Source organism: Plecotus auritus (genome assembly GCF_963455305.1).
Source record: "Plecotus auritus genome assembly, chromosome: 4".
Classification (NCBI taxonomy): domain Eukaryota; kingdom Metazoa; phylum Chordata; class Mammalia; order Chiroptera; family Vespertilionidae; genus Plecotus; species Plecotus auritus.
Window position 1 is genome coordinate 120,587,456 of NC_137775.1, and position 1,146,804 is coordinate 121,734,259.

Sequence of the window (1,146,804 nt, forward strand, 5' to 3'; positions counted from 1 at the left end):
CCTTACTGCCCCCCCAGCCATCCTGGTCACCCCCAACTGCCCCCCTGATGGCCTGGTTGCCCCACGCAGCCTGCTGCTCAGTTGTTTGGTCGTCCCTCACTAACCCCCCTGCTGGCCTTGTCGCCCCACACAGCCTGCTATTCAGTCATTACTGTGACAGAGTCCTGAACAATTTGCATATTCTATTATTAGTATAGATTTTTGCTCTCCATATAGTATTTGTGATAGGTAGGACCAGGCCTTAAATCAACTTTGATCCTTTCAAATAGCATAGATGCTTCCTCGACTTTCATATACTATGCATCTAATATCTGCTGTTTCAAGGGTAGAATTAGTTTTATGTGCCAGGATATGAGCAGTCAGTGAAAGTCAAACAGGTATTTGGTTCATATGAATAACTATAAAATTTTTATTAGTTATATATGATGGTTTTCCCAAGGAGCCAAAAAATGTTATATTTGTAATTGAATCTCTTTTATAACAACTTGAGATCTAATTCACATCTCATACAATGTATATTCAAAGTATATCACTCAGTGATTTTTTAGGATATTCAGAATTGCCCACCATTATCACAATCAACTGTACAATATTCTCATCACCCCAAAAAGGAACCCCCAACTCATCAGTAGTCACTCCCACTCACCTCCAGCTCTAAGTAACCTCTAATCTAGTTTCTCTATATACGGATTTGACTACTCTGGACATTTTATATAAATGAAATCATATATGTGGCCTTTTCTTTCACTTAGCACAATGCTTTCAAGGTCCATTCATCTTGTAGCTTGTATCAGTAATTCATGTCTTTTTTGTCAAATATTCCATTGTATGAATAAACACACCACATTTTGTTTATGCATTTATTGGTTGACTGACATTTGGATTGTTTTCATTTTTGGCTATTAAGGATAATGCTGTTACAAACATTTATTTACAAGTTTGGATGGACATGTGTTTTCATTTCTCTTGTGTATATACCTAAGAGTGGAATTGCTGAGTCATATGGCAACTAGGTTTAGCCTTTGTGCTAAACTGTTTTCCAAAGCAACTGCACCATTTTGCATTTCCACCAGCCCTTTATGATGGCTCCAATGTCTCTACATCCTCACCAGTATGCTTTTATTATAACTATCTTGGTGAGTATGAAGTGATATCTCGTTGTAAGTTTGATTTGAATTTCTCTGATAGCTAATGATGTTGAGCATCTTTTTATGTGCTTATAGCCTTTTGTTTATCTTCTTTGGAGAACTGTCAATTCAGATCCTTTGTCCATTTCTTTACTTTGGGATCTTTGTCTTTTTATTGGGTTACAGTAGTTCTTTATATATATATATATATATATATATATATATATATATATATATATATATATTTTATTGATATTTTTACAGAGAGGAAGGGAGAGGGATAGAAAGCTAGAAACATCGATGAGAGAGAAACATCGATCAGCTGCCTCCTGCACACCCCCCACTGGGGATGTGCCCACAGCCAAGGTACATGCCCTTGACCGGAATCGAACCCAGGACCCTTCAGTCCACAGGCCGACGCTCTATCCACTGAGCCAAACCGGTTTCGGCACAGTAGTTCTTTATGTATTCTAAATATATATAAGTTCCTCTCTTACCTGATATATGATTTGCAAACATTTTCTCTCATTCTGTGGACTATCGTTTTGCTTTTTCGATGGTACCCTTGGAAGCACAAAGGTTTTTTATTCTGATGATGTCCAATTTTTTCCTCCTTTTGTTGCTTGTGCTTTTGGTTTCATTTAAGAAATTATTGCCATAAAACCAAGGTCATGAAGATTTATGCCTATAATTTTCCTAATAGTTTTATTGTGTTTGCTCTTATATTTAGGCCTTTGGTTCACTTTGACTTAATTTTTATATGTACTGTGAGGTAAGGGTCCAACTTCATTCCTAAGCATTCAGTTGTTCCAGCACCAATAGATAAAAACACTATTTTCCTCTAGTAAATTGTCTTAGCAACCTTTTCAATAATCTATTGACCATAAATGTGAGAGTTATTTCTGGACTCTCAATCTATTCCTATGAGTTTGGAAGTGTTCCTTCCTCTCTAATTTCTTGGAATGATTTGAGAAAGATAAGTGTTAACTCTTCTTAAATGTTTGGTAGAATTCACCTGGGAAGCCATCAGATACTGGACTTTGTTTGGGGGGAGTTTTTAATTTACTGATTCAATTTTATTACCTATAATTGGTCTGCTCAGATTTTCTATTTCTTCATGATTCAGTCTTGGAAGGTGTATGTTTCTAAAAATGTATCCATTTCTTCTAGGTTTTTCAATTTGTTGGCATATCATTGTAGTAGTCTCTTATGATCCTTTGCATTTCTGTGATGTTAAGGAAATATTTTCTATCTAAAAAGATGAAACTTCGTCTGCTGAATATAGGAAAATATATTCTTGTAGGAAAACAGTTGCACAATAAATTAACAAAAAATACAATCATTATCACTTTTAAACACACGTGAAAAAATACATGATAGAATTATTAAAGTTCTCTGGTAATTACTGGCATATCCTGTTCCAAATATTTGCATAAGAAAATAGAGATTTATATTTCAAAAACCATTGTAGTGACAATCAAAATATACGCTTTATACTTTAAAATAGTACTGTAGCAAACATGTTTGTTGCACAAATGTTCAGAGCTGTATTGCTTGGGAAGATAAAAATAAAATATAATTCTCAATTAAGGTGTGATTGTGCTCTGTGTTGTATAGATAATGCCTTCTGCTTTAATTCGCTCCAATATTGGTCCATAGATCTCCTTTGAAAAGGGTCCCATTAGGCCTTTAGCGTGAATTTCACCTGAAAGAAAGTTAATTTGTAGTTATCATTTTAAAGGTGGTATTAAATGCTAATTTCTGCAGCAAGGATCTCCATATAGCAGTCAAGTCAGAGTCAATGAATTATTGGAGACCTAAATATTTTTTTAAATAGCTGCTTAAATGTCCCCTACTAAATTATTACTTAATCAATTTTCGATTAAAAACACAACTAGACTTAGGGATAGTGTCAGAATTTATACACTTGACTGCATTAACTCCTGCCAAGACAATCAGAGAATAAAGTAAAATAAGAAAGTAAAGTAAATCTAACTGGCTGCTTCATTTGCTGATTTCATTTTATTTAAAAGCATAATACCCAACAGAATGAATGAAAGCCCATCTGGTTATTTGGGCATGGGTGTCTGTCTGATTGCTGAAACAGTAAGTCTGGACACATTCCTTAAAGGCCATTATTATCTCATCCTTCACACTTCATCACCCTTGTTCCGCAATAACTAAGTACATGGTTTAACTTGATATTAGCTGATATGCTATTGTAGATACATTTTCTCATTATTTGACATTGATAAGCTTTGATGTTTGAAGAGTTAAAATTTGAATTCATTCTGTTTAAAATATTTATTAGTACTGATAATATACTGAGACATGAAGATTAATAAAACATGGTCTCAATAAAGCGAGTGCTTCACAGCAAAAAACAAAATAAAATAAAATAACCTGGTCTCTATGTTGGAAGACCTGGAAGTGATTGCCTTTTACTATTTCAGTGTTACAGCCTCCCAAATATTAAAAAAAAAAAGAAAAGAAAGAAAGGGAGTTCACATTGCTTGGAGGCCCCTCCATGAGGTAGGAGTTTTACATATTATTTCACTTTAGCGTCACAACAACCCTATGAATTGGCGATGACAATCCCCAGTTTGAAGATGAGGGAACTCTGGCTCAGAGATGCTGAGTAACTTGCACCTGATTGCTCAGCCATCTGTGACTGAGCTGGGAGAGAAGGCAGTGCTAACTCCAAAGCCCATGTTTGTCACTCCCACGGAGTCACTCCCAGTCAGCCAGCACCTGGAACTTCTGAGATGGCTCACTTTTAGTGAATGCAGTGTCTTATTCAAGAATAGTTATTGGATGTCCAGGCACCGAATGACTTGAAGATGATAAGGAGATGAAAGAACTTACCATCAAGCAACATCTTGGCTGCCATAGCGGTAGGGAACCCTACAGTTTTAGCCATGGCTGAAAAGCCATTGATGTCTCCATAAACCACAAGATCAATGGTCTTATTTTCTAAATGTCCAGAAGGATGTCTGATTCCAAAGCTGTCTCTCATGACAATCATATCTTTCTCTCCAGGACCTTGAAGTAAGTAAGCAGACATTATAAAATGCCACTGTCATTACAACCCCAATATTGTATTTCCTCTCCTGCTGCTGCACTCTTGCTCTCACACGTCTCCCTCCCCTTGGATATGGTTCTTAGACAACTAGCCATACTGCTCTGTAGCTCAAAGACCCATGGAAAACTCAAAGAAATTATGACTCAAATCACAGTCTGCCATCCAGGTTTGTTATCACTATAGCCTGATATAGGCATGAGGGCTCTGCTACAGAGGCCATCCACTTTTCTCTCAAAAATGCTCCTGTAGTTTTTCCAAATGAACTAAAAATTAAAAGTAAAACTAATAATATTTTCCTTTTACATATTACCCAAGTTCATTCTTTTTTTAAAAAAAATGTTATTATTTATTTTAGAGAAAGAGGAAGGAAGAGGGAGGGAGAGAGAGAAACATCAACAATGAAGGATGCTTGGGTCATTCACTGAGATGGTCAGATTGGACAGGAACAGGTTTTGGGTGAGGATGTGTGTGTGGAAATGAAGAGTTCTGCATTAGCAATGATCATTAGACAGGTACCACTTCAATAGCTCAACTATGTATGGGTCTATAACTCTAGTTGGGTGCAGACTAGAGACTTGAATCCAGAATTCTTTAACCTACAGCACAGCGCTGTGCAACAGAAATAGAATGTGAGCCAAGTATGTAATTTAAAATTCCCCAGTAGCCGAATTCAAAAATAAAAAGAGTCAGCAGGTGTGGCTTAGTGGCTAAGAGTTGACCCATGAACCAGGAGGTCATGGTTGATCCCCTCTCCAGGCACAGGTGGGGTTGTGGGCTCTGTCCCCGGTAGAGGGCCTGCAGGAGGCAGCCCATGGATGATTCTCTCTCATCATGGTTGTTTCTCTCCCTCCCTCTTCCTTCTCTCTCTGAAATTAATAAAAACATTAGGAAAAAGGAAGGAAGGAAGGAAGGAAGGAAGGAAGGAAGGAAGGAAGGAAGGAAGGAAGGAAGGAAGGAAGGAAGGGGAAGGAAGGAAGGAAGGAAGGAAGGAAGGAAGGAAGGAAGGAAGGAAGGAAGGAAGGGGAAGGAAGGAAGGAAGGAAGGAAGGAAGGAAGGAAGGAAGGAAGGAAGGAAGAAAAAGAAAGAAAGAAAGAAAGAAAGAAAGAAAGAAAGAAAGAAAGAAAGAAAGAAAGAAAGAAAGAAGAAAGAAAGAAAGAGAGAGAGAAAGAAAGAAAGGGAAAGAAAGAAGCATCAACAATGAGAGAGAATCACTGATCGGCTGCCTCCTGCATGCCCCTCACTGGGGATCGAGCACACAACCCAGGCAAGTGCCCTGACTGGGAAATAGAACTGTGAACTCCTGGTTCATAGGTTGATGCTCAACCACTGAGCGACACTGGCCGGGCCCAAATTCATTCTTACTTTATAGTTCTCTCATTTTTCCCTCTGAAAAAAAGTCAAGTGCTCTTTCCCTCATATCATACTACCCCACTCTTACTGCTTAGCTCCAGCCCTCTGATATAACTTGCTGGTTATACTGACTACATCGTATGTTTCTTCTGAGATGTCCAGCTAATATCCAATGGCTTACCATAGGAAAGTTTCACGGCCAAATACTTGGAAAGTGCATCAACAACAGACTCTGCCCGAGGGACTTGTTCATCCCCAAGTAAGCCCAACCTGAGAAGCACAAGAGATGGCTGCATTAGTACAAGTCCTGGACATATTCTCACTTGGGAAGCGGAAGGGAGCACTCTTTGGATTTCATCTTGAAGGGAAGAATCACAAAATGACAGTTCAAGGTATAGGACTCTCCTAAATTGTAAAATAATAATAACAGCAATGTTACAGCCTTTAGAATCATCCCCAGACTCTCCTGGGCAGCACTCTCTGGAGCAGAACTAACACACTGGAAATCCACGCTATTGCAAAGCTTTTTATGAGATTCTCTCGCAGGTTCGTTCTCCCACATTAAGGATGACAGCAGAATGTGCCACCGCTGTGTGAACAAATGTTTTAAAACAGTTGGAAAATGGCTGGGTGATTCTCCAGAGGAGAAAAAAAAAATCCCACCTGTCTTGAGTACTGAGTAGTAAAGTGTCTCAAAATAAGTATTTCCCAAGTTATAATTGCCATTGAATTTCCCTCTTAATCTACATTTCATCCCCACATGAACATGGTATCTGATAATCTCTCTAAAACAGGCCAACACTAGAGCAGCAAATTAACCAAAGACAATGTGAAACATTTGATATTATTCTGACCTTTCTTTGATGGAAAAGGGCTAAGGGAGCATCTATCCAATAGTTAGCTCTACGTTGACTGGTGGGTGCCTACCGTTCAGCAGCCTCCAGCTGGGTACTGTCTCCACCTAGTTTCTTAAAGACAGCTTCCTTAAGCACGTCCTGCGTGGAGGAGGGCGGAATCCCAACTAGATCACACAGGAGCTCTTTCTGGTTAGAAAAACAAAAATTAAAACTATAAGTTCCTAATAGAATAAATAAGTTGAGAAAGTATTTTGATAAGACATTGGACCTCAAATGCACCTTGAATTAAATTAGAAATATTAAACTGTAATGCATACATGTGCATACACATGTGTCTGCACACCCACACATCAATAAATGCATGGTATTCCAGAATGATATTTCAGCAATAAAAATGAGCCATAACATTAAATCAATACTAAACAGATGGTATCATAATGACATCACATGTCCTGCCTTTGCATATCCTCTCCATCACTTTTTCACCCATCCCCCCATCACCCTCCAGCCATCCATTTTGGCCAGGATGAAGTTATTTTGTAGGTTCTAGAGATGAAAAAGACCTCGCAGATAATAAAATCTCAAAGAAGAAAACTTAAACAGCGGCCATAGCTTTTTCTACTTTCTAAACAAGAGTTTTTTTTCAGGCTCCCAAGGGAAAAGTTATGCTTTAGGTTGCAGGGGTGGGGAATGTCCGGCCCATGGGCCATAGAAGGCCCCTAAATCCTTTGGTCTGGCCCTGCGAAGGCATTAGGGGTGAGTTAATTAAATGTTGGACCAAATATAGCAAGCTAATTTTTAAGTTGATAGTTTTGTATGGCCCACGAATGATATTGTAAATATTCAAGTGGCCCTTGGCAGAAAAATGGTTCCCACCCCTGGTTAAGGAAAAACAAACTGGTTCACAGGTCAAATTTGGCTCACCACCTGGCTTTGCAAGTAAAAAGTTTTATTAAAACTTGCTCATGTGTTGACCTATTGTCTATAGCAGAATTGAGTAGTCTGACAGACATCGCTGGTCCATAAAGCCAAATATATTTTTAATTTGGTCTTTAAAGCTTGGACCAACTCTAAGAATACCTGTACCAACCTTCCCAATGCAGCTGCCTCACCCCCATGTTCACCCTAGATACTTATTCACTCCTGTCCAACAAGTACACTTATGGATGGCAAAACTTGAATTGGAAAGACTCTCAGCATATAAAATAACTGAATTGAAAAGCAATTGACCAACAAGAATACCAAAGTTTCTTTGGAGAGACTTATAAGGATTGGCAATATTGATCCTTTTCTCCCTGCGATACATTTCTGGCATTTCTATTGGAATATGGGCACATTAAGTTGGATGACCAGCTAGTAACAAGCTAATTCCTAGGCTAGAGTGGAAGCTCTACTCTACATTTAGTTCCAAGCTTCCAAAGTCCCTTCCAACACTAAACCTTTTTTTAATTGATTTTTTTAGAGAGTGGAAGGGAGAGGGAGAGAGAGAGAGAAACATCGATGTGAGAGAGAAACATTGACTGGCTGCCTCCTGCATGACCCCTACAGGGGATGGAGCCTGAAACCATGTGCCCTGACACAGAATCAAACTGGCAACCTTTTCGTGCACGCGACAACACCCAACCAACTGAGCCACAAGGGGGGAAATCTTCCAATTTCTATTGATTTTAATACAACACAGATATGGGGTGAACTCGGGAACTGAAAACTCAAATTACGCTTGATTACAAATGGCCGAATGAAAGAACTGCTGGGATTCGCAGGTTAGGAATCAGTTCTGATATGAGCAGCCCTCCTGTGCTATTAGTTGCAGGAGGCCCAGACTTAATTCCTCAAACTGGGCCACCATGTAGGCCAGTGGCAGAGCCCAGAGCCCAGTGCCCAGTGCAGAGGGCAAGTCCATCTCTTCCTGGAGTGAGGGAGCCCTCAAGTGGTAGAAGTTACTGAGGAAATAGGCCCGGAGTCAGCCTCCAAGCTCTCTCCATCCTCCCGTAACAGTGAAGGGAAAGGGGACTTTGGGGCTAGCCCAGGGGTGGGCAAACTTTTTGACTCGAGGGCCACAATGGGTTCTTAAACTGGACCGGAGGGCCGGAACAAAAGCATGGATGGAGTGTTTGTGTGAACTAATATAAATTCAAAGTAAACATCATTACATTAAAGGGTACGGTCTTTTTTTTTTATTTCAATAGTTTTATTCATTTCAAACATTTTAACAAGAAGAATGTAAACACTAATTATTATAATTTGAAACTTCAAAAAATGAAGGAATCATAGCACAATAATATACCTTATATTGAAGATGGCAAAGGCAAAATAAAATTGCCTAACAAAGGAAAGGTACAAAAGCCTTTCAAATTAAACTTAAATATAATAAAATAATTTAAAACTAAAACAAATAGAAAAGAACAAAATGTGTAAACAGTAAATTAAACATTTTCTTTAGTGCAACTTCCAAATTATGCCCGGGACGTAGATGTAGATGGCAATGTAGACTGGGTTGAAAGGTTTTTGGTCTTTAAAACATCAACTTCAGTGGGAACAGTGTTGTTGGTCTCCTTTTTAGCTAATGCTCTGATACTGTGCTCTCCAGGGGCGTGTCTCCCTACATCACCACGATAACGTGTCTACGCATTCCCAGGGTGATGTCGGGAGACGTGTCCACGGGCATTACAAGGAGCCTCTGGAAGATTGAGAGGTTGTTCCTTCTACTGAATGGGCGGATATAAATCCGCTCACTCAGAAGAAGGAGCTGCGGCCGTGTTTCCTGATGTTGCCATGTTAACACTGCTGCTGGTGAAGGAGCGGAGGGGAGAGCAAGAGAATCCTCCGCTCTTTCAGCTCCGCGAGCCGGATAGAACAGCCGAACGGGCCGGATCCGGCCCACGGGCCGTAGTTTGCCCACGGCTGGGCTAGGGTTTACCTTGCTGCGGGTAAGCCACACAATGGGCTCGTTAGCTGGTCCAAACCAAGTTCAAACCTAACCAGCCAGAACGCATGTCACTGTGGAATTACTCACCCAGGTGAGCGGCTTGGCCTCAGGTCGAAGCGCGGGAAATGCATCTCTGTTTATAAGACCCAATTTCACAAGTCCATTCAAGGCTTTGGCATATCCCTGCAAGGATAATTATTAAACAGTATATGAAAATTTTCTCTTCAAAAAAATTTTTATGTGTTTTTGGAAAGAGGGCTCTATCTTTACTTGTTTAGAACACAGGCTGAAAGAGTCATCTGCGTGGCTTCTGTGGATGCAGCCTCCTTCAGGTTCAAAACAAAATCAATAGTGTCAACAACAATCCCACTGGTTTACATAAGCAGCCTTGAGAAACTGGGGTACTGACTGCTGTTTCTGGGGCCATTGAGTGGTATTCTCTGGCAGCAGGAAGGCAAATTTCCTTCTGCGTCAAATTTCAGTTCAGCAAACAGTATTCAATAGAACAGTTGTTCTCTCTCCTAATGGAAGAAGGACGTTTTAAGAATAGCTCCCCAAAGCAGGTAATCCATTCTAATGATTAACAGCCACCATTCTAATGCCTATAGAGAGCAGGGGGGAAAGTAGACCAGAAAGATTTTTCTAAAATGTCATAACTCTGAAAAAAATTCCTCGTGTGTTCTTCATTATCTACAGGAGAAGCCTGAAGTCCTTGGCCTATTACATAAAATCCATCCTAATATGCCCCTCTAGCCGACTCACTATCATCGCCTCCACCACTCACCATTCCCCAAACACGTGCTCTTCAGAGACCTGGGCCTCTGTGCATGCTGCCCCTGCGCCTGGAATGGGGGAGCCCCCTTCTCCACCAGTGAAATGTGTACTCCTCCCTTAAGGTCCAGCTCAGCAAACCTACTGAGCCCCTAGGTGAACGGGCACTCCCTTCTCCTCTGTAGCATTTTGTATATATCTCTGTTATGGCACTTGACACATATTGTAATTCTCTATTCAGCTGCTGAACAGTAAGTATAGTGTGTGTGTGTGTGTGTGTGTGTGTGTGTGTGTGTGCGCCCTCGCCCTTTATCCATCATTCCAGCAAGCTGAGAGAACAAGTGACTGCATGAATAGATTCTGAATGATGATGAAGTGATTGAAGACCATAACTGTATGTTATGCTGTGAGCAAATATGGGGGGTGGGGGTAAGGAGCTTTGTATCAGAGACAGAGGCAGAGAGAGAGGAAAAGAGCAGAGGAGGAAGAGGAAGAGGAGGAGGAGGAGGAGGAGGAGGAGGAGGAGGAGGAGGAGGAGGAGGAGGAGGAGAAAAATGTAAAATTATTTTAAGAAGCAATAAAATGTTAACGTATCAAAGTGTCTGGAGCCATCAAATAGTTCACCGTTTAATGTGTGGCCAACTAGTAATTTTCACATTTCAGAGAGGTTGTATTATTCAAACTATTCAAAGGTTACTAATTAAAGAATTCACATTTATTTGATCCTATCCAATGCAAATATATTTCAAACAGGAGAAACAAAAAAAGCAGTTTCCCAGCTTGCTTCTAGAATCCCTTCATCCAATTTCTCAAATACTGAGATATTTCTTAATCTCAGAAATGTATTTAAATGGCGATCTCTAGAAGTAAATGTATCGTATGTATTCATTCACCAGGAAGCATTTAGCAAATTGCTACCATGTGTCAGACTTGTGCTAGAGGCTGAGGCCACAGAGATGATCAATGTAGTCCTTACCCACAAAGAAACCGAAATCCAATAGAAATTCAAACCAAAAAAAAATGCCCGGTACATAGTGAGCAAAGCTACATGATCGCTGTTGACTACACGGCAGTAGAATATTCTAGGTGCTATGACAGAGGTAAACAGAGCTGTGGGAGCTCAGTGGGGGGGACCTCACGTAGGTGTGGGGCGGGGAGTCCAGGAGAAGGAGTTAAGATCCCAGGGGAAGGTGATATCAAGCTGAGTCTGCAAGGACAGCAGGTGCCTAATACCCGAGGTGTCCCTGTCACTCTGGGATGGCAGTGTCTCATCTCTAACACCCAAAAGAATGGTCAGGCTATGGAAGGGTCGCTGACACTGCTCAGGACGGTGGCCCTCGTGGACATGAACACCTTGACGTCTTCCATCCTCCAGGGCTCGCTCGCCTGGCTCCCAGCCATGCACTCGAGAGCTGGGTTCAGTTCTTAAATCTTTCAAAACCCTGTTTCTGGGTCTACACGATTGGCAAGCGACTCTACCTAAAGCTAACAGAAAACCCTAATTCCTGCACCTCCCCCAAGAAGTCACTACTTTCAAAATAGGAATCAAGAAATGTGCCGGAGCTAGGGCTGGTCTGGCTTTCACTCAGACTGGAGTTTCTGTTGTGCTTCAAGGCACAGGGAACATGAGGTGCCTAGATCCCCTCGGGATGTCACCACAGGCATCTCAGCTGATTCCTGCCCAGTGAGGACATCCCATTCATGACAGTACGTGTACCTGCCCTCTAGGGGCTTAAAGTCTATTTCAGGAGACAAGAAAAATATACATAAAATGGAACTAGAAATGCTAAGTGCCAACAAATGCCACAGACGCTCCAAAGAGCAAGCGATGTGGTGGTTTTCTTCTCTTTAAGGAAGGATACACAGGGCTTGAGGAGAAACGAGGCAAACCAGAAGGCAGTCTTCATGAGCCGGCACCGTGGGGATAGCCTCTGCCCTCACAGTCACTTTCTCAGTGATTCCCTTCACACACACATGCCACCAGCACCCACCGCACACAGGGAAGGGGACCAAAAGCATCCTGGATGATAGAGTTCTGATTTTACTTATTTATTTTTAAGAACATAATTCAGTTTAGTCTTTTTAAAAATATATATATTTTTATTGATTTCAGAGAGGAAGGGAGAGGGAGGGAGGGAGAGAGAAACATCAATGATGAGAATCATTGATTGGCTGCCTCTTGCACGCCCCCTACTGGGGATCGAGTCCACAACCTGGGCATGTGCCCTTGACTCGAATGGAACCCAGGACCCTTCAGTCCACAGGCTGACGCTCTATCCACTGAGCCAGAATGGCGAGGGCCAGAGTTGTGATGTTAAATATCAAGGTATGGAAAGCTGCACAGGCATGGGACAGTTTCTTTCTCAAAGCCTTCAGAAGGTACCCACCCTGCCCACACTTTGATTTCAGACTTCTGGCCTCCTGAATGGTGAGAAAAGAAATTTCTGTTGTTTTAAGGCACCCAGTTAGTAGTAACTTGTTATAATAGTCCTAGGAAACTATTTCAATAAAATTGTCTTAATCTGGTCATTCTTGTAACTATTCTTTTGTGATTAATAAATGTGTAGTGGACATTGTGTTTATGCTTCTAGAAGCTACACCTCATTTTGTGGTAAAAAGATGTTGCTTTGGTCCAGCCAGCGTGGCTCAGTGGTTGACCTATGAACCAGGAGGTCACAGTTGGATTCCGGTCAGGGCACATGCCCGGGTTGCAGGTTTGATCCCCAGTGGGAAGGGGGTCGGCGGGGAGAGTGAGTGCAAGAGGCAGTGGATCAATGGTTCTCTTTCATCCTTGATGTTTCTATCTCTCTCTCCCTCTCCCTTCCTCTCTGAAATCAATAACAATATATTATATTTAAAAAAAAGATGTTGCTTTAGGAAAAGTGATGCTGACTACATCTTTAGCTTAAGGGACATAAAACAGAGGGCAAAGCTGATTGGCACATTTTATCCCACTGGCCTCAGGCACTAATGAAACCAAAATTACATTTTTAGATATTAAAAGATGCACTTTTCGTTCTCACTGAACCTAAGAGGGTGGAGATGCTACCACCATCCGGCCGCCGTGGAAGCCTGGGGCTGCAGCCAAAACCTGAAGTCGGAGCTGAGAGGTGAAGAGAGAGCAAGTCCCAGCAAGGTCACCTGACTCCCCAAAACTCATTACCCCTGAAGCTAGTCCTCTGCCTGCCTCCACTTCTCCTGGGTCTGAAGTTCCCTTTTTGCTCACCTCATTTTGAGCTGTCTCCTAATATCTCTCAATCGAGAGTCCTGAGGACACAGACTCCAGCGTGGCGCAGCATCCTAATTATTTTGATTCTAGTAACAATGACCTGTACACATCACTCACATCAAAACAGGCAACGTGCTTCATCTGAAACACAGCCGCTTACCTTATATCTCAGTGTCCCCCGCAACAAAGTGTGAGCAGATGAAATGCCATAAATTTCAGCATATTTGGTGCTGTCTCTGTTAGGATAGCCTTCCAAATTTAACCCAGGGTAGTAATCCATGGGAGTCACCGCGTCGAGAAAGGAGACGCCCCCTGCAATGTGCACAACCTGAGGAAAAGGCACACTGGTTACACAGTGTTCCCCTGGCATCTATCCCCTGGTTGTCATTTGCATAATAAAGAAATCAAAGTTTTAAAGGAAAGCAAATAGGTTACTGAAACTATCATAATCAACATTCCATATTCAAGCTGTTTCACTAGTATAAGAATTCACAAGGCCATATGCTCCCAACCTTTACTTTAATCGTTTTTTATTAAATTTATTGAAGTAATAATGGGTTAGTATCATATTATAAATTTCAGACTTACACCATTATAGTTTGATATTTGTGTCCTCTGTGGCATGCTCACCAGTAAAAGTCCAGTTTTATTCCACTACCATATATTTGACTTCCTTTACCCAATTCACCCTCCCCCCATCTCGTTCTCCTCTCTTTCAAACTTGAAAATCTGACTGAAGCATTTCATTTTTCACTAAGATCCTGTTTTCTCTATTTTTTCATGCCCCTAGTTTAATGGCACTGAATAATGTCCCCTGGAAGTTTTGTTTTTAAGCAAACAATAAGCTAAAAGCAACAGATACTCATTTAAATGGCTTCTAAGCTCAGAGCATCGGCGATGTTCTCACTGTTCTTTGACTTTACCATTGTCCCCTTTAGGAATCCACTCGAGGCACCAGCCTTGTACATTTCACTCCCACAGCTAGCGCTTGCCGAGCACCTACTCCGTGGGCCTGGATCCCACTCATTGCGGAGGGAATATGATGGATAAGGCACAATTCCTGCCTCCATTCACTCCTTTATTCATTGAACAAACACTTCCTGAATGTCCACCAAGTGCCAGGAGCTGTGCTAGAGAAATTATAAAGAGCTCATAGCCTCCACTAGTCAACCTACAGTGTGTGTTGGGGACAGGGAGCAGGGGAGATGTTCCCTCACAAGAAAGACAACCAAATGAACATACAGTGAAACTCAAAAAAGGGCTGCCCCCACTATTACTGCTGGTGAGAAGTTAAATAGCCAGTGCCTAAGCCAGCTGTGGGCAAACTACGGCCCACGGGCCGAATCCGGCCCGTTCGGCTGTTCTATCCGGCCCGCGGAGCCGAAAGAGCGGAGGGTTCTCTTGCTCTCCCCTCCGCTCCTTTACTTTGAATGTATATTAGTTCACACAAACACTCCATCCATGCTTTTGTTCCAGCCCTCTGGTCCAGTTTAAGAACCCATTGTGGCCCTCGAGTCAAAAAGTTTGCCCACAGAGAGAAACCAAGATGGCGGCATAGGTAAGCACCTAAACTGCTGCCTCGCACAACAATTTCAAAACTACAACTAAAAGACAGAATGGACACCATCCAGAACCACAGGAAAGCTGGCTGAGTGAAAATTCTACAACTAGAAGGAAAGAGAAAAGCTCACAGAGAATTGGAGGTACAGCAAAGGGTCTTTGTGCGTGCAGAGAGGAAGGGTGGCTGAAAGCCTGGCTGACTTTCTCTGGCAGAAGGGGGAAGGAAGCCCCTGACCGCACTGAACCCCAGTTCTGACTGCACTGAACCCCAGTCCCGGGCGAAACCCCATGGACCCAGGCTCATACAGGGGGAGTCTGGACTGTCAGGTAGAGAGAAAGGCACCCGGAGACTCGGAGACCAGGGGGAGCTCCGGCAGGCAAGGTTCTGGAAGCGCGCGCGCCAGTGTGCACAAAGGCTGCGGAGGTTGCCACAGGCTTTCCCTAGCAGAAGGGAGTCTGAAGCTCCTGACTGCACTGAACCCCAATTCTGACTGCACTGAACCCCAGTTCCAGGCGAGCCCCTGGGGACCCATGCTCTTACGGGGGGGAATCTGGACTCTCAGGCAGAGACTCGGGAGCCGGGGAAGGCAGAGGTCTGCAGGCGCGCGCATGCCAGTGCGCACAAAGGCTGCGGAGGTTGCCACAGGCTTTCCCTAGTGGAAGGGACTCAGAAGCTCCTGACTGCACTGAACCCCAGTTCCAGGAGAGCCCCTGGGGACCCACACGCTCTTGTGGGGGGAATCTGGACTCTCGGGCGGAGACTTGGGAGCCAGGGAAGGCAGAGGTCTGTGCTAGAAACCGATCATTGTCTCACTAATTAGAAAGGTGTAGACAAGGAACCTTGGAAGGTTGGTCAACCTTGAAGCTCTGAAAGGTCAGAGCCAACCACTCCCTATCTAATTGAGACAATGGTAGCTGAAGCAACTTCCCCACCAAATAATCAGATAATCTGCCTGTTACTGGAATTACCTGCCTAAGAGCAATGGGTGCATCCCAAACCTGAATAAAAGGGATGGCAAGGCCAAAGCAAAGGGTAGTCCTCCCACTAGAGGTGGGCTCCCGCCTGGCCCCCCATATTCCCAAATTAACTCTTTTCTAGTCTCTCTCTTCATTTTTGTGTGTGGCCTTCTCCAGAACCTGAACCCTGAACTGGAACCCTGAACCACGCGGGACGTGAAAGGGGTTCTCCCGGGTCTGCAGGCGCGCACGCACACAAGGGCAAGGCTGACTGGAAACCAAGACTGTCTGCTCCGCCCTGAGACTCCACCCCATCCAAGCTGAGCACAGAGGCTATTGCAATTTGGCAAGTCTAATCCTATAAGGCTGTCTCCAGCACCGAACTTCTCCCAGTGTAGACACAGCTGATCCTTACAGCCAACTGGCCTGGAGGTCAATTCCTCCCAGTGGTACCAACAACAATCAAGACTTAACTACAACAAGGCTGTACACACAGTCCACAAAGGGGTGCACCAAGAGTGTCCACCTCAGGTTAACTGAGGAGGCCGACCCACTGGGCCATATAGGAAACCTAGCACACAAATCTATCCTACCAACTCAGGGAAGCAGTGAAAAATGGGGAGACGAAACAGATCACAAACGAAAGAAATGGAGGAAAACAAATGACTGGATATAAATTCAAAACTACGGTTATAAGGCTTTTCAAGAATATCCTAGAAAAGGCCGATAAATATAACGAGACCCTCGAAGATATGAAAAAGGACCAACTAGAAATTAAACATACACTGACTGAAATAAAAAATATTATACAGAGACCCAACAACAGACTAGAGGAACACAAGAATCAAGTCAAAGAATTGAAATACAAAGAAGCAAAAAACACTCAACCGAAAAAGCAAAAAGCAAAAAAAATCCAAAAAGTTGAAGATAGTGTAAGAAGACTCTGGGACAACTTCAAGCGTATCAACATCAGAATTATGGGGGTGCCAGAAGAAGAGAGAGAGCAAGATACTGAAAACCTATTTGAAGAAATAATGACCGAAAACTTCCCCCACCTGGTGAAAGAAATAGACTTACAAGTCCAGGAAGCGCACAGAACCCCAAACAAAAGGAATCCAAAGAGGACCACACCAAGACACATCATAATTAAAATGCCAAGAGCAAAAGACAAAGAGAGAATATTAAAAGCAGCAAGAGAAAAACAGTTAATTACCTACAAGGGAGCACCCATACGATTGTCAGCTGATTTCTCAACAGAAACTATGCAGGCCAGACTGGAGTGGCAAGAAATTTTCAAAGTGATGAATAGCAAGAACCTACAACCAAGATTACTCTACCCAGCAAAGCTATCATTCAGAATTGAAGGGCAGATAAAGAGCTTCACAGATAAGAAAAAGCTAAAGGAGTTCATCACCACCAAACCAGTATTATATGAAATGCTGAAAGGTATTCTTAAAGAAGAGGAAGAAGAAAAAAGTCAAGATAAAAATTATGAACAACAAATACATATCTATCAACAAGTGAACCTAAAAAATCAAGTGAATTAAAAACCTGAGGAACAGAATAATCTGGTGAATATAATAGAATCAGGGGCATAGAAAGGGAGAGGACTGATAATTCTCAGGGGGAAAGGGGTATGGGGGCGTTCAGGAAGAGACTGGACAAAAATCATACACCCATGGATGAGGACAGTGGGAGGGAGGTAAGGGCAGAAGGTGGGGTGGGAACCGGGTGGAGGGGAGCTATGGGGGGAAAAGGAGAAACAATTGTAATAATCTGAATAAAGATTTATTAAATAAATAAATAAATAAATAAATAAATAAATAAATAAATAAATAAAAAGTGAAAAAAAAAAAAAAGTTTGCCCACCCCTGGCTAAGCTCTTTCAACTTCTCAGTAGTCCTAGTACCCAAACTCCGCCCCCCAGCACACACTCAAAATGCAGTGAAGCATTTTTTTTCCTTTAACTTTGATTAAAGGACTAAGTTTTTCTTTCAGCTGGTGAGGTTTATGATCATCCTTGAGATAACGGAAAACATCCTGGAATGATAAAGCCAGGGCTGATATTCCCAGGGAGGGGGTGTGGCTGCTGGTGGAACTGGATCTTTTCCTGTTTGCACCAAGTGAAACAACTGCTGATCACATGAGTAAAGCTGCAAAGAACAACCCTGCATGAGAGAGTCCTCAATGTATCTTCAGGGGGATTCTGATGAATTTGCCCAAAGAAGTCTCGGCTAAACCTAATGATTCCCAGAGCTTATCTGTAAGTAGGTACTGCATGTGTCTTGGTATGAGAGACAAAATGGAAATGTATGTCTCTCTACAATGGAAGCCCAGAAGGAAACATACTCTGCTGACCAAGGTCAAGCCTGGTAGAGTCTCTCCACTTAAAGGGCTCACTTTGCAGAATGCTAAGCACCATCTAAAACTCCAGGACTGGCCCTAGCCGGTTTGGCTCAGTGGATAGAGCATCAGCCTGTAGACTGAAGGGTCCCAGGTTCGATTCCAGTCAAGGGCACATGCTGGGTTGTGGGCTCGATCCCCAGTAGGGGACGTGCAGGAGGCAGCTGATCAAGGATTCTCTCTCATCATTGATGTTTCTATCTCTCTTTCTCTCCCTTACCCTCTGAAATCAATGAAAATACATTTTTTAAAATAATGAAAAATAGAACTGCAGGACTGAGAATCTAAAAGTGAGAAATGCTTATTTCATTTTCCTATAAAATCCTTCTGGATTGCACAGAAACCATTTCCAGGGAGACCATTTCTGTGCTATTTCTTTATAACAAATTTATTCTACCAGAATTCTAAATTTTAATAGAAAAATTTATTAAGAAAGCAAGTGTTAAACTTCAGCGTCTCCACACCTATGTCATTTCTATAACCTATAGCAATTCTAAATCTTGTTTACTTGCTTGAAGGTTAGAAAAAAATTAAGAAAAATTCAATAAAGATGACTAAATTTCAGCAACTTAGTAATCAAAAAGAAATCAGCTAGTTCATAAGTCTACCATAAGACCCTTGTGAAGAAAACATGGAAATGTAAGGTGAATGATAATGATTCCTTTAGAGATTGGCAGATGCTGAAGCAACTTGACCCTAAAATTACTGGGTAATCATTATCATTTGATATCAACTGAGAATTGTATGTCTAGTGGCATATTATAGAATTCATTAATAAATTCTGTCTTGTTTAATAATTTATTAATGACTTGAATGAAGACAGAAAGAATGATTTATCTATTTGACAGAGAATATGCTTTTTTTTCTGACTCAACAATACTCAGATGCAAGACCCACTCCCAGCAGAAACAGTGGCTCATTACTCACTGCTATTGCTCTATGTCCAACTCTTTTACACACACACACACACATCTCCCAACCAATGAGAATCGATAATAAGCTCATCTCTTGAACTAACAAGAAATAAAACACAGGAAATATACAATCATTTAGGACCCACTGTGCTAGGTGCCTCATAGATATTACCTTTAACCCATGAATAATCCATTTTTCAGGGGCGAGAACTGAGGCCAAGTCACCCAAAGGCACATTTGAACCCAGGTTTACCTGGGTCCTTCCTCCTATGCCATGTCTATACCCTTAATAGTGCTTATTTCTGGACATCTTAAGAGGGGTACGAACGACGAGGTGCAGCATTCCAGATTGTGCCAGTTCCTTGCCTGAAAATTGCACTAAGCATGGTTGCAGACAAAGAGAACAACAGGAGCTCTTTTTAAACATGTGTTTTATTTCACAAATACTTTCTGACATTTATATAAATAGAATTTCCTACAAAGGAGGGGCTGGGTGCGGCCGTCAAGGTAAACTTGACTTGCAGGCTGACTCGAGGATTAGAAAACCTACCTCAAAGCTGTGTGTGCGGAGCAAGCACGGCCCTGATGCAGTGTGTAGCTGGGGGTAGCTTGGGAGAGGAGGCTGACGGAGGGGATGGTGAAGCTCTGCATGTCATTCCCAGGTGCCCCTATTATAGAAACTGTCCCTCTCCCCACGGAGGGAACAGAACTAAGAGCAGATACAACCACCATCTCCAGTGATGTAGAAGGAAATCAAGCGTCATTAGAAATAGGATTAGCTGGGAATTGTACCAGTGGCTGGAAATCACTGCAACGAGACACATCCTAATTCATGGGCCACTGCCTAAGTCGCTGGGAAAGTTTGAGGCTTCAACTTTAAGCAGAAGCCAGAGGTCCCCTGGGTCCCCCTTTATGATCCTGTGAATAACGTAAGGCCTCCTCCACGGTCTCAGAGGGATTGGAGGGACAAGAACACAAGAGAGGCTTCTGGGTTGCGAGACAGGCTGATGCACTTAAGTTACTGAGTGAGTGACACAGCATCCGAAAGATTCTTAGACACAGACAAAGTGTGGGAGTGCAGACAAAAGAATAGTGAGTAAGGGCTGGAGTGGTCAGGGAAAGAGGCACAGCAAGAGGAAACTTGAGCAGGACCTTGAAAAGAGTATCCATTTTAGCAAAGAAAAGCATCGAGTTTTCTCTCAGTGTCCTCCACAGAGGCAGAGCGATGCAAAAAGCACTTTTTACAAAAGGAGCTCAGACTCGAAGGGAAAAACTTCAAATTCAACAAATACAACTTCTGCTGCCTGAAATCTCCTCTTGCTTTCCCCCCAACTTTCCTCACCATTGAACTCTACGGCAGGAACCCTGCAGACGGGTGTTATGTTTATCTCCCAACAGGGAGCCCAAAGCTCAGAGGGATGAAGTGATTGTTCTAGTGCCCCAGCCGGGCCAGAGCACGAAGCCAGGCCAACTGACATCAAAGTCCTTGTTCTTTTTTTCTTTTTTTAAAATATATTTTATTGATTTCAGAGAGGAAGGGAGAGGGAGATGGAGATAAAAATATCAACTATGAGAAAGAATCATTGATTAGCTGCCTCCTGCACGCCCCCTATTGGGGATCGAGCCACAACCCGGGCATGTGCCTTTGACTGGAATCGAACGCAGGACCCTTTAGTCAGCAGGCCAACGCTCTGTCCACTGAGCCAAACCAGCTCAAGCAAAGCCCTTGTTCTTTATGTAGCACTCTCCTGACCCCCTCATTGCAATCACTTATATGGCCTCCTGAAGCATTTTACCCAAATGAAGCAAGACGTTTTCCTGCACTCACAGGTTAGGCCAGTCTCTTTTCCAGGACTGCAGAGGTGACAGACAGGGGCATCGGGAGACAGGCTCCGGCAGAAAGAAGACATGTCGTTGGGAGAATGTCAGGATGAGTTTCTTGCCCAAGCCTTCATGATTCACAGACTCGGAGAACTCGATGGAGCACTGGTGCTCACATCACGCATCAGGAGACAGACAGAGTTTCAGCGGACCTTTGCAATTGCCTGGCCTTTGGGGACATTGTCAGGGCTACCACCACCTGGACCAGAACCCAGGGGTCTGTTTCATATCCTGCAACTTGTGAGTGTATCTTTCCAGCATCAAATTTAAGTGTCCCAATTGTTTAGTAGAGTCTTATGTGCAGCTCTGGTCACTGAATTGGTCCTTCTCAAATCCAGCTGCACATTAGAATCACTTTGGGAGTTTTCAATCATCCCCACACCATGGGGAATCAGAAGCGCTGAGAACGGGGCCCAGGCATCAGGGTTTTGTAAACTGCCCCGTGATTCCAATGTGCAGCAAGGCTGTGAGCCAAACTGTCCACCATAGGCTCAGAAGACTGTGGCTGGTAACAACTTTCACCTCGTTTCTAAAGAAACTATTTAAGCCGTAGCCGGTTTGGCTCAGTGGATAGAGTGTCGGCCTGTGGACTAAAGGGTCCTGGGTTCAATTACGATCAAGGGTACATGCCCAGGTTGCAGGCTCAATCCCCAGTACAGGGCGTGCAGGAGGTGAATCAATGATGATTCTCATCATTGATGTTTCTCTCTCTCCCTCTCCCTTCCACTCGGAAATTAATAAAAGTATTTTTTCTTTAAAAAAATAAATTAGTTAACTTTCCTCTTTTGTTTGTATACAAAACACACTTAGATTCACAGGTACACTGGGAATTTGTAATACTGCTGCCAGATGAATCTTTTTAAGGTGCACATCTGATCACATAAGTCATCACTCCCTGCAGAGCCAGGACGAGGGGAGGGGAGGGCGGTGCAAGGTCACAGCATGTAAAGAGGAGCCCTTAGTCTAGCCACATTTCTTCCCAAATCTGAGTCTTTCCTTCTGGTAAGAGAATAACCTCTGAAGGCAGCCCGTTGTGACTTGGAGATTGGCTGTGCCAGTTGCAACTTCTTGAACTGTGGCTGTTAGCTAAGCTTCTTATGCTTGCTTTCTGCCTTATGAACCTGGTAAGGTTGTTGTAAGAAATGAGTGGCAGCAATCCAGCCTGCCTGGCAGCTTCTTATCCTTCAAGGCCAAGCACATCTTCTCTTCTCCACTAATTTTCTCCTCCCCACCCCCTCACCAAGTTCAACTCAACCCCGTGGCACTTCAGCATACTTTGGAACTGCTCTCCCTGGATAGCAGCTATCATTCCAGGGTCTGTCTTGCCCACCACAAGGAGGAAAGAAACCACTCGGGAGTTAGTGAGACATACATTTTCAAACCAGGCTGAATGATCTTAACATTCTCTTTAAGCCACAGTCTCATTACCAAACTCAGAAAGCACTTACATTCTGGTACACAGCAGCTGGGGGGAAATTTGTCTTTCTCTGACCCACCAAACCCTCTATTTCAAGAACCACCCCATTCCAGCTGTAGGTTCTCTGAGGTCAGGAACTTCATGCATTGTGACAACCTTGGGAGTCGTGCCCACTGGCCAGCACACAGTAGGGACTCTAATCATTTGTCATGCTGAAGTAAATCACAAGATGACCAGCATTCGCACATGCAGAGAAGTCCAGAAGTGAGTTTTCCAAATGCAGAAACAACTTGCAAGAAGAGGAAAGAATGAGCACAGGCCATCCTGGGAACAGGGAGGAGACTAAAGGGAACAGAAAATACACTCTGGGAAACATCAAAGGAGGAGGGGATGGAACACAAGCAGCTCAGCCAGCATGAAAGGGCCTCGGTATCAGGGAGAAAGAGTGTGGACTTTCTCAGGCAGTTGCTACAGGTTTGTATCTAAAGCTATCATGAGCATCCTTCACCTTTCCATTGAGCAGGTAGGTGGCGGGCTGCATTATGTTCATCAGAACTCCCACTGGACTCCAGCTGAACTTGTACCTCAAAGGATTGTCTGAGTGTTCAGGGGCTGGAAGCCCACCACAGTAGGAAATGTAAGATTCAATCTGTAAAATGAAGGCTCAACAAATTAGGAAGAATTAGCAATAAGTTAGGGAGTATGACATGCATGAGGTAGACTTGCTACAGTTTTTCCTTTCTTAAAGTTACTAAGTCTTTCCAAAAGACATCCTTAAAGGCAGATATCATTTGATTAAGTCACAGTTATATTTTATGCATACTTAATTTTTAAAAAACCCTCTAGAGATTGTGACTAACACTTTGTTTATTTAAAAAGCTAACTATTAATTCAATTTGGCTTGGTATTAAATTGTATGCTTGATGATAATTTGATTATATACATTATAATATGCAACTTTAAATACACTAATCGGTATATGACATAATTAATATATATACAGTTAAACCTTGTTTCTTGAACATCTCCCATCTCTAACAATTTGCTTCTCAACCAGATAACCCTTTCATGCTGACACCTGTATGACCAGTCACACATCTCTCAGGTGACAAATAAAGGAGAGAATGTGTGAGTACGAGTCAGTTTATTGCTGTTACCTCAGGATATTGTGCTGTGGATATTTTCGGGTTTGGTTATATTTTTACTTTTGTTACTACTTATTATCATTAAATTTTCATTTTTTTTTACTGTATATTTCCTTTTTGTTAAATTTTCATTTATATTTCATGTCCTTTTTATTTTTAAAGTATTTATTTATAGATTAAACAGTACATTATTCATGTACTGAAAATAAGAAAGGTTAAAACAGGGAATCATTTTGGAGTCTGGAAATTCAATTTACATTATTCTAATGGGGAAAAATGCTTCGATTTTCATACATCCGTCCCGAATGAAGTTCGAGAACCAAGGTTCCACTGTAATTATAATTCATTTGAATCTATATTTGATTACATATATTGCATACATAAAACCTAAAACATTTCATCTGATTCATCACATTTGATGTCCAATAGTTCTTTCTCCTGTATAAAAGATACTTCATGTACCAATAAATGGATAACACTGTAAAGAATTTTTCCCACTTTTAAAAGTCAAACCTTATTAAAGAATCTTTAAGGAAGTCTAAAATATTTTATTAAGCCAAAATATTATAGTAGCATCTATTTCTCTAAAAATTGATTGCTCAGAGGTGGACACTGTTTTACCATGCAGATATTTCTGCCATTACAGAATTTTACCTCAAATTTCTGGTCAAAGTGTTATCTAGAATATAGCAACACCTTTAATCAAAATTATAGAAAGATACTTGCAAACACAGAAACCTGGACTTTTGAATGTTTTCCCATATGAACTTTTGGGTGTAAATGAGACTCACTGTGGCTCCCACTTCTTTGGCTTTATCTATCGTTTCCATTGCCAGCATGTGATCAAGACCAGGGTCCAATCCCAATTCACCAATGACTGTGATGCCAGCATCATCCACACTACAATAGGTGAAAACAGGAGGAAGAAAAAGTTGAATGTGAAATAAAAATAATGCGACCAGCTGGCATGGTTCACTGGTTGAGCGTCAACCTATGAACCTGGAGGTCACAGTTCAATTTCCAGTCAGGGCACATGCCCGTGTTGTGGACTTGATCCCCAGTAGGGGGCGTGCAGGAGGCAGCCAATCAATGATTCTCCACCGTTGATATTTCTATCTCTCCGTCCCTCTCTGACGTCAATAAAAAAAATTAAAAATAAAATAAGAATAATGCCAGGGAGCTCCTTTCTTAAAAATGACTGAACTTACCTCTTTTCTAATTCCTTTAGTGCTGGTGTGATGTAGCTTGCTGTGATCATGTTAACTTTGCTTGTGATGCATGCCTTGGCCACAAGAGGATGCAATACATAAGGCAACAAGCTTAAAAACAAAGGGAGGAGCCAATCAGAAACTTGTCCAACCCTATCTTCCAGCGTACCTTGAAGCACTAAAGCGAAGACATTGCTCTGATTAATTTATTCTCTAAGAGATGATCAATGACTCCTTAAGGACTATAGAACACATGCATCCTGTTATCACATTTAAAACTCTCCACAATATGACCTTAACCTAACTTCACTATTTTTCTCCCTCCATCTTCTTTAGAGACCACATGTGGGAACCAAAGAAGCCATTATAACTCTCAACTCCCAGTCTTTACTTTGCCATCTCTGAACCTTTACTCACTGTGTCTTCCACATGGAATGCTCCCTTCACCCTCCCCCCACCCCCTACCCAGGCCATACCCTCTTTAAAGAAATGTCTAAACAGTTATCTCCTCCAAGAAGCTTTCCCAGATTCCCCCAAATCCAAATGTCCTTCCTCTTCAGGTATCCAGCTATTTTTTATAACATTAAGTGGAATTTATTTTATCCATCCTTATATTTCTATTATATCCTGTTTAGAGCCCCCTACTAAAAGGTAAGGCTGCTGTTCTTTTCACTTTCACATTTCTCAAATGACGATCAGGAAGGGGTGAAACTTAGTCTAGGTGGCTTGTGTGTTACGTTAAAGAGTAGAGTCTATGAAGGGCCAGGATGGAAGATAGGTTTTAATGGTATTGCCTGGTGTAAAGCCTATCGGGATGGCTAAAAGGCTATATACTGAGTGAAAAATGAAGATGTAATTAAAACTCAATTTAAAGTGGGTTTTCTAAAAAAAAACTTCTGGTTTTGGTGTTTTAATTTGGTGCTGGGAATACACAATCACAAAAAAATGAATTTCTATAAATGTTTATATAAATGAGTATATTCATATTCTAGCCAAGAAACAATAAAACATTTTGCAACTCACTTACCACTACTTAAGTTCCACTAGCTTATTGCCTATTTGATAAAGCATTCTACATAGTAACCATGAAAATGTAAGTACAAACTTATAAACACATTCACACTGTGTCCATGTATATGTCAATGTCACCCTGCATACTTGAGATTTTCTCTCTTTCACATAAAACAAAATTTCTTAGACTCTACTCCTGCTCAGGTCAATAGAATAACTATTGTTAAATAGATTTATTATCATGTAGAATAAAATTATGTACATATTTTGCCAGTATCAATAGGAAAGCCCTTGATCTCTATTTCCTGGCTTTTTCAATTCAAAGGAGTTATTACTGAAAGTAAAGAGATGGAAAAAGTATTTCATGCAAATAAAAAAAGCTGGAATAGCAATACTTATATCAGACAAAATAAAATTCAAAACAAAGGCCATAATGAGATACAAAGAAGGTCACCACATAATATTAAAGGATTGATCCAACAAGAGGATATAACCTCTGTAAACATATATGCAACCAATATAGGAGCAATTAAATATATAAAGAAATTACTGGTAGACATTAAGTGAAAGATCAATAGCAATACAGTCATTGTAGAGGCTTTAAACACCCCACTGACATCAATGGATAGATCTTCTAGAAAAAAATCAACAAAGCAACAGCGACCTTAAACAACACACTGGATTGGATGAATTTAATAGATATTTACAGAACATTTTATCTCAAAGCAACAGAAATTACATTCTTCTGAAGTGCACATGGAAATTTCTCAAAGATAGACCACATGTTAGGACACAAAATAAATCTTAACAAATCAAAAAAGATTAAAATTATATCAGGCATCTTCTCTAACCACAATGATATAAAACTAGAAATTAATTACAATAAAAAAAACTGGAAAATATTCAAACACATGGCTAAATAGCTAAATAGCATGTTATTAAACAGTGAATGGGTTACCAATGAGATCAAAGAAGAAATCAAAAGCTGCCTGGAAATGAACTAAACTGAACACACAACAACCCAAAATCTCTGGGACACAGCAAAAGCTGTCCTGAGAGTGAAGTTCATAGCAATATAGGCCAACCTTAAGAAGCAATAAAAAAAATCAAACAATCTAATCCTATACCTAAAAGAAGTAAAAAACAAACAAACAAACAAAAAAACCAACAATAAACAAACCCCAAAGTAAGAAGGAAATAATTAAGATTAGAGTGGAAATAAATGACATAGAGACTAAAAAGGCATTACAAAGGATCAATGAAACCAAGAGCTGGTTCTTTGAAAAAATAAACAAGATTGATGAACCTTCAAAAAAAAAGAGAGGTCCCAAATAAATAAAATCAGAAATCAAAGAGGAGAAGTAACAACTGATACAACAGAAATACAAAGGATTGTAAAAAAAAAAAAACACAATAATATGAATAACTATATGCCAACAAATTGGACAACCTGGGCAAAATGGAACATACAATCTTCCAAAACTGATTCAGGAAGAATCAGAAAATTTGAATAGACCAATTACAACTAAAGAAATTGAGGCAATAATAAAAAACTCTTTTTATGAGTCCAGCATTATCCTAATTCCAAATCCAGATAAAGACACTACAAAGAAAGAGAATTACAGGCCAATATCTCTGATGAACATAGATGCTAAAGTCCTCAACAAAATATTAGCAAATCTGATCCAGCAACATATTAAAAAGATCATACACCATGACCAAGTGGGATTTATTCCAGGGATACAAGGCTGGTACAATATTCATAAATCAATAAACGTGATACGTCACATAAGGTGAAAGTAAAAAAATCACATGATCATATCAATAGACGCAGAAAAAGCATTTGACAAAATCCAACACCCATTTTTGATAAAAACTCTCAGCATAATGGGAATAGAGGGAGTATATCTCAACGTGATAAAAGCTATATATGACAAGCCTACAGCAAACATCACACTCAATGGGAAAAAAACTAAAACGATTTCCCTTAAGAATAGGCACAAGATAGGGTTGTCCACTCTCACCACTCTTATTCAAATAGCACTAGAAGTCCTAGCCACAGCAATCAGTCAAGAAGAAGAAACAAACGGCATCCAAATGGAAAAGGAGGAAGTAAAACTCTCATTATTCGCAGATGACATGATATCATACATAGAAAATCCTAAAGACTCCACCAAAAAACTACTAGATTTAATAAATGAATTTGTCAATGTAGCAGGATACAAAATCAACACTCAAAAATCAATGGCTTTTTTATACACCAATAAAGAATTCTCAGAAAGAGAAACTAAACAATATATCCCATTTACCATTGCAACAACAACAAAAAAGTAAGATACTTAGGAATAAACTTAACCAAGGAGGTAAAAGAATTATACTCAGAAAACTACAGGACGTTGAAAAAAGAGATAGAGGAAGATACTAAAAAGTGGAAGAATATACTGTGTTCATGGATTGGTAGAATTAACATCATTAAAATGTCCATACTACCCAATGCAATATACAGATTCAATACAATCCCTCTTAAAATACCTACAGCATATTTCACAGATCTAGAACAAATACTCTAAAAATTTATATGGAACCAAAAAAGACCCCAAATAGCTGCAGCAATCTTGAGAAAGAAGAACAAAGTTTGAAGAATCACAATAGCAGATATCAAGTTATACTCCAAAGCCACTGCTCAAAACAGCCTGGTACTGGAACAAGAACAGGTGTATAAACCCATGGAACAGAACAGAGACCCCAGAATTGGCCTCTTACGCCATTACATTCAGTTAATATTTGACAAAGGAGGCAAGAGGATACAATGGAGTCAAGACAGTCTCTTCAATAAATGGTGCTGGGAAAATTGGACAGATACATGCCAAAAAAATGAAACTAGACCACCAACTTACACCATACACAAGAATAAACTCAAAATGGATAAAAGATTTAAATGTAGGTCAGGAAACCATAAAAATCCTAGGAGAAACCATAGGCAGCAAAATCTCAGATATCTCTGGTAGCAATATGTTTATGGATACATCTCCTAGGGCAAAGGAAACTAAGGAGAAAATAAACAAATGGGACTACATCAAAATAAAAAGCTTCTGCACAGCAAAAGAAACCATCAACAAAACGAAAAGGGAGCCCACAGTATGGGAGAACATATTTGGCAATGATACATCTGATAAAGGGTTAATATCCAAAATATACTAATATAAGGAGCTCATACATTTTAACAAAAGGAAGACAAACAATCCAATTTAAAAATGGGCAAAGGATCTAAATAGTGGACATATGCAAAAATGCTCAAAGTCACTGATCATCAGAGAAATGCAAATTAAAACTATAATGGGGTTTCACCTCACACCTGTCAGAATGGCTACCATCAACAAATCAACAAATGACAAGAGTTGGCGAGAATGTGGAGAAATAGGAACCCTAGTACACTGTTGGTGGGAATGCAGACTGGTGCAGCCATTATGGAAAACAGTTTGGAGTTTCCTCAAAAAGTTAAATATGGAATTGCCATTTGACCCAGTGATCCCACCTCTAGGAATATATCCTAAGAAACCTGAAGCACCAATCAGAATGAATATATGCACCCCTATGTTCATAGCAGCACAATTTACAATAGCTAAGTCTGGAAACAGCCCAAGTGCCCATCAGTAGATGAGTGGATAAAAACACTGTGGTACATTTATACCATGGAATACTATGCAGCTGTAAAAAAGAAGAATCTCTTCCCCTTTGAGACAGCATGGAGGGACCTGAAGAGTATCATGCTAAGTGAAATAAGTCAGTCAGAGAAAGACAAGTATCACATGATCTCACTCATATGTGGAATCTAATTAACAAAATAAACTGATGAACGGAGTGGATCCAGAGACATGGAAGCATGGAAAAGAGTGTGAAATCTCAGAGGGAAGGCGGGGGAGGGTGGGTGGGAGGTAATCAAGCAAAGACCTTGTGTTCATATAAGCATAACCCATGGGCACAGACAATAGGATGGTGAAGGCCTGGTCTGGGGGATGGGGGTGAACAGAGGGGGTCATTGGAAGAAAAAGGGAGACATATGTGATACTTTCAACAATAAAGTTTTTTTAAAAAAAATTTAAAAGCTAAAAAAAAAAAAAATACCACTGGGACTTAAAAAAAAAAAAAAGGAAATCTTATGTTTTGCAACAGTATGGATGGACCTGGAGATTATAATACTAAGTGAAATAAGCCAGTCAGAGAAAGATAAATACCCTATGATCTCACTTATCTGTGGAATCTAATGAACAAAATAAACTGGCGAGCAAAATAGAAACGGAGGCATGCATATATGGAACAGACTGACAGCTGAAGGAGGGGAAGGTGTTGGAGGGCTAGATGAAAGATAGTGAAAGAATTAAGCAAAACAAACAAACAGAAACCAACACTGTATGTCTAATAACTCAGACAACACTGTGGTGATAGCCAGAGGGAAAAGGTGGTGGGAGGTAGCTGGGTAAAGGTGGGGAGAATTGTGACAGAAAGATACTTTGCTTGGGGTGATGGGTGCACAAGCAGTGTGCAGATGATGTTTGGTTGAGTTGTACACTTGAAACCTATATGGTTTTGTGAAGCAATGCCATCCCAATAAATTCAATTAAAAAAAAAAAGTTAACATGGATAAATTAATAGCTATTTATTTAACCCCAAGAAAATTAAATGTAAGTGAAACCCATTAACTTTTTGTGTTGTAATATATTTTTGGAAGATTAAGAATACTTCGCCCTGGCCGGTTTGGCTCAGTAGGTAGAGCGTCGGCCTTTGGACTGAAGGGTCCCCGGTTCGATTCCGGCCAAGGGCATATGCCCAGGTTGCGGGCTCGATCCCCAGTGTGGGGAGTGCAGGAGGCAGCCCATCAATGATTTCTCTCATCATTGATGTTTCTGTCTCTCTTTCCCTTTCCCTTCCTCTCTGAAATCAATAAAAAATATATATATATATTAAAAAGAATACTTCAATAATGTTCATTATTTAATCCTTTTGGATACTTAGAAAAATCATATTAAATTTTCAACACTCCTTAAAAATTCTCTATAAATAAAAGTAAAATTTAAAAAATAAATAATAAAAGAATTGTCTAACCACTATTCTGTACACCTGAAACCAATACAAAATAATACTGAAAACAAACTGTAATTGAGAATAAAAACATAAAAGAATTATTACTAAATATGGAAATAATTTAAAAGCCAATGAGCAAAATACTTGCAAAATGCTTTGTTGAAAAAGTATTAATAGAAAGTGTAGAATTACATCATCTGAAAGGTTAAGTGGAGACTTTTTGTCACCTTCTGATCACTGAAAGCTTGCCTACTAAAAGTGTTATCTAAAGCTAATATTTTTTTATTTGGCATTAATTACACTAACCTAATATGTTGAGAACTAGAATGATAGAACTTTGATTGATGGTGCTTTTTTAGACAAAGGGATTAGAGTTCATAACTGATTGTTTATGTGATATAGTAACTAGCCAAGGGCCATAACTATAAGTCAATTAATTCAAACACTTGGAAATACCACTTGTAAAAACATATACAAAAAACAAATGTAATTTCCAAAGCAACATATCAAACTTGATTAATATTTACATTAAATCATCAAAAACTAAAATTGAAACATTCAAACCAAAAAGATTTGATATATCATTATAGAACTTTTTGTGAAACATATCCCATATTTTATTTTGGTAGTCACTGTGCTTACCTCAAAACATTCTTTCTGCAACTTAAAAATAAGTTATTTGAGGAACATTACAGGATAACCCTGTTCCACAGCATTATCACTATTCAGCAGGGAAACTCAACCAAGAAAAATTAAATATAAAACAGATATGCTAATGCTAACTTTCATGAAAGGCCACCAGTTTACTAAATTTTAAAATTTTTAAATTAAGGAAAGAGAAATAACACCAACAAAATATGCAGCGATCATTTCTTGCTAAATACTAACCTGATGACAAGATCCTGTTTTGCCACCAAGGAGGCCAACTTCTCTTCCTGTTTACTGATGTCCATGATAACAGGATTAATATTATATTTCTTGCCTAACTGCTCAATTTGATTCCTTAGGTCAGAGCCTATTTCAAGAATAAAGAAGCCCAAATTTTAGATTTCCCTCTACTAGTCAGAGAGCAAACACACTTTAATATCTCCAAAGTAATTTTTCAAAGTTTAGAAACAAAATAGTCATTTAAAATTCACAAGGGAAACATGAAATTAGTTTTTCTCCTTCTTCTTTTTCAAATACTAGGGCTTATTTACCTACTGTTATTGATATGTTGTTATCTCTTGACAGGTATTCCAATACAGGCTCAGATACATAACCAGTTCCAAGGACTAAGACCTTTTTCTTGGTGCCCACTGAAAGTGACTGAGCACGTTCCCTATAGAAATCAATAAAAAGGCAGGGTAGGGGGAATCATTTAACAACGACAAAAATTAAATAATAGAATCTTGCTGGCAACAAAAAATAAAAGTTAACACTATAAAGCAATAATTTTCCCACATTATTCATAAAAAGAACCTCAACAGGAGTTCCCTAGGGGCTTAATCAAAAGGAACAACAACAGCTTGTAATTATTGGAATCGAGAGTCTAGGACAGTGGTCGGCAAACTCACTAGTCAACAGAGTGGCAAACCGCGGCTCGCGAGCCGCAGTTTGCCGACCACTGCCCTACACCAACATTTTTCATTGATTATTTTAGATTTTGGACAATGGACAATGGACCCTGACATCTCTGAGGTGTATGTTCACAGACTTTCATGAATTTGACTAGTGAGGCACAGATGCTGGGCCATTGACTGTCTTACTCACGATTGAGTAACTTGGTCTCACACTTTGTCCTTCCAGGGGACGTGATTCAAAATCCTGCTAGCAGCTTTACCATGAAACCTGATTCACTCCACACAAAATCCGAGGAAATTATTATTATCCATATTAGACATTTGTTTGGTTGTTTATCTTTAGGATCACTTGAGAACAGTTGAAACCATAACTTTGAAATCACAAATGTCAGGGGTCAAATATAGAAACCTAAGAGAAGTTACCAGGCAGGAATTTAATTCTTGAACAGTTTATTCTGTTAAGAATTTGTACCTTCCTGACAGATAACTCTTTGTCTTTCCAACAAACTATGCCCTCCAAGACAGTGATTAAGTCTTACTCATCTTTATAAGCCCACTGATTCTCAGTTTAGTTTGTCTTAAATATAATAGGTACTCATTAAAGGCCTGAATCAAATTCCCATCTATCAATGTAAATCCATGGAAATGGCCTGGCGCCAGGAACTTAAGCAGCAAGCTCTGTTGTTTAGACCTTTTAGAACAGGATATCTCTCAAACTTGAACTTTTTCATTAATTATGATGATTGAATAAAAACAACGATAAATGTCAAATGTCCCTGTCTCTCATCACCTCAACACTTATATTACTGATGAGGGAAGGTCTTTAACTTCCACCCCATTCCATGCCACCTCCCGGAGAATATCACTATTATTTGATTATTGGATATGTTTCCTAATAATACTTCCTACAGTATATATAATTGAAACATTATTTTGATGTCTAAATGTGGTGTGTTCAAAATAATTTTTTAAAAAATCACACCTAGATTCTAATACAGTTCGTCTCATCAGCACCCCCAAACACTACAGGTTAATAACCATCATGTTAAGTGATAAAGATAACATCAGAATAAGGCAGGGTGCAAGATCATTAAATTTCCTTTCAAAATTCAATCTTCGTATTACTCTCTTGGCACAAGATTCCGCTAGGGAAGGAAGGCAGGAAACGCTGGTGACTGGAGCCGAGTAGACCTGCTGCCACATGAAATAAGGTGTGTAAGAGTGAAGATGCCATCGTCACAGGTCACGTTAGAGAGGACTTTGGGATTAGTCAGGTGATGAGATCATCAGGTGATGAGAATCGAAAGACACAGGGAGTATAAAAAACAAATACACATGACGTTTCCCCAATTATTAACTCTCCTAAGGGGTTATAGAGTTAGCTCTTTTTTTTTTTTTTTTTTTTTGAAAAACAAATTACACACGCTTGCTGTCTTATGCCAAAATAGTTCATTGAAGCATACAAAGTAACTATAAGCAAATACATGGAAAAAGCATAACAGTAGTATACTTGATCTGTGCCGCTCTCCTCATTTACCTCTTGTAGAGACAACAACTGAGAAAGAAGATAAGGCAATTTGTTTGCTTGTTTATTTGTTATTAATTTCCCCACTCAGCTTTTTCCTGAGCATTCAGTGCATGGGTTATTTTGTTAGATGGGAATAGACCAGTGGGGAGCAGAGATAAACACAAACCAAGTGCACTCAGCTGAAGTGGACTAGAATATTCCAAAGAAATGTCAACGTTTTCAAACTTTGAGTAGGAAAAGGGCCTTAGCTAAGTACCTTTCTGTGGGAACTATTCTCTTGGGTAGATTTGTCACGGTACTTTTTGGCACCTTCCTCCTAGGAAGAATCCCCGGGAAAACTGACTTCTGATCATTTTATTTCTTCACGGCTTCTAATCTCTAACCAAGAGCCTTCTTTCCTACATATTACACTACACAAAAGAGAGCCCAAATCTCAGCTAAAAACCAGACTGAAAACACCACAGAAAGAGTTCGTTTGCTCACTGTCCTTCAAGCAAGTAACAGAGGCCTGACAATAGGCAAAGTGCTAGAGAGGGGGGTTCCCAGAAAGGATAGTCTTTTGGACTCACGTTGGTTTGCATACAAAGCTACACAGGATAGGATACAGCCCAACACTGTCCCAGAGAAAATAATTCACACTGGTTTCAACCAGTCACTTAGTTTGGATGTCCTATATTTATAGGCATTTTCAAATTTTTCCTGTTGTATAAACCTAGTTCTTCTGAACTCACATTGAAACATTAAAAAATACTCATCAGATCCAAGATAAGAACAATGCTTACCTGCTCTCTCGGAGTTTCTGGATATATTTATACTTATCAGTCAATATACCGTTGGATGTAATCACTGCCTAAATGTATATGACACAAGACATTTCTTTAATATGCACATATTAGTCCCACAAACATGGGCTCATGATAGATAGAGAAGAGACAGAGAGATAAAGAAAGATGGGGAGGGAGGGAGGGAAGGGAGAGAGGGGAGGGAGGATGGTAGTGGGGGAAAGGTACATTCATAGAAAAAAAATATTTTTATAACTTACATCTCGCACTACAGGAGAAAAATTCTGACTTTCAAGAGGTTGTGTTGCATCTGATAATATCTGAAAGGAAAATGAGATTGGTAAGAGATAAATGACACTGCAAGGAAGGCTTCTTGGCATTTCTATTGATATTACAATATTAGTCAAAAGAAAAAGGAATTTAGTAAAGTTTCTTAAGATCAATAAATAATTGGTAATGAAGACTTCCGCAAGCAGTGAAGTCTGCCCCCAAACACATGCCATTTCACAATTTTACAAGTAAAATTTGATTAAATTCATCTTCAATTACTGGAAATGTGAAAAACTCAGACCCCCTTTCCCCCCGCCCACACACACCAGTTAGATGTGACATATTGAGCATGCTGGCAAATATCACCACAAGGTCTATAGCCTCGCTCTGGGGGCTTCCTTCACATTTCAAAGGTTCGGGCAACAAGCCGCCAAGTCCCCAATAGGGAATCTCCCTCAGGTCAATATGAGTTCTGAATATAGACACATTAGCTTTTCAAAAGTGTTAAGGAAAATGACTTCAAGAAGTAGATTTCAAAAAGTCATCTACACTCTTCCCTTTATTTTGCAAGAATGATTCAGATGGCCAACAACAAAAACAACGTCGCTCATTTTAACATCCTAGCATCTTTCTCGGTTTCCTCTTTTCTTGCAAAAAAAAAATTAAAAAAAAATCCTACTCTAGAATAGACTGCCAAGGGGTAAAGATCATATAAATCAGTAATGTTGCTTCTGGTGGTCAGAATATTAGGGTTAATGAGATAATCCATAGGTTAAATCTAGAGCACTCACCCAACTAAGAAAGAGCAAACTGAGCAGATGCTGGCATTGGAGTATTTATTTTCTGCATTAAAATACACATAAAACTACTTTCTTGTATCTAAAACACAAGACACCTAGGCTATCTATTCATAGGACAAGGGGATATATATATATATATATATATATATATATATTAGAGGCCTGGGGCACAAAATTCGTGCATGGGGAGGGTCCCCTCAGCCCAGCCTGCACCCTCTCCAATCTGGGACCCCTTGGGGGTTTAAACCAGCAGTCGGACATCCCTCTTACAATCTGGGACCGCTGGCTCCTAACTGCTCACCTGCCTGCCTGCCTGCCTGATCACCCAAACTACCCCCCGCCCCCGCCAGCCTGATCACCCCTAACTGCCTCTGCCTGCCGGCCTGATCGCCCCCAACTGCCCCCCAACTTGCCTGGTCACTCCCAATTGCCCCCACTTCTGGCCTGGTTGCCCCACGCAGCCTGCTGTTGAGTCGTTTGGCCGTCCCCCACTAACTCCCCTTGCCGGCCTGGTCACCCCACGCAGCCTGCTGTTAAGTCATTTGGTCATCCCTCACTAACTGCCCTGCTGGCCTGGTCACCCCACACAGCCTGCTGTTGAGTTGTTTGTTCATCCCTCATTAACCCCCCTGCCGACCTTGTCACCCCAGGCAGCCTGCTGGTCATTACTGTTACTGTGACAGCATCCTGGACAATTTGCATATTTCTCTATTATTAGATAGACTAGAGGCCTGGTGCATGAAATTGGTGCATGGGGGGGGGGGGGAGGGGGTGTCCCTCAGCCCAGCCTGCACCCTCTCCAATCTGGGACCCATCAAGGAATATCCAACTGCCCATTTAGGCCCGATCCTGGTGGGATCAGGCCTAAACGGGCAATCGGACATCCCTCTCACAATCCAGGACTGCTGGCTCCCAACTGCTCTCCTGCCTGCCTTCCTGATTGCCCCTAACTGCTTCTGCCTGCCAGCCTGATCAACCCCTAACCACTCCCCTGACAGCCTGATTGATGCCTCACTGCTCCCCTGCCAACCTGTTTGCCCCTAACTGCCCTCCCCTGCAGGCCTGATCCCCTCAACTGCTCTCCCCTGAAGGCCTGGGACCTCCACAACTGCCCTTCCCTGCAGGCCCGGTCACCCCCAACTTCCCTCCTCTGCCGGCCTGGTCACCCATAACTGCCCTCCCCTACAGGCTTGATTGCCCCCAACTGCCCTTCCTTGCAGGCCTGGTCCCTCCCAACTGCCCTCCCCTGCTGGCCTGATCGCCCACAACTGCCCTTGCTTGCAGGCCTGGTCCCTCCCAACTACCCTCCCCTGCTGGCCATCTTGTGGTGGCCATCTTGTGTCCACATGGGGGCAGCCATCTTTGACCACATGGGGGCAGCAATCTTGTGTGTTGGAGTGATGGTCAATCTGCATATTACTCTTTTATTAGATAGGATAGAGGCCTGGTGCATGGGTGGGGGCCAGCTGGTTTGCCCTGAAGGGTGTCCCGGACCAGGGTGAGGGTTCCCTTGGGGCGTGGGGTGGCCTGGGCAAGAGGCCTGTGGTGGTTTAGAGGCTGGCCACGCCCCCTGGTGACCCAAGTGGAGGCCCTGGTATCTGGGATTTATTTATCTTCTACAATTGAAATTTTGTAGCCTGGAGCAGAGTCAAGCCTTCTGCTCACTCCATGGGTGCAGCCATTTCTGTTGGGATTTACTTATCTTCTATAATTGAAACTTTGCAGTCTTAAGTGGAGGCCAAGGCAGGCCAGGGCTTCAGAAGCTTGGCTTCCTCCATCGCCGGGAGCAACCCTAGCCTCCTGCTCTCTCCAGCTCCGTGGCTGCTGCCATTTTTGTTGGGATTTATTTATCTTCTATATTTGAAACTTTGTAGCCTGGAGTGCAGGCCTGGGCCGGCCAGGGTGTGCAGAAAGCGTGGCTTCCTCCATCTCCGGGGAAACCCAAGCTTCCTTCCTGCTCTCTCCGTGGCTGTCACCATCTTGGTTGGGTTAATTTGCATACTCACTCCTGATTGGCTTGTGGGCATGGGTTGTGGGTGTAGCGGAGTGGTGGTTAATTTGCATATTACTCTTTTATTAGATAGGATATATAGCATAAGCCAGGACATACTTTGGGAAGCTCATGGAATTAACACACCAAGGGTCCTCCCACTGCCCCTTTCTCCCAGGCACCCTTGGAGTGTTCCCTTCTTAGCTGACTCCTCTACCTACCAACCCTGTCTACAGGCTGGAAACCATTAGTAGATAATAAAATGAGGCTTGAATTTCACATTGCATATGATCAAACCACTGAACACTTGTGTATCTTTCCCTTATCTGGGCTCTTTCTCTATATTTCTACAGTCTTACTTAGGCCTTACTGGGAACATGGGAACTACCTCTCACCTTTTTTCCTTACATTTAAATCATAAAACTGATTGTTTCCCTGTGCCTATTTAAACTAACTCAGTATCTTTCCCTTGCCTCCAAGACAAAGTCTCTTGAAGTGTCCCTAAGTGTCCTACAACATTCTCTACAGGCTGGTTCTGCCTCTCTACCTCAGCTCTCCCTTTTGCCTCACACCCAACTCTTTAGACCCATTAACAGCATGGAGTTCCTGCTCTGGGTCATGCTTTTATATGCTTCTGTGCTATGCCAGGTAAATGCCTCCCTCACATGCTGTTCCTCTACCTGGAGCTCCCACTTCTCCTCCACCAAGGTGCAGCTGAAGAACTGTCTCAGCTATGAAGTCTTTACCAAAATCTGCCCCTGAGCACACCTGGAAGGGAGGAACTGTATTTGACATCCTACCATATACCTGCTACATTATAAAATGGTAAATATTCAGTGAATATATTAGTAGATACACGCAATAATTATTTAAAGTTCAACGGACTTTTCCCCAAGAAAACTAATAGTTGTCATGAGTTCACTTAAAGAAAGGCACGCATGCAAGACAACCAAAGGCTGCTCAATTCACCCATTACACAAGGGTCCTGAAGCATATGGGATGCCTTATCACTTTCACCTAGAGCTTTGAGAGCTCATCACTCTTTTTTTTTCTTTTTTTGTTTTGTTAATCCTCACCCGAAAGTATTTTTCCATAGAGTTTTAGAGAGAGTGCAAGGGAGGGGGGGAGACGGAGAGAGATAAACATCATCAATGTGAGAGAGACACATTGATTGATTACCTCCCACACGAACCCAGCCTGTAACCTAGGTACATATCCTTCACCAGAATCAAAGCCGGGACCCTTCAGTTTGTGGGCTGATGGAGACCTCATCACTCTTGCCCAAATTAATTTCAAGCTGTTTCTTCTGATGTTAAGACCCTTTCCAATATGGAACAAACATATTTAACCTTTACTTCAATCAGAATCCCTAGATTAAATTAACCCCCTCATTTGCTCTCCTGTCTCCATCACATATTGTACCTCCCACTACCATGCAAAGGAACAGATACTATACATCTATCAAGAGCCAGCTCAAATGTCGCCTCTTTCATAAAAGCTTTCCTAACTTTACCCAACGGGACAGAGCCTCTCCCTCCACAACTTCACTACCATCTTTCTAATGATTGTCACATTCTACCTAATGGCTGGTTTGCATATCTCATCCCCTTCTGGACCTCATGCTTCTATAGGTCAAAGCCTGTGTTTTCATTCTAGCCATCCATGTGTGTGCCTTGTTCCAATAGATAGTAAATATCTAATGAACTCAACTAAAACAAAAATTCTATGTTGGTACAAAATAATAGTATGTACCCTGCAATGCTACAAAAGCTATCTGGACCTTAAGTCAAGAAGGAAAATCTGTAGGGGAAAGGACAATGTATATACTTCAGATACAGTTCACATACAATTACGAGAAGAGATCACAGACAATATACTTAATATTTTAGTGGTAAACTGACACATATATATCAACACTACAAAATACAGACAGTCATAAACTTTCACAAAAGTTCAGTGCTTCAAGATAGCACAGACATAAATGCCTCCAAGGCAAGCCTACCAAGCTATTTAGAGGGATAACCTATATAATAAAAGCCTAATATGCTAAGTGTCTGACCGTTCGTTCGACTGTTCGACCAGTCACTGTGACGCACACTGACTACCAGGGGGCAGACACTCCAACCGGTAGATTAGCATGCTGCTGGGGTCCGGCTGATCAGGACTGGGCGAGATGGGCCAGACACACCCTGGAGCCCTCCTGCAGTCCCTCCCGGGCCGGCCAACCTCCCGTGGTCCCTCACCAGCTGGCCAGCCCCAATCAGCCCCGATTGGGACTGGGTGAGACAGCCCCAATCAGCCCCAATTGGGACTGGGTGAGATGAGCCAGACACACCCTGGAGTCAACCTCCTGCAGTCCTTCCCAGGCTGGCCAATCTCCCACAGCCCCTCCCCAGCCTCTAAAATATTTCTTCTAATTAATTTCCTCTCAATGTGCATGAATCCATGCACTGGGCCTCTAGTCTATATATATAAAAGTCTAAGCGACCGAATGACCAATCAACCAGTCGCTCATCGTAAGAGCTTCCCCCTCTAGTCTATATATATAAAAGTTTAAGCGACCGAACTACCAGTCGACCAGTCGCTCAACGTAGGTGATCAGTGTGCTCCCACAGCAAGAGCACCGCTCAGCTGACCGACGGGAGCCAGAGGCAGGGCTCATGGCTGGCAAGAGCCTCTATGGTGGCACGAGCCTCTCCCGATCGGGACTGACTGGGCACGAGCCTGTGGTAGGCTCAGTGGGGCCAGGATGAGTGGGAGCGGCAGGCAGGAGTGGCAGGTGGCATTGGACTGCTGGTTTGGGCCTGATCCCCACAGGCCACACTGAGGGACCCCACCAGTGCACAAATTCATGCCCTGGACCTCTAATTGTGATATATAAACAAAAATAGTGTGACAGGAGATTCAAAATGGTGGCAGAGTAAATGGAAGCTACACTGACAATCTGCTAGGACCAAACTGGAAATACTACTAAATTACAGAAAAAGCACCTTGATAAATCAACTGAAGGCTAGCTGGAGAGACACCTGATAACCAAGGACAGAAAGTGGAGACTGCATAGAGACTGGTAGGAAGAGCAGAGGCACGAAAAGGCTGGCTGGACTCCCACAGGCAGTAGCTGAAGTTCCAGAGGGATATCTCAGCTGGGGGGGTGGGGGGGAGCACGGTTTCCCACTGAGAACTCTGGGGTCTAAACCCCAAGCTTGGCTCCCCAGCCCAGAGAACCAGAACTGAGAAGGGAGTCCACAGAGTATCTGGCTGTAAAAAGCATCAGGGTTGCTCTCTGCCAGCCAGAGACAGATAGAAATACAGGCACCCATTTAAAGAGCCAACACACAAAATTTTGTGTGCAGCCACTCACCTTGGGCTCTGGCAGAGGGAGGGCAGAGTGGACTGGAGCTGTGTGAGCAGAAGCCAGGGTTGGGGGCTCTGGGGTTGGAGCTCAGAGGGCAGACACCCAAGTTTCCTGTGCTGAGTCATTCCGTCATGCTGTGGGCCTTTGGTATCCAGGCAGTTTTTGCCTGGAGGGAAGGCAGTTACCCGACCCTCTTGGAAGACCTCTTGCCCTACCCAGTGGTCTATAGCCTGAGGCAAACTAAGACTCTGAGAATAACAATCAGACTGCAGTCAGAGGTGGATCTTTGGAGGTTTTGAGTCTTTGTCTGATTTCCTTCTGGGCCCAGGGCTAAGAAAAGCAGTCTGGTACACAATTTGGTCCATTGCAAAGATACCCAGCCCCAGCAGAGGGAGCCACAAGCTGTGGATTGCTCATAGCTCCAAACAGAGAACTCAAGGCCAGACAGAAACAGCATCTGACATTGTCCTGCACTGGAGACTGGGAGTCATAGCAGATCTACCTAATACATAGACACAAACCCAAACAGGCAGCCAAAATGGGGAGATCAAAAAAACAAGCCCCAAATGAAAGAAAAAGAGAATTCCCCAGAAAAAGAGCTAAACAAAATTAAAGTAAGAAATTTATCAGATATAAAGTTTAGAATAATGAAGGTGAAGATGCTCAACAGCATGAGAAACCATACAGTAACTATGAATAAAGGCTAGTTGGAAATAAAAAAAGACATAGCACTAATAAAGAACACATTGGAAGGAAGACAGAGTAGATTATGGGAAGCCAAGGATCAGCTCAGTGAATTAGAAGACAGAGTAGAAAAAAAATCAGAGAACAACAAAAAAAAAAAAACCCACAAAAAACAAACACACAATTAGAAAACAGAACAGCTTCAGGGAACTATGGGACAATGTGAAACATAACAATATTCAAATAGCAGGTGTGCCAGAAGGTGAAGAAAGTGAGCAAGGGACAGAGAATGTGTTTGAAAAAATAATGGCAGAAAACTTCCCTAATCTGGTGAAGGAAAAAGTCACACAAATACAGGAAGCATAGAGAGTCCCAATTAAGAAGAATCCAAACAGATCTACACCCAGACATATCATAATTAAAATGACAAAAATTAAAGACAAAGAGAGAATCTTAAAGGCAGCAAGAGAAAAGCAATTTGTTACCTACAAAGGAACTCTGATATGGCTGTAAGCTGGTTTCTCATCAAAAAGTCTACAGGCCAGCCCTAACTGGTTTGGCTCAGTGGATAGAGTGTCGGCCTGCGGACTCACGGGTCCCAGGTTCGATTCTGGTCAAAGGCATGTACCTGGGTTGTGGGCACATCCCCAGTAGGGAGTGTGCAGGAGGCAGCTGATCGATGTTTCTCTCTCATCTATGTTTCTACCTCTCTATCCCTCTTCCTTGCACTCTGTAAAAAAAAATCAATAAAATATATTTTTTTAAGAGTCTACAGGCCAGAAGAGAATGGCATGAAGTATTCAAGGTAATGAAAAGCAAGGATCTGAAACCAAGATTACTCTATCCAGCAAGGCTATCATTCAAAATAGATGGTCAAATAAAGAGCTTTCCAGACAAAAAAAAAAAAAAAAGGCTAAAGGAGTTTATTACCACCAAACTAGCACTGAAAGAAATGCTAAAGGGACTGCTGCGAAGAAGAAGGAGGAGGAGGAGGAGGAGGAGGAGGAGGAGGAGGAGGAGGAGGAGGAGGAGAAGAAAGAGAGAGAGAGAGAGAGAGAGAGAGAGAGAGAGAGAGAAACATACAGAATTTAAAAGGCAATAAAAAAGTACCTATTAATAATAACCTTAAATGCAAATGGATTAAATACTCCAATCAAGAAACATAGGGTAGCTGAATGGATACAAAAACATGACCCAATTATATGCTGTTTCAGAATTTTGGAAATGTGAGGCAGACACTGTAAAGCAGCTTTTATAACTATACTCTATGTGACAAAGAAAAGTATATTCAAAATAAATTAGAAAAATAGAAATTCTCAGCAGAGAAAAAGAAAGAAAAGGACTGAATGGAAACTTTACAACTGGAAAGAGAATATCTGAAATATTTTAATTCACCGAACAGGAGAGAACTAAGATGGCGGCAGAGGTAAACACCTGTACTCGCTACCTCCTACAACCATATCAAGATTACATCTCATATATAGACCAACCATCATTCTGAACTGCCTGGAATCTGGTTGAATGGAAGTCCTTCAACTAGAGAAGTGAAGAAGAAAGTACATCCAGACTGGTAGGAGGGACAGAAGTGCAGAATGGGATAGTCCATCACCCATGTGTGGCGTGTTTTTAATTGAGAGGGCTATCTCCACTGCAGAGGCCTCCTTTGAGAAGCAAGGGGTCCCAGCCCCACACAATACCCCTATCCCAGTGTTCCAGTGCTGGGAGAAGTCCCCATAACTTCAGGCTGTAAAAACCAGCAGGTATTGTGTCTGAGTGATATGGAGGCTGCTGGAGAACCAGGCAGTCCCTTTTAAAGGGCCAACACATGAACTTAGACTTGATTCCTCTGAGCTCTAGCATGGGGTGGTGGTATTGGGGGAACCAGAGACATATATGGAGGAACTGGAGTGTCTAGCATCGATGTAAGAACTTGGGGGCAGCTTTCTCCCAGACAGAGTTGCTCACAGGAGTCATTGTCCCTCTGCTGGGACCTCCCTATCACAGAGCTGGCTGGCAGCCATATCTGAGTTTCTATCAGCCTGCCTCACATTGTTGGGTCCATCCTGGTGATTCCCTGAGACCTGGCCCCATCCAACTTGCAGCCCCACCCAAGCTGTTTGCATCAGCTTTTCCATATGATGGCTCATCCTGGCTCAGGCTTCAGACTTTCCTAAAATCTCTTAAACAAGCAGCGGCTGGCAACAGTGTATCCCCTACCTAGTAATAAGAGGGCCAAGACCTAGCACTAGTTCCAGCCTGCCTTGCTTCACAACTTGGCCTCTCCTGAGCACTTTCAAGCCCAGTACAAATAGCAGTCATCTGCAGATTGTTTGGTAGCTCCTATTGCATGGCCCCAGGCAGTGGCTGACTTTGCACCTCCCGGAGGCCCCAGAGCCAGTGCACCTAGTGGACAACTTCAGACCATACCAGATTACAACTCTACAGATCCACAAGTGAAACACTCAAGGGTCAGACTCAGTGAGCACAAAAGCCCCACTGAAGCAAGCCCTGCTCCATAGGGGTATTTCCTGCACAGCAGCTCTTCCACTGTAGTCACAGCTGGTCTTCACAGCCAATTGGCCTGGAAGTTAACTCCTCCCAGTGATGCCAACAGCAATCAAGGCTCAACTACAAGAAGTCTGTGCACACCACCCACACAAGAGAACACCTAGAGTGCCCAGCTCAGGTGACTGGGGAGGCTGAGCCACTGGGTCCTACAGGACACCTACTACAAAAGGCTACTCTACAAATTCTAGGAGACATTGCAGTTCTACCTAATACATAGAAACAAACACAGGGAAGCAGCCAAAATGTGGAGACAAAGAAACATATGACAAATGAAAGAACAGAAGAAATCTCCAGGGGAAAAAATGAACAAAACAAAAAAACTAAATGAAATGGAAGCAAGCAAATGACTAGAGGCAGAGTTCAAAATAATGGTTATAAAAATACAAACAGAATATTTCACAGACCTAGAACGAACTCTCCAAAAATTTATCTAGAATAAAAAAAGACCCCGAAGAGCTGCAGCAATCCTGAAAAGAAAAACAAAGTAGGAAGGATCTCAATACCAGGTATCAAGCTGTATTACAAAGCCACTGTTCTCAAAACAGCCTGGTACTGACACAAGAACAGACATATAGACCAATGGAATAGAATAGAAAACCCAGAAATCGACCCAAACCACTATGCTCAACTAATATTTGACAAAGGAGACATGAACATACAATGGAGTCAAGACAGTCTCTTCAATAAATGGTGTTGGGAAAATTGGACAGATACATGCAAATATATGAAACTAGACCACCAACTTATACCATACACAAAAATAAACTCAAAATGGGTAAAGGACTTAAACGTAATAAGGGAAACCATAAAAATCTTAGAGGAATCCACAGGCAGTAAAATCTCAGACATATGCCAAAGCAATATCTTCACCAATACAGTTCCTAGGGCAATGGAAACTAAAGAGAAAATAAACAAATGGGACTACATCAAAATAAAAAGCTTCTGTACAGCAAAAGAAACCATCAACAAAACAAAAAGAAAGCCCAGTGCTTGGGAGAACATATTTGCCAATGTTATCACCAATAAGGGTTTAATCTCCAACATTTATAGGGAACTCATACAACTTAAAAGGAAGATAAACAACCCAATCAAAACATGAGCAACGGACCTAAATACACACTTTTTGATAGAGGACATAAGTAAGGCCAAGAAACATATGAAAACCTGCTCAAAGTCACTAATCATCCGAGAAATGCAAATCAAAACGACAATGCGGTACCATCTCACACCTGTCAGAATGGCTATTATCAACAAATCAACAAACGACAAGTGCTGGTGAGGATGCGGAGAAAAAGGAACCCTCATGCACTGCTGGTGGGAATGCAGACTGGTGCAGCCACTATGGAGAACAGTATGGAGTTTCCTCAAAAAACTAAAAATGGAACTCCCATTTGACCCAGTGATCCCACTTCTAGGAATATATCCCAAGAAACTAGAAACACCAGTCAGAAAGGATATATGCACCCCTATGTTCATAGCAGCACAATTTACCATAGCTAAGATTTGGAAACAGCTTAAGTGCCCATCAGCAGATGAGTGGATTAAAAAACTGTGGTACATCTACACAATATAATACTATGCTGCTGTAAAAAATAAGGAATTCTTACCATTTGCAATAGCATGGATGGAACTGGAGAGCATTATGCTAAGAGAAATAAGCCAGTCAGAGAAAGATAAGTATCACATGATCTCACTCATTTGTGGAATATGAACAACATAAATTGATGAACAAAAACAGATCCAAAGAAGCATCAATCAGACCATCAAACCTCAGAGGGAAGGTAGGGGAGGGTGGGGGTAAGGGGGAGAGATCAACCAAAGGACTTGTATGTATGCATATAAGCCTAACCAATAGACACAGACACCAGGGGGGTGAGGGCATGAGTGGGAGTTTGGGGGGGGGGGGGTGGCAATGGGGGGATAAGGACACATATGTAATACCTTAGTCAATAAAGAAAAAAAATAAATAAATAAAGGTTATATGGTTGCTCAAGGAGCTTAATGAGAGCTTCAAGTGACTTAGTGAGACTTTCAAGGATCTTAGTGAGAATTTCAAGGAAATTAGAACATCAATGACATGACAGAGTACCATTCAGAAATTAAGCATACACTAACTGAAATAAAGAATAATTTACAGGGAGTCAACAGTAGAGTAGAGGATTCCGAGAATGAAATCAATGACTTGGAATATGAGGAAGCAAAACCACACCAAATCAGAAGAGCAAAAAGAAAAAATAATCCAAAAATATGAACACAGTGTAAGGAGCCTCTGGGACAACTTCAAGTGTACCAACATTCATATTATAGGAATGCCAGAAGGAGAAGAGAGAGAGCAAGATATTAAAAACCTATTGGAAGAAATAATGACAGAAAACTTCTCCTACCTGGTGAAAGAAATAGACTTACAAGTTCAGGAAGTACAGAGAGCCCCAAACAAGAGGAACCCAAAGAGGCCCATATCAAGACACAACATAATTAAAATGCTAAGGGTTAAAGACAAAGAAATAATCTTAAAAGCATCAAGAGAAAAGCAGTTAGTTACCTACAAGGGAGTGCCCATATAACTGTGAGCTGACTTCTCAACACAAACTTTGCAGGCCAGAAGGGAGTGGGAAGAAATATTCAAAGTGATGAATAGCAAGGATCTACAACCAAGATTACTCTACCCAGCAAAGCTATAATTTAGAATTGAAGGTCAGATAAAGAGCTTCACAGACAAGAAAAAGCTAAAGGAGTTCATCACCACCAAACCAGTATTACAATATTACATGAAATGTTGAAGGGCATTCTTTAAGAAGAGAAGGAAGAAAGAAGAGGAGGAGGAGGAGGAGGAGGAGGAGGAGGAGGAGGAGGAGGAGGAGGAGGAGGAGGAGAAAAAATATGAAAAATAAAATGGCAATAAATATATATCTATCAACAATTGTATCGCCTGGCTGGTGTGGCTCAGTGATTAAACATCGACCTATGAACCAAAAGATCATGGTTCAATTCCTGGTCAGGGCACATGCCCAGGTTTCAGGCTCAATCCCCAGTAGGGAGCCTGCAGGAGGCAGCCGACTAATGATTCTCTCTCATCATTGATGTTTCTCTCTCTCTCCCTCTCCCTTCCTCTCTGTAATCAATAAAAATATATTTTTTAAAAAACACAATTGTATCTAAAAATCAACATAAATGAACAAGGAATCTAATGAACAAAATAAACTGATGAATAAAATAGAACCAGAAGCATGGAAACATAGAACAGACTGACAAATCTCAGAGGGAAGTGGGGGTGGGGGGAGAGGCAGGGAGAGATTAATCAAAGATCCTATATGCACAGATGCATTGCCTATGGGCACAGACAATAGGGCGGTGAAGGTCTGGGGTGGGGTGGGAAGCAGGTAGAGGGGGACAATGGGGGTAAAAAGGAGGACATCGGTAATACTTTGAACCAGCTAAAGGAAATTATCAAGTCTACAGGGAAATGATGCCAGAGGGAAATGAATGAAGATCATTGAAAATGGTAAACATCTGGGTAAACTTATTGTTTTATATACATGCCTTTCAGCCACTCAGACATCCACAATACAGAACGTTACAACTGGAGGGGCCATTAAGATTCTAAATTGCAACCAACTCAGGTGAAACATCTGAGGCTCAGAAAGTGAGTACCCAGCTCAAGGCCAGAAAGTAAGATGATGTCTCCAGTAAAGCCTGGGAGGTGTACTCTGCTTATTATGCTACTTCACATGCTAATCCCTCAGCACTGATTCCAAGCACATCCAGCACAGCGGCAGCAACCCTTTTCAGTCTTAAGTTCTTTATGCCTCAACTTTCTAATCTATAATTTGGGTTTATTTATGGTACCTACCTAATAGGGCTGTCATGAGCAATTAAAAATTAAAATATATAAAGTAATTTAAACACTGCCTGGCATATAGTAGATGCACTATAATATTGTGCCAACTATGGCAGTGCCTGCTGCCTGCATTTTCTAAAGCCTGTTACATCTTCCTGCTGACATATTACAGGAGAAAAAACAAAGGTTCAAAATGGAATAATATGTGAAGGAAAAGAAGTTCACAAAGTTTCATTTACTCATGCCCCACAACTACTGTCCCATTGTAGTGTGAGAGCTCCAGAGTGAAGCCATGGATGAAAAAGGATAACAGCCACTGATTCATACCTTGGGACTCATTGCTAGAGGCAGTCAGCCATCAGCAGTAGACATAAAGCAGGTTGAGCATGAAGGCTTAAGATAAGTACTGAAATAAGAAAGCTTATCTTTGGCAAAAAAAAAAAACCACACACACACACAAAAAAATGTGGTAAATTTACACATTGGAATAGTACTCAGCTGTAAAAAGAAGGAAATTTTACCCTCTGTAACAGCATGGATGGACCTGGAGAGTATTATGCTGAGTGAAATAAGCCAGTCAGAGAAAGACAAGTACCATACAATTTCACTCATATGTGGAATCCAATGAATAAAATGAACTATCAAGCAAAACAGAGACAGACTCATAGATAGAGAGCAGGCTGACAACTGTCTGGGGTGGGGGACTGGATGGGGAGATGGGAGGATTGAGCCAAAAAGAAAAAAAAAGAGAGAGAGAGAGAGAGAGAGAATTCGTGAATTCCTGGACAGGGACAACAGTGTGGTGATGGGGCGGGGGGGCAGTGGAAAAGGGTATAGGTGGGATAAATGGTCATGGACTGAGACTTGACTTGAGGTGGTGAACACACAATACAGTGTACAGATAAAACCTGTATAATTTTGTTAACCAATGTCACCCCAATAAATTCAATAAAAAGGAAAAAAAAAGAAAATGGAATTTAGATAACATAGTATTTCATTAATCAATTACTGACCACAGTGAAAAATACAAGACCTCAAGAAAAGCTGTTACTTAACTAAGCATTAGTGACTAAAATCCAATAAAATTTCCTTTATAACTGATTTTTCAAATCTGCTAATCACAGCACACTAAGAATACCCCAATATGAATTGACGTAGAAAGCAGGAAAATTGAAAATAAATCTAATCTTATCTTCCATGTCATGAACATTCTTATTAAAACATGCATAAGGAGAGGCAAGAGCAAATTGTAATTAAGCATGAAGACAGTTATACAACCATATTTCCCATGAGACAAGGAAGCAGAATATGTAAAGTGTCAACAAGGGCTTCAGGGAAGGGCTGGCATTTCACTTTGCAACAGATTTCTTAATACCAGAGACCAGAACATCGATAAGATCACACCACAGTTCTATTTCCAACCATGGAATTGTTACAAGGCTCTAGGTTTGCTTACCATTTCTTCAACATAAGGATAAAGCATGTCGCCAAAGTATTCTGTAGCTTCTTTTGGAAGCTGCGCGGGCAAATTGTCAATGGAACACATCAGAATCCCAGAACCTTCAACACTAGGAGAAGCAATATGCTTTATTTGGATGTACAAAATGTTACTTGTGAGCTCTAACTTTTCCAGATGTCTACTCCATTATATTTGCTTCATATCATTTGTAATATGGTACTAGAATATGTAACAAAATATGCAAGAATTTTTAAACCAAGTTTTTCCCTTCTTCAGCAACCTATTTCCCATTTAAACATTGTGTATATGGATTTAAGTGTTCTAATTTGCATGTGGGTTTTCTACCAAATGTTTAAATATGTTTCAGTATATCTCTGGAAATTTGCGTAGTCTTCATAATGATGTAAAATATTGAGTATTTTAGGACTAGTATACAAAGTTAAGTAAATGACGTGTTTTTATGTCTTTCTCACCATCTAACAGCTTTAGCAAACTCACCTGTCATGAATAATATGCTGGTCTGCATCATACATGCAGAAGGGATGCTCTATTGTCGTGCACTCCGTCATAAACTCTATAGATCCCCCTGTGTCTGCAGAAATGTCACATATTGCTACGAGTCTGAAAAGAACATCAACACGTAGGTCAGAGCACGGAACTCTAAAGTCTCCAATAAGATTACAAATGATTCAAGATGAAAGGTGCTTGGAACAATTTTTAAGGTGGCTGCCTAGGCTCTTAGCTTTTTCCCTACAGCTCCCTGTGTTCTTCTGGGATACACCACATCTTCTCACTATGAGTTTCAGGCTTCACAAGGAAGAAAAAGAGGGGGAGGGGAAGGGAGAAGGAAATAAAAGTGGAAAATCCCTCCCCTACATAAGTCATTGACAACAGCCTGAATTTAACCTACTTGGCCAACTCCCTCCACCCTGCTTTGTACTACATAATTTTACATGTTATTACATGGAAATCTCTAGACTTATGAACAAATGTCTCAGTCCACCACTTGAAATCCTTTAGCGTTTGACCCCGTATTCTTACCCAATCCCCAATTACCACTTGCCTACATAAACCCTGAGCTAGACTGACCCACACACTGTCTTAAACTGTGCTTCGGTGACTCCGTATTTATCAAGCAGCAATCCTGTCACTTGCAATTCTCATTCTCCTCACTCATCCCTCTTAAGGTATTGCTGAGGCTAGGCTCCCACTTTCTCCTAAACTCTGGTCATAGCGATTGCTCCTAGCATTCCCTTGGCACCTACTTGCTGCCAGCGACATGCCTGAGGGGAGCAACCACAGTTTTATTCTCCTTTATCTTTTAGCTCAGCAGAGTGCCAGACAGATCTGGTGTTCCATAAATATTGATTGATTGATTGATTGATTGATTGATTAATTGGACATTTAATCATTATTTGAATGTATATGATTTGTCAGGCAATGTCCTGGGTACTTGTAGCCAAGAGAAATGGGGGCCCTCTCCTTAAGAAAACTAAGTTCAAGGAGGAGAGGGAAAATCATAAACACTGGAAAATAAATGACGGTGAGTTTCAGTAAAAGAAGCAGAGGAGCAGACTAGAGAGAGAGGGGGGAATGGGGAAGCAGGAAAGGACCTCACTGAGGAGGAGACTTCTGAGCTACATATGGAGCCACAGAACTTCAGAAATTCAAGAAGGAGGGAAGTTTAATTGTCAAATGTTCTCAAGAGCTCAGCAAAGATAAGGCAACTACTCAGTAACAGTCCAGTCCTGTGACACATGAATCCCCTATGTGTGATACCCTAACAGTGGGCCCTGCTAAAAACTGCCGTCATTGCTGAAGTAAGGTCCTTACTTGTGTGACAATGCAGGGCAGCCTTCCACACCAACAACAGGGGACTTGCCTGGAGCCAGGAGACTCCGAAGATCTTGGCGGGTTAGTAGACGCGGGCTGTTTTGTTCCCAATAGATTCCATTAACAAGACAAGTTGTGTAGGGTGCAATCTGTAAAGCAAGTTTCAGGTTCAACAAACCAGGAAACAGTGTATTTCAATACAGTGTGCTGAAAGAGAGCTATCCGTAAATTCCACGAGAAATAATTTAATGTTATTTCAAGTTGACTTTATTTCCTAGGTCAGTGGACTTCTTTTGAGCCCGAGACAATAAATAACCACCCAGATTCAGTGTAAAATTTCCCATGATAAGTATATGAACATAAATATATTAATACATTTGCTCTATCATATATTACATAGCTAAGAAAAAGGAAGGGACCGAGAATCAGATGACGTAACACTCTATACCTATATCAGGCTACCTCAACTTCTCCGAGCTGTTTTCTTTATCTGCCAGATGGGGATAATACATACCCCATCCTCAAAGGAAAGCTGTAAAGACTAAAGCATCTGTAGGCTCCATAGACAAATGTACTACCTACATGCATACACGGTAACTAGGTCATCATAAGTTTTAGGATGCAGCCAATAACCAATACTTCTGTGATCGGGAAAGACAGAAGGAATGGAAATTTATTAGATGCAAAATTTTTCAGTTTGAGTCTAGTTTCATAATATTTCTTTCTCAGGTGTCTCAAGAATTTGCAAGTTACAGGTAAGATGCTCTTCCTATAACATGCTTTACATGCTATCCATTACATTTCACTCCAGAATATAAAAATGCTATGTTGTTGAAACATATTCAAAGTTATTTAAAATACAATATTCCTTCTCACCATATATGCCTGCGTTTTTGTTTTATTTTTTGTTGATTTCTTTTGAAGAGGATGGTTGCATGACCAATGACTACAGAACATACAAACATGTTCTTATGAGTCTGGTATGCTTTCATCAGAAGGATTTTAATTGAAAGTAATTTTTTTTGTCCACTGGGGATGGGTTTATGCTTCTATAGCCTCACTGTTTCACCCTGGAGCGCTATAATCAATGGCATGCATTTCAAGACAGCTGGCTGAGGTTATGACTGAAATTCATGGCCTGGAAGGAATAAACCTATGTTGAAATCAAACCTCATAGACACTGTGCTTTGCCAACAGTACAAGCTAGTCCAGGATAAACACCAAAAATAACAATCTGCAGGAAATGTTTTAGAGCTATTGGGCACATGCAGACCTGAAGAAGAAACAGAGACAGTGAAATAAAGGGCACAGCCACGGAAACCACCAAAACCACTCAGCAAAGGCCCCTGCGAATTTCAATAAAAGCCAACAGCGCCTTAGGCCAACTCATAACATCCAAGGGACTCACCACAAGTCAATCTGATGAACTAAAAAACAATGTACGCATCTATAATTTCTCCCTTGAAAACAGCCTGGCTATAATGTATCATGAGCAACCAACTCAAAGCTGAGTGTGCTACTCACATCAGTATTAAAACGACTTATGTAGCGCTCAGGATATTTGTCATATTCCACAGGATCATATACACCATCTGTTTTCCTGACAAGGTGATGATGGCGACTTATCACCGTTCCATACACTTTCCTCAGGTCTTGCAGAGGAGAAAGAAATTAGTAAAGTGGGTGACAAATGATAAAGATTGATAGTGATAAAATACTGTAACACAGACACTGTTAAAAAACAGTAAAAAATACACACAGCTACCTTCCCCCTCTTACCTCCTGTTTGGGAAACTTCTTTTAATTCATGTGGTTCTACATATTCACAGGGCAGTTCATTGAAGATTTCTTGGGCCCCCTGTAAATAATACATGAGTAAAAATCTAAAACTCAATAGGAAAAGAGCCAACACGATGTCATGCAAAGATTCGAATTCATCTTCCCCACGATTATACAGCTCCACTTGTCCCGCCCTGCGACCAGGACTGCGACAAGGAGTACAGATGAGGTTCTTGCTCACAGCAAGCAGTGTGAACACCATGCATTTAATTTAAGATATTCAGCATAGAAACAAGAGTATTTAGAAATGAGAGCACCATAAAGTATTTCTATTTACTTTTTGCTCCGTTGCAGAAATTATTTCAAGTGGGGAAACTATATTTCCTACCAAAAAATTAGATACCTATCTCACAGCATAATACAAATAGTGATGTCCTCTTTGTAAAATATTTTCATTAAAGAAAGATCTATTTTATAAGTTTCTTGGGGAGAGGGGAGGTCTACAAATGCATCCTCAAAACCATCCCAGAAGGAAGAAAGTACTAATTCCAGTCTTGAATGCATCTGATTAGCAAAACTCCAAGTCATCTTGAAAAATTTACAGCCTAGGGCAGTGTTTGGCAAACTGCAGCTCGCGAGCCACATGCGGCTCTTTGGCCCCTTGAGTGTGGCTCTTCCACAAGATACCACGGCCTGGGCGAGTCTATTTTGAAGAAGTGGCGTTAGAAGAAGTTTAAGTTTAAAAAATTAGGCTCTCAAAAGAAATTTCAATCGTTGTACTGTTGATATTTGGCTCTGTTGACTGATGAGTTTGCCGACCACTGGCCTAGGGTAACGTCCAAACTTCTGGACATCTCCGTGATGGAGGTAAAACAGATCACCCAAAGAACAGAGCTTTACACCATTAAAAATGCATTTTCCCTCTAAAAAGGGGGAAAAAGCATTCAAAACCTCTCACAGCTTGGAATCAACTAAAAGCATAGAATATAAGTTTAGACTATGACTGCTCTTTACTATTGTAAAGGTACATACATAGGTAAGGAAAGCACCCAAAACAGAATGCCCATTTATGAAAAAGCAGGGCTCTGAAATGCTCACAAAATGCCCACATCCTCTTAGAGTTTCAGGCTGCTTTACAGAAACAAGACAGGTGGGATTTACCTTAGATACATTACCAGTCCCTGTGAACACAAATGTTAAGGGCCCTATCGACTTGGGCATCAAACCCAGAGATATTTCATAGCCAGCATCACGGACAGCTTGCACAGCCTGACTGCTGTTCCTATAGTTATGAGCCATGCCAATGTGCTGAAAGCAAGCACACAATTCAAGTTAGTCTACCACTTGAGACATTTTCTTACTCCAAAAGTGTAATATGTATTTAAAAAAATAAAATAAACATCTCACCATAAAAGGTGTGTGATGTCCCAAAGCAAGGAGCCTTAAACCCATTCCATGCAAAATGTTGATCATCCCTATTGTAGAATCAGACCAATAGAAAGACCATTAGTTGGGAGAAGTAGGACCTGTTCTCTCTGCCCGTTCTCCAACCTGCTCAGGGCTCTCAGGAAGCACCGACCACAGCATCTCAGCTTTGAAAGAGGCCATCATCTTATCCATCCCCTCAACTTGCTGCAATCCAAGGCACTAAGCCAGCTTCATTCCCACCCTCCCTTCCACTTTCAACCCTGCTACAATGGGATGAGTGTCCCTCTTCTTCTCTACGGGTAATCGCTCCACCTTTGCTCCAGATCCCATGCCTTCCTGCCTCTCGAAGGAATCCACTCCACTCTTGAATAATTCTTTTCATTATCGCTGTCTATGGGTTTATTCCTATCAACATTTAAACACTCTTCCATTCCTGCCATACCAAAAAGAAAGAACAAATGAAAACAGTCACCATTGACCCCATGACCCCCTTAGCAATTTTAGTAACCTAAATAACTAAACTCAGTGGACACTTCAGATCTTGACTTACTTGTCAGAGGTATCTGGCAATGACGAGCCCCTTTGTTGGAGACTCTTCCCTCTTTATCCCATGCCCATTCCTTTTACATCAGTCTCCTCTGCCTTTGCCTTAAAGACTAATCAGCTAGCTTCAGGATTCCGTCCCGGGCCCTATTCTCTTCAATCTCTCATTTTTTCCCTTAGCTAATTTCATCCAGTCCTAAATTCCAAGTACTCTCTGTATACAGATGACACCAAATCTGGATCTCTAACACAGATATTTTATATCAAGACCTAACCATCCACTGATTTCTCAGTTTGGATGTCCACCCCAAAAAATAAAAACTCAGCATGCCTGTAGCAAAGTCCTCAGCATCCATTCTTTTCTTCTTTATTGGAACACACTTTTCCTGTCCTACAAAATGTTCTTTTATCTTTCTTTTCTGAAATCAACTTTTAAATGGATAATTTATACACAATAAAACACAGCAACAAATGTATCCACCCACATTACCACTAACATAATCAAGATAAGAATATTTCCATCACCCCAGTCAATCCTCCCCAAACCTTAGCCAAAAACTACTGATCTATTTCTGTCTGTATAGATTAGTTCCTTCTACAGTTTCATATAAATGTATGAAGTATATTTTTGTGTGTGTGTCAGCTTTCACTTAGCTGAATGTTTTTGAGATCCATACATACTTTGTGTGTATCGGCAGTTTGCTTCCCTCTATTGCTGAATTTTCCATTTTATAGATACACCATAATTTATTTATCCATTCCTGTGCTGATGGACATTTGGATTGTTTCTAGCCTATTATGAATGAAGATACTATAAATAAGTCTCTACAAGAAATAATTCATTTCCCTTAAGTGTTTATGTATGTTATTTATTTTGTACATTGATACTCAAGTTTTTTATTTCTCCTTGAGTTAGAATTGGTAATTTGTGACTTTCAAGAATTTGTCTATTTTATTGCCATTGTCAAATTTCTTGGCCTATTTATAATATCCTCTTATCCTTTTAATGTTTGTAAGATATATAGTGTGTCCCCTCTTGGGTTCCTAATATTGGTAAATAGTGTCCTCTCTTTTTTAAATAACCTAACTAAGGATTTATCAATTTTATTAACTTTTTAACAAAAGAATCAGCTTTTGATTTCATTGATGTTCTCTATTGTTTTCCTGCTTTGGTTTCATTGATTTTTCTCTCTTACTTTTATTATGTCCTTTCTTCTATTTGTTTTTGGTTTAATTTCTTCTTCATTTTCTAACTTCTTAAGATGGAAGTTTAGATAGATCATTAACTTCAGAACTTTCTTCTTTTCTAATAAAAGCATTAAATGCTGTAGATTGCCTTCTAAGCACCACTCTATCCACATCCCAAAAATTTTGGCATGCTGTTTTTAAACTTTTATTCAATTAAAAATATTTTCTAATTTGTCCTGTGATTTCTTCTTGACTCTTGAATGGATTATCCGATAATACATCGTTTCTTTTTCAAATATTTGGAAAATCTCTAGTTTTCTTTCAATTATAATTTCTAAGTCAGTTTTATTATAGAGCACATACTCCATGATTTCAAATCTTTTAAATTAATTAAGAATTGTTTTGTGGACCATCTGGATGAATGTTCCACGTGATGTGGAAAGAATATGTATTCTGCAGTTGTTGGGAGAAGTGCTTAGTAACTGTTGCTTTTATCAGGGAGGATGGTAGTGTGTTGGTATCCTATGTCCCTACAAATTTCTGTCTACGTGTCCTGACAATAACAGACCTTCAGGTAGTCTAATCTGATACAGTTATACCACACGGTGTTTCTTGACTAAACAAGGTTCAAAGTACTAACTGAAAAATCAGGTAGAGTTTTTACCCAAACTCCAGCTTCTATCCCTTCAGGATTTCTCCTTTGTTGCTCCTGCCCTGCACCTTTTTCCTCTTTGTCTCTTTCTTCCACTCCCCAGGTTCTCATCATCAAACTGACCTCTCCGCCTAGACCTCCAAACAGAACTACTGAGAAAGTCAGAGCCTATCTACAGTTGCTTTCCTTCTCCTTGCCCTCTTTTTCATTTTAATTTTTATAATAAACATATTTTCATGACTTACTTTGTTATTCTAGCCCCCTGATAGTCATCACCCTCAGATACACCCTCACGTTTATTTTTATTGGTGAAAATGGACACTTTTGCCACAAAAAAGAAAAGCACACACAGTCCCTCCACAGTCAAATGTAGAGCGTGGGTGGTGTCAATGCCCACACACCTACCTGCCACACCGGCCCACTGTCCAAATGCCACGACCCGGATTCCTCTATGATCCACCATTTTCTCATAATCAATAAGTCGGATTTCCTGACGAAAGAATAAAAGATTTCTCAACCAGACCCACCAAGCTTAATTTCAAGGATTAAAGCACATACATAAGCAAGTCAATATTGCGCATTTTTACCACCTATGAAATACAACTTCACTGGCCAACATAAGTTACCCTAAGGGGCACCCTGAAACATTTAGAAATATTTAGAAAATATCATGGGTCACAAGCCAATGACAGGTTTATGATTAGAGATGAAAAAAATGGTCCTAGACCTGTTCGTGCTAAATGCCCCTTGAAGGTAGTCAATCAAATAATAGTCATTATTTCTTTTAAATTTTAGCCCAGCAGCATCTACAAATATATCTACAACCCCATGTCTCCTCACATTCTTCCTCCTAGTTTCAAAGAAAACAAGCCCCTCTGGTGACTAAGCCCTGTGAGCTAGATCCCAGCTTTCTTCATGTCCTCCAAGACCATTATTCTTGAGATTTTTCTCTGTCCTGCATTATTCCTCTCTGCACAGCTCCTTCCCCTCAGCCATTCTAAGTGACATTCACCCAGGTCCCTTCTACCTTAAAAATAATAACACCACTTCCTCTCAAGTCTATATGCTCAAATATCTCCTTCCTTCTCCCTCCCTCCCTCCCACCTCCCTCTTTCTCTCTCTTCCTCTATCTGTCTCTTCTTCTCTCTCTTCTTTTTCTCTCTCTCTATCCCTTCACAAGGAAGCTTCATTTAAAAAGTGGCACAGTCTGCTTGTCTTTTATTTCCTTGCCTCCACTAAAACCAGCCCTCCTCTTTCCTTGGGAATCTCCCCTCTCTTGGGAATGTCTAATTAACTCGTGGTTAAAAGCTACTGACATGTTGTAATTATGCAATGTTTTAAACAGTCCTTTTATTTCCTCAAAGATCATATGATTTTACCAGATGCACGAATGTAAGAATGTTTACTGTTTATCCAACTCCAAGTAATTGGTTACAAACTGCTGCCAAAAAGCAGCCCTGCTGGGTCTGTTTCATTAATTTACTTGTAATGAATGAAAGTTCATATAACAACAACAAAAATGTTTCTAAAGTACTTTTTAAAGGAGTTTATTTGCTTAAGGTGAAACATTCTTCTTATAATATTACTTCAATTAATTACTTTCTGAATTTGTTCTTCAGCAACACTGCACATTCACTGCAGCCTGGGTCTAGCATATTTCAAATTGCTAAGAACATGTTTTAGCCCAGCTGGCGTAGCTCAGTGGTTGAGCATCGACCTGTGAGCCAGGATGTCATGGTTTGATTCCAGGTCAGGGCACATACCCTGGTTGTGGGTTCGATCCCCAGTGGGGGGTGGTCAGGGGGCAGCCGAAGTAATTTTCTCTTATCATTGATGTTTCTATCTCTCTTTCCCTTTCCTTTCCTTTCTGAAATCAATAAAAAAAAATTTTTTTTAAAGAATGTGTTTTATCACCTATATAAAATACTTCCCCTGCTTTTACTGTTTGCAAACTCTCCTGTCCTCTGCCTATTCTCAGGTTCTAGTCTAGTTCCTAATGCTCTAACATCCTTACCCCAGGGCTTTGTAAAATTTCTAATTGTCTCTCTATTATAACAGACCTCAGGCTTCTCTAGCTACACTCATTCCCTATGCTCATCCACTCTCGTGGCTTTACATACCATCTAGTCTCTGACAACCACAAAATGTGTGTCAGAAGGAGCTGCCCTCCTGAGCTACAAATTCATATCCAACGGCCCACACAGCATCTCCTCTTAAATATCTAATGGACAAATTAATCTCGACAGGCCCTAAACTCAACTCCCGATCCTCCATCCAAGCCTGCTCCTCTTACAGTAGCATCATCTCAATTTATGGCAACTCCTTTAAAATCTTGGAGTCATCACTGTCTCTTCTCTTTCCCTCATATTCCACATTCATTTCATCAGGGAATCCTTTGGAATCAGACCTCTAAAGTACATCCAGTATTTGTCCATGCATCACAAACTCCATTGTAGCCTAGCATCTGGACTGGTCTAGACTTACAATCTTCTTTGCTCTCTCCCATTTCCACAAAGCAGAAAGAATAAGCTTCTTAGAACATCATGATTTACTCTCACCCTCCACCCAAAAAGACCAGCAGGCTTTGTGTTACTATTGTCTCTGCTTGGAAGACACCCAGATGGACAGTTTGATCCTTCATCGCCTTCAAATTTTTGCTCAATGAGGCTCTCCCTGATAATCCTATTTAAACTAGCATTGTCCCTTTCCCCAGGGCCCAACACTCCTTTTCTCCTTCTAGATTCTATCTCCATTACACATATCACCAAGTGACCTATGAGAGGTCATTTATTTATCTGTCTTCTCCCACTAGAATGGAAGCTCCATGTCAGACACACTATAGGCACTCAGCAAATATCTGTGGAATGAATACTCTGTATTTTAAATAGCTGCTAGTCATTCCAATAGTATTTATATCTCAAAAATGCTTTTCTCCCCTTTTAATGTTAATGAAGGTAAAATCGTCTACACTCCAGTTCTGGCACTGCAGAGCTGTGCAACCGCAGGCAAGTCACTTCACCTTTCTGGCTCCATCTGAAAAATTAGGACGATGGATTATATGGTTCCTGAGGTTCTTTTCAGCTCAAAAATTCTCCTTGCTAATATCTGACCAAGTGGCCTTATAAACCGGGGATCATGTTGGGGGAACGCTTCTCTCATTCCTTCCATTTCAGAATACAAAAGGAACAAAACGTGTTGTTTTCTCTTATAACGAAACCCAAACTCATGCCGCAGAGGAGCCTCAAGAACAGCGGAGCTATCCGAGCACTAGCTCACAGATACCCTTCCCGCTGAGGTGAATCAGAAGATGTATTTCCTAGATGCTAAAAAAAGTTAAAACTCTGCTTGATAATTCCAAGTAATTTCTATGACATTTGTGAGTGTTGTTTACCAATTACCTGTTTTAGAATCTCATCCAATAGGCCCATATTGGCCTCCTGGGCCTTTATTGTGTGGGAGAAGAATGCGTACGTCTTCTTGGACATTAACTTTTCCTCTGGGGGTCTTTTAACTCCCAAAATAAGACAAGCTTCAGAAATATCCTCCTGAAGAATGCCCCCAGCTTTGACATATTCCTGGGAATGGAATTTTGGTTAAAAGTTATTCCCCTGAGTTGTATTCATGTTTTCTTTCATAACTAAGTATAGCGATTAAAGGCACAACTTTTTGAAGGAATACAATCTCTATGAATAAGAGCAAATAATAGAACAACTACTAATATTTTTACTTGCTGGCTAAAGATCAAATCTAACATGTTTGACTTTTATAGCAAAAAATTTAGAAAATTCAGCACATACTCCTATTTTAAGAACAGTTAATAGTTTGATCATAACCACTAGCACATGTGATTTAAATATCATTGTGAAATATATATTTTATACCAACAATGCACTGAAATATTAAATGCTAAGGACTAATTTATTACTCAGGTTCATTTTTTTAAAGGAAGACATATCTGCAATATTTACTTTTCTGTGTTTAATTACTATTTATTACTGTCCTATTCTATACACAGACTGTGTTAGAGATGAGATGATAAGACACAAAGAAAGCCAGGTAAATCCCTCCTGTAAAGGAGTCCACAAAATACAGTAAGAAAGAAGTCAGGCCCGGGACTGGCATGGCTCAGTGGTTGAGCGTCAACCTATGAACCAGGAGATCACGGTTCAAGTCCCAGTCAGGGCACATGCCTGGGTTGCGGGCTTAATCCCAGTAGGGGGCCTCCAGGAAGCAGCTGATCAATGATTTTCTCCAATCATTGATGTTTATATCTTTCTTCCTCTCCCTCTCTGAAATCAATAAAAATGTATTTTTTAAAAAAAGAAGTCAGGAGTACAGTAAATGAGGCTGAATTCAAAATACATTATGATCTGCAGAATCTAAGTGATTATTAGTTTAATCAATACTGAGATAATTCCCAGGTGAGATGATGAAGGGAGTAGAAAATTTTAAACTAATCTAAAAGGTTGGGTAGGATTTGAAGAGATGGCAATATCAGTAACAGGCTTTAAAGGAATAGATATAAATATGGAGGCAGGAAAGTAAAGATGTTTAGGGCATAAAGGATAAATCAATTTGGAAAAGGAGACTAACTATTATCATGGTAAAGATGCCCTTTATTGTATAAAATAATCATCAACATTTATTAATAAGTTACTATGTGCTTTGCCAAGTTCTTTGCATGGATCGTTCTATTTAATTCTCATAAAACTCCATGAGGTAGGTACAATTATCATCCCCATTTTATCAATGGGAAACCTGAGACTTGAACACGTAACTGAGATTGGACAGCTGGTACATGGAGGCAATAGACAGTCATTTCAGAATTTTAAATAAGATGTAGCATGGTCGAAGCAGAATTAAAAGAGCATCAAAGGTGGCAACTGAATAAAATGAAGATAAATCCACTTAGCAATCTACTTCAAAAGAAAATAAAAATGGGTAGAAAAGATAGTACAAGAATGAATATATGGTTCATACCTAGTTTCTTTGAAAATAGTCTATTTGCCCAGTGATAGCAGAATGGTTAAAGAAATCACAACAAACCATGGAGTAAGCACAACTGAGTAATTCCTATACCACCATGAATTAACCTGGAGGATTTCCTGGATATGTTGTTGACTAAACAAAGCAAGGTGCAAGAGGGTATATATAGTACACAACCTTCTGTATAAGAGTGAAGGGGAAATAAGAACATGTACACACACACTCACATGCTTATTTTTGCAAAAAGAAACATAGGAATGATAGGTCAGAAACTAATGAAAATAGCAGCCTATAGGGTGGGTGAGAATAGATGTCGGAAGATTAAGATCACAGCAAGACCTCTCTGCATTACCACTTTTTTACATAGTTTTAATCTTTGAAACTCATAAATGTTTAAGTTATTTGAAAAATAGAATTAAATCAAAAGGATATAAAAGCAAACATAAAATGTAATAAAATAAAAAATTAATCCAACTGGATATCATATTGACAATGTAACCATAAAGAAAAAATAATTCAAGTAACTTTTAAACATAGCATTCTGAATATTCCTTGTGAGATCTATTATGAAGAAAAAAGTCAAAGAAATATTAAAGTATATTTAATATTTTTGAGATCTGATTAGCATACATTACATTAGTTTCAAGTGTACAACATAATTACTCAATATTTGTATATATTGTGAAATGATAACCATACTAAGTCTAGTTAACATCTATCCACAGACATAGTTACAGAATTTTCTTTATTGTGATGAGAACTATAAAAGTCTATTCTCTTAGCATTAGCAGATTTATTGTTAACTGTAATATTTGCATTGTAATTCCAAAATTATTTTATGTATATTTTGGGGTAGAGCAAAAATGTGCATTCATGTCATAAGAAATTAAAATTTTCACTGCTAGAGAAACAAATGCAAATATGAAATTTTAAAGGTAAGAAATACCTGCAATGTTAAATTTATTTGGAAATATCAGTATTAGCTCATGATTAAATTATATACAATTAATATAGACAGTCATTACATACAATTAATTATATATATAACTTCTGTGTGTGTGTGTGTGTGTGTGTGTGTGTCTTTCTTTGCTCTGTCACTGAAAGGGCTAAGAGCAACAATATCTCAGTAACATAAGCACACCTAACATCAAATACCAGGTCTCAGTTTCTATAAACTAAAAAAATCAGGATTCCTTGAGGTAATGGCTGATCCCAGCTGTGGGGCAGAAAAAACCAAGGTGAGACTAGGACAATTTGCTGTTTAAGGCAACCGGAAAGTTCAGAGATAAATGGATTCATGTACAAATGGCATAGAAGCACCGTTGAGGGGATTCTTGCTATCTCAAATTTGGGATCATTAGGACATCATATACCCATAGTGATACTCAAAAGAGCAAGAGAGAAACTAGGGTCAATCTCTTTTCTACAGAAGAATATCAGGAAATAGAAGAGTGATAAAATCAGAAAATCATCTTTTTTTTTTTAATAAGCCTCCATGTAAAAATTGATTCAGGCAAAAATTACCAATGAATGCTAACATCATTAGTTGAAAGGCTGTTGAGAAACAGGAAATTCACAGGTCTCAAAACAGCATCCCACAGATGACTCAGTAAGTACAAAGGGAGAAAGGTATTTTTGCAATGGAGAGATCTGGTAGCAAAGTGATCATGCATTTTCTCATCGTGCGATGACTGATTTTTTGTGTGTGTCTGATGTGATACAATGGGGAAAAATATGTATCACTTATGGAATATTTATATATAACTTGAATTATAACGAGGCAAAAAACAAACAAGTTACACCCAAAACCGGAACATTCTACAAGTGACCTGGCTGGACTCTTCAAAAAGAGTCAATATCATTGAAACAAACAAAAATCAAAAGGGCGAAGGATGTGCTGTTTTAGATTAAAAGAACTAAAGAGACGTAGCAATAAATGAAAGAAACTTTATGCCTCAGTTGAAATAAAAGACATTTGGGACAATGGAGGATTTGAAATGAACTATATGAGATAATACTATGGAATAATTAATTTCTTAGGTGTGAAAATGATATGATGACTTTGCAGGAAAATGATACTGAAATGCATACTGAGCATTTAGTAGTAAAGTGTCAACATGTGTGCCACATACTCTCAAATATTTCAGGGGAAAAAAGCATATGCCTATCTTTAAAATGAAAATAAAAGTCAAACCTATATCACAAGATTATTGTGAAGAGAATGATGAATGTAAAGAGCATCACACTATGGCTGGCAAGGCAAATTCTCATGAACAAAGTCTACTACTCAATGAAGCATTTCCTATAGGCAAGTCTTAAAGTCAAAAGATAGTAGTATCTCATTGGCCTTGTCCCCCGGTGCCAGAACAAGGGTCCACCATGAAGGACAGAGTGATAGGAGGATATCATCTCCTTCTAAAAGCAATCCCTCATCTTGGAATAAATTTAATCAAGGAGGTAAAAGACCTGTATTCAGAAAGTTATAAGACACTGAAGAAGATACAAATAAGTGGAAGCATATACTTTGTGTACAGATTGGAAGAATTAACATCATTAAAATTTCCATACTACCCAATGCAATCTACAAATTCAATGCAATTCTTATCAAGATATCACCAATGGCGTGATTTGGAAGCAGCCCAAGTGCCCATCAGTAGATGAGTGGATAAAAAAGTTGTGGTACATTTACACAATGGAACACTACTAGGCTGTAAAAAAGAAGGAAATCTTACCTTTTGGGACAGCATGGATGGAGCTGGAGAATATTATGCTAAGTGAATAAGCCAGTCAAAGAAAGACAAATACCACATGATTTCACTTATATGTGGAATCTAATGAACAAAATAAACTGACAAAATAGAAACAGACTCAGAGAATAGATACAGAGAACAGACTGACAGCTGTCAGAAAGGAGTGGGTTGGCAGGCTGGGTGAAAAAGGTGAAGGGATTAAACAAAACCAAAATTCATAGACAACAGTATGGTAATTACGAGAAGGAAAAGGGGGGGTTGGTGGGGGAGGCAGAAGAGAGTAAAGGGGCGATAAATGGTGACAAAGGGAGACTTGCCTTTGGTCGGTGAACAGACAATACAACATACAGATGATGAAATGCAGAACTGTACACCTGAGACCTATATAATTTCATTAACCAATTTCACCCCAATAAATTCAATTAAAACATTTTTAAAACCTTGAAAAAATAGAAAGGTCAAAAATGTTTTAAAAATTAAAGCAATCCCTTTACCCCTCAGCTGGAGAAAGCATGAAATGGAATGAAAAGCATATTTATTGGTTGAATTCTGGACTCAGGTAAGGATTCTAACTAGCCATCTCACGATAACCAAAGTAAAGAAATATTGCCATGTGGTTGTTCAAGTGACACAAGCCTCATTTTCTTTCACTCAGGTGCTCCCTCATTTCCATTGACAGGGTCATTTTACTCTCACAGATTTAAAACATTGGCAATATTTACCTCATCGTGAATGGCTCGCCGATTGGAGGGCTGGATTAAGACCTTGTATCCCAGGTTGGTGATCCCTTTGATGTGCCGGGGAGCCAGCGGCGCCCTCCTCTCCCAGGCGTTCACATCCTCCCGCCGCAGGGCCATCACAGGCTTGTGGTGAAGCCCCCTGCGGAGGCTGAGCCCCAGCCGGCACAGTCTGGGGCTACATGTGCGCAGCATCTTGAAGCCTGGTGACTGCAAAGACATCATAAGAGCGCGGGACCACAAGAGGCAGGCGGGCTCACGGGTCAGTTCTGGTCTCCTAAGAAATCTGCTGTAAAAGCCAACCCGCTCAGATGGTAGCAGATACAGGATAGAGCAAACAGGAGGGGAAACCTGGACGGTATAGTGTTCCTTCACCCAGACAAATGCAAGTTGCCACAAACGACGTTATTTCTTTCCAAAAATAAAAAAAGTACAGAGCGCCCTGGCCAGGTGGCTCAGTTGGTTGGAAGGTCGTCCGAGCACCAAAAGGTTTCAGGTTTGATCCCCCATCAGGGCACATACCTAAGTTGCAGGTTCCATCCCACATCCAGGTGTGTACAGGAGGCAACCAACTGATGTTTCTCTCTCACATCTTGCTCTCTCTGTTTCTCAAAATCAATAAAAAACATATCCTTGGGTGAGGATTAAAAAAAAAGTACAGAGCAACTTATGGGACACTAACCCATATCTGGGAAGCTGAAGTCGATTTTTAAATATATGTTTTTATCAAACAACTATTCAGCACAAAAGTTTTAAGCAAGTTAACCTGCAGTGCAAATATAGGAAGATAAAGTATGTCAATTTTGAGAGCATGGAGTTTGGAATTCTTTAATCATGTACAAAGATTCTTGGCTCCAACATGTTTCAAGTTTCATCTCTGACCATTTTCTAGCAAGTGCTGCTCAGTGTTGAGCCGCCTGTTTCCCAGTGAACTGCTTTTCACTTTCACTGGTCGGTGATGAGATATGCACAGAAATAGAAAGTTAGCACTTAGACACCTTTGTATCACATGATCACTTTTCTAGTAATTCACTGTTACTGAATTGTATAAAAGTATTGGTCCTGGGCAGGTTGGAAATTTAAGAAAACAAAACAAACACACATGTTCGTCCACTGCACGTGTTAAGAGTTTTAAGAAGCAGAGCCCTGAACACAACCCCCACCTCCACCTGGGACTCCCAGCCTCACCCTCACTGGCCCTTTTGTTGCTCTAAACATGCTGTTCCCTTTCCCTGGGTTTCCTTTCCAGAACAACCCTCCTTTCATATTAAACCTGGGCCTGTCTCAACCAGCTTTCTAACTGTTATTCCAGACTGCAAAATTCCACTCATTGATTCAATCCTGTAATGTTTACAAGAGGCTCACTATAAATTTTACATAAAGTTTTAGAGCATAATTATCAAACAGTATCCTATCCCTCTTCAAATAGCTAAATACAGTTGGTAGTCAAATGTCATTTCAGATGATAATTTGCTGGATCATTTGGATGCTAATGTTTAGATTCTTATGTTTAAGGTTGGCATCAAAATATAGGGACTATGGGCCTAACAGGTTTGGCTCAGTGGATAGAGCATCGGCCTGCGGACTGAAAGGTCCCAGGTTCGATTCTGGTCCAGAGCACATGCGGGCTTGATTCCCCAGCAAGGGGCAGGCAGGAGGCAGCCGATCAATGATTCTCATCACTGATGTTTCTATCTCTCTGCCTCTCCCTTTCTTTCTGAAATCAATATATATATATATATATATATATATATATATATATATATATATGGACTACATGATTTCACACCTCCCAGAAATGTTCTACCAATTACTACTAGCATTTAGCCAAATTGGTCCATAATACATTACTGTTACATCAGACTGCAACCTCTAAATCAGACCCACCACACAGATGGGGAATGTTTATCCAAACCTGGGGGCATACAAATACTTGCCACCCGAGAAGGCAACTCACAGCACCACAGACCACAAGAGCACAGGGACCAGCAAGGAGCTCCTCTAAGAAGGCTTTGGGAAGGAGAGGGCATGGACAGAAAGGGTGCACACAGCAAGTGAGCACGCAGATGGTTAGCGCCCACATCGATGATCAGCATCTCAGGAAGAGACTGCTGTGTACCCTCTCTAAATTGTGGTTTCTTTAACATACTTTTGTTTTTAAAAGAGACAACATTGAGGCCAAACTCAAGCCAAAGCACATAGCAGTTATTGTCTCCCAAGACAGAGGAAAAAATGGCAGCACCCCATGAAACCTGAATCCCTATGTTCTCCAATAAAACCCACTCCAAAGACATGCAATTCTTTTGAACACACAGGTAAGCCCAGAAATGGCCCCATCCTCCCAGCAGGAGCTGTATTTCATATTCCATAGGAGGTGGAGGGATGCCACATCCTCTGTTCTTTGCAGCAATTCTTGGTGTTAACATGAGGGAACACTTTTAGATAATATAGCCTCTCTCTCCCCTCAACCTGATTCATAACCATAGCCGCCCCTCCCTCGGAGACCATCCCTCTTCCTCCTCCCTCCTCCTCCGTCTGGGGTGGAGGAGCACGATGTGGTAGGAGAGACACAGACACACGTATGTCATAAGACAGAGACGTTGGCAAAGGCAGGCTTTCCATGGGGGACAGGAACAGAAAGCAGCAGCGGTGGAGCCTCTGCAGTTTATTTGGGAAGCTGCTTTCACTTCCCCTTTTTGTAGGCAAGTCTCAAATCACATGTTAACCATTGTTAACATTTTCAAACAAATGTTAACAATGGTTATCACTGACTCAACATAATATGCCAAGCACCAGGCTGAGCACCTTACAGATATTATTTTATTTTCTCCTTGCAAACAGTCTTATTAAGTAGATAATATTGTTACCCCGTTTTACAGGTGAAGAAACTGACCTGGAGTCTTAGAACTGACGCTTTGAAGCAGAAGCAGGATTTCTGTTACTATTTAACACTCGGGATTTTCTCTTCTTTGCTGAAGCCTACAGATCCACACCATGTAGATCTGACACAGGTTGTTTCTGCTGCCAGCTTGTTTCAGAAATCGATCAGGTCCATATGGCATCGGCTTTAACAGTTTTAGTGAATGATCAATTCTGCCCCAAGCATGGGCTGCCTCTATCCACCCCTTTCCCACCTGCCACCAAAAACCCTTCCTGCGTCCCTGCCAAGATAAAGTCCAGTTCTCTGGGAGCTTAGGAAAACATGAATGCTGGTATTATTGCATTACTAACGGAAACTTGGTCTCAGCCTAGAACTTTCCGGGCCCACCATTCATTTCACTGTAAGGTTATCCTGAACTATCTAACAGTGAAGATTTCTCCAATGCTTTTAGGTGAGGCACGGCAGGTGTCTGGTATTTCATGGAAATGCCCAGGTTGGCTGTTCTGGGTGTCCTATCCTGGAATTTGTGTGTTTTTCCGAGGAGATCAGGAAATAAACAACATGTATATTTCTGGCAATGCCTCCAGTGAGACAAAGCAGGAAGGCCACTGGCTTACCACGGGCGCTGGCCAGGTCACTTCACGGTGACAGGTGCTGAAAACAGCCTGTAGCATGAGCAAAGAGGATGTGGAAGAGCAAGAGGAGAAGAAAAAGGAAGATCTGGGGAGAATAAGGAGCAAGAGAAGAGGACTAGTGGGGGAAAGAGAAGTGTCACCCGGTCAGGGGAGGGGAACAAGGCCCTTCCCCTGACAATTGCCCAAGTCTTCCCTTCAACACAGGAAGGGCTAATGTTTCAACAGCATAAAAATGAAATTTAAAAGATTCTATCCCATGTTTTTGTAAAACAAGAAGAGCACTAAGGTACACATTTTACTGCCCTAGAATTGATCGGGAATTTGAAATATCTGAAAGTCGTGGAAGTACCCTATGAACTAAATGCTCAGACCTGCACAGAGACAGGGGGCCAATCAGTGGATGGGCTCTAGCAATAGGATAGAGTATGTGATATCACAGTACCTCTCTTTCCATCTCTTAGTGGGGGGAAGATTTAAGAATTTCTTTCAACTTACAAATTATCGATCTTTGCAATGTACACATGAGAATCAGGGGAATAAGGAGAACATGCTTAAATGTTCTTGGTATTTTCTATTCTTTTCGAGAGAAACGAAAAGGAAAATGGTAATTAAAATAGAAATAGAGGGGACCCTTTCTCACTCCCCATGTGGGAGTTCATTCTGTGGGACTCTATCCCCCTCCCCACATGGGAGTCTGCACTTGTTCTTCAATAAATCTCCACCTTTGAAAAAAAATAGAAATACATAGATAGAGCGTGGCACTCCATACATATCCCACAATTCTCTTTCAGTGACCATGATATAAACTATGGTGATTAAGTATATCATCACCCCAAATCACATGAAGGAAACAAAGAAAATTTTGTGAGGTGTACTGGTATTTATAAAAGATTCTATCTGAGGAAAAGCCACGTTCATAAGCAGAGGAACTGATACGTATTTGGGAAGGTCCTTTCAAATGATGAGCAGATTGGTCTTTGTACAATTACATATGTTAATATGGTAGTACCTGATCATTTGGATATTTAAATAACAATATAATAAAAGCCCAAAATTTTCTTGATGGCGTTAGATTTTTCCCATTGATTATAGAAGAGGTGTTTTGATTTCTTTCTTTAATTCAAAAAAATCTAGTGAATCCCTAAGGTGTGCATAGCATGATGTTAGGTACTTCTAAAGAAGCAGAAATCCTATTTCTGCTCATTTTCATGGGATCCAACAGGAGCAGCGTGGGACAATTTCATTTAACTAAATGGCCCCCATTAAAATCTGATGTGGCTCAGCTGGTTGGAGCATCGTCCTGTACACTAAAAGGTGGCAGGTTCGATTCCCGGTCAGGGCACATGTGGGACGCAGCTCATTGATGTTTTTCATCTCTCTCTACCCCCACCTTTCTCTCTCTCTCTCAAATGAATTTCTAAAAAATTTTAAAAATCTGATGGTGAAGTATCAATTAGATTCTAACTGAATATTAGAGTCAGAATGACCCTGAAGGTAGTGAGCCCCATAAAAATCAGGAATTTTCTGTGGTTTATAAAAATCATTTTCCAAGTATCTATGGGTGAATCACAATAAAAACTGTACTGTTCTGGTAGGCATAACTTTTAAATGTCACTGGATTAACCATCTGTACGCCATAAGTGTCTATAGACGCAAGCAGCGGACCTTTTTTAATTAAATTCAAAATATCGTGGCAGTTAACTGGTTAAGTTACATCTGTCTGCTACTGTTTAGTAGTACTTATGCCATATAACATTGTATTTGATTTGTGCTGATTTTCATGAGTAAGCGTGGTAGGTAGTTTAATAGAGCTGAGGTCTACATAGAACTTTTTATTCTTTCATCTAGCATTAAAAAAATCCTTGAAGTCTCTTCAGTCCTTTTCATAGCATCAACCTAACCAGGAATCTTTTTAAATTCACAAACCACCCACCTAAACCAGGACAATTTGTGAGCTAAATACAAGAACTTAAGTACAAAAATGGCCTCCTAATTTCTGTTGTTTCCAGTGGGACATGTATAAAGGATTACAAATTCCTAATTAACAAATTAAGTCCAAATCTCCCATCTCTAGCCCCAGTAGTCAGAGATGTGCTCTTTGTCCTTATGTTTTAGAGTTTTAAAATAATGCCTCTAGACCAGCCGTGGGCAAACTACGGCCCGCGGGCCGGATCCGGCTGTTCTATCTGGTTCTCTTGCTCTCCCCTCCGCTCCTTTACTTTGAATTTATATTAGTTCACACAAACACTCCATCCATGCTTTTGTTCCGGCCCTCCGGTCCAGTTTAAGAACCCATTGTGGCCTTTGAGTCAAAAAGTTTGCCCACCCCTGCTCTAGACTATAATTCAATAACTCAAACTAAAACTAAATCACATGGAGAGATTTCTCAATGCCAATTATTTGTTGTACCAATCAGACACACATCTTGATTAAATATTGAGAGACTAACGAATGGAGTAGCCTTGAGTTGAACAAAATAAGGAAATGGATGAGAAATGAAAATGTTTTATACCTACCCTTCCAAGTCACTCAAAAACCACAAGTGTCTTTTAAAAACCATGGTTTCCCAGGAAGCCCTGGTACTGTAGCTAAGGGAAGGCAGCTCCATGACCATGCGCCTTGGCCCACACTACACAGTATTTGGTATTCAGACCATAATAATCCTGGAGAGGTCCAAAAAAGTTACAAATTAACAGAACACCTGATGATGGCCTAGAACTTATTCAAATACCTTCCAACCCCAAGGCTTGCTAGAACTAGGCTTGGGCATGCAGTAACACCGTCCTTCCTCCATACCTGTACTTCCTGTTGCACGGTACATCCTTTAATGCTTCCACATTAAACTCCTTATAGTCGGCCAGAAATTTAAAAACAAAAAAAAAGTAGACTTGGGTGGGTGGACTCTATTAATATTAACTAACCTGGTCTAAGAATACTCATAAATTTTCAAGCCCATGAACTAGGCATAGTTATCCAAGGATATGAGACCCAAGATTCTCCTGGTCTCTAGCCCACAGATTTTGTTTCACTGAGATGGAATGCAAAGTTTGTTCTGAATTGGAGACTCATCCAAAATGTCTCTCTGCGTATTTGTCTGTCTCTTTGCTAAACTGTAAATGCTCTGAGGGAATAAACAGTGTTTTATTCATCTTTTGTTACTGGTGCATAGGAGAACTCAAATGTTTTAAGAAAAAAAAAATTAATGAATCAATGACCAAGTTTAAGTGAACATCATAAAGACCTATGCTGCAGAAAAAAACAAAATAGACACACCAAATAGGGACTCATATTCCCCTCCCCACCTCCACTCCCAGCCACAACATTCAACAATAACAAAAAAGGTCTTATAGACCAATAAATGTTATGAAATGCAATATAATATGGTAGGAAAATACACACCTGGGAGCTGAAACTAATAACTAGTTGTGGGTTCCTTCTCTTGACCTCAGTTTCCTCTTCCAGACTAGATTGTAGTACAAAAGTCCTTTTCAGCTCTCATAGTCTATTAAGGACTAGTGCCCAAGCACTGTGGATTATAAAATCATTAGAATTTTAGAACATAAATAGACACTCTGACTCAGGGAGACCCAGCTAAAGTATACTAAACAAGGAAGCAAAAACACAAAAAAGACTATGGGAGGCAGACATTCTCCTGTTACCTGCATTAACTAACTGCAGTCATCGGGAGCCCAGAGCTTGCAACAGGAAGGGCACACCTCAAAGGTACACCAACTCCCTGCCTCCACAGATGGCCTGGGCAACTGGCCTCCACTTACTCTGTGACCTCGGTGCCTAACAATCTGTCTATATTTTATCTGCAACATTGAGTCAGGTCTGCTGTGACGTTTATTTGAACTAATACATATGAAGTGCTGAGCACTGCCTTGCATGCTGTAAACACTCCGTAAATGTTAACAAACGAAGTCTCAGCCTGCCCGCTCCTCAAAGATGAGCACAGCGACACCACCAGCAGAAGACACTACCTTCCTCTCCTCTTACTCAGACCTTGTAGGCAAGCATGTCAAACTCGCCCCAGGCGGCCCACAACAAATATTTTTGTGGCCCAGCCAATATAACGGTATGTAAGAAACGTTTTAATAAAAATTTTGTAACTTAATTTTTACAATATCCTGTTATACATAATTATTAATAACGAACTACAACGTTTGCTAATGACTGATTACTATAATCGTGTTGCTTTCATTTCCCTTACGAGTCCTACACACAGGCGCACCATTTCCCTCCACTAACACCAGCAGCAAATGTTTTAGCAGCCCACGGCCACGTCATTACTCTTGGACTGACTTGTTTGGTGTGGGCAACAGGAAATATTTTGCTTTCGGAGAACAAGAAAAATAGGTTTATTTGTGTTACGCTTATTAATTGGTGCAGTTATTCAGTGTCTGGTAAGTTCATATTCAAGAAAAAATATTAATTTTTATTAAAATGTTCTATTATTTTATGTTAACAATGACTCATTTATTTCAGCCCTTTGTATTCAGCATGTCTATCGAAATAAACCTACGTTTCTATGAAAATTGAAACTTTGTTTTTTGCGGCCCACATAAACTTAAACCTTGTTTATTTGGCCCGTGTGAGCCTTTGAGTTTGACATGCTTGTTGTAAGGCCTTCACAATAGCTTCATGTTGACTCCCTCCCAGTCTTACATCCAAAAATGGAGCCCAGGAAGCCCTCTTTTCAACATCACCCTTTAGGCATGGGCATTCAAGATAAATAACTTACCATTTTGATGATGCATTTCATCAAATTTAAGACTTTTTATTTTTTCACATTTTAGCATCCCTGAAATAGGAATGCATCTTAAATGATTTCATCTGATATTAACATGGTGATAATGTTGTTGGTTATTTCCCATTCAAAATGCACAGTGTTTCTGTGATTCCATGAATTTCAGGAATTTGTTGTTGTGGCCTCACCAAGGAAATTTGCCACTATTTATAGTTTTATTTCTATAAAAAAACACTAAAGAATATTTGCAAAAATGAAAACTTTTTGTTAAATGGACACTACCTACACTCGAAAGACCACTTCCAAACTCCCACGCCAAGTTTGGTTAAGGCTTAAAGGTTTAAAGTCCGTTAGGGGAAAATTTTTCAATTGTAAATAATTCAAATTAAAGTGCTTGATGATGCTGCCACCAATAACAAATGAGACTAATAACAAATACGAATTTCTGGAGAGTGGGAGAGTGACTTAGGAACGTTGGTTTAAACCTCTGTCCTCCTAACTCACTTTGCAGAAAAGCCACTAGTGTACATCACCAGGTCAGGAAGCCCTGGGTTCACTAGTCTTTATGGGGAAAAGGCGGGAAAGGTAGTGCAAGTGGCAAAATCAAAATACATACACACATAGACAATAACACGTCCACACAAAGCGCTATGAGTGATTTCTTTTTTAAATAAAGTGTGAAAGCCACTGCCCGGGTCAGCGGCTTGTGTACAGCTAGCGACACCTGCATAATCACAGCTACATCTTCTCCACATTCCGATACCTGATGACCCACAATATCAAAACATGTTCATCGCTGTTCAAGTTACTGAACTCGCTCTCCTTCCCTCTCTCCAGCCCCCACCCCACTTCCACTCCCCTAAAATCGGTGCCTGAAAAGCACATCTCTTCTGGAAGTTGTGAGGACATTGGAGTCCTCTTCGATCAAGCAGGGCAGGCAAACCAACAGCTTCTACCCGCACTCACTCGCCGGGCGAGCTCCTCACTGGCCCACACAGACCCTGCAGGTGTCGGGGGGGGGGGGGGAATGGGGGGGTCCATGTCAAAGCCAGCCCGAGATGGACAGGGTGAGAAGTTTGTGATCAGAGTTGGGCTAAGCAGGCCAGAACTGGAAAACAAGTGCACAGAAAGATGGCGGGGGTGGGGGTTGCCCCCCACAATCTCCATCAACCACCCCCCGCAGCCAGCCAATCTAAATAAGCACTCAGTCCTAGGATCCACAGAGAGTTCGCCCCTCGGCTTCAACACCAATCCTCTACTCCTCGGCAGCCCCACCCGCTTCCGCCGCCAAAAAAGAAATCTGAATTGCATCCCTCCCCCTTCCAGTTCAGCAAGTTCGGAGCTGCGCCAGCTGCCCCCCTTGCCGGGCTTAAACCTTAGTCCTCACTCTCCCAGCCCCTGCGCGCAGCGGCGAGCCGGGAGTCTGCGGGTGGCGGGCGGCGCAGGAGCCGGACGCAGAGCTCCGCCTGGGCTCCCGGCCGCACCCTCGTCCCGCCGGCGACCTCCCAGCGCATCCCGTCGGCGGAGCCCGCCGCACCCCTCCTCACCTCGTCCTCCCGGGCGCTGATCGGTCCCCGCCGCCTCCAAGCTCCAGGTCCCGGCAGGGTAGGCCCCGAAGTCCCAGCAACAATTGGGATGCGAGCCGGGAGGAGGAGGTGTTTGCTCAACTTCTGAGGACGTCATGCCTCCCCCCCCTCCCCGCAGCCAATCAGCGGCCACCCTGAGGGAACAACCTTCTCCTCCGCCAATCGGCGGCGCTCCCAGGTGCTGGGTCATGCCCGCCCCCGCTCCTCCCCGAAAATCCTCAGCCTTTTAGATCGCTGACCTGCGTCCTTAGCTGGGCCATCAGGTCCTCTCAGGACAGTTATTGACCAAGTTCATAACTGTCCGCAGCAGAGGACAGGCAGAGACAGGGAAGGACGAAAATAGCCTGGGCCACACACGCTACATAGATGCGTGTATTTCCCGGAAAAAGTTGTGAGCTCATGGTCCATTGCGTTTGTTTAGCAATATACTTTTTTTTCAAAGCATGTTCACAGCCCCATAGCAAGCCTCTGAAGGCAGATAACAGTTCGTAGAACAGTTTTTGAGCCCAGCAAACTGACACTGAAAAAAATTAGTATATCCATGTCCAATGATTCTTATGAATCATGCGTATCTGACAAAGCCCAATGTTCTTTACAAGTCCTAAGTGGCCCCAGAGGAACTGGGGGAAATGCATTTCATAAACACTGGCCTCAGCACTAGAGGCTGAGGAGCATCTGAAGCCCATCCGTGGCCCTGCTAAGGAGTCAATGGCCAGAAGGTACTCTTCCCTCCTGTTTTTATAACTTTCTCCAACATTCACACTTTTCTCATACCTGCCACAGAGGTGTTAAACTATCAAACTCTCATGTCAATATATTCTTATAAACTCCTCTACTCCTCTCACGCCTCTAATTGCCGAGTAGATTAGAATCTTCTCTGGAAGTAGGAATTTCCCTCTGTATCTTTACTTCTCATATCCAAAGTGATCTTCCTGATGACCCCTTAAGCCTTCTCTTCTTGCTCTGTTTCCCAGCTCAGACCTTGATATCGCCAACTTCCTAATCAGCACCTCGCCAGACCTGAAACCCCAAGTTCGCTTTAGTTCTTCCTCTGGCCTGTCAACCTTAACCTGTCCTCTCAAATCCCTCTACTATCACCCGCATTCAAACCCCTTTGTACACTACCTGGACTGTATTCTCTTAAGCACACAACTCTGACCATCTCATTGGCCTGAGCAAAAAACCTCTGGGCTTCTCGGTAACCCTAGAACGCGGCCGAAAGTCCTTCACACAATGTTGCTTCATGGGGTCATTGTGAGGATAAAATGAAATGATGTCCAAAGTGTTCTGCCAAGTGTCTATATAAAGAAACTGGTGATTATCATTTATTTTTCTGTGTTGTCCACCTACCTGTAATTCTCATCTACAAAAATGTCTCATCCTTTAGGGTGCAGTTCAAACACCACTTCATCCATGAAGCCTTCCCTGAGTATTTCAACCAGCTATGATATCTCCCTTCTGTCTTATGTGTCTGTCTCTCTTGTTCTTACTGCAGTCTTCCCTATATAATAGTCATTTGTATTTATCTTACCTCCATCCCTTACCGGTCGTCATCATAAAAACCTCAATAAAAGCAAGTATATGTATTTGGCCTTGCCTTTTATCCCTACTGCTCCTAGCACAATACAATGCATGTGGCATGTCTTAGGTAGGTCGGGGTCTCAGAAGGAAATAGATGGCACAGTCCAGCTGGAGACATGAAGGGCATAGCGTGTACAGGGATAAAGGAGGGCAACAAAAGACAGGGCTGCGCCCTGTGCCTGGCAGCAATGAGAACTGCCTATAGGCCTTAACCAGGCCAGAGGAAGGGATGGTCACCAGAATTCAGAAAGAGCTCTAGCGATGGTGTAGCTGAAGCTATAGGCAGTGCCACCTGACAGAAGGGGCTTTGGAATCAATCAAGAATGGAGCTGCCTAAGGAATCAATAACTCATTCCATCTAAAGCAGGGGTCGCACAGCCGGTCTGGCTCAGTTGTTGAGCATTGATCTATGAACCAGGAGGTCATGGTTCAATTCCCAGTCAGGACACATGTCCAGGTCTTGGGCTCGATCCCCAGTGGGGGGAATGCATGAGGAAGCTGATCAATGATTGTGTCTCATCATTGATGTTTCTATCTCTCTTTCCCTCTCCCTTCCTCTCTGAAATCAATATATATATATATATATATATATATATATATATATATATATATATATATAAATCAGAGGGTGAACAAACCTTTTTCAGTAAAAAGCCAGAAAATAAATATTCCAGGCTCTAAGGTCTCTGTCACAATTATCCAAATAGAGAAAATTGCAAGTCCCTTGGCATTTTCAGGGTCAGTCTCTGTTGGTTTCTAATGTTTCACATTGTCCCCAAGGGCCCATGGCATCCCTGGAGAGTCCGTTCCCTGTGCAGGGCATAACTCACGGAGCAAGTTGACTGCCCCTCATCTCCTGCTTAGTTACTGTGATAAGTCTGCCACGACTTAGAAATTTTCAGTTACACATCATTGTATTTTATATATTGGATGAGAGTTATATGCTATAATATAAGCACATTTGGGGAATGCAAATTTTGTCATATACTTCACTGACGCATGGCAAATTTAATATAGTCAAATAAATGGGAAAAATCTAGTGCTCCTCCTTTCAGCGTCCCTTGAATGAAAGTCTCAAAAAAAAAATATCTTGAAGGACTGAGAAAAGATTGGAGACAGGAGGGAGAAAGTAATTAAAATGAAAATGAAACACAAGTGTAATTTTTCTGGAATAATTGTAAGTGTCATTGAGCTGGAGACAGCTAACAGCCAGGTGTAGGAGGTAAGACGCAGGACTTTCTTTTTGTAGTCCCAGTCTGGGTCAGGTACTGAATGAAACCCATCTTTTACAGTAGTTGTCTCACTATAGAGAAAGGAAGGATAAAAGAATATAAAAGTTGTTTTTGCAATATAAGAAGTAGCAACCAGGAAGAATAATCACAACATAGGCAAGGTCGCAGCAAGCGCAGAAAATAAGATAAAGTGGCCCTCACATTGAAATGACTCTCATAACGATTGCTATCTGTACAGCTCCGCAGAAACAAATGAAATAGAATTTGAAAGGAATGGGAAAACAGCATCAAAGGAAGATGTTCCCGCTGGATAGTATAGTGTTGACATTGCCCGTGTAGGCACAAACCTTTCTGTCCTTGTCATTTATTATTACTGAACAACCCCAAACCCTGAAAACAAAACAAACGCAAAAAACCTAAAAGACCAGAATTTAATAAATAGAGTACTTTGTGGGCCTGTATGCACAAGTTAACTCCAAATTTGTTAGCTATTTTGTAAATATCCTATATAATAAAGAGGTAATATGCAAATTGACTCTCACACCCTCATGTCATAAGATGGCTGTCCCACGTTGTCACAAGATGGCCGGCAGAGGAGGGCAGTTGGGGTGATCAGGTCAGCAGGGGAGCAGTTAGGTGTCAATCAGGCTGGCAGGGAGTGGTTAGGGGGCTATCAAGCTGGCAGGCAGAAGTGATTAGGGGTAATCAGGCAGGCAGGCAGGCAGGCAAGTTGTTAGGAACCAGCAGTCCCAGATTGTGAGAGGGGCTAAACCGGCAGTTGGACATCCCTCAAGGGGTCCCATATTGGAGAGGGTGCAGGCTGGGCTGAGGGACAACCCCCTAGTGCATGAATTTCATGCACCAGGCCTCTGTAGTTTAAATAAACATTTTCCTAAAACTAAATGCCTAAAATGATAAAGGTGTTGCCCTAGCCAGTTTGGCTAAGTGGATAGAGCATTGGCCTGCAGACTGAAGAGTCCCAGGTTTGATTCTGCTCAAGGGCACATGCCCAGGTTGTGGGCTCAATCTCCAGTAGGAGGCATGCAGGAGGCAGCCAATCAATGATTCTCTCTCATCATTGATGTTTCCATCTTTCTCTCCCTTCCTCTCAAAAATCAATAACAATATTTTTAAAAAATAAAAATAAATAAATAAATAAAATGACAAAGGTGTGTCAAGACAATGACCACACCAACATACAAACACCTGGGAGACAGAGCTGTGCACTGTGTTTTTGGAATCCACCAGTGTCTACTGCCTGTCCTATACGCACTGGGGTCTGAGGGACCTAGGTCATTATGTGAAAGAAATAGATTTGGACACTGATAAAACAGGGGAACAAAAAAGGAATAAAATGAGAGAGAGTAGAGAAAACGAGGGTAAAGAATGAAGTGGAGGGTGAGAAACCGATAGCAGGAGGATTAAGGCAAAGTTTACACATTGTGTTCAAATCTGGAGCAAGGGAAACAAGGAGAATGAGCCGCCATGGAGAACAGAAACATAAATGCTTCAGAAAGAGAAAGAAATCAAAGTTTTTGTGAAAACACCCAAATCTTAGAAGGCCTCTGTTGACTTTTCAGAAGGAAATTAAGCTGGAGGAGGTTTTCACAGCTAAAAAAACTTCTGCTTCCCACCTCTCTCTTTCTTTGGCAGAGGTGACCCTTGCCTTTTGAATTCAGCTTTTTCTCAGCTTCCTGGCAGCTGCAAAAGCTCCATGGCTAGTGGGAGCATGGATGGACTATGTCTGCTGAGCTCGCAACCATGAAGTACCATCTCCCAGACAGGAAAGGAACTGTCTCTAGCACCTAATGCAGTTCAGTTGAAGTGGGTTGAATAATGTCCTCCAAAATTCATGTCCACCCAGAACCTCAGAATGTGACCTTATTTGAAAACTAGAGGCCTGGTGCATGAAATTCGTGTACGGGTGTGGTCCTTAGGCCTGGCCGGCAATCAAAGAGCGAGCATCTGGTGTGGAAGGCCAGGTCCCAGCTGACCTCTTGGCCCTGGGCAGCACCTGGGCCCCAGGCCTCTGCATGCCCCCCTCCGCCTGAGTCACGGTGCCTGATTCCCCACACGGAGATGTGGTAAGCGCAGCCGGACACTCCGAGCTGGGGCACAGCGTGGGCCTCTGGGCCACCCAGCGGCAATGCACAGAAGCCAGGCAGGCAGCGTGCTCTCTTCTGGCTGGCCTCACAGACCAGCTCCTGCGTGAACCCACTGGAGCCCAACCAGCCACTGCAGTTCCGGTGGCTGCAGCCTGGCTCACCCAGAAGAGGCTGCACAGGTGTGGGGCGGGCTCCTCATGGGCTCCTCGCAGGTGGCCTGGCACCTGAGCTCGAGGGGGCTTCCCTGGCACGAGCCCTAGCATCCTGGAGGAGGGTAGCAGGGGGAGTGAGACCAAGCTCGGAGAATGCCCCGCATTCTCACCACACATCCGTCCCCATCACCCCTGCCCCCAGGTAGCCAGCGAGAGTTCGCAGCGTGTCGCAGACGCCCACCATGTTCAGCACTGCCCCCTGGTGGTCAGTGCACATCATAGCGAGCGGTCAAACTCCTGGTCCCCTCCCCTCCTGTCAAACTTTCTATAGAACAACTGCCTGAGGGTACAATTTGCATGTTAGGCTTTTATTATATAGGATAGAGTATTTGCAGATACAATTAAGGTAAGAATCAAGATGAGATCATACTGGATTCAGATGGGTTCTAAATCCATTGAAAATGTCCTTAGAAGAGACAGAAAAGGACACAGAGGCACCTGGAGGAAGGCCATGTGAAAACAGAAGCAGAGCTCTAGCTGATTTGGCTCAGTGGATAGAGCATTGGCCTGTGGAGTGAAGAGTCCCAGGTTCGATTCTGGTCAAAGGTACATGCCTGGGTTTTGGGCTCAATCCCCAGTAGGGGGTGTGCAGGAGACAGCCAATCAATGATTCTTTCTCATCATTGATGTTTCTGTCTATCTCTCCTCTCCCTTCCTTTCTGAAATCAATAAAAATATTAGAACAAAACAAAACAAAACACAGAAACAGAGACTGAAATTATGCTGCCACAAGCCAAGGACACCCAGAAACTACGGGACAAAGCAGGATTCTCCCCTAGACCTACAGAGAGTGCATGGTCCTACCAATACCTTCACATTGGACCTCTGAATCCCAGAACTATGAAACAATAAATTTTCTTCTCATTCTTAGCCACTTTGTGGTACTTCTTTATGGCAACCCTAGGAAATGTATACAGCCTTAAGTCACCAAAGATCTAGGTTGCCCTCCAATGTTGGGTAATTACCATGTATCACTGTCTGAGGACACAAAACAAAATAAAATCACACAATAAACAAAGAAGGTGGAAACATACAGTTACTGCACAGAAAGAAATTTAAAGGCCAGATCACTACTCTAAAGATTGTTTGCTCTGAATATCTAGAGAAGTTGAAGCTGTGAGCTCTGAAATCAATGTGAAGCTGTTTGAGTCTACCTTTAACAGAGCTATGCCTCTGGATTATGGAGAAACAGCCTTTTACCTCCAATTTCTACAGGCCCATTTAGCAAGGTGTTTCCCTTTTAAAAATATGTGAAGAGAAAATAATGGAAACAAACTTGTTTTTAATCACTTCATCCCTGACAAGTCTTCTGTAACTCATTCTCCTTCATTAGGTAGGCTGACAAAAAGCACATCAGAGAATTGGTGAAAATTACTTGAAAATGGCCTCATTGTTATTATTATACAGGGTACACTGGGCACCATAACTCCCAGAATATGAGAAAAAAAAGACCGAAAAGTATCACCTTCAAATGAAACAGATGAACAGCAACAAAATGGAGAGAAGAGTGACCAACTTTAGAAATTGTTTTTCAATGAAGCACTGAAGGCCCTGGCCGGTTTGGCTCAGTAGATAGAGCATTGGCCTGTGGACTGAAGGGTCCTGGGTTCAGTTCCAGTCAAGGGCATGGATTTGGGTTACAGACTCAATCCCCAGCCCTGCTCAGGGCATGTGCTGGAGTCAACTGATCGATGTGTCTCTCTCACATTGATGTTTCTCTTTCTATTTCTCCCCTTCTCTTTCACTCTCTTTAAAAATCAATGGAAGAATAGCCTCAGATGAGTCTTAACAATTAATTAATTAATATATAAACAATAAATGAATCGCTGAAGGTACTAAGAAACTTTTCAGATCTGCTTCAGGAGTCCCCAACATCTTCTCAAAAATACCTCTATGGGATACAGGGTGTCAACTCTAACTTAACTGATTCTTTTCTGTCTGAAGCAATGATGTGGTAACAGAAGAATTGTGAGATGCATGGAAATCTAAGAAAAGGTAAACAGTGTCTTGTCCATGAAAGAGGGTTCCCTGGTCATGCCAGCAGAGTGTCTATATCCCTCCATTAAAGATTAAGGGGCAGGCCCTAACCGGTTTGGCTCAGTGGATAGAGCGTCGGCCTGCAGACTCAAGGGTCCCAGGTTCGATTCCAGTCAAGGACATGTACCTTGGTTGGGGGCACATCCCCAGTGAGGGGTGTGCAGGAGGCAGCTGATTGATGTTTCTAACTCTATCCCTCTCCCTTCCTCTCTGTAAAAAATCAATAAAATATTTAAAAAAAAAAAAAGATTAAGGGGCAGGATATACCCACAGTTAACATCATACTCAATGGGCAAAAACTAAAACCATTTCCCCTAAGAACAGGAACAAGACAGGGATGCCCACTATCAACACTCCTGTTTGACATAGTACTAGAAGTATTAGCCATTGCAATTAGACAAGAAGAAGAAATAAAAGGCATCCAAATTGGAAAAGAAGAAGTAAAGCTGTCCTTATTTGCAGATGACATGATATTGTACATAAAAAACCCGAAAGACTCCATCAAAAAACTAACAGACTTAATAAATGAATTCGGCAATGTAGCAGGATACAAAATTAACACCAAGAAATCTATGGCATTTCTATACATCAAGAGTGAACTTACAGAAAGAGAGACTATAAAAGCAATTTAATTTACCATCGCACCAAAAAAATTAAGATACCTAGGAATAAACTTAACTAAGGAGATAAAAGACCTATACGCAGAAAACTACAGGACACTGAAAAAAGAGATAGAGGAAGACATAAACAGATGGAAGAACATACCATATTCATGGATTGGTAGAATCAACATCATTAAAATGTCCATACTACCCAAAGCAATCTATAGATTCAATGCACTCCCCATTAAAACACCAATGGCATATTTCACAGACCTAGAACAAACTCTCCAAAAATTCATCTGGAATAAAAAAAGACCCCGAATAGCCACAGCAATCCTGAGAAAGAAGAACAAAGTAGGTGGGATCTTAAGACCAGATTTCAAGCTGTATTACAAAGCCACTGTTCTCAAAACTGCCTGGTACTGGCACAAGAACAGACATATAGATCAATGGAATAGAATAGAGAACCCGGAAATCGACCCAAATCACTATGCGCAATTAATATTTGACAAAGGAGGCATGAACATACAATGGAGTCAAGACAGTCTCTTCAGTTAATGGTGTTGGGAAAATTGGACAGATACATGCAAAAAAAAAAAAAAAAATGAAACTAGACCACCAACTTACACCATACACAAAAATAAACTCAAAATGGATCAAGGACTTAAACATACGACGAGAAACCATAAAAATACTAGAGCAATCCACAGCCAGAAAAATCTCTGACATATGCCAAAGCAATTTCTTCACTGATACTGCTCCTAGGGCAATGGAGACTAAAGAGAAAATAAACAAATGGAACTACATCAAAATAAAAAGCTTTTGCACAGCAAAGGAGACCATCAATAAAACAACAAGAAAGCCCAATGCATGAGAGAACGTATTTGCCAATGATATAAACGATAAGCGTTTAATCTCCAACATTTAAGGGAACTCATGCAGCTTAACAAAAAGAAGAGACGAGAGAACCAAGATGGCGGCATAGGTAAACACCTAAACTGCTGCCTCGCACAACAATTTCAAAACTACAACTAAAAGACAAAACGTCTATCACCCAGAACCATAGGAAAGCTGGCTGAGTGGAAGTTCTACAACTAGAAGGAAAGAGAAAAGAGCATTGAAACGTGCACAAGCGCTGAAAAGCTGAGGTACGGAGGCGTGTGAATTAGGCTGGCGGAGGGCGACTTGGTGCGGTGCTTTTTTCAACCCAAAGGCAGACAAGCTCCCGATTACTCTGAAATCCAGTTTCTGGGGAGATGCTGGGGACCCAAACTCCTATGGGGAGAAGCTGGACTGTCTGCCATCGGGTCAGAAAGTGAGGGTGGCTTTTTTGCAGAGGTGCATGCAGCAATCATTGTTTACTGTGCTGGGGCACAGGACATGGGGACTTGGAAATGCGGAGACGCAGAGAAGACTGACTGGTAGCCATCGCTGTTCACCATGCCCTAGCCTAGTGACTCCCTGAGACCTCGCCCCGCACAATCTACAAACCCACCCAAGCTCCATGCAGCGGCTTTTGCATATAAATAGTCTGCCCTACCGCAGCTTAACCTAACAAACTGCAGCTCTGGTCAGATAGCTCCAAAACCTCCAAACCCCAAGCAAAGAGGAGAAAACTGTAGTTCTCGCTGTAGCTCCTGCTGGTTGGCCTCAGACAGTAGCTGACCTGCACCCCAGTGGAGATCCAGAAGCTAGTGTATCTAGTGGTCAGTGTGAGATGACACCAGAGTTCAACTACTCACATCCATAAGTGACACATTCAATAGGCAGACTCAGTGAGCACCAAAGCCCCACTGAAGCAAGTCCTGCCCCATAAGGGTGTCTCCAGCACAGCAGGTCATCCATTATAGACACAGCGGGTCCTCACAGCCAATTGGCCTGGAGGTCAATTCCTCCCAGTGTACCAATAGCAATCAAGGCTTAACTACACCAAGACTTTGCACTGAGCCCACAAAGGGGTGCACCAAGAGTGTCTACCTCAGGTGATAGGCTGAACCACTGGTCACCTACCACAGAAAACCACTCCATCAACGGGGGGAACAGCAAAATGCGGAGACAAAGAAACATGTCACGAATGAAAGAAATGGAGGAAAGCAAACTACTGGACATAGAGTTCAAAACCACATTTATAAGGTTACTCAAGAATCTTCTAAAAACCACGGAGAAACTTGATGAGACCTCCGAGGAGCTTAGTGAGACCTTCAAGGACCTTAATGAGAATGCCAAAAAAATGGAAAAGGACCAGTCAGAAATTAAGCATACACTGTCTGAAATAAAGAATATACAGAAATTCAACTGTAGATCAAAGGACCCCAAGAATCAAACCAAAGATCTGAAATATGAAGAAACAAAAAACACCCAACCAGAAAAACAAAAAGAAAAAAGAATCCCAAAATATGAAGATAGTGTAAGGAGCCTCTGGGACAATTTTAAGCGTACCAGCAACCAAATTATTGGGGTGCCAGCAAAAGAGAGAGAGCAAAATATTGAAAACCTATTAGAAAAAAATAATGACAGAAAACTTTCCCTACCTGGTGAAAGAAATAGACTTACAAGTCCAGGAAGCGCAGAGAACCCCAAACAAGAGGAATCCAAAGAGGACCACACCAAGACACATCATAATTAAAATGCCAAGGGCAAAAGACAAAGAGAGAATATTAAAAGCAGCAAGAGAAAAACAGTTAGTTACCTACAAGGGAGTACCCATAGGACTGTCAGCTGATTTCTCAACAGAAACTATGCAGCCAGAAGGGAGTGGCAAGAAATATTCAAAGTGATGAACAGCAGGAACCGACAACCAAGATTACTCTACCCAGTAAAGCTATCATTCAGAATTGAAGGTCACATAAAGAGCTTCACAGACAAGAAAAAGATAAAGGAGTTCATCACCACCAAACCAGGATTACATGAAATGCTGAAGGGTATTCTTTAAGAAGAGGAAGAAGAAGAAAAAAGTAAAGATAAAAATTATGAACAATAAAATGACAACAAATACATACCTACCAACAAGTGAATCTAAAAATCAAGTGAATAAAAAATCTGATGAACAGAATGGACTGGTGAATATAATAGAATCAGGGACATAGAAAGGGAGGGGACTGACAATTCTCAGGGGGAAGGGGGTGTGAGGGGTGTGGGAAGAGATTGGACAAAAATCTTACACCTATGGATGAAGACAGTGGTGGGGGATAAGGGCATGGGGTGGGGTGGGGAATCAGGTGGAGGGGAGCTATGGGGGAAAAAAAAGAGGAACACCTGTAATAATCTGAACAATAAAGATTTATTTTAAAAAAAATAAAAAATAAAAAATAAAAAAAGGAGAAGATAAACAACCCAATCAAAAAATGGGCAACTGATCTAAATAGACACTTTTCGAAAGAAGACAGAAGGAAAGCCAAGAGACACATGAAAACATGCTCAAAGTCACTAATCATCAGAGAGATGCAAATCAAAACAACAATGCGGTACCATCTCACACCTGTCAGAATGGCTATTATCAACAAATCAACAAACGACATGTGCTGGCGAGGATGCGGAGAAAAAGGAACCCTCGTGAACTGCTGGTGGGAATGCAGACTGATGCAGCCACTGTGGAGAACAGTATGGAGCTTCCTCAAAAAACTAAAAATGGAACTCCCATTTGACCCAGTGATCCCACTTTTAGGAATATATCCCAAGAAACTAGAAACACGAATCAGAAAGGATATATGCACCCCTATGTTCATAGCAGCACAATTCACCATAGCTAAGATTTGGAAACAGCCTAAGTGCCCATCGGCAGATGAGTGGATTAGAAAACTGTGGTACATCTGCACAATGGAATACTACGCTGCAGTAAAAAAGAAGGTGTTCTTACCATTTGCAACAACATGGATGGAGATGGAGAGCATTATGCTAAGTGAAATAAGCCAGGCAGAGAAAGATAAGAATCACATGACCTCACTCATTTGTGGAATATAATGAACAACATAAACTGATGAACAAAAATAGATCCAGAGACAGAGAAACATCAATCAGAACATCAACCTCTGGGAAGGTAGGGGAGGGTGGGGGTACGGGGGAGAGATCAACCAAAGGACTTAAATGCATGCATATAAGCCTAATCAATGGACACAGACCACAGGGGGGTGGGGTCATGAATGGGAGGTGGGGGGTAATGGGGGAATGAGGACACATATGTAATACCTTAATCAATAAAGAAATTAAACAAAAAGATTAAGGAGCAGATTCACACTTGCGGGGAGGGGCGGAAATTCTAACAGATGGACCTTCTTTAATTAAAAAAAAATCAAAATTATAAATTAAAAATTAAGTACAAAAATAAATATTTCTATTGAAAAAATAATTTAGCAGGAATTATTAGAGGCTTGAAAATTCAGATCCCATTTTTATGAGATCTCTTAGTCAATTTACTAAAAATGCTTACACAGAAATGCTTCCTGGTTGCAGTTCTGGCTTCTCATCTCTACCTAAGACACTCTGTAGCTCCCAGCCACTCCCAACACTCACGGGACTCATGAAAGCGAGGGGCCGAGGCTGAAGCCTTTTTACTTGATGCTACATCTACCTCTGTAGAAAGGGTTGCATCCAGCTGTACAGAGACTTCCCTGTACTGGAAAGAATGAGCTGCCAAGCAGTGACATGTATTTCTTATCGCAAATGAATAACAAACTGACATTTTGGCTTCTCAGTCTCCTTTGAGTTCAATTAGCATGAATCAGTCCCTAAGAAGTGAAAGTGCTAGAATCAATGAAGAAACTTAGATGTGGGGATGCCAGCATCCTGAGATGCCAGCCTGAGAATCCCAGGTTGAACAACCAGCTACACTACATCTTTAACATCTCCAACAGGGATGACCAGGCTTCCAGATAGAGCTACTTATACTCTTCCCCTTCACACACACACACACATTCACCTAGCTAAAATATTAAGACTCTTCTTCTCAGTCACTCACGCACATAATATACAGATCACCTTGTTGTCTAAGGACCAATTATGACCTCAGTTTAGGGTGAATTTATATCTGAACTTTGGCTGTGCATCAGAATCATAGGTAGGAAAAGCACTCTAATAAAGATATGCACAATAAATTTTTTAAAAAGAGGAATGACCAACTCCATTGGATGAAGGGGTTAAACTCATGCGTTAGTTAAAAAGAGTGACGTTGTGTTTTCCTGAGATGATGTCATTGCAGTGCTGTTCATGCAAGGGAGAGTGAATGAGGAGAAATGTGGTTTTAGAAGACAATGAGTTAAGTTTCTTATATATGTACTTTGAGGTACATGCAGAATATATATCCATGCTTGGTAACCATTTACTACAATTGCATTCATACATGTCGTTATCTCCTGAGGTTGTGAGCCCCATGAAGTCAGTTTTCTAAAATATATATTTTTATTGATTTTAGAGAGGAAGGGAGAGGGAGAGATAAAAACATCAATGATGAGAGATAATCATTGATTGGCTGCCTCCTGCATGCCCCCAACTGGGGATGGAGCCTAGAACCCAGGCGTGTGCCCAGACTGGGAACTGAACTCTGACCTCCTGATTCATAGGTCAATGCTCAGCTCAACAACTGAGTCATGCCAGCCAGGCTCTTATTCTTTTTTATATCCTTAGTGTTCAAGTTGGGGCCTACAATGTAGAAGAGACTCAATAAATATTTGATGAATGGATATGGAGTCACTGGACCACTGTTTGATAATCTGTTCAGAAATGGAATCATCCAGATTGAAGCTTTTACGTGCACTTGCAAAGTCCCAAGCAGAGACAAGAATGCTAGTGGCTGAACCACTGACGCCTGGAAACCCCAATTATCTCATTCTGTCTACTTGCCTACCAGATTCTCCCAGAGTTCCTACTCTTAGACTCTTGATTCCCTATTCCACGTGCCAGACAATTCATGCCACCACTCCTTGCTATTAACTCTGTAATGCAGATTGCTCACCTAGGATGCCAACTGTTGTCTGTGCCCATATTCTCAGTATTCTGTGTTCTGCATTCCTAGCTGCATTTTCCCCATCACGTGTAGTGGCATTCCAATGGCTGTCTTCACCTGGTTCCTCCCAATTTATCCTTTCCTCCATCGTGGAGCAATGTATCAGTAGGAAAGACATGTCAAGCACAAAGGCTGTAACTGAGAGAGTTCAATGAAAGTATCATCTAAAGAGGTACGGGCGAGGTTAAGAGAACCAAAGGCTTGGTAAAGCACCCAGGGATCAGCAATGGTGGGCAATTATTGCCATCCCGAAACAAAGGAGCCAGAGTGAGCAATCGTGTTTTTAGAGCCTAGAAAAAGGGTGGAGCCTTAGAAAAAGAACTGCTGGACAAACGCTGTAACCACAGAACAAAACCACTGTCAAAGGTGTGACCAAGCAGCCCTAGCCGGTTTGACTCAGTGGATAGAGCATCGACCTGGAACTGAAAGATCCTGGGTTTGATTCTGGTCAAGGACACGTGCCTGGGTTGCAGGCTTCATACCCAGTAGGGGCATGCAGGAGGCAGCCGATGATTCCCTCTCATCATTGATGTTTCTCTCTCTCTCTCCCTCTCCCTTCCTCTCTAAAATCAATAAAAATATAATTTAAAAATAAATAAAAAATAAAAAGTGTGACCAAGCAAAGGTGTTCATCTTCCAATACTCTGCTGCTGCCTCCCTTTGGCCAAAACCATCTGGAAGTTAAGGGAAGGGAAGCTTGGCAATGGAATTCTTAAAGGTCAGTGTCCTGGGACACACAGGGTAAGGGGCATGGTTCGGATCAAGGTAGGGGTTAGGTGAAGCAAACAGAGAATAACTAGCACAGTCCATCCCTCTTGCTACTTAGCTTCAACTCTGACCTTTGCCTGGATGAAGAACTTCTGACCCCAACACAGGAGAAACACAAAGTCTGATCAGCCACAGTAGCATTGCTGAGTGATATCAGTTCTGTCATAATTCCTACTAAAACCTAAATTGTGATGTTAGTCACCACTAGCACTCTTTATAAAAAGTTACGTAAACAAAAGTCTAGAGGTACCTTTAAAAAAAAAAGAAATTTAAAGAGAGTTTATTCAGATCATTATTTGCAAACTGGGAAACCCAGTCCTCAGTATGAACTAAGAAAACATTCCACTATGGAGGGAGTGGGCAGGGTTTATAAAGGCAAATGATGCAGAGTTATTGATCAAAGAGATGGGTTGCTAAGGGATACAAGACCATAAACGTACAACTGGAATTTCAATGATTGGCCAACTTAGTGATCAAGCAAGTGGGGCTGTGAGGTAAGAACATTGGGTAATATATTATTAGACATTTGTCAAGTCCTACTTTCAGCTCTGGCCTATAGAATAAAAAGACTGTCTTTGAGCACACAACCATAATACAAGGAAAATTATTTAAAACAATGCAAGGAGTACAATTCATCAAACAGTACAATCAGCACAGCAGGAGATGCGGTGGGGGCTGCTGGCTCTGCAGGCAGTTCCGGAGCCCCAAAGGGCAAAGTTATCCTCTGCAAGCAGCTTCAGAGCTCAAGCTGTGAATTGAAATCAAAGTTCTCATAAGTCCTCAATAAGAAGGAAAAGGCAAAAAACAGCTTAAGACTAGAGGCTGTAATGCTCTATAGCTGGCCACATGACCTGAACTGATAACAATAGCTTTCATATTTTACTACTCATTCCATTACCCGCTAACAGAATTCTTTATCTAGTGAAGTTATCAAAACCTCCTTTTCTGAAAAATCTGAGCCCTTGGAGTTTCTGACTTTATGAAGCTATTGGAATTCCTCATTGACTAGTGCTTTGAGCTGGAAATTCTAGACTTTAAGTTTATCCTTTATGTACGCTCTCCAGAGCAGCCAGAAATGCTCAGTCCATTCCACAATCCACCTCATGGTTGCCATAGCAACTAAGTACTACAGATATTTGATTTCTCACTACTTTGTTCTCTCCCTATGCTCTATCACATGCCACCTTTCATGATTACTTCAGTAATGTGATGTTATCTCATGATACCTCATATTTCATTTCCTAACAACAATGAGGTTATCCATGCCCTCAAGTATGTGAGCATCACAATCCTAAAATCCCATTTTGAGCATCAACCCTCTGGGGTCACTTCTGGGACCAATATTAGCCAGAGTCTCAGCAGGAAAAAGATAGGTCACTCGAAGAGTCCCTTGGCATCCTTTTTTTCACATACTCCAAACTTTAATCAGAGTATCTCACCAACCCAACTCAACAAAAAATCCTAGGCCAAACTCTGGGCTGAAGTCAGCCTCCTGGAGCACAGAACACGTCAGAGAAACCTGGAAAATGGAAATGGTGGAGCACTTATGTTATAGAATAGTAAGAAGCTAGGAAAATTCCAGGACAAGTGGAATTGGGAAACTAAGACAGAGAGTTAAACAGCAGTTGGCAGCCACCTAGTAAATCCTATCTTCCCTAAACCAAGGATACTTAAGAGTAAATGGTTTGTACTTCTCCCCAACCAGAGGATAGACAGCTTAAATCACCCTACTCTGGGAGACAGATAACATAAATCCAAGTAGTGCCAACCATACCCAAGGATAGACAATTAAGAGAATAAATCTCACTTTGGTACATCAGCATAAAGCTGATGAATATTTTATTGATTCACCCCCAAGGCCTTCTCTAAATACCCAGCCTTTGAAATCCCTGAAAATGAAGGTCCCAGTTCACTCTCCCTCCAGGGAGCACAGCTGTGCCATTTTCTTTCCCTTCTCCTTCCGCCACAGGCACATATCCCCTAACCTCTAAGGGACCCCATGAGACTTATAACCAGGGGAGCAATGGGTAGTGGCAGCTCACCCTGGACTAACCCCCTAAATCTGTTTTCAAGCCCCCTTTTCTCTGACTTACCAGTGAGCCAGAGCAGCCCAGCCCAGGCACTTTTATTGCTTCTTCTATGCCCTTCCTGTTTCACTGTCCTAAGTATGTTTGTGCTGCAGTCAATAAATTCTTGCTTGCTTTTCTACACTTTGTCTCTTGATTTAAATCTTTCCTTCTAGAAGACACGAACCAGGTCTCCTTGTCTCTCTGGAAACACTTAGATAATAATCAGCATACTTGGTCACAGTGACATTTAAAAACCTACTTGTTTTTGAAGTTGTAACACCTATAATCAATAATAAGAGATTATATGGACATGGGCATGTAAGACGACTCTCTGTTCTAGAGACCTGAGACCTCATTATCTAAATCTCCTTCCAAATGGAAAGATTACTCAGCAAATGTCAACATGCTTTATAATTATTTTACTTTGGTTATATTTTCCTTTCAAGGTTTAATGAGTTTGAATAATTTGCTGATGCAATTTTATTAAAATGAAATTTATCAATTTCAAATATCATTCATTACAAATTATATTTTATATAATTATAACTAGAAATATCCTTCAATAATAATGTAAATGTTTGCTAATGTCATTTGGAGCAAACAAAATTACCAGACCATGTATTTTTTTTTCTTGGCACAAATGAATATTCAAGTCTTATCCTTATAGTGGTAGCAGTCCTCCGAACTGATGTTTTTCTCTTTTTTGAATTTTTTTTTCTGCAAAAAGCTTTATTGTTTCATTTGGTCCAATGCAGGGGAGAGGGTGGTTTCAGGGTAGTTAAAAGAATGGCTAGTAGTTCCAGGAAGAGGCTCAGGTAAAAGCCAGACACCAGGGGAAGGCAGGGGGACCTCTCAAAGGCCTCTGGGCTCCAAAGGCTCCTAGTCCTGCTTGAGGATGAGTCCTTCAAAGAGATACTTGCCCAGCCCAGCCGGGGGGCCAGCCAGCCTGCTGAGGTTAGTCAGGTGGTCGCCCATCTTCTTGATGAGTTTCACCTCCTCACCCAAGAAGTAGTTCTCCAGGAAGTCACAGAGCTGAGGGTCTGCATGGGTAGAACCCAGGGCCTGCAGCTCCAAAAGGGCCTGGCTCAGGTTCCTCTCTGAGGTCAGGGCGGCTGCCATGGGAGGCTTCAGCACATCCTGGAAGAGAATGAGGCCACTGCGCTGGTTTTGCAACTTTGAGAGATGCTCAGCGACCTCTCTCTTCTCCTCCAACTCGCTGAAGAAGTAGCCCATGCTCTTCAAAGCCATATCATCTCAGACAAAATAGAAGCCCAGAGAGAAGCAGGTGTGGGAGGCCTGCAGGTGCAAGTTGGCCAGGCAGTTGACTGCAGCCTCCACCTCAGTGGAATAATTCTGACGGATTTGGGAGCTTATGGTTGTTCAGCTTTAAGGAGATAAGGCAGAAAAAAACAAAACAGTGTGTTGGCTGGTCTCAAAGGTGGTTTTGAAGGTAATAACTGGATAAGATGCAGGAGAGCGGCCCAAGAATGGAAGAAGGTGAACAACCTGAAGGCAAGAGACAGATCCAGGACCGCCAAGGGCACGCCTCTTTTTTTTTATTTTTTTATTTTTGTGACCTGACATCATGGCATGCACAACTGGAAACCATAGGTGTGGGGTATTCATATAAATAATATTAAAATTCAGTGTAATGTACTCAGTAAGGGATATTTATGGATGCTAATGTATTTCAATTGGAGAACTTACAGAGTTCTGCAAATGATGGATGGAAATTAAGTTTAAGAGCACTGATTACATTTAGTATTACAATTGCGTGGAGGAATGGGGAAGTGGAGGTCTTATGGAAGGGGAACTTTGGGAGAGAGATACTCTGATTGTAGTATCTCATACTCATCTTTCTAATGACCAAAATAAGATCTTATTGAGGCTCAGCATTCTGGCTGAAGAGTCACAATTTCCATATAAAAAGTTTTATTTGGACAATTGCAAGTGGGCTTTAACTTGAAGATATGCTTCTCTAGACTCAGATATGATGGAATACATGAAGTAGTATAATAGCATTTGAGGGATGATTGTGATAAGTTGAAGATGTATATAGTGAGCTCTAGAGCACTAATATAATGGGATATAGCTGATAAGAAAAAAGGAGGGAAAATTAATTGTAAACAATCTATCCAAAGGGACAAAAAAGGGAATAAAATGGAACAAAGACCAGATGGGCTGAATATAAAACAAATGACCTGGTGGTAAATTATAATCCAACAGTATTGATAATTATGTTGTGGGTGGTGAGTACCGCACAGGTGTTAGATCCATGGGGTTGTTAGGGGCAGAAATAGAATATTGGGGACTAGCCATAGTTATAAGAAATATTAATCATGCTCTGTTAACCATGATTGCTTTGTTCTGATTAAAGAAAGCAATTTCTAACCTGGCTGGGAGTTGTAGGCACACCCCCTCCCGCCCCACCCCCAACCTGGGAATCAATCTTGGACCTGGGAGTCAACCTAGGAATGCAGTCCATTATCATGGAAAGATGAACAACCTTGTTTCCCAAACAATGGGGTCCCATCTGCATTATCTGTAACCTAGAACCATTATACCTATTATTCCTTTTGCATACTTTCCCAAGTAATCTTTGTCCTACTCAATATAAGCAGCTGGCTTATGGGGGCTGCAGAGCACATTTTCATGGATGACCTGCTGCTCTCCTGTACTACCGGCAGTATTGGAATAAACACTCATATATGATTCAACCCTGTCTCTGCTTAATTGGCTCAAGTAGTGACAGGCAACCTGGACCCATTGGTTGTCCAGTTTCAGGGTCAGACCAGACCTGGGTTCAGCAATCTCGGTGCTTGAGTTCTGGCTAGGAAATAATTCAGAGCCAATACTCAAACTGTAAGAGAACATTTATTTGGAAAATCACAGAGGTAAAAGAAGTCATCTGTAGAATAAATGGGCTTAAAAAACAAGTTATAGAGGTAAAGGAAGGGCCTTTGGAGCTTGGGAGTGAGGAAGGTAATAGTAATGTGGCTGAGGGGAAGAGTAGGAGGGGGGGGAAGGGAAAGGGAAAGGCCAGGGTGTGCTCCTGGGAGGGAGAGGGCGCACTGGGTCCTCTTAAGGTTTGAGATTTTAGGGGCGGTCCCAGGGGCAGATCTCAATACAATATTCAGCAGTTTTCCAGGTATATCCTTTCAGGGACCAGTCTCCACTGATTGATTGATTGGCTCCAGGGCAGGGGTTCATAGTCTAATACAGCTGGTTCTGATGTCAGCTATGGGTCACTTGTCTGGTTTTGCTACTTTTCTGGGCCTGCAGCTGAAATACAACAGAGGCCTGGATGTTATCTCTAGGGAGGAAAGGTCAGGGGTCCAAACCACATGACCAGTGGATATGTTAGGGGAGGAAAGATCCCTGGCAGTGAAGTCCTACCCTACAATTGTCCACAATTGTTCCTCGCTAGGCACCTGGAGCTTTCCACCCTGGTGACCTTCTGTACCTGGCCCATTGTCCTTGCTCAGCTCAAGTCTGTCCAACTGCCTACCACAGAGATAAAAACTGCCTTTTATAGTGGCCACTGCTGTTATAACTTCCATATAACTTTGAGTTCTCTGTTATCCCTTTTAGTAAATGATTATTTTTTACTAGAACAAATTTTTTTTTTAATCCTCACTGGAGGATATTTTTCCATTGATTTTCAGAGAGAGTGGAAGAGAGAGGGAAAGACAGAGAGAAATATTAATGTAAGAGAAACACATCTATTGGTTGCCTCCTGCTGATGCCCCCACCAGGACCCGGACTGTGGAGGAGCCTGCCACCAAGGTACATGCCCTTGACCGTAATCAAACCTGGAACCCTTAGGTCCACAGACTGACGCTCTGTTCACTGAGCCAAACTGGCTAGGGCTAGAACACAATTCTTTATATTAAATGTTTCCTTAAAATCAGAATGTAGTATCTGTTTTCTGATTGAATCCTGACTGATACAAAACACATCATTTATCCATTAGTCCTATAAAAAAAATGCAGACCTGAATATATAATGAAGAAACATCAGACAAACCCCAAATAAGAGACTTTCTACAAAATAAGTACTTGTACTTTTCAAAATTTCAAGGTCAAATAAAATTTTTTGAAATAACAATTAATTGCAGTGTATGATTCTGGGTTGGCTTCTGTAGTTGGGAAATGGAAAGTAATTGTAAAGAATATTTATTGGAACAATTGCGGAAATTTTGAGTATGGACAATGTATTAGATAATAATACTATATCAATATTATAGTTCCTAGTTCACATAATTATACTGTGGTAATGTAAGAGAATGTCCTTATTCTTAGGAAAAACACACTGATGTACTTAGTGGTAACATAGAACTTTCAAACTGTTCAAAATAATCATGTGCATGTGTGTGTGTGTGTGCGTGTGTGTGTGCGTGCGTGTGTGCACACATGCCTACCACAATTATATTAAACTAGAGGTCTATTGCACCAGTGGGGTCCCTTGGGATTGGGCCCAAACCAGCTCTCCAACATTCCCCAAGAGGTCCCAGAATGTGAGAAGGCACAGGCCAGGCGGAGGGACCCCACCAGTGCATGATCGGGGCCAGGGAGGGACGCAGGAGGTTGGCCAGCAGGGGAGGGACCATGGGAGAGCTCTAGGGCATGTCCGGCCTGTCTTGCTCAGTCCCAATCAGCTGGACCCCAGGAGCAAACTAACGTACCAGTCAGAACATCTGCCCCTGGTGTTCAGTGCATGTCATAGTGACTGGTTGACTGGTCAACTGTCTGCCCCCTGGTGGTCAGTTGCACGTCATAGTGAACAGTTGAGTGGCCTTAGCATATCATTAGCATATTATGCTTTGATTGGTTGAATGGCCAACAGGACAACTGGACACTTAGTATATTAGGCTTTTATTATATAGGATGTTAATGATTACGGCATTCCAACAAAATGGCAGAGATTATCACATAGGATAAAAAAGCAAAATTGGCCAATATGTTTGTTATCAGCCAGATGAGGAGAACCTCAGTTCTTGTCTTCTTGAAGGGAAGATTTCAATCAAGAGACAAAGTGCAGAAACGCAAGCAAGAATTTGTTGACTTCAGCAAACACATACTTAGGACAGTGAAACAAGGACCATTGCTCCCCTGGTTGCAAGTCCATGGAGTCCCTTAGAGATTAGGGGATATGTGCCTGTGGAGGAAGGAGAAAGGGGTGGAAATGGCACAGCTGTGCTCCCTGAAGGAAGAGCATGCTGGGACCTTCATTTTCAGGGGTTTTAAAAGCTGGGTGTTTAGGGAAGGTCTTAGGAGAGAATCAATAGAATATTCATCAGCTTTATGCTGATGTACCAATATGGGATCAATTCTCTTAATTTGTCTGTGCTTGGATGTGGTTGGCAAGTGGCACTAATTGGTTTATGTCATCTGTCTCCCAGAGTAGGGTGGTTTAAGCTATCTACCCTCTGGTTGGGGAGAAGTGCAACTCACTTTCTCTTAAATATCCTTGGTTTAGGGAAGATAGGATTTACTAGGTGGCTGCCAACTGCTGTTTAACTCTCTGTCTTAGTTTCCCTATTCCACTTGTCCTGGAACTTTCCCAGCTTCTACTATGCTATAACATGCTGCCTAAAAAGAAACCAATTTAAAAATAAAAATACAGCTTTAAAAATAATGAACATGAAAATACATACTATATAAATAGTAATCAAAAGAGGACCTATAAATTGGGAAATTTCAAAATATAAAGAGGCCAGAGATAAAATACCTAAATATAAGAGATAAAACTAGAAAACTAGAAAAAAAAAAGTAAGAGAAAAATTTGTGACATTCGTTAGTCACAGATTTCTTAGATAGGATACAAAAGAAAAATGGATGAATTAAACTTCATCAAAATTAAGACTTTTTCTTTTATAAAGCTTTTAAGAAAATGAAAAGGCAATTCACAGACTTGAAGAAAATAAATATTTGCAGATTGTTAAATATTTAGGAGTTTTGAGATCCAGTCATTGCTAGCTGGAAAGTCAGAATGGTAAGATTATTTATACCTTGGAAATCAGCAAACACTATGAAATCAGGACTTTTTTTTTAGGAAAGTGGGTGGTTGGTTTACCAGCATATCACTGCCTATTGCTGCCACTTCCTTTCATCTAATCTTTTCACCTTGGGGGCATCTATCTTCCTGGTGATTCTAACCTAGGTTTAATAAGCTCTGAGAGTTGGCAGAAGAGGCAAATAGTGCCTTCTCTGTCTATCTGGGGTATTTTGGTTGGTCACAATGTAAGAAAGGATTGCAATCTGGATGTCTTAAGAGATCTTAAACTGGACTTAGAGTTATATGTGTGGGTGTTTTCTCCTCAAACCGTTTTAATTACATACTCATATAGACTTAAGAAAAGCCTGATATTTAAAAGTTAGCAGGTCAAGAGAGTCCAAGGCAAAAGCTAAACAAACTCTAGCAAACTAAAAAAAATGATGATATTACAAATGCACATAAAATTCACAGACATTCTGTACAAAACAGTGAAGCTGTTCTGTCTTGTGGAGTAGCAGCCTTGGAACCTGGACAAAAGGCACAAAGATGAATCCTTCAAACAATTTTACCAACATTTCAAAGCCAAGGTCCAAATATATTAAGCACCGCCACTTGTAAGCATCCCCATGGCTCTTACAAAACATCACTCTGACTAGACTACCAAAAAAACCCAACAGCAAACATATTAAGTGCCTCATCCCCAGTACACAGTGTTTCAAAACCATTATTCATGCCTCTGTTATTTACTCTAAACACTTTTTTTTCTAATTCAATGAGAAAACACAGTCAGATGGGTCTTGAAAGAATGTTATTTAAAAAAACCTGGTAATTATTATTGCCTTCACAATATTGAAAGTCCTTTTTAAAAACTAGACCTAAGTAGATGAACTTGGTGAGCATTTGGAACTAACAGAATTTCTCATAAGTTAGCTGCTTGTGGGCATTGACCTTATTATACTTTGATACACAGTAATCAAAGAACTCTATATTTCTATTGTGTGATGTGCTGCTTAGTATAATCATGAATTTCCCGTTCTTCAGGGATCAAACCCTGGATCATCCTGAGGAATTCAATGTAGTTTCATCCATAAATTTAAACTAGAGAAGTCCCTGAAGACTTAGAAATCTGTGAAATGAATAGTCCAGGATAAATTAATGGTGTTATAATGAGAGAACTTAGCTTGAAATGCAAGCACACAGGCAGGGGTCCAGTGGAAAACAAAGGCAGGTGGAACATAGGCAGGGGCAGACAAGGCAGTTTGAGCAGCCTAACCACAGGAACCAACCAAGCAGAAATAATAAAATGTTTCTGGACTCAAAGCAGGAGGCATGGGAAATCAAGGGAGGTCCTGCACCAATAAGGTGTACTGACACACAGAAACAGAGAAAGTTCAGCATAGGAACAGAGAAAGAACACATAGAAAGAGGGAAAGTTCTGGTTCATTACTGGGCAAGAACAATTGAGGGAATCAATAAGGTGATGACAAAGATAGATATAGAAGCAGGCTTGTAGCAAATATATACGCAGGACTACAAGGTTTCATGGGGCAGCCCATTAATAGGCCACCATCCCCACGAGGGGAGTCTGAATCTGCTTGTAATACATTTTATACACTTTTACTTAAATCTTCTGGTTCACAGAGCTCATTTTTCGGTGTCTTGAGACACAACCCCTGAGGGGGAAAACCCTCAGCTCACCATTCCAGTTATCAATAAGACCTATCTGTTCCAGACAAAGAGTCATGAGAGAAGGGAGGAAGATGGCTGCTGACAGGAAAGCAGACTGCAAGATAGTGTGTGAGTGAGAAAACAAAGAGAGAGTGTGTGGTCGCATGGGGAGTGTTTGTTGGTGAGTTGAGGGACAGGTATACTCCAGGAGACTGTGGGGGACTGCTGGATGGGGGTCCCCTGACCAGGCAGCCCCCATTGATGCTGGGTTCCCTCCCAGAGCGACTGGCTCAGACACGGAGACCACGCCATCTTGAAGGGGAAAGTGGATGTTATTGGATGCCTGAAAAGCCTGGGGAATCTACAAATATGGCACCCACCAAACAGCTGTGAACCCGAGAACACCGGTCCCCAATTGGCGCAAGCACGTGGATTCAGAGGAGCTCTACACTCCCTCACAGAAAGGAGAGAGAGAACTACATAACCAGACACCCGGAGAGAGATCATGGGGAGACAAAGTAACAGCCTGCATAAGAAAGAAAAGCAGGCATCACCAGAAAAGGAAGTAAATGAAATGGAGGCAAACAACCTGTCAGAGAAAGAATGCAGAGAAATGGTCATAAGGCGGATGAAAAGAATGAAAGACAAATTCGACAATATGTGTAAGAACCAAGAGGAAATGAAGAAGAACCAAGAAGAAATGAAAAATAACATCGCTGCTGTAAAGAACTCAATAGAAAGCATCAACAGTAGACTAGAAGAAGCAGAGGACTGCATCAGTGAGCTAGAAGACAAGGTAGGAAAAAAATACCCAAGTAGAGCAGCTTCTAGAAAAAAAAATTAAAAAGCAGGAGGAGAGCCTAAGGGAACTTTGGGAAAGCACGAAACAAAACAACATCCGCTTAATAGGGGTTCTAGAAGGAGAGGAAACTGAGCAAGAAAACTTCCCTGATATAGGGAAGAAAAAACCCACACAAATCCAAGAAGCTCACAGAGTCCCAAGCAAAATGAACCCCAAAGACCAACATTATAATTAAATTGGCAAACACCAATGACAAAGTAAGAATCTTAAAAGCGGCAAGGGAGAGACAGAAAGTTACATACAAAGGATCCCCCATCAGACTAGCAACTGAATTCTCAACAGAAACACATCAGGCCAGAAGGGAATGGGATGAAATATGCAAAGTCATGCAAAGCAAGGGTCTGAATCCAAGAATACTGTACCCAGCAAGGCTATCAATCAAAATTGAAGGTGAAATCAGGAGCTTCACAGACAAAAAAGGACTAGGAACTTATTACCACCAAACCAGCAAAGCAAGAAATGCTAAAGGGTCTGCTGTGAAGAAGAAGAAGAAGAAGAAGAAGAAGAAGAAGAAGAAGAAGAAGAAGAAGAAGAAGAAGAAGAAGAAAGAAAGGAAGAAAGAAAGAAAAGAAATAGGAAGTGAAAAAGGAACACAGGGGTAAAGAATAAAAATGGTGACAAACAAGTACCTATCAATAATAACTTTAAATGTAAATGGATTAAATGCCCCAATCAAAAGACATAGGGTAACAGATTGGATAAGAAAACATGACCCATATATTTGCTGTCTACAAGAAACCCACCTCAGAAAAAAAGATGCACACAGACTGAGGGTGAAGGGATGGAAAAAGGTTTTTCAGGTGAATGGAAATGAATAAAAAAGCTGGGGTAGCAATACTTATATCTGACAAATTAGATCTCAAAGTGAAGGACATAACAAGAGATAAGGAAGGCCACTTCATAATACTAAAGGGAGCAACCCAACAAGAAGAAATAACTCTGGTAAACATATATGCACCCAATACATGAGCACTCAAATACATAAAAAAAACTCCTGGAGGATATCAAGGGAGAGATTGACAGAAATACAATCATAGTAGGAGACTTTAATACTCCACTATCACCATTGGACAAATCCTCTAAACAAAAAAATCAACAAAGAAACATCAATCCTAAATGACTCACTAGACCAGATGGAATTCATTGACATCTTCAGAACATTTCACCCCAAAGCCACAGAATATACATTCTTCTCAAGTGCACATGGGTAATTTCCAAAGATAGACCATATATTGGGTCAAAGGAAAAGTCTCTTCAAATTCAAGAAGATAGAAATCGTATCAAGCATCTTCTCAGATCACAGTGGCATAAAACTGGAAATCAACTACAATAAAAACAATCCAAAAAAATCAAACACATGGAGACTAAACAGCATGCTATTAAACAATGACTGGGTTACCAGAGAGATCAAAGAAGAAATAAAAAACATCATGGCAACAAACAACAATGAAAACACAGCAATCCAAAATCTATGGGACACAGCTAAAGCAGTCTTGAGAGGGAAGTTCATAGCTCTACAAGCCTACTGCAACAATGGTAATACATTACCTAACCCTACAACTCAAAGAGTTAGAAAATGAGCAACAAGAAAAGCCCAGTGTAAGCAGAAGAAAGGAAATAATAAAGATCAGAGCAGAGATAAACGACATAGAGACAAAAAAACAAACAAACAAACAAACAAAAACAATACAAAAGATCAACAAAACCAAGAGCTGGTTCTTTGAAAGGATAAACAAGATTGATGAACCTCTAGCCAGGCTCACCAAGAAGCAAAGAGAAAGGACCCAAATAAATAAAATCAGAAATGAAAGAGGAGAAATAACAACAGACCCCACAGAAATACAAAGGATTGTTAAAAAATTCTATGAACAACTCTTCTCCAACAAACTGGACAACCTGGAGGAAATGGTCATATTCCTAGAAAAATACAACCTTCCAAAACTCAATCAGGAAGAATCTAAACACCTCAATAGGCCAATAACTATGGAAGAAATTGAAGCAGTCATCAAAAAGCTTCCAGCAAACAAAAGCCTGGGCCAGATGGCTTCACAGGGGAGGTTTACCAAACATTCAAGGAAGAACTAAAACCTATCCTCCTCAGACTATTCCAGAAAATTCAAGAGGAAGGAACACTTCCAAGCTCTTTCTATGAAGCCAGCATCACCCTAATACCAAAACCAGATAAAGACAACACAATGAAAGAGAATTACAGACCAATATGCCTCATGAACATAGATGCCAAAATCCTCAACAAAATTCTAGCAAATCAGATCCAGCAGTACATCAGAAAGATCATACACCATGACCAAGTAGGATTTATCCCAGGAATGTAAGGATGGTATAATATCCACAAATCAATATTGATTTGTGGATATTATACCATCACATAAACAAATTGAGAGATAAAAAGCACATAGTCATATCAATTGATGCAGAAAAAGCATTCAACAAAATTCAACACCCATTTTTGATAAAAACTCTCAGCAAGGTGGGAATAGAAAGATCATACCTCAATACAATAAAAGCCATATATGACAAACCCACAGCCAACATCATACTCAATAGGCAAAAACTAAAACCATTTCCCCTAAGAACAGGAACAAGACAGGGATGCCCACTATCAACACTCCTGTTTGACATAGTACTGGAAGTATTAGCCATTGCGATTAGACAAGAAGAAGAAATAAAAGGCATCCAAATTGGAAAAGAAGAAGTAAAGCTGTCCTTATTTGCAGATGACATGATATTGTACATAAAAAACCCGAAAGACTCCATCAAAAAACTATTAAACTTAATAAATGAATTTGGCAATGTAGCAGGATACAAAATTAACACCAAGAAATCTATGGCATTTCTATACATCAAGAGTGAACTTACAGAAAGAGAGACTATAAAAGCAATTTAATTTACCATCGCACCAAAAAAATTAAGATACCTAGGAATAAACTTAACTAAGGAGATAAAAGACCTATATGTAGAAAACTACAGGACACTGAAAAAAGAGATAGAGGAAGATGTAAACAGATGGAAGAACATACCATGTTCATGGATTGGTAGAATCAACATCATTAAAATGTCCATACTACCCAAAGCAATCTATAGATTCAATGCACTCCCCATTAAAACACCAATGGCATATTTCACAGACCTAGAAAGAACTCTCCAAAAATTCATCTGGAATAAAAAAAGACCCCAAATAGCCTCAGCAATCCTGAGAAAGAAGAACAAAGTAGGTGGGATCTCAATACCAGATTTAAAGCTGTATTACAAAGCCACTGTTCTCAAAACTGCCTGGTACTGGCACAAGAACAGACATATAGACCAATGGAATAGAATAGAGAACCCAGATATCGACCCAAACCACTATGCTCAATTAATATTTGACAAAGGACGCATGAACATACAATGGAGTTAAGACAGTCTCTTCAATAAATGGTGTTGGGAAAATTGGACAGATACATGCAAAAAAATGAAACTAGAACACCAGCTTACACCATACACAAAAATAAACTCAAAATGGATCAAGGACTTAAACATAAGACGGGAAACCATAAAAATACTAGAGGAATCCACAGGCAGAGAAATCTCTGACATATGCCCAAGCAAATTCTTCACCAATACCGCTCCTAGGGCAATGGAAACTAAAGAGAAAATAAATAAATGGGACTACATCAAAATAAAAAGCTTTTTCACAGCAAAAGAAACCATCAACAAAACAACAAGAAAGCCCACTGTATGGGAGAACATATTTGCAAATGTTTTCACTGATAAAAGTTTAATCTCCAACATCTACAGGAAATTTATACAACTTTATAAAAGGAAGACTGAACCAAGATGGTGGCATAGGTAAACACCTAAACTGCTGCCTCGCACAACAATTTCAAAACTACAACTAAAAGACAAAACGTCTATCACCCAGAACCATAGGAAAGCTGGCTGAGTGGAAGTTCTACAACTAGAAGGAAAGAGAAAAGAGCATTGAGACATGCACAAGCGCTGAAAAGCTGAGGTATGGAGGCACGCGAATTGGTCTGGCAGCGGGCGACTGGGTGCGCTTCTTTTTTCAACCCAAAGGGACACAAGCTCCCAATTACTCTGAAATCCAATTTCTGGGGAGACGCTGGGGACCCAAACTCCTATGGGGAGAAGCTGGCCTGTCTGCCATTGGGTCAGAAAGTGAGGGTGGCTCTCTTGCAGAGGTGCGTACAGCAATCATTGTTTACTGTGCTGGGGCACGGGACATGGGAACTGGCAGCCATCGCTGTTTGCCACGCCCTAGCCTAGTGACTCCCTGAGACCCCGCCCCGCACAATCTACAAACCCACCCAAGCTCCACGCAGCGGCTTTTGCATATAAATAGTCTGCCCTACCGCAGCTTAACCTAACAAACTGCAGCTCTGGTCAGACAGCTCCAAAACCTCCAAACCCCAAGCAAAGAGGAGAAAACTGTAGTTCTTGCTGTAGCTCCTGCTGGGTGGCCTCAGACAGTAGCTGACCTGCACCCCAGTGGAGATCCAGAAGCTAGTGTATCTAGTGGTCAGTGTGAGATGACACCAGAGTTCAACTACTCACATCCATAAGTGACACATTCAATAAGCAGACTCAGTGAGCACCAAAGCCCCACTGAAGCAAGTCCTGCCCCATAAGGGTGTCTCCAGCACAGCAGGTCTTCCATTATAGACACAGCGGGTCCTCACAGCCAATTGGCCTGGAGGTCAATTCCTCCCAGTGTACCAATAGCAATCAAGGCTTAACTACACCAAGACTTTGCACTGAGCCCACAAAGGGGTGCACCAAGAGTGTCTACCTCAGGTGATAGGCTGAACCACTGGTCACCTACCACAGAAAACCACTCCATCAACGGGGGGAGCAACAAAATGCAGAGACAAAGAAACATGTCACGAATGAAAGAAATGGAGGAAAGCAAACTACTGGACATAGAGTTCAAAACCACATTTATAAGGTTACTCAAGAATCTTCTAAAAACCACGGAGAAACTTGATGAGACCTCCGAGGAGCTTAGTGAGACCTTCAAGGACCTTAATGAGAATGCCAAAAAAATGGAAAAGGACCAGTCAGAAATTAAGCATACACTGTCTGAAATAAAGAATATACAGAAATTCAACTGTAGATCAAAGGACCCCAAGAATCAAACCAAAGATCTGAAATATGAGGAAACAAAAAACACCCAACCAGAAAAACAAAAAGAAAAAAGAATCCCAAAATATGAAGATAGTGTAAGGAGCCTCTGGGACAATTTTTTTTTTTTAAATATATTTTATTGATTTTTTACAGAGAGGAAAGGCGAGAGAGATAGAGAGTTAGAAACATCGATGAGAGAGAAACATCAATCAGCTGCCTCCTGCACACCTCCTACTGGGGATGTGCCCGCAACCAAGGTACATGCCCTTGACCGGAATCGAACCTGGGACCCTTGAGTCCACAGACCGACGCTCTATCCACTGAGCCAAACCGGTTAGGGCACCTCTGGGACAATTTTAAGCGTACCAGCATCCAAATTATTGGGGTGCCAGAAAAAGAGAGAGAGCAAAATATTGAAAACCTATTAGAAAAAAATAATGACAGAAAACTTTCCCTACCTGGTGAAAGAAATAGACTTACAAGTCCAGGAAGCGCAGAGAACCCCAAACAAGAGGAATCCAAAGAGGACCACACCAAGACACATCATAATTAAAATGCCAAGGGCAAAAGACAAAGAGCGAATATTAAAAGCAGCAAGAGAAAAAGGTAGTTAGTTACCTACAAGGGAGTACCCATATGACTGTCAGCTGATTTCTCAACAGAAACTATGCAGGCCAGAAGGGAGTGGCAAGAAATATTCAAAGTGATGAACAGCAAGAACCTACAACCAAGATTACTCTACCCAGCAATGCTATCATTTAGAATTGAAGGTCAGATAAAGAACTTCACAGACAAGAAAAAGCTAAAGGAGTTCATCACCACCAAACCAGGATTATATGAAATGCTGAAGGGTATTCTTTAAGAAGAGGAAGAAGAAGAAAAAGGTAAAGATAAAAATTGTGAACAACAAAATGACAACAAATACATACCTACCAACAAGTGAATCTAAAAATCAAGTGAATAAAAAATCTGATGAACAGAATGGACTGGTGAATATAATAGAATTAGGGACATAGAAAGGGAGTGGACTGACAATTCTCAGGGGGAAAGGGGTGTGAGGGGTGTGGGAAGAGATTGGACAAAAATCTTACACCTATGGATGAAGACAGTGGCGGCGGGGAAGGGCAAGGGGTGGGGTGGAGGGAATGAGGTGGATTGGAGCTATGGGAGGGGGGGAAGAGGAACACCTGTAATAATCTGAACAATAAAGATTTATTTTAAATAAATAAATAAATAAATAAATAAATAAATAAATAAATGGAAGATAAATGATCCAATAAAAAAATGGGCAACTGACCTAAATAGAATATTTTCGAAAGAAGACAGAAGGAAGGCCAAGAGACATATGAAAACATGCTCAAAGTCACTAATTATCCGAGAGATGCAAATCAAAATGACAATGCAGTACCATCTTATACCTGTCAGAATGGCAATCATCAACAAATGAACAAACAACATGCGCTGGCGAGGATGCGGAGAAAAAGGAACCCTCGTGCACTGCTGGTGGGAATGCAGACTGGTGTTTCCACTGTGGAGAACAGTATGGAGTTTCCTCAAAAAACTAAAAATGGAACTCCTATTTGACCCAGTGATCCCACTTCTAGGAATATATCCCAAGAAACTAGAAACACCAATCAGAAAAAATATGCACCCCTATGTTCATAGCAGCACAATTCACCACAGCTAAGATTTGGAAACAGTTCAAATGCCCATCAGCAGATGAGTGGATTAGAAAACTATGGTACATCTGCACAATGGAATAGTATGCTGCTATAAAAAAGTAGGAATTCTTACCATTTGCAGCAGCATGGATGGACCTGGAGAGCATTATGTTAAGTGAAATAATCCAGTCAATGAAAGAAAAATACCACATGATCTTAGTCATTTATGGAAAATAGAGAACATTATAACCTGATGAATAAAAAGATAGATACAGAGGCAGTAAAGCACCGAACAGACTGTCAAATTACAGTGGGAATGCAGGGTAGTGTTGGGGAGGCAGAAATAGATCAACCAAAGGACTTGTTTTCGTGCATATAAGCACAACAAATGGACACAAGACACTGTGGGGGTGGGATAAGGGCACGCAATAGGGGCTAAGGGAGGCTGGGGGGAGGTCAATGGGGAAAAAAAAGGAGATATATGTACTACTACATGTAATACTTTCAACAACAACAAAAAGAAATTGAAAAAAAAAGACCTATCTGTTCCAAAATTGTGAAGCAGTTCTAGATAAAATGTCTCTACCCCCTTTTTTCCTTCTCTGTGTCCTCTCAGGCACAGATTTATCTAAAGTGAGAGTTTAATCCTAGAGACATCCCTGTGATGGGTAGTATTATTTAACAATTTGGCCAGTCTACAATCCCCAGTAGTTCAAACACTAATCTAGGGCAGCCCTGAAGATATTTTGTAGATGTGACTAAGGTCCTTAATCACTTGACTTTAAGGAAAAGAGATTATCCTAAATAATCTGGGCAGGCCTGATTTTATCAGATGAGGGGCTTTGAAAGTACTGCTAAAACTTTCCTGATGAAGAAATTTCACCCGGAGACAGCAGTTTCTGCCCAGCCTGAGAGTTCCAGTCTACCTTAAAGAATTTAGGCTTGCCATAATCATGTATATCAGTTCCTCGTAATAAATCTTTATATCTCCTACAGGTTCTGCTTCTATGGCTGAAGCCATTGAACAGTATGTGCATGTTTTTTCTTAATTCACAAAAATGAAATATTTTCATTGTAATGATTTGGAACAACTCTCTTTCCACTCTGCTTAGACCCCTGCCACTCCATTTGCCTAGACCCCTGCCACACTGGTGGAGTCATGTTGCAATAGCCACAAGCATTTTGGAGGTACATACAAAAAAAAAAAAAAATTAAACTGGACCACCAAGTAACACCATACACAAGAATAAACTCAAAATGGATAAAAGACTTAAATGTAAATCATGAAATCAAAAAATCCTAGAAGAAAATGTAGGCAGCAGAATCTCAGACATCTCCACGTAGCAGGATTTTCACTGATACATCTCCTAGGGCAAGGGAAACAAAGGAAAAAATAAACAAAGGGGAATACATCAAACTAAAAAGCTTCTGCTCAACAAAAGTATCTATCATCAAAATGAAATGGAACCCACTGTATGGGAGAACATATTTGCCAGTGATACATCTGTAAGGGGTTAATTTCCAAAATATATAAAGAACACATACAATTCAACAACAGGAAGACAAACAATCCAATTAAGAAATGGACCCTAACCGGTTTGGCTCAGTGGATAGAGCGTTGGCCTGCAGACCGAAGGGTCCCAGGTTCGATTCCGGTCAAGGGCATGTACCTTGGTTGTGGGCACATCCCCAGTAGGGGCTGTGCAGGAGGTAGCTCATTGATGTTTCTCTCTCATCGATGTTTCTAACTCTCTATCCCTCTCCCTTCCTCTCTGTAAAAAACATCAATAATATATATATATATATATATATATATATATATATATATATATATATATATATATATATTTTTTTTTTTTTTAAATGGGCAAAGGACCAGAATAGACACTTCTCCAAAGAGGACATAGGGATGACCTTTAGACATATGGAAAACTGCTCAGTGTCACTAGTCATCAGAGAAATGCAAATTAAAACCATGATGAGATATTACCTCACATCTGACAGAATGGCTGTATAATCACATTTCTTTATACCTTCATCCATCAATGGTCACCAAATCTGTTTCTATATCTTGGCAATTGTAAATAATGCTGCAATGAACATGAGGTTGTATATATATCTTTTTTGAGTTAGCGTTTTCATTTTCTTTGCATAAATGCCCAGCAGTGAAATTTCTAGATGATATGGTAGTTCTATTTTTAATGTTTTGAGAGCCCTCTATATTATTTTCTATAGTGGCTGCACCAATTTACATTCTCACCAACAGTGCATAGGGTCCCCTTTTCTCCACATCCTCACCAACACTTATTTCTCATCTTTTTTATAACAGCCATTCTGACATGTGTTCGGTGAAATCTCATTGTGGCTTTAATTTACATTGTCCTGATAATTGGTAATTTTAAACATCTTTTTATTTAGCTGTTGGCCATCTGTATGTCTTCTTTGGAAAAGTGTCTATTCAAGTACTCTGTCCATTTTTTAATTGGATTGTTTGTTAATGAAGGTCTGTTCTATGCCCAGGCTTTCTCCCCCTCCCTAATCCGATCCCTTTTAATGGTCCTTCTCTAAGCCATCAGAGGTGTTAGGAAAGACCAAAATTCCTCACTAAGGGTTTTTTCTCCATTTTATCCACAATTCCTCTTAGAAACGTTGCATTTTTATTTGCTCTATAACAAGCTGAGTCAAAACAGTGTGTTGGCCATGCATGTGTAACTTCTCTAGTTTTCCAGCCCCAGCTTTCCCACCCTCTAGCCACTCCCGTGCTTTTCCATGTAGAAATTCTAAAGCTACACAAGCTAAAAGTTGAATTCCACAATTTTGCTCAATAGAGAGAACCAAAAGGGCTCTTCAGAACCTGAAGGTAAGACCTGAGATTTGTAGTGAGATTGGTTTGAAAAGCAAGTGTGGACGAAAGGGGCCACATGCTGACCTGTCAAGCTCAGGCGAGGCCTGCGTGGTGGTCTTGCAAACTCAGAGACCTAAAGTAACCACAAAGGATGGTCTGAAATTAAACTTTAACAAAACACAGTTATGGTGGGTAGTTATATCCTAGGCCAGTATCTTCACTGACAAGGTCAACCTTTACCTTAACTGAGCCTCTCTGTCTTTTTGCATCTATGATAACATACCTTTGAAATGTCTGGGTAACTTGTAACTTCCCTTTTTCTGGAGCCCCTGGGCACAACCAAATGTGGTGGTTGTGCCACAGATTCCTTCATTATCATGGTTAATTGTTCCTGCACCCACCTAAGTATGTGTCCATCAATTCACTTTTTATCCAATCCCAGGGGTTTTCCCAGCTTTGCTTTATCCCACCTCCTTAACTATCACCAATGAATTTCATGTAACCCACCTATCTCCCTCCTTTGATGGCAATGTATAAATACAAATGTAACCCGCCATTCTCCAGAGCATTATCTCAATTCGTTGAGGTTCTGCTTCCCGGCATATGTCAACAGTTTGGCTCAAATAAACTCACAAAAATTCTTTACAGGTTTCAATGTGTTTTTTTTTTTTTTTTTTTTTTACGTTAACACAAGGACCAGGACTACATGAGATAACAAAGACAGGGTTAGAAGGAGTGAATGGGATGTATCTGAATTGTTTTGGAGACAGACACTAATGAGATCAATGAGGCTCTTAAGGGATCTTTGTGATAGGTCTCATTTATTGCCTCAATCCATTTGAAGGGCCCAGGAAATGACCAAATGGAGGGCTTGGATCATTCACTTTAAGTTCATAAACACAAGGACCAGGTTCTATTCATATCAACATTGCCAAACCAAACACCCAAACTTTCCACCTTTTTGTTTCCTTGCCTCCCCATGCGGGAGACTGAAACCATATGGGGGCATTAACAGGCAGTATAGTCCTGGTTCAACTCCCCCAGACTCTGCTTAATGAACTACCTCCAACTACCATCTTGTATTCTCACAGATCAGTTTCAGACAATTGAGAAAGATATGAATAGAGACTTGCTGTAGTTGCAGTGTAGGGGGTCACAAGTTCATATTCCATTTATGCCTCCAATAATTCTATTCGTTTCCTTTGCATTAGGTGTTCTGAGATAATGAATACTTCCATTGCAACAAAAACCTGACAATAAATCGTTACCTTGATTTTCACATTTTCAAAGAGAAATTCTTCAATGGCAACCAAACCAGAAGTCTCAGCAATGAATGTGAAATAATGGCTACAAGGTGAACAGTTTTTCTATTTTATTTTCTTAGCAACATCATTGATTGATTCACTTAGAAAGGAATTTAGATGGGATTAGATGATTTCTCCCCACTTGTATAGTGTGATATTAACAATTAAAATACTCAATTGCTTTTGAACAACATAGGTATTTAGTGAATTTGGTAGAGATTTATTATATTCTGATACAAATGATTTATAAGTGCAAATTTATTTTAAAATCCTGTCTCTCTGGTTACAATTGTCAAAGGATTCTGAAAGCAGAAAGTATGTGCATAACTGAAAAAAATATATAAAGTATTTCAGATATAGTAAATATTTTACAGGTTGAATTCAAAGGTCTGCTGCTGCTGTATTTTTTTTTTTAATCAACCACCTTTCTTATATGCTCAACACACTTCAGGGACAACCTTCCTAACGTGGAAAACAAGAAAACATTCTGTAATGATTTAGAATCAAGAGAAGACTTACTTATCAGCCATGAGGAAATTGAGTTCTGGAAATTTTTTTTTAATTTTTAAAAATAATTCTTTATTGTTGAAAGTATTACATATGTCCCCCTTTTTCCCCTCCAGACCACCCCTGCCCCCTCTCCCCCACCGCAGGCCCCATTGTCTGTGTCCATGGGTCATGCATATATGCATACAAGGTCCTTGGTTGATTACTTCCCACCCTCCCACAATTTTGAGAGTTTCAGACCCAAGTGCAGCAGCTACATCTTTGTAAGGACTTAACTGGAACACAGGCATGTGCAAAGGGATCCCTGAAAATTCAGAACTTCAGTGAACTCAGCCTAAGTCCTGGAAGGGCAAATATCTAATGTCTACTCTAAACATTTCTAAACTGACATGGTTGGGTATAACTTTTTAAATGATATACTTACATTTATTTCATTTTTCTGGACCTTGTGATTGTGGATTTACAGAGCCAATAAATAGCACTCCTCTCTACCCTAATAGATGAGGAATCTGATAGAGATCAAATAATGAACTTAATTATTGCTAAAAGTTAGATGGAGCATATGGCTTAAATGTTCAACCTCAATAAATTTCCTAACACTTTGTCACTGTATTAAATTTACCATTAGGGGACATAACAGTGAATCCATTGTACTAAGAGTAGAGACTGGCACCTGACCACTTTGAGCTCCTCCTGACACTGAAACAACAGGCAAAAGAGGGGATGACTGTACTGCTAGGGGTTGATTGATCTTTTTTTAAAGATATATTTTATTGATTTTTTAACAGAGAGGAAGGGAGATGAATAGGGAGTTAGAAACATCGATCAGCTGCCTCCAGCACACCCCCTACTGGAGATGTGCCCGCAACCGAGGTACATGCCCTTGGCCGGAATCGAACCTGGGACACTTCAGCCCACAGACTGACGCTCTATCCACTGAGCCAAACCGGTTAGGACTGATTGATCTTGAGTGAAAAGGGGGAATTGAGGTTGCTAGTACATAATGGGAAAAAAAGGCGTTTCTGTGAAAAACAGGAGCTTCTCTAGGACACCTCTGAGTGCCATCATGTCTTCTGAGTAAAGTCCATGAAAAATAACAATGATCCAATTTAAGCAAAACTGCTAATGGCTCAGATCCCTTCGGAATGAAAGCTAGGGTCACCTCATCAGGTAAAGAACCATGATTAGTTGAGGTCAATGCTCAGGACAGAGGACATATGGAACGGGTAGTAGAAGAAGATAATTATAAATAGTAGCTACAAGCCTCTATTTATAAAATATGACCTATTGCAAAAATGAGGACTGTAATAGTTATGAGTCGATTTACTTACTTTTATATTAATGTTTTTCTTCCTTCTTTCACAACTTTTTATCTAACATAAAATGCAGTAATAGTAGTTAATTCAGTATTTAAGTTAACAGAATATCAAAGGAGAGTGTGAGTCAGCTGGGAGAAGAATTAATACCTAAAGATAAAAAAGATACTTGCAATTTCTCCTGAAGAAAAGCATGTTTTTCAGTTGTATGTGATACGGTTGTAGAAGTTAGGTAGAAGTATGACTATTTTATTATAATAATTTGAGATTAAGAATAGTTTTACAAGATGTATATAGATGTCAAGTTAACAGGGATTTGATTGTGGTGGCTTGTCAAATTGTGGGAGGGTGAGAAGTAATCAACCAAGGACCTTATATGCATATATGCATGACCCATGGACACAGACAATGGGGAGGTGAGGGCCTGCGGTGGGGGGGCAGGGGCGGGCTGGAGGGGAAAAAAGGGGACATATGTAATTGAATTCCATTTTTTAGAATTTCCTTCCATGCTGATTAGGGTGGGACAGATCTAGAAGCAGAAATATATAGATATAGATACATAATATCTAAGTGTGCATATTTGTAAATATATCCATAAACATTTATATAGCTATTTATAAGTATATCTACATCTATACATATTTATATCATCCATCTACCCTTCCTGACTACCTAGGCTGTGGACTGCAAGATCCAGTATCAGATGTGATAACAACAGTTTTATGGAGACAGCTTAACCCACAATTGTCCCCTGAAATCAAATCCCTAAAACAAATCTTTTTAGAGAGAGATATAGATGGTTCTGCTTCTCTAATTAAATCCTGACACAATATATTTCAAAGATGGAACCAACAGAATTTGCTAACATGTTGAGCTTAAGAGTACAAGATAAAGAGGGGCCATAAATGGCTACAGGTTTTTGGCCCCAGAAGCTGGGAGAATGGAGCTGCCATATACTATGAAGGAGAATGCTGAGACAGAACAGATCTAAGGGAGAAAGTCAAGAATATGTTTGTAACTATGTTATATGTGAAATGCCTACTAGATATCCAAATGGAAGTGTCAGGTAACCATCTGAATTTATAAGTCTGAAGTCCAGGTGAGCTGGCCTAACTGCAGATAAAAATTTGGCATCCATCCCCAATATTAAGTACTTCAAAGTTAAGTGCATACTTTGTATGGTACTGAAGTATCCCAACTACCATAGATAGAACATGAGCCAGGCACATGAATTAAGTCACCTCAGGAGTAAATGTAGAAGGAGGAAAAAAGTGAGTTGAGAATGGAAAACTGAAAGAGGAAAAAGAATTGGAAAAATAAAAAGGATTCACCAAAAGACATTAGGAAGGGGTGGAAAGATAAGTCTTCCCCTCACATGCAGTATCATTTAATGGTACCCAGTGGGATACACATTCCGCACAGTGTATTATAGGATTTCTTTGAAATACTTCTTAAAGAATCTGTCTGATTTTATGCAAATATCCTATTGGGATTCATTTTTATTACCATACAGAAAAAAAACCAACAAAAAAACCTTTGGCCCCAAAGAGGAAATCTGAAGCACGAAGAAATTATAGTCTCCAGTAGGTGTTTTGCACATATATTTCTGAATTTCTAGATTTTAAAAAATTTATTAACTTTATTGAGGTAACATTGTTTAATAACATTATGTAAATTTTAGACTGTTCCTTTAAAAATTGAGAATAGTAGTACCATATGATCCAACAATTCCTCTTCTGGGTATTTACCCCCAAAAATATGAAAACACCAATTCATAAACATATATGTACACCTATGTTCATTGCAGAACTAATTACAATAGCCAAGACATGGAAGCAACCCAAGTGTCTACCGATGAATGAATGGGTAAAGAAGATGTGGATACAATGGAACAGGATTCAACCATAAAAAAGATGAAATACTGCCATTTGCAGCAGCATGAATGGATATTCAGAGTATTATGCTAAGTGAAATCTGTCAGATGGAAAAGGACAAAAACTATTTGAATTCCTGTTTTTTACTTCAATTTCCCTGACACATCAGTCAGCAGCAGTGACTCTTCACTGGTGCCCCTCCAGTTTGCAGAGCCCTGCTCTCACGCATTTTGTGAGTCAGACTTCCCTATTTGAGGTTATCACTCAGAGCTGCAGCTGGAGGTGAAGGGGACTTAGACAGGCAAGCCTATGAGTGAAAGCTCCCAAACTGAAAATGCTCCGCGTGAGTTAGCTTGCTTCTAAGATTGGGAAGCACACCTTGTAAGTCAGTCCTACGTGGAACACAAAGATGACATTAGTCAGCGACTTCATGGCATCAAGATTCTGAGGTTCCCAGTATAACGGGCTTTGCAATAGCCAGGCTAACCTATCTAACAAAGTGTAATATGCAAATTAACCCTCACTCCACTACACCCACCAGCCACGCCCACCAGCCAATCAGAGCAAATATGCAAATAAACCCAACCAAGATGGCTACAGCCACAGAGAGCAGGAGGGAAGCTTGGGTTTCCCTGGCAATGGAGGAAGCCAAGCTTTCCGCCTGCCCTTGCCGGTATAGGCCTCCACTCAAGGCTACAAAGTTTCAATGATAGAAGATACATAAATCCAAACATAAATGGCGGCAGCCACGGAGCTGGAAAGAGCAGGAGGCTAGGGTTGCCCCTGGTGATGGAGGAAGCCAAGCTTTCCGCACACCCTGGCTGGCCCAGGCCTCGATTAAGGCTACAAAGTTTCATTTATAGAAGATACATAAATCCCCCCAAAAAAAGGCTGCTGCCAGGGAGCAAGCAGGAGGCTTGGCTCTGCTCCAGGCTACAAAGTTTCAATTGTAGAAGATAAATAAACCCCAGATCCCAGGGCCTTTGCTTGGGTCGCCAGGGGGCATGGCCAGTCTGCAAACCACCACAGGCCCCTTAGCCAGGCCACCCCATGTCCCAAGGGAACCCCCACCCTGATCCGGGACACCCTTCAGGGCAAACCAGCTGGCCCCCACCCATGCACCAGGCCTCTATCCTATCTAATAAAAGAGTAATATGCAGATTGACCATCACTCCAACACACAAGATGGCTGCCCCCATGTGGACACAAGATGGCCACCACAAGATGGCCAGCAAGGGAGGGCAGTTGGGAGGGACCAGGCCTGCAAGGGAGGGCAGTTGTGGGCCATCAGGCCAGCAGGGGAGGGCAGTTGGGAGGGACCAGGCCTGCAAGGGAGGGCAGTTGGGGGCGATCAAGCCTGCAGGGGAGGGCAGTTAGGGGTGACCAAGCCGGCAGGGGAGAGCAGTTGGGGGCGACCAGGCCTGCAGGGAAAGGCAGTTAGAAGGGACCCAGGCCTGCAGGGGAGAGCAGTTAGGGGTGACCAGGCTGGCAGGGGAGCAGTTAGGCATCAATCAGGCCTGCAGGGGAGGGCAGTTAGGGGTGACCAAGCCGGCAGGGGAGAGCAGTTGGGGGCGACCAGGCCTGCAGGGAAAGGCAGTTAGGAGGGACCCAGGCCTGCAGGGGAGAGCAGTTAGGGGTGACCAGGCTGGCAGGGGAGCAGTTCAGCATCAATCAGGCTGGCAGGGGAGTGGTTAGGGGGTGATCAGGCAGGCAGGCAGAAGCAGTTAGGAGCAATCAGGAAGGTATGCAGGTGAGTAGTTGGGAGCCAGCAGTCCTGCATTGTGAGAGGGATGTCCAACTGTCCGTTTAGGCCCGATCCTACTGGGATCGGGCCTAAACGGGCAGTCGGACATCCCTCGAGGGGTCCCAGATTGGAGAGGGTGCAGGCTTTGCTGAAGGACACACACACACCCGTGCACGAATTTCATGCACCAGGCCTCTGGTCCAGTATATAAAAAAGTGTAAAGAGGAAATGTGAGTGGCAGAAAGAATTCCTTTGGAAAGATAAGGAACTTCCAGCCCAATCCAGAGTATCCTGAGTGTTGGCATCAGTAGAAATAGTTATATAGTTTCTGAAGAATCATTCCAATAATAAAATCATTTTGTGCTGAGAGCTTCAAAAGCAAAGTTTTAGCCATTGACATGGAATCAAATTATGTACAGACTAGAGGCCCAATGCATGAAATTTGTGCAAGAGTAGGCCTTCCTTCCCCTGGCTGCCGGCACCGGCTTCCCTCTGGCACCCTGAACTGGGGCTTCCCTCCAGCTGCTGGCAGGCATCCAGAACCCGGGCTTCTCTTGCAGCCCCGGCTTCGTCCGGAAGGTCATCCGGAAGGATGTCTGGAAGGATGTCCAGTCTAATTAGCATATTACACTTTTATTATTATAGATACTTAACAGTTGAAGAAGTTTGGAAATAGTATATAAACACAGGTGTGTAAAATGGTAGTTAATTGTTGCTGTTACCACTTCAGCATTTCAGTTAAACTAGGAGGAAATTTGAGTTTTTAATAAGGTGCTCATATATGGAATGCTAAATTTACAGTATGGTTGTATTTTCCTATCCCAGAAATTGATCATTTAACTGAACTTTGCAAACTCAAGTATGAATCAGTACATAGAATGGCAATAAATAAATAAATAAATAAATAAATAAATAAATAAAAAAAATCATGAAAAAACTCTCATCTATAGCAGAGGTTCTTGGCCCAGACTTCTGTTAGAATCACTTCAGGAGCTTTTTTAAAAACTCCAGCTGTCTGAGCCTCACTCCAGATTAACTGCAGCATGATAAAATGAGAGGTGAGGGAGGGAAGGGCACAGGTGTGCTTTTGGAAGCTCCTTGGTGATTCTGCACTGAGAAGGTTCTCCGTGCTGCTGCACTTAGAATCGCCTGGGAAGGTCTTAAAACTTGTTGATGGCCAAACCACACCTTAGACAAATTAAATCAGAATTTTGAATTCCTGGATCCAAAGATCAGAATTTTTAAAGTTCCCCAAGTGATTACAACACATAGCTAAGATTAAGAACCACTCTTTTAGAACCACTGGTATAATGGGGCCAATTGCATTGGTTTACTTTCCTTGTTCCTTTTGGCATAAGTAAATGTATGTATGTATGTATGTATGTATGTATGTATGTATGTTCCACTGATAGAAGACTATATTGATGTTGTTTTCATACCAAATATTCCATTAAAAAAGAACTTTCCATAAAAAAGAGACAAAAATCTATGGGGCAGAGTAAGACTTGGACCATTCAACCAAGTCTGAGAACTCAAGCAGCCATCACAGACCATTAGATGAAGCTGCATGTTCAAGGCCACAGATAGAAGGAGCTTGGCGAGGTCCTGGGTGAGTGTAGGGCTACAGCTCCACCATCCTAAATTTAAAATCTAATGTAGATTTGCCACAATCCTAAGTTTAAAATCTAATGTAGCATTGCCAGAGTATTATGTGTAGTTGACATTTAGATCTTGAAGAATATACATGTTCCAGGCGTTGGCCATGTAAATAACATTTCTATTTTACAAAGCAACTTTAGAACATCTGTCTCCAGTCTCTAATTCCACATTTCATTTTCTATATTATATTATCTCAGGTTACAGGTCAATATCATTCCAAACTTATGATATTTTTAATAATTAATAATACCTCTGTGAATTGCAGGGTATACTAAGGAACACTTTCAATTTGGAATTCTTTCCTCACAGTTGTGCTTATGCTGCAATTCATAGTGTCGACACTGGATGGCACCAAATTTTCCCTTACAAAGTCAATTTTCCATTGCAATGGAGACTGGTGCACAGCAGTAAAGTAAATATTTAAGTTACAAGAGTTACTCAAGAGCTAAACACTTTCATCAGGTAAAACTCACACCCTAACCCCCAAGTCAATGCTAAAAATCAACATTTTTGCACCACGTATTTGTAACTGAAGAAGCAAAAATATGTGTATAAGTAAACAATACAACTCAAAAGTGCTGACTCAGAGTAAATCGCATGTAACAACACCATGAATGTTTAATCTTGAAATTAAATCAATTCAAAGGAAAATTGCTCAAATTCATAAGGCACAATAAACTCTAAGAAACTTGCAGTACAAAGACACAGAACGTAATGCAGATACGCTCCAGCTGTGTGAATTCTGCTTGGACAATATCTAAAGCTAACAATGATCATCTGTTTTCTTGAACAATCTACCCTGAGAATTCACTCCAATATGTTATGCTTTTGGTGGGTTTTCTTAGTCTTGCTGTGGTCACTGAAGTCATATATATATATACTAGAGGCCCGGTGCATGAAATTCGTGCATGGGGGCGGGGGGGGGTGGTCCCTCAGGCCAGCCTGCACCCTCTCCAATCTGGGACCCCTTGAAGTATGTCCAACTGCCAGTTTAGGCCCGATCCCACCTAAAGAGGCAGTCGGACATCCCTCTCACAATCCAGGACTGCTGGCTCCCAACTGCTCGCCTGCCTGCCTTCCTGATTGCCCCAACCGCTTCTGCCTGCCAGCCTGATCACCCCCTAACCACTCCCCTGCCAGCCTGATTGATGTCTAACTGCTCCTCTGCCAGCCTGTTTGCCCCCAACTTCCCTCCTCTGCCGGCCTGGTCACCCCTAACTGCCCTCCCCTGCAGGCCTGGTCCCTCCCAACTGCTCTCCCCTGCTGGCCATCTTGTGTCAACAAGGGGGCAGGATCTTTAACCACATGGGGGCAGCCATCTTGTGTGTTGAAGTGATGATAATCTGCATATTACTCTTTTATTAGATAGGATAGAGGCCTGGTGCTTGGGTGGGGGCCAGCTGGTTTGCCCTGAAGGGTGTCCCAGATCAGGGTGGGGGTTCCCTTGGGGTGTGGGGCGGCCTGGGTGAGGGGCCTGTGGTGGTTTGCAGGCTGGCCATGACCCCCGGCGACCCAAGCAGAGGCCCTGGTATCTGGGATTTATTTATCTTCTACAATTGAAACTTTGTAGCCTGGAGCGGAGCCAAGCCTTCTGCTCGCTCAGTGGCAGCAGCCATTTCTGTTGGGATTTATTTATCTCCTATAATTGAAACTTTGTAGCCTTAAGCGGAGGCCTGGGCCGGCCAGGGTGTGTGGAAAGCTTGGCTTCCTCCATCACCGGGGAAACCCAAGCCTCCCTCCTGCTCTCTCCATGGCTGCAGCCATCTTGGTTGGGTTAATTTGCATACTTGCTCCTGATTGGCTTGTGGGCATGGCTTGTGGGTATAGCAGAGTGATGGTTAATTTGCATATTACTCTTTTATTAGATAGAATATGTGTATATATGTGTGTGTGTGTGTGTGTGTGTGTGTATATATATATATATACATATATATATATATATATATATATATATATATATATATATATATATATATACTGAGTAGCCAGATTATTATGATCTCTGAATGCATAATAATCTGGCCACTCAGTGTATATCCTATATATACACACACACACTGAGTGGCCAGATTATTATGACCACCTGACGTTTGTAGGCAAATTAGCTGTATACTGCATCGTATGGGATATGGAAGCCTGTTCGAACACCTTTGCTCTCTGTAGTTACCAAGATAAAACGTCTCCAATTCACACAGGAACACAAGGATTGGACAGTCGAGCATTGGAAAAAAGTCATGTGGTCCAATGAATTACGTTTCCAGTTGCATCATGCAGAGGGCAGAGTGAGAATTTCGTGGAAACAGCATGAAAGCATGCACCCTACATGCATGAGTACAATCCTTCAAGCTGGTGAGGGCAGTGTTACGGTTTGGGGCATGTTTTCCTGGCATGATTTGGGCCCTTTAATTCATGTGGAACAACATCTGAATAGCACAACATACCTAAGTATCCTTGCTGGTCAAGTTCATCCTATCATGTTGATGGTGTATCCCAATGGAGATGGCTTCTTCCAACAAGACAATGCGCCATGCCACGGTGCTCGTATTGTGCAGGAGTGGTTTTAAGAACATGAGGGAGACTTTACCTTGCTTAGGTGGCTCTCACAATCACCAGATTTCAATCCAATTGAGCATTTGTGGGATGAAGTTAAAAGAGCCATCAGGCAGCTGGTTCCACAACCATCAAATCTCACAGAACTGGACAGTGCTATTTATCAGGCATGGTGTCAGATTCCTTGCATCACCTTTCAACATCTCGTGGAGTCAATGCCAAGAAGAATCGCCACAGTATTAAAGGCAAAAGGTGGCCCAATGAAGTACTGATGGGGTGGTCATAATAATCTGGCCACTCAGTGTATATACTTATATAAATAATTATATAAATATAATAATAAATACAAGGTGTCCCCAAAACTTGTATACACATTTTAACAGCTGATAGCGCAATTGATGTTACTTTTTTAGCCAGACTAAGCTTGGAACAAAGGAAACATCCTAAAATGCTACTGGAAGTTTAAAAATGCAGTTGAAATACAAACACTGCTTTTATAATTATTCTAGGTGTATATACATTTTGGGGGGGACATCCTGCGTCCCCCCAAAAAATGTATACTAGTACACACTTTAACAGCTGATAACTCAATTTTCACTCCTTTTCAGGTTTAAATGATTTGAAATAATGGGTGAAGCCAGACTAAGCTTTGAACAAAGAAAATTTATCCACTAGATTTTTTCTTTTTTAATAGATAACTAATACAATATTTTGCTAATAGAAATTTTTCTTTCTTTGTTTGTTTTTAAATTTGTCTTTATTGTTGAAAATATTACAAATGTCCCCTTTGTTTTTTTCCCATTGACCCCCTCCACCCTACACCTGCTCTTCCCAGGCCTTCACTACTCTATTGTCTGTGTCTATGGGCTATGCATATAAGTTACCCAGTTAATCTAGACTTTTTTATGGGGATACATAAAACATAAAGTTTACAATACAAAACCGGCAACAGTTCATGAATTGAGGGCACACAAATACCGAACAAAATGATTCTTGATGCTTGTGATTCCATTGCTTCACCGCTACCAGCAATGTCTGGACCAGAACAGCAATCAGTTTGAAAATAGGCATTGGCAAAAAAATTATTCATTTCTGTAGATTATTTAAAAATTTTTAAAATATATTTTTATTGATTTCAGAGAGGAAGGGAGAGACAGACAGATAGAGAGAGGGAAAGAGAGAGAGAGATGATCAATGATGAGAGAGAACCATTGATGGGCTGCCTCCTACAAGCCCTTTACTGGGGTGGGGATGGAGCCTGCAACCGAGGCATGTGCCCCGACCTGGAATCTAACTTTGATCTCCTGGTTCATAGGTTGACTGAACCATGCCAACCAGGCTAGATTTCTTTAAATTTTGAAAATGAATTTTATGTTAATAAGCACTGACTTTATAATCATTCAAAGTGTGAATACATTTTTGGGACACCCTCTACATACTATATTAAATTAGATTAAATAATAAGTATTCAATACTTACTATTTAGTTATAATTATGTCAGTTATAATTAAATTTATATTCATTCATATTTAAATATATTGTCCATATTGCAATACCTCACGATTTGGAATTTTGTCATAGTTCTAAACCTGATACAAGTATAAAATAAGTTATGAGAGCTATTTCAACCTCATTTTTGTACTAGAAAATAATTTATGAAATCTTGCATAGGAAACCATTGGAGCTTTAATTTTCTTCACTCTCTATTTCTCAGCATGCTGGAAAGTGTATTACGCTATTGGTTATTTAGTTTTGGAATTTTGTGCACGCTGTTCTCAGGAAGTGTTACCAAGGAGCACAGATGGAAATCAGAATTGTGAATATTTTTTATCCAAATCTTATTGCTAACTCTATCTCTGATGGCTGGTCATATTAAAGGCTAAAGTGAGTCATTATAATATGACCTTTAAATTGCACAATCTCTTTATTTAAAAAGCATTATTTACTCAAATGGCAACTGAGAACCCAGAGCCCATGGCTACTTACAGCATTTTCTAACACAGGCAATTTTCTGTCCTAAAGACAAAATATGAATGAACCAATTAATAGGGTATGACTTAAACAGAAAATTAAATAAAGGATAAAGACAGAATTAAATGTCACAGACCAGTCTCATTATCATCAAGACATTGGGATAGGAGAGAGAGAAGGGGGTCATAATATACAGTGACAGAAGATTTGACTTTGGGTGGTGGGCACACAGTGCAATATAAAGATCTTATAACATAGAAACCCACACCTGAAACCTATATGTTCATGTTTACCAATAAATTTAATTTTAAAAAAGACATCAGATTTTCTGGAAGCATTGTTTCACAGTTAAGCTGATTGGATGAAGATGATCACCATTAAGTGAAAGTGGACCTAAGAAAAATTTAGGAAATTTAAAATTCTTCTTCTATGTCAACCAGTTCATCAGTCCAATCTGTTTTAAAACTAAAATTTTAGCCATGGCCAGTGTTATTCGTTCTGTGGTTAGAGCATTGGCCTGCACACCAAATGGTTCGATCCCAGACCAAGTCAGGACACATGCAGCAGGCAACTAATCAGTGTGTCTCTCTCACATTGATGTTTCTTGCTATCCCTCTCTCTCTCTCCCCCTCCCTTACACTCTCTCTAAAAATGAACAGAAAAAATAACCGCAGGTGAGGATCAACACACACACACACACACACACACACACACACACACACACACACACACTACTAACATTTTAAAAAATTATAGTTAGAAATTCTATTTTATTTAAAACTTCATATAGGAATTTTTTAAAATTAAGAAGATTTGAAGTCAAGTAGCAGTCAAAAAATATATTCTAGGTACTGTGAGACAGAATTTTAAAAGCTCGTGTCAGGAATACCAGGACAATCTAACTAAAAGGATGAATTTCATGATGTGTCAAAAAGGACAATTTACCTTGAGAAATGTGGCTTGCAAAAATGTTCAAGGAGCAGCTCTCTTCCAATGAAAGACAGAAGTTGCAATGGCTTAGTTCTAATATCAATTATCCTAGCATTCTGGCATTTGGACTTGCTGAATCTGATTTGTGAAAATTAAAACACAAAATAAAATCTGATTTGCCTAAACTGACCAGCATGTTATGGTTTTATTAAGGATCCAAACCTGGCCTGTTTGATTTCACACAGCCCTTATAGTTAAGCTGCCTTAACTGTTACGGTTAAGTCTCAAACATTATTATTATAAATATTAGATTCTAACAATTGATATATAAGTACATATATTTTATTATATTATATTTTGTTATATTTTACATAATTATTTATATAACTATGTATAATTATAGTAATTATATTCATTATAATTATAGTGTCTGAGATATTTTAAATACCCAATAAATATTAATTTTTTAAAAGTTGAACACCTTTTTAGTTCTGTTTAGCACTCTCCTGCCCCCTTCATCTGGTTGGGCACGTGATACCTGCACATGATTTGGGCACAGCCCATCAGAATATCCTTACCCTGATACCGTGATTAGTTCAGGCTGGGCAAGTGACTGAGTTTGGTTAATTACTCTAGATCTTTTTGTCCCCTTTAACCAATGCAGTTGCTTAACACAGTTTTAATTATTGAGTTTACTTAAAATATGCCTTAACAATATGTAATTAGTCCATATGTTTATGGAAAATTCTAGTAAATAATAATTAAGTAATATCACATTTTATTTATTTACTTATTAAATTTGTTGGGGTGACATTGGTCAACCTGAACATGTAAGTTTCAAGTGTGGGTTTCTATGTTACAAGATCAGTATATTGCATCATGTACCCACCACCCAAAGTCAAATCTTCTCCTGTCACCATAAATTAGGAACCCCTTTCCCCCACCACTTTCTCTCCAGCAACCACCACACTGCTGTTTGTGTTCGATTTTCAGTTTTTTATATCCCATATATGAGTGAAATCATATGGTTCTTAGCTTTTTCTGATAGACTCATTTCACTTAGCATAATGTTATTGAGGTCCATCTATGTTGTTGCAAAAGGCTATTTTCTTCCATTCTTATGGCTAAGTAGTATTCCATTGTGTATGTATACCACATCTTCTTTATCCAGTCCTCTATCACAGGACACTTTGGTTGTTTCCATGTCTTGGCCATCATGAATAATGCTGCAATAAACATAGGAGTGCATATATATTTGTGAATACATGATTTCAAGTTTTTCCAGTATATACCCAGGAGTGGGATTGCTGGGTCATATGGTAGCTCTATTCTTAATTGTTTGAGGAATTGCCATACTGCTTCCCACAGTGGTTGTATCAGTCTACTAGTACATTCCCTTATGTGTCCCCTTTTTTCTATAACCTCTCCAATACTTGTTATTGCTTGTCTTGTTGATAATGGCCACTCTAACACATAAGATGGTATCCCATTGTAGTTTTGATTTGTATTTCCCTAACTGCCAGTGAGATTGAATATCTTTTCATGTATCTATTGGCTGTCCATATGTCTTCTTGAGAGAGGTATATTTTCAGGTTATGTTTTCTTGATGTAGTGTTCTCTTTATCATTATAAAATGTCCATCTCTGTCTCTTGTTGTCTTTGTTACCTTGAAATCTATTTTGTCAGATATACTAGTAAGTATGGCTACCCCTGCTTTTTTGTGGATGTTATTTGCTTGGAGAATCATTTTCCACCCTTTTACTTAGAATCTACCTTTGTCTTTGCTGCTTAGATGTGTCTCTTGTAGGCAGCATATCTTTGGGCTTTGGTTTTTGATCCACTCTGCTACTCTGTACCTCTTTATTGGTGAATTCAGACCATTTACATTTAGGGTAACTATTTATGTATGAGGGTTTCCTTTAGCCATTTTATCTTTTGTTTTCTGGTAGCTCTGTGCCTCCATTGGGTCTTTTCCTTTATGTTTCTTCCTGTTGCTTTTGTTTGGTGGAATGCCATACATCTTTCCTCTTTTTTTAAGTGATATGTCCTGGTTTGGGGAGTTTTGTGTGTGGTTACCATTAGATTTATAAGAAATGAAGTTGCATATATACCATAGTTTGTGTGTGTGTGTGTGTGTGTGTGTGTGTGTTTAGTGCATCTGACCTTCATATTCCTTTACCAGTTCAGACCTTTCCTCCTTCCCCTTGTATGTTTTTGTTGTCACAAATTATCCCTGTTTATGTTGTAAGTTTTTTTGATGATCTTACTCATAGTGATGTGACCTTATGTTCTTTGTTTCAGGTAGAAAAACTCCCTTGAATATTTCCAGCAATGGTGGTTTTCTGGTGATAGAATCCCTCAGCTTCTCTATGTCTGGGAATGTCTTTATTTCTCCTTCATATTTAAAGGATAATTTTGCTGGATAAATTATTTGTGACTGGTAATTTCTCTCTTTCAGACACTTGAATATTTGGTTCCACTTCCTTTTTGTAAAATAAATCTTTATTGTTGAAAGTATTACATATGTCCTCTTTTTCCCCCCATTGAACACACCCTCCAGCCTGCCCTTGTCCTCCGCCCCAGGCCTTCACCACCCTATTGTCTGTTTCCATGGGTTATACATATATGCATACAAGGTCTTTGGTTGATTACCTCCCACCCACCCACCTTCTCCTGCCTTCCCTCTGAGATTCTGCACTCTATCCACTTATTCCACCTGGTTCCACTTTCTTCTGGTTTGAAGAGTTTCTACTGAGAAGTTGATTGAAATTCAAGTCCTTTGTAGGTCACTTCCTTCTTTTCCCTAGCAGCTTTGAGAATTTCTTCTTTGTCATTAATTTTTGACAGCTTCAATATAAGTGCCTTGAAGAGGTCCTCTTTGGATTGAGGTAATTGTGTGTTCTGTTTGCTTCTTGAACTTGAGGATCTAATTCTTTCCATAGGTTTTGGAAGTTCTCATCCACTATTTTTTTAATAGACTTTTCATTCCATACCTCCTCTCTTCTTTCTCCTCAATGCCTATAATTTTAATATTGCTTTTTTTAATGGAGTCAGATAGGTCTCTTAGAACTCTTTCATTTTTCTTTATTTTCTGGTCTCTCTCTTCTTCCTTTTGCACCATTTCCTGATTCCTATCTTCGATATCACTAGTTCTTTCCTCTAACTAGTTGTTTCTGTTTTCTATGCTCAGTAGTTCACTCTTGATCTCCTTAATTGCATACATTTTCAGGATTTCTGATTGGTTCTTTTTTAAAAGTTCAATTTCCTTGGTAAAATATTCATTTTGTTCATTGATTTATTTTCTGAGTGCTCTAAATTGTCTGTCAGCATTTTCTAGCATCTTGTTGAGTATTTCAGAACTGCAATCTTGAAATCTTTGTCATTTATGTCACATATTTTCATGTGTCCCAGCCTGGTTTCTAGGGATTTTTCATTTTCTTTCTGGTCATCATAATTACTGTGGTTCTTCATGGTATTTGCTGTCTTCCTTTGTTTTTGTTTTTGTCTTCAGTTATCTCTGAAGAGGTCTTTCTACTATATTTCAGTAGATGATGCTGAATCACAAGATTTTTACCTCGCCCTGGCCGGTTTGGCTCAGTGGATAGAGCGTCGGCCTGCGGACTGAAGGGTCCCAGGTTTGATTCCAGCCAAGGGCACATGCCTGGGTTGCGGGCTCGATCCCCAGTGAAGGGCATGCAGGAGACAGCCAATCAGTGATTCTCTCTCATCACTGATGTTTCTATCTCTCGCTTCCTCTCCCTTCCTCTCTAAAATCAATAAAAATATATATATTTATTTTTTTTAAAAAAAAGATTTTTACCTCTGTGGTCTCCCAGAGTTGAACCTCCACAGCTTCCATATGACAGTATAACCACGTTGTTTGGGCATGGGGTTTGTTTTGCCCTCACCGTAATGGTGACCCCTGACCTCTGAGGGGTCCCACCCCAACCACTCCTCCTGGGGATCAGTCACAGAGGGAGACAGCAATTCTATTGCAACAGCTCTTGGTTTACAGATGATATGCTCCTGGACCCTACTCCAAGGGCAACCAACAGGGAGTGAATTTGGGGAGTCCAAGCAGCAGCAGGGCTCTGTGGTTCCATTTCTTTGACTGAAAAATCACCACTCAGCCCAATAGTGGGGAGCTGCATGGCAGAACCCCGTGCTCTGTCAGTCATCTGCTGACTCAGACACTATTTACTCTCTTGGTGCTTCCAGCTCACCCTGCTAGGCTGTCCCCTGCAGCTCTCTGTTCCTCCTGCCCAGCCAAGAGAAGTGCCTGCTACCACTGGCTTTCCCCTCTCTCCTAGCCACCAGAGCCACGAGCTCCCAGCTGCAGGGCTGTGTCTGCAGGCCGTCTGGGCTTTCCTCCTTTCTCATTTCCCCGTATATTCCCGGATGCTCACCTTTAGGTGTTTCAGTGTGTGAGCCTCTCAGTCATGCGTCTGTTGAGCAGGGATTTCTTTGTTGAATTATAGATGGTTAACTTGTGAAACGTCAGGGGAAGAGGAAAAACTGCACCCTTATGACACCATTCTCTGACATCACGCTCCACATTTTATATTTTAAAGAGGGAAAGAATGGGAAAGCTAGTCCAGGATTAAGTGACCATTAGTTTGTAATGGAACTAATGGTTATATAAGCCCATATATTTCCTTTTCTTGTGTTCTGTAAGCTGCTTTGAGTAAGAGTCCTGTCACAATCAGGAGAGTCCTGACCATTACTAAGAAATAGCAGGTACAGTCCATGTCCAGTGGCATTGTCCTGTGTGCTCTGGGAGCAGTGTGCTCAGTGTCCAGGGCAGCTTAACAGAAGAGCTGTGTGAGATCACACTGAGGCCAGATTTGGACCCTTAATAAAACCATAACATGCTGGTCAGTTTGGGCAAATCAGATTTTATTTGGGGTTTTAACAATTTTCACAAATCAGATTCAACAAGTCTCAAACATTATTATAAACTAGAGGCCCGGTGCATGAAAATTCATGCACTGGAGAGGGGGGTCCCTCAGGCCGGCCTGCCCCTCTCACAGTCCGGGAGCCCTCAGGGGCAGGCGGCGACCCGGCGATCAGGGGAAGGCAGCGCCCCCATCACACCTCTGCTGCTTTCACTGCCAGCAGCGCAAGCCTCAGCCAGCCCTGCTTACCTGAGCCTCGGGCCGGCCCTGGGCAACTGGGCAGCTGACATCCGAGGCTTGCCTGTGCCTTGAGCCAGCCCTGGGTGGCTTGGGGGCTAAGGGAATTGGGGGACTCTGGAGGCAGGCGTGCAGAGCAGCCAGGCCAGTCTGGGGGCGGGCCTGGCCTTGCCGCGCACCTGCCGCCCCAGCAGGGCTGAGGGGACTGGGCACTACCATCTTGTGGCTGTGGGTGCCGCCATCTTCGAGGGCATGGCAGTCAATTAGCATATTCCCTCCTTATTGGCTGTGGGCTCTGCCATCTTTGCGTCGGTGTGAGGGTCAATTAGCATATTCCCTCTTTATTATATATAAACATATAACATGATATATTATAATACAAATATAAATAATATAAGATATAATAATTAATATAATAAATATATAATTGTTTACATATATTTATATAAATGCTATAATTTTCATCAGTATAGTTAGTAAGTATTATACCTATAGGATTGCTTCTCATCCTTACATCACCCCCAAGAATTAGGTGTTATTCTTTTTGTTTTGTTTTTTGTTAATCCTCACCCAAGGACATTTTCCCCATTGTTTTCTAGAGAGAGAGGAAGGAAAGGAGGGAGGGGGAGAGAGAGAAACATCCATGTGTCAATTGATTGCTTTCCACACAGGCCCCGAATGGACTGAAGATTGACCTGCAACCCAGGTTCATGCCCTTGACCAGGAATGAACCCATGACCCTTTGGTGTGTGGGCCCTACACTCTAACCACTGAGTCACAGTGGCCAGGGCAGTTATTCTTATACCTAATAGACATGACACTGAGAATTTGAGAAGTTAAGTAGCTTCCTAAAGTCTCTGCCAGTGAATCTAAGCAGTCAAAGTCCCTCTTCCCTGTTAACACCCTGCTGCTGGCAGCAAAGTCACAGCCCCCTTTATCTTCTGCTGTTCCCTTATTTAGTAAACATCGGCAGTCCCCACGGTCTTCAAATATTTGTCCTTCACTTTTTCCTATGAAATATTGTTGAGTCCGAGCTCCTCTGCTAGGGACTGGACCTCCTTGGATGCTGGGAATTGGAAAAAGACATGAGCAGCTGCAGGTGTATGGAATTCGCTTTATTGCAGACAAAGCAGCCAATCAACGGCTGGTCGGTAGCACCTTTTACACTAACTCAAATAAAAGAGGTTTCGTGCCAGTTAGTGACATCTGTGTCACATGAGCATACATGGTTATATAAGGGTGCACCTGCGCAGTAGGTAAGGTGGTACTGCTGAGTCATTGCCTTCGTGCATGCGTATGGCAACTGGACTTTAACATCCAGTGTACTTTGGTCAGGGTCCCCACAAATATCCAAATAGTTTTGAAAGTCTGATCTATTGGTTCAGAGTATCATGGAAAGGAGGGGTACAATTTACACGAGTATGGAAGCTAAGACACTAAGATATCTAGTGAAGGTTGAATTCTTCTGTCCTTCAAGTAGAGACCAACACAAAGCCGAGGGCTCACAAAGGGTGGAGGGCAAGCTCCGGAGGAGCCTCCCATCAGCAAGTGCCAGGTAGGGGTGGAACAGTCCACAGCAAGATGGCAGATTGGGTTCCACTTGCTGATATAGTTATTTGCCAAGCACATCCATTCTGGGCTAAGGTGAATATGTACGTACGTGCTGGTTTGCACTGGCATCAGTACTATTGCTCATATTCTGCAAGGGATATCAGCTTTAGTCTTCTTTTTAAGTTATCTGAGCTCCCCAATTTCATGACAACCACTGAAAATGAAGGCAGGTACTGATAACAGCTTGCATTTTGTGAATCAAAGAAGAGAAGCTGAGAGCATCATAAACAGCACAGGGAAAAGATAAATGCCACCAGATGTTCGTTTTTCTAAGTCTTTGATCAGAACACTGATAAAAATAGTCTCTAAAATGACTTGAAGAAATTATATGAAATTCTTACTGAAATTTTCCTTGCTTTCCTTTACTAACCATTTCTAAATTGGTATTCCAGAAATAGTAGTATATTTATTTTATTAGCTTATATAGACGTATAAATATTATCCAAGGTATATATGTTTAGTAAGGTGATAAATGACTTCCCCCAGAAGTGCATGCAAATTAAATTAACATTGAGAGGGAGGTTCTTTATCAAAAGAATCCCACACAATCTAGGCCTTATTCCCTGCTGAGAGCGCTAATTTATATTTTCTTATCTAGAAAACTATGAGAAGGCCTCTCTTAAGATTCGGTTTTCTATTTATTAATTTCTTTCATTGATTCTAAGAATACTTTAAAAACAACTGTGCATTATGGTTACAGTATGTTCAAGCTGTTTAATGTAATATCAGACAATATGTGTCACAGTAGAAAGAGAATCCCTTTCTAGTGTTAGGCATTGCCTCCCTAGGTAAGGCATCAAAGAACAAACAGTAGCAAGTATTTATTGCAGGCTCAGAGGCTGTGATTGGATAGAATTCTTTGGTCAGCAACAGATACAGAGAATTATTAGTATTTTTTCAAAAATTTTAGTTAGAAAGCATTTTGGGTGAACATGGTCAAGAAAAAAATACTTAATATTAACCATAGCTGTTTATGACTTTTCCCTCGATTCACATGAGCTCAAAAACTCAGGACAAAAGTAACAGCACTACTCTGCTGTCAAATGTAATTTATATTATAGCTAGTAAGTAAAGACACTCACGTTAAATGACTTATCGATGTCTCCAGGCCCACAACTCCAATTTGTAAACTGCTTTTCTTCTAAAAATTAATTTGTAGCTTTAAATATTGTCAGGGTAGGGTAGCACAGCTGTACTACTAGTTGTGTTATCTTGGACAAAAACTTCGTTTCCCTGAGTTTAATTCTTCATATACAAAATAGAGCTAATTTCTAACTTACAGGGTTATTTTAATGATTTAATAAGATAGTGAATGCAAAATATTTAGCACACTTTCTGGCAAACAATAGATGTTAAATGGAATGTACCTGACAAAAGCCAATTTGAGCCATTTTAAAAATTGAAAACCAGTTTTAAATGTATTAATATCAAGCTCTGGAATCAAGAATATGCAGGTTATTTTTTCAAGTAAGCTTCTTATTGAAGTATCAATACATAGCAGAGTACACAAGTAATAAGTGTATTGCTCAGTTAAGTGTTTAAAATATAAGTAGACCAAGTAGCCAAATTGAGAAATATAACATTACCAGTATTTTAAAAGCCCATTCCTCTGTTTTCTCCCAGTCACTACCTCATTCTCAAAGGTTTTCAATATTTTGACTTCTAACACCATAGACTCATTTTCCCCATTCTTTAACTTTCTATAGGTGAAATATACAGTATGTATTCTTGTGTCTGCCTTCTTGCACTTCAAAATTGTCTTGAGATTAATCTCTGTTGTGTGTGTCACAGTATCTCATTTTTTATTGCACCACTGTATAAATGTATCACAATTTATTTTTCATTTTACTGTTGATGGGTTTTTGACACTTTACTGGATAATGCTACTATAAAAATTCCTAACAAAGTAATAGTATAGAATAATTCTACTATGAAGATTCCCTGTACAGACTTTTTAGTTCATATATGTATACATTTCCATTGGGTGTAAGTTCTGTTGTAAATGGAACTGCTGGGTCATAGGGTATACATATGTTTATTTTCAATTCTATACCAGGAAAAAGTAAGCAAAGACAGCTAGGATAGCTATTTTAATATCAAACAAAATAGACCTTACAACTAAAAAACTTTATTTGTAATTTTTTAAAAGATCATTATGTAAAGATAAAGAGTCCAATTAGTAAATGTGGCTTAAAATTTTTAAATTTGTACACAAATAAATGGAATATATTCTGGATTTATGGTTGTAAAATTTATGGTTGTAATATAAAAATGCAAGATTCATGGATTGGAAGAATTATTATTATTAAAATGTTCATACAATCAAAAGCAATCTATGAAGATAATGTAATCTCTATCAGAATGCCACTGTCGGAGAAACCAAGATGGCGGCATAGGTAAACACCTAAACTGCTGCCTAGCACAACAATTTCAAAACTACAACTAAAAGACAGAACGGACACCATCCAGAACCACAGGAAAGCAGGCTGAGTGAAAATTCTACAACTAGAAGGAAGGAGAAAAGCTCACAGAGAATTGGAGGTACGGCAAAGGGGCTTTGTGCGCGCAGAGAGGAAGGGCGGCTGAGAGCCTGGCTGACTTTCTCTGGCGGAAGGGGGAAGGAAGCCTCCGACCGCACTGAACCCCAGTTCTGACTGCACTGAACCCCAGTTCCAGGCGAGCCCCTGGGGACCCACACTCTTGTGGGGGGAGTCTGGACTCTCGGGCGGAGACTCGGGAGCCGGGGAAGGCGGAGGACTGAAAGTGCGCACGCGCGCACGCGCTGGTGCGCACAAAGGCTGCGGGGGTTGCCACAGGCTTTCCCTAGTGGAGGGGAGTCAGAGGATTCTGACTGCACTGAGCCCCAGTTCTGACTGCAGTGAACCCCAGTTCCAGGCGAGCCCCTGGGGACCCACGCTCTTGTGGGGGGAGTCTGGACTCTCAGGCGGAGACTCCAGCTGGGGAAGGCGGAGGACTGAAAGCGCACATGCGCGCAAGGGCAAGGCTGACAGGAAGCCAAGACTGAGGCTCCACCCCATCCAAGCTGAGCACAGAGGCTATTGCAGTTTGGCAAGTCTAATCCTATAGGGCTGTCTCCAGCACCGGGCTTCTCCCAGCATAGACACAGCTGATCCTTACAGCCAACTGACCCGGAGGTCAATTCTTCCCAGTGATACCAACAACAATAAAGACTTAATTACAACAAGGCTGTACACACAGTCCACAAAGGGGTGCACCAAGAGTGTCCACCTCAGGTTAACTGGGGAAGCAGACCCACTGGGCCATATTGGAAACCTAGCACAAATATCTACCTTACCAACTCAGGGAATCAGTAAAAATGCGGGGTCAAAGAATCAGATCACAAACGAAAGAAATGGAGGAAAACAAACGACTAGATATAGAATTCAAAACCACCGTTATAAGACTTTTTAAGAATATCCTAGAAAAGGCCAATAAATATAACGAGACCCTCGAAGATATGAAAAAGGACCAACTAGAAATTAAACATACACTGACTGAAATAAAAAATATTATACAGAGACCCAGAAACAGAATAGAGGAACACAAGAATCAAGTCAAAGAAGTGAAATACAAAGAAGCAAAAAACACTCAACCGAAAAAGCAAAAAGCAAAAAAAAAAAATCCAAAAAGTTGAAGATAATGTAAGAAGACTCTGGGACAACTTCAAGCGTACCAACATCAGAATTATGGGGGTGCCAGAAGAAGAGAGAGAGCAAGATACTGAAAACCTATTTGAAGAAATAATGACCGAAAACTTCCCCCACCTGGTGAAAGAAATAGACTTACAAGTCCAGGAAGCCCACAGAACCCCAAACAAAAGGAATCCAAAGAGGACCACACCAAGACATATCATAATTAAAATGCCAAGAGCAAAAGACAAAGAGAGAATATTAAAAGCAGCAAGAGAAAAACAGTTAATTACCTACAAGGGAGCACCCATACGACTGTCAGCTGACTTCTCAACAGAAACTATGCAGGCCAGACGGGAGTGGCAAGAAATTTTCAAAGTGATGAATAGCAAGAACCTACAACCAAGATTACTCTACCCAGCAAAGCTATCATTCAGAATTGAAGGGCAGATAAAGAGCTTCACAGATAAGAAAAAGCTGAAGGAGTTCATCACCACCAAACCAGTATTATATGAAATGCTGAAAGGTATTCTTAAAGAAGAGGAAGAAGAAAAAAGTAAAGAGAAAAATTATGAACAACAAATACATATCTATCAACAAGCGAACCTAAAAATCAAGTGAATTAAAAACCTGAGGAGCAGAATAATCTGGTGAATATAATAGAATCAGGGGCATAGAAAGGGAGTGGACTGATAATTCTCAGGGGGAAAGGGGTATGGGGGGTTCATGAAGAGAATGGACAAAAATCATACACCTTTGGATGAGGACAGTGGGGGGGAGGTAAGGGCAGAAGGTGGGGTGGGAAAGGGGTGGAGGGGAGCTATGGGGGGGAAAAGGAGAAATAATTGTAATAATCTGAATAAAGATTTATTTAAAAAAATAAAATAAAATAAAAGTTAAGGATTAAAAAAAATAATAAAAAATAAAAATATAAAAAAAAGAATGCCACTGTCATTTTTCACAGAAATGAAAAAACAGTAGTAACATTTGTGTGGAATCACTAAAGACTCCATAATAGTCAAAGCAGTCTTGTGAAATAAGAACGAAGCTGGAAGTATCACACTTCCTGATTTCAAACTATATTGAAAGCTATAGTAATTAAAAGAGTATGGTATTGTCATAAAGACAGACACATAGATCAAAGGAAGAGCATAAAGAGCACAGAAATAAATCCATGCATATATGATCAATTACTTTTCTTTCTTTTTATGTGTATTTTTTATTGTTGACAGTATTAGATATACCCATTTTCCCCTCCTTGGCCCAACCACTACACACCTCCAGGATTTCACCACACTGTTGTCTGTGTCCATGGGCTATCCATATACTAGTAAGTATGTATGTAAGTTCTTTATACGTAAGTATGTAAGTTCTTTATATCTCCAGGTCCATGCCTGCTGTCTCAAAGGTTAAGAGATCCTTCTTTTGTACTGCTGCATAGTATTCCACTGTGTACCTAGTAAATATATCATAGATTTTTTTATACACTCATCTATTGATGGACACTTGGGCTTTTTCCACATCTTAGCTATTGTAATTAATGCTGCTATGAACATAGGGATGCATATATTCTTTCTGATTGGTATTTTGGGATTTTTAGGATATATTCCTAGAAATGGGATCACTGGATCCGTATTTAATTTTTTGAGGAAACTTCATACTGTGTTCCATAATGGCTGCACCAGTCTGCATTCCCACCAGCAGTGTACTAGGGTTCCCTTTTCTCCACATCCTTGCCAGCACTTGTCATTTGTTGATTTGTTGATGGTAGCCATTCTGATAGGTGTGAGGTGATACCCCATTGTGGTTTTAATTTGCATCTCTCGGATGATCAGTGACTTTGACATTTTTTCATATGTCTGTTGGCCATCTGTATGTTCCCTTTGGAGAAGTGTGCATTTAGTTCCTTTGCCAATTTTTTAATTGGATTGCTTGTCCTCCATTGGTTAAGATGTATGAGTTCCTTATATAGTTTGGATATTAAACCTTTATCTGATGCATCATTGCCAATTTGTTCTCTCATATAGTGGGCTCCCTTTTCATTTTGTTGGTGGTTTCTTTTGCTGTGAAGAAGCTTTTTATTTAATGTAGTCCCATTTGTTTATTTTCTCCTTGGTTTCCTTTGCCCTAGGAGATATATCCACAAACATATTACTAGGGGAGATGTCTCAGATATTGCTGCCTGTGGTTTCTTCTAGAATTTTTATGATTTCACATCTTACATTTAAGTCTTTTATTCATTTTGAGTTTATTCTGGAGTATGGGGTAAGTTGGTAGTCTAGTTTAATTTTTTTTGCATGTATCTGTCTAGTTTTCCCAACACCATTTATTGAATAGACTGTCTTGACTCCATTGTATATTCTTGCCTCCTTGGTCAAATATTAATTGAGCATAATGGCTTAGGTCAATTTCTGGAGTCTCCATTCTATTCCACAGATCTATATGCCTGTTCTTGTGCCAGTACCAAGGATGTTTGGAGTACAGTGGCTTTGTAATAATAACTTAATATCTGGTATTGTAATCCCTCAAACTTAATTCTTTTTTCTCAAGATTGCTGTGGCTATTCAGGGTCCTTTTTGGTTCCATATAAATTTTTGGAGTATTTGTTCTAGATCTGTGAAATACATTGTTGGTATTTTAATAGGGATTTCATTGAATCTGCAGATTGCTTTGAGTAGTATAGACATTTTAATGATGTTGATTCTACCAGACCATGAACATGGTATACTCTTCCACTTGTTTATATCTTCCTCTATATCTTTTTTCAAAGTCGTGTAGTTTTCTGAGTACAAGCTTATTAGTTAAGTTTATTCCTAGGTATCTTAATGTTTTTGTTGCTATGGTAAATGGAATTGTTTGTTTAGTTTCTCATTCTGAGAATTCATTGTTGATATATAAAAAAGCCATCAATTGTTGGGTATTGATTTTGTATCCTGCTATATTGCCAAATTCTTTTATTAAATCCAGTGTTTTGGTGGAGTCTTTAGGGTTTTCTATATACAATATCATGTCATCTGTGAATAATGAGGGTTTTACTTCCTCCTTTCATTTCTGCTTTTTATCTAATTGCTGTGGCTAGGACTCCCAGTACTATCTATATATATAAAAAGCCAGCAACCAGAATGCCGTAATGACCGGAATGACTGGTCTCTATGACGCCCACTGTGGCCAGTGTTCTGGCCCGATTGGGGGGTAGGGGCAGCCAGCCAACCTTCTGCAGCCCCTCCCCCTGGCTGGCCCCACCCCAGATGGGCCCCCACCATCCCAACAGGGGCAGAGCTGGCTGGCCAACCGCCTGTAACCCCTCCCCCAGCCAGCCTGGCCCTGAAGGTCTTTATCTGACCTTCAATTCTGAATGATAGCTTTGCTGGGTAGAGTAATCTTGGTTGTAGGTTCTTGATGTTCATCACTTTGAATATTTCTTGCCACTCCCTTCTGGCCTGCATAGTTTCTGCCGAGAAATCAGCTGACAGTCATATGAGTACTCCCTTGTAGGTAACTAACCGTTTTTCTCTTGCTGCTTTCAAGATTCTCTCTTTGTCTTTTGCCCTTGGCATTTTAATTATGATGTGGCTTGGTGGGGTGCTCTTTGGATTCCTCTTGTTTGGGGTTCTCTGTGCTTCCTGGACTTGTAAGTCTATTTCTTTCACCAGGTAGGGGAAGTTTTCTGTCATTATTTCTTCTAATAGGTTTTCAATATTTTGCTCTCTGTCTTCTTCTGGCACCCCAAAAATTCAGATGTTGGTACGCTTAAAGTTGTCCCAGAGGCTCCTTACATTATCTTCATATTTTTGGATTCTTTTTCCTTTTTGTTTTTCTGGTTGGGTGTTTTTTGTTTCCTCATATTTCAGATCTTTGGTTTGATTCTTGGGGTACATTGATCTACAGTTGAGTTTCTGTATATTCTTTAATTTAGACAGTGTATGCTTAATTTCTGACTGGTCCTTTTCCATATTTTTGGCATTCTCATTAAGATCCTTAAAGATCTCACCATGTTCCTCAGCAGTTTTTAGAAGATCCTTGAGTAACCTTATAAATGTGGTTTGGAATTCTATGTCGTCCAGTAGTTTGCTTTCCTCCATTTCTTTCATTCGTGACATGTTTCTTTGTCTCTGCATTTTGCTGCTTCCCTGTGTTGATGGAGTGGTTTTGTGTGGTAGGTGACCAGTGGTTCAGCCTATCACCTGAGTTGGACACTCTTGGTGCACCCCTTTGTGGGCTGAGTGCAAAGTCTTGGTGTAGTTAAGCCTTGATTGCTGTTGGTATGCTGGGAGGAATTGACCTCCAAGCCAATTGGCTGTGAGGACCTGCTGTGTCTATAATGGAAGTCCTGCTGCACTGGAGACACACTTATTGGGCAGGACTTGCTTCAGTGGGGCTTTGGTGCTCACTGAGTCTGCCTCTTGAATGTGTCACTTATAGATGTGAGTAGTTGAACTCTGCTGTCATCTCACACTGACCAATAGATACACTAGCTACAAGATACAAGAGCTACAGCGAGAACTGCAGTTTTCTCCTCTTTACTTGGGGTCTGGGGGTTTTGGAGCTGTCTGACCAGAGCTGCAGTTTGTTAGGTTAAGCTGCAGTAGGGCAGACCATTTATATGCAAAAGCTGCTGCGTGGAGCTTGGGTGGGTTTGTAGGTTGTGCGGGGTGGGGTCTCAGGGAGTCACTAGGTTAGGACATGGCAAACAGTGATGGCTGCCAGTCAGCCATCTCTGCGTCTCTGCATTTCCAAGTCCCCGCGTCCTGCGCCCCAGTGCAATAAACAATGATTGCTGCATGCACCTCTGCAAAAAAGCCACCCTCACTTTCTGACCCGATGGCAGACAGTCCATTTTCTCCCCCTAGGAGTTTGGGTCCCCAGCGTCTCCCCAGAAACTAGAGTTCAGAGTAATCGGGAGCTTGTCTGCCTTTGGGTTGAAAAAAGCAGCGCACCCAGTCGCCCGCCGCCAGCCCAATTCACGCGCCTCCGTACCTCAGCTTTTCAGCGCTTGTGCACATCTCAATGCTCTTTTCTCTTTCCTTCTAGTTGTAGAACTTCCACTCAGCCAGCTTTCCTGTGGTTCTGGGTGATAGACGTTTTGTCTTTTAGTTGTAGTTTTGAAATTGTTGTGCGAGGCAGCAGTTTAGGTGTTTACCTATGCTGCCATCTTGGTTCTCTCATATCATGTTTATTGATTTGTGAATATTGTACCAACCTTGCATCCTTAGAATAAATCCCACTTGGTCATGGTGTATGATCTTTTTAATATGTTGTTAGATCAGATTTGCTAATATTTTGTTGAGGATCTTGTCATCCATGTTCATTAGGGATATTGGCCTATAATTCTCTTTCTTTGTAGTGTCTTTATACCATTTTGGAATTAGAATAATGCTGGCCTCATAAAAAGGGAGTGTTCCTTCCTCTTGGATTTTTTGGAATAGTTTGAGGAGTATAGGTGTTAGTTCTTTGAATGTTTAGTAAAACTCCCCTGTGAAGCCATCCAGACCTGGGCTTTTGCATATTGAGAGGTTTTTTTTATTATTATTACTGCTTCAATTTCATCAGTTATTGGCCTATTCAGGTTTTCTGATTCTTCCTGATTCAGTTTTGGAAGATTGTATGTTTCTAGGAATTTGTCCATTTCTCTCAAGGTTGTCCCGTTTGTTGTCAGATACTTGTTCATAGTACTTTCTTACAATCCTTTATATTTCTGTGGTGCCATTGTTATATCACCACCAGGGTGCAGTGAATGCCTTTCTCCCAAAACCACCTGGATAGCAAAGGTCTGCAGGAAAAAAATGTCCTCTGCAGCATGAAGGAATGACTCAGCACAAGAAACCAGGGTGGCTGCCCTCTGAGCTCCAGCCCCAGAGCCCCCAATCCTGGACACTCCTCACACAGCTCCAGTCCACTCTACCCTCCCTCTGCCAGAGCCCAAGGTGAATGGTTGCACACAAAATTTTGTGCATTGGCCTTTTAAGAGGGTGCCTGCATTTCCAGCGGTCTCTTTCTGGCAGACAGCAACCCTGCTGCTTTTCGCAGCCATATGTTATGTGGGCACCTTTCTCAGTTCTGGTGCTCTGGGCTGGGGAGCCCAGGATGGGGTTTAAACCCCACAGTTCTCAGTGGGACCCGCCCCTCCAGCTGAGAAGTCCCTCTGGACCTTCAGCTGCTTCCTGTGTGAGCCTGGCCAGTCCTTTCGCATCTTTGCACTTCCTACCAGACTCTATGCAGTCTCCGTTTCCTGTCCTTGGCTCTCCAGATTCTCTCCAGCTAGTCCTCAGTTGATTTTCCAGGGTGGTTTTTCTGTATTTTAGTTGTATTTCCAGTTTGGTCCTGGGAGAGTGTCAGTGTAGCTTCCACTTACTCCACCGCCAGTTTTAAAACACACACACCCTGTATTTTGAGCTTAGCTATAAAATGAATCCCTATGAATCACTCATCTTAAAACATTACCAATACATGTAGAGCGCTATAGTAACTTTCTAATCATGTCAATATAGCCCTAGCTGGCTTGGCTCGGTGGATAGAGCGTCAGCCTGCAGACTGAAGGGTCCCAGGTTTGATTCTGGCCAAGGGCACACGCCTGGGTTGCAGGCTCGATCCCCAGTGGGGGGCGTGCAGGAGGCAGTTGATTAATGATTCTCTCTCATCATTGATGTTTCATCTCTCTCTTCTTCTCCCTTCCTCTCTGAAATCAATAAAGAAATATATTTAAAAAATATATAGTACTTAAATTAAAAGTTCAACTGAAGGTATTGGGATGGCATAACTATACCATGTTTGCCTTCTTTACACATTTCCAAATATTTTTTAGGGAACCATAAAATAGTAGAGGTGCTCTCTCTTTTCCGCGTCAGCACGGAAAAGGAACAGGTCTGGTTCCTGAGTGGAGGAGCTGGGGATTAAGAAATAAAAGAAAAAGAGAGACCAGATAGAAAGATAGAAACAAAGCTGGGAACCAGGTGGGACGCCATCCTCTCTGATGGAGAGGCAGGGACCCCGGAGCCCACGCAGCACATTTATTTTATACCCCCAGATACCAGGAAGTATCACCAAAACTTAGGATCAAAGGAGCTTATTTGCATTCTTGAGTAGGCCCTAGCATTCCTGGATTTACATATCAAAGTCTGCTAGGCCGACACCTGGACAAAGGTAAAAAGTCAATACTGATAACGCCCCTGGCCTTCTTGGGGAGGGCATACCGAGACCCAAGACGCGGCTCTGCCAGTCCCCTCAGGCTCAGCTGACAACAATTTAAATAAATGCCCATGTGCCTTCCCAGGCGGCCCTCTACATAACATAATGTGCGGAGGCAGGTAAAACGTTACATTCTCAAAAATGCAGTGACTGAGTTCCAGTCACATGCAGAGATATGACAGCACAGTAAGCCTAATAAAGCCCTTGGTTAAACCCATGTGTACGTCACCCGTGGCAATATGAGTGACAATTGAAATATCCATTGTAAGTTTATATAACAGGTTATTTTAAAACCTCTCAAAAGGTAAGTAAATTCTAAAGCGGAAAGTTATTTTAGTCAAGTACTTTGCTTAAAAATAACAAGTGTATGAAAAAATTACCTATGACTAGAGACTATTATCCCTTTTAATGATAACATGAGAACTTATCTCCTGCAGGTACCATTGGCTTTTGTTACTCTACTCATTGTCTTTGCCAGCATCTTTTGGTTTAACAAAAATAAAGAAAGAAAAGAAAAAAGAAAAAGCACCTGCAAACCTTGAAACCCAGTGATCTTTCCTACATGATTCTAGGACAAACATTGTTCAATGTTCTGTAATAATGGTAAGGACCTTTAATAATAATGTCAGTGCATTGGCAACATTGTCAGATGGTTTGTTCTAGTTCTGAACACACAGGAAGAGTACACGATGTCATTGGTGCTTTTAGGTGCTCTTTTAAAAACTTTTAAAAACCCAGTGCCATGTGAAATCTTTAGCACTTCATGGAAAAGTTTCACTTCTTGAGAAACTGACCTACATGAACTATTTTTTTTTTTTTTTTTAGCAAATGGATCACCCACAAATTTTTTTAAATGAAGTCAAGTTTCTTAGAACTACATTTTATATAATAATTCTTTGACAGTGATGAGTTATGTATTTCACTGCAAACTGTTGAAATGACAGTTCTGGAAATTGGATGGGAAGATGCTATTTGAAACAGTACACACACACACACACAAACTCTCATGAGCATAACCTTGGTACTGCTGACACAGAGATGCTTTCAGCAGAACGATCATAAAAGCATGAGCCAATAGAAGCCATAGTTTCTAGAATAATCTCTAAATTATTACATTCATATTTTAGAATACATTTTAAATACATATAGGAGCCACTTGAAATAATTTGTTATTCTATTTCCAAATAAAGTCACTATTGTTATTATTATTATTTGCATACACTTTATCGAGGGTCTAGTATGAGCTAGGAATCCACTAAGTGCCTTATATAGGCTTTCTTCAATCTGCACAGTAGTCATGCGATTCTCTGATGAGGAAATGAAAGTCAGAGAAATTAACTGACCTGCCCAAGGTCACATTGCTGGAAAGTGGCAGCGCTGGCCTCTAAACCCCGAGTCCAACCACTCCAAAAGTCTCTTTAATGACCTATGCATCCTCCCATGGTTCTGATGTGTAAACCTTAGCTTCTTGTCTGGATTGGAAATCAGGATAAACCGTAATTTTTAAAACAATCTTCAGAGGAAAGGATGGCTTCATATCACTGGTTGACATTATTTAAAAATGGGGCAGCTAATCAATATGTAACAAACTAGCATTTTAATTTTTTACCATCATGCTCCCCAGCAGTCTTCCTTTCCTCTCTTCATACAATGTATTTTTTGTTTGTTAATCCTCACTAGACGGTATTTTTTTCCATTGTTTCTTTTTTAGAGAGAGTGGAAGGGAGGACGGAAGGGTGGAGAGAGAGAGGGACATCAGTGTGCAAGAGACACATCTACTGGTTGCCTCCTGCATGCACCGCAACTGGGTAGGGGATGGAACCTGCAACTCAGGTACGTGCCCTTGACTGGGAATTGTACCAGTGACCCTCCGGTGCCTGGGTCAATGCTCTAACCACTGAAGACACCACCCAGGCTATTTTTAATACACTATCCACCTTTTGATAAAAACCAAATTCTATGAAATGCATTAGGGATTTCCAAGAAAGTAGAGACATTCAGCAATTTGAAAGGTTGTAGAAAAAATTATCTGCAGTCTAGGCCAGTTTTATACCTACCTATAATAATAAAAGCATAATATACTAATTAGACTGGATGTCCTTCCGAATGAAGCTGGGGCTGCGAGGGAAACCCGGGTCCCAGATGCTAGAGGGAAGCCCGTGCTGGCAGCTGGGGGAAGGAAGGCCCACTCTTGCACGAATTTCGTGCATCGAGCCTCTAGTGTTCAGATAATGACTGATGAACAGAATTCTCTGAAATTTTACTTTTGATAAATACTACCTTGTGTCACAGACTGGACGCTGACTCTGAGACCCTGATTAGCCTGTGGGAGGTTTACTAAAAAGCGCTGTTAGGATCGCCACCTGTGGACAGAAGTTGGACTGGGATGCAGGCCTAGTGAGGCCTCACCTGACCCCATAGGGAACTCTGGAGCTGGGATGGCCCTTCAGAGTTGTCCAACTTGTGGCAAAGGGGCTGGAAAATTCAGCGCCTGGATTCAGCCATTTAGGGCAGGCTTCCTTAGAAGGAGGCCAGATCTCCCAGAGGCAGTTTTCCTCAACTGAAGACCAACTGTCCTGGCCAGTGCAGCTCAGTTGGTTGGGCGTCGTCCCATGCACCGACCGGTGGCCGATTCCATTTCTGGTCAGGGCACATGCCCAGGTTTCAGGCTCGATCCCTGGTGGGGGTCGTGCAAGGGGCAGACAATGCTTACATCTATGTTTTTCACTCTCCCTCTCCCTTCCTCTCTCTAAAAATTGATAAATTATCCTGAAAAGACAAACCCAAAGAGGTTTGACAGCTATGGATCCTCTTCAGGCAGGACCCCAAGCAGCTGCGGAGGGTCTGAGCAGCACATTGCATGTTCATCACATGTTTATCACATGTTCATTGCATGCTCATCACATGTGTGGGCTGACTAGTGTCCCATCCCCAAATTTATATATTGAAATCCTAATCCCCTAGTAACTGTAGTACCTGAGAATGTGGCTTTATTTGAAATAGGGTCATGGCAGATGTAATTAGTTCAGATGAGGGCATACTGGAATAGATGGGCCTCCTGTCCTGTGTCCTCCTACCAAAGGGGAATTAGGAGACAGATGCACACAGGGGGGAACCAGATCTCACCCAAGACCCACACACCCACAGACAGCTCTGAGATTCATCCCGGAGTCAAACCCACATGCAGAGAGACAGGCTGTGAAAGTGACAGGGTGCTTGTCCAGGCCCCATCTATGATTTTTTTTAAATATATTTTTATTGCTTTCAGAGAGAAAGGGAAAGGGAGGGAGAGAGAGAAACATCAATGATGAGAGAGACAACCTGATTGGTTGCCTCCTGCATGCACCCCAACCAGGCTTGGGATCGAGCCTGCAACTGAGGTATATGCCCTTGACCGGAATCAAACTCAGGACCCTTCTGTCCTCAGGCTAACACTCTACCCACTGAGCAAAACCGGTTATGGCTCCACAATCTTTTTTTTTTTTAATAAATCTTTATTGTTCAGATTATTACAGGTGTTCCTTCCCCCCCCCCCATAGCTCCCCTCCACCTGATTCCCCACCCCACCCCATGCCCTTACCCCCCACCACTGTCTTCATCCATAGGTGTAAGATTTTTGTCCAATCTCTTCCCGCACCCCTCACACTCCCTTCCCCCTGAGAATTGTCAGTCCCCTCCCTTTCTATGCCCCTGATTCTATTATATTCACCAGTCCATTCTGTTCATCAGATTTTTTATTCACTTGATTTTTAGATTCACTTGTTGGTAGGTATGTATTTGTTGTCATTTTGTTGTTCACAATTTTTATCTTTACCTTTTTCTTCTTCTTCCTCTTCTTAAAGAATACCCTTCAGCATTTCATGTAATCCTGGTTTGGTGGTGATGAACTCTTTTAGCTTTTTCTTGTCTGTGACGCTCTTTATCTGACCTTCAACTCTGAATGATAGCTTTGCTGGGTAGAGTAATCTTGGTTGTAGGTTCTTGCTGTTCATCACTTTGAATATTTCTTGCCACTCCCTTCTGGCCTGCATAGTTTCTGCCGAGAAATCAGCTGACAGTCATATGAGTACTCCCTTATAGGTAACTAACCGTTTTTCTCTTGCTGCTTTCAAGATTCTCTCTTTGTCTTTTGCCCTTGGCGTTTTAATTATGATGTGGCTTGGTGGGGTGCTCTTTGGATTCCTCTTGTTTGGGGTTCTCTGTGCTTCCTGGACTTGTAAGTCTATTTCTTTCACCAGGTAGGGGAAGTTTTCTGTCATTATTTCTTCTAATAGGTTTTCAATATTTTGCTCTCTGTCTTCTTCTGGCACCCCAAAAATTCAGATGTTGGTACGCTTAAAGTTGTCCCAGAGGCTCCTTACATTATCTTCATATTTTTGGATTCTTTTTCCTTTTTGTTTTTCTGGTTGGGTGTTTTTTGTTTCCTCATATTTCAGATCTTTGGTTTGATTCTTGGGGTACATTGATCTACAGTTGAGTTTCTGTATATTCTTTAATTTAGACAGTGTATGCTTAATTTCTGACTGGTCCTTTTCCATATTTTTGGCATTCTCATTAAGATCCTTAAAGATCTCACCATGTTCCTCAGCAGTTTTTAGAAGATCCTTGAGTAACCTTATAAATGTGGTTTGGAATTCTATGTCGTCCAGTAGTTTGCTTTCCTCCATTTCTTTCATTCGTGACATGTTTCTTTGTCTCCGCATTTTGTTGCTTCCCTGTGTTGATGGAGTGGCTTTGTGTGATAGGTGACCTATAGGGGCCAGTAGCTCAGCCTCCCCAATCACCTGAGGTGGACACTCTTGGTGCACCCCTTTGTGGGCTGAGTGCAAAGTCTGTCTTGGTGTAGTTAAGCCTTGATTGCTGTTGGTACACTGGGAGGAATTGACCTCCAGGCCAATTGGCTGTGAGGACCTGCTGTGTCTATAATGGAAGAACTGCTGTGCTGGAGACACACTTATGGTGCAGGACTTGTTTCAGTGGAACTTTGGTGCTCACTGAGTCTGCCTCTTGAATGTGTCATTTATGGATGTGAGGAGTTGAAATCTGGTGTCTAACACTGACCACTAGGTACACTGGCTTCTGGATCTCCAATGGGGTGCAGATCAGCTACTGTCTGAGGCCACCCAGCAGGAGCTACAGCGAGAACTACAGTTTTCTCCTCTTTGCTTGGGGTTTGGAGGTTTTGGAGCTGACTGACCCGGGCTGCAAGTTTGCTAGGTTAAGCTGCGATAGGGCAGGCCATTCATATGCTAAAGCCGCTGCTTGGAGCTTGCGTGGGTTTGTAGGTTGTGCGGGGTGGGGTCTCAGGGAGTCACTAGGCTAGGGCATGGCAAACAGCAATGGCTGCCAATAAGTCGGCTCTGCATCTCCGACCGTGTCCCCGCACCCCGTGCCCCAGCGCTGTAAACAATTATTTCTGCACTCAGCCCTGCAAGCAAGCCACCCTCACTTTCCAACCCGATGGCAGACAGTCCAGCTTCTCCCCGTAGGAGTTTGGGTCCCCAGTGTCTCCCCAGAAACTGGAGTTTGGAGTAATCGGGAGCTTGTCTGCCTTCGGGTTGAAAAAAGCAGCGCTCCCAGTAGCCTGCCACCAGCCTGATTCGCGCACCTCCGTACCTCAGCTTTTCAGTGCTTGTGCACGTCTCAATGCTCTTTTCTCTTTCCTTCTAGTTGTAGAACTTCCACTTCTAGTTGTAGAACTTGGCTTTCCTGTGGTTCTGGGTCAGGGGTGGGCAAACTTTTTGACTTGAGGGCCACAATGGGTTCTTAAACTGGACCGGAGGGCCGGAACAAAAGCATGGATGGAGTGTTTGTGTGAACTAATATAAATTCAAAGTAAACATCATTACATAAAAGGGTATGGTCTTTTTTTTTATTTCAATAGTTTTATTCATTTCAAACATTTTAACAAGAAGAATGTAAACACTAATTATTATAATTTGAAACTTCAAAAAATGGAGGAATCATAGCACAATAACATACCTTATACTGAAGATGGCAAAGGCAAAATAAAATTGCCTAACAAAGGAAAGGTACAAAAGCCTTTCAAATTAAACTTAAATATAATAAAATAATTTAAAACTAAAACAAATAGAAAAGAACAAAATGTGTAAACAGTAAATTAAACATTTTCTTTAGTGCAACTTCCAAATTATGCCCGGGACATAGATGTAGATGGCAATGTAGACTGGGTTGAAAGGTTTTTGGTCTTTAAAACATCAGCTTCAGTGGGAACAGTGTTGTTGGTCTCCTTTTTTAGCTAATGCATCAAAGTCTGGAGTTAGTTTTGTTGTGGCTATTCTCAGGATAGATCTGAGGTGTTCGTCAGTTAAGCTGGATCTGTGAGGGGCTTTGTTGATGTTCATGACACTAAATGTCTGCTCACAAACATAGGTTGACCCAAACAGCACCAGTATCTTCTGTGCCATCCTCCAGATGTTTGGAAAAGTGGCTTCATTAAGTGAAGCATAAAAGTCTCTTAGTTCAAGAGAGCTGAATTTCTCCTTTAGGACAAAGTCAGACTGAAGACCGATCAGTTCCAGTTGCACCTCTTCTGGTGCTGTTTCAGGGTTTTGTGACAAAGGACAGGCCACCAGTTGAAGTGATTGGTCAATTTCTTCAACATCAGAAAACCGACGACAGAATTCTGCATGCAGGTCATCCAGTGATTTGCTGTATTTCTTCACGTTTTGGATGGTCTCCTTCTGTGTGGCTAGTGTGGCAAAATGAGTGAAGACTTTGTCTGAAATTTGTCTGGAAAAGGAAATCAGCTTCGATTTAAAGGCTTTCACATTAGTGTACATGTCATGTACATACTGATCTTTTCCCTGTAGCTTCACATTTAGCTCATTCAAATGTGAAAATATATCTACAGCAAATGCAAAGTCACACAGCCAATTCTTATCACTCAGCTCAGTAAATTCGTCAGACTTCCCCTTTAATTTAAAAAATGCACCAATCTCTTCTTTGAGCTCCCACACTCGTTGAAAAACTTTGCCCAAATTCAACCAGCGGACACGAGAGTGGTAAAGTAAGTCGTGGTGATCCGCATCAGTTTCCTCCAGAAACTTAATAAACTGACGGTGCTGAAGTCCCTTTGCTCGAATGAAATTAACAAGCTTTACGACTGGATTAACAACATGATTAAGTTGTAATACAGACTTGCACAATGATTCCTGGTGAATAATACAGTGAAGAAAAATAACATCTTGGTTAGGGTTCTCCTCTTTCACTTTATCCTGAATTCTTTTTAGCAGTCCAACATTTTTTTCCAGTTAAATTTGGAGATCCATCTGTTGTGACATTAGCAAGTTTACTCCATGGTAGCTTCATTTTCTCGATGACAGTAGACACCCAGTCATACAAGTTCTCTCCCTGTGTTTTTCCTTTCAGTGGCTCCATGGCTAAAAACTCCTCCGTAATTTCAAAATTGTCACTAATCCCTTGGATAAAAATTAAGAGCTGAGCAGTGTCCTTTACATCATTACTTTCATCCAATGCTAGTGAATAAAACTTAAAGTACTCTGCCTTACTATTTAACTTGCTTGCCAAGTCTTCATCAATCAGTTCCACTTGACGAGTCACTGTCTTGTGCGATAAGCTGAGTTTTTCAAACTTGCCTTTGCTCTCTGGACACAAAAGACCTGCTGTCTCTATCATACACTCTTTCAAAAACTCACCTTCAGAGAGGTTTGCTAGCTTTTGCTAATTTGAATGATAGCATAAAACTTGCTTTGGTAGTTGTCTCTTGAATTGCAGTTTGTCTGTGAAAGACATTTTGCTGAGCCTGTAATTTAGCCATCAACCTCTGTGCAGTAGCCTCCCGTTCTTGAGGTGACTGCTTGCTAGCATAGTTGCCATGCTTTGTGGCAAAGTGATGGCTGAGATTGTACTCTTTGAAGACTGCAAGTGTTTCCTAGCATATCAGACATACTGGCTTTGATTGGACTTCGGTGAAAAAATATTTTGTTGTCCACTCCCTCTTAAACACTCAGAATTCACTGTCCACTTTCCTTTTCTTTGGTCCACTCATGTTTAATATTGGGCTAAAACCAACAGTACCGTTCTCTTATTAAATTCTTTACTAAAATAAGACAGTAAAGCATAAAAATAAGTGATTAAATTTGCTCTACTATAACATTTTTGGTCTTCTAAAAAATATATATATAACAAAATCATCTGAAAAAGTTCAGACATGGGACAGAGGCACACCCTGACCATAGAGAACAACCCCTTTCCTCCATAAAAAACCTTTGTATCTTTCATACAGGCCCTTTGTTTATGGTAACACACATAGCTGCACATTGCTGTGTCTTCCAGACACACTTGTATGGGAGGTGCTAGGGCAGTGCAAAACATGGGTAACCAGTAGTTACCACTAGCACTTCCGTTACTGGCAAAAAACAGCCGCAGTGCACATAGTGTGAAAGAGCCCATTATCAATGTCAGATTGCATCCACTGGACTCTATAAAAACAACCAAGTGCCACTTTTAAATGCCCATTGCAACAGTTTTTCTTATTAAAAGCTGGACATGGAAGGATATTTATATATATACCCCTACTGTGACAGCCTGGCAGAGCATTACAAAGGAGAAAACCCAGCATCTGGTGATGTCCATAAGTACAAGACTTCAGGCTGTCATTACCAGGAAAGGGTTTCATCCAAGTATTGGATATGAACATTTGATTTTCAGTTTTTCATTTGTCCAATTACTTCTGAAACCCTGAAATTAAGCGATTTTGTAATAAAATCTTTAGTTCATCACATTTCTATACAATCTTTTTGTTCAACCCACTGAATTAAGGTTCGTTCACACTAGCCGTGCTGCCATTGCAGTGTGGTGCAGTACTGCAATGCAGCACAGTTAGGGTTAATGCAGGGTACACAGGTTTCCATCATGTTTGCGTTGATGCTAATGTGCAGTGGTGCATGTTAACACAAATGCCCTGTAGCACACATTTTTACAGGCGCAAGGGGGAGAAGCAAACGCAGCGCAAAATGCATTTGTTTTGCCGCTAACACATGTGTTTAGTGGCCACGGTAGCGTTACTGATACCGCATCCGTATCAGCAAAAAAATGCAGCCGCAACATGGCTAGTGTGACATGTCCTCTGTGTGTCCTTTCCCTGCTGCGCGCGTCCGCAGTGGGAAAAAAAAACTGCAGTGGATACAAGCCCTAAAAGCTGAAAGTCTTTGTTGTTTTATTAACAAGTCATTGTGATGTACAGAATGTGGGAACAGGAAAAAATTGTGTTTGAGTAGAGCTCTTAATCTTATCTCAGAAAGGCTCTGATACTGTGCTCTCCAGGGGCGTGTCTCCCTACATCACCACGATAACGTGTCTACGCATTCCCAGGGTGATGTCGGGGGGACGCGTCCGGGGGCATTACAAGGAGCCTCTGGAAGATTGAGAGGTTGTTCCTTCTACTGAATGGGCGGATATAAATCCGCCCACTCAGAAGAAGGAGCTGCGGCCGTGTTTCCCGACGTTGCCATGTTAACACTGCTGCTGGTGAAGGAGCGGAGGGGAGAGCAAGAGAACCCTCCGCTCTTTCGGCTCCGCGGGCCAGATAGAACAGCCGATCGGACCGGATCCGGCCCGCGGGCCGTAGTTTGCCCACGGCTGTTCTGGGTGATAGACGTTTTGTCTTTTAGTTGTAGTTTTGAAATTGTTGTGCGAGGCAGCAGTTTAGGTGTTTACCTATGCCGCCATCTTGGATCCTCCTCCACAATCTTTTTAGCTAAAATTCAGGACAGCTGCTTGTCCTGACTGGTAGATTGCTGTATCATTTAGGAGAGAGAAGGAAAACTGCCTGTGATGAAAGTCACCAAGGGTCAGGCCACAAGGCTCTGACTTGCCTTTTCACCAGTTATTTTAATAATTTAGACAAGGAGATTGATGCCAAGTTAGCCAAACCTTGAATAAAACTGACCAGGAGTACTTGTGAGTGACAGAACCAGTATCCCAGCAGACGAAACAATGGGAGAAGCCTGAATGATGAAATAAATCCAACAAAAATGTAATGCCATTAAGCTTATTAAAAGTAAGTTAAGTATCAGTGAGAAATACATGATTAAAAACGACTGGTGTTTTCACTGACCATACGCTCACTCTGAGCCACCTGGAAAGGGACTGTGCAGGAGTGGATGAGGCAGCAGCTTCGTTAATGAAGTCTGAACGTGCAGCAGAGAGCAGGCCTCGCTCTCCTTGCTCTACTCGCGCTGGTCGAATGCCGAGAGGGTTGTTTCATTCAGACACCACATCCCTGGGCTCCTGCCAAACTGGAGACTTCTCAGGAGAAAACTACCAGGATGCCGAATGACCTTACATCATTTCACACTGGGAAACACCTGAAGAAACTGCAAGGATTAACCAGGAAAAACAAAAAAGCAAGATTGAAAGCCCACCCTAGAAAAGGGACGAACTGCGTTCTGAAGGGTTCTGAGAGATATGGCACAGCCAGCACGTGGAGGTTTCAGAGACGCTCACTCCCTTAAAATCCAGGAGGGACTAGGAAGCATCAGAGTTGTGCAGAGAGAAATGAGAAACGGGAGCAGAGAGCCACGGTTCTCTCTGAAGCTGTCAGTTCCTGGCAGGCCCCTGACCCCTTGCCGGCGTGCTAGAGAAAAGGTCTGTGCACCAGGTAGAGCGGGCAGAGCAGGCAGATGTTTCCTGTGAGTAGAAATTCTGATTCACCCCTTCCTGACCAAAACCTCTGCCTGACACCTCAGTGCACACTTCCCACCCACTCATCAGACCCTTTTCACTTCACCTTTTGTTCAGTTATCTACAAGGTCACAAAAGAGACCTGGGAGGCCTTTTGAAGCAATTTGCTGGCAGAATACCCTGTATATTACATCCTGAGAGCCAGGCGTCCCGCGCATCCTTGCTAAGTTCCCCACTGACACATCCCCCAGGGCCCATCTCCCAGGATGTATCCATTGCCTTAGCCCTCTCACCCCACACCTGTACCTGCCCTTGGTAGCAATGTAGTGTAGTGACCAAGAGCTTGGCCTTTGGAATCACCCTTAGCTGGCATCTAATCCTGGCTCTGCCACTCATTAGCTAGGTGACTGTGAGCAGGTTGCATAGCCTCTCTGCTTTGTCTTAGGGAAAACAGAAATTGTAATGGTATATAAATGATAGCGTTAGTGTATAATAAATTAAATGGGTTATTATGTTCAAACACTTAGGATAGCATGGCAGATAAGTGCTTAGTAAATGTTAGCAAGTATTATCTTATAGACACTCTCTTCTCTGTCCTAGGTTTCTAATCTTCTCCATAACTTCTACCTGCTTTTAGCCTCCTTTCTTTCTCCCAACAATATGCCCACTCAGGACCTTAACCAAGGTGCTACTGTGAGTGTGTGAAGATGGGAAGGAGACTCAAAATATGCTTCAGAGAGTTATTCTTCCATCTGGGCAATTTCCCTGCTGTGTTTTAAATAATACATGCAAAGACAGTTTCCAAGGCCCACTTCTTCACCAAAAACATGTCATAATGCAAGCAAGTAACATTCCATAGAGAATTAGTGATGGAAAACATGTGCAGGCCTCTCCCTCTGCCGATGTCACCTTTTCACAGGTGACAACACTCTCTCCTGAAACCATATACATGTGGTCCACAAACCCCCAATTTATTTAGTTGTGTAGAATCATTACTCTGGGAGTCTGTACAAATATATATATATATATATTTCAATTGTTTTCAGAGAGCAAGGGAGAGAGAGATAGATACATCAATGATGAGAGAAAATCATTGATTGGCTGCCTCCTGCACGCCCCTTACTGGGCATGTGCTTTGACCCAGAATCGAACTGTGACCTCCTAGTTCATAGGTCAATGCTCAACCACTGAGCCACGCCAACTGGGCTACAGATCTTTTTCTATCCCAACCTTTATCCAGCCATCCCAGAAAAATCTAAACATGGGAGATAAAGAGGAGCTTGTCCGGTTTTCTTGCTACCATTCTGATCACAAGTTTACTGGGCACAAAAGGTTTTCTTTACAAGAAAATACAGATAACAACATCAACTAAGTCATTGCCAACAGAAACTAAAACTCTCCATGCTGTTACTATTTCTGTCTCCCGGATGCCCTTCACGGTGGGCCTGTGGCCATGGCTCAGCTTCTCGGCTCTTCTCTGGCTCACCTCCATTTGCCCCAGGTGGCTACAGCACCATTCCTTTCAATCCCTCATCTGGGTGCTTGTTCCTCGGATTACTAGAAACCCACCACTTACTCTCTGAGGCTAAACCAAGGTTCTCTCTTTGCTGCGATACCATAGCCCTGTCCTATGTCTACTACACCTTCCCATTCTAAGCATTTGGGTGGGAAGGTGGAGGTGGGGGTCAGAGAGACTTGCTAGGCATCACTAATAACGTTTGGCAATAATTTTGATGTCTTTTCCCAACCAATTCACATACCACACCTCTAACACCACCATAATGAAATACTTTTTTTTCCAATTCATATCACATTTTCAGCTGGCATGCCACAGCTGAACTTGTATATTACAACTTGTCAAATACATGACTTAATTCTATTTTTAACCAGGCCATCTCCCTCTACTCTCTCAGCAGAGAGAGTGACTCCAAGGTGCAGGCCAAAAGAATCCTTTATTATCATACACCATGGTTCATTGAGACAACCTGAGGAGTGATGGCATTGACCTTTCTGATTACCTACAAATCCTAAGCTCATTGAGAGTTAGAATAAACCTAATCTTGGCATGGTGCCTGACTCCATGAAGCATAGACAAGTCTTTCCCACAGAGGAATCTGTTCTGAAGGCAATAAGAAGCTACCGCTCATGTGACCTGTTGTAGAGTCTCTTAAAACAAATTAAATGAAGTTTCCAATAAAAATCCAACAATACTGTACCTAATTTTAATTGACAGTTCTAGATATTTAAAACCTTTAAGTATTAAATAATCAATTAATTCAAACTCCAAAAAGCAGGCTTTTAATAACATTTCAATAATAGGAAAACCTAATAGACCATGAATATCTCATAATTAAGAAATATGTGATATGGGAAAGTTGTACATATATGTTCCTCTGTGTGAGAGAGAGAGAGAGAGAGAGAGAGAGAGAGAGATCCCTTCAGTAGGAGGGACCATGGGGTTCATTATATGTTAATTGAAAAAAAAAAATAAACAGTCCAGCCAGTGTGGCTCAATGGTTGAGCATTGACCTATGAACCAGGAGGTAGCGGTTTGCTTCCTGGACAAGGCACATACCCAGGTTGCAGGCTTGATCCCCAGTGTGGGGTGTGTAGGAGGCAGCCAATCAATGATTCTCTCTCATCATTGATGTTTCTATCTCTCTCTCCCTCTCCCTTCCTCTCTGAAATCAATAAAGATCTATTTAAAAAATAAACACAAAATCAGGGATAAGATGAAATTTGAAACTCAAAATATTAAACTCTTATTACCTTTCAGCTCTAAGTAACTTAAAATACAGCCGTCACTGTTTTCTCTTGTAATTCCTATAAAACAGGATGAAAGAGGAAATGTTTAAATGTGCACTAAAACTTGAACTGTTGTAAATATATGTTTTCTTTAAAACTGAGGGAAAAAGGAAAGCCAAACAAATAAATTAAAAAAAAAAAACTGAGACAGTAATTTTCAAGGTATCAAAGACAAATGCTAGAACATCTTATTTATAAATTCATGACAGATCTTAGTGGGGAAGGGCTTGGGGGAATTGGAAGAGATTAACCAAAGAACTATACACATGTGTGCATGGACACAGACAATAGTGTAATGAAAGCTGGGGTGAGGCAGGGGATGGGTGAATGGGGCAAAGCGGGGGGGGGGGGGCGGAAATGGGGGACATCTGTAACACTGTCAACAATAATATATACATTTACATATCTTGTTATATATATTTTAAAGCTGAGGTCACTGAAGGTCAGCATCCCTCTGTGTCCAGGTAGAGCCACCTCTATACATACTAAAACTTGAGAGAATGCTGCTCTGCGGGTGCTGAATGAAGGTGTACCCAAAGACCTACATGATTCAAAGGTATTTTGAGTTTATTTTAATTTACTTGTTACACTAATAAAAATAGTTATCAAATGTCAAAATAAATAAATGAAACAAGTACTTGCTTTCCTGAACATAATGACAGCTTTACTTCTGCCGTCCGATTAGATGAGTCACGGTGCCTGATAGAAATTCTCCCTCTGCTAGATCTAATTGGTAATAATTAAATTTCACCAGTAGGCCTGTTCCATATTATTTTTAAATGTAGCATACCAACTTAACCACAGGTAACGGATGCGTAAAGGACTCTCTGTAAAGGACTCTCAAAGGTAAGGTAGTGACTTTCAATTACAGACAGCGTGAAACTTCCATCTGTCTGCCCTTCTGTATTCAACGTCCCCAGTCCTTGGGTGTCAGCCAGCTAACAAAAGACAGTATATCGCCATCTTGCTTATTAGATTATACTGTTGACAGTATGATAATCCACATGTGAGAGAAAGGCTGATAAGATAAGTGAGCAGAATTCTCTTTCTGCACAGCAAGCCCATGAAGAACATCATTTAGATTCTGGCAAAAGACACTGTCCTAAGAGCACCCTTGGTGGTTCTGCCCTGTACAGGTTGTGTCTTCAAAACATCTGTTTGATTGGCTTGTGCTTGCCCCCACCCCGTGTTGTCACCTTCTTGGAGGCAGGAATTCCAGTGTGTGTTCCTCTGAGGTCCTGAGGGAACTGGCGATCTTCTCTGAACAGTAGGTAATCAATAAGGACTTGTTAGGCTAATTTGCTTGCCACTTCTGTTTGCCAACAGTTCACAGCGACTCCACATTGCTTGATATTGTGCTTTAGTGAAACCCCTATGAGTCCTTATAACAGTGTCACACAACAGAGAAGGTAGGGAGCAGGAGATCCGAATGCCTGGATTTTGGTCCCAATGTGCTGCTAACTTAGATGTTGTGGGGCATGTTAAGAAAAAAACAAAAAAAAAACCCTCATTGGACCTTTAGACTCCTTGAGACCCTCCCACAGAGAATCCTTAATGTCACCTTCTAGTGAGATCTTTCCTAACTATCTTAGTTAAAATTACAGCCACGACCAGCTCTAATCCAGAAGACCTCTCCCCTATTCTTGCTTTATTTTTTCTTCATACTCCTTAACGCCATCTCACATATTAACTTACTGACTGTCTCCCCTCACCGGAATGTAATCTTCATGAGGGCAGAGACTTGGTCTCTTTTCCCCCTTACCCAAGGATATGCTTTTTATGATTTTAGAGCAAGTTAGGGAGAGAGGGTAGGAGGGAGGGAAAAGAAGGAAGGGAGGGAGGGGAGAGAGACATTGATGTAAGAGATACATCAATCAATTGCCTCCAGTATGTGCCCCAATGGGGATCAAACCTGAAACGTAGGCATGTGCCCCAATCGAACCTGCCACCTTTCCTTGTATGGGATGATGCTCCAACTAACTGAGCCACACTGGCCAGGGCTACACTTTGTCTCTTTTAACAAAAGTATCTTTGATAAATGCAAGGGAGATTTAAATTTTTTTTTATATTTTTATTGATTTCAGAGAGTAAGGGAGAAGGAGAGAGAGAGAGAGAAACATCAATGATGAGAGAGAATCATCAATCGGCTGCCTCCTGCATGCCCTTTACTGCGGATCAAACCCACAACCCAGGCATGTGCCCTTGACCGAAATTGAACCTGAAACCCTTCAGTTCGCAGGCCAGCCCTCTGTCTACTGACCCAAACCAGCTAGGGCTGCATTGGAAATATTAGATGCTCAATGAATACTGTTAATGAGAAATATATAACTGACATTCCACTCATGAGAAGAAAATAAAATTAATAGATTAAGACTGGACTAGGGTCCATTGCTTTAAGATTTGAGGACTCTTTTCCCAGAAAATAGGATACCTATTGTGACTAAGGAAGAGAACATATAATATTTGCAAATTTCTTATTACAAGTCCCTCTTTGTTCAGAAAGTATGCAAACCTAGTTTTTGTATTTCTTCTGGAGAATAAGGAGAAACTTTCGCTCCAGTTTCCTATTTCATAGAAATTGTCAAGAGAAAATGAGTGATGACTAGATTCCAAGTTACATAAAGCATTTGCTGGAATTTGTAACTTCAGAGGGGGTGAGAATCTCTCTTTTGGGAGATAGCAGTTCAATATAACAGAGCCTTCATTTGAAGGTTCAAGAGCCTCTGCTTGTAGTCCATCCTCAATTCTGAGAGCATAATGTCATCTGATGGCTCAGATAATTGAAGAATCTCACCCTCAGGCAAAGGATGGGAAGCAGCAATGAAACATCTCAGTACTACTTAGGATTCTATTTGACAGTGAATAAGTGGATTGAAAAGCTCTGTCCCATGTTCTGTCTCTCAGTGTCCTGCAGTTTTCCATTTTATTGTCATTTTTTAAATTTGGAGAATAACTTAGCCATACAAACCCTGGCAAATCTACATGGTAATATTTCTTCCAAGTCTTCTCCAAAGGGTCCTAAGGCCAGTTACATGGGTAGCTGTGTTCACTGGGGGCACAGAATGTAAATTTGATTTTTTGTTGCTGTTTTGCTTTCTCTGGTCTTATTGCAGGGTTCTTGGACAAATGGTCTGAGTTCAAATGGATACCCAGGGACATGAAGTGCCATTAGAGCCCAATGGTTAGAGTAGAAGCATATGGGAAGCAAGTAATAAGTCCTGTTCTGGACTAGATTTGACTCATGGTAGGTCTACTGGATTTACTGGGTTCATGAACTCACCCAGTAGTTATCTCTCTGGTCCCTGAAGGTATGTACATAGTACTGGGCAGAATTAACATATTAATTCTTTGACATGTGAGGTAAGAGCAGTTGCAGTGAAAGCTTTTGAATCTTCCTTTACTCTAACTGAGCTAGTCAATAAAAAGCACGAGACTTCCACTCCTAGTTATGATATAAAAAGTAACAAGAGCCCAGCCGGAGTGGTCAGTGGTTGAGTGTTGATCCACGAACCAGGAGATCACAGTTTGATTCCTGGTCAGGGAACATGCCCAAGTTGTGGGCTCAATCCTCAGTGGGAGGTGTGCAGGAGGCAGCCGATGGATGATTCTCTCTCATCGGTGATGTTTCTATCTCTCTCTCTCTCTCTCTTTTTCTCTCTAAAATCAATAAAAATGTATTTTAAAAATATTATATACTTTAAAATTGCTATAATTATGAAGATTCTTCCATCCCCATTCATGGATTAAAAAACTAAAAATTGGCCCAGCCAGTGTGTCTTAGTAGTTGGGCATCAACCCATGAACCAAGAGGTCACCAGTTTGATTCCCAGTCAGGGCACATGCCGAGGTTGTGGACTCAGTCCCCAGTAGGGGCCATGCAGGAGGTATGGTTCTCTCTCATCCATTTTCTATCTCTCTATCCATCTCCCTTGCTTTCTCTCTCAAATCAATTTTTTAAAAACCATATAGAAAAAGACTCAAAATTATACATACTTCATGTCTCTCCAAATGCAATGCAATTCCAGTCACATTTTATAGATATTTACAAGCTGTTTCTAAAATTTATATGAGAATGCAAAGAACCTAGAATATCCAAACCAAAATTGAAAAAGAAGGATAAAATAAAAGACTTACATTGTCTGACTTAATTACTTTACAGCTACAATAATTAAGAGAATGTGAGTGGCCTAAGCACAGATGAATAGGTCAATGGAACAGAATAGAGTCCAGAAATAGACCAACACACATATGGTCAACTCAGTGGCAAAAGGAAAGTCTTTTTTAACAAATAATTCTGGAACTGGATAAACATATGGAAAAAAATGGATCTCTACCTCCATGCAACCATACAAAAAAAATTAAATTAAGATGGACCATAGAATTAAACATAAAAGTAAGATTCATAAAGCTTTTAGCAGAAAATACAGATGTAATATATATATATATATATATATATATATATATATATATTCATGACTTAGATGTAGAAAAGTTTTCTTAAATCAAAACAAAAAGCAGTAACCATAAAGAGAAAAAAATGATAATTTAGATTTTATTAGAAGATAATTTTCTGCTTATCAGAGGCAGCTTTGAAAATGAATAGTCAATCCACAGGCTGGGAAAACAGTTACAATATAACCTTAAGAAAGAACTGATAGCTCCAATATATTCTTAAAAATTACTACAAACCTACAATAAAAAGAAAAACAACCCCATTTTTCTAAATGGGCAAAGACTTGAGCAGACAATAAGAGAAGATATAGGTATAGCCAGTATAACGTGAAAAGGTGCTCAAAATCATTAAGCATTAGGGAAAAGTAAATTAAAATCACAACAAGGTGCCATTTCACACCTCTTAGAGTGGCTAAAATCAAAACAGTATGCCAATAGTACCAAATATTGACGAGGATGTGGAGCTATCATACCCTCATATACATATTGCCAGTGAAAATGAAAATTAGATAAATGAAACATTTGTCCACAGGCACAAAAAAAACTTGTACATCAATGTTAAAAGCGGATTTACTAGTACTGCCCAGCCAGTGTGGCTCAGTGCTTGAGTGTCGACCCAGGAACCAAGAGGTTGCCATTCAGTTCCTGGTCAGGGCACATGACCAGGTTTTGGGCTCAATCCTCAGTGCGGGGCATGCAGGTGGCAACTGATAGATTATATTCTCTCTTATCGATGTTTCTAGGTCTCTGTCCCGCTCCCTTTCTCTTTCTAAAAATCAATAAAAACATATATATATATATATATATATATATATATATATATATATATTTTTTTTTTTTAAGCAGCCCTAGCCAGTTTTGCTCAGTGGTTAGAGCACCAGCATGCAGACTGAAGGGTCATGGATTAGATTCCATCAAGGGCACATACCTCAGTTGCAGGCTCAATACCCAGCCCTGGTCGGGGCATGTGCAGGAGGCAACAGATCAATGCGTCTCTCACTTCTAGGTTTTTCTCTTTCTGTCTCTCCCCTTCCCTTACTCTCTCTTTCTAAAAATCAATGGGAAATATATGTCCTCAGGTGAGGATTAACAGAAAAAAAAAAAGGGAGCTTTACTTATAAAAGTCAAATCTTGGAGATAATTCAAGTATCATCAACAAGAGATTAGATGAACAAGTTATGATAAATCTAATTATTGGAATACTACTGAGTAGTAAAAGGAACTAACAACTGGTACTAGGAACAATGGGGATGGATCTCAAAACATTGTGGTGAGAGAAAAGCCAAAAGAAAAAAATTCAGACTGTATGATTCTGTTTATTTTTTAAAATATATTTGTATTGATTTCAGAGAGGAATGGAGAGGGAGAGAGAGATAGAAACATCCATGATGAGAGAGAATCATCCATTGGCTGCCTCCTGCACACCCCCACTAGGGATGGAGCCTGCAATCCAGGCCTGTGCCCTGACTGGGAATTGAACTGTGACCTCCTGGTTCATACGTTGACTCTCAACCACTGAACCACTCTGGCTGGGCTGATTCTGTTTATATAAAACCCCTACAATACTGATAAATCCTGAAAATGGCAGTAGCTGCCTTCAGATCCAATCCAGTCATAGCCCCAATCGCAGATATGAAATATTTGCTCCAGCAGATTAACTTATTTTCAGATGCGTAATATGTAGCCAGTGGTCTGGCAAATGCATTCTTTCCATTGCTCTCAAGGAGGACCAGACAATTCATGTCCATGTGAGACGGACGACAGTATACATTCCTGGGCTTTCCCCAAGGCTGCATTAATCCCCCTGATCTCTGCCATGACATATTCCAAAGAGGCCTAGACCACCTGGACGTTCAGTGTGACCTGGCATTGGCCCACTATACCAACAATATCATGGTAGCTGGGCCAGAGGAGCAAAGGGAGCTAGTATGTTGGAGGCTTTAGTAAAGCACCTGTGTTCCAGAGAGCTTGAGATAAACCTTATGAAGACTCAGCAGTTGACCATGTCAGTAAAGTATTTTAGGATTTCCATGGTCTATGCCAGGATTATCACAAAACCAGGTTCTGGAGACAGCACATCCCACACTTGCCAATACTGCTCCAACCCAGTACTGAGGGTCATGGAAGGTGACATAGATGACATTCTCATCAATGTTTCTATTATGTCTCTCGCTCTCTCCCTTCCTCTGTCTCTAAAAATCAATAAAAACAAAAAAGCAGCCCGAGCTGGGCTGCTCACTGGTTAGAGCATTGGCCTGCGGACTGAAGGGTCACGGCTTTGAGAGAAACAACAATCAGATGCTTCCCATGCACTTCCCCAACCTGGGATCAAACAGGAAACATAGGTATGTGCCCTGACCAGGAATTGAATCTACAACCTTTTGGTGTACGGGGCGATGCTCCAACCAACTGAGCCACGCAGCCAGGGCAATGCCATATGAAGTTTATGGCAAGTTCCTGTAGGAGAATCACAGTGTTAGACATCTAGAGTTCACAACCGTGGCATATACAGGAGAGAATTATAACTACGCTAAACACGGAAGTGGTACAGGCCGGTAACCCAGATGTCTACAACATCCAGGACTATTACAGTGATGTCTCCCCATCAGCTCACACCTAGAGTGCATGCCACCCTAGGCCCAGAAATGAAAAAGGGCGAAGCTAAGTTCACAGGAGTGTTGGCTCAGTGTGGAGGTACAAGCTAAACTTGGCTGCTGTTGCATTATATCCTCATTCAGAGGGAGGGGAGGTTCTGAAAGAAAGTGGTGATGGGAAAATCCTCCCCAAAGACAGCCTTGCATGTGGGCTGCCCTGAGGAAGTGGTGTTCAATGGCCCAGCAACTGTGCCTTAGTTCAGGACACTCTGAAGAGCTATCCCAGCCTCCTAGCACTCTGCAGGGTGGGGAGGCCTCTGTGATGACTGCATCACAATCCATCTCTCCCTCTGCCCAATCCTATTTCCCTCATATCCTTTATTCTCAAAAGCACATCTCATAATCTCCATAACCTGTGAACCAGGAAACGCAGCCTGCAGCAATCAATGAAGAGAATCAGTATAATAAGTAAGGATTAACAGTTCTACAGTTTGCCCTGCTGGTGTGGCTCAGGTGGTTGAGCAGCATCCTCTAGGTGAGCGTCATCCCATGCACCGAAGGTTGCAGGATGATTCCCAGTCAGGGCACCTATCCAGGTATCAGGTTCGATCCCTGGTCACAGTGCAACAGGAGGCAACCTATCCATGTTTCTCTCACTTAGATGTTTCTCTCTCTGCCCCCCCCCCTTCCTCTCTCTCTAAAATCAATAAAAACATATTTTTTTTAAAAAGTTCTAGAAAGTTTTTCTACAGTTTAGAAAGTTTGTGGGAGGCAGGGAGGAATGTTAGTTCTGTTTGGAAATTCAAGTTATCCGTTTTAAAACGTATCTTGTTAGCTCTCTTGTTTCTGACAGTGGAGACATAAGACCTAGCGAGTCGGAGTAAGACTGCCACTCCACTACCTGACAGCAGAGAGCACTTCTGCCTGGACCCTGTCTGAAAAAATTACTTTCTCTTTTTTGGTAGGAAAGGGAGGCTAGCTCCCAAAAGGCTAATGCTTCCTGGTGAAATTGAGAGTTCTCTAGAGATCCACTTATAACTACACATCCGTGTTTAAAGGCAAAGATGGAAATTAATGTCCAATATTGTGGGGAAAGGCATATACAGTGTAGGAACTGCCAGGCTTGGAATATGTTAAACAAAGGGCACATATTTCTTCCTCCCTTCCCTTTGTTTTTATTGGACCTCAGGTGCACAGAATTGCATTACTCATAATCCTCTATTCATAACAACTTTTCATCATTTCTACATAAAAGCTCTTTTATTTATCTATTGTTCATTTGTTGGCTTGTTTGTTTTAATAATATAGGAAACAGTTTAAAAACACCACACAACAGAAAACTAAAATGACAACAATAACTTACACCCATCCTACCCCTCATCTCCCACCTTGCCACTTAAGTTCATTGTTACTTTGCTTTCCTTTTAATACAATTTTATTGCACTTATATGTATTTATTAGTAGCATATACCTTTGTTTGGGTTGTTTTTTAATTTATTTTTGAAAGGGTGACTTAATCCACTTTGACTGTGTTATATTTCACAATAAAAATATATTTTTTAAACGTATCATGCAGGATGTAATCTCTGGGAACTTTTCACTTACAACTATAATCCTAAAATATATTTATCTACTTTGTTTATTGACTTTTTCCCTCTATTTCCATGATAATGTGTTAACTCTGAGTATTATTCATTTTAAAATATTTTTAATTTTTTTCTTTATTTCCTTTCTCTTTCTTACACAATATTTTTTTTCTCAGTATCATCTGCATGCCTTGCTTTTTGTCCAACATAGTTCCAAGGAACCCTGGATTCTCTTGTTTAGCCTCAGGATGAGGGATGCTTGTTTTTCCAGAAAACCAGAACAGAGAAATTCAAAATGCCTTAAATATAATGCCACATGTGAATACCCCCGTGCCTACACCAAAACCTTGTTCTTGTGGGTCCCCGGAGCCCACCTGAGGCCTTACACCAGTTGAGCTGTTTGTAAAGATGCATGTGGTTGGGGATAAAGAAATCTCCTGTGGCATTGAAAACACATCCCTCGGAGAATAAAGGGCCAAGCTGTTGGACATAATGAAAATCAAGTATTAACCCTACGTCATCCAGGCACTTCACACACCTGGAACAACAGCCTGATGCTTCGGGGAGACAATGGCAGAAAACGAATCTCATGTGTATTCCAGATGGTTCTGAAGGATCCCAGACAAAAAGCGTTCTGTCCCTGCCCTCTTTTCAGAGCAACTCCAATTAAAATGTCCTCCTATCCTCAATCTGAAAAGTGAAGTGGTTGAATAAACCCCTGAGATGTGACCGATTATCCTTATCCTCCCAACTTGCATGTGAATGGGAAGTTGTCCTGCAGGAAGAAACTGCCAACACCCCAGCTATTAAGACTACACTGACTTCTTAGCAGATGAAATGACCAACACAACACACGGATCTTCACAGAGGTCAGGCGGAAGCTGAGCTCCACAGAGCTGGGCGGCCTGGAGAGCACATAAACCCAGCTCTGAGGGGCAGCAAGCAGTGCACGGTGCTGCCACATTCCTGTGGAGGCGTAAAGAACACAGTCCCACCATTCACAACAGCTTTTAAAAGAGCAAATATTTTCTATTAAATTGAAAGAAAATTATGTTTGTGAGACTAGAAAATTGTGTGGATGCAAATTCTCCAACCTAGTAATCATCTCTGATTCATTTCAATAAGCAAAGGTTTGGGGAAATTATTCACGTATGAATCATTTTCACTGCTTCTTATTTGCAGAATAGATTGGAACTGTATGAATAAGAGACCTTCAACTCCTATTAACATTTTTGTATGCAATTGAGGCTCTCCAGAAATTAAAAGACAAACGTGGGCAAATCAATAAAAGAAAACATTATTTTACTTCACCTTGGGCTCAGCCACCCACTGCCTACCTTGTCTCCATCCTTGGAAAATTTTTTTTGAGCTGACCCAGCTAGAACGGAGACAGTAGTGAGGAGGTGGTGCAGGCATTGCAGCTGCAGGGAGCTGCCTGAGCAAAGATGAGACTTTGTGGAGCTGGAAAAACACAAGTCACTCCTTTACTGTATTGAGGGGCTCATGTGGGGAACTGGTTGTAGAGGAAGCGGCAGTTTGTGGAGGAATTTGAGGATTAGGATAATTGAAAGCCACAGAGTACACTGGATTAAATGTGTGTGTGTGTGTGTGTGTGTGTGTGTGTGTGTGTGTGTGTGTGTACACACATGCGCACGTGCATGTGCATGTGCATGTGTGTGTTGGGGATGAGTACTGACCAATGACTTAGGCTAACAAGGACAGCCAATACATGGCAGGAGATCATTCATTAGATACCAAACTGAAGGACTGGTATCAAACCAACAACAGTTGAAATGCTGGCTCAGCTACTTACTGCTTGCTGCCCTGGGCAATCTACTTACCTCTTCTCTGAAATGGAGATGATATTAACAATTTCTAACTCAAGGCGTGGCTGAGAGGATTAAATAAAATCATCTATATAAAGCACTAGACACGTTGTAAGATTAAGTATAAATATTAACACTGATATTATCATCTTCATTATTATAATTGTCATTTCAGAAAAATTAATTCTCTATATGAGATGAGGAGAAATACCTATGTGCTATTGCACATGGCTAAGATAAAAAGAACCAAATTATCAGCAATAATACAAAGCAACTAGGACATATGCTCTTTTCATTTTGAACAGCCTTGAAAAGTGTCCCTTACCTGGAATAAGCCATCGCAAATTATCTTAAATGTCTTTAAGGCAAAGTGAACTTTACCTCTTTAAATTGCAAAGAAAAAACACATATGAATTTAAGTTTCTCTGTAAATTTTCTGTGGAAAAAAAATAACTGGCCCAAGTCTAGAAAAAAAGCTAACTCACATGTTAAAGGTGAGTTCACACAGAGAACATACAGTGATGGCTGTCTCAGCCGCGAACCGCCTCCCTCGGGAAGGAGAGGGTAGCTATAGATTGTGGCAGATGGGGATTATGTTTTCTTTGTTTGGCTCTACAGGTCTGAAGCACAAGAACGCGATGGTGTTACTCAATTGCAGAATTACACAATTCTAGACCCACCTAGGTCTTCCAGTTTTCTTTTTATTGAAAGAATGAGGAAATTCAAAGGAACAGCCATGTTTATTTTCTAAATAAGTTACTTAAAAGTCAAGATTCATGTTACCTATTTAAGTGGGTGGCTGTGTGAGGCAAAGAAAAGCTTACTGACATGAGGATGGGGTAACTGAGATCAGATATCAGTTCCTTGTTTCAGGAAAGATGGACTGTGCAACTACCTAATTTATAGACAAGGGAAGGGTTTGGGTTCAATGATGTAAATCCTGATTCCATATTAGCCACATTTTACATAGTAGTGTCACCTAACTCCTCCAAACCAGATATAATTGTTTTCCTCCATTAAAAGCTTGTAGGATTTTCCCCTATTTTACACTTGCTTTGTTCCACCTTGGATTATAGTTGAGTGTGTGTCTATCTCTTGATTTCCTTCCGACTATAAAATCCTTCAAGGCAGACATATTGGTATGATGCAACAATGTGTAGAAAGAATTGTACACTGCAAACAAGTGAGATTTATTCCAAGTATCCAAGTCTGGTTCAACATTCAAAAATCAATTAATGTAATCTACCATATCAATAGCTTAAAGAAGAAAAATCATATAAATTAATGAATTTTTTTTGCAGAAAAAGCATTTGACCCATGAACGATAAATACTCTCAGCAAATTAGAAATAGAGGAGAACTTCCTGCACTTGATAAATAGCATCTACAAAAAATCCACAGCTAGCATCCAAGTTACTGGTGGGAGACAGGATGATTTCCCCCTAAGATTGGGGTAAGGTGAGGATATTCTCTCTTATCCCTCCTATTTAACATTATACTAAAAGTCCTAGCAATGCACTAAGACAAGAAAAATAAATAAAAATGTATACAGATTGATATGCGAGAAATAAAACTATATTTAATGATAGATGGCACAGTTGTTTACAGAGAAGTTCTCAAAGAATCTACAAAGAACTTCTGAAACTAATAAGCTAGTCCAGCAAGATTGCAAGAGTGTCCACCTCAGGTGATTGGGGAGGCTGAGTCACTGGGCACTATAGGTCACCAACCACACAAAGCCATTCCATCAACACAGGGAAGCAACCAAAATGCAGAGACAAAGAAACATGTCACGAATGAAAGAAATAGAGGAAAGCAAACTACTGGATATAGAGTTTAAAACCACAGTTATAAGGTTACTCAAGAATCTTCTAGAAACCTCCAAGAAACTTAGTGAGACCTTCAAGGATCTTAATGAGAATGCCAAAAAAAATGGAAAAGGACCAATTATAAATTAAGCATACACTGTCTGAAATAAAGAATAATATACAGAAATTCAACAGTAGACTAGAGGACCCCAAATAACAAACCAAAGATTTGAAATATGAGGAAGCAAAAAACACCCAACCAGAAAAACAAAAAGAAAAAATAATCCAAAAATATGAAGATAATGTAAGGAGCCTCTGGGACAATTTCAAGCATACCAACATCTGAATTATGGGGGTGCCAGAAGAGAGAGAGCAAAATATTGAAAACCTATTAGAAGAAATAATGACAGAAAACTTCCCCTACCTGGTGAAAGAAATAGACTTACAAGTCCAGGAAGCGCAGAGAACCCCAAACAAGAGGAATCCAAAGAGGACCACACCAAGACACATCATAATTAAAATGCCAAGGGCAAAAGACAAAGAGAGAATCTTGAAAGCAGCAAGAGAAAAACAGATAGTTACCTACAAGGGAGCACCCATATGACTGTCAGCTGATTTCTCAACAGAAACTATGCAGGCCAGAAGGGAGTGGCAAGAAATATTCAAAGTGATGAACAGCAAGAACCTACAACCAAGATTATTCTACCCAGCAAAGCTAGCATTCAGAGTTGAAGGTCAGATAAAGAGCTTCACAGACAAGAAAAAGCTAAAGGAGTTCATCACCACCAAACCAGGATTATATGAAATGCTGAAGGGTATTCTTTAAGAAGAGGAAGAAGAAAAAAAAAGGTAAAGATAAAAAATATGAACAACAAAGTGACAACAAATATATATCTATCAACAAGCGAATCTAAAAATCAAGTGAATAAAAAATCTGATGAACACAATAAACTGGTGAATATAATAGAATCAGGGGCATAGAAAGGGAGTGGACTGACAGTTCTCGGGGGGAAGTGGGTGTGAGGGGTGCGGGAAGAGATTGGACAAAAATCTTACACCTATGGATGAGGACAGAGGCGGGGGTAAGGGCATAGGGTGTGGGGGGGCAGAATTGGGTGGAGGGAAGCTATGGGGGGAAAAAAGAGGAACACCTGTAATCTGAACAATAAAGATTTATTAATAAATAAATAAATAAAATGCTATTTACAATAACACCAAAAATTATACACTGTGTTATAAATCAAGCATAATATATAAAGAATCTATATGTGGAGATCTATAGAACATTGATTAAAGAATTTTTAAAAAATCTAAGTAAATGGATAGTTTATAGTTTGTGTCCATGGATTTAAAATCAGTTAATGTTTGCCAGGGGCTCAAGGGGAAAGGGAGTTGAATAGGTGAGGCACGGGAGATTTTGATGGGTGTCAAAATGATTCTGTATGGTATGCTAATGGTGGATATATAATATTATGCACTTGTCATAACCCATTTAACTTTATAGCACAAGGAGTAAAATTTAATGTGTATAAATTATAAAAACTCACTTAGGAAGTCTTGGAATCCCAGGAAGGAAGAAAGAAGGAAGAGACTCTAACTGTATTGCAACTATATGAAGCAACCTCACCTAATGGGACAGGAAAAAGGTGCTGACCTAAGTAACATTGGACATAAGTGATCACCGTAAGACAAAAGGAACTAACCACAATTACTATACTCTAACTGATAAAGCTTTTCCCCACTAGTGTACAAGTGACTAACTCAGAAACCACTATACATGAACAAATAAATAAATGGATAGTGGAAACCAGATTTCTCACTGCTGAAATGGGAAATTGCACTTAAGAAAGAAGAGGGGGCAAGAATGAACCATGTGGTATTTGACTCAAGTTCAAGACGTCATTATGAACTCATGTTTAGCTTAATACAGATACATACAGGAATATTTATAAGTATGTGTAGATACACCAGTACACACACACACATACACACACATATCCTGGCTCTGAGAGTTTAGAGGGCCTGGAAGCACTGACAGAACTATAGCAGAGAACATACTTGGTATCCACATCTTGATTTCTAATATCATTCTCTAATAAAAGGAACCAAGGATGCTTGGGGAAATGGTTGATTCTATGACTAGGGCAGGAAATATACAGGTGAACTTGCACGCGTGCGCACACACACACACACACACACACACACACTGATGCTGGACATACTGACAATAATAAGAGTTTGTCAAAGGGACAGAGGAAAGAGCTCTCAATAGCCAAATCTGAAACAATTTGAGCAAATGATAAAGTAGTATTATATTATAACCCAAGTACAAAATAAACAACTATGAGTCCATACTGATATAAATAAGTGACTAAATAAAGGAATGAAGGAAAAACAAATGTCCCACGCAGAAGAAATCCAAATAATTTATGCTGCTAATCAGCTGGGCAGTTCTGCCTCCCTGATGGCTGAGGTTGAAACCAGGCATATGGAGTGGCATAGCTCCACTCACTCATGCTGTTTCTCCAGCAGCACTTTAGCAACCTGTGTGTAGTAAGAAAGAAAGCAGACACACGAATTGATTCAAGATCGAGGTTTGAGGTGAGACTGCAGTAGAAAAAGGAGATTAGGATGCTGAAAATGCCAGCAAACAAGGGGCTGACAACATGCACAGTGAAGTGTAGGCTGAGGAAGGGCGAGGACATTCGCGTGACAATGTCCTCATGACAAAGAAAGATAAAGAGGTCTCAGAGGAATGCACTGAAGAGAGGTAGCCATGGAACTGATGAATTGTTACTTGGTGTAAGCACAGTTGACCAGGGGACTTGCATCTTGAGTGTGGCAGGGAATGAGGGGGGAGAGCAGGATTGAATGGTCTTAAGTCTGAGCTTCTAAGCAGGCTCTGCGGGAGGCCTTGCCAGGTGTCCGCCACAGTACTCTCCCTCCCCTGCCTCCTCACCAAGAAGCTTGCCACTGGTGGTTAGCGGCACAAATGAAAGGGTGGTGAGAAACGACCTGGCTGCTTGAGAGGCTGCCTATTTTCCATCCACCCCTGAGAAGCTGGTTATTTCTCAAAAGCACCGGTGATGCCCTTCATTAACTGAGTACTTTTCATTCAGCTTTACTGAGGTGTGATTGACAAATAAAATTGTATACATTTAGTTTGTACAACGTGATGCTTTAATAAATATATGCATTGTGTAATGATTACCGCAACCAAGCTAATTAATATACCATCATCTCATATAGTTACCCTTTTTTTTTTGCCTTTTTTGGTTTTATTTATTTATTATTAAATTTTTTAAATTGAATTTATTGGGGAGACACTGGTTAACAAAATTATACAGGTTTTGGGTGCACTTCTACAACACATCATCTGTACACTGTATTGGGTGTTCACCACCACAGTCACACCATTTATCCGCCCTACATTCTCCTCCACCTCTCGCACACACCCTGCCCCCAGCAGTCATCACACTGTTGTCCATGTCCATGATTTTTTTCTCTTTTTTTTTCTTTTTTGTTCAATCTCTCCCCCCACCACACACACACCTAGGCCCCCTCCCAACCAACAGCAGTCAGTCTGCTCTCTATCTATGAGTCTGTCTCTATTTTGCTTTTTAGTTCATTTTGTTCATTAGATTCCACATATGAGTGAAATCATATGGTACTTGACTTTCTCTGACTGGCTTATTTCACTCAGCTCCAGGTCCATCCATGCTGTCACAAAGGGTTAGATTTTCTTCTTTTTTATGGCTGAGTTTTATCCACTCATCTACTGATGGGCACTTGGGCTGCTTCCAAATCTTAGCTATTGTAAATAATGGTGCAATGAACATAGAGGTCTTTCAAATTACTGTTTTGGATTTCTTTGGATAAATCCCCAGAAATGGAAACACTGGGTCATAAGGCAGTTCCAGTCTTAATTTTTTTGAGGACCATCTATACTCTTTTCCATAGTGGCTATACCAGTTTGCATTCTCATCAACAGTATATGAGAGTTTCCTTTTCTCCACATCTTTGCCAGTCTTGATATTTGTGGACTAATTGATGATAGCCTTCCTGGCAGGTGTGAGGTGTAAGCTCATTGTGGTCTTAATATACATTTCTTTGAAGACTAGTGAAGTTGAGTATTTTTTCATATGTCTGTTGGCCATCTGTATGTCCTCTTTGGAGAAGTGTCTATTCAGGTCCTTCACCCATTTTTTAATTGGATTTTTTTGGTGTTGAATTTTATACATTCTTATTTTTTGGGTTGTTTTATTTTATTTATTTTTAAAAAATATTTATTGTTGAAAGTATTACATAGGTCCTTCTTTTTTCCCCATTAACCTCTTTCAGCCTGCTCCCATCCCCTACCCCCAGGCCCTCACCACCCCATTGTCTATGTCCATGGGTTATGCATAGAAGTTCATTGGTTGACCTCTTCCCACCCACCCTTCCCTGCTTTCCCTCAGAGGATCAACAGTCTGTTCATGCTTCTATGACTCTGGGTATATCTTTAATCATCAGTTTATTTGGTTCATTAGATTCCACATATGAGTGAGATCATGTGACATTTATCTTTCTCTGACTGGCTTATCTAGCTCAACATAATACTCTCCAGGTCCCTCCATGCTATTGCAAATGGTAAGAGTTCTTTATTTTTTATTGCTTCATAGTATTCCATTGTTTAAATGTACCATAGTGGGGTGTTTTTATCTTTATTGTTGAAAGTATTACATATGTTCCCTTTTTCCCTCATTGACATCTCTCACCCCCTTTCCCCCAGATCTTCACCATCCTATTGTCCATGTCTATAGATTATGCATATATGCATATGAGTTCATTGGTTGATCTTTTCCCCCCATCCCCTGCCTTCCCTCTGAGGTTTGACAATCTATTTGATGTTTTTATGTCTCTGGGTCTATTTTTATCCATCAGTTTATGTTGTTCATTACATTCTGCATATGAGTGAGATCATGTGATACTTATCTTTCTCTGGCTGGCTTATTTCGCTTAGCATAATTCTCTCTAGGCCCACCAGTGTTTATCTTTGGGAAGTTCTCCAATAAGCAAAGTTACATCGCTCAATGTTGTACATTACAGGATAACTTGAGATTTTTTTTTTTTATGGTGAGATGCATATTTGGTTACAACTGCTTTGAAAATTCTTTAGGTTAAACTCATTGCAGCCCTGCCCTATCACATAGAAAATTAGATTTTTAAAAATATATGTATATTTTATTTCAGAGAGGAAGGGAGAGGGAGAGAGAGATAGAAACATCAATGATGAGAGAGAATCATTGATCGGCTGCCTCTTGCATGCCCTCTACCGGGGACTGAGCTGACAACTCGGTCATGTGCCCTTGGCCGGAACTGAACCTCAGACCCTTCAGTTCTCAGGCAGATGTTCTATCCACTGAACCAAACCAGCTAGGGCAGAAAATGAGATTTTGATGACTCATCATAGGTAAAGACAAGGTCAAAATTATATCTTACACGGATGCTGGCTCATATAAAGTTATCTCTCAGCCCTCCTCTATGCTATTGTCACGTACCAATCTATTCCGGTACATTATCTAATCTGATTCCTCAATTTTCATAATAACATTTTAATTCTATCCTCCATCTCTATTGATTTTTTTCAAATACTGTTCATTGATTTAATTAGCAATATACTGTATATTATGTTATGTTACCTTAACTCACTGATGCTCAAAGTTTTTTAAACCTCCATTAGGGGAAACACAATATTCATAAAAAAATGTCTGAAATACAGTTTAACTATACCTGTAGAATCTCTCTCTCTCTCTCTCTCTCTCTCTCTCTCTCTCTCTCTCTCTCTCAAATGGAGAATTGCATTCCTGAATCAGACTGCTAAACCCCTTATCTATTATTTTTATTACATTGTACTTTGATATTTTGCCAATAGCTGAGCAAAACTATATGAAACAATTTTTGAGAGTTGGGTGTTTACTTGAAGGAAATTTTTGAGGATGAAATTCCCTGCATCCTCTCAATGTCTTCTCCAGGAAGACCTACCATGGAAATTTCCACTCTGCCTCACGACTAGTGTTATTTCACTTCTTCCCAGCGAATCTTCCGCTCAGCGCTGTCCCTCACAGCAGTGATGATTTCCCCCTTTCCATGTTTGCTTTCTGAAAGCAGAAAACAAAATTTATGTCTCTGTGCCAATAAACCGACAAGATCTGGCAGCACAGTTTTGTGTAATCAACCAATTCAAGTGTGATTTTATCATTCCTGCCTTCATTTTCTCACCTGCTAAGTTTAAACTTTATTTTCTTATTATATTGATATCTTTTAATAATCTATTTTAAATTCTTCCTGGAACAAAGAAAATACTGTTTAAGGCCCTTAAGGAAACCTTTCTCTGAATGTGTTTCCTGCTAAATCAAATAAATTCAGAGGGCATTCAGTAGCCAAGTAGAAAAAAAAATGTGATTAATCGCAGGGTCCTCCTTTAAACGCTACTCTTCAACCCACTCAACCAGCCTTATAGAATGTTGCTGCAGGGCAAGAGAGAATAGTTCTTTTGTAACCCATTTTTTAAAAAATATATTTTATTAATTTTTTACAGAGAGGAAGAGAGAGGAGAGGGATAGAGAGCTAGAAACATCGATGAGAGAGAAACATCAATCAGCTGCCTCCTGCACACCTCCTACTGGGGATGTGCCCACAACCAAGGTACGTGCCCTTGACTGGAATCGAACCCGGGACCTTTCAGTCCGCAGGCTGACGCTCTATCCACTGAGCCAAACCGGTTTCGGCTGTAACCCATTTTTGAAGGCTTCTTAATCAGCCTTGAATCTATGATCTGGGGAAGCTCAGGTAGATGAGTGGAGTAAACATGAACATGTCCTCTGAGAGGTCAGTTTGGTGTATCTGCCCAGGAGTCTTCGCCCTGAGATATTAGCCTCAGGAACCATGGCTGTGATGGATTCACTCATCAGCAGCAATGGTGCCTGTGCAGCATCCTAGGCAGGACCTTGGCGACTCCTTATCTCATTGTGTCTGTCCTAGTCCAGCTCACAATTCTTTGCTCCAAATGGTGAGCAATTGGCTCTAGGAGCCCCATGCTTTCCACTCAGTCCATTCCTTTTCTGTTTCAGGTACAGATCCTGTTCAGTGGGTTGTCTTCAGAAGTCTTGATTTCTACACGGGGCCACTCTTACTTTCTCAAGAGGAGAGGCTGCCACTCTGGGATTCTGGGAGGTCTCACTTTCAGATTCAGAAAATAACTACTATGAGGCTGATATCTGGCAAGTGGTCCCAGTCTTGAGATACATGCTGACAGAGCGGGGAGTTTGTTTTCTGTCAGAAGATGCTGAAGAACACAAATGCTATTTTTTCTCTTTATTTCTAAAGATGCTTTTAGCTTCAAATAACAGAAATTACAACTCAAAATGGTTTAAACAACAGCACTATAAGAACTGAAACTTACATAATTTCTGTGGCCCTCTTCAGGCAAAATTATAAATTTCATAGCCCTAGCTTGTTTGGCTCAGGAGCTAGAGTGTCAGCCTGTGGACCAAAGGGTCCCTGGTTTGATTCTGGTCAAGGGCACATACCTTGGTTGCAGGCTCCTCCCAGCCTGGGCCCTGGTCAGGGCTCATGCAGGAAGCAACCAATCAATGTGTTCTCTCACATTGATGTTTCTCTCTATCATTCCCTCTCTCTAAAAATCAATGGAAAAATATCCTCAAGTGAGGATTAACTAAAAATAAATAAATTTCAAACTGCTAGGCCAGCCAAAACCGGTTTGGCTCAGTGGATAGAGCGTCAGCCTGCGGACTGAAAGGTCCCAGGTTCGATTCCGGTCAAGGGCATGTAACTTGGTTGCGGGCACATCCCCAGTAGGAGGTGTGCAGGAGGCAGCTGATCGATGTTTCTCTCTCATCGATGTTTCTGACTATCTATCCCTCTTCCTTCCTCTCTGTAAAAAATCAATAAAATATATTTTAAAAAAAAAAAAAGAAACTTAAAAAAAAAAAAAAAACTGCTAGGCCACTCTGTGGGTCTTATACAATAGAAACACCCTGATTTTTAAGCTTCATGTTAAATCTACCTCAAAAAATTATTTATACCTCCCATCACTAGAAATCTAGAAGTAAATTCATAATAGACAAAGAATTCAGCAGCTTAATGATATCCTCCACAATAAAAAACCATGTGTTGTGATTTTTTTTTAGGGTAGAAGGTGTGAGAGGCAACATTTTCATTTTGGAGATGTTATCTCAACATGCCTTAGACAACTAGAGCCCTAAAAGCATCACTGAAGTGAGAGGCTGTTAATTTTCACTGAGTTTATCTCTAAACTTCTGACACACCTGTGTCATCTAGTAGATGGCATCCAATGAACTTGAAACTTCCTGTACAACAAAGTCGATCAGTCTGATGTAACCAATCAGTGTTTCAACGTGAGTTCCTGAGGGACAGTGAGGCTGTCACCTTTCCTGGGATTGAGACTGTGCAGAGAGCACAAGAAATCACAGAGCTCAGAGGTAACACTGTGAAAGCATGTGCTGACCTTCCCAAATGAAAACAAAGGCTTCAGGGAGTCTTCCCTCATCATTACAGAGGAAAGATGTTGTTTGTGGATAAACAACAGTATGCCAGGCCCAAGGGGTGTTGTTCATTCACTCCAGAAAAGAGACTATCAATAAAATAGCAGCTATCATTAGAATCATCCCCCATTTAAGTCTTACAATCCAAGTGTCATTCTCCAAAATCAACTGATCTTTGGTCCAGGCCAACCAGGTGAGTGTTATAGAAATAATTATATTTATACTAGAGGCCCGGTGCACAAATTCATGCACAGGTGGGGTCTGGCTGGCTTGGAGGAGGGGTCGTCTCCAATCAGGGGGTGGGGGCCCAATTGGGGGTGGGGCCAGCTGGGAAGGAGCAGGGGGAGGTTGGCTGGCCAGCCCCACCCCCACCACATCATAGCGACTGGTTGTTCCAGTTGTTTGGTCATTCCAGTTGTTCCAGTCATTTTGGTCGTTCAGCTTTTATATATGTTATATGTTACAAATATGTTATATTTTATATATATGTTATATGTTTGGCACTAATATTTGAAACTCCCCCAAGATATCTAGCTGGGATAAATAAGGCTTTTGAAATTAAGAAAAATTATTTGTCTCTTGACAAAGCCTAGGTTTTAAGATTTGTCTCACCATGAATTCTAAAGGTCAACTGAGAGTTCAGAACAGGTAGCCGACAGGACTGGAGTGAGGGAGAGAGTGTGAGGGAGTGAAAGAGTGAGAGGGTGAGTGTGTGGGTGAGCGTGAGTGTGTGTGTGTGTGTGTGTGTGTGTGTGTGTGTGTGTGTGTGTGTGTCTGTATGGGACAGTAGCTTGGAGCCTGGAGGAGGGCAGTTGGTGCTCTCCTGGCCAAAGAGCCCCTGCTACCACCGCAGCACTCCCCAGGCTCACCTCTGGCTTGGAGACTGCACCATCTTGAAGGGTTTACAAAGTCCTCCTTGGGAGGAGGCAGTGGGGAACAGCAGCAGCTAGGCACCAACATAATACTCCATGAGCAAAAACTAAAAGCATTTCCCTTAAGAACAGAAACAAGGCAAGGATGTCCTCTTTCACCACTCTTATTCAGCATAGTACTTCCAAATTGGCAAGGAGGAAGTAAAACTGTCATTATTCTCAGATGACAAGATATTGTACATAGAAAACACTAAAGACTCCATCAAGAAACTACTTGACTTAATAAATGAATCTGGCAAGGTTGCAGGATACAAAATCAACATCCAGAAATTGATGGCATTTTAACACACTAATAATGAACTCTCCAAAACAGAAACTAAAAAAAAAAATTCCCATTTACCATTGCTGCTGGAGGCTAAGTTCAGCAGGTCATATAAATGGGAGAAGTCCTCAAAAGGTTGAATGGACATATTCAGCAGGGCTGAAAATCTGCATATTATTACCTGCTGGCAGAATAGCTGAAGGAATTTCCCCAAACCTGATAATCTTTTCCTGTTTACCAAACCTTACCTTTGATATTATATTTGCTGTGCTAAAGGGCAAAATGTGTGAATAAAAAGCTGTGGGTCCAGAGATTCAAAGAGGCTAGTCACTAGAGTTAAGTTTCCACCTGGTTTTCCCTCATGCCTTCCAAATTTATATTTCATGTCTAGTATTCATTTACGTGCAGCCCTTCTCCAGATGCCTGAACCCTCTCCACATTGCAACAACAACAAAAAATAAGATACCTAGGAATAAACTTAACCAAAGAGGTAAACGATCTGTACTTGGAAAATTATAGGACACTGAAGAAAGAAATAGAGGAAGATGCCAAAAAAAAAGGAAAAGTATACAATGTTCCTGGATTGGAAGAATTAACATCATTAAAATGTCTATACTACCCAAAGCAATCTATAGGTTCATGCAATCCCTGTTAAAACACCAATGGCATACTTCATAGAACTAGAACAAATACTCCAAAAATTTATATGGAACCATAAAAGATCCCAAAAAGCTGCAGCAATCTTGAGGAAGAAGAATGAAGCAGGACGGATTACAATACTGAATAACAAACTATATTACAAAGCCATTATAACCAAAATAGCCTGGCACTGGCACAGGAACAGGCATATATACCAACAGAATAGAACAGAAACCCCAGAAATTGACCTACACCATTGCACTCAATTAATATTTGACAAAGGAGATAAGAACATACAATGGAGTAAAGACAGCCTATGCAACAAATGGTGCTGAAAAAACTGGACAGACACATGCAAAAAGATGAAACTAGACCACTAATTTATACCATACACTAGAATAAACTTAAAATGGATAAAAGACTTAAATGTAAGGCATGAAACCATAAAAATCTTAGAAAAAAACATAGGCAGTAAAATCTCAGACATTTCACATGGTATAACTTTTGCTGATACATCTTGTAGAGCAAAGGGAATAAAGGATAAAATAATGGGACTACATCAAAATAAAAAAGCACAGCAAAAGAAACAACCATCAAAATGAAAAGGGAACCCACTGTATGATAGAACGTATTTGCCAGTGATACATCTGATAAGAGGTTAATTTCCAAAATATATAAAGCACTCATACAACTCAAAAGACAAACAATCCAATTAAAAAATGGGCAGAAGACCTGAATAGACATTTATCCAAAGAGGACATACAAATGGCCAAGAGACATATGAAAAAAAATGCTCAAAGTCACTAATCATCAGAGAGATGCAAATTAAAACCACAATGAGCTATCACCTCACACCTGTCAGAATGGCTATCATGAAAAAAATCAACAAACAACAAGTGCTGGCAAGAATGTGGGGAAAATGGAACACTTGTTCATTGCTGGTAGGAATGCAGATTGGTGCAGCCACTATGGAAAACAGTATTGAGTTTCCTCAAAAAATTAAAAATGGAACTTCCATTTCACCCAGCAATACCACTTCTGGAAATACATTCTAAAAATCCTGAAACACCAATCATAAATAATATGTGCATGCCTATGTTTATAGTAACATTATTTACAATGGCTAAGATTTGGAAACAGCCAAAATGCTCATCAGTTGATGAATGGATAAAAAAAGCTGTGGGACATTTACACAATGGAATACTATGCAGCTGTTAAAAAGAGGGATCTCTTACTCTTTGGGACAGCATGGAGAGACCTGGAGAATATTATACTAAGTGAAAATGCCAATCTGAGAAAGACAAATATCACATGATTTCACTTATTTGGGAAATGAATTGACCAGTAAAATAAGACCCAAAGCATTGAGGCATAGAACGGATTAACATACCTTGATGTGGGGTTAGGGGGAGGTGGAGGGGTGAGAGGAGATAAACCAAAGTATATATGCATATTATATACTTATATGCATAGCCCATGGACACAGGCAATAGGGTGTTGATAACCTGGGGTAGGGGTGGGGGCGGGGAGGACAGAGGTAAAAGGGGGTAAATGGGAGACATCTGTAATACTATCAACAATAAAAATATGCATAAAAAATAAAGGTCAACTGAGAGTCAAAGTAGAATCATAATCTTTTTTGTTCTAGAATTATATTTTCCTCTCTTCCCTAACATTTAAATCTCTTTTTGAACGAGCGTGGCTTATAGACAAGGAAGATAAAGAAAGTGGTAAAAAATACTCCCATTAAAATCACTTTCTCAGGAAAGCCTTCCCAAATATCATCTCTCCCACTCCAAGATTCATTAGATCCTTCTTTGAGAGACTCTCACCACTCTTCCATTATACTTATAATTATTGATTAGTTATTTCTAATGATATATATTATGACTGAGATTCATCAAAGCATGAACAACGTCTCTTTATTTTATTCCTGTTGCCATAGCATTTGGTGCAAGATTTGTCTCACTGTAGACACACAATAAATTTTGATTGTCTGATTGAATTACCTTTCATATTTTCCAAATTTTTCTCTCAAGTTTCCATTCCAGAATTCCTGTAGGTTCTGGCATAAAGTCTGAAAAAGCTTATATATTTAAAACCTGATTTCTCATATTATATTTTAAATTCACTCTATTATAAAACATTTGTGCATAATTAAACAGCGATATATACAGTATACGTGTGTGTGTGTAATCTCTACTGTATAAATATGTATGAAGATGCACCATGATTATCCAACATCATGCAGCATTTTCTGCCCATTTGTGTGAGACTGAGAATTGTCCTGACTTCTATTCTAATTCTTATCCTACTTCTTCACAATACTACTTTTATAACTTTTTATATATCACATTAAATATTTTGATTATGTAAATGACAAGATTAAATTGTCTCAGAGTTAAAAAAAAAAAAAAAGTACCCAACCAACCAAATCACATGGTATTCCATCTTCTACTTTAGGAATTGAGACTGTATAACTTCCCTGACCATTTAAAAGTAGAATAATTTTTCACAATCCAGAAGTTCTTCCTCATAGCTAATTAAATTGTAAGCTTTGTGAATGTAATTTTATCTCCAATTATAGGGATTTTTTTTAAAAAAATATATTTTATTGATTTTTTACAGAGAGGAAGAGAGAGGGATAGAAAGTCAGAAACATCGATGAGAGAGAGACATCGATCAGCTGCCTCCTGCACGCCCCCTACTGGGGATGTGCCCGCAACCCAGGTACATGCCCTTGACCGGAATCGAACCCGGGACCCTTCAGTCCGCAGGCCGACGCTCTATCCACTGAGCCAAACCGGTTTCGGCCAATTATAGGGATTTTTAAAAAGAGCTGGTCCTCATTGATCAATAATTATTTTCAAGGTTGAACTTCATTTCTTAACATTTCTACAAAGTGTTTGAAGCTTTATATTGTGATTATATTAGTCCTGGAATAAGACTAAAAAGAACAATGTAAAAAAAAATACAATTACTGCCCTGGCAGGTGTGGCTCAATTGGTTGGTGTCACCCCAGGCACCAAAAGGTTGCCAGTTCAATTCTGGGTCAGGGCACATGCCCAGGTTGCAGGTCCCATCCCTGGTAGAGGATGTGCAGGGAGCAGCCCATCAGTGTATCTCTTCTTCCCTCTCCCTTCGTCTTTCTCAAAAATCAATAAGAAATACAATTATTGTTTTAAGATGATAAGATTATGAGTGTTTTGTAAAGTGATACAATTTACTGTAAAAGATTGTTTAAAAACTTTTTATGTTAAAACTAGAAGCCTGGTGCACGAAATTTGTGCACGGCAGGAGGGGGGGTTGTCCCTCAGTCCAGCCTGCACCCTCTCCAATCTGGGACCCCTCGAGGGATATCCAACTGCCCGTTTAAGCCCAATCCTGGTGGGATCGGGCCTAAACGGGCAGTCGGGCATCCCTCTCACAATCCAGGACTGCTGGCTCCCAACTGCTCGCCTGCCTGCCTTCCTGATTGCCCCTAACCACTTCTGCCTGCCAGCCTGATCACCCCCTAACCACTCCCCTGCCAGCCTGATTGATGCCTAACTGCTCCCCTGCCAACCTGTTTGCCCCAACTGCCCTCCCCTGCAGGCCTGGTCACCCTTAACTGCTCTCCCCTGCAGGCCTGGGTGCCTCCCAACTGCCTTTCCCTGCAGGCCTGGTTGCCCCCAACTTCCCTCCTCTGCCAGCTTGGTCACCCCTAACTGCCCTCCCCTGCAGGCTTGGTCACCCCTAACTGCCCTCCCTTGCAGGCCTGGTCCCTCCCAACTGCCCTCCCTTTCTGGCTATCTTGTGGTGGCCATCTTGTGTCCACATGAGGGCAGGATCTTTGATCGCATGGGGGCAGCCATCTTGTGTGTTGGAGTGATGGTCAATCTGCATATTACTCTTTTATTAGATAGGATAGAGGCCTGGTGCATGGGTGGGGGCCAGCTGGTTTGCCATGAAGGGTGCCCTGGATCAGGGTGGGGGTTCCCTTGGGGTGTGGGGCGGCCTGGGCGAGGGGCCTGTGGTGGTTTGCAGGCCGGCCACGCCCCCTGGTGACCCAAGCGGAGGCCCTGGTATCTGGGGTTTATTTATCTTCTACAATTGAAACATTGTAGCCTGGAGTGGAGCCAAGCCTTCTGTTTGCTCTGTGGCAGCAGCCATTTTTTTTTGGATTTATGTATCTTCTATAATTGAAACTTTGTAGCCTTAAGCGGAGGCCTGGGCCAGCCAGGGTGTGTGGAAAGCTTGGCTTCCTCCATTGCCGGGGAAACCCAAGCCTCCTTCCTGCTCTCTGTGGCTGTAGCCATCTTGGTTGGGATTATTTGCATATTTGCTCCTGATTGGCTGGTGGGCGTGGCTTATGGGCATGGCTTGTGGGTGTAGCGGGGTGATGGTTAATTTGCATATTACTCTTTTATTAGATAGGATTTAAATTTAGTAACTTTAACCTTTATCAAGTCATGGCAAATCTCATTGATCTGCACCTATACCCACTTCCCTTCTCCTATGGTACTTTTAAGCAAATCCCAGGCACCTTACCATTTTACCCTTAAGTAATTGAAGACACATTTTAAAAGAACTAATTTTAACAAAACCACAATACTTTTTTCACATCTTAAAAAGTAAACGTATTTTCTTAATTTTATCAAACGTCCAGTCAGTGTTCAAATTTCCAAGACTCAGATAACTTGTTATTTTTGTAGTTTATTTGATTGACTTGGGGTGAAATAAGATTCATACATAGCAATTGGTCATTCTGTTTTGAAAATCCCTTTTAACTGATAGGTTTTCTTGTTCTCCCTGTCCAGGACCCTCTTCCTCTCTCCCTCTCTTTGCTTCTCACCCTTGCCCTCTCCAGCTCTCCCTCTTTCCTTTACTATTAATTGTCAAGGAAACTGGGTTGCTTGTCCTGTAGAGGTTTATTTCAAACTTTGGTTTCTGCTGAAATTTTTAAAATGCAAATCTTATTCAGAGATTTGTGTAAACAATTTGCATCTGTGGAATGTTTCACCTATTTCAGATTTGGCTCCCATTTAACTGGCAAATTACATTTCTATGGTGAATCATCAAAAGACATATCTGTTCCTGTGATTAGAGGGTTCTGCATTGGTCTAAACTTTTAGATTTCTCACACAAACACACCAAACTATATTATTGTTATCAAGAAGAGTTAAATCAAACAGATAGATGTATTCGTTTTTGAGTTATTTCTAGCTCCAGTTAGGAACCGATCCCTGATGCTTTTTCTCCCCACACCCACACCTTTGTACCCATGAGCAACATTTGTCCATTTGACAGCCAAATATTAACCCTGAAGACTTCTATTGACAGAATTCTATTTCATCTTTATTTAGTAACTTAATCTCCATAAGACCAATAGCAACATGGTTTCATTTGACACCAATGTCACCTCAAACTTGACCAGAAAGTACACGATTGTTTGTGATAACTTTGTGCCCATTCAAATGTATGATGGATTTTGACTTTTCCTCAAAGTTTGTTATGGGCATCATGTCACAATGCAAACAGAAAAATATAATAACAGAGGTAGATTTTTCCATCAAGGTCATTTAAACACCTGGCTTCCTCTTCTCTTCTTCTCTATTGCCTGAAGTGAGATAACCCTTCACTTGAACTGGCTTGAACTGGCAACTGTTTCATCACCAAGAGTACACAGATGACCAGTGTGTTAATTAATATATCTTTGTTTTTAGTTCATTTGCCCTGGAGTTGGAATGGACATGTGCCTTGATTTCTAGAAACAATCAAATTCATAATAAGATATTTTCTACTTCCAAATATGGTTAGATTTTTTGTTTTTAATTAACTGAATGAAAACATATAATTTCTAGTGTGAAAGTAATCTATGGTTTCAGCCAAATCATAGCAAAAAGACAATGTCTTATCTGGTTCAAAAATTTTGGGGGGACGGCTCAACAACTTCACATTTTTATTCATTAACATTTAGGTTTGTCTTGCATTTTCATGCTTTAAAAAATGCACTATTTGGTAAGAGAGTGAGTCATGATCCCTTAAAATTATAAACTTCGTGTTTACAATTAAACAAAGATTTACCCAGTACAAGGATTTGTAAAGTGATAAAGAAAACTTTTGTTTCTTTCCTAATTTTGAATTTAAGATAATTTCTATTTCATATTGTATCTTGTATATTTTGGGATGAGTACTTTACAAAGACAAAATAGACCCTTTAGAATTATAATTTAGTCAATGCTTTGAGTCATCACCAAATATAATAAATGATGATTTCTGTTATTGCTAACTGCACTTATATAAAGGGTATCTATCACAGGGTATATTATGACGGGAATTATGACTCCATTGTGTCTGATGGATTCATTTGGAAAAGAGCAAAGCTTGATAAGAAACTCACCAAGTGCCCCAGCCGGTTTGGCTCAGTGGATAGAGTGTCAGCCTGCGGACTGAAGGGTCCCAGGTTCAATTCTGGTCAAGGGCACATGCTCGGGTTGTGGGCTTGATCCCATTGTGGGTTGTGCAGGAGGCAGCCAATCAATGATTCTCTCTCATCATTGATGTTTCTATCTCTCCCTCTTCCTTTTTCTCTGAAATCAATAAAAATATATTTTTTAAAAAGAAACTCACCAAGTTTTTAACTTTACTAACAAGTACTTTGATGAAGCCCCTAAGTAATGCTGAGAAATTGACACCTTAGTCTTAATCTTGCACAATAACTTGTTCTCAAATTAAAATTTTGAAAGTCTGAACAAACTATCTCCTTGGAGGATGAAGTTACTAGAAGTCAGGATTAGGGTTCTGTATTAAAATAAAATTTGTAGGGAATGAACTATTTACATTATTCATTTGTTCTCTATTCTGATTTTCAAAACTGAACAAAACATAAGGCCCCAGATTAGTAGATTTCTAAAATTGGTCCCTACAGCCCCACAGGCCACCTTTCCCTGTATGAAAAGTTAATTCCAATAAAGAGAGTTGAAGGTAAATCATTCTCCCTGCAGGTGATGTGAACACTGGCCACTCTACCTTACTACATGAATTTGCTGGCTGACTCTAGTAAAAAGAAGGTGGATTGGGATCAGCCAACTTGCTATTTGTACTTCTAGGGTACTTGTTTCCTGAACAAACATAAACACTCAAGTAAGCACACAGATACACACAGAGATTAGATAATAAAGGAGGGAAAATTGCCTTTTAATACTTGTCAGATGGCAGAGAACTGTAAAGTCTTCCATTGACCATTCGCTAGTATCCTTCTTCATCCATTTTTACCACCTCCAACTTCATCTCTAAAGTCAGACCATCCTTAAAGAGATTCTCCTTGATGGTTAGAAGCTCTACCAGCTTTGTCATAAATCAAAGTTTATTGATAATTCATCTCCTGACAAGTAATCTCTTGAGTGCTTATTTTAGATAATTTATTTGCAGCTTCTCCTACTTAATCACCACCACTTCAGGCTACTCAAACAGACAGACAACTGCTTCCTTTTGCCTGCCTTTTCTGTAACTTCCACCAAATTAGACCTATACAGAGTCATTCCCGATTACAATAAGAGATTCTCTGCTTCTCTCTCTTTCTCTCTCTCTCTCCTTCTTCCCCCACTGACCAATTATTTCTTTCCACAGAAGACTTCCTTTTTCAATATAAGCCAAAGCATACTGGCATGTATTATAAGATGGGACCACCATATAAGTATTTCCTAACTGGAAGTATTTTATGGCTTAGTAATTTTCTTCAACAATATTCCTTTTGTTTTTAACCAGTAAAATCCTGCCACCTTAAAAGTCTGGAAGAATTACCTACTGGGGTTTTGAGAAGAAGTTCAAATAATTACTGAGAATAAGTTTAAGAAGCAAAGGCCATTTTCTGTCTCCTATGATAATCCCTGACCTCCTTCAATTTACTCAATGAGAACAAATGCTTTCAAGATCCGACTAAGCCACCTCCAAAGGTGGTTGGTTACCCACAAACTAGGGGGCATGTCCCTAAACTCCGTCTGTGGCTGGGCAGCTGTGTGGGAATGTGGCCAGGGCGTGGGACAAGATTTTTCTGTTGTCTGCGATATTCAGGGAGAGATGGCACTTCTGCCAGCCGCTCAGATTCAGAATCCACCCAACTGGGGAATTCCAAAACAACCCATACCTCTCCGAAGTCAAATTAACACGGATCAGGTTGGGTGTAGGGAGGTGAGGGACACTGACACGTAGGGATTCGATCTAATGCTTGCTGGGCCCCAGGGGCATGGGAGGGTGAAAGGCGTGCAACCTGGGGCAAGATCCCGTGAGTCTGGCCTCTGAAGTCTGCACGTGGAATCGGGACTTTCCTGTGCCCAGGGCCCTGCGGTCCAACTCCGGGCGGAGGTCTCCGGCACCCCCACCCTGAAAGGGGCTCGGGTGGGACTTGAGTTCGATGTTCCGCGGGGCCCGATCGTCCCGCCCGGGCTCTGTCACCCCTCTGCCTCTTGGGCCTCCCGGGAGCCCCTCTGGTCTTCGGCTCTGGGCCCCTGCAGCCATCAATCCCTCCCCGCCTGGAAATGCAGGCTCTGGTTGCCAAGGATATTGTCGCCTCGCCCCTCTCGGTCCTTCACCCCGCGAGCGGCCCTCCGGGCGCCCCATTTCCTTAAGCGCCGCAAGGAACACAAAAGCGAGGCGGGACCGCCAGTTTCAACTCCTTCGCGGCGCCTCTCCGGCCGCCGTCCGGGCGCTCCACCCCGGGCGCGGGAAGGCTGTCCTGGGTTTCTCAGGGGCCTGCGCTCGAGGTGCGGATCCGCGGGCTTTCCCCTGCGGCGGGGCCGGTGGGAGCGCGGGGCCCAGGGAGGGGCAGAGACCCACCCGCCGGCTGGAGGGGCGGCGGGGACGCGGTGGCCAGGCGGGGACCCTGCCCGCTCCCCCAGTTCTCTCCGGATGTGGCCCCAAAGCGGAGGGATGTCTGTGCTGGGCTGTGAGCCCGTCTGGCAGCGTCTACTGAGCAGCTAATAGTATAACATCCCGTCTTTGATAAATCTGAACTAATTACCCCTCTTAATTAAAGTCTTTAGCAGTTGTTTCACTGTTTTGGCAGGAGAACAGGAGAGACTTGCAGTTAGAAAACACCAGAGCCCAAACTCGCAGCGGAGCTGCTGATTAACACTTGAAGCGTTTCAAGGACCTGGCACCCGCCACAGTTTGGGTTTCATTCACGCTCACTCCTTGGATGGAAGTATATTCATCTATAAACATATATACATGCCTCAAAACACGGCGGCTCCCTTGCCAGCTGTGGACAAGTCAGTACGTCCCTTCAGGATGCAAACAATAGCGACCCCTGACAAGGCACGGTTTTACTGCCCTGGGGTGTATGCCACACGCATCTCCTAAATAAGGTGCCCCCCGCCCACGCAGCACCGCAAGCTTGTCAGATGGCCCAGGACCAAGGCATGATGCCTCTTACCAAACGCCACCAAAGGCCACATCTGAACTTTATCAAATTTCATTACTTTACTGAAGTTGGGAATATTTGGAGAGACTGCTCTTGCTTTTGATCAAGTTTTCAGATCAAGCATTAGGTGATACTGTCACAGAGTTGAACTTTTTAAAAGGGGGAAGGATGAGGCGGATAGAGATCTTCAGGTGAATAATGTGAACAGAGCCCTGAAGCTGATGATTAAATAAGCACATTCCCAGTATTTATTTCTAACAGTCAATGAATCCATTTTCACGTGCAAGAGTCAAAAGCAAAATTCAAATTCATTCATCATGAACCATACTTATCTGATGTGTAAGTGTGTGTGTGTGTGTGTGTGTGTGTGTGTGTTCAGTGCGGAATGGACCTTTCCAGGTACACTCATCTCTGTGTGTGTGTGTGTGTGTGTGTGTGTAACATACACACAGTGTTTTGTTACTTCAAGGAAAGAGGAAATGATTATAAACAATTGGCAGGCATTTGACCACAGAATTAGCACAATGAAACTATATACAATAATAAAATTAAAATGGTGCAGCATTCCTGGGTAGGATAATATAGATCTCAATAAATACAGCAGAATTTTTAAAAAACAAAACAAACACCATCTCTCCACCGAGATGAAAAGTCTTTCCAAATTAAAAAAAAAAAACAATCAGAAAAACAATCCCCCCCCAATTTTTTCATACTTGTCAGTGCCTATGGTATAGAATATAATACACAGAGACATGTATCAGGTGCATGCAAGAGGCAAAGGCTGAGCAATGCGGAGGCTTCTTTCTGGTCGGCGCCAATGTGTGGGGCCCAACATGCCCTGGGGTCTGCAGACCAGCTCGATCTGGAGGTCCAGCTGCACTCTGCCGCCGCCTCAGTGTTGGGAAGCTGGGCTGAACTGGGAAGGGGCTTTGGCCTTGATCACTGGTGGCTCGGATGGAGCCCGGGCTGCAGAGGCCCAGGGGGCGGCAGCTGCGCGGGCAGCGGAGGCAGCGGCGTGGCGGGAGCGGGCTGCTGCGCTGCCGGCTGCGGGTCCGCCCCGGGCTCCCAGGCCGCGGTGCGGGCCAGCCCCAGACTGCTGTCGTGCAGCTTGCGGACATGCTTCTTGAGGTCAAAGTTCCTGCAGAAGCCCTTGCCGCACGTGGGGCAGGTGAAGGGCTTCTTGTCGTTGTGGGTGTGCATGTGGAAGGTGAGGTTGTACACCTGGTGGAAAGCCTTGTTGCAGATATTGCACTTGAACTGCTTCTCCCCACTGTGGGTCAGCTTGTGGTTTTTGTAATTCCCTGAAAAACACAAATGACAGGCAGGCGGATTTGAATAGAGGCCTGGAACAGGAGGGCGCGGAGGGGTGGAAGGGCCAGGCTGGAGGAAGAGCTGCCGCAGCTCGGACAGCCCACTGCCAGGGCAGGGCTCCACGGCGCCTGCACTTCTCGCCCCGCGTTTATTTATAAACAGCAGCAAGCAGGCCCTTCCGTCCACCTTTTATTGTATTTATCAATCCAATTATCTACTATGAGAACAAGTAGCTAGGGAAAATACCCCCTTGGTATATGCAGCCTTCCTTTTACTAAGACTAACACGACTTCCAGGTAGGAGGCTGGGAAAGCAACACATAAACCAGTTAACTAGCTGCGCTTTAAAAATCATTTTCTAAAACATCCGCAAACCATTGGGGTTTTTGGTAAGACTACCGTGAAGACGTCTCCATGATTTGATACCTTTTTGATGAAATCCTTTGCCACAGAATTCACATATGAACGGTTTGTAGCCTGCGTGTATCCGGGTATGTGTGTTCAAAGTGGAACTTCTATTAAATGCTTTGCCACACTGGTTACATTTGTGAGGCTTTTCCTAAACAGGAGGGAGGAAAAGCAAAGAAGTTGAGGTGTTTTGTTATTAAGTGCAGTCCTGTAAACTCAGAAACCCAGGCATGCTCTCCCTCGCGCTTTTAAGAAGAACAAAGGCAAGCGATCCAGGCATGCCATCTCCTGTGACCAGCGGGCCCGGTTTAAACAAACCTTGCAGTGAAGTATACGAGCTTATCGGCCGTTTTCTACAAGCTGCCCCGGAGTACACCAGACGGAACGCAGAGAGATGAACATACCTGGGTGTGAATGATCTTGTGCCTGCACAGAGTGCTGGCTTGCCGGAACCCCTTTCCACACACTTTGCACACGAAGGGTCTGGCTCCTGTATGCACCGGCATGTGACGGGTTAAGTTATAGTGAGCGTTAAAGACCTTAAAGTTAAACACATGTAGAACAGGTTAGTCCAACACGTACGAACTGGGAAATAAAATCGGGCAGAGGGAGGAGATGACCTTATAACAACTATATACATATAATTACGAAATAAATTTTAAGAGGAAGGAAGAAAGGAAGGAAGGGGGGGGCGGAGAACGCCTTTCTTCATGGTACTTGCCTTTCCACACACTTCGCACGTGAAGACTTTGGGCTTGGTATTCGGAGAGCCTCGGCTGAAGTCGGAGGTTTTGAAAGCGATTTTTTCCGAGAGGAGCTGGGCGCTTTCTTTCATGTAATGCTGCAACTGCACCTGGGACAAGTCTTTGAAAGCTACTCCCGAGGGGTACTTCTCCACGGCCGGGACCACCAGTTTATTCCTTTCGGCTAAATACGTTTTTGGCTGCGGGTGCAAAGGGGAGCTGAGGAAGTAGGAGGCCACCGGGTGGATGTTCACGCCTGCTGCCGGGTGGCACGGGCCGTCCCCGCGGTTCAGGTAGCACAGGGCTCCCATGGCGTGGAAGGAAGAATGGTTGACCACCCGCGGCCTCACCAGCTTGTACTGCTGCAGAGGCAGGGCGTCGCGGGCCAGGTCGCCCTTGAGGCTCAGTGCGCAGTTCAGCAGGTCGCTGCAGCTGAACGCGGGCGCAGCGGGCGCCGCTGCCGGAGCCGCCGGAGGCTCCAGACTCGCCTTCCGTGGCTCCGAGCTTGTCAGTCCAGTCTTGGGGCTCGTGTCGTACGCCACAGGCACGAAGGGGATCATGCAAGGGATCGACGAGTTAAGATGCAGAGAGTGCTTGGAGTCCCCCTTGGGCACGGCTCCCTGCAGGAAGTGGGGGACCGGCAGGGCCTTGGGCTCGGGGGTGCGCGCCATGATCCGCTCGATGGAGAAAGCCAAGGGTTTGGAGGTGCTCATCACGTTGCCCCGGGCCGGAGCAGTCGCTAACATTTTGGCAGTCGCGTTGTGGCAGCCACTGTCCATGTCTGAGCCGCCCGCGTCCGTCAGCCGAGGCCGGGCTGCGCTGTCGTTGCCTTGTTCTCTGCTTGTCACAGACCTGCGGAGAGGGGGACGGGCGCGATCACCGCCAGCAGCCTCCTCCTCCTCCTCCCCAGCATCACCAGCCGAACCTGCCTGCCCAGCCCAATGGACTCCCGCCATCCCATCGCAGAGTTCTTGATGCACCAATGACTCAGGGACAATCACTACTTATTTCTATCAATAGAAAGTGTTGTGTCAATAGCGCAGCCAAGATCTCGCCAATCGTTAACTTCCAAGAGGAGAAGGTAAACTAGATAATTGCTCAATTCGCTTCCAACAGTCAACAGGAAAACTTTTTTTCTCGGCAGTCGGTGACTACTTTTCATTGGCGAGGGACGTTCCCCCGCCCAGAGGAGGCGGGGGCGCTCTCCACCGCGCCGCGCGCCCTCCCCTCCGCGCACACATCGCTCCCCTCCACCGCCACCCCACCCTCACCCCTTCGCTTTTTTCCTCTGTCTTTTTAATTCTCAATCTGCTTAACCAAGCTTTAGAGGCCAAGCAAATCTGAGATCAATTTTCTCGTTTAGCTCTAAGTGACATCATCTAAAATCATTGTGCAAGGGCTAAATAAGGAAGCGGAGTCTAATTCGAGGGCAAACACCAGGCTATATTTATCAAATTCCAAGCTCCAGAAAGCGGCAGTCAGGAAGCCTCCGGCAGCGAAACCCCAGCTTTCCCCGCATGGTTCCGCGGGGCCGGAGCTGGTCCCGGGTCCGAGCCGCGCCGTCTCTTCCGCAGCTGCTCTTTCTTGCTCTAGGGCGCGGGGCTGAGTGCTTCCGGCATCCCGGAATCCCTGTGGCCAAACGGAGTCTGGACCACTAGGAAGACGCCAGCAGGTAACTGGCCTCCCCAATCGCCCCTGAGAATTAAAGGCCTTGGGAGACTTATGTGTTTGTGGTTTTGTGAGTGCGATGCCGTGACGTACGCCGCATCCACAAAGTTGAAGAGGAGTTGCAAAGAATAAGCGCGTGTCACACCAAAAGAAACCTCAGTTAGGGCCGGATCCCACCCCCGCTACACACAAACACACGCGTGCGCTTTCATGCGTTTCCATTGAGAGCCCGGAAAGAGTATTTTGTTTGTTTGTTTGTTTGTTTGTTTAAGTACCTGCACTCACTAGAGCTCTCTCGGAGCATTTTCAATTCTGAATGTTGAGTGGAGAAGGGAAACAACTTATTGATTTCCTCCCCCAGCCTCCCGAATGCAGGTGTCCGCAGGCCTCTCCGAAGCAGCGCGGGCGGCGGCGGGTCGGTGTGAGCACCGCAGGGCGGCGAGCCCAGCGACCTGCCAGCGCGCGAGTTCTGGCTGCAACCTCGCTTGCGACCCCCAGAGCGCGCGGAGACCTTGCTCGTGCGCCGCGCCGCTTCCAGGAGGCCTCTGGGCGTGGCGCCCCGGACCAAACTTCCAGCGAGGAGAGGTAGAGTGTAAGGAGTGTTTCTGGAAGACTCCATTGTCTGCGACCCCAGCTGCGCGGGTTCTCGCCGCCCAGGCAGGCGCGGGCCCGGAGCGCGCTGGGGACAGCGGCGCGCGCCCCGCTCGTCCCTCCCCTTTGCTAACCAGAGATCCTGCGGAGGTCAACACTGAGGTCAGCTGTGCAGGGCCGGGCGTGCGCTGGGGGCTGCACGGGGAGAACGCAGCGGCCGCGAGCCCCGCTCCGGGAGGCGGAGGAGCGCAGAGATGCCAGCCAGGGCCTTGCGATCTGCACGCCCCTGCCGGTGGCGGTCCGCAGCAGCCCAGGGTGCTACCTACCCGGTGAGTTATCCCCGAGTGGGCGTGTAGAACGGATTGGGGTCGGGTGCGTCTCTTGGGAGGTTGATGCAAGCCCACTAGAATCAGGGATTGTTGAGCTCCTGACCAATTCCACCAAAAAATGCGAAGTCTCAGGAAATGGACCTGAAAACATTACCTCTTCCCTGTCTCGCTGCCCAGCATTTGCCAGGGGCCACTCACCCTAGCTTCTCGTGAGGGCCGGCCTCGCCTCCGTCTGGAGAGCCGAGAGGGTGGATACGGAGAGAGCCTGGGCTGGGACCGCGCCTGATGCCCAAGACCGAAGCCGAGCATCTGGGAGAGTGGTGGGGAAACCCAACTGCCGAGGAAAAGAAGGGAGAGGCTTGAATCTTGTTGCAAGCTGAAGGCAGCCAAAGGGCCAGGTGGGGGATGCGAGGGGCCTTAGCAACTAGGCCTAGAAGTGCCCCCTGTCCTGTCTCGCGGTGGCTTCGGACTAGTTGGATCGAAGCAGCGGTAGAGAAGTGCAGAAGAGGCGAGCGCAGAGCACGAGGGGCCGAGTCCGGAAAGAGGCGCCACACCTCTGGGAGCACTTCGGAGCGGTTCCAGGCCCGGGCGCAGTCAGCCAGGGTGCGCCCAGGTTGGAAATGTTCCTTCCATTTGCTCTTAGGGCCACAGATCCTGTCTCCCTCCCTGCTCAGACAAAGGGCGCTGGAAGGCTTTGCGAGGGGAAGGGGAAGGGGGCGTCCCACGACAGATGGGTCGCCCTTAAGACTTTAATTGCAGCCTTTTGTGGCGGATCTGGTTTCCTCTCCTACCCGACTATTCCCACATCGAAAATCCCTCCTCCCCATTGTATCCCTGCGACGCAGGGCTCGGTTTGAAGGAAAAAGCAGAGAAGCACGAAACAGCCTGGCTCTGGCAAGCTCTGGCGCACCCAGCTGACTTGTACAACTCACCACTTCAGGAGCGTCGCCTGCCTTGTTGACTGAATGCCACCAGTTTGTTTTACATTTGACACGTGTCCTTCCCTCTCCCCTCCTTCCCCCACCCCACTCCCTACTCCTTAAGGGCAAATTGACCTTAGTAAATTTCTCCTTTTCCTAAAAAGGAAAATCATGGCCTATGGGTTATACCTGCTTTGTATGTATAGTTAATATTTCAAGCAGTTCGTTTTTCACTGGTCTTTTTGGGATTTGCCTTTTTGACAAGTGTGTGAAAGTAGTGTCATTTGAGTAACAAATATCACAAAGTAGCAAGTATGCCCTACCTTTATAGACCTGACCTTCCTAATCCTGAAGACTGAAGAGGTGCTTTATAAATCCAGTTCTTGATATTCCAACATTTGTGAATGAGTATTTTACAGTCAAAACCTAACCTAAGGCAGGTGTTAATTTTTACAAATATCCCTATTAAGTAAAGATGGTCTTAAACAAAATGCAAAATGTAATTTAGGAAAGGCCTCCATCTTACTGTCAATCTGTCCAGTACTTCGGGATTCTATCCCCACCCCCTCAAAAATACATTTGAAAAATTACAACAAAAAGAAAATAAAACCACCAATAAAAGCAGAGCCTATTTGGAAAATTTAGAAGCTTTTAAAACTGTTCAACACTTAGCATTGTTTATTAAACAATGCAGGGGAGCCTGTTTGTTTTGTTAATGGCGAAAGAGAAACTCGGTTATAGTTTCTTTGGATTTTCTTGAAGAATCCTCTAATCCCACCTCTTTTGGTCAGAACTGATTAAGGATCCCTCCCCTTCCCAACCTGGGAAAGGAGCTGTTTATTTGCCTTCCCTACCCACTTAAGTTCATGTGGAAGGCCAGTTCTGAGTGCATGCGCTTTTTCCTGGACGCGATGTTGTGAGGGAAGCAGACCAGTGTCCTTGACAAGAAGAGACCAGATAACAAACTCCGAGTTAAGACCTTCTGAGGAAATAAGAAAAAAGCCCTACACCTCTAAACCAATTTAAGGCTCTCTTTTCTTTTTAGGCAACTAATTTAGATTTCAATGATTCCTAAACTATGTCCTTGACATTACTCAAGAACTTGAATGATTTCCGAAGGCTTTTTAGTTTGCATTCCTGTCACCAGTAAATGCACTTTCTGATAGAGATTATTGCAATCTGATTTTAAAAGCAATAAAATAGAGCCATCAATTACCAAATCATGCATAATTTTTAATCTCTTCTTTAATAAGTCATGAAATACTGTTGAGTTTTTTTTAAATAAAAAATGGATTGGAGCCCTAACCGGTTTGGCTCAGTGGATAGAGCATCGGCCTGCGGACTCAAGGGTCCCGGGTTCGATTCCGGTCAAGGGCATGTACCTTGGTTGCGGGCACATCCCCAGTGGGGAGTGTGCAGGAGGCAGCTGATCGATGTTCCTCTCTCATCGATGTTTCTAACTCTCTGTTCCTCTCCCTTCCTCTCTGTGAAAAATCAATAAAATATATTAAAAAAAAAAAAAAAAAAAAAAAAAAAAATGGATTGGAAAAGTTATAACTTAGTCAGCCTTCTGCCAAGTGCATTAATTCACCTCTGCTCGTGTTTTTGGGGTCTTCAGATCTTCCCAACATCCACAACTCCCACCTCTTCATCACAAGCAACAGTCTGCTTTCTCTGCTTCTTATTAGCCACTTGGAGCTAAAGGAGGGAGAAAAGGTTATTATTCTGATGAATCCTCCTCCCAGGCATTCAGACTCACCCAAACTCTTTCCTGTTTAGAAAGTAGCACCAAAGGCAATGTATGTTCCTTCTAGAGGAGGAAAAAATATTCCTAACTTCTTCTATAGTTTTTTTCAGTCTCTATTTCTGACTTGTCTTCTGTTCTTTCTTGTGGTGTGGGAAGGAGGCGAGATGACAGAATAGGACACAAATAAGAAGGGCCTGCAAGGTTCAAGGAAAGAGTCTTGGGTGCTAGTTAATGAATACACTATGAGAACTCACTTTTCTGCCCATAACACCCGGGCCACATGTTGGAATTTAAGGCTACTAGTGTGTTTTAGTTAGTTTGGTAGCAAATAGAGAATTCTTGCCAAATTTGTACAGCGTGTGAAGGGCAGTATCACAGATCAGGAGTATACAAGGGACCTCATTAACTCAGAGCCCTCCTCCTTTTTGGGGACGGATAGGTGAGTTACTGTATCTTTTTTTTTTTTTTAAATATATTTTATTGATATTTTACAGAGAGGAAGGGAGAGGGACAGAGAGCCAGAAACATGGATGAGAGAGAAACATCAATCAGCTGCCTCCTGCACACCTCCCACTGGGGATGTGCCGCAACCAAGGTACATGCCCCTGACCGGAACCGAACCCGGGACCCTTCAGTCCGCAGGCCGACGCTCCATCCACTGAGCCAAACCGGCTTTGGCTACTGTATCTTTTATATTGGGATTTCATTTAAGCCTAGTGAAATGATTCTTCTCCAAATAACATTTACATATTAAATCCATTTGTAAAAGTAAACGAAGAGCCCCAAGGGTTGCCTGACAACTGTTCAATGAGTGGCAGGCCTTACCACCAGGATCACCTCTACCCTGCCTTTGTTTCTGCCACCCCACTAATGCTGGGATTTTTCTCACCATTCCCACAGGCCTGTACACACGGTGTGTTCCCTCCAGACTGCCAGGCTCTGACTCAGGGCGGGACTTGATGGAAAAGAAGTTTCTAAACAAGCAACACAGTTTCTCCAACTTATTGGAGGAGCTGCCTAGAAGTCGAGCAACAAAAACCAGCCAAGGTTTTCTTGCAATTGACAGTGTTACTGAAACCTGGGAAGGGAGCAGTTAGAAGACAAGGCCTCCCCCCCCTCCCCCCCCCCCCCCCCCCCGCCCCAATATGCTCTCTTGCCCTGCACTGATAGCTGGTTAGTGCAATTGGTTCATTATCATTATGCAGCCATTGTCAGATAATTTTAAAAATTCATTTGATGGTCAAAATAAAAAAAAAAATATTTCTTCAACACACAGCACGACTCTTTGCTTGATTCTGCCCACGAGGTTCGGAGCTGTTTTAATATTATTTTCAAGCCTTCTCCCTTATTTCTCACGAAATAAAAGTCAATAACTGAGATTCACATAACAGAGCAAAGATAAGCTTTAAAAAAAGAGAGAGAGAGAGAAGCAATAGAAGTAAACGAAAATCCCTGAGCAGAAATGCCTGAGAGCTCTTTATAAATTCAGTTACCTCCGGGAAGGGCGGTCGGTCGCTCCCGCCCCGAGCACCCTGCGCGGGACCCGCTGCCCGCGGCCGCCTGGCCTCCAGACCACCGTGGCCCCGGCCCTGGCCTCCGAGGGGAACCGCGTGCCCGCTGCGGGCGCAGGAGCTGAGGCTGTGGCCCGAACAGAGCCATTTAATGCAAGCCAAGCCCGAAGTGAAACAGAAAAGCCGACACTTCTCCGCGGTCTGGTTCTCCACCGTGGACTCTGGCCCACGAGTCCAAACAATTTAAATGACTCTGGCAAGGACGAGGATGGGTGCCTGCAGCCGCTCGGAGGGGCTGGGAGCTGGGCGCACTCCCGCAGCCCCAGCCAGTCCTCCCCGCTGCCCGCTGCGCCCTGCGCGTCCCGCCGGCTCAGGGTCTGGCGTGGCCTCCGGGTGCCCGACCCGTCCGCGCCTGCGGTCGCCGACTTGGTCATCTGACCTCCGGCCTCCCGGCCACGACCCGCGGTCCGGTTGGCGCTCCTCCCTCTTCCTGTCCCTCTCCCCGCGCACCCCCGCGGACCCAGCGGCTGCCTCAGCCCGCCCTCCCTCCCCCTCCCTCCCCCTCCCGGATCGGGGGAGGAGAAACTCCAAAGGGTTTTGGGAGGGGGTGCGGGATCGGGTTTAAAGATCAAGTCGCTGATGGCCGAGAAGTCCCGATTGAAACGTTTTCGAACAGAACAGTCACTAATAGTCTTGCTTTGACGACTCGGGGGTAACTGAAGGGTCCTGTGATCTAGACGGCAGGGGAGAGAACACAGGCCCGACGCCGCGGCTCGCCCCGGAGGCAACCTGAGCATCTTTCCATTCGTTTTGCCTGTCACTTCGAGTTTCCAGGAAAACATTTTCTTAAGCCAATTTTAAACGGGGCAGGAGGCACCTCTGAGTATCTCCTCCATAAACCTTTCATGTCCATTGTCAGGGACTGTGATTTTGTGCCCCACCCCCCACCCCCGTCCGAAAGAACCCTCCCTCGCCGTCAGATCGGGGCTTAGAATTAGTTGGTGTTTCCTGATGGCCCCTGGGAAAGCGAGAACATTTTCTAAACTGGATTCTTCTGTTTGACAGTTTCGTTCCACCTTCCCCTCTTGGCCCCACCCGCCAAGTTGTCCTCTCATCCAGCCCGGCCCCGGGTCTCCCGGCCCAGCCAACGAGGAGAAGGGGTGGCTGGCCACCGAGCACAATAACCCGGGGCCTCCGCCAGCCGGTTCCAAGGTCCTGAGCGGAGAAGATGCTCAGACACGGGCCGCCCCCTTTTCTTGGTGGGGTGTACGCTTCCCTGCTGTCTTCCCCCGCCCCCCTTTCCGTCCTCCCTCTCCCTCAGCCTCTCAGACCAGGTCCTACAGGCGCTGGACAGGTTTCATGGGTTGAGCCTCAAGATCATGCCGAGAAAATGCCAAGAAGAGGTCGGATCCCGCGTTAGGGAATCAGCAACTTTTACAATAAGTTGAATGATTGCTTTCTTAATATGGATTCATTTGGAAGTCGTTTTTCGTCCCACTTTACGTCCGGTTAACTCTTTGAATTCCACGAACCGTGGGCCCGCCCTTAGAGGGGTCTCTCTTTATCTCGCAGAGGAAACCCCGCCAAGCGTTCAGCGCCCCCGTGCTGGTCTTGACTTTGGCGACGGGGAACCCAGAACAACATCGCGCGGCCCCTGGCGACCTGGAGGGGCCGCCTGGTGTTACAGACCCAGCTCTCTCCCGGCGGTGAGGGCCATAGGCCCCGGCTAGCCGCAAGGTCGAGGCTGGGGAGCGTAGCTGGTTCTGGGTAAAAGCCGGAGGGAGAAAGGAGGCTGTGAATCATTCAAAGACTGGATGGCGTCGGCTCCTGCTGTAAGGGGGGGGGGGGGGGGCGGGTGTCCTCTACCTAACCCTGTGATTCACAGTTTCTCAGAAATTTACATAATACAAAGGGTAGATGTAAACCTAAAGGACAAAAATAATACTTCAACAGCACATATTCCATTTTCGCACCGTGGGCCTGGATATGAGCCCAGTTGTTGGCACATGAGCTGATTTCCAGAGCCTTGTACTCATGACGGAGAATAACTGAACTTTCACACCCCTGTAGCAAGGAGAGGGGGAAGGGGAGAAAAAAGGGGAGAGACAGAGAAATTGGCTTTAATCACACTGATGTTGATTTCTTACTAATGGCAAAAGAGTTTTAGAAATGAAAACAATAAACTGTGTTCCGAAGGTGGTGAGCATGATAATAATTGGGGTGCCTCACTTTCCGAATGATCTGTTCCCTGTTTATTTAACTGACGTAAACGCTTTATTTGAAAAGCAAAGCCATTACCCTTTGATATTAATAGAAAGTTCCAATTTACTATTTCCCCCAAATAAGTGAGGGGCCACACCTACTGGAAGAGAGCCGCCTCTATCGACTGAGCTCTAACCAACTAAATACAGGATGGAGAAGTGCCACGTAACAGCTACAGAACACACGGGATTGCTGTTGCTGCCTTTATGATTAGCTTTTCCTCCCTGCCTTTGAACTCAGACCCCACTAGTATATTCAAATTCTGGAGCCCTGCTTGCGGTGTTCTCTTAAGGATTTTCTTTGGCATTCAGGGCAAGAGGAAACCCAGGGACAAGGTCTGTGGGATCCCAGTGTCTCCTTATATTAGCCTGGAGGGCCATAGCGGCACAAGCACCCTTTGGTCTTAGGCTGGACCTCTGCCAGGTGGGTCAGCCCTAGACCTGGGTGAGCAACGGAGCCCTCCCCTCTAGTTTCGGTGGAGGGTGGTGGTCACTGGAGATGGGTAACAGAAGGCCTTTCTCCCCCTTTCTCTGCCTTCTGCATCTGACTATTACTCAGGCTTCCTTTTTCTCTGCAAAACCCGTGTGCAAAATTGGCCACATTCACTCCAGTCCATTGGTAGTTTGCAGTTGTTATTTTACACTAACGTTTAGAGCTTTTAAGTAAACGTGTATGGGCAGGAACTTAAGAGGAGAAAGCGTCCATTTTTTTTTTCAAGTACGCAGTGAATTCTGCCCCCATGTGACCCCCAACTCTGCCCATAAAGGGTAAAATATAATCTCCTTTTCTCCTAACCGGACCATCCTTTTAAAGCTGGATTCTTCAACTATCTGTTCAAATCAAGAACAAACTTTCCTGCTTTCTGAGAAAGTTTTTTCCCAAGTACTCCTACCATCCATTTGTCCCAGACATCTTGATAGCGGGGTGTTTCAGCGTAGGGGAGCCACACAACTAGTGGGCAGAAAGGCTAGTGGCAGTTCCTCTTTGCCTTAAGTAGTTTGTCTGTAAATGGGACTAAATCAAAGCCCACTTTATTCTTGAGAGGCTTTGGGATTGAAAAGACATTTAAAAATAAAACTACATATGAAAAGTTATCTATCACCTTGTTAAAACCTTAAGCTAGAAACTTTTCCAAAATATTTTTCAGACAACTGTATTTAAAAAACACCCCTTCTCAGTGATGTGATTTCTGGTTATCTGCAAGGGAATGTTAAAATACACATACACAATCACATTTGCTAAGTTATTTTTCACTTGAGAACTTTCCTTATCATACCTTGGGGGCCTGCTCTCCCACATTCAGTCCCCAGGGGACACTTTCTTCCATAGATTCATGAATTGAATTAACCTTTCATAAAAGCCTTTCGAAAATCCCAGTTTGATTAATGCAGATTTCATCTCTTTAGAAGCAGTTATGCATTTTAAAAATTAACCATTTTTGATACACTCTCCTAATGATCTGAAATAACTCACCTAGCAATTAATTACACAATGTAACAAAAAAAAAAACTGGGCAGTTTGAGTGAGTGACAATGAATGAGCTTCTTCAACACAGCAACTTTGTAATGTGTTTTTAAAAATTATGACCCAGCTTTGGGGTGTGTGTGTGTGAGGGTGGGGTGGGGTGGGTAGCACCTAGCAAAAGTCCTCTCTTGTCACATTCTGTGACTATCCTGGCCTTTCTCATGTTTCACTTTCCACTTTTTGAAATCCAGTTCTTTCAGATTCTGACCTTTTACTACATAACCCCTCTTTCATGAACCTTTTCCACATCCCTACCAAAATCTCTTCCCAAAGTAACAATTAGGTGTGCTTCCTTGGAATTTCAAGGAAATGCCCTAAACAACAAACCTTAGCACTTTAATTGTTTTTCTGCCAATCACACCCTAGAGAGATATTACTTGTTGGGTGTCAGGAAACAGGCAAGCCAGTGTTAAAAGGCAAGCCAGAATTGACTTAAAGCAGAAAGGGAAGTAATCTGATGTACCACTTTCAATTTTTGCAAAGGTACAAGCCGTGTGTAGGAGCTCCTTACACAAGCCTGTGCCAGGGCTAGGGAAAGAGGAACTAGTCTGCCTGGTGGTTCTTGAGTTTGAATCAACTCTTCTCTCCCTCTCCGATGGAGAACCACTGATCCTAGGGATGGACAACATGGAAGGAGAATGCTGACAAGTCTAGAATATGTTTATTTGCTGTTTTTTTTTGTATTGCCCACAAATAAGCATACCAATACATCCACCGTTAATGTGGGGTTGTAAAGTACTGGAGCTTAAAGGCCTCCTGGTATTCACCTAAGGGGCAGGGGTGAAATCCTGCCCCCTGGATCTGGAACTCAGAAGCTGCAGGCAGGCGACCTTAAAGGAATGATGGAGACAGTATTTTATGCCGCTTGCAAGGGATCAGTTTCTACCTCCCCCAGGCCAAGACGTGTCTGGCTCCAGCACCATCAGGGAGTGCGTCTGCCTCTCCACAGATGTGCTGGGTTGCGACCAAGGAGCACTCCGCCCCCCCCCCCCCGCCCTCTCCCCCCTCCCCCCCGCCGCCTTTAGTTATTGGCATTGTCCTTGCAGCCTAGAAGGGCTACCAGCTCAGTACTCAGTGCTAACCATCTCCCTAATAGTTTTGGCTCAGCCGTCACAGCACCTTTCCTCTTGGAGCGCGCTCTCTCTCTCTCTCTCTCTCTCTCTCTCTCTCTCTCTCTCTCTCCCCGCCCCCAACCCTCTCTCTCCCACTTCTCATTTTCCAAAAGCTGTGTGTGCATCTCTGGTTTGAGATGCAGGAGGCCTCTTTAAATTTTGGAAAGCATCAATGAATACCCATTTGCCCCTGAAATTCTTTCAAACGAAACCCACTGGGCACAGGCCACGGCCTGAGAGTCCTCGCTTGTGGTCTGGCACTTCCCGAGTCAAACCCATCGGGTTTCAGAGCCCCTGACCATCCTCATCCTCAGGTGGACCAATGACTTGTCTCCAGTTGCCTTCTCTTTGCACTGCAGCTCCGGGGGCTGCTCTCAGAGAAGCGAAGCAAAGCGGCTGTTCTGGAGACAGGAGTGGGCTTGCCCCTGCCCCTCCTCCCCTCCTCCCCTCCTCCCACCAGGCTGGCCTCGTGTATAAATAACCCGGGAGCTGGACCATCGTAGCCAGTCCATTCCGCCGGCACGCCCGGGCCAGGGGCGGGGCTGACTGCAGGCCTGTGCCAACCCCGGGGAGAGTGCCGGGGAGACGGGTGGAGCCAGCGCCAGAGGCAGGCCTCCCTCGCTATCTTCTGATGCAGCCCTACTTTAAGAAACGGTTGCCAGTGGCGCGGCTCAGTGGTTGAGTGTCAACCTATGAACCAGGAGGTCAGGTTTGATTCCTGGTCAGGGCACATGCCTGGGTTGCTGGCTCGATCCCCAGTGTGGGGGGCGTGCAGGAGGCAGCCCATCAAGGATTCTCTCTCATCATTGATGTTTCTATCTCTCCCTCCCTCCCTTCCTCTCTGAAATCAATAAAACTATGTTTTTAAAAAGGAACAGTTAATAATGGCCACAACTTATTATATGCCTCTACTCCTTGCAACCGCCATCCTTGTTCAGAGTGAAGTTGCCCACGGCCACGGAGCGCAGACTCAGGCAAGAGGAAGCCGTTAGGATTCAAACCCAGGCTTTTCTTGCTCCGGCACTCATTATGGTGGTTTGGGGGCAGTTCTTTAAATCAGGGGTCTTCTTCACTTGGGAAAAAAATCGAATTCTTCTTCCTCACTTCCTCTTCCCTGGGTAGTACACGCTTACACTCCGTGCCCACTTCTCCTTAGAACGATCGTATTGCACCGACAAAGGCCATCGGGACTTCCGCAAGCCAGGCTCCCAGGCTATACCTGCTCCTCTCGCTCCCTGAAGTATCTCACTTCACCGTCCCCAAAGGGCAGCTCCAGGCATCTCTGCATCCCCCTAGTAGCCAACGCGGAGGGAGAGCCTGCCCGGAGCTCCCGTGGGGCACCCGCCCAGCCCCGCGCAAGGGGCCGCCCCGCCCCCCGCCCCCCGCCCCCGCACGGCTCGGTCTGCAGAGAAGTTCTGGGCCAACTGCACCCGGGGCCTCCCCGAGGGTCCCAGCGGCCCACGAGCCGACTCCAAGGGGAAAGCAGACCCTCTCCCCACCATCTCCACAGGGACACGGGCAGGGCGTGGGAGGGACTCATGGTAAAGGCAGGTGGATACAGTCCTCCCGAGCCCCCAGAGACCAGGCCTCCAAATCCCGCACAAGCCGCGGGGGAGGGGTGCGTGCAGGGCAGGCGATGGGGCTGTGGCTGCGGTGAAGGGCGCGGCGCCCGGCGCGCGGGGCGCACTAGGTGGCTCTGCCAGCGAGTAGATGCGGGTTGCCAGCGACGTGAACATCTCAGGAACATCGATCTATCAGTTCCCTTTAGATCTATCAGCTCCCTTTAGATCTATCAGCTCCCTTCAGATCTATCAGCTCCCTTCAGATCTATCAGCTCCCTTTAGATCTACCAGCTCCCTTCAGATCTATCAGCTCCCTTCAGATCTACCAGCTCCCTTCAGATCTATCAGCTCCCTTTAGATCTACCAGCTCCCTTCAGATCTATCAGCTCCCTTCAGATCTACCAGCTCCCTTCAGATCTACCAGCTCCCTTCAGATCTACCAGCTCCCTTTAGATCTATCAGCTCCCTTCAGATCTACCAGCTCCCTTTAGATCTATCAGCTCCCACTAGGAACCCGGACCGAGAAGTTTCCATGTTCTGTATGGAAGTAAGAAATAAAAGAGACCAAGCTCTTGCTCTACTCGCCCCCTTCGGGTTCTTCTACCAAGCAGGTGGCGGGAGGGGCTCAGGGGCTGCCGGGGCTGCATCCCGGGGGGTTCGGGGATCCCTCGGGCATCCTTGAGCCCAGGGCCCGGGCCTGGGGTCGCCTCGTTTCGCGGCGGGGGGTGGGGGGGCGGTAGCAGGAAGGGGTTTTGAGAGATGTGTGATCTCTTTTCCATTCAAGCGCACCTTCCAGGGCTCACCCCCATCCTCCTCGTGCGAAGGAGGGCAGTGCCAGGCCCCGCTACGACCCTGGGGGGCGGAGTGGGAGCCCGGAGACACTTTGCAGGGGCGTTTACTGCCAAGGTAGCAAGAAATCCTTTCTCCAGAGGGAGGGACAATGAACAAGAACTAAAGGGAATTCAAGGGGAAAAACTCGTGAATGTCAGAGGAACCCACAGCTGGAGCCGCAAGGTTGACATGAAGCTCTGTGGTTCTCTCCCTCACCGGGAAAGAGTCTTTTCATGATTTTTCTCCGACAAGTGTTTGGAGAAATTCCCCTTCGAGACGTGTTATGCGGCCCAGACTTTAGACGGTATTATTTTTTCCAGCAACCCTCACCAAACTGTGCAAAGAATGTACTTTTTTGCCCGTCCCCAAGGCCATTCAAGAGGGTAGAGCTATTTCTTTGGGGTTAAAAATGATTTTCACTTCAACATCTTTCTCTGCAAGACTTGTTAGGTTTCCAATTACATTCCTTTTAAAAATACTTAAAAAAAAATACTTGGCTTCCTCTAATAGACAGATGCTTGGATATTCACCCTAACAGTTACACACACCAATGAACAATTATGAAGTCATTTCAAGCAATTTATAGTTATATTGAAGGGCATTTCTGGGAAAAACCACAAGCAACTTTTCAGTCTTTTTCAGGATTGTTTTATAAGTTTCTCTTTACACACCTTGGACTGAAAGGATAGTCTTTAGTCCTCATACCTGCTTTTGTTATTCTCGCTGTGGGGTGCCAGTGGAGGCTGGAATGGGAATGGAGCTTTTAGAAATCTGGGTACCCAAGGGAAGGGAACACCCCAATCTAGAGAGAAGCTACAAGAGGCTGATCAGAAAAGAGGGCCATTAGGGAGGTTAAGTAGGTGAAGCCAGCAGCAAGGCCCCTCCTGCAGGCCCTAAGTACTTTCCCCTGAAATACATGCCTCCCGCTTAATTCCTGAGGAGGGGTGGGGGGAGGGGAGGGAGTCCCCTCAGCCCAGCTTGCACCCTCTCCAGGACCCCTCAGGTCCTGACTGCCAGTTTAGGCCCAATCCTGGAATGCTGGCTCCTAATTGCTCACCTGCCTGCCTGCCTGGTCGCCCCTAACTGCCCCCCCCCCCGCCAGCCTAATCGCCCCCAACTGCCCCCCTGCTGGCCTAGTCGCCCCCAACTGCACCCTCCCCACCGGCCCAGTTGCCCCTAACTCTTCCCCCTCTTCCCCCCTCTCCCCCCCGCCAGCCTGGTCACCTCTTACTGTCCCCCTTGCCGGCCTGGTCATAGGCAGCCATCTTGTGAGGAGGTGATGGTCAATTTGCATATTACCTATTTATTATATAGGATTCCACACACAACCATGGTTAAGAGCAGGTCACCAGTCATTCACACATTAGGACAAAATGGGCCAATTGCACTGAGATGAACTGTTTCAAGGAAATAGATATTTTATTGAACAGAAAACAAGGGTGGGTAATTTCTAAGCATAGAACAATTTGAGCTGTGTAGCAAGCAGAAAGCTTGGGGGATTAGGGGAGCATGACTGGACACCTAAGGACTTGAGAAAGGATGGTCCTGAGCCTGAGGGTGGAGAGAGAGGGAAGGGCAGCATCCCAAGACAAACTCCTTTTCAAAACCACTGAGTGGTAGAGTTAGTCTCTAACCCAGAAAGGGGAAGAAATCTCCTCTCATGCTGACCTTGTATCAGAGGGTCTTTTACCCTAGGACCCAGAAGTTGAGTTAAAACAGTATTATATAATAATTTGGATGAAGTAGATTGTTGTGAGCTAATCTGGGTACCAAGTCATCATCTATAACACCAATGGTGGAATGAATTAAAAAGTCCAAGAAGTTGTTTCACTTCCAAAGTTTTGGAACTTAAGTTTACATAAAATTCAGGGATAACTCCACTTATTTTGCATTAACTGACTTAATGGAAACATTATGTATGAATGAATGCAGTAGCAAACATGCCAACATATTTTAGAAAAAAATACAAAAATAAAAATTCTTAGGGAATTACAAAGCGTACTACTGTTATTTATCTTTCAAAATTGTTGCAAGAAAATACTTTGGGGGAAGAAATAACTGTTAATTAATAAGTTAATTGCTAGTTAACAGTACCAGCATTGCTAGTATTAACTAATTATTAGTTACCATTAATTGCTAATGATAACTAATAATACACAATATCTAAGCATGTAGTCAACACTACCTTTGATATGGAAATATGCTGTCCTAGTACTAAGTCTTTTAACAAATGTGTGTGCCTACGAGGTGCAAAGCAGTGTAAATATTTTTTACTCATTTGATTGTGAACGAGACAAAAAATTAAGCAAGAAACAAAACAGAGCCAACTTGTTATAATGTTTGTAATACTGCAAACATTTTTACTGCATTTAATCTATACAAGTCTAATAAATACAGAAGTGCTTATGAATAAACGGATTTTTATTGTCTGGAAGCTCTTACAAGTAGGAGAATGAAGTATGTTATGGCAGCACACTCACTAACCCATACTTTGGGATTTTTTTACATTTGAAAAAAGAAATGTTCAGAATGGAACAAGACACAAGGGTAACCCAGCCTATGTTTGGCTTTGGCAGTCCTGTAAGCCCAGAAATATACCTGCAGACCAATTCAGAGTACTAAGAACCAAGGTTAACGTTTTCTCACACGTCACAACAATGACAAATTATGAAACAAACCTTGCACATAAATGATAAACTGCGCACACCACTTTAACACAGGTACGGCAGAGCTGGCAGAGCGAACAGAAGTGACTTCTCACAATGTTGTCTTATGAGAAATACATACTTCACACACAGGATACTATTTTAATGTGATTACAGAAAAAAAAAAAAGTCAACTAAGAAAATAGTTCTAATCACAAACAGAGCCAAAGCTCATATTGGGTCAAGCAATACAAAAGAGGCTGATCTTCTTAAAAACAAAACAAAAAACTTGGCAAGCTTGACATTTTCCCCTTTATTTCTGCTTCCAGGTTTACTTTTGAAAATGTGGAGTGAAAGACAAGCATTTTTATTTGGTCAAACACTGTAACTACAAGGACCAAGTACAAAATAAAGCAATGTCAAGGACCTGCTTTCTTCCACAAGCTGCACACCCTCAGGCTTCCTCTTCTTCATCACTGTCCTTCATGGTAATGCCCTGAAGTCCGCCTCCTTCTGAAACAGAGGCTGTAGCCTCCTCCACTGTTAACCGTCTGTGCACAGTGTCGTAGGTCTTACTGTTCAGTGTGCCTTCCAACACACCCTGCAATCGGAAGTCCCTATAGGTTTTCTGGAGGAGGAGGAGAAATATTGTTTAGATCACTTATGGATTATATGTGTGCAGGTATATGCAGATGTCTATCCTATATAATAAAGGCGTAATATGCTAAGTGTCCAACTGTTTGGTCGACCGCTTGAACAGTCGCTATGATGTGCACTGACCACCAGGGGGCAGATGCTCTGACCAGTAGGTTAGCTTGCTGCTGGGGTCTGGCCAATTGGGATTGGGCCAGTAGGGCTGGACATGCCCGGGAGCCCTCCCGTGGTCCCCAGCTGGCTGGCCCCCATTGGGACTGAGATGGCCCCGATTGCTGGCCAGGTTGAGGGACCCCACCCATGCACGAATTCATGCACCAGGCCTCTAGTATGTACATAAATGCAATTGGCATTTCCAAAATGATCTTGGGAAATCCATGAATGGCTTAAGATTATCAATGATTTTGTTGGTGTATTTCTAGGGAGAAAATAAAATGAGAGACTTTGGGTAGAGCTATTTAACCTAGAATCACTCTAAATAGGTCAAAATGTTTTAACTATCAGATGATAATTGAGCTTTTCTCCAAAATATTACTAATTACATAAAATTTACTATTTGGATAACTTGTAACAGGATAAAATGACATGTACTGATATATATATTTAATATGAAAAGAATCCTTAGTATTACAATTGAGGATACTTTCCTTTAATACTTAAAAATACATTACATTTTATAAAATGCATTAGCTTTTTGGGGAAGGTGTATGGAGGGAGAAGATTAATCCTATTATCAGTAAAAGAAATTTGTATTTTTACCGCTTGTGAATTATAACATTTATTTATATGTAACAAGGGATAAAATTTTGTGTACACCTAAATGTCTATGCATTCTGCCCTTTCCTTTTGAAATTCCCTTGGACTGTGAATTGTCAAATTCTGGCATAAAGCTCTCATAGATGGGCTAATAAAATATGTATTTACATTTTCTGTGAAACAGTAAATTATAATTTTGTGTGTTATATGTCAAAATAGAATCCCATGATATTATTTTTACAGTGATTCTCAAAAACAAGAACAAAAGAACTCTGGGTTATGTGGCACTTCAGATATGTAACCTGTAAAGCTTCCCTTAATTTCACTTTCCCCTTAAGTGTGATTTTCTTCAGATATAATTTTTCTATGACTAAACAATACAGGTATTTTAGTGTTGATTTTTAAAGTTGTAGGAAAAAATCTAGAATTAGTTCAATGGGGAAACAAAGAACAAATGAAGAGTTCCATTCTGTTGAGGCACTTCTAAGGCCATTTTTTAAGCGAAATTTCTTTAAAAATAATTTAACTGTCCTATATTAGCTTTAGAATATTAGGCAGTCATATTTCAATGAACTGGCCCCAAAGTATCTTCTATACATATCAATATGCCACGGATTGCTAATGGTCATCTTTTTTTTTGGGGGGGGGGTGGTGGTGGGGGGAGGGAAGGTTTGCACTTAATAGATGAATACAGTAAAATAAGAAGGAATGTTGTACTTGATGGCCCAATGTTATAACTCCAATATCTGGAAATTAACATTAAAGGATGTTTGAATTCACTCAACACAGTAGAAGGCAAATATCATACTATTCAGATGGTTGAGCTAAAGGAGCTTCTTCACATGAGCTGGAAGTGCTGATGGATGACATCTGATTCCCCTTGATATACATACCTGGCCCACTAACAGCCTTCTGGATACAAGGTAGCAGGCCCATTGGTATTTTCATGTTTTATCTTCCTGTCTTATTTCATATGCCCCATGTTGTCACACCAAGTTTTAGAAGTGATTTATCAAAAGTAAGTATGGAGTGTGAATACTTTTTTTACTTGGAATAATCAGTAGTTATAAATAAAATTCATATTTGAAAAGTCCACCAAATCTAAAAATAAGCTGAACTGTGAAGAATACTGTATAGAATCTGAAGTTAGTATTGCAACAGCAAGCAAAGTTTAGATGCAGAGTGTGGTTTTCTTCTTAAGTGATCACAACTATTTTCACTTGGATTCTAATATTTTGTTTTAAGACACACACAAAACCCACCATCCTGATAATCTCTTTCTAAGATGGTACCTTAGGAATAATACATCAAAATTTATGATCATTTATATTAAAACCTATGAAGTAGCTCTGAAAGGTAAGTTTTATCTAAAGAATCCAGAAACAGATATACATGGTATTACAACCATAGAGATCTGTGTTCAAGCCTCTAAGTGTCTAATAGTTAGATTAAAACACCCAAATTTTCATCTACAGATGACCTATCTGATCTAAAGTATTATTGCTCCACTGATAATTATGTATGTGGTTTGTGAGTCCTACTTTCTTATTTTGTGGAATGACTTTCCTTAGTTTAATTATCAGTAAGTTGGAAGGGACAGATTTGTATTGTGAAGGCTTTCTAATTTATATATAATTAAGACTCCACTTCCCTGTTTTATTAGCAAGCAATCAGCAGTTAGGGGCAGGTACCCCTGCAATCTCTCTCTTGTTTTAGAATTCATAAAATGTGATTTACACTTGGACAGCCTCTGTGGCTGCCAGTGAAGGTCTGCTTGGCTCTTATTTAAGCTAAGTGCCTGCCATAGGGTGCTGCTCACTTGTCTTTTCTCCTAGTAGAAGAGGCAGCTGCTTTATGTTAACTGCTTTGAAATGTCATATGGCCACTAGAGAGAACACAATTCACCATTTTGATTATTTGAGGATTCTATTTTTTCCCTCCCCAAGTAAATCATTCTGATGTTAAAACTTTGCAAACAGCTTCTTAGTCCTAAACATTTTGTGAAAATCTTACTAGAATTTGTTGGGTTTTGTTTTCAGGTGTTTCCCCCCCCCACCCAACATAAATAAAACAAGTCATGTCTAAGTATCTTTGTGGGACAAAGTTGGCTATCATATAAATGTAGATGGTGTCTGGGTCTCCAGGGGCATAGAAGAATGACAATGCTTGTTAGTAGTAGGGACTAAATTGCCAAGGTGGAGTACTTTGACTCCTGGGGAGGGTGAACTACTCTGCTATCACATGCAGGCCAAGTCTAAGGGGTTTGGATGAAAGGAAAGCCTATCAGGGCCTTTACAATTCTATACAATTCTCCTTAAATTCATTGGAAAATGATCATTATAAACATAACCATATAGGTTTGAAAAATGACGAATTTATGTCTGAAATTGGTTAAAGTCTCTTTATATTCAAAGTAGGAAAAAACTATTACAACACTAAATTATTAATTCATCCTGATTTTTTATTGTGAAAATAATTGTTTTAAATTATTAAATAAAGCCCTATGACTTGAATAAATATATCGGCCCAAGAAAGCATTGGCTGAGTCTGCTTGTGAAAAACAAAACATTGAAAGTCAAACATATTCATGAAATTTAATTTCATACTTATCAGTCTTACCTATAGGCAGCCATAATGAAAAATATGTGAAAGTTAAGACAAATCAATTGGCTTAGAGTACAATGGAAGTGTCACTGTAAAATTCAAGAAAGTATTGTTATTTTCTGCTAAAACATTTTCTGGTGCTTGTTTTTTAACTGTAATGACTTGAGAATAAGAGAAAAGGAATAGTTTTGAAAGAAACAAATGATGGGCTAATTGAAAAGACAAAAAAAGAAGTTAAGCTAAAAAAAAAAGGTTTTTATTCTAAAAACACAGTAAAGAGCTTAATCTATCAACTAATATTAATCGACTGAATATGTAACTTCTAACACCCTAAACCCAGTGGACATCAGCTTGAAAATGAGGCTGATCCTAAGGGCAGCCAGCTTATCCCAATAGTATAGACTGCAACCTTAACATATACATATTTTTAGAAGGTAAGAACCAGATTATCCTGATTCTCTTTTATGAAAGACAAACTTCATTTGAAAGCTCTCCGTGTCACATTTACAGAAACAAGGAAGAAACAATAAAGAAATTGAGGCAAATATGAACGCGTCTTAGCGTGTTTTCAGTTTCTTTGTAAAATAAATAATACCTGGTAAGAAGTGTCCTGCATCACAGGTATTTTGTGTATTGAAATGTAATGTGTTGGACAGCATTTAAAATTAGTGGGTGGCTATCATGTGACTTGTTATTTTTGACTAATCGTGACTACTATTACCGTGCCATTATAGATCTGGTTCTATGTGCCAGTTCTATGTGTAACTTCTTACTTTGGAACAGAACTTACCTATTTGTGGGTCTTTCCAATCTGTGATAACCTGTATGTCTATGGCACAAAATCATTTGTTTTCTAATTAGATTTCAGAAACCAAGAGAATGATGGGAAATATTTTAATGTGGCAAAAACTTCCTTTAATGATATTAACAGTAGTTCTTAAACTTGAACAACTATATGCAGATTGCTGGATCCCACTCAGAGTTTCTGATTCAGTAGATCTGGGGTTAGACAACTAGTCAGCATGTCTAGCAAGTTCCTAGGTGATGTTGATAATGCCAAGTCAGGAATGACACTTTGAAAATCAATGTGTATATGTGAGTGTGTAGTATGTGTGTGCATGTGCATATACACATATGCACACACATAAATATGCACATATACATAAATACATATGTGAACACATACACACATATATAGGCACATACATAATTACACATAATTTTATGTATGTGTGTATACCAGTATAAGGTATAGGTATGTACTAATTTGACAAATGGTACTAAGATTGAAGTAAAGCTTCTATTCACTAAACATAGCATATGCTATTACCTTTTCTCTTCAAGAGCAAAAGTCAAAATGGCCTTGCTGACATGATATGACATCAGTTAGTTTTGATGGTTCCCAGCACTGAAAATGATGATCCTTACATATAGGAAGAGGCATACTTCCAAAGAATTCAGGCAGTGACAGTGCATTACTTTTGTGTCAGGATATAACAAAAGAATGGAGGCTCTCCTTATCCTACTGACAAATTAAAAAGCCCTCCTAATGCTATATGATCCCATGAATTAAGGAGGAAATACATCATGAGAAAATATTTCTATACCTAAGAAAATACAAAATTATTGTGGACCGCCTACCTTCAGGTAAATGTGCTAGGGGCTTTCTGTATGTTATATAAAATTGTGATTACTTGATAACAAAATATTTTTTATTTATTAGAGCAAAGAAGATAAGTTTACATTTATTGAGTAATCTTAACTGTAAATGGAAATAAACAGCAGCACATCACTGCTGAAAGTGTTTTTTAAAAAGTACTTAAACCCACTGAGTCCTATCAAATAAGATGCTTTATTTGTATGTCAATATCTTGCCATTAGTCTTTATAGCTTGCTGGGCAATTCACATCTAAACACATTTTGTTTACCTTCACGATCTTGATGAGCGTCTTCAGTTGGTAAATATGAAGCTGAAGGTCTAATCTGTCCGCCAGCCACACACAGATGACTTTCATGGAACTGCTGTACCATTGCTGGGAAGAGGGATGGGGGCAGAGGGGAGGAGAAGAGGAAAGGAAAAAACCGCTGCAGTATTCATTTAACAGATTGGGTAATGAGGGGGTAATGAAACACTCTGAAATGACCACAGATCAGCACTTGAAGTCAATAATGCTATAATTTCCTGTTAACAGAATTGTATGTTTAGCTAGAGAATCTGCTAAGTTGACCTGGCCTGTTCTTCCCATGAATTAACATTACAGGCTTTCAGCTGTAACATATTCATGGGAAACAGTGTTTTCGCACTTGCTGCCTACTGGCCTGCTTTGTAATTTGTAGGTAACAATGGGCACTAAATACATGTTATGGGACTGAAAGGACTGCCAAATAGCAGGAAAAGACAGGTAAATAATTTTCAAAGGAAAATTTGCCATTAGCTTGTATGTTATGTAAAAATCCAAGAATATGTACATTATGCCATAATGCATGTAGTCAATGCCTAGAAATAACATTTTAAAGGAGTGATGGCAAAAATAGCCACACCTTACTAAACTACAATCCTCAAGCACACATGTACCTACTATTGATTGTCAAATATTTGCCAAAATCTTTTAAAACCACCTAAAATGAAAATGTCAGGTCGTAGGCATGAACATCATCAGGATGGAATTCTTGTGTCTTTTGTTTTTTCCTCGTGTCTTTTAAGAATCACAAAACAGCTGTCATTTGAAAGGAAAGTTTCTGTTCCATTTTGCAAGGGTTTTGGATGGTTCCTTTACCTCTGTTTATTACAACTCTCTTTAGGGGAAAACTGAAATTCTTTAATATAATTTCCTATTCATATGTAATGCCTGCAAGTATAGCAAAAGGAGGAATTTTGTTTCAGTTGTCAAAAAAGAAAAAAGAAAAAAAAAAAAGGCAACCTGTCAGTGGTGACATTTTAAGAGATTCAAAGACTACCATGCTCCAGAGCTCGGTTTGGGTGATTCTGTAAGAATAATCAGGCTACTCGCTCAGGTAACCATGAGACATACCCGAGTCCATGCAGCACTTAGGAGATGAGAGTTTTTGAAAGAGAAGAAATCTCGTACCTTGTTTGTACACACAAACACAATGACACTATAGATCACATGCATTACATATATTTGTACGTATTTGAACATAGAAAAAATCTTAAATGTTTTTCTTCACAAATAAAACAGTAAATTCAACTTCTAAGAGAAACCTCAAGGGATACAAATAAGTCTGAAATTCATCTGGACTTGTAGTAACATTGTTCTAATAAAATTTAGTATAAGAAATGGTATTTTAAACATAAGTTAAGAATGAATTTGGTTTCATATTCATCAGACTTATTTCTATTAATTTGTTAGTACACTGAACATACATGTATAAAATGAGATATACTAGATAAAATGAAGAACTGACTTACTAAATACTGTGATATCAAATGGATGAATGAACATTTTAAAAATTTGTGATAGACTATGATCTTTAAAAAATGTTATTAATGTACCTAATTTCATTCTTTCCTAAAGATTACTTTCTTAATTTTAAGATATGTAAAAGTATCAGAAATAAGTTTTATAAAATGAGATAAATTCCTAAACTCTTAAAAAATGAATTCAATACTTCAGCTGACACATTAAATCTAAAAACTTTTATAATCTCTTTATTTCTGATACCATTTAAATTCTGTACTTTCTTATTTCAAATTATTTTTAGTCTTAACTTCTTGAGTTCTATTTTAATACAGGTAAACACTCACCGGACTGGTGATACTGAAGACGAGTACACTGAATGAAGACCCTTACTCCTTTCCACATAATTTGAAAGCTAAAATATAGTCATGATGATTATGAGTCTTAACTTCTATTCCTTCTGCAGGGGATAATAAAATTTTCTTTTTGTTGGGGGGGACAAAATATGATAAATTGTACAAAGTCTAGCATAACACACTAGTTAATCTGACTGTGCAGGTACTATAAAAATGGTAAGTTGTATGAATTTGAGGAAAATGAAAATACTTTCTTAAATTTCTCCATATCTATTTTTTCTTAAAAAAATCCTCACATAATTTAAAATTAATTTTACTTCATTTTTCTATTACATATGAATAATACTAATGGTTATGTCGTAATCAAAAAGATACCTAATGTAACACAGAAATTTATTTTTAATATGGTAATATCTTTAATAAAAATGACAAAATTATAATTTTAGAAAAAAAAACAATTTTAGAATAAATGATCCAAAGTTAACAAAAACACACACATAAAAACACAGTTAAAAAAGAGAACCATTGTTAAGTAGAATTTTTAAGCTACTTTACCATCATCTTACTTTAAAGGCCAACAAATTATTCTATATGGAAAGTTCTACAAGAAAAATTAAAGTATCTGATAAGAATGCATATTTTTTGGTTCCCATGTCAAAGCATTTTGAAGAACTTCAGCTAAATCAAGCAAATGAAGAGAAAGCAGTAGCTTAGTTTATGTTGCTACTAAGAATAAAGTAACAAAAATACTCTCCTTTCTTGTATATGGTGAAACACACACACACACACACACACACACACAAGCAAACAAAACCACAAAACAAATCTCTAGCACTTTCCTATTTCTGGAGCTGGAATTGATATTTTTCTCTTTGGGGTGCTGAAGTATGGTGAGTCCTAGGTTTTCATCTTGAGAAAAAAGTCAAAGATAGCAGCTTAGCTTTAGCCCCTGCCCCCACCAAACCAAACCAACCTCCCAAAACAAAGGGGAAATTTTTTGAAAAGGATGAATGTGCAGTAAAGTCTGAGTGTTAGAAAATGCCCTTTCATTTTGGAAAAGTTAATTTTTTAAAAGAACTTGGTTGACTATTCACTTTTCCCGTCAGGGGCTGACAAGGAAGGGGTGCTGCGGCTTGCCCTGGAGCCAGGGCTGTGGCATTATTGCTTTATTCTTTGCTTTGGAATAAAGCAGTCAGTGTATATTCTACTCTTTTTTTTCCCTACACCAATCCATGACAGCAGCCTACCACTTTAACAAAATATAGATTTTTTTTCTTTTTGTGGTTCATTCAACTCCTGTAAGGGCATGTATTACTCACTTCATTTTCTTGAGATATCTCTTTTAAAGCAAAAATAAAAGGAAAGGAAAGGCTAGGGTTGACTCTGCGAGACCCCTGTATTTATTCACACTTATTGTGCATGACTGTAGACTGGTAAATCATATTAGCAGCCCGTCTCCCCATCAAGCTGCTACTTGCTTTCCAGCCCTGGGAAGGTTCAACAAATCAACAGGAGCACGGAAAACAGAACATCAGTCTAATCTAGTGTTTAAGGTGAAGTTTTCAAACCCAATCTAAGAAGATCTTTAGAGCAAGCAACAAGCTGAAGGGCTCAGAAGGTGGTATTGACAGTGAAGGAGTGTTGAAATATCGAGAAGCACAGCACTTGTGCATTTTTAATAACAAGAGGGTCAACAAGGACACAGCTCCCTCCGTGCCCGGAGTTGCCACTGACTATGGAAATTGCCACACCACGGCTATAAACGCTTGCAGTTCATCAGCTTTCTTAAACAGTTCATCAGCTTTCTTAAACACCCTGAACCCCCTCCGTGGACCTTTAGTCTTGAATTAACAAACCAAAGCAATGAAAGAGGGTGCAGCCTGAATGGCTGGCATTGATCCCCAACTGTGCCAGCACTACTACAGGCCCTGAAAAACTCTCTCCATTGTCAATAGAAATTGACAAACCTCCTCTCCTAAATAGTGCAGCTGAGCCGGGCGGGATCCTTGCAGCTGTAAAGGGCTCTGCTCTTGGGGCCCCGGAGCACTAACAATGGAACAAGCATGAGCTCTTTGTCAGCCCCAGACTCGGCAATTTTCTAACAAGGATTAAAGTTGTTTCTCTGCAGCGCGGGTGAAAAGAGATTTAGCAACATACCGTGCTTTCTTCATGCAAGTTAAAGAGAAGTAGTTAAGGAATTCCACTATTCTGTTGGCCAGTGGAAATGCAAAACAAATACACTAAATATGCACAGGTTCCCTTTCTGCTAATTTATAAGATTTTAAGGATGATTCGATTAAGTATAATGCGTATTGCCTGGAAACAAGCATTGCACATTTATTTGGGAAGTTTTATTTTTAAAAAGTCCAGCTGCTTGCCACCTGCAATGAAGTCTCAATACATACTAATGCACAATGCCTTTAGACCCTCTGTAGCTGATATTCCTAAATCTGAATCACAAGACCACATAGGGTTTATGTATCGCGGCTGCTTCAAGCAAATGATTTCCGTCAGAATGTGGCTTCTGATGATGATGGCAAGGTAAAAATAGCTGCTTTGCCAGGGGACAAATCTGTGACATATTTTCTGCTTAAGTGTTTAGCTTTTTATTGATTATGAATTGGTGCAACTAGTTGATCTACTCTCATTTTTCTCCAGCTATGCTCGTCTCAATAGGTGAACAGAAAAAAATAGAAAAAAACCAACACTTTTTAGCGCACTAAGATATGGAGTGGCTGAACTTCCACAGTATGCATGTAGTTCTTCATTTATTTCAAGAGAAGCTGTTTTACAGGCACCGAGTCACTGTGTTGAAATACCATCTAGAAAATCTCACCTTAGAAAATATGTACCTTTTTAATGCAAGGTTGAATAGAATAAAAACATAATATTCTTGAAATGCTGAAGGTTTTGATACGTTTGATAAAGATAAGCCATCCTGTAGGATTACTGGTAGCTTTAGAGAGCAACAAAATGCTTAGAAATGTTCCTGCTTGACAGTTTCATCAGTCTATTAACAAGAACACAGAAATGTTTTATTACACACGAGTGTTCCTTTTGTTGACCGTACATCTACTTAGTGTAACTAAATTTAGGGCCACTCGCTTCCCATTTCTAAACATTAAAATGCAAAGTTTATTTTAATGGTAAGTTGGATACAGTAATATCCACATTTCCTCCTCTGTTCAAGGCATCCCGATAAAATGACCATATTTAGTTTCACAAAACAGATCCCAAAACACAAGCATTTTGGAAGTGTTAAGTGTGAATTTGTTGTTGGCTTGGAATAGGAGTAAGGGCTGTATTTAAGGAAAACCGAAGCCAGTCTTATGGTTTAATACAGGCCTAACCTACACTTATCAAAATTCCCAGCGAGACCCAGAGACAGTCAGATGGAAGACAGAGACTTGCATCTCCACGTGGCAGCTGAGGGCTGGCTGACTACACAGCAGAGCAAAGTAGGGAAGCTGAGAGGCAAGTAGAGCAGCCCCCTTTCATGCTACTCTGCTTGATTGAGCCGGTCACTTGCTTTCTCTACGCCTCAGTTTTCTCATCTGCAATGTGAAGGGCACATTTTATGAATACAGCTCTAAAATAATTAGATTCTGATAATCTCCAGAAATACCATGAGGTTATATTTGTCAGAGTAAAGGGCATGATTAGAAACAATATAGCTTGTGATTCTTGTAAAAATGAAGTGAAGGGAAAAGCTAAATTGCCATATTTTTTCTTTTCATATGTGGCCTAAATATAGCTTTATTCTTTAAAAAAAATGCAAGCCTGGAGTTCCAGAACTTTCTATCACCTATTTGTTTTTCAACTTACTCATTTTGGTATTTTAATGAAGTAGTGCCATATAAAAGTCAAACAAGGTGTAATGAGGAATACATGAGATTTATAAAGAACTGTAAGATACAGTTATTCTTATTACTATTATCTTTATGAATTCTGATTATAAAGGAATCTGACATATTTTTCTTAATCGAGTGCATCAGTTAAAATTTCATTTAATTCTTACAACAACCTTGATGGATGGCTATTATTATCCCCATTTTGCCTATTAAAACTGAGCTTATAGGTAGATAACTGGGTTTAGATTAAGCAATTAATCCAAATTTATACAGGTATAAGTGGCAGGATTACAATTTTTATCTTCTATCTAAACTCCAGAGTCTGTGCTCATGACTCTAGGCTATTCAATTTCTTTCTAGAAAACAGTTTGTTCTGTCAATAACATCTCTGATTCTTTAAGGATAATTTGTTGCTTCTAGCAGGCAACTAAGAAAACAACTCGATCATTCCTGGTGGCTCTTGCTAGTCGATCTAACACAGGATTGTGAAGTCATACAGGAGATTCTCACTGTTAAGTCCATCACATTTCCTTACAAGTTAACGCAATCTACATTTTCAAAGATATCTGTAAACCCAATGATGTAATATGTAAATAAATTATTTAAAGAACCACACTCCCTGTTAGGATAACCAAACAAATGGCTCTTAAGCTACACATCTCCCACAGGTCCCCTTAAGATATTTTAAAGTGCCATACACCCAAATGCTTAGGAATACCAGAAAGGATTTTTTTTCACTGTAACAAAACAAGACAATGTGGACAAAGGTCGTTGGCTCATTCATAAGGGGACTTGATCGATGTTTGTAGCTTTCTTCTTTTTTAAAAACACAGACCAGAGAAGTATTTGATTCATGTCTTTTTTCTTCCATGTCCAATAGCCTCACATTCAGGGTGATTTGTATTTTTTAAAACTCTACCAGGAAGTCTGAAAATGAGAGTTCATGAGTACTATGATGTCTGTTAAGAAAGAGAAAGTGTAAAAAGAGCTAACATGGCAAGTTTGGCATACAGTAGGTACCTAATAAATGTTGTTAAATCCTGGGAAGACTTTCCTATTCTTGAGGTTCAATGCTTTTTTTTCCCATACTTTCTCCTTTTAAAAATGTCTCAATGTAATAATCAAGATATTTTCAGATGAATTAGAACCTTTTCAGATACAAAACAGAGTGAGTTACAGAGCAGGGCAAGTTCTAGAATTTGGGAGTCTTAGAAGCTCTTTTCCACTCACTACTACGTCGTTAATCCAAACGTCCTTAATTCCAAGGTGTCCTGACGGTAATGTTATCCCACTAGCTGACCTTTCTCCACACTACACAGGAGACTGAAATAAATACCGTTCTTATTATTCATCATCACCAAGCGGGCAAGCACTTCTGTACATTTATTCTGTGGTTCTTTTCCGAATGTTATAAAGACTAATAACTATAAAGTGAAAATTTCAGATAATCAGTTGTTACAAAATGATGGGATGGACACTAGTTTGACGAATCTTTTGACTAAAATGAACTCGGGTTAATTCAATTATACCAGCATATGCACCAGTCTGGGGCACAGTCATAGTCCATGAGTAGTTCATTTGGGGCACTCTGACCTTTTCATATAGTTGAATGGTTCATTTTGAACACTATAGATAACATTTTGGTCAGTATTGCATTTAAAACAATAATGTAGGCTATCTGGGTAAAAATAAATTGGGCTCCAGGAACTGCAACTGAATGGCACAAGCTGTTTTGAGATAAAACCCAGGTCTAAGAATTAGCAGATTTTTTTTTTTTTTGCTTCAGTCTTCTTATAAAAAAATGGGGAACAATAATTCCAAAATTAGTTTTCCAGAGTGCTGTAAGGATTGAAGTACATGGCTACCTTTCTGCCTCTGACTCAGTGCCCTCCCATGGGAATCCTGGTCAGCAGACGGAATGACCCGGTGCTCTGCTAGATGCTGGGTTTCTGGGCCAGTCCACTGTCTCAACGTTTAACCCCACATACGTTTCCCCAGCCAGATCCATGCTGACCTTTAAGACTCAGTTCAACCATTATTTCTGCTATAAATCCAATACTATCTCTTACTAGGTAGAGTTAGCTACTCCTGTATTTTCTGCTCCTAGAACTCTGTACAGGTGTCCATAAAATCATTGTAGAATGTACTATATGCCCACCTCAATGGGCTGTATCCACAAAAAAGCAACAATTCATGTTTTTATTGATATCTGCAGCCCTACCAGAATGTCAGGCACACAACATGCATTGCCTAGTTGTTGAAGGACTGAATGCCTTTAAATATTTGGAAATATTAAATGCTACATATATAATAGTGACAGGGCAGCTTTTCAATGGAAAAAGAACAGAAGAATGTCAGAGCCAGATTTACTGTTGACTTAAATCATGGTTCATGAATAGAAAAGTAATTCAATAGATCTTAAAACTAGAAATCACCAAAAAGTGAACAACTGATTTTGGCTAAAGGAATTGAACACAGGACTAAAACAGAGCTTTAAAGGTGACAGTCTAATTTCATTTAGGTGATGAGTTAAATAAAGGAGAAAGTACTAATAACCCCCATGTCTATGTCCATATATGAGTGTCACACATATATACACGTTTGCACAATAGTATGATGACTCTCCCTGCTGTTGTTGATGTGTTCAGGGGGCTGCCTCTCCAGCAGATGCTCAGGGCACTGGTGCCCACTCCTGGGGGCTCTCTGAGGCTCTAGGGCACAACTGGAGTAGGGCTGGCTGCGCTGCCTGTGCATTGTTACCTCTAACTGACCCGTCCTCGCGCCTTCTACACTTGCTGGCTTTGTGCGCTGTCTGTAAAGAGGGCAGAAAACATCATTGCCATGGCATTGCTGACTTCAGTCTGAGGGAACATTAGAGCCCCCCCCCCCAAACTTCCCGTCTCCCCCTCCTCGCCCCAGGAGCTGGTGTGAGCCTGGTTTTGAGCAAAGAACTCTTAGAGGGTGGAGAGGGGAGGAGGCGGCCTTAGCTCACAGTCATGGCACTTGATATCGCAAACACTGGAGCAAAGTACAAATTTTGTCTTGGGCCTAACTTTTGGCAAGTTTCTAATCATGCACTTGTAACAGACAGAAATAAACTAACACATTTCATAGGTAATCACTAGATTGTATTTTGAAAGGACATTTAAAACATTTTAATTTACAACTTTTTGAAAAACCCATCTGATACTAAGACTGTAAGCTCCCTTAGGGTGGAGACTTGGTCTGTCTTGTGTCACATTATATTCTCAGCCTCTAGCACAGTCTGTGGCCTTTAGAAAATGTCCAACAAATGCTGGTTGGATGGATAAATGATTAATAAGAGGGGTTTCACTTTCCTATTCTAATTAGAATCCTACTGAGTCATTGTGACAGTGATAGCCAACTACGTGGGGCCACACCAATGCCTAAGCTTTTAATCCCAGCATTCACCACCATTCCTTACATATAGTAATTGAATGGTGAACTGGATCTGTTTTCTAGACCATATGCATTCAAAACATCAACAGAATGAACATTCTGCATTAATAAACATATCCATTGTAAGGGTATATGATAAGCAGAAACTGAGGGGAAAGTCAGTGGAAAGAGCTGTGGACAGTACAAGAAGCCACATTTGAGGATCAGGAGAGCAACAGTATGGGGCAGTTATGTATCAGAATGCCTAAGCGGCGATATGGCTGGAAAGAATCTTGTTCAGCCACATTCAAATACCGCATCCCATTCCTGACTCTGAACCCTACACATGACAGAGGAAACTTTGAGAAGTTTCAAAGAATAGCCACAAGGATGATTAAAGGGCTAGAGAGGGGCCTATGAAGAGAAGTTAAACAAATAGAGATTGCTTGTTCTGGAGGAGAGAAGTATGACAGGTGGCTTAATAACAGCCTTCACATAAGGGAAAGATTATTTCCTAGAGGATGCTGGCTACCTGCTTTTTGTTCTCCACTGAGAGGAAAAGGAGAAATGGGTTTCAAAAACAACATGAAGGCCCTAGACCCTTCTTTAATCTGAAGAAAATATTTTGCCCAGACTTAGATAGCAACATGTAGATGGTCACTTATCTAGGATTGAGCTGAGATTGAGAAATCGAGGGCTCTGTCTCAAGCTTAGGTGTTTATAATCGTGGCGATCTGGCTGCCACTGTGGTGCCCACTTGTGAGTGGCAATGAGGATGCTGCAGGAAAAGCTTGTGGAGGGGGTGGCTGACAGGGAGAGTTCAAAAATCCCCAATAGCAAATGGCCTTAAAGCCATACGTCACTTGCTTATGGAGTTAGGTCTGAAGAGAAGGAGAATAGTAGCTATCGGTTCTACGAAAACATCACACTGGCCCACGGATAGAGATCCTGGCCTCAGGGGAGGCCTGTGTATTTCCATGAAGGCACTGTGGCCAGTTGCAGTGCAAGCATGCAAAGTCACCAGGGAAAGCCGGGCTCTGCATGGGGAAGCCAGAACTTCCAGACCATCTTAAAGGCGAATGTAGCACGAAATCAATACCAAGTAACTTTGGGAATGCTCAACTTGTTTCTAGTAATCCTTTCAACTATTGTGCACAAAATCAGTAGAAAGAATAGTCTAATTTCTTCAAAGACTCTGAAGTCCTTGGTGTCGGATGGCTGCATGAATGTGGATGCACACTGAAAGCATCTGGTGTTTAGAAAAATATCTGGATGAAAACGAAAGTTTTGTCATCTTCCATTCATCAAAGACACTTTACCATTACTCAGAGCGTTTAGGTGATCAACAATATTTCCCCCCCCTAGTCAAGTAGAGACCTCAGATCAGTCCGCATGTGAGATTTTTTTTTTTTTAAAAAAACCCTGAGCACTATTAAAGGTGAGTTAAGGCTCTGGTGGAAATCTAAAGAGCATCCGTAAATCTGAGCACTGCTCAGCTTTTGAATTGCTTTTCTTCTTCTTGGTTCTTTTAAATGGTTTTCTATGGCAGGAACATTTTTCTTAATTAGTCACAGCTAATTAGTGTTCTGGCATAGACAAGTAATCAGAAATGTCAGAGCTGCAAGGCTACATCTCCCTAATCCTTTGATAATAATTTAGCCTCCTGGGAGGGCCCCAAGCTGCGGTAAGTAGTGACTGACAATAAGGCAAAATTAGGTGGGCAGCAGACCATTAGGATAGAAAAATAAAAAGCACTACCCAATCCCGCTGAGCACCATCAGGCAACTAACTGCACTGCCAGATGAGGTGCCTGTTTAAGCCTGTGTTGTTAATTAGCTGATGCTACCAGACCTGCCACAGATGTCCAGGTGCCTCATGCAAGGTTGTGAATTTCTGGGAAGGAGCCAAATGACAATTGTGTCCCATGATCACATTTCAAGAATATAAGTATGGAGGCCACATATTTCTTGAAGATTATTTTGAATTATCAAAGAAATAAGATCAACAAGCTACCATGCGTTTTCTTTGAGGCAATTAGGTACGCTTATCTCAAGTTTCTCAGGTTTTCATTCACCAACAGCTTAGATTCAAATGAGGGCCTCTGGCCGCTCCAAGCCCCGCCTGGGCTTGCCAAAGCTGTTTTGGCACAAACCACACATCAAAATAGATCCCTTAAAAAAATAAATTCTTACACTTACAAATAATAACATGAAAATAAGGGTTATTAACAAAAATGAGCCAGAGGGCTGTATTTTGAGAGCAGAGGTTTAAAAGGGAAACAAACTTTGAGGGGGGAAAAAAGGTAAGGAGTGAGCTCCATATGGCATTTACTGAGGCAGAAAGACAATATACAGAGCAAGTTGGACTTTGATTATCTTAAAAAAGGCCAAACAACTTCGATGTGAGACCAGATACTGTAGGTAAAACAATGCAGGAATATATACAATTAAACACACACACACACACACACACACACACACACACACACACACACACACACACACACACACACACACACACACACACACACACACACACACCAGAAAACAGTGTGCTAAAGCAGCTCAATCACACAGTATTAAAACATGTGACTGCAAAATGAATGAAATGCTGCTCAGAGAACACAGATATCAAACACTCAGTCAAACTTTTTATCTGTCTTTAGTACACAATGAGGCACCAGGGTACACAACATAACATGTTTAGAAATAAATGATCTCAAATAGCCTCGAGTACATCACTGAACTTATATCATCCATCTCTTTCTAGAAAGAGAAATAGAATTCTTATACCACATGACTGAAATAAATGTGCAATTTTGAGTGTTGATAGGAAAATCATGTTGGGCATAATGGACCCATAGTTAATGTTTCATATTTGAATTCTTTTTTATATACACACAAAGCCAAAAAGAACATACTAGCACTCTGTAGTGGAAATCTATACACATTTATGCAGTCTATAGAAAAACTTTCCAGTTATTTGAGAGGGAAAGACCACTAAAAAGAGGAAAACTGTTATTTTTAAATCAACATTCACATATAAGAGAATAGATCTACACTATCATCAAATTTACGACATGTAAGAAGGTGAAAAAGTCTTTAGACTTAATGGGGTCTGGCTTGCCTTCCTAATAGAGAGGCTAATTATATATACAAAGAAATTCACCCAAAGAATATGACTGAAAAAGTAGATGGTCAGTGGTAAACACACCCTCTGAGAGAGTTATGGAAAGAAAGTTTTATCTAGCGGTCTTTATTACCCAGGCTCTGTTGACTTCCACTATTCTTGGGAAATCAACATGACAATAAACTAAATTTTTAAATAACTTGAGAGTAATATTGATCTTACTGAGGATGAATAAATTCTCAAATAAAAAATTTGGGCATTAGTGCGAAATGCTAAGCTCAAAAATTCTGAGCATTTCCCCCGTTTCTTATTTGGAGTAAGTGCCAAATTAGTTTTTTTGAGAAGCACACTTACCTGTAATAGTTGGTTTTTCTCCACCACCCCTTCTTTTCCTCTTTATTGCACTGAATCATAAAATGGCTACTGAACTCATCAATATAGTTGAGGTCAATTTTACTTACATGTTTAATTTAGAGTTTCTTTACTGAAAAGAATATTTTTCAAGAAAACTTCTGAGAAATTAATCCTTATAAAACACTGTTTGGATGAATGTAGCTGATTAACTACCATTTAAAGAATTACTTTTAATTTTAGAAGACATCGTAACAGTATTTAAAAAAATGTCATTGAGATGAAACTCCTCAATAATTAAATGTTTAATCAGTTTATAACACAAGAGAATGTTTCATTTGCATGATTAGCCAATTAAATACTGCACCCTGATGTGTCTTCAGCAACATGAGAGCTAAATTAAATTGTTTCAAAGGAACTCACAGTGGGCAATGCCCAATACATTTACAGAGGTTTAGAGGGGCAGGTTCGGTGCACTTTGGCCAACCCCTCAGTGTTGTAATGTTCTTGGACATTAGGAAATGACCTCAGAGGGTGCTCTTGTAACAATTCCTCTAGATGTCAATTTTGACATGTAAAACATCACCACTTTCCAACCAGAGACCCAAAGCTCTCAAGGAATGTTACCAGTGTTTCTCCTGACACATGGCCACCTGTGGCTGGCACTGTGTGTCCTGAAACCTGAGAGTGTGGGAAGCAACATCATAATAGGCATGAAGGATGGAATTTAAGAATTAGAAAATCTCTGTCATATGTTTATGTTGGGATTAGATGAGTTGTAGATGGTTTTGATTTGATAAAAATTTTAAAAAGATTACGGTAGACCCTCGGTTTTGCGGACCTTGATGTAATGGACAAAATTCCCGGCCCATATGTCCTATGTGAAAATGAACACTGTTAATTCTAAAATGCTTTTAACAAAGATTTTCTTATAATTAAATTAACGAGGTCGTGTGGCTAAGTTGGTTGGGCACTGTCCGGCGCATGGAAAGGTTGCTGGTTTGATTCCCAGTCAGGACATGTGCCTTGGTTGCAGCTTCATCCCTGGTTAGGGGTGTGCATGAAGCAGCAGATCTGTTTTGCTCTTACATCCATGTTTATTTCTCCCTGTCCCTTCCTCTCTCAAAAAAATTAATTTTAAAATATTTTTAAAAAAGGAGAGACTGTTTCACAGTCTTATTTAAAAATAAATTAACAGGTTATTTTTTGTTATTCACTGTTAACAAATTTTAGTAAATAGGCCATATGTTGGAAAAAACACTGTAGTAATCGCCCTAGCTGGTTTGGCTCAGTGACTAGAGCGTTGGCCTGTGGACTGAAGAGACCCAGGTTCGATTCTGGTCAAGGGCACATGCCTGGGTTGCAGGCTCGATACCCAATAGGGAGAATGAAGGAGGCAGCCGATCAATGATGTCTCTTTCATTATTGATGTTTCTATCTCTTTCGCCCTCTCCCTTCATCTCTGAAATCAATAAAAATACATTAAAAAATATTTCCATTACTTTATAACAAAACAAACAAACAAACAAACAAAACACTGTATCTACATATTTAAATCAAAGGGTCACCGCTCATAAACCAAGTTCACAAATGATTATCACGTGATCACAATGCATTGGGTGCGTGTGATTGGGGGGTGATTGGTTCTGTTGTCGCGTGGCATGACTTTCTGCAGCAGTTTTAACACCTGCAGCCAATGTTCCCACGTGTGTTGAGCCTCACCCCAGCCGGTGCACTTGTTGACTCACAGAGACTGGTGAATGCACATGAGAATATTACAACACCGAGGCGTTGACTAAAGTGCCCCAAACCTGCCCCTCTGACCTATGTGCATTTACTACAGCTATTCAGTATAAATTTAACATCACAGTAATGCATATAGAAAACTCTTCTGTGAAATAAAAGCTTTCATATTAATTTTAATTACACAAATATGTCAACATAAGTAAAAACAGGTAAACGAACTAACTTGTCAGTTTTTAACATATGCATTCAGAAAACCTACTTTTATTATATAATGGACTTTCAGCCTTAAGGGACACCCCCTCACCTGAATTAGTCCGTTATATTGAGGTTTTACTGTACTGACGATGACATTTTATATTAAAAGAAAAAAAAAAAAAAGGACATGGGGTAAGAGAGATTGCCTACAAAGCGGACAACCTTATGGTGAATCCATTATCTCTCCTACTACAGGAAAACTTCCTTAAAGCTTTCTCTTACCTGATACTTTAAATTGAAAAAGTAAATTCAACATGTAGATTTTAAGCTTAGCATGTGTACCAATGATTACTAGAGAGGCAGAGACAGCCTCTGTTTAAAATATTCTGGCCTCTCAGAAACACTTAGCATGAATACAGAATATATGAGTTCCAACTCTTCCAAATCTGGGATTCAGAACCACGGTGGTAGATACATAGAATGTCAGATGGCACAGGTATTTTTTTTATATAGAATCTCTTTCTACCTTCTTATCCACTGCACTTGCTATTGCTTCTTGTGTGGGATACCCTGCTTTCACCTGGTCATCACAGAAAGTCTTAAGAATTGCTACTCTGGGCCAGTGGCTCACTTGGTTGAGAGTCCTCACATACTTCAAAAGGTTGTGGGTTCCATTCCAATCACATGAGGCAACCAATTGATGTTTCTCTCTCACCTCAATGCTTCTCTCTCTCTCTCTCTCTCTCTCATTCTCTCTAAAATCAATAAACATATCCTCATGTAAGAATAAAAAAAATCCAAAAAATAAAATAAAAACAACTGCTAATCTTAGGGGTGCAAGACTTGGCATGCAACCAACACAGCAATTTTAGCCATTTCTAAAATTAGAACTAATTTAATTTAGATGGTTTAAAATCTGGAAGCGATTTCAGAAATCATTTGCAATTCTAGACCAACGTTTTCAGTTCATGTGTACTAACTATACCCAGCCTTACACAGGTGACATAACTTCTTAAAACTCACTCAGACAATTAAAGGCACAATTGTGGCTGAAATTCAGGTTTCTGTATTTCTGGTCTAGTCCTCTTTCCAAACACGTTGACCATTTCAAATTTTGTAAGTAATGAATTATGGTAGAGAAAGCATGGACTTTGAAACTAGAGACACAAAGTTTCAAAGTCTGATTCAACATTTAAGTCACTTATCTTCTCTGAATAGGAGATTCCTTAGATGGAAAACGAGGATAAAATGGAGATGATGGCAGAGAGCCTATAGGTTAGAAATGATACTATAGGTAAAGCACCCTGCAAATGTACCTGGAGGTACCCCAGGAATAGTAGTGGTGATAGCTAAGGCTATTATTACTTTTTGATAACTTGATAATTTAATTTAGGTAGGGATGTACCTAATTGAAGTTGACTCCTTCTATTAACAGCTTAGGGCTACAATAAATTATTTATATTTTTTGAAGCCATTTGTTTTAAGCAAAAGTGTTTTATAAGTTTAACCACTTATGGAGTGAAGTAGAATGTCTTGATATTTGTCCTATTATTAACTTGTTTTTTATCTTCAAAGGATACTATTAGTTTTAACATCTCAGGATTTGGGGTGTGTGTGTGTGTGTGTGTGTGTGTGTGTGCGTACATGCACACGCATGTGTGTTGAGAGGATTCATTTCCTTTTGTACTCAGAAAGTACTTTATTTTTTTGTTTTGTTTTGTTTTTTTGAAAGTACTTTAATTAGATATCAAAAGTTTGTCATGATGCCTGAACAAAAGTATTCTCTTCAATCTTTTATCTGTAATAGACTAATGTTGCTAACAGTATTTACAGGGTCATTATTTTCAACTGTTTCTTAACACTGAAAAATATTATTTTAAGCACCAGCCACGTGGATTTCCAATAATTATATAATGTTTCTCATTAATGATCTGTTGCTTAAGATACACATTTTACATTACCTTTCAACACATACTTGATAACCTCTCATTTACTAACTGCAGTTGAGGCGAATTGAGTCTTGACTAATTAGGGGCTCTTAGTACCCCCTCACACATGTTATTCTTGATGACATACCAATAGAATTAGAGTCTACCTTTTATTTTTTAATTACAATAATGAAAATGTGAAACTTAAAAGTATTAGAACATTTAAGGACATTTAACTGTTTTACAAATAACAAGTCCAATGTTCTACGGGGGTGGGGGGTGAGGGGGGTGGAAGGTGGCGGGGGACGGGTACGCAAAATGACAAAACCTTCCCAACCCAAACCAGAATGATTGCTTGTCAAGGGCTCCTTTCAGAAGCAATCCCACAGCCAGGTCAGGTGTTCAGGTGCTGAAAGGGAATGATCTATAGCCGGGACAATAAAATAGCACATCATTTAATGTTGGCTTTCATGTATCCACTTTAGTTAGTTTCATTTGTTATTGTTAACACAGACAGTCTTCAAAAGAAGTTTGGTGAATAAAGTGGAACTGAAGTGGGAAATATCATTATAGAGAAAGAATTCTACCTCTATAAAGTTATGAAGTGATAGCAAGCTTTGCAATAAATAGGTCACCAAGATAACAAATTGAAGATGCTAACACACACACACACACACACACACACACACGCCTACAATGGCCTATTTCCAGAATGATTCTACCCTTCTTCACCATGGACTATATGCTTTAGCTAGACTAAAAAGAAACATAAAGGGAAGAACATTAATTCAACTTCCCTCTTCTGTTTCACATTTTTAAAAATTACCACATAAGCAAAAAAAAAAAAAAAAAAAAAAAAAAAAAAAAAAAAAAAAGTAAGAGAACTAGGACGTGAAGCATACGCTTGTAAATTCAAAGCAAGACCGAATGGAAGCAGAAGTTGCTAATATGGTTTCAGTGTTTTGTAAAAGAGCCAGCTGGATGGATGACAATTTTTCTACCCCTGCAGGGCATCAAAGCTTTTAGGAAATCATTCTTTTCACACATATTAACACTTAGCTTATTAAAACAGATGATACTTTTATTGTAAAACAGCCTGGGTACAAGCACGAAGGAGAAGACTCGTTTTGGCCACCCAATCTGACAAACAGAGACCCTGACAGGGCAGACCAGGGCAGGGACGGTGACGTAGCAGGACCTTCCCTAAGTGCCACAGCTGACGCATCACCGTGAATTGCTGTTATGAAAATATTTGCCGTAACTTGCATAATTAAATGAAACTGCCAGAAAAGCATTTCTAAAACCCAGAGATGTACATACATAAATACAGTTCAAAGCGAATCTTACATTTCAGAATCAGCCTTGTGGCGAATCAGAGTTATGTCACAAGCAAAGTAGCATTTCCTTTGGACTGACTGTGAATAATTACAGATGAATGACAACATTGTTACTGAAATGGACTGCTCTCTTAGTCTCCTTTACAGATATTCAAGAAATGGCTCGAGGATCATGGTATTTAAAGTCCCAATCCCCACCCTAGCCAGTTTGCCTCAGTGGATAGAGTGTCGGCCTGCAGACTGAAGGGTCCCCGGTTAGATTCTGGTCAAGGCACATGCCTGAGTTGCGGGCTTGAACCCCAGTAGGGGGCGTGCAGGAGGCAGCTGATCAATGATCCTCTCTCATCATTGATGTTTCTATCTCTCTCTCCCTCTCGCTTCCTCTCTGAAATCAATAAAAATATATATTAAAAAAAAGTCCCAACCCCCCATTTCTAGGAGCTGTTGTGCATCAGTGAAAACCTTCCTACTGACAAAGCTGCAGTATTATACCCTTTAGCACACATCAGCACTGTAAGTCAAGGTCAAAGTATTCAACAACAGCAGCGGCAGATATCTGCCTTCACTGCAGCTTATTTCTTTGTTTAACTGAAGTGTATTTCACTGACTTAAAACAACTTTTACAGCAGGCCCACATCCACTACAAATGGATCCTGTTTATGGAGTGCTGCAGGGGCAAGAGAAATGACGCTGGACACAGAGGTAAACTGATGATCATCTTACTTGTTAAAATTAACTTCAGAAGGGTTTGAGACTCTCATTCTAACAGTGACAGTTTTCATGTGCAAAGAGAAGCCAATTAAGGTTTCCATCAGCAAAGAACTAAAACTGTCAATGATATTAGCTGCATGGAAGAAAAAGGATAAAAAAAGTAGAGTCTGGCCCAGCCAGCATGGCTCAATGGTTGAGCATTGACCTATGAACCAGGAGGTCATGGTTCGATTCCTGGTCAGGGCATATGCCCAGGTTGCAGGCTTAATCCCCAGTGTGGGGCATGCAGGAGGCAGCTGATCAATGCTTCTCTTTCATCATTGATGTTTCTATCTCTCTCTCCCTCTCCCTTCCTCTCTGAAATCAATAAAAAAATATTTTTTTAAAAAAGGGAGAGTCTGCTTTGCCAACACATCAAAAGGCAACTTTCCCCTTCAGAGCACCTGTAATGCCAGCACACCTTGCAGAGTAGTTACTTACATCAAACAACTTTTCTATATACATTTCTTCATTGACCTTTTCGCGAAGAATATCCTGATTCTGCCGAACAAACATAATATAGGTGTCTGCCAGATCCATTCCTGGTTTCTGTGGTGAGGGAAAAGTATGGCGAAGAAAATAATATCAGACCTTGATTGCAAAAATATTTAATCACACCCTGGAAATCATTCACTATGTCATTTCAAAAATTGCTCTAGAAAAATATGCTCAAGTCCAAATGAACAATGAGCACCTTCAGTAAACTCCAGACTTAAAATAAAAGTTTATCACTGATGTCTATAACTTGAGGTTGCAGTTATTCATCATTACTAAAATGATTAGAAATTTGTGGTTGTACACTAGATTTATATTTTTAAAATGCCTACCTTGAGCCTTTGGTTAGAACATCATCCAGTACATCAAAAAGGCTGCGAGTTTAGTTCCCTGTCAGGGCACATACCTAGGTTGTGGGTTCTATCCCCAGCCAGGCACATATGGGAGGAAACTGATCAATGTTTATTGATTACATCAATGTTTTCTCTCACTTTCTCCTTTCCTCTCTTTCTAAAAATCAATAGATATAGATCCTTGGATGAGAATTTTTTTTTTTAAAAAAGGCTATCTTAAAAGGTCAATATGCCAAGCAGCACAAATGAATAACTTTTTCAAAAAATTCCCACATGCAATAATCATTCCCTAATTTCAAATACAATTTGCTTGCCATTATCTTTGGGAGATTTATCCATATCTATTAAAAATAAATATGTTAGCCCTAACCGGTTTGGCTCGGTGGATAGAGCGTCGGCCTGTGGACTGAAAGGTCCCAGGTTCAATTCTGGTCAAGGACATGTACCTTTGTTGCGGGCACATCCCCAATAGGGAGTGTGCAGGAGGCAGCTGATTGATGTTTCTCTCTCATCAATGTTTCTAACTCTCTCTCCCTCTCCCTTCCTCTCTGTAAAAAACCAATAAAATATACTTAAAAAAATAAATAAATATGTTAGCTTGCCTTGGTTGCCTTCCTCAAATGGGTACTTAAGGAATACAAAATAAATTTTCTTACTAACCAGAATAAAAACTTTCTAGGAAGATACCAGGCAAAAAACATTTAATGTATTACAAAATGAAACATAAAGCAAAATTTTGAGTTTATCCATTGCTTCTATTCATTTACATTTATCGACACTATCTCAAGGTTTTATTTTATTTTAGAAATGCGATAAGAGTATTGATAAAGTTCCAAAGGTGTGTTAGATAACTTTCCAAAGTTATCCAACATTTGGTGTTAGAGGAGATAGGGCAGTTAATATGATTCCTTCTTGCTATAAGATCAGTACGAGGAAGGGACAAAACCTGAAGGGTCCTCAAGAGTTTTCCTTCTAGACCAGCCGTGGGCAATCTACGGCCTGCGGGCCGGATCCGGCCCGTTCGGCTGTTCTATCCGGCCCGCGGAGCCGAAAGAGCAGAGGATTCTCTTGCTCTCCCCTCCGCTCCTTTACTTTGAATTTATATTAGTTCACACAAACACTCCATCCATGCTTTTGTTCCGGCCCTCCGGTCCAGTTTAAGAACCCATTGTGGCCCTCGAGTCAAAAAGTTTGCCCACCCCTGTTCTAGACTTTAGTTCTTCCTTGAGTTTCACATAGCTGAACAGTTAATAAAAATGTTTATTTGTATGATCCACCCCTGGGGTTGAGTCATAATCTATATTGATTTACTGATTCAATTAGAATATGGCATTAGTAATAACGAAATTATAGAATTGATGCTAAATAAGTTAGTCTTGCATCATTTCATAGCCACAGAATGCACTTATCTATAATAATAAAAGCATAATATGCTAATTAGACCAGATGTCCTTCCGGACAACCTTCCGAATGAAGCCAGGGCTGCGAGGGAAGCCGGGGTCTTGGGTGCCAGAGGAAAGCCGGTGCCGGCAGCCGGGGGAAGGAAGGCCTACTCTTGCACGAATTTCATGCATCGGGCCTCTAGTGACCTCTATAAACAAACTCATTTTGCAAAAGTAAGTATTGCAAGGAAAGTAGGTGAGAGATGATATGGATGATTTAACTATTAAGTAATATTTAATAAGGTTTTAACTTATTAAACATTAATAGTTAAATGAGGCATATGCTGTAGAAAAACAAGTCAAGGTATACATCTGAGTGATGTTAGGACAGTTGGTAGTGCCTTCTCCTTAAATGAAGGAAAGTTCTTACACTTAATTTTTTTTGTGTGTGGGGGAGCATATATTATATACAATGATAAAATTCTCTATCTCTTAACCAGGGCACATTACAGGCAATGAGCATATCTCATTAATAAGATTTTGGTTTTTTTCCCTGCCTCTGTCTTTTTAAAAAAATTTTTTTATTGATTAAGGTATTACATGTGTCCATATCCCCTCATTACCCTCCCCCTCCCCCATAAAATTTTGATTTTTTGGTAATGAAGTTATTTCTTGGTAATGAACATCACAAGTTTTTACTGCTTTTCTATTTAGCCTAAAGGGAAATATACACCACACAAATTCAAGGATCCATTCAAACATAAGCCTGATATAATAAAATTAGTTTTCAGTTATAATTTGAAACAGCTATATAAATGTCTTTCCTTCAAGAGCTTCTATTGACAATGTAGCTAATATATTCCAAGTATATTGGAGGCAACTTTCCAAATTCATTCCCTCTCTATTTTTTTGCATAATTCTCATAAGCAATGTTTAAAAGTTGAAATAACTACAAGGACAATCAAGCGAAACCTAGGTTGCTTTCTTCTGTGGTGTAGGGGTTTTTATACACCAGTTTTTCCAATGAAGAGGCAGAGTGATTTGTAGAAAGATTACTGACCACCATTAAATATGTGAGGACAACTCATCCATAAGTGTTTCTGTCCATGCCCTCAAACTTTGTCAAGATACCAAAAAGGAGAAAATTCAGAACACATACCACTGTAGAATGAAAATGACATGAGAATAATTTTCAATACATAATAACACATTAGCTCCGTGTTGGTGTTGCAGGCAGGTGCCCGGGAACAAAATGCTACGATGTATATGATACTGAGGCGGTTGGGCACAGCTCTGTAAAGCAGCAGTTCAAGAATACACACATGGGAGGCTTGCCTTCTCCACCATTTCCCCCCGACCAACCCCATTTTCATTTCTGTCTTTCAAAGGAAGAGTATGCTTGGGAGTTGAACCTAGTCAACCACTTGACCCATCAGGCTCACTGGAAACTAAGTCATAGCCATGAGGACTGGAGAATAATGGCTCTAAACACTTGCCGTAGACTCTAAGGTTGTGTTTTTTTTTATCTCCTTGATCAATTTCAAGATAACATTAGACATCATGAAACACTGTCCAGGAAAAGTTTATCTTCTACCATCTAAAAGGAACAATTTATAACTTAGGCCCAAGAGAAAATGAAATGCTGCTCTCTTTGGCAGACCCCAGGCACGTAATACAGACATCTGTGAGCTGAGAAAATTCTACGACTTTCTAAGGAAATAAGAATCTCTGGTTGAGAGAGTGAGGTAAAGCTAACTTAAAAGTTTATTTCAACAAATTAAGTGTTTCTCTGTTTTCCTTTCTGAAATTACATTTTCTCCCCTTTTGGCAAATTAAGATCCACTTGCCTGGAAAACAAATCTAGAATTCTTACGGTCCTCATTAGCATTATTTTTTTCTCTTTTTTTTTGAGCTGTTTACCTAGTCTTGAAACTTTGACATATGGGAATTTCACACCTAGTGAATATATTTTCATGTGGCTTGTGGCATAAGACTATATTTATTAAAAGAATACACACAAGTAAGAGTAGCTGCAACAGCTGGTGACATTTGCCAATTAGAATTATAGTTCTTTAAAACACTTTCTCCTTCCTTTGCTGTATGAAGGGTAATTATCTCTGATAAACTGCTGAAAAGATGTAATTTTCCTTTTAAACAGATTCTACTTATAGGACAAATGTGTTTGGATAGAAGACATTATCGCTGGTTCAGCGCTCCTTCATGCAAAGACTGTTTTATGGCAGCAAGATTTACATACTTTGGAAGTCACTGCATCTAATTCCATTACATGCTATCTTGTTAGGAAATGAAGTTGAGTTGAAAAACAACAACAACAACAACAAAAAACTGAACACATTTCGTTAAATTTTTGTCTTTTTTGGTGTAAATGAAAAGAAAGCACATGACAACATCGCAGAGACAGAAGACTATCGCTACAAATTCTGGCACCGGTGGCTGCCCACCGAATTGCCCGCCAACCTTAGCGAAGGAGCAGCTGTGAAACGTTAACCGCTATGCATGTGGATGAGTTTCTATCAAGAAGTTTTTATTCTAGAGAGCTATGTTTAGAAATCCTTTCTATATTGGTAATTAAATTATAGTTTTCCTAATGAAGATGAGGAAATAACAATTAAAAGCCATCCAGCAAGCACACTCTGTACTAAATACCACTTGGAGAGAGTAAATGCTTTTTTTCATGCTCCCATTTGAACCTCTGAGAGCCTCAGATCACTATGCATTAACTTTCCCATCTAATAAACATTAAGACAGTCATTTCTAAATCAAATAGGAGTCCTTAAATTACTTCTAATTTGATTCAGAAAACAGAATTTGGCTAACAAAACTGCAATAAAATGGTGCACGCGTGCGCGGACACACACACACACACACACACACACACACACACACCCCTAGAAAAATTCCCCATAAGCACAAAGAAATCAATACATAGTGAAGGAAATGAAGGGTGGTGAGGTGAATTCCTCTGACTCTGCTACATAGTGATAGAATGCACCAGTGAGTGAAGGAGTGTAAGTAGGGGTGCAGACTCCAGCAACTTTTTTTTCAATGGTTAATCACTAGTTCACCTAGTATGGTGAACATGCTGTTTTAAAAAAGAGAAAAAAAATCCTTGTTAATTATATGCTGTAAATGCTCTTCCTGCTGCTACACTTAATCCCACAGGTGCAAGTCTGAGCTCTCCCCATTCCCTGGTAGGTGGGTGCAAAACTGTCAGTCATTTCTCACAGCAACAGATTTAGATACAGAAGCAGCCGCTTAACCTTCCATAGGAGGTTAACGATACACTGTGCAAACACTGTCATGGTGTCTATTTAACAAGGAGGCACATTTTTAAAATATACTATTCTAGTCTCAAAGATTAACTAGAAGCTACAGTATAATCTACTTAAATGAGAAGTGTACTTTTCACAACTTAGAAAAGCTTGCCTTGAAGAACCAATGGAGAGTGAAACGGTGATATCCTGATTTAGGATAATCTGCCTGCTTTGTAAAGAAAATACTATTACCCTTTGGAAAAAAAACAAATCTTGCAAGATTTAAAACATTCGCATGTCTTCTCAATTGGAAATTGTCATAGGGACAAGTTACATGTCAGTCTAGCTTTTTAGATTCAGAAGGTTTATAACTGATCATCAGGAACATGCTATAAACGCATAACCTATTCTAGGTTTTGCTAAAAAAATATATTTTTTCTTTTGCTGTCTAATATATCCTTTATTACTTTGGCATTTATGCAAGAATATCTATATTTTTATACATGAGTAAAACTGCTCTTAAGGTTAAGCTTTTTTAAAGCATTTGGAGCAGTTTAAATAAGTTATATGTTCTCAAATACTTAAAAATAATAGGTAGTTTTGAGTATAGCTATGAGGATTATGTTGTAAAAATATATGTATTTTATGTTTGCTAAAAGTTTTCACGCAGAACAGCAAAAGGAAATACACAGAACTGAAACCTTTAACTAGATTTATGCCAGTTTACATATTATATAAGCCTAGGAAAAGAAGTAATCCACAAAAGGGGGGAGGGGAGAAGGGAAGAAGTGTAAACAATTCACAAGAAAAATTCACAAGGCTATAATGTTTTCAAGATTATTTAATAGTTTATTTTTTAAAACAATGAATTAAAAAATTCTCATTATTCTCAAAGATCCCAAACTATTATTTCAAGTAGTGAAGCAGCCACAAAGTCAACTTTCTCTTTGTTGCATTCAAAATTCCTTTAATTAACACTATGATGAGTTTTGTTTCCAAATTGGGAAGAAAATTCTGAATTAAAGACACTGGCATCCAGATCCTTTTGAAAACATCTTTTAGACATGGAGCATGTAATGTGTGTGCTTTGAATGTGTCCGTTTCGTTCAGTCTCACATTTTCAAGGGAGAAGAGTTCTATTACTCCAGAGTTCTTGGTCTGGATAAGGATCTTCTGTGAATATAGTCAGTACAAAGCAGATTCCTACCATAATGCTATCTATAAGAGTATCTGAAATCAGAGTCTGCTATAATTAATGCTCCTATAACTTAGGTAGTCATATTGAATTCATTCTTAACATTCACATGAATGTTTCACACACAATTTCTTCTAAGTAGTAAGATAATTTATGCATTCATAGGAGCAGGTTATTTTAAATATTAAAAGGAATACTGCCCTGGCCCATGTGGCTCAGTTGGTTGAGTGTTGTCCTGTGCACCAAATGACTGCCAGTTTGATCATGGTCAGGGCATATGCCTGGTTTTCAGGTTCAATCCCTGATGGGGGGCAGCCGATAGATGGTTGATCCCACATAGATGTTTCTCTCACTCCCCCTCTCTCTCTAAAAATCAATAAAAATCTTAAAAAAAGGAATACCGAATGATAGCTTAAGATGTTAGCTTCCAACACTTAAGGAAAAGAGGCAGGTTGATTTTCAACTGAGATTTAGGGGTTCAATTTTAATCTTTCTGTGCCTTGTCCATTTGAGACTATGAGCATTTAGTATCTCTCTTGCTATTTCTGATATATATATTGAGAATAACTAACACTTCAGATTTAGAGAAATAGCTACTGATACAAGAGAACCAGACAAGGGGCATGCTGATATGTGTATCACATACTAGCTTTATCCTATTGTTTTCATGATTATATCGATGATGAAGGTACTGAATCTATCAGCTTATAATAATGTTCACTAACCTTTCTCTCATCTATCTACAGTTGTTATAATGTCAACTACAAAACTGCACTGAGGCTTTGAAGTGAAGCTGAAATGCTGTGGGTATTCTTTCATTTGGCTTTGAAAATGTATATTGACTGGGATTGACTAAGTCCCAATTTGGAACCTTTCAGATTTTGGCTTCAGGGAGACCCGAGGTTGCTAGAATGTTAGGTTCTAGAGGAAGACTATGGATTTAACTTAGGTGAGAGAGACGAGCCAAACATACAAAACACAAAGGAGTAAGTGAGAGAAGCCAAACGCTCATGGAGGAAGCACAGCGCACAACCTCCCCCGCTCCTATGATGGTGAGGCCCTTACTGCGGTCCTGGCGTACACCACTCCCTCTCCAGGTACACCTATCCCAGGGGGCAGGTGTTCCTTCCCCCAGGTTCTGCCTGGTTCACATTCTGACATAAGGCTCCGAGTATTCAAGTGGCCTTATCTAAGTAATAAACAATATCAGAAGCAAGAAAGCAAAGAATGTAGGGAAAACACCATTGTAATAAACTGGCCAATTGTGCCTTTCAAAGTCACCCTTAGTATATGCAAGGTGCTTAATCTAAAATAAAAGGAAAATAAATAAAAAACCAATCTAACATTTTTTACTCTGTGGAAGGAGAAGAATGTTTCTTTTGGAAAATGCTCATGTTCTGAAGAAGGGAAACTGCAGAGAAATGCACGGGAGCAAGAAGCACCAAACCAGGTAGGAGCAATACCAGCCCCATTTATTGCCACAGTGCTTTTCATTTACAGAGCGCTTGCATGTTAGTGCCCACACTGAATCCTCCTAAGAACCTGGCGAGGGAGACAGCACAGGATTACACTCATGCTCACTGCGCAAATGGGAAGATGGAAGCCCGTGGGGCAGAGGGCAAAGGTGGAACTTCACCTAAGATCATGGACTCCACATCACATCCGTACTGTCCATTATTGACTTTTTTAGAAAGAGAGGAAGGGAGGGATAGAGAGAGAGAAACATCGATGAGAGAGAAACATCATTGATCAGCTGCCTCCTGCGTGTCCCCACAAGAGATCAAGTGCCCTGACCGGGAATGGAGCCGGTGGCCTTTTGGTTCCTGGGTTGATGCTCAGCCACTGAACTACACCAGCTGGTGTGTGTGTGTGTGTGTGTGTGTGTGTGTGTGTTTTAAACACTTTCATAATTTCTGTCACCATAAGATGCTCCAGGCTTATCTTGTACTAGAGGCCTGGTGCACGAAATTCATGCACGGGGAGGGGGGTGTCCCTCAGCCCAGCCTGCACCCTCTGCAATCTAGGACATTCCTCTCACAATCCAGGACTGTTGGCTCCCAACTGCTCACCTACCTGCCTTCCTGATTGCCCCTAACCACTTCTGCCTGCCAGCCTGATCACCCCCTAACCACTCCCCTGCCAGCCTGATTGATGCCTAACTGCTCCCCTGCCAGCCTGTTTGCCCCCAACTTCCCTCCTCTGACGGCCTGGTCACCCCTAACTGCCCTCCCCTGCAGGCTTGATCGCCCCCAACTGCCCTCCCTTGCAGGCCTGGTCCCTCACAACTGCCCTCCCCTGCTGGCCTGATCACCCCTAACTGCCCTCCCCTGCAGGCTTGATCGCTCCTAAATGCCCTCCCTTGCAGGCCTGGTCCCTCCCAACTGCCCTCCCCTGCTGGCCATCTTGTGGTGGCCATCTTGTGTCCACATGGGGGCAGGATCTTTGACCACATGGGGGCAGCCATCTTGTGTGTTGGAGTGATGGTCAATCTGCATATTACTCTTTTATTAGATGGGATAGAGGCCTGGTGCATGGGTGGGGGCCAGCTGGTTTGCCCTGAAGGGTGTCCCGGATCAGGGTGGGGGTTCCCTTGGGGCGTGGGGCAGCCTGGGCGAGGGGCCTGTGGTGGTTTACAGGCCGGCCACACCCCTGGTGACCCAAGAGGAGGCCCTGGTATCTGGGATTTATTTATCTTCTACAATTGAAACTTTGTAGCCTTGAGTGGAGGCCTGGGCCGGCCAGGGTATGTGGAAGCTTGGCTTCCTCCATCGCCGGGGAAACCCAAGCCTCCCACCTGCTCTCTCCGTGGCCGTAGCCATCTTGGTTGGGTTAATTTGCATACTTGCTTCTGATTGGCTGGTGGGCATGGCTTGTGGGTGTAGCAGAGTGATGGTTAATTTGCATATTACTCTTTTATTAGATAGGATATTTCCTGTCCCTGTCCTAGTATCAACCATTTCTAAGAGGAGTCCTGGGTCATTTTACTGGGGATTAGAGAGCAAGGTTTGGGCACTAGGTGTGCTTGTTGCTACTAGAGTACCATTGCTTCTAGGCTTTCTCCCCTCACAGAAACCAAGGGAATCAATGTGTATATACTCAACAATAAGAGAGCAACCCATGCATATACATATATCTAAAAATATTTCTATATGCAACCAGCTCTACCTACATGAAGCTAAAGCCAAGTTCACACTAATGTCTCCAACTCTAATTCATCAGCATAGGAATCATTCTAGCCTCCATTTGCTTGTCTCCAACCTCTCATTTCAACAGTGAGAAATTTGGCTCCCAGCAACCACCATCCCTTTACTTAATTGTTCAGTTCCAGTGTACATGTCTAATGGCTTCTGAATTGTTAACCTGTGGGAAAACACTTTATCAGCTAGAGTATCGTGCTTATGCACAATTCCCTTTTCCTTTATTTTTAAAGATTCCACTCATTTCCAGTTACTCAGATCAAAACTTTTCCTCCATCTTTCTCAGTGACATCATTCAACACATTTGCAATAGAGTTAGCTTATTTTATCACTGTCTCTTTTCCATCCTGGCATCTCAGGATATTCTAATTGATTTTAAATTTGCATATATTGAGGTTTAACCTTTGTGCTATACAAGTAGGTGTTGACAAATGTATAGTGTCATAGATCTTTGGACTAGTTTCACTGCTCCAAAAAGTTCCCTGAGCTTCACCGCTTACACCCTCCCTGACCTTGAAGTTATGGCAACCATGAATCTCTTTATAGTCTTTATAGTTTAACCTTTACTAGAATGTGATATAAGTGGAATCATACAGTATGCAGCATTCTCTGGCTTCTTTCACTTAGCAATATGCCTTTAAGATTCATGCAGGTCTTCTTGTGGCCTGGTAGCTATTTTTTCTCTCTCTGCTGAATTAGTATTCCAATGGTATGAGTATGCCATTTCTTATGTAACCATTTAGTTACTGAAGGACATTTTGGTTGCTTCTAATTTTTGGTGATTATTAATGAGGCTGCTATGAACATTTGTGTGCAGGTTTTGGTGTGGTCACTTTAAAAACTCAGTTGGATAAATACCTAGGAGCAGAGCGCAAGTGGCAAGCTGCACAGTAAGACTGGTTAGCTGTGTAAGACACTACCAAACAGTCTCCCAAAGTGCCTGCATCATTTTGCATTTCCACCAGCAATAAACTCCCTGTTGTTTTGCATCCTTGTCAACATTTTACTATTGCTGATTTTAAAAATTTTAACCATACCAATAGGTGTGTAGTGGTATCTCAGTTTTAATTTGCATTCCCTACTAACAAATGAGGTTGAGCATCTTTTCTTGTGACAATTTGTTACCCATACTTCTTTGTGGCAGTGTCCTTTCCCAGATTTTGCCCATTTTTAATTGGTGGCTTGCTTTCTTATTGTTGACTATGAACCTTCTTTGTATATTTTAGATCTAAGTCCTTTATCAAATATGTGTCTGTGGCTTTTCATTTCTTAACAGTGCAGAGCAGTCAATTATTAAGTCCAACTTACGATTCTTTTCATGGATGTTTTTGGTGTTATATCTAAAAAAATCATCACCAAATCAAAGGCTACACATATTTCTCTTATGTTTTCTTCTAGAAGTTTTGTAGTTTGCATTTTACAGGTATGTTGTTGTTGTCCTTAAATCAGATTTGAGTTAATTTTTGTGAAAGGTGAGCCAGTGTTTGTTTGTTTTTTTTTTTCTCAGAAGGTTCTCCTTAAAAGACTACTCCAGGGAGGCATAGTTCCTGGAGCTTTAGCATAAAAAACATTAACAGCCAACAGCACTTCATATCTTTTGAAGTTAATATTCAGAGGCATCAATAAGAGAGGTGTAAAGTCCAGATTCAGGGGAGAAACTCTTTCCTTAGTAATCCGCCATTGCCAGACCACATGTATAGTTCAGTAAGCTTTGCTAGGAGTAGGGAAGTGGCCAGTTGGATTTAATAGTGATATTGGTAAACTGGGATTCATCTAGAGAGTGACTCCCATGATGAATACAACTGCTATAGCTGCATTCATGTTCTATCTATTTGTCTATCTCTTTCATCCCTAACACTGAACAGCTTGTGGGCATTATGTATGTTCCGGGCCCAGCACTTAGTACATGCTCAATAAACATTTAATCAGTGAGTTCAGTGAAGAAGTTGAGGATGTTTAGTATAGAAAACAATAATTCCTCAGGTAATATAACCCTTTGAGTATCTCTTGGGAAGAGGAGGCATGATAATTATCATCAAATATTTGAAGGATTGTCATACAAAAGAGGGATGAGAAGCAAGGTTGAAGTCAGAGAACTACAGAATTTCAACTCATTATATATAAGAGGAGGCTGCCTTATGGTGAGTCTGCATTCACTTAGAACATTTAAAAGCCTCAGTGAATGTTTGTGAGGGATATCGGGGGAGGCGGTTTCTGCATTGAGAAGGGGAGTGAATGAACCACTTTGTGTATCTTTCAACTCTGCAGTTCTATGGCAGTGGTTCTCCACCTTTTTAATGCCGTGACCCTTTAATACAGTTCTTCATATTGTGGTGACCCCCAACCACAAAATTATTTTCGTTGCTACTTCATAACTGTAATTTTGCTACTGTTATGAATCGTAATGTAAATATCTGTGTTTTCCAATGGTCTTAGGCTCTACAGCAGCGGTTCTCAACCTGTGGGCCGCACTGTTCTATGGGGTCTAACAGATCTAGTAGAGGGTCGAATTAAGAACTTGAAGAGCCCTAAGAACAGGAATAATTATGGTGTTCTATTCCATTAATAATTCAAAATAAAAACAAAACAGTATTATAAAATGTGTTAGGAATTCCAATGAAGTTCATGTGTTCCAGTGATTGCTTGTCTCTTTCTTTTTAAGATAAATATCGACTGTTTCCTTAATCTTTCTTTCTCTCTTTTGTGATGCTGCTTTGCAGGACCCTACACAACTGATTATTTCTGTTTATTTGCCCAATAGTGATTTTCGAATTCTTGGTACAAGACAAGGGGTACACCAAGACTTCTTTGGGAATCATCATAAAATAGAAATCCCTGTTCCAAAGAAACCCCATGCAAAGGCAATAAAGTTGATGGTTTATTAATTTAAACTGTCCATTTATAAGAGCCTCTAGAGGATCGATGCATGAAATTCGTGCAAGAGTAGGCCTTCCTTCTCCCGGCTGCCGGCACCTGCTTCCCTCTGGCACCCGGGACCCTGGCTTTGCTCACAGCACCGGCTTCGTCTGGAAGGTAGTCCCGAAAGGACATTCGGTCTAATTAGCATAGTATGCTTTTATTATTATAGATAGCAGCAGTAATAAATCTGGGGACCATCTAGTTCCCAGTATAAAGTGTTATGCATTTACAAGGCTTGCCAGCACTCAAACCACTAACATTCATAATGACAATCCAGAGATGCGATGCTGCCCAAGCAGTCTTTCCCAATGATGAGAGTACTTATGTTCCATCTAGTTTTAACTTTAAGTTTTTTTTTCATTTGTGCTCTGATTCTTTGAAAATTGGTACATATGCCAAGATATATGATTACGCAAAACATTTTATGCCTTGATCATATGTGGTAATAGGATTTAAGGCAAACACGAATTTTGTTATGATTAATAACTTAAAAATGCTGTACTAACTTGTTGACTGTATTTATCATGTGAATTCTTGTACGTTAGTTTCACAATCTCCTCTCATGGGATCTTAAGCTTTTAACAAATTTAGAGGTTACAATTATTTCTCAAGAATTCTGTGAAAAACTAAATACTAAAATGAATGAAAACTGACTTATAACACCTGTGTTTAGAAAATTAGTCCTCTGATGTAACTGCTTCATCTTTTTTTTTTTTAATATATTTTATTGATTTTTTACAGAGAGGAAGGGAGAGGGACAGAGAGCTAGAAACATCGATGAGAGAGTAACATCGATCAGCTGCCTCCTGCAACACGCCCTACTGGGGATGTGCCCGCAACCAAGGTACATGCCCTTGACCGGAATCGAACCTGGGACCCTTTAGTCCGCAGGCCGACGCTCTATCCACTGAGCCAAACCAGTTAGGGCCTGCTTCATCTTTATTGTTACTTTAACCCTACAAGAAACTTTTTTTTATGGTTATCATGTAAAGGGGTGAGAGAGTGAGCATTTTTTCTATAAATAGTGTGAGGCATTTTCTATCCCAGCCCAGGGTGCTATTACTACCCTCTGCAACTGGGCTGACACGTTCTCATGATGAACTGACCTCCATAAGAGTTCCCAAGTTACAGCAGAAAAAGTACAGAGAAACCCTGCCAAGCCTTGTTACGAGGGCAAGCCCTTAAGAAAAATAAACTGCTCCCTAGGGGAATGGCACTGGTTTAAAGATTTGAAGTAAACCCACAGTGAACCACGATTATTAAAAAAAATTACATATAGTTTTAAAAAGCAAATAAAAGATACTTACTGGAACATCAACATATTTTGCAGCTGCTTTCACCTTAAGTGGAAAAGAGATAATTATGAGAATTATTTTCTTAGTTGTGAATAAGTACTATGATGAGTCAAAAGACAGCAGAAAAGAACGCATGTAAATACTTACAGTGAATGACAGAATGGATGAAAAGAAAGTGCCTTCATCGTATCTTGACAGCTTAGACAACACCCCTTCCAACACTGAAATAAACTATAGACAGTTTCTGGTGAGTATTTAGAAAATTTCTGTGCATACAAACTAGTAACAGAGTAAATAATTCCTGAGCCAACTTCTGCCACAGCACAGAAATCCACAATGCATAAACTGATAGCTGAAGGGCTGACTTGTAATGTTTGCTCTTTCATTTTGAAGATGAACTCTAAGGTCCTTTTTAATTGCTGGAAATCACACAGACGTTTTTAAAGATAGAAGAATAATACGTAATAGGAGTTTGGTCACTATATGTGAGCTAACTTAAACCATTAGTAAATAACTTTAAATTTAAAATAATTTTCAACTTCACTACAGATGTTTAGAAGTCCTCATCATAATAAAAAATTATAACTCTGTATGAGAATGGATGTTAATTAGACTGTGGTCATTTCACAATACCTACAAGTATCAAATCATTCAGTTGTACACCTAAAACTGAAATAAATCAATTATACTTCAATAAAAACATATAAAAGTTATAAGTAATGATAGTCAAGCATAATCAAATTCCTTCTACCATATATCACTTGGCCATTCCGTGAGGTTTTCTATGTATAGAAGAGGTTGAATAAAAAAAGAACAGATAACGATGTGTAACATTTGGGGCTCTTGTAACACTAAACTGAAGTCTGACATTAGTTAATAAGCATTTAGCAAGCAGTTCTAATTGTATATATAAGGATGAACCCCACTTTCAAAAGCTTACAAAGAAGTTGGGGAGCTAATACAGATATACACACTACAGGATACAATAGAAAGAACTTAGCTGGATAATATACACTGAGTGGCCAGATTATTAGGATCTCTGAACTCATAATAATCTGGAGATATATATATCTATATATATCTATATATATCTCTATATATCTATATTTATCTATATATATCTATATATATCTATATATATCTATATATATCTGAGGCCCAGTGCATGAATTCATGCATGGGTGGGGTCTGGCCAGCCTGGCCAGGGGGAGGGGACATGGGCAATTGGCTGGCCTGCCTGCTGGTCGAACTCCTGGTCGAGGGGACAATTTGCATATTAGCCTTTTATTATATAGGATATACACTGAGTGGCCAGATTATTATGCGTTCAGAGATCATAATAATCTGGCCACTTAGTGTATATGCTGATTCTGTCACTCACTACTCTGTGAGCTCAGGCCAACCACTGCATCAATGACTTTCTCCATCAGTTAAATTGTGTGTGCACGTGTGTATGAATACGCGTGCGTGCGTGCGTGTGTGTGTGTGTGTGTGTGTGTGTGTGGTTTGGGGGGGCATATAAAATTAAAATTAGTTTCAAAAGCGTTTTACATTTCTAAAATTCTATATATCTATGACATGAAAGTTAAGACATGTATACTGTAACAGTTAAAATGTGGAGATGTCTTTCATTGAGTGGAAATGTTAAGATGTGGCATGAAGATAAATAAGAGATATAAATAAGGATCTACGACCCTACATCTTTCCTCTTTAGTACTTAAATAATATGTACTATTGACAAATTATACACTCCCAAAGGGAAAATACTGACAAGGTTTTTTAAATATGAGAAGGGAAATGAACAAAGGCTGGTTTTTGTTCACATAGCAGCTTCTTCAACAAAGTGATAATAGTTCGAGGGACAGAGCTTATTGGTCTCTGGTGACTAGCGAGCTCACCGAGAGCGCACAGGAGATAATCTTTTCTCTGTGGCTGGTCAATTACTGCAAAATAGTTTATGCAAAAGAAACAAAAACTTCCCTATAGGTTTCTCCATCACATCATGTGCGACATGATGTAAGAACACAGAAACAAAATCATGCAAAGTGCCACCGAAACTTTATTTTTAAAGAATGAGGATTATGTAGAGCTGGCTAGCTATCCTAAGGGATACAAACAGCAAAAAAACACAAAATTATAAACTGCTCACAACTAAAAGTCAATTTAGCACTTTCCTCCTGCCCATTAGGATTTCTTACCAAGCACAGCTGACTAACTCAACTTGATGTGGTTTGCAAAGACCCAGAAGACCAATACTCCAGGGCTATGTCAAACCAGGGGAAGGGAATTCCAAGCTTAATGGCCCTCTGTGGAAAATGCCTCGTCTCTTGTAACCCAAATCTTAAGAGCCAGTGTGTGCTGGGTGATCTCATTTGCCACAAGGAGAGAGACAATTGCTATGGTTACCAGCCAACCTGAACCGTTGAAGTCTCTGGCACAGCACCTGGTTCTCGGTAATTTCAAGCGAGTCTATGCTTACACATGTGAGCCATGCTGAGGGACAAGGCAAGGCAGAGGCGAGAGCCCTGTTGTTGGATTCAGAGGATCTGAATTCAATATGAAGCTTTGCCACTCTCTGGCTATGAGACAGCAGTGTAGACATTGAGCTTCTGTGTATTTATCAGTAAAATGGAAAAAACAACAACTAACAGCTGTCCTGCCTGTTACAGGAATGGTGTAAAGATCAGTGGAGATGATTTATGTGAAAGGACTATGAGAATGGCAAAATACTAAAGAAATGCAAAGAATTAATACTCTTGATATAATTAACTAAATCTCTATCCATTATATAAGTCTACAAACCTAAATATGTTAAGTAACAAGTTAATGGAGGCAGCTTTAGGATTGTTTAGTGATGAGGAGTGATGAATTTGGTCATCAGTGAGTGGTTTCCATACAATTGAATATCTATGAAGGTAGAACAGGGTTGAGGCTGTAAGTTAGAAGATCCGCATTGGAATCCCATCTGTTTCTAGGGCCTTTGGCTGATGTTAGAGGAGCAAGGCTTCGAACCCAGGTGGTCTGGCTCCAAAACCCATGATCTTTACCATCATACGACAGAGGTGTAAGCGTTAAATGAGATGACATGAGTAATGTGTCCAGCATATAATAGGTACTCAATAAATGTCACTTTGTTGTAATAATTTTTACTGAGTACCTAATATGAGAAATAAAAGAAAATGAGTCTTAGCCCTCTCCCTCCAGGAACATACAAACTAGTGGGAGAGACAGACATATATACAATTGTTCACCACACAAGGTTGAAAGTGTCCAGGGCCAATGTAGGTGGGCAAACAGTGTAACTGAAACTAGAGGAGGGAAAGAATGGCTGACTGCAGGGTATGGCTAAGCTTCATTTACTAGGTGACACAGGGGCTGAGCCACAGGGTGCCAGAAAAACAGTGGATAAAATGACACCTGGGGAAGCCTATTGGCACATGAACCTAGGGCAGAAGTTTCCCTGCTTGGCAGCCTCTCTGGCTCGTCTTCTCTTCAGAGTATGAAGCAGCCTTGGGTTATATCCAAGTCAGTCCTACGCTGGACTGGTGTCACAGCATTCTTTGCTTCCATTTGAGTAATAGGGGAGAGCCTGCTCTTGGGCTTCCCCCCAACCCCGAATGACCTCTAGGGAGGCATGGCTCCAAGGACTTACACAGCAGTGAGCAGCAACTGCCCCTCTGGGATCAATGAGGTGAGCCGTGCAGTTCCTACAGGAGGGTTATTCTTTGTAAAACTAAACTCTATTAGCATCGAGATTGACTAATAACAATATATTTCCCATCTGGCTTTTAATTGCACAAAACAGCAAGATTCCAAAGAAATCCAGTTAAATGCTACGTTTGGTTGCTGTGTCTTTAACTGCTTCCTGTGAACTTTCTCTGTGCAGCTCAGGGAGTATGTAAATACTCATGGGTCTGCCTTGTGCACTCTGCTCTCGGGAGGGTGTCCGGTTGGAATGAAACACCGTCATCTCCTTCTCTCCCTGCTCTTTATTGCGGATGCCATTCCCTGGGTTTGTTGGAATAATATTTAACACATAAACTCTGTCTGGGTAATTATCAACTTTGCCTCACCATGCATACTCTCAAGGAAATGAAAGATGAAAATATTTTGAAATGACTGGTAGAATGAAACATGAAGCATGCCACAACGCATGCTGGCTTAAATTTTCTGTTGAATTTTAATAGGGTATAAGATTAATTTTCCTACATGTATGGAAAGTAGAAACTAAGTCTAGGAAGTGATTGTGAGGAGTCTAGTTATAGCGTGGTGGTTCGAAACACATACACTTCTTGCCTTTTCAGCTGCATTTCATGAAGTAAACAGGAAATATCTATATCATTTATACTACAAGTTATAAAATCTTCCACAAAGAGATTCATCCACAAATAAGACTGATCTTTTTGGGGGGGTGCTTTGCTTTGAGTGGGGCTAGAGATACCTATAAGCAGATGCTTCATATTTGTTTTGTAAAATCAGGACTAACTAGCAATATTAAAAATCCACATGGAACCAGAATACCATGGACTGGAACAAAACAGGTTTCCTTCCCTGAATGGGATTATTAATGTTATGATGAAATGCAACTGTCTCTTCCTCACCCACATTTTTCCAAATGTAAACCATTTCCTCTTTGAACCTCTGATCCAATAACTCCTAAGAGGTCTTTCCAGAATATCCACATCTGTATTAAGGATGGGTAGTACCTGATAGCATGGATTTACTCATGACATACCTTGCTGGGCAAGTTTCTTAGACAACTTCCAAAATATCACACCTAGTCTACATGCTGGTGAATTTTCCATACTTTTCTCATTGTTTTCTTTCCCCTTGCCCCATAAATAGAGTGACTTATCTTATACTAATTTCCTCTCCTAATGGCTCCTAATAGTGTGTTATTCCTTCTAAGCTCATACTTGAGTTGCATAGTTGTCTTCTGAGCATATGGACTTGATCCAAAATGTAAAATTAATCTAATTAATCTCATCAGATTTTGCTTGTAACTTCCTTAAAATTTGAACTTTCCTTGCAACTTTTTAAACTACTATTTCTCAACAAGGTATATAAAAGGATAAGACAGATTTTTCTAAAATTCTCAGAAACAGAAAATAATTTTAAATTTTGATTTTAGAAGTTGAACAAATAATACATTACCTTTGAAACTAGCAGTGAAATGATTTCTTTTACAGTGTTGTCAATCAAATCATCTATTTTGGAATGGTACTGTTGCTAGATATTAAAAGACAAAGATGCATTAGTTGATGTAGACACAAAACTTTAAAGCTACTAGTTATGACATATCTGATTTACTTAAAATGATCATCTTGAACATTAGAAAAACAAAAGTTTGAAAATGATCTACCTAATCAACACTTTTTGCATTGTTGTTTGAAAATTTTCCCATGTGCTTTGTTGAGTTAAGCAGCTAATGGGGTTATTATATAGATGAATTGAGTTCTTATTCTTATTCAGATGGAGGAATGTGAAGGATACTTTTTGTTTTCTCCTCTATAATTAAGGTGGCCATGTATTTTTCTAAAGGGTTGGTTTAGCTGGAGAAGCGAAAAGACTAGAAAGAGATTTAATTAATACAGCATTTCATGTCTGTCAACTCTCATTCATAAGTTATTTTAAATGTGCTCTAGAAATAAAATGAGCTCCCAATTGTTCACTCTAAAAGGACATTTTTTGTCAGTGCGGAGAGCAGCAGTTTATACAATTCTCACAATATGCTTAAGCAAGGGCAAAATTAAAATTTCATAAACAAAGGTGAATAGATGGTAACAAATTAATAGGCCATAAAAGCTATAATAAAACGGCACTCACTCCCCATCATGTTATTACTGCTTCCTCATGAAAAAGGCACCTTTAAGTAAATGCAAAAAAAAAGATGTATTTAAAATAAACCTTTAAGACCCTCTCTCGCTATCTCTCTCTCTCTTTTTGCTTTCTTTAGAAAATACTAAAGAGTTCCATTCTTAAATTAGCAGGAGCTTCGGCTTCTACAGCGGCATGTGAAGGCACATTCACTTAAACAGCAATTCTTCCTTTAGAAGCATTTATCTGACAGCTGATTGTCCCCAGGAGCCACTTAACAGAAAATGTGACTTGTAAAGACTAACCCTATCTTGATGGTTCAAGGCTTCTTGGAACAGCTAACATAATGCATAGAGTAAAAGTACTCAGGTCAGTATAAACATTAGACCAACTTATCTGCTGGTTGAATGGTTTCCTAAGATGTAAGTTTTTGAAAGCTATTTTTTCCTCTTCTAAAAACATGTCTCAAAGTTTCCATACAGAACAAAACATCAACTGAGCTCTGCTTTGGAATACACAAAAAATGATTCCTCCCCTTAGGCTCTGACAGTTACAAGTGGTCATCTACCTGCGTCAACAATAAAGAAAGGAAGCATGATTTTGGAGCGTGTGAATTATTTTCTCTCTCTGCCTGTGTGTGTGTATTGACAAGTGTTCTAAAATCATCAGACATATATAAACATGGCACTTCCTGGGCAAGTATTTTGCCCAGTAAAGTGAATACTAAGTGTCCTTCTCACTTAAAGCCTTACGCATCCCAACCTTGTGCTCCCTGGAGGACAAATGGAACAGAAACATAGAGGTGGCTTTCTATTGCATTACACAGACACTTTTGCTGTTAGAACAACTTGGAGAGAAGCAAAAGGGGAGAGAAAAATAAGGAAAAAAAGTAGAGGAGAAAGAACCTGAAAAAGCTGGTTGGTTATTGAAAAGGCCAGAGCGCCCCCCACCCCCCCAGACACAGGTACAAAAAAAGCAGCTCCCCTCCCTCTAGCTGACTGAGCGGTGAAAGAGTTTATGCAAATGAGCTCTGCCCCAGCTCTCCCTCTCGGCCACTCTCTCTTCACAGCCTTCTCCCTCCAAATTTGTGTCTGTACAGAAGGGGGAAAGGAAATACCTGACTGAGGGTCCCTCTGGGGTAGACTAGAAAGGGGAGACAGCAGAGGCCTTCCAGCTTCTCACTCCCTCTTACATGGGAAGAGCTGTAGAACATACAGTGATGGAGGCACCCAGACCTCCAAACGGTTCCCTATTCTTTTTTTTTCTTTTCTTTATTGATTAAGGTATTACATATGTGTTCTTATTCCCCCAATACCCCCCACACCTCACACCCATTCATGCCCTCACCCCCCTGGTGTCTACGTCTATTGGTTATACTTATATGCATGCATACAAGTCCTTTAGTTGATCTCTCCTCCATATTCTTAAATATGCCCTATCCTCATTGTTTATTGCTATTTGCCATAAATTTCATTTTTTAACTCAAAAGTAATCAAATGTCATTAGAAGGCTATTGGATATAAAATAGTAGAGTTTCTACATATTAAACTTTTAGGTAGGACAAATTCAGGCAATTCTTAAAATCAAGGGATAAGCCACAAAAGAGGTAACTTTTGCCTGGCCAGCATGGCTCAGTAGTTGAGTGTTGACATATGAACCAGAAGGTCATGGTTTGATTCCAGGTCGGGGCACATGCCTGGGTTGCAGGCTTGATCCCTAGAGTAGGGCATGCAGGAGGCAACCGATCAATGGTTCTCTCTTATCATTGATGTTTCAATCTCTCTTTTCCTCTCTGAAATCAGTCTAAATATATTCTTAAAAAAGAGGTCCCTTTTTATTGAAAGGTAGGGAAAGCCACAGACCCTGGAAGCCACAAAATTCTCCTATAATACATATTTTTAGAATGCTATTTTGATACCCAATCTAGCCAAAAGCAGAATGGGAGAGGGGGAGAGGGAGAGAAAGTTAAAAAGAGAGGAAGAAAAGTATACATCTTAAATATGCTACTTTAAAGGACAAACTCAAATTGGATGAGGTTTATTAGGTTTGTGTAATATAATCGTTTGCTATTGTAGATTTTTCTGATTAGCTCTGACTGACACGAGTATTAAATGTGAATGCTGCTGGGAACTCCCAGGAGCTGTTCTGGCTGCACAGTTGGTACAGGTGGTCAGGGAGCATTGTGGGTAGGAATGGGGAGGTGGCCTCAATTTTCATATTTTACCTACACTTTCTCAAAGAGAATAATCCACATATGCCACATATGGAGAACAGAAAGTTAGGTAGAAAAAGTCATTCATCAGGGGATCCATACAAATACGAGCACAGAAAAAGAGATCACAAACAGATAAGAACAGAACTGATCTGCAGAGAGATTTATGTTACCTAAGTTAAAATTGTTAGATTTTTCATTTAGAGAAATAAACCAAATTTTTGATAAAATTCTGCAAAGTTTTTATCTGCAATAGAAAAATGATAAAATTCTTAGCATATTTCAAGTTTGATAAATAATCCTACATACAGGGCTATGGTAGGTTCCAGACTAATTCTCCCCACATATGCCCTCAAAAGTAAACTGTTGGTGCCTTTATTTTCCAGTAGATAACTTTGAACTCAGATGAACAACAACCCTTGAGGAAGTCTTACTTCATGGAGCTCAGGGAATTCAGAGATCAGCCCTTCATCACGTGACACTCTGGTAAATATCATCATTTCACTGGACTGTCCTCATGTAAACATACAAGAAATGAAGACTAATCAAATGCCAGTATAATCCAGCATTCATAAAAGATGTTGATCCTTCTCTTGGGATGAATTTTAAATATATTTGAGTGCCAATCTAGAAATGAAAGTATTTCACTGTAATTGAGAACAAATCCCCTACAAGAGGCCCCCTGACATCCCCGTAGTGGCCCCGTTAAGGTGCTCTTATCCTTAACAGATGGGCCATGGGACACAGTGGCTCTGAGGGTAGATGGCTGCCTAAGGCCCACGCAGTCATCTGCGTTTCTGCAGGGATGGATAATAAGGATTTCTAAACACTGGTGGTTCTGTGATCGCAACACCTGTCCCTGAGGGACTGGCCTGAGATTGCTGACTCATTACATACACGTGTCACATGAGCAGATCGTTCACTCCTGATCACTCCATTAAGCAGTTCTGGGCTGTGGCTGAGCATGTTTGCATCAACAAGTGCCACGTCAGAGAACAGAATCATAACTCAGGAGCCTTGTGGGTAAGGCATCCAGAAGGTTTTATTCACTGACAAGGACAATGTAACAATTTATTGGAGATTGTGCAGAGGTAATTCCTTTATAATTTAGACGTCTCTGCTGGATTTACCTATCAGTATATATATATACATACATACATACACACACACACACACACACACACACACACACATATTATATATATATATAATATTTCCAAAATGTGTAATGGGCTAGTATTTTCAACACTGTTATTTGTTGCTTACTACAGAATGGAGCCCACTGGCTCACCTATGCATGTAATATATTTACTAATTTACAACAATAACTTATCTCAAGCTAATATAGAGCAAGAAAGTCTGTGTAATTATATGGGTATATTTACTGGCTATTAAAAGCAAAGTATAAAGTCCTTCTTTGGCACTGAAATTCTTGTCTACCACTTTTCAGGGTTCCTGATGGGTTTTACACCTGCACATTTTGAACGAGAAAGCTGTGGGGGAATTGTCTCTGGTGAGAAGGTATAGATGCAGACATAATGAATGGTAGCAGATTACCCTTCAAAACCCACCCACCTATTGATGTAAAGACTCATTTGGCAATGCACTGATGTCTTGTCATTTGCAGATATGCCTGTTTTCCTTTTTAAGTGCAGTACCAGAATTGCTTCTAATGGGGAGAATTTTTAAAGCAGTGACAACACTTCAGAGTATGCTAAACTAAGAACAAATGGATAATTCCAGTATTAGTGAGAAGAGGCAAGATGATTCAATAAACCTGATGAGAAATGGATTGGCTTATTACAAAGAGACTTAAGACAATATTCTCCAGTAGACAATCAAAGGCTTACCTCTGGGTATTGAAAAACATGAGGTGAATATGAGCTATTGATATCCAAACCAGCTGCCTCCTTATCCAGATAATTAGGGAAAATAAACCATGTTGTAAATGATCAGATAATTACTGAACACTCTACAACTCTTAGGCATCAGCTACTTAATATATAACATTGTACACTATGGTATTAGCAATACATCATTTCCTCCTCAATTGCAGAAGACACATGTATTTTGAAAATGCTAATAATCATTCTGCTTCTGAATTTACTTAGAACTCAGTTTAAAGGAGAGTGAACTCATTCGGTTTTACATGTAAAAATCTCATAGCTATTTGTAGATTCTGCAGCCTAACAGGGAAGAAACGTTCCCCCTGACATTACTTAAGGTATTTACATATGTTTTCATGTGACTTGGGGCTATTGCTATATTATAGGAAGCTGTTAGCATTTTACTCACATGCAGAAACCAAAAACTTGAAAACAAAATTAATTTTAATTTGAAAATATGAAAATAAAAAAATGTACATCGACAAAAATAAAAATTCAAATGAGAATGTGGTTTAAAAAAATGAGACTTACCCATTGACTACCAAGCTGGATCATGTCATGGGAAAAAAAAGACGATGGAGAACATAGGGAAGAGTAAAGAAATGATGAAAAAGTAATTACAATGGGGAAAAATGCAATAAAATGTCAACTTAAACAGATAATCTAAGAAAAAACAACCATTTTCACTCAATCATGACTCTCAACAAAAACAAATCATGGGATAAAATAATTTATTTCTGAATGTAGACAAACAAATATACATAAAATTAAAACAATGGGATACTTATTAAAGAGAATAAAGCCTAATTTTCAAGTGTATTTCAACTTGGTCTTTAAAAAAATAGAAATTTTTGTGTAAATAAAATATTTCTTATGCTATTTTCTGTGGCTTGTTTTTTGGATGCAAACTTTGTATATGCTAGATTTGTATAAACAAAGCAGCTAGCTTTCTCATTTGCTTGTGAAAAGTAAGCTTTATGTAAATACACAACACCTAAGTTGTTAAAAGGTATATCTGAAATTCAATGGCTATTTGTAAAATTGTAGGCAGTCTTCATATAAAAAGAAGAAACTGACAGAAGCAAAGGATAAAGGGCATTCCATATTAGAGTGAAGAAAAGACCAAAAATTTGTATTGGAGAACTTGGTCTTTTTAATTTAATCAAGTGGATGAATTTTGGAAACAGCATTGTCCGTTGCCAGGGCATACGTGCCACACTTCCACATGTGACACTCAACCCACTCACCTCTTGTCCTCCATCCAGGGCACAGAGTTTGGTGCTTTGCTTTTTGGCATCAACTAACACATTAAACATGGTACACACAGAAGCGGGAATGCGCAAATCAGTGGTTTTGTTTGCCTTTTGCAGCTTGAGTTCAAATGCAGCTCTTGTTCTATTCATTAAAACATGAATTCAGAGTAAGAAATACTGACATCTGTCCCACCTGTTTTGTAAAAGTGAAATCAATACTACAAGATGCTAATTTAAAACATGCAAATAGGAGTGTGGCAGTGCTTGGGAGCTGGGATGGGATGGCCTTCTTTTCAGGTGAACATTTTATATTAAACGTAGCTTTTTCAGTCATTCAGACAATCTCTCTACCCACATGAAGCAATTTGCCACATCTAATGTATCACTTTTAATGGAACAACCTCACAGTTTCACTTAACTACCTGAATTAATATCCAAGTAGAAAAATTACTTGCTTCTTTGCATTAAAGCAGAACAAATCCTCCATGTGAAGATTTATTGCCAAGTCAAAAAACAAGTCTGGAAAACTCTAAAGCATCATAATTAATAGCTCAACACAGAATGTGTAATTCTTTTACGTCCCCTAGGTTCTCTTTCAAATACCCAAAGTTGCAGTTAGGTTTTTTAAAGAAACTGAATAACAGGCAATTTGGAATTGGTCTTGATTAAGTATCAAAAGAACATCTACTGATTTGAAACATTAGAATCACAGATGATGAACACGATTTTCTTAAAAAACATTAAATTATCTACTCCATGCCCAGCCTTGGAAGGCCATCATTATTCTAATGACTGAATTTGTCTTGCTTTAAAGAATTCAGGATTATTCAATTGCTCCAACCAGCATTTGTTATTCCACTATTGTTCTTGTTCATATTATGAACACAGACAATGATAAAATAGTGCTTGGCTAATTAGGATGCAACGCTGATTTTGTAAGAACAATTAAATATGAAAGCACATCTGGAAGAATCCAAAGCCACATAACTTATTTCTGGTTAAGTACTGAAGAATGAAAATGGATACTTGGAACTCACCTGATGGGGATAGGGAATACCAGAAAACACAAGTGATGGCACTGATCATAATTAGAATTTGCCATCCCATTTCATGGCGCACACAGTACATAACGCAAAAGTACTTAACAGACCTTTTCCATATGTCTCGGGCAGTACTGCCTTGGGAATTTATATTGCCTTGGGAATTTAAAGCACTGTATTCCAAAACAGGGGACAATAAACACAATAGAAATGATTAATGTAGTATGGGTGCTACCGATGAGGGCAATGGTTGGGAGACCTAAAAAAAAACTATCAGGCCAAGTTTATGAATTACATGGGTCCCCAGAATTTAGGTCAGAGAACCTAATGTCCATTAAATTTTGGAAGAGTAGTACATATTGAAATCTTTCTTGTGACAATGATATAACAAATATTTGGTGAAAAGTGGTATTTTGGGTGCTGGCATATTAAGACGCAACTAGAAAATGCATGTCTACCTTTTGACACAGGCCTCTATCATATCACTGGCCATTAGTTTAAGTCTTTGCTCTAAGTGGTGGGCAAATTCTTGTTCTGGCCAGTGTAGGTCAAAGACAAACATTTGAAGTGCATCAAGTTTCCAAAAAAGGTCTTCAGATGTTGCTGAGCCATTGCTAGAAGAAAAAGGAAAAATGGACATCATGAACCTCCACTGTTAGCCCTGTGGGTCACTAATATATTGTTTTTTCCTCTTTGTATCAATTTCCCTCAGTGAAAAAATACCACATACAATTTCTAATACAAATATTTTCTTTGTTCAATCTTCTAATTTTTCCTTTTCACTTCTCAATGAATAAGGCAAGGCAAAGAGAACAAATTATACATAATAAACCATAGTAAGGTTTCATAAGAAGGGAGAAAATGGATAAGGATACTTTATTAAGGAAATTAAATTGTGTAGATAAGAACAAATATCTTAAATGTTCTTTACTAATCTCTAGGAAAAAGATCAAATATATAAATATCTCCTTCTAGAAATTCCAAAAAATATGTTTTATGCAAGAAAATCCATATGATAGCAACTACTAGCTTTATTCTTCTACTCATTGGTATGTGTTTCTGTCATCAAGATGGATGGCTTCTGTCTGTCTACAGGTAGGTAGCCCCTAAACTTTTCAATTACAGGTAAAGGTGAAACAGGTACTGGAAATGAAATAACAGGTCGTAGGAAAAAAAATCTTATACCTTGAAATGCTTTGTGCCTTTTCTAGCTCATAATTAAACCTAACAGTATCAGATACGGTTTACCACAGAAAGGACATTCAGTGTGTGCTAAAGTTGGAGCAAAATCATGTATTTCAGGTCATTACTTCTATCTAACTTGGAGCTAATATCTACTGTGCATTCATTACTATAGTGCAATTATATTTTCCATTTATGAAAATAATTTGTACCAGAGTATATATACTATTGGGGCGAAGGATAATACTATTACTTTCCATTATGCACATATGTGGGAACCCCTTTCACGTCCTGCATGGTTCAGGGTTCAGGTTCAGGGTTCGGGTTCTGGAGAAGGCCGCACACAAATGAAAAGAGACTTGGAAAAGTATTAATTTGGGAATATTGGGGGCCAGGCGGGAGCCCACCTCTAGTGGGAGGACTGCCCCTTGCTCTGGCCTTGCAATCCCTTTTATTGAGACTATGGGATACACCAATAGCCCTTAGGCAGGAAACTCCAATAACAGAATTTATATAAGACACACAGAGGTGGAGGCTACTTCAGCTAACAATGTTTCAACTAAACAGTGAGTGATTAGAGCAATGAAGGTTGTTGACCAGCCTTCCAGGTTTCCTGTCCACATCTTTCTATTAGTGGGACAATGACTGGTTTCCGGCACACATAGGTAGCCTAGTAGGGAAACAGATGTTTTGAAAGTAAAATATTCCTATGTTAAAACATATTGAAACTTGGTGGTAAAAAAGAACAACAACAAAAAAAGCAGCTATATGATTCATTTCTCTTCAGCGTTCCAATAATTATTTAACATATACTAATCTAAAATGTATATTTTTAGTTTGTAAAAGAAAATAAGAAAAGTAAAATAAACTCATTCATCACAAGGGAATAGTGGAAAACTTTTATAAAAGACTAGAGGCCTGGTGCACAAAATTCATGCACGGAGGGCAGAGGGGGATCCCTCAGCCTGGCCTGCACCCTCTTGCAATACGGGACCACTGGCCCCTAATTGCTCGCCTGCCTGCCTGATTGGCCCTAACCGCCTCTGCCTGCCTGATCACCCCAAGCACTCTGCCTGCCTGATCGCCCCTAAGTATTCTTCCTGCCTGATTACCCCTAACCACCTCTGCCTGCCTGACCCTCCCTAACTGCCTCTATCTGCCTGATCGCCCCTAAGCACTCTTCCTGCCTCCCTGATCACCCCTAACCACTCGCTGGGAGAGTGGCTGGCTGGGGTGAGGGGCTGTGGTCATTCTGGTCTCTGGTCATTCTGGTCGTTCTGCCATTTTGGTCACTGGACTTTTATTATATAGGATAACATTATTTTAGATAACTATATCTCAATTAGCTAGCTTTAAAAAAATCACCTCTACTCTGCTCCCCTACTTTCTCTCTCCCCACCCCCACCCCAAGCCTCAGCATCTTAGCTCCATCACCAATCTCCTTTGCTTTCCTCCTACCATTCTCCCAATAATTCCTCATGATCTCCTTGTCTAGCCAGGCTTTCCTCAGAGTTAAATTCTGCAGGGACTAATCACAGCAAAGCACTGAGATGACCCATCACACTTTATTCACTAACTATCTCCTAACTTTAGGTGCCCCAAAAGTATCATTAAACAAACAAGAGAACCAGAACAACACCATGCTGATATTGCTGTGAAAAATATTTGAAAAAATACTATATTTACTTCTCCTTTTTGCCATAGATATGATGAGAAAAAAATGACCAAGCAAAACCGCCCTTATATTCATAGTGTAATATTTGGTAGATTAGAGGACCTATGTTTTAAGTGTAATTAGTATAATTGGCTAAGAAGCAAATCGACTTCTTATAATTTTTTACTTAGCAGAAAGATTAGTAGCTATGTGAAACACACATGCATTCTTTAACAGCATAACAACACAGCAAGAGCAAAAATCATAATCAAAACAAAATCCCAAATAGAAAAGGCAGAATTCTATTAAAATAGACTTCTTCATTATATGTAACAATTAAATCTTCATAGAGAATATGGATATATGTTTCTTCTGTTCTTTAAGGCTATGGTATGATTCTGAACAATAAATGTGCTTAATTGGGAATGTAATTAAGAAAACTGTTTGCTATAATTAAATAGATGAAAAAATATAAATAGGTTTGCTCTCAAGATAGTGTAGATAACCTGCCATTTTATCAGAATTTTTTCATTCTAAAATTATTTCTGAGTGACTTATTCCTAAAAGTATTATTAACAGATTAAATAATTCACATATGAATACTAAACTCAGGCAGAAAACTTACCTTACTAGTATTCAGTTTCAGAGCTAAAACACCCAGAATGAAGATTTTTATTGAGGGAGAGATGTGGGGAAGCACCTCATTAGTAGACAGGGATATATCTTTCAAACCCATGGTTCTTTGATATTACTCATCTTCCCTTAATCAGTAATTATAGTCTTAATTCCTTATACATGTGAAATGGAATTTTTTTTTTTTTTTTTTTTTTTTTTTTTTGCTATTTACTGCTTTCTAGCAAAAATTCAAAAAACCAATTGCAATGACATGTTCATTGTAGCATTATTTATAATATCCAAGATTTGGGAGCAGCCAAGTGCCCATCAGCAGATGAATGGGTAAAAAAGCTGTGGTACATTTACACAGTGGACTACTACTCAGCCTTAAAAAAGAAGGAAATCTTACCCTTTGTGACAGCCTGGATGGATCTGGATAGCATTATGCTAAGTGAAACAAGCCAGTCAGAGAAAGACAAGTTCCAGATGATTTTATTCATATGTGGAATCTAACTAACAAAATTAACTTACAAGCAAAATAGAGATAGACTCATAGAAGGAGAGCAGGCTGACAGCTGTTGGTGGTGGGGGTTAGGAGGCTGTATGTGTGGGGGTGGAGGGATTGAGAAAAAAAGAGAAAAAACTCAGACAACAGTGTGGTGATTGCCAGGGAGCAGGGGTAGGGGTGGTAGAGGAGGGTATGGGGTGATAAATGGTGATGGATGGAGACTTGACTAACCAAGCTCTTAACCAGTATATTCTCTGGTGGTGAACATACAATACAGTGTACAGATGATGTGTTGTGGAATTGTGCACCTGAAACCTGTGTTAACAAGTGTCACCCCAATAAATTCAATAAAAAGAAAAAAACCTGAATATTTTCTGCCACTTAAAAAAAAAAGACATGTGTGGAAAAACTGGTAAAATACAAATAAATTCTGTAATTCATTAATAGTAATTTAGTTGTAAGGTACATTTCTTCATTTTGATAGCTGTTCTATGATTATGTAAGATATATAAGAGAAGCTGGTTGAAGGATATTTGGGAACTCAGTGGAATTCAACTCTTCTGTAAGTCTAAAAACAATGAAGTTTATAAGAATATGATGAGCATATCCTGGAATTCCTAGCACAGGAGGGATGGAACACCAGATGAAATCAACGTACACTCGCTGGATATTGGGAAAAGTTCCCGTAAGTTCAGAGAACAGACAGACAGGATCTCATATCCGGAGATCCTGAAGGGAAAGTGATTCAAGAGAAAAAGTGGACTCTAATAAAAACAACCATATGAGATAAATAAATAAATTACTTTCTAGGCAAAGTTAGAAAAACTTAATTGCAATGACATCACAGCATTATGAGTAATTCTGACACTTTGACAAAGAGCCTAATGTTGATCATCTTGGCAGGTAAAGATAATGGTCATTAACTTAAAACAAACATTTTTTATTTGCCCAGAATGATGAAAGCACAAGCACTTAATTTACAAAGCCACAATTTGTCATGATTCCTGTCTTCAATCGCAGGTCAATTTAAAAAGGAGCTCCCAAGAATGAGATGCAGGGTTTACACATATCTCAAAGTTAATAAAATAGTGATGACAAAAAGAACAATAACAATAATACTCTTAAATTTCATAAGGTAATGTCCACAATAGCATTCTTGGTTAAAATTAAGATTTTTATACAGATGATAAATAAGGATGCAAAAAAGTTAAATTATTAAACAGTATAAAGAAGTACAAAATTTCACAAACTTATGAAGGTCCATTATACTTCCTAGGTAACTCCTGAGCACACATAGACGCACTATAATGGCCCAAAGCATTTGCCTATAAGAGTAAGATTCACATGTAACCTAATATCCTAATAAATATTATGAGTACAGTGATGATATTTAACTTGCAGAAATATTGCCAAACCATTTTGCAAGGTTGTTCTCTTTCTTAGTCTTTTCTCGATTGGATGCAGACTAGACTGGGATTACATTTGACAGGTCATGGTACTGTAGATAGAAAAGATGCTAACCAAGCTCTTAACCAGTATATTCTCTGGAAGCAGAAGAATGATAAGTGAGGGCTCTGAAGTCAGGCAAACCTGGGTTCATCTTACCTATATCACTTCCTTATTGTGAGGTATTGGGCACATTTTACTTCTTAATGTCTTTATGACTTAGTTTCCTTAATTGTAAAGTGGGGATAATGACATTTACTTCACAGGGTTGTTATAAGGTTTAGACGCAATAAATAAGTTGGCACTGTACCTGGAACATAAATTCTTAGTAAATTGTAATATTTTTTTCCTAATTATTTACTTGCTAGCTGACTTCAGATGACATCTTGGGTCAAGTATGGGCTATTATTGGGTTCATTTGATTGCTGTGAAGGCCATACTTTTGATAACTATACTATTAAGGATAATAATGATGATGATTGATGATAGTAGTAATAACTATCGTAATAACAATCATAATGTAGAATAGCAGTAGTTATCATTTGTTGAGAAATTAGGATGTGCCAGGTGCTTTTCATAGCTTTTTAAAAATCCTCACAAGAATGTCTTGAAATCAGGTGTCATATCCATTTTAGTGTTTAGGGAACTGAAGCTAAGCATGACTTAAGAATTAATAACCTAGGGTCTAAATCCAGGGCTCATTGATTTGAAAGTCTGTGTCCTTTTCACCTTTATGACTCTCAGTTACTGAATCTACAGTAGGTAGGCTGGTCACAACATGGAGTTAATAAATATGGTTTTTAATGATATAAAGATCATTTAACAATAACAAGGCTCATCAGCTGATTTATGAAGGGACAAAAGAAGACCTTGCTGGTGTTGGGAAATAAAGGACAACCCCTTCTCTGCAATTAGCAAAACTGTTCCTTTAAAGGTGAGACTAAGATAAAAACAGAAAACAATTATATTCTCAAAACTGTTCTTTTTATTTATTTATTTATTTATTTATTTATTAATAAATCTTTATTCAGATTATTACAATTGTTTCTCCTTCCCCCCCCCCCATAGCTCCCCTCCACCCGGTTCCCACCCCACCTTCTGCCCTTACCTCCCCCCCACTGTCCTCATCCATAGGTGTATGATTTTTGTCCAGTCTCTTCCTGAACCCCCCATACTCCTTTCCCCCTGAGAATTATCAGTCCAATCCCTTTCTATGCCCCTGATTCTATTATATTCACCAGATTATTCTGTTCCTCAGGTTTTTAATTCACTTGATTTTTAGGTTCACCTGTTGATAGATATGTATTTGTTGTTCATAATTTTTCTCTTTACTTTTTTCTTCTTCCTCTTCTTTAAGAATACCTTTCAGCATTTCATATAATACTGGTTTGGTGGTGATGAACTCCTTTAGCTTTTTCTTATCTGTGAAGCTCTTTATCTGACCTTCCATTCTGAAAGATAGCTTTGCTGCGTAGAGTAATCTTGGTTGTAGGTTCTTGCTATTCATCACATTGAAAATTTCTTGCCACTTCCGTCTGGCCTGCATAGTTTCTGTTGAGAAATCAGCTGACAGTCGTATGGGTGCTCCTTTGTAGGTAATTAACTGTTTTTCTCTTGCTGCTTTTAATATTCTCTCTTTGTCTTTTGCTCTTGGCATTTTAATTATGATGTGTCTTGGTGTAGTCCTCTTTGGGTTCCTTTTGTTTGGGGTTCTGTGCGCTTCCTGGACTTGTAAGTCTATTTCTTTCACCAGGTGGGGTAAGTTTTCTGTCATTATTTCTTCCAATAGGTTTTCAGTATCTTGCTCTCTCTCTTCTTCTGGCACCCCCATAATTCTGATGTTGGTACGCTTGAAGTTGTCCCAGAGTCTTCTTACACTATCTTCAACTTTTTGGATTTTTTTTTTTCTTTTTGCTTTTTCGGTTGAGTGTTTTTTGCTTCTTTGTATTTCAATTCTTTGACTTGATTCTTGTGTTCCTCTAGTCTGTTTTTGGGTCTCTGTATAATATTTTTTATTTCAGTCAGTGTATGTTTAATTTCTAGTTGGTCCTTTTTCATATCTTCGAGGGTCTCGTTATATTTATTGGCCTTTTCTAGGATATTCTTGAAAAGTCTTATAACCGTGGTTTTGAATTCTATATCCAGTCGTTTATTTTCCTCCATTTCTTTCGTTTGTGATCTGTTTCTTTGACGCTGCATTTTCACTGCTTTCCTGAGTTGGTAGGGTAGATTCGTGTGCTAGGTTTCCTATATGGCCCAGTGGGTCGGCCTCCCCAGTTAACCTGAGGTGGACACTCTTGGTGCACCCCTTTGTGGACTGTGTGTACAGCCTTGTTGTAATTAAGTCTTGATTGTTGTTGGTATCACTGGGAGGAATTGACCTCCAGGCCAGTTGGCTGTAAGGATCAGCTGTGTCTATGCTTGGAGAAGTTCGGTGCTGGAGACAGCCTTATAGGATTAGACTTGCCAAATTGCAATAGCCTCTGTGCTCAGCTTGGATGGGGAGGAGTCTCAAGGCGGAGCAGACAGTCTTGGCTTCCCGTCGGCCTTGCCCTTGCGCGCACGCGTACGCCCTCAGACCTCTGCCTTCCCCGGCTCCCGAGTCTCCGCCCGAGAGTCCAGATTCCCCCCACAAGAGCGTGGGTCCCCAGGGGCTCGGCTGGAACTGAGGTTCAGTGCAGTCAGAACTGGGACTCAGTGCAGTCAGGAGCTTCTGACTCCCTTCCACTAGGGAAAGCCTGTGGCAACCTCCGCAGCCTTTGTGCACACTGGCACGTGCGCGCCTTCAGACCTCTGCCTTCTCTGGCTCCCGAGTCTCCGCCCGAGAGTCCAGATTCCCCCCACAAGAGCGTGGGTCCCCAGGGGCTCACCTGGAACTGGGGTTCAGTGCAGTCAGAACTGGGGTTCAGCGCAGTCGGTGGCTTCCTTCCCCCTTCCGCCAGAGAAAGTCAGCCAGGCTCTCAGCCGCCCTTCCTCTCTGTGTGCACAAAGACCCTTTGCCGTACCTCCAATTCTCTGTGAGCTTTTCTCTTTCCTTCTAATTGTAGAATTTTCACTCAGCCAGCTTTCCTGTGTTTCTGGATGGTGACCGTTCCGTCTTTTAGTTGTAGTTTTAAAATTGTTGTGTGAGGTAGCAGTTTAGGTGCTTACCTATGCTACCATCTTGGTTTCTCTATCTCGAAACTGTTCTTAAAATGGTTTTCTACATGCACAAGAGAAGTCATGTGGGCAGTAACAACACTGGAGCCAGGGAAGGATGCAGACATACTGTTTGCCACACTGATGGCCTGAAATTGGAGGACTCAGGTTATATCACTTAGGCCAGAATCTACAACCTGAGTCACAAAATGACCCTTGCCCCACAGATTACATATAAACTACATGAAACCAGTGAGTATTTAAAAAAAAAAATCTATATAATTTATCATCCATGTGCTAAACTTAGATTAATAGCTTAAAAAATGAAACCAAAACCAAAACATAGTATTCCTCAACCAACGATGATAAATGCCATGCAATCTAAACACATCTGCACAGAACACAGCCCAGGCCATGCACTAGCTAACACAGCACCAGGAAATAAGTGAGGAATACACACGTGGACTCATATAAAGGAGCCATCCACGAAGGAGTAGAAAAGCTAGGAATCTGTGGAAGATTAAGAGGCAGACTTGGAACTTTTGGAAGAGCTACATTGGGAAGACTGTTGGCGATATTCCTGTAAAGAAACAAACAACGGGGGAAGGGACCACCATAAGCAATAACTACAGATGGCCATGTGGAAAGTCATAAGGTCAGAACAGAAGAGGCAGATGCTGTATGGTCACTAGGCAAGATACCTACTTGACAGGCTGCCATGTCTCTTGCTCAAAACCTCTGTGAATTGACTGGGCGATGGAGGACTCCATGAGATCAACGTAGCGAACAACCAAGGGCACAAAGATTTCTTGCAAGTGTTTGTGAAATTTTCCATTACATAAAAGTGCTGAAATAGTCAAGCAGAAACAGTGTTTATCAGAGAGAGAACATCAGGCATTTGGAAAATATGGGGGGAAAACTTTTCCTGAAGGAGTCGGACACAGAAGAATAAAACGTAGATGATAATGGATCTTGCTCCTCCTACTGAATATCAAGTCTTCAAAACTGATCAAGAAGTATAATTGACCTTCTATATATGGATCTCAAAAGCACAAATAGATTATATTTCTATGAAATGTTCCTGGAAGTGGTATGTTTTTACTTTCTAAGAGGTTTAACACATGAGGCATATGACCATTTGCTGGTGAATCTCTATGCAAGGGAGCTGCTGGGTCCCCTAAAGGTCTGGACACATGTAAATATAGCAATTAAACAGTTACAATCCTGGTACTATGTTGTGTATTACTGAAGAGCGAAACCTCTTCAACTCTAAGAGCTAAGCTTGGCTGCTTCTAAGAGAAATAGTTGTTAAATTCACTAAGAGGCTGACTGTGGCCTTGGGAATGTCTCTTCTGATTCATGAACTTATTAGTTATTTCTGGATTTTCTTTTTAGTCATCTTATTTTCCCTTTGAGTCTTTAAAAACAGTCAGCACATCACATCACATGCACTTTTCATTTGCCCATTTGTCTTTAATGAATTGGGCATAAAACATTCTTCCTAAAGCAACTGTAGAAGCCTTAGAGTTTATGCAAGGTGTACCTACCTCCATCAGAAGATGGACGCTTTCTATGCACATACTTTCATTAGAACATACGTCAGTGCTATAGACTGAATGTTTCTGCCACCCCCACCCAATGTGATGGTATTAGGAGATAGGTGTCTTTGGAGAGTGATTAGATCATGAGGGCAGAACCCAAAAATGGGATTAGTGTCTTCATAAAGGAGATCCTGGGAAGACCCCTTGACCCTTTCATGATGTGAGCACATAACAAGAAGATGGTTGTCTATGAAGCAGGCTCTTATCAGACACCAAATTTACCTGCACCATGATCTTGGACTTCCTAGCCTCCAGAACTATGAGAAATAAATTTTTCTTGTTATAAGCCACCCAGACAATGGTAGTCTGTTATAACAGCCCAAACAGACTAAGACAGTCAGTATGTGCCTACACTGCACCATGAGAAAATAGAGAATCTGTAGGAAAATACTAAGTAATATTTAATAAAGAATTTGTAATGTTTCCAATGATGGTACACATTTTTTCATGTGAACATATCCTAAACCCAGTTGTGATTTTAAAAAATAGCCCTCAAAGTGAGAACATGTTCATTTAAAAATATTCTCTGTGATTAGGAAAGGTATTTTTTAGGTGATGGTATTTTAAATGCAACTAAATGTCAAAGGAATCATCCATGGAAAATTTGAAGGGAAGATTTCCAAGTAAAGAGAGTAGCTAGCACAAGAGTTTTAGGGAGGGCTAGCTGGTGCTCTGCAAAGAAGTGTGGTAGGAGTAGAGTGAGGGAGAGGGGAGAAGAGTCCAAGGTGGTGTCTATATTATGGGGCATGGTGAGAAGTTAGAGTTATGGGGCATGGTGAGAAGTATTGGGTGCAATGGGAAGCATTATTGTTTTTTATTATTACTAAGTAGAGGAGCGACATGATATAATCTCTATGGCTCCTGAGTGAAAAATGGAGGAAGTAGGTGGCCAAGAGTGGAAGCAGAGAAGGTGGTTGGTCTAGTTCTTTTACCATCTTTTGCCTGGTCTAGTTCTTTACCGTACTAGACCAGGCAAAAGATGATGAGGGTGATGGTGGTGGTGATTGTGGTGCCTTGGATTAGAGTGAAGAGGTAGAAGATGAGGAAAAGTCCCTCAGCAATTTCATTCACAGATTTGAATAGCTGTATATGCTTATAGTTACTAAATCTTAATTACTAGCAACTCTTATAGTGTCGTCTTATTTTGACAATATCTCATATAATCTTTTTCAGGGCAACAATACCCTGAAAACTAGTTTGTTTGTTTTTCTAATTTGGGTAAAAATGTGACACTATGGTGGAATGAATGTGAAAATTCCTATTATATATTACTAGAGGCCCAGTGCACGAAATTCGTGCATGGGGGGGGGGGTCCCTCAGCCAAGTCTGCAACCATGCCAGCATCCTGCACCCCGGCCTCTGGCCAAAGGCCCTCCCTCCACGCAGCCAGGCCGCAGTATGCTGGGCTCGTTGCTGGGGGTGACTGTGAGCCCAGCGTCCCATGCCCTGGTCTCTGGCCAGAGGCCCCTCCCTTTGTGTGGCCAGGGTGCGGGACGCTGGGCTCATGTTGCTGGGGGCGACCGCTCCACCCTCTGTGCGGTTGGGTATGGGACGCTGGGCAACCGCCCCTCCTTCCACATAGCCAGGCGCGGGACGCTGGGCTCATGTCGCTGGGGGCGACTGCCTCTCCCTCCGCAGGACCGGGAGCCCAGCATCCCACTCCCGGCCTGTGGCCAGAGGCCCCTCCCTCTGCACAGCCGGGGCATGGGATGCTGGGTCCCCGGCCCCTCCCTCCGCGCGGCCGGGCGCGGGACACTGGGCTCACGTTACCAGGGATGACCACCCCTCCCTCTGTGCACTGGGTGCGTGACGCTGGGCTCACATCGCCAGGGGCAACCGCCTCTCCTTCCGTGCAGCCAGGCATGGGACGCTGGGCTTGTGTCGCCCCTCCCTCCACACAATTGCAAGCCCAGTGTCCTGCACCCGGCCTGTGGCCAGAGACCCCTCTCTCTGCACGGCCGGACGTGGGATGTTCCCCCCCTCCTCCCTCCCCCCACTATGGGTGCCAACATCTTTGTCGCGGAGTGACAGTTAATTTGCATATTACTATTTTATTATATAGGATTTTAATTAAGTGATTCTGAAATTTATCAGTCTGGAAAACTATAGAAACACAAAAGTGGAGTAGGCAGTAATTATAAATACATAAGAATTTTCTCCTCTCTCTAGCTGATATGGGTTAGTATTTCTTTAAATATGTCTTTATTAATTTTAGAAAAAGAGAAAGGGAGAGAGAGATAGAAACAGTGATGAGAAACATTGACCAGCTGCCTCCTGCATGCTCCCTTCTGGGTATTGAGCCTACAGCCCAGGCATGTGCCCTGACTAGGAATCATACCAGTGACCTCTTGGTCCACGGGCCAGCTCTCAACCATTGAGCAATACCAATGGTTGGGTGATATGGTTTAATATTTTTTGTGGCTAAATAGTCTTTTCTGGCTTGTCTATATGCTAAAAGATTTCCTATTAAAGTGGGAATAATAATTATATTTAAAGATAAATGTCTTATTTGGAAGACTAATGTTATCTTAATGATATTTTCATTAGCATTGAAAGAGGCTTTATTTATTCCTGGAGATCCAATCATGGAGCTAGAAGGTATTACGGGTCATGTAATTTAGTTCCTTTTACCAAATGTCATGAGAATAGGATGCTGAACACTAAGGATGAAAAGATTCTCACTCAGATCATCTAAATTTAACTGTGGTGAGCAAATTAAAAAATACATCCAAATCTGAATTTATTAGATCTCTACCTAACAACTCTCCTCTTCTTCTTCCTCTTACTCATCGCTAGCATTTTTAGTGTCAAACATGGTGTTAAGTGTTTGATATGCATTCTCTCATTTAATCACCAGAAAAACTATGAGATAAACACTATAATTTTTTCAATCTTATCAATAAGGAAACTGAGGTGCAAAGAGTTTAGGACTCTTGTCCAAGTGACTTAGTTATTTGACAATAGAATAAGAATTATTTCAAGCCCCCTCTTAACTTCCATAGCACTATAATACCATCATTCCAATTTGTCACCATAAATCATTATCTGTCTGTCCATCCATTCACATATCTATCCAACCTACCATCATCATATCAGCATCTTTTAAGACATAGAATGTAGTACAATAGGTGGTTTTAGGTTAAAAAAAATATCTTGCAAATGACAAAAAATTACACCATATCTTAGATAAATTATATGTTTTCAGAGTTAGAATTTTGAAAAACTGTTACAATATGAAAAAGACAGGAGGTTGAGCAAAACTATTATATTCAATGAATTGAAAAATGAATTAATACTGTGAAAATATTCAGTGTGCTTACAGTACACATTGAAAGCAGGACAATTTTACATTGCTACATAGCTAGATTGTATGCCTAAGCCTTAATTTATATGGCCTATTAATAAAGAATATAGAACTTTTGGCTGTACATCTTTTTTTAAAAAATATATTTTTATTGATTTCAGAGAGGAAGGGAGAGGGAGAGAGAGATAGAAACATCAATGTTAACAGAGAATCATTGATTGGCTGCCTCCTGCACACCCCACACTGGGGATCAAGCCTGCAACCTGGGCATGTGCCCTGACCGGGAATTGAAACAGTGACCTCTTGGTTCCTGGGTCGACGCTCAACCGCTGAGCCACACCCGGCTGGGCTTGGCTGTACATCTTGATAAGCACTGTTGTTATTTTTTTACTACTCCAAGGCCAAAACACATGCTTATGTAATAAATAATTACATCTACAAATAAGTTCAAATGCTACTTTATTATACATTTAGAGATTAGCTAAATGTCATACTTAGGTTGTTAAAATGAAGAAGCACATTAGGAAAATCATACTTGGTTATTAAATGTTATAAAGATTCTAAGATTAAGTAACAGTTGACTCAAATGTATTTCTAGTAACATATCTTTTATTAAACACTTGATAAACATTTAGTTTATTATCTTGTTAAATAAGTCTGCTTCTCTTCTTGTATTCCCATCAAGAGAGTAGACATGATCCACCTGATCACTACACCAGCAACTTGGAAGCTGTTTCACAGGCCTTTATTTCCCTCTCTACATCTAATTAGTAATCAAGATCTGTGTATTTTATATCCAGATTATCTTTTTAACCCTTCCCCTGCCTCTCTTTATCACTACTGCTATTTTACTAGTCCCGGCATTCTCATCTTTTGCCCTGATTATTGCAATAGTTTCTCCTAACTGGTCTTTAGGGTCCTCATTTTCCCTCTGCCAATTCTTCTTACAATCTCAAGCAGAGGGACTTGCTAAAATATAAAACTAATAATGTCCCTCCTAAAGATTATAAGCCATCAATGGACCATCACAACCAACTCCAAAAGCCTTAGGATGGTTTGAAAGCCATCCTTGAGCTGTCTTAAAATGACCTCTCTGACTCAATTCTATTGCCTGACTCTGTCTCCTGAAGTCCAACCATAATGATTTTCATAGCTCAGTTCAAGTACACAATTTCTCTTCCAAACCTTTCTTGTAATGTTGTCCCTTTGCCCAATTACTCCTTTCCCTCCTTACTCTCTTTACAGGCTTCCACTATGGTCCATGTTATATTTTTGCATTGCTTACGTATCTCTTTCTCCCTACACGGGTGCAAGGTCCTTGAGGCAGGGACCATGTCTATATTCTTAGTAGCCAGCAAAGTCCTTCACTCAGAGCAAGTTTTCAAATGCTTATTGAATGGATGACTATTTAGATGCAATATTAAGATTAACACCTAAGAATCTACTGAGGCTTGTGTATCTCTTCATATTTTGTATAAAATATATGACATTAAATAATAATGTTATGAGAAATCCTATATTTGACTTACATGTCTAAGATCATACTGCTAAAAATTCTACTGGATATAAATGTTGGCCACTTTGTCTCTTTAAAAAAATATATATATATATGTATTTTTTTTTTTAGAGAGGAAAGGAGAGGGAGAGAGAGCTAGAAACATCAATGATGAGAGAGAATCATTGATCAGCTGCCTCCTGCACAACCTACACTGGGGATCGAGAATGCAAAGCAGGCATGTGCCCTGACCGGGAATCAAACCGTGACCTCCTGGTTCATAGGTCAACGCTCATCCACTGAGCCATGCCGGCTGGCCTATGTCTCTTATTTTAATAAAGAGAGAATTTTCTCTGTTCAGTCATGATACTTGATAGCAAACTATTACATCCTACAAAATTAGGAAAAAAATGGAGATTTCCTATATTTCCTAAGACCTGTCACAAATGTTTACTCTGGCCAAAAGTCTGCTAATGTTTCAGCATAGTGTTCCTTGTTATATTTAAAAAGTCAATTTATAAACCCATATTCCAAAGTTTTAGAAAACTGGCAATTGGCAGTATTATTTATTTGGTAACTAGATTCAGGAAATGGGAGAAAGAAGGGAGGCAGAGATGGAGACAGCGAGAGGGATAAGGAGATAGAGGAAGAGGAGAAATAAAAAGAAAATACACAGTGAGGGGGAAAGAAAAGATAAAATCCAGTTTCAAATGGCAGGCCCACAGAAATACATGCCACAGTGCACTTCTGTATGTACATGTATGCTCCTTTTCTCAGTTGCCCATATGCCAGTTTGTAATCCACTCCTACCAGACACTGTCTAAAGCCCTCTTACTATGTAGCCCCAGGCATCAGAATGAGGCTTCTATCCTTTCCATATGGTTTAATAAAAATAGGCTATAATTTGGGGCTGCTACCTGTCCAAATCTAGCCTTTACAAGGCACCTATTGCAACTGCTCATTGGAAGAGGTATGTTCTCAATACGACCTCATCCATGGTTGCTTCTGATATTGTACCTGACGTGAAGTAGAAAGGACTGCTCAGAAGGAATCTCAAATAGTGCTTGCAAGAACATACGTGGAGGATCAGCATCTACTTTGTTGATAAAAATAATCTCTCCCCTCCCCCAAAAAAGATTCCATGTTTCAAAATATCACCTGGTCAGAAAATACTGAAGCATCAATGACATCAAGCCCAATGGCACAATTAGAAATGACAAAAAAAGCTGACCTCTACCAAAACTGAATTATCCATGACCCACCACCATATACAAACACCCCCCACCTCTCTCTCTCTCTCTCTCTCTCTCTCTCTCTCTCTCTCTCTCTCTCTCTCTCACACACACACACACACACACACACACACACACACACACACGCCCTGAGACCTAAGAACAGCATTCAGCTGAGAATCTGGCACATTAAGTAAGCATTCAATAAATGTCTGTTTATTGAGTGTATGTCCATAAAAATCCATCCCCTAAAAGAAACTCTGAGAGATCCCACTGAAGTTGAAGTAGAATAAGAAACTCATAGGATTTTATTTTCCCTTTAGTTTAAAATTTGATAAGTATTTTATATAGTTTGGTAATATTAATTTATACCATTACTGGCATAATAATCCCCTAAAACTCTTTCTTTCCCCTTGGGGTATTTATTAAAAAATAGCCATCCATCCATTGAAAATACCAGAGAATAAGACCACTGGTGTTATAATGCTTATTATGTTTGGGCAACAAATCCCAGTGTGGGTCCCCCTATGCTCACGGGGCCCTCAGTAGTTACAGATGCTTCCACGAATCTGCAGTGAAAGACACATATGCATTTAGAGCAGATTATTTTCTTTAAGGCTCTAATTTCTAAAAAAATATACAAAGCACATTAAAACTTTAAAAGGTCTACATGTAGTAAAGGAACAGAGCGGTACTATGGAATTTACTTGAAAAAAAATTAGTGACTCTTTGCTTTTATATTTCTTTTAGTATACTGGCTGGTAAAACAAATGCAAACATACAATTTCAAATTCAATCAACTCTGGGGACTGGAGTTAAATACACTTTCACATTTCATAGTCATTTCATCATTTGTAAAAGTGCTTACCTATAAAACTAAGCCGGCCTGCAGCCCTGCCTTCACCCAGAAGTTACATTCTTTCTGCTTTGTTTCTAATATGTGTACAGATATATCTCTATAAACAGCAATTCACGAATTTCAGGTGCACAGCTCTTTTAAGCACTTGAGGTAGAAGAACATGCAAGTGTCAGCACTCTATGTTTCAAAGCTTGAAGGTTAACCTAATATACAATATGGTGACCTAGCAGTTCTTCATTTGAAAGGAATTGGAAAAATCTTATCTGATACAGCCTAAGTGTGAGAGCAACCAGCGGGACTTCCACCTCTTCATTTCTTAATGACTTTTTTGATAATGAGAGGGTGACTTTGCCAGTCACTCTGGGCTCTATTATGGCTAATTTGACGCCACTTCACTCTCTTTGTTAATTATTAACACTAGCCTTTTTATCCTCATGAGACACTCCGATTTTTCTTTTTTTCCCCCCGATTTTTATGAGCTCATCTTTATGAAGGTGAAAGTCTCAGAGAATAGGTTTTCACTTAGAGTAGAACTCGGACATTTATTATTCCTCTAGGCAGAGATGCTGTGACATTGATTATATAAGCACGGGTGTTCTTCAGGATGGCTTTAATGTGCTAGCAATGTGAAAGGGCTGTTAATTAAAGAAGAAGAACCGCCGTATTTTTTCACTTGGGAATTAGTTCCCAATAGAATGGTCATTTGCCACTTGCTAGCATATCCACAGATTAAAAGGTGACTAGCTCTGAGGGTTTGCCTTTCTGTAATGTTGAAAGACGTGATTTGTGCCATTTGCAGATGGCTTTCATTGGTCAGAAGCGGTCACTTGCCATTTCTCTATCAACAGGACAATGGTGGGCAATAGCATGCAAGGGTAGAATCTATAATTAGCTTTATAGTCATTCAGTATCATTCAAATACCATGTTAATTGCTTTATTATAAAAACATTTATTTCCCCTCCATTCTAATACATCTCATTTTCAACACTGTTTTCTTAGATGCCATTTAAAGGGACTGCCCATCCAACTACCTCTTTAGTTGGCGGGGAGTGGATGAGGGTGGGAGGAGGCAGGGGAATAGACGAATGGGATTGTAGCCTGTTTGGGACAGAAGGGAGAGCCTGAGTGTGTTTTCATCATCAGTCCTGCCCTGGGAATCAGTGAGTGAGTCTGTGAGGGGCGGGAGTGTGAGGACAGTTGCTAAAATGATGGTGCAGCTGGTATTCATCCCTTGAGGAAAACCACATTTCATCTCCAAGGGTTCCTAAGGCTTAGACTTACCCTAATCATGCCCAACTGTGAGAAAAGACACATGCCCCAGATAGGGTTTTCCCCCTTAAAAAAGAAACTGAATTTTATTGAATCCCTTTCCCCAATAATTAGTTCAGCTTCTGGAATTCTCACCATGGACATTTCGTGACATATACATACAGTAAGACATTATATAGCTTTATCTGTACCCTTTAACCAATTCTCTTCCTCCGTCCCCACAACTCAAGACCCTGTTCATAAATATTTTCTCGGGTAAAAATAGAAAAGATTACATTATTTTATAAATGCCTGAGAACCTGCTTTTGTCACTGTAGACCAAGACAGAACTGGAGGCCAAGTGATCAACTCTAACTCCCCTCTGTGCCTGATTCCCTGTGAGCAAGCCCCTGACCAGGCATCGTCTGTGAGGGATGTCATTTCCCCACTGGAAAACAAAGGTCTAAGGACCCTTCCATGCACCTGCAGAAAAACATCTATTTTGAAATATCAAAGCATAAAGATTTTAACAAAAGTAAGATGGCAAACAACCAGTGGACTATCTAGTCATTAAAAACCCAAAACAGAGCCAGCTATGAAGATTTCAAGGTACAAGTAAAGTACACATTCTAACCAACACCTTCATTAGTTGGAAACATGTTAGTAATTTTTATTTTGGAAAAGCAAACATAAGTGACATTCTTAATAATAAATCATTATTTATTAATGAGCTGGTTAAAGTTGTAATTAATTAGAATTTGGACTGTAACTTTAATGGGGTCAATCTGATAAAAAGTCATGCCTGGCAATAATGTAAGGATCTTCTTATCAATGGGGGCTAAGAGGATAAAAGCTTTATATTTTCCCATTGGCTTTCAAAAGGGACAAGTTGGAGGCAGTATAAGTTGACATTTAACATTTGAACTGAATTCACTAAATCACTATGTAAATATTTCAGGAATTTAATAAAACAAACAATTATTAACAATATTCATTATTATCAAAGGTGATATTAATAGCCAATCATTATGTTTTACTAATATCTGAGATATTACTCAGTAGTTTTGGCTTTGGATAGTATCTTATGAGTTTGGGAAGAAAGTCACTGTATTTTATTTCAATTCCCCAGTCCACACGGTACTCACAATGCCAAAAGGAAATTATGACACTGGGGAACCTTTCTATTTACCTCACTGCACAAAGGTGCTGTTTTTCTCTGAAATAATTGATGTTTTTTAAAAAATCTGTTAATCACCACAAAGTCAAAGCCAAGATCTAGACTTAACAGCCCTTCCACAAATAGATAACATTCAAAAGAGATCAGTAATAAATACTTTTGTGTTTTGTTTGAGCAATGTATACCAAAATATCGTAACATAGAACAATACTTTATGCATTTAATAGCAGCCAATGGTGTAGAAATGGTTTAAAACAGGAGAGAAATATGAAACTCTTTTGAATTAAATATTTGCAAGCCTGGTTAAAAATAAAAATTCTGTTATTCTCATTTTAGTGGTTTTTTAAAAATATAACTCTCATAAATTTATACTTGCAATGTGAGAGCTCACACTGATGTCTCTCTCTCTCTTTCTTCTTCTCCCCCAGCCCCTCCCTCTCTCTAAAAAGCAATGGAAAAAATATCCTCAGATGAGGATTAACAAAACAAAACAAAACAAAACAAAACAAAAACAGACTTGGATGAGAATAATTTGCAGAATGAATGAACCAGAGTTTGAAGAAAACAGAGCTCAGTCTAGAATGGGAAGAATGTTATAGAATAGGTTAATAATGATCTCATGATTACTACAAGTGTTAGAGCAAGCCTCCAAAAGCTACCAAACTAGGGCTAACAGAAACTTAAAAGATCCCTCCTAATATATAAAAAGCCAGGGGCTGTCCCGAACGAAACAACCAGATGGTCGACCGAACACAGGCGTGTGGAGCGACAGGGCTGGCAGGAGGATTAGTGAGGGATGACCAAACGACTGAACAGCAGGCTGTGTGGGGCAACCAGGCTGGCAGGGGGGTTAGTGAGGGACAACCAAATGACTGAACAGCAGGCTGCGTGGGGCAATCAGGCTGGCAGGGGGGGCAGTTGGGGTTGACCAGGCCAGCGGGGGGGAGGGGCAGTTACGGATCGGGCCTAAACCAGCAGTTGGACATCCCCTGAGGGGTCCTGGATTAGAGAGGGTGGAGGCTGGGCTGAGGGGACCCCCCCCCCATGCACAAATTTCATGCACCGGGCCTCTAGTCATTATATAAAAGGTAAAAAAAATCTGTATGTTAACAAATGACCCCCTGCCCTATCTGGGTGGTTCAGGTGGTTGGAGTGTTGTCCTGTACACCGAAAGGTTGCAGGCTTGATTCCAAGCCAGGGCACATACCTAAGTTGTGGGTTTGATCGCTGGTTGGGGCGCGTATGGGAGGCAACCGATCAGTGTTTCTCTCTCCCCCTTTCTCTCTCTATAAATCAATAAAAAGACATCCTTGGGAGAGGATTCAAAAAAAAGTCCCCCTAAAATTTTGATGAAAAACTAGGTTTGTACTGATTACTAGGAGACCATATAACAAAATAACTGTGAAAGTGATATTGCTTTGGAAAAATTATCTCAATAGAGAACCTTTATGATCTATTTAATTCCTAAATACTAAGAGAGCAAGCTATACCATATCCTATCACCTTTAGAATCCATTTCAGAAAACCAATATTATCACAATGCATATTAGAGAAACCTTAATATGACATGATTTCTAGAACAATGACAACTTTCTAAGGTGTCTTTCAGAGATCTAAGTATTCTCAAGTGCTTTAGAAATGTTAACCTTTGAAGACTTTCTGATTCATAAGGTACAATGAAAAGGGTGTCTATGTTATCCGTCCTCGAAAAAGCCAGGAGAGTAGGAATAAGAGGAACTCCAGAGGCCAGGGAGCACGGTGGGGGTTAGCTGGTGTCCCCAGGCCCCGGCCTGATACACTCAGGGAGGAAGAGAAAACATTCATGTTATCCATGTTGACCTGTTGAGCAGCTGCCAAGAGCTCTGTAAATGTACTTTCCAACACACAACATTCTCCCGCCTCTCCCCACTTCATATACCACAGCAAATGAAAGTGCTTACTGTCATTTCTGAGGAAATTATTAAGCAGTTGGAAAAGAGGAAAACTATCCCAGGAATCTTGTGGCTGAGCGTCCAGTGCCGTATCCATATCCACTGTGAATAAAGCCCAAAACTTCTCCGCATGCTCCGCCAGTAAATCCGGCCACCAGGCAAATGCCTGTTAAAGGATAAGGAAATACTGTAAAAACAAATTACTTGTTAGAAACATACACAAAAACTGTGCCACTTCAATACATATCATTAAAAGTGCAGTTGTAGCTGTAGCTGGTCTGGCTCAGTTGATAGAGCATCAGCCTGTGGACTGAAAGGTCCTGGTTTGATTCCCATCAAGTGCACATAGCTCGGTTTTAGACTCATTCCAGCCCAGTGGAGGTGCATGCAGGAGGCATCCAGTCAATGTGTCTTTCTCACCTTGGTATTTCTCTCTCTGTGTCTCTCCTCCTCCCTTCCACTCTCTCTAAAAAAAATGTCATGCTAAGCGAAATAAACCAGTCAGAGACAGTATCACATGATCTCACACATATGTGGAATCTAACGAACAAAATAAACTGATGAATAAAATAGATTCAGAGATATAGAAGCATGGGAAGAGATCAACCAAAGAACCTGTATCATATATGCATAACTCATGGACACAGACAATAGGGTGGTGAAGGCCTGGGGCGGGGATAGGGGGGCAGGCTAAAAGGGGTTAGTGGTGGAAAAAGGGGACACATGTAATACTTTCAACAATAAAGATTTAAATTAAAAAGGAAACTAAAAGAAAAAAAAATCAATGGAAAAATGCCCTTGAGTGAGGATTAATAAAAACAAAACAAAAAGTGCAGTTGTAGTAGAATGAAACCAAATGTTTTAATGTTTGCAGAAAAAAAAGAAATATTGGAAATAAATACACCAAAAGATTCATAGTAGTTATGTTTAAATTATGACATATGGAATTTTTATTTTATACTTTTCAAATGTTCTAAATTAAACATGTATTTTTAAAATATAGCAATGAGGGCCATTTTATATTTTAATTTCTATTTTAGATTTCATAATTTATTCATCAATGCCAAATGTGCTTATTATTTGAGTATGTATATCTATAAAATTTCTTCTCACATTTAAAAATCATTGCTTTTTATTTGTAGTACATCTTTTATAAATCTAAGGTCTAACCTAAAACACACTTTCATACAAATTCCTCACCCTCCAATGTGCATTGGGTCCTCTTAAATAGTCTCTCTGATACCAGGTATTTTTATTTCACAGATCTTAGCATTGCACATATGACTGCATATGCGAATATTTTTAATGTCTGCCTCTTAAATTAGACTTTATACTCAACAAGGCATTTTCTAATGCCTTTTAGGTAATGGCAATAACCACTTTAAAAAAATCTGTGCTGTTTAGATAGGTAATCATAATAATCAATTATTTATTGATTTATTTTTTAATCTTTATTGTTGAAAATATTACATATGTGGCCCCCCTTTTCCCCAATGACTCCTTCTAGCCTTCCCCTGCTCCCTGCCCCAGGCCTTCACCACATTATTGTCTGTGTCCGTGGGTTATGCATATATGCATACAGGTTCTTTAGTTGATCTCTTCCCACCCACCCACCCCCGCCTTCCCTCTGAGATTCGACAGTCTGCTCTACACTTCTATGTCTTCGGATCTATTTTGTTCATCAGTTTATTTTGTTCATTATAAAAGTTAACTTGGAAGACAGCTGTGGTGGGAAATGGAACATAACTTTCTCTTAAAAAGTAGCGTCAGGTGACAAGATATTTTCATCAACTTGAAATTTTCATCATATTTTGCATAAGCATCTATTTATGCCTTAAACTGCATTTCTGATAATGTTATCCCTGATGGTGCAAACTTCCTGATGTAAACCAATCTGTGATGAGTGCTTATTGTTCTAAGGAAGACTAGAGAAAGCTTTAAGCAATCACTGTCTTTCCAAATAAAACTCAAGAGCCGCAAGTAGTTGACAACAGAGGGTCAATTCTATACCTATCCCCTCCTCCTTTTGGCCACCACCCTGGGTGGCAGTCATCCAATCTGGGTTGGCAGTAAGAAGAGGGGTTGTCTAATTTTCTCCCTAGAGACCACCTTCATGAGAGAGGCCCGAGGTTCCACAGCATCAGCCTCCACCCAGGAGGAGAAAAGCCCTCTCAGAAATGCATCCATCTGAAGAACACGGATCAAAAGTCAGGATCATCTGGGTGAAAGCTATCTTGGCTCTAATGCTAAGTCCCTCATTCGTGTCAAGGAGATGGCAGAGGCAGAAGGCCATGTTTACTTAGATTACAAGGGAAACACAAAACAAAACTTGGCTGTGATCCTTTAGCCATACCATTTCAATTAAGGTCTAACAGTAAATAAATATTGTTCAGTGAAAACAACGTGAGGCAGGCCAGGCTGACCATGCTCAGAAAGCCGTGTTTACTGAACGTGGCTGAAAACAGTGGCAGGTAAGAATGACCCCTGAAACGGAGCAGAGCACTGAGCTTTTGAACTTGGTGATGAGATGGGAGTGATCATGGGACTTCCATTTCCTCATCTGCAAACTGGCAGCAACAATACTTGCCCTAACCGTCCCCAGAGTTGTTGCTGTGAAAATTCAATGACTATAAAAATCTCTTGCTGCACAAAAGTAAAAAATAAAACAAAACAACACACAGAAAACCCAAACGAAAGCCTCAAAACTAAACATCATCAGTAATTACAAAAATGAATTGAAATTTATACAGATCTTATCATGTAAATCTACATATTTTTAAAATAGTAATGCCCAACATGAATTGAATAGTTTCTATATATCAAGTACCGTTCTAAAGGCTTTTTATATGATTACTAGAGTCCCAATGCACAAAATTTGTGCAAGGGGCTCGGCCCTCGCAGCCCCAGCTTCATCTGGAAGGTCATCCAGAAGGTCGTTCGGCCGTCCGGTTTAATTAGCATATTACGCTTTTATTATTATAGATAGCTTAATTCTCTATACAACACTTTCAGGTAGATGGTATAATTTTCCTTATTTTATGTTGTCAAATTCAGAGAGATAAAATAACTTGCCCAAAGTCATATAGTTGATAATAGGTAACAGAGCAATAATTTGAATCCCAGTCAACTGGAGTGCAGAGACCAAGCTCTTATACATCACTATATATGGGGGAGAGCAAAAGCAGGTTTACAGTTGTTTGTATGGAAAATAATATAATAATGAAATAACAGTACAAGAATAAACTCTGTTTTGCACACTCACAACTGCAAAACTACCTTTGCCCTCCCTGTATGTATGTATATATGCATGTATCCCTATCTATCTATCTATCTATCTATCTATCTATCTATCATCTATCTATCTAAATATCTTTTTGCACATCAGACCACTGGTAATGTTCTCTGATTTTTTTCATGTCAGGGCATCTATTATGGCATGATTTCTTTGTGTCTTTTCTAATTTCTTTGAGGTCTGAGGCTTTTGATTACCTTCAAAATATAGTTAAATTTATAATTTACAACAAAAAAAGGAGGATGCCTACCTAAATGAACAAAACCAGTGAATCTGATTTTGACATGTATTAAGTGCCCCCCCCCCGCTTTTTCCTATATTTTGTACTAGTAAATGATGCCAAAAACTCTAGAGACAGTCCAGTGTCTAAGGTACAATCCGTCCCCAACATACACATACACACGCCTCAACATGTGCTGAGGGGCCATGTTCTAGAAATATTTATGCTGCTTTGAGGAGCCTGTAGAATGAACTAGAACCCTCAGGTTGACAACTAAACTACTGGCAAAGTAACCAAACAATTTTTACAAGTCTTTTATTGATCAAAATCTCTCCATAATTGGATTCATACCTGAATACAAATATTGAAATAACCAGATGAGATGATAAACTGAAAATACTTTAAAACATATGCCAGGGTAAAGGCCTATTCTTATTACTATATATTTACACATTAGTAAGTGGTGAGCAAACATTTTGGTAGGTATTTTTGTCCATGCAATTTCGCTTGACAGATATTGCATCTGAAAGCCACTTGCTGGTCACCTTCTTCCAAAATGAGGGACATTTGTTAGGCCAGAGCCTAATCTAATCCTAAGCCCAAACCCACCGTTAAAAACATGTTGGTTTATCTCACTGGCTATCCAGTTATAAATACTATGCAATTACAATTAATTCTCTGCAAATGATTTTGGAATCAGACCAATTCACTCCCCAATATTGTTCAGAGAAAAAGATCTTCTGGTTAAAAAAACAAACAAACAAAAAACTCCCAAATGAACAAAAAAGTAAAACCAAAATATTAAAATCTTCTCAGCTGGCCCATACTTAAGTGGCTGGCAGTAATTATGCATGCAATTATTAATAAGACATAATCACAGAAATACTACAAAAAAAAAAAGATTAGTCTAGTCAAAGAAATAGTCTTTAATTCCAAAGAGAAGAACTAAGTTGGCTTTAAAATGAACTACTATCCAAGTGGGGTCTATCTTATCTTCACTGAGTTATTTATTCCATGTTAGAAAAATAGCAGAAACAATTTTACGTACCTCTCTTCCCTGAGGGATTCCAAGAATTTGGAAGCATTGTGGAGTGGAAAAATGCCATAGTGTTACAAAGCATTTTGAAAAGAGATCATTATAATAGTTCTATATTTCAGCATATAGCAGAGTGATACTTATGAGTTATGATTATCTCTGTTCAATAAAGCCAACTCAATTTTTGAGGATTAGAAAATAAATAATATTTACATTTTAATTGTGTTTGGATACATGATATTTCAGTAAGCATTCAGTAACTGTGAAGTATATAACACTTATTAATTACATTTTTAAAAAGGTTATTTTCATTAGTGCAGGAAAATGTGTTTTTTTGTGAAATGTATGAGAATATTAGATATACCTGTGTAGGTGAAATGTACTGCAATTGGATATCCAATCAAAAATTTTTTTAATTCAAAAAGGTCTAATACTCTGATGATAATGCCATTTAACAAAAGACAAAGACAACAGGCACATATATTTTATCATATAATCACTTTCATTGTAACATAGCGGTAGTACTCGCCTAGAAAAGATCCTCCTGGGAATTCATTTCAAATCATTGAAGCAGCTGTTTCTTCAGTTTAAAATAAAATATCCATAACAAGTTCACACATGACAGATGCAAGGTAAAAACTAGACTCCACTGTGTGAGCTAAAAGCAGATGTTTTGAATGATCATATTTATAACCAGATACAATAAATCTTAGTTACCTATGGTAAGATTTCATGAATACTCTTTTCCAAGAATTTGCTTCCAATATACTTCACGTAGTTTCTTATATTTTGAAGAACTAGCCTTTATTAAATATAAATATTCTATAAATTCTTATGTATCTGGTTATCTTTTATTCTTGCTCATTTCATGTGCTTCTTCAAGAATAAAAGCATTATTAGGGTGCTGGCATTTAATAAATTTATTTAATTCCACAGATTTCCCCCATCCAATTCCAATTCAGAAAACTCCTTTAAAAAAAAAATAAACTCATGACTACTAGAAAAAGTGATTCCTTTTAAGTCTTAGAATAAGCAGTTTGCCCGAAGAATGACCACTCCATATCTTTAGTGAATGCTAATATATAATTAGAACATCTAAAACCTATAAATAATGCAGGCTTAGTGAAAATTTAAAGAAAAGTTTGATGGTAAAGCCAAAGACTAGAGTTATAAATGCCTTCCTTTCGATGTTATCTTATAGCTTTCCTTTTGTACACTGACATTTCTAAAGTAAAGCAATCATGGCTGCAGGAACCGCAAGTGACCCGGCATCACTGGGTGGGGTTCGTGTTCCAGGTTTGCTTCTTACTAGTTGTACATCATTAGTATACCCCACGAGCTCTCCCATGCGCGCCCCCCCGCAACGAAGCTATTGTCAGGAATAGATATTAAATCACACACACACACACACACACATACACACACACACACACACACACACACACACACACACACACACACATATATATATATATATATATAATGGTACATATATACATATATGGCATTCCTTTGTGATATGTAGGAGTTGTATTTCTAGGCAATGCACATCTGTTCTCAGTTTTTTACAGGTAAATGGCCAAGTGTGTATCAAAGTCTATAGGAAGGCCGCTTCTTCAGTATTATTCTTACTATGGCATAGTATCACGGGTAGCATTGTACAGCAGTGAAAACAGGTCGTCACCTCTGCATGATGCTCTTCATTTTGCTGTAAGACTTCTATGCAGAGCTCTGCTAGGTGAAGAACTTCCTCCAGCTTCCTAGCAGGAGTCGCCTGGCTCATGGTCTCTATATTAAAAACAAATCATAATGATGTTACCTTAAACATAAAAAGCCAAACATATTCAAAAAGAATGTGAATGCATATTTTGGAGACAGAAGAGATGCAATACATACAAACACATTCTTTACAGAAAGAAAACCAGTTCACCCGACTGCAGAAAACATTTCACCCACAAAGCAATCCCAGGGAGCTGCGAGTGCTCTGCCATTCAATAGACAAGAACTAACAGGTGCATCCGCACATCAGATGCTCAACTTCTGCAATAAACAAGTTATAATTCTCCTCAAGGTCAGGGACATAAAGAGAGCAGATACCACAGTCTTTTCTTTCTCTCTGCATTGTGTTATCAATACAATACCATTCTCACCAGATGAGTCATTCCCGGCATTGGCATTAGCAAAACCCATGCTTTTTTGTTGCTATTTAAATTCCCAGCCTGACATGTCTATAGTTCACATTGATCTTAAATTCAACAAGTACAAAGTCACCTAAAACAACTCTGACAGCCTACAATTAACTGATTTCCTCACCTGTTCCCTGCCCACCATCACCCCATCCCACACCCTCCTCCAGCTGGGGAGGAGGGGAAGGCGGTTTGTAAACCTGAAGGTTCTTTCAGCATTAAGACGAACTGGTAGAAAAAGGCCAGACCACAATGACATTAAGTGCAGCTACCTGAAATTCAGTAACACCAAAGGCAAAGTCGCTGCTTTAAGAGATACAACCAACTGGAAGGAATTAGAAGTGCCCTGTGTAAAGAAACTGTTTCAAAATTGAAAGTGAATAGAGTTTCCAATAAGGCCATTAAAGATGACCTTAGATTCCTGGACCCTCCTTACCCCGTATGGCAGTTTAAGGAAGGGAAATGAAATTTGCAGGAAAAGAACTTCCTCTGTGGAATCTAAGGACTCTTTTTTTTTTTTCTGCAACAGAGCTTTTCCCCCAACTTCTCCCTAAAACTTCATACTTAAATTTGGAGGAGACTCCTCCATTTGCTCTTAATTTGTTCCCAAGGGACATAAAATGAAGCAGTAAAACATGGCGTATGGTGGTGCTTGTTCCTTAAATATTTAAGTGTAATCTAGGTCGCCGTGTGATGCACATGGGGGTTACCATTCCCCAACCCTGGAACACACCTTGCTAAACTCCCCTGCAGGAAGAAGAGCCATCGACAGGGGTCAAGAGCACTAGGATTCTTCAGGAAAATGAGACGGCAGAACACCACATCCTTGAGCCAACCTACAATGTCCTTAGCTTTGGGAAGAAGGAGGAAGTATAAGACAGGTTGCTGACATTAAACAACTCAGACTCCAAAAGTCATTACAGAAAGGACCCTTAGCTATCATCGATCCAGTCTTCCACCGGTTTCATGAATACTTCAACATCCTCACACAAGGGCAAAGTCAAGGAGGCTCATGACTTTGCACCACAGTCTCCTCCATTGGGGGTGGCTCCATCTATCACAGCGTGGGGAGGAAGACAAGACCTTTAAGAAAAGTTTGAAAACGATGTAAACCAAACATAGCAGCACTACAGGAATGTGAGAGTGCTGAGAGCAAGTGACTTTAGGGAAGGAATCTGGGAAGGTAAGCAGGACCTGAAGCAGGTTCTAAAAGAAGTCACAGATGACCAGGGTAAGAAGAGGAGTTTCTAGAAATGTTTGTATGACAGGGATGGGATGCATTTCAGAAGAAGGTGAGGAGGACGGTGATTACAAACATTACTATTCACTGAGAGCCAATTAATGTGTCAGGCACCGCACTAGGAACTTTCCATGTGTTATCACACTAATTGTTTTAATAGCTTTAAGTTGTTTGCTTTTGTGTCTATAAAACGCAGAGATCAGGAAACAAGCTTGGAGAGATAAAATGCAACAGCCTATGGGTGGGGAAGGCTAGACCGGAAGTTTAATGTGGGCTCTTACCACCTCTGCCTTACCTGTGCAAGGTGTTGGGGAATGGTGAAGGCTCTTACCACCTCTGCCTTACCTGTGCAAGGTGTTGGGGAATGGTGATGGGTGATGGAGCCCGAGGCTGGATTGCTGCAGGCTTTGAGACAGACAATAAGTAGACTGGAAAACTATATCCTCCAGATAACTTGGGCCAATGTTTCTCAGCAGGACATCAGAATAAACTGATTTTAGGAAAATGTGTTTGGTGGTTGTACAGAACACGAAAGGCTTGGTGAGGTTGTGTGACGTGGATCCTGAGGGGCAGGTCTACTCTTATGGAGATCTGTGGGAAGACGGTAGTGGGAACAGAAAAGAAAGTGCAGGGATGCCTTGAGAAGAATTGGCAAGCCCTCCTGAGTAACTAGAAATTCCAGGCCAGAGCAGAGGATAACCCTGATGTTTGGAAGCTACAAGGCTCAGAGAATGATGATGCATGGTGGGTGAAACTAGGAAATAGGTCTTCAATGCACCGGCACATATACTAGTTAGGACCAATTACTATACATGATTAATAATAACTACAAAATCGGCATGCACAGGGAGTTAGGATATCTAACTGCCTGAAAAACTCCTAACTCATTATCCAAGACCCAACCTTAATGCTACCTTAAATGTGGGACCTTCTCCAAGTTCTGGGGCTGAATGCTTTGCTCCTCATTCTGAGTTTTCTATGACAGGCTCAGAAACTGGTCTCATTATCCTGTGCTGCCAATATCTTAAATAGGCTTTGGACCATGCAGGGTACTTAGGAATGTTTACTGAAAATGCACTAGCATAATATTTGGGAAAAATCATGTTAAACATAAAATCGATACCCAAATGATTCCATTTAACTTTGTGTTGGACTACAAATAGCTCTTCTGTCACTAACATGCCCAGGGTAGGCTAGACAGCAGGTCCCGCAGTGAAACCACTGCTCAAGGAGCTGATGAATACCATGTCCTCATATTATTCAAAACTTTTTTTGGAAAAGTGTCTTCAAAATAATTTTTAATTCTCAAGAGCATATCACTTATATTTCTGAGCTTTTCCATGGTTAGATTGAGGGTGTTGAGTTATGTTAAGGATTCTTAACTCAGGATGTAAGGACTAGGTTTTAGGGCATCCTTGAATACCTTAAAGGTAGATGCTAAATTTTGTGTACAGAGGCATTTTGTGGGAAGAGATAGGTTATAACTGTCAGATTCTCAAAGCAGTCTGTAAACCAAACAAATGCTAAGAATTACTGAACCATATAATCTCTAAGATTCCTTCTAGCTAAGAGAGTCTATGCTTCCTATAAATGTGGGTTTTATTTATGTTGGATTATATTATTTCAACATACTTGTATGTGCTGATATCATGTATTTTTCATAGGGAGAGGCGACGCAATTTAATTGGGCTTATCAAAGAAGATAAACTTATTTTTCCTATGTACTCGAGTACATCATTTACTGAATCCTTACAACCGTTCTGTGAATTAGGGAATAATGACCCTCATGTCCACATTAGGAAAAAGTGTATTGGAGGGGTTAGAGAGGGTGTCCAAGGTCAAACAGATACTGGCCAAGATGGCATTAAAGTCTTACCTCTGATGTCATGCAAGCGGCAATAATACAATTATTTGAATTCTTTTTCATTTTCAATTTCCTGAGTAGCAATAGCACACACACAAGCACACAACTGAATATGTATTTCAATAGGAACTTCTGAAATAGCTGAAAGCTTGAGGAGTTTATAAAGTCATCATATCCTTAGCCACAAGTAGGCAATAATGGAATAGAATTACCTAAAACTCAAAACTTAGTTCTGTTTACATGTGATTATGTCAAAACTAGCTTTTACATTTGACACTATCTTAAGAACAAACTCTGAAAGTACCCTGCATCCTATTAAAACCTAAAACAGTCTTAAGCATTTTATCCTTCCTAGATTAAATTTACGGAGAGGATTGAAACTTTGTACTTGAACATAATGGCCACTCTGATACTTTAATAAACAGCATTTTTGTCAAGTACACCATGAATGCCATCTCGTGCTAGCTCCCAGGGGGCCACAGCCCAGCAGTTTAATGCATTCTATAGTCATAATGCTATTAGATAACAAGGTTATCAATAGCTCCATTAAAATTCTGAACACTGAATATTCGTGAATTCCTCTAAAATGTACACTTTCCCTCTTTTTGCAACATTTCTACAGCATTACAGATGTCTCTATATTCTTCCAGCTTCACAAATTGCTGGTTGTTGCAATACATTTCAAATGACATTTCAAACAAACCTGCCCCAAGCAGCAAGGTTTCTTGACAAACCACAACGCATTGCTCTTGGCTATAACTTGTCTTCATTTTGGAACATGTCTACTTTTCTCTGAACACTCCTTAGCTCCTCAAAGCCATTCCTTTCCCTCTACGTCTATGTCTACATTGAGGATGAGATCTCTCTGAAGAAAAGGTAGGGAGGTGGGAAGATGCAAAGAAGACACCTGACTGCTTTGCTTTAATTCTGCCTCAGGGATGGTGCACACTTCCAGCACTTTCTCCTTAGCTGCCTCCCTTAGCCCAAGTCCTGTCAAGTCCCTACTGATGGATATACAATGATGCCCTAGGGCCGTGGTCGGCAAACTGCGGCTCGCGAGCCACATGCAGCTCTTTGGCCTCTTGAGTGTGGCTCTTCCACAAAATACCACGGCCTGAGCGAGTCTATTTTGAAGAAGTGGTGTTAGAAGAAGTTAAAGTTTAAAAAATTTGGCTCTCAAAAGAAATTTCAATCGTTGTACTGTTGATATTTGGCTCTGTTGACTAATGAGTTTGCCGACCACCGCCCTAGGGGAAAGTTATAAGGGGACATGGGGAGACCCAAGATCACTTCAATTCCTTTTTCTCCAAAGAGGATATGTAGGAATTTGTAATGTGTTTGACCTTAACTTTTAACAGTCTGGTTGTGCCTGTACTTGCAGCTAAATAGGAAACAGAATTCAGGATGGTACTGGTTTGCGGCACATGGGAATAATCGCATCACAATGCTGCCCTGTCTTCTTTTCCTTGCGTCTCGGTCCTGATGACCTGCTAGGGTGCCTCAAAAAATAAGTCCTGTATATGCACTCAGGTTTCTTGGTTGGCTCTTCCACAGCCCCAGATTGTGTAGCCCTGAATTTGATTCAAGAAACATGTTATGTACTCTAGTAACAACTGAGGGGATAAGACAATGAACAAGGAAATATTTCTGCCTTCACAGAATTTATGTATATCTGTCCCTAACCCAATTATAAGGTAGATGATCACTATATATAATCCACTTTTGGTCAATATGAGGAAGTTCTGTAATACATCTCTGGTAGAAAGTGAATTAAGTGCACTCAGTATGCAAGAACGAGGTTATGAGAATCAAAGATACATAGCTAGGAAGGCTTTAAATTGCTCATTTATAACAGGTGGAGTTCTTCGGAATGAAATGATTCTTTTAGTGGGTGTCTGAGTTCAGAAACTCTAGATCAGAGAAAGCTAGCAGCAGTCTGACATTGAAGTCTCCCACATTCTCCCTCCTCCCACCTGAAGAAAAAGAACTCACTCTTCCAGTGCTTCTCCCTCCTTCTAAAGAACATAAATGAGATGAGGAGAAAGCCCTGGCACGCCGGAGATGGCTTGTAAGGTTCAATTAAGAAGGGGCTATAGGGCTAAAGAAGGAGGGGGAGGAGTGCCCCCCCCCCCCTGCACTGCCCCCAATGGGAGAGGGCTTAAGGCAGGGGTGGGCAAACTTTTTGACTCGAGGGCCACAATGGGTTCTTAAACTGGACTGGAGGGCCGGAACAAAAGCATGGATGGAGTGTTTGTGTGAACTAATATAAATTCAAAGTAAAGGAGCGGAGGGGAGAGCAAGAGAACTGGATAGAACAGCCGGATCAGGCCCGCGGGCCATAGTTTGCCCACGGCTGGCTTAAGGGAAGGACTAGGGTGGAAGCAGTAGGGAGGTTAGGACCAGGGTGGCATTCCCCTGCCACACTCTCTGGAGACACAAGCCCTGAGGCTTTACCTTGCAAGGTTTACAAGAACAAGGAAATTAGGCCAAGGATACAATTTCTGATTTCTACCATCTGGAAACCCAAAATTCACCCAGTGGCAAGGACTATCAGCATCCTCTCTGTGGACAGCTGACTGGCAACATTGACCTCAAACCCAGCTCAGAAACGCTGAAATGGCTCTCTCCATTTCCTGTGCCCCCTCCCCACAAAGTAGTTAGTGATCACTACTTCCACGTCCCTCACCCTACAGAAATACAGGGAAACAGCACACCACACACACACACTGCTATGGGCGCATACACGATCTGTTCCAATTAGAGGTCAGGAAAGGTTCCGTCTGAGCCTCCATGCTACATGACTTCTTCCACTCGCAAACCCCTGTAGGATGGCCTGGCTGGCTCAGGAAGAGTCTACTGGCTTTCTGGCCTATCCTAATTCGAACCTTAGTGCTCATCTGGTGTCAACGTTCCCACTTTGCGCGATCCAGGTTGATGACTCAGTCGAAGGTCTACATTTTTATTGAAATTTTCAGACCTAACCTCTGCTCTAGGCACAGCACCAGAGTCTAGCACAAGCAGCCTCCTGGGAGTCTCAATCCAGGACAGATCTCAACAGTCATGGGCCCTCTCAGCCCAAGAGGGAAGGCGCACAGGAGATCAAAGACTTTCTTTCCTGTTCTACAAAGCAGCCCCGCTCCTCCAAATCTGTCTGTCACTTTCCTTAGAACATGTGACTAGATTAGATGATTTTGGGGGAACTCTCTTGACTTAGTCCCCTAGGAGGAATAGTATATAACTTGCTGGTTACTTAAACTGCCCCAGAATCTAGGGGAGAGGTGGTTTCTAAAACTAAACCGCACTTCCCCAAATCCTCAATGGGACTTACACTTACCCAGTATCTGACTCCCAAGGACCTGGCTCTGTCAGCTAATGCAAGAGCAGGATCTCATGAGCTCTCTCCTGGCTGTCTGACTGCATCCTAAGTGCTATTATGGTTCTATGAGTGCCAGAATATGCAGGGGTTTGGCCAAAACAGGTTTTCAGTTGTAATACAAATAAATAATATAATACATAATAATGCATTATTATTAATAAACTGTTTCATGAACTCACAACTGTAAACCTACTTTTGCCCACCCCTGTATGTTGCTATATTTAATGAATGGAGTGCCTTGGGTATAGGTCTGTGGTTCCACTTCAGCGGGAACCAGAATGACCTGGAGGGCTTGCGAAATACAGATTGGTTGGCCTCACTCTCAGGGTTGCAGATTCCGTAGGTCCTGTGTGGGGGCCCAAGAATTCACATTTCTAACAAGTTCCCAGCGCATGCTGAGGATGCTGGTCTGGGGAAAGCACCGTGAGAACTATCAGTGTTCATGGAAAACAAAGCTTAAGGCGAAGACCTGTTTAGACTTTAGATCATTTACTCTGTTACCTGAAATCAAGCCACATCTTTATATAAACTTCATTTGGGAAAAAAGGTGACTTCCTGTAGAATCTGTACATATTTTACTCTCTGTAACGTTATTCTAGACAGGATAGCTTACATATTTGGACAATACTTTTTGTTATGTCCTCCCTATGGCTGCTTAAGTCCGTGAGAAAACTAATGCCACGGATGTATGAAAACAACGGGGCTGCAGCCTGCTAATACCCAGCCTCCCTTTGGGGCCAACTTGTGTAATGACCCTGTCATTTAAAGCAACAGTTCCAGTTAATACCTCCTTGCAATTAACCATGCTAATAACATAGTGCTTTGGAATAATTGTCCTGTGGTCACTATTTCACGTTAACTACTTTACCTGGATTATCTTTCACACCAGTAAATTCATTTTTAAGCAACATGGTCAGCTGTGGAACAAAAGAGAACTGGCCACTGGAGTATAGGTCAATGGCAGCCAGATTGGATCCAAACTGAGCAATCTCCTTAGCCAACAGCAAGTGGTGACCCATGAGTGACAGGCTGTAAAACTCAGACACCTATAGAGGTAAACGTCAGTGATGCCTTTTGTGAGTCTTTAGGGGGCATATTCTCCTCTTAAGATCTTAAAATAAGGTCTGGTAGTGATGGAATTACAGATAAAAGATTACTAGGTACATGCACAAAATTTAATGTATAGTTTTAACATCTGTCGCAGGCTTTTATAGTTATGTGATTTCTAAGAGTGGAGAAACACAGACACCTTGGATTGAGTTTTATTAAAGTTGTCCTTTTCACTGCTGAGACACTGGCTCTCCTTAAGTTTGTGAACCAGGAAGAGCTAAGATCTCACAGGGAAAAAATTTTTTTCATAGTGTTACTGTTGTAAGAATCATGAAAGTTTGAAAGAGAGAAAAGTTTGCTATTTTGTATATTTACTTAGCTTTGGTTAGCTCTGGCCAGAACTATGATGTAAGAGTCTAATGACAGCATAAAAAATTTCCAGGTAATGTTGCTTGTATTACTGGAGCTTTCCTAAAGATTGGTTTTTAGCCAGGATCTCTCTCCCATATGTATATTCAGCCATTGAAATCAATAAATTCCTCCTTGATTTTATTGCATCATACCCTTTCTCTTCAATACAATCCAGATTCAGAAATTAAAAAAACACACACATCAGAATAATCTCAATTCTAATAACTGCCATGCCAACACTAAATTATCATGTCATGAAGATCTACAATAGCACCTTAAATTTCACGCCTAGTCCTTCATGCATGAAATGCCTCACATCCTCCTCCTGCGCCTTGAACTCCTTTTATCATTCCTTTTTTTAACTTTTAAATTTTATTTTTCAATTACAGTTTATGTTCATTATTTTGTTTAGTTTTGGCATAATGGTTAGACAATCATATACTTTACAAAGTGTCCCCCCTGATATTGCAAGTACCCATCTGACACCATCCTATCTAATAAAGAGGGAATATGCTAATTGACCATCACTCCCTCACAAATGGAGGCACCCACAGCCAATAAGGAGGGAATATGCTAATTGACTGCCATGCCCTCAAAGATGGCAGTGCCCACAGCCACAAGATGGCAGTACCCAGTCCCCTCAGCCCCGATGGGAGTGGCAGGCATGTGGCACAGCTGGGCCCACCCCCAGATGGATCCGGCCGCTCTGCGTGCCTGCCTCTGGAGTCCCCCAGTCCCCTCAGCCCCCCAGCTGCTCAGGGCTGGCCCGAGGCGCAGGCAAGCCTCGGATGGCAGCTGCCCAGCCGTCCAGGGCCGCCCAAGGCTCAGGTAACCAGGGCCGGCTGAGGCTTGGGCTGCTGGCAGTGGCAGCAGCAGAGGTGTGATAGGGGCATCACCTTCCCCTGATAGCCGGATTGCCTCCCACCCCTGAGGGCTCCTGGACTGTGAGAGGGGCCAGGCTGGGCTGAGGGGACCCCCCCCCCCCTCCAGTGCATGAATTTTCATTCACCAGGCCTTTAGTACATTATAATGTTATTGACTACATTCTCTATGCTGTACTTTACATCCCTGTAACTACTTGGTAACTACCAATTTGTACTTCTTACTCCCTTCACCTTTTCCACCTAGTTCCCCAACCCCCTCTATTCTGTCCTTGAACAGTGGAGGTCAGGCCAGGCAGGATCCAGTAAGTGGTAGGTGAAGATGACCACTGTGGAGTGGGCAACAGAGAAGATGAAAGGGACCCCAGAGGCTGGTCAGCTAGGGGGCAAGCTGAATGAGAAGGAAAGAGAAGTTTCCTGGACATAGCAACCACAATCTGAAAGATATCGTTTGCAAAGATTTAGAGCCTTGGGTGCGAAGAAATTTAGTCAAAAGCTCTTAATGTCTGTATGCATGTGTTTCCTTTGACACATAATCAATAGCTATTGCATACCTAGGGCAGCCTAGTCATATGTTAGTAGTGATAATCCATTTGATACTAAGATTTGAAGAAAGGTTCCTAGATGGACCAGGTGTAGAGGTAGGGTTGGGCTTAGTGACATCTTAAATATTTCTACAATTTAAACATCCGGGGTCCACCAGCCACTGTGAATGTGTGTGTGTGCCTCAGAGATATGCTATAGGTTTCCCTGTTTAAATAATAATAAAAAAATATCTGGCATTACAAATGTTTCCATTGGACCTTTTAATTTCATGCTTGAAGCTATATGGCCACTTAGTTATGGCGCACAGTAATGAACCCTTCCTAACTTTGAAAGCTGTCCAGGCTTTGAGTACCTACAAACTCTGCTGAGAAACAAAGAGGTAGAAATTTGTCAGTTTCCATTACTCTGGTTTTGTCCAATTGGACAACACTTCTTAATACATCTAAAGTACCTGGATATTCACGGTGCTGCAGGGGCCACACTGCTATGTCACTTGGTTTACCTGTTGACACATGTTAGCAAATAAACGAGAGGGTCATCAATCAGTTGGTTTCAAACCCTGGAGTTAGAGAATGACAAATTCTACAGAATTGCTCATACAAGGCAGAAAGGTTACTATTTCGAGTCTGTGTTTATCTGTGAATCACATTCCATATAAAAGCCAAAAAAAAAAAAAATCACAAATACCTGACACACTGTCAAGTGAGCTGGGTAAATGCAAGACCTTTCAGGGAACAGGTGTTGAACACTCGTAATGAGATTTCCATGCATCTTCAGAGGAAGGAGGTAAGATTCTAGCAAGAGCTGTGCAGGGTGTTACAGATCATGGCCGAGGGAATGATTCTCAGTGAGGAGCACAGCGAAGGACACGTTACATAAAATGCTTTGTTTTCTCAGGAGGTGCTTATGTTCTCACTGAGAATTTTTACAGAAGGCAAATATTCACCAAAGAGAAGCTTTGTAAGAATATAAAATCATTTTTCCAGGCCCCAGCGATTAAGTACTCCTGATGTACTTTCCCGTGCGTACATGAATCTTCTTTTGAACCTGGGCATCAAAATATGATTCAGGGAGCTGTTGTAGCATTGCTTCAGAGTATGTGAAGTATTTGTTTTCAAGCACAAATGGTTGTCTAATAAACTAAATGGAACCAGTTATGTTTTATAAGAAAGTTAAAACAATTTTGTCTCAACTGAAATAGACATGACATGAACTTAGGATATCATCAAGGAAGTGAAAAAGTAAAATATTAATTGGGGGTAGTTATGATAAAGAGAAATGCTAAATTTATATGGCAGATATTTCCTTCTTAAAAAATTGAGGTGTCTTACTTTCTCTGGAGACCATGTTTCTATTAGAGAGGAGTTCAACTTATTTTTATCCATTGTGTAAGTCCATCTTTCTAACATCACCTCGCAAACAGCCCATCCTCTGCCCACTGTGTTTTGGTCCCACTTTACTAAGGGGGAAGCATATCAGGCTCCCATATACACAGCAGGCCCTTGAGTAATGTCATTTTGCTCAATGTTGTTTGTTATGTTGATGAAATTAGCTCTTGTTTATATCAATTAGACTGTGGTAAAATGGGTTTCATTATATGTCACTTCACGTTGCAGAACCTACTGAGAACAGTAAGTGAGCACTTAGTTTACAAGAGTCTCCCTACCTTTCCATTCTGAGTATCTGCCTTATTGTGCGCCTTGGTGATTGTCTTCTAATTTGTCTTAGTATCTGGCAAGGCAAGTCTCCACACTCTGTTCTGTTCTTTCTGTTTTTAAAGCTGACTTAGTTATTCAGTACCCTTTATTAATCCACTTAAATTTTAAAGTAAACTTATGAAGTTCTTTAAAATACCTTTGGGATACTAATGGAATCTGGGAGGAGAGCTTACATATTACTAGAGGCCTGGTGCATGAAATTCGAGCACGGGGGTGTGTGTGTCCCTCAGCCCAGCCTGCACCATCTCACAATCCAGGACTGCTGGCTCCCAACTGCTTGCCTGCCTGCCTTCCTGATTGCCCCAACCGCTTCTGCCTGCCAGCCTGATCACCCCCTAACCACTCCCCTGCCAGCCTGATTGATGCCTAACTGCTCCCCTGCCAGCCTGTTTGCCCCTAACTGCCCTCCCCTGCAGGCCTGGGTCCCCCCCAACTGCCCTTCCCTGCAGGCCCGGTCCCCCCCAACTTCTCTCCTCTGCCGGCCTGGTCACCCCTAACTGCCCACCCCTGCAGGCTTGATCGCCCCCAACTGCCCTCCCTTGCAGGCCTGGTCCCTCCCAACTGCCTTCCCCTGCTGACCATCTTGTGGTGGCCATCTTGTGTCCACATGGGGGCAGCCATCTTTGACCACATGGGGGCAGCTATCTTGTGTGTTGGAGTGATGGTCAATTTGCATATTACTCTTTTATTAGATAGGATAGAGGCCTGGTGCATGGGTGGGGGCCAGCTGGTTTGCCCTGAAGTGTGTCCCGGATCAGGGTGGGGGTTCCCTTGGGGCGTGGGGTGGCCTGGTGAGGGGCCTGTGGTGGTTTGCAGGCCAGCCACGCCCCCCAGCGACCCAAGAGGAGGCCCTGGTATCTGGGATTTATTTATCTTCTACAATTGAAACTTTGTAGCCTGAGTGGAGGCCTGGGCCAGCCAGGATGTGCAGAAAGCTTGGCTTCCTCCATCACTGGGGGCAACTCAAGCCTCCTGCTCTCTCCAGCTCTGTGGCTGCCGCCATTTTTTTAAATGGGTGTGTGGAAAGCTTGGCTTCCTCCATCGCTGCAGAAACCCAAGCCTCTTGCTTGCTGCAGCTCCATGGCCACAGCCATCTTGGTTGGGTTAATTTGCATACTTGCTCCTGATTGGCTGGTGGGTGTGGCTTGTGGGTGTAGCAGAGTGATGGTTAATTTGCATATTACTATTTTATTAGGATAGTACAGTATCAGTTCACCCTCTTAAAGTCATAGGTTATCCCTACATCTACTTTGATTACTCTCTAGGAAGTCTGACTTTCAAATTTTCCTTTATATCAGTTTAGGAAGTTTTACATGCTTTTGGTACAGTTAATTCCTGGATACCTTATAGTTTGGGTGTTCCTATGAAAGGTACTTTATTTTTGTTTATATTTTCTAGCTAGTTGATTGACACTGTGAAACAGCAGCTCTCCATGTGGGCCATGGACCACTGGGGATTTCTAAGACTGTTAGGGAATCTGAGAGATAAAAACTATTTTCATAATAATAGTAAGATGGTTTGCCTTTTTACTCTGTTGATATTTACAGTGATGATGCAAAAGTAATGGTGGGTGGAACTGCTGTTGCCTTAGTGTGAATTGAGACTAAACCACACTCATGATTGCATTCTTTACCACCATGCACTAAAAAAACTCACACAGCAAAGACAAAAACAGTTTTCATATGAATACCCTGATGAAACAGTAAAAATTATTAATTTTGTTGAATCTCTCCCTGAGTATATTTTTAAATATCATCTGTGACAAAATGAGAAGTTTGCATAAGTCACTTCTGCACTGAGCTATCATGATTGTCTCCAGGGAAGGTATTTGTGTGATTGAGCTGAGGGCTGAACTAGCTGTTTTTTGTTGTTGTTGTTGTTTTTTTTTCTTTCACAGAGAATCAATTTTAGTAGAAAGGAGTACTGATGAACAAAATTATGGTTTTTCAGACTTGGCTATTAGGCAGATGCATTCCGAGAAACTAAGTAAACCTGTCACTTTAAGGATAATAGACTGTTTTTGTTTCCACTGACAAAATTAAGAGCTTTCAAGGAAAAGAAGAATTTTAGAAATTTGTCATGAGATTGACAACTTCCCAATCCTTTAAAACATTACTGGTTGGACAGGTGATATTAATTAACAAGGGACTTTTTTGATATAATAACCTTTGTCAATATTTTCCTTGATCAATACATGATGTCAAAAAATCGTACATGGTGAAAGGTTTATTCAAAGTGCATGATAAACCATTTGAATTTAATGAAATAACATGAAAAGTTCATGATATGCTTTCAGATTCCACATTGCAATTAACCTGTAAGAAACTATTTATTGTCAAGTTTTGATGCAATATCATAAAAGAAAGCCCACAATTATCTAAAAAGTCTATTAAAATATTCCTCCCTTTCCAACTACCTATCAGTAGGTGGCCAGATTTTTTTCATATACACCAACAAAAATATTATATTGCAGTATACTAAATGCAGAAGCACATAGGAGAATGGAGCTGCCTTTTATTAAGACAGCTGTTAAAGAGATGTGCAAAAAAGCAAGTTTTTTTTCTGTAAGTTTTTTTCTACATGGGTTTTATAAAGTTAAGAAACTTTCTACGACTCTAATGGCATAATTTTAAATTATACATGAGTATTGACCGGTTTCACATACTTTTTCCTACATCTACTGAGATGATATGATTTTTGCTGGTTTTCTGATGTTGAACCACTTACATTCCTGGAATAAACTCCATTGGGTATGATGTACTATTTTCTCTGTTGGGTATTGTGATCATATATTTAGAAATTTTGTGCAAATGTATACTTAAGATAAAATGAACTTGTACTCTCTTTTTTTCTGTTGTTTTTATCAGGTTTGGGAATCAAGATTATATTTGCTTCATGAAATGCATTGATCAGCTGTCACTCATTTCCCATTTTATTGAACTTATTTTGGATACGAATTATTTTTTCCTTAAAAGTTTGGTAGAACTCAGCTCCAAAATCAACCTGGCTTAGGTATTTGGAAATTGAAGGTCTTTGATAACTACTTCAATTTCTTTAAAACTTATTGGCCTATCCCAGTTTTGTTTCTCATGCTGATTATACCAACATATGGTTTTTAAAAAAATGTGTTCATTTCATCCAGACTTTCAATTTTTGTATTTATTCATAATACTTTTATTTTCTGTGTCTTGTCTCTCTAGTTATTTTCCTCTTTCATACTGTATTTATCTACATCTCCTTTTTTTTCTTAAACAGTCTGATGGAAGTCTTTTTCTATTTTTATTCCTATCCTACAGATTACTTAGCTTTTCTATTTTTTTCTAATTCTTTTTTTTTCTTTATTGATTAAGGTATTACATATGTGTCCTTATCCCCCCATTGCCCCCCCCGACTCCCCCACTCATGCCCTCACCCCCCTGGTGTCTATGTCCATTGGTTAGACTTATATGCATGCATACAAGTCCTTTGGTTGATCTCTTCCCTTTACCCCCATTCTCCCCTACCTTCCCTCTGAGGTTGGAGCATCTGATCAATGCTTTTCTGTCTCTGGATCTGTTTTTGTGCATCAGTTTATGTTGTTCATTATATTCCACAAATGAGTGAGATCATTTGATATTTATCTTTCTCTGACTGGCTTATTTCGCTTAGCATAATGCTCTCCAGTTCCATCCATGCTGTTGCAAATGGTAAGTATTCCTTTTCTCCTTTCCTGCTGCCCTCATTCTGATCCCCCAGGTCACTAAAAAGTTCTGCAGCTGCATTCATTCTGTATCCCATCTTTCCTACAACTATTTTCATGCCCAATATTTCCACTTGGTTTTTCATGACTTCGCATCCCTATATTATATTGTAGCATATTCCTGTAGCCCCTTGTGAATACTTATTATGTTCAATTTAAATACTTGCTTCCTAAGTTCTAACTGGTAGATACCATTTAGTTTATTGTCTTTTATAGGGACTGCACTCCTTAGCAGTCTAATTATTTTGGCTTGAGAGCTCATGATTATTTGGAGGTACAGAGGAAGGGATGATGGGCAGGCCTGGGTTGCTTGCTGGACTTTGATGAGACAGAAGTTTCAGCTCCAGAGCAGAGAACCCCAGGCAATTCAGAACCGATACTGATAATGTCCTTTTCCCATCAGTCCATCAGGCAAATCCTACTGACAGGGAACCATGGGTGGGTTATATTCAAAGCAGCAGCACTTGGACAATAGGCTCCTCAGGTTGCATTTCACTAGGCTGGGGGGTTGGAATGCAAGTGAAGGGGTGACTGCCCGAGGGTGTCTCAGCCCATTCCTGTGCCCAACAGCTCACTGCAGAACAGCTGCAACCTGTCTTGATAAAACTACAACAACTGGCCACCGGGCCATTCTACCAATTCAATGGCAAAAGGTAATGAACAGATTGTTCAAAGGCAATGCAAAGGAAAGCAACAGAATTCAGAGACTTACCCCCTTCCACTCTCCCTTTGACAAGCCATACTGCAGATCTGGTGTAACCCCTACCAGAAAGATTAGTGAGATTGCAAGCCAAACTTCCTTGGGTAGAGAAGTGAAGATGAATGAAATGAAGTTGAGTGTATACATTTGGCCCTCAGTTCTGCATCTGTGGATTCAACAAATCGCGGCTAGAAAATTGTTCCATTGTTGCTGATGTGTACTATGTAGTTAGGCTTACAATGGCTGCATCTGTACTGAACATGTGTAAACTTTTTTTTCTTGCCTTTATTATATAAACAATACTGTATATCAACTTTTACATGGCATTTACATTGTATTAGGTATTACAACTACTTTAGAGATAAGTTAAAATATGTGGGAGGATGTGCTTAGGTTACATGAAATGCAATGTCATTTTACAAAAGGAACTGGAATATCCATGGATTTTTGTATCTGCAAGGGGTCGTGGAACCAATGGTCCTCGGACACCCAGAGACACTGTACACTGCTCTTTGGATGGCAGCTGGGAAGAGATGTAAAGTTCAGGTTAGGGCATTTTAAAAGGAGATAACATGGTTATAGATGGAAGGAAATATGTAGAAAGAAGACAGAGGTAAAAGCCACAGGGAAACAAAGAGATATAGGATGGAGTAAAATCCATCCAGGAAAATGTGGGGTGAATATCACAGGCAGAAGAGCTGGCCTTGATGGGGAAGACACCTCATATTTCCTGATGCTGGAGAATAGGACACAGAGGTAGGCATGGAGCCAGTAAGTTTTAGGAGCACAGCTAGAAAGCCGAGGCAGGCTTACTATGCTTACAAGGTGGAAAGGTAGCCACTGCCCTCAAATACCCTGTTATGTGTCATTTAAACTTAAGGGCCAGTGCCTATGATAGCCTGATTTGAAAAGAGAACATTGCTCAAGATTGAATCAAGGTTTCATTTTTATATGGGATTAGCTGTGACTATCGCTGATTGAAATTGTCCTTATCCATTACAACTCACCCTACAAAAATAAATTATATTTTTAAAAAAAGGAGAGAAAGGATGGATAACTCATTGACAAAGACTGTGGATCAAGGAAAGGTGCCTCTTGTTCAGGTCACAGAACACCTTGGCAGAGGCTGATGGCGCGCCCGAGCGCGCAATATTAGTTCCAATATAAGATGAGAAGCCACAAGCAGAGCGCAGCATGACGTGCTCCCAGCGGCTGTTTTTCATGGATGAATACTTGCCCAGAATCAAACTCAGATAAAACAGAAAGGATGGTAAAAGAACGCAGACTCAGAAACAATTCCAGAGGAGAGAGAACTCGGTGGCCTTAAACGTCTCCATGGTTTGTCTGGAGCTGACAGAATGCCTGTCCTTCCCTTTGGTCGCTAAGCTATGTGTAAAGAGTACAGAGTGTTGTAAGCATCCCCATCATGTTGCCTCAGTATCTGAGGGTGCTCCTCGTGTCCTCATTCGACTTTTCACTTATGTGGTTAGTACCTGAGTGTGCAGAGCTACTGCGACACTGCACAGCACACTCTTCCTCTGTTTTCAGCTAACTGAAGGTATACGCAGAGCTTCAACACAGTCACATAGCAGTGTCTTCATTTGCCTCTTCTAATAATAATCCCTGCAACTCCTGTTTATTGGTCCCCAAAACATCTTTTTTAATCCTCACCTGAGGATATGCTTACTGATTTTAAAAAGGGAGAAAGGACGAAGGGTGTGAGGGGGGGAGGAAGGAAGAGGGAGAGAGAAGGAGAAAGAGATAGCGAGAGAGCGAGAGAGCCAGAGCGAGAGCGAGAGAGAGAGAGAGAGAGAGAGAGAGAGAGAGAGAGAGAGAAACATTGACCAGTTACCTCCTGTACCAGTATGTGCCCCTACCGGGGATCAAACCTGCAACCTAGGTATATGCCCTGATCAGGAATCAAACCCTCAACCTTCCAGTGCACAGGACGTTGCTCCAACCGAGCCACCTGGCCAGGGCCTCAAAACATCTTTTGATACATAGGAATTAATCTGTTGACATTGTCATGGTAACTAATTGGTGTGAACACAAATTATATATTGTTGGGTTGTTATCTTGGATGGCTATTGTGGTGGTGGCAGAAAAGTTCAGCAAATAGACTAGAAACTCTCATTCACTCCAGATCAGATGTGGGAAAGGATGAAGTGGTTTCGTATTACTTACATAGTACTTGAAAGGGAACCTGATCATAATGCAAGGAGGTGTGTACACTACCTAGATTAAGGCTAACGGTGTGGCAAGGAAGTGATGTTAATGACATCTAATTCAATGTTGATGAGAACATGTTGATAAGAACAGTTTAAAGTTAAGCTTCAATTGTATCATATTAGATGATAGGAATCAAAGTAATTTATTGCTATCAGAAAAAAAATTACCTTCTTAAATAACCTAAGTCGTTCATTGACCATCTGAATAACACTCATAGTTTTTTTAATGTAGAGTACAAAAATAACTTTTAATTTGGTCCCTATCCAGATGATCGCAGACACTAAGTCAGTGTAGCTCAAGCAATGAGGTTTTACTATAAACATACTGCTTTACAAACAAAAAACGTTTGACCGATTTATAGGATTTTCTCAAACAGTCTAATGAAAAAGACAGTAAGTCATTCGTTCTTTTAGAGCCAATTTGTCCCTAAATCATTAGGTGACTCAGAAGCAGAAAAGGTCACCAAGGTTTTACTTTTAGGCAAAGGTCTATCCTCCAAGCCACACTTTCCCAAAAGGCAGCACAAAATTTTTAAAATTACCTGTTGTACTCTATTTAGGGTGAGGATTCTGTCTTTTACTGATGGACACATTATATTTTGCAGTGCTGTCAATACTTATGGGAATACAAAATTTCAGATCTATCATTTAGTTATTGGTAACCTGAATCCATGGTAACATATAATACTAATTTAAAAAAAATCAAATTGATAAGAAATCATAACTTTTAAGAGAAAACTGTTATCCTAGAAATATTAGTACATAATTACTCCCTAAAAAAAAGTATTTCCATCAACTGTGCAGTATTTTTATATACTTCCTTTTGTAAACATACATCCTTAAGCAGGGCAATTTTATTTATTTATTATTCATCGCTACTGACAATGAGTGCTAAATTAAAACGCCACCCAGATGGCAAACACATCCTAATGACGTAAGCAAGTCGCCACAGGGCAACTTCTCCTCTCAGAGACTGTCAGCAGCATGGCCCTCTGGGAAACCATCTCTGTCCCACTCAACTGAGACTGAACTTGAGCTCACTGGGGTTAGACCGGTAGCCTGGCAACCAGAGGCCCAGCCAGAACCTCACTGCACAGAGACTCTGTCTGTTCAATCCATGCTACCTTTTGTTTAGGGCACCTCCGAGTTCCTGGATTCACAGTGAACCCAGGTGCTAAATCTATGCCAACGATCTCAGGTCAAGGCAAGCTCTAAGTTGTGGTTCTCACCTCTTTTGTCGTAAGTCACTATATGATATGTCGTTTTCAGGAAAATGATGGGGCTGATATTAGATGCATTATTGTTGTTATTGTCTATAAGAAATCCCTCAAATTAAAGAACAAATGGTTTCTTCATTAAAAATCATAGTGAGTTTGCATCAATGGGCATATGATTACAAAGACAATTAGGAAAATGGAAAATCAACCCAGAAATCAACCCAAAATGAATCTGCCTATTGAGTATGATGTTGGTTTGTCATACTTTCAATCTTAGGTTATAAATAAAAAGGATCTTACTATTAAGCCAATAATAGAGTTCATGATAAAGTTAAACCAAAGAAGAAAGCTAGTTGGTTTTGCAAGAGTGCAAATCTTAAACATTTCTTAAAATAAATGAAAAAACACATGAGCTTTCTAGAAATTTTATGTTCTAAAAAGAAACGTCCTGGTAAAACACATGCAAATAGTTTGCCAAAAGGGAAGAAGGCACGTAGATAAAGTTAATTTGTTTTATTTCATCTATTTAGAAGTTGTGAAATCCCTTTCTTCTGCAAATGTATGCTGCCAATGGAGAATTTGGAGAATTCCCAAGGATGAAAGCAAATAACGAGTCAAAACTGAGCATCATGCTAAATTACAGAAACAACTGAGCCAGGTTAGATGACTAGATATTGGTAATGTAACTGCAACCTACAACGTCTGGCTTCTGTGATCCCAAGTTGATGCCTCCTTGTCCCTCCCCCAAAATACATGAAATCCTAGTGTAATTTGTTTCCATCTTGTTACTTTTTAAGTGGTTAATTTTTGCTCTACATTGTTCATTATTCAGCGATTGGTTTGAATGAACCTTCGCAAGCCAGTTTGCCATTTTACAGGTGTTCTTTCTGCTACAAATAGTGTGATCATTCTTTGTGCCATATGCTCATTCATTTATACAGTAAATATTTATCGGGTACCCACTATGAGCGAGACACTTTTAGCACGGGAGATGTAGCAGCTATTAAAATACAAAAGCCCTGCCCTTGTGGGGCTAACATTCTAGGACAACAGTCAGATGAATGAAGTATCTTACATGCTAGGTTGTAAGTACAATAGAGGAAATTAAAGCAGGGAAGAGGGAGAGGAGATACTCTGAGTTCAGGGGAGGTGGCACATTTTAGTCACTTTCCACACCTGACTCTAAAGATGTGAGGGGGGGCGGATAAAAAGATTCAGATTCTGGAGCCCACTCTCAGCCTGTCCTGACCAATTCAACAGTCACTTGCCACACATGGCCAATGAGACTTGCAATGGGGCTACTCTGAACTGAGGTGGGGTGTGAGCATAAAACACACACTGAGTTTCTCAGACATTGTATGAAAAGGTAATGTAAGGTATCTCATTAATAATGTTGTATATTGAATACACTTTAAAATAATATTAAATATACTATATTATTAACATTCATCTCACCTGTTTCTTTTTACCTCTTTAATGTGACTACTGGAAAATTTTAAGTTACATGTCATATTTCTGCAGAGACCACCATTGAGGACTCCCTTTCAAGTGTCCATGTCTCAGTTGTAACTGAGAGCAAATTTAACTTTATACAAGCTTACCAAGAAAGGGCAGGGAGAAAGACACAGGAGAATAAGAAGATAGTGCTATGATTATATAATAGTTAGACAGAGGTTTATAGTCTTCCACTAAGCTCTGTGACCACAGCCCAGCTGGCCAAGTCTCTGCTTCAGTTTCCTGAAAAAGTAATCATAATAGTAATGGTATTTGTTTAAAGAGTTATAAGGAATAAATGAATACATGTAAAGTGCTTAGAATAGTGCCAGGCACATAAGAGTTAATTATTAAATATTAGAGGCCTGGTGCACAAAATTTGTGCATGGTGTGTGTGTGTGTGTGGGGGGGGGGGGGGGCGTGGGTGGCGGGGCTCAGCCCGGCCTGCACCCTCTTGCAATCTGGGACCCCTCTGGGGATGTCCAACTGCCAGTTTAAGGCCCAATCCCTGCAGGGCCTGTGGGGATTGGGCCTAAACTGGCATTCGGACATCCCTTTCACAATCCAGGACTGCTGGCTCCTAACTGCCCGCCTGCCTGCCTAATCGCCCCTAACAGCTCGCCTGCCTGCCTGATCACCCCTAATTGCTCGCCTGCCTGCCTGATTGCCCCTAACTGCCTCTGCCTGCCTGCCTGATTGCCCCTAACCACTCACCTGCCTGCCTGACTGCCCCTAACTGCCTCTACCTGCCTGCCTGATCACCCCTAACTGCCTCTACCTGCCTGCCTGATTGCACCTAACCGCCTCTGCCTTGGCCCCCGCCGCGGCAGCTTTATCTGGAAGGACATCTGGAATGATGTCTGGAAGGTTGTTCAGCTGTCCAGTCTAATTAGCATATTACACTTTTATTATTACAGATCATTACTTTTTGAAAAAGTGATCCTACAAATGTTAATTAACCCTTGACTTTTGTACGTGGCTTAAGTGTTTATTTAAAAAATGCCACTGCTTCAAATCAGACAGGCTTGGAGGCAGAGCAGCCAGTGGAAAGAGCATGCAGAAGGCTCTGGTGTCTGAAGGACTTGGGTGCAAATCTCAGTTATGTTGAATTTTAATAGCAACAGTACAGCCTTGTGCAAGTTACTTTTTTTGAAGTCTCAGTTACCTCTTTTGTAAAATATTTTGCGTCAATTTGTGGGTTCTCTGTTCTGTCCCATTGATCTATATGCTTATTCTTGTGCCAATACTGGGTTATATTTTTTATTATAATTGTGATCCCTCCTACTTTGTGCTTCTTTCTCAACATTGCTATGTCTATTTGGGCTCTTTTTGGTTCCATATAAATTTTTGGAGTATTTGTTCTAGATCTGTGAAATATACCATTGGTATTTTAATAGGGATTGTGTTGAATCTGTAGATGGCTTTGGATAGTATGGACATTGTAATTATGTTAAGTCTTCCAATCCACGAACATGCTATATGCTCCCACATGTTTGTATATTCTTCTATTTCTTTTTTCTATGTCCTATAGTTTTCCCAATACAGACCTTTTACCTCCTTGGTTAAGTTTACTTCAAGGTATCTTATTTTTTTATTGTTGTTGCGATGGTAAATGGGATATATATATATATATATATATATATATATATATATACACACACACACACACACACACACACACACATATATATATATATATATATATATATATATATATATATTAGTTTCTCTTTCTGAGAGTTCATTATTGGTGTATAAAAATGCCATCAATTTCTGGATGTTAATTTTGTATCCTGCTACTTTGCTGAATTCATTTATTATATCTAGTAGCTTTTGGTGAAGTCATTAGGGTTTTCTATGTACAATATCATGTCATCTGCAAATAGTGACACTTTTACTTCCTCCTTTCCCATTTGGATACCTTTTATTTTTTCTCCTTGTCTGATTGCTGTGGCTAGTACGTCCAGTACTATGTTGAATAAGAGTGGTAAAAGCAGACAACCCTGTCTTGTTCCTGTTGTTAAGGGAAATGCTTTTAGTTTTTGCCCATTGAGTATGATGTTGGCAGTAGGTTTGTCATATATGGCCTTTATTAAGCTGAGGTATGATCCCTCACTTTGCTGAGAGTTTTTATAAAACACTAGTGGCCTGGTGCATGAAATTCGTGCACAGATGGGGTCCCTAGGCCTGGCCGGTGATCAGGGCTGATCGGGGCCTTCTGGCTGCCAGCAGGGCCTTCTCTCTCACAGGCCCTCCCCCCAGCCGGCCCTGCCTTCCTGCCGGACACCAGATGGGGCCTTTCTTCTGGCTGCCAGCTGCCAGCTGGGTCCTGCTGGACAGGGGAAGGGGCCGCGGGAGGTTGGCTGGCGCGGGGAGGGACCAGGGGAGGTTGGCTAGCCACAGGAGGTTGGCTGTGGGAGTGCACTAATCACCAGGGAGCAGCTCCTGCCTCAAGCGTCTTCCCCCTGGTGGTCTATGGGCATCATAGCGACCAGTCGTTCGGGCTGTTCTGGCAGCTTAGGCTTTTATATATATAGATGGGTACTGGATTTTGTCAAGTGCTTTTTCTGCATCTATTGATAGGATCATGAGATTTTTATTCTTCATATTGTTTATATGATATACCACATTTATTGATTTTTGAATATTTTACCAGCCTTTCATACCTGGAATAAATCCCACTTTGTCATGGTGAATAATCTTTTAAATGTATTGCTGAATCTGATTTGCTAATATTTTGTTGAGGATTTTAGCATCTATGTTCATCAGGAATACTAGCCGGTAATTTTCTTTCCTTGTAGTCTGTTTATCTGTTTTGAGATTAGGATAACACTGGCCTCATAAAAAGAGATTGAAGTATTCCCTTTACTTAAATTTTTGGGCATAGTTTGAGGAATATAGGTGTTATTTCTTCTTTGAATGTTTGGTAAAACTCCTCTGTGAAGTCATCTGGTCAAGGACTTTTGCTGGCTGGAAGTTTTTTTATTACTTCTTCAATTTCATTAGTTAATATTGGTCTATTCAGGTTTTCTGATTCTTCCTGATTCAGTTTTGGAAGATTGCATGTTCCTAGGAATTTGCCCATTTTTTTTTCTTAGACTCTGTGTCATTTATTTCCACTCTGATCTTTATTATTTCCTTCCTTCTATTTCCTCTAGGATTTTCTTATTCTCTAATTCTTTTAGTTTTAGGGTTAATTTATTAGAGATTTTTCTTATTTCTTAAAGTAGGCCTTGTAGTGCTATGAACTTCTCAGGAATGCTTTCACTGTGTCCCATAGATTTTGGGTTGTTGTATATTCATTTTCATTTGTTTCCAGAAAGTTTTAAATTTATTCCTTGATGTCATTGGTAACCCATTCATTAGTTAATAACATGCTATTTTGCCTCCATGTGTTTGAATATTTCTGAGTGTTTTTATTATAGCTAGTTTCTAGTTTGAAGAGTTGTTTAAGGAACTACTGACGCAATGTAAATAAAACAAAAATCTTTGGAGCAATAGACAGTGGGTAGAGAACATGATGACAAGTCTTGGGCAGAATTTTACTCTTTTCTACAAACTAACAATGGATAATGATTATAATGCCCTAGAGAGTGCTGTTTGAAAGTCTTATCCGACATTTGCGCTCTTAACACATTCAACTGATATCCTCATTTTTACTCACCTTTCTAAGCACCCTAACATCATTTCTAAGTAACCCTGTTAACTCACAACCAAATGCAACTGAAGGAATGTAACTACATTTCTTAAAAACCTCTCTTCCGTTACTTCAAAACATTCTTCACTTGAGATTAGCTTTCTGTTCCATCCACTTAAATTACCGAGAACTACTCTCACTTTTTTTCTTTTCTCTATGCAAGCATTTAATTTTTAAAAGGCCTTTTTCCTCATGTCAGGCTGTCCAGTTGAGCAGAGGTGTGGATGTTCAATGCATGTGAAGGAAAGGCTTCCGTCTGGTGGCAATGAGGTAAGAGGGGACAACAGCACATGTCCTTTCCTGGGCTCTTTAATGGGAACAGGGCAACAGTCTGCGCCCCATCCTTCCTGAAGGTGGACTGTGACCCCCCCCCCCCTTTCGTATTTCACAGGAGAAGGAGCGGAGCCCTATAGGTGGGGGATCAGGACACCCGACTCTCATCCCAGGTGGCCTACTTATTTACTCTCTGGCAGTGGGAGAGCCACTAACAACCCTGGACTGCTGTGTGCAAACTATAAAAACTGTGTTCACCACAGCAAGGTTGTGGGGGATAAAGTGCCATAGAGGTTTAGAAAAAGTTTGTTAAAGAGCACTGGACTGTTGCTGTCACAATGGGCTGTCATGAAAGGGACTGGCAGTCTCATTCCTTTTTCCTAATTCATTTTTTTCTAAAGTGCCCTTTAGTGCCATGATAGGTGTGTTCTCTTCCCTTTTCCTGGCTCTGAGTGTTTTGTTCCTGACTCTTGCAGGGGTCAAATACTTTAGGAAAAAAAAAAGAAAAATGTAGGGAAAAAAGAAAAAAGAAACAAAGTCCTTAAAAGAAGACTTCAATTAAAAACAACCCAAGCAAACTTGTCTGTAACACTGCATGCAAAATTGGACAAAATAAGCAAACTGGGACTGGAAAGATTCATTCATCACTTTTCTCTTTCTCCATTGTTTTCAGATGAAACTAACTTCTTGTCCCTCTCCAAAGTATTAAGTACCTGCTTCATGTCAGTGGCATAGTCCTGGATGCTGGGAATACAACAGTGACTGTGGAATACAAGTTCAGTCAGCATCCTGCCTTCATGAGGCTGAAGAGGAGATAGGTAGGATAAATAGGTAACAGCAAATGTAACTAAAATAATTCCAGCACTGGCTGAATAGCACAGTTGGTTGGAGTATTGTTCTGATGCATCAAGGTTGTGGGTTCAAACCGCAGTCTGGGCACATACAAGAATCAACCAATCAATGCATAAACAAATGGAACAACAAATGGATGTTTCTCTCCCTCCCTTCTCTGTATTTCTCCCTCCCCCCTCCCCCCCTCTCTTTCTGAGTTAATAAATAAAAATATTCAAACATAAAAGAGTTACAACTATGACAAGTGACACTAGAAAAAAGTAACAAAACTTTCAAAATTAGCTCTTTCCCAGCAATTTCTTGAGATGGATTTCATAACCTCTGCTCCTCCCTGTGATTAACAATTTTCCAAGTTAAGAGCTGCTTACTTTTTATTTAACAGCATTGGTGCTTTTCACTCTCATGTTATTTTTCAGGAGTGATAAAGGAAAGATGGTCCTCTTTTCTGCTTGAAAGAGCCCTTCAAATACTGGCAACAGCTTCCAAATAAGATTAGCATCTATGCTTAAAAAATAGCGCATAACATTAACACAGCCTCAGGTGTTTTGCTTTGAATTCATATCAGAAACCAGTGCTGAACTTTTACAGAGATAAATGGCCTATAAGTTTCCCTACAGAGCATTCACAATAGTTCTGATAAAATCAAAGTTTTCTTCACCATCTTAAAGTGATCCAATAGGAGTCCTGAAAAGGAAAGGGCTACTCATAATATCAAAACACAGCAGCACAGGTTAGAAATAACACGTGCATGCACAAGCATCAATTACCTGTTTCCTTTTCTGCTGGGCCTAAAACATAAGAAAAGACAATTTAGGAGAGAAGCAAACTCTATCCATGCTGCTCACATAACACAGTAGGCCAATCCAGCCAAGAAAAGTAGCCCACTTCCTACTAACTTAGATTTGACTTTGTTCTTAGTCTGATCCTAAGCATAAAAGAAAAGCTCTGCATTTTTTAAGACACAAAACAAAGGGGGGAGGGAGATAATAAAAAGCATAGAAGTTTTTCTCATCCAATAAGCATGCCTTGTTTTTTTAAAAGGAGACTGCTCAGTAGTCCTACCTGACTAGATTTCTAGGATCCATTTTCTAGAATATTCTCAGATAGCAGAGGGTAAGTTCCAGAAAGTATTAGGTAATGGTCAAAATAATGAACTAAAATAGACAGTTAAGAACAAAAATAATAAAATAGATCCAGACCAATAGAAGCATGGAACAGACTGACCAATCTCAGAGGGAAGGCGGGTGTGTGTGTGTGTGTGTTGGGGACAGACAATAGTGTGGTGAAGGCCTGGGGGTGCAGGTGTGAGGTGGAGGGGGGCAATGGGGGGAGAAGTGGGACATCTATAACACTTTCAACAATAAAGATAAATTTTAAAAAAGATTTTCATCTTTTTTTATAGGATTCATAATATTTAGATAAAGCAATATTGTATTTATTCAGGTTGTCCACATTTTTCTCATTGCCAGATTTGAAAGGTTTTAATATGTCTACTTTTATATTAATTCTTTCAATCCGTGTACGCAACACCCATTATTCCCAAAACATAAAAACTGAACGAGTATTCAAAATGTGAAAACCAATCTGTTTATCTTCCACTTTCCCCAAATGATCTAATATTCATTGCTTGTGCTTTAACACAACATGATATCATAATTAATGATGTTAAACTGGTAACTAAGGAGGTTTCATGTTGTTACTCTCGTGATATAATACTGGTTGCTATAGTGATGGGATGGCTTTTTTGTTAATCACTCAGGAGGTTGGTTATCACATGCTTGTTAGAAAGCTTGATCAGATTTGGAGAGAAGAAAGGATATAACACAGCCAATTATAGTCATCTTTTCCATTGTCACCATTTCGATGAAACTATTATAACAGCATCTAATTAATACATTTATAATTCATCATGTAAAACTTTATATTAAAAGTGACTAAATTTTTTCTAATGATTTACTTTTTATAGTTAGAATAAATATTCGACATTGCAAACTTTTTTCCTCCCTAAGTAAATGATACATGTGTTGAACAAGCTAGTTTTATAATTAGAGTAGAAAATTTAAGGTCCTTTCTATTACTTTTAATTATATCAATCAAAGGACTGTTGAGTAAAAACTGCTTGTGTGACTTGGCCACAAATTTCAACCTACTTATTTCTAAACATCTTAAATGACAGTTTCCTCAATGAATAAAACCTGAAGAATGAGAAAAAAATGCACAGTCCTCTCAAGAGATCTAATCTTCCAATGCATCAATATATTGCAAGCAATTAAAAGTTGCAAGTAATTCTATCCATTTATTTCAGCCCTCATGATAATCAACAAGTTTCCCCCTCCTCTGAGTGACACTGCAGAATAGAAAATAAAATTATGTAATACTACACTGTTACTGATCAGGAAAGAATACACTGTCCATAGTTTAAATGTTAGACATACTTACAGTAATGCCAAAAAACACAACCCACGAAAACACCTCTTGGTTTCTTGCAAACTCAAAATAAGAACAAAGGACAACTTAAGCACGAATCCTGGGTCTTTCATTCAAGCAGAGTCCCAGGAGGCATATTAAAGCAATGAATAGGAAAAAGCTCTTCAGTTCACCAGCTGAGATTTTAATGAGACATTTCCCTTTGCCAGGGCACAGGTTTGTTCAGAAAAGGAAAGGGCTTCTCACAGAAAATTCAGTTAATAGGCATTGTTGGCTCTCGCTGCCACTTCGGCAATTGCTCACTGCACTGACCTTCTATTTTGGCATATTCTGTGAGTCTAGTGTAATTGATCAAGGCGGCTTTCTCCAGACATTTTCTGACCACTTTTTTCACCTCTTCTGCTGGTATGGGAGTGGCAATATCTTTCATTAAAACCTAGAGTGTGGGGTGGGGGGGTGGGGGGGGGGGAGAGAGAGAGAGAGAGAGATTTTGCATAAAATACTAAAAACAAATTATACAAATTGTTCTAGACCCATTTATTAGTAGGAGGGGTCCTAGGTAACACGGGGAAGTAATTAGTCGGCACTTCACAACTGGGAAGTAATCCTCTAATCTTGGCTCCTCCTGCCGAAGCCTCATTTGTGCACATCAAAACCTCCCACAGGCCAAGCCACCATTCAGTGTGACTGTCATTCTTCCCCCAGGGACCCATGACACCATTAGAGCAGCTGTTTCAGATCAGGATTACCATTACTGGGACAAGCAATAAACAAAGTTTGTCCTCCGTATCTCTTAATTTCAAAGCTTTAAATGTTTTGAGCAATATAGATAAAAACAATAACAAAACTCCATTAAGAAGAAGCATATTTTTTTTGTGCTCTATAAAAATCAAGACCACTGCTTTTACTAATTAAACTTTAGTTACTATGATCTACTCACCAGGGAGAAAACTTCTTTGTCTCAGTGAAATGTAGTATCAAGTGTTGAAAGACATGGAAACTTTCTAATTTAGAAAAAAACTGATTATTCTCCATTGGGTTCCTAAATTGTGTTTTTGGACTTTTCCCTTTAAAAATATTACTATTGGTAAGGGGGAAATACAGTAATATCCATAATTCAAAATACAATGTATTTAAACACTCATTTTGTGACTGATAACTTTCCTTAAAACTTTCCTAGTGATAAAACTGCTCACACTAAGTTTTGATTACACTATTAATCAAACTCTATTTTTCATAAAGTTAATGGCTTTATCCTGATTTGCTTACATTCAAATTATAAAGTATATAGCAAAATGTTACTATAAAGACGACGGTACTTAAGTGTTCTTACTATCCTAATAGTCTTTTATTGGGTAAGAAATAATGATAGAGCCGAAACCGGTTTGGCTCAGTGGATAGAGCGTCAGCCTGCGGACTGAAGAGTCCCGGGTTCGATTCCGGTCAAGGGCATGTACCTTGGTTGCGGGCACATCCCCAGTGGGAGGTGTGCAGGAGGCAGCTGATCGATGTTTCTCTCTCATCGATGTTTCTAGCTCTCTATCCCTCTCCCTTCCTCTCTGTAAAATATCAATAAAATATATTTAAAAAAAAAAAAAGAAATAATGATAGAACATGAAAACACCCATTTCCTGCTTCATTATTTCTTTCTCTTTCCATAAGTCTTGGCACTAAGGATCTTATAATCTCAAATGTATTCAGTGGTTCTAGCATTGGTGATCCTATTTTAATTTTGTTAGGCAAAGTTTCCTTTTGAAAACAACAAACTCTATCATTTGAAAGCTTCCTCTCCATCAACTTCATTTATTCATCATACTCTCATAGTACTAATCTTTAAAACAGACACATATTTGCACTTTATTTTGAACTGAACATTAGACTCTTTATAGTCAGAAAAATCTTTCTACTTATAGTAAAAGAAATGTACAAGCATTAACATGCACTATCATTTTTATGTGATTATTAGTGAAATTTGAATATCAGATTAATTTTGTACCCTAGGCAGAATTATAAACTTTACCACTAGGCCTTACCATGGTAACAACCTTTTAAATAATAGAAATAAGCAGCTGTTAAAATTAGAATGAGGTGAGTCCAGGCTTGAAACCAGGCAATATTTCTTACTAAGTATTAAGAATTCACATGTAGATTTTATTTTATTTTGCTAAGGTGTCAGTAAGTACAGAGTCATGAAAACGAAGATAAGGCTTTTACCATCCTCCCTCACTTCAGTAAGAGACATGATTAGTGACTACAACTGCAATAAAGGTCACTGTCCATCCTGCGCCCTGTCAGTGCAGGGTATGGGGCATCACTGCTGCCACTAACTCTTCCCTGCTGGGGGTGGGGAGCGGAGGAGGGAGCTTTGCTATGGAAACCAGCTCAGAGAGGCTGGTACCCAGGATGGGATGCGGTTCCCAAAAGTAAAGCTATCTTTTAGGATTTTACCTTATCCATGTACCTTAATGAATATGATGAGATATATCCTTTGAAAAGCTTGGGTTGCATGCAGCTCTTAATATTATAAAAATTCTAATTAAACAGATAATTCCTACAAGAATATTTCTTTCACACAATGCACAGTAATCAAGGATAAGATAGGGATATGTAGATGAAACCAATTTATATGTGAAAGACCTCATTTTAGCCACTAGTTCTAGCCCTCATCTCCCAAGCCTTTAAATTCCTAAAATCCCTTTGGGGTTTTCAGAGAGGTGCTAATAAACAATGCAATCTAGAGTTCACTGGGCTGGAAAACGGACAGGAACAAGTGCTTGAAGTTGATAAATCAGCATCAGAATGATCAAATCATGGGCCACAGATGATTCCTACATATTGTCTTTTTCTTTTTTTTAGGGAGAGGGAAAGACAGAGAGAAACATTGATGTGAGAGAAACATATCGATTGATTGGTTGCCTCCTGCACTAACCCTTACCAGGGCCTGGGCTGGGGTGGAGCCTGCAACCGAGGTACCTGCCCTTGACTGGAATCAAACCCGGGACTCTTGGGTCTGTAGGCCGATGCTCTATCCACTGAACCAAACCAGCTAGGGCATAGACATTGTCTTTTAACACTGATAAGGAATAGGAACTGGCCACCCACTTACCTGTTAGCTTCCAATGAGGATATGAAAAATTTTATAAACAGATGAAAATGATAATTCCCTTTCAAACCTAATCTATCACAAAAACAGGAGTGGAGAATATACTTTCATTAATAAACAAATTTTCAGCATGGAATGAAACCTTATTTGCTATTTATTTTTTGAGGGGAAATGAATTTCTACAATTCGTGAATTCATTTAGAGCAATACACAGATTGAATTGAAATAAATTCTGAGATGATTTTAGAATAAAAAGAATGATATGTTTGTGAATATTAAATGATAAACTCTTTTAGGTATGAGGACTATGACGGGTAGAAGTACAAATAAGTCAGGGGGAATGATGAGACAACTGTGAAGTCTGAAAAACAGTTCATTATACTTGACTGAAAAAAAACTACCACACCTATTTCATGATGGGAGGAAAAAAGATTAAAAAACAGAAAATTACCAAAAAGATGCCATCAACTTAGCATATGAAGCCAAGCTGCGCTTCAGAAAGGCTTTGGGAGGAAGAAGCAGGGTATAGGGAAATTTTGAAGATCGCAAGAAAACGTGAGAAGTTGGTGAAACACAATGGACTCAAAGGAGAGCACACTCCTGAGGAATGAGACTGTCTGCCTAGACAGCTGAGACACCCAGCAATTGACACTGTGAATAGTATTTTTAAAGTAATGTTGAAACATACCCTTTCAAGTAAGGAAAGTGTAGCTTTCAGAGCACCTTCAGGTCGTCCAAAGGGGAAGCAGTATCTTCAAAAATAAAAGGAGGAACAAAGGTCAAACCTTTAATATCCAAACTGTTAAACCATCCCCTCTTCTATTACCTGGCATGATAGAACAATGACAAGTGGTTAAAATAGCATCAGCCCATCCAGGAAACTTTTAGTGCTGATGTTCACCTAGCCCCATGATTTAAATGTCTTAATAAGGGTACAAACTATGATGAAAAAGGTTCTAAAGTTTTGATGACACATGTACATAAAGAATATAATAATCAGAAAAGAACCACTAGGGTTCTATGAGTAAAGAGATACTTAAAAAGCATTCCCTAATGGCCCAGCCAGTTTGGCTTCGTGGATAGAGCATCCATCTGTGGACTGAAGGGTCTCGGGTTCAATTCCAGTCAAGGGCACATGCCCAGGTTGTGGGCTTGATCCCCAGTGTGGGGCATGCAGAAGGCAGCCAATAAAAGATTTTTCTCTCATCAATGATGTTTCTGTCTCTCTCTCCCTCTCTGAAATCAATAAAAATATATATTTTTAAAAAAGCATCCCCTAATAATTTATTTTCTATGAGAACATTGAAACGACTTCCCCCATTTATTCCTGTGGTTTAAGATGGAAACACACAACCGACATAACTTCTAGTACAAACAAGGTTCCAGCTCCCCGATCCCTTACATTTGCCTGTCCACACTGGTGTCTAACTCTCCCTCTTCCCCCACAAAACACAAAACCCTAATGCAGAAGAGTCACTGATCCCGAACCCTTCAGGCCCGTGCATCCCTGACACACACCCACAACTGAAGGGCAGGTTATGCGGATGCTCTGAAGTCAGGGCCAGAGGCTGGCAGCTCCAGTGGCTCCTCAGAAGTTACTGCCACATGGTGATGAGAGGTGACTGCTCTTTACAAGGGGCGGTGGGGGTGTGTGTCCCTCTTTAGGTCACTCCTGCTGGGACTCCTGGCTGTGGTGAACCCTCCCAGACCACTGCTCCAGCTCCAAGGCCAAGTGCTACAGGCAGCTGGGCTGTCCCCAGGCTGCACCTTACTCAGACTTAGAAATCTCCAAACCAACAACTTGAGAAAGTTTCCTTATTGCCACGTCCTTTGCCATTATTCAGGGACTTGGTGGACATATTATCTAAGATGTAATGCACAATGAAATTCGTTTCTCACACTATCATTTGAACAGGTTTTCCTAAAAGGCGCTTGTGTTTTAAGTTGAATTTGTTTTATCGGACCGAATTTAAATGAAAAAGAAAAAGAAAGATTTCTTACAAAGCAGCAGTTGAATATAAAGCCTGAGTTTTAGTTTCATGAAACTTTTATTTGTCTTAGATAAATGCAAATAAATGTCTTGTATGTCTAATCACTCAAATTTTTCTTCAGAATATTGTTCATTTCCTGTTAAAAGTTTCCTTCCCTTAATCTCATCTCTTTGCACCCTATTAGCCTCTCCTACACACAAAAAAAGCCAGGGCCAATCTATTTTGATAGTTTTCCCTGTGTAGTGGTGCTTCTTAGCATTAGCAAATTAGCAAAGTGGCTTTAATCATTTTGTATACCATAAACCTTAATCCGAGTTTAAATAAAACACAAATTGGGTTCTTGTTGTCCCCTCCCCTTGCTTAAATCTTTTCAGTGTATTTGCATAATCCACTCATTGTCTTGCCTGTTGTTTATTTCCATTAACCTGTGGGCAATGCATTTTATGAATGGAATGTTACTGATCCCCAGATTACATTTAGCATTGCAGGGCTCTGAGGTCCCACTGGGCATGTTCTGAATTAGCATTAGCTGCCCAGGATGTGTAAATAATTCAGCACATTTATAGAGTACAAGCAATCCTGAATCAATAAAGTACAGAAAATAACAACATAGAACCTTAATTAATCTTTACAATACAAGTTTTAAAAGGGAATCGTTTTGGCCTGCCTTTCAGGCAGGATAAATATTTTGGGATTTTATCACTTTGACAGCTCTATAATAACAACACCAAGTGGAAAAAAAATAAATTATCAAATAAAATTCAACCAAGTTTAATCCCTAATAGGAATAAATTGAAATCCTCTTCATTCCCACTTTAGTACATTAAATACTCAGATAAATGAGCCTGCATAGATCTGTCCTATGATTAAGATGTTCTTTTACTTAGCCACTTTTAGATGCAGTATGTAGTTTCATCAAAGTAATATATGTACATAATCTAACAGGAAACTTCTAAAAGGTTTTATATGAAAAACAAAAGTCCTTTATGTCAGTTCTACCCCATCCCCCAAGTAATTACTCTAGAAAAAATACTTTTAACTTTTAGCTGATTCTTTTGGCATTTAAATGTCATATCCTTAACCTACTTGCTAATATTTCTAATTCTTGATATTACAGTTTTAGATATTATTCTAAACATCCCACTATGGAAGAGAAACAGCTTTAAAAAAAAAAGTTTTAAAGACGTAAGTGACATACAATGAACTACACATGTTTAAAGCATGCAATTTGGGTAGAAGTCTTTTGTGGAATATGTACTGTGCAAATATTTTCTCACATTCTGGGACTTGTTTCTTTATACCCTTACAAATGGCTTTGGAAGATCAAAAGTTCTTAATGTTGATGAAGTTCAAGACAACATTTTTCCATTTGTGAATTTTGGAATCAGGTTTCCAATTTCTACAAAATCTTTTTGGGATTTTGATTGAGATAGCATTGAATCTATAGATCAATTTGGGTTTTCCTTAATTTCTTTCAGAAAGACTTTGTATTTTTCAGTGTACAGGTTTCGCACATCTCTGTCAAATTGAACCATAAATATTTAGTAATTTTTGTTGCTATTGTAAATTGTATTGTTTTTAATTTCAATGTGTTGCTATCATACAGAAAAAATTGATATGTATATATTTGAGCTCCTACAACTTTTCTAAACGTACTTATTAATTAGAGCAGCATTTTTTTTGGTAGTTTCTATAGGAATTTCTACATAGATAATCATAACATCTGTGAAGAAAGGCTGTTTTACTTCTTTTCCAATCTGAATGTCTTTCTTTTATCTGCCTCATTGTATTGGCTAGAATATCATCATTACAGTTTCAAATAGAAGTAGTAACAGCAGACTTCCTGCACTATTAAGTATGATGTTAGCTGTAAGTTCTTCATAGATGCCCTTAACATATAACATAAGAGTAATAATTCTTTTAACACTACTGTTTATTAATTTTTATCTTGTGTCATTTTTACTTTGTTGGTTGGTTTTATTCCCTTCATTAATCATACTTTACTATTTCTTTGTATATCTGGAAATTTTTGACTGGATGTTAGACATTGTTATTTTATCTTTTTGATAGCTCAATACTTTTATATTCCTTTAAATACAACACTTTGTATTTCGGAACATTGTTTTGGAATGCAGTTAAATTATTTGAAAACAGTTTGATTCATTTGAATCTTTATTTTAATCCACATTAGAAGAGTCCATGATAGTGTTTATTCTAGGACTAATTTTTTGCCACTATTGAGGAAAAATGCTGTACTATACCTGCTGCCCATGAATTAGAAGGTTTCCACTCTGGGTAGGAGGAAATGGAACTAGCCCTGTGTTAGCTTTGTGGATTTCCCATAGTTTTTTGGGAAATCCTTTCACATAGTTCTTTGCCTGACTTTGGATAGTTTTCTCACATACATGGAGAGAAACCTCCAGGGGGACTTTCTGCAGATACCTGTAGGTCTCTCCACTCTTTCTCTTCTTTAGGATTCTAGCCTGAAAACTGGCTGCTTTGGCCTCCCTAGCCTCCCAGCCCTGCCTCCTCAAGTCAGGATGTCCCCTGGGATCCACCCAGGTTCCTGCTCTCTGGGCCATGGCCTGGAAACACTCTTTCCGCAGCAAGAGTGTTTATTTCCAGCTCTTCATTTATTTCCAGCTCTCAGGAATCAAGTTGTTCATTGCTTACGTTTAGTGTCTTAAAAAGCATTTTACCCACATATTTTGTTCTTTTTTTAAAAAGAATTGTTTTAGCTAGGAGGGTAAATATCATCCCATTACTTCATTTGGGAAAAGCTCTTTTTCCCCCTTAAGACCACCTTCCCCCACTCTAAACATAATTCCTACCCTTCTATCCTACTAATATGGTTACATCATTTGGGGGGATTTAGATCTAAATTCAGTAACTTCATATTATTTATGTAAATGTCCTAGATAATGGAGAAAACATTTTAACTATGATTACTATTTTGCTTAGAATACTTGTCTTTATTTTTAATATCCAGTTTTTATATACTTAATCTATATAATAAAAGCCTAAGCGACCATTACGGCAGAACAACCAGAACGACCAGTCACTATGATGTGCACTGACCACCAGGGGGCAGACGCTTAACACAGGAGCTGCCCCTGGGTGGTCAGTGCACTCCCACAGCGGGAGCACCACTCAGCCAGAAGCCAGACTTGTAGCTGGTGAGCACAGCAGCAGTGGTGGGAGTCTTTCCTGCCTCTACGGCAGTGCTAAGGAGCAGTGAGCCGAGCAGTAAGGAGCAGCGAGCAGGTGGGCAATAAGGAACGAGGGCTCCCAGACTGCAAGAGGGATGTCCGCCTGCCGGTTTAGGCCTGCTCCCCGGGGTGATCGGGCCTAAGCTGGAGGCGGACATCCCCCGAGGGGTCCTGGATTATGAGAGGGTGCAGGCCAGGCTGAGGGAACACCCTGCCCCCCTCCCCCATGCATGAATGTCATGCACCGGGCCTCTAGTCTAATATAATTCCAAAATCTAATACAATCTAATTAATACAATTCTACACTCTACTCCAGACATGTTAAAATAATGAAGAATTTTCTGACCTGTTCCAGTGAGAATTGGTTGCTCTCTAAGCTCCATTGCCACTTTGAACCCTTTTTAAAAAATATATTTTTATTGATTTCAGAGAGGAAGGGATTATGGTAGAGATAGAAACATCAATGATGAAAAAGAATCATTGTCCGCTGCCTCCTGCATACCCCACTCTGGGGATCAAGCCTGCAACCTGGGGATGTGCCCTGACCGGGAGTCGAACCATGACCTCCTGGCTCATAGGTCAACGCTCAACCACTGAGCCATGCTGGCTGGGCAACACCACTTTGGAGTCTATTAACCATAACCTTGCCTCCTGTCTCAGGTTGATTTCCTATTACAAGGATCTTAACTCTTCTTTTTTCTTTGTTTTCTCGTTTGTCTTGGTAAGTTGCATTATCTTTTGAGGTTCTTCATATCTGAAAATATCATTCTACCATTACCCTTAATCAAGACTTTTGCTGGTACAGAATTCTGGGTTGAAAGTAATCTTTCCTCAGAACTATAAAATCACTGATACACTGTTTTCTGGATATATAGTACCACCCCTCAGGTCAAAATGAAAGCTGCAGAAGCAAAGGATCTTTTTAGTTGTTGTTCACTGCCTGACACATAGTAAGTACTCAATACACATTTCTAGAATAAATTAACATTGAAAAACATTGTGATTCTTTGTATTTTGGGATCTTCTCTTTATCACCAAGAATCTGAAAATTCATGAATATGTTCCCTGATGAGTAAATATTTTAATCCATTGTGCTGGGTACTAAATGTTTCAATCTGAGCACTTATGTCTTTTAATTCTGGAAACCTTTTTGAATGATTTTATTCAAAGTTTCCTTCCTTTAGACTTATCTCTTTCTGGAATTCCTATCTTCTACACTAATAAAAGAGAAAGATGCAAATTGACCATACCTTTGCAATGCCCACCAGCCAATCAGGAGTATGCAAATTAACCCAACAAAGATGGTGGGTTAATTTGCATACACAGGCGCCGAGTGGCTGGGGTGGGGCGGGACGCTTGTGTCATCGCCATGGTGATGATGCAGGCGTTCTGCACCGCCCCAGCCACTCCGGGCCTCTGGGCAGCGTGGGAAAGCGGAAAGGCAGCTCCGGGCCAGAGCAAAGGCGGTGCCGGCAGCCAGGGGAAGGAAAGCCCATTCTTGCATGAATCTTCATGCATCGGGGCTCTAGTTATTTATAAGCATGGTATTGTTAAGCAGATCTTTTTCCTATCTTTGTTGTATTCTGATTTTCCTCTCCCCTACCCTACTTTCTGCAAGGTTTCATTAACCAATTCTTTCAGTAGGGTATATATATTTGTGTGTCATTTGCATATAATTTGTAAGAGGTTCTATTTGTTCCAAGGTTTTTTCCTTTCTTTTAACAACATCTTATTTTTGTTTTACAGATGCTCTATCTTCTCAAACCTCTCTAAGGATATCAGTAATTCATTCCAGCCCCCTCCCCCATTTTCTTCTTCCCATATAATCTTTGCGCTTGTTTTTTCCAAATTGCTTTTTTAGTATTTATTTGTTTGAGGCTCTGTCTTCCATAGTAAATACTTTCCTCAAATGTCTGATGGCTTTGGCTCTCTGATCATTTTCAAAAGCATGGTATTAAAAACCTGAATGGAAGCAACATGCACCTAGATGGGTGCATGTAGATCATGGTCTTCGCTGAAGGGGGATCTGACTGGACTGTTTCCATGCAAGTCTTTATTGTCCAGAGTTTTAGGTTTTTTCTCTTGGGCTAAACAGGCTCCGATGGGAAGTCACTTGTAACAGGCTAGGGAGGTATAAACCTACCTACCTGCCTGTCCGCCAGCATTTTGGGAGTCAAGGGGATGAGCTGGCAGGAGAAGGCTGTGGTTCTCAGATTTCAGAATAAATGTTTATTTAATCTCCATGTGTCTGCATATAATCCTAACTCCAACTGTGCCTGTTGTTTCCTCCCCTCCTCACCCCAGTCCAAGTGCCCTCTAACCTGACCCTCTTCAGAGACTGAATCTGCAGTGCTCTGCCCAAGGGTGGATTGGGGAGGGGGAACACAGAGCAGTCTGAGGTGGAAAAGAGATGTAGGGATCTAAGTGAGTTTTAAGCACATTTACAACAAATTGTCCTTCACTCTTATTTTCTAGAAGGGTTTGATATGGGCAATACCTAAACACTTTGTTGATCATATGACATAAATCAGATAGCTTCTCTGTTTTCCCCACTGCCAGCTTATGATTCAGTTCTTCCTGGGTGGCTAAATTAGATACCATTCATCCCTCTGGCTTCCAAAAACTCTTTTCCTCTTTTACTTTAGTTGTCCTTGTGGGGTTGTCTTCTGAAAAATAGTGTTCTATTATTTTAGTTAGGTCCTAGGAGGAAGCTTTGCAAACATGCATAAATCTGCCATCTTTAACCAGAAGTTCCTCATTTATTGTTAATTTACTTTGCCTTACTATTTTATCTGTGTCTTTGAAATGCATTTCTGGAATACATAAATTTATGGATCTAAATAAATAAATTTCTATGTGAGCTATGAATAGTACTGTGATTACTTCTTTAGCCTGAATTGATAAGTAATTTATGTTCCTTCTAAATTTTAACCTAAGTGACTAAGAAAGATCATTTGGTAGAATCCTTATTTTCATGGACAACATATGTATTTATATATTTTCTTATGTGGATGCCTAAAATTTCTTGTTTTATTTTAGTCCCAGGTCCTGTTATTCAATATTTTATGGACTAAGAAAAAAACCCCCACAGAACTGGCAAAATTTATAAAACTCTACAAACATCGAAAGGGAATATGAAAATCAGCTCAAAATGTCTAGACTGATTCCTTTTAGTTCTTGTCCTCAGTGCTAAAGAGATAAAAGCTAAAGAGTATATCTTTGGAGAAATTATTAAAAGAAGATGTGCATTTAAGAGAAACAGAGAACAAATGTGAGAGGGTAATAATTATGTGGACAACTGCCTTTCCCTGCCTCCCTGTATAGTTGCTGGGGGGCAACGAGGGGGATTGAACTGCCCTGGTGGGTGGCCCCAATTAGGCTAATCAATCATGGTGATCCCATACTCCTCAGCGACTGCCTGAGGCACTTAGTGCATGGGCATCCCCTGGCCACCGGGTTTGGTACAGGACTGCCTCGTGACGTATTTAGGGCAAATGAGATATGAGGGGTAGGATTTGCTAGGATTGTCTAACCATAACGTCATGGTCTTAAGAGAGCATCACAGAAAGAGATGGCGCCACTACTTCCTTTGAAAAATGGCATATATGAATGTGAGGCCAGGGAATTCTGTGGTCTGGCTACCAACCTGGGGATGAAGCCATCCCACGATGGAGGGCAATTATGTGAGAATCACCAGGAAACAGAGCCATGGCTACTGAAGTCAGCCTGACTTGAAGTTCATCCTACCTGAGACCAAGTGATGACGTATACACTTATTTCTTTAAACCAGTTTGAGGTAGGACCTGTTACTTGTAGAGGGAAGCATTAATATAAAAAACATATATATTGAACTGAAAGACAGAAAATCTCGGCCTCAATGTCAAAAAAAGGAAAAGTATGTGTGACTGAGAGACACATACAACAAAGTTAAGGGTCTCTACAGAGCCTAAAAGACAATACTCTTAATACAAATGCAGAAACATTCTATGCAAATGCAAAAGCCTTCCTCATATCCCCATTTATTTATTTTAAAAAATCAGCAGAGAATTCAGTCTTAACCATGTAAGTTGAATTGCACAATGCTCCCAAGAATAGTGTTCCCTAATGTGAGTCTATTGGTCTTTTAGGCAAAACAATTCTCCAGCGTGAGACTGTCCCATGTACTGCATTCCTAAACCCAGAACTAATGACTGTCCCAGTGCCTGGCTACTGTGACAATGAAAATACTCCCTCATTCACTTACCTTAAGGTGATAGTACCAGCCCAGTTGAAATCACTAATGTTAGGGGAACAGATGTACAGTATATTCTTTGAGAATTTCTTCCTTCAAGATCATTTAAAAAAATACACACCCCACAGTCTAAAGCTTTTCATATTACAAATAAGAAAATTGAGGCCCAGAGCAGCTAGGCATACACTACTCAAATGGTTAAATAACAATATTTTCAAATGGCTAAAGGGGAATGTGAACTGAGCTCATTTTTCCAGTAAGTTCACATGGAATGATTCCAAATGACAGGCATGCTATAAGACACAATATGTAGACATGGCAACATTTTATAGGATCTAATGATGAGTGATAGAAAAGGAAGTATATTGGCATATTTCTGTTTTTAACCCACTAATTTCTATTGAGCTAACTATAACCAGGGGAAAAGAAATATTATCAAGATATTTATCTTTCACTCTGCAAATGTTTCATAGTATCAATACTTAATTTTTTGAGCAAGGAACTGTGCTAGGCACTGTGGTCCTTGTTCTCACAGAATGTAAATTTAAAAGAAAAAAGTGACCCAAGAGATGTGTATCAGAACCATGTGGTCAGTGCAGAGTACAGATAGGACTTCAGCTTTTCCAAAGAACTGAGAAAGGTTCTGCTGTGAAGGTGGCACCTGAGAGTCTCCACACCTGATGACACAGAGAGAGAGAGGAAGAGTCACCAGAGTTAACGTGAAGAGGCTATGCAGGAAGGAGAAATGCACAAGGCAAGTGAGAGGGACTCTGGGAGAGACATTGCAGGGGAAGGGGCCTACTTAAGTGAGCAGTGGAAACTGAATGGCAGGCTGAGAAGCAGACCACAGACCGATGAATGTGGAGAAGCTACTCCTAATTGTTGAGTAGTTGTAAAAAGTCATAAACATTTGCAGGCGATTGGATGGTTGAGTGAAGTAATAAAGCAAATACTTGTATTAATGAAGAGAGTACATACCTGAAATGGCTTATCTGATTTTCTAAAAGGAAAGACAGTCTCTCTTTTATCTCTTCAAATCTCTCTTTTTCTTCTATTGAAACTGTTCCAATTCCATCAGGCCTGAAAAACAATCAGAATCAGTCATTTATACTGATAGAACATCTACTTTTATATATTTTATATCTATATCTACGTCAGCACACACACACACACACACACACATATATTTCCCTAAAAATCCAAATAATTAAGGAAAATGCATAGAGTCTGTAGTATTCATATTACTTGTGTCTATAGTGAAAATTTATTGCAGATATGTGTAGCCATTTGCTTTATATTTTGATCTGGAATTAATGGAATGGAATTATTCTCTTTTAGACAACCTTCAAGGTAAAGGATTACAATACATATTTTCCATATCTACAGAAAACAATGACTAGTCCTTGAGAATGGCAGTGAAAAGTGTTTTGTAGCGGTATCAAATATTTGACCAATTAAATGAATATCCCCTGAATGGAAATATTATTAAAAAATACTGAATGCATGCTAAAGTGTCTTAACGGCTTCTTTTCTTAATTAAGCTAATGTGGAGTAAAGGATTTAATTTTAATTGTTAAAAGAAATGTAGATATCTTGTTTGGATACAAGTAGTGGTTTACTGTTCCACTCTTTTTGTTTGTTTAAATTTATGTGCTTATAAATAAAAATAAATATTTTAATAATAACATGCAAAGAGAAAAGACCATCAATGTTGCAAGATTTTTGTGTTTTAACCAATATCCCTATGGAATCAATGTGAATTTTCATTAGGACTTTTAAAAGTAGCTATGAGGATGAAACAGAAATCTTCTTTTACTAAGATTAGCATATAAAATATAAGATATATCTAATGGCATGGATTTAGAATTTATTCTGTATCAATTTAAGTTTCTGGTGTATTGCAAAAATATGAAAATATAAATTTTAACTGTCTTTGTTAACACAGAGGAAAGGTATAGTAATCTCATATACATTACAACACCTATATATTTCAACAAATCTTTTTGCATTTAATAACACCAATAATTTCTTCCCCTATTAGTTCATTTTTCTAAAAATTATATTTTAATTCTCAAAAGATTTATGCATTTCATTCCAATTTACTATTTTTAAAAAATATATTTTCTTGATTTTTTACAGAGAGGAAGGGAGAGAGATAGAGAGTCAGAAACATTGATGGAAGAGAAACATCGATCAGCCGCCTCCTGCACACCTCCTACTTGGGGATATGCCCGCAACCAAGTACATGGCCTTGACCAGAACCGAAACTGGGACCTTTCAGTCTGCAGGCCACGCTCTATCCACTGAGCCAAACCAGTTAGGCCCAATTTACTAATTTTTAATGTTTTTGTGAAAATAGGTGGAAACAAGGACTACGAAAAACAAATGCTTAAAATAAATTTCCAACAAGATTTTTATTTGATATTCCCACCGTTTTCTTTGTGTGTGTGTGTGTGTGTGTGTGTGTGTGTGTGTATGTATGATGCTTGTAAACTAGTCAATTAGGATAAAAAGCAATTAAATTTTAAAGCTATACCTGTATCTCACTGACATAAAGACCTTTTATTTAATTCAAAGCATCATTTAAGTTTGAAGTTTTTTTCCAATGTAGAGTAATAATTTATTTCAGAAACTCATGTGCTGCTAGGATTTATGCTTTGAAAATATTTCTTACAATTATATTTTGCTCCTAAGTAAGGAAAGATCAATTATTTCACTACATAATCAGAGTAATACATCACATTTTCCCCATCAGAATGCATTTGAATGTTAACTAAAGAAAACTAATGGCAAAATATTGGCCTTTCAAATATTTTTAGGAAGAAGAAAAGAAAGTCTGGTCTATAAATTATAAAGCAATTAAGTATGAGCAAGCTCCAATGTTTTATCATTTAATAATGGATTTTTTTCACATATTACTTCAGAGCCAATTCTCATGGAGCAAATGATAACACAAAACCCAGACTGCAACCTATGAATGAATACATATTGACAATGATGACAAAAGTTCAACCGGAGAGTTCTATTTTACTCATCAATCTGGGAATTTTGACATTCCAACAAAAACCACAACTACATTATGCTATCTAATATATAATAATAAAAACACATTCCACAAAGTTGCAGGTGGTTATTTCACTAAACACACTTATGCAAACTTGATAGAAAACAGCAAAGAACTCATTCTTATCACTGACATGCCCTTTGGCTTTGCTCTCTGAGAGTGCCACCTGGTTCTGAGTGAATTGTGCTGTTCTCTTCAACTGTCGCCCAGTGATAGAGCACGTCGTCCTGTCACTGAGAACGCAGTGCACACGGCCTACCTGGAGTGGAGCAGGGGCTTCGGGCAATGAAAAGCGAGAAAGGTAAGTCAGGGGAGCGTCACTTATGTCGATCTTCACTAAGATAAAGACCATTATACACAGTGAAGGGTCATCATTTTACTGAGTTTATTACTAAATTTAGGTACATATCTGACAGGTTAAATATATCATTTAATGCTGTGGAATTGCTCTTATTCTGAATATTAGGTATATGAAGTGGTGTTCTATATCTAAATTATTGGGAATAAATGGTAACTTCACTGCAGTCAAGCCTGAAGGTAACAGCTCCTTCTAAAATGAGTCTTCCCAATATATGCAAATACTTCCTGTGTCAATCAATATTTTCCTGTCATCATCATCATCATTAAAACAAATGTAGTAATTATCAATTACAAACTTTTAAATATGAGGTTGGTACTGTGCTAGCTGTTTTATATGCAGAACAACACAAAATGTTCACAGCAACCCTTTCTGTAGTCTCCAAGGAAGGAGGCTGCTAGGGTCCAGGGAGGTTAGGCTACTTCCCCGAGGTCACACAGCTGGGTGCCAAAGCATGGACTTTTGCATTTCAAAGCCAGTGCTCTTTTTTTTTAAATATATTTTATTGATTTCTTACAGAGAGGAAGGGAGAGGGATAGAGAGCTAGAAACATCGATGAGAGAGAAACATCGATCAGCCGCCTCCTGCACACCCCCTACTGGGGATGTGCCCGCAACCAAGGTACATGCCCTTGACCGGAATCGAACCTGGGACCTTTCAGTCCGCAGGCTGACGCTCTATCCACTGAGCCAAACCGGTTTCGGCTCAAAGCCAGTGCTCTTAATGTCCATGCCTTATTCCCCCTTCCTCCATTTTCACAGAGAATAAAGAGCAATTTTTAAAGACCCATTAGAAAAATGGAAGCTTTATTTGAGAAGCAATAATGGCAGCACTATTTTAAATACATGTACTTCAGACATTTTCTATGTTTTGTGTATTAAAAAGCAAAGACGTTAAAAATTAATACAATTTTAAAGACCTATCATTGAATCATTGAGTCAATTAAAAAAGACCATAAAAAGGAAGTCCTAGAATGTGCTCTTTCAGACACTACAGAATATGTTATTGCAGAAGCCTTGAGGAAAACTTGAACTAGTTATATTTTATGACTGTTTATCAAGTAGACTCAGGGTAATAAGAGACTTAAAATAACAGGTTCATAAACTCAGTTTTAAAGTAATTTCTATCAGCTGTACCTTCAAGTCATATCCAGAACCTGACCAGCCCTTACCACATCCACGCTTCCCCTCTGGTTCCAGCCATCAGCTCTCCCCTGAGAATGATGCCAGTCTCTTTGGTCTCTCCTCTAGTCTCTTGTTCGAGTATTGGCAACACACTATTGTGAAACCTTTTCAAGCATCAGTCATATCTTTGTAATGGTGGCAGTCATTTTAAAAGCCGAAGCCCTTATAATGGTTTACAAGACTTAATATGATCCTCCTACCCACACTGACCCTCTGACCTCTTCCCCTTCCAGCAAGTCCTGTCACTCTAGGTAGCCTGGCCTCCTTTCTGTTTGCAAACATATGAAGTATGCTCTGCCCCGGGGCCTCTGCATGTGCTGTCCCCTCTGCCTGGGAGCTCTTTCCCTACGCACACACACAGCTTGCTTGCTTCCTTCTCATCTCTACCAGTTTGACTCAGGATTAGCGAGGTTATCTCTAATCATCCCGATATAAAGGTATAGTCTCTCTCATTCCCATAGGCCTCTTTTCCTTTACCAGGCTTTTTTGCTTGCCATTTTACATAAGGCTATCATCCTACATGTGGCATATTTGTTTATAGTCTGCATCCTTCATGTTATACCTCTAGTGCTTAGAACATCTTGTTGATGTTCAATACTACATAAATGCCAAAGAAATGAATGAGTTATATATAGACTATAAAAATATCAGTTATATAAGATTATGAGAATTCATGAAGTAGTACTATCACAAATATTGCTTTATTAGTGTTAACATGGCATACATTATTTGGAACATTTGCTATGTAACAGTAGATAAAATAGGATTTTTTTTTTGAAAAGCAAACAGAGGCAGGTATTATAGTTAAGCATTCTGGGTAAAAAGATCTCTAACAAAAGTTAGCATGTATTTACACAGCAGAAAATTTTCAGTGTTTACCTGCCACTTTAGTTATTAGTAAAATGATTTACTTTAAATCTCAAGGATAAAATTTTTCCCCTGCGATAATAAAAGTAAAAAGAACAATGCTTCTTTGACAATGATTAAAAGACTGTGAAAATGTGGTTACTGAAAATTCTAATACAAGGGACCAATTTTCTTATTTGAATGTTAATTTGGGTTTAACTCTATACTTATAATTAAATATTAAAGTGGTTCTGACGAGAAAGAAAAGTATTCTCATATATCAAGATTTACTATTTTTTGTTTTTTTTCCTGGGGCCTATAGTTATTGAAACTACATGATTTAATAATAGCAGAGTGTTCTCTGAAAGAAGTTCAAGATATGAACAAATTATAAAACACAGTGTAATGGTAGATACATATCTTTTAATTATAGATATTGTCAAATAAGTAATGACATGGAACTTCCTGCTGGCATTACACAAGCAGTTGAACACCAAATGCAGTTGTGTCTATGTTAATTATATTTCAAAGATTCTTAAAAAACAGAATTCATACAATAGCACCTTCTGCAAGTATCGCTTAATAGGTTTGATCTTACATCTGCCTATGGGTGACATTCTGTTTTAAGAGAAACTATCACACCTTGATTGTACACAAACAGTATCTTTTTTGAAAGCCAGATTCATCCAAAAAACAGTTCCCACATATACTAAGGCTTATACAATTAATTTCATTAAATTCTTCCATGATCTAAAGGATTTTATCATTTGTGCTATTTGTCAATCTGACAAATTAGGCATTCTAAAATAACAGAATCCTTTATGTATACTGGACATCTTGGCATGGCTACCAATTCCTTTGGTAATGAGTACAACATAAGCTCTAAAAGGACAAAGGTGTTTTTTTTTTTTAAAGACAACTAAAAAAAACCAAGAAGGATAAACAGTGTAACTGATCCATTTTCTATGATCTCTGTGGCTTTTGGGATAGTTTAGATGAGAAATTAGTTTCAATGAAGTTAAAGGATGATTAAAATATAGCTCAAGAAAGATCTAAGACAAAAGGGTATAAAAGTGGGTAACAGTCAGGCACTTGAGCACAAGACAAATGATCAATGAGGGAATCTTCCATATTCAGATATGGACTAATCTGGTAGCTTCACTTCCCTTAGTTGAACTGTTTACAGTTCACACATTTTATAGTCTTTTTTCCCAATGTAACACCAAATTTCAGAGACTCTTAAGGCCAATAAAAATGAATTTTGGCATGTTTAATATCCATTTTATCTGCGTAAGTTGGAGTAAAGAGATCTTACCGGTTGTCGACATGTTTTCATAAACAGTGGTCCTGTGATAAGCTCCAACTAAAAGGGTTAAATCGCCCAAGCATTTTGTGAACAATACAAATTGTAAGACCTTCTTAGAGGATCATAGTGCAATCAAGGTGTATTAGAGTCTGAGAAGCCTGATAGTAAAGAAATCTGTTTAACTTCATTTGTTTTTAAATATGTATTTTTATTGACTTCAGAGAAGAAGGGAGAGGGAGAGTTAGAAACATCAATGAGAGAGAATCATTGATCAGCTGCCTCCTACATGCCCCCTACTGGGGATTAAGCTTGCTACCCCGGCATGTGCCCTTGATTGGAATCGAACCTAGAACCCAGGACCCTTCAGTCCACAGGCAGATGCTCTGAGCCAAACCAGCTAGGGCAAAAATCTGTTTAACTTTAAAGAACATGTCCCAAAGTTACTTAGTCATGGGATCTCCTCAAAATTCCCACTTCAGTGCTGATGAGCAGTTTTTTTGTTTTGTTTTTAATGAAAACTATAACATCTTCTATGGTTATTTTCTCAATCACTTTCCTCAGCTGAGTAGGTTCTCGATGCTTGGGAGTAAATGTGACCTTGTCTTTATCATCTCTAGGAGTCTGCATTTTGCCTGCAACAGAGTGCTCAGGGAGCCAGTGAGTTGAATAAATACACCAGAATTACCATTGTGCAAAAAAGCCTGGGAAATTGATGAGACAGATTTTCTCCCCCCTCCCCCACCTACTCCCTCCTTTCCCAAGCCATCAGGTAAGTTTGCCTGTCCTGGCAGTTTGGTGGTTCGTGGTTAAAAACATTTTGGAAGCAAGCAGACAAATGACTAAGTTTATGGTGCTTTTGGGTTTCGTATAGGGCTCTTTTCACCTGCCCTCTCCTATGAGGGATGTATGACATCGTAGCTTCCTCTAAGAGAGGAGAAGAGGAGAGATACCTAGAGTGTGGTATTTCTGAATTGTCAATTCTGCCTGCAGCACAGCAGGTAAAAGTCACTTTGCACTTCGTGTATTTCCCACCAATATCCATTTGTGAACAGAATAAAAAAGAGAGGAAGGCACAGCATGAGAATAAGAAATGATGGAAGAGCAAGGAGAAAAATCTCTTATTTTTGTTTCCCCAAATTTTAACACCTCCTATTGTTTCAAATGTAATGACACATTATTTAGATGGTCATATATTACATAATCAGATTCCTTTTATTTTCCTGAAATTTTACATATCCAGAGAAGACATTAATTTGACCCCTTCACATTCACTGAGGTAGAAGAAATAGTTTTTCTATGAGAAAATATTTTTAAGACAATTTTAAAATCATTCTTCTCTTTTTCCAAACACTCTTCCCTCCGACTCCTTTCCTTATTTGGATTTCCTACCACATTCTATTTTCTTTGGAGGTTTTTAAAGAGCAGACATTTCCACAGAGAAAGCAAGAACCTGACACTGTGAAGGTATGTGATTTTGTGACGTAGTTTTTGTGTGCAGTGGTTCTCAACCTTTCTAATGCCGCGACCCTTTAATACGGTTCCTCATGTTGTGGTGAGCCCCAACCACAAAATTATTCTCGTTGCTACTTCATAACTTATGCTAAGACCATCGGAAAACACAGATATTTACATTACGATTCATAACAGTAGCAAAATTACAGTTATGAAGTGGTATTTCTGAATTGTCTATGTTAAATATTCTAACATATGCTTTTTAGTGGAAGGATATTATTTCATTATTGGAATGTACCATAATTTATTAATAGAATACTCCATTAGTAAAAATCTAGACATTTTCTCCCTTTATTTTTCCTACCATAAATTCTGCTGCCATAACAAATCTTACACATACATATAATGTTTATTATTGAAAGTATTACAGATATCCCCTTTTTAAGAGATTAACCAAAGAACTTATATGCATAACCTATGGACACAAACAATACTATATATTTTTAACCCACCTCTAATTGTTTCCTTGGGATATATTTCTGAAAAAATATATTTAATCTATTTTTATTGATTTATATATAGAGAGAGACTGAAACATCAATCTGTTGCCTCCTGCATGCCCTCTACTAAGGTTTGAGCCTGCAAGTTGGGCATGCTCTGATTGGGAATAGAACCAGCGACCTCTTGGTAAATGGGTCCATGCTCAACCACTAGACCACACTCTGAAAGTATATTGCTAGGTTGAATGGTGCTATGAATTGAATTGTGTCCCTCCTTCAAATTCATACCTTGAAGTCCTAACTGCCAATGTGAATGCATTTGGAGATAAGGCTTTAATGAGATAAATAAGGTTAAATGAGGTCATAAAGGTGAAGCCCTAAGCTGATAGGATTAGTGGTTTTATAAAACGTAGAAGAGTGAGATCTCTCTTCTATTATAGGAGGACACAGAGAGAAGGCAATCACCTGCAAGCCAGGAAGACAGTCTTCCCCAGAACCCGACCATTCTGACATCCTGATCTCAGAGTTTCAGTCTCCAGAACTGTGAGAAAATAAATTTCTGTTGTTTAATTTATGATATTTTGGTATGGCCAAAATAACCAAGACAAATGGGATATTATTGGGCATTTGATACATATTGCAAAAGTGCTTTTTAAGAAAGCACTTATCAGCTTATACTCTGACCTATAGTCCATGAAATTATTAATTTCCCTGCAACTTCATCACCCATGGTCTTTTATCATTTGTTATGATAGTTTTCAACTTTATATATAAAAAGACTATTTCATTGTTTTAATACATTAATTTCTATGGTACAAAATGACACAATTTTGCTGGTTATATAGGGACTTTCTGTGGGCCATAAAAACCATTGCATTTAATTAAGAACATTTAATTGTGAACTCTGCTTATGAAGTGTCCCAACATGTCACTTATAAAATTTGTAAACAGATGGCCAACGTCATTCTTTTACTTATTGAACAAATATGTATTGAGAACCTAGTTAGGTCCTGGGGATACAATATAAGCACAACAGAAGTGATCCCTACCCTAATAGAGTTTAAAGTAAGGAAAGGCATAAAAAAGAAAAATCAAACCATAAGTGTACAATTACATTTAAGAAGGGCAAAAGTACATAGACCTGATGTGGTTTATATTTTCAAGGAATGATTCATTTTGGGAACGATTTAATCGGGTGGAACCTGCAGCAGAGTGGTCCTAGGAGGTTCTCCATAGAGATATCTAATTTTTCCAAAATGCAAATTTCAGCATATGACTTCTGCTCCTAATATAGTCAACTTACTTGTTACTCTCCAAATCCCTCTTCACTACAAAACACCTAAACACTGAATAACTTATAGCAGGCACACTGTTAAATATTGTACTATACTTACAACAAGAAAAAAAGAAGTTAACCAAAAGGTAGGAAAACAAAAATTGAATCAGGAGCTAAAACCAAAGTAGGAGTGAAAGTGAACACCAGAGCTGCCTTGAAAGCAAATGCTGACATGAAGGACTCTTGACAGCTATGCTCAAAGGACTTGACCACCGGGTCAGAGACCTAATGTGCATGGGCCACTAAACCTGAGATGCCTGTGAATGACAGGACCCTGGAGTAGGCTGTGCTATCAGTGAAAGGATGGCTAGAAAGAATAAAAAATCTTGCAAAGGGAGGCAACAAGGAAGCCTGCCTGTATCCACCACATTTATAGACTGAGTGAAAGAGTCTTTCCTGAGAATATGCATCATAGGCCTGACCTCATTGTATTGAGCACTACCGTGCAGTCAAGGGGTCTCCAAAATGAGAGAATATAGTAGCTCAGTAGCACCCCTATCACCAAGTAAAGCAAGAGCAAATTCTCTTTGGAGGAAAGCATTTTCAAATAGGCCTCATAGAATTCCCACAGATTGATTTCAAAGATGTGTGTTTAGTACAAAAATGCTAGCTGAATAAGAAAATGGTGACCATAGCTTAACCCAGCCGTGGGCAAACTACGCCCTACGGGCCGGATCCAGCCCGTTTGGCTGTTCTATCCGGCCTGCGGAGCCGAAAGAGCGGAGGGTTCTCTTGCTTTCCCCTCCGCTCCTTTACTTTGAATTTATATTAGTTCACACAAACACTCCATCCATGCTTTTGTTCCGGCCCTCTGGTTCAGTTTAAGAACCCATTGTGGCCCTCGAGTCAAAAAGTTTGCCCACCCTTGGCCTTAACCACTGGCAGAAATAGTAGATATAAATAACTAAAATACTGGACAACATAAATATGTCAGCAAGGAAGAGGGTGATTGGAGTGACATGTTCTAACTTCTACAGGAAGAGGGGAAATTTTATGATTAGTATAAGACTTTAAAAATATACATATGGCCTGGCCGGAACCAAGAAGTTAGAGTACGATTCCTGGTCAGGGCACATGCTGAAGTTGCGGGCTTGAGGCACCTAATGGATGATGTTTCTATCTCTCTATACCTCTGCTTTCCTCTCTCTAAAAATCAATAAACACATATATTAAAAAAAAGACAAAAAACATACATATGACAAAATCTCAAATGTTGGACAATGTAAACTACTAAAGAAAGAATGAAAGAAAGAAAAAAAGAAACAAAAAGCTTACAAACATGAGCCAACAAAGGAAAGCCAAAAATGGCAGAAATGAATTTACTTATATAAATACACATGATAACTGTAAATGGACTAAATTGATTAAAAAATGTCATGTTGGATAATTAAATCAGAATCTAGTTGGCTATTTATAAGATGCACTAAAATACAAGAATACAGAAAAGCTAAAAGTATGAATAAACACATATCAGACAAATACTCACCAAAAGGCTAACATTAATAACTATCTAAATAAACTTTAATGAAAAATACATTATTAGTTATAAAGAGGGCCACTAAATAATAATTTCTGTTCACTAGGAAGATTAAATAATTTTAAACTTAAGTGCAGTGATTAAGCAGCTTTAAACTATAAAAAGTAAAATTTGTCAGAAGTAAAAGGAAGAAGCCAATGGCAGTGGCGGTTTCCATTCACCCTGGTCCCAATCTCACAGATCAAACTGGCAAATAATTAAGAAGAGTTTAGGAGATCTGAACCACGCAAATCCTGCTTGCCCTATAAGCTACAGAGTAGACTTTTTTTCAGGCAACATGAAACATTTACAATATTTGGCCATAAAGAAAGTCTCTCAGCAAGTTATTAAGAATCAGTATCACATAGATTACATTCTATGAACAGAAATAAATTAGGTTAGATATCAGTTCTCAGGGAAAAAACAAAAAAGGTTCACTTTCTTAGAAGTTTAAAACTACACTTATAAATAGCCCTTTGTCAAACAGAAATTATAATGACAAGTTAGAATTACTTAAGAGTGAATTTTAATCAAATATTATATATAAAAAATTTATATATGTAGTAAAAGCAGTAATTGGTGGGAATCTTCAATGCTTATGTTATAAAAGAAGAAAAACTAGTAACAGGAAGTTAGCAAAAAATAACACAGGAAAGTAGAAGAAAGAAAGAATCAAATTAAAGATAATATTTAATAAAATGGTTGACTACAAAAAGGGGTACACAGAGAAACTTAAAGGGTGATGGAACTGTTTAGAATGACACTAGCGTAGTGAATATATGACTCTGTGTTTGTCAAAACCCACAGAACTGTAAGAACTGGCCAGCACAGAATGTGAGCTTTATTGAATACAAACTTAAAGAAAACAAACCACACTGTACCAAACAAGATGCCAAAGGATCTCAGGATGGAATGCATATTGTGACAAGTGACTGTACCATATGACATAACCTCACTAAAGAGAGTCGGGGAGAACAAAAGCTGTCCTACTGAACAGTGTTTGGACTGAAAACTATAAAGCTACTGACGAAAAGACCTGTACACAAACACTGAACTCTAAGTAAATAGATGGTAGCTGCAGGAAGCCAGATTTCTCACCACTGAAGAGAGAAGCTACAGACAAGCAAGAAAGGAAGGATAACTTGGGCTTTGTTGTATTAGACTAGAGTTGGAGACATCAGGATGAACTAATGGGTTAGTAAATGAACATCTATAGCCTAGCTCTGTCCAGTGAGAGGGCCTGGAAGCGATGACAACCCAGTAGCAATGAGCATATCCATCATCCTGATCTTGTTTTCTAAATACCATCGGTAATAATAAAAGTGTAATATGCTAATTAGACCAGAGTTCTTCCAGATGACCTTCTGGATGAAGCCGGGGCTGAGAGGGAAGCCTGGGTCCCAGGTGCCTGCCAGCGGCCAGAGGGAAGCCTGGGTCTTGGGTGCCAGAGGGAAGCCTGGGTCCCGGGTGCCAAAGGGAAGCTGGTGCCAGCAGCTGGGGGAAGGAAGGCCTACTCTTGCATGAATTTTGTGCATTGGGCCTCTAGTTCTTTAATAAAAGGAATTAGAGCTCCTTGGAGAAATGATTGATTCTAGGGTGGAGGCAGGGAAAATATAAGATGAGCTTGGGGCACATTTTGGTACAAGAAAGAAAGAAAATGCTCAAAATGCTCATAGTCACTAATCATCAAAGAGATGCAAATTAAAGGGACAATGAGATATCATCTCACACCTGTCAGAAATCATCAATAAATCAACAAACAGTAAGTGTTGGTGAGGATGTGGAGAAAAGGGAACGCAGACTGGTGTAGCCACTGTGGAAAACAGTATGGAGTTTCCTCAAGAAGTTAAAAATGGAATTTCCATATGACTCAGTGATCCCACTTCTAGGAAAATATCTTAAGAAACCTGAAGCACCAATCAGAAAGAATACATGCACCCCTATGTTCATAGCAGCGCAATTTATAATAGCTAAGATTTGGAAACAGCCCAAATGCCCATCCGCAGATGAGTGGATAAAAAAGCTGTTGTACGTTTACACAATGGAATACAACACAGCTGTGAAAAAGAAAGAACTCTTACCACTTGCAGCAGCATGGATGGACCTGAAGAGTATTATGCTAAGTGAAATAAGCCAGTCAGTGAAAGACAAGTATCACATGATCTCATTCATATATGGAATCTACTGAACAAAATAAACTGATGAAAAATACAGGGCCAGAGACATAGAAGCATGGAACAGACTGATGATTTCAGAGGGAAGGTGGGGGTGGGTGGGGTGGGGAGTGATTAACTGGGAAACTAATATGCACACTAGAGGCCTGATGCACAAAGATTCGTGCAAGAATGGGCCTTCCTTCCCCTGGCTGCCAGCACCACCTTCGCTCCAGCCCGGAGCCACCTTTCCGCTGCCCAGAGGCCCGGAGTGGCTAGGGTGGTGTGGAATGCCTGCCCCCGGCCGCTTGGTGCCTGTGTATGCAAATTAACCTGCCATCTTTGTTGGGTTAATTTGCCTACTCACTCCTGATTGGCTGGTGGGCGTTGTGAAGGTACAGTCTATTTGCATCTTTCTCTTTTATTAGTGTAGATATCCATAGCCCATGGACACAGACAATAGAGTGGTGAAGGTCTGGGAGCGGTGAGTGTGGGGAGGAGAGGGTCAATGGGGAAAGAAAAAACAAAGGGGACATCAGTAATACTTTTCAACAAAAAAGATTAAAAATAAAAAAGTGCTCAAAAAAAAAAAAAAGCCACCACAAAACCCAACAAATCCCAAAAGGATGGGGCACATCACAGGGAGTCAGTCTGAAAGACCTCTCACTAGCTCAAGCTAGAACAATTTGAACAACAGAGCAAATACACCGGTATTGGATTACAACTCAAAGTATAAAGAAATTATATATGAATCCATATTGATATAAATGGCGGACCAAATCATTAGAGAGGAGAGGAGACAAATCTTCCTCGCAGAAGATTACTTCATAATGTATATAGCTAGTCCTAACTCCAAGGAAGTGGGAGGACTAGCTACATAGTTAGTTATATATATATATATTTAATACACATTTAATTCCTCTCTCCCCTTGTGTGTGAATTGTGCTTAGTCACTTGCTTCCTAGTAGTATGAAGAAAGCAAAATATCTTCACAGTGGAGAAACCTGGCAAACACCACCTTAAACCAAGTGATCAAGGTGAACATGGCCAGTGCTGTCCTGTGGATAGCATTACTCCTTGAGAGAAACAGAAGAAAAGGTATTTCATCTCTTTAAAATCCCATAACCCCAGTCTAGACATGAAAATGTCAGAGGAATCAAATTGAGGAATGTTTGACAAAATACTTGACCAGTACTCTTCAAAACTGTCAAGGCCATAAAAACAAGGAAAGGCTGAGAAACTGCCACAGATCAGAGAAGACATGACAACAACATGCAATGTGGTATCCTGAGTTGAATCCTGGAACACAAAAAAGGACATTAATTTAAAAAATGGACTGATGATCAGCCAACAGTAATGTACCAATGTTGGTCTCTTAGTATTGACAACTGTACCATGGTAATTATGATGACAACCTTAGAGGAAACTGAAATACAAAAGCTCTTTCTGTGATCTTTTCAGTTTTTCTGCAAATCTAAACTTACTCTAAAATAAAAACTTTACTTTAAAAAAAATTCATGAAATGGCAAACAAAGAAACAAGTGAGTTCAACAAAGCCAAAGTTGTAATCGTTGAAAAGAGTTTATAAAAGTTTACAAACTTCTGGTAGGATGGATTGAAGAGAAAGAGAGAAGGGGGAAAAAAGAATGGGAAAAGGGAGATGTTTGGACATAGAGAAAAGCATCTGAAATGCACCATTTCCTAGAAAATTATAACCTGATAAACTTACTGAAGAAATAAATGGGAAGCCTGAATAGTTCTTTAACTATAAAAGAAACGATGCAATAGTTAAATATCTCTCCACAATAAGTCCCCACACCCAGATGGTTTTAAACAGTTCTTTTTTTTAAATGTAATTTTATTATTGACACTATTACAGATGTCCCCCATATTCCTCCTCTTTGCCAACCTCCTCCAAACCCTCCTCTCCCCTGCCCTTCAAAGATGAGTTCTTGATCAACTTAAAGAACAAAAACAAAAAACCAAACAAGTTATTTGCCTGGCTGGAGGGGTTGAGCATCGTCCCATGAACCAAAGGATTATCGGTTCTATTCCTGGTCAGGGCACATGCCAGGTTTGTGGGCTTGATCCCCAGTAGGGGTTGTGCAGGAGGCAACAGATCAATGTATTTCTCACCCTCTCCCTTCCTTACTCTCTAAATCAACAAAAATATATAAAAGAACAAGAAGAAAAAAATATACAAGTTCTTTGAATATCATCCATAACAAGAGGGAAAGCTACCCAACTCATTTTATATGGCTGCAATAACATGTATACCAAACCCTGACACAAACAGCATGATAAACAAAAATCACAGGCCAATCTAGAGCATCAGCATAGATATGAAAATCCCAAATTGATGGGAAACAGTAATGATAAATGCTATATATATATATATATATATATATATATATATATATATATATATATATCTTTTTGTTTTGTTTGATTATTTCTAAGTAAAAGCATTACATATGTACTATGTGCTTTAAAAACTTCAGTATGTTAGCAAACTCCATGGAAAGCCAACTCAAGAACCCAAATTCTTTACCCCTCCTAACAATGCTAAGAAGGCTCTGAAGATCTCCAGTTCAAGACAAGCGAACCAGAGGAGTAGCCTTGCTTTTCTGCTCCTTGTTAACCTGGCCTATATTCTAACACATACTGACTCATTCCCTTTCCCTTGTCTTCCTCAGCGATTCACCTTCAGCAGGCTCTTTTAGGCACTGTTTCAGAAAAACCCAGGAGTTGTTTGCTGTGAATGAATGGTGTGAAGGGAAAACAGAGGAGAGTGATTAAGTAACCCTAGTAACTATTCCCCAAGTTCTGGTCTGGCGACTGCTTACCTTGCACAATGGGATTCTTTACTCCTGTCTGAGTGTTGGTCACGCCCATATTAGGCCCACAGTGTTTTCCAGCAGCATGGGGGTGGGGTGGGGTGAAATAGCCTCACCACGGCTCCTCCTACTGATCATGGACAGCACATGAGGTGAGGCACCTACTCAGTGCTTCCCAGCTGCATCCTCCTACTTGACACTTGTTGAGAGTATGCTGCTGTAACAATGACACCCTCAAAGTTCACCTCTGCACTGTTGGGTCTTCTACACAACAACTCCCCAGAGCTTACTTAACTACTGTATTGTACGTAAAATATCACCAACTTGATATTTAAACGATATTTCATCATTTACAAAGTGTTTACATGATTTATGTGACCTACTTAGGAGCCATGCAAAGGTAGACAGCATTAATATTATTAATCACAATGAAGCGATGAGAAACTGAGGCACAGACCATTTGAGTAAAATGAAATAGCTCCTAAGCAGTACTACCGGGAGAGGAAGACAGATGGTCTGACTCCTAGCTCACTGCTGTTTCCAAGGTGCCAAGTTTCTCCCCATACCATTCACTGTGCTCTGTTTGTCTGTCTTGTTTTGAAAGGCATAATTATCTTGCTTGAGTACCGAACTCGAGGTTGGGTGGAAGAGATATTACTGCTGGGAAAGTTCGAGGCAGATTTGCAGTTGTTAGATATTCAAAAAAGAACCCTCCGTGCAGACTGTAAAGGCACTCCGTGATAACCTCCCTTCAACCTTTGCACACGTAGCATGTAGAAGGTAATATGTCAGATTGGTCACACTGCGTGAGGATAACCTTGCTTTGATTTTTGATCTGATTGTTCACTTGTCCCAGAAATAAGTCTCCAGATTTAGGATTTGTATAGCATTATGCTTAATTTCTCTATGCCATATATCCAAGACTAGAATTAATAAGTGGTAATGACTCGCCCTGGCACAGTAGCTCAGTTGGTTAGAGCAGTGGTTGCCAACCTTTCGGACCTCATGGACCACCGGTTGGCGACCGCTGGGTTAGAGTGTCATCCCAAAATGCCAAGGTTGCAGGTTTGATCCCCAGTCAGGGCACATACAAGAATCCACCAATGAATGCATAAATAAGAGGAACAACAAATTCTCTCTCTCTCTCTTCCTCTCTCTAAAATCAATAAGATCAATAAATAAAAAATGAAAAAAAGTAGTAATGAGGGGGTGAGAGCTGGTTGAAGTGGGCAAAGGGGGGTAAAAATAGAAACATCTGTAATAGAGCCAATGATAAATATAAAGTAAAAACATGTGGTGATGAAAATTCTTAATGATCCTACTTGATGTGATTATGATTTTGCTAAAAATGCACCATTGTCTCTAAAATTAGAAGCACGAAGATGAAGCATAATTTCTGAGGTGATAGGTAAAAAGATGGAGGTTTCGTGATATGATTTGACTGATGCCCATAAAGACTGCCCACCACTCTGTGCTGTGACCCGGAACCCACAGAAAACAGGGACTCCTTTCTGCTGCAGCCTGTACTGGGAGCTGGCACGTCAGAGCGGCCCCTTCACTGTGCACCGGAGTCAGTGAACACACCGCGGATCTTACATTACACGGAAACACAAAAGCCATTTTGTGTCGCTGCTGTCGTTTCTCCACCCTCAGCCTGACTTACAAAACCAAAATGTATAACCACACAGATCAACCTAGAACTTTGCCCCCCGATGCATTGTCTCTGCAAGTCTTTTTCTCCTTCCTGTCGGTCCTCGGGGGCACCGTGGCTGAGCGAGTGGCTGTGTTATTCGCGATGTGTATGGCTGTCATCCCAACGAGTGTGTCTGTTTCTGTCCTTGACTCACTTTTTCTCTCTCCCTTTCTTTTTATTCTCTCTTTCTCAGTCCCAGCACCAGCCAGACCTTTTCTGTTGAGCTCTATTCTTTTATTCCCGAGACACTCAGAGTGCTATTCAGAGATGTGTCTGCACAGAACACACACACCCAGAGTGCTCAATGCCGGGGAAGAGGATGTGCTTCCGAGAAACTTCCCTGCCAGACAGCACTGCTGTCCTTCACATCAGTCACGAACAAAAGGCAATCTTTTTTCCTGTCCATTGTTTGCTAGAGGTAGTTCAGGCAATGAACGAAATGACTCTCTCCATGTGTGTCTTGACAGATATAAAAATGATCATAAAAGGAGACGATGGCAAACTCTGACTGGAAAGCCATACTTGACATTGACAGTATTTTTTATAAAATCTGTGTAGGTACCAGATGCTACAGATGTGGCTAAGAGATGCTAGTTTTCACAAGGACAGGTTGCTCAAACCTGAATATTCTATCAGTGAAGGAATTAAGAGTATCATTACATACACACTGAAATATTTCCATTTAGCATGAGGCATAACCACCGATTTTTCATGTTTTTCCTCCTCTCACAATTTACATTCTTGTCTCTGGGTGACAAAGAGAAGCATATTTGAATAATAACTAATCAATACGACATAGCATTTTATAATTATCCAGTACCTGCACATTAGTATTTACCCTTTTACAATGAACTCTGTTTCAGAAAGGATAAATGACTTGCCTGACAGGGATCAGTTTGCAAATTTCAGAGCCGAGATTCAAGTAGAGATCTGCCTCCTTTTATTCTGTCATTGCGACAGCATAGCATCTGTTTAACTCTAAAAATTACAGGAAGCGTCATACCTTTTAGTTTACCTTGTATAATGTCTAGCCTACACTGAGGTTCAAATCTCTCTAAAACCTGCACTTCTTGCTTTCTTTTTTAAAATCTTTTTTTAAAAATTGATTTCAGAGAGGAAGGGAGAGGGAGAGAGATAGAAACATCAATGATGAGAGAGAATCATTGCTCGGCTGACTCCTGCACAACCCCACTGGGGATCAAGCCCGCAACCCAGGCATGTGATCTCCAGGTTCATAGGTAGACTCTCAACCATTGAGCCATGCCAGCTGGGCCTTGCTTTCTTTTTACTTAAGCTACATGTGACCTAAATGTTGGATCAGAGATGGACTCAAATTTCTATTCTAAAACATACCCCGAGATACCTGCATATGTACATATTTTAATCTGGAAAATGGATTTAATATGTACTGTTAACATATGCATGAACATATAAACAGACCTTAAATTTCACTTTACAGTGTACCATGACAAAGAAAACAATACTTTTACAGAATACAAGTAACTATGGCAACCTATAGATTCCAATCAGGCTGCCTCCCAGGCAGTGGCAGCAGCTCCCGGCTGCCTAAATAACTTTCCATTAAAATGTTTCTCAAACGCATACAGTTTGGGGGCGCATTAGCTGAATTTCCTACTTAATGTTTTCAATTTAATGTTACCTTTCTGTGTTAAGGACAAAAATAATCCTATCATATAACATTTGCTGGGTATGTCTTTCATTGCATCCATGTTATCTTCTTGCTTCCGGGAGTGCTGCCTAACACTGGAGGCCTGCCCTCTGACAGCCACTGGTCAGGGGGAATTAGGATGGAGCCAGGAGATAAGACGAGCTGTAGTAAAACAGCCCCCGCCATGCTGGTTACCAATGGTTAGCCATCCTGACTGTGCCTGCTCCTCTCACTCCCCATACCCCCCAAGTTTGCTGAGTGCAGACGGTTTCATTCGAGGTGATGTGAAAAGCAACCACAACCTGCAACATCCCCCTGATTTCCACGAAAGGCCGAGTTCCAAAATGAGGGCAAAGCCTGAGCAGGTTCTGAGACTAGGATCGCTTTTATTTCATTTTGGGATGAGAAATGGCAACAGTGGCAACTGCAATTCAACCGATATTTATTGTGCTCCCAGAATATGCAAGGCACTGTGGTAAGGCCTTCAGAGGATAATAGGTGAACGAGACTAGATTTTGCCTTCAAAATATGATCTAGCAGAATTGAAGCGGGTGTGCGTGTTTATAGTATAAGTATACATGATACATTTCATAAGAAAGCTACAGAGAAAAGGCGTTTAGTGTTTGAACAAGTTAAGTTTTCTTAAAGGAGTTTTGTGATTCTAACTATTACAACACTTGGAAACAGAAACATTACAGTGAAAATACACAGGCTCTCTGGGGGGTAAAGATCATGTGTAGAATATCTGGACTTCATACTACGTAGAGAGAATGAGATGATGATATTGAGAAAACCCAAACATTAAAGCATGGGATCTATTTTTAATTTAATAACCAAATGAGAATCATTGAAGTTTTATGAAAGAGTATAGTAAAAATTAATCTGTAACATAGAAGGTGATTGCCAGGCTACTATAGGGAGAAAAGCAGCAATATAGAGATGCATAAACCCAGATAAGCAAGAAAAAACTGAAGGTCAGGATAGGAGTGGGTGCATGGAAATGGTAGAAAGAAAAGTTTGAGGAGTACTACGAAGACGGAATACAAACTGAGTCTAGGAGGTCAAGAAAAAGATGAATGAACAGTGAATGGCCATGAATGCAAGTAACAGTAGTACAAATAACAAAGCCATTCATTCATTCATCACATATTTACTGAACACTGTGTCAGGTGTGATACTTTTTGCCAGGCATTCTGCTAGGAGCTAAGAGAGGTACAGGAGCTTGTTTGACGAGATGATGGATTTAATTTTATATGAGGGTTGAAAGTCCTGGCAGAACATCCAAGCCAGCAATTGTTGACGGAGATCTGTTCTGTAGGAGAGTAACTGGGTTGGGATTATTTGCACCGAGAGAGGTCATAGTTGAAGCTGTGAGATCAATGAAGTTGAATTTTTCGCCGAAGTAGGAAAGGTCTCAGAAAGAAGAGAGCAAGTTTAAGAACAGATGGGAGAAAAAACAGTAGCCTGCACTTGGTGTCTGGAGGAACAGGACCTGTGAGCAAAGAGATGGTCAAAAAATAAATGAGAGGAGAGCTGAGGTGGTGCTGCCTCAGGGAGAGAAGCAGCACTTTAAGCAGCACAGGGTCTAGGATGTGCCGTAGCATCAACCTTCCAATGAGAGTCAGGGGAGTGAAGCTGGGGCAGAGATGACTGGGTTACGTCATTAGGCAATCCATTTCAGAAGGCCTCACTGGCAGCGAGGAGCCAGAAACCAGACAGGGGAGAGGTCAGTGGGAAAGTAGCTTGACATGATGACAATACGTAAGATGACATATGGTGTCACATAACGGCTTTTGACCATGTCCCAGGCAGGCACGGTTCTAAGCGCTTGATATATAAGAATGTATTTAATCCCAATCACAACTGATGATTTTTGAGAGAGATTCTATTGTATGTCTTTCTCAAAGGTAATGAAGCAGAGACACACCGATTCAGAAGTGTGCCCTACCTCACACAGTGCATGGGTAGCGGTTGGAAGCCAGGCAGTTGACTTCAGAACATCTTGAAATCTGTTATGTGGTGAGGCGAGGTGAAGTTTGGCCAGGCTTGTGGGAAGAAAGGAAAGGAAAGGAAATGAGGTACCACTACCCCATCTCCTTATTGACTTGCTTCCACCAGTATGCCATCAAGAGGGAGAGATGGCATACTGGTGGAACCAAGTTAAGAAGGGGTACCTCATTTACGTAGGAGTCCCCGGTTCTCTGGAACAGGATTAAGAAAAGACAGGGGGAGTGACATGGAGAGATTTTTAGCTCAGAGGTACACAGATTGGGGAGTCTGCATTAAGTGATTTCTTGCCCTTCTGGTAAAGCAAGAGACGAGGTCACTGGAGTGCTAAGGGTAGATTAGGGAAGGGGCTGGGAGACGACACTACATAAACTCCACTGTTGATGTTGCCTTATCAATGAAAGCTTATTCCACAGTGGAACAGCCAGGATCATTAGGAATACACAAACCTCTCAGCACCACCTGCCCAGACACACATATGCATCACAACAGAAATACCAATGACACTCAAGCTATGCAGACCTTGGTCCAAGGTGGCTTCTTAAGAGCTTAGAGGTGATGTCTAACCCCAGATATGCTCTCTCTCTCTCTTTTCCAAGCGGCTTCAAAGGCCAAAAAGGACATTAATATGCAGCCCACCCAAATCAACAGCATATCGATGTACATTTTTCCTTTGTGGGATTCTGTTGTGTTTTTTTTCTCTCTCCGAAGAAGTGTTTGCTATTTAAAATCTGTTACTAGGTGATAATGACAAAGCACACTTTTCACTCTTCCCAAGTCCACCCCACACCTTTCATTGTGTGTTTGCAAGTTAAAATACCTGTTGCCGTGCACATGAGAGGCGCAGAATGCAAAGCTGTAATGGAGCAGGGTTGGGTCAATGACAGCACCGTTCTCTGAGTGTTCCATCAGCTCTGCAAGGTAGCAGAGGTGTCTGTGGCAGCCACGTACACCATACCGGGCACAGTACTCATCCAACACAAAAACCTGGCCAGGGCTAAACCAACCCTACAAAAAAAAAAAAAAAAAGATTGTTTTTTTCCCCAGTACTGAGATCTGCTTTTCTGAAGGCACTGTTATGCATCATAAAGAAAAGGTGAATTAAAGTGTCTTTTTAAAAAAATATTTTTATCAGTTTAACAAAAGAAGGGTGAGGGAGAGATAGAAACATTAATGATGAGAGAGAATCATTGACCGGCTGCCTCCTGCACACTGCCTACTGGGGATTGAACCCGAAATCAGGGCATGTACCCTTGACTGGAATTGAATCTGGGACCCTTCAGTCTGTAGGGTTGATGCTCTATCCACTGAGCCAAACCAGCGAGGGCTAAAGTGTCTTGGGACATTTTTTCATTAATGGTATGTTTCTGGTTATTTTCAGAATATTGAATGTCACCAGTTTTTGAACTGATTTGGACACTGGAAACCTAAAAACATTATCTGTTTATTGCCATGGAAGGTATGGGCAACCAGTTCTCCATAACTGAAGGAATTCAAATGATCTTCTGAGAGTTAGATGAGACTAAAGCTTCCCTGTTAAATAGATAGCCCCTGCCCTATTTATCCCACTGTTTCTTTCCCTTGTTAATTAGGTTGTCTTTCTAGGAACAAAAGAGAGAATCGAAAAATATATCAACCTTTGGTGAACAGAACTTAAACCTTACAGTGTCTGTACAGGTGTTGGTTAATCCTGTCACAGAGGTGTTTTTTTTTTTTTTTTTTTTTTATCATCATTAAAGCCTTCTATTTTCATTTGACCTTCTCCAGAGGGACTGATAAGCCACAGCTCAGGGTCTGCCTGAGTCTATTCTCCTGTCTATTGAGTGGCACAGCAGTGGTCTTCAAGTGTATAATTTTCAAATTGGGAAGCAATCGATTGGAATGCTTCACCCCTAACTCCAACTACAGTTATTAAACAAGTCAGGAATAAAATGCTGCTTTATAACAAGTATTTCTCACTTTTAAACCTCTTGAATTCTAACCTGTGGGGAACCAGACAGAAAGACTTGTACTCACCAAGCAAGAATAGGAATCATTCAGTCTGTGATCCAAAGTCTGCCTCTGGAGTATTCTGAAAAGGGAGGCGTGGTCAAGCTTGCAAGGGTTTGCAGAAATAAACTCATCCATACCATGTTTCTGGAAACGGTCTGCATCTGTGAATTCAGAAAAGCATGTATAATACAATTAATATTTCTGGTTTAATAATGGGTAAGTGGATTTTTTTAAAAAAACACATAACAAAAGATTACCTTCTATTACATAAAATAGGATGAATTCAGCATATGAACATAAATTGCAATTTTTGGGGAGCCCAAATAAAAATGACAGGGAACAATTTGCAAGTCATTTGAAATGAGGTGACGAAATCCTATTTTCTTTCAAAGCTACTTCTAATACTCATCACAGAAATAGTATTTTTCAATTTTAGGAAAAGTTGATGCATTTTAAGTACATATTGACTGAGGAATGACTGGAAAAGAACCCAAGTCTATTCATAAAAAAACTGCAACGATGGCTAGAAGCCTGCTTCCCAAATGGCAAACTAGGACAGAAATGAACACACAAGCTTTAGCTGGATCACTTCCAGTCCTTTTTTTATTTTTATTTTTTGTATGGAGCCTTTAATGGGACCAACCTTAATGCAGAAATGGCAATGAATGCTCTCAAGCTTCAAGTTTAAGAGACATGAAAAAGGGAGCATCATGTTTGTGCAAATATGCAGACAAAGCCTAAGGTCCCACATGGCACTTCAATCAAAGGCCCACGTTCATTGTTCTTTACAGATTGCATCTTTCAACGCCTGTAGACCCCGCGGGTGTATCAAAAGGCAAGCTTTTATGATTGCTTTCATTAATGGCATGTTTTGTCAAAGTCTTCAATGTGAGTTATTTACTAAGGACAGAGAGAAAGAGCCACACACCACCCCAAAGAAGTGCTGGGTGTTACTACATTAGCTCTGTTGGAAATGGTGCGCATATTGGTCAAGCAATCAGTTATCAAGATAAAAGGGGACTCTCCTCATAATGGTAGAGCTGAAGCTCCATTGTTCCTTAAAATTCACAGATAGACCTCGTTTCTGGTCATCACAAGAAGCAGAGCCCTAAATGTAAGCTAAATGTGGTTTTTAAAACCTACATGGTGCAATCCTAAAGTTGCAGAGGAAAGGAGACAAAAGTTTATTGATTAAACCCAATTATAGAGTCAGGCTCATAATAAAACTCAATATTGATCTGTGGACATGATGCTAACATAATCAGTCACATTTAGATATTTAGCCCAGATCATATTGATCCATGTCAACTTCAACTTTCAGCCATATTTATGGATGGAAGAACTATATAATTCAAACTGAAGGGCCTTCAGAATCACATTAAAAAAAAAGATATACAAACTAATATATATCTAACAATATCAAAAGGTGGATGTAGCAAGCAATGAATGTCCATTTATTGATGATGAAAGGTAGGTGTTTATAATCCATGGAAAAGTAGCATATGTATCCCTTTACATGTAATACTCACCTGGATGGTTAAATATAGTACATGTGGTAAATTAGTATTAATTAGGTGAACACTAAACTAAACTCCTTTTCCTGAACTCTGAAATGAGACAATTCAACTTCCAATGTATTTTATTCTTATGTGTGATACTTTTAATATAAAATTAAATGTAATGATAATGCAAAATAATATCAGATGAGAATGAGGCAGACTGTTGAAAGCTGCAAGGCACATATAAACACAGAAGATTATGTTTTATTTTTAAAAAAGTATCTTAGAACCTTTATTTCTGCATTTAGCTGAGTACAAAATCTTTGAATATCACCTTTATGAAATTAAATTACTAGTTTTATAAAACATCTGCTGAATTTTATTCATTATTTTTTTTCACCAGAGAAGGTCATAACAGGAAGTTAAAAATAACACCCATTAATGGCTTATCTGTTGAGAATAGGATATGTAATAGAGAAAAAAAATCCACAATTCTCAATTAACTATAAAGGTTTATAGAAGAAAATTTCTATTTTAAAACAATAGGTATACAGTTCTTAAATAAAATATACAAGTTCCTGGAAAAAAACGAACCTATGGTTCATTTCTATAATTAATCATATTTTCAAAAATAAATGTACTTTATGAGGCATTTTCTTCATGAAAATATAACTCTAAACCATAAATGTGACAAGGCTTTCTGAGTCATATACATAAAGGGATAATTACTTTTCCCAACAATTGCCATTAGTGATAAAAATAATATTCATGATAGAAATTTAAGTCACATATACAAATTCTATAGTGACAGTGAGAAAACAAACACACTAAAAATTCTCTAAAAAAACCCCACATAACCCTCCATGGTTATAATTCTATGAAAGTACAATGTACTCTTAGGGATTATCCCATCTTCAAAACATAGGCTGTAAAGACCAAGCTCCTCGACTTCTTCCTTTCTATGTCTGAAAGCACAATTCAAAATATTTTATGCAAATATACTTCACTGTGCACCATCACACTGAGAAGGAGAAGAGGTGGCCATTCATTAGCATTGAGACTACTCAAGCGTCCAGACCTGGGACTTGAGAACCAAAAGGACTCAGAAGATGGTGCTGCTAGTTAATGGTCACCTCCTCTGCAAAACCCTCAGCTGATCTAAGCGGCCATGAACATTTTCAAATACAGTAACTTAGTTTAAAGTTGTCCTATGTTTAGGAGCTGGCCTGGAGCTGCATTTACTGCTACCCACACCTGATCATACTTTCCTTTTAGCGCAAACTCTCATTGAGCTTGAAAAATTTGCAGGGAGTTAAAAGTGGCATAGAGAAGTACATACCACTTCTCCTTATAGCACCCCTAGAGCTGCTAATAGGAAGAGCTTGATGTTAAAAGTTTAAGTAGATTCCTTCTGAGATCCGTCAATCTCAGAGGAAAGTAAGGATGGGGGGAGAGAGAGAGAGATGAACTAAAGAACGCATATACATATAAGCAATATCCATGGACACAGACAATAGTGCTATATGCCTGGGAGGAGGGTGCAGGGTGGAAGGGGTCAATGGGGGCAAAAGGGGACATCTGTAATACTTTCAACAATAAAGATAGATTTTAAAAATTTTCAGTAGATCATCCTGGTGGTATGTTTGTGTTTTATGTATAGATGTTTTATGCTGAGACCGAAGAGAAATGGTTGACAGATATATTAACTAGAAGTTTGTTCACACCTCTATTATTGACCCAAATGATTTCCTAGCTTGTTTTTGTAACTGATTAAAAACTGATGTATGGATTTACACATCTTGCTTTCTGCAGCAAATAACATGTAATATTTTCACATGATGACAATTTTAATCAACACATACAGACCTAGAATCACAGGCCAAGTACACCAATATTCAACATTTAGTTAAAATAATATATTCAATGTAAAGCAAGACATATTTTACCTTATGTGTGAAATTTAACTTATTAGATCAATCAGGAAAATTAGCTTATATAATTAAATGTAAATTTATACTCTGATTTAAGGATTAAAAATTGGCTTAAAATGGAAAAGAAGATAACTTTCTGTTAAATGTTTGACATTAATTTATGACTGGAAGTCCACTAGCACTGTTTTGGATTCTATATTATGTAACATACACACTGTGTTATGCTACATACATGAGTTAAAAGATAAAATGAAAAATAAGGTGCTTGCATATTAGTTTGATTGGAGACAGCAAAGAAGGATAGTTTAACCAAAGAATGTTCCATAAGTCAGGCTAAAGGCAGTGTCACCCTATTTCAGGATTTCTATATATCCTGAGAGTCAAGGAAATAGAGAAGAATAGATTCTCTTGTCAGAGCAATGTATAAGAACATGCCATTATTTATATCCTAAAAACATAACAAAGTTGTCTTCCAATAAGCTAGACTTTATTAGTTATTATTTGGTTCTGACTATCCCTAAATATCTGGTATGCTTAGTTTTGAAAACAAGCTTTCTTTTTTAAAGTTATAACACAGAAAACTCAGGAGAACAAATGAATTAGCAACTAGTCCTTCCACTTAAATTCACCCACTGTGAATATTTTAGGTATAATTCTACCTATATTTTAAAATTTTTTTACTTAGTGAAAGTAATATCAGATACATAATTTAGCATTTTTCCATTTAACCTTATTGAGCATTTTTTGCATGCTACTTTATCACCTTTATAGCCATTACCTTTATACCACATGAATGATAGGTAATAGGTTGTTTCTACTTTTCTATTGGGCAAAAATAGACATTTTGTTTCATAAACGGTAAAGTTAACCTAAATATTCTAGGTTTACCTAGAAAAAAGGAGATTGACGTTGTAAACAAGGTCATGATACTCCTTTAAAAATTGTGTCTTTACCAAATTTTTATACAGTGAAGCAAAAAACAAACAAACAAAAAAAACCCACGAAAATACTTACCCTTAACAGCTATCAGTCAGCAAAAAAATTAACAAACAAAGCATCATTAAGTGGGTTAGAAACATATTTCTTTCTATAACTAGTCATGCTAATTTTATTATTTTCTTGCTGTCTACGAATGACTCTAAGAATTGTTCTTCCAAGAGAGCATTACTAGGGCAGGACTTTCTGCAGTGGCCCACTGGCATCTCTGCGACAGCCACACTCAGCATTCTCATTCGCATGAGGTAGAAACATATTTTTCTCCCTTCCTTCCTTTTTTTATTTCTTTATTTTTCCTCTTTAAAGAAAGATAAAACAGCAGAGTCTGCTCTAATGGAAAACTTTACTACAAGCCTACAATACAGGAAAGCTGTCGTTAACCCAACTGAAACAGGTTGGCTTTTTAGAACAAGGTTAGCTTTTCCAGAAGAAGTTAATCGAAGGGCAAGAAAATTCAGTTCCACTTAGCCTGATCAACAGTGCCTTGACAGCACACATCTAACAGCAGAAGGTTTAGCCACAAAGAGATTGCATGGTACTCTGAATCAATTGATCATTAGAGCCTTAATTCATTAATTCTGTATTATACAGTCATGGCCTTAATTTTGTAGGCTAGTGGTTCCTGACCACATTTCTTGCCTCTCTGTGCAAGATGGGTGATATCCATGAGCTCAGAACACTCCCTGGGTATTCTTAGCATTTAGGATGTCAACAAAAGTGAATGAGTGAAATATTTTTACAAAAATAATTTTCAAGTCATTGCAACTCACTGGTTCTCAAATGGAGATAATTCTTTCCCATTGGAACCCTGCCCTCTTGAACATTTGGAAATGTTTGGAGATATTCTGGTTGTCAGACCTAAGTGGGGGGTGGGAGGGTGTACTCCTGGCATCTAGTGGGTAGATGCCAGGGAAGGTTCTAAACATCCTATAATACACAGGACAGACCTTCCCCAAGCCCTGAACAAAGAATTATCTGGCCCAGAATGTTAACAGTGCCAAGGCTGAGAAATCTTGTTCTAACTTATAAGAAATAATCACTATACTTCTTTCTGGTCAGGATGGTATAATTAAAAACAGATTTACCCACCCTACTTGAAAGAACTAAAAATTAAGAAAAAAAAACTTCTCAAAACATTGGGCATCAGGCAAAATAGGAGAGAGATTCCTAAGCAACGGGAAACATGAGGTGAGCCCTGTAGTTCCCGCCCCCTCCCTTCGTGATTCAGTTGAACCCTCAGCCAGTGAGGCAACCACCAGAGGCCAGGGGCAGAACCATTCTAAAGGGTTGGAGGGGATAGTGCCCACGCTCACACAGAGCCTGGAACAGCTCTTGTTCCCAACAGTCCGAATATAAAACCTCAAAATTCAGGGCTCACCAGTTGAGTCCTTAAGAAGAATCTCGGTCCCTGAGTGGGGGAAATTAACCCTGGATTAGACCCTGTTTGGTTCCACCTACCAAAACTTAAAAGCAAAACCTGAGAGGCTCCAACGATTTCCAAGGAACTTAATTTTAACTGTGTCTTGGAATAAAGGTCAAGAATATTTTCACGAAGAAAACCATACCAACAAACATCATAATCAAACTGCTCAAAACTGGTACAAAGAGAAAAATTTTAAAGCGGCCAGAGGAAAAATATACACATTATGTACAAAGGAACAAACAAAAAAGGTAGCATACTTCTCATGGCGGGGGGGGTGGTGATGGTGGGGGAAGCAACTTAGTTGAGAGTAGAAGAAAATCTGTGAAGTACTGAAAGAAAAAAGTCTTTCAAAACAACGGTAAAAACTTTTTCATATATGAAACAGAATTCATCACTTTCAGACATGCACTGCAAGAAAAGTCAAAGGAAGGCCTTCAAGAAGAAATAAAATATCTCTCTGAGAGAATGAGGAGCACCAGAAGTGGGTGAGTAAATACTTTTCCCTCATTATTTAAATTTCTTTAGAAGGTAACTGTTTAAGGCAATAATGCTAATAGCAATGCATCGTGGGATTTCCCACAGAGGCAGAAGTTAAATGTATGACCAGACTAGCTCAGAGGCCAGGAGGGAAGAAATGGAGGTCTACTCCTGAAGGGTCCACATACTATGCACCAAATGATATCACATGATGATGGACTGTGGTAAGTTTAAAGGTATATCATTTAACCCCAAAGCACAAAAGTGACTGGAGTTCATATTTCATCTGTAATTATTTGACTAAAGTGCCTTTAAGATGTCCAGATGTGACACTCAAGGGTGCCAAAAAGAAAAGGGAGTAGTTATTTGAAGCATAACAAGTAGGAAAAGAAAATGCACATCAAGATGTTACTCCTCTAAGAAGAATCTTGAGAGTAAAAGATGCTGATTGAAAAGTCACCGTTTGAGCTTAAATTTATAGACAAACGGATTTATTTCAGGAGAAACTAGATAAGTTTTACAAAGGAGCATAACAAATTAGAACATTTGGCCTAATGATTATAAAAGCCATGCTTGAAAATGTTTCTATCATTACATAATTTGTTATTAATCACTTATAAATTCAAGTGACAAATATATTTCGTTTTGATTTATTAATTTTTAGAGAGATAAAGAGAAATATCGATTTGTTGTTCCACTTATGTTGCATTCATTGGTTGATTCTTATATGAGCCCTGACCGGGGATCAAACCTGCAGCCTTGGCATATCAGGACGATGCTCCAATCAACTGAGCAACCCCACCAGGGCCAAAAAATATAGTTCTTAATAATTTAAATTAGCATTCAAAAATTGACATAAATATTAAGATATTTAGAAAAAGAAAGTTGGCTTGATGACTTATTCTTTTTTATCAATCCACAACAGAAAATAGCCCTGTTATCCTCTGAGTTATGAAGAAAAAATCTAGAAAGTAATAGTTCATCATTTTGGTTTTCGGAAATCCTATCAATGCCAATTTCATTTTGCAATACTTTCTTATTTCTATAAGACAAAGTTAAAATTTCTATAGGACACATAAGTACTTAAAACTACAAAAGTTAAAATAAAATTTCTTTTGAGAAGTTTTGGAAAATGTTCTTATATGCTGTTGTGATTCCCAGAGATACTCCAATGCTTGGCAAATTCATGACTGGAAACCATTTACTCTAGATCTGTGTGAAAAATTAGATAACTAATTCTATGACTATTAATATGAACTATTTTTATTCAATTAGGAATCAGTTCATGATGTAAACTATAACACTGAACAAATTTGCCTCAGATGATTTTATATCTCATTAAGGTATTAATTGTTAATCAAATTATTTTTTTAATAAAACTTACAAAGCTGAGGATCTGCTTGAAGAGTTCCTCCTTTAGGATTCAGCTTCTGGGTTTGAATTGCAGGAATGGGTTTATAAGATTGACCTGTAGCCCTATACATGGCTTGAACCCATAATATTCTATCCTGTTCATCATCACTGGCAAATATAACAGTGTCTCCTTCTTTAACAGCATTGAAGAACATGCGACCACCCTGAAGGCCTGTGGAGGGAGAAAGACATCACTGAAAAGCCACACAATTGACAGATTTTAATCTTACTCACTAAATGGTCTCATGGAACGGAATCGATTTGATACTAGCTGCTCAATGCTTTAGTTGAGGATCAAACCAAGAATTGTAGGAGAGACAATAAGAGAAAGGATTAAATCTCCATATTGCTTTGCAAATTAAAAATAACTTAGGGAAATAAACAGTCCATGTCACGGTAGCATTGTGCAAGACATACAAGCCTACCCCATAGAAATGCATACATAGTCTGACAGTTCATGTCAGAGAAGTGCTTATCTGTAGGCATGCTTTTCATTCTCTATGCAGAACTATGTGATGAGTTTAGCTGAAAAAAATATACAGATAAGCAAAAAAATTATACTTTCATTATATGGTATTTTATCTTTAGCAAAATTCTTTCACACAGAAGATATTTTTCATTTTTTAAATGAATGCAAAATTAGTGCATGTGATCACAGATTTCTATTTTTAATCTCTATATATTAATTTCTCAATCTCTGTATTTATTTACATTTTTCTTAATATCATTTTACTAATTTCACCAATCTCCACATGTGGTTTCGTTCCCTCACCAGCTTTAGTAACCAAGAGTCTAGTACTGGACCTAATGTTAATGTGGAGGGAGGGAAGAGAAGCACAAGAATGTGGTGCTGGGGACAAAACTGGTAGAACATATAATAATTCACTTGCCATTTCTTTCCCTATTTCTGTCTCTTATACATTTTGCTTTCCAGTAAAGAAGTTTAAGTAAACATTGATGCTATTTCTCATCTACTTTTTCTGTTAACAGTAACTTTCACATATTTCATACTCGTACTAAGACAGAGATTTTCAACTGGTGTGCTGCAGGAATGTTTAAAACATGCAATACCTGACTACTGAGTCAAGGGCACACTGACCTCTTTTCCCTTAGACTGTAACATAAAAATATGACAACAGCCAACACAAGAGCAGCCATCCTGTGGGAAGCACATCTACTATTTTTGGTCAGAATGGCAAAAAAATTTTTTTAATGTGCCGCAGAATTTTAGTAAGTAGTTTATGTGTGCTGTGAGATGAAAAAGATTGAAAATCTCTGTACAAAGATAACAGAGATGATGAGTATGGCTACAGTGAAGTAGCCCTCAAAAAGATACAGTTTGATTTTCACAAAGCCTGTTCAGGAATATAAGCGAAATATGCACCCCAGTCATTGAGTGGATATTGTAGAACAGAGACAGGATGTTTATGAGAACTTGATGAATATGTGAATGGCTGGGAAAGTGATTCAACTCAGAATTACCTGGATGGGGATCTGTATAATCCACAGTGTATCCTTCAAGTTGCATTAATTCTTGCGGCTCAGACTTCTTTTCTCTATAGCTGCACATAGCAAAGGTGTACTGGCTAACCTGCACGAGAAAGAAGTTGGCAGATTGGTTGCATGAAATTTGTCTTTTAGATGTTTCTGACTCTTTGCCCAAATAGAACATAACATTATTTTCCTATAAAATATTAAATAGTAGTGCGTTTCAAAACCGAACTCCCAGATGAAGGCGCCTTTCATCTGTCAGCTTGCAGTTGTACCTTCCACGCTGTGGGCCTGGCATTTCCAAGTCAGTGAGCCACTTGTCAGGATTCTGGGACGCTAATAGAAGCATCATAAAAAAGTATTCATGTTAAAAACAAGTGTGGGAATCACTGGGTTAAACAAAGATAAACAGGCTTCTTTCACCACAGGTTTTATGTTCTTTAATAAGCTAACCTATGCCGTGAATCTCTAGGAGTGAGATATATTAGAAGCATTCGCAAACTTCTATGATAATGGGACTTCACTTTCAAGGGTACTTCTTTCAAAACTTTTAAGTGAAAAAGACCTCAATAAAAGTTGGGAATTTACAGACCCACCTACAAAACCCACAGGAAGGTCTGGCGTACAGTAAGTGTTAGGTAGCAGTGACCTGGCAGGGCCGAGACCTGCTCTCTCTCTGCATTCTGCTGCTCCGGTCAACTTGCTTCCGGCTATGCTGCCTGGCAGAGGTAGACCGTGCTGTGGGCAGCTCTGCACACCTCCCTGACTGCTCCAGATGGGGTCACCGGCCCTATATGGACCAACCACTGCAGCCAGAGGGGACAAAAGTACCAGTGTTAGCCCTGTTTGGGTCAAGAGCTCACATGCTACAATAGGCAGGCCCTTAGAAGTTCCCTCCCCTCCCCTTCCCTCAAAAATAGAGGAGGTGCTGCTTCCCAGCAGGAGAAACAGAATGTTGGTGGATCAGTAAAATCTAAATTGCAAAATACCCTACCACACAGGATTCCACGAAAAACAACTTGGTTATTGTGAATCATATCTCTTTCCACTTTGAAACATGACATGAAACTAAGGAAACATAAGACCATCTCTCAACAGACAAACATTACTTCAAGAGGACTCCAAAGACCTAATCTATACTAATAAAAGTGTAATATGCTAATTAGACCGGATGTCCTTCCAGACAAAGCCATGGAGGCGGGGCCGAGGCAGAGGTGGTTAGGGGCGATCAGGCTAGCAGGGGGGCAGTTGGGGGTGAGCAGGCTGGCGGGGGAGGCATTTGGGGGCAATCAGGCCAGCAGGCAGAGTGGTTAGGGGCGATCAGGCAGGCAGGCAGGTGAGCGGTTAGGAACCAGCGGTCCCGGATTGCGAGAAAGATGTCCCAGATTGGAGAGGGTGCAGGCCAGACTGAAGGACACCCCCCCCCCCCCCAATGCACGAATTTCGTGCACCGGGCCACTAGTTATAACAGAAGAAGCAATGGCATGGAGTACAGTGGAATTTAGAAACTGTCCTTATTAAAGGACATCATGAAGAAAGTAAAAAGGCAAACACTAAGGTTACCAGAGAAGAGAGCATTCTGCAGCATACACTCCTGCCTGAGTTTCCAGCCTCTGGGTTGGCCTGTCTGGAGAGTCCTGACTGATACCTGACTATTTACTGTGTTTTCCCTTCAGTCCAGCAAATCATCTAAAACCATATCCCAAGGAGACAAATGGACAAGTATTCAAAGATGCTTGTGCACTGTGTTCATTGCAGCCTTGCATATAAGAAACACCAACAGTGGTTCAAATACCTCATGGCAGGACCACATAGTATAATGCTCCATAGCCATTAAAGACAGATTTTCTGTACATGAAACTATTTCTAAGATATCTTATAACATAAAGAGCAGGTTAAAAACAAAAACACAGAGTGTAATTTCACAGTAAACACTATACATACACAAATAGAAAGGATATATACAAAATATTAATAATGGTTATTATTGGAGACATTATAGGTTATTATAAATTACTAGAGGCCTGGTGCACGAATTTGTGGGTCCCTCAGCTGGCTGGTAATCAGGGCTGATGAGGGGGGAGTAGGGGGATGGCCAGCTGGCCGGGGCCGGGGGAGGGACTGTGGGAGGTTGGCCAGCCAGCTGGCCACAGGAGGTTGGCCGGCTACGGAAGGTTGGCTGTGGGAGCTCACTAACCACCAGGGTGCAGCTTCTGTGTTGAGTGTCTGCCCCCTGGTGGTCAGTGTGCGTCACAGCAACTGGTCGACTGGTAGTTCGGTCGCTTAGGCTTTTATGTATTTAGATTTTTTCAGTGTTTTGAATTTTCCCCCCAAACATTATGAATTACTTTTTAATTTATAAAAAGTACAGCTATTTCCACTTTGGAAAACAAGCAAACAAACAAACAAATCCTCGTTTGGAAAGAGTGAGGCCAATAACTTGAGACAGTTGTGGTTTCTGCTACTCTGAAGGTTTTTTCTTTTTTCACCTCACAGACTCTCGATGAACTTACTTTTAACCTGTCTATGCCTAAGGCTTGCAGATGAAACCCAGTGGTTCACACAGTGGTTTGTTATTAAAGAAGGCTTCAGTGTTCTTGTGAAAAAAGGTCTGATTGTGAGGTTTTTCTTGGGGGATGGTTTCATTCTTCGACTGAGCAGTAAACAATAACATTGTATTCTATTACTTATTCTAAAAAGAAGATAATTCTCTTACTTAAGAACAGTAACTTAGTCCAAAGTCCCACTATTCTTCCATAAAGTGGTTTAATGCAGTGTTATCTTTAAAACAGGATCAGATACTTCAAACATAAACAGAAGTACAATAATATTCTAACATGTATATATCCCTCACTCATTTTTTGAATCATAACTTTTTGTGTACTTATAACCTTTAAGTTTTTTTAAAAAAATGTCTTATTGATTATTTTAGAAAGAGAAGAAGGGAAAGGGAGAGAGAGAGAGAAAAAAACATCGATATGAGAGAGAAACAGCTATGGCCTCCTGTACACACCCTGACTAGGGATTGAACCTGAAACCTGCGTATCTGCCCTGACAGGGAATCAAGCTGTGACCTCCTGGTTCATAGGTCCACACTCAACCACTGAGCCATGGCCAGCTGGACTGGTTAAAGGAGTTTCAATTTCACTGTTATTTTTCTTCAGATGAGGTAGTTTGAGTGATTTGGTTTGTTCAAAGAGAGAAACAAGATAAAAAAATATCTGGGGGTTTAGCGTAAGATGAGTTAATGACAGTTAATTTTAGAGAAAGGGTTGTCTGTCTTTCCTATGCTATTCTTTATGTCTGATACCTCTGCCCTCTGGTTTATTTATTGGCTTAAACCAGTGGTCGGCAAACTCATTAGTCAACAGAGCCAAATATCAACAGTACAACGATTGAAATTTCTTTTGAGAGCCGAAAACCAACTTCTGCGCATGGGCCACGAAGTTTCAATCACACTGTACGTGCGCGCCCACACGTGGTATTTTGTGGAAGAGCCACACTCAAGGGGCCAAAGAGCTGCATGTGGCTCACAAGCCGCAGTTTGCTGACCACTGGCTTAAACAACAGAAACTTATGGTCTTGCAGTTCTGAGGGCTGGAAGTTTAAAATCAAAGTTTCTGCAGGGTGGTTCCTTCTGATGATTAGGGAGAATCTGTTCCGTGTCCCTCTCCTGGGATCCAGTGGTTTGTTGACAATTTGGGGCATTCCTCAGCTTGTAGAAGCATCATCTCCACCTCTGAATCCATCTCCTCTGGCATTCTCCCTGTATACATGTCTGTGCCCCAATTCCCTCTGTTTATGAGCGACCAGCCAGCCTGGACTAGGGGCCCAGTTTTTCACCTTAATCACACCTACAACAACACTATTTTCAAATAAGGTTACATTCTGACGTACTGGGAGGTGGGACTTCAACATAAGAGGGTTATACTTTTTAGTCTAGTTTTGTAGATTTTTAATATATATATATTTATTCAATAAAGTCCATTTCCCAGTTAGAAATTGATTCTTGATGAATAGGTTTTAAAAAATTTTATTACATTCCCTTTCCTTTCTCTTTAAACCTAATTGCTTAGTGGCATCTTCCTCATGGTTTGTTTGTTTTTACTCTTCCTTTGTGCTTTTCCTTTAATTTTTTGACTCTATAGCCTGTTGTCTCTTTTATTTCTTTATTTCATCCTTTCCTTTCTCTTGCTCTCTACCTTTGACTGCAAATGATATATGGCTATACTATATTTTTAATATTTGTTGGGTCATTTAAAAAATGCTTAATATAAGTGTTGGCAGTGGAAATGGGGCCCTTTCACATTTCTGGGCACCCATACATGGGAGAATGAGGTTTAGTGGTAAGATTTATTGGGGTTGAAATAAATGGCTGCACCCAGGTGAATTTTGTGGCCCTTTTTTTAACTGCAGAGAAGCATGATAGTGTGATGAAGATGATTTTGAAGCATAATACTTATTTCCTAAGAATAAAATTCCAGCCCAGCCAGTGTGGCTCAGTGGTTGAGTGTCAACGTATGAACCAGGAGGTCATAGTTCAATTCTGGTCAGGGCAAATGGCCGGGTTGCGGGGCTCTCTCATCATTAATGTTTCTATCTCTCTCTCCCTCTCCCTTCCTCTCTGAAATTAATAAAAATATGTTTTTTTTAAAAAAAAGAATAAAATTCCATTGGGGAAGAGTCATGGAAATAAGAATTCATGGTGAAAAAGCAAATAATAATGAATTTGCAATGGCTATAGGTGAATATAAAGTCACCACCATGTTTAGATTCCATTGGGCATATTTATGATTGATTTAATATTTTTATTGTCAAACTTGCATCCATTGCAACTATTTAAATTTATGAAAATTTTACAAAGACCTATAATTGTACACAATTATTTTAAAGGACATATTAGCAAAATAGTTTAAATGCTGAAGTGAGTGCTCTTTCCTATCTGGTGTTTTAGGAGGACACATCTGGTTCTTTCTAGTTATCCTTTAGAGATATGGAATTATGCCTTCATTGCTTTGTAGCCAGAATGGTAAATAATGGACTTCAGTTTCATGTGCATTTACTATTTTCATATCTTCCTCTGTGTTTTTGTGGGTATTTCCCTCTCTTTCTTATTCATTCATTCAAAAAATATCTACTGAGCATCTACAGTGATATTTTCTAGGCCTTGAGGCTATAACAGTATCGCCAGCATCAGAATCAGAAACAACAAAAACAATAGAAAGGAAAAAAATTAATCTCACAAAGTGAGAATGGAGAAGACTGAATTACCAATGAAAGGATATCTAAAAACAATATTGGGTGGCGAGTTGTTTTGAAGAAAAATAAAGCACAGTACAGAGAATCACATTGAAGGGGGTCTATTTCAATAGAAAAGGGCTCTCTGAAGACAATCATAGTAAGGTATTTCAATTGGAAGTGAAGGGGGATATAACAGATTTAATAAAAGAGTCTGCCCTTTCAAACGCAAGTCTCACTTTAATTCTCCCTTGCCAGTTACTTATCTGCATTCTTTCAACTTATCTTTGGCAAGACCTATATACTTTATTTTGATTTTCTGTGACACAGAGACAACAGTAACATACGTTACCAGGTTTGAGAGAATTAGAGATAACCGACATGGAGCACCTAGCACAATGGCTTGCCTACTATAAAGTAGTCTCCCCAATAAATCAAACCCAGTTGTCAGGGGACCATCCTTTTCTCACCCTATTCTCTGTGTCTTCCAAGAGTCATTTCCTTTTGGGTTAGAAATGCAGTTTGTTGCTGTAACACAGTGAAGGCACCTGACTGATTTGGGGAGTGAACTGATGATCCAGCCATATGCTTTTTCACTGTGAATGACCTGGGGACTGTTTTTTTTCATGTCTTGGCCTTCTGTTTCCCAGCCTCACTTGGTTCTCTCCCTTTCTCTTTCTCCCTACTCATCGTTTGTCTCTTTACATGAAGAACACAGTGACTATGTTGTGGAAGATACTTGTTGAATGAATACATAAATGAAAAAGAAACGGAGCGAGAAAGAAGTAGGATGCCGCTAAATGTAGTTTTCTGTTATCCCCTCTATTTCTAATGGACATGATCTTGAATATATATTTCAATGTATATATTTAAAATTATTGTTCTTTCAAAAAATAATTGATCTCTAAAGCTCTTTACATAAATCATGTTCATATATTATCATGCATTAAAGAATCTACACTTGACAGGTGTAACCCACCAAAAATGCTAAAAATTTGCTTGCTACTTAAGATCTAGCCTTAAAAATTCCCTGTCAAAGGCGACTTGTCTTTTTATATGCAGTGTAAAATGCTTACATCAATGCTGACTTTTCTTTATATACCAACTTAAACACAAGGTCCAGTTGCTGTGTTATTTTTCAGGTTTAAATATGGTACTTTGAACTAGCTTTAAATAATACAATTGTTTCTTAACATGATGGATAAAATTGTAAGTCCAATTTCAAGATCTTTAGAGGTATTGCATAAGAAACTCCCAAACAAAAAACCTGTAGCTTTAGAGGAATCACCTACTTTCTGAAGCCATGTTGACTTAAATGATAAAGTATTAAATATTCATCTTATTTCCTTCTTCTTTTAATATTCTGTTAATTTTAACATCTCAAAAGTCACCAGACAGATCCTGAATCCGTCACAGATACCTGGGCCTCGAGTTTAATGAAGAGTGCAGCTGGAAGAGGAACAAAACACCAACGACTAGCAAAGCTGTCACTGGCAATTAAGAAATCCGACCCCGGAGACAACTGAACACGTGCAGTTTGGCTTTCGAATACATTGGTTCCAGAAGCAACTACCTATTTCCAGAAAATGATGCTGCCTTTTGTGCTTCTTTGGATTCCTCTAGTGTCTCCAATGACTTTCACTTGTGCCCTTCTCTTTTGCAAGGTCATGCTAAATCACATTCCTGAGGCAAAGCCCATACCCAGTCTGCAGGGCCAACTCAAGCGAACCACTGGAATAGTGCTACCCCTTGCAGCTACCCCTTGGCAGGCAGTAACCAGATGAAGGGTAATGTGGAAAAGTTACACTCTGAAAAAAATGTCAACATCGGTTGGCACTAACAGTTAAACGAAGCTGCTGAAAGACAAAACAACAGGGACCAGGGGGTCACCTTGCCCACTGTGCTCCTAGCTGGAGGCAGTCTGCGGCCCTCCCTCTGCCCCATCACCACATGCCAGGGAGTGAAAAAGTAACAGGTGGTCTGACCTATTCTGATCTAGTATTTGTTTTCTCCACTAAGCTTTCTGGTATATTACTGAACAAAGCTTATATAAAATACTACATTGCAATGAAAAATCCTTTCCGCAAAAGACAGAGCAATGATATACACTCAATGTCCTTAACCCAATCCGCTCTTAACAACTCCAAAAATAATGGATTTGTTGAGAATTGGGGGATTTAAACTGACTTAAATCCAATGGTAAGTCAGGTTCTGATATCACGACCTATGACAGGTCACTGTAACTGAAGGTGTTCAGGTCCCACGAGGTGTCTGCACCTGGTCTGAGCAACCTCCCATTTTGTTTTCAATTGCCAACCTGTTCAACACCTGCCCATGTCCACATGGTTAAGGGCTAACTATGAGTTTTTAGAGACCACAGCATTCAGGTTAGTAGGCTATATTCCTGCTGCAGGGATCATGTTAACAGCTGGCAGCTTAGCAACTGCCACCATCTAATTTCAGTAAAGATTAAGGCTTAAAAATCCTTAGCTGGAAATGCTCCTGGCAGAGGCCAAAGGTGCTGGTAGAATTTCTTTCTTTTTTTTTTAAATCTCATAGCTTAATTTAATCAAAGAAAATGAATATATCTTCAAGATTATGATGGATTTAGGGGAACTATATATTTATTGTCTCGACTGAATGGCATAAAAAGACTTAGCAATCAGTGTATATAAATTAGAAAGAGAAAAGGCAGTCTTGTAAAAACAATGTTCAGAGCTATTCAGATATATTCATTTATTTAACAAATACTTAGTTTCTACTCATAGTAGCTTATAAGAAAGACAATGTCCTTAGTTTCATGGAGCATATATTCTAGAAAAGGTAAAGAGATAATAAAAAATAAATATGGAAGTAAAAAATAATTTTGATTAGAGATAAATGCTCTGAGAAATATAATGTGATAGGAGTGAGTTGATCTCTAGATTGGGAGGACAGAAGACCCCCATTTGAAGTGGCATGTGACCTGATCCCTAAAATGGGAAGGCAGAATGAGCTGCCATGGAAAAAATGAAAGCCAGGTAGCCAAGCCTCAACTGGGTTAAACAACAACAACAACAAAAAACAACAGGGGACTTAATTCAAAGGCATATTTGCATAGAAATCACATTTAAAAAGCACACCCATATTATATATTTAGTTGAGGTATCTTTGGAGAGCAGGGCTGATGACTTGGAGGTGCTAAACTCCAATTATTGGCATTTATCTGGGCGCAGAATATTACAAGTTAAAAGTGCTGCTCAGTGACAGGGAGGGATCCAGCAAAGAGGAAACTAGGGGCCAGAATATGCAGGACCTTCTCTAGATGATGGTCAGGGGTATTCTAAGCATAAGGGGAAGTCGTGGAAGGATTTAAGCAGCAACTTGCTTAAATGTTCAAGTAGATTATTCTGGCAATGAAAAGATTGTAAGGAGAATGACGGAAAGTGGAAGCAGAGAAAACTTGGAGTCTGCATGAAAGATGTAGGGTCCCGTTGTATGGGAGAGTATATTTACCAATGATACATCAGATTAAGGGTTAATTTCCAAAATATATAAATAACTCATACAACTTAACAAAAGGAAGACAAACAGTCCAATTTAAAAATGGGCAAAGGATCTGAGTAGACATTTCTCCAAAGAGGATAAACAACCCCCCCAGGACTGATCTAATAAAGCCTAATTTTCATAGTAAAGCAATCAGTGTATTAGAAACTCTTTCGCCTGTTGTCACTTAACCAATCTCCAATAAATATATGTCGCAATGAGCTCCTTGGTATTTACCCAAAGGAGTTGAAAACGTATATCCACACAAAAAATCTTCACATGGATGTTTAAAGTAACTTTATTCATAATTGCTAAAACTTGGAAACAACCAAGATGTCCTTCAGTAGAATAGAATAGATAAACTGTGATTCATCCAGACAATGGAATATTATTCAATGCTTTTAAAAAGTGAGCTTTTAATCCATGGAAAAACCTTAAATGCATATTACTAAGGGAAAGACTCAATTTGAAAAGTCTACATACTGTATGACTCCAACAATATGACATTCTAGGAAAGGCAAACTATGGAGACAATAAAAAAAACCAGTGGTTGCCTGGTGAAGAAGAAGAATGCACAGGCTGAGCACAGAAGACTTGTAGGGCAGTGGAAACCTCTGCATGGTATTATAATGATGGACACGTGTCATTTTACATTTATCCAAATATACATAATGCACAACACCAAGAATAAACCGTAATGTAAACTATTGACTTAGGATGATCATGGATGTGTCAATGTCAGTTCATCCTTGGTAATGAATGTATCAATTGATGTTGATAATAGGAGAGACTATACATGTGTGGGGGCAGGAGTTATATGAGAAACCTCTGTACCTTTCTCTCAATTTTTAACCTAAAGATGCTCTTAAAAATTAAGTCTTATATAAAAAAGGAGAAAATTTAAAAAAAAAGAGTTACTTGTAAAACTCTATGCTTATTAAGAGTCAGCTGGGGGGAGAAACCAAGATGGAGGCATAGTTAAACACCTAAACTGCTGCCTCGCACAACAATTTCAAAACTACAACTAAAAGACAAAATGGACATCATCCAGAACCACAGGAAGGTTGGCTGAGTGGAAATTCTACAACTAGAAGGAAAGAGAGAAGCACACTGAGACTCAGAGGAGCTGCAGAAGGCAGAGATACTGAGACGCACACGTGGAGAGGACTGGCAACTGAGTGCATGGCTGGCTTTCTCAATTGGGAGGGAGACAAAAGCTCCTGACTGCGCTGAACTTTAGACTGCGCTGAACTCCAGATCCGGGTGAGACTCTGGGGACCCAGACTCATATGGGGTGAAACTGGACTGTCAGGAAAGAGAAAAGCACACTGAGACTCAGAGGAATAGCGGAAGGCTGAGGTACCGAGGCATGAGTGTGTGGATGGGAGGAAGACAAAAGCTCCTGACTGCACTGAACTCCAGTTCCGGGCAAGACTCTGGAGACCCAGACTCATTCGGGGAGAAACTGGACTGTCTGGCAGCAGGCAGAACTCGAGGGCAGCTTTCTCTCAGAGGTACTTGCAGCGATTACCATGGGACACTGAGACAAAGGCGCCTATTAGGGCAGGGCTGATGGGAAACCAATGCTGTCTGCTCTGCCCTGAGACTCCGCCCCACCCAAGCTGAGCACAGAGGCTTTTGCAAGTCTTGTCTCATAAGGGTGTCTCCAGCACAGAAGTTCTCCCAGCGTAGACACAGCTGATCCTCACAGCCAATTGGCCTGGAGGTCAATTCCTCCCAGTGATAACAACAACAATCAAGGCTTAACTACAACAAGACTGTGCACACAGCCCACAAAGGGGTGCACCAAGAGTGTCCACCTCACGTAACTGGGGAGGCTGAGCCACTGGGCCCTATAGGACACCTAGCACACAAAGCCACTCTATCAGCTCAGGGAAGCAGCCAAAATGCAGAGACAAAGAAACAGATCACAAATGAAAGAAATCGAGGAAAGCCAATGATTGGATATAGAGTTCAAAATCATGGTTATAAGGTTTTTCAAGAATTTTCTAGAAAAGGCTGATAAATTTAGCACGACCCTCGAGTATATAAAAAAGGACCAACTAGAAATTAAGCATACACTGACTGAAATAAAAAATATTATACAGAGATCTAACAGCAGACTAGAGGATCGCAAGAATCAAGTCCAAGATGTGAAATACAAAGAAGCAAAAAACACTCAACTGGAAGAGCATAAAGAAAAAAGAATCCAAAAATATGAAGATAGTGTAAGGAGCCTCTGGGACAACTTCAAGTGTACCAACATCCGAATTATGGGGGTGCCAGAAGAAGAGAGAGAGCAAGATACTGAAAACCTATTTGAAGAAATAATGACCGAAAACTTCCCCCACCTAGTGAAAGAAATAGACTTACAAGTCCAGGAAGCGCAGAGAACCCCAAACAAAAGGAATCCAGAGGACCACACCAAGACACATCATAATTAAAATGCCAAGAGCAAAAGACAAAGAGAGAATATTAAAAGCAGCAAGAGAAAAACAGTTAGTTACCTACAAGGGAGCACCCATACGACTGTCAGCTGATTTCTCAACAGAAACTATGCTGGCCAGACAGGAGTGGCAAGAAATTTTCAATGTGATGAATAGCAAGAACCTACAACCAAGATTACTCTACCCAGCAAAGCTATCATTCAGAATTGAAGGGCAGATAAAGAGCTTCACAGATAAGAAAAAGCTAAAGGAGTTCATCACCACCAAACCAGTATTATATGAAATGCTGAAAGGTATTCTTTAAGAAGAGGAAGAAAAAGAAAAAGGTAAAGATAAAATTATGAACAAGAAATACATATCTATCAACAAGTGAATCTAAAAATCAAGTGAATAAAAAAATCTGATGAACAGAATAAACTGGTGAATATAATAGAATCAGGGGCATAGAAAGGGAGTGGACTGACAATTCTCTGGGGGAAAGGGGGTGTGGGGATTGCGGGAAGAGACTGGACAAAGGTCGTACACCTATGGATGAAGACAGTGGGGCGGGTAAGGGCATGGCGTGGGGTGGGCACCGGGTGGAGGGGAGCTATGGGGGGAAAAAGAGGAACAGTTGTAATAATCTGAACAATAAAGATTTATTAAATTAAAAAAAAAAAGAACCCTTAGTGCCATGATAAAACAAAAAAAGTCAGCTGGGTGTGTTTATGCCAGTAACATAAGGTATTGAAATTATGGAGTTAAGTTTCTCAATGAATGTATGAAATATGACTGAATCAGCATATTTCATAGAAGCTGCTGATTCTATGAAAAATCAGTTGAATGCTTTAAAAAGACTTGATAAAGACAAGTCACCGGCGGAACTTTCCAGAACGCTTGGTGAGAGGTGGAGGAGCGGCGGCTGCCTGAGCTGCGCGCAGCAACGCGCTCTTTCCAGCTCCTCCACGCCTGCCTCGGCCCGCTCACCGGCCGTCAAAAATGGTGAAAGAAACTACTTACTATGATGTTTTGGGGGTCAAACCCAATGCCACCAGGAAGAACTGAAAAAGGCTTATAGGAAGCTGGCCTTGAAGTACCACCCTGATAAGAATCCAAATGAAGGAGAGAAGTTTAAACAGATTTCTCAAGCTTACGAAGTGCTCTCTGATGCAAAGAAAAGGGAATTATATGACAAAGGAGGAGAACAAGCAATTAAGGAAGGTGGAGCAGGTGGTGGTTTGGGTTCCCCCATGGACATCTTTGATATGTTTTTTGGAGGAGGAGGAAGGATGCAGAGAGAAAGGAGAGGTAAAAACGTTGTGCATCAGCTCTCCGTAACCTTAGAAGACATATAATGGTGCAACGAGAAAACTAGCTCTACAAAAGAATGTGATTTGTGACAAATGTGAAGGCCGAGGTGGTAAGAAAGGAGCAGTAGAGTGCTGTCCCAATTGCCAAGGTACTGGAATGCAAATAAGAATTCATCTGGGGAAAGGATCAGTCCTAAAGACAGATGTAAAAGCTGCAATGGAAGGAAGATAGTTCGAGAGAAGAAGATTCTAGAAGTTCATATTGATAAAGGCATGAAAGATGGCCAGAAGATAACATTCCATGGTGAAGGAGACCAGGAACCAGGACTGGAGCCAGGAGATATCATAATTAAAATGCCAAGGGCAAAAGACAAAGAGAGAATATTTTTAGATAGAAGGAACTTGCTGTTTTCACTCGACGAGAAGACCTTTTCATGTGTATGGACATACAGCTGGTTGAAGCATTGTGTGGCTTCCAAAAGCCAATAGCTACTCTTGACAACCGAACCATAGTCATTACCTCTCATCCAGGTCAGATTGTCAAGCATGGAGATATCAAGTGTGTATTAAATGAAGGCATGCCAGTTTATCGTAGACCTTATGAAAAGGGTCGCCTAATCATCGAATTTAAGGTAAACTTTCCTGAGAATGGCTTTCTCTCTCCTGATAAACTCTCTTTGCTGGAAAAACTCCTACCTGAAAGGAAGAAGTAGAAGAGACTGATGAAATGGACCAGGCAGAACTGGTAGACTTTGATCCAAATCAAGAAAGACGGCGCCATTACAATGGAGAAGCATATGAGGATGATGAACATCATCCTAGGGGTGGTGTTCCGTGTCAGACCTTGTAATGGGGCCAGTGAATAACACTCACTGCTGGCATTTTATATACAGTAGTGAATGAGGAAGGACTGTAACCATAATATGCTCACTACTTGCTGTTATTTCTGATTTAATATTCAAGTATAGTAGTGTTTTAAAAGTTAAATGAAGAATAAACTCAAATGTAAAAGCTCTGACTTTGCCCTGTATGTGTGATGACTTAAGTGTGCAAGGTAAGTTTAATACCTGTAAAAAAAAATTCCCCTAGCATTTGCTAGGCCATACTTTGTAATTAATTTTGGCTATGTATATGGAATAGCTTAGACTGAAATGCTAGATATATGTATTGACTTTGGTGTGTGACCCTTAATTGTTAAGCTACGAAGTTAAAATTCTGTATTTAACTGGCAGTCAGACAAAGAACTTAATTTGTAGAGAAGTGTTAGTTTGTATAGTTGTATTAAGTGGGATTCATTGTGATGCCTCTGCATTTATTCTATTGCCTCAACTGTTACTTGAAGGTGGCATGCCATATAATTTAACCTGTGGTATCAATGATAGAAATGATACCTTTCCAAAGAAGGGGTTTATCATAATCTGCTTCTTGAGGGCTTGCACTTGTAGAATTGCATTCCCTTCTGTGGTGCCATCTTCTTTTTTATTATTATATATAACTATATATCAATCCTTGGTTACATTTTTCCCCCTTCTCTTTGGACCATAAGCCTTAGAGTAGTGACTTCTGGAGTAGGCTAACTTAGAAGAAGTTGAGTGATGAAACCTTTACACGGAGAAGTAATTTGCATGTATGAGATAGGAAGGTGTGTTTTAGGTATGTTACAGGCTTACTTTAAACCATTTAACTTATGCTCCAAAGTAACTGTAATTTAATGTTGGTAGTATAGCAAATTATGAATAGCTTTAATTGTATGTTTAAAGTCATATGTTCACAAGCTTAAATCTGGATATCAGAATTTAAGCAATTCTTGAAATGTATGAATGTCTCCTTAATACACTGATTACAAAGTAAAAAAAAAAAAAAAAAAAAAAAAAAAGACAAGTCACCAACACAAACTTGTCATACTAGATGTGAGCAAGACATCTATAGCTGGGAATAAAATCAAAATGTCCAGAAAGGTCTGCACTCAAACTGCTTGGTAAATGCATTTTAGTTCTTGTGCCAATATAAAGAAATTAAATCTGTAAACCAAAGAACATGACTTACAGGTGGGGTTTTGGAAGACAGATCACTAAGAACTTCAAACGGTGCCCTTACTCAAAGAAAATGCTTGGGCTTCATATCAAAAGACTGTCAATGTGTGTGCACATGTGTGTACACCCTTGATTGAATTAGCTAAAGTGTCAACGGAGGGAAGGAGACATATGTAATACTTTCAACAATGAAGATTTAAAAAATAAATAAAAAATTATATGAACTTACTACTAAATAAATCATATTAAAAATAATGGTAATATATACTAAAAAGATACTGGTTCTAATCACACAAGAAAAAGTTACACTTCAGCCATTAAAAATAAAAGATAGATTGGCTGTTTGCAATGTAAATAAAACTACTTTTGACTAAATTTTTTTTATTTTTCATGAAATTTCTATGCCATATGGCAAATAATTTATTTAGCAATTAATAGGTGGACATATTGCTAGAAGATAGCAAATGACAATTTTCCTTCCTTGACATTTCATCATATCATTCTGATTTAGATAATTTAAGCTTGCTTAATGTGTGGGTAGGAATTAATTAGTTTTGTGTTAAGTTTTATGTTAAGAATTTTAAAAATGAGTTTTTTAATATATTCCCATTGGAAATAAAATACCTTAGGCTTATCATAGAATAAAATGACTACTACTTAGAAAGTTATTCTTTAATGTAAATTTAACTTACTGAATATATTCTATGAGCAAATGTTATCCATGATTCAAAAAGAACAAAACATAAATCCACAAAACCAAAGTATCAGCCAAACTGTATATTCTAGTAATGGTCTACATTCAGAATCCTATCGCAAACAACCTACCAGTCAAGTGATTTAAAGACATAACTATGTGCCAAAACCGGTTTGGCTCAGTGGATAGAGCGTTGGCCTGCGGACTGAAGGGTCCCAGGTTCGATTCCGGTCAAGGGCATGTAACTTGGTTGCGGGCAACATCCCCAGTAGGAGGTGTGCAAGAGGCAGCTGATCGATGTTTCTCTCTCATCGATGTTTCTAACTCTCTATCCCTCTCCCTTCCTCTCTGTAAAAAATCAATAAAATATATTTTAAATAAAAGACATAACTATGTGAGTAAGTGACATATATGGCACATCTGTATAAAATGAGTGCTTTTGTGTATGTTTACCTTTAAAACATCAGAATGATACACTGGTACTCAAGGTATCATTTGATAATCCAGAAGACCTTACAAATCTTTTCAGGGGATCTATGAGGTCAATAATAATATCCAGGCGTTATCTGCCTTTTTCACAGCTATTCTCTCATGAGGGTACAGTGGAGTTTTCCAGAGGCTAAATTTGACCCAATATTCAACAGATCAAATGTAGGAGCTGATATAAAAATCCAGCTGCTTTCTATTAAAGCAGACACTAAGGAGATGTACGAAAGTATGAAGGCCACTCGTGTCACTAAATAGTTTGGTTTGGAAAATAGCTGTTGCATATAAAAATGTAATTTGTGTTAGCTAGTCATGAACTTACTACTTTTATTTTAAAATAAATACTTGAACTTTATTTCAATTTTAATTTTTAATACAGTGAATATTGGTAGATATAACCCACAAAAAGAAAAGTTTGAGAGCTACTCTCTTAGAGCAATTAAGTAACAGGAAGAAATTTACTAACCTGAACAAGAACAAAGTAACGTTTTTTCCATCTTTTCCAAACCTTCTGTCCAAGGGCATACAGATACCTGGTAAGAAAAACAAACAACCAAAGCATACTTTACATGTGTAATCATATCCCTCTCACCGGTTTTCATCCTTGAGACCAGCCTGCTAAAGCCAAAGTCTAGTTAATTTGCAATCTGAGACATAAGCAGCTTCGATATTACAAAATGAGCTTATTCTAGGTTCCTGAAAGGCAACTGATTTATGTAGTTTATCAATTTGTTAGTTCACACCACAAATTGAATGAAGTTGGAGTTAGAAAGGATAATCAGGGAACCAGAAGGAACTTAATTCTTATACATACTTCTCAGGGGAGTCAAAGGCTAGGGATTAAGAATAGAGTACTAAATGTTTCAGCTGTCAGTGTGGCCTGTGAGGACCCAGATGTAGAGCAAAAACCCAGGGTGAAGGAAAGGGTCATTGTCCAGCAGAGTGACCCAGAAATGTGCCTGCACCAATCTCAGCATCCATGTCCTCAACTACCAAATGAAAGGATGGGAGTTGCTGATTTCTAAGGTCTGGGTCAGCCCCATAATTTGGGGGTTTACCTGATTTACAGGATCATCTTGCTGCAAATTTCCCTAACTATGAAATTCTGATAACAATGAGGGTGACATGGTGTAATTTAACATAGTTTCAATCAAGGCTTTTGTTTAACTCTGCAATGCTATTAGTAACATGAATTAAAATGATTAAAGTAGTCAATCACTTGAAAATAGAACTTATGTTCTTACTGAATATACAGATGTAAGCTTAAGTATCAAGGGAAAAAGAAGAAATTAAAAATTAATCTAGGGACAGCATGTCATGGAGAGCTGTTTTAAAATTATACCACAAAACTCCACACACACCTCCTATAAAACGAGAAAACATAGTTAGAAGTTTAAAATATGACAAATAGAAGCTTAATTTTTAAATTAAAGTAAGCTTTTTCAGTATTTTATCACAATCTCTTTTTCTGGAGTGATGGTTTAACATTGTAGATGCTGCTCAAAGGAACTCAGTTTCTATACAGAAAAGCACTGCAGCTAATAGTTTATTTCAGGGCTTAAGAGTCTCTAGACTTCCACAGTTTTTAGAACTGAGATCGTGGCTTCAACGTTTAGTTTCTGTCTTGTGAAAAGAATTCTCTCGTGCAAAACAAAGCAAACTACTGCTAGCCCCTTTTTGCAATGTAATAGGGGCTGTTGGCTAAGGTGTGCTGAAATGGACAGGCACTCGTATTCACTGTTAGCGCAGTGCAACATGAGATCCCTTTCCGCAGGCTAGCATGGCAATACGTAGGCACAGCCCCAGCCTTTCATCCTGGAATTTATTAGGGAAATAATTAGTATGCTACATGGATACACAGAACAGTGTTGTTCACGTTACTGAAAACACCACAACTTAAGTGTCCAACAGTAGGTGAGTCATTTAAGAAAAATGGCATATGCATAGAAATAACACGCTGCCACTGAGATTATGTTTTTGATAAAATTAGCAACACAAAGACTTTTTCTATGTGAAAAGAGCAGATTCAAAACTACAAGTGTAAGTAATGATTTGGAATTCGTAAAACATATATATGAAAGAAATACTAGAAAATATTAGTAATAGTTATCTTTGAGTGATAGGATTTCAGATGATTTAAGTTTCCTTCTTTAGTCTCTGTATTTTATAAATTTTCAGAATCAAACACACAAAAAAGGATGAAGTTATTAAAAGTCAAAATAAAAACTTGGCTCCTGCACTGGAAAGCATCCCTCACGCTGCCCAAGTCAATTAGATATTTTCTTCCAGACGCATCAGCTAGCCGAAGTGCTTGGTAAACTTGTATTTGGCTCTCACAATACCCTTAATACTGTATCATCTGTGCTTGTGCATGTAATGGGAACTCAGTTACCGACAGAGACAACTACTGCTCCTGTTCTCACCTGCTCACTCTGGTCTCCGATGGTCCCCGGAAGCCCTTGGCCCCACCTTTGCTCTACCCTCTGATTTCTTTCCTGTGAGTCTGGTGAAAGGTGCTGAGCTGCTCTCTTTCTGGCTTTCCTATGTAATCCCCCGCTGCTTAAATGCACATATCCAACCTCTTGTTACAGGGTTAACAGCAATGACCTTGGGAGCCACATACTGTGGACACAACAGATGCCCTCTATAAAAGTGCAGTAGCAAGATGTGCACCAAATAGCTGCCTCAGAGCCACAGAGGGTCATTTGGAATGACCTTTGCCTGTGACCACAGCCTGTTTCTCAGCTCCTTCAAAGCATCTCACTTAGCATGTTGCGGGCATCTGGGTCATACATAAGTGAAAGTGAATATTGATACACAGGCCATCAACACCACAAGCAAGTCAAGGGTAAGCCTTGCTGACAGTGAAGGTACTGCAGAAGGAATAATACTGTCAGCTGCAAAATCATTCAAAATGATGGCTCAACAAATCTGGAATGAAATGGATGGTTTTTCTGAAGACACGAAGCAGAGGGTGGATGCATAAATGTGCACACTAGAAGATGTTCAAAGGTAGAATAAAAGCTTGAGACTGGAAGCAAGGTAAGCATTTGAATGCTGGGTTTTAGGGTATTTGGGGCTGTGGAACTATAAAAAAGAGCTCAACTGAACATAAACAGAAGTCACAATTGACCTAATGTATCTAGAAAGTAACTGGTCAAAAGAGTTTTAGTCCCCGCATAAGAAAAAAAATTACATTCATTAAAGATTAACTGCACTAAGGAAATGTTAGTTTCTGTCCTTTAGTTTTCATATTAGCCAGTCAAAAATTTAATGTACAGCAAATGGAGTGAATAAAATACATCAGAAAAGATAACTATACTGAATAAAAACACATCAAATTTTAGTTTTTTAACTATCTTGATGAATTCTAGAATTAGGAACCAAGTACCACTGTTTAGCTGTGTGTGTTTCCCCCCCCACACTGGTATCAAAGCAGATTCTTGGCATAATAGACACATTTATAATTGAGCGAAGGATAAAGCAAAAAGATGTTCATTAATATTATTTAAGAGCAAAATCTCAAAACCATCAAAGAATCAAACAGTAAGAAATGATAAGGCTATCATGAAAAGTGATGCCAAAAAAGAATATGAAAAAAAGAATGATATGGAAGAATTATTAAGTTAAAAAAAAGCAGTTGCATGAGCTTATAGTATATGTATGGAAAAATACCTCAAAAGATTGTAGCAAAATAAACTTGAAAAATATTTAATAACACAAAATATAAAAAATAATACAAAATAATTTGGCTGGTGAGATTAAATATAAATTTCATATTCATTATGCCTTTTTACATTTCCACATTTCTACATTGAGCATGTCTTCCAATTTTTTAAAACTAACGTTTACTGGTATAGTTTACATGAAGTAAAATTCACCCATTTTAGGTTTATAATTTGATGAGTCATGTAATCACCACTGCAATGAGCTTTCAGAACATTTCTATCCCTCAAAGGTTGCTTTATGCCCTTTATGATCAATCTCCTACTCAGATTTCTTACCTTTCAGTTTTTTGTTTTCCAGAATCTCATATAAGTAAAATTACAGTTTGTAGCCTTTTGTATCTGCCTTCTTTCACTTAATATAAAGCTTCTGAGATTCATTCATGTTGTGTTCTATATCAGGAGTCCCTATTTATTGCTGAATATTATATTTCATTGTATGAATTTACAGTCATCCATCCACCTACTGGCTATCATAAATAAAGTTGCTATAAACAATCATGTACAGGTCTTTGTGTGGGCACATATTTTCATTTCTCCCAAGTAAATATCGAGGAGTAGGACTGTTGAGTTAAATTGAAAATTGTACGTTTAACTTTCTATGAAACTGCCAAATTGTTTTCCAAAGTGGCTGTAAAATTTTGCAGTCCTAGTAGCAATGTATGAGAATATATCCTATTTTATAATCAGAAAAATTATGATTATTAAGAATTTGGGGAATGTAGTCATTATGGCTCCATAAAGAATATTTGTGGTCTACGTTGAATACCTATACACCAAAGATAAGGATTTTTGTCCCTTTATCTTGAGCACCATGGAGGGGACTCATAAGCTTTAATGGTTAAATGGGTTTCCCTGTTTTCAAGGCTATTCTCAAGTTTTGGAATCTGGAGCAGTTGAAATTCTCTGTAGGTGAGTGGTCTCATCAGCTTTGGGAAGGCTGAAGTGTGGAGGGTAAGGGAAAAGGAGACAGAATCACTTAAAATGTGTCTGCAATCCGATGATCCATTCATTAGAAAGCATCTGTAAAGAAATCAAAATGCTTCCCCCCCGATCCTATCTTTATGACTAGCATTGCTGTTGAATCACAGTTTTTATTTTGTTTGCTTTTTAAAAATGTTCAGTGCTAGGTCACAAGTTATCACTTTTATAGATAAGAATCCAATAATATTTTTTATTTCAGCAAAAATACACTAAAGTTACATTTAACAAACTATGTTCTACTCGGCAATAGATTCTGTTCATTACACTTACATAGTGATGTTCCAGTACTCTTAATTACTGAAAAATGAGTTGCTCTATACAGAGACTGTGTATCTATCTATAACAAATTTTTAAAGAATTTGTATACAATATGTTGACTTGACTTCAAATAGTCATAAAATATAATTTGATCTTTCTTTAATGATTTAGAAATGACTATAACATCTCAGGGACATTATTATGAACATCAATTGTAAGTACATACTTCCATAAAAGGAGACATGAAATCTAACTATTTGACATACAATGGCAATAGCATTAATTAAACAGATCCTTGGAAACTATTTACTTGCATTTATTTCTGTTTCATAAAAATAGTTTAGATTTTTAAAATTTATCAGGGTGACATCCTATATAATAAGAGAGGAATATTCTAATTATCTGTTACGCCATGAGGCATAACAACTGACAGCATAAGGACCAGAGCATGGATCTGCAGGAGGGTGGGGCAGAACTACAAGTGGGCGGTGGAGAGCTACAGGAGGGGGTAGGGCAGCCAGCTATGTGTGTTGGGGGGGGGGGGTTAGGGGGCGAGGGGAGCTACAGGAGGGCAGGGCAGCAGGCGGAGAGCTACAGGAGGGTGGCAGAGAGCTACTGGCGCACAGATTGTATTGTGTGTTCACCACCCCAAGTCAAGTCTCCTTCCATCACCATTTATTCCTTTAAAATAGTTTAGAATTTTAAAAAGTTTATTATAAATTATTCTTGCCATCTGAATTCTGGACAAACTATTTTTTTCACTGCTTCATGAAATCTGATTTCACCCAATGAAGACACAGAGAACAAGAAGTGCATTTGTCATCCTGGAGAGAGAGTACCACTCTAGTGTGTTATAGATCTGTTGGTGGATCTGCTCTGCAGCTGTATTCTTTCTGAATATATATATATATATATATATATATATATATATATATATATATATATATTCTAGAGGCCCAGTGCACAAAATTCATGCATGGGAGGGATGTCCCTCAGCCCAGCCTGCACCCTCTCCAATCTGGGACCCCTCGAGGGATGTCTGACTGCCTGTTTAGGCTCGATCCCAGTAGGATTAAACCTAAATGGGCAGTCAGATATCCCTCTCACAATACAGGACTGCTGGCTCCCAGCTGCTCGCCTGCCTGCCTTCCTGATTGCCCCTAACTGCTTCTGCCTGCCAGCCTGATCACCCTCTAACCACTCCCCTGCCAGCCTGATTGCCCCTAACTGCCCTCCCCTGAAGGCCTGGTTACCCCTAACTGCCCTCTCATGCAGGCCTGGTCACCCCTAACTGCCCTCCCCTGCAGGCCTGGGTCCCCCCCAACTGCCCTTCCCTGCAGGCCCGGTCACCCCCAACTTCCCTTCTCTGCCAGCCTGGTCATCCCTAACTGCCCTCCCCTGCAGGCTTGATTGCTCCCAACTGCCCTCTCTTGCAGGCCTGGTCCCTCCCAACTGCCCTCCCCTGCTGGCCATCTTGTGGCGACCATCTTGTGTCCACATGGGGGCAGGATCTTTGACCACATGGAGGCAGTCATCTTGTGTGTTGGAGTGATGGTCAATTTGCATATTACTCTTTTATTAGATAGGATAGAGGCCTGGTGCATGGGTGGGGGCTAGCTGGTTTGCCCTGAAGCGGTTAGGGGCAATCAGGAAGGTCCTTCAGCTGGGCCTGCTCCCTCTCTTGTCTGGGGGTTCCCTTGGGGTGTGGGGCGGCCTGGGCGAGGGGCCTGTGGTGATTTGCAGACTGGCCATGCTCCCTGGCAACCCAAGCGGAGGCCCTAGTATCCGGGATTTATTTATCTTCTATAATTGAAACTTTGTAGACTTGAGCGGAGGCCAGAGCCAGCCAGGAAGTTTGGCTTCCTCCATCGCCAGGGAAACCCAAGCCTCCTGCTCGCTCCATGGCCACAGCCATTTTTGTTGGGATTTACTTATCTTCTATAATTGAAACTTTGTAGCCTTGAGTGGAGGCCTGGGCCAGCCAGGGTGTGCAGGAAGCTTGGCTTCCTCCATTGCTGGGGAAACCCAAACTTCCTGCTCAATCCGTGGCCGCAGCCATCTTGGTTGGGTTAATTTGCATACTCGCTCCTGATTAGCTGGTGGGCATGGCTTGTGGGCATAGCGGAGGTACGGTCAATTTGCATAGTAGCCCTTTATTAGATAGGGTCCTATCTAATAAAGGGCTACTATGCAAATTGACTGAATGGCGGAACAACTGGTCATTATGATGCACACTGACCACCAGGGGGCAGGTGCTCAATGCAGGAGCTACCTCCTGATGGTCAGTGTGCTCCCACAGGGGAAGCGCCACTCAGCCAGAAGCCAGGCTTACGGCTGATGAGCGCAGCAGCAGTGGCAGGAGTGGGTCTAAGCCAAGGGGTCCTGGACTGCGAGAGGGCGCAGGCCAAGCTAATGAATGCCCCCCTACCCGCCCAGTGCACGAATGTTGTGCACCAGGCCTCTAGTATATACATATTTGTTATTCCTCACCCAATGATATTTTTCCATTAATTTTTAGAATAGAAGAGAGAGGGAAAGACAGAGAGAAACATCAATGTGAGAGAAACCCATCGATTGGTTGCCTCCTGCACGAGCCCAGACTAGGGCCTGGGCCGGGGAAGAGCCTGCAACCAAGGTACATGGCCTTGACCGGAATCAAACCTGGGACCGTTTGATCTGCAGGCTGATGCTCTATCCACTGAGCCTAACTGGCTAGGGCTGAATATATATATATATATATATATATATATATATATATATATATATATATATATATATACACTAGAGGCCCAGTGCATGAAATTCATGCACTCGGAGGGAAGCGAGGTCCTTTAGCTGGGCCTGTTCCCTCTCTTGTCTGGGAGCCCTCGGGGGATGTCCAACTGAAGGCTTAGGCCCATTCCCCACAGGGAGAGGCTCCTGCCACCGCCACTGCACTTGCCAGCCATGAGCCCAGCTTCTGGCTCAGCAGCGCTTCCCCTCTGGGTGTGCACTGACTACCAGGGGTCAGCTTCTGCGTTGAACACCTGCACCCTGGTGGTCAGTGCGCATCACAGTGACCAGTTGTTCCACTGTTTGATCGATTTGCATATTAGCCTTTTATTATATAGGATATTCAGCCCTCTTGATTGTATAATTAACTTAAATAAAAACAACAAAGTTTGCCCTGGTCAGTGTTTCTCAACAGTTAGAACCTCAGTCAAATACCAAAGGGTCTCAGGTTTGATTCCTGGTCAAGGGCATGTATCTTGGTTGCAGGTTCGATCCCAGGCCCCAGAGGTAAGTGTGAGAGGCAAATGGTCTATGTATCTCTCACATCGATGTTTCTCTCCCTCTCACCTCTCTCTCCTGCCTCCCCTTCCACTCTCTCTAAAAATCAAAAGGAAAAAATATCCTTGGGTGAGGATTAACAACAACAACAACAAAAAGTTTTTTTTAAGGGTATGTAAATCAGAGTTGTCAAATACCAATCAATCTGGACCACACATTTAACTGAGTTTTATGTGACAATTTGTAATGTTATCCAATAAAATAAATATTTATCACACGGCATGAGAGCAACAGTATCTAATGGGCATTGTGAATCTTTTTCATCTTATTTTAAAGAGGAAAACAGGTTTTTTATTTTTTATTTTTTGTGGTGGGTGTTTCAACATTATTCATTTTCATCATCCTAAAGAATTTGGTTCTAAACACAGCATTTTTTCTCATCCTTGTCAAATTATCTCAGTAAAGTACAAAATGGATGAAAAATTAAGGAACAATCTTAGTTTTACTATATTTTCCACTAATCTATTTGAGTATGGCCCTAAAGGAACAAAAAAATCCTTAATCAAAGTTAAATTGGATCCAAGAAGTATTATTTGACTAGAGTAAAAGAGATATTCTGTTGTACATAACACATTCCAAAAGCACATATTTCCAACACTAATTTGTACTAAGTATAACACTTTTCCATTGAAATATTTCCAATGTATCACAATACTAATGTAAGTATAGTATTTTAAGTTATTTAAAAATAATTGTTCCAATACTATTTAAAAGTGTTTGCTTTCATCAGCACATCCAACTTAAGTAAGGTATTAAGAAGTTGTTCCCTTTGAACAAAACAAAACAAAAAAATGCCTGCTTAACTTTAAAATCTTCTCTTCTTACACAGGATTAGGTAACAAAGAAATTAGCAGCACCGACACAAAGCTCGGATTTAGCACAGAAGAGCAAAGCCGTAAAGCATTTGGTTTTATAAATCAGTACAAACACAGCAATAATCTTAAAGTATTAATCCCTCTTCTAGGGTTGTTTCTAATGGAGAGCACTATTTGCTCCAAAGAAACATAGGAATCAATGCTAGAAACCAGGCACAAAACCAGCTGAATGTGTATTAATGTTTCATCCGCCTGTGACTATCTCTTTAGCATTTCTAACTATTCCTAGGTCATGTTCTATCCTCAAGTATCAAAGATATGAGAAGCTAAATTTTAAGATATTTGATTACATATTTAAAATACAATGTGAATGAATAGATCAGATATAATGCTGTTAGGAAAAAAGTCAAGAGAAGAGAGAAGAGAAAGAGAAAACAAAAGAATTGTGCTATGGCCAAACTTCAAGCCAATGTAGTTACTATCAACAAGGCAAACAGGGAATTTTTTTCATCTTCTATATCAAGAGTTATATATGGTCATAGAGTATCTCAACACTTACACTAAAAAGTGTACAATCTCTGCGGGATCAGCATGATCCTTAAAAGAGTTATGTTAACTTAATAAGCCATAATTATTTCAAAAAGTTTTCACTTGTGCAAAAACAAAAGCAGAGTCCTTATGAAATGTGCCAGAATGTTCTGACAACAGGAATAAAGACTTTTCTTTAGATATAAGTTGATCCTTACAATTATGCACTATTCTAATAAAATGATCTCAACAATAGATTTACTGAGTAAAATAAAGTTAGGTAAAAATAAACTTAAGCGAAACAAAAATCAGAAAAAAATTACTTTGCTTGTTTTTGTTAAATTACAAAAGATTGCATAACATGTTCACACTGCAATGCTTATAAAATTATTTTGAGTGCTTTTTTTACACAGCACCTCTTTCCATATGTTTTTTTTAAAAAAATAGATTCACAAGTAACATGCTGTGATTTGTCTTACTTTAAGCCAAAGAACTCAGAAATTAGTTTTACTAACAAATTAAGACATTTTTCTATAAATACTATATAATCACAAAAGTTAATGAAATTTCATTTTCTGATTAGTTTTAAAAATTGAGATTTAACTCATCTTTATAACACAATATATTGGGACTAAAATATACCCCACTTCATTCCAGGAAGGAAACAGCTCATATTCTCTATTTATGCCATATTTGAAATTAAAAAGGACAACATGAAATACTGTCATTTATTCAAACACATTAATAGCACTTTTAAAACATTTCTAACTTGAAGATTGTTCAAAGAATACTTCCACAAAGACCACGCCTTCTTGAAGAGCAGGACTGCTTGTGACTAGGACCCTAGCCTCACCACCACCCAATCTGGTCTCAGACGCAAGATGGGACCCTGCAACCACTCGGGACAAAGACCTGCAGACCCACGGACACCAAGACTCTAGACATCTTGGCCGCAGATTACTGTGAGTCACAGAGTCCATTCCCCTCCCTGCTGGCCCGCTGCGGCAGCAGAGGAACTGCCAGACCTGCTATGCACGAGCAGGCTTCCTGCCTACACAGGGCAGCTGTGCGATTTAACTTTGACTCTGGGCGCAGTGTGCGCACGGGAGTCTGATTCCCACTGTGCAGGAGCGGGCCTCCTGCTGACACAGGGCGTCTGTGCAACCCAGCCCCTTAAGCAGACTGGGGACACTGATTCTCCGTGCCAGAGGCAGCATTGAGCACCAGTGACTTGACTCTTGGCGCACAAACGTGGGGACTCATCGTGTACACATGGGATCCCTGATTCTCAGTCCATGCACAATGAGCACCTGTGATTGCAATTCTCGGTGCACATGCACACAGGGACCCTGATTTATGTTGCGAGGCCTCACCAAGCTACAGAGACTCCAAAACTTGATTCTCAGTGAATGCACATGGGGTCTCTGACTCCTGGCATGTGTTAGGAAACTCTGATTTTCGGCGTATACCCATGGGGACTTTTTTTCAGTGTGGTGCATGTGGGAGTCCCTGATTCTAGGTGCACGCACGAGGCCGCACTGAGCACTGGTGACTCTGATTCTCGGGGTGTGTGGCTCCCACCGACCCACGGCAGCCACACGTCTCCATGTTGGAGCTCTTCAGTGACACTCGGGTGGTGCGACGTTCCCACTGCACACAGCTCAGGCCGCTGCAACTCGGCATTTGGACTTCTGGTGATAGTTAGAATTGGGGAGACAACAAAACAATCCCCAGAAGAAAGAAAAAGAGGAATCGCCAAGAAAGGAAATAAGTGAAACTGAGGCATGCAATATGACAGAAAAAGAATTCAGAGCAATGGTCATACAGTTCATAAATCGGATGGATGAGAAAATCAACAACCTATGCAAAAATCAGGAAGAAATCAAAAGTGATATAGCTACAATAAAAAACACTATTGAAGGTTTCAACAGTAGACTAGAAGAAGCAGAGGACCGAATTAGTGAGTTAGAAGGTAGAGAAACAAACTCAATCTGAACAGCAACTGGAGAAAAAAATTAAAAAGCAGGAGAGCCTAAGGGAACTTTGGGACAATGCAAAATGAAGTAACATATGTATAATACGGCTGCCAGAAGGACAAGAGGAGTAGCAAGGATTAGAGAATCTATTTGAAGAAATAATGACAGAAAACTTCCCTGATATGGGGAAGAAAAAAGTCACACAAGTACAGAGAGTACCAAGCAAGATGAATCCCAAAAGAACCACACCACGACACATCATAATTACAGTGGCAAATATCAACAACAAAGAGAAAATCGTAAAGGTTGCAAGAGAGAGACAGAGAGTTACCTACAAAGTATACCCCATCAGATTATCAAATGATTTCTCAACAGAAACACACCAAGCTAGAAGGGAATGGAATGAAATATACAAAGTGATGCAAAGCAAAGGACTGAATCCAAGACTACTCTATCCAGTAAGACTATCAATCAAAATTGAAGGGGAAATCAGGAGCTTCGCAAACAAAAAAATGCTAAGGGAGTTTATCACTACCAAGCCAGCAATGCAAGAAGTTCTAAAGGGAATGCTGTAAAAAGAAAAAATAGAAAGGGAGGAAGGAACACAGGCATAAAGCACAGAAATGGCTACAAACAAGTACCTATCAATAACAACATTAAATGTAAATGGATTAAATGCTCCAATCAAAAGACATCGAGTGACTGAATTGATAAGAAAACATGACCCATATATATGCTGTCTACAGGAGACCCACCTCAGAACAAGGAAATCACACAGACTGAAAGCGAAGGGATGGAAAAATATCAGGCAAATGGAAATGAAAAAAAAAGCTGGGGTAGCAATACTTATATCTGACAAAATAGACCTCAAAGTGAAGACCATAACAAGAGACAAGGAAGGCCACTTCATAATTCTAAAGGGATTGATACAACAAGAGGATATAACTCTGGTGAACATGTATGCACCCAATGCAGGAGCACTGAAATAAAGTAAAAAAAAAAAACTTCTGGAAGATGTCAAGGGAGAGATTGACAGCAATACAATCATAGTAGGAGACTTTAATACACCATTAATATCACTGGATAAATCCTCTAGATAAAAAATTAGCAAAGAAACAGCAATCCTAAAAGACTCACTAGATCAGATGGACTTAATCAATATCTTTAGAACACTCCACCCCAAAACTACAGAATATACATTCTTCTCAAGTGCACATCGGGCATTTTCAAAGATAGACCACATATTGGGACACAGGCAAAGTCTCTCCAAATTCAAGAAGATTGAAATCATATCAAGCATCTTATCAGACCACAATGGCATAAAATTAGAAATCAACTACAATAAAAACAATCACAAAAATTCAAACACTTGGAGGCTGAATAGCATACTATTAAACAATGAGTTGGTTACCAACGAGATCAAAGAAGAAATAAAAAACATCCTGGAAACAAATCACAATGAAAACACAACAATCCAAAAATCTTTGGGACACAGTGAAAGCAGTCCTGAGAGGGAAGTTCATAGCATTACAGGCCTACCTCAAAAAACAACAAAAATGGTAATAAATCATCTAAATCTGCAACTTGAAGAATTAGAGAGAGAGCAACAAGAAAAGCCCAGAGTGAGCAGAAGGAAGGAAATAATGACGATCAGAGCAGAAATAAATGACATAGAGACAAAACAAAACAAAACAAAACAAACAAACAAAACAATACAAAAGATCAATGACACCAAGAGCTGGTTCTTTGAAAGGATAAACAAGATTGATGAACCTCTAGCCAGGCTCACCAAGAAGCAAAGAGAGAGGACCCAAATAAACAACATCAGAAATGAAAGAGGCAAAATAACAACAGAATCCACAGAAATATGAAGAATCATAAAAAAATACTATAAGCAACTCTATTCCAACAAACTGGTCAACCTAGAAGAAATGAACATATTCCTAGAAAAATATGACCTTCTAAAACTCAACCAGAAGGAATAAAAAAATCTAAATTGGCTGATATCTATGGAGGATATTGAAGCAGTAATAAAAAATACTTCCAAGAAACAAAAGCCCTGGACCAGACGGCTTCACAGTGGAGTTTTATCAAACATTCAAAAAATAAATAAAACCTGTATTTTTCAGACTATTCCTAAAAACTCAAGAGGAAGGAACATTTCCAAGTTCTTTCTACGAAGTCAGCATTACCCTAATCCCAAAACCAGATAAAGACAATACAAAGAAAGAGAATTGCAGGCCAATACCCCTCATGAACATAGACGCCAAAATTCTCAACAAAATTCTAGCAAATCAAATCCAGCAATACATTAGAAAGATCATACACCATGACCAAGTGGGATTTATTCCGGGGATGCAAGAACGGTACAGTATCCATAAATCAATAAACATGATACACCACATAAACAAACTGAGGGATAAAAACCATATAATCATATCCATTGATGCAGAAAAAGCATTTGACAAAACCCAACACCGTTTCTTGATAAAAACTTTCAGCAAGGTGGGAACAGAAGGATCATACCTCAACATAACAGAAGCCATATATGACAAACCCACAGCCAACATCATACTCAATGGGCAAAAACTAAAACCATTTCCCATAAGAACAGGAACAAGACAGGGATGCCCACTCTCACTACTCCTGTTCGACATAGTACTGGAAGTATTAGCCATTGAAATTAGACAAGAAGAAATAAGAGGCATCCAAATTGGAAAAGAAGAAGTAAAATTGTCCTTATTTGCAGATGACATGATATTGTACATAGAAAACCCCAAAGACACCATAAAAAAAATACTAAACTTAATAAATGAATTCAGCAATGTAGCAGGATACAAAATTAACACCCAGAAGTCTATGGCTTTTCTATGCACCAATAATGAACTCACAGAAAGAGAAACTAAAAAAGCAATCCCATTTACCATTGCAACAAAAACATTGAGATACCCTGGAATAAATTTAACCAAGGAGATAAAGGACCTGTACTCAGAAAATTTCAGGGTGCTGAAAAAATAGAAGAAGACATGAACAAATGGAAGAATATACCATGTTCATAGATTGGTAGAATCAACATCATTAAAATGGCCATACTACCCAAAGCAATCTATAAATTCAATGCAATCCCCATTAAAATACCAACAGCATACTTCAAAGACCTAGAACAAACTCTCCAAAAATTCATCTGGAATAAAAAAGACCCCGAATAGCTGCAGCAATCTTGAGAAAGAAGAACAATGTTGGAGGGATCACAATACCAGATATCAAGCTATACTACAAAGCCACTGTTCTCAAAACCTCCTGGTACTGGCACAAGAACAGACATATAGAGCAGTGGAACAGAACAGAGAATCCAGAAATCAACCCAAGCCATTATGCTCAATTAATATTTGACAAAGGAGGCAAGAGCATACAATGGAGTCAAGACAGTCTCTTTAATAAATGGTGTTGGGAAAACTGGACAGATACTTGCAAAAAAATGAAACTATACCACCAACTTACACCATACACAAAAATAAACTCAAAATGGATAAAGGACTTAAATGTAACATGGGAAACCATAAAAACCTTAGAAGAAGCCATAGGCACCAAAATAGCAGACATTTGTCGTAGCAATATCTTTACCAATACAGCTCCTAGGGCAATGGAAACTAAGGAGAAAATAAACAAATGGGACTTCATCAAAACAAAAAGCTCCTGCACAGCAAAAGAAACCATCAACAAAACAACAAGAAAGCCCACTGCATGGGAGAGCATATTTGCCAATGTCATCTCCGATAAAGGTTTAATCTCCAACATTTACAGGGAACTCATACAATTTAACAAAAGGAAGATAAACAATTCAATCAAAAAATGGGCAAAGGACCTAAATAGACACTTTTTGAAAGAGGACATACAGAAGGCCAAGAGACATATGAAAACATGCTCAAAATCACTAATCATCCAAGAGATGCAAATCAAAACAACACTGAGGTACCATCTCACACCTATTAGAATGGCTATCATTAACAAGTCAACAAAGGACAAGTGCTGGAGAGGATGCGGAGAAAAGGGAACCCTCCTTCATTGCTGGTGGGAATGCAGACTGGTGTAGCCACTGTGGAAACAGTATGGAGTTTCCTCAAAAAATTAAAAATGGAACTGCCATTTGACCCAGTAATACCACTTCTAGGAATACCAGTATATCCCAAGAAAATAGAAACACCTATTAGAAAGGACATATGCACCCCTATGTTCATAACAGCACAATTTACAATAGCTAAGATTTGGAAACAGCCTAAATGCCCATCAGCAGATGAGTGGATTAGAAAACTGTGGTACATCTACACAATGGAATACTACGCTGCTGTAAAAAAGAAGGAATTCTTACCATTTGAAACAGCATGAATGGAACTAGAGAGCATTATGCTAAGTGAAATAAGCCAGTCAGTGGAAAAAAAATACCACATGATCTCACTCATGTGTGGAATATAAAGAACATTATAAACTGATGAACAAAAATAGATACAGAGGCAAAGAAGCATCAAACAGACTGTCAAATATAGTGGGAATGCTGGGGAGGGTTGGGGGAAAGTAAGAGATCAACCGAAGGACTTTTATGCATGCATATAAGCATAACCAATGGATGCAAGACACTGGGGATGGGGGGGGGGTGGCGGTGAGGGCATGTGCTGGGGGATAGGGGAGGCGGGGGGGAAGGTCAATGGGGAAAAAATGGAGACATATGTACTACTATTTGTAATACTTTAAACAATAAAAAAAAAGAATACTTCCACACAACGAAAATTTGCAAGCGTATTACTAAATATTATAGTTTAGTTGTCATTAGAGTGGTGGCCTACACTTCTAATAGGAAAGAGAGTATGACAATTTATTTGAACTGAGTCCATGCTGTGAGAGTTCATGGTTTTACTTTATGATGAAAAATCATCACTAATGAATATTTGAAAAACATAATTGTATACAGAATAGGGGAATTATTCAGTGTTTGAAAAAAGGACTATTACTTTTGGCAGATCACTTATGAGTCTACCTTTTAATTCAAAGAACTGGAACGATCAATCTACATGTTGAATGATAAAGCCTTTTCTCCTACAAGCCTTCATTTCTCAAGGAAAAATACAGAAAGGGAAAAAAATCAATATATAGAGTAGTTTAGTCCTGGAAAGGGCTTTCTTAAAGAGAAACCTCAGTCAAGGTTGAAAGAGCAATTAATGCAGGCTCAAGAATCTGGGCCATTCTGATAGAGTTCGGTTAACATGTGGCAGAAGTAATCATCCACTTGTGAAAATGATTTTCGGTTCATTCTCAAACACCTTTCAGACACTCATGATCCCATTTAACTGACAACAATACAGGCTATCTGCGGGTACCAGTGCATTGGATGTGAAAACCGATAGGGACCAAATGCCCTCAGGCACTTTCAGTCATCCCTGCAGTCCTCCGCTGCTTGCATAAAGGGACTCTTCCTTTCACTACCTTCTCTCTTTTATTTAACCCCATAACATTAAGACATTTTTGTTTGTTTGTTTTTGTTTTCAGCTAAGGATGAGAAAAAGAAACTGATTCCAGACAACAGTGCAACCTGGGCATTAAGAAACCTAGAAGTAAATACTTGGCAGTTGTTTTTTTCCACTTCCCGAATTCTTTTTTTTTTTTTCCACTTCCCGAATTCTTATGGGAAAGAGTACAGAGGTGGGGAGGTAAGGACAGGATCATCACCAAACAAATTATGTACCGTTTGAGGGAAATTATGAATGAAGAAAATTCAGAAGCTCCTATTGTTGAGCAAAACGTTAAAATGTGTGTGCTGTATAAAGAGGAGATTTATAAAAGCAAACTTCCGTAAAATGTAGAGTTCTCCACTCATTTTTTGTATCACTTTGCAGTCTCAATAATATAAACATTGTCACCGCTCCTTTTCCTAAATCCCATCATCTGCTAGTTTAATCTGAGTTAAACCTCAGATTAAGTGTAACAGTCTAAGGTGTAAAAGCGCTTTTAAAAACTGGCTTGCACTGAACAATCTAAAGTATGAATAGAGGCAAACCACTAAGCTGAGAAGGCAATAAACCACCATTCCACCCCAGAACAGACACCGAGAACTACAACTGGTCCTTCTTAAAGGGGGAGTTCTAAAGTCCAAAGCACTGTCACCTAGAAACAAAACTGAAGTGGGAACCATGGAAGTGGTTCTATGAAAAGCTAAACACAAGCCAAACAATCCAACTAAATCAAACTCTACAGAGAACTCTCTTATTAAAAAGGAAGTTTTTCCTACATTTAGCTTTGATAACTGATCAGCCTTCTTTCACATCTCGTTTGGCAGAAAAAGTGCCCTAATATATACTTTGTAAAGGTTCATGATCTCATCAACACTGGTGTTTGCAAAGTTATACAACTATGTAGGATATTTAATTTTGTAAAGCATGGTTTCATGTGTGTCCTCAGTTTAAATGTTCTTCAAAACATGGTAATACATTTTTGAATCTGCAGAAGCTTCACTGCTTTGTTAAAAGTTCAAGGAAGTTAGTGGACTTTCCAAGCTAATTATGAAATGTTTCAGAAGAGGATACGAGGGAAGAATATCCCAAGAATACATTAAGCAACCCACCCCCAACCAGGAAAACTTGCATAGAATCAAGTCTATGCTGCATCCCCTAGGAAGAGGGGAGAGAGGCTGCGCAGATCCTGGGGTTCAGGCTCTGATACTCTTCAAAGAGAAGGACACTCCACTTCACTTTACAAAAGCTCTAGGGCACCGTAAAGATTTAAACTGAAATAATCCACTTACACAATCCTAGATGTTTGTGTAAGATATCCCACGATGGCTTCCTCTTTCTGAAAATGTAAATGGGCTAGTAATGATAAACAAAAGTTTCAGCAAAAGCTTTTATGTATGTATCCAAGTATATAATACTGACTATAGAAAATGCCTTCCCTTTGGGCCACAATATTCCCAAGCAAAAGCAAAATGATCAAACATTGTTAAACATTATATGTAACATAGGTAATCCTGAGTTAACACAAATAATTTAGACCTCAGTTTCCTTATCTATTAATGGAGATACTATCATACTATCTTCCTATTTAGGATATATTCAAGTGAAATATACACATAAAATGCCCATTTTATAAACAACATCTACACTAAAAAGAAAATCATTTGAGAAGGTAATTTGAGATTCAATGTTGTTCACTGTGTGTCTTGGAACATCTGGATACAAGGAAGTATTTGGCAGAAAAAGAATGGGATTGGTGGGCAAATGTGAGAAATACTGAGCTAACCAAAGCTAAAGTCTCTCTGTGAGGACTTGCAAGAAGAGCCTGTAAAAGATGTGGATAAGAAGATGCTGAGGAGTGGGGTGGGCGGGGAGAACAGTGTATATAGTGTGTCCATAATCACAGAATCTTTCCACAGAAGGTCTTGTAGGAACAATGTCTTCTAGCATACACTTCAGGCAATTAGCAGGATTAGATGACTACTAATGAGTCTTTAGGCAATAAAATTATATGACTGAGTTTTTACATTCTGCTAGGAATTAACTAACACCCTAATCATAATTAAATATCTTCTTCACTTCTCACTTCATTTCACTAAGAATCTATAAAGATTTATGTTTGAAAAAAAAAGTTTTGTAAAATTTGAATTCTAATCTTCATGGATAATGTATGATTCCAGAAAGGGCTCTGTAATGCCCCTCTCTGATCTTAGTTAACAAGGGCATTTTTGGAGGGTGCTGAGATTTAGAAACAAGTGGGTTAGCCCACATTTAAAGTAACTATTTTCTTGTGAGTTATTTTCCAAGGTATTTGAATTTCTCCCAATGACCAGCATGTTTCACAGATTCTCTTCCCCAACAGCCTTCTTCTACCTGAACTGTCACTTGAACACTCAATATTATGCTTCGTGTTGATCTTGTCTGTATCCAAGGAGGGTGGAGATCTGGTTGAAGGCTCCAGGGACTGAGCAGTGAGATCCCCTTGCCATCATTCCAGCTCTGACCTTTCGCCTTGGCCTCTGTGTCTCTGTCCCTGTCCTTCACCCTTGTAGTAAGTACTTCAGTGGCTGTTTTGATGAGCAGCCCAATACTCGGTGCTGAAGATCCAGCTTTGCTCTTGTTCTTGCTAATCTTTCTCTGATACCCTGTTCTCGAATTCTGGACATGTTAGTTGGTCACAGACATTTCTTTGATTGCTCACATTTGTAAACATCACCTGTGCTGAGGTCCTGGTAATTTTCTTGGCTTACTTTGACACCAAGCATTCCTTTACAGAAATACGCAGAGTTCCCATGGCTTTTCTAATTGTTGGTGTGTTGTCTGTCTTTCTTACCCCATCGGTCTCGCACGTCTTACAATTTCATCATTTTCCAGCAAATTAAATTTAATACTTGAATCACACATTTCCAATTTCTTCCTTTCTCAGAGAAGCCCTCTCTGATATCCCCAATAAGAACACATTTCCTTATTACATGTAATGGGTAAGATGTGGGCATTTCTCCAGAGCTACGGGCTGTGGCGTGGCATAGTGGACTAATGTCCAATCCAGCAGGAGGCCCTAAAGATCTGTGAAGGCAAGGGCCTCAGTTGACTGACCACTCATTCTGGCACAGAACCTCTAGAGAGCAGATATTCCTCAAACATTTTTTGGAATGACTAAGTGGCTGTTCCTAGTTTTTTCATTAGGAACAATCACAATAAAAACATGATGAAGAAGGTAAACTCTAGCAAAAATGTGTATACTCCACATAAAGGTAAAAGCAAGACTTCAGATTTTCCATAAAGTTGGTATCTTTACATTTATTTCATCAAGAGTATTCAAATAGTTTTGGCAGCAGAATGGTATCCTAAAGTTTAACTTAAAATGGGAGGATATTTAATAGCATAAAGGAAGCACAAAGTGGCTCCTACGAAAGCAGGAACAGGTAGATGTTAGAGGAGACCAAGCCACCCACCATCCCAGTATCTGAAAAAGGGACAAGCAGCACTTTAGATGAGACCCTTTGTCCCAGAGCTGAAAATAGCCACAAGGTCACAGTAGTACAAGGGCCTTTTAAGTCCAAAAGAAATGGGATATATTCTATGCCTAAAGATCTCAAAATGCCACCAGATATTATAATTCTCACTAATATTCATTTTTTAAGAAACTTTCTGACAGGCCCTGGCTAGTTTTGCTCAGTGGATAGAGCATTGGCCTGAGGACTGAAGGGTCCCAGGTTTGATTCCGGTCAAGGGCACATGCCCAGGTTGTGGTTGTGGGCTTGATCCTGGGGGGTGAGGGGGGAAGGAGGCAGCAGGAGGTAGCTGATCAATGATTCTCATCATTAATGTTTCTGTATCTCTCTCCCTCTCCCTTCCTCTCTGAAATCAGTAAAAATATAAAAGCAAACAAACAAACAAAAAACCCCTTTCTGACATATAAATATTGCTGGAATCTCTGAGGAGGCCCAAAACCTTAGACCTCTTTTCTCTATCTAAGTTCTAAACAGTTGGCTAAAGACCAAAGAGTTAACAAGAGGCTAAAACATCCTATAAAATAAAAGCCCAATATGCTAAGTGTCCAACCGTTCATTTGACCGGTCGCTATGACGTGCACTGACCACCAGGGGGCAGATGCTCCGACCAGTAGGTTAGCTTGCTGCTGGGGTCTGGCCGATTGGGACTGGGCGAGATGGACCGGACACACCCTGGAGCCCTCCTGTGGTCCCTCCCTGGGCCCGATCATGCACCGGTGGGGTGCCTCGGCCTGGCCTACAACCTCTTGCAATCTGGGACCCCTCGGGGGATGTTGGAGAGTCAGTTTTGGCCCCATCCCCACAGGCCAGGGCAAGGGATCCCACCAGTGCACGAATCAGTGCACTGGGCCTCTAGTTACCTTATAAAGATAATACTGAAAAGTGTTTCTTTCTATAAGAAGGAGGCTCCTTTACTAGGGTCAGTATTACCATTAGACATACTTTCCCCACTCCAGTCACAGACAGGGCCAGATAGGATAGGCCTGCCCACATGGAGGCCCTGCTGCTGAGGCATAGATGCAGGGCGAAGCAGAGAGCTGGTGCTCCCTATGGACAACTCACCTTCAAGGGACAAACAGAGAGGAAAGGGCTGACCTATGCATGCCTGATTCCTGCTCTCAAGCTAATCAATCAGATACGTTAAAAAGGGGGGGGGGGGCGCAGAGGAGGGAGAGAAGCCAGGGGTAGTACTGTCCCTCCACATGAAAGCATATACCGGAAGTACAGAATAAATACTTTTCCAAAACAGTGATGAAATAGTGAAAATGATGGGGGGGGGGGGGGGGGAGGGAAAGAACAAAGAAAAACAAAGAACAAAAACACAAAGGAATGATTCTCTTAAGTCCCTTTAACTTTTAGTAACTGCTATGTGTCCAATGTGGCTTTCACATTTTTCATCTGTAAAATCGGAATAGCAATATTTTCTCTGACTATAATACACAGTGTCATTACAAAAATCTACTGAAATGATATATGTGAAAGAGCCTTTGAAACTATAAAGCACAATATAAATCAAGGCATCGTTACCATCATCATCATTATCATTATATTAGTAGTATAATATTCCAGAAATATTTCAATCCAACAATTTTAAAAGCTTGTTGGAAAGCTTGGAGTGGCAGTAATTTTTCAACTTTGTCCATTTAGAAAAAAGAACCTTCCAAACCGTGGGGCAAAACTTTGAGGGTATATATTTTTTTAAAATAAGCATAACTATGATAACACATAAGTTACAACTAGTTCTCATTCATCAGATAAAAGTAGTATTTCTATCGAGTATACATTTTATGTTTCCCAGCTATTAAGTTCCTTCGGTTCTTAAGAAATTACTATTTACCAACCAGGCAAAAATTCCAGACTACTGCAGAATGAAAGTGTACTTTGATGACAGTTTCTTTTTCCCACACATTTACTTATTTGAAGGAGAATAAATAGCAAAATACATAAAGGCAATAGTAATAAGGGGAGCATTTACAATCAGGTTGGAATTCATTAGGCTTATAAAATGTTTCTCTCTCTCTCAACTTAAAGATTAAGAATTCATGGGGTAGGGAGGAAGTGGGGAAAAGGGAGGAAAATGGGAGATATCTGTAATACTATCAACAATAAAAATATATTAAAAATAAATAATCTGTAATTTCAAATCCCAATTATAATCACTGTTGGTGTTAAAAAAAAGAATTCTATTTATTTATTTATTTATTTAATTTATTTATTTATTTATTTATTTATCTGTTAAACTATATTCACAATGCTTCTGCCTATAAATACAGGACACAAAGAAAAATGAAACCAAGGTAATCAACAGAAATAACCTTTATCATTTACAAAACATATTCAGAATTTCAAGTCTCAGATATTTTTAGTTAAAATTGACCGTAGTGATATATCTTTGATTATTCATATTAAACATTAAAGTTTTTCTGCATTAATTTGATAAAATGTCTTGACAAGTTTGATATGTGCAAAGTGAACTATAACTTCACCTTCTTTTAACCTCTTCTTACATTTCTTTCAAAAGAAAATGTCTTTAAGATTACTTACTACTGCTTAAACAGTGCTACCTTTATTACCAAGTTCTTTACTTTCTTTAGTCCAGACAAAAATATTTTCTATTTTCAGGGAATGCTTGCGCCATCTACTGGAGAAACATATTTCCACTTTTGTCAAACAAGAACTATAACGGCAACTTTGAAACAAAATCAGGCCCTTTTGCTTTCTCCCATTTTAAGGCATGTGTCAGTATAGGAAAAACATTTTCCTCGACGTAACAAAAATATACATTCATTCAAATAAATCAATATTCCCATCTTCATGGAATAACTTGACAGTTATACATTGACAGGCAAAAATAAAGTGAAAGAGAAGCACAGATGGAGAAAAGGAGATAAGTAACCACTTTGCACCTAAGTTTTTAAAGTATATAAACAGAGGCCCTCTCCCATTTAAACATAAAGTTAGGGCTAAAGATTAGAATTCTGTCATGTGAATATGTAAAATATGAGGATTATTTCACAGAAAGGAATTAAAGCCATTCTGAAGGTATCTCTGAATTTCTTTCTCTCTTCGCACACCCTCCTCACCCCCAATTTTAAAGCACTCACTGTTTATTAACTGGCCATGGTAGATATCTCAGTCCATCCTTCTAATAAGTCTATTGAGCTGGTCTTCCCTGTTGTCAGCGTTTCCACCTTCCACAAAATGGGTGGTCTTTTTCTTCATTCTAGCTCTTGGAAGGTAATTTGAAGGGCCACAGGAAGTTGTTTGCTTCTTTGAAGCATTTTCCAACAGTACAGATCTCACGAGTCAGATTCTCCATGTAGATGATGCGGTATTTACCAAAAGATTGAGCAATCAATGTGTTCTGTTGGGGCAATGGGCAATTCACTTTTTGTTGATTTTGCCATAACCATGCTTGAAGATCAATACATTTACTGACTTCAGGTTCGGGTACCCCATGCAATACATGGTTTCCCAATCTTCTGCATGTTCATTGAAGCCTTGTGGAGCTTAACAAAGGTGCCACTGGAGATCTGGCAAAGGTGCAGCAAGCACCTTTCCAACCTTTGGGCTCATACCACTGATCCCAGTGATCCTGAGGACAAATGCCAATCAGCGTTCTGCAGGTAATAAAAGTTGCCAGGTTTCTTGACATCCTAATCTCAGTTGTGTACATCTGCCTATGTTCCTTGTGATAGTGTTTTATCTCTTTCTTCCTTTTTGTGTGTGTGTGTCCTCATTGGAGGACAAGTTCATTGATTTTTAGAGAGAGGGGGAGGAGAGAGAGGGAAGGAGGGCTGGAGAGAGGGAGGGAGGGCTGGAGAGAGAAAGAGGGAGGTAGGGAGGGAGGGAAGGAGAGAGAAACATCGATGTAAGAGAGAACATAGATCGGTTGCCTACCATACGCAGCTGACCAGGGATCAAACCTGCAACCTAGGTATGTGCCCTTAGAGAGAATCGAACCACCACCTTTCAGTGTACCAGATGAAGCTCCAACCAACTGAGCCACACTGGCCAGGGCTAGCTTCTTCATAATAACATTCCCCCTTGCCTTCTGAAGCAGCTTTTGGGCAAACTTGTTTCTCAGGTGCTTGATGTTCAGCTCTGCCAAGTTCCTTTGCTTTTGCTTAAGGGTTTCTGGCGTAGCAGGAACCTTCTTTTCTTCTCTTCTGCCCCTCCATGGTTACAGCCAGAAAAAGCACTCCGAATTTTTCTTAGTAACCACAATAATGGAGCGTAAAAAAAAAAAAATCAGTACATAGATGACAGTAACCTGTAAATATATATTTGTTTCAATTCTCTTTATGGTGGCACCTCCGAAACAGCAGAAGAACTGAAGAGAAGTTTGAGATCTGTTCATATGCAATTAAGGAGTGCTATTTTTTCCTAGGGAAAAAAATGCGGAATCTTGCTTGCAGGTCCGAATCATAATTACATCCTTGGGTGGGGTACAAACATATCCATGTTTTGGTGAAATGCATGAATTACTAGGAAGTTATAAATTAGACTGTAACTGGCTAGAATCCGATCATTTTCAATTTATCAGAGGGCTGTTCCCCACTTTGTTTGCTCCACAATTAGAGAAAAATAGACAAGAAAAACTTACTTCACAGACTGCAAGACATATGTTGGAGTCAGTGCTCTTCAGTGATATTCACTTAATATTTATTTGGTGCCGTTTAGGACAGAAGATATGTTAACCATTAACACAAAGTAGAAAAATGATGAAAAGTGAAGATAAACTACCAAGGAAGTCAGAGAATCTCAGATGGATGATCATAAGCAAATAAATGACCCTTAAGAATCGAATAAAAGTAAAACATATTTATGGACTCTACTCTAGAAAGCAATACAAAATTGTAGTAAATATTAAGGGAATTTTCAACAACTTAGTTTAAAATATAAAAGAGATTTCCAGTGAGACTTATTCAGTTAGCATTCAAGTTAATTAACCTTTTAATTCAATCTAAAAATTTAAAATGACAGACTATAATACAGTATATTCTGTCATAGCATCCATTCTATACTGATAGTTTTCAAATAACTACTCCCAATGCATTTCATCATAGTTTTCCTTATAACAGGTTACATTTTTAAAGAATTACTGAATTCTAGCCATTTTATTTTATACTTTACATATATTTTGTCAATTAATATAACAACATATAAGGTAGATATAGCTATTATTATAAAACTACCATAAATATAGTCTATAACTTCTGATACTTTTAACACCACAAAAATATTCACTGAATATTTATATTTCAACTTTGCCACCAGATTCACTTCACAGTTATAGTTAACTAGAGGCCCGGGGCACAAAATTCGTGCATGGGAGGGGAGTCCCTCAGCCCAGACTGTACCCTCACACAATCCAGGACCACTGGCTCCTAACCACTCACCTGCCTGCCTGCCTGATAATCCCTAGCCACTCTGCCTGCATGATGCCTCTAACTGCTCCCCTGCCTGCCTGATCGCACCCAATTGCCTCTGCCTGCTTGCCCCTAACTGCTCCCCTGCCAGCCTGATCTCCCCTAACTGCTCTCACCTGCTGGCCTGATCCCCCTTACAGCTCTCCCTGCTGGCCTGGTCCCCCTAACTGCTCTCCCCTGCCAGCCTGATCACCCCTAACTGCCTCTGCCCCGCCACCGTGGCTTTGTCTGGAAGGTTGCCCATAAGATGTCTAGTCTAATCAGCATATTAACCTTTTATTAGTATAGATTGTAAAGAAATGGCCACCACCTAAACCTATATAATAAAAGGCTAATATGCAAATAGACTGAATGGTGGAACTGGACGCTATAACACGCACTGACCACCAGGGGGCAGATGCTCAATATAGGAGCTGCCCCCTGGTGGTCAGTGCACTCCCACAGGGGCAGCGCCACACAGCCAGAAGCCCTGAGCCGGGCTCACGGCTGGCAAGTGCAGCAGTGGATCCCGGACTGCAAAAGGGCACAGTCTGGGCTGAGGGACAACCACTGCCCCCCCCCCACCCCCCCGCCCCAGTGAACCAATTTCGTGTACCTGGCCTTTAGTATGTACATAAAACACTTCACCCTTTTATATGGAGAAGGTGGCCTTGATCTCAGAACAATCAGACCAAGACCACTCCTTGCATATTGGGAGGATGCATCCTGGACTATTTGTGACTTGGTTGTGAATGAAAAACTGGTTACTTACAGAGGAGGCCATTCCCTGCTGGTAGCTGTTAAGGTAAGAGTCTTCATCTGGAGAGAAGACTAAGAGCAAAATCCCAGGGTACCTTTGTGAGGTGCCAGCTAAATCAGGCCAGCCTTTGGGTAGAGCCCGACAGCAGATAAACAGTCAGAACCCACCAGGCTGATGGCAAGCTTTACTGGTGTTTCTTTTTTCTTTTAATCTTTATTGTTGAAAGTATTACATAGGTCCTCCCTTTCCCCCTTTTAATGGCTCACGTCTTCCCCTCTCCCCACAGGCCCTCACCACCCCATTGTCTGTGTCCATGGGTTATGCATATATGCATACAAGCTCATTGGTTGATCTCTTCCCACCCACCCTCCCCTGCCTTCCCTCTGACGTTCAACAGTCTGTTCATGCTCCTATGTCTCTGGGTCTATTTTTGATCATCAGTTTATTTGGTTCATTAGATTCCACATATGAATGTGATCATGCGATGTTTGTCTTTCTCTGACTGGCTTATTCTCTGTGATGACTTTATTTGTTCCTCCTCAGCATAAAGGCGTTGGAAGTTCTAACTATTGTAACTGACGAAAGAAAAACAAGGAAGGAGAGTCCAGATGGAAGAGAAAGAAAATGAGGGGCAGGCAGGCAGGGCACATCTGAGTCCTGGTCTGGTAGGAAGGAAGGATGTGAGAGAATACCACCAGGGAGGGAAACCCACATCCCAGAATATTCTCCTTCCTAACCAACACATTAGAGGCTTATGGTTCTTTTACGGCAGCAGGATTCCCTTCCAGCAGTTCTCACTAACTCTCAGGAACAGGGGAACAAAGTTAACCACTTATTAAAAGGGAATTAGTATAGTCTCTATCTGAATATTACACTTAGGATTCTAAAACCGGTCTCAGCTTTTCCTAACTGTAAACAGAGGCAATGATTGGTTTCCTAATAGCCTCAAAGAATTATTCCAAGGATCAGATGACCCAGTAGATATAATAGCTCTTTCAATGAGTGTAAAGATACTGTAGAGACTTAAAGAAACACTGTTAGCAGTATTAGGTTGAAATCTAGGCCATGTCTTGACATCATCACAAGGAGTTATATTTGAGAAATTAAATTACTTGGCTGATTTATCTATATAATAGAAAACAAATGACTTAGCTTAAGTTTCACTTGATTGAAAATTTGGGGGGGGGGTGGGGGAGGCATAGGGTGAAAGTGACTAATCAACTAACTGTTCTGACTCATCTGACCCTGGTTGTATAATCATGAGGGGAAAAAAGTTTAATTCTTCAGACTCATTTATTGTTCATGTAGGAGAGGAACCTTTCCTAAGAACTACATTTTCACAATATTTCAAGCCCATTTGATCATTTTTAACCTAATAATTTTTCAACAGTTAGAAGCTTTAAAAGTATGTCAAAATCCACCTATTCTAATTCAGTGGTTCTCCAACGTTAGCAAGCGTTGGAGCTTGCAGGGGGCTTGGGAAAGCCATACTGCTGAGCCCCACACCCTGATTTCTGATGTGGAGCAGCCCGAGGACCTACCTGCCTTTCCTACAGGCTGCCAGCGGATGCTGGGGCTCTTAGTCCAGAGACCACACGCTAACCACTGATCAGTCTATACCTACTGCAGCCCCAACAAACACAAACAAAAATCTCAGCCATATGTACATTTAAAAAGCTATGTTACCTAAAAGTATATAACTAGTTAGGGTTTCCCTACGGTAGTACTCTGAACAATTTTTCTAATTGAAGTAAACCAAATGAAAAAACACACCATTTTTCTCTTTTCTTCTTATACAGGGATGGAGAAAAGTAGGTTTATGGTTGTTCATATTGGAAATAATACAAATAAATGATACACTAATTAATTAATACAAGAATAAATTCTCACTGACTGGCAACTGTGAAACTACCTCTGCCCACCCTGTATTTGATCATAGTGCCCCCACGTGGATGGAAACATTACTGACAAGAAAGAAATTAGAACAATTCTCAAGAGGATTAAGTCACTGTAAATTTATCATTGTATTTGCCAGAATGCTCAACCTGGTGCTTTGCCCAGAGACACCCAGAACAGGTTCATGGAATCAATATATACCTGAGAAATGCTAGCCACTCTTACCCTCAATGTTTTATTTAAAAAACATTAATGTGTTTTGCCAATGATTGCAATTCTCTTTTAGCTCTTCACTTCTATGCTGGCGTGAAGTAATCCTATTTAGAATACAGTAGAATATATATTAGTCTCTCTCTCTCTCTCTCTCTCTCTCTCTCTCTCTCTCTCCTCCCCCTCTCTCTAATGTCATGCCTCTCCATGGTTGCAGCCAGAAAAGCTGGAAGTAACAGGAAGACCAATACTATTCTATGCTCTCCATTCTCACAATCATTAAGTTCCTCAAAGCTGTGATGGCATCTATACATATTAGAGGCCTGTTGCATGAAGATTTGTGCAAGAATAGGCCTTCCTTCCCCTGGCTTCACTCCCAGCAGCCCAGGAGCCTGCAAGTCCTCGTTCCCGGAAGGAGCGCTGCTCCTGTAGCTCCCTCCATCCCCCGCCCTCCTCCTCATAGCAGGCGTCCCGCCCCGCCTGGCCGCTCCACGCCTGTGTATGCAAATTAATCCGCTATCTTTGTTTGGTTAATTCGCATACTCACTCCTGATTGGCTGATGGGCATCGCGGAGGTATGGTCAATTTGCATATTTCTCTTTTATTAGTGTAGCTAAAAGCATAATATGCAAATTGTTCCTGCAGGAGTTCGACCGCGAGACTGATCGCTTGCTATGACATGCTGTCCACCAGGGGGCAGCGCAGAATGAAGAAAGGCCCAGCCAGCAGCCAGAAGGCCCGGATCGGCCCTGATCGCCGGCCAGGCCTAGGGATGCTACCTGTGCACAAATTTCGAATACTGAGCCTCTAGTTGTAATAACAACTCATTTAGAGGTTAGAAAGAAAATCATTCGTGCTTAATGACTGTAAGGCAAGGTCGTTACATGTGTTCTGGCTAAACTTGTTTCCCCCAATGCAGGATTACTGGCAATCGTCTATTTGTGCCATATCCTCGAGGAATTCTTTAGGATAAAATCAAGTTTTTCCTAGGTGTAATCAATAATACCTTTACACTCCACTCCACAGAAATGTGCATAATATTTTATGGTACTATACCTAAAAACTTATCAGCTGAATATACTTTTTACTTTGATGGGGATATATGGAATCAATACACAAAGGAGCCTTAGTCAATGTCACAAATGGAATACTGTTGATATCTAAAAATTATTTAACATAATTTTTAACATAATAGTAAAGAGGCTTGGAGCTTAAAGGCTTGATACTGACAATCTTTTTCTTAATAATTTCCTTATACGCATATATGTGTCTTTCGCCTATTTCCCCTCCTACCTACTAGCATTTATATACATATATCTTCTTCACTTTTCATCATTCTCTTACCTTCATATATATTTGAAATGTATATTCACATTTACAGTGTTCTGTGTTTTTCTTGGTAATTTTGGTAATCACTCAAATCAACAATCTCCTCTGGTATAATAAAGGAAAGACATTCACAGGACAGAATCACATAATTTGCTGGCACCACACAGCGGCACTATAAATGCTAACGGGGGCTAATGAATACATTTACCACTTTGCCTTTTCCTTAGCTTCCTTAAGCACATATGAAACACTCAGAAAAGCCTCATGTTATTTCATGCCAATTAACAAATTGCTAACATGTCATGTTAATAAAAAAAGCAATTGACCTAAGTAGAAGGGCTAATTAAATGGAGTAAGATAATTAAACGGTTCTCAATATGTAATCAAAAATTATGGCTGGAAGTGTTTCACAATGTTGTCTTTTTGTTTTCAAGTATCTATCCGCAAAATTCTAATCAGTGTATCCATATGCATAAACGGTAGATCTAGTGCAGATGTTAATTTGTTGCATGATGGAAATCAGGTGTTCAATTACAAATAATGGGGTGTATGAGAGAACAGCCAAGATTTCCATTTAGCTGAACACATGCATCTCAACCGACAAGTGATTGCAAAGCACTCATATTGGAATTAGCTACTAATATGCACCGGAGGCACATCACATTTCACTCCTTTATTATCCTCATTATATAATATTCACATCTCCAGCCCTGTGTGTTCCCTAATGTGCCACTGACTTAGAAGTTTGAATATGTGGTGATATAAATTACATTTACTGTACCTGAATTCTTTTAAAAGAATGATTTCGATTTTAATCTAAATTCCAGGGCACTTCAACATGAGAAATTTTGTTTCCTAATCTTACATTTCAATAATCAAAATAATTTGCTTTTGTACGAAGGCAAATTCCTTAAACTAGGACCATTATACACGTTTAACAGTTAAAGCTTATTTCAACAAAACCCTCCCACTATGTCTAAATGTTATTTTAGCAAAATAACTACACAGAGGCTATCAAAAATATTCACTTGGACAAAAGACATTATGCACAGTTGCTTTTTATATAAATTACTACAAAGACACAGGCTTAAATGTATTTATGGCCCAGCTGGTGTGGCTCAGTGGCTGAGCACTGACCCATGCACCAAGAGGTTTGCTGGTTCAATTCCTGGTCAGGACACATGCCTGGGTTGCAGGCCTGATCCCTGGGGGAAGAGGGCGTGCAGGAGGCAGCTGATCCATGTTTCCCTCTCATTGATGTTTCTAACCTTTCTCTCCCTTCCTTTTTCTCTAAAATCAGTAAAAACATATATTAAAAATGTATTTGTGAATTAAGATAGTCACCATGCCAAGCCTGTAGTCTGATACAATTCTGAGAGGATGAATAAATATCAGACTGATACTGAATTCTACGTCCTATCTTAAGACCCAAAATTTATTCAATAACTAACAGGGCTATACCTCGCAAACCTTACTGTCAGATAACTACAGAGGAGACGATGGGAAGAATCATGTGTCAGATGGCAGAGTAATAGCAGTGTACACCCTTGGGACTTCATTAATTAAAAAAAAAGAAAGTACATTTTAAGAAAGAAAAATATTAATTCTTTTCATTCTTATTTCAATGAAATCAATTTCAAAGTATGTAACTATGGTCCTTTACTCATTAAGAAAATAAATAAATGCTACTTCTGAATGTGTGGCAACTAGCAAAGCCTCAAATATTATTTGAAGGTAAAAATAGAGAGGAATAATTTCTATAAACAAAGATATGAAAATATGGTGAACTTATGGGTCAAGTCTGGCCTGCAGATGTGCTTTGAAAGCACAGCATTAAATATATATATGTATATTTTGAGTTTCTTTTCATGTCCTCTTGATTCTCACAATGCTGATTATTCCACTCTTCATGACTTTATATTTAATCACTTCACACATTTATGTGGCTTGCCTTGCCTTTGGTAGCATTTGAGTTTTATGAGCTCCTGGTATAATCACTTGAAAAAAGCATTGTGTACAATTAGACAGCGTTGCCTAGTGGTTTAGGAATAAGTTCTGGAATCCGAAAAACTGAGGTTTAAATCATGGTCACTTACTAGTTGTATGAACAGTCAAATTTCTTAACCTCTTTATGTCAGAGTAATCTCTCAGTAAATTGGTATAAAAGTGATCTCAATTATATCACACAAATATATAATTATATAAATATATTACAGAGTTGTGGGAACTAATTAAAATGATATATATTTAAAGTACTTAGCTACTTTAAATGTATTTAAAGCGATCATTCTGCTTTATTTTGATGTCACAGCTATAGGAAGTCATACACTTCATCAGTTTGCTAATTAACAGAATAACAGATGATCACACTGAAAGGGTGATAGTCTACTAGATAATGAATGCATAGCCCACTTTAAAAATTGACTGCTGCTGTTAAGGCATCTTTCCGTTATATTCACATGACTTCTACGGAAAGGGCACAACTACTGAAGTTATCCTATTGACATTGGCCACATACTCCTTTAAGAACTAATGGAAACCATCACTGTAAAACTAATGAGGACACTTACATATATTTGAAACTTCAACAAGAAACTCATGTCAAGCAGATTCTGTTTTAAGGCTAATGGCAAAGTTGCAGGTTAATGGAATGTTATATCAAGTCCAACATCAGAAAGTGACTCATATGCACTTTGAGGCCTCTTCGAACTTTTCAAAAAATTCTACTATGTAAATATAAGTCTTACTTTTACTTTTCCAATCAGACTTGAGGATAAGAGAGAATAACAAGACCTTAGAAGAAACCCTGAACTAAACCTCACTGCTGGGGAGAAGGAGAACATCTGTAACAGGACAAGTTGCCCTCACTGAAATCACCTCTGTAATTGGGTTTCTCCAAACCCAAATTTTATCATAATATCATCTCCATAGAATAGGGTAGAACACATAAGACAATGTTAGATAAAGAATGCCCTTTTGCATTTATGAATAATCAATAGTTAGAGGTTATAGTTACAGAATAGTAAATAAAGCAGACTCAACAAGTGGAGCTTTTTATGGTTATAATCGTCAATTAGATACCTATCCTTTGTAAAACAGTGCACTAAGAATTCAATGAGGAATTAAAGATGAAATAGACACAGATCATGGACACAGGGCTCATACAAGTAGGGCAGCTAAGGCATTTTCAGACATAGTTAAAATACACAGTAGAAAACTCTATGGGATTCAAGGAAGAAAACTAATTCTTCTATCAATTGAGCATGTTGAAAAATCCAAATTACTTCCCACTTTAAATAGAAATCATATTTATGAAGATCAATAATCTGAAAAGGCATCCAAATCCAATACATTTTTAAACTGGAAGTTTACTGAGGGAGAAAAATCAACACACTTAATCAGGTGAGACTGTTTACTGACGAGGGTTAGAAATGGTAGAGTGACATTTCTACACAGGTAGATCTTATGGCAAACAATCTTTTCATGTGAGTGGGGCGGCAGGAAAAGAAAAGGGGGTCTGGAAGACGTTTTCAGTAACAGTATTCACAGCACTTTAAGATTAAAAAAACTTAGCTATTGGATCAGAAATACGGAAGGGGTGCTAATGAAGATTAAGGGAAGGGAGGCCCAACCAAGCCTCCCAAGTTATTAGTTGGTCAGACGTGGTCATCGCTGGTTGGACCCAATAATTCATCGATGGGAGTAATGAAAAGTTAAAATGGATGAGCTGCATATCTGAGAAGACTTTCATGAAGCATATACAGTATTCAAGTATTTATCTAAGAAACATATGTACAACTATCTGTCCTAGGAAGTTTGCACAAATATCTGTGAATGGCAATTAAAAACAAAGAACAAAAAGTAAATATGATGCTTCTGAGTGTATAGAAACAATGCATACAAAGGGAAAATTCTGAAAAAATATTATGAAGTATAATACAATAACTAAGAATCACATTTATGCCAATATAGAAGGCAATTAAAGATAAAACTAGGTGAGCCGAAACCGGTTTGGCTCAGTGGATAGAGCGTCGGCCTGCGGACTGAAGGGTCCTGGGTTCGATTCCGGTCAAGGGCATGTACCTTGGTTGCGGGGACATCCCCAGTAGGGGGTGTGCAGGAGGCAGCTGATCGATGTTTCTCTCTCATCGATGTTTCTAACTCTCTGTCCCTCTCCCTTCCTCTCTGTAAAAAATCAGTAAAATATATTTTAAAAAAAAGATAAAACTAGGTGAGAAAAATAAAGGATCACTATAAATAGAAAAAGTAGCTATTTTGATATGAAAAAAGACTTCCTGAAGAAATGGGGGGAAATCTAACTCGAGTGATAGAATAAAACAAACAAAATCAAATCAAACCCAAATTAAAAAAAACCACACACATTAAAGAGTCAAGGTTAGCCCTGGTCGGTGTAGCTCCATTGGTTGGGCATCATTCTGTGCACTGAAAGGTTGCTGGTTCAATTCCCAGTGAGGGCACATGCCCAGTTTGAAGGCTCAATCCCTCATAGGTGGTGTGTAGGAGGCAGCCGATTGATGTTCCACTCTCTCATAGATGTTTCTCTCTCAGTCTCAAACTCTCTCTCCCTCTCCCTTTCTCTCTCTCTACAAAACAAAACAAAACAAAACAAAACAAAAAACAAAACAAACAAAAAACACACAATAAAATCTTATTTTTTAAGTTAAGGTTATTAGAATATAAAAAATAGAGGAAAAATGAGCTGAATTCAACTCAAGAAGTTAGAAAAAGCACAACATAACAAAACTAGAGAAAAAAGAAGGAAATATAGATTTGAGCAAAAATCACTGTAATAGAGCCCTAGCTGGTTTGGCTCAGTGGATAGAGCATCGGCCTGGGGACTGAAAGGCCCCAAGTTCGATTCCAGTCAAGGGCATGTACCTGGGTTGCGGGCACATCCCCAGTAAGAGGTGTGCAGGAGGCAGCTGATCGATGTTTCTAACTCTCTATCCCTCTCCCTTCCTCTCTGTAAAAAAGCAATAAAATATATTTTTAAAAAATCAATGTAATAGAAATAAAAAATTAAAAAACAAACACAATCAAGTGATAGTTTTTTACAAAAGATTAATAAAATAAACAAACCTCTTCAGGAATAATAAAAATTAAACAAAGAAATATAGAAACATCTTTTAAATGAGAAAAAAATGGAAAAAGGATAGCTATAGACACAATATTTTTAAATGTTAAAATATCAGTATCATTTTTTCAGATATAAAGGAAAATTGATGCAAGATGTACTAGAAAATTTAAACAGACCAAGTCAAACTAAAAATTTTGAAATGGCTATCAAAGACCTCCCCTTAACTGCCAACTCAAGCTTCCATTCTAGACAATATTACAAATACAGCAAAAGTAAGAAGAAGATACAATAAACCCCTTTATGTATGGGGAATACATTCCAAGACTCCCAGTGGACTCCTAAAACAGTGGATACCTATATTTACTATTAGAGGCCCGGCACACAAAATTCATGCACAGGTACAGTCCCTAGACCTGGCCTGCGATCAGGGCCATCTTCCCGGGCTGCTGGCAGCCAACCCCGCCCCCCACCGCCACCACCCACCCCCAGGTTCCCCATTCGAGATTGGGCGATCAGAGCCTGCTGGTCAGGAGGAGGGACCTAGAGGTTGGCCATTCCCGCCTGCTCGCTGACCCTGCTGCCCCCTGCCGCCACCCACACCAGGTTCCCCATTTGCCATCAGGCAATCGGAGCCTGCCGGCCAGGGGAAGGGACCAAGAGGTTGGCCAGCAGGCTCCCATTGGGCGATTGGGGCTTGCGGGCAGCTCCTGCATTGAGCGTCTGCCCCCTGGTGGTCAGTGTGCATCATAGCAACTGGTCATTCCACCGTTCAGTCTATTTGCATATTACCCTTTTATTATATAGGATTATTATATAGGATGCTATGTGTTGTTTTTCTTATAAATACATGCCTATGATAAAGTTTAACTTATAAATTACGCACAGTAAGAGATAAACAATAAAATTGAAAAATTATAACAATATACTGTAATAAAAGTTATATGAATGTGCTCTCTCATAACTGATCTAATAACCAAGATGGTTACTAAGTGACTAATAGATGGATGGGTAGCTTATACAGCATAGATATGCTGGACAAAGGAATGATTTACGTACAGGGTAGGATGGAGTGGGAGGTCAAGAGATTTCATAGGGCTTGCAATTTAAAAATTAGGATTCTTTATTTATGGCATTTCCCATTTAATATTTTTGGAGATTTCCTTTACAATCCCTGACCCCATGCAGGTAAACATTTAGCATCAGAGTGGTACATTTGTTACAACTGATGAATTTACATCTACACATTGTAATCACCCGAAGTTCAGAGTTTATATTATGGTTAAATCTCGATGTTGTACATTATACATGTATTTGGACAAATGCATAATGATACATATCCATCATTACGGTGTCATACAGAGTATTTTCGCTGCCTTAAAAATCCTCTGTGCCCCGCTCCATGACTGGCAACCATAGATTTTTTACTGTCTCCATAATTTTGCATTTTGCAGAATGTCATGTAGTTGGAAACATACAGCACATATAGCCTTTTTAAAAAAAAACAATGGCCTCTTGCACTTAGTAATATGCATTTAAGATACCTACATATCTTTTCATGGTTTGATAACTCATTTCTTTGCAGCAAAAATAATTCCATTTTTTATTTTTTAAAAAATATATTGTTATTGATTTCAAAAAGGAAGGGAAAGGAAGAGAGAGATAGAAACATCAATGATGAGAGAGAAACATCTATTGGCTGCCTCCTGCATGTGTCCCTGCTCCTCTCCCCCCGACAATGGGGACTGAGCCGGCAACCCAGGCATGTGCCCTTGACTGCAATTGAACATGGGACTCTTCAGTCTGTAGGCTGATGCTCTATCCATTGAGCCAAACTGGTTAGGCCTAATTCCATTTTTTTTAAACATACCACAGTTTATTTATCCATTCACCTATTGAAGGCCATCTTGGTTGCTTCCAAGTTTTGGCAATTATGAATAAAGCTACTATAAACATCCATGTGCAAGTTTTGTATGGACATAAGCTTTCAACTCCTTTGGGTAAATACCAAGAAGCATGACTGCTAGATCAAATGGTAAAAATATAATTAGCTTTGTAAGAAACTGCCAAACTGTCTTCCAAAGTGGCTGTGTCATTTTGCATTCCCAACAGTGATGAAAGAATTTCTGTTGCTCCATATTCTTGCCAGCATTTGCTGTCAGTGTTCCAGATTTTGGGCATTCTAAACAAACTTTCAATAACAGAAAATCTTACACAGGTTGTTCTAGTAAAAAGGTTTTAAAAAACAGAGAAAGTGAAAGAAAATGAATAAAAACAGAATAAAGCTGATCAACTGATATAATGAGATCATTATAACTTTTATTCCCAAACTTCAAACTAGATGAGAACCTTAAAAGAAAAAAAAATGTTGGCGAATTTCACCTATAAACATAGATGAGAAATTTGGCAATGGAGATGACCATATGAATTACAGAAAGAAGAGCTCAGGTAGTTAAAAGCAAGTGAAAACTTACTCAAATTCATGAGACAGATAAACTGAAGAGAATATTTCACTTATTTAATTATTAATAACTTTTATAATAAAACATTGTGTTCCATGAATGTAAGGATGATTTAACATCAAAAAACCACAAATGTCAATCACTATATTGATGGCTTAATGGAGAAAAATAATATTGGTACCTTAATAAATACAGAGAAAAAAGCATTTGATACAGTTCAATAATTTTTTTAAAATATATATTTTTATTCATTTCAGAGAGAAAGGGAGAGGGAGAGAGTGATAGAAACATCAATGATGAGAGAGAATCATTGATCAGCTGCCTCCTGCACGCCCCCCACTGGGGATCAAGCCCGCAACCCGGGCATGTGACCTTGACTGGAATCAAACCTGGGACCCTTCAGTTCGTAGGCCAATACTCTATCCACTGAGCCAAACCAGCTAGGGCCAGTTCAACAATTTTTGCTTCAATAAATAATTTAGTAAAGATGTGTACTAAGAACATAAAGCAAATATTATGAATAATAAAATAAATTTTAGGTATTTTGATGGTTAATGTTGTATCAACTTGACTGGGCCACCGGATGCCTAGATATTTGTCAAATAATATTTTGGGTGTTTCTGTGAGGTTGTTTTTGGATGAAATTAACATTTAAATCAGTAGACTCAGTAAACTGCCCTTCCTAATGTGGGAGGATCTCATCCAATTAGCCTGAATAAAACAAAAAGCTGAGCCTCCCACAAATAAGAGAGAATTCTCCTGTCTGACAGACTTCTAACTGAAATATCGACTCTTTTTGGTTTCCAGTAGCTTCTGGCCTTCAGACTAAAATTCAACTGGGAACACTGGCTCTGCAGATTTTGGATTTGCCAGATTCTATAATCATATGAGTCAATTCTTTATTCTAAATCTCCTAACACACACACACACACACACACACACACAAACACACACACACACACACAGGCATGTGTATCCTAATGTGTATCCTATTGCTCTTGTTTCTCTGGATAAACCTGACAAATGCAGATTTAGTTCTAAGACTGGGAAAAGGCAAGAATGCCTGTTGTCACTTCCAAATAACATAGCACTAGAGGCCCTGGGCCATTGTATAAAACAAGAAAAAGAGTAAAGACAATAAATTAAAAGGAAAAACTGCTATTACTTGCAGATGACATAATCACCTACAGAACAAAATATAACAACATCAAATCAACTTCTAATAGTCAGCACTATGCTTTCACATACAAAAGCAGAGGGGGAAGAATGGATTGCCCTCCACATAAAAATGTGGGAAAACTGGCTTGTTAAGAAAACGAAGGTAGAGGCTTTCTTTATACTATATCCATAGCATTAAAGGTATACTTCAAGAAGCAAGAAAAGTATCAAATTAATAATCTAACTCTACAACTAAACAAACTAGAAAAAGAACCACAAACAAAGCCCAGAGGAAAGGAAATAATAAAGATCAGATAGGATATAAATGACATAGAGACTTAAACAATACAAAAGATCAATGAAACCAAGAAGACAAACCAGATTGGACTAGCTGGGTCATTCAATTGGTTGGAGCAACGTCCAGGACACCAAAAAGATTATGGGTTTGATTCCTGGTCAGGGCACAATCCTATATTGTGGGTTCAATCTCTGGTCGGGGAGCTTGTAGGAAACAACTGATTGATGTTTCACATTAATCTCTCATATAAATGTTTCTCTCTCTCTTTCTCTCTCTCTCTCTCAAATCAACATCCTTGAGGATTTAAAAAATAATAATCATTATCAAGATTGATGAACCTGTAATTAGACTCATAAAAAAAAGAGAGGACTCAAATAAGTAAAAGAAGACATGAGAGAGGAAAAGTAACAACTGATAGCAAAGAAATGCACAGGATTGTAAGAAAATACTATGAACTATATGCCAATAAATTGGACAACCTGGAAGAAATGGAAAAAAATTCCTAGAAACATATAATATTTCAAAACTAAATTAGGAAGAGTAAAAAAAAAAAAACACCAAAAAACTGAATAGACCAATTACAATTAATAAAATCAAAGCAGCAATCAAATAGCTCCCAGAAAACAAGAGTCCTGGGATGGATGGCTTCACAGAAGACTTTTATTAAAACATCCAAAGAAGAACTAATACATATCCTTCTCAAACGATTCCAAAAAATTTAAGAGCAGGGAAGACTTACAAATTCTTTTTATGAAGCATTATATAATTCCAATACCAGATAAGGACACTACAAAGAAAGAAAATTATAGCCCTAACTGGTTTGGCTCAGTGGATAGAGCGTCGGCCTGCGGACTGAAGGGTCCCAGGTTCAATTCTGGTCAAGGGCATGTACCTGGGTTGCAGGCACATCCCCAGTAGGGGGCGTGCAGGAGGCAGCTGATCGATGTCTCTCTCTCATCGATGTTTCTAACTCTCTATCCCTCTCTCTTCCTCTCTGTAAAAAATCAATAAAATATATTTAAAAAAAAAGAAAGAAAATTATAGGCCAATATCCCTGATTAACACAATGTTAAAATCTTCAATAAAATATTAGCAAACAAGATTCAGCAATACATTAAAAGATCATACACCATGATCAAATGGGATTTATTCAGGGGATGCATGGTTGGTATAATATTTGCAAATCAATAAACATGATACATCACATAAAACGAAGGATAAAAATCACATGATCAAATCAGTAGATGCAGAAAAAGCCTTTGATAAAGTCCAGAACCCATCCTATCTAATAAAAGAGTAATATGCAAATTGACTGTCACTCCAAGACACAAGATGGCTGCCACAAGATGGCTGCCACAAGATGGCCTGCAGGGGAGGGCAGTTGTGGGTAGTTAGGGGTGACCAGGCCAGCAGAGGAAGGCAGTTGGGGTAGACCAGGCCAGTAAAGGAGGGCAGTTGGGGGGGACCCAGGCCTGCAGGAGAGGGCAGTTGGGGGGGACCAGGCCTGCAGGGGAGGACAGTTGGGGGGGACTCAGGCCTGCAGGGGAGGGCAGTTGTGGGCGATCAGCCCAGCAGGGAGGGTAGTTAGGGGTGGCCGGGCCAGCAGAAGAGGGCAGTTGGGGGAGACCAGGCCAGCAGGTGAGGGCAGTTGTGCAGGGAGGCGGACCAGGCCGGCAGGGAAGGTCAGTTGGGGGTGACCAGGCCTGCAGGGGAGGGCAGTTAGGGGCAACCAGACTGGCAGGGGAGGGCAGTTAGGGGCAACTGGGCCGACCGGGGATCAGTTAGGCATCGATCAGGCTGGCAGGGGAGTGGTTAGGGGTGATCAGGCTGGCAGGCAGAAGCGATTAGGGGCAATCAGGCAGAGGCAGGTGAGTGGTTGGGAGCCAGCAGTCCTGGATTGTGAGAGGGATGTCCAACCACTGGGATCGGGCCTAAACGGGTGGTTGGACATCCCTCAAGGGGTCCCAGATTGGAGAGGGTGCAGGCTGGCCTGAGGGACAACCCGTCCCCTCCCCCCATGCATGAATTTCATGTACCGGGCCTCTAGTTTATGATGAAAACTGTCAACAAAATGAGACTATAGGGATTATACCTCAATATAATAAAGGCTATATATGACAAATCTATAGCCAACATTATACTCAAAGAGCAAACACAAAAAGTGTTTCTTTTAAGATTAGGAACAAGACAGGGATGTCCACTTTCACCACTCTTATTCAACAGCAATTAGACAAAAAGAAGAAATAAAAGGAATCCAAATTGGAAAGGAGGAAGTAAAACTGTCATTATTCACGGAAGACATGATATTGTACTTAGAAAACCCTGAAGACTTCATAAAAAAAAACTACAAGATCTAATAAATGAATTTAGCAGGCTATTAAATTAATATTCAGAAACCAGTGGCATTTTTATACACCAATAATGAACTATCAGAAAGAAAAATTAAGGAAACAATTCCATTTACTGTTGCAACAGCAACAAAAAGTAGGGTACCTAGGAATAAATTTAACCAAGGAGGTAAAAGACATGTACTTAGAAAATTATAGGACACTAAAGAAAGAAATTGAGGAGGATATGAACAACTGGAAGCATATTCAGTGTTCATAGATTGAAAGAATTAACATCATTAGAATGTCCATACTACCAAAATCAATCTATAGGTTCAATACAATTCATATCAAGATACCAGTGGCATATTTCACAGCTCTAGAAAAAAATATTCCAAATATTGAGATGGAACCAAAAAAAAAAGACCCTGAAGAGCCACAGCAATCTTGAGAGAGAAGAACAAAGTTGGAGGGATCACAATACCAGCTGGATATCAAACCATACTACAAGGCTATTGTAATCATAACAGTTTGGTAGTGGCAAAAGCACAGGCATACAGACCAATGGAACAGATCAAAGAGCCCAGAAACCAACCCATGCCTTTATGGTCAATTAATATTTGACAAACGAGACAAGAGCATACAATGAAGTAAAGACAGTCTCTTCAAAAAGTGGCGTTGGAGAAATTGGACAAAAAAAATTGCAAACAAAATAATGAAACTAGACCACCAACTTACACCATACATAAGACTAAACTCAAAATGGATAAAAGACTTACATCTCTCATAGCAATATTTTGCCAATATGTCTCCGAGGGCAATAGAAGCACAGGATAAGATAAACAAATAGGACTACACCAAGCTAAAAAGCTTTTGCACCACAAAGGAAACCATTAACAAAATGAAAAGACAACCTACTGAATGGGAGAACATATTTGCCAATGATACATCTGATAAAGGTTAATTTTCAAAACAAAGAACATATACAATTCCACATCAGGAAGACAAACAATCCAATTAAAAATTGGGCAAAGGACCTAAATAGATACTACTCCAAAGAGGACATACAGATGACCAATAGACATATGAAAAAAATGCTCAACATCACTAATCATCAGAGAGATGCAAATTAAAACCACAATGAGATATCACCTCACACATGCCAGAATTGTTATCTTCAAAAAATCAACATGCAACAGTGCTGGTGAGGATGTGCAGAAAAGGGAACCCTTGTGTACTCTTGGTGGGAATGCAGACTGGTGCAGCTACTGTGGAAAACAGTATGGAGTTTCCTCAAAAAATTAAAAATGGAACTGTCTTTTGACCCAGCGATCACACTTCTGGAAATACATCCTAAGAACCCCAAAACATGAATTCAAGAGAATATATGCACCCCTATGTTTATAGCAGCATTATTTACAATAGCCAAGATATGGAAACAGCCCATGTGCCCATCAGTAGATTAGTGGATAAAAAAAGCTGTGGTACATTTACTCTATGGAATACTACATCACCATAAAAAATGAAGGAAATCTTATCTTTTGTGACAGCACGGATGGACCTAGAGATTATTATGCTAAGTGAAATAAGCCAATCAGAGAAAGACAACATGTATCTCACATATATATGGAATCTAATGAATGAAATAAACTAAAAAAATAGAAACAGAGGCATGAATACATGGAACAGACTGACTAGATGTCAGAGGGGAGGGAGTGGAGGACTGAATGAAACAAGATGAAGGGATTAGTCAAAGAACATATATGCATAACACATAGACAAAAACTACAGCATGATGATAGCCAGAGGGGAAGGGGACTAGGGCTAGGTGGAGGTGACTAAAGGTGGGTATAATGGGGATAGAAAGAGACTTTGCCTGGGGTGGTGGGCACATGATGCAGTATGCAGATGATGTTTTATGGAATTGTATGAAACCTGTATGGTTTTGTGAACCAATTTCATCCCAACAGATTTAATTAATAAAAATAAATAAATAAATAAATAAATAAAATGGAAAAAAAAATACTGTGAGTTCCATTCTTTCAAGCTCAATAATTCAATAAAAAATCAAATTGTACCAAATTTAAAAAAATTTAAAATTTTATGGTTGTTAACCTTTCTTAACCATACATTTTAACAAAATATGCTCTTGAATTTGGAATTTATATTTCAGCTCTTACATATATTCAAACTAATTATTTCAAAATGAACGTAAATGACATTTTAATTAGTAATGTGTCTCCTGGCAATTAAGATTCTCTTTCAGCAATTAAAATGGCAAGGCATATTATTAAAGTCCCATGACTCTTCCTACCTCTTCCTGACAATTACCATGAAAAACATTAAAGGCAAGATTGTATCTATAATCCATTCACTGAATATTTGTTAGCAGGATAAACACTTTCTCCTCCTTGCCTAGTAAATTTTCATTTCATATGTATTACCTATCAATCATTAATGTAATTAAATGTCACAAAGTTCAATTTTTCATTTTTATAACTTATTACAATCAATTGATTTTGTAGAAATATAAGTTGAAAGGATAACTTTAATTAAGAAATAATTTTTAACCCATTTATTCATGATATGACTTCAATGGTCAGAATATTAAATAAAAAGTGGTTGATTCTAGCAGAAAGTTATAGTGCTGAAAATATCAGACATCTAAAATTATTGTAAATTGAATATATTAATATAACAAGAATATATGCACAAAATTGTTTATAGTGCTTACAGGGGTATTAAAGAATAAAGGAAGCACTTTCATTTTAACTTTTAAATATCTATTTTTAAAAAAGGGTATTATGAAATTACTTTTATCTTCTTTGAATTATCACTGTAATAGAAAAACATCTCAACATTACATGGAACATATGACATATCAAAATACTTTATCATAAATTTAAAACATACTATATATTTGTAAATCGATTTGAATAACCTACTGTTTATTAATAGTTAAAATGTATTGTATTAACTATTTTCCTAATAAACAATAAGTAATTAATAACCCTCACAACAATCTTTTTTTTTCCCCTTGCCAGAGGATATTTTTTCCATTGATTTTTAGAGAGAGTAGAAGTGGGGCAGGGGGAGAAGGAAACATGGGTGTGAGAGACACATTGATGGATTGGCTCCTGCACGTGCCCCGACCAGGGCCTGAGATTGACCTGAAACCTAGGTATGTGTCCTTGACTGGGAACTGAACCCATGACCATTTGGTATGCAGGTCAATACACTACCACTGAGCCACACCGGCCTGGGCCCTCATTATCATTAGCATATTACACTTTGATTGGTTGAATGACCGAATAGCTGACTGGACACTTAGCATACTAGGCTTTTATTATATAGGAAGATGCATATATGTACCCAAAATTAAAAAATCAATATTTTAAACATTTTGCTGGTTTTCCTCTTAAGGCCTTCTTTTTTGGCATCTTAAGGAGTTCTTGTTTTCTCCACTGTCTGATCATGCATTCAGTGGAAGGAGGCCAAAATTGTCTCTCTGCAGCTCTATTTCCATGCTCTTTTGCATAGCTGATTACATTCAGTTTAAATTTTGCAGAGTAAGACAATTGCTTACTGGTATTTAGTATCTTTTTATTTTTTGACATCTTTATGGGCTCAGAATGCTCTGGTCCCTTGTTGCATCTGCGCACTCTCCACCTCCACCTCCAAGTACAAATCAGCTGACGTCAGTAACAATAAGGCTCCTGATTGGAGGAAGCCTGTTTGACAAGGTATGGGTAGCTGCGTACCCGTGTGGTTCCCTCCTTGGCTGACTTTCATGTATAAGACGATTATACATGGAAGTCGATTTTTCAGTCTGACAATTTTAGAAAAAAACAGCATTGTACACATAGAAAAATACAGTAATAAAGTTAGAGTCAGTATCCCTGCCTTCAGGAGACAACAACATAGCTATAGATATAAGACACACACATCAGCCCTAACTGGTTTGGCTCAGTGGATAGAGTGTCGGCCTGTGGACTCAAGGGTCCCAGGTTCGATTCTGGTCAAGGGCATGTACCATGGTTGCGGGCACATCCCCAGTAAGGTGTGTGCAGGAGGCGGCTGACCGATGTTTCTCTCTCATCGATGTTTCTAACTCTCTATCCCTCTCCCTTCCTCTCTGTAAAAAATCAATAAAATATATATATTTTTTAAAAAGACACACACATCAGAAAACAGAAGTATCAAAAGAAGACAGTACCTGGAGAACATTATGTTAAGTGAAATAAGCGAGTCAGAGAAAGACAAGTGCCATATGACTTCACTCATATATTGAATTTAATGAACAAACTGAACTACCAAACAAAAAAAGAGACACTCATAGACAGAGAACAGGCAGCCAGCTCTGGTTGGGGGATGTGCTGAAAAGACTAAGTGAACAAAAGAACTTATGGACATGGACAACAGTGTGATGACTTCCAGGGTAGAGAGGAGGAGAGAGGTGGAAAAGGGTGTGGGCGATAAATGGTGATGGAAATAAAAAAGATGTGCTTTTCCTCTCTGAATTGAATATTAATATACCATCCTTAGGGCTATAAATGATTCCAGGATAAATGATTAGAAATTTTAATACTTAAAAAACCCTTTGCTCTTTCTGTTCATGTCATCAACACTGGAATTAATTAAAATTAGTGACAATTGTGATTATGATTCTTTTTATAATCAGGACACACATTCATCCAGCTAAAATTCATTTGCTACCTTCCCCATTATTATGAACTTAAAATGATTCGCATACATATCAAATATAATCTGGATATGGAACTGTGGCTGACTGTTATATTCTGTTACCCATGCCCCGTTCTGTTAAACTCTAGCTATGATCATAAGAGAGAGGATCAGTAAATAGCCCTTATGACAGTAGGTTATCATTTATGAAAAGAATGCCAGAATTACATGCATTGTTAGACATTGGGACTACTTCTGGAGAAATGTAATAGTTTCTGTATTTTCAGACACTAGTTTACCCGCCAGTACTTTGCACTAACACCCTTTTTTCCTTGTAGACTCCTGTCAGATCCCTCTGTGCTCTCTTACACCTCCTTTTGTCAGGGCTTTCAAATGAGGTGAGCTTGGCTGCCACATGTGTTGATCAGGTTCTTCTGCTCCTGCTGCCCTTCTCTATTGCTATGCTTCATGCTCTTTTCTAATTTATGTAATCCTCGGCCTCCTACATTTCTTCCTCATTTTGACCCTCAGCCATGCTCTGACCCTCTGAAATCTTTACAAATCCTAGAGCAGACAGCCCATCTTTTTGCTTCCTCCAACTTCTCTGTCATTTATAGGCCCACAACTTGACCTATCTCTCTGAGCAAGGTGCTGGTTCCTTTTAAATGAGACAAGTACCAGATGATTTCATTCATATGTGGAATTGAATGAATAAAATGAACTAACAAGCAAAGTAGAGACAGATTCATAGATAGCAGACTGACAGCTGTGGGGGGAGGGGCAGAGGCACTGCGTTGTGAGGAGTATTGAGCCAAAAAAAAAAAAATAAAGAGAGAAAGAACTCATGGACACAGACAACAGTGTGGTGATAGCTGAGGGGAGGCAGGGAGGGGAGGTGGAGAAGGGTATCCTACCTAATAAAAGAGTAATATGCAAATTGACCGTCACTCCAACACACAAGATGGCTGCCCCCATGTGGTCAAAGATCCTGCCCCCATGTGGACACAAGATGGCCACCACAAGATGGCCAGCAGGGGAGGGCAGTTGGGAAGAACCAGGCCTGCAAGGGAGGGCAGTTGTGGGTGATCAGGCCAGGAGCGGAGGGCAGTTGGGAGGGACCAGGCCTGCAAGGGAGGGCAGTTAGGGGTGATCAAGCCTGCAGGGGAGGGCAGTTAGGGGTGACCAGGCCGGCAGAGGAGCGAAGTTGGGGGCGACCGGGCCTACAGGGAAGGGCAGTTGGGGGGGACCCAGGCCTGCAGGGGAGAGCAGTTGGGGGGGACCAGGCCTGCAGGGAGGGTAGTTGGGGGGGACCAGGCCTGCATGGGAGGGCAGTTAGGGGTAACCAGGCCTGCAGGGGAGGGCAGTTAGGGGCAAACAGGCTGGCAGGGGAGCAGTTAGGCATCAATCACGCTGGCAGGGGAGTGGTTAGGGGGTGATCAGGCTGGCAGGCAGAAGCGGTTAGGGGCAATCAGGAAGGCATAGTTTGGCAGGCGAGCAGTTGGGAGCCAGCAATCCTGGATTGTGAGAGGGATGTTTGACTGCCCATTTAGGCCCGATCCTACTGGGATCGGGCCTAAACGGGCAGTCGGACATCTCTCGAGGCGTCCCAGATGGGAAAGGGTGCAGGCTGGGCTGAGGGACATACACCCCCGTGCACGAATTTCATGCACCAGGCCTCTAGTGGGGTGATAAATGGTGATGGAAGGATACTTGACTTGGGGTGGTGAACACACAATACAGTGTACAGATGACGTGTTGTAGAATTGTGCACCTGAAACCTGTATAATTTTGTTAACCAGTGTCATCCCAATAAATTCAATAAAAAAGAAAAGAATTTTCTCTTCGTTTTGCTTTGTCAGTTGTTGGAAAGAACATTTTCATGAAGTGTTTTGTGCCTATCTAAAATGGAGTAAAGTGTTCATCAACTAGAACTGACAGAACAAATTCTGAAATAAATATGACTATTATAAATCAGCAATCACCATAGGAGAAAGTAAATTACTTTTGATTCCACAAAAATTGTATGTACAAAGCTCAATCTAGTTCTCTTTTTTGCCTTTAATAAGTATTGATTACATATTAGTAAAACATCATTCTTATCAACAAACCCTGAGATATACTTTTACCCACAGGAAAAGTTGCTAAAACTTCCTCCTACCTTTCAATCACATATTACAGGAATGGTTTAACTATAAATGTTGACATAATAGATAATATTAGAAATTTACTTTATCATAATTAGGCAAAAAGTTAATGAAAAAGGAAGCCTCACTATAAAAAAATAATGACTTTAAATTTAAAGTTTTTAGACAAGGATACATTTTTTTTACATAGTATGGGCTTTAGATTTCTAGTAATATAGAAAATTTTAGAATGAAACACTGTCATTCATTTGGGGGCAATAAAATTTTGAAGCATACTCCGACAAGCTATCATTCCAATATCACCAATCAGATAATGACCTAACTTGAGGCTTCTATCCAAACAATCAATCCAACACTTATTTCAAATATTTAAAAACTGTGACATAAGTTGTTTTTTCTTTATAAAAGAAAACATTTATTCATTTGTTCATTCAACAAATACTTATTGAGCTTCCACTAAGTGTTAGGCAATTTTCTAAAAAGTGGGTTTAAAAAGAGCAGTGAAAAGACAAGGTTCCTATCCTCTTGAAGTTAGATTTGGTTGGAGACCTAGTCACCAGCAAGTCACCTAAATGGAGACACAATTTTAGTTGGTGTCAATAAACAATAGCCAATCAATGTGATATCACCTACTCATAAGAGCTTAGTAAGAATGAAGCAGGTCAAAAAGAACACTGGCAGTAAGGAGAGAGAGGCATGACTCTATGGAGCATGGTCAGGATGGGCCTCTCTGTAGGACGACATCTGATCAGGACCTGACAGAGTAAGGGGAGTGGGTGTGGGGAAGGGCATTCTCTAACAGTGCTGGCAACTGCCAAGATCCTGTCCTCGGAACCAGCTGGGAATGTCCAAGCAGCAGCTTCATAACCCTCATCTCAACCACACCAACCTCTCCCAGTGATTATTTTCATAAAACATTAACATATATAATTAGGCTAATTATTCAATTACATGAATGTCTTGGGTGCTATGGTAACAACAAAATAACTGTCTTTGAGCTAGTTAGTATTAAGTAAGCTTATCAATCCTACCTTAAATTAAACAAGTATAAGCTATAATTAAAACACACAAAAACAGCTAATTTGAAGTTAAAACTAATGTATTTAGAATGTAAAAATTATTAAGACCAACAATTTACCAAAAAGTGGACAAATTTTAATACTAGCAAAACCTAATAGACTGTTTAGAGCTATGTAGGGTCAAGTACTATTTGTCTAATGATGCAGGTAAGAAAATTAAAAGTAAAACTAGCAATTGCACTAAACAAACCAAAGACACTACTAGTTATTAAAATATTCTTTGAAAGCATTTGCCCTTTCTTTCTTTCTTCTCTCCTTCTTTCTTTCCTTTCTTTCTTTTCTTTCCTTTCTTTCTTTTCTTTCTTTCTTTCTTTCTTTCTTTCTTTCTTTCTTTCTTTCTTTCTTTCTTTCTTTCTTTCTTTCTTTCTTTCATGTCAGAGAGGGAGAGGGAGAGAGAAAGATAGAAACATCAATGATGGGAGAGAATCATTGATCAGCTGCCTCCTGCATGCCCCCTACTGGGGACAGAGCCTGCAACAAGGGCATGTGCCCTGACTGAGAATTGAACCATGACCTCTTGGTGCATGGATCTACACTCAAACACTGAGCCACACCGGCCAAGCAGCATTTGCCATTTTTAATATGTTATACTGCATTGGGCTGAAATAAAGGGAGAAGTTCTATCTTATTCTTCTCACTTGATATGAAATATCCTCCTTTTATAGAATGTGAACTTATTTTATCAGATAAATCAGTCAAGTCAGCTCTTCAGGCACAGTAGAGAGCTCTCATGTAATACTAGTGACCCGGTGCACGAAATTCATACACATTAAAAGGGAATTAATTAGAGGAAATATTTTAATATTGCTATTTGCCCTTTCTCTATAATAGACATGTCAGAAATGAAAGAAAATTAGTAAAATGTATATGAAAATCTCCCTCCTGTCAGAGTCTGGGGTGCACCATGGGCCCCAGAGTCAAGTTCCCGTCCACCCGCACACACCTCAAAATTGCGCGAGACCCAGACCTGGCCGGCCCCACTCATCAAGCCCCACTGGGCAGAGGGTGCAGCCGCATGTTCCTTGTCAAGCCCCGCCAGGGTGGGGGCTCGGCCTCCAGTCCCCTGGTGCGGCCTCTGGTCCCCTGGCCTGGCCTCAGGTTCCCCAGCCCTGCTGTAAGGGCGTGAGGGTGTGATGACCATTTGCATATTAGCTCTTTATTATATAGGGTTTCTATTTTTCTAACTTTGGACATAGGGAAGACAAAAGAAAGCTAGCAGCAAAACATACACAGGCACACAAAGTGAAACAAAATACCACTGCCAACACTTACATTCATAGTAGCTGTGAAATAAAATGTAAATAAAAGCCAACAATTAAGCAGAAGGCCCTAATGAGGGATATAATTCTCATCCTCTCCAGGAATTACTGAGGACCTGTACACTTCTATTTCCCCATCTAACTCTGAACATTTTCTTCTGAATAAAATCAAATGACATGGTTAAAACCAGGTTTTATTATAGTTCATGGGAATATGTTTATTTTAATAACAACTGTCACTAGTTAATTGAGCACTTATTATGTAACAAGCACTGAGCTACATGCTTTATGAGTATATCTGATTCCATGCTCAGGGCAACCTAACTTTATGGTTGAGAAACGTGAGGCTATGTATGAGGAGTTAAATAGCTTGACCGATCTTGCATAAAAATGGCAGGGCTAGAATTTGAACCCAGGTCTGTCTAACTCCAAAGCCTAAATTCTTAACCACGTTGTATCTTTTTTTTTTTTTTTTTTTAATTGATTTCAGAGAGGAAGGAAGAGGGAGAGAGAGATAGAAACATCCATGATTAGAGAGAATCATGGATCGGCTGCCTCCTGCAAGTCCCCCACTGTGGATCGAGCCCACAACCCAGGCATGTGCCCTTGACCAGAATCAAACCTGGGACCTTTCAGTTCGCAGGCCAACACTCTATCCACTGAGCCAAACTGGCTGGCGACCACGTTGTATCTTGCTTCCTGGTTATGAAGATGTCCTTAAAGAGAATAAGGTGGCTTGAATGTAATTTTTTTTTCATCCTGCCCAAGAATATGAACATGTCCACCTTACTTTCCTTAAGAGAGATTTAATTTTAGGTTTAAAATAAAGAATCAAAAGAAATAGACTTCAGAGCTGAGAGAAACCTAAGGAAAGATGAAGAAACGAAGGAGGCACGTGGCTACAGACTCAGAGCAGCAACTTGCCTGCAGAACTGGCTACAGCCCAGGTCTCCCAGTCTCGTGGATGCTTGAGAAGGAGAGAGAAAAGGCATCAGACATCAGGGGATGTGTGTGCTCTATTATTATTAACGTGGTTTTTGCTTTGTTTCACAGCATAAATGTTTATTTTTCCTTCTTTGACTAGTGTCTCAACTCAAAGGTATACTTTTTTCGGGTTTTATCAATGGCTAAAACATACTGCATATTACTGTGAGAAAGCCAAGATGTGAAGGCAGGAAGTCTGCCCCAGAGCTCAAGTTCCTACACCATGCTGCTCCTTTAAAGACTGGATGGATAAGAGTCTTTCTTCAAGGCTCACCTTAAGGAATCCTCTCAAATGAATTTCCCTAATAATCAGATTTTGGGTAAAAAAACATTTAGCTATTTTTTATTTTAAAAAACATATTTGCTTCTTTACATTTTAGTGTGATAACTGCATTCTTTCATCATAAAAGTACTATAACTACATCATAGAAAATCTGGAAACTAGAAAACTTTACTCATAGTTGCATTATTCTATGTAGCATGTTTAGTATACTTACTTCTTTCTGAATTTTTATATGCATTTTTTTAAAATATATTTTATTGATTTTTTACAGAGAGGAAGGAAGAGGGATAGATAGTCAGAAACATCGATGAGAGAGAAACATCGATCAGCTGCCTCCTGCACACCTCCTGCTGGGGATGTGCCCGCAATCAAGTTACATGCCCTTGACCGGAATCGAACCTGGGACCTTTCAGTCCGCAGGCTGATGCTCTATCCACTGAGCCAAACCGGTTTTGGCTATGCATGTTTTTTTTAATACTATCAGAGTATAAACAATTCTATGTATATTTTTCAAATTAATGTTACATAAAGCTTATTGTTTCAGTCAGTCTTCATACTTCCTTTTCTTGCCTGGAGAAAATTTGAATAAATCATGTCATCTCTCTCCATGTTGCCCCACTTCTCCCAAAACTCTGTACATGTATATCTGTAGGAAATGCCGTGGAAGGATGTGTGTGTGTGTGTGTGTGTGTGTGTGTGCATGCGCACGCGTGCTCATGGAGACTAAGGGAGGAAATGATTTGCTAAGTCATGAATTCCCAGGGGGCTTAGGAGCCATTCACATTTTTCTAGTCTACTGTCTCCTTTAGCAACTAATGAAATTGAGGCCAAGAAAGATGCAGTGACTTATCAAGGTAATGAAAAAAACTGAGTCCTAAATACAAGTGTCTTGGCTCTTAAATAGTGCTTATTCAACATAACTATTACTGCACAGTCTAACCTGGGCTATTCGGACTGTAGGCAATACAATCCTTAATGGCCATTTGTAAGCTTTCCACCACAGGAGAACAAAGAACAAAGGACCAGGAAAAATTCGCTGAACCTCAGGCGTCAGACCATAGAGAGAAAAGAAACTGTCCTGAAGGCACGTGATCGCCCACCTGCATTCCACGCCCACCAGCGCAGCCCCAGACCCACTGCTGACGAGAATTTCAAGGCCGGTGATTCCACAGAAGGATGAAACTCCAGCTCCTGGGTGTTGCCATCATCCACCCAAAGGCCCCTTGGCTCAGTGCTGTGCAGCCCTTCCATGTGGATATCCCATCTCCTATCCCCTTTCCTTAAATAAATTCCGTTTTTCTTTAATCACCATCTGAGATGGCTATTTAGCCTGCCCATATGCACCATGTTCACCTTTCACTTCTTAAACTCTCACAACATCTCTTGGCCTGGCTCCTTTAGGCTAAGACCAAACACGGGCCACAATTTAGCTACATGTATCAGAGGAATGAACGAAGAATCAACATCTTTAAATAATGTCCAATTTTTCTTGACCTCCCAAAGTGCTCGAGCATTCAACAAGCCCAAGATTTGTGCTTGTTAAACTCAGTGTTAATATTTTAAAATTTCTGGATGTGTGCAAAAGAATAAAAAGTATCACTGTGTCAGTACATACTACAAAAATTTTATAGTAAGGCATGGATTAAGAAAATGAAACTATTCTATAATTGTATACATAAAGTCATTATAAAATTGTACAATGTTCCTGAATAGTTTTCACCATAAATTTTTAAAAAGTACCCCAACTTAATTAAGATAAGGTATGCTATGGTCTGTGGTTTCTGAAAGAAAATAAGGAAAAAAAGGACCTCATAGTCCCTATTTAATTTTTTGCCCTAAAGTGCCTTTGCTTAAGATGCTCAGATGTGGCATTTAAGAGTGTCTAAAACCAAAAGAAAGCAGTTATTTGAGACATGAAAAGTAAAGAAGAAAATAATGTATATTAAGATGTTACTCCCCTGGAGAAAATCTTGAGAGTAAAAGGGTGCTGAATGGAAAGCCAGATGTCAAGTTAACATTAAGGGCTAATTTATTATGGAAACAATCAGAGAGGTTCTGCAAAGGAATAAAGTTTGAAAATGTTTCTATCATTATCACATAATCTATTAATCACTAGTAAATTAAAATGAAAAACAGCGTTCTTAATGACTTAAGTCAGCATACAGAAAACAACCTAAATATGAAGGTATTTGGAAAAAGAAAGTTGGCTTTTTGACTTCCTCTTTTTATCATTCTACAATGACTATATCAATGTTTATCAAGTACCACAGACGGACTTCTTTTCTGAAGAGAAGTTGTATTTGGAAAAAAGAATCAATTATGTATAAAGAACCTAGCAAACACTTTGTCAGAAGTTTTGGCAAGGCAACAAGAAGTGGGGTTTCTATGAAATCAGGATAAGCCAAAATGAGGGAAATTCAAATTGGGAATGCAAACAGGGCTAAACATAGGTTCAGGTGAAGGACTGATGCCAATGCATGGTTATTTCAGAGAAGAATGTGTGGGGAAGTCATTCTAAAAGGTTGGTTCAAAATGAGGAAACCATTTTTCCTAGGAAAAAAGCAGTTTTGTCCTTTCTGTAAGGCCTGGACCCTCCAGGTATATGCCACCCTGAAAAAAATAAGATTTTCCTTCCCTCGGTCATCAGACTATCCCTTAAATGAGTTGCAGATCACAAACCTTAAATCAGAAATAAAACACTGCAACTTTATTAGCGTGCAGTGATTTCACTTTATGAGCAAATGCCTTGTCTGAATTTTAAATATGTGACTAAAAGTTTCCATGGGCATGACAGCCCAGCTGGAAATGTCTGGCTGGCCCTCTCTCTGGGAGAGCAGGATAAAGAAATGTAGTCGCTAGGTGCTTGCCCAGTTCTCCCTGCTGGGAGCTGAACTGCTGTCCCTCCCTTACAGCAAGAGGTGGGCCCAATGCCTTTTATACCCTTGTGATGTAAATTAAATGGAGACTTCATATATGACAATTTCAAAGTATTTCAATACTTCTATTAATTTAACATATGTTTATGGATCTACATAAAAAGAAAAAGGAAATTTATATGACAGTGATAAAACTACAATTTTATCTTACCAATTCTTAACTGCATAACTATTCTATAGTTATACAGTCATGAAGTTTCATTCATTTTTAACTGTAAGATAATCAGTTGCTTACAGATTTCTGATCGGTCATGGTCAAAATGTCTCCACATATTTGTGATGGCCAATTTAATTTTCTCCCTCCTTTCCAATTGCAGATGTAATCGTTCTAACAGTCATTTGTTTTATTAGTTCCACTGTATTTTGCCTTTCTTTTGGTTTAGAAAATATCATTTGAATTAGGAAAATGTTATTTAATAAAAACCAGGAGAGTATTTCTGAGATTTAAGTTAATACTGTTACTTAGCCACTAGGCTATGCTAAAGGATAGCCCATTTGTTCAAAAACACGGCTGTCTAAGAAGGCAGCCAAATTAATTCAAAAGCTGGATATGAATTATTTAACCATTCAAAATCTAGCTGGTAATTCATTTAACAGATTTATGTGAGTTAGTTTATATAATTACTTTATATGACATACTCCAAAAGAATAAATGAACCCTTTTTAAAATTTGTTTTACCAAATATGTCTTGTGGTAATGTCTAATTAGATTTTAAAATAATGAAATCGTAATTATGCTTATTTTATCCAAATTAAATATCTATTTTCATTTGCATATAGTTAATTCTATTTTTATAAACTATAATGTACACAGTCATGGACTGATTAGTTATCAGAAACATGAAATTTAAACCAGATATATATTTTTTCTGCTTCAAAAAAGGTCATGTTAAAATGTAAACAGCTGAGAGCAAAACACCATTTATTTCACTTATCTTAGGCATTTTTCACATTAAAATTATACTCTATTCTGTATAAATTACGCTTGGAACCCTTTCAGTTTCAGCTTACTCCCATTCTCACTACTTTTCCCTGACAACTCTACAGAGCACACTGCTTTCATGTTCATCATCATTATTCACATCTGTCCTTGATCGCACACTGTGGAGGCACTGGGGCTCAGACAGGTCTGAGAAACTCACAGTCTACCTGGGAACACATATACAAATACAGGTAACACTGAGAAAAACATTTATTTAGGGACAATACAGGGGCCACATGGGATAAATGAGTAAAACATAGAATAAGTGTTAAAACCGTTCACATGAGAAAGATATACTTGTGCCCGCCTTATTAAAACAGAAAATAGGTTTCATGACTAAAGCCCAAAAGGATTTCAAAGGCTACTTCTGAAAACGCTCTGAAGATAAAGGCCCTAACCTTCCTATTTAATCTACTTGATAACTCTATCGTAAGAATTTGCCATATTTTAAAGATATATTAATTTTAACTTGAGTTGTCTCTTTTTCAATTATTCATTATGCATCTATTAATTATTCATTATAAGATGAATTATTGACAGAAAACAATTCAGTCTGAAAGCAAAGTGCTATTAATCTACTATGTACTCCTATTCAATTATTGCTTTGGCATGTGATAGAGCACTTGGGGAAAAAAAGATTATAGTTAAGTTTCCCTTCTTAAATGTAATTAAGTTCAGTAAAATCTATTGATGAAGCACCTCAGAAAATATGAATACAGTTATATGTAGGTCAAGTTATGTTTTCTCATATACAACTGTACACAAGGGTGATATTACAAATATTTAAAACTTACCACAACAGGCATTGAGAGACCTGAACTGGTGGTGAAGCACTGTACTGTCCCCACCCACAGGGATAAATTCTATTACAGCAATGCTGGAAGCTTTCAATTTGGTTGATCATTATCATTATGCCCAAACACAGGTATTAAATAATTTGTGAATGATCATTACAAACTATAATTAAGAATATTAAGAAAATTATAATATTCTTATTTATGCTACATCACTTTAGAGAAGTAGTAAAACTCCCTAATCTCAAATTTGCACCAAACTTGTCATTATCATCCGCAACTCCCAACCACGTACTTGCTCTGTCATGTGACATTATGACCCACAACTCCTGCCCATATACATGCTCTGTCATGTGACTGGAATGCCCTTCCTCCCCACTGCTCACCTGCTGAATTAACAGGTCAGAGTTCATCTCAAAGGCCAGCTGTTTTATGAGATTTTCAGGACTAACTGCAGCTGGAACCACGCGGATGTCGCCCCGTTCTCAGTCCTCCCTTATAGCACTTATGACTCAGTGTTAGAATTATTTGTAGACAAGCTTGAATCCCTGACTAGCCAGTTCTTGTAGGTCTCACTTGGTATCTCACTGAGGCCTGCTCTGGTTTCAACACAGTAAGTGCTCAAGACACACTGCTGCATCCATCACTGGTGAGCAGGCAGATGGGTGAGTGAAAGAATTCTAAATATTAAATCCCAGGAATTACAACTGCATTAGGAGCTGAGTTGCAGTCTTTACTTTGCATTATACATTAAAGAGGCCATAATGTGAGCTACCCAGATTACTGTTGCCCTCTGTGAGATTAGTTCTGATTCTACATACATTGCCCACCCATTTAAGAAAAATGGTCACATTCTTTCCTAATGGCTAACACCCCTATGTTGGGATTTGGTTGTAGCGAGTCCTGAAGTGTTAACCTGAAAAAGATCTGGGTTTTTTAAAAATCCGTTTTATTGTACTCATGCGTTCAGCTCTGTTACCTCACCAGCAACAAGGGAAAAGGAGCCCTGGCTGAGATGACTGCCCCATGGCAACCCCAAGAGGCAGCCCCCGCACTTGTTTCCTCCATGGATTTAGTTTTTCAAGCCCATGTTGGATCTCACCTATCAAAACGTATACAGGCTCCTGAGTTATATCTGAACCACATTTTAGATTTAATATATTCATGTAAGTTTATTCCTGGGGACCTGAATGTGAAGCTTGTCTCAACTAGTATTATATCTTGAGAAATATTACTTAGACATTATCTCCATATATCACTGTTCTTTATCAATATAAGTGATGTGTAATACCAATGCAATCAAGTGTCAATATTATGTTAGCAATGCAAACAGTTGTATTGACTAAATAATCATATATACTTGGCTCTGAAGGTGTCCACAGGTTTAAAAAAATGAAGTTAACTTATGTATGTCATTGTTGGGGGGTGGCGGGGAGAAATCCATTTAAAAGCTTGATATCCTGGCTCTCTCAGTAAATTGTCAAAAGTGATACACTGAAATAAAATCCAATAATTCAACAGAAAAAAATCAAGTATACACTCACCCACTATGTTTCATATGTGGCGGTTTATCCATTCGCACTGCCAATTTGATTTTTAAGTCAGAATCCTGGCTATTTTTTGGAACTATCATTCGGTGCAACTCAGCTGACTTGGAGCTATTGGAAGTTGGGTACAGTATCACCTGTAGGAGACAAAAAAGAAAACATTTAAGTGCATAATACAAAGTGTCTAAGGGTTAGAACTGAAGTCTTTTCTGTACATTTTCCTGTTTGAAAAGTCATGCCAAAACCTGCCTAATACACTATTTTACTCCCACCATAGCAGACAGGTTCAACACAGACTCATTTATCTTTTCGACAAACATGTGTTTTCATATTATCACGTAAGTTTTCTTCTTGTCCTGGCCAGGTGGCTCAATTGGTTGGAGCGTCATCCCCTACACCAAAAGGTTGCTGGTTCAAATCCTGGTTAGGGCACATTACTAGGTTGTGGGTTCCATCCCAGGTTGGGGTACATACGGGAGATGGTCAATTGATGTTTTTCTCTCTCATATTGGTGTTTCTCTCTATCTCTCCACCCTTCATCTCTCTCTAAAAATCCATAAAAACATATCCTCAGGTGAGGATTAAAAAACACACCAAAACACAAGTTTTCTTCCTGTATCACTTCATAATGAATTAATAGCACCATGACAACAGTTGAATTGACAGTTGAAAAATACTTAATAGACACCTATAATTTCAAGAACACTCTAAATTCCTCAGGGCTAAGAAGTTCAGAAAGAGATATGCTTTGAAATTACAGGTAGCATGCTTAAAAAGAAAAACCAATTATTTTAAGCAGCAAAAATACTCCTCGTGTTTTAATATTTTCACTGTGAAACAGTATTAAAGAAAATCAACTCAATTAGAGGTAGAAGAGACTGAGCATAGCACATTTTCTGCTCTAGGTCAATATCAAAGAGGAATTTTCCCCCCTGACTACATGTTTTCAAAACTATAAAGATGATGTTGTAATGACTAAAACAAAGTAATTATTTTTTATAAAACTGCCAAATTACCAAGGGATTACTTCACAACACCACAAGTCCACAAAGCCACCCCAAGAAGGAAAAGCTTCCTCTTCAGATGTGAGGTGCTGAACAGATTCAACAATGCCTTTTCCCCTTTTAAGTCAGTCATGACACCATTTAGACACAGCCAATACCCAAGCCTTCAGGGGTATTTTAAAATGGGAACACTAACTTCTGAAAGAAAAAAAATAATGACATGACACGCAGTGCACTGTATTTTAAATAATTCTTACTTTAAACCAATGTGAAAAGTACATAAGCCTGAAATTTCTATGTAGATGGAAGAATTCTAACATGCTCAGGATGGTACTATGGTGAAAAAAAAAATCTTCATTTTTATGTATAAGTGGAATATTCACTGAGAAATCTTCAAGCGAGGCTCTTTTTCTCTCTAGGAAAGGCAACACAGTCCAAAAAGCTTCTCAAACTATTCTCAACTTCCAAGTTGTTAAATGTACCTACTATTTTGAGACTTTTCTTAAGCCTGTTCTAAAAGCCACAGCTAAATTGAATCCAGCATATTTGTACCCTTGAGCATATAAAGGCACATCCAAGAACAGATTAAATGGCAATTGTGATGTTTTGAAAAATTATGATCACATTCTAGAATAAGTTCTTTTTTTGACTGCTAAAATATCCGATGTAATATTTTACAGATTCCTTCTTAAATAACAGCAAATGAAAGTAAGTGGAAACTTTTTGGCTCAAACCAGTAGACAAAGGGATATCATTATCAGTTTAGAAGATGAGTTCTAAAAAGAATCAAAGAATAAGAGCTGGATATCTTCTGGAGCTATTGCTGCTACTTGCCCCAGCCATTCCAGAAAGCTTCCTCCCCTCCTTTCCTTTCCCTCCCCTCCCCTCCCTTTTCCTCCCCTCCAGTTCCCTCCCTCCCTCCCTCCCTCCTTCTTTCAAAGTATTTTGACATGAAACTTTATTCCTTTGTAATTCTCCTTTCTATGTTTATACAAAAGTTGGTTTTGTTCCAAACTCTAAGTCTTTTACAGGAAGGGAATATTTAAATTAAAACTTCTGACAATTTCTCATCCTCTATATGCCAATGATGGGTTAACTAAACAAAGTCCCAAAATAACTAATTGCAGCTGAACTGCTAATGAAGGATCATCCCAGGATTGAATGCCATCATTTCTGCCACATTTCAACTCTCTGATGGGTAATTCTAAATGAAGTCAGTTGAAGGATTTGCTACTTATCTCTGTTCAAATAAACAAACATTCGAGTGCTCACGATGTGGAGACACACAAAGATGAAAAAAATATAAATGGCTCAGTCCCTCAAAGAGCTCACATACCCTTCTTATCAGATCTAAGAGCTCAGGTAATATCTGGTAATATTACTTCCTCCTATTGCCCTTCTGTCCCTAGGGGTTATAGCAGTTTTCTGATTTCATTAGTGTCTGAGTTTATTCACCATCATTTGTTTGCCTTCTCTGTTCTGTCACCTGTGTAGCTAATTCCTGTGTTAAATTTTCTCCATTGGAAAGACCTGGAATTGTCTCGTTTTTCTGGACAGTCTCTGACTGATAAAGTTATAAACACTGGCACATGTAACAAACAGAGGTTCACAGATACGAATTATTCCTGTATATCACAGATCCATTATTGCTAGTGTTTCTAAATCCACTGTTTCAAAAGAACTGTACTGGCAAATAAACCCCAAATGTAGCCTTAAATATGTCCTGTAAACTAGCTTTCAGGTTCCCAAATGGCACAAACAGAAAGTGGTCATAGTCCTTTACATGATGTAGCCATATATGATAATAGGTCAAGGAAGAAGCTCTCATTGTAGGTAGCCCAAAGGGTCAAGAAGAATAAAGGACAAAGGAGTTCTTTAATCAAGTGAACATGATTTGCCAATGATATCAACGATAAGGGTTTAATCTCCAACATTTACAGGGAACTCATGCAGCTTAACAAAAAGAAGATAAACAACCCAATCAAAAAATGGGCAACTGATCTAAATAGACACTTTACGAAAGAAGACAGAAGGAAGGCCAAGAGACATATGAAAACCTGCTCAAAGTCACTAATCATCAGAGAGATGCAAATCAAAACAACAATGCGGTACCATCTCACACCTGTCAGAATGGCTACTATCAACAAACGACAAGTGCTGGCGAGGATGCGGAGAAAAAGGAACCCTCGTGCACTGCTGGTGGGATTGCAGACTGGTGCAGCCACTGTGGAGAACAGTATGGAGTTTCCTCAAAAAACTAAAAATGGAACTCCCATTTGACCCAGTGATCCCACTTCTAGGAATATATCACAAGAAACTAGAAACACGAATCAGAAAGGATATATGCACCCCTATGTTCATAGCAGCACAATTCACCATAGCTAAGATTTGCAAACAGCCTAAGTGCCCATCAGCAGATGAGTGGATTAAAAAACTGTGGTACATCTACACAATGGAATACTACGCTGTGGTAAAAAAGGAGTTCTCACCATTTGCAACAACATGGATGGAGATGGAGAGCATTATGCTAAGTGAAATAAGCCAGGCAGAGAAAGATAAATATCACATGATCTCACTCATTTGTGGAATATAATGAACAACATAAACTGATGAACAAAAATAGATCCAGAGACAGAGAAACATCAGTCAGAACATCACACGTCAGGGAAGGTAGGGGAAGGTGGGGGTAAGAGGGAGAGCTCAACCAAAGGACTTATATGCATGCATGTAAGCCTAATCAATGGACACAGACAACAGGGGGGTGGGGGCATGAATGGGAGGTGGGGGGTAATGGGGGAATGAGGACACATATGTAATACCTTAATCAATAAAGAAATTAAAAAAAAAGAAATAGCAATTTTCCAGACTAAAAAAAAAATCAAGTGAACATGAACACTGTCAGGGTGTCTTCACAGTGCCTGCCACAACAGGTTTTCACTGTTGTCACTGACAGTTACCCCTATGTACTTTCCACTTCACCATTATTCAAACAGGAGCCTAATTGTCCCTCGCCTGCCCCTGCCTCACTGCGGTGCACTGGATTTGTGCTAGGACCGGCGGGAGGGGAGGTGGAGCCGGGGATGGTTACTTTGAACTTCAGTGCATAGGTCACGAGGCTGCAAAGAGCCACAGCTGCAAAGAGCCACAGCTTGACCTGAGGGAGATGTTGGACTTTGGGCTGGATGTAAGAACAGGATGAGACTTTGGGTTGTTTCCCTTGCGTTGAAGCAAACATATGTGTAGGAGAAAGGGTAACACAGTCTTTATCCTTGGCTACAGGGATGAACTATGGCAGGTCATCTAACTGGATACCGGCACTCACGCTTCTGCTGGTGTAGAACTGCTGCTGGGAAGCACAGAGTCAGCCAAGGACCGCATTCTCCAGCTCCCCTTGCATCTAAGTAGGGACATGGTTCTAGCTAACAGCATCTGAAGAGAAATGGTAAGTGTCACTTTGGGGAAAGATGATTAAGATACAGACATGCCTTCTTCATCCTTCTTTACTAAACTGGACTCCAACGCTCTAGGAAATGAGAGAGCCATAAAACGGAAAAGCAGAGCCCCAGGTCACCCACCATGTGAAGGAAATCTACCCATCTAGCAGGAACACCCATACTAATCTGTTACATGGGTGCTATTGTTTTAAATGACTGCAATGATCTCATTTGTTTGTTACAGCATTTGGCAGTATCTTCACTAGTACATTAACAGAGTTTTGCTTTATAAGTCTTTTACAAGTAAATAAGTGCTTGAAGAATTTTATTTCATGATAAATAGTTCTGCTTCATAGGACTTAGTTCATGTCCAGAGAGGTGTGTCTGATGTTGACCGTACAATTAAAATATTTAAAATATAAAAATTTACTAAGGATTCTTCTGTATTGTAGGTTTGCATCTAAATTAAATTATATCTCTGTACAAAATAGTTAACTTCTTATATTACTTAGCAACATAGGTTTTTTCTATCCTTTTATCTTAACCTTTCTATTCACACTCAGTCTTCTATTTTATTTTTGTCAGCAACACTTTAAATGTCTTGTCACTTAGCACGACAACACATTTTATGATTTTTATCTTAAATTGAGAGCCAATGTATCTTCTTCATAATAAAATGTCAACATTGCTTGTCATCTTTGCTAAGGTGTAATGAAAAATATGAAATGGTTTTTTAGATTTTGTTTAAAATTCTGTCAAATTTAATTTACAGGGAGAAAAAAACTTAAAAATGAAGTGTGAGTATATGTATATTCATAATATTTAGAGCATATGGTGTCCAGAAAGATCTTTCTCTTAAAAGGAGACTTATGTAATACATTAAACAATAAAGAATTTAAATTTATGTTGTTCATTATATTCCACAAATGAGTGAGATCATGTGACATTTATCTTTCTCTGCCTGGCTTATTTCGCTTGGCATAATGCTCTATAGTTCCATCCATGCTGTTGCAAATGGTAAGAATCCTTTTTTTTTTTTTTTTTTTACAGCAGTATTGTATTCCATTGTGTAGATATACCACAGTTTTCTAATCCACTCGTCTGCTGATGGGCACTTAGGCTGTTTCCAAATCTTAGCTATGGTGAATTGTGCTGCTATGAACATAGGGATGCATATATCCTTTCTCATTGGTGTTTCTGTGTTCTTGGGATATATTCCTAGAAGTGGGATTACTGGGTCAAATGGAAGTTCCATTTTTAGTTTTTTGAGTAAACTCCCTACTGTTCTCCACAGTGGCTGCACCAGTCTGCATTCCCACCAGCAGTACAAGAAGGTTCCTTTTTCTCCGAATCCTCACCAGCACATGTCCTTTGTTGATTTGTTGATGCTAACCATTCTGACAGGAGTGAGATGGTACCTCATTGATGAACAAAAATAGAACCAGAGACATCGAAGCATCAAACAGACTGTACAACCTATGAGGAAAGGGGGGCGGGTATGAGGGTAAGAGATCAACCAAAGGACTTGTATGCATGCATATGAGCAAAACCAATGGACACAGACAATAGGAGGGTGAGGGCTTGTGCTTGGGGTTGGGGTGGCTGGGGAGAGGTCAGTGGGGGAAAAAGGAGACTCATGTAATACTTTAAACAATAAAGAATTTAAGTGAAAATTAAAAAAATAAAATATAAAATTGTTACATTATAAAAAAAAGAATTTAAATTAAATAAATAAATAAAGTGGGGTGAAGTAAAAAATAAAAAAATAAAATATACTTGCACAAGCAGGCACCTCTCCACTGTTCTCCTTCCTATTTAGATAAATTACTTAAAGCCAAACCACATGCATTTGTGTGGATATAAAAGTAATTAAACTTTGTGACCTATAAATACATGTCTTTCTAAATTATTTAACAAAGACCTGAAAAACTAAAAAACTAGGGGGGGCGGAATCTAGAAGAACTGAGAGGGCTAGGTAAGTTCTAGGGGTAGGTAAACTATTCTCTGCCTTTTCCCATAAGCAGCCTAGAGGAAGCAAAACAGTTGCACTGTAGTCTTACAGTAAAATAAGGAGAAACACATCTGGTAAAATTCTGTCTCAAAGATGAGTACGATGAGCAATTCTTCAAGGAATCAGGACAGACTCACATAGAAGAATGACTGTTTCATTTGGGAACCTAAAAGAACACATAAGATTTACAAAGCCAAACACATGGGAAGGGACTGAGACAAATACATGAGGCCATTGCAATGGAACCATTCTAGGAGTGGCACCTAGAAAAGGGCACACCATCCTGATGCTGACATTCTCACCACTACCTTTAGTTCTCAAAGCCTTCCTCCAAGCCAGGCAGGTCAGCTCTTTCTTTGTTCCCTGAGCTGACCCTCAGTCAGTTTCCACTGTTTGCCATGAAAAGAACTTGAACCAGTACAAATGCTCATTACATTTTCTGCCATGTCAATTCTATATCTCATCAAAAGGTAAGGAGAGAGAACCCCGTGGAACATAACTTTTAAGGATTAGGAAAAGGAAAAGAACTCTGTAACTGAGACCAGAGACCAAGGAAGCAGATGAAAAACAGGGAGGTTGTGGTACACTATATTCAAGGTTGGCTGTGTTTCAGGGAGTAGAAACTGGCCAAATGGTCAAGCACAGTCAGAGCCAGAGGGCTATTGCTTGGCTTAAAAGAGAAGTCACGAGAGATCTCCAGCAAGAGAAAATTTAGGAAAGGTCAGACTATAATGGCTTGATGAAGAAATCTGTCTGAGGAAGAGGGGAAGACTTCACTTAATTCTTACGTGAGCAAGATTGGGCAAGATGGACAAGATCACTTTAGCTAGAAAGAAGGAACCTTGTGTTCAAAGGCAGAGCAGAATGAGGATATGATCAGGTAGGTTGAAGAGGTTAAGGAAATGAGAAGGTTGTACTGACGGATGAGACCAATAAAGAAGTCTAGGAATAGACTGTGAAAGAATGTGTTTAGTTAAGGAGTTTGTATGGCATCCCATAACATGCAGTCAAAAGATGCCTTTAAGCCAATAAATGAAAATCAAATTTTCATACTTTTAAGTAAAGAATAATGCCCTTCTTATGTGGGAATCATAAGACTCAGTGTGTGGTCAGACATTCTAACATTCAAATAACAGATGAACTGGCATTAAAAATACATCCTTAAAACAGAGTAAGAAGGAACTAAAAATGTTATTAGCTGGAATCCTGTTTCAATTTGTGATTAAAAATCATTTTTGCAGGTAAGTGGATATCCTTGAGACACACGTTATTTTAAGGAAATGGCCACGTGATCATCTCTCCAGATGAGTATAAGTATTTCTATGAGAAACCTTGATTCAGTTTACATCTTTCTCTTTCTCATTCAACTGACAAGAGTTTTTATAGTTTAGCAAAGATTCACAGTGACTATTTCTTATTAACCTTTCAAGTACCTCCTTGAGAGTTAGGACCTTGAAAGAGTGTGTGTTGTGAAAGGACTAACTGAATTTACTTCATTTCAGTAAATTTTTATTTAGCACACTAGAGGCCCGATGCATGAAGTTCCTGCAAGGGTAGACCTTCGCAGCCCCAGCCTCATGGGCTGCAGCCCCGCCCCCTGCTCACTGGTCATTCTGGAAGGTCGTTCCTTTGTCCAGTCTAATTAGCATATTAGCTCTTTATTATATAGGATGTTAAAAACTAGCATATATTTTCTCCACTATCAGAGCCCTATATTTTCAGTGTGTGGAAAGATGAATTGGGTGATTTTTCTGAGAGAAATCTGCAGCCCTTTTAGTAACATTTTTCAGTGTTCAATACACTTGAGGTTGCTTAAATTACTTCTTCCTTGATTTAATATCAACGCTCCCTGTCCTACTTAGTTGAAACAAAGAACACCTGCTCACTCTTACTAACACAATGCTCTTTTGTATACTGAAAGATTAGCCATAAGTCTTCTGTCAACCCTATTGTCAGTGGGCTAAATCCAGTTTCCTTTATTTTGAAAGCGGGGAAGAATCCTGGAATTTACAATATGAAATTGATCAAACTTCCAACCTCTTACTAAATGTTTTCCTGACCTGACAGAACCACACAAAGTACACAGTATACTTTTTATGAGGTCTTTTACAAAAAGAAAAAGAAACTGAGTAAAAAGAAAAAAAGGGAAAGTATTGTCTTAATTATATACTTTTTTCTGGCATTAGCTTATTAAAAGAGATTAAAAGTTTTGTTAGTTGCATGATGGGGACTGAGGAAAGGCCATGGAAAAGAAAAACGAAGGTGTATAAAATTATTTCCAAATCTTTTTGATTTCTGAAAATATACAAACATATTCTCGACCAAAAGTTAATAAAGGAATCTTTTCTATATAATTGATTTGGGGTCCTTTTTATTTTTGCCCAAATGATTTTCCTTTGTCTTATTTAGACACCATGTGTGTTTTTCATGGGTGTCTTGCTGTTAGCATTACAAATGAAAACTAATTTTGTAAAGTAAAAGTTTTCTAGATGTAATTTACTTATAGGATATTTTTCCTTACATGATATTACCCTACTATCCCCCCTTTTTTGATTAATGGAGGCTTTTGTAAATTTTATAATGCAGTCTTGATAACTTTATATTTTAATTTTTTGCACAAAAATATGACTGCTTTAGTTTCATTGCATGTTCAGGAATTTACCATGAGACCATGTGGATTCCTGCAACAGAGAGGAATTGACAGGTCTGCTCCAACCACGAAGACAAGAGGAGAAACAGTCCAGAGATGGAAGACGCTGACGACGCCTTGCCACGCTAGCAATCAGCAACTGTGTGTCGCAGCAGGTTGCCTAGGACCAAACCAGAGAGGGTCGGACCTGCATTGCCACCATGTGCCCACCATCCAGATATCATTGCTGACATGTACACATAAGGAACTGTTTGACATTGAAACAGGGACTCAGAACTGTTGGACATTGAAATTGGGACTCAAACATTTTTTGTTATTATATGTTTATTTCTAGTCTGCAGAGGCAAGATTTTTTAGAGGAAAGAAATGGGGAAAAAATAGATAAGAGGCAAAGAAGCATTGAATAGACTGTCAAACTACAGCGGGAAGGCAGAGGAGGTTGGGGGGGCGGGCTGTAAGAGATCAACCGAAGGACTTGTGTGCATGCATATAAGCATAACCAATGGATAAAAGACACTGGGGGGGGGGGCAGGTAAAGGCATGTACTGGGGGGAAGGGGAGGCCGGGGGGAGGTCAATGGGGGGAACAAAAAAGGAGACACATGTACTACTATTTGTAATACTTCAAACAATTTAAAAAAAAAAAAACAAAAAAATCTTTTTGACATCTCTACTTAAAAATGAATCACCATATGAAGGGGCTCTTGGAATGCATTTAGCAGAGTATGCTACTTTAGGGCAGAAGCTATTCTATGGCTCATAGGGTAATTTAAGCCAGTATCTTTAATTAAGCCATTTTTTTTTTTCACCAGAATTCCCTTCATATATTATAGTAGACATATTTTTGTTTGCTTGGTTAGTTGGTTGACTGACTGAATGGATGAATATTTAGAGAAATTAGAAATAAAAATGCAAATGTAAAATTTTTATTTCACTGAAGTAAAAAGAGAAAAAGGCCTACCAACTGAAGTAATGCCAAAATTTGGAAAATGACAGTAGTAAATGCAAGAATTCGGATGCCATTTACTTACCATTCTCTAGAAATGTATGAAACTCTCATCTTTCCATTTCTGGACTGTGATAGGTAGAATAAGTCTTCCAAAGATGCCTATGTCCTAATTTCCTGAACCTTTGAATATGTTACTTGACATGAGGGGAATTGAGGTAGCAGATGTAATTAAGGCTGCTAATTAGCTGAAGATTATCCTAGATTTTCCTGGTGGGCCCAATCCAACCACCAGGTTCTTAGGTATTAAAAAGGAAGGCAGAAGAGTGAGTGTTGGAATGATTGTGAGAAATACTGAACATTGCTACGCGTTGGAAACAGAAGGGGCCCATAAGCCAAGGAATACTGGCAGCTTCTAGAAGCTGGAAACTTAATGACCAAAGAGTAAGAATTGAATTCTCTCTTAGATCTTCCAGAAAGGAACACAACCCTGCCAACTCCTTGATTTTAGCCCACTGAGATTCATTTTGGACTTGTGATCTCTACGACTATCAGATAATAAATCTGTATTGTTTTAAGCCACTAGTTTTTAGTAACTTGTTAAAGTTCAATAGGAAACTAATACACAAACAATAAAAGCTGAAACTACATCATAAAAGAACACTAAAAGCTGAGATTTGATAATAAAAAACACTAAACTTACCTTTCAGATATTTCCACTAAATCTGTAATTAAAAGATATCTTTACATATACATTTCTATCATTAGCTTTGCCTGATTACTTTAATGAAAGGTTTTATATGTTTGTATGTGTATGTGAGATGATTTCTCTCACATTCCTAAAGCATTATGCTTGTATGAAATCTTCTGAAAAAATTTTTTTCTCACTTTGTTAAGTTTTTTCACTTAAACAATGTTTTTAATTTCCTTATCATTGAATCAAAAAATTTGTAAATAGATGAACAATGAGGCTGAATAGTTTGGTTACTAGAATGAACACAATCATGCATATATTTCTAACAAATTCCATATACCCAAATGATCACGAATTATTTCTTCTTTGTCAAAGTCTTCCCTTGAAGATTTTGAAAGACATATTCAGGTTTGTCATTGTATTTTTATCATGACTCAATTAAAAGTATTGGCCTTTATTCATCTTCACATATCAGTTTTATTGCTTGTAAGGTATCAATTTCATATTTCTCCTTGGATGCAGCATATATTCTATCACAGCTACATCTGTATTTTTGGAGACTTATCTAGACAGCAAAGCCTATTTATTATTCCTGGTTCCCCTCAGCCATAAATTAAGAATAGCAATAACCTCCCTATTTCCTTACCAAGACAGTTTATATGAGCGCAATGCACAAGTAACCTTATCATATTTCTTTTTACTACTCGTGTTATAATGCATGGTATTTACAGAGAACCTTTCAACTGAGTGTCTCAGAGTGTTTTCCAAAATTTAAATTAATTTTCACATCATCCTTAAAAGTAGGCATTACTCTTGTTATGTAAATAACTTGACATTGAAGTTAAATTAATACCTATAAGAAACATTACTTCAAGTTAACAACAGACACTTTCAATTTTACATCCCCTCTCTAACCCCACACATTATTCCATTAGTTGTTTCACAAACATTAGGTTAACTAAATTGACATTGTTCTTACTCTTTGGTCATTAAGTACCATAAGAATTCTTAAAGCCAAGTCAATTCTATTTCTGTCAATCCATAATACATGATGGGAAGATGGAAAGGAGGAAGTTACGTACAGTATCTAAATTTTAATAACTTCAGCTGCATGCTAAAACTAAAGAACATGAACTAGCCAATTGTATAGCAAAATGTTTTAGGATTGACTAATTTATGGATAAGTATTGTTATTTATATTAAAAACCAACTACCACCCTGAAAAGGAAAATGAATTCTTATTCTTCATTTGAAAAAGAAATCTATGGATCTTATAATAATCATAGCCTAACAATTTGCCAAAATGATAAGACTCAGGAAAAACCTTCCAATTTACAATTACATATGTAGCAAACGAGTCAGTAGTCATTTAAATAATAAAAAAGGGAAACAGAAAGAGTATGAGGTTGAGAAATATTGGTGATACATTTCACATGCTCCAAAAAATTGAATGAATTCAGAAAATATGCAATAAGATGGAAGGGTGGTGGGGAATAAAGGTCAGGGCAGAGGGAGAGAGGTTAAGTAACTTGTTCATTGCCTCATAACTCTTGCGGCAGAGCCACAAGAATCAATGTCTTCTAGAAAGAGGTTTCAAGCTTTTTAGTTTGTTATACTCAACAGGAAGCTAATTAGAATCTGGTGCCTTTGACCTAAGGACTTTATTTTTTGGACTCATAGATCACATGCAATAAAAACTAGCAGGAAATAAAAGTAGATAGCTTTTAGGTACAAGTGGATATAAAAACAGTAAAGGTGGATATTCTTTTTTAAAAATTAAATTTATTGGGTGACATTGGTTAAAAAATTACATAGGTTTCATGATATTATATAGAGAACCCTAAAGATTCCACCAAAAAATACTAGAACTGATCAATGAATTCAGTAAAGTAGCAGGATACAAAATAAATATCCATAAATCAGGTGCATTTTTATACACCAACTAGAGGCCCGGTGCACGAAATTCGTGCACGGGGGTATGTGTCCCTCAGCCCAGCCTGCACCCTCTCCAATCTGGGACCCCTCGAGGGATGTCTGACTGCCCGTTAGGCCCGATCCCACCCTCTCACAGTCGGACATCCCTCTCACAATCCAGGACTGCTGGCTCCCAACTGCTCCCCTGCCTGCCTTCCTGATTGCCCCTAACCGCTTCTGCCTGCCAGCCTGATCACCCCCTAACAACTCCCCTGCCAGCCTGATCGATGCCTAACTGCTCCCCTGCCAGCCTGTTTGCCCCTAACTGCCTTTCCCTGCAGGCCTGGTTGCCCCCAACTTCCCTCTTATGCCGGCTTGGTCACCCCTAACTGCCCTCCCCTGCAGGCCTGGGTCCCTCCCAACTGCCTTTCCCTGCAGGCCTGGGTCCCTCCCAACTGCCTTTCCCTGCAGGCCTGGTTGCCCCCAACTTCCCTCTTCTGCCGGCTTGGTCACCGCTAACTGCCCTCCCCTGCAGGCTTGATCGCCCAAAACTGCCCTCCCTTGCAGGCCTGATCGCCCACAACTGCCCTCCCTTGCAGGCCTGGTCCCTCCCAACTGCCCTCCCCTGCTGGCCATCTTGTGGCGGCCATCTTGTGTCCACATGGGGGCAGGATCTTTGACCACATGGGGACAGTCATCTTATGTGTTGGAGTGATGGTCAATCTGCATATTACTCTTTTATTAGATAGGATAGAGGCCTGGTGCACGGGTGGGGGCCAGCTGGTTTGCCCTGAAGGGTGTCCCAGATCAGGGTGGGGGTTCCCTTGGGGCATGGGGTGGCCTGGGGGAGGGGCCTGTGGTGGTTTGCAGGCCGGCCACGCCCCCCAGCGACCCAAGCAGAGGCCCTGGTATCTGGGGTTTATTTATCTTCTACAATTGAAACTTTGTAGCCTGGAGCGGAGCCAAGCCTTCTGCTTGCTCCGTGGTGGCAGCCATTTCTATTGGGATTTTATGTATCTTCTATAATTGAAACTTTGTAGCCTTAAGCGGAGGCCTGGGCCGGCCAGGGTGTGCGGAAAGCTAGTCTTCCTCCATCACCGGGGCAACCCTAGCCTACTGCTCTTTCCAGCTCCATGGCTGCCGCCATTTCTGTTTGGGTTTATGTATCTTCTATCATTGAAACTCTGTAGCCTTGAGTGGAGGCCTAGGCCGGCAAGGGCAGGCGGAAAGCTTGGCTTCCTCCATTGCTGGGGAAACCCAAGCCTCCCTCCTGCTCTCTGTGGCTGTAGCCAGCTTGGTTGGGTTTATTTGCATATTTGCTCCTGATTGGCTGGTGGGCGTGGCTGGTGGGTGTGGCGGAGTGGTGGTTAATTTGCATATTACTCTTTTATTAGATAGGATGATAAACTATCAGGAAGGGAAACTTAAAAAACCAATACCATTCACAATTGCTTTAAAAAGAATAAAATACCTAGGAATAAGTTTAACCAATGATGTAAAAGAGCTGTACTCAGAAAATTCAGTTTCTCAGTAAGACACGGAAGAAAGAAATTGAGGAAGATACAAATTAAGTGGAAGCATATACCTGATTATGGGTAGGAAGAATTAGCATGATTAAAATGTCCACACTACCCAAATCAATCTACAGATTCAACACAATTCCTTTCAAGATAACAATGGAGTATTTCACAGAACTAGAACAAATGTTTCAAAAATTTTTATAGAACACAAAAGACCCAGAATACAGTAGCAACAGCAATCTTTAGAAAGAAGAACAAATTTGAAGGAATCACTCTATCTGATATCAAACTACACTACTTGGCCATAGTAATGAAAATAGTATGGAACTGGCATAAAAAACAGACATATAGATCAATGGAACAGAATAGAGAGCCCAAGAATAAATCCATGCCTTATACAGTAAATTAATATTTGACAAAGGAGGCAAAAATATACAATGGACTAAAAATAGTATATTCAATAAAAGGTGCTGGGAAAATTGAACATATACATGCAAAAAAATGAAACTAGACCACCTTCTTCCAAGGCACCCAAAAAATAAACTCAAAATGGATTAAAGACTTAAATATTAAGACTCAACACTTAATGGATTAAAGACTTAAATATTAAGACTCAATGATGATGGAACAAAATAAAATCCTAGTGTAAAACATAGACAGTAAAATCTCAGACATCTCTTGTAGCAATATTTTCTCTGATATACCTCCTCGGGCAAGGAAAACAAAAGGAAAAATAAACAAATAAGACTAATCAAATTAAAGAATTTTTGCATATCAAAGGAAACCATTGTCAAAATGAAAAGACAACCCACTGAATGGGAGAACATATTTGCCAATGATACATCTGATAAGAGATTTATATCCAAAATTTATAAAGAACTGATATAGCTCAACAACAAAAAACCCAAGCAATCCAATTAAAAAAATGGACAAAAGACCTGAATAGACACTTCTCTAAAGAGGACATACATATGAGAAGATGCTCATATGCCATTAGACATATGAGAAGATGCTCAACATCACTAATCATCAGAGAAATTCAAATTAAAACCACAATGAGATATCACCTCACGCGGGCTAGAATGGCTACCATCAATAAATCAACAAACAATAAGTGTTGGCGAGGATGTGGAGAAAAGGGAACTCTCATGCACTGTTGGTGGGAATTCAGACTGTGGACTGCCATTGTGGAAAGCAGTATGGAGTTACCTCAAAAAATTAAAAATGGAACTGTCTTAGGATCCAGCAATTCCATTTCTGGGAATTTATCCAAAGAAACCCAAAACACTAATTTGAAAGAAATTATATGTACCTTATATTCACTGGAGCATTATTTACAACTAGTGACCAGGTGCATGAAATTCGTGCACATTAAAAGGGAATTAATTAGAGGAAATATTTTAATATTGCTATTTGCCCTTTCTCTATAATAGAAGTGTCAGAGAAATTAGTAAAATGTATATGAAAATCTTCCTCCTCTCAGAGTCTGGGGCACGCCACAGGAACCAGAGTCAAGTCTCTGCCCACCCATGTGCGCCTCGAAATGGCGCGAGACCCAGACCCGGCCAGCCCCACCCTCATTGGGCTAGATACAGACCCCCGTCAAGCCCCACCGGGTGGAGGGCGTGCCTCAGGTCACCTGGCCTGGTGCCAGGGTGGGGGTGTGGCCTGAGGTCCCCCAGCCTCAGCTAAGGGGTGGGCCTTGATGTCCCCTGGCCCAGGCCAGTGGGCTCAGCCTGAGGTCCCCTGTCAAGCCCCACCAGGTGGGGGGCACAGCCTCAGGTCCTCCAGCCCAGTGCCGGGGCGGAATGCGTGGCCTGAGGTCCCCTGGGCTGGGCCAGGGCAGGGGGCACACCTTGAGGTCCCCCATCAAGTCCGGTGGGTGGGGGGTGCGGCCTGAGGTCACCCATCGAGCCCCGCCGGGCGGGGGGTGTGGCCTCAGGTCCCACAGACTGGTGCCGGGCATGGGGCATGGCCTCAGGTCCCCTGGCCTGGTGCCAGGTCAGGGGGCGCGGCATGAGGTCCCCTGTCAAGCCCCATCAGGCGAGGGGTGCAGCCTCAGGTCCCCTGCCCCAGCCCGGTGCCATGCAGCCTCAGATCTCTGCTGATTGCTTGTTAAGGCTTGTTACAGGAACTCAGCCTCTGCTGAGGGTGCAGCCATCTTGTTATGGCATGATGGTCAATTTGCATACTCCCTCTTTATTAGATAGGATAGCCAATATTTGGAAGCCAGCCTATGTGCCCATCAGTAGATGAGTGGATTAAAAAAGCTGTGATACACTCACACAAAGGAATACTACCCTGTCGTAAAAGAAATAAAATTTTACCCTTTGTGACAGCATGGATGGACCTGGAGAAATTATGATAAGTGAAATAAGCCAATCAGAGAAAGACAAGTACCATATGATTTCATTCATATGTGCAATTTAATGAAAAACACACACACACACACACACACACACACACACACACACACACAAAAGAAAAAAACCCTGAACTATGGAGCAAAATAGACAGATTCCTATAAAGAATGCAGGCAGACTGCTTTTTGGGGGAGGGTGTTGGGTGGAGGGTGGAGGGACTGAGCAAAAAAGAAAAAATGAGAGAACTCATGGACATGGACAACAGTGTGGAGATTGTAGGGAGTAGGGAGTGGGTGGAGGTGGAAGAGGACATGGGATAAATGATGATGGAACAAAATAAAAAATAATAAATTTAAAATAAAGATATTTTAAATATAAAGAAAGAGATCAATTATAGGATGGAAAGAGATATAGGCTGACACTAGTTAAAAGAAAGCTGGGGTGGCTAAGATAAAATAGATTTTAAAGTCAAGTATATTACCAGGGAGCAGGAAGGTCATTTCACAATGACAAAGCAGTCAATTAATGAAGAGCAAATACTGGTCCTAAATATTTATGCACCTAATAAAAGATCCTTAAGATACAAAAAAAAAAAATGATGGAACAAATACAAAATTATACTCAGAGATTAATACCATTCTGTCAATAATTGACTTAAAATGTAGACAGAAAATCAATAAGGATATGGAATATATGAACAATAACCTCACCTATTTGACATTTATAAAACACTACTGAACAGAAGAAATCATGGTCTTTTCATATGCACATGGACCATGGGAATTCATAGTTCTAAATATTAGAAAATCAGATTTTTCTCAAAGCAGTGGATTCAGTTTTTACTTTAAAAAGTACACCAAAAGTAGATAAAAAAAAAGAATAAAGATCAGAGACAAAGTAAGTTAAATAAAAATTAGCAGAAGGAACTTTATTATCCTGATGAAAGGGATCTACCAACAACCTGCAGCTAATAACAAACATAGTGTTGAAAGACTGAATGCTTTTCCCATAAGACCAACAACAAAACAAGAATCTCCACCTTCACCACTTCTATTCAACATAGCATCGGAGGTTCTAGGAAACACAATAAGGCAACAAAAAGAAAGCATCTAGATTTAAGAAAGGAAAAAGTAAAACTGTATTTGTAGACAATATTACCTATGAAAAAACAATCAATCTACAAAATTGTTACTAGATTTAGTGAGTTTAGCAAGGTTGGAGGATATATGATCAATACATAAAAATCAACTTTAGTTCAGTATACTAGCAATACCTAAATTAAACATGAAGCTAACAAAATAATACCATTTAGAATAGCATCTGAAACATGAAATACTCAGTGATAGATGTGACAAAGGAAAAGCAAAACCTGTACACTGGAAACTAGAAGGCATTGCTACAAGGAATGAAATCAGAACTAAATAAACGGAGGGATATATAAGATGGGCAAAAGTAGGTTTAAAGCTGTGCGTAAACAAAGAACAGAGTTTGTCTTTTTCCAAACAAACAACTTTTGCCCACCCCTGTACTGTGATCATGAGTTGAAAAACTCAATATTGTCGATCAATTCCCAAGTTGATCTGCAGATTCAATGCAATCACAATCAAAATCACACTGGGTGGTTTTTTTTGTTTTTTTTTTAGAAACCGACAAACTGATTTTAAAATTCATAGGGCAAAGTAAAGGACCTACATTAGGCTAAACAAGTTGGAGGTTGGTGGTGGAAGGAGGAAGAACAAAACAGAGTTAAAGAATGATCAGTACTTAATATAATAGACTTAAGATAAAGTTAAAGTAATATAAGCTACTGGCACTGAGATAGAAAAATAGATCAATGGAACAGAATAGAGAGTGGAGAAATAGACCCACAAATATATAGACAATCGATTTTCAACAAAACTGCAAAGGAAATTCAGTGAAGAAAGCCTTTCCAATACATGGTATGAGAAAACTGAATATTCATATATAAAAAAGTGAACTTTGATCTTCATGTAGCTCAAGATACAAAAATTAACCAAAAATGGATCAAATATGTAAATGTAAAAATCTAAAACTATAAAGCTTCAAGAAGAAAACAGAGGTTAATTCTGACCTTGAGTCAGGCAAAGATGTCTTAGATATGGCACCAAAAGCACAAGCCATGAAAAAAACCTCACAAATTTGACTTTAAAATTAAAAAAAACAAAAAACTTCTGCTCTTTGAAACAAAATGAAAAAACAAGCTGGAGACTAGGAGAAAAATATTTAAAAATTGTACATCTGATAAAGGATATGTAAACAATATATTATGGTCTTTCCAAACTTAAGATAAGTGAAACTTGGGGAAAATGTGTGAACAGATTTTTCAACAAAGATGTACAGATGAAAATAAGCATGCAAAAATATGTTCAAAATGATCAGTACCAGCTGATGGAGAAGTAAACATTAAAATCATAAAGAAACATTATAACACTACCTATTAGAAATAAAGGATTAATTAGTATAGAATATATATGTCTAACATGCGTTCCATCTATTGTGCTGAGGAAACTGAAATATCAACTTCTACTATAATCACCAACACAGACACACCATGAAGGATGCCTATTTATAACTTGCTCACCCTCCTTTAGTGGTGAGAAAGTTAAGAAAATGCCAGTGAGGATGGTGACCAACTCTCTCTGGGGAACTGATGTAGGTTGTCAAGGTCTCCTTTCCTTCAAAGTCAGACTTAGAATGACAAGTAGCCTCCTCTAACACTTCACAGCATGTTACTAACGAGCCAGACATAATTAATTGCCACTAGAAAAAAATCTTTCAAAAAAACATGCACCATGTACGAATTATCTCTGATCCTTCACCTGCGTGGTCTTGCTTCTTGTCACCTACATGGCTTCTGAGATATAACAACAAACTCTTGTCAGAAATGGCTACATGAAAGGATTAGAGGAAGGAGACCTTTTCTGTGATTTTTAGTTTCAGAAACGTTATACTACTTGCTAGAACTACAAAAATAAAAGTCTACTGTGTATGGCAAGCTAAATGAGACATAAATGAAATGCAAATGAATTTCCATTCTGTTTTGCAGCAAATGTTATTAATTTACTGACTAAACTGGCAGTCATCTAGTTCTGGCTATTTCAATGAAATTAGATATTAATTTTTGCTTTAAAATTGAAGAAAAATACCTATGATTTCACCAATAGCATCTATAATGCTTTTTTTGATTCATATGTAGATAAATCACATTCATAAAATGCTGAAAACTTTTTATTAAATCCTCAAATATAAGCTTTGTCTGTTTGAGTTAAGGAAAGTCTTAGGTAATTTTTTATGAATGTAACTGTTTCATTATTTGTGAAAAATAGGATGGTTAATTATTCAATAATAGATCTTACCTATTATTTTATATGTTGAAATTAGAAGTTCTACAGTGATTGCTTATATAAACAGGCAATCAGATACATGTTTTTAACTCTATGGCTCCTACACAATTATATGTGTGGGGTATTCAGTTAAATGTGCTGAATTTGGGTAAAGTAATTCATGTACTCCTAAAAATTTTAACAAAAATGAGATTTATTTTATAGAGAATTCAACTTAAACTAGAACCATATAAATGAGAAAAAATAAAAAGACATAGTTCAGAAACACAAGAGGGGCAAGAAAAAGAAAATTAGATTGGCCAGTGAATTAGACTTTCTAAGATAGTTTCTCAAACCTCCCAAGAAGACAAATATTTGAACACTCCACTACATCACTTCTCTCTTGTCAAGTTTCAGAAACAAAAATCATGCTTATTCTGATAACTCCTCAGATGACTCTCCTTTGATGCTTAATAAAGCAAACAGAAGAAACAGCTTGATGAAAAAGGCAACGATACGGGCTAACTATTACTTACTAAATCAAGATGTAACAAGCTGCTGGAAAGATAATAGTTCATTTTAATGGAACAATAAATTCAGCAAGGCTAATTTATCTTAACATTAAAAATGTATCTGAAATTAACCACTACCTGCTGCTTCCAGGTAGTATGTAATTTGTAAAAGAAGCATAATGAATGTCCCTTTCAATTACTAGGTAAGAATATCTCCAGGTTAAGATATGCTGAATAGAAGTATAGGTATTCAAAAAGAAAAAGACAAGCAAAATACATAAAATGAAAGCCTTAATTTCAAGAATATAACTACTCTCAAAATGTCTATCTAAGAGGTGAATAAACTTTTAGCTTTTTGCTATCTTGAAATATTATTTAGTCAAATGAGAAAAAAGTGTAAGTTCTGGCTCCGCTGCACTGTAAGAAAAAAAAAAATTTCTCTGATTTGCATGCTTCTCCATCCTCAGGGAGGCACAAGAACAGCCTCCTTCTGGGTGTGCTGAGGTGGTACCAAGGCCATGAACTCAGAGTGTATGAACAGACAAGAGGTTATTTTTCTAACAACTGGCAGAAAGAATGTCTTCACAGCAACACTTTTAAAAGTAAAACGTTATTTGGAAAGAAATTTCAAAAATTCATTTTGTATTCAAGAACACCTTTTGGCAAGTTAAATACTCACCGGGGAGTACAATTCATTCTGAAATTCTCCATGGAAATTGCCTTGCCCACAAATAGATGTCCTGTGGCATCATTACTTAAATTTTTGTATGGCTATGTTAGTATGGCTAAACTTGCTTTTCAAGGTTTCCTGGACAAAATTATCTTGATTATGATAAACCTTAGAATTTTGGGTGCTTGACTGGTCAACTGCTTACCTGGTAGGACAACCCCATAATATAAAACATTCCCTGTTCTGCCTCCAGGTATTCCCTTAGTACCTGGTGAAGGGTTGGCGACCAATTCAGATGAAAAATCTCCATATGCACCTCCATTTCCATAAATAAGTATTGGCATCTGCCATCTACAAACATAATCTGCATGTCAAGCACTTGCCAAAAAAACACAACCTTCCACAGCCGAGGCCCAATTTTGAGCTACCATTTCACAAAACTACACGCCATGATAGGTTTTTCCTTTCCTTATAATTACCAGTTCTAAACCCTGGCTACACATTAGTATCAGTGTACAGCAATTCTCAACCCTAAATGTGCATTAGTATCTCCTGAGAAGCGCTTAAAATACTCCTTCCTGAGTTCACCCCAAACCAACAAAAAACAAGTGTGGGCCCAGAACTTGCTTCTTTTCCAATACTCCCCAATGCGGTTCTTATCTGCACACACAGCTGAGAAGCACTCACAGGAATAAAATGACACTGGCAGCCAGGGAGAACCCTAGTAAGATTCAAATCATTGTATGAAATGATGTAAAATATATTTAAATGGCTATGCATAAAATGACTTTAGCTTAAATAATATTTGGTTCCTGCTTTAAGTCATGAAATTAAATTGGCCTACACTCACAACATGATTTCTAAAACACTGTAAAATTTCCTCATTTATCAGGTGTCCTGTTTAATAATTGATTTAGGATGCAGACTTTGGCGTCAGGTAAGCCGAGTTCAAATCCTGACTCTTGCACTTACAGAGTGGTCTTAACCTCTCCAATTCTCTTATCTAAACACTAGAGGCCCAGTGCAAGAAATCTGTGCACTTTTGTTGGGGAGAAAGGTCCCTCAGCCCAGCCTGCACCCTCTCACAGTCTTGGAGCCCTCAGGGGATGTCCACCGCCACTGCGCTCGCCAGCAGTGAGCCTGGCTTCTGGCTGAGTGGCGCTCCTCCTCTGGGAGCACACTGACCACCAGGGGGCAGCTCCTACGTTGAGCGAGATTGGGCCAAAACCCAAGGGATCCTGGATTGCGAGGGGCGCAGGCCAGGCCGAGGGACCCCACCGGTGCATGATTGGGACCAGGGGGGGATGTGGGAGGTTGGCCAGCCAGGGAGGGAGGAGTCCAAGGTGTGTCTGGCCCGTCTCGCTCAGTCCCGATCAGCTGGACCCCAGCAGCAAGCTAACCTACTGGTAGGAGCATCTGCCTCCTGGTGGTCAGTGCACGTCATAGCGAGTGGTTGAGCAACCTGAGCATATCATTAGCATATTACACTCTGACTGGTTGAATGGACAACCAGAGGACCAGACACTTAGCACATTAGGCTTTTATTATATAGGATGGAATGTTACTACCAGCCTTAAAGAGGATTAAATGGGGTTCAGTTTCAATGGTAAGCAGTAATGATAATCGGTAAACCAATACAATGATAGAGAACTGGAACTAGCAATGACAACAGAGAGTTTTTATTTCAATTTACAGACAAGGGGTCGAGATCCAGAGAAGCAATACTTCCAGATGACAGTTAAAAGCTGGGTGGAGTGAAACTTCCTCAGTAGGGAAAAACTGATTAAATAAGCCTGTTAGTTGCTCAGGTGAAAACTATTACCTGATATATTTGTTGACAAAAATCCCCATAATAACTAAACTTGCAATTTCTTTATTAATTTTCACTCACTAGACTATTAATAACAAGTTTTATTATCTTGCATTGCATTGAGTGACTTTTGACACTGCAATCAGACATATACCTTCACTGAAATATATTCTAAGCACAAAAAATATCTGCAAATAAATGCTGACCTTTACTTTGTAAGTTTGTTATTGGCTCTGGTACTGTTGTGGTTTTTCTGAAAGCCTTTTGTATGTATTCTAAGACAGAAAATGAGTACGTATATTGGTGCTGTGGGGAACCAGGAAACTCATGATATATATGTATTTCTTTACCTAGATGTGATAGAATGTTGTTTTCTAAATTCCATCATTAGTAAAAGGAACCAGTGCTAATTACAGGCTGAGGACAGGGAGGGTATAGGCTGAGTTTGTTAACTCAAGTGCCATAAAACAATGACTAATGAAATCATATTTAATTACCATCAATATCAAAATAATCTGCCATTATCTGACTCCAGATATGACACAATTAAAATGAAAAGCACAAAACATCACAAAGGTAGTGCTTTTCCCAAAAATGTTAACCTGAATCTAATGATGAAAAAATATTAATAAAACAAGTCCTGAATAAAAAAAACATTCTACAAAACTAGATAAAACTCTTCAAAAATTTCATCATCGTGGAAAGAAAAAAAGAGAGAGAGAGGCGGGCATTGTAAAGGAGACTAAGTAGTCATAACATCCAATGCAATACATGGCGTGACCCTGACTGTAAGCTGGATGAGAAGGAATCTAGCTTTTCTAGAATGCTGGGATAATTAGAGAACTCTGAATGTTGACTAGCACATATTTTTGAATAAATATTAAATTTCCTAGGTGTGATAAAGAAATTGAAATGTCAGAAAATACTTGTTTCCTAGAATATATATGGTAAAGTGTTTTGAAAAAATATTTTAATAACATTTAATTTTAAATCCTTATTTCTTATAAATCTTTTTAAAACCAAGCTTTGCATTCTGAAATAATTTTTTACAGAAAAGTTGCAAAGATGGTATTGAAAGTTCCGGTATACCTGTGACAATTCCCCCCTAATTAACAGCATACACCATGATACATTTGCTTTTTGTTTTGTTTTGTTTTTTACACATATATTTATTATTTCCATTCTTTGTTGTTGTTAATCCTCACCCAAGGATATTTTTCCATTGATTTTTTTGGGAGAGTGGAAGGGAAGGGGAGAGACACATTGACGTGAGACATATACATTGCTTAGTTGCCTCCCACACAAGCCGCAACCAGGTCAGGGGATCAAGCTTGCAACAGAGATATGTGCCCTTGATGGAATCTAATCTGTGACCCTTCAGTCTGCAGGCCGATGCTCTAACCACCAAGCAAACTGGTTAGGGTGAGATAAAAAAGAGAAATACATGTAAGAGAGCTACGTAATTAGTCTAACCGTAATAAACATAAAGAGCAGATTACTTCAAATACAAAGATGATGCCTTTAACCCAAGGACAGAAATGTTTGAATGAGAATTACCTTTTCCAAGAAGTACAGGTCGGCCTGTAGAGGACATGCGTGAGAAGAATGACCCGAGTCAGTGACTATGATCTTATATGTGCCCCTTACACACCCAAAGCCTATCACAACACTATTTTATTAACAATTATGTTTAATAAATTGGAGCTGCAAGTGGGCTCCTGGAGAACGACTCTGAATGAAAAGAAGTTAAAATTGTATGACCTCGGCACAGAGCTGATCGCAACTCACCCTTCCCAGTTCTTTGTCTTCAAGGGCCAGGACGCCAGTGCTTTCCGTGAAGAGTTTCACTTTGACCACGGGCCTGGGATGGGTAGTGGTGAAATCTCCTTGAGTTCCCCATCTGCAAAGAAGTAAAACAATTTCCTTTGAAATGCAGCATTATTTTTTTCCCAGATAAATATGCCTCCTTAGAAGACATATTAAGCAATACAAATCTTTGGTGGCTCAATGAGATTTTTATCTTTGCTTTTGTGTCTGACAGATGGCTCAATCAAGAAGGAAAATAACAATAAGCTTCACAGCTTGTGATAATTATTTAGCCCTTCCGAAAATTAGTACACAACAATACAAAACTAGTGTGTGATAAGAATTTAGGTTAAGGTACAGCAGAGCAGATGCAGCTATTAAAATCTATTATTTGGTTAATTCAACACCATTATTCATGTATGCCTGGAGGGGGGGTAGGGGGAGGAGGGGGAAATGCTAAGGGTTTGTTCAGGTAAGAGGCTGTTTCCCAGAAAAGTGTTTTTGCATAGTGAGGATTTTGCCCCATCTCTTCTTGAGAAGTCTTTACTAGTTTATTTGTATTTTAAAAAGTGAAGTTAATTATCTCAAGCCTATTACTTTACCTGCCGATTTTTTAAAGCTCTGGTCAAAAAGAAAGAAATAAGCATCACAAAATGAGTGTTTTTCTGTTAATTTCTCAGTATAGTTTCCTAAGAACGGGATAAGTCTGCCAACAGCTGGCTTTTCAAATCATCATCATAATAAAAACCAAACACATGTTTTCTTGGCTTATCTTTTAATTAATAGCATTTCATCTTTACCACACACCAATTCATTCTAGTATATTTACAAACTTAACTGGCACATAGCTGATATTAAAAAATCTTATCAATAACTCTCAGAGATCACAGGCATGAGATTCGGTATAGCATGAAGAAAATGCCATTGAGAAAAATATACATGAGAAAGAAAAAGTGAGATTTAACAAAGTAAAACTTTCTGTTAAAATAAGACACCTAATAAAAGTATCAATTGTGTTGTTTATATGGTTTAAAAAAACAAATCATTTAGCATTTTTATGGAACTATCTAAATTTATTTTATAAACCTTATTCAGAAAGCTAGAGAAACACAGAAAACTGAGAAATATAATAAAACTTTAACATATAATTGCGATGAGTTCCTCTCCAATGCAGTTATATCACAATATATGTACAGTAAACCCAAGGCCATTTCAATGACTGAAGAAACTAGCATCCAGATACAGTTTGATGTTTTTAAACTAGCATCAGATGCCAGAGGAAAGAGAGAGATTCCATTAGGATGGGAAAGCAGCTTAATTTCCACTTTAGACTTCTAGAAAGGAGTTAGCAAAGATTCTTTTGCTGTTTCATAGAATTAAGATGGTCTGCGAAAAGTAGAGCTACATAGGAGTAAAAATAAATTTCTCAATTTAGTGTGTAGAATCTGAAGCCTTGAATATAGCCAGGCAATCTGGATGAGACTCGAGTAGATTCCCATGACAAATCCTTCTTTCTTTGGTATTATGTGGTGAAATTATATATATATATAAATATGTCTTCTAAGGAGGCATATTTATCTGGGAAAATATATATATATAAATTTTATATATATATAAAATTCCAAAATGTGTGCATGTGTATGCGCGTTCGCACGCATGTGCACATCTTTCCATGAGTACTTCAGGGGGGAAAATGTATTCTCCATTATGAGTACAATGTTGTATGTATGGCCGGCCATAAGATCAGGCTTGTTAACTCTGCTGTTTATATCTCTACTTTATCCTTCCTGATTTTTGGTGTCCTTTATATAGCAAGGTAGAACTATTACAATCTCCCATCAAGAGAGATTTTTTAAATTTCCCTTTATATTTTTTTCAACTTTTGTTGTCTATTTGGTGATGTAAAAATGTTCCATAGCAACCATGTTCTTTGCATATGAACTGTTTCCCCTTTTCCAACGCCAGGGCCATGGTTATTTTTCAATAACTGGGCCTGTGTAAAATTAAAGAACTAACACTATGCTAGGAAGGGTGAAATTAGAGTCATATGTCAGAGTTACAGACCAGCTTAGAGAAGTCACACAAATAACCTAATCAACACATTGCAAATATAGGCAGCAATTTATTAGGAAACAAAGAGTTGGCTAAAATTTACAGGAAGTCATCAGTAATGTAGGACCTGGAAGGGAATCCAAGATATCCATTCCCCAAACCAATATGCCAATGAAGGCAGGAAACAGGTGCATATCTCAGGACCCTTAATAGTCTGTCTACCTACAAGGTCTGGAACCTCTGAGTCAAGAGCATGCAATACGAATGGCCAGCTCCTGTGGGGAAGGCCTCAGTCACGTGCTTTCAGATGGGGAGATGTTAGGTACAGGTACTGGCAGATCCTAGCTGAACAGACTAAGCTTTTACAGACATTTGACAAAAATGTGCAGTTTTAAAGGGGCACATACACTGAGTGGCCAGATTTTTATGATCTCTGGATGGCATAATAATCTGGCCACTCAGTGTATATATATATATTAGAGGCCCAGTGCATGAATTTGTACATGAGTGGGGTCCAGCCAGCCTGGCCAGGGGGAGGGGACATGGGCAGTTGGTCGGCCTGCCTGCTGGTTGAACTCCTAGTCAAGGGGACAATTTGCATATTAGCCTTTTATTATATAGGATATACACTGAGTGGCCAGATTATTATATGTTCAGAGATCATAATAATCTGGCCACTCAGTGTAAATATAAATATAGTGGCAATTAACAATCTTTGTAAACATTCCAGGCTACAAACTTAAACTAACATTTTGACAGTTTCTCCTATGAAAAATAAAAGTTAAAATGTATAGCTATAAAATGCTTGTGAATTCTATAATAAATGAGTTAAAAAGCCAAAGCCCTTTCTCCCTCCACCCCCCAAAAAAGGCAAGGGAAGGAGGGAAGAAGATGACATGTCTATCTTCAGTATCCGCCACCATCTTTCCTTGTTTTCTACCTAATTGGCATGTTTACACACTTTTAGGAATTCATACCAGCAATTATCTTCCTACTCTTTTCTCTGTATTATGTGATAAAAGAATACATTGCCCTTGCTGTCAATTTTCTTTGACTCAAAATACAGTCGCCTTTCTCTAGTTCTATTTATGTATTATTTATGAGGGTTCAGACTTCCACTATAAATCTTTAGTTGAATAAAATATCTACAAAGTACCCTGATAAGGACAGCGGGACTTCCTGGCTATGACAACACAGGGTAGTTCATATGCCAACGGAAATAACTGATGCTAATTATGTGTTGGATTAAATAAAGTGTACTGGACATTTGTATCAGGAGCCAAAATGTATGTTCATGTCTATTGATCCAGTAAGACCATATCTAGGAATTTATCCTAACAAAATAATCCCGAGTATTGAAAAGACGGTAAGCAGGAACATATTCACTGTAGCATTGTGTATAACAGCAAAAGCAAGCAACTGATAGTAAGGGAATTATTATGTAAATTATGTAGCATACAATGGAATATTTTGCTGCTACTTATAATGATGGCTGTACAGGTGATATGAAACCATATGTGATGTAACATGAAAAAAAATAAAGAGGGCACAAAGCTGGATGTGGACCCTTTATTCTTTAAAAAAAAAAAAAAAAAAAAAGCTGTTAACCTTGTTGTGTGCCAGTCACCACTATTCTAGAGCCAGCAACCACAGTCTCTATTGTCTTGGAACGTATATTCTAATACAAGGTTAGAGATGATAATTTTATTATTATACACAGTAATATACCTCCCACCCTGGCCTTGCATTCTATTTTGTTCCTGTTAGCAGTTTATTTTCTCCCATCACTGCTCCTTCCCCCACATCACACATCTTATATAATAAAAAAGGTAATATGCAAATTGACCATCACTCCAACACACAAGATGGCCTCCCCCATGTGGACACAAGATGGTCGCCACAAGACGGCCAGCAGGGGAGGGCGTTGGGAGGGACCAGGCCAGCAGAGGAGGGCAGTTGGGAGCAATCAGGCCTGCAGGGGAGGGCAGTTGGGGGGGGGACCCAGGCCTGCAGGGGAGGGCAGTTGGGGGGGACCAGGCCTGCAGGGGAGGGCAGTTAGGGGTGACCAGGTTAGCAGGGGAGGGCAGTTAGGGGTGACCAGGCTGGCAGGGGAGGACAGTTAAGGGCAACCAGGCCAGCAGGGGACGGCAGTTAGGGGTGAACAGGCCAGCAAGGGAGGGCAGTTGGGAGGGACAAGGCCTTCAGGGGAGAGCCGTTGGGGGTGAAGAGGCCAGCAAGGGAGGGCAGTTAGGGGCAACCAGGCCTGCAGGGGAGAGCAGTTAGGGGAGACCAGGATGGCAGGCAAAAGCGGTTAGGAGCAATCAGGCAGGCAGACAGGTGAGCGGTTGGGAGCCAGCAGTCCTGGATTGTGAAAGGGATGTCTGACTGCCCATTTAGGTCCGATCCCAGGCAGCTGGACATCCCTCTAAGGGTCCCAGATTGGAGAGGGTGCAGTCTGGGCTGAGGGACACCCCCCCCCTCCCCTGTGCACGAATTTCATGCACTGGGCCTCTAGTCATAAATAAAGCCTGATCAGTAGGCTTCATTTCCCTCGCTCTTTAACAGCTGGATATTTCCCAGGTCTCTCAGAATATCTAGAGAACTAGATTTAAATTGCAACCTGAAAGGATTTTCAAAATTTACTAGCATATTTGTTTGAAAATATATTGAAAATCATACACATCCCTTTTTTGACAAATTATGTAAAAAAACATGCAAATCCCTTCTCAAAATTCTTGTTGTGAACATATAATGTACCCATGACTACAGAAGCTAGAACAGAAAAAAACATACCGAACCTACATTCCTTATATGTGACTAGCTGTGGAAATTAATAAGGCATACATTATTTCATCCATCTCTATATCCTTTTTTCCACCCAACTGTGTGACCAGCATTGGGAAAGGATGGGTATTTTAAAAAATCAAGATGATGGATCCTGCACTAAATATGCTCAGACTGTAGGGAAGACAGTAATGTAAGTTCATAAATATACAAAATAAATCATATACAGAATTGAAGAGGGTTATAAATTGCATAAATTGCATAAATTGCAGTTCCTAATTACTTCTGAGATGGGGAACTTTTTCTTTACTAGTCATCTGCATTTCTCTTATGACTTGCCTTTTTATTACCATTGTTGATTTATCTATTAGTAGACTCTCTTTTAATCGGTGATTTAACAGAACTCTATAAGATGAAGACATTTACTGTGTCTGATACATCTGGTAAATACTGTCACAACTGGTTATTTTCTAGTTAACTCTTGTTTATGGCTTTTGAAAATGCATAGTTTAAAAATATTAGGTAGCACAGTTCTATCAATTTGGTTTATAGGGTTTGATTTTGACATCCTCAAGAGTCTCTCCTTAACCAAAAATTATATGAATATTAACGGATATTTCTTACACATTCCCACAGTTTAGAGCTTGGAGTTTTCTGAAAGTTAACACATTGCAGACAGATCACGAGAATTCTCGCTTCATATTACACAGTGTTTTACAAAGTATCATACTTTAAAAAGATATTAGCTTGTAAGAACATGTGATAAATAACTTCAAATGCAATGAGTATTTAATTTTAAAGAGTGCCTTTAACCTTTATGTAAAACGTTTTTTGTACTCGTTCAATAGAAACTTATTTGGCCACTGGGTAAAGCTAGCAATAAAACTACTGGTCCGCAATGTGTTAATAGTGATATTAAATGGCAGTTTCATTTAATTCTTCATCTATACCAATCTCATGTGGTTTAGAAGTCAAATGTTTTATAAGATTATCTTACAAACTTGGGTTTGGTTTTGAATTTTCTGTCGTAAAGATTTATCTCCTGAGCTGTGCTATACTGTTTGAATTACTGTAGTATTATTAGAACACAAAGGAAATAGTTATTTTATTTTGAACTCATTATATGCCTTTTTTAAAAAACACATGTATTTTTATTGATTTCAGAGAGGAAGGGAGAGGGAGAGAGAAATAGAAACATCAATGATGAGAGAGAATCATTGATTGGCTGCCTCCTGTATGCCCACACTGAGGATTGAGTCTGCAACCCAGGCAGGTGCCCTGACTGGGAATTGAATCATGACCTCCTGGTTCATAGGTCAATGCTCAGCCGACTGGGCTGAACTTACTTATATTTCTATTCAAGAAAAAGTGAGATCTATTTATTAGAATCTGTTCTAACATTCCTTGGTTAGGTCTTAAACTTTTTCTTCTTCTAGGTAGGTCCTACACATTCTATGTTAAATTCATTTTATAGTATTTTATATTTGGGAATTCTAAGTAATGTATCCTTTATATTGTCTGACTATTGCTGGTATGCAAGAAAGTTATAAGCTCTCTTCTTTTGTCATATGATAGTTTTGCCTTATTTCCAATTTAGTAATTGCTTCTTTAAATGATGCTTTCTTTACCAAATTATCATAATTCTATTATAAAGATGGAGTTATTAAAATAATCAAATAACAATGACATATAATTCCAAATACTTCACTCATTTTGTAACAGAAAACAGGAAATAAGGAGATCTAACTATAGGGGCAGAAATAAAAGTCTTTGAAGAATAATTATACATAATACAAAAATTAAGAGTAGAGCTATCATATGACCCAGCATTCCATCTTCTAAGTATATACCTGAAAAACTCGAAAACGTATTTGCAAAGATATATGCACCCCTATGTTCACTACAGCATTATTCACGGTGGCCAAAGCTTGGAAATAACCAAAGTGTCCCACTACAGAGGATTGGATAAAGAAGATGTGGTCCATATACACAACAGAATACTACTCAACCATATGAAAGGATGAAATCCTGCCGTTTGCAACAACATGGATGGACCATGAGAACATTATACTAAGTGAAATAAGTCAGTCAGGAAAAGCTAAGAACCCTATGATTTCACTCATATGTGGGATATAAAACTGCCACGCATGGACACAAACAGCAGTGTGGTGGTTGCTAGAGGGAAGGGAGAGGATAAAGAGGGCCTAATATAAGGTGACGAGAAGATTTGACTTTGGGTGATGGGCACACGGGGCAATATATAGATCTTATAACATAGAAACCCATACCTGAAACCTGTATGACCATATTAACCAATCTCACTCCAATAAATATAATTTAAAATTTTTAAATAAAAGAATTACATATAATTAAGATTTTTGATGCTGTAATTATTTTAACAAACAATCCAACTACAGATAAATTATTTTCATAATTTAGGCATTTTAAGAACTAACATGATAAAACAGTCCCCCAAAATATGTGCTTCAACAAAAGCTTTGTTTCATAACTTAAATATCCAAAGCACCAGACGTTTGGTTGCACTGATTTAGATATTCTCTTGGGAAAGTAAAAAATCTTTCCAAGTTTTCTGCAATCGATTTCAAATAGGTCCAAGGTCTCTTTCTGCTGTCCTATGAAGGATTTGCCCAAGAAAATGAGTTGGATTCACCCAATTCAAGGTAAACAGTCAAGATTGTTTTGAGTTATCTTGAATTACTTGTGTTTGCTAACAAATTCGATGGGCACGCTTCACTAGCTCTTTAAGAGGGACTAAGAGGTGAGTGCCTTCTTGGGAACTGGATGCCAGGGGAACGTGACTGGTTGACTGAGGGCACAGGGCTGTGTCCCTGCTCCTGCAGCCACCTTCATGCAGGTGAGCTTTAATATGTTTCAGTTACATAAAGAAAGCTGTACCCCTTCCCTGTATCTGTTGGTCTACCATCAGTCATTGTCCTGCTCATGATGGCCATAAATCCTCTAAAACCATTCTGAAACAATATGCATGTAAAACAGGTATATTCATAGAACTTGTAAGATATACCAAGTAACTACAAGACCTCACTATTATGCATATACAGGGCTATAACTTTTTAAATGAATAACTTAAAATTGGGGATTAAATTTAAAAAGAATTACTAACAGCCTGATTATTATATAAATGAAGATTAAAAATAAAACACTGAAAGCATTTAAAAACAATGTTTACCACTGTAAAAATGTTCTTATTTACTTATTTTAAATTTATCTTTATTGTTGAAAGTATTACAGATGTCACCTTTTTTACCCCACAGAACACCTCCAGCCTGCACCAGTCCCTCCCATGCCTTCACCACACTATTGCCTGTGTCCATGGACTATGCATATATGTATCTAAGTTCCCAGGTTAATCTCTCCTCACCCTTTCCACCCCCACTGCTATCATCAATAAAAAATATTTTCAAATACAGCATTTCTGAGTAATATGAGCAATTAAGATAGTCATGTAAGCTTTTTCTAAGTAGAAGACACTTTTGGAAGAGCAGTTTTTGATATTTGAAAAGTTCAAGATTTCAAAGTCATTTCCTAGGGCCAAGCACATAAAAGTTTTATCCAATATTGACGGATTTAAGCCAAAGATTAAGGGATTGTTAAAGAAAACTACAATTTTCATGGGAATGTAGATGGCTGGTGACACATCATGTACTATGGTCAAAACTACAAGAGGTGAAGGAACCTAACTGAAAAACTCAAGTGTCTGATTCCAATAGGATGCTGAAAATCCAAGCTACACTTTTGCTAAAAGGCCACAAACGAAGATACAGATTTGAGAGTTATTAACATAGAGACAGCAGTAGTAGCAGCAATAAGAATGAATGAGCTTATGAAGGGTGACCACTAAAACTCCAGGATGGTAGGGATTCGTATCTTCTAAGTCCAGCCTATATGTGTATATATATTCTGGTGTGTGTGTATCCAATGCATATTTATTATTTATTCTAAATTAATGGGATAGTCAAATTGTTCTATAACATATTTTTATATAACATTATATACTGTTCCTCTTTTTGTATCAGTACATGGATGTACATAATTCTTTCTAAGACTGTATGCCTATACCATAATTTAGTCTACCACTCTTCTGCTGAGGGACTTGTATGTTGTTTTCAATTTTAACTAGTACAAAAATGCTGCAGAAGATATCCTTCTGTTTATTCAATAGTTTTTACATGAATATTGAGAAAAACAAAAGATCAAGGGCAGGATTCTAAGATAGCCCAAGATTTAAACTGTTCTGAAATGTGAAAGGTTATCCTAAGTAACTAAAAAGGTTAATTCATAAGAAATTTTCCTACGTAAAAAAAATAATTATCACAAATAGCCCTGTTATAATCAAAAATTCAAATTTTAAAATTCATTACAATACAAAAACCAATGTTTGCTAGAATTTCAAGATTTTACTGTAAACAAACATCTTCAACTTCAATTTTAATAATCTGTGGAACAGATTTAAACTTTCTTTAAAATATATTGAATATATTATTAAATAAAATTTCTATATATTTAATTAAATTAGTTTAATTTGGGTGATCAATAGTGTTTATAAAAATTGCCTTACTTGTTATTACTGTTGACATACTTTAAAAGAATTTGAAATTTCAATTTGTGGTATATAAACTGAATCACATAGAGGTTAATAATATACCATAGGCAATATAGTTATAGCAATTAATTAAATTATGGCATGATTTTCTAGGTCATGAGGATAACATTTATCCAATCAATTACATTGTTATTTATGACAACAAAGTACATATTCTACTTTATGCTTTCAACAAAACCAAAGGGTTTACTCTACATAGTTACACAGGGTGGGGCAAAAGTAGGTTTACATATGTTCATATGTAAAATAATATAATAAAATTAATAAATAATACAAGAATAAACTCTGCCTCATGAAATCACAACTGTAACCATATATATATATATATATATATATATATATATATATATATATAAAATAACAACCTTAATAAAATTAATGACATAGCAGTTTCGTATAAAGATGTGTGAGGAAAAACATGTCAAAATGATATTTTTTAGAAAAGGGAAAGAAAAAAAATTAAAAACAATATCTAAGCCTTTGCCTACAATACAGTACAGTGGTGGTAAGACAGGGCTAATGAGTTCAGCCCCTAGAGACAGTTTCAAGTCTCAAATACCAATTCTAAGATGCAAAGGAATGCTGGGCAATCAACTTTATCATAACTTAATACTCTTCTTGAGGAACTGTTGAGGCACAAGTGAAAACAATTCGTTAACACCCTCATAGCACAGCACCTATCATCCAGAAAGTGCACATAGAAGGGTAACTACTCCTATTAGTATCCAAGAAGTATTACTATAGCTTTACTGTCTAAGCAAAAATAATACCTCCTTGAAAAAAATGAGTTATGCACATTAAAGTTTTAATGTTTCACAAGATGGTGACATTATAATCTAGACAGTATTAGAAACTACAATGACAGACATCAACTAATAGCAAAGCACGACAAAGGAGAAGAAAAGAGAGAATGGAAGACAAAGAGGAGGGAGGGAGGGACCAAGAGGAAGCAGAGAAGACAGAGAAAGAGGACATGAGGGGGAAAGGAGGGAGGATTAGCAAAAGACCAAACTAGATAGGGCAAGACAGTTCTAACCCGAGCATCACTCTGAATTTCAAATCTATTTTTTGCGTGTTATCTTTAACCTTCCTTTAAAAATAATTTAAAGCCTAAAATGCTGACATGATACATTTTTAGCAGAAAAACTACAAAATATCCTTTAAAGTAACAAAGTTGTATCACCCTAAACTTTGAGGAATATCTTTCAAAAACACCACATTTAACTTTTCATTACAAAGTAAAGACAATACAAAGTCATCTGTTTCTTCAAACATGACAAAGGAAGAAGAAATCCGGGTATGACATCTTGCACTTTAAGGCAGAAAAATATTTGCAGGTGGGTAAGGATCACTTTCGTAACAAGAAAGAAATCCCATGGGCTACACCTTCATGCTCTCCACTGTCATCTCCTGAACGTTTCCCTTTCCCTTTAAGAGACAGCTCCCATTTTGTTCCTCTAAATCTCAAGAATAACAGGATAAAATTATCCTCTAAAGTCTGTATTCCATTTGTAAAGTATTCATGCCATTACACTTCCATATCTAGAGAGATCGTATTATACTGGTACTATTTTCTTCTGGGAAAGTATAGCAAGCATGTCAGCACAAAATCAGATTTCAGAAAAGACAGAAGATACAATCTCTTGCAAGCATTTTCCTTTCTTCCCCTTACAGCAAGATAGTTCAAAGACATTAGCTGGAAGCATCTAATTTTAAAAAGAACCATTTGTCACATCTTGCATTACAGCCTACTTGGACAAGACAGTACAAAAAAATGTGTAACTTTTAAGAACTTAAATATAGGAAGACAGGATAAGTAATTGCTATATTAGATAACTTAATGTAACTAAAATGCATAAAGTTTGTATAACACACAAATCCCGAGAAAGAGGTTTAAGTAATATAATGCAATAGTGTGTAAATGAGCACAATTATACTGCATAAACCAACAATTAAGTCATCCACAGAAATTTATCAATGTATGTTCATACTGTTGTCAGACCCTCAACTTTGAGGGTTATGTGAGAACATTAGCCTGGTTTTTTCCTGTTTTATGACCTAAAGTAAAAGGTGGATGTGTTGTATAATCTGGAAAATAAAACTTTAAAATATAGGGATTGAAACAATTAGGTTATAACGATCATTAATCAGCACAGCATATCGTCATTAGTAAGCTGGGGTGTCTATTATGTACTACCACATACTTGCTTTACCTCATCTTCCAACAGCTGATCTCTAATTTGATAGAACTTACTAGTAAAGTGGGTTAATGTTCTTTGGGGCCAGACATATGAGTGTGAAAATGTTTTGCTTTACATTTTCTTAATTTGAAGGCCCTGGAATTGCCAAAGTACTATAATGTCAGGGCATCCTATTCTTTTATTTTTTTATCGATTTCAGAGAGGAAGGGAAAGGGAGAGATAGAAACATCAATGATGAGAGAGAATCATCCATCGGCTGCCTCCTGCACATCCCACACTGGGGACTGAGCCCACAACCCAGGCACATGCCCATACCAGGAATCAAACTGTGGCCTCCTGGTTCATAGGTCGACGCTCAACCTACTGAGCCACGACTGTTGGGCCAGGGCATCCTATTCTTAATGGCTTACAAATAAAAAAAATAATAATAATAAAGCAAATGCTCCTCAGCTGTTTCCTGCTGCTCGGAAGGTGAAAGACTCTGGGTCCTGTCTCAGAGCAGCTGAATCATCCACACAGGCTTCTTTCATTTCTCCTAGGAATTGTTCTCCTGGTGTCTCCTGCAGATAAAACATTTTATTTCCTTTCCTAAAGGATAGGTGTTTTTTGAGACAAAATAAAAAAGCCTTTCCAGTTGCACAGAAGTTTGGCACAACAGAAGTTCCTGAATTACACAAATATCCCCGATTCCAGAAAGGGTTGAATTGCATGAGCCGCTTCCTGAAGGGTTGAGAAGACAGCCACAGCAGCACACTTTCAACAGGGCACGATGCATGGAGCAGAGACCAGCAGATGCTCAAATGCACAAAGCATTGTGGGGACCCAGAACCCGCCCAGGGGCAGGTCGTGGAGTAACTGCGTAGTGGTGACACCTCCCAGCAGCCTCAGGAGGAAGCTGTCAACAGTGAGGTCTGGTAACCTTCACAGGCTGAACAGTCACCACTGCACTCGCTGCTTCCCGGTCCTAGGAGACCCTCCCCCATGTTACCCAGGAACAGAAATCCCCACTTGTGAATTGCTGATGGACAGCAACTACATAAATGTGAGATGCCTTGGAACACAATAATAGAGACCCTACCAATGTCTGAAAGGAGTGGAAATCGTAGCTGTGACCCGTGTTTCTCCAACATTAACCTAGCTGGCCCTTGAGGAACAATTAAATAATGACACTTTCAATAATTCTTGTCCTCACTTGTGCAATCTTTAGAATGCTATTTGATAAGCACCTGGAATGTGCCCATCATGAGGATGAATGTTGAAAATACAAAGATGAAGGAAAAATGTCTCTGGCTTCAGAGATCCAGGCTTATGGGAGCGGGACAAGTTTGAACTATAAACAAATACAGCACTGAGAAAAGCTGCCTAGTGGCCTTCATTTGAAGATCCAAGTCTACTACATGACATTTCTATGTTTTTTATTAGTCTTAGCAATTACAGCCACGTTCCTCACTGCAGCCACCACTGTGCTCCTGACATAACAGGCACATATACAGATCCAAGAGAGAAGAGTGTGTGGGGAAAGAATATAGACTATGCACTTTGGAGTCTAAGAAGACCACTGGGTTTGAATACTCATTTCTCCACTCAGTAACTGGGCTAACTTGGTTCAACCTTTGGAAGATCCATTTCCTTATCTAGACTATAGGCATATTAATAAGTCTTACCTGACCTAAGTAGAAGGAATACATGAAATCCACAAGGAAACATCTATCACAATGTCTGGGAAATCAGAAGGCATACGAAATGAATGGTTCATACTTGAGCACCCAATTTTCATGATTTCAGGACCTAAATGACCAACTCCTGAACATTTTCCAACATGAGCTTCTCTGAAGGGAAAGGGGCCATGTGAGTGGTCTCACATTCTCTTATCTGTGGAAAGCAGCACCATATATATCAAACATAATAGATGATGGGTTTTATCCATATTTCTAGTTGATAATGCAGCTTTTCTTTATAGTGCTTTGACTTTTGGGAACTCCATCAGCCCTGAATTAGCTCCAGAAAACATTATTAAATCTTTATAGGTTCTGTTTGGAAAGAATTCTGCAACAACAAAAATATAATTCCTTATAGTACTTTGTAGTGTACCAAGCTGGTGCTTATCTTGGTCAGTCTAAGAACTTGGTAGCAGAGGTGGAGTATTAGTTGCTGAGATGTTGGAGGGAAGTCCAGTCTAGAGATGAATTTAGCTGTCTTAAGAGTCAAGACACTCCCTAGCAGCATCCCCCCTCCCCTGTCCCCCATTATATTTGGTACCTGCAGAAAGACTCTATCAGTATTTTTGCTTTGTTTTCTTTTTCCCTCCTCTTCATTCACTCTGTCCTTGAACTACCATGGTTACCAGTAAAGTTGTATTTGTAAAGTAATCCTATATAAAAAAAGGCTAATATGCAAATTGACTGAATAGTGGAACGATCGGCCACTATGATGCACACTAACAACCAGGGGGCAGATGCTCAATGCAGGAGCTGCCTCCTGGTGGTCAGTGTGCTCCCACGGGGGGAGCGCCACTCAGCCAGAAGATGGACTAAGGATGTCCAACTGACAGCTTAGGCCCACTTCCCATCCCCTGAGGGCTCCCGGACTGTGAGAGGGCACAGGCCAGGCGGAGGGACCGCCCCCACGAAGTGCACAAATTTCGTGCACCGGGCCTCTAGTAAAATATAAAAATGGCTGCAGAGATGAACTGACTGGAACAGGGATGGGCAAACTTTTTGACTCGAGGGCCACAATGGGTTCTTAAACTGGACCGGAGGGCCGGAACAAAAGCATGGATGGAGTGTTTGTGTGAACTAATATAAATTCAAAGTAAAGGAGCGGAGGGGAGAGCAAGAGAACCCTCCGCTCTTTCGGCTCCGCGGGCCGGATAGAACAGCCGAACGGGCCGGATCCAGCCCACGGCCGTAGTTTGCCCATGGCTGGACTAGAATGACCAGAGCCAAGACACAGGTCAAATCAAATGGCCAAGATGTGATATACACAGAGCATATGGCATTGGAAGGACCAGGCAGACAAGCAGATTGGGTGTAACCCCAAAAAGTCAGCTAAGGATGGGAAAATCAGAAGATGATAAACCAGGAAAAAGTACAGGAGAAGAGGGCTAACGTAACCTGAGAAGGAGCCTTAGAAAGTCTGTAGTACTCTCCGATCCAGCTACAGAGCTAGAGCAAACTCGTCATGAACACTTGGCCTCCTGTCACGATGGGAGAAGAAAGCACTGCTGTTTTACATATGAGCTATCTTGGCAAATGCTGCTTTCCCACCAAACTCCAGAGCATGAAAGCAGCTCCCTTTGCGTTTCTCTAGAAAGATTTTACAGCTCTAATAAGCACTGAGAAAGTCTATGCTTATAGATAAAAGCAAAAGCTCTTAAGTATACTGTGGTTTCTACCACAGAAGATGGGAAAGGGTAAAAGAAAATGAAAGATAAGGGAACAAAATGATAGAACTGATAATGTCCTTAACATGGCTCTTAAGATTGAGCACACCCAGCCCTTACCTATTCCTCAAGCTTCAGCTCAACGCTTCTAAACCCCAATCTGCAGCCATCCAGAAGGTTCCTGCCTCAGGGCACCACACTTGCCTGCTTCTCCAGTAGTAGCCCCAACTCCTCAATGTCACATTATTCCCTAACTTGTCGGGTCAACTGCTACTTGGCTTTCTGTTGAGAACTCAAGGGTCATGTTCTCAGAAAGACTTCCCTAACCATCTCCACCTGCTCCACTGGACAACCTCCCAATAAGTCAGATTGCTGGGTCACATGTTTGCACAGGAACATATTCCTTTCCTTTAAAGCAGTTACCTAGTTTGAAATTATGTTTACCTGGGTGTTTAGTTGTTAATGGCTGTCTCCCCCCTTTAGACTATAAGTGCCATTTGCCATAGCCATGTCTGATTTTAGTTATCATTTTAACCCCAGCGCCCATGCAGTATTTAGCACAGAGCAGAGCTCAATGTACTTTATTCTAATCAGTCTGGTCCTCAAAGGACTATGAGGAGAGTCACAGTAGATGGATGACCAAGTTTCTTTGACGGTATATTTTACTGTGATAAACACAGAAAAGGAAATGGGTCAGATCAGGAACTGTGCTGCTTAAATGACTGACACATTGGAAAATTACACTAGGTGCATGTAGAGCAGCTCTAGATCAGATTGCTATCGATATATACAAACTATGCAAAATACATCGTGTTTACGAATGAACAGTTTTTATGGATAACGCAACCAAATCAAGGTGGGGGTTGGTAATGTTGCTAAATAAGAGTAATCAGCTGAATCTTAAAGCCACTTCTGTATTTTAAAATATGCCATTACATTTAACTAAAATAACATCAGTATTTTTAGCATAAATTATAGTATTTCAGAAATATTCTAAAACAAGTGAAGATCTACATGTCAGAACTGTCACGGCTGATCAACCACATGTATTATAAATGTGTTTACCTGGAACCACTGTACATTTCTTACCCAATCTCTTTGTCTTGGCCTACTGTGAAGTGGTGAAACTTTCTTTTGGCAAAATTAGTTAATGAGGAACAGGTGTGTTTGAATAATTTATTCAATAAACATTTTTAAAATTAAATTTATTGGGGTAACTCTCATAAACAACATTATATATTTTAGGTGTACAACTTTATAATTCTCCATGTAGCAAAGCCAGACTTGGTATCTTCTTAATATTTTTTAAACGGGCACCTCTGTAGATAAGAGATACCACATCCTCAGATAAAAAGGTGGGTTCAAGGTGAAAAAAAAAAAACTATTTCTATTTTGAAAGTGTTGAATCTCAGATACCTGAGTGAAGATATCCAGACAGAAGGATATGCTGTCCAGTATCAACCTGGATAACTGAAAAAAGGGTCTGTTTATTGCAGAATCACTTGAACAGCCATCTGAAACTGGATGCCTATTTCTTTGTATTCTATCACAGGGTGGGCCCATTGTAAAAGTTTCTTTGAGAATGAATAATACTACATAAAATATGAATTACCTATTATAATAATACAGAATAAATTGTATCTGTCTCTTTTCTAATAAAAGTGAATGATTATATCCTACTGTGAAATTCTTACTCATCCATGCCATATGGATAAATATTCCTAGATCAGATTATCAATTTGCAATATATCTTAACTGACATTTACAGTGGTGTTATAAAACTGTGTACAATTTTGATGACGTTATAATAATGTGGATCGGTTTTAAGAAAAAGATAATTATAAAATGGATGTATACTTTCTGTCCAGGCCATCACAAGCTACATGATGGGGAAGAAAACAAAGCAAAACACCACAAGCAGCAGCTCAGTAAAGGAATTGGTCTCCTTATGAACAGAAAGAGCAGCCCTGTGGAGTCAAAGCAACAAAGCCAAGATCAGCTTGGTATAAACAAGCTTCCTCTTTCTGAAGATCCCACCAACTGAGGGGAAACAGCAAAGGTCACTGGCTAGGTTGGGGATCTTCTCTGAAAAATTAAGCCAGGAAACATTCACAGATATGTCCAAGAAATAATTAATGATGAAACTTTAATGCAATCACCAATCTGATTAGGGGGAAACAGGTCCATCTGTCAGTAAGTCTCATCACAAAAGTGACTACGCACATTAGGCCCACAGACCTCCTGTGGCCCTCCCAGAAATAGTAATAGAAATTTTGCTATTTTTATGAGTTTGCAGCAGAAATAAGAACCTTACTCTAAGCCTTTTATATTTCCACTAGTGTCCTGGTGCACTGATTCATGCACACTGAAAGGAAATTAATTAGAAGAAATATTTTAATATCGCTATTCACCCTTTCTCTATAATAGAAGTGTCAACCAAATTCATGATTGACAATGACAGATCGAAACACATGCATGCAATTGGTGCCAGCGAGAGCTTTATATGTATCACGCATGTGTGAGTCAACTTAGCCTTTTATAGATATAAACTTGCTTAATTAGACCTGCTTTCTGATTTAACTAAACTTTTCCCAGTGCAGTGAAGCACCTCAACTTCTCTTTCAGGTTATTGTCAGCAACACAGCAGTAAATATCAACACGAAGCAGATTATTATTGTAGATCACACAGGGAGAACAAAGGGTAAAATATTTAACTGCAGCGGTGTTTGATTATATTCTGCACAGTGAGAAAACCTGAAGTCATTTTCAAGGCCCACCATTTCTTACTTCTTTTCAGTCAGGTCAAGTTTCTAAACTTTCTAAATCTCCATTTTCTGGCAAATGAAAAGAAAATAGGATTCCACCAAGTCTCCTATCTACCTACTCCAGGACTTCTGTGAGGATCAAATGAGATGAGGCACATGAAAACGCTTCACAGACATTTGGTTAAAGTGTGAAATGTTTGCACCTGGCTATAAAGCAAGTGGGGTTCCTGGGCTGAAGAAACTGCAAGGAGGCTAGTCGCTAAGGGGAGGAAGCCAAGTTGCTACGTGACGTCATTATCCGGCACCCACAGCATCTTTTCTGGGCAGGGCTGGGCTGTGGGCTGCATTTTGCGCAATGGGGTCTTGGCAGTGTTGGCTGCGATTTGATGGGGTGTCACTCTGGGGTGGTGGTGGGGCCTGTCTCCCACTTGGGGGAAGCCGAGTGTTGATTTGTCAGTGCCAGGTCCTTGGTGCCATTTATTTTTAAATGGCCAGTGCGCATCATGACAGCTCCTGTGTTGAGTGTCTGCCCCCTGGTGATTATTGCGTGTCATAGCTACCAGTTGGAGGGAAGGACAGACACTCAGCCATATATCAGACACTCAGCCATATATATATATATATATATATATATATATATATATATATATATATACATATATATATATATTAGAGGCCCAGTGTACAAAATTCGTGGGGGTGTGCCCCTCAGCCGGGCCTGCGCCCTCTTGCAATCCGGGAAACCTCGGGTAGGGTCCCTAGGCCAGGCTAGCGATTAGGGCCTATCAGGGCTTTCCATACCCCGGCTGCTGGCAATAGGCCCCGCCCCTGCTGCTGCCACTGCTTGCCATCTGTGCAGTGCTGACCCCCCTCCCCCACCACCGATCACCTCCCTCTGCGGGTGACAAGCGTGGGGTGAGATTGCTTGGCTGGCCTGAGCCTCTCTCTGTGGGGCGATCGCTGGCCAGCCCTGCACACCCGCCATAGCATCGCTGGCTGGTGGCCTGGGCCTCCCTCTTTGGGGCGATCAATCGTGAGGTGATCGTGGGGTGATGGCAGGGGCCCCCTGACCAATCATATCACACCTGCCTTGGCTGGCTTGGTGCCAGTGCGTATCATAGCGAGGTCGTCCAGAAGGTCATCCGGATGGTCGTTCAGCTGTTCGGTCGATTTGCATATTACGCTTTTATTATTATAGATTTCCACTATAAGTAGGATGTGTGCCTAATCAAGCAGCTCAAATACTAAAATCTACCAAAATCTTGCTATGATACAAATTTGTTTGGAACTGAACTTGGAATTACTCATGTCTGTTTTGGTCCTGCTTAAAAAGTGTCTTATCTACTAAAGAACTGATGAATCCCTCCCCTAGAAGTTGGTTCTGTGGCCTTCACCCAGAATCCAGTATTTGCAAAGAGAGAACATGAGAATGAGGCAATCTGAACCAACAATTGAATATGAATGTTTTGAATTTTAGAGGAAATGGACAGGAAAAGTTGTTTAATGTTGATGTAAATGTTGATCTTTACTGATTTTATTTTAGTAGCAACACATGACACTATGGTACACAGTTTTTAAATGTTAAAGATGGAAAGTTAGGTTTTTATACCCACAAAATATTATTCATGATAAATAAAGAGGTTCACTTTCTTTCCTAGACATCTACCCTATTTAAATGTGAAGAAGTATAAAGTAAAAAAATTAAGAATACTCTGTCTCCACCATTTTGGCAGAGCTATGTAAAATGTGTGATTTTGTACACATGCAAACATTAAAATTTTGAGGATTCTTATGAAAATTTGCCTAATTCAGGATCATCCAAATATTGCCATCTGCCAAAAAAAGCTATACTATGGCAAGAAAAGGAAAGTTAAACATTAGAAGAGAGTGAGAATTTAACAAAATTGCTCCAGGTAAAATTTTGCTATTTTATAAACCAATAGATTTCAAACCTTTGCCAACCAAATCCATCTTGCATTTTATGTAATAAAGAAATCAGAGCCAGGATTATAAAAGTGTTACTTGTCTAAAAATTGACTAATTCTTCACTTTTATTTCTTTTGCCAAATTTATCATCACTGTGGTGGTTGTTAATTCAAAGTCTTTCCTGAGAAGAAAAAAAAATTTAAAATAAGCTTGCCTCACCATCTTTCAAAACTCTCTTTAAATGATGCTATGTCAACATCTCTGCGGCAGTATTTCCAGAGGCTACAGTTTTAATTTGGAATGTGTGCAAATGCAAGGGAAAAACAACCCTGAAGCTTACATAAGACTATTTTTCTTAAAACAAAACGCAAGGAAAACTCTGCCATATCTACTAGGAAGCAGTGTTCCTGTAGTTACAAGTCTCTTTAAACTTCACAGAGACAGAGTCACTGCCACGGACACTTGGCTTCTGCATTCTAAAGACTTCTCAATCTGCAAATGATACCTGAAAACTGCCAATACTTACAAAGATTTAAGTGTCCAGATATCATTGCTGACATGTACATATAAGGAACTGTTTAACATTGAAACGGGGACTCAGAACTGTTGGACATTGAAATTGGGACTCAAACATTTTTTGTTATTATATGTTTATTTCTAGTCTGCAGAGGCAAGATTTTTTAAAGGAAAGAAATGGGGAAAAAATAGATAAGAGGCAAAGAAGCATTGAACAGACTGTCAAACTACAGCGGGAAGGCAGGGGAGGTTGGGGGGCGGGGCTGTAAGAGATCAACCAAAGGACTTGTATGCATGCATATAAGCATAACCAATGGATACAAGATACTGGAGGCGGGGGGCAGGTAAAGGCATGTACTGGCAGGTAGGGGAGGCCGGGGGGAGGTCAATGGGGAAAAAAAAAAAAAGGAGACATATATACTACTATTTGTAATACTTAAAATAAAATAAAATAAAATAAAATAAAATAAATAAAATAAATAAAAAGATTTAAGTGTCCACTTCCTTATAAACACGAAGGCTTAGAAATTATGATTTTTAAATATACTATATTAATTTAAAAACAATCAGCATGTGATTAATATTACTAAATTAGTTACAAAATAAATAAAATATATTGAGGAAAGTCACTGTCATGAATATAATCATGTGTAGGAAGAAAATATATCACTTATGTGGTTTGAGCAGAAATTTCTTAAACCTAATTGACAAATATTTAGCTAGATTGTGTAGGAGAGAGAGAAGATTCAAACAAAATCATAAGTGAAAAAGGAGGTATTAAAACTGATGCCACAGAAGTAAAAAGTATCATAGGAGATTACAAGGAACAATTATACACCAACAAATTAAGTAACAAAAGAAGTGGATAAATTTCTAGAAACGTACAAACTGCAAAGATTGATCAATGAATAAATAGAAAATCTGGCCCTGACTGGTTTGACTCAGTGGACAGAGCGTCGGCCTGCGGACTGAAGGGTCCCAGGTTTGATTCTGGTCAAGGGCATGTACCTTGGTTGCCGGCACATCCCCAGTAGGGAGTGTGCAGGTGGCAGCTGAATCGATTTCTCTCTCATCGATGTTTCTAACTCTCTATCTCTCTCCCTTTCTCTCTGTAAAACATCAATAAAATACATATTTAAAAAAGAAAGAAAGAAAAAGAAAATCTGCCCTGGCCAGTTTGGCTCAGGGATTAGAAAATCAGCCCATGCACTCAAGGGTCACGGGTTTGATTCCCAGCCAAGGGCATGTACCTAGGCTGCAGGTTCAATTCCCATCCCAGTCAGGGCGCATGCAACCAATCAATGTGTATCTCTCACATTGGTGTCACTCTCCTTTTCTCTCCCTCTCTCCCCCCCTCCCTCCCTCTCTAAAAATCATGATCAGACCTATAATCAGCAAGGAGATTGAATTAGTAATCAAAAACATCCCAACAAAGAAAAGCCCTGGATCAGTTGGCTTCAAAGTCCTCAACAAAATACTAGCAAAACAAATTCAACAGAACATTAAAAGGATTATGCACCAGGACCAAGTGAGATTTATTCCTGGAATGCAAACATGTTTTAACATACACAATTCAATGTTACATACCATATTAACAGAATAGAGGATAAAAGACACATGATGATCTCAATAAATGCAGAAAAAATATTTGACAAATTCAACAACCTTTCATGATAAAAAGGTGTCAGCAAACTAGGTATAAAAAAATTCAACTGCCAGGCTGGGTGTTATTCAGTGGTTGGGTGTTGACCTATGAGCCAGGAGGTCACAGTTCTATTCCCAGTCAGGGCACATGCCCAGGTTGCTGGCTCCATCCCGAGTGGGGGGTGTGCACAAAGCAGCCAATCAATGATTCTCTCTCATCATTGATGTTTCTCTCTTCCTCTCTAAAATCAATAAAAATACATTAAAAATTTCAACTCAATGTAATAAAGGCCCATAGCTAACATTAAACAAAATGGTGAAAAACAAAACTTTTTCTCTAAGATCAGGAATAAGGCAGGGGTGCCCATTCTTACAACTTCCATTCAACATAGCACTGGAATTCTTATCCAGAGCAATTAGGCAAGAAAAAAAAATTTAAGCATACAATCTGGAAAGGAAGAAGTAAAATTACCTGTTCGCAAATGGCATTAGCTTATATGTAGAACACACTAAAAGTTACACACACACACAAACCCTGTCAAAACTAATAAACAAATTCAATAAATTTGCAGGATACAAAATCAACATACAAAAAGGTGCATTTCTATACATTAACAATAAACTGCCCAAAGAGAAAATTAAGAAAATAATTCCATTTAAAATAGCATCAAAATTATAATATTTAGGGACAAACAACTAAGGGAGGGGTGAAAGACTTGCAGCATAAAAACTATACACAACTTAAATTAAAGAAGACATAAATAAATGAAAAGATATTTCATAATCATAGGTTGGGAGATTCAGTGTTAAAATGTTCATACAACTGGAAGCAATCCACAAATTCAATGCAATCCCTATAAAAATCCCAGTATAATCTTTTAAACAGAAATAGGGGAAAAAATCCTAAAATTCAAATGAAACCACAACAGACCCCAAATATGGAAAACAATCTTAAGAAAGAAAAAAGCTGGAGGCATCAGACTTGTTGATTTCAAAAATATTACAAAGCTACAGTAATTAAAACATTATGGTACTGGCATAAAAACAAATGTGTAGACCAGTGGTCGGCAAACTCATTAGTCAACAGAGCCAAATATCAACAGTACAACGATTGAAATTTCTTTTGAGAGCCAAATTTTTTAAACTTAAACTTCTAATGCCACTTCTTCAAAATAGACTCGCCCAGGCCGTGGTATTTTGTGGAAGAGCCACATTCAAGGGGCCAAAGAGCCGCATGTGGCTCGTGAGCCACAGTTTGATGACCACTGGTATAGACCAATGGAACACAATAGGGAGCTAAGAAATAAAACCACACATATACTGATATTAGTCAAGGGTACTAAGAATTCTTAATGGAGAAAGGCTTGTCTCTTTAACAAATAGTAATACTGGGAAAATGGGTATCCACATGCAAAGAATAAAACTAGACTCATACTATACACAAAAATCAACTCAAAATGGATTAAATACTTAAATGTAAAACTCCATTAAATGCATATGTAAACTCCTGGTGAAAACATAGGGAGAAAGTTTCATGACACTGACTAGGTTGGGGATCACAGATATGTCCAAGAAATAATTAATGATAAAACTTTAACGCAATCACCAATCTGATTATGGGGAAACAGGTCCATCTGTCAGTAAATCTCATCACAAAAGTGACTATGCACATTAGGCCTACAGACCTCAACTGGCCCTTTCAGAAAAAGGTACTTTTGCCATTTTTATGAGTTTGCAGCAGAAATCATGACCCTTATTCTAAGCATTTTATATTTCTACCAGTGTCCCGGTGCATGGATTCTTGCACATTGAAAGAAAATTAATTAGAAGAAATATTTCAATATCACTATTTGCCCTTTCTCTATAATAGAAGTGTCAACCAACTTCATGATCGACAATGAGAGATCGAAACACATGCATGCAATTGGTGCCAGCAAGAGCTTTATATGTATCATGCATGTGTGAGTCAACTTAGCCTTTTATATATCCTATATAATAAACAGGTAATATGCAAATTGACCATCACTCCAACACACAAGATGGCTGCCACAAGATGGCTGGCAGGGGAGGGCAGTTGTAGGCGATCAGGCCTGCAGGGGAGGGCAGTTGGGGGTGACCAGGCCTGCAGGGGAGGGCAGTTAGGGGTGACCAGGCTGGCAGGAGAGGGCAGTTAGGGGCAATTGGGCTGGCAGGGGAGCAGTTAGGCATCGATCAGGCTGGCAGGGGAGTGGTTAGGGGGTGATCAGGCTGGTAGGCAGAAGTGGTTAAAGGCAATCAGGCAGGCAGGCAAGCGGTTGGGAGCCAGGAGTCCTGGATTGTGAGAGCAATGTCTGACTACCCGTTTAAGCCCGATCCCACTGGGAGAGGAAGCCAAGTTGCTACATGACATCATTACCCAGCACCCACAGCATGTTTCCCAGATTGCAAGAGGGCGCGGGCCAGGCTGAGGGACCCGACCCCCAACCCCAGTGCACAAATGTCATGCACTGGGCCTCTAGTATATATATACATATATATATATATATCCAGATACAATAATGAATTTAAAAACTCACTCACAGCCCTAACCGGTTTGGCTCAGTGGATAGAGCGCTGGCCTGCGAACTCAAGGGTCCCAGTTTCGATTCCGGTCAAGGGCATGTACCTTGATTGCGGGCACATACCCGGTGGGGAGTGTGCGGGAGGCAGCTGATCGATGTTTCTCTCTCATCGATGTTTCTGACTCTCTATCCCTCTCCCTTCCTCTCTGTAAAAAATCAATAAAATATATTTTTAAAAAAATAAAAATAAAATAAAAACTCACTCACAGTGCAATGCACTATGTTTAATTTTAAAAGTACTAATAGCCTGGCCAGTGTGGCTCAGTGGTTGAGCATCGACTCATAAACCAGGAGGTCATGGTTCATTCCCAGGGGTGTGCAGGAGGCAGCCAATCAATGATTCTCTCTCATCATTGATGATTCTATCTCTCTCCCCCTCCCTTCCTCTCTCTGAAATGAATGAAAACATATTTTTTTAAAAAAGATTCATTTAAAAAAGTGCCATGAAGAATGAAGAAGAGTGTGCGCTAATATCAACTAGGGTTCAAAACCTTCAAGTTGAACTGGTTTTGGACCATTATTCCAATTTCCTGGGCAGAGAAAGGCCACAGGCAGCACCCTGCTCTCAGGTAGAGGCATGACAGTGTACAGCATTTTTGATGCCTCCTCTGCTGGGACCTCCATGTCACCAAGGCTACTTGAATACACTGATTTATAGAAACACCCTTCTGTATGTCCTTCTCACCACCAAGGTCCTGCAGTGGCTTCCAAGATACCCAAGAAAATTTTTACAAACTCTTCTAGATTTCCCTGTGTCTGAAATAATCCAAACAATATAGGGTATCCTGAATTGAGAATCATCCCTTCTTTTCCTGATCTGCATGGCAACTGTAGTGGAGCCACAAGCTGCATTTCGATCCCACAGATCCAGTTCAGGTTGCAGCGAGCGTCCTGCACATAATGCACTAACACGGTGCCAGCATGGGAAGCAAGGCTGCAAAGTAACCATCAGCAACTGTAGGACGCTCCGTTTGCTGCACGGCATCAGTGACCCAGTGACAACTGGTTTTGCCAGAGCAGACAGACATCTTCACTGATACCAACTGAGAAACAAAACCACAAAATCAATGTTGATAGTAAATATATGGCAACCAAGAATGTTGCCCCTTCATCATACCAGGAGGGCATTATTCACATTGGAAACTATTTTACTTTGATTGAAACTAACTCTAAATCTTAAAAACAACACAAAAACAAAGGAAGGTGTTTAGGGGGTTCTTACCGAATAAGTCATATATGCCAATAAAAACACAAGCAAAAATCGCAGGCAGGGCTTGGGAGACACTTCATAAAACAATGTTCTTTCATGTTGTCATCCCTTCATTGAGTGTGAGCCCCCCTCCTGAAATTTTTCTGGACAGGATTCTAAGAGAAAAGGTTTAAAGGAGGCAGAAAAATTAACACATGAATAAAAAAATTGAAAACAAGCACATAAAGCAAAGATTAAAAGAAAAAACAGCCCTAACCGATTTGGCTCAGTGGATAGGGTGTTGGCCTGCAGACTGAAAGGTCCCAGGTTTGATTCTGGTCAAGGGCATGTACCTTGGTTGCGGGCACATCCCCAGTAGGGGGTGTGCAGGAGGCAGCTGATCGATGTTTCGCTCTCATCGATATTTCTAACTCTCTATCCCTCTCTCTTCCTCTCTGTAAAAAAATCAATAGAATATATTTTAAAAAATAATAATAAATAAATAAAAAACAGTGGGTGTACAGGATCCATGATTCTCTCTTGCCCTTCCTGTCTCTCTAAAAATCAAGAACAAACATATCCTCGGGTGAGGATTAAACAAAAAAAAAAATAAAAAAAATACTGAGTATATAGAAAGAGGTAAAAGCAGAAAAACATGGTTGAGTGTTTCTACAGACATGATCTCAATTAATTCACAAAATAGCCTTCATATAGGCACGACTGTTCCCATTTTACCAATGAGGAAACAGAATCAAAGAGACTTTAAATAAGTAGTCATGATTATACAGCTAATGTGTGGCCAAGTTGGAACTGATACTCTGGTCTGTCTCATTCTTCCCTTTAAAACCATGCTGTCCTGTCTTGGCCAGTTTTTCTCAGTGGTCAGAGCGTCTGCCCACAGACCAAAGGGTTGCGAGTTGGATTCCCAGCCAAGGGCATGTACCTTGGTTGCAGGCTCATCCATGGCCCTGTTGGGACACGTGTGACAGGCAACCAATCGTGTGTCTCTCAAGTCTATGTTTCTCTCTCTCTCTCCCTCCTACCATTCTCTCTAAAAATAAAGAAAAAAATAATAAAATAAAATAAAACAAATCAATGAAAAAATATCCTCAGGTGAGAATTAAAACTAATAAAAATGAAAACTATGCTGTTCTGATAAATACCCACATAACTGCACTAAAATTAATATTTTTAAAACCTTAGATTTTGAATTCTTTAAAAATCCTACTTCCTTAACTTTCATTTATAATGTCCTTGTTTCTATTTTTAAATATACAGATTCTGGGCAACTCTGAAAATATAAACTTATTACCAACTCACATCAAATGCTATTCAATTAGGTTTCTTAAAATATCTTCCTTACTCATCAATATCATCATTCTTCTCCACTCATTGATTGTTCTGAGGATGCTAGCAAATCCTTGGCATGTGCTCCCTCCACTCTCTCCTCACAGCAATGTTCTAGGAAGTTGTCATTGCTCATATGTCTCAAGAAAAGACTGGTCCTGTGGTGTTCCATTAGGCACTGCTCTGGGCTGGAGGAAGATCTGCACCGGCAGCAGTGGAGGTGGGCCCTGGGGTTGCTCCTGCATGGCTGGGCTGAATTCTAGATGAAGGATGGAGCAGCTAAGAACACCGGCTTTTTCCAGGGGTCCTCAAACTTTTTAAACAGGGAGCCAGTTCACTGTCCCTCAGACCGTTGGAGGGCCGGACTATAGTTTAAAAAAACAACTATGAACAAATTCCTATGCGCACTGAGGGCCTGGGATGAGTCGGCTGCTAAGCTGGACAGGCAGTGGCACCCGGCGGGCCGGATAAATGTCCTCGGCGGGCCGCATGTGGCCCGCGGGCCGTAGTTTGAGGACCCCTGAAGCAGTTTGCATGTGAAGCACGTCAGCAGTAGTCTTCTGACCTCAGAACTTAGTCTGGCTCCAATACATGGCATGTCTTAGAAAAGCACCCTTCAAACGTTCCCTATTTCCTAAAATGATGTTGAAAACATATATACTCCACACATTTTCAAGTTAACATCTAGACATTTTAAATATAAATGTAAAGAGATGCAAAGGGTATAATTTCTGGCATGTTGTATACATTGACATTTAATATAAAAGTGTGATGTCATTCTGAAATGGATCTGATGGATTCTAACTATTGTAGAAATAAGATCCCACCACAACCCATTAAAAAACACCTGTACTCGCCCTAGCCAGTTTGGCTCAGTGGATAGAACGTTGGCCTGTGGACTAAAGGGTCCCAGGTTCAATTCCGGTCAAGGGCACATGCCCAGATTGCGGGCTCGATCCCAAGTAGGGGGCGTGCAGGAGGCAGCCAATCAATGATTCTCTCTCATCGTTGATGTTTCTATCTCTCTCTCCCTCTCCTTTCCTCTCTGAAATCAATAAAAATATTTAAAAAAAAGTTTGCCACTCCTATTTAAAAATAAATAAATAAAAATAAATCAATCAATAAATACCTGTACTAATCTTCTTCAGAAGAAATCTGACATTATTTTTTACCTTGAACTTCTATTTTGATTCCATTTCCCATTCAGATATTCAGAATTTTATTCTACGGTAATCTATTTTAATGCTTGAACATGTTTTATTGAAGACCCCATCCCAATTATCTGCACCAAATTTGCATGTATTACATAGAGCCTTACAATCCTAGAAAATTACACACATACACACACACATATATCTCCTTTTAAAATGTACTTCAACAATATGACAAGACCACAGCTAATATTTTACTAAGTGGTGAAAAACAGAAAGCTTTTCCTCTAAGATCAGGAATAAGGCAAACAAGCTTACCACTTTTATTCAACATAATACTGTAAGTCCTAGCTAGAGCAATTAGGCAAGGAGAAAAAGGCATCCAAATCAGAAAGTAAAATTGTCTCTGCAGAAGACATAGAAAACTCCAAAGATGCCACCAAAAAAAAAACCGATAAAAGTAATAAATGAATTCAGTAAAGATGCAAGATATATAATCAACATAAAAATCAAGTACATTTCCACACACTAATAATGAACTACCCATAAAGACATTTGAAAACAACCCCATGTACAATAGCAACAAAAAGAATGAAATACTTAGGAATAAATTTAACAAAGGTGGTGAATTATCTGAACCCTGAAATCTGTAAGATATTGATGAAAAGACTCTTAAAAGGCACAAATAAATTGAAAGATATTTCTTGTTCATGAATTAGAAGAATATCATTTAAATGTCTTTTCTATCCAAAGTGATGTACAATCCCTATAAAAATTCCATTGGAACTTTTCAAAGAAAAAAGAATCCTAAAATTAGTTTGGAAGAACAAAAGACCTTAAGTAGCTAGTTGAGCAAGAAGAACTAAGCTGGAAGCATCACACACGCTGACTTCAAACTATATTACAAAGCTATAGTAATCAAAACAGTATGGCACTGACATAAAAGTGAACACATGGACCAATGAAATAGAATGGAGCCAGAAATAAACTCATCCACATGCAGTCAACTGATTGTTGACAAAGTTGATATATAGTAGAGAAAGGAGAGTCTCTTCAAATAAATGGCTACTGGCTATTAGGGTCTTTTGTGGTTCTATACAAATCTACTGATTTTTTTGTGTGTTCTATTTCTTTACAAAATGCTATTGGGATTTTGATGAGGACTGCATTAAATCTGTATATTGCTTTAAACTATGTTCATTCTTCAAATCCATGAACACAAAATCTCTTTTCATTTCTTTGTGTCTTCTTTAATTTCTTTTAATAATGTCACTTAGCCCTGGCTGGTTTGACTCAGTTAAGTGTTGTCCCATGCACCAAAAGGTCAAAGGTTCAATTTCTGGGCAGGGCACACACCCAGGTTACAGGTTTGGTTCATGGTCAGGGTGTGTACAGGAGGCAACCTATCAATGTTTCTTTCTCTCTCTCCCTCTCCTTTCCTTTCTCTCTAAAATCAATTAAAAATATATTTTTAAAAACATGTCTTATAGCTTTCAGTATATAGGTCCTTTGCATCCTTTGTCAGGTTTATTCCTAGGTATTTTATTCTTTCTTTTTTGTAATTTCAAAAGGAATGGTGCTTTTTCTTTCATTTCTCTTTCTGAAATTTCATGGTTAATATAAAGGAATTCAATAGATTTTTGTACATTAATTTTGCATCCTGCAACTTTATTTTATTATTTCAATAGTTTTTTTGGTGGCGTCTTTAGGGTTGTCTATACAAATGAATCAGGTCATTTACATGAAGAATAGAGTTATCGTATGACCCAGTAACTCCTCTTCTGGATATCTATCTGAAAATTTTGAAAACATTTATTCATAACGATATATGTAACTCCTAAGTTCATTGCAGCATTATTCACAGTGGCCAAGACATGGAAACAACTGAAGTGTTCTTCAATAGATGATTGGATAAAGAAGGTGTGGTACATATATTCAATGGAGTACTACTCAGCCATAAGAAAAGATGAAATACTGCCATTTTTGACAACATGAATAGCTCATGAGAATATCATGCTAAGCAAGTAAGTCAGAAAAAGTCAAGAACCATTTAATTTAATCATATGTGGGATATAAAACTGAAAGTAACAAATGAACTAACATGACAAACAAACAAAAACTCATAGATGCAGATAACAGTATGGTAGTTATCAGAGGGAAAGGAGGTGTGTGGGTAAAGGGAGTTAAATAATGTGGTGACAGAAGATCTGACTTTGGGTGGTAAACACATGATGTAAAATACAGATATTATAACCTAATAAAAGAGTAATATGCAAATTGATCATCACTCCAACACACAAGATGGCTGCCCCCATGTGGTCAAAGTTGGCTACCCCCATGTAGACACAAGATGGCCACCACAAGATGGATAGCAGGGGAGGGCAGTTGGGAGGGACCAGGCCAGCAGGGGAGGGCAGTTGGGAGGGACCAGGCCAGCAGGGGAGGGCAGTTGGGAGGGACCAGGCCAGCAGGGGAGGGCAGTTGTGAGCGATCAGGCCAGCAGGGGAGGGCAGTTGGAGGCAATCAAGCCTGCAGAGGAGGGCAGTTAGGGGTGACCAGTCCGGCAGAGGAGGGAAGTTGGGGGCAACTGGGCCTGCAGGGAAGGGCAGTTGGGGGGGAACCCAGGCCTGCAGGGGAGGGCAGTTAGGGGTGACCAGGCCTGTAGGGGAGGGCAGTTAGGCATCAATCAGGCTGGCAGGGGAGTGGTTAGAAGGTGATCAGGCTGGCAGGCAGAAGTGGTTAGGGGCAATCAGGAAGGCAGGCAGGTGAGCAGTTGGGAGCCAGGAGTCCTGGATTGTGAGAGGGATGTAGGATTGCGATCCTACCAGGATCATGCCTAAACGGGCAGTTGGACATCCCTCGAGGGGTCCCAGATTGGAGAGGTTGCAGACTGGGCTGAGGGACACACCCCCTCCCCATTCATGTATTTCATGCGCCGGGCCTCTAGTATTTTAGAATTGTACATTTAAAACCTATATAATTTTATTAACCAATGTCACCCCAATAAATTTTAATGAAAACAAACAAATAAAAGTAATCATACAAAAAAGTCAGTCCTGTCATTTGCAACAACATGCATGAACCTAGAGGCATTCTAAGTGAAATAAGACAAACACAGAAAAACAAATAGTGCATGATCTCACTTATAGAAGGAACACAAGAACAAACAAATAAAATGAAATCAAACTTACAGTAATAACAAAAGAATGGTGGTTACTGGAAGCTGGTAGGTACTACGGGAATAATTTTATCAGAGTACAAACTTTTAGTTATAAGTTCTGAAGGTGAAATGGTCAACAGGGTGACTATAGTTTATAATAATGTATACTTGAAATTTGCTAAGACAGCTCTCATTACACACACACAAAAAGATAACAATGGTATGTGATGGATATGGTAGTTGGATTGGAATAATCATTTCAGAACATATACCAAAACATCTTATTATATACTTTATATACTTTTTATTTGTCAAAAATAAAAACATAAAATTCCTTCTAAATTTAGTTTTTATTACAATTACTAGTATGCAAATAAATCCAAATAAATATGATAAATGATGATTAGTAAATATGAAAAATAAAATCGTTGATTAGATATGTATCTCTTACTGAAGTGGATAGTACTATTTTTTCCAATTAGTTTACATATCCACTGGTGTCTATTACTTAATTCTAGACTGAGACAGAGCTTGGCATAAATTTTTTCTTTTTTCTTTTTGTTTATATTTCAGCATCACTTTTAATCCAGGGGTTGTTGTTTTTTCCATTTTAAGCTAGAAAAATAAGTAGATGGGACATTATTATAGCAATATCCATAAATTTGCTTAATATCTTCCTATTTAAATGTTCCAAACAATACAGTGATTGATAAGACAAATGTATTTTTCAATCACTTAGCAGTTGAAATTTTAAATCCTTCATCATCTTTGTTGAAAAGCAAAACAGTAGAAGCCATTTAATTTACAGAAGGATTCATTACATCATTTGTAAATCATTTCTTAAAAATAACACGAACATTACAAGTTTTCCTTTAATGGTGACCTGGAGGTTTCTCCACTCTGAAACAAGAGCCACAGGAAGACTCCAGTTGGGTGAGAGTGTGGCTTTCTTTTGTAAAGGCAAAGAAGGGAGATGTGAAAAGGGTGTTAAGAAAGTGAACTTGCATAGAGCAGGCTCTTTACTAGACAGAAGGGCTTTAGGAAAGAATACTAATGATGAACTAGACCAGTGGTCGGCAAACTCATTAGTCAACAGAGCGAAATATCAACAGTACTACGATTGAAATTTCTTTTGAGAGCCAAATTTTTTAAACTTAAACTTCTTCTAACACCACTTCTTCAAAATAGACTCACCCAGGCCGTGGTATTTTGTGGAAGAGCCACACTCAAGGGGCCAAAGAGCCGCATGTGGCTCGCGAGCTGCAGTTTGCCAACCATGGAACTAGAGGAATCATAGTCTATTATGCCTATTTAATCAACTCTATTAAAATTATTCTTGTGCCTGTGTATCTTATCTCTTGGGAAGCTGCCTAGGGACTCACCCATGTGGACCCCTATTCCCAGTGATTCTGAATTCCAGCCTCAGGTTTGCACACACAAACAAAAGAACACACCCTTTCATGTGAATACAGGTGTTTTCCAAGGAATTTCCAGAAAAATGGTGCTTCCTGTGGGAGAACGAGGACTTCACATACTGCTACTATGGGTAGGTGCTGGTTCAACTGTCAGGCTCTGAGACTGAATTGCAAACTAATCAGAAACTGAACACCCACTGGTCCTATTACTGTGGCTGGTGCTAGACAGGAATTAGAGGTTTAATGTACAGCCCTTGTCTTCAAGGAGCTTCTACTTGGAGTTATCTGCTGAGGAAATTAAATTCAAGCAGAATGAGGATGTGTGGGTGATGTCATTAAACCAGTAGCTCAGGGGAAGGGGAGGGAGGGCAGCTATAGGATGCATCCTTCTGTGAGGGAGCAATGTGACATCAAAAGTTCCAGGCCACATGGTGCATCATTAAGCAACTGACTAGAGAAGTTACATGGGGCATGTGCATGACAGAAGGTATTTGCTAACCAAGAGAGAGCTACCAAGAGCACCACATACAAAGATATTTTGTTCTCCTCAGCCTCAGTCCTACCCCAAAGTGTTAGGAAGAATATACTGTATGTGTAGGGAACTCCCATTTGACCCAGTGATCCCACTTCTAGGAATGTATCCCAAGAAACTAGAAACACCAATCATAAAGGATATATGCACCCCTATGTTCATAGCAGCACAATTTACCATAGCTAAGATTTGGAAACTGCCTAAGTGCCCATCAGCAGAAGAGTGTATTAAAAAACTGTGGTACATCTACACAATGGAATACTATGCTGTGGTAAAAAAGAAGGAGTTCTTACCATTTGCAACAGCATGGATGGAACTGGAGAGCATTATGCTAAGCAAAATAAACCAGTCAGAGAAAGATAAATATCACATGATCTCACTCATTTGTGGAATATAATGAACAACATAAAACCGATGAACAAAAACAGATCCAGAGACAGAGAAGCATCGATCAGACCGTCAAACCTCAGAGGGAAGGTAGGGGAGGGTGGGGTTAAGGGGGAGAGATCAACCAAAGGACTTGTATGCATGCATATAAGCCTAACCAATGGACACAGACAACAGGGGGGTGAGGGCATGAGTGGGGGAGGGGGTTGGGGGGGCAATGGGGAGATAAGGACACATATGTAATACCTGAATCAATAAAAAAATTAATTTAAAAAAAGAATATATAAGTAGGCAAATGAGAGTGAAAACCACAGACTACAGTACCCTTTCCCTTGCTATAGGTTTCTAAATAAAATGAAAGGAAAAGAAACAGTTTTTAAATGATTAAGTCTTAATTTAAACTGAGATGAAAACTTTAACACCTAAACATATTATCTAATACCTGAAAATGACCAGAAAAGCTATGGTTCCTGCCAAGATATCTTCAAAGAATCCTGGAGTACAGCTGAAATTGGTAGCACCAGATGAAAATTAAGTTATTTGCTACTGAAACTCAGCCCATGCAATAAATCAGTTACATAAATCAAATGAATAATGAAAACAGCTGCAAAAGGTTGCTCTGAAAAAGTCACAGATTATAAGGGGAAGTTATTTACATGCTATAAATGTATCACAGAGGTGTTGATAATCTTAATTACACAAACTTTCTTGCAAGCTCTCTCACCCCTGTTTTTCACTAGTGCTCTTCAACCAGCGTTTGCAATCTTAATCCATCATATTTTCCCTTTAATTCGGATGCCCTCATTTTGATGACCCTCAGATTACCTTCCCTCAACTGAAAATAAAATTTCAATGAATGCAATTTCCGTATTTGGCCAATGTTTGTCTCTTTTGGTTTTTGTCTCTTCTGCACCAGTGTCTTCTGGTGAATTTTTTTATATAAGAGGAAGAAATCTCATGCTTTTAAAAATGGAAATGAGAAAAGATGAAACTAAAAGATGCAGCTTGAGTGTTTTCCCTTTAATTTCTTACATACAGGCACACTTTTTGATAGATCATTTAAATATGCAGTATTTTTTTCTCTAGCCTGCAAGAATAACTGTCTAATGAATTATACTTCAAAACTAATTCTGACATTACTAAATTACAATGAAAACTAACATCATTTTACAATGCACGGTTAGCTTCTCTTGTTTACATGCAGTCTGTATTTACTCTCCAACACTGTTCCAGTAGCTTGTCATTCTGATAAGCTTCCCATTTGTAGCTGCAATACTATTTCAATAATTTGACAGATTGTTACAATCCTGGTTCAGAATTTAAAGTTTCCAGAGACAGGTACTGAAGCCTGAATTTCCCATTATTTTCATGAGGCAGACAAATGTTCTGCCCCAATATCTATAAATAAGTTTCTGTCATTATGCAACTCCTCAGTTTTTCTTATCGCTCCATGCCTTTCTATTTTATTACTTTGAAGGGGGTGGGAAACAAACACCCATTAACCTTCAAATGTTTTTAGTAAAATAGCACCATGGGACGACAGAGATACAGAGGATGTGGGGGAAAAAAGAAAAAAAAAAAAGAGCATTGCTTTCAGTAATTTTTGTGTGCTAAAAACATTTAACATGAGATCTACCCTCTTAATAAACTTTTAAATATACAATATAGTGCAGTACTGTTAACTGTAGGCACAGTTTTTACAGGTCGTTACAATTTATTCATCTTGCATAACTGAAACTTTATACCTGTTGATTAGCAACTCCCCATTTCCCTCTCTCCCCAAACCCTGGTTTATTTTTAGTAACAAATATCCTTGGTTTTATTTCATCAGTACCAAGATCTATGTTGGCCCTCCATAGGGCAATATTAGCTCTTGTGTTTTGAGGCACTCAAAGGATGCTCGTCATCTGTAGGGAAAATGTTTTAAAGATCAGTACATATCAGGAGATATGTGACTACAACATGACTATAACCAACGTCCCCTCTGCCTCCAGCTTGTCATTCTTGTTGCTATCCCTCCGCTTCCTTTCAGGGGGTATCATTAAGGGTATAGGCTAAAACTGAAACACTGACATGTCTGGAAATGGTTAAAAAGCTATAAAAGTGTAGCAACAATGCTTCGGTACCTCATTCATAGAGAACAGAACCTTTCACAGTTAACTGAGAAACTAAAACGATGAGTTAAAAATCCATTGAGTTTGTTCCATAAGTAAAAAATACAGTTTATCTATATTCCCTTCCCTATATTAAAAAACTGAAAACACAACTTAAACAGATTACCTCACTATCATTCTTTACAAACAAAGCTTGTCTACAACCACCACCTTTTTGGACCCCAGTTTCTCTATTCAAAGCTATGTACTGATGTCGTATGCTGTGTCTACCTAATTGCTGGCAGGAAATCTGAGCTACAGGAATGAAATAGGCATTGGCTAGAAATCTTGATTACGTTTATTGGAAATATGGACTAAATAAGGTACTTCAATTAGTATCAGACAGAAGGATGGATTGCTCTCCAACAAAGCACAAACTGTTAAAGCAATAATATTTAGAAAACGTGTCCGAGGCATAATTCGCTATGATGATGGAGGAGATAAATCTCTTTCCTGTTGTGTAAGATGAGTACAAGATAAATGTAACCACACTGTTGAAAACTGCAGTTGGTCAGCACTCGGGAGATACATTTTTTAGGTAATCTGCCCCAGGATTTGATGATAAATACAAATCTTTTTATTCATTTAAAAAGTTAACTCAGTGTTCATGAGGAAATACAGATAAGGTATTTTAGTCAAATTTCCTTGTGGTAAGAATAATAAAGACTATCGGAGGCTTACTGTAATATTTTCTAACTTCCAAGTATTTTAATTTGTTTAAACTGCCCTTCAGAATGTCCTTATAAGTACATTATGAGTATATTCGAAATTAAATGAGAATCATCCTCTAAAAACTTCTGAAAAAAGTGTTGAAATAATATAACCATTTCTTATAAAAGTTACTTCATTTGATTAATTAAATATTAAGTATCCTATCTAATAAAGAGGGAATATGCTAATTGACCATCATGCCCTCACAAAGATGGCAGCATCCACAGCCATAAGATGGCAGCACCCAGTCCCTCAGCCCCCCAGGGCCAGCCCGAGGTGCAGGCAAGCCTCGGATGGCAGCTGCCCAGCCGCCCAGGGCCGCCTGAGGCTCAGGTAACCAGGGCCGGCAGAGGCTTGCACTGCCGGCAGTGGCAGCAGCAGTGGTGTGATGGGGGCATCACCTTCCCCTGATCACCAGTCGCCTCCCGCCCCTGAGGGCTCCCGGACTGTGAGAGGGGAAGGCTGGGCTGAGGGACCCCCCCGCTCCAGTGCATGAATTTTCATGCACTGGGCCTCTAGTCAATTAAATAAAATATTTTGTAGAAAGTATGCTAAGTTAAAAAAGCCAAATACAAAAGATTTACACGATTTCATTTATATAAAACATCCAGGAAAAATAAAATTACAGAGTGTGAAAGTACGAGTGTTTCCTGGAGCCAGGAGTGGGAGCAAGAACAGACACAAAGGGGCATGAGGGAGCTTCTGAAGTGATATGTTTCACAACTGCACTGTAATGATAGAGGCACAAGTGTACACATTTACTAAAACTCACCTGAAATGCAATGGAAGAATTTTACGCTACACCAATTATATCTCCATAAAACTTTTCAAATGGTTCTGTAGGAAATACCATGACATTGAGGCTCTTAGGGCACGGGTTTGTGGCCCTCTCCCCCAAATTCATATGTTGAGTCTCTAATCCTCAATGTGATGCTATTTGGAGTCATTAAGTTTGGGTGAGGTCTTGGGTGTAAAGCCCCCACGGTGGGATTGGTGTCCTGATAGGAATGAAAAGACAGCTATGTTTCTCCACACTGTGAGGACACAGCAAGACAAGAAGGCAGCCATCTGAAAATCCGGAAGAGCGCCTTCATCAAGAACCTAAAGATGCTCCCAGCCAGTGTGACTCAGTAGTTGAGTGTCGGCCTATGAACCAACGGGAGGTCAAGGTTCGAATCCTGGTCAGGGCACATGCCCGGGTTGTGGACTTGATCCCCAGTGTGAGGCGTGCAGGAGGCAATGATCAATGATTCTTTCTCATCGTTGATGTTTCTATCTCTCTCTCCCTCTTTCTTCCTCTGAAATCAATAAAAACATCTTTTTTTTAAAATATATTTTTTAAGAAAAGAAATTGAAGATGTTGGACCCTGATCTCAGACCTCCAGCCTCCAGAACTATAAGAAATAAATATTCATTGTTTAATCACTATAGTCTATGCCATTTTTATTGTAGCAGCCAGAACTGAGAAGTGGGCTGCTGCTGTAACAAACACCTAAAACTGTGGAAGTGGTTTTGGAACTGGGTTGGGTATAGGCTGGAAGAATTTTGAGGTGATTGCCAAAAAAAGCCAATATTGCAATAAAGAGACTTGCAAAGACAATTCTGGTGAAGGCTGAGGTGGGAAAAGAAGAAGAAGAAAAAAAAAAAGCTCTAGAGAAACCTTCCATCTTCTTAGAGAAAATGTAAATAATCATGTACAGAATGTTGGCAGAAATATGAACAGTAAAAGTCATTTTGATGAGGTCTCTCTCAGACAGAAAGGAGAAATGTGTTATTGAAAATGGGAAGAAAAGTGATTCTTGGTATCAACTGGTGAAAATCCTTGCTGAATTGTATTTGTGTTCTAGTGTTTTGTGAAAGGCTGCACTTGCCAGCATGAAACTGGAGATTTAGCTGAGGAAATTCCTAAGCTAAATGTTGAAGGAGGGGCTTGATTCTTCCTGCGTGCTGATAGTAAAATGCAAGAAGAGAGACATTAAAGACAGAACTGTTAAGCAAAAGAACTCAGATTATAAAAATTTTGAAGGTTCTTAGCCTGTCCACATTACAAAAAACTAGAAAGTATGTTCCAAAGAGAACAGTTAGGGTGTGGCAAACTAACCATTTGCTAAGAAGATTAGTATGAGTATGAACCACAGACCAAATCAACCATCCCAGTGGGAAGTGAAGAAAATAGAAGAAGAAATGAAAGACTGTCAAACTTCTTGGAACCTATAAGACTGCACCACAGATTCAGCTGTGAATACAATCTATTATTCAAGACAGGCGAGGAATGACCCTGAAAGTGATCCATACACCTTAGAAGCTGCACTCCCAGCCCAGGCCCACAGTACATGGGGCTAGGGCTGTCTCCACCTTGGCTTCAAAGGGAAAGCGCTTTGCCCAACAAAGCCATGTGTTTGGGGATAACACCTTGGCTCCAACAAGCCAGACTGCAGCTACTCAGAGCTGCAGGGGCACAACTCTCATCTGGAAAAGCTATCAGGGTGCAACCACCCACCCAACAGAGTCACATAAGTGGGAAAACCACCTTAATAAGTCTGAAAGGCAAAGCATGAAGCCAAAGAGAATTATTCTTGGCTTTTGGTCCAGATGCTGGTGTAGGTAAATTCGTTATGTGAATCCTCCCACAACCACATAGAAATTATAACTAAATTAAAGAACAAGCATCACCTAGAACTTCCTGAAATCTAGCTGGAGGTAAATCCTACAACTAAGGATATAAAAAAGAAGCCATTTCGAGACTGGCAGGAAGGCCGGAGATGCAGAACTGGTTGGTCCCACACCCACATGTGGTGGATAAAAATAGGAAGGGATATCTAGGCTGCAGAAGTCGCACATGAGAAGTGAGGAGTCCCAGGCCCACACCAGGCCTCCCAGCGCCAGGAAGAGAAGTTCCCATAATTTTTGGCCGTGAAAACCAGCAGGGGGCCAAGGAGGGGGAGGATGCACCTGGAGTGCCCAATTCAGGTGAATGGAGAGGTGATGCCACTGGACCCTACAGGAAATCTACTACCTTAGACCACTCAACCAAGCCTGGGAGACATAGCAGCTCTACCTAATAACATAAAAACAAACACAGAGAGGTTGCCAAAATGAGGAGACAAAGAAAAATGTCAAAAATGAAAGAACAGAATAAAACCCCAGAAAGAACTAAACAAAATGGAGACAAGCAATCTACTAGATGCAGAGTTCAAAACACTGGTTATAAGGATGCTCAATTAACTTAGGGGAATAGAAGATAAACTCAGTGAGAACTTTAACAGCATAGCAAAGGACATGGAAACCATAAAAAAAGAACTAGTCAGTAATGAAGGATACACTAACTGCAATGAAGCATAAATTACAGGGAAACCACTGTAGAGAAGATGAAGCTGAGATTCAAATCAGCGATTTGGAATATAAAGAAGCAAAAAACATCCAATGATGAGAACAGCAAAGGCTTTTTTTTTTTTTTTTTTTTTTTTTTTTTTTTAACAAGGCTAGTGTAAGGAGCCTCTGGGACAACTTCAAGCCTATCAACATTTGCATCATGGGGATACCAGAAGGAGAAGAAAGAGAGCAAGAAAGGGAAAACCTATTTTAAAGAAGAATGACAGAAAACTTCCCTAACCTGGTGAAGGAAATAGACATACAAATCCAGGAAGCACAGAGTCACAAACAAGATGAACCCAAAGAGCCCCACACCAAGACACATCATAATTAAAATGCAAAATGTTAAAGACCTACAAGGGAGTGCCCATATGAATGTCAGCCGATTTCTCAACAGAAACTTTGCAGGCCAGGAAAGAGTGGCAAGAAATATTCAGAGTGATGAAAAGCAAGGACCTATGACCAAGATTACTCTACCCAACAAAGCTATAATTTAGAATCAAAGGACAGGTAAAGAGCTTCCCAGACAAGAAAAAGCTAAAGGAGTTCATCACCACAAACCAGAATTATACAAAATGTTGAAGGGTCTTTAAAAAAAAAAAAAGAAAGAAAGAAAGAAAAGATAAAAATGTAAACAATCAAATGGCAATAAATATATATCTACCAAAATTTGAATAAAAAAATGAACAAGCAGAAAAGAAACACTCATAGGTGAAGAAAACCTTTTTCAGTTGCTAGATGGAAGGGTAGTTGGAAGGATGGATGAAAAAAGTAAAGGAATTAAGAAGTACAAATTGGTAGTTACAGAATAGTCATGGGGAGGTAAACATAGGAAACATGGTCAATAATATTCTAATTAACTATGTATGGTGTCAGATGGGTCCAAGATTTATTGGGATGATCATTTAGCAAGTTATATAATGTCTAATCACTGGGCTGTACATCTGAAACTAATATAATATGTCAACTATAATAGAAAAATACAAAATGAATTTTTAATGAAGAGAATTATACTTGAACCAAAATAACCTTTAAAAAGGAGAACATAGTTTGTAGACGCAGAGTTCTGATTTAAAACTGGTAATCAAGATAATGTGATACTAGAATAAGATATATATGTATCAATGGAATATAATTGAGAGTACAGAAATAAACATATGTATCTATGATTTCAAAAGGATATCAAGAAAATTTAGTGGGGAAGGAGTAGTTACTTCATTAAATGGTGTTGGGACAACTGACTGTCACACATAAAAGAAGGAAGGTGGACCCTTACATTAGATCATGTACAAAAATTAACTTAGAATAGATCAATGACCAAAATGTAAGGGATAAAACTATGGAAGTCTTCGGAGGAAACATAGGGAGAAATATTTGTGACCTTGGATTTGGCACTGGATTTTTAGATATGATACAAAAGCACAAGCAACACAGAAAAAATAAATAAATTGGATTTAATCAAAATTTTAAAACTTTATGCTTCAGAAGACAATATATCAAGATTAAAGATCCTCTGAATGAAATAAAACACTTAAATATATGTAATAAGGGTCAAGTATTTAGAACAGCAATTTTCAACCTTTTCCATCTCGTGGCACACATAAGCTAATTACTAAAATTATGCAGCACACCAAATATATATATTTTTTTGCCAATGTGACAAAATTAAGTATAATTTTGATTAATTTACAAAATAAATAATAACTACCTAGTCTTTTGCTCCAAAGTGACTTCTAAAAATTTTTTATTGATTGATTGAGTTTACAGAGAGGAATGAGAGCGAGAGAGACAGACATCAATTTGTGTTCTGCTTTCTAATGCATTCATTGGTTGATTCTTGTATATGCCCCGACTGTGTATTGAACCCACAACCTTGGTGTATTACGACAATGCTCTAACCAACTGAGCTAGGCGGCCAGGGCCAAAGTGAGTTTTAAAAATGTATATAAGGAATTCTAGTACCAAGAATTAATGTTATCGGGTACAATCTCATTATGCTACATAATATCTCTATTATTATGACCTTTTTTTTCCTTTCTTTTTGTTGTTGTCATTTTCTTCTTTGACAATCTAAGGGAAAAGAGGTCAGTGCCCCTGACTAAATAGTCAGGCATTGCATGGTTTAAAAATTCTTGTGGCACTCCAGTTGAAAATTGCTGATCTAGAGTTATGTCAACAGCTCTTATAATTAACAACCAAAAGACAACTCAATTTAAAAATGGGCAAAACACTTGAATAGACATTTCTCTAAAGAAGATATACAAATGGCTAATACAATATGTGAAAATATGTTCAACATCATTAGTCATTAGGGAAATGCAAATCAAAGCCACAACAAGATACCACTTCACCCTTACTAGGATGAAGATTATATCGAAATCATCTATATATCTAATTTATATCTAATCTCCGTATGTCCATCTCTATAGCTATCTATCTATATATATATATTTTAAATTTATCTTTAATGTTGAAAGTTATACAGATGCACCCTTTTTTCCCCATTGACCTCTTCTAGCTCTCCCCTGCCCAGACCTCTTCTAGCTCTCCCCTGCCCAGGCCTTCACCACACTATTGTCTGTGTCCATGGTTTAAGTATATATGCATACAAGTCCTTTGGTTAATCTCTTCCACCCACCCACCCCCACCTTCCCTCTGAGATTTATTGGTATGTTCCATGTTTTCATGTCTCTGCATCTATTTTGTTCATCAGTTTATTTTGTTCTTTAGATTCCACATATGAGCGAGATCCTGTGATACTTGTCTTTCTCTGACTGGCTTATTTCACTTAGCATAATGCTCTCCAGGCCCCTTCATGCTGTCTCAAAGGGTAAGAGATCCTTCTTTTTAACAGCTGCACCGTATTCCATGGTGTAAATGGACCACAGCTTTTTTATGTACTTGTCTACTGATGGGCTGGCTATCTATATTTTTAATTCAAATAACAAGCACTGATGAGAATGTGAAGAAATTTGACTCTCATATATATAATCCTGGTGGGAAAATAAGGTGTAGTCATTAGGAAAAGCATTTTGGTGGATACTTAAAAAAACAAGAAACTAGAAACACCAATCAGAAAGGATATATGCACCCCTATGTTCATAGCAGCACAATTTACCATAGCTAAGATTTGGATACAGCCTAAATGAAATAAGCCAGTCAGAGAAAGATAAATATCACATGATCTCACTCATTTGTGGAATATAATGAACAATATAAACTGATGAACAAAAACAGATTCAGAGACAGAGAAGCATTGATCAGACCGTCAACCCTCAGAGGGAAGGTAGCGGAGGGTGGGGGTAAGGGGGAGAGATCAACCAAAGGACTTGTATGCATGCATATAAGCCTAACCAATGGACACAGACACCAGGGGGGTGAGGGCATGAGTGGGGAGGGGGTGGGGGGCAATGGGAGGATAAGGACACATATATAATACCTCAATCAATAAAAAACAATAAAGAAAACCTCCTCCAAAATAAATAAATAAACATAGAATTATATATGATTCAGAAATTCTACTGCTAGCTTTACACCAAAAAGAATTAAAAACAAGTACTAAAACAGATATTTGTACACCCAGTTTAATTTGCAGCATTATTCACAGTAGTCAAAAGATGGAAACTATCCAAGTATCATTAGTCTAGATCAGAGATTTTCAGCAGGTGTGCAGAAAGAATTTTTAAGCCATGCAATGCCTGACTAGTCAGGGGCACTGACCTCTTTTCCCTTAGACTATCAAAGTAAAAAATGACAACAGCCAAATACAATAGCCATCTAGTGTGAATTAATCAAAATTATCCAATTTTTTTGCCAATCTGACAAAAACTTTTGTCAGATTGGCAAAAAAAAACATGTTTTGAAAAATACATGCTGTGAAATTTTAATTAGTTTATGTGTGCCATGAGATGAAAAAGGTTGAAAATTGCTGGTCTAGATGCATGGATCAACAAAATGTGGTATATAGTTATAATGCAATATTATTCAGCCATGAAAAGAAATGAACTCCTGACATATTCTACCAGATGGATATATCTTGGAAACATTACACTAAGTGAAAGAGGCCAGTCACAAAAAGACCACATATTATATGACTCTGTTTATGTGAAAATGTCCAGACTAGGCAAATCTATAGAAACAGAAAGTCAATTAATAGTTGCTTAGGGCTGGGGTGATTGGAGGTTGATAAGCAAAGGGTACAGAGTTTCTTTTTAAGGTGGCAAATATGTTTTAAAATGGACTGTGGTTACGCTGCTCTGTGAATAGTTAATATAAACTGCAATACTAAAATAGCGAACCTTTAGAACAAACATACCCCAAACCTCTCCTTGACTCTATATGTACTCTCACTCATGGCCTCCTCTGGGGAGGTGTTCACCTCTTAACGAATTGTTGATCCTCATTCCTTTAACTTCACTGTCACACTGTAAATCAACTCTATCTGGTGCAGAAGTGAACACCACACTGTTAAATATTTACTATGAATAACCATAAAAGTAAGTTCAAGCAGTTGAATTAATAAATTCTGAGTGTGCCAACAGGCACTAGGATATAGAAGCACACAGGACAAGACCCCCTTCTCTCAAGTGAAAACAACGATGCAAAATAAACAGCTAGGGTACACATTTGTGTAAACATTTAAAAGAGATGAGCCAGAAAATACCTGCTTCCTGTTGGACTAATCAGAGGGAAGGGCTGTTCTCGGGAAGTGGCATGTAAGTTAAGATTCTCGCTACCAAGGATCCAGCCAGAAAAGATAAAAGGAAAGATGACTCCAGCCAGAGGAGAAAGCAGGTGCAATGATGAAAACAGGTTGATACATTTGAGGGACTGCATGAAATCCAGGGTGGCTGAATAATAGTGGACCAGGGAAGAAAGGGACAAGGTGAGGTCCCAGAGCTAATGAGACTGGTCAGGAACAGACTTGTAGGGGTGTGTAAGGCCAGGTGAGAAGTTTCAACTTCCTTCTGCTCAATCCCTTAAGATTCTATGCACATCTCTCCTGTTCCATTTAACCCTCTGTATTCACCCCTATCTATCTGTGCTTCAGAAGACAATATACTAAGAAGATGAAAGAATCAATGGTAGAGAAGATGATATAGGAAGGGATATCCAGGCTGCAGAAGTCCCACATGAGAAGCAAAGAGTATTTAGACTGTGCCTGTCCTAAAGAAAATGAGTTTCTTGTTAACCTTTCTCTTCAGGGTATAACCAGTGTCTACCCAGAACCTCAACAGAATGAACAGGCCACATATATCGATTCTGTAATAAGGTAAAAATCCTAAGTCCTGCAAGAAAATTTTAATAAAGTTTAAGTGGAAGAAAGAAGTTATTTCTAAAGTTAGTTAGTGTACAAATGGAGGCCAGGCAAGTTTCATTTGAATTCCCAGGCCAGTCTCGTTATTTCTACCATAGACTAAAGTTTCCCATATTGAAATCAGCTAAACTGAACATCTTCCAAACTGCATTAAAATCACCCCCAGAATTTGAAACATAAAACAGCCAGCAAAGAACAGCTTTTTCCTCTCTGATTACTGCACAGCAGTTACTAACAGGTTCTCCATCTCAAGCCTATCCCTAAAGTATCCCCAGGCCTTGTGCACAATCGTGGTAGCCCCCTCACCTTCACCACAGAGCTCTTATACACAGAAATGGAAGTGCTATCCTATATAATAAAAGGCTAATATGCAAACGGACTGAACGGCAGAATGACCAGTCACTATGACGTGCACTGACCACCAGGGGGAAGACACTCAACACAGGAGCTGCCCGCTGGTGATTAGTGTGCTCCCTCAGGGGCAGCGCCACTCAGCCAGAAGCCCTGAGCTGGGCTCACAGCTGGTGAGCACAGCAGCAGTGGCAGGAGCCTCTCCCGCCTCCGCGGCAGTGCTAAGGATGTCCGAATGCCCATGGAGAGTGGGCCTAAGCTGTTAGTTGGGCATCCCCTAAGGGCTCCTGGTATGAGAGGGTGCAGGCCGGGCTGAGGGACGCCCCTCCCCCTGAGTGCACGAATTTTGTGCATTGGGCCTCTAGTTGGATTATAATTCCGATAACTGAAACAGGAGGAAGTACTCTCTTTGAAATAACATATAATGACAACACATGCTATCTTTATAAATGACTTTTATTGCCTACTATACCTTCACATTTGCATGTTGGACTTTCTGTTTGTACTACAGGGGACTCTGCTACAGTTCTAATTGTAACATTATTATCCAGAAAGGCACACACTGACTCTAATATAGTTGAGACAAAGCAAGCCAAGTAACCATTTCAGAGTGTCAAACCATACAACTGTGCAAATATATAAAGCCTATTTCTTTGGGAGGAAAATAAAAACACATTGTTTTCAGCTGGCTTACTGTGGCCTTGAGGCTTCCGCCTGGTCTGTCTGCAGTTTCTCTCCTCCTTCCACTTCCATTGTGCAGTAAACAATTCGATTGGGAGCGACTGACTTCAAACCTTGCACTTCCATTATGACAATCTAAAGGTAAGAAAAATGTTAAATGATATGTCAAGTTGACAATGTTTAGCTATTAAGAGAGACCGCGGCATAAACAACTGAATAGATCAATTGAAAAAATTATCTCGTAATATAAATGGAATTTTGTCTTCCCAAGAATCCCTCTACTTACTATCCCTCTATTCATGTTAGGGATGTTAAAAAATCATGCTAAGCATCTGAAGAGGTATCTCCTGACAACAATTAAAGTAATAACCCCCAGTTAATCAAGTGAGATTTAAACTCAAACAATTACAGCAACTCTTTATAAAGTAAAGCAAAATTACAAATGGAAAGTCAGTGCATTTGATAAAAGGAGTATACATTGAGTTTCACAGAAAGTGTTATAATATGTATTACTGGCAGACACTGTCACCATCAGACCAACTCACTGATGTCAATATGTGACAGCATCAGAAATTTTCTATACTCACTCATTTCAGATGACATTATGAAAGAAAATGAAACTAATTTTAACTATTATACAAGGTATTTATAAAAGAATTTTCTTTATGACCAATGAAAAATATGCCACTAAATATCTTAATACCAACTTGCAAAGGAAAAGGTAGTTTTCCACCCATTAAAGGCATACACTAGTTTAATGCAGTGCACTGGGAAAGGGTGCAGACACTGATACTACATTATGGAGCTATAACTCCTGAGGGAAAGGGAAACAGTTTTTCAAGTATGTTTTCTATCTATAATAATAAAAGGGTAATATGCTAATTAGACCAGACATCTTCCGGACATCATTCCGGACGTCATTCCTCCGGGTCCCAGGTGCCTGCCGGCGGCCGAAGAAGGGAAGCAGCCCAGGTCCCGGGTGTCTGCGGGTGGCCCGAGGGAAGCCAGCCCGGGTCCCAGATGCCTGCCAGTAGCTGGAGGAGGGAAGCAGCCTGGGTCCAGGTGCCGAGGGAAGCCGGTTCTGGCAGCCGGGGGAAGGAAGGCCTACTCTTGCATGAATTTTCGTGCATAGGGTCTCTGGTATTTTTATAAAAGGCTGCCAATCTTAAAAGATTCTTGCTGGATATACACATAAAATATGATAATTTGCCACAGCTTTTTCCCATCAAACTTGAATCATGAAGTTCCCTAAATTCCCAAATTTTAATTTATAAAATATACTCAATGGCATTTTCATATATGCACATTCATTTTCCGTACTGATCTCATGCTGTATTTCTATACACAAGATTAATAACATTAATGCTATACAGCTACCAAAATCTTCACCAAAACACCCTCTATATCACTTAATTGATCACTCAATACTTGATTAAAGTCATAATACTTTTCACTGAGTTGTGAAATGAACCTTAAGACCAAGCTCTCAAACAAACAAACCATCTTAAAATAACTGTTTTTCCTTTTAGCTCTGCTATAACAGAAGTGTCATGTTTATAAATACAAATGCATATTGCTTTGTTTTTTTCATAAAAATATATGGGAAACCCATCACAGAAAAACAAAGATCAAATTCGGGAGCACTTTCCTTCCTCAACCAAGCTTTTTGTCATTTTTTCACACTGAAATGCACAGCAACATGTGAATAAAAATAAGGACTTAAAACAGACTAAGAGAATTAATAGAGAATAGCTATTATCTTTCATAGCTGCTCTAATACTCAAGGAAGTTGGGGTAAAATACTAAACCCTGTATAAGAAAAATAAACAAAAATTTCTGCATTTTTAATAATCAAATTTACTACATTAGTAATACTGAAACTCATTAGAACCCAAATAAAATAACCAGAAGCTGAGACAAATGAAATTTATAACCATACCAATAAACTTACCACCATGACTCTAAAGACTTATTAATTCAATAATAAAAATTTTGGATGGTCACTTATAATGTATGAAATAGGAGAACTGTATACCACAAGAGAAATCTAGAAATCTTGATAGCCTTGGTTCATGGCTGGGCATGGGACTGTTTGCACTGCATCTCTCTGTGACGCGTTTAACAGCCAAAGTACACGAGAGAAGGAAGGAAGCATGTGCTTGACACTATTTCTGTCACCTCTGTTACAATTTGCTGTAAACAGGACCTCCTAAAACATCCAACTTGTGAAACCGCATCCGCCCCTCAAAACAATACTCCCATCTGTGCAGGGGATGTTTTATCCTGCAGAATTGCCACTTCCAAAGGATGTAACTTCTGTTATGAATCCATACACATAAATAAAACAACACAGTTCTACAGATATAACTGCCAAAAGGATGAGAAGAAAAAAAGCCACACACAGCCAGTCTGAATCATTAATGGTAAAGAAGACAGCCACGAATTAATTCTATGGACCATTAAATTAACCTAATTTAGGTAACTGTCTCAAACCAATTCCCAGGAAAACTTGATAATGGAACTACAGAAAATAAAACTGTTCTGTTTCATCTTCTCTTCCCTGATCTCTCTGTGACCGATTTAATAAGGATGAAATAGATGAAGTTTTCCTAGAGGCAAAAGGAAGGGAGGCATATACAAAACATGGAACTAGAAAACATACTTCTGAGGAACATGTTGCCAAAGTGTTATGGGGCACTCAGACACTTGAAAACGCTCTGTGTGGACACCAACTATGTCCATGCCATGACCCATTTCCCCTTATAACATAACTTGAGAGATGAACATTTGCTTTCCTGGCTTTAATTATATGTAGTTTTAACATACCATTCTATGGCTTCCTGTTTTGTGGGTTAGCTTATCTCTTGCTTTATTCTCTCTGAAGGCTTCACGGATGGCTAACTGATGCTTTTTGGTACCACCAAAGTCCCTAATTAAATAAATATTTATCAAGTCGAGTGTGTGCTAGGCACTGTTGTAGGCTTGCTATATACTTCAACAAACAAAAAAGAAAAAACACCAAAAATATCTTACCTTCCTGCAACTTACATTCTAAGTAGAAAAAGTCAGGTAATGAAAACACATAACAAATGTCTAAATATGTCAGGTGATAAGAGCTGTGGCAAAAATTAAGCTAGGTAAGGGAACAAGGTGTGGTGGGAGGAGAGAGGAGTGGGCAGCAATTGAAAAATAAAATTGGAAAAGTTTTTCAAATCTGCACGTATTCCTCAGACTTCAGTTCTTAAATAAGACACCTTTCTCCACTGGACTAACTCCAAGCCCGAGTGATGTGTGAGGCCCTTAACCTGGATGAACTGCTTGCCTTTCAGAGTTTCTTGGGCGAAATCTGGGGTCTGAGGAGGAGGCTTGGAGAATGGGCTGGGATAATTACTCAGGTTAGCCAGGCCTAGGTCACAGGGAGTCCTACAGATAAGTGCTGTGTAGTCTGCTCTTCATGTGGTTTCAGTTTATTACTAGACATGTGACTTCTACTTAAAATACTGTGGGCACCAGGGAATAGATCTGTATTGTGCTTTGGTAGGAAAATCTCTGCCTCCTATAGACAGAGCAATAAAGAATATCAAAATAATTTTATAGCCCTCGCTGGTTTGGCTCAGTTCATAGAGTATTGGCCTGTGGACTGAAAGGTCCTGGGTTCGATTCCGGTCAAGGACACATACCCAGGGTTTCAGGCTCCATCCCTAGTCGGGGCGTGCAGGAGGCAACTGATCAATGATTCCCTCTCATCATTGATATTTCTATCTCTCTCTCCCTCTCCCTTCCTCTCTGAAATCAACAAAAGTATATTAAAAATAATAATAATTTTATAAATATACAAGCTTCTTATACCATGCAGAATTAAGTTTTAACTTGTATTCCCTAAGGCTATTTTATTGTTGACTGAACAGACCCTATTTAACAAAATGGCAATAAAGTTCAGAATAATAATTCTTAGTTTCACTTAAGCACCAACTCACAGCATCTGAGATTTTTAAACAGAGAAAATGTTTTGAACTGTTTTCAGTTCTGAGTGCTTATCGAAGGAATGGTAGATTTAGCCATTACAAAAATAATTTTCTTCACACATTATTTTTATCATTAATGAATTTAAATATCAAACTTGTAGAAAAAGTTATGCTGTCATTAAATACAAAAACCTATAAAAGTGGGGGAAAGGGGTGTTGGCATTTTACATTATAGTCAGTAGGAAACCTCAGGCAGAAATAAGAAGGAAATCCACTATGTAGTTTCAAAGTAAACAACCTTAGGTTAAGAGGCTACAAAGATTGAGAAGAAACCTAATACGCAGCAAAGCCACTTTTAAGTCATGAGGTATCCCCAGACTGTGTCCTGCATCAGAAGAAAATGTCTTATTCCTACTCTGAAACCAAATTTAATCTATTAACCAACAAAAATCATTAGCCTGAAAGTTAAGAAAGTGAGAGGCAGCTGTTTTTCCCAAGCTTAAGTTTATCTCAGAGATGCAGAAGCAAAGAAAAAAAAAATATATAGATCTGATTTTTTTTTTTTTTTTTTTTTTTTGCCATAAAGTAAGCAAGCCAAGTGTAGGAATATTTCAAAAAAAAGAAATATAAAACTGTGCCTCCTAAAACTCCAGGGTACTTTTTTTTTTGTTTGTCTTGTCACTCAGCAAACTGAAATAGCAGCACTAGGCCGGGGAGGGAGAATGTAACAATGTAAGCAAGGAGCTAGCGTTAAGGTAATGTGTGAGAGAGCTATAAATGTCAGCTTGCTATTGCTAGGGTGTGTGTGCATTGTATACAAACCACAGACATATATGTGAATCAGCCCAGATACAGAGGTTGGCAAAGAAGAAATGTAATTGTGAGGACAGGCGGCTGTAATAGCCAGTCAGTATCTGGTTTCCAGGGATTTGCGTGGAAGGGAAGACACTGAAGTCTTGGAGGGCACAGTGTTAAAGGCATGGCATTTGTTTCGGTTCTTGGTAATGCTGATGGTACCTCTCATGAAGCTGGGTGTTCTGGAGCAGAAGAGTTCTCTGCTTCTCATCATCTACATGCATCCAACACTTACAGCCAGCTGCTTATGTGATTTGATTCCAGAAAGATGATCTCAAAGGGGAAGTAGGTTAAAAAAAAAAGTTTAACTGAAAGCCTGAGAGGAGTTCCCCAATATCAGAGAACGCAGTTATATGTTTAAATCCTGTTTCCACCCCAGTGTGCTTTGGTATTTCCTTTAACAATAAACTCACACTAGCCTAAGCTGACACAACGGTGACTGGCCTCAAAACATTTATTTTATATATATATACACACACATATATACATATATACATATATACATATATACATATATATATATATATATATATATATATATATATATATATATATATTGATTTCAGAGAGTAAGGGAGAGGGAGAGAGAGATAGAAATATCAATGATGAGAGAGGATCACTGATTGGCTGCCTCCTGCACGCTCCCTACTGGGGATTGAGCCCACAACCCAGGCATGTGTGTGCCCCTGACTGGAATCAAACCTAGGACCCTCCACTGAACCAAACCAGTTAGGGCAAAATGTTTATTATTTTACTAGAGGCCTGATGCACAAAATTCATGCAAGAGTAGGCCTTTCTTCCCCCGGCTTCCCTATGGCACCCAGGACCCGGGCTTCCCTCCGGCTGCTGGCAGGCACCTGGGACCTGGGCTTCCCTTGCAGCCCTGGCTTCATCTGGAAGAACATCCAGTCTAATTAGCATATTAGGCTTTTATTATTATAGACTAAGAGGCCCAACTGAGTGGGGGATCCCTCAGCCTGGCCTGTGCCCTCTTGCAGTCCATGACCCCTCAGGGGATGTCCAGGACACCTCGCTCCTTACCGCCTGTCTGCTCGCTGCTCCTTACCACTCGGCTTGCTACTCCTTAATGCTTGGCTTGCTGCTCCTTAGCGCTGCCGTGAAGGTGGAAGAGGCTCCCGCCACCGCCACTGTGCTCACCAGCGGTGAGCCCAGCTTCTGGCTGAGTGGCGTTCCCCCTGTGGGAGTGCATTGACCACCAGGGGGCAGCTCCTGCATTGAGCATCTGCCCCCTGGTGGTCAGTGCGCATCATAGCGACCAGTCGTTCTGGGCATTCTGCCATAATGGTCACTTAGGCTTTTATTATATAGATACTGTTTAAATTTGAAAGGTTACCACAAAGGTCAGCCAAAACTATCTGCATCCTCATTTACGCTGTCAAAGGCGAGCATGAGATAAGGCCACCTACCTCTAAGGTGAACGACAGCACCACGTCAGACTTGGAAAGCTGAATCTCACTCTCATCTCCTATGTCCAAAAATGCAGAATTCTGGGAGCGTTTTAATTTCTGTAGTTTAAATTCTGGACCACCTTTCGAAACTGGAAGACTTTCCAAATTGGCCATTAGCAAATTCACTGAGGATCGCAACTCTTCTATATACATATTCTCCATTTCTTTTGTTATGAATTTGGGGAATTTTCTTTCCTTGAAAAGAATTTTTAAAATAACAATGTTACACAAGTCATATTTCCAGTTTATCATAAAACACATTTGGCATATATTGACTCTTAGAAATTGCAATACTAGACATAATGAATCTACTTTAGTCTGTAGGCTTTAAAAGCCTCAGGCTCTGGCAAATTTGATTATATCTAAAGGTACATGATATACCCTACTAAGGATCATTATGGTACCAAATGAATAACATTATATACATTTCCACATTAACTTTATTTTTGATGAGGTATTTGCTTAAAGGATAAACAAACTCTGAAAATATACATGTAAGAAGTTTTAGTGTACATATGAATCTTAGTTAGCCACTGTTAGCTTGGAAATTCTTGGGGTATCGGGCCTATGAGAACAATGTTCATTGTGCACTGCTTTGTCTTTTAGGAAACAACTTTTTTAACAATATCTTTCTTTCTTACCACGCATGTGCATTGTTTGGAGGGTATGCTTTTTATAAATAAGCATTCAAAGGTAAAAAATAAAAGCCATGAATGTCAGAATATTAAATTGCAGTAGTCATATTTCTAAAATTGCTTAATTTTCATGTTACAGAAATGTGTCATGATCCCTTATGTCCATAAATTCAGATTTTTAGGAAAGCCTTAGAAAATATTAAGTTTAAAGCAAAATAAAACCAATTTATGATAAAAGCTCAAAGTAAAAAAGTAACAATATCCAAGTTAAAGATTCTATGTTTTCTGAATTACATGAGCATTGCCATTCAATCCTGCTACCGCTGCAATCAGATTTGTTTCTTTTCAACTGTTGATATTTACATAAGATATTGAGAGAGATTGCCAAATTGTTCTTAGAGAAGATTAAATACATTTATATTCCCAAACACAGCAAATGAGGTTTCCTCACACTCTTAGCTCTGTCTTTAATCTTTGACAACCTGACCCTTAACTCTTCTCTTAAAGGTAGAGGGTATAGAGCTTTAGAATGTCAAGTGCAGTGTAACATAACAACCACTGTACACAACTGGCTGGGGTGAGAGCAAAGCAGACATCTTTCAGATGATCGCCTAAATTTCCAGAACACCAATGCCTTCACTATTGTTTCCTCTGGCATCACTCAAGGCATAACCTTAGATCTGCCCCTCTGTATGACTGGACCACCTCCAGCGTGCGCTCATCAGCCTGCAGCAGTCTCGGCCTCACCTGCACCAGTTCATTCTCACGATGGGAAGAACATCTGGTGTCACTTCTCAAATCAGTCCCAGACTCCCAGGCCACCTGTTCTGCTTTTCCCCCACATAAATTTCACATGTTTCTCTTAAAATAATTTACACATAATCAATATTAAACTGCATATTATCACAGAATGATTAAAATTCTACATGCATAACTAACTTCCCCAAGGAAGATTAAGTATCCTTTTAACATTCCTCTATAGTTTTAAGCAACATTCCAAAATAGTAAGTTTGCCTCCACAGTAAAAAAATATAAGGACACAGTTACAGAATACCTTGATTACCTTTGAAAAAAAAAATAATGCTTTGGGATGGTTTCTCAGTACACACACCAGAAAAAAAAAAAAAGCAAAATAAGCCATAATAACCGAATTTTACATTTGCGGACCAATTTTATAAGCTGTCATAAAAAGCAACCAAAACTCAGAAATAAGGCAAAAAGCTGAGGGGACAGTTCCTTCCAATGTCATGTGACGGCAAAGGCCATCCAAGGGTCATCTGAGGAAATGTGCTTACTTCAACTTTCTGTTTACTATTGATTAAAGTTCCCAATGAAGTTACATGTTACCTTATAGAAATTTCCCTGAAACACATACAAACAATCTGTGTCTAGTGAGTAGAATAATGCAATGGTTATAATTTAAATCCTAGTTGGAAATTAATCACTTTTATATCTCTATTAATCTTATTTTACCTTTGCCCCCAACACCCAGTTTTCAAACACCCTCCAGTTTGGACTAGTTTTAACATCTAACTAGTTTGCTTATTAATTATGCATTGAATGAAATCTTCAATGTATGTTCATTTTTATATTTGTATAAGAGTCATAATTGTGCCTTTTAAAAATTATATTTTAGCATAGCAAAAGGCAAATATATCACATGTTTGTAAGTTTGTGTGTTCCATCTTTATTTTTCAAATTTTCAGGATGTTATTTTATGGCAAATAGCATTGGCACATAAAAAAACAACAATTCTTTTTTTTTTTTTTATTGTTGACACTATTACAGATGTCCTCCATTCCCTTCCCCAAGCATTTGCCCACCTCCACCAAGCCGCCACCACCGTCTCCCCTGGTCTTCACTACATTGCTGTCTGTGTTCATGGGAGATATATATATATTTTCCCCCTCCCCCTTTGGCTACTCTCTATTCTTATTTAACTTTAATTAAAAACATTTCATTCACTGTCATTTTTCAATGAGGAGACTGTTAGGAATCACCAAACTTGAATATTTTGTCAGCATTTTCAAACTTTTCAGGAAATAGGCTATACTAGGATATTTTTCTCTTTGAAAAAAAGTGACAACTCTGTTTCAATGCTTTTGTGTTTACTGATAGTAATTCATCAACCTTATTTAACTTGCTTGTGTTGCCTATTTCTTGGAAACAGACCAATTATACATCAGACTAGTATACATGTTAAACGTGATCTTTTAAATTAAAACAGCATCAGAAATAGGGTTATTCTCTGGTTTAACTCTGAATCACCAAGTGGCTACTATGTGTTCTACTCTAGGCCCTTAGGATGTAACCACGAAGATAATGATAAAAAAATCCTCGGTACTATGGAGCCTACATTTTACTGTAAGGAAATATATACCTTAAATAAGATCATTTCAAAAGGTTGAAAGTGATCAGTGGGAGAAAAAGCCCAGATGGGACATGGAGTGGAAAGGTGTTGTACATAGGGTGGCCAGGGAAGGACTCAATGAGGAGATGGCCTTTAAGCATAAAAGTAGATAAAGGAGTAAGATAATTAATTTTACATGTCAACTCGGCTACGCTATAGTGCCGCTGTTTGGTCAAACACTTAGTACATGTTGCTGTGATGATAATTTTTAGATATGATTAGCATTTACAATCAGTAGACTTTGAGTAAATCTGATTGTCCTCCCATATCTGGATAGGCCTCATCCAATCAGTAAAACACCTTAAGAGCAAAGCAGCAATTCTGCCTCAATACTGTAATATCAAAACTTACCCGAGTTTCTTGCCTGTTGGCCTGCCCTGAAGATTTTGAATTCAAGACTACAATATCAGCTCTTCCTTGAATTTCAAGCCCACTATATTGCCCTATAGGTTTCAGACTTGCCAGCCCTACAACCATATGATCCCATTCCTATAAATCAAATCAATCAGTTAATATTTCTCTCAACAAATATATTTATATAGACATATAGACACACATATCCCTATGCATATATGTATATACCTGGTATTATATATATATATATATATATATATATATATATATATATATATATAGTGTGTGAGTGTGTGTATATATATATACACACACACACACACACACACACACACACACACACCGAGTGGCCAGATTATTATGATCTCTGAATGCATGCATTCAGAAGAAACATGGGCGGTTGGCTGGCCTGCCTGCTGGTCAAACTCCTGATGGAGGGGACAATTTGCATATTAGCCTTTTATTATATAGGATATACACTGAGTGTCCAGATTATTATGCATTCAGAGATAATAATAATCTGGACACTCAGTGTATATGTATATATGTGTGTATATATACATATATATGTGTGTGTGTGTGTGTGTGTATCCTATCTAATAAAAGAGTAATATGCAAATTAACCACCACTCCACTACACCCACAAGCCACGCCCAGAAGCCACACCCACCAGCCAATCAGGAGCAAATATGCAAATAAACCCAACCAAGATGGCTACAGCCACAGAGAGCAGGAGGGAGGCTTGGGTTTCTCCGGCAATGGAGGAAGCCAAGCTTTCCGCCTGCCCTTGCCGGCCTAGGCCTCCACTCAAGGCTACAAAGTTTCAATGATAGAAGATACATAAACCCAAACAGAAATGGCGGCAGCCATGGAGCTGGAAAGAGCAGGAGGCTAGGGTTGCCCCCGGTGATGGAGGAAGCCAAGCTTTCCGCACACCCTGGCCAGCCCAGGCCTCCACTTAAGGCTACAAAGTTTCAATTATAGAAGATACATAAATCCAAAATAAAATGGTTGCCGCCTCGGAGCAAGCAGAAGGCTTGGCTCCGCTCCAGGCTACAAAGTTTCAATTGTAGAAGATAAATAAACCCCAGATACCAGGGCCTCCGCTTGGGTCGCCAGGGGGCGTGGCCGGCCTGCAAACCACCACAGGCCCCTCGCCCAGGCCGCCCCACTCCCCAAGGGAACCCCCACCCTGATCCGGGACACCCTTCAGGGCAAACCAGCTGGCCCCCACCCATGCACCAGGCCTCTATCCTATCTAATAAAAGAGTAATATGCAGATTGACCATTACTCCAACACACAAGATGGCTGCCCCCATGTGGACATAAGATGGCCGCCACAAGATGGCCAGCAGGGGAGGGAAGTTGGGAGGGACCAGGCCTGCAAGGGAGGGCAGTTGTGGGTGATCAATCCTGCAGGGGAGGGCAGTTAGGGGTGACCAGGCCTGTAGAGGAGGGCAGTTAGGGGCAAATAGTCTGGCAGGGGAGCAGTTAGGCATCAATCAGGCTGGCAGGGGAGTGGTTAGGGGGTGATCAGGCTGGCAGGCAGAAGCGGTTAGGAGCAATCAGGAAGGCAGGCAGGTGAGCAGTTGGGAGCCAGCAGTCCTGGATTGTGTGAGGGATGTCCGACGGATGTCCAACGGGCAGTCGGACATCCCTCAAGGGGTCCCAGTCTGGAGAGGGTGCAGGTTGGGCTGAGGGACACCCCCCTCCCTGTGCACGAATTTCGTGCACCGGGCCTCTAGTATATATATAATGTCTATATATCTATTATGCATATATTTGTCCAAAGATAATCAATAAGAGATCATATATCTATATTGGTTCTGTTTCTCTGGAGAACTCTGATTAATTCTGGGAGCAAAAGCATGTGAATGTCAGGGGGAAACCACTGCAGGAAGGGAAAGTAACCAGACCAAAGACCCTATGGCAGGAAGACCAAGAAGGCTGACACAGCTGGGGTGGACTGAGCAAAAGTGAGAGCTTAAAGCATGACAAGGTCAGAGAAGGACTTCGCAGACAACTGTAGGAACTTATTTTACTAGAGGCCTGGTGCACAAAATTTGTGCGGGGGGGGTGTCCCTCAGCCCAGCCTGCACCCTCTACATGCGGGTGGGGGGGGGTGTCCCTCAGCCCAGCCTGCACCCTCTACAATCTGGGATCCCTCTCACAATCCAGGACTGCTGGCTCCCAACTGCTCACCTGCCTGCCTTCCTAATTGCCCCTAACCGCTTCTGCCTGCCAGCCTGATCACCCCCTAACCACTCCCCTGCCAGCCTGATTGATGCCTAACTGCTCCCCTGCCAGCCTGTTTGCCCCTAACTGCCCTCCCCTGCAGGCCTGGTCACCCCTAACTGCCCTCCCCTGAAGGCCTGGTCCCCCCCAACTGCTCTCCCCTGTAGGCCTGGGTCCCCCCCCCAACTGTCCTTCCCTGTAGGCCCAGTCGCCCCCTTAACTTCCCTCCTCTGCCGGCCTGGTCACCCCTAACTGCCCTCCCCTGAAGGCTTGATCGCCCCCAACTGCCCTCCCTTGCTGGTCTGGTCCCTCCCAATTGCCCTCCCCTGCTGGCCATCTTGTGGTGGCCATCTTGTGTCCACATGGGGGCAGCCATCTTGTGTTTTGGAGTGATGGTCAATTTGCATATTACTCTTTTATTAGATAGGATTCTTGGTGACATGGGGAGAGGTCTCTGTGCAGAGAATCACTGGCTGTCCGGTTGGGAAGTAGAAACTAGGAGCCTAGCCAAAGGACAGAATGGTTGTTCAGGTGAGACACAATGGTAACTTGACAAGTGGAAAATAGTGACAACTGTTAAGTTCCGGAAATATTTTGAACACAGGTGCAAATAGAGTTCCTAATAAATTTGGCATAAGGTGTGAGAAGAAGAAAGGAGTCAAAGATGATCCCACATTTTTGGGCTGAGTAACTGGAAATATAGCACTGCCAATGACTGGCCTACTCTGACCACTTGCCTGAAAATTGTAACCACCCTTTCTCTTTGTTGTATTTTCCAGATTATCAAATGATCACCTTCCACAATTCAGTTATAGCACCGGGGCTCTCCCAAATAAAATTTAAGCTCCACCATGGCATTGCAGAAATATTTTTGTCTGGTTTTATCCCAAGACAACTATGCATCCCAAGCACTTAAAACAGAGCCTGGCTATTTTAATAGGTATTCAAAAAGTATTTTGGCTCCAAAAGGTTAAATAATATGTCTAATGTTATATATCTAAAAACCAATAATGACAGATTTGACCACAGGTCTTTCTGGCCCTGTCCACATTTTTTCTCCTACTTCCTAATTATACCTTGGCTGAACTACTAAGATCAATGTTTCTATCTCTTGAAACAGAAATTTCTGCCCTGTGGTTTTATTGTATCGTGTTGTTGAGCAGTGTGGTAGAAGATGTGACTGATTGTGAACCACTAACTATTAATACACACTTCCAGATTTATCAGGCTGAAGAGTCAGCCGGGTCTCAGAGAGAGGGCCAGGCTCTGGAGTCAAAAGACAAGGGTTTGAGGCCTGCCTCCACCACTTACTTGTTACAAAATCTGGGTGAAGTCAATCATCTTTCCTAAGCCTCGATCTCCTTCTCTATAAAATAAATTCATTATATCATCTACCTTTGTGGGTGAACAGGATTAGTGTAGAAATATAATCCAACAAGGTCAGCAAGTTGTAATTAGCCTTATAAATATTTTATCAAGATGGCTTAAATTTAGTGACATTGAAGGAGAAAACATACTCTATGTCAATAGTCTATTCAACAGAAAGTATCTTTTTTTAAAAAAAGATCCTTCCATATTTCTTTTTATTAAATATTTTTATGTTTTTATTGATTTCACAGAGAGGAAGGGAGAGGGAGAGAGAGACAGAAACATCAGTGATGAGAGAGAACCATCACTCAGCTGCCTCCTGCAAGCCCTCTACTGGGGATCGAGCCTGCAACCCAGGCATATGCCCTGACCAAGAATTCAACCATGATCTCCTGGTTCATGGGTCGACACTCAACCACTGAGCCACACCGACTGGGCTAAAAGGCATCTTATTTTTGTGTTGTTTTTTTCCATCTGATCCCATTGGCTTCACTTCCTTCTCTACATTTCCTACTTTATCACATTTCTGATAAAACCATCAGGGTCCCCTCAAACAAAAGTCTGAGTGTGCATCACAGGCCCTTCCCCTCTGACTCAGCCAGAGGTTATTAATACACATCCTCCTCTGCAAACAGAAACAAGAGAACATATCAAAGGCCTCCCTTCTGTCCCATAAACACTCTAGAAAATTATCTAAACTTTATTCTAATGTGTCAAATATTCAGCCAGGCCACTGGAGAAGCAAGTCCAACCTATGACAATGTGCACAGTCTTGGGCACAATCTACACACCAGCAGGCAACTTCCAATGCTGCGCCCAGGAGCAGAGTCCTGCCCCAAGGTGTCTGGCACATCCCTCTGGATTCTCTCTCAGTCTCAGGTTTTTAAGAAAAGCGAATGCCCTTCCAACCAGCTGTCAATTTAGGTTAGGGTTTCCAGGAAAGTGTTTTTCTCTCTAAAGCTTCCACAAGCCTGAAGCTTATTGATTTCTATCCTATGATGCCCATATTCCAATCTCTAGATTATGTGGTGCCTCTCTGGAAATGGTAACATGGCAAACTGTGCTGCTAAACACTGCTCTTTTTGTGAATGTAATGTTTGAGCCCCCAATTCATATCATCTTATGACCTCTCTCCTCTAGAGATTACTCCTTACACAGGGGTGGGCAAAAGTAGGTTACAGTTGGTTGTATGGAAAAAGACATGCAGGTCATGATTATTACAGTAGTGAATAAATACACTCTGCTTCATCTACTCACAGCTGTAAACCTAATTTTCCTGCCCTATATATCTCTGACTTGGTTCTTAAAATATATTGTCATCTCTATCACCCATTTCCTTTTAAATTTTTTTCTATTTTTCTAATCACCTCCAATTTCTCAGCTGTTCTCTACTTTGTTATTTAATAGACATTTAGATAAACACAATAGTAGTATTCTTAAAACTTATAGATTCGTACATATTTTATTTGTAAAAGAAATAAATATGATTATTAAATAAATCACTATAAGATGTGTCTTCTCAAATGTTAAAAACTTCAATATCTTGATTTGGGAGGTGGTTATACAGGGTGTATATACACACATCGAGCTGTAAACTAAAGATGTGTGCACTTTGCTGTGTACGTGTTACACCAATTTTCATAATGAAGAAAAATCCCTAAGTAGAGAGGATTCTTCAGAGAGACAGAGAGGAGGAGAATCTATCAATCAAACATTCAATGTTTTTGCTTAGGAGAAGGGAAAGAGGGGGGAAACTTATTCTCAGAATAATCAACAGCATTATAACCTCAAGTCTATTGGGAAGGACTAAAATTTTTGTGCCACTGAAGTAAATTAATATAGCCATTTACTAAAGAATAATTTAGACAATGAAGTCCCAATCTCTCTAACACATCTCCAAAATTGAAAAAGAAACTCATGACTTTTGTTCGAAATCTTTTTCTGTTCATAGAAATAGTGATTGCACAAATAACTACAATATTGTATTGAACACACTCTGTCAGACTCTGTACTTGAAACTTCAAATGGTATTTTTCATCCACTCATTCAATCAAATATTGGTTGACTACTACTGTGTGCCAAACACTGTGCTGAACACTTTGAGATATATAATTTCACAGGAGGGAGATTTTTCTCCCTGATTATGTTATGTTTAGTGCAATATTAAAATTCATGTAAATCTTGCAGTTTGAGAAATTCAGGCATTGTTTTAAGAATATATCTGCAAAAGTTATCGTTGAATTTAAACATTTCACTTATACGTTGGATATGTAAAATAGAGAGTATGTTCCATTTAGATCATATACATTCAGATATTTTGGCTTAAGAAGTATGCACGTCAAGGAAAAAATGATAAAATTATGCTGGCTTTATCTATACAAAACTCTTTCAGCTCACAGAAGTCTAGATAAAGAAATATTGTACAGTATGTTCAAGTTAATAATTTACCTTTGCCATCTTCTCTGCCAATTGCAACCGGCCATCAAGTTCCCTCCTGATCTGGGCTGCTTGTTCATCTGCATTATCCAACTTAAAAAAAAAACACACACACACACACACACAGAAATTATACATATGTGATTGCTTAATTACAGTGACCTGCAGATTAAAGTAAAAACAAAATGACTCAAACCTTTTAAAATAAATTTTCCCAGCTACCTATTGAAAAGACAACAGTGAAGACTATTTAATTAGGTTAGCGGTCCAATTAAATTTCTTGGGAGCTTCTCACTGTGTTTTGGTTCACAATAAAAGTAAATAAATCTCTAAGGTTGATAGCTCAGTTTACCAAAATACCTAATTATAACAATTCTTCACCTAAACTGTATACAACTCTAAACCAAGAAGTCCTCATTTCCTTCAGGTTATGTTAAATTGTCATGAAGTTCATTCAGCTCACCTTTCTGTCTTCATGAAGGTCAGTCCTAAATGGCTCCAGACAGATACATCTCATGTTTTGTTCTTTGAAATTCCCAGAATGCATTTCTGGACTGTGAGATACTGAATCATATTTCATTTCTTTCTTTGTTCTTTTAAAAAAGTCCCTTCATTTTTATAGCAAGTCTGTATTAGTGCCAAACTATAAAAGTACTATTTGATTGAAATAATTTTCTACCATTCAAGTCTTTATATATGCCTCATTCTAGTACCAACAAACTCACACTGCCAAGACAGCCTTCCATCCTTTCACAGACTGGCACCACATTAGAATTTCAGTCTTGTTCTAAATTGGACTGAAAGCAAGAAAAGCATGCTATCATCATTTTTAAGATATCTGCAACTTACATTAGAAATTACTTTCACTTCTCCACTGAAATAATCCTTAACTTTTTCTGTAACTTCCTTTTACTTTCCTCATGATTCCTTTCCCCCCCGTTATTCATTCAATCCTCCTTTATTGATCCATTATAAAACCTGTTAAACTGACCTATGAGTAAGGCACAATGTGGGAAGCACTGGGGGCTACAGATGTGAACAAGGTAGATGTTTCTCTGAACTCATTCCTTCCCCTCTCCCATTCCTATCATTAAGAGGCCTGCACCACACAATACAACCATGTCTTAGTAAAGATCCATCTAAAGATCGAATTAGTACTGAGTACATTAAACACCCAGGAGCATGCAGATTTGTCCATTTGCTAAAGAACTAAAAACTGACCATGTTACCTTTTGAAACTTGCCTTAACAAGAAAAAAGATAAGTAGGAGCAAGCCAGGTCAACAGGATAGTGGTGTTGGAATGTATATGGAAAGCAAAGAAAAGGGAAGATGTCCCAGAAAGAGGCACTAAGTCTGGAGTTGAGACTAGGCAATGGTTTGGGAAATGAAATACTTCGGGGTTGGGGGAAGGAGGACTTGGGAGATGGGTCTGGAAAGAGAGGAAGGGCTACTTCATGAGCTAATCTTCATGGCCAGGGAGTATGGAGTTGGTTCCTACATCAATGAGAAGTCATTAGAAGGTTTTACCTCTTTTGTAAGGAAGATATCATACAAAAGAAAAGGAAAGGAATTGCATGGAGCTAAAAATTGGGTCAGCTGTCATACAGCTTTTCAGCAGTGAAATACAGAGATGGGGATCAGATCACCAAGTAAAGAAATAATAAAGTGATGCTTGCATTCCACCCCCCCAAAAAGGTTTTGAGCAGGTGAAGGACATGATCAGATCTGAGCTTTGGAAAGGAGAGATCACTCTGTCTCCAGCACAAACAGGAAGTCTATTTGTTTATTTTAAAGAAGATCTGGGGTTACCTTTCTAAAAAAATATGTTCCCAAGTTGATTTTAAAAATCAAATTCATTTTAAAACAAGGTTAAAAATAGGCAAGATTTTCGTAAACTAAATCCTTATTGCAAAGGAGTTTCTCTGTCATCTCAAAAACAAACACACTTATAAATTAAACTTTATCATAGGTCTGTATGTATATGAAAAGCATAGTATATATAAAGTTCAATATTATCCATGGTCTCAAGCTATCCACTGGGGGGGGGGGGGGGGTCTCAGAACGTATCCCCTGCAGGTAAGGGGACTACTATAATGCCGGGCCATGTAAATAGCATGCCTATATACCCAGTTGTTCAAACCTTGGTGTCATCATTGAACTCTTTCCCTCACAGCCCACATCCAACCCAATCTAGTCGTGTAGAGTAAAACCTAGAATCACATACTTGAGGCAGACCAGAATTTAGGTACTGTGAGTCCTTGACCAAGACTCTTTCTACTTTAGTGTGGTGGAGAATTTCCCTAGCTACTTCAAGCACATCTCATTTTGCAAGTACAGTTGTACATATTGTCATGGTGAAAATATTGTTTTCTTTTTTAACCCTCCAGAGAACTTGGTTTTGTATACCACTTTCCACCGCAACCCCCAAAAATGAGAGAAGGAAGAAGAAAAGCCTGAATGGATGGCTTGTAGATGTAAGGCACTGGACTTTGAAATGGTGGTGACACACCTGTCTCTAGTGCGAGATTTGGGCTATGAGATAAAGAAAATGGGGATATGGAGTTTGTGGTAGGAGCCAGAGTCAAGTCCTCACTCCACAAAGACTTCACCTTAACTCTATTTTCTTTTACTTTAAATTTCTGATTTCAACAGTTTATGTGATGACAGATTACCTACCTCACAGATGGCCTTTCTTGGCACAGGATATTTTCCAAGTCTTTGAAAGAGGGTCATTCAACCCTGACAATAACAGATGCCCAAATGTATCTTTATTCTCTGCAATGCCTCTAGTATCTATTACATAGAGCCTTTTACAACTTATCAAAATATTTCACTGGTTTGACAAATATTTAGTACAGAAGATAGGATTGTATTTTCCTTCTGTTCATTACACAAGGATTACTGTTTCCACACTCAGACTTCTCTAGGCTAGGGAGTTTTTAATCTGGACCTTTGGGAGTCTATGAACCTATTCAAGTTGTGGTGAAAATCTGGTAGAGGTATGTGTTTTTTTCCCCCTTAGGGAACTGTTTAAATTTCGTAGCTTATCAAAGATTCTCAAAGGGGTGGTTAAATCAAAAGAGGCAGAGAGCCATGTTCTAGGAGAAACTTTTGTGTAGAAGCTTCTGTTTATTTGTTCTAAAAGAGTCTGCAATGCTTTCAAACATAAGCCATGGAAAACGGCCACCACAGACCTACACATCATCAACCCTACCCTTACAGAGATTTGTTAAATTCTTTGGAAAGGGACAGTAAGACATAGGCTCTTAACAATGTTGACTTGAATGGCCCTTGACTTCTTCATTAACTTTGCTTTTTCCTCCACTGCACAGCAAGCGGTATTGCAAAGTCTTCAGCAACTATACAAAGTGTGTCCTTCCAGAAGTTCACACCTTATACAGAAAACAGTAAAACCTGTATGTAAAACAATATAATTGATACAAGACAGTTACTGGTCAAGTATTATGGGAATTCAGTGATGGAAGAGATGTTTTTCCTGGCTGACAGTAACAAGACTAATCTGTGAACACTGAAATATTAAAAATGGAGTTTGAGGGGTAGAGAAAACGTTGACCTGATGCAGCAGTCTATTAGGCTTGACTTACAAATCTCAAACCCTGGGCTGTCCATGCCCCACTCCTCTCGTGATCCATGGAAACAGCTCTGAGAAAAGAGAGGTCTCAGAGATGTCCAGCAAATATCTCTTTACAGAAGTCCTGGGGAGGACCAAAAGCGCGTGTTGGTGGCCAACTATCTGACAGTTAAGAACATTTTAAACACGCCACAAAAATAGTTTCACTAAGTTTAGCCCAACAGCTCCATTTTATAACTTGTGAGATATCATTCTTGTAGTGCTTTAAAAACTATAAATATTAAATACTTGGATAAATTAAATCTCATATTTTAAACAACAACAAAAAAGATCTTTTAAGAAGTGCTTTTTACACCCTGTTGAGCATCATTACCATCTCTGATTAATCTATTTTCTAGAATCAGGATATCTGTCTTATCACCAGACAGAGGGATTAATGGTTGTGTTTTTCAATACTGATGCCTTTGTACATGCTAACCCCTAGTGTCAATGTGCCCTTCTTCCATCATGAACAAAATCAATTCAATTTTTCTCTGTGGCCCCACTCTAATTATGGTGTAACTCTTCAGACATATTATACTGTGTTATTCTTGTAATATTCATTTTTATGCTTTAGTATTAAAAACACAAAGCAGACTAGGATTTGTACTGTATGGAAATTTAGTGTTTTCCCTAAGATAAATTCACATTCTGGTTCACTGTATTTAAATTATCTATAAATCTGGGGAATTACAAATAATCCATCATGAACAATAACCAACATGAACCTAACAATGATTACAAAAGAACACTCTACCCAACATTTTACCATATAATTTTCTAGTTGCCCAGTGTTTGATTTATTTTGACAGTGCCATATGTATGGGTTTTTCAACATAACCTTAAAACACTGACCGAAGCTTTAAGTATTAGCAAATTATTTTATCAATACACCTGTTAATTATCCACTATCACTTGAATCACAAATTATATATATCAAAGACAGAGCATAACTCTACCCTACTGACTGATTATTACTGTTGTTTCCTGTGCTAGCCCCTTCACTCTCTCAGCCCACAAGCACACACGTTGGTCTTAGCTTGTTCTAGATGTCAGAATGTCTTCAGCCATTTCTCAATACAATGTCATAAGGGCCTCTCCCCTAAGTTCCATCTCTCCACCTCCAACTGAAGGCAAAGAATTTCTTTCAGGCAACCCACAATAACCTCAAAGTAAAACTGAACGGATGTTCTTTTCTATCCACTCTTCAAACTGACTCCATTTCTACATGGTTCTGACTACCCATAACCAGGCTAAAATCTCAGAGGGAGGGAGGGAGGAAGGGAGGGGAGGAGAAAAAATGAGAACAGGCAGTAAATGATAAGAACAAATAAATATGAATGAGAGAGATGATCTCCAAACACCTTAAGCCTAGTATTCAGGTCCTCCCATGTTTTTACCAAGCTAACTTTCTAACCTCTTAGATAATTCCATTATTTATACAAATTAGCTTTTTCATTATTTACCAAACATGTTACACTTTACGATCATTTTTTTATTTTTCAGTTACAGTTGACATACAATATTATATTAGTTTCAGGTGTATACCTCAGTGATTGGACATTATAAAACTTATTAAATGATCATCCCAAAAAATATCATACACATTTGATACCATACATAGTTATTAGAATATATATTGGACTATATTTCCTATGTGTACTATACACCCCTATAACTATTCTGTAACAACCAATTGTATTTCTTAATCCCTTTACCTTTTCCACCCATAACCCCAAAACCTCTCCCATCCAACAACTGTTAAAATTGTCTCTGTATCGCCAAAACCGGTTTGGCTCAGTGGATAGAGCGTCGGCCTGCGGACTCAAGGGTCCCAGGTTCGATTCCGGTCAAGGGCATGTACCTTGGTTGCGGGCACATCCCCAGTGGGAAGTGTGCAGGAGGCAGCTGATCGATGTTTCTCTCTCATCGATGTTTCTAACTCTCTATCCCTCTCCCTTCCTCTCTTCCTCTCTGTAAAAAATCAATAAAATATATTTAAAAAAAAAAATTGTCTCTGTATCTATTCGTCTGTATCTGTTCTGCTGGTTCGCTTATTTTGATTCTTTAGATTCAATTGCTAATAGATATGTATTTATTACCATTTGATTGTTCATATTTTTATTTTTTCCCCTTCTTCTTATTAAAGAAGACCCTTTAACATTATATTTAATACTGATTTGGTGGTGATGAACTCCTTTAGCTTTTTCTTGTCTGGGAAGCTCTTTATCTGACCTTTAATTCTAAATGATAGCTTTGCTGGGTAGAATAATCTTGGTTGTAAGTCCTTGCTTTTTATCACTTTGAATATGAATATTTCTTGCCAATTCCTTCTGCCCTGCAAAGTTTATGTTGAATATGTTTTCAAATTCTTGCTCACTCTCTTCTCTTCCTGATACCCCCATGATGTGAATGTTGGTAGGCCTGAAGTTATCCCAGAGGCTCCTTACACTGTTTTCATATTTTTGGTTTTTTTTCTTTTGGCTGTTTGAATTGGGTGTTTTTCCCCTTCCTGATATTCCAAATAACTGATTTGATTCTCAGCATCCTCTACTCTACCACTGATTCCCTATAAATTATTCTTTATTTCAGTTAGTGTATCCTTCATTTCTGACTGGTCCTTTTTTATGTTGTTGATTAATAAGTTCCATGAGCATCCTTAAAACCATTGTTTTGAACTTCGTATCTGGTAGTTTCCTTCCATTTCATTTAGTTCTTTTTCTGGAGATTTCTCCTTATCTTTCATTTGCAATATTTTTCTTTTTTTCTCCGCATTTTGCCATCTTTTCTGTTTTTCTTTCTGTGTATTAGGTAGAGCTACTATGTCTCCCAGACTTGGTAGAGTTGGCCTTATGTAGTAGGTGTCCTGTAGGGCCCAGTGGTTCAGCCTCCCCAATCACCTGAGCTAAGCACTCCAGGTGTTTCCCTGTCTGGGCTGTGTGCACTATCCTGTTGTAGTTGAGCCTTGATTGCTGATTGCATCACTGGGAGGGACTGACCACCAGGCCAATAGGCTGTGAGGAACAGCTGGGGCCACCCAGCACAAGCTACAGAGCAATCTGCAGATGGCTGCTACTTGCATTAGGCGTGGAGGTGCCCAGGAGAGGCTAGGCTGTGAACCAAGGAGGGCTGCTGTTGGTGCTGGGCTTGGGCCCACTTATAAGGAGGTACGGGGCACCCTGTGGCCAGCTGCTGCTTGTTTGAGAGATTTTAGGAAAGTCTGAAGCACGAGGCAAGAGAGGCCAGTTATATGGAAAAGCCATGGGAAATGGCTTGGACTTGCCAGTTGGGTGGGGTGGGGTCTCAGAGAATCACCAGGGCAGGACAAACAGTGTGGGCCAGGTTGATGGAGAGACAGATATGGTGCCTTCCTGTTGGCTCTGTGGTGGGGAGGACTCAGCAAAGGAGCAATGGCTTCTGCTAGCACTTCTGTCTTAGAGAAAGCTGTCCCCCTCCAGCTCTTGCCCTGATGCCAGACAATTTAGTTCCTCCCTGTATGTCCCTGGCTCATTTCAAGCTGCTGCTCCAATGCTGTAGCTCAGAGGGAGTGAGTCTGAGTAAGTCTATGCATGAACCCTTTAAGAATTGCCTGGGACTCCAGAAATCTCAGTATCACTCATCCACAATCCCTACTGGTTTTTACAGTCTGGAGATATGGGAACTTCTCAGCACTGGAATCCTGGGCTGAAGGGTCTGGTATGTGGCTGGGACCCCTCACTCCTCATGGAGGGACCTTAGCAACCAAGATATCCCTGATAAAAAACTGCCACATGTGGCTGTGGGACCAGCCTATTTTTGTGCCTCTGCCCTTCCTACCAGTCTCAATGTGACTTCTTTTTTAATTCCCTAGTTGTATGACTTCAATTTAGCCAGAGTTCAGACAGTTCTGAAGGATGGTTGTTCTGTAGTTTAGTTGCATTTTTTTATGTAGTTTAGGGTGTAGGCAAGTACCACGTTTAACTACACAACCATCTTGACCAGAAGCCTCCCAATCATATATTTTGCTTGTGTTTCTCCTGCCTGGGACTCTCTTCTTACATACTTCATTGCCCAGATCAATCTCCAAATCTTCTGAGAAGACTACTTAACCAATCATGTAGTAACAAAGCAGGTACTATCTGATAACGTATCTTTCATAGTTGTCTTATTGTTGAACTCTGATACTTAGGACTTTACCTCAAGCTGCAATGTATGCCCTCTATTAGTACACCCTACCCTAACAAAATCCATCTCCAATGGTGGGACTCATATAACTAGACTCAATTTTAAGGCAAATACTAAGAATAATTCCTGTATTTAAGAGGTCCTTAGACCCTAAGGAACTCCATGCTGACCCATCTTTCATGAGGCAATCTCCTTCAAAACCAAAAACAAAAACCCATCCTCCCTTTTTCTTGATCACCGAGAATTAGCCAACAACCACCAGGTAACTAAAACTTGTTTTGTAATTTCATACAACAAAAAGAATATGAGGAAATGAAGTTATCCCTCTATTCAGAAGAGCACATTGCCTGTATGATGTTATGTATGAACCAGATAGCATTCTGTCTGCTGGAGGAAAAGTTTTCAGAGAACTCCTTTATATCTACCTTCTAAATTATGTATAAAAACCTAACTCAGAAATAGCAGTTCTGCCATGGATTCTCATTGAGTCTTAAAAATGCATTTCCCAAACCACACTTTCTTTTGAATACTTAAAAGTAGGGAAAAGATAAATGAGTTAATTAGATATAAAATTACCCTATGTGAACTGAACTAAACTATATTAAATAATAGATCAAATGTTCAAAAGCAAGAATATATAAAATTTAACCTCAAACATAAAAACCCTGGAACTTCAATAGCCTGGAGAATATGCATGCATAATCTCTAAAATAGTAGATATAATTTGGCAAATTTTTACACGTCATGAAATTTTCTCTAGTTATTTTCATTTGGTATTAACAGTGTATCTTCTGGACAAAAGGAATGAGCTAATATTTTCAAGTAATTATTTACTAACTATACTCACCCCAATAAAGTAACTTAATATACATTCACATTACTAATGAAATAATGCTGAAATTGAGAATTTAGCACTAAATAACACATGCACTATCAGTGTTATTAGAGAACAGTAACCTCATAAAGTTCTCATGGTAAGGATTCAAGAAAAGTCCCCATGTGGATCAGGCAGAAATAGGGGAAGAACAGCCATTATTAAACACCCTGGATTCTTTTCCTTAACAAAGGGGGAGAGACTTTGCCAGAAGGACCACTGACAAGCTGTCTCAGCTGAAGGAAGATAAGGCTGCCTCTGTAGTCCTTTGACTTCCACTGGAAAGAACAAACAAACACAAAATCCAGAGTGAACAGGAGGAAAATCCTCAAGAAAATAGACTGGGGATGCTATAACCAGGGAAGGGAATCCAGTACATGGGTGAAAAGGGAAGCAATACTCTTAGACAAGGGACAGAAACGCTTGCAAAGGTTACAACCCAAGATGTAGGCCCACTAAGAGTGAGGCTTACTCGGGGAATAGAATACGTGCTCTTCCCCAACACCCGGCCACAAGACCAACACAGCTCTAGGATAGTAACAGTCAATCCCAGCCAAAAGATGCAAGACACTGACCTCTATGAGGAGGAATACTTAAGGAAACCCAAAGTCAAGAGGAAAGACAAAGACAAGGATACAAGGAGAACTTGAAACTTCTTGTACCTATGGCTACAACGAACAGTAAGCACTGCCAAACTCCCAGTCAGATCAACGAATATCCTCACACTAAAGGCAAATATATTTCAGTTGTTACCTGACGCAACGCGTCTGAATTTTAACAAAAAATTACAAAGCATGCCAAAAGGAAAAAAGAAATAGTGTAGAAAGCAAAAACAAGCATCCAAACCAAATTTAGATGTGACAAGAGATGTTACAGTTATCAAAGAAAAAATGTAAATAACTATTATTAATATGTTAAGGGCTCTACTGGAAAAAGTTGAAAACAAAGAGAAAATACAAAGAGAAAAAACTCCAAGACAAACAGACCATCCCAGAACTATGGGACAATATCAAAACTATAATATCCGAAGGAGGAGAGAATGGGACAGAAGGCATATTTGAACTACTAATATCTGAGAACTTTCCAAAATTAATGACAGACACCAACCCAGGAATCACAGAACACACCAAGCAAGAGACATATCAAAGGAAAACTATATCTAAACATATTCATATTTAAATGGCAGAAAACTAAGACGATAAAATACTGACGATAAAATACTGAAGGAAGCCATAGGACAAAAACACCTTACCTGTAGAGAACCAAGAAGACCTATATCAGACTTCTCATCAGAAACCATACAAGAAAAGAGTAGAGTGAAATCTTCAGTGTTGAAAAAGAGCTAACCGATAATTGTATGTCCAGTGAAATTATTCTCTAAACGTGAAGGAGAAACAAAGTATTTCTCAGACAAACAAAAACTGACGGCAATTCATCACCAGAAGTCCTGCCTTTTAAGAAATATTAAATGAAGTTTTTCAGAGATAAAGATACTGATATAGGTAAAAAACTAAATCTACATAAAGAAAGGAAAAAGGAATAGCACAGAAGGAACCAATGAAGGTAAAACATAATCTTTTATTTTTCTTACTTTTTTTCTTAATTGATCTAAAATTTTATAGCATATAATCAACAAAATGAATAAAAGAAATGTCACAAGAGATAGGAAGAAGGAATTAGGAATTCTCTATTATGGGATAGCATTACACTTAACACCTTATTGTGTTATTTGAAGGTAGACTAAGATTATTTCAAAATGGATATTGTAAACCTTAGGGCAACCATTAAATAAATTTTTTAAAAAACCAAGTATAAGTAGTACATAAAAAGAGGATATAAAATGGAATCATAAAATGTTCAATTAAAAGTAGAAAAGGCAGAAAAAGGAGGGGAGACAAAGAACAAATGCAAGGAAGTGACAACACAAAGACTGTACAACTTAATCCAAGTAAACTATTTCAAATATGAATAGTCTAAACACATCCATGAGAAGGCAGAGATTGTGAGGTTGCATTAAAAAAAAACAAGATACAATTATATGCTCTACAAGAAACCCACTTTAAACATAAGGAATCATATAGGTTAAAAGTAATCAGATGGAGAAAGACACCCCATGTTAATCCTAATCAAAAGAAAGCTGGAGTAGCTATCTCAGTATAAGACAAAATAGATTTCAGAGGGGGAAAAAAAGAGGGACTTTATATAATAATAAAGGAATTAATTCCACAAAAAGACATATTTTAAATGTGTATAAACTTAACAGAGCATAAAAATACATGAGGCAAATACTGATAGAATTTAAAAAAAATAAATCTATTGTTATAAAGATTTGAATTATAAGTACATATGTTCCAAGTCATAGAGGACATAAATCAGGGGATCCACACCATTGCTTTAGAAGTGATCTTAAAAGCAAGCAAAGGATTGATTTTAAAATATCTTGAGTTAATAAACAAACTCATAGGTTCACATATATTTATGACCCTGTAACATCCAGTATAAACTCTCATGCATATGTAATAACTCCTTTTCTGGGTCTATCTGCTCTATTAGACTTTGGCATATGGAGAATAAATATTTTATCTTGCTCAGCTTAATTTCCCCAACACCTCGCAAGGTTTTGGACTTGACTAAATCACTCAATAAATATCTACTGAATCTGAATTTTACTACTAAATTAAGTTAATTAATATTTAACTGTAAAGTAAGCTATTGTTTCATTAAAAATACAAGCTCCCAGTTTCATTTATCTTTTAAAGTAGGAAATTTTGGTTTTACAGTCACCTTCCACTATTATCAAACCGCCAATGGGTTTAGTAACACAGTTAGAAACAATTACCATGAATGCACCATTGTTCACAGGGCTAAGGTGCCACATTTGCTTTAGTATTAATTAACTCTGTTAATTTATTCATCTTAAATGATACACAAATTAGTAATTCAGGTAAATGATGGATAGAATGTCAAAATTAAGAGTAGATCTGCAAAAGATTAAAAATAAATGTAAACATATGAACAGTGTAGAAGTATAACTCTTAATGAACTGGTTAATTTTTTTAAAAAATTTTTTATTGATTTCAGAGAGGAAGGGAGAAGGAGAGAGAATCACTGATCGGCTGCCTCCTGCACGCCCCCTGCTGGGGATCAAGCCCACAACCTGGGCATGTGCCCTTGATCAGAATCGAACCCGGGACCTTTCAGTCCGCAGGCCAGAGCTCTATCCACTGAGCCAAACCGGCCAAGGCTGGTTAACTTTTAAATACCAGAACTTTGTCCATTTAAATTGTATATCAGGGCATAGTTAAATAATTTATACCTCTAAAATAAGCAAACAAAATGCAAATAGGGAAGGAATACATTATTAGACAAATCACATGGTCTAAAGATGAAAGACTTGGGAAAAAAAAACCATGATATTTTATTGAGCTTTTACATATGTATGATTTGAATGAGAACAGAAAAGAAAATACATTATTCACTGTAATCACTTTAAATTATGCAGTTTAGGATTCATCACCAATTAATTTCTATCTGGCTAGGTTAAAGAAAAAAATCTGAAATTTCAGTTTCTTCCATAAAATGTTACATATCTTTATGTAAAATTATTTTGCACTGAGGAATAACTGTTTATTAAACTGCCAACCTTCTTCAGATAACAGATTATTTCTATTTTACTATTTGGACATGCCCCTTATATACCAAACAGGCACAAATCTGATGCCCTAAAATAGGGCACATGGGAACATTTATTTACTAGATAAAATGTACGATGTTCTTCTTCCTCTATCAAATAATTCTTTCAAAATCTTCTTTACAAATATCAGTATTTGATTTATTAAAATTATATTTCACTCAACTTTTCAACCAAAGTGATTATATAGAAAGTAAAGGACATCTCCAGAGGCTTGTAAACACTTGATGTTCACTCTGAGTCCAGCAGGGTAATGAGAAATACGATGGGCCACTTACCTGACATGCATTATAAAGGAGTTGGTGCTCCAGTTTCTTAATACCCAGAATCTGCTGAAACATTTCATAGAGCTGTTCTTTGCTCAGAATAAGTTCAGACACAGCACTGAGGGTCATCCTATTTGGCTGTTTGCACAAGTCCTCTTCACCCCTGTAAATGGCATCGTATTTGGCTATCCATGAGCTCAGCACTGTCTCTTTGCTTAAGCCATCAATTTCTGGCAAACTCCGCACACGTTTCTCGATGTTCTTCTTAAACACCTCTCTGAAGTCATTAGCAGAACATCCTCCACTCTGAACCATTCTGGCCACTCGATCACTCTTCAGAAAAACCTGGAAGAAAAAAATAAGTTTACAACTAAGCAGAGACACTAACACACTTGCTTGTAGTAATCTAGCCAGTCTTAACACTAAACATTCCACAGTAATTCAAATGTTTTTTAATATATGGTCATGAATGATATAATGGAGGCCCCAAATATACTCTCTAAAATGTTGAAATATTTAGGAGAGACAGTAACCAGTGTTGAGGAACTGTAAGATGATCTTGATCTACATGCTGTCTCCCACCTGTAAATCAAAGGCCTCTCTGCCAACAGAATCCTTTAAGAGTTGATTAAGACAGTAATTGGAGATATGACTATACTTGGGAGTTCTGGCTAGTTCTTCAGCAGGGATAAGGTCCCCTATTGTTTGAGCGAGGATCTGAAGGCCAATAGTGTGGTAAGTTCAGTATCCAAGTCAGTACACATCATGTATAACTCAATCACAAATGCTTCACATTTGGGCATTGAGGGTACGCCCAACCCCTTCCCTGATTTCACCAGTCCTCCAACTTGTCACACATTTCTTATAACCAGGGAGAATGGATAACAGAAAAGAGATGCTCGTGAAATAGGAAGAGATGGCTAATCTATATATATAAAAGCTTAACATGAAAAGTGTCCCCTTGGGAGTGTGACCGGGAGACTGGGAGTTCGATCGCTCAACTATGATGTGCACTGACCACCAGGGGGTGGCGCGGAATGAAGGGAGGCCCTGTTTGGCAGCCCACAGCCATGGAAGAGAGGCACCAGCTGGCAGCAGGAGGGAAGGCCCTGGCCGGCAGCCGGAAGGCCCCTATCAGCCCTAATTGCTGGCCAGGCCTAGGGACCCTACTGGGGCATGAATTTCATGCACCAGGCCTCTAGTAAGTAATAAAGTCATATCATATAAGAGACATCAGGCAATCTCTCCCTTCTTCTAAGTTAAGGACCCAAATATAAATAAGTATCAGTCATGTTTTATTAAACATCTATTCTGTCATCAATATTCCTAAGCATCCTCTAGGGGTCATATATAAATGCTTTATTCCTTTTTTTTTTTTTTCTATAATGACAACAAATTATCCAAGAAGAGTCCACAGGACTGTTTAATGCAGCCTCCAAAAGTTATATCTGTAATTAAACTTATGGAATAAAAATTCATGTCAAGTTTTACCCTAAGAACTGACTCATAATATGGAGGCACTCCCAAGTTATGACACTATTACCTGGACCATGCTACCAACATGTCTGTCTGCATCTGGGGAAGCAGCACATGTGTTCCATACGAAGTGGCCTCGTTCATCCCACTGACTCCCACAGTCAGCTACCGGACCCCAAACCTTTCCCCACCACTTTATATTTCCTCCTTCACACAAAATGTTCTTGTTTCCTATCTTTGCTCAACAGACAGAGTATTCCTGATCCTCAAACATTTTGGTTTACTAACTAATGTACTGAACTAGGGAAACATGTATAACATACATACAATGCTTCCTCTCTTTCCCAGCTGTGGCTCCATTACTTACTATAGGAAAGATTCTGTCTTATTTTCTAATTTTCCAAGCCAAAACTAATTAATTCTTAAGTGACAGATAATAAGAATAGTACTTTTAATATATCTAGATTAGTGGTTCCCAAAGTGAGGCAATGCCCCACAGGGGGGCAATTTGATTTTTAAGGAGGGCAATTCGAGAATGAGTTATTAACAGTGAATTTTTCACATTTCTTATGGTTCTAGGGGCCTCATATACAATATATAAATAAATATTGTGACATACTTATGCATTTCAGTTCTCTATTATGTTTTGAAACTTTATTTGCTATTTTTTCATATCACTTCACATTGTTTTTTTAACAATTTCTTAGTAATTTCTTCCTCAGTACTTCAAATGTCCTTTCGTTCTTTTATTTTTCTCTTTCATGGATGCCATGTTCTTTGGAAGCTTGTTTAGACCAAGTGAATGGCCTTTTAGGCTTCCTCCAAGTGAATAGGAGTTCACTTTTTAATAATAATAATTATATGTCACGGGGTGGGGGGGGGGACATCAGGATTTTAGAGATGTTTAGGTGGGGCATGGCCCAAAAAAAGGTTGGGAGCCACTGATCTAATTCAAGGCACATGAAATTAAGATATTTAACAATATATTTTGTCAAAGAAGGCCATTTACTACATCAGAAGACATAGGGTATCCAACTCCTTCTTTGTCATCTTCATCTAATTGCACTACTGTCATTGGGCACTAGAATTCAAGGTAAATGGTATACTAGTATATCTTTCCTAATTCCTGTGATAGCTAGATCTTAATTAGGAACATAGGAAAGCTCAAGTAGTCAATGAAGGTGAACTGTGCCAGTTGTCAATCTATAGCTTCTCAGCACTATCTTCCCACTGCCCTGCTTATGCCAGCCAGGATAATTTTAAACGGTGCTGAAGAGACCATCTTCTTTTTTTGTTTTTACTGTATTGATTTTAGAGAGAGAGGAAGCAGGGAGGAAGGGGGGAGAAAGATAGAAAGAGGGAGAGAGAAATCATGATTTGTTATTCTACTTATTTATGCATTCACTGGTTGATTCTTGATATGCCCTGACCAGTGATCAAACCACAACCTTGGCATATCGGGATGACGCTCCAACCAACTGAGCTACCTGGCCAGGGCAGAAGGATTCTTCTAACTGGTTCTCTTCTTATTTGGAGGCGCATGGCACCCACCCATGGGCAGCTTCTCTCCAGATCCCTGATGGTGGCTTCACACCGTCCCACCCCCATTGGCAGATTCCCAGTGAGTTCTGTAGGGCAGCACCTCCCTGTGGACCATTTCCCTCCAGCACCCAGAAGGCAGATTTCCACGAAGTTCACTTCTGTGAACTTCTCTGCCATCCAGTAGGACAGAACCACGTCTTCTCCAGTGAGGTCTGATTTCAGCCTTGGGGATGGGGGACTGGGACCCTCTTCCAGATTTCTTCCTTCTTTGGATGCCGTGTTCCCGTATCGGCTACTTCTGTGCCCTTATTTTCCTTACTCATGTAGTCAATCCCACATTGTTTGTATTAAATTTTCCTTGTTCAATTATTGTGTGGCTTCTGGCTCCAGACTGCACCCTGGAAATGCTGAAACACTATATGTAATATTATATCTATGGAAAAATACTTGAAGTTGAAACAAGCAACTTTTGAAAACTTGTAATTTTGTCTAAAGCTGGAATGGCAAGGTATTTTTAAAGTACAATATAACTGAAGACTGGCTTCAGAAAAACTTTTAATTACTTGATATTTAATATTCCAAGTTGGCAGGCATTTCATTTTTTTCTAACTTTTGCCTAACACCGTCAGTGCTAAATTCTACCAAGTAATCAAACCACAGTTTTGAAGCAAAGACTCTAATGAACTTAAGTATCTGGATTCTTAATTTCACCTATAAAAGCCATACCTAAAGCCATCCTTAGTCCAATTACATGTTATGTAATTGGCATTTATTAAGTTAACAATGTGTCAAGCATTTTGCCAAGTTTTAGAGACACAAAGATAAATGAACCTAAGACCCTGCCCTCCAACAGCTCATGCTTCCTGAGAGAGACAGAACAAACAATAAGATACCTTCAAGTAAGAGAATAATAGAAACCTATGCAAAGAGAGGAAAAGCTAAGGAGAAAAAAATTACGAACTCTGTTGGGGAAGGTGGGGGGTTCACAGGGTAGAGACGACAGACCTACAATTTGATTTGGCCTGTGGGTTAAGTGAGAGGTAAAGTGAGAATAAAATACATTTCAGGAAAATAAAAGGACAGGATTAAAAAGCATAGAGGCATTCCACAGCATGACCTTCTAAGGGAAATAAAAATTGTCATATTGCAGGAGCCTTAAATATAAGGGTGAGGGCAGCAAAGGTTGGGCGACGCAGACCAAGAGAGACCAGACAGCAAGATGTGTGTGTGCCACGCAAGGCATCGGTGCTTGCTCTGGTGACCAGGAGTTAGGGATGTGGGCAACCAGGGACTGAAATGTTGAGACACATGAGTTGGAGAAATAACTGGCAGTAGCATCAAAGGTAAGAGGACAACTGACCAGAGCAGAGATTGGGATATCAGTTATCAGAGGGGTACAGTAGACCAGGTAAGAAACAGTAAGGGTCTAATCTAGGGCAAAGGTCATGGGCTAGCCGCTAGAGAAGTAGAAACAAGAGAGCAGGCTGAGAGAATTAACAGATCTTGGTGATTTACAGAATGTGAAACTAAGGCAGAAAAAAATATGATTCACAGGTTTTTTAATGGGGTACCTAGATTCTACTAACCTAAAATAAAGAACCCAATAATACAGGTAGAAAAACGTGCCCGCACATTCGTGCGTGAGAGAGAGAGAGAGAGAGAGAGAGAGAGAGAGAGAGAGAGGTTTGTATAAGGTGGTGGATCATGGATATTTCAGTTTTGGTAGAGGTCAGCTTTGCAGACAAAATACAGTACAAATAAAAAAGAATCAAGAACAAAACTCTATGAAACACCTTCCTTTAAATGGCTGACAAGAACAAGTGGATGCAGGGGAGGCTGGTGGTGCCAGAATACCAGAAGGAAAATGATGACATGTTGGCAATTAAGAGGGGCAGGGGGAGAGAAGAGAAAATCAAATGCCACAATAAAAATTAACAAGAGAACTGGTTGATCTTCATCATCACTAGGTCTCCTTTTGCAAATAGGTGTTAGTAACATGGTGAAGAATGGAAGCCAATTGGCAGGAGGGAGAAGAGGACCAGTGGCAATGAAGTTAAGACAGCAAATATAAATTGTTCTTTTAAAGTGCTTGAGTAAAAAACGAAGCAAGATAGAGGAAGGCAGAGCTAGACCAGAAAATTACACATAGGCAATGGGGAAGACAAGTCAGTAAAAAGAGGCAGATTGTGGTAGATGACAGAACATAATGCTGCAATGTCACATCTGAGATTAGTTGTAAAAAACGGTGGGGCCTTCTCTTTCTCACCACTTGCCCTAGGGCATTCATTGGTCGGCAAACTCATTGGTCAACAGAGCCAAATATCAACCGTACAACGATTGAAATTTCTTTTGAGAGCCAAATTTCTTAAACTTAAACTTCTTCTAACGCCACTTCTTCAAAATAGACTCGCCCAGGCCGTGGTATTTTGTGGAAGAGCCACACTCAAGGGGCCAAAGAGCTGCATGTGGCTAGGGAGCCGCAGTTTGCTGATATTGGCACTAGGGGAAGCAAGCTGCCAGGAAGCAAAGACCCCAGGCCCTCAGTCTAACAGCGCTCAGAGGTCTGCCAAGAACCGCATGAGTGGGCTAGAAATCAGATTTTTCAGTCCCAAATGATCCACAGCTAACAGCTTGACTACAAGCTCTTGATGAGAAACCCTAAGCAGAAACAGCCAGCTACTGGTAAGCCACACCCCAATTCCTAATCCTGAGAAACTGTGAGATAACATATATTTGTTTTACGCTGCAAATTTGGGGATAAGTTGTTACACAGCAATCTATAAATACATTCATAAATCCACATGGCTCACTCTCTTCATTTGGGTCTCAGAGCTGTCATTTCCTCAAAGGAAGCCCTATCCTCCCCAATTCATCACCCTCCTCTCCTACCTTGCTCCACCAGATGTGTATTTATTGTCCATTTCCCCAAACTAGAAAGTAGAGGGCACCAGAGTCCTCGTTTGGTTTGCTAGTAAAGCCAATGCCTGATATAGAGCCTGTGTACACAGTAAAAAGTCAATAAAGATTTGTTGAAAAAAGTCATGACTATCTATCTAAAGGATTCTCCAAGAAGAGGACTAGATCTGCCTCTAGCTCACAGGTTTCCTAAGAGATGATGATTGTGGGAGAGGAACTCAGAAACTGAAAGTGTGAGAAGAGATGAAGTTGAAAGGCATGAGCTCCGGAAGCCGAAAAGATTTTGCATGAGAGAGGAAGTACCAGGATCTGAAAGCAGGAATAAAGAGCAGCTCTCCATGCCCAAAGTGCAGGGGAGGCAGGAAGGCTGCTTTCCCTCCCTGTCTCCTCATTAGGGTGCCCCTCTGTTCCCTATCGGTTAGGTCTGGGGCACTCCACTCTGCATGTGCTCCCAATCTGGACACCACCACAGTGTGATCCATCAACTCCTCCTAGTTTACTTAAGCTTCAGACTTGGAGCTGCAATACCAGCCAACAGCTTTCCTTACATGTCCCACTGGGCCCCTAAACTAAACAAGTCTCAACAGGAATTCATGACTGTTCCAATTATTGGTTCTGCCTCCTGCCGACCTGCTTCAGTGAATGTCAGAAACCCATTTATTTCCCTCCTTGAGAGACCTGGGTGCCACTCTCAGACTCCTCCATCATCTCCATGTTATTTTCCCCAACAGACAACCTGTCACCAAACCCTGCTGATTCCACCCCTAAATCCTCTCCAATCCCTCTCTTTATGCCCTGCACTGTGACTTAATTGCCTAAGAGCAATAGCCTCTTCTTACCCGACCCTCCTGCCTCAGAAGCTTCCCCAACATATTCTCTTGACTGGTATCAAACTAATATTTCCTTTTTTAAAAAATATGATCACTTTAATTCTCCTTTGACTTTCCAACAAAACCATCTCCAAGGCCTCAGATCCTACTTTAACTGGCCTCAAATGAATTCTCTGGTTTCATCATAAGACATTCTCTCTCATTCAATCTCTAGGCTCCAGTTCCTCTGGCCTTTAAAAAAAAATCCACACTGTCCATCTCACTGTCATCTAATAGTATCTCTTAGCAACTATTCAGGTCTCCACTCAAACTGACCTTCCTTGGAGATTCCTTTTCCCAGTCACCTTGAATTACTGTATTGTGTGTCTGTAATCCTAGTATCCTGTCTTTTTCCTTTAAAGTACTTATCACTTTAGAACTGTAGTAATTAAGTGAAAATTCTATTACCATCTTGTGTGTGTGTGTGTGTGTGTTTTACTCACTAGTAAGTTCCATGAAGCCAAAGACCGTTTCATTCACTCTATCTGTAGCACCGAGCACCAGGCCAAGCACAGAGAAAGCACTTAGAAAATATCGACTGAACAGGTAAATGAAGAGTAAATAAATGATTTAGATGGTCAAGGTAATTTTCCCATCCCACACACTTAGTTAATGTAAATAATTAACCCGTCAAGTTTACTGATTTTCAATTAGGCATACAAAAGTAAGAAGTATAAGGCACTGACCTTGTGTATGAGCGGGAGAGGGAAAGACATCTTAGATAAAAGGAAGCACAATGAGTGATGTCATAGGGGAAAGCAAAACTAGTTTGGTGAGGAAAATAAAATGTATGTCTAAATAACAAAACATTGTCTAATTCCCATAATCTGCTGTTCTTACAGAAATGACAGTTTTTAAAAGTAATTTTTCAGGTTTTGCTTATGAAACTATAAATGATGGATTTGGTCCCAGTAGACATCTAAGATCTTATTCCTGTATCCTTTCATAACAATTATCAAATTAAAGGCAGGGTAAGTGTAGCCACAGGCAGAGGCTGGTCCTAGAGCTAGTGCACAAGCGCCGGGCTCTCTGTGAAATTCTGACGGGAGTATATCTAATATGGCACTACATTGTCACTGAAGCTGGCATGGGACAACGCGGTGCATCAACAAACCCACTGATGAGCAGACAGTCTGTCTTTCTAGAGCTCTTCACACATGAACTCCTTTTGTCCTCACAATCACCTGGTGCCTTTTCCTCTTTCCTTCTCTTACAGATTAAATGGTTTTGACTGGCCCAAGGTCATAAAGTTATTGAAAGAGTAAAGAGGAATCCAAAAGCAGCATTCCTTTACTTATTCCTTTCTCCCTCTCCCTCACCCCACCACAGTCTACTCCCATCAGAGCTCACCCATGGCAGCCATAACTTCTGCTGGGTGATGGCCAACACCTATGGAATTCCCAGTCAATGACCTTCTTGTGAAATGCCACCACACACAACCAAGTCAGAGTGGGGATTAAGATCTTGACATCACAAAACTATAATATACTACGCATGTTGTACTTCTCCACATTTCAGTGAGGTTTAACTTGCACATGGGGTCCTCAATGTGAACACTGTCAACCCTTTTCATTCACCTGCTCAGCTCAGACACAAATAATTCACTAAATATTGTAACAAAATTCTGGTAAACAAATGGCAAAATTGAAATGTGGTGACTATAACAAGAAACTTATGTGCAATGGATAAGTCTGCTCAGCTGTCCAAATAAGACTTCAACCATGCTTATCCACAGAAACACCCATTGTTCATGCACTGCTTTTGATCTGAACTATGCATTGCTTCTTTGATTCAAGAGGATTGTATAATGAAAGGAGAAACATTAGTTGCTTGCCAACTCATTGTGGCTATTTATGAGATGATTCCTGGGAAACTGCCAGCATGTGTTCAGCCAGGAAAATGTTGAGAAAGCACAAGAGCCACACTTAAGAGATGCCTTTTTCTCTTTAATAATGACAAATAAAATACTGTAATAATTCTATACTGTCCATAAGAGATTTTTAAACATTTTTAAAGGGGTTATCAATTCATGAAGCTTTTCTGCAGTGATGATTTGAGTTTCACTAGATATCAAATATCCAAGTTTCCCAACATAAATACTAGTTATCAGGTCATTTGCACGTCCAGTGAGTCAATGGATTCCCTGTTAGCACTGTATTGTTCCAGTCTCTTCATCCAGCCAGGTCTCTCCCCCAACCTGCCTTCCAGCCTTTTCTTTTGCTTCTGAAAATGTATTTTCTGTTCTAATAACAGGAACACTTGTTTAGCCCTCAACACTCTCCATAATTTCTTCCCCCATACCTCATCCCATATTTGTCCCATAAGTATTTATCAAAACATAATATATGGTGGGACCCTACTCAGTGCTGGGAATTTACTGGTGATCAAAATGATGTGAGTTTGCTGCCTTCACAGAGCATACAGTGGAGGAAATAATTATACATACAAAAATGACTATGGCTTGATGAATGCTACTGAGGATTTTTGGAACTAGGACAATTTGTAACAAGGTTTTGAATCTAGTTGAGAAGGTTATAAAAGGGTTCCCTCTAAGGAAGTGAGTGGAGATCTGAAGACCAAGAGGAATTAGCTTGGAAATGTGAGGAGACCAAGGGAGGAGTGTGGCAGGTGGTGGTGAGGGGGACACAGCTGGTCTAAGTGGGTTTGAAAAAGGCCCCATGGGCTGCAATGAAGGGATTGAGGAGAATCCAGTGGTATGAGAGGAGGATGAAGAGGAAGAACGGGCTTTACGTAAGCCCTGGGAAGGCATATGGTCTTTATCCCAAGAGCATGGAATGCCATCCAAACATTTAAGTCAGGTGGACAGTCCCCTGAGTGGGGGCTGGGCTCTCCCCTCCTAGGCTCTTGTCAATCTCTTGAGAAGGAATTCAAATGAGTGACAGAAAGCAAAGCAAGCAAATTTATTTAAAATGCAGTTGGTATGATGCACAAGCAGGCAACTCAGTTACTCTGAGTGCCTCACCCTGTGGGGGTTCAAGGGGTTTTACACCTTTCCCCCTATAGGATTCAAAGTTTCCCCGCCAGGTATCTTGGGTAGCAGAACAGGTTTCAAAGTCCCCTTCTACACTGTTGTGACTTATATCAGAATGTTTGTACGTACATCTGGTCATCTTGTTTGGCAAGTCCTAAGACAGTGACTTCTTTGTTCATTAGGTGAGATAAACCTCCCCATCTTTCCCCCTCTCCTGTCCTATGAGCTATCTATGCTATCTAAAAAGTCCTCTGATAAAAAGTGCATTTTAAAAATAGCTACAATTTATTCTAGGGGCTTTACATATATTAACCACACAACCACATAAACTAGGTGTCAGTAACTATTTTAAAAGTAAACAACAAAAGCAGGGAGAAGTGAAGACAAATACTCGAGGTCACGTAGCCAAACAGTGGAGGGGTGAAAACTTAAGCCCCGAGATTCTTGCCGCAGAGCCCCCTTCTTTTATCACCATGCAATCAAATTTGGTGATTTCTCAACTTATGGCTCATTAAACTGAGCTAGAGTGGGCAAGGAGTGGATGGATTAAAGAGAATCTGGGGTGGGGGTGGGGGCGCTGGGGAGGGCAGAGGAACGCCTTGTTATTCTCTGCCTCCTTTATGAAGCTTCCCACAGCTTGATGCTGTTCCTTTACTCTGAGCCTTCTCAGCACATCCCCAGCCTCTCTGAAGGTATTCAATATGCCTGTCCTCATCATGTAGCAACATCATTGTATTTTTCCCCTGCTAAGACTAGGAATTTCATTAGAGCTGCACCTTTGAAGCTTCTGCAAGGGCTGAGGTCATTAGATACATACAGTTTAAAGGAAATTAGCAGGTCCTTAGAATATTAATGAACTCTGGAGAGTTACTGAATCTAAAAGATGGTGTTCTGACCAGTGTGGGAAGAAATTTTCACCGATTCAATGTAAAGAACTAAACATAAGGTTACAGAGTAATTTTAATAAAGCTCAATTTATTCAATATTTAGAAATCATAAGTCCAACAAGTCTCTTCCCTGTAATACAGTGTTATTAAGAATGAACTGTGGGCCCTGGCCATTTGCTCAGTGGTTAGAACATCCATCTGGGGACCAAAAGGTCTTGAGTTCGATTCCTGGTCAAGGGCATGTACCTTGGTTATAGGTTCTGATCCCCGGCCCCCCATCACGGGGGAAGCAACCAGTCAATGTGAGACATCAATGTCTCTCTCTCTTTCTTTCTCTCCCTCTTACCCCCCTCGTCCCCTTCCCTTTCTCTTCCACTCTCTCTCTAAAGATCAATGGAAAACATATCCTCTGGTGAGGATTAAAAAAAAAAAAAAGAGTAAATTGTGGGTTAATTTTTTGGTTGTAGTGGAAAAAAGGCTATACTTATTGTATTTATGTAAAATACTAGAGGCCCGGTGCATGAAATTCGTGCATGGGGGCGGGGGGTGTCCCTCAGCCCAGCCTGCACCCTCTCCAACCTGGGACCCCTCGAGGGATGTCCAACTGCCCGTTTAGGCTTACCGGGATCGGGCCTAAACGGGCAGTTGGACATCCCTCTCACAATCCAGGACTGCTGGCTCCCAACTGCTCACCTGCCTGCCTTCCTGATTGCCCCTAACTGATTCTGCCTGCCAGAATGATCACCCCCTAGCCACTCCCCTGCCAGCCTGACTGATGTCTAACTGCTCCCCTGCCAGCCTGTTTGCCCCCAACTTCCCTCCTCTGACGGCCTGGTCACCCCTAACTGCCCTCCCCTGCAGGCTTGATCGCCCCCAACTGCCTTCCCTTGCAGGCCTGGTCCCTCCCAACTGCCCTCCCCTGCAGGCCTGATTGCCCACAACTGCCCTCCCTTGCAGGCCTGGTCCCTCCCAACTGCCCTCCCCTGCTGGCCATCTTGTGGTGGCCATCTTGTGTCCACATGGGGACAGGATCTTTGACCACATGGGGGCAGCCATCTTGTGTGTTGGAGTGATGGTCAATCTGCATATTACTCTTTTATTAGATAGGAAAGAGGCCTGGTGCACAGGTTTTCCCTGAAGGGTGTCCCGGATCAGGGTGGGGGTTCCCTTGGGGTGTCGGGCGGCCTGGGCAAGGGGCCTGTGGTGGTTTGCAGGCCGGCCACGCCCTGCAGCGACCCAAGTGGAGGCCCTGGTATCTAGGATTTATTTATCTTCTACAATTGAAACTTTGTAGCCTTGAGCGGAGCCAAGCCTTCTGCTTGCTCTGTGGCAGCAGCCATTTCTGTTGGGATTTATGTATCTTCTATAATTGAACCTTTGTAGCCTTAAGCAGAGGCCAAAGCAGGCCAGGGCTGCGGAAACTTGGCTTCCTCCATCGCCAGGGGCAAACCTAGCCTCCTGGTCTCTCCAGCTCAGTGGCTGCTGCCATTTCTGTTGGGATTAATTTATCTTCTATAATTGAAACTTTGTAGCCTTAAACAGAGCCCTGGGCCGGCCAGAGTGTGCAGAAAGCTTGGCTTCCTCCATTGCCGGGGAAACCCAAGCCTCCCTCCTGCTCTCTCTGTGGCTGCAGCCATCTTGGTAGGGTTAATTTGCATACTCACTCCTGATTGGATGGTGGGCATGGCTTGTGGGCATGGCTTGTGTGTGTAGCAGAGTGATGGTTAATTTGCATATTACTCTTTTATTAGATAGGATATTTCATATATTTATTAGATACTCTATTTTTAAATTGATCAACAAAATCCAAAGGTTTGGAAACCATTACTTTAATCAATTCTGTTCCCTTATTTATCAAATGTGAAGAAATCATATCTTAAAACTTACAGCAAAGAAAATCTAATTTAAAAAATTAATTTAGGTAAGTGGTACACCTCAAGCCCTTTAGCTGTACATTATGAAGCAGGTGCTCTCCAAGGACCCTTCCTTATAATTAATCTAAATCCCTTAAAGCAAATCTAACCACCAAACTAGCAACCTCTTCTCATGTTTTCTATGGAAGGACTTGAGATGTTTTTTATATCCAAAATAACATGTGATTTGAAAGTATAAAACTATTTTTAGAAAAAAATATGTGTATGCTAGTCTCATCATCTTAAAAAAAAAATTACAAAAGTTTTTGTTTTGTTTTTTAGCTTTGCACAGTGGCAGTATCATAGCCAATGAGCTTTATCTGAGGTGCAACTATTGCTAATTGGGAAAAAAAATTACCAAGTTTTTATAAAGCTTTTATTTTATAGAATCACATAACAGATCTTATAAGTCTTTCTTCATAGTTATTTCCCAACTCATTGATTACCTTAACTCTCCCTAAACTGATGGCAAATTTTCCTTACCCTTGTAACTACAGAATTTACCACTCTACTCACTCTGAGCACAAATTTAATCAGAGAAACAAGATCACTGGGCTGAAGCTGGGCTTCCAATCTGTGGGACACTGAGCCTGAGATCCTGAAGGGGGAGCAAGGTCATGTTCACAGTGGAAAAGGGAGCCATGGCACCGGAAATGTGAATTTCTAAAGCAAATGTCTATATGCATACAAAATGAAGAAGATGCCTTTTCTTCTGCGGCCTCACCCTTCCCCCATTTCATCCAATGTTTCAGGACACCATAGGAAACTCTGGAAGTTCCTGGCATTGGGCTATCCTATTCTGCCTAGTCTGTGAAGGAAAGTTGTGTTTTTTTTTTTCCTCCATCATTATAATGATAAAGAAAATAAAATTTAAAAACTTAGTGTTTTATATTTGGAGTCTCATAATATCTAATGGTCAATGAATCCTTAGAATGATTTACTTTTATTATATGGAACAAACTATGCTCCCACTGTCTCACAGCTTTATAATAGTCCTCTTTATTCCTATTGACGCTAATAGTGTAACTCTGTTCGCTTTGCTTTCACTTCTCCACTCTCCTCTCATCAGCTGGGAAATGATGGGCCAAAAAGCAGAGCGGAATCAGACCTGAGTGGTCAAGGTGCGGGGGGAGCTGAGAGACTGAGCCTTTCTGGGTCAGTGTCCTCACTTAAAGTTATGTCGCGGTGCCATGATATCTGAAAACATGAGAATTTCTATTTTGTTATGAAAATGTCCAAACACACAGAAAAACGGGGGAAAAAAGGTTATAGTGGTTTGGAAATCACTGACTTAATGAATCCCATTCCTTTACTTACCACATTTGTAGAAATCAGAACTTAAAAACTAATAACAAATAATCTTTTATTCTGACATGTACCTCCTACCTAGATTCTACGAGTAATATTTTAGTCTAGTTTTTCTTTCACATATCTATCCGTCCCTCCATTAATCCAAATTATTTTTTATGCGAGTCAGAATAAGTAAGAAACATGATTCTGTATTTATAAAATAATCCACAGTGGATTGGAAAATTATAAAAACTGGTCCTTTGTTGGACATATAATAGGTGGAGAAACTTTTCCTTGAGAAGAGGGATGATGTATTAATGTTGACAGAAGAAAAAAATATTAATTTGGGGAGAAAAGATATTTCTGAAAACTAAATCATTATATTCTCCACAACACTTACACCAGGATACAAGAGAATGAGCTACTAACCCTTTCAAATTTTAGGTTTATAAAACATGAATCTGCAGGGTAGCAAGTTATTTACTCTTGATAAGCCAAGAGCCTTTACAGAGAAATAAAGTTCCAAATGAAAATGAAACAAAAAAGAAAATTTCTGGAAAGTAAATCAATCTTAAAAGCCAACATTCTGTTAAGAAAAATAAACCCAAAATTGACTACAATTTCCAGCTGTATAGTGGCTCTTAATAAATATTTGTTGGATTATGTCATTTATACCTTGTAGTTATTTATTTTTCCACCAGATGGCAACTCTGTGTGGAAGAACAATGTTTTTCAATCCCAGGATGTGATTTTCAGGGTTGTGAGGGACTTCAAAGGCACTATAAATCCAGCCACCCTTCTAGAGCTTATATTCCCTCACCATCAAAATGACATCTAAACATCAGACTCCTTCAGAGAAGAGAAACCGTTGGCTCCCTGAGGCAATAGCCTGTCAATGGGCAGGACCAACTACTGGAAAGTGGTTCCCAGGTGGCAAAGCTCTCCCGATAGCTGTCATGCTCTCACCTACTTCTAACTTAGAAATTCTTTCAAAGGTCATTTCTCAAGTATTAATGGCAGCTAACACTGTCTTCACCATCCAGGTTAAAGACCCCCTGACTGACCTGGCGACTCACCTTTGCACATGCCCCACATTTCCTCCCTGTGTTCTGATGTAGGCCCCTCATTCCTTTCAGGTCATCATTCAGTTGTTTATGTTCTTGGTGAAGCCTCCTCTACTTAAAACTGTAACTCTGCCTCTAACAATCCCCGTCCTGTTTCCTTTGTCTCCACAGCACTTACAAACTTTTTCACACATTATATATTTATTTTAAAATATCTTCCCACTAGAAAGTAAGCTCTAGGTGGGCAATGAGTTTGAATAGCTCACCTCTGTATTTCCAGGGCAATGACTATTTGTTGAATGAATGAATGAATGAATAAATGAATGAGATAACTGATTCATCTGGGTAAGATCTCACCATGAATGCAAAGAAAAGGATAGATACTAGTATTGGTTCTAGTTAGACGCAAGGCTGCTAATGCCTAGAGTCCCCGCTCCTTCAGGTGGCCTGCTTAGATGCCCACTGGCTCATCTTGCATTTATTTTCAGCTACATTTTTATGGACACTGAGCCTCATCCCTGTTTTGGTGAAGCTGGTTTTATGGACCCAAACCCAGGAATGTACATGATTCCATTCTGAATTACACCTATGACCCACTGTTTAAGGAAATTACTTTTATACCTTTAGTCAGAAACTATTATTTTCCAGCGTGGGCCTCTCGGTCCAGTGTGTAGATGCCCTAAACTGTTTCCATCTTCCAGGTTTCTTTCTATTGTTCTACCTTGGAATTCATAAACTGTATAAAATCTATTCATTTTCTCGCAATTCCCTCAGCAGTGTGATGGTAGTGGTAGAGAAATAAGAACTGGGAGAGGAAAGGAGTAGCATGTATATGCACAAGTCATGCATACATCGGAGAACAGCTGGGTTAGCGAAATATGCCTAACAACTTAGTGCAACAATCGTTAACTATTATTTGTGCAGTGCTTTAAGATTTGCAACTACCTCCATTTATACTATTTCTATCTAATTACAACTGTGTGATGCATGGTGCATCCTCTTCTGGAAATGAACTGAGCCTCTGAGAGAGTAGAGGTTCCTAAACTTGAATGTCCACCGCAATCATCTGGAGGACTTGTTAAAACAGATTGTTGCCCCCCTCCACCCCGAGTTTTCTACTCCATAGGTCTGCCGTGGGGCATCACAACCTGCATCTCCCACAAGCGGAGGTGCTGCTGATCTGCGGGTCTGAGGACCGTGCTCTGAGAAGTTCTGCCTTCAGGAAAGGATATGAACACAGGTCAGGTGATATAAAAGCACGCACTCTTTTCAACAGGCGACTGTGCGTCTTATGCCTGGACTTTGTAAATAGACTGATATAAATTCTTAGGGAAATTACGAAATTATTTTTTAGCCCTTTCAAGCTCTGGAGGAAAAGAAGGCTATATAAAACCTCTCAGACTAAATAATCATTTTTTACAAAAGAAAACTACCAATTCTAGAATCAGTACTTCCTAAATAGAAGTATCCATTTCCTAGAGCTCAATTTGTCACGGGTTGTTTTTTTCCCCCCCAATCAGATATACCTGCCCATGCCCTCACCCACCTACACTCCTTTATCTTTCCTAATGATGTGAGATATCATGAGTTATCACGTCAACCCTCCTCTAGCACTTCCAATGCCTTTAGCTGGAATTTTTCTTCCAAGGCCCAACCCTTGAAGTATGCAAAACTGAACTCATATTAACAAGTTCTCTTTCACTTAAAAACTAGCTTTTCCATCTCATTGTCATGCGGTGGTTAAAACCAGGAGCTGTGGAACCAGACCAAGTTCAAATACAGGCTCTGCCACATACTGGCTGTTTAAGTTTGGGCAAAGGATATGCTTTTATTGATTTTTAGAGAGATAGAAAAGGAGAGAGGGAGGGAGGGAGAAAAAGGGAGAGAAACGGGAGGGAGGGAGGGAGGGAGGGAGGGAGGGAGGGAGGGAGGGAAGGAGAGAGAGAGAGAGAGAGAGAGAGAGAGAGAGAGAGAGAGAGAGAGATGAGAGATTAACATCCATCAGTTGCCTCCCATATATGTCCTGATTAGGGATCAAACCCACAATCTGGGTATGTGTCCTGACCGGGAATCGAACCTTTGGGGTATACAGGACAACATCCAACCAACTCAACTATCCAGCCAGAGCCACAAGTCTTTTTAAAAGTTCTCCAGGTGATTTTTATGTGCAGCCTAAGCTGAGAAGTAATCCTCTATGAGGAGGGGAAAAAAATAAATTAAGAGATTAATAAAGGATTTTTAAATAGAAGTAAAAATCTGGTGGAAATCAGTAGACATCACCGATTTTTACAGTAGGTAAATATTACTGTTAAAAAATTCCTAGGAGGTGAGGAATTCCTTGGTACAGTAAGGATAAAATGCCTTACAATTTAACTTCAGGCTGAAGCTGAACAAAACGAGATGGGCCAGAAAAGGACGGGAAAGGGAAACTGCTTGGAGTGAGAACAAAGAGCAAGTGGCGAGAAAGAAAAGTACATTCAGGAACGGAATTCTGGAAAAGATGCTATACGCTGGGAAGTTTTCAAAAATGACAAAACCTGACATGTGTCAACAATGGAACGTTACTGAATGGGAGAGGAATGTTAACAAACAGACAAGATTTGAAATCAGGGTTACCTTGGTCATCAACAGTGAAGAGGAAAATTCATGTGAGCAGCTGAAATCATAAAGGGACACAGTATCTTGGAGGTGTGACAAAGATGACAGCATAACTGTGCAGACAGGTATCGTAAACTGCAGCATAGCTGTGAAAATGGGAGGTTTTCATGGAGTACATTACTCCCCACCACTCCCCCCAAAATTCCTGTGGTTTAGAAAACCAGGTATGCATTTTTAGACAGTTCTATGTCGGCAGTTGTAATAATCAATAATCCTATTTTCACCACTTAGCATTAAATGACTAAAATAGGCAGTAAATGCAAAACCAAATGAATTCTAAAACACAGAAACTGGCGCCCATAGCCAATAGCAGAGCAAGAACATGGCCTCGCCACCTCAATGACATTCACAGTATCAAAGTGTGAAGCCGCCCTCTTTTCACCTCGGTGCTTCTCTAAACTCTGACCCTACCCCACCTTGACTCCTGTGTGCTGCTTCAAACACCAGGGAGTTTGCAGACGAAGAAACCACTTTAACTGTACACTAAGCTTAAATACTATCAGAAATGCCAGATCTCTGGCTCACTAAATCCTCTGAAGTACTCACATTATTGAAAATACTGTGGCTGATCAACATCCCTCTTCAAGGCAAATGCATTATGATGATGCTATAGCAAGAGACAGGTATACTATCGTAATACACGGATCTGCATAGATAAATTCACCTGAAATCACCCAATCAGTGGTAAGGGCTTTAGAATCATTTTCACTTTAGTAGATATTAAACCTAATTTGTCCCAGTAATAAAAAAAAATGTTTAATTTTTATAAGGACCATCAGCCCCCTATCTAGCCGAGGTGGGCATGGGGAATCAATTTTACTACCAGAGGATGCAAAAATATATACAGAGGAGAAATCCATTATGACAATGGCATTAGGAGTAAAATAACTCACATTATAGTCCCATATCATTATGGCAAAATATATTTGCATCACTAAGTGCAAGAGAAAGTGTAGCCCACAGACTACATGAGGTAAAAACTAACTATACTGAATAGTACCTAACATCTGACATATCAGTGCTATTTCCAGGTCCTACTTACTAAATCCAGAGTAAAAGTGGTTTCTTGATCTGTTTTCAACATTCTGAGGCATAAAACTGCTGTTTTGTTCTGAGATGAGAAACAGCTATGGAAAACTCTTAGCCTACTGCCTGCTACACGGCAGGCACTCAGCAATGACAGCCCCAAGTCCACTAACTTGACCTTCCTCCCCCACCTAAGAGATAAATTCTAACCACCCTTTGAAGAACATCCATTGGACATTCTCAAATCAAGATAAGCACACTGCATTAACAAAAGACATCTAATTATAAAAGTGTGCCCGTGCTAATTTCTTACAGATGAGGGTAAATCAGATTTAAAGCTGACAGTGATGAACAAAGCCAAGAAAAAAGGCAAAGGAAAGGAGAAACCAATGGGGGTGCAGGGGGATGGTGGAAAGAGAATGCAATGGCAATGTTAGTGTGAAGAATAAGTGACGAATTCTTCAAGTGCTAGGTCTATCACGGAATATGTACCTCATGTCAATGTGCTGAGTGCACAGAGCTGTAACGATCCCTGGGTTTGGGAACTGCCAGAACTACCCCATTCACTCATATCTAGAGTTTCAATGATTCGTCTGGGCAACCGGCCACCCCCAGGAGATGCTAACCCCAGAGACACCAACAGTAGTCAGTCTGAGAATGACAGCTTATGTTGCTTAAGAGCTGATTCTAGCAGAAGTGGCTCTCCTAGGGTTCTCAGTGTCCTGTTTTTCCAATGTGATCCTTGGTCTCTCAGGAAATGACTTTGCTCTCCCAGAGTAAACTAAACAAGACACTCAAAACAGTGTTCCTGCTAAATCCTCCCATGCTGGTGCTGTGCAGTCCCTTTCAAAGAGCAGCTCCTGTGATTAACCAAGTCCAAGCCTCCCCAGGGTTGGCTCTACAAAAGCCTGTGCTTATACCAAGCAAGGCTTAACCCTCGGCCTGGTCATTTGCCCACTTTTTGCTGTGTCCCTCCCTCTCTGAAACAGTCTTCCTTGGCACTGCTCTTAGAAACAAGTACTACTCCTTCTGCCTCCCTCTCTGAATTCCAGTACTGTTAGCCCTGAGCAACGCACAAAATTCCTCTTAACAGATCTCTCTCCAGGGTTGCACAAAAATTCAAAACTCACCGTCAGCCCTGGAGAAGTCAAAGCTCCTCATTAAAAGTATGCATGCTAAGTTATAATAATGAATTCTGGGCTAATGATTGTAATTTTCTGTTTTGTCAAAGTGATTTAGGATGAACATTTTCATGATTAGGGTCCCATTATTTACAATTGGGATACACTGCTCAGTTTTTCCAGATTAACACATAATAGTTACATTATGAAAAAGGTGTTTATCATTATTCATTCACTCAAACATATTCAAGTGTCCAGCTCTGCCCCATATTCCTAGAAATGCAGTGAACAAAATGAACAGAATCCCACGATGTCATATTAAAATTCCACAGTGTGACACTTATCTCCAAAATAATCTGGAATATTTTATTTAATGGCAAAAAATAAAATAAATTGGGCAATACAAAACATATAGGAAGTAAATATACCATGACTACATATCTTAGGAATTCTTTAACATTTAAGCCTTTCTACACACTATGAACATGTAACAATTATAAGAAATATTGGGCACTGAAATATTTGCTGGTCACTTAAAGAGTGCTACTATTTTACTTTTAAGATTGCAGATCACATAAAATGTACTAATTGCTTGAACAGAATTGTTTGCCAAGAGTAAGAATAAAATTCTATAAAGCAAATTTTTATGACAAGAATAAAAACACATAGCACAATGGAGGTCAAATTATATTGTACTATAACTATCAAAAGATACATTTTACTCTTCCTAGCACAGCAAAGATAATTTGTTTTTCAAGCTTAATTTATAGCTTTGGGATTATAAGGAACATGCAAATATATTAACAATTTTCTTACTAAAATAAAGTCAATGTATATAACACAAAAAACATCTAGGGACAAAAGTTTGTCCTTGCTTTTAACATGCATGTGTCATACAAAGAAATATCTATACTCACAAGAGCAACATACATTGACAAAAAGTTACATTTAGCAAAGATTTTTTTTTTAAATCCTGCTAGACCTTTTTTTCTTTTTCTGTCTTTAAGGCTTGACAAAGAATGTAGAAAATTACCAAAGTAACAAAAAAAGGACACAAAACCACACTTCAAGCAAACTGCTTGTCAGTATTAGAACCTGGTTTGACAAACAGGTTTAATCCGCTTCCTCAAAGGTCATGCTATCAAGGCGAAGGATGAACGACTTCTGCCGAGTTAGGTTGGCTGTCGTTCGGAGCAGTGGGGAGCTCCTCCGCCTCTCCCACGTGGGTCACTTTATCTGACTGCCTTGCAGGAGTAATTTCATTAGTGGTCCCCTCTTCACGAGGTGATAAAATACCAGGCCATTCATTTGACATCAGAACTTGCAGCGACTGTGTTCCATCTTCAATGTCCACTTGAATTCCCAAAGCATTAAGAATGTCACATTTGCACATGGGGCATGTCCCATGGGACAGAATCCAGGGGTCGATGCAATTCTTGTGGAAAAAATGTTTACAAGTCAGAATACGAATTGTGTCATTAGGCTTGTAGAGTTCGAAGCAAACTACACAGCTATCTCCGTTGGGACTGACTTCCTCGTCCCCTTCTTTCAGTACCCGGAGCTGAAGCTGGCCAAATGCTAGCTTGAGATCTGTTGCTAGGCGCAGCCATCTCCTGCTCTGAACCCTTGCTACCCAAAGTCTTCGAATATGATAAAAGACAAAATACGTAAACGTAGCGGTGGTGACGATCAAAAAAGAGACAAAATAGTGATTCATCCAGATGATGTGTTTTCTCCCCATCTCCACCATGACTGTAACATGAACGCCCTTCCGAATTAAATGCAGAATCTCCATGCCTTTTAAGTTGCCAATCATCACTACCACAATGTCTTCAAAGGCCTGATGAGACATGGGGAAAACCTGGTTGCCGGTTCCTGGGAAGTTGTAGATGATCACTCCACTGGCTCCCTTCTCAACGGCCACCTTAATTTTCTGTGTGAAGGGACAACCTCCCCGTTCAATAAGTGCGAGCCACACCTTTGAGTTCTTTGACCTGCTGAAGCTGGTGTTGGGATTGCAGGCATATTGCGATTTTCCATCTGGTGGCACAATAACCCCTGACACTCTCTTCAAGGTGGAGCTTCTTCCAAATACTCCAGTTTCCCCCAACTCTGACAGCATGCGATTCCCAACATGAAATGAGATGTTCATGTAAGCGGTCCAAACAGCACTGGCTTTGCAGCAGCTCTGACTAAGAAGCCAAAGAAGAGTAAATTTCACAAGCCAGGTCGATGCAGTGCTGTTTCTCTGAGTGCCAATCTGGAGTAGATTCATCTCTCTCTGCCTAGTAAGCAAAGGACCAATCCAGTGAAAAGAGATGGCTCCCACATCTGTTGGCAATCAGTTTAAAATAACAAAATGAAAAAAACCTTCTGGGTGAAAACAGGTTCCACCGTCTTCCAGCATGTTTTTGTGAGAAATTTTTAAAGATGTTGTATGAGTTGCAGATGTTTTATTAGAGGCAGAGAGAGAAAAACTTTACATTGGGGGGAAAAATCCTAGTTTCACTGCTGTAACTCTAGATACTGCTTACTGTTTGTTGGGTGATGTGATTATGACATAAAAGGCAACAGCCAATTAGATAAGAGCTTAGAGCATCCTGTAAAATGTATTGGCTTGAAGGTTTCAATGTTGTTATAGGTGATTTTTTTAAGTTGTTATAAGCTAGATTTCATCCCTCAGTGGCAAATAATATTAGCAGATACCACAATTAAACTAAAAATTAAATATAAAATTCATACAACACATGCATTTTAAAATCTGAAAGGATATGCATAATGGAAGAAAGCTATCTATATATATAAAAGCCTAATATGCAAAGTATCCCCTCAGGAGTTCGACCTGGAGTTCGATCGATTGCTATGACGTGTGCTGACCATTAGGGGGCGGCGCGGAACGAAGGAAGGCCCAGGCTGGCAGCCAGCAACTGCCAGGGACCTTACCCATGAACAAATTTCGTGCTGTGGGCCTCTAGTCTATATATATAAAAGGCTAAGTGTCTGTCTGTCCAACCAGTAGCTATGATGCGCACTGACCACTGGGGGGCAAACACTCAATGTAGGAGCTGCCATGACATGTACTGGCCATTTGAAAATAAAGGGTACCATGGACCTGGCGCTGACAAACCAACACTCAGCTTCCCCCAAGTGGGACACATGCCCCACCACCACCCCACCAAATCGCAGCCAATGCTGCCAAGACCCCATGGTGCAAAATGCAGACCCCAGCCCAGCCCGGAAACGGTGGCTGTGGGCGCTGGGTAATGACATCACGTAGCAACGCCTGGCTTCCTCTCCCTAGTGACTAGCATCCTTGGAGTTTCTTCAGCCCAAGAACCCGACTTGCTTAAAGCAAACATTTTACAGTTTAACCAAATGTTTGTGAAGCGTTTTCCTATGCCTCATCTCATTTGATCCTCACAGAAGTCCTGGAGTAGGTAAATAGGAGACTCGGTAGAATCCTATTTTCTTTTCATTAGCAAGACGCGAACAGCAATATCAAAATATTTCTTCTATTAACTTCCTTTCAATGTGCACAGATCCATGCACCAGGACACTAGTATAACTATAATTTTTCTTCAAAAGAAATATTTTCAACAAAATGGCAAGTTTTAACAAAATAATTTAAAATTAGCACTGCCACCAAATACATGGTAAAAATTATAAATTCTGTAATACCATTTTTAACTCACATTTGGTTAAAATGCAAATTTTTTACTTATCATGTAAACCACTGTACTAAATTGACTTAATAAAAGCTTACTCAAAAGTTTGGTGTGGATTTCATTTTTAAAAGTAGGGTATCCTGTTAAATGACATCAGCCTCACTTCCTCACACTTACACTGATCAGATATAGGAATGACAGCAGGAAAGACAGAAACATGAATCTCCTTTCTCTGCAGACCTTGACATCTGTTAATCATATTTTGAGGGAAGAAAAGGAAGGGTGTAGGAAAGTTTACAACAGTTTTAGTTTAGTATAACTCATTGTAAACAAAAGGGTACCTACTGATTTTAAAAAGAAGAGTTTCAAAGTCCCCACTTAAAATCAACCATAACAGTGACTACTAAAGGCCATAGATGTTTTTAATAAAATGTTTGCCAAAATCAACAAACATCCGTAGAGGAAAACCTCACATACACACTGTCAGCTCTGCCTATATTTTAGCTACACTTATGTCAACGCCACCATATGACATACAAGCCAAAGAATGACTGTGAACTAATAAACATGGGCAGTCACTAGTGCTGCCACACACTTTTTTGGGAGTATATTTCAGTGGTTCTTATTCACCAGCTCGGAAATCAATGAAGGATTTTGACCTTGAACATAAATGCCTCTGACCTCTATACACAGAATGCTAAGAGACACTTTTGATTGGGTCTCACTAGGACAATGGATGCGAGCACTTCTTATGAAATGTGAAGCAACAGCATGATGACTTAAGGCAGGAAAGAGGAAGGAGAAAAGGGCCCTATGTGCCCAGCAAAAAGTAAAATAAGAGACTACTGACATGAAATGCTCAGCTCATAATGGTCAATTTCCTTTACCAAAGGCCATTAATCTGATTTTACTTCCATACAACCCACTCTTTAAAAAGACAGTCTAGTTAGTTAGTATGAAGTGTGTGGACTCACAAAGTGGGACATTAGTGGTTCAGCATATTGTCCATAAATAGAGATTTTCATCAAAACAATGTAACCCAAATCTTTCAGTCTCTCATGATTACACAGGGGTTTATTCATATACTTGAAAAGAGTAAAAGGCAAAGTAAAGCAAAAGATAGAATTCAGAAGGGCAACTGAAAATTTCAGCTCTGTACTTTCCACATTATTAAAGAGAGACACCAGTATTTTGAGAAGCTAATAAGCTAATTAGCATTTATTAGCTTATTTCTAGAAGGGAAATCTGATTACCACAGCTGAATCCTACTATGGTAGGATTTAAAGTGCTCTGGTAAACAAAGGTGATTTTTTGCAATGCTGCCCTAAATGAGACCAATTTAAAATAGTTTTAGTTACATAAAAGTGCTATCATCCTATCTAATAAAAGAGTAATATGCAAATTGACCATCACTCTAACACACAAGATGGCCACCCCCATATGGTCAAAGATGGCCGCCCCATGTGGACACAAGATGGCTGACCCAAGATGGCCAGCAGGGGAGGGCAGTTGTAGGCAATCAGGCCAGCAGGGGAGGGCAGTTGGGGAGGACCAGGCCTGCAGGGGAGGGCAGTTGGGAGGGACCAGGCCTGCAGGGGAGGGCAGTTGGGGAGGACCAGGCCTGCAGGGGAGGGCAATTGGGGGGTACCAGGCCTGCAGGGGAGGGCAGTTGGGGGGGACCCAGGCCTTCAGGGGAGGGCAGTTGGGGGGGACTCAAGCCTGCAGGAAAGGGCAGTTTGGGTGATCAGGCCAGCAGGGGAGGGCAGTTGGGGGGGAACCAGGCCTTCAGGGGAGGGCAGTTCGGGGGGCAGGCCTGCAGGGGAGGACAGCTGGGGGGGACCAGGCCTGCAGGGGAGGGCAGTTGGGGGCGACCAGGCCTGCAGGGGAGGGCAGTTGGGGGCGACTGGGCTGGCAGGGTAGGGCAGTTGGGGGCAATCAGGCCAGCAGGGGAGCAGTTAGGCATTGATCAGGCTGGCAGGGGAGTGGTTAGGGCAGCTGTGGGCAAACTACGGCCCGCGGGCCGGATCCGGCCCGTTCGGCTGTTCTATCCGGCCCGCGGAGCCAAAAGAGCGGAGGGTTCTCTTGCTCTCCCCTCCGCTCCTTTACTTTGAATTTATATTAGTTCACACAAACACTCCATCCATGCTTTTGTTCCAGCCCTCCGGTCCAGTTTAAGAACCCATTGTGGCCCTCGAGTCAAAAAGTTTGCCCACCCCTGGGTTAGGGGGTGATCAGACTGGCAGGCAGAAGCAGTTAGGGGCAATCAGGCAGGCAGGGAGGCAAGCGGTTGGGAGCCAGCAGTCCTGGATTGTAAGAGGGATGTCCGACTGCCCGGTGGGATCGGGCCTAAACGGGCAGTCAGACATCCCTTGAGGGGTCCCAAATTGGAGAGGATACAGGCTGGGCTGAGGGACACAACCCCCTGTGCACTAATTTTGTGCACTGGGCCTCTAGTCTATATATATAAAAGCCTAATATGCAAAGTGTCCCCTTGGGAGTTCGACCGGGCGACCAGGAGTTTTATCGCTTGCTATGACGTGCGCTGACCACCAGGGGCAGTGCGGAATGAAGGAAGGCCCCGGCCGGCAGCCCACTGCCAGGGTAGGGAGGCCCTGGCTAGCAGCCGGAAGGCCCCAATTGGCCCTGATCACCAGCCAGGCCTAGGGACCATACCCGTGCACAAATTTCGTGCACTGGGCCTCTAGTCTAAAACAAAAACATTAGAGTCCCAGTGCATGAAATTCGTGCACTGGTAGGGTCCCTAGGGGCTGCCGGCTGTCAGCCAGGGCCTTCCTCCCTTCCCCTGGCCAGCCCCACTCCCTGGTCGAACTCCTGGACAACTCCTGGTGGAGGGGACAATTTGTATACTATGCTTTTATTATATAGGATACTACCTACCCAGTTAGTAACTTTGGAAACCAAATTCCTTGGTTATTAATAAAATTAATTAATGGACATTAAATCAAGGTCTAATCCTATAATAAAGTTTATTGAGCAGAGATCTTATTAGATATCAAATGTTAAAGAAAATATGGTAACAAAGTATAAAAACTAACATAAAAACCTTTAAAATATTATGACTAACTCTCTGTGACATCAATGTGACATTGTAATTGGAAGGTAAAAACTAATTTGCTTTTAACATACGCTAATGTCCTTATGCAAATAAGAGCACAAATGTATAATGACTAAAACTTATTAGAAAAACAACAAGTTCAAATAGGTGAGCATGATATGGAGTTTTATTTTAAAAACACACAAATTTCACCCTATTTGGTACTTGGGTAGAGAAGCTGGAGTTGAATTTTCTCTCTACATAAGGTGCTAAAAGAACTCATCTAGTTTTATTTAATCTTTGAAAAGACTTGGTTACAGCTTCAGAAAATTCTCTGGGTTTCTTAAGTTTTCAGAATGTCACACTTGCACATGGGGCACGTCCTCCGGGCTAAAAGCCAGGGGTCAATGCACGCCTTATGGAAAAAATGTTTGCAAGTTAAAATACGTACTGCATCTTGGGGTTTGTATGTGTCAAAGCAAACAACACAACTGTGTTCATTGGGATCTAGTTCCTTATCCCCTTCTTTGAGCACTCGCAGTTGAAGCTGAGCAATTGCTTTCTTCACATTGGCCTTTATCTGTCTTCGCCTCCTGGTGGAAGAATTGGGTGCTCTAGGTCTCCAGGCGCAGTACAAGAAAAGGTAGGCGACTGTGGGAGCCAGGAAGGTGAATAAAGACATGACGTAATAGCTCAGCCATGGCATGTGCATTCTCCCCACTTCGATGACGATCGTCACATAGACTCCTTTCTGAATCAAGTGCAGAAGTTCCATGCCTTTCAAGTTGCCTATCATCACTGCGACTGTATTCCCCGTTCCCTGGTGAGACATGGGAAATACTTTGTTGCCTGTACCTGGATAGTTATAGATGATCACACCATTGGCTCCCTTCTCTGCTGCCACGTTGATTTTATGTGTAAAAGTACAGCCTCCCCGTTCAATGAGGGCCAACCAAGAGTCTTCCTGCTGCGGCCTGCTGAAGTTGGTCATAGAATTACAAGCATTCTGATTCCATCCTTCAGGAAGTACCACCGCACCAGACACCCTTTCCAGGGGAGAATGGTTCCCGAACACTCCACTCTCTCCTAGTTCGGATATAATGCGGTTTCCCACCTGAAATGTTATATTCAGGTGGGCTGTCCAAATGGCTTTTCCTTTGGAGTCAGGAAGGCTAAGCAGTAAGAAGATGCTGAGCCTCAGGAGTCGAGATGAAACAGAACAATGAGTTGAAGGAGTAATTCTAAGTAGGCTCATTCCTCCATTTACCTATTAACTGACAAACATGAACAACAAAACGTCAAGTATAAAAGAAAGTCAAAAAAAGCTAGCTTCAATTGTTCACAGGTGATAATTAAAGCACATTAATGGAAAAGGTCTGCATGGATCAAAGGTATCTTGCTCCTTCCAGTATTTTTATTTTGTGTAGATAACCTTTCTTACAATGAAACAAGAGTTGTTAGTACAATGTGATTTCAAGAAAATTATGACTTCCTAATGGGTAAATTGTGACATCAGAGGTAGTTAAGCCAATCCAAGAGTTTATATTAGTGCACTGCATACTGAAATCCTATTGGCCAAAAAGCAACTAAGCAATGACTCATGGTTTTTAACAATCTGAATAAACTCTAAAGCAATAAATAAACAGATAAGAATATTATGTTTATAGTCTTGGGTTTCTTTCCTCGTTCTGGATAGGTTGAGAAGCTGCCTAACCACGTTCATACTCATTGTTTTACTATCTGTCAGGGGGAGCAGCAATCACATACCTTGCCAGTCACTAGTTTTCATGTATGGTATGCTACCTAAAATGTCATTCTATGGGAAGCAAGAACAAATCATTCCTAGTGCCTTCCAATAGCAAATGCTTGCCCAGGCCTAAAGACTCAACATGGGGACAGTGTAATATAAATTTATATTGTTAGCCCAATATATTGTCATCTTGCAAGGATAATTCAGCTTTATTCACAAAAATAGCTACTGCAATTGTACTATGTGCTAGACAAATACTAAGATGGATCCTACATCAAAGAAGAAAACAGACATACGCCTACTTTGTAGAGCACGTTATCCAGTGAGGGCAGATTTTACACAAATGCACAGAGAAATGCTTATGTGCAAGTCGTGAGAGGGGCTCTGAAAAGAAAACAGAATATCAAGAGGAAGAATAGATGTAACAGGAAGTGAACTCTGTTTAAAGAAGTCCAGGGCACTGCTCTCTAAGAAAGTGATCCTTAGTCTAAGACTTGAAAGCTAAATCAGAATTGCCCAAGCAAAGAGGAGTTAAGATGTCAGGCAGGAGCAACCGCAGTTTCAGGACCCTAAGATAGGAAGATGGCAAGAGAAAGGATCTGAAGAAACAGAAGTTTGGCAAAGTGAGAAAGGAGAGCGCTAAGGGTGGTGAGGGAGGAGAGGCAAAGGGCAGTCCGTGTTCAGGGTCATGAACGTTAGAGTAAGGATTTTGGATTATGTCCCAAGGACAAGAGAAGCACTGAAGGGTTCTAAGCTGGGGAAATGACACTTAAGTGTCTCACAGTGTTCACTTTTAAAGAAGTGTGCTTTGACTGCCTTGTGAGGAAAATGGATTGGAGGAGGAGAATGGACTGGTGCGATGAGCTTAGACAGAAGAAGCTAGTGGCTGGAACTCCTGAAATATCAGTAAAGATATAGAGACAGCTTTACTTTGAAGGTTGAGTTAACAGACGTGGTAACTGGAAGAGTGGTTACCACAGAGGAAGGATGACCACAACTGTCACAATTCACTACCTTACTTTAACGTTGCAAACTACAGTATCTTTGCTACTTTAAAGATGTCTTAATGCTTGTTTGATTTTATTTTAAAATTTCACGGAAGTCTGTTTCAGGGAGTCAATATATTGGCAACAAGCATTCAAACATTTGTTATTTACTACATAGGGCATTTCCAATGCACGAGGCCTGCATATAAAACCCTGGGGATACAAAAAGGGGAAGAAAAAGAAAGATCCCGTTTCCCAGTGTGCAAATGGACACCAACATTTCAATCAGAGGCATGTGGAAAGAATTCAGTCTTTTTGTTTTGTTAATTCTTACCCAAGGATATTTTCCATTGATTCTAGATAGAGTGGAAGAGAAGGAGGGAGGGAGGAAAGGAGAGAGGGAGGAAGGGAGGGAGAGAAACATTGATATGAGACAGACACATGGACTGGTTGCCTCCACACATGTCCCAACTGGGGAGGGGGTTGATCCTGCAACCCAGGTATGTTCCCTTGACTGGGAATCGAACACGAACCCTTCCCTGTATGGGCCGACACTCCAACCACTGAGCCACACTGACCAAGGTGAGAATTTAGTCATTTTGTAAAAAAAACATTTATTGTACTTACCAACCCATAATATTTTAGTTAATACTTGCTTTTAAAAATAAAATTGGAACCAATCAACTTGCCCCATTCATACAGTTGTACTGAGACATTATTCTGCTCACATCTGCATTGTCCTTCCATGTAGACTGTTCCCAGGTTCAAACGAAGTGTGAATTCCTGGCTTTTTCTATGAACATCTACAAAATGAAGTCTCACTCAGAAGACAGTTTACATCATCATATATTAAATATAAGAAGCAATCCCTTATCTCTACCACACCGGTTCACAAGGTGGGGGTGGGGAGCAGTGTGATTTTGCCTCCCAAGGGGTATTTGGCTATTTCTGGAGACATTTTTGGTTTGTCACAACGGGGAGAACTACTGGCATCTGGTGTGTAGAGGTCAGGAATGCTGCTAAACATACTAAGATGCACATGACAGCCTGTGCAATAAATAATTATCTGGCCCACAGTGCCAATAATAAGACTAAGAAACTATTCTGCAGTGGGACAGCCATGGGGGGAGGATCCATCCCAGAACTCACTTATCCCTGGTGGACAATCACATCTGAGCTCTCATCATGGAGTAAGCTTTTGTAAGTGACAATGCATCCACCGGGGACAATGCCCTCAAACCACCCCCATTTCCTGTTTTCCTTGGAATAGAAATGGTCAAGACCTCAGAAACAGTCCAGACCTGCCCATACCACCTACTAGATCATGAAGATTGAATAGAATGCATTCATTTTATTGCACCAGATCTCAGTCTTCTATCCTGGGGCCAGAGTGTTTGAGTGGGAAAGAAAGGCGGGTGCAGGCTAACAGCTACTACTCGAATCTGTTCTTTAGCAGCACTTACCTAATACACAGAACACCTTCCTTTTTACCAGCCAAGTGTTAAATAGGCTTTCTTTCTGCTGAACTTTGCAGGTAGGCTAAAGAGGACTGACATAGACCACTGGGGTTGACTGATCCAGTGGTTCAACAGTCCCTGCTCCTTCCATCTGGCCATTTGGCCTCTTTACAGGTATGCCCTACTTTTCGAAAGTTCAGGTTATGCCACTTCACCTTTATGAAAGACCTACATTAGTGAGTAGCTGTTTTCACTAACCAAAGGAAATCCAAAGAGTTTTCAACTTTATGAAAGAAGGTGAGCCCTACCACATGTGGTTCAGTGGTTAGGGTGTCAGCCAGTGCACCAAATGGCTGCAGGTTTGATTCCCAGTCAAGGGCACATACCTGGATTGCAAGTTCGATCTTCACATGGTTGGGGCATATGCAGGAGGCAACCAACCGATGTGTCTCACATCAATTTTTCTCTATTTCTCTCTCTCTCTCTCTCTCTCTCTCTCTCTCTCTCTCTCTTCCATTCTTTTAAAAAATCAATGGGAAAAATATCCTTGGGTGAGGATTAACAAAAGAAAAAAGGTGAAAAGTGAGGCCAGGCCCGGTATCTCAATTGGTTAGAGCATCATCCCAATATGCCAACGTTGAGGGTTCAATCCCAGTCAGGGCACATATAAGAATCAACCAATGAATGCATAAGTTAAGTGTTAACTGAGATCTCTCTCTCCTCCCCCCGACCCTCAAAAATCAATAAATTTTTTAAGTGAAAATAGCATTCAGCATTTGTTTTGCAGCCAGTCATCATAGAGGCAGTGCTCACCACCAGGCTCCTTCCCTGGGAACATACTCAGCCTCTCAGCATCATCCCACCATAGCTTTGTATTGTGTCTGTGAGCATCTGTGCTTTATGTTGAATTAGTTTGTGCACCCATTAGCAACATGTGTCCTAAGGTATCAGAAAAACTTAAAAGAGCCCAAAACAGGAAGTAATTAAGTGTATCTGCTATGATTTGGTAGGTTATTTTTGGGTCTGGGAATGCTAAAAATTTTCCCATATAAATCAATGGTAATTGCTTCTTCATTTTATACCATTTGGGCTTATAAAAGGTGTCATAGGAACATTCTGCTTTGGGTAGCAGGGAAAGGTGTATGTTGACCTTCTTCTTATATAGGCTCACTTCATGATGCCCCGATGTGGCCACTGTTGTTCCAGGTCTCCAAAGGCAGCATGGCAGACCACACCCAGAAGCACCGAGAGACTTCTTCTCCCGTATCTAAGAGTAAGAGAATTCCCCCCCCCCACCCCTCCCAGAAAGCTACCTTCAATGACTCTCCAGCAGTGCTTCACAAAGGCATGACTAATAAAGCCTGGAAATCAGACTCCTCTTGCTTGGCTCAGTTCATCAAGATTTATCCTGTGTGGAGAACCCTTCCCCAACTGAGCACATGGCGAGAGGCACTCTCCACCAAGTGTGTGTGTGTGGGGGGGAGGGGGGAGGGGGGGCGGGGGGAATGGCAGCCACAGGCTCTAAATTCCTTAAGTTTATCCAAAGAAATGACACTTAAATAATCATAAACCACAACCCTAGCTGATTTGTCTCAGTGGCTAGAGTATTGGCCTGTGAACTGAAGGGTCCCAGGTTTGATTCCGGTCAAGGACACATGCATGGGTTGCAGGCTCGATCCTCAGTAGGGGATGTGCAGGAGGCAGCCAATCAATGATTACTAGTATCTCTCTCATCACTGATGTTTCTATCTTTCTCTCCCTCTCCCTTCCTTGCTGAAATTAATAAAAATATATTTTAAAAACTAATAACCATAAACCACAACAATCACGGGACACACTGATATGAGCCAAAACCTATATTATAAGGGACACGATATGGCCCTATTCTTAAGAAGGTCATCATCTAGACAGGAGAAAAGAGTTACATACAAACTAGGTGTATGCATGTATCCTAACCTCCAATTCCCAATTACAATTTCAAAAAGGTTAAAATTTTCATTAAGCTCGGGTAGAAACATCAGCTTATCTGTAGCCCTCTGCTGTTTGTCAACCTCTGTTAAGAATGTTCAAACTTCCAGAAATCGCTATTCTTCTAAGAAAATAGTCAAATACATTCACATAGCACTGCCCAGACAGCATCTCTAAGATGCAGGGAATACCGAAGAGGCTTCAGTAAATTACTCCACAAGTCACAATATCCAGGGCTATGCCATTAGATCTCAAAGAAGCCACAAAACACACTGGGTTAGCATTTAAGCTCGAAAACAACTGCTGTATAGGTTTCTTCTGAGTAATTAAATGTGTCCTAATGGGGTTTAGCAGGAACAGAATACTTGCTCTAAGTTGTTTACTGAGAACAGCAAATATTTTCTGAAAGCAGTATATTTATTTTTAAAGATTTTTAAAGGTAAAACTAAATTTAAAATTTGTATATTTGTTTGCAAATGAATCACTATTCCTACATATTCTAACATATGCAATAAAATTCCTTTTTTAGCCCTGGCCAGGTGGCTCAGTTAGCTGGAGTGTCATCCTGTACTCCCAAAGGTTGTGTGTTTGATTCCTGGTCAGGGCACATACCTAGGATGTGGGTTCATTACTGGTCGGGGCATGTGTGTGAAGCAACTGATCTCTCTTTCTCTGTTTCTCTCTCTCTCTCTCTCTCTCTCTCTCTCTCTCTCTCTCTCTCTCTAAAAATCAATAAAAACATATCCTTGGGTGAGGATTAAAAAAAAAAACATATTTTTCAGATACTTCTTTCTCACACTATTTTTGAATTCAGCAAAGATCTAAATATGCTAAAATGGGATATGGTAAATTTTAAAATTAATACATAAGCTTCTGAATCACCTTGACAGTCACACACTATAATAGGTCAGGGACAGATACATGAAGATCACAAAATTTACTCAGGCTCCTCTTTCATTATTCTTTCTATTAACCAATATAACAGCTTTTAATACATTAAAACTTCGGTAATTAAGTATATTAGAGAAAATAAACAGCTAAAACAGCCATATTTTACATCACCAGACCACTAGCCATGATTTCTTCACTATGTAACACAGAATTGCTATTCCTCTCTACTTATCTCAGGCCTACCAGTGGGATTCATGAGTAAAGTGCACGTTGTGCAAGAGCTCCCAAGCCCCAAGAAGCCTTTGCGACGTACGAAATACTCACCGACGTTTCTCAAACACCTAACACAGTGCCGGGCTCCGAAGTGTTTGTGTGAGTGAGTGATTCCCAAGCACAGGTTTACCACATTTGAATGAATATGCTCCTGACAGCTTTAGTTTGGCCTTCATAATCATCCCCACAGCCTAGAATTTTGCAATAGCATCAAATCCCCCATCACTGTTTTTCTCACCTTGAATTCATTCTGTTCCCAGAACAACCTATAGAAAAACCTGAGGTCCCCGGGCCTGTGATTTTCATGCATCTGTCCCTGACCTATTATAGTGTATGACTGTCAAGGTGATTCAGAAGCTTATGTATTAATTTTAAAATTTACCACATCCCATTTTAGCATATTTAGATCTTTGCTGAAAAAAAGTAATGAAATTTACACAGGCATTCCTGCTGGCTTGAAACCTATATGGCTCCTCTATCCTAAGGACATCACCCGACTTCCTAGGGCAGAAGTTTGAGCCTCTCTATGCTACGGCCACAATCACTATATGCAAGACCTACAATAGGCTTTGTCCCTTCTGCAAAACTGCCTATAAACTACCCTACGAGAGGTACACTGATGGTTAATCGGCCTCAATTTCTTCCCTGCCTGGACTGACACACTCCTTGCAATGTGACTTAGCAGGTCCTTCCATGAGAAGGTGGGATTTATCTCTACGCCTCTTCAATCTGTGGCCTGCTGACTTACGTGGGTGAACAGACTGAGCACAAGTGCTGATGTGCCATTTCTAAGCCTAAGCCTGAGGAGCCCTGCACTCCTCCTACCCTCCCCCCGCACCCGAGGAAGGAATGCCAGCCTGAGAGAGGAGGAGAAACTATTAGGAGGAGAGCCCTGTGGCCTAGCTGAGGTCCCCCTAGATCCATCTACAGATGGGCAAACATGCAAGAGCTTGGGATGAACAGAGATGTTTACATGATCCTGAGTTGGTCATAGACACGTGACTGAGTCTAGCCAAGACCTGAAGAATCATCTCGCCCATCTAGGGACGGCTGAGCAATAACAGATGCTGAGTCTTCTTTTATAGTTTACTAGTGGCCCGGTGCACGAAATTCGTGCACATTAAAGGGATTAATTAGAGGAAATAATTTAATATTGCTATTTGCCCTTTCTCTATAATAGAAGTGTCAGAGATGAAAGAAAATTAGTAAAATGTATATGAAAACCTTCCTCCTGTCAGTCTGGGGCGCACCACGGGACCGAGTCAAGTCCCCGCCCACCCACATGCGCCTCGAAATCGCATGAGACCCAGACCCGGCCGCTCCCCCCTCCCCCCTGCCGCCCTGGCCATTGGGCTAGATTCAGACCCAGCCAGTCCCACCCTTGTCAAGCCCCGCTGGGCAGGGGAAGTAGCCTCAGGTCCCCTGGCCTGGCACCAGGACGGGGGACACAGCCTGAGGTCCCGCGTCAAGCCCCGCCAGGCGTGGGGTCGCAGCCTCAGGTCTCCCAGCCCGGCACCGAGAAGGGGGCATAGCCTCAGGTCCCCTGTCAAGCCCCACCAGCAGGGGAGTGCAGCCTCAGGTCCGCCGTCAAGCCCCGCTGGGAGGGGGGTGCGGCCTGAGTTCCCCCAACCCAGCACTGGGGGTGCACCTTGAGGTCTCCTGTCAAGCCCCGCTGGGTGGGGAGCACGGCCTGAGGTCCCCTGTCAAGCCCCGCAAGGCAGGAGGGCACAGCCTCAGGTCCCCTGGCCCGGTGCTGGGGCGGGGGGCAAGGCCTGAGGTCCCCATCAAGCCCCGCCGGGTGGGGGGTGCGGTCTGAGGTCCCCTGGCCTGGTGCCGGGGTGGGGGGCACAGCCTGAAATCCCCTGTCAAGCCCCACCTGGTGGGGGCTGCAGCCTGAGGTCCCCGGGCCTGACGCTGGGGTGGGGTGAGCAGCCTGAGGTCCCCTAACCCAGCACCAGGATGGGAAGCCCACCTTGAAGTTCCCTCTCAAGCCCTGCCAGGTGGCCCGAGATACCCTGTTAAGCCCTGCTGGGTGGGGGACACAGCCTGAGGTCCCCTGTCAAGCCCCACGGAGGTGGGGGAGGGCATAGCCTGAGGTCCCTGCTGATTGCTCATTAAGGCTCCTTATGGGAACTTGGCCTCAGCTGTGGGTGCAGCCATCTTTGTGATGGAGTGATGGTCAATTAGCATATTACCTCTTTATTAGAAAGTATAAGAAAAATTGCCCTGGTATATACTAAGGTGCGGAGTAGTTCATTATGCAGCAACTGATACAGTTCTCTGGACAATATTATCTATTCTATTAATCTTTTGAGGACTGAAATTAAATCTTATTAATTCTCATTTTTTTCAATACTTAGTTTCCAGCACAGTATCTAGCACACCATAGGTTCTCAATGAAGGTTGAATTAAATTGAAAATGTCATTATCCTCTGCATTCTAACTTATACTATTCCTCATGCAATAATGTATCTATTTAGTTTTATCTTTATGAGGGTGATTATGTCTGTTAGAATATAGAGTAGTTAAGACTATGCATAAAAAGTTCAACCCTGAATTCTTTTATAGATTTAATACTCATGAAAATAGATTTATTATGTCCATACCTAAATATAAAAATAAATGAGCACTTTGAATATGACCAAATCTTTTAAAATTTTTATGGGTAAAAATCAAACTACTTAAATTATAGTCTCTTCTGCATTCTAAATTCAAGCCACGGTCTATATAACTAACACTAAACAACTTTTCCTTCTCATTCAATCTGAGTTAGAAGCTGAAATGGTAATCAACAGAGTAGAAACCCACTACTAGCCTGGGAAGCAATGGGGGAAATCTCACACCACAGCCTCTACATTGGGAGGGATAAGAGGAGGAGCTGAACATCCTTAGGTAAACACAAGATGAAGGGTGGTATTTGGTGGCATTGTTACCTAGATCCTAGGACAAAACACATCTTAATACTAACCCAACCATTTAGACTAGATATATCTTTTGAATAACCACCAGAACTTGTCCTGTTCTCTTAACAGACTATCTGCTCCTGTAGTTCATCAGAGCCAACTATGAAGGCCAAGTATGGAGGCTGCTTTTGGGACTCGGCTATTTCAAGTAGTCCTAGAACTCTGAAGTAGATTCTAGACTTTCCTACGCCACAATGCATCACTGAAGGTTTGTATTCCTTTGCCTTCTTAAGACCAGTTCCACAGAGCACGGTTAACTCTGAGAGTTCTTAGCAGTCACAAGTAGCAGGGCACAGGCAATTAAGGAGATTTTCCCATTTAGATCCCTTATATTTCTCCAGTTCACAGGTCACAAAACCCTTACTCATTTATTAGGTAGTGCAAACCCTCTTGGGAGGCAATAGCAAAGAAACAACATGCATATGAAGTCATCACATTAGCAGAATTTGTACAGAAGCACCCATCTGTGTGACAGACCTGCTGTGAAACCCAGTCTCTGCCACAAGCTAGCTGTGTAAGGTGAGCTTCACTGAGCCTCAGTTTGCTCATCTGTAAGATGGGGAAGTAACGCTGCCTCTTGGGGCCATGATGTGTATCAGATGATCTGTTTCACATCTATTCGTAAATCAATCACCAAGCACACTGCTAGCATGGCAGGCACTTCTCAATTCTATAAAGCATCTTTTTTTTTTTTTCTATTTTCCACCAAATAAAATTCTTGTCCTTCAATCTCCCTTCTGCAATTTTCCCAGGCACAATAACCTGGTACTATAACACATCCTTTTTGTAACAATTTGACAGTCATTTAATTCTACCATAGTTCATATAGTGAGATACTTCTATATCTATACTTTCACTTGATTTAGAATGTCTTGTGAGAAGCAGTGTCATCTTACTCATTTTTGTAAATTTTTGTTTCCTCTTTCTTACCCCCATACTAGCACAATAAAACTTGCTCAGGGTCCCTGACAAATGGTTGGCTTTTCAAGCACTTATTCTTCAAAATATCAAGACATAGCAGCAGCTTTGGCAACCTCTGCTTTACACAGCCACCCATTTGAAAAAACAATAGAGCAGGCAATGATTTGACAACTCTTCCCTCAGCTAAGAATTACTTTGACAACAGTTGTCCAGAAAAGGGCTTATTTAATATCACAGAATCAGAGGCCATCTGTCTTACATTTTCTGTCTAAAAGTCAAGAATAAATTCTATCCACATCTCTGTATCTGAAAAATGTTATAAATATGGAATAATGGAATAAATATGGAATGATATACAGCCATAAAGTAACAACTATTATATAAGCAAGCAGACTGCTGAAATAAAAAAAAAAAATCTTCCTTTAATTATGTTTTATATGTCAAGATATTTGTATCTAGATATACACTGAGTGGCCAGATTATTATGATCTCTGAACACATAATAATCTGACCACTCAGAGTATATCCAATATAATAAAAGGCTAATATGCAAATTGTCCCCTCGACCAGGAGTTCGACCAGCAGGCAGGCCGGCCAACCACTCATGTCCCCTCCCCCTGGCCAGGCTGGCCAGACCCCACCCATGCACGAATTCATGCACCGGGCCTCTAATATGCATGTGTGCGTGTGTGTATGTGTGTGGCCAGATTATTATGCGTTCAGAGATCATAATAATCTGGCTGCTCAGTGTACATCTATCTAAAGAAATGGATAGTCATATCTCAAATCATAAGCCAAATAGTCATTATCAAGAAAAAAATGATACCTAACACATCCTAACAGCATCCCAGCAATAAACTTAAAACAAAAAGTTCTAAATGCAACCAACTTTCTCATCAACTCAGAAGGCCTTCTCTTTCCAGCCCAAGATGCAGTCAGATCCTATAACCCCCAACAACCTTCTCTGGTTAATCCAGTCCAAATTATGCCCTTTCTACTGTGAACTATAGCATTCAAAGCTTTTAACTTCTATTTTACAGCAAAAACAGCCTGTACTGAAAAAGAGGCAAGATGGCTGCAGTCTAGGGAAGTTCTGTCCACTTGCTCCCAGCACCGGTCCAGACTTGCAGCTAAACTGAAGAACATTCTACCCGAAAAAACAGCTAAAAAATCGCTGCTATTAAATACTGTGAGAACAGGGAGCGCTGAGAGGGGACAGGAGAAGATGCAAGCGGGTGGGCCAGTAACCGCAGCTGCGCAGCATCTCCCCGCTGGAGGGAAGGTGTGGCAGCCCACCCCTTACCCCCTGGGAACGTGGGGTCTCCACCCCATGCAGAATTTCCAATCCACAGAAACAGAGAAGGAAAGGGGAGCCCACATGGCATCAGACAATGGGAATCAGTGGTGATTCGGTCCAGTGGGGAGACTCAGACCCACTATCCCAGTGAGTGCTTGGTTACAACACCAGCCTGGAAATTTCACCCCCATCTGTGTCTGCAGGAGGCGCCACACAGCGGAACTCTGGACGGGCAGAGGGGACTGACCAGTTCACCCAGCAGTGAACCTGAGGGTCCAATGATTCTCCGAAAGAACTTTTAGTGGAGAGCAGGATGAGGGACAGAGAAAGGTCCTGGAAAAGAGGGGCTGATCCGCCCCACCTCAAGGAAGGATGAGGCCCCACCTGTGGAACGATTCTATGCTGAAAATCCGCACTCATGTGGCTGGCCTGGCAGCAGGGAACTCCCACATCTGGCCTGGTGAAAGCCTGGGAGGAGTCTCCTACCAAGGAGGGCCGGCCATGCTGAAAGATTAGAAGGTCAACCAGGGTTGGGTATTTTTTTAAATATCCCCTCCTGCTTGGGGTGACAACAGGGGGGTGTCAGTGACCCAGGCAGAGCTGAGGCACTGGAAGGAGAGGAAGCAGGCACTGCCTGGGTCTCCTACAAGGTGTGGGCAATACCCCCAACGTGAGTCTGCTTACCATCCTGACCAGGACCTGGACATCAGTGCAGAGTCCAGTTCCAAGCGGGGAGGGAGAGCAGCTCTTTACAGGGATATCAAGGTCTGAGACGCCAGGCAGACCTAGCCTCTGGCCCACGGAGGGCCTGACCGCTGGATGGTCTCTGCAGGATGTCCGTCAGGTTGCCCAGGGTCAAGCAGGGACAGCGACTTACACTGCCCTGCGGCACAGAACTGCCTGGGAGGCCTGGGACCCACACACCAAGGGACCACATTCAACCACAGGGAGAAAAATCCAGCGAGCTCCAAAATTGGTTTGTTTTTGTTTTCCTTTCCCTTTCTTCTATTCCTCTGTTTCTCTTATTTCTAGCATTCCTTTTAGTCTGTTCCTTTTTTCAATTTCTGTTTACTATTTTTAATTTTTATTTTTCTGTTTTGTTTTTCTTTTCCTAATCTCAGAAAGAGAATTTTAAAAAAATAATCCCAATTACTATTGCAACAACAACAAAAATAAGATACCTAGGAATAAATTTAACCAAAGAGGTAAAAGGCCTATACTCAGAAAATTATAGGACACTGGAAAAAGAAACTGAGAAAGATACAAACAAGTCAAAGCATATACCGTGCTCATCGATTGAAAGAATTAACATCATTAAAATGCTCATACTACCCAAAGCAATCTATAGTTTCAATGCAATTCGTATAAAAACACCATCAGCATATTTCATAGATATAGAACAAATATTCCAGAAATTTATATGGAACCAAAAAAGACCCAGAACAACCACAGCAATCTTGAGAAAGAAGAACAAAGCTGGAGGGATCACAATACCAGATATCAAACTATACTACGAAGCCACTGTAATCAAACTAGCATGATAATGGCACAAGAGGCATATAAATAAAAGGAACAGACAGAGACCCCAGAAATTGACTCACACCATTATGGTCACTTAATTTGTGACAAAGGAGGCAAGAGCATACAATGGTGTAAAGACAGTTTCTTCAATAAATGGTGTTGGCAAAATAGATAGATATGTGCACAAAGAAGCGAAACTAGTCTCCAACTTACACCATACACAAGACTAAACTCAAAATGGATAAAAGACTTAAATGTAAGGTGTGAAACCATAAAAATTCTACAAGAAACCATAGGCAGCAAAATCTCAAACATCTCATATAGCAGAATTCTCACTGATACATCTCCTAGGGCAAAGGAAAAAAAATTAACAAATGGGACTATATCCAAATAAAAAGCTTCTGAAGAGCAAAAGAAACCATCACCAAAAATGGTAAAACCAAGGTATGGGAGAACATATTCACTAGTGATTCATATGGTAAGGGGTTAATTTTCAAAATATAGACAGAACTCATACAACACGAAATACCCATGGGCAAAGGACCTGAATAGACATTTCTCCAAAGCGGACATACAGATGGCCAATAGACATATGAAAAAATGGTCAACGTCACTAGTCATCAGAGAGTTGCAAATTAAAAACCTGCCAGAATGGCTATCATCAATAAATCAACAAAGAACAAATGCTGGTAAGGATGTACAGAAAAGGGAATCCTAGTACACTGCTCGTGCAAATACAGACTGGTGCAGCCACTATGTAAAACTACATGGAGTTTCCTCAAAAAATTAAAAATAGAACTGCCATTTGACCCAGTGGTCCCACTTTTAGAAATACAGTCTGAGAATCCTGAAACACCAATCAGAAAGAATGTATGCACCCCTATGTTCATAGCAGTGTTATTTACAACAGCTAAGACCTGTAAAACATCCAAGTGCCCATCAGCAGATAAGTAGATAAAAGAGCCATGGTACATTTACACAATGGAATACTATGCATTCATAGAAGAGAAGGATCTCTTACTCTTTGAGACAGTATGGATGGACCTGGAGACCATCATGCTAAGTGAAATAACCCAGTCAGAGAAAGACAAATATCACGTGATCTCATTTATATGTGGAATCTAATGAAAAAAATAAACTGATGAACCAAATTGGTCCAGAGGCATGGATGCATAGAGCAGACTGACAGATATCAGAGGGAGTGAGATGTGGGTGACAGGAAGAGATTAACCAAAGAATTTATATGCATACTAGAGGCCCAGTGCATGAAATTCATGCATGGCGGGGGGGGGGGGGGAGGGAGTCCCTCAGCCCACCCTGCACCCTCTCCAATCCGGGACCCCTCGGGAGATGTCCGACTGCCGGACATCCCTCTCACAATCCTGGACCACTGGCTCCTAACTGCTCACCTGCCTGCCTGCCTGGTTGCCCCTAATGGCCCCCCCCACCCCCTGCCGGTTTGATAGCCCCCAAATGCCCCCCCCACCGGCCTGGTTGCCCCCAACTGTCCCCCTCTGCCAGCCTGGTCACCTCTTACTGCCCCCCCTGCCAGCCTGATCATAGACAGCCATCTTGTGAGGGCATGATTGTCAATTTGCATATTACCTCTTTATTTCATAGGATATGCATAGGCCATGGATACAGACAATAGCATGGTGAAGGCCCATAGTGGGGTGGGGCCTGGGTGGAGAGGGAATGTGGGGGGGGGGGTAATAGGAGATATCTATAATACTGTCAACAATAAACAATGTATTTTTTAAAAAGTTAATTGACTATATATGCATGGATCTATTTTTGGACTTTCTGCTTTGTCCTATTGATCTATATTTCTGTCTTGAAGCTAATACTACATTTCCTAATTACTATAACATAATAAATCTTGAAATCAAACAACAAGAACAAAACTCCATGTACTATATGTACATTTAAAAATAAAAACAGCTCAGCCAATGTGGCTCAGTTGGTTGAATGTTTCCTCTGCACCAGAGGTCACTGGTTCGATTCCTGGTCAGGGCATATGCCCGGGTTGTGGGCTCCATCCCCAGTTGGGTGTGTGCAGGAAACAGCCGATCAATGATTCTTTAATCATTGATGTTTCTATCTCTCTATCCCTCTCCCTTCTCTCTGAAATCAATAAGAATATATTTAAATAAAAATATATTTGTTGGAGTGTCATCTAGTACACTAAAAAGGTTGCAGGTTTGATTGCCAGTCAGCACACATACAGAGGTTGTGTTTGACCCCCCTTCAGGGTGAGTACAGAAGGTAATGCATTGATGACTCTCTCTCTCTCTCTCTCTCCCTCTTCCTCTCTCTCTTTTCCTTTTTCTCTAAAATCAATAAACATATCCTCAGTTGAGAATTAAATTTTTAAAAATAAATATCAAATACTTTGTACATTTAAAAAAATTTTTTAATTGATTTCAGAGAAGAAGGGAGAGGGAGAGTTAGAAACATCAATGGTGCGAGAGAATCATTGATCAGTTGCCTCCTGCATGCCCCACACTGGGGATAGAGCTCGCAACCCAGGCATGTGCCCAGACCGGAAATCCAACCATGACCTCCTGGCTCCTAGGTCAACGCTCAACCATGAGCCACGCAAGCAAGGCACTTGGTACAATTTTTAAAATAAGGACTATTTTGTTGCTCATTTTTCTACATCCTTAAGAAATTATGTACTGCCCTGTGATATTTTCCTGCAGGTGTTGAAAACAGTGTTGATTTACTCTTCCCTCTTATAAAGGTTCTTTTATCTCTCAATTATAAGCTCTTTGAGTTGGGAATTTGCTCTATTCCCTAGTCTTTATCCAGAGCTTAGTATACTAATTTGTGTAAAATCAATTACTTATTTCATTTTATATAACAACTAGTGGCCCGGTGCACAGATTCGTGCACATTGAAAGGAAATTAATTAGAATTCCTGGGGCGGCACCGTGGCTTGAAGGGTGTCTGTGGAGTAGCCGGGGGGAGAGGCAAGGGGGAAGAAAACTCGCTCGGGTCTTCTGGCTTGCAGTGCTGGCTCCAGTGCAGGGACTAATGCGGGTAGGGTGGGACTGGGCCAGACACGCCCTGGAGCCAACCTCCCATAGTCCCTCCCTGGCCAGCACACCTGGGGTGGCGCTGTGGCTTGAAGGGCATCTGCGGAGTGAGCGGGGTCCCTCAACCTGGCCTGAGGGGATCAGGCCGAAACCAGCTCTCCAACATCCCCCGAGGGGTCCTGGAATTGTGAGAAGGCACTCTGCAAGGTTGCTGTCATAGAGGGTGTGGAATGCAAACGCAAGTGAGCAGTAAACCAGATTCGGGGCCAACAGTGCCCCAGAAACAACATATCCCACAGCCGAAGGTGGAATTGCGTGGCCTCAGGAGGAATTGGGCTCACTCCTCTCTGGTTCTGGGGTGCGGCACCCGAGAACTGCTGCTGCCAAGTCACCACAGCTCGGCAGTTCCTGCATTGAGCGTCTGCCCCCTGGTGGTCAGTGCACATCATGTACCGGTCGGTCAGACAGTCACTTAGCCTTTTACTAGTATATATATAGAAGGTGATTCTGTGGCATAATAAGAAAGCCTGGTATGTCCCACTGTTATTCACAGCCTCCCCAGGAGTCCAGTCCAAGAAACATGTTTCACCAACTAATTGTTACATTACTAATCCATGTCAAATTGCAAATTTCGAGTCATGCCATCAATGACTCGAAATTTCATTTGAGATTTAAGGAAAAGAGGTTATCATCATGTGAGAAAGTGAAAGTGTTTGTAAAATCCACATAAAAATCTAGTTCTGAGCAAGACCTGGAGTTGAATTACTGTTGTTCTAATGTCTATTTAATTGAGATTATGCTAACGGCGATTATGCAGGTGGGAAAACTACATGATTGATAGTCCATATAAATCAAGAGGGAAAGTGACAGTTAACCTGAAAATACCTGTGGATGAGAGGCTCTTTACCTCCAAGTAGATAACATGGACAAGGTATTCACCGTTCCTATCCTCTCTTCAACTTCTGAATTGTTTCTAGTTGTCTTAAACTTTTAGCTTGAGTTTCTACATCCCACCTTTACTTGTTTTCATTGTAAATTATTTGATAAATTTCCTCAATACTTTTCTCTCAGCAATCATTTAATAAAATCAAGCAAGAAGGGCCACAGCTGAAACAACTATAGATACTGGAGAGACTGAGCTCCACAAAATCTGGTTTTATTACGTTTATGTCTTAACAAAAACACATATATGCAAGATGGGCTTCTATGTATGGTGTAATGATTGAAAGCAAACTAGAACAAATGGTCCTTACCATGAGAAAACTATATCAGATTAATTTTGTACTTTTTGGTACATCAAAGAAAGCCCCAACATCGTATCAGCAATAACACTTAAAGCAAAAAGTTCTGAATGCCATACATAGGAATAAAGTTACTCACAAGGTAATTAATGTACAAGCTGTCCTAGCTGATAATTCAAGTATAGCACTTTTATAATTTGTTGCATTATAGTAATTTACAATGCTACTGCTATTAATAATCTAAGCTTCAATTTGAGTCTTTACTGAATGCTTGATGTTTTATGTATTATTTCATATTCACAATAATGCAATAATGTAGATATAATAATCTTCATTTTATACATGAGAAAACCAAAGCCAAGCAAGTGATCTGTTAAATGCCATACAGCTAATTAAGTAGATGAACTAGGATTTAACCCCAATGGCTATGTGAATATTTTGTAGTCTAATTACCTTTGTTTTTTATAACTAGGTCCAGATGCACAATTATTTTCCATATTGGATACTTGCCAAGAGCAACTTTTCTGATGCTGAGTTTGCCCCCCAACTTTTTAAAAATAAGTATTTGAAACCCTTAACTGACTGCAGGAAATGTACAGTTGGTACTGTTCATTTTGCCAGCTATGCGCACATCTATTTTGTTTTTAAACTCCATCAAAAAGTTCATTATAGAAAATTCAATCAAATTAGTGGGAGTTTGTTTTTAACTAGTTTTAGGATATAATATAAAAATATATGGAGAGAATAATATAACCCCCATGTATTCGTCACCCAACTTTAAAGAACCTTAACATTTTGGATATATATTCAGGTCCTACGGCTGTTGTAATAAAGCGGCATAAACTGGCTAACTTGAAACAAAATCATTCTTTTTCTCAGTTCTAGAGGCTAGAAATGGAAAACCAAGAGGTGTTGGCAATGTTGGTTCCCACTGCAGGCTCTGAGAATCTTGTCATGGTGGTTCCCAGCAATCCTTGCTGGCCCTTGACTTGTAGATGCATCATTCCAATATCTGCCTCTGCCTTCATCTCACAGGGTGTTCTCTCTCTCTTTTACTCTTACAAGGATCTCATTTTTTAGATTAAGGGCCCACTCTATTATGCTCTCACCTTAGTTTAAATAATTACATCTGCAACAATCTAAAGTCACATTCAGAGGTTCTGGAAACCTCTGAAAGCCTCACCATTAACCATGATATTTTCTCTACATTTCTGATAGATATTCAGAAGTTTCTTTCTGGTGCTCATTTTATCTTGAATAATATTCTTTTTTTTTTAATATATTTTATTGATTTTTTTACAGAGAGGAAGGGAGAGGGATAGAGAGCTAGAAACATCGATGAGAGAGAAACATCGATCAGCTGCCTCCTGCACACCTCCCACTGGGGATGTGCCCGCAACCAAGGTACATGCCCTTGACCGGAATCGAACCTGGGACCCTTCAGTCCACAGGCCGACGCTCTATCCACTGAGCCAAACTGGTTTTGGCTTGAATAATATTCTTATTCTGAACAGATGTTGAATTTTATTAAATGCCATTTTTGTGATGTTAATATAATTATAATTTTTCTCTTTAATTTCTTTCATTTTGGTTTTTTATTTCTTTTTGAGTTAATTTTATTTTCCAATAAAGGTATCACTTCATTTAAGTTCCAAATTTACTGGCATAATGTTGTTCAAAGTATTTTTATTGATTGATTGATTTTAGGAAGAAAAAGAGAGAGAGAGAGAGAGAGAAACACTGATTTTCTGTTCCACTTATTTATGCATTCATTGGTTGATTCTTATATGTGCCCTGACCAGGTATCGAATCTATAACCTTGACATAGCAGAATGATGCTCAAACCAACTGAGCTACCCAGCCAGGATGTTCAAAGTAATTTTATTATTTTAAAAAATTATTCTATCTGTAGTTAAAACCATTTTATATTCCTAACTACAGGCCCGATGCAGGAAATTCATATAAGAGGAGGCAGGCCTTCCTTCCCCCAGCTGCAAGCACCGGCTTCCGTCTGGCACCCGGGACCTGGGCTTCCCTCGCAGCCCCGCTTCATCCAGGAGGACATCCGGAAGGATGGCTGGTCTAATTAGCATATTATGCTTTTATTATTATAGATTGTGGTTGTTTGTGTATTCTTTTATTTTTTTCATCGATCATGGTAGTATTTGTTTCATAGGTCTTCTCATATAACTCAATTTTAGTTTTATTTCTTTAGTATTTTTCTATTTCTATTTTATTTTCATTTTTATGTTTACTTCTTTCTACTTCTTATAGCTTTATTCTGTGTGGCTTTTACCTACAGAATTAAATACTCAGACAGCAATATATCAGGCAAAAGTATATTCAGCAAAGACTACAGTGAGGATTAAATAGTGTAAGTTAAAAAGAGTAAATAAAAAATAAAAGAGCCTTGGTTTTAGCTTTGCCAAGATGCTACTCAGTCCATGGAATCTAGGGACCTGTCATGGTGGTTCTGAACCTATGACCTGTGAACATAAACACTCCCATCAAGAAGCTGATTTTGGCACTACAAATTTACCAAGTCTGGGGGGTAAATCCAGATGGATAGAAAAATCCATCTATGTACATAATCTCCACTTTAAGAATTTCATTCAAGACACTGCTTCCTTCTTTGCAATGGTGAGTGCCCTTGTTATCACATTTTATTTGAGGTTCTTGATCTCTTCCATCATATATATGTATATCCTCTTAACTTCTATAACCCCTTTCATTCTCCTTCCCTTCCCCCCTCGCCCCCTCCCCACCCCCCCAATAATGAATGGCATGAGAGTTCTCTCCAGTGATATGACATCACTCTTTAGTGAGCAGACACTATTGGACTATCCACTCTCTCCAGGTAGGATTGGTCAGGTCTCATAATACTGCCTCCACGAGGAGGTGTCTCCCTACAGGACCAAGTCTGGCTCCTCTGTAAGCCACACAGGATTTCAGTGCCTTGCAACTTGAAAACAGCAGATAGTATTCAATACCTGAAAGACATGAAAAGATTCTCTCATCCATACACCTATGCCCGGAAAAATACCAGTGTTATTCCCGGCCTGCGTACACTTGTGTGGCTCACTTGCAGTTTAAACCGAGTTTGTGCTCCTTTGAGTAAGGTCTGGAGGGTACAGTCCTGCGTCTAAAGAAAGCTTCTTTCCCACGGACAAAGCCAAGTAGACCTATCTGCCATGGTAAAAACTCTCCACAGTACAAGCCTTAAAACTTCTCACACAATCTGTGACAGAAAGCAAGTTGTACAACTATAAAAAAACAACCCCAGTGAAAAGCCGAAGTAAAAATCTCACATGCTCTTGGTAAGGTACCAACAAAGCTTTTAAGGGCAGCCATCGAGCACTAACAGAAATATCAGCAACAACATATGACTGTGTTCCCGTAGATTTTACTAGAGGCCGTAATCTCATATACACTATTCAATGTTTTTTTCTTAAGTTTGTGCCTTGAGGCACAAAACCTGATCTGAAATAGTGTAAGTCTACTTAGTCTCTCAGTGTCCAAAGGAAATAAAATAGGTTAGTCTCTACTTGGAATGTGAACATGCCTGTCATTTTACTAGTAGAGAAAATAAAATTTTCAATATACCAACACAATTTGCCACTTAATGGAGCTTTATAAGTAAATAGAAAAAAAGACTTTTTTTTTTTGCAGTTTGAGTAATCTTTCCCAATATTATCTATTCTGTACATTCATACTTTTGAATTCAGGATATAACTGATCCTGGCTTTTCATATTTGGCATTATCACTTTTTACCACTTTGCATTCATTTTCCAAATAGGCTCAGAACCCAATTAAGAAGTTTTCTCCCTCTTCTCACAGTTTGGTCCCACCAAACAAGCAAACATGACAGATATTTAACAGCAATGCCAGAATAATCTGGCAACTTCAAAAATGTGTAAATTAAAGATACGAAGACATAAACAGGCCATAAATAGTTCTCATTGATAGGACTTATTAAAATTCTGAATAAACAAAAATATTAAATGGTTAAGACCATATATATAAAAACTTTCACAATTTTAAAGCACATTGACATTAAATAGTGGCAGAAGTCTTTTCTCCCAATGAATATTGACTATAAATGGCTCACAGACAATTCTGCTTAGATTTCCCACCTGAAAGTTATCCTGGAAATTAAAAGATAATAGCAAACTTTCATATGCAAAAGTTAATAGTAATAATAATGTAGCTTTAAGATTAGGGAGAGAAAACACTCCACCGTAGATAATATTCTTATACAATATTCAGCAACTGAAATCTTTCCATCCCTTCCATCTTTTGGCTAATGGGCCTTATATTTAAGAATGTACCCTGAAGAGAGTATAATCATTTTCCCCATATGGAAAACTTACTGGGCAGAAAATACTGAAATACGACTTCATTCTCTCAGCTCAACATTGGCATATCCCACATTTAAAAGAAAAAAACACATCAAGTTTACTAAGGTAGAACTTTATATCAATATTCCCCATTATATTCTTATATATATGGAAATTCTTTGACATGGAAAAATCACAGGGATTGGTAATGGGAGAAGGAAAAGAGGGAAGGGAGATGGAAAAGAAGGAAAGGAGGAAAAAAGGGAGGGAGAAGAGAGGAAGAGGTGGGGGAAAAGTGTGAGAGGAGGAGGCAGGAAGAAGAGAAGAGGGAGGGGCAGTGAAGATACTTAGAGCAGCAGTAGCCAATCTTTTGGATCTTACGGACCACCAGTGGTTCATGGACCACCGGTTGGCGACCGCTGACCTAGAGGATATAATCGGAGAACACAGGCAGAGTTCTCTTGGTAAATAATGGTGACAAGAACCTTCTAAACAGGACAAGGATAATGAAATGAAAGATGTGTACATTACACCAGGGGTGGGCAAACTTTTTGACTCGAGGGCCACAATGGGTTCTTAAACTGGACCGGAGGGCCGGAACAAAAGCATGGATGGAGTGTTTGTGTGAACTAATATAAATTCAAAGTAAAGGAGCGGAGGGGAGAGCAAGAGAACCGGATAGAACAGCCGGATCCGGCCCACGGGCCGTAGTTTGCCCAAGGCTGCATTACACTCAGGTAACCCCAGATTTTTTTTAGTTGCTTTCTTTTTCCAACACTAACCAGTCAGGTATGCATGAGGAAGTCTGGTTAAATAAGGCACTAAGATATGGATGTTTGTGTTACCTCCCAAAATTCATACCTTGAAATCCTAAGCCCCGGTGTGATGGTATCAGGGGTGGGGCCTTTGGGAGGTACTGAAGTCCTGAGGATAGAGCCCTCAAGAATGGGATTAGCCCTCATATAAAAGAGAATCCACAGAGCTCCCTAGTCCCTTCCTCCACATAAAGACACAATGAGAAGGTACCATCTGTGGACCAGGAAGTCAGCCACAGAATGAATCTTCCAGAATCATAATCTTGACTGTGAGAAATAAATTTCTGTTGTTTGTAAGTCATCCAGTCTATGGTGTTTTGTTATAGCAATCTGAATTGACTAAGACATAAAGGTAGAAGAGTTGGGGAGGAAAAAAACTGATCAAACAGGTCCACCCATAATCCGAGCATTCCAGCATCACACTCACAGGAAGAAGAAAACACTGTGGACAGAGAAGCTTAAGTAAGCACTGACTATCTCAGACAACCCTTGGATGGTTTGGTAGAACAGTGAATAGAAACAATGAAACGAATGCTTTCTCGGTCAGAGTGCTTTTGGCCAACAATCGAAGGCTATGGTGCACTCTATCCTGCTTTCTCCTCCAACCTTGAGGCATTTACAGTAATAATCACTTGCCATTTACTGTTTCCATAATAAAGCTTTCAAGGACTGCCACCTTATGCCAAAGTGTACACAATTTTGAAGTGCTAAGTAAAAGAAAGACCAAAGTGTAAATCCCTCCATGAATCAGTCCCCCTTTGTATACTTGCTGATAACCAGGCAAGTCAGTGTTCTTCAAGTGTGGGAGGAGGCAACCCCAGCCACCTCAGATGTCCTGGAGGGACAGTCTAACTAGGCAGAGAGTTCTGCAAAGAGGCCCAGAAATGGAGTGAGAAGGATGAGGAGGGAAAGAAAGGAGGGAGAAGGGAGTGAGAGAGAAAGGGGGCCAGCTAGACTGATCTCTGGAGCTCTACATGGAGGGGAGCAAGCAGGAAGTCCCCAAACATAGCCCCTCCTCTCTACTCCCTGGCTTGTTCAAATCATCTGTCTCTGACTATCCTAAGGAAAGAAGGAGGGCCAAGTTCATCAGTGAGTGCACCAGAACATTCACTGAAGCCAAGTTAAAAAAAAAAAAAAAAAAGACTACCGAGCAGTGAGTGGGGTGGAAAGGCTAGCCTGGTCTCCATCATTATTCCAAGCATGCATGGAACACAGTTTAAGTCTACTTAATACCTTACTATTGAAGGCCCCTTTATAGCATTCTATAATCATCACTAATTTAATACCTGTCCAAGCTACATCATCAGATGTGCATGTAATTTTATAAGAAAAGTAGAAGATAAACTAGGATGGGAACTAAATTCCTCTATGTGATGTAATTTTTGGAACAAAACTCAGTAGTGAAGCTAAACTCTCAGCAGCATATAAAGGATTAAATATATTCTAAGGTGACTGGAAAAAAATCATACTTACTGCTTCATCATCATGATGTAGAGATTAAAGGCCACATGGGAAAGAAAAATTCCTTTCTGCAACTATTTGTTGTAAGTTAAAAAATAAAAGCATGTACAAACCATCTCAAATGGACAGAATTTGCTCAAAAAGGAGCAATCTTGCAATAGAAAACCACAATTACCAAAATAATGGTTCCTAAACACTTTGCTTGAATTAATACTGCATGATTTCCCCCCTTCCCCCAGCACTGGACTACTCCAAATCCACATCATCAGTGGACACTCAAATGTTGGCTGAGTAGAAATAAAACAAATATGAGTATCACATTTGTCAGTCAACTCTAATGAGCCAGTCTAGAGTAAACTGTTTTAAAGACAATAAATGTATGTGGTAATGAAACCACAATAATCTCACTAAATTAAGTACCTGTTTTAATTTCTAAATGTGATGGAGTATATACCAAACATTTGGAAACAAAATTAAAAGCACATAAACCAGTATTACTGCTGTTAAAAATGTATAGTTACATAAACTTGATAGTGAATAAAGTTGAAGGTCTTATAAAAGTGTATGTGAAGATACCTTATAGGGGGATATAGCTGAGGAACCTTTAGACATCTTCTAGTACACCCCTAAAAATGGCCCACATCCTTGTCATGTTCTTATAAAAGTCAATCAGCTAGATTCTGAATGACAAATGTTCATAAGATCACTGCCACACAAAACCACCCACTATTGCTGCTTTGAGTACTACTGCTTTATCCATAGGAAGCTGAAGCTGCCTTTATTATATCAAAAAAATCAGGTATCGGCAGTTTCCTGTGGTTCATCTGAAAAATTACCATTTATCATTATTTTTAATTTATCTTAATTGTTGAAAGTATTACATATCTCCCTCTTTATTCCCCCTCCTCATTGGCCCCATCCTCCCCATTATTGCCCCCTCCCCAGGCCTTCACCACACTTATGCATGGGTTATGCATAAGTGCATACAAGTTCTCTGGTTATGAAAAATTATCAATTAAAATGCAATATGTGCTGGGCATTGTGGTAAAACAACGTGCATAATCTTATTTCATTTTCACAGCTTCATAAGAAATCCACATATCATTTCTATGTACATAATGTTTCCATTTTGAGATAGGTGTCAACATGTTCAAGTCCTCTGGGTTTGCTCAACACAAAAGGGAAAGCTTTCAAAGAGTGACATGGTCTCAAGCATCCCCTACTCCAAGATGGTAAAGTGAGCCAGGGTGCCTTTTATAATCAACTGTTTATACATCTGTCTCTCCCCCAACAGACTTGATAGGGGTATAAGGGTAAACTAAAAACATGATTTTTAAAAATTTCTCTTCATTTCCTGCCCTTTTACTAACAGAATGTGTAATTGATTCATCAATTGTATACACTGAACCTTGTATTCTGGCTGAGATTTTGTTACAGTTTTCAGTTGACTGGGCAAGAACAACAAGACTTTCAACCCAGCCTTGAACTTACAGGCCCGGCCACCAAGAATGTGGGGGCTGATTGATTCGGTCTCAGACACATGGGGATGACACACACTCGATCACCTCTTGATCGATTTCAGAATGCTGACCATCCTGTTCCAGGGACCAGTAATAAAGACATTCATCTAGACCCAAGACCCCACAGGAATGCAAATTCCAGGACTGCAAATCACCAGCAGCCCTCTTGTACTCTCTACCATTCCCTTTCCCCAATTCCCCTAGATAAGCTTTCTCCTTACAAGCCTAAGGGAAAGGTGGATATTAAGGTTTTTACTGGTCACCTTCCCACATTTCTGCAATATGATATTATTAAACGCACACTTATAACCCAATCCCTGTCACTGCTTTTTGGCTGGGGCGTGGCAGACTGCAGGGGCCCAGGATTCTGTTGACCTCTGGTTACAGACTGTAGACTCTTGAGGTCAGAGACATTGCCTATTTATCTTTATAGTTCCAGGGCACCGGGCAGTACCTGATCAGCACTTAAATGAATGTTTAATTAGATGAGCTGTTTAACTAAAAAAAAAACCAAAACGATTACTTAATTTACAGTCTAGATATGCTCAGTACTGTATAAGCCATGGTTTCCTGTTCTAAAAAAAACTTATTAGAAAGCTATACATGTGACAACGTGAATTAAGTGTTCAATTCTGCAAAAAAAAAAGGGGGGGGCAGATACTTTTAGGAAAGCAACACTTCAGGCAATAATAATAGCACCTCACACTTAGCACTGTGCTTAGTGATTTAAACTGGTTTAATCATTAATGATCTTGGGAGGGAGGTACATTATATCTCTGTTTTACAGATGAAGAGAATGAAGTACAGCAGAGTTAAGTAAATTCCTAGAATCACATAGGTAATATACGTTAGAGCTTGAGTTCCAACCCAGATAGAAATAAAACAGTTGTTTCTGCCTGTTTTTCTTTCCTGTGTTTAAACTCTATTTCCTCTGTGACGAAGCCTTCACAAGTCCTTTAAGTCAGATTTCTAACCATTTTTGTAGCATGAACCTTTTGGCAGTCTGGTGAAATCTATGGATCCCTCCAAAGTATAATGCCTTTAAATGCATACAATTAAGTTCATAGCATCACGGAAGGAAAGCAGTTTTACTGAAATACAGTTATGAAGATATTTTTTAAACAAATTTGCGCTATAGCAATTTATGTGCATCTTTAATAAGTCATCAACAAGATATAATGAGAGATTTAAGTGCACTATAGCTTCAGTGTAGTTTATGAACATAAACAATATTTCAAGATAGCTGCAATAAAATACATAATACAAAAATATATGTACTTCAATTGGTGATAAAGCCACGGATGCTGTTAGTAGTACTAGGGTTTGTTGTCTACATTCATAATGAAGTAAAATGCTAAATTTCAGTTAGAGAAAATAAAGGTGCAATGTTTTCCCATCTGAGTTCACCAATTCCCGAATTTTATCCAGATGAATTATTTCAACTGTAAATTACAACTAATCAGTTTCTCTCTGAAGCTATTGAATTTTCCCTCAAAGGACTCATCATGGTCCTCCCTCACATCTTGACTAGGAATGTTGGGAATGTGCCTTAATAGAATATCCAGCACTTCAGAGCAAGGCAGAACTCATGCTCCTGGGAGGTCACTTGCAATAGCATCTAACAAAGTAGATGGTCAAAGGTTTATGGGGTAAATGCATGCAAATTTGATATTATCCCCTTGGCTAAGAATATTAGGCACTTCCTAGAAGCTTGAATTTTGTTTTTCAAGTTGCTATCCTTCAAGGCAGCAAAGCTTGCCTCACCAGTTCAACCATATTTAGATAAAACTTTCATCACAAACTTGGATCTGTGTGGAAAAGGATGCTCCACCCAATAATCTTAAAAAATCAAGTTTAACCATGCTAGAGGTAACTTCAGAGACAAAAATAGGTCATTTTTTAAAACTGCCAAGCATTAATTAGTAGGGACTATGTCTTTAGTGTGTTTTATGGGGTACTAAATGAAAACAGGCCTTTCAATAGGCATTTTTAAGATGATTACTATAAAGGTAATTAAATTATATAAGCTAAAATAAAAATGAACTGAGAAAAAGATGATCAATGACTACCTTAGCAGGTCATAGTCTTGCATACTTTACCTATGTAGGCTTTAAGCTTTCCAAGAGCTTATTGTATCCATTTTTTATGATTATGTGAGAGAAAAGCTTTAAATATACCAGGGTGAGACAAGCACCCATTGGGGCTGTTAATAAGGGTATATATGATTCCTCAAAAGATTTCACCCCTGAAACCAAAGAAAAGATAAAGTCTTTAAAAATAGAAGTGTAATGATAAAATGTCTATTGAGTAAATCTGATAGAAGCAAAAGAAATGCATTTAACTGACTTGAGTGTAACATTTAAACACACACAAAGCGCCCTGGCCTATGTGGCTCAGTGGCTAGAGGGCTGGCCTGTGCACCTACGGGTCACAGGTTGGGTTTGATTCTCAGTCAAAGGCACAAAGCTGGGTTGCAGGTTCCATCCCTGGCCTTTGTCAGGGAGCATGTGGGAGGCAACCAATCGATTTGTCTCTCTCTCTCACTCTCTTCCCTCCCTCCCTTCTATTAAAAAATCATAGGAAAAATATCCTCTGGTAAGGATTAACAACAACAAAAATTATAAACACACACAAAGCTTCATTACTCTTCCAGGCTTCTAAAGGGAGCCAGGAAAATGGAATTATTTACACCTGGAAACTTTTAGAAGTTGAACAGTGATCAAGGTAATAAAGGAAAATTTTAACTCTAAAATTAAGGAGAACTTTCTGAAACAAAAAAACAATCCACATAAGAGGTCGTTTGCCTAATGAGGCAAAGAACTAACTATACTTGATCAAATAAATGTTCCTTAACCTTAAGGTAACAAGATAATTAATTTGAAGTAAAATAAATGAAACTAAGCAACTTTCTCAAGAAAGACACTTAAAGTTAAAGAGCATGTCCTGTATTAATGAAGGAGTAGTCTTACTAAATGTAATCTGTGAACAAATGGGCTTACACAGCAGTGCTTCTGCTCAGAGATCCTTTAAGCACCAACTTGGCATTCTCCCTCTCAGAGAATGTGGCTTTGCGGACTCTAAATTTAGTAAAAGCACTAAGTTTCCAATCGATGGCCTCATGGCTATAAACTCCTAGATATGTCTAAACTCTTCTTGAATTGTGGCATCAGGCCAAAGTATAAAAAGACTGGGGCATAGCACAAAACAAGCTTCTCAGATCTGGCCAGGGTCACCATCGCAAGGGAACCCTAAATTCAGCACTCCCTCACGACTGGGTTTAGAGAATTCGAGAATGCTACAGAGGTAAGCCACGAGAGGTAAGCCACGTGCGCTTCTGCTCTTTGTGCCTTGAGTTAAAATTCCAGATCACTGGTCAAACAGGAAACCTACACTGGTTCTACTCAGCCCAGCCCACTGAGTAGACACAACATCCTTTTATAAGAATGTAGATGTAGGAGAAAAGAGAATTTTACGAGTTAACAGAGGTCTAGTCCTGCCCTCTGCCACAAATTTGCCATGGGGGCTTGAAAAAGTCAGTTTCTTCTAAAAGTACATCAAGAAAGAGGAGGAAAATACTCAAACAGAATGATTTCTTCACCTATCTTCAAGCAACAAAATTCTACCATCGGTGGTTTATCCAGTCTTCATCACAAAGTGGATGTCATCAAGAATGTAGGCAACTCTGCAAAACACACTGACAGGCAGCACAAAGCAAACGACCCTAAATAGAAACAGTAATCTCAGACATGAAAACACATTTTCCAGATTCGTACAGAATACCAAATTTAAAATGCCAGCCTTAGACTTTAAGAAATGTGATGTCAAACAAAACAGCTAATATCAAAAATGAATAAGTACAATGTGATCTGCAGAGCTCAATGAAAATTTGAAACCTCACTTCTCATTACCGGTTACTGGATTTCGTCTATGAATGTGTTGACCTTTTTTTTAAACTTTCCTGCCACAGGCTGCCAATCTTGGTTTATCATCAATTCACTATGAAAAAACAGACCTTTTTCATGACGTTATTTCAAAGTTTAGAAAAGATTTTGACGGGTCAAACATCCCTTGGAATATGAAAAGCAAATCTTTCTATTCCAAAGTAAAATGATAAAGAAATTCTCATTGGAATATTTAAGTACAGATCTGCCCAGCCCCTTTACCTCTAGGTTGTACACATAAGACTAAGTAACACACAGTTTGTGCATCTCAATTCTAAGAAGGTAAGGCGATTACATAAAACAAAACAAAACAAAACAAATGCCTTAAAAAGGTTCTCAGTTTTGGCAAGCCAATCATTAAACAAATGCACTTAACTTGTAAATCAATGTTAAGAGTCTGATAATGTTAGACGAAGAAAGTAGGCAGTAGAAAAGGAATGATACCAAGCTGATTGCTGGTGGTGAGAAGCTGCCGCAGATATTCCTGAGAAAGAAGCTGACTGATGAAATCAAGTTCCTGGGCATTCTGGACTAGGAAGTAAGATACATAGAGTCCTTTGTGTTTTTTTTCTTTTTTTCATGAATGTGTACAAAAATTCAAAAACCATGGCCTGGAGATTTCTCCTGGAACTATAGTATCAAGCCATGCTCCTTTTTGTGTTCTTTACATTTGGAAATGTAAGAGCATGCCAGCAAAGGAAAAGGAGAAACAGAAACAAATTAACTTAGATGTGGGCAATGAGAGGAAGCATCAGAGATCACCTTCCCCATGCAATGGAGAGGGAAACAGGTGCACAGCAATGAAATGAGTTACACCAACGTTCCATTCACAGAGCTACTAATACAAGACAGGTGGTAGCTGGAATGAGGAGGGGGAGGAAGAACTCTGATGCAAACTGCTATCACCAATGATTTATGAATAAGAAAACACAATCCAAAAACAATGATAAAATTAGAAATTGTATGCATATATGAATAACTCAAGGACAAAGACAACACGGTGGCGAAGGCCATGGGTGCAAGCCGGGGGACAGGGGTGAGATAGAAGAGATCAATGGAGAAAAAGGAGACATATGTAATACTTTGGACAATAAAGGTTTTTAAAAAAAACAATAATAAAATGGGGTGCAGTCTCCACTTGGAATGTAAACTTTTTCAACACCTTGGTAATTTTTAAAAGATTAAATACCTCCATTACTCTTTTCCAGTATTTGGAACCACAAGAGAAGAAGGACAAATGGCACTAATAAAAAAAAACAAAAAACTACACACCCTTTCTGAAAAGTTGTGAACAAAGCCAACCACCAAAAAGTAAAAGAAAAGCTCCAACATCCATTTTTTTGCACAATAACTGCATTGGAATGTTTCCGTTATGTTGAAAACAGCTAGTACACAGTTTAATATACTGTCTTTTCCACATATCTGTTATAAATCATAGTCATTGGTTATATTTGGGTGAAGTCCACTTGAATTTTGTGAAAGAGAAGCAGATAACAGATGAGAAGAACAAGTTGGAAAATAATATGTTGCAATAAACCTATGTTTACCCAAACACAGAATCAGCTGAAGTTTCCTAAACTGAAAAACAAAAGCAAGCAAAAAGACATGGCCAGAAAGAAAAAGCAAGTAGAATGAGTGTTCATTTTATGTCTTCCTCCAGACAATAAGTCACTAGCAGGAGGGAAAAGAACTTGAAAAAATTAAAAAAAAAAAAAAAAAGATGAAGGTAAAGCAGAATCTAATGACAATCAGCAACCATAAAAGTATCAAGATTATAACTGCTAACTTTTATTAATCAGCCATGTATGCTACCTGTCATTTCTTTCTTCTTTTCTTGTTCTGGTCCTTCTCTATAATTTTGTCTGCCTAGTTAGATAATCCAGATGCTTGGATCCATTTTATTTCCAAATTATTCTAACTTTATGAGGAAAAAGATTGATGAAATTTCAAGAGTAGATTTTTTATTTCTTATACTTACTTTATAAGCCAGTATTTAAACCAAACAAGACATTGAATAAAAATAACACAACAGAAATTATATAGTCATATTAAATCATTATCTTCACAGTATATGCTTCCTCATAACATATTGAATAGTACTCACAGTAAATACTTATTAACCAATAGATAGAAGCATACAAAGACACACATCCAACTGGGTACCACATATAAACACCCTCAGAAAAATCCAATCCTATAAGGACCTAGTTGAAAAAAAACTAACTTTTAATATAAAAGATATCTTGGTCAAATAAAGTGGAGAAAAAGAAATACCTTGAGTCACATACTAAGATCCCAGGTATTAAAGAGAAGTAAAACAGGCCAAATATCTGAAGGTACAACCAATGTAAGAACAGACAGATAATTATTTTAATTTACTGTAGAAAATATAAATCTACAACCAAGATGAAAAAAGCTATTCATAAAATCATTAAAGAAATACAATTTATAAAGCTAAAAAAATTAATAGCCAACATAGACTTTGGTGAAACTAGTATCCCCAGAGTATGAAGATATATTTTCAAGTAAAGTGATAATACATATTAGGTTTTTTCATATATATATATATATATTTTTTTTCATGGTTAGAAATGGCCATCACAACTAAAGGCAACTAGGCCTAACAAATGAGAAAATTATCACTGATAGGTTAATAGTTGAAAAGAGCTGTATATAGTGAACAATATGTGAACAACCTAAAAAAAATAGACTTCAAAAAATCAAAGAAGACAAAAAAGATCATAGACTCACAGAATACAAGTTTTGAAAGAATATAATAGCCCAACCATGCTTTGAAGTATCTGTCATCTTCAAGGAAATACAAAATCATGAAACTAAGAAGAGTTGCAAGCAAAATAAATTCCATAGCAAAGCTAAAATATTTCAGAAACATAGAAATATGGGAAAATAAGAGTAAAGAACAAAAGATATAGCTTCTACATAGAGCAGTAAATGATGAAACACTCATTCACTTAGCACAACACGTGTTTGTTGAAAGTATGTGACTGCTACATACTGCGATACAATGGAAACCAGGACAGAAGTGGCTCTCCTTCATGGAACATATATTCCAGAAGTTGTGAGATCTAAGTCAACACCTTTCTCAATCATAGTGTGAATCAAATCAACCAGGTTAGCAAGTTCAAAATTCAGATGCTCCATTGCCAGGAATTCTGATTTCATAGATCTTGGATGGAACCAAAGAATCTGTTGTTAAACCTTAGTGGATGAGTCCTTAGCTCTGCTATTAAATATCTATGCAGCTTTGAGCACAAGTCACTTCACCTCTAAGATGGAAATAATTCTACCTGTTTAAAAGGTTTATTTTAAAGAATAAAAATACTTTTTGATGTGTTTCACATAGCACCTGGCACAGTTGTATTCAAAATGGCAACTGTGAAATAACTGTGGCAGAAAGAGTCCAAAACTCTGGGTTCACATTTAATTCAGCTGCTTACCAAATATACAAGACCTAGCCAAGCTATTTAACATCTGAGTTTTAGTTTCTATTTATGTAATATGTGTGTAGTGATACTTGCAACTCTATTAAAAAGAGATATTGGAAGAAAAAAAATTAGGACTTTTGGGTAAACTATAAAAATACTACCTAAAGGCACTTAGTAGTTGAGACTACTACCATTGTTAGTCATTGCAAGGTATACAAAAAATATCATTAAAGAGAGGAAAAAAAATTGTCCTGGCCAGTGTTGCTAAGTGGTCTGCATGCACACCAAAGGGTCGAGGGTTTGATTCCCAGGCAACTAATCAATGTGTTTTTCTCACATCATCTCTCTCTCTCTCTCTCTCTCTCTCTCTCTCTCTCTCTCTCTCACCCCCCACCCCTCCCTTCCACTCTCTCTAAAAATCAATGGGGAAAAAAAATCTTGGGTGAGGATTAACGACAACAACAAAAAAGAACAGGGAATAAAATTGAAAAGCATATTTTTTTTAAACCAACTTTTCAAAAATAAAAAAGCAACTTTTGTGGGGAAAAACTCTTAAAAAGCAACTTTTTAACCACCAAAATGTACTCATTCAAGACTTTTATGAGTACCAACTATATGCCACCTTGGAAATAACTCCCCAGATGTTAATCAGAAATGTAGTCTCCATAAACCCATTCCTAAGATAAAAAAATCTTAGCACTTTGAGGGTTGCACTAAGACAAGTTGGATATAGTTTCCCAAGTAAACACTGGCTGGAAATATCACCAGAAGAATAGAAAACCCTTGGTGGCCTCTTCAATACCTACATTTCTCTTTGTAACAATCCTAGCAAGTAATCATCTAATTCCACTGCTTAGCAATCTACTAGTTGTAAGAACATCATCTGGGGAGCATGGATGGACCTGGAGCATATTATGCTAAGCAAAATAAGCCAGCCAAAGAAAGACAAGTATCCCATGATCTCACTCAGATGTGGAATCTAATGAATAAAATAAACTGATGAACAAAATAGATCTAACAGGGGTCATCAAACTTTTTAAACAGGGGGCCAGTTCACTGTCCCTCAGACCGTTGGAGGGCCAGACTATAGTTTAAAAAAAAAACTATGAACAAATTCCTATGCGCACTGCGGGCCCGGGATGAGTCAGCTGCTAAGCAGGACAGGCAGCGGCACCCGGCGGCCGGATAAATGTCCTCGGCGGGCCGCATGTGGCCCGTGGGCCGTAGTTTGAGGATGCCTGACTAGAACATGGAAGCATGCAACAGAGTGACGATTCTCAGAGGGAAAAGACGAGAGCGGGGTTAAGGGGGCCCATGAGGACGGGAGAAGGAATATCTGTAATATTTTCAACACTAAATACAAATTTTAAAAATAATAAATAAAAGTATAGATTCTGCAATTTGGACTCAGTAAGTCTAGCCGAGCTCTGGGACGTGTATGTGCAGCGTGCCTCCCAAGAGCCCATGAAGCGCAGCCCAGAACCGGCCACCAGTCAGGCTGCACTCACCAGTCCATTCTGCATGTGGCCAGTGCAACCAAATTCCAAAGGTATTAGCTTGAAATCTTCACCACTTCACTTACCATGTTGCTCTTGGAACCGCATACAATACAAGCCTAAACCTTCTCTGGGCTAAATATCTCCAGTTCCTTCAAGTAATCTACAAATAATACATTTTAAACCTGACAACACTAAATTGTCCACATCTTTTTATTTATATACTAGAAGCCTGGTGCATGAAATTCATGCCTGGGGGGCGGGGGGTGCTCAGCCTGGCCGGCACCCTCTCCAATCCAGGACCCCTCGGGGGATGTCTGACTAACAGTTTAGGCCCACTTGGACATCCCTCTCACAATCCGGGACTGCTGGCTCTTAACCGCTCACCTGCCTGTGGGCCTGATCGTCCTTAACCCCTCTGTGTGCTAGCCTGATCGCCCCTAACCACCCTCCCCTGCTGGCCTGGTCACCCCTAACCACCTTGGCCCCCACCACCGTGGCTTTGTCCGGAAGGAGGATAGGGCGACCAGAAGATGTACAGTCTATCCAGTCTAATTAGCATATTACCTTTTTATTAGTATAGATCATGCCCAGAAGAGAACACAATCCTCATGTAGAATACAATGGGGACACTCTCCCCTCCTCAGAATTACAATATTTAGATTAACATAGCTTAAGTGTGCCTTTTACTCAACTGTGGCCCTATCACATTATGATTACTTCTTTTAAATACACTTATTTTGGAAAAATTTTAGATTCACATGAAAATTGCAAATATAGTACAGAGAGCTCCCACATCCACTTCACCTAGGTGCAATTTTCCTAATGTTAACATGTACAGTGTGCCACAGTACTTTACCGAAACCAAACATGAGCTTAGTGCTTTCTTTTAATTACATCTTTTTACACAAATTACTCTTCTGAGCCACATTTCCTTCATCCTGAACAAGACTTTTTCACTTTTGTTTTATTACAGGATGCAAATAAAGACCCTTACATTTTATCCTTTAAGATTCAGCACAATATTTCATCTTGTTAGTCTTTGACTCAAAGACTCAGGCGTTAAGTCTTGCAAGATGAAATGTAACATCCTATACTTAAGATTTTGAGGTCCTACATTTGTTGATATTCTGAGTCAAGGTTCACTTTAGACAACAACTAATCGCCATGAGATTCATGCTGTACATGTATATTGTAAGCAAGATGTCTATACTTCCATCCAATTCAACAGGCCAATTCTTAGGGTAATTAAATAACTTCTGATGCATATTATCAATGATTTACAAATTCAACCAATTTAATGTACATCCAGTTACTGTGTTTTTCATGCAAACATATTATTCCCCATCTCAGGGAAGTTTAGACACATTGTGTCTCCACATGTTTTACTTTTTACTAATCTAAATATATGTTTGCATGTTTTGCTTTTTCAGCTGAAAGGCTTAGAGTAGCTGCACAATGCAAGGAATCCATTCACCAAATAATCTGAAATGCTTAGGAAGAAAGGGAACTCTCTTAGTCTAACATGCACTGGCAGCTCACTGAACAGCTCATAGGAAAACTGGAAATCCACAGAGAATTCCTAATGAGTCAGTCACAAAACAAAATCAGAAGAAACCGCAACGTGGCATTTGTAGTATTATTCCTTCAGGAAGAAACGACATTCAATTTATCCTCTTGAAATTAGTTACTGGTCTTAATTATTATAAAGCTTAGGGAACATAATGACACAAGACAGCAATTTAGTATTGAAATCCCAATTAAAAAGGATAATTTAGACATGTGGACCCAAAGATAGCTATATTCAGCTATATCAATCATGGCCAAAAAAATTTTCTAAACTGTTTTCTTCTCCTCAAAGATGTGAATAATTTTTAATTCTGTTTATCTCTCAAAACCAGGCTGTGGAATCAGAGTTCTTAAATTACAAAATAGAGTTGACAATGATTTCAGAAAAGTTGCAAACTCATTCCTTTTTTTATTATTCCAGTGAGTTTCTTAAAGTGGGAAATCCATTTTTAAAAATCTTTACTAAAGCATCAGGCCCTGGCCAGTGTGTCTCAGTCGGTAGGAGCGCCGTCCTGTACCTTGAAAGGTCACGAGGCGTTCAATTCTGGTCAGGGCACATACCTAGGTTGCGGGTTCAATCCCAGGTTAGGGTACATGCAGAAGACAACTGATCAGTTTCACTCTCACAATGTTTTTCTTTCTCCCCCTCTCCCTTCCTCTCTCTAAAATCAACGACATTTAAAAATCAAATAAGTGCAAAATAAATAATAATAAAATATTAGAATGTCAAGAATAAAGACCTCTTCCCACTTACCTCATAGTAACTCCGGACAGCATTGAAAAATGCTTCATCAGCTACGATCTGGGTTTCCCCGTTGAGGAAGGCCTGGAATCGTTCTTTCAGTAACTGCAGTTGTTGCTTATTAAGCTATTAAAAAAAGAGAGAAATGTAGCTGAAAAATTTGCCAATCCATGAAATTAAATTCTAAAATGTTATATTTGTTACATGTGTATTAGATTTGACACCTAGAATTTATGGTAAAAAAAGTTAAAATTAAGAAGTCCTACTAATTATAGTTATGACTCAATTGTAAGAAATTTTCAATTTACTTGCCCATATACTCTGGAATCCTGACATTGCATTGAAATCCAAACTTCTACCCCAGATGGAGTTCCTGTGATTTTACTACCCTGGTCTCTTTGCAGAGACAGGAAAAAAAACACTAAAATTTGGGTGAGAAATTAACTTGTGCAAAATTACCAGATATCTTGAGCAGAGAAGGCAGAAAACAAGCAGTCTTGGAGGCCAGTGGATAACCCTCGGTTTTGGACAAGAGATAACAGGAAGACTCCAAGGTCAGGGATTCTGAGAAAGAATCCTCTGGAAAGGACATCTATTGGATGCCAAAAGTTTCGATTCCATGAATAAATGTGTGGATTCAATGACTGAGATCAATAAAGTAACGATCAAGAGGAAACAAATCCAGAAGAGAACAGAGGTGCAACGGATGGACAGTGAGTGCATCTTTAAGCACTTTGGTGTGGACGAATAAAAAGGCCACATGCTAACCGACAAGCTCAGGGAAGGCCTGCATGGCGGTTCTGCAAACTCAAAGACCTAAAGTCACCACAAAGGATGGTCTGAGATTAAAACTTTAACTAAAAGCAGTTATGGTGGGTAGTCATGTCCTAGACCAGTATCTTCCCTGACAAAGGTCAATCTTTCCCTTAACTGGGCCTATTGTCTCTGCATCTAAGATAACATCCTTGTGAAATGTCAGGGTAACTTGTAACTTCCAGACCTCTCAGGGCACAACCCAATGTGTCTGGGCGCCAGGACAGAGACCATGAATTCATTCATTGTTATTGTTATCATGTTAATCGTTGACTGTTAACTATCCTGCACCCCCACCTAAGTAAAAGATGTATCTAACATTTTACTTTTTATCCAATATCAGAGGTTTCCCCGCTTTGCTTTCTCCCGCCTCCCTAATCTATTACCAATGGATTTCATGGAACCCACTTATGTCTCCTCTTTGACTGTAATGTATAAAACAAGGTGAAGAACTGCCATTCTCCTGAGCATTATCCCAATCCACTGAGATTCTGTTCCTGGTCCCGGCAACTGTCGACAAATGGGCTCAAATATACTCACAAAAACTCCTTACAAGTTTGGATGTTTTTACGTTAACAGGTGCAAGAGCTGTGAACTAGGGAGAGGAGTGCAAGTTCGCAAGCAGATTTCCTCGCTTTGGGTATGGTGGCTGTAATTATTACTGAGGGTAGGTTAGATGTGAACTACGACTTACCACGGGTATCCTCTAGTCATAAACTACAAGCAAAATCAGCTACTTAATTTGTAGGGCCCAGGACAAAGTGAGAATGAGGAGCCCCTTGTTAAAACACTAAGTATTTCAGGTCAGCAAAAACAGGGCATTAAACAAAGCCAGGGGCTCTTCTGAGCACAGAGCCCAGAGCAGCTGCACAGGATCATCCACGGCCCAAAGCCAGCCCTGACTACGGGCACATAAACGTCACTGGAGGGAGGGCATATTAGCTCAGGCAGAAGCATTTTCTTAAAATTGCTAACTGGAGAAAGAACAACATAGTCTTTCGGATAAAACCAATCCCAAGACATAGAGGAACAGGACAGGAGTAATCTTCCCATTTTGCTCAATCCTCACCAGACTGTTAAAGAACTCAGATCAGTTCTGGATTCTACAGAGAGATGTGACACATCTGAAACTACACTGAGGATCAAATGATTAAAAGATTAGAAAGTCTAATCAAACTGGTATGACTTGGCTTCAAAAAGAAGGCTGATGTGAACTAAGTTTAAATCATTTCAAAAGGCTTATTAAAATGCTATTCAATATGAGAGACAAACCCTTTCTAAGACAGATTTTATTTAGGAGCCTAACAAACGAGACAGTTTGTAAAGACACTGTTGCTGGTAGTAACAGACTGATAAAGAAGTGTCCTATTGTACCCCAATGTGAAAACCCTCTTGCCCTGAGCAGTGGAGAGAAGACCATTCCATTTCTTTACTAAGGTTACAGCCTTCACTTTAGGGAAAGCTAACCCAAGCTGAAATGCAGAAATATCCCCATTAGACTCCATTCTCCATTTCTACACTATGAGGAGAATAAAAGCAGGGACCTTGTGTGTGTGTGTGTGTGTACTAGCAAAGAAAATTAAGTCCATGACTTGTGCTCTCTAAGCATGGTTCACAAAAGGGACCAGATGGAAACAGGACAGCAATTGCTGAGAGTGAGACAGCTGAGAGCACGTTAGTTGCCAAGTCCTGAGAACTGCCAAGAGCTTCAACTTGCAAACAAACCAAGTGTCCAGGCAAAATAATGGAAATGGAAATGTACGTGGGAATAACATGGACTGGAGGGGACCTTAACTATCTTTTTTCCCAACCCGCTCATTTCATAAATAAATGGTGTTTAAAACCCAGTAGATGCCTTGATTCAATTTTCTCTCATCAGACATTATGTTCTTTAAAAATTCCTTTAAATCTTTGCAATTTCTAGTTTACCAGTGTGTAACTAGCCATTTTCTCTATGAGCTACTTTTTGGTGATTATAGCATGAAAATTTCATGGGTACAAACCAAGGAAAGGATATTTGAGCCAATCACCTTCTTGGAAAGTCCAATGTTGGCACATTCACAAAACATGCCAGAGGCACCTGGATAAATATCAGGCTTCAACTTTTCAATTAATAAAAATTACTGCAGTTACATTTAAGATATAAAGTGAAAAATATTACAGTAATATACAAATACTCAATAAATGGGTACTTTGTTAGTATAGTGAAGAGGTCCCCACTGCCACATAAACAGATAGGGAGAAAAAAGGAAATTAAATTTAAAATCCAGCAGTGGGGAATAGCAGTGGGGAAACAGAATTCCTTACATGCTGTTTGCATGATCAAAATAAGCTACATGTTACATCTACATAGAGACCAATGGAATATTTCCAACAAATGGATACAAATATAATCAGGAATGTCCTATAAAATACCTTTATTAACAGCCACACAGAAGAAATTAAATTGGAGCATAACACCCCTGATTACAGTACAAATGAATTAAACGTTTAATGTAAAAAGATGAAACTGTAAAGGTACTAAATGGAAAAAAAAAAAGGAAAATTCCTTAAGTACTGGTATGAGAAAGAACTTTCTATCCATGAATCAAAATCCACATGTAATAAATTTAATTACATAAACAATGAAAATAAATACCAAAAGTAAAATCATTGGAAAAGACTGAAGAATATATATATATATATATATATATATATATATATACACACACACACACACACACACACACACACACTTATAATTCATATCATAAAGAGCTATTTGCAAACACATGGATCCTAGAAATTGATAACAATGTGACCAATAATCCAACAGAAAAAATGACAAAATGAATACATTCAGAGAAATGACTCCTAAACTATGAAAGCCTAACTTAATTCATAACCCCAAAAAAGCAAATTAAATAGACATGAGTGAGGAAGGATTCTGGGAAGATGGTAGAATGGTGAGCATCATAAATGTGTCTCAACCAGAGCACTGGCAGCATCTGCCTATTTTGGTAGTCTGGAGTAACTATTTTGGTAGTCTGGAGTCTACTAAAGGCTTGCAACTTAAAGGGGAAAGCTTGAATGGAATTGCAATTAATTTAGGTTAATTTCGGCTCTTAGCACAGCCACAGCTACCCATCCCTCACCTCAGCCCTATGGCAACAGCAACAACAAAAAAAGCCAACAACCTAAATTTTCATAATTACAGAATTCAAATAATGGTAATACTATTAGCTCTATAAAAAGAGTAAAAAAGCTCCCTTATATACTGATATGAAAAGATCTTCAACTATCTTGGGGAAGGAAGCTAGTTATAGAACAGTATGCAAAATAAACCACCACTAGAACACAGCAAAATCAGAACTTGCATTAGAATTTGCTTCCAAATGCAGACAGAAACTACAGAAGGATGGCTGTGTGAACTAGACAGATAAAAAAAAAAAGGGTGAAAAAGTGTTTTCAACCTATACTACTTTATTCATTTTAGGTTTTAAATCACAGGGCCCTTTTTATCTGCACAAATTTTAATTAATATTTTAATATACATTATAATAGCAACTGTGCATATCTTTTTGTTGTTATTGTTAATCCTCCCCCAAATATATTTTTCTATTGATTTTTTTTAGAGAGTGGAAGAGAGAGAAAAACATTGATGTGAGAGAAACACATCGATGGGTTGCCTCCAGCATGTGCCCCAACCAGGGCTGGGATTTGAGCCTGCAACCAAGGTACATGCCCTTGACCAGAATCAAACCTGGGACCCTTTAGTCCGCAACAGGCTAGGTTGCAGCTGTGCACATCTTTAAACTAAGAATGAGTATGATACATCACATGCAGTTTCAATCTCATCATCTTGTAGGGAGACTGGACAACAAACCAATGGATTTTTAAATTTTTCCTTTCAGGTAGAAGATCTGAACTTGACTGGATGCCTTCATTCATGTTTCAAGGTTGATGATTTCCAAGAAAGGTAGATTTGTGTGTTGGGGGAGGGGGGGGTAATGTGAATTGTTTTAATTAAAACAAATCTCCATCAAAGGTGCTGATATATCAGGGCAACTGCTCTAGAGCAAGCATGGCAAACTCGTGTCCGGCAATGAGGCATGTGGCCCGCCAGCTCAGAGTCTGACATGCTTGCTCTGGTACAGAAGAAAGATGACACCAGCACCTCACATGGAACTAAACAACAATGCCAGCAGCACACCATGGACAACACTCCCCTGTAACCAGTCAATGTACTGACTTTCACACAATCCATACCAAATAGCCTCAAAGCCTCCATTTGAGCCCATTAAAACTAAAACACACACAGCCTACTTTATTATTTCACAATGAAGCTGATTTTACTTTTGGATAGCTATAAAGAATTAAAATCCATTTCCCTATGACTTCCACACAATCCTAGTTTTATGCTATCTAAGCTAAAACAGATTTCTCCATCTTGAACACAGCAAGCAGTTTAGAAACTTGAAGACAAGTCCTGGATTATTTGTGAGTCTTCTCTTTCCCAGAAATAAATTTTGCCAGTTCCCCCAATATCCTAAGGGTACTCTACAGTTTGTTCATAAATTAAGCATTAAACAGTTAAATAAAACTAAGTATAAGAAAGCACTTGGAAAGCTCTAACATTATGCAAATGAAACTCCTAAAATATCAATGTCCTTCCTAAAATGTACCGGATAGATTGATCGTGATTCTCCAAGGATAATGTGGCTGACACAAGAGACAAGTGGGAGGGCTACTTCCCACATTCTAAGCAGTCTGTGTCTATTAATTTAAACTAAAAACAATTTAACTCTTCTTGGCAGTCGCATCAACTGACTCATATTGTGATTATAATCAAGAAACATGTCTAAAACATTCTTACATGTGCTTCACTGAGCTATGTTTCACCTCGCTACATTCATTTGCTCCATTGTTCCAGTTGATGATGTTTTTTTAGAAGTCTAATTCCTTCGCACAATGGCCAAAGAGCTCTCCTAGTTTTGTTATACCCACTAATATATAAGGTGTTAGCCATAATCTCCATTCAGGTCTCTTTAAAAACCTTCATCAATTCAGGATTAAGAAAAGCAAGAAACATGTCCTTCCACGCATTCATCCAGTTTGACACCATCTTTCAATTAACATTCTTTGGGGCATTTGATTATATTATTAATCAGCCTACATTTTAGTTCTGTCCATATATTGTCTTTGCTCTAGTGCATTTACCAATGAAATGATTAAAGTAAATAAAACTTTGCCCTGGCTGTTGTTAGCTCAGTAGTTAAAGTGTCAGTTTGTGCACCAGAGGGTGGCGGGTTTGATTCCCGGTCAAGGGCACATACCTGGATTGTAGGTTCGATCCCTGCCCTTGGGTGGGATGCTTGAGGGAGACAACCAGTCAATGTGTCTCTCTCACATCTATGTTTCCCTCTCTCTCTCTCTCTCTCTCTCTCTCTCTATATATATATATATATATATATATATATATACACACACACACACACACACACACACACACACACACACACATAAACACACACATACATATACATACATATATTGATTTCGGAGAGGAAAGGAGAGGGAGAGAGAGATAGAAACATCAATAATGAGAATCATTGATCGGCTGCCTCCTGCACGCCCACTACTGGGAATCAAGCCTGCAACCTAAGCATGTGCCCTTGACTGGAATCAAACCCAGGACCCTTTAGTCCGCAGGCTGATGCTCTATCCACTGAGCCAAACCAGCTAGGGCTCTCTCTTTTCTCTCTCTCTCCCCACCCCCCTCACCTCCCTTCCTTTCACTTTCTCTCTAAAAAATAGGAAACAAAATATCCTCACTTCTTGGGTAAGGATTAAAAATAAATAAATAAAAAATAAAGAAACATTTAACCAGCAGAAATTATCTAATGGGAAATTTAAAAACTAAATTGCTGATGCTTAACTAGAACATGAATACCTAAGTAAATATCTAAATACAACCATGAGATTAGCCTTCTAAAAAGAACACTTCCAATACTGACAGTAATAGCTACAGTGTGTAAATCCTGGCTGGCAGTGATAATTTATCCATAATAAAAAACAATTGCCACAGGAAAAACACAATTTCCAGAGTTCAAGGAGATGTATTATATTTCCTAGGTTTAACTTTTCGTCTTCTTTTTTAATGACCAAATTAGATTCTAGCCTTTTCATTTCAAGTCATGATCAACTGCAGACTTATGCCAGAATCTCAACGACAGCAGGAGACCAGCCATTATGCTCCCTAGGACCCAGCAACCTCTGCTGTGCAGAGCCTGTGCTGACCTGTGGACCCCATCATGTGCCTTGACACTCATGGTGGGTGCCCCATGACACCCTGTGAGGAAAGGCCATCACAGACTCCACAGCAAAGTGGCAGGTGACTGGTGGGTACTGTATCTCTGGGGATGGAGGGTGAGGTGGTGGTGTGTGCATATATCTTAAAGAGGCAGAAACACATACTTTTTTTTTCAAGTAGGTAAAAGGAGTCACTTCAGGAACAGTCTCGGAAATGCACAAAGGCCTAGTTTTAATGCCTGTCAATGAAATGTAGTAAAATATAATAATAGGGAAAGAGTAAAAGAGAGGTGCTATTTTCTTTTTTTAATATTTTTTTATTGATTTCAGAGAGGAAGGGAGAGAAAGAGATAGAAACATCAATGATGAGAATCACTGATTGGCTGCCTCCTGAACGCCCCCTACTGGGGATTGAGCCCACAACCCAGGCATGTGCCATTGACCAGAATTGAACCCAGAACCTTTCAGTCCACAGGTCGACGCTCTATCCACTGAGCCAAACCAGCCAGGGCAAGGTGCTATTTTCTTTTTCCCTTCCTATGTCAAAAGATCTACATAAAACCACTGGGGCCAAAAAATTAGTGTCGCCTATGTGTCTGAAACAATGAAGCTCCCCAAACTGCCTTTAAGAACAGAATAACAGAGGAGCCCTGACCACATTATTATGTATACAAATAAAAGGGTAATATGCTAATTAGACCGGGTTGACAGCCATCTTCCAGAGATCCAACTTCCTTCCGGACAAAGCCATGGTGGTGGGGGCCGAGGCAGAGGCAGTTAGGGGCAAACAGGCCAGCAGGGGAGAGCAGTTAGGGGTGAGATCAGGTTGGCATGGGGTTAAGGGTGATCAGGCCAGCAGGGGAGGGCAGTTGAGGATGACCAGGCCAGCAGGGGAGGGAAGTTGGGAGCATTAGACAGGCAGGCAGGTGAGTGATTAGGAGGCAGTGGTCCCAGATTTCGAGAGGGATGTCTGACTAATCGGGCCTCAACCGGCAGTGGACATCCGCTGAGGGGTCCTGGATTGGAGAGGGTGCAGGCCAGGCTGAGGGACACCCTCTGACCCTCCGTGCATGAATTTCGTGCACCAGGCCTCTAGTACATTATAACATCCTTTGGGAGGCACTGCTACTAATAGTTTTCTATCCAAATAACTTTTCTTGTCCTCTTCTAAATCCAGAATTTGAAACATGCCCATCTGAGACTACAAATACCAGCCTAACTTGACAATGGACATGGTCGAATGACTAAGTTAAGGTCAATGAGATATAAGCAAAAGTGCCATGACATCCAGGAAACCATGGAAGGCAGATGAAGCAGATACTTTTTGCTTCTCTCTTTTCGTACCTGCTGGAATTTGACATGCTAGCTGGAACTACCAACTTGGCCCATGAGGACAGCAGAACCGCAAAATAAACAGAGCCTGAGACTTCCCCAATGTGGAGCAGCCACTGCAACCCCGGATTGCTACCTTCCCACTTCCTTCATATGAAAGAGAAATAAACCATCTATGGACAGATCACTCTTATCTGGGGTTTACTGTGTCATATGTTTCTGAACCAAATCCTAATTGATACCAATCCCAATAAAATACCGAACCAGGGAAAAAAGGCAATAGTACTGGCAAGATTTATCTTAATTAATTCTAAAATATTCTTTCCATATATTATTTTATATGAAAAAACTCCTTACCCAATGAAATTGCCCACTGAGCAATAAACACCAGAGTCTAAGTGTCTGAGGTAGACTGAAAATAAAGTTAATTTGGCAGACTGAAATCTATCATTCCACAGTATTGAAAGGGGGGATTAAAAAGCCCCAAATCTGCAAATACCACTTTAACATATCTTACCTAATAATCTTACCTAATAAAAGAGAACCATGCAAATTAACCATTACTCCGCTATGCCCACAGCCAATCAGAGTGAGTATGCAAATTAACCCAACAAAGATGGAGGTTAATTTGCATATGCTGGAGCGGAGTGGAATGAAGCCTGCTATGAGGGGAAGGGGGGCGGCGGAGGGAGCTACTGTAGTGGTGCTTCAGCCAGAAGTGAGGACTTGCGGCTCTAGGTGGCCCGGGAGCGAGGAGGTGCCGGCTCCCGGGCAGCCAGGGAGTGGGGACTTGCCGGCTCCCAGGCGGCCCGGGAGTGGGGATTTGCCGGCTCCGGACAGCCAGGGAGCAGGGACTTGCCGGCTCCCAGGCGGCTGGGAGTGAAGCCAGGGGAAGGGAGGCCTATTCTTGCATGAATATCATGCAACGGGCCTCTAGTTTTATGATAAAGGTATACTAAGTAATAAGTACAGAACAGCAAAATCCCATTGCATTGTGGGCAAATGGGCCCCAGGCTAGGCTTACTCAGCCTAAGTGGATTATTTCTATCCACATTCTCACTCACCTATTAGTGTAATTCCAGCCTCAGCAAAATTACTTGCCATAACGGGATTGTCTTGGGGGAGGGGGGCTGCTGGTAATACTGACACTACGAATGTTAAATCCATGAATTCTATCCATGAATGCTAGGCACATTCCACGCATGTGTCAACCTTCCTAAGTCTCCTATAAAGTGTTTATCCTCATTTTACAAATGAGGAAATTAAGCTTAAAGAAGTTAAGCATCTTTCCTGACTTCACATCTAGTAAGACATAGGGGCAAAATTTGAACCAGTATCTTGATCTAAAGTATTTTCTTCCCAGTCACCCATTATTTCTGCCTCTCTTATAGCCTCATTTTTTTTTCCCCAATAAGAGGTATTTTTCCCTGTCTGATATGTCATATATAGCTTCAATGTATTTATTTCCTCATTATTTAAGCCCCATTAGAATAAAATCTGCTTTTAGAAAAAGAACTTGATTTTAGCTCACAGTTCTAATCCCATACTGAAATAATGTCTAGCATATAGAATGTGATACACATGCAAACCCGTATTTTTTTTAAGAATGAACAAAGGAACAAACACATGTCAGGTGGTTGTTATGAGATTATTCCTTACCAGGAAGACCAAATCTACTCTCATGCTCACCTGCCCCCACAAAAGAAAAGTTGGCTCATTATGCAATTATAAAAATTTAAGATTATCTAAAGCTACCACAATGGATAAGATAGAAGAGCAAGACATTGAAAACCTATTTGAAAAAATAATGACAGAAAACGTCCCTAACTTGTTGAAGTGCAGAGAGTCCAAAACAAAATGACCCCAAAGAGGCCCACATCAAGACACATCAGGATTAAAATGCAAAAGGTTAAAGACAAAGAGGGAATCTTAAAAGCCGCAAGAGAAAAGCAGTTAGTTACCTACAAGGGAGCTCTCATAAGACTGTCAACTGATTTCTCAACAGAAACTTTGCAGGCCAAAAGGGAATGGCAAGAAATATTCAAAGTGATGAAAAGCAAGGACCTACAACCAAGATTACTCTACCCAGCAAAGCTATCATTTAGAATCAAAGGACAAATAAAGAGCTTCCTAGACAAGAAAAAGCTAAAGGAGTTCTCTACCACCAAGCCAGTATTACACGAAATGTTAAAGGGTCTTTTTTAAAAAGAAAAAGATAAAAAATATAAACAATAAAATGGCAATAAATATATATCTATAAACAAATTAATCTTAAAAAAATAAATGAAGCAGAATAGAAACATACTCATAGATACAGAGAACATACTGATTGTCAGATGGGAGGGGGGTTGGGGGAATGGATGAAAAAGGTGAAGGGATTAAGAAGTACAAATTAGTTGTTACAGAATAGTCATGGGGATGTAAAGTACAGCATAGGGAATACAGTCAATAATATTCTAATAACTGTGCATAGTGTCAGATGGGTCTGAGATTTATCAGGATGATCACTTAGTAAATTATGCAATATCTAATCACTGGGGTATACACCTGAAACTAATAATGTATGTCATTGAAATATAAAAAATTGAAAAGTAAAAAATGAACCCTAGCCAGTTTGGCTTAGTGGATAGAGCACTGGCCTAAGGACCAAAGGGTCCTGGGTTCAAGTACGGTCAAGGGCATGTGCCTTGGTTGCAGGCTCCTCCCCTATCCTGGCCCTAGTCCAGCCTTGTGCAGGAGGTTTCTATCACATAAATGTTTCTCTCCGTCTTTCCCTCTCTTTTCCACTCTCCCTAAAAATCAATGTAAAAATATCTGCAGGTGAGGATTAACAAAAAGTAAAAAGAAAAAATGATTTAAAAACAAAACAAAAAGAAAGCCTCTCTAAGATATCTTTACCTATTTCATTAATTAGTAAGATTACATATGACTCCTGGGGGAGCAGAGCGAGTGCTAAAGAACACGTCTTGGTATAAGACTACTTCTACCTGTATCCAGCATCCCCCACAATTTGTAAGGTCTTCAGGCAGGTCATTTAACCTCAGTGCTTCAAGTTCTTCATCGAATCAATGAGGATAGTAATAACATATTTAATAGGGCAAATGTAGTAAATGAGGTAATACCAAAAAAGTGCTTAACACATATTAAATACTATATAACTGCTAGCTATTACTTTAGAAATACATGGTGATTTCATTTCAGCCACTGCAGAAGCTAGAGACAAAAATGAATTTTAAGATAGATACAGATAAACAATGAACAAGAGACTGCTCAGAGCTGTGCTGTCCAACACAGTAGTCATTAACCAACAGGGCTACTGAGCAATTGAAATGTGGTTGGTCTGCCCTGACCGGTTTGGCTCAGTGGATTGAGTGTCAGCCTGCGGACTGAAGGGTCCCAGGTTCGATTCCGGTCAAGGGCATGTACCTTGGTTGCGGGCACATCCCCAGTAGGGGGTGTGCAGGAAGCAGCTGATCAATATTTCTCTCTCATCGATGTTTCTAACTCTCTATCCCTCTCCCTTCCTCTCTGTAAAAAATCAATTAAATATATTTTTTAAAAAAAAGAAATGTGGTTGGTCTGGGTTGACATGGGCTCTAATTCTAAAGCACATACCAGCTTTCAAATACTCTGTGCAACAAAAAGAAGTATAGGAAACATCTAATACTTGCATATTGGCTATGTGTTAAAAAAAAAAAATTCTGGATATCTGGGGTAAAATAAATTATTAAAACAACTTGCATCTATTTGTTCTTTCATGTTTTAATATGGTTAGCAGGAGGTTGTAAATCATATATGTGGCTCACTTTATATTTCAATTGAACAGCACTGTTACAGAGAAATGTGTATGATGGCCAAGTCTCCCTTGAAGACACAAATGACCAGGGCCTTCCTCATCTGAAAAACAGGTGTGGCCTGACAGCAGCTGGCCCCACATTACATAAACTTGTGGCAAGTCCTATGTATGATATGACTAACTGAAGAGAAACTGAACAAGCACCAAAATGCAATACCTAAGTATTTACCTAGTGTTTTTTCATTGTTAAGAGTGAAGTAGGTATTACTAATCCCATATTATGGAATAGAAAACAGACTGAGAGGTTAAGCTACAAAATCAGTTAGGTCGTAGAACCAGGTTCGTAGTCTCCTGAACCCATGCCCAAGGTTTTTACCCTATCACTACATGATCCCTTACCCCACTGGCATGTTCTTATTTGACTGACTTAACTCAGCTTAGTCCTGCAAAAGACAAGTTAAGTGCTGAGGAGTTAGTTATTCAATAGGTCTGTTTCATGTTCCTAAACATGGTGATAGGTAAGTAAAAGAAAAAACTGGCATGTCTTTCTGGTCATTATACTCCAAAAATTTGCTTGAGGGCCCTCTTATTCATTGATAGCATCTCTGAGAGTGAAATGGACCCAAGATAATAACCTTTAATGCTCCCCATTAATAATATAAGCTCATCGAAAGCAAAGGCAAACCAATTGTGATGGTTAATTTTGTGTGACAACTTGACTGCTTTAAGGGATGCCAGGTAGCTGGTAAAACACTATATTAGGGTGTATCTGTAAAGGTGTTTCTGGAAGAGATTAACATTTGATTCCATAGTCTGAATAAAGAGATCCACCCTCATCTATGAAAGGGAATATCACCCAATCCATTGGAGGCCTAAATAGGACAAAAAAGTCTATGGACGGGTGAATTATCTTTCTTCCTGACCCCACTCCTTGAGTTGGGAGGTCTATCTTCTCCTGAGCCTGGACATCAGAGCTCCTGGCTCTTGGGCCTTCAGACTCAGACTAAATTACTAGTATACCATCAGCTGTTCTGGTTCTCCACTTTGCAGAGGACAGACTGTGCAACTTGTCAACCTCCATAACTGCATGAGCCGATTCCTATAATAAATCTTCTTTTATATTTATCTATGTATCCTATTGGTTCTGTTTCTCTAGAGAACCCTGACTAAAAAACAAATCATCATAAAATAATACCAGCCTTAGCAATGAAGTAATTGGGAGATGACTATGAGGGTAGAGGGATATATATATATATACTAGAGGTCCGGTGCACGAAATTCGTGCACGGGGGAGGGGGGTGTCCCTCAGCCCAGCCTGCACCCTCTCCAATCTGGGATCCAGGACTGCTGGCTCCCAACTGCTCACCTGCCTGCCTTCCTGATTGCCTCTAACCGCTTCTGCCTGCCAGCCTGATCACCCTGTAACCACTCCCCTGCCAGGCTGTTTGCCCCTAACTGCCCTCCCCTGCAGGACTGTTTTCCCCAAACTGCCTTCCCCTGCAGGCCTGCTCACCCCTAACTGTCCTCCCCTGCAGGCCTGGGTCCCTCCCAACTGCCTTTCCCTGCAGGCTTGGTCGCCCCCAAATTCCCTCCTCCACCAGCTTGGTCATCCCTAACTGCCCTACCTTGCAGGCCTGGTCCCTCCCAACTGCCCTCCCCTGTTGGCCATCTTGTGGTGGCCATCTTGTGTCCACATGGGGGCAGGATCTTTGACCACATGGGGGCAGCCATCTTGTGTGTTGGAGTGGTGGTCAATCTGCATATTACTCTTATTAGATAGGATAGAGGCCTGGTGCATGGGTGGGGGCCAGCTGGTTTGCCCTGAAGGGTGTCCTGGATCAGGGTGGGGGTTCCCTTGGGGCGTGGGGCGACCTGGGTGAGGGGCCTGTGGTGGTTTGAAGGCAGGCCACGCCCCCTGGCGACCCAAGCGGAGGCCCTGGTATCTGGGGTTTATTTATCTTCTACAATTGAAACTTTGTAGCCTGGAGTGGAGCCAAGCCTTCTGCTTGCTCCGTGGCGGCAACCATTTTTGGGGGGATTTATGTATCTTCTATAATTGAAACTTTGTAGCCTTGAGTGGAGGCCTGGGCCCGCCAGGGCTGCAGAAGCTTGGCTTCCACCATCGCCGCTGGCAACCCTAGCCTCCTGCTCTTTCCAGCTCCCATTTCTGTTTGGTTTTATGTATCTTCTATCATTGAAACTTTGTAGCCTTGAGTGGAGGCCTGGGCCAGCAAGGGCAGGCGGAAAGCTTGGCTTCCTCCATTGCCGGGGAAACCCATGCCTCCCTCCTGCTCTTTGTGGCTTCAGCCTTCTTGGTTGGGTTTATTTGCATATTCGCTCCTGATTGGCTCATGGGCGTGGCTTGTGGGCGTGGCTTGTGGGTGTATCGTAGTGATGTTAATTTGCATATTAGGACCCTATCTAATAAAAGAGTAATATGCAAATTAACCACCACTCTGCTACACCCACAAGCCACGCCCACGAGCCACGCCCACGAGCCACGCCCATGAGCCAATCAGGAGGGAATATGCAAATAAACCCAACCAAGAAGGCTGAAGCCACAGAGAGCAGGAGGGAGGCATGGGTTTCCCCGGCAATGGAGGAAGCCAAGCTTTCTGCCTGCCCTTGCCGGCCCAGGCCTCCACTCAAGGCTACAAAGTTTCAATGATAGAAGATACATAAAACCAAACAGAAATGTCGGCAGCCGCGGAGCTGGAAAGAGCAGGAGGCTAGGGTTGCCCGCGGCGATGGAGGAAGCCAAGCTACTGCGCCCTGGCCTGCTTTGGCCTCCACTTAAGGCTACAAAGTTTCAATTATAGAAGATACATAAATCCCAACAGAAATGGCTACCGCCACGGAGCAAGCAGAAGGCTTGGCTCCACTCTAGGCTACAAAGTTTCAATTGCTGAAGATAAATAAATCCCAGATTCCAGGGCCTCTGCTTGGGTCGCCGGGGGGCGTGGCCGGTCTGCAAACCACCACAGGCCCCATGCCCAGGCCACCCCACACCCCAAGGGAACCCCCACCCTGATCCAGGACACCCTTCAGGGCAAACCAGCTGGCCCCCACCCATGCACCAGGCCTCTGTCCTATCTAATAAAAGAGTAATATGCAGATTGACCATCACTCCAACACACAAGATGGCTACCCCCATGTGGTCAAAGATCCTGCCCCCATGTGGACACAAGATGGCCACCACAAGATGGCCAGCAAGGGAGGGCAGTTGGGAGGGACCAGGTCTGCAAGGGAGGGCAGTTTGGGGGCGATCAAGCCTGCTGGGGAGGGCAGTTATGGGTGACCCAGCTGGCAGAGGAAGGAAGTTGGGGGTGACTGGGTCTGCAGGGAAGGGCAGTTGGGGGGGACCCAGGCCTGCAGGGGAGAGCAGTTGGGGGGTACAAGGCCAGCAGGGGAGAGCAGTTGGGGTGTACCAGGCCTGCAGGGGAGGGCAGTTAGGGGTGACCAGGCCTGCAGGTGAAGGCAGTTAGGGGCAAATAGGCTGGCTGGGGAGCAGTTAGGCATCAATCAGGCTGGCAGGGGAGTGGTTAGGGGGTGATGAGGCTGGCAGGCAGAAGCGGTTAGGGCAATCAGGAAGGCAAACAGGCGAGCAGTTGGGAGCCAGCAGTCCTGAATTTTGAGAGGGATGTCCTACTGTCGGACATCACTCGAGGGGTCCCAGATTGGAGAGGGTGCAGGCTGGGTTGAGGGACAACACCCCCCCCCCCCCGTGCACGAATTTCGTGCACCGGGCCTCTAGTGTGTGTGTGTGTGTGTGTGTGTGTGTGTGTGTGTATACACACACACACACACACACACATATACACATACATACATATATATCTTAGGAGTCATTCTGAGAAGTAATTACTATAATCACAAGTCATTCCCTCCCCCACAAGGCCTGACAAGATCAATAAAGCTTCCCAAACAAGTAGACTTGAAGTCTTACTATGGAGAAAAAAACAGGAATTTGTAGCCATCTACCACATGCCCTGCCCTGTTATGGTCCTGCAAAGTCAGAAGATTCTGTCACAAGCCATCAAACTTTCTAGTCAGTGCATTCTTACAAATACTTCTAGTGACTATATCAATGTATATCATGAGGAATCTGTCTGTGAAACAATATGATTTCCCCTTGACTACTCTTAATCTATACCAGTCATTGGCAAACTGCGGCTCGCGAGCCACATGCGGCTTGTGAGCCACAGTTTGCCGCTCTGTTGACTAATGAGTTTGCCGACCACTGACCTAGACTCTTGATTCCAATAATTACAGGCTGTTGTTGTTCCTTGTGATTAAGTCCCTATCCCAGTGGTCAGCAAACTCTTTAGTCAACAGAGCAGCAAACCATGGCTCACAAGCCACATGTGGTTCATGAGCCGCAGTTTGCCGACCACTGATCTATACTAATAAAAGGGTAATATGCAAATTGGTCAGGACGCCCTCATGCAACAACCAAACAGCAGGCTGCCTGGGGCGACAGGCTAGCGGTGGGGGGGGGGGGGGAGGGGGGACAGTGAAGGGCGACCAAACGACCAAACAACAGGCTGCATGGGGCAACCAGGCCAGCAGCGGGGGGCAGTGAGGGGTGATCAAATGATCAAACAGCAGGCTGCATGGGGTGACCAGGCTGGCAGGGGGGGCAGTGAGGGGCGACCAGGCCAGCACGGGTTGGGGGAACAGTTGGGGGCAACCAGGCCAGCGGGGAGTGGCAGTAAGGGGCGACCAGGCTGGCAGGGGGGGCAGTGAGGGGTGACCAGGCCGGCAGCAGGGGGGGCAGTTAGGGGTGACCAGGCCACAGGGGGGGCAGTTAGGGGCGAACAGGCATGCAGGCAGAGGCTGGCAGGGGCGATCAGGCAGGCAGGCAGGCAGGTGAGCCAGCAGTCCCAGATTGTGAGAGGGATGTCTGACTGCTGATTTAGGCCCCATCCCCAGGATCGGGCCTAAACCGACAGTCAGACATCCCCCGAGGGGTCCCGGATTAGAGAGGGTGCAGGCTGGGCTGAGGGGACCCTCCCCCCAGCACAGATTTCATGCACCGGGCCTCTAGAAAGTATATAATTTAATACCTAGTAATAATAGCTAATACTAATTGAGCACTTACTAAATAATAAGTGCATTTCTAAACTCTTCATAAAGATGATTTTACTTTCCCTAGGAGGTGGAGTTCTTGATCCAAATAGGAGAAATCCAAGATACAAAGAAGCTAAGAAAATAGTCCAGTTCACCTAATTGGGGGGCAAAGCTAGGTATATCTGACTGGAATCCTCTTAGCCACTTGGGTACCTTTAGGATTTCTTCTTGAAGTCCTCAAGTCACATTCTCCAGACCCAGGTCAAGACACAAGACCACCTGAACCTGGCAAAGCCAACCATGTGGTTTGAAAGCTCCCCTTCTTCCCTTTACCTCCAAAACATCATTCTATCATGCTTGCTCAATGGCTTGCAAGAGGCAGATTGTGAAACTTTTAAGAACAAGCACATACTACTACTGATCTCCACCTGGAATATCCTTTCATCCTTTAGAACATAACTCACATAAAACCTCCTATTAACCTTCCTTCTACCCGCCCTCCCCGCCCCCCAAATAAAGCCATCCCATTCTCTATGTATCTCTGTATTACTTTTGTACCTCATACATACATCTATCATTTGTTTAACATGGCTGTCTCCTCACTAGGGTACAGATTCCTTAAATAGTGATGCCAGTCATCTGTATATCCCCCTTTCCCACCAAGTCCAATGTCTGCGGATAAGTATGCACAGTGGAAGAAAATCCAGAGTGAAAGAGGGTATCAGCATTTATGACTGCTTGTCTGGGATGTGTCCTGTCATGACCACTGACAAAAGACTCTAGCACTGATGTAATTTGGGTGAGTAGGGAACAGACAGTCTAAGAAAAGAACTCCAAGACAGTTTGTGTGTTGTCCAAATAACAAGTTCATGGCCAGACTCAGTGAGGCCTGAGAAACAGCAAAGGATTTTTGTTGGGCTGCAGTGTAAGTAGTTCTGTTTGCAGATGATATTGTTCTCAGGCAGGAAGAACGTGGTGCCTTAATACCATCTGGTATTTCACAGCAAAGTTCCATATGCGGAAGCCACATTTGCAAGAAACAGAGATTTCATGTTTATTACCAAGAAATCAGACAGACTCTGCAGCAGACCACTGCATGCTGGCCTAAGAGCTTAAACATGCTGACCAGCTCCAAGCCACACAGTAGCGTTTTCCACCAGGTAGTAAGTGGTTTGGGATAGCTGTTTTTGAAAGAAGCAACTATCATATAAACTTGGTTTCCCTAGAAATGTTTGAAGTAGTTTCTAAAGTAGCTATATCATGAATTAGACATAGCTATCTATAAAGGCTAGAGAAGAGGAAGTAAGGGACTTTCTCATCTTTGTGGAATCATCCTCTGAAGTGGCAGAATCTAACAAGATAAGCATTAAGGTCCACCTTTTGTTAGGGTACAATTGACTGAAAACTGCAGAAACTCCAACTCAAATGGCCTATGAAACAATAAAGGGGCTTATTATCACATATCTGAAGAAGTCCATAAGTAAGAGGGTTACAGTCATTCAATTAAGCCGCTCAATGAAGGCATACAGGACCCAAGCCTTTCCCACCTTTCTATAGCCTCCATGAGCTGGCTTGTCCTCAGGATTACAGCCTCCAGAGAAATCCATATTAACTCTATGCAAAGCATCCTCACTCAACAATGAAGACTGAGGAAGAAACTATTTTTCCTCTGATAAGGAGGTAGAGTGAGGAGAGAACTTTCCTAGAAACAGCACACCCTCCAGCAGATTTCTCCCCACATGTCACTGGCCAGAAATGACCCATGTGTCCTTCCTCAAGAAACCACTGAGGAAAGGGAAAGGGACCATCATGACTGACCAATCAACAGTCACCTGGGGACTTAAGGTATCCAGCCACTCCTGCATGATAATGGGCCCTGATACCTGAATAAAACCAAGGGCCCATTACTCCAGAAAGGCTACTGTGTAGGCAACTAGCACTGCTGTTTTGTCCCAACCTTGACCTTCCCAATAATGAGGCCTGAACTGGAAAACTTCATAGGAAATATCAAAATTATTAATGTCTTCTAATGCCTCAACACTATTTCCCTAATAAATAACAAAATTCTAGTCTGTATCTAAAATAGAAATCTTAGCTGCAACAATTTTTAAATAATTTATTTCAAATAAATTATATTGTATTAATTATTGCATATATATCCATGTACTTAAAGGCAAAACTATGCAAGGATCACATCACTCCCTTAACAATGAAAATTATTTCATATTTATTTCCTTCTTTAACCTTACAAAATTTAGCCAGCAAAAATGCTATGCTACCTCTAAGACATCATGGCAAGCTTATTTATATTAGAAAATTCAAGGATTTGGGAAGATTAAGTGGATAAAAGACCTCTTTAAGATTAACATTAAAATAAATGAACATCTAGACCAGGATGGCATAAATATTTGCTTTCGATTTTTGGATTCTAAAAGCAATTCTGAATTCATAGACAGAATATTGCTGATAAGTAAAAAGCAAATGTTTAGTACATTTGCCTAGCAAGTGAGGTCACAAAGGAAGAATATATAACTATTTTCCCATTATGAGGGAAAAGCAAATGGGAGTCTATTCTATCAGTTAGCTTTCAATAAATTAAAAAGTTAGCTTTCAAATAATTAGCAAAAAAACAACAAACAAAAAACGTATTTTAAAATAAAGCCTGTTCCTAGGGCCAGTCTGGTTGAACGCTGTACCGCTGAGTCTGTAAACAGTATGCCATCGCCCCCTTTGGCACCAGTGGGCTTCCAAGTAGGTCTGCAAAATTAAATGTAAGATGTCCCATTAAATTTGAATTTCAGATAAACAAGAGGTAATTTTTAGTATGAAATGTTATTATCTCTATCTCGAATTTTAATATGTCTTATGAAATATTTGGGACATACTTATACCGAAACACATCCATTATTTACCTAAAATTAATATGCAACTGGGCATCCTATATTTTATTTATCTTCTAGCCCACACTCTTAGTCTTTGATAATATCTTCCTTTTGTTCTTTGGACTGTCTTGTGTTTTTCTGCTTAATTATTGGTGCCTCTTAGGGTTTGATAGTGTCTCATGGTTCCAGTCACCTCCAACTGAAGCTCCTCAGTGCTGTCGGAAAAGGAAGTGCAAAGGAAATTTCCACAGATTTCAACCTGCTGTGCAAGACTAAAACCAAGCAGACGAGGTGCCACTAAAAGGCCAGTGTGATCATTTTTAACAGAAAAAGCAGCAAGTTTCCTAAACCTGGCTAATCATAATCTTCAAAAAGCTTTTTAAAAAATATCATACTGAGCCCTAACCGGTTTGGCTCAGTGGATAGAGCGTCGGCCTGCGGACTCAAGGGTCCCAGGTTTGATTCCGGTCAAGGGCATGTACCTTGGTTGCGGGCACATACCCAGTGGGGAGTGTGCAGGAGGCAGCTGATCAATGTTTCTCTCTCATCGATGTTTCTAGCTCTCTATCCCTCTCCCTTCCTCTCTGTAAAAAAAATCAAAAATATATATATATTAAAAAATATATATATATCATACTGAAAACCTACCCACACCACTATTCAGGACTCTGAATAGAGTGACCTAGAAAGCCACTCAGTTTTAATATTCCTGAGGATCAGATATTCAGCTAGGTTAGAAATTTGCTAAACCTAGTATTTATTAGTTAAGAAATCTACCCAACTAAACCAAAGGAAGGGAGGCATCAGTGAATGGATTTAGATATATTTACACAATATAATACATAGCTTTCACTCCAAAATCTGCATTTTTACCAACCTAAAATGAAAAGATACACATAATACACAGGCTATGATTGAAACCATTTCAAAAATCAGCGTTTTGCACATCACAAAGAAGTATGAGCAGATTTATCCTCTGGCTAGCATAATTATGAGTCATATTTTAAACTATAGGCACTTCTTAAGTCTCACATCTTATAAGCTTAAAAAACAACTTAAAATGCTTACATATAAAACAAATTTCTCATTAGAAATAATGATAAAGGACATCATTTCCAAGGTCTGGGGAATTGAAATAAGGAACCTTTGAGGCTCAACTGTCTATTCACTGAGGGGAAGACTGAGCAAGGTGTGGCAGGAATTAAAAGCACATTCCCTCACCTGTGTCCAGGACAATTTGCCCTCACATACAACCTAACCCAGTGGTCGGCAAACCGCGGCTCTGTTGACTAATGAGTTTGCCGACCACTGACCTAACCATAACCTGCCTGAATCATATAGAAGGTGGTGACTTTACACCAAACCTACAAAAAAGCTTTAAAGGAAACCACACATTTTACTGCCCATACCCTAAAAAATTAAAGTCAAGTAAACACAAAAGGGCAGGACACAAACACAGAAAAAAGAAACCTCCAACTACAACATAAGCCACACGGATGGAGAGTCATTGATTCCACAATGCCACTTATTCAGTGACCAGATGTCCCTAAACACACCACATAACACTGGTCCAATAAGAAAACCTACACTATACTAAATGTACACAAAATAAAGGCTGCTCAACAGTGTACTTCTGTGTGATTCAGGCATATGCACTGTGGACCTGAAACCCTGTATATTGGTAGAAGGGGTCTCTGCCTCTACTCCATCTGCTGCCCACCTACTGAGAGACAAGGACCCAAGCCAATTTGGAGAGTCCTTATTACTCTTCCTTAATATTTAGAAGGATTATAAGTTGCATTTTATAGGAGAAAATTCACAAAACAGATATCCAAAAAGCTCAAAAGGGATTCAAGTTACTTAAAACTGAAAGATAATCTAGGATGTGAAGATATGGAACAGAATACATATTTTGTGCTGAAGACATTATTCTAGTATTTTCTTTTTAGATCATTTCTTTCACAAAAATTATATTAACAAACCCCACTTAGCCTATAAAATATGTTTACATTATTAAATTACAGAACCACCCAGAATTATTTCATGTAGCAAAGAATAGCACATTCTACATACTTTCTGAAAGAGCTTTCTGAAGTCCTGAGAATTAAAAATTTCTGAAATGTACCTGAATATCACTGTGAAATTTGACTATAAGGTGAGTTGGGTAAAAAATTACATCACATCAATATAGAGATTAAAGTAATGTATTAACAATTACAAATATAATTAAGCACCAAAATCATTAGTATATTGCAAAGAATTACATGAAGTAGCTAAAATGAAAAATTACTGGGTAAATTTTACATAATTCAAAAGCTTCATGTGATAGTTTTATGATTTGCTACATTTTCCTAAATATCAGTCACACATTGTACCTTTGCCTACCAAAATGTCTGGCACTCTAACAGTGACAAACTCTTTGGAGAATAGCATTGTTTCCAGGCCCCATTCCTGGTTAAAATTCCTACAATAGATTAATATGCAAACCCATCAGTCCTCTAAGAGGCTTAGCAGTTTACCATTAGGTCACTAAGCTTACAGCCTGCTCCTAAAAGGGCAGGACACATCAAATAAGAATTTTCCCTAGTGCCCTGGCCACGTGGCTCTGTTGCTTGGAGAGTCCTGTACACCAAAAGGTTTGGGTTCAATCATTGTGTATACAGGAGGCAACTGATCACATCACTGTTTATCCTTCTCCCTCCCTCCCTTCCTCGTCCTCCCTCTTTCTCTAAAAACACACAAAAACAAAAAACTCAATAAAAACATATCCTCTGGGGAGAATTGAAAAAAAAAAAATTTCCCTATTAACTAGGAATTTATTGAGACAAAAATTACATTCAGAGCTTAATACTTTCCCAATAGAGAAGCATCAAATCTAAAAGCATCAAATCTATTATTAGCAGCAAATGGACCCCTAAAAGTTACGCTTGCTTCCCTTTAGTCTATTAATAACTTCCTTATTAGTTTTTAGATCTAGCTTGGATTATAATTTTAGTTTGTTATGCACATGTATTACCATCCATGCCCATGATATTAGAAATTCCTTTTGGTTGAAAACTTCCAGGTCTCATTCATTTTTAATTTGCCTGAAGGTTCTCAAATACATTTCTCACTCGTTCTGGAGTTATGTACCTAACCTCAGCACAAGAAATAAAGAATCAAGCTGCAAATAAAGCAAACTTTTTAGAGGATGAAGTAAAATAAAATAAAATAAATATTTGTGCTCATTCACAGTAAGACTCTTACAAACGTTTTCATACACGTTCTAATGACCACAGAGGTGAAGCTGAGCAAATGCAATCATGCATCTTATTTTTGAAAGCCTCTTCCACTGATGAAAAGCACAATGATTGTGTAAAATATTTTTGTGATGTATCCTAAATGCTGAAATTAAGAGCCTGATTTAGGTACAGACGACATAAATGTTAGTACCTATGCCTCTTCAAAGGATTTCCTACTCAAAATATAATACCTTGTTGCCAGTTTTAACACAGGCACATCATATCAAGTCATCTCTGTAATGCTTAAAAGGGTATATGAAATCAGACACAAGGGAAATGGGGCAAAAGCTTCTTAAATTGAAAGAAAGATGTGACTTGCATACGTTTGCTGACCTTTCCCTAAGCAGTCTTCAGAGCTGATGCTAAACCACCTTTCAAAATTAGAAAGAATTGAGTTTATTCAATTAATCTTTTTGCTACCATGAAAGCCTTTGGGATTAAAAACAAAAAGTGATAGCTGCAAACCATTAATGTTTCTAAACCAATGTTATCAACAGAGTTTGGGGGAGGGGGTGGTCTTAGAATTGCCAGGAAAAAAAATAATCACTAAGGTTAATACATTTAATGAGTGCATTTGTTTACAAGGGAAAACTTTCCTTAGCACAGACTAAAAACAGTATCTAAAGACTTTCTCACTTGGGGGGTAGGGCGGGCAGGGGGGAGACTAGAAGACTTTAAAGGGAAAAATAAGAGGCCAAGGAATCCAATAGTTTCAGAGCAGAAAATCATAAGTCAATGGAGTTAAAGACAAAAAAAATCACTATTTTCCCACTGAAAGGATTATGAGTCCACTATAGTATACTAATCTTTGGAGGCATTACCAACACCAGTGTAGAGCTTTTCTTATTATATCTGAATATGAGGATCCAGTCATGTAGTAATAAAAGTATGGCTCTGAGTAACAGTTATTTTATTAAAGAAACAGAAAAAGACTGAAATGCAAAGGTTAGAAAAGAAATTGAAATACCATTTTAATAAAGTTTTATTTCTAATTTTTAAAAAGTAGCAATAGAAAAAAATTACTAGCTTGGTGCATTCATTATGCAAATCACATTGTACCAAAAAGAATATGATAAGGGCAGTCTCTCTGAGTTCTCAGAAATTATTTGGGGTTTCATTAGAAAAAAGCTTTTGAAACTTCTGAAATTCTGCAGAAGAGCTTTATTTCATTAGAGTACACAGTCATTAAACTGATTTATAGAGGACCTTAATGATTTTAATGGGTTAACTGGGTATTATTCAGAAATAAGATTGTAGAAATGCAGAATCCCTTCTTGCCTAGACCTTTGCTATTAATCCAATTGTCACTATTTCTGAAGAAAACCACTTATCTTTGTAATTTGTCTAATTCTAAAGCTAGTAGCAAAGGAAGAATCAAAATCTAAATAAGAATTCCTTAAGTAAGCATATAAAACAGAAGATAACCACAGTTCAGAATTTCAGTCACAAGTTTGATTTGTGCATTTTCTATACATAGCAAATATATGTACAGCACAGGTACAATTAATAATTTATATAAAGAATATAATAGGATCAATAGTGCATGCATCTTGTATATACAGGCAAGTAGTTACACACACACACACTATAATTACTGAACAACTTTTATATGGTTAACTATAATCAACTAGAGGCCTAGCGCACGAAATTCGTGCACAGGTAGTCCCTAGGCCTGGCCGGTGATCAGGACCAATCAGGTTCCCCACCTCCCCGCCTCCTCCTTCCCTCACTGCCTGCACAGCGTCACCATGCGATTCCCCCTGCCTCCCTGCCTCCTTCTTTCCCTCGCCACCTGCACGCCGCCACCACACGGTTCTCCCCACCTCCCCCTTTCCTCACTCCCTCAGCACCCTGCCACTGCCACTGGTCACCCACCACATTCTGCGCCGCCCCCTGGTGGTCAGCACGTGTCATAGTGAGTGATCGAACTCCTGGTCTCACAGTTGAACTCCCAAGGGAACACTTTGCATATTAGCCTTTTATATATATAATAGTGGCCCAGTGCACGAAGTTCATGCACATTAAAAGGGGATTAATTAGAGGAAATAATTTAATATTGCTATTTGCCTTTTTCTATAATAGAAGTGTCAGAGATTAAAGAAAATTAGTAAAATGTATATGAAAACCTTCCCCCTGTCAGAGTCTGGGGTGCACCATGGGACCCAGAGTCAAGTCCCCACCCACCCACATGTGCCTCAAAATCACATGAGACCCAGACCCGGCCGCCCCTCCTCCCCGTTGGGCTAGATCCAGACCCGGCCAGTCCCACCCTTGTCAAGCCCCGCCAGGCAGAGGGCCTAGCCTCAGGTCCCCTGGCCCAGCTCCAGGACGGGGGCGTGGCCTGAGGTCCCCCAACCCAGACCTGAGCGGGGGGGCGTGCCTTGAGGTCCCTTGTAAAGCCACACTGGGTGGGGGACATGGCCTGAGGTCCTCCATCAAGCCCTGCCAGGCGGGGGGGGCGCAGCCTCAGGTCCCCCGGGCCAGCACCGGGAGGGGGGCGCAGCCTCAGGTCCCCCATCAAGCCCCACCAGCAGGGGAACCCAGCCTCAGGTCCCCTGTCAAGCCCCACTGGGCTGGGGGCGCGGCCTGAGTTCCCCCAACCCAGCACTGGGGGTGCACCTTGAGGTCCCCTGTCAAGCCCCGCTTGGTGGGGGGCATGACCTGAGGTCCCCTGTCAAGCCCAGCCAGGCAGGGGGGTGCAGCCTCAGGTCCCGCGTCAAGCCCTGCTGGGCGGGGGATGCAGTCTGAGGTCCCCCGGCCTGGTGCTGGGGTGGGGGGGCAGGCCTGAAGTCCCCTGTCAAGCCCCACCTGGTGGGGGGCGCAGCCTGAAGTCCCCCGGCCTGGTGCTAGGGCAAGGGGAGCAGCCTGAGGTCCCCTAGCCCAACACCAGGATGGGAAGGGCACCTTGGGGTCCCCGGTCAAGCCCCGCCGGGCGGGGGGCATGGCCTCAGGTCCCCTGGCCTGGCACCGGGGTGGGGGGTGCAGCCTGAGGTCCCCCAGCCTGATGCCAGGGCGGGGAGCGCGGCCTGAGGTGCCCTGTCAAGCCCCATGGGGGCAGGAGAAACCAAGATGGCGGCATAGGTAAACACCTAAACTGCTGCCTCGCACAACAATTTAAAAACTACAACTAAAAGACAGAACGGACACCATCCAGAACCACAGGAAAGCTGGCTGAGTGAAAATTCTACAACTAGAAGGAAAGAGAAAAGCTCACAGAGAATTGGAGGTACGGCAAAGGGTCTTTGTGCGCGCAGAGAGGAAGGGCGGCTGAGAGCCTGGCTGACTTTCTCTGGCGGAAGGGAGAAGGAAGCCCCCGACCGCACTGAACCTCAGTTCTGACTGCACTGAACCCCAGTTCCGGGCGAGCCTCTGGGGACCCACACTCTTACGGGGGGTGTCTGTACTCTCGGTTGGAGACTCGGGAGCCGGGGAAGGCAGAGGTCTGAAGGAGCACACGTGCCAGTGCGCACAAAGGCTGCAGAGGTTGCCACAGGCTTTCCCTAGTGGAAGGGAGTCAGAGGCTCCTGACTGCACTGGGCCCCAGTTCTGACTGCACTGAACCCCGGTTCCAGGTGAGCCCCTGGGGACCCACGCTCTTGTGAGGGGAGTCTGGACTCTCGGGCAGAGACTCGGGAGCTGGAGAAGGCAGAGGTCTACAAGTGCGCGCAAGGGCAAGGCTGACAGGAAGCCAAGACTGTCTGCTCCGCCCTGAGACTCCACCCCATCCAAGCTGAGCACAGAGGCTATTGCAATTTGGCAAGTCTAATCCTATAAGGCTGTCTCCAGCACTGAACTTCTCCCATCATAGACACAGCTGATCCTTACAACTAACTGGCCTGGAGGTCAATTCCTCCCAGTGATACCAACAACAATCAAGACTTCATTACAACAAGGCTGTACACACAGTCCACAAAGGGGTGCACCAAGAGTGTCCACCTCAGCTTAACTGGAGAGGCCGACCCACTGGGCCATATAGGAAACCTAGCACACAAATTTACCCTACCAACTCAGGGAAGCAGTGAAAATGAGGCGTCAAAGAAACAGATCACAAACGAAAGAAATGAAGGAAAACAAACGATTGGATATAGAATTCAAAACCACGGTTATAAGGCTTTTCAAGAATATCCTAGAAAAGGCTGATAAATATAACGAGACCCTCGAAGATATGAAAAAGGACCAACTAGAAATTAAACATACACTGACTGAAATAAAAAATATTATACAGAAACCCAAAAACAGACTAGAGGAACACAAGAATCAAGTCAAAGAATTGAAATACAAAGAAGCAAAAAACACTCAACCGAAAAAGCAAAAAGAAAAAAAAAAAAATCCAAAAAGTTGAAGATAGTGTAAGAAGACTCTGGGACAACTTCAAGCGTACCAACATCAGAATTATGGGGGTGCCAGAAGAAGAGAGAGAGCAAGATACTGAAAACCTATTTGAAGAAATAATGACCGAAAACTTCCCCCACCTGGTGAAAGAAATAGACTTACAAGTCCAGGAAGCGCACAGAACCCCAAACAAAAGGAATCCAAAGAGGACCACACCAAGACACATCATACTTAAAATGCCAAGAGCAAAAGACAAAGAGAGAATATTAAAAGCAGCAAGAGAAAAACAGTTAGTTACCTACAAGGGAGCACCCATACAACTGTCAGCTGATTTCTCAACAGAAACTATGCAGGCCAGATGGGAGTGGCAAGAAATTTTCAATGTGATGAATAGCAAGAACCTACAACCAAGACTACTCTACCCAGCAAAGCTATCATTCAGAATTGAAGGGCAGATAAAGAGCTTCACAGATAAGAAAAAGCTAAAGGAGTTCATCACCACCACACCAGTATTATATGAAATGCTGAAAGGTATTCTTAAAGAAGAGGAAGAAGAAAAAAGATAAAAATTATGAACAAGAAATACATATCTATCAACAAGTGAACCTAAAAATCAAGTGAATTAAAAACCTGAGGAACAGAATAATCTGGTGAATATAATAGAATCAGGGGCATAGAAAGGGAGTGGACTGATAATTCTCAGGGGGAAAGGGGTATGGAGGGTTCAGGAAGAGACTGGACAAAAATCATACACCAATGGATGAGGACAGTGAGGGGGGAGGTAAGGGCAGAAGGTGGGGTGGGAACCGGGTGGAGGGGAGCTATGGGGGGAAAAAGGAGAAACAATTGTAATAATCTGAATAAAGATTTATTTAAATTAAAAAAAAAAAAAGCCCCATGGGGGCAGGGGAGGGCGTAGCCTCAGGTCCCTGCTGATTGCTCGTTAAGGGTCCTTAAGGGAACTTGGTCTCAGCTGTGGGTGCAGCCATCTTTGTGAGGGAGTGATGGTCAATTAGCATATTCTCTCTTTATTAGATAGGACTAGAGGCCCGGTGCATGAAGTTCGTGCACTCAGGGCGGTCCCTCAGCCCTGCCCGCACCCTCTTGCAGTCCGGGAGACCTCAGGGGATGTCCAACTGATGGCTTAGGCCCACTCCCTGCAGCAGTCAGACAACCTTAGCGCTACCACAGAGGCGGGAGAGGCTCCTGCCATCACTGCTGCGCTTGCCAGCCATGAGCCAGCTTCTGGCTGAGTGGCACTCCCCCTGTGGGAGCACACTGGCCACCAGGGGGCAGCTCCTGCGTTGAGTGGGATCAAGCCAAAACTGACTCTCCGACATCCCCCGAGGGGCCCCAGAGTGCAAGAGGGCACAGGCCAGGCCAAGGGACCCCACCAGTGCACAATCGGGGCTGGGGAGGGAAGCAGGAGGTTGGCCAGCTGGTGAGGGACCGCAGGAGGGCTCCAGGGCATGGCTGGCCCGTCTCGCTCAGTCCCGATAGGCTGGACCCCAGCAGCAAGTTAACCTACTGGTCAGAGCATCTGCCCCCTGGTGGTCAATGCATGTCATAATGAGCAGTTGAGCGGCCTTAGAATATCATTAGCATATTACACTTTGATTGGTTGAACGGATGACCAGACACTTAACATATTAGGCTTTTATTATATAGGAAGATTGTGTATATATAACATGTATTATTAAGCACTGTGTAATTATCTAAGCAAACAAATCATTAGCTTTAAAAAAAAAACAAAAGAAAGGAAGGATATATAATCATATTGTACAACAATCCTCAGTTGTGAATATTTGTATATGCATATTGTCATGAAGGGGAAAATCCCTGCTTTATGCTTCTTAATTTCTTATAGCTGGACTAATAATAAAACTGCACAAGATCACATTAAGAGGAGAAAAAACAATTTAATGTGAGTGCACAAGAGATCATAGATGATGCTTCTGAAATGATGACCCAGCCAGCTTTTTATACTTCTTAGATGAAGGAACAATAAATTCATGAGGAAATGACAGGACCAAATGCACTTTAGTTCAGGGTAAGCATTAGCGAGGAATCTAAACTAAGTTTGGGCTTAGGTAGTAAATTAGTAAAGGAGTAATGAGGTTTATTTATGTAAGCTTTCCAGCCCTGGATTCCTTAACTCTAGCTATAAGGGTGTTTCTCATACTCCTCATGGAGCAAGGAGGGGCACCTTTCACCAGGGAGATTTAGTTCCTGCAGTGGACAAGGGATTGCCAATGTGCCCTTCTTGTTACAAATGCTTGTCAAGTAACTTTAATTGAGAGGAATCAATAATGACATTATAGGTTATTTGGGGGCAGCCTGCTCTGGACCCTGACAATATATTTAGATAATATATTGGTACATATAGATACATTCAAACAAAGATTGTTAGAGACTGAAAAAAACCTCTAATGTAAAAGGGGAAAAAAAGAACAAAACAAATTAAAAAGGCAACTTGGAAGCAATACACTATGCAGAAAAACAACAACAAACCCATCCTTAACATTATCTGAAAAATACAAGATACAACATGAAACAAGAATATAAAACTATAAAAATATCCAGAGAACAAAATCGCTCTTCAAAACTAAAAATTCAGCAGAAGTGAAGTACTTTGTGGAGGGGTTGGAAAATATAAAGTTCAAGAAATCCCCCAGAAGTTAGAGAGAAGAGATGTGGACCCACTCACAAAAGGGAAAAGATCATTGGAAATTACCTTTTACCAGGCTAATTGGAAATTCAGAGAATGAGCAGAGACACTGAAAAGCAAATCAACAACAATTCAAGACAATCTGGCAGAAAGGAAGCACTTGAACTTCCAGATCAAGAAGGCTGAGTTCTCAGCACAAAGGGTGAAATTGACATGAATCAAAAACCAAGACAACAGAACAAAGGTGCCAAAAACCTAAGCTGTTCCCCCAAACTATCAATTGAGTGGGTGAGTAAAAAGACATTTTTCAAAATTCAAGAATTTAGAAAATATTCCTCACATATACCACGATCTATCAGGGTGTTATTGTGCTTCCTCAACATTAGATACTGTACCAAAAACAAGAAGGACGAGGTCACAGAAAACAGAGGCTTCCACTAGGAGCAAGGGGAGGGGAATTCTCCAAAGGATAAGGGAGGTCTCAGAATGAGAGGTATGCGCCAGCCCGAGGGCAATCCTGCTCAGACTGGAGCCCTGTGGCAGGTTTGTTAAGGGCTGTCATCACCGTGCACTTGGCTGCCATGCTTTTTTTAACCTGAAGGAGGACAAGGAGGAGTGGTTGTTCTTATCAGAGAATGTGTTCCACTGAAACAAGGAAAAAAACAAGAAAGAGAAAGATAGTAGATCTTGGTAACAGGGGAAATGGCTCAGAAATGGCCAAGGGAATGCCCAGGATAACACAGCAAAGAGGTGTTTCAGGAAGATCTGGAAGGCAGCCTACAGAGTCCATCCAGATAGTAGATGGAGGTCTCCAGAGAGATGAGAGGCTTTTGGATAGGGTAGAAAATTTTGCAATTGGTAGAGTGAAAACTAAATAAGGATAAGTACATCACCATTCTCTTTAGGAGAAGCAAAATGAAGGAAATGTAATCATACTGCATAACAATTCCCAGTTGTGAATAATATTTGATGAATAGTGATGAGAGAAAAAAATGTAAAACAACTCTATGGGAATGAGAGGAGGAATGGGAAGCAAAGAGGATAGAGGGATAACAGCACCAAATCCTAAACCAGGATGATAGGAAATCAGCAGAGAATGGCTAACGCTGATCAATCCAATTACATCAGTACATGAACATTAATTTAGAAATATGGGCATGTGCAATTGTCAGAAGAAAAAAGGAAAGAACAAAAATGGTTTCCTTATGTTTTCTGATAGATATATGTGGAGATAACATTGTCAGTAACATAACCATATCCCAAAAGCACTGTATCACCTACATTCAAAATGTAAACTCTATTCTTGAGCATAAGAGTTTTTGTTCACTGTGCCTAGCATAAAGGACTTGCTCTATAATGCTTATTAATGAATAAATGAGTGGCCCCAACATTTAATACGATAAGTTCTAGAGAACTATGTTAGATAGCCCAACGGCATTCTATTTATGACATGGAAGCCACTCTTGAAAAGTTTAAGGTGTTTCAAAATTATTATAGCAGAAAAAGCAATTATTTCCCATAAGTCACTTTATATGATAGGGAATTTAGTGTAGCCAAATACATAAGTATATATTTCATTACTTCATCATTATATCTAAAAATTTATATATTCAACTTGGATAAAAACTTTAGGATCTACTCATTCCAGCACATAACTCCTAACATGCTCGGACGACCCGCTCCTCTAGGCCTTTCTAGTTGTAGTTCTCGCGGCCTGGTAGGCCTCCGCTGCCCAACCCTCCCACCACACCCTGCTGCTGCTTCTCAGCTCCTTCCCAAGCTCAGCTCAGCTATCACCTTCTCCAAGATACCCTGTCAGTGTCTCTATCAAAGAATATAACACAGAGTTTTCTGGTTTTGTCGCTCTTTCACTAGAAAATGAGATCTTGACAACAATGACCGTATCCTATTTGTAACTATATCCTTGGCAACCAGCATCATATTTGGTAATCACAGACACAAACATCTGATAAACAAGTTTGTTCATTAACTTAATATTTATTCAGCACCTACTATGTACCAGGCATTTTCTAGGCATTGAGAATAAGTCTGCCTTTGTCTCTTCATCTACATCCTAGATGAAGAGACAAACACAAACAAATGTTCACATATTTTAGTAGACATAAAACACAATGTAAGGTGGTGCTGAGTGTTATAAATAAAATAAAGGTGGATACGGGAATAAAGAGGGGTAGCAAAGCGTGCTATCTTAGAATGGTGGGGAGAACTCTTTAAGGATTAGGACTAGAGATCAAAGTGAGAGAGTTAAGTCATGCAAATATCAATAGGGAGACTATCAATCATCCCAGGTAGGAAGACTATCATCCCAGGTAGAGGAAACAGTCAAACATCAAGGCCCAGGTAAGGAATTGTATTGGGTGCATTCAAGGCAAGCTGCCACCAACTGGTTAAATAGTTTGCATGATATCCATTGTCCTCTCTAAGCCTTAGTTTCCCCTTCTACAAAATCTGAAGTCTGTTGAACTAAAAGCAACACTTGCAGCCCAGGCATCCTACCATCTAACTACACTGCTTCCACAACTCCTACCGTCACTCAGTTTGGTGCAGGTGATAGGCCACATATGCTGCTCTCAGACATACACAGAGTCACTCCCTGACACATTCTCTCCTGAATTTAATCCCAAAGCAGAGGCTCATCTCACCCTGAGATGATTATACCAAATGAGCTGTACATGTTCTGGCAGGTAACAGAGTGTAGGCACTCCAATGTGCTGGCCAGATTAAGATTTCGAAAGGCTCACAGTTGGATTTTGCTCTAGCAAAAAGTCAGGTTCGAGTTACAATTACATCAAACAGGGCCTCCATAGCACTAAGCCCAGAATTTTTAAATTCAAGTCTAATGCACATGTAATGCTCCCTCCTTGTGGAAGATAGGTAAAAATGGCCACAGAAAATTCTGGTTACCTTATTCTGCTTATTGCTAATGCATGGAAAAATAAAAAAACTTGATTAATTAATAAACAAACCCTGGAAGCTCAAGGTGGACAACAGCACCCTGCACAGTGCCCAGGAATCTGAATAAACATTGGATTAGTACATGGGTGAATGACTGATCAGTAAGTCATTGGGAGATGCCAAAACTAATTAGGAACTCACAAATCACTAGTGCCTCTGAGTACACCTGAAGGACTGTGGTGACAACACTTTCTTAGCTCCAGAACTTTGAATAGCACCCATATCACTGTATTAATACTATGTCTATTAAAATAAAGCTGTCTATAATATTTCTAAAACTTTAGTGTACACTGTTAGGGATGTGACATGTCCTCTTTTGTAGAGAAATATCTATCTATCTATCTATCTATATAAAAGGATAATATGCAAAGTGTCCCCTCAGGAGTTCGACTGGGAGACCGGGAGTGCGATCGCTCATTATGACATGCACTGACCACCAGGGGTTGGCACGAGACGAAGGGAGGCCCCGGCCAGTAACTGGAAGGCCCAATCGGCCCTGATCACCAGCCAGGCCTAGGGACCCTACCTGTGCACGAATTTTGTGCACCAGGCCTCTAGTTTTAAATAACAATAAAATTTGTCATAGTCAAAACAGCAGCTACCGATAATTCAGAGCCTCATATGAGCTATGCTAGCTCAAGTGTAAATCCATTTGATCATCAAAACAAACTTACATGGTCAATTTTATTATCTCTAATTTATAGTTAAGAAGACCTACTCCACTTAGGTGAAATTCCCATGGTCACACATTGCTGGTTCGTTGCGTGGTTAATATGCAAATCCCAGGTGTGTTTGACTTCTGGGCTCAACTTTTCTCTCTTGTGAACGTCAATGAACAAATATAGAAGGTTTTTTAACTATCTGAACCACTGGCATATAAATGCAATACAGAATGATTGGTTAGCCAACTGTAATTTAGAAATTTTTATGCTGATTTAAGAATATTTTTATATCTATGAACATTTTACCAATATACCATTTAGTTTACTTGCCTCAAATAAACCTAACAATTACTGTTACAATGTCCTAAAAACTGTATTTGATGAACTATAGAGCAGGGAAACAAGAAAAACTGTTCACTCCTTCCTTTTCAATACACAGGTTCAGCTAAGAAAAAATGACCTATAACACCAAAATCATTTGAAAAGCCATCTTGCGAACACCTAAGAAAAGGTGTTAGCGAGGATGTATGCCCTTGCCAGAGACAATAAACCTCAAACAAGTGAGGGCTATTTCAAAAGCTTTTAAAAAGACTGTGGAACATGGAAATGTGGGAGAATGTGAGTCAGCAGATGATGGCATCTGAGCTAACAGGATAAGGAATGACAGACCCTGACAGCTGAAGTTAAATCCCAGACCTACCACTCGCTGGCTACTGGGAAAATAACTCATTCTCATACTCTCTACAGCTATGTTTCCTATCTGTAAAGCCAGGATAAGAGTACCCGTTTCACAGGACTGACATAAAAATGAAATGAACTAATGCATATAAAATACTTGCCAGGTGGCTCAGCTGGATGGAGTGTAGCTCTGCACACAAAAAGGTCGTGGGTTTGATCCCTGGTCAGGGCACATGAGAGACAACTGGTTGATGATTCTCTCTCACATCTATGTTTTTCTTTCTCTTTCTCTCCCCGCCCCTCTCTAAAATCAGTAAGAAACATATTGTCGGGTGAGATGAAAAAGTAAATAGTAATAAAATATAAAAGCCTAACATAAAAGAAAAATGTCTAGCACTTATTAACTACTTAATAAAAAGTCACTAATCCCACCCTAGCCGGTTTGGTTCAGTGGATAGAGCACCGGCCTGAACACTAAAGGGTCCTGGGTTCAATTCCGCTCAAGGGCATGTACCTCTGCTGCAGGCTTCGGGCCCTGGTCAGGGACATGCGGGCGGCAACCAATAGATATCTCTCTCTCACATCGGTGTTTCTCTCTGTCTCTCCCTCTCCCTTCCACTCTCTCTAAAAAATCATTGGAAAAAATATCGAGTGAGAATTGAAAAAAAAAAAGTCATTAATCCTGGGGCAGTGTAAAAAAAAAAAAGATTCAGGAGAAGATTAGCTGCCAAAGCAGTTTTCAGGACTATCAAACGTAGGTTGTTTTCAAGCAGACACTTGGGAAATTTAATGAGCTTTTAAATATGCATATGCCATTTTAATGTTTTTCCTAGTTAGTGAGGAGATCCTCACTTATTGAATGCTTCCTAGGTTTTAGACACTAAAATAAAAGACATTTTTCTCATCTGTTTCTCCCATCTCTGTGAGGAAAATTATATTAGCCCCCATTTTACAGGAGGGAAAGCATGGACTCGTGAGGACACTGTCTGTTCTGATAACTGATAAAGCTGGGATTCCCAGCCCAGGTCTGCTGATTCCAAAGTCCATGCTTTTAAGCATGATACTACCCTAATCCCTTATTACCCTGGAGACCATGGCTGAGCCAACCACAGTGCTTTTCAGGAAAGTTAAGCTTCCCAGCTGGAGAGGAATAGCTGAAAGATTATTTCTACAGGGAAAAGCCAGTTTTTGAAGAGGACATTCTAAAGCATGCAGCTAGACCAACAAAGGCTTTCATTCTACACAGCGGGCACACCCACTGCACCTCTTCCTTCTTCCCTTTGCCTTACCCCTAGAGTCCCAGTAGTCGGCAAACTCATTAGTCAACAGAGCCAAAAATCAACAGTACAACGATTGAAATTTCTTTTGAGAGCCAAATTTTTTAAACTTAAACTTCTTCTAACACCACTTCTTCAAAATAGCCTCGCCCAGGCCGTGGAATTTTGTTGAAGAGCCACACTCAAGGGGCCAAAGAGCCGCATGTGGCTTGCAAGCCGCGGTTTGCCAACCATGGCCCTAGACCATGTTGTATAAGTAATTTTAGTAACTGTAGATCTTACACTTCCTGACATTCCAAATAATCTAACTGAGTACCTTCAGGAAAACAGGATAAAAGGAACTATCATTCATTGGAAGAACTCCCAGATTTTTAGTCTATTCATGAGATTGTGTTTAAAAAAAGGATGAATAAAATATTTCATAATAAAACTCAGATAATCTATATAGGAAAACTAAGCTCCTAGAATTTGTATCCTTATAGTGGTCTGCTGCCTCTCATTTATTTCACTGTGGAGACAATAGGCTTGAATTCCTCTTTGTTCACAATTCTAGAAAAAATGAGTAAAGGTCAGGTGGCATTGGTGGCAAAAATGAGTTTCTGGTCTTATGCACAGCTTTCATTGTAGTCTTCAGTCAGCTGTCAATCACAAATTAGCAAAGGGAAATGTGACAACTAAAGCCAAACTTGTCCCTTCATGAAGGAGGGCTTACAGCAGGACCCTTCAAGTGTCTGTAATTGCCGAGTTGGCAGAGTGAGACAAGCGCCTGGCATATTAATCATAGAAATACAGTTGATATTGGCAAGCTTACATCCAGGGTCATGACCTTCATTTCCTAGTTACTGCTCTGGAGTCCTTGAGCTACAAGGGTGAAGGTAACATGAAGATTTAGTTACTTATCAGAAATATACCACAGTCATATATAAATCTATGACAGGCCATCCTGTCAGGAAAATAGACTTCTTTAAAGTATTCCTTTGTTCCAAAACTTCTAAATATTTTTTAATTTTTACTTTATTGACTTTAGGGGGAGAGATAGGGGGTGGAGGGAGAGAGAGAAACACTGATTTGTTTTTCCACCAGCATTCACTGGCTGATTCTTATATGTGTCCTGACCAAGAATCGAACCACAACCTTGGTATACCAATGTCAGGATGACGCTCTAACCAACTGAGCTACTTGTCCAGGGCAGAAAAACTTTTAAATGTTTTTTTAAATCAAATAAAGGAGCCAAAACAATGACTACTCAATCTTTAGATCAAGTAAAAGAGGGACCTGAAAATTTTTAGAAATGTCACATTGCCTTACCCAATTGGTCATTCAGTAAGTGATCTTCAAAACAAAATGCCTTGAAGAAGCCACAAAATGTTTTCAATTTTGCAGAATGAAAATGTTTGATATTCTTAAAGTTTCTTCTTAGATGTGAAGAAAATCATATTGTGGATAATTATTTAAGTAGCAGTTCCTTTGGAAGCCATATATTTAGACTTATAACAATATTTCTCTTTTGTTGTAGAATAGCCCAAAGATCCCAATCATATAAAGTTATAAGACAGCATCGAAGATATAGTTTATTCTAAAAAAAAAAAAAAAAAACCCAAATGAGGAATGACAATCACACAATAAAGCACAGAGCTTATGACAGAAAATGTAGATAACCTGAAAGGCAGCATATGTTGCTAAGCGGCACTAAAAGAAAAAAAAAAATCACAGTTGCCAAAAGTATTTGTTCCCAGATCACAGAAAGGCTGCCATTCAAATTGCACTGTCAAATCGGGTCTACGTTCAATGTGGGATGCATACAGAAAGTGCTTTAGAGGGGCAAGAAACAGCAAGACAACTGTAACTAATGTGACTTTCTGCTTTTTTATTAGCACTTCTCTCAAGGCAATTCAGCTTAGTTTTATGATTAGTGGATAGAAAGGCACTTAGCTCTGATTCTTCTGCCAACACATGGTTTTAAAATTCATAGCTAAAAATTAGAGTCCAAATCTCATTCTCTCCTTTTGGATGGGGCTTTGGCAACATCCCTGTTCACTCATAACAGGGCAGAGCTCCCTACGCCTGGGGAATGCAGTATTCGTACCCATAGCTTGCAGAGGCACAATTCTGAGGACTCCTTGACAAGACCTGTGCTATTCCTTGAGTCCACCTCTTTCTGTTCATCCAAACATCCATCACCTCACAGCGCCAATTCTTTTTCCTACAAGAGCCTCTTCCTCCTCTACATCATAACGGAACATACTTTACTAGAAATGCCATTGAACTGTCTGCCAAAAGTCAATGTTCTCAATCGTTCTCAGATCAAATAAAACCTGAAAACTTCCTCTTTATAGACTTTGGAATGTTCATTAGTGGTTTCAATACCTGCATCTCTTTTTCAGGGACAACATGGTATAACAAAAGGTGTAGGCTTCAGAATGAGACCATTGGATTTGAATCTAGGACTTGTTTACTGGGTGACCCTGGACAAGTGAATTAGCATCTCTAAGGCTATTTTTTTTCTTCCTCTAAAATGGATAGCAACAGAAATTTCAAATGGCTGCTGTCAGGGTTAAATTATTATAATTTTCATAATTATAATTATAGCTAACACTGAGCACTTCTATGTGTCAGGTAGTATTCTAAGTACTTTACATAATTGACTCGCTTAATCCACACAAACATCCATGAGGTAGGAACTAGTATCTGCTTACAAATAGAGAAACCAAGACAGAGATGGTAAGGGACTGCCCAAGGACACCAGCTACAATTGCTGGGGCCAGAACAGAAACCCAAGTGTGTCTGCAGAACTCTTAACCCTTAGGACACCTGGCTCACTTAATGACAGTGCTATGTGTGCGGAGTCTATTCAAGTGCCAGCCACATAAATTTCTTCAAATTTTTCCCTACCCTACCCCGATCCTACATTATGCAGACTGTGAAATCAAATTAATCACTTAAGTGGCAAAATAAAATAATACTATTATAGAAATTTTTAAATATATATATATATATTTTAATTGATTTTAGAGAGGAAGTGAGAGAGAGATAGAAACATCAATGATGAGAGAGAATCAATGATTGGCTGCCTCCTGTACATCCCACACTGGGGCTGGAGCCTGCAACACAGGTAAATGCATTTGACCAGGAATCAAACCGTGACCTCCTGGTTCATAGGTTGATGCTCAACCACTGAGCCATGCTATTATAGAAATTAAAAAAACAAAAACAAAAAACCACGAGAGACTAAGAGCATTCCCTAGATTAAGAATTTTAAAAGCTCACCTTAAAGAAACAGAGTCAGGAAGACCATGTTGGCTAGTAAAAGTAACTTCCTCAGAGGTGTATCTACAAACAAGGGCCACTGGTCTTATGCCACAGACTGAATGATTAGATTTATCTTTTAGAAAGAAAAGTCTGGTAACAAGGAGGAAGAGAGGAAAAGAAAAGACCAGGTCTACTCTTAATGCAGGCTATTGGTAGTCTGTGCATCCAGCCAGCCACTCCCCTGACAGATACTGAGCATCCTCTACTTAGGAGACACAGTGAATAAGATGGATAAGATACACCACTCTTGCTCTCAAAAAGTTTCCAGTGGAGAAAGAGGCAAGAAAACTAAAACACTGTGCAATAAGTAGAATACTAATGTGAAGGATATAATGAAACTGAGAGGAAAGACACCTAACTTGAGAGTGCAGAGCCAATGTATTGTAAACACTTCCAAGACGAAGTGAATTCGAAGTGAAAATAAGACTGGAACAAGGGCAACCGTGGGGACCTGAAGGTAGGAAATCAAAGCCAGAAATGACTCACGTAAAAGTTTCAGCTTCACAGTGAAGGCGATGGGACACTACTGACCAACTTTAAAAACTGAACTAACAGCCCTGGCTGGTTTAGCTCAGTCGATAGAGCATCGGTCTGTGGACTGAGGGGTCCCGGGTTCAATTCCAGTCAAGGGCACATGCCCAGTTGTGGGCTCGATCCCCAGTTGGGGGTGCGCAGGAGGCAGCCAATCAATGATTCTCTTTCATCACTGATGTTTCTGTCTCTCTCCTTTCTTCTCTGAAATCAATAAAAAAATATTAAAAACTGAACTGATATGATCATACTTGTGTTTTGGGGGAGGGCGATGTCAGTCTCATAGTAGAGAAAGGATGGAAGAAAGGTAGATAGTGCAAATCAAAAGGACAATGAGGTACCATCTCACACCTGTCAGAATGGCTATCATCAACAAATCAACAAACGATAAGTGCTGGAGAGGATGTGGAGAAAAAGGAACCCTCTTGCACTGCTGGTGGAAATGCAGACTGGTGCAGCCACTGTGGAGAACAGTATGGAGTTTCCTCAAAAAACTAAAAATGGAACTTCCATTTGACCCAGTAATCCCACTTTTAGGAATATATCCCAAGAAAAAAGAAACACCAATCAGAAAGGATATATGCATCCCTATGTTCATAGCAGCACAATTTATAATAGCTAAGATTTGGAAACAGCCCAAGTGCCCATGAGTAGATGAGTGGATTAGAAAACTGTGGTACATCTACATAATGGAATACTACGCTGCTGTAAAAAAGGAATTCTTACCATTTGCAACTGCATGGATGGAATTGGAGAGCATTATGCTAAGCAAAATAAGCCAGTCAGAGAAAGATAAATATCACATGATCTAACTCATTTGTGGAATATAATGAATATAAACTGATGAACAAAAATAGAACCAGAGACATAGAAGCATTAAACAGACTGTCCAATCTAATGAGGGAATGTGGAGGGTGAGGAGGTAAGAGATCAACCAAAGGACTTACATGTATGCATATGAGAATAACCAATGGACACAGACAGTAGAGGGGTGAGGGCATGTGCTGTGGGGTGGGAGCACTGGGGAGAGGTCAATGGGGGGGAAAGGAGGCTCATGTAATACTTTAAACAATAAAGAATTTAAATTTAAAACGGAGAAGAAAGGCAGAAAGGAGGACCAGTTAGGGAGCCATTCCAACAAACCAGGTGAAGAAGAGTGAGGACTAGCAGGGCAATGGGTCAGTGGGGGGTGGGGGTGGATTTTACTAATTTAGGGGTGGAAATGGTACTGAGCTGACTCATTGGATATGGAGGAGTAAAAGAAAGAAGAGTTTAAAATTAAGTTAAGAAGACAATGTGAAGCCCCTAGGAAAGATTCTAGAGGACAGAACAAAAGGCAGATGTGGTATGTGAATAGCCCATAAAAACTCCTGAAATAATGTGATTATATTAAATATCTGGGGGAGGAGGGTAAGGTGAATCAATTTCAATAGTGTATTAAAATATTTATCCATTAAGACTATGTCATATTACTTCAAGAACAGCTTAAGATACAAATTCTATTAGTATATCACTACTAGGTCACACTTTAGGACTCCATATAATGATCTTTATACTAAAAATATATTTGTCATTTCAATATGGAATCCTGATTTTTTAAAACTAATTAAGTAAATCTTGGGAATAATATTACACAATCTATACCTCAAAAAAAAAAAAACAGAAAGCATTCTATTTTTTTAATAATTTTTGATTTACTGATTGATTTTAGAGAGAAAGGAAAGGAGAGGGGAGAGGAAGGAGGAGGAAGGGAAAGAGAAAAAAATATCGATTTGTCGTTCCATTTATTTATGGATTCATTGGTTGCTTCTTGTATGTGCCGACTGGAGACTGAACCTCCACCCTGGTGTGTCAGGAATACTCTCCAACCAACTGAGCTGCCCAGCAGAGCCCAGAAAGCATTCCTAATGGCTGAGAAACTGGTGGCAATCCCATTAAATGTAAAAAAAAAAACAACAACAAAAAAAAAACACACAACAAGAATGTCACTTCATTTTTAGATACTACTTTCTATCTAAGAAGCCTGAATTAATTGAGTTGTCACTGGTAAATGAGGGAGTTCAATAAATTCCACGGATACTAGCTAAATTTACCCAAGAAAATCAAGAGCTTTCCTGAAGAGTAAAAATTGTTTAATTTAATAGAAAAATCTATAGGCAAAGATAGCCACAAACTAAAATGTGAAAAAAATATATACAAGGTTCAAGGAGTCTATATAAAGAAAACATATCTTTACTGAGAGATTTAAAGGAAGGCTTAAATAATTGGTGAAATAGACCATACTTCTAGGTGAGAAGCTGGATGTCAGTTCTTCACAAATCCACATGCATAATTATTGCAAATCCAATAACTAAATACACTCTTTTACACATACACAAGATACTTAAAACTTATAAAACTATAAGAAAATAAAGGTAAAACTCTAGGCTCTTCAGAAGAAAAGACTTTCCAGGCAAAGGAGATAACAAAGAATCATTAATTTTAAATACACAAAACTTTTGTTTGTAAAAACAGATCTCAAGGAAAATTAAAAAACAAACTGCAAGGAAATTGCTCCAAATGAAATGGGTAAAAGTTACCTTTATTAAAACCAGATCTATATATATAAAAGCCTAAGCGACATTACAACCAGTCAACCAGTCACTATGATGCGCACTGACCACCCGGGGGCAGACACTCAGCATAGGAGCTGCCCCCTGGTGGTCAGTGTGCTCCCACAGTCAACCTCCCGAAGCCCCTCCGCCCTGCCAGCAGGCCAACCTACCGGGGTCCCTTCCCCCCAGCCAGCCAGTGCCCCCATAGACCTCAATCACTAGCCAGGCTGAGGGATCCCACCTGTGCACAAATTCGTGCACCAAGCCTCTACTATCAATATAAAGAGAGAAGACATGCACAATTCATGAGTTAATACGTTTGTCTACTAGTAATTGCTCTAGTAATAAAAAGCACCTTAAACAAGATTGTTTTGATTAAATGAACTATTTTTAAATTAACTATTTTAAAGTTGTAATGCTCAATGCTGGAAAGGACAGGATGATATGGAAACTTTCAAACTTTGTTGGTGAACATGAAATGGTAGAGCATTTCTGAAATGCTAGTAAGCCTAAGGCCTTAAGACTGTTTTTTTTCTACTTCCGCAATTCCTCTTCTATAATAACTCAATCAGAATAAAATATGATTCAAAAATCAATGTTCATTTACTGAGTGCTATTAGTGGCAGCACCAAACTATGCATCCACTCAGCAACATTCACCCTAATTTTCACTCCAAAGATTAAAATTTCTCCTTATCAGGAACCCAGTTACCAGTTGGTCTCTGAAATTTTCACATTGATGCCTTTTAACAAAAAATTTTAAGCTTGCCTGAGAGGCACCCAACTCTAATTAAAATTTTCTACAAAATTATTTCTAAAAACAATTGCATAGTCATTGGAGCAAACTATTTAAAACATTTACACAAAGATTTAATAGGACCATTATTTTACTTTAAAAAAAGAGGTTCAATCGTTTTTTGACACAAACTAAGTGAAATTCTTGAATGTTTTTCAGAACAGAAGTACATGTTTATTCTATTCACATGTGACTTGGTGACTTTTGCTTGAGGGGAAAGAATAAACCTGGAAAAAATCTGGCTGCCACTTAGTCTTCAGAGAGGAGAAAATCAAACGCAGAACAATGGAACTATCAATTTAAAAAAAGATGGGGGTAAAGAAACCTTCCAGCAGCTTTAACAAAATTAAAACCAAATTACCCAAGCTTGGTGTGAGGAAAAGAATCTCCACAAAAGGAAGGGCATTTAGACCTCACAGCCCAGCCACTGTCTACCACAACTGTCCCTTAGTAGTAACCTTGACATTATCCTCATGAAGGTTGCTCCTTCCCCATCTACACCCCAATTCAGTTGCGGACATATTTTCTCTTAATTTTCCATTAGGCTTTCAAGATAAGATAGTATACTTAATCAAGACATTTAAATGAAGGCTTCCTCTCAACACAGAGTATACAAACATAGAGAATAGCATAAAATTTTGTATTCTGACCTTTTGGACAATATTGGCTCTCTGGGACCCTTGTGGCCCTATTTTAATAGTGTCCCAAGAGAGGTATCATGCTCAGAGTGTTCCCGATTTTGTTCTCCTTCTCTCCTTTCAAAGGAAGAGCCCACAGCATGATCCAGTAGACATCTACCTATGAAGATATTTCCATGTAAATGGGCTGTGGTTCTGTCATCCTCACTTGAGTCTCTTCTGGGAATCAGAATAAGGAGACCATGGCACCTAGACTAGCCAGAAGCCCCTGGCCAACAGAAGTAGCGGCCTGAACACCTCTCGAAGCCTGAGGTTGCTGAGGATGAGGATAAAGGGATGAACAGATGTGCACAGGTAGGTTACAATTTGCCATGGCCAGAACCAGTCGCTCTCTGTTGAAAAGAAGCCTACAGCATCAATGATCAGGGACATGAAAGACAGAATGTAAAGAATGAGGAAGGAGATGAGTGACTTCAGAGCTCTGGTGTGAGCCTGGGTGCTGGCGTCTTGCAGGCTGTGGGCACTTTGCCGCATTGTCTGAGTGTGTCTCCTCAAAGAATGAATCAACAATGCAGTCGAGACCAGAAAAACAGAGCAAGGAATTGACAATGTGACTAATTTGAGGGGTAGGAAATAGTGAATTTCCATCCTCATGACCCTCTCCATGTAGGTCATATTCTCATAAACTTCTCTAATGAAGAAACCTTGATACACGGCGTAGTTTCCCCAAAAGAAGAGCAGGGTGACGATGGTGGAGATCAGGAGAGAGCCCAGCAGAAGCCAGGGCACTGACCCTGGGAACCTCCACTTCAGCCAGAGGAAGGTAGGGTGGGTGAGGTTAGCAATCTTCATGCAGAAGAGGACACTGAGCCAGGTACCGAACCAGAAGGTGGCTGAGTTCAGGAAGTCCCATTGGAGACCAAAGAGCTGCCGTGCAGGACCCTTGCTGAACTCCCCCAGGTGGAAGTAGTAGTAAAAGTTGTGCACCATTCCAACCCACTGCAGGCAGAAACGGGAGGCACCCAAGCTAATGAGGATCATGTCAGAAGGGAGCAGCCTCCCAAGCCGCCTCCATTCTCTGCTCAGCATCAGCACAATGAAGCCATTGGCCAGGATTCCCAGGAGACACAGCAGGACAAAGAGCAGCATGAAGAGGGCTGTGAATGCTGGCTGCATTTTGGCCTCTCCTCTGGTCACCACCCCTGCGCCTTGGTCCTTGGCCTCCTTCCTACCCCCCACTCACAGTCCCTCTTTAGATTTTTCCTCAGGGGATGTGAAAAGAATGCTCAGGCTCTGCATGAGCCAGAGCTCACTTAAAAGGAAGATGCTTGGCTATGCTATGGAGGAAATGTGAGCTTGGCTCAGCAGCATGCAAATTTCTCCCAGGCTCAGTTACCATTATACTACCAACTGCCCCTGATTTGGTTTTTCTAGTTTTGCCTACATGTTGCCATGGTTAACATCAACATAGAGGGCTTCTCAGGGAATCTGTGACCCATTTTCATCCTTCTGATGCCATCCGTGGGCCCTGTAAACACACACCTCCCCATCAGGTCATTTTCAAGATATTAAGTATATAAGCAAGAAGTACACAGAGACATTCATATGGCCAAGACATAAGCAAATACTAAAGCTAAAGAAGTCTGTATTGCCGAAACCGGTTTGGCTCGGTGGATAGAGCGTCGGCCTGCGGACTGAAAGGTCCCAGGTTCGATTCCGGTCAAGGGTATATACCTTGGTTGCAAGCACAGCCCCAGTGGGGGATGTGCAGGAGGCAGCTGATCGATGTTTCTCTCTCATCGATGTTTCTAACTCTCTATCCTTCTCCCCTCCTCTCTGTAAAAAATCAATAAAATATATTAAATAAAAAAAAAAAAAGGAAGTCTGTATCTAGCCAAGTTTCCCTGTTACACAACCATCCTTACCTAGGAGTAGTCACCCCCTTCAAGCTCAGATACCTTTGTAGCAAACCTCTTCTCAAATCCTTCTTGGACCCTGAGGTATAAATGATTGACAATGTTTTAAACTAGTTGTATGCTTCCAGTGAGATAATTCATTTCCTCGTGGTTATGGGACTGAGAGCTTCTGCTTCTTGCTGGATGTCAGCTGAAGGTCAACCTCAGGTCCTAGTGGCTGCCTGAAGTCTTTACCAAGTGGGCTGTTTCAACATGGAGGCTCAAGCCAGCAAAGTGAGTCTCTAGAGAGAGTCTTAAATATCAAAATGTAATCACAGGTGTGACATCCTATCACCTTTGTTATATTCTATTGGCTAGAAGCAAGTCACATTCCCCACAGACACTCAAAAGGAGGGGGTTATACAATGGTGAGGATACCAGGGGTGGGGGACATGAGGGGCCAACTTAGAGTCTGTCTACCACACTGAGATACTGTAGCTTACAAGGCATGTATGAGTACTGTCCTCCAACACCAAAATTAAATTAAAGAGATCCTAGCCCTAACTGGGTAGCTTAGTTGGCATCGTCCCAATACGCCAAGGTTGTGGGTTAGATCTCTGGTCAGGACAAGAATCAATCAATGAATGCATAAATAAGTGGAACAACAAATTGACCTCTCTCTCTCTCCTGCCTACCCGCCCCCCCCCACTTCCTCTCTCTCTAAAATCAATAAATAAAAATTATTTTAAAAGAGAGATCCCCCAAAAAATAAAATAAAATAAAATAAAATAAAATAAAATAAAGATCCCTATGAGACCATGTTAAAAATAAAAATAGAATGGACCTGGAGAGCACTATGCTAAGCTAAATAAGCCAGTCCGAGAAAGATAAATATCACATGATCTCACTCATTTGTGGAATATAATGAACAACATAAATTAATGAACAAAAATAGATCCAGAGACAGAGAAACACCGAATGAACCATCAAACCTCAGAAGCAGGGGAGGGGAGGGAGGTGGGAGGGGTGGTGTTGGGGGGTGGGGGGGCGGGCTGTAAGAAATCAACCAAAGGACTTGTATGCATGCATATTAGCATAATCAATAGACATGAACACTGGGGCAGTGGAGGCTTGTCCTGGGGGTGGGAGTGGCCAGGGAGGGATCAATGGGGGAAAAAGGAGACATATGTAATACTTTAAACAATAAAAAAAGAAATTAAAATAAATAAATAAAATAAAAATATTTTTCCACACTAAAATAGATTCAAGTCAACCCATATCAAATGTCTTCTGGTTAATATATCAAGTTTGTCCTTCTTCCACATTTGTTTAAAACATTTTATGTTTGTGTGTCATAAAAAAGTCATCTAAGAAAATTAGTCATAAAAATAATATAAAAGTTGTTATCACCACAGTATGAATGTATAATTGTTCTAAAAATAATTCATAATAAAAAGAGAGGGCCCATTGAAATTGGATGAATATGCATTTTCCTCATTCTCAGATATCTGTTCCTTATACAGTTTTCACATTCATTCATTCACTCAACACATATTTATTGAGCACTTCTACACACAGGGCACCTATTCTAGTCACTGGGGACAGCAGCAAAGTAAAGAGGTGGGATTCCTGCTTTTATGGAACCTGCAGTCCAATGGAAGGTAACAGACAATAAGGAAGCACAGGAACAAGACACTTTCACATTATAATCGGTGCTTTGAAGAAAATAGAAGAGTAGGATTGCTGGAAAATGGCAGGAGAGGGGAAAGTGGTTTTCTCAGGGGGGAAACCTGGTCTGAGAAGCTTGAACAACTAGAGTTCTTCCATGTATAACTGGACATACTCATAATATCACAAACCATAATTTTATATCATTCTCTTCCACCATTCTTTTCAACTTTATTTGGATATTGAAAAGTGGATTTATTTTGAGAATCCCAAATGCACAAAATCATGGGTTGATCCAGGTCAACCATCAACATAGACTGCAAAGCCAAATCGCTTCAGAGCGAAGACAATGCTCTGCATTTGGTGCTATCAGGAAGATGTGGTGTACTATGAGCTTCTAAAACCAGGTGAAACTGTTAATACTGATCGCCAGAAAATAAGAACTCCAGCAGACCATATGACGTTTCCCTTTACTCTTATCAAACAGGTTGTCTCAAGATTACTTCAAATCACAAAACATCCTCAAACCAGAAGTTGGACATTGCTGTACAATATATGAATATTACATACTAGGTATACCGGTTAATAATGAGGATTTTTTTCAATAGATGGAGTTACACATGTTGATATACAGTATATGCGATTTGATATGTATGCTATTTTGTTGTATTGACAGCAAGCTTCAAAACTTCATGTCAAATTTGCTGAAGGTGTTAACATCATAGGTATTTTTATGCTTAAAAATGTCGAATTTTATGCAAAAAAAAAAAAAAAGAGCATTTGCAGGAAGTTTTAATTCATTACTTTATTTTGAAGAAAAGTGCAGCTGAAAGTTATCGTATACTTCTGGAAGCTTATGCTCCATCTGAAGATACTTGTGAACGCTGGTTTAAACACTTTAAAAGTGATGATGTTGATGTGAAAGACAAAGAATGTCCAGGTCAACCAAAAAAGTTTGAAGACCAACAATTAAAAGCATTATTGGCCGAAACCGGTTTGACTCAGTGGTAGAGAGTCGGCCTGCGGACTGAAAGGTCCCAGGTTCGATTCCAGTCAAGGGCATGTACCTTGGTTGCGGGCATGTCCCCAGTAGGGGGTGTGCAGGAGGCAGCTGATCGATGTTTCTCTCTCATCGATGTTTCTAACTCTCTGTCCCTCTCCCTTCCTCTCTGTAAAAAAATCAATAAAATATATTTTTAAAAAATAAATAAATAAAAGCATTATTGGATGAAGATGCATGTCAAACTCAAAAACAACTTAAAGATTAAATGTTGCTCAGCAAACAATTTCTGATCTTTTGCAAGCAATGGGAAAGATTTTAAAGGAAGGAAAATGGGTGCCACATCAACTGAACAAAGACAAATGGAAAACCAAAAAGTTATCAGTAAAATGTTGCTTCAACAGCACAAAAGAAAGTCTTTTTTGCATCGAATTGTGACTGGCGATGAAAAGTGGATTTATTTTGAGAATCCCAAATGCACAAAATCATGGGTTGATCCAGGTCAACCATCAACATAGACTGCAAAGCCAAATCGCTTCAGAGCGAAGACAATGCTCTGCATTTGGTGCTATCAGGAAGATGTGGTGTACAATGAGCTTCTAAAACCAGGTGAAACTGTTAATACTGATTGCTACCGACAACAAATAGCCAATTTGAACCATGCTTTGATCATAAAACGACCAGAATGGGCCAGAAGACATGGCAAAGTAATTTTGCTTCATGATGACGCACCATCACACACTTCAACACCAGTTAAAGACACATTAAAAGATCTAGCCTGGGAAGTAATAACCCACCCGCCGTATTCACCAGACCTTGCTCCTTCAGATTACCACTTGTTCCGATCGATGATGGCACACGCACTTTCTGAGCAGCACTTCAAAACATACAAAGAAGTGGAAAATTGGGTCTCTGAATGGTTTGCCTCAAAACAAGAAAAGTTCTATTGGGATGGTATCCACAAATTACCTGAAAGATGGGGAAATGTGTAGCTAGCGATGGACATTACTTTGAATAAAGCACTTCTGATGTTTCTCTTGAAATTATTGTGTTTTCTTTGATTACAAAATTCATATTATTAACCGATATACCCAGTATCACTTTTCCCATTTTAAAGGAATGATAAAAGCTAGATCTCATAGTTTTGATGTCTGGAAGTCACATTTCTTCCAACTCCTTTGTCCTACATGCTACACAGATTATAAATCTATGTTTGCTTAGCTCTCGTCTTGTGCAAACCTTGTATTATAGGTCAAAATTTTTATCAATAACAGTCTATAAAAAATCACAGACAGAAAAAGCAATATGGTTCACAGACCCTGAATTAAAGTCTTGAAAGCATTTTAGATTAAAGAAAAAATAACTTTTCAATTTCATTTTCAATTTCAAGCACTATATGTGTATTAATCTCTAAAACTGGGTCTAAGTTATTGGAAGTTGTTTTTGAATAAATTAATTTGTTAAGTTTTGTTCAAGTCTTTCTATAAAAATAAAAAAAATACATATTCTGGAAACCTACTGACAAAAAAGCCACCTCCAGCCAATTTACTTCTTTCAAAGTTAAAAAGCTACATATTTTTTTTCTTTTCTAAAAATGGAACGTGTTAGCACAGATTTATATTTAGGCATAAGAACCAGAACCATTTCCAAGGACAAGTTAGTTAAGACTCCCTAGTTTCTAGACCTGAATTCTTTCTTCATATATTTTCAGATCATTTTTTTGAATGAAAGCATAAGGATATGAATTTTCTACCAAATGTGGTTTATATACTTATCATAACCTTTGCTATAGAGTATGTCTCTTATCAATCCTGCAGTGCAATTTCATATTTGATATTCCCTTCGATCCCAAAATTATTTAGAAAAATTTTAATTTGTTAGAATTTTATCCCAAATTTCTTAAATGGATTTAAGCAAGCAAAGAAAGGCTAAATTGTTTTTACTCTTTAATATTTATTTAACTTTCATTTAAAGACTACAATATATATTTAATATTTATTGAACTTACATTTAATGTTTTTCACTTTCATAGGCACTTAATTTATATAATGTTTAAGTAATATTGTAGATGAGCATTCATAAATATTCAATATATGCTCACTCAAGCTTTTAGAGAGTGGAAGTCAAATTTCCTAAAATTATTTGTTGGCCTATTTGATCTATTTTGAAAGAACTAAGTTAAAGTCTCTCAGTTGACTTTTAAAATACAAAATAACATACTTCTAGAAGTTTTAGTTTTATAGATTCGGTTGCTATGTTGTTTTGCATCATAAAAGTTTGATGACAACTATATTTGTTCTCAGCATGCTGTACCTTTTATCCAGGGGTGATATGTAAAATATTTAACAAACAGTATAGCACAGTATCTGTGAAAAATTTGGGATTTTACAGTATGCAAGCTAATAAATTAGCCTACCATTGTTTTACAGATGCTGGCCCAAGACAGGAAACTCCTGGGTCAAAGATAAAGGATGTTGTTATTCACAACACAAAAGGCAGCATTAGCATCACGTTCCCCTGGGTTCTCCTTGCCAAGTCCCACAGGAGCGATACAAGGTGGCTCAAAGAGATGCCTTACATGCAGGCATTTGTGTCACAGCTGAAGATTCCTGGAGTTTAGGAAATGCCAATATTTTTAAAGGGGTGCTAGCACATACATCTACCCAAACTGTATCCCAGAGGATGGCAATATATGTATTACCCAGCTTAGAAAACAAACCTGCCCCTTGTGCCAGAGAGATAATTTACCTTTTTTTTTTTTTTTTTAACGCAGCTTTTCTTTCTTACTCTAGCAGGGGTGGGCAAACTTTTTGACTCGAGGGCCACAATGGGTTCTTAAACTGGACCAGAGGGCCGGAACAAAAGCATGGATGGAGTGTTTGTGTGAACTAATATAAATTCAAAGTAAAGGAGTGGAGGGGAGAGCAAGAGAACCCTCCGCTCTTTCAGCTCCACGGGCCGGATAGAACAGCCGAACGGGCCGGATCCGGCCTGCGGGCCGTAGTTTGCCCACGGCTGCAGTGGTTACCTTTAATTTAGCATATCTGCACCTACATTTGCTTATCACCATCAAGAATTAATACTAAATATATGATCTATCCCCTCCTAAAATAGGACTTTAAACAAGGTTCTTATTTCCCTTCCCTGCCAACCTCCTAAATTTTACTAAGGTTAGATTCCTGATACTTTCAACAATTCAGCTCTTGAATTTTGAATAACTTTTCCCAACAACTACATTAAGATTCACAATCTTCTATGAATTTAATCATACTCTTACTAGCTTCATGATGCACTGCTGATTCTTCCACTCTACTTCTATGTTCCGTATTATGATTCTTTTTTCATTTGGTAGAGTATGTCTTCAAGTTCTAGTCAAGTTGATGAGCATAGAGATCTCAGATCCATAAAACAACAGGTGTTTTTTTTCCTATGTGAGTTGTCTCCCTCACCTATTGCTAGGTAGCAGTCCACCACAGAACCCCAGTGCACACAGCAATAGCACTTGTTCCCACTCACTGGTCTTCAGCCGGGGTGGCCCTGCTTCACGCTTCGGGTCAAGTAGGGTGACTGTTCCACTGGTCTCATTCTGGGGAGAGGCTCAAGGAACAGAAGCTACCACGGCACGTTCTTCTCAGGTGGCAGTCAGAAGCATGTAAGAGGCCATTTCAAACCTCTGCTCATATAACATGCAAGTAAAAAAGCCAAGCTTAAGTGAAGGGGCAAGAAAGTAAACTCTCCCGGGACTGAGCAAGGAGGCGAGCATTTGCTGGACAAGGATCTAAACCGTGTCACTCATCCACAATACATGACTGAATGAACACTCCATGGCTCACAGCCCCTCTCCCCACCCAACAAATATTCCTTTGGGATCCTCAATATTTGAGTATCAAAGCAAGTAAAGCCACCTGCAGCAAATGCCCCTTTATTTTGTGTACAGTGCTTGGTACAAAAGTCAGGAGTCTCACATGCAGAATTCATTGGTACATGAGAAGGGCCTTCATTTTCCCTCCCAATGGACTACCTCATCACATACCCACCATGCCCCAAAGCCCTGCTACTCTGAAACTACAGCCTTACGATTAAAAAAAAGCCTTTTGGCTGAAATTCATTAACTGGTTACTTTCTAAGGCAGATTCATTCCTTCCATTCCATGTATTGAATCAAGGGCTAGTTCGCATTAACCTACTTTCCTCCTTATCTGATCCTGTTTGCTACAGATCTGCTCGAAATTCCTCAAAATCTCAGGCTACTCACTGGCTTCCTTCCACATTTTCTAGCACTATTGTTGTTTGTTTGTTTTTTAATTTTAATATATTTGTTGGCCTTTTCTGGGGACAAAAAAGGGGCTCTATAATAAATCTTACAACTCTAGTGACTAAAAGTAACCTCCCAGGGTGGTCTGATCATAAATTCCTCACTGGGCAGCCGATGGTGGGTAGCCATGGCCCCAGTGTAACTTCTTTAGTGAAAGGTTTGAACCAAGCCCTCACTATTCTTGTGCATCTTGGTTAACACCCTCTGAAATGCCAAGAATACCCCTGGAAGGTATAACCAACCTCAAGAGAGCACAAAACTTAACTATCCTGTAATCCAGTCCTTGCCTGGCTTTCTCCCACCCTGAGTAATTGTCCATAGGATCCCTCCCTAACTTCAAATGCAAATACAAGGAACTGCAAAACTGTCATTCTCAAGGGCCTCTGAGATATGGCTTCCTGGTAACTGTCATCAGTTTTGGCTCAAATGAGCTCATAAAAATTCTCTACAGGTTTGAACGTTTCTTACGTTGACAACATAAATAACATCACAATCATGATTTTTTCTTTTAAAAAAATACTTTTTTCTGCTTCACTTCACATTTGTTTTGATTTTTCTCTCTGCGCCTGCAGGTCTTATATAGATTGCTCCAGTCTACTGTGGCTCCCTAATCTGGATGCACACCAGATTCACTTGGGTGTTGGGGAAGTTTAAAATTCCTAATGCCTATTAAATCAGAAACCCTGGAGGTGCTGCTGCTCTGGCATCAGTACTGATGTAGCTCCCTCAGGTACCATAAGAACCAGAGCCCTCACCCGATTCTGAGTCTCATCACGTGAGCTCTGTAAAGAAAGAAGCCTGTCAGTCCCGTGAAGAGAGCACTCAGGCCTACCTGTCTTCTCTGGGCACGATGCCAAGCCTAGCCATTCAGCCCACTCCTGGACTTCTAGGGGGTCAGAGACATCCAGCATACTTTCATACACCTACTCCCAGGAACCTTCAAATCTCTGAAGACCGGGCTTTTTTCTGGGATCTGCCTCTTTGAAGCTCTTTATCCTGTAGTTCCAACACTGTTCTTCCAGCAAGGCTCAGATCACTGGAGAAAGCTCCCATCATCTCCCTTCCCTGGAGCCACACCTCATACAAGGACTTTTAATCGGCTGTGTAGGTCCTTCTTGCTGAGAGAAGCCAGGGAACAAGGTTCAGGCAGAAAACATAAACCACACCCAGATCTGCAAATGATACCTCTTAGTTAGGAGGAATCTTATGGGCTTTGATCTTATATGTTTCCTATGTTTATAGTCAACATCTAAATACAGTTTTTGTTCATGTAAGTGGCAAATGAGCATCTTTGGCGAAATGGGTGAGACCAGAGAGAAAGGTAGGTCTGCTAATAATGAACATTAGATGCCAACAGCAAATTTCAAAGGGGAAGGAGGAGGATTAAGCTGTCAAGTTGGGAGAAAGGACTGATCAGATAATGCCTGAAGCAGAGCCAAAATGACTTACAGATATAAATAGGTAAGTAGTACATTTACAGATTAGTAGTTTTATACAACAAGAGTGTTTAGCTGGAAGCAGGTGAATAGGAAATGACACCCTTGCATTTCTTCTAACTAGTATTTGGCAAAGATGGGACATTTTGCTTATAAGAATTTATCAAGAATTGTTACATTTATGGATTTAACAGTGAGTGTGTGGCACCCTAATGAGACGACTAGTGAGATAAATATATGGCACAACTTTTGTGGATGATTTTGCCTTCCAATTTTGAGACATAAATGTTTTTACTACTGTTGTGAGTCCCATGTTTAAAACAGGATTGCAAATAGTATTTCCAAACCTCTCTCCATTCCCTGAGAATTAAGTAGAGAGTAATAATAAAGCATCACTACATTCCAATTTCTCTATAAAAGGAGTTTTCAAATTGGTTTTAGTCAACCTTTATTCAAAAGAGAGTTGAGATAAAAGCTCACACTGGAAAACAAATGGCAGCAGAACCCAGGCAGCTGATGACCCCACCCTCCCAGCCACAGCATTCTCCCCACTACAAACCAGGCTCTGTGAGAATGAGCCATTGTGTTTCTCACAGCTCCATCCCCCAAGCTACAAAATGCAAGGCACTTTAGTAGGCCTTACCTAGCATTTGTTTAAGAAATTAATCTCCTAAGACAGCTGCGGCTCGTGAGCCGCGGTTTGCTGCTCTGTTGACTAATGAGTTTGCCGACCACTGGACTAGACTAAATGTTACCGTGTAGTTGGAAGCTGTGAGGATTAGGCAATTGTGGCATATTGTGTGCAAAGAGGTAAAGGGTAGTATATGACAGTGGTAGGCAAACTCATTAGTCAACAGAGCGGCAAACAGAGCTGCATGTGGCTCACGAGCCGCAGTTTGCCGACCACTGTCCTAAGAGTATGCAGGACTACTTAGAAACCATTACTCTTGACCCTTTTGTTTAAATATTCTCCGGGTAAGCCATTCCAGAATGAATAAAACTTTAAGTACCAAGAATAGCTCATGCTCCTACCAGCTCAGTGATCAAGATACTTAGCTTCCCTGTATCTCATGAGGGTTTCACAAGAAACCAATAGAGGGAAAGAGGGAGGGAGAGGAAGAAAGTGAAGTATCATGGACTAGATTCCAATTTCTCTGTAAAAGGGGTTTTCAAATTGGTTTGGTCACCCTTTATTCAAGAGAGCGCTGAAATAAAAGCTCACACTGGGAAACAAACGGAAGTGAAACCGAGGCTGATCACCCCAAATCCAGCCGAAGCATTCTCCCTACTAGAAACCAGGCTCCATGAGAATGAGCCTTTCTCACAGCTCCATCCCTAGTGCATAGACTTCCTTGGGCCCTGGAGGCCTCCCAGCCATTTTCTTGTTATTACAAACTTCTGGAAGATGTTCTTCTCTCAGTAAACTGGCAGTTTGACTCTCTTCTTTGAGCCCAGACACAATGCAATGCAAAGCCCAAATTCCAGATAACTGAAGGCATATTGAAGTTCCAATGGATATTGGAAATGGGGATTTTGTCATGACTAGTTTGTGTCCCAAACAGTTTATCTTTACTCTAACACTCATTACAATGCACTGCAACAATCTGCTTCCATGTCCATCTCCCCGAACAGAGAAGGGCTCCTCAAAGATGAACACACACTGTGTTCATATTAGTAATTAGTCTAAGTGCCTAGTGCAGCGGTCAGCAAACTGCGGCTCGCAAGCCACATGCGGCTCACGAGCCGCGGTTTGCCACTCTATTGACTAATGAGTTTGCCGACCACTGGGATAGGGGCTTAATCACAAGGAACAACAACAGCCTGTAATTATTGGAATCAAGAGTCTAGGTCAGTGGTCGGCAAACTCATTAATCAACAGAGTGGCAAACCACAGCTCGCGAGACGCATGTGGCTTGCGAGCCGCAGTTTGCCGACCACTGGCTTAGTGCAGTGGTCGGCAAACTCATTAGCCAACAGAGCCAAATATCAACAGTACAACGATTGAAATGTCTTTTGAGAGCCAAATTTTTTAAACTTAAACTTCTTCTAACGCCACTTCTTCAAAATAGACTCTCCCAGGCCATGGTATTTTGTGGAAGAGCCACACTCAAGGAGCCAAAGAGCCGCATGTGGCTCGTGAGCCGCAGTTTGCCAACCACGGGCCTAGTGCATTGCATGGCACAGTATAGGCCCCTATTACCTGTCTCAGGAAGGGAAAAGGCAGAAAATTCAAACATCAAGTAACTGCATTCCAAGCCCAGCTGGCATGGCTCAGCATCGACCTTTGAACCAGGAGGTCATAGTTTGATTCCCGGTCAGGGCACATGCCTGGGTTGCAGGCTCGATCCTCAGTGTGGGGTGTACAGGAGGCAGCCAATCAATGATTCTCTCTCATCATTGATGTTTCTATCTCTTCCTCACTCTCCCTTCCTCTCTGAAATCAATAAAAAAGAAAAAGAAAAAGTAACTGCATTCCAGGTCATCTCCTGGCATTAGCAGGCAGGGCAACCTTCAGGATTATCTGTAATCACTCACAGAACTTCATGGTAGTGAGGAAATGTGGCAAAGCAGTACCAAACATCTGATTCCTCACCCTCACATGACACCTCTCAAGGTCCAACCACCAGCTTCAAACACTGGAAAGGAGCTTGTGCAGTACTTACACGGTCCGACTAGCAGGGGTGGGCAAACTTTTTGACTCGAGGGCCACAATGGGTTCTTAAACTGGACCGGAGGGCCGGAACAAAAGCATGGATGGAGTGTTTGTGTGAACTAATATAAATTCAAAGTAAAGGAGCAGAGGGGAGAGCAAGAGAACCTTCCGCTCTTTTGGCTCTGTGGGCCGGATGCGGCCCGCGGCTGGAGAGAGAACAAAGAGAATCCCTGACACACGGTACTCAAAGAATAGATGACTTAAATGCCCTCCTGTGAGGCGGAGATCATGTCATGGGAGCCTGAAAAAGTAAAATTAACTCAGGAAAAGAAAGTAAAAATCAGCTCACCTATTCATCAGGTTGAAACAAACAGGAAGAGAGCTAGCTTCGAAGTTAATAGGAAACCATGGTTTTCTTAAGGACATTCTGCTACTGTGAAGTGCCATAATAACCCCCTTCTCTGAGTGTAGACTGTTTTCTTGCGGAGAAAACTTAATTCTCTAAAACCCAGACTATTAGAAACTTTGTTCGCTGCAATTGCAATAGTCAGAATGAAGCATTTCACTTTTGCCTGGAGGATCTATGTCACTTTGACAAAGAGAAGTACCCTTGATTCTCGATCCAGGCGCAGAGCTTCCGAAAGAGGATTCTGGATACAACATTCCACATCACTCTCAACTTTACAGTTTCCAAGGAAACAGGACTGTGGTCCACTGTGCAGTGATGTCGGCCCATTTACACACAGTCCTGTTGGGCTTTGAACCCATCAAAAAGTTGATTTAAATGTCACCTCAACTCCACCCTTCTCTAAAATCCTACAATAACTCAATATTCTTCTATTGGTAAGAAGTCCCATGAGTGTTCCTCTGGTGTGTGGTCTCCCTTTTCGCCGTGTCAATCTGTTGAACTTCAGCTTGTCCCTGATGGGCTTAGGCTGGTTTGGCTATGGTGAGACCCTCAACAAGTCTTTCGTTAACTGCCCCTTCCATGATCCAGTTCAGATTCGGGCAAAGCCCTATGCAGTAAATCTGGCCTCCCTGAGGTCATAGGGCACCACTTTGTTACTTGTGTTCCGTCAGGCTTAAGTGTACTTGTCCTGCCCAGGATGTTAAGTCCTCAACCCAGTTGTTAGGAATGAGAAAATGCCAGCTTCAGCAGTAAAAACAGCTCATTATTTCCGTTTTTGGTAAGTCCTACTTTCAACACTCAGCACGCCCTGGCTCTTATCCAATGCTGACCACAAAGGAGGAACCAGTCCATGCCCTCTTACCTCCAACTCTTGGTCCCAGGGGTTAGTTAGACTCCAAGTTCATAAGTCCTCAGAGGTGGTAAGTATCAGATGGTGGAGGCAATGGTAATGGTTTTTCTTGGTTCCCAGCTTGGCTGTACTCAACATACCCATGAAGTAGGAGGTTGAAGAGTGAAGGGGATGTCCTTAGAAGTGTAGATTTCGGTATTAGGGCATCATTCAGACTGGAAGGATGCAGAATGCCAGCCATAGCATCAAGTACATCCAGGGCTTAGTGTTTTTATAACCCCTTTCTTACCAGTCGGAAAGAAGACTGACTGCTGCATTAACCCATCTTCCTCAAGGCCCACACATTTCAAGGAGTGGGTCAGCCACTAATTTGTTTCTTTACTCCAAAGGCCCAGTAATTTAATAGTTAGAGCTCTTATTTAATTGACTCAACCACTTTATCTTGCTTTGGAAAGCACTCAAAAGGAAAAAGGTCTTGCAGGGCATATCGGCTAAGGAATACAAAAAATTCAGCCATTTACTAGAAGCACTGTATCCTAACCCCAAAGTATCTTTAAGCCTCAAACCCAAAGGACATCAATACAAATTTTTCTCCCTCCCATGGCAGAAAATAATAATAATAATCACAATAAAATGCTTTAAGAAATTAACTTACAAAAAAATAATAAATTATAGCTAAAGTGTCCATAGATAAATGTGCACATTCAACAAATGCTTTCAAAGTTTTTGCAGATAAAACCCGGAGGCCAAAAGGAAATCACTGATAATCTGACTGCCTAAAACTTTTATGTAAGAACACAAAGCAAAACATGAAGAAAGGCCAAAACCTATATGGGAAAAGATCTACAATGCCAAGAGATAAGAGCAAGTTTCCTTAACACAGAACATAGCCTTGAATAAGACATTCACAGAAAAGAAAAGAAAAATGGCACTTACTAGTACCCATTTTCTTTAAAAAATAAACTATAGTTAAAGATAGTATGCTGATAAGAAACAATAAATTCTGTATGTTCATATAACAATAAGGAATCATGTACCGGGCAGTATTTTTTTGTGTGTGCTTTTTGAGGAAACACTGGTTACCTGTAATCCAAGTTTGCAATGATAAAATTGTGAATTTAAAAAAGAAAGAAGAAAGCATCAGAGTGAATTGGTTTTTCCTCAGATGAGATTTTATTAAAGCTCTTATAAACCAGTAAAATGTTCTTAAGCCCTCCCACTCCAATTTAGTTTTTTGTGGGTTTTTTTAAATCTACTCTGTCTAGAAGTGAATTCAAAACATAGGAACTACAGGACTTTAAAATATCAAGGTATTATAAGATCAAACTAGCTCTCCTTATGAATAAAACATCCAACTTAATCCATATGAAATTGTGTGTTTTTTTAAGTATCAAAATCTAGTACTTATATCCCTCAGTCATTCTTCAAATTATGGCTCATGAACACCCATGCACATCTGAAATTTATTTCAAGATAGCTCTAAAAGTTACTCCAATGAATGACAAGTACTGCCTAACTGAAAATTCACAGGAATAAAATCCAAGGCTTCTGTAGAACCAAGCTCTCCTAAGAGCCCATCTTTATAACTTCTACTGGCCATCAATACTTAATACCCAAGAATTTAGAAATATGAACTACAAGCAAGTACAAAAGGAAATGGTAGCACCTAACATAAGAAAGCAAAGGGAAAAGATACAAATCACTTTTAATTCAGGGTTCAATATGTGGTATGCCCACAATATATGCAGATGTGCATTAATTCTCCCAGCTGTCTGAATTATTTTTCTCAAAATATGTAGACCTCCCTGGCCAGTGGGATAGAGCATCAGCCTGTGCACCAAAGGGTCTTGGGTTCAATTCCTGGTCAAGGGCATGCAACTGGGCTGCAGGTTTGACCCCTGGCCCCGGTCAGGGCACATGCAGGAGGCACCAATTGTGTCTCTCTCACATTGATGTTTCTCTCTCTCCTCTTCTCCCTCCCTCCATTTTTCCTTTCCACTCTAAAAATCAATAGAGAAAATATCCTCAGGTGAGGATAACAAAACAAAAAAAGTAGACCATGCTGGCCAGAACAAAATTAAATAAGCTATATGAGACTGTGCTGATGGGTGAGAAAAAGTATAAATGACCAATTTGTAACGTATGAGGTGCAGGTGCTAAAGCTCTTAAACTTTAACATCACGGTCTTATATAAGAAGTTATTTTCCCTTATGTAAGAAATTATTTAGGTATGAAATAATATTGTCTAACTTTTAGATTTTATACTACAGAAAAAAACAATGAGGAAACAAGAGATGCAATCGGATGAGGTTCTTTTCAGAGATACACACATACAAAAGAATACATTCTTAAACTTTGCTATTCTTGGTTCTTCATTCAACCATTCTAGTTTTCCTTGTGTTATTTTCTTGAACACTCAATGTCAACTAAATCTTCAGTTAGTTCTGAACTGCAAAAAGGATAAGAGTCAAGCACTTCATGAGATACACAAGCATAGCAATTCATAACAACTCCCAGATTAACAACCACTTCCAAACAGTTTGGAAAAAGACTACTAGTACACAGGATGCCATTAACAAGTATATTGTGATTTACTGACTTCATATTGTGATTTACTTCCAACTAAGCATACACCTCACTGCTTTGTTTTACCCCTCAGACCTCAGCTCAAAAAAATGCCTTTTCTGACTTCTTTATCTAACACAGATATGCACATATATGCCCATATACACCCTAGGTGTAGGTCTATCCCATTGTACATCTCAAACTATAACCATCCCGTCTTCATCCACCTGCTTAGTGTTTGCATTCCCATCAGAATGTAAGCTCCATCAGTGTAGGAATTCTCTCTCCCGTCATCTTTAGGGCCTGCCATAATGCTTGGCACACAGGCTTTTGCTTAAACAGAATTTATGAGTGTGTTCTTCAAAACACAATGTCTACTCTTACACTATTATCAACCGCCTAAAAGTCTACTAGTAAGCTGTTGGTTAAATAGTTACACATGCATGCAGTGGGACTATACAACCATTAAAAAGATGTTGCTGAAAAGGGATTAAAGACAGCTATTAAAGTATATAAAACAATTTATGTATACAAAAAACATAATACACACAATTCTTACAATGGCTACTTAATAACATGTTAAGTGTTTTTTTGTATTTTTATTCATTTTAATGCTTTTATTTTATTTTTACATTTTATAAAATAACTGAATTATTTTTAATAAGGAAAACCCAATATAGGTGTGTTGTTATTGGATGTGGGTGTGTGTATTTTTAAAATATAGTTCTCTTCACTCTCCCAACTTCCTTATTACCTTTTTCCCAATGTATATAAACTTGGGAAAAATTCACAGTTATACCAGTCAACTGAACAAGTTATACAGCTCAGTGCTGTTTGTAGAAATCCACTCAATACTTTCCTTGCTGCTTAAAAAAAAAATGCAAATCTTAAGTAAAATAAACTAAATATTCAGTATTTGCTCTTTAAAGGGTAATCACAATTCAAAAAGACTTTTTTCTTCCTTTTCAAAGTAGGATCAAGAACAACAAAACCTCCCTAAATTCTCGCCCTGGTAACATAGGAAAACCAGCAGGGAAGAATATGTGTTGTTATTATGGAATCTCATTTCAAGATCTGGAAAAAATGTCATATTGCTACATGTGACAAAGAGTTCTGTATGTTCCAGTGTTTTGTATCAGAATCATGTATGAAAATGTGACACAAACCACAAATTACAGTAGCCTTTAACCACTAGATGGTGATCTCGCCGCTTGGCAGCTCAGGCCTGTGACATCATTGCTCCCTCCCTTCAATGGAAAAACGATTGAGAAATAAGATACTCAATTCATCTTAAAAATGAAATGTTTCGTATTTGTAACTGAGCATCATACAGTTCAAACACATCTATCAAAACGTTTTTTAAAATAACCAAAATGACACACTTAAATCCTGGTTTCTCATTTCATACTATACTTTTTTTTTTTTAATCTTCACCTGAGGATATGTTTTCTTTGATTTTAGAGAGAGGGGAAGGGAGAAAGAGAAATATCTATGTGAGAGAGAAACATCAATCTTTTGCCTCCCATATGTGCCCTGAAGGGGGATCAAACTGCAACCTAGGTATTTGCCCCGACTGGGAATCGAACCCACAACCTTTTCAGTGTATGGGACGGCACTCCAAACAACTGAGCCACCCAGCCAGGGTTCCTAATATACAATTTTTTTCTCAAATTTAACTCAGGCGAGAGGATGCACTACTTAAAATGAGAATCCTATGTTCAGGCTTTCTAAGTTTGATCACCCACCTGCACTGTCCTTTTTACCAGTCTTGAATGGAAACAATCATGGGCAGGCTTGTAATGAAGCTTCTGCTTGACTTAGTGGACAGCTACACTTTGGCCAAATGCTAGTTTAAAACAATCCACTGTGGTCCAGCATTCCCAGCCACCAAACACTCTTGCCTCAGTGGTCCCTGAGTGCAGATGGGACCAGACCTGAACTCTGGTTTGTTTGGAAAAGTCTAGGCCACAACTCTGATCCTGACCCCTGTAGTTTCCTTTCCCCACACGCCAGGGCCAAGCCATTGGTATTACCAGTATTTCTCTTGAAAAGAAAACACTCTTACTTCTGTAGGAGCTTCTCATAAGCCCAAACAAGGCATATCTATTCATCAAAATTTGAAACACAAAGATACACAATCACTGAAGAAGACTATTCTGTTGCATTTTTACAACCATGGATATATACTGAGTTTTCCTTTTACTTTAAGAAAAAAAATTTTTTTTGTTAAACCTCATCCAAGGATATTTTTTTCCCTTGATTTTTAGAGAGAGTGTAAGGGAAGGAGGAAGGGGGATAGAGAGAGAGAAAGAAACATCAATGTACATCAACCGGCTGCCTCCTGCACACGCCCCATCCAGGGCCTGGGATTGAACCTGCAACGCAGTCACACACCCCTGACTGGGAATCGAACCTGAGACCTATCAGTGTGCTCACTGACTCTCTAACCACTGAACAATACCGGCCAGGGCTAGAAAAATATTTTTAATATAATAAAGCATCTGCTCTCAGAAATCCTGTACATACAAATGGCTGAAAATTTTAGAATCACTGATAGTTTTGTTTAAAGACAAGAGATCATTTAATTTACCATTTTCATAGGATAGTTATTCAATGACCTTCTTTTTAAGGGAAAGTTTATTTAGAAAGTTATAGAGGTAGTAGAAGGGCCCTTGGAGGTTAGGAGAAAGAGGGAGAGAGGGATGAAAAAGTGAGGAGAGGTGCGGGCATGGTCTGACAGAGAGAGCACACCTATTCAATGACACTGTAAGGAATTAACTAGGGTATGTGGTATTAAGTAATGAAGCAGAAAATACACCTTTCTTAAATCTCTGTGTCATCATCAGAAATGGCAATTATTACTCTAGATTAGAATACACACATGCCCCTCAGGACACCATGTACCACAAAGAGTCTGTTTCCCTGTATTTAATGACTCAAGATTGACACACTTTTCACATTCTTACACAATTTATTGGATTTTCTAGGTTCTGTCTTGAAGTCAACTATCATTTTTCACTCCAACCATCATGCTGCCTCTAGGAGCTCTCATCCTCACCTATTTGCTACTGCTAATACCATACACTTAAAAACTTGGCAAGTTTGTAAGAATGGTTAAGTGAAACAATGAGTAGACTCAAATTGGTCAGGAGCATTCTTACCAACCACAAGTTCAGGCACTTCAGTGGGAGGATTTTGTTTTATCTATTTAGGGATATGTTATCCTTTTCATATGTGTCTTATCTTCCTTTATTAATCACACATTTCTGGAGGGCAAAGGCCACAGGATTCCTCCTCGTATTCCCATAGCTAACCCCCCTGCAGTACCTTGGTAAACACTGAAAGAATTCTCACATGCTCATTGTTTACTTCTTATATATTTAGTTAGCTTATGTCCAGAGGAGTATTTACTAATTTTAACAGTGGCACCAAAGCTCAAAACTTTACCAGCTTACAAATTAAGCTGCAGTCCTTCCAAATCAAATCTCTTTTACACTGACATGCCCCATAACCATCTTTCCCAGTTATGACTCAAGCAATTACACTGTTAACCAGGACAAGTATCTGGAGAAGACACAACTGAGGGTCTCAGGACCGTGAGGGTCTGTGCAAGGCCAACACTGACAGTGGCACCATCACACATGCAGCTGTTACCTGGAAGTACGTGCCCCATTAACTCACGAAAGAAACCCCTCCCCCACCCACAACAAAAGGAACAGAAAAAAATGCACACAGATATTAACTTGCTACAGCCCTTCCCACCCGTAAACTTGAATAGGGTGATTAAAAGGAGACAATGACCCATAATACCACGAGAGGCGAGGCGCAAATGAGGGACACAAGCTCCACCCCAGCCACCATGCCCCAACCACAGACCCTCACAATGAGCTTATAGCCCCAGCTCAACCAGTAAACACTTCACCATGGCCTCCTGACATGGACAGAGTGTACTCTATCTAGGTCTTGCTCCACTGAACCAGTGAGCACATTCCCAATGCCCAAATCCCTTTGTGCATACATCCACCAGTCTGGGCCCACCTGAACACCAGAGAGGTGTTCCTTGCCTGCCATTCTCAAGCTGCCCATAATCTGGAAGGGTTTCCTGTTTGCCTGGCAACAGGGCCGGCACTGGCCTGGACAACCCAGTCAACTTCTAACATCCAGTGGGCCGCACGCATACCTTCTACTATGAGGTCTGAATTCCAGTGCTGGAGAGGTGGCTCCTTTTCCAACTTTATCCCTTCCTGGGTTTGTCTGTTAGGGCTGCCACAAAAATACTAGAGACTAGCATAACCAATGGATACAGACAGTTAGGGGGGTGAGGGCTTGTGCTAGGGGCTGGAGTTGGCTGGGGAGAGGTCAACAGGGGAAAAAGGAGACTCATGTAATACTTTAAACAATAAAGAATTTAATTTTTTTTTTAAAAAAGGCACATGGTCATATCAACTGACACAGAAAAAGCATTCAACAAAATCCAGCACCGAATTTTTATAAAAACTAGCAGCAAAGTGGGAATAGAGGGATTATACTACAAGAGAATAAAGGCTCTATATGACAAACCTACAGCCAACATCATACTCAATGGCAAAAACTAAAAGCATTTCCCTTAAGAACAGGAACAAGACAAGGATGTCCACTTTTACCACCCAGTCAACATAGTACTCTAAATCCTAGGGAAAAATAAAAGGCATCCAAATTGGAAACAACCAAAGTGCCCATCAGTAGATGAGTGGATAGCAAAGCTGTGGCACATTTGCATAATGAAATACTATGCAGCTGTAAAAAAGAAGGATCTCTTATCCTTTGAATCAGCATGGATGGACCTAAAGATTATTGTGCAAAGCAAAATAAGCCAGTAGGAGAAAGAAATACCACATGATCTCACTTATACATGGAGTCTAATGAACACAATAAACTGATGAACAAAACAGGTCCAGAGACACGAAGTATGGCACTAACTGACAGATCTCAGAGGGAAAGGGGGCAGAGGGCAGGAAGAGATTAACCAAAGAACTTGCTGTATATGCATATATGCATAGTCAATGGACACCGACATTGAAGGCCTGGGTAGGGCAGGAACCAGGTGTAGGGAAGCAAAGGGGGGGAGTGGGGGACATCTGTAATACTCTCAACAATAAAAATAAAATTTAAAAAATTTAATATCAACTCCTTCAATTTGGGTAAATTTTTTCTACCTAAATTAGATATATCTATTTATGTATAATTACTCAATATTATTGATGCTGAAAAAATTTAGAGAAATATGAGTTTTTTTACCCAAAGAGAAATACTATCATGATGTTCTCTCCCCCAACTTATATCTTTGACATTGCTTATTCATTATAAATCAAAGCTAATGCAAAAAAAACCCACAAAAAACAAAAAAACATAGACTAGATGGCTTAAACAACAGAATTCATTTCCTCACAGTTCTAGAGGCTGGATGTCCAAGATAAAGGTGTCAGCAGCTTCGGTTTTTCTTGAGGCCTTTCTCTTTGCTGCACAGATGGCCTCGCTCTTGCTGTGTCCTCACATGGTCTCTCCTGTGCGCTTGCATCCCTGGCATGTGTCTCTCTGTATGTCCTCATCTCCTCTTCTTATAAGGACACCAGCAGATGGGGTTAGGATTTCAACATGTGAATTTGGGAGGGGACACAATCTAGACCAGGGGTGGGCAAACTTTTTGACTCGAGGGCCACAATGGGTTCTTAAACTGGACCGGAGGGCCGGAACAAAAGCATGGATGGAGTGTTTGTGTGAACTAATATAAATTCAAAGTAAAGGAGCGGAGGGGAGAGCAAGAGAACCAGATAGAACAGCCGGATCCGGCCCGCGGGCCGTAGTTTGCCCACGGCTGATCTAGACCATAACACATGGGTACTCTCACTCATCCAATTAAGACACTGTTTAAAGTTCCTTTTAGCCCTTTGTAGTGAATTCCCCACCATAGTTAATTTTTAATTAAACTTTTCTTATTCAACTTACTTTGTGGTTTCTGCCTCCTGGTTGAGCCCTTTCTGATACACATAGAACTAGGAGGCCCCACAGTCTATATTCATATTTTTATAACTTCAGCATGCCTGTGGTTTTGGACCAGTATGATTTAGAATTAAGAAAGTAAAATACAGTTTTGCAGAATTATAGTTCTGTTGAACTCTCTGCCACGTATTACTCTTAACACCATGACAACTTTACTGATCAAGTGCATGAGGTCTTGTGGGGTAACAATAAGAAACTGGATAAGAGCAGCTCTACCTACTTGCAAAGCTATGAAGACATAACCATTTCCTTGATAACACAGAAGACCCGTGCAGATGCTTACAAGTATTGGTTTGAGGCAAATGAAGAGTTCTATGTCAAACTAATTATTTAATCTAAATTGAAGTTTCATCATGAATGCAAACAAATCTAATTCAGATAGCACTGAAGAGAGGCACACTATACAACTGACATCTTCTGAAACCCCAGTATTTGCCACAATTGGATGAATTTATGGAAAGCAGTATTTGAAGACCTCAGTTTTGGTACTACAGATACTCATTATTACTAGGTTAGTTATTTCTGTGTAAGAGGTAAGATATCTATATCTATAGATAGGTAGATATAGATATAGACAAGTATATATAAATTATGATATTAGATGTATGTGTACATATATATGGAAGTTCATGCTGATATTTCTGATTAAGAAACCTCTTGTCTTAAACTTATTTCTCCTTAGTGGGAGAGGACAATGGAGGGCTTCTGGAGTAGTAGGCAAGGCTCTTACCTTGTCACCAAAATGAGGTTGTTTGCCTTTAATAACTCATTAAGCTCTATATTTGTTTCATGCGCTTTTCTGCATGCATATTATATATGTTGTTTTATATCATAAAAATGTTTTAAATAACTAAAATTGCACAGTTAAGAAGAGGGCAAGGATCTAAGACTTTTAAAAATGCTTTCTTACACCCTAATATGAAGCAGCTTGGTAATATATTTTTAAATATTCACAAATATGAATTATCAAGCCACAGAGAAACCTTAAATGCATTTTACTAAGTGGCTTTTTATATATGGAGATAAAATGTCCTTGAAATTGATTGCATTACACTGTGCTGAGCAGTACTACTGATTAAGGAGATAATTTGCTAAACTGAGGAGACTCATCTTTTATTTAATTATCTACTCAATCATTTAAATCATTCACAGTTGTTTTTTCCTCTTCTAGCTTTCAGATTTCAGTATTCTTGGTCCTAAGTTAACTGAGGATTTCACTTCTATCTTTCCCTCTTCTGTCTTTCCTTTCATGGAACTCAGTAGATTGAAGTCCCTAAATACTAAATATTCTACTTGTACCAATTATCTTGCTCAGTGGTTTCTGAACCAAGTAAATTCCCCATCTGTAAAATGGAAGTATTATACCCATGGAAGTTATTTATGCTGATAAAGAATTGTTCTAGTGCAGCTGGCATAGCTCAGTGGCTGAGCATTCACCTATGAACCAGAAGGTCACAGTTTCATTTTTGGTCAGGGCATATGCTTGGATTGCAGGTGAGATCCCCAGTGTGGGGCTTGCAGGAGGCAGCCAATCAATGATTCTCTCTCATCATTGATGTTTCTATCTCTCTCCCTCACCCTTCCTCTCTAAAATCAATAAAAATATATTTTAGAAAAATAATTGTTCTAAAGGACTTCATAACATATTGATAGATAACACTTCAAAAAACAGAAGTAGCATCTACTTCTAATTATTTACAGATGATATATAACTTTGAAGTAACAAATGCTAAAGGCTATGAAGTCTGTTACACAAATGTAACAAACAAATGTAAAAAAAACAAAAGTAGTGTTTAACATGTAAATTACAAGTATTAAGAACACTCACCATGTGAGGAAGGGATGGGATGAGAGTTGTCTTTATGATGAAGCCAATGTCTTAGTTATCCTTAAGAGTTTCTTCTCAGTACTCAGTACTTATTCATTCAACAAATATTTGAGTTCTACTATCCTCCAGGTATTACAGTAGATTAGATGTTAAAAATAAATCCTAGTCTCTTACTACTAATTCATTTTTAAGATAAGTATAGTGTCCTACCATGAACTTAACTCTATACAGCTAAAGGTATTGTTTGCTATGCACACTAAGAACCTAATGGACATTTCCAGTTGGCACTCAATGTGCTATATGTCAATCATTCCTTGGACCTCAAACTTAGGAATCAAATTCTTTTGGTGTTGCATCCAATACAAGCACAGTAAAAAATAAGCTATGAGAAAAGGACAAAAGCCCTCCACCACTTCCCATTCTTCCTCCACTCAGGTTTTAAAACAGCATAAGCAGTAAGTTTTTTAGAAGTCAATGTTATTATCTTAGAGAAAAATGCAAGCTAATTATGTCTTTATCTGTACCAAGTCCCTTTGACTCTCCCTGCAAGATGTAAATCAATATCTACATTTATGTATTTTTCTTCTCTTCCCACTCACAATTAAAAAACATACTTAAAGCAAAATCATGAAAAATAACACTTTGATTTTCTATACAAGTCCAATTTTTTAGATTTAATTATAGGAACAGCTTGCAATAATTATATTGCTTAATTATGCTAATTTGTAATAATTACATTTGTCTTTTTGCTAAAATATTATTGTGAAACTCGATAACTCATCATTTCAAACTGTTTATTAACCATAACTAGAGTGTTTACAGTTCTCTAGTCAAAAAAAAAAAAAAAACACTCAAAACCATCATCACTTATAAATTTATATTAACAGCCTTTCAGGTACAGGAATCTTTTTTTGTTGTTGTTTGTTTGTTAGAAATCCTTTTAAAAACTGAACTTTATTATCAAAAAGTTCCACTTTAGCAAAGCCTGCCAATACATGGAGGCTACAAAGGGGCATTCTAACAAAATCACTGCATTAAAACTGTACGATTTTAAAAAAACAGCTTTGTCTCAATTACTTTTTAGAGCTTTACTTGATAACACCATTTTTAGTATAGCACAAAAAAAGACAGTAGACACTGGGAAATACTTAAGGAATAGAGAGTATTTCTTTGTAAGATATGGATGCCCTAGATTTCCATTTTTTCAAAGAGCTTCCCCTTAAATTAATGCAGAAAATTAAACATTTCCCATAACATTGTGAACCAGGGAGAAGTAAGTTCTGACTGAAATTTTTAAAGGTAATATTTATTATCTACGCTTTTATTTTAGAATATTTTTAGAGTAGTTTTAAGTTCACACCTAAATTAAGGGGAAAGATACAGAGAACTTCTAAATACCCCATCCCTCCTAATTCACAGCCTCCCCCATTACATCCTCCACCAGAGTGGTACATTTGTTACAACTGATAAACCTACATCAACACATCGCAATCACACCAAGTCCACAGTTTACAATATAGCTCACTCTTGGTGGTGTTCACTCTATGGGTTTAGACAAATGTATAATGACATGATTCCATCACTGCTGTATGATACAGAGCATTTCAGTTTCCTAAAAATCCTGTGTCTGCCTATTCATTCCTCCTCCCACCCCACCAACCACTTATCTTTTTACTTTCTCTACAGTTTTGCCTTTTCCAGAATGTCATACAGAAGGAATTGTATAGAAGCCTTTTCAGATTAGCTTCTTTCACATAGTAATACACATTTAAAGTTCCTCCAGGTCTTTTATGGCTTGACTACAGGCCTAGTGCACGGGTGGGGTACCATGGCCTGGGCGGCAATCAGGGCCATCTCACCCAGTCTAGGGGGCGGGACCATGGGAGCATACTGACCACCAGGGGGCAGCTCCTGCATTGAGTGTTTTCCCCCTGGTGGTCAGTGCGCATCATAGGCAACCAGTCGGACGGTCATTTGGTTGACCAGTCGCTTAGGCTTTTATATATATAGACAATTCATTTATTTTTAGTGCTGCATTATATTCCACTGTCTGGATGTATGACACTTTATCAATTTACTACTGGAGGACATATTGATTGCTTTTGCTGCTGTAAACATCCCATATGCAAGCTTCTATGTGAATGTAAGTTTTCAACTACTGTTCGGTAAACAACAAGGAGTGTGATTGCTGGATTATTTGGTAAGAGTTTTGTAAGAAACCACCAAATTGTCTTCCAACGTAGCTGTGCCATTTTATATTCCCAGCAGCAAAGCACGAGAGTTCCAGTTGCTCCACCTCCTCACCCACATGTGGTGTTGTCAGTGTTCCACATTTGGGCCATACAAAGAGGGGTGTACTGGGATCTCTTTGTTGTTTTAAAAGTGTTTACCCCAGCATTTTGTTTCTTTTTCAAATTACTTCATTAACATATATACAGAGATGTGGGGGCAAAGTTAGCCATGTTACTTCCACTTTAAAGCTGGGTAAAATAAGGCTGAGGAAAAGTTAAATAAGTTGGTCCAATGATACAGCTAGCATGTAGAATCTGACTTCAAAGTCTACACCTGCTATTATGCCTTCCAACTGGTATCTTGCTAAGTATTTTGAAAAATAAGGGGGGAAAATCAAGCAAACAACATGATGGGGTGGTAATAACATGATTAGCAAAATCCTAAAGAAAATTAATGAGATAAGGAGACATACTGAGCAGATCACATAAGCAAAATAACGACATGAAACCTTCTCAACTTAGTGAAACCAGAAACAAATGCAGACTTTTGAAATATCAAATAAAACACTCTAAAATAAGCATCTTAACTGTACCCCTATAACCATAACAGTGTCAGTAAAAATCATAAAATTTATAATATGGGGGTCAGCAAACATTTTGTAGGTCCAGCAAGTTAAGAATAGTATTCTCATGTTTTTTAAAAAAAGAGTATATTATTCATGACACATTGTTGTTGTTAGCAGGAAAAGAAATATGTTTTACCTTCTCAAAGGTCAATTTTATTTAAATCTTATTTTATATCAAGGAGTATGCTGCAAAAAATTCAATCCTTATCAAGGAGAGAAACATCTGAACCTCATCTCTCACAGTAACTTTTAAATTGTACAATGCCATTTTATTTTAGGAAAAAAACCATCATATCTTGCCTCAGTTTCCCATTCTGTAAAATAAATTAGAACCTAACTCTTAAGTTTGAGGTACTAAATGAAAATGTATATACAGTGTTTAACAGAATCTTATCACATAAATGATTAATAAATCATTTTTATGATATATCCATAAAGTCTCAATACTGAGAATGAAAATGCAGTCCAATAGGTAATAAAATTTTAATTAGGTATGTAGTTCATCCCTTTCTCTCTCCTAGATAGCTTTACTGTAAGAGTAACCACTAGACCAGTGGTCTGCAAACTGCGGCTCGCGAGCCGCGGTTTGCCGCTCTGTTGACTAATGAGTTTGCCGACCACTGGGATAGGGGCTTAATCACAAGGGACAACAACAGCCTGTAATTATTGGAATCGAGAGTCTAGGTCAGTGGTCTGCAAACTCATTAGTGAACAGAGCGGCAAACCATGGCTCGCGAGCCGCAGTTTGCAGACCACTGCACTAGACAGTGCTTTAATAGACATACAAATCTCCTGGAGATTTTGCTAAAATGCAGACTAATTCCATGGCTAGGGGTGATGGGGCTAGAGATTCCAAATTTCTCCTTTTAAAAAATATTTTATTCATTGATGAGAGAGAAAGAGGGGAGAGAGGGAGAGAGGGAGAGAGGGAGAGAGGGAGAGAGGGAGAGAGGGAGAGAGGGAGAGGGGGAGAGGGGGAGAGGGGGAGAGGGGGAGAGGGGGGGAGGGGGAGGGGGAGAGAGAGAGAGAGAGAGAGAGAGAGAGAGAGAGAGAGAGAGTTTGTTGTTCTACTTATTTATGCATTCATTGGATGATTCTTGTATATACCCTGACCAGGGATTAAACCAGCAACCTACTGAGTTACCTGGTGGCCAGGGAAGACACTAGTCCACAGTCTGCATAGCAGAGCTCTGTTATCAACTATTGTATGGGGATCAGCTGCAATTAGAAGGGCTATTTTGGTTGCAAGAAACAAAGACACCACTGACGGGTCACTTAGGAAATTTAATAAAATATGTCCTGTAGAGACCTAACTCTGGAGCTGGGTCTCTGAGAGACAGTCTCTCTCTGCCACTTTGCACCTACTTCCCCTTCCCCTTTCTTTCTCTTCTACGTCTTTCTCTTCTACCTAGGTCCCTCACCATCTACTCCAGTAGATGAATATCAGACTAAGGGTGGAAGTGGGCTGGTTCTGTGTTTTTAAAATGTACTTATAGCATAGATGAATTCTGACAGCTTCACTATTTGTACTTTGGACAGCAAAAATGCCACTGATGTAGATTTCCAGAGAAATTCCCTGGTAACATATGAGAATTCAAGAACTCTAGAGCTCCTCAATCTCTGTTTGCCCTCCAGCCACAAAGTCTTTAACACCTATTCAAAATCCCCAAGTAAAATGAATATAGTGTCTGTCATTTAAGGAATGTCTACTCAATTTAACAAAGTTTTGTTTTTTTGTGTATTTTTTAATATGTATGCATGTATGTTAGAGAGAGAGAAAGAGAGTGGGGGGGTAGAGAGAAGGAGAGGGAGAGAATCATCGATGTGAGAGAATAACATCAATCAGCTGCCACCGCATACACTACAGCCCATTGAGACCAGGGATTGAGCCCGAAATCTGGGATGTGCTCTTACAGGGAATCAAACCTGTGACCTCTCAGTGCACAAGAGTATGCTCAACCAACTGAGCCACACCAGCCAGGGCTTAACAAAGTTTTATTAAGCATGTATGTTTACTACTGTAGGCAGCTGCTGTGGCTGATATAAAAGCAGCATTTGATTGAGTCTTTCCCTGAAGGAGCTTTCCATTCAAAAAGCTAATAAGTATCAGCAGAAGCTCCAAAAAAGGCCAGTAAGGACACAGTTTATTAGCTCTCCATTCACTTGGGCAGCATTCTTATTCTGCAAAGGGCATACTGTAGCTAGTGGCTCCTTTCCTAGCCACACGGGCACTTCTGTTCTCACTAGGACTAGCTATGTTGTATGTCTACAATGAGACAGTTGTGTTTCTCAATTCACTCATGTCAGCTTTACTTATTATACTAACTGTTCTTATTATTTAAATAATAGAGGCCCAGTGCATGAAATTTGTTCGGGGTGGGGGGGGGGGGGTCCTTAGCCTGGCCTCACCCTCTCGCAATCCGGGACCCCTCAGGGGATGTCTGACTGGCCTCTCACAATCCAGGACCACTGGCTCCTAACCACTCACCTGCCTGCCTGCCTGATCACCCCTAACCACTCTGCCTGCCTGCCTGATCACCCCTAACCATTCACCTGCCTGCCTGATAGCCCCTAACCACTCTGCCTGCCTGCCTGATCATCCCTAACCATTCTGCCTGCCTGCCTGATGGCCCTAACCACTCTGCCAGTCATGGCCGGGGGGAGGGGGAAAGAGGTCCCTCAGCATTGGCCTGTGGACTGAAAGGTCCCAGGTTCGATTCCAGTCAAGTGTATGTATCTTGGTTGCGGGCATATCCCCAGTAGGAGGTGTGCAGGAGGCAGCTGATCGATGTTTCTCTCTCATCGATGTTTCTAACTATCCCTCTCTATAAAAAAAATCAATAAAAATATATTTTTAAAAAAATACCACTGACTGGGTGACTTAAACAAAAATCATTTATTTTTCAGTTCTAGAGGTTGGAAAGTCTATGATGGAAGCACAAGCAGATTCAGTGTCTAGTGAGAGCCCACTTCCTGGTTCAGACACGGCCCTCTCCCTACAGTGTCCTCACAATGCAAAGTGGTGAGAGAGCTCTCTGGGATCCCTGTTACAAGGGCACTAACCCCATTCAGGAGGCCTCCACCCTTATGACCTAATCACCTCCCAAATTCACCTTAGGATTTAAAGGTATGAATTCTGGAGAGACACAAACATTTCAGTCCATGACAAATAGGAACAGGAGAAGACAAGGAGCATCCTTATACAGGCTGCAGGGCTGATGGTGGTGGAAGAAAAGAGGGAAGGAAGGAAAACTAGACTTATAGCAAAGATCATAAAAAGTTTCACCTGCTAGCACAAGCCCACACTCAAGAGGAATGGATGTGCCTTACTATCACTTCTGTGCCCAGTCACTGGCTAGGAGGCCTACAGAAAACATGACATCATCGTGAAGGTGGAAGCAAAGGGGCAGCAGCTGGACTATCAGTCAATTATGCTCCGTAGCAGGAGACCAGAGGGTGCATTTTCCTGGTCACTGCAGCATGTAAACCCAACCTTATAAGAAAAGCTAAGATCTAGTGAGCCCTTACCATGTAGACTGATGTGTTTATCATGCCTTAATTTCATATTTATAACCATGTAGTGGGGTACTATTATTATCTCTACTACAGACAAGGAAGCTAAGCCACAAGTAATTGTCCATGAACAAACTATGAGAAGTGTCAGAAGTGTAATGTGCATCCAGAACTCCTTACTACCTCAAAAATTTTAGTCAAAAGTAATTTTTTTTCTATTAAAAATTAAGGTAAAACACTTTGGAAAGGCTCATGAGAAGCAAGTTAGTAAGTTATTACTGTCACATTAAATGTAATTAAAACAACTAAGAGAGATTTTGAGAAAGAACTCCTAAGAATCTAGGAAGATTCTCTAGCCATTCATCCAACAACAGCATATGAGCCAGATGTTCTATGAATAAAACTGCCAAAAAGTTTCCCTGCCCTCACAGAGTTTACATTAACGGGGGCTAGGGAGGGGGAAAAGTAGAGGTAGATCATGAATGTTATGTAGTATATTAGGAGGTGTTCAGCGCAACAGGGAAAAATAAAACTCAGAAAGTAGTTTGCGAATAAGAAGAAAGGACCATTTTAAACAAGGAGGTCAAGAAACACCTTATCAAGTTGATGATTGAGCAAAAGTGAAGGATGGGAGGGAGGGAAACCTGGAGAAAGAGCATTCAAGGTACAGGGAACAGTCCACAAGGGGACAAGTAAAAACATGCCAGCATGTTCCACCAACAGCAAGGAGGTGCATTTAGCTACAGCAGAAAGAGCAAGGTGGGAGGAGCAGGAGATGAGGTCTGAGAGAGAAAGGAGATGAGGTCTGAGAGAAAGTGGGTAGAACATCTCCAGGGCCTTGTGAGATGGGACACTGTAAAGACTTCAGTGGGGAGCGTGGTGGAACCCTTTGGAGGTCGTGAAGAGAAACAAACTCACTTTTCTTATAAAGGAATCACTCTAATTGCATGTACAGCCCAAATTAGAGTTAGGGGTGGTAAGGATGGAAGCAGGAAAACGAATGTAGAGGCTACTGCAGAACACTGCATACAGGCTGCATTCTCCACTCCAAACATTTCCAAGAGAAATTAAAGAAGTCCTACAAACTAAAAAATCTAAAATGGGAAATGATGGAAGGTGCGTTAGAGATGTGCCTCATGCATGACTGTAATCAACAGAACCATACCTTTGTGCCAGTCCTTTGTCTGTTTGCTCTCCCATTGGTTCCCCTGCCTGCTCCTTCAGATGACGGAATCCCGCAAACTCCAATGCCTATGTTTCCCTGACACCTGGCTACTGGTGTCTTGGCTGATGAGAGAATAGCAGGAGACCAGACATCCTGAGCCGGGAAAAAATCAGGGTATTTCTCCCCTCACCTCCTCTATTTCAGGTGGCAACTCCAGCAATAGCTACAGCTCCTCTGTTGTTTTATCTCCCCATGGGCAGCCCCTCCACAGGTCCACTGGGTGACCCTGAATTCTGGGTTCTGCTCTCACCAGGCAGCGACCTCATTCCACTCTCCCGCTCTCTACCCCCCCCCCCTCACTGATAACATCAGCTCCTCTGTCTCTTTAGCCCAAGGGACTATAGCTGTTTCCTGCAGTTGGTAATCTCTGCATTGCATAACAGATTCATATTTGCTCTTTTGACTTTTCCAATACCTTTGTAATTAGTTCCCTATATTAAATTCCCACTATTAACCCACTTCATGAGACTTGTTTTTCTGACTAGACCCTGACTACCATACTACCACTTCAAAAGATACACAAATAAATGTACGCTTATATATTCTGTTCTATTAAAATCTGGAAAGTGTGCATATATCATTCTGTATGATCCATACTATTCATATCAACTCCTTCCCGGAGAAATCGGGCTGCAGGAATAACAGCAGAGATGGAAGAAGAGAAGGAAAGGCAGGAGAAAACAGGGTGGTGGGGGAGGGGAGAGGCAGAAAAGGGGGAGTGGCATGTACCGTGTGCCACTGTTTCAGTGCTTTGCAAGCTTCCTCTTACCTTCAAGCCCAAGGGAGAAGCCCCAGAGGCCGCTGGGGCATGCAACTCTGATGGGAAAGCCTATCCCAGTCCTTCTGGAGAGCCTGTAGCCACCCGTCGTTGAGACAACAGGGTGCCAGGCGCTCCTGGGACGCTGTCCTCAGAACCGCCAACGAGGATCTTGCTTTCACCTGCCCTGTCCTCCCAGCATCTGATATTTTACAAGGCAGAGGAGAGGAAGTCTATGCCCAGACAAGTCAACAGAAGGTGTCTGACAAAGCTACCATCCACATTTGCTACAGAATGTCGCCAAGCACGGCACCCCACACAGTGCTGCTCACCTGTGCTGGACCAGGCGTGCTGTACACGTCGAGGACTGTGAGAAGTCCAAGAGCAATCTCAGGGCTAACACTTCATAGTGTCTCACACCTGTAGTCTGCGCCAACACTGACAGAAAAATTAGCTTCAAGTACATGCAGACAGCAACAAGTTCTACAGGAAAACACTTAAGATGATAGATATTGTGCTGCAAAAGTGATTGGTATAAAGGGAAGGCTGAGTTGACCTGAAGAAGACAGACATTCCCAAATGATCAAAACACATGGCTTCAGCACCATAGCTGTTAGTCACCACTTAGTTTAATCAAAGGGGAAGCGTGTCCTTGAAAATCAGCACATAAAGGGACATCCCCATATTTGCAAAAGACCTACAATAATTAGATAATGTTTACTGACTTGTTATATATGAAATATAACCCATAAAAGCCTTGAATTACTTAAAAGCCTCTCCCGGGAGAGGAAGTAGTTTGTAGTGGAGTCTGAAAGCTTTTTAAAGTGTGACTTTGATCCCCATCTGCTGTAGTCAGGGCCGGAGAGGAACACTGATGAGAAAACAAGAAGGATCATTTCCTTAGCAATAGAATCAGGAACAGTCCTTAGCAGCATTCTGCCTGGAAGCTAGTTCTTCCTATACAAAGTCACCGTCAGGGAGACGGGAAGGAAACAGTCCAGGAAGTGAGAGTCACTATACACCCAGTGTGATCAGTCTCAGCAACAATCCATTCCCCCAGGTATGAAAACGCATATATCAAGAGGGGTTGAAAAATGCGGTTATTGCCATATCCCTGATAAACTGAAGACTGGAATTAAAATTCCAAACATGGATAGAGGAACCACCTCTCCTTAATTAACACAATAAGCAAGCATACCCAAGAGAATTTTGAGGGCAATTAATGAAATAACAGCAAATAGACCAGAATGATGGGATGTCATGAGGGAATCTAGCCTTGTGGCTGAATGGTGCTGGATAGTCCTGATACAAAGTGACCTGAAACCTCATAAATGGAATTCAGGCAACAAGAGAAGCCATGGAAACAGGACAGAAAAACTGAGAAATTGGAATTTGAAGTCCTTTAGATAAAGTTCTGGATATGAATCAAATGCAGATCGCATCTACATCCATCTTTCAAGCCCTGACAACTTATTCTAAAATCTAAGCACATTTCCCATTGCATTAAATGTCTCCTCCACAAACATGGCCAAGATTAAATTTATTATCCATCCCATTGATGGCATACTTTCAGTGGCTTAATTCCCATTCCAAATCCCTTCTCTTCTGCTTTCCTCTAGTACAGAATGGTAAAAAACAAACAAAAAAACTAATATCCCAGCCTTCCTTAGTGCTATGGTTTGCCAATAAGACAAAGAAAGTCCATTCCATCCAAAGCAATCTACAGATTTAATGAAATCCCTATCAAAATTCCATTGGCATTTTTCACAGAACTAGAACAAGTAATTCTAAAATTTGTAGGGAGCCACACAAAAAAACTCCAAACGGCCAAAGCAATCTTGAGAAAGAACAAAACCAGAAACATCATGCTCTCTTATTTCAAACTATACTACAAAGCTAGAGTAATCAAAACAGTATGCTACTGGCATAAAGACAGACAGATCAATGGAATAGAAGAGATCCCAAAAATAAGCCCTTGCATAAGAGGACAATTAATTTACAACACAAGAGCCAAGAACATACAATGGGGAAAGGACAGTCTCTTCAATAAATGATGTTGGGAAAACTGAACAGCCACAAACTATAGGTGCAGCCACTATAGAAATTGTATGGCGATTCCTCAAAAAATAAAGCATAGGAATACCAGGTGACCCAGCTATTCCACTTCTGGATATTTATTTAAAGAATACAAGAACACTAATACGAAAACATGCAGGCATCCCTATGTTCCTTACAGCATGTTTACATTAACCAAGATAAAGAAGCAACCCAATGCCCAGTAATGGATGAATGGATAAAGATGATGTGGTATGAGTACTATTCAGCCATAAGAAAAGAAATCTTTCCATTTGCAACACTAACATGGATGGACCGTGAGGGTATAATGCTAAGTAAAATAAGTGAGATAAAGAAATATAAAATACTGAATGATTTCACTTATATGTGGAATTAAAACAAAACCAAATAAAACAGATACAGAGAACAGATGGGTCGTTACCAAAGAGAAGGGGGGTTGGGGAGGGCAAAATGGGTGAGAGGGGCCGACTATTTGATGATGGGTAGTAACTAAACTTTTAATGGTGAACACTATATGGTGTATACAAGTACCAAATTATAATGTTGTCCACCTGAAATATATATAACTAGAGGCCCGGTGCATGGGGGGTGAGTCCCTCAGCCCAGCCTGCACCCTCTCCAATTAGGGACCCCTCGAGGGATGTCCGACAGTAGGACATCCCTCTCAAAATCCAGGACTGCTGGCTCCCAACTGCTCGCCTGCCTGCCTTCCTGATTGCCCCTAACCGCTTCTGCCTGCCAGCCTAATCACCCCTAACCACTCCCCTGCCAGCCTGATGGATGCCTAATTGCTCCCTTGCCAGCCTGTTTGCCCCTAACTACCCTCCCCTGCAGGCCTGGTCCCCCCCCAACTGCTCTCCCTTGCAGGCCTGGGTCCCCCCCCCGCCAACTGCCCTTCCCTGCAGGCCCAGTCGCCCCCAACTTCCCTCCTCTGCCGGCCTGGTCACCCCTAACTGCCCTCCCCTGCAGGTTTGATCGCCCCCAACTGCCCTCCCTTGCCGGTCTGGTCCCTCCCAACTGCCCTCCCCTGCTGGCCTGATTGCACACAACTGCCCTCCCTTGCAAACCTGGTCCCTCCCAACTGCCCTCCCTTGCTGGCCATCTTGTGGTGGCCATCTTGTGTCCACATGGGGGCAGCCATCTTGTGTGTTGGAGTGACGGTCAATTTGCATATTATTCTTTTATTAGATAGGATAGAGTCCTGGTGCACAGGTGGGGGGCCAGCTAGTTTGCCCTGAAGGGTGTCCCAGATCAGGGTGGGGGTTCCCTTGGGGCATGGGGCATCCTGGGCGAGGGGCCTGTGGTGGTTTTCAGGCTGGCCACGCCCCCCGGCGACCCAAGCGGAGGCCCTGGTATCTGGGATTTATTTATCTTCTATAATTGAAACTTTGTAGCCTTGAGTGGAGCCAAGCCTCCTGCTTGCTCTGTGGCTGCAGCCATTTTTGTTGGGAATTTAGCTTCTATAATTGAAACTTTGTATCCTTAAGCAGAGGCCAAGGCAGGCCAGGGCAGGTGGAAAGCTTGGCTTCCTCCATTGCCGGGGAAACCCAAGCCTCCTGCTCTCTCTGTGGCCGCAGCCATCTTGGTTGGGTTAATTTGCATACTTGCTCCTGATTGGCTGGTGGGCATGGCTTGTGGGTACAGCGGAGGTATGGTCAATTTGCATATTACTCTTTTATTAGATAGGATCTAGTATAGCCATTTTACCACAAAAATAAAGATACAGAAAGAAGTCAAGGTGGGAAGGGGTGCTCTTTTCCAGAATAAAGTCACTCCAAGACAGAGCCCTTGGCTCCATCTTTCCTTCTGCCAGGAATGTAAATCCCTCACCTGCAGGTAGTTACAACCATGAAGGTAAAAGCCTCAGGCTAGGGATGGAAGAGCAGGAAAACAGGAAGATGAGCCATAATCCCAGCTGCTGTGTTATTGTAAAGCAAGAAAATAAAGTCCAGTGGCTAAAGCTACTATGAGAGAGGCTTTGTGTTCAGAGCCAACCTAATCCTCACTAGAATATCCCCAAATCCTTTTCACCAATCGATAATGTTATTCCAATCCCACAAGTAGCACCAGCATGATCCTAAGAATAATCTCTAAATCCTGCTCATTTACCACTCCGTTTGCTTCTCACTCTGTTTCCCAACCATCTCTTACAATCCTTCTATTTCTCCATCACCTTATCCATCTTTACATTCACCAGTTCCGTTCATCTCTCCTTCCCTAGGCTACCACAATACCACCAAACTCCTCTCCCTGCCCCCAATCCTCTTAGATACACAAACCTCTACTTTTCAGACACATCAACATGAATTCTTGGCTCTCAGCTTGCCTCACAAGAGGCTTCCCAATAATGGGGCCCAACAATTGGCTAAAAGAAACACACGAAAATGGATCATTTTCACTAACTTTTTTTTAAGTAAAACAAGACCCCATTTGTGGTAATCAAATATACAAAGATGTCTAACAAACTCTTATAGAGCAGAGTAAAAACTATACCCCTTTGTTAAAAAATGAACTTTACAAAGACATCTTTAATATAATATTGAAAGCTGACAAGGCTGCAGTGAAATGGGTATTCTTACAAACTAATCACAGGAATATCTATAATAATAAAAGCATAATAAGCTAATTAGACAGGACAGCCAAACAGCAGAATGACCATCTGGATGACCTTCTGGACAACCTTCCAGACAACCTTCCAGATGAAGCCGGGGCTGCAAGGGCCGAGGGCAGCCACCGCGGCTGCGAGGGCCAAGCCCCTTACACAAATTTCGTGCATTGGGCCTCTAGTATATATATATTTATGTGTGTGTATTTGTTCTAGAGAAGAATTATTCAATATATATTATAACTCTCAAAATATGCACACTCTTTACTTTGATATTCCCTGTCTAGAAATATTGTGAAATCCATCCTTCAGCCCCCATAAGGTATACCTATAGGATTATCATGGCACAAGCGTTAAGAAAATTATGATACACAAACAGTATGAGGAAAGAGTATACACCATTAAAAAAAGTACTAGAAATAGTTTTTTAAATAGAAAGATATCCAGGATATAATGTTAAGTGGGGAGGGCAGGGAGAAGCAAGATACAAATTGTCTTCATAGGTGGTCAACAGGGGGAAACAATCATGGAAACAACAGTAAGGATGAACTGCTCAGCACTCGCTGCTGTTACTTCTGGTCAGATGGTAAATATTTTCCCTTAATTTCTCTGCATGTTTCTGGATGTTACTACAAGCACATATTATTTCTACATTCAGAAAAAAATATATAAATCTAGAGATTTATGACTAATAAAGATAGTAAAAACTAGAAGGAAGGAAGGAAGGAAGGAAGGGAGGGAGGGAGGGAGGGAGGGAGGGAGGGAGGGAGGGAGGGAGGGAGGGAGGGAGGTTGGACTATTTATTAAATAATGACAGCTTTCCAAAACCAGATTCCACATTGCTTTGGGGAAGGTAATGGGAAGCCCCGAGTACAGATGCCCCAAGGGCAGGCACTTGGAATCAAGATCAATAACCCCCTCAGTAGTTTGACAGATCCTATTAGACTTTATAAGAATTCAGAATTCCAATTATGAGGTCCTGACATTTTAAGATTTCTTATTCAAACAGCTCCTCACACAATCCTAACTCCCTTTATAAAGCTGGCATGAAGACCACAAAATATTCAAGTCACCTTCTGTCAGGCTTTAATAGGGTGTTGTGTTAGTGGCACATGATTTCTCCAGCAATTTGACTTCAGTGCAATCTAATAAAACTATTTCAAATAAGAGCTCTTGTAGCAGAAACAAAGTAGTTGTAATTTTGAAAAAAAAAACACACAACACCTCGGTAAGCACCTGAAGGAAAGATCCAAGGGTTTGGAGACACAGAGGTCTGAGTTAGAATCTAAAGTCCACTTACAAATAGAATGACCTTAGGCACATTGCTATGATCTTTGGGCAAATACCAGAATAGAAATAAGATGACCTCAAAATTCTAAGACTTAATAATGTCATTTAATCCTATTCACTTTTTTAAAAAGTCATTATTGTTTTACCACCCATTGTTTTTTAACCTTCATGCTCAGCACCTAGTAAACATTAATATATCTGGCACATTATGTAGAGTTGACATTTTAGACTATACATTTTTTTGTGAAGATATTGAGACCATTCTGCTGTGAGGCCTCAGAACAGCAATATATAATTCTGAAATTAATGAAAATACTGGGGGCCTAGTGAATGAAGTTGCTGGCAAGAAAGAAAAAAGTAAAAAGTTCAATGTTTAAGCAAATATGAAGAGAGCTGCCTTTAATGAGAATAAAAGATGCTTCATAACAAGTTAAAATGTTCTCATTGTCCTACAGTTGGTTCTTGTGAGGGGGGTGGAGAGGGTACAACAGATGGTACTACTGAAACCATTACATATTGATACTAGAGGCTCGGTGCACAAAATTCATGCACTGGGGGGGAGGGGTCCCGTCAGCCCAGCCTGTGCCCTCTTGCAGTCTGGGAGTCGTCAGTTGGACATCCTTAGCGCTGCCGCGGAGGCAGGAAAAGCTCCCGCCATCACCACTGCACTCGCCAGCTATGAGCCCCAGCTTCAGGCTGAGTGGCACTCCCCCTGTGGGAGTACAATGACCACCAGAGGTCAGCTCCTGTGTTGAGCTTCTTCCCCCTGGTGGTCAGTGCATGTCATAGTGAACGGTCGTTCTGCTATTTGGTCGATTTGCATATTAGCCTTTTACTATACAGGACTAGAGGCCCGGTGCACAAAATTCATGCACGAGGGGGTGTGTCCCTCAGCCCAACCTGCACCCTCTCCAATTAGGGACCCCTCGAGGGATGACCGACTGTAGGATCGGGCCTAAACGGGCAGTCGGACATCCCTCTCACAATCCAGGACTGCTGGCTCCCAACTGCTCACCTGCCTGCCTTTTTGATTGCCCCTAACCGCTTCTGCCTGCCAGACTGATCACCCCCTAACCACTCCCCTGCCAGCCTGATGGATGCCTAACTGCTCCCTGCCAGCCTGTTCGCCCCTAACTGCCCTCCCCTGCAGGCCTGGTCACCCCTAACTACCCTCCCCTGCAGGCCTGGTCCCCCCTAACTGCTCTCCCCTGCAGGCCTGGGTTCCCCCAACAACTGCCCTTCCCTGCAGGCCCGGTTGCCCCCAACTTCCCTCCTCTGTAGGCCTGGTCACCCCTAACTGCCCACCCCTGCAGGCTTGATCACCCCCAACTGCCCTCCTTTGCAGGCCTCGTCCCTCCCAACTGCCCTCCCCTGCTTACCTGATCGCCCACAACTGCCCTCCCTTGTAGGCCTGATCCCTCCCAACTGCCCTCCCCTGCTGGCCTGATCGCCCACAACTGCCCTCCCCTGCAGGCTTGATCCCTCCCAACTGCCCTCCCCTGCTGGCCATCTTGTGGTGGCCATCTTGTGTCCACATGGGGGCAGCCATCTTTGACCACATGGGCAGCCATCTTGTGTTGGGAGTGACAGTCAATTTGCATATTACTTGTTTATTAGATAGGATAGAGGCCTGGTGCATGGGTGGGGACCAGCTGGTTTGCCCTGAAGGGTGTCCCAGATCAGGGTGGGGGTTCCCTTGGGGCGTGGGGCAGCCTGGGCGAGGGGCCTGTGGTGGTTTGCAGGCCTGCCACGCCCCCTGGCAACCCAAGCAGAGGCCCTGGTATCTGGGATTTATTTATCTTCTATAATTGAAACTTTGTAGCCTTGAGCGGAGCCAAGCCTCCTGCTTGCTCTGTGGCTGCAGCCATTTTTGTTGGGAATTTAGCTTCTATAACTGAAACTTTGTAGCCTTAAGCAGAGGCCAAGGCAGGCCAGGGCTGCAGAAGCTTGGCTTCCTCCATTGCCGGGGGCAACTCAAGCCTCCTGCTCTCTCCAGCTCCGTGACTGCTGCCATTTTTGTTGAGATTTATTTATCTTCTATAATTGAAACTTTGTAACCTTGAGTGGAGTCCTGGGCCGGCCAGGGTGTGCAGAAAGCTTGGCTTCCTCCATTGCTGGGGAAACCCAAGCCTCCTGCTCTCTCCATGGCCGCAGCCATCTTGGCTGGGTTAATTTGCATACGTGCTCCTGATTGGCTGGTGGGCGTGGCTTGTGTGTAGCAGAGTGATTGTCAATTTGCATATTAGTCTTTTATTAGATAGGATTATTATACAGGATGGTCAGGGAACAGGGCCTTAGGGCCTTGCACTATAAAAAGAACTGAGTAACTCCTGCCAAAAAGTTACTAATGGAATCCAGGTCTCTACCTGACCCTAGCACATACCTCACCAGTTGTTTATTCCCCTTCACTACTCCCTTTATTGGTTTGCTCCTAAAACTGCTTAAAACATTCATTTCAGCTGGGTGTTGGTTAATTGAAAGTTTATACTATCTTACAGTAAAAAAAGTTGTCCCAAAAGACTCCTATAAAATTTTATAAATAATTGACTGAGCCTGTGAGTCATATAGTGTGTGCGCACACACACACACACACACACACACACACACACACACACACACACATTGAGTGGCCAGATTATTATGATCTCTGAACGCTTAATAATCTGGCCACTCAGTGTGTGTGAGCATGTGTGTATGTAGGCCCAGTGCATGAATTTGTGCATGGGTGGGGTCCAGCCAGCCTGGCCAGGGGGAGGGTACATGGGCAGTTGGCCGACTTGCCTGCTGGTCGAACTCCTGGTCGAGGGGACAATTTGCATATTAGCCTTTTATTATATGGGATATACACTGAGTGGCCAGGTTATTATGCATTCAGAGATCATAATAATCTGGCCACTCAGTGTGAGTGTGTGAGTGTGTGTGTGTGTGTGTGTGTGTGTATTTCAATATACATATATTGAATAACTAATTAGACAAGAACCTTTTCATTTTTATTCTTATCTTAACGTTTATAATAACTTGTTTTGTTTTGTGGGAAGCAGCAAAAGTTATGCTCAGAGACTGAGCTGTCTTTGCCAGCAAATTAGCTCAGGTTTGCCAAAACCGTTTTGGCTCAGTGGATAGGGTGTTGGCCTGCAGACTGAAAGGTCCCAGGTTCGATTCCGGTCAAGGGCATGTACCTTGGTTGTGGGCACATCCCCAGTAGGGGGTGTGCAGGAGGTGGCTGATCGATGTTTCTAACTTTCTATCCCTCTCCCTTCCTCTCTGTAAAAAATCAATAAAATATATTTTTAAAAAAAATTAGCCCAGGTTTTCTGTCAGAAATATAATAATTTCACAAGCCAATAATATACAGAGGATAATCTCAATAAGCAAAATAAAGAAGCAACAGATTCTAAACAAATGACAGATTAATGACACTGCTGTCCCAGGCAAAGGGAGGTGCACCGTTTAGATGAGGGACACTCAGGAGAGTTAGCACCCAACCAAGAACTGTTTCCCAGCTGCCAACACCCAAATAAACGCCCCATGCTGCTAGAGCTCGCTGCTAGGGAACGCAGATGCCAGTGTTGATAGGCGGGCTGATCTCTTCTCAGGGGCCATAGCAGGGCTGGCTTATCACCAGGGCCACAGCTTATCACCTTGACCACAGCAGAAACTATAGGCCCCAAAGACCCCTGGAGAGTTTCTGTTAGCAAAGAGTCACCACACCCAAGCTGAAACTCTTAAACAGTCCTCACAAACTCTCAGAATTTATACCCAGTATTTTAAATGTCCCCTTGCCATAGTTGCTTCTACCACAAGCTCTTGTGGATAAGCCCCCCACACACACACCCCCAACGCTCCGTGAGGCACTCTCAGCTGCTGGGTTGCTGACTGCTTATGGAGGACAACAGATTGAGAATGATGACATCCTGGCCCTGCATACCTTCATTCTTATATCAAAGAAATGTGGAACGATGACATCCTGCCACAACTTCACATTTGAATCAAAGAAACTCTTTTTCTCCACCCTTTGTCATAAGTAGATTAAAACAACTTAGGTCATAAACAAGTGGATTTACCATTATAATAAACCTATACACAACACTGGCTAATGCCTCTAGGCAAACATAATGCTGAATGAGCAAACGTTTCTTTTGAAATTCCTTTCTCCGACCAGAAGTTTACATTTCATCATATCAAGATCATTTTAAAATCTATGAGCCTTACTCCAGTTAATAGCTACATTAATACACAGGGGAGTCAAAGATAAAACTACGAAGTCATATATGAAATTAAAACATAAGAAAAATAGGGAATATTTTTATTACACACATATGAATACCCTGTTGTCATGGTCTTTGATTCTCCTAAGCAAATTTTACCAGTATATTACTCTGTGTACTTCAATAAAGCCAAGAGGCAAGCAAAGAGAAAACACCTGTTTGTTAATGACAATCTTTAGTATGATGAAAATTCATCCAAATTGATGAAACTTCACCCAAATAGAACATTTCAAGGTTTATAAGTGTGCTAATAACCAGTAGGATGATTTCAACAAGCTGTGTCACCTTAAAGAAAGCAAACACCATTCTTTACCACCTGGCCTTCCATTCCAACTTCACACAAAAATTTCCAAGAGTTGAAAGACATGATCCTATAGGCAGATTGAATGGAAACAAGTTCCTTGCACAACAAATACTTTGAAAGCCAAAAGGATTAGTGTAGCATTTTAGAACCCCCTAAAGACAAGGACAAGAACATAAAATCATTTGAGAAAGGGGGAAAAAGTGAAACCACACTTCAAGCTTTTCATTAGCAACACTGGAAGCTAGAACACTATGGAGTAATCATGCCTTCAAAGTTCTGAGGGAGAATGAGTTCAACCCAGACTTCCATGCCCAGTCAATTTTCCCATCAGAATAAAAGTCTCAAAAAAAAAAAAAAAAAGGAAGTCTCAGACCTGCATGGATTCAGACGATTTATCACACTTTCTTACAAAGGTGCATGTGAAAAAGTTCAAGTGAAGGAATTGCCCCAGCTGGTTTGGCTCAGTAGCTAGAGCACCAGCCTGTGGACTAAAGGGTCCCGAGTTCGATTCCAGTCAGTAGTCGGCAAACTGCGGCTCACGAGCCACATGCGGCTCTTTGGCCCCTTGAGTGTGGCTCTTCCACAAAATACCACGTGCGGGCGTGCACGTACAGTGTGATTGAAACTTCGTGGCCCATGCACAGAAGTCAGTTTTCGGCTCTCAAAAGAAATTTCAATCATTGTACTGTTGATATTTGGCTCTGTTGACTAATGAGTTTGCCGACCACTGATTCCAGTCAAGGGCTCATGCCCAGGTTGTGGGCTCAATCCCTAGTAGGGGTTGTGCAGGAGGCAGCCAATCAATGATTCCCTTTCATCATTGATGTTTCTCTCTCTCTCCCTCTCCCTTCCTCTCTGAAATTAATAAAAAATATTTTAAAAAATGAGGGAATAGGAGAACAGTGTCTCCAACTCAAAAGGAACTATGAGAATGACAGCTCTCAGCCTGCTGTCCAAACACAGACTCAGAAATGAGTTAAGTCAGAGAAAGGCCACAGGAGGAACATATCTGGGCGAGAAAGGTAAAAACAAGAAATTAGTGCTATCCTTTAGAACAGTGGTTGGCAAACACATTAGTCAACAGAGCCAAATATCAACAGTACAACGATTGAAATTTCTTTTGAGAGCCGAAAACCGACTTCTACGCATGGGCTACGAAGTTTCAATTGCACTGTACATGGGCACCTGTACGTGGTATTTTGTGGAAGAGCCACACTCAAGGGGCCAAAGAGCCGCATGTGGCTCACGAGCCACGGTTTGCCAACCACTGCTTCAAAATATTGACTCTCAGACCTAATCAGACACAACAACCCATGTGCTGGGAATCCCCTCCACCTTTGCCCTCTAGATCCATTCTCCCCTATTGTCTACACTACTCTCTGCCTTGGGAGGCTAATGAACCGCAACAGCCAAGTATTTTTTGCTCCTCAACTTCTCATAGGGTTTCCCTTTTGGTGAAGTATCAGCAGGAAACCAGAGGGAGGGAAGGAAGAGCAAGAGGAGATTTACTCCCTTCACTCCCTCCCTGCCATGCCCAGTTGGTCAGTGACTAGTTCTTCACCTGGAGACCTGAGCTTCTCTCTCCCACAGCTTTAGTTCCTGCCCAGCTCAGGCCACAGCTCCCTCCTTTTGCCCATGGAGGCTGAGGGGTAAGTAAGGGCATTCCTCTGCAGCCAACTACTGAGTGCTTCAACATCCCTCATTGGTTCCATTAAACCTGTCAGACCCTCTGTAGTTTGTGACTTGCTCTCTTGGAGTACGACAGCTATTTCCTACTGGGCCCTGCTAAGCCCCTTTTTAATTTTAAAAGAAAACAAAATAACCCTTTGCTACACAGAATTAATATATATTACCAGGTTATATTATCTGCACAGATGTTTTAAAAATTATAAATACATGATTCTAACTGGAATCTATAATAATAAAAGCATAATATGCTAATTAGACCCGACAGCCGAACGACCTTCTGGACCTCCTTCTGGACATCCTTCTGACCTTCCAGAGAAAGCCAGGGCTGTGAGGGCCTTGGCAAGCTGCCGCAGCTGTGAGGGCCAAGCCCCTTGCACGAATTTCATGCATCGGGCCTCTAGTAGTAATAATAAAGTGAAATAACATGTATCTTAGTATGTAAATGCTTAGGCATAGCTGGTCTAGAACATAAAGTAGATGCCTAGACCCTCTTATATAATGAAGGAATCTAAACTTAAGGGAAGTTAGAAAATATTTAACTGTTGTCAACACTATGCTTTACTTTTGACATTTTGACATAAGGGCTAAATCGTTTTTGTATATATCTATTAAATCAAGGAGAATGTGACAACTGTAAGTGAAGGCTGACACAGGCATCCTGCATTGATAACACAAATGTCACAAGCATCATTGCTGTTGGTGACATTATTTCCAAAAACGATGAGCAATTCTCAGAAAAGTTCCTAACAAAATAAAGTGCAATCTTCTCTCCATTTACCCAAGAGTTGTATTTCTAGAAAAAAATAATTACATATTAAACCCTGTGACTCAAATAATTATAAACTATCTTTACCAACGTAAGTGTCCATGTGGACATGCAAATGCCATGTATGATGGACAATTCATCATGCATTTCAGGATGTGCAGAATCCCTGGATCCCTACTAAATACCAGTAGTAAACCCTAATCATTGAAAAAACCAAAAACACCCCACAATTATTTTTTTAAGTTTGTTTTAACTATTGTTTCCATTTATTTATTTATTTTTAATATATTTTTATTGATTTCAGAGAGGAAGGGAGGGAAGAGAGAGATAGAAACATCAGTGATGAGAAGGAATCACCGATTGGCTGCCTCCCGCACGCCCCCCACTGGGGACTGAGCCCGCAACCCAGGCATGTGGCCCTGATGGGAATTGAACCCTGGACCTTTCAATCTGCAGGCCGACGCTCTATCCACTAAGCCAAACCAGCTAGGGCCACACTTATTTTAAACATCTGCTAAAGGGTACTACCATCCCCCTTAAGAACCACTGGCTAATAATATTGTCCACTGTGAGGAGGCAATGAAAGGAGACAAGATGGATAAAGAAGAAAAACAAATCAAAACTCCAAGAAAAATACAAAGTTTTGTAAGAAAAGGAATGCAACCAAGCATACTATGTGGTATTGCAGTGAAAAATAGTCTTGATCATGTAAACTCCACGTACTTTGAATTTCTAGACTCAACTACAACAAAATGCAGAGATCCTAATGATTCTTATAGAACAAAGTAAATTAGCAATACGTTGGCAAAAATATGGCGAGAATATTTTTCTCACAGATGCAGGTGCTGTTGGCAATGGTTTCAGAATCAAGTGTGTCTGACCCAGACAGCACATCCGAAATTCCCTTAAGTATTTCCCTCGGAGTCACAAGACGATTGTCTCCTGTCTTATGTAGCAGAACTTGTGTCACATGGCCACCTATAGCTGCAAGGGAATATAGGGGCGGGGAAGTATCCAGAAAGGTGGGGAGGTGAACATCAAGTAACACTAACAGCAGGAAAACTACAGCCATAAGGTCTACAGAGAAAGGAGCAAGAAATAAAAGAGTAAGTATATTACTTAAATTATAAAGCTAATTGTAGATAGAATATGGACATAACAGACCTCTTATAAAACTAAAATCAAATCCTTTAACTTAAAAAGGTTAGCATAAACATGACAGAAGCTCATTTCTCTCACTTAGAAGTCTGAGCTGTGTGATAGCCTTCCTCTGCAAAGCTATCAAGGTTCTAGGCTCCTTCAAATGTGTTGCTTTGCTATCCTCAATAAGTGGCAACCATCTCCTAGTCTGAATGGCTGCTCTATCTACTACCACAGTGACGATAATATTTCATCCAGTGGGAAGGGGAAAGGGATCAGGAAGGACATGTCCCTCCCCTTCCAGGGAATGGCCCCATAGAGTTTGCCCACATCACTTCCATTCATAGCCCACAAGCCTGAACTTAGTCTTTTGGCTTCATCTAGCTGCAAGAGAAGCTGGACAGATATCAGACCCTGATTGTTCCTAGTCAGCAACAATTTTTAACAATGTAAAGCCGTAACTTGTACGCCACATACTTGCTCCTATTCTGGTAAGACTCATTTTCTGCCCTCCTCAGGGAAATCTCAGCAGTCTATGGCCTGTCCTACTGAATTCTGTAAAAACAAAGATACTGCCTTGTACAAATTTCTCATGAAAACTGAGGGTCTCGTGGAACCTGGTCCTGCTATCATGTGGGAGATATAAAGTTGGCATCCCTCAGGGCTGTGTTCTTGACCCACATTCCCTGGGTCAATCATGCTCAGTCCCATTGTTAACAAAAAAGGGGGGAGGGCAAGAGGAGAAATGTAGTCTTCAGCCAGGCAGGCATGAGCTCAACTAAAAAGTCTATTGCTTTTAAGAAGGGAAGAACAGCCGAAACCGGTTTGGCTCAGTGGATAGAGCGTCGGCCTGCGGACTGAAGGGTCCTGGGTTCGATTCTGGTCAAGGGCATGTACCTTGGTTGCGGGCACATCCCCGGTGGGGCGTGTGCAGGAGGCAGCTGATCGATGTTTCTCTCTCATCGATGTTTCTAGCTCTCTATCCCTCTCCCTTCCTCTCTGTAAAATATCAATAAAATTTATTTTAAAAAAAAAAAAAAAGAAGGGAAGAACATATTGGAGTCACTAGCAAAAAAATAAGTCCAAGTAGAAGAAAGGGGAGCCAGTTGCTTGTGTGCACGAGTTAAATCTTCCCACCCTGCCCCTTCTATAGGAAATAATGACTAAAGTCTGAGGAAAAGTAGTGTGAGCATCTTACATCATAAATTTATGAAATTTATCAATTTATGAAATATTTAAAACATTGCTAGTTAAAGAGTGAAAAGGGTTCCTTCTGGGCATGTGACTAGGAAGGGAAAGGAATGGGACAGGGGACTATTGCTTTTTTAAAAAAAATATTTTATTTTATCGATTTTTGAGATAGAGGCTGAGGGAGAAAGAAACATTTATGTGAGAGAGAAACATCAATCATCAGCCTCCCACAGGCACCCCGACAGGGGCTCAAGCACCCAACCTAGGTATGTGCCCTAATGTGCATAGGATGATATCAACCAACTGAGCCACACCTTTGGCTCTATTGCTTTTTTATTGTTAAGATCTCCAAGACTTGTCTTTTTAACCACTTGAATACGTTATTTTAACAGAACGCTTAAATATTTTTAGCATGTTATAATTTCAAAATAACAGTATTTTAGCATATTGCTCATTATAATGTATTTGTGAACTTGGTTAAATAATATTGAATAAACACTACCTACATTCCATATTACCTTTTAGTCTACAACCCTATTTAAACCTGAACCACTGCCACAACCTCCTAAATCCCAACGTCCTGCTTCTATTCTTGCCCTTTTAGTCAATTCTCACGGCTGTACAACTTTAAGGCAGTGCTTTAAATTCCATGTAAATGGTATACCCTAGAGTTCTACAATGTAGTGGCACTATCTATTCTCATTTCAAAGAGATCTTTTCAGAATCTTAATCAGATCCCTTCTTGAACTTGCTCAAAACTTGTCAATAGCTTCTCATCACACTTAAATTTTTATTTTACTGTCGCCCAAAGAATTCATATAAGCTAACCCTATCTCTCCAGACTCTTCATCTTCAAGTGACTCAACCCTTAACTTAATTTCAAGTTCTGCTCAACCACTACCTGCTCCTCAGAGGCTTTCCCTGACCACCTGACCTGAAACAGCCAATGATGACAAACTCCCTCCCACAGTCACCAGATATCCCTCATTACGTAAATCCATATACTTGTTGATCACCCATCTTCTCTGCTAGAATATACGTTCCTGAGGACTGCCTTGTCCACATCTCTATTCCCAGTGCTTAAAATACTGCTTAGCATACATATCTGTTCAAATATTTGTTAAATGCAATATGTTTCTTAATTTTTTTATTAAGGTATTATATGTGTACATATCTTACCATTGCCCCCCCACCCCACTCCCATACATGCCCTCGCCCCCCAATATTTTGCATCCGTTGGTTACTCTTATATGCATGCATATAAGTCCTTCAGTTGATCTCTTATTTCCCCCACCTCTCCCTAACCTTCCCGCTGTAATTTGACAGCCTGTTTGATGCTTTACTGCCTCTGTATCTATCTTTTTGTTCATCAGTTTATACTGTTTTTCATTATCCCCAAATGAGTGAGATCATGTGGTATTTTTCTTTCATTGACTGGCTTATTTCACTTAGCATAATGTTCTCTAATTCCATCCAGGTGCCTACAAATGGTAATAATTCCTTCTTTTTTATGGCAGCATAGTATTCCATTGTGTAGATGTACCACAGTTTTCTGATCCAGTCATCTGCTGACGGGCACCTAGGCTGTTTCCAAATCTTAGCTATTGCAAATTGTGCTGCTATGAACATAGGGGTGCATATATCCTTTCTGATTGGTGTTTCTAGTTTCGTAGGATATATTCCTAGGAGTGGGATTACTGGGTCAAATGGGAGTTCCATTTTCAGTTTTTTGAGGAAACTCCATATTGTTCTCCACAGTGGCTGCATCAGTCTGCATTCCCACCAGCAGTGCACGAGGGTTCCTTTTTCTCTGCATCCTCGCCAACACTTGTCGTTTGTTGCATTGTTGATGATAGCCATTCTGACAGGTGTGCGATGGTATCGCATTGTCGTTTTGATTTGCATCTCTCGGATAATTAGTGACTTTGAGCATGTTTTCATGTGTCTCTTGGCCTTCCTTCTGTCTTCTTTCGAAAAGATTCTATTTAGGTCCGTTGCCCATTTTTTTATTGGATCATTTATCTTCCTTTTATTAAGTTGTATAAGCTGCCTGTAGATGTTGGAGATTAAACCTTTATCAGTGATAACATTTGCAAATATGTTCTCCCATACAGTGGGGTTTCTTGTTGTTTTGTTGATGGTCTCTTTTGCTGTGAAAAAGCTTTTTATTTTGATGTAGTCCCATTTGTTTATTTTCTCTTTGGATTCCGTTGCCCTAGGGGCAGTATCAGTGAATAAATTCTTTCGGCATATGTCTGAAATTTTGCTGCCTGTGGATTCCTCTAGTATTTTTATGGTTTCCCGTCTTATATTTAAGTCCTGTATCCATGTTGAGTTTATTTTTGTGTATGGTGTAAGTTGGTGATCTAGTTTCATTTTTTTGCATGTATCTGTCCAATTTTCCCAACACCATTTATTGAAGAGACTGTCTTGACTCCTTTGTATGTTCATGCCTCCTTTGTCAAATATTAATTGCGCATAGTGGTTTGGGTCGATATCTGGATTCTCTATTCCATTGATCTATATGTCTGTTCTTGTGCCAGTACCAGGCTGTTTTGAGGACAGTGGCTTTGTAATACAGCTTGAAATCTGGTATTGAGATCCCTCCTACTTTATTCTTCTTTCTCAGGATTGCTGTGGCTATTCGGGGTCTTTTTTTATTCCAGATGAATTTTTGGAGAGTCCTTTCTAGGTCTGTGAAATATGCCGTTGGTATTTTAATGGGGAGTGCATTGAATCTATAGATTGCTTTGGGTAGTATGAACATTTTAATGATGTTGATTCTACCAATCCATGAACATGGTATGTTCTTCCATCTGTTTACATCTTCCTCTATCTCTTTTTTCAGTGTCCTGTAGTTTTCCACGTATAGGTCTTTTACCTCCTTGGTTAGGTTTATTCCTAAGTATCTTAATTTTTTTGGTGCGATGGTAAATGGGATTGCTTTTTTAGTCTCTCTTTCTGTAAGTTCACTATTGGTGTATAGAAATGCCGTAGATTTCTTGGCATTAATTTTGTATCCTGCTACATTGCCAAATTCATTTATTAAGTCTAATAGTTTTTTTGATGGAGTCTTTCGGGTTTTTTATGTACAATATCATGTCATCTGCAAATAAGGACAGCTTTACTTCTTCTTTTCCAATTTGGATGCCTTTTATTTCTTCTTCTTGTCTAATTGCAATGGCTAATACTTCCAGTACTATGTTGAACAGGAGTGGTGAGAGTGGGCATCCCTGTCTTGTTCCTGTTCTTAGTGGAAATGGTTTTAGTTTTTGCCCATTGAGTATGATGTTAGCTGTGGGTTTATCATATATAGCTTTTATTATGTTGAGGTATGATCCTTCTATTCCCACCTTGTTGAGAGTTTTTATCAAGAAAGGGTGTTGGATTTTGTCAAATGCTTTTTCTGCATCAACTGATATGACTATGTGATTTTTATCTCTCGATTTGTTTATGTGATGTATCACATTTATTGATTTGTGGATATTGTACCATCCTTGCATTCCTGGGATAAACCCTACTTGGTCATGGTGTATGATCTTTCTGATGTACTGCTGGATCCGATTTGCTAGAATTTTGTTGAGGATTTTGGCATCTACATTCATGAGGGATATTGGCCTGTAATTCTCCTTCATTGTGTTGTCTTTATCTGGTTTTGGTATTAGGGTGATGCTGGCTTCATAGAAGGAGCTTGGAAGTGTTCCTTCCTCTTGAATTTTTTGGAATAGTCTGAGGAGGACAGGTTTTAGTTCTACCTTGAATGTTTGGTAAAACTCTCCTGTGAAGCCGTCTGGCCCCGGGTTTTTGTTTGCCAGAAGCTTTTTGATGACTGCTTCAATTTCTTCCATAGTTACTGGCATATTGAGCTGTTTAGATTCTTCCTGATTGAGTTTTGGAAGGTTATATTTTTCTAGGAATATGTCCATTTCCTCCAGGTTGTCCAGTTTGTTGGAATAGAGTTGTTTGTAGTGTTTTTTAACAACCCTTTGTATTTCGGCGGGATCTGTTATTTCACCTCTTACATTTCTGATTTTGTTTATTTGGGTCCTCTCTCTTTGCTTCTTGGTGAGCCTGGCTAGAGGTTCATCAATCTTGTTTATCCTTTCAAAGAACCAGCTCTTGGTTTTGTTGATCTTTTGTATTGTTTCTTTGGTCTCTAGGTCGTTTATCTCCACTCTGATCTTTATTATTTCCTTCCTTCTGGTTACACTGGGCTTTTCTTGTTGCTCTTTTTCTAACTCTTTGAGTTGTTGGGTTACGTAATTTATTACCATTGTTTCTTGTTTTTTGCAGTAGGCTTGTAGAGCTATGAACTTCCCTCTCAAGACTGCTTTCACTATGTCCCATAGATTTTGGATTGTAGTGTTTTCATTGTCATTTCTTGTCATGATGTTTTTTATTTCTTCCTTGATCTCTCTGGTAACCCAATCATTGTTTAATAGCATGCTGTTTAGTCTCCATGTGTTTGATTTCTTTGGGTTGTTTTTATTGTAGTTGATTTCCAGTTTTATGCCACTGTGGTCTGAGAAGATGCTTGATATGATTTCTATCTTCTTGAATTTGAAAAGACTTTGCCTATGTCCCAATATATGGTCTATCTTTGAAAATGACCCATGTGCACTTGAGAAGAATGGATATTCTGTGGCTTTGGGGTGAAATGTTCTGAAAATGTTAATTCCATCTGGTCTAGTGAGTCATTTAGGATTGATGTTTCTTTGCTGATTTTTTGTTTAGAGGATTTGTCCAATGGTGATAGTGGGGTATTAAAGTCTCCTACTATGATTGTATTGCTGTCAATCTCTCCCTTGATATCCTCCAGGAGTTTTTTTATGTATTTGGGTGCTCCTGTATTGGGTGCATATATGTTTACCAGAGTTATTTCTTCTTGTTGGATTGCTCCCTTTAGTATTATGGAGTGGCCTTCCTTATCTCTTGTTATGTCCTTCACTTTGAGATCTAATTTGTCAGATATAAGTATTGCTACCCCAGCTTTTTTTTCAGTTCCATTTGCCTGGAAAACCTTTTTCCATCCCTTCACCCTCAGTCTGTGTGCGTCTTTTTTTTTTTTGAGGTGGGTTTCTTGTCGACAGCAGATATATGGGTCTTGTTTTCTTATCCAATCCGTTACCCTATGTCTTTTTATTGGGGCATTTAATCCGTTTACATTTAAAGTTATTATTGATAGGTACTTATTTGTCACCATTTTTATTCTTTACCCCTGTGTTCCTTCTTCGCTTCCTATTTCTTTTTTTTTTTTTTTTTTTTACAGCAGACCCTTTAACATTTCTTGCATTGCTGGTTTGGTGGTAATAAATTCCCTTAGTCCTTTTTTGTCTGTGAAGCTCCTGATTTCACCTTCAATTTTGATTGATAGCCTTGCTGGGTACAGTATTCTTGGATTCAGACCCTTCCTTTGCATGACTTTGTATATTTCATTCCATTCCCTTCTGGCCTGATGAGTTTCTGTTGAGAAATCAGTTGATAGTTTGATGGGGGTTCCTTTGTATGTAACTTTCTGTCTCTCTCTTGCCGCTTTTAAGATTCTTACTTTGTCGTTGGTGTTTGCCAATTTAATTATGATGTGCCTTGGCGTCGGTCTTTTGGGGTTCATTTTGCTTGGGACTCTATTAACTTCTTGGATTTGTGTGGGTTTTTTCTTCCCTATATCCGGGAAATTTTCTGTCATTATTTCTTCAAAGAGGTTTTCTATTCCTTGCTCAGCTTCCTTTCCTTCTGGTACCCCTATTATGCAGATGTTGTTTTGTTTCGTGTTGTCCCAAAGTTCACTTAGGCTCTCCTCCTGCCTTTTAATTTTTTTTTCTAGAAGTTGTTCTACTTTGGTATTTTTTCCCCTCTTGTCTTCTAGCTCACTGATGTGGTCCTCTGCTTCTTCTAGTCTACTCTTGATGCTTTCTATTGAGTTCTTTACAGCAGTGATGTCATTTTTAATTTCTTCTTGGTTCTTCTACATTTCCTCTTGGTTCTTTGCTCATATTGTAGAATTTGTCTCCCATTCTTTTCAGCCACTTTATGACCATTTCTCTGAATTCTTTTTCTGGAAGGTTGCTTGCCTCCATTTCGTTTACTTCCTTTTCTGGTGATGCCTGCTTTTCTTTCATATGCGGGCTGTTTCTTTGTCTCCCCATGGTCTCTCTTCTCTAGATGTCTGGTTATGTAGTTCTCTCTCTCCTTATCCCAGGTGAAATCTGATCTTTCCGTGGTGGAGTGTAGAGCTCCTCTGAAACCGCGTGTTTGTGCCAACTGGGGACCGGTGTTCTAGGGCTCGCAGCTGTTCCTTGGGTGCCGCAGTTGTGGATTCTCAGGCTTCTGATAAGCTCCACTTTCCCGTTCAAGATGGTGCAGACTCCGTGTCCAAGCCCGCAGCTCCGGGAGGGGACCCAGCCGCAGTGGGGGCTGTCAGGTCAGGAGAACCCCGTCTAGCAGTCCCCCACCTTCTTCTGGAGTTTAGCTGTCCCTTAACTTGCCAACAAACATTCCTCGTGCGACCCTCAGCTGTTCTTTCTTTCTACTCCGGTACAAGGCTCAGAACACGTCTGTCTATTCCGCCGCCATTTTTCTTCCTCCGCAATATGTTTTATAGAATGAAAAATTTATTTTATGAAGGAATATTATGAGAAAATAAATTTTAAAAACTCTTTGAAGATCTACTCCATGCCAGACACTATGCTAGCTGCTGTTCAGAAATCTTACATGATCTTCATGGCATCTTGCTGAAGTATTAATCATTTGACAAATGAGGTGACAGCAATGTAGAGAGGACAGTGAAGGGCAGAGCCCTACTCTCCTACACACAGGTTCCCACAAACAACACCGAACACTGAGAGTGGGAAAGCCAAACAAAGGAAAGGGAGACAATGTAGGAGGGGAGACATACATTTCCACTGAGATAAAAACGGATTACAAAACCTGGTTGCATCCCATCTTTTCAGTTTATGTTTTTGTACAAGTTCTTCGAGTCTGATTGTTTCATTCACAATTGAAATGAAAAACAGCTAAACTTAATAAGCATACTTTGGTCTTTGTCTTAATTCTACCAAATTTGAAGTCTATGCTTACCCTATCTAATAAAAGAGTTAATATGCAAATTAACTGTCACTCCAACACACAAGTTGGCTGCCCCCATGTGAACACAAGAAGGCTGCCACAAGACGGCCAGCAGGGGAGGGCAGTTGGGAGGGACCAGGCCTGCAGGGGAGGGCAGTTGGAGGGGAGTACAGACAAGCAGGGGAGAGCAGTTAGGAGCGATGAGGCTGGCAGGGGAGGGCAGTTAGGGGTGACTGGGTTGGCAAGGGAGGGCAGTTGGGGGGGGGGAGGGACCAGGCCTGCAGGGGAGGGCAGTTGGGGGCGACCAGGCCTGCAGGGGAGGGCAGTTAGGGGTGATCAGGCCGGCAGGGGAGGGCAGTTAGGGGCGATCAGGCTGGCAGGGGAGTGGTTAGGGGGTGATCAGGCCAGCAGGCAGAAACAGTTAGGGACAATCAGGAAGGCAAGCAGGCGAGCAGTTGGGAGCCAGCAGTCCTGGATTGTGAAAGGGATGTCTGACTGCCCGTTTAGGCCCAGAAATCCCTTGAGGGGTCCCAGATTGGAGAGGGTGCAGGCTGGGCTGAGGGACACCCCCCTCCATAAATTTCGTGCACCAGGCCTCTAGTCACTAATAATTTCTATTTCACTTCTAAAAAACAAAAGCACAACAAATTTTTTAAGAGCCTCCATACTGTCTTCCATTTTGAGTTTATCCTTATATATGATGTGAAAAAGTGGTCTAGTTTCATTTTTTTGCATGTATCTGTCCAGTTTTCCCAACGCAATTTATAGAAGAGACTGTGTTTACCCTAATGTATATGCTTTCCTCCACTGTCACAGAATAATTGACCGTATAGGTGTAGGTACTATTTTCTGGGCTCTCTATTCCATTCTATTGATCTATGTTTCTGTTTTTATACCAGTACCATGCTGTTTGGATTATTACAGCCTTGTAGTATAGTTTGATATCAGGTAGTGTGATACCTCCCACTTTGTTCTTCTTTTTCAAGGTTGTGGTGGCTATTCAGGGTCTTCTGTGGTTCCTAGATTATTAAGATGTGTGGGGTTCTTTGTTCCTTAGGAGAGCATCCCTATTGCCTTTTTCTTAATATGGAATATTAATATGGAATACTGGTTTAACTACTCAGTAATCTTAATCAAATACTTTCACCTTGCTTTTGTGAAAATAAGCCATTTCCCTGTAGCTTTCCAGTCTAAAACATTGGTTTTCAACCTTGGTTGTAGATTGGGATCACCTGGGAAGCTTTAAGACTACCCAGAGATTGATTTAATTAACCTGGGGCACAACCTGGATAATGGCATTGAAAGTCCCCCAAGGTGTTTCTAATGTGCAGCAAAGGATAAGAATCACAGGTGTTTTTCTTTTCAAAAAGGATATCATATCCAAACCCTTAGGTAACTTAAACAATGATCATAAAATGAAATGTTATAGATTTACGAGAACAGTTCCATAATTTGATTCTTAAATATTCCTAAAACCCTGGAAAAGGTGTCATTTGTTTCAATAATGCATCCACTATTTACAATCATTAGATCTTTTCTAGCCTAAAAACTGAAATAACATGTGACTATGCCACCCACCTCTTCCTTCCCAAAGAAAGGTCTAAATTAATTTAAAATGCATATAAAGGAACACAATAACTCAAAAGAGACCGGCCTCACAACCAAATAACTGGTAGGATTTTCCATTCAGAATGCCTATATTTCATAACCTGGCAATTGACTTCCTTTTGTTTTGCTTTGAAGGTCTTTAATGACCTTACAAACTGTGCTTTTTATCTTGTGAGTGTACAAAATAGGACTGTTTCCATTAACAGACCAACAAAAACTGAAGAGAAACCACAACATGGCAGTCACTGTGTATTAAAATTACAGCTGATTTTTGAAAGAGAAAAGCAAATGCCAATATTACTTAATCTGTTTGAGTTCTCATTAATACAACTCATTTCACCAAATTAAGTTCTGTCATCTCAAGACACCCTGATGGAGGGTTAGATGGATCAGTTGAAGCAACAATCATTTTCCTCGAGATACTGTTTAAGACCAGTCTCAAGTTTTACTTTTATGTGTGTTTTCCAACTCACTCCCCTCAGGACAACAGCAAACAACAAAACCTATCTCTTCTGTATTTGCACCATAACATCCCAAAGCCCCAGGGAGCACAAAGGATGGATTTTTATACTATCCCCAGATCTGCTGGAACCCTGCAAGCAAGAAAGCAAGGATATTGTGGGGCTCCTACAAGTACTGCGTGCCTCTTGGGATTGGTAGTGGGAAAGGGTCACTTTGAAGTTACTACTTGCACACCAAAAGGTATTACCACTTTTACGGCTTTCTTTAGAAGGGCGGGGGTGAGTCCTCGCGGTCTCAAAACACGTTTGTGGAACAGTTTCCACAGCAAACTATAAACTATAAGACTCCTCTTTTGCCTTTATGGTATCCTTCTTCCATCCTATACGTCGCTAATTCTTTGAGGCAGACTAAATGGGACCCTTCCACACATCCAGACACTACATGCACTGCACTGAGAATGTATCGGGTCACCATTGTATTTTAGTCCCGAAAGATGGAACAACAGCATAAGCATTGAGGCACAATGACTCCTGCCATAAGGTAAGCGATTCGCAATCTTCGTAAATCTACAGCTAATCTATAATAATAAAAGCATAATATGCAAATTGACCGAATGTCCAAACAGCAGAATGACCATCAGGATGACATGCTATGAAACTCACTGGTGCAAGGCCAGCCAAGGCCAGTGCGATGCAATTAGTTGGGGGACCCCACCATCACCCCATGATCACCTCACAGATGGAGGCCCAGGCCACCGGCTGGCAGGGCAATCAATCGGGGGGGGGGGGGGGGAGAGGGCCCTCCATGATCACCCCAAAGAGGGAGGCCCAGGCAAGAGGGCGCAGGTCAGGCTGAGGGACACCCCTCTGAGTGCACGAATTTTGTGCACCGGGCCTCTAGTATTTTATAAAAGTGTCTCTTTCCCTGAGCAGAGGGATAACCTAAGCAGTCAGAAGATTCAAAATCAAAACAGAACAAAAACAAAACCCCCAAAAGACTACCATTTCTAAAGAGGGACAGAAGTGCCCCTTTACTGTACTATAATATTTGGATGGGAGAGAGTTGTAGGCAAGAGCCCACTGTGAATTATTTCACCAATACTATTTCCCCACAATGCTCTCTTCCTGATCAATTTTAGTTTAAGGAGCTTACTCTCCCCCACCCCCATCTGCATTTCACAGTATTATTTGTATACATTAGTCAAATTTAGAATTAACAAGAAAAATTGTGTGAAGTGGTGGGAGTGATTATATAAAAAGGTTTAATAAGGAACAATTTAGTGTGATTACAGTGACAATGCACATAAAAATGTAAAGAACGTGGGTATATGAAGCATGTGGAAAGTTATGTGGTACCATTTCAATCTTTTTAATTCCCTCTTCATTATTTCTACTTTACAAAATAGTTGGCTCCTTCTTAAAATCTGACTTTAACTTAATAAAAACAAAAATAATGAACAGAGCAACCACCAACTAGAAACCTATAGACTCCTGGCTAACCAAAACGATTACCACTTTAAGTCAAGCACATATGAAAGACAGTTATAATTTGAGAATTATAGTTGGTAAACCCACAGCTACGTGAATGTACGAAATCGCTTCTGTGGGTATCATGTTTGCCAGAGTCTCCCTACCTTCTAACCACCATGAACTCCTTTTATCACTTTTTTCTCCTGGATCTCAATTTTTTCCAAAGGTTCAACAAACAAATTGCCTAAAGCAATAACTGACTTGCTTTATCTGTGTCATTGTTTTCTGGTTTCAACACTGATCCCACCTTTAACCAATGATATAGAACCACCCAAAGTTCATCTTTCTGCCCTTAGCAGTGTGAGAGTGCCAAAGTAATCAAGGTAAATAAGCATCAGAGGCTTAAGCACTGCTCAGACAAAGCTATTTTGCCATTGGCAATTTACTTCACATTCATATTATGCATGTCCACTTAGGAAGTGTGCCCACTGGTGCAGAGCCTTATCAGTGCCCGGTCCACACACCGCCGCCACCACCACCCAGAATTCCCTATAAAGTCAGTCAGAGGGCCTAACTGGCATAGGATGACAACTGTTGTTCCTCAGCGTTGAAATGTCCCAGCCAGAATCAAAGACAGACATGTTTTAGTCAACTGTGAGTGTAAAGCTATTGAGCTTTCTCAAACAACTCATGGATGAGCCCTTCACTAGCTTTGTGGGCCACTGGAGCCAAGGGAAAAACAATACTGCAGCTCCTCAGAGGCCACCAGCCCTAACAGCGAGAGGGCTCTGACTTGTAAGTAAAGCTCTTCTCTCTGGTTAATTTTCTTCATTTATAAAATGAGGACTCTTTTTTCAGATCCCAATTTCTGAGTTATAAATTCACCAAGTTGAAAGAAGTGACTTGGGGTGGGAAACACACAATATACAGATGATGTATTGTAGAATTGTATACCTGAAACCTGCATAATTTTATTAACCAATTATATTAAAAAAAAAAAAAGAAGTGAGTAGCAATATGTATTTCAATGACAACAATTTAAGCTATTAAATCCTTTTATGGGATATCTGCCTACTTGAAGACAGTATAAAAATATACAATAGGTTGTGATTTTGTAATTATCCTGTTATTTTCTCTGTATAACCCAACTGTATAATTCAAGACTGGCTTGTGCATCAAATTCTCAAAAATATAGTTTATTCCCATTTCATTTTGTCCAGGAAGAAATCTGACTGTCAAGAATTACTCCAGCTCCCCTTAGCAAACAACATGTTAATAAAAAATAAAAAAAGGTATGAGGTGTCTTTTGAATAAGTTTGACTAATACTAGTAGAACTACTTAGGTTGTTGTGGGGTTTCCTCCTTAATAAAAAAAAATTCACAAAAGTTAATCTGACCGCACTCAATGCTCTCAACATTTAGAAAAATTTCCAAGTATTCCAAATTATTTTTGAACAGAACATATGTGGTAGTGTTGGGAATGCACCTGTTTGCCAACACAATTTCTGGAGAAACATTCTACACTCTACAGGGCATATCTCATTTTACTGCACTTCGCTTTATTGCGGTTCACAGATGTGTGGGTTTGGGGCTTTTTTGTTTTTGGGGAGGAGGTGGTGCAAAGTGAAGGCAAGACCCTCCAGCAGCAAAAAGATTAAGACTGGCTTTATTGAGATGGTCTGGAAGGGAACCTGCAACATCTGAGGCATGCCTGTAATTGAACAGGTGGCGTCAGGGAGGTCCGCTCTAGCTGGACAAGCAAGGGAGAATTTGTTTCATTACCCAAATCCAACAAGTACACACAGTATGAATCAGCTAATAAGTTGCAAAAAATATTTTCAAAGGTAATATTCCAAATGGGACAGCATCTTAATGTCACCAAACTTTCATGTGTTTTTTTAAGACTTTAACGCAACAAAAATAAGTGCTAATGCAATATGACTGAAAAACACTGGAGACTGGATGATATTCATGAACTTGATATGACCACTTATCACAGGGTGCCCCCAAAAATGTACACACATTTTAACAGCTGATAGCTCAATTCTGAAAATGAAAGGTATTTTAATGAACACTGCCTTTATAATTATTCAAAGTGTGTATATACATTTGGGGGGCACCTATATTTGTCAAAAGTTACACTTGTTTTAAGAATGACTACTGAAATTAAAAGTTACTTGACCTACAGAATTGAGAGATGGAGAGATGACTGCATCTCCACAGCAAGCTACAGACAACGAGGAAGTATGGTACTGGCTAGGGGTGAATGGAAGGCTCACAAAACTCCCAGGTGCACTCAAATCTGACCTGAGGAATGGTGTCATCAATTATGCCAATTGGTCTGGGATTAGAAATGCTACTCTGACACCTTTCTCTCCTCCAAAAACCAGAGGTCTACTCAGAGGATCCCTACCTCTTTTCTATCTCTGGGGTTGTGACTCTGAAGAGGGTTAGGTATTTTTGAAGGATCTGTGTAATTACCTTCCAGCTGCAGGGAAGCATCCTATAAGTATGCCCTGAAAATGAACGATTCAAAACAGCTGCTTAGGTTGCGCCTGTTTTAAGAGGATGGGTACATAGGGTTAGGATGGTGTGGGGAGACTGCATTGACACTGAAATGCAGGTTTTCAAAATTCAATTCGAAAGCTCTCCAAATTTCTAAGTGCCTCATACGCTAAAGTTAATACTCCAGGAAACTAACAAACACCTGTGCATCTAAGTATGCATGCCTTGGGCAATCAATCTCTCCAGGTCTCCACATCTGGTCCCAAACCAAGGAGACTGTTACATATTTCTACTGGACCTTCTAGGTTCAGCATTCCATTAGAGAGACTATCTACACCGTTTCTGTTGAAAACATCCAGTTAAGGCAATTTGAGCCATTACTTTTGTCTGCTACAGAACACTAAATCCCTGGGGTCTTTAGCACGCACTTCACCTGAGACAAACTCCCTACCTCTTGGGGGGACGGAAGAGGGGGGGAGCGGGGAGGGGACATTTGTTTTGAAGTGGTTATGAGCCAATCCTTTATTTTTATCACTAGTGCGTTTCACTGGGTCTGTCTGGCCCAGGAATTACTCACAGTACCTCTACAAAGCTGCGTACCTTTCGCAGTGTTTAGATTTGAGGTCCTAGTTTATAAAGCAGTATAGGAAGCTTGTCAATTTTACTTTTTCAGTCACCGAGGAACATTCCCACCCCTTCGCCCTCGTGAAGACTTCCCTCTAACCAATGCAGGTGTCCGATTCCACCTGTTTCGCCGGGCTACACACTTATTCCGACCTCCGGTCAGGTCCAGCTCCAGCTGGGCTAGGCGAGCAGGAGGCACCGCTGCCGTGGGAAACTCAAGTTGATGGGGGTTGCGTTCTAACCGGGCCAGAGCCCAGCCCGCCGGGTGCCCCACCGCAGGGCCGGAGCTGCGCTGCCCGGTCCGACTCGGTCTCACGGACGCCAAGCTGACAGATTCTGCCAAGCCCGGGGCGAAGATGCGTCCGCTGCAACCGATTCCCAGCGGGCTAAGACACTGTCCTCCCCGCAAAGGTCCCGCTGCCCTCAAAGACTAACAAGACACAGCGTCCTGCGTGGAGCAGAGGAACCGCGGCCAGAGCGCTGCCCGCCCAGGGGAGGGGGGAGTCCAGGAGGCGCGCGGTCCTGCCCGCAACTCACCTTCTGCTGCCTCCGGGCCATGTCTGTGGGCTGCTTGGCGTTGAAGGGGTACGCGATGCATCTCACCACGAAGACGTAGAGCTGCAAGCGGATCCTCCGCTCCTGCTCCTCATCCAGCTGCCTTTCGGGCTCGTCTCGCCCCTCACTGATCACCGAGGGGCTCGGGCTCCCTGGTCTGACCGCGCCACCGCCGCCCGCGCGCCCCGGCGCGTCCCGCCGCCCTTCCCGAGCCGGGGCGGGCAGCGCTCGCTGCGAACCGCCGGCCGCCACCAGCACATCGCGGCTCTCCTCTTCCAGCCCCTCGTCCGACTCCTCTTCGCTGGAAGAAGGGTCCAGCATGGTGCTCGAGCCGCCCCGCCGCTCGGCCCGCGGCCCCAGGTGCCTCACCCCCGGCGGCAGCGCCCGCGAGGCTTAGGGAGCCGCGCGGCTGGCAGCAGCGGCCGGAATGAAAGGGAAACTGGCCAGGGCTTTCCGGACACGTCGAGTTAGACTCGCGAGTGTTTCCTACCACCCGGGCGCAAGGGGCGGGCGGGAAAGGGAGAGCCGCCGGGACTAAATAGGCGGAGTTAGCGTGGGGGGTGAGCCCGCGCGCCGGCCCCGGGCCCGCCCACCCCGCGGTCCTTTAGAGCCGGCCGGCCCGGGGCGGAGCGGCCCGAGCGCCAGGGCGCAGGTGGGGAACCTGTGGCGCCTACAACAAGCAACACGTGGGCTGCAACGCCCGGGCGCGGGCGCGGGGCCGCGGAGTGCGCGTGCGCGCGCTGCCTCAGCTGCCCTCCCGGGTGCCCCGGCGCCGGGTGCCTGGGAGCGCAGCTCGCAAAGGCGGGGGGCCGCAGAGCGTGCTGGCTTTGTGTGCAGCCACACGGGGTTGCCTGGACGGTCGTGACCGCCCCACCCCATCCTTTTTTCTCTCCCCAGCTTCCTTCCTGAGGGGCGGGAGATGGGCGATTTGACCCCACCGCCCCTCTTCCCCCACCCCTCCACCCCCCCACCCCACCCCCCAGGTAAGGGAGCTGCCAGAAACTCTCTCGGATCCGAAACTGAACCGGAGCACGGAAAAGTGGGGCCTTTGCTGTTCTCCAAATAACGATGGGAAGAGACTTTGAGAAGTCTCTCTGCTGCTGTTTGATCCTCATGGTGAAGTTCAAATTATAAAAGTCAGAGGAGCGTTCGTGAAAAGAAATACAAAAAAGCAAAACAAGCGAGGCTTAAAAAAATAAAATAAAAAACTTTTATTCCTGTACACGCATGAAACAAGATAGATTTTATATTTGCTAAATTGCATACTCATTCAGCTCTCGTAGCTCGATTATTTTCTGGGTTGCGATGCGGGCGACTCCAGGCAGGGAGTGTAGTGGTGTAAACATTTATTCAGCGAATATTTGAGTGCACGCCCAGTGTCCAGCACTGTTGAGTATTTGGACGAGCCTGCGGCGCTCCGGGGCACACAGCACTGGGTCGCTGTCGGTTCTGGCCTCCAGTGGGCGTCTCATAGCTGCACCAGAAGCCTATCTTATCTGCGCAGATTTCTCAGTCCCAAAGCCGGAACCACCTGGACGTGTCTGAGATTTTGTTTATGTTCTTCATACCGACAGAGCGGGGAAATAAGGAAAACGGGGCTTTCAACACACGGAGCAGTGTGCCGAGGCCAAGCTGGCAGGGAAGTGATAAAGCACAGTGGTGGTATCACTGAGCAGATGAAATTACTGCCTCTGAGTTTGTCCACCCCGTGGCCAAATAGCAGTTGTAGCTTTTTCAAGCCACTTTCACAGTTAGGTAAACAAGAGAGAGGCGTTCCTTCTGCATTGAGTGACATTCTCCCTAGATGGGATAAAAAGGCAAGGAGGCGATTACTCCTTCTTGTCAATTTATCAACCTTTAATGGGTGCTCACAGTGATAAAAGGGATTCTCTGAAGGCATGACTGATCGCCAAATGCCAAGGAATAGAAAATCTCAAAAACTGATACTAGTATATTTAAAGACAGTGTTTCACTTCTGGCAAAGTAAACAATAAATGGCAACCTTATTCCTGTAAGTCACAGTATCTAGTGCTTATATTCATAATTTGCAAAGTTTTGTGAATGTACTTATATAATAATGTCACCGAAGTAACACTTTGAGAAAGGTGATGATGATGATGATAATTACCATTTACATGTTTTGTTCCAGGTACAGCACTAATCCCTTTATATAATCTCATTTATTTTTAGTTCCATTGTACAGATAAGGAACCTGAGACTTAAAGAACCTTCTTTTCTACAGAACTAACTAATGGAACAGGGACTCAACATAGTAAATCACTTCTTGTTCCAAATAGTAGCTTTTACTACTACAATTTGTCTAATTATAAATCAGTATATACTAAATGTGTAATGTTTATTAAACTGATAACTAAAATAATTTAGTTCCTAGGGACATAAAAGGGCACTTGAAATATAGCATCTTTATTGCACTTCCTTTTCTTGCCAAGGAAGGGTATATTTTTCATTTTCCTTTATTAATTAGTTAATAGTATTTGGTGTGATGGCTTGTTATTTATTCCCTTCCTATTGAAAATGGTTATCAAATTAAAGATTCTCCAAGCCTTGGGGACCCCACTGGAAACATCTAATAATTTTTAGAATAAGGTATACAGTTTTCTCTATGAAGATGAAAATGGTTCAAAGAACATAAATTAAAGAAATCTCCAAAAGACAACAAAGAGAATGTTTAAGTCCTGGCTGGGCAGGTCAGTTGGTTAGAATATCATCCCAATATGCCAAAATTGCCTGTTCAATCCCCAGCCAGGGCATTTTCAAGAATCAACCAATGAATGCATAAATAAGTGGAACAACAAATCGATGTTTCTCTCTCTCCATTCCTTTCTCTCTAAAATTAATAAATAAAAATTTTAGAAAAGAGAATGTTTAAGGATTTCATTAATTAAACATACTGTACATTGTTAAGAAACTAACATACGTTAAAACGATGCTGGGCATACTTAGAAGAACAAGATACAGACTCTGACCTTAATAAGGTTAAAGAATGACAAATGTGCCGAAACTGGTTTGGCTCAGTAGATAGAGCGTCGGCCTGTGGACTCAAGGGTCCCGGGTTCAATTCCGGTCAAGGGCATGTACCGTGGTTGCGGGCACGTCCCCAGTGGGAGGTGTGCAGGAGGCAGCTGATGGATGTTTCTCTCTCATCGATGTTTCTGGCTCTCTATCCCTCTCCCTTCCTCTCTGTAAAATATCAATAAAATATATTTAAAAAAAAAAAAAAGAATGACAAATGAGAATAACTTTTATTTATTTAAAATAAGTGTTTATTTGAAAAAGCAAATCAGCAAATAAATATTGGTATTGCAATCTGATGATCATTTTAATAAACCAGGAGATAATGGCAGTACAGAGAAAAAATACTTCATTGAGGAGAGAGTAAGGGAAGGCTTCCAGGATGCTTGACGTACATTTTGAAGAATGATTTAGAGCTTCTGGGCAAGGGCACTTTAGGCAGGAGGAACTGCATTTGCAAAGGCATTAAATTATTTGCTTCATTGGACAACTGCAAGTAAACTGGTCTACCAGCAGTGAAGGACACATGTGAAGATGGAGGAGATGAAACTAGAAAGCAGCAGAGACAAATTCAGCATCGAGCAGAAAAATAGGCAGGCATCCAGGTCCTTGTATGCCCTGCTTTGGAATTTAAACCGTATCCTAAAGAAAACAGGGAAACACTTAAAGGTTTAAGTAAGGTAAGACATAAGGTGATCTGTAACTCTTTTTTTTTTTTTTTTTTTTTTTTTTAGTGGTTGTGCCTTTTTTTTTTTCTTTTGATTAAGGTATTACATATGTGTCCTTATCCCCCCATTTCACACACACACCCCCCGCCCACCACCGCTCGTGCCCTCACCCCCCTAGTGTCTGTGACCATTGGTTATGCTTATGTGCATGCATATAAGTCCTTTGGTTGATCTCTTCCCCTTCCCCCGACCCTCCCCTGCTTTCCCTCTGAGGTTTGACGGTCTGATCGATGTTTCTCTGTCTCTGGATCTGTTTTTGTTCATCAGTTTATGATCTGTAACTCTTAAGAGTCAATCTGGAGTAATGTAAAGGCAGTGAAATCAGAGGCAAGATACCAAGAGATTACTAAGGAAATCTGTGAGGGAAGCAATGAGGGCTTGAATATAAGACAAGAGACAAAGAGAGAAGGAAATCTTAAAAGATGAACAAAGGTATTAATACCATATGTATGAGCAACTGAGGGAGCGGGTCAAAGATAGTATATGACTCCCAAGATAAGATAACTTGACTGATAATGGATGAGATATGGACTTCTAGAAGATGACTAGATTTGGAGAAACATCCAGTTTTGAGGAGCTTATCAGAGAGATCCTAATCTTGTTGGAAATACAAATGTGATACTCAAATCTAGATAGGGAGATCATGAGTATATAGGTGGTAGTTGAAGCTACAGATATAGATGATCATAAGGTCCAGAGATCCTTTGTTCAAAGTGAGAAGAGGGAGAATGATGAGTCTCTGGGGAACCCTCTCTGCCTCCCCGCCAATTAAGGGATGGATGGAAGAAAAGGAACCTGAAAAGAAAACCTGACAGTTAAAAATTAATTATACCCTAATAATTTCTAATTAACATTTTCAACTTTGCAGGTACACTAATGTTCTTATCAAATTTCTATGAACAATGTTAGCTTTTCAAGTAATTATAACATTGGTTGATGCTCTGGGATAATTGAATAAATGATACCCAACATAAGATTGCTATTGGTTTGTGTCATTTCATAAATACAAGAAATACACTGGAATTTAGTCAGTGACTCATTTTAACTTTTGTAAAGGTGAGCATAAAAACAAATTGAAGTTATACTGCTTTTTAATGAAACACCTGTAATGCTGGTAAAAGATGGATGCACAGTAATAAAATAGAATATAAATGTGTTTTAGCAATGATATTTAAGAAAACAGGTGTGTGACCTGAATAGCTATAGGTGGTCTGTTTGCTGGTTGAGAATTGATTTGTGCATTTGACCTGAAAGGAAGCTATTAACTCTTTCAAGTCACAGATGAAATCATTCTTTCATTTGAACAGACATTGTTTGGGCACCCACTCTAGGCTATATAGTATTCTGAGTAGATTAAAAAATAAATAAAAGTTTGACCCTAGTTGGTTTGGCTCCCAGGTTTCAATTCTGGTCAAGGGCCTGTTCCTCAGCTGCAGGCTCAATCCCCTCCCCGAATGGGGTGTGTGCAGGAGGCAACCAATCCATATGTCTCTCTCACATCCATGTTTCTCTCTGTGTGTCTCTCCCTGTCCCTTCCACTCTCTCTAAAAATCAGTGGAAAAATATCCTAGGGTGAGGATTAACCAAAAGAAAGTTTGTCCTTGAGGGAATGCATATGAAACAGACATGAGCAAAATAAAAAATTATGGTAGTATATGCTCTTGTAGAAATAGGGAACAAAATTCACAAAATACCCCTTAACTGTTTTGGAAGTTATAGTTAAAATTATATTACAACAGAGAGAAGAATCATTTCAGGTCAGTTGGAAAGACGGGGTTTGCAAATATGTACCAAAAAATTGTCAACTCACAAACCCAGCTAATAAGAGGAGTATGCTTTTACAAAAGTAACATAAAAACAACAAATTTTTGAAACTTTAAGGGGAGTACTTTTATCTTATGAGGCAATAATCCTTCTGGCAACTCCTTCTTCCCTTTTCTCAGCTTTTTCTTTTTCTCCTCTCCAGTTATAATTTAAGTGCTAGCAGAGAATTATTCTGGGACCCTATCTTTACAGATAATGGGTAAAAATATATGCAGATGATCAGCACAAATTGTCCAGTAAATGAGTGGTCCACACTGATATGCAGACACACAGACACACGATTGTTGTGAAGATCAAAGAAATTGAAAACAATGCTTGCAGAGTGCTAAAAGACATCTGTTAGAGTAAATTCTCAGTTATGGGCCAAGTATTTTACTGCTATTATACTAGTAATGGCTTTATCACTTAGCTCACTTCGAAACAGTGCTATAGCATAAATTACATACACTTATTTTTAAAAAGCACTATATTTTTTGAAATAGAGACAAATTAGTAAATGAGTCAGTGCATTTACTTATTGGGTTTTACATAAATTAGAATTTGTATTTCTCTCTTTTTTTTTTTAATAAATCTTTATTGTTCAGATTATTACAGGTGTTCCTCTTTTTTTCCCACCATAGCTCCCCTCCACCTGATTCCCCACCCCACCCTCTTACCCCCCGCCACTGTCTTCATCCATAGGTGTAAGCTTTTTGTCCAAACTCTTCCCGCACCCCTCACACCCCCTCCCCTGAGAATTGTCAGTCCACTCCCTTTCTATGTCCCTGATGCTATTATATTCACCAGTCCATTCTGTTCTTCAGATTTTTTTATTCACTTGATTTTTAGATTCACTTGTTGGTAGGTATGTATTTGATGTCATTTTGTTGTTCATAATTTTTATCTTTACCTTTTTCTTCTTCTTCCTCTCCTTAAAGAACACCCTTCAGCATTTCATGTAATCCTGGTTTGGTGGTGATGAACTCCTTTAGCTTTTTCTTGTCTGTGAAGCTCTTTATCTGACCTTCAACTCTGAATGATAGCTTTGCTGGGTAGAGTAATCTTGGTTGTAGGTTCTTGCTGTTCATCACTTTGAATATTTCCTGCCACTCCCTTCTGGCCTGCATAGATTCTGCCGAGAAATCAGCTGACAGTCATATGGGTGCTCCCTTGTAGGTAACTAACCGTTTTTCTCTTGCTGCTTTCAAGATTCTCTCTTTGTCTTTTGCCCTTGGCATTTTAATTATGATGTGTCTTGGTGTGGTCCTCTTTGGATTCCTCTTGTATGGGGTTCTGTGTGCTTCCTGAACTTGTAAGTCTATTTCTTTCACCAGGTAGGGAAAGTTTTCTGTCATTATTTCTTCTAAAAGGTTTTCAATATTTTGCTCTCTCTCTTCTTCTGGCACCCCAAAAATTCGGATGTTGGTACGCTTAAAGTTGTCCCAGAGGCTCCTTACACTATCTTCATATTTTTGGATTCTTTTTTCTTTTTGTTTTTCTGGTTGGGTGTTTTTTGTTTCCTCATGTTTCAAATCTTTGGTTTGATTCTTGGGGTCCTTTGATCTACAGTTGAGTTTCTGTATATTCTTTATTTCAGACAGTGTATGCTTAATTTCTGACTGGTCCTTTTCCATTTTTTTGGCATTCTCATTAAGATCCTTAAAGGTCTCACTAAGTTCCTCAGCGGTTTTTAGAAGATTCTTGAGTAACCTTATAAATGTGGTTCTGAACTCTATGTCATCCAGTAGTTTGCTTTCCTCCATTTCTCTCATTCGTGACATGTTTCTTTGTCTCTGCATTTTGCTGCTTCCTTGTGTTGATGGAGTGGCTTTGTGTGGTAGGTGACCTATAGGGGCCAGTAGCTCAGCCTCCCCAATCACCTGAGGTGGACGCCTTTGGTACACCCCTTTGTGGGCTGAGTGCAAAGTCTTGGTGTAGTTAAGCCTTGATTGCTGTTGGTACACTGGGAGGAATTGACCTCCAGGCCAATTGGCTGTGAGGACCCACTGTGTCTGTAATGGAAGAACTGCTGCGCTGGAGACATGCTTATGGTGTAGGACTTGTTTCAGTGGGGCTTTGGTGCTCACTGAGTCTGCCTCTTGAATGTGTCACTTATGGATGTGAGGAGTTGAAATCTGGTGTCTCACACTGACCACTAGGTACACTGGCTTCTGGATCTCCAATGGGGTACAGGTCAGCTACTGTCTGAGGCCACCCAGCAGGAGCTACAGCGAGAACTACAGTTTTCTCCTCTTTGCTTGGGGTTTGGAGGTTTTGGAGCTGTCTGACCTGGGCTGCAAGTTTGCTAGGTTAAGCTGCGATAGGGCAGGCCATTCATATGCTAAAGCCACTGCTTGGAGCTTGGGTGGGTTCGTAGATTGTGCAGGGCGGGGTCTCAGGGTGTGACCAGGCTAGGGCGTGGCAAACAGTGATGGCTGCCAGTAAGCTGGCTCTGTGTCTCCGACGTGTCCCCGCATCCCGTGCCCCACGCCCCAGCACAATAAATTATTCCTTCGCGCAGCCCTGCAAGCAAGCCTCCCTCACTTTCCGACCCCACGGCAGACAGTCCAGCTTCTCTCAGTAGGAGTTTGGGTCCCCAGCATCTCCCCAGAAACTGGAGTTTGGAGTAATCGGGATCTTATCTCCCTTCGGGTTGAAAACAGCAGCACTCCCAGTCACCCATCGCCAGCCCGATTTGCGTGTCTTCGTACCTCAGCTTTTCAGCGCTTGTGCACCCCTCAATGCTGTTTGCTCTTTCCTTCTAGTTGTAGAACTTCCACTCAGCCAGCTTTCCCGTGGTTCTGGGTGATAGACGTTTTGTCTTTTAGTTGTAGTTTTAAAATTGTTGTGCGAGGCAGCGGTTTAGGTGTTTACCTACGCCGCCATCTTGGATCCTCCAATTCCCTTTTTCTAGAATTTGTATTTCTCAATTATTTGCCTTGAAACAACCAGACCTAAGAAATGCCCCAATATAGGTTAAGGTTACTAAGATCTCAAAAATTTTGTAATTTTTATAAGGTTGACCTCACAATAAGAAGTTACTTTACTTTCTATTCCTTTCAATCTGTGAGTATTCCCATTAATGATTAATAAATGTCAATAGAAACACAAACTATGTGAACTTTTTGGGAAATGGAAAAAATCTAAGAATGATGTTCATAATGGATAAAGCAATAGTCAGAGCTTTTCCCTCCTCTAGCTTTCACAGTTTTTTGTACTTGTATTGACTTGTTAAATACATTTTCTGCCCATCAGTCAATAACATGAATTGAGTGCCTGTTCTATATAAAGCATTATACTAGGACTCTGTAAAGAGGACATTGCATTGATTGACTAGGAATTCAACCAATGTCTTACTTAAGAGATGAAAATAATACTGCTGTAAACACACATTTCAACAATAATGCTCCAGAAAATTAAATTAAATTGAAGTAGAGATTTTACTGGACAAAATGATAAGGGATAGTCAAATAACATCAAGTGCAAAAAGTAAAGATATGTCTATAACTACTTACTATTATTTTGGTCTGTAGCAATAATTAATAAACTTGTTCTCAGAACCCATTTACACTTTGAAAGTTATTGGGACCCCAAAGATCTTTTGGTTATACTGGTTACATGTATTAGTATTTCTAATAATAGAAAAATAAGACTAAGACAATTTAGGAATAGCTATTTATTAATTCATTTAAAATAACAAATTTGTGCTATAACATAAATTACATATATTTATTTTTTTTAAAGAATTATATTTTCAAAATAAAAAGTTGAGTGGGAAGAGTAACATTATTTTACACTATGCAAAAGTCTTTATTGTCTGGGTTGGTATTCATGTTACCAAGATTCTCATATCTGCTGCTACATTAAATCTGTTGCAATATATTATTTTGTTTGAAATAGATGAAGAAAATCCAGTCACACATAGATATGTCATTGAAAATAGGAATATTTTAATATAATTGTAGATATTCTTCTTTCATATTACACCAAAACTAATAAGTGGTCAATTCTTTCAGCTTAGCTGCAATGTGGAATGTAAAACCACATTAATAAACTTTTTACTCTATGATATTAAAAAATTCATTACTCTATCTTGCACTTTAAACTGCTGGTTTTGTGACGTCATTCATTGCTCATTTGGAAAACACTGGTTCATTGGGTAATACAGGTTAAAAGTTGACACTTTTAATTTTATTATATACTATTTTAAAAATTACATTTTTCAATACCACCAATCTCATCAAAAAAAGCAGTGGAAGACTATCAAGCTTATAGTGACAGATACGAACTTTACAAAATATTAATTTTTTCTTGAATGCTTGAATTTTATCACTGGCAACAATATTGTCAGTTGTTTTCGTTAAAGTAACAAGCTTACTTCACTGAGATCTGACAAAGTATCTGCCAAATATCCAAGTATGAATAATTATAATTTGTCAAGTTGTTTTCTCAGGTGAGAATGGTGTTCTAGGGAAAAGCTTCCAGCTCAAACCAGCGCTTCTCCTACAAGTCACTGTTCAGAAGTGTTTTATGTATTCTTCCCATTTCACCTCACAGAATATTTGTTAATGTGTACCCAAGGACTGAGATTTAACAAAATTAATACTTTTTACTGCCTAACCAGAGGTATTGTTAAAAGGAAACTGGCACTTTTTTTCTGTGAGTGTATACCATGAAGAACACAATGATTATTAGTAGATTTGGGTGCCTTGTCATGATAGTCTTGATAAAGCTCCACATGAATCCACCATTGGTCTGCACCATCTCTGAAGTGTTAACACAGTGAAAAAGAAATGTAATGCTTTAGTATTTGTATGGAAAAGTTTCAACATCACTGATTTCCCAGGTAAAGTCTCAGGGATCCCCCTATGGTTTGAGGACCACATTTTGAGAAAGCTTATTCTTCAGGGTTAGGTCTCTAATTTTACTATTGCACAACTAACTCAGCAAATATTCACTCTCAGATATTCTTCTCTCTGCCTGATTTAAAGATAAAATAGGCATTATACTATGTTGAACAAATATATCCTGTGAATCTTATTATAGCTAAAGATATAGATTGTGAAAACGTCTTCATTCCTGTTTTAAATGCTTTAGATATCTAAATTTTTCATAAATTTTGATGCCCTTAAAAATTAAAGTATTGTGGATTTTTAAATTGAATTTATGGAGGTGACATTGGTTAATAAAATTATATAGGTTTCAGGGATTCAATTCTATAATTATCTATATATTTATTGTGTGTTCACCACTCCAAGTCACGTCTCCTCCCATCACCAAAAAATGAAAACATTGTATTAAATTAACCCACATAACCAAAAGATCATTGGGGTCCTTAATAAGTTTTAATAGTGTAAATGATTCCTGTTGCAGTAATGCTAATTACTGCAACAGACCAAAGTGATAGTAAATAGTTAATAAAGACATATCTTTATTTTCCCACTTGATGTTATTTGACAATCCCTTACAATTGTATCCAATAAATTAACAAGATTGTTCTAGAATATTAATAAATGAAATATTTTTAAAATTAAGATAAATCTTCAATTTGATTACAGGAAATATTTAACATCTAATATAGTGTCTTGGATCTGAATTTAAACATCATGCTATTAAAATAAATCTATTAAATTTTCCTGGGTTTTCTATTAAGCTAGAAAATACCTAACCACATTAAGAAGTGAACATAAAAATATGTATGTGCTATGGGTAACATTTTACAACTTTTGTTCATTTTTTTCTATCAATGTACATATCTAGGAATAACTTAATTTTATTAAATCAATGACAAGTTTACATTTGAAACAAAATTTAGAAATTTAGAGTCAAGAGTCTACATTAAATACAAAATGATTCCTAATAGGAAATTATTAGAACCTGTACTATTCTGTGAGGATAAAGCCAAAAATTCTATGTTGTTTATAGTCAACATCATATTTTTTACATCTCACTCTAAATAACATGAAAATAAAACCTATATGATAACTCCTTTATTTACACTGACACTTTTATATAATTTAGTTGGAGAAGGGGGAGAATGAGTTAAAACCAAATAGAAGTGTGTGTGTGTGTGTGTGTGTGTGTGTGTGTGTGTGTGTGTGTGTATAAATAGAGCTTCTCTACAACAAAAAGGCTTCATAATTAAACTCCTGGCTTTCAATAGTCAAAATTAGGATCTAAAAGAAATAAATGTTAAAATAAAGAGAATACTATTTAAAATCATAGAGCATGGAGAAACCCCAGGAAGTCCAGAAGCCTCTAAAATTATATGCAAAGTATATTTTACTAATGGACTTCTTTCTTAGGAGAGGTTTCAAAGCTTGTTTCATGGAATTCAAGATACCAAAAAGCAAAGAACCACTGAATCTATGTTTTGCATTGTGCAAACTGGGTAAATTATGTAATGCCTGAAGTCCATCCTATCTAATAAAAGAGTAATATGCAAATTAACCACCACTCCGCTACACCCACAAGCCATGCCCACAAGCCATGCCCACCAGCCAATCAGGAGCGAATATGCAAATAAACCCAACCAAGATGGCTACAGCCACAGAGAGCAGGAGGGAGGCTTGGGTTTCCCTGGCAAGGGAGGAAGCCAAGCTTTCCGCCTGCCCTTGCTGGCCCAGGCCTCCACTCAAGGCTATAAAGTTTCAATGATAGAAGATACATAAACCCAAACAGAAATGGCGGCAGCCACGGAGCTGGAAAGAGCAGGAGGCTAGGGTTGCCCCCGGCGATGGAGAAAGCCAAGCTTTCCACACACCCTGGCCGGACCAGGCCTCGCTTAAGGCTACAAAGTTTCAATTATAGAAGATACATAAATCCAAAAAAAATGGCTGCCACCTCGGAGCAAGCAGAAGGCTTGGCTCTGCTCCAGGCTACAAAGTTTCAATTATAGAAGATAAATAAACCCCAGATACCAGGGCCTCCACTTGGGTAGCCAGGGGGCGTGGCTGTCCTGCAAACCACCACAGGCCCTCGCCCAGGCCACCCCACGCCCCAAGGGAACCCCAACCCTGATCCAGGACACCCTTCAGGGCACACCAGCTGGCCCCCACCCATGCACCAGGCCTCTATCCTATCTAATAAAAGAGTAATATGCAGATTGACCATCACTCCAAAACACAAGATGGCTGCCCCCATGTGGTCAAAGATCCTGCCCCCATGTGGACACAAGTTGGCCGCCACAAGATGGCCAGCAAGGGAGGGCAGTTGTGGGCCATCAGGCCATCAGGGGAGGGCAGTTGGGAGGGACCAGGCCTGCACGGGAGGGCAGTTGGGGGCAATCAAGCCTGCAGGGGAGGGCAGTTAGGGGTGACCAAGCCAGCAGAGGAGGGAAGTTGGGGGCTACCAGGCCTGCAGGGAAAGACAGTTGGGAGGAACCCAGGCCTGCAGGGGAGAGCAGTTGGGGGTGATCAAGCCTTCAGGGGAGAGCAGTTGGGGGGGACCAGGCCTGCAGGGGAGGGCAGTTAGGGATGACCAGGCCTGTAGGGGAGGGCAGTTGGGGGGGACCCAGGCCTGCAAGGGAGAGCAGTTGGGGGGGACCAGGCCTGTAGGGGAGGGCAGTCGGACATCCCTCAAGGGGTCCCAGATTGGAGAGGGTGCAGGCTGGGCTGAGGGACACCCCCCTCCCTGTGCATGAATTTCGTGCACTGGGCCTCTAGTATATAATAACTAAGGTGAACTAAATATTAAAACTATACCATACAGCCCTAGCCAGTTTAACTCAGTGGATAGAGCGTTGGCCTGTCGATTGAAGGAAACTGGATTCGATTACGGTCAGGGGCAATGCCTAGGTTGCTGGCTCAATCCCCCCAGGAGGGGGTGTACAGGAGGCAGCCGATCAATGATTCTCTCTCATCATTGATGTTTCTATCTCTCTCTCCCTCTCCCTTCCTCTCTGAAGTCAATAAATATACATTAAAAAAAAAAAAAAAACTATAACATACATGTGTAACTATGCCTTAATAATGAATGGAGAAGTTTTGTTCATCAATTTTTCTGCAATCTCCTTAAACTGGGTATGTGCTTTACATTAAAATAATAAGACGGATTATTAGGAAGTGTTCATTCAAAAATACCTATATCTATATTTAAACAAAATAGTAGGCATAAATCACTTATAAAAATGTTTAAATGCTAAATAAATATAAGGAGAATTTATTACCAGCTATATAGTATACACAGACAGTTAAATGGGTTTATTAGCACGCCTAATTTTTTTCAGCACTCTTTAGGAAGTGTGGCTCCTGGCTCATAAGAAATTTCTACTTCTCATTAGTTTAGTTGTTTTAAAACATCTTTGCAGGTTGATAATCGGTGATGCCTCAGTGTCATTTAGAGACTGATAATATTCTGGACTACATGTCTTCTTTCACAAAGTTATGTATTTTTATTGTAATAACGGTTGTTTATGTTTCCTTTTATTAGAATTCTTAATTTTGAAAGAAGAATTACAAATCTCAGTTTGTGCCTTTATCATGCCCTCACAAACACACATTCACAACACAAACACACACACACTTTTAAGTTACTCAATGCCGCATATTTTCTTGTTAAATTAAAATATTCTCCTCCTACAATTTTTTTTTTTTTACTTATAAATTAAGCTTTTCCATTCCCAAACTCAGAAAGACTTTTACATTTCTAAATTTTACAAATATAGAAATATCCATAAGATGGTGCTGTATCTTTAAGTTAATTTGGTCAGATACTTGAATGCTAAAATACATCTATTACAAATGTGTTTTTAAAAGTAGGTTAGAGTTCAATGTTTAATAAGCCTTATGATATAGAGATGTTGATAAACTGTAATCAGAATCTTTATATAATTTATTTTTCATATCTCACACAATTGCTAAAGTATCTTTGTCCCAGATTTAGTTGCCAATTATAGGTGAAAAAAAATAATTGAAATTCTTATTGACACTGACATTTTCTGAAATATAGCCACTTTGCACATATTAGATAAAGCAGTTGAATTATATACCATATCAATTTCCATCAAGGTCAATAATAGTCTTGAAAAGTCTTCTGAAACATCCAATTTGCTGAAAATTAGAAAAGATATTGCATGCAAGCACTTCCTTTCAAAAGTAGAACTACAGAGAAATTAACTCATTAATTTTGTATACCTACCAAAATTATTTACCTAGTGAGGGAAAGGTAATTTAAGATATGCCAATTGTACAAAAGTATTTCTTATTTAGGGTGATACAATCCAGGAGAAATAATATTTTATATCCCATGCAATTATCACTCATAAACATATTTAAAAGTAGAGTACTTAAAATTCATTATAGAATCCTTTATTTTTTTAAGATAAGCAATCATATGCCAAAAGGAATAGGGGAGGTAACAAGAGAAAATGTGTTCATGAAAGAAAATATTTGGAGTTACAAAGGCAATAATATCTATATTGGCAATAATATCCAAGCCTGGAACCAGGACTCCATCACATAACCACATGAAAATCTCAAAATATTTACTGCTATGATTTGAAACATAGTTAATTTTATGGATTTGGTTTTCTATCAATTGCTCAGAATTTTTTCTCCCTATCAACAGTGCCATCTTCTGAATGACACCATCATTACAACTTTAAAAGGTGTAATATAATGCTATAACTTTGCAGAAATCTTTGAATAGTTTAGTAGTTATTATGAGGTTCTAGTGAATGGAGAATTCTATGCAACATTACATAGCAAAATATCAAAGCCTAGTGAATGGTTATTATTAAGAACATATACATTTTTGTCAGAAAATATCAAATGATATTCTAAAAAATTATAAACAAATTCTAGGAAATAGATGATACCATATTTGTGAGGACATTTTTACCTTCTCAAAATTTCTAGGAATTTAAATTTCTTAACTTTTTCTTAATAATCATTTTTCTTGCCAAAACCGGTTTGGCTCAGTGGATAGAGCGTCGGCCTGCGGACTGAAAGGTCCCAGGTTCGATTCCGGTCAAGGGCATGTACCTTGGTTGCGGGCACATCCCCAGTGGGAGGTGTGCAGGAGGCAGCTGGTCGATGTTTCTCTCTCATCGATGTTTCTGACTATCTATCACTCTTCCTTCCTCTCTGTAAAAAATCAATAAAATATATTTATAAAAAAAAAAAATCATTTTTCTTTTTTGTCCTGAAATAGAAAGTCTAAATAATACTGAGATTTCTTTAAATAAAGTAATATAGCAAAACTCATATTTGTGTGATTTAAAATAAAATATTAAAATTAAGAAACTAAAAACAAGTAATGAATTATTTTCCCATCCACTTGATCATGCTGTTGGTTATGCAATGATACATAATGAACATTTATGTTAATGGTATCTTCCCACATACTGTTTTCTATGACAATGTTCTGTATTCAGTGGGAAAAATAGTATTATGATGTATAAGAAATAGTTAATGTGAATTTAAAAGATTAAGAAGATAAATATTAATTATAAGTTTCACTGTACATTCATTTTGAAATTAAGACTGCATCTGTAGGAAAAATAATACCTTATCAGCTCCTTTGGAAGAAATCAAAGAGATGATAAAAGTCTGTTTGTAAAGACTAAAGGTACAACAGGACAAGGACTATGTGCAGAAAATCTTTGCACATCAGTCAAAAGAACATGAAAAATACTAAGATAGCAGCAACAGCCAAGGTTCTACTACAGAAATCTCCGCAGCTTAATGAATTCAATGAATATATTCTTTATTATTGAGCGTATTACAGATGTCTTCTTTTTCCCCACATTGCCCCCCTCCGCCCAGTTCCAACCCCACCCCAGTCCTTCAACACCCTATCCTGATTGTCCATGGGCAATGTCTGTTGTTGGGCCAGTACCAGGCTGTTTTGATTACAATAGCTTTGTAGTATAACTTGACATCAGGTATTATGATCCCTCCACCTCTGTTCTTTTTTCTCAAGATTTCTGTGGCTGTTTGGGGTCTTTTTTGCTTCCATATAAATTTTTGGAGTGTTTTCTAGGTCTGTGAAATATGCCATTGGTATTTTAATAGGAATTGCATTGAATCTATAGAGTGCTAGGGGTAGTATGGACATTTTAATGATGTTAATTCTTCCAATCCATGAACATGGTATATGCTTCCACTTGTTTATATCTTCTCTATCTCTTTTTTCAACGTCCTGTAGTTTTCCAAGTATAGGTCTTTTACCTCCTTGGTTAAGTTTATTCCTAAGTATGTTAATTTTTTTGTTTCAGTGGTTAAGTGGGATTGTATTTTTATTTTATTTTTTTTTTGAGGGGGAGCTTCTCTTTCTGAGAGTTCATTATTGGTGTATAAAAATTGCCATTGATTTCTAGATGTTAATTTTGTATCCTGCCACTTTGATGAATTCATTTATTAAATCTAGTAGTTTTTAGGTGGAGTAGTTTTTAGGGTTATCAATTACAATATCATGTCATCTGTGAATAATTACAGTTTTACTTCTTCCTTTTTCAATTTGGTTGCCTTTTATTTTTTCTTCTTGTCTGATCTCTGTGGGTAGGACTTCCAGTACTAGCCTATAATAGAGGCCCGATGCACAAAATTCATGATATCCATCATGAAGCCAAAGCCAGTCACATGACCAAATCAAACATCAATGGGATGGTTAAGTGAGGGTAGGGAAGAGTGACTATTTTTGAACAACAACTTAATCTACCATGATGGCTTTAACATCTCTTGCCTCAATTTCTCTCTGTGTAAAGCCTTTCTAAGATTGCTGTGACAATTCAACAAATCACTTATGATGCTTGGCAGATGGTAAGTGCTAGGTAAATAGGAGAACCACTATTTCTATATGTTTCTGCTTGTTTAATGGTATTCCCACCTCCAGGCCTCTTATAGCCATTCCATTTCCACTCATACTGATTTCTTTTTCCCAAAGAAGCACATTTGTTTGGCCCAAGACAAAAACTTTGCACTTAGGTGAGGCTAGCTCTAGTGACCATATTAAATGACACACCTGTAAAGAAGGTCTATCAGGCAGGCCACACAGATGTCCCTTTTTCATTGAAGGCACATCTCATTTAATTATTTGATCCAGATGAGATTAATCCAAAATTGAGATTAATAAAGTATATATCCTTATTTTTCTTTTCCAAATTCTCTGTTATGAATGTGTTTCCTTTCCTAAAGAAGGAAAAAGGAATTATAATAAAGATAATTTACTTCAAGTGACATTTCCAACTTCCCTTCCTTCCTCTGTAATTGTCAATCTCGTTTTTCCCTAAATATTTATTGCTACAACTGGATTGTATAGGAAATGTTTTTATTTCTGTATACCAAAGTGAAATCTTCTAGGAAATGTATTCTTATTCTTGTCTCTTTCCTAACATGACACAAGGTAGATGATCAATAATATTTATTGGCTAGAATTAGGGAGAAGACTGAAATGAAACCTAACAACAGATTATTAGATATTAAAAGTAATGTTCACTAAAAGACACAGTTCACTGCTTGTAAATTACACCTCAATAAAGTTTTTTTTTTTAATGTTCCCAAAGACAAATGATCAATGACATATGGACTATTACCTTTTTACTGGCAGATCATGATATTTATTGAAAAAGGGATATAAAATAATATTGCCAAATGTTTTTTAAATTGAGCTTTGGTTAGTACTAGAAAATAAGCATTGTACAAAAGATGGAGGGTAGTATAAAAGCAGTCTTTTCAACAAATGGTGCTGGAACAACTAGATACCCATACAAAAATATAGGTATCAATCATCATCTCATATCATTCTCAAAAATTAACATAAAAATGATGACAGACCTAAAGGAAAAGCTAAATTTATAAAATTGCTAGAAGAAAACATTACAGAAAATCTTTCTGACATTGGGTTATCCAAAGATTTCTTAAATACGATGCAAAAAAATGTGAAATGAAGAAAAAATAAAGAATAGGTCTCTATCAAATTTTAAAACTATTTTCTCATAAAAAGACACTATTAAGCAAATGAGAAGGAAAGCTTCAGACTGGAAAAAAATATTTGCTACACATATATCTGGAAAAGTGCTTGTTTTCAGAATACATAATGAATTCATGCAATTCATTAATGAGAAGTCAAATAAGCCAACTTAACGATAGGCAAAGATTTAAATAGGTACTTCACAGCAGATATGCTAATGTCAAGTGAACACAAGCAAAGATAGTCAACAACATTAGCCACCAGGGAAAAATTCAGATTAAAAACATGAGACAATACTGTATACTCATTTGAATTAAAGTGAAAAAGACGAAATACCAATTGTTGGTGAGGATGTGAAACAGCTGGAACTTACCTTCTGTTGATGGGAATATAAAAGAATAGTCACTTTGGAAAATTATTTGACAGTTTTAATACAGTTAGATATACATATACACCATGAGAACCTATGTCGACAAAGACTTGTATATGAATGCTCAGATCAATATTATTCACAATAGCCATAACCTAGAAGCTACCAAATGTTCATCAACAGGTGAATGGATTTTTTTAATGTGGTAAATTTGTACAGTTGAGTACTACTCAGCAATAAAAAGGAATGAACTACTTATACATGCAACATGAATGAATCTCAAAAATATCATAAGTGAAATAAAGCAGACCCAAAAATTACATAGGTGTAATTCTATTGTTATAAAATGATAGAAATTTCAAACCGATCTATGACAGAAGGCAGGTCAGTGGTTGCCTAGAACTGGGAGTAGAGAGTGAGATGGATTGCAAGGGGCCATGGGGAATAATGTGGGGGTTATGAAAACTTCTGTATCTTGATTAGAAGCAGTAGTTTCGTAGGTGTATGCATCTATCAAAACTCAACAAGTTGTATAGTTAATATGGATGCAGTTCATTCTTTGTAAATTATACCTCAATAAACTTGATTTAAAGAAGAACAGATTTCTAAAGGCTTGGAATGAAATGACCTGTAGAAAATTAACATTTTATTGGCAGATAATTATGTATTGTAAAATACAAAAATGTAATACAGCTAAACACTTGTAAAAGATACTTTTGTTAGTGGTTAAAAATTAGCATTGTATAGAAGATGAAGAATAACATAATCAAATATAAGAGTTTTTTATCCTTACTTTCTGAGTCAATGTATTCTTACTCCTGCCTCACCTCTACTCCCCCATTTCCTTAGTTGAACAGGTGGACATCGCTTCCCTTCCTCCTTCCCCTCTGTCTGTATCCCCTCCTCTACACATATTGAAAAAGGTCTATTATTTTATGCACTGTAAAGTATACAAAATAATTGATTTTTTTTAATTTGAGAAAGAATTTTCAGGTGTAAAATTAAAATACCAGAGGTAGTACATGTAATCCCATTCAAGCAATTGGAAGTATTGACAAAAATGAATTGAACATTTCATACGCAGTCTCCAGAATTCAGAGAAAGGGCTCCCAACCTCACAGTGACATATAGAACTGACAAAAGCTCATGAAATCCAACCCTGATTTAGTGCATCTGTCAGGAGACTGTTGCTGGTTTCTAGTTGCTTTCAACCTACAAGTTGATTTTATATTTGTTTTGTTTTTCTTTCCTACATATGAAGTTTACAAAGAATAGTAGAGTTTAAGGGTTTGTTTCCAAAATAAATTTAATTTTGCTGTAATCCAACTAAAAGTCGCAGTTAAGCTTTTAACAGTACAGTCTCTATAAGTTCCTATTGATTAAAGTTTTAACTTAATTTCAAGGACTAATATTAAAGAACCATTTTAATGAGATTCTTTGGAATTCTAATAGAATCTGCATATTTGGAGATTTTTCACCTAGAAGCATTGATATATACATAAATAATTTTCCTTGGCGAATGTATACCTGCACATATTTCCATTGCACTCACGAATTTTCAAGAGCTGGATTGGGAAGAAAAAATAAAGAAGTTAGGGATAATATTAAATAATCAAAAGTTTTAGTTAATGGCCCATTTTTCAAATATTTCATAATTCAGACTTGTTCATATTATGTCATACATGGAACTATGAGAAATTTGAAGCATTTTGAATATACAGCAAAATACTGTACTAGTCACATTTTTTAAACCATCACTGTCAACTGTTTATTTGAATTCTAGAGTTTCTGTAGTAAGATATCCACATGCTAATACCCTGAAGATAGCCACCAGTGCATTCAAATGATGGGTTAAAAACTTGGACTTGTACAAAAAGAGGGCCTATACTAAGGAGGACATACAGATAGCCAAAAGACATGAAAAAATGTTCAACATCACTAATCATCAGAAAATTGCAAATTGAAACCACAATGAGATATCACCTCTCACCTATCACAATGGCTCTCATCAGTAAATCAACAAACAAGTATAGGTGAGGCTGTGGAGAAAAGAGAACCTTTGTGCACTGTTGGCATGAATGCAGATTGGTGCAGCCACTGTGAAAAGCAGTATGGAGTCACCTCAAAAAATTAAAAATGGAACTACCTTTGACCCAGAGTTTCCACTTCTGGGAATTTATCCAAAGAAACCCAAAACACTAATTCGAAATAATATATGCACCCCTATGTTCATTGCAGGGTTATTTACAATAGCCAAGATTTGGAAGCAGCCCAAATGCCCATTAATAGATGAATGGATTAAAAAGCTGTGGTACTGCCCTAGCCAGTTTGGCTCAGTGGATAGAACGTGGGCCTGTGGACTGAAGGGCCCCACATTCGATTCCAGTCAAGGGCATGCACCTTGGTTGTGGTCACATCCCCAGCAGGGGGTATGCAGGAGGCAGCTGATCGATGTTTCTCTGTCATCGATGTTTCTAACTCTCTATCCCTCTCCCTTCCTCTCTGTAAAAAATCAATAAAATATATTTTTTAAAAAAAACTGTGGTACCTTTACACAATGGAATACTACTCAGCCATAAAAAAGAAGAAAAATCTTACATTTGTGACAGCATGGATGGACCTGCAGAGCATTATGTTAAGTGAAATGAGTCGGTCAGAGGAAGCAAGTACCATATGATTTTACTTTTATGTGGAATCTAATGAACTAAATTAACAAACAAAATAGAAACAGACTCATAGATACAGAGAACAGACTGACAGCTGTTAGAGGGAAGGAGGGTTTGGGGACCTGGTGAAAAAGATGAAGAGATTAAACAACAACAACAACAACAAACACAAAAACAACAACAACACACACAAAAACACCTCATAGACAACAGTATGGTGATTATCAGAGGGAAAAGGGTGTGGGAGGAGGTACAACTGAGTAAAGAGGATAAATGGTAATGGAAGAAGATTTGACTTGGGGAAGTGAACACACAATACAATATACAGATTATCCTATCTAATAGAAGAGTAATATGCAAATTAACCATCACTCTGCTACACCCACAAACCACGCCCAATCAGGAGCGAGTATGCAAATTAACCCAATCAAGATGGCTGCAGCCACGGAGAGAGCAGGAGGCTTGGGTTTCCCCAGCAATGGAGGAAGCCAAGCATTCTGCACACCCTGGCTGGCCCAGGACTCCACTCAAGGTTACAAAGTTTCAATTATAGAAGATAAATAAATCCCAGATACCAGGGCCTCTGCTTGGGTCGCCAAGGGGCGTGGCCGGCCTGCAAACCACAACAGGATCCTCGCTCAGGCCGCCCCATGCCCCAAGGGAACCCCCACCCTGATCTGGGACACCCTTCAGGGCAAACCAGCTGGCCCCCACCCATGCACCAGGCCTCTAGTCTATCTAATCCTATCAAATAAAAGAGTAATATGCAAATTGACCATCACTCCAACACACAAGATGGCTTCCCCCATGTGGTCAAAGATGGCAGCCTCCATGTGGACACAACATGACCACCACAAGATGGTCTGCAGGGGAGGGCAGTTAGGAGGGACCAGGCCTGCAAGGGAGGGGAGTTGTGGGTGATCAGGCCAGCAGGGGAGGGAAGTTGGGGGCGACCAGGCCTGCAGGGAAGGGTAGTTGGGGGGGATCCAGGCCTGCAGGGGAGAGCAGTTGGCGGGGGGGGGGGGGGGAAATCAGGTCTGCAGGGGAGGGCAGTTAGGGGCAAACAGGCTGGCAGGGGAGCAGTTAGGCATCAATCAGGCTGGCAGGGGAGTGGTTAGGGGGTGATCAGGCTGGCAGGCAGAAGCAGTTAGGGGCAATCAGGAAGGCAGGCAGGCGAGCAGTTGGGAGCCAACAGTCCTGGATTGTGAGAGGGATCCCAGATTGGAGAAGATGCAGGCTAGGCAGAGGGACACACACCCCCGTGCACAAATTTTGTGCACGGTCCTCTAGTGTATTATAAAATCATACACCTGAAACTTATATAATTTTATTAACCAACTAGGGGCCAGTGCATGAAATTTGTGCACTGCTGAGTGGGGGGGGCCCTCAGCTCAGCCTGCCCCCTCTCACAGACTGGGAGTCCTCAGGGGATGTCCTACTGTTGGTTTAGGCCCACTCCCTGCCTAACCCACAGTCTGGCCTCCCTCTGCAGGAGGCGACCGGGCTGATCAGGGGAAGGCGCCAGCCCCATCACCCAGCTGCTGCAGCCACTGCCAGCCACCGCAGCTGCCAAGGAGTTTTCATCAACATGGACTCCAGTCCCTTCACCATGGAAAAAGGACAACTTTCTTTAGGCATTTTCAAGATGTGTCTTTTATAGGATATGACATTTCTTTCTTCCTTTTTTTTTTTTAATCCTCACTTGAGGATATGTTTCCATTGATTTTCAGAGAGTGTGGAAGAGAGAGGGAGAGACAGAAACATCAGTGTGAGAGGGACACTTTGATTGGTTGCCTCCTGCATGAGCCCTGACCTGGGCCCCGTCCAGGGAGGAGTCTGCAACCTAGGTACATGCCCTTGATCAGAATCAAACCTGGACCCTGCGGTCGGCAGGCCGAGGCATTATCCACTGAGCCAAACCAGCCAGGGCAGGATATGACATTTCTTAGGCCTCCAGCAGCAGACCTTCGTTTTTTTCCTCCAGGAGTGTGGTGGAAAAACCCTAGATCACCTTTTTGGATTCTTATTAACCAAGTTACCAAGAACATTACCAGTGGTGTACAGGGAGCTTAGCCACTGAGCGGTCAGAAAAGGTGTTTCCTCTGCAGCTCACATGCAGAGGCAGAACTGCTGGCAAGCCGAGTTTGGCACAACCCCCATCTCCGGGCCTGCTCAAGCCTCCACTGCAGCTTGGGCAGGCCCCCCCGGCTACAATCAAGCCTCTGCCGTGACTTGGGCAGGGCCCCCTGGTCCTTTCAGGCCCTGCTCAAGTCTCTGCCACCCTGCCCCTGGCCGCTTGGCACCAAGGGCCGTAGGCCAGGAGTGGCCAAGGGTGTTCTGGGACCCCAGCCGCTCAGGGCCTACGTGTGGGCCTACAGGCTCAGAGTGGCCTGGGTCCCAAGGATATTCCTGGGACCCAGGCCGCTGGGCGCCTGTGTATGCAAATTAACCTTTCATCTGTGTCGGGTTAATTTGCATACTCACTCTTGATTGGCTGGTGGGCATCACGAAGGTATGGTCAATTTGCATCTTTCTCTTTTATTAGTGTAGATGCACCCCAATAAATCCAATAAATTAAAAAATAAATAAATTGCTTTTCTGGAAGCTTCTCTTCTCCCCAAAAAGATGGCCTATGAACACTAAAAATATAATCCTGGCATGAATACTTCTTGATACTGTGAATTTTCAGTTGTAAAATTACCTAGAATTTTTCCAAAGCTACCTTAAGTCCTTCTTTCCCATAATAAAATTTTATTATTACTTGAAATATAATATCTAATTACATGGAAGTAAAATATTTAAGTAATTAATAACAACAGTAATAATAACAGCTAATGTGAAACCCAGAAGCATTGCCATCTGTTTAAAGGGGAAATTTGTATCACAAGCCAGCCAACTTACTAAGAATTCACATAATTTTTTTCACTGGATTTTTATAACCCAACCCCTCCATGAAGTAGGTTCTATTATTGTACCAACTTTACAGCTTCAGCTGGAATGGTGCTTTTGTTCATATTAGGAGAAAACCTTCTCTTCCTCAAGACACAAACAGCCAGCCAACAAACAACCATGGTGAAAAAATCCACAAGGTCATGGGGCAACTGTGGATGAAATCACACATCTAGAGCTGTTCCTAACCAAGCATATGCCCTGGTCCCAAGAAAGACCACATCGATATTCCTATGTACTTTCGCAAACGTTTTCTGACACTACTCAGCTAGCATGGAAAAAAATGGAGGTAATCAGAAAGATTACTTAAATTCTTTGCAAATGAGAATTAGGTATACTAAGTAAATGAAGATACTTTGACTTTTTAGTTTTCATAGCACCGCAGCTTTTCTGCTGAGTGTCAGTGAATCTTGCTACATATAAGAATTTTGTCATTTATTTAACCCAAATATTGCCCCGGCCCGCGGGGCAGCAACGAGGGCACGCAGGAACCACCTAAGAGAATGAGACAAACAAGGAACGCGAAGAACGGAGGCAAGACAAGGTTCCTGATCAAGCCTCGTTTTTTTATTCGAGTGTTGCGGTATATAAGCACTCAAGAGGGGAGGGATAGGATAAGGAGTTGCCATGGGATGATTGGTTGGGGACTGGGTATCTGTCCTAGCTGATCGGTTATTCTGATATGGGGGGTTCTTCTGGCCCTTGGGCGCGCGGGCTTTCCTTGCTCAATCAGGAAGTAGGGCTGACCAGGGAGTAAGACCAAATTCTTCTTTTATGGCCCCCGGCAAAATATCACCTCTTGTCTTGATATATATATATATGTTTGTTTTGTTAATCCTCACCTAAGGATATTTTTCTATTGATTTTTAGGGAGAGTGGAAGAGAGAGGAAAAGACAGAGAGAAACATCCATGTGAAAGAAACATACCGCCGAAACCGGTTTGGCTCAGTGGATAGAGCGTCAGCCTGCGGACTGAAAGGTCCCAGGTTCAATTCCGGTCAAGGGCATGTACCTTGGTTGCGGGCACGTCCCCAATAGGGGGTGTGCAGGAGGCAGCTGATCGATGTTTCTCTCTCATCGATGTTTCTAACTCTCTATCCCTCTCCCTTCCTCTCTGTAAAAAATCAATAAAATATATTTAAAAAAAAAAAAAAAAAAGAAAGAAAGAAACATACCAATTGGTTGTCTCCTGCACAAGCCCTGACCAGGGCCCCGGCTGGGGAGGAGCCTGCAACCAAGGTAGGTGCCCTTGACCAGAATCGAACCTGGGACCCTTTGGTCTGCAGGTAGAAGCTCTATTCACTGAGCCAAACTGGCTACAGCTTGTCTTGATATTAAATTTAGCATGTCAACACTTTCTAGAATCTAGAACAATGTGAAATGAAATGACATTTTAACTGCTAATTATAATTTAGTCTTTTAAATCACACAAATTTATTATAACTTTTTGAAGAAATCATATTTCTTATGGTGCAATACTATAATATCAGATTTCTCTAGAAGAGTCATGTTCCCATATATAATTTTCCTGATTAGCACTGAAAATGGTTAGACAAAGTAGATGATAAAGGCTATTTTTTAAAAATAAGTTTTTAATTGATTTTTAGAAAGAGAGGAAGGGAGAAGAATGATAGAGAGAAACATCAATGAGAGAAACATGCATTGGCTGCCTCCTGCACACCACCTACAGAGGATCAAGCCTTCAACCTAGGCATGTGCCCTAACCAGGAATCAAACCATGACCTCCTGTTTCATGGCTTGATGCTTAACTACTGAGCCACACTGGCTGGGCATAAAGGCTATTATTAAAAGTTCTTACACTTGAAGAGTAACTAAAAATCAGTTGTGTTTATTTGGAAATTGGGATATATATATATATATGTTTTACTTTAAATGAGATTTACAAACTTTTATGGTGAAGCAAAAATCTACCTAGTAAACCAGTATGTATAACATATAATGAAATAGAACATTTAGTAATAAGTAGAAAACACTATTATTAAGAGTTTAGAAAAAACTTTAGGAAGAAAACTTAAGATACTGATCTCAGTCATAAGAGAGGTGCAAAATATTATGGGGAATTCAGAAAATTAAGGAGAAATCGTGTGTTTACATATTATATATATGTGTGTATATATGTATATGTGTGTGTATGATATCTGTGGTTAAGTTCAGAAGTACTATTTAAGTTGTATCTTGAAATATGAGTTTTTAATATTCTCTATTCTCTTTCATTCTCTCTGCCTAATTTCCACACAAAAAATATGGAAGACTTTGAAGAAAGCCTACAGATTAATTATTCTTCCTATTATCAAATGCCTTTTTTTCTATAGTTGCTGTTTTATACCCTTTATGAGTGTGACAATTATTATATATTTTATGCATTTGGGGATTCAAATTGGAATAGGCCTTGAGATTAGTACCCTACTCATCTATTACCCTTTTTCTTATAAATCATGAAAACTAGGGATGAGGTCAAAATGTAACTAGCCATTACATTCACAAATATTTTCAGTTTTTCGATAAGTTTGAGATGAATAATTAGTTTGAATAATAAAATTTAGTTCAGGGCACACCAACAAAATGTATCATAACCAAAATTTAAGTTAATCTAAAAATCATGCCCTAGCTAGTTTGGCTCAGTGGATAGAGCATGGGACTGTCGACTGAAGGGTCCTGGGTTCGATTCTGGTCAAGGGCACCTGCCTGGGTTGCAGACTTGATCCCCAATAGGGGGCGTGCAGGAGGCAACCAATCAATGATTCCCTTTCATCATTGATGTTTCTAGCTCTCTCTCTCCTCTCCCTTCCTTTCTGAAATCAATAAAAATATCTATATTAAAAATCGTGGCCTCACAAACTAAAAGGCTTTTCTTAGTAAACAAACAATGATTGAAAAGCTGCAGAGTAAAACAGTCCAGAATCAAAATCAAGTACCTCAAACTTCAAATGAATATAAATCTCAGTGATTGTTCATCTTAAGTAGTTTATAGATATCCAGCGTGGGTGTGGTGAGGTGGAGTATATCCACAGTATTAGGTTAGATCTGGTATACTGAAAAACTGACATAGTAAACACTAGCTGCTTTGGATAAAAATATGCCAATACATTAAGATGCTGGATGATAAAATAAGCATAGAAAGAGTAAGCAGAAATGAGAGCTTTTCATTAACATTTCAAGTGAAGAACCAGGAACCCAAGTAAGATATCAAGTTAAAAGGTCAGCTCCAGACAATCAATGGTATCTTGAAATTTCCAAGAAAATTTGTGTTTCTTTCTATTTCAATATTACCTGGCGTATGTAAACCCAATAATTTTTAAGAACTAAAATTTTCGGAGATACATGCAATATAACCTCTATAAATCATAACGTATTAGGTTCTTCAAATGGGGAGGTGGTTAATTTAAAAAACAAAAAAAAGAAAGCTCTACCCGAATGCTAATGTTAAAATACTGTTCCTTGGTGTCTTCCATCTGCTGTTTATGAAGCCCTGTGTCTGAGCGATGTTAGGAGAGGGACACTGCAAAATAATATTTTTTATTCTTTATTCCATAGTAGAATACACGCTTCTTTCTACCTTGATGAATTCAGTTGGATATCCCAGAAAGCAATTTGAAAGCTCCCCAATACCTACCACTTTTTAGTCCAAAGATAAAAGCAAAATCTGAACAGACAACATCTATTTTAACATTTAGCAATTCTTGCTAGAGAGACAATTTTTTCCCAATCTAATATCTTCTTGCTTCTGAAGAAATTTTGCATAAAAATGTGCATGTCTGAATGAATTCACTAGAGAAGGCCTGTGGGCTGTTTGTTCAGAGTTCTCACAGAATAGCATTAATCTTGGCAATTAATCAGGTATTAGTGGTTGGTTCTCAGATTTACAAGCTTAAAAAAGCAAACAAAAACATAATAACAGATTAAGAATGGGCTCTTCTATGAGAGTATACTAATAATCAAATTCATAGATTGATGTGTATAATCAAATGCTTATGATTTTACAATGAGAAGAAAAATTATGCAAATCAAAATTCTTGCACCTACTTAATGCTTTGGATTTTTTAGGGAAAACCACTTATAATCAAGAATTGGGAATGAGCATGGAATCAGAACAAAGAGAGTTGTGTTGGAGAAATATAATTAGAAACAAAATCTCCTCCAGACTCAGCAAACCTCACCACAAAGGTAGGAGAGAAAGAAAACAATTTTACTTTGGAATAAGCATTAAACCACAGTATGGTGTGTATTGTAGGCAGTCAACTGAAAAGACTGTAAAGACAAAGAGAGTTCTCACCCTTATGTATAGCCAAGCAGATATAACCCATTGCATATATGTTCTCATGGTGAGAACTAGTAACTAATTCTCAACTAAGTTCTTAACTAAGAGAACTTAACAGCACCATTTGTCACACATAGTTCATTCTCAATTCACTTGGAAATTCGGGTAATCATCTGTGCTAGCTAATTGTCTTACCCAAAAGAAAAATAAAATCTTACACCTTTATGACAGGAGGTAGTTTTGCAACTTGGAGTGCGACTTTTACTGAAGTTAGGCCACTATGGTCCCATAGAACCTGGAAAATAGAAATGTTATCTTCCTTGACACTTACATTTCAAAGAGATGGTTCCTAGATCCTTGAGAAAGACATTCCTGGATCATTTAAGCTTATTAACTTTTAAGAACACATACCTTATGATCTCACTTATTCAAGGAATCTAAACAAGCAAACAAACAAAACCCATAAAGCTAGCCAAACCAAAATCCTAACTTGTGAAGACAGAAAACAGATACATGGTTACCAGAAGCAAGGTTAGAGGGAGGGCGAAATGGGTGAAGGGGTGGGGGTTTAAAAAAGTATCAACTTCCAGTTATAAAAAAAAAAGTCACGGCAATATAATGTACAGCATGAGAACTATCCTATATAATAAAAGGCGAATATGCAAATCGACCGAACGGCAGATCAACCAATCACTATGATGCGCAGACCACCAAGGGGCAGACACTCAATGCAGGAGCTGCCCCCTCGTGGTCAGTGCACTCCCACAGGGGAAGCACCGCTCAGCCAGAAGCCCTGAGCCAGGCTCATGGCTGGTGAGCGCAGTGATGGTGGTGGGAGCTTCTCCTGCCTCTGCGGCAGCGCTAAGGATGTCCGCGGGGAGCGGGCCTAAGCCGTCAGTCGGACATCCCCTGAGGGCTCCTGGCCTGCGAGAGGGCACAGGCTGGGCTGAGGGACCCCCCGAGTGCACGAATTTCATGCACCGGGCCTCTAGTAGTAAATAATACTGTAGTGTATATTTTAAAGTTGTTAAAAGAGTAGATCTAAAAAGTTTTGATCATTTCACAATATATACAAATATCAAATCATTATGTTGTTTGTATACCTGTAAATAATATAATGTTACATATGAATTATATCTAATTTTTGTTTGTTTTTACCTCCATCCCCAGGGGAAATGATATAGCTGTCCTGTGTCCAATGGTGGGCAGAAGTCAACCGTCAGGAAACCTTCAGCAGCAAAAGCAGTAGGGGATCCAGTCTGGAAAGCCTATGTACTGGCCAGAACCTACAGTCTCCTGGTGGACTGGGAAGTGGGTATGGCCTGCATGTGAGAGGAGGAGCAGGGGTGGGCCTGGTTACCAGAGTTAGCAAAGTCATAGCCAAGGCCGGAGGACCTGTGTGAGGGCCTGGAATCTCCCAAGGTACTGAAAGCTGTACTTCTTAGACATAGAATTCTGGGATACTAAGGGACTGGAAGGTTAGACTTCTGGGACCTGGACTCCCAGAATGCTGAGGGGTTGAGAGCCTAGGGACACCATAGGACTGTGCATAGACTACTGGGCTGCAGAGAAACTCTGGAAGATCAAACTTCCACTGAGTCCCAGCAAGAATCAGGGCCCGATTCCTAAGATTCCCAAAGTTCTAAGAGTTGGGATGTGAGTCCCCGAGGGAAGCTGAGGCTGGGAGCTGAAGGAACCAGGTGAGTTTCCAGACTTACCAACCTCATCCTTGTTCACAGATGGGGTCAGGGGCTGGGCCGGGGAGGGGGGAACTGTCCCAACAGAGACATAAGCAAAAAGGAACACAGCTGAATGTATTTGGAGATTTTTCAGCATCCATTCTCCAGCTGTGAGAAATGGCTCGCCTGTCCGAATTTCAAATCACGGACTGGGAAACAGAAGCATGGCGAAAATGAGACTTTTAATAACACTCTGGAGAATGGGTGCCCATTGTACAGCAACACATGTGGGGCAGGGAACATAGCCTATTTATTTAGTTCCTCCTCTGGTTCCTCATTGGCTGAGTACTATTTGGTCCCCTGTTTCCTAATACGTGGCCGAAGTCTTGCTGTCTCCTATTGGGCCATTTAAAACATTGGGCTGAGACTTCTCTAGCTGTCTCCACATCCCCTTTCTAGCTGAAGCAGGTGCCTCGGGGGTTTCCACCATGTTGGCCCAGGTGTGCAGTTCTTTGTTCCTACATCCTCTTCCCTCCTCCCCACATTCTGCTTGCCCTGGGGTCATTCAGCAAATTCCATCAGAAGCCCACCATGCTGGAGATGGATCACAGAGGCCCATTTTGTACAACACAGCTATCGGGCATCTAAGTCAGGACTACATCTCTCATCCCTGAGGAGGTTGTCCGGCATCTCACCTGGACAGGCACATCCAGTTTGCCAACATCTGTCTGCCAAGAAGCTCCCTAATACACTTTCCTCGGGAAACCAGGTATCCCCCATTCCCTCTCCTGGGGGAACCATGAATAGTCCCCTTGCCCCTCAAAAATCCAGAGGTCCAGACCCCACCCCCACCTTCAGACCTAGGAGTCCAGGCCCTATCCCACAGGAGTCTGGGAGCCTAGCAGTTCCTTGCCTAGGACCCAGGATTCCTGACCTTCAGCCTCCTCCTCCTTAGGACCTAGGAGTCCCAGTTCCCAGATGCCACATTTGCACAACCTCCATTATATCTAAATTTAATAAAATAAAAAGACATACATATTTCAAAGAGGAGAGAAAGAACTCACACTTTCTAAAGTAAATATTCTAAGAAAGCGAAGGGGGAGAGAAGTTCCCTTATTTTCAACAGGGAGAATGAAGCCTCTTATGTTTAATTTGTATTTGCCCTCAGAGGTACACTATGCCAATGTCTAATTTGCTTCAGACTGGTGTTGCATAGATTCTTTTTTCTTCCTTTCTTTCTTTTTTAAAAAATTATTTTTATTGCTTTCAGAGAGGAAAAGAGAAGGAGAGAGAGAGAAAAACATCAATGATGAGAGAGAATCATTGATCGGCTGCCTTCTGCATGCCCCCCACTGGGGATTGAGCCCTCAACCCAGGCATGTGCGCTTGATTGGAATCGAATCTGAGATCCTTCAGTCCGCAGGCCGATGCTCTATCCACTGAGCCAAACCATCCAGGGCTCCTTTTCCTTTAGATGCTTGGATTTTCAATTCCTACCTTTGCCTCTTCCTCTCTCTCCCTCTCATTTCTGCATTCATTAACACGTTCTTCCTTTAAATATGTTGCTGTTCCATTCAATTAGGTTACATAAATTAGCCAAGGGAGCCATTCAATCTCTTTGAGGCACATTTGCTTATTGCTGTTTTATACGTTGATTCCAAAGTTTGTCTCTTAAAGCAAACTCATTCTGCTCCTTTCAAGTTTTTTGAGAGGCACTTATAACTCTGCCTAGAAAATCTTACAACACAGGGTTTACTTGGAATAACACACCTCTACAGCAGGTACTCAGCAACTATTGCTGATTGATTGAGAAACCTCATTAACTGGAAGACCAGCATAGCTTTCCTTCCAGTTCAACTGGTTCCTGTGTAAAGTTTCCAACTGGCAATTACAGGAATGGTTTTCATTTCCCTTTGCTGTTAAAGAAGCTAGCAGAATGAAGCAATGACATTACCGAAATAATGGCTACATCTAAAATGGAAACATTCCAAGTGTCTTGTGAGGCATTGTTCATCCTCCTGAGATTTACCTGAGCTTGTATAACCACTTTGGTGTGAAAATGTAGCATAGAAAGAAATCTTGCCACTGAACTAGGAATGTAACCTGTTCAGCTTCTCTTTCCTGATACTACATATGGCTACTTTATTAGCATGCCTATTCCTGTGGGCTCTGTTACTGCCTTTAGTATTGTGAGAAGTACTCAAATTAATATGCGTGTAGGAAACCTTTGCCTCGATTCCCTTAAGGCTTGTTTCAGCTGAAATTACCTTTGGAGGCCGCTCTGTTGACCTATGTGCACGGATTTAGCAAGGAACAATCATTCTTAAAAGTTAGAAACTTTCAGCTGCAAGTCAGTTGTGTTTCTTGCTTCAGAGGCATCTTCTTTCAAATAAGGTAATTTATTCTGGATAACACAGAAAACAAAGAGAAATTAATACTCTAATCATTAAACATCTTCTAAATTAGTAATGAAATGTGTTTCTGCAAGACATTCCAGTAAGAGCTTCTACAAAACTCTTTTTTTTAATATCAAGATTTTGTGTTCTTCTCCACAAAATAAATACCAATTTATAAAAAGCCATAATTCATCAATATTATCTCTGCATTTTTTATACATTTTCCCTCATTTGGTATATATTCGACTTAAATTCAAAAGTGGCAGAATAGTTTAATAGGAAACAGTTTTTCTGAAATGAGGAAAGAATACATGGCACTCTCTTTTTTGGGAGATCACAAAAAGTTATGCTCTCAACGTGGGAAAGCAATGGTCTCATGTAACCCAAAAGACCTGAGAATGGATCCATCTCTTGCAATTACCAAATCTGTGAGTTTAGGTAAATTATTAATCTCCTTGAGCCCTTATCCTCTCATCATTTCCTCATACATAGATTTTACCTCATGGTCACTGTATATAACACTATAATCTATACTAATAGAAGAGTAATATGCTAATTAGACTGGGAGACCTTCCAGAGACCTTCTGGACGTCCTTCCAGACAAAGCCATGGTGGTGGGGCCAAGGCAGAGGCAGTTAGGGGTGATCAGGCCGGTGTGTGGGGGGGGCAGTTAGGGGTGATCAGGCCGGCAGGGGATGGCAGGTGGGGATGAGCAGGCCAGCAGGGGGGAGGACAGTTGGGGGCAAGCAGGCCAGTGAGGGGGCAGTTGGGGGTGAGCAGGCCAGCAGGGGCCACAGTTGGGGGCAATCAGGCCTACAGGGGAGGGGGCAGTTGGGGGCAATCAGTCCAGCAGGGATGAGCAGTTAGGGGTGATCAGGCCAGAAGGGAAGGCCAGTTGTGGTTGATCAGGCTGGCAGGCAGAGTGGTTAGGGGCAATCAGGCAGGCAGGTTATGAGCCAGTGGTCCCGGATTGCGAGAGGGATGTCTGACTGCAGTGGAACATCCCCCAAGGGGTCCCAGATTGGAGAGTGTGCAGGCCGGGCTGAGGGACACCCCCCGCCCCCGTGCACGTATTTCATGCACTGGGCCACTAGTCTATATATATAAAAGGCTAAGTGACCAGCCATACATCCATCCAATCCTCCGACCGACCAACTGGCCGGTACATATGACATGCACTGGCACTTTAAAAATAAACATTGACTCGAGTATGTATGATATTTGTCCCTGTCTGACACTGGCCTCCCATTTAAATTAATTCAGAGAAAGTTTCTTGTGATGCTACGGTAGCATTTGCAATGACTATTAATAAATCACAAGGACAAACTCTAGACAGAGTAGGAATATTCCTGCCTGAACCCGTTTTCCGACATGATCAGTTATATGTTGCTTTTTCGAGTTTGAAGAGCATGTGATGTTAAAGTTACACTTGTAAATACGTCATCACAAGGGAAATTAGTTAAGCACTCCGAAAGTGTTTTTATTCTTAATGTGGTATACAGGGAGATATTAGAATAAGTTTAATCAATTTATCAGTCATTGTTTTTATATCATGTTTTTGTTGTTTTTATATCATGTCTTTGTTGTTATATCATGTTATTGTTTATTTATTAATCAATTTATTATTTTCATATACATTTTACTAATTTTCTTTCATCTCTGACACTTCTATTATAGAGAAGGGCGAATAGCGATATTAAAATATTTCTTCTAATTAATTTCCTTTCAATGTGCACAAATCCGTGCCCTGGGCCACTAGTATGGTTTATGAAAGAGCATTATTGAGAACACAAAACAGCCAACACATAGCAGATGTTCAATAAAGGGTAGCTGTAATTATCTTCCTCTCCAAGGTTCTATAGCATCCTATTTAGAGCTCACTGAAAAATGACAATTATAATTTGCTTGGCACTATTCTCCTGGACATGCAGAATTTCTGTATCTGAGATTAGTGCAACATGTTTTCCTAATGAGTTTTAATCTATTGCTAACACATTATTCTTTTCCTGCACAAGCATCCAAATCCTGTTAGATAAGGAAAACAAATCCTATGAAAATATGTATCCAGGCTTCCAGATAAAATCTTTCTTATATATTTGTTATCAAATATTGCAGCTTTGTTTTTACTCAAAACCTAATACCAGACAATAAGATTATTCTCATCACATCTATTTGAATAATAACTATGAAGCATGATTGATTTAGAAATGTCAAAGAAAAATGAGGTTTTTGTCTACTCAAGATTCTTAAAATAAAAAATCAAGAATCATAGAATTTTGGTACTTATAGAGCTGTAGAACTTTAGAGTTCACCTTATTCAATTATCTTACTCCCTCACCTCCCCCTACCTTTTTCAAACAAGAAACTTTAATCAGAGATCTAAAACAATGTCATTGTGATATTGCTAAGACCAAAGCTCAGGTTCCAGACTCTATTATATCATGGGTAGCTGTAATTATCATTTTCTTCATTATTTGTTTGGACACAGAGCGTCAAGAGGAAGAGATAAGAATTGGCAAGTTTTCAAAACTTCATTTTTCATTCCCATCTTTCGATGCTGCATAGATTTTGAAAATAAACAGTGACATGACTATTTCTTGGTTTTGCTCAAAATGTGTAGCCTTTCTTCTGGTAATAGAAATAATTTTTTTGTAGGCATCCATTCTATCCCTACTTATGGTACATGTGGCTTTATCTTAATAAATACTTGTTAAATTAGTGAAATAATGAAGCAAACTGTATTTTATTGATCAGACACATCTACACATTTTAAAAATAGCAATACATCGACGAGAAAGGCATATTATGTTCACTGTCTAAAGACAATTTGGCGTGTGTATATGTATTTTTGGCTGAAATTTCCCAAAGATTCTCAGCTAAGGTGCCATCCAAATGGTAGTTATTCTCAAGATAATGAAAAGCAGCAGGAGACATTTTGCAGAGCATTTTGTATAAAGTAAACAATGAAGGTTGGGTGGAGGAGAGATGAACCTGGGGGCTCTCTAGAGTCCCCTGGTACTATCATGTTAACTAGAATGAACGAAACACTAGAGCAAGTCTACCCAAGCAGGATCATCGAAGGGTTACTTGTCTAAGGAATGAAATTTGATCCTCCTTGCCAGTCAAAAGAACCTTAGTCAATTGAAGTGGTGGCTGAGGGCAAAGACAATGCTAAATGGCTAATATGGAAGGAAATCATACACATCAGTCATCTTTAGAAATGAAGGTGGTATTTAAAGTATTAGCTACATTTTATTTCCCCCACTTCATCTACTGGTTTAATAGGGTTTCTGGCCAGTGGTTATTTTCATAATTTAGTTCATAAATTATAGAATACCAAAGTAGCTCAATAACTATATGGTGATGGATATTAACTAGACTTATGGTGATCATTTTTCAATTGTACCAATATCAATTGTTATGTAGTACGCATGAAACGAATGTAATTTTTTTTAAGTCTCAATAAAAAGTTATTTTAAACCCCAAAGAGCCTGAGAGTAATCTAGCAGAAGAGAGCACATCAGTACTTAGAATAAATACTGCAACTGGAGTTGGATGCAGTAACTTATGAGCTTTATGGATTATTTCTTTCAGGAAACACATGAACGTGTTCATTGTGCTTTGCTTTTGTAGAAGCAGCATTCTTCTGAATGGATGAAGATATTTAGGCTATTTGGATATTTAGGTTTGGGAGAAGTATCATGTTGTTGCTGGGCAATCAAGAGATGGGATATGGAAGATATTCATCAGATGGAGCTGTCCGATCAGTTTGAACACTCCTCTGATGTGTTAGTAATTTTCTGCATCATAAACTCAGCCCTCCTGAGAAATCAAGAAAGTTTACATACCCAAATTTATGTTCATCTAGGATGCAGGCAGGTGGCATACAAATCTAGGTTGAAAAATGCTTTCTCTTAGTATTTTGAAGATATTTAAAGATACTTTCCTGGATTCCAGGATAATTATCATTCCTTCTTTCAGACTAAATTTCTTTTCATTCCTGCTTTTCAGTAGTGTGTGTGTATGTGTGTGTGTGTGTGTTGGCATTTTGTATTTCACTACACTATTTCTACATGTGTATTGATTTTTATTTATCTTTTTTTATTTCCTGTGAGTCTTCAAACTGAACATTCTAATTTTTCATCAGTTCTAGGAAATGATTAACTATTACCTTTTTCAATATTCGTTTTCCCTGACTCTCTCCAATCTATCCTTCTAGGATGCTATTTTATATATTACTAGAGGCCCAGTGCATGAAATTCGTGCACGAGTAGGGTTCCTAGGTTTGGCCAGCGATCAGGGCCGATCAGGGCCTTCTGGCTGCTGACTGGGACCTTCCTTCTGGCTGCCAGATGGAGCCTTCCTTCCCCTGGCTGCCGGCTGCTGGCCAGGGACTTCCTTCATTCCATGCTGCCCTCTGGTGGTCATCAAACATCATAGCGAGCAGTCAAACTCCTGGTCTCCTAGTTGAACTGCCGAGGGGACACTTTGCATATTAGCCTTTTATATATATAGATATATATATATAGATAGATAATTTGTTCTTCTACCTGCTGCATCTTTTCATTTTATATTTTCCTTCTGGTTGTCTCACTGTGCTGCATTTTTCAAAGTTTCTTCCCATCTCTCTTCCAGTCCTCACTGTATTTAATTAGCTGATTAATCCTTCCATTCAGGTTTGGTCATGTAAATTTTCTTGGATTATAACATACACTAGAGGCCAGGTACACAAATTCATGCACCAGTGGGGTCCCTCAGTCTGGCCTGTGGGATCAGGCTGAAACTGGCTCTCTGACATCCCCTGAGGGGTCCAGGATTGTGAGAGGGTGCAGGCCAGACTGAAGGACCCCACCAGTGCACAATCAGGGCTGGGGAGGGATGTGGGAGGTTGGCCAGCTGGGTAGGGACTGTGGGACAGCTCCAGGGCATGTTCAGCCTGTCTCCCTCAGTCCCAATCTGCCAGACCCCAGAAGCAAGCTAGCCTACCAGTTGGAGCATCTGCCCCCTGGTGGTCAGTGCACGTCATAGTGAGCGGTTGAGCAGCCTTAGCATATCATTAGTGTATTACGCTTTGATTGGTTGAATGGCCAACCAGATGATCAGACACTAAGCATATTAGGCTTTTATTATATAGGATTTTAAAAGTACACAAATCATAAGAGTAGCTTAATGTATTTTAACAAAGTGAACATACCCACTTATCCTTCACATTACTAGCACCTCAGACGGCTTCTTAATGTTGCATATAGGGCCTCCGCCCATTCCAAGGGTAACCAGTATCCTGACCTAATAGAATTGGTTAGTTTGGCCTGTTTTTCTTTCTATGAATGGAATCTTAGAGTATCATCTCTTTTGGTTATGGATTCTTTCTTCTAACAGTATATTTGTGCTGTTGCACGAAATTGTAGTTTGATCCTTGTCATTGCTCTATAGCAGCGATTTTCAACCTGTGTGCTCCAGAATATTGCTGTGCCACAAACAAATTTAAAGCATGCAATACCTGACTATTTAGTCAGAGGCACTGACCTCTTTCCCTTAGATTGTCAAATTCAGCAAATGACAACATCCAACACAACAATAACCATCTGGTGTGACTGAATCAAAATTATACCTTTTTTCTGTTACATGGACAAAAAATATATTTTTTGTTGTGCTGCAGAATTTTAGTAGTTTATGTGTGCCATAACTTGGAAAAAGATTGAAAATTGTTGCTATCAAGTATTGTTTTTTAAAACATGCCACAATTTATTCATCAATTTTACTGTAAGTAGGCATTTATATTTGTCCAGTTTTGAGCAATTAAAACAACACTGCTATGAATATTCTTGTATGTCCTTACTAATATTTATATGCATTTCTCTTGAGTGTGCATCTAGGAGAAGTTTGGTAAGGTATGTGTACTCCACATTAATAGATATGCCTAACAATTTTTCTAAGTGATAAAACCAATGTAAATGTCTACTGCAGTGTATGACAGTTTCAATTGTTCCACATCTTTGTCACTCTTGTCTGTTCTTTTCATTTTGACACTTTTGTGGAGATGGTAGTACAGTAAAACTGGACACATTTTTATACATCTATTAGCCATTTCAATTTCCTCTTACCACAATGCCTGTTTACGGTTTTGGCTCAGTTTTCACTTAGGTTGTTGTTTTTTTGGATTTGTGCTAGTTCTTAAATATCCTGCATATAAGACCTTGACAATTATATAACTGAAAATGTCATTCCCATTCATGTTTTCATACTCTATAATTGTGTCTTTTAATGAATGGAAGTTTTAAAATTTAATGCAGTCCAACATATCCATTGTTTTACTATTGCTTTTTGTGTCTCATATAATAAATATTTGCCTATTTCCAAATAACAAAAATATTTCCTCAGTTTTTCTATTTGCATTATTTACTTACCTTTCACATTTGCCTTTGATATACCTCAAATTAATTTTTGTATACTGTATGAAGTAGGAGGTTAATGTCTTTTTTATTTTTTAAATTTAATAAATCTTTATTGTTCAGATTATTACAATTGTTCCTCTTTTTTCCCCCATAGCTCCCCTCCACCCAGTTCCCACCCCACCCTCTACCCTTACCCCCTCCCCCACTGTCCTCATCCATAGGTGTACGATTTTTGTCCAGTCTCTTCCTGCACCCCCCACACCTCTTTCCCCCTGGAGAACTGTCAGTCCACTCCCTTTCTATGCCCCTGATTCTATTATATTCACCAGTTTATTCTATTCATCACATTTTTTTATTCACTTGATTTTTAGATTCACTTGTTAATAGATATATATTTGTTGTTCATAATTTTTATCTTTACCTTTTTCTTCTTCTTCCTCTTCTTAAAGAATACCTTTCAGCATTTCATATAATACTGGTTTGGTGGTGATGAACTTCTTTAGCTTTTTCTTATCTGTGAAGCTCTTTATCTGACCTTCAATTCTGAATGATAGCTTTGCTGGGTAGAGTAATCTTGGTTGTAGGTTCTTGCTATTCATCACTTTGAATATTTTTTGCTACTCCCGTCTGGCCTGCATAGTTTCTGTTGAGAAATCAGCTGACAGTCGTATGGGTGCTCCCTTGTAGGTAACTAACTGTTTTTCTCTTGCTGCTTTTAATATTCTCTCTTTGTCTTTTGCTCTTGGCATTTTAAGTATGATGTGTCTTGGTGTGGTCCTCTTTGGATTCCTTTTGTTTGTGGTTCTGTGCGCTTCCTGGACTTGTAAGTCTATTTCTTTCACCAGGTGGGGGAAGTTTTCGGTCATTATTTCTTCAAATAGGTTTTCAGTATCTTGCTCTCTCTCTTCTTCTGGCACCCCCATAATTCTGATGTTGGTACGCTTGAGGTTGTCCCAGAAGCTCCTTACACTATCTTCATATTTTTGGATTCTTTTTTCTTTTTGCTTTTCCAGTTGGGTGTTTTTTGTTTCTTTGTATTTCAGATCTTTGACTTGATTCTTGTGATCCTCTAGTCTGCTGTTGGATCTCTGTATATTATTCTTTATTTCAGTCAGTGTATGCTTGATTTCTAGTTGGTCCTTTTTCATATCCTCGAGGGTCTCACTAAATTTATCGGTCTTTTCTAGAAAATTCTTGAAAAACCTTATAACTGTGGTTTTGAACTCTATATCCAGTCGTTTGCTTTCCTCCATTTCTTTCATTTGTGACCTATTTCTTTGTCTCCACATTTTGGCTGCTTCCCTGAGTTGATAGAGTGGCTTTGTGTGCTAGGTGTCCTATAGGGCCCAGTGGCTCAGCCTCCGCAGTTACCTGAGGTGGACACTCTTGGTGCACCCCTTTGTGGGCTGTGTGCACAGTCTTGTTGTAGTTAAGCCTTGATTGTTGTTGGTATCACTGGGAGGAATTTACCTCCAGGCCATTTGGCTGTGAGGATCAGCTGTGTCTATGCTGGGCGAACTTCTGTGCTGGAGACACCCTTATGAGACAAGACTTGCTTCAGTGGGGCTTTGGTGCTCACTGAGTCTGCCCCCTGAGTGTGTCCCTTATGGATCTGAGGAGTTGTAATCTGGATGGTCTTACTCTGACCCCTGGGTACACTGGCTCTTGGATCTCCAAGGAGGTGCTAATTTAGCCTCTGCCTGAGGCCACCCAGCAGGAGCTACAGAGAGATCTGCAGATTCCTCTTCTTTGTTTGGGTTTTGGAGGTGCCCAGATGAGGCCCAGCTGTGAAGCAATGCAAGCTGTTGTGGGGCCTTGGGCCTTCTTTTGGATGTTCTGGGTCTCTCTGACTCAGCTGCAGTTTGATAGGTAAGTTTAGATTTCAAAGGACCAGGCCATTCATATGCAAAAGCCTCTGTGCACAGCTTGGGTGGGGCAGAGTCTCAGGGTGGAGGAAACAGCCATGGCTTCCCATCAGCCCTGCCCTAAGAGGCCCCCGAGTTTCAGTGTCCCTCGGTAATCATTGCAAGCACCTCTGAGAGAAAGCCGCCCTCGAGTTCCGCCCGCTGCCAGACAGACCAGTTTCTTCCCATATGAGTCTGGGTCCCCAGAGTCTCACCTGGAACTGGAGTTCAGAGCAGTCGGGAGCTTGTGTCTCCCTCCAGCTTGAAAAAGCCAGCCGCATACTCAGTTGCCAGCCCCTCTCCGTGCGCGTGCCTCCATACCTCTGCCTTCCGCACCTCCTCTGAGTCTCAGTGTGGTTTTCTCTTTCCTTGTAGTTGTAGAATTTCCACTCAGCCAATCTTCCTGTGGTTCTGGATAATGTCCATTTTGTCTTTTAGTTGCAGTTTTGAAGTTGTTGTGCGAGGCGGCAAGTTCAGGTGTTTACCTATGCCGCCATCTTGGTTTCTCTCTCAGATATTATTTTTCACAAAAAATATCTAGAAATATGCTGTCTCATCCACTCTTTCTTCATAATAGACCCACACCTATCTGTTCCTCATCATTCTCACTGCTGTCACTCTGGTCCCAGTCACTATCCTCTCTCATCTGGTTTACTAGTGGCCTCTTAACTAGTATCCCTGCTTTCATTCTTACCTGCCTCTCCTCAGTCTATTTTCCACAAAAGAGGCAGACTTAATTTTTAAAAACATACATGGGCCCCTGTTACTCCTCTGCTCAGAACTTTCCATGGTGCTTCTGATTCAGAGTAAGAACAACATCTTTATTGTAGCCTACCAGTGTCTGTAGGTGATCTGGTCCCCTCCAATGTCTCTGACTTCTAATATTTTAATTTTAAAAGAGTGGAAAGTTCATGCAAGTAAGGAATATTTTGAGCACTTGTATATTCCCCACAATTCAAATGCCATCAGCAATCACACCAACTTTCCCTGCAGATGTCAATTCATTGAGAAACCGACTAAACTTGAAATGCAGAAGATGAAAACAAACATGAGTAAAAACAAAGTAAATTCCTATAGAACCTGAATATAAAATTAAGCTTATATGTAAAAGAATTCAAAATACAAGGAAGACATCTTAAGCTCATGCAATTACTGGAATAGTTGGTAGTCATCCTATCTAATAAAAGGGTAATATGCAAATTAACTGTCACTCCGTCACTAAGATAGAAGTGCCCATAGCCACAAGATGGCGGCGCCCAGTCCCCTCAGCCCTGCTGAAGTCCCCCAGCCCTGGGGGGGCGGCCACTGAGAGCAGGTAGCGTGAGTGGCCTGGCGGAATGTTTGCTTTGTCGCTGTGGCGACAAGGCAAGCATTTGGCCCAGCCATGAAGGGCCTCTGAGCAGCGGGAGCGGAGTGGCTGGGGCCTCTGGGGGATGGAAGGCCGGCCCACAGCCTCCACAGCTGAGTGCAGGCCTGGAGAGGAGATGGCAAGCCCATCTCTCATGGAATCAGCATGGGTCCCTCCTGCCTCCCGCTGAATCGGCATGGGTCCCTCCTGGCTCCTGCGGAAGCGGCGCAGCTCGCTTTCACCTCCTGCAGAAGCAGCACGGCTCCTGTGGAAGCAGCTCAGCTCCCGGTGGCCCGCTGCAGTTCCCGTCTGCTCCTGCGGAAGTGGCGGGAGGCCTACTGCACGTGGTATCACGCAATGGGCTACTAGTTGTATTATAATTTCTAGCTTGACATTGGATGATCTTGAGTGACTTGAAGCTCTTTGCCCATTTCCCAAGTATAAATGGGAGAGGTGATATGAACAATAAAAAGCATTGAAAAATATTCTAGATTTCTTAGTAAAAACAAAACATCACTAAAACATTCTGATTTTTTTTAATATTGTTTTTTTTAAATATTTTTTTTATTGATTTCAGAGAGAGGAAGGGAGAGGGAGAGAGACAGAAAAAATCAATGCAGCAGCCTCCTATATACCTCCTACTGGGGATCAAGCCAGTAACTTGGGCATGTGGCCTGACCAGGACTATAGCTGTGACTTCCTGGTTCATAATTCAATGCTCAAACATTTAGCAACACTGGCCGGGCCTGATTTTCTTTTGTTACATGTCTTTTCATTCTGTCTTGTAAGAAACAGCAGAAGAATTATATGTATTAATGTTTAACACGTAAAACATACCCAGATACTACTTGAAAGGAAAAACTCTGGGTCTGTAGTGTCAAAAGCTCTGTTTTATCTCTTATAGGGATTAGAGTAGTCTATGAAACAAACTCAGAACTTAATGAGAATGAAAAGAATTCTGGAAAGGCCTGAGGGTGGTAATGCTTCAATGGAGACAGGTGACAACATAACAAAGGGAATAAAGTACATTTCTCAAATAGAGAAGGATCTGTATGAGTTAAGTATATTTCAAGAATGATGTCAGCAATATGGCTGAATAACATGTCCCTCATTGTATGCCCCCTTGAAAACAACAATTTGGCATCCAAAGACAAAAGTGCCTTTGTGGGAGCTATGGGATCCAGCACAACATACCAAAGACCCTGGGAGCAGTCTTACTCACCTGTGTGTTGGGTAACAGTAGGCGCACCGACCTTGGTCCTGTCTGTGGACTCTGCAGGGGCCTGGGAACTGGCTCCAGCCCCTCGTGGCTTCAGTCTGAGCAGCCCTGAAGAACACTGTTTTAGACAATCACCTATGGGTGAGAGGGCCTTTGTGAAAGTCCAGGTTATGGGTGAAGTTCCAGCACACCATTCTAACAAAAAATACAAGTTTGGATGCATTAGAGAGAGAGTAAGAAGAACAATTTGACTTTACCTATCTCATCCCTCCCCCAAAGTGACTCAGCTCTGTACCAATTGAGAACTTACTGGCCTGTGATTCCTTTGGTGGGGAAAAGTGAGTGCATAGGAATGAGAACCCAGTTCCCAAGAGGGCCATTTCTGTCTCGCCCCATGCAGAGTACTGAGTCATGAGCAGCATGATTGCAGAGAGGTAAGAGGCTGAGAGAGTGGCCGATAGGACACTCAGAGGGCATTAAAGGGACATGGATCCTACTAAGTGTGTCACTAACTCCATCAAGAACCCCTCTTATGAGATACAGGGGATACCTCACCTGTGGAACCCCCAACTGGCCCGTGAACACCCTGGGTGCTCATTGAAGAAGATGAGGCTTACATTCTACTTAATATTTGTCTGCACTGTTTGGAGAAACATATATTTATTGAGCAATTATATCACTGCTTGATGTTCACCAGTTGCCATTATTTTCAGTAAACATAGCTCAGAAATTATTAGTTCCGAAATTTCTAATCTACCACTGTGGACCCATTGAGCACTAATGCTTAGTGAACACTTGTCATAGGTGGAACATATACTAGGTTTTGTGAGAATCTAAATATGTCTAAATGGGCTCCTTAACCTTCAAGTTATTACCTAAAATAGGAAACTAAAACCAAGGTTAGGAAAACCAAATCATGTACTATAAAACTTAAGATTCAAAATAAATGCTCTGATATCCAATCAGACACTAAACTACTCAGATTTATTTAGATCTTTCCTCCATCTTTAATTTTAATCTCTAAAGTATAGATGTAAGAAACCCTTTCTTATACATCTTTTGGACATCAGTGATTCTCTCTCCATTCTTTACTGTGGATTCAAGGACTTTCTCTAAAAGGCCTTGATTTTGAGTAACTTCATTTTTTCCTTCCTGACATTATGGGAAATAAGATTGGGACACACTTTTCCCTGAAGAGCTATCCATCCACAAATGTTTCCAATTACATGAAATCATTCAGTATGTGAAGGGTCATCATGCAGATAAGAATGTCTGACTATTCCCTATTGCCATGAATGACAGAATCAGAGAACACGAGTTTAAATTGAAAGAAAAGAAGGGATTTGGCTTACCTATGGGAAAAGTTTGATTATTTAAGCCCTTCTACTTTCGAATAGCATGGATCTCCTGCAGTTAATCAGAACTACTTGGAACTTACCACCTGTCAGCGGCTGTTCTAAGTCCTTCACTAGCTCATTGACTCTTTGCAACAGTCTTTTGAAACAGATACTGTTATTATCCCTGCTTTACAGATAGGGAAGAGTTAAGATTACAAACCCAGGCAAAAAAAGAGAGAAAAAATTTCATGCTCTCAACCACTCCATTATTTATATCTCACTGTCCCTTGTGCTGCCTTAGTTCTTAACCTACCCCAGATTCTTTCATGCTTAGCCTTCCTGATCTTTCCTCCAGAACCCATCTTCCCAGACGTGCTGATTCTCACTGCATGTCCAAATTCTAAATGCTAAATCATGTAATTTTAATTAAATCTCTCATACTATTTTAGAAGTACTATCCATTTAATCCTTTCAGGGGAGTTACATGTAGAAGAAAGTTTAATGCTTCCCAACAAAGTAGTTTATAACTTTCCCATTGCTACCTAGAAGCAAAATGTCCCAGTGATCTTTTATGTGCCTTTCTAATCTTATTCATAAACTCTTAACTGTTAAACAGTAGTAATCAACTGAAAATTTTTCAAGGAAAGCTTGGTAATGAAAATATCTATCTAGATAAGAAGAGAAATGATTGTGTTTAAGTTCTCTGTAAAAGACCATGTCTATTCTTGTTTGGCAATGATTTTTTCTAAAACCTCACACTGTATAATACTGAAGTCTTAGACAAGCTTACGTAACTGAACTTAATTTCTCATTAGTAAGTTAAAGATATGGTGCCCTCCCTCCCAACTTGCATCCTCATCTCCTGCTATCATTTAGTTGTGCTTTGTATTATCTTCCCTGCTACCATCTGCCACTGGGCTATGACCTCCAGTTTCCAAGCCCAGCTGCGTGGAGTCTTCTAATGGCCTTCATTCTGACAGTGTCTCACAGTGTAGAAGTAATGGGGGCGAATTACAGCCACTTTGCGTGGAATCATTTCCACTACAGCATTTTTTTTCTTATGTTGTTGTGATAGCATTAAAACCGCCATTTCCCTCTCATGAGCTCTTTTCTAATTCTGCTGGTATGTTGGCCCAACTCTGAAATACTTAGACTTTAAAGAAACTTGATGCAAGATCATGTGGCCAGGTAAAACTTTGAATAACTTCAAGGGACTTTGGACAAAGCAGAGCACACCTAGAAAACATCAGTTCCTGGATTTTCTTTATACTAGTAAGTCTTTAATCCACTCTGAGTTTATTCTTGTGTATGGTGTGAGAAGGCGCTCTAGCTTTATTTTTTTGCACATATCTGTCCAATTTTTCAAACACCATTAATTGAATAGACCAGTGGTCGGCAAACTGTGGCTCGCGAGCCACATGCGGCTAGCGAGCCACGGTTTGCCACTCTGTTGACTAATGAGTTTGCCAACCACTGACCTAGACTCTCGATTCTAATAATTACAGGCTGTTGTTGTTCCTTGTGATTAAGCCCTTATCCCAGTGGTCTGCAAACTCATTAGTCAACAGAGCAGCAAACCGGGGCTCGTGAGCTGCAGTTTGCTGACCACTGGAATAGACCATCTTTACCCCATTGTATGTTCTTGCCTCCTTAGTCAAATATTTATTGACTATAAAGGCATGGGTTTATTTCTGGGTTCCCTATTCTGTTCTATTGATCTTTATGCCAGTACCATGCTGTTTTTGTTGTTGTTTTATTTTTAATTTATTTTTTAAATGTACCTTTATTGTTGAAAGTATTACACATGACATTCTTTTTTTTTTTTTAAATATATTTTATTGATTTTTTACAGAGAGGAAGTGAGAGGGACAGAGAGTTAGAAGCATCGATGAGAGAGAAACATCAATCAGCCACCTCCTGCACACCCCCCACCGGGGATGTGCCCACAACCAAGGTACATGCCCCTGACCGGAATCGAACCTGGGACCCTGCAGTCCACAGGCCGATGCTCTATCCACTGAGCCAAACCGGTTTCGGCTACACATGACATTCTTTTCCCCTCCATTGACCCCATCCACCCGACAACCATCAGTATCATGCTGTTTTGATTACTGTGGTTTTGTAGTCTAGTTTGATATGCTATAGCATGATTCCTCCAATGTTGTCCTTCTTTTTCAAGATCTCTGTTGCTACTCAGTGACTTTTGTGGTTCTGAAGCATAATAGTAATCCATCCTTTGGAAAAACTGCTGTTTGAAACTGCTGTTTTAAAATTCTCTGCTGTTTTGAAATTCTCTGCTATTTTTTGCTAGTCCCTCCGTTATTTTTAGACTGTAAAATAACTTTGTTTTTTTTAGCTTGAATAATAGAAAAGATAAACTTAACTGTCTGATCTTGCAAGCTAGCCATCTAAAGGGGCTGATACACTGATACTGATAATAATTCCCATATTCTCATGCCAAGTGTTTGTTCATTATGTATCCAAGGTTATAGATGTCTATATAGATATGTACTCAAGGTTACAGGTGTCTTTATAGATATGATATGTACTCAAGGTTACAAGCTGTCTATAAAAATAACTCACACAAAGAACTAGAAGGATATAAAAAGGAAATACTCCTTCCTGTGTTTGTTCAGAATTTGACAGAGGTAATCTGCTCTGAACCTGGGTGCAATAAAGATGACTCCTAACTAATTGGCTCATTAAGGAGCCTTGTCTAGCTTGCTGATCTGTGATACAACAGTTCCATATAAATTTTTGGAATATTTATCCTAGTTGTTGAAATATGCCATTGGTATCTTGATAAGAATTGCATTGAATCTATAGATTGCTTTGGGTAGTATGGACATTTTAATAATGTTAGTTCTTTCTACCCATGAACATAGTATATGCTTCACTTATTTGCATCTCCCTCAATTTCTTTATTCACTATCCTATAATTTTCTGAGTACAGGTCTTTTACATCCTTATTTAAAATTCTTCCTAGGTACTTTATTTATTATTATTATTTTTTTTTTTTGCTGCAGTTGTAAATGGGATTGTTTTCTTAGTTTTTCTTTCTGAGAGTTTATCATTGGTGCGTAAAAATGCAACTGATTTCTGAATATTTATTTTGTATTGTGTTACTTTACTGAATTCATTTATTAGTTCTAGTAGCTTTTTGGTGGAATCTTTAGGGTCTCTACATATATATCATGTCATCTGCAAATAATGACAGTTTTATTTCTTCCTTTTCAATTTGGATGCCTTTTATTTCTTCTTCTTGTACGATTGCTGTGGCTAGGATTTCCAGTACTATCTATATATATAAAAGCCAAGCGACCAGAACAACAGAACAACTGGAACAACTGGAAGGACCGCTCACTATGATGTGCACTGTGGCAGCCAAATGGCCTGATCAGGGCCCCAATTGGCACCCCCACCCCAATAGGGGGTGGGGCCGGCCAGCCAACCTCCTGCAGCCCCTCCCCCTGGCCAACCCGGCCCTGATCACCCCCCATCAAGGTGGGCAGGCCAGATCCCACCCATGCACAAATTCGTGCACCAGGCCTCTAGTGTTGAGTAAGAGTGGTGAAAGCAACATCCCTGTCTTATTCCTGATGTTAACAGAAACATTTGTAGATTTTGCCCATTGAGTATGATGTTGGCTGGGGGTTTGTCATATATAGCCTTTATTATATTGAGGTATGTTCCTTCTATTCCCTCTTTGCTGAGAGTTTTTATTATAAACTAGAGGCCTAGTGCACGAAATTCGTGCACAGGTAGGGTCCCTAGGCCTGGCCAGCGATCAGGGCCAATTGGGGCCTTTCGGCTGCCAGCTGGGGCCTTCCTTCATTCCGCACCGCCCCCTGGTGGTCAGCGCACGTCATAACGAGTGATCGAACTCCTGGTCTCCCGGTTGAACTCCCAAGGGGACACTTTGCATATTAGCCTTTTATATATATAGATTGATGTTAGGTTTTACCAAATGCTTTTTCTGCATCTATTGATATGATCACATGATTTTTATCTTTCATTTTGTGTATATGCTGTATCACATTTATTGCTTTCCAGATATTGCACCAACCTTACATCCCTGGAATAAATCCCACTTGATCATGGCGTATATCTCAGCTGCTGCCAGTGGGAGCAGGGCCAACCCTTTTCATGTCTCCACCATTCCTCCCAATCTCAATGTGGCTTCTTCTGTAAATCCTTGGTTATAAGACTTCTCTTCAGCTAATCTTCAGTTGGTTATTCAGGTTGATTGCTCTATATTTCAGTTGTCATTCCAGTTTGGTCCTGGGAGAGGGGAAGGTAACATCCATCTACTCTGCTACCACCATGGGTCCTCCTTTTATTTCTGAATTTGCTTTTGAAGTTTCTTCTTTGCTGGCCCCTACTTCATGACCCCATTATCTTGATTATGCTTTCTGGAGGATCTATGATTTTCTTTGGGTAGCAATTGCCTCTAAAAACTCCTTATATCTTATATTCATAGACACCAAATTGGATCACATCACTCTGACAGCTATGTGATTAGGAACCAAAGTGTCCAAAATTTCCATTTATATCTATCAGTAAATTTTCAATTATTCACTTTAAATTGAGTTGAAAAAGTAAGAACTCTCACTCTTATTGTCCATGCTTCCCAAACTGCCTGCTTGTTCTTCAGCTATAAAACTTTTGGATTTTATTCAGCTCTTTGCCCCCTTATAACTATTTTCTACTAGTTTAATTTAATCCATCAATTCCTTTGTGCTCTTTTCCCCCATTCCTTATCTCGGCTGTAGTTATTTTATGCTTGGACTCATTCAATACAAACTTGTTGCTATTTACTAGAAATTATTCTGAGTATTACACATACAAAGATGAACATGTCATAGCCTCAACATAGATAGAACTTTAAACTTTTTTGTGTGAGAAATCATTTCATTTGAAACATCCAGAAACATCTGTATTTAGGTGGGTATTGTAAATTGGCTTGGATCAGTTTTTACTTAATCTGGAAAGAGTCATTTCAGTAATCTTGGCTGTGTTGATATAAAATAAGTCATCACACATTGCTCTAGAGATAAGTGATACCAAACTTGTATTTGCGGTGTTCAATATTATTACAACTTCTCTGATTAATTGTATGATTCCAACTAGGTTTTCTGGTAGGAAGGACATAGGGATACTAGCCATGTTGGTTTGCCTGGGACTGAGTAGTTTCTTGAGATGCAGGATGTTCAGTGCTAAAACTGAGAAAGTCTTGGACAAACCAGAAAGAAATGATGACTCTGTCATCCAAGTCTGGACTATTGATCTAAGTTTATTACTAGGGCCTACAACTTAATACTCTTTAGGGGCCCAGGTAGATAATCTAAATATGTACAGCTGCTGATTATAAAATGCAAGGAAATGGTGTGATCTGTGGAGGGTACATACTGATTGTGTCAGTTTACTAGGGCTTCCTTAATAAAGTACCACAGACTAGGTTTTGGAGGCTAGAAGTCCAAAATCAAAGTGTCAGGAGGGTTGATTCCTGAGGGTTTTGAGAGAATGATTTGTTCTAGATCTCTCTTCCTGTCTTATAGATGTCCATCTTCTATGTTTCTTCACACCATCATCCTTGGATGCATATCTCTGTGTTCAAATTTTCCCTCTTATAGGGACACCAGTTATGTTGCATTGGTGCCCAACCTTATGACCTCAACTTAACTTGATCACTTCTATAAAGACCAAATAAGATCACATTCTGAGGTACTAATGGTTAGGATTTCAACATATAAATTTAGAGGGGACAGAGTTCAATATCTGCCATTCATAATAAATGATACTTAAGAGTTATGGCAAATCAAAACCATCCTACATAGTATTATGTGACCACAAGTTTCTTACCACTGGTCTAATGTGACATCAAAGAAGACTAATTCTAGCACAGTTGTGTCTGAAGCTAGAAGTACTCCTAGACCAAGCTACTTTAGTATAGTGGTACACTTTGAAAACAAAGTATGAGCCAGTTAGCACAATCTTTAGTTTTAATTATTTAACTGTAAGCTGTGAGCCTAAGTTTCCCTGAAGATTAATAACACTACCCTTGGACCTAGGCAACATATGCTTGCCTACCTTGGTGGGCAAGAATATGTTAACCGTGCAAGATGAGTTGTTTTCAACAGCAATATGTAAAAAATTCAGTAGAAGCAATGGCGGCAGAAAACATATAATGTATGGAGTAAATAAGGAACTAATCATTTCTTCCAGTACTTTTACTGCTTGGCATTTGGGCTTAGGCATGGCCCCTACATTACATTTTTATTTCTATGTAAAACATGGAGACGTAAAACAATATCCATGTATAGCTCACAGCTCAGAAGTCTGGTCAAAGCATAGCTGGATTCTCTGCTGGGGGCGGGGGGAGAGGGAGAGGTCTCACGAGGCTGAAATCAAGATGTTTACCAAACTGGGCTCTTATAGGGCGGTTCTGGGGAAGGATCCGCTTCCAACATCATTTCAGTTGTTGGCAGAATTCAATGCCTTGCAGCTGTAGATGTTCATGCTTCCTTACTAGCTATTTGTCAGGGGGCTTCTTTCAACTCAGTCTTTTCAATTCTTTTTCTCATGTGACCCCCTCCATCTTCAAACCAGCAATGACATGCCAAGTCTTTCTCATTCTGTCTTCCTCTCCTGCTTTTAATGGATGATGCAATTAGATTAGGACCTGGATAATCCAGGACAATCTACCTATCTTCAGGTCAACTTATTATTAACCAAGGGCAACTAATTAGTAACCTTAATTACATCTGCAAAACCCTTCTTGCTATGCAATATGGCATATTCATTGGTATGATATTTCCTCAAACTCACAGTTTCTAGTGTAAGTGCAAGAAATCTTGAAAGCCATTTTTATTTTATTTGTTTAAAATATGTTTTCATTTATTTTAGAGAGCAAGGAAGGGAGAGATAGAAACAGCGATGAGAGAGAAATATTGATCAGCTGCCTCCTACTTGCCCCGTACTGGGGATTGAGCCCACAACCTGGGCATCTGCCCTGACAGGGAATCAAACCATGACCTGTTGTTCCTATGCTGACACTCAACCACTGAGCCACATTGGCTGGGCTTGAAAGCCATTTCTAGAACTCTGTATACTATAGACCCTTCAGAATGAGCAAGCTTCTCAGATACACTTTCTTAGTACACTGGGATTGCATTATACCACATAAATTCAGAGAACCTTTTTTAATAGGAGCATTTCCCACTGTTACTCCTGGCTTTGAGAGAATAGCTATGCCAGAGGCCTCAGGGATGCTGGTGCTCCCTTCAGTAGAGCACTTTTCAAAGCCTTTATAAAAGAAGTGTCTCCCAGACCTCCCCTGGGGACATAATTATAAGAAGGATGATTATAAAGTCACTACAACATCCCAATTTCCTTAAATATTTGATATCTTTCTCGACAAATTACCAGAGTAATTCTGGTTTTTTCAACTGCAATTAGCATAAACCACATTTGATTCTGAATTTGGTCTAGTAGTTGAACCCATGGAATTAATCCAGTCAAAAGCACAGAGCCAATCCAAGTTCACACATTAAATTTTTAAAATCTGGTTAATTCCTCAGTATCAATAAATTTGGCCTCATTCAATACTGCATTCCTTCTATCCAATCTGTGGCTGAAAAAAAGGCCACATGCTAACTTGACTAGCTCTAGGAAGGCCTGCATGGCAGTTTTGCAAACACAAAGACCTAAAGTAACCACAAAGGATGGCCTGAAATTAAAACTTTAACTAAAAGCAGTTTATGGTATCTTCCCTGATAAAAGTCAATCTTTACCTTAACTGAGCCTATTGTCTTTTTGCACCTAAGATAACACCCTTGTGAAATGTCGGGTCTATCATTTTACTTTTTATCCAATCCCAGAGGTCCCCCTGCCCCTTTGCTTTCTCCACCTCCCTGATCTATCACCAATGGATTTCATGTAACCTTTGACTGTAATGTATAAAACAAGGTGAAGAACTGCCATTCTCCGGAGCTTTATCCCAATCCATTGAGATTCTGCTTTCCAGCATTTGTCGACAGTTTGGCTCAAATAAACTCACAAAAATTCTTTTCAGGTTTGAATGTTTTTACCTTAACAGATCCAAACTCTTGGACTCCATTATGATAATATTTCTCATGTTTTTGTACATTGGCAATATCTTGTGATGTTGTACATGCTACTTTCTCTGAGGACCTACTTTCTACCCCAAAACTTGGATTTTAATATAGTTATAGATCAGGAGTAACAAGAAGATTATTAAGATTTTCCTGTAAGGCAATACTTTTGGAAAGTCATTACAAGTTCTTTAGGCAAGAGAAGTCTAACCTCCATAGCCAGAGAGAATGGGCTGTTACTACAGCCAAAAAAGCAAGCAGAATCTATCCAGAGGGTTAAGGTCCCCAGCTTCTTTGGAACTTACCCAGATTCTCTCACTCCAGTTTTTATGGTTCAAACTCTTTTCCAACCAATGCTATAACTCTGACAAATCTGTGGCTTTGAATTCCATGTACATTTTAATTAAGCCACCTGTAGGATTAGACCTTGGGTTTGTTTTCAGAAATCTCAACCATTTAGCTATATGGTATGAGGAGGCTTTCTGGTTCATTTCCTAGATCTTGGGCTGGGAATTTAAACCTTTAAGCTCATTATTTTCTTTTTTCCCAAGTTTCCAGAAGCAACCACACAAACCCACAACTTTATACTCTATTTCCACTAAAAATCTGGCCTTCTCCAGGTGACAAAAGGTAATCTTATAGCTCACCTATAGAGCTGAAAATGGGGTTTATCCAACCCAAAAATGAGTAGGGAGTGATTCTTTCATGAGAAACCACGGTACTCTTAGTGGGAGAGTGTAAGAATGTAAGAACAGACAAATATCCAATCACCCTGTTCATAGTCAGTCTTTTCTCTCCAAAATTGAGTATAAAATGTAATGCCATTATTTAGAAGATCCACCTCTGAGAACAAGACTAGAATGGAGCATGTTGGGCTAGAACATAGGATAGGGCAAAAGAGAAAGTAAGGAGACCAGATGCTTGAAAGATTAGAAGAGGTCAAAAGAGGAAATTACATAATAGCTAGGCTGGCGTGAAGACAGAGGCTCTGACTTCTCTGCAATTTTGTTTAGAACTATTCCTAATAATACTTATGTGAATTTACTCATATCCAGTGTAGCATTAATTTTTGAGTACAGTAGACACACTTGGTTTTGTTTTTTTTTTTGTATATGTGCTGCCAAAGTGAGCACTAGACACAATTGTTTACATTTTAAAAATATTCTAAGATCTGAAAGAGAAATCGTGTTTGATCATATATATCTGAATGAGAACATGATTGTCTTATATATAAGTGAATTTTTGTATTCTGATAGCATTTGAATAGTAAGTAATAATAATATTATTCTATTTTATTAATGATTGTTTTCACCCTATTTTCATTTTTGTATTAGAATGCAATCTGTGCTACTTTTTAGGGGATCCCGCTAAGCTTTTTGCTTTTCACGTGTAACAATTATTTCCAGAAAATTGAAAGTTTTGAAGTTATTTTCCAAATGGTGGTATCATAATGATGAGTATTATTTAAAATCCTTACATCTAGGAGAGATTTCCAGGACTTTCCTTAATTCGTTAGAGGGTTTTGGGGGCTTCTACAAAGTATTCCAGCATTGGCAACTGCTAACCAAGCCTCCTGCTATTCCCCACAACTTGAGCATTTTCTATGAAGTTTCAGAATAGAGATTTTCAATTCCTGTGCAGATGTAAATTGAATGAGCTGGGTAATAGAAGCATCTGGCTTTAACTTCTGTTTTCTGAAGTTTTACCAGAGGGATTTTAAAAATGATTCCGTTTAACCTCATTTTCATTTGTCAGTGTCAGCCTCTTCTGTGGGAGTCCGAAGTTTACCTTCTGTGACCTGCTGGTCGTTTAGCAGAGCTAAAAATATAAAAACACCTTTTTAGGCTTTCACATGCTCTTAAATGCTCAAATTCTCATCTTGCTTAATTACTACCCAGCTAAATTCAGTATTTTAAAAGATGCAGCTCTAATATATTGACTTTCAAACTAACTATCCCATTTATTGCCATATTTTTATATTGTAGACAATTGTAAAAGCATTTGAACTTTAAGCCAAAGGGTTTGCATTTTGTTGTTTTTGTTGTTAATCCTCACCCAAGAATATTTTTTCATTGATCTTTTTACAGAGAGTGGAAGAGAGAGGGAAAGACAGAGAGAAACATCAATGTGAGAGAAACACATCGATTGGTTGCCCAGATCAGGGCCCGGGCCAGGGAGGAACCTGCAACCAAGGAATCAAACCCAGGACCCTTCAGTCTGCAGACCAATGCTCTATCCATTGAGCCAAACCAGCCAGGACCCAAGGGGTTTGTATTTAATTTGGGATGGAATGGAACAGTAAGATACTATAAAATGTTTTAATAATGAAATAATGCTAAATATAATTTCATATTGTCTGTATTGAGAAATCCCTTGAATCTTCAAACAGACTGCTGTGTGTTCATTAGGACCCATTCTCTTCTTTTTCTATAGAAATGGAATTTTCAGTGGACCACATTACCAACCAACCAATCTTCTTTATATTTAAAATAGAGGCCCGGTGTATGAAAACTCATGCACTGGAGGGGGGGTCCCTCACACAGTCTGGGAGCCCTCAGGGGTGGGAGGTGACCCGGCGATCAGGGGAAGGCAATGCCCCATCACACTTCTGCTGCTGCCACTGCTGGCTGTGCAAGCCTTGGCTGGCCCTGGTTACCTGAGCCTCGGGCAGCCCTGGGCAGCTGGGCAGCTGCTGTCCAAGGTTTGCCTGTGCCTCGGGCCAGCCCTGGGCAGCTGGGGGGCTGAGGGGACTGGGTGCCGCCATCTTGTGGCTGTGGGTGCCACCATATTTGAGGGCGGGGCAGTCAGCATATTCCCTCCTTATTGGCTGTGGGCACCGCCATCTTTGCAATGGCGTGAGGGTCAATTAACATATTCCTCTTTACTAGATAGGATGTGGACATATGACCTAGTCTTTACCAAGATAGCACTTAAAAGGACAGAACTTTCCTTCTTTGGACTCTTCCTTCATCCTGCTACACAGGATGCAGGCAGGATGGTGAGGCATTTGAACTGCAGCTGCTTGTGGGATACAAGAGACAGCATGGCGAAACCTGGACAGTATTATGCTAAGTGAAATAAACCACTCAGAGAAAGACAAGTATCATCTAACCTCTCTTATATGTGGAATCTAATGAAGAAAATAAACTGATGAACAAAATAGACCCAGAGACATTGAAACATGCAACAGACTGACGTATTTCAGAAGGGGTGGGGATGGGAATAAAGTAAACAAAGAATGTATATGCATATATGCATAGCCCATGGACAAATAATAGTGCAGGGAAGGCCTGGGGAAGGGGAGGGAGCAGGGTGAGGGAATCATGGGGCGAGGGAGGGCGGGGGGAGACATTACTAATACTTTCAACAATAAAGTTTAAAAAAGAGAAAAATCTTTATTTCTATGTGATTAAATTTTATATAATGCTGCATGAAACTTAAAATCAATCAGGAGTACTCATCTTGCACTTCAGAAATGCTGCTCTTTGATTCTGTTTTTCATAAATAAATAAGAGATAGTAATATCAGAAAAGATGTTGAGTGGTTGGGGGTGAGGTGTATTTCAGTATGTTACAAGTGTAGTTTCACTCTGCTCCTATGTAATCCCTTGTTCTGAAATGAGATGGGAAGATAGTCAACTACCTACCACTAGGAGTCCTTGCTACTTGTTGTTTCTTCTCATATTTTTTCTTTTAAACCATGCATTAATTTTTAAAAGTAATTTTAGTTTACCAATATGTGATCCCAAGAGTAAAATAATGACTTCATTGTGGTATGTGCCTGAAATGAACATAAGGAACAAAATAGTTAAGCTTGAATGAACATTTAACTTTGGACACGAAAATAATACACATCATTAAAGAACAAGATGAAAAGAGAGTGGACCATTTTATAAACAATTATAGATTTGTTTAATTTGAATGGTTTCTGATTACAGAGCAATCTTTCCAAGATTTTAAGGTTTTTGTTTGGAAACTGCGAGAACACAATGATGTGATTTTGCTAAAATGGTGCGTAAATGTGTTGCCTTAAAAAATGGGGGCTTAAGAGTGCTGCTTGTACAAAAGGGCACAGTGTGGGCCGATGTTCTAGGAGCCTCCCAACAGGGATTCTCTTATGCTCTGGGTCCTCACGAAAGGGTTGATGACTTGATTGGCATCAATTTACCATTAACAGGAAGTTGAACACATTCTGAAGCATTTTAAATATCCATAGTACATCTTATAGGCATTTCTAGTTGTAATTCAAAGTTTTGCATTCACACACAAAAAAAAGTCTTTTTCTTTCATAGTGTTTGTTGAACAAGTGGAAGTTTTATTTGTTCAGGTTCTCCATTCAGCACTTGATATTAGGCTTCCTTCAGCCAAGAAACCAAAAAAAAAAAAAGTTTCTTCTGTTTTCATTCTAAACTAGAGGCCTGGTGGATGAATTTGTGCACTAGCGGGGTCCCTTGGCCTAGCCTGCAGGATTGGGCTGAAACCAGCTCTCCTACATCCCCTGAGGGGTCCTGGATTGCAAGAGGGCACAGGCCAGGTTGAGGGACCCCACTGGTGCATGATCGGGGCTGGGGAGGGATGCGGGAGGTTGGCCAACTGGGGAGGGACAGGGCATGTCTGGCCCGTCTCATTCAGTCCCGATCTGCTGGACCCCAGCAGCAAGCTAACCTACTGGTTGGAGCGTCTGCCCCCTGGTGGTCAGTGCACATCATAGTGACTGGTCCACCAGTCGACTGTCTGCCCCCTGGTGGTCAGTGCACATCATAGCGAGCAGTTGAGTGGTCTTAGCATATCTACACTAATAAAAGAGTAATATGCTAATTGACTGTACCTTTGCGATGCCCACCAGCCAATCAGGAGTGAGTATACAAATTAACCCAACAAAGATAGCAGGTTAATTTACATATGCAGGCACCGAGCAGCTGGGGGCGGGTGGCTTGTGTCATGGTGACGGTGCAGGCATTCCGCACCACCCCAGCCACTCTGGGCCTCTGGGAAGTGTGGGAAGGCAAAACGGCGGCTCTGGGATGGAGCAGAAAGGCGTCTCCGGCCAGAGCGAAGGCGGTGCCAGCAGCTAGGAGAAGGAAGGCTCATTCTTGCACGAATCTTCGTGCATCGGCCTCTAGTCATTAGTATATTAAACTTTGGTTGAATGGACAACCGGACGCTTAGCCCATTAGGCTTTTATTATATAGGATTCATCTGGATTTACTCAACACCATGATGCATCCCTGCTTTAAAGATTAGACTGTGTGTCAGATAGCTGTATATTCACCATAATCTATTTCCTTTTCTTCTGGGCTCACAGGTAGACTTCACTTTTTATTCCTAAGGTTGCTATATAACTGAGCTCTGGCCAATGGAATGCAGAAGGCCTTAACCACTTGCAGGTTAATCCATAGGCATAGGGACAACTGTGTGATTTTCCTGGCTTTCTCTCTTCCTCTGCCAGCCAACTGGGTTTGGAGAATTCAATTGAGGTCTATGAGTTCATAGGAGATGGTAGGGCTACAGTATTTAAAGTCCCTCTGTCCTTGAGTGACTTCATAGAGCAAAAAGTGCCCCCCCACACACATACACACACATTGATTGTAAACTTTAATTGTATTCATCCCCTAATATTTTGAGGTTGTCGCTAGACACATCTAATCATATCGAATGCAGTTAGATATGATTAAAAGTATCAGGTAACAGATGATAAATTTAAAGCTGAAACAGACCTGGAAAATATCTCACCCCATGTACCTCCCTGCCAGATCCTTGCATAACACACAACCACCTCCTGTTATAGGCAGCAAACAGGAAGGAGAGCAGTCCTCTCTGCACTCTGTCCCGCATGTTAGCATCATCTCTCCAGCCTATAATTTTAAGATTCTGAGAGAAAAGACTTAAAAAATAGTCCAAAAATCCTTATTTTATAGATGAAAAAAATTGACCGAGAGTTTAAATTAATTTGCTCAAGATTACTTAGTCATCAAACAAGAGGGTAAAATAAGTCCCCTAATTTGTAGTTCAGGTAATGCATATGTACAGGTCATTAAGAACATTACTATTCTGATGTATATCAGGATAGTTATAGGCTTACAAAGTTTGAGGAACTAGTTCTTAAATTTATTTAAGTAAATATCTGTGGTAGATTAAAAATGGTCTCAAATTCTTAGCTATTTCTCCATTGGGAGTCTAAATATCCTTCCTTTGAATTGGGTGGGGTTTTGTAAGTTGTTTCACCAATAGAATGTAGCAGAAGGGATTTTTCAGAGTAAGTCATAAAAATCCTTGTAGTTTCCGTCAGATTCTTTTGGAACACTCTTGTGGGGCTTCTGACTCTCTCTTTTGACTCTCCTGAGCCTGTCAGCTGTAATGTCATGTGTAGGACCTCCAGCCAACTGTTCCAGCTGAGCCCAGCTTTCCAACCATCCCTGCCAACAGGCCAGCCATGCAAGGGAAGCTGCCTTGGACTTCACTTATCAGCTGAAAAACCAAGCTTACTTCAATTGATGCTACACCGAGCATAAGAATTGCCCAGCTGAGTCCTGCTTGAATTAATGATGGTTGTTTTAAGCAGCTAAATTCTGTTGTAATTTGTTTTATAGCAATAGGTAAGTAGTGAATAAAATATTGTCTTTTCTATGTAGTTTAATGGTTAAAAAGGAGCCACTCTCTCTGGATTCAAATCCTGACTCCACCATTAATGAGTTGTACGGTCTTAAATTACTGAACTTTTGTGTGTGTCAGTTGCCCTGTAAAATTTGGATAGTGTCTACCACCCGGCCCGTGTGGCTCAGTGGTTGAGCGTCGACCTAGGAACCAGGAGGTGATGGTTTGATTCCTGGTCAGGGCATATGCCTGGTTTGTGGGCTCGATCATCAGTAGGAGGGCTGCAGGAGGCAGCTGATCAATGATTCCCTCTCATCATTGATGTTTCTATCTCTCTCTCTCTCTTCCTCTCTGAAATCTATATATATAGAGATTACATATATATATATATATATATATATATATATATATATATTAGTGTCTACCTTACAGCGAAGATTAAATGAATTACTATATTTTAGAACATTCCTAGTGCATAATAAATAAAATATAAAAATTGGATTTATTTATTGCTTATTCCATTTTCTCATGATAATGCTCATAATACAGCCTTCCTCTGGTTCGCTCAGTAGGCTGCTAATGTGTTGGTTTACCAACCATATCAACTTGATTAAACTGAAACTGCTTTTTCTAGAATCCTTTTAGGTGTTATCACTTTTTGAAGATACATGTTAAAATACTCAAGTAATACAGGGAAGTACAAAGAAAAACAGAAAAACTATTGTCTTTACCCATAACTCAGAAATAAGCATTTTAACCTTAGGTGAATATCACTCCAAACAGTAAACATGTAACTAGAAAAAAAAAAGTGAATTAAAACATTAAAGTATTTATGAAAGGATAGATTCATAGATATAAAGTTATGTGGAAGTAATTTCATATACCTGAAGAGCAGGCAACTAGGTTGGGCATAAAGTATGTGGCTATGTATTTTTTATTTTGTAGAACATTACTGACTTCTTTTGTCAGAATAATTTTTTCCCTTTATAGTGATTTTCTTTTCCTGTGAAATAACTGAGAATGCTCTTTCCCTCTTTTCTTTTTAATGACTTAATTTTTTTAGAGCTGTTTAGCTTCATAGCAAAATTAAAAGTAAGGTACAGAGATTTTCCATACCTGGCCCCATACATGAGGAAATCTCTAAACTTTGTCTTTAAAGTATAGCAATTTAAGTAGGGTATGTTTACATAGATAATTCTATATTCATTTTCCTTGGATCACAATGTGCCCATTTGATCTATATATTTAAATTGTCTTCATTTCAGGGAAATTATTCTTCAGACCTCTAATTACATTCAGTAATATAATATAAAAAATGTCTATATATATAAAAGCCTAAGTGACCAAACAACTGATTGACTGGTTGCTATGACGCGCATGGGCCACCAGGGAGCAGACGCTCAATGCAGGAACTGCCCCTGGTGGTCAGTGCACTCCCACAGGGAGAGTGCCGCTCAGCCAGAAGCCAGGCTCAAGGCTGGCGAGTGCAGCGGAGTGCTAAGGAAGTCCTACTGTTGACTGAGGGCTCCTGAACTGCGAGGGCTCAGGCCTGGCTGAGGGATTCCAGGCCCGCTCCCACTCCATCGAGTGCACAAATTTCATGCACCTGGCCTCTAGTCCTGTATAATAAAAGGCTAATATGCAAATAGACCACAGCGGAACAACTGAACAACTGAACAACTGGTCGCTATGACATGCGCTGACCACCAGGGGGCACGCGCAGAACATAGGTGTCGGCAGCAGGCGGCAGAGCGTGGAACATGGTGGACATCAGCCGCGGTGGGATGGTTGAGCAGGTGAGCAGGGGCGCCAGACCAAAGCGGGGCATCGGTTGCTGTCATTGGGGCAAGCTTCTGGTGGTTACTGAAAATTTGTTGCTCCAGCACGCCGTGGTCCCACTTGGCACTAGCACCTGCTGCTGGCACCGGCCCTGCTCGTACCCGCTGCTGGCTCCTGAGCTGCTACTTGCACCCACTGCCAGTGCCTGGTGCCAGTCTGATTGCTCGGTGCCAGGTGCGAGCTCCAGCTGCCAGCCCCAATCGCCCCTCAGGGTTTTTCCACCTCCCCCTGCTCCTGAGGGGTGATGCAAACCCTTTGGCTTAAAGTTCAAATACTTGCACCTGCTGATGGCACTGGCCCAGCTCATACCTGCTGCTGGCACTGGCCCCAATTGCTCTGTACTGTCAGCAGGTGTGAGCAGGGCTGGGAGCGGCGGCAGTGGGAGCAGGGCTGCCATCAGACAGCGGACTGGGGGGCCGCGGCGGAGGGGCTGGGCAGGGGCACAGAGGATGGGCCAAGACCCAACCCTGTGCCCACTGCAGCCTTGCGGCCCACAGTTCCTTTCAAAGTGCAGGAATTCATGTGCTGGGCCCCTAGTATATATATAATGTTATAGCCCAGTGGTCGGCAAACATGCAGCTCGCGAGCCGCAGTTTGCCGCTCTGTTGACAAATGAGTTTGCCAACCATTGACCTAGACTCTCGATTCCAATAATTACAGACTGTTGTTGTTCCTTGTGATTAAGCCCTATCCCAATGGTCAGCAAACTCATTAGTCAACAGAGTGGCAAACCACTGTTATAGCCAATCATTTTAATCTGTTTTTCATTTTCTGTATTATAGGGATTATCTCAAGCCTTTTCTTTATGGAATTATCAACACTGTTCCTTTCTAATTCTAAGCTATTGTTTAGTTCCAAAATAATGTGTTTTTTCTCCATTTGTTTCTTTAGCCATTTATAGTTGCTTTATCATCTTCTCCTTCAGTTTGTGTTTTATTGAATTCTTGTTCATAGTTTTTTGTGTGGCTCAAGGCACTTTGGGGGGCTTTTCCTTATCTTGAATAAGGTTTTCTTTCATAAAGCATTCGTCATCTGCTTTTGCATGCTTATTTCTCATCCCTCTCTTCCTCCTCCTTCTTCTCTCTGTTTGCTTAGTTTTTCTTTGTTATGTTTTTGCCTTCCTCCTCCCCTCTTGCTCTTTTTTAATGTGGACAATTTTATCTAGATATGCTCAATGTTTTGTTGTAAAGTGGTTGAGTTCTTTTTGATAGCCTTAATACTTTAAGACTGGTTTATCTTTTGCTTGAAGATTAGTGACTATATTTTATCCTCCTTTCTGAAATTTGAAATACATGTGAGAGTTGGAGCTGAAGGCATAGGACTTGAATGCTGAGTTCCTGCTTAATATTTTGTTAATGGCCCACTCGACTGCATAGGGTCTACATTATCTAGTGCAAGGTGTATTGTATTCTGAAGACACTGGCTTTAGGCTGTGAATTGTTCTGCTATTTTGGAATTAACCCCTGGACAATGGTAATCTTAACATTTTTCTGCCTCTGCTGAGCCTCTAAGACCTAGAGATAAATCTTAGTGGCTTCCACTCTCAAGATTTTCCTGTGCTGACTATTCACCATATAGTATATTTCCCTCCACAGTGACAGTATTAGTGAAAATTCTTAGGATTTAGTCATTCAGTTTTTCACTCAATAATACTTTTTGGGAGTTCAGAGTCACATACAAAGGCCCCCAGATTTTCTATGATTGCAACAGATTTATCTTTTTGGATTGTCCTTTATTTAATTTGCATTTGGAAGTAGAAGATCTTGCAATCCACTTTTGCTTTGTCATCATCAAAATGACTTTGACAACACATTTGAAAGGCTGTGACCAATATGGAACTGATTTAGAAGAAAACAATGGAGATAATAAAGTGATTCAAAACTATGACAGTTATGAAACACTTAAAATGTTCATTTAAGAAAAAACAGAAGATCCATCTTTACAGAAGACTCACACAGAATCAGCAATGATTGAAAGGGTTAGCTATGTAGCTTAATTAGGAGGTTTAGGGAGTCTGAGAGATAAGGAGGGTCTATGGGAGAGGAATACATAATGGAGACTTGAAGACACCATCGTGTTTATCTTACTTGTACAGAGGATAGAGAAATGCCACAGGCAAATAGAAATATCTCTGGCCTGAGCAATTAAAGTGACCATAAGTTAGGCCAGAAGAAGCCCTGACCTGAGTAGCTGGGAGGCTATAAGACTTTGTCTGCCAGCACAACGGGGAGAGCTATAAGGTACATCAAAAGTGACTCCAACCTAAACTAATGACCAAATGAGGAAAAGTGCAGATGTGGGGTCATGAAAGCTGATTATAGGGCTAAGGTCCCACCATGGAAAAGGGGGTTCTCCAGCCTATTTGATGCCTCAGGACAAAGAAAGTAGTGGTCACCTTTGTTAGAGGCCCCTCTGTCTATCCAGGAGGGACAGAGTCTTAGGCTTAGAATTTAGAATTAAGGTTTTAGAGATAGTGTTTGCTTGCAATAAAGGTTCTGTACTTTTCACCTATCACGTTTTGTCCGTGGCTTCATTCTTCGAATCCATCTGGACAAGAACCCCAGGGAAAGCAAATCGCCCTGCTCAATAAAACAACCCAAATCATTATTAAAAAGCTTCTTTTCAGGAATAAATAGTTTTAGTGTGTGTGAACCCAGGGACAGGAGAAATATGCTGGTAGGTGGGCTGAAATCACAGAGGAACTGATTTCAGAGTGATATAGTGAAGAAACTTCAGAAATAAGAGCATGCCTACCTCTGGGTTTTAGCACTTATTTTTCACCTCCAAACTTCCTTTCCCTGTGATGTCTGTGGAATGTACTGCTCTATTCTCACTTCTTTGTGGGAATACTTTTTTTAGCTCTTCCATTATTATTTTAATCTCTCCCATATGTGTTCTCCTATTGTAATGTTGAACTATTAAAGTATACATGAAAGCATTCATGGTTTTTAAAAATAATATACTTAACTTGTATGCCATATGATACTATTGGAACTGTTAGGTCGTTGCAGGAGGAACATACAAGGCCAGAATGGTGAGGGGTTACGAATTTATTTGATCATCCGCACACCAGGAGGCTGAGCCAGCTTTTAAAGGACTTCTGGCGGGCTTTTTCTGGGCGGAGACTTCTTTATGCATACCCAGAGGGTAGAGAATGGAATGTGGTCACCTCAAGTGAAAAGTGGTCTTCAGCAAAGGAAATGTCCATAGTGAAATGGCCTCAAATGCCAGTTCCCTGGGGAGGGTTATTGATTCAGTTATTTGATGAGACCTAACAGGAACAAAAGCCTTTATCATGGGTTATCATACTTTTGCTCTAACCACTGTGGATGAAAAAGGGGCCACATACTAAACCTGAGATGCTCAGGGGAGGACTGCATGGTGGCCTTACAAACTCAGAGACTGAAAGGAACCACATAGGATGGTGTGAAATCAAAACTTTCTAATTATGTTCTGGGCACATATCTTTCTTCACAAAAGTCAAGCTTTACCTGTCTTTTTGCACCTACAGTAACACACCTTTGGGTAATTTCAGGGTAATTTGCTTTTCCCAGAGCCCTCAGGGCACAACCTCCCATCACAGCAGGAGACCACAGAGCCCTTCACTGTTATTGTTATCCTGTTCATTGTTAACTGTTTACTGTGGTATGCCCACCTATGTAAAAGAAGTATATGTCTGTTCCATTCACCTTTTATCCAATCCCAGGGGTTTCCCAGTTTTGCTTTCTCCCACCTCCCTTATCTATCACCAATGGACTTCATGTAACGCCCCCTTAAGCCTCCCGCTTTGATTGTAATAAAATAAAGTGCAAAACTGCCATTCTCTGGAACATTTCCTCAATTTGTTGAGATTTTTGCTTCCCAACAATTGTCCTCCGTTTGGCCGAAATAAATTCACAAAAGTTCTTATAGGTTTAGATATTTCCTACGTTGACACAACTGAAAGTATTGGTTATAAATTTTAACAAATTTACCCATTTCTCTGTTTGTTTTGTACTCACCACTAATCCCATTCCCTGCCCCTCACCAGCACTCTCTTATTCCCCTTGTTTTGACTGGGTCACTCCTTAGTGCTTCAAGCTTGGGTTCAATTGCCCGCCAAAGTCACTGCATATTATCTGTGGAAACCCCCTCTTCCTGCTCCCCACTCCTTCTTTTCCTCTTCTTTGCTTTTGCAGAGGAGAGGAGAAGTAGAATTAAACTGATCTCCCAAATGTTCCACGTTTCTGTGAATTTTTTCCCATCTTATTTAAAAAAAAGCCATTTTGTTCTATATTTTGTATTCTCTTGCTATTAGGAAAATAAAAATAGAAAGTAGAGGAGGAAAGACAAGTGCAGGAAATTAAGAAGAGTGAAGCAATAAATATGGACATTTGGAGATAAGAGAAAGAAAAAATGAAATGAGGTTCAAGAAAAAGATAAAGGTTTTATTTAAAGTGAGATGCAAGAACTCTGATAAAATACAGGTGAAAGAATCAGAATAGATGTTAGTAATTAACTTCCCCATCCCACCCTCATTCTTTGTAGACTTTAATATTTTAATCTCTATCACAATTTTCTAATCTTTCTGACTTCTTTTTCTTTATTTTATAAAATTAAAAAATGTTAATGCACCCTAACAAATAAAAACAAACAAACCAGACTGTCATCCTCCAAAAGCTCTCTAATCCAGGTATGTGACCTAAATGTCCTATGTAGGCCCCCACACCCATCGATTCCAGTCCCCCTACTACACCAGGCACAGTAAGCTGTGTCCACAGACTCAGGGAGATATAAGAAATGTTAACGTAAAAACATTCAAACCTGTAAAGAATTTTTGTGAGTTTATTTGAGCCAAACTGTCCACAGTTGCAGGAAGCAGAATCTCAATGGATTGGGATAATGCTCCAGAGAATGGCAGTTCTTCACCTTGTTTTATACATTACAGTCAAGTTGAGTGGGTTCCATGAAATCCATTGTTAATAGATTAGGGAGGCGGGAGAAAGCAAAGTGTGGAGGGGGGAACCTCTGGGATTAGATAAAAAGTAAAACCATAGACAAATACTTCTTTTACCCAGGTGAGTACAGTCAATAATATAACAATAACAAGGAAGGAATTTATGGTCTCTGTCCTGGCGCCTAGGTGAATTTGGTTGTGCCCTGAGAGGTCCAGAAAAAGGGAAGTTACAAGTTACCCTGACATTTCACAAGGATGTTATCTCAGATGCAAAAAGACAATAGGCCCAGTTAAGGTAAAGATTGACCTTTGTCAGGGAAGATACTGGTCTAGGACATGACTACCCACTATAAACTGCTTTTAGTTAAGTTTTAATTTTAGACCATCCTTTGTGGTTACTTTAGATCTTTGAGTTTGCAAAACTGCCATGCAGGCCTCCCCTGAGCTAGTCAGGCTAGTATGTGGCCTTTTTTTTCATCCACAAAACTTACTTTTTTTTTTTTTTCAGTCTTTTTACTTTTTATGATACTGTTACCATAGCTAGCCAGATATTAATGAGGAAAAGAGAATGGAGGCGTTAGGCATTGTTGAGCATATTCAGCTGGGCCTGTTTGCTTATCTGGAAGCTATAGCTTCACACACACTCCAGGGGATCAGAGCATTGCCCTGCCAAGGATGAACACTCCTCCCTTCCCCTCTGGGCTGTCAGGGGATGGGGAGGGATGGCAGGAGAAGACAGGGATATGCACAATAAAGTCAAAATGGCAGGGGGGAGGGGGATGCTAGACCATAGAGGCCTGTCATTCTAACCTGGGATAAAAGATCATTGATTAGAGGGGTGGACCCCATCAGAAGTCTCCCAAAGCTTGGCAAGTTGATTGGTTATTTTGAAAAAACACTTGGTTCCTCCCAAGCCCAAGAATACATAATTCCAGGGGAGCAAAGAAGCTCTCTCTCGCTTGCTTGTGACTCCCTGCACTTGCCTGTTCTCTCCATAGTAGCCAGGTGGCTCTGCTAGCCACATAGCTGCTGGCCAAACACTGGCTCCAGGAAGGAGCCTGGATACAGCAGTAAAGCAATGGATTGCAGCTGGGAACACAAGCTAAATTAGCCAATGCTGGCTCAGAACTAAGCTTTAACATGGCACAGAATCTCGACATTGACTCTGTTTCTGGCCCTGATTTTCCATGGTGGGACAGATGGAGATGGGCCATCAGAGGGACATCCTTTTGATTTTGCCTCACAAATAAATAGTACCACCAGACCTCACCTTTCCTTGTGGGTTTCCAAAAAATGCTTTTTCTTGAGACACTGCAAGAACCTGACTTCAACCGTCAACAATGCCTTTACATAAAAAGTCTCAACCACAGATTGTTATTGCTCACAGCTGTATAGGACAGAATTTAATGTCCCCTTTTTGATGTGACCAGACATCACTGCCCCCCCCCCCACTTAATAGTAAATTAAAAATGTTTTTCTTGCTATAAATCAGTATTTCTCAAAATTCCTTCATGTATTAGAGTTGGTTCCTTCTTTTCTCTTGGATGGTTTCCCTGATACAGTGGAGAGTTTCTTAGTCCCTCAACACAAAGGAAATGGGTGTTATTTCCTTAGGGAGAGGCTGCAGCCACACGTAGTGTTGACACATGAAGACCTTGCACTGTATATAAATACAAGCTGTGTTCCATGTAAACACAAGGATCTTCACATGCTCTTAGAGTTGCTTATTCAAACCATTGACTGATAAATTTTCAGATGAGAGCAAATACTTTACTCGTGGTTCTGCCCTTAGCTTTTAATCATTTTCTCCCTTTTCCTCCACTTATGCCCCATGTAGGTGGAGAAAGAGGATAAGGGAGATTTGTTTTTCCACTAAGAATGCAGATATTTTAAAATATATGCTTTATAAAAGTATTACTTATATGTGTAATCTGAAGCAAAATTTAAAGAGGTGACCCAGGAAAGTTGAGGGCAGCATAGTGGCAATGTTAGGAAAATGCTGTTGTATTATAATATTCCTGCTACAGTTTGAAAAAGCAAATTCTAGCTGGAGAATAAAATCCAAACACCAGAGCAAAAGCTAATCTCAGCTTTCACATATAAAATATTTATGTTTTAGTGAAAGGCAAATCCTTATCTGCCCTTCCCTGTCTCCATATTATTTTATTTGTAAAATTAGCCTTCCTTCTGAAAACAAAAGAACTAATATTCTAGAAAAATCTTTCTCATATGGTTAGTCTTCTTAAAAAGTCAGCTCTGTAGGACCCTAACTTATGTTCCTGGAGATTATGTTTCATGCAGATCAATCTGTGACCTGGGCAATAACGTAGACAGACTGGGCTGTGCTATTATACGGTGAGCAACGACATTCAATGTCAAAGATCTCACAGGCTTGGAAAACTACAGGACATTGAAAAAAGAGATAGAGGAAGATATAAACAAGTGGAAGAATATACTGTGTTCATGGATTGGTAGAATTAACATCATTAAAATGTCTACAAGTATACTACCCAAAGCAACCTATAGATTCAATGATTCAATGCAATACCCATTAAAATACTAACATAGATCTAGAACAAATACTCCAAAAATTTATATGGAACCTAAAAAACCCCATATAGCCACAGCAATCATGAGAAAGAAGAACAAAATTGGAGAGATCACAATACCAGATATAAAATTATACTACAAAGCCACTGTAATAAAAAACAGCCTGATACTGGCACAAGAACAGGCATATAGATCAATAGAACAGAGACCCCAGAAATTGACCCAAGTCATTATGCTCAATTAATATTTGAAAAATGAGGCAAGAGCATACAATGGAGTCAAGACAGTCTCTTCAATAAATGGTGTTGGGAAAATTGGACAGATACATGCAAAAAATGAAACTAGACCACCAACTTACACCATACACAAGAGTAAACTAAAAATGGATAAAAGACTTAAATGTAAGTCATGAAACCATAAAAATCAACCATAGGCAGCAAAATCTCAGACATCTCTGGTAGCAATATATTTGTGGATATATCTCCTAAGGGAAAGGAAACTAAGGAGAAAATAAACAAATGGGATTATATAAAAATAAAACGCTTTTGCACAAAGAAATCACCAACAAAATAAAAAGGGAGCCCACTGTATGGGAGAACATATTTGGCAATAATACAGCTGATAAAGGGTTAATATCCAAAATTTATAAGGAACTCTTACAACTTAACAAAAGGAAGACAAACAATCCAATGTGAAAATGGGCAAAGGACATAAACACTTCTCCAAAGTGGACATACAGATGGCCAAGAGACATATGAAAAAATGCTCAAAGTCACTGATCATCAGAGAGATACAATTTAAAATGATAATGAGGTATCACCTCACACCTGTCATAATGGTTATCATCAACAAATCAACAAATGACACATGCAGGCCAGGATGTGGGGAAAAGGGAACCCTAGTACACTGCTGGTGGGAGTGCAGACTGGTGCAGCCATTATGGGAAACAATATGGAGTTTCCTCAAAAAATTAAATATGGAACTGCCATTTGACCCAGTAATCCCACTACTAGGAATGTATCCTAAGAAACTCGAAACACCAATCAGAAAGAATGTATGCACCTTTATTTTCATAGCAATGCAAGTTACAATAGCTAAGATCTGGAAACAGCCCAAGTGCCCAACAGTAGATGAATGAATAAAAAAGCTGTGGGACATTTACACTATGGAACACTATGCAGCTACAAAAAAGAAAGATCTCCTATCCTTTGAGATAGCCTGGAGGGACCTGGTGAGTATAATGCTAACGAAATAAGCCAGTCAGAGAAAGACAAGTATCACATGATCTCACTCATGTGGAATCTAATGAACAACATACACTGATGAACAAAATAGATCCAGAGACATAGAATCATGGGACAGACTGTGGAATCTCAGAGAGAAGGTGGGGGTGGATTGGAAGAGATCAACCAAAGAACTTGTATGTATATATGCATAACACATGGGCAAAAACAATAGGGTGGTGAAGACCCAGGGTGGGGGATGGGGTGGGTCAATGGGGGTTGGAGGGGAAGGGGACATATGTAATACTTTCAACAATAAAGATTAAATGAATAAATAAACCTCACAGGGAGTGAAACTAGAGACCAGTGAAACTTGTGTCATTCTTCTGGCTGACCTTAGCCCAGATGGTGAGGAAAACAGCCCGGGAAAGTGGATCATAATTTGACACAGATATATTGAATCACTATTTAGTCTGCTAATCAAATCATGTGAGTTTGTGTCTCCTGATGGGGGAGGGGGAGAATAGAACATGTAGGCAGAGCCAGGAGTCTTAGTGTTAGGATACAGTAGGGACAAAAAGTTATGGAGAAGTGCAGAGGATTGTTAGAAATCAAAGAAAACTGAAATATACAGGCAAGAGAAGCCTTGTGTTCAGGAAGAACTAAGATCCTAAAATAAATTAAACTTTTGTACAGGAGCTAATTTTCTCATTATATGTGAGAGCAGGAAAGAGATGAAAACATACAGACATCAGAAAGAGATTGGGAAGGGATGTGGGGACTGGGAAAGGCTAGGAATTAAGCATAATCAATTAAACATGGTTAAGAGAGCTTTCTATCTTATTGTTTTCTTTATCTCTCAGAGTTCTTTTTTCTTTCTTTCTTATTATGTAAGCAATATATACTCAATGTTGAAAATTTAGAAAATGGAGAACTATATAGCAAGCAAAATAAAAATCTCTTGCAATCTTCCATTCAGATAAGCAAAGAACATCATGAATGTTTTGGTATGTTTTCTTCTTAAGTTATTTGTCTTTTATCTTTTGAAATGTAGTTTTAGTTTTTGTTCAAGTTGCACTTGCACAAGGCTTTAAGAGAACAAAAGTTCTTCAAAGTTTGTTAGGAAAAGCAGAAATTTCAAGTTTAAATGGATTCTTTTGATATTAACCCCCATTGCTCTAAGTAACATGTTTATTTTGTTTTTTAATTTTAGACATTATCTCTTAAGAAAGGTGAGAACCTAGCTGTTGGTTAAGTATAATTTTTAAAAAGCTAATACCATCATGACTCTTATGTAATCTTAAAATGAACATATGTCAAACTTAGTGGTTTAAAGTAACAATTCAGTTTATAATTTTTCATGATTCTGTGGTTGGGCAGTTTTCAGGTACTAAGAGGGCAAGAGCAGTGGCTTCCAGACTTCCTAGATGCACACTTACCGCACCATTAGTCAGTTAGTCAAAGCCCATCCATCGCAAGTCAGCCCAGATTCAGGAGGGTGGAGAAGTGGACTCTGTTCCCGGGAGGAGCAGCAGTACAACTTTGCAAAGGGTGGGGCCACAGAGAGCTTGATTTAATAGGGGACATGACAAAAAAATACTCCTTAGTTTTTGTTCCCACCAAGTTACTGTTCCCTGTATTCTTGTTTCTGTGCTTTTCTTGAATTATCTGGAGATACTGTTCAATCACATTGAAGGATAGGCAGTAAAATGTTGATGGGAAGCTCTGTGCACAGGATCAGGGTGTGTTGCATGTGGGATGCTCCACTGGGTGACTTGACTGGGCCATTTGTTTGGGGAACCCCTATTAGTCAAATTCCCCAGGACAGTGTTCCTAAGTCTGTGCCTGGAAGGGAGCAACTTGGTGGCTGGGGTGCTCTGTCCTGAGTCCTGTTAGAAGGCTGTTTGCAGTATGGTGCTCTGTCTCAGCTATGTCACTGTCCTGTTTCAGGCACCCTATGTGAGATCCTTTCTAGAGAATAACCCTTCAGTCTTCTGTCAGGGCAGGCAGAGGAATGTGGATCCCACTGTTCAATAGATTTCAGCACATTCTCTTGTTCTTACCCCACTTTTACTCTCACTTCAAGAGGTGCCCGGTGCCTTCCTTTCTTCCCCTGGGTTGTGTGGTGTAATTGGTTTGCTTCTTGGATTTCCATATTACCAGTTTACAATTCAAATTTCTCAGTAATGCTGTCAGTTACCAAACATCTGCTCTCCAGCTTCTAAAATCTTCTTTTTGTTCTCTCTTCTCCCTTTCTCTTTGTCTGTATAGGTTTATTTCGACTCTCCTCAGCCCCCTATACTTTTATCAACATTATTAATGTAGTTTCAGGAGTAACTACTGAGTACATTCAATTTCAATCAGAAATGTCACTGCTTTATGCATACTACACATATCTATACTAATAAAAGCCTAGGTGGCGTCTTGCCCTCGTATCATCACAAGATGGCCACCCCCATGTCATCACAAGATGGCCGCCATAAGATGGCCACTACAAGATTGCCGCCCCCATGTTGTCACAAAATGGTTGCCATAAGATGGCCACCACAAGATGGCTGGCAGCGGAGGGCAGTTAGGGGTGATCGGGCTGGCAGGAGAGCAGTTAGGCATCAGTCAGGCCAGCAGGGGAGTGGTTAGGAGGTGATCAGGCTGGCAGGCAGAAGCAGTTGGGGCAATCAGGCAGGCAGGCAGGCGAGCAGTTGGGAGACAGCAGTCCTGGATTATTAGAGGGATGTCCCATCGGAATCGGGCCTAAACTGGCAGTCGGACATCCCTCGAGGGGTCCCAGATTGGAGAGGGTGCAGGCTAGTCTAAGGGACACCCCCCCCACCAGTGCACGAATTTCGTGCACCGGGCCTGTAGTCCTATATAATAAAAGGCTAACATGCAAATAGACCAGTCACTATGACGTGCACTGACCACCAGGGGGCAGATGCTCAACATAGGAGCTTCCCCCTGGTCGTCAGTGTGCTCCCACAGGGGGAGTGCTCCTCAGCCAGAAGCCGGGCTCATGGCTGGTGAGCACAGTGGTAGTGGCGGGAGCCTCTCTTGCCTCCGCAGCAGTGCTAAGGATCCCTTGGGGGATGTCCGCCTGCTGGCTTAGGCCCGCTCCCCACTGCGAGAGGGTGCAGGCCAGCTGAGGAACCCCCCTCCCTGAGTGCACAAATTTCGCATTGGGCCTCTAGTATATATTAGTTCATTGTATATTTTTTCAGTTTGTTTCTACAGAAACTAGGCCATGTGAAATGCTTACAGTTACAATGATCCTTTTGGAAACCATAGTGCTATGGTTTCACTGAGGAATCATTAGGTCGTGATGCCATGTTTTGTGCCCCCAAAGTCACCAGAGCTCATTGAAGGAAGGATGAGCATCTGTTCCAAGGAACCAAATCTGTTGGTTGAAGTGGCCACACACTAGTGCTCTGTCTTGTATGTGTTATTCCATATTGAATGGTGACTGCCATTTTCCTAAGATGTTGGTATTAAAGAGTCACACACAGAAAGAGAAAGAAGTCTATTATTAGTAAAAACAAGAGCATTACATTTAAAGATGAACTAAATCAACATCATGTCAGAACACTGAAGTAGAGAACAAAGTGTGCCTGCTGCCTATTGGGAATGAAAATATTGGGACACTCAATTGCTTTGTACTAACGTTCCAGTGCTCTGTGAAGCCTGGTTATGGGATAGAAGATACTGTTTACTATATAAATCACTTCCTTGTATATCTATCTGATAAGTCCAGATTAATTAGCCTAAACTAATCACAGTTCTGTTCTTGTGCAATCTGAAAGTAACTAGGTCCCTGTAATCCTGAGCAATGGTGAATGTACTGCCACTACTACTGTGATGATAACGATCCTGGAAGAGAGGACCTGAAAATATCAGTCTTGTCTTACATTAGTAAGTTAGTACAAAAAATAGCATCTCAATTGAAAACTGGAAGATAGTTGTAAACTTTAGTTTCCCTACCAACTACTTAAATTCCTGAAGCAAGTCACCTACTATTTACTTCTTTAAAAAAAAATCTGTTAATGAAGGGCTTTGTACTAGAGGAATAAAAGATCTCTCCTAGTTCTCAAGTTCTGTATCAACATGTCATAAGATTATTTCAAGAGTAGAGGTCCGGTGCATGAAATTCATGCACAGGTAGGGTCCCTATGCCTGGCCAGTGATCAGGGCTGATCGGGGCCTTCCTTCCCCCAGCTGCTGGCTGTGGGCCGGGGCCTTCCTTTGTTCCCCAGCTGCCAGCTGCTGGCTGGGGTCTTCTTTCATTCCATGCCACCCCCTGGTGGTCAGCGCACATCATAGCAAGTGGTCGAACTCCTGGTCAATTGAACTCCCGAGGGGACAATTTGCATATTTATTATATAGGATCATGGAGGAAGGGACTTACATGCAACTCCCTTTCTCACAGAGTTACTTCATTCATTGCTTCCCCCAAACAATACTTAACTTACTCCATTCTTTTTAGTTCTATTCATATTTTCCTGTTATCGTCAGTCAAATTTTTCCCTGCAAAAGAATTTTTTAGTAAATCAGAAAAGCCCAGGTAACAATGTTTAGATGTCTGTGGCCAAGAGGATGTACAATGTGTGTCTGTGTTCTGTGTGAGTGTGTGTGTGTGTGAACACAGTGGATATGGGGGTTAGAGGGTGGGAATAGCAAAGGCAGGAAGAGAACATATGATGATTGGGAACCTGTAGTATTTAGGAAAGCCTTCAAAGTTTACCTTTGAAAAGAAATATATGCTTCATGAACATAGTAATTTTTTAGTATGAAATAAAAACAAAGCTGATGCTAGGTTGGATAGTGGATCTAGAAAACTATAGAAACTTGGTATGAAATAAACTTTGTAGACATAAAAGTACATTTATCTATCTATTACCAAAAAAAAAAAAAAAAAAAAAAGAAAGAAAGAAAGAAAAGGAAAGGAAAGAAAGAAGAAGAAGGTTAAAAGATATTAAGCCAAAAGGCTTCTGGTGGCGATTCAAATGATAATTTGTCCCCAGAGCTCCAAAAGTCATAGTCATTTTCTAAATAAGTTAAAAATAAATGAAGCACTTAATTATGACTAGAGTTCCTAAGTGAGGCTTTTGGTAAAAATGTAGTTAGGATTATTAAGAGTTTGTGGTTTTTCTCAAGTAGACAACACAAAACATTCTGGATAAAAGTACAGTTTTGTTTATCCCTCTAGATATGCATTCTAAAACTACATTATCTCCTCAAAAAGTTAAAAATAGCCCTAACCGGTTTGGCTCAGTGGATAGAGCACCGGCCTGTGGACTCAACGGTCCCAGGTTTGATTCCGGTCAAGGGCATGTACCTTGGTTGCGGGCACATACCCATTGGGGAGTGTGCAGGAGGCAGCTGATCAATGTTTCTAATTGTCTATCCCTCTCCCTTCCTCTCTGTAAAAAATCAATAAAATATATTTAAAAACAAAACAAAAACTTTAAAAAAAGAGGTATTGCCCTGACCGGTTTGGCTCAGTGGATAGAGCGTTGGCCTGCGGACTCAAGGGTCCCAGGTTCGATTCCAGTCAAGGGCATGTACCTTGGTTGCAGGCACATCCCCAGTAGGAGGTGTGCAGGAGGCAGCTGATCGATGTTTCTCTCTCATCGATGTTTCTAACTCTCTATCCCTCTCCCTTCCTCTCTGTAAAAAATCAATAAAATATATTAAAAAAAAAGAGGTATTAACACTCACACACAGCAAAAAAGAAAATCATCACGTCCTCTTAAAAAAAAAAAGTTAAAAAGAAAACTCTCATTTGCCCCAGCAATCCCACTTCTTTGTATTTATCCAAAGGAATTAAAATCAGGATCTTGAAGAGATAATTACTTGTATTCCAATGTTCATAGTAGCATTGTCCACAATAGCCAAGATATGGAAGCTACCTAACTGTTCATGGCAGATGTACTATATGAATAAAGAAAATGTGTATATACATACAACAGAGTATTATTCAGTCTTGAAAAAGAAGGAAATCCTGCCATTAGTGATAACATGGATAGACCTGGAGGACATTATGTTAAGTTAAATAAGCAAACACAGAAAGACAAATACTGTATGATCTAATTTATATGTGGGGAAAACAAATCACAGAAACAGAGTTGAAAAGTGGTTGCCAGGGCCCGTGGGGAATGAAAAATGGGGAAGGTGATTGTCAAAGGGTACAAAATTTCAGTTATTCAAGATAATAAGTTCTGGAGGCCTACTATACAGAATAATGCCTATAGCTACCAATAGGCATTATTGTATACATAAATATTGGTATGAGGGTAGATCTTATGTAAAGTGTTCTTATCACAAACACAAAAAACAATGATAATAAAAGGAGCAGGAGGAAACTTTTGAAAGTGATGGATATGAATTTACAGGTGGTGAGGGTTTTATGGGTATATACTTAACCTCCAACTCATTGAGCTATGTATGTACATTTTTTTTACATGTCAATTGTATCTCAAAAAAGTGGTTTAAAATTTAAAAAATGAAATACTCAGTACAGGCATACCTTTGATATATTGTGTGTTCAATTCCAGAACACAGCAATAAAGTGAATCATAATCTTTTTTTATATATATATTTTTATTGTTGATAGTATTACAGATGTCTCCCATTCTCCCCTCCCCTTTACCCTCCTCCTCCCAGCCCCTACCCTCCCCCCCCACCATGTTGTCATCTCCCCATTGCGTGGTGTCCATGAGCTATGTATAAAGCATATAAGTTTTTTGGTTTATGTCTTCTCATCTCCCCAATCCCCACACCAAGGTATTTCAGTCTGTTCCATGCCTCCCTACTTCGGGTCTTATTTTGTTGGTCAATTCATTTTGCTCATTACATTCCACAAATAAGTGATATCATGTGATAGCTGTTTTATTCAGATTGGCTTATTTCACTTAGCATAATAGTCTCCAGGTCCATCCATACTGTCCCAAAGGGTAAGAGATCCTTTTTTACAGCTGCATAGTATTCCATTGTGTAAATGTCCCATAGCTTTTTTATCTATTCATCTACTGATGAGCACTGGGGCTGTTTCCAAATCTTAGCCATTGTAAATAATGCTGCTATGAACATAGGGGTGCATATATTCTTTCTGATTGGTGTTTTGGGATTTTTAGGGTATATTCCCAGAAGTGGGGTTGCTGGCTGAAATGGAAGTTCCATTTTTAATTTTTTGAGGAAACTCCATACTGTTTTCTATAGTGGCTGCACCAATCTGCATTCCCACCAGTAATTAACAAGTGTTCCATTTTCCCCTCATCCTTGCCAGCACTTGTTGTTTGTTGATTTTTTGATGATAGCCATTTTGACAGGTGTGAGGTGATAGCTCATCATGGTTTTAATTTGCATTTCCCTGATGACTAGTAATGTTGAGCATTTTTTATATGTCTGTTTTAAAACTGTATATTCTCTTTAGAGAAATGTTTATTCAAGTCCTCAGACCATTTTTGAATGGATTGTTTTTTATGTTGAGTTGTATGAGTTGTTTATATAAGGTCTTCAAAGAGTATTCAAAATAGAACTACCACAAAATCCAGTAAGTGCACTCCTGGATAGTTATTTAAAAAACACACACAAAAAACACTAAATAAAAAAGACATATGCACCTCTATGTCCATTGCAGCATTATTTACAATAATCAAAATATGGAAGCAACCTAAGTATCCATCAATAGATGAGTTGATGAAGAAAATGTGTCAGTATAGATATAAATATAGGTATAGATATAGATACAGATATAGATATAGATAATGATATATTATTCAGACACAAGAAAGAATGAGCCCTAGCCATGTGGTTCAATGGTTAGAGTGTCCACTCTAGTAATGAAGGGTCACAGGTTTGATTCCCACTCAAGGGCATGTACCTGGGTTGCCAGTTCCATCCCCCCACCCACTCAAGGTATGTGGGGGAGGCAACCAGTTGATGTATCTCTCTCACACTGATGTTTCTCTCTCTCTTCCCCCACCCTACCTCCCTGCTACTCTCTCTGAAAAGCAATGCAAAAGATTTTTTAAAAAAGAGTGAAAAATTTCATTCACTACAAAATGGATAGACCTAGATGGAATTATGCTAAGTGAAATAAGGCAGACAGAAAATGACAAATACTCTATGATTAAACAGAAAATAAACAAACAAAACAGAAACAGATTCATAGATACAGAGAGCAAATTAATGGCTCCCAGAGGGTTAGAGGGGTGGAGGTGGATGAAAATGGTGAAGGAGATAAGGAGGTACAAACGTCCAGTTATCAAATAAATAACTCATGGGATGTGGTGTACAACATAAGGAAAATAGTCAATAATATTGTCATAATTTTTTTTGTACAGTGACAGATGGTTACTAGACTTATTGTTGCGATCACATTGTAAGGTATATAAATGTTTAATCACTATGTTGTACATCTGAAACTAATATAATACTATATGCCAACTATACTTTAATAAAAAATAAATTTAGAAAAAGGAAACACTTTCTAAGGGGCAAGAATAAAAGTTTAGGAGGTAGTTCGTAGAAAAATTCAAAGAGCTCTCCATCTAATTTTCACCTCTTTCCCCCAAATTAAAATCAAGCCTCAATGTTCTTTGTCTTTTCCATAAAAGACAAAGTTTTCCTCATTAGAAACTTTCACTTCTCCACTGAAGTATACAGCCCTGGATTTTTCACAAAGAGCTTCTCAAAGTAGCTTCAGTTTGAGACATACTCTCCTGAGGTTTGGAGCAATGATTCTACTCTCTGTCAGTCACATGTTTTTCAGGAACATATTTTGATTTGTTCCTGCACATATACTTCTACATGGATTGGAATAATTTGTTTAAAAGGTTATCTCTTGTCCTTAAATACTTTTCTAAGGGAAATTATTCAAACAAAAGTAGATGAAACACTGTGCTCAGTTTGCTACCAGCTTTTCACTAAAATTTGCTATAAGGTAAATTCAATATTGAGTTTCTTCTCTTTATAGCTCCAGAAAGGAAATTATAGTTTAACAAGCACACATCCAGTATTTCATAGTTTAGTGTTAAGCATAAGGATTATCATGACTTGATCATAAAAAATGATTCGCTAGTAACACAAAATGTGGATTACAGCAAGACATTGTGAAGAGACTGTGTTCTAAGACTATTTTCCAAATAATTCTGATCCAGGGAATCCCGTGGGCCTTGGTTCTGAGGTTCTGGGGTTCTGAGGAACCTCTCCTGAAGATTCTGAATTGTTACTCTAGAATGGTCCTGAGGAATCTTTATTTTTAATAAAAATCCAGATGATTCTTAGGATGAAATTGAGGGAACACTGATACAAGGTTAAATTTTATTCATCTATGGTAATTATTGTCAATAATTACTCATCAATGGTAATAATTTTTTTCTTTAGCATTTAAAAATGACAGGAAGAGAAGATGGACTGTTGTTCAGGCCTCACATTGTAGATGCCCCTGATTTCTCCTTCACATGGATTTCTGCCTCTAGTAAGAGAACAGAGATGCTTGATTTGAATCTATTCCAACAAGAGAAAAAGCACCCTGGATTTCTGCTTACTCTTAGGATATAGAAAGATGAAAAGAACATGCTCCCACCTATCAATGAGACAGAGCTGGATAAATGACAAAATTATAACTTTTCCTGAACCCATGAGAGGGCTAAGGACACAATCTGAAACCCATGGGAGGACAAACTCCTGCGGGGAGAGAAATTATACCCTCACAGAAGGCAAGAATGCCTGTATCTAGGAACAAATATTATTTACTCACTATTCTTCCTAAGATGTCAGACATTCAATCAAAAATTATAAAACATGCAAATAAGAATAATGGAATCACTCTCAAGAGACAAAGAATTGACCCGAATGTTGGAAGTATTATGTAAGCAATTTAATTGCTCTTTAAATATAAACTTCAATTTTAAGGTACATAGGTATACAGAAGAGTTGTAAAGATAGGAGGACAAAGAGTGCTAATGCTTGGTTTCCCTGATTGTTAATTAGGGTACATAGGGTGCCTGTGGTACATTTGTCACAACTCAGGATCTAACTTTGAGACATTGCTATTAATCAAATTCTGAAGTTTATTCAGATTTCACTAGCTTTCCCCTAATGTCTTTTTTCTGTTCCAGGATCTCCCCCAAGCCATCACCCTGCATGTAGTTATCAGGCTGCCTTAGCCTCCTCTGGTCTGTGACCATTTCTCAAACTTTCTGATACACTGGACAGTTTTGAGAGTACTGGTCAGATATTTTTTTTATTTTATTTTTTTTAAATATATTTTATTGATATTTCACAGAGAGGAAGGGAGAGGGATAGAGAGTTAGAAACATCGATGAGAGAGACATCGATCAGCTGCCTCCTGCACACCTCCCACTGGGGTTGTGCCCGCAACCAAGGTACGTGCCCTTGACCGGAATCGAACCTGGGACCTTTCAGTCCGCAGGCTGACGCTCTATCCACTGAGCCAAACCGGTTTCGGCATTGGTCAGATATTTTGTAGAATGTTCCTAAATTTTGGTTTGTCTGATTTCTTTTTCATGGTTAGACTGGGTTTTTAGGAGGAATACCACAGAGGTAAAGTATCATTCTCATTACATTATACCACACGCCCATGCTATCAACATGACATATCACTGATGAGGTTAACCTTGATCACATGACCTTGATAATATTTGCCAGGGTTCAGTCTGTCCTGCTTTTTATTTGCTGTGAGGATTGAATGGCAACTTCTAAGCTCTTTACATGTGGAATAGAAAACTAGGATTCTTTGTCATATTATTTTAGAAAATTATTTATTTGATATATGTATTACAATTGACTTGCTTAGAATTTTGCAAAGTAGTCTCATGATGTTTTTTAAAGTCCTTCTGTTTAAATGGTTTATTACTCTTTTCTCAATTATAATTTTGTTTTCCTCCTTTACTTCTGGATTAAGTTAGATAGCAATCTGTCTACTCTGTTAAAATTTTCAATTAACACTTTGATTTTATTTAACTCTTTTTATGTTTTGAATTCATTAATTTTTGCTTTTATCTGTATTAATTTCCTCTTGCTTCTTTTGTTTTCCTTTTATAGCTTTTTGAGTAGGATGTTTAATTAATTTTCATTTTGTGTATTATTTTTAGAAACTAAAAATGCTTTAGTTTATCTCAGATTTTATGTTGTATTTTTCTATTTCTTATTGTTAATAAATTATGAAATCTTGATTTTTGTTCTCTCTTGACGTAAGATTTTTTAAAAATATACTTTTTATTGATTTTAGACAGGAAGGGAGAGGGAGAGAGAGAAACATCCATGATGAGAGAGAATCATCGATTGGCTGCCCTTTGAGCCCCACACTGGGGATCGAGCTTGCAACCCAGGCATGTGTCTGATGGGGAATCGAACCATGACCTTCTGGCTCATAGGTCAATTGCTCAACCACTGAGCCAAGCTGGCTGGGCTCAAGTTGTTTTTATTAGAATGTTTTTTAACTTTTATATGAAGGAATCCTTATAGTTTTATTATTAATATCTAGGTTTATTGCATTATGTCAAATGCTATTAATATTATTTCCATTTTGTAATTTCTTGATTTTTTTCATTTTGGTCTAATATCTGGTTAATTTTTATAACATGCTACATGCACAATTAAAATAAAGGTATATACTCTATTGTTAGAATTTGATATATGACTACCTTACTTTTAATACTGTTTAGCACTCAAATATTTCTCTTCACTGATTATTTGTACCTCCTATTTTTACTTTGCTATTTTCTCCTTGTTTTCTACTACAATAATATTGATATTAGCTGTTTCTTAGTTCATATTCCTGGAAACAAAACTTGAGCAGCATCTTGGTCGAGTGATATATTGAAAGAATGTTCTCAGAAGGAAATGAGTGAGGGATGCTGGATGAGGCAGGGTGGGAAAAACCTGGGTAATGAGGGATGTGAAAGCCCAGGGGGAGTTCTGAGCAGAACTAACACCCTAGAGTTAATCTGACCCAGGGGAGTTGGTCATTATCTGTGGCTGCAATTTGTGGGTTGGAAATAGCTTCCTGAGGGAGGCTGTTTCTGCTGTTGCTTATTGGCAAGTCTCTCAAGAAGGGAGCCCCTGTGAGCTTGTAGCAGCCCACACTGACAACAGTTAGGAGATAAGCGCATGGACTTTTGGTAAAGTGGGTCAGGGAGGGAAATGAAGACCATTGACTACAGATAATAATGTCTCCTTCGCTTTCCCTACCATTAAGTTCAAGGTCTCCTCCCCCCATTGAAATAGAAAGCAAACAACAGGGGGAAGGGGTAAAGCATATACTGCAGAGCTTACCATCATCTTACACGCACTTCACATATTTATGCTACCAGCCCTGAAATCATTTGAATTTGGGATTCTTGATTTTAACAAATGCTAAGGTAGCCATAGTTAGTTATCCCTGTTTGTTTTAGATATATGTTTTTCTGGCATCAATTGCTTAAAAACGTTCATGATTTATTTTCATATCCATTTTAGGTATAAGAACAATTTTGGTGATAATGAATTTTTATTAGTGAAAAATGGTTATAAATACATGAAGACTATAAACTACAGATTATAGTTATTTGTGTAAGAAAATTGTGAAGAGACTGCTTAGCCTTACTCTTCTCCACCTAGAGATCCCTTCCTGTGAGCCTTCGATGAAGGCTGGAAAACTAAACATGACCTTTTCCAGGCTCCTTGCAGGTAGGGCTCTATATGTGACCCACGTTCAGTCAGCAGAGGCGCCCACCAGAGTCCTACAAGAAGGAAATAAATGATGTAGGATAGTGGCTGTGTAGACCAGATTTCATCTTGGCTCAGAGGCATCTAAGGCTCCTGGGGCAGCTGTGATGCAAATTCTGCTGCCTGTTCTCTGATGTCATGGACGCCAAGTGGCAGATGGTGCTGTTGGAACAACTCTGTTGCATGGTTGGGCATTTCTTCTGGTTGCATTGCTTCTGACCATTTTCCTAGACCTCCCCGAATCTATCTGCTTCCTAAAATCTTGTAAATTCTCCTCCTTAAACCATCTAGAATAAATTTTGTTGCCTATAACAAAGAAGTAACCTAGACAGTGACAGTAATAATCCTAAGTATGGCAAGATTATTCTCAAAATAATATCTTAGTGAGGTTATCACCTTCGAAGTACTGCTCAATTTTATGGGTTCAGGAACCCATCCCTGTCAGTTCTCTGATGTGGCCAAGTTGAGAAACTAACTCATATCTTGAAACTGAGACAAATGAGACTGAGATGGGGATAGGCATGTATGTTAAATGACAAGATATTAGGGGAATTTCTGCCTAAATTCAAGCTAGGTATGATCATAAGCCTAGGTAAAGAATCTGAAACTGAGTATGAAGATGGCAGAAATGAACTTCACAGATACCAATATATCAGTATTTGTCAAGTATCAAAAACATGATGACAATGAAGCATCCATCTTATATAAAAATTGCTGTTTGAAATTTTAACCCTGCTATTTGGCTTCTGTAAATGCTTGCTTGCTTAAATAATAAGGGAAATAAGACTACTCTCACTTCAGAGAGGCCATTAAACCTTCCCTGGACAAAATTATCAGTGCTGGCACCAGGCCAGGCCTTTGGTTGAGGTCTCAAGGCCCCAGCACATAGGGGCTCTTTAAGAACTTGCAAAAGGGGCCAGAAACACCCCATATTTGGGAGACAAAGAAGGTAAAAACATATAAATAGGGAAAATTCCTCCATGTTGGGGCCCAGAATTTGAGAGACATTTTCCTCTGGACCAGCGTGTAATAAATGTAACTCCATCTCTAATTTTGTTGCCTATAACAAAGGTTCTCCGGTTTTCTGTGACAACAACACCAGAGACAGTGTGAGTGTAGCTTTCTCTTATGTTTCTCAGGGGATGCTCTCAGAGTGGTGAACAGTCTGTGTGGAGTACTGAAACCCAGCCGGAATCCCTTCATGACCCCCTCCCCCAAGTTTCTTGCTTGAAAAAAAAACAACAACAACAGACCTGAGTCTCTTTTCCTTACATTTACTTAAGTCAACTTTTTCAGACATATATCAGGATTTGGGGGCACTGGAATCACAGAAAACATTGATGTGCACCTTGAGTTGTTTTTGCAAAACCTCCACTAGATAGAAAACTACTAGTACTTACTGGTACTGACCACAGTCACATAAACCCCAGAATACCTGGTGCTGGAGGATTGATCACCAGAACTCCTAAAATATCTCTTTGTTACTCCAGCTACAACCAATCAGAAGATACCCATAAACTGACCATTTATTGAAAAACTTTACCCTCATTTTCACCCTTAAAAAACAAATTTGGGCTTTTAAACTTGTGTAGCTTCTTTGTGTAGCACTACCAATAAAACAAATATAATTTCTGTACTGCAATTCTCGATGTTCTGTGTTTGACTCAGCTGGTGCTGGGTGGATGAATATTTTGTTTGGTTACAGTACCAGCCACCTGTCTTTTTTTTTTTTTTTAAAGTAGATTTTTATTGACTTCAGAGAAGAAGGGAGAGGGAGAGAGAGAGATAGAAACATCAATGATGAGAGAGAATCATTGATCGGCTGCCTTCTGCACACCCTGCACTGGGAATGGAGCCCACAACCTGGGCATGTGCCCTGACCAGGAATCAAACTGTGACCTGGTTAATAGGTCAACGTTCAACCACTAAGCCATGCTGGCCAGGCTCAGCCACCTGTCTTAATGTATGGGACCGGGGTCCTGAAGTCTTGCTGTGCCATACTCATGTATATTACACATTCTCTTTTTACCTATCCCCATATTTTAGGAACTAGAAATTTTCTTTTTGTTTTTCTTTGTTATTCCTCACCAAAGTATATTTTTTCCATTGATTTTTTTAGAAAGAGTGGAAGGAAGGGAGGGAGTGGAGTGGGGAGAGAGAGAGAGAGAGAAACACCAATGTGAGAGACACACATCGATTGGTTATCTCCCACACATACCCCAACCAGGGCTGGGGATCAAACCTGCAACCCAGATACTACATGCCCTTGACCAGGAATTGACCATGACCCTTAGGTGCACAGGCTGATGCTCCAACTACTAAGATACACTGGCCAAGGTAGGAATTTTCCTTTTATGTCTACTTAGGGATATAGTCATAGATTATCATATCACAAAATTCCAAATCATAATGATGTGAGAGCATACAGAACAAAAACTGGAAGGATTCATATGACTTTATGACAAATCTCTCAGATAATAGTTTGAAGGACTTGCCAATAAGACTAGAAAGCTTTACATTGTTTGACCAAACATCCCGCTAACATGGTGTTGGTGGAAAGCCCCAAAAGTCAGAATCATTCCGAAGAACTAATTCGTAGCTTTATTCAAATTCTTAAGAGCTTTAATAGGAGAAACTTACAGACACTGGCAAAGCAGCTGCTGTCAGTGGTGGACGGCTAGGAAGAATCCGCACCCCTCTCAGGACAGGGTCTCTTTTTTACAAGGGGTGAATATCAAAACCATATGGTGGGTAGTCACGTAGACCACCAGAGAGAGCAATGCATCAGGCAGCTATCGCACTCTATACATTCATTAACCTCCTTCCTGGGGGCATGATGTTTGTCTTTGGTTGGCATTTCAGTTTTCTGGGTAGTCAGCCAAGCCTGAGGCTACAGAGAATTGAGTCCAACATTTCCCAGACACCTTTGCTGCTGGAGCCATTTTGCATCTTAGTGAGTTCCCCAAACCCAGGCAGATTGGGATAAACATAACGACATTCAAATTTATCTTTTTGTTATAAGTTCATTTCAAGACCTGTTTTACCTCTTTTTGTGTAACATGTTACAATCTGGACTCTGCCTAGATTGATTTGAAGACATTTACCCACCTATTTTCTGGTTAATTCTTAGGTGATTACATTTAGAGTGGAGGTAGGAGGAAAGTGGATTTACCCTTCAGAAGACAATTATCATTTCCAAGTTCTTGGAGTAGGCTTCATTCAAACCAACCAGTACTGACAACATCCAGCTGCCAATATTCTCAAGAAATATCGACCTACACATTTTATCTTTAAAGAATGAAGGTTTGTGAAATGTATCGTTCTTCTAATTTTAAACTTAAATGTTAAAATCTATTTTCCTCTGCAAATGCAAGTGATTATGCCCAGTCATTTTGATTGTAAGTTGACTGTGTTTCAGTTACTTACATCTCTTACATCTAGCATATTTTAATAAAAGTTAATTTAAAGAAACCCCTCTAGCAGTTAGGTTAAAATAAAATAAAAACTTAACTTATAATAAGGGATTTCTCTCCTATCTAACCAATGTAATCTTTCATTTTGATGTGTATTATCTAAAATAGTATTTAAAGAAACTTGGCACTGCAACATAGTTTCTATAACTATATACCTTTGTCACCAAAACTAGCAAAAAGTGAATTCATGCTTAGGAAAAATTTTGTATGGTTTATTAAAAAAATAAATAATTTTAAAAAATGTTGTTTTTTGAGTTTGAGACACGACGAATAGATTATAAATGAGTCTCAAAGAGCCTATTAAAAGCTCTGTCTAGAAAGGCAAAAGAAGATGCATTCCCCCCCATGATTACAAAGCTTTTTGAGATTATAATGGTCACAGGAATAAATTATTTTATACTGATTATAAGGAGATAATAATCTAGGCTTCATATGAAAGAGTTCCCGACCTCTTTTCTTTAATGTGCATTTCTAGAATAAAAGTAAACCTGGATAATTTTAAAAAATTGGTTTACAATTGCAGTTATGTCATGATTGTTTTATTGCTACAATGCTACTTATACTATTATCTTTGGAGCCTTTCTTTCTTTTCATGCTCTTTCTTTATCTTCCCTAAGACCAATTTCCGGAATGAATTTACCACAGTTTATAATAGAAATGCACGAACTATGAGGACCATTGACACAAAACAACACCATTAACAAAATAGAAGCACAAACATCAGAACTCAGTGTTTTGCTCTTGAAATCCTACTGAAACCAGAAAAGTCAGAGTTTGTGCTGCCTGTCTCTACCAGCGCCAATACTTACGGGCAAGGATTGAATCTTTATGGGCTCTTTATTCAGACGGCTGGCAATCTGAGAAAACGGCGGGTTATGTGCCTTAAAAGACTGTCTTACATCTCATCTCAAGCCAGCCTTTTTTATAAGGAGAAGAAAAGTGTAGGTAAATGGTTTGGAATTTAGGGAAAAAGGTTAATCAGACAAAAGCTGCAGTTGGCGCTTTTCTGAGCAACTCTTCATCTGCTGAAGGGTGATTCTTTGTCTGCATCCTGGGTGGCTGATGTTCTCTCCCTGGAGCACAATGGCTCCGATAATGTCTTGGTCACTTGCAGTCCTCTTGGGGCACAAAGGACGAATTGCTTGCGGGTCTCCTGAAGTCCAGCAGGTCCACTCAGTCACTGGAACAATTGCTTTCTACCCGCATTCATTACCAAGCCTATCAACTATGTATCTAAAGCTATAAAATTTGTAACTTCTTGCTTGGGTTACCCATCACTGTGTGCAAAGGTATTGTGATCAAGCCCACAATTTAAGGCTGCTCTATCTGGATTTAGGTAGAGAGAATCATAAGGGCCGTTGTGGCTGGAAAACTAAGGATCATCAGAGGTAAGCTCTTACCTTAGTCTTTGGTTTACTCCTGAGAAAGGAATTTATTTCAGGGTCATTTTATAAGGGGAATATAATACACAATATCTGACAAGAAATCTCAGAGAAAATGTGAAGGTATTTAGCATCTTACTGACTTTTATGTATAGTGTAATAAATTTATTGGATAGACTGAGCTCTGATGAAAAAAGTTTTCTTTAACCAATGCCTTCAAACATATTCCAGAGATCATTCATTCTTTCCCATCTCTTGATGGCATTATAGATTCCACAGGTTTGTTGTGTGCAGATGATAGTCTAAATCAAACATTAATGTTATATCTAATTAAAGTCTTCATCTTTCTCCCTATCGTAGCTCTAACATAGAGGTTGGGGACTAGCAGGGAAGAAAGTGAGAATTCAGTTTTTCACTCCTCTGCTGCCTCTTCTTCTTGCCTTTATAGGACCATGGAGTTGAGGAGGTGGAAGAAATAAAATTTAAGTGTTAATTGATTGGTGCTGTTGTAATCTGGCCATTAGTGCCCTCTGTTGGGAAAGGAGTCCAAATGCAGGTTGCTTCCTGTTCTTCAGGAGCCTGAGAGGACTCCAGAACTCAATCATTCATTGGTAAGGAAGGGACACTTCTCTGCTAAACTCCTCTCAGCTCTTGCCCCACTGTGGAACCCATAGCCTCTTTCTTATAGGGAAATTTAAAGTGATAAATGTATATATTAAGAAAAGAAAGATCTCAACCTACCTTTACACGTCAAAGAACTAGGAAAAGAAGAACAAAATAAGGCCAGAGTAGCCAGAAGGAAAGAAAACAAAGATCACAGCAAAAATAAATGAATAAATGAAAGAGAAACTAGAAATACAATAGGAAAGATCAACAAAACCGAGAGCTTTTTTTAATAAATAAAATTGACAAATCTTTAGACTAAGAAAAAAGAGAGAAGACAAAATCAGAAATGAAATAGGAGACATTACAACTGACACCACAGAAATATATAGGATCATAAGAAACTACTATGAACAATTATATGCCAACAAATGGGTTACCTAGAAGTAAGGGAGAAATTCCTAGAAACATGAAAGTTACCAAGACTGAGTCATGAAGAGTATATGAACAGATCAATAATGAATAAGGAGATTAAATCAGTAATAAATAAATAAATAAAGAAGTCCCAAGAAAGAAAAGCCCAAGAGCAGGTAGTTTTACTGGTGAATTTTGCCAAACATTTAAAGAAGAATTAACACCAATCTTTTCAAACACTTCCAATAAATTGAAGAGGAGGGAATGTTTCCAAACTTATTTTATGAGACCAACATTACCCTGATACTAAAACCGGACAAGAACACTGATAAATATGGATGCAAAAATCCTCAGCAAAATATTGGCAAACCAACTTCATCAGCACATTAAAAGGATCACACACCAAGATCAAGTGGGATTTATTCCTGGGATGCAAAGATGACGCAATATACACAAATCAATAAATGTGATAAACCACATTAATATAATGCAATATAAAAATCAAAATATTATCTCAATAGATGCAGATCAAGCATTTGACAACATTCACCATCTTTTTATGATAAACCCCCTCAGCAAATTGTGTATATAAGAAACGTACCTCAATATAACAAAAGTTATATGTGACAAACCCACAGCTAACATCATGATTAACAGTAAAAGATTGAAAATTTTTCCTCTAAGATCAGAAACAAGACAAGGATGCTCACTTTTATTGCTCTCATTCAACACAGTACTGGGATAAGATAAAGGTGAGATAAAGAAATAAAAGGTAACTAAATTTGAAAGGAAGAAGTAAAATTGTCTTTATTTGCAGGTGCTATAATTTTATAAATAGAAAAATCCTAAAGGCTCAACCAAAAAACTGTTGGAACCAATCAATGAATTTGGTGAAGTTGTAGGATGCACATACAACGTACAGGAATCAGTTATGACTCTGTACACTAACAATGAACTATTTTAATGAGAAGTAAAGAAAACAATCCCATTCTTAATAGCACCAAAATCAATAAAATACTTAGAAATATATTTAACCAAGGAGGTGAATGATCTGCACACTGAAAACACAAGATTTTTATGAAAAAATGGAAGAAGATACAAAAAACTGGATTCTGTGTACATGAATTGGAAGAGTTAATGTCGCTAAAATGCCCATACTACCCAAAGCCATCTATGGGTTTCAATGCAATCCCTACCAAAATTTATTCTTTTCCTATTCTCTACTTATGAAGATCTCTCTCTCTCTCTCTCTTTCTCTCTCTCTCTTTCTCGCTCTCGTGTGCGCGCGCGCGCACACACACACACACACACACACACACACACAAGTATTATTCAGCCACGAGAAAGAAGGGAATAAATCTTGTTATTTGCAACAATATGAATGGGCCTGAAGATATTATGCTAAGTGAAGTATGTCAGACAGAGAAAGACAAATACTGTATGATATTGCTTAGAATTGGAATATTAAAAAGCCAAACTTGTACAAACAGAGTAGAATGCTGGTCACCAGGGGCTGGAGCATGGGGAAATTTGGAATATATTGGTCAAAAGGTACAAACTTGTAGTTAAAAAGATAAATAGGTTCTTGGAATCTAATGCACAGCACTGTGATTATAGTTAACAATACTATATTATATACTTGAAAATTGCTAAGTGACTATATCTTTTTAAATATCTTTATTGTTGAAAGTATTACAGATGTTCCCATTTCTCCATTTGACCTCTTCTAGCCCACCCCTGCCCTCCAGCCCAGGCCTTCACCACCCTATTTCCAGTGACCATGGGTTAAGCATATATGCATACAAGTTCTTTGGTTGACTTTGGTTGATCTCTTCCCACCCTCCCACCCTCCCATGCCTTCCTTCTGAGAGTAGACAGTCTGTTCCATGCGTCTATGTCTCTGGATCTATTTTGTTCATCAGTTTATTTTGTTCATTAGATTCCACATATGAGTGAGATCATGTGACTATATCTTAAATGTTCTCACCACAAAAAAGAAGTGATAACTATGTGATGTGATGGAGGTGCTACCTAACACTATGGTGGAAATCATGATTTGATATATAAGGATATCAAATCAACATGTTGTATGCCTTAAACTTACACAGTGTTGCATACCCATTATGTTGTAATTAAAAAAAGAGGTAAAAGGAAGAGAAATTTACTAGTGTGATAGAGCTTACATTTGTGCCAAGTAAGGTAAATAGCATCAGCAAATGTGAGGAAGTAGAGCTATGCATGGATATTCAGGAAACAAGGAGCAGATGCATTGGGTGCAAACACTTGGGTTTATGTTGGAGATTATTGGAAGTTAAGGATGGGCTAGTAGTTCAGAGGCAGATCTTGAAAATCCTTGAATACCAGGCTCCTAAATAGGCAAATGGTGCAACTGAAGTTTTCTAACCCATGTAACATGAACAGTAGGCATGGGAGGGGGCATACAAATACCCACTAAATAAATGTTGTGGTGTGTCTAATTAGGACCAAACTTCATGTCAGGTGCTACCAAGAATTCACCATTTTTGCCAGTCTCCTCCACACGGGATATTGTGTGAAGGGCAGGGGTTTACTTTCCATTTGTCAATGGTTTGATGTATATATGATTTATATATGTTTGTATACAGGTGCTGGGCTATAGAAGTCACATAACTCCTACTAAATTTAACATTGCCACTCACAAGTGTCCCGACATTTGCTCCTAAAACCAGGGACACCGCCATCTTTATCTTCTGTTCCCTGTGTGTTCTGAGTTATCATGCAGCACACTTTTTGCATGAGTGTTAGTAAGTGTTACAGGGCAGCATACTTACTGATTAGACAACACAGGTGCACAGCCTCTTGGTTCCTGAAATTCGTATCAAGCTACTCAAACTCAAAAGAATGTCCTTGTTTTTGGTCCAAGCATTGGAGGTGCTGTTCATCTTTCTAAACGCAACTCCCTTTAAATCCTAACCATCTTTCCCCAAATTTAAACTCTTTGCTCCTTTAAAATGTATCTCCTGGTTTCCTCTCTTTTTCCTTTTGGTTCTTAGGGATAATATTAACCAGTCTCGTGAATTTAAGTAATTCACTTGACCTTCTTAGGTCTGTTTTCCAGTTGAGTTGGATTGAATAATCTTGACCTGCCCTTTCAGTTGAAAATGTATGTAAAAGCTCTTTATGAATTATTAGGAGTCCCAAAGATAAGAGATAGATATTATTTCTGTTTGTTTGTTTTTAATTTCTGGATCCCCCCCCCCAACTTCCTCTAATACTCATCCAGGATAATTTTTCCCTTGCACTTTATGGAAAAGAAGACAGTGAGAGTATTACGAATATTTAACAGATTCTGGAAGAATGTCGCTGTGTGTGTGGTAGAGGAGGGAAGGAAGTTCATACTTTCCCCATTCTCTACTGATATAAAGGAAATGGTTTCTTCCAGCTATCTGAGATTCTAGAACATGCACAATGTGGATGCAAATGATCAATAACAGTAATTCAGATTTCTCTGGCCTCTGTTCCACTTACTCTGTCAGGATACTAAACTCTTGCAACCCACCTCCTCACCAGCCTCCTAAGCATTCCCAGAAGTCCCTGGACAGATAACACCATGCTGATATCTACCTTTTATTTCTCCTCAGTCCCACATCATCTAGTTATGATTCTGCTCCACAGACATCACTGCATCCACCAGGTTCCATCTCACCATCTACTATAGTTGAACCACTGGAGCTTGGGAGATGCCAAGGCTGCATGGCGAGCTGCTGCGAAGTGGGAAAGTAGGCTTTACTCCGCTTTCTGTGCAATGGGAAAGATGCTGCTGAGATGTGCCAATTGGCACAGTGTCTTTGGTTAAAGTGGTCTTTCAGTTTGTACTTATATTTCACACCCTCAGTTTCAAATATTAACTCAAGGAATGACTTGACTGGGAGACAAATCAGAGTGATAGACCCAAGACCAGATCAGAAATTTCCACTCCAGGGCCTACGTGTTTCTTTCATAGTCAAGCTTAAAATACCTGCATTCTTTCCCCTATAGGATGGTTTTCTCTCTGGAGGTGTTTCAGTCTTCTAATGGCAGATCCAGAAGTTCAGTTTACCAGATATGCCCAGTACATATATGAAAGGTGAATAAAAAGTATATTCTTAACCTCTGGTATCTGGAAGCCTTAAGAGATGAAGCTGTCTTTAGGAAAAACACCCGAATAAATGCCTGAAGCACATGGAAGCTGAGACCCAAAAGCCTGGGAGTTGTCTGTTTCCAAGATACTTTGTTGCAAGTAGGTGAGGGTAAAGAGGACAGAAATGATGAGAGAGATGCCATGGGGAGATGGTGAGATGAGACAGAGTCCTAAAAGAAAAAGGGTTTGAGATAAGCTGAAGGGAAAGAGGGATTGGGGAAGCAGAAAAGGACTTATAAAGAACAGAAAAGTCCCAGAGGTGATTTTTAACTGATTACTATATGATTCATATATTCTTGTCAATTTGGGAGGGTTTTGAACTATTACAGAGGAAGAAATAGTAGAGTATAGAGAGTTTAAGCCAATGTCACTCAGCTTTTATGAAGTAAGAAGAGTTCCCAGATGACATCTGGGTTATATCTGGAAGAAAACCAGCTAAGTCTCAATCTGGGAATCTTTCTAGAAAGTATATTCCAAATTGCAGTACAATTGAGAGGCAAGAATCCTGCCAATGGAAACCATATGCAATTGACCCAGTTAAGTTGCCAATATTTGGAGATGTTCTAGGAAGAATCTAGATTGGGTTTGCAGTTTGTTATTCTGGGGAGAATATAATGTCTTGACAAATGAAAATAAAAGAAGAGTTAAGTTTTGAGTTGAGTTTTAAAGGAATAAAGGCGCATTGTGTGGGAGAGAAACAAATAAGAAAAGTTATGCCATCGGATAAAGGTCCATAAAGAACAGAGAAAAAGAGAGATGGTCAGACATTTTCTTGACTAAATTTAGAAAAATTGATTAATTGAGACCTCAGCATGGAGAACCTTCAGGGTGTAGGCAATAAATTATTGTGGGGGAGCTATTTCTATTAATGTGTGAAGTAATTTGCAGTCATGAGAAGGATATAATAAATATAATGTATGGACACCATGATTTTGGCTCTCTTGGGTAGAATACACTGGGAGTAAAACTCCAGAGATAGAGAAGACTAAGGAGAGATGGGGAAGTCATGAGAAAGTTGGGACCAACCTGGGGACTTGGAGAGGAAACGATAGGAGTGGCATAGAATAGAGAAAGACTGGTTGTTTAGCGATAAATGGCTGTGGGAATGGAAGAGAATGAGGCTTGCTTGGGCTTGCTTGCATTTATGGTACATTACTGTCACATAGGATTACGAAGAGTAAAGCTGGTTGTTGGTATTAGTTGCATCAATGCAAGCTCCCATTTGCTCAGGGTCTTGTTGTACCCAGAGCCTCAGGTAGCTTTGGGCCATTGCAGCTTACCTTTAAACCCTTTTTCAATGTAGAACTACTCAGCATGAGTGAAGTTAAATGAATAGAGACTGTAGCATAGATGATAGTTTCCCAGGGCCAGAACCAGGAACTCTTACGTGTTAGGATGTATTTAGTGGAGATGATTATTGTCAAAAAGTAAGAGGTGAAGAAGGTGAGGAAGAAGGCAAAGAACCTCAGGGCAGTGGCATGAGCTTTCATGCTGAAGTTGCTGTGGCCGGCGTTGTGATGTCGTATCTGTCTCAAGTGTTGGGACAATGAGGCTATGAGCAAGATGGTGGAGGTCAGGAACAGGAGGAAAGGAATGAACAGGATTGCCAGATGCTGATGTGTATAATATTTCTCCAAAAATGCCTTAAGTGTCTCAGTCTCCGTGTTATTTCCAGATAATTGCATCGTGGAGATTAACTGACTCTTGATGTAATGTCTAATAGCTGAAACAATGATTATCACACAGGAAATCATCAGAGAGCCCAGCAACAGCCGGGGAATCAACATCAAAATTCTCCACCTCAGCCAGAGGAAGATGGCGTAGGTGAAAGTAGAGACTTTGACACAGTAGACGACAGCAAGCAAGCTGGTTAACCAGAATGTAAGAGTATTAGTAAATTCCCAGATGATTCCTATGTACCAAAATTCATCCTCAGGGTTGAAATAGGAGCAAAAGTTGTACAGCACTGATGACCACTGTTGACAGAAGTGGCAGACGCCCAGGCTGATGAGAATCATGTCCACAGGTGACAGCCTTTTGACCTGCACCCACTCTCTGCTCAGCACCGCAATAATTAAGCTACTCTGCACAATTATTGTCAAGGACTCGAGCAGATAGATGATCATGAAGAAAACAGTGAGTTGGTTGGGTATCATTCTTCCACTTCAAAGTATCTTCCCGCACACAGAGAATCTCTGCAATCATTTCCAAGTAGAAAATACATTCCTGGTCTCACTATTGTCTCATGCAAGAAAATACCCGTCTATGGATGCAAATTTTCCCTAGCTCACTTTATATTTTGCCATTTTCCTATCTGCAGAATTTGCTTATGCTTTGCTTGCTGGTTTGTTATCAGACCTGGGATGCAGGGAAATGTTATTTGAATGTGGATTTTTGCTCCTGAGGTTATTTGATTATTCCCATAAATGAAATGCCTATTTCATAACCATGCCATTGATTTCCTCTTTATCTCTATGAGGTGTCTTTAACTTATTTCCTCATCTTCTTTAAATGATAGCCTCATTCTTTTAACCTACAATTTGAACCGCAGGAGAGATGAATCCTTCACTGTTCCTTCATGTCCTGGGTGATATATCTATTCTGCTAACTGAGTGCTGTAATCATGACAACTTCAGAATTCCTGTCTCCCCAGCGTCCACAGGAGCTGGGGGTAGATGCTGCAAAGTACGAGCGTCAATAAAAAATAATAAAGAAAAGTCCTTACTCTGAGATTCTACCCACAAAATTGCTGGAATTCCAGACCTTCAAGCATCACCCTCCAATACAGACCACTTCATAGCTGCCTGTCAAATTCTTCAACTCAAGAAACCACCGCACACACCCCATTGCACTCCCTATGTCAAGGTGTGGCATCCTTTGCTATTGATCTTCCAGTTTAGTAGCAATGACCTTTTTATATCTTTGGGAATTGTTCTTATCCCATTAATATCACTGCTTTGATTTGTTTTCTCCTTACATAGCTAAGCTCTTTCTGTTACTGTTCACACTGCTCAAAATAAAAGAGTAAACAATTTTTAAAAATTAAGCCTATTGAATAGAAAGGCCTAGAAGCCTTGCTCACTTTTTTTTCCTTCAATTTATTATCCTCGTGCTTCCCTTTCTCTGACCAGACTGTGGAGACAAATGGATCACTGATGGTGTTAACATAAAATGCCATGGACTCTGGTGTAATCTGGTTTTGTAAAATTGCATTCTTCTGGAAAGTGCCCATTAGATATTTCTGGAAGAATCTGTGGGCTCACAAGGAAGTCTGACACCAGTGGATGAAGGATGATCTGATCTGTTAGGCACCTGCTGGAGCGGCTGCACCTGCCGGCTGCTTCCTTCTCCAGCAGCACAGCGTGGCCTTTGCTGCGCCGTCCCTGTCACGTGCTCATGCTGCTCAAAGCCCATTCCGCAGGCCCTGAGCCTGAGCTAAGCAGCCAGTGGTTTGAGGTGAAGACCTGTGTTCACACTCTGAGCTGTTTGAGGCAATTTGTCCTTCTAGCCTTTGTAATCTCAGCAGAGGAAAATTGGGTTTGTAGTTGCCCAAACAACTACAATAGCACCTTCATGAAGCTGGGTGTTTTTCTGTCTTGATTCTGGGACCACATTCTTGAGTATCCAGTGTTGCTGGTGTGGAAGTGAACACTTGTTGTGTGGTAGATTGTAACAAAAAGCTGAGAATTAAAAGGCTCAGAGGCAAAAGGATCCCTGTAAGTAGGGAACTTGTGAATCTATAGACTTCAAGTGTTGTTTTGGGCAGTGAACAAACTACACATTACTTCTAAATATCTAGAAATTAATTCATAGCTACCTAGGCACGCTAGAGAATAAATTCAGGAAATGAATTCAGAAAAACTATACCAGGTAGACACCAAATATTGAATTAGTGGCTTCAAAAATGAGAGGAGAATTCTAGTAATTGTTACTTGGTAGAAAGACAAAGTGAGTCATTGACTCTATGTGTGAATGGTAAATGGTAAAAGGATTATCAGGTTAAGGGAATTGCCTTGAGCCACCACTATCTCAACAGATGAGGTGCTTAGCATCAGCCCTGCCAACACCCAAGGTCCATCGGCCTTCTGCATTCTTTGGTGCACTCTCATGATAGTATTGCAGTGGGTGGCTTCTCTCTCTCTCTCTCTCTCTCTCTCTCAAAATCAATAAAAAAAAAATATCCTCAGGGGAGGATTAAAAAAATTACACTAGGAATCAGAATATTAGAAAAGTATCTGCTTTGCATTCTCAATAAAATGTAAGAATCAGGAAATTAAAAAACAAGATAACAAAACCATGGTTTGCAATTGAAAGGTGAATCGGTTGAAACGTATCCAGACATAATAAGAAGGGAGAAAGATAAGAAATGATAGTAAGTAGGGACATATGCAATAATAGTATTAACAGTTGCCTTTTTTTTCCTGGATGCACTAAGCATGTTGCCTCCTAACTATACTGCTTCATTCTGAGAAACCCCAGAAAGCTTGTGATGCTCCAAACCTCCATCTGAGGGTCTTTGAATGCAGCCCCCATGCTACAGCCCTCATGACTGGATACCAGACACAGCAGTTTGACTAAGAATCAGCATCTGCACAAAGCAACCTCTCCTAGGCTGGCCTGTAGCCTGAGAGATGGCCCAACACTACTCTACTCCACAGAGGCACTCTCTCTCTATGTGTTAGTGACTGACTATATATAACCCAGACACTCTCTTTGGGAGAATTTGAATGGGAAATGTTCAAAATGGGTCCCCAGACTGGTGGTTGATATTCCCTGGGGTGAGGAGTTCAAAGGCTGGCTCTTCTATTGTGTGTGCATGTGAATCCTGCAGAGCCATCTCAGGGCCCTTGATTCAGCAGCTGGAACACTACAACACCTAGGAGGTATTTAGAAAATATCTGTGGACTGATTGATGAGAATAGGGAGAGTAGGCTGGAGAGTCAGGTGTCCTACTATATTGCATGTGGAAAAGGCCTTGGAAATCATAAAACCAGCACCCTAGCATACTAGAGAAATACACAATGTGATTACAGGTGGTTATATTCCTATGTCATTCAAACAACAGAAATTGGCAAATATGCTAAAGTATAAGTGTGCCAAATTGACAGCTATTTTTTTAGGGAAAAACATGTGTCTTAGATATTTCCTTTGAACAAATACATTGAAACTGAATGACACAAATGGTGATTACTATCCCCACTCCCCACACACACACACCATTCTAGAGAGTGATTCCTATGATCTGTACTGTGAACATGCATTATTGATCAGTATTTGGACCAATGGGAAACTGGTAAAATGGACCCCAAGTTAATAAAATGTGAATTCAATAATGCTCTGGTCATGCTTTCATCACATGGTAGTTTATTTACACTATTGTAGGTAAAATAATGCCTCCAAAACATTCACATAATAATTCCACAAACCTGTGAATATCTTACCTTATGTGGCAAAAGGGATTTGCAGATACAATTAAGTTAAGGATCTTGAGATGGGAAAATCTGGGTGGGCCCAATGTTATCACTAAGGTCCTTATAAGAGGGAGGCAGGGAGGTGAGGGTCAGAGGGAAATGAAATGATGAAAGCAGAGATCAGAGTCATGAGCCAAGGAATTCAGGCAGCATCCAAAAGAGGGGAAAGCAAGGAACAGATTCTGGAGAAGAAACACAGCTCCACCAATACCTTGATTTAGACCCATAAGACCCACTTAAGACTCTGACCTTCAAAACTTTAAGATACTAAATTTGGTATACAGCTGTACCCTCTGCACATCTGTGGGGGATACTTTCCAAGACCCCAGGTAGATGTATGTATTTTTTCTTATACATACATACTAATGATAAAGTTTAACTTATAAATTAGGCACAGTAAGTGATGAACAACAATAACTAATAATAAAATAGATTATAACAATACTAGAGGCCCGGTGCATGAAATTCATACACAGGGGGTTGTGTTCCTCAGCCCAGCCTGCACCCTCTCCAATCTGGGACCCCTTGAGGGATGCCGACTGCCTGTTTAAGCCCGATCCTACCGGGATTGGGCCTAAACGGGCAGTCGGACATCCCTCTCACAATCCAGGACTGCTGGCTCCCAAATGCTCACCTGCCTGCCTTTCCTGATTGCCCCTAACCGCTTCTGCCTGCCAGCCTGATCACCCCCTAACCACTCCCCTGCCAGCCTGATTGATGCCTAACTGCCCTCCCCTGCAGTCCTGGCAACCCCTAACTGCCCTCCCCTGAAGGCCTTGTCCCTCCCAACTGCCCTCCCCTGCTGGCCATCTTGTAGCGGCCATCTTGTGTCCACATGGGGGAAGCCATCTTTGACCACATGGGGGCAACCATCTTGTGTGTTGGAGTGATGGTCAATTTGCATATTACTCTTTTATTAGATACAGTAAAAAAGTTATATGAAAGTCTCCCTCCTCTCAAAATATGTTAATGAACTATAGTCATCCTTCTTCTTGTGAGTATATAAGGCCTCCATGATGAGATGAATTGAAGTGAATTGCATAGGCACTGTGATGTAGTGTCAGGCTGCTATTGACCTTCTGGCAATAATTCAGAAAGAGGATCATGAAGCCATGATGACGTCATGTCTTCCACCCACAAATTAAATGCCTTTTCCATCTTATCTAAGCACTTATTATGCACTGGGGCTGTCACTCTTGCAGTTTGAGGTGCAACAGCAAAACTAGCCAGAACTCTCCTTCTTCACAACCTCAGATAGGAGATTCATTCTTACGGTAGAGTTTAACAACTTCAGCATACGTTTTTTTTTCTTTACTTAACTGGATAACTTTCACCTTTTCACATAAAGGAAGTACTTCTCGGCTCCATGTTCTAATTGGCAGCATTACAACTCTAGAACTTTGGGGTCACTATGAAGTAAAAATAGGGGTCACTTGAACACAAGCACAACTACCATTCAGTGGATCTGATAACCAAGGTGGCGGCTACTAAGTGGCTGAAGAGCAGGAGCACACACAGCCAAACAGCATGGATGTGAAGGCAAAGGGATGAGTCACATCCTGGGCCCCCGGAGGCGGACATCACGAGATTTTACCCGGTTACTCAGAATGGCATACAATGATGGCATGCACACTTATTGTTTATCTCTGGACTTTTCCATTTAATCGTTTGGACTGCAATTTATGGCAGGTAAAACCTTGGAAAGTGAAACATCAGAGCAGGGGGGCTACTGTATACATACAATAGAACATTACCCAGTTTTAGAAAGGAAGGAAATCCTTGTATTTGCGACAACCTTGAGGACATTATGCTAAATGAAATAAGCTAGTCACAGTAGGAGGAATGATCCATGATTTCACTTAACTGAGTTCCCCAAAATAGTCAAATGCATAGAAGCAGAGAATGCAATAGTGGTTGCTGGGTGGAGGAAACAGGGAATTTTATTCAATGGGTGCAAGTTGTCAGTTATGCTAGAGGAATACATTCTAGAGATCTGCTACACAACATGGTGCCTACGTTAACAATATGGTATCATGCATTCAAACTTTATTAAGAGGGCACATCTTGCCCTAGTTTGTTTGGCTCAGGGGATAGAGCGTCCTCCTGTGGACCTAAGGGTCCCGGGTTAGATTCTAGTCAAGGGCACGTACCTCGGTTGCAGGATCCTCTCCTGCCCTGGCCCTGGTCAGGGCGCATGCAGGAGGCAACAAATCAATGTGTTTCTCTCACATTGATATTTCTCTCTGTCTTTCCCTCTCTCTAAAAATCAATGGAAAAATACCCTCGAGTGAGGATTAAAGAAAAAAAAGGAGGGCAAATCTCATGCTGTGTTTCACCACAAAGATAAAACAAAACAAAAATCAGGAACAGAAGGAAGTTCTGGGAGGTGTTGCTTATGTCTCTTACTTTGATTGTGTATCACCAGTGTTTGTATATGTCTAAAATCATCACATGGTATGCATTAAATGTGTATATCGCTTTGTATATTAATTATACTTCATTAAAGCTTTAAAAGTAAAATTAAAATGAAAACAATAACTGAAGCCTAATTCTGTGATTCAATTGCCTGGGGTGTAGCCTGGGTATCAGGATTTTTAAAAAATCACTCCATCTAATTCTAAGTACAGCTCAGTTTTGCACCCACTGCTTTAGAGCCACCTGTAGAGAAGACAACTTGCATGGGTGGTGAGGATAACAAAACTGTGAAATAGTTTACTTTGCAAATCATCAGTGAGGAGGGAAGTGAGCTCTTAAGTTCACAAGAAGCTAGCCATTGGAAAAGGACAGGAGTGTCTGCGTCCCCAGGACATATTTTTGTCAATCCATGCTATGAGAATAGCCCTCTTTCAACGTAGTTCTACCCCTTCGTGCACTCACACAACATGAAACTTGCTGGAGCTTTCTTTGTTCCCAAATTTGTGAACATGCATAAGGTTCTTCTGATATTACTCCCAACTCTGATGTATTGGTTATGGCTAGAAAAGCCACAACTTTTTCCGTAATGGAATTAAATGTTTACTACATATATTTCAATATTACGAAGCATTCACCAACCCTATATGCGTTATAATTATCTAACAGCTTTCGAGCCTGCACATTAGGCAAGATCTAGGGTCTCTAAACAAAGCCTTCTTTCCAAAGAGCCTGTAAGACCTGTACTCTGGGTCCCTCTTTTCTCGCTCAGTGTTCTATAAATCTGGAGATAATTCAGCTTTGGAGGTAATAGCCTGCTCTTGCTTCCTACAACGAAGATTCTTTTCAGTCTGTGACTCAGCCTCGCTTTCCCTGGTATATATTTGTTCTGTGGAAGAAGATGGCATCCATTTTTGAAGACTTTTAACCTCACCACAAAATGAGCAGCATGATTTGCTTACCTGCCTTTCTCTTCATAAGTCCCTTTCCTGAAAAATAGAACCCCTTCCCCACAACTTGTCTTGGAGTTTTGAGCCTTTGACCCTTGTTGAAGTAAAAAAAACAGTGGGTTCAGATGTTTCCCAATTAGTCAAACACATTTTCTTCTTTCTGTTACTAGTATTCAATGACAGAATTGTTCTTTTTCATGCAGCAACAACACCCAAATGGTCAGCATTTTACAAAGAATATCTGACAGTAACTAGTGCAGTCCAAGCACAGAGCAGAGTGCATTCTCTTTCTTGTTTCTAATTCTGTCACTAACCTGTGTGGCCTGAAGTAATTTTTTAAAATTTTATTCTTTAAATAAGAATCAAAGCATGAATTTGTTCAGTATGCAATTTATTGAGTGTACATATTGCTGAAACCCTGGTCACATGTATATATTCAACAGGCAAGTTGCTAATCTATACTGATAAAAGGGTAATTTTGCTAATTAGACTGGATAGACTGGACGTCTTCCAGACATCCTTCCAGACAAAGCCACGGTGGCAGGGCTGAGACAGAGGTGGTTAGGGGCAATCAGGCAGGCAGGCAGAGTGGTTAGGGGGATCAGGCAGGCAGGTGAGTGGTTGGGAGCCAGCAGTCCTGGATTGTGAGAGGGATGTCCAAGGGGTCCCAGATTGGAGAGGGTGCAGGCCAGGCTGAGGGACCATCTCCCACCATGCATGAATTTTGTGCACCAGGCCTCTAGTCTTACCTAAAAATAGAGAAACATGTAAATTGACCATACCTCTGCTACACCCACAGCCAATCAGAGTGAGTATGCAAATTAATCTAACAAAGATGGAAGTTAATTTGCATACATGCCTGGGTCCCAGGAACCTCCTCGGCACCCAGGTCACTCCTAGCCAGCCATCAGAGGGGCGGGGGGGGGGGGCCTCCTTCCCAAGTCTAAAGCCTGGGGTGGAGGCTTTAGGCTTGGGAAGGGGCCGAGCCTGCAATAGAGGTGCAGGTGTGGGGGGGAGAGCAGAACCCCTTCCCAAGCCTAAAGACTGGGGCGGAGGCCTTAGGTTTGGGAAGGGGCCGAACCTGGGATCAGAGGGAAGGGGAAAAAATCAATGGAAACATATCCTCAGGTGAGGATAAAAGAAAAATAAAGAAAGAAATGTCATATCCTATGAAAGACACATCTTGAAAATGCCTAAAGAAAGTTGTCATTTTTTCATGGTGAAGGGACTGGAGTCCGTGTTGATGAAAATACCTTGGCGGCTACGGTGACTAGCAGTGGCTGCAGCAGCGGGGTGGTGGGGCTGCCGCCTTCCCCTGATCAGCCAGGTTGCCTCCTGCAAAGGGAGGCCAGACTGCGGCTTAGGTCCACTCCCAATAGGGAGTGGGCCTAAGCCATCAGTAGGAAATCCCCTGAGGGCTCCCAATATGTGAGAGGGGGCAGGCTGGGCTGAGGGACCCCTCCCCAGTGCATGTATTTCATGCACTGGGCCCCTAGTTATAGATAATACAAAAACTACAATTTAATACTAAAATGAAAACAACCATAGGCTTTAGGTAAAATTCTGAACAAAAGGAGTTAAAAGGAGTCATCATCAACAAAGCTATTTGTGTTTTAGGTGACACTAGTAACTCCACTAGGAACTATGTCTTTTTTCATCTTATTTACCAGGAATCATTCCTGATGTCCTAGAACAGTGGTCAGCAAACTGTGGCTTGCGAGCCACATGCAGGTCTTTGGCCCCTTGAGTGTGGCTCTTCCACAAAATACCACGGCCTGGGCGAGTCTATTTTGAAGAAGTGGCATTAGAAGAAGTTTAAGTTTAAAAAATTTGGCTCTCAAAAGAAATTTCAATCGTTGTACTGTTGATATTTGGCCCTGTTGACTAATGAGTTTGCAGACCATTGCCCTAGAACATTTGAACACTCATGGTGTAGAGCTTCTGGTGACCTGTATGTACTAGTGTAGAAGACAATAACTCTCCCACATCACCCTCCATTGTATGTTCAATTACAGGGGTACCAAAGCCACAGCCACACCCCAGAGCCTCAGACATGTTTTACTGACTTTGTGTCCCGCCCTAAGACAGTGATTTTCAACCTTTTTCACCTCGTGGCATACATAAGCTAATTACTAAAATTCTGCAGCACACCAAAATATATAATTTTGCCAATCTGACAAAAAATAATAATAGTAATTACCTACTCTTTTTTGCTGCAAAGTGATTTTTAAAAATATCAGGTGCCTATACTGGTGTATAAGGATTTCTGATACCAAGAATTAACAAATCAGACACAAAATTATTATTTGACATGACCAATAAGATGCAACTCTATTATATGACCTATATATATTTATGGTTTAAGACAGGGCATTCCCACCAGATGGCTATTGTTGTGTTGACTATTGTCAATTTTTTTTTTATTTGACAATCTAAGGGAAAAGGGGTCAGTGCCCCAGACTAAATAGTCAGGTATTACATGTTTTAAAAATTCCTGCTGCACACAGGTTGAAAATCACTGCCCTACGACATAGTATAAGTCCACGAGGCTGGGAAGGCTTGGGGCAGAATGATAAACACTAGCCTTAGAGGCAGTCCTCTCTTACATTGTCTATCGCCATGGCTCCTGTGTATTAGCAGCATCAGCACCTCCTGGAAAATAGTTAGAAAATGCAAACTGCTGGGCCCTACCCAGACCTACTGAATCAAAACTTCTGAGAGTGAGACCCAATAATCTGAATTTTAACAAGCCTTCTAGGCGATTTTGATGTATGATAAAGCTTGAAAATCATTGATTTAAACACATCATGTCTGGTCTCTTCTAGCCTTGGGATGACTGTTCCTGTGCCCTGTAGCCTTTACCGTTGTGAATAGGTTCATCAGACTCCAATGGAAGATCCAACCTTGGATCAAGGTTGAGAGACTGAGAGTCTCTCAACATATAAAAGAAGGGAGATTTTTGTTTTTAATAAATAGTGTCCCACTGTGAAAATGTCCTTGTTTAATTTTGGGGCAGTATATTTTCAGTATACTGTATATTTGAGTATCTTAGGGAGAGGTTTTGGAGTGAGAGTTAGATGGGCTACTTTGAGCTGTGAGAAACCTTCACTTGGTTACCTTCTGTATCTTTCTCAACTTTAAGAGCAGTAACTCATCAGCCAGCCCTGAGTGCAAACAATGATGCCAATCCTCATGGATGACTTAGATAGCTCTGTACCACCCCAAGGATTTGCATAGGAAAACAACAGGAAGAATAAAAAGAGCAAGAAGGAAAGCCGGGATGAGGATGAAAAGGAAAGGGGTAAGAAATGAGGAGAAAGTGGGCAAGAGTTCTTACGCCTCCTGGTCTCGGTCCTATCCCTCAGAATCCAGACTTGTTCACAGGCTACTTAAACCCTCTTTATACTAGTAGAGACATGGAAGGCTCTGCGGGGACTAAGTCCCTGGAGTTTGGAAACAATAATTTCTCAGGGATAAAGATGCCAACCACATGCCACTATCCTGCTAGGACCAGTTCCCATCCCTCAAATGTCCATGCTCATAAATTCATAAATTTTAAAAATATGAATAATAGCATGTTTTTATATGATGGAAATGAGGGGAAAGGTATGGGCGAGGAGAGGAGAGGAGTGAAGAGGAGAGGAGAGGAGTGAAGAGGAGAGGAGAGGAGAGGAGAGGAGAGGAGAGGAGAGGAGAGGAGTGGAGAGGAGAGGAGGAGGAGAGGAGGAGGAGAAGAGAGGAGAGGAGAGGAGGAGGAGAGGAGAGGAGGAGGAGAGGAGAGGAGAGGAGTGAAGAGGAGAGAAGAGGAGTGAAGAGGAGAGGAGAGGAGTGGAGAGGAGAGGAGTGAAGAGGAGAGGAGAGGAGAGGAGAGGAGAGGAGAGGAGAGGAGAGGAGGAGAGGAGGAGGAGAGGAGAGGAGAGGAGAGGAGGAGGAGAGGAGAGGAGAGGAGAGGAGAGGAGAGGAGGGGAAGAGAGAGAGAGAGAGAGAGAGAGAGAGAGAGAGAGAGAGAGAGAGAGAGAGAGAGAAACTTTGCAGCTTTGTCCATAGTTAACAAGAGGTGGTGGGATCTAGTCAAGTAGAGGATTTGGTCTTTGCTATATGCAAGGATTTTTTTTTTCGTTAGTAGCAGGAGGAAAAGAAATATACACATGATTCATGTAGATGATGATAACACGTTAGAAGTTCCTTTCTTATTGTGCCTATTTTTTTCAGTGAAGTTGGAAGGAAGTCCGCATGAATTGAGAATGAGGAAGAAATGAAATGTTGACATTTGAACACAGGAGAATTTATGCAGTAGGTATTCAGGTGTCAGAGACCTCTGGGAGTTGTGCCTTGCAGAACTCTAAAGGGAAGCATTTACATAGACCAGTTGCAAGGAGCTGTGGTGGCTATGGTTATGAAAATGTGTGGCTTAAATTTCCTGCTGCTGGCAGCATCACTGACTGGTGGTCCAGCTTCTGCTCTTCTAGGTCCACAACCACATTTGCAATAAGAGCCACGCTTCCCATGGGCATTTCCCACCCAGTGACTGAGCATGTGGTGTTAAAGGAGCAATAGTGCAGATTCATTCCCGTGAGATGGGGGGCTTCTCAACCGTGTGCCTTTGGCTCAAGGACACTCTTTTCATTCAGGCCAGAACATTCTAAAAACTGCACTGCAGTCTTAGAATATTCCTACCTAATCTTCTTTCCTTCCTCCATTCCTTTATGGAGTTAAATCTTATCTCATTTTGAATTTTAGCTCTGTCTTCTCCAGCGTCATTCTCTTTTTGTTTCATAGGCATTTCTCCAATAAATCTCTTGCCCATCTAATACTACTTTGGTGTCTACTTTTTGGAAATCTGAACAAACATATGTGGTACCAGGAATGGACTGGGAAGCAGGTAAAAAGATAGGGTTTGACAACTGACTCATTCATACCTCAGCAAGCAAAGACCATTAGTGTTATTTGGGGCACAAAGAGTGCCTGGCACAATATGATGGCCTGGTTGTTAAAGATTTCACCTGTGCGCCAATAACAACTGATGAAACAGAAGCAGTAATCAAAAAACTCCCAGAAAGTAAAAGCCCTAGTCCAGACGGCTTCACAGAGGAGGTTTACCAAACCTTCAAAGAATAACTAACACCTATCCTCCTCAAACTGTTCCAAAAAATTTAATTGGAAGGAACACTTCCAACCTCTTTTTACAAGGCCAGCATTATTCTAATTCCAAAACCAGATAAAGACACGACAAAGAAAGAAAACTATAGGCCAATATCCCTGATGAACATAGATACTAAAATCCTCAACATGTCCCCTTTAAGCTGACAGCCATCAATCTTCAACATCTAATCTTTTAATGCAAAACTCAAGTGTTTAGACTCATTCAACATTTCTGCTTTTTATTCTGCTAATACTTTATAATTTATTTCTGCTTTAATCATTTGCCTTAAAGTTTGAACTTACCAATATATCACCAATTAATATCTTCTGGCCTTCTTTTATTTTGCCTCTAATAATTTCGTGAGCATCTGCTTTATGCAGAAGACTGTAGTGGGCACTGTGAAGGGGAGAGAAGACAATGAACATACATACTTGCCTCTAAGGAGAGCGATCAGGCTACTTACTGAGTGCTGAATAGAAAATGAGTAGAAAATGTAACTCGATGTAAAAGTAAAGGAAAGAGAAATAAGAATTGTAAATGGAACAGTGCAAGAGACAAATGATAATCACAGTAAGTGAAGAGTGTAGTATAGTGAAAATAGATTTTCCTGGCTTCACCGCTTAATAGTTCTGTGACTGGTCAAATTACTTACCTCCTTAAATTTGTTATCTATAAAATGAAAATGCAATTATAACCATCTTAAAAGGTTGGCTCGAGGTTTAAAAAATTCATGTTAAGAAATTAGCTCAGCCCTGACCGGTTTGGCTTAGTGGATAGAGTGTTGGCCTGTGGACTGAAGGGTCCCGGGTTCGATTCTGGTCAAGGGCATGTACCTTGGTTGTGGGCACATCCCCAGTAGGAGGTGTGCAGGAGGCAGCTGATCGATGTTTCTCTCTCATGGATGTTTCTAACTCTTTATCCCTCTCCCTTCCTCTCTGTAAAAAATCAATAAAAGATATTTTTTTAAAAAAGAAAGAAATTAGCTCATTGCCTAGAACTTAGTAAATGCTCAATAAATGTCCATTATCTTTATTATCAAACTAGTAGCCCTGCGCATGAATCTGTGTAGCAGTAGCTCTTTGTGGTGCCTGGCCGCTCCACACCCGCTGCCCAGAAGCTCTCATGGCCCAGAGGCCCATCCATGGCCAGGGGCAGAACGCTTGCCTTGTTGCCAGGGCAATGACACAAGCGTTCCTCCTCCCCCTCCACCCCCCCCCCCCCCCCCCCCCCGGCTCCGTGCCCACTGCCCAGAGGTCCTGGACCAGGGTGGAACATTTGCCTCGTTGCTGTGGAGACGAAGCAAGCATTCTACCAGGCCATTCACGCTGCCCGCTCTCAGCTTCCACTCCCCCGGGACTGGGGGACTCCACCGGGGCTGAGAGTGCTGGGCGCCGCCATCTTGTGGCTATGGGCACCGCCATCGTTAATTTGCATATTACCCTTTTATTAGATAGGATTGCCAACAGAAAATACAGGTAATGCTGTGAGAGATGAGAACAGGAAAGAGATGAAAATATTCCTAAAACAAAGGAATATTTGAAATACATATATTTTTATAATTCTCATGTGAGGATATTTTTTCCATTGCTTTTCAGAGAGAGTGGGAGGGAGGGAGGGAGGGGAAGAGAGAAAGAGAGAGAGAGAGGGAAAATCAATGTCAGAGAGATACCTCCCACTTGCGCCCCACCTGAGGTGGGAGCGAACCTGAAACTCAGGTATGTGCCCTCTCCCCACCCCTGCCAGCGCCTGTTTTGTGGCTTTTTTTTTTTTTTTTTTTTGGTGCTACAGCACATAGGTTAATATGATTTTTGTCTGTAGTGCCCATTGTCCACTGTATTCTTTATGTGCTTTATTTTATATATTTTTTGGAAATTGTGATAGAGACTGCTGCTTGCTCTCAATATCCATTTCCCCCTTCTTCTGTAGCAGAATCTTGATTTTGAGCTGGTCACCTTGAAGTCGATTTGAGAGACTGCATTCATTCCCCACACTCCTTTGCAAACTACACATGACCATAGAACTGAGTTCTGGCCGAAAGGGTGTAACCACACCTGACGTGTAGCGTTCAGAGTTCTCCCCTTTCTCTACCTTGTTGCCTAGGACGTAAATATGAGAGCTGGAGCTCTGGCCACCGTACTGGCTGGTGACCAGCCACTGAAGACTCTGAGGCAGTTCAGGGAGCCGGTCCCTGTGACCACGGAGCTGCCGTCGCTTCCAGACTCCTGCTTTTAGATCCCTTTTAGGGACATATAAACTTCTATGTTACTCAGGGTGTTGTTTTTGTGACTATCTTTACATGCAGCTGTGCCTAATTTTGACACTATTTTTTAATTAATTTCCTTGGATAATTTACTTTAATTGTCTTTATTTTACTTTATTCTTATCTGAGATTTTCCAAAATTTACTCACGAAGGGCAGCAGGCACACCAACAGAGTTGAATTACCATTTTATTTTCAAAATATTTTCTATTAATTAATGTTGTAATATTCTGTTAATTTGGTAACAATACCTCATTGTTTTCCATATTACATTAATCTGTTCATTATCCTGGTAGCAACACAGACAAACAATAGTTTTGCTAGATGGGAAGGTAGAAAAGTGGATGATTAATCATACATTGGAGAGAATTGTAAAGGAACAACATTGTCAAAGGTTTAAAAAATGTTACTTTCCTGAAGAATAACTTGAAAAGGGGCCAGTGATTTTTAGTGTGAACTTCATCATGACAGGTATTGAACAAGTGGTGTTTGTGTTCACAATGCAGGAATACTGCCTTCTTTAGAAGCAATTGTAGGGTATAAGTAAGAGGCCAACATGGATGGATCATAGTAATCAAGATTTAATAAGCATGGGTCACAAAGGCTGCCTAAGTCATTGAGGCTGAATTTGGAAGATGAACAACACAGACCTGTAACCATGGAAACACAATGGACCAACAATAATTCTAAACCTCTGATCAGTTTTTGTTTAGTACTAAATGCCACTTGGAAAAAAAGGAAAAGGAAGTGCTGAAAATACCCAGACATACACTTCACAAACCTTTTTAAAGTCAAATAAGCAGAGAAGTATTGAATGATTGCCGTGACTAAAGGCAGTCCCACATGCCAATACTTGTGGAATCAGGCATAGGAGTGGGCCCTCATAGAAGAACAACAAGACTAGCAATGTTTTCATTCATTCTTTTGTTGGTTTAAAAAATAGGAAGTCAAAGTTACTAACAACACATGACCACATATGTGAAGTGATAGACAGAAAGAAAATAGACACTTATAGACCATTTAGTCAATTGCACTGTGCATCACACTCAGAGAAGAGGGTCATATGTTATTAAGTGTCAACTTGTTTCCATTTCATTCCATTAACGACTTTTTTTTTTTTCATCTTCTATGTAGTTAGCAACTGTAACCTGAGGCTCAGTTCTGATGGGGGAAAATCAAGGTCAGGAGGCATGTGAATGTGACCTTTGGGAAGCACAATACATTTCATAGAAGTCTGGGTACTCACACTGAATGCTCTGCACAAGGAAAGTGTTTCAGACCTTCATTCGTAAATATTTATTCTTATTTTATACACAATTGGATTATATTTGAATCTCTGGTGACCAAGCACCTAAACAGATGAGAAGCAAAATCTAAGATATGAAACAAAGACACTAAAATGGGCACATTGACTCTGGTGATGATGACAAGTGTGACTCCTGAGAACATGAGTGATGAATGACAAGAAAAGATAATTAAAGACTTTTTAAAAAGGATGATGAAAACCTTGAGGGTAATCATTCGCAGTTATTCAGTTTAGGAATTAATGACCCTACTTAACTCGTCAGCCATGAAAGTATCCTATATAATAAAAGGTTAATATGCAAATTGTCCCCTCAACCAGGAGTTCAACTAGGGAGTGGGGCCAGCCGGCCAACCACCTGCAACCCCTCCCCCCAGCAGGCCCGGCCCAATCAGCCCCAATCAGGGTCGGCTGGCCGGACCCCACCCATGCATGAATTCATGCACCTGGCCTCTAGTATCTATATATATAAAAGCCTAAGCGACTGTTATGGTGGAACGACCAAATGACCAGAACTACCAGTCGCTATGACATGCACTGACCACCACGATCACCTGATCGGGGCCTGCTGGCCAACCTCCCAGTCCCTCCTACAGCCAGCAGGTATCAATTGCCTGATGGGGAACAGGGAACCAGGGGTGGGTGGCGGCAGATGTGGGTGGCGTCAGGCCAAGGCGAGTGTGGGCAGGGGGCGGGCCTGGCAGCCAGCAGCCAGGGGAAGGAAGGCCCTGGCCAGCCATCCTCCTGGTCTCTGAAGGCTTTTGAAAAACCTCTTTCTGGGGAGGCTTTTCTTTTCCCCCCAGTGGTGCGCAATTCTGTGGAGCCACCTGCCGCGGAGCCGCCCAATCTCTCCCCACATCCAGTCGGATTGAGTCTGGCACAAGGTGGGGCGAAACACCCTGAGCCGCTGCCCACAGGCAGGAAGCTGGCGGGGGTGGGGTGTGGATGCAGGGGCCTTGGAACTGGACCACCGGCCTCCAGTGTGCTCTCTGCCTGGAGGCGTCCAGCTGCAGACCTCTGACCCCATTAACTGGATCAGTGGTGGGTGGAAAACAACCTGGGAGGGTGAGGGAATGAAACTTGTGGCGAGTACCATGGGTGCAGTCCCTGTGACCTTCCCCTCCCAGGATAATGCTGTGCTCCCTAAACTCCCACACACCAAGAGATAAATGTGGGTTTGCAAAGAGGCAGGTCCCCGAGGAGCTTCAGCTGTGGGAGGAGAGGAGCATTCTCCTTCCCTAACACATGTTGCTTGAAGTTTACGATGGTTTGTGTTTAGACATGCGATAAATGTGGGGAAAGCAAAGTTTTGTGCTTTAGAACAAAAGAGTCTGGAATCTTTGGGGGGGGGTGCCTCTCTCTTTCACACACACACACACACACACACACACACACACATTCACTCCTTCCTCCCCTCTTTCCTGGCCTGGGGAATCTTCACACAGAAAGTTAACCCCAGCTTCTCAGAACCCACCCTTGCTGGAGTGGCCTCTGTTATGTTTGTTTGTTTTTTTCTCTCACTAGATGTTTTTCTAACCTCTAAACCGGCAGTCGGACATCCCCTGAGGGGTCCTGGATTGCAAGAGGGCTCAGGCCAGGCTGAGGGACCCCCCTTTGCACAAATTTCATGCACTGACCCTCTAGTTATATAATAGAGAACAAGAATCAATGATAACTAACATTTACTGAGTTCTTATTATGTGCACAGCATTAGGTAGGCATTTTGAATACATTTGTTATCTCATTTAATTCTTGAACAACCATGTGATATAAATATTATTGCCCTTATTTTACATATTTGAGAAGTCTAGGGTATTTTAATTAATTTGGAATGGGTCAGTAAGTTTTGGGAGCTGGGGCTAAAATATGATTCAAACTCTGGTCTCTAGGATTACAAAGCCCAAGGTTTTTCAATGTCTTTATAGCACCCTTCACTATCCTATGCTGCATCTCAAAAGAGAAATATTATTTTAAACCCAATTTATTTTTATCTAGAAGGGAAGTGAGCTAATCAAGTTATGTTGGAGCAGCTACATTTATTGAAAGTTTAGTATATGCTGAAAAGTAGAATTACATGCATTATTTCATTTACTAGCACAGGTATAGCAGGAGAACAATATTACTATCCCCATCAATTGCCAAAGAAATGAAGTTTCTTTGCCCATAGTCACACACCTTTTAAATAGTGGAGTGGAGCTGGGATTTAGAACCTGTTTCTAGAGCATGGTGTCCCTGGCTGGATGGAGAAACATGAGCTCTCTTCACCTGAAGTCCAACTTGTATCTCAGCCTCTTCCAACTTCTCCAGCATCTTCACTGTTTCTTTTTCACACTCATTTCCCATATTCCAACCCTTGTACATTTAATCCTGTCTTGATGTCTGCTTCTCAGAGAACCTGGACTAACATAGTTATTTGGTGTTCGCTCAAGATTTTGAGAAAGGAAGGAGTGACGTCAGAGGAATGGCAGGGTAAGGGCAAATCTTTTCCTCTCCCCCTGACATTTCAACAAGTTAACCATCTATAATTTAACAAAGAAGTCTCTGCTCAGCACAGAAAAACAGGGATAATTTGTGACAACAAAAACATACAAGGGCAAGGGAAAAGGTCTGAATTGGCAAAGGGAGATGAAGATTAGGTGCACTCAAAAGGGAAATGACTATGGTATATATGAACTTCATTTTTTTTAAACCTAATGGTAACCACACACAGAAATCCACAAACCAGGACATACAGCTTTAAAAAAGAAGAAAGAGAGGAAAGATGTGTGGAATATGACCAAACAAAAACAACAGACAGAAACCTAAAGGAAACGAACCAATTGAGGCACCAGAAAATTAAACATAAAATGGCCATAGGAAATCCTCATACATCAATAATTATCCTAAATGTAAATGGTCTGAATTCACCAGTAAAGAGGCAGAGCAGCAGAGTGGATCAAAAAACAAAACCTAACCATATGCTGCCTACAAGAGACACATCTAAGCTGCAAAGACAAAGGTAGATTCAAAGTAAAAGGGTGGAAAATGATTCGCCAAGCAAATAACATTCCCCCCCGCCCCCCCCCCAAAAAGCAGGTGTAGCCATACTTATATATGACAAAATAGATGATTTCAAGATAACAGAGATAACAAGAGACAAAGATGGACACTTTATAATGATAAAGGAAACACTACATCAAGAAAACATAACACTTCTTAATATATGTGCACCCAACCAGGGAGCACCAAAATATATAAAACAGCTACTCACAGAACTAAAGGGATAAACAGATCAAAACACAACCATAGTTGGAGACCTTAATACTCCATTGACAGCTCTAGACAGATCAATCAAACAGAAAATCAATAAAGAAATATTGGCCTTAAATGGAACAGTAGACCAAATGGACATAATTGGCATTTACAGAACATTTCATGCCAGAACATCAGATTATACATTCTTCTCCAGTGCACATGGAACATTCTCAAAGATAGACCATATGTTGGATCACAGAACTAGAATCAACAAATTCAAGAAGATTGAAATTATATCAAACATATTTTCTAACCATAATGCTTTGAAATTAGAAATCAACTGCAAAAAGGAAATAAAGAAACCCACAAATACATGGAGATTAAACGACATACTACTGAAAAATGACTGGGTCAAAGAAGAAATAAAAGATGAGATAAAAAAAATATATATACAAACAAGAATGACAATACAACATATCAAAACCTCTGGGATACAGCGAAAGCAGTAATAAGTGGGAAGTTTATATCATTACAGGCCTATCTCAAGAAACGAAAGAAATCCCAAGTAAATAACCTAACATCACATCTTAAAGTACTAGAAAAAGAAGAACAAAAGCAACCCAAAGTCAGCAGAAGAAAAGAAATAATAAAAATTAGAGCAGAATTAAATGAAATAGAGAACAAAAAGGCTATACAAAAAAAAAATCAATCAAACAAAGAGCTGGTTCCTTGAAAAGATTAATAAAATTGACAAACCCCTGGCTAGACTCACTAAGGAAAAAGAACCATATACACAAAATCAGAAATGAGAGAGAAGGAGTCACCACAGACATCGCAGATATACAAAGGATTATACTAAATATTATGAAAGACTATATGCCACCAAATTCAATAACTGAGAAGAAATGGATAAGTTCCTAGAAATATATAACCTTCCTAGACTCAATCATGAAGATTGGATCATCTAAATAGACCAACCAGCAGTGAGGAAATGGAAACAACCATAAAAAAACCTCCCCAAAAACAACAGTTCAGGACCAGAGGGCTTCACCAGTGAATTCTACCAAATAGTCAAAGAAGATTTAAAAACTGTCCTTCTCAAACTCTTCCAAAAAAATTGAAGAAGAGGCAATACTTCCTAACACATTCTATGAGGCCAATATAACCCTGATACCGAAAGCTAGCAGAGATAACACACATATACGCACACACACACAAAGCTACAGACCAATATCTCTGATGAATAAAGATGCAAAAGTTCTGAACAAAATACTAGCAAATCAAATGCAACAATACATCCAAAAAATAATACACCATAGTCAAGTGGGGTTCATTCCAGGGGCACAAGGATGGTTTAACGTACACAAATCAATCAACATAACATACCACATTTCTTAGGAAAAAAATGTTTAGTTTTTGTGGGACTAAATAGTCTCTAAATTTTCTTGGAGAGCTAGTAGCCTTTGGGTCTATGTGTCTCTAAGTATGTAAGTGAAATTTATTTCTTCTATTGATGTAAGGCCTATGATTTTATTAACTTGAGTGGTAACCCCAGATGGTCTGTGACTAATGTCAAGCATTTTATGTTCATGAATACAGAAGTAAAAAAGCAAATGTATTTATAGTCTAAAAGATTTAGGTACATATTTCTTAGTTTGGGCAATTCAAAAAATAGAAACTACAAACAAACCATGATAATTTAATCACAATCAATAAGAGTAGCTGTATTAGTTTCTACTGTGTTTTAATATGTTACCATAGTGATTTAAAACAACACAAGTTTATTACCTTACCGTTCTGGTCTGCAGGGCTGTATTCCTTTTGAAGCTCTAGAGAAAACCCATCTCCTTGCCTTTTGAGCTTTCCAGAGGCTGCGTGCATTTTTTAAATTTTTTGGGTTGTGGCTCCTACTTCTGTCTTCAGGGCCAACAGTGTTGCATCTTCAAATGTCTGTCTCCTCTTCGTCAGTCACCACATCTGCTTCTCTGTCTCTGTTGTCACACTGCCTTCTTTGACATCTCCTGCCTTCCTCTTATAAGGACCTTTGCAATTGTCAGGTCCGCTAGGATTATTCAGGATAACCTCCCCTCCCAAGATGCTTAACTTGATCACATCTGCAATGTCCCTTTGGCCATGAAAGGGAACATATTGACAGGTTTCAGGAATTAGAACAAGAGCATCTGTTGGGAATCATTATCTTGCCTACCACAGTAGTCTCAATAGTAATAACAGAAGCAAGTTAAAACAATGAATGTTTAGAAAAATACAGGCATTCCATATTTGTCTGGTGGGAGTAAAAATATAGCTAAATTCTATAAGGCAAAGAACTTCAAAATAACTATATCCTTTTGTCCTCCCAGAATACCCATATGCAATATTGTTTATCAGAAAGAACTTTAATTACAATAAATGGAAAAAACTTAATGCATTATAGGAGAATTGGTTAAACACATTTTGATATATCCATAATAATGTGCCAACAGTATCTTTAGTAAAATAGTTTTTAAAAAATATTAAAAATATGAAAATATATATTAATGCATGGCTCAGTGGTTGAGCATTGACCTATGAACCAGGAGGTCACAGTTCAATTCCCGGTCAGGGCACATTCTCCAGGTTACAGGCTTGATCCCCAGTATGGAGCGTGTAGGACGCAGTGCAGGAGGCAGCCAATTCAGTGATTCTCCCTCATCATTGATGTTCCTATCTCTCTCTCCCCCCATCCCTTCCTCTCTGAAATCAATAAAAATATATACAAAAATAAAAATATTAAAAATGCATCAACATTGTTATTGGCTATATTGCTGTCGAATTTTAGTGTGTAAAATTACCATATTCTAAGAGCACATTGTTTAAAAATGAAAAATTGCAATTATACAAACATAGAAGAAAATTTCTGTGGCAAATGCTTGCATTGGCCCAGTAATTTTATTACATAGGAAGAGAATGCTCAATTATCTAGAAACCTTGAGGAGCATCAAAACAACCTATTCTTCAATTTTACCAGTTAATAAATATTTGTGTACTTAATACTTTGTTTGTACAAGAGCTTAGAAATACACTTTAGATATATAATACTCTTTTTTACAGTACTCCCTGTAGCCTATTTTTGGTAACTGGGAGACATTCAAGACGTTTCCTTAAATCATTCAGTTATTCAATAAGTCAGCAGCAGAGATTCAACAATAGTCTTGCAAGTTCCAGCTCCTGGAAGTAGAATGCACAGTATCCTTTGAGGTCTAATACAGACTCAGAGGCTGTTAGAACTATAGTGATCTTGGAAATGGATTTTTTTTTTTTTTTTGGAGGGCAAGCATTGCTTCTGTGGCAACCTTGACACTGTTCAGGACTTAGGCCCAAGAAATAGATACATCAAATGACCAATTTACTGTAGAATTAACTGAGAATATTCTTTCATTGATTGTTTTAACATTCTAGTGACTTTTCAGCATTTCCTATTTGCAGGTCAAAGAAGGGAGAATCATTAGTGTCATGATAATAACAGAATCAGATTTACCAAAGGTCATCCAGGAGTCCTGTGCCACGCCTTCCGTGTCCTTAGACAAGTCACTTAGCCCTTTGGTCTTGATTTTCTCATCCCTGGAGAAATGGGTAGGAGAGAGTGGATGAGATCTCAAATATCTAAATGACTCCTCTAATGTCTTAGTGCAGTGGTCGGCAAACCGCGGCTTGTGAGCCACATGCGGCTCTTTGGCCCCTTGAGTGTGGCTCTTCCACAAAATACCACGTGCGGGCACGCACGTACAGTGCGATTGAAACTTCGTGGCCCATGCGCAGAAGTCGGTTTTCGGCCTGGGCGGGTCTATTTTGAAGAAGTGGCGTTAGAACACTCAAGGGGCCAAAGAGCCGAATGTGGCTCGTGAGCTGCGGTTTGCCGACCACTGTCTTAGTGGAAAAAAATCTAAAATTTCTTCTGGATCCTCTTTTGACAATTAAGAAAAGTACAAAAGAGAGATGTCAGTACTAAAGAGAAAGCAGGTAAATGTCTTGTATGAGGACTTGGGAAAACTTACCCAAGAGAAGAGAAAATAGAAGGTAAAACCGTTTTTAAAATATATGCAGAGCCATCATAGAGCTGTTACCTAGTGGGCTAAGCTAAAAGGATCTGGGGAACATAACCAAATGCCAGACAGAGTACATTGAGAGGACAAAGTTTATAGATGCTTTGAAGTTGAGGGAAGAAGATAGGCCAACTCAAACTAGCAGCAAAACAGGCTGCCCTATACAAGGTGGAATGCTCCCTGACACTGGAAAAAAGAGGAATCCAGAGGGTCTGCTATGATATGGAAAATACATATGGATGGAATGAGAGACTGGGCTATGAGACTTTTCTAGTTTTTTGAGTCTATTTTTTAATAATCAAAGCAATATTATTTTATAAATAAAGATATGCAGACTTAGTTTAATTTAATTTAATTTTTATTTTAAAAGCATAGAAAGACACTTTGGGGAGTGGAATCAGATGACCTTGTTTTAGTCAAGGTTTTGATTCCTCCTCAATGTGTGACTTTGATCAAGGTGCTTGAAGTCTCAAAGTTTCCTCATCTGTAACATCTGATAGCTATCTAGTTTTCGAGTTTGTTGTGAGGTTAAGTTAGAAATTACACATGTATGAAACTTGCCTGTGAAACCCCTTTGCATTGCTGAAAATACTGACAATCATTTGCTTCATGTATTAGCATTCTTATCAAAACCTCTTTTATTTATAATATAAAGGGAACTTTATCCATCCTCATAACTACTTTAAAAGGATTATTCATCCCTATTTCACAATTTAAAAGGGAGAACTTAAAAAAAGAGACTAATTGCAGGTTAAATTGCTAGTTATATCTAAATCCGGAATAGAACATAGATTTTCTTCTCAGCATAGAAATGAAGATGCTCTTTTTTGGTGAAAAAGATATTTCTTTGAACTTCTTCATTTCAATTTACTGTGCTAGCTATTGGTGTTCAAGGTTACTGGTATCTGATGTGTAATTTGATCACCAAATGGGTGAAAGCTGAAAAATGACAGGGAAAACTAATGGGGATGAAACTAAAGGGTAATTCACAGGGAAAAGGGGGAGAGAGTATTTGTAAATTGCACAAGATGGGCTGGCTCCTAAGTAATCCTCACTGAGTTTAATGACTTGATGGGCAATTATGGAATGGGGAACACCGAATTTGACATAGATTTCATAAGACTTTAAGCTGCCTCTCTATATGTCTCTTGAAAAGATCATATTTTCAATTTCCCCAGTGGGCGAAGGAGAGATTAACCATGTGGGCTAGAAGAGGTCAATGGGGGAAAAATGGGGACATCTGTAATCCTTTCAACAATCAAGATAAATTTTTTAAAATTGCCTTTCATTAACTTCAGACATTTTTCTCTTTACTATTTGTGAAGGACTGAAAGTTCGAGAATGAAAGTAAAAGATACTTCCTATCTTTCCTAGCTGTTGCAACTAGAAGAAAAGAGAAGACAGGAGGAATGGATAAATCCCCCAACAGGTGATATGAGTCCTGCCAAAAGCAGTAACACAAATCTGAAAAGTTACCTGAGCTGCCAAGAATGTTTACCACTTGGAAAATGCACTTGTCATTCTTAAGGAACTAAAGAAAACTGTAGGGTGTCGAGTATTCAACTGGGCAGAGTTGTTGGGCAGCTCAGAGAAGTCTGTGGTGTGTTGTCCCCGAGCTGAGAATGCACACAAAGATAGGGAATCCCTCCATTTTACTGTGATTCCTGGTGGATAAATTTGCCTTTCTCCAAGTAACAAAAACAACATTTACAAAAGAGGTTAATGGAAAATTATTAAGGGTTTCATTGTAGGATTATTATGAGATTGTCATAGCACTTACATTTTTCACTAAGTTTTACTTTGAAAGATAAGTAGGGTGGTAATTGAAAAGGAAACATATTAGTCACAAAGGGAAAATGTTGAAAGGAGAGGGTGATTGTGTACAGTCCTTAGCTAATGATTGATGGGAAAGGAAGCAAAGGGAGAGTCAGACATTGTTGAACTTGGTCAGCTGGGAAGCAGAGGGCTGTTTGCTTCACCAGGAAGCTACAGCATTGTCCCAAGAGATCTCAGCATTGTCCCTCCAAGGGGACTGACATCCATTACCCCCCCCCCACCCCACCCCCTCTGGTACCGGATTGTGTGTGTGGGAGTGATAGCCTTATAATTAACCTAGTTATTAATAACAGGAAAGGAGCAAAAGGTAGGCCAAATATGATAGGCATGCCACTTGGAAAGCTTCGCCAGGAAGTTACAACTTTACACCCCCCCCCCCCCCCCACACACACACACCCGGCTAGGGAGACTGGGCAGAGGGAAAATAGGCACATGCTCAGTAAAGTTGGGGGAACTAGCAAAGGTACTTGCCTGTTAGTGGCCACTGCGGGGGCACAGAATTTGGGGTAGTTAGTCCCCTAAATAAAAGAGTTCGCTGTCTTATTTCTGCTTGGTTCCTCTTGGTGTGTTGCCCTTGTCTCTTAGCTTGTGGGGCTCTTTCACTCCTGCTTCCTGACTTTTGCCCACATAGCCCACGGCCATGTGGACTCCAACCAGCCTGATGCTGAACTGAATCTGGCTTCAACATGGAACCAGAACTCTAGACACTGGCTTTACTTCTAGCTTTACTGGAACCCCAGCTACACTTCTTCTATGACTGGAATGGGGTTTTGGAAACTCAGGGATGTAATTTCACTCAAAAATCACTCATCCTCTTATGCAAGTCTCAGGGATTTCTTTTTCTTGAGCCTAAGGCCCCCACCTCAGCACCCAGTGGGAAAGGGGATGCTCCAGGGGAGATAAGGACATGCACAGTGAAGTGGAAATGGCACAGGGGGAGGGACTCACCCACAGAGGACTGGAAGTCTAACCCGGGAAAAAGATAGTTGTCTAGGGGGTGGACCCGAATGCAAGCCCGAGAAGCTGATTAGTTATTTGAAAAAACTCCGGATTCCTCCCAAGCCTGAGAACATATAATTTCATGTCTGCAAGGACAGTAAACCTTGGATTTTGCGGACCTCGATTTAACAGACAAAATTTCTGGTTTGTATGTCATATGTGAAAATTAACACCCTGTTAACTTAAAAATGCTTTTAACCAAGATTTGCTTATAATTGAATTGACAGGTTATTTTTTGTTATTAACTCACTTATTTTTTAACAACAAATTTTAGCCAATATGTTGGAAAAAACACTGTAGCAATTTCACCAACATCCTATATAATAAAAGGGTAATATGCAAATTAACCCTAATGGCAGAATGACCAGAACGACCACTCGACCAGTCACTATGAGGCACACTGACCCTCTCGGTCCCTTTCCCTGGCCGCAGGCTCCCATCACCTGATGGCGAACAGAGAACCAGGGGTGGGTGGCAGGGGATGTGGGCAGCACCAGGCTAAGGCCCCTGCCCTGCTGGTCACCCCACACACAGAGGATGACCTGTGGTGGGGGTGGGGCCGGCGAGCAGGCAGGAACGGCCAACCTTTTGGTTCCTCCCCTGGCTGGCAGGCTCTGATCTCCCAATGGCAAATGGGGAATCAGGGGTGAGTGGTGTCTGGTGGGGGGGGGGGGGCGGCAGGGCCGGCTGTGGGCAGCCGGGGAAGATGGTCCTGATTGTAGGCCAGGTCTAGGGACTGTACCCATGCACAAATTTCATGCACTGGGCCTCTAGTAAATAAATATTACATGTGCACAACTATAGTCTACATATTTAAATCCAAGGGTCACTGCTGGTAAACAATGTTCAGCGAATGATTGGCACGTGATCACACCCCCATCACATAGTAATGAGCTCTGTTGTCACATGGTGTGACTTTCTGGAGCAGTTTTAACACATGCTGGCCCATGTTCTGACATGGGCTAAGCCACGCCCCAGCCATGTGCATTTGTTTACATGACTGGTGAATGCCCGAATTTACTAGACCTATTCAGTCTAAATTTAAAATTACTGTAATACATGCAGAAAACTTTTCTGTGAAGTTAAACTTAATTTTAATTACACAAACATGTCTACATAAGTAAAAAATAGGTATACTAATTTGTCACTTTTTTTTAACATACCCATTTCAAAAAATCTACTTTATTATATAATGGACTTTTGGATTTAATAGATATTTCCTCACCCAAATTAGTCCTTTATATTGAGGTTTTACTGAAGTTTCTCTCCCTCTCTCTCTCTCTCTCTCTCTCTCTCTCTCTCTCTCTCTCTCTTTCTCGGTACTGCACTTGGCCTGTTTGTAGATGCATTCACCCAAGAGCACACCACTATGTGGGTCTACCAGCAATGAGAGCCCCAGACTCCTGGGCTCTGAAAAGACTGAACTTCACCATGAAGCAGAAACTCTGGGCACTGGCTTTTATTTTGGTCCTGCTGTAAACATGGTTAGACTTTTTCCATGATGGATGGAGGGAGATGGGACATTGGGAAGCCAGGAGGGGAACTAATAAATCATCTTTCCACATCCACATTACAACCTCCTGTGTGTGGATCCTTGAAACGCTTTTCTCATGATCTCATGAAAGAGCCAGTCTTCCAACAACAATTGGTGTGTATGATACTTTTAAAGCAGAAATTTCAAAAACTGATCTGCTTGTGTAACAATTATGATCATAATAAATGATATTTACTCAATGGGCAATTGCCTAGACAAAGAATATCATTTTTTTAGATGAAAATGAAATATTTAGCAAATTTTATTACTGTATTATCATTTGGCAGTTGAGAATACCAGGGTACAATCAAGAAAATTGACCCTCATGGCATAGTTACCTGCAAACAAACACCACACATGGACAAAAGGAAAGAAAAGATCACTGCATTTTTATGGGGTCACTTAAAAAAGTTTGAAAATTAATTTTAGAGAGAAAGGAAGGAAGAGAGAAAGAGAGAGAGAGAGGGAGAGAGAGAGAGAGAGAAATACGGATGTGAGAGAGAAACATCCATCGGTTGCCTCCCACATGCACCCAGGGATCGAACATGCCACCTTTTGGTGAATGGGATGACCTCAGCCAACTGAGCCACACTGGCCAGGGCAGGATCACTTTTTCTTTCTCTCTAGAATTAAAAAGCCACCAAGCAATACATCTCTATGTCTCTTAATTTTCTCCCATTGATGCTGGCAAGCTTCTCAACAATTATGGAGAAGATACCTGAGCTCTGACCTGACCAAGGCAGTGGAGAACGCTTTAGTTTTGTTTCTCATCTCGTGACCCTCCTTCTTGTCACGTGTTCAAGTCTTGATTTGTTTAAAGCTCTATCCCAGATACACTAAGATGTTTAAATTAATTGTCAGCTGGAGAGAACCTCTAGTTTTGGAGGTAGGACAATAATTTCACTGTAACCACTGATGTGAAGATTAATATTGTGAACATGTGGCGAAACAAAAAGAACCCAGGCCCTGGGTCCGTGAGGAAGGTCAGACCTTCCAACTTTCTTTTCTTTCCCCTCCTCCCACCGAAATTTTTACATACTTGTAAAAACTATATATATATATATATATATATATATATATATATATATATATATATTACATCAATGCTTCTGCTTTCTTATGGTATGCTGAGCTATAAAAGAGGCATTAATAAATAAGGATAAACAGTAATACAAATTTTATGACTCAAATAAAATTTAGAAACTATTTTCAATGACTTCTTTTATTTTGATCAGTGGTCTTATTCATACTCATAACATCTAGAAATAAAGTTGTATAGTCCATTATGAGAAAGAAAACAAATTCGTGGCCAGCTGATTCAGATGCCAATGAAGACCCAGAGGTGGGTGAAGCTTTACTTTTTACATCAAGTTGCCTTTCTGTATATACAAATGCTGCCTCCTCTGGGGATACCTTCTTTCTCCAGCCTCCTGCCCTCCTCGTCCTCCAGGCTGCTCTCTGTGTTCTCTCGTCTCTATCACCCCAAAGAGTCTAGGATCTTTCTGGAGGCAAGTTTCATTGGCTCTGAGGTAAGGGTGAGTGACAGTTCTCATAATCAGATATGGATAGGTTCTCCCCCCCTCGACCCCTCCCCCCCCCCCCCCCCCCCCCCCCCCCCGGCCAAAGCAAGAGGCTTCTTTTCCCAGTCTCTTCAGCATGAACTACCTGCAGTATACATATTCAATTGTGTCTCACGGCAACATTGTTAAACACAGGCAAACAAGCAAAGTCTGCTTTCCCGAAAGCCCCTTCCCGTCACTGTAAGCAGCATATGGGAATAAAGGAGAGAGAGAGAGAGAGAGAGAGAGAGAGAGAGAGAGAGAGAGAGAGAGAGAACAAATTGATGATCCATTCTCCTGACATCCTTTTACCCCATCACATATTGGATAAGCACCCACTTCAAGGGACTTTGTGATGCTATCCTAATATTGGTTCTTGAATTATTTAGGCAAATCGTAGACTCTTGTTTTCAAGTCAATGTCACCTTGAAAATAAACTGCTGTAATTTCCTGTATCTTCTGAAGGAAGGAGAGACTGCGCCTACATGATATTAAAAACATCTTGTCAATTCAGTTGAAAACCAGTCAGTTTTGTTCCTTATTACCATGGCAAAAGTCCTAATTTTATAAAAAATCAGGCTCTTAGTATTATTTTCACTGCTTATAATGTCTTGTTTTTCTGTTGCTTTTTAAAATAACAGAGAAAGCTTTACTTCTCATTATTTCACTGGGTTGTTTTAAGGAGCAAATGCAATAATGTGTGAGAAAGTGCTTTGAGAAGTGCAAAAAGTAATTATATAATTATGGAGAAGAATGTTCTTAAAATAAGCATTCAAATGATATTTCCCCATATTGTAGGTTGAGTGCCACGGACTACTAGTAATGCAGTTAGCATTTAATATCCCCTTTTTCCTTTCTAACAGAACTTTGATTTAGTTGAGATAGCAGTGTCCCCAGTTTAAAAAAAAAATCAGTCTCAAGCTCCCTTGCAGATTAAAGCAGCCACATGTCAGCTTTTTGTTGTTAATCCTATTGTCCTACCTCCAAAATTAGAGGCTCTTTCCACTGATTTTTAGAGAGTGGAAGAGAGGAGGAGAGACACCCAGAGAGAAATATCGATGAGGCTGGGGATCAAGCCTGCTACCGAGTTAGGTGCCCTTGACCAGAATCAAACCTGGGACCCTTCAGTCCATGGGCTGATGCTCTCTCCACTGAGCCAAACCGGCTAGGACCACTGGTCAGTTTTGATCACCCAGGTATGGACAGAAGTTACTAGTTAGGGTCTCTGGGAACTCTTGAAAGAATAACTAAACTCAGCCGGCATGTGCCCTTTGACCTCTCCTCTGGCTCCTTCTTCCTTCATGGAATGTGGATGGATTGGCTAGAACTTCAACAACCATTTGATGACCTTGTGGTGACTTTAAGGCTGGGAACCACTGGAAAGCACAGTTCCATGGAAAAGACTAGGGTGACCTGGCTCGTGGCTCACAACCTGGAGCTGATGCATCAAATGCTGGAATGTCCAATTCAAAATTGGTCATGCTCCCTGGGGGAAAAAATGTCTCTACTTGTTTAATCCACTTTTTCACATATTTGTTATTCACTATCAGGGCAGCTTCTAACAGAGACAGGGTTACTGTACTATGTATAGTTTCTATTAAGTACACATATACCTGATGGTAATATCTGATATTTCTACTGGCATTTCACATGTATCTTATATGTCCCACTGACATTAGACATACGAGGACTCTAAGGTTTGAGACATCTTTCTTTCAAAAGCTCTTTCTTACCTTTTTTTCTTAAACTCAATGAAAGGCGTCATTATTCTCTTCGTTAAACCAAAATGGGGTGCCATCCTTTTACCTTCTCAAAGATATCAATTGTGCCTTCTTGTTATGAATTCTGAACTCTGTACTTGGCCTTTAAACCTTCTTTACCTTTCATGCAGTTTCTAGTGACTCTTTTAGACTGCATGTACACCATTAGCTTAGATTGAATTTAAACTCTTTACTACCTAGAGGAGTATATCTCAACTTTTCCCTTATCATGGCACACCTGTAAAATGCTATATATCTTGGGGTAAATGGATGAGATTATTTGTCCAGAGTGACCTCCCATATAACACCCCAGATTGAGTTGTTTGTGGACTATGTACCCATGACACATTCAGTGTATCAGTTGAACTTGGTGCACTGTTTGGAAAGCTTTGGCTTAGAAGATACGAAGTCAAAATACCTTAACATGTTATGCTAAGCTCTCCCAGGATCTAGTCTTTTCCTTACCTTTCAACCTTATCACAAAGTACATTCTTTTTCTGCTCCTTCCATATATATATATATATATATATATATATATATATATATATATATATATATATATATACTAGAGGCCCAATGCAAGAAATTCATGCAAGAGTAGGCCTTCCTTCCCCCGGCTGCCAGCACTGGCTTCCCTCTGGCACCCAGGACCCGGGCTTCCCTCACAGCCCCAGCTTCATCTGGAAGGGCGTCCAGTCTAATTAACATATTATGCTTTTATTATTATAGATAGTATTTCAATATTATGTATATTATATCTATATGTATAAAAGGTTAAGCAACCATCCAACCGTCTGACCAGTAGTTATGAGGTGCACTGACCACCAGAGGGCAGATGCTCAATGCAGGAGCTGCCGGGCTGTGGTGACTTGGCAGCGGTGGTTCTTAGGTGACACACCCCAGAACCAGAGAGGAGGAAGCCCGATTCCAGGGTGTGTTACCTGAGAACTGCCCTCTTGCAATTCTGGACTCCTTGGGGGATGTTGGAGAGCCAGTTTCAGCCTGATCCTCACAAGCCAGGCCAAGGGTGATCCCCACCTTCCAGAGGGACCCCGCTCACTCTGCAGACACCCTGTGAGTTGCGGCACCACCCTAGGTGTGGCCGGCCGGGGAAGGACTGTGGGAGGGTGCCTCCAGGGCCTGTCCAGCCTGTCTCACCCAGTCCTGCCTCGCCGGCCACCTTCTAATTAATATCCTTTCAATGTGCACACATCCATGCACCAGGGCACTAGTATGATATATCCTATATCCTATCTTATATAATAAAAGCCTAATATGCAAATTGACCAAATGGCAGAATGACTGGTGGAACGACCAGTCACTATGATGTGTACTGACCACCAGGGGGCAGACGCTCAACCCAGGAGTGGCCCCAGGCCACAGGGCCCCAGGCCAGCCAAGGCGGGTGCCAGCGGGTAGCCCCCTGATCGCCCCACCGGTTGCCCCACAGATCAGCCCTGATTGCTAGCCAGGCCTAGGGACCCTACCTGTGCAGGAATTTCACATATATATACTAGTACACCGGGCCTCTAGTGTATATACACTGAGTGGCCAGATTATTATGATCTCTGAATGCATAATAATCTGGCCACTCAGTGTATATCCTATATAATAAAAGGCTAATATGCAAATTGTCCCCTCGACCAGGAGTTTGACCAGCAGGCAGGCCGGCCAACCACCCATGTCCCCTCCCCCTGGCCAGACTGGCTGGAACCCACCCATGGACGAATTCATGCACCGGGCCTCAGAGATAATAATAATCTGGCCACTCAGTGTATATGCATATATATGTGTTTTGTGTATCTACATCAATATCTACATCTGTATCTCTCTGGCTAGTCTGAATTGTCTTCAAAGAATTTGTCAAATTTCTTCATCTTCCTGGTCTCTGCTTTCTCTTGTTATCCCATCTTTAATGTACATATTAAATATCAACTTATCTTTCAAATTCAATTCAAGTGCTGTCTCCTCTATAAAACTGTTCCTTCTCCCTGAATATAATACATCTTTTTCTTTGTATTTCCATTGGTCCTTGTTAACACTTCTATAATAATTCACTGCTTTTTTTATTAACAGATTTTTCTCCCTGTATGAGCTACACACTAATAAAAGTCAGGAGACATGTACCCGGTATCTGTTTACAACAGTGCCTGACTCATGACAGATACTCAATAAACATTTTTTCAAATATTGTTTGTTGACTTAAAGTACTTTGTTGATATAAAGTACTTTGGGAAAATGTTTAGAAAAAATTATTAGACTATATTTATAGATCTTACTGACAGAAAATTTCCAAATTTACCCTGCTTAAGACCTTAATGCTAGTTAAAAATAAAAGCCCCCCGAAGTTTCCCACAATTGTGTCCCCTGATTATTGTACTCTGTGGACTGTGACTAATTTAAAAGACAAATGCTACATTTGAAATAGTTCTTGAATAATTTTGGCTTTCCCACTATGTTTATAGATGTAGCTTTAAAATGTAAGACTTTGAACCACTTGTCTCTTGCATTAGAAAGCAGATGCTCAGTTTGCTTAAAGATCTATATGTCTCTGGTATTTGTCTATAGTATTTGGTATTCATTGAACACCATGAACTTTACCATTGACACTTGATAAAAATTACTTAGCAGTGTTTTAAAGTCTTCAGCCCATCCCAAGAAGGATGACGACTTTGGAATTCACAGTAAATGCATGAAGAATTTGATAAGTCACAAAACATCTGCATATTGAGTTAATTTTTATAAAGTAGATTGGAGCAAGTAATTTTCTATGCCCCCATATTCTTTCTATAATTGCCAATGAATTTATTATAAATGCTACTTCTCATTAAGACAAGAATGTTTATATCTTTAAAGAACAAAGAGATTCATTATGTCAAGGTAGAAATATCACCCATAGATTTGTTATTCTCATAAGTGATTTGCCTTAAAGAAATGTATTGCTGGAGGAAAATTGACTGTATCAATCAACATTTATTTTTATTCATTAATTTATTTATTAATTTAAAAAATATTTTTATTGCTTTCAGAGAGGAAGAGAGAGGGAGAGAGAGATAGAAATGATGAGAGAGAATCATTGATTGGTTGCCTCCTCCATGCCCCCTACTTGGAATCTAGCCTGCAACTTGGGCATGTGCCCTTGACCAGAATTGAACCCAGGACTCTTCAGTCCGCAGGCTGACACTCAATCTGCTGAGCTAAACCGGCCAGGGCTCAATCAACATTTAAAATGCACCTCCCTTTAATCTAGTAATTTCACTTCATGTAAAGCATTGTTTTTACTAGTAAGAGTTGGAAAATAAATGTTTAATAGGGAGCTAATTAAATATGTATTATGGCATATTCACTTACGTGGACTGATATGGAAATATAATAGTGCTAAATTATGATATTTGGTGAAGAAAACAGGTACAAACGAGGGTCTATAAAATGATGTCATTACATAAAAAAAACCCAGAAAAACAGAGTCTAGTTTGTAAAGGCATAATATTTCTCTAGAAAGAAACACAGAAACTGGTAAAAAGCATTGGCTCCAAGGAGAGAGGCCCAATAACTAGGGAAGAGAAAAGAGATTGACATTCACCTTTAGCTGTTTATATACTTTACCTTTTGAATAGCATAACAAGTACATTCATTACATATCTATCAAACAAACAAAAGAAACCCTGTTCTTATTTCAAAAAGAATGAAATTCATATATCCATGACTAGCTTTCAACAAGTCATTTTTTGATAAGCTACATAGAGATTTGGGGGCAAAATATTAAGCCCACAGAATTTCTCTCTGTACAATGACTAATCAAGGGTCTATGATCTTTTATAAGCAAAAATGTATGTTTTTTTTAGAATTCTAAATTTCCATAGCTTTATCAACTCTATGGACTTGGAATATAGTATATAACCTTGTATTTATTTGTATATATATATATATATATATATATATATATATATATATATATATGGTTTTCTTCCCAAACTAGATGGTAAGTATGTTTAAGTTAGTGCCTTTTTTTTATTTTTTTAAATGCATTAAAATATCTAGCATAGTTTCTTATATATGGCAGGAGGTCAAATGTATTTATTGATTGTGCAAGAAAGAGATTAGTGATGGGGCACGGCATCTTTAGTAATTCCTACCTCTAGCTGTGTGGGATCAAAATGTAATTTATTTCAATGTCTGCAAATAAGCACTAAGCATCCACCACCTTCTTTAGCAATTGAGTGGTAGTAGAGAGGTACCGGCTCTTAACAGGGTTTATTGAGTGTACTTCTCAAATAGAACTTCAGATATATTCCTAAAACTGAAACAAGAAAATTGAACTGGAACATGTGGGGTTCCCCTGGGCAGGATGCAAAGGTGGCCTCCTGGGTTCTTGTCCAGGTGGATTCAAAGAATGAAGCCACGGACAAAAGGTGGTATAGGAAAAGGTGGAAATTTATTAAGAAACAAGCACAAAATCCCATGTGGGGAGAGGGAGAGAGTCCCACCAAATCTTTCTTATATTTATAAAGGCTGCAGTTCTTTGTGTCTTGATATCTCCTCTGATTGGTCACTATAGCAGCTTCAGAGCTCAAACCTCAAGTGAGATTCCCCTCTTCTTCTCCCTTATTGTTTTTCTATTCCCTTTGGTCTTCCTCTTCCCTCTCTGAATGAGTGGGTTCCTTTCCTTTATTCTGTGAATGTATACCTTTGGGCAGCTCACAGCTTTGCAGCCCTGTGGTTCTCCCCATCGACCCCCTAATTCCTAAAACTTGCTAAACCTGCGTATTTTACTCCTAAAAACTTCTTTCAAAGCTATGACATTAAGGTGGAATTGTTACTGTTTGTAATGAAAGTCATCTAGACGCTATCATGAAGGCAGCACATTCCTACGTCAGTGTGCTCATCTTTCTTAGCATCCTGTCATTACTCTTCATGCTATAGAGCTTGTTAAAATGGTGCATTGGGAATTTTGAAAAGCCTCAAAATGTTTGCTAAAGGAATCAATGTTTATAGACTACCTTCCTTGTGATTTAGGGTTCAGTCAGACAAGCCATTTGGAGCAGATCCTTAAGGAATGGCTCTGGATGAGTCGTTTTGTATGAGGTCTTTTGTTTACGCCGATAGAGGAGGAAGGCTCCAGTGCCAGAAAGGCTCAGGTAGGATGGAAGAGAGAAGGAGGAAGTGAAGGGAACAGTGTGCTGTAAGTCTCCAGCCAAAACGTCTATAGGAGAAGGGACAGGCACAAAAGAAGAATGACCTATTTTCAGGACAAACATGAAATGACAGATGGACAACACTGTAAGAACGTTAGTATGCCTTGGCCCCACTGTTCCTTCTCGGGAAGATTCCAAAGGGAAGAAATGTGGTGAGACAGCAGTAATTCCTTGCAGAATTAGAATTGTTTGAGGACAGATGTCATTCATGGGAGTCCCAGAAGTAGCTGATGGAAAGCTATATGGCTGAAGGTTTAGTTGATGAGTCGTCAAGACTGAGATGAACTATTACCATTATTCTGTCTCCTTCAATATCATAGGTTGGGCATTAATAAATAAATGTAGGTAAGGCATACTCAAACTTATATGAATGAATTTAGTAAAGAAATACCACCATGGACTTACAGTATATTGATAACATGTCAACTGTTTTTTTCTGTATTAAAAAATATTAACCTGTTATTTTGGCATGAAATGAGGATAGGATTACTATCAATCAAGTGTTAAAACTAATGATGATTAAATATCATCTTTTATTTATTTATTTTAAAATTACAGTTGCAATTTAATATTATTTTATATTAGTTCCAGGTGTACATCATAGTGGTTAGACATTTATGTAATTTACAAAGCGATCCCCCTGATAAACAAGTCTAGAATCTACCTGGCACCATGCATAGTTATTACATTATTGATTATATTCTTTTGCTGTACTTTACATCCCCATGACTATTTTGTAATTACCAATTTTTACTTATTAATCCATTCATCTCTTTCACCCAGCACCAAACCCCCTCCAATCTGGCAGTCATCAATTTGTTCTATCTATGAGTCTGTTTTTGTTTTGTTTATTCATTTATTTTGTTCTTTAGATTCCACGTGTAAAAAAATTATATGGTAGTCTTTCTGTGTCTGATTGATTTCACTTATCATATTGCCCTATAGGTCTATCCATGCTGTCACAAATGTAAAATTTAATTCTTTTTTATGGCTGAATTATATTCCATTGTATATGAAAGGAGGTTTTAGGGGTAAAATGGGCAGGTTTAGGAAATTTTAGGAATTGGGGGGAGGAGGTCCATGGGGAGAACCACAGGGCTACAAAGCTAGGAGCTGCAAAAGGTATACATTTACAGAATAAAGGGAGAGGAAGCCATCCATTCACAGAATAAAGAAGACCAAAGGGAATAGAAAATCATAAGGGAGAAAAAGTGGGGAACCTCACATGAGGTTTGAGCTCTGAAGCTACTATAGTGACCAATCAGAGGGGATATCAAGACACAAAAAACTGAAGCCTTTATAAACCTTAGAAAAAAAGGGACTTGGTGGGACTCTCTCCCCCTCTCCACGTGGGAGTCTGTGCTTGTTTCTCAATAAATTTCCACCTTTTCCTATACCACCTTTTGTCTGTGGCTTCATTCTTTGAATGCAACTGGACAAGAACTCAGGAGGCCACCTTTGCATCCTGCCCAGGGGAACCCCACATGTTCCAGTTCAATTTTCACGTTTCATATGTATGCATCACAGCCCACTTCTGGGTATTTATCTGAAGAAATGCAAAAACACAACTCAATAAGATATATTTACCCCTATGTTTACTGCAACATTTTTTACAATAGCCAAGATACGGAAGCAACCTAAGTGCCCATCAATATACAACTTTATAAGTAAACTTCATGATGTTTTCCTACTAAAAATGTTTTATGTTCACAGGAACAGATGCAGTAATAAGAGATCCTGAGTTTTTCTATTAAAAATACTATCTGCAGAACATACATACAAACATATATGCACATTTATATGTGTGTACATATTCCTTCATTTACAAAACAGGAATATGTCACATTTATGATCTATGCTGAGTTCTTGGGTAAAATCCTCATCACAGTGTGAAAGAAGTTGCTTTTAAAGCAATGCTGAATTTTTTGTATTTTTCTTATTTAACCATCAGGCATTCAATGTTTCCCTGAATCATCAAAAAGTGTACTTGAGATGGAAACTGAAATTTTCTCATATTAAAAAAATAAATCCTTGAGTTGACAGACATCCAACCGGAGAGAAGGCTTGAGCTGCCAGTTGCTTCCTTGCACAGGCTTTGAATTATAGAGTCAGCATGAAAGCATCAGAAGCTCCCAGGAGTCAGTAGCTAACATTGACTGGCGTTCCATCCTTTGCGAGAACGGTAACAGGAAGACGCATGGCAATGAATGGGTTTCAGTGGGAACATGGGAAATACTATATACGTGCTCTAGGACCAGGAGTCTTAATTTCTTATAGAAAAAAAAAAGACCATTGTTTTATCTATGTAAATTTACCAGAAAATAAATTGTTTCTCATCATTAAAATTTTATAATAATTAAGGTTTAGAATGTATTCAATGTTATATTTAAGCCATTTACACATTTAAGTCACATCTTTTTTATGTATATTAAATATTTTCGTGTCCTATTAAGTACATTATTCTGAACAAAATAAAAGCTCTTATGGAACCCATTGATAAATCTCAATTTTTCCAATTTTACTGTGAACACAAGACCATATTTTTCTAACTGTGGGTCTTCAATCAGCTATTCTTTCTCAGCATAAGCTTCTAGCACAATAGTCCAATTGAGGTGTTTCTATATTCTAGGGACACAGATGACCAAGTTTGTTAAATTAAAAGAAAGTTCTTTATCACTGTACATCAGTAAGCTTTCAACCAAGGAATACTTCTTTTCTTGTGGGTTCAAGCATTTTAATATTGCCATTGTTCTGGTCAATTTCCAAAATATTTACAGAACATCTATTATGTGCCAGGCATGGGGGAGTTTGCTGTAAGTGTGTCCTTTTGATGAGCTAAATGCTACTGCACTTAAATACTTTGGGAAGCCAGGAGACAGTTTTCAGCATTTTTGCCCAGACCTTTTGCATCTCCTGGAACTCCTGCTTTTTAAGATTTTCTACCTTCTTCTGCATCAGTGGAGGATTGGACATGACCTCTTGAGACTTTCAATTTTAGAGTCAGAAGCATGATGTTTTCTGTGGCCTGGCATCCTTTGCAGCCCTTAGACCCCCCTGAGTCAAGTCCTGAAATGACAATATGAAGAGTTCTGGCCCAGATCTCCACATAAGGAAGTTCATCTGTAAGTTTCACATCTAAATTAAGATGGATCATTCTTAGTTTCTCTAAGTTTGCCTGCCCCATATGCTTGCTCAAAATAAAGCCCCACATGAATTTGGGTAGACCAAATTTATAAAAACATATAGGAACAGCAAACATGAAAGGAGGTAAGGGATTTTCCATCATTAGTTAACCTTAAATCCTGCATGGAATAAAAACATATAAACAAACAGACTCCCAGTCTTACAGTTTCCCCTGACTCTTCAATTTTCCCTTTTAAGAAAGATCAATGATTTAAATCTTGGCTCTTTTTAGAAGTAATACTCTAGCCCAGTTAAATTAAAATCTCTAGGCTCCTTCTCTATATATATTCCCAACTAATGTATGGCACTGAGTTCAATTGACTTAAAAGGCACAGTGAATAGACACTGATTTTGCAAAGTCTCATTCCAAACAAGCATCTGATATTTTTAGCTAATCTAATTTCTAAGACAACTTCATTTAAATAGAAAGTTGAAGCAAATATGATTTAAAAGAATCTGTGGAAAATTTGTAAATCAAAGGCAACATACTTTTCCTCTAAAGCGGCTAATCAAAGACTGTAAGATATGAAAAGAGTGTGCCATAATTTGACATTTCAATAATGGCTGTTAATCAAAGCCTTATATTTTACTACTAGAGGCCTGATGCATGAAATTCATGCAAGAGTAGGCCTTCCTTCCCCCTGCTGCCAGCACCGGCTTCCCTCTGGCACCTGGGACCTGGGCTTCCCTCCGGGTTCCCAGGACCCAGGCTTTCCTCGCAGCCCTGGCTTCATCCAGAAGGTCGTTGGGAAGGACATCTGGTCTAATTAGCATATTACCTTTTATGATTATTGATTGAAAAAATGCCATTTAAATTCTATTTGATAACGATCATGAACAGTTTATTTCCTGACTTGGGTTTTCGAGGCTTCCCATTGCCCCTTCTGCTATGCGATTCTGGATCTCTGAGTCAGCCCTATTTTAGAGGTCTATCCATATGTAGTCTAAGAGTGGAAGTAGTTCATATCCGACCTTCAATTATACTTCAAATTGAAAAGCCTTTTGCTAAAAATAATCTGGAACAGAAAAGATATTGTACAAGGCACTAAAATGTATCCTCTGGAAAGAAAAAATAGGTGAGCTAGTTTCTATCTATTTTTATTTATTTTCTTTAAAAAGTTTTCATATAATAAAGGGGGAAATTTAGAAAAAATATTTAAAGAAAAAAAGTTGTGTTAATTCTTTTTGACTAATATGGAAACTTTAAATGAAATTTTTATAACTTTTTCCTCCAGGGTGCCTAGAATTCCTTGAAAAATAGAATTTAAAAACTGTTTGAATTGAGAGAAAATTGCTTTATATTTTCTTTAGAGACATCTATACAGCACCCTTAAATTTTTAAAAATCACATTATAAAGCCTCAGAACTATTTTCAGGATAGTTCATTTACTTCTTGATTAATTTTTTGGAACTGTTTTGGGTAAAATTAAAGTGGCTTCAGACATTTAAATAAAAACAACTAGAAACCCAGAATGCCACCGCTTTTGTCATATGAGTGATAGTGACTTGAAATCATTTAGATTCAGGAAGCGATGTGCTCAGGTTAACTCAGCGATGAGGCCTTATCTACAGACAAAGGGGCAAAGAGAGGCTCTCAGGATATCATTACAGTTGAGCAGCTATTCCTAATGCCAGTGCCTCTAACTGACTGTCTGTCATGCAGAGACGGGCACAGAGTGGTGGTTAGCCTGCCACAGAGCAGGTCTCAGAGCCTGCCTCATAACCGTTGAGCTGCACGCCCCTCGGGGCTGACTCAGAGATCCAGAATCACATAGCAGGAGGGCCAATGGGGAGCCTAGAAAACCCAAGTCAGGAATAAACTGTTCTTCACTTAGGAGCCAGGACACAAACTATAAAACTTTAGAATTTAATTTTTATATTTGGACTTACCTTGTTTATTTACCTTTTCCCATTTTCTGAAATTGTTAACTGCAAAACAAACAAACAAACAAACAAAAACAAAACAAAAAACAAGAAGGGAAAAGTTACTTTACAAATATGCTGTTATAGCCCTGACCGGTTTGGCTCAGTGGATAGAGCGTCGGCCTGAGGACTGAAAGGTCCCAGGTTCGATTCCGGTCAAGGGCATGTACCTTGGTTGCGGGCACATCCCCAGTAGGAGGTGTGCAGAAGGCAGCTGATTGATGTTTCTCTCTCATCGATGTTTCTAACTCTCTCTCCCTCTCTCTTCCTCTCTGTAAAAAATGAATAAAATATATTAAGAAAAACAAAAAACAAAAAACAAATATGCTGTTATAAAGCACAATTGAGTGAGGAGAAAATATTCCCAATCAGTATCATCAGGGTAGCCTTCAGGCAGAGGGAGCTGTTGGGTTTCTCCATTTTGCCCAAAAGGTAAGTAAGAAGAGCCTTTGACTCAAGATAGCCAAAAGCTAAGCTCCACTTCACAAGTGCACATTGGGAAATTCCAAATAGGACTCTTCCTTTTCTTTTTCCTCCCTCCCTCTCTTTCTTCCTCCTTCCTTTCTTCCTTTGTTTTTTCTTCTCTCCCCTTTCCTTTCCTTTGCTTTTCCCTCCCTCCCTCCCTTCCTTCCTTCCTTCCTTCCTTCCTTCCTTCCTTCCTTCCTTCCTTCCTTCCTTCCTTCCTTTCTTCCTTCCTTCCTTTTCTTTATCTCTTTCCAAAAAAATCAGCCCAAGCAAGAGGTTGTTTTTCTACCCAAGGCAAAAACCTTGTTTGCAGGGAGTGGTTCCTAGATCGGCTAGGGCTGGGAAGGGGAGCCCTGAAAAGGAAGAAAGTAAATGGGAGAGACAGACCTTAAAAAGGATTGTGTGAAAAGAGAGAAAGGGGTCAATTTTTGACCAGCTATGTCCAAGAGTAGAAACTTGAGGAGAAAGAGAAACCTCCAGACAGATCTCTGAGGTGTATTCATGTATGTGTATCTCAAGGGACTCATTGTTATTGTGGTCACATTAAATGTAAGATCTATTATTTGATTTGCCTACCTGCAACTCTGATTGAACTGGTACCCTCTAACATCACACTTTCATAGTAAAAACAAACAAACAAACAAACAAAAACCCACAAAAAAAAAAAACAAAAACAAAAAAACACATCAGCACAATCCCCACCCCAAGACAGCCCACATCTTAGATTAGCTGGGTGAGACAATGATCTTTAAAATATATCCACACACATTTTCCAGTCAGGCAAATACTGAAAATAAGATTGGAGAAAAATGATCTGTTCTTTGGAAATTAGATTTAGCAAACAAATATTGTAAAGTAAGATTACAAAAATTTATGGAAAATATGTTCAAGTAATTAAAGAAAATATTTTCTTTATAAGGGAATAAATAAGAAATCTCAGCAGGGAAATGAAATCAATTAAAAATTGCAAATTCTAAAATTGAAAAGTACAGTAACTAAAATGAAAAATTATCTGACTAGACTCTAACAGAAGATCTGAGAGTGGAAGAGTGACACAATGATCTCTTTTTAAAATACATATTTTTATGATTTCAGAGAGGAAGGGATAGGGAAAGAGATAGAAACATCAATGATGAGAGAGAATCATTGATGGGCTGTCTCCAGCACACCCACACTGAGGATCAAGCCTGCAACCTGGGCATGTGCCCTGACCGGGAATTGAACTGTTAATTCCTGGTTCATAGGTCAATGCTCAATAGCTGAGCCATACCAGTTGGGCAAAACAATGATCTTTAAAATATATCCACACACATTTTCCAGTCAGGCAAATACTGAAGATAAGATTGGAGAAAAATGACCTGTTCTTTGGAAATATGTAGGACAATATCATATGATCTAACTTACATGTTACTGAAGTCCCAGGATAAGAAAAGAATCTGGGTGGAAGAAAATATTTGGAGACAATGACCAAAAATATTTGAAGAAAATGATGAAAACCTAAAGATCCAAGAAGCCCAATGACATCAAGCAGGATATTCTTTCTTCCAGCTACTAATTCAGCAATTCATTTAATATCTGTTCAGCGCATATTCATTCAGCATTTATTTAGTGCTTGTTGTGTTGTGCAAGAGGGAAGTAACATCTGAATATGGCACAGTCTCTGCCATATTTAACAATTTAGGTCTACAATACCCAGTACTCTAAACACTAACCATATTTGTTATTGAGCACTTCAAATGTAGATAGTATAACATGATGAAATTATAATATTTTGGTTTAAATAAAATCTATTACAGAAATTAATTTCAACTGTTTCTTTTCATTACTTAAAACTATTAGTAGAAAATTTAAAATTTGACATATAGCTTAGACTATATGTATATTATATATAACACCGATTTAGATCATAATTTAATTGTAAGATAGAGTCCATACATCTCAAATCAGATACATTGGGACTAGACACATTTTATTAATACCCTTACTTTGTAAGTATCACTTTCATTTAGTATAGTTTTGATTGTTTCTTTTGAACTTGTTTTAACTTGTGTTTCTGTAGAGGAACCAGAAACATAGGAAGTATCAAAAAAATCTGTCAATAATAATTAACAACAGATTATTCTGAACCCAATATAAGACACTTGGGGCTTTAAGGTTATCAGTTTGGAATACTTCAACTCTTTATCTCATGATCCACAACAGTGAAAATAAGTATGATTTGGTCTGTTTATTTCACATGGTTCTTTTGAACATGTAATGAGGAACATTAAAAATGCTTTAAAAACTCAAGTTTTATGTACAATGGAACCTATTTAACCTACCACTTTTTAAATTTTTATGTTTTACTCTTTCAGCACATATTTTTACTTTTATTTGATAGACATTAAATTAAGCAGAAAAATTTTAACTATAATCATCAAAAACTCTGTCCAATAAAGCATTTTTATTAAGTTAGCTTTCATAGGTATTATTAAGCTAAATTAAAGAGAAACTGTTGAAGAGAAAATATTAAAGTGATTTGTTCATTTATTTGAGCATGTGCTGTATGCCAAACTATATACGATTAGACACTGGAACACAGCAGTTTACATAATCTATGACTGTGATTTTTCTCTCAAGGAACTAATAGTCCTCTGCATGGTATTTCCTTTGCAGGGTTAGGTTTGATTTTTGATTTTATAGGTTTCAATTAAAAAAAAAATCTTCACCCAAGGATATGTTTTTATTGGAGAGAGAGAGAGAGAGAGAGAGAGAGAGAGAGAGAGAGAGAGAGAAACATGGATGTGAAAGAGAAACATGGATGGTTGCCTCCCATATGTACCCCAACCAGGGTTGGGACTAACTGAGCCAACTGAGCCACCTGGCTAGGGCTTACAGATTTCAGTTTTTAAAAAGTGAATAGCATTAAGTTATTGCTAGGAGCTTCTCTTTGCCACTCTCAATACAACTCTCCTTTCTTAGGTGTAGCTGTGGGTTTGCAAGTTAGGGTGTGCAAAGGGCAATGGGGCTGGGAGCTGTTGGGTGGTGAGATGCTCAGAGAAATAGGATTCCTGAAATCTATTAGAAATGATGGGGGCTAAAATGTTCATGCTGACACTTCGCATAATGACGAAGATTTCCTGCAGTGAGTGGTTTGCCAAACTGTGAGGCATTCCGGAAATAACCACTGCAGGTCTTGCTGTCCCTGCCAAGATAACAAGGTCATACTTTCACAAGATAAACTCTGTATGAATAATTTTGCTGGTAATATTTTGTTCCAACAGATTTTTTATTTCCATCTCCACAGCATGCCTTGGCCTGAACAGTGTCTGTTTGTTGTTTTTTTATAAAGGACACTGTAAATCTCCTGCTATGGCACATAGACCTATAAAGGAGTGCCCACAAGTGTACAGAGGTGGGAAAGATCTATAATGAAAGTAACTGAATAGGATTAGAATCTAACTTGTTCTAGGAATTAAAGTGTTATGTACAAGACTTCCATGTAAAGGTGGGTAGCATAAGTGGGCAAAGGCATCTTTCTCTTACGTTTCTAGATTTTCATAAAAAAGACCAGGGAATATAAAATAGTATTAAAACATATTACTGTGTTAGAAACTAGGAAAAGGTATCATCCATGGGGCAGAAACATCAGAGAAATCCTGCTGGATATAAATGCTAAGTCTGCTTATTTATTCTGAGAGAAAGCAGCGTCAAAGGGGAGAAGAGATGGAGACTGTAAGAACACACCCTCATTTCCTGAGGAGTAGACACTATTTGGTATTCAATGCTGATAGATGTTTGCAAACAGAAGCACCAAAGGCCCAAGTTTAATTACACAAAACAAGAAGTTTTATTATTGGTAATACCAAGCAGAAAGTTTGCATGGGCTGAGGGATGGATAACTAACTGAAGAAAAAACCTGCTCAATATTCAAAAAATGGAATATTACTCAGCAATAAAAAGGGATGGACTACTGATACATGCTAACAAATGGATGAAAAGTAAAAGAAGCCAGATGTATGATTCCATTTATATAAAAGGTCAGAAAAGGCAAATTCGCAGAGACAGAAAGCAGGTTAGTGGTTGCCTGGGAGTGGCATCTGAAAGGAAGATTGACTGGAGACCTGAAAAAGTGGTGGAAATATTTTAAGACTGAATTGTGATTCTGGTGATGTAATTATATAAATTAACTAAGAGTCATTTAAAACAGGTGAACTTTAAGGTCTATATACTATACCTCAATAAATTTATTGGTTTTGTCACAGCAAAAGAAACCATCAACAAAATGAAAAGACAACCCTCTGAATGGGAAAAATATATTCACCAATGCATCTGATAAGGGGTTAAGATCCAAAATTTATAAAGAACTTATAAAACTTAACACCAAAAAAAACAACAACAAACAATCCAATTAAAAATGGCCAAAGACCTGAACAGACACTTCTCCAAAGAGGACATACAGAAGGCCAGTAGACATATGAAAAGATGCTCAAGGTAACTACTAATCATCAGAGAAATTAAAACTATCATGAAATATCACCTCATGCCTGTCAGAATGTCTATCATCAATAAATCAACAAACAACAAATGTTAGTGTGGATGTGGAGAAAAGGGAACCCTCCTGCACTGTTAGTGGGAATGCAGACTGGTGCAGCCACTGTGGGAAGCAGTATGAAGTTACCCCAGAAAATAAAAAATGGAACTGCCTTATGACTCAGCAATTCCACTTCTCGGAATTTATCCAAAGAAATCCAAAACACTGATCCAAAATAACATATGCACCCCCATGTTCATTGCAGTGTTATTTGCAATAGTCAAGATCGGAAGCAATCCGAGTGTCCATCAGTAGATGAGTGGATGAAAAAGCTGTGGTACATTTATGCAATGGAATACTAATGGACCATAAAAAAAGAAGTAAATCTTACCCTTTGAGGCAGCATGGATGGACCTGGGGAGCATTATACTAAGTTAAATAAGCCAGTCTGAGACAAGTACCATATGATTTTACTCATATGTGGAATCTAAAGAACAAAATAAGCTAACAAACAAAATAGAGACAAAATCATGGATAGAGAGCAAGCTGACAGCTGGGGGGAGTGGGGAGGGGAGGATGGGCTGGATGGAGGGATAGAGCAAAATAGAAAAAATGAGAAAAAAATCATGGACACATGATTAGTGGTGATTGCCGGGGTGAAGGGGTTGAGAGAGGTGGAGGACAGTGTAGGGGTGATAAATGGTGATTGATACAAACTTGACTTGGCATGGTGAACACACAATGCAATGTACAGATGATGTGTTGTAGAATTGTGCACCTGAAATCTATATAATTTTGTTAACAAGTGTCCACACCAATTAAAAGAAATCTGTTAACAAAAATAAACACAAATATCAAAACCAATTTCTAATAGTTAAAAATTCAAACAAATATTAACTGGGTCTAAATTAATAGAGTAAGAGGGTAAGAGGTGCTGATAAGCATATAGATTTTCTCATTTTGTACTGAATGATAAAATAAATCCTGTTATAGATTTTTTAAAAGTAGGTTCCGGCTGTTAATATGTGAACATTGTTTTAATTATATAAGCAACATTTGGAATCAATCTTTTTGTGAACATAATTATACTTTACACTTGAGTCCCCGTGCCCACTGCCTCAATTCCTGTCACCTTTGTTACTCTCATCACTTTGGTGTGTGTCTGGGATATTTACATATGTAGTCATGTAATGTACAATTGGTCTGTTGTTTTCTTTTTTTACTAGAGGCCTGGTGCACGAAATTCGTGCACTGCGTGGGGAGGTCCCTTGGCCCAGCCTGTACCCTCTCACAATCCAGGACCCCTCGGGGGATGTCTGCCTGCCAGCTTAGGGAGCTGGCCTAAGCTGGCAGGCAGACATCCCTCTCACATTCTGGGACACCTTGCTCCTTACCACCCACCTGCTCGCTGCTCCTTAGTGCAGCTGCAGAGGCAAAAGAGGCTCCTGCGACTGCCGCTGCGCTCACCAGCCGTGAGTCCGGCTTCTGGCTGAGCAGTGCTCCCCCTGTGGGAGCTCACTAACCACAAGAGGGCAGCTCCTGCGTTGAGCGTCTGCCCCCTGGTGGTCAGTGTGCATCATAGCAACTGGTTGTTCTGCCATAACGGTTGCTTAGACTTTTATTATAGAGATGCTATTACAAAATTTGTACATCAAGATAATGTTGGATTTGCCGAAACCGGTTTGGCTCAGTGGATAGAGCATCAGCCTGCGGACTGAAAGGTCCCAGGTTCGATTCCGGTCAAGGGCACGTACCTTGGTTGTGGGCACATCCCCAGTGGGAGGTGTGCAGGAGGCAGCTGATCGATGTTTCTCTCTCATCGATGTTTCTAACTCTCTATCCCTCTCCCTTCCTCTCTGTAAAAAAATCAATAAAATATATATATATATAAAAGAAGATAATGTTAGATTAATTAAAGAAGTTGAGAAACCACCTCTCCTTTTCTGTGGAAAATTTCATAGAATATGGACAATCATTGTTCCTTAAAAGTACAATGTCCTCCAAAACTGTCCTCGCCTAAAGATTTAAAAATCTTACCTAGTCACCAATTTTTCCAAATTATTTCCTTTCTATAGGTTGTCCCCTTGACCTTCACTCAACCATGAGTGCTGAGAGGGTGGACCAGGGCAGGAGACCAGAATTTTGCCATATCTTATTGCTGGAACCACAAAGCTTAGAAATAAGGGAAGGGAAAGGGCTGGAGCATCATGGTCATGGTCCTTTAGACTCCACAGGGTTTCTCTCTGACCCTGCGTTAGCCTTAAGCTCTGACTCTCTCTGAGACAGGCACTAGAGCACTGTGTACCTGCTATGATTCCCCCTGCCTTGGCCAGTTTTCTCCAATAAATGCTGTGCTGGGTCAGGAGTGTGCAGTGCCAGGTCATAGTACTTATTTGCTGTTTAGATATATAGTAAGATATATTGATGAATGTTTATTGCAGAATGCTTTATAATAATAAAAATCATGTGTCCAAAAATTGAATATTTATTAAATGAGTTACGTTATGATAAAAATATGACATAATGAATAAGAATTATGTTTTTCTGAAAAAAATGTGTTTTATTAATTCTATAACCCATATCCTTTTTATTCCTTCCTTCTTCTTGCCTTACTTCCTTCTCACTAATTTTGTTAACATTAAGAAAGTCATTTTTTCCCATGAAGGATGTGCCATGTTACTTCAAGAAATTGATAATATCTAATCATGTAAAAGTGACTGTATTTCATGATTTGGCACTGTACATGAAAACTTTTGTGGTCTCTTCTGTTTCAATTTATGGTCACAAAGATTGACTAAGACATCAGATGATTCGGTGCTAACCAATAATAGCCCCAAACATATGTCCTCTATTTCCTTGTAATTAGATGGCCATTATCATAATTATTATGGAAATGTTAAAACTTGAGTTAAGGGTAGAGGTGGGCAATTGGCATTCTTAAAAAATTGAAATCTGTCACCACGCAACTCAGTTGAGAAGCCAAACATTCACCAAAGGAATAGAATTTCCTCTCAAGAAAATTACAGGGGGTGTGGGAGAAATGGGGTGATGTCAGTCAAAGAGTACAAACTTTCAATTATAAGATAAATAAGTTGTGGGTATCTAATGTATGCATGATGAGTATACTTAACACTGCTGTATTGTGTACTCAAAAGTTACTAAGAGAGTAAATATTAGACATTCCCACCACACATACACAAAAAAAGTTTACCATGTGAGGCGATGGAGGTGGTAGCTAATCTTATTTGGATTATTATTTCACCACACATACATACACTGAGTGGCCAGATTATTATGATCTCTGAATGCATAATAATCTGGCCACTCAGTGTATATCATACCTAATAATAGATAAATATGTAAATTGACCATACCTCCGCTATGCCCACAGCCAATCAGAGTGAGTATGCAAATTAACCCAACAAAGATGGAGGTTAATTTGCATATGTAGGCGCCTAGCAGCCTGGGTCCTGGGAAATTTTTCAGCACCCAGGTCACTCCGAGGTAGGCCCTGCATGGGTCCTGAGCAACCTGGGAAGGGCCTGAGCCAGGGGCCTCCTGGGCAGGGGCAGAGCCCATGATTGGAGGGAGCTGGGGGGCCCCTGCCCAGGCCCTAAACCTTGGCCAGAGGCTTGGGGCCTGGACAGGGGCGAAACCCGCAATTGGAGAGAGCTGGAGGGGCCCTGCCCAGGTCCTGAGGCTTTAGGCCTTGGCAGGGGTGTAGCCAGAGATTGGAGGGAGCTGGGGGGCCCCCGCCCAGGGCCGGAGGCTTTAGGCCTTGGCAAGGGTGGAGCCGGAGATTGGAGGGAGCTGGGGGGCCCCTGCCCAGGCCCGGATGCTTTAGGCTTTGGCAGGGGTGGAGCCGGAGATCAGTGGCGATAGGTGTGAACTACAGAGGAAACACCTTTTCTTTTTTTTTTTTTTTTAAAGAAATTCCTTTTATATATATATATATATATATATATATATATATATATATATATTTATATTTTATTGATTTTTTACAGAGAGGAAAGGAGAGGGATAGAGAGTTAGAAACATTGATGAGAGAGAAACATCGATCAGCTGCCTCCTGCACACCTCCTACTGGGGTTGTGCCCGCAACCAAGTTACATGCCCTTGACCGGAATCGAACCTGGGACCTTTCAGTCCGCAGGCTGATGCTCTATCCACTGAGCCAAACCGGTTTCGGCAGGAAACACCTTTTCTGACCGCTCATTGGTTAAGCTCCCTGTATGCCACTGGTAATATTCTTAGTAACTTGGGTATAAGAATCCAAAAAGGTGATCTAGGGCATTTTAACCACACTCCTGGAGAAAAAAACAAAGGTCTGCTGCTGGAGGGCTAAGAAATATCATATCTTGCCCTAGCCGGTTTTGCTCAGTGGATAATGCCTAGGCTTGCCAACCGCAGGGTCTGGGTTCGATTCTGATCAAGGGCATGTACCTAGGTTGCAGGCTCCCCCCTGGCTGGGGCCCAAGTCAGGGCTCATGCAGGAGGCAACCAATCAGTGTTCCTCTCACTTTGATGTTTCTCTCTGTCTTTCCCTTTCTCTTCCACATTCTCTAAATATCAATGGAAACATATCCTCAGGTGAGGATAAAAAAAATAAAGAAAGAAAGAAATGTCATATCCTATGAAAGACACATCTTGAAAATGCCTAAAGAAAGTTGGCATTTTTTCATGGTAAGGGGACTGGAGTCCCTGTTGATGAAAACACCTTGGTGGCTGCGGTGACTGGCAGTGGCTGCAGTAGCAGGGTGATGGGGCTGGTGCCTTTCCCTGATCAGCCTGGTCGCCTCCCACAGAGGGAGGCCAGACTGCGGGGATCCGTGGGGAGCTTAGAGCCATGGGGAGCGGGCCTAAGCCATCAGTAGGACATCCCCTGAGGGCTCCCAGTATGTGAGAGGGGGCAGGCTAGGCTGAGGGACCCCCCACCCCCGTGCACGAATTTCGTGCACCGGGCCCCTAATCCTATATAATAAAAGGCTAATATGCAAATTGTCCCCTTGACCATGAGTTCGACCAGCAGGCAGGCCGACCAACTGCCCATGTCCCCTCCCCCTGGCCAGGCTGGCAGGACCCCACCCATGCATGAATTCATGTACCGGGCCTCTAATACACACACACACACACACACACACACACACACACAACACACACTGAGTGGCCAGATTATTATGCATTCAGAGATCATAATAATTTGGCCACTCAGTGTATATTGTACACCTAAATCCTTACACAGGTTATATGTCAATTGTATCTCAGCACAGCTGGGGGAAGAAAAAGGAAACACATGGGAATACTAAGAAACCACACTCCTTAGAAAAAACACAGTTCTGTGAGTGGTTGGCTCTGAGCAATTCATAGAGAAGTAGCAATCAGGGCAACAGTCTAGCCCAGGGGGTGGGTAGTTTTTGATAGCTGCTGGTAGAAGCAAAAATGCTATAGGCAACCATGTATGCAGGTATGGATGCTTAATCCCAGCAGAGGCCAACCGGATGAGAGCTAGGAAATGAGATCTGACTATTGGGAAGCGAACTTCTTTCTAACTTGTACGTTGCTTGTATGATTAGAAATACACGGAGTGATTTATAACAGAAAATGGCTCCTTCAGCAGCAGTTCTTTTGTTTGTTAGGACAGGTGTTCCAATTGCAGGGATGAGAGTTGGTTTCCATTCAGAGGCAATTCATCTCAGTTTCCATTAACCAGCTTAGAGCCTGGTTCAAAAAGCAGTTAATTTTACTTACGCGATGCCTTCTGGCTTCTGGGTGCCTAAAGAAACATAACTCAAATCATGTTTTAAGAATAAGAAGTTAAATAAGATTCCCAACTCCCCTACCAACCCCCCAAAAGTGCCAGGGGTGAAAGAGGGGGAGGGTTTGAGTTGGGAATGAAAACCAGTCTTTGATATTTTTTTAAATAAGAAAATTGGTGTATGAAAGGGGGGAGCAAACTAGCAACTCCATCATTGCATAGCCTTAAAATGAAGAAACATTTCTCCTCTATGTCTGAGCATAAAGCAAATGCCCAGAAACTAATTACCTTTTCTTCAGGTCACTTGAACCATTTGGTGACTTGATTTTATTTGAAACCGAGTTTCGTGCTTTAATCACAGTAGTCAGTGAGACTGGGAAACCATACCAATATCATGTAGTTTTCAACAGGTGCTAACTAGGATGGAGATCTGACTTAGAGGAAAACTCACAGTGAGATAATTCTGTGGCTAAACCTTCCTGTATGGAGTTAAAGTAAGTCAATTTTCCACCAAATTTTGTTTTGTAGAAAATCATACTGTGGAGACACCTTAATTCAGCAGTAACTAAAATGGACCCCCATGATCAAGATGCCCTTAGCCTGGCCCTCAGTTTAGGTAGGCTTCTTTCTTTCTAATTCCAGGTTCCTGATCTCCCTTTTCTTGGAGCATTTACTTCAAAAAATATTTAAATTGTTTCTCTACCCCTTTGTGATATAAACCTTTTAAAGGCCTCTTGCCAATTGTAAAACCCTTTCTCCAGGACCTTGTTCTCATGATCAATGCCTCACCATGAAATATTCTTCTATAGCCACATTTCTTAAGAATGCTTTTAGTGCCGAAACCGGTTTGGCTCAGTGGATAGAGCATCGGCCTGTGGACTGAAGGGTCCCAGGATCGATTCCGGTCAAGGGCATGTACCTTGGTTGCGGGCACATCCCCAGTAGGGGGTGTGCAAGAGGCAGCTGATCGATGTTTCTCTCTCATCGATGTTTCTAACTCTCTGTCCCTCTCCCTTCCTCTCTGTAAAAAATCAATAAAATATATATTTTTTAAAAAAGAATGCTTTTAGTAATAATCCCTTAGGAATTACTGCATAGGAGTTTGCTTTCACATATTATGCTTATAAATGAAGTCTAAAAACCTAATGACATTGGTTTATCCTGATTAGTAAATTTCTTTGCAACATTAGTTTCTATGCAGGATTTGAGATCACTAAACAATTTTATAAAATTTTCCTTCAAGTATGAAAATATTTCTACCCAGCTAATTAAAAATTTAAAGTGTGTATCAAAATCAGATTCCTTTCTATGATGACAATTAGGAACTTGGAATTCAATAGTACATTGAGAAGTAGGAAATGTATTGTTGCCTGAAAAAAAGTCATCCAAGTTTAATAAAGCAGAAGAATGGATGAAACTATCAACTATCACATAATACTTGAAATAGAGGACTTATGAAATATGTTTTTCAATAGTTTCTTTTGTAAAGAAAAGGGATAAAGCACTTAATCTATCTGTGTCTCTGAATTAATGAAAAAAGCATAATTGTACTGTCACCTATTTCTAGAGCATTGGAGCAGGATTAACAAGATAATGGTGGCAAATTTCTTTGAGAATCTCAGGTGAAGGGCATTGAATAAAAAAAGTAGTTAGCTAAGTACTGGTTAGACTACACTCACACACATGCAAATATGTACACACTCCTAACATACACATCTTGTGTATGTCTCATAACGGGGTCTACATGTCCCTGTGTTACGTGGAGCAGGGTTTCTTAACCTTGGCACTGTAGACGTTTTGAGCCAAATAATTGTTGTGGGAGCTGTCCTATGCATAGCAGGATGTTTAGCAGCATCCCTGGTCTCCATCCAATGGACAGAATAAAAAGAATCAAAAATTTTTAAGGTGATAGTTTTTTTTTAAAATATATTTTATTGATTTTTTACAGAGAAGAAGGGAGAGGGATAGAGAGTTAGAAACATCGATGAGAGAGAAACATCGATCAGCTGCCTCCCACACACCCCCTACTGGGGATGTGCCTGCAACCAAGGTACATGCCCCTGACCGGAACCGAACCCGGGACCCTTCAGTCCACAGGCTGATGCCCTATCCACTGAGCCAAACCAGCCATGGCAAGGTGATAGTTTAAAGGAGATTTTTTTTTTTAACTTAATATGGTGACCTTTCTAGTAACCTGGGAATAAGATTTGGATTTAAAATTCTTGAATTCCTGGAGTTCTATGCCAGAATGTGGTGGCCCAGGAAAAGCAGGCCTCTGAGTCCAACTCCTGAGCCTTAGCCTGACCTGTTTTATTCCCATTCCCAAAGGTCTTATGCACACACATGTGTGGATGCTAGAGCCCTAGACTAAACATCCAAGGTCTTCCCACACACACCCCCCAAGACAGCCTCCACTTAGCCAGCCCTCATGCTTATCACGGTATGGTCTGTTCTTGGGGGATGGAGACTGTGCAGTCTCTATAAGTAGTCTCAGAGTTGGTTGGACAGGGAATTCTGGGATACAGGCTACTTATCACCAGGTAGGTTTAAAATTGGGACATGCCTTGCCACCTCCTCTCACCATAGGAAGGATATGGCTGGAGGGGGCCCAGAGCAGACTCTTTGAAGCATAGGCCCTAAGCTAGAGGCTTCTTTTCTTGGAGTCTCTGGGTGGTCCTGTACATACATATAGGAATTTTTTATGACAGTCTTTCAAACCAGTGGGGAAAGATGGGCGCAAACAACAAACAGTATTGGGACAATTATTTATATAAAAAAATTATATTTTCCTTATAGCAGCACAAAATAAACTCAAGCTACACGAAATATCAAAATACTAAAAGCAAACCTTTAAAGCTTTCTTTTTTAAAAAAAAGTGTAAGAGAATAATTATGATCTTAGGGAGGGTAATACGTTAGACCACAGGGGAAAGTCAGACAGAACCAAAAACCATCCCCACAGGTTCATAATTGGTATCCTGGTGAGACATTTAATGGAATATCCAGTTATTCTGTAAACATTTTCTAGAATAAAGTTTAGAGTTTCAATTCAAAAAAGAGAAGTCTTAATTTGTTTTAATGAACAATGTAATTGTGGTGGCCACCCTACTGAGATGAGATTGACCGTATTTCCTCCCCCCAGACTTGATTCTGATGTCAGGCTGATAAGCCACAGGAGCATCAAGAGGGTATGGCAAGTTGTACTACACATATTATGAAGCTTTCTGGGGAGAGTAGGGCAGGCCCCAAGCAGATTAAAAGAAAAATAGAACCCCAGTCTAATCATGAAAGAAAAAAACAACAACAAATTCCAATAGAGTGATGGTCTACAAAATACATGACCGCTGCTCCTCAAAACTGTGCTGATCATCAAAACAAAGAGAGTCTGGAGAACTGTGAGCCAAGAGGAGCCTAAGGAGACATGACAACTTAATGTAATGTGGTCTTCTGGAACAGAATAAGGATATTCCTAACAATTAAGGAAATCTGACTGACTGGACTTTAGTTAATAACAAACAATATGCAATATTGGTTAATTAATTACAACAAATAAACCACACTAAAAGGTAAATAATAGGTGAAAACATATGGGAACTCTATATTTTAAACTATCTTTGCAATTTTCTGTAAGTCTAAAATTATTTTAAAAATAACATTTGTTAAAAGCTTTATTAAAGCTTTCTACATTCTTTTTATGGAATTTAATGAATGAATGAATGAATTTTTATTGAATTTATTGGGGTGATACTGGTTAAAAAATTATACAGGTTTCAGGTGCACAACTCTACAACACATCATCTACACACTGTATTGTATATTCACCAGCCCATGTCAAATCTCTGTCCATCACCATTTATCCCCTCCATACCCTCCTCCACCTGCCTCCACTCCTGTCCCCTGGCAATTACCACACTGTTGTTTGTGTCCATGAGTTTTTTCTCCTTTTTTCTTTTTTGCTGATTCCCTTGGCCCAGATACATTCTTTATAAACAAATGAAATATGTGTATATTATATTATATTATATTATATTATATTATATTATATTATATTATATTTATTATCTATATATATAAAAGCCTAGCGACTGGAATGGCAGAATAACCAGAATGACCGGTGGCTATGACGCACACTGTGGCAGCCGGCCCAACCCCTGAACAGCCCCCAACACCCCAATCAGGGGCAGGGCTGGCCAGCCAACCACCCACAGCCCCTCCCCTCTACCAGCTCTGTCCAATGGGCCCCCATCGGGGCAGGCTGGCTGGACTCCACCCATGCACGAATTTGTGCACCAGGCCTCTAGTATTATATCATTAAGGGAAATATATAAATTAAATAAACATGTATGAAAATGAACAAATAACAAGCCAACTTCAAATCATGCTTATCTAAACATAAAAACAGATCCTTAAAATTTTTAACTGGCAAGTTTTCATTAATTTTATTTGAATAACAATAGAAAATGCAAGAAGATTTACTAAATAATTTCTGAACATTTAAAAAATCTTTCACTTACCAAAATCAGTGAAATTTTACTTTTTATTGACACCTGAAAAAGTGCACAGTAGTTTGACAAAAATTGAGAAAATGACAAAATTTAGAATTAAACTTTTATTCAAGGTCTACTTCATACTTATGCCTAGATTCCTTAAATTTATAAAGATTATATCTTCAGAAAAATTGTATCTGTCAAATAACATTTTACTTGAAGATAAGACTGTCTTATTTTGTTTTCATTTCTGCAATTTCCACCCTCTGCACAGTTTCCAGAGCAATCATTCCCGAGCTGCTGAAGGAAAGAGTGAGTAGTGAGTGCATCTCAGTCACTGTAATACAAGCGCCTAGCAGCTAGCTGTTGTGCACTGGTGGCTATAATGCAATGTTATTTGCCACATTAACATCATTCCCAGGAACTGAATTATTTAATATTTTTGTTAATCTGATCAATTATTTAAAAATTCTACTTGCTTGTAAATATGGAATTGCAAGTCATATTTTGTTATAATAGCCACCCTATTTTCTGCATTTAATTATCTTCTGTAATTTAGATTAATATTATCTATAATAACAAATAAATATTATATATATATCAGTGGTTCTCAGGGAAAATCTTGCCCCCCAGGGGACATTTGACTAAGTCCAGAGATATTTTGGGGTGTCACAAATGGAGGATGTTTGGTACTGATATCTAGAGGGTTAGAGGCCAGGGATGCTGTTAAACACCCTACAATGCACATAACAGCTCCTCACAAAAAAGACTTATCTGGACTGAGATGTCAATAGTGCTGTTTTTGAGAACCGTGATTTATACTGAAGAGAGAAGGAAAGACATTTTTTAATGTCTCTGAAGAACTAGTAAGCTAGTACCAAGTGTGGGCAAATGTATCCTAGAAGTCAGAATCTCCGAGAATAGAGATTCCAGTGCATGGGAAAGGCCTGCATGTTTTGCTTGATTGGTTGAGGTGCCCTTGTCCTCTTCACTATGTTTTAAGAAACAGGAAGTGGGGTAGATCCTGGATGAGGACAAACACTTATCCATGCAGTGATTAGAAAGAAAAAGGTTTTGCCTAGACTAGAGAAAACTAGGAGCAGGCCTAAAGAATTTGACTCAAAAGACAGTTAAGCTCTAGCCAGTTTGGCTCAGAGAATAGAGCGTAGGTCTGCTCTATTCCTGACTGGAGGGTCGCGGGTTCAATTCCAGTCAAGAACAAAGGCACAGGCCTCGGTTGCAGGCTAGATCCCTGGCCCTAGTCGCAGCGTGTGTGGGAGGCAACCAACTGACGTGTGTCTCTCATATTGATGTTTCTCTCTCTCTGTCTCTCCCCCTCCCTTCCACTCTCTCTAAAAATCAATGGGGAAATATCCTCAGATGAGGATTAACAAACAGGAGAGAAAGAGAGAGAGAGAGAGAGAGAGAGAGAGAGAGAGAGAGAGAGAGAGAGAGAGAGAGAGACTTCTCTCTTGGCTCTGCAACCTGTAGATATATCATGCGGCTAAAAAAAGTAAGTTCAAGTACATAGTTACCGACATTAGGAAATAATCATCTGTAGGCGATCACAGCTTGCAGGAATAGAGCCAGATACTGCTTCTGAAGAGTATGTGAGATTATACACAGTATATATACTAGAGGCCCAGTGCATGAAATTCATGCATGGGGTGGTGTGTGTGTCCCTCAGCCCAGCCTGCACCCTCTCCAATCTGGGACCCCTCGAGGGATATCCGACTGCTGGCTCCCAACTGCTCGCCTGCTTGCCTGCCTGATGGCCCCTAACCACTCCCCTGCCAGCCTGGTCGACGCCTAACTGCTCTCCCCTGCTGGCCTGGTTGCCCCCAACTACCCTCCCCTGTAGGCCTGGTTGCCCCTAACTGCTCTCCCTTGCAGGCCTGGTTCCCCCAACTGTCCTCCCCTGCAGGCCTGGTCGCCCCCAACTGCCCTCCTCTGCCGGCCCAGTCACCCCTAACTTCCCTCCCTTGCCAGCCTGATTGCCCCCAACTGCCCTCCCTTGCAGGCCTGGTCCCTCCCAACTGCCCTCCCTTGCTGGCCATCTTGTGGTGGCCATCTTGTGTCCACATGGGGGTGGCCATCTTTGACCACATGGGGGCGGCCATCTTGTGTGTTGGAGTGATGGTCAATTTGCATGTTACCTACTTTTCCCTTAACTATTTGAACCTGAATAAAAACTATTAAATAAACATGCAAAGGCAGTAGAAATAGCTTTAGTAAACAGTATCAGATGGAGGAGTAAATAATTTTAAAACTGTGAGAATTATTTATAAACTTTTATAGTCAATGGACAGACTTTAAATGTATTAAAGGCCCAATAATAAATTACTTTGGCTGACTCTGAATATTTCCCCATAGCCTTTGCAAAAAAAATAACTGAAATCATGCTAATTTAATATATTATGGCAATCTTAATTTTAAATATAAAGGCAGGAGGAAAATGCTGAAAACTTGTTTATAACTAACTCTGCTGACATTGAATATGAGTTAAAATAATGTTTTTACCTTTAAAAAATTGGTGGGACAAACATAAAATATATCACACTGTAGGAAGAAAGTTAAAAATGCTATTGTGACTACTGTGAAATAAAATATCCACACCCAAAATATTTGATTAAACACATGTAAATCTCCCAGAACCAGGCCTTCTGCACAATAAGCACTCTAGAAGTGTGAGCTGCTATTATTAACTAGAGGCCCGGTGCACAAAATTCGTGCATCGGGGTGTGTGTCCCTCAGCCCAGCCTGTACCCTCTCCAATCTGGGACCCCTTGAGGGATGTCTGACTGCCTGTTTAGGCCTGATCCTGGTCAAGAACAATTCCAGTCAAGAACAAGGGCACAGACCTCGGTTGCAGGCTAGATCCCTGGCCCTAGTCGCAGCATGTGTGGGAGGCAACCAACTGATGTGTGTCTCTCATATCGATGTTTCTCTCTCTGTGTCTCTCCCCCTTCCTTCCACTCTCTCTAAAAATCAATGGAGAAATATCCTCAGATGAGGATTAACAAACAGAAGAGAAAGATTGGGCCTAAACAGTCAGTTGGACATCCCTCTCACAATCCAGGACTGCTGGCTCCCAAATGCTTCCCTGCCTGCCTTCCTGATTACCCCTAACCTCTTCTGCCTGCCAGGCTGATCACCGCCTAATCACTCCCCTGACAGTCTGATTGATGCCTAACTGCTCCCCTGCCAGCCTGTTTGCCCCTAACTGCCCTCCCCTGCAGGCCTGGTCACCCCTAACTGCCTTTCCTTGCAGGCCTGGTCACCCCTAACTGCCCTCCCCTGCAGGCCTGGTTCCCCCCAACTGCCCTCCCCTGCAGGCTTGATCACCCCCAACTGCCCTCCCTTTCAGGCCTGGTCCCTCCCAGCTGCCCTCCCCTGTTGGCCATCTTGTGGCGGTCATCTTGTGTCCACATGGGGGCAGGATCTTTGACCACATGGGGGCAGCCATCTTGTGTGTTGGAGTGATGGTCAATTTGCTTATTACTCTTTTATTAGATAGGATAATGGTAGGGCCCATTATAGCTTTGCATGAAGTAAGTAACTTATAACTAACTGAATGAAGGAAGCATAACCAAATAAAGAAATCATAATGAAGGAAGATCTCAGTCCAGAAGTCCTTGTGTTGCTGATTCTATATATTAGGTAAAATATCTTGGGGAAAACCCATCTATTTAGAAAAAAAATATATTCTTTTAAGATATCAGCAACAGCAATGCACAACTGTCATTCTCCATGTTCAGCAAATTTTCTTCAAACAACCCCTTTACAGAGTCTGAAAAGAATAAGTAATCTGAATAGAAACAGAAATCTGAGTAAGAAAAACCAGTGACACATGCCATCTCTCAGCAAGAACAGATGGGATGACAGGTTTTAACCATGTTGAAGCAAATGAAGGGGGACATAGTGGATCAGGTGAATATTGTATGGAATTCCACAAAAAGAGCAGCTCAGTTGAAAAGTATTTGTTCTGCTTGTGATAATATAAAAATACAAAATCAGCATGGGACCCCTGTGAATAAAGTTGTAGAATCTTATTAAAGCAGCACAAAATGAGATCTGAACAAATGTAGTAGAAAATAAAATGCATATTGAACATAACCACAAATCAGTTGGTAGTATTAAGTGCCTAAAGCATAAAAATGTTACCCACAAGTAACATATAGAACATACCAGTATGTAACATACACAACAACATAAAATATACACTTTTCATTGTATCAAAACTTCTTAGAAATATTTAAAATGTCTAAACATATGGGGTTATTGTGAACTATCTTTTTTTGCTATTAGATCCTAATTTTATTACATTGTGATCAGAAAACACTGTATAAAATTGATTTGTTGTAATTTATTGAATTTGTTCTGTAAACTATTTCATGATCAATTTGTAAAAAAATGGAGACATGAAGCATAGTTACAAATACAGTAGATAAAATAAAAAGGATCATATTAAAAACTTTATTCTAATAATTTTGAAATCTAAGGTGAAAGTCACTCAAATTTTGAAAATTTGAATTGATTTATAACATCAAAGAAGAATCAAATTTAAAATCTACTAACTAACCAAAAATCTAGTTGGACAAAGGAATGGACAGACAGATATGTGATAAAGTGAGTAGACTAAAATATTAATGGTTAAATCTAGGTGGCAGGGGTGTTCACTAAAGTTTTGCCTTTATTGTTCATTTGAGAATTTTTATACTAAAATGTTGGGAAAATTTTTCAGGTGTTTATGTAGTCAATTTCTCTCAAATTTTGAAAGGAAAACAATTCTATATCTAATACAAATTATTCCAGAGAATAATAAAAGTGGGGATGATATTCAACTCACATAATAAAAGTATCATAACCTTAATGATGAAATTAGACAACAGTTCAGCACTATTATTATGAAATTTAACAGACAGGGAAACGGGATGAAAAAGTAAAATAACTGGGCCAAAGTTATGCAACCAGAAAACAGTGATATGCAAAGCTTGGTAGTTCTTGTTTTAAAATAAGTCTCTTAACTCATATTTTACTTTCCTACTCTTAAATTAGACAATAATATTTGGCAAAAAATCTAAGTTCAAAGGCATTTTGATACTATTTTAATACTATTACAACGTTTTTCTAATGCCCTTTTTATTTTTATTTTTTTAAAATCTTATTGTTGATACTATTACACATGTCCCCATTTTTCTCCCTATTGCTCCCCTCCACCCGGTTATGGCAGCACCCAGGTTTTCACCACCCTATTGTCTGTGTCCATAGGTAATGCATATATGTAAAGAAGTTCTTTGGTTAATCTCTTCCCACCTCCCACCCCCTTTCCCACTGAAATTCCTCAGGGCTGTTCCATGTTTCCATGCCTCTAGTTCTATTTTATTCATCAGTTTATTTTGTTCATCAGATTCCTTATTCATTTATTTTGATTTTTAGATTCAGTTGTTGATAGATATGTATTCATTGCCATTTTATTATTCATACTAGAGGCCCGGTGCACAAATTCATGCACGGGTGGGTCCCTCGGCCTGGCCGGCATTTGGGGCTGATTGGGGCTGGCCATCTGGGGGGAGGGACTGCGGGAGATTGGCTGTGGGAGTGCACTGACCATTAGAGGACAGATCCTGCATTGAGCGTCTGCCCCCTGGTGGTCAGTGTGCGTCATAGCTACTGGCCGGTCATCTGGTCGTCCAGTCGTAAAGGTTGCTTAGGCTTTTATATATAGAGATTTTCCTGTTGTTGTTGTTGTTGTTGTTGTTGTTGTTGTTCTTCTTCTTCTTCTTCTTCTTCTTCTTCTTCTTATTATTATTATTATTATTATTATTCAACATTTCATGGAATACTTGTTTGGTGGTGATGAACTTCTTTAGCTTTATCTGAACTTCAATTCTAAATGATAATTTTGCTGGGTAGACTAACCTTGCTTGTAGGTCCTTACTATTCATCATTTTGAATATTTCTTGCCACTCCCTTCTGGCCTGCACAGTTTCAGTTGAGAAATCAGCTGACAGTCTTATGGGTCCTCTAACGGCTTTTCTCTTGCTGCTTTTAAGATTCTCTCTTTGTTTTTAACTTTGGGCATTTTCATTATGATGTGTCTTGGTGTGGACCTCATTGGGTTCCTCTTCTTTGGGACTCTCTGTGCTTCCTGGACTTGTAATTCTATTTCTTTCACCAGGTAGTGGAAGTTTTCTGTCATTATTTCTTCAAATAAGTTTTTGATATCTTGTTCTCCTTCTGGCAACCCCATAATGCAAATGTTGGTATGCTTGAAGTTGTCCCAGAGGCTCTTTACACTATCTTCACATTTTTGGATTCCTTTTTCTTTTCTCTGATTGGGTGGGTTTTTTTGTTTTGTTTTGTTTTGTTTGTTTTTTTTGCTTCCTTATATTCCAAATCATTGATTTGATTCTAGGTATCCTCTGTTGAATCCCTGTGAATTATTTTTTATTTCATTTAGAGTATGCTTAATTTCTGACTGGTTCTTTTTCATATCTTTAATGTTCTCACTAAGACCCTTGAAATTATCCTAAGTCCCTTGAATCTCTCATTACAATACTCAAGCATCCTTATAAACATTGTTTTTAACTCTGTATCTAGTAGTTTTCTTGCTTTCATTTCATTTATTTTTTTTATTTCTTCTGTCCTTTCATTTGTGACATGTTTCCTTGTCTCCATAATTTGGCTGCTTTCCTGTGTTTGTTTCTATGTATTAGGTATTCTGCTATGTCTCCTGGAATTGGTAGAGTGGCCTGTATAGTAGGTGTCTTACAGGCCAGTGGCTCACCCTCTCCAGTCACCTGAACTGGGCACTCTAGGTGCACCCCTGTGTAGGCTGTGTACATTGTCTTGTTGTAGTTGAGCCTTGATTGCTGTTGGTATCCCTAGGAGGAATTGACCTTCAGGTCATTATGTGGTGAGGACCAGCTGCAACTACAGTGGAAGAGCTGCTGTGCAGGAAACATTCCTATGGAGCAGGGCTTGCTTCAGTGGGGCTTTGGTGCTCACTGAGTTGGCCCCTTGAGTGTGTTGCTTGGGGATGTGTAGAGTTGTAATCTGGCATGATCTGAAGCTGTCTACCAGATGCACTGGCTCTGGGGCCTACTGAGAGGTGCAAAGTTAGCCTCTGCCTGGGGCCACCTGGAATAAGCTACAGAGCAATCTGCAGATGGCTGCTGCTTGTATTGGGCTTGGAAGTACACAGACAAGGCCAAGTTATCAAGCAAGGTAGGCTGCTGCTAGTGCTGGGTCTTAGGCCTCTTATTGATATGTATGGGGCATGCTGCTGCTTGTTTGAGAGATTTTAGGAAAGTTTGAAGCCTGAGCCAGGACAGGCTATTCATATGGATAAGCTGTTGCAAACAGCTTGGGTAGGCCTGCAAATTATGTGGGCCAGGATCTCAGGGAATCACCAGGGCCCTTTTAATAAGTTTCTCTTCACTTTGCTTCCCTACCCCCAGGCTTTCACATTCCACTCAAATACTCAAACCAAAAACTTGGTCAGACTTTCTTTAAAACAACCAATCAGTGAGCTTTTCACATCAAAGATCTTTGTGTACTCATATTTATCCAAAAAGTGGAAATGTGGACTAAATGGTCTTTTCCAGAAGCCCATGTTGATTTTTATTTTTTCCCTAAGAGTGACAGTAATATTTATTACAATCTTGCATTGCCATGAAGAACTCCTAGAACCCATCACAAAATCTTACTTTAATACAATGCTTTGTCCAGGCTGGTGTGGCTTAATGGTTGAGCATCGACCTATGAACCAGGAGGTCATGGCTTGATTTCCAGTCAGGGCACATGTCTGGGTTGTGGGCTCAATCCCTAGTAGGGGGCATGCAGGAGGCTGCCAATCAACTATTCTTTCTCATCATTGATGTTTCTATCTCTCTCACCCTCTCTTTTCCTCTCTGAAATCAATAAAAATATATTTAAAACTAAAATAAAATAAAACAATGCTTTGTACATTGGGTTGAAACAGCCTACAACTAATTCTAGCTTCTAAAAATGGGAGAATTCCTGGTTTTCCAACACTTTCTAGAATTCTTGTATATACTCGTATAGGAGTTTAGAACAATACTCAAGAGACAGAGAGTACTCTTTTTTTAAAAAAAAAAATTATTGATTTCAGAGAGGAATAGAGAGGGAGAGACAGAAACATCAATGATGAGAGAGCCTCATTGATCTGCTGCTTCCTGCATGCCCCCTGCTGGGGATCGAGCCCGCAACCCAGGCATGTGCCCTTGACTGGAATTGAACCTGCGACCCTTCAGTCCACAGGCCAATGCTCAATCCACTGAACTAAATTGGCTAGGGTGACAGAGAGTACTCTTAAATCATCATTTGTTATATTTTTTTCTAAGGGAATAAAAAGAGTGATTAGAAAATGTCAACAATAAATTTTTGGAAAATCTCCTAATCCACAAACTGACATTTCTTCATGGAGAAGTTAGAGATAGGATGGCGATGATTGCTTTGATAATTTCAGATACTGTTTCTTTGCCTCTTAGGAGGCACTTACTTAGACTCTAATAAAAATTAACAATGTGAAAATTCCTTGAGAACATGCAATTATGGTGTAGTACATCTTTCAGTCCCCACACTGACATTCTGAGTACTTTAAAAACATTCCATCAGCCATTCAGATAGTAGGAATGAAAAACAGATGGATTGTAAAGAACAAAAAAAGGAAGAGAAAAATAAAGCTCAATGTTACTCCTGAGTGTACAGAGTATTATATCCCTCTCTTTAGCTCTCCAAAGTTCAGGTGTAGCTGGGGAGTGATGTCTGAATCTCTAAGAGCCAATCTGTCAACAGAATCTTCCATCCCAACCTCCATATCCTTTTTTGTTTTTTTTTAATTGTAATTTACTGTTTGCAGTTAGAGGCCTTATAATGATGTAAGGAATAAATATTTACAGCCACTCTCACAAAACTTATCTTAACGCAAAACATCACCAGCACTAAAGAGGCACTCAAGGCATGCTTAGCCAACTTGTGTGGCCAAAGACACTTTAAGACTTCCACTAGACCCGAGACTTAAAAGGACCCAACTCAGTGCACAGCAAAGCCTTGTTCTTTTTTAATACTAAATAATAGTTCATGGAATGAATGTTTCACAATATGCTTAACCATTCATACATTGAAGAACATCTGGCTTGTTTCCAATTTTTGCTTTTATTAATAAGCTGCTATAAATAGCTGTAGGTAGGTTTTTGTATGAACATACATTTTCATTTCCCTGGGATAAATGCCCAGGATTGTGATTGCTGCATCATATGGCAGTTTCATGCTCAGTTTTTTTGTTGTTTGTTGTTGTTGTTTGTCAAGAAACTGGCAGTCTGTCTTCCATACTGGCTGTACTACTGATATTTCCACCAACATTGCCTGAGTGATTGAGTTTCTCCACATCCTCGCCAATAGTTGATGTTCTCACTATTCTTTATGTTAGCCTTTCTGACAGGTGTGTAGCAATAGCTCATCATGGTTTTAATTTGCATTGACCTAATTGATAATGATGTTGAACATCTTTTCATGTGTTCATTGAATATCTGTATATGCTCCTCTGTGAAATGTATATTCAGACCTTATGCCCATTTTCTAATTGGATTGTTTGCTCAATACTAATATCTATATTAGTCCCTGTGGTTTGCAAATATTTTCTCTCATTCTGTAATTTGTTTTTCATCCTTTGAATGGGGTTGTTGTTTTTTTATCCTCACCCGAGGATATATTTCTATTGATTTTAAGATAGAAGACGGGAGAGGGAGAGGCAAAAGGAGAGAAAGAGGGAGAGGAAAAGGGAGAGAAAAGAGAGAAAGAAACATCGATTGGTTGCCTCCCATACCTGCCTGGACCAGGGATGGATCCTGCAACCTACTTATGTGCGCTGACCAGGAATCGAAACCGCAAACATTTTTTCAAGTTTATCTTTAATGTTGAAAGTATTACAGATGTCCCATTCCCACCCCGCCCCCATTGAACCCCTTCACCCTGCACCCACTTCCTGCCTCAGGCCTTCATCACACTATTAACTGTGTCTATGGAACCCACAAACTTTTGGTGTACAGGATGATGCTCCAGCCAATTGAGCTACCCAACAAGGGCTTGGTGGGGTCTTTTGCTGAGCATAAGTTTAAAATTTTGATGTCCAATTTATTCATTTTTTCTTTTATGGACTATGCTTTTGGTGTCAAGTAATCTTTGTGATTTAGCCATGCCAGAGATATATCTAACAATAATCTTTTACATATAACAAGATGTAGTACACATTTTAAGACACAATTAATGTGCCATGATATTATGTTATTAATTTTTGCTAATACATTTATTAGAAATATTGGTTAAAAGTGTACCTCCTCGCCTCCCAGGCTGAAAAGGAGAGAACAAAGTCTTAAATACCAAGTAAGGTGAAAGCAGTGCACACATTTGGCAGAAAGGAAGTCTGAATTCTAAAGATGCTGACATGGACAGAGGCAGTTGGAGTGAGTGAAGAATACACATATGCCAGTGAAGCCCTCTAAGTGCTTAGATGAACAGACAGTAAAAGGCACTTAGTGAAATAGCGACTATTATCTAGACAAGTTCTAATCCTCAGTGAAATACTAGGATTTAAAGTGACAGAAATTTCTAGTTAATCTTAAGTAAGGATCAAGGTAATAACAAAAACACTGTCTACCACAGAGTGGGAGGACAAACATTAATTTGATCATCTGTTAAGGTTGCCTTTTAGAAACTTTCAAAGACAGTATGTACTCTCAATCTAACAGAGATTGAGGACTTGATGTAAATGGGGCAAACGTGAAATGGGTGAATTAAGTCATTTTTGATATATCAACCAAACACAGAGATGTGGCAAGAGAACCATCTGGCCCACATAAATAAATTTTGACTAAGAATTATTTTTCCTGTACTCAGCTGGCAGCTGTTGGAAGTAATTTATTAAAATGATTCAAGCTGAAATATTTAGATTATTTTCTTGAGAACAAAACTTATTCATTGTAATTTGAAAATCATTTATTATTTTCATAATAAAAATGTATTCATCATACAATGTAATTCATCAGTGATAAATTGAATGGCTAGAAAAAAGCAGAAATGTAATTGATACTATGGATCATAAATAAATGCGTACCATGATAGGGAAGAGAACAGGTGAAAGAGTGAACATAGAAGAGATACACAAAGCAGCAATATTATAGTTTAAGACAAATTTTGCCTTAAAAGAAATTATTAAGCTTTCATTGATTAATCAATAGACAAATAATGAATACAGGCAATCTATAATATATAATTTCCTAAAGAAATACACTCCGTTTTAAAAAATCATCCTATATAATAAAAGCATAATATGCAAATCGACTGAACAGCAGAATGACCAGTCGGCAGGGGGTGGGGCCTGCGAGCAGGTGGCACCAGGCCAGCCAAGGCATGTGCCAGTGGGCAGAGGGAGGAGATGGCGACGGGGGGGGGGGGGGGGGGGGGCGGGGCGCGGAGACCAGTGGCGGAGTGATGGGAGCCAGCGTCATCCTCTGATCGCCTGCCTGGTCACCTCCTGCAGAGGGAGGCCAGACTGCAGCTTAGGTCTGCTCCCCACTGGGAGCAGGCCTAAGCCATCAGTTGGACATCCCCTGAGGGCTTCCAGAATGTAAGAGTGCGCAGGCCGGGCTGAGGGACCCCCTCCCCCAGAGTACAAATTTTTGTGCACCGGGCCTCCAGTCCTATCTAATAAAAGAGTAATATGCATATTGACTGTACCTCCACTACACCCACAAGCCATGCCCACCAGCCAATCAAGAGCGAGTAAGCAAATTAACCCAACCAGGATGGCTGTGGCCACAGAGAGCGGGAGGCTTGGGTTTCCCGGGCAATGGAGAAAACCAAGCTTTCCACCTGCCCTGGCCTGCCTTGGCCTCTGCTTAAGGCTACAAAGTTTCAATTATAGAAAATAAATAAATCCCAACAAAAATGGCTGTGGCCACGGAGCAAGCAGGAGGCTTGGCTCTACTCAAGTCTACAAAGTTTCAATTATAGAAGATAAATAAATCCCAGATACCAGGGCCTCCATTTGGGTCGCCAGGGGGCGTGGCCAACCTGCAAACCACCACAGGCCCCTCACCCAGACTGCCCCATGCCCCAAGGGAACCCCCACTCAGATCCGGGACACCTTTCAGGGCAAACCAGCTGGCCCCCACCCATGCACCAGTCCTCTAGACTATCTAATCCTATCTGATAAAAGAATAATATGCAAATTGACCATTACTCCAACACACAAGATGGCTGCCCCCATGTGGTCAAAGATGACTGCCCCCATGTGGACACAAGATGGTCACCACATCATGGCCAGCAGGGGAGGGCAGTTGGGAGGGACCAGGCCTGCAAGGGAGGGCAGTTAGGGGTGACCAGGCTGGCAGAGGAGGGAAGTTGGGGGCGACTGGGCCTGCAGGGAAGGGCAGTTGGGGGAGATCAGGCCTGCAGGGGAGGGCAGTTAGGGGCAAACAGGCTGGCAAGGGAGCAGTTAGGCATCAATCAGGCTGGCAGGGGAGTGGTTAGGGGGTGATCAGGTTGGCAGGTAGAAGCGGTTAGGGGCAATCAGGAAGGCAGGCAGGTGAGCAGTTGGGAGCCAACAGTCCTGGATTGTAAGAGGGATGTCCGACTGCCCGTTGAGGCCCAATCCTACTGGGACTGGGCCTCAACGGGCAGTCAGACATCCCTTGAGGGGTCCCAGATTGGAGAGGGTGAAGCTGGGCTGAGGGACACCCCCACCCCATGCACGAATTTTGTGCACAGGACCTCTAGTCTTTAATAAAAATCATCTTTACTATATTTAATTTACAATAAAACCAAATCAGGTTTGATGACTTTTATGAAAATTAAAAAATGCAAAGGTGTTTTTTAAGCCTTAACTTTTATTTTTTTCATGAGAATTACTGTTTTAACTTTTCCATCTTTTTCTATATACCCATCTTTTTTTGTTTCTGATTATCATTTCCCCCACTTTAGTCTAATTTTGAAATGCCAATAGACTTTATTCTTTCACATCTTGAGAGCTAGAAGACTGTTCTCTTCCTTCTTTTAAAAAATATTTTTATTGATTTCAGAGAGGAAGTGAGAGGGTGAGAGAGATAGAAATATCAATGATGAGAGAATCATTGATCAGCCGTCTCCTGCATGCCCCCTACTGGGGATTGAGCCTCAACCTGGGCATACCCCCTGACTGAGAATCGACCGTGACCTCCTGGTTCATAGGTTGATGCTCAACCACTGAGCAACACCAGCCGGGCCTCTTCCTACTTTTTTTTTTAATTTAATAAATCTTTATTGTTCAGATTATTACAACTGTTCCACTTTTTTCCCCCCCATATCTCCCCTCCACCTGGTTCCCACCCCACCCTCTGCCTTTACCTCCCCCAAACTGTCCTCATCCATAGGTGTACAATTTTTGTCCAGTCTCTTCCCGCACCCCCACACCCCTTTCCCCCCGAGAATTGTCAGTCCACTCCCTTTCTATGCCCCTGATTCTATTATATTCACCAGTTTATTCTGTTCGTCACATTTTTTATTCACTTGATTTTTAGATTCACTTGTTGATAGACATGTATTTGTTGTTCATAATTTTTAACTTTACCTTTTTCTTCTTCTTCCTCTTCTTAAAGAATACCTTTCAGCATTTCATATAATACTGGTTTGGTGGTGATGAACTCCTTTAGTTTTTTCTTATCTGTGAAGCTCTTTATCTGACCTTCAATTCTGAATGATAGCTTTGCTGGGTAGAGTAATCTTGGTTGTAGGTTCTTGCTATTCATCACTTTGAATATTTCTTGCCACTCCCATCTGGCCTGCATAGTTTCTGTTGAGAAATCAGCTGACAATCGTATGGGTGCTCCCTTGTAGGTAATTAACTGTTTTTCTCTTGCTGCTTTTAAGATTCTCTCTTTGTCTTTTGCTCTTGGCATTTTAAGTATGATGTGTCTTGGTGTGGTCCTCTTTGGATTCCTTTTGTTTGGGGTTCTCTGCGCTTCCTGGACTTGTAAGTCTATTTCTTTCACCAAGTAGGGGAAGTTTTTGGTCATTATTTCTTCAAATAGGTTTTCAGTATCTTGCTCTCTCTCTTCTTCTGGCACCCCCATAATTTGGATATTGGTACGCTTGAGGTTGTCCCAGAGGCTCCTTACACTATCTTCAAATTTTTGGATTCTTTTTTCTTTTTGCTTTTTCGGTTGAGTGTTTTTTGCTTCTTTGTATTTCAAATCTTTGACTTGATTCTTGCGATCTTCTAGTCTGCTGTTAGGTCTCTGTATGATATTTTTTATTTCAGACAGTGTATGTTTAATTTCTAGTTGGTCCTTTTTCATATCCTTGGGGTTCTTGTTAAATTTATCGGCCTTTTCTAGGAAATTCTTGAAAAACCTTATAACCATGGTTTTGAACTCTATATCCAGTTGTTTGCTTTCCTCCATTTCTTTCATTTGTGATCTGTTTCTTTGTCTCTGCATTTTTGCTGCTTCCCTGGGTTGGTAGAGTAGCTTTGTGTGGTAGGTGTTTTATAGGGCCCAATGGCTCAGCCTCCCCAGTTACCTGAGGTGGACACTTTTGGTGCACCCCTTTGTAGACTGTGTGCACAGTCTTGTTGTAGTTAAGTCTTGGTTGTTGTTGGTATCACTGGGAGAAATTGACCTCCAGGACAATTGGCTGTGAGGATCAGCTGTGTCTACGCTGGGAGAACTTCTGGGCTGGAGACACCTTTATGAGATAAGACTTGCCAAATTGCAATAGTCTCTGTGCTCAGCTTGGATGGGGTGGAGTCTCAGGGCAGAGCAGACAGCCTTGGCTTCCCATCAGCCCTGCCCTATGAGGCCCCTGGGTCTCAGTGTCCCTCAGTAATCTCTGTAAGCACCTCTGAGAGAAAGCCGCCCTTGAGTTTCGCCCACTGCCAGACAGTCCAGTTTCTCCCTGAATGAGTCTGGGTTCCGAGAAATTCGCCCGGAACTGGAGTTCAGTGCAGTCGGGAGCTTCCGTCTCCCTCCTGCTTTAGAAAGCCAGCCGCGCACTCAGCCACCTGTGCACTCAGCCGCCCTTCCTCTCCGCGCGCTCACGTGTCTCCGTACCTCAGCCCTTTGCAGCTCCTCTGTATCTCAATGCGCTTTCCTCTTTCCTTCTAGTTGTAGAATTTCCACTCAGCCAGCTTTCCTGTGGTTCTGGATGGTGTACGTTTTGTCTTTTAGTTGTAGTTTTGATATTGTTGTGCAAGGCAGCAGTTAAGGTGTTTACCTATGCCACCATCTTGGTTTCTCCCCTACTTTTGTTTAAATGTTCAATTCTTTTCTCTTTGTGGTTTGTCCATAAATAATTTATATTTTTTATAAGTATACCAATAGTTTTAATTTTTCATTCCTTATTTTCCCTGTGTTTTTTTAATTTCAATGTTGATATAATGGAGTTATGTGATTTTTGCTACATCTATATATGCAGTGAAAATTCATTTAAATTTCTGAATCACCTTCTTTGTATATGACATTATGTATTTCTAAAATAAGATAAACACTCAGGCAAAATTATTATACTTAAGTGTCGTAATCGTTTTACAGTATTTAGCTTTCTTTTCTAACTGTGCTAATGGTGCAAATCATAGGTCTACAAAATGTATTTCTTAGTGCACTGAGATCATAAAAGTATAAATTATATTACTCTAACCATAAGGTCAAGTGGAAATTGGTCCTTACATATGAGGTTTCTGTTGTTTATTGGATTCACATTTATTTAGATTAAATTTTGCTTTTATACCACAAGATGACCACAATTTTGTTTCTTCAGAAAATTCCCTTGAACAACACTACAGAAATAATTTATCCAAGTATGTAATTAACTTGTATTTTTTATTTTCTATATATAGCTTCATGGGAAGTTTCTCAAACGATAAATTGACATTTGAAATGTTACACTGAACCCAAATGGTAAGATGAAACAAATGACCTAATCTCTTTGAAGGTCAAGTTATAAATTATTCTTGTGATGAAGCAGGATACTTATGGTCCATGCGCAAAATCCCAACTGTGGGCTTCTTGATGAAGGCACTTAGACACTCTGGCTGCATCTCAAAGGAAATGTAGACTGAGTTGTGACAGCAGGTTTTGAGTGTTCACTGGAAGTGCAGAAGCTACACCAGGATGGACTTAAATGTGTCATCAGTTTTTCAGAGTAAAATTCTGCAGTGAATTCTTAATGGTTCCCAAAACTCACCACAGGATGGTCAGAGCATTGGTGCTTGTCATGGCATGGTCTCATTACTAATTAAAGGAGCCCAGGAAGGGTAAGTATGGAGGTCAAACATGGGCACAATCCAGGTGAATGTGCCCAGCATCACCACAGCAACACCCACAATGTTGACGCCAAGTCCAGCTTTAACCTTAACAGGAAAGAGCATAAATATCAGTCTCCTAAAAAGAAAATCTAAGGGAATTGGAATACCATTACAGAATGTATTTATATGCATACTGAATTATTAGTATAAATCATTGATTTCATAAAACAATGAGTTCTTTCATTCATTTCCAAAGAGAATCTGTCCCCAACTAAATGCCATTCACCTGAAGAGTTTTAGAGAAGTTCCGCTTAGGGAATATACTGGCCATTCTGATTAGAGAAAAAAATCCCTTTAATAATCTGCTATTTCACCCTGGTCAGGTGGCTCAGTTGGCTGGAGCATCATCCTGTACACCAAAAGGTTTGGGGTTCGATTCCTGGTCAGGGCATATACCTAGGTTGCGGGTTCTATTCCTAGTCCCCAGTAGGGACGAGTACAGGAGGCAACCAATGGATGTTTCTCTCACATCAATGTCTCTCTCTCTACAAATCATTAAAAATATCCTCTTGTGAGGATTAAAAAAAAAAAAAATCTACCATTTCATGTTAAATTAAAATTAGATTTTGTGGTTTTGTATTTCAGTGGATAAAGTTCAGGTCACTATGTGACAACTGGATCCTTCATAGTCAATATTATTAATAGTTTACCCTTCAGTATTCTCTTATTAAGATTTAATAATGCCACTTCTATTCATCTTTCTTAGCATTCCCCGGTTTCTGGCTCTGACATCATCAATCTGGTGTCCATGAAACAATCTCAAAGTTGCTTCCTATCCATTAAAACAGAGGCTGGCAAACTACTGCCCATGAACTGTTTTTATAAATAAAGTTTTATAGGACAACAACACACCCATTTGTTTACATATTGTTGTTGAATGCTTTCATGACACAATGGCAGAGTTGAGGAGTTGTGACAGAGACCATGTGGCCCACAGAGCCCCAAATATTTACTATCTGCTTATCTTTGCCCCTCTGCATTAAAGCCAAAGGCGCACACCTAGCAGTGGTTACTACAGAGATCCCCTCTCCTGTCCACGCAAGCTGCTCATTTATTCCAGAACCTCGTTTTTCTTTTTAAAGCTCACATACAAAGGACATTGCTTATGTTATTCACATTGTCTTTACCAAAATGATAGTACATGACTTCTGCATAGGGGTGTTTCCAGGATTTTTACCTTGAGGGGTTTAGCAATCTGTGTGAAGGGAAGGGATCTGGGACTTAACTTGAAGTCTCATTTGCATAGCAAGCTCCCCAAATTTACTTTGGCTATATTCTTGTTTGTTTTGGCTTGGAAGTTGGCAATCAAAATTGGGAGGAGACTAGAATATTCTCAAACTAGTTCTTGATTATCACTACTTTCATATTTGGCAAAAATGTGCATGTTTTGTATCTTAGATTTTCTATTATTACTTGCTTGTGCTTTCACTTCAGGTTCCACTATTAAATCAGAACAAGAAAGATGACTTTGCATCAGTCAGGCACTGAGCCTCATGTCTTATTCAGAGCCAATGTCAGTCGCACAAATATTGGTGATAGTAAACCACAGTGCTTGATTGCTAAATTTCATTAGCCCTTTCTCCTTTATCCTAGGTCGAGTTAGATCTGATCTTGACATGTAAGGGTGAGCCTTTGTGTTGACCATATTCTATGCTTTGCTGTTACATTCAGGATCTCTGTATTCCTGACTATACATTCAATGACATGTTTGCTTCTGGTTATCACTCTTCAAAACAATTCTATAACCAGAATCACTCTATGACACAATCACTCTCAGAAGCAGAACTCAAGCCAAGTTTTTTCATGGCAGTTGATTCACATGTAAAAGGAGAGAGAAGCTAAGACTTTACAAAAACTGGCTCCTGAGCCTGACAGTGTTCTTTCAGCTCACTCACCATGTCAGTAACCTTTAGATGGCCATAGGAAAAAACGATAGCATTGGATGGATTCGCTACTGGTAGGAGGAATGCAAATGAAGTACACAGAGTAGCAGGTATCAAAATATACAGAGGGTTCACGTGAATAGCTTCAGCCTGTTGCAAAAGAAAAAAAAGAGTCTAAGTAATATTTTGAGATGCATCAAGCATAAATATAAGCAAAATTATAATAACAAACTCCCAGAAGCAGGTAGAAACCTAAGACATAAAATTATACATAAATTCAGTTATAACTTGAAGAATATTTTTCATATAATGTCTCTTCCTCTTGTTTATATGCTTATTAGTGCCCATTTAAGTATTATCTCAGTTTATTTAGAAAAGTCAAGTTTCATTTATTCCAGAAACTAAACAAAAACAGCAACCACTTATTATTTATTGGACACTAGGTGCTATGCCAAGTGTTTACCTGTATATAAAATATATGTGTTTATATATAATATATGAAGCTTCCATGTATTATATGTAATGTATAAAATAATATAATAAACTATATGTATACATACATATATATACACATATATAAATATAACATATAACTCAATTTTCACAATGCCCTTATGACCAAATAACAGATGAAGAAACCAAGGCCTGACAAGTCTAAAAGTAACTCATCAAACACACAGCTGACAAGCAGTAGAGCTTAGGTGGGGTCTCAGGCCCCTCCGGCCCCAAAGCTTCTCATCATCCCATGAACTTTACTGCCTGTGTGACATATATACTTTAAAATTTGCTTAGGAATCATCACAGAAGAAAGTTAGCATGATTCTTAATTTATCACATAATTTTCTAGCTGCTCTATGTTGAGAAATAAAAACCAGAAAAAAAAACACAACACATTACTTGCCAATTTAAATTCCAACATTTCTTTTCTAATTTGAAGCATCAGCTCAAGAATGCTAACATATGCCCCTTGAGCTAGTAGCAGAAAAATTCCAGAAGGGCAATCCTCTTAATTTAAAATGCTTTCCTTTCACCAAACCCATCTGTCCCAATAAGAAAAACATTGACTTAAAGCTATTTCTTGTCATTGCTAGCTAGGTGGGAAGAAGAAGGGAAGACAGTCTATCCCTCTCTCTCCTTGCAGACCTGCTTCTTACTTATCTCTGAAAATTCTTCCCTGGGCAGTCGAGAATTGTGTCTAAGATATTTAAGCTTGAAGCCTGAAGTGTAAGCCTAGGTTTTCAATCACTTACTGTATATGAAGCAGTTCTCAGAAATTCAGAACTAATCTGGAGGGGGAAGTGTCAGAGTTAGAGGTCTAAATACTAAATTTGTCAGGAAACACTGGACCAAAAAGTCTTACAGCTGGAAAGGATCTGTTTTTTGTTTTGTCCCACTTATCTGCAAATTGAAAATCGGGGTGAATAGAAGGTAAGTGGTTAAGATCCTGCTGCTTGAATGTGGAAGAAAAGAGTTCTGCTGAGTTGAGGTCTCCTAAAAGGTAGGAATGCAAATAAGGACCCTTCTACCAGTGATTTCCAGGAGGACCATTCAGGCCAAAAATGATTCTATTCCACAATATGAGAATAAGCAAAGCAGAACACTGCTCTTTTGATAAAGAATATAAATGGGATAAGTGAGATACTCACCAGTGGAGATAATATTGGGAGAAGGATAGTAATGGTAGCTGCATTGCTGGCTACCTCTGTTAAAGATGTGACGAGCAAAGAAGATAGCAGAATTATTAGCCATACTGGTAATGATCCTAGAGGAGATAATTTCTTTCCTATCCACATAGATAGTCCTGATGCCTACAAAAACAAATTTACAACATTTGTTATTCATTAATAGTTCATTTTAATGGACACTTTAAATGTATAACAAACATTATTTTCTCTAAGAACTCTGTTTCTAAAATATAATTTTAACCTCTCATATTTCCCTGTGGCTTGGCAGATCTGGGTAGCTTTGACCTGGAGAAGCTCTCATTTATTTTTATTTTAACACTACCAATATGCTTTAGAAAGTTTGAATTATCTCCTATATTTTTTAATTAAATGTTAAGGTTATCTAATTAATATATGTGGATATTTATAACCAGAACTATAGGACTTTAAGAAAAGAGTGGCCCTTCTGGTGTACCTCTCTCCACTCCTAAATAGTGTTCCGTAGAGACAACTTTCAACTGAGATTAGCTATTTAGAGCTATGTTTAGGTATTTATGGCTATTTTTAAAAATTACCCTTTTTCCTAATTTTCAAATTTAGACATTATTTACTGACTCAAGTAAGGATTCTGTTTTCTTTCACCAGATCTCATCCACCACACATATATTTCCTCTCCCTCCATTCCCTTATACTCATAGACCAACATTTTTTATGAAATCAATATTTAAAGTTTACCATTATGATTATATGAACATTCTTCATACCAAGTCATTTAATGTATTGTGATCATATTTGTTTTTTGTTTTGTTTTGTTCTACTGTTGTTTTCCCAGGAAATAATGGCTTCATTCTTTGCTTGGTTTTCTAAGTACCTGTCACGGATTTTCAGCATACTCTCCAGAAAAATTGGAAAACTCCCCACAAGTAGACAAACATATTGTTCCTTCTCATTTTCCCCCAGGGAGATGTCTGTCCTGGAGTATTCCCTCCTTCTGTTCCATCTGGACTAGTTGCCCTTCATGTCAATTCTACTGTTGTTGTTCTGAGACCTCTCTTCACTGGTGCACTATGAGCTCCCCTCACCTCCTTCTGTGGGAATCCTTTCTTTTTAATGCCTTTGTGTTGGTGGAGACCTTCTTCTATAGCTTTCTGAGAGTTGGTGAATGGGAGGCTTTGCTTTTGTTTGTTTGTTTCAGCATGTCTGAAAACCTATTTATTTTCTTTTCACACTGTTTTGATACTTTAGCTCTTGTAAAATTATAGAATTGAAATAGTTATTGCTCAGCCAGAAAGTCTGATGACATTCTGATCTTTGATTCATTGTACATAATACAAAGAAATCAGCTGGATGCAAATTAATAGGTATGTTATTCTATTCTCTACTCCCACCTGGGAAAATCCTCCATTTATGAGATTTCACTTAACTACTGCATGTGTGAATTTTATGCCCAGGTCAAATTGGGATTGGCCTGGGCATAGAGCTCTTAGAAAAGCTCTAATTACAAGCAGTATACCCTTAGATCGAAAGTTAGCAAAATATCCCCAGATATGGATACCAGATATTATGTATGTTATTTGTGGTCTTGATTTATACCTTTGTTTGTTTTTTTACTTTTAGATGGAAAAAAGTCTGCATACCATTTAAGTCATATTGGTAGAAGTTCATCTTAAAATATAATTATATATATCGTAAGAATGGATTTTATCTATGTTTAGATGCTGCTAGCAAAGATTATACCAAATATAGTGCCCCCCTTCCCTCACTACCACCTCTGGAAGCCATTGGGATCATATCATCACACCCAAGGTTTTGAAATTCTACATGAAATCTACACTAATAAAAGAGAAACATGCAAATTGACCATCACTCCACTACACCCTCAGCTAATCAGGAGTGAGTATGCAAATTAGCCCAACAAAGATGGCGGCGGCCACAGAGCTGGAGCAAGCAGGAGGCTTGGGTTGCCCCCGGTGATGGAGGAAGCCAAGCTTCCCGCCCGCCCTGACCAGCCCTGGCCTCCGCTCAAGGCTACAAAGTTTCAATTATAGAAGATAAATAAATCCCAGATACCTGCTTCCAGCCAGCCCTGGCCTCTGCTCAAGGAAGCACTTAAAAAAAAGAAAGAAAAGAAAAAAAGGAGGGGTTGGGAGCCTGGATCACCAGGGGCATGGCCAGCCTGAAAATAGCCCTCAGCTCCTCACCCAGGCTGGCCACACTCCCATGGGGTGAGGGTCCCCGCTGGGGGGCTTGGCCAGCCTGCAAACAGCCATTAGCCCCTCACCCAGGCTGGCCAGGCACCCCAGTGGGGACCCCCACCCTGAAGGGGGTGTGGCCAGCCTGAAAACAGCCCTCAGCCCCTCAGCCAATCAGTGGGGGTCAGTTGGAGGTGATCAGGCCACCAGGGGGGTGCAGTTGGGGGTGAGCAGGCTGGCAGGGGAGGCAGTTGGGGGCAAGCAGGCCAGTGGCAGGGGGCAGTTGGGGGTGAGCAGGCCGGCAGGCAGAGTGGTTAGGGGCAATCAGGAAGGCAGGCAGGCAGGTGAGCAGTTAGGAGCCAGCAGTCCCGGATTGTGAGAGGGATGTCCGACTGGCAGTTTAGGCCCGATCCCTGTAAACCAGCAGTAGGACATCCTTCAAGGGTCCCAGATTGGAGAGGGTGCAGGCCGGGCTGAGGGACACCCCCTCCCCCTGCATGAATTTTGTGCACTGGGCCTCTAGTGCTTTAATATTGGGCACTTAGTAGCTCTTTCAGTCCATTATCTCAAAGTCTTCAGTTCTGGAAATTTCTTGTATTATTTTTAGAAATGTCCTTCTATTTCTTTTTATTTTCTTCTTTTCCTTCTTCTAAAACTCCTGTTTGTTGGCTGTTGGAGATTTGGAATTGCTCCTCTAATTTTCTTATCTTTTTTTTTATATTACCTTCTCTTCACCTTTTTGTTTTATTTCCTGAGATAAGTTCATCTTCTAACTGCTACTGAATTTTTAAATTTCTTTTACAATATTTCTCATCTTCAGTGGATCTTTCTTATGTTCTGTTTATCCTTTATTTAAAAAGTAACATTCTACTTGTTTTGCATGTCTTTACTGTTTGTAAAATCTCTTGGGGGCCTCAATGATAAATTTTTAAAAATTTCTTTTGTTTCATAAATTTTTCTTTGCTTTCATGTGTTTCTTTTCAATTTTTCTTGCTTATTACTGGTTATTGTATCAGAGGCTTCCTCAACTATCTGATGGCTTCATATAGTCCATTTATGTTTAAAAGGGAGGTAACAAAATAATGATTTTGAAAGTTCTTTGTGTCTGGTCAAAGATTGTTAAGAAAAATACTTTACTGTAGGTGACTAAGCTGTGAGCCAGTGTCTCACTGATTCAATTTTGTTACAGAGTAAATCTAAATTTTCTACTAAGGAGGGAAGAGAGCAGTTGCCTGTCTATTCAGGTCTGGAGAGAGTATTTGTGAGACTCACAGCTCCTTATACACTTCTGAAGCCATCCTTCACCTTTATTACTGAATTTTACCCCAGCTTTCCGTTAATCTGCTGCTTCCAATTTCTAAACCCTTTCAGGATCCTGTGGCTGGATCAGCTTGTTTCTTGTTGGCTATCCTTTTTCAGGTCCATAAATTTCATCCTTCTCTACTATTTCCACAGTATAAAGTCAGTTACCCCTCAAATATCCTGTTTCTGTATTTTAAATCATATTAACATCTCTTATATGTTACTGTTCCTGGTATAAATTCTTTATCTTTATGGATTGACACTTTTATGTTCTGTTATTGCCATGTCAGTAAGCAGCTGAAAAAAATAGTGTTTAATTCTTCCATTTTTAACTCAGGAATGTGTGAAAAAGGGAGAGGAAGAGTTATTCACCCATAAGAATTTGAAATTGACTACCAGGACATGAGAGTTCAAACATGTTAAAACATATCAAGGGACACTTAAGAGAGAGGGAATTGCAGTGAGGTGAATGCTATGTCATGGTTCCCAATTAGAAGGGTTATTTATTTCTGGACATTTTCCTAATTACAATTTGGGACAAAATTTTAAAAAATTAACTCTCTTCAAAACTTTGTAAAACCAGTTTCTAGGGCCATATTTGCCCATAATCAGATTTATTAAGCTCATGGCTTCCACCCCACCACCCAAAGGTAGGGCTATTCTGGATATTCCTAGAATAGTAGTCCTAGGATTTTCATAGCAAACTAGACCTCCTTCCAGGGGTTCCCCATCCTTCCAGTGAGAGAGCCGACTACATCAGACTAGGTGCATACCTTTTCATTTCCTTAAACTCTGCTAGACTAGGGTCTGGCCAATGCTTTTAAAACCTCTTTTGAGAGTCCAATCCAGACAGATATTCTGGGGAGGAAAGATGAACCTAAGTTCATATTTAGGTCAGAATTGCTGATTCTGATTTCCTCACAATTCAAGTGAGCAGGCAGAGGAATGAAGGTTATTGATTCTGAGAAACCAGATCTGCTGGACTAGTGGAAAAGTCTATTTGTCTTATATTTCTCTCACTTACATTTGAGCAGTCTACAAGGCAAGCCAAATGTAGGCTGAAAACGACTTTGTAAGTGGCACTCAGAATTTCATCTATTACTAAATCTTATTGCCGAAAGCTCAGTATCCAAATATAATACAGAAAAATTGACAATAAAGTCAGACGCTAAAACCAGTCTCCCTAGAGGTTATTAAGAAGAGAACAGAGCAGGTAGTTTTTTGCCTTGAAAAGTATAAAAACTTAACTTCCCAGAAACTAAAATGCTATACAAAACATCTCTCTCACCATCATTTTTACTTTGATAACAGAATAAGAAAATGGAACAGCCATGAGCTTTGAGTGTTTCACAGAAGGCTATAAAATCCAGAAACAGGAGATTTTTAATTTGTCCACGAGTAGAGGATTTTTATGGAATTTTTGAACCAATCCTATAATGACCAAGACAATTTCAAGGGACAGTGATTTCCCCAGATATCTACTTTCTATCAACTGGATAGGTAGGCCAAGAAATAGCCAACTCTAATCCACTTATGGTTTTACTTTTCCCTAAAATTAGAAAGAATACAATATTAGTCATGGTTATGTGAAATTCTCTCAGGACTTTATTCCACAAACGTGTATTCAGTACCTTTAATATATTTAATATGTAATAAATAATATAATAAATAAATAATGTAATACATTACTATTATTTTTTATTGTCCTTCTTTGACAACATTAGGACCATGATATATTCCAGAGAACTCTGAGAGCTACTCAGATACATCATGAAATAAGGTAAAAATATAAACAAAAAAATGTTTCACTAGTAGTCACCATATGTATGATTTTTATTTTTTTTCTTATTAAGCTAGTCTTCTAATACTATTTCATGAATTAAGAATTCTAATCTTCTATGCTTTATTTCTTTTGACACGCATCATAAAAACTTATGCTTGGAGCCTGTAAAATGTTTTGAACTCTGAACTCACCTCATCTGTATGATATACTTACTTACTGCATGGCTATTGAAACCTGTGTCATTAAAATGACAGGATGAAGTTGAATATAACAAAAGCTTGAATGTCCCCATGTTCTTCTTTGGAGCAGCCTAGTTCATTGTTAAGTATCTTAGACACAGCCCTGGCCAGTGTGACTCAGTGGTTATAGTGTTGGTCCATGCACAGAGGGCTCACAGGTTTGATTCAGAGTTAAGGGCACATACCTGGGTTGCACGTTTGCTCTCCAGGCCCAGTTGGGCACTTATGGGAGGCAACCAATAGACGTGTCTCTCTCATATTGACGTTTCTCTCTCTTTTTCCCCCCTCCCTCCCTCTCACTGTCTTTAAAAATCAATAGGAAAAATATTCTTGTGTGAGGATTAACAACAACAACAGCAATCTTAGACACAGATTATTACCTCACAACCATCTGCCAAGGCAAACCCTCCACCAACAAGAATGGCTATATCCCAGGGCATGAATGACTGGAATTCTTTCCAAGTAATCAGTGGAGAGTAATCAAAAGCAACTGCAAAAACAAAAACCCTACAGTTATACATTGCTTAAAGTATGATATGAGATTATTTTCTTCATTATTGAAATAGCCACCTCACAAGGAGTTTTTACTACTCCTATGTTGTTTTAAGATAGGGGGTTTGATCTGGACTTTGAGCAATTTCCATCTATCTTAGGTGGAAGATTATATTACTTAAGCAGGTCATAACTTGGAAAAATCCTTTAGATTATATTATAGAATGAATTTAGATAAGTTATAACATTGTCATGTATAATACTATTCATTCAATTCCACTAACATCTTTGCCCACTATGAGTAAAACAGTGTATTGGACTACACTATTCTTTGCTATGCAAACTGTCTATAACAGTCCAATGGTTCTAATAGCATAAGTGTTGCATTATTATTCATTAGTATTTATTTGAATATTTTATTAGTTTTCCAAATCGCAAGGGGGAGCGCATAACAGGTTCATCAGGATTCCAGTTTAAAATAATTCAAAATTCAGGTTAAATAATTTAAGCATCATTCATGAAACCCCTAAAATACTCATAAAGCAATTATCTTAAAGATTTCTCTTTATATTCCTATTGTCTCCACAGATTTATTGAGAAATAAGATCATCCATGAACACATGATGTCCATTTATCATTTATATGTAGCAGTTAGCCTTCTACCTGGTGAGATTCTAAGGTCACTAATTAGCTTCCTTCCCATCCCTTTTCCCCAAACCTAAACCAAACATACCCTTCACTGTTGACAGAAATTTTGCTATTTCTTACTTGAATTAAGACCATATCTTCTGTTAAAATGCAAACATCTTTGAAGTGTACCTTTCATGTAAAATGTAACATAATACATCTTTCATATAAAATGTAACATAATACATTTTATCTGTTATTTTTAAACCTACTAGTCTATCAGGGGGAAAAATTATTGAAGAATAAGAAGAAAGAGAATGGGAGAGAGGGGCAAGGCTCTGTCTGAGGGGGACTCAGATGTTGGAGCCAGGGATGTTAAGTCAAACATTAGTTCCTCAACACTTGCCCCTGCCAGGCCATGGGGCTTAGATTGCAATGGTCAGAATTCTCAGGGTCTCATAGAAGTCATTGCTCTGTACTGCAACATTTCCTTATAGTGCACCTTGAGATGTTCTAGTCTCAATGAAGAATGAAAGGCATTTATTTCTATGCTATACTGTTTATATTTGTCAGGGCCTAAAGATTAGACTCATTAGTCATTTATTGATTCTGACTCAAGGATTCAGGTGGGCTAATCCAAGAGCATGAATGAATCCCAGTTCCATCCCAATAAAAGAAAGGAAGGAAGGAAGGAAGGAAGGAAGGAAGGAAGGAAGGAAGGAAGGAAGGAAGGAAAGAAGGAAGGAAGGATAAAAAGAAGAAAGAAAAGAAAAACCAACAATAAAAAAACACATTCTACTCTACCAGACTGTTTACAGACAATTTTAAACCATTTGTCCCACACTGACAACATGTGAATCTGACTTCCTAAAACATGATGTGTTAGTATTCAGATGTGGATGAATCCTACGTTTAAGACGTGTTTGTGTCTGTGTGTGGGCGGAGTGAGTATACTCACATAAACATGCACACATGTTTGTCCATGTGTTATAAAGACAATGAGTGCTCCCTCTGAATACCTTTTCTTCCAATTGTGACACTAGGTTATAAGCTAGTGTAGGGTTGATCTGCACTTTCTTCAGGACTATTATGAGTCTGTAACTCCCTTGAAACTCCTCACCTTTGTAGATCCTCAGCATTTAGTACCAAGGGCTCATCATGAAGTAATGACTTGTTCCTATGTTTGCCAATAGTAAGGTTAATTCTGATTATGAGAGGAGAAGTGAGCTTATCAAAGACCAAATAATATCACTCATAGCAGAGTCCTAACATGGAGCATAAGGAAATCTACTTCTCACTTCTGCAAAGTAGGATGATCCTTCTTGTAGCAGAAGATGTGTGCTGCCTGACTAGGGGTTGCAGTGTGCAAACTGAAGGTGTGTCAACATGTCCATCCTTTTTTTCTAAACGCTAATTGAAACCAGTAGAATTTTGTATATTTTTGCTCTTCTGTCAAATTCATTTGGAATTATAAATAATACTCAACCAATTTCTCCTGTAGGTGTAGTTTTAGTCAATTTCTTAGCAGGGATAATAAAGAATAGGAGTCCTATAAGTAAGGCAACAGTTGAGTCTGTAGCAAAACCAGGATACCTGAAAAAGGACAAATATGCTCATTAACAAATGACATCTAGAATTTGTGGGAAAAAAAACACTAAGTGACTATGTTTATATCATACAAGCAGTAGTGGTGGTATAGAGTATTTATTTTGGATAATCTGCTCTAAAAATCTATGGATTTCCTACTAAATGATTTCCCACTAAATAATTTAGTGGAACTGAAAATCTCAGACCATGCTTCCATTGTTTCCCTATACTTCTTCTTCTTTTCAAAACCATGTATACACATGCTGACCTACTAGGCCAACATGGCAAATTTCCCTTTTGGTAAAGCTCACAGCTCTGGTAAATAACTTTTTCTTTGAATTATTTATTTTCATTATATTGGCAGAGAATTGATGTTGAAACAATTGTTAGGCTAGGCAAAGCCTTGTATAATTGATTTATAACATCCTAGTATTGAATTGTGGCAAGGCATGAATGTTTCTAGAGTCCTTGAAAGCTCTTTTGTAAATTGTGAAAGTGAATGATCTGTTTTTCTAAGATATAACATCTGCTTCCATGATTATAAACCCTAGCCATATCATACAAATGAAATCAACCCATTTAATACTTTGCACCCTATGAAACTTAATCAAGAATATTAATTATTAGAATGGCTTATGAGATGCTCATAAGTGATCACTGTTCAAATTAAGAGTGATTCAGAAACAGATGGGGTTTTAGAATCACGAGGCCATTCCAGCAAATAAGACAGATTCCCAGAAGCCTCATCAGTTAAGAAGCACCTGGAGACTAGATATGAATGAAACAGGCATAAATAATTAGAATTTGGTTATAAAAGTCAGTCATATTTAACTAGTGAATCTTTGGATTCTGAGAAAAAATCCTTATATCCTAAAGGTTATTTTGCTACCTTGTCACTCAATGATGTAGGCATATTATAGAAGCTCTTTACTCCTGTAATTTACTTGAACAAATTAAAATCAAGGAAATGCTTATATTATTCAAGCTGACAATTTATAATGCAGTTTGTTTTCCCTAAATGTAGATTTTTTTTCTTGCATTGTTGGGTAAAAAAGCTACCTTGGTGTAATTTATTCAATAAACTTAACTAATACTTACATTTTCATTATTCCTTATTTCTTTTATCTCCATTATAAGTTACAGTTGGATTTTTTGCCAAATTAGGTCAGGCATCATGTAATCTGATTTTGTTTTTATGAAGACACATTGGACTCAGTCCAAGCTCAAACAGATGGAATGAAAACATTAGGTGGTAGCTATAAATCTTGATCTCTCATACTAGCTTTGGAACATCTAAATGCCTAAAACCACTTCATTACAAATATATTCTACAGAGTATATATTAATGAAATGAAATCAAGCCATAAATACCGAAATAATTTATTTTCCAAAGTTTTTTAAAACTACTATTATTTTATTATGTTTATTTTTATCTTAGTTTTCATTTGTTCTAAATTAATTTAGGTTGCTTCAGTATTACAAAAGGTAAGGTTACATAAATTTCATTTGCTTTTATTTATATCTTCAAATCCCTTCTATCTCAAACCTTTGTTCCTTTTATTATCGTTTTATCTCAGAATTCTAGGTAACACATGCACCTGTCCATAGCAAATACACTCTATTTTTCTGCTATGAACAAAACATCTCCTGAATTACATTCCCCTCCTGTAAGGAATAGAAATTAGAAACTAATTACATTGAATTTACTGTTGGGATTTCAGCTTTATTTTTATTAGCTGTTGTTTGATTTCATTTAGTTTTTACACATTGGTGTTTAGAAAAAACCCTCCTTACCTAGGATGGTAGAAGAGGAATTTAAATAAATAAATAAATAAATAAATAAATAAATAAATAAATAAATAAATAAATAAAAAGGTGGAAGAATTTTTTTTTATGTTGGTCTAGTCCTATTACAAAACTACATAGTACCATCAAATTTTAAACAGTCATGTGCTTTCAATAGCTAGCATTGAATAATTGGAAGCTGTCTTTTTCAGACCTCTCAAAATGAAAAGGTTTAGTCTTAAAGAAAACAAAAAGTGTATAAAGCTAAAGCAGATTCTTTGAAACATGCTACCACATTGCATTGCTACACTTGTATGCTCACTAGGAATTTGGACTCAGATTTTGCAGCTTTAAAAAGTGCTGGCAATGCCTGTATAACCAGAAGGCTCTAATTTTTTTAAAAAAGAATTTCTTTATTCTATGTGGGAATAATATATTTGACTCAAACAATTTTGGTTTCTGCCCCTGAATACATTGATTCTTGCTGGGGGGTGTGAGACAGGAAGTCCAAATCAGAGATCTGCTGAATTTAGAAACTAGATTAATTCAGTAAAGGATAGATTGGGAACACAAATCTCAAAACCCAAGTATTTATAATCACATGTGGGATGGCTCTTAATTTAGAAAATTATGCTGCCATCTCCCCCCCCCCCCCCCCCCCGCCACCCCAGCCCAGTTCACATGATTCAGCATTGACTGCTGGTATGTAAGACATTGAGAGATAAAATTAACTCTGACCCAGCTTTTAACAGAAGTTTGTAAAATCAGATTTATTACTTAATCAGGAATCCCTTACCTAAAAAATAGGGGCAGGCATGGGTTTATGGTGAATTGGTGTTTAATTGACATAAACAGAGAAAAAGACAAGATACTGAACCAAATAAATAATCCCCCATAGAAGTAAAAAAAAAAAAAAAAAAAAGTGGGTCGGCAAAAATCACAGAACATAAATTCATACCAGGTTATTAAGAAACACTGAGTGACATTTTACATAATAAACATTTAGGTTGCCTTTCACATAGGGAGAAGGGCAGCACTATTCTAAGTGCTATGAACTCCGTTTTACCCAGGAAGAAATCCAGGGATGTGACCTGCCCAAAGCGAGTGCAAGAGGCAGGAATGGAACCCAAGTGGGGTGGCTCCCAAGTCTACACTCCTAATTGCCATGGAACATGGCTTCCTGGCAGATTGCATTTCTAATTTTGTAGGAATGGAAATAGCCTTTTCTAAAGAAGCTTGAATTTTAGTTACATTGGTAGTGTGGTTATCTTATCTGAGGCCTTTCCTTGGATTTCATTCCTTACCATTTTTTTAATTCCTGAAAGGATTAGAATTAAGAATTCTTTTCAATGGAAAGGAAGAAGAAAATCTCATACAATCTTCCAGAGTTCTAGGAATCACTTAGGACCGTGGTCGGCAAACTGCGGCTCGAGAGCCACATGTGGCTCTTTGGCCCCTTGAGTGTGGCTCTTCCACAAAATACCACGGCCTGGGCAAGTCTATTTTGAAGAAGTGGCGTTAGAAGAAGTTCAAGTTTAAAAAATTTGGCTCTCAAAAGAAATTTCAATCGTTGTACTGTTGATATTTGGCTCTGTTGACTAATGAGTTTGCCGACCACTGGTTAGGAGAAAAGCAGAGTGCCAAAGAGGAAGGGCTGACAAACATCACAGGTAATGCTTACTCAGAAAAAAGTTCAGACCAACCGGGAAATAACCCAGGATCTCGGCTAAACCACAGCAGGGCCATCACAATGAAAAGGACCAAGGTGATAATTTCCTGATACCTGTAAAAATATTTGCAATCCTTTCATTTATTTTCTCAGTCAGGACATTCGTAGAAACTCCCTGAGCTGGAGTAATCTCACCAGAAATCTAAACATTAAAAACTGGATGTGTCAATAATTCGAGCGAATCAGTGCAGTTAGAGAAGGTCTTCACTCTTCGGTGGGTCTGTCAGCTTCTTGCCATCCTACTGGTAAATTTTATGTAGAGAAAGTGTGTAATTTGTCACGTGAAGGTTAGCACTTACTTTCACAAAGGTTAGCACACTCGAGGCTGTTATCGAGTGTTAAAAATACATTACAGATAATTATGTGCTTTTTTGTTTTTAATAAATACTTGCAGTATAAGCTATGTGTGTGTGTGTGTGTGTGTGTGTGTGTGTGTCCACATGTGCGCACACAGCAATCTTACCTTATTGGCCCAAGTTTTTTGTATTCTTGTTTAATCACATCAGCATAAGCCTTTTGTTCGACTGTCTTGGTGTTTCCACTTTTGAACATCTCCTTAAAACTGAAAAGAGTGATTAAGCCAATTAATCATAAGATTCTCCCTTTCTAGAAGATACTTGTGGGAAAGCTTCATAACATACAAATCTCCCTGCTAATAACATAAATCTGAGCTTTTCACCTATACCTCCATGTCCTTCTTTGAACGTCTCCTCCCCCCTTTTCTGTTTCTGCCCCTTTTGCTCAATTTTCAATGCTTATTTTTTGTTCCATATTTTCCAGGTCATCTTCCACTGATCTCCTCCTTTTCCAAGTCCTTTTTCACTATTAAAATTTTGCCATGTTCCACTCATCTCCAATTTAACACCTTATTATGTACCTGTTATATTTTTTAATATATTTATTATGTATTTTGATTGTTAATTATTGCACATGAGTGAGTTTTATCTCACTAGTTAGATCAATTATTTGAGGGCCGGAGCAGTGTCACAGATATTTTCTTTGGTCTGATACCTGTAAACACTGGCTTACATGGTAAATACTTGATGCATCAACTCAACAGCACTTTTGTCAAATTTATAAAACAGTTGGTTGTCAGACCCATCAATTGTCACAAAACATACTAAACTCAAGTTATACACCAGGGCAAGGAGGTCACATACATTGATCATGGACGTAGTCCAATCTGGATCTGTTCTCAGAACTAAAACCAACTCAATCACATTTTTTTCTTCAAGTTTCTTCACCTCTTATGTCCTAATAGCCTCCACTAGATAATTTTTCAACTTACTTCCAATAGTATCTATCAGTTTATATTCTTTTTAGCTACTTATCTTAGTGATCTTTTTCCTGGTGATTAATTTTTCTGTCCTGAGGTCCAAGGTCTTCACAACTTTGAACAATTTTTGTGTGAAGTAGGGCTCTACACCTAGATTTTTAATAAAAAAATCCCTCCAGAGGAAGAAACAAATGGGAAGTGCCTATATTCTTAGGGATTATCTCTAGGAATATCTATGAGTAGCTCCATTAGATTACATTATATGTAGGTGTAAAAAGCATGTCTGGATATCTAATGCAAAGGAATTGAATTCTGGATCTCAAAGAAATCTGCATGACATGTTCACTGCAGCATTATTCACAAGAGTCAAGGTATGGAAACAATTTAAATGTCCACCAACAGACAAATGGATAAAGAAAAAGTGGTTTATATGTACAATGGAATATTATTTAGTCATAAAAGAAATAAAGCCCTGATACATGCTACAACATGGATGTACCTGGAGGGCATTATGCTAAAATGAAATAAGCCAGACTTAGAAAAATAAATACTGTGTGATCTCACTTATATGTGGAATCTAAAATACTAAAACTCAGAGAAGCACAGAGGAAAAATAGTGGTTGCCAGGGGCTGGGGGGGCGGGGGGGCAGGGGAGGGCTGGGGGGATGTCAGTCACAGGGTACAAAATTTCAGTTATGCAAAATAAGTAAGTTATAGGACCTATGATTAACAATACTGTATTGTATACTTAAAATTTTGCTAAGAGGGTGGATTTATGCTAAGTGCTTTTTACCGCAAAGGAAAAAAGAAAACAGTAAAGGATGCAGGAGGAATCTTTTGGAAGTGATGAATAAGTTTATGGCATTGATATTAATGATGGTTTCATGATTTATAATTACCTCCAAACACAAGTTTTGTATACATCAAATAGCTACAGCTCTTTCTATGTCAATCATATCTCAATAAAGCAGTTTAAAAAAAGAATAAAGCTATAGTATTTTCTTTTGTAAAATTTCTGGGATAAACATGGACATCTATGAGGGAGTAAATAGGAAGATTGAGGTAGTGTGAAGGTAGCTATCACACAAAGGCATACACACACACACACACACACACACACACTGAGTGGCCAGATTATTATGATCTCTAAATGCATAATAATCTGGCCACTCAGTGTGTGTGTGTGTGTATTAGAGGCCCGGTGCATAAATTAGTGCATGGGTGGGGTCCGGCCAGCCTGGCCAGGGGGAGGGGACATTGGCAGTTGGCCGGCCTGCCTGATGGTCGAACTCCTGGTCGAGGGGACAATTTGCATATTAGCCTTTTATTATATAAGATATACAATGAGTGGCCAGATTATTATGCGTTCAGAGATCATAATAATCTGGCCATACTTAGTGTATACTAGTATTTATTTATTTTCCTGTGACACTGTTATTCAAACTTGTTTGGACTATTATTGCTTTTGAAGGACCAGAATTTCCTCAATTCTTCAGTAATCTATAATAATAAAAGCATAATATGCTAAGTAGACTGGACAGCCAAATGACCTTCCAGACGGACCTTCCGGACGAAGCTGGGGCTGCAAGGGCCGAGGCAAGCCACTGTGGCTGTGAGGGCCGAGCCCTTTGCACGAATTTTGTGCATTGGGCCTCTAGTACATTCATAATCACTGTACTGTACACACTCCAACCATGAACATAATTAGGTGGATGTTGTTGCATTTAAGATCAATTAAATTACTGACTAGTTACAGTGTCAAAATTTTATCACTTGTCACTAATATAAATGCTATTGTAAGAGACTAATCTATGGACCTCCTTGAGAACCATCTGTAGAATAGAAAAGTAAAGAAAGGAGTGCATCTCCTTCGAAACTACTTCCCATGCTATAGACTGCATTTGTATTTTGCCACTTTGGTTGGGGACCATAAATAGTTAAGTCGGAAGCCAAATTGGCTTTGCTGTAAGTGAAGGTTAATGCCTTCACAAAGGAACTGATGAAGCATATGACAACGCATCAACCTCTCCATTTAAATAAGTTTGGTGGCACTGATAGATGAGCTTCTTCGTCCCCAGTATGTTGGGATCATTTATAATGTGAGAGTTAACTGTGTTAACAGCCAACACACTAATCAGAATGTATGGTGGCCTGCCAGAGGAGTGGCTGATCATTTCTGTTTGTCGATCTAAAACCTCTGGAGGTGAACACCCTGACAGACTGAAAAGGACACTGAAAAATGAGCTGGACCATGAAGTTGTGCAGTGTCTAACCAACAGTGGACAGCAAGGGGACTGTTTAAACATGCCACTGGCTGTGATTTATGGACTTTGCCTAATGTCTGCACTTCACACTCTTTTATTTTCCCTCATGGAAAACATGGTTCCATAGATCTCCCCTTTACCTTTTTTATTTCTCCTTTTCAATGGGGAGGCCATTTCCTAATAGCGACAATGGTTGCATACATATTTTATAAAGTCATTTGCATGTAGCAAAAAAAGAAGGAAACAGCGGTGGGTCTGCCTATTCCATTGATTTGGGTTTCCTGTCCCCTGCAGCCTGCATTGCTACCTGTACAACTGCATAGACCGGCGGAGGCTTGGTTTGCAGGAAGGGGCATTGAGTATGCAGCTGGCCTCTCCCCACTGATGCCCACCTGCTGAAGTCAGTGACATTCCACACATTTGCTTCAGCGGGAGCACTGCCACATGCTGCTCCCACAATCTGGACAAAAATATTTTTCAAAAAAAATCATCAGTACCATCTCCCCACTACTAATACAATTGCAGCAGTTCTGGGGAAAAACCAGGAAGAGGAATAGAGAGGGGGAAATATCAGTCCTTATGTGACTTGACTTGGAAAACGTCAGTGTGGGCATGGACCAGCATCGGTCATGGTATTTTGCTTTTCAATGGAAGTACAAAGAGCTGATGTCAGGCTCACCTGCTTGGTGGATAGCATGCTGTTTTATTCATTCACCCTTGAAATTAATTAAATAAAGCCCCTATAAAAATGAATTTGAATTGCTTTATTTTTCAGGAGAAAATCCTCAAGGTTTGACATACAGCCTCTTCCCCTTCCTTTTTTTTTTTTGAATATTGTTTTTCTATGTTAAATATATAAGCCACATTTTTCTGTGGAGCCCTTTATAATTTTAAATACTGGCTGTCATTTAAGTCATGTGTCATTGGTACTTATGGATCACCACATTCTGTCCCAGCCAAGGTAACGTTTGCAAATTCTCCTTGAATGCGTACATTTGACATTTTAGCAGCTCTTGATTGATCAGTGTTTCTTGCCTTGTCTTCTATGTGTTCAGCGTGGGCCCATGTTTGTTAGAATTACAACACTGGAAGTGATGTTACTGATCTTCCAGTATAGTTGAGGATACTGAGACTGAGAATGGATCAGGACTTGCAAAGGTCACTGGTCTGGCTTGGAGAAGCCACAGCTTTTGTCCCTGGTCTCCTGATTCTGAATCCAATGTTCTTTGCACAGAGCTCTCTCAGACCTTTATTTTTTCAAGGACATATCCATTTTGGTGCTAGGGTAAAACAGGAAGCCCTGCATGTTACAGTTTGACATACAGTAGCTCGATAACCTGAGGAATTCCCCACATTAAACCAAGGGGAAGGGCAATACTTCCTCAAATTTCACTCCTCATCAAAATGAGCCCCTTATGCTTTCCTGGCCTATTAACATGTTATCGGTTGAGGACTCAAAGGAAACCAAGATGGAGTTGCTTTCCACAAACTCTCTTCCACAGTGAACATAGTTTACATGGTCCTCTCGAGTATCCTTAAAGCATGTGCTCACACAGGTCAGCTTTGTGGGGAAGAGTAATACAGAAATGCAGCTTCGAGAAATAGGGAGAGAGCAGCAGAGAACTCAGAACCCAGACACCTTCATTTACCTGAGGAACATGGACAATTTACTTACTCGAATCCTAGGAAAAGCCACTGAAGCCAAATCCAGGACAAGAGCAGAATAATAATAGCAGCCGGGAAGGAAAGCAAAAACCACGATCCAAAGTTGATGCATCGACAGCCAGGGTAGCGCCTGTGGGAAAACATGGAAAAGTGTTCACAGAAGAGGACAGGTGGAATCCCTCTCAATGGTCAGTGGGAAGCGGCAGTTCACCCCTTCCCCGTGCTACCAGCCAAAGTAAGATGTAAGGGATGTTCACATTAAGAATGGAAGTTAGCGTTTCTCCTTTTCTCTTGATTCTTAACTGTGTAATTTTGTTCCCTTGACTCAATCTGTAAGGATGTGCTTGTGAAAGAACCCAGCACAGTACCTGCTACTCATTAAATGCACAAGAAGTGGGTATGCACGGGTGCGTGTGTTTGGCTGTCAGCACTAAGACCATGGATGTATGAGTGAGGAAAGGCAATAAGCAGATGTGGGAACAGATGAAAAGTAACAGAATTTCTGTTACCATTGCACATTGGTAGCAGGCATCCCAGGTACTTAGGAAGGGACTCTGATCCAGCCCACATTGTGTCTCAGAGATGTTTTCCTCTATTTCTTCTGCCCCAAAGCAACTGTAACCATCAGACCAGACATAGGCTAGTCCTTTCTTCCTAGAATTAGACAGTGCTTTAGGTCCCAGTCAAATGGAGTAAATCTGGACCAGAAAAAACTTAATGAAAAATTCTGTGGGAAACATCAACTTTGCTTTTATCTCTACTAGTTATTTTCAGCTTTTTAGCTCAGATAATAACAAAACAAGAGCGACAACAACAAAAAAGTTGTTGACTCAATCTGTAAGGACGTGCTTGTGAAATGAGGAACACAGGCAATAAACAGGTATTCATATAATGAATCAGGTACAAGCAATGTGTCCTTGGTAACCTCACTCTCATTATTTCAAAATTTAATCTAAATTCCAAATAAATATAGTTATCTACTTTATGACTGAGTGGGAAAATCGGGAAATTTGAGAAACAGTTGTCTAGAAATCCAGAAAATACAAAAAATATACAGAAGTAATAAAAACAACATTAATACTTTCATTATTTTTGAAATCATAAAATATAGAGAACTTTATAGAAATAATAAATGTTTCAATTCTTATTTTGTTTAAATCACATTAGTATTTTGTCATTTAAAAAAGATCATGTAGCCCTAGCCGGTTTGGCTCAGTAGATAGAGTGTCGGTCTGTGAACTGAAGGGTCCCATGTTCGATTCCGGTCAAGGGCACATGCCTGGGTTGCAGGCTTGATCCCCAGTAGAGGGCATGCACGAGGCAGCCAATCAATGATTCTCTCTCATCATTGATATTTCTATCTCTCTCTCCCTCTCCCTTCCTCTATGAAATCAATAAAAATATATTTTAAAAAATAATAGGTCTCTTTTAAAAAAAAAAGACCATGTAAATAAACAAAAATGTTTCATGCCAAATGCATCAACATAAGCCAAATGTATGGATTTTAGAGAATTCTTTGTTTTATTTTAGGATGGTTTCTAAGTAATGCAAAGACTTTTATTAAAAAAAATAAGTTTCAAAAACTCTAGAATTCTAATGATTTCTACAATTTCTTTGAGCTTATAAAAAGTTGCTGATCTCCCTAGGTCTTAAAGATATCATTAGCAATTTCAGGGTAATTTTTATTTACCTTGAGACCCAAGGATTAGCTTACCTATATATGCATTAGAAAGTGACAAATGATGATCAAGAAATGCTAGAGAATACTAAGAAATTATGAATGGAAAGATGCTTTATCATATCTATGAGGCTCTATTGAGAATCTCTTGCTTAAAAAATAATTTGTTGTTTTCAATTGGAAAATAAAATAATGGGGAAAAGGCTTAAACTTATTTCCCATTAATTTATTAGACATGGGTTACAGGTCGATGGCCTATGTTATCCTGTTTAGCCAAAAGACCTTTACAAATGTTCCTTGGTTTAGGGTCAAAACCATGCCCCAAGCTCAATTTCATTTCCACCATCTGCGGCTAATACCTTCACATCAGGCTACATCATTCCTCCCACACTGCAGAGAATCCTGGATGATTTGTTTGGCTGAAAAGGGGCTTTTCAGAATTTTTGCCTGGAAGGATAGTTCATTTAGAAAAATGAAAGCCTGAAAAAGCTAAACTCTGTTTGTTTGTTTGTTTTTTTTTTTTTTTTTTCTTCAGTAATAAGGAAGTAAACACCACACAGGACTGTGACCTCCATTATCCCAACTCTTACACATCTACTGAGAGTGAATACTTTGGATGGAAATTGAATGAACAGCATACTCGAAGGAATTAGTTTCACCCTGGTGTCTCTTATCTCACTTCCTCATACCCTAAAAGTTAAGTGACTATAAGTATCTGCCTAGAGCAAATATAAATTTCTTTCATCATGAACTATGTAAGTACATTTAATTCTGAGAGGATCCTTTTCTTTTACCCGAAGCTATGTTTTGGGTGTCTACCATGTGCCAAGTACTCTTCTAACTATTGGGGATATAGTGGTGAATTAGATGGACATGGTCCAGGCTCTCTTAAAGTTTATATTTAAATGAGGAACACAGCCAATAAACAGGTAAGCATATAATGAATCAAAAAATAAAACAAGATAATGAAATAAAAAATTATTAGGGGAAGGCAGAAATTTTATAGAATGTGGTCAAGGAAGGGGATATTTGAAATGAGATTTCAAGGGCAAGAAGGATCCAGTCATGTACATAACTGGGAAACAGCATTACAGACAGGAAATAGCAAGTACAAAGGCCCTGAGGTGGGAATGAACTTGGAATGTTTAAGGATTAGACAGAAGGCCTGTGTGGCTGTGGGTAGTGAGCTAAGGTTATAGTGACATGAAATAAAGTCCAAGACGTAGCCAATAGGGGTCAGATCATATATAACCTTGTAGGTCATCCGAAGGAATCTGAAGTTTAGTAGAAATGGGATTATGAGTAGTGGGAAGGAACATAGTAACTAAATTAGTGACATGATCTAATTTAAGTCTATGTAAATTTATCACTTACATAAAACATGTTGGCTAGATGGATTCTCAATATTGAAGGGAACAAGAGTGGAAGCCAAGGTGTGATAGGCAGAGTTCCAAGATAAATCCCTGGTTGACATGCCTTGTATAATCCTCTCCCCTTCCGTGTGTATAGAACTTATGAATACGATGAGATTTCAGTCCTGTGATTTTATGGCAAAAGTGAAGGGTTCTGTAGAGGTAATAAAAGTCCCCATCAGCTGACTCTACCTTAATCAAAAGGAAGGCTATCTTGGGTGGGCCTGGCGTAATCAGAGAAGCCCTTAAAAGAGATTTTCCTGCTGGCCTAAAGAAGTAAGTTTCCATGTTGTCAAAGGAAGAGGCCATATCACAAGGATTTGGGTGGACCTGGTAGTTGCTGAGAGTGACTCCATGCCAACAGGGAAAAAAAAAAAAAGGGCACCTCAGTAATTCAACCAAAGGGAACTGAATTCTGTCAATAACCTGAATGACCTTGGAATAGAACCCTGAGCATCTTCAGTGATTACAGGCTCAGCTGACACCTTTCAGGCTGGTGAGATCTTGAGCAAAGGACCCAGCTAAACTGTGCCTAGACTCCTGCCCTGACCCACTGAACTCATAAGATAATAAATTTGTGTTTTTTTAAGTCACTAAACATGTAGTAATTTTTAACATAATAATAGCAGATAAATACGTAGGGAAATTAATTAGCAGACAGGAAGTTTTGCACAGAAATAGGGGAGCGTGAGAGTAGAGATTTTAGCTTAATTTAGATTGTTGGGGAAAAGAACAGAAGGCAACAGATTTTAATATATTTGGGATAAAATGTAGAAAATGGAGAAAAAGTTTCATCTATTGAAATGAAGTCTGAGGGGAGAATGGCAGAAGAATAAGGGAGTGGTGGATCAGAAATGTTGCTGTGGGCATGTTAACTAGAAATATCGCTTAATTTTCCAAGTGGCCATGTTGGATAGGCAGTAGATAAATGAGTCTGGAGCTGAGAAGAGAAAGCAAGTTAGGGATCTAAAATTGCTAGATACCAAGCATACAGGTGGCTTCATAAACCATGGAAATGGGTATGGTAATTTGGGGAGTAAATGGAGATAAAGGGAACCAGGAATGCACCCTGGAGGCGCTCTAAATTTTAGAGGTCAGGCAGAAGTGTGGGAATGAACAGAAAACCTAACAAAAATCCTATGAGAAAAGCATTGTATTTATACCAGAAGACACCGAGTCTCAGAAAGTTAAACTAATTGCTCAAGGTCTGTACAGTGAAGCTGGATTTTTAACCCAGGAGGAGTGTTTAAATCACAACCTCTTTTCATTAATGCATAGTGTCCTCAACTGAAGCTCTGAAGTGAAAATAAAATATTCCATATATATTGGAAAGTATCCAGAGGCTAGAGTACAAACCTGATGTTTTAAGGACACTTTAGTACATCATACAAATGATTTACTCCATAACAGAGACATGGTTTGACCTAAAGCATAAATGCTTGTCAATGTTGAAACTCAGGAACACAGTGTTATTATTGCAGATCTTATGTCCAACTACGAAATGATGAATAATTCTAATGAAACACACACAAACTGTCTCAAAAGAATGAATGTAGCTATGGAAATTTACAGCCTTGAAACAGATTTGGGCCATTTAGATCACTATAAGCTAGTGTCCACACTGATCATAGTCTTTTTGATTAGTGACTGTTTTGATTATTTCTGAGTCAAAGCCATTTTTCAGTTTTGCATTTGTGTACTTCCAGAGGTTTCTTTTCAAATATTAACGATGTATTATTTATGAGCCAGGCTTAGATTTCTAACAGCAATAACAAAAGTAGAAGCAACAACAGCAACACTAGCATGATTGACAGTTTCCTATGTGCCAGGCCCTTTGCTAAGAGCCACATTTGCGTTTTTAATCCTCACAATAATGTTCAAAATTAGAGTTTTGCCCCCATTTCACAGTTGAAAAACCTGACGTTCACAGAAATTAAGCTAATATATAGCAAGATTGAAATCTGAACCAAAGTCTGAGTCTAAACTCTGTAATATCCAAATTTCTTCTATCGTATTGGAAAGAGAAATTCTTTCTGAGAAGTATGTTATACTCATTTCTGCAGGGGAAAGTCATGGTATCTTTTAAAGGTAACTACTGCTAGGTAACTGATTTACTTTTCCCTCTATAATTAGTTAAGAAGAGGGGTTAGAGATGTGGGCTTTGAATTTTGGGCACCTATAACTAATTTCTTTTATCGTTTGTTGATTTGTAAACCTATGATAGTTATTAATTAATACATAATTAGTAACAGCAACTGTACTAATCATTGATAATACAACTTCCTTCCAAGCTGCTTTGTATACACATGTATTTCATAGCTGACCCAACATGAACTGAATAATATACTTTGATAATCAGCAAGCTATATAAATTGACTTGTGATAATGGTCCAGTTTTTAATCTGGTAGATTTTTTTTGTATTTAACTAATAGCTGCTGTATTTGTTAAATAATACTGATGCGTCAAAGCTACTCTTGTGAAAACAGTAATTGTGCCTAATAAGATTCCCCTTATTAACTTTATTTAAATATCAAAAAAATATTTAGTTATTTGGATGATTCCCAAGAACAGTCAGCACTTTATGCGTTGGTACAGTTCATCTTAACCAATGTTTATTAATCACTTACCTGTGCCCCTTGTGGGCTAAAAGAAGGATAAGAATGAAAATTTTACAAACTTGTAATCATCAGGAGTGGGGGTTGTGCATGTGTAAAGAAGACAAGTTTATAGAAATGTGAATATCGTTTATGATAAGAGAAGATGGGAATGGCAATGGAGGAGGAACTGAACAGAGTTTCCAATAAGATAGCATCCACACAAATAGAGAAAGAACTTGGCAGAACTGGTGGGTCTTCCAACAACCAGAGTAGGAAGGAATGGTTAATTACAGGGTGGCATTTATGAACAATAGTGTTAGCCATGGAAGAGATTGGGTGATAACTGGAAGGATATAACAGTGTAGCAATGAATAAGGATCAGGAAGAGAACATTTTGAATTGGAAATTTTTTTCTGTTAATCTTTATTGTTTAAAGTATTACATGGGTCCTCCTTTTCCCCCATTAACCTCTTCCAGCCCTCTCCCGTCCACCCCCACTCATTGTCTGTATCCACGGGTTATGCATATATGCATACAAGTTTATTGGTTGATCTCTTCCCAACCACCCTCCCCTGCCTTCCCTTTGAGGTTCAACAGTCTGTTCATGTTTCTATGTCTCTGGGTCTATTGAATTAGAATTTTGCCAACATGCCCCACTCACATACGGTAGGTGAGGCAATGAGACTGCAGAGTGGAAATGGGGCTGGAACTCAGGCCACCTGCCTCCCCTCACTGACTAGATCATCACTTAAATGCTCTGAGCTTCAGCTTCCTCATGTGAAATGTCTACATGGTTTGAAATTTCTGTCTGCATGTTTTCTCTTCTTCCCTGGCATTATTACTTTGGAGGCTAGGTCCTTCTTTTCCAAGACTAACATTTCTACTCTTGATTTTTAAAAAATAATTACTTATTTTTCAAATACAGTTGATATACCATGCTGTATTAGTTTCAGGTGTACAACCCAGTGAGTGATTAGAAATTTATATACCCTGTGGAGTGATCCCCCTGGTAAATCTAGTACCATCTAACACTATATATAGTTATTACAATATTATTGACTATATTCTCTATACTGTACTTTACATCTCCATGACTATTTTGTAACTGCCAATTTGTACTTCTTAATCCCTTCAACTTTACCAATCTCCCCTTCCCTGGTCCCTTCTGGCAAATATCAAAATGTTCTCTCTGTTATGTAGTATACTCTTGTGGAGTATACATGATGAATGTGCACTCATAGAAGCAATAAGTACACATGGAGGTCTGTGTTGTATGGTCCCTAAACTGCTATACCAGTTTTCTTTGTATGCAAGTTCTCATTCTTCCCAGCACAGAATGATATTTTTTGAGTCTTGGATTTCTTGGAAAAGCTATGCATGTACAACATTTTGAAAATACTTTTAGAAAATTCAGTCTGTGAATCTGCTTCTTAGAGTGTAGCTTTCCTGCCTCTGAACCTCAATTTTTCTGTAATAGGACCTAAATCCTGTGTTAGGGCATCACAGTGCTGCCCGCCTTTCTGGAATTCGGACAATAATTTATCCTATTAGTACCTGAAAATGCATCTTGGGTGTAGAATCAATTTGAGCTCTCACATGAAAGCACGGAGTTTCAAACTATTGTTTCAATAGCTCTTACACAGTGCCAAGTATTTTTACATAATTACCTCATTTAATTCTCACAGTAATCATGTGCACTTTGCCTAGTTTAGATATGAAAAATTAAGTCTTGGAGAGTAGTGTACTTTTTTATTGTTCAAATTCACAAAGTGACTTAATATTGTGAAATATTTTTTTAATATATTTTTATTGATTTTTTACAGAGAGGAAGGAAGAGGGATAGATAGTCAGAAACATCGATGAGAGAGAAACATCGATCAGTTGCCTCTTGCACACCTCCCACTGGGGATGTGCCCGCAACCAAGTTACATGCCCTTGACCGGAATCGAACCTGGGACCTTTCAGTCTGAAGGCTGATGCTCTATCCACTGAGCCAAACCGGTTTTGGCAATATTGTGGAATATTTAACCCAAGTATTCTGACTATATCCACAGATTCCCCATTTTCGGCAATGGAGTGATAATACAATGTCAAACTTTTATTTAGGGTCATATATCTGTTCTTAGATTACTTTATTACTGTCATTTCTTGTAATTACTTAATCCTTCAGTTTTTTAAAATTCAAATCCATGCCTCAGTAATTAGTAACTTTATCTGGAATTCATCATTTAAGTTCAAATGCCAGTTCCTAAACACTTTATAAATTGTCCCATGCAAATAACCCCTTTTTGTTTCCTCTAACATTTGCAATATTGTTTGTAATTTAAAATATTTTCCCTATTTGATTAGAATGGTCAGACAGGAGTTATCTTTTCTGAGCTGCCTTGGGGAATCTGTAGGTACCTGTTAATTTACTATGTCTTACATATTTAACTCTCAGTAGAAGGGTTAACCCAATAGAACACTCTGTCCTTAGAGTCTCTAAATTAGGTTAGTTGTGTGCTTTCCATTGATTAAATCACCAATCCAATAATATTACTTACGTATTGAAATGCTCGGCAAAAATCAAGTTGGTGGAGGTACCAGTGATCGTTGTCAGTCCACCAACGGTAGAAGAGTAAGTAATGCACAAACACATAAGCTTACACATCATGTGGTCCTTCTTTGTTGGGTATTTGATTCCTGTGACTGCATTCTGTCCAACAAGAAAATGTACTATGAGAACAGCTCTACTGGTAGCCATGACAAGCAGTAATAGCTTTGTTATGGACTGAATGTTTGTGTCCCCCCCAAATTTCTTATGTTGAAGCCTTACCCCACACCGTGATGCTATTTGGAGATGCGACCTTTGGGAGGTAATCAGGGTTAGATAAGATCATAATGGTGGGGCCGTGGTATGATAGGATTAGTGCTGTTATAAGAGGAGATAACAGAGAGCTTAATCTCTCTCCACCATGTGAGAACACAGAGAAGGTGGCCATCTGAAACCCAAGGAGGGAGCCCTCACCAGATAAGGATCCTGCTGCACCCTGATCTTAGATATCTATTTCCAGAATGATGAGAAATAAATTCATGTTGTTCAAGCCACCAGTCGATGTTATTTTATTACAACAGCCTGATAGTACAGCATTTATCTTTCCATCAGTAGAAATGTAACAATAAAAATATTTAACCTGAAATATTTTACAAATATAGTATTATTCCTTTGCTCATGCTTTCTTATTCCAAAACCAACCCTTTCCTCCTTTCTTCCCTTCTCATCATCACTCCCAAATTTTCTGCTATTTTTTCTGCTGAACTGATAGTACATGGCAATAAGTTCTTCAACCTCTTTTTGCAGTATTTCCTACATTGGTGGCTAGATAACTATAACATGTTCATGAATAACCCTTCAAATATACTGGCCTTACAGATTTTTTAAAAAAATATCATTTCCAGAGACCTTCAACTCTGCTCTATCTCAGTCACTCTCTCTGATAGTTCCACCTTGGATAACAGCACATCCTCAAATGACTCCCTCCATCTTGGAAATCACTATTTCTAATGTGTTCTGTTTAAGAATAGGACTTCCTAGGGTGAAAGACAAAAGCAACTTCATTTCTTTTCTCACCTATGCCCGTATGAATACACTTGTGTTGGTCTGATTTTTGCTGTACCTGGGATGAAATCTGGGGCAGAGTCTATAACTTTTCTGGTCACTTTGTTTAATAAAGTCTTTCAATCACATTTAGTAAAAAAGCAATTTCATTCCAGGCTGGGGTGGCTCAGTAGTTGAGCATTGACCTATGAACCAGGAGGTCATAGTTTGATTCCTGGTCAGGGCAAATACCAAGTTGCAGACTCAATCCCCGGTGGGGGCATGTGGGAGGCAGCAAATCAATGAGTCTCTCTCATCATTGATATTTCTAGCTCTCTATCCTTCTCACGTCCTCTCTGAAATCAATAAAAATATATTTTAAAGAAAGATTTAGAAAAAGCAACCTCATTTGAGTAGTTGGCATAAGCAGTCCTTCATTTAATAGTAAAAGTCCCAACTTTAAAATTAAACCTTCTTCCTTGTATCTGGCCTACTTAAAAGCCCATAGTTGGAAGGAAGTTTGTGGGTTTGGCTTTATTTCTCTCTTTTAGCTCCAATTCCTTCCACAACTTGCTAGTGTCAGCTTTTAAATCCTTCATATTTGGAGTGACAGAGGATGGACAAGATCAAGAAAGGAGTGGTAAGGTTTAGAACAGGTTTTATTTGATGGATATAATTAAGATATGACATTAGTACTTTTTTAGCTTGATGGATGGTCAAAATGACTCCTATATCTGATGAGTACTTTTATGGATTCTTAAGAAATTTCTACCACTCAAATAATAACATTAGAGTCATGCTCCTCCTCTATAGTTAATGCATCATTTCCACTTGGTTGCTTATGACACACTTGTGGTTTCTGCATGTGATGGTCCACACACATCTCCATGCTGAGGTAAAGTTGCCCTGTGTAGAAGCTCTCTTGGGGAAAGTTGCTTTTCAAGTGACCCCAAATACCACTTCTCCCATACGTTCCTGATATTTGGTCCATGGGAAATGGGCACCTCTCCCCTGTTGACAATAATAGTGAAGCTGAAACTATATTAGGTAAGGAAATTCAGCCATGGCCTTTCACTTTCAATTTTTTTAAGTGATGTCGCTTACTTGTCCATCGATCTCTTCTAGGTCTAGAGAAGAGATTCTCAAGTTCTCCGAGTGGTGGTTTCTCTATCTCACCACCGTGAGGTAAGTGGGAGACTTTTTCCTTCCCTCTCTAATCCAAACCTAGAGATTAGAGCTGATTTGGGAAAATATTCCAACTTATTCCAAAGGCAGACTCTCTCTCTCAGCCTTCTCTCATTTTCAGCACTAAGTTTAAGAGCCTAAAACTAATTTTTAGTCATTTACTTTGCAAGTCCTTTGTAAGTGCAATATGGGAATACTTATAATATGTGCTTGATATTAGAGTTCATTGGGGATAAAAAGAGTGTCATTTTACTACTTTATTAACAAAGAAGTCTGCTCCTTTACCACAGCTTCTTCTTCCAACTTTGCTGTTGAATTACTCCTATCCCTCCTCTCCTTCAACTCTATTGGCATGTCTAAGTCATTGAAACATCTACTTATTCCCAGTAGATTTGTCTGATTCCTTTCCTATCCAGTTTATATTTCATGGTAAACCAATAAAATGACATTTTTAGGCTTTTTAAGCAACTTTATTGAAGTATGATGGACATGTAAAACACTGTACATAATTAATGTATACAATTTGATGAGTTTGGGGATAAGTATATGCCATCACCACTATCAATAACTTTCTTAACAAAATCCTAAACTCTCTTGTCTCTCTTTGAATGGTAGTTATTTAGAAAAATTTCAGCTTTGGATGAACCCAACCATTTACTTTTTCATGTCTGCCCCTGAGTAGTCAAGTACTGTTGGTGAAATGATGCACATAACAGAGGAGACTGGGTTCCCTACACTCACAATCACAAACTTCAACTGCAGTGTCCTGCTGCTTTTCTGCCCCACTGTGTTTCTCTGACCCAATTTCTCTACATGTCTTCACAAGAAGATTAAAAACCTTTCCTATTTTCTTTCTACCTTCTTCTCAATGCTCCCGCTAACTCTTCACAGGTAACTTTGCCTCCTATTCTACAGGAAAACTAGAAGCCAGAAGATAGATGCCTCACTGACAAATGCAGCTTGCATCTACACTGCCTTCTCCTCCTTCTCTACATGCATAATAGAGTAAATGTCTCCCCTCTAACTTCTTATTTCTGCACCCCAATCCCTCAGGCCTTCCAAAACACTGTATACAAATTGCTTTACTGGAATTTCCTCACCAACATTTAATCATTTTTAAGTCATCTTTACAAAAGAAAAAAAATGTTTCTTAATCCTCTTAATTAGACTACTGCCTAACTCACCTCCATTTTCACAGCTAGACTACTCAGAAGAGTTGTGTACTTTCAGTGACTCCATTTCGTTAACCACTCCAAACTAGTTTTTGTCCCCTCAACCACCCAAAATGTATTTGCTATGATTATCAATAGCCTCCATGTTATAAAACACAATAGATACTTTTCTGTCTCAATCTCATGGACCTCTCAGCAGCACCTAAAGAGTTAATCGCTCCTTTCTGCTGAAAACTCTTCTTTGGGCTTCCATGATATCTCAGCCTTGTGGTTTTTCTTCTACATCTCTGCCTGTTCCTCTTTCTCTCTTATCAGTTTATTTTCCTTTATCCTTCCTCAAAACTGGAATTTCTTGAAACTCTGTCATAGGCACATGTCCCTCTCACAGTAATATTTCTCTGTTGGAAGCCGCCCATTGTCCTCACTAGCAGAGAGGTGTGGACAAGAAACCAGGAAGGCTGGTCAACCTTGAAGCTCTGAAAGGTCAGAGGCAACCACCCACTGTCTAGTTGAGACAATGATAGCTAAAGCAACCTCCACCTTTTAATCTTATGTAAATCCTTGCTGATTGGCTATTACTGGAATTGCCTGCCTAAAGGTTATGGGTATATCTCATAGTCTTAATAAAAGGGATCGCTAGGCCGGAGCAAAGTGAAGTCCTTCCCCTTGAGTTGGGCTCCCGCCTGGCCCCCAATATTCCCAAATTAATATTTTCTAGTCTCTTTCATTTGCGTGCGGCCTCCTTCAGAGCCTGAACCCTGAATGTGAACCCTGAACCACACGGGACATGGAAGGGGTTTACTATAAACTGGAGCCCAAATGTGGAACACTACAAACATGTGGGACACTACATTTCTCCTTAGGAAATCTCATATATTTTCATTTTTTTAAATGGATATCCATATTCCAGACCACTAAAACCCTGTCTTTAGCCCAGACTTCTCTTTTTAGACCTAAATATCCAATTGTCTGTTCAACATAATTTGAATGTCTTAAATAAAATCCCAATCCCCAAAAATGTTCAAAACCAAACTCATTATTTCCTTCCTCAAACCTAGTTCTTCTGCTATGTATGATAATAGCAGAAGAACTAGCATCACTATAACCATAATTGCAAACATTGACAGTGGTTTAGTATATAATAAATATTATTTTAAGTTAAAATCAAATAAATAGTTTAATTAATGTTATTCTTACAGTACAGTGAAGTTAGTACTATTATTATCCTACTCTATACATGAAGATATGATACCCAGAGAGCTGGGTGACCCAAGGTCACAGAGCCTGGAATGTCAGACTTAGATTATGAAACCATGTAGAGCTCAGCTACTATTCTAGATTGCTTGTCCTCCTTGAAACCATTCTTTTTCCTTATACCACCACGTCATCTCTGTTTTATCTACTTAAATATTTCTGGACTCTGTTCAGTTTTTTCCATCCCCATTATTGTGTTGGTCTAAGTTGACATCATCTCTAATTTGGGTTACTGTAATAGTCTCCATATGGGCCTCCTTGCATCAATTCTGGCCCATTTCAGATCTATTCTACACACTGCAGCCTTCTAAAAAAAATCTAGATGTATTTAAGACATATACAAAGAGGAGGATAGCCCTGTTCCATAGCTGAATGTAACATTGCAACTGAGAGATCTTTTTGAAAAATCATGATCAGAAAAAGTTCCTATTCATGAAAAACCATAATGGATATGGAAATGGCACTTAGCATGACAAGGTCAGGTGCATTGAGTTGTAATTTGCCTTTCACTTTCTAATTAATTTAAAGGTTAGCCCCCAGGGGTCTTTACTCTTTACCCCAAAGAGGTTAATTTAGAAATGTCTCCTTTGCTTATGGAAATTATTTGTATTCTCTATGATAAAAGTTTCAATTGAAAATTTTAAAACTAAATGGTAAATAAATAAAGTAGAAAAATAAGTTTATAAATTCTTATGAGTGAAACAAAGTGAAAATAAGGTTTTAAATATTATTTTACTATAGGAAAGACTTCAAACACTAATCAGAAAGTGATGTATAATTTTGATATTATTAAGTTGATAATAAGGTAGAAACTTAAAGATTTAATGTGTATATAATTTCTCATTATCACATTAAAACTTTCAAAAATACTATATATATATTAATTTTATATAATTGCTTAATGGCAAATATAAGCATATATATATAACAGTGATTAAAATGGAAGATACAAAGATAAAAATAAATCCCATGGGATTTTCTACACTTTTTTCTTATATAAAGATCTTTAAAAAATACGTTAATGCACATAAGGTGATATATATGCAAATATCACAGACAATCTAGAAACGTATTAAAATCTCAAGGTAAATTCAAATTCTGCAGTAAATTGTAACACTAATGTCATAATGCATGGTTAAGTGGAGGTATTTGGGAGGTGGAATGGGGTGCACCACTTTTGTTTCCCAGTAAACAGGAGGCCCACACAGTGAACTCTATTGTTATTTTTGCTTAGGGCAGGTGATTGTTGGGCTGAACCGTTGAAGAGATGATATGGTAATAAGAGGTAAAGATTGAGGACAACAAGGACAGTAGCAGAAGGCAATGGGCAGAAAAACAGAGCTCTTAAAAAGCCAGAGATAAGCCACTAATTGAGCCAACTGTAGGTATAAAAACTACAAAAAAATGAGGGAGGATTAGTCTTTGGCTACACTGGGTAGTGGTTTCAACTTGAGACCAAGGGTTTAACCGTAGGCTAAGAGGGAATTGAAATGAGTCTTTTGGGGTAGAAAGTAAGACCTTGACACTGAGGGCATGTGTTTGCAGATAATAGCACAACAAAATAATGACTACATTTCTCTATAAGTGGAGAAGGAATTATGTATGTAAGTGTGCGTGTGTGAGTGTGTGTGTGTGTGTGTGTGTGTGTGTGTGTGTGTGTGTGAGATGTTTTCTCATTGGATTTTGGAAGAGAAAAAAATATTCCAAAGTAAAGTAGGAAGGGGAAGCAAAACATCTAGAAGGGTGAGGCTAAAGATATATAGATAGTATCCTGTGTTGGTAACCAAAGGACATTCCATGGATATATTGTAAATGGATATGTGCTTGCTTTGTATGTTTCATAACGAAATTAAATATACAGAATAATGTAATTTGTAAAAATAGTCCTAGTTAGGTGGCTCAGTTGGTTGTAGCATCGCCCTTTCCACAAAAAGGTTGTGGGTTGAATTTCCAGTCAGGGCACATAACTGGGTTTCTGGTTCAATCCCCAGTTGCAGTATGCGCTACGAGGCAGCCAATCAGTGTTTCTCTCACATCATTGTTTCTCTCTCTCTCTCTCTCTTCCTTCTTCTCTCTCTAAAATCAATAAAAACAGATTGTTGGGTGAGGATTAAAACTTAAAAAATATATATCCACTGTGGAGAGCGGCTATAGTGTTTAGACAGGTTCAAGCCTCGAACTAATGAGAGGGCACAGTGTAAGTCACAGCACAAGTATAGCCAAAGGCCACATGAAAGTCCCAGCATAATTATAGCCAAAGGCTATAGTTGTAAGCTTGACCTTATGATCTGAGCCTGTAGCCCCACGTGGCTGAGTGATATAGGCTGCAGGAGGTGCAGCAAGTAAACAAAACTTGATCAGGTACATGTAATTGAGTAGGTTCGAAACAAACGAGAATGTTGTAAACATCTTGACCATGCCCTTACTTTGCCTCGTGCAATCTGACTATAAAATAAAGACACGGCTTACAGGCTGTGGCGCTGACTCTCTATCAGAGAGAGCAGCATCCCACCCTGACCCAGCTTTTTTCTCTTGTCTGTCTTTTCTCAATCCTTCACCGCCCCCTCTCAGGCTCACCAAACCTGGCTGAACTGGCATGGCACATATGGCACCCAATGTGGGGCTGAGTATGGGGAAAAGGGGCCTGAGCTCAGGTTCACCCATGGCCATGCCGGCTTGGCACAATCCACATACATATATGTGACTAGAAATAAGACTGAAATGAAATATGTTAAAATTTTAACAATGGAATTATGGAGATAACTGCTACCTTCTTTATACATTTTGTATGTCCCACAATCATAAGAAAGGTTTTTTAATATATAAAAGAATCATAGACTATTGGAGCAGAGAGATGTTTAGAGATTATTTGGTACATGGATCTAATTTTTCAGAATAAGTCTCAATTTTGACTGCTGGTCATATAGCAGATTGAAACCAGAATCCATGTATGAGTTCCCTCTCGATGGTTTCCCTTATATCATCCTGCCTCCCAGAACACTTTTTACATAGATGAGTTTTTAAACCTACATCTAAAACTTCACATTGAATTCATTTTACATTGCTTTCACCCCAGAAAGTGTAACCTGTTGTGCTTTTAAACAATCCCAATTGTTTCATACATTCGTATTTCACACAAACATATCTAAGACTTTGTATGTGTTCCAAAATTTCTCTTAAGTGACTTAAAAAATTTTGTCTGGGACATGACCAAATTCAGAATTCTCTGACATTGCTACTGGGATGATGCTCAAGAGACATTTCAGAACAGAAATGCTGCAGATCCAGATATACTAGTAACTCACTATGGCCACCTGGTGGCAGTGACTACAGATTCTAGGAGCATGTTCCACATTTCCAACCTCAGGTGATAAACACACATATGTGAATCAGCATGGACTTTGTCCCTGGTCTCCACAGCACTGTATAAAATAATTCATTTAGGTAGTGTGGTATGAAAACATTAGGGTTTCTATTTATATTTAAATAATTATGTAGGGCTAGTTGCACAAATATTAGTTCCTGCTAATGATTTTCTGCTTGCCAAAGACAGCAACTTTAAAATAGTCTAGCTCTTTTTGGATATTTACTTGCACTTACCTTAATAATATTTATATGATACTATCTCTTAATTTCAAAATTGTAGGCATTACAACTAAATTTCCACTATGTTAGATGTGAATTGAGTTTCCTTTCACATCCTCCTCCATTGAACACGTTCATACTTTTCATGTCTCCACCATTCTCCCATTGTGGCTAGACTAGAGGCCCGGTGCATGAAAATTCATGCACTGGGTGGGGGGATCCCTCAGCCCAGCCTGCCCCCTTTCACAGTCCAGGATCCCTCAGAGGCAGGAGACGACCTGGTCATCAGTAGAAGGCAATGCCCCCATCACACCTCTGCTGCTGCCACTGCCAGCAGCGCAAGCCTCGGTCTGCCCTGGTTACCTGAGCCTCGGGCTGGCCCTGGGCAGCTGGGCAGCTGCCATCCGAGGCTTGCCTGTGCCTCAGCTGGCCCTGCTTGCCTGAGCCTCAGTCAGTGGGGGGTGCAGGAGGACCCAAGGCCCCCCGTGGGGCTGACAGGACGCCAGCGGCAGGCGTGCGGAGCAGCCAGCCCTGCCCCCGCTGTGGGTGCCACCATTTGTGAAGGCGTGATGGTCAATTTGCATATTACTTCTTTGTTGCTTTGCTTTGAGCAGAGTTCAATGTTCAGAATATTGTCTAGAGATCTATTATCAGCGTAGTACTAGGATACATATTACTTTTCCTGTTTTGCACTCCCCCCACATCCTTAATTGATTAGTTTTCTAAGTACATATCACTAAATCTCTGAATTTAGGTGATCTTCTCTCAGAACATTTAAATGATAGGATACCTAATCCACATCAAGTAGTCTACTAATTTCATTGCCTTGAAGACATGTCTTGCAGACCCTTCTGCCTGCTCTAAATCTAATCACTTTTTTTCTCTAAACCTGCAAAGAGCTATCTAGATGTTCGTTTATCCTCACACTTCATTGATAGTTTCATGGATATTGATTTCTAGATTGGAGATAAATGTTACTCAGAATTTTGAAGGCATTTTTTACTCTCTTGTCTCTGAGTTTCCAGTGTTGTTATAGAGAAGTCTTCAGCCATTTACATTTTTGCCCTTTTTAAGGAATATGTTTTTCCCCTTTCTGGAAATTTTTAGAGTCTCTTCACCCACAGTATTCTGAAATCTCATTGTCCTTTCCTATGTGGGTCTGTTTTATCTCCTGTGCTAGCACCCAGTGGGTCCTGTAGTCAAGAAAAGCATACTCTTCATTATGAAATTTTTCTTGAATTTTTGATGCAATCTTCTTGGTTTTTCTTTTTCTGAAATTCCTGTTATTTTCTTGTTTCTTTCTATTTTCTCCTACTAAATTTTCCATTTATATTTTATTATATGTTTATTTTACATTTTATTTTTGTCTTCTTCTCATTTTTAAATTTTACTTTTTAATCCTGACCTGAAGATATGTGGGGTATTATTATTATTATTATTATTATTATTGATTTTAGAGAGAGTAAGGAAGGGAGAGAGAGAGAAACTTCGATGTGAGAGAGAAATATCAATCTGTTGCTTCCTGTTTGCCCCCTGACCTGGGATTGAATATGCAACATGGGTATGTGCCCTTGAAACCAAAGTACTGTGATTGGACCTGAGATTGTTATCTCGAAAAATCAAAGAATTAGTCACGGACAAAGATGCAAAGTTTAAATGGATGCAAAGTTTATTGAGAGATAGAGGGACTCTCTGTAGCACAGAGCAAAGGGAGGGGGCCCAGTGTGGGTTGCCGGTGAAGCTTCTTTGTCTCAGGTTCCAAAGTCCCATGCCCCTGAAGCCAGTCCTAGAAAAGGTGCAGCTGGGATTCCAGGACAGCCCAAAGCAGGCCAGTGTCCAGACCTTCTGTTCTATGTTGCAGCCAGCTATAGTTCAGCACCCAAGCTATTTAAAGTTCTTTAGTCCATGTGTGGAGTCCTATATGGCCACAAGCTATGTGGGTGCAAGGGAGAGCCAGGAACCCAGTGCACCAGAGAGAGAAGATAGTGTGCTTCTTTGTCTAGTGGTAGATATATGCTTTGTTAGCTCCAGATTGGTCATTTCAAAGAATTCTGCCTTAGCAACATCCATACATTTTAAAACTCAAGTTCTCATGGGGAGATGAACCGGATTGAGAACTGCCACTTCAGGTCTGAGGTGACATCACTGTTCTGCTACCAGGGTTGCCTTAGCAACTGCTGCCTACCTGGGTTCAATTCCAGGTTACTTCGTTTTTCTCAGAACAGGACACAGTCAGCAACCTGCATCTGCAACTCTACACTCCCCTCCCCAACCTCCCACCTCACCCGTGGTGGTCCCAACCCTGACTGCCTAGCCCTCTTCTATCTCCTCAACCTGACAGGGAATTCAACCCAAAGCCTTTTGGTGTACAGGATGATGCTCCAACCAACTGAGCCACCCAGCCAGGAAGTCTTCTTCCCCTTTTATAGACTGTCAGTCATATTTGATGAGTACAATTTCTTTACCCTTTTGAATAGATTAATAGTAGTTTCTTTTCTTGTGTTTTCATCTTCTTGCATTCTCTGTTTCCTGTAAGTTTCTCTTTCATTTTTGTTTGTTTGGGATTCTCTTTCTATGCCCAAGGCTTTCTTCAAATATCCAGGACTTTTTAGTTGTTTGCTCTTACTGAAGTCAATGAAAAGCTGATTGGAAGCTCTGAAGGTGTGCTTTGGGATTGGATGTTGACTGTGGGCTTCAATGCAGTAGCATCTGACTGGGCTTTTTTTTTTTTTTTTAGAAAAATCCAATGCTATATATTTTCATCTTCTCTTTTGTGCTGATTGCATTTTCCAAGGAAGAAACTTCTGGTCTCCTGCCAACTGAGCAGGTGGGGTGGAAGTCAGGGGTCTCACAGTTTAGCATATAAATTGTCACTCAATGCCCTGTTTTCATTGTGAAACCTTCCCCCAACCTTGAACTGTGTCTGGTTCTCCTTACCCTCTGCTTCATTATATCTAAGATTACACTTCTCTTTGGTGGGAGAGGAGTAGTTGCATCTATGTACAGTTGAACTGTTTCATAAGAAATTTTTTATTTATCTCCACTTTTTAACATTTAAAAACTTTGTGGGCTGCTTCTATGTAAATTGGATTGTTTATTGTCTTTCTTCACCTCTGATTTAGGATTTCATTTTTGTGGGATAAGGGGATCATTTCTCACCCATTCTCTTTTTTGTTTTGTTAATCCTCACCTGAGGGTATTTTTTCCATTGATTAGAGAGTGAAAGAGAAGGAAGGATGGAGAGCGAGGAGAGAGAGAGAGAAACATCAATGTGAGAGAGAAACATTGATTGGTTGCCTCCTGCACTCACACCAACTGGGGTCAGGGATCTCACCCAGGTAGGTGCCCTTGACTGGGAATTGAACCTGTGACCCTTCAGTGCACTGGCTGATGACACTCTAACTACTGAGCATGCTGACCAGGGCTCCCACCCATTTTTTTTCCTTCCAGCCTTTAAAATGATTATGTTATCACCTCCTCTTCCCATAATATGCATATGGCTTTGAAGTTTTTCTATAGAAAGTGATTTATGTAAAGAAACTTCAGAATGAAAATAGTAAGTGAACAGCAGAAAATATAAGAGGAGATTCTTCTACTCTTGATATAATCTCTTCATAAAGATCAGATGAAGTTGTAATTGGTGATAACCTGAACAACTCAGAGAAGCTGGTAACAAAGTTGAAGTTATCAATAAAACTCCTTGAATTGTGTTTTATATCAACTGTAGTTAATAAAGAATTATGTTGCATATTGTGAATTGGGAATATTAGGTTATAAAATAATAGTATGATGAATAGATAGATATTAAAAATTTAGCACTCCAGACATGAGGAATCTTCATAAAAACTCTACTTTTTCAATGATGTTGAAAGTCAATTAAATCCAAAATTTATTTTACAAAATAATATTATTCTCAATGTTAAATATTTAGAAGCTTCATTTGTAATTTCTTAGTGAATAGCAAAAAGTAAAAATATATGTGCTATTGGAGAACATCTTGTTTTTTTATAGTGGTAAAAATGACTGAAATAATATATAAATAATATAGCAGATTTTTATATCCAGCTGCATGACAAATCAGAGTCCCTGTTTAAAATATTTAAAAGTGCATTTAAAAATTTATCACTGAACTGATATAAAAGTAAGAAATCGGCCTTCACCTCAAAAAAGTGAAAGTAAAATTTTAAGTGAATGTATAGGCAGCTTTTTGACCTGAGGGTTTCAGTTTATTCTTTTGCAGGAGCAGCTGGAGATGGCCCATCCTGTGCAGGGAACTGTATAAGAAAACACTCATAAAGCTGGTATCCTTTGCAAAAGTAGAAAGCAAAGAAATCTCATGTTGACTTAAGAGAAAACATAATGTACCTTGAAAACTCTTAATTGGTGTGTGTATTAAAATAAAACAGTAATATAATTCAAGGCTTTTCCATGCAGCTACAACCCAGAACTTGGGGAATTCCCATAGACACTTCAAGGAAATTTATCATTTCTATATTTAAAAGCACAAAGCACGCAAGAAAATAAGGTAACCAAAGTGAGAACAAACAGGAAACGAAAATAGGCCAGAGAGAGAGATCCATAGGACTTCAAACACTAGAGTTAGACACAGAAAATAAATATGGTAAATTTATTTATGATTAAGAAAACTAGAGAAGGGATGGAAAATATGAGTAAGGAGGAAGAAACTATAAAAATTACTAAGCAAATCTTAAAAAGAGACAAATAGAATTTGTAGGAATCAAAATTAAATAACTGAATTTAAAAACTCAGTGGAGGGGAGATTCCAAGATGGCTGCAGACGAGGTGGAAGCTAAAGTCAGCTGCTCCCAGCACCAAATGGGATTACAGCTAAATTATAGAGCAATCAACCTGAATAACCAATTGAAGGCTAACTGAACTGAAATATTATAACCAAGGATTTGCAGCAGAGGCACATAGAGACTGGTAAGAAGGGCAGAGACGTGGAAAGGGTTGGTCCCTGCACCCATGTGGCAGGTGAGGAGCTGGAGGGTTATCTGGGCTGCAAAACTCCCTCCCCCAGGAGCATGAGGTCTGAAACCCATGCAGGGATCCCCAACACCAAGCAGCAGAGACACAAAGTGGATAGCATCTGGTGGTGAAAATCAGTGGGGATTCAGTCTGCCTGGGAGAGAAGGGAGTCTGCCATCTTCTCAGGGTCAAGCACTCCTGTTGTTAGCACCACCCTGGGGAGTGCACTTCCCAGTTTCCAACTCCTGGTGGCTCCCATCTGCCATGCTCAGGTGCTGCAGAGGGATCTGCTGGCTGCACTCAGCAGGGATTTGGGGGATGCTCTTTTTCTGGAGAAGCTCTTGGTGGAGACTCAGACAGTGATTGAACTATGAGGCATTGGAAAGGGGACCATTCTTCCCCACCTCCAGCACACAGCCAGCACTCCCCTCCCACCTCTTGAATCACAGTGGCCAGCCCTGCCACTCTGTGGCCCTGCCCTGCTGAGTTCAGCCATGAAAGGGATTAGAGTACAGCACAGATCTGACACCTTAGGCACACGGTCTCCCAGGGAGGCTTTTATCCAAGAATCAGACTGGCCAGGGCTGGGTTTGGGGTGGAGAAAGGGGCAGCGGTTTGGCACTCCTATCTTTCCTGCAAGTTCAGTCCACCTATCCTGGGAAGGGGAAGAAGTGCGCCCCACCCCCACCCTCCCGCTTACAGGCTTGTTGTCAACATCTCCAATGGGAGACACTTTGGATCCGCACCCCCGCCTTGCCGCAAGTCCCAATGAGGGGGGAAGGAAGGGTTGCTCAGAACTGAGACATTCAGAGTTTGTCTCCTTCAGAGGCTATTGTCTTGGTCCCCTCCTGAGGGCTCTGCTGGCACCACCCCAATGGGAGACTCTTGATCACCTCCCCACCCCCATCCCTCAAGCCCCAGTAGCTCCACCTGGCTGACCTTGCTCCTGCAGAGGGGATGGCTTGCTGCTACCAACTGAACCTGCAGCATGCCCCTCCTGTGGGGACTAGAGTTGGAGGCTCTGGCAGAGACTGAGTGGCTTGGCTCTGGAGTAGGGTCCACATTCCCTTCAGTGAGTGCCTGACCACACAGCCCTCCAGTAGGAGGCCCACTAGTCCCACCCTCTGGACCCAAGCTGCCTTCCCCTACCAAGTTCACAACCTGGGGAAGGGTTTGTGGGTTGTGGCCAGCCTGGGTCCACTCTGAAGTTTTTCTTCAGAAGGCTCTGGAGGAAGACCAGGCAACCTCAGGGGGAGGCAGAGTAGCAGACAGGTGGAGGCAGACCTCAGAGATCCTCAGAAATTTTACAGATATTCCATCTGTAAACTGGATAATATGGATGGACTGGGAGATTATTATGCTCAGTGAAATAAGCCAGTCGGAGAAAGACAAATTCCATATGATCTCACTTATATGTGGAATCTAATGAAGAAAATAAACTGATGAACAAAATAAAAACAGAGGCATGGATACATAGAACAGACTGACAGCTGTGAGAGAGGACAGGCATTGGGGGACTGGATGAATGAAGGTGAAGGATTAAACAAAAAACACATACGGAACACATAGCCACAGACAACAGTGCGGTGATAGCCAGAGGGAAAGGGTGGCAAGGAGTACTTGGAGGGAGGCAATGTGGGGCAAAACGGGTATGAAAAGAGACTGTTTGCAGCAGATGTTTTATTAAGTTGTGCACTTGAAACCTGTATGGTTTTATGAGCCACTGTCACTCCAATAAATTCAATTAATAAAATAAAATTGTGGTGATGGTTGCACAACTCTGTAAATATACTAAAAATGACAGACTGGCATACTTGAATGGGTGAATTATATGGCATATGAATATAATTCAATAGAGCTGATATATTAAGATAAATAAATAAAAACTCTGTGGATGGGTTAAACTACAAAATAGACATAGCTGAAGGGAGAACTAAATAATTGGAAGACAGATCTGAAAGTATTATTCATAGTGTAGTCCAGCAAGACATAGAGAAGAAAAATGAGATGTTATGAAAGTTGGAAGACTGAGTGAGAAAGTTTAAAGCAAACACTGGCTTTTGCATGTTTATACAGGTTGACATTTCTGCTTCATCCAGCAAACCAGAGACCCAGAGGAAATAATGGCTGAAAATTCTCAAGAATTGAAAAAGACCAATACATAGATTTAAGACACACACACACACACACACACACACACACACACACACACACTATTAAAGGAATTAATGAGAAAAGAATTAGTAAACAGAGAAAAAAATTGGAAAACATAGAAATCTGGCATTAGAAATTCAGAATTCATAAAATTGCAAAAGTTCAACTGAATCAAACTTTTCAGGTAAAAATGTGCAACCTTGATAAACATGCAAAAGCCAGTGTTTGTTTTACAAGAGATACATCTAAAATATAATGACACAGAAATATTAAAAATAAAAAAATGCCAGGTACGAGCCTAAAAGAGCATCATCATCAGACAAATAAACTCTAAAAACCCAAAACATTAGTATAGATAGAGAGGGGCACGGCAAAATGGTAAACATGTTAATTAATCAGTAATAGGTAAACATTCCAAATTGGTGAGGACATAATAACATAACCTAAATAATCTAAAAATATATAGAAACCTGAACTGACTGAATTGCAGAAGAAATAGACATATCCACATCTTAGAGGGAGATTTTAACAAAACAGTTTCATCAATTGCTGGGTGAAGCAGAAAGAAATTGGTTAAGTCAAAGACTATTTGAAAGGTACAACTAGCAAACTTGATCTAACATACTTTGAGGAGGGCAGAGTGGGGTGGAAAGAGTCAGGGTCATCTTGATTGTGAAGACAACATACCAGCCTATTTTTATCTCATTAAAACTTTTGCTATTTAGGGTGGTTGTCATAGTGAACACGTAACTAATACAAGTGGTGATGCTAAAAAGAAAATAGGAGAATTATTAACACAAAATTCTGGACTGTGCCTAACCCAATAAGGAGAGAATATAATTGCAAGAGGAAAGGAGAAAGAATCAAAGAAGGGCTCATGGAGATTTCTAGAAATGGTTATGTTCTATTGCTTTCTTTTATTTATTTTTTGTTAATCCTCACCTGAGGATATTTTTCCATTGATTTTTAAAGAGAGTAGAAGGGAGGGAGGGAAGGAAGGGAGAGCGAGAGAGGGAAAAAAAAAAAAAAACATGTGTGAGAGACACATTGATTGGTTGCCTCCTGCACACCCCTGGACCGGAGACCAGGGATCAAACCTGCAACCCAGGTATGTACCCTTGACCGGAATTGAACCTGAGACCCTTTGGTGTGTGGACCGAAGCTCTAACCACTGAGCAACTGGCCAGGGCACATTCTATTTCTTAAGCTGAGGTATGTATGGTATATCCTATTTTATTCATTTTATCACTCCTTAACTTTTTGTTATATTCAATAAATATGTATGAAATATTTCAAAATACAATTTGGGAACAAAATAAACATATCTCTTGCTTAGGAAATAGCATTGGAAGATGCATAAAAACATGGCTGAGGATTTTAAGAAACAAAATCCATTATATTTTATTTCTTATATTTTTCTTATATTTGTCTCATATTTTGGGAGGTTTACTGAATAATTAGAGGAAAGTACAGATGCTTCCATCATGGGTGAGCTTATACTATTTGCTTGAAGATATATGACGAAAAGATATAATCAACAGTCAATAATTTCTTTAATAACAAAATGTTTTGTGGAAACACCGCTAATTATACCCATCAACATAGCTAGGCTTTGACTATGATAAAAATTGAAATCTGGAGTGAGTTCATGTTTACTGGTTGCTGCCATGATTCCTTGTCTTAATGAATGTTAAGTAAACTCTTCATTCAAAAGTGAATTTACCTCACCAACTGTTGCCACCCACTTCTTTCTTCTTTCAGAAATACACCTGGCAGAATTTCAGATGGATTCGGTTTCCCTGCTGGTCTATATTCAGGCATTTACCTTCACGCTAGTCTAGGCTCTTGGCAGAGCATATTGGATTCCCATTATATGCCAGAAATTTGGTTGTTTCTTCCGATATAACACTATTGAAGATGAGGCTTCTAAATATTCAGTTGTGTGGAATGAGTTGTCATAAATTGGATTAATGAGTAAAAGGGTTATGATTTTTTTTAAAAAAAGTTCAGCTTCATCTTGTGTTCCCAGAGGCACAGAAAACTGCCAGATTAAAAAAGTCCAAGTAAAGGGTACAGACTTTCAGCTATAAGATGAATATGGACTGAGGATCCAATGTAAAACTTGGCAGCTACAGTTGATAACACTACACAGCACAATTGAAGTGTCCCAAGAGAGTAGAACTCAAGATTTTCACCAAAATAAATAAGCAAATAAGTAAGTAAATAAGTGAGGTGATGTATGTGCAATCAACTAGATGGGGAGCCATTATATCATGAATACATATTACACCACCAGGATGTACACTTTAAATATACCACAATTTTTTTTCAACTTTATTCAGGTAAAATTGACAAATAAAATTGTAAGATACTTAAAGTGAACACCATAGTGATCTGAAACACATATACATTATTAAAAGATTACCCCATCTAGCCAATAAAACATCCATCACTTCGCATATCTCTTTGTTTTTTAGTGGTGAGACATTCAAGTACCACTACCTTAGCCAGTCTCAAACATACAACAGTGTTATCAGCTATAGGCATCATATTTTACATTTGATGCACAGACCTTATTTATCTCATAGCCAAGAGTTTGTACCCGGTTATGAACCTTTCCCTATTTACTCCACCCATCACCCCCTGGCAACCACTTTTCTACTCTTTGCTTCAATGAGTTTTCTTTCCTAATATATGTATATTACATATATAAATGATACCAGGCAGTATTTGTCTGTCTCTGTCTGGCTTATTTCACTTAAAATAATGTTTTCAAGGTTCATCATGTTGTCACAAATGACAGAATTTCCTCCTTTCTCATGGCTGAATAATATTCCAGTGTATATGCATACCACATCTTTTTATCCTTTCACCTATTGGAGGACACTTAGGTTATGTCCATATCTTGGCTAGTGAATACTTTATAAGGAATATAGAAGTGCAGATAATCTCTTTGAGATAGTGATTTAATTTTCTTTGGGTAAATACCCGGAAGTGGGATTGACTGCTGGATTATAGGGTAGTTGTATTTTTAATTTTTTGAGGAACCCCCATATTGTTGTCCATAGTGGCTGCATCAGTTTACATGGTCTCCCTTTTCTTCACATCCTCACCAACATTTATCTTGTTTTTTTGCTGCTGTTTCTAAAGAATGTGTGGTTCCCCCCACCCCTCTCTCTGTCTCTCTCTCTCTCTTTCTCAACCATAGGATTTGGCTGGATGAATAAAAGGATACACCTAGGTTGTATCAGATAAGGACTGAGCAACACTAACAATTGGCTTTGCCACACAATTTCACCCAGTATAGGAAAAGGAAAGAGTAATCCAGGAGAATCAACTTTTGATTGTAGCATCTGCCTGGTCTGACTAAAATACCTTTTTCATATTTGATCTAGGGGTTAGCTATTTTAGAATTACTATTACTTCACTTGAGAGAACTAATGCCCCTCATCTCTGATATCATGAACCATGCTTATTACTGTTATAGGATTCTTTGAATTCTTAGAGAACATTTAAGAATGCTAAATTATACGATTTGGTTTTAAATAATAATTTTCACCCCCACATTAAGTAACACCTAATTAAAAGCAAGATTTGATTTGTTCAAGAAATATTTTTCTTAGGACTTTTTCCATGTAGGGAACTACAAATTATATAAGATGAATACAAAGCAATGATCTCAGGCCTTTTACTAAAAGCATACTGATTTTCTAATTCCTTTATTCCAAGATGGCTGGAAGTTTAGAAATTGAGCTAGTGCAAAAAATCTGGGGTATCTCTTTGAATAATACCAGTGCTTATAAGGAAGGGGGAAATCTAGTAACTTGGTTTTTCATTTGGTATGTTAAAATTAACTTCTGGAACTCATTTTTCAGAAAATAAATAATGTGATGACTGGTCTCCCAGTTTCCCCACTGGAACCTGACAAATATATGGCCCCATGTACTATCAATGTCCTTTCTGGGTCTTTCTTTCATCTTGTTTCTTTTATTTTCTAAAAATATTTCAGCTACTTTTGGAGAAAGCAGGATCTATGGGCTGCATACCACTTTTATTCTGGGCACAAGTAAGGAGCTCTGCTAATATTTGGGCCACGGAAACTTGGTGAGTCATGGGAAACATCTGTTTTCTAGATATGCAGTGTAGGAATCTGACTCTTAGATATGAGTACTCCTTAATCAGTCCCTGGAATCTGAGGTGCTACTGCATATTCATCATCTTCAAAACCAACATGTAATAATCACTATTAGCAGCAGCAGCAGTAGCAATGGCAAAATTATCTTCGTTATTATCTTTATCAGAATTTTGCAGTTCTATTAACAAGAATTTTAGGGCTAAAAAAAATATTTACTTCCAAACTCTTAGTTTCTTTCCATCAAAAATAAAACTAACCTCCCTGAATAGCCAAAACAATTCTGAGAAAAAGCAAAGTTGGAATATATCACACTTCCTGATTTCAAACTATATTAAAAAGCTATAATAATCAAATCAGGTTGATACTGGCATAAAAATAGACACACAGGTCAATGGAACAGAATTAAGAACCCAGAAATAAATGCTCACATATATAGTCAACTAATATTTGCCAAGTGAGTCAATGAATACTCAATAGGGAAAAGATAGTTTCTTCCATAAATGGTGTTGGGAAAACTGGATATCCAGATACAGAAATATGAAATTGGACCTCTGTGTTATACTACTCACAAAAATTAACTTGAGCCTGGCTGGCATGTCTCAGTAGTTGAGCGTCAACCTCAGTGGTTGAGCATAGAACCAGGAGGTCACGGTTCAATTCCTTGCCAGGGCATATGCCTGGGTGGCAGGCTCAATCCCCAGGGGAAGGGGCGTGCAAGAGGCAGCTGACAGATGATTCCCTCTCATCATTGATGTTTCTATGTCTCTCTCCCTCTCCCTTCCTCTCTGAAATCAATAAAAAAATATTTTTAAAAATTAAGTTGAAATGTATTACAGACTTAAACATAAGAATTGTAACCATATCTGGAAGAAAACATGGAGGAAAAGCTCCTTTATATTGTTCTTGGCAAGGATTTTTTTTTGCTATGACATCAAAAGCAAAGATTAATAAGTGAGACTACATCAAACTAAAAAGTTTCTGCATGGCAAAAGAAACAATCAACAAAATAACAAGGCAACCTATGGAACAGGAGAAAGTATTTGCAAATCATATATCTCATAAAGGGTTAATATCCAAAATACGTAAAGAACTCAAATACCTCAATAGGAAAAAAAAGAACACAGACAATGCAACTTAAAAAAAGGGAGAAGAACTGAATACATATTTTTACAAAAAAAGACATACAAATGCTCAACAGATCTGTGAAAAAGTGCTCAACATCATTCATCATCAGATGAATACAAATCAAAACCATAATGACATATCATCTCACACCTGTTAGCATGGCTATCATGGTAATAACATTATGCTAAAAGAACAGAGAAAGACATATACTGCATGGAATTATTTATATGTGGAATCTAAAAAAGCCAATCTCATAGAAACAGAGTAGAGTGGTACTAGGGGTTGGGGATGGGGAAAATGGGGAGATGTTCAAAAGGTACAACTTCCAGTTATAAGATGAGTAAGTACTGGGGATCTAATGTACAACATTATAAAAATGCTAATATACTTGAAAGTTTTAAAGAGAGTAGAAGTTAAATGTTTTCAAAACACATGCATGTACACACAATTAATTGTGTAACATGATGGAGGTGTTAACTAGCACTATGGTGGTAATCAATTTGCAATATGTAAGTGTATCAAATCAACACGTTATGCACCTTAAACTTACACGTTATATGCAAATATATCTCAATAAAACTGTAAAAAGGTGATAGTAATCTGATCCACAGTTTTAGCTTACAACTTTTAACAGTTTGCTTCTTCTATTTTTATCACTTATATTCAGAATGAGTTTTTAAATTTAATTGTAATTAAGAAAAAATTTTAGTGAACTTATCCAATCAGCAAATATTTACCAAATGCTTACACTATGGCAGGTAATTAGATATTTGAGATACAAATAAACAAATGGACAAAGATTTTAGTGGAGAAAACAGAGAATTTAAAAAGCAAATAAAAATTAAGTAAATTAAAGTTTTAAGAAGGTAATATATGTTTTGGAAAAAGTAGGACAGATTTAGGGGGATTAAGAGGAGGGATGTATTAGCTACAATGAAAATGGGTTGGTAAGGGTAGGCCTCATAAAAAAGATAATATCTGAGAAAATGTTAAATGTATATTTTTAATGTTATTTTTATCACCAAATTTAGAACTTATTTGGTGGTAATTCTTAATTTTCTTCTACTATTGGGAACTTTCTGCTTACTAAACACCTAATCTATATATATAAAAGGCTAATATGCAAATTGTACCCTCAGGAGTTCGACAGGGAGACTGGGAGTTCAATCACTTGCTATGATGTGTGCTGACCACCAGGGGGTGGCACAGAATGAAGGAAGTCCCTGGCTGGCCCTGATCACTGGCCAGTCCTGGGGACCCTAATCATGCACAAATTTTGTGCACTGGGCCTCTAGTTTTATATAAAGCAGTGTGTATGTCTTTGACTTTAGAGAAAAATATGCTGTATAATTTTTTTAAATTAAGTAAGTATATAATTCTAAAAGATGAAGTAAGCTTATTGATCATCTTGGATTGATTTAATTGTATTAGCAAAAAGATTTTAATTAGATTTAAAAAAAACTCCTTAATTTTTTCTCTCTTTGAAATTTATTTGAAACCATTCCCCCTCAGAAGTATTAATATTTGAATATTTTTGACTTGTAGTTCAAAATCAAAGCTAAACCACATGGCATTTATTTTCATTCAATAGAATGTCCCATCTACTTCAAGAAGAAAACAGAACAAAATAGCTAGATGAAATAGACACAGCTTTTTCTACATAACCATTTTGTGTTAAATTACCTAGTGCAGTGGTCGGCAAACTGCGGCTGCAAGCCACATGCTGCTCATGAGCCGTGGTTTGCCACTCTGTTGACTAATGAGTTTGCCAACCACTGACCCAGTGTAAAAACCGGGCCAAGAACAGGTGCAATTTATTACAAACCATATAACATGTTCATTCCTAAGAAGAGATTTATAATTGTTAAAAATCAAAACATATCTTAAATGTGCATTATGTACATTATGTAAAATACTTTTGTGATATTTCTTATAAAGAACATTTTGTAGAGCAAAATGTTAGCCCTTAATTTTTTTTTTTTTTACATAAAGCTGAACTTCTACGCATTGGATTCTAGAAAGACCATAGATTCATTGTTCAAAGACTTCTCCTAAACTCCGATCTCAATCTTTATTGCCAAAAATGCACCCAAATTATCTTACTTTTCTCCACTAAAAACATATTCCTCTCCTGTGTTCCCCATCTCCATCAGTGGCATCACACGACCTGTTCACTGTAGCAGAGGCATTTTCTATACTCCTCTTTCTCTCATCCCCAAAGTCTGATCATCAAAAAGTCCACTTAGGTCCATACCCCATCCCCTTCACAGTCTTGCCTCAGGAAGCTTCTCCAAGGGCAGAACTTACATTGCTTCCCCCAGCTTCAAAGCTCTCTATTCCCCCTAAGGTAAACTAACCTTCGCTTCATGTTACAAACAGCTGTTTCTCATTTGGCCCAACCTATCCAGTCATTTCACTTATCACAGGAACACACATTCCTAGCACCTGCACTGGAGCTGTTTCCTGAAAAAAAAAAAAAAAAAAAAAAGCCCTGTTCTCTACATAATTGGGTCTTTGATTTCATTGTATTCTCTGAATAGAATACTCTTCCATTTCACTCATTCATTAACCAGTAAAGACAAACACCTCCCGAAAGCCTTCTCTGTGGCAGGCAATGGAGTGTGCAGGGGATTGAATGGTGAACAAAATAGACATGGTCCGTGCACACGTGGAGTCCTCACTCCTCTGCCTGCACATGCCACATTCCTTGCAGATTCAGCTTTCTTTTTTTTTTTTAATTAATTTTTTTAATAAATCTTTATTCAGATTATTACAATTGTTTCTCCTTTTTCCCCCCATAGCTCCCCTCCCCCCAGTTCCCACCCCACCTTCTGCCCTTAGCTCCCCCCACTGTCCTCATCCATAGGTGTATGATTTTTGTCCAGTCTCTTCATGAACCCCCCATACCCTTTTCCCCTGAGAATTATCAGTCCACTCCCTTTCTATGCCCCTGATTCTATTATATTCACCAGATTATTCTGTTCCTCAGGTTTTTAATTCACTTGACTTTTAGGTTCACTTGTTGATAGATATGTATTTGTTGTTCATAATTTTTCTCTTTACTTTTTTCTTCTTCCTCTTCTTTAAGAATACCTTTCAGCATTTCATATAATACTGGTTTGGTGGTGATGAACTCCTTTAGCTTTTTCTTGTCTGTGAAGCTCTTTATCTGCCCTTCAATTCTGAATGATAGCTTTGCTGGGTAGAGTAATCTTGGTTGTAGGTTCTTGCTATTCATCACATTGAAAATTTCTTGCCACTCCCGTCTGGCCTGCATAGTTTCTGTTGAGAAATCAGCTGACAATCGTATGGGTGCTCCCTTGTAGGTAACTAACTGTTTTTCTCTTGCTGCTTTTAATATTCTCTCTTTGTCTTTTGCTCTTGGCATTTTAAGTATGATGTGTCTTGGTGTGGTCCTCTTTGGATTCCTTTTGTTTGGGGTTCTGTGCGCTTCCTGGACTTGTAAGTCTATTTCTTTCACCAGGTGGGGGAAGTTTTTGGTCATTATTTCTTCAAATAGGTTTTCAGTATCTTGCTCTCTCTCTTCTTCTGGCACCCCCATAATTCTGATGTTGGTATGCTTGAAGTTGTCCCAGAGTCTTCTTACACTATCCTCAACATTTTGGATTTTTTTTTTTTTTGCTTTTTGCTTTTTTGGTTGAGTGTTTTTTGCTTCTTTGTATTTCAATTCTTTGACTTGATTTTTGTGTTCCTCTAGTCTGTTTTTGGGTCTCTGTATAATATTTTTTATTTCAGTCAGTGTATGTTTAATTTCTAGTTGGTCCTTTTTCATATCTTCGAGGGTCTCGTTATATTTATCGGCCTTTTCTAGGATATTCTTGAAAAGCCTTATAACCGTGGTTTTGAATTCTATATCCAGTCGTTTGTTTTCCTCCATTTATTTTGTTTGTGATCTGTTTCTTTGACGCCACATTTTCACTGCTTCCCTGAGTTGGTAGGGTAAATTTGTGTGCTAGGTTTCCAATATGGCCCAGTGGGTCTGCCTCCTCAGTTAACCTGAGGTGGACACTCTTGGTGCACCCCTTTGTGGACTGTGTGTACAGCCTTGTTGTAATTAAGTCTTGATTGTTGTTGGTATCACTGGGAAGAATTGACCTCCAGGCCAGTTGGCTGTAAGGATCAGCTGTGTCTATGCTGGGAGAAGTTCGGTGCTGGAGACAGCCTTATAGGATTAGACTTGCCAAATTGCAATAGCCTCTGTGCTCAGCTTGGATGGGGTGGAGTCTCAGTCTTGGTTTCCTGTCAGCCTTGCCCTTGCGCGCACATGCGCACCTTCAGACCTCTGCCTTCCCCAGCTCCTGAGTCTCCGCCCGAGAATCCAGACTCCCCCCGTAAAAGCATGGGTCCCCAGGGGCTCGCCCGGAACTGGGGTTCAGTGCAGTCAGAACTGGGGTTCAGTGTGGTCGGGGGCTTTCTTCCCCCTCCCGCCAGAGAAAGTCAGCCAGGCTCTCAGCCGCCCTTCCTCTCTGCGTGCACAAAGACCCTTTGCCGTACCTCCAATTCTCTGTGAGCTTTTCTCTTTCCTTCTAGTTGTAGAATTTTCACTCAGCCAGCTTTCCTGTGGTTCTGGATGGTGTCCGTTCTGTCTTTTAGTTGTAGTTTTGAAATTGTTGTGCGAGGCAGCAGTTTAGGTGCTTACCTATGCCGCCATCTTGGTTTCTCGATTCAGCTTTCTTTATCTCATACTCCCTCTGCAATCAGTCCCGATGGAGGTAGTTGCACTGGCTTCTGGAAGACTTGGCCTCTGTGCATGCCTTTTTTGTGGTATTGATGTCACATTTTCTGTTTTTAAAAGTCAATGTTCCCCACTAGACTCTGAGCTGCTTATAGTAAGGAGCAGGTCTTTTCATTAATAGACTTTCCTTTGATGTCCATTAACAGACTTCCCTTTAATGCCCAGTGTAGGCTATCAAAGCAACTTAAAGGAGACTTAACCCAAAATTTAGGCACCATGCCAGAAAACTGAGTTTCTAAAAATGACCCCAGAAAGTTAGAGTGCCAGTATATTCTTTCTGTTTAGGCTTTCCAATGTTCATAAGAGTTTTAAAAGCCCATTGGAAATGTATTCTTCCATAATTTACCTGACACACTGTTAATTTTCTATGTTTTAGAAGAATTACTTATATTCCTAAGTAATACATATAAAGAGGTAATATGCTAATTGCCGTTAAGGTATCCCCTTGATGCGCATGCAGCAGGGTGCGGATGGCCGAACCAAGTTCCCGGGGGTCTGAGGAGAGTGCCTGACAGGAGCCCGGACTGCAAAGAAGGAAGAGGAAGCGGCCACAGGGAGCCCTTCCAATCCCCCTGCAGGGACACCCTACCTTAGCCCCTGCACCCCAGGGGTGACGGGGAGGCTGACCCAGACGGGAAGAAGACCCAGCCTCAGGGGTGGCTGCAGCCCGCACCTCTGACTCCCGATCTCTTTCCCCGCCATCCCCGCCAGGGGCGCCCACAACAATAGTACACAGGTGACCACCCCTCAGCGCCCCCAAGGCACCTGGGGCCCGCGGCCCACCGCTGCTGGGCGCCCTCCACTGGGGCCGGGCACGCCTCTCCTCCCTCCAACTCCAGACCCAGGTGGAGGCAGGCCTGAGCAGACCCTTCCCCCTCAACAGCAGCAGCGCAGTCTCCGCAGCTGAAGGTGCTGAACCTCGCTGGGGACTCCACTAAACCCGCCCGCCTAGCCCGCCTGGCTCCTACCCCCCACCAGCACCTCCAGGGACGACCACCATTACAGGGCTGCTGGCCAGAGCCCGCCCCTCCGAGGCCTGCGGAACCCTCTGCAAAGCTTCCATAGCTACAGTCCCAGGAAACAATCATGCCCTCCTCCCCTAATCAGCACCTGCCACTGTGAGGGTACCCGTGGGCTTAAAAATAACAATCCCTTCCCGTTTAGACATCACTTACTTGATGAAACATTTCTAGGTTTATTAGCTCAGCACCTCCTCAGGACAACCCAGTGAGGTAGGCAGAGAAGAGATTACAATTCCCATGGTATATGCGTATGTATTCAGCAATGAAGCTCAGAGAGGAAAAGTGTCAAGCCCAGTGGTTCCCAAGGTACAGCACATGCCCCATAGCGGGGGCAATTTGATTTTAAGTGGGGTCAATTCGAGAATGAGTTAACAGTGAACTTTTTGCATTTCTTATGGTTCTAGGGGGCCTCATCTACAGTGTATCCTACATAATAAAAGGCTAATATGCAAATGACTGAATGGTGGAATGACCGGTCACTATGATGCACACTGACCACCAGGGGGCAGACACTCAAGGCAAGACCTGCCCCCTGGTGGTCAGTGTGCTCCCACAGGGGGAGTGCCACTCAGGCAGAAGCCGGGCTCATGGCTGGCGAGCACAGCGGCAGTGGTGAGAGCCTTTCCTGCCTCCATGGCAATGCTAAGGATGTCCGACTGATGGCTTAGGCCCACTAAGCCGTCAGTCAGACATCCCCCCAGGGCTCCCGGACTGCAAGAGGGCACAAGCCAGGCTGAGGGACCCCCCCAAGTGCACGAATTTTGTGCACCGGGCCTCTAGTGTTTTCATAAATATATATGTGTTCAATTCTCATCTTTAAAACCCTTATTGTACACTATAACTAATGGCTTAAAATGTATCTTTGTATCTGATTTCTCTTGACATAGAAATCGGTCTTTCCTTGAAGATTTCTGTAAATAATGAGAGGGTTTTCTTTTCCCATTTGAGATGATGCTAATGCATTATCGCCTGAGGAAGGAACGTATGCCCCACTCTCCTATTCCTAATGCCATGGCTACCTTAGGACTATTTCTATGCAGAATTATTTTTCAGTGGTCTTGAGTTATATAGTTCCTGATACAACCTGGTGTAGTATTTTTATATTGATTCATTCTGGAGAAATAAATTGTATAGGATAGTTTACAAGAGACTTCTTCTTTCCTTTGATAACAGGAATGGCTACAACAACTTTCCCATCTGTATTTGACTATAGCAACTCATGAATCCTGCACTGAATTTTTCAGTGGCAATGGGGATACTAAAGATAACTGGATTGTAATTACATGAATAGGAATGGCTCTAAATTCATAAGCTGGAAGAAATGACGATGCTGCTAAGGAAAACCAGGCTATCAGGCAAGCAAGATTTTCATTTTAAAAAATGCAACGCTATTCTGAGATGGGATTATATTTCTTTAAATTGCATATGTTAAATGCCATCACCAAGGACCTAGTGAAAGGAGAAAATAATGATGCTAATGTTCAGAGCACAAAATGTTTTCTACCAGGTTGTTGATTTGGGTCTATCTATGAAGGGCCATTGCACTGGGAGCTTCTGGTCCAAGATGGCAGTGTGGGAAGAGGCTGAACTCACCTCCTTCCAGGAACACATCAAATTTACACCTACAGCCAGAGCAATTCCCCCTGATGAAGAACTGAGAGCTGAATGAACAGCTTCTGCACAACCAACAAGAGAGAGACCACACAGACACGTGTAGGAGAGCCAGAGACACCGTACTGTGGACACCCCAACCAACACACTGCCCTGCAGTCCAGAGGGATCCTGGGAGGTCCCACACAGATTTGCCTGCCCTGGGGCACAGCAGGAAAAAACACAGTGGTTTACAGGACACCTAGGCTAGACAGGAAGGAGATCCATTTACAAATCTTAGAGCATCTGTCAAGTGGGAGGGGAGCTGCTGGAACGCTCTCTGAGGTTGGAAGCACCAGAGTGCCATTTGTGATCCTTCCATTCATTCCCCCTTGATCGCAAGGGCAGGAGCTTGATCCAGGTGCTCTACCTGCAGGCCCATGCCATCCCAGTGTCCTCAGGTCCCCCAAATATATGCTGTTTATCCCCAGGTCTCCCGGCAGCCTGCTCCAGCTCCATGTTCCAGCTGCCCTGAGAAGGCTGCCCCCAGGACTCCTCAGCTTCACACCACCCTAGCTACCGCTACCCCCCAAGGTCTGGCTTGTCCTGGGTCTCCCTGTGGCTTGCTCTAGTTCTAGCTTCCAGAAGGAGCAACTTGTGTCAGGGACTCTCCTCAGCTTCACATCTGCCCTAACTACAGCTTAATAGGTTAATTAGTTTATTGCTAATAATTGTGTGGGTATACTAGTAATTCTAAAGCAAGATTATGTGTATGGTAGAATTGAGCAAAGAAGTAAATATATTAATTTTGTTGGGATCCAGGCTTCTCAGAGTGAGAGAAAGGAGTTACAAATATAAAATTGTGAAAGGCAAGAATGATATGAAATGCTTATTTCCCCCAGTCTGTCCACTAAAAGGACATGAGCACACCCAGCTTCCAGATCTTAGGCTCTAATATCACAGACAACAAAAAAGAGCCAGGGGTCCTTAGAAAAATGGTTGCAAGAGTAAGCGTGGACCATCTTGTGCACAAGTTGAATGACAGCACAGTAGCCAGCTTGAACAGGCTCCTCCTGACCAAATCTGGGACAATCTGAACATAAAAATAAATAATGATAGTAATGGATTATAACCCATTGAATAAAATGAAAATCCATGGATCTATATTGACAGAAGTAAATAATAAGAGAGAAGGAAAGACCTTTTCAGTAAAATGTTAATTAATAAATGCAGAAGGAATAACAGAGTTAAAATATCATTAGTTGGAAATCATTATAGTAATTTGATTCAGATAAGAGTCAGCAATTACTCTAAGAAACAGGATATTCACCTGGCTTCAAAAATTCTCCCCATAGTTTAGTTATTAATTATAAGTGTGTGTGTGGGGGAGGGGGGGGAGTGTAAACCCGGAGGACATGTTCAGGACTTGTTGATCAAAGTTCAGATCAAATATGGGAACAAGTGAAAATCGCCTACCATCTGATAGAAACTACGAGAAGAACACAGCATTACTTCTGGGGTGTTCCTGTCACCCAAGCATAGCCTGAATCTAATGAAATATCAGATGAACCCAAATCCTGGAACATTCTGCAAAGCAACTGGCCCCATTTCTTCAAAATGTCAATGTGAAGAAGGACAACGAAAGATGGAAGAAGACTGATCCAGAAGAAGGTAGGCTGGAGAGAAATGACAACTGAAACGCAACAGTCATCTTAGATCCTGAAAATTTCTCACTACTGAGCACATGTAGGACAATGGGTGACATCTGAATAAAGTCTGTGGGTTCAGTAACAGTTCTTTATCAACGTTAATTTCCTGATTTTAGACACATTTATATGGTGGCTAGATAAGAGAACACCCTTGATTTTAAGAAATATACACTGAAGTATTTAGAGGTTAAGGAAAAGAAAACTATTACACTGTGGTTTGACGTAGGCAAGCAAAGTAATTTATAGACAAGGAATCAAGTAAGAGTTTTTAAAATGTATACACATCTAACTATGGCTCTACTATAATTTCATGTGTAAATATTTTAAAAAATCAAATTTAATGTACCTTTCTCACCTCCATCTTGTTTGAAATTTTCTCTGCATCATTACTGTGTCTGAAAAATAAATTGACCCAGTTTATAATATTATTAAAACGTAATTTGAAAAATCCTAATCAAAATGCCAATTTTCTTTACCCTGGAACTGGATTTGTCTTCTCTTTATTCTCATTTGTTTCATGTCCATTAACACATTCTGCAAAACATTAAGTAAAAGAAAAATAATTTAAATGAAGTTTTATCTGTGTGTGTGTGTGTGTGTGTGTGTGTGTGTGTGTGATGGAAGCATTACTAGAAACTGAAAATAAAGAAATTCACCTTTACTGACATAATATTCATCTTAATAATCCTATCTAATAAAAGAGTAATATGCAAATTAACCATCACTCTGCTACACCCACAAGCCACTCCCACCAGCCACGCCCACCAGCCAATCAGGAGTGAATATGCAAATAAACCCAACCAAGATGGCTACGGCCACAAAGAGCAGGAGGGAGGCATGGGTTTCCCCGGCAATGGAGGAAGACAAGCTTTCTGCCTGCCCTTGCCGGCCCAGGCCTCCACTCAAGGCTACAAAGTTTCAATGATAGAAGATACATAAACCCAAACAGAAATGGCGGCAGCCGCGGAGCTGGAAAGAGCAGGAGGCTAGGGTTGCCCGCGGCGATGGAGGAAGCCAAGCTTTCCGCACACCATGGCCAGCCCAGGCCTCGCTTAAGGCTACAAAGTTTCAATTATAAAAGATACATAAATCCCCCCAAAAATGGCTGCCGCCACGGAGCAAGCAGAAGGCTTGGCTCCACTCCAGGCTACAAAGTTTCAATTGTAGAAGATAAATAAACCCCAGATCCCAGGGCCTCCGCTTGGGTCGCAAGGGGGCATGGCCGGCCTGCAAACCACCACAGGCCCCTCACCCAGGCCGCCCCACATCCCAAGGGAACCCCCACCCTGATCCAGGACATCCTTCAGGGCAAACCAGCTGGCCCCCCTCCTGTGCACCAGGCCTCTATCCTATCTAATAAAAGAGTAATATGCAGATTGACCATCACTCCAACACACAAGATGGCTGCCCCCATGTGGTCAAAGATCCTGCCCCCATGTGGACACAAGATAGCCACCACAAGATGGCCAGCAAGGGAGAGCAGTTGGGAGGGACCAGGCCTGCAGGGGAGGGCACTTAGGGGTGACCAGGCCTGCAGGGGAGGGCAGTTGGGGGGGACCCAGGCTTGCAGGGGAGAGCAGTTGGGGGGGGACAAGGCCTGCAGGGGAGGGCAGTTAGGGGTGACCAGGCCAGCAGAGGAGGGCAGTTAGGGGTGACCAGGCCTGCAGGGGAGGGCAGTTAGGGGAAAACAGGCTGGCAGGGGAGCAGTTAGGCATCAATCAGGCTGTCAGGGGAGTGGTTAGGGGGTGATCGGGCTGGCAGGCAGAAGGGGTTAGGGGCAATCAGGAAGGCAGGTGGCAAGCAGTTGGGAGCCAGCAGTCCTGGATTGTGAGAGGGATCAGGCCTAAATGGGCAGTCGGACATCCCTCGAGGGGTCCCAGATTGGAGAGGGTGCAGGCTGGGCTGAGGGACACATACCCCCGTGCACGAATTTCGTGCACCAGCCTCTAGTGTATTTTATAAACACAAATATCCCCCAACATTTTTCACTACATCAGAGCAGTTTATCAGAGGCAGAAATAATTACAGTAAAATGAGATGCCATTTCCAAATAGAATGTAGGAATTAAAAATTCTCTATTTAGCCTGGGTTGGCCTGGTTCAGTAGTTGAGCGTCGACCTATGAACCAGGAGGTTACAGTTTGATTCCCATTCAGGGCACATGCCTGGGTTGTGAGCTCAATACCCAGTATGGGGCATGTAGGAGTCAGCTGATCAATAATTCTCCCTCATCATTGATATTTCTCTCTCTCTCTCTCTCTCTCTCTCTCTCTCTCTCTCTCTCTCTCTCCCTCTCCCTCTCCCTCTCCCTCTCCCTCTCCCTCTCTCTCTCCCTCTACCTTCCTCTCTGAAATCAATAAAATTTATTTTTTAAAAAATTCTCAATATTATGCAAGAAAATATTTTCAGTACGAAAGCATAACCTGAGGTCTGCTGATAAAGACATGAGAGAGAGTTCCACCAGACTGGCTGAAGAATGGAAAGGGCATTCTTCCTCTTTTGCTAGAAACTGTAAACTCAATCATTAATTTAAGGTAAATATTGAGGTAAAGTAATTCCCTTGTATAAATATTTGGAAATATAGAAAGAAAAATGTTAAATTCATATCATGAGTGTATGGACAGTTAATTAAACGTATAACCCAGAATTCTCAAATTTAGGGCTACTGCCCATATGACTAGACCCCCTGTGGCCATGTCTGCATGTGATACCTTCCATCTCCAGTCCGGGATTGATTGATCCATTGCAATAAGTCACCTGAGTGGCCTTGACCTGTGCTTGAGCACTGATGATCTGCTGTGCCACAGCCTCCACAATGGGCATCACCATGGCAGCAGTGGAAGTGTTGCTAAGCCACATAGATAAGAAGGCAGTACTGCTCATGAACCCCAATGTCAGCCTGAAATGAGAGGAGAGGACTTTTAGTATGAGCTGGGCTCCTAGCTTAACTAACTACATTGTTTAACTGTAAAGGATGCTGTTTATGGGTTGGGAATTCATTTGTTCAAAACATGGGTGGTTAGGTTGCCTCCCAGACAACAAACTCTGAGGACAGTCATAGCCCGTAGAAATCAAAGTGGCAGAGGTAAGAGGGGAGTTCTTATAAGTTTTGTCTCCCAGGAAACCATAAAAATCTTGTCTCCCAAAACAGAATAATGACTAAATGTATAACCAGCCTGAAAGTTGTTAGATGATATAACAGTTTCTAATATTATATCAATATTTGAATGCACTTTCCTTCAAATCCTAGTAAGACAAGATGCAATTAACTTTTGAATTTGGGATCCCTTATTTTTTCTTTGATCTTTTGGTCATATCTCTGTAAGACAGGATGTTGCCAAGAAGGCACAAGGGCAAGGAGAGAGATTAATTTTTATAAACCTGCCTTTTACTTTTTCACTACTTGGGTTTAATATGTGGTGGGTGGAGGAAATGGTTAAAAATCAATGGCTAAATTGAGGCTTCAGAATTTTCTGTAGATTCTATTATTCATGCTTGTCTGAATCTGACATTCCTGCCTGTTGTCAAGAACTGGTTATATTACATGGTCTTCTCTTATGAGTAGTTCTTCTCCCTTAATAATAACATACCTACTAGTAAAACTATAGGATTTTAAACCATGTCTATAAGCTTTCAAAATCACACTTGGGTTAAAACATGATCTCTTTTGAGTAGAAGGACCCAGAAAATCATTCAGAAGCACATCTTTCTATATAGACTAGAGCCACTTATTAAATTCTCTGACTCCCTTTAAAAATAGATCTACAAGCCCAGCTGGCATGGCTCAGTTGTTGAGCATCAACCTGTGAATCAGGAGGTCACAGTTGATTCCTGGTCAGGGCATAAGTCTGGGTTGTGGGCTGGACCCCTAGTGTTGGGTATGCAGGAGGATCTGATTGATGAGTCTCTCTCATCATTGATGTTTCTGTCTCTCTCCCCCTCTCTATTCCTCTCTAAAATCAATAAAAATATTTTTTAAAAATAGATGTACAAGAAGAATTTTACACTATAAGTTTCAACTTCAGATAAGGTGAATATTTTCTATGTGTAAAACAAAACAAAAGAAAACATATTAGAAATCTGCTTAAACAAGAAATTACCTCTCTCTATAAAAGTCTAATATGCAAATTGTCCCCATGGGAGTTTGACCAGGAGACCAATCACTCACTATGACGTGCACTGACCACCAGGGGGCTGCACAGAACAAAGGAAGGTCCCAGCTGGCAGCCGGCAGCCAGCAGCCAGGGAAGGGAGGCCCCAACCAGCAGCCTGAAGGCCCCGATAAGCCCTGATCGCCAGCCAGGCCTAGGGACCCTACCTGTGCATGAATTTGGTGCACTGGGCCTCTATTTCTTAAAAAAAGAGGTATGGGGGGATTAATGGTGATGGAAAGAGACTTGATTTGGGGTGGTGAACACACAATACAAAATACAGATGATGTATTATAGAATTGGACATCTGAAAAATATAGAATTTTATTAAGCAATGTCATTCCAATAAATTCAACAAAAAAGAAGGGAAAACTAGAAACATTTTTAACTCAATGCATTGGCAAGACACAAAATCTTCCAATAAAAAAGGTTGGGATCAGATAAGGTTTCTGTTTGATAAAAATGCCTTAAATTGAAAAGTCATTTAGTGGTATAATAGATAGTGCTCTGCTGTGCAGTAAAGAGACACATTTCTATAGCACCCAGGAAGCCTGGAACACTGTTTCACTCTTAAAGACGTGAAATGCCCTTAATACATATATGTTATACAATTTTTAAGTAAATATTTTTTTAAATTTGTCTCATCTGAGTTATTTGTTTTTGTATTTAATGAAACAGTTTGCTCCATAAATGATGAACACAGATGTGGTTATATCCTAGAATGAATTATGCAACAGAATTCAATACAATTTTCTCATTTTCAAAGAAAGATGAGGGAAGAACCACCTAAGGCTTTAAAGCATAATTCCATTATGCAAATGATATTGACACTGGAAAGTTATTTTAGCTTACATCTACATTCTTAAGAGCTGGAATTAAAACTAAAATAGCCAATTAATTTAATGGGGGAAAATTCATTTCAGTGGAGAAAATCAGTCAAATGAATGATTTCACATGCTATAAATAAAGTTTTGCCTTCTGCAAGCACCTTGACAGGGGGCAGAGAGTGAACCCACAACCTAGGTATGTGCCCTTGACCAGAATCGAACCCAAGACCCTTAGGTGCATGGACCAATGCTCTAACCACTGACCAATACCAGCCAGAACTAGAGGAAGTTTCTTAATTGATTATTTCACTTTGCAACAATTCACTTAAAAACAAAAATGTTGCCCTGGCTGGTTTTGCTTAATGGGATAGAGTGTCGAAGGGTCCCGGTTCGATTCCGGTCAATGGCACGTACCTTAGTTGGGGGCTCCTAATTGATGTGTTTCTCTCACATGGATATTTCCCTGTCTTTCCCTCTCTTTTCCACTCTCTCTAAAATCAATGGAAAAATATCCTCGGGTGAGGATTAAAATAAATAAATAAATAAATAAATAAATAAATAAATAAATAAATAAGAAAAAAAGGGAAACTGTCCACCTTGAAATTTTTTTGCACATATTTGTATTTTGTCAGTAATGTCATTGTCTTTGGTTCCTAACATCCTCCCTGTGACTAATGATGCTCTTGAACAAGTCTTGAATGTGTAATCAGCCAAATAAACAAGATAGTATGAAATCTATTCTGAAGTCTATCAATCTTGCATGTTGACGTTCAAGGCTTCTCTCGCCTTTGATTCCTATGGTGCATAAAAGGTAAGAGAATTGTGTGCAATCTCCCTGTAACTAGACCTTCATTGAAAAGAAAGTTGTTCTTTTTCTCCTACAACTCAAGTATACTTTATATCACTTTCATATTTTCGGAGAAAATAAAGTCATGAAGTATACTGCAATGCAAATGATTGCCTGGATATGCATTACTTTTTTGGTTATTTGCTCTGTACAAAAATGATCTGTTGAGAATGTAAACCTGGAACAGTAAATGCAGAGCTTACCATGCTGGGTTCACACCCACCACCAGCACCATTTTCAGAGCAATCCTTTTGTGCAAATTCCATTTTTCTATTGATGTTGCTAAACAGATGACTCCAATTAGCAGTAGGTGAAAATCTTTGAAATAAGCAGATGCCACCTGAAATTATAATTAAATCCATGATTATTTAGGTTGGTGAGGTGGGAAATAACATTACACAAAAAGGGCATTATTTCATTGCTATTAACTTTGACTTTCAGCTACAAAATATTTCTATTTTGTTGAGAGAAATGTGTATGTGTTTGTCTACAACTTTAAATATGTTTTATATTCTTACCCAGAAATAGTAGTTTTAAGGGAAAATATTCAGGAAAAAAAAAGAGTACCCAGGATTTTGGGTTTTCAAACCACTGAATAACATCAGACAAAGGCCTTCTATGCCTTAATTTCTCCATCTGTAAACTGGGGTTAATTGGGTTATGCTCCTACCATAGAATGTCAATGCCTATAATTTGGGAAAGTCCTAAGTTAAGCTTTCAATTCACCAATATATTTATTACCATTTGTATTTTAAATGGTTTTACCTTTAAAATTAATTATTTTAAATAAATAACCTTGAATGGGTCAACATTTTAAGTCATTTTTAGCTAACACCATTCAGATTTAGTAAAGTGTACAGACAATTGGGGTAACCATTTGCAGCAGTATTTAGCAAAGAATGAATGCTCTGAAGTGTGTCAGGTACATAATATTTTTCTAAAAAAAAAAGATTTTGTGGTCAAATAAGATAAGAAACCAGAATTTTGAAATACTAGAATACTCTATACTCTTTCCTGTAGACCTCCTAAAAACCTTTAAATAATAATGTATATTGTCACTCTCAAAAAGTGGGATTCCACATTTAACATATTTTTCAAACTTATATAACCATAGAAACCTTATTTCTACATTTTTTAGGTGGAGTATCTCATGGGATTGATATTCAGGAAATGCTTAGCTAAACTGAATCACAAGGCTGTACTGAAAGAAAAAAAATGATAAGGGGAATTATCTCTTTTTAAAGAAATCAAACAATATTTAATAAAGAATGGAAGAGTTGGAACAAAACTATTGTAATATTCTGAAATCATATAGAAATAGGACAATCAGTTATCATGATGATTTTCCTATTTTATTTATTTATTTTTATATTAGAGATATAAATCTTTATTTTTTATTTTTTAAAAATCTTTATTGTTGACAATATTACAGATGTCTCCCCTTTTCACCTCCACTGTACCCCTCCACACAGTTCCCACCCAGTCACAAGCTTTCATCATCCTATTGTCTGTGTTCATAGGTAATGCATATGTACATATAAATTCTTTGGTTAATGTCTTCTAGCCCTCCCCTCCCCTGTCCCTCTGAGATTCGTCAGTCTGTTCTATGTTTCCATGCTTCTGCTTCTATTATATTCATTACTTTACTTTGTTCATTAGATTCCTTGTTCATTTGTTTTGATTTTTAGATTCAATTGCTGACAGATATGTATTTATGGTCATTTTATTGTTTATATTTCCTCCTCCTCCTCTTCATCCTTCTTCTACTTCTCCCTCCTCTTCTTCTTTCTTCCTCTTCTTCTTAAAGAAGGCCATTCAACATTCCATGCAATACTAATTTGGTGGTGATGAACTCCTTTAGCTTTTTCTTATTTGTGAAGCTCTTTTTATTATCTTCAATTCTAAATGATAGCTTTGCTGGGTAGAGTAATCTTGGTTGTAGGTTGTTGCCATTCATCATTTTGAATATTTCTTGCCACTCTCTTCTGGCCTGCAAAGTTTCTGTTGAGAAATCAGTTGACAGCTGTATGGGTGATCCCCTTATAGGTAACTAACTGCTTTTCTCTTGCTGCTTTTAAGATTCTTTCTTGGTCTTTAATCTTTAGCATTTTATTTATGATGTGAGCCTCTTTGGATTCATCTTGTTTGGGTCTCTCTGCACTTCCTGGGCTTGTTAATCTATTTCTTTCATCAGGTAGGGGATGTTTTAGGTCATTATATCTTCAAATAGATTGTCAATATCTTGCTCACTCTCTCTTCTCCTTCTGGCACCCTCAGGATGTGAATGTTGGTACCTTTGAAGTTGCCCCAGAGGCTCCATGCACTATCTTCATATTTTTGGATTCACACTTCTTTTTACTCTTCTGATTAGGTGTTATTTGCTTCCTTATATTCTAAATCACTGATTTGATTCTCAGTGTCTTCTACTCTGCTGTAATTCCCTATAAATTATTCTTCATTTCTGACTGGTGCTTTTTCATGTCTTTGATTTGTGGTTCTCACTAAGACCCTTGAAATTATCATTAAGTCCTTTGAAGCTCCCATTAAGTTCATTGAGAAACCTTATATCCATTGTTTTGAACTCTGTATCTAGTAGTTTGCTTGCTTCCATTTCATTTAGTTATTTTTCTGGAGATTTATTCTGTCCTTTCATTTGTGACATGTGTCTTTGTCTCCGCATTTTGGCTGCTTCCCTGTGTTCATTTCTATGTATTAGGTAGAGCTGCTATGGATCCTGGAATTGGTAGAGTGGCCTTGTGTAGCAGATGTCATGTAGGGCCAAGGGCTCACTCTCCCCAGTCACCTGAGCTGGGCTCTCTCAGTCCACTCTCTTGTGTGGACTGTGTGCACTGTCTTATTATAGTTAAGCCTTGATTGCTGTTGGGTCACTGGGAGGAATTGACCCCCAGGAAAATTGGCTGTGAGGACCAGCTGCAACTACAGTGGAAGAGCTGCTGTGCAGGAGACACCTGTATGGAGCATGACTTGCTTCAGTGGGGCTTTGGTGCTTACAGAGTGCCCCTGGAGTGTGTCATGTGTAGATGTGGAGAGTTGTAATATGGTGTGTTCTGAAGCTGTCCACCAGAAGCTGTCAAAAGCTCAGAAGCCTCCTGTGAGGTACAAAGTCAGCTGCTGCCTGTGCCTTGCCTGGGGCCACCCGGCACAAGCTACAGAGTGATCTTTAGATGGCTTCTACTTGTGTTGGGCTTGGAGGTGCCCAGAAGAGGCCAAACTGCAAACCAAGGCAAGCTGTTGCTAGTGCCTGGACTGGGGCAGCTTATCAAGTTTATATGGGGCATGCTGTGTCCAGCTGCTGCTTGTTTGAGAGATTTTAGGAAAGTCTAAAGCCTGAGCCAACACAGCCATTCATATGGAAAAGCCGCTGCAAACAGCTTAGGTGGGGCTGCATGGGTGGGGTGCGGTCTCAGGGAATCACCAGGACAGATCGAACAGTGTGAGCAAGGTTGCTAGAGACTAAGACATGGCACCTTGCTGATCAGCTCTGTGGTGGGGGAGATTTCAGCATAGGAACAATGACCTCTGCAAGCACTTTTATCTAAGAGAAAGCTGCCCCTGAGTTCTTGCCCTGAGGTCAGACCATTTATTTCCTCCCCATATGTCCCTGGATCCTTTCAAGCTTCTACCATAGTGCTGGAGCTTCTACCATAGTGCTGGAGGAAGCAAGTCTGAGTGTGCCGGCCCTTTAAGAGGAACTGCCTGGGTCTTTGGCTTCCACCATGTCACTCAGCCACAATCCCCTCAGGATTTTGCAGCACAAAGTTATGGGGATTTCTCTTCCCAGCACTGGAACCCTGGGCTGAGGGGGTTTGGTGTGAGGCTAGGAGCCCTTGCTCTTCACAAGAGGCCTCCTCAGCCAAGATATCCCTCTCAATTAAAAATGCCACACATGGGTGTCAGACCAGCCCATTCCATGCCCCCACCCCTCCTACCATTCTCAATGTGCTTTCTTCTTTTCTTCTCTAGTTGTAAGACTTCCATTGGGGCAGATTTCATGTGGTTCTGAATGATGGTTGTGCTGTATTTTAGTTGTAATTTTGATGTGGTTGTGGGAGGATGTGAGTACCGTGTTTACCTATGCCACCATCTTGGTTCCTCCTGATTTTGCTATTTTAAACTGCATCTGCATTTTTTATATAGCTTACTAAGTTTAGCTTGGTTTTTTAAAAGGTAAAAATTACCATTTTATAGAAGTGGACATCTTCATGTTTCACAAAAAATTATTTTGTCATGCTTTTCAAAGTTTATATTTATCTCTTTTTTTAGTGATTGTATAATATAAAGTAAATAATTCAATCAATTTTCTTATTATTTAATTTATTAATTACTCTAACATTGAATATTCACCTAAAACTGCTCCAAAACTGTTATGTGAGCAGGGGATATAGGTATAAATGGCTGGCAGTTTTTGCTCTTCCCACCTCTGCAATGCTCAAATATCAAACTTTTCTAAATAAATCTCACTATTTTACTTTATTGCAGAGTCCTGTTTGTTTTCTTCTTAGCACACCACACTGTGTAAATACTGTTTGATTGCCTGTTTGTTACATGTCTTCTCTTTTGTACTACACATTCTGTTTTGCTAGCCATTGTGTAATTGGCACCTAGCACAGTCCTGCTATGGAGTAGGAGCTTAGTCAATAGTATTGGATAAATGAGAAAGAGAGAAAGGAAATCAATGAATAAGCTATGGTTACTGAGCTCCTAAGTTCCAATTATCTACACTCTGTTCCCAAAATGCTATCCTCCTAACTCACTCCCTTAACCCTTTATCTTGGTATAAGTATTCTTTCAATTTATTAATCTACTAGTACTTCCAGACTTATGAACCATTTTTTTTCTCCCTGGTCCTAACCCTGCCTCTCTGAATTTTTCTTCTTGGCATTCTTAGAAAATTACTCTTCTTCTGCCCTTTTCTTAAATGCTGATATTCTGTCTGCAATCTTCTTGTTTTAAACACCTAATGGTTGAATCTTATGATTTCAATTTATATCTCTATGTGACTAAAATAATGCCTGGCACATAGTAGTCATTCAATACATATTTATTGAATAAATTCTGAAGACTCTAAAATTTTTATATCCAGACAGATAAGTCTGAGTTCCAGACTGGTGTATCCAACATTTCCATTTGAATTTCCCACAAATATCTAAAAACTCAACATTCCTCTTTTTGTGGTGATTGAAACTTTCATCTATTCTGTTCCTCAAGTCAGAAACCTGAGGGCCAGCCACGATTCCCTTTTCACTTTCAATATGTGTGCATTAGTCACCAAACTCTATTATTTCTAGTTTCTTCAAATCTTTTAAATTTTCAGCTTTTCTCTCTGTGCACATTACTACCTTCTTAAGCTCCTCGCCATTTCTTACTTGGTTTCTGCATAATCTTTCCTTGTCTAATCCACTCATTGCCATTGTCATAGTCACTTTTCTAAAGTGTGAATCTGATCACATTATTGTCCTTCCTATACTCCTTCAGTGGACCCCATGTCTTTCAAGACCAAACATAATCTTTTCGACATGACTTACAAGACCCTTTATTATTTAGTTCCATCTCATCTGTCCTGCTTAGCCTTTCAGTGCTCCACCCACTCCTTCCTACCTGTGCAGTCCCCAAACACAGAAATGCTGTAACACTCACTTGTCATTTAACTGGAAGGATCCTTTCTCTCACCTTGGTTACCCCTTATCTTCCTTTGTGAATGAACTCAGATATCAATTCTTCAAAGATTGACCACCCCAGACTTGTTTGGATGTTAGTTCTTTTGTTATAGTACATCTTAATCTGTATAGAGATCATTTCTTTACTTAACCATTCCTTTCATTCAACTAGACACATTTTGAAGCCACAGATGTGTCTTATTGGTCATTGTATTTATGGACTTAACACATGCCTGGCATGTATTGCCACTCAACAGGTATTGAATTAATAAGTCTAAACTCAAAAAAGTTTACAGGGTGTTAAATGAGGAAAAATAAGTTAACAAAGAGCACAACAACGAATCAAAGGTACATGAGAGCTACATCATCAAGGTATAGCTGAGATTTTAAAGAGTAAGCGACCACTTTTTCGTAGGGGAATTTGGAAAGTCTTACAGGATCTGAGACTTGATTTGATAATTGTAAGATAAATAGACATTTGAGCTTTTCTCTACTCTTATCTCTTTTGCAGTTTTGCTCATTGAATTAAGCCCCACTGATCCTATCTCAACAATATTCTGTACTTAAATGAGGGGAAAAAGGCAAGATTCTTTTAAAAACACAAAGGAACACATAGAAGCAAGCTATTATTAGTAACTAATTAAACACAGAAAGAGGTCCAGGACCATGAGATATGCTTTTTATAATATCTTTAGATTATACCAGAACTTGACAGACTTTTTCTATAAAGAATTAATAAATATTTTAGACTTTGTGAGCCTTATAATTTCTATAATAAGTATTATTTCAACTTGTCTTTGTAGCACAAAAGTAGCCAAAGATAATACATAAATGAGTGACCATAGCTGTGTGTGTTTCCAACAAAACTTTTTATTTTGAAAACTGGGTTGCAGGCTGAATATGTCCCTCAGATTTATGGTTTGTCAATCTCATAATAGACTATGTAAACAAAGTATGGCCTTCAGCCCAATTGTCTAAATAAAATTAGTTGTTAAACCCAAGAAGGAATTTTTGCATTCCATTTTCCATTGTTTGTTTTTCATCAGAGTTAGTATATTTGAAGAACTTTAGCCATGTTTGTGTTTATAGTCTACTTGTATAGGAGGTAATAAGAGAAGGTGATATTGGTTTGTAAATGATGCTGATAAATATAACTATTTTTGAGGCAAAGTTGGTATGTCAAATCAGATTCCTAATAAAACTTGAAATCCATTTGCAACATCAAGATAGTTATATTTGTTTCAAATGGGATTTCATCAAGAAACATGGGCTTTTGTGATCAGAGCACCTGGGTTCGGTCTTAGCTATGTAATTTACACCAGTTCAGCAAACTTGCTACAATCCAATATACTTACCCATGAAAGTAAAATAATACTTCACATCAGGTTTGTGAATTAAATGAGATTTTGGGGGATACTTTGTCAGTTCTAATGTGTATGATTATAAAGCCTATCCTATATAATAAAAAGCTAATATGCAAATAGACCGAACAGTGGAACAACTGGAACAACCAAACAATTGGTCGCTATGACGTGCGCTGACCACCAGGGGGTGTGTGCGGAACACGGCAGGCATTGGCCGCAGCAGGATGGTTGAGCAGGTGAGTGGGGATGCCAGACCAAGGTGGGGCACCGGTCGCGTCATCGGGGCTAGCCTCTGGTGGTTACTGAAAATTCTTTGCTGCCGCATGCCGTGGTCCCGCCCGGCGCTTGCACCTGCTGCTGGCACTGGCCCTGCTTGCACCTGCAGCCGGTGCCCAGTGCCAGTCCCAAACACTCGGCACCCTGATCACCCCTGAGGGGTTCTCCACCTCCCCCTGCTCTTGAGGGGCGATTGGGGCAGCAGCTGCCACTCGCATCCGCTACTGGTGCCAGGCCCAATCACTCCGCACCCCTGCTGGCAGACAAGGGACCAGGGGCTGTGGCAGGAGGGGCTAGGCAGGGTCCTGGAGGATGGGTCAAGACCCGCAGCCTCGCGGCCCACAGTTCCTTTCAAGGTGCATGAATTTATGCACTGGGCCCCTAGTATTTTAATAATATACTTAAGAGAATATTTACTTATATTGTGTTGCTAAATCCAATGGTCAATTTCCAGTTTTCACATTAATTGACCTATTAGAGGATTTGACACTTTGGATCATTGCCTCATTCTTAAAACATTTGCTTCACTTGCATTTCTAAACCCACACTCTCATGGTCTCCCTTCTATCTCAACAACCTTTCATTCTCAGTCTTCTTTGCTAGCACTTTCTTTTCTCGCCAACCTCTTAGTTCTCCAGAACTTAGTTCTTGGTCCTCTTTGCTTTTCTATCTTCACTTGGTCTCTAAATGATGTCTTCAAATCTTAGGACTGCTGAATAGCAAATCTATATTTCCAGCTCAGCTGTCTCATGAATTCTGGACTCATTTGTATGTAATTGCTTACTCAACACTTTCACTTAGATGTAAAATAGGTCTTTCAAACTTAGCGTCCAACACTGAACTCCAGGTGTCAGTCTCTCTCCTGCAACAAGCCTACTTTGCTCATAGTCTTCGTTCCAACTGATAGCAACTCCTTTTTTTCCAGTTGGCTGGTCAAAAAGCTGTGAGGGCCCTAGCCAGTTTGGCTCGATGGATAGAGTGTCAGCCTGTGGACCAAAGACTCCCGGGTTTCATTCCTGCCAAGGGCACATACCTCGGTTGTAGGCTCCTCCCCCAGCCCAGGACCTGGTCAGGGCTCCTGCAGGAGGTAACCAATCGATGTGTTTCTCTCACATAGATATTTCTCTCTGTCTTGCTCTCTCTCTTCTACTCTTTCTAAAAATCAATGGAAAAATATCCTCGGGTGAGGATTTAAAAAAAAAAAAAAAAAAAGCTGTGAAGCTCCTATACTTCTTTTCTTCTTTCATGTGCCATATCTAATCACTCAGGAAATTATTGATAAAATATATAATTAAAAATAGTTATAATATATTCAACATCCCTGTAACTATTCCAGGTCTGAATTACCATGGCCTCCCAGCTAAATTATTGCAGAAAAAAAACAAAACTATTATCTTGTTCTCAACACAGCAGCCCATTTATTCTTTCAAAACAAAAGTCAAATCCATCATATCACCCTTCCACTCAAGGCTCTTTAGAGGATCTAACTTCATTCACAGTTAAAACCTTATTGTGGCCACCCTAGCCAGTTTTGCTCAGTGGACAGAGCTTCACCTGCAGACTGAAGGGTGCCAGGTTCGATTGTGGTCAAAGACACATGCCTGGTTGTGGGCTCGACCCCCAGTAGGGGGCATTCAAGAGGCAACCAAACAATGATTCTCTCTCATTATTGATATTTCCATCTTGCTCTCCCTCTCCTTGCCTCTCTGAAATCAATAAAGATATATTTTAGAAAACAAACCTTATTGTGGCCTACTTTGGCCCTCCATGGTCCAGTTCCTCTTCATATTATCTCCTTGACAACATTTTCTATCATTCTCTTCTTCATTCACTCTGCTCCAATCACACTGCAGATATAGACCTGCGTTAAGGTCTTTGCACGGGGTATTTCCCCTTCAGCAATGGTTGTTCCCCATATTTCCAAATGGCTAACTCCTTCATCTCCTATAAATCTTCATTCAGGTATGGACACCTCATTGATAATTTTATTTAAAACTGAAACCCTCTCCTGACCTCATTCTTCTGTTGCACTTTTTATAGCACCAATTACCTTCTAACTCACTAAGGAATTTACCTATTCTTTAAGGCATATTGTTTGCTGTCTCTTTTTTCCTAGGAAGACAGGAACTGTCTGTTTTTATTCATTGATATATTCTAAAGTGTCTGGCAGAGTCCTAGTACATAAATATTTATTAAATAACTGAGTAAATATATAATATGACATTTTATTGTACATTTGTATCTTTACATCTATATATTTAAATTTTTATATAAATGTGTTTTAATAACAATAAACCTGTTTGGAGAAATCTAATTGGCACACTACATATTTAGCATTTCAAATTTATTCAATGGATGAGAGAAATTCAATACTTGTTGATGCTCTTCATACAACAATGTGCTCAGTAATTTTGGAGTAGGTAGTTTGATAGATATGAGCAAGAAAAGATAGCTAAGATCAAAGGGAAGACTTGGGAGACCTGACAAACAAGACTTAACCGAGAGTGAGCAGAACCAAGAATGCAGAAAGGGGAGACTTGAAACCTCCTCCAAGGTATGGTATAACAGATAGCTTAACATCTGGGTGGGGCAGCCTTGAAACCTGAGGAGGTTTGGGGTGTTTTTTTGTTGTTGTTTTGTTTTGTTTGTTTTTTGTAAACTCCAGAGTATAAAATTACAAAACCCAAACAAGTGGGACATTTGGTTTGGCTTCTGCCAGCTAAACTTCCAGCCTGGATTATATCTGAGTATATTTCCTTTAATTGCTAATAAACTCTCACATGCTTTGCTATTTGGTATTGTCTCTCATTTGAATTCCTTCTTATAAAAAAGACAAGAACCAGGACGCTGAGCCCACCTCTAACAAAAAATAAGATATAGGTATTTAGCACTGGCTTGATAAATAATGTTAAAACTGCGGTGGTCAAATAAAGAGATGTGTAGGGCTCTGAACATGAATAAAGACAGTAAAGAAATATTATTCCCTTCAATGACAGATGAGATTCCAAAATGCTGCAATAGGCTAGAATGATAGTTGCACACTATTAAACAAACTTTAACTGTGAATATTAAAATGCATAGGAATATTTGCTACTTAGTTTGCACCACTGTTCCACACGTATTATTTGATTTGATTGTTTTAACCCTTGAATTGTGTGGCATTATCATTCCCCATTTACAGATGAGAAAAAAAAAGCATTATTAAAAGACATGATCAGGCTCATGCAAGTAATTATTATGAATATCATGTTTTCAGCTCAGGTCTTCTGACTGAATCTCTAGCCCTTTCCTTATAGCTTAGGTCAGCTACTTTTGAGGAAAAGGTCATTGCCCTGTGTGGACAGAGGATCACAAGACTAAAAAACAGTTTTCTCCACTAAAAGTTATAAGGACTTTGATTTGTTTCAAGCTCCAGTTAAGCTTACCAGGTGAAAAGTCACATAAAGTTTAAAATGAATTTAGGCTGAAATACCAGAAGGGAGATGATAAACTCACTTTAGCTTTGCAACAATCAGAATGCTTCTAGAGGGGGGCGGGCAGCCCATGTGGGGAGCTGCCGGTTGAGGGGTGATGAGGGGCCATTATCTGAGCCCACCCACTTCTGAAGGAAAGAGCCAGACTGCTCAGAGGTCAGCCTGTTCACCAAGTGGGACCCCATGGCCACCTCAAAGGATGGCTCTATCCCCACTCCTGGCTCTGATGATGCCACGACTTGTCACATTGTAGTCCTGAGGCTACCTGCTTGATACACTGTGATGGCACCTACACCCAAACTAAGGCCCCTCGGTCATGAACTCCATAAAATCCTTTCCAATCGCTCTCAGTGTGGAACCCTGGAAGTGAGCCTCGTAGGAGGCTCCAGGGACAATGGGCAGTTGTCACAAAAATGTACTCATCAACTTCTTAGTGAATTTGACAGACAAGAAGATAACATTCACTTAAATGACATTCTATGTGACAGAATTAAATGACCTGGAAGAAAATGAGCACCACTTCCCAATGATTTATGGCCTTGCTGTCAACACTGAAACTGCAGAGATTAACAGAGCCTCCTTCCAAGATTGCGGTCCGGGGGAGCTGCGAGCTGCGCCAGCTTTAGCAGGAGGACCAGTGATTGGTTTCTACGATGCAAAGAGAGAGCAACTTCGCACACGACCTTATTCCTGGATGCCGTTTCCACATGTGGATTTCTGGTTGCAACAAATACTAGAGAACCTTTCCATTTCACCTTTGGCTGATCCCCTCGCCCCCCACGTTGCTGAACATAGTAGATCTACCTGATTTTTTTTTCACAAACACGCTATTTCCTGGAAAATAAAGCTCTACACTAAAAATAAACAAACAAAAAGAAAAATATCTTTTCTCCAGCAAGCAAAAAATAGGAATTACCAAAGAAAGCAACTTTGGGGCATGACAGAGACAACTGGTGGAGGTTGGACAAAATATGGTTTGGGAACTACATCCACTGAGTCTTAATGTCTTTTAAATGACTTTCAAAATAAAATCTTATTTTGGCAAAGGAAAATAAAAAGAATGTTTCTAGGGTGATCTACAGTGTTCACTTTTGTCAGTGTACAAAAAATACTACTATTATAGACGGACATATATTGAGTGCTTACTATGTGACAGACATTGCATTTTTAACTATTTAATCCTTAAGAGTCATTGACAAACCAGAGGTAGTTTCAGCAAGAGAAAAGATGGTGGTGGCGATGGAGTTGGAGGTGGTGGGGTTGAGGAAGGGAGCTGAGATCTGAAAACCATAGAAGCTGGAGGTGGGAAGACTTAAAGAGATTATATTTATTTTCAAATCCAAGCAGCACTATCATGTGAAAGAAAGATGAGGTTCATTGGTGGAATCTCAGCTGCAAGAGAAACGTTTCAAGAGTCAGAGTGACTGAGTTTCAGACGTGGGCTCAATAAAGCTTAGTCACTTGAGTGTTAAAATTATTCAAAAATGCCATGGACTTTCTCCTGAAGGATTCTAAGCCCACACAGAGGAAGCCTTTAAGCACTTCCCAAGTGATCTCAAGTGTAAGGGATATTGTGGCGGGGAATCCCTGCTCAGGGTAGAATGACTCAGACAACTCCCCTCCGAGTCTAAGATTCTGTGGCTGTTAAATTAGCCTGAGACGGACACTTTGGGGGTAAAGGGCTCTTGGACAGCTATCAGCAGCCTGTGTAATGCAACTGTCATTAGTGCCTGGAATTTTGCTGCCTCTTGTGGAGCCTCCACATGCTGAAAAGGGGCAGAGCTATTTCTTTGGCAGTTCCCATGAAGCCAGGTCCTCCTAGGTCCCCTTTTCCTTCTGTCTCCCTCCAGCCTGCTTGCCACAGACATGCCTCACGATTCCAGTAAATCTTGCTTCTACATAAGTCTCTGGTAAAATGTTAATTTAGTCAGTCTGATCATTATCCTATCTAATAAAAGAGTAATATGCAAATTGACCATCACTCCAACACACAAGATGGCTGCCCCCATGTGGTCAAAGATGGTCGTCCCCATGTGGATACAAGATGGCCACCACAAGATGGCCAGCAGGGGAGGGCAGTTGTGGGCAATCAGGCCAGCAGGGGAGGGCAGTTAGGGGCAATCAGGCCAGCAGGGGAGCAGTTAGGCATCGATCAGGCTGGCAGGAGAGCGGTTAGGGGGTGATCAGGCAGGCAGGCGAGCGGTTGGGAGCCAGCAGTCCTGGATTGTGAGAGGGATGTCTAACTGCCCTCGAGGGGTCCCAGATTGGAGAGGGTGCAGGCTGGGCTGAGGGACATACCCCACCCCTGTACACGAATTTCATGCACTGGGCCTCTAGTTAAACCGTAAGAGACAAACATGTGACTGTTAAACTTTATCTCTGGCAGTGGGGCCACACAAGCCAGTAAGACAGGGGTTACTCATCTGACACCCTATTTTTGAGGATTTGTCAACCCCTTCTTTTTCTATTGCCTTTATTGAGAGCCATATACTAGTAACATGTTGGAGAAACATCTTCGTTTATCACTCCTAGATTCTGTGGGGCAGCAAATCTTCAGCCTGGGGGTGAGAGAAGCTAAAGTACAGCCCCAGCTACACTCTTTCAAATCAATGGTGTCTAGAAAAATATGAGTGAAGATTATAAGGAAGAAGGAAATGTAGTAAGAAAAGAGAAGAAGGAAGGATCAGAAATGGAAAAAAAAAAAAAAAAAAGAATTTCAAAATGGGAAGGAGCAACATGAAAATAAGGAAAGGAATAATAGCTTCTCCAAGGGGAGTGGGGGCGGGGGAAGGGACAAAGAACAAAAAAACTGTATCATGGGTTAGTTTAAAAAATATCCACCTCCATTATAAGACAGATGAGTCTCGTGATAGTAATATTGGACCTGGCAGAAGAAAGAAGTCCAAAGGTGATAAATTCTGGCATCTTGAACTTGACATTTTTTTCCTGAGAATGTTTTGGCTGTGGTTTAGGCAGTTGTGTGCTGGGTGGCTGCAGACTGTGTGGAGACAGATATTCTGGTTTCATTGCATTTCATGGTTTTAATAAGAAACTGAATTCATTTTCTTCAGATGGATACCTTTAGATTATATAAAGGTAAGAGGCACCTCTCAGCATGAATAAACTCCTCTCAGCAAGAACAAAATAGAAAGACACGTGAAAGTTAATTTGGTTTTATCTTTTGAAATGTCAGGTTTCTGGAAAAGAAAACAGGGTAGCTTTTTCTTCATTAAAAACAAAAATTGCTTTCCAACCCTGTGTGAGACGGAATTCAGCTGAATGCACAAAGCTTCTGCAGGATGTGAAAGAACTGGCCCTTTTGCTGGGAGAGATGCTCCAGGCTTAGGTGTCAGCCTGGGAAGAAGGGACACACTTTTCTCCTACTGACATGCACAGCCCAAGGAGCTGCTGCCTGTGTTTGGTTTTTGTCCACCTGAAGGTGGACACACATGCAGAGTTCTAGAGAAAAGAAACAACTGGACTTCTGGAGGACTTACATAGACGCATTATCTTTTCCTTAATTTTTATTGATGAGAGAGAGAGAGAGAGAAAGAGAGAGAGAGATATTAATGTGTTGTTTCACTTATTTATACATTCATTGATTGGTTCTTGTATGTGCCCTGACTGGAGTTCGAACCCACAACCTTGGCTTATCAAGATGACGCTCTAACCAACTGAGCTACCAGGCCAGGGTACCTGGAAGTGCTATTCACAGGATTATTGCTGCCTTTAAATATAAGTTTTCTCAATGAAAATATCAGCACAAAATAAGCAGTCTAAACATGGCAAACATTTGCAAGAGAACTTAAACTCACTTACCGTCTTGGAGGGCATGATTCCAAACAATGGGAACATTAGGCCAGGCAGCAAAGCTGTTACAGACAGGGGCAATGCTTCTGTAAGCCAAAATATGGCAACAACAAAGAGTATGTAGGCACATTCTGCTTCCTGGAAATAGCAAAACACAACATGAAATGATGGGGCTGGGAAATCATAGTTCAATCACAACCGCATTTGCTGAATGGAGTCATGTCACAGAGAAAGAGGAAACTCTGAGGCCTCTGCACTTTGAGTTGGGGGGTAAACTGTCATTCTTGGGGGTTCCAAGAGCAAAAATCGAATACACATGAAAAAAAGACATTTAAAAATCCTCATTCATTAAGTTTCCTTCACATTTCCTTCAAAGCATGTAGTTAATTTTCTGTGCTCATATCAGTGTGTGTGGCTGCTAATGCTCACCTATTTGGCTGATGAAATGCACTCCCAGTTCTTCTGGAGTGCAGGAATGGCAAGTTACTGCCTTGCCCTTGGGGTAGGACACAGCTGCCTTTTAGTTGCATTCCTTGGTGCCTGGTTGTTTGGGACCCATGCACACCCACCTTCCTTCCCTTCTGCTAAAAGGGGAAACATTTTTGCATGGTATGGATGAGACTGGATTAGCTCCTAAGTGATATGAACTTGGAGATGAAGAACCTTCTGCCTTGCTTTTTAGAAAGACAGCTGAGCTCCTTAGGAGACACAGGGAGACTCAACAGGGTTGCAAATCTTAATAAATCTGTTAATTTGCTAGGTATAAAACTGTGGGTTTCTGTTTTAGGGCATTGCTAAGAAATGGTTGAAATTCATCATTGTATTTGGCATACATAAATAATTTTCATAGGAAATCATCCAGAACATACTAAGGGATTAATAAAGATTAACATCTGTTATATAGTATATACTAGAGGCCCAGTGCACAAAATTCATGCACTCGAGTTGGGGGGGGGGCACGGATCCCTCAGCCCAGCTTGCGCCTTCTCACAGTCTGTGAGCCCTGGGGGGATGTCTGACTGATGGCTTAGCATGGCTGCAGAGGTGGGAGAGGCTCCTGCCACAGCTGCTGTGCTCACCAGCCGTGAGCCAGGCTTCTGGCTGAGCAGTGCTCCCCCTGTGGGAGCACATTGACCACCAGGGGGCAGCTCCTGCATTAAGCGTCTGCCCCCTGGTGGTCAGTGAGTCATAGTGACCAGTCATTCCACCGTTAGGTCTATTTGCATATTAGCCTTTTATTATATAGGATAGCATTGTTTTGTTCTCACACTATTTAATCTCTGTAAATTCTGAACTGAATTTGAAAAATTTTACAAAAACTATCTGAGTTTAATGAAATCTTTTACTTAAGGTTTTCCCAGGGCAATACAATTTCTAGCTCTGCTGCCCTTTGACTTACCTACTTCAGGGTGAGTTCTCTGGGCTTGGCATTTACTTACCCAGCATCCCTGCACTTTCAGTGGCTTTCTAAGCAATCCTTAAAAATCCAGGATTATATCATTTAAAAAATTATTGATTTTTAGAGAGAGGAAGGGAAGGAGAGAGAGAAAAAAACATCAACTTGAGAAACATTGAAACATTGATTGGTTGTCTCCCGCACACATCCAGACCAGGGATTGAACCACAATGTAGGTATGGGCCCTGACTGGGAATCAAGCCTACCACCTTTTGGTGTCTGGGGCGATGCTCCAACCAACTGAGCCACACTGGCTAGGGCTATCTATATATATAAAAGCCTAAGCAACCATCCGACCTATAACTATGACGTGCACTGACCACTGAGGTCATACACTCAACGCAGAAGCTGCCAAGCTGCAGTGGCTTGGCAGCTGCGGTTCTCGAGTGATGCACCTGGAACCAGAGAGGAGGAAGCCCGAGTCCAGGGTGCATCACCCAAGAACCCTCCTCTCACAATTCAGGTCCCCTCAGGGGATGTCAGAGAGCCAGTTTCGGCCCGATCCCCGTAGGCCAGGCTGAGGGACCCCACATGCACCGGGCCTCTGGTATCTTACATTTATTGTTTGTTATCTTTTTTAAGAAGAAAGAATAAAGATTTTTGATGTTGACAGTTTTATCCAAAGTCTGCCTCTATAATCTCAAACAAACAATAACACAAAGCTGAGCCTTGACTGACTCTTCTTAACTTCTTTGGAGAGAATTTGTGAATACCAGCTTAATTTTAAATGTCAATGTAGGAGAAAGATCAGGCCAGTATTTTCCTTAGAACAAACATGAATAATCCCAAAGCTCCTCCTGATGACTTCTTTTCTATTATAGAAAGGTATTAAGAACCTAGATTTCAAAGACAAAAGGGGCCCTTTTACTATCTTACTCTTTAAGCACAACCAACCAGTCTCTTTGTTCTCTATCTCCCCATCACTTTACCTCTCAAATCTGGCCCTCGGCCTTGAACCCACTTTTTCCTTTGCAGGCAAAACTGTTCCAAAATCAGATCATCTTTCAAGAATCCACTTTGATTTTGTCATTCCTTTGCATAAAACTAGATTAAGGGGCTAGCCACCCTGACAACTATCTAGAGCACAAATCCATCAGGGACTTCTAATAATAAAAAATTAAAAAGGAAGAAAAGAAGGAAGGAAGGAAGGAAGGAAGGAAGGAAGGAAGGAAGGAAGGAAGGAAGGAAGGAAGGAAGGAAAGAAGGGAGGGAGGGAAGGAAGAAGGAAGAGAGGGAGGGAGGAAAGAAAAGTGGAAGGGAGAGAGCGGGGGGGAAATGTTGCTAGCTAATTCTGTTCACCACACATAACCCCTGCCATGAGAGATAAAATTTCATTTCAACACAGATCTACTTCATCTAGACCAGCCGTGGGCAAACTACGGCCCGTGGGCCAGATCCGGCCCGTTCGACTGTTCTATCCAGCCCACGGAGCCGAAAGAGCTCTCTTGCTCTCCCCTCCACTCCTTCACCAGCAGCAGTGTTAACATGGCAACGTCGGGAAACATGGTCGCAGCTCCTTCTTCGGAGTGGGCAGATTTATATCCGCCCATTCAGTAGAAGGAACAACCTCTCAATCTTCCAGAGGCTCCTTGTAATGCCCGCGGACGCGTCCCCCGACATCACCCTGGGAATGCGTAGACACGTTATCGTGGTGATGTAGGGAGACACGCCCCTGGAGAGCACAGTATCAGAGCATTAGCTAAAAAGGAGACCAACAACACTGTTCCCACTGAAGTTGATGTTTTAAAGACCAAAAACCTTTCAACCCAGTCTACATTGCCATCTACATCTACGTCCCGGGCATAATTTGGAAGTTGCACTAAAGAAAATGTTTAATTTACTGTTTATACATTTTGTTCTTTTCTATTTGTTTTAGTTTTAAATTATTTTATTATATTTAAGTTTAATTTGAAAGGCTTTTGTACCTTTCCTTTGTTAGGCAATTTTATTTTGCCTTTGCCATCTTCAATATAAGGTATGTTATTGTGCTATGATTCCTCCATTTTTTGAAGTTTCAAATTATAATAATTAGTGTTTACATTCTTCTTGTTAAAATGTTTGAAATGAATAAAACTATTGAAATAAAAAAAAAAAGACCGTACCCTTTTATGTAATGATGTTTACTTTGAATTTATATTAGTTCACACAAACACTCCATCCATGCTTTTGTTCCGGCCCTCCGGTCCAGTTTAAGAACCCATTGTGGCCCTCAAGTCAAAAAGTTTGCCCACCCCTGATCTAGACAGTCACATTCTGCTCAGATAGGGCAACTTTGGGGCCGGAATAAAGACCAAAACTTCCTATATTAAATTATTAGCTTGCCCAGCTAACACTTTCATATTTTAACAGTCCCAGCCTTTATTTAAAACAATCAAGTCAGTGATTTTCAGTAGTTGCTTGAAAACAATTCAAAATCCCCATTCAAGGCCACCTTCAGTCTAATTATAATAAGACTTACCCCATTATTTCCTGACATCAACTCTCTTTTTTTAAAGAGTCTTCTTTACATATCTTCTTGACATCTGTGTTCTGATCCCTGGTCTCATCATACACCCTTTTACTAAACTCTAGTCCATAATATTCAACCATACAGTCATACCAGCAAGTCCTCAGATGCCCTAAGTACCAGCTACTACTGCCTGTGACCTTATTTTGGACTCCTGAACTCTGTGACCCAGTGACTTTAGATGAAGCAGTTGTAGGCTGATGGCCAAGTCTAGCAAGAAAATAAAATATACGACTCACAATGGTGTGTGTGTATTTAATTTGAGTCAGGAGTTAAAAATCCATCAGATTTCATATTAAATATCGAATATGAATGTCCGGCTTCTCTTGAAAAACTAAGAAAGTTGGTAACATTGGGATCGATTCTTCCATATTAACAAATTCTCCAGACTTGAGAAAAGCTTACCCGAGACTCCTGTGTAGTTTTCAGCTTTGTACAATACCACGACTCCATTTCACACATTCTCTTACCTGCTTGGCCTTTCTCAGCATTTGAATAAAATCTCTGATAAGAAAAATGCTGCCCACCTTCCCTGCCTCGAAAATCTGGCTTCACCGTCTCAGAAGCAACACTTGGGTTTCTCGTTTGAATTTCTCTGTGGTCCATGGACCAGCAGCATCAGCATACTCTGAAAGCTGTGAAAAATGTGGAATCTCAGGCTTTCCCCCCAACATACTGAATCAGGACCAGCAAGGTCCTGAGGTGATTCTGATAAAGGTTAAAGTTTGAGAAGCATGGCTTACTTCCTCTTCCAGATCTTCCATTTCATCTTTCACTCTATGCTCAAGTTTCAAACAGAAACTTGCTCCCAGGTAGTGCCCTCCTGCCCAAGCTGAATCCCTAGATGCAGAACCTGTTTTGAAAACTTGCCTATCCTTCACTGTGCCCCTGGCTAAGGTATGATATCTGCATTATTCTTGATAGCTACCTTCCAGGAATTTTTGGGAAACACCCCATTTTTTTTTCCATATTTAAGGAAGCTCACAGTCTAGAAAAGGAGGATAACGGGATTATCCCCCTCTGATGGGGGGATGGCCATCTGTCCCAGTTTCCTGAGGACAGTGCTGGTTTATCCATGTTGCACAGGTGTTCCTTCTGATTAGCAACCCTTTAAACAACAGACCATAACCTGGCTCTGACCCCTGGATTACGTGGGAGCACTTGAGACCACAGTTTCTCAACTTCACTCCACTTATTTGCTTTTCTGACCCATTCTCATATTTAGAAATATGCATTTGCTTTGTATTTAGAGAGGAGAAGTGAGTTTAGGTATGTGTGTGGGTGGGGGTTCTAATTGTTTAACCCTTATCTAGACTTTCTGATCATAGCCTTTATAGACAGAAAAGCTTATTTAAAAGGTGAAGATATGTACCAAGTAAAACAAAACTTTTTTTTCTGACATGATTAAGTAAAGGGATGGAAAAATAACATTTATGATACCTACTATATGCCAGGTACTATACTTGGTGTTCCACATGACTTATTTAGTCTCCACCAAAATTTCATGTTGAACTAAGGATCAATTGTCACATTGCTAGATTGTAGTAGAGTTGGGGTTCAATCCTAGCATAAACTCCCTGAGGGCACACCTCATTTCATTTAATACCCCATTCCCAGCACTTAAAACAGTGCCTGACATGTAGTAAGTGCTCAGTAATATTTAACGAATGAATGAATATTTCTTCTCTGTATTTGTGCTACAATGTTTTTATTCATATATCTTGATCTCTGTATAAAACAGTCACTGTCCTAGGAATGAAGTTCTTTAGCATAGGTACCTCTTTGCTTTTCCTTGCTCTATTTTCCATTCTATCTCCTAATTGTCTGGCACCAGATATCTTGACCCTCACTCCAGTGGGTGAATGTCTCTACATTATTCCTGGACCTCACATCTCTCTTGCCAATAAACTAGAATTGGAACTAAAAATTTTACCTGTATAGGCTAATTTTCCATAGTTGACATTTTTCTACTTACCTCGCCCCATTTAACTATATCATGGTCATAACCACCTCAACTACAGGAAGCCAGGGCACTTGCTGCACAGGTGGAAAAGGCAAATGAAGCTATGACTCAGCAATTTGGATAAATTCTGCCCCTCCCCCACCCACCACCACCAAGTTCTGACTTTAAAATCACCTTGGCTCCATTTTAAATTATAGCTCCAGAAGGAACAGAAATATAGAATGAGCCTTAAAATATAGGATTTTTTGCATCCTTCCTTCCATTTTTAATGACATACTGACTGATATTTGATAGTAATTTGCCTGATGAATTAGTACGTGTGGATATGATCTCTCAGCACAGCTTGAGAAAAGTAGGACCAATCACAGGCCTCACTCACTGCAACTGATTTTTTTTAAAAAATATATTTTATTGATTTTTTATAGAGAGGAAGAGAGAGGGATAGAGAGTTAGAAACATCGATGAGAGAGAGACATCGATCAGCTGCCTCCTGCACGCCCCCTACTGGGGATGTGCCCGCAACCCAGGTACATGCCCTTGGCCAGAATCGAACCTGGGACCCTTCAGTCCACAGGCTGACGCTCTATCCACTGAGCCAAACCGGTTAGGGCACTGCAACTGATTTTTTAAAGAGAACACAACACAATTAAGAAAGGAGAAAAATCATGCATTCTAAATATGAATGCTACGAGAAAAACACTCTTATTATTTGACAGAGCCTGTAAGGACTTTGCATGGTTTGTGATACACCTGCCACTAATGCAATGATTCCTCAAGACCTAATCCATGTACCTGACAAATCTTGAAATGACTCAAATTATCTGGTGGAAAGAGGGCAGAAGAGTAAGAAAGAACTAAACTACAAAGTCAAGAAAAACTAACTAGCATTTCTTGTTCATTTTTAGGCCAAATGGAGATCAGGGAAAGACAACTGGTGGCTGCATTGTGCCAATTACTGCAAAAATTTTAACTCCTTCTTTTCATTTTATCTCCACAATTAGCAATAGAGATATACTGTCTTTACTCCCCATGCACACAGTAGAACTGGAATAGCCATGGAGATCATTTAGTTCTCCAACCTGACTATGCATTAGAGTCTGATTGAAATGAAATGCGTGGATTAACTGCCTCAGAAACATTAGAGTCTGTTAAGTGAGCAGTATCCTGGACTTCATATATCCAGAGGTTGTGATTTTAAGCAAGTACCTCAGGTAAATTTGGGGAAGCTAATCCACAGGGCTAACATTCAAAACTCTTTGAAGAGTCCTATTCATTTTACTGATGAGGAAATGGGCCAGGGGTAGCGTGACCAAATCACTCCGGGAGCTTATTCAGAATATGCTAGATAAATCAAGACAATTGAGGCTACACTGTGCAAAACTCCCTAAATCTCAGCAGTTTAAACAAACACGGCTTATTTCCTGTCTTCACTATTGGTCAGTCATGGGTTGTGGTTGCTTTGAATCTGGGCAGAGGAAGCCTCAGCTCAATACACACTCTTGTAATTGCAAATGCAGGAACGATGGAGCAAGGTAACCCACGCACAAGCTTTTAAAGGTCTGATATAAAGAAGCAATGTCAGGATGACGTTGGGAGTCAGACAGACTTGTCCTTAAATTCTCCTGCTCCCTTTATAAACCGTGTGACTTTGGGCAAATTTCTTAACCTCTTTGAGTCTCTGCACATCTGTAAAATGGGGATGAAAATATTGACTATTTCTAATGGTTGTTATGAGGCATTCTCATTTATTATTGTTACCAAAGTAAGTATCAAAGTGTATTATGGAAGGACAAGAAGAGCTTGTGGAAGAGACACCCTCCTTTTACACCAACGTTCTTGTCTGTCCGTTAGTAACTCTTTCGCTCTATTTGAAGTTCCTTCCTTTTATTCTTTCTCCTGCATCCTATCCTTCCTACAAGATCTGGCTTTATTCTCCACCTCCTTCTGTCATGAAAGATCATCAGTTCATCAGAATTATCAGCTGTCTACCATGTGACAGGCATGTGTTTGGTGCTGCAGGAAACAAATTAAATATGTTCCATGTTCTTTAGGTATTTATAGTTTAGATGGGAAGCAAGGATAAAGGCCAAATGGAATATATACTCTAAAAGGCCAATGTATCCATGATGCAATGAGAACACAGAGGATGAGACTCAGCTTGTATACCAGCCTGAGCTGCCTTTCCCAAGAACAGGGCAAGAGGAAAGGGTATTCCAGAAGAGGACACAGTATGTGCAAAGATAGAGGCACTAATCATGGGTATTCTAGGCACTGCGAATAGGGAAATATTGCTAATGTGGGAAATGTGAATGGGAGATAGGCACTGGGGCTTTGGGGAGGGTTGTTACGACAAATAAATGGCAAAATCTTAAAGATCCATCAGTGTATACATGTTTGGTTTAAATATTTCCCCCTGTATGCAAAAGGGAGCCCCTGCAAAGTGTGACAGGGGGCGGCGGGGAGAGGGGGGGGTGTATAATAGGACCAGGTTGGCATTTTTAAAATAGTACTCTGGCTGGAGACTTCAGGGGCAGAGTGTGAAAATGGTCCATGAGAGAAAGCGATGAAGTCAGCCTCAAGAAAGCAGTGCCAGCTGGAATGAAGCTGTGGAAGCAGATTGGGGTGGGGGTGGATATAAGAGGTAAAGCAATGCAGACTGTGATGGATGCTCAGGAACATCTGAAGCATCTGAGATGACACGCAGGTTTCAGGCCGAAGAATGGGGTGAAGAGTAGCAGATGCTCTGAGGCAAAGAAAATAGGAGCAGCAGGTCATGGACAAGTGGGACTGTTAGAGGTTTATCCACCCATTAATTACACATTCATGGCACAAATTATTTGTGCTTGTACACAACCTTATGTGTGATAAACATTTGCCATAGTATATATTGACTTTTCAGCAATTGTACAAGCTACTTGAAAGCATTAACATTAATTTAAACTTCTGCTTAGACCCCACAGTTCACTAAGCACAACATTTTGGGCTTAGCAAGTTCTCATAATACATTCATGAGATAAAAATATAACAAATTTTACTTTCTGGTTTTATTCATCTACCACATTACTTTTAGCATGAGTTCTACTTTCTCTCTCTCTCTCTCTCTCTCTCTCTCTCTCTCTTTTTTTTTTTTTGCCATCCATCATTTTGATGCTCTCTGTGTCTAAAATATTCACTTTCTTAGAGTTTATAGCACCCCCCCCCTTTATCTGACATCCCTGTAATATTTTAAAGGCACATTTAAAATGATATCATTTATGTCTATTAAAATGTTTAATTATTTGATTTGGCCCTTTAAAAGTTCTTTATGTTTCCTTGGAATTTGTCCCCTCCCTTTTCTTTCACTTGTAGTTTATTTAAATCCTCTCCCACACATTTTCAATTTTCTATGTCAGACATCTAAGTAAATCTTTTTTATTCCTTCAAAGTTTACAGTTCTTTACAAGCAGTATATTTCTCCCATCTGTTTAGTTTTTTTAGATTCAGCACCATAAGTCTCTCATGATGTTTCATTTCTTTTATTTATTATAATTTCTATTCTAATTTTGAAATTCAAGTTGTATACAATGAATCTATTGTGAAGGAAACAGCACATGAAATAGAGCTGGCTGTTGAAGCTGAATTTCTTCCCTCCCTAATGAGAATAAGTTTAGGGAGGTGAGGTGTCTGGGTTTAGTGCTAAGGGGTGAGGTTTGGGCTCTTCCTTGAGTCTTTGGCAGGCACTAATGCCCTGCTGTGTTGGCTTGCCCATTCTCTTCTGTTTTTAGGTATAAAATATTTCCTAGAGAAATCCAGAAAAACCTGAAAGAAAACTGACATCTGGTCTTGGTTTTACAACTAGTCAATTGGGGGATGCTACTCAATAGCTGTGTGGCTATTTCCCTGTCTCATCTCAAAAAGGGGTTCTAATTAACTAGATAGATGGAGACATAGTGGGAAGAAATGCACTCTACAAACAAACAAAAAATTGTTATTCCGTTTTCTCCTCTTATTGCTCCTCAAACCTGGCCTTCTCTTTTTATCTTTTCATTTCATTATGGAAATAGAAAGAAAAGCCAAGAACTGGACAAATAAATAAGGAAATAGCACAAAGTGCTGAGAAGAGTAAAAATGAACAAGATGTTAGGAATAGTCACAAAAGAACAATGTTGCACAGAGAACATCTCTGGAACTATGGATATAGGCTAGGCCAGTTTAAAAAAGTTTTTATCTAGGGATGTTTAAGAACTTTCCTCTCCAAATTGAGAAAATTCAGTGCAATTATTAACTTCATTCAAATATTTACATAAATAGCAAATACATTATAGGCTTGTTTTACTGATTAGTAACTACTAATTGGGGAAGAACCTTGATGTCTGTGTAACAATTAAAAGGACGGCATAGCCCAGCCAGTGTGATTCAGTGGTTGAGCATCAACCTATTCACCAGGAGGTTATGGTTCGATTCCTGGTCAGGGCACATGCCCAGATTGTGGGCTTGATCCTCAGTGTGGGGCGTGTAGGAGGCAGCCAGTCAATGAGTCTCTCTCATCATTGATGCTTCTATTTCTCTCTCCCTCTCCCTTCCTCTCTGAAATGAATAAAGATCTATTTTAAAAAAATAATAAAATTAAAAAATGGCATTAATGATGATTCAGTGTTAAGTGATAAGAACATAGGATTCCACTAGTAAAGCAACGTTTACACTAATGTATTAGGAATATACTTATTACCACCATGGGAGATATTAAGATCTAGATGTTCAGCTATGGTTGCAATCACTGGCTCTGGAGTCTGACAGATGTTGATTGTAAATGTTAGGACAAGGGTCTCAAGGACTGGGCCATTCTTAATGCTATTCTTGCCAAATGTTAAAATGTAGCATAGTATTTTATAGACTAGTTATAAACAGGATGAACTGGACAGGAAACCAAACTGATAAGTGTAAGCCAACTGCAACTCATAAAGATTAAATTTGAGCTTCTCTTTAACTTATGCCCACAGGGCTTCTGGGGTGAGGCATACTCTCCTTTGCTCTCAACTATCATTTCTATAAAAACTGAAACACAGTTCTAAAGTCTCTTCCACCTGAAAGATATTAACATGTCAGCCTAACGCCATGACTCATGGTGAGCATTTGATATGAAAGGGAAGGGGCACACAACATGACAAGCTGGCATGACCGGCTTGTATAGCTGGGACTCCGGGACACTCATCAAATGACACATATAAGAAGACCCGCTGCTGCTTCAGTTCTCATGGGGTGATAATCTATTCTAATAAAAGGGTAATATGCTAATTAGACTGGACGTCTTCCAGTCATCCTTCCAGACAAAACCGCAGATAGCAGCTGTTGCTGCAAGGGCCGGGCTGAAGCTCAGGCAGCCTTGGCAGCTGGCAGTGGCAGCAGCAGCGGTGTTTGGGGTGTCGCCTTCCCCTGATCGGCCTGGTCGCCTCCCGCAGAGGAAGGCCAGACTGCAGCTTATGCCCGCTCCCTACAGGGAGCGTGCCTTAGCCATCAGTAGGACATCCCCTGAGGGCTCCCGGACTGTGTGAGGGAGCAGGCCGGGCTGAGGGACCCTTCCCCTACTGCCCGCCCCCAGTGCATGAATTTTCATGCACTGGGCCTCTAGTAGAGAAATAAAATAGAATACACATTGCTAAAAGAGTCACTTTCAAAGAGAGTCAGGAGCTATTAAGGAAGTGGGGCCAATGCACATCTTGTGCCTCAATTCTCAGAACTGCTATTAAGTTGCTAAACCTATTGCTAAACTCAGCTCAAGGCTGAGTCATAAGCTTGTGGACCAAGAACTGCTGTATGGACACACCTGGACTCTAACTCCCCCTTGTGACTTTCATCTCCCTTGTTTACATATTGAAACTAACCAATTCCTGTTCATCTAGTCAGCAACCCTTCACTTACTTGCATGAAAGAGTTACATTTTGTTCTCTCCAGAGCACAGTTTGAGTTGCTACCTGAGTCTGCCTCTCCCCATTGCAACCGTTTTGCTAAAATAAATGCCTCATGTTCTTTATTAGAGCTGAACCTCTCTTCTGGTTAACAAGGCCCACCCCCAGTGATTAGACTCACTGCAATTTTCTGTCTTGAAGATTTTAAATAGCATGAGGTCAATTGAGGAACTGCTTCTGTGGTTTGACCTGCTTAAAGCAGTATTATGAAGAGAAATGCCTGAGTTGTTGATAGATGATTATCAAGCCACACTTTATGTAACTTTTCAAAATAAAAAGTAAATCTTCAAAAATATAGACAAGACCAATGAAAACCCCTTTTAAAACATAAATTAGAAGTTCTGACAGAACCCAAGATCAAATCCAGTTTCCACAATATCCATGTGGCCCTTGTTGAGCGGCATGCCTTTGAGCATCATTGTTCTCAAATGTAAAATGAGAATGATAGAACATGGATAATTGTCTTACTGTTCATAATGAAGTTAAATAAGATAATTTAGGTAAAACAGCTGACAGAATTCCTGGAACAGAAGCAAGCTCTTCTGAGTGAATCCCTTCTTTTTCCCTTTAACATTACATTGAAAAACCACGGAAGGTCTCCCATCATGGGTGCCACATTTTGACTTGAGATGGAATTAAGATAAGGGTTAAGGTCAGCCCATACAAACAATTCAATAACCAGTAGGAAACTGGAAAAAAAAAATCAGTCAATAACTCATTGTTTGTTAGCTCTAGATCATGTAAATATATTATGTTTTCATAAAGCAAAATTGACTTTTTGTTTTGCTTGAATCTTTATTTGTTCTGTTACTGTGAGTTTAGAAGCATAAGGTTCTCCAGTTTGGTAACCAGGAAGGTATAATACATTGATTTGTATCTATGTCAAAGTAAGCCTCTACTTAGATTTTATACAAAGGCCCATAGTTTCTGAAAATAAAGTTTTGCTTTCATTGTAAGCAACAGTTAAAATAATATCTTTGAATTTAATTGACAGTTGATTAAATAATTGGCTATGCATTTGGAGTAGCCAAAAAAATGAAATCATGTTATTGTACAAGCAAAATAAACCTCTCATTAACATGACTTGAGTTTCAACATATGAGTTGATTAGAGGGAAAAGAAAGGGAACACAGTTCATTAAATAGCCAGGCCCAAGGTTTCCCCATAGACCCAATGTATTCTTATCACAGCACCTTGGGGGGAAAAAAAGTCAATGACTGCATTTCTTAGAATATACTTTCCAGTTAATGAATCATGCACTGATATCATTGCTTTTTATTACCTACTTGTTTTCTCCTTGAAAGAGTCCATATTCATTTTATCTAAAAATTATGGAAGATAACCAAAGTGTCCTGGGTTTATATATGAAAGAAGCAGCATAGATGATATGCAATCATAGCCTAAGTTTGTCTTAACTGGTTTAATTTTTTATTTTCACTGCTGTAAAGTAACTTTATTTTCACCACTGAGACTAACCGAGAGATATGACACTAGAGCAGGGGTCTAGATAGGAACCAGGATGTGCTCATAACAGGATCCAGCTAGGTGCAGGGGACTTCAGGACCAGGGGAGTTGGGAAGAGAAGCCATCATGCATGCTAGATAGAGTAACAATCTTCAAAGAGGCTTGGAAGAGGGCATTCCCATTAGAGCCCTATGTCTGAGACTCAAATTTGTCATCTAGTGGTTGCCAGACTCCTAAAGGAGTGCTCAGAGGTAGCAGCAGTAGGAGCCATAGGGAGGAGAGGGGAGGAGAATTCACACAGAATTTGCAAAACAAAACCAACCCAACCAAAATCAGTTGACTGCCTGCTGTTTTCACTAGAAATTCTGTAAGAACCTGGGAGCTCAGTTCAATGTTTGACCAAAAGGGGTGGGGAATTCTTCCCTTCCTCCACAGGGGACCTGGAGGCCTCAGTGCAGGGAGAGGCTGCAACTGGGTGGTTGCCCCTGGCAGCAGACAAGCTGCAGCTATGGGCAGCAGAGGTCAGTCCCGTTGCCAGCTTTGCAAGTAGAGGAGACCTTGGCTCACATGAATTTCCCATAGAAATTCCCAGATTGGTGACCAACTTCTGAGGGAGGCTAGAGGACCCATAGTATTGCAATTACAGGGATCCTCTTGTAGTGCAAAATGGTATCACTTTGATTAATACTTGCTTTCCTCCACTCAGAAAAAAGGCATCATAGGGGAATTGCACCCGCTGTGGAGTCGTCACATCTGGGGACCCACACCACCCCACTTACTGCATGCCAGCCACCCTCTCCAGTGCTTGATGAGTGCTTACTCACTTAATTCCCACAACAAGCCTATTACTCTCCCAATCTTAAGTAGATAAGGTCAGATAAAGAACTTCACAGGCAAGAAAAAGCTAAAAGAGTTCATCACCACCAAACCAGTATTACATGAAATGCTGAAGGGTTAAGAAGAGGAAGAAGAAGAAAAAGGTAAAGATAAAAAATTATGAACAACAAAGTGACAAAAAATAAATATCTATCAACAAGTAAATCAAAAAATCAAAAGAGTAAAAAATCTGATGAACAGAATAAACTGGTGAATGGAATAGAATCAGGGGCATGGAAATGGAGCGGACTGACAATTCTCGGGAGGAAGGGGGTGTGGGGGGTGCGGGAAGAGATTGGACAAAGATCTTATATGCATATATGCAATGCCTATGGATGCGGACAGTGGGGTGGCGAGGGCCTGGGGTGGGGTGGGAATCAGGTGGAGGGGAACTATGCGGGGAAAAAGAGGGACATCTGTAGTAATCTGAACAATAAAGATTTAAAAAAAAAACAAAAAAATTAAAATAAATAAATAAAATAAAGAAAGAAAAAGAAGGAAGAAAGAAAACAGAAGCACTGAGAGGTTAAGCAACTTGCCCAGGTCACACAGCTTGCGAGTGATCAATCTGGGACTTAAAGCAGAGAGCCTGGCTCCAGGGCCTGTCCTTGTATCAGCAAGTGACATTCATCATGCCTGGCACAGGGACAGTGCTCACTAAATGTCTGCTGATTCAAATCACTTTACTAAAGGGTTAAAAATGCCCTGAGTTTATCATTCTGGAGACTTCATAGACTGACAACACTTAAAAAAAAAACAGAAAAATGCTTACAACTATGCCAAAATGAAATTAAATCTGGACCCACGGAGAAGGGCAGTGCATAAATCAGGAAATCGGTCAGCCTGTTTTCCAGGTCCACTTACCTTGGTGTGGAGGACGATAGGCAGGGGCAGTAAAAGCAGTAGAGTGGAAACTATGAGGAGAAGCCGGCGATAAATCACAATATTACTAAAGAGATTCATGGTGCTGAGTGGGTGCCTTTGATAGTGTTCTTCTCAAAATGAGGCTGCAGTTAAATAACCAGCCTGGATTAATATTTCTCCAGCTCATCATCTTCACTTTCTGCCCTAGACTGACCAACATGAGTTAAAATTAAATCTCGATCTTTATTGTTTTACTGTCACAATTAACATGGAGTGATAAGCCCAACAATGTTTACAAGAAATCAAAAACCATTTGCTGGTATGGCTTTTGAAAGGTAAAACTGTTCTTTCCCTGTTGTCTATGTTTACATTAACTGGAATATAGACTGGACAAGTCTAGGAGAAGGCAAAATAGTAGGGTTGGTTGAGTTTGTCCACACCTTTCTAATATCCCCTGACTTTGGGGCTCCCTAGCAGAAGTAGTTATCACACTTAGGTTTCAGGAAAATATGAATCATAAACACTTGAGCAACTCTTGACTGGGTGCTTACAGAGGATTTTTCTGGAACTTCTGAGATAACATACTGAAGAAACCTCTACCAATGTGAAGTTTGATCCACAGAACTCTTGACCTCTCTCGTGCAGGAGTCCTTGGCGCTCATTCCAAAGATAATTAACACTGCTTCCGAAATTGAGTAGCATTTTCTTCCTGAAACCACATTCAATTGCACAATGATTTCATCGCGGTTTGAAAGCAAAGTTTTGGGAATTTTCTGGACACTGTTGCCTCTTTTAATAAGAAACCAGAAGTTATCATAAAGCCTTATATAAGCAGCCCTCTGCAAGACTTTTTCAGTACTGAGCTGATATTATTGTGTTGATTCTGACTAAATAATCACCAGGGAATCTGGTGACAGAGATGACTCATGAGAGCCATTCAAGGGTGTGTGAGTGTGTGCACGTGCGTGTATGTGTGAAGATGTGGAGGATGTATTTTGAAACTCCTCAGGGCTAGGGACTGTGGCTTATTTCTCATTGTATTGTAAATTAATCACCCAGTAAACTTCAACTAAGCAACTACTATGCACCTAGCCTTAGGTATAAACAAAACACATTTTCTTCTATAATGTATAGTCCATTTCTTTTGGCACAAATAACTTCACTTTTATCTAATCTGTGGTTGGCATTTAGACCATATTTCTAATTCCACACTAATGTAACTCTGCTTTCTTTTCCTGTCAAGGAAAATAATTCTTTCATCAACACTCACTGTATTCTTTGTTTGTTTTTTATTTTTTTAATACTCGCCCGAGGATATGCTCATTGATTTTAGAGAGAAGGGAAGAGAGAGAGAGAAGCATTGGTGAGAGAGAGAGCAGTGATCTCTTGCCCCATCTGGGGATCAAACCCACAAACCCAGGCATGTGCCCTGACTGGGAATCGAACCCACAACCCTTTGGTGTATGGGATGACATTCCAACCAAATGGGTCACACTGGCCAGGGCCAAGACTCACAGTATTTTTAATGTAAATGAAAAAGCATTTTTCCTTCTAACAGTCTAAATTTCTAAATATTTAATGTGTATAATGATTCAGGAAAAAATGAATAATAAACAGAAAAAGTCTCTAAATCAGAGAGAGAGGCTAATTTTAAATAATAATAATAAAAGGCAGCAATACTAAATAGTTTAAAATCACATTAAAGGAACTGAGTTACTTAAAGCAGTTTTAGTTCTTATATTTTGGTTCATTGGTTTTTATAAAAACTACTTTTTGAAGAAACCATGTCTGCTCTCAGATTTCCCTCAGTCATCTGGTGAGAACATGTAAGCTTCACTTCCTCCTCTGAAAGGATTTTACTTTGTGACATGACACCACAAGTAAAAAGGCATTTGTGTGACATTTAATGGAAATGAGGGATTTAAAGTGCAGGGAATAACAGCAGTCAAACCAGACAGAGGGTAAAGGAAAAGGCATTTGTCAGTGCCTCCTTTCTGTGCCCTATTTTACCTATTCTGGTGCCCATTTCTCACCAGATGAAGGCTTGCAGGATCCTCATATTATCCTGTGGTTCTTGCCAGTTCGATCTTCTGTGGGTGCCTCTTATTACAGGATGGTTCCAACCTTCCTTCCGGTGCAGCCAGTCTCTGTTCCTCAGCAGTTTTCTCTCCACTGTCACAGAGAGAAAAGATCTGAAACATAATTCACACTAACCAGGAATGACTGATATGAGCTGTACACCCCTGCATGGGTCACCAGCGATGAAACTCTAACAGAAGGCTTCGGGTCTCTTGGAAACACATCTTAAGGGGTCCTTCAGATCACATCCCATTGTTAACCAGCTTCACAATTAAATTTTACCTCTTTTGTTTTTTATTGGTTTTTTTTTGCACAGAAAAACATAAATATCTCTTAATCTACACTAATAAAAGGGAAACATGCAAATTGACTGTCACTTCATGATGCCCCCCCAGCCAATCAGGAGTGAGTATACAAATTAACCCAACAAAGATGGTGGTGGCCCCGCCCCCCAGCTGCTCCAGGCCTCTGGGCAACACACATGCAGGCGCAGAGCAGCCGGGTGGGACACCTGCTATGAGGGGGAGGGCGGGGGGGCGGAGGGAGCTACAGGAGTGGACCTCCAGCTGGAGTGAAGACTGAAGGCTCTGGCCAGAGCAAAGGCCTGGGTCCTGGGTGCTGGAGGAAAACTGGTGCCAACAGCCAGGGGAAGGAAGGCCTATTGCATGAATCTTTGTGCAATGGGCCTCTAGTCCTATCTAATAAAAGAGAAACATGCAAATTGACTGTACCTCCGCTACATTACCAGCCAATAGGAGTGAGTATGCAAATTAACCCAACCAAGATGGCGAGTCCCATAGCGGCCAGGTGGCACTGGGGCAGCCTGGCGGTTAGGAGACACAAACCCACAGGGAGGCCGGCACCCAGAAGCCCCAAGCCCTGCCATGGCTGCGCTGGGGCTGCGGGGGGCTGGATCGGAGCCACAAACCAGCAGGGAGGCCTGCACCCAGTAGTCCCAAGCCCCGCCACCGCGGTGCTGGGGCTGCGGGGGGCCAGATCGGAGACACAAACCCGCAGGCTTGGCACCCAGCAGCCCCAAAGCCCGAGGTGGAGGTGCTGGGGCTGCTGGAGGGGGGTGTGGGGGGGTCAGCGGAGACACAAACCCGCAAGAAACCTGTGGAAAGGGAGATAAACTATCATAACTTTATCTCCCTTTTCACAAGATGAGAAAACTGACCCTGGTTTATTTAGTGATGTGGCCACACCTTTCTATAAGCACGGGGTATGTTATGACCACTCCCAGGAAGGTCTGGTCAGAATACTGTCTCCATGGAATAATGCTACTGTGGCAAATCATCTAAGAGAGGAAACAAGCTTTTGTTGGGTTTATTCTGAAGGTCAGAGAACATGCCACCCCAACATATGCTGTGTTGTTATATTAATGACCTTGAGCTGCAGATGCTTGAAAAACAGCAAATGTATGCAGAGGATTTCACTGAAGTCTCCTGATCTGCCTAAAATAGGACCCCCCTAAAGGAGCTTAAATGTTATAGGTCCCTTTGATGGGAGAAGTGTCATCAGGCAGAGAAGACTGACTCCTGTCACAGGACAGGAGAGTAGAAGTTGACATCACACCCAAACTTTGTTACAAACTATCTCCCCCCACCCCATTCATCTTTCCTAAATATCATTTACTCTCCTCTAAGAGACCTACATCTCCCGTCCCCTTTCCCTAGGAAGAAGGTATTTAAATCTGCATTCTAAGCCACCTTGGGGAGATACTCATTTTTCCCTGGGATCTCCCACATATACACGAGGTACACATGTTAATGAACTTTTGTTTTTCTCTTGGTGATTTGTCTTTCATTACAAAGGCCTCCACTAAGAACTCAGAAAGGTAGCGGAAAACTATTTTTCCTCCTCCATAATTCTATCTCAGGAAATCAAGTCCTCAGCTGAACAGTGAGGTTGGCTCAAGTACCAAGCAATCCCGGCTGACGGGAGGGAAGCTTCTAGGGAGAAATCAATGATATTGGCATCAAAGTGGGACAGAGGGCACACGCATGGTTACTGGTGGGAGTTTAAAGTGGTTCAACATTTTTGGAGGATGATTTGGCAATTTCGATAGAAATGTTCAAGGTACACCCAAGAGTCTTCTTCTAGGAATCACATCTGCTGAGATAAAGCACAAGTGCATAAGCCATGGTCAGAACCCAGGATGCTACTGCGGGCTCCCCTTCCACGATAGGAAAACCTGTGAACAACCTGCATTTTTAGGACAAAGTGGCATCTATACTAATAAAAGGGTAATATGCTAATTAGACTGAACATCTTCTGGACGACCTTCCAGATGTCCTTCCAGACATCCTTCCCGACAAAGCCATGTTGGCGGGGCCAAGGCAGAGGAGGTTAGAGGCGATCAGGCAGGCAGGGGAGAGCAGTTAGGGGGACCAGGCAAGCAGGGGAGAGCAGTTAGTGTGAACAGACTGTCAGGGGAGAGCAGTTAGGGGGATCAGGCTGGCAGGCAGGTGAGCGGTTAGGAGCCAGAGGTCCTGAGGGGTCCCAGATTGGAGAAAGTGCAGGCCGAGCTGAGGGGACCCCCTTCCCGTGCACGAATTTCGTGCACCAGGCTTCTAGTATATCATAATTGTGCAGTTTTATCACACCATTTGTAATCATGGATTAACCCACTTAAAACATCTTCCTTAAAAATATATAAAATATTTAAAAATATTGTTCATTCACTCACTCAGCTATCTACTATGTGCCAGGGAGTTTATATTTGCCACCTCAATTAATCTTCAATTAACCTTTACAGATTTGGAAACTAAAATTTAAAATGGTCAAGTAAAATGTCTCAGGTATAAGTGGTATAACAATGATTCAAATCCAGTTCTTTCTGGATCTTGCAGCATGTGTCTACCATATGACTACTAATTTGATATAAAACACTAAATCATCATATTTAGAGTTTTATACACAGACACTGGATTTGGTTGGCTTAGGGGTGTAGCTCTAGACCTTGTTTTTTTTTTTATGTCCATTGAACCTTAAAAATTAGACATAACTTACGTGAAACTCAGGTTCAAGCATGAGAATGAAAGGTTCTTCCTTTATACACTGAGTGGCCAGATTATTATGATCTCTGAACACATAATAACCTGGCCACTCAGTGTGTGTGTGTGTGTGTGTGTGTATATATATATATATATATATATATATATATATATATATATATATATATTAGAGGCCCGGTGCATGAATTTGTGCATGGGTGGGGTCTGGCCAGCCTGGCCAGGGGGAGGGGACATGGGCAGTTGGCCAGCCTGCCTGCTGGTCGAACTCCTGGTCAAGGGGACAATTTGCATATTAGCCTTTTATTATGTAGGATATACACTGAGGAGCCAGATTATTATGTATTCAGAGATCATAATAATCTGGGCACTCAGTGGATATTCTGGTCACCTTCATAAAGAAGTTAGATTGTGCCGAAACCGGTTTGGCTCAGTGGATAGAGCGTCGGCCTGCGGACTGAAGGGTCCCGGGTTCGATTCTGGTCAAGGGCATGTACCTTGGTTGCGGGCACATCCCCAGTGGGGGGTGTGCAGGAGGCAGCTGATCGATGTTTCTCTCTCATCGATGTTTCTAACTCTCTATCCCTCTCCCTTCCTCTCTGTAAAAAATCAATAAAATATATTAAAAAAAAAAAGAAGAAGAAGTTAGATTGTCCTAGAGGCTTGTGTCGATAATCAGCAAGAGGGGAGTGGACACCAGCTTTTATGTGGCCATCTCATGTGCTTCTCTCAGGCTTGTGTTCTGGTTGTCCCTTTCTTAGGCCACATTTCTCCTAAATTTGGACTTTTCTTCAGACCTTTCCCTTTTCCAAGAATGTGCTTCTCTTCTCTTTCTTTAAAACCACCCACCCTTGATGTGAGACCTTGCAGCCTCATCTCCAACCTCTTTCTATAAATTCATCCTGACAATTCCAGTCCTTTCCCAAAAACCCCAATTCCTGACTTTCTGTGCATCTGTTCAGGAGGCTCCTTATTTCAACTGCATCAAAGAATCAAAGATGATCTGAATGCTTGACAAAAATGCAGATTTTTGCCTTATTGGATCAAAATGTGGCTTGGGAATCTTCATATTTTATTGGCTTCCTACATAGTTTTATGTGCACTAATATATAAGAATCATTGAGTTAGTATCTCTAAGTCACATTTTGGCTCATGAGTAGACTGACATATTTTGTACTATTTTAATAATGCATGGAAGCCTTAAATCCTCAATAAGATTGCTAACTTTTGGAGTACAGGGGACATTAATCTACTTCCCTTATGTCCCTAACAAAGTGCTAAGTGCTAGGGACAAGTGAATACTCAGTGAAAAGTTTTTCTAAAAAATTAACTATAAATATAGATAAATGGAAACCAATTAGCCTCATTGCTTATATATTATATTATAGGCTATAAGAGCAGTTCATCAATACAGTACTTAAGTTTGCAAAGAGACATGGCTTGTTCAATATTTGCTCCATTGCAAAATTAACCATAAACACATGAGAAAGTGTGTATACTCATACACTTTGCCTAAGGAGGGAAAAAAGGAAAAAATGTTGTTTGTTTTTTAATCCTCACCCAAGGACACGCCTACTGATTTTTAGAGAGGGTGAGAGGAGAGAGAAACATCGATGTGAGAGAGAAACATGGATCGGTTACCTCCCATATGTTCCTGGACCAGGGATTAAACCCCAAACCTAGGTATGTGCCCTGACTGGTAATTGAACTCGCAAACCTTTCAGTGCACAGGACAATGCTCCAACCAACCAAGGCACACTGTCCAGGGCTAAACTGTTGGTGACAGCAGCCAGGTGCATTTGTACATAAACAGTCAATAATATTATAATAACTGTGTATGGTGTCAAAGAGGTACTAGACTTATCAGGGGGTTCACATTGTAAGTTACATAAATGTCTAACCACTATGATGTATACCTAAAACTAATATACTATTGAATGTCAACTGTGATTGAAAAATAATCTCTCTATATAAAAGTCTAAGCTACCAGCCGACTAGCCAACCGGCTAGTAGCTATGACATGCACTGACCACTGGGGGGCAGATGCTCAAGGCAGGAGCTGCCAAGCTGGAGTTTTTGGGTGATGCACCCAGAACCAGAGAGGAGGGAGCCCGATTCTAGGGTGCGACACCCAAGAGCCACCCTCTCGCAATCTGGCACCCCTCAGGGGATGTCGAAGAGCCGGTTTCGGCCCGATCTCTGCAGGCCAGGCCATGGGACCCCACCAGTGTACGAATCTGTGCACCAGGCCTCTAGTACATATATAAACAAAGGAAAAAGACACTGTGTTTGCTTCAATTATGCATTCCTATTTTCATTCTTAGAATTTGTAGAGTTCAAAGTGCATGCCAGTTTTAGTTGATTGCTATTGTTAATACGTTGAGTCAAGAAATTTAAGTCAGGTTGTCTGCTGACAGTTATTTTCTTCTCAGCCTGGACTAGTCACTAACTCTGAAACTCACTCATGGTGAACCCCCACTTAAATATTTGGGTTACCTCCATAAATTCCCTAACTTCCAGACACTGCCCTGTGAAGAGTCTACTCTTTGAGGGCCATATGTGAGCTGTGTCCAAAAGCATTTTCAGATACCATAAAAATGAGATCAATTCCCCCTCTTTTACACTGGTATCCAGAGTCGTTCAGCTTGGCACTTTTTAATGTTTTCAGTGTCTTCATGTTTGCCTTTCTTGTTTCTTAAGATGATGAATCTTTCTAAATAAAAGGGAAATGTACAGATAAAACATATAGTAAAATTTCCAGGCCATCATCAATACTGTGTCAGTTTCTATTTTCACTTCCTAACATAAAGGATAAGTCCTTATCGAGGGTGGGATAACACACCCTAGAGACTCTGGATTCGTGCCAAAGTCCCTAAACACCTGAATTTATATCATTTATTATTAACCACAACTTCAATAATCATTTCTCCAATGCCATGAAGTAAATGACTGACTGAACAGATGAAGATTGAACTGTGTCCTACGAGGCGAGAACCTGAACTCCCATGAACTGAGGGTCAAAGCAAGTTCAAAATGAGGGGGACCTACCTCCAGCAAGAACAGCAGTTGCCAGAACACCTGACCGCTGGAGCCCAGACACGACTGCCCATACCCTCCATCAGGCTGGGGGAAATGTTTTTTCCTTGACCAAGCCTGACCATGCCTTCGTCTCGGGCTTTCTAGAAGATGAAAAGGGCAACATTCAGGGAAGGAAGGGGGTGCTGGGAAGGAGGGAAGAGGAGAAAGAACATTCTGGAATACACAGCATACATTAGAAAAGGGAATTGAATACAGCTGCCCTAAGCTTCCTGGAGCCCTGTTTGCGTCTGCTCCTTTCCCCTGCTTATCCCTCACTCCCCGGCCCAGTCACCTTATGTAATAATCCTCTGACAGCAGTCTGGACACATGGGACAGTATTATCATCCTCATGGAACTTTTAGGGGATTAGAGATTAACCCAAGATTCCTGGATGTAGCATTTATTGTCAGCACCTGGATGGGAAAGCGGACCGGGGTTTAAGGTGTTCTGAGAGGATTGCTAGGACTCATAGAAATGGAAACCCAGGATCCACCAAAACAGATCACACAGAACTGCCATATGATCCCAGCTGATTCAAGTTTCATTCCCTTTCTAAAGTCCATAGTCATATTAGTCCATCAGAACCGCTTTGGGGTATAGCTAGAGAGATCAGTTTAAAGAAAGTGACATGAAAATTTTCTTCTGGTAATCTCAGTTCTGCTGTGAATTCACTGCTGTTTGTAGCCAAATGTGTCCATATTTCTCTCTCAGGGAAAAAAAACAACGTATTTCTCTCACCATTTTTACCATCTAAAATATTATCATTTTGAGCTTAGAACAAGATAAAGTGTTAACATAGTTCCTAATGGTGATTTCATTTTAAGTGGCCTAAGTGACATTGACACAATTCCATTTATTGTCAAGCTGACCCATGTTCCATGGAAATTACTTGTTAGCTAAGTGTAGAATATCTCACAACATGTCATTAACATGAATGCAGGAGGTGAGTCTTGCAGTAAGTTTCTGATGGCATAGCTACAGCATTCACTGCTCTTCACCACGTGGCTTTTTTATTATTTGATGTTGGTGGCTTTTTGGGTTCAAAATGGTTGTTTATAGAGGAAATCGATTGTTCCAGGGAAAGAAATAAGTGTCTTGTGATGACTTATGAAGAAACAAACCAAAATTTATTCTAAGTTATTTATGCTTACATTTTTGTCCATTTTCTTTTCCATAGAGTCAAGAGGTACATTTTCAGAAAATATTTTCTTCTCAATGTATATGATTGACAGATCATGAGGACATGGTTTAACTTTGACTTTTGGCATTGATAAACATGATATAAAATGAGAGTGGTAAGGAGTAGTTTGGAATCCAGAAGGGTTTTTTTTAAAAAAATGAGGCTAATAAAAATGTACCCAAATGAAAATTCTAGTGAGTGGATTGATGGGAATAAGACACTGTGTCTTCACAAAGAAGGGCACCTTGGCCATTGAATGGGCAAGAAGACCCACCCACAGCAGTAACTCCTAGTGGCTTAGTAGAGCATAAGACACGTGCTCTGGGAAGACAATTAATTCTGATTGCTCTGTTATTTTTCATAACAATTTCCATGTTCATACTCCTTAAAATAACTAATTATAAATTATCATGGCCAGAGTCTTCACCTACAACCTATGAATCAGGAGGTCACAGTTTGATTCCCACTCAGGGCACATGCCAGAATTGTGGGATCCATTCCCAATGGGGGTGGGGATGCAGGAGGCAGCTGATCAATGATTCTCTTTCATCATTTATGTTTCTATCTCTCTCTCCCTCTTCTTTCCTCTCTGAAATCAATATATATATATATATATATATATATATATATATATATATATATATTTAAAAATAGTCTTTACCTAATGTGGCATTCTCTAGTTGAGGAGAATCATAATATCTCTGTTCTGAAAAATTGTTCTAGGTCCCCATGAAATATTAGTGCCCAAAGGCCCATTCTTTCTCAGCCTGTTCTAGAATGCCTCAAACAGACTGACTCATTCCTCATTCCATATTTAAATATTTCCTCTCCCTCCTTTAGATTTTTTTTTCCTGACATTGAGCCAAAAATCTGTCTTCCTATACCTTCCATCTCTCTTTTAATTCTGCTTTTGAGGATCATTGCGGGTGGGAGATCAAAGTGCTTTTCCATATGGCAGCCTTTATATATTTGAAATGTTCCCTTATTCACTTGCTTCAACTATTCTTGTCTCGAATTTTAAGCCTCTTCACTATCCTGGAGGACACTCCTCTGGTTAAGAACATGGACTAATTTTTTTCTGGATCCCTGGCATGGTTCCTGAGTTCAATGCCCTCTGGCAGATGCTGTTTGGCAGAGAGAAGCAAGACTGGATCGTCAGCTGCCTTGTTCTGGATGTGTGGTTACAGTAACGCAGGGTGCACTGCAGAACTTCTTTGCATTTTCCATTATGTGCCGACATAGTTTGAGCTTACTATCCAGTAAAGATTCAAAATATTTTTCTAGTACTATAGCTATGTAGCCTCTATCTTGTCATCCTGATAAATATGGCAGAATTTCCCTACTAATTTCCATCTTGTCAGATGTTTCCACATGCTTTAAATTGCCATGACTTGTGTCATCCAGCACATTTAAGCTATATGCACATTTAATGATAGTGCCCTTCATATTTTTATTCAAAATCATTGGTAACATAATCAACAAGTTGCTTTCTCCAGATGTATTCTTTCAAGTTGATATTCTTACGATAGAAAGAAGCTTTTTTGATGACATCATTAACTTAGGTCTACTGAATGGTCTGCTTTTAGTAGTTTCTTGCAGAATCTTGTCCAAAACGGATATTTTTACCTTGTTGATGATCGGGATGGCATTTACCTGTCTCCTGTTTTTTTAGTACAAATTTTATAAAATTTTAAAATTTACCTTCCCAGAAATTTGGATTTCAGATCTGATTATATCTACCCTTCCACTCCTTGGCTAACATAAACACCAAAAAAGGCATAAATAGTTTTTTTCTAAGACATAGGTTACTTTCAACTTCACTAACCAATTCTTCCTCTATACTTTGAAATATGCATTTGTCTGGATAAGAAGAGTTAGTAATAATACTTATTGTAGCATTGATTTACCCAAAGAAAGAAGATTAACCTTCAGTAATTATTAAACAAATAGAATGTTCCTATTTTCTAGAAAGGAAATGCATATGTATGACTCATTACCTAGGAAAGCACATGTGAAGTTAGTGTGACCCTAGTAATATCAGAAACCACTAGCATTTTCCTCCTGGACACTCTTTCCTCTCTTTTCTCCTCTAGAGATGTTACCCCTGGGCAGACTCAGCATTAGCCACTCAGGGACCTCCACAGAGGCTGCTGGGAAAAGAGAGAATCTGGACCAAGAAGGACCGAGGCTGAATGAGTGAGTGGAACTCAGAGTCTCCCTTAGGAGAAGGAAGCACAACCTGAAATTATAAAGACCTAAAGAAAGAAAAATAAAATTACCTATGGCTAACATTTTATATTTGTCATATCATTGATTTCCAGCAACAATCTGATTTTTACAGATAAGGCTCCAATAGTTTAAGTAACTTGCTTGAGGTGACTCAAATGAAATCCAGTTCAGACTGTTTGACTCTAAAACTGTCATTCTTTTCCCTACTCACTACTAACTCTGACTTCATATGGGCATTATAATTGAGGGCCACCTAGTGAGGAGGGCACAGAGCACAAGGCTCTAAAAGTGAGGGTAACTAACAACAGAGGGGCTAGAGTCACTTCTGAATTGCCTGTCTTGTTTGCTATATCTCGCCAGAAAGTGGGAAGCAAGGTGCTGCCACTGGGAGTAGGGGTCCACAGAGACATCTGGCTAATTGCACGTCGGTCCATGCAGCTGTCCTGCCCCTTTGAGAAAATAGTTCTTAGATCAGGAACTAAGACTGGGGTGCACATGCATTAAGTTAGGAAACTTGGCAGAGATTGGGGGATGGGGTGGCAGCCTAATGGCCACGGAGGTGCCTGGTGGTGGTGACCTAAGGGGTCAGCATATCAGGCTCATGGCATGGGTGACAAACCGTACCAGTTTCCCCAGGGACTGTTTTCTGTGACATGGGAGTTTCAGGGTTAAAATTAGGAGGGTCCCAGGCAAACTAGAATATATGTTCACCCTGTTGTGACATCAATAAGGCTCTCAGTGCTCATCAACCAGAGATCTGAGCTTTATATTGACTTTGTCTTCTCATTCCCACCCCTCAATCCATTCATCATTGAGGCCTCTTCATGTTACTGTTTGTAATGCTCTCAAATCTCCTTGTTTCCCCCTCTTCATGACCAGCATCTTTCATAATGCTGCCAGAGAAATCGTCCCAAATGAATCTTGACCATATGATATTTGGGCATATCATATTGAAGGCCCTCTACTCTGGGAAAAAAATGCCCAATAGCCATATATAATTTTAAAGGCCCTGCAGACTATAATGTTAACCTATATACCCAGCCTCATCTTTTTGTACTGCCCTGCTTCACATTTCTTCTTCTTCTTTTTTTTTTTTATTGATTTCAGAGGGGAAGGGAGAGGGAGAGAGAGAGAGAAACATCAATGAGAGAGAATCATTGATTGGCTGCCTCCTGCACGTCCCCTACTGGGGATCAAGCCTGAAATACAGGCACGTGCCCTTGACCAGAATCAAACCTGGGACCCTTCAGTCTGCAGGCTGACACTCTATCCACTCAGCCAAACTGTCTAGGGTACATTTCATGTTTTTCTATAAAGCAGTCCCCCCAACAAATTATCTGCAGTATCACCCACACGCACATACACACATACAAAAGCCCATGTTCTCTTAACTCTTCAAGCCTTTGCACCTGATTTCCATTTACTTAGAGCCTTATTCTAAGTTTTGGTCATGTATAAAATTCATCTTTTAATGGCCAGTTTAATCTTTCTCATCTTCAAGGTTCTCTCCATATCTAAAACATTCAAGACAGCTGTTTGCTATTCCCCACCCCACAATAAAAGGCTACTGCTTGATTTTTATCTCTTATTGTGATACATTCTTGGTCTGAATGCCTTCATGGTAATTCTTTTCATCTTAACCTAATTCCTGTTGACTTAGCTAATGTATCATGCTAGATCACAGGTCAACTTTTCATACTGGAAGAAGCTCTCCAGTTGTTTACTAGATAGATTATTTAAATATGTGAAAAATAGAGTTTATTCTTGTATTATTATTTCTTAATTATTGTATTATTTTCCATACTCACAACTGTAGATCTACTTTTGCCTCACCCTGTATGTATTGTACCTGCATAGTTACTACAAGTTTGAAAGTTTCTTCTATCCTTCAACTTTTTCAAGACCTTGGCTATAGCCTCCTACCATCTTTAATCACTGCTTATTGACATGGGCATCCCCTAGATAAATAAATTTATCTTTGTAGGTGTCCCTATTTTCCCTTTAAAAATCAAGGATTTATATTGTATAATCTCACATTTCTTTCAGCACTTACATTCTATACTTCCAGGTCTTATTTCTATTCAAAGTATTTATTTTTAGTACATAGATTAAAATTTGCCTTTCAATAAATGTAGAATTCTCAAAAATTCCTGGAGAAATCTAGAGATTTCTAGTCTTCGATGATATGTTTCTCTTAAAAATAAAAAGGTACCAATAAAAATATAAAAGAAATTATTCAAAGTCAATTCAATCAAGCAGTCAAGAGATTTGCCATTCTGCCATATGGAACCTCAGGAAATCTGATCTCCATAACATAAAGGAAACTTTAAGATGATTTTGCACAGAAGTCATTCTCCCTCTCATAGACCCAGGAGCTTGCTGTGATCACTCATCCTGGGAGATGCTGTCATGAACGTAAAGTAAACTGTTCCTCAGAATTGACTTCTTTGCCAAATGTTTTCACTAATTACCTGGCAGACTCTGCTTTGTCTAGGAAAATGCACTTTGAACTTGGGTGAAAGGCACAATTAGTCAAAACTAACTTGGAAGCAAAGAAAAATAGGGCAAAAGTAAAACCACACTGATGAGAGTGACAAGACAATTCACAGAGGGAAAGAAGACTCTTTCCCACAGGTAGTGTTGGGACAACTGGATAGCCACATGCAAAAATGATGAAGTTGGACCCAACCTCACACTGCATATAAATATTAACTCAAAATGGATCAGAAGACTAAGTGTAAGAGCTAAAACTATAAAACTCTAGAAAAAGCATAGGTTGAAATCTTTGTGACTCTGGATTTGGCATTGGAATTTTTAGCTATGACGCCAAAAACATGAACAATCAAAGAAAAACTGGGCAAATGAAACTTCATCAAAATTAAAAACTTTTGTGCTTCAAAGTTCACTATCAAGAAAGTAAACCAGGAGGTCATGGTTTTATTCCCAGTCAGGGTACATGCCCAAGTTGAGGGCTTGATCCCCAGTAGGGGACTTTTAGAAGGTAGCCAATCAATGATTCTCACTCGTCATTAATGTTTCTATCTCTCTCTCTCCCTTCCTCTCTGAAATCAATTAAAAATATTTTTTAAATAAATAAAGGGTGCAAACTTTTTTTAAAAAATGAAAAGGTAACCCATGTAATGGGAGAAATATATCTTAATCACATATATCTGTAAGGGTCAAATATCTAGAATATATAAAAAATCTATTACAAAAATAAAACAACAAATAAGACAATTTATTTTAAGTGAGCAAAGGATTTGACTAGATAACTCTGTAAAGAATATATACAGCCCTAGCTGGTTTGGTTCAATGGATAGAGTGTCAGCCTTGGGACTGAAGGGTCCCCGGTTTGATTCTGGTCAAGGGCAATTTGGGTTACAGGCTCTATCTCCAACCCTGGTCAGGGCACATGCATGAGGCAACAAATCGATGTGTCTCTCTCACATCGATGTTTCTCTTTCTCTCTGTCTCTCCTCCTTCCTTCCACTCTCTCTAAAAAAAGAAAAAAAAAAATCAATGGAAAAATATCATCAGGTGAGGATTAACCAAAGAAGAAGAAGAAGAAGAAGAAGAAGAAGAAGAAGAAGAAGAAGAAGAAGAAGAAAAGAAGATATACAAATGACCAATATGCATATGTAAAGATCATTGGACAACAAGAAAATATAAATTCAAACCACAATGAGCCAGGCCAGTGTGACTCAGTGGCTGAGCATAGACCTATGAACCAGAAGGTCACAGTCCAATTCCCAGTCAGGGCACATGCCTGAGTTGCAGGCTCCATCTCGGGGGGGTGGGGGGGGCATACAGGAGGCAGCTGATCAATGATTATTTCTCATCATTAATGTTTCTATTTCTCTCTCCCTCTCTGAAATAAAATTTAAAAATGTATTTTTTAAAAACCACAATGAAATACTGCTTCATATTCACTAGGATGGTTATTTTTTTTTTAAAGAAGACAACAAATGTTGGGAAGGATATACAGAAATTGAACCCTCATCCATGGTTGGTGAAAATATAAAATTGTGCAGGCACTTTGAAAAAACAGTTTGGAATTCCTTAAAAGTTAAACATACAGCTACCATGTGACTCAGAAATTCTACTCTTAGGTATATAACCAAGAGAAATGAAAACATGGCTGCACTCAAAAACTTGTACTAAATGCTCATTGAAGCTTTCCCATAATAGCTTTGAAAATTGAAAACAACCCAAATGTCCATCAAATGATGAATGGATAAACGAAATGTGAATGTGGTATAACCATGCAATGGAATGTCATTCAGTCATAAAAGATGAAATCCTAATTCATGCTACAATATGGATAAGCTTTGCAAACATTGTGCAGAGTAAAAGAAGCTAGACACAAAAGGCCACACATTGCATGTTCCATTTAAAGGAGTATCCTGGATAGTTAATTCTACAGAGACAGGAAGTAGTTAGTGGTTGCCAGGGGCTAGGGAAAGGGAAGAATAAGGCAAGGGGTTTCTTTTTTAATTATGAAATATTCTGAAATTAGACAGTAGTGATGGATGCATAACTTTGTGAATATAATAAAATCACCTGAACTGTAGACTTTAAAAGTCAACATTATAGTATGTGAATCACATCTTAATTTTAGAGAAGGTAAAAGTCAAAATTACATAATAAGTGTGAAGTTATTTGAAAAGTATAAAATGCTTTATCAGCAGTTCTCAAACATTTACTAGTAGTCTCAGAACCCCTCTACCCTTTGATCTAAATATTATTTTCTAATGCCTGATTAGAAAGAAAACTGAGAAAATTTCTGGATGTTTAGTGATTTCTTTAAAACCACAAATAATAACCCTACTATATGCTAACATAAATAACATATTTAAGAAACATAAATTTACTTTCCAAAAAAAAAATGTGAGAATAGTGTCATTGTTTTACATTTATTGTAAATCTCTGTAGAGAATCAAAACTGTTGGATTCTGCCTATAATCTACTGCCATATCATGTTGCCTCTGGAAAACTCCACTGTCTACTTGTGGGAGAATAAGAGAGGAAAAAGGAAATAATGTGTTGACTTTACAGACCCTCCAAAACTGAACCCACAACCTTTTTGTTGAATGGTTTGATACTCTAACTAACTGAGCCACCTGGCCAGGGCTAGAACTTTATTTTTAAACATAAAATTGGGACACTAAAATTTTAAAACGATTGTTCTTGATATTAACATTTCTTATTCAGTGGGCACAGCAAGGTAATTATAAAAGTTTTACATTATTTTCAGCAACACCTCACTTATTATTTATTATTTCTAGCCCCCAGGTTTAAGAGATTCTCTTCCTTCATGAGACTGATTTCCAAAAATCAAACTCTCAGGCTCAGACATTTTAGTTGCAAGTGCTATTCATTTTCCCAGTTCCTCTGTAAAACCCAAAGGCCCTGAAAAACCAAGCCAAGGTCTATGATTTCCTTTCTTCCTTCTTTCTTTCCTTCCACCCTCTCCTTTTTTTGATACAACACCAAACTACAAAGTGTCTGGGTTTTGGTACACTTCTTTAAAGTTTATATATGGGGCATTGATTTATTATAGGAACCTACCTTGCAGAGAAGATGTTTTGCCAGTCACTTACTATTTGTTTTTCTTTTTTCTTCTGGGTTTGAGGATCATGATCTAACTTCTTGTTTTCTTTAACTGTTATATCTTTTATGGCTCCTGTTTGCAACAACCAAACCTTCCAGCTATTTCCTTCGATTTTTTTGCAAGTCATCTCCTCAAGGCTTGGTTTCTCAAAGTTATTGCCTGGACCCAACTCTTCCGACATTCTCCCAACTCAAAATATATACTAAATTTTTTCTATCTATATTTGTCTGTAAGCTCATATTATTATTGCCTATCCTTTACCCACATCTGTTTTATGAAGACTTTCTATTTTCCCCCAACACCTAGTAATATTTATGCTAAAAAAATACACAAAGACAAATGCCATACATTTTCACTTATGTGTGGAATCTAAATCCTATATAATAAAAGGCTAATATGCATATAGACCCAACGGCGGAATGACTGGTCACTATGACAAGCACTGACCACCAGGCAGCAGACGCTCAACACAGGAGCTGCCCCCTGGTGGTCAGTGCTCTCTCACAGGGGGAGCATGCTCAGCCAGAAGCCTCAGCAGCACTAAAGAGCATCCAGCCAAGCAGTAAGGAGCAGCGAGCAGGTGGGTGGTAAGGAACGAGGGCTCCCAGACTGCGAGAGGATGCAAGCCAGGCTGAGGGACCGCCCCACCCCCGCAATGAATTTCATGCACTGGGCCTCTAGTAACAAAAATTAATGTAGAAACAAACTCATAGATACAGAGAACAAGTTAATGGTGACCAGATGGGAAGGGAGTTGGGCGGATAGGTGAAAAAGGTAAAAGGGATTAGAGAGGTACAAATTGCCAGTTATAATATAGTCACAGGGGACATATTCAATAATATTATAATAACTATGTATGGTGTTAGATGGGTACTAGACTTACCAGGGAGGATCACTCTGTAAATTATATAAACGTCTAATCACTATATTATGCCCCTGAAACTAATATAATATTGTATGTCAAAAAAAATAGTTATTAAATCAATAAATTAAGAAGTTATTTCTCTGACTGAACCTTCCGTCCACTCAGAATATGTAAGTCTTCCTTCAAAGGTCTACCAGGCGTCCTCAAACTACGGCCCGCAGGCCACATGCGGCCCGCCGGGTGCCGCTGCCTGTCCTGCTTAGCAGCCGACTCGTCCCGGGCCCGCAGTGCACATAGGAATTTGTTCATAGTTTTTTTTTTTAAACTATAGTCCGGCCCTCCAATGGTCTGAGGGACAGTGAACTGGCTCCCTGTTTAAAAAGTTTGAGGACCCCTGGACCTCTCCCAATTCTAAGATACTTTAACAACTCCAGTTCAAGACTGCAAAGTGTTTAAGGAAAGAAATGTGCTCAGATACAACACTGTGAATGAATAGAGGGTGTGAATGAATGCATGACCTACCCTACCTAGTCTGTTCTGTCCCTCTGACTCGGGTACCTGAGCCTCTTGGCCATTTAGCTCGATGTAAGCTTTTCCCTGTTTAGTATGGTTCTAATTTCTTGAATGGCACCACCTGTTGCCTGTCTGACCCAGCTTCAAGCTCCACACCGTGGTCTGGGCAGATTCCCAGCACAGCGCTGTGCACAGCAGATCCACCCGCACTTGAGTCCTCCGTGCGCTCTGGACATGCGCGTTTCCACTGCTGCTTACAGATGCCGTGCTCCTTCCTGTCTCAGGGCGTGTGTATCTGATATTCCTCCTGTTGAAATGCCCTCCTACTCTTCCCCTTTGCCTTTTTGAATCTACCTATATTTTTAATGTCTGACTTCGTGTACTTCATCTTTCTACAAAACCACAGCAATCTGTAGTGTGGTAATGTGTGCACTGGTTTGGGGTCAGACAACCTTGCATTCAATGGATTCTGGTATTGCTGGGCCTTTGGTTGAATTACATGACCACTTTAAGACTCAGTATCCTCATTTATGAAATGGGACTAATAAGAGTATGTTGTTTCTATTTGTAAGTGGAAATAATGGAAAGGGTTGTTGTGAGGATTAAATCAGAGAAGGCACACAAAGTGCTTTGCATAGTATTTGGCATAGGGTGAGCACTTACTGGATAGTGCTCAATAAATGCTAGTCGTGTTGTTGAAATGATAGTGATGGATAATAATAAATTGTTGGCTGTTGAACCCACACTGATCTCTCTTTTCTCTGAGTTTCGTTTTCACTGAGAGTCAGCTCCATACATTTTAGACTTCATTGTTCTCTTATTATTTCATACTAGAGGCCCAGTGCATAAAATTTGTGCATGGGGGGAGGGAGTCCCCTCAGCCCAGCCTGCACCCTCTCCAATCCCAGACCCCTTGAGGGATGTCTGGCTGAAACCGGCAGTCAGATATCCCTCTCACAATCTGGGACCGCTGGCTCCAAACTGCTCACCTGCCTGCCTGCCTGATCGCCCCTAACCACCTCTGCCTGACAGCCTGATTGCCCCCAACTGCTCTCTCCCTGGTCAACCTGGTCGCCCCTAACTGCCCCTCTGCCAGCCTGATCACCCCCAACTGCCCCCCCTCACCGGCCTAGTTGCCTCAAACTGCCCACCCCTGCTGACCTGGTTGCCCCTCACAGCCCCCCTCTGCTGGCCTGGTCACCCCTCACTGTCCCCCATGCCAGCCTGGTTGCCCCATGCAGCCTGCTGGTCAGTCGTTTGCTCGTCCCTTGCTAACCCCCCTGCTGGCCTTGTCACCCCACGCAGCCTGCTGTTCAGTTGTTACTGTGAGGGCGTTGTTACCAATTTGTTACCTTTTATTAGTATAGATGTGTAGGTTTTGCCACTTCACTTCCATTGTAGGCTCCTTACACAAAGCCAACTGCATAGTAGGAATGCTGTGTAAACTTGCAGATTGGTTGATGGGTTTTGCCTCCAGGCTGCTAAAATAACACCCAACAATGTCATTAAGGGAAAGAATTCAGATCAGGAGTGGGCCCTTTTCTGAATCCTTCAAAATCTAATTAAGCGAAGGTTTGTGCTGTAGCACCAGACACAAGATGGGAACAATTAATGTTCTTGTTGAAATCAGAATGGAGGCCATTCCTCACACCAAATGTCCTAAACCTGGCCCACAGACCATGGCATGTGCTGTTCTCACGATAAATTTGAGAGTAGTACCCTTGCAAAATCTATTCTGCTTTTGTAAACATTCATTTGTCTTCAGACTGGAATTTTCTTTTTTGAAGCCACAGATTTGTTTGCCATCAACACCTGTGATATGAAACTCTTTCATCATTTTGACGAGGGTAATTAAGAACATTCACCACATTCCATGCCAAACAGAGTAGAGGATGATCAAAAAAAAAAAAAAATCCAGAAAACAATGAGGAATATAAATGAATAAAAGTCACTTCATTCATTTGTTCTTTGAACTTATTACAAATGCTACCACTATTTACCTAATAGAATATATAATTGAACATGCATAAAATGTGGCTTTAAAAGGGTAAATGTGTTACCTAGAGCAGTTCTGAGAAGGTGGAACTACAGCTAGTAGAAAAGAAGGAAGCAAACTTCCCAAAGGATTCTGTGACTGCTTTTGGAGGGTTTTACTCTCTCTTCCAAACAGCCACTTATTTAAATTCTTCCTCAATCATTGCTACTGTCGCCATCTCCTCTCCTCTGCTTGTTCTGCTGCCCCGTCCTGCTGGCGCCACTTTTGTCCTCTACATGTCCTCAACAACTCATTTAGGTTTTTCCTCTTTGCCTTTCCCATTGAGTATTAGGGTCTACAATGACCCATGAGTAGATGCAATTTTTTATCCAAATTGGTATAATTTGGGGAGTTAAAGGGGATACACTAACAGTTATACTGGGATAGCAGGCATAAAATTTATCTGCTCTCTGAAAACCAGAATGTATTTTCATGGGAAATAAAATCTTTAGGAAATGTTTTTACATAGTTCAATTTAATAGCTCTGTGCCTTCCCTTTCCCAACTTGATTTTAAAGAGCTAACCACTTAACTGCTGCCCAGAATCATTGCCTATTATTCTATTATATAATATAAATGGCAATGCCAAGTTATTAATTCTCAAATCAGCCATTGTTAACTGTTTTTTATGCATTGGTGTTCTTGCTGTGGGTGATTGTTCATGGGTGTTTATTTATAAGTGAATCCTTGCCAAAGTATCTGGAGAATCAAAAGGTGAATTACCTAACCAGTATTGGGAGGTCCATATTCCTACCATTATCCAGACATGATAATAGTTTCTATGCATTGTCTGGTAACATCCATGTATATAGATCTTATTTTTATATTCCTCCTGGGGATTTTTTTTGGGGGGGAGGAGTGGCCTTTTTTTAGAATAAATGTCTTCTTTATGGCAAAAGCCAGGTCCTGAAAAAAACACATTGATGTGTGCTTTCCAGGTAGAAGAAAAACATCAGATGCGCTGATACCAAATAGAGTCTTATTAGTTCTATTTTTATTATAACCCATCCTCATCCAGCTCCTTTAAACACAAAATACAATGGAAGCCTAATAAATATTTGTTAACAGATACCACCAGGCTGGTATTGAAAAAAAATTAGGCTATGAGCAATACAAAATATAATCCAACTCATACTGCCTTGTATTTTGTAGAATCATTTTCATTCCTGTCACATTGAATGAATAAAGCAATGGATTCTGTGAGTCTCCATATACAGTTTTCCTAAAGGGATATTCATTTATAATGCCAAAAGTGAAAGGAAAACAAATGATTTTCTCTTTTTACAATGGCTCACTTCAGAGAGTGCCAAAAGGCCATTTCATTTGAACTAGTAATTTGTAAATTTTGAAAAATGCCCTTCCTCTCTGGACATCCCCATTTTGTCCTGTCTCCAGACTCAGAAACATCAAAGCAACGAAAAAAGAGAGCCAGTGAGTAGCAGCCTTTGTCTCAAACTCCACTCCTGTCCTTCCTTTCTCTGCCAAAGTGTGGGGCAAATGTAATTTTCCTCCCCAGAAGTAGTGCTGCCCTCAGGGCTAGTTAAAGCTTTCTTTGGGGCAAGAGGGAGTTTGCAGGCCCATTGTAAGGAAATAAGAAACCAGAAATGAATGACTCAGGCTTTCTTACTAACTTCTTGCAGATATAGATCAACATCTGCTACCAGTATTTAGGATTGTCATAAAAAATAAAATGTGTTTTCAGATATTTCTTATTAATAACAAGATATTTTTTCCTGTCTGTGTAGATAAAACTACTGATGTAACTAATGGAAAACCTTCTAGAGTTGTTTTTACTTACAGTAGAGTTGAAATTATGGTCTTCCATCAACAGCCTCTCTTCAGGGGTCCATTGTGGCCAAACACAGAGCATACAAGGATAATGGCTGGTTTTAGGGCCACTCTGAGCAAAGCCATCTTCACCATTAGAGATACAGCTCATAACTCACTGTACTCATGGTGGAACCTCAGCGCTTGACTGCCTCAATGCTGTAATGACTTATAAAGCATAGAACCTCCAGGCAGGTGATACTCAAACCAATTGACAAATTCGGGATAAATAAACACAAATAAACAACCCAAATGGTCACCCCACCTCTCCTAACTTTCCATTTTGAACATTATAAATTCCCTATTTGTACATGATTTATTGATGTTAGTGAAAACCCTTATTCTGTACTTTTGTACAATCAAGTCTTCATATAGAATATGAAATACAGTAAAGTCTAGATAAGCATATAGTAAGATGAGATTAGACCTCACCCCTTTCGAATTGCCCCTAAACACAAGTCCATCTGGATTCCCATCTTACTCCTGACCACTTTCACTTCATCTTCCTGGCTTGAGCTAAAATGTCACCCTTTCTGGGAAGCCTTCATTACTGCCCCCACACCCACCCCCCTGAAAAAGAAAAAAAGATAAGACACTATGTTATGTGCTTCAAAATCTGCCAGCATCCCTTGTTTATAGCTACTTGTGGAACAGGGATGTTATAGCTCAGGCATCTAAGACATGTTCAGTTCAGGGATCCCAAAGTGCAGGTATGGCTCTTTCATGCTCACTGCCCACTTGGTTTTCAGGGTCTCTCCTTTGGATTCATTGGGGATCAGGTTATCTAATAAGAAGACTATGAATATGCTAAAGGAATAGAAAAGGAAGATCACACGACAGAGGAAGAAAAGAGAAAATTTCATTTTCAATTCAATTATCTAGAATTTTATAATCAAAACAACGATTTTAATAGCAACATCTATATATATAAAACTCTAATATGCAAATAGACCAAAATAGCGGAACAACTGAAAACCTGTCGCCATGACATGTGCTGACCACCAGGGGGCATGTGCGGAACATGGCAAGCGTAGGCCGTGGCGAGATGGTGGAGCAGGTGAGTGGGGGTACCAGACCAAGGTAGGGCACCAGTTGCTGTCATTGGGGCAAGCCTCTGGTGGTTACTAAATAATTCTTTGCTCCTGCTCATTGCAGGCCCGCCTGGCACTCACACCTGCTGCCGGTGCCAGCCCTGCTCACACCCACTGCCAGCGCCTGGCGCCATCAGAGGGTGCAAGCGGCAGCTGCCAGCCCCGATTGCCCTGAGGGCTTCTTCACCTCCCCCTGCTCCTGAGGGACAATCGGGGCAGCAGCTGCCGCTCTCACCCACTGATGGCGCCAGTCCTGCTTGCACCCACTGCTGGTGCCATCCCCAATCGCTCCACACCATCAGGGGGTATGAGCAGGGCCAGCGTGTGGGAGTGGCAGCAGTGGCAGCAGTGGCAGAAGCAGGCTGCTGGCAGACAGAGGACCAGGGGCCTCGGTGGGAGGGGTGGATGGGAGCACAGAGGATGGGCTGAGACCCGCTCCTGTGCCCACCACAGCCTCGCAGCCCACAGTTCCTTTCAAGGTGCATGAATTCGTGCACTGGGCCCCTAGTATAATATATATGTATATATACTAGTATAAGTTTGATTCATTTAAAATATTCAGATTAGAATTATATAAAAGAGATACATCAAAATCTTGTTATTTTTGTGGGACTCTCTAGATCTTAATCTGGCTGTCGGGTATATGCACAATGGGAAGTTGGATGGAGGCCAGCCAAGTCTCTGGCTCCCACTGGCTAAACCATAGTGAGGTGCTGGTGCCACATCCTCAGGAGGGGAACCGACTGGTGTGGATCTTGGTGTAGATCAGGGGTCCCCAAACTTTTTAAACAGGGGGCCAGTTCACTGTCCCTCAGACCGTTGGAGGGCCGGACTATAGTTTAAAAAAAAAAACTATGAACAAATTCCTATGTGCACTGCGGGCCCGGGATGAGTCAGCTGCTAAGCAGGACAGGCAGCGGCACCCGGCAGGCCGGATAAATGTCCTCGGCGGGCCGCATGTGGCCTGCGGGCCGTAGTTTGAGGACGCCTGGTGAGCCATCTACTCCTGACTCAGCAGGCAAATCTCCTGGAAATTTGAGCATACTCTTTATGGTATTTATTCCCTGAGTCTACTCACTCAGTTCTTCTAGAATGTTCTTGGACTTCTCAGAAATCATCCTCAGGCATTTATTGAGCATTATTTTCTTAGTTTGCCCTTTTACCCTTGTCCCTTTTTCTTTCTTTTTTAAATATATTTTTATTGATTTCAGAGAGGAAGGGAAAGGGAGAGAGAGAGATAGAAATATCAATGAGAGAGAATCATTGATCAGCTGCCTCCTGCATGCCCCCTCCTAGAGATTGAGCCCACAACCCAGGCCAGTACCCTTGACCGGAATCGAACTGGGGACCCTTCAGTCTGCAGGCTGATGTTCTATCCGCTGAACCAAACCAGCTAGAGCCTCTTTTTCTTTTTTATTCCTGTCACATGTCCCTGTCCTCTGTCTTTCCAACACCTCATTCCTTTATTCATTTAACAGAGACCACCCAGCAGAATGACTGTTACAATCTGAAGAATATTTTAGAAAAAGTTATTTGGTGGATTTTTTCTCAGTAAATTTCTGTTGCTAATCAACAGTACTAAAAAGTAAAGCCCTGTCCCTAAGCCAGTGTGTCTCAGTTGGTTGGAGTGTCGGCCCATACACCAAAAAGTTGCAGGTTCAATCCCTGGTCGGGGCACGTAGGGGAGCTAACAGATCAATGTTTCTCTCTTACATCCATGTTTCTCTCTCTCTCTCTCTCTCTCTCTCTCTCTCTCTCTCTCTCTCTCCCCCCTCTCTCTCCATCCCTCTCTCTCTCAAATAAATAAAAAATACCCTTCAGGTGAGGATAAAAAAGGAAAAAAAAGCAGAAAGCTTATTGACCTTTCCTTGATATTTATTCCTGATGTTTCTTTCTACCTTGCATTCTGATAAGTACACTTCACTAACAACTTAGGTAAATAACTAGTATTTACCATATAATGTGCAAAATTCACTAATTCAATATTTATTTGAGAAAATTATCTGAACACCTTCTTGCCCTCATAGAACTTTCAGTCTGTAAGACAATGGATATGGGAATAAAAACAGTTAATATATAATTTCAAATATTGGTAAGTGCTATTATAGCAGGAGTGAATTATAATGAGCCTAAAATGTCAGAATAATTTGTTTTTATAAAACAAAATTAAACCTACCTCTGAACCCCTAACTTAACAGCCTGGTTGGAAAATGTAATCTCAGTCATTTTAGAGGCCACATCCCCCTCCTCCCTACAATTACAAAGAAACCCCCAAGGAAGCTTTTAAATTGGCTGAAATATGGAGAGGAACCTGCAGTCGTCAGGCCAGCATGGCTGGGATTGAATTGCTGAGGTCACTGTTTGTGCCCACACAGTCCTGGATGGGCAGGAATCTTGCAGCACACTTGAACTTAGAACTCAGCTCAGGCAATTAATCTAGTTCTAAGGGACCAGTGTTCCTATAGACACAATACAGAGCCCTGCACATTGGAACTCTGACCCTTCCCTGAATTGCTGTCAGGAAAGTGGAATAGGACTCACCCCTCTGTTTCTTTTCCAGGGCTTGGAAATGTTCTCTTCCATCCTCCAACCCCCAACTTCAAAGGCATGGCCGTTCTGCTTTCCCATCTGCACTATGCAGCATAATCTCCTCTTTGAAAGTAGGCCTTCCAAAAACCTGGGAGAGGAAAATAAAGCTAAAGGGTGTTCTGTACCCCAATTCCAATGTGTGAGGAGGTGGTTTGCACAGAACCAACAATAAGCAAATCTATGGATACCAGCTGGCTGCCTACACTTCAACTCAATTCTGACACTATCTCCTTGGAGATAGCATCAGATTCCACAGGTTAAGGGTTCAGTCTTACAAGACTGCCCTCCTCCCATTTCAGACAGCAGTCACAAGCCCAGGTTGTTATCTATATTTCTGACCAACCGGTTATAGAGCTATAGTTCAGAAGTTCCAATGATCCTGCCTTAGACTCAACTAATTTTCAAGAACAGCTCACAGAACTGAGAGAAACATTTATTTATGTTTACCAGTTTATTATAATAGGACTAGAGGCCCAGTGTACAAAATTTGTGCATGGGTAGGGTCCCTAGGCCTGGCTGGCAATCAGGGCCAATCAGGGCCTTCCAGCTGCTGGCGGGGCCTTCGTTCATTCTGCGCCTCCCCCTAGTGGTCAGAGCACATCATAGCGAGCGAGCGAACTCCCGGTCTCCTGGTCGAACCCCCAAGGGGACACTTTGCATATTAGTCTTTTTTATATATACTAGTAGATATGATAAAGGGTACAGATGAACATCCAGATGGAAGACATGCACGCGCAAGGTATGTGGGAAGGAGCACAGAGCTCCCATGCCCCTCCAGGCATGCCACTCTCCCAGAACCTCCACGTGTTCACCAACCCAGAAGCTCTCCAAACCCAGTCTTTTGGGGGTTTTGTGGAGGCTTCATTATACAGGCACAATTGATTAAATCATCTGCCATTGGTGATTGAACTCAATCTCCAGCCCTTCTACCTTCACCTTAAGTCAGGGGGGTGGGACTGAACATTCCAACCCTCTAATCACATGAGTAACTCCTCAGGAATCAGCCCTCAGCTTTAAGTTTGGTTGAAAAAATAACCTCATTAACATAACAAAAACACCATTGTTTCTCTCATCACTTAGAAAATGTGAATGTTTTAGAAGTTCTATGTCAGAAACGGGGTGAAGACCAAATATTCATATATTTCTTGCTACAAATCACAATATCACAATGGCTTTCATTATTCTGATTCTTCTATGCCAGAAAAAAGAAATGCAAATTAATATTTAAACAGATTATCCTGATACATTATGCAAGACACAAACAGGGTTACACTGAAGGATAACAAGATGGAGCCTACAATATAAGCAGTCAGACAAGGTCTACCTGGAGTCTGAGCAAGGTGAAGAAGGCAGATAAAGAGAGAGCAGGGCAGGGAGCACTCTGGCAGGGATGCTACCTGTGAAAGGCCTGGAGGTGGAGCAGAGCTCTGAGGGCCCCCAGACTGAAAAACCAGTGTAAAGAAAGCAGTTTAAAGAAAGCTTGTTAGATGATGCGGAGTGTTGTAAAATCAAGTTGGAGAGATAATAATAGGGAATCTTTCCAAATAGTAATCACTAATTGTACACTTAAATATAGTATCTTATATGTATAATCCTCATAACTGGCTTTTATTAAGAAACTAGAGGCCCGATGCAAGAAATTAGTGCAAGAGTAGGCCTTTCTTCCCCCAGCTGCTGGCACTGGCTTCCCGCTGGCACCTGGGACCCAGGCTTCCCTCGAAGCCCCAGCTTCCTCTGGAAGGTCGTCTGGTCTAATTAGCATATTGTGCTTTTATTATTATAGATTCTCTGTAGCTACCACAAAGACACATGGTGTTGACGGTAATGACATAAGTAGAATGAGCTATCAGAGCATAGAAGAAAGCGACCTAATCCAGACTGGAGAAACCATGGAGGTTTTTAAGAGGTGTTGCATCTGGGCTGAATCTTAAGGAAGGGGTTTGGCAAAGAGGGCAAGGCATTTCATTCATTGAATTCATGTGTGTGAGGGGTTGATGGATGAATTCCTTGTTCACTTAGGGCAGTGGTCGGCAAACTGAGGCTTGTGAGCCACATGCGGCTCTTTGGCTCCTTGAGTGTGGCTCTTCTACAAAATACCACAGCCTGGGCGAGTCTATTTTGAAGAAGTGGCATTAGAAGAAATTTAAGTTTAAAAAATGTGTCTCTCAAAAGAAATTTCAATCGTTGTACTGTTGATATTTGGCTCTGTTGACTAATGAGTTTGTTGACCACTGACTTAGGGAATGCTGGAAGTTTCTCACAAGTATCAATAGTCTTATTACCCTCGTAACCAGCTAGCTAATATTAATAATAGGAAAGGACCAAAGGAGAGGCAAGACATTATAAGCATGGTCATCTGGGCAGCTTTACCAGGAAGCTGCAACTTCACACTCCTAGGAACCAGTGGTCCATTCCCTGCCAGCCACTGGGGGAAGGGGTCCAACAAAGGGGAAATGGATGAATGCACAGTGAAGGTGCTTGTATCTCATTCTAACTTGGGAACAAAGATCATTGGCTAGGAGGGTAGACCCTGCAAACAATGGACTGCAGCTGGGAACACAAGCTAACCTAGCCAGATGCTGGACCAGATGGTGGAAATATGGAGTGGAAACTCTGGGCAATGGCTTTGATCTTAGCGCTGCTGAAGACAAAAATGGGACTTTTTCCATGGTGTCATAGAGGGGGAGATGAGACCTGGAAACTCAGAGGGTTTATTAAAGCTTTCTAAAATAACTCATTCTCCCATGGAGACCTCAGGAAATTCTTTTCCTTATGGTATCCCAAAAAGCCCATCTCCACCAGCAACAGGTGGGGACACAGAAAGCACCTCACTGATAACAAAACTATTCCTTAGGATTTAATTAATTTACAATTTGGCATAGCATGGACTCTGGAGCCAGTCTGGCTCGATTGGAGTCCTGGTGCTTTCATTTGTTAGCTGGGTGATGATACCAGTTTCCTTAAACTCCTGTGTCTCAGTTTTTTCACCTGCAAAATAGGGCTAATAAGAGTGCCAACCTCCTACGGTCATTGCTATCAGGATGAAATTAGTAAATCAAAGTAAAGAACTGGCACCATGTATTTCCTATGCTTAAAACATTCATTTTCATTCTTCTTTGTCCCTTTTTAAAATGCCATACTCCAGTCTTATACTGTATCATATTATAATATTTATTAAATCACTCTCGGGGAAAATACAGTGGGATACTCTAGGTTTCTCCTTTTGTTAGGAATGCAAGAAGGAGATGTTACACCCCCACCCCCTAGATACTCCAATGCTCCTTCATAAGTCCAGGAGTCTTACTCCTTTAATCTGCATAGTATATTGTAATGCCTAAGGTAGTAGGAGCTTAATAATACTTATTAGAAAAATCAATAAATGAAAAGATTCAATAAATACCAACTTGGATTCCAAGGAGAAAAACAGGAACAAACTATTGTTCTTAGCTAGCACATTCACAAATCACCCCTGATGTGTTGGAATAAACAATTCGTGACTTGTATGGCTAAGCAATAGAAGTAAGGTTTAGTTTAAAATATAATACTTGAGGGTGAGGGCATGTGCTGGTGGGGGGCGGGGGGAAGCGGCCAGGAAGAGGTCAATGGGGGGGAAATACTTTAAACAATAAAGAATTTAAATTAAAAAAAAAAGGAATCTTTGAACTACAAAAAAATAATAATAAATAAATAAAATAAAACATAACACTTGAGTATTCATTTTACATCATTGCACAATTGGATTAAGAAGTCTACCCTAAACCCAATGTACTACTCCAGCATGAAACCAACTCTTTCAGAGTCCAGAGGCTTGAGATAAGAATTAAATGAGAAAATGCCGGTTTAGCACCTTTAACCAATAAGTGTCCCATTAATAGTAGTTATGATTGTATTAGTTAGCTATTGCTGCATAACCAACCACCCAAAAGTATGTGAACTTAAAACAATGGCTGTATGTATACTGGCCAGCTGAAGGTTGGCTGGCCTAGATCAGACTTCATTGCTGGTCTTCTCCACATAGGTCATTCTGGGGCCCAGGCTGAAGGGACAGCAGCTTCCTGGGGGAAGTATGGCAACGGCACACTTCATCTTGTCAAGACCTTGTTGGGTTTCTTGCCTGTATATCACTTCTATCCCAAGAAAAGTCACCAGTGAGACTCCTTAATGTTCTAGCCTCCAGTCTGAACTTCCCTCTCGAGTCTCCTCAGGATCCAATGTGAATGCAGCAGTGAGAAGAGACGGTTCATTGAGGGTCCTGCTTCACATAGGCACACTTGCTCCCCTTGCATAAGTTATTATGAGACTTCCCTTTTTGTTTTTGATATTAACTATGTTTTTATAACCCTAAGAAAATAAAATAGATGGTTCAAATACTCATACTCACACTAGTGTTTGTTTTCTATAGTGTATATTCTGGTTTGAAGTGTCACCCAAGAATAAAGACTCTTGAGTGCTCAGTGCAAGCTCAACGTGGGAAACGTTTGCTCTGACACTTTCTCCCTTATCTCTACAGCCTTCCCTCCTCCTGTGTCCACTGCCCCAAACCCAGACTCTATCTCTAGCTTCTCAGGGTTCCCTTCCATAATGTTCAGCATAGGTTTGCAGCTCCCCACTGCTCTCTATATCCTGTCATATTATGTTTCTGTTCATTCATTCATTCTATAAATATTAATTGAACACATAACATGTTCAAAACACTGCACTAGATGCTCTGGATACAACAGCATGCAAGACAAACGTGCCTTTCTCTCATGGAATTGCATTTGGTAGGGGAAATTTAAAGAAAGCAAGTAAACAAAATAATTACAACCTGTGGTAATACTATAAGGGAAACAAGCAGGGTGATGAGAGAGAAAATAACGAAGAGGCAGCTACTTTAAGTTGGCAGGTAGCCCTTTCTGAAATCCAAAGAATGGGGAGAGGCCAGCCATGAAAGAACAAAGAAAATATGTCCGTGAAAATAAAAACACACACAGAAGTTTCAGATAGGTAAAAGCGTAGCAAGTTGGAGGTCTGGAGGAAAATGGAATGAGATCACAGAGGAGGACAGATCACACATCGCCTATAGGCCTTGGTAGGGAGGTCAGGTTTAGGTCCTGTTTGGAACCAGCTATTGATTTTAATGAATAATTATTATATTCTAGAAGCATTTAACAGCATTGACTTCGAAGTCATAAAAGTCTGGGTTTAAATATTGGCTCTGACATTATCTATACCTTCTTTCAACATTTAGAGAATAATATCTCACCCAGAGGCTTGAGATAAGAATTAAATGAGATAATGCCAGTTTAGCACCTTTAACCAATAAGTGTCCCATTAATAGTAGTTATGATTGTATTAGTTAGCTATTGCTGCATAACCAACAACCCAAAAGTATATGAACTTAAAACAATGGCTGTATGTATACTGGCCAGCTGAAGGTTGGCTGGCCTAGATCAGACTTCATTGCTGGTCTTCTCCACATAGGTCATTCTGGGGCCCAAGCTGAAGGGACAGCAGCTTCCAGGGGGAAGTATGGCAATGGCAGAAATGGAAGAGATCAAGGCCAATATGCAATCACATTTCAAGTCTAATATCCCTCTGGCCAAAGCAAAGCACACACTGAGCTCAAAGTCAAAAGGCATGGAGTTACATCCTGCCCACCATGAATCTCAAGCACATCACATGCCAAGTCCAGTACATAAATATTTTAAATAATAACTTAATCTACCCCAATTCCTGTGGTCCATAATAACCTAACATTGTTACCTTCCCCAGGAATGCTTACATTCACATGAGATTATTATTAACATACTAGAGGCCCGTTGCACAAAGAGATTCGTGCAATAGGCCTTCCTTCCCTTGGCTTCCAGCACTGGTTTTCCTCTGGCACCGGGGACCCAGGCCTTCACTCAGGCTGGAGTCTGCCATCTTTGTCTTTGCTGCAGACTCCGGAGTCTGCAGTCTTGTCTTTGCTGGGGCACTCTGCTCCTGTAGATCCCTTCGCCCCCACCCTCCCTCTCATAGCAGGGGTCCTGCCCCACCTGGCCACTTCACGCCTGGAGCAGCTGAGCGGCAGCCATCTTGGCCTTCTAATTTGCATACTTACTCTGATTGGCTGTGGGCGTAGCAGAGGTACGGTCAATTTACATGTTTGTCTATTATTAGGTAAGATGGATATAAAAATCTATAGCAAATAATTGCTAGAATAAGCAGTAGTTTCTTCTTATTCAATAATTATATGACCACAACCACAATCTATTTGTTTTATACATTTGGAAATTAGTACTTTATTGAATTTCTACCAGAAGGTCACACTTGTATTTTCCTTTAAAAATCGTTTTTATATGAAAAGCGTCTGCACAGCAAAAGAAACTGACAACAAAACAAAGAGGCAGCCAACCAGATGGAAGATATTTGCAAACAGTTGCTTCTACAAAGATTTAATTTCCAAAATATATAAAGAACTCATAAAACTCAACACCAAACAAACAAACAACCTAACAAAAAGTGGGCAGAGGTCCTGAAAATACACCTCTCCCAAGAAGACATAGGAACAGCCAATAGATATATGAAAAGATGCTCAATCTCACTGGCAATTAGGGAAATGCAAATCAAAACTTTACCTTACACCTGTTGGAGTGGCCATTTATCAACAAGACAAGCAACAACAAGTGTTGGAGAGGTTGTGGAAAAAAGGGAACCCTCATTCACTGCTGGTGGAAATGAAGACTGGTACAACCACCATGGAAAGCAGTCTGGTGATTACTCAAAAAATTAAGAATAGAGCTACCATACGACCTAACAATCCTTATCCTAGGTATAAACACACACAAAAAAAAAAAACCTCAAAGTCATGTATTCTTAAAGATATATGCACCCCCTATGTTCATTGCAACATCATTCATGGTGGCTAAGACATGGAAACAACCAAAGTGTCCTGTGATAAAGGACTGGATAAAGAAGATGTGGCACATATACACAATGGAATACTACTCAGTCATAAGAAATGATGAAATAGCAACAACATGGATGGACCTTGAGAACATTATGCTAAGTGAAATAAGTCAGTCAGAAAAAGTAAGAACTATATGATTTCACTCATAGGTGAGATAGTAAACTGAAACTCATGAACACAAACAGCAGTGTGGTGATTGGCAGAGGGAAGGGGGTGTGGGGTAGGGGTAAAGGGGTCTTAATATAAGATGACAGGAGAAGATTTGACTTTGGGTGGTGGGCACATGGTGAAATATGCAGATCTTGTAACATAGAAACCCACACCTGAAACCTATCTATACATATAAAAGGCTAAGTGTCCATCCATCTGACCAGTAGCTATGATGCACACTGACCACCAGGGGGCAGACGCTCAACACAGGAGCTGCCATGATGCGCACTGGCTATTTAAAAATAAACGGCATCATGGACCTGGCGCCGACAAACCAACATTTGGCTTCCCCGCAAGTGGGACACAGGCCCTGCCACCATCCTGGAGTGACACCCCACCAAATCGCAGCCAACGCTGCCAAGACCCCATGGCGCAAAATGCAGCCCACAGCCCAGCCAAGCCCAGAAATGGTCGCTGTGGGTACTGGGTAATGACGCAGCAACGCCTGGCTTCCACTCCCTCATGACTAGCCTCCTTGGAGTTTATTCAGCCCAGGAACCCAACTTGCTTTATAGCCAGGTATAAGTTTTCTCTCTTGGCCGCGACCAGCACGGCTAGAGAGTAGACGAGTCCTTAGTAGGAGTGGCTGGGGATTGAGAAAAGGGAAAAAAAGAGACAGACACAAAGACTTTAAGTAAAGCTGGGGCCAGGTGGGATGTTGTCCTCGGATGGAGAGACAGTGACCCAGAGCTAGTGCAGCACATTTATTATATACAGCATAATACCAGGAAGTTTTACTAGAGTTTAAGACAAAGGAAATTATGTGAAATCATGGTTAAAGATCAAGCTGCAATTCTTCATTCTTGTGGCTTCTTTGATATTGTTACTCCAGGCTGAGCCCGGATAATTGTGTCCATTCCTGGTGCCTGGCTGACCTTAGATAACGAAACCCACCCCCTGGCACCTGAGCTAAAGGTCAGGCTGACAACATACCTGCCTCTGGCAAGGTATGTTTCTAGGACGTAACTCTGCCGACGCCACTGGACTCAGCTGACAATCAGCTCATGTGCCTTCCCAGATGCTCTCTACAGCCAGATGCAAACCTTTTACAGTTTAACCCAGCCTTGGACAAACTACAGCCCGCGGGCCAGATCCGGCTGTTCTATCCGGTTCTCTTGCTCTCCCCTCCGCTCCTTTACTTTGAATTTATATTAGTTCACACAAACACTCCATCCATGCTTTTGTTCTGGCCCTCCAGTCCAGTTTAAGAACCCATTGTGACCCTCGAGTCAAAAAGTTTGCCCACCCCTGGTTTAACCAAATGTTTGTGAAGTGTTTTCCCATGCCTCATCTCATTTGATCCTCACAGAGGTCCTGGAGTAGGTAGATAGGAGACTCGGTAGAATCCTATTTTCTTTTTATTAGCTGGAAAATGGAGATTTAGAAAGTTTAGAAACTTGACCCAACTGAAAAGAAGTAAGAAATGGTGGAACTTGAAAATGACTTCAGGTTTTCTCACTGTGCAGAATATAGTCAAACACTGCTACAGTTAAATATTTTACCCTTTGTTCTCCCTGCATGATCTACAATAATAATCTGCTTCATGTTGATATTTACTGCTGTGTACAATTACCTGAAAGAGTAGTTGGGATGCTTCACTTGGCTGGAAAAAGTTTAGCTACATCAGAAAGCAGGTCTAGAGGATCAAAGATGGCGGCGTAGGTAAACACCTAAACTGCTGCCTCGCACAACAATTTCAAAACTACAACTAAAAGACAAAACGTCTATCACCCAGAACCATGGGAAAGCTGGCTGAGTGGAAGTTCTACAACTAGAAGGAAAGAGAAAAGAGCATTGAGACATGCACAAGCGCTGAAAAGCTGAGGTACGGAGGCGAGCGAATCGGGCTGGTGGCGGGCGACTAGGTGTGCTGCTTTTGTCAACCCGAAGGGAGACAAGCTCCTGATTACTCCGAACTCCAGTTTCTGGGGAGATGCGGGGGACCCAAACTCCTATGGGGAGAAGCTGGACTGTCTGCCATCAGGTCGGAAAGTGAGGGTGGCTTGCTTGCAGGGCTGCATGCAGGAATAATTGTTTACTGCGCTGGGGCGCAGGACATGGGGACGCGGTCGGAGACGCACTGCCAACTTACTGGCAGCCATCACTGTTTGCCACGCCCTAGCCTAGTGACACCCTGAGACCCCGCCCTGCACAACCTACAAACCCACCCAAGCTCTAAACAGCGGCTTTAGCATATGAATGGCCTGCCCTATCGCAGCTTAACCTAGCAAACTTGCAGCCCGGGTCAGGCAGCTCCAAAACCTCCAAACCCCAAGCAAAGAGGAGAAAACTGTAGTTCTCGCTGTAGCTCCTGCTGGGTGGCCTCAGACAGTAGCTGACCTGCACCCCATTGGAGATCCAGAAGCCAGTGTACCTACTGGTCAGTGTGAGACACCAGATTTCAACTCCTCACATCCATAAGTGACACATTCAAGAGGCAGACTCAGTGAGCACCAAAGCCCCACTGAAACAAGTCCTGCACCATAAGCGTGTCTACAGCGCAGCAGTTCTTCCATTATAGACACAGCGAGTCCTCACAGCCAATTGGCCTGGAGGTCAATTTCTCCCAGTGTATCAACAGCAATCAAGGCTTAACTACACCAAGACTTTGCACTTAGCCCACAAAGGGGCGGACCAACAGCGTTCACCTCAGGTGATTGGGGAGTCTGAGCTACTGGCCCCTATAGGTCACCTACCACACAAAGCCACTCCATCAACACAGGGAAGCAGCAAAATGCGGAGACCAAGAAACATGTCACGAATGAAAGAAATGGAGGAAAGCAAACTACTGGACGACACAGAGTTCAGAACCACATTTATAAGGTTACTCAAGAATCTTCTAAAAACCACTGAGGAACTTAGTGAGACCTTTAAGGATCTTAATGAGAATGCCAAAAAAATGGAAAAGGACCAGTCAGAAATTAAGCATACACTGTCTAAAATAAAGAATATACAGAAACTCAACTGTAGATCAACATACCCCAAGAATCAAACCAAAGATCTGAAATATGAGGAAACAAAAAACACCCAACCAGAAAAACAAAAAGAAAAAAGAATCCAAAAACATGAAGATAGTGTAAGGAGCCTCTGGGACAACTTTAAGTGTACCAACATCCAAATTTTTGGGGTGCCAGAAGAAGAGAGAAAGCAAAATATTGAAAACCTATTAGAAGAAATAATGACAGAAAACTTTCCCTATCTGGTGAAAGAAATAGACTTACAAGTTTAGGAAGCACACAGAACCCCATACAAGAGAAATCCAAAGAGGACCATACTAAGACACATCATAATTAAAATGCCAAGGGCAGAAGACAAAGACAGAATCTTGAAAGCAGCAAGAGAAAAACGGTTAGTTACCTACAAGGGAGTACCCATACAACTGTCAGCTGATTTCTCAGCAGAAACTATGCAGGCCAGAAGGGAATGGCAAGAAATATTCAAAGTGATGAACAGCAAGAACCTACAACCAAGATTACTCTACCCAGCAAAGCTATCATTCAGAGTTGAAGGTCAGATAAAGAGCTTCACAGACAAGAAAAAGCTAAAGGAGTTCATCACCACCAAACCAGGATTACATGAAATGCTGAAGGGTATTCTTTAAGAAGAGGAAGAAGAAGAAAGAGGTAAAGATAAAAATTATGAACAACAAAATGACATCAAATACATACCTACCAACAAGTGAATCTAAAAATCAAGTGAATAAAAAATCTGAAGAACAGAATGGACTGGTGAATATAATAGAATCAGGAACATAGAAAGGGAGTGGACTGACAATTCTCAGGGGGAAGGGGGTGCGAGGGGTGCGGGAAGAGATTGGACAAAAATCTTACACCTATGGATGAAGACAGTGGCGGGGGTAAGGGCATGGGGTGGGGTGGGGTGGGGTGGGGAATCAGGTGGAGGGGAGCTATGGGGGGAAAAAAAGAGAAACACCTGTAGTAATCTGAACAATATTTAAAAAAAAGAAAGAAAGAAAGCAGGTCTAATTAAGCAGGCTTATTCTATCTACACTAATAAAAGAGAAACATGCAAATTGACCATCCCTCCACTACACCCACCAGCCAATCAGGAGCAAGTATGCAAATTAACCCAACAAAGATGGTGGCAGCCACGGAGCTGGAGCGAGCAGGATGCTTGGGTTGCCAACCAGCGATGGAGGAAGCCAAGCTTCCCACCTGCTCTGGCTGGCCCTGGCCTCCGCTCAAGGCTACAAAGTTTCAATTATAGAAGATAAACAAATCCCAGATACCTGCTTCCATCCGGCCCTGGCCTCTGCTCAAGGAGGCACTGGAAAAAAAAAAAGAAAAGAAAAATGGAGGGGCTGGGAGCTTGGGTCACCGGGGCGTGTGGCCAGCCTGCAAACAGCCCTCAGCCCCTCACCCAGGCTGGCCACACCCCCATAGCCTGATCCCTGTAAACAGCAGTTGAACATCCCTCGAGGGGTCCCAGATTGGAGAGGGTGCAAGCTGGGCTGAGGGACACCTCCCCGCCACAACCCCCGTGCATGAATTTTGTGCACCAGGCCTCTACTATATTTATAAAAGGCTAAGTTGACTTGTGCATGCATGATACATATAAAGCTCTCGCTGGCGCCAATCACACGTGGGTGTTTTGATCTGTCATTGTTGATTGTGAATTTGGTTGACACTTCTATTATAGGGAAAGGGTGAATAGCGATATTAAAATATTTCTTCTAATTAATTTCCTTTCAATGTGCATGAATCCATGCACCAGGACACTAGTATGTTCAAGTTGACCAATGTCACCCCAACAAATTTAATAAATATAAAAAGATAAAAATAATAAAAATAAAAATCATTATTATAGAACCACTGAGGTTGCCAATCATTTCACCGATTGATCCTCATGTAGGACTTGCCATTTTTCAGAAGTGACTACTTATGCATAGGCCAGTGAAACAAAGAACTGGAGTAACAGAATCAATTTAATTGTTTTTAGTAGAGGGCTGAATGATCAGAAAGTCTGTGCGTATCTTTTCCTCTCTGTAACTTCAGCCAACCAGTCAGACTCATTTTACAAGGAGAGGAAATGAAAAAACAGGGAGTTGTACACATAAGTAATAACGATTAGGAGCTGGGATACTAGCTCCATGGGGCGGTGGGAGATACTAAACTAAAATGCATTACAGCTCAATTCCTGATGAAGTCAATCCAGCCAAATTGCCTTATATTAGCGCTATGACGGCTCCGGGAGAAAGGCATCCTGCATGCCAAAATCCAGAATGAGAGCTGCTTTCTGTGTCTCTCTCCACAGATGCACCACAGCCTTAGAGCCACCGAGAGAGCCGAAAGGTTGTCTGGAGACTGAACAATTACCCCTCCCATACTGTGCTTGCTTTTACACAAAAGCAAATAGAACCTAAAGTGAACAAAATTGCCAAAGGTAGCATTTGAGTTTTCATTCACAGGCCTTTAAGAGACTGTTTATCCCAGGGATAGAAATTAACTTGCTTTTCACAAGGTACTAAGCTAGAATCACTTTATGTTTGATCGCAGTAAAGATGCTGTTAATTTTCATTTATTCCTCACCATTAGAGGGAGGGGGAAATCAGCATCATGCTGTTTAAATTCTAATTTTGTTCAAGGAAATAAACTTGCCTACTTCAAAATCTCCCTGACTCCATATCCCCGTCACATCCTCTTCCCCACCAGCCCTATTCCTGAAATATCTTAAATACAAGAGTTCTTTTATGCTGAGAAGACAAAGATAAAAACCCAAAAGGACACCTTTGTGATATCTGAGATTTTAATAACTATTTTCCAAGAGGATTGATTCGTACTTTCTGTCTTGGTCCATTGACAAATTTTGCTCTCTATTCTTCCAGATCAGAAAATATACACTGAAGTGGCCATATTAAACTGGAAACTACACCTAATAAGGTTAAGGTAGTTTTATGAATATAATCAATTAATGTGCATGTGTGTGTGTGTGTGTGTGTGTGTGTGTGTGTGTGTGTGTGTGTGTGTTTGGTGCAGGTATGTGGCGTTGGGGGTTTGGGGTCCAGGGTAGAGGTGGGGAGTCCAGTCAGAGACAAAGCTGAAGAGATTGCCTATCACCAGATGAAGAAAGAAGTTGCTGAACCAGCTCAAGGAGTTTGAATTTTCTTCTCTGGACACTGTGAAGCCATTGGGTAAGTCTGGGGAATCCTTCGTGGTGTAATAGAATTGATGTGAAATAGGAAGGCACTAAGAACTGAACTAAGATGCTTGTTAAATAGATGTTGCAGGGTATTTTTAAAGGGGCCTTAAAGGAACTGGTGGGGAGAGGGTCCTGTACAGAAACGGTTGCTGGGAATAAGAAGACCAAGTTCAAGATCACATGCCTGTACCACATTAACACCACAGATCATCAATTCTCCCTTTTAGGAAGTGCAACAACTTCCTCTCACCTTGTTGGGAGTGTTAAATGAGACAAAATACTAACGTACAGAACATTTTGTCATCTGTGATAAGCTGATCCAGCAGTAAATCCTGACCACTTATCCCGAATATCACCACTTCCATAGCCTTTATGCTGGTCCAACTTTAACTCTGACTGGATTATGGCAATTACTTATTTTTTTTCATGTACATATTTTTTGAGATTATTAATAATTTTTATTGTGAAAGTATTACATATTCATGTACACATTTATTATTTTATTTTTATTGTTGACACTATTATAGATGTCCACATTTCTCCCCCTTTTGTTCACCTCCACCCAGTCCCATTGCCCTCTGGCCATCACCACACTGTTGTCAGTGTCCATGGGTTATGTATATATGTTCTTTGGCCAATCCCTTCACCCTCCTTTATCCAATCCCCTTTGAAAGCTGTCTGTCTGTTTCATGTATCTATGCCTCTGTTTCTATTTTTATCATCCATTTATTAGATTCCACATATTGGTCATTTTTTGACTGGCTTACTTTGCTTAGCATAATAATCTCCAGGTCCATCCATGCTGTTGCAAAAGGTAAGACTTCCTTCTTTATTACAGTCATGTAGTATTCTATTGTGTAAATGTACTACAGCTTTTTTATCCACTCATCTACCAATGAGCACTTGGGCTGTTCCATATCTTGGCTCCTGTAAACAACACTACTATGAACATAGAGGTACATACATTCTTTCCAGTTGTTTTTTGGGGGGATTCTTAGGCTATATTCCCAGAAGTGGGATCGCTGGGTCAATGGGAGTTCCATTTTTAATTTTTTGAGGAAACTCCGTAGTGTTTTTCATAGTGGCTGTACCAGTCTGCATTCCCACCAGCAATGTACTAACTAGTTTCCCCTTTTCCCCACATCCTCATCTGTTGTTTATTGATGGCAGCCATTTTGGCAGGTGTGAGGTGATATCTCACTGTGATTTTAATTTGCACCTCTCTATGAGTAGTGACGTTGAACATTTTTTTATATGTCTATTGGTCATCTGTATGTCCTTTTTGGAGAAGTGTCTATTCAGGTCTTGGCCCATTTCTTAATTGGATTGTTTATCTTCCTGGTATTGAGTTATAAGTTCTTTATAAATTTTGAATATCAACCCCTTATCAAATGTATCATTGGCAAATATGTTTTCCCAGACAGTGGATTCCCTTTCTATTTTGTTGATGGTTTCTTTTGCTGTGCAGAAGCCTTTTAGTTTGATGTAGTCCCTTTTGTTTATTTATTTATCAGCAAAAATATTGCTATTAGAGATGTCTGATATTTTGCAGCCTGTTTTCTTCTAAGACTTTTAAGGTTTTGTGACTTACATTTAAGTCTTTTATACATTTTAATTACCTCTTAATAGGGCTCTCTGCTTTCCATCTTTGCCCCCACTACCAGCTTCCTTCAGTCTATTCTATGCAGAGTAACTGGAGCGACCCTTTTAGTACTCAACTGGATCATGTCACTCTTTCCACTCAAAAACCCACCACTGGCTTCCACCTTTCATGCAGATAAAAGTCAAAGCCCTTACATTGCTCTAATGACCCAATGTATTCTGCCCACCTTCCACCCCCCCACTTCCGTGGCCTCATCTCTTTCATGGTTCTTTTTGCTCCTCGTGAAACGATCTGGATGTTCCTGTCTCTGGGATTTTGCATTTACTAATCCCTCTGCTTGGTATTCTCTTCCTATAGATGTCTTCTTTGCTCTCTCACTCTCTTCCCTCCTAACTTGACAGTGAGGCTTCATGGGATCACTCTACATAAATCCCAGGATTTCCTTTACATAATTAATCAATGCTATCAATTCTTAAGTGTCCGTAATAATGCCAACTTAATGTTGCTGTTCTTTTATTCTGTCTTCTCAGAAATTCATACCTGGAAATGTTACTTTGTGTTAGGAAATGCTGAAGTACACCATTCAGCTTCTAGCTCGAGGTTCCTTTCCAGTTCTATGCTGTTGATATTACCCTCAGTGCCTCTTCCAGAGTACAATCGTACACTGCTATATTCTCAGCATTTCCTCATGAAAAGAACCGTTGTTTCTTCAGTGTGTCCCACCTGGCAGCCCCAGCCTATCCTAGACCCATGCCAGCTGATTGTACTGAGATAGCCCGCTATCTGCTTGCAAATATGCTCCCCTAATGGAACCAATTCAGGCCAGGTAGGCAAGAGAGCAGCAGGCTCCATAAAATAAAATAATAATTCCACACTTCTCATACCCTCCATCTTGCTTTATTTTTCTCTATTATACTGTTACCATCTCATACACTGTATATTTACTGCTTTATTTGTTGCCCATCTCCTTCCCTAGGATGTAAGCAAGGAAAGGTACTTCGTGTTTTGCTCACCGTTGCGTTCCCCAGTGCCTGTAACAGTGGACATAGTAGACACTCAATAAATATTTGTGAAAATAGTTTTAAATAACTGAATAAATATTTGTGAAGAATGAAAATCTTCAAGGAGCCAACACAGTAGCAATTACATTTCATAAGTCCTTCTATGTGTGCATCCTTCCCCTTTAAAAGTACCTGTCCCCTCTTCTGTTTCATCCATTCATTGGAATTGTGCTGGAGATCACAGCTCCAAGGAAAACTTAAAGCACACACACCTACATCCACACACATTCACACATACAAACACTTCCAATGCCACAGACCAAGATCATCACTGTGACGACCCGTCCTAGGACGATGAAAACATACGAGGGACTATGCTCAGCATTTTATATGGATATTTTGAGGAAATTTCTAGTAAAAAGAGTAAATAACTTCTCCAAGGTCCCACGGAGAACCTATTTGATCAAGGCAGTCTAACCCCACAAGGCATGCTTTTAACTGTCATACCACTTATCTTAGCCTTTGTCATGCTTGAGATCTCTTCTTGGATACATGCGAAAGTCCAAGGCATTTTGGTTGGTTTGTTTGTTTTTATTGTTGTTGTTAATCCTCACCAGAGGATTTTTTTCGCATTGATTTTTAGAGAGAGTAGAAGGAATGGGGAGAGACAGAGAGATAGAAACATCGATATGTAAGAGACACATTGATTGGTTGCCTCCCAGACACACCCCAACCAGGACTGGGGATAGAACCTGCAACCCAGGTGCACACCTTTGATCAGGAATTGACACTCTAAGTACTGAGCCATGCCAGCCAGAGCTATGGCATTCGTTTTTATGCTATTATAGTACAGGTCACTGTGTTGACTTACATAGAATTAAAGAATCATTAGCTTCTGCATATACATGCTTGCTCTTCTAGATTTGTGTGAAGCCAGAGGTTTTAACTGCATATACTGCATTTAACCAGGAAACAGAAAATCAATAATTTGGGAATTCAACAAAACTGTGCTCAAAATATGGTTTTAACTAATTAATTCTCATGCTAAGATTTTGTCAGCCATCTGCAATGAGAGGAAAGATGGGGGCTTTCTATGAACTGAAGAGAAGGCAACTGTTAGGAAGCTAGCAGAGCTCTTAAATCAGATTCTAGAGATTAGCGGGCAGGAGAGTTTGAGAAGGGGAGAGACCCAAGGCAGAGGAGGAAAATGTAGCACTGTGGCAGGAAAGAGGAGTGGGGAAGAAGGAAGAGATTGGAAAGGTTTCAGATGGTGTAACAGATGGAATCTTCTGAGTTAACAGCTGAGGGTGAGGAGCAGTGAAGGACTGAGAAGCATCACAGAGACCCAAAAGGTTTCTACTCATATAATCGGGTACATGTTTAGATGGTGCCTTTAGTTGAGCTGAAGGAGTTGAGTTTAGTGATTTTAATTTCATCAATGTCAACTAGTTATCTAAGAGTTAATCAACTAGTCATAAGTTCATCATGGGGAACTATCATCCTACAAACTTGGTTTTGTTCACATGAATATTATTAAGGTATCTTTCAAATGCTAGCTGAAATCTAGATACCCTTTGTCTAGCCATTCCTCTCATGTACCAATCTATAATTGGAAATAAAAATACTCTATAACTTAGTAGTATAATATAATACCATCCTATATAATAAAAGGGTAATATGCAAATTGACCCTAATGGTGGAAGGACCGGTCTCTATGATGCTCACTGACCACCAGGGGCAAATGCTCAATGCAGGAGCTGCCCCCTGGTCATCAGTGTGCTCCCACAGGGGGAGCACCACTCAGCCAGAAGTTGGCTTATGGATAGCCGGCACAGTGGTGGTGGTGGGAGCTTCTCCCGCCTCCACTGCAACGCTAAGGATGTCTGACTAAGGGCTTAGTCAGACATCCCCAAGGGCTCCCGGGCTGCCAGAGGGATGTCTGACTGCCAGCTTAGGCCCGATCCCCCAGGGATCAGGCCTAAGCTGGCAGGTGGACATCCCCCGAGGGGTCCCAGACTGTGAGAGGGCGCAGGCTGGGCTGAGGGACCCCCCCAACCCCCAAGTGCATGAATTTTCATGCACCGGGCCTCTGTCTATATCCTATATAATAAAGATGTAATATGCAAATGGTCATTATGCCATGAAGCATAACGACCGACCGTGTAACAACCAGATCATGGATCAGCAGGAGGGTGGGGCAGCAAGCTACAAGCGGGCAATGGAGAGCTACAGGAGGGGGCAGGGCAGCAAGCTATGAGGAGGGGGCAGGGGTGGAGGGAGCTACAGGAGGGCGCGGCAGTGGGCAGAGAGCTACAGTAGGGCAGCAGCGAGCTACTGGCTACAAGCAGGCAGTGGAGAGCTACAGGAGGGGGCAGGGCAGCAAGCTATGAGGAGGGGTGGGGCGGCAGGGGAGCTACAGGAGGGAGGGCAATGGGCGGAGAGCTACTGGAAGGAGGCAGCGAGCTATTGGAGAGCTACTGGCACACAGCTTCATGTGCAGGGCTACTAGTATATATATATAAAAGCCTAAGCTACTGGTCGACCAGTCGCTATGATGCACACTGACCACCAGGGGGCAGACACTCAATGCAGGAGCTGCCCCCTGGTGGTCAGTATGCTTCCACAGGGGGAGTGCTGCTCAGCTGACCAGGATGAGTGGGGCTGGGATGAGCAGAAGCAGCTCCTCCCTGGCCACCTGCCACTTCCCGCACTACTACATCCCTTGGAGGATGTTGGATGCCAGTTTCAGCCCTATCCCCGCTGGCCACACCAAGGGACCCCACTGGTGCATGAATCCATGCACTGGGCCTCTAGTTTAATATAATGTAACTAATGACCTGGTGCACGAAATTCATGCACATTAAAAGGGAATTAATTAGAGGAAATATTTTAATATTGCTATTTGCCCTTTCTCTATAATAGAAGTGTCAGAGAGGAGAGAAAATTAATAAAATGTATATGAAAATCTTCCTCCTGTCAGAGTTTGGGGCATGCCACGGGAACCAGAGTCAAGTCCCTGCCCACCCACCTGCACCTCGAAATCACACGAGACCCAGACCCAGCCAGCCCCACCCCCACTGGGTTAGATCCAGACCCTGCCGGTCCCACACCCCTCAAGTCCCACCAGGCAGGGGGCGCAGCATCAGGTCCCCTGGCCTGGGCCGGGACAAGGGGCATGCCTTGAGGTCCCTGTCAAGCCCTGCCAGGCGGGGCCAACCTCAGGTCCCCCAGCCCAGCGCCAGGGCGGGGGGCACAGCCTGAGGTCCCCCTGCCTGGGCTGGGGAAGGGGGCGTGCCTTGAGGTTCCCCATCAAGCCCCATGGGTGGGGGGCATGGCCTGAGGTCCCCTGTCAAGCCCTGCCAGGAGGGGGATGCAGCCTAAGGTCCCCCAACCTGGCGCTGGGGAGAGGGGTGCAGCTTGAGGTCTCCTGTCAAGCCCCACCAGGTGGGGGGCACAGCCTCAGGTCCCTGCTGATTGCTCATTAAGGCTTGTTAATTGAACTCGGCCTCCACTGTGGGCGCAGCCATCTTGTGTTACGGAATCCCTGCCTCTGCTGTGGGCGCAGCTGTTTTGTTAAGGTGGACGGTCAATTTGCATATTCCCTTTTTATTAGATAAGATGCGATATATAGAAAACTATCATAATCTGTCCTGTTAATAACAGATCACCACTACTGAGCACTTACTGTAAGTGACACATGTTGTTTACTTCTATTCTCACGATAAACATATGAGTTTGGCAGCACTGAAATAAGGCTTTGAATGGTCAAACAACTTTTCCCCTTCACAAAGAAGTGGGTGAGCCATAATTTAAGCTCATGTTATTTGATTTCAGAGCCAAGGTGCCTAACAACTAAGGTATCTTGCTTTTCTTTTCACTTTCTTTTAGTCATTCTCCTCAAAACATTGGTTAACTTATTAGAGACTTGCAGTACTTATAACTATTTTTCATGTGATTTCTACTCACTATACTTGCTTTAATATGTTTGTAAAGAAAACAGCATTGTTAAATACATGAAAAACAAAGTTATTATTTTAATTCAGTCACAGGAACTAGAATTATATAGATTAGCAGATTGGTATAGAATATTTCTTTTTATTCTTCATCTCTAAATTATCTTTACTTTTTTATGTCTTGTGGTTGAAATTTTCACACTTAAATATTTGTCTTGATACACATAATTAAATTTAGAGCAATTCAAGCTTAAATGACTACATTTTGACAGCACTAAATTAAATGCATGAGTTACAGTGATGGACTAAGATAGTATATAATTTTTGAATATCACTACTGAAATTTTACTCTCTGTTGCCTGAGCCCACCATGCTAATTTGATAGATTTCAAAAAAAAAGCTCTTTGATTTGGAAAGATGCAGCAGAAAATTGATGAGCACAAATCTGGCATTTTGTCACTCAAGTGAATATGATAATAATGGTATCATTAGGCAAAATAATGTGACAGTTTCATCTGATAAAGGAACAGAAAATTTAAATGGTGAGCACCTGGATTCCCAGATGTTTACCAGTTTCAGCCACACAAAAACCTCTGCTAACCTGTGCTTTCTGAATAATAACTTTGAGAGCTATTAGGTAGATATAGAGCAGAGGCCAAAACACATAATCATTGCTGGTGGGGGGGGGATTAATCTTCCTTTGTTCATTTGTTAAGATCAATTTTTATTTACTCAATTAGTGTATCATAATTTGGATTGCTTCAGGAAGAGAGACAATGGCATTCAGTTGTGACCTTCATTTTTTAATCATTTTTAAGTACAACTGTTTCTTTATAAAGAATATTTTAATCTCTTATGCATATCAGTTTCTTCAGATGTAAACAGTCTTGAGTGTATGTGTGTGTGAGAGAGAGAGGGAGGGAGAAAGAAAGAGAGAGAGAGAGAGAGAGAGAGAGAGAGAGAGAGAGAGAGAGAGGGTTGGGTTGGGAGTATCTTTCTGTTGGGAGTTATTTTTCTCCCCAATTAGAAACAATCCCAGCTTCCTCCTATTGTCCCATGATTACTGGTTTACAGAAGCCCGGGATTTTATATGGAAGCCAAGTTCCTGAGTGGGCAGTGTTTATTCACCCCCTTACTTATATAGGTGTCCTGGCACCTGGTGGAACAGGTAATTACTAAGCTTCCTCTTTCATTGTTCTTCTAAGGTCCTGCCTTCTCTTTAGTTGAGAAATACAATGTAATCACCGAGCAGGTTTGAGGAAACAACTTTGTTCAGGTGGCGCCAACTGTTCTTACCCAGTTTTTCAAAACAATCGCAGGGCGCACACCTGCTTACCAACAGTGAGAAGCAAATCGTGCCAACTTCCTTGTGCCCTTTGTCAAATGAACTTCTCATGCAGAGAATTCTAAATTTCAGTTCTCTAAAATTCACGTGCATTTGGAGCAAAATGCCACAGTAACCCTGATGTGCCAGGAGGTAAAACATCATTGGCATGCGGTAGCGGTTCCCTTGAGGCTGCCTTTTGGGGTCACTGGGACAGCCTCGAAAAGTGATGCTCAGCTCCCTCCTAATTGGTCTGAAGTGTAGCCCAAGAGTCAGCACTTTTCAAAGCTTCTCAAGGGATTCCAATGAGCAGCCAAGGTTGAGCTCTTCCAGTCAATGTGCGTTCACTGTTTGAATGTCCTTCTGGCCATTGGTTGTGGTTTTCCACATGGATATGGCCTCACTTCACTGGCTTAACTACTTACAATTCTCAGGACACAGCAAATCACTCTTTGTGAATGTCAATTTGTTGAAGAGTCCCATTGAAGCAGAAGAGATTTGAGTTTTTGACGCTAAAAAAAAATCAATCTAAGCTTAATTGCAAGGGATTTAGAAAGGATGTGCAAGTTTTCTTTCTTGTGACCATTCTATTAACATGTTTAGAGGTAAAAGAAAAAAAAAAGGCAGGAAATTTTTACTTTTGGGCTGTTAGGCAGAATATTTTTAATGTAGAAAAATGACTTCTACCAATTGGTTTAGTTAGTGTTCTTATGACTTCTAATAAAGAGAACAAGGAGTGACTGATGGGCTTCTGTTACCATTCTGGAGGTGGAGTGACTTTCAAGGGAATATAAGCAGTCATGATGGCTTATAGAACTCAAGAAACTTCTGTCTAGATGCAAAGAGTTTATGGCTTTTCATCAAAGAAGCTCCCTCTGCAGTATTCCTATAAAAAAAATAAAAAATACATTTGAATGGTAAATGTTAGTATTTGCTAGAAAATGTCACTTTGGTTTGGAAAACTTGGCATCTGCTATTCACAGCCAGATGTCTAGGTCAAAAAATCTCACATCCTTCTCTCAGCATCTGGATCCTTTCCTGATTCAAACAATTAGAAACTCTCCAGTAAGCTGAAAGTCAACCTGTGAAGTCTGGTTTGATTAACAGATGATATACTGTATAGGCTTTCCAGATTTTCTTAGGCTTGAGATGGCATCATTCGACTGTCTGGGGATAAGTTCAATTAGAAACTAGCTTTTCTACAAGCCAAGATTCATATGTAAACATTCTGCCAGGTTTCCAATTTTTCCAGGAGAGTTGGCGGGTTGCAGGCATACACGGCAAAACCCGGAGCAGGCAGAAATCTGCCTGGCCTGGCTGAGTGGTCACACAAGAGTCAGAATGCTAGTCCTGGGGACAGCAAGAGAAAGGATATTTTTGAGGAAGGGCAGCAAAGAAGTGGGCTTCCTTAGCTTTGTTTGGGCCCAATTTTAAGCTTCTGACATTGAGATCAAGCAATCAGTCTTGATTTAAATGCTGCCAAGATCTCTATACTATGCACACCTCTGCTATGATATTGAGGGCCTTTTGCCTTGGTCGGCTTTTAGCTCCCCTATGACACAAACTAGCCTGAATATTTGCCCAACATAATACCGTAACGCTTTCCTTTAAGGTCTGAGTAATGTGTTCTGCCTCCAAAGTATATCCCCCCTTCTCTCCACTGCTCAGTCCAGTGGTTGGCAAACTCATCAGTCAACAGAGTGGCAAACCGCGGCTCGCGAGCCGCATGTGGCTCACGAGCCGCGGTTTGCCGACCACTGGCTTAGTCGAAGTCACTGCTTCATTGCCTGGACAGCTGGCATAGCATCCTTATTAACGGTCTCCTCTCATCCACTGCTCTTCCCCCACCCCACCCTGCCCCCATCTCCCCCCATCTGTTCTTCACACAGTAGTCAAGTGATCTTTGCTCTGATCATGCTGCTTCTCTCCTTAATTCTCTCCACTTAGAATAAAACCAAGCTCGTTACCACACTACTGCCTTCCTCCCAGCCTGGCTTGTGCTCTCCGCTCCCACCTCTCAGCAATGCAGGCTTTTCAAGGTCACAAACTTGAGAACATCTCAGCGCCTCAAGCCTACTGGTTTAAAAGACAGTGTTCTCCCCTTCAGGTCAGACACAGAGATAAACCCACAAAAAGGAGGCATTTATTTGTCTCCAATTATCTCACAGGATTGTAGTGAATGTTAAATATACACAAAAATACTGGTAGATGTATTTATATTATGTTTGATCCTCTGAAAGACCAAGCACATTTTATATATGGCATGCAGAATATATTTTCTGAATTCAATTAAATAGAATTTAAGTTTTCTTTTTAGCAAGTTTGATTAAAAGCAGCATTAGGGTTGGCTGGCGGAAACTTATAAACAGCCAACAGCAAGAAATAATGAGAGCCCCGGTCAGTGTGGCTCGGCTGGGCGTTGTCCTGTGCACTGAAAGGTCGATTCCCAGTCAGGGTACATGCTGGGGTTGTGGGCTCAGTCCCCAGTAGGGGTTGTGGAGGAGGCAGGCAACCAATTGATGTTTGCTCTCTCGCTGATGTTTCTCTTTCCCTCTCCCTTCTTCTCTCTCTAAAAATTAATTTAAAAAAAAGAAGGAAGAAAGGAAGGGAGGGAGGGAGGAAGGAAGGAAGGAAGGAAGGAAGGAAGGAAGGAAGGAAGGAAGAGGAGAAAAAAGGCCCAAGAACTCAAAAAACAGCAACAAACAGGGCTTTTCATGTATAGCTAAGAGCCCTTTTTATATCAACAGCCCCAGGCACCAAACCTTTGTGTGCATAACTGTAGCCCACAATTATTAAAAGAAAGCTAAATTGTGGTCCATGTATCCTGCTTAATGTAGTAAAGAAATGCAAACGATATTTAAGTGATAGTTCCATCTAAAACATTAAAACTGTCCACCAAAATATCATACTTTAACCATTCCCTTGGGTAGAAAATCTAATTCTTGGTTTTCTCTGGCTGCTGTAACAAATTAACCTCAAACTTAGGGGCTTAAAACAATTCAAAATTTACAGTCTTACACTTCTATAGGTTAGAAGTCCAACACATGTTTAACTGGGCGAAAATCAAGTGGACTATGTTCCATTCCGGAAGCTCTAGGGGAGAATCTGTTTCCTGGCTGTGGGAACCTCGCCAGAGTCCCCAGGCAGCCAAGGCCACTCAGTGTGGAGGCCTTAACTGTGCCGGGATGTCCCCGGCCCGTCTGCACCTAGCCCAGCCGTGGGCAAACTAAGACCCGCAGGCCGGATCCGGCCCATTCGGCTGTTCTATCCGGCCCGCGGAGCCTAAAGAGCAGAGAGTTCTCTTGCTCTCCCCTCCACTCCTTCACCAGCAGCAGTGTTAACATGGCAACGTCGGGAAACACGGCCGCAGCTCCTTCTTCTGAGTGAGCGGATTTATATCCGCCCATTCAGTAGAAGGAACAACCTCTCAATCTTCCAGAGGCTCCTTGTAATGCCCGCGGACGCGTCCCCCGACATCACCCTGGGAATGCGTAGACACGTTATCGTGGTGATGTAGGGAGACACGCCCCTGGAGAGCACAGTATCAGAGCATTAGCTAAAAAGGAGACCAACAACACTGTTCCCACTGAAGTTGATGTTTTAAAGACCAAAAACCTTTCAACCCAGTCTACATTGCCATCTACATCTACGTCCCGGGCATAATTTGGAAGTTGCACTAAAGAAAATGTTTAATTTACTGTTTACACATTTTGTTCTTTTCTATTTGTTTTAGTTTTAAATTATTTTATTATATTTAAGTTTAATTTGAAAGGCTTTTGTACCTTTCTTTTGTTAGGCAATTTTATTTTGCCTTTGCCATCTTCAATATAAGGTATGTTATTGTGCTATGATTCCTCCATTTTTTGAAGTTTCAAATTATAATAATTAGTGTTTACATTCTTCTTGTTAAAATGTTTGAAATGAATAAAACTATTGAAATAATATAAAAAAAGACAGTACCCTTTTATGTAATGATGTTTACTTTGAATTTATATTAGTTCACACAAACACTCCATCCATGCTTTTGTTCCGGCCCTCCAGTCCAGTTTAAGAACCCATTGTGGCCCTCGAGTCAAAAAGTTTGCCCACCCCTAGCCTAGGCCGAGATGCCATAGGAGCGGCAAGACCACAGCGATCTCACGGCACGCTGTGCCCTTCTGTAACCCCAATAACTGGTGTCACTGTTGGCAGCTAGCCTTCTTCGTCTCTAGAGTAATATACAGGTTACTGACCAGCTAGTTGGTGAGAGAACAGGCTGGGGTGGGGGTCGGGGGGAGCTGGAGAGCTCAGATGGATCTGAGAGCTGGTACTGCTACCATGTAAGGCTAAGAGCTCATAGAGAGCTCAGATATAGCTACCATGTTAACCAGCCAATGTGCTGAGAGAGAAGCTCAGAGGTAGTTACTATGTGAGGCTACAGAGACCAGCCAGTGTGCTGGGCAGGGGAGACAGGAGAAGCTGCTGAGCCAGAGAGGCTTGAGAAGCTGCCGAGGCAGAGAGCTCAGATACCGCTACGATGTGAGGCGGTGAGTCTGGAGGCAGCGTGCGGCGGCTTAGATAATAGCTGTGGTACAGAGACTGATGCTGCTTTAAAGGAAAGAGATGTATTTACCAGCCGGTGTATGGCTGCCTGATTGGGACACTGTTATGGACTGTGTTGTCTGATGGCTATGTGGCCACTGGCTTCTGCAATGAAGACTCATTCCTATATACCCACAACTTCTCATGGCTTCTCTGTCTAAGATCCAGCATCCAAGGAGGTCCTGCCTTAGGCAGAGGGGCTCCGACCCAACACCTGTTACTAGTGAGCAGAGGATAAAGGAGGAACTGGACTAAGTTCCCAACAGTTAGTACAGTGGGCAGGGTTCGAGAAGGAACTGCCCTAGGTTGGGATGAATTTAGAAGAATATCTGGACTCAGAGCAACTCAGAGCAACAGAGCTGAGCAGGGCTCTAGCTGTGTTCTCACACTTGCCTTTCCCAGCTTCTAGGGGCCACCCACACTCTCTGCCTCCTGGTCCCATTCATTCATCTTCAAAGCCAGCAATAGGACTAGTCCTTCTCACACAGCATCACTCTGACCTCTTCTGCCTGCTCTTCCCCTTGTGAGTTCCCTTGAGTTTACAGTGGGCCCACCAAAATAATTCAGGATACACTCCCTATGTTAAGGAATTGGCAAACTTAATTCCATCTGCAATCTCAATTCTCTTTAGCCATGTAACTTTAACAAATGCACCGAATCCAGGGATTAGGATAATGACGTTTTGGGAGCGGGGTGGGTAGGTGGTTATTCTGTAGACCACAAGTGTTATATAGTTAAATAATGTTTGTTGAAACAGCTTATAAAGAAAAAAGTGCATTGGGACAGTCATCAAGATAATAATATTCACCTCACAGGGTCATTGTGAAAATTAAATTAGGAAACATTCATGAATATTTTTTGTTTGGAAACAACAAATTCCCCTTAAAGTTAAGTGTATATAATGAGTCTATAAATGTGAAGAAAGTTCTGGAATCGACACTGGCCAAGATTTTAGACTTGCCAAAATGTCTGCTGTTGTGGTGAGGTTTGATGGTGAACGGCTGTGCTGCTGTATAACTTGTTCTTAGCACAGGCCAGGCTGAGAAGAGGCAGCCTGTGCCCCTCCTGTTACCATCACCCTTGGGCAGAGGAGACACTCGCTCAGAGCAGGGTGGGATCCTAATGAAGGCCTCCCAGCTGAGTAAGTCCACACCAATGCCCCTCCTCCCCCAGTCCCCAGCTGGCCCAGCAGCAGGTGTCAACATAATATGCAACAGCCACACCCGAGAAGCCAGGGATCAGCTGTCCAAACTAAGACTGTCAGACTGTGAGACTGCTATGCCTATCCCGAACGCACAGGTTCCCATCCTGTGTGTGGCCGCACATGTGCTACAAAGGTGCCAAACCCTTCAACTCCAGTGTTCTCTCCATACGTATCTGATCAATTTCTATGTAGACTATGATGCAGAGAAAGAAGAAGAAAAAAAGACAGATGCTATTGCAAGGTTAAGTAGTCACCTTGGTGCCTCCTCACCCCCACTGCAGCAACCTTGGTGACCATCAGGCCCCTCGGCAGCACTCCATTCATTTCTGATGGAAACTCTCCTCCTCCCCTATTCCTCTGCTCTTCTTTTCAATTCCATTGTGTGTACCATAGTCTCGTAGGTCAGGTTCGTTCTACTAGGAAGTTTAAAAAACAATCTCACAACAAGACCCTCACTTTGATCATGATTCAGTGCGTGTCCATTACCCCCAAAGAAGCTTGGCGACCACTGTCTTTGGGTCCTGCAGCAGTGGGAGATGCTGGTACCTCAGTCATGGAAGCAAGCCCGAGATGAACTGACTTTGAAGAAGCGCTGTCACATCTGTGACCATCTTCTCCACCATCAAGTCCACCCTGTACTACAGGCCCATTTTTATCCACAGTTTTAGGCTTTCACAGACATAAAGGCCAGAACATAAGAAGTCGAAGTTACCAGTTACTTATTCAACAAACAATGAGGCCAATTTTTATGATTGTTTCTGAGAATGAGTTATTTTAAAAATCTTGCCTTTAAGTTCCAGGTTCCATAACTTCTATAAAAGAACAACTCCAAATGAGAGTTAAATATGTATTAAGAATATATGATTTCTATATTTTCTGCCTCCAAACTTCTGCTGAGTAGCTTGTTATAAAGGAACTAGAGGCCTGGTGCATGAAATTCCTGCATGAGTAGGGTCCCTAGGCCTGGCCGGCGATTGGGGTCAATCTGTGGGGTGACCAGTGGGGCGATCAGGGGGGGCCCCACTGGCACTCACCTTGACTGGCCTGGGGCCCGTGGGCTGGGGGCAGCTCCTGCATTGAGCATCTGCCTCCTGGTGGTCAGTGCACATCATAGCGACCGGTCGTTCCACTGTTTGGTTGATTTGCATATTGGGCTTTTATTATATAGGATGAAGGATCAGCCCTCCCCAGTGACTTAGAATGTAAAATAGCTAACACTCTCATTCTCAAAGCTTCTTTTTGGATAAAGGCAGCAAATTACACACTGACCAGAGTGATTACTTGGGAGCAGATATGCGTATTTATTTGTGTCCATGCCTATATATATTAGACACCTAGTGAATATTAAAAAATAAGAAAATAAGGTTAACAGGCATGACTTACTGCCTCCTTCAACATAGCTAAATGAATGTATCGCTGCTTATTCCGTGAGTTCCCAGTGTGCTTTAATCACTTCAGATACCTTTCTGGGGCCAATTCCACAAGGCTTAGTTACATTCAGATGCATGCCCTGTGTGTCCCAGCAGCAGGCAACTGACTAAACTTAAAATTGAGTTTCTCCCTTGGACTCTAACTTCTACATTTCTATTCCTGCTGCAACTGTTAGAATTAGGACTGAGACTCATTTCTCTGCATCCTCCTATAAAATATTGTACTATGGATTCTGAAGGAGTGACCCAAGTCCCTCAGTGCTGCTCAAATACCAGGAACCACGTTCTGTACCAAAGGGAAATTGCTGTGGAGGAGAGCCAGTCTATTTCCGCGTCCTTTAGCCACGCAGAAGAAAGCCTGATGTTTCCAGAGAGGCAACAGAGGAAGGAAACAAATACAACTTTCACATGTCAGAGGGGACGAGGGGAAGAAGTTCTCTGGACATGAGTGAAGAGCTAGAGTGACCCATTATGAGGCCACCATTTTACTGTGAGTACCAGAGGGAGAACATGAGGAAATCCTAGTTAATATCCTTCATTACAAGTGTATGGCACTCAGAAGTGTTGATTTGGTCTTTCTAGAATAGAAAAAACAAAAAACCTTTGAAAGTTATTATAGAAAGGAAAAATATAAAAGACTTCAAATTTCTGATATGAATGACAGGACTTGAGAAGGAAAAACAAATATTTAAGCAAATAACAGAGAGCTATGGCTAGGTAAATCCTATCATACAGAACTTCATTTTCTAAGTCCTGATATCAACTGGGAATAAGAGGCCAAAATGGGCTTTCCTTAGCAAAGGGGTAAAGCTAAGTTTCTTTTGAGTCCTCCACCCCTTCCCCTAAAGAGTATTAAATTACACAATTTAAACAGCTAGGGGATTATTTTTAAGAATCAAATTTCAATGTATGTCTCTTTTCTCTGACCTGCAAACTACTCAGAGCTGAGGACATTGTAAACAATTGGAAATGCAACCTCCTTCTACTTCCTTGCACTCCAGTGAAAAGAATCAGACCAAAATGAGAGATGCTGTTGAAAGGAGTTTTTAGGGGTGAAATAGGCAGGTTTAGGAAATTTTAGAAAATTAAGGGGTCCATGGGAAAAGAACAGGTCTACAGAGCTACAAAAGGTTACATTTCCATAAGACAAGGGAGCTGGCAGTGGCAGAAGTTACATTTCCATAAGATAAGGGAGCAGGAAACAGCAGAAGGTCTATATTTACAAAGTAAAGAAGGAGGAAGAAAGCCCAAAGGGAATAGGAAAACAATAAGGGAGGAAGGGAGGAGGGCCTCTCATGTCCCTTGTGAGCTTGGACTTTTGAGCTTAGGAGTTACTATAGTAACCAGTCTAAGAGAATAGTGACCAATCAGAGGCAATACCAAGGCACAAAGATCTGCAGCCTTTATAAGCCTTAGAGAAAAGGGACTCAGTGGGACTCTTCCCTTCCCCATGTGGGAGTCTGTGCTTATTTCTCAATAAATTTCCACCTTTGCTGTACCACCTCCCATCCGTGGTTTCATTCTTCGACTCCACCCAACCAAGAGCCCGGGAGACCATCCTGCCCAGAGGAACACTGCATGTTCCAGTCCAACTTTCCCATATCACTGTCACACACTAGACATGATAGTGTTTTCCAGGCCAGTTTTTTAAAAGACTCAAAAGAAAAACAATCTGCATTTTATAAAAGGCCAAGCCACTTGATTGCAACAGATTTGCACTAGGAGCCCTGGGCATGGTGGCACAGCTCAGAGCCTGTGGTTCCGCCTTTGTATCTGGCTTCCCTTGCTTGCTGGGGAATTCTGGGCTTAGTTTGCCTCTCTCTCTCTCTCTCTCTCTCTCTCTCTCTCTCTCTCTCTCTCTCTCTCCCCCACCCCTCTCTCCCCTTCCCTCCCTCCTTCCCTCCCAGCTTTCACTGTATTCAAATTGAAAATCAAGATCAAATGAACTTTTGCCCTTCTTTGTATGGGAGGCTTCTATCCTCCCTGAGCTCACCTTAGTTAGGTTTGCTTTTTATTAAAATGAAGGGACTAGAGAAACCAAGATGGCAGCATAGGTAATCACCTATACTTGCTGCCTCTCACAAGCACTTCAAAACCACAACTAAATGGCAGAACAACTACCACCCAGAACCACGGGAAAGCTGGCTGAGTGGAAGTTCCACAACTAGAGAGGTGAAGAAACATCATTGAGACCCGTTAGAGGTGCGGAGGCGTGGAAAGTGCTGGCACTTGGATGTGCTGCTTTTTAAACCGGGAGGGAGATACAAGCTCCCACTTGCTCTGAACTCCAGTTCCGGGTGAGACTCTGGGGGACCCAGACACATACGGGGAGAAACTGGACTGTCTGGCATCGGGACAGGAACGCAAGGGTGGCTTACTCTTAGAGGTGCTCACAGCGATCATTGTTCCTGCCTGGGGATGTGGGACGCGGAGAACCAGGGACTTCTCAGGTTCAGGACAACCATTGCTGTTTGCCCCACCCAATTTACAACCACACCCAAGCTGTGAGCAGCGGCTTTTGCATATGAATGGCCTGTTCTTTTGCCTAAACAAACGGCAGCTGGGTCAGAGAGACTCAGATTCCAAAAGAAGGTCCACAACCTGGCAGCAGCAGCCTTGCTTCACCTGGGCCTCGTCTGGACGCTTCCAAACCCTGTAGCTCCTGCTGGGCAGCCCCAGACAGTGGCTGACCTTGCACCTCCATGGAGACCCAAGAGCCAGTGTACCCAGTGGTCAGAGTGAGACCATATCAGAATACAACTCTTCACATCCATAAGAGCCACACTCAAGGGGCAGACTCAGCGAGCACCAAAGCCCCACTGAAGCAAGTCCTGCCCCATAAGGGTGTCCCCTGTGCAACAGATCTTCAAGTGTAGACACAACTGGTCATCACAGCCAACTGGCCTGGAGGTCAATTCCTCCCAGTGATACCAATAGCAATCAAGGGTTAACTACAACAAGACTGTGCAAACAGCCCACAAAGGGGTGCACCAAGAGCATCCACCTCAGGCGACTGGGGAGGCTGAGACACTGGGCCCTATAGGACACCAACCACACAAGGCCACTCTATCAACTCAAGGAGACTTAGCAGCTACCCAATACATAGAAACAAACACAGGGAAGTAGCCAAAATGCAGAGACAAAGAAACATGTCACAAATGAAAGAAATGGATGAAAGCAAAAGACTGGATATAGAGTTCAAAACCACGGTTATAAGGTTACTCAAGAATCTTCTAGAAACCTCCAAGAAATTTAGTGATACCCTCAAGGATATTAAAAAGGACCAATCAGAAATTAAGCATACACTGACTGAAATAAAGAATAATATACAGAGATCCAACAGCATACTAGAGGATCCCAAGAATCAAGTCAAAGATTTGAAATATGAAGAAGCAAAAAACACCCAACTGGAAAAGAAAAAAGAATCTAAAAGTATGAAGATAGTCTAAGGAGCCTCTGGGACAACTTCAAGCGTACCAACATCAGAATTATGGGGGTGCCAGAAGAAGAGAGAGAGCAAGATATTGAAAACATATTTGAAGAAATAATGACCGAAAACTTCCCCTACTTGGTGAAAGAAATAGACTTACAAATCCAGAAAGCTCAGAGAACCCCAAACAAGAGGAATCCAAAGAGGACCACACCAAGACACATCATAATTAAAATGCTAAGGACAAAAGACAATGAGAGAATCTTAAAAGCAGCAAGAGAAAAACAGTTAGTTACCTACAAGGGAGTACCCATACGACTGTCAGCTGATTTCTCAACAGAAACTATTCAGACCAGAAGGGAGTGGCAAGAAATATACAAAGTGATGAATAGCAAGAACCTACAGTCAAGATTACTCTACCCAGCAGTTATCATACAGAATTGAAGGTCAGATAAAGAGCTTCACAGACAAGAAAAAACTAAAGGAGTTCATCACCACCAAACCAGTATTATATGAAATGCTGAAGGGTATTCTCTAAGAAGCGGAAGAAAAAGGTAAAGATAAAAATTATGAACAACAAAGTGACAACAAATACATATCTATCAACAAGTGAATCTAAAAATCAAGTGAATAAAAAATCTGAAGAACAGAATAAACTGCTGAATATAATAGAACCAGGGGCATAGAAAGGAAGTGGACTGACAATTATCGGGGGGAAGAGGGTGTGGAGGGTTCGGGAAGAGATTAGACAAAGATCTTACACCTATGGACGAGGACAGTGGGGGGGGGTAAGGGGCATGGGGTGGGGTGAGAACTGGGTGGAAGCGAGTTATGGGAGGGGAAGAGGAACAACTGTAATAATCTGAACAATAAAGATTTATTCAAAAAAAATGAAGGGACTGAACCAGATGATCTCTAAATTCTTCTTCTTCTTCTTCTTCTTCTTCTTCTTCTTCTTCTTCTTCTTCTTCTTCCTCTTCCTCTTCCTCTTCCTCTTCCTCTTCCTCTTCCTCACAAATTTGTAGATTCTTTGCCACTTAAGACTTGTTTGCCTCTAGCCCAATCATTCACAAACATGAGTGCATAACTCCATAAGGCATTGGGCTTTAATATGGTGTCCTTGGGGTTGTCTGTGATTCCAAACAAATGAACACTACCACCACCACCACCACCACCACCACCACCCCCTCCCCCCAATAGGAGCATTGAATTGTGTGAAGTGATTGGATTAGGAACTGTGTTAGCAATTAGAAGAACAATTTGGGAAAGTTCTCTGATAGGAGAAGAATTCACCCATCAACCCACTATTCCTGTGCACTGAGCATTAGAGAAAAAAGAATCTCCATATTTATGACTAAACAAAGGATTGTCAAGGAAGCAGGTGATTTGGAATAAAGCCTACTTAGTAAGAGAGAAGAGACAAGTGGAAGAGTTTGGGGCCAAAAGGAGAGATTGGAATGGGCAGGAAATGAGGCAAATCAGAATAGCACCTAGCCCCTGTGGGAGAGTCAAGAAAACGTCAATAGGGCCACGCTCCCATCACCGCACTCTGCTCTGCTCAGGTCCCACACGACTCCGCGCCCACCCTGGCCTCCATTCAGCAGCTGGTCGGGGGATGGCGCTCAGTGGAGAGCAAAGGCTCCCACGAGTACATGAATGGATTTGGCTCTGTGGAAAATGGGTGCCATGGCCAAGCCCATCACTTCCGACGGCAAACGCCTCACCGTCAAAACTGAGAGCACGCTGAAGACCTCCCTGTTCTCATGCAACCTGGGAGAGAAGTTTGCCACCACAGCAGATGGCAGGAAAACTCAGACCGTCTGCAACTTCGTCAAGGGTGCGCTGGCCCAGCACCAGGAGTGGGAGGGAAGGAGAGCACCTTCATGCCGCGGCTGGAGGCGGGAAGCTGGTGGTGGGATGCATCATGAACAATGTCAGCTGTACTCGGATCTGTGAAAAAGTGGAGTAAAAATTCCATCATCTGCCCTAACCGGTTTGGCTCAGTGGATAGAGCGTCGGCCTATGGACTGAAGGGTCCCAGGTTCGATTCCGGTCAAGGGCATATACCTTGGTTGCGGGCACATCCCCAGTAGGAGGTGTGCAGGAGGCAGCTGATGGTTGTTTCTCTCTCATTGATGTTTCTAACTCTCTATCCCTCTCCCTTCCTCTCTGTAAAAAATCAATAAAATATATTTTTAAAAAAATTCCATCATCCTTCCACACGGGAATTAGCCACGAGGATAAACAAACTCAGTTCAGTGACCAAATCTCTCCATGCTTTTTCCCCCATTACTGTGTTCAGTTATCACAACCATTTTACATGCAACTATTTCTGAGTTGGTTTAATTAAGATCGACCGTTTCGTTAGTAAATAAATGTGTTTATGCTATTAAAAAAAGAGAAAGAAAACGCTAATAGGAAGAGTTGAGGTTTTTTTTACATTTTTCACCTAGAAGTTAATGTTCCTCAGCTGAAATAAATAACTATTTCATTCGCATACTTTTACTAATTGGGAGGTAAAAGATAACATTTCTAGCCCTGGCCAGTGTGGCTCAGTTGGTTGAGTGTCCTTCAGTGCACCCAGAGGTCGCCGGTTTGGTTAAGGGTGAGAGTACATGCCCAGCTTTCAGGTTTGATCCCCGGTCTGGGTGTGTATGGGAGACAATGAATCAATGTCTCTCTCTCACATCTCTCTCCCTCTCTCCCTCTCCTTTCCTCTCCCTCTAAAATCAATAAAAACATGTTTAAAAAGATAATATTTCTAAAGATGCTTCAATTATTAGGAAAGGAAGATCAGAAAGAAAGTAGTGTCTAAGTCTTGAAAAAATGGATTAAATTTGCCAGGGAGTTTGGGGGGGGGGCAAGTTTATCATCATAAATAGTCAATTTACACCGCAACCATTACATTTTAATGTATCCTGAGGTTTCTATCTTCCCAAGTAAAGTACTTACATTTGCAGTTTATATGACAAACAATCCTGAAATATGCTTAGTGAAACACAGTTTTATTAGCTAAATGTCTTTCAGACTCACAAATAGAAAACAATGATAAGTCATCTCAAATCATCTCGATGGATCTATATTACCATAAAGGGTCTTGCAAGTGCATATCCTCTTAAGAAATTAGAAACATGCTTCTTTTTATTTTTAAAAAATCTTTATTGTTGAAAGTAATACCTATGTCCCCTTTTTCCCCTCATTGATCCCTTTGATGTTAATACAAAAATTTTTAAATCACTTGTTTTAGGAGAGTGAAAAATCACAGTTTTCAGACAAGGCAGTGCTGTTTTTTCTATTGTTTTTCTCCACACAGTGATATCTTAAAATGTCATCCTTTTCCCCATGGTTGAAATCAGCTTCTCCACCCAGACTGCCTGAAAAATGCATCCTTCCAATCTCTGCTCAGACACTACCTCCTGTCTGAGATTTCTTCCTGAACCACCCCCACAGCCCACAAATGAGGGTTTCATCCTACTTGTCATTATTTGTTTGCCATCTCATCTGCTCAACTTTGAGCAACTTAAAAACAAGTAATAGCAAATATGTAAGTGATATGAGATTTTTGGACTGGGACACGCGGTGTTCCTCTGGGCAGGATGGCTTCCCCAGATTCTTTGACTGTAGGAGTCAAAGAATGAAACCATGGATGGAAGATGGTATAGCAGAGGTGGAAACTTATTGAAGAACAAGCACAGACTCCCACATGGGGAGGGGGAAACAGTCCCACCGAGTTCCTTTTTCCCCGGTTTATAAAGGCTGCAGATTTTTGTGCCTTGATACCCCCTCTGATTGGTCACTATTCCCTTCTGATTTGGTCACTATAGCAACTCCTGAGCTCAAAGGGCAAACCTCACATGGGACAGGTGAGACCCTCCTTTATTTTGTAAATATAGACCTTTTGCTACTCCTAGTTCCCTTGTCTTATGGAAATGTAGCTGTTGCCTCTCCCAACTCCCTTGTTTTATAGAAATGTAACTTCTGCTGGCTCCCTGCTCCCTGTCTTATGGAAATGTAACCTTTTGCAACTCTGTAGCCCTGTGTTTTTTCCATGGACCCCCTTAATTTTAAAAATTCCCTAAACCTGCTGTTTTCACCCCTAAAAATTCCTATTTCATCAGGAACAAAATGAGTTATCATTCCAGGGCATCTATTAGAGTCAACAAGCATAATACATGATCAATTTTCAACTATACCCACCCACCCTATTTACTTTGATAAAATATTTTGCAGAAGCACCCATACATTTGTGTAGGCAAATTTAATGGACTCCTTTTGATAACTTCCTAGGCTATGGAGTCAGCCTATGATCTAAACCCCGGACCACCCACCACGATGAACTTATTCAAAATTTCTGAACCCCAGTCGAAAGAATACAAAATGATTGGGCTCTTTTATTGTTCTATCATTCACTCAAAATCCTTTTTATATTCATCACCTGTAAAATAAAAATTAAAAAAAAAACACCTACAAAATGGGCTATTGTGACAATTAAATGAGAAATATATATAAAATGTACATTATATTATCTAGTACATAAAAGGTGTTTATAAATGGTATCTATCAATTCTATTGCAAAGTGCAGTAGAGGGATTTGGTCTGGACCAGAAGATACTACTGCATCTCCCTTCCTCCTATGCCTATTCAGGAAAACATTTCTCATTTCCTTTCCTCTGTGCCTACTTACGTATTAAACGTTTCATCACTCCTGTTACTACAGTATGACCTGTCATAAATCATGGATGGTGATTCTTTAGATAACAAAGCAAATAAATTGTCATCTGCTAGAGAAAACAAACAGCACAGTTTACATTACCAGCTGTGTGATTTGAGGCAAGTTACTTAAACTCTCTGTTCCTTGTAAATGTGGGATAAAAATAGTACCTATTTCACAAAACGTTATGAGAAAATGAATGAGAAAACACACACACACATCTCCTAGAATATTACCTGCATGTTGTAAACTCTACATAAGTGTGCACTATTATCATGACTCACTTTAAGTCAATAAATACTAAAACAGACAAGAACATGCAACACAATCTGGTTAGCAGTCCATCTATTCCTCAATTCTCTAATCTTGGAGCCAAAGTCTCAAGGGATCCATTCCTGATTATTGCGCTCTTTGAACCATAGCTGGAACTTAAGAATGTTGTCTTGCATAAGATACCACATATCCCCCAAGAACTACATGCCTGCTATATTTTGTTCTAAAAATGTTTCACTCCGCAACAACCGTTTAATATAGAGAAAAAAAGAATAGAAGGTACTTAAAATTTACAAGCCACAGTAACAAATAACTTTCAAAGAGGAATTTCATGTTAAATACAGAGATGGAAGAGAGAATATTTAGATGGAAACAATATTTTGTACTTTGCTGGTAACTTTATGAATTCCCATTAGCATATCTCTGAGCTATTTTTTATTTTTCCATCAAGTTCCTCTGTTTGTTACATCAGAGCTTGTTGCTATGGAGATGATAAAGATGGCACAGATTCACCAGCCTGGACCATTTTCCGAACAACTAAGCATCTTTCCCTCCCATATAAGAAATATATGCCTGTCTCAGGCATGCCTTGTATTTGCATTCTGCTAAATAAAAATAGGTAGATCTCACATGTTGCATTTAATAATGAAATGGGCCATTAGGCATGGTGAATCCTATATAATAAAAGCCTAATATGCAAAATGTCCCCTCGACTGGGAGCTCTGCCCGGAGTTCAACTGCTTGCTATGACGTGCGCTGACCATCAGGGGGTGGCCCAGAACATGGTAGGCATTGGCAATGGGCAGCAGTGGAGGCACTGCAGGCCCCAATGGGCCCCTACAAGAGCAGGAGCAGGGGGAGGGGATGGTGGAGCAGGTGAGTGGGCAGTGCCAGGCCAAGGTGGGTGTGAGCCACTGGTGGCCGGGCGGGGGCCCGATTGCCCCGCTGATCTGATTGCCCTGCCGCTGCGGGCTCCCAGGCACTGAAGGAGTTGGGCAGGGGCTTGATGCCCCACCGACCTGATCCCAGGGCGACCAGAGGTGGCGGCAGGGAGATCAGTGGGGCAATTGGGCCCTTGCAGGTGGCGACCAGCTCAGGTGGCAGGGGGCTGGGTTGCTGCCTGGCTCCCAGGCGCTGAGGGAAAAAGGGCAAATAGCAATATTAAAATATTACTTCTAATTATTTTACTTTCAATGTGCATGAATCCATGCACTGGGCCACTAGTTTCTTAATAAAACATTATATTTAGTAATTTTACAACTCAAAAAATTATTATCACATATGCTATATTATTTAATTCATTCAACCTCTAGTGACATAGAAAGATGTGGTTTTATTTTCCCACTTTATAAATTAGCACATAGAGGCCCAGAGAGGCAAATTTTCCCAAGGGAAAATGACAAACACTGGAATTCACATCCAGGTCTCTTGATCGTCCCTCTTCTACTTATTGCACCTCCCCATGTCTCAGGGTACAGTGTTAACTTCAATTCTCGTACTTAATTACAGTTTTCTGGCTCTATAATCTTCCTTTTCCTCCTCCTATAACTAACTTTTACTGAGTGGTCCCATGCTCAGACACCACCTCAAGTACTGTTTATGTATCATAGTTATCATACGGAGGCCATATAACCATCACTTAACATTTCAGTTAAGCAATTAAGGGTGTGTATTCTGCTTTCCCTCAAGGCTTTGGCCAATCCTCTTTTTTTCTTAGAGTATGTAAATAAAGCCCTGTATTTTCATGTCCTACCTAGCTTTTTTGTACAGCTTCGAAAAATCTGTTTCGGGGGGAGAAAGGGCTGCTTGGCTCCAGGCACGAGGATTCACAGGTGTCTGCAGTAATTCTACAAATCCTGTTTGAAGAGAGATAACTACAAAAAGGGGAGGAAGCTCAAGAAGCAGCAGATTCTCCCTCCCTCAGTCCCCTCCCTTTCTCAGGCTCCCCCTTCCCAGGAAGTAGCACTTAGCATTCCCTCCCCTGATCTCTTTTTCTGCTTCCCCTCTCCATCCTTATACAAGCCCCTATCTGCATTGAAATTACTAAAATGGGTTTTTGAGGACAAAAAGTCCCGCCATCTGCCCAAGATGTCAGCACTGAAATAAACCATTTTCCTTCTCCTAAGCACCTGTATCATGCGTTTGGCTTTCACTGCCATGGGTAGCCTGGGCATGGGTGTGGGTCATTTTCATGGTTTCAGTAACTTAGGAAATAACTTCTGTGAAAGGCAATGTTTATAGTGTAATTTCTTTATCTGTTTGCCACTAAGTACTTTAAGGGAACCAGAAAAGCTTAATTAAAAACCAAAAAATCTGTAATAAAAGTATAAACAATTAAGCTATAATCTAAGCTATATTTGTTTTATTCATTGCTTTATCTCCAGCACTGAACATAAGGCATGCTTTGCAATAAACACCCAAAAAGTGCTCTCACTTTGCTCCATAGTAGCAGAACTTCTATTTTAATCTGAGAATATTGCCATGTAGGTGAAGGATTACATTTCCCAGGCTCCCTTACAGGTAGGTGGAACCATGTGACCAATCCTATGATCAACTAAAAGTATTGTGTAAACTTTTTGAATAATTCCCTTAAAATGCAGCCATGGGGGCATTCCACTCAGAATAACGGGCTAGGTCAGTGGTCCGCAAACCGCGGCTCACCGCTCTGTTGACTAATGAGTTTGCTGACCACTGGGATAGGGGCTTAATCACAAGGAACAACAACAGCCTGTAATTATTGGAATTGAGAGTCTAGGTCAGTGGTCGGCAAACTCATTAGTCAACAGAGCGGCAAACCATGGCTCGGGAGCCGCATGTGGCTCGCGAGCCACAGTTTGCCGACCACTGGGCTAAGTAATTCACAATAACCCTGCCACTAAAAGCAATTAGAAATGCTGAGCAATATATTTTGAATAATAAAACAAGTTGAGATATTAGAGATTTAATAAGATAGAAAAATTATAGGGCCAAGATCCAGGAACCCCAGAAAAGAGAGTACAGTAGCACTTGTGTTATATTTTTCCCCTGGGTATATTTCTATCAGGGTGTGGCAAATGACAGATGGCACACTCAAAAGCGTAATTGAAATGTGTTTAATGTTGGGACTATTTACAAAATTGTGTGGATGGTTAAGAAAAGCAGTACAAAGTGCGTGGTGAAGTTCCTAAGGTTAGAAACAACTAAGAAGCTACTAGGACTGAAGGAACAGGAAGGGGAGCAATTATTTGAACTTGGGAAAATACCTTGAGCTGTAAAAAGATATGATAGTGGGAAACAGGTGAATCTAGGAGAACAAATGGGTTATACAGCACAGGACTTATGTAAGATCCTAAAAAGTTCTCTGAGAAGCTGAGCAGAGTTTTTGAGATACTTACTGGGCTAAACTAATAAAATCTGGATTACAAAACCATCCCAAAATAGAGGTCTAAGACTTTAGATTGCGACTATGAGGAACTACAGTTTAAGCAAAACAATGAAACAGCAATAGACCAGAGTTACAAAATATTACAGGAAATTGAGCTTCAAGTAATCCCAGGTTTTCATTGGATTAAAATGATCCAGGATGGCTATTAGTTACCAGCCAAAAGCAATGACAAATTCTCTTAAAGAAGATAGAATCATCCTAATCCTCAGATTATATTGATAAATAAACTATGTCTAATATATTTAAATAAATAAAAGACAAGGTTAAAAATCTCAGCAAAAACTAATGCCTATTAAAAAGAACCAGATAAAAATTCTAACACTAAAAACAAAATAACTGATGTTAATATCGCAATTAATGGATTAGTGGCATATTATTTATAGTTTAAGAACAAAATAATGAAGTAGAAGGTAGGTCAGAAGACAATATCAAGAACAGAGAAAAATTATGGAGACAGTATTAAGCAATACAGGGCATATACACTGACTTATGTATGTACAACAGAATCTGAGAAGAGAAAGGAGGAGGGAAAACGGGAAGGGGAGGTGGGAAGAAGAGGAACAGAGGAGGGGCCTCGGCAGCAGAGAAGGAACAGAATGGGGCAGAAGCAACATTTGAAGATATAATCACTCATCATTTCCAAAACTGATGAAAGATATCAGTTCCTAGATTCAAGAATCACTACAAATCTCAAGCAAGATACATTTAAAGAAAACCACACCTACACATATCATGACAAAACTGCTCAATATCAAAAGCCAAAGAGAAAAAAGAGAGATTACCTTCGAAATTTCAACAATAAATTTTACAAGTGACTTCTTAATAGGAATAATGGAAGCTAGAAGAACAAAAATACCATTTCAAAGTATTTGGTTAGGATGTAGCTACTTACAAGAATATGGATTCGTTAACAACAAAAAATCATGTTGCATGGAAGAATCCAAACACTAAAGAATAAATACTGTATTGCTTCCATGTAGAAAAAATGCAAAAGTGGAAAAAGCTCATTTATAATGGTAGAAGTGGGCATTCTGTTTGTTTTTATTGTTGTTGTTTAGGGAAGGTGCTAAGTTTATTGTAAATTTTCTTAAACTAGATTATAAAATTGCACATATAAAGTACCTTTCTTGTTAAAAAGAAAAATCCCAAACTATCCTTACCCAGGTTTGTAAACAAAAGGAAATGGACTACCCATTGACAAGAAATTGGTGTTTCTTTTTGAATTATGAGATTATGGGCTCAGAAATCATTTTCTTCTGGCTTCTCAGTATTCTCCAGTTTAGTTATATGCACATATTTCTTTTTTAGCCTGAATATGTATTGTTTTTGTGAGTACATGTGGGAAGCTAGAGCCCAATGTTGTTAAACAACCACAGAGGCGGCCAATAGTGAATGCCTTGTTGCCCTCACAGAGATCAGCTGTGTCAGAGGCCGTGCCCATTAAGGTGATGACGACAAAGTCAATGTTCTTGTCTCTGAAGGGTGTAAAAGTATCAGAGATCACCCCTAGGAAGTCAGACAGACCTTTGTTCATTTTCTCTGTCACCCAGGAGCCTACAGTAGCCAGCTTGTCCTTGACTGCGCTGGCTGTAGCTATTCTGGTACAGACCATGTCATGCTCTGCCACCTGAGTGATCTCTCAGGTCTCGCTTCATAAACTCCAAGGTTTCGAAGGACTTTTCCTTGAGCTCTGTGGCAGCCAGCTCCACCACCATCCTGGGTCCTCCCCTCCCACCATCGTGCCTGCCTCAGGAATTCTGTGTATCTTTAAAGAGGAGGGGGAAGCTTTGGGGATGGGCAGAGGGCATAAGAAGGGTTCCTATGATGCTGATTATATTCCTTCCATTCCTTGACCTGGGCTATGGCTACTGAGGTGAGTTGCCTTTGTGATAATTTTTTTTATCTATACTCATGATGTGGCACTTTTTTTTGTATGAGCATTACATTCAATTATGAAATTTAAAAAATAAAAAAGTGGTCTCTTTTTCTCATCTTCCTCTTTTCTGCTTCTTGGAATGCAGATGTCATGGATAGATCTCCAGCAGCCACTTTGGCCTATGAGGATGAAGACAACATACTAGCATGACATAACAGTGATTTGAAAGATGTCTGGGTCGGACGACTTGGCAGAATTTCCACATCAGTGTGGGCAGTCTCTCTCTCAAATTCACTTACCTGAGAGGGAAGAAGTCTAGATTATTTAAGCCACTCTTCTCTTGCATTTTAATTTTATACACAGCAAATCTAATCCTACCAAGCACAACTCATGGCACTCTTACACCAGAGTACCTACTTCCTCTTTCTCCATCTCCCCAATTGAATTACATCTCAATTTTTAATGAACTCATTACCAATATTTACATTATCATAACTATATAAATATTGTAATTCTCTCTCCATGGCACACTACAGATGGGGGATTTGTTTACTTCCTTTCTAGGCACACTAATGCCTCTATGCAGAGTTGTCCATTGACTAGTCCTACTTACTATATTCTGTAAAAGAAACATAATATTATTCCCTAAAAATTGCTGGGTCAGATTGTAGGTTCACCAGTGGAAATGAGTAAGTGGTTATGGAAATAAAAACAAACAAACAAACAAACAAACAAAAACCAAAGAAACAGAACTTCAGGATTTTAAACATCTCAGTAGTCCATGCACCAGCCGTGGTCCCTCTCTGAATAGTTAAGGATGCTCACTCCCTGAAAATTAATTTATCATAAAGTATGTTTGAAGGTAATGTACTGGTATTTACAAAAATGTGAATTCAAAAATTGTTTTTTTGTTTTGTTTTGTTTTTTTTTTTTTAAATATATTTTATTGATTTTTTACAGAGAGGAAGGAAGAGGGATAGAGAGCTAGAAACATCGATGAGAGAGAAACATGGATCAGCTGCCTCCTGCACACCTCCTACTGGGAATGTGCCCGCAACCAAGGTACATGCCCTTGACCGGAATCGAACCCGGGACCCTTCAGTCCGCAAGCTGACGCTCTATCCACTGAGCCAAACCGGTTTCGGCAATTGTTTTTTATATCCTAAAACTAGAAGACTGTCAAAATTAACCATAATATATCAAATCCTATATAATAAAGAGGTAATATGCAAATTAACCCTCACACCATCACAAGTTGGCTACACCCACAGCGGAGGTGGGGTTCCCGTAACACAAGATGGCTGCACCCACTACGGAAGCGGAGTTCCCTTAACAAGCGACCAACAGGGGCCTGAGGCTGCATGGTGCCGAGCTGGGGCGGGGGACCTGAGGCTGCGCCTCCTGCCCAGCGGTGTTTGACAGGGGACCTCAAGGCACGCTCCCCACCCCAGCCTGGACCAGGGGACCTCAGGCCACTCCCCCTGCCCAGCGGGGATTGATGGGGGACCTCAGGCCACGCCCCCAGCTCCGGCACCAGACCAGGGGACCTGAGGGTACGCCGGGGGACCTGAGGCTGTGCTCCCCCACCCAGCAGGGCTTGACGAGGATGGGGCCAGCCCGGTCTGGATCTCACCCAATGGGGGTTGGGGCCGGCCAGGTCTGGGTCTCGTGTGATTTCAAGGTGTGCGCGGGTGGGTGGGAACTTGACTCTAGGTCCTGCAGCATGCCTCAGACTCTGACAGTAGGAAGATTTTCATATATACTTTACTAATTTTCTTTCATCTCTTACACTCTTATTTTAGAGAAAGGGCAAATAGCAATATTAAAATATTTCCTCTAATTAATTCCCTTTTAATGTACATGAATTTTATGCACCGGGCCACTTGTATTATAATAAAAAATATTAAAAATAATTTGTAGAATATAAAGACTCAGAAATGTTTCATATATACAGGTAAGTAAAAAAATTATACAACAAAATTTTTTACTAAAAAATGGAAGAATATAGCCTGGCTGGCACAGCTCGGTGGTTGAGCTTCAACCTATGACCCAGAAGGTCATGGTTCAATTTCCGGTCAGGGCACATGCATGGGTTGCAGGCTCGATCCCCAGTGTGGGGTGTACAGAAGGCAGCTGATCATGATTCTCTCTCATCATTGATGTTTCTATCTCTCTCTCTCCCTTCCTCCCTGAAATAGAATATAGTTATGGTTGGATGACTTAGTTGGTTGGAGTGTCATCTGGTATGCCAAAAGGTTGCAGATTTGACTCTCAGTCAGGACACCTACCTGGGTTTGGGGTTAGATCCCTGGTCAGGGCATGTGCAAAAGGCAACCAATCAATGTTTCTCTCTCACATCAATGTTTCTCTCTCTTCCTCTCTCTAAAGTCAGTGAACATATCCTTGGGTGAGGATTTGTTTTTTGAAATGGAAGAATATACTCCTAAAACATTAATCTCTGAATTATAGATTACTAGATGCCCAGTGCACAAAATTTGGGCACAGGTAGGGTCCCTAGAGGCTGCTGGCAGCCAGCCAGGGCCTCCCTTCCCTGGCTGCCTGCTGCCGGCCGGGGCCTTCCTTCATTCTGCGCTGTCCCCGGTGGTCAGTGCACGTCATAGCGAGTGATCGAACTCCCAGTTGGTCGAACTCCTGAGGGGACACTTTGCATATTAGGCTTTTATTTTCTTATTTATGCTTTTTTTGTACTTTTAAGTGTAATTGTTTTGCATTTGAAATTAGGAGGATCTATACTAATAAAAGGACAATATGTTAATTAGGGCGGACATCTTCCAGATGTCCATCTGGACAAAGCCACAGCGGCTGCGAGGCCTGGGGCTCACAGCAGCCATGGGCTCCTCGGGGGGAGCGGGCCTAAGCCAACAGTAGGACATCCCCTGAGGGCTCCCAGACTATGAGAGGGGGCAGGCCATGTTGAGGGACCTCCCCCTCCCCGTGTACAAGCTTTTGTGCACTGGGCCTCTAGTATATTATAACAGAAAACCAGAGGAAAATAATGAAGAGAGTCCTCAAGGCTAATACAGTCCCTTTGGCTCCTGGCAAAATAAGAGAAAAGGTTGAAACACTGTTCCTGTATATCTTCTGGTATTAATTTATGCAATAATTAGAAAATGCCAAGGGAAAACATTTAAATATCTTGAAACAAAAGCATTCAGAATCTTAAACACCAGGGTGAAAATGCCAAATTAACTTTTAAAAAAAAACAAAAAAAAACAAAACCTTTCCCATTGAATTTAAAGTTGTGATTAGAAGTAACATAACACTTACTATGTGCCTGGATTTTAAAAGATATAATGCAGCATTCCAAACTGTAAAAACAGTGTTAAGTCAAATTAATTTGCATAAGAACCTGTGGTAAATATCAGTTGAAAGGCAATGAGAAGAAAAGAACACAGTCTGTGAGGTTGAATGGCAATATTTCTAGTCCTAAGGAGCTATTTGCACAGTCTACTACAGATATCCACAGCAATCTAATCCACATATTGACTAAATTCCCAATGTGTGAAAGAGATTATGGTAGTCCTTGTGGAAAATGAAAGCTGCATATTCTCTGCCCTAAAGACATTTATAATCTACTAGAGGCCTGGAAAATTCATGCACTGGAGCGGGGGGTCCTTCAGCCCACCCTGCCCCCTCTCACAGTCCGGGAGCCCTCAGGGGCAGGAGGTAACCTGGCAATCAGGGGAAGGTGACGCCCCATCACACCTCTGCTGCTGCCACTGCCAGCAGCACAAGCCTTGGCCGGCCCTGGTTACCTGAGCCTCGGGCGGCCCTGGGCGGCTGGGCAGCCACCATCCGAGGCTTGCCTGCGCCTGGGGCCAGCCCTGCGCGGCTAGGGGGCTAAAGGGACTGGGAGACTCCAGCAGCAGGCACGCCAGCGGGGCTGAGAGGACTGGGAGCCACCATCTTGTGGCTCTGGGTGCCACCATCTTTTTTATTTTTTTTTTTTAATACATTTTATTGCTTTTTTACAGAGAGGAAGAGAGAGGGATAGAGAGTTAGAAACATTGATGAGAGAGAAACATCGATCAGCTGCCTCCTGCACACCCCCTACTGGGGATGTGCCCGCAACCAAGGTACATGCCCTTGACCGGAATCGAACCCGGGACCCTTCAGCCCGCAGGCCGACGCTCTATCCACTGAGCCAAACCGGTTTTGGCATGGGTGCCACCATCTTTGAGGAAGTGCAGTCAATTAGCATATTCCCTCTTTATTAGATAGGACTAGGGAAAACGAGCAAACAAATTGTATGCAAGTCTGTCTGGGAGGTGGCTAGAGAGAAGTGTAAACAAGAACCTACAGAAGTTAAGCAAAGAGGAGTACAGATTTTGTCTCTATGAATAATCTAAAATACAAAACTAATTCCTCAAAAACAATGATGATTTCAAATTGGAAGCTGTCATACCAACCTAGTATGAAAAAGAAAGATGATATGCATTTCCCAGACGAGTTTGGAAATGGGAACAAAAATGAACAAAATGAGATTTGATTTGAAAAAAGAAGGCAGAGAAGGTATACAGACATCTGAAAGGTAATCACTCAGAAGCATTATGTATCCAGTGGGCAGAAACCTAGAAAGCATCATTACCCCCAAACTATGGGCTAATGGATCACACATTAGTTGCAGCTCAATGTTACAGACCAAGAGCCTAAAGTCAGGGTAGTTAGTAGGTGAAGAAGATGAAGGAACCTCCAGGAATAGAGCATGAATAGCGGATTTATTCTAGTGAAATCATAGCTAGCAAAGAATATTCCATTACCTCCAAAAATAAGATAAGCACATCAAAAAAAAAAAAAAAAAGCATTGAAGATCTTTATCGAATCAAGAGCAGGAAAAGAAACAAAACCCCTTGCTTAGATAATTATATCATTTAAGTAAAAACAAAGTTAAAGTATAGTAGGAAGAAAAAGTTGAACAAATCAGAATCACATGAGGAAGAAACAAAACCAACCAATGGTGTTAGCCTACCAGCTAAGACATTGACATGACCATGTGCCACAACAGGGCTGATTCAAAAACTGTAGCTGATGGATGTTAACTAAACGTATTGTGGTAATCATTTCATAATATATACACATATCAAATCATTATGTGGTAGACCTTCTACAGTGTTATATGTCAATTAATCTCAATAAAACTGATATTTTAAAAAACCTTACAACTGAAAAAATACTGTCACAAATGTCTTAAGCAGACATGCAACTCAAATTAAAATGAGCTAGATTATAGAGTATGTACATGTACAACAGATGCTGATTTATTCCCAGATGTCAGGTCCTCTCAAAACAAGACCTTAATTCTAGGTGCCAAGGTTCTGGATACTGAACAAACATTTGGTTGAAATAATAGCATGAAACAGAACTAGACAAACCGAGGGAATTCGAGAAATAAATGCAGATAGTAAAGTAATGCCAGACAATAGTGGTTTATTTCGGGCCCTAGTGATCTCATGAGCCAGAGTCCAGCCTGCTTGGGGACAGGTCTCCTGGACACCTTAGTCTCCATTATTGCCAAAGCTCAGACCTCCTAAGTTTTCCCTTTTCTGTAGCTCTCAAACATGAGTGTTTCCTCTTTCCCACTTTCTGTGTTGCACTTGCTGCATTCCGGGGCTTCCAGTTTTTAATATCACAAATCTTTATACATTGTACTTTGAGTTGAAATTTATTTTTAATTAGGTAGGAGTTTGACTATGTCACAGCTTATCATTTGTTAATCAATGCCTTGTTTTCTATAAAATAAGAACCTCAGGCATTACTACCTTTGATAATAAATAATAAACTGTGGGCTGACACCACTGGTCATTTTAATAAATAACTTGAGTAAGAAGAGCCTTTGACTTCATTCCAGGTCTTTATCTCAAACAGTGATTAAGTCTTAGCTGGCAGCTGGCTGGACTATCATTGTTGCCACTAAGAGGTTATCAGTGTGGAGCTGCCATTATGACCAGGACCACAGTGTTTCTCTATCTACCTTCGGAGGATTTTTAAGCTGATTGGCAATTAGAAAATACGTCTTTGCTCTCCATGTCAAACCAAAAATAGTGTGTATTCATTCACAACATGATACTAAGAAACTGTGCACAAAGGTAAGTCATACAAGACAGTATTTTCTGAATATCTGACCAAGCTTGGTCCCCCTGGTTATTATCTACTCTATAGTTCACTGTTAAGATCACATGGATTTTAAACTCCAGGCTCCAAAGTGAATTTATTAGTGTTCTCCAGCTAGCCAAATGTCAGGAGAGAGAAAAGAGAGTCAATACATACACAAGGTGGTTTTGGCAGCAAAGCCTAGAATATACAAACAGAGGGGTTGTGGCAGGCACAGAAAAATTCCTGGGAGGTTTGCTCTGCTAATATTAGTTTTAAGATAAATTGGAGTGAATTTTTACTTCAAATAATTTCTTTTCCTCTGAGGAGTCACAGATCTTTACTAATATAATCTTTATTTACCAGCTGTTCTACTCATTTTGCAAATTCTACCCTGTTGAAATATAATACCAGAGAGAAGATATTGAGGAAAATTCTGCAATCATTTAATAGTCAGTGTTTTCTTATAACTGGTATGAAACTCACCATCTGTAAATGTTAGAGAAAGATATAAAAATAAAGTTATCAGATCATTATTAGAAGCTATCAGAAAGCTTAGTAATTGTCTTATTAATAATGAGAAGGCAAAGTAATAATATCAGAGCAGGGATGAGGAAGCAAATGGTGACAGAGGTAAATGCCTGTACTTGCCACCTCCCACACCACATCAATATTACAACTAAAATACTTGAGAACTGCCTGAGAGCTGCCTGAATGGAAGTCCTACAACTAGAGAAGTAAAGAAGAAAGCACACTGAGACTGGTAAAAGGGGTGGAGGCGTGAACCAGGCAGGACTGCCACCCACGTGTGCCACTTTTTTAATCTGGAGGTAGATCATCCCTTTCGGGAGCAAGGGGTCCCATCCCAAGCCCAGGGTCCCAGAGCTGGGAAGAGAAGTTCCTGTAACTATGAGCTATAAGAAAAAACAATGGGGACTGGGGATCAGTGACACAGAGGTTGCTGGAGACCCTGGTATTCCTTTTAAAGAGCCAACTCATGAACTAAACTTACAAGGTCCTGCTTCCTTGAGCTCCAGTGCCAGTGCGAGGCTCTGGGGGACACAGACACACATGAGGAGGAACTGGATTGTCTGGCATTAGGGCAGGAACTTGGGGGCAGTTTTCTCCCAGATAGAGGTGCTGGGATCTCCCTGGTGGCAGAAGTGACTGGCAGCCATATCTGTTTGCTCCGCCCTGGTGATTCCCTGAGACCATGCTCTATCCAATTTGCAGCCCCACCCAAACTGTTTGCAGTGACTTTTGCATATGAATGGCCTGTCCTTGCTCAGGCTTCAGACTTTACTAAAATCTCTCAAACAAGCTGCAGCTGGGTTCATGTACCCCAAACCTATCAATAAAAAACCCAAGACCCTGCACTAGCATGAGCCTGCCTTGCTCCACAGATGGGCCTCATCTGGGTACTTCCAAGTCCAATACAAATAGCTCCTGCAGGGTGGCCCCAGGCAGTGGCTAACTTTACACCTCCCTGGAGGTCCTAGAGCCAGAGCACCTGGTGGACAGCTTCAGACCACACCAGATTACAACTCTACACATCCATAAGTGACACACTCAAGGGGCAGACTCAGTGAGCACGAAAACCTCACTGAAGCAAGCCCTGCTCCATAGGGATGTTTTCTGCACAGCAGCTCTTCCACTTTAGCTACAGCTGTTCCTCACAGCCTATTGGCCTAGAGGTCAATTCCTCCCATGACACCAACAGCAATCAAGGTTCAACTATAAGACTGTGCACATAGCCCACAAAGGGGGGGCACCTAGCGTTCCCAGCTCAGGTGACTGGGGAGGCTGAGCCACTGTGCCCTACAGGACACCTACTACACAAGGCACTCTACCAATTCCAGGAGATGTAGAAGCTCTACCAAATACATAGGAACAAATATAAGGAAGCAGCCAAAATGGGGAGACAAAGAAACATGTCACAAATGAAAGAAATGGAAGCAAAAAAACTTTTGGATACAGAGTTGAAACCATAGTTACAAGGTTACACAAGGATCTTCATAAGACTTTCAAGGATCTTAGTGAAAAAGTCAAAGACATGAAAAAGGACCAGTCAGAAATAAAGCATACCTAACTGAAATAAAGAATAATTACAGGGATTCAGAGGAGTAGAGGAATCTGAGAATCAAATCAACAATGTGGAATATGAGGAAGCAAAAAAACACCCAATTAGAAGAGCAAAAAGAAAAGAGAACCCAAAAATACGAAGATAATGTAAGGAGCCTCTGAGACATCTTCAAGCATACCAACATCTGCATTATTGGGGTGCCAGAAAGAGAAGAGAGAGAGCAAGATATTGAAAACCTATTTGAATAAATAATGACAGGAAACTTCCCCTACCTGGTGAAAGAAATAGATTTACATGTCCAGGAAGCACAGAGTCCCAAACAAGAGGAACCCAGAGAGGCCCAAATCATAATCAAAATGTCAAAAGTTAAAGAATCTTAAAAGCAGCAAGAGAAAAGCAGTTAGTTACCTACAAGGGAGAGCCCATATGACTGTCAGCTGATTTCTCAACAGGAACTTTGCAGTCCAGAAAGGAGTGGCAAGAAATATTCAAAGTGATGAATAGCAAAGCTCTCATTCAGAATTAAAAGTCAGAAAAAGAGCTTCACAAACAAGAAAAAGCTAAAGGAGTTCATCATTACCACACTAGTATTAGATGAAATGTTGAAGTGTCTTCAGGAAGAAGAAGAAGAAGAAGAAGAAGAAGAAGAAGAAGAAGAAGAAGAAGAAGAAGAAGAAGAAGAAGAAATAAAAAATATGAACAATAAAATGGCAACAAATATATATCTGTCAACAATTGAATCTAAACATCAAAATAAACCAACAAGAAATCTAATGAAAAAAATTAACTGGTGAATAAAATAGGATCAGAAGTATGGAAGCATGGAACAGATTGATAAATCTCAGAGGGAAAGGGGGCGGGGGCAGAAAGAGATAAACCAAAGATCTTACCTATGGACACAGATAGTAGGGTGGTGAAGACATGGGGCAGGTGGAAAACCAGGTGGAAGGGGGCAATGGGGGGATAAAGGGAGACATCGTAATACTCTCAACAATAAAAATTTAATTAACATTTAAAAAATAATAATATCAGAGCAAAAAATAAGCTCTATTCTGAAAAACAGAAGTGTGAGCTTCCGTCTTCTTAATCTAAAATTGTTGATCTGTCTGACTTCCTCACTCTTTGATTTATAGAGACAAAGGGAAGTGAGAATGATACTATAATCTTCCATCTATAGATTTGGGGGATAATTAAAATATGAGTAAGAGGTTATCTTTGATTATTAATTAAGGCTCCTTTTTTCTAGTTCTCACATTAAAAAAAGCAGTGTTTGGGAGAGAAAAACCCTACTTATTCTACTAACAGGTTGAAGCATATGTAACTGTGACTATTCAACCATTTTTTACCTACAAATTACCAGAGGTTCTTATATCAAACTTTACTTGCTAACTCTATATGAATCTCTAGGAGGAAAAGGGAAGTTGAAGGAAAATAAAGTTAAAACTATGTACATCATTTGTTACTATTTCATAACATAATATCATGTACCAAGTACATGTAGCACCGACCTCCCTTAGATCTACCTGAGTGACCAGAGAGGATACAGTGTTGGTATAAAGCAAAATCAGAGGTCTTCTCAGATGATGCCCGTTGGGGTTAGTAGCATAACCAAGGTCTATCATGGTTAAGAAGGGTCTATGTATCTTGATATGTAGATTTTTATACTCAGCTATAGCAATGCTAACAGATAAGGAGATCACTTGTGAACTTGCTCCTTTGGTCTCCACCCTCGCTCTGAAGCCCTGGAACATTAATGTGGATGTAAACTTTGAAAAGTCAGAGAACAAAACAAGGTCCTCTATAAGTAACTGAAATGTCAGTCATTCAGTTTAATGTCTTAGTGCTGGTTTCTATTTGTTACCTATGCCAGGCTTTGCTGTTCTCACTTATTTCCATGAGTTGTTAAAGAGAAAGAAAAATGGGAGAAACTAATTTAAATTGGAAACTTTTGCAAGAATTCATATTAAAGAATTAATGTTATCTTTATAGATGCACTTATTAATGTTTTCTCATTGCCTACCATACAGCAAACTCCCAAAGCCCATCCTATATAATAAAGAGGTAATATGCAAATTGACCCTCACACCCTCACACAAGATGGCTGCCCCATGTGGTCAAAGATGGCCACCACAAGATGGCCAGCAGGGGAGGGCAGCTGTGGACGATCAGGCCAGCAGGGGAGGGCAGTTGGGGGGAGCCAGGCCTGCAGGGTAGGGCAGTTGGGGGCAAACAGGCCAGCAGGGGAGTAGTTAGGGGTGATCAGGAAGGCAGGCAGGCAAGCAGTTGGGAGCCAGCAGTCCCAGATTGTGAGAGGGATGTCCCAGATTGGAGAGGTGCAAGCTGGGCTGAGGGACAACGCCCCCCCCCCCCCCCCCCCCAGTGCACAAGTTTCGTGTACCAGGCCTCTACTATATATATATTCTTTATTGTTGAGAGTATTACAGATGTCCTCCTTCTTCCACCTTTGCCCCCTTCCACCTGGTTCCAACTCCACCTCAGTCCATATTTTAGCTGTGGAGCATTCAATGACAGATATCACAAATATCTTGCCAAATATGCTTAGGATTGAAATTACTTTCACTAATTAATTATACTTTGAAATCATCAATCAAAGCTTCCTGTCAATGACTAAAACATTTTTAAATACACAAATCTTCATAATTCTCCTTTAAGTAAATATCATTAGCTTTGTTCCAAAATGCAAGTCATTTGATGGTCATAAAACAATGTGGTTTGATAGGTGGAGCCAAGGCTAAAATACAAGTAAAATGATTCAGAGACATTGTGATAAGTTTGACCTAGTCAGTATTTTTATAGGTTCCTAGATTAAAGGTCATATATCTTCCCTGAAATATGTCAACTTTAGCATAATATTGTGTGAGAGATAATTGACTGGTGTGTAGATTAAACTCTCAGTTTGTGACATATAGTGCCATCATGTAATAAGATAATTATCCACAAAGTAAAAAGGTAAATGTTTTCATGAGAATTATTTGGATAATAGACTGACTGACAACATTAGATAAGATATATGAAAAAGGTATAACAAATGTTAAAAATAAATGTGATATTTGATAGAGTCATTATGTAAATTATTGATTTGTCATCAAAATATGCAAAATGGTGACAAATCTTTGCTTTATAATAAAAAAACACATAGCATAAGATATATCTAAGTTTTGTTTGTTTGTTTGTTCATTCCTTTATAAAAGGATAATACATACACACCCACACACAAAGATCTGATTTCTCCTACTTCAGCTTTCTGGATGTAAACTTGCCTTTTTACCTCCTCCAACTCCTAGATAGTAGTCTTTCTCCTTCCCTGCTAACTGAGAGACTTCTCTGATACTTATCAAAACTTTCCACCCACATCCACTTCTGTGTAGATGACATGGGTACCTACATGTTCGCTTAAAAGAAAACAAAATCAGGGGGAAAAATGGAGAGAGAAAATACTAAGTTACTGGCTGCTGCTTCTTCCCCCAGATTTCCCTGTCGGTGGAATAAATTGAGAAAGACAGCCCACTGGCTACTATTGGGCCCATACTCCATTTTCCATTTCAGATTTACCGTGTTGGAAAATTCCAACCCCTCATATAGGGAGGATCCTTAGAAAATGGCAGATCTTCTCACCTCCATTTTTGCTACTCACCACCCAAACTGGGCAGATGTACAGGCTCTCCTGAACATCCTGCTAATCGCAGATGAAAGGCAGCTGGTTATAAATAAGATGAATGAAGAGGCTCATTATCTCCATCAAGAGAATCCCATGTGACCCCCAACCCATTCAGGGCAATTCCCTCAATAGAGCACAACTGCGACCTGAGTAATGGGGATCTAGCCTTCCTAGAACATTACAAAAGGTGCATATTAGAAGGGCTTAAGAAAGGGGTGCCTAAACAAAAGAGCCTGAATATAATACAGGCTGTTCAACAGAAACCAAATGAAGATCCTTCTGAATTTTTAGAAAGGATTTACCAGGCTTTCCCTATTGAAAGCACACTGATACTGACCCTCAGGCACCAGAAAATGTCTGGATGGTAAACATGACTTTTATTGGGCAAAGTGCCCAGATATCAGAAGGAAGCTCCAACATTTAGACCAGACTTTGGGAATGAATCCCTCCAATTGGTGGACATAGCCTTTAACATTTACCATACCCGGGAAACAAATAAATCAATGAAGGCCACTGTTTTTTTAAATAAAGTGCAAGAAAACCAGAAAGAGAGATGAGACTTGAAAGGATAAGGGAAAGACCCAGGAGACGCCAATCAATGCACCTATTGCAAAGAGGAAGGCCACTGGAGAAAAGACAGCCTGGAACTCAAAAAGAAAAATTAAAGGGATAGAAACCCTTGCCAAGAAATGTTAGAAAGGAATGACAAATCTGATGACACATGAGGAGGCCCAGGCTACCGACCTACTACTGTTTCCCCACAGGAGCCCCAGGTACAATTGGCAGTGGGAAACAAGCTACTTGACTTCCTTATAGATATGGGAGCTACATACTCAGTGCTAAACACACAACTAACCAAGGAAAGTTCAGCTGTGGTGCTGGTTACTGGAATGACCAGACAATTACAAAAACAGGCATTCCTTCAACCTCTAGCTTGGGTATCAAAAACATGAGCGTAGTTTTCTCTATATGCCAGACTGCCCCATTCCATTGTTGGGAGGAGATTTACTTTGTAAATTGCCTAGACAATACCGTAACTTGTTCCCCTGAGAAGCAGCAGTTGCGTTTAGAAGTCCTGCTGGAACATGCTCTCTCCAACTCCAAGTGCTTCTGCCTTGCCTGGAAGGACCCAGAGATGAACTCTTCCCACCTGACATCTATGAGCAGGTTGATTGAGCCATTTGGGCCGATAGAACCCCAGGTAGGGCAGTTAATATCCAAGCTGTAAAAATTAACCCAAAAGAAGGGGCACATATCCCTCCCCCCAAAATGAATACCCTCTTAAAAAGGAAGCGTTAGAGGGAATTCAACCTTCATTATTGCAGAAATATTGCAGAAATTCTTAAAATCAGGATTAGATCTTTGGAGAGGGAATAATGGCGGCGGAATAGACAGACGTGTTCCGAGCCTTGTCCCGGAGCAGAAAGAAAGAACAGCTGAGGGTCCCGCAAGGAGTGTTTGTTGGCTGGTTGGGAGACAGCTGAATTCCAGAAGGAGGTGGGGGACTGCTGAACGGGGTTCCCCTGACCTGGCAGCACGAACTGCGGCTGGGTCCCCTCCCGGAGCTGCGGGCTTGGACGCGGAGTCTGCGCCATCTTGATCCGGAAAGTGGAGCTTATCTGAAGCCTGAGAATCCACAACTGCGGCACCCCAGGAACAGCTGCGAGCCCCAGAACAACGCTCCCCAACTGGCGCAAGCACACGGGTTCAGAGAAGCTCTACACTCCACCACGGAAAGGTCAGATTTCGCCTGGGATAAGGTGAGGTCTCTGGTCCCGGCGGGAGAGAGGAACGCGCGTTTTGCGGGAGCTGGAGGACCAGGGAAGTCTATGCCTAGAAAAATCCGTGGCTGTAGGGGCTGGCGTGATCTGTGACTGTGGAAAGGGGTCCTCAGAGCTGCTAAGAGAAGGGCACTCTAAAAAGCAACCCATTTTGATCTGAAGTGCAGGGACACCCTAAGAATTTCAGGCAGTCCAGACTTACGCGCAGCCCGTGCGCTCCCTGGGTGCCTGGGCTTACTCGCAGTCCCGGAGTTCGCACACTTGGGCTTTTTCCTCTTCAAATCCTTGCTTCTGATTACTAAGCCCAATACATAGGATCACCCAGTTGGGGACACCCTGGGAGACTGCAGGGGAAGGTTGTTTTTCTGGAACCTGGGGATCGGAGCGGGGAGTGACCATCAGAGAGTCAGCTCTGAGGCAGACCACTCCCACAGGCCCGTGTCACAGGGAAAGAAGGCTCTAACACTGCCTAGAGAGGCCATAGATAGACCCGGAAGTCAATCCAGAAACACTGCCACCCAGGGGCTGAATCACAAATTGACTCTTGTGTAATCAAAAATAAAGGAATACGAGAAATTAAGACACACCGCCTGCTTAAAATCAGGACTGGCTTACAACACCGAAGAGCAGTGGATCGCAGGGAACTGCAATACTGTCTGGACTGAGAAACAGGCGTGCCAAACAGAAAAACAGAGGAAGTGAATGACCTTCACTACTCCACATTTTATTTTTACCTTTTATTTTTTTTATTTTTTTATTTTTTTTTTAATTTTCATTTTTTGCATCTTTTAATCAAGAAACTTTTTTTTCTTTTTTCATCACTTGATTTTACCTTTTTAATGATTACATTTTTATTCTCAATCCATATTATTACTACTGCTATTTTATCTTTTTTTTTTTTTTTTTTTTTAAAGTGTCATTTTATTTTCTCTTCATTTTATTTTGGGATTAGGGTTCTACATTCTATTTTTTATCTTTCCTTTAGCATCATTTTACTCTATCTCAACTCTACCTTTAGGCCATCACTCTCTTCCTAACCTCCCCCTTTTCAGTGTCCTGTTTGTCTTACCCTTTTACTGCTTTAGATTTTCCCTATTCTTTCTGTTTACCCCTTGTTAAAATTTCACCCTACTTACATATCTAATCTCCAATCCCCTGCTCCAAGTCCACATACACCTCTCCCTTCGCTGTCTGAGTTATCCATAAACTTGTCCTTATCTCTGTCCTTTTGTTGTTGTTTGCTTGAATGTAGATTATATCCAATTTTTATGCTTTTTTTGTGAGATTGTTTTGCTTATTCTTCTTTTGTTTATTTTTTTGTTTGTTTTGTGCTTCAGCTTTCCCTTGCCTCACTCCATATTAGTTGGTGTTGTAGTTTGTACTAATCCCCAGGCACTTGTTGCTGGCATTTGCTGGGATTAGTGATTGTTCTATTGGAGTTTTATCCCCAATATATATAGTCTGTTCCCCTTTCTCTCTTAGTCAATTTCTTGTCTCTCTTACTTTTTTTTTTTCTCTTTACTTTCCCTTTTCCCAATTTCATTTTCACACTCCTTTTTTCTTTTTTTCTTTCTTTCTTTCTTTTTTCCTCTTCTTCTTTCTCTCCTATCACCTAATTTGCCTTTCTCTGGTGGTCACCTTTATTGGAGGTTATTAATATCGTGAATACATTCCTGTTCAGTGCCTTGTGAGTTGTACCTGGTAGTGCTGTATTTTGTGCCTTTAAATCAACCCAGGAGAGAGAGAACTACATAACCAGACACCCAGAGAAGAGAGACCATGGGGAGACAAAGAAGCAGCCCGCATATGAAAGAAAAGCAGGCATCACCAGAAAAGGAAGTAAACGAAATGGAGGCAAGCAACCTTCCAGAAAAAGAATTCAGAGAAATGGTCATAAGGTGGCTGAAAAGAATGGAAGACAAATTCGACAATATGAGCAAGAACCAAGAGGAAATGAAGAAGAACCAAGAAGAAATGAAAAATGACATCGCTGCCGTAAAGAACTCAATAGAAAGCATCAAGAGTAGACTAGAAGAAGCAGAGGACCGCATCAGTGAGCTAGAAGACAAGATGGAAAAAAATACCCAAGAAAAGCAACTTCTAGAAAAAAAAATTAAAAGGCAGGAGGAGAGTCTAAGGGAACTTTGGGACAACACGAAACAAAACAACATCCGCATAATAGGGGTTCCAGAAGGAAAGGAAGCTGAGCAAGGAATAGAAAACCTCTTTGAAGAAATAATGACAGAAAATTTCCCAGATATAGGGAAGAAAAAACCCACACAAATCCAAGAAGCTCATAGAGTCCCAAGCAAAATGAACCCCAAAAGACCGACGCCAAGGCACATTATAATTAAATTGGCAAACACCAACGACAAAGTAAGAATCTTAAAAGCAGCAAGAGAGAGACAGAAAGTTACATACAAAGGAACCCCCATCAGACTAGCAACTGATTTCTCAACAGAAACTCATCAGGCCAGAAGGGAATGGAATGAAATATACAAAGTCATGCAAAGGAAGGGGCTGAATCCAAGAATACTGTACCCAGCAAGGCTGTCAATCAAAATTGAAGGTGAAATCAGGAGCTTCACAGACAAAAAAGGACTAAGGGAATTTATTACCACCAAACCAGCAATGCAAGAAATGCTAAAGGGTCTGCTGTAAAAAAAAAAAAAAAGAAAGAAAGAAAGAAAGAAACAGGAAGCGAAGAAGTAACACAGGGGTAAAGAATAGGAATGGCGACAAATAAGTACCTATCAATAATAACTTTAAATGTAAATGGATTAAATGCCCCAATCAAAAGACATAGGGTAACAGATTGGATAAGAAAACACGACCCATATATCTGCTGTCTACAAGAAACCCACCTCAGAAAAAAAGACGCACACAGACTGAGGGTGAAGGGATGGAAAAAGGTTTTCCAGGCAAATGGAACTGAAAAAAAAGCTGGGGTAGCAATACTTATTTCTGACAAATTAGATCTCAAACTGAAGGACATAACAAGAGATAAGGAAGGCCATTTCATAATACTAAAGGGAGCAATCCAACAAGAAGAAATAACTCTGGTAAACATATATGCACCCAATACAGGAGCACCCAAATACATAAAAAAACTCCTGGAGGATATCAAGAAAGACATTGACAGCAATACAATCATAGTAGGAGACTTTAATACCCCACTATCACCATTGGACAAATCCTCTAAACAAAACATCAGCAAAGAAACATCAATCCTAAATGACTCACTAGACCAGATGGAATTAATTGACATCTTCAGAACATTTCACCCCAAAGCCACAGAATATACATTCTTCTCAAGCGCACATGGGTCATTTTCAAAGATAGACCATATGTTGGGACATAGGCAAAGTCTCTTCAAATTCAAGAAGATAGAAATCATATCAAGCATCTTCTCAGACCACAGTGGCATAAAACTGGAAATCAACTACAATAAAAACAACCCAAAGAAATCAAACACATGGAGACTAAACAGCATGCTATTAAACCATGACTGGGTTACCAGAGAGATCAAAGAAGAAATAAAAAACATCATGACAACAAATGACAATGAAAACACTACAATCCAAAATCTATGGGACACAGCGAAAGCAGTCTTGAGAGGGAAGTTCATAGCTCTACAAGCCTACTGCAAAAAACAAGAAACAGGGGTAATAAATTACCTAACCCAACAACTCAAAGAGTTAGAAAAAGAGCAACAAGAAAAGCCCAGTGTAAGCAGAAGGAAGGAAATAATAAAGATCAGAGCACAGATAAACGACATAGAGACCAAAGAAACAATACAAAAGATCAACAAAACCAAGAGCTGGTTCTTTGAAAGGATAAACAAGATTGATGAACCTCTAGCCAGGCTCACCAAGAAGCAAAGGGAGAGGACCCAAATAAACAAGATCAGAAATGAAAGAGGTGAAATAACAACAGATCCCGCCGAAATACAAAGGATTGTTAAAAAATACTACGAACAACTCTATTCCAACAAACTGGACAACCTGGAGGAAATGGACATATTCCTAGAAAAATATAACCTTCCAAAACTCAATCAGGAAGAATCTAAACAGCTCAACATGCCAGTAACTATGGAAGAAATTGAAGCAGTCATCAAAGAGCTTCCGGCAAACAAAAGCCCGGGGCCAGACGGCTTCACAGGAGAGTTCTACCAAACATTCAAGGAAGAACTAAAACCTATCCTCCTCAGACTATTCCAAAAAATTCAAGAGGAAGGAACACTTCCAAGCTCTTTCTATGAAGCCAGCATCACCCTAATACCAAAACCAGATAAAGACAACACAATGAAAGAGAATTACAGGCCAATATCCCTCATGAATGTAGATGCCAAAATCCTCAACAAAATTCTAGCAAATCGGATCCAGCAGTACATCAGAAAGATCATACACCATGACCAAGTAGGGTTTATCCCAGGAATGCAAGGATGGTTCAATATCCGCAAATCAATAAATGTGATACATCACATAAACAAATTGAGAGATAAAAATCACATAGTCATATCAATTGATGCAGAAAAAGCATTTGACAAAATCCAACACCCTTTCTTGATAAAAACTCTCAACAAGGTGGGAATAGAAGGATCATACCTCAACATCATAAAAGCTATATATGATAAACCCACAGCTAACATCATACTCAATGGGCAAAAACTAAAACCATTCCCCCTAAGAACAGGAACAAGACAGGGATGCCCACTCTCACCACTCCTGTTTGACATAGTACTGGAAGTATTAGCCACTGCAATTAGACAAGAAGAAGAAATAAAAGGCATCCAAATTGGAAAAGAAGAAGTAAAGCTGTCCTTATTTGCAGATGACATGATATTGTACATAAAAAACCCGAAAGACTCCATCAAAAAACTAACAGACTTAATAAATGAATTCGGCGATGTAGCAGGATACAAAATTAACACCAAGAAATCTATGGCATTTCTATACACCAACAATGAACTTACAGAAAGAGAGATTAAAAAAGCAATCCCATTTTCCATCGCACCAAAAAAATTAAGATACTTAGGAATAAACCTAACCAAGGAGGTAAAAGACCTATATGCGGAAAACTACAGGACACTGAAAAAAGAGATAGAGGAAGATGTAAACAGATGGAAGAACATACCATGTTCATGGATTGGTAGAATCAACATCATTAAAATGTCCATACTACCCAAAGCAATCTATAGATTCAATGCACTCCCCATTAAAATACCAACGGCGTATTTCACAGACCTAGAAAGAACTCTCCAAAAATTCATCTGGAATAAAAAAAGACCCCGAATAGCCACAGCAATCCTGAGAAAGAAGAATAAAGTAGGAGGGATCTCAATACCAGATTTCAAGCTGTATTACAAAGCCACTGTCATCAAAACAGCCTGGTACTGGCACAAGAACAGACATATAGATCAATGGAACAGAATAGAGAATCCAGATATCGACCCAAACCAATATGCGCATTTAATATTTGACAAAGGAGGCATGAGCATACAATGGAGTCAAGACAGTCTCTTTAATAAATGGTGTTGGGAAAATTGGACAGATACATGCAAAAAAATGAAACTAGATCACCAACTTACACCATACACGAAAATAAACTCAAAATGGGTACAGGACTTAAATATAAGACGGGAAACCATAAAAATACTAGAGGAATCCACAGGCAGCAAAATCTCAGACATATGCCAAAAGAACTTTTTCAGTGATACTGCCCCTAGGGCAATGGAAGCCAAACAGAAAATAAACAAATGGGACTACATCAAAATAAAAAGCTTTTGCACAGCAAAAGAAACCATCAACAAAACAACAAGAAACCCCACTGTATGGGAGAACATATTTGCAAATGGTATCACTGATAAAGGTTTAATTTCCAACATCTACAGGCAGCTTATACAACTTAATAAAAGGAAGATAAATGATCCAATAAAAAAATGGGCAACGGACCTAAATAGAAGCTTTTCAAAAGAAGACAGAAGGAAGGCCAAGAGACACATGAAAACATGCTCAAAGTCACTAATTATCCGAGAGATGCAAATCAAAACAACAATGCGATACCATCTCACACCTGTCAGAATGGCTATCATCAACAAATCAACAAATGACAAGTGTTGGCGAGGATGTGGAGAAAAAGGAACCCTCGTGCACTGCTGGTGGGAATGCAGACTGGTGCAGCCACTGTGGAGAACAGTATGGAGTTTCCTCAAAAAACTGAAAATGGAACTCCCATTTGACCCAGTAATCCCACTCCTAGGAATATATCCTAAGAAACCAGAAACACCAATCAGAAAGGATATATGCACTCCTATGTTCATAGCAGCACAATTTACAATAGCTAAGATTTGGAAACAGCCTAGGTGCCCATCAGCAGATGACTGGATCAGAAAACTATGGTACATCTACACAATGGAATACTATGCTGCCGTAAAAAAGAAGGAATTACTACCATTTGTAGGCACTTGGATGGAATTAGAGAACATTATGCTAAGTGAAATAAGCCAGTCAATGAAAGAAAAATACCACATGATCCCACTCATTTGGGGATAATGAAAAACATTATAAACTGATGAACAAAAAGATAGTTACAGAGGCAGTAAAGCATCAAACAGACTGTCAAATTACAGTGGTAAGGTTAGGGAGAGGTGGGGGAAATAAGAGATCAACTGAAGGACTTATATGCATGTATATAAGAGTAACCAACGGATGCAAAACATTGGGGGGTGAGGGCATGTATGGGAGTGGGGTGGGGGTGGGGGGCAATGGTAAGATATGTACACATATAATACCTTAATAAAAATTTGAAAAAAAAAAAAAATTAAAAAATAAATAAATAAATAAAATCAGGATTAATTCAGCCATGCCAGTCTCCCTATACTACTCCCATTTTGCCAGTCAAAAAGCCTCAATCTGATGAATATTAATTTGTGTAGGACCTTAAGGCCATAAATGAACTTGTCCAGAACATTCATCTAAATGTGCCCAACCTTTATACTTTGTTGACCAAGTGCCCAGGGATAGCACATGGTTTTAGTCCTGAGCTTGAAGGATACTTTTTCTCTGCATCCCAATAGATGAACAGGCTCAACTATTATTTGCCTTTTAATGGCAGTAGCTAAAGCCATGCTCCAATACTGTTAGACTGGGTTGCCATAAGGACTAAAGAATTCCCCAACCATATCTGTGAAAATACTAGCAAAAGAGTAAAGGGAACCCTAGCCAGTTTGGCTCTGTGGATAGAGCATCGGCCTGTGGACTGAAAGGACAAGGGCACATGCCTGGGTTGCCTCGATTCCCAGTATGGGGCATACAGGAGGCAGCCAATCAATGATTCTCTCTCATCATTGCTGTTTTTATCTCTCTCTCCTCTCCCTTCCTCTCTGAAATCAATAAAAAAAATATTTTAAAAAAGAGTAAAGGGGAAACTCCTTTAGAGAGAAACCAAGATGGCGGCATAGGTAAGCACCTAAACTGCTGCCTCGCACAACAATTTAAAAACTACAACTAAAAGACAGAACGGACACCATCCAGAACCACAGGAAAGCTGGCTGAGTGAAAATTCTACAACTAGAAGGAAAGAGAAAAGCCCATAGAGAATTGGAGGTACGGCAAAGGGTCTTTGTGCGCGCAGAGGGAAGGGCGGCTGAGAGCCTGGCTGACTTTCTCTGGCGGAAGCCCCCGACCGCACTGAACCTCAGTTCTGACTGCACTGAACCCCAGTTCCGGGCGAGCCCCTGGGACCCACGCTCTTACGGGGGGAGTCTGGACTCTCGGGAGAAGACTCGGGAGCCGGGGAAGGCAGAGGTCTGAAGACGCGCGCGTGCCAGTGCGCACAAAGGCTGCAGAGGTTACCACAGGCTTTCCCTAGTGGAAGGGAGTCGGAGGCTCCTGACTGCACTGGGCCCCAGTTCTGACTGCACTGAACCCCGGTTCCAGGCAAGCCCCTGGGGACCCATGCTCTTGTGGGGGGAGTCTGGACTCTCGGGCGGAGACTCAGGAGCCGGGGAAGGCAGAGGTCTGAAGACGCGCGCATGCCAGTGCGCACAAAGGCAGCGGAGGTTGCCACAGGCTTTGCCTAGTGGAAGGGAGTCAGAGGCTCCTGACTGCACTGAGCCCCAGTTCTGACTGCACTGAACCCCAGTTCCAGGCGAGCCCCTGGGGACCCATGCTCTTGTGGGGGGAGTCTGGACTCTTGGGCGGAGACTCGGGAGCTGGGGAAGGCAGAGGTCAACGAGTGCGTGCAAGGGCAAGGCTAACAGGAAGCCAAGACTGTCTGCTCCGCCCTGAGACTCCACCCCCATCCAAGCTGAGCACAGAGGCTATTGCAATTTGGCAAGTCTAATCCTATAAGGCTGTCTCCAGCACCGAACTTCTCCCAGCATAGACACAGCTGATCCTTACAGCCAACTGGCCTGGAGGTCAATTCCTCCCAGTGATACCAACAACAATCAAGACTTAATTACAACAAGGCTGTACACACAGTCCACAAAGGGGTGCACCAAGAGTGTCCACCTCAGGTTAACTGGGAAGGCTGACCCACTGGGCCACAGGAAACCTAGCACACAAATTTACCCTACCAACTCAGGGAAGCAGTGAAAATGCGGTGTCAAAGAAACAGATCACAAACGAAAGAAATGGAGGAAAACAAATGACTGGATATAGAATTCAAAACCATGGTTATAAGGCTTTTCAAGAATATCCTAGAAAAGGCCGATAAATATAATGAGACCCTCGAAGATATGAAAAAGGACCAACTAGAAATTAAACATACACTGACTGAAATAAAAAATATTATACAGAGACCCAAAAACAGACTAGAGGAACACAAGAATCAAGTCAAAGAATTGAAATACAAAGAAGCAAAAAACACTCAACCGAAAAAGAAAAAAGAAAAATCCAAAAAGTTGAAGATAGTGTAAGAAGACTCTGGGACAACTTCAAGCGTACCAACATCAGAATTATGGGGGTGCCAGAAGAAGAGAGAGAGCAAGATACTGAAAACCTATTTGAAGAAATAATGACTGAAAACTTCCCCCACCTGGTGAAAGAAATAGACTTACAAGTCCAGGAAGCGCACAGAACCCCAAACAAGAGGAATCCAAAGAGGACCACACCAAGACACATCATAATTAAAATGCCAAGAGCAAAAGACAAAGAGAGAATATTAAAAGCAGCAAGAGAAAAACAGTTAATTACCTACAAGGGAGCACCCATACGACTGTCAGCTGATTTCTCAACAGAAACTAGGCAGGCCAGACGGGAGTGGCAAGAAATTTTCAATGTGATGAATAGCAAGAACCTACAACCAAGATTACTCTACCCAGCAAAGCTACTATTCAGAATGGAAGGTCAGATAAAGAGCTTCACAGATAAGAAAAAGCTAAAGGAGTTCATCACCACCAAACCAGTATTAGATGAAATGCTGAAAGGTATTCTTAAAGAAGAGAAAGAAGAAAAAAGTAAAGAGAAAAATTATGAACAACAAATACATATCTATCAACAAGTAAACCTAAAAATCAAGTGAATTAAAAACCTGAGGAACAGAATAATCTGGTGAATATAATAGAATCGGGACATAGAAAGGGAGTGGACTGATAATTCTCAGGGGGAAAGGGGTATGGGGGGTTCAGGAAGAGACTGGACAAAAATCATACACCTATGGATGAGGACAGTGAGGGTGGGGGAGGTAAGGGCAGAAGGTGGGGTGGGAACCGGGTGGAAGGGAGCTGTGGGGGGAAAAAGGAGAAACAATTGTAATAATCTGAATAAAGATTTATTTAAAAAAAAAGAGTAAAGGGATGTTCAATTGAAATCAGGAATTCTTCTACAATATGTAGATGACTTACTAATAGCTAGCAATACTTACAAAGACTGCTCAACACTATCACAGTCCTGAATCATTTGGCAAAAGAGGATATAAAGTATTGCCTCACAAGGCCCAGATTTGCCAGGAGCATACCTGGGATTCCAACTGAAACAGGCACTAGGCACTTGATGGCTGGTAGAAAACAAGCCATCACTACAATAAAAATCCCAGAATATCGGAGGCAGCTTCATGGATTCTTAGGGATTCCAGGGGATGGCCCAATTTACATTCCAAACTTGGGCCTTATAGCAAAACCATTGTATAACTCTTTGAAAGGATTAGACTCTGAACCTCTTGAATGGACAAGGGGCTGTCAGGCAACATTTTACAACTTGAAGAAAAAACTAGTTTGGGCTCCTGTAATAGGATTGCCCAATTTACAGAAAGTTTTCAAAGCATACATTCATGAAAGGCAAGGAATTGGACTTGGGATACTAACACAGACTCTGGGAAATACCCCTTAATCCAAAACCTATTTCTCAAAGAAACTAGATCACATGACAAAGGATGGCTGTCATGTCCCTGGGCAATAGCAGCTACCTGAGACATCTTATAGGAAGCAAAGAAATTCACTCTGGGGAAACCTACTATGGTATTTGTACCACACCAAATCCTAAGCCTATTGGAACAGAAAGGGGGATATTGGCTGAAAGCAAGAAGCATGGAATATCAGGCCATTTTATTAGACAACCCAAATGTTACTTACAAACCATCACTACCTTAAACCCAGCTACCCTACTCTCAGACTCAGGGGAAGTTCAGACCTCAACATGATTGCTTAGAAATCACTGACAAAGTTTATTCCAGCAGACCAGATCTATTAGATCAGCCGCTGACAGAACCTGACTGGGAGTTGTATACAGATGGGAGCAACTTCATGAGAATGGTCAACAGGGAGCTGGGTACGTGGTAGTCACTACAGACAAAGGAATAGGAGGAGCCCACGTCCTTGTCATAGGAACCTCACCACAAAAGGCTGAACTGATAGCCCTCCCCAGAGCCTTAGGATTGTTTCAGGGAAAGAATCTTAACATCTACACTGACCCTTCCGTATGGAAGACCAATACTCATGGTATGATCTTACTCCCTGAAGCTCCAATATTTCCCATCCTCAAACACCTACATGAAGGGACCCATTATGGAAGAGATGCTTTAATGGAGCTCATTAGACAGCATCTGAAGGGCCCTGATTTACAAAACACCATTCAGAAGATTATCTAAACCTATCAGGTATGTGCCAAATTTACCAGTTTTTTCCTTAATAGCTTCCAGAGGTTTAGTCATAATTGGGAAAGGTGTTGTTTGTTTTTGTTTGTTTTTTTCATTTCTAGTTTATAGAGGAATTCACTTCTTTTCTAGTACATGAAGTGACTTTTTCATTTTTTAAAAATTCAGATTTCTGATCAGAGTAGTTTATTCTTGTGTATAATTTGAATAAAAATCAAATTTTAATTTTTTACCAATATTTCTCCAATTTGTTGACTTTTATCTTTTCTCCAGTGATTTAAGATATATACATTAAAAGAAAGACTCATGGACACAGACAATAGTATGGTGATTGCTAGAGCGAGATAGGGTGAAGTAGAAGGTAAAGGGGTGATAAATGGTGATGGAAGGAGATGTGACTTGGGGTGGTAAACACACAACACAATTTACAGATGATGTAGAATTTTATACTTGAAGCCTGTATAATTTTATTAACCAGTGTCACCCCAATAAATTCAATAACAATGATGCATAAATTACCTTACACAGTGGGTCTATTGGCGATTTTTTATTGTGCTCTCCTAAACTGTCAGCCAGTCCATTCCTGTACAAGTCCAAGCTTTTAATGTATGAGTCACACAGTATGTTTTAATATCTATTAGGGCTAGCCTCCTTACTTCCCATTGGCCTTTTCCCCTCCATAACTATTCAAGCTTCATTACTTTTTTTTCACATAAACTTTAGATTCAATTTAACTCTCAATTTATCTAACTTGTTTTTCAAAAGACTTGGTATTTTCATTGGAGTTTTATATTATCTTGCACAGAATTAGCATCTTTATGAAGTTTATTGTTTCTTTCTAAGAATATGAAAAAAAAATTCCATTTGTTTAAATATAATGTTGCATATATCAGAAGTGTTTTAAGGGTTCCCTTAAGCTTTTTGCATATTTGTTAACTTTACACTTTCCTCTTCTATTTTTTAGTTGTTGTATTTCTATATATTCAGAGCATTTAACATTTACATTCTAATCTTCCACCTTCATTCTCATCTTTACTTTACTCGTAGGTGTACAATTAAATGTATGCAACAATACTTACTAGAAGTCCTTTTGCTAAAATTATCTCTTGAGTAGATGAAGGCTATTCTCTAGCACAGTGATTTTCAACCTTTTTCATCACATGGCACACATAAACTAATTACTAAAATTTCACAGGACACCAAAAAATATATTTTTTGCCAATCTGACCAAAAGATGGATATAATTTTGATTCATTCATACTGGACAGTTATTGTGTTGGCTGTTGTCATTTTTTATCTAACAAACTAAAAGAAAAGAGGTCAGAGCCCCAGACTAAATAGTCAGGTATTGCATTTAAAAATTCTTGTGGCACACTTGTTGAAAATCGCTGCTCTGGCAAATTCTTCAGGAAGAACTTGTGAGTGCAATAGTCCCTGAGTTCTTAATGGTTAAAATGGGTTTTCTATAGCTGAAGGGTGGCATGTAAAACCCTTGGCTTACATTTTCTTTCTTGAGCTTCTTGAAAATGTTACTCTACTTTTATTTAACCTTGTAAGCTATTGTTGACAATTTCTAGTCTGATTTTTTAAATTTCTGATTTGTGATTGTCTTTTATATATTTTATTACTTGTTTAATTATATTAAATTCACTTTTCAGTACTGTGTTACAATTCTCCTTTGCTTTAGGCTTTTTCTCAGGGCAAGGCAATTATCATTATCTTACACAACTCTTCTATTTTCTTTTCCTTTATTTTTTTAAACAAGAAAGTAGTGCTCACCCTCTCATTTAGAGCAAGATAAGAGATGTTTCAATGTCAATGTAAAGAGTTGCACAATTTCCCATCATTACTGCACATGGTTGCACTTCACTTCTCTTACAACTTGATTTTCTCTCCCTAGGACTCAGATGTCTCTTGCTATCAAATAAACCCTCTTGCTGGTCATCCATTACCTATTTTCAATTATTCTTTCTAATGCTGTTTTCTTCTTTCTTTCTTTCTTTCTTTCTTTCTTTCTTTCTTTCTTTTTTTCTCTCTTTCTCTCTTTATCAGAAATGATGAGAAATTGAGCATTTTTCCCTTGGAGAATATAAGTGGGCCTATCTTGCTAGTGAGCTATAGATATCCAAGATCAATAACCTCAGTTTCTTCCCTCATTCCCTAAGTTTTAAAGAAAAATTAGGATGCTGTAAATAAATGTGGTACCAGATGCACTCCAGCAAATGATAGCTCTTGGAATAGCATCTGAAATGACAATATGTACCCACTTGGAATTCAGAAATGAAAATGTCCCAGTGCCTTGCTTCATTACTGAAGGGAGTCAGCCTTATACCACAGCAATTGCCTGTTCCCACCAGCTGACAATGAAATGAATACTCTGTAGGAGCTGAGATGATTGCGGCATTAAACTTAGCAGTCTCTCCATGATCCTGCACGACTGCTACTGAATCTAAACTAAATCAGTTCTCAGAAGAGTCTGTACAGAACTTGCTCGTCGTTTAAAATATGGAGGGCGAAAATGAGTGAAATCAAATGAGTTAGGGAAGGTATTAGCAACTAAGAGACAGCTCAGGGATCTGTTTTAGATCAGGCTGAGAAAACAGAACGGAAACAGCCAAACAGCCTGAGGAGAATTGACATCACCTACAAAAGCCTGAGAGATTGTTTTATTATTGTTATCAGTTGCAAAGATGATGATAATAATAATGATCTGGTATCAAGTGAACAAAAAACAATGCAATTGCAACAGCACTGGCTATGAAAAGAAAAGCATAATATACTAGTAGATTCCCTGGCTGGCAAGCTTGGCATCTAAGTCTCCCAGACTATCACCCAAGGCAGGGACACTGAGGGAATGAAGAATAGATGCCTGAAGGCTCAGTTAAGATCAAATTGATCTTTGTCAGGGAAGACACCAGCCTAGAACATGACTACCCACCATAAACTGCTTTTAGTTAGGAAAAAACTTAATTAATTTCAGACCATCCTTTATGGTTACTTTAGGTGTCTGAGTTTACAAGGCCACCATGCAGGCCTTCCCTGAGCTAGTCAGGTTAGCATGTGGTAACTTTTCATCCACATGGATTAAAGCACGCTGCCTATGGGCTGAGCTACAAGTCATCTCAAACCTTCCCATGTGTCTCCGCCTTCACTTCCCCATCCACAAAGTTTCTTAGTTGCCTAGGAATGCCTGGTATTTTAGCCCCCTACCCCCATCATCCTGGGAACCAAAGGAGCTAGGCTCTCATTCATGCAGTTAAAAGATTTTATTCAGACCCCTAAGCCACCAGTTGGACATCCCCCGAGGGCTCCCAGACTGCAAGAGGGCACAGGCCGGGCTGGGGGACCCACCCCCCCAAGTGCACGAGTTTCATGCACCAGGCCTCTAGTATTACTATAATTTCAAGAGCTTTTGTTTGTTAGGAAAATATTTTCCTACTCTTTGGTTTTCAGAATTTCTGGATCATTGTGTTTAGCTGTGCCTCTTATTAATAAGATATAGCTGAGTTGCATATGTGTGTGTTTTTAAATCCAGTCTGAGAAAAAATTTAATTGACTCAATCTGCCAATTATTAAACTGGAGCATTAACTCCATTTATATCTATAACTAGAGGCCCGATGCACAAAAATTCATGCAAGAGTAAGCCTTCCTTCCCCTGGCTGCCAGCACTGGCTTCCCTCAGGCACCTGGGACCCGGGCTTCATCCGGCCCTGGCTTTGTCTGAAAGGACACCTGGAATGACACCTGGAAGGGTGTTCAATCTAATTAGCATATTAACCTTTTATTATTATAGATAATTATTGACATTTTTAACTTATTTCTGTGACTTTGTTTTTGCTTTCAATGCTGTTTTCCTCCCTTCTTGCTTTTTTTTAAAAAATATATTTTATTGATTTTTTTACAGAGAGGAAGGGAGAGAGATAGAGAGTTAGAAACATCGATGAGAGAGAAACATTGATCAGCTGCCTCCTGCACACCTCCTACTGGGGATGTGCCCACAACCAAGGTACGTGCCCCCAACCGGAATCGAACCTGGGACCCCTCAGTCCACAGGCTGACGCTCTATCCACTGAGCCAAACCAGTTTCAGCTCTTCTTGCTTTTTTTATTGATCATATATTTTTATTGTACATCTTACTATGTGTTTTGAGAATACCACATTCCTATTTTTTTATTAGTTACCTTTAAGTAGCATAAGCACTTAGCTTTATAAGAGTCTGAAATCTCTAAATATCCTCATCAACTTCCCAAACAATGCAAATACCTTAGGACTCCAAACAGGTTCGACCTATTTGATGTTGTTGAGCATTTGAGTTCTTTGTGGTTTTCTTTTTATCCCACAACATAGCATTGTTCTTATTGTTTTCTAGTCAATGTTTGTTCAGTAAATTCTTTGCTCCTTATTTCTTTGTTCATGTCAGATCATTCCTGAGATCACTCTCCTGCTGTCTGAAGTATACCTTTAAAATTCCTTTAGTAAGGTTCGCTTGAGGCATTTCTCTTACATACTAGTGATTCTCTCCTGGACAGCTATCAACATCGGAAAATTAACATGCATATCAGACCACTATCTAATCTGTATATCTTATCATACTCAAACTTTATCATTTATGGCAGTAGTGTTTATTACATGCTACTGGTCTCCTTTAAGCTGGAATCATTCCTGACCTTTTTTTTTTTTTTCTTTCATGAGTTTACCATTTTTGAACAGGACAGCACAGTTATTTTATAGACTTATCCTCAGTTTGGATTTGTCTGGTGGTTTCTCATGGTTAGATTCAGGTATCACCTTTGGCAGCAGTGACACAGAATGAATAGTGTTCTTAGTGCATCAGCAGACATGTGGTTCTGCTTTGTCCCATTGCTGGTTATGTTAACCTTATCTTATCTAATAAAGAGGGAATATGATAATCAACCGTCATACCCTCACAAAGATGGAAGCACCCACAGGCAATAAGGAGGGAATATGCTGATTGACTGCCATGCCCTCAAAGATGGCGGCACCCAGTCCCCTCAGCCCTGCCTGGGTGGCAGGTGCACAGTCCAGCCACTCCGTGTGCCTGCCTCCGGAGTCCCCCAGTCCCCTCAGCCCCCCAGCCGCCCAGGGCCGGCCTGAGGCACAGGCAAGCCTCAGATGGGGGCTGCCAAGATGCCCAGGGCCAGCCCAAGGCACAGGCAAGCCTCGGATGGCAGCTTCCCAGCCACCCAGGGCTGCCCGAGGCTCAGGTAACCAGGGCTGACCAAGGCTTGTGCTGCCGGCAGTGGCAGCAGCAGAGGTGTGATGGGGGCATTGCCTTCCCCTGATCGCCAGGTCACCTCCCACCCCTGAGGGCTCCCAGACTGTGAGAGGGGGAAGGCCAGACTGAGGGACCCCCCTCCAGTGCATGAATTTTCATGCACCAGGCCTCTAGTTATTTTATAAGGGTGATGTCTGCCGTGCTCTACACTGTAAGTTGATAATCTTCTCTTAGCAAGTACTTACTTATAAGTTCTTACTGCTTATGATTAAGTAATCTATTTTTATTTCTTAGTACTTCAAAGGGAATTTGTCAGTTTTGATTAAGTTGTGTTGCTTTTTCTCAAATGGCAAATGTAAGAGCTTGACATATTTGGAAAATAATTGTAAAGCAGAAAAGAAGTCCTGGCTGGGTAGCTCAGTTGATTAGAGCGTCATCCTGATATGCCAAGGTTGCGGTTTGATCCCGGGTCAGGGCACATATAAGAATCAACCAATATATACATAAATAAGTGGGCCCAGCAAATCTCTCTCTCTCCCTCGCTCCTCCTTTTCTTCCCTTCCTCCCACCCTCCCTCCCTCCATCCCTTCCTCTTTCTCTCAAATATATACATTAAAATTTGAAAAAAATAATAATAAAGTAGAAAAACAAATACATTTAAATATTGGAATATAGATTTGGGGAATTCCTATCTAGTTCCCTCAAAATATCTAAGCTATTAATAAGATTTTGATAAGGAATTTTGAAAGAACGTGTACTTTCAGAAGAAAAAATGTTCACCAATCATCTCAACCTATATAAAACCTGTGCAGAATCTTATAAATTTAGGAACATAGCTAAAGGCATATTTCTTCCCAATAAAATTTTATCTGATATGTAATTTTATTGTTTTTATTATGATAACTTTTTTCTAAAATTTCCTTTCAGACCATTAAAAGTTATTTTCCTGCCTTGGCTGGTTTGGCTCAGTGGATAAAGCGTCAGCCTGCAGACTGAAGGGTCCCAGGTTCGATTCCGGGTGGGGGCATGTACCTTGGTTGCGGGCACATCCCCAGTGGGAGGTGTGCAGGAGGCTGCTGATTGATGTTTCTCTCTCATCGATGTTTCTAACTCTCTATCCCTCTCCATTCCTCTCTGTAAAAAATCAATAAAATATTTTTTAAAGTTATTTTCCTAAAGTAATAAGATGAGTACTTAATTTATTTTCTATATTTTTAATCACATCAGAAATATTTTTAAAACTGTTAAATTCACTTTGATTACTTATTTGGCCTCCTTCCATAGAGTTCCAATTTATACATAGGTTAAGTTATTATCATTTCAAAAACAATCTGTTACTGTTTTCTTGGCTTAATTTTATTTTAATCTTTCTTGATTTCTTGGTGCAGTTGTTACTTCAGATGATGTGGTTGTTGTTTTTAAATTACAAACATGTCAGCTTTCTTTAACTAAATATACTTTTTTTCTAGTTTTATTGAATAATGATCTGAAAATATGTTCTTCAAATTTTTGTCATTTTGAATTTATATAGATTTTCTGTTGTACAGGCAATTTCTTTTGTTTTAAATATATTTTATTGGTATTTTACAGAGAGGAAGGGAGAGGGACAGAGAGCTAGAAACATCGATGAGAGAGAAACATCGATCAGCTGCCTCCTGCACACCTCCCACTGGGGATGTGCCCGCAACCAAGGTACATGCCCTTGACCAGAATCGAACCCGGGACCCTTCAGTCCGCAGGCCGACGCTCTATCCACTGAGCCAAACCGGTTTCAGCGCAATTTCGGTATATAAACAATGTGCATTTTTAAATAAATAATCCTTGCTTATAGTCTATAAATTTTGATAAATATCAATCCTTTTCAATCATTGATTACTCATTTTCTCTATGTTCTTGTTTTATTTTGAATTAGACACAAATACTCATGAGCTAAAATCAGCACAGGTTCAAATCTTAGGCCCACTATGTACTTTAAATTCCTCTTGAAATTCACATTCATTTTTTTTTTGGTTTCCCTATTTAACCTTTTATTCTTAATTTTTCTGCTTTAGTGTTATGTCATAATAATACAAATTACTGTATTTTATATGCAATACACTATTTTTGCTGAGTGATTTAGACATCATCATTCACAGAAATAATTGCTGTGCTAGTCTTAGCAGATGTCATTTTGCATTTGCTTTATTTTAAAGTTGCACGTTTTTTGGGGGGGTCTTTTGCCTCAGATTGCATATTTTTTTAGTTTGTAACATTTATTATGCTATTTTTGAAAACATTTTAAAAATTAAAGGAAATCACCCATGACAGCTATTTCAAGCTAACTGTTGATTTTGTCTTACAAACAAACTCAACAACTTTATTATTTTTTTATTTTTTAATTTCCTTATTGATTAAGGTATTACATATGTGTCCTTATTCCCCCATTACCACCCACCTCCCATTCATGCCCCCACCCCCCTGTTGTCTGTGTCCATTGATTAGGCTTACATGCATGCATATAAGTCCTTTGGTTGATCTCTCCCCCTTACCCTCACCCTCCCCTACCTTCCCTGAGGTTTGACGTTCTGATTGATGTTTCTCTGTCTCTGGATCTATTTCTGTTCATCAGTTTATGTTGTTCATTATATTCCACAAATGAGTGAGATCATGTGATATTTATCTTTCTCTGCCTGGCTTATTTCACTTAGCATAATGCTCTCCAGTTCCACCCATGTTGTTGCAAATGGTAAGAACTCCTTCTTTTTTACCGTAGCGTAGTATTCCATTGTGTAGATGTACCACAGTTTTTTAATCCACTCATCTGATGATTGGCACTTAGGCTGTCTCCAAATCTTAGCTATGGTAAGTTGTGCTGCTATGAACATAGGGGTGCATATATCCTTTCTGATTTGTGTTTCTAGTTTCTTGTGATATATTCCTAGAAGTGGGATCACTGGGTCAAATGGGAGTTCCATTTTTAGTTGTTTGAGGAAACTCCATACTGTTCTCCACAGTGGCTGCACCAGTCTGCATTCCCACCAGCAATGCACGAGGGTTCCATTTTCTCCAAATCCTAGCCAGCACTTGTCGTTTGTTGACTTGTTGATAATAGCCATTCTGACAGGTGTAAGATGGTACCGCATTGTTGTTTTGATTTGCATCTCTGATGATTAGTGACTTTGAGCAGGTTTTCATATGTCTCTTGGCCTTCCTTCTGTCTTCTTTTGAAAAGTGTCTATTTAGATCAGATGCCCATTTTTTTGATTGGGTTGTTTATCTTCTTTTGGTTAAGCTGCATGAGTGCCCTGTAAATCTTGGAGATTAAACCCTTATTGTTGATATCATTGGCAAATATGTTCTCCCATGCAGTGGGCTTTCTTGTTTTTTTTTTTTTTGATGGTTTTCTTTGCTGTGCAAAAGCTTTTTATTTTGATGTAGTCCCATTTGTTTATTTTCTCTTTAGTTTCCATTGCCCTAGGAGCAGTATCAGTGAAGAAATTGCTTTGGCATATGTCAGAGATTTTTCTGCCTATGGATTCCTCTAGTATTTTTATGGTTTCCCATCGTATGTTTAAGTCCTTGATCCATTTTGAGTTTATTTTTGTGTATGGTGTAAGTTGGTGATCTAGTTTCATTTTTTTTGCATATATCTGTCCAATTTTCCCAACACCATTTATTGAAGAGACTGTCTTAACTCCATTGTATGTTCATGCCTCCTTTGTCAAACATTAATTGAGCGTAGTGATTTGGGTCGATTTCTGGGTTCTCTATTCTATTCCATTGATCTATATGTCTGTTCTTGTGCCAATACCAGGCAGTTTTGAGAACAGTGGCTTTGTAATACAGCTTGATATATGGTATTGAGATCCCACCTACTTTGTTCTTCTTTCTCAGGATTGCTGTAGCTTTTTGGGGTCTTTTATTATTCCAGATGAATTTTTGGAAAGTTCGTTCTAGATCTGTGAAATATGCTGTTGGTATTTTAATGGGAAGTGCATTGAATTTATAGATTGATTTGGGTAGTATGGACATTTTGATGATGTTGATTCTACCAATCCATGAACGTGGTATGTTCTTCCATCTGTTTATGTCTTCCTCTATTTCTTTTTTCAGTGTCATGTAGTTTTCCACATATAGGTCTTTTACCTCCTTAGTTAAGTTTATTCCTAGGTATCTTAATTTTTTTTGGTGTGATGGTAAATGGGATTGCTTTTTTAGTCTCTCTTTCTGTAAGTTCATTATTGGTGTATAGAAATGCCATAGATTTCTTGGCATTAATTTTGTATCCTGCTACATTGCCGAATTCATTTATTAAGTCTGTTAGTTTTTTGATGGAGTCTTTAGGGTTTTCTATGTACAGTATCATGTCATCTGCAAATAAGGACAGTTTTACTTCTTCTTTTCCAATTTGGATGCCTTTTATTTCTTCTTCTTGTCTGATTGCAACGGCTAGTACTTCCAGCACTATGTTGAACAGGAGTGGTGAGAGTGGGCATCCCTGTTTTTTCCTGTTCTTAGGGGAAATGGTTTTAGTTTTTGCCCATTGTAAACTCAACAACTTTAAACCCTTTTATGAGGGAGAAGCAGCTCCCCATGTGTGGCTTTCCCTCCTTGCTTCCTCAGAGCCTGCTTCCTTGGTCTGATCTGAGGATACGTTTTAGTTGGGTGGAGGAGAAAGTTGAATTAAGCCCAGCTTTTGGTCTAACAATTAACTAAAACAATTCCTCCCTGTTCTCAGTCTTATCATTTCTTCTGTGCCATCATTGTCAGCTCTCTCAACTCACTATTTTTATTTTTGCTTATGTAAATTCTTACAGAAAGGAAAAGAAAGTACTTTATTTTTTAAGTGGCAGCTGTTTTTGCAGTACAGGGTGAGATGGAGACTGCTGTTTTGTTTAGGAAGAAGAGTGGGAATTTAGACTCAATGAATTGCTTTACTACCATAAATAATAGGAAATAAAATAAAATTTGTGGGCCAGGTGGCACCTTCACAAAGACATCATGATTTGGGGCTGGAGGAGGGAGATGATTGAGGAGTCTGGGACTGGAGGAGGGAGGGGAGAGGAGAGAAAGGTGATATCTAAAAGAGAGAAAAATACTCTCAGATGCATAAACCGCAAAGCGTAGGGATGGGTTGGGTTGGAAAATTTTTGTAATGGGGCAGAGGTAATATCCCTTAGAAGCTATGCTTCATGGTATCCAATTTAGACTTATCTTTGCTTTGTTAAAATTACTTGGAAGTTTCAGCATGTCCATTACCTAGTATTCGCTAAGACCTGGTGCATGGCAGGGGTCTCTTTGTGTAAAGCTGACCTGACACATAGTGGACAGAGTGGTATAGAGATGGCCAGTTATGTCTGAGAACCCCTAACCAGGGTCGGGAGCAAGAAGGGAGAAGTGATTTGCTCTACACATGTACCCTCATGTCTCACAAACACAGGAGAAATGGGAGTGGATTGCCTACAATCTACCATAATGGAGCTAGATGCTAAAACAAATTGTGACCATGGAGAATATGAAAATTAGAAAACTCTACAGGTATTTTTCTCCCCTGGGTCATATCGAAGTCCTTAACAGATCTCCAATTTGAGAACATTTGTTTAAAACACTTCTTTTAAACTTGTGAAAAACAGCCTCTACTACAATAATGGTTTTAAACAGTTTGGAGTCAGAGATCACTTTGGGAAAAAGTGGTGGGGTTTTACTTTCAGGGGAGGGGAAATACGCTCACCAGAAAAAAATGCATTTTCATTCATACATACAAATTTTGTCTAAAGTTTAATCCGTGTTAAAAAAACAGAAACTTAGATCATTCTTTCTCCTTCCTTAAAACAATAATTTTACATGGAAATAGGTTTCTGTTTGCTAGTGTTTTCATGTCACAATGAGCACCTTCAATTTCTGGTCTCATTTATTTTTAAGTTGCATTTACTCCTCAATTAAACTCTTGATGATAGTTTTACTTACTGTTTTCAGGAACTTCTCTTATTTCTATTAATCTGCCTTCTTGTAAGTCATTTGTCTCACATTGTCTCGGTGTATTTTAATTGTGTTCCTCAACCTGTCTTTTGTGAGCTGACTAGAAATTCCATGACGGTAAGGAGTAGAATTATTTTGCTCATCACTCCATCCCCAGCATTTTGCACAGCAGCTCAAATGTTTGCTGAATGGAACTGAGTTTTACTCTTCTGATAATTTGCAGCATGCATTCTTTTTTTATTATTATTATTGTCTAAAGTTTTATATGTCTCCTTTTTCTCCCATTGACCTCCCCCCCTCCCCACCAAGCCATTCCCACCCCGGGCAAGCCCCCACCACCCCAGTGTCTGTGTCCATTGGTTATGCTAATATGTATGCATACAAGTCATTTGGTTGCTCTCTAACCGCCCCCGCCCCCCGCCCCACCTCTCCTGCCATTTGTCTCTGGATCTATTTTTGTTCATCAAATTATGTTGTTTATTCCATAAAGGTCAAATCACTTTGGACAGCTAATTTTGAATAAAAATATGATCAAAGGCAAAAAAAAAGCAGCATGCATTCTTACCATCTCCAGTAATTATTAATTTTTTTAAATAATAGAATATAATCTGCTAAAGAATGGCTAGTAAGTCTTTTATAAAATATTCTTTGGGTTTCTTTAAATAAAGTGACCATAAATCTGTTAACCAAACAAGGACACCTTTGAGAGAGGGAAGCCTGTCTATTAATACTTATGCCAATACCAGGCATAAAAAGGGACTGTGGTGAATATAACAGGATATGCAGTTATGCCTACCAGGTGTTAGAATCATCAAACAAGGAGGCCATTACCTTTACCAACATCTCAGAATGTGACAGTTTTTGGGAAAAGGGCCTTTAAAAGGGTAGTTAAGGTAAAATGAGCTCATTGGGTGGGCCCTAATCCAATATGACTGATGTCCTTATTAGAAGAGATTTGAACACAGATGGGCACAAAGGGAAGACCTTCTAAAGACAATGGGAAAAGACAAAAATCTACAAACCAAGGAGAGATGTCTCAAAATGAAACCAACCCTGCTGACATCTTGACCTTGGACTTCTTTCCAGAATTGTGAAAAAATACATTTCTGTTGCTTAAGGCACCTACTCTGTGGAATCATACAGTGCTTGTCTTTTTGTGACTGATTTCTTTCGCATAACATAATGTTCTCATGTTTCATTTATGTGTACTGTATGTCAGAATGATATTCCATTGAATGTATATACCATAGTTTGCTTATCCATTCATTCACCAATGCACACTTGGGTTCATGGGCAGGAATATTAATCTGTTTTGTTCACTGCCATATCCCTAGTACTTAGAAATGTACCTGACTTAGATCAGGTTTTCAGTGATTATTTGTTAAGGAAATGCATGGTTAACAGTTAAATGTATGGTCTTGATTGTACTTATAGCAGCATAATGTCCACTGAATAAATTATAAATCTTGACATAAGCTTGCTTCTGGGTGACCTGTGCTTTCTTATCTCTTCTGTTCCCACACTTTATCTCTCTGGTTCTTTCTTTTATTATCTCTTCAATATCCCTTCTATTGACTTCATCCATTGTCTCTATTCTGTCTCTCAGACAAAAATCAATAAAACACTGCAACATTTATGTACCAATGCTGGATAAAGGCAGGGTTGCTTGATCCAATAAATAGTCCTTGAGCATCTACATTGTGCTGGACTCTGTGCCAGCATGCAAAACATGGTACCGAGTTAATACTGTCTACTGAGATCTTAATTTAGGACCTTAATTTCATATCTTTAAAAAGCTGAGCATTGCACAAATGAAGGTTAGGACTTAAAAGTATTCACTAAAACCACTTAATTTAAGCCAAAAAAAAAGTAGTAAATTTATTTTAAAACTAATACCTCCTGAAAATTGTTATAAAGCTTACTAATTTACCCTAATTGAGGTACCTGTGAAGAGCATTTTATCACACTTATATATCCCCAAAATGTGTCTGAAAGAAATCAACTTCAATCCCAGGTCAAATGAGGTTGGACACATTCAGGGTTGTTTGGCAGTAGAGCAATTTGCAAGGCCTAAAGTTAAAAATGATTGGAGGTATATTATTCAATTTTTCTGAAATTGCTTGCTGGCTAGAATCTAGTGTATTTTATTTCAGGTCTAACTGAATTTTATAAGCACCCAAAAAGGGAATTTGTAAAGTCAACACTGACAGAACAATAGCTCTGTTGGGCCCAACTATTCAATTCTCAAACTGAATTTCTTGTTTTCCCTCTTATTATATTATGCCTTTCAATACTATAACTTAGAAAAAAAAAAAAAACACCTTTCTTATCTTCCTTCACTAGATCTAGAAGTATTATTTTATGTCATATCTCCTTTTTCTAAAAAATAATACCAAGAACCCTTTGCACTTCTTTTTTTCAGATTCCTAGCTTCCTTAAGCAAGGCCTGTCTTCATCCAAGCACAGGTACACAGGTAACAGAAAGCAATCTGCATTTCTTACCCATATCAGCAAACATGCCCTGGTGGATTGATATTCATAGATTTACAGTAGCATCACTGAAAGTACATCAATCCTCATCAGCATTTTAAAACAACAGAATTGGGTGAAATACAGTAGAGGGTCTCAAAGTGTAGAGCAGCTATGGTATGCAGATCAGACAGAAACAAAATTCTATGGGCAGTGATTAATTATGCTTGCTAACAATTTACTGTCCACATAATCAAGCTGCGTAGCTGCCTACATAATGCCACTAAAGGACCCCCAAATTGCCTTTCTTATCCCCCAAATATTGCCCTCACATATTGCCATTTTACCAACCTTCTTCTCTCCTGCTTAGCTTGAAGTTCCCACCATCTCTTTTGGATTATAGAACTAACGAGTTATTTGCTTAGAAATACTATGAAAGTTTATCAAATGGTTGAAGATGAAAGAAAAGTTCTCTTCACATAGTCCCATGCATTATTATGTGAAATTAGCTCACATCACCTGAACACATCAGAGGTCCTGGAGAGACTGAGGGAAGTAGGTGCTAACAGGTTAACACAAGGTTAACCTGAGGTATCTGAAAATCTGAAACTGCTAACAACCAGTTTGACCAGCATCCGTGTTTTTTTCTTATTAGTCATTTGTTCTCGTGCCCTATGGCCTGGGAAATTTGTAAGTGAATGCTAGACATGTATATGGAAAAACTTTAGAGACATTTAGGTAGTTAGGGTAAAGGAAATTCATCTTAATCCAGTCTGCAGTTGAAATTGAGAAAGTCTGAAACTGTTTAGTTTGTATGTGGGCCGGTATACTAGTATTTCTGGTTAGTCTTTACTATTAGGGAGTAACTCTTTAGCAGTCACCATTGAAATCCTAAATGGTTAACTAGGTTTTGATCTCTGGGTTCCCATTTTGTTTCCCAAGCTCTGATCAGATAGATTTCAAGCCTCTCAACCATTAGTTACAAATTGGCAAATGCCTGGAGTGGGGGGTGGTGCAGAATAGCACTGAATGCTGCACTCATTCACTTTCCTTCCTTCTCTTCAATAATCTGGCCTTCAAGTCCATCCATACCACCTTGGACTCTCTGATGTCTTCCAACAGGTAATGTGTGGTATGTGTGGGGTGTACTTCACTTTTCTTGTTTTTCTCAGGAGTATGATCATCTGCTGTAAGTTAGTCTGCCCTCACTGGAAGCAGAAGTCTTCATGGCTATTTGTAATTAACATGTCATACCAACGGAGAAACGGGAGAAAAGGAAAGAAAGAATAAGTTTTCATATTTTTCTACACATTTCTCAGACTCCTCCCTCTGAGGGCCAATCCTTCAGAAACATGGTTGCTTTGACACCTTCTCAACTGTAATGAATTATTGTATCCTAATTTTTGGAGGGGGTCAAATCTTTCATTCATCACTCGTGTGTGGCCTCTGGAATTCTCTTTGAATCATCCTATAAAAAATGACTGTCCTAATAATTTTTTATAAAAGATATTTTTATATATCAATTTGAGAGAGAGCAAGAGAGAAAGGGGGGAGAGAGAGATAAAAAAAAAAAACACCATTGATTTGTGGCCCCACTTATTTTTGCATTCATTGGTTGCTTCCTATATGTGCCCTGATGGGGGATTTAACCTACATTCTTGGTGTATTAGGAAGACGCTCTAACCAACTGAGCTACCTGGCCAGGACAATATCCTAATAATTTTTTTGAATTCTCACTCAAGAATATGTTTGTTTGTTTGTTTGTTACTGATTTTAGAGAGAGAAGAAGGGAGAGGGAGAGAGAGAAAGAAACATCACATCAATTGGAGAGAGAAACATTGATCCATTGCCTCCCACATGCACACCAACTGAGATTGAACCTGGAACTTGGGCATGTGCCCTGATAAGAAATAAAACTTGAGACTCTTCAGTGTACAGAACCAACTGAGCCACACTGTCCAGGGCCTAATATTGTTAATAGCTAAGTATAAGTCATAGTTCTATCACAAGCTTAGAAAAACATCATAGACCCATGAAATTGGAACACAGTCCAGTCTCTCACGAAGAAGCCAACTTGCCCCAGGTCCCACACTCCCACACTGATGCTGTTATGGAATTCAAGGGGTTTGTTGTTTGAGCTGCTGAAATGTGGTCATCCTAAGGTAATTTTATTTACTTATATCAAGTGAAGGTGACAGGGGATTCCTATCCAAAGCTCTGTCTCCTCGAAGAGAGGCTTAGGATTGCTTATATACTCTATTTGATCAGTTACATGTTGATTTCTTCTTTGCAGCTGGCTACTTTCATCTGGTTGAGTTCCTGTCAGCTTATCCTGTTTACAGTAGTTTACAAAATACTATGCTCCATTTTAATATTTATCAAGAAATAACATTAAAATCTGCCCAGACCTTAGACCCTTGTCCTATCTAACATTTGGAGAAAGGAACAGTAAGTGTTTTCTTGTGTAGGACTCTTTATAATATCCTGTTGCTTGCAGGAGATAGATTATTTCATGGGAAGATTTGTGTTCACTGATAATTCTTGAATTCTGAAGCTATAATGTCCCCCTTGGAAAAAAAGACTTTTATGATTGTTGCCTATTATAACCTCACTCTATTCCATACCCAAAACTTTCTCTTTTAGATACTGGTGTAGGGTGTCAAAAGATGATGGTGATTCTCAAACTTCATGTTACTGTGTACTATATGAAGTTGTTGTTTTCAGTCAGTTCTCCATGAAACAGACATTTGCATGCAGGAAGGTTACTTGGAAAGTTTGTTGGGGAGTATAAGAAGAAGGATTGGGCAAAAGGAAGATTTAAACTGGATGAGGTCACAACAAAGACTCACCTGATCACATGAGTGCCAGGACTGACCAGCAGACCCTGAGCGATGGATGAATGAATTACTCTGACACACATTTCTGTGAAAGAGAGAGCTAAGGGACTGCTTGGCTATAGGAACCAAACAGCCCCATTCACCTGCTTCCCTAGGCTTTTATTGTAGCAACAGCTTGAACTAAAATTGACCTCTAGATACTATCAGCAGGGTAAGTATCCTTGAGAAAGCACATGCTTCTACAAGGTCCTATCTAAAGACTAAACATAGAGATTCCAGTAAAACACCTGGGGGCTCGGACTTGTTTGGAAAAGTTAAGGCAGGAGCTGCTGCCTCCAACAAGGTCCCCCGAGAGGCCCCGACCTTTTGGAGAATCCTCCTTACAGACTTTCCAACCAAGTCCCATGCTTCCCCACACATGAGTACTACTCTGGAGCATGGATGGTGCCCTCAGAGTTGTTTTGCCTTTAGGCAGGGGGTTCAAATCATTATGCCTCTACCTGGATAAGTCAACCACTCATTTGATGCAGGCTGACCTCAGGAGAAGGGTATGATTTGAACAGAGTGGCTTTCTTTGGCAAACGGCTCAATTGAGTCACCAATGATACATCTCTTAAGCCTCATTCCTGGAAGGGGAACCTGGGCTGCACACTAGAGCATCCACCACCGATTCTTAGTTAAACCAAAATCTATAACAAGAAAAATTAAAAGGAACTAACTAAAAATGGAATCCAAACAAACAAAAATGGATCTTTATTTGTCTCAGTCTGGAAATGAAATAAATTAAAGGTTTTATTCACAAAAATTTTTCACTGGTCAAAGTATTAAAGAGACATGCAAATTTCACATTCATCTGCCCAGCAGAAGACTATCAGAGTTCAGGCAATTGCTTTCTCAAAGAGGACCTGCATTGTATTCATGTTCCTTGGGCAAGTTTTACTGAGAGGCATAGTGGAATAATGAAAATGAAGTCAAAGAAACTAAGAAGAAGACATTATCCTCCAGTCATTCATATCACCATCTTTTTTTAAAATATATTTTATTGATTTTTTACAGAGAGGAAGGGAAAGGGAGAGAGAGTTAGAAACATCGATGAGAGAGAAACATCAATCAGCTGCCTCCTGCACACCCCCTACTGGGGATGTGCCCGCAACCAAGGTACATGCCTTTGACCGGAATCAAACCTGTGACAATTGAGTCCCAGGCTGACACTCTAGCCACTGAGCCAAACTGGTTAGGGCCATATCACCATCTTTAGAGCTGAATAAATGGTTATTTAATAAGAATAGTTCCTGTATAGCCAAAAAAAAAAAAAAAAAGAATATTTTTTAGTTGGCTGCATATATTCATTAATACATTTAATGAAAAGAATTAATGCTCTTCAATAGAAGAGCTATCATGTTAATATCCTTATTGAATTAGAGTAAAAGCATGAATCAAGCACATAATCTCTAAAATTGTTAGATTCCAAATTTTAAAGACAAAAATTTGGCAAATTTTAATGATTTTTTACATACATTTTCAACTTTCTCAGCTGGCTTTCTTCCAGCCAAATTGAAAAAGAAAGTAAGTTTGTTTTGCCATCTTGAATTTTCAAAGCTTATCTCTTATTAGCCCTTAAATTGCCTTCATTTGGATGTGGGTGTGTATGGAGTTACTCTTAGAAGTCAAATTGAATAGGCTATGTATTTTAGATCAGTATGTTCTCAGAGACAATAAAGAAATAATATTTTGTTGTGAGAACATCAAATAAGAAATTAAGGATCAATTTGAAGGATGGAAAAATCTTTAATTTGTGACCTCTTTAACCTGCCTAAGAATCCTAATTTTTAAAACCCAATCTAATCTAGAAACAAAAGTTGGTGGTTGGAGGACTATAAAACCGTCTTATTTCTTTGTGTTCTCATAGTCCAAACAAACTCCCAAAATTTCAGGCTCTTAATCTGTCCAGAAATACCCTCTATTGGAGGAACTAATGGGAATGCTGTTACCATTAAACATAACACTTGGAAGAAAGCCCAAGTATTGTGGTAGTTTTTGTTTGTTTTTTTAAATATATATTTTGTTTATTTTTTTACAGAGAGGAAGGGAGAGGGATAGAGAATTAGAAACATCGATGAGAGAGAAACACTGATCAGCGGCCTCCTGCACACCCCCTACTGGGGACATGCCCGCAACCAAGGTACATGCCCTTGACTGGAATCGAACCTGGGACCTTTCAGTCCGCAGGCTGACGCTCTATCCACTGAGCCAAACCGGTTTTGGCAGTGTGGTAGTTTTTATGCACTTAGTAGCCTGCAAGTGTTTGATGCTTACACATTGTTTTTATTGTTAGCACAGAGAAATTAGCAAGTTATGTATTGAAGAACATCTGAGGAGATGACAGAACAAAGTAGGTACTTTCCAGTTAGAAAAGGACTGTGGGCATTTGATGAAGGAATCCTAAGAATTCATGGCCAGGAGTTGTAGTTGAGAATATAAAGACATACTTCATAGCCATCATGGTTTCTCCTGATGCCAAGTATGTTAGCTGACCTCCTATTTTTTAATGCTCTCTCAAGTAATAACTTTCTCTAACTTACATTGTGGCTTTCTTGCACCTTTACATACTTTTATATTTGAGAATGTTAACATGCCTCCAGTTCCTTTCTCTTCTTAACTCTGAAGACACTTATTCCCAAGCACAACCAAAAGCCATACTAAGAAGTATGATTGTCCCTGTAAATATTGTCATTTTGTAGTATAATATTCTACTGAGCATTTATCTGATTATTCCAATAATTGCTCTTTTCATATTTGATCAACCCTGGATGAAAGCTTTTATGACTTCTGGTGAGGAAGTGGGAAAACTTAACATGATTAGTAATGATGACCTTTATAAGAGTATCTTGGCAATGAATTCATAATCTATATCTCAGTCTAGATTTAGATGAGTTTCTGCTGTAGTTGTAGTCTTCTTCTATGTGAGAGCTGTTGGTTTGTTATCTGGTTAGACAGAAGTTAATCTCACTCTTTGATAAATTTTATTTAAAATGTTTTATGTATGTCATGTATAATGATGGGGGAGGAACCTCTGAAAAATTGTTGTATGTGGGCATGTGTATGTGTATATAAACTGACATATGTATGGGGGTACCTATTCATGTAACTATTGTAAAAATAAGAATTTTTAATGAGCACACCTCAAAAATTTGAATACTGCCAAAACCGGTTTGGCTCAGTGGATAGAGCGTCAGCCTACGGACTGAAAGGTCCCAGGTTCGATTCCGGTCAAGGGCGCGTGACTTGGTTGCGGGCACATCCCCAGTAGGAGGTGTGCAAGAGGCAGCTGATCGATGTTTCTCTCTCATCGATGTTTCTAACTCTCTATCCCTCTTCCTTCCTCTCTGTAAAAAATCAATAAAATATACAAAAAAATTTTTGAATACTTATCTACAGAATTTACACATGAATTTCTAACATGGCTTCCAAAGCGCATTACTCTCTAAATCCTAGCAATAGAAATGCATGAGCTTACACGGGATTGCTTCTTTCAGGCTCCAGGTATTTGAGTAGAAAAGGCTACTCTCTAAAGTTCTAGAAGCTAAACTTCAGAGGCACACTAGAACTTCGAATGTTCTGAGATTTAATATGAACAATTGCCTTGCTCTTTTGCCTCACTGGTAAATTATTTACTCCAGAGAGTAACATTTTTCTTTTAAAAATGCTCCTTTTAGAAAAAAACACCTCAAAATAGAGCTGAAATAGGAGCACTGTGTACTTTCTTCCAATACAAACCTACCAAAACAGGAAATTGGTTGGCTTTTCAACTTAAAACCCAGTAGGAAAAAGGGGGTGAAAGGGGGAATGAATTTTAATGAAAAATGTATCTAAAGGTCTTTTTACTAAATAGAAGGAAAACTACAAATTATTGGATAGAGAGTTTAAACATTCTTATTAATGGAGGTATATAAGTGTACGTACATTATGTCTAAAAACACCTGGAGGGCAAAGTAACCCTTTATTCTGGAGTTTAATATCTAGTCCTAGCCATGCCCCACCTCCAAGCTCAAGAAATAGGACAGCCCTGCAGGAAACTGACAGTCCCGAGTCCAAGTTACAAGCATTCCAACAATACCTGTTTATATTTCTCACTCAGAATGGAGAGGAAAATGGTTTTCAGAACCAAAATCATAACCAGAAAGAGGTGTTACATAAAAGAGTAGCCAAAATTATACCACACTAGATGAAAATCCTATTTCCTTAACTTGTGTATGCATCTGCCTCCAATCTCTGCCTCCATCTTCCTGTGCCCAACACGGTTGCATGCTGTTGGGAGAGACCGACCTTGGCCTGGATCCTGGCTCCAGCAAATGCCTTGCCGTGACAGCATCATTAGAGACCATGACCTTGCTAGCAGTGATCACCATGAGGACGACTTTGTAAGACTGGCCTTCCCACCAGTGTCCACGGTGAAATTGGTCACCAAGCCTCGCTTTCTCTCAGTCAGAATAATCATGTTTGGTCTGAACTCTTCAAGTAAAAACAGTTGCCTAATCCATAGGTTCAATCAGAGCATTGAACTTTTAGTGCCAACCAAAGAGATAGAAAGATTGAAATTTTAAACTTAGAAATGCAATGGAAGTTTTATTGCTAGTACAACACAATTCTCAGGATTTTAAGTATCTACTTATGGGGAAAACATTTATGCAATATTTTAATCCATGGTAAAAGGAAGACTAATCCAATAATACATAGCATATTTTGTGCAACTACTCATGCCACTGACAAGAAGAAAAGAGAAAATAGCCTCCAGGCATCCAGACTAAACTGCACCCCAAATAGAAAAGGAAACAAACAAAAAGAAAATACAATAGAAAAATGTATTCTCTTAGTTATTTCAGCAAAATTATTCTGGTTTGTGCCTTACCCATCATAGATGAAAGATGTAAACAACACCAGAAATCATCCTTTCAGCAGAGATGTCAGTCATAAATGAGGTTTCATCATTTAGATGCTTGTCCAAGGTGGTAATTTAGAACTACTGCTACCAACTCTGGCTGTATCCAGAATGATAATTAAGTGGTGAGCAGATGCTTGGAAATAAAAGTTTTCTCTGGGCTGCCAGGGGCCTAAGGACAAAGCAAGCAGGCCCTATAAACCATTAGTCTAAGAACAGAATTGTCAGTGCAGCCATAATATACCAATCTGCTAAACATTGATGGGCGTTAGCCATGACATTACAAATATGAACAATTTTAAGAAAAATAAACTATCTCTGAAACATAATCTGTTTTGCATTTCTTTTTACAGATCTGAGCCTACTCTGAATATCTTAAAGCAGCAACTCAAAATTAATTCACCAGAAGAAGAGAAGCAAGCTAATAAAAATTGTATTTATAAGCTCACAGCAAGAAATATGTGCTTAAAATGGGATTTATTCTTTCTTATTGCTATTGGAATGGATGCTTAATTTTCTCCCTAAAATGAAATGAAACTTTTAGAAAATGTATGGTGCTGGAAGAGAGGTTTCTCACATGCCAAGTGATGTAGCAAAGTTGAGAATAAATCATTAAAGAAATCTGACTAGTACTACACTGCGGTCCACGTAAAGTCATACTTCACTTCTTACCCACATGCAGCAACAGTAGGACAACTGCTGCGAATGAGTTCACTGCATTGCACAAAACCCTATCCTCCAGCCAATGACAATGAGCATTCTGCACCTTTACTCTCAGCTCTGGTTGGTCTTTTAGTATCTTTCCCTCTTCACAGACTCTCTCCATTGCTGCTTCTCAAAAAATATCTTCCTTGTTCTGAGATTGGAAGGTTTGCTTGGCTACCCTCGTGGCCTCAGTTTTTCCCCTCCTCAATTTTCTTCTGTCACTTGTATTAATGCCACTTTCCTCCAAGCCTTTTCAGATGACAATGGTGAGAATCACAGACTTGTCTTCCACCTTCCCGTACTGTTCATAGAGCTTGTATTAATCGTTTAGAATGAGAACCATGACTGCTATGCTTTCTACAAATCGGCTTAGATTTCTTCGCTTTTTGCTTGAATGCACCTTGAAATTTTTATCCAAACAAATTGAAAAATATTTGACAAACAATTATATAACCTAAAGATTTTGAGATAAAGGGTTGTTTTTGTCCTTTTGTGGCTTCTGATACATATTTCACCATTGATTGGGAAAAGAGATTCCTGGCTAATAAATTATGGATCCCCTTTATATTATTTAAAAAAAAAAAAAAACAACCATGCAGTCCATTAGAATAAGAACCCATTATAATGTAAGAAAACAAGGTAATAATAAAAACCATTTTTTTTTAGTGTCTACTGTGTGTCAGAGACTGTATTCATTATAAGCACATGCATAGCCTTCTGATTGTTATTACTGTCTCTGTTACAGTGATGAGCACACTCAGTGTCTGAGAAGTTACATAGACTTTTACTATAATTTCACTCCGGTAAGTCTTACTAGTAAATGGCTCTGGGTTTGAGATTCTTAAATCGTAAGACTAAAATCTACACTCCTTTTTCCTTTGTGCCGCTTAAGAGTCTCTCTCTGCAAAATTCAGGGAAAGCCAACCTCTCACCTTAGTAACAGGTTCTGCCAAAAATTCTTTGCTAACTCGTGTTCTGTTTAATCCAAGGGGCAGGCAAAAATAAGAGACTTTTTTTTAGCCATCAGGGTGTTGATTCTGGTGATAAGGGAAATGCTGTTGAGGGCAAAGCATAGCTGAGTGCCTAATACCTTGCCCTTTGAAAGGAAAAATGGCAATTATTTGTACTCTAGAAATTCAACTGGTCACAGGGCAGTCATGTGAAAATGAAAATCAAGTTCATTATCTCTGTGAGAATGTGCTTCTAGACATACTAAACATTAGGGCTTAGAGAAATCAATTTTTTAAACTGCCTGCCTCAGAGATTACAGCAAGAGGCAGAAACGTGTTAGAAATTATTTAGAGGTGAAGTTGTATAAATAGAAACAGGGCCCTTTTGCTCATATGGGATGTGTGGATCACTTTCATGGAAGGAAGTTTCCATGATCAATTTGACTCTTCATTCTTCTTGTCTACAAGGCACAGAGAGTTTATGAGGATTTAGGGAGTTAAAGTCAATTAAGAGAGGCACAAAAGTGCTGTTTTCCTCAGTAAAACCATGAACCCCTTAATACCACAGACCTTGTCTTACTTATCTTAACATTGCCAGAGTCCACCACAGAACTTAAGTAGTTAGTTGGTCAATTTATATTTGTTAAACTGACACAAAGGGAGAAGCAATGAGATGAACATAGTAAATGCTTCCTTAAACATGAAATTGTATTTATGGTAGTCTGATATCGAATACACACAATTCTTATAATGTCATATGCATTTAGTTATTTTCTGCAACCCTGAAATGTGCTCTATTTTTAGTCCCCATTTTATAGATGAGGAAACAGAAGCACTGGAGAGTTTAAGTAATTTCCTCAAAGTTGCATAGTTAGTAATAAACTCAGCTGGGATTTAAACCCAGGGTTCTCTTGTCCCAGAGTCCACATTCTTAACCAAGGGGTGATCATTGTGCCTCATAAAAGTCATGTAAGAGAAGGTTTTCATCTGGCACTGTACACTTGGTCATGCATGCAGCTGTCTCTTTATTATACTGTGACCTCTTGAACTATTTTTCAGGAAGGATCTGAGGGCTACTCACCTTTGACTCAGATACAGTAAACATACCGAGACCTGTTTATAGTTGAATAAGTATGTCAAAACAAAATCCTCACCTCGGGGACAAGGAAAACTATAGTGGCAAACTTCAGAGGAAGCATGGAGGTATGGAAAGTGATCATGTTTGAGTTCTGCATGCTCAGAAACAAAGACATTCATTCACTCAAATATTTCATGACTAAAATCCCCTAAGAAAGGAAAAGTAGGGGCGGTGCCCAAACTAGATTGAGATCAAAGCAAGGAAACCTGAACTCTTTGGGTAAAGCTTGAAACTTGAAAAAGCAAAGCAGAGTTTTCTTAGGGTTAAACCTAATGTGGCAACACTTCAAATAGAATATTTGGGGAAGAGGACACGAGCAGCCAGCTCAGAAGTTTTTGCCAAGTGGTAACGTATCGGGGGATCTTTTCCTATTTGGGTCTTTCATCTTCTCCTATTAGCAGATTGATTATTAGTTTATCAGATCAGTCAGTTGGTACCTGTGAAATATGTACTGATTGTGAAGGCTTCAGTGGGTGAGTGGAGGAAGAAATGTAAATAGCACAAGAACAATGACTTTCAGACATCAATGAGCCAGGTGGTAGGAGGTGGCATTATAGGGCTGAGCCGGCCTCTGGTGATGGGGAACCTGAAGGGACACCTAGCCATTATTTGTACTTCTAAGTACAAATGAAGATCTTTTTGGTAATGTACATAGTGGATAAAACATTTCACTAGGTATAGGAAGACCTGACATTTCTACAAATTGTATAATATTGAACAAGTGGCTATGTTTCTTTGGGTCTTTGTTTTCTCATCTGTAACATAGGAGGGAATTGGACTAATTGGTTTCTATGGTCCCTTGCAGTTCTAACATGCTGGAGAATCTACCACAGGTACTAGGTCATGAGGTCCAAAGTCCACTTGAATCACTCAGCAAACAGAGAGAGAGAGAGAGAGAGAGAGAGAGAGGAGAAAGAATGGCTTTGTCAAGAATTCGCAGTGTCTGGGAAGGCTGAAGGCCTAACCCAGCCCTCCCCTAATCCAGTGTTCTTTTTGTCTTTCCCTAACCACTAACTATGAATTGCCTGTTTTAATATCTTCAAAAGCTACCCCAAACCAAGTATCTTAAGTACTAAAAAACATGATTACATTCAAAATCACTGAAAATCTTCTCAAAGGAGGCATTAAAAAAGGATGTGAGTGCTTATTCTCATTTTAGAAACCCCTTCAACTATTAAAAGCAAAACATTACAAAATCCAAAAATAGTTCTCAATTGTACAGTAGTCTGTCATGCTGAGGTTTAGCACTGGGTTGGATATGCAACAAACACAGTGAAAAATTATCTTACAGGTTCTCTAAGGGCTCAAATTTTTCTAAATTCAAGTCCATGTTCTCTTCTGAGAGAGTGAGAAATCTGAGATGAAAGCAGGTCACACAGAGAAGGGATCTAGAATTACAGTCTGTTAATTTACAAATACATACTGTTCTTACACCATTTGGTTTGAACAAAGACAATCAAAAAATGGAAACAACAGCAGGTCTCAGGCGGAGCTGCCACAGAGATAGCTCCGTTTCCACGTCTGGCTGTTCTCAGAGCAACGTCCACTCTGTCTGTCCAGGCCCAGGCTCTTCTGCCTTAAGAACCTGTCTGCGGAACTCCACTTTCCCTTTTCTCCTCAAGGTGAATTAATGCATGCTTCTCACACCAGGTTAAAAATTTGACCATCCCTGTTCCAGTGGTTCTTCCTTTCAAGAATATTGCTTTGTCTGCTCTAGCTGGTTTGACTCAGTGGATAGAGCATTGGCCTGTGGAGTGAAGGGTCCCGGGTTCAATTCTGGTCAAGGACACATGCCCAGGTTGTGGGCTCAGTCTCCAGTGTGAGGCATACAGGAGGCAGCCAATCAATGATTCTCTCTCATCATTGATGTTTCTATCTCTCTCTCCCTCTCCCTTCCTTCTCTGAAATCAATAAAAGTGTATTTTTTTAAAAAAAAGGAATATTATTTTGCCTGGCTATTCCCATACGGTTGAGAACAATAGATGGCCAGGGTACACCAGAAATGAATCATAGACATGAGAAGTTTGTCTTCAGGTACATCATGTCTCGCATTTCTGACACCTCTGTTCTTCCTCATCTAGTGACCCCCATCTCAGCCCTCTGACCCCCCTTCCCCTACCCTGCCTCCCAGCTGTTAAAGGCTCCCAGATGAGGTCTCCTCTGCTTCTGCCCCCTCCTTTCTAATGCTGATAGTCCAATCTCTTTGTCCCTGTCACAACCACACACATTTTTAAAACATATCTATTTACTAGTATGTTCTAACATCTAATCTATAACAGTGAATTAATGGGTCCTAATAACAATATTGGCTAGAAAACATACATCTAGAGTGACAGCATAAGATAGTGAATATGAATTATTCTTGAAATCGGAAAATATATATTTAAGCTGGCATTTTATAATATAACTAGAGGCCCAATGCACGAAATTCATGCACTGGAAGGCAGGGGTCCCTTAGCCCGGCCTGCACGCTCTAGCAGTCTGGGCCCCTCACCCCTTACCGCCTGCCTGCTCGCTGCTCCTTACTGCTTGGCTCGCTGCTCCTTAGCGCTGCTGCAGAGGCAGGAGAGGCTCCCGCCACAGCCACTGCACTCGTCAGCCATGAACCCGGCTTCTGGCTGAGCAGCGCTCCCCCTGTGGGAGCTCACTGACCACCAGGGGGCAGCTCCTGCATTGAGCGTCTGCCCCCTGGTGGTCAGTGCACATCATAGCGACCGGTTATTCTGGTCATTCCACCTTAACGGTTGCTTAGACTTTTATTTTATATATAACTTTTCTTCTGTTGGGTCTGAACTTTACAGTCTTCCATTGTAAAATAATAATAATTTCAGAGACTTACTCAGTGTTTACTATGCTAGCTATTATGCAAAGAATGTATATGCACTATCCCAGTGGTCGGCAAACCATGGCTCCTGAGCCACATGTGGCTCATGAGCCGCGGTTTGCCGCTCTGTTGACTAATGAGTTTGCCAACCACTGGACTAGACTAAATGTTACCGTGTAGTTGGAAGCTGTGAGGATTAGGCAATTGTGGCATATTGTGTGCAAAGACGTAAAGGGTAGTATATGACAGTGGTCGCCAAACTCATTAGTCAACAGAGCGGCAACCCGCGGCTTGCGAGCCGCATGTGGCTCGCAAGCCACAGTTTGCCAACCACTGCACTATCACATTGATTTTCACAACTATCCATGAGGTATGCAATCCACCTCAGTTTAAAATAAGATTGGGGCATAGAGAGAATAAAAGACCTGACTAGATCTAGGATATCAACATACATTCTTCTGAATCTAGTACCAAACCTCACCTTACAAGGTTGTTATAGGTGGTGCATGTAAGGGCACTCTATATGTTATGAAACACTGTAAATGTAAGGCATTGTCCTAACAATAATTTCAAATTAAAAAAGCTAGAAAGTTTACAAACTATATTAAATTGGGGAGAGAGAAAATTAGAGGGCACAAATTAAACCTATGGACTTCCTATTATGGAGAATAAGGATTCAGTATTCCAGGAGGAAAAAATACTGTACAAGAAATAAGTGTAAGCAAAATACACTCCGTGTCTCAGGTAAGAGAGAGGCCTCTTCAGGCAAGGGAGCTCAGGAATAGAGAAAGGCAGAGAAAGAACATATTACATTAAATAATCATTTATTTCTTCTTTCTTTAGTTTTCTAAGTCATTATCATGAATTCTTCTCAGACTATCCAATAGAATGAATAAATGCCTCTTAATGTTATTTTCTGACCTGGCAAAGAAAAATTGCCCTGGACAGGTTAAACAGGAAAGGATGTCTTAATTCAAGACTATTGCAATAGGGCCCTAGCCAGTTTGGCTCAGTGGATAGAGTGTCCACCCATGGACTGAAGGGTCCTGGGTTTGATTCTGGTCAAGGGCACGTGCTGGTTGCAGCCACATGCAGGAGGCAACCAATCAATGTGTCTCTGTTACATCGATGTCTCTCTCTGTCTCTAAAGATCAGTGGAGCTCTAGCTGGTTTGGCTCATTGGATGGAGCGTTGGCCTGTGGATTGAAGGGTCCCAGGTTCAATTCCAGCAAGGGCACATGCCTGGGTTGGGGGCTCGATCCTCAGTAGGGGGCATGCAGGAGGCAGCTAATCAATGATTCTCTCTCATCATTGATGTTTCTATCTCTCACACCCTCTCACTTCCTCTCTGAAATCAATAAAAATGTATTTTTTTAAAAAAGATCAGTGGAAAAAAATCTTCTGGTGAGCATTAACAACAACAAAAAACGACTATTGCAATAGGGAGATAGGTTGAACTCACTTCCTCTGCAACAAATAGTGGTGGAATTATTAGGCACTGGAGTGAGTTATTGGGAAAGACTACTGATCAACATGATTGAACGATATGTGTTTGCTAATTGGCACTTACTGAAGTTAGTCTCCTATCCTTACGAAGAGACTAGGCCCTCTCTTCCATAATGATTATATTTCAAAGAGATGGCTCCCAGATCCTAGAGAAAGACATTCTTGGGTAGTAAGACTGGAAAGAGATTGGGAGAAAATTTACATCTCAAAAGGGCAGAGAAAGAGTGCCCTTTTGTTTTCCAAAGTATATGCCACAAGAAAAGGGAGGTCAGGAAGAAGCCTAACTAAAGTTAGTTAAGCTGAGAGGAATGCTAAAGCCATTTAGGCACTCCATCTAAACACCTAGCACACCAAATAATCAACCTAGGGGGTCCCTTTTCCCCTCTTCCCTAACTGAGACACTCACTTAATAGAATACATTGATATAGTAGCATGTATTCTTTATCAACACCCAAGACATGGCACACAAAATAAATTTTTGAGAATTCAAATGTTTGAAAATGTATTTTCCAGTTTCACTCTTGACAAATCATTAGGATGGGAATAGAATTCTAAGTTAAAAATCATTTTTGCCTCATAATTTTGAAGATATATTTCCACTATCTTCTGCTGCTGTTAGGAAGAATAATGATACTTTGTCCTCAATTGCTTGAATATAAATTCATTTTGTCTCTAACAGCTTTTTAAAAATTCCTGTTATTCCTGGTGATTTGAAGTTGTATTCATTGCACTGAACCTCCAGTGACCCCTTTTACTCTGAAATCACATGTTCTGAAGCAATGCAGATGTTATTTTATTAACTATTTGAAATTTTTCTCTGATCTCTCTTTGGGGAACTCTTATGAGTGGGATGTTGGATCTCGTGGATTTATCCCCTAGTTTTTTTCTCCTTTAAATTTACTTCCTCAAAGATTTCCTCGACTTTATAATCCTTTCATTGATTAAACATATTATGTTCAAAGTCCCCTGTCTTGTTTCTTTTTTGTATTCTGGATTTTTTTGTTTTTAATTATTTAGTTGGTTTGTATTTTAACTGCCTTTTAAGTTGGAATCCTTTTCAAGTGGGTAATCTGCCACTGTCTGTCCATATTTAAGAGTGGCACTAGGAAGTACTTGGTGGTACACACTAGCAGACTTCTAGGGTGTTAAAACTAGCACACACAGGTTTCATTAGAGAACTTCTGAATGTCAGTATCTTTGTTAGATATTCTGTTTATGCACTCCCCCCCATCATGTCCCTTCTTCATTCTTCTCTGTTCTACTCTGTGTCCAAGGAGGCTGACCCTGATAACTACACACATGGGCTCCCTAAACAGCTGAACTCAAGCAAGCAGGCACTATGAGGATATTGATGAATAGAAGGGGACAAAGGTCAAGGGATTGCCCCCCGACACTGCAATTCAACCCGTACTTTAGCATGGACTCTAGTAGTATCTACAGCTTTCTACGCTTCAGTTTCTGCTGTGAGGGTTTGCTCCACTGTCATACTTCTCACTAGCCTCTATTTTCCTCCATTGTCCTGGGGATGTCATTGTTGCAAGTGGAAATGGGACCTTTCATGAGTCACAAAGAAAGCATTCCAGTGATCCACATATGGGAGGATAAGATGCAGTGGTGAGATTTATTGTAGAAGCACTTCAGCAAGCCAGTCTCCAAAAGTTCTGTGCTATTGGTTCAGTCCAGTTCAGTCCCCATCCAGCTAGCTTAGTCTGTGTTCCTGGTGGAGAGCCAACTGACACAGCATTGCCCTACCCCGGCTCATGCTTGGAGTCTGCACGGCTGCTGGCCGCATGGCTGCTCTGGCCGCATGGCTGCTATGGAGAGAACATGCAAGCACACAGGGCAGGCATGTGTTACTGAGAGAGAGGCAGAGAGAGAGAGAGAGAGAGAGAGAGAGAGAGAGAGAGAGAGAGAGCTTTGTTAAGCTTGGATTATATTATCTACATCTTGGGAAGGACCAGGTGCTCTTTCAAACTAACCAATTAATTTCCCAATGTTTCACTGTCTGGTGTTGGGCCTTTCCCCTAACCAATCCATTTTCTAGATCTTCCGGGGTCTGTGTGCCTTATCCAATCCAATTTCTTTTCCCCAGGTTAGACAGACAGGCCTTTATGGTTGTCATTCTGGCTCCTACTGCGTACCCATGCCTCGAAGTAGAAGAACTTCCCCCTGTGCTTTCTTGATTTCTATTGGACATGTGTCCAGCAGATAATTTCTTCTGCTGTTTTTATTCTTCCCTCAATAATGACCAGTAATGACCCTTCCTGCCCACTTTGGGGATTAGGTCCCAAGGGCAGAGCTGCAGCAGTCCCCTGGGGAGTATGTGAAGCTGTAGCTTTCTAATGAAGCAGGCTTATTGCCTGGCTCAGCTCCCTAGTTTATTGGGCTTGATGTCTGTTTCCCTTTGCTCCCTCCTTTATTAATATCTAGCTACGCACACTAACATAATGGCTTCCTGCTATTGCTAGTTGCCATGTGAATCATCATCCTTTATTTGTTCACTTGCGGACTGCACTTTCTTCATTAATTTCTCTTCATTTGAATCATCTAGAGTGAATATGCTTTCCTGCCAGGACAGAACCACAAGTCTTTTCTTTGGAACCTTCAGTTTCTCCAGAGAAGGATTCTGTAATATTTATCTAGACAATGGGGAATGCATATGCCTGGCTTTTGATGCTCACAAGCAAGGAGCATTGGGATGGGAGTTCAAGTTTTAATATGTAGTATTTAACACACATTTTCATTATTTTAATGAGGTAGTTCTTTCTACCTGCTCTAACCCTGGTGTTCTTGAGATTTATTCAACTTATGAACCAGGAGGTCACAGTTCGATTCCTGGTCAGGGCACATGCCCAGGCTCCATCCCCAGTGTGGAGTGTGCAGGAGGCAGCCCTATCAATGATTCTCTCTCATCATTGATGTTTCTGTCTCTCCCTCTTCCTTCCTCGGTGAACTCAATAAAAAATATATTAAATAGTTTTTTTAAAAAAAGATGGCAGCAGTGGAGGCTTTTACACTGAGTGTGCCAAGTGTTAGAAAGATGAATGGATAGGGCCTGAACACACCAAAAAATAGAAAGGTTAATGGAAAGGACCCCAGCATGCCAAAAGCTGGAAAGATGAATAGATAGGGCCCTGAGGGCACCAAAAGATAGAAAGATGGGTGGACAGGACCCCAGCATGCCAAAATCTAGAAAGATAAATGGATGGGGGCCTGGGGGCACCAAGAGCTAGCAAGGTAATTGGATAGAAAAAAATTCCCTCCCCTCCCTATCCCTTTAAGAAGAGAAGGCTTGAGCAGAAAGAGAGATGATCTTTGAGAGAGAGGAAGATGAGATTTGTCTTTGAGATGAGAGTCCACCATTCTCCTAGGTCATGGGGCTCTGAATAAAACCTCTTTCCTTTTGCACCATCACCTGCCTCACAAGTTTGGTTATCAGGGTGGCAGGCAGCCAAACCTCCATTTTATTGTTTGGTTGCACTACGATAATGCGTTAACCTATTTTTCCTTGCTGTTCTATCAGTTTTTGCCTCATGCTATTTGATACTGTGTTGTTATATGTATGTACATTAAGAATTGCTATCTCTTCTTGGAACAGAGCGGGGGAAAAGATCAAATAGGAACATTTATAACATTTACTAAGTGTTTTGTGTTCTAAAACCTTTCCTTCTTGTCCTCCCCAAATCTTCCAAACAACAGTCTAAGACTTGTTTTATTCACTTATGCTTTCTGGCATGGGTAGGCTTTAAGGGAAAAGTGCTGACCCTTTGTGAGTTAATGCTGCATATGGAGACAAGCAGCATTTAGGTTCTGCTGCTTTTTTTTCTTCCTTTTACTTTCTTCCATTCAACAAATATTAACTAGGTGCTATGGATTATTAATCTGTGCTTTCAATACATTTACAATATAGTTGGAGACACTGAGAATTGCATTGATATCATGGGAAAGTGAGGAAATTGGGTGAAGTGTTTCAGCAGAGTAATTAACAGAGCATTTGGTTTAGAGATGAACAAATTAGACAGTCTCTGCCCATAAAGGGAAGGTAGGACATAAGGATTAATAGAAGAATAAAGTAGAACCTTCTAGACAATTCAAATATTTGTGCAGGAACAGTGAACCTGAGACTGAACGACACATTCAGGGGCAGATAAGCCATTCAGTACCATTCAATGTGGATGCAGGGAAGGGTATAATGGGAAATTGGGCAAGAGCAGACCATGGAGGGACTAGTGTATTTTAAACTTCATCCTCAAAACTGTGGAGCGATTTTCAAGAATTTTCATATAAGGTGTGGGATATAAATAGGTTTTGATTATTAGAAGACCACTTGGGAACATTGTAAAGGGGGCAAGATGGGAAGCAGAGTGACCAGAAAAGAAGTGGCTGCAGTCCAGTTGTCATAATGACTCCACGTTGACGGAACTCTAACAGTGGCATGGGATCTGCAGATGAAGAAGAGAAGAGGGAAGATATTGCAGTGGATGGTTAAAATCGATAGAATTTGGTAATGAATTATTGGTGTAGAAAAGGAGGCAGAAGAAAGATGATCTAAGATGATTCTTGGGTTTCTGGCTTGGGAAACTGATTTCAAGGGATTCAAAGGTCTTTTAGAGATATTAAATGCACACAATGATGTTTGGAGAGATGGGATTCAAGACAAAAGAGAAAAACCAGATTGAAGTAATGAGCCTAACAAATAGTATTTGCTTATGTGAGGACTAGAGGCCTGGTGCATGAAATTCATGCAGTCAGACATCCCTTTTGCAATCTGGGACTGCTGGCTCCTAACTGCTGCCTGATCGCCCCTAACCACTCTGCCTGCCTGCCTGATTGCCCCTAACTGCTCCCCTGCTGGCCTGATCACCCCTAACCACCTCTGCCTCAGCCCCTGCACCCGGGACCTAGGCTTCCCTTCCTCTGGCCAACTGCAGGCACCCGGGACCATAGGCAGCTTCGCCTGGGCTGGCCGCAGCTGCAGGCACCCAGAACCGTGCGCAGCTTTGCCCAGGCCCAGCTTTGTTAAGAAGAACGTCTGGGAGAAGTCAAGTCTAATTAGCATAGTACCCTTTTATTAGTATAGATACTAGAGGCTATGTTTCTAGTTAAGATTCAAATTTAATTGAGTTCCTAATGTTTTTCTTATTTTTAATTATTTTTTCTTTATTTTATTTTATTTTCCATCACCTTATATCTTCCCTATATCCTCTTCCACCTCCAGCCATGACCCTTCCCCCCTCTGCATTCACTACAACATTGTCCATGCCCATGAGCTCTTTCTCTTTTCTTTTCTTTTTTGCTCAATCCCTCTAACCCTTCACCCCAAAACCCCCCTACCCAAGCTATCTGCCTATTCCCTATCTATGACTCTGTCTGTTTTTCTTGTTAGTTGAGTTTTGTTCATTAAATTCCACATATGAGTGAAATCATATGGTACTTGTCTTTCTCTGAGTGGCTTATTTCACTTAGCATAATGTTCTCCAAGTCCATCCATGCTGTTACAAAAAGATTTCCTTCTTTTTTTACAGCCAAGTAGTATTTTATTGTGTAAATGTACCATAACTTTTTTATCCACTCATCTACACTTGGGCTACTTCTAAATCTTGGCTATTGTAAATAATGCTGCAGTGAACACAGGGGTGCATATACTATTTTAAATTAGTGTTTCAGGTTTCTTTAGATAAATTCCCAGAAGTGGATTTGCTGGGTCATAAGGCAGTTCCATTTTTAATTTTTTCAGGTAATTCCATACTGCCTTTCACAGTGGTTGCACCCATCTGCATTCCTACCAACAGTGCACAAGGGTTCCCTGTTCTCCACATCCTCACCAACACTTGTTGTTTGTTGATTTATTGATGATAGCCATTCTGACAGGTGGGAAGTGATATCTCATTGTGGTTTTGATTTGCATTTCTCTGATGATTAGTGATGTTGAGCATCTTCTCATATGTCTATTGGCCATCTGTATGTTCTCTTTGGAGAAGTGTCTATTCAGATCCTTTGCCCATTGTTTAATTGGATTGTTTGTGTTTTGGGTGTTGAATTGTGTAAGTTCTTTATAAATTTTGGATATTTACCCCTTATCTGATGTATCGGCAAATATGTCTTCCCATTCACTGGCTTGTCTTTTCATTTTGTTGATGGTTTTCTTTGCTGTACAAATATGTCTACAGTGCAGGGAGTCCAGGGAAAGCTTACAAACTCCAAGGAAAAATGTGGTGCTTGTGTTGGAACTGAGGCTGGATACATAGGATGGGATACGAGGAAATTACTGGGTCCCTCACTGAACATCCTGAGAAACAACCTACTGGACTGACCTGCTCAGGGTCCAGTTGGGAGCACAGCTAACAGTAACAGGAAATAGCAAGTGTGTGGCTTCTTAATTATTCACAAAATATAGATGAATAGGCAAATTTGTAGAGACAGAAAGTAGAATCCTGGTTGAAAGGGACTAAAGGGATGGGGGATTAAAGCATGATTGCTAATGAGTAATGGAGTTTCTTTTTGGGATGATGTAAATGTATGTTCTGGAATTCAATAATGATGACATTTGCACAAATCTGTGAATATACTAAACAACATTCAATACTTTAAAAAAGTAGATTTGTGGTATATGAGTTATATCTCAAATTTTTCCAAAAAAAAAAAAAATATGGCCAACACTCAGGGCCCAGGTGGCACCAAACAGACCATGTGGGGCATCTCCTTTTCTTAGACCTCTGGACCACAGCACCATCCTCTGAGCTGGCTCAGCCCATCTCACTGGAGACTTTCTGCTTTGGGCAGTAGAGGCTTTGCTTAAAACAGTGAGTGGCCTTTATGACACTCCTTGTAACCTACAGTTTCTCTGATCCATGGCCCAAAAGAGAAGGAACAGAGAGAGAAGATAATCATTTCAACCAGGTCGGATGAAAAGTATCTACAGCTTCTAGCTGATAACCATTTTCTGTATAATACCAAGACTTACTCCCTCAAAGAAATAATTCTACACAGAAACACACCAAACATGTATCTACTAAGGAACTGTAATCTCCATCTCCTTCATCTTCATTATGTTTGAAACCTAATAAACTTTTTATTAGTTTAAAAACTAATGATGATACACTTAACATTTCATTTTAGTAAAATTGGAATGAGTTTTCCTTACCAAAAGTTAGATAGCACGTGTGTTGGGCTAACATGACACAATGAAAAGATCATGGGCTTAACATATGAGGTTCACCACTGGTAGGCTGTGCTCTGAGACAAGTATCTTGTAACACAGTAAGCCTTTGTTTCTTTAACACAATGTTGACGATAATACCTAATAATCAAAGGATTAAACACCATAAAACATGCAAAGTGTCTAGGAGCCTTTGGCAAGGTGTTTTCAATGAACTTTGACTCCATTTCTTGTTATGGCAAAGGAGGGTACAGTTCTCTGGTCCTTTTTCTAATATCTTGACTCCCCTGCCCATCTTCCCTCCCTCCCTCTCTCCTTCTCTCCTTTACATTTCTTTCAAAATCTGGGGTGCCTGACTCTTGTACCAAGAGGAGAGAACAAAATCTAAGATTCTATATGATTTTTGAATGCCTTATTTTTAAAAGAGGAGTAAGTAATCTACCCTATTTTAATTTTTACTTGTTTTTATGAGTCATGTAAACATTAAGATAAAGATTCTGGTAGCTTGGTGCTTTTCTATTACTTAGGCATAATAATGTAGCTGATAGGTCTCTCTGGTCCTTTCATCATCATTTTCATCCAAGCCATGTTCAGATAGGATATCATTTCCATGTTGGCAAGACAGTTACTTTAATATGCAGTAATAAAAAAATTAAAAAAAAACAGGCAGAACCCAAACAAGAAAATAGGGCACCTTTTTAATAACATGCATTGAATGAGGACGTTTTCTTTCATGAGAGTATATTACTTGACTTTCTGCAGAGACAAGGTCATTAGATTTAATTTTGAGGAACCAATTACATTTTTCTGGCCAGAGATGGTTTGATTTGACTGAAGTCTGGTTAAGATGCAAAGAGGCTATTAAAAATTATTTCCAGTATTTTTTTTCTAAAGAGCAGTCCATTAATTGCTTGTTATTATTCATCCCTCAAACCTACTCTATTAGGCTCAAACCAGAGTTGTAAGATTATGATGTTTTTATTGATATAATTAATAACAAATGTTACTTGTTAACTTGGTTACCAACAAATTGGACAGTTGACAGATGTACTCAGGGCCATGCTCCAGTGAATTTAATATAGATATGAGGCAACATATCGACCTCAAAAAATGAAATCAAGAACATTACTCTGGGAGGAAAAAAAGCAGGTAAAGAAAGCACCTTACCAGGCTTTGGAAAAGCAAAAAATAATGATTTTTAAAACTAATTCTTTTTATGTTTCTCTGAACACCATACTCAAATAATTTAAGACATCTGTTCAATATATAACATCAATTGAAATGTTAAAACAGTTTAAAATACCAGAAACAAAGAAATGCTACAAAAGCAATAATATGCAATATGTAGAGATTAGATAATGTAGGGAAAAAAACCACTACTTTGCTTCACTCCTCATTCTACAAGCAAGAAAATCTAGCTCCTGTATAATCATGAAATCTAAGGAGAAACAGCAGTGAAATCTTTCTGCCCTATTATAATTCTACAAATTGTAACCTTGAAAATTGTACTGAAATGAGTACCAACGGACATCAATTACAAAAAGGCATAGGCAACTAGATTCCCAAATGTAGTCTAATGACCCAGAATAAGCTTTCTTTTTCTTTCTTTATTGATTAAGGTATTACATATGTGTCCTTATCCCCCCATTACCACTCTACCTCCCCCAGAATAAGATTTTTAAAATCAGACTACATTAATTTGGAATTTACCCATTGGCTGAGTATATGTTTATTTTCATATTATTTAAAAGAAAAGTCAGAATGTAGCAAGGATTTTTCTTTTATTTAAAGAAATGGACACTTTTCCAGTTTTAAGCACTAACCTTTACTATATTGATCCCTGGCCCATATGAATAGACAGAGTGGGGAGAGTAGGGGAGGTGAACACTTGTGTACACTTGACCAAACATAATCACCAGGCAGCTAGAAAGGAAATTGGGTTCCATGAGGCCACAGTGACTGTTTTATTCCATTTTACAAATAGGAACTGAAGCTGAGAGGTTACCTGTGCAAAATCCCACAGCTGGGAACCAATTCAAAGAATTGATTCTTGAATTCTAATAATTCTAATTTTTGCCTCTAAAGCCCACATTTTTCCTATGAAGCTATCTTCAGAAAGAATGCTCAACAAACACCTCCATGGTTAACGCTCCTCCAAGAAAAATGAGAGCAGGCCAGGGTGGCTCAAGGTTCCCCGCCCCTACTTACCAGTACCTCTACTGAGGCTGTGTGTTTTCAAGGGGCAGCTGGAAATGAAAAAGTCCAACTTCCCTCACATGTGAAGGTCGCCTGTATATACACACATCACTGTTATGTACTGCATGGGGGTTCAGAGAAAAAGGATACAATCCTGGTTAACAAGATGCTTATAGGCTGATTAGAAGTCAAGGCTGAATCATCCTTCCTTTTCCCCCTCAAATATAAATATAAGGAGAATTTCAGGAAAGTCAAAAGATACTTTTGGTGAAGAGGACTTTCAGATGTCCTATATAACTAAACTACATTAGTGGGAATCAAACTCACGGGTAATAAGGATATGTGGATCTGTGTAGATGTGAAAATATTACTTCACTAGAGGCCCGATGCATGAAGATTTGTGCAAGAATGGGCCTTCCTTACCCTGGCTGCCGGCACCGCCTTGGCTCCGGCCCAGAGCCACCCTTCCACCTTCCCACGCTGCCCAGAGGCCCAGAGTGGCTGGGGCGGTGCGGAACACCTGCGTTGTCACCATATTGACAACGCAAGCATCCCACCCTGCCCCTGGCCACTTGGCGCCTGTGTATGCATATTAACCCACCATCTTTGTTGGGTTAATTTGCATACTCACTCCTGATTGGCTGTTGGGCGTCGCGAAGGTAGGGTCAATTTGCATCTTACTTTTATTAGTGTAGATTCCTTTTGCTAGACCCCCTTTCTTGTTTTTAGTACTTTCATACCCCATATAGCCCACCTGGAGTCTCCAACTACCTAAGCCCTACCTCAACTGTGCAGAACAATTTTATGCTCAACATCTTTTTTTTTTTACCTTCAAAACTCACCAGTCCTATTTCCCCCTTCTTAGTACTCTGCTCTCTCCTGGAAGATTCAAACTTAAGTATCTACTCTCCCAGATAAAAATTATTCTTCATCCTGGCTGGCATAGATCAGTGGTTGGGTGTCAACCTATGAACCAGGAAGTCACAGTTCGATTCCTGGTCAGGGCATATGCCCAGGTTGTGGGCTCGGTCCCCAGTGTGGGGTATGCAGGAGGCAGCCGATCGATGAGTCTCTCTCATCATTGATGTTTCTATCTCTCTCTCCCTCTCCCTTCCTCTCTGAAATCAATAATATATATATATATATATATATATATATATATATATATATATATTTTAAATTATGATTCAGTGGTTTGGTGAGTTACTGTTGCTGGCAACATTAAGCATCAAGTTAGGCTATGTAGATATTTTTAGGAAGATCACAAAAAATCACTTCTAATTATGTATCCTTGCTCAGACCTTATCTCAGGACAATGGCTCCTAGACCAAGTTATCTTGGGAAGTTTTTTAATTAATTTTATTTTAACTTATAAAATAAATACAATCAATATTTTAAACCAGAACTAACTTGACCTTTGTTCAAGTTTCTTTTTTAAGCAAAAAAAAAAAAAAAAAAAAGAATCTGAGCAATCTTGCTTAAATTAATAAAAAACAATTTATTTTAGACACTTCAAATGCTTCAATAACTTCAAATGACTCAAATTCCTAGTTATAAATTTACTTAGGCTTTATTTTCGAATTTTCACTGTATTTTATAATTACTGATTCTTAATAAATATTGAAAATGAAGTTCAATGCATTTGAGGTCCTACTATACCTATCTACACTAATAAAAGAGTAAGATGCAAATTGACTGTACCTTCGTGACTCCCACCAGCCAATCAGGAGTAAGTATGCAAATTAACCCAACAAACGTGGCGGTTTAATTTGCATACACAGGCACTGAGCAGCCGGGGGTGGGGCAGGATGCTTGTGTCATCACCATGGTGATGACGCAGGCGTTTTGCACTGCCCCAGCCGCTCCAGGCTTCTGGGCAGCATGGGAAGGCAGAAAGGTGGCTCTGGCTGGAACAAAGGCGGTGCCGGCAGCCAGGGGAAGGAAGGCCCATTCTTGCACAAATCTTCATGCATCGGGCCTCTAGCACCTATATAAAAAAGAAAAATAATCTTGTAGGTAAATCATATCTTGGATAAAATGTGGGGAAAAAGTGAAAGACTAAGCTTGAGTTGCCATTTAAGTACATATTACAAAATTTTAACAAATCCTTGAGACCCACTATGTAGTTGTTAAGCTATTTGCCTGTTGGAACCAACCTCAGTTCATTTCTATGAACTTGCAAAGGTTTCTGATCCAAAATAAGGCTTACTTATGAGCATTGGTAAGAAACAAAAGCTAACTATAACCGCATAAGCATCATTGGCTTTGACATCCCTTAAGAAGTAACTCTCTAAGGAAAAGATTGCTCCTGCAACTCTATTTCCTAAATCTCAACAAGCAACTCCTTTTGCTGTATAAAATAAAGCATTTTGAAATATAATTAAGTTGGGAGAACTATAATCTAGAAAAATAGTACATCTTCTATGAGAAAGTACATACCATAAAGACTAAAGTTTATGGCGACTAAGTCATTCTAAATATAAAGATTTAATAGTAAAAATTCACCAATGTGTCTCCGTCACTGTCTAAGGAACTGGTTAATTCTCATTTAGAAATAAAGTCCTATAATTTTCACTATGATTTTATTAAACCCAGGAGATTGCATGACTTCCCACTCTATAACATTAGAGTTACCAAATAGCCTTGTAATATTGATTTGATTTTGTAAATAAACTCCAGTAGGAAACACAATTTACTGACCAGCTCCATGGGATACTAGTCTACTTCTTAGTTATTTTGGGTTATAAATTAACAAATTGGTATTATTGTTTATAAATAAATTCTTTCAGGATGATTCAATATTTTATAACTTATTTACTCTGACTAAAATGAGGAAATTTGGCTTCAGTATTTGCAAATTGAAGGATATGCAATACCCCCAGCAAGATGGAGACACCTTGTCTTAGCCAGTTTTGCTCAGTAGTTAGAGTGTCACCTGAGGACTGAAAAATCCTGGTTTGGATTCCAGTCAAGGGCACCTACCTCAGTTGCCAGTTCCATCTCCACCCCAAGTCTGAGTGCATGTGTGAGGCAACCAGTTAATGTGTCTCTCTCACATCCATGTTTCTCTCTGTGTGTCTCACCCCCTCTCCTCCTCTCTGGCTAAAAATCAGTGGAAAAAATATCCTTGGGTGAGGATTAACAAAACAAAAAAAGATGGAGACACTCTGAGACTCAGGCTCTGAACAGCGGCTCTCCCTTTTGCATGGTACTTTCCTCATTACCACAGCTAGTGTTCCTTTTTAAGATGAAGCATCATTACTTTCATCCTTTTCACATGCATGCTTAGGACTAATTTCTGCTGTCCTGGTCTCACTTTGGGAACCATAAATCACCCGCATATTTATATGGATGTGTTAGGAAGCACATTTGTAGTCTAGTTAATTTGAATAATATGTGTCAAGCATAGTTTCAAAAGGGAACAATGCCCTGAAATGAATCCTAGATAATAAAAGCCTAATATGCTAAGTGTCCAGTCATCCAATCGGCCGTTCAACCAATCAAAGCATAATATGCTAATGATATGCTAAGGCCGCTCAACCACTCCCTATGATGTGCACTGATCACCATGGGGCAGTCAACCAGTTGACCAGTCGCTATGACATGCACTGACCACCAGGGGGCAGACGCTCCGACCAGTAGATTAGCATGCTACTGGGGTCCAGCCAGTCGGGACTGAGCAAGACAGACCGGACACACCCTGGAGCCCTCCTGCATCCCTCCCCTGCCCCAATCATGCACCAGTGAGGTCCCTCAGCCTGGCCTGCACCCTCTCACAATTTAGGACACTTCGGGGGATGTGGGAGAGCTGGTTTTGACCTGATGGCAGAACGACTGGTCGCTATGACACACACTGACCAAGGGGCACACACTCAACACAGGAGCTGCCCCCTGGTGGTCAGTGCACTCCCACCAGGGGAGCACCACTCAACCAGAAGCCAGGCTCATGGCTGGCAAGTACAGCGGTGGTGGTGGGAGTCTCTCCCGCCTCTGTGGCAGCGCTAAGGATGTCCAACTGCGGCTTAGGCATCCCCCGAGGGCTCCTGGACTACAAGAGGGTGCAGGCTGGACTGAGGAACACACACACACACCCTGAGTGCACAAACTTCATGCACCAGGCCTTTAGTCAATAAATAAAAGGGAATAACTAAAAAAACATGATGGGGCTCCCATTTCTGGAACAGTAAGGACTGTATGTGGGATGAAGAGATATATCAGTTTCCACAATACAAACATTTAGGGCATTAGACGTGACAAAGCCCAGTCTGGGGCTCAATTCATAACTTGCTTACTCACAACTACAAAAAAGTAGAAAGGAACTAAACCATTCCAGCTAACAAGATAAAGGAACAGCCCACAGAAAAGATAGTCAGAAACCAGGTTGACATGTACTCTTTCTTTACTCTTAGATTTTTTTTAAAAAAATGTCTCTGAAGAATTACTATCCTGAGGCAAAGTGAATATAGATTTCTTCATTTTAAATAGTCCCAAATTGTAAATATAGTTTTTTTCCACAATAGATAAATAAACATTAAGTGAAAAATTACTCTCATCTAGAATGTATCCCACCATATGTGAAAATAACATGAGAAATAACAGTTTTCAAAATTACTTTTACTATCTTTTAAGTAATTAACTACTAGTTATCTTTTAAATGGCATCATAGACTTCGTTTTCTTTGGGAAATAGGTTTGTCTACTATTATTCCACAAATCCAATTTAATTAACCCATTCAGTTCATCAAATATATAGCAGGGAAGTGTAGAAAGAGCAGATGGCTCAGGACAATTTGCCTGTGGGGACAATGCTATGCATAGGTCTTGTGGAGTGTGTCATGAGCATCATCTAATATGAAGGACAACACATTTTCCTCAAGTTAAACTAATGTCTAAGTTTAAATGGTACTTGGCAATCCTGAAGTCATACTAAGATTTCAGGACTCACCTTGGAATTAATGTATAACTTTTCTTGATGTCTCATTTATTCACTCATAAAATGTTTACTGATAAATTATGTGCCAAGTACTGTGCAAGTTGCTAAAAATATGAAGTCAAATGTACCAAGTGTCCTGCCCTTAAAGAGCTCATAGGCCAAGGGCTCTTTCTTAGTCCCATCACAAAGCTGTTTTACAAACTGATTGGTCAACACCTGTGCTCTGCTTGTGTTTATTTATTTATTTGTTTGTTTATTTCTTTGTATTTTTCAGTTAATCCTCACCCAAGGATATTTTTTGTATTGATTTTTAGAGCAAGTTGAAGGAAGGAAGGGGAGGGGAGAGAGAGAGGAGAGAGAGAGAGAGAGAGAGAGAGAGAGAGAGAGAGAGATTGTCTCTCACAAGCACCCTAACCTGGCTGGGGATCGAACCTGCAACCCTTTGGTGTGCAGGCCAATGCTCTAACCACTGAGCAATGCCAGCCAGGACATCACTGAATGTTTTAATAGAGGTGCTTACAAGGTTCAGTGGGAAAACCCAGCAAGTAGTGGTGAAATTCACATGATGGTATTTGAGAAGACTTCACAGAGAACACGATATTGGAGTCTTCAAGAATGAAAGCTGGGAGTGGGGGCAGGAATGGGGGAAGGGACTTGAAGGGATCAGAAAAGTCTGGGCATTATCAGAATTGTCAGGGCATACTCTTTCTTACTGGATAATATTAGGAAGCAGCTCAAGTGCTACTACCACACAATCCTATATAATAAAAGCCTAATATGCAAATAGACCAAATGGTGGAACAACAGGTGGAACGACCACCACTATGACGCACACTGACCACCAGGGGGCACTCAACGCAGGAGCTTCCCCAGCCTGCAGGCTCCAGGTCAGCTAAGGCGGATGCCAGCTAAGGCGGATGCCCCCCAATCACCCCGCCAGTCACCTCACAGATCAGCCCTGATCGCCAGCCAGGCCTAGGGACCCTGCCGTGCAAGAATTTTGTGCACTGGGCTTCTAGTATCTATAATAATAAAAGCATAATATACTAATTAGACTAGACATCGTTCCTGACAAAGCCAGGACTGCCAGCGGCCGGAGGAGGGAAGCCCGGGTCCCGGGTGCCTTTCTTCATTGTAAATAAAGAAAGAACTGAACAAAGTCTATGAAACATCTGTTTGCAAACATTGGACAACTGGCAATGCAGAATTTTGATCACTGAGAGAAGGGAAACAAAGGGAGAGAGCCCTAATATGTATGTCCCTGATTTTCTGCCTGGAGAAACTTTCTGGATCATACATAGTACGTGGAAGGGCATTCTAAACAGAGCATGGTGGTCTCACTGAGTTGGGGAAACAGGTCAGGGATCAGGGAGGCTGCAGTGGCTGGACTTTGTGGGCCAGTGTATCAGAGAGAAGGGCATTGCCCTGATAAAGAGCCCCAAATACCTGCATGGGGTCTCATTGAGTCTCGAGCTGAATACTGTGCCCTGCTTACTTAGAATGAGATTTCAAGTGGTTGGCCAAAGAACAATTACTGAGAACAGAACAAACTACTAGGAAGCTATAGGCTAAACAAGTCCCAGCACTAACAAAGAATTGAGAGATGGTAGAGTTCTGATCCTTTTTTAACATCTGGTACAATTAATAGAGACCCCAGAAGGGCCATGCCTTGATATTAAGGCTAAATAGCCCTAGATTAAAGGCCACCATAAGTCCATACCAACAGAGCTTAAATTCAAGTCTTAAAAGCTGATCTCCAGGCAATTTAACTGTCTTCCAAGTAAAGTTGCTCTTTAAAAGAAGAACAAAAAATTTAGACACTTAGCAATTACTGGGAAGAAGCAGGAAAGTGGAAATCAAAGTCAGGAAATATAAATAGACTAAAAAAAAAAAAAACAATAAAGGTTGAAAGCAGACAAGACTTTTAGACAGCTATTATAAATATGTTGAGGAACTTAAAGGAAAGTATGAACATAATAAGGAGATAAATAGAAGATATAGAAAAGAGCAAAGTGTACCCTAGCTCAGTGATCGGCAAACCGCGGCTCGCAAGCCGCATGCGGCTCTTTGGCCCCTTGAGTGTGGCTCTTCCACAAAATACCACGTGCGGGCGTGCACATACAGTGCGATTAAAACTTCGTGGCCCATGCACAGAAGTTGGTTTTCGGCTCTCAAAAGAAATTTCAATCGTTGTACTGTTGATATTTGGCTCTGTTGACTAATGAGTTTGCCAACCACTGCCCTAGCTGGTTTGGCTCAGTAGATAGAACGTCGGCCTGTGGACTGAAGGGTCCAGGGTCTGATTCCAGTCAAAGGCATATGCCTGGGTTGCTGGCTTGATCCCCAGTGGGGGGCATTAAGGAAGCAGCCAATCAATGATTCTCTCTCATCATTGATGCTTCTATCTCTCTTTCCCTCTCCCTTTCTCTCTGAAATAAATAAATAAATAAATAAATAAATAAATAAATAAATAAATAAATAAAATAAAATAAAATAAAATAAAATAAAATAAAAAGAAAAGAAGAAAGTGGAACTTATAGAAATAGAAGATCCTATATAATAAAAGGCTAATATGCAAATCGACCAAACGGTGGAACAACTGGTTGCTCTGATGCGCACTGACCACCAGGGGACAGACACTCAGCGCAGGAGGTTCCCCCTGGTGGTCAGTGCTCTCCTACAGAGGGAGCACTGCTCAGCCAGAAGCCCTGAGCCGGGTTCACGGCTGGTGAGGGCAACGGCGGTGGCAGGAGCCTCTCCCGACTCCGCTGCAGTGCTAAGGATGTCTGACTGAGAGCTTAGGCCCGCTCCCCAAGGGCTCCCAGACTGCGAGAGGGTGCAGGCCAGGCTGAGGGACTCCCCCCACAGTGCACGAATTTTGTGCATCAGGCCTTTAGTATATTATAATTAATATAGCAATTGCATTTAGATTGTGGGTGAAAAAAGGGCAACATGCTAATCTGATTAACTAAGGGAAGGCCTGTGTGGCAGCCTTGCAAACTCAAGAGACCTCAGGTAACCACAAAGGATGGTCTGAAATTAAAAACCTTTAATTAAAAAGCAGTTTATAGTGGGTAGTCAATATCTTCCTTGACAAAGATCAACTTTGATCTTTACTGATCCTATTGGCTTTTTGCATCTAAGATAACAACCTGTGAAATGACAGGGTAACTTGTAACTTCCCTTTTACTGGACCCCTCAGGGCACAACCAAATGTGCCTGGGCGCCAGGACAGAGACCATAAATTCCTTCATTGTTATTGTTATACTGTTTATTATTGATTGCTAACTATCCTGTACCCACCTAAATAAAAGAAGAATGTGTCTATCATTTTGCTTTTTATCCAATCCCAGAGGTTCCCCTGTCCTCTGACCCCTGCTTTGCTTTCTCCTGCCTCCCTAATCTATCACCAATGAATTTCATATAACACACTTATGTCCCCTCCTTTTTTAAAATTTATTTATTTAATTCTTTCAAGGGTCCTCAAACTATGGCCCGCGGGCCACATGCGGCCCGCCGAGGACATTTATCAGGCCCGCCGGGTGCCGCTGCCTGTCCTGCTTAGCAGCCAACTCGTCCCAGGCCCGCAGTGCGCATAGGAATTTGTTCATAGTTTTTTTTTTTAAACTATAGCCGGCCCTCCAACGGTCTGAGGGACAGTGAACTGGCCCCCTGTTTAAAAAGTTTGAGGACCCCTGGTTTAAAGTATTACATGTCTCCTTTTTCCCCCATTGACCTCTACAGTCATACCCCCTCACCCCCCTCCCTCACAGCACATGTCCTCACGCCCCTACTGTCAGTGTCCATGGATTATGCTTATAATCCTTTGGTTGATCTCTCACCCCCCCACCCCCCACACCTCCACCCTCCCAACCCCACACCTGCCTTCCCTCTGAGGTTGGATGGTCTGTTTGATACCCTCCTTTGACTGAAATATATAAAATAAGGTGAAAAACTTCCATTCTCCTGAGCATTATCCCAATCCTTTGAGATTCTGCTTCCCAGCAATTGTCAACAGTTTGGCTCAAATAAACTCACAAAAATTATTTACAAGTTTGAATTTTTTTTTTACATTAACAAGATGTTAAATAGATAAGACTACCCTTCGTATTTTGCCAAAATATTCAAGGGTATCTGGGAGTGTTGTTTGAAAATAAATAAAAAGGTAAAGCAGTAAATGACTAGAAAATAGGAAAGATTGTAGCTTCAAAAATTGGAGAAGAGCTTTTTAGATGGAAACTTTCTCTGATTTTCCCTTTCCTGGATGCTGGCCTTCACAGTTGTTGAGTTCTGGATGGAGAATGCTCAGGAGGAGCTGTGTGTGGGGGGAGGGGGCGGCGGGGGGGGGGGGGGGGAGAGGGTATATTTTTTGGCTGCCTGCCATCCTTTGAACTTTTGATAAAACACAGAAGCACAATAATAATGGTAAATTATTCTGTCTTGTTCCAAATGATTTTTAAAATTCTTTGGAGAGTTTTTGAATTAAGAAAATGATTGCAATCCAAAATTTTAAGAATGTGAGAAAACTTAAAATGATTCTATTATTTTAGAGTTTAGGAACTGTCATTCTTAATACATATTATTTTACAAATCCCTACACATTTCAAGATCTCAACAGATTTTTAAATGTTTTTAGAGCCTTAACTTCTTTATTTTAACAGAAATTAATATAGACTAATACATAAATGTATAAATTAAATACATATTCAAATATCCAAAACAGAGAACATTGCATCTTATCTTGTTAGTTAAATTATATTTTGTGAGTAAACAAATTTAGAGCTTATAAATGACACCAGATGGAGAACCAAAAGTATTCAGCATCATTTTAACCACAGATACTGAAGGAGGAAGCTTAGCTCTGCACTGTGCCTCAATCCTGACCTCCAGAGGCCATTCTAAGAATGACAGAGGGTTTCTAACATTTAACAGTTGACTCCACTTTATTAAAGCTCTCAACTTTGCTTGCCTCAGTTAACCTGTCCCAGATCGCAGCAAACAAATGAGGACATTACCCTGTCTTAATCCAGAAAGAAAAACTCCAAACTTCTTTCATTTCCAAATCAATCCTTAATATTTTCTAACTAGCTGGAATTTCTGACTTATTCAGTGCTACAATAAGTATTTATTCACTCTTCCTTCTATTCTTTACAAATAATGACAAAACACCAACATTCTCCTTATTTTACCAGAAAAATGAGGATTATCAGAAAAAATGGTTCTCAGTTTTCCTGAAAGATCCTTTAATCTTTTCCAACAGGTCTCATTTTCTAATCTTGACTTCTCTTTCCTCTCTTCAGTCTTGGTGAGATTCATCAGATAGATAGATTAGGCATATACAAAGATCAAGACAAAGAGAGCTCTCCAGTGTGTGTGTGTGTGTGTGTGTGTGTGTGTGTGTATGCCAGAGAGAGAGAGAGAGAGAGAGAGAGAGAGAGAGAGAGAGATGAATGTGAACCAACACTGCCTTCAAGCAGTTCACCATCTAGCAGAATAAGTCAATATAAGTATTTTCAAATAAAATACTGAATGGTCACCTGTATAAATAATTATTTAGCAATTTGTTTAAATATATAGTCAACAGACCTGCTCTGATAGGCTGCATCTTTAGAAATCACATATATGCTAATGGCTATTTCAACTCTGTTTTTTAATAGCCTGACCCAAGAGAGCTACGTATCTGCTGGCCTGTGAAGACAAGCTGTAAATACCAAAAGCTGTTTACAGCCCTCCTCACTTGTTTCTGGTCTCCTGTTCTAATCCAGTTCATTTTATCCTGATTCTTGGCCTTGGTCTCATCTTTTTAAACTTGTTCTTATGACTTTGGATATGACATCTACCTAATAAAAGAGTAACATACTAATTGACCATACCTTCGTGACACCCACCAGCCAATCAGGAGTGAGTATGCATATTAATCCAACAAAGATGGTGGGTTAATTTGCATACACAGGTGCCCAGCGGCCGGGGGTGGTGCGGGACGCAGGCATTCCTGCACCACCCCCGGTCGCTCCGGGCCTTTGGGCAGTGTGGGAAGGTGGAAAGGTGGCTCTGAGCCAGAGCAGAAAGGCGTCTCTGTCCAGAGCAAAGGCGGTGCCAGCAGCCAAGGGAAGGAAGGCCCATTCTTGTATGAATCTTCATGCATCGGGCCTCTAGTTTATATATGATCTCTTTGGCTCCTGGCTTATGGCTGTGACTTGGATTTTCCAGCCAAGTCTCTCTGATCATTAGGCCTGGTGGAATACCAATCAGAATGGGTCCCTGCGGGCTTGACCTCCCCAACTGCAGTTATTTATCTAGACGTAACCTTCTCAGACTAATTAGCACCCATAGAAAAATACCAACTATTTAAACTCCGTAAATGTGCTCATTTTATAAGTTTTTCACTCTTGAAGATCTTGACCCAATGAAACTGGCAGAAGCTAAAGGTTATTTCCAGTTTCCTAATTATTCTTAATCTAAAAAAGCTCATAGGAAACTGACAAGGTAAGGGTTAAAGTAAAATAATGAAGAGTACTGATAGCAACTCAAGTAAAATGACACATAAGTGGGCCTGATGCTCCATCATAATTACAGACTGCCCTGATCTTCACTGGGACCAGTAGCTCTCAACAGGTAGGTACTGTCCCCTAGCCATGGGGCCAGTTTGAAATGTTGTGTGTGTATGTGGTGGTGGTGGGGGGGGCGGGGGGGATGTTGTTAATGATTGTAAAGTGCTATTGAGTTTAGTGGGCATGAGTGAGCCAAGGCTGTAATGCAATGGACAATCTGACATAAAGAATTGTCTGACATCCCTCACATAGGTGAAAACCTTGTTTATAGTTTCCTAAGCTTAGACCTCATCTCCTTATGACAAAAATATATGAAATATTTTTACACCATTTTAAACATATCAAATTTTTCAGGAATGCTGCTACCATGAAAATTAAGGGACTGTTTTGTTTCATTTGTTCAGGAATTTCACCAGAGTTGTTGTTCATTTCACATGACATCATAGGCAGCATGTTGTTTGTAGTGGTTGAGTCATTAATATGATGTACATCAATCTGTATCTGTAGTAATTCTACATAAATAAAATCAAGTTAATTATTCGTTATATCTTTAAATATAGCCATCCATGACTATTTACTTATTAAAATAGATATTATTATAAGTCACTTTTATTTTATTTTTCACTCATGGTTTAGTTAAAATATTTTATTGATTATTATTTTTTAAATTTCATCCTTATTGTTGAGGATATTACTGATATCCCTATTTTTCCCCCATTGACCCTCCACCCCACTGCTGCCCCCTCCTCAGGCCTTCACCACACTAGTTTCTGTCCATGGGTTATGCATATCCTATATAATAAAAGGCTAATATGCAAATCAATCAAACAGCAGAACGACTGGTTGCTATGACGTGCACTGACCACCAGGGGGCAGATCCTCAATGCAGAAGCTGACCCCTGGTGGTCAGTGCATTCCCACAGGGGGAGCGCTGCTCAGCCAGAAGCTGAGGTCACAGCTGGTGAGCACAGCGACGGTGGCGGGAGCCTCTCCAGCCTTGGTGGCAGTGCTAAGGATGTCTAACTGACAGCTTAGGCCTGCTCCCCATTGGGATTGGGCCTAAGCTGTCAGTCAGACATCCCCCAAGGGCTCCCAGACTGGGCAACGGCCAGGCTGAGGGACCCCTCCCAAGTGTACAATTTTGTGCACTGGGCCTCTAGTATGCATATAACTTCTTTGGTTAATCTCTTCCCACTCCCACCTTCTTCCCTCTAAGATTTGTCAGCCTGTTCTATGCTTCAATGTTCCAGGATCTATTTTGTTCATCAGATTCCACATATAAGTGAGATCATGTGATACTTTTCTTTCTCTGTTTGGCTTATTTTGCTTAGCATAATATTAACCAGGTCCCTCCATGCTTCTCAAAGGGTAGTTATTGTTTTTAATTATATAATAGCAAGTAAGGATAGTAAAAATGATGTTGCAAAATATTTTTTCTAAAAATGGCATTGAGCCTAGCATAATTGAGAACCACTGATCTGGTTCTATTTTAAAGTTCCAAAGGCAGTTCCACTTTCTTACATCTCTATTACCAGTTCCTCTACCAAGGAAATAAAGCCAAATAAATTTATTTAAATATAATCAAGCCAAATACAGAAGAGAATCTTTTCTATATAGAGAAAGAAATCTGAAGGAATGATTGATCAACTCATCAAAACTAATTTTTTTCCAATGATGTTGCTAAACTCAAGCAGTTTCTCTAGTGTTTAGAGTGTGTGTGTGTGGGGGGGGGGGGGGAACACTACTGAAAGAGTAGTAAGGCTCAGAAATTACTAGGAAGTCAATTCTGACAGTGACAGAATAACAAAATTTTGCTTAAGTAGTAAAAATGTGCACTCAAATAATTCCTGTGTTGTTGTTTTTTTCGTATCCCTTGTGTTCACCACAATCAAAAGAGAGGATGGCTTCCGGGTCTCACACAAATCTACTTCCTAGCCCAAGTTGAGTTGGAGTCACACCCCCAGCAATGGTGTAGATATACGTTGGGAAGGAGTTCTATGTGGCGTATCACGTACTCTATTTCCTTGGGGGAAATACCACACCTTGGACATAATAGCAAAGATTAGCAAACCTGTTTTAGAGGATATTTATTAAAGTGTTTCTATTTTACTAAACATATGCCTTTTAGTATAACTAGGGGCGTAAATTTTGTAATCTCCTCATAAATGCCTTCTCATCAATAAGAACTGGGGAGATGAGTATTTTTCACCTCTTTCCTTCTCCACAGATCGAGCAGCGCCCCTTCCCACAAGAGCCATCAGGGTAGTGAGGATGTGATTCACATCACCAAGCCATAAATTAATTTCCCAAGTCTTGTATTTGTTACAATTGCTCCTCCGAGCTGGGAGGAATGTTTTAATTTTAGGTGAATATTTTTCAAATCATTTTTATACTAATATTTTGACAAGTTTGTATGGATTAGTCAATTAAAATTTAATGTCATCATTATCTGGAAGTAGCTTTGGGAATAATCATTAGTTAAATAAATGAGTTGTTTTATTTTAGTAAAGAGAAGAAAAACATTTCCCTAGAAAATACTTCTGTTAATTCATAGATTTGTTCTCTAAGTTATAGGGCATTAGCATTTACATCTTGCCTGTGCTTTGCAGCTAGACATCACTTTTGTCATTAAGAGAAGGAAATGATGACTAACACTCAACAACAGGAACATTGCCTGGAAAAATGAGTGTTTATCTCATTAAGGCTTTCAAAATGACTTCGAGATGATGATATATTATTTTACATTCCATGAAAAAATGAGACAACTGTAACTATAGTTAACAAGTGTATCGGGGACCCCTGCTTTCTTCCTCCACCTCCTGCCCCAAGTATGTTCACCTGACAACTTCCTTGAATAAACACTTAGCCTGGAGACTCCAGACTAAGTATTTGGTAAAGAAAGTTGTCATGTGAACATATTTAGGGGCAGGAGGTGGAAGAAGACTTTAAAGTCACCTGTCACAAACATTTTAATGTGCAACATTTCTTAATTTTTAAAAATAAAACAGTATGTACTTTGAAAACATCTTTTAGGAGATATCTTTCCTTGAATTGTCTAGGACCAAAAAAATATTAGATGGTCTTGATCCTGGTACAACTGGTATTTATTTTCTAGACCTCCCATGTCTGGTATGTTATGCTCAGCGATGGCCTTGACCTGCTTAATAATTTAACTGGAAGAAAGAAACTCCTATTGTTTTAGAGACAGAAAGCAGAATGCCCAGCTCACCTTGCTTCCAGAAAACACCTCCTCTACTTACTTCCTGGGGATGTAAAATTCCAGTATGCTTGGTCACTTCTGGAAGTAATAATGTCTATTCTGCAGCTATCCTATAGGCTGTATTGTTTATTCTACATATTGGTGCTCAATATATTTGGCTTGTTTAGAGCATTTAAGAATGTAGGATCTAAAATCAGGTGGCTGAATTTTAACACTACTGGATACTTCACTTACTACATTTGTGAGCATAACCAAGTTAGTTAATCTCTCCAAAATTCTGTTTCCCCTTCTGTAAAATGAAGGAAATAGTGGTATCTTCCTCATAGGCCAATTTTGAGGATTAAATGAGATAACTCAGGCATAGCACAAAGTATAGGAAGAGCAGGTACTCAATAACTAGTACCTATTATTATTTTTGTTTATGTTGTTACATATGCATATCATAGCATTCAGATGTTAAAAATAAAGAGATACATGAATTTATTTACTTATTGACTTCAGAGAGAGTAGAAGGGAGAAAGAGAGAGAGAGAGAAACATCAATGTGAGAGAGAAACATTGGTTGCCTCCAGCACACACTGAACCAGGACTGAACCACAACCTGGGCATGTGCCCTGACTGGGAATCGGCAACCTTTAGGTGCACGGACAACACTCAATCAACTGAGCTGCACCAGCCAAGGCTCAGGAATTTATTTAACTTTATGTAAGCCAATTTTCATCTTCCCTGCTCCAGGTGCCGCCTGTCTGGTGCATTTGGCAAATGGGGGTCATCTTAGGTCCTCTCCCAAGTCATCTTCTGAGGACTCCTTGCTCTTCTGAGCTTCCCCTGCTTCACTAAGACCACTGTCCTTGATGCAGTGTTAATGCCACAACCAGGGCAAGACTGCACTTTCCTTAACTCTCCATTATGTAACTGTCCACAATGCTAACACGCAACTACAGAAGTATGCCAGGAAGGAGGAGGGTAAATTAAAGAAACTAGAACATTGGAGAAACAATAAAATCATGTGGTGGTAAAGCACTCCTATAGTCCATGGGAAAAAGAAAGGTTTTTTTGATTTTTTTTTTTCCACAGATCATCTCTTTGTAGTTCCGACCCTTTTTTCCTTCTCTTCAAAGTGTCTCTTCTTTTATGCTCTCACAAAGCTAGTTGTCATGATTCTTTAGAAAAACATCACCTTTCTTGTCCACAGAAGTTGTTTCTAATAAGGATCCATCTCGCTTCTCTTATAATATGATCCATAGGACATCATTTACTATGATACTTTTCCCAAAGACTTAGTTAGTCACTTTGGAATTACACCTTGAAGGAAAGCTGGTAGTTTATACACACAGACAGTGGAACAGTCTAGGGCAGTGGTCGGCAAACCACGGCTCGCGAGCCACATGCGGTGCTTTGGCCCCTTGAATGTGGCTCTTCCACAAAATACCCACGGCCTGGGCGAGTCTATTTTGAACAAGTGGCGTTAGAAGAAGTTTAAGTTTAAAAAATTTGGCTCTCAAAAGAAATTTCAATCGTTGAACTGTTGATAATTGGCTCTGTGGCCCTAGACTCTGAGCTTTACATCTCCAAGGCTTAGCAACTTCCCATATTTCACTATCAACAGGGAACTAATTCTTTAAACACACACACACACACACACACACACACACACACACACACACATACACACACACACACATCGAAGGAAGGGGTGAAATTCAGAGGCAGTATAGTACTGGAGAAAGGATGTTCCTAAGGAAAAAATAAAAGTGTAGTCTATATCCCACAGAGATGGTAGCCTGTTATATGATTCTGCACAGATCAGTTCCCTTTTGTTCATCTCTTTGAGAGATATGGGCTACAATCCTAATCTCAGTATATTCATCCTGGTGCAGTTTCAACTCCTGTTGGAGAACTTCATTATCCTGCGTTAGATAGAGTTGAGGGGAACCAAGGAACTGTACCCCGGGCTGCTGTGGCTCCTCTGCCAGGAGCTAATGGTATACAGAAGACTCTTGATTTTGTGGCTAAACTATTGAATTATCTTAGTAGATGCAATAAATTTCAGTTCATTCTTTTAGACTTTATAGGTATAAATAATAACAGTAAATTATGATAACTGAGATGCTTCTTATCTAATATTTATGCCCCAATTTTCATGACCAAATCCTCAGAGAGAGTAATCTTACAGATACTTTTTAATTATTCAAGTTGTTAGGGGAAAAAAGATTCAACTCTTAGTCAAAAAATTGTCTTTTAAAAATAGCCACTAGTCTGAATAATTTCCTGCACAGCAGGAAACCAAGATGGCGGCATAGGTAAGCACCTAAACTGCTGCCTCGCACAACAATTTAAAAACTACAACTAAAAGACAGAACGGACACCATCCAGAACCACAGGAAGGCTGGCTGAGTGAAAATTCTACAACTAGAAGGAAAGAGAAAAGCTCACAGAGAATTGGAGGTACGGCAAAGGGTCTTTGTGCGCGCTGAGAGGAAGGGCGGCTGAGAGCCTGGCTGACTTTCTCTGGCGGAAGGGGGAAGGAAGCCCCCGACCGCACTGAACCTCAGTTCTGACTGCACTGAACCCCAGTTCCGGGCGAGCCCCTGGGACCCACGCTCTTACTGGGGGAGTCTGGACTCTCAGGCGGAGACTCGGGAGCCGGGGAAGGCAGAGGTCTGAAGACGCGCGCATGCCAGTGCGCACAAAGGCTGCAGAGGTTGCCACAGGCTTTCCCTAGTGGAAGGGAGTCAGAGGCTCCTGACTTCACTGAGCCCCAGTTCTGACTGCACTGGACCCCAGTTCCAGGCGAGCCCCTGGGGACCCACGCTCTTGTGGGGGGAGTCTGGACTCTCGGGCGGAGACTCGGGAGCTGGGGAAGGCAGAGGTCAACGAGTGCGCGCAAGGGCAAGGCTGACGGGAAGCCAAGACTGTCTGCTCCGCCCTGAGACTCCACCCCATCCAAGCTGAGCACAGAGGCTATTGCAATTTGGCAAGTCTAATCCTATAAGGCTGTCTCCAGCACTGAACTTCTCCCAGCGTAGACACAGCTGATCCTTACAGCCAACTGGCCTGGAGGTCAATTCCTCCCAGTGATACCAACAACAATCAAGACTTAATTACAACAAGGCTGTACACACAGTCCACAAAGGGGTGCACCAAGAGTGTCCACCTCAGGTTAACTGGGGAGGCTGACCCACTGGGCCATATAGGAAACCTAGCACACAAATTTACCCTACCAACTCAGGGAAGCAGTGAAAATGTGACGTCAAAGAAACAGATCACAAACGAAAGAAATGGAGGAAAACAAACGACTGGATATAGAATTCAAAACCACGGTTATAAGGCTTTTCAAGAATATCCTAGAAAAGGCCAATAAATATAATGAGACCCTCGAAGATATGAAAAAGGACCAACTAGAAATTAAACATACACTGACTGAAATAAAAAATATTATACAGAGACCCAAAAACAGACTAGAGGAACACAAGAATCAAGTCAAAGAATTGAAATACAAAGAAGCAAAAAACACTCAACCGAAAAAGCAAAAAGAAAAAAAAAAATCCAAAAAGTTGAAGATAGTGTAAGAAGACTCTGGGACAACTTCAAGCGTACCAACATCAGAATTATGGGAGTGCCAGAAGAAGAGAGAGAGCAAGATACTGAAAACCTATTTGAAGAAATAATGACCGAAAACTTCTCCCACCTGGTGAAAGAAATAGACTTACAAGTCCAGGAAGCGCACAGAACCCCAAACAAAAGGAATCCAAAGAGGACCACACCAAGACACATCATAATTAAAATGCCAAGAGCAAAAGACAAAGAGAGAATATTAAAAGCAGCAAGAGAAAAACAGTTAATTACCTACAAGGGAGCACCCATACGACTGTCAGCTGATTTCTCAACAGAAACTATGCAGGCCAGACGGGAGTGGCAAGAAATTTTCAATGTGATGAATAGCAAGAACCTACAACCAAGATTACTCTACCCAGCAAAGCTATCATTCAGAATTGAAGGGCATATAAAGAGCTTCACAGATAAGAAAAAGCTAAAGGAGTTCATCACCACCAAACCAGTATCATATGAAATGCTGAAAGGTATTCTTAAAGAAGAGGAAGGAGAAAAAAGTAAAGATAAAAATTATGAACAACAAATACATATCTATCAACAAGTGAACCTAAAAATCAAGTGAATTAAAAACCTGAGGAACAGAATAATCTGGTGAATATAATAGAATCAGGGGCATAGAAAGGGAGTGGACTGATAATTCTCAGGGGGAAAGGGGTATGGGGGGTTCAGGAAGAGACTGGACAAAAATCATACACCTATGGATGAGGACAGTGAGGGGGGAGGTAAGGGCAGAAGGTGGGGTGGGAACCGGGTGGAGGGGAGCTATGGGGGGAAAAAGGAGAAACAATTGTAATAATCTGAATAAAGATTTATTTTTAAAAAAATAAATAAATAAAATAAAAATAACCACTAGTCTATTAGAAATCAAATGTACATTACAAAGTCACACACAAAAAGAATAAAATTTATTTGTTCAGTTACACAAAAGTCAGGACAGGAAAGAAATAAGAATATGGTGAAGAAAGCACAATAAAAAGTAAATAGAACTTCTGCTTCTGGATTTGGTAGAGCAACTGATACAAGTACACTGGCCTCTCATGCTGTAAAATAGCAATAAAACTGGACAAAACATGTAAAGTAACTGTTTCAGGTACTGAACAATGGGCAGTGCAGGACTGGGATTCTCCAGGGAAGAAAAACACACCAGGTGACCTCTGAGAGCCCTGGGTTTCTGCCTGCAGGTTACTTCTCTACTTTGGCTCAAAGAGGTGGATTCACTCTGAGAGGAGTGACAGAAATTATAAAGGCTGGAGGAGTTGGCATTTAAGGGGAAGTTACCAGAGCTATATTGATGGAGGACAAACAGAAGTCTGCAGAGAAACTGAACATGGGGCTTGGTTAAATACACATAAGATGAGACTTCGGGAAACGTAGCAGAGATTATCTTCTGTAGGGCTGAGAACATAGCTCAACAAATTTTGAAAGGCACTTTCTAAGGGGTCAACATTCCTTTTCAGTTGAGACAGGGGAGATATTATTAAAAACTAGAGTCCCGATGCATGAAATTCGTGCAATGGGCTCGGCCCTCATAGCTGTAGCAGCTGCCTCAGCCCTTGCAGCCCTGGCTTCAAATGGAAGGACGTCCGAAAGGTCGTTCAGCTGTCTGGTCTAATTAGCATATTACACTTTAATTATTATAGATTATCTTCAGCCAACCTAATCAGAAAATATAAGCAAGCACAGAGGCTACTAGATGGAGAAACTAAATGAAAATGCAGTTAAATTGGAAAAATAACCCAGAGTGCACAACAATTAGGTCCAAGTGTGATGTTACCCCGAAAGAGCTTCAATGAGTTTCTTTAAACTCCTTTCAAAAATCATATAGGTCTCAATTTTAGCTATCTTTAGCTAACAAGACAACTAAAGTAGATCTGCGACTGATTTCTCATTTGTGTGGATCAGTTCAGTTCTTAATTTTGCTGGACTAGTAGAGCAAGAAAAACTAAAAAGGCCAAAACATACCAGCCCAGGTTTCCTCACATGGAAACTAGAGGCAGATATCTGTAGGCTCCAAACACGAAAGGTAGTGAATAAATGCATTTTGATTATTTAGACTTATTCTGTCAAAGGGGCCTATAAAATGCATAGAAGTCACAGTTTTATTATATTTTCTTAATTCATTCAACAAAGGATTCTCTTAGTATTAATACATGGCAGGTTATTTTTCTGGGCATTGGAATTAAGCAGTGAACAAAACTGACAAAAACTTTTGCCCTCCTGGAGTGTAATTAAATTGACATGACCAAAAGGACTGAGTTGGCTTATTTTATTTTTTCTTGGATAATAATTTTAGGAACAAGTTGCCATTTTCATTTTCTTCTGTTGGTTTGGCTTTATTCCTTATCTTAATCATTTAGACTGCTTATTAAAAATGACATTTGATTTATTTATAACAATCAAGTATCAATAGGTTGTTTTAAACATGTATACTTGAAAATTTGTACACGCTGGGAATTTATTCTGAGTCATTCAAAATAGATAATAGTATTTCACCAAAAGGACATTCAACACAGTTTTATTATACATGCTTTATTTTTAAATTTTGTTTACATATTTAAATTTTTCTTCAATATGATTGTGTGCTGCTTTTGTCAGGAAATTTTAAATGCAGTCCCTTATGTTGTCATAGAAAAATTAGGTCATAAATAAATAAATATAAAACTTGTTTAAAATATTTTATTGAACCTAGAAATCTACAAATATAGCTATAACCTAAGCAAATCGTGCCTCTTTAGCTGAAAAATTAGGGCATTTCCTAAGCAAAGGACTGAAGAAAAGCCTTTTTGTGAAATATTCCTTGGATGACCAAGTCCTTTCTGATGTGCATCACAATATATTTTTATGTGAAACATTAATCTATAGGAAGCAAGCTTTCTATTGCTTAAATGGAAATGCACTTACACACTAGTGATAACTGCCCTGAGTTGAAGAATTGCTTTGAATAAATAGTCAAATCCTTCACAGCTGAGACTGTCCTGAAAGAGGCTGCTAACAAGTAAAAAAAAAAAAAAAAGGCTGGTAAATACAAAGATCAGATTCCCAAATCCCATCTGACTCTCTGCAGAAATTTAAAAGTAGACTAGAACAACTATTGAAAGAAGGGCTAATATTTATAGATATAGCTTTCGCTTTAAAAAACACACACCACAAAAATGCTTAGCCGTCAAAACCTGTCAATGAATCAGGCATGACGCCAATATTTCCTTACCCCTGCTCTGAGTTGATAACCATTAGGATTTGTGATTGCTGTACATGAAAGGAGTAACAGAATACATGGTGTTTCTACATGCCCCGCATTGGTAACAATAAATATTTGGGGTACTTTTATTTTTTTTCAAGTCATATTAGATTGAAGAAAAATTTCCTTAATTTTTATTTTAGTTCAGAATTTTCTCCACTGGTTGCTAATATCTGGATTTTTTTTTTAATGGAACTTTATCTCCTCCCCCCCCCCCGCCCCATTTCTTTGGCAAATGTAAATTAAACTCTAATTCTGGGTATACTCACTGATTTCATTAGCACAAACACTTGCTAATGTGGAAAAATCATATCCGGAAATGTCTTTTAGGATTATTGTATATAATAAAAAGGGAATATGCAAATTGACCCTCACATCCTCACAAGATGGCTGCCTACGACCAGGCTGGCAGGAGGGTTAATTAGGGACAGCCAAACAACTGAACAAGCAGGCTGCATGGGGCGACCAAGCCAGCAGGGGGGTTAGTTAGGGGCAACCAGGCCAGAAGAGGGGGGCAGTTGGAAGCAACCAGGCCAGCAGGGGGGCAGTTAGGGGCAACCAGGCTGGCAGAGGGGGGCAGTTGGGGGTAACCAGACCGGCAGCATGGACAGTAAGGGGTGACCAGGCTGGCAGGGAGGGGGCAGTTGGGGGTGACCTGGCCAGCAGCGGGGGGCAGTTAGGGGCGATCAGGCCATCAGGGGGGCCAGTTAGGGGCAACCAGGCAGGCAGGCAGGTGAGCGATTAGGAGCCAGCAGTCCAGGATTGTAAGATGGATGTCCCCCAAGGGGTCCTGGATTGAAGTGGGTGCAGGCTGGGCTGAGGGGGACCCCCCCCCCCGTGCACAAATTTTGTGCACCGGGCCTCTAGTAATTCCATAAATCTAGTGCCCTTTAGGTTCTTACCTAATGCCAGAGTGTGTTCTCAATGTATTTTGTATTCAACAAATATTTTCTGAACACCTACTATTTGCGGGCACTGAGGTAGACACTTGAAATTTGAAAGGAAATAAAATAGACAAGATCCTTGTCTATTTGGGGGTGTAGATTAAAAGTAAATAAATTATATACACATTTGATGTGTTTTAAATGAAATAAATGGGAAGCAGAGAATCTGCACTAGATGGAAAGTCTAAGAGATGAAATCTAAGCTAAGACTTGAAGTCTGGGGAGAAGCCCAAGGGGAGTGAGGGTGGTGGGGGTGGCAGGGAGAGAAGGAAAAGTATTTCTTGTAGAACAAAAGTCCTGAATAAAACGAAGTTCATTGTGTCCCATCAACTCAAAGGATATTGAAAAGAGATAATATCAGACAAATAGGAGTGGTCAGAGGTTGATTGCTATTCTCATAAATTAGCTGCTCTTAACTTTGCCTACATCATGATGCCCTTTGAATATTAGTTAGAAGTTAAGAAATTTCATTCCCAAAAAGTACATATGAAAATTTTAGGTGAAATTTTACATACAATTTCAGGGTTTTCAAAGAGTAGCATTCATACTTGATTTGTCCTTGATACAAACAAAAGACCCAGACTACTTGATTTGAGTGAAACACTTTTTTGGGCACAAACCTTCCCCCAGAAATATGGGACAAATTTCTCCCACTGAAGAGCCCAGCAATGTGCCCTCAGTTCCTGAACATATAGCTACATAAGTCAATACCTATCAAAAGAAAGGTTTAACTGTCAATGCATAAAAGGTCATAGATGTTTCCCTTCACCATGAGAGTTATGGTTCTCAATAGCTTCACAATGACTATGCATATTCCCACATAGCAGTTAGGGTCCTAATTGGGTAATTATTTTTAATTTTTAAAATATATAAATGTTTTTATTGATTTCACATAGGAAGGGAGAGGAAAAGAGAGATAGAAACATCAATGATGAGAGCAAATCATTAATTGGCTGCCTCCTACATGCCCCACATTGGGGATTGAGCCCGAGCCCAAAACCCGGGCATGTGCCCTGACTGGGAATCAAACCGTGACCTCCTGGTTCATAGGTCGATGCTCAACCACTGAGCCACTGTGGCTGGGCAGAGGCTAACACTCTGATATTGGACTTCTGGCTTCCTGAACAGTGAACAAATACAATCTTGTTGTTTGAAGCCACCCTCTTTGTGGTATTGTTATGGTAAGCCTCGGAAACTAAAATGGCTTCATACAAGGGAAGACAGTACAAGGTATTTTCTCTATTGTAATATGCAGAATGTAATTTTTTTAAAAGAGAGAAAACATCTACAAAAGGTGTACTTCGGGGAAAGGCTAAAACCAGTTAATAGCCCCATCAATTCTTGAAATGCTATAATTCTCTAACTCTTAAACCAGAAAAATTGTGTATTAAGTAATTATCCACACAGTTAGTCCTCATGAGAACTGACTTGCTAATGCGGGAACCTATTGAAATGCGGCATGCTAGCCTCACCATCTGAGTCAGGAGGCATTCATTCCTGCTCCTTGGTGAAGTGTTACGGTGACATTTCTTTCTTTTTTTTTAGAATTTATTTTATTTTATTGTTTAAGGTATTACAAATAGTAGTGCATATGTCTCCTTCCCCCCCCCCTCATTGGCCTCCCCCGCTTCTCCCAGTGTCTTGTGTCCATTGGTTGTGCTTATATGCATGCATACAAATCCTTCCGTTGATCTCTTACCCCTGCCCCCCAACCCTCCCCTGCCTTCCCGCTGTAGTTTGACAGTCTGTTTGATGCTTCTTTGCCTCTGTATCTATTTTTGTTCAACAGTTTATAATGTTCTTTATATTCCACAAATGAGTGAGGTCATGTGGTATTTATCTTTCACTGACTGGCTTATTTCACTTAGCATAACGTTGATATTTCTTTACACCAAATAAGAGTTTGGACCTAAATTATTCATCCTGTCTATCAATATTGAGTTCAACAAAATTACATGTATTGCATAAATATGGTTTTCTGCTCATATAATTATGTGTGTGCTTTTTCCAGAAGCTAAATACTTAAAATCCTTTCAATCAGGGAAACCTTCACTTATTTATCTTCTGGGGTGCATATATTTCAAGCATAAATTTTTGAAACAAAGGTAAACAGCATACATCTTTCTTTAAACTGTATTTTAACCTTGACCCAAACAAATGTGATTTTGTATTTTTTTGGAGAGACATGCCCCTATAAAACAGAAAGAAAAAAAACAACCAATAGAAATAGTTTAAAATAAAGAGCTTGATTTGTGTTAAGACAAACATAAACAAAGCCAAACAGAAAAAGTCTCACCCCCAACCAAATACCACAGAAAATGTCAGTGTAACAGAAAATGTCAAAAGAGAAATTTAACCTTTTTTTAATCCTTTTCATTTCCTCAGACTTTAAGAATATTTCGCTTTTAAGTAAAAAGTGTCTCTCTCTTTTTCATTGCAGGAAAGAATAATAATCAACCTGGCACTGCCCTGTAAAACCCAGACTTGCACGAAACAGGAGCAGCAAAGGTGTGAAATGCTTTTCCCAGCCCAGTTCTGCCTTTCCTTCAAAGGCCTTTGAACATCAATAATAGAAACTACTTACAGTTCACGTCATGTCATAGAGAAGGAAATGAGCCTTCCGTTTAAGTCCACCCTTCCCTTTGCCCAGGGCAGTAGAGCAGACTGGAAGGGCTACCATTCTCCCATTCCCAGGGTGCCCTGCCCATCACATAATCTATGTTTGAAGCTTCTCAGCAGAATGATTCAGAGCTGATGGTGGGAGCCAATACGGCCTCATTACTTACTAGTCCTGTCACCTTGGCAACTTACTTAACCTCCTGAGCTTTAGATTCCTCACCTATTGAACAGGGAAATAATATCCCTTCTTTCATAGGTTGTAAAGCTGACATAAAATAATGAAAGTACCTGGCATTTCTAGAAAAAACTCAACAAACCACATGTGTACTGTTCACATAGATAAGCTTAGTTAGTAAAGACACCCATTGTCTTCACTATCAGAGAAGTGTAAACAAGGATCCCGAATGCTGGTGACCCTTGAGCCCCTGGCAAGGGCCAGAGCTATGCACCCATTGTTTAGTCCAGACAATGGGGGCTCAAGTAATTTCCTGACCAAATAGTCTCAGAGTAAATCTTTCTAATATTTACTGACCTTTAGGATGGTCTGTCTGTTACCGCAATTACCTGCCTGACTAAGGGCTAGATGTGTATCCAAAATTTAATAAAAGGTTGGCGAGGCCTGAGCACCAGTGGAGTCCTTCCCCTTGAGTTGGGCTCCCACCTGGTCCCCCAATTTCCAAATTATTTTTTCTTGTCTCGTCTCTTTCATTTGTGTGCAGCCCCTTTTCCAGATCCTGAAGCCTGAACCACGTGGGATGTGGGACTTCACAGCTTAAGGTATGGAAAGTGAGGAGAGGTTTCCTTCTGGGTCTCTTCTCTACACATGTGTTCGTATATTTGTTCCCCACCTCACTTCCTGACATGCTCATCTATTTTGTTCTCACACTGGTATTAACCAGCGAGAGCTCCAGTTACGAGGTGATATGCTTTGGATAGAAGATAGCTCTTGCCACAGCTGCATAGGTGGGAGGAAGAGGAAGATAGAGGCCTGCTCCCAGCCAGTGCTGCTAGGGACAAGCTGCTGCCTAATTTTAGGGTTCAAAATCAGAATTTCACATGGCTTGGGAACCTAAAATTCCCTTGGAAGTTGGAGGAGGGAATTGCTGCAGAGATTTGAAAGCTAAAGCTATTCTAGAATTATACCTCTGTGAGGTGATGAATCAGTAGCTAAAAATATTTTTAACTAGGGATAACAAGCATAAGAGTCAAGAACGAGTGAACCTAGAACCCATATAAGAACCACCTTCTCCTAAGGACTAATCTAAAGAGATAAACAAGATTGTGCTGAAGCTGAAAGGTGAAAGATGTCCTACCGCAACAATCATAAACTCATCATTTGGGGTCAGGTATGCCTGCAGGGAATACTGGAAAAAACATGGTTTTACAGTAAAACAAAGATCCCAGTTCTACTTTTGCCACTTGTTTATAAGCTTCTTTAAGCCTTATGCTCTAATGGGGCATTAACACCAAACATGGCAGGATGGTATGAAGATTAGAAATGTGTGTGTACATGCATTGCAGCGCCTCGTGTTGACAAGGCAGTCATATAATAAATGGAAGCTGGAAGGAGATGCCTCTTTAAAAACAGGAGAAGTGATAAGGAATGACTGAACATGATCATGCTGTGATTGAAACCTATGCCAAGAAAAGAGAAATATGCAAAAGAGACATATGCGTCATCTGTATATAGTGTGATTCCTCCAATCATTCACAACATTAGGGAAGTTTATTCTGTGCTTCATGTGAGCCTGTGGGGGAAGCGGGGACTCCTGACAAAGGAAGCTGGTGTTCATGGACCTTGATAGATAAGCATCGAGGAGCTGACCGGAAAGCTCTCAGATTAAAGCAGATATGACAATGTTCCCAGCATTAGTTTAAAAATCTAAATTTGACAAAAGTGAACACTGTCTAAACATTTCAGTTTTGTTTTCTGAATCCTTATTAACAGATACCCCTAACTTAGTCTTTACTGAAAAAAAAAAAAAAATACCCATGAGCCCACAAAGGTCTTTTCAATGTACCCAGCTAGATCAAAGTATGTTTAAGCAGATCTATCCCAACTTTAGATAATCCGCATATCCTATTTTTCTATTGTAAATATTTTAAATTTCAATAACATACTGAGATAAAATGTTAATCAATATGCTAACCTGTAAAATTAATATTATCACAAAAACAAGATGAATACTTATTTATTCAATAAATATTGATGGCATGCTGAATAAGGGCACTGCTGTGTCGCAAGCAACACAGCACATCGGCCCTTCTTTGGTTTCTCCTTGGTGCTGACAGGAAGATCTGATCACAAACCAATTTGTTCAAAACTCAAACACTGAGTGGAGAATTGTGGCAAGTTACTGAGTTCCAGCAAATGAAAAGCAAACTCTCCATTAGAGATTTGGGCCCTCATAATAGTTTTACTTTTCAGGGGTTTGTTTTGGTAAGTTACCTACTAACTCTATCTCAGTACCTTGCTCTTAAAGACAGATAGATTTAGCATCAGAGAAACTTTGTTCAAAGAATAATTTTAACTAATTTGCAAAAGCGACCAACTATGAAAAAAATAAACTAGTCAAAGTGTTCACCTCATGCCTTAAAGACAGATTACGAAGGAATTGGTATAATTCATGTTATCCCAACTGCCCTTTAATTGTTTAAAGGCTTCTTCCCACTTCTGATGTTTTGTTGCCAAAGCATTGTTTTCTACTCCACTGCTATTGTTTGGGTGGCAGACATTTCTCTTCTACCAAACTAGAGAGGAAAATTCTCTAGATACATTTGGTTTTTCTCTAGGCATCACACCTCACATTCCCTCTGGAAGAGTTCCCACCGGTGACTGAAGCTACCTCGATGCCATTTGCCCCTTGCCAATGGCCAATGATTGACTGGATGGGAGTACAAATTCCTGCTCCCTGGCTCAAGGTGGGGCAGTGTTTGTGGTACAATTTACATTCCCAAATTCCCACTGTATCAGGATGACACTAGACTCTTCCTAAAGCTACCACCAATAGGATTGTCCCGTAGCTCCTTCCTCTTCTTTTTACGGCTTCCCTCCCTCACATTTTACTCTGAACAAGCTGCAGGCTCTGGCTCTACCAGCTGGAACCAGGAAAGTACGCCTAGGGGGGATGCTAATGGCAAAACATAAGCCTGAATAAAGCAGAGTTTATGCACAGGGGAGCATGCTCCTGGGAGACAGAGTCTAAGTCCTGGCGAGAGCCCCAGTCCTGGAGCACTGCTGGGAAGTCTCTTGACGCCTGGGAAAGTGTTCACTGCCATTGAATGAATAGCAATACCAGAACTGCCCTGGCAGCGGGGAAAGAGATGAAAGGCTCAGCGGATTGGGCTCGCTAGAACAAAACTATTATGCAAGTCCCCAAAACTCACAATGGCCTGTGTTTCTTGGAAGGCCAAAGTATTATCCTTTACTCGGTGGGCCTCGCTACTGGTCTAGTGGCTGGGAGGGAAGGTGAGAACAGATCTTTAGGGCAGCAAGCCTTGTCCAGTCTGGTAGATTTTTCCAGAAAGCATTAGAAAGGGACTCCTGGGAGAAACCAAGATGGCGGCATAGGTAAACACCTAAACTGCTGCCTCGCACAACAATTTCAAAACTACAACTAAAAGACAGAACGGACACCATCCAGAACCACAGGAAAGTTGGCTGAGTGAAAATTCTACAACTAGAAGGAAAGAGAAAAGCTCACAGAGAATTGGAGGTACGGCAAAGGGGCTTTGTGCGCGCAGAGAGGAAGGGCGGCTGAGAGCCTGGCTGACTTTCTCTGGCGGAAGGGGGAAGGAAGCCTCCGACTGCACTGAACCCCAGTTCTCACTGCACTGAACCCCAGTTCCGGGCAAACCCCTAGGGACCCATGCTCTTACGCTCTTACGGGGGGGAGTCTGGACTCTCGGGCGGAGACTCGAGCTGGGAAAGGCAGAAGTCTGAAGGCGCACGCGGGCCAGTGCGCACAAAGGCTGCGGAGGTTGCCACAGGCTTTCCCTAGTGGAAGGGAGTCAGAGGCTCCTGACGGCACTGAGCCCCAGTTCTGTCTGCAGTGAACCCCAGTTCCAGGCGAGCCCCTGGGTACCCACGCTCTTGTGGGGGGAGTCTGGACTCTCAGGCGGAGACTCGAGCTGGGGAAGGCGGAGGACTGAAAGGGCACATGCGCGCAAGGGCAAGGCTGACAGGAAGCCAAGACTGAGACTCCACCCCATCCAAGCTGAGCACAGAGGCTATTGCAATTTGGCAAGTCTAATCCTATAAGGCTGTCTCCAGCACCGGACTTCTCCCAGCATAGACACAGCTGATCCTTACAGCCAACTGTCCCGGAGGTCAATTCTTCCCAGTGATACCAACAACAATAAAGACTTAATTACAACAAGGCTGTACACACAGTCCACAAAGGGGTGCACCAAGAGTGTCCACCTCAGGTTAACTGGGGAAGCAGACCCACTGGGCCATATTGGAAACCTAGCACAAATATCTACCTTACCAACTCAGGGAATCAGTGAAAATGCGGGGTCAAAGAATCAGATCACAAACAAAAGAAATGGAGGAAAACAAACGACTGGATATAGAATTCAAAACCACGGTTATAAGGCTTTTTAAGAATATCCTAGAAAAGGCCGATAAATATAACGAGACCCTCGAAGATATGAAAAAGAACCAACTAGAAATTAAACATACACTGACTGAAATAAAAAATATTATACAGAGACCCAGAAACAGAATAGACGAACACAAGAATCAAGTCAAAGAATTGAAATACAAAGAAGCAAAAAACACTCAACCGAAAAAGCAAAAAGAAAAAAAAAAAATCCAAAAAGTTGAAGATAATGTAAGAAGACTCTGGGACAACTTCAAGCGTACCAACATCAGAATTATGGGGGTGCCAGAAGAAGAGAGAGAGCAAGATACTGAAAACCTATTTGAAGAAATAATGACCGAAAACTTCCCCCACCTGGTGAAAGAAATAGACTTACAAGTCCAGGAAGCCCACAGAACCCCAAACAAAAGGAATCCAAAGAGGACCACACCAAGACACATCATAATTAAAATGCCAAGAGCAAAAGACAAAGAGAGAATATTAAAAGCAGCAAGAGAAAAACAGTTAATTACCTACAAGGGAGCACCCATACGATTGTCAGCTGGTTTCTCAACAGAAACTATGCAGGCCAGACGGGAGTGGCAAGAAATTTTCAATGTGATGAATAGCAAGAACCTACAACCAAGATTACTCTACCCAGCAAAGCTATCATTCAGAATTGAAGGGCAGATAAAGAGCTTCACAGATAAGAAAAAGCTGAAGGAGTTCATCACCACCAAACCAGTATTATATGAAATGCTGAAAGGTATTCTTAAAGAAGAGGAAGAAGAAAAAAGTAAAGAGAAAAATTATGAACAACAAATACATATCTATCAACAAGCGAACCTAAAAATCAAGTGAATTAAAAACCTGAGGAACAGAATAATCTGGTGAATATAATAGAATCAGGGGCATAGAAAGGGAGTGGACTGATAATTCTCAGGGGGAAAGGGCTATGGGGGGGTTCAGGCAGAGACTGGACAAAAATCATACACCTATGGATGAGGACAGTGAGGGGGGGGGAGGTAAGGGCAGAAGGTGGGGTGGGAACTGGGTGGAGGGGAGCTATGGGGGGGAAAAGGAGAAATAATTGTAATAATCTGAACAAAGATTTATTAAAAAATAAATAAATAAATAAATAAATAATTAAAAAAAAAAAAGAAAGGGACTCCTGGTGAGTGTGGCCAGATGGACAGAATCTGAAATACAGTATAGAGGAGCTTTTCTCTTAAAAAAATATATGGGAAATCACAGGGGGAAAAAATGGAAGGAAATTTAAAACCTTTCAAGAAAATCACCAAGGCTAGATATGTGATTCTGAATTAATCAGAAAAACCTCTCCTCCTTAGTGAAAGGCAGCAACAATGGACATTGATCCAATTCAGAAACTGTGTCAGGGCCAAGTCAGGACCTACATTGGTCTCCCTGTCCCTTCCCTGTTCAGCCCAGTGATCTCGGAGTGGGAGGTTAGGAAACAGCAAGGGCAGAAGCTCTGTATGGCCATGAAGGCTCTTTCCTGTCAGGAAGTAAGCACTGTAGATGCTACTGAATGTGCCATAATAAGAGCAGTTCCAGCGAGAGTGATTGCAGCCTCGAGGATCAGTGCTGCTGCCACAGAAGGAGCATTTGGAGTCACTGACACACAGTATGTTGGGAAGGAACAGAATGTGGGTCCTCGAGAAAGGTGCTCTGTAGCCATGAAAACTACAGCCCTCCTCAGAGCAACAGCTGTCACCTTTGCTATGCCCAAAGTGTGGTTACTGTTTCTTTTTCCAGACCGTGTTTTAGACTTTTATTTTAGGCAAGAGATCACACTTACATCGCCCATCAGCCCTATGACAGCATTTGCTGAGACATATGGGAAGAAGAGTGAGGAGCAGGATAGCACTTGAAAAAGTGGAGAGAAGGAAAAAAACAGAGCCAAGATTGCTTCTTATTGCTACCCCAGAGTTCACCCAGAATTCTAGGAGCAAGACTATTTGCAAAACATAAGATATGCTAGAATAGAATTCTAGGAGCAAGAATATTTGCAAAACATAAGATATGTTAGTTGTCCTTATAAATCTCTTGAAGTAAACTGTTCGACTGCTGCCTGTGTTTGAAGATAATAGTGTATGCAACATAAGGTGCTCATCGATGTGCACAAGCTAGCAGCTCCAGCCCAAGTACCACGCACTATTTGTATGCCTTTGGTTATCGTCACACGTGTCAGATTAATGTTTCTATTTGAATTCCACTGGGGCTTTTGTCTTTAAAAAATGTACCAAAACAAGAAATCTGGTTTGATTTAACATCTCTTGTTCCTAGGTTTGCTTATTACAGCCAAGCAGCCGCAAGATAACACCACAACTCTTTGTGGTCACGTGCCAACCATCTAGGCTCTCTGCGCTGTACTTTTGTCATCTGGAAGATGATTTTCTCTCCTCATCAGCTGTCTTCCAATCTGACATTTACCTTCATTCATCACTGCCAGCACAATGATGCATCACAGGAGAAAAGGCCTGACGCCTACAGACAAAGCAGAAGCTGCCAACGACCCAAAGGCACCAAGTCCCAATTCCTCCAGGACAGGATGGCCCCTGACATTAAGGCCTTTCTTAATTTTCCACTTAAAAACAATCAGAATATCCAAATAAACAACATCTTTATGCCATGTGGTGTCCAGCCCTTTCTCCAGTGCTGTAGACATTCCTCAGGAGGCCCGCCCTTGTCTTACCTGCACAAAGAGCGTTCTGCCAGGATGCAGTCATGCTGCCAGACCAATATCACAGATGCGTTTCGGCAGTGCTTCCTCAGCCCGCGTCCCTGGCTCCTGTCGCGTGGCCGTTCTCCAGACCCGGGGCATCTGTGACTGTTCTTTCTGCGAGAACTGACCTCTTTGAAGCTTGGTTTCCGTGTAGGGGTTAGATGAGATAATGTCGGTGGAAACTCTTTATGAGTAGGGCAGTGTTATGCAAATTTCAGAAAATGGTATGTTAGACTCTTTCATCCCTTGTCTTTGGAGACAGATTCTGCCCCCTGTCCGGTTCGTTGTATGTATATGTGGGGGTATGAGTGCCTGGGGAGGGCAGAGGTGCAATTAAAGTTATTGGATATTTTCTATTAAAAAAATTCACCACCACTTTTGTGGTGGTTTGATTATATAAAACAATACATAAAATATTACTAACTGACAATTATAAACAATGAACCCTTAAAAACTAAGTAATGATGTGGGAACCCCTTTCACGTCCCGCGTGGTTCAGGGTTCCGGTTCAGGGTTCGGGTTCTGGAGAAGGCCGCACACAAATGAAAAGAGACTCGGAAAAGTATTAATTTGGAAATATTGGGGGCCAGGCGGGAGCCCAACTCTAGTGGAAGGACTACCCTTTGCTCTGGCCTTGCAATCCCTTTTATTGAGACTATGGGATACGCCCATAACCTTTAGGCAGGAAATTCCAATAACAGAAATTTACATAGGAGAAACAGAGGTGGAGGCTGCTTCAGCTAAACAGTGAGTGATCAAAACAATTAAGGTTGTTGACCAGCCTTCCCAGTTTCCTGTCCACATCTTTCTATTAGTGATAGAATGATTGGTTTCCGGCATCTCCCCCATTTCTTTCCTTAAAAAAAAATCTTACATCTGTAGACCAGAAATAAACACATAAGAACAAAAATGTTTGAGTCCCAATTTCAATGTTCAACAGTTCTGAGTTCCAGTTTCAATGTCCAACAGTTCTTTATATGTACATGTCAGCAATGACATCTGGATGGTGAACAAATGGTGGTAAGGCAGGTCTGACCCTCTCTGGTTTGGTCCTGGGCAACCTGCTGCGTCACACAGCTGCTGACTGCTAGCATGGCAAGGTGTCGTCAGCGTCTTCCATCTCTAGACTGTTTCTCCTCTTTGTCTTCATGGCTGGAGGATTACTGTCAATTCCTCTCTGTTGCAGGAATCCACATGGTTTTGGAGTTGTTTTCTGAAAATATACAAACATACTCTCGACCAAAAGTTAATAAAGGAATCTTTTCTATAAATTTTACTTGGGATCCTTTTTATTTTTTGCCCAGACGATTTTCCTTTGGCCTATTTTGATACCATGTATGTTTTTCATTGGTGTCTTGCTGTTAGCATTACAAATGAAAATGAAAATTTTTTAAAGTAAAAATTTTCTAGATGTAATTTTCTTGCAGAATATTTTTCCTTACATGCTATTTTTCCACTATCCCCCCTTTTTTTGATTAATGGAGGCTTTTGGAATTTTTTTTTTTTATAAAATTTGGTTAATACTTTAGGAACAGCCTCTTGTACAATTAAATTTTCTGTCAAACTTAATACTTTAACAACAATTTTAGTTTACTTTGTAAAAATTAATGGAAAGGATTATATGCATCCTTGAGAAAGCCCTGAGCACTCCTAGATTTAGGTTAGATTTAGATATAGGGCAGTCACCATTAGCCACTTCTCTGTTGCTTGGGTCTCAATATGAGCTGGGCCAAGTCTCTTGTATGTAGCTGGATCTCAATCTGAGCTGGGCTCTGTTGCCTGGGTCCTGATCTTGAGCTGGGCATGGGAAGCGCGAAGCAGCCATGGGGGCAGGAGACCTCCCTCAGACGGGGCAAGGGTTCAAGCCCCTGCAAGGTTGGGGGGGTGAGGGACTGTGCCCCACCTCTGTTGATCCCCAAGTTCTCTCCTGATGGCCCCCTGCGACTGTGCCTGTCTTAGGTTGTTCCTTCCCTGAGGAATCTTACCCGTCATTGACTAACCAGCCATCCTCCGGGGCCAAGCAGGGTGATGTGAGGTTCAGTTCTGTCTCCTTGGTAGCCTATGCCCCTATGGCCTCCATGCCCAGCACTTGCCTTGGGATCCTCTCGCCTGCTGGCAGGGTCCTGGCACTGATCACATATCTTGGGAAACCCAGGTTTCTTCTCCAGGGAGGGCCCAGCTCACGCCATTGTGCGAGAGACAGATCCATGGTGCCAGCCACCATGAGGCTTCAACTTCAGCATGAATTGAAAACTCAAGCAACAGCTATGGGCAATTGGATTGTGAGGAGAGGGTCCCTCTTAGTAAATAAGGCAAGAAAGGCCAATATAGGATGCTCAAGTGCCTTCCCAGTGAGGCCTTAATTCCTTTCTGGAAGGGATTAAATCCTTTCATGTCCTTTTAAATTGCTGCCTAACATGCAAAGAATTAGTTTGTAAGTTTGTCTGGGATAATTATACAATATGCTGTTGTAAAATGTCAAAAATTATAATGGCATTGTGGAATAATATCATGTAAGGATATTCTTTGCTTTAGGTCATGGCAATTCAATTTTAAACTGGCTGTCAATTTTTCTTTGTATAGATAAAGTCTAGTTACATTTTTTGCACCTCTCCCAGGAGCAAGTAGTGATAGTCCCCTACTTAAAAGGCCAAAACCTTTATAACATCTAAAAGTAAAATATAGTTATTAATTTTTATTTGATAAAGCTTTCCATGCGATTTCAAGTATCAATCGGTTAAATTTCAAAAATATTTCCTTTAAGAAGAGAGAACAAATTTCCTGTATTCCTCCAGGCCCTTGGAGCTTTCCAAGAATCATCTCTGTTAAAGCCTTGAAATTTTAACATGGAAAAAAATGATCAAATATATATATATATATCCATATATGATTTAATTACCACAACTATATAATTTCTCCCAATTTAATTTGCACTTTGAACTTTTGAAGCTGGCAAGTCAAACATTTAGCAGTTCCTAGATTAATAACAACGTCCTGCTTACTTCAGGGGAAGTTTCAGCAACAGATCTGGCCGAATTTCTTTTCATGCTTAAAAGATAGATATTAAATTTTTTCTTTCTTTTTCGCTTTCCAAAATTATAACTAGCACCCAATTTGGCCAAGATTTGCATTTCCCTGAGAGTTCTTTTATAATTTTTAAACGAAACCTTGAGTAATCTCATTGCGGGAGAGCGGATAGCCCTGCCCTCTCCTGCCACCTTTGAATTTCTCCACACTAGAGGTGGTTTTTGCAGTGGAGTTTCATTTCTTACTACAGATTTTAAATTCCAAATACCAATTAAGACTTTAATTTGAATAAGAAACCACATTATTTTATAACCTAATTCTTCCCCATTAGCCTGGCTGAAAAAGACGTTCCCACCCTACTTACAGTTCGCGACTCTGCAGCTAGTCCGTGGGCTTTGTGTGCGGTGAACCTCCCTCACCTTTTTCTAGGTGAATTTTTTCCTTTCCTTCGCTCTTAGGCGAAAAATATCATCTCCTCCAGAAGTCCCGAGTTCAGGCGCCAGATGTGGGAACCCCTTTCACGTCCCGCGTGGTTCAGGGTTCCGGTTCAGGGTTCGGGTTCTGGAGAAGGCCGCACACAAATGAAAAGAGACTCGGAAAAGTATTAATTTGGAAATATTGGGGGCCAGGCGGGAGCCCAACTCTAGTGGAAGGACTACCCTTTGCTCTGGCCTTGCAATCCCTTTTATTGAGACTATGGGATACGCCCATAACCTTTAGGCAGGAAATTCCAATAACAGAAATTTACATAGGAGAAACAGAGGTGGAGGCTGCTTCAGCTAAACAGTGAGTGATCAAAACAATTAAGGTTGTTGACCAGCCTTCCCAGTTTCCTGTCCACATCTTTCTATTAGTGATAGAATGATTGGTTTCCGGCATAATGAGATGAAGAGAATGATGAAAACTTGTCAAAAGCTGGTCATAGGATACTGGAAATACATATATATTAAAGGTGTAACAATTAGCCCTTCATCTAAAAGATCAGACACTCCCAAGCACATAAAAAGTGATGACTTACATATAAAACACACCCCTGACAAGTAATAGGCTCACAAGTAATAATAATAAATCAAAATTCCAAATCATTGCTGACTACTAATTAGTGAAATTCCCAAATGAGCTCTTTTGAATATTCAGATGCAGATATCATTATATATGGGGGAAAGCCATATTTCTTTTAAAATATCCTATAATCAGGCTTTTATAATTGCAGAACAAACTTCTCCTTTTCTTTCCCTTCCTATCCTGAGAAAGTCAATCCCAATTACCGATATTTTATAAATTCTACTATTGCTCAAAATAAATCATAGGTTTTAATAATCACTTTAATATGACTTAAGGCCTCAACTCAATCCAAAAGTATGTTAGTGATTGGCCAGAGTGTTCCAAAGTTTTCAAGAAAAGAATAAATTCAGATAGAATCCTGCCATGATGTTAACCAAATGAGATCCAAGTAAGTGAACAAGAATAGGCCACCTTTTTTCAGGTGCTGCAGGAATTGCATGCAGAGAGAATGCATAGCCATGTTGTTCTATGTCAACGAAAACGCATAGCAAGCCACCAGTTTATTTGTTGGGATTTTGAATAGCTTTCCACACCAAGATTAAAAAGATTCCTGTTTAAATATTTCAGTGCTCACTTTGTCATTACTAGTAATGCTTTCATCTTGAAACCAAATTCACCACTCTAATAAAGCTGCTGCTGTCTCCCTACTTAGAACTGTAATTTGTTAATATTTGAATTGCTAACCCTTGAAATGAGAGGTTATAGATGATTCACACACCAGGAGAAAATCTTTCTGTTTCTTGGCAGACTTCTCTACTCTCTTGAAGTAAATCCTCCTGATTATGCCTTTCTGAACTTCATAAAACCTTTTTGTCCTTACTTTGAGTCTTTTTTTTTTTTTTTACACCAGCAGTTTATTTACAAATAAATAAATATATACTAAGCAGAGCCTCCTGCCTGCCTCCAGGTGTCTATGTTATGGGTCCCATCACGGGAGGGTCTGGGGAACATCGACCTGGTAGGAGCAGGCTCTCACACGCAGGAATGCCCTTGCCAGCCTCCCTGGTCCCCTGGGCCAGGAGAGGGAGTCTGGGAAGGGACTCATTGGAAGGTGCTGCAGCCCAAAAGGCCGCAGTGCGCAGTCAGGGCCCCTGCTGTCTGTCCTCACTTCAACCACTCAGGCCCCGGACCGCTCCAGGGGCGAGAGGGGCACCCAGGTCTCCAACTGGGACAGTCCCAACCAGGACAGTAGCCAGCCCTGCAGCACGCTGCCTGGTGGTAGAGCCTGGTGTGGGCACCGCTGGGGCCCCGGGTCAGGCGGCTGGGGACCCTCAGAAGCCCGTGGCTGGGCGGCTGAGGCAGAGGGGACCACCCGAGAAAGCGGGTGCTGCGTCCGGGCGCCCCAGGCTCTCCTGGCTCCTCCCTTTGAGCTTCGGCAGGTGGCAAGCCTCCCTGAAGCTGTGGGCGGAGCCTCCTGAGAGCAAGTGAAGACCAGGTTACTCCTTTGCTTCAATGAGGTTGCTACTCAAATTCCTCATCAAAGACGACCTTCCCGACCACTGTACCTAACAGAGCTTCTCTCTGCTTACCTTGCGTGACTTTTGCTGATGGCATTTATTATCTCTAGCTAGCATTATATACTCTTATATTCAATGACTTATATGCACTATACACATAATGCATTCCATGCTTACACAGTGACAAGTTACTTATACATTATTTGTCTCCCGCAATCACACACACAGAGTAAGAACATTTCGTTATTCCCTGCTGCACCTCGGCACCTTAAACAAGCAAGTACATCCCTAGCCGGTTTGGCTCAGTGGATAGAGCGTCTGGCCTGTGGACTGAAGGGTTCCGGGTTCTATTCTGCTCAAGGGCACATGGCCAGGTTGTGGGCTCGATTCCCAGTAGGGGGCGTGCAGGGGGCAGCTGAGAGCACCACAGTAATGATTCTCTCTCATCATTGCTGTTTCTATCTCCCTCTCCCTCTCCCTTCTTCTCTGAAATCAATAAAAATATATTTAAAATAAATAAATAAAACAACCAAGTACATGGAAGATAATCATTACTCACAAAATGAATAAGTAACAGAATGAACAAATGAATTGACAGGTAGGAGGAAAAGGTGAAGACCTGGATAGAGTACCTGGTGGGAAAATGAAAAGGCAAGACAGTAGCATGAGAGATTCAGACTCTGGTACTTGAGATCAGAAAAGTGGCAGCTGCGCAGGTGAATACATGGGAGGGTGAGCGGGAGAACGAGTCACTTCTCCGGGTTCTGAATGTTGCCTAGCATTGGCCCTTTGACAAATCATTTTGGTTTTTCAATCCAACATGAAATGCTTTGGGTATACTTATGAGACTTGCATGGAGCCTCACTTCAGACTTGAGCCTAAAAATACAATTTAAAATGGAGACACTTGCTTCCAAATACTGTAGCCAGGATAAATTATGCTAAAGATAGAAATATCATAGAACTCTGGTTGAATGACTAACTTGTGAAATCCCCTGCCCATCCTCCCTTCCCAATGAGTGTTACCCACAATAACTGTAGGGAAATTTGGAAATATATGTAGTGAACAACTGATTGGTTCCCAGGAAAAAAAGGTGGAGTGGGTAAAAATTACAATGATGAGGGGCAAGTAAAATTAACATCAAAAAGAGAAGAGCCCTAGCTGGTGTAGCTCAGTGGGTAGAGCATCGGTCTGCGGACCAAAAGGTCCCGGGTTCAATTCCAATAAAGGTCACGTACCTTGGTTACAGGCTCCTCCACAGCCCGGGCCCTGGTCAGGGCGCACGCAGGAGGCAACCAATGGATGTGTTTCTCTCACATCGATGTTTCTCTCTGTCTTTCCCTCTCTCTTCCACTCTCTCTAAAAGATTAAAGGAAAAATATCCTCGGGTGAGGCTTAACAACAACAAAAAAAGAGAGAGAAAGAGAAAAGAGATTACGTTTTGAGTCCACGTAAGCCTGGCAACCACAAGAAACAACATCTCTCAAACCGCTCTCCCTGGCGTGCACGCGGGGTCAGAGAGCCTCGGCCTGTCTCCTTCCCAGAGCATCTCTCCCAAATGCCCACGCTTTCCTCTGGCCCCTTCCCATCCCCTCCCAACACACTCCTTCCTTCAGTCCCTGGGAACCCAGGCTTGTCTCCTCCAGACCTGGGGCCTAGATGTGCTTTCCTTGGTGCCTTGCCAGGAACAAGATGTAAATTCAACATAAATGTGAAGGAGGACCCCAAAGTCCCCCCTGGCCTAAAAAGTTGGCTTCCTGGCTACTTAGTTAACAGGAACATTCACACATAGATTTTCTAAATTTATTAAAAAATGGAAGACACTTAACAGAGGACGCCTGCGGATGTAGATTGGGAAGTAGAACACCTGCTGCTGCTCTAGTCAGGCTTAGTAAGTTGGTTGGAACATAATGCGAACAGCTTGTCATGCCACAACCATTATAATGATGTAAATTATTTATATAGATAAGCACACATAAAATGAAACTTAAACACCATTAATGAATTTCGCCATTTCTGTTTGGTTTGGTTTTGCTGCACTTTATTTATTATTTTTTTATGTTTTTATTGATTTCAGAGAGGAAGGGAGAGGGAGAGAGAGAGAGGCAGAAACATCAATGATGAGAGAGAATCATTGATGGGCTACCTCCTGCACAACACCCCTGGGGATGAGCCCCGACCAGGAAATGCACTGTGACCTCCTGGTTCATAGGTCAATGCTCAATCACTGAGCCATGCCAGCCAGGCCGGTTTTGCTGCACTTTAAAGTTTTTGGGGATGAAAAGTGCATGGGGAGGAAGACAAAGGAAGTTTATTAAAAGAGATATACTGTATAATATAAATAAAATTTCTACCTGTAGTCAAAGTTCTCTTCAGTTCTCAACTTTTTTCCAAATAAATGGGGTCACATAACGGCAAAGAATTACCCATTTAGTAGAGTTGCCAGATTTAGAAAATATAATACATATTAAAATTTAACTGGACATTCTGTATTTTATCTGGCAACTCTGCCCTATGGGGCTCTTGCCTGATTCAATGTCATGGTTAAGAGCTTGGCTCTAGAGACAGGCAGCTCTGTAATCCTGGTAAATAATTTAGCCCCATTAAGCCTCTGTTTCCTCATCTGTAGAATAAATTCATAATAGAGTCTGCCTCAGAGAATTGTTCTGAGAATTAAACAATTCAGTCCATATGGAGCCACACAAAATGAATGTTGTTTCACACCAGAAAATACTCAATTACTATTTTTATTATTATTACTGGAGGCCCAGTGCACAAAATTTATGCATGGGGGGAAGGAGGTGTCCCTCAGCCTGGCCTGCACCCTCTCCAGTATGGGACCCCTTGGGCGATGTCTAAACCAACAGTCGGACATCCCTCTCACAAGCCGGGACTGCTGGCTTCTAACCACTCGCTTGCCTGCCTACCTGATTGCCCCTAACTGCTTCTGCCTTCCAGCCTGATCACCCCCTAACCACTCCCCTGCCAGCCTGAGTGAAGCCTAACTGCTCCCCTGCTGACCTGATCACCCCCAACTGCCCTCCCCTGCTGGCCTGATCACCCCCAACTGCCCTCCCCTGCCAGCCTGATCGCCCACAACTGCCCTCCCCTGCCAGCCTGATCGCCCACAACTGCCCTCCCCTGCCAGCCTGATCGCCCACAACTGCCCTCCCCTGCTGGCCTGATCACCCCCAACTGCCCTCCCCTGCCAGCCTGATCACCCACAACTGCCCTCCCCTGCCAGCCTGATCGCTCACAACTGCCCTCCCCTGCTGGCCTGATCACCCCCAACTGCCCTCCCCTGCCAGCCTGATCGCCCACAACTGCCCTCCCCTGCCAGCCTGATCACCCCCAACTGCCCTCCCCTGCCAGCCTGATCGCCCACAACTGCCCTCCCCTGCCAGCCTGATCGCCCACAACTGCCCTCCCCTGCCAGCCTGATCACCCCCAACTGCCCTCCCCTGCTGGCCTGTTCACCCACAACTGCCCTCTCCTGCCGACCTGATCACCCACAACTGCCCTCCCCTACCAGACATCTTGTGGTGACCATCTTGTGGTGGCCATCTTGTGACGACATCATGGCAGCCATCTTATGATGACGTTGCACGACGCCACCTAGGCTTTTATTATATAGGATTATTATTGGGATAGTGAACTTTTTAATCAATTAACGAAATTACTGGATTATTTCCAAGTAAAGTTCAACCAAGTTTCTGTGGTTTGGTTTTATTGCATTTTCAACTTTGGAATTCTTCTTGAAAGTTAGAACAAGAGGCATATGAAATTATTATACAAATATTAACAATATCTATATTTCAGTTCTACATTGGCAACCAAGGGAGGTATGGGAAAGGAAAAGGAAGAGGGGTGGAAGACACAAATTAGATGGAAGAAAGATAAAGACAAGTAGATGGGCTTGATTTGGCCTGCACCCTATTTTAAAATGTTTTAAGTCTTTTCCAACACTTACAGACTGGGAGAGTTCACATAAATGTACATAATTCTGGCTCTTCTTGACAAATCAGGACTGTGGGCCCCTCCAAGCCTGAGTAGCGGTTGCCCTTGATGGAGCACATGCATTTCAGTTCAGTCCCTACTGCCCACCAGACACCAAAGCCTACTGTTGGTCATCGTTACGCAGTTTACTTGTACTGTCGTTATTCTTATACCTGGTCAGCTCACTCATTCATTTCACCTGCCTGGCCCAGCCGTGAGGCTTAGGTGTGGTTTACAATTGCATTAACTCATCAAAATAATCTTGAAGAGCAACCCAAATCACCCAAATATATATACCATCTAATTAAAGAAACAGTGGGTTTGGTGAGCAAAAACAGTTTAAAACAAGTCATCTAGACCAAAAGGCTTCAGTTGTTTCTTCTTAGATAAAGAAATTTTGAAAACTTTGTACACCTTGCACATTTTTATGTTGAAATCTAAAATTTGTTATCATTGGTATAAATCAGGGGTCCTCAAACTTTTTAAAGAGGGGGCCAGTTCACTGTCCCTCAGACCGTTGGAGGGCCAGACTATAGTTTAAAAAAAAAACTATGAACAAATTCCTATGCTCACTGAGGGCCGGGGACAAGTCAGCTGCTAAGCAGGACAGGCAGCGGCACCCGGGGGGCCAGATAAATGTCCTCGGCTGGCCGCATGTGGCCCACGAGCCATTGTTTGAGGACGCCTGGAAATGGTTGAAATGATATAATTTCTAGCATAATGTGAGCACTAAATTTTAAAATAAAACTCATATCACTCCATTAAAGCCACCTGATAGATTATAAACATGACAGTAAATTTTAGCATTTTATATTGAAATAATTTTAGACTTTAAGAAAAAAGATAGTATAGAGTTCCCTACGTCCTTTTCCCAACTTCTCCTAATGTTAATATTTTACATAACTGTGGAGTAATTATCAAAGCTAAAAAATTAACATTACTACAATACTATTAACTAATACCAACAATAATAGACTTATCTGGATTACCCCAGTTTTTCCACTAATATCCCTAGAATTCTATTCTAGGATTCTATCCAGGGAACTACATTGCATTTAGTTGTTATGTCTCCTTTAGTCTCCTCCAATCTGTGGCAGTTCCTTGGTCTTTCTCTATCTTTCAATATTTTCACACTCCTTCGGAGTACTGATCCAGTACTTTCTAGAATGTCCCTCGATTTTGGTTGTTCTGCTGTTTTCTCATGGTAAGACAGAGGTCATAGATTTTGTGGAAGAATTCCACAGAGATGATGTGGCCTTCTCATAACAACATATCAGGGGCTATATGATATCAATATGTCTTATTATTGGTGATGTTAATCTTCATTGCTTCATTAAGGTGGTATTTGCCAGTTTTCTCCATTCTAAAGTTACTAGTCCACCTTTATAATGAATAAATACATGCTTTGAGGGAGACACTTTGAGATGATACAAATATCCTCTTTTACCCATTTAGTTTAATATCTATGGATGGATTTTGCCTACACAACTATTACTCTAGTGTTCTAATGAGTTTGTTTCCTTTAACCCTTCTTCATTTAGTAATTGAAATTATTTTGTAAGGAATACTTACCTCTTCTTTCTCATTTATTTATTTCTGTTATTTATATCAGCATGGTCTTGTGGATATTTATTTAATTCTTTGGGTTATGTATTAGTCAGGGTTCCCCAGAAAGACAGAACCAACAGAATGTATATGTACACCTAAAGAGAGAGAGATTTATTTTAAGGAATGACACACTGTTGAGGATGTGCACAGTCCAAAATCTGCAGGGGAGGCCAACAGGCTGGAGACCCAGGGAATAAGTGTTGTCCTAGTCCAAAGGTGGTCAGCTTGCAGAATTCCTTCTTGCCTCAGGGGGAGGTCAGTCTTTGTTCTGTTCAAGCCTTGCACTGTTTGCATGAGGCCCACCCACATTATGGAAAGTAATATGCTTTAGTCAAAGTCTACCAATTTCAATGTTAATCTCGCTAAAAAAAACACACAACACAAACAACAACAAAACAACAACAACAACAAAAACAGCTTCACAGAAACATCCAGAATAATGTTTGACTAAATATCTGAACTACTTGGTAACACGACCCAGCCAAATTGACATATAATATTAACTGTTATAGGATATAACCCAATATGACCATTATTTATTTTGTTTCTCAAATTGTTCCAGCTTTAGCCACTAGGAGCTCATTCAGGTTGGCTCCTGTGTTTTTGACAAGTTTCTATCCTTTTGCACTTCTTTACTTTCTGGAACTACAGAATATTCCAGGCTCATCTTGTATATTACCTGCCCCAGTCCTGAAATCAAACACTTTTCCAAGGAACCTTTGTTCCTTTCATGGAAAAAGATATTTAGAAACCAAGATCTAGGCACTGAGTGTGCTCAGTGCTGCTGGGATAGCAAAGCTTGTAAAACTCCTCTATGGACAGAGCTAGGAAATGTGCCTGTGACACTTACCTACACATATGTATTTACTTCTGTATCTGCCTCTTTGCATATTTGGAAATATGGGTTTACACAGGTATATCTGACTCCAATTTAGCACTACAGGGTTCAGTTCTAGCCTTCCCCCTTTCCTTATTTGTAATGTCTTTCTCCAGTCGAGAGAAGCTTTGCTGACATATATAACATGTTAACTTATTTGTTCAATCCTAGTTTACATATAAAGTAGTTTCAGTATAGCTAACCCATGCTCCTGTAAGAGAGACTTACCAAACAATGCACAGTGTTTGTGTATAGTAATTTGGCTTTAGTCTTACATTATCCAGTCAAAAGTCGGCTTTTCAAAAGTACTCGGGTCAGAGGTCCTTTCATTCCTACCTGCTTCAGTGTGGTTATGCCACTCATTTGAAATACAGTTAAAATCATTTCTCACAATCTGTCTTCCATCCTCAGGTTACCTCTACAACATCATAGTTAAATCTCCTTTTATTTACAGAGAATAAAACTCCCTCTGTGTGTGTGTTCAGTTCTATGGGTTTTCCCATAGTCATATATCCAATGCCATGGTTCCATCATTCCCAAAACAGAACAGTTCAGTCATCCTGCAGTGTTCCTTGAGCTGCCCCATTATACTAATGTTTTTAAATATGTGATATCCTTCACAGAGTAGCGATACTTGGAAATCAGTGGGATACAAAAATTGGATTATAAAACATTTTTTAAAATTTCACATTATGAGTGGTTTTCCAATAACTACTTGCCCCTTATCCCATAGTCTAGAATCCCCAATTTTCAATGGGAAACTCAATCCTTCAGAATCAAGTTTATACTCACCTGTGGCTAAGCCCTGTTCAACAGACAGAAGTGCAAGTGTCAAGCAGGAGCATCTATAGTATAGACCTTACTTTCAAGGTTGCTGCAGCATGCCCTTTACCCTTTCTTTATATATATACTAGAGGCCCAGTGCACAAATTTGTGCACCAGTGGGGTCCCTCGGCCTGGCCTGCAGGATAGGACCGAAACTAGCTCTCTGACATCCCCCGAAGGGTCCCGAATTGTGAGAGGGTACAGGCCAGGATGAGGGACCCCACCAGTGCATGATTGGGGCCAGGGAGAGACACGGGAGGTTGGCCAGGTGGGGAGTGACCACAGGAGGGCTCCAGGGCATCTCTGGCCCATCTTGCTCAGTTCCAATCAGCCGGACCACAGCAGCAAGCTAACCTACCAGTCGGAGTATCTGCCCCCCTGGTGATCAATGCATGTCATAGCGAGTGGTTGAGCAGCCTTAGCATATCATTAGCATATTACGCTTTGATTGGTTGAACAGCCGACTGGACAACCAGATACTTAGCATATCAGGCTTTTATTATATAGGATATACTAGAGGCCTGGTGCACAAATTCATGCATGGGTGGGATCCCTTGGGGTGGCTGTGGATATTGGGCCCCAGCTCACTCCCCCAGCCTCACAGCCACAGCTTGCACCCTAAGCCTTGCAACCCTGCAGCCCCATTTGGCACCCCATTTTGGCCTGGTGCCACCCCCTCACCTGCTCTACCATCCCACCTGTAAGGCAATCAATCAGGACCAGGCCCCCTGCCTGGCTCCCTCAGCGCCTGGGAGCCAGGTGGCAACCCTGCTCCCTGACCCCTGCCACTGCCGCTGGTTGCCGTCTGCGGGATGATCAGCAGGGTGATTGTGCCCCCGCTCACACCCGCTTTGGCCTGGCACCACTTGCTCACCTGTTCCACCATCCCACCATGGTCCCGCTCTTGTTGGGGCCCATCGGGGCCAGCAGCGCTTCCACTGCTGCCTGCTGCCAGAGCCACATCACTGATGCCCGCCATGTTCCGCACCACCCCCTGGTGGTCAGTGGATATCACAGTGAGCAGTTGAACTCTCAGTCGAATGACCACCAGAGGGGGCAATTTGCATATTAGGCTTTTATTATATAGGATATTTGTTTATTGACTTCAGAGAGGAAGGGAGAGGGAAAGAGAGATAGAAACATCAATAATGAGAATCATTGATTGGCTGCCTCCTGCATGCTCCACACTGGGAATCAAGCCCCCAACCTGGGCATATGCCCTGACCAGGAATCAAACTATGACCTCCTGGTTCATAGGTCGATGCTCAACCACTGAGCCATGCAGGCTGGGGCTTGCCCTTTCTACTTCATCCCTATCTCTATTGTCCTAACTTAAACTGGAATGATGGTTTAATATTTAATACTGTTTTCCCAGAGGGTCAAATGAGATCATTCTACAACTTTAAATTTGGTAGCAGATATTTGGCTTCAAACATTTGGATTATCATACTTATCTTTCTCCTGGGAAATGTAGTTTGGGCTCTTATGGATATTAAAGTGAATAAATTCATCTTTAAAAATAAACTGAAGTAAAAATAAGCGATCTTTCAATTATCCAAGTTTATTATAGGATCTCTGTGATACATATGTTGGTTCTAAAGATACTTTTCAAAAGCCATATCCATACATAAATTTACACTGGCAACATGCCTTTTTTCTTCCTGTAGTGCTTTAAAATTCAAATGCAAAGAAACCATCCTTAAATTATCTTGCCTTGTGAGTGACATCCTCCACTAAGGCCTAGATTCACCTCCAGCCCACATACTAGTAGATCCAGTTCATCGAGACTGCTGCTGTGAAATGTAATAGATGGAATGAAGAATAGTGGAACAGAGGTGTGGTAAGTGACCTGTGCTGGAAAAACAGCCTCAAGTCAGTTTACATAGCCTTTCTGAGCATTTTGTTTCAGAGGGGAGGATTCACAGAGAAACCAATAATTGACCTGGACTCAAGAAGAAATAGGAGGCATATGTCAACATAGCTACAGCAGGTGCTGTGTTCTGCCACCTTTAATTAGTAGCACCTTCCATACTGTAGAGCTGGAGTTAAAGGGACTGGGGTGGAACTAGATTCCTGTAGTGTGTTCCTTTGAAGAAAATTTCAAAATATTGATACTAATGCCTGTGGAAATGAGGAGTAAACATCAGCTGAAAAAGTTAATGAAATTTCTAGCTATAAATAAGATGTTATTGTATTTTTCAAAAATGGCACAAATGGTTCTCCGTCTTCATTTAGAATGGACAGAGGACATGGGCCTGGTCTGTGACATGAGAGATGTTGGTATGTAACAGAAATTTCCCAGCAGGGAGGACTTGGAGACTGTGGAAAGCGCTCACAAGTGGAGGTATTGGGGTTTCCTAAGTTAATCTCATTCCCTCATATAATAGCGACTTTTTATTTTTAAGGTGATAAATAGCAAAAGTCACTTGATTACTAGCCCAATGCCTCTTTCCAATGCTCCTTCCCCATAACCAACTCATTCCTCAATTAAGGGACAGGTAACAAGAGCTCATCTCCACTGATAATGAAAAAAAGACTTGCCACAGAAATATAACACTAAGTAGATGTAGATGGTGCATGTAATTGGGAAGAAACCTGAAACGAGAGGGAAAGACTGTGAAATAAAAAGTGGCGTCTGGGAGGGAGCAGTGGACAGAAGAGGAAAAGACAGATGGAGGGCTGGTCCAGGTGACCACTTCATCCAGGAAAGATGAGTAGCCGGATCTTCAGGGCCAACTAGGCCCAGGAATGCTTATGAGGTGAGAAATCAGTTAGCACAGTTCACCTCCCAGTTTCCTCTCTTATTTTGGTTGCCATGTTTCCAGACCCTTGCACACTATTCCCTGGTCATGCAGGCCCTCCAGCATCTTAGCACACCCACTTAAGCCTCTCTTTTTTTCCACCCCCAAAGCTCACACACTGAGAGAGGGCTGCATTCATTTGTGTCTTTTTGTGGTTCTTTCTTAAATATACACACAAAAGCAAGATCTAACATTATTTTCTCATTTTCTATCTCCTGAGGATTTTTTTAAATTTCTTTCCTTCTCTGTCATCTTCCCTCGGTGTTCACTTTCCTGTACCTTGTAGGTAGATGTCATGTAAGGGTACAGTGATACACACAAGCAATAGATTATTCAAGTACTTCCAGATACTTTTGGATTATGCCCCCAAAATTATGATCCAATAGATTTAGTAAAGTCTGATTCAACAGGTCTAGAAAAGGATTAGACTCTGTGTTTTGTTTTGTTTTTAAATCCTCACCCAAGGATATGTTCCTTGATTTGAGAGAGAGAGAGAGAGAGAGAGAGAGAGAGAGAGAGAGAACATCTATTATTGGTTGTCGCCCGTATGTACCCTGATGGGGAATCAAACCCACAACCTTTTGGTACGTGGACCAATGCTCCCACCAACTGAGCCACCCAGTCAGTGCACACTCCATGTTTTTTAATGTTTCTTTGGTTATTCCAGTGGAGCCAGTTGGGAAGAACTAAATCAATGAATATTTTAAATGGAAGTTATCAAACACCCAAACATCCACATCAAAATGAAAAAGTTATCCCAACCAAGTCTTCTAAAACTACTGAGTCTTATATAGGGACATGCAGCCTCAGTGAACACCCAGTGGTGGATCCAAAGAGCAGCGCCTGGGGCTATCGGTCTGCAAGAGAGTTAATTGATGTGTTCCATAGCTGTCCCCAGTGGAGTGAGTTCATCTACAAGCTGTAGTTTTAAGTTTTGAAAAGAATATATTTAAAATATGTAATATGATAAAAAGCATTCTTAACTGAAATATTGTATTGGCAAAGGTGTTTTGAAATGAACAATGTTTTAATTTTCAAAGACTTGTCTGGACATTTTGGATTAAAACATGAAAAAAACTTTAAAAGTCTCTAAGTGAAAAACTAATAGATATTCATTTGATGTCTTATTAATCCTCAAATTAGGAATGCAAATGATTATAATGTCTGAGTAACAAATCCTATTGCAAACCAGGTGGTTTTCAGTTCTTTGCTTTGCACAAACTTAAATTAATTAATTGAGACACCAACTGATATATCAATAAAAATAATTTTGAAGACAGAACACTGTATGTTTCTTGGGATACAATTCAGGAGTTTAGAAATAAATGCATAGCCAAAAATTTGGAATTCCAATTTGTATGAATGTTTTACTACAGGGAAGTATGACATATGATAAATAAAATACTGTCAGCCATTAATACATATTGCATCAAGATAAAGTTCTGTAAGAGGAGAATTGAGAAAATATGATGAACATATATTATTGAAAAGGTGTTTGTCTAAGTGGATGGTGAAGAATATCAAATTGCTATTGTATCACTTTAGAAACTGGAAAGAGCATCATTCTCACTCTTGCAACAAAGAAAAACCTGGGTACCTCTAAGCCCATCACAAGTAGCAGTCATCGGCAAATCACTCTGTAGCTTATGCTAGGTGGCCCTGGGTAGAACACAGGTGGCGTCTGACTTTCATCTGTACCTCTCAGGAGGCCCCAGAGCATGTGCACCCAGTGAACAGTTTCAGACCACATTGAAGCACCACCAAACCACCTCCACAAGTGACACACTCAAGAGGCAGACTCAGTGGGCACCGCTGAAGTAAGTCCTACTCTGTGGGGTGGACCCCTACACAGCTGGTCCTCCACAGTGATCTCAGCCAGTCCTTGCAGCTGACCAGCCTGGGGGTAAATCCCTCCCAATGATGTGCCAATAGCAGTCAATGCTCAACTACAACAGGAGGGTATACACAGCCCATATGGGACAGCATACCTGGGGTGCCTAGCTTGGGTGATTTGGGAGGCTGTGTCACTGGACCCTGTAGAGCACTTAGTGCATTAGGCCACTCTACCCAGCTTGGGAAACATCATAACTCTACCTAATACATAGAAACAAACACAGGGAAGCAGCCAAAATGAGGAAACAAAGAGACATGTCCCAAATCAAAGAATAGGAAAAAACTCCAGAAAAAGAACTAAACAAAATGGAGATAAGCAATCCACTAGATACAGAGTTCAAAACACTGGTTATAAGGATGCTCAACTAACTTAGGGGAAGAGCAGATGAACTTAGTGAGAACTTCATCAAAGAGATAGGAAACATAAAAAATGGAACTAGAAAATATAGAAGAACCAGTCAGAAATGAAGGCTGCATTAACTGAAATGAAGAATACATTACAGGGAATTGATAGTGTGCTAAAACCTTTCCTAACCTGGTGAAGGAAACAGACATACAAGTCCAGAAAGTGCAGGGTCCCAAGCAAGATAATCCAAAGAGGCCCACATCAAGACACATGATAATTAAAATGACACAGGTTAAAGACAAAGAGAGAACCTTGAAAGAAGCAAGAAAAAAGCAGTTAGTTACCTATAAGGGAGCTCCCATATGACAGTAATGGATTTCTCAAGAGAAACATTTCAAGTCAGAAGGGATTGGCACAAAATATTCAAAGTGATAAAAAGAACAACCAAGATTACTCTATGCAGCAAAGCTATCATTTAGAATAAAAGGACATAGAAAGAGCTTCCCAGACAAGAAAAAGCTAAAGGAGTTCATCACCACCTAACCAGTATTACATGAAATGTTAAAGGGTCTACTTTCAGAAGAAGAAAAACAAAGAAAAAATATGAATAATAAATGGCAATAAATACATATCCATCAACAATTGAATCTAAAAAGCAAAATAAATGAACAAGCAAAACAGAAATAGATTCATAGATACAGAGAACATTTTGATGGTTTCCAGATTGGGGGAGAGGTGAGAAGGGAATGGGTGAAAAATATAAAGGGATTGAGAAGTACAAGTTGGTTGTTACAGAATAGTCACAGAGATATAAAGTACAGTATAGGGAATATAGTCAATAACATGGTAATATCTATGTATGGTGTCAAACAAGTACTAGATTTATCAAGATGATTACTTAGTAAATTATGTAATGTCTAATCACTGGGTTGTACACCTGGTACACCTGAAACTAATGTAATATTGAATGTCAACTGTAATTAAAAATTAAAAATTATTTAAAAACAAAACAAAAATTTAAAAACTGCTTCAAATATTTCTTTTCAGAAATGTGCCTTAAGGTTGTATGTGAATGTGAGGAATACAATATGCATAGAGTCAAATATATAAAAAACATGTGGCTGAATGTTAAATTGGAAAAATATAGCTTTTATTCAAAGGATAGCACTTGACTATGTTGCATTTTTTATAATTTATTTTTATAATTTTATTATATATTAGAGTGGAATTTATTATATGAAATGCTTATATGAGAAAAGATAAAATAATTCAAATAAATTATCTAAATTTCTACTGGGAAGTCACCAATAATGAAGGGAGAAAGAAAATTATTTTCAACAAATGGTGCTAAACTCCTGAAAGTAATACAAAATAATCTCTATATATAAAAGCCTAAGTGACCGTCTGACAGACTGTTCACCTGGTAGCTATGATGCGCAATGACCACCAGGGGGCAGATGCTCCAACCAGTAGAGAAGGGGGCCAGATTCCTTGTGGAAT

General features: G+C 40.2%; 8 protein-coding genes and 3 pseudogenes across 29 annotated transcripts; 2 read left to right on the forward strand and 9 right to left on the reverse strand.

Annotated features, from left to right (window-relative positions):
- Positions 1 to 383: 383 nt before the first annotated feature.
- Positions 384 to 75,587, reverse strand: AASS (aminoadipate-semialdehyde synthase). Of its 6 annotated transcripts, none has more exons than XM_080663169.1 (24): positions 75,469 to 75,587; positions 65,641 to 65,865; positions 60,581 to 60,757; positions 57,588 to 57,672; positions 54,779 to 54,846; positions 54,533 to 54,679; positions 53,372 to 53,450; positions 53,117 to 53,244; positions 51,593 to 51,741; positions 50,258 to 50,380; positions 49,757 to 49,868; positions 35,056 to 35,115; positions 34,796 to 34,863; positions 32,123 to 32,244; positions 31,812 to 31,938; positions 24,831 to 24,941; positions 24,414 to 24,522; positions 22,986 to 23,126; positions 13,506 to 13,673; positions 9,433 to 9,528; positions 6,487 to 6,602; positions 5,741 to 5,829; positions 3,993 to 4,169; positions 384 to 2,832 (listed from the first exon to the last, which is right to left on the reverse strand). In XM_080663169.1, exons 2-24 carry the CDS (start codon positions 65,848 to 65,850, stop codon positions 2,714 to 2,716), a joined length of 2,781 nt encoding a protein of 926 aa, XP_080519295.1. In that variant the 5' UTR covers positions 65,851 to 65,865; positions 75,469 to 75,587; the 3' UTR covers positions 384 to 2,713. The 6 variants fall into 6 exon arrangements, with proteins under 6 accessions (XP_080519295.1, XP_080519296.1, XP_080519294.1 ...); XM_080663170.1 differs by having other exon boundaries at positions 65,641 to 65,858; positions 75,469 to 75,559; XM_080663168.1 differs by having other exon boundaries at positions 65,641 to 65,944; positions 75,469 to 75,556.
- Positions 75,588 to 188,199: 112,612 nt separating this feature from the next.
- FEZF1 (FEZ family zinc finger 1) lies at positions 188,200 to 190,566 on the reverse strand (the record flags this gene model as incomplete). 2 transcript variants are annotated; one of them, XM_080664639.1, is made up of 5 exons in its annotated part: positions 188,200 to 188,561; positions 188,997 to 189,129; positions 189,383 to 189,517; positions 189,700 to 189,921; positions 190,072 to 190,500. In XM_080664639.1, 5 exons carry the CDS (start codon positions 190,498 to 190,500, stop codon positions 188,200 to 188,202), a joined length of 1,281 nt encoding a protein of 426 aa, XP_080520765.1. The 2 variants fall into 2 exon arrangements, with proteins under 2 accessions (XP_080520765.1, XP_080520766.1); XM_080664640.1 differs by having other exon boundaries at positions 189,700 to 190,566.
- A 14,605-nt stretch (positions 190,567 to 205,171) lies between these two features.
- Positions 205,172 to 703,213, reverse strand: CADPS2 (calcium dependent secretion activator 2). Of its 13 annotated transcripts, XM_080666485.1 has the most exons (30): positions 702,664 to 703,182; positions 596,143 to 596,256; positions 532,035 to 532,367; positions 519,408 to 519,488; positions 509,916 to 510,152; positions 503,682 to 503,803; positions 457,373 to 457,484; positions 432,711 to 432,850; positions 374,911 to 374,977; positions 358,724 to 358,832; positions 357,213 to 357,413; positions 349,527 to 349,663; positions 348,331 to 348,518; positions 326,568 to 326,669; positions 316,847 to 316,910; positions 313,368 to 313,491; positions 311,396 to 311,416; positions 284,841 to 284,944; positions 278,618 to 278,774; positions 266,466 to 266,607; positions 266,221 to 266,340; positions 257,676 to 257,831; positions 256,172 to 256,319; positions 255,456 to 255,470; positions 250,164 to 250,238; positions 245,157 to 245,240; positions 245,022 to 245,054; positions 231,340 to 231,447; positions 212,366 to 212,470; positions 205,173 to 207,051 (listed from the first exon to the last, which is right to left on the reverse strand). In XM_080666485.1, exons 1-30 carry the CDS (start codon positions 703,000 to 703,002, stop codon positions 206,878 to 206,880), a joined length of 3,912 nt encoding a protein of 1,303 aa, XP_080522611.1. In that variant the 5' UTR covers positions 703,003 to 703,182; the 3' UTR covers positions 205,173 to 206,877. The 13 variants fall into 13 exon arrangements, 11 of the variants coding, with proteins under 11 accessions (XP_080522611.1, XP_080522615.1, XP_080522617.1 ...); XR_013960503.1 differs by lacking the exon at positions 255,456 to 255,470 and having other exon boundaries at positions 284,831 to 284,944; positions 357,209 to 357,413; positions 702,664 to 703,213; XM_080666489.1 differs by lacking the exon at positions 311,396 to 311,416.
- On the forward strand, positions 370,806 to 372,081 carry LOC308245952 (dnaJ homolog subfamily A member 1-like; annotated as a pseudogene). The gene has a single exon. The product of its transcript is annotated as a dnaJ homolog subfamily A member 1-like (transcript).
- Positions 398,209 to 398,682, reverse strand: LOC308245953 (large ribosomal subunit protein uL30-like; annotated as a pseudogene). Its single transcript has one exon. The product of its transcript is annotated as a large ribosomal subunit protein uL30-like (transcript).
- RNF133 (ring finger protein 133) lies at positions 552,918 to 554,057 on the reverse strand (the record flags this gene model as incomplete). Its single annotated transcript, XM_080664175.1, has 1 exon — positions 552,918 to 554,057. The coding sequence occupies exon 1, from the start codon at positions 554,049 to 554,051 to the stop codon at positions 552,918 to 552,920; it is 1,134 nt and encodes a 377-aa protein (XP_080520301.1). The 5' UTR covers positions 554,052 to 554,057.
- Positions 558,840 to 559,751, reverse strand: RNF148 (ring finger protein 148; the record flags this gene model as incomplete). The annotated part of the gene is made up of 1 exon (XM_080664615.1): positions 558,840 to 559,751. The coding sequence occupies one exon, from the start codon at positions 559,749 to 559,751 to the stop codon at positions 558,840 to 558,842; it is 912 nt and encodes a 303-aa protein (XP_080520741.1).
- On the reverse strand, positions 640,305 to 641,231 carry LOC308247092 (taste receptor type 2 member 41-like; the record flags this gene model as incomplete). Its single annotated transcript, XM_080665609.1, has 1 exon — positions 640,305 to 641,231. One exon carries the CDS (start codon positions 641,229 to 641,231, stop codon positions 640,305 to 640,307), a length of 927 nt encoding a protein of 308 aa, XP_080521735.1.
- Positions 703,214 to 796,937: 93,724 nt separating the features above from the next.
- Positions 796,938 to 797,867, reverse strand: TAS2R16 (taste 2 receptor member 16; the record flags this gene model as incomplete). Its single annotated transcript, XM_080665151.1, has 1 exon — positions 796,938 to 797,867. The coding sequence occupies one exon, from the start codon at positions 797,865 to 797,867 to the stop codon at positions 796,938 to 796,940; it is 930 nt and encodes a 309-aa protein (XP_080521277.1).
- Positions 797,868 to 869,517: 71,650 nt separating this feature from the next.
- Positions 869,518 to 964,169, reverse strand: SLC13A1 (solute carrier family 13 member 1; the record flags this gene model as incomplete). The annotated part of the gene is made up of 15 exons (XM_080665527.1): positions 869,518 to 870,187; positions 872,038 to 872,175; positions 873,672 to 873,833; positions 879,586 to 879,695; positions 881,811 to 881,917; positions 885,378 to 885,479; positions 885,889 to 885,987; positions 890,641 to 890,760; positions 898,862 to 899,013; positions 928,918 to 928,966; positions 929,048 to 929,105; positions 931,282 to 931,469; positions 934,599 to 934,735; positions 949,006 to 949,134; positions 964,071 to 964,169. 15 exons carry the CDS (start codon positions 964,167 to 964,169, stop codon positions 870,050 to 870,052), a joined length of 1,788 nt encoding a protein of 595 aa, XP_080521653.1. The 3' UTR covers positions 869,518 to 870,049.
- Positions 945,503 to 945,994, forward strand: LOC308246427 (protein N-terminal asparagine amidohydrolase-like; annotated as a pseudogene). The gene has a single exon. The product of its transcript is annotated as a protein N-terminal asparagine amidohydrolase-like (transcript).
- Positions 964,170 to 1,146,804: the final 182,635 nt, after the last annotated feature.

Coding starts and splice junctions, on each gene's coding strand:
- AASS (XM_080663168.1), bottom strand. CDS start 65,880: ATGATGTCTTTGCAGTCACCAGGCTTCAAGATGCTGCGCACATGTAGC. Junction 32,245..34,795: donor CAGAAACTCCGAGAGAGCAG/GTAAGCATTGTT, acceptor TGATTTCTATAG/GGAACGTGCTCAGTCACTTT. Junction 9,529..13,505: donor GGGGGACACTGAGATATAAG/GTAAGCGGCTGT, acceptor TTATCCTTGCAG/GGATATGCCAAAGCCTTGAA.
- CADPS2 (XM_080666485.1), bottom strand. CDS start 703,002: ATGCTGGACCCTTCTTCCAGCGAAGAGGAGTCGGACGAGGGGCTGGAA. Junction 257,832..266,220: donor GCTCCTTTATATGAGTCCAC/GTGTGTATTCCT, acceptor TTTTTCTTCTAG/CAATGGCTCAGCAACATCTG. Junction 207,052..212,365: donor CGCTCATCAAGATCGTGAAG/GTAAACAAAATG, acceptor CTCCTCCTCCAG/AAAACCTATAGGGACTTCCG.